The 1,153,433-nt window shown below is 47.5% G+C and overlaps 1 protein-coding gene across 2 annotated transcripts; it reads right to left on the bottom strand.

The window, feature by feature from the left end:
- Positions 1-279,822: 279,822 nt before the first annotated feature.
- LIN54 (lin-54 DREAM MuvB core complex component) lies at positions 279,823-1,105,066 on the bottom strand. Of its 2 annotated transcripts, XM_069626122.1 has the most exons (14): positions 1,104,918-1,105,064; positions 1,083,443-1,084,167; positions 1,049,280-1,049,400; positions 950,636-950,772; positions 819,599-819,754; positions 763,058-763,274; positions 707,408-707,475; positions 644,731-644,928; positions 540,010-540,101; positions 539,511-539,582; positions 424,898-425,000; positions 424,484-424,621; positions 352,497-352,699; positions 279,823-286,475 (listed from the first exon to the last, which is right to left on the bottom strand). In XM_069626122.1, the coding sequence occupies exons 2-14, from the start codon at positions 1,084,124-1,084,126 to the stop codon at positions 286,283-286,285; spliced, it is 2,382 nt and encodes a 793-aa protein (XP_069482223.1). In that variant the 5' UTR covers positions 1,084,127-1,084,167; positions 1,104,918-1,105,064; the 3' UTR covers positions 279,823-286,282. The 2 variants fall into 2 exon arrangements, with proteins under 2 accessions (XP_069482223.1, XP_069482224.1); XM_069626123.1 differs by lacking the exon at positions 352,497-352,699 and having other exon boundaries at positions 1,104,918-1,105,066.
- Between the last annotated feature and the right edge of the window lie 48,367 nt (positions 1,105,067-1,153,433).

Genomic DNA, 1,153,433 nt, shown 5'->3' with positions numbered 1-1,153,433 from the left:
GCTGGTGGGGCGAGTGCCTGCCCGGGGACAACCGCCAAGACTGAATAAAGGCGCGCAACAGGACTGAGGGGCCCCACTACCGAAGGGAAACCAACGGCCCAACGAGGCGAGCCCACTTGGATGTGAGGTAACATTTCTGACAGAGTACCCGGGGGGCCAAACTAATGAACTGGCAGCAGAACCTGCAAAAATATCGTTACCGAGACCCAGTCCCCCCTGCTGTAGAACCACCCCACAGAGAGGGAATGGCCCATCTGGAACCCCCCGCACCCTCCACGGCCGCAATGGAGCGGGGATTTGCCTCTATACTGCAAGAGATCCGAGATATGCGGGCGGACATTGCCCAAAAGTTTGAAAAAATGGACCGCCGGGTCGACAAAGTTGAGGACAGACTACTTCAGGTCGAATCCAACCAATCATCAGCGGCCACCCTAGAAGTGGAGGTAAACATGAGGCTAGCTGCCCTGGAAAAAAGGGAGGAGGAGAGGTCAAGACAGATGGACGACTTCGAAAACAGGGAGCGGAGAAACAACCTCAGGATTTTTGGGGTCCCGGAGTCGGAGGGGGAAACGGAGAGGGAGCTGACCCGCGTGGTCCGTAACATAATTGCTCTCCTCTTCGAAGAAGAGATGTCTACTGAACTCATATTCGATCGGGTACATAGAGCGGGTGGCCGAGCAGGGGGCCCCCGGTCGATCCTGGTGCGGTTCCATTACTACCTGGAGAAGACGCGGGTGCTGGAGGCCTCCAGAAAGGCCCAGGAGATCACATACAACAACTCCCAGATCTCCATCTTCCAGGACCTTTCAGCATACACCCTGGCCAAACGGAGGATGTGCCGCCCCCTCACGCAGTTGCTGAAGGAAAAAGGAGTGCGATACAGATGGGGCTTCCCCTTCTCCTTGACATTCGAGTACCTGGGCCAGAGAACGACATTGATTTCGGAGGAAGATATCAAGGGGGCTATCCAGGACTATGTCGCGGATCCAGCGCCCCGGCGGGAGCCGCGGGGACCGGCCAGGGTCGGAGCGGGAGACCCAGGCCCGCCGAGAGAAAGACGGAAAAAGTCAGGAGCGAGGAAATTCAGGAGAATGAATACGCCCTCCCCTGGGAACGAAGGGCAGCAGAACAACTCGGAGGGTCAGTGGCTGGGCAGCCCCAGTGTGAACGTGGCCTCTGGAGATCCCGGAGGGCATGGATGTACTTGAGGGTGAGAAACCCGGCAAAAGATAGGAGAAGAGGAGGAAACTAGAATCCCCATGCAAAGCAAGTTGGGTGAGCAAAATCGGGGAGGGGATCGAGGGGGGGGGCTCACAATAATGTGCCTGTTAATGATGGCCTGGCCGAGAGGGGCAGGCTGGTGGTCCGGCCAAAGCGCCAGTGATGGCCGAACTATCTGGCTGGACGCCGGGGCAGGGGGTGGGGGGAGGGAAACAAGTTGGGGGTTGTTTGTGTGGGAAGGGGTTCGGGGGTCAGTTGGGGAAACATATCAAAAGTGTCCATAAGTCAATTCATGGGGAGTTAGAGATCAGAGTTGTTGCGAGGCAGCCATCCGTTAGAATAGAACTCATAGACAATGGCTGATGGTCTGCCGGCCCTGGGGGTGGGCACCCTGAATGTTCGGGGCTTGAATACCCCATCGAAGAGATCCCTAATCTGCAGGGAGTTTAGGAGGGCTAAACTGGACCTTCTGTTAGTACAGGAAACGCACTGGGCAAGGGGAAAGGAGCCCCGGTTGCGGGGGGGGGGGAATCGAGGAGGTCTTCCACGCTTCCCACAGGACCAAAAAGAGAGGGGTGGCCATCTTGGTAGCTAGAGATGCAGGGTTCGAGAAGGCGGATATCCTAAAAGACCCGGAGGGAAGATACCTGCTGGTCCGGGGCACCCTACGGGGCTCCCCCCTCACTCTGGCAGTAGTATATGGCCCTAATGAAGGACAGGCCTTGTTTTGGGAAACGGTGAGAGACAGGATCAGACTATTCGTGCAAGGCCCGCTAGTGGTAGGGGGGGACTTCAACATGGTCCTCGACCCGACTATGGACAGGAAAAGGGTAGACCCCCTTACTCCCAGAGCTGCAGAAGAAGCTATGGCACAATCTTTTCAGAGGGTAAACGCGGAGCTGGGCCTTACCGACACAATTCCTCTTCCCAGAGGGGGAATCCCTTCCTTCACCTACTACTCAGCTATACACAACTCTTTCTCCCGCATAGACTACGTCCTGGTAGAGGAGACACTCAGCCCATATGTGTCAGGCTACAAAATAGACCCGGTGCCCTGGTCAGACCATGATTTGGTTAAAGTCACAATAGCGATGGGGTGGTGCAGGGAACGCAGAGGGCGCTGGAAGTGCAACAACGCTCTGCTAAAGGATGAGGTCCTCTCTCAGGAAGTCTTGGACTCCATAACAGAGTTCTTTGACCTAAACGACAACGGGGAGGTCGCCACTCACACGCTTTGGGATGCCTTCAAGGCTACTCTGAGGGGGGTCCTTATAAAACTTGGGGCCCAAAAGAAAAGGGAGAGGGGGATACAGGAGAAGGCTCTAAGAGATAGGATATCCCGCCTCCAACCGGCGAGCTCTCCGGGGCGCCCATTAGCGGGAGAACAGGTGGCCGCCCTTGAAGACTGCAGGCTACAGCTTAAAGACCTGCTCCTATATAAGACAGAAAGGTCCCTCCAACTAACTAAACAAAAGTACTATGAGAAAGGGGACAGGGCGGACCAGATCCTAGCCTGGAAGTTGAGGGAGGTCCAGAGGAATAGAAGGGTGAGGGAGGTGAGGGACGCCCAGGGGCTCCTTGGCAACGACTCCCCCCATATCGGGGAGGCTTTTCGCCAATATTACACAGCTCTCTACTCCTCAGAATATGATGGAGATGATGCCCAGATAGAAACCTTCCTTGACTCAATACAGATTCCATCCCTCTCAAGAGATTTGGCGGAAGGGATAGAGGGCCCGGTCACAGAGGATGAGGTGGACAAGGTGATCTCTGGGATGAGGGTGGGAACCTCCCCCGGGGAAGATGGCTTCACAGTTTTCTTTTACAAAAAGTTCCGGTCCTCTTTGATCCCATACTTAGTGAGGGTCTTTAATGAAGTCCTGGACGGGGGCATACTCCCCGAGTCTATGATGGGAGCCGTGATAGCAGTCTTGCCCAAGGAGGGGAAGGACCCCTCGGAATGCTCCTCCTACCGGCCCATATCATTGTTAAATGTAGATGTGAAGATCCTGGCCAAGGTGGTGGGGAAAAGGCTGGAAGGCATAATGCCGAAGCTAATTCACGGGGACCAGGTGGGCTTTATAAGCGGGAGGCAGGGCTCGGATAACATCCGGAAGACCCTAGACTTGCTCCACTTTGCCCAAGCATCGGAACTTGACGCTTGCGTCCTCTCCCTGGATTCGGAGAAGGCCTTCGACCGGGTTGAGTGGCGCTACATGGAGCTTCTCCTTCAAAGAATGGGCTTTGGGACCCACATCATGAGCTGGGTAACTGCACTCTATAGAGCCCCCACAGCGAGAGTGCAGGTAAACGGGACACTGTCTGGGTCATTCCCCCTCTCCCGAGGAACAAGGCAGGGATGCCCACTCTCCCCCCTGATCTATGTCCTCACCATGGAGGCCCTGGCAATTGCGGTCAGAGCGCACCCGAACATTAAGGGAATAAGAAGGGGAGAGATAGAATTCAAGCTCTCCCTGTTTGCGGACGACATTTTGGCCTACCTAGTGGATCCGGGTTCTTCTCTCCCCCCCCTCCTGGCCCTGGTGTCAGCATTTGGTCGATTCTCGGGCCTAAAAATAAATACTGCAAAATCAGTCCTGCTCCCAATGCGAAAAATAGACCCGGTGCTCGACCCCCAGAATAGGTTCCAGGGGATCAAGGTGGAGAAGGTCGCTATACGGTACTTGGGGGTTCTCCCCCCCAGAGATATGTCGAATCTGGGCCCCGCCAACTACGGTCCCATGATTGCAGAGATCACCGCGGACTTGAGGAGATGGGGTAAAATGATTCTCTCGTGGTATGGCCGAATGACGGCGGTCAAAATGAATGTCCTGCCACGACTCCTGTACCTATTCACAGCACTCCCGACCAGGGTCCCGGCACAGAACCTTAAAGACCTACAATCGGGGGTCCGTGACTTTGTGTGGAAAGGCAAAACCCCGAGAATTGGGAGGGCTGTCCTGACCCTACCAAGGGAGGAGGGGGGATTTGGGCTGCCAGACTTTCATCTCTACTTCTGTGCTGCCCAACTGCGTGTCCTCCTGGAGCACATGAAGGAGGGGCTGAGAACGTACTGGTCCTACCTGGAGGACATGGACGCCCATCCCCACAAAGTCCGTGACCTCCTGTGGACGCCTATCAGGGAAATACCAGGGCGTCTAAGGGCTCATCCAACCCTGGGGGTCCTATGGGACATTTGGAAGGAACGCCCTCAGACCGCTCACCTCACCACATGGCCGTCTCCAATGTCATCCCTCTGGGGACACCCCATTAACCTCGGAGGAAGAGGGTTCAGACACTCCCAGATCTGGTCAGATAGGGGGATGGAATGGGTGGGGCAAATGTTCAGGGATGGTGAATTTTTACCCTATGAGGAGCTCAGGGAGGCCCTGGGTCGTGACTCAATATCTATCTTTGAATACCTTTGCCTGAAGGGCATCCTCTGTGACCCAGCTTGGGGCACCAATCTGCGAAGACAGTTGACCCCCTTTGAGAAGCTCCTCGATTCGGCGGCCTCCAGGAAGGGGGCGGTTTCAAGTTTATACAGGGTCCTAAACACGTACAACCTTCAGGGCAGGAGGAGTTTTCGCTTGTTCTGGGAAGGTTTGGCAGGTGCCGAAATCTCTGAGGATGATTGGGCCAGGATATTTAAAATTGCATTTCACGGAAATCTTTTCACCGCTGATATGGAACATAATTTTAAAATACTGCAGGGATGGCACAGAGACCCCGCAAAATTATCCAAGATGTTCCCGGGAGTGTCACCAAGGTGCCCGAGGGGGTGCGGGGAGACAGGGACCAGAGGCCACATGTGGTGGCACTGCGCGAAGGTCCAAACATATTGGGAGCAAGTGAGGGATTGGATGGAGGAAGTGACTGAGGTCCGTATACCACTTAATCCCCTGACGATGCTGTTGGGCCTCCCGCCAGAGGACACAGAGGTGCACCGATACCCGAGGATGTGGGAAACCCTGTTAAGGGCTGGAAGAGTGGCTTTAGCCCAAAAATGGAAAAGTCCGGAGGCTCCTTCGAAGGAGGACTGGCTGAAAAAGGTCAAAAATATGTTTTTGATGGACAAATTGACGGCCATGGTAAACAACAAGACTAGCTCATTCCTCACGGACTGGTCGGGGGTCCAGCAATCCTGGGGATGGGATGTGCACTGAACCCTTCGAGAGACCCCTCATCCTGGAGAGGAGGGGATGGACTCCCTTTTGGAAGGTCCACCAAACTCGGGGCCACAGGACCCGGGGAAGGGCAGAAGCCAGCCAACGGATGTAGTGGTTATGCATCGCAGCAACTCTGCGACAAGGGAGACGGCGGCCTCTCCGTGAGTCTCCCAGGACGAACACATTGACCTGGACACGGGGAGGGGGGGGGGATCCAGGGGTGGGGCGGGAGGGGGGGGGGAGGGGGATCCACTGTTCTTTTTCTTCGTTTGCTTGTTTGTAAAATTTAAAATGCCAATAAAAACGGAAGTTTAAAAAAAAAAATGTCACACAGATCAATAACGAGGACACCAGCAATAGATATAGGAAGGAACGTAAGATGGTTGAAACAATAGTCAGAATGCGGGCCTATACCGATAGACACAGTTCTGTGTGGAGACCCCCCCACCTGGGCAACCTGTAAAATAAAGATATATAGCACAAGCCCAGTCCATATATTGTTCAATAGCCTTATTTCCTCCTATTAAGGTTTTACCCCCCCAATGTACCTGGTGGAGTAGAGTTCTTCGAAGACGCGTCGAAGGATCCTTCTTGAGTGACTCCCTTTAAAGCAGGAGCCACGGATCGTCGAGAGGCGTCGAAGATGGTGAACTTGTCGACGGCGGCGATGAGAAGTTCAAGGGTGCCGAGACCATGATGTCGATCCAGGCGGTGCCCGTCAGCGACGTCCTGCGAGGATGAGGTGTGCGGTGCACCTCGGCGATGGATTGTTCAGGACCGCAAAGAGTTTCAGAAGAACTGTGGGCCAACTAGTGCGTCGAGTCGACAAAGTCTTTGTGGCCTTCAGGTGGCGGGAAACCCACCGGCGGATTCTCCTCGGCGCGTTGGTCGTCCTCGACTTTCTCCGGCGGGACAAAGCAGTTGACATTGCGGACAAGGGAGTCCTTGGATTCAAATGTACTTAGGCAAAGGAGCGGGCGGCTCCGGTCGTCGGCGGCACGGCGTGAAGTGGTCCCCACGGCTGGGCAGTGCAACTTTGACGGGCCTCCAGCGGTTACACAAACCTGCGAACCCTGGTCGACGGCAATAGACTTCGACAGCGGCGAAGTCCGGGTGCATTGCTTCGTTCTCCTCAGCGGTCCCGTCTCTGGTCGGCAGCCTTTCGAGGGTCTGACTTCCAGGGAACTTCGGCGAAGGTTAGCGGTGCTTGATGGTCCCTCGGAGCACAGGAAGAGGGCGCCTTACCAGGTCCTCTATCGGACCAGTCCTTGACGAATTCGGCAGCTTTCAGATCAGGTCGAAGCAAATGCAACAGCAAGTCTTCGTCTTCCAGCTGGGCATCGAGGATCAGCAGTTCCAGTTACTCTTAAAGTGTAGACACAGCTTCTGAACAATTCTGAACAATTTCCAGTGGCGAGAGGTCCCCAGATATACTATCTTGTCTCTCATCCACACTGCTGGGTCACTCTCAGCAGCCAATCATACAGAAGGGCATTCATGCAGCCATGCAGCCAATCATGCACACAGTGCATTCAGGCCATCCTCCTCCCTCTCAGACACTCACAACAAGGAATGTGGATTGGGACAAGTATTCAGCCATTCAACACTACACACTGCATTCAGGCCAGTTTCGGGCAGGGCTGTCTCAGTCTTTGACTCTCATACCAGAAACCAGACAGCCACATCAAAAAATGCATATTGGTCACACCCTCCATTCACCCAGGTCCCACCCACAGGGGCGTACCCACAACATACAGTCACTGGGAAGGCTCCAGTCAGTCTGGACTGGACTTCACAACAACACCATATATGGAACTTCCACCCAACAGCCAGTCAGGGGGAAGGGACAAAGTCAGGGTTTCCCAGGACTTTGGGAAAACAAGGTAATAGGTAATAGAAAGCAAGAGGCCACAGGGGCCATCTTGTTTTCCATCAGGAATCATCTGATTCCAATGGCAGGGCCTGGGGATCCCCAAAATGGAAGATACTCAGCGCACCTGTCAAAGTCAGCATGGAGCTGCCACCAGCCCATACCCTGCTCTGCGGGCCACCCACAGGTGCCCAAAGAACAACACTAGGAGCACAGGGTTGTACCCCCACCCATGGGTGCCGTAAGGGTATCCCACAGGTCTGTTCACCAAACCAAAAGAGAGAGATCTGCACCGCCAGGCGTCCCACATGAACTCCTGCGCGGAAAACACGACAGAACACACGATAAAAAGGCAGTAAAGGACAAGGATACGGAGGCCCTGTCCCACCAATGCATTTCCAGCATCACAGTCGCCCCCCCAGACTGAGGTGGAGGGTGCCTAATCTCCCACGGGATAGACACCCTCATCCAGACAGTCAACATACCTTCTGGAAAGGCCATCTGCATTATCGTGACTCTTCCCTGGTCTGTGCTCTATGGTGAAGTCTAGCCCTTGCAGGCTAATGGACCACCTGAGCAGTTTCGGATTTTCACCCTTCATTTGCATAAGCCACTTCAGGGGCTTATGATCTGTTTGGACCTTGAAGGTAGACCCCTTAAGGTAGGGCCTAAAACGCCTAAGGCTCTAAACTATACTGAAACACTCCTTCTCAACAGTAGCCCACCTAAGTTCTCTACCCTTAAGTTGTCTACTGATGAAGATGATAGGATGTTCCCTCCCTTTGTCATCTAACTGGGACAAGACAGCTCCAATTTCGGTGTTGCAGGCATCCGCCTGGACGATAAAGGGTCGGCTGTAGTCAGGCGCACACAACAAAGCTGCCCCACACAGACTTTATTTCAAGCCATCAAAGGCCCTCTGACAGTCTTCCATCCAATTAACCTTCCTAGGTTGTTTGGGGGAAGTCAGAGCTGTCAGTGGTGCAGCTATGGTTCCATAGTCTGCCATGAAATTTCGATAATACCCAGTGAGGCCCAAAAAGGCTCTCACCTGGGTTTGAGTAGTGGAAGTCTCCCAGTCCTGTACATCCTGTACCTTACTGGGGAGAGGTTGGATTTGACCCCCTCCTACCTCATGACCAAGATATGTGACTTTCCCCTGAGCTATCTGGCACTTGGTGGCCTTGATAGTGATGTTAGCCCTTTTCAAGGCCTGCAACACCTTACCCAGATGTGTCAAATGCTCTTCCCAAGTGGAACTGTAGACGGCAATGTTGTCGAAATAAGCCACACAAAAGGTTTCCAGCCCACTGAGAGCATGATTGACCAATCTCTGGAAGGTGGCAGGGGCATTCTTCAACCCAAAAGGCAAGACCCTAAACTGGTAGAGTCCCTCTGGTGTTGAGAACGCTGTCTTTTCCTTGGCATGGTCCGTCAGAGCTATTTGCCAATAGCCTGAGGTGAGGTCAAAGGTGCTCACAAATTTGGCAGCACCTATGGTGTCCACGAGCTCATCAGCCCTGGGCAATGGGTGCGCGTCAGTTTTGGTGACGGCATTGACTCCTCCGTAGTCCACACAGAACCTCCAATCCTTGGTACCTGCCTGGGAACTTGCCTCGGGGACAAGGACCACATGACTGGACCAGGGACTGGTTGAGGGTTCAATAACACCCAGATCCAACATCTTGGCGACCTCAGCCTGGATGTGGTTCTTAACAGTATCTTACATTCGGTAGCTCCTGCTCTTGACAGGCACGCTGTCACCAGTGTCAATCTCGTGCTTACACCACGGTGTAAGGCCTGGCGTCAGCGAAAACAGAGAGGCATACTGCTGGAGCAAAGTCCTGCAGGCCCTCTGCTGCTCTGTTGTCAAATTTGGAGAGAGATGCACTCCCTCCACTGAGCCATCCTGAGGGTTGCTATACAGCAAATCAGGAAGGGGCTCACTCTCATCTTCTTCTTGCTCTGAGGCTAGCAAAAGACATGAGACTTCTGCTCGCCTGTGGAAAGGCTTGAGCCGATTAACATGGAATATCTGGGGGGCTACCCCTGGGATTCCCATGTCAACCAGATAATTGACCTCGCCCATCTTAGAGATTATCCTGAAGGGTCCAGTCCACTTATCTGCCAATGCCCGAGGCTTGGTAGGCTCCATCACGAGGATCTACTGTCCCGGAGTCCAATCCACTTGCGATGCTTTAAGGTCATGCCAGTATTTGTTCAAGTCCTGGCTGGCCTTGAGATTCGCTGTTGCCTGACCCATCATCTGTGTCATCCTCCGTCTGAGGCCTAACACATAGTCCCCCACGTGCTTGGCGGGACCTGGAGGGGTGGCTTCCAAACCTTCTCGGATCAAGGCAAGGGGCCCCCTCACGGGATGTCCAAAGAGTAACTCAAAGGGGCTGAAACCAACAGCCTCTTGAGGTACCTCTCTGTAAGCAAACAGCAGGCATGGCAGGAGGAGATCCCATTTCCTCCTTAGGGGCTCTTCCAAAGCACCTATCATGCCCTTGAGAGTTTTATTAAATCTCTCAACCAGACCATTGGTCTGGGGGTGGTAAGAGGTGGAGAATTTATAGGTTACTCCGCACTCTTTCCACATGGTCTTCATGTAACTAGACATGAAGGTGGATCCTCTGTCAGAGACAACCTCCTTGGGGAATCCAACATGGGTGAAAATGCCCAGGAGAGCCCTGGCAACCACCTTGGCAGTTACAGTCCGAAGCGGTATAGCCTCAGGGTACCTTGTAGCATGATCTACCAAAACCAGGATGAACCAATGTCCACCTGAAGTGGGAGGGTCCAGGGGACCGACAGTGTCGATGCCCACCCTCTCAAATGGTGTGCCAACCACTGGCAATGGCTGCAGTGGGGCAATGACACTGCCTCCAGTCTTGCCAGACAACTGACAAGTTGGGCAGGTCCTGCAGTGGGACTCCACTTCTACTCCCATGCGAGGCCAGTAGAAATGGGCAGAGAGCCTCTGCTTAGTTTTTTTGGTACCAAGATGACCAGCCAAGGGCACCTCATGCGCCAACTGCAGTAGGAAGGGCCTGTAAACCTGGGGTGCCACCAACCTCTTGAGGGCACAAGGTTCAGGCTTAGTGGGCTCACTAACAAGGAGCTCACCCTCCCAATAAATCCGGAATGTCCTAGGCACTTCTCCTTGTGCCTGGGACAGGGCCTGTTTCCTCAGACCCTCGAGAGAGTGGCACTCTCTCTGTCCTTTACAGAAGTCTGCCCGGGAGGGTCCCCCTTCAGCAAACAAGCATTGAAGATCGGGATGATCCTCCGGGTTGAGAACTTCTCCCACAGGAGAGTCTCTGGCTCTTCTCCCACTGGAGTTGAGACGGGGTTTACCACTGGACCCAGCCCGTCCGGAGCATGGATCCCAATGGGTGCTGTAGGAACAGCAGGAAGAGAAGGAGCTCCCTCCACAGAGGTGGCCTTCTTGTTCTTCCTTCTTCTTGCCTTAGGCCGCGCCTTTGGCTCGGGTACCTGACTCACAGCCAGACCCGGGGTCACCTGTGACCTAATGACCGCAGCAGCAGACATGGGAAGACCATCCGAGATCAATCCCAACTCGACTAGATCATTACCTAACAGAATGTTAGCAGGGACATTGTCCTGTACCAGGACAGGAGGCTTTGCTGTCTTGTCTCCAAATACGAGTGTGACTAAGGCTACAGGCGATAATTTGGGAGGCCCACCAGCTAACCTGGTGGTTCTCAGAGGAGCACCTACATAGTCCTCTGGCTTGAGCAGGGTCCTGTCCACCACTGTCATGCTTGCCCCAGTGTCTCTCAAACCAGTAGAAGGCTGGCCATTCAGGAGGACACTTCTCAAAAATCTACGGGTGTTCTGTGGGATAGTCGCCAGTACTTCCGCGTACTGGTCCCAGGCCCCAAGGGACACTAAGGAAATCTCTCCAGGAGCACCAAATGTGATTCCTGTAGAGGGGGGGAGGACAGTGGCCTCCACCTCAGACGTGGGGTAAGGGTAGGTCAGGCTGACAGCCTGTACTCCAAGTGCCTTACCTTTACACTTGGAGTCACCCCTCTTGTGATCCAGAGCCCCACAGTCCCAACAAGTGACGGGAGTGCGGGGTACGGTACTGGAACCATTGGGAGCCTGCTTTGCAGCAGGTGGACCACTACTCTTATTCCCACCCACCGATGACTTATCCCCACTAGATTTTTGAGTCTTCGGAGAGGAGGGTTTAGGTTTACCCGACTGTGACTGCTTTTGGGACTCCTCAGCTTTCTGAGAGGCCCCCTTTTCTTTGTCCTTGTCCTTCCCACTGGAGTCCTTAGGGGACACCCGGTAGGGGACCCACTTGTCAGCCAGCCTAGCCAGCTTAAATGGATCCAAAATATTCTGGTCAGCAACATACTGACGCAGCTCCGGTGAACAGGCTTCAGAAAAATGATCAAAAAACAACAGGTGGGACAATTCAACAAAAGTTTTCACCTTTTAACCATCAATCCACCCCATCATGTTCATGTGTGCAGAACTCACCCAGTCAACCCAAGACACATTCTCTCTTTTCTTAAAATCCCTGAACCTTTTAAGGTATTGGGTAGGTGTCTTGACAAACTTGGCAATTAAAGCAGACTTCATACACTCATACTGACCCTGTCTTCCACACTCAGTTTCAGAATACAGTCAGACCCAGTCTGAGGGCCTCTGCTTAACAAACGCTTAGCCCAATCTCTTTTGTCAACATCATGAATTGCACAAGCCATTTCAAACGCTTCAATCCATTGGAGGATATCAGAACCCTCCACAAACACACCAACCAAATCTTTCATAAACTTGGTGGCTGGGGGCCTGCCACTCTCAACTGGTTTAGCTGAAGTCTCCACTCTAGCTTTCTCTAGCTGGATTCTTTGGTGCTCAGTGTCCCTATCTTTGAGTATCACTTGCTATGCCAACTCCTCTTTCTTTAACTCAGCTTCGGTTGCCAACTTTTTGTATTGAAAGACTAACTGTTCCCATTGTAGCTCCAATTTTAAAAGTTCAATCTTCAGGGCTTCCCCCTGAAGAGCAGTGCTGGGGTTCGGAAAAGACGCAACAGGAATGGTGGCATTCCCAGAAACAGATTCAGTAGAACCCCCAGGGGCAGAGTCCTCATTGGTTGCATTCCCCCCCTCAACAAGAGTTTCACCATCAGTCTGGTAGTCCACCAGGGCAGCTATTAGCTCAGCCCTAGACTTATCCGCAAAGTCTAACTCCATGGCTTTACAAGCACTCTGGAGAGCCTCTAAGCTCACCCTAGTCAATTTACCATTTGCAATAGACTCCATTGCTTGTAATGTAGTTATTTTGTACACAACCAAACCTTAATTTAATAAAGTGCAGATATTTTGTAAGTGGCACGGTTATACACTGATTCTTAAAACCATAAGCATCCCACTGCTGCAACCAGTGTGAAGATACTGGTGTGGGGTGCCTATACCTCCGCTCTCTATATGGTAGAGGAGAGGCACAGAGGACCCCAGCCAAGATTCACAAGCGGTAGCAATGGACGAGCAATCAAGGCCTAGCTTCTCAGGAGGTGATGCAGGCTGGTTCTTAAGTACAGTGTATTCCCCGAACCCCCACAAAGGAATGTCCACACACTGTATTACTGAAAACACAGTCTTTATATAATTAATATTCAAAGGTATGTACACGATCACAATAACGCACTTTGTACTCGGAAATCAACAATGATAAATATATACAATTCTAAAGTGGTACCACCAATGTTATCAAATCTCATTAAAGTGCATCAACTGTACGGTTAAAATGTCACACAGATCAATAACGAGGACACCAGCAATAGATATAGGAAGGAACGTAAGATGGTTGAAACAATAGGCAGAATGCGGGCCTATACCGATAGACACAGTTCTGTGTGGAGACCCCCCCCACCTGGGCAACCTGTAAAATAAAGATATATAGCACAAGCCCAGTCCATATATTGTTCAATAGCCTTATTTCCTCCTATTAAGGTTTTACCCCCCCAATGTACCTGGTGGAGTAGAGTTCTTCAAAGATGCGTTGAAGGATCCTTCTTGAGTGACTCCCTTTAAAGCAGGAGCCACGGATCGTCGAGAGGCGTCGAAGATGGTGAACTTGTCGTCGACGGTGGCGATGAGAAGTTCAAGGGTGCCGAGACCCCGATGTCGATCCAGGCGGTGCTGGTCAGCGACGTCCTGCGAGGATGAGGTGTGCGGTGCATCTCGGCGATGGATTGTTCAGGACCGCAAAGAGTTTCAGAAGAACTGTGGGCCAACTAGTGCGTCGAGTCGACAAAGTCTTTGTGGCCTTCAGGTGGCGGGAAACCCACCGGCGGATTCTCCTTGGCGCATTGGTCATCCTCGACTTTCTCCGGTGGGACAAAGTGGTAGACGATGCGGACAAGGGAGTCCTTGGATTCAAATGTACTTAGGCAAAGGAGCGGGCGGCTCTGGTCGTTGGTGGCACGGCGTCAAGTGGTCCCCACGGCTGGGCAACACAACCTCGACGGGCCTCCAGCGGTTACACAAACCTGCGAACCCTGGTCGACGGCAATAGACTTAGACAGCGGCGAAGTCCGGGTTCTTTGCTTCGTTCTCCTCAGCGGTCCCGTCTCGGGTCGGCAGCCTTTCGAGGGTCTGACTTCCAGGGAGCTTTGGCAAAGGTTAGTGGTGCTCGATGGTCCCTCGGAGCACGGGAAGAGGGCGCCTTACCAGGTCCTCTCTACGATAATTCTTTTACGAATTCGGCAGCTTTCAGATCAAGTGGAAGCAAATGCAACAGCAAGTCTTCGTCTTCCAGCTGGGCGTCGAGGATCAGCAGTTCCAGTTACTCTTAAAGTGTAGACACAGCTTCTGAACGCTTCTGAACAATTTCCAGTGGTGAGAGGTCCCCAGATATACTATCTTGTCTCTCATCCACACTGCTGGGTCACTCTCAGCAGCCAATCATACAGAAGGGCATTCATGCAGTCAGTCAGCCAATCAGGCACACAGTGCATTCAGGCCATCCTCCTCCCTCTCAGACACTCACAACAAGGAATGTGGATTGGGACAAGTACTCAGCCATTCAACACTACACACTGCATTCAGGCCAGTTTCGGGCAGGGCTGTCTCAGTCTTTGTCTCTCATACCAGAAACCAGACAGCCACAACAAGAAGTGCATATTGGTCACACACTCCATTCACCCAGGTCCCACCCACAGGGCGTACCCACAACATACACTCACTGGGAAGGCTCCAGTCAGTCTGGACTGGACTTCACAACAACACCATATAAGGCACTTCCACCCAACAGCAAGCCAGGGGGAAGGGACAGAGTCGGGGCTTCCCAGGACTTTGGGAAAACAAGGTAATAGGTAATAGAAAGCAAGAGGCCACAGGGGCCATCTTGTTTTCCATCAGGAATCAACTGATTCCAATGGCAGGGCCTGGGGATCCCCAAAATGGAGGATACTCAGCGCACCTGTCAAAGTCAGCATGGAGCTGCCACCAGCCCATACCGTGCTCTGCGGGCCACCCACCGGTGCCCAAAAACATACACTAGGGGCACAGGGTTGTACCCCCACCCATGGGTGCCGTAAGGGTATCCCACGGGTCTGTTCACCAAACCAAAAGAGGGAGAGCTGCACCGCAAGGAGTCCCACATGAACTCCTGCGCGGAAAATACGACAGAACACACGATAAAAAGGCAGTAAAGGACAAGGATACGGAGGCCCTGTCCCTCCGATGCATTTCCAGCATCACAGCGATCTCACACACCATATCAACCCTGTCCAAGACATCCTTCAAAACCCCATGACCTTTTCACAATCCCATAACATGTGTAACAAAGTTCCCTTCTCTTTCAAACAACCCCAGCATCTATCCGTATCACCAAGCCCCAATTTAAACATCTTATCCGGCGTCCAATAAAGATGTCCTAAAGTCCTCTGATGAATAAAGCGCAAACTCAAATCAGCCTTTGCCCTAATTGGAACCTTCTACATATTCTCCCACTCTTTCAGCGAAATGACTTCCCCAAGTTCATCAGACCATGCACATCTCAATTTATCCCATGATACCAAAGACCGATCATCAGACGGAAAGAGTTTCAATAAATTAGACACCTTATGAGGCACAGAGGAGAGAAGATCACACCTCTCAGGTCTTTGCAACAAAGGCAGGTCAATCATCTGACTCCTCTCCAACATCAAAGCAGCCAACAAATTTTACCTTCGCAACTCCCTCCGATGTAAACCAAATGCATCCATCAAATCCTCAAAAGGCTTCATACCCCCATAATACCAGATGTCTCTCAATAATAATATGCCCCTATTAATCCAGCCCCTCCAATACAACATCCTATCATTAATTTGCAAACCTGGGTTCTGCCAGATTGAAGCTTCCTCATATAAATATAATCCTTGTCCACCACCAGAAACCAAAGAGACACTAAAGATGATGGTCATTTTCTAGATGGATGGCAGGTTGAGTTGTTAAAACCAGTTGCCACGGTCACCTTCCTGAAACAGTTTGGAGCGTGGCAAAGTGAGTGAGCTAGTGACCTCTGCTCTTAGGAACTGATGTGTCTCTGCCATTCAGTGGCATGTCCTTGAAAGAATCGTGTACATTTGCTAGGCATTGTATGCATCATCAGATAAATTACTTTTTTTTAAAAAGCGCTGGCAAATATGTTTACCTTTCTGTGTTTCTCTTTTGCTTAGGGTTCAGTGGGCGAACAACCTCATACGAAAACATCTATGAAATTGGAGAAATATCTTCTGCCCTAAACTCAAACTCTCTAAAACCACTAAGCAGAGTGCAGACGGGGATGTTCAAAATTTGCAGAACAATATTTAAAAGGAAACAATGCACTGAATTAAAATGTGAACATTTTGCTATGAAATGGAATGCAAATTAATACCTAAAATGGAATTTTGTGGGAAAAAACACTATTGATTTAATCTAAGACTACTTCAGAAATCAAAACAATAGAGGTTCTAGAAAACTGTGTTCAATCAACCTTTTTTGTTCACATTGTGCCCAATGCACCTGGTGTGAGAAGTTGCACTGATTCACATATAGATACTGGGATGGGTCAACAAAGGCATAGAAAGTAAAATAACATTTCACATTCTTTACTTTTCAGACAATAAGGACCATCAGCAGGCACCCAGCTCAGCAAGAACCCTGTCAGGAGGAGAGCACTGGCAGACAGGTGGTGCCGTACAGGAGTAGTGTCAGGTTGCTAGAAGAGGACGAGGGGCAGGCAGAGAGTGTAGGGCAGACTGCTGTCCAATCAGCCACTGTATTTCAGTGGACTGAGTCGGGGATGTGTGTGGCTCACTATGCTAGCGACAGCTACACAGCAGGATTCTTTTCCCCTGGAGTCGTATCACTGACATACCACTCTGCCTCTAACTACATCGCAGCGGTGTTGACAGAGGAAGGCGTGGCATGGACATGGTCGACTCACGCTGGTACATTTTCTGGCCAGGGGACATGGAGTACTGTGGTGCAGCAGGGTTGGGAGAGTGAGTTTGGGGAAAAGTACTGGGGGTGGGATAGTGACTACATCGGACAGCAGTGGGGCAGGCAGGATAGAGGGCACCAGGAAGGGCTGGGAAGAGAACAGGAGTGGGGGTGGGAGGATCAGTTCAGTGGGTTGGGTACAGGAGGTGAGAGGCTTGGGGAGCAGCAGGAGGGCATAGGTAGCCAGGAGCGAGTAGGGCGTCAGAGTAGGTCAGAGGAGGAGGGAGAGGATAGCATAGAGTGTGGGGAGGAAGTGGGTAGCCAGGAGGGGGGTGGGCATCAGAGTAGCTCAGAGGAGGAGGGAGATGATAGTATAGAGTGTGGGGAGGAAGTGGGTAGCCAGGAGGGGGGTAGGCGTCAGAGTAGATTAGAGGAGGAGGGAGAGGATAGTATAGAGTGTGGGGAGGAAGTGGGTAGCCAGGAGGGGGGTGGGCGTCAGAGTAGATCAGAGGAGGAGGGAGAGGATAGTGTAGAGTGTGGGGAGGAAGTGGGTAGCCAGGAGGGGGGTGGGCGTCAGAGTAGGTCAGAGGAGGAGGGAGAGGGTAGCATAGAGTGTGGGAAGGAAGTGGGTAGCCAGGAGGGGGGTGGGTGTGAGAGTAGGTCAGAGGAGGAGGGGGAGGCTAGCCAGTGGGGTGAGGAGGAGATGGGAGAGGGCTCTAAGTGCAGTGAGGAGGAGGATGACATTGTGAGCCAGTTCAGTGAGAACGAGACAGGGTTTTGTCATCGCTTCGATGAAGATTGGACAGAGGTAAACAGTTGTTTTTCACCTAATTAAGGGGTTAATCTTAAGTGTATGCATTCAGGACAATGGAATATTTATGGCACCTTTTAGGTTAGATTAGAATTGGCATAACTATCTGTGCTCTGCTGTAACCATGGATGCTGGGTTTGGAATATGATAGAAATGGATTTCTCCTCCACCTTTGACATTAGATCCCCATCCATACCTTTCCACCTGCAGAGGCTTCTCCTGCAGGATCAGAGGATGCCACATAAGGGTGACATTTAGTTAAGCGTGGAATCAATTCAAACTTGTCACCCAGTCAGAAAACTGCATCTCCAAATAAGTACCAATTAACATCCATCTGTGGTTACAAATAATTTCAATTTTAGCAGGTAATACAAAAACCATCCACTATAATCAGCCTCAACAGAGAAACCTTCATTACAGTATGATTATCTGCTCACTGCACACATACTCGGTAGGTTTTCAACAAAGGGTTTCACCCACAAATCAAAAGACAGGCAGAAAATATGGGTACACACAGTCTCAGTGAGGAACCACTACTTTTGAACTTGGGGTACACACCTGTCAATTTCCCCTCTTTGGTGTCCCAGTTGAGGTTCCAGATTGTCTTTGTTATGGTTCCTTCTGTGGGTGAATAGAATATGGACCAATACATGGTCGGATTGGCCCCTCTGCCTTTCGGCCCGTGGCCGGCCCAAAATCGTCCCTGGGAAGTGGGGGCCGGTTTCTGGCCATGCCTGGGCCGGTTTGGAAATAAAAAATTCAAAACAAAATCTACTTTTTTTTTTTCAAAAAGCTTTTCATCCTTCTTAGGTCAATAAATGAGTACCAACACAGGTTGGGTGATATTGTATGCATATTTGTTCTATAAAAAAGAGCTTAAGCGTAAGTGCTATACAATAACATATTATTATTTGTCCTTGGACGTCTGCTTGGATTCACAGTAATTTGACAATATGGATCTATACACACAGATATTAATGATACATATGGTGATTCATTCTTGTATGAAATGTATATCACATTAGTGAAATCATAACCATATTTTTCGTAGTGTACTTAGGAACAATGCTATTTGATGCCACTTCCTGTTTTGTCAAGGGGTGAAAGGTCGTGTTTCATCGCTTCCCGGGATGTCACTTTGGGGTGGGGTCAAACAACATCACTTCTGATTATGTCATCACAGGTCAAGGGTCGTGAGGCCAGGGGTGGGCCACTTTTTTGAGGCGAGGGGTGGGCAACTTTTTTTGGGTGACCGGGCCTATTTCTCGTCCCAGTCCGACCCTGGACCAATATATATCTAAAATAGGCTACACAATTCACACTCCACCTTACACGTAAATGGGAGAGTGTTTTTTTAAATGTGGATCATGTCTTTAAGAGAGCACTGACCAGTGGGGTGCCCAAAGTGCAAATATAGATAGAACCTGTGGGAACAAGAGACAGACCCAGGTCTATTAAAAGTGGCAAGGATACAAGGAAGACGTCTATTATGACTAAGATCTTGCAGAGCTGATTTTGCCACCTTTAACCTAATTCACCCCACACTGGGATGCCACTTAAAACTGCCTTGATGTAGCCTAGGTCCTAATTAGGAACGAAAGCCACCTCTCTCCTTATACTAAGACCCCAATGATTCTCATGGCCCCTCATGTGAGATACTTTCGGGCATAATATCAAATAACAATTATCCCTTGTTCTCATTTCCATCAGGCTCTTTAGGAAAGTGCACAAGACATACGCAATGATCGAGAAAAAATGGTTGCTAATAATGTCCTGTATCTGCTGCCACTAAGAGTATATCACTGACTATAGTGTCATTCATAGGAAACACCCCATATCAAGAGTGTTTGAGCTTCACAATGAAGTCCAGCAGAAGACCATAAATGTGTGTTTTACTGGACCAGAACATTTTAACAACATTATTATCATTTTGCTGATTGAGATAAAGTCTTATAAGGATCCCTTTGTTCCCAGCAAATGATCCCTCTGAGATTCACTGGCTGTGGATAGTCGTACCTTTAGACAGGATCGCAGACAGCTAACATTTATCTAGAAGAACAAACGGGGAATGCCTGGAAGGTCTTGAATGAATAATAACCACTGGCATTGCTCAACGCAACCCTCCAGAGCATTGTTTGTCAGCCTGCCATGCAATTACGGAAGAGAAAAGTTCATATGAATATTAGACTTGGCCCCACCTTCCAGTCATCAACCTTCAATTTTCCATTCATCACCTTGATTGAAACGGGTATGCCCAGACGTGGGTCCCGAGTCTGCTGTGCCCAGAGACCCAAGTTACACTTTACTGATGACGGTCAGTTACGCTGAAACATGTCTGGGGATGCTTGTGGTCACGTGCAGAAAGGATGTGACCTAGACGTTTGGGCTGGACCGCCCTTTTTGGGGTGGGATCAAGCTTGATTGGCATATGGTCTTTGCCCTTCTATAATGGTGTGGCAGGCAGAAAAACGATGGTCTGAAGGTTTGCCCAGAGAAACTGCCAATCAGTTTTTAAGATTAATTCATATAACCTTTCAGCCATCTACCTTAAATTACTTTTATCTAGAGCATAGTCCTGGGTTTGTGAAGCTCTTTTTATCCTCTGAATTCCACTATGCAATGTGGTTTGTCCATAGTCATGCATAGCCAGCCCTGCAGTGTATTATCCAGGGCCCCCGGACACTGCTATCTGCATTTAATTGTAATGCCTCCACCCCCTCCCTGGAGATTTGCTTAATTGCTGAACTTTTTAAATCTGACAGAGAAGTCACTACCCTATCGCAATCCTTGGGACATCCAGGTGCAGCAATGAGTGCCACACTCTATGATTGCAATGTGTGGCTGCCAGTGGCTGCTTTTGTTAGTGGTTGTGTTGCTCTGTTTTATACTAACACTGCTCTATGTTTTACTGCAGGAATTTCAGGAGAGTCTATTTTTAAAGTATACCACTGATTAATTTGTTGTATTTTACAGGATTCAACACTGGAGACTCTAAAATCTGGTAAGGATTGTGATTTCCAGATGTATTCTTAGTATTTCAGCTGGACCCAGAAAGTCTATTGGATGGCAAGATATTCCTACTGTGCATTGTAGAAAGGCACTCCACCCACTGCAGTGCTTTCTTGCAGTCATCTTTCACACTGCAGTGACACTTCAGGGAAAATAACTATAGATCCCATTTCAATATTGTAGTACGCTATTAGCCTGGCCCTTGCTCTCCATCTTGTACCCAGATAACATCCTCCTTTCTCTTTCAGTTACTGTTTTCCCTCTCTCTTGCACTCTTCCTCCATATCGCTCTTGCTCTCTTGCTCTCTTTCTCCCTCTCCGACCTATTTATTTACATGTTGCCTTGTTACTCACTTAGAGCCACGTCACTTCCCTTTCCGAATTCATTTTTATGTTATTACTGTTCTATAGGTGACGAGAAGCAACCAATCAGTCCTGAGCCCCTGTAAGTACTTCTAGGCATTGATATTATGGAACTCACCTGTTTGATATTTCTGATATTACCTTGAGTTGATGACAGATATTATGGGATAGGCACTGCGTTAGTCTCTGTAGCATAAGGCAATTTTTCTGTCATTTACCGTAATAAGATGACAACAGACAGACATGTGAACCCTTTCCAATTGAGCAAAGCTGTTAGGAGGTAAAGTGACTTTTCATTGTCCCATTGTCCCACCTACAAGCACCTTTCAACCCAGACCCTCTGCGCCCCTTCCAATCTAGTACCCTTTTACCATCCATTCTTCGTTTCCTGCCTACCCAGGATAGTTTTACCTAGCCACTCCTCATCCCTTCCTACCTAGTACATGTGGATCCACCCTCTCAGTTTCCCTTCCTACCTAGGATCATTTGACTCCGACTCCATTCTTCAATGCCTACCTAGTACCCTTTTACCCTCTCTCCTTGCTTCCCTTCCTAACCAGCTCCATTTAACCCGAGTCTCTGCATCCCTTCTTACCTGAATCCCTTTAAAACACTAGGAAACAATTAACCTTGTGACAGAGTTTGCTAGTGAGTCCAGTAATTCTGTAAGTTCCAGGAAACTTGGGCTGCTGGTAGTTAAATAAATGGATAACATCCTTTAACTAATCAGACATTTGAAGTCATTCTGAAATAACTGTTTTGTCAAATAATGATCCCAACTTATGTACATATTATTTTTAAAGCAAATTGAAAGAGCCTGTACAGTTTTTAGCCCAGAAGAAGAATGTAATTAACGCTGGAATGTCGGGATTCCACTGTATCCTTCCCTTGTGGGTGGGAGGGGGAACTTGTAGCACATGATAGGCAAGGTGAGAGATATGAAGTTACTGAGTGGACATCCAAGTCTCCTGGCCATCTCCTGGCCATCATGTATCAGGAATAGTGTGTACTCCACGGGAAAGGTGAATCTCTGTGTCCACCAGGAGAGCTCTGGGTAAGAAGAGCCCACATGGACCTGCAATCATTTACTGTTCTTTGTTTTGCAGCCCTCCCATCCCAGAAACATCTCGGAGAAGGAAGTGGTGGCAGAGGTAGGACATATGTTTGTGAATCAACTTTTTGTAAAAGTGGAGATGCGACCTGGAGAAAAAACATGCTATAAACACACACAAACACATGAAGAATGCCACACCCACGCAAGTGCTCACTCACGCACTTGTACCCTCATGGCCTGAGCCTTGGAGCTATTAGGCATTATGTAATGGTCCATAGTATCCCAAACAATATAGGTAATTCTTTCGGCAACAGTGCAATGGGATGGTCAATCATGGTGTGTCACGTTCTTAAATGCTTTTAAAATATTCCCTTAGAATAAATAATGTTCAGCAGGACAATTGAGGCCTTACTGAAAGTGATTTTTCTTTTCCTTCTTGTAGGGTACTCCGTTGCTGCTGCTTTCCCTGCCAGAAGCGGAAGTAATCACAGGTGGTTCCTGCAGGTAGGTACCTACTTAACTAAGGGATGTTTCGGCTTAATGTGTTCATTTCTCCAGAACCAAGAAATGAATACCTCCATGACCAAATGAAGAATGTCATGAAAATACTCAAAATTAGTTTAAGGCACAAATGGTAGAAATAGGGTCACAAATATGGTTCTAAATGGTTAATTAAAGGGTGCATTATAATAACATTTTATTGTAGGTTTCCATTATAGTTTTAAATAGAAAATGTTAAAGGAAATCTTGAACATTTCTCTACTGGTATTTGTAGCAGGATTAAAGCCTTGGGCTTGGCTGGCTATGAGTGGTCCTGTTTGACATTAAATGTGAGTTTGTCTAGGTCAAGCTGGAAAAAATGGCCTTCTGACTGCTAAGAATGTTTAGCTCTCAGTTCCCTCGAGCAGAAGCTTGCAACAGGTCATGTCTGATCAGCTTTTCCTGAGTCCTCAGTGATACATTCTTGCATTAAAGGAAAATCAGTTAAAAGATTTGCAAAGCATTTGAGAGTTTCAGACATAAGCAACATTCTGCAGAATCATAATTGTGTGCCTTCTGTGACTGAACAAACTGATATCAAACTCTGGCTTAATAAGAGGTCATTTATTTGCAGCATGAGCAAATGGGAAGTGTTTCCAATCAATTTCAGAATAAAAAAACATACTACTCTCAGACACCTTCCTTTGACAGTTTTGGATAGCACATAAATTGGCACAGCTGTCCCTCTAACCAATGCGAAATGACTCTACACTTCCTGATTCCTTCCTGAGAGGTGGATGTGTCTAAATATGTGTCTCACTTATTTAGGATGTCCTCAAATTAGAGCTTTTTAATGGTGCCAAAAGTCACCAGTTGATTTTCTTATTCCTAAGCAAATGATATACAAATTGTTAAAGTACCTTCGTAACTATTTATGTACATATTTGAAATGATTATTTTGTGTTCAGTATGTTTTCCAAAAGATAAATGAATTAATTGACTAAATAAAACATGATACTAATTATATGTATCTTTCTTTTTTAAACAGGAACTGCCACCAGGGGAGGTTTCCATCACCCTCCCAATTTTTCACAGGAATAATGTTTTTACTTTTTCTATTTGAAATGTGTCATAGTGTTCAATTATCCTTGTTTTATTGTGTTGTTGCTCTATCACAGTTCATATCATAAGGACATCTTATAGATTCATAGAAGTAGCACTAGAAGTAGAAATAGAAGTGGAAGTGCATAGTAGCTTTGCTATGATTATTTTATGCTGGTTTTATATAACAGTTTTACAGTAATGGGTTTATAATTATGCTTAAGTTTAGTTTTACATAAATCTCATATGTAAATATTGCAAACATATTTAAAATACTGTCCGTCATATACATGGGAAATCAACTTTGTTAACTTCTCTTTGTTCGTTTTTTTATGTTGCAGAGAAAATGAAAACGTCATTTAGAGAAAGAGGAAAAAGCCATGAATCAAATTAAAATTTTAATTTTTAAACTCAATTACAAATGTTACTAAGGTAACTAATAGCTAATTTCCAAGATGTCCTCCATACCTTTAAAACAAATGTATTACACCATCATTCTAAATGTTGCTGTTCAATAATTGGTTCAAATCCATTACTTTCAGTAATCTATTTAAATAATTACTCATTTTAACACTCAATACTAATAATAACATCTACAATAATTTCAAAATGTAATAATTCATATTTTAATAATTAACAAAATTATTTTAATAATCTACTTAAATCTATCACTTCAGAAAATAATAGTACAAGTAAAAAATAAATGCCCTCTTTAAAAACAGACCTACATATAAATAGAGAACATATTTGCTTTCACTTCATCACAGGAATTACACAGCCAGCTCTTCATTATAACGGCCATCTACACAGTTGATAATGTAAAGTCCACTGGACCCTCTCAAAACTTTACCAGCATAATCATAGCCAGAGGTTAACAACTAGGGCTGGACACATTTACTTTGTTTTGCTAGAACATTTCCAATCTTACCAGTTTTGGAAAAAGGTCAACCTCACAAAAAAGCATTTTTTAAAAAAAGGAATTGATTTAGAAAAAAATGGCTTATTTACTCTCATTTTATTTATTTATTTATTTGTCACACGCCAAGGCCCACAGGCATCAGGGCGCACATCAACACAAGGACATTGCTGAAAGACAGGACAGGGTACAAGGCTCAGGCTGCAAAAACACTTTCGTCAAATAATACAGTTTTTAGGTGTTTTTGGAAAACCGAATGTTAGTCTCCTGGCGCCAGTCTGTTGGCAAGATGTTACAGGCATGAGCTGCTTGAGCTCGGGAGGCACGACCATTCCCCTTACTCATTTAACTCTGGGGCAGACTATGGCGCTTAGTGTTACTTGAGCGTAAGGGTCTGCTTGGTTCGTACCGTTCCAGACTCTGTTTGAGAAAGGAAGGTGACTCCCTATAGAGGCACTAATGAGTCAAGGTAGTTACCTTAAAGCTCACTCTAGCGACTACCGGCAGCCAGTGCAGCTCTTTCCTAACAATGGAAATATGCTCTCATCTCGGGACATTACTGACTTTCCTGACTGCCTTCATATGTACAATCTGGAGCGTATGGCTACAATCCTTGCTGGCACCACTTAGGAGCGCATTACAATAATCTACTCTGGTCATAATTATGTCTCTAACAAAGGATTCACAATTCTTGTTGGAGAGGAATGGTTTAACCTGCCTCAACACTCTCAAATGATACTTGGATTGTTCAACAGTTATGTTATGTTATTTTATGTTGTGTTATGTTATGTTATGATATGGTATGCTATGTTATGTTAACAGAACTTGGATAGCGCACGTACACTCTAAGGCATCTTGGCGCTGCTAGCGTGAAAGGAAGTCTTAATGCATGAGCTAGATTCTTTTTAAATAGAGTCGTTTTTAATAGCCGTCGAAACGTGAGATGATCAGCAGTACCACGTAGCGCAAGGGGGAGGTCATTCCAAGCTTTGACGGCTGCCACTGAGAAGGCACATGCTCCTGTTCGAGCAAGTCGATAACGGGGAACCGCTACCAGGGGAGTTGAGTGGGAGCGCAAGGATCGAGTAGGCACATAGCGCGGAAATTTAGTTTGAAGGTATTCCGCTCTGAGGCCGTAAAAGGCTCTGTGGACTATGCACATGGATTTGAAAGAAATCTGATCTGCTACAGGAAGCCAGTGCAGCTTCTTGAGCAATGGAGATATATGCGCTCCAAATGGATGATGAAAAATCGCTCTGGCCGCCGCTTTCGCCAGTAGCTGTAACCGCTTAATCAAGTAGCAGGGCTGAGCCAGGTAGAGTGAGTTGCAGTAGTCCAACACACTGAGGACCAAGGCTGCAACCAATGGGGCCAGGCATGCTACTGAAAGAAAAGGCTGAACCTTTCGAGGGATACAGACCTTAAAATGGCCGGATTTACACACCGCTGCCACCTGCTCATCCATGTAGAGGGATGCAGAGAATTTAACTCCCAGATTTACGACTGACATTACAGGAGTGGGGAGTGGGAAGTGGGCCAAGAGAGGAGGGCCAGAACTCAGTGGTCCAGAATAGGTGGGGAGATGTAGTACCCACAACTAAGACCTCAGCCTTACTACCATTCAACCTTAACCAGTTTGTCCCCATCCAGGCCCCCAGGTCCTCGAGACATCTTTTGAGATGACTAGCTGTCTCAGATTGAGTGATTTCGAGGCGGACAAGGATTTGGGTGTCATTAGCGTATGAGTAATAGCGGAACCCGTACGATTGGATGAGACGCAAAAGGGGTCTGATATAAACGTTGAAAGGATAGGGGACAGTGGCAAACCCTGCGGAACCCCACACAATAGAGGAACTGCATCAGAGCGAAATGGGGGCAGGGAAACAGATTAAAATTATTGGCCAGAAAGGCCTTAAATCAGTCTAGAACTTGGCGAGAGAGGCCGGCCTCAGACTAACGGGAGATCAGGGTAACGTGGTCAAATGTATCAAAAGCAGCTGAAAGATCTAACAACAGGACTGCTCCAACTCCACCCTGATCCACCAGGCGCAGCTGGTCATCAAGTACTGAATTCAGTACAGATTCAGTCCCTCTCCCGGGTCGGAACCCAGACTGGAATAGATCAAAATAACTGGAAGATTCCTGGAAATTAGATAGGGGAGAAACAAGAACTTCCAAGAAAGGTAAGAGGGATATAGGGTGATAGTTGGTCAAAACCTCGGGATCTAAAGAAGGCTTTTACAACAAAGGGATGACCAATGCATGCTTCAATGAAGAGGGGATCACACCAGTGACAAAGGAATCATTAACTGCGGTAGTAATGTGACCGATCAGCTCAGTGGATGCTTTTTGTAGGATGACCAAAGGTATAGCATTACTGGAGATGCTGATTTGAGACGATGGATTGCTGCCAGTATATCAGAGTTAGAGAAGAGGGGAAACGTAAACCACACATTGTTAGCAGTGAGGGGCTCACAACAGTCCTTGACGACTGAAGGCGCTAATGCCTCAGCTTTTATGTTATCACGGATGGTAGATATTGGGCCTCATTACGAGTCCGGTGGTAACCGCAGTGGTAAAACTGCCTGGTTACCGCCGGACTCGTATTACCATTCCGCCTCCGTGATTCCCGGAATTACCGGGGCATTACAACCCCGGTTTCCCAGGAATCACGGAGGCGGAATGGTGTTCATCCCCATTCCCATTGAGTTTACCGCCACCGTTGTTTCCATACCGGGCGATTTGTAAATAAAATGGGCCTCATTACAAAGAACAGTGCCATCGACATGCACATAGGCGCCTAGGGAGGCCTTCAAAAGAACATCAAGTGTCTTCACATTATCCAGCACTAAAATATGACAACCCTCCACATAAAAGCTCAATAATTTAGAGCACATTTTTGCCCTGGCTTGCGCGGATCCATAGATCATAAGTTCAGTCATCAAACTATTCAGGCACTTCTAGTTTGCTGACAACCAATTCTTCATGGACCCATGGATATCCACTAACCTGTCAGGACCCCTGGTATAATTGCCACTTAACTCCCTCAGCAGTTGATTATCACACGCATAATTAGTGTACTGTACTGCCATTTTTGCCAGCCGGTCACAAAAAGATTTGATGTGTACATTAAAAATGGCCGGGGATAAACACGCACCCTGAGGAACTCCACAATGTATGTGTGCTGGTTCAGAAGCAGCATTTGCCCAGCACACTCTAGACCTTCTGTTGCTCAGAAATGAGCAGATCCAATCTGTTGCATCTGTTTAACAGTTTTCTGTGGTCAATAGAGTTTTCAGGTGGTGCTTATGATCTAGAAAATCGAATGCTGCTGGTAGGTCCAATAATACCAGCAGCCCTGTCTTACTTCTGTCCATGGTGTCTAGCATTTGAGTTTGGAGGTCCAACAGGGTGCTTTCTATCCTTTTTTAGTTTGCCTGAAAGCCTGATTGCCTTGGGTGGCGTGTACCAGAAATAGATGTTCCTCTAGCTGGATAGGAGCGATCCTATCCACAACCTTTAGGAGAAAGCAGGTGTTTGTAATGGGTCTCAAATTGGCTTGTTATTTAGGGTTAACGCCTGATTTCTTTAGCAGCGGGGTTACCAAAGCTTCTGTATTTGTGTCAGCAAACATACTATGAGCAAAACGTACAAGGAAAGGGACAAAGAGCTTTTTTCAATTTCCCAATATAAGTTTAGATGGAAATACATCGCCTGGGCAACTGGTGGGATGCATGCTCTCAAGAACTCTCCCCATCTCTGCCACAATGACAGGTTTAAACCAGAAATTAGGTTGCACTTTTTTTAGTTTGGCCTCCAACGTCTGAGGCTCTGCATACTTAAGCTATTGACACTTTTTGTACGGGCCAGGTTGACCTTCTCTTAAAATGCCAGCTGTACTGTAACACAATCTTTGTTAGTGGGAGTGAGGTGTTTTGGTTGCACAATGGACGTTTTAAGTTTTCTAAAGATTTCAAAAAAGTTTCCTAGCGTTGTTCTCAGTGCTTTCAATTTGTTTGTTAAAGAAACTCTTTTGTTTCATACATTTTCAGTTTATAGATTTTTATCATCGATTTGCAGGCTGCCTTGTTTATGCCAGACTTATTCTTTACCTAGATACGCTGTGCCTTTTTTTCTTTTTGAGGTTAGTTAAAGCTGGACTGAACCAGTTATGGTGACACAGTCTGTCTCTAATACTTTTTGGCTTCTAGGGAGCAAATTTGTTCATCAGTGTGACCAAGTGGCTTCCATAGGAAGCTGCTAACACATTCATGGATTCCAGCGCAGAAGCAGCGCAAGCGCCTCGCGCAGAGGGGGAGCGTGCGCCACGCGTGCGCTAGGCGCCGCTCAAAACAGCTGTTTCACGCACTGTGTATCACGCACTGTGTATTCATGGATTTCCCAAGCCATTACCAGCCGTTGCACAGTGAACATCCAGCAGCGCCAGTTACGCCCCTGACACTGCCCCTTGCGCAGGAAAAAGCCAGTGAAATGCCCAATATGGCGTAAAGGCTCGTGCTATCCTTGGCCCAGCACACAGCCCCCCTCTATCGTAATCGCGTGAAAAATCAGAGCGTACCCCGCTCGTGGCAGTGAAATCACGTGAAAATGGCCTTGCGCACATCATGAAATCGCGTACCCCGCTAGCGCCAGTCAAATCGCATGAAAAGGGCCCACCGTAACCCCGTGAATATGCATACCCCACCCGCGCAATCCATATCGCGTGAAAAGGGCCTTTGCGGACCACCGCGAAATTGCATACCCCGTCAAATAGTGCAAAAAGGGCCTACCGTAAACCTGTGAATACGCATACCCCACCTGCGCAATCCAAATCGCATGAAAATGGCCTTGCATCCCCCCGTGAATACATGCGCCCTGCTCGTGCCAGTCAAATCGCGTGGAAAGGGTCTCACATACCCTGCGCTGCACGTGTGGTAACAGGTGTTGGGGGTCCCATGTGGTGTGGGCTGCCTGCAGGGCATGGTCACGGGTGTTGGGGGGTCCCTTGTGGTGTGGGCTGCCTGTGGGGCATGTCCACGGGTGATGGGCTGTCTGTGAGGCATGGTCACGGGTGTTGGGGGTCCCCTGTGGTGTGGGCTGACTGCGGGACATGGTCACAGGTGTTGGGGGGTCCCCTGTGGTGTGGGCTGCCTGCGGGGCATGTCAATGGGTGATGGGCTGCCTGTGAAGCATGGTCACGGGTGTTGGGGGTCCCCTGTGGTGTGGGCTGCCTGCGGGACATGGTCACAGGTGTTGGGGGGTCCCCTGTGGTGTGGGCTGCATGTGGGGCATGGTCACCGGTGATGGGCTGCCTGCGGGGCATGGTCATGGGTGTTGGGGGGTCCCTTGTGGTGTGGGCTGCCTGCAGGTCATTGTCATGGGTGTTGGGGGTCCCCTGTGGTGTGGGCTGCCTGCAGGGCATGGTCACGGGTGATGGGCTGCCTGCGGGGCATGGTCATGGGTGTTGGGGGGGTCCCTTGTGGTGTGGGCTGCCTGTGGGGCATGGTCACAGGTGTTGCGCTGCCTGTGGGGCATAGTCACGGGTGATGGGCTGCCTGCAGGGCATGGTCACGGGTGTTGGGGGTCCCCTGTGGTGTGGCCTGCCTGCGGGGCATGGTCACGGGTGTTGGGGGATCCCCTGTGGTGTGAGCTGCCTGCGAGGCATGGTCATGGGTGATGGGGGGGTCTACCCCACAGCGAGATCGCGTGAAAAGTCCCTCGCTTGCTCGCGCCAGCTGAATCGCGTACAAGGGGCCTCGCGTACCCCACCAAATCACATACCACGCTCCCGCCAGCCAAATCGCATGAGAAGGCCCTACCGTAACCCCGTGTATATGCGTACCCCGCGCGTGCCAGTCAAATCGCGTGAAAAGACCACCGCGTACCCCCATGAATGCACGTACGCTGTGCGCGCCAGCCAAATTGCGTGAAAAGGCCCTTGCTTACCCCCGTGAATATGTGTACCCCACGCGTGTAGCCCATCACCCGTGACCATGCCCCGCAGGCAGCCCACAACACAGGGCACCCCCAACACCCATGACCATGCCCCACAGGCAGCTCACACCACAGGGGACCCCCAAACCCCTTGACCATGCCCCGCAGGCAGCCCACACCACAGGGGACCCCCAACACCCGTGACCATGCCCCGCAGGCAGCCCATCACCCGTGACCATGCCCCGCAGGCAGCCTACAGCACGGGGACCCCCCAACACCCGTGACCATGCCCCGCAGGCAGCCCATCACCCGTGACCATGCCCCGCAGGCAGCCCACACCACAGGGGACCCCCAACACCCATGACCATGCCCCGCAGGCAGCCTACAGCACGGGGACCCCCCCAACACCCGTGACCATGCCACGCAGGCAGCCCATCACCCGTGACCATGCCCCACAGGCAGCCCACACCACAGAGGACCCCCCAACACACGTGACCATGCCCCGCAGGCAGCCCACACCACAGGGGACCCACATCACCCGTGATCATACCCCGCAGGCAGCCCACACCACAGGGTACCCCCAACACCCATGACCATGCCCCGCAGGCATCCCATACCACAGGGGACCCCCCAACACCTGTGACCATGCCCCACAGGAAGCCCACACCACAGGGGGACACCCAACACCTATGACCATGTCCCGCAGGCAGCCCATCACCTGTGACCATGCCCCGCAGGCAGCCCACACCACAGGGGACCCACATCACCCTTGACCATGCCCCGCAGTCAGCCCACACCACAGGGGACCCCCAACACCCATGACCATTCCCCGCAGGCAGCCCACACCACAGGGGACCCCCCAACACCCATGACCATGCCCCACAGGAAGCCCACACCACAGGGGGACCCCCAACACCTATGATCATGCCCCACAGGCAGCCCATCACCTGTGACCATGCCCCGCAGGCAGTCCACACCACAGGGGACCCCCAACACCCGTGACCATGCCCCGCAGGCAGCCCATCACCCGTGACCATGCCCCGCAGGCGGCCCACACCACAGGGGACCCCCCAACACACGTGACCATGCCCCATAGGCAGCCCACACCACAGGAGACCCACAACACCTGTGACCATGCCCCGCAGGCAGCCAACACCACAGGGGACCCCCCAACACCTGTGACCATGCCCCACAGGAAGTCCTCACCACAGGGGGCCCCCCAACACCCGTGACCATGCCCCGCAGGCAGCCCATCACCCATGGCCATGCCCCGCAGGCAGTCCACACCACAGGGGACCCCCAACACCTGTGACCATGCCCCATAGGCAGCCCATACCACAGGGGACCCCCAACACCCGTGACCATGCCCCGCAGGCAGCCCATCACCTGTGACCATGCCCCACAGGCAGCCCACAACACAGGGGACCGACCCCCCAACACCCGTGACTATGCCCCGCAGGCAGCCCACACCACAAGGGATCCACAACACCCGTGGCCATGTCCCACAGGCAGCCCACACCACAGGGGACCCCCAACACCCGTAACCATGCCCCACAAGCAGCCCATCACCCGTGACCATGCCCCGCAGGCAGTCCACACCACAGTGGACCCCCAACACCCGTGATCATGCCCCGCAGGCAGCCCACACCACAGGGGACCCCCAAAACCCATGACCATGCCCCACAGGCAGCCCACACCACAGGGGGCCACCAACCCCCGTGACCATGCCACGCAGGCAGCCCTCACCACAGGGGACCCCCAACACCCGTAACCATGCCCCGCAGGCAGCCCATCACCCGTGACCATGCCCCGCAGGCAGTCCACACCACAGTGGACCCCCAACACCCGTGATCATGCCCCACAGGCAGCCCACACCACAGGGGACCCCCAAAACCCATGACCATGCCCCACAGGCAGCCCACACCACAGGGGACCACCAACCCCCGTGACCATGCCCCGCAGGCAGCCCATCACCCGTGACCATGCCCCGCTGGCAGCCCACACCACAGGTGACCCCCAACACCCATGACCATACCCCGGAGGCAGCCTACAGCACAGGGGACCCCCAACACCCGTGACCATGCCCCGCAGGCAGCCCATCACCTGTGACCATGCCCCACAGGCAGCCCACAACACAGGGGACCCCCCAACACCCGTGACTATGCCCCGCAGGCAGCCCACACCACAAGGGATCCACAACACCCGTGGCCATGTCCCACAGGCAGCCCACACCACAGGGGACCCCCAACACCCGTAACCATGCCCCGCAGGCAGCCCATCACCCGTGACCATGCCCCGCAGGCAGTCCACACCACAGTGGACCCCCAACACCCGTGATCATGCCCCGCAGGCAGCCCACACCACAGGGGACCTCCAAAACCCATGACCATGCCCCACAGGCAGCCCACACCACAGGGGGCCACCAACCCCCGTGACCATGCCACGCAGGCAGCCCTCACCACAGGGGACCCCCAACACCCGTAACCATGCCCCGCAGGCAGCCCATCACCCGTGACCATGCCCCGCAGGCAGTCCACACCACAGTGGACCCCCAACACCCGTGATCATGCCCCGCAGGCAGCCCACACCACAGGGGACCCCCAAAACCCATGACCATGCCCCACAGGCAGCCCACACCACAGGGGACCACCAACCCCCGTGACCATGCCCCGCAGGCAGCCCATCACCCGTGACCATGCCCCGCTGGCAGCCCACACCACAGGTGACCCCCAACACCCATGACCATACCCCGGAGGCAGCCTACAGCACAGGGGACCCCCAACACCCGTGACCATGCCCCGCAGGCAGCCCATCACCCATGACCATGCCCTGCAGGCAGCCCACACCACAGGCGACCCCCCAACACACGTGACAATGCCCCGCAGGCAGCCCACACCACAGGGGACCCACATCACCCTTGACCATGCCCCACAGTCAGCCCACACCACAGGGGACCCCCAACACCATGACCATTCCCCGCAGGCAGCCCACACCACAGGGGACCCCCCAACACCCATGACCATGCCCCACAGGAAGCCCACACCACAGGGGGACCCCCAACACCTATGATCATGCCCCACAGGCAGCCCATCACCCGTGACCATGCCCCGCAGGCAGCCCACAGCACAGGGGACCCTGCAACACCCGTGACCATACCCCGCAGGCAGCCCATCACCTGTGACCATGCCCCACAGTCAGCCCACACCACAGGAGACCCACAACACCCGTGACCATGCCCCGCCGGCAGCCCACACCACAGGGGACCCCCAACACCCGTGACGATGCTCCACAGGCAGCCCATCACCCGTAACCATGCCCCGCAGGCAGCCCACACCACAGGGGACCCCCAACACCCGTGACCATGCCCCGCAAGCAGCCCATCACCTGTGACCATGCCCCACAGGCAGCCCACAACACAGGGGACCCCCCAACACCTGTGACTATGCCCCGCAGGCAGCCCACACCACAAGGGATCCACAACACCCGTGGCCATGTCCAACAGGCAGCCCACACCACAGGGGACCTCCAACACCCATAACCATGCCCCGCAGGCAGCCCATCACCCGTGACCATGCCCCGCAGGCAGTCCACACCACAGTGGACCCCCAACACCCGTGACCATGCCCCGCAGGCAGCCCACACCACAGGGGACCCCCAAAACCCATGACCATGCCCCACAGGCAGTCCACACCACAGGGGACCACCAACCCCTGTGACCATGCCCCGCAGGGCTCTCACCACAGGGGACCCCCAACACCCGTGACCATGCCCCGCAGGCAGTCCATCACCCGTGACCATGCCCCGCTGGCAGCCCACACCACAGGTGACCCCCAACACCTATGACCATGCCCCGGAGGCAGCCTACAGCACCGGGGAACCCCAACACCTGTGACCATGCCCCGCAGGCAGCTCATCACCCATGACCATGCCCTGCAGGCAGCCCACACCAAAGGCGACCCCTCAACACACGTGACCATACCCCGCAGGCAGCCCACACAACAGGGGACCCACATCACCCGTGACCATGCCCCGCAGTCAGCCCACACCACAGGGGACCCCCAACACCCATGACCATGCCCCGCAGGCAGCCCACACCACAGGGAACCCCCCAACACCCATGACCATGCCCCACAGGAAGCCCACACCACAGGGGGACCCCCAACACCTATGATCATGCCCCACAGGCAGCCCATCACCTGTGACCATGCCCCGCAGGCAGTCCACACCACAGGGGACCCCCAACACCCATGACCATGCCCCACAGGCAGCCCTTCACCCGTGACCATGCCCCGCAGGCAGCCCACAGCACAGGGGACCCTGCAACACCCGTGACCATACCCCGCAGGCAGCCCATCACCCGTGACCATGCACCACAGGCAGCCCACACCACAGGAGACCCACAACACCCGTGACCTTGCTACGCAGGCAGCCCACACCACAGGGGACCCCCAACACCCGTGACCATGCCCCACAGGCAGCCCATCACCTGTAACCATGCCCCGCAGGCAGCCCACACCACAGGGGATGCCCCAACACCTGTGACCATGCCCCGCAGGTAGCCCATCACCCGTGACCATGCCCCGAAGGCAGCCCACACAACAGGGGACCCCCCAACACCCGTGACCATGCCCTGCATGCAGCCCACACCACAGGGGACCCCCAACACCTGTGACCATGCCCTGCAGGCAGCCCATCACCCGTGACCGTGCCCCGCAGGCAGTCCACACCACAGGGGACCCCCAACACTTGTGCCCGTGCCCCACAGGCAGCCCACAGGAAACCCCCAACACCTGTGACCATGCCCGCAGGCAGCCCACACCACAGGGGATCCACAACACCCGTGACCATGCCCCACAGGCATACCATCACCCGTGACCATGCCCCGCAGGCAGTAGACACCACAGGTGACCCCCCAACAACTGTGACCATGCCCTGCCGGCAGCCCATCACCTGTGACCATGCCTCGCAGGCAGCCCACACCACAGGGGAGCCCCCCAAGACCCATGACCATGCCCTGCAGGCAGCCCACACCACAGGGCATCCCACAACACCTGTGACCATGCCCCGCAGGCAGCCCACCCCCCGTGACCATGCCCCACAGGCAGCCCACACCACAGGGGACCCCCCCAACACCCGTGACCATGCCCCGCAGGCCGTACCCGACCCATGTCCCCCCCCACCAGTGACAGCAACCTGCAGGCAGGCCCCGACTCATGTCACCTCACCCCCACCAGTGACGGCAACCTGCATGCAGGCTCCAACTCATGCAATTGATTGCAACCTGCAGGCAGGCCCCGACTCATGTCCCCCCACCAGTGACAGCAACTTGCAGACAGGCCCTGAATCATGTCCCCCACCCGCACCAGTGACGGCAACCTGCAGGCAGGCCCCAACTTATATCACCCCACCAGTGACGGCAACCTGCAGGCAGGCCCCGACTCATGTCCCCCCACCAGTGACGGCAACCTGCAGACAGGCCCTGACTCATGTCCCCCACCCGCACCAGTGACGGCAACCTGCAGGCAGGCCCCAACTCATATCACCCCACCAGTGACGGCAACCTGCAGGCAGGCCCCGACTCATGTCCCCCCAACCCCACCAGTGACGGCAACCTGCAGGCAGGCCCTGACTCATGTCCCCCCACCATTGACGGTAACCTGCAGGCAGGCCCCAACTCATGTCCCCCCACCAGTAACGGCAACCTGCAGGCAGGCCCTGACTCATGTCCCCCCACCATAGACGGCAACCTGCAAGCAGGCCCCGACTCATGTACCCCCACCAGTGACGGCAACCTACAGACAGGTCCAGACTCATGTCCCCACACCCCCATCAGTGACGGCAACCTGCAGGCAGGCCCCGACTCATGTCCCCCCACCAAACACATTGTCCCAACATACAGTCATGAAGTAAATGTCCACTCAAATACCACCACAAGCTGCCCCCCCCCCCCACAGTGCAACTCAACACCCATCTATTGGCCCCACTTCCCAGTACATGCTCCATGGAATGTGAATCACAAATGCACACCTGCTTGCATCCAAAGACATGACCGACATTCTTCCACAGCAGTCACACATGACCGAGCCAATGACGAGTGACACTTGCACTAAACCATTGAGAGCAGACACTACTTAGATTTGACTGTAAGAAAATGTATTGAAATTTGAAAAACACACCAAATGTAAAATAAACATGAAAAAGGGAAATTAAATTAATGCAAATGAAAATGAAATGCAAATCAAAAAGGAATCCGAAATAAAAAAAGAAAATCCAGAAAGTGGCCCATTTCCAAAGTCTGTCCTCCAGTTCCAAATGTAAATTAAAAATAAACAATTACTGCATGGTGAAAACAAATGTAAAAAAATGCAACGATATACAAGGATAAAGGGTCCATGATCCCAAAAGTCAAAACCTTACCCCTAAAAACCGTATTACAAATCAACTATCTACAAAATGTGGAGCAATGTCCATGGACTCCAAATAAAAAAAAAAAAGGAAACCCAACACACAGAACTATATACAAGGGAAGCGGGCTAGTCCTACGACTCACCGATGTTACCAAGAGTCTGGGGCAGGGCATCATCAAACTCTGTGTCTATATCCCGGAGGCGGGACTCAGCTCTATCCTCGAGGGCTCGCAGGGACTCCATCATGCTCCTCTCAAACTCCCTGCGAGTCTCCTCGAGGAACTCCACCCGCCCCTCTGTCCGACTCATGGAGTTCTCCGCCCTGGCCATGGTGAGTCATGCCTCCGTGCCCGCCGCCGCTCTGCATCTATGCATTGGCCCATCCGCTGCCACACGGAAGACACACTTGTTCCTGGGTGCTCCTGCCCGTCGGCCGATGCCTGCCCCGTGATGTTGTTGGCCCTGAGTCCTGACGCCTCCTACGTTGAGCCTGCCGCTACCAACGGTGCCCTGTGCCTGAGCCAACAGGACTTCCTCCGGGATGATGCCAACTCCGGGGCAGTCCTACACGTGCCCTGCTGGAAGGTGCCTGCACAACTTCCATTGCCAGTGGTCTTGTTGCTGGGATGACCACCTCTGCTGAACCTCCGACTCCCGACTGTGGCAGGGATGTGATCTCCACCAGACTGGCCGTGGTGGCTGGGACAGGTCCACAGGGGGGCCCTGGTGGCACCTGGGCCAGAAGACGGCAGGGAGGACGACTGGCGCATAGTGGAGGAAGAGGAGGAGGGGGTCGCAGCAGGGCCCACCACATGAAGCTAACCCGCGACAATGAGCTGTGTTAGCCGGTTCAGGATGGCACACACCTCTTCGTGATGACGTGTATGGTCCCACCAGGAACCACGCACATCATCACTAATTACGGTAGTGCACATCATGACACCGACTAGCACAGGCTCAACCCTCTCACGGATTGCCTGGTCCGCAGGTAGAGGAAGGTCAGTTGACGTGGACTCCTCCTCTACCTGTGGACAAGCCTGGACTGAGGCATGGCTGCAGTTGCGCACTGATGCAGTCGCAGGATCAGGGACATGATTAGGCACAGGCCCCTCCGCGGTGACCTGCACTGCCTCCTGCCCCTGGCCCTGGACTGCAGCAACTGCACCTGTGGCATCACCCCCTCCAGGCCCCATGTGCTGTTCTGATGCGGCCTCCTCCTCCTCATCGTCCACCACCAACCTGGATGACTCTGATTCGTCTTCCGCATCGGATTTCCCCTGTGGGGCCTCACCCGTCTCACCCGCTGCCGAGGAGCCCACGTCCAACTTTGCCTTCTTGGGCCTCCCCTCAGCAGCTGCGGCCGTTCTTGCGGATGCAGCACCAGTCTCCGCGCTCCTGGAAGATGTAACCTGGGAGGAGGACTGGGCCTTACGTCGCCGCCTGGTGGAGGCATCCCGTTGCGTTGCTCCACAGCGCCGTCTCCGCCCTCTTCCTCTATTACCAATGTAGATAGGGAGACATTGAACACAAGTATCAGTGCACCGAACAAATGTCTGCTAGACACAAAGCAAATGCACATGAGTGGCACTGTCAAACGTCATTACCATCATCACCCTCCACAACACATGGGTCAGTGCAAGCAACACACATGCACCAACAAGCATGGCACGTGCAACAGACATTCGCATCCATGTCCAAGGCACTGCGGGAACATCAGAAGAGGGCTGAACCTCACTTGCATCATGGAACATGCACATCACATGCACACACACCACCGGACAGTCATGCATCTGGCCATGCCTACCTCCTGTCACAGTGCACTCATGGACAACTGGGCTGCATCAGTCAATTCACACATCGTGATGGTCATGTGTCATGCATCCGTGGCGTTTTAGTCATGCACTCACTACTCAGACACCCGCACATGTACACCATGCATGTCCATGAAGGTGACATAAGCATCCATGCCTGACACTCCAAACATGGCCAAGTCCAGACACAGGAATGCAAACATGAGTGCCGGTCCACATCATGCATTGCAACACAGGCACCATTGATGTGGAACACGCTTGACTGGACTCACATGCAGCACTGTCATGGCCCTGCACACAGACATCCATACATGGGGCATGCCAGACATAAGGCCAATGTGCACACTCCAGCCACACCTCAATATGCGCTACGCTGGACAAGAACACATGGACACTGACCACTCGACTCCAGACAGAGCTGCAACTGTAGGAACTGGTGGTAAAGCGCTGGTTGTATGCGCTCCAGAAGAGGCCTTGTTGAGGGTCCTGGACCTGAAATCCTCCCAGCGCTTCTGGACACGGTCGTAGTCACGGGGTGCCACCCCCTGCACATTGATGGCACCCACGATGTCTACCCAGATCCTACTCCGTCCTTCCTTGTCGAGGCGCGATGTTCAGAAGAGGGCATCATAATACCCCAGGACTTGCTCCACCAAGATGCCACTTCATTGGGACTAAAGCTGGCAGCCCTCTGCCTCTCTGCCGGGGGTTGCCACTAGCCCCAGATGTTGCTTGGTCTGACATGTCAACCCCCGAAGCAGGTGTGGGTGGGCAACTGGGTCCTGCGGCTGGGCTGTGGAGCGATGGTACAGCAGTCGGGAGTCTTCTGTGTCAGCAGAGATGGTCTCACCAACAGGATCCCTGGTAATGTCTTCTGTGCAGGCACCAAATTGCAGGGCACGTAGGCAGCAGGCACACTGAGTGGCCTGGCAGTAGCAGATGGCTAGTAGGAGACAGCTCGGGGCATTGGGGGGCAGGTAAATGGCCTTGTGGGCAGGAGCGTGGTCTTCCGTGTGTTGTCGCATGGCCAGCTTAATGCAGAGTGACTCTGCATGTGCAAAAACAGTGCGTTAGCGTAAAATTCGAGGAAAAACCCTTAGCGCTTAAGCGCGTAAGTGACGTGACACGCGTGGGTGTTGCCTTTGGTACGGGTTAAAGGTCCACATAGGACACCAGTTCGCTGTACGTGCTTTTCGTGTGGGTCGACGCATGTTATTCTTCTTCTTGTGGGTTCACACGTGATATCAATATCTTCACTGGGTTACAGTTTGTACTTCTTGTTTTGGCAGGGCAGTTTCCTACGCACACACGCGCATGTGTTTTTCTTTTTCATTCAAGGCAGACAGTGAGTCACGCACACTTTGTCCCCACTGTGGTTGCCCCTGTGTGTCCCGTATCACATTTTCGAGGTCATAGCCTGCGTGTTCCATGTATATGCATTTTTTGTGCTCCTGGGTGCCACAGCATACTGCAGGACATTTTTTCCACGCACGTGGGCTAGCGAGGAGTCACGTGCACTTTTATTTTAGTTTTTGGGGTGCCTGAGCATTGCGTGACCCATCATTTTTCCCCAGGGGTCACGGACAGCCTTACATGGAGCACAGGGGTACGTTTACCATCACGTACCCTGCTCCCTTCACCCCAATTGCCCAGGACAATTTTTGTGTGCAATTCCCATTTGCACTAGTCCATCAGTGCCATGGTTGGAGGCCACCAAGTGGTAAGAGCGGTAAAGCTGGGTGACCTCCCAGAGGTAGCTGTGGTGGGGCACGGGGTCAGGGTGGCCAGGGAGTCCAGGGAGGCCAAGGTGGCCGCAGTGGGGGATGTGGGCAGGGTGGTCCATGAGAGCAGGATGTCCAGGCACATGCTGGGACAGCTATGGCCCCCCCCAGTGGGTCAGTGTGATGCAGCTGCTGCGGACATCTCCAGCGCCCATCTGACCCGCCAGGCAGTGTCATCTGCTGTCACGAGCCCCCAGGCTGCTACCACCACCCAGGTTCGGGGTCAGCCACTACGGGCTGTATTGGCACAGGCACAGGAAGACTCCCAGGCAGATTTCCATGTCGGGAGGGCCAAGGCACATGTGGCTAAGGTTGCTGTGACCAAGCCACGTTTATCTGGAGCAGCCAGGTGGTGGAAGCTGCATCGGCAAATGCAGCCAACACCACCCTGGCTATGAGTCAGCCAGCCAGTACTGTGTTGGTCACAGCCCTTGGCACCGAGACAGTCGTGGCACTGGGTCCTGGCAACAGCACATAGCAGCCAATGCTTCCAGTCAGACCTTCCGTTACCTTGCCATTGCCTGCTCCCATTGGCCAGTCCATCTGCGCTCCTGCCCCTAGTGACCTGGACGGCAGAAGCCACTCAGGGTCCGCACCACCTACCAAGAGGAGGAAGCGTGTTCATAGCTCTCAACCATTTCAGTCACAAAAGCGGGTGAAAACACCCGATTTTGTTTTTGGCGGGTGAGAGCCCATTGAAGTGAATGGGCATGCAGGAGGCTTGGCAGGTGAGTCCGCACTTTACAAGGCAGGTGACACCCACCAAATGCGCGTGAGTTCAGAGCTATTCGTGTTCATGCGCTAGAGGCTGGAACCCCAGACACGGCTCAGGCCTCCGGCACGTCAAGGAAGAAGAGTTTCAATGAGGTGGAACTGGACGCACTTGTGGGCTACGTGTTGGGACACAACTGCGAAATGCTGGTGACGGCAGGGTGCAACACTACGCCTGCCTAGCGTAAGGTCTACTGACAGTGCATCGCGGAACGTGTCAGCGCAATGGGATTTGAGAAGCGCGCGGCTGATGATTGCTATAAGCGTTGGCATGACCTCTGACGCCGATCAAAACAAGCAGGAATCTAATTATGCATCTACTCTGGTCACTGGCAGTGGGCCGCCACCAGCGGACGATGAACTCATTACGCACAAGGAAATCGCTGCAGGGTTCATCGATGTGTGTCAGATCCAAGGAGTGGAAGACACGATGGATTATGATGCAATGTCCGGTGAGTGTTGATGCGTGTGTGTCCAGCCCATGTGTATTTTGATGGGTGATGTGTTGTGATTGACTGCCAGTTCAGGCTATGTAGTCGTGACTGCGATGTGTGATCCATGCGATGCTTGACTGATACGTGGTTGTTGTGATGCAGTCTGCATACAGGCTATGTGCTGCACACAGAGCCAATTATCATCACCACACCTGCACCCTCCTTACATGCCAAACACTTGACAGCCTCTCTTGTCCATATCCTTGCTCCCAGACATGTTTGCGGATAGCCTGTGATGATCTTCCACTCAACACTCGGCCGATGTCGTCACATGACTGATGTCTCTGTGAGGTCACCCTGCAAGCTGGTCACCCGCAGCGGCATGCTTCCTTGCCTCTCTGTCCCCCAGCAACTCACGGTCTCCATGGTACTGGTAATTCACATGTTTGACTACTGCAACAGCTTGTCCCCATAATCTGTGTATATGCACACTTCCCTCAGCTACTTTTCCATACCTGTACTGTGTGGTACATCCTTTGTCCTTGATGCAGGGTGTCTCACTTGGACTGTGCAGATGGCACAGGCTCACAGTGGACATGAGTGTTCATTCATGGACCATGTGCATTCCCAGCAGGCCCCTATGGGTCCGTGTCAAGCTTCTCATTGTACTCAATCTCTGGTATTTCATCCGTATCATGGTATTTAGTCATCCCTTTCATGCTCACTCAGAGTCAATTCCTCATCACAGCCATTTTTTGGGTGTCCTCGTCTGTATCGAGTATAAGCCTCCCTCTGGTACAGGCTCCCTGCCTCTATGCAACTGGTGTTGTAGCTTCTCCGTGTCTGGGTGAACCTCTGATGATTCCTCATGTGTTGTGCTTTCTGTCCTCATTTCATCTGCTGTAGTCTCAGATGACCGAGATGATGCAATTGATACCTGCCCACACTGTCTGCTACGACACAGTACTCTGATCCACCAGACTGAGCCATGAACTGCCTCCCAGCCATTCCCCAGAATGGGTAGGGGGGTGTTACTGTATCCCTACAACCCACTGCAAACACTTTGCACATGATGACTGCACTTGCCATTAAAGTGCCATCATGACACAACATTGACATTACTGCGTTTGTGTTTCTATTGATAGTTGAGGCCGTACACATGTACTGCACTGCACCCACACACTTCTGAGCCCTGTTTCAGCCTTCTACATTCCTATTCACTTGTGTGATGTTAAAGCCACCTAGCATTACTGTATCAATGTGCCTACCTTCACTGTATTGCAACATAATAGCGTTGTTGCATCCTGTGACACATGCCCTTTTTGTTGTAGTGATTTAGATGTACTGTATGGTGACATGCATTTTACATGGGTCACCAACAGTACTCTTTGACTTCCATCTGGGGCTGGTTGACAGATCTGCCATGCCTATGCTACATGCCATCTGTTTGTTGGCATCTGTCATTTTTGTGTAAGGTCTATGCCAGGCACCAGCTTGTGTGTGATGCAGGTGCTATCCAACATGCGGTACATATGTTGGCTTCACATTTGACACATGTCCATGTCTGCTTTCAGGGTCCCCTTCCATTTCATTGCCACTGCGTGCATGTCAGAGTTTGTGTCATGTGGGATATGGCTGCTTCATGTGTTGGCTGTCAACATTGTGATGCCTATGTGTTTGGTATATGCTGTTGACATGTGTGCTCATGTGTTCTTTTGGTTATTTGCAGGTGATGAGGCACTGGGAGCAGAGGAGGAAGAGGAGATGGCAGAGAGGGCGGTGGGTTCAGGGCACCAACCAGGCACCAGTGGAGGGTGTGGTGTGGTAGCCCATGAGCATCCATTGGTGCTCCAGACCATCCTGTCCAGGGCTGCCTCTGGGTACACCTCTAAGGATCTCTTTGCCTCTGATGCCGAATCGGATATTGATACGTCCATGCCTTCGCAGGTGAGTGATTCTGCAGTGGATGCTGTTCTGTCCAACGCACCTGCAGTGGGGGGATACCCCTCAAGGGGCCAGTCAGTGTTGGTATGTCCACCTCCACGCCAGTTGCTCCTGTTCCTGGGGCAGCAGATTGATGGAGGAATACAGTCCTGCAGCCACAGCAGCAAGGACCAAGTCTCCTTGGGCCCAACAAGTGTGCTGTCCGGCAACGCAGTGTTTCTGTGCACCACCGGGGAACACTGTGTGGGAGAATACCATGTATGCAATTGCACAGCAACAGGGGGCATCATGTGAGATGATGGCTCAGGGCGTGGAATTCCATTCTCCCCACTGAAAGGCAGGTGGAGCACCAGCAGCAGGCAACGCGGTCCACGTGCCGCTCACACAGACTGGACACGTTGGCCGCCAACAGGTACCGACGGGCTGAACTGGAGGCTCTGTGCACATCCATTGCTGCTGAGGCAGAGACCCACAGGGAAGCCCTGAGGGTAGAGAAAATCTCCCTCAGAACAACTTTGGCTGCACTTTGATGAGCCAGGGTACAAGGGCGGAACAGCAGATGGAGCAGCTGATAGATGTGCTCAGTGGCCATAGGTGGATGTAGGGCCACATGTGTGCAATCAATGGCACAAGCACTTTGGGGAAGTGAGCCACCCCATAAAAGTCCTGGACCACGGCCTGCCTTTCTGCGGGTGTTCTGGGCATGTATGTGCCTGCGGACTGAGGGGCGTGCAGTCATGTTTGCCAACACCTGGTGTAGGCAGCGTGACTGTGTGGGCTGTGAGACTCCCCAAACTATGGCAATTGTCCGCTGAAATTACCCAGTGGCCAAAAAATGCAGGACAATGAGCACCTTTTCCAAGGGGCTCAGTGTTTGGGAGTAAAGGGTGGGTGATGTGAGGTAATCCTCCCACTCAGTGACCACCTCTAGGATGATATGAGGTGGAAACCTATACATGCCATAGACCTGGTCATCAGGCAACCCAAAAAGGCTGGTCCTGGGTAGATAAATGCTGGGCCTGGCTATCCTCCTCCTCCTGCGGTGTCCCACGATCACTGCTGCGCAAAATGGTACGTTCATCGTAGCTGTATATGCTTGTTTGTTGTTTGCGTGCACTTTTATGCTGCACCGGGGTGCTTAGGACAGCTTTTGCCTGGCGTACGTGTTTCCGGCTTTGCGTGTCTTTTGGCGCGTGCGGGTTTGCCCTATTGGATTCCATGAATATGTGTTGTTAGCGCACGTTTGGGCGTTGCAAGGATTTTGCAGCTGTACTTCCCCTGTAACACCCACATGTTCGCGTGTTGTTCCCCATTCCGCGTGTTCCGCCCCTTTTTTAGGTGTGTGCGCTGGACGGTGTCTGCCTTCTCTGCGTGTCTCTCACGCAGGGCTTCCGTGATGTCGCAGTGAGGTGTGGAAGCTGCACAGATTCGGCGGAGGTCGAGGGTAAGCCACGCGCAATGTGTTCCATGAATAGGGAAACAGGTGCTTGCGTGCATTTAGCACGCATGCGCTGCAATTTTCACGCTTGCGCCCAGTTTTCTGCGCACATTTATTCCATGAATTACCCAGATGGGGTATTTCAGACTGTGGGAGAGTCGATGAGTAATTTTAAGCAGTTGCCTAGGTCTTCTGATTTTACCTGGTTCAGGATCCTACTGACAACTCTCTTAGGGCCATTTGTTTTTTTTGCACTATTGATATTCTGGAACGCTACCCAGTCTACAATGTTTCATTTAACATGGGTGGCTTCTTTATTTTGTACTGTAATATCAATATTACGGCACTGTCTGCCGAACATTGTAGTACATGAGTGTCTGCATGACCCTCCTCACGTCAGAACATTTCACCAAGATAGCCCAGTTGGGCTGGATTTACACATTGTAGGAAGCTACTTGAAAATTGCTGACTCGCTGCTAAGCACAAGTCCTTCTGATGTCTGGCCTCCTGTTTGCCCGCCTCCTAGATCTACCGATACGAGGGCAGCTACACAAATGGACCTTCCTCTGGGGAGCTGGCAGGCAATCCCGGCCTCCTTTTAGGCAGCCTTTTAAGGCTACTGAAGTTAATCCCTGTCGGACACTGTCCGCCGAACATAGTGGTACAGGAGTGCCCGCATGACCCTCCTCATGTCGGAACATTTCACCAAGATAGCCCCATTGGGATGAATTTAAACATTGCAGGAAGCCACTTGAACATGGCCGACTGGCTGCTAAGCACAAGTCCTTCTAATGTCTGGCCTCCTGTTTGCCTGCCTCCTGCAGCAGTGAATAGGAGGGCTGCTACACAAATGGAACTTCCTCCGGGAAGCCAGCAAGCAATGCCAACCCCCTTTAAGGCAACTTTTTAAGGCTACTGAAGTTAATCCCTGTCAGGCCATGTTGCCTGGAAATAATACTGCGACCCCAGCCCTCCCGAGAGTCGGTGGGCTAACGTATGCTGCTGTTTTATTGCTGATTCTTCTAGACCCTTCATGCAAAGGTAAGAAGAGCCCATGCTCTTCATGTGCTTATACTTGCCTGCTACAACGTCACACTACCCCCACCCAGTGGTCTTCTCCTACCTTCGATGAGTTAATTATCCACATTGCTAAGGTTTATGTATGCTGAACATGGCTGAGCAGGGTACACGTCCCCTCACAGTGCCAGATCTTTGCCTGCAGCCTATTTCCTCCGGCATATGCCTTGCGCTCATGCCAAGTGCAATGCCATCCTATAAGCATGGTGCTGTGACTGTACCATCTTGCCTCCCTTGTCTGTAGTAGCCCACGGTACATTGAGTGTGGCTCTCCCAGACCTGGACGTTGTTTCTTTGTTCCATGCACATGGTGCATTCACAGCATCGCACATCCATTCCTAATATATATACTTTGACTATGTTGAATATTCGCTAAATGAGCCCCGGAGTGCATCCAGTAGCGGTTGTATCGTGATTTCCTGAAGTACTGCATTCCCTACTGAAGCTGCCCTGGCCCTTTGTGATACATTTCCAAACATCCTCTAATATACATCTGCCACTACTATGTTCAATATGTGTGCCATTTCAACAGTTGTTTCTCTTTGACCACTCGCACACCTAATGTATCCCCATACCATGAGGCGGGCCTTTACCAGACTGCACACCCACTGATTGTGTCCTTTGCTCGTCTGCACACCTGATGTAGCCCCCATACCCTAAGGTGCGGCTTTACCAGACTCTGTGCACCCATTTATTGTCCTTTGCTTGTCTGGACACCTGATGTAGCCCTGGTACCATGAGGTGAGGCTTAACCAGTGTATGCACACCCATTGATTTTGTCCTCTGCTTGTCTGCACATCTGATGTAGCCTCCTGTACCATGAGTTGAGACTTTACCAGACTATGCACACCCACTGATTTTGTCCTTTGCTTGTCTGTACACCTGATGTAGCCACCTGTACCATGACGCAAGGCTTTACCAGACTGTGCACACCCACTGATGTTGTCCTTTGCTTGTCTGCACATCTGCTTTAGCCCCCTGTACCATGAGGCGAGGCTTCACCATTCTGTGTACTCTCTCTGTAACTCTTAAGCGTGTTTAATGTACTTTGAAACTGTACATTGCACTTTCTGTAACTAACGCCCAGATGCCTACGGGTTTTGTGTGTTGAAATTAATGCAAAAATAAATAAATACAAAAATATTATTGAGATGCTGATCAAGATTTAGCACCTTCTTATCGGAGGCGTCTCCAATCCATCGATTAAGGCCATCCAGTATTATAGTAGAGCAATTTGGTTTATTTAATTAGACCAAAAGGCATAAAATTTCCTCATTAAAACAGGGCATATCGTCTGGTGATCAATGTACCAAGATAACGTTCACACAGCTATTATCACTGGGAATGATCTTCAAGTGAATGATTCCACAACCTTCACAGAATGCAGTGGATAAAAAAAAACAAAGTTATTTCTTAGCCAGAATAGACCCTCCCACCCCGCAGTTACCTTAGTCGAGATTTTTACAGAAAGAATTGTAACCAGGTCTGTTTTAGGTCCGCTTGAGTCTTTTAGCCATGTTTTCTCCACACACATAAGATCAATATAATTGTCCATTATGTACTCATGAATATGAATGGCATGTTTAGCTAGCAACTGTGTGTTCAAATGAGACGCTTTAATTGCTTGAAACTTAAAAGGGGGAATTACTGCTCCAAGATCAATGGGCTCATCTTCAGGGATGGCAGTTTTTTTTAAAAATCTGTGGCTATGAAAAGTATACTATTGAAAACGTTCTTCTTTTCTATAATTAATAAAGGGAAAAAGGAGTGGCAAACTTTAAAAACACCCAGCAAATACAGAATATTTTAGCTATCACATCTTCACAGGGATTTCACAGCAGCTCTTCATTATATCTGCCTTCTGCATAGTTGGCAATTTCAAGTCCCCCTGGACCATCACAAAACTTTGCAGCAAACTCATAACCAGTGGTTTCAAACTATGGCTTGACAAATGTATTCTGTTTTGCCTGAACATTAAGAATCTTTGTTTTGCTAACAATTCAACTTCACAAAAAGATTCTTTGCAAAAAAAGTTATTAAAAAGATTTAAAAAATAGAATTTTTCCCCACATAAATCGGCCTAATAGAAACAGTTCTTTCTTTTCCATGATGAATAAATAATTGTAATATCTAAGAGTAATAATGAACTAAAAATAAATGTTATCTTGAAATAATTAATGGAAATGTTTCCATAATCTATTCAGATCTATCACTTCAGAAAGAAAATTCAAATGAAAAGAAAATGCACCCTTTAAAAACAGCCGTAGAAATAATGAGCATCTTAGCTTTCACTTCAATGCAGGGACTCCACATTCAGCCCATTATTTTTGCCTTCTGCACAGTTGCCAATTTGAAGTCACACTGGACCCTTTACCAAAACCTTTCCAGCATAACAATCGCTGGGGTTAAAAAGTAAGGCTGGACAAATTTACTTTACTCGAACATTTAAAATCGTACCTTTTCTACATAAAAGTCAACCTCACTAAAATGATTTATTCCAAAAATATTACAAAAAGAACCTATCTGGAAGAAGTAGGGATTTAATCTTCTAAAAAATAAGCCTATTAAAACATTCTTCTTTTAAATAATTACTACATAATGTAATATTATTATAATAATAATTTCATTATTTATTGTTAATGAATATTGGAATCATTAATACAATAGCTTCAATAATTGATTCAAATCTATTACCATAGAAAAGAAAACTTCAAGTAAAAAGAAAAATCAACCTGTAAAAATTGACCTATACAGAAATAGAGAACATATTTGTTTTTCTTCATCACAGCGATCACACAGCCAGCTCTTCATTATAACTACCTTCTGCACGGTTGCCAATTTAAAGTGCCTTCTGTACCCTCTCAAAACCATGCCAGCATAATCTTAGACTGAGGTTCAAAACCATTGCTGGACAAATTACAGAAATGTACCCTCAAAATAAAACGATTGCTTTGTAAAAATGTTACAAACAGGAACTTTTTTAAAGAAATAATAGCCAATTCTTCTTCTGAGACAAACATATTAGTGGTTGGGGAGGGAAGGGAAGGGACAATTTTGATTGTAAGATATGTTATAATTGTACATATAAGGAAAGGTTGAGTTTGTGCTATTGGACATCAATTAGCTGACAATTGAAAAACTAAGATTTTCTTTAAAAACTTTTAGAAAGGGTTTTCTCAGTGGTTGTATTATTTACTAATAATTAATAACATTGTTTTCATAATGTCAAATCTATTACTTCAAAAAATAAATGTGCAAGGAAAGGGAAAATGCATATTTTAAAAACATCCATCAAATACAGATCACATTAGCTGTCAATTCTTCACAGGGAGTTCACAGACTTTGCTATAATTGCCTTCTGCACATTTGCCAATTTAAATTCCCACTGAACCCTCACAAAACGTTTCAGAAAATGTATAACCAATGGTTAATAACTATGGCTAGACAAATGTACTCTGCTTTGCTGGAACATTTTGAATTTCACATTTTATGCTAAAAGGTCACCCTCAAAAGAATTTGTTTTTTTCCAAAATGTTATAAAACTGATTTGAAAAAAATAGACATTTTCTTTCACAGAAATCAGACTAGTAAAGAGGTTTTTCTTTCAATAAGTAGTAAATAATTTTCATATTTAAGATTAATAATTACACTAAAAATAAAACGCCTAAAATGTGATAAATAATATTCAAATAATGAATGAAAATGTTTCAACAACCTTTTCACCTCTATCACTTCAAGAATACAGTACAAATAGAAAGAAAATGCACCCTTTAAAATATCTATGCAAATACAGCACATCTTAGTTTTCACTTCAGTACAGGGATTTCACAGTCAGCTCATCATCATACCTGTCTTCTGCACAATTGCACATTTAAAGTACTAATAGACCCTCTCAAAACCTTTCCGGCATAATCATAGTAAGAGGTTAAAATCTAGGGCTGGACAAATGTACTTTTTTGGGGAAACAGTTAAAATCTTGCCCTTTTTACAAAAAAACCACCCTCACAAAAATATGTTTTGAATTTTGTTTACAAAGAGTAACTGATTTGGAAAAAGTAGCTTATTTACTGTTATAAAAATACACCTAGTAAAAAGGCTCTTCATTTCAAGAATTAATCTAATAATTATATTAATTACTAATAATTACTCTTTCAATTATTAATAAAAAAAATCAATAATATACTCAAATTTATTACTTCAAAAATGAAATGTGCAAGGAAAAGGAAGAGGCAAACTTATAAAACATTTGTCAAATACAGAGCATCTCAGCTGTTGCTTCCTCACAGGTATTTCACAACCAGCTCTTCATTATAACTACATTTTGCGCAGTTGGCAGCATAATCATAACCAGTGGTTAAAAACTAGGGCTCAACTAATTTACCCTACTTTGCTGGGACATTTTGACACTTACCCTTTTTGCTAAAACGTCACCATCACAAAGAAGATGGTTTGCAAAAATGTTATAAAATGAAACTCATTAAAAAATAGCATGTTTATTTCACAAAAATCAGTCTAACAAAAAAGTTGTTTTTATTTCAATGATTCAGAAAATAATACAAATAAAAAGAAAACGCAACCTTTAAAATCATCCGTACAAACACAGCATATTTTTAGCTTTCATTTTAGTGCATGGATTTCACAATCAGCCCTTCATTATATCTGCCTTCTGCACAGGTGAAATTTAAAGTCCGACTGGACCCTCTCAAAACCTTTCCAGCATAACAATGGCTGGGGTTCAAAAGTAGGTCTGGACATATTTACTTTGCTGGAACATTTGAAATCTTTGCCTTTCTATAAAAATGTTACCTTCACGAAAAAAGATGTGTTTGCAAAAATGTTACAAAAGGGAACCTATTTGAAAAATTAACAACATACTGTTATAAAAAAGCACATCAAACATTCTTCTTTTCAATAACTACTACATAATGTAATATAACAATGTAATAATTTACTAATAATGAATATTTCATTCATTAATAAAACAGTTTCAATAATCTATCTAAATCTATTACTTCAGGAAATAAAAGTACAAGTAAAAAGAAATACCCCCTCAAAAAGAAAAAAGATAACATCTTTGCTTTCACTTCATCACATGGATTTCACAGCCAGCTTTTCATTATAACTGCTTTCTACACAGTTGCAAATTTAAAGTCCACTAGACCATCTCAAAACTGTTCCAGCTTAATCATAACCAGTGGTTAAAAACAAGGGCTTGGCAAATTTACTCTGCTTTGCTGCAACATTTTGAATCTTAGCATTTTTCACTGAAAAGTCACCTTCACAAAAAGATTGTTTGCAAAAATGTTGTAAAAAGAAACCGATTTGAAAAAAAGCCTTTCTTTCACAAAAATCGGCCTACTAAAATCAGTTTTTCTCTTCAATGATTAATACATCAAGTAAAATGTAATACTAATAATGATGCTAAAAATAGAAATTGTAATATTTAATAAATAATATTTCAATAATTAATTAAAACTTTCAATTATCTATTCACCTCCATCAAATATACGGGGTAAATTCATAGAATTCAGCGCAGAAGAAGCGCACGCGCCTGGCACTTAGAGGGAGAGTGTGCCACCCGTGTGCAAGGCTCAGCGTCAAACAGCATTTTGGTGCACCGTGTATTCATGGATTTCCCGAGCCATTTGCAGCCATGGCGCAGTGAAAAGCCGTCAGCGCCAGTACCGCCCCCAAGAACGCCCCTTGCGCCAGAAAAATCCATAGAAATCCCCAATACGGCACAACGGGCCGTGCTAACCCTGGACCAGCATACAGCCACCCTTCACCATAATCGCCTAAAAAACTGCCTGTACCCCACTCGTGGCATCCAAAACGCGTGAAATCTACTTGCACACCCCCTTAAATATGCATACCCCGCTCGTGCCAGCCAAAACGCATGAAAATCTCCACGCGCACCACCTTGAATAATCGTACCCCGCTCGCGCCAGCCTAAACGTGTGAAAATCTCTCAGCGCACCACCTTGAATATGCGTACTCTGTCCGCACCATCCAAATCGCGTGAAAAAGGCCTACCGTAACCCCGCGAATACACGTACCCCGCTCAGCCATCCAAATCGCATGAAAATCAACTTGCGCACCCCCTTGAATACGCATACCCTGCTTGTGCCAGCAAATTGTGTGGAAAGGGCTGCACATGTGGTGACAGGTGTTGGTGGGGTCCCCCCTGTGGTGTGGGCTGCCTGCGGGGCATGGCCATGGGTGTAGGGGGAACCCCTGTGGTGTGGGCTGCCTGTGGGGCATGGACATGGGTGTTGGGTGATCCCCTGTGGTGTGGGCTATGTGCAGGGCATGGTCACAGGTGATGGGATGCTTGCGGGGCATGGCCACGGGTGATGGGTGGACCGCTGTGGCGTGGGCTGCCTGCGGGGCATGGTCAGGAGTGATGGGTGGACCACTGTGGCGTGGGCTGCCTGCGGCGCATGGTCAGGGGTGTTGGATGGTCACCTGTGGCGTGGGCTGCCTGGGGGGCATGGTCAAGGGTGATGGGCTGCCTGCAGGGCATGGATACGAGTGTTGGGTGGTCCCCTGGGGCGTGGGCTGCCTGCGGGGCATGGTCACAGGTGATGGGCTGCCTTCAGGGCATGGTCATGGGTGATGGGTGGACCCCTGTGGCATGGGCTGCCTGCGGGGCATGGTCAGGGGTGTTCGGTGGTCCCCTTTGGCGTGGGCTGCCTGCGGGGCATGGTCAGGGGTGTTGGGTGGTCCCCTGTGCCATGGGCTGCCTACGGGGGATGGACACGGGTGATGGGCTGCCTGTGGGGCATGGTCATGGTGATGGGTGGACCCCTGTGACGTGGGCTGCCTGTGGGACATGGTCAGGGGTGATGGGGGGACACCTGTGGTGTGGGCTGCTTGCGGGGCATGGTCACGGGTGATGGGCTGCTTGTGGAGCATGGTCAATGGTGTCAGGGGGTCCCCTGTGGCGTGGGCTGTCTGCAGGGCATGGTCATGGGTGATGGGATGCCTGCGGGCCATGGTCACAGGTGTTGGTGGGTCCCCTGTGGCATGGGCTGTCTGCAGGGCATGGTCATGGGTGATGGGATGCCTACGGGGCATGGTCACAGGTGATGGGTGGTCCCCTGTGGCATGGGCTGCCTGCGGGGCATGGTCAAGGGTGTTGGGTGGTCCCCTGTGGTGTGGGCTGCCTGTGGGGCATGGTCACAGGTATAGGCGGGTCCCCTGTGACAATCCGTGACACACTTGCCCTGACCCGGCAGCCCATCACCTGTGACAATGCCCCGCAGGCAGCCCATGCCACAGGGGACCACCCATCACCCGTGACCATGCCCCACAGGCAGCCCATCACCCGTGACCATACCCTGCAGGCAGCCCACACCACAGGGGACCACCCATCACCCGTGACCATGCCCCGCAGCCAGCCCATCACCAGTGACCATGCCCCTCAGGCAGCCCACGCCATAGGGGACCACCCAACACCCCTGACCATGCCCTACAGGTAGCCCACACCACAGGGGACAGCCCAATACCCCTGACCATGCCCCGCAGGCAGCCCATGCCACAGGAGACCACCCAATACCCCTGACCGTGCCCCGCAGACAGCCCATCACATGTGACCATGCCCCGCAGGCAGACCACGCCACAGAAGACCACCCATCACCCGTGACCATGCCCCGCAGGCAGCCCATCACCCACTATTTACAATGGCGGCGGGCTAGTCCTATGTCTTACTGTTCTTACCAAGAGTTTTGGCCAGGGCATCATCAAACTCGATGTCTATGGCCTGGAGGCGGGACTGTGCTCTATCCTCGAGGGCTCACAGGGATGCCGCCATGTTCTCCACCAACTCCCTGCGAGTCCCCTCGAGGAACTCCACCCCCCTCTCTGCCCGGCGCATGGAGTTCTCCGCCCCGACCATGGTGAGCCGTGCCCTCTCGGCCCGTCGCCGCTATGCATCTATCTTTTGGCCCATCCGCTGCCACACAGAAGACACACTTTGTCCAGAGTCCTCCTGCCCTTCGGCCGATGCCTGCCCCTTTAATGTACTTGGCCCTGAGTCCTGACACCACCGACGTCGAGCTTACTGCTGCCTATTAGCCATCTGCCTGTGCCACCACGACTGCCTCCGGGAAGATGGCAACCACCGGGGCTGTCGTCATGGGCCCTGCTCGGAGGTGCCTGCACAAGCTCCATTGCCAGGGGTTGCTGGTGTGACCACCTCTGCTGATCCTCCGACTCCTGACTGTGGCAAGGATGGGATCTCCACCAGCCTGGCCCCGGTGGATGTGGCAGGTCAACAGGGGGCCCTGGTGGCAGCTGGGCCAGAAGACGACATGGAGGATGACTGGCGCATAGTGGGTGAAGAGGAGGAGGGGGTCACATGGACATGGAGGAAACCCCCAACAATGAGCCGTCCTAGCCACTTCATGATGGCACACATCTCCTTGTGATGACGTGCATGCTCCTGCCAGGAATCACGCACATCATCACGAATGACGCGTGTGCGCATCGCAATACCGACTAGGACGGGCTCAACCCTGTCACGGATTGCCACGTCCGCAGGTAGAGGAATGTCAGGTGTTGTGGACTGCTCCCCTACCTGCGAACGTGCCTGGGCTGAGGCATGCATGCCGGTGCACAGTGATGCAGTCTCAGTTTCAGGGACAGGATTAGGCACAGGCCCCTCCGCGGCGACCTGCGCTGCCTCCTGCCCCTGGACTGCACCACTTGCACTGGTGGCAGCACCCCTTCCAGGTCCCATGTGCGGGCCTGATGCGGCCTCCTCCTCCTCAACCACCACTGACATGGATGCCTCTGCACTGTCTTCCGCACTGTCCTGATCCTGTGGGGGCTGACCTGCCACTTCTGCTGCCATTGCGCCTGCTTCCAACCAGCTGCAGCCAAAGTGGTGGACGCGGCACCAGTCCCCTTGCTCCCAGAAGATGACCTTTCCTGGGAGGGTGACTGGGCCTTGCGTCTCCGGCTGGTGGAGGCATCCCTGCCGCTCGGCTCCACAGCGCAGTTTCCACCCTATTCGTCAATTGCCGCTGTAGATGGGGAGACATTGAACACAAGCATCAGGGTACTGTACAATGGTCTGCTAGACACAAAGCAAATGCACATGAGTGGCACTGTCAAACATCACAACCAACATCAAAGTCCACAACACACGGGTTAGTGCAAGCAATACAAGTGCACAAACAAGCATGGCATGTACAACACACATTTGCATCCATGTCCAAGGCACTGTTGGAACATCAGAAGGGGGGCTGAACGTCACATGCATCATGGGACATGCCGATCACATGCACACACACCACCGGACAGTCATGCATCTGGCCATGTCTACCTCCTGTCACAGAGCACACATAGGCAACTTTGCTGCATCAGTCAATCACGCATCGAGATGGCCATGTGTCATGCATCCATGGCGATTTCCAGTCACACACCACTCAGACACACGCACATGTACACCGTGCATGTCCATGAAGGTGACATAAGCATCCATGTATCACACCACAAAGATGGCCAAGTACACACACAGGCATGCAGACGTGTGTGTCGTCACATGCTGGTGCACATCATGAATTGCAACACAGACACCATTGATGTGGAACACACTTGACTGGACTCACATGCAGCACCGTCACGTCCCTGCACACAGACATCCATACATGGGGCATGCCAGACATACGGCCGAGGTTCACACTCCTGCAACACCTTAACATGCATTACGCTGGACAAGAACACATGGACACTTACCACTCGACTCCAGACGGGTCAGCAAATCGAGGACCTGGTAGTGAAGTGCTGGGTTTGTGCACTCCAGGACCCGCATCTGGATGTTGCTCAACCGGTCCCGGCGCCCCACTTCTCCACGAGCCTCAACGAGGCACCGAGCCTTGCTGTGGGTCCCAGACCTGAAGTCCCCCCACCGCGTTGATGGCATCCACGATGTCTGACCAGATCCTCCTCCTTCCTTCCTTGTCAAGACATGATGTCGAGAAGAGGGCATCATAAAGCCCCAGGACTTGATCCACCAGGATGTCAACTTCATTGGCACTGAAGCTGGCAGCTCTCTGCCTCTCTGACTGGGGATAGCTAAACAAGACATCTGTTTATACAGCTAGGGATAACTGCAACAGACTAACAGCCTCCATTCATCTTGCAGTTGATCCACGTGGGCATTGACCAGACAACCTTCGATTAGGATCAAGATCCATAAGGCGCAGAGCAGGCACCTTTATAGAAGAACGGTGCATTTCTTCACCATACCTGTGACACCACAATAACGGGCTCAGGTAGGACGATGTCACAGCACAACACGTAGGCAATCATTAGCCCTACAAAGAGACACCAATATCTGATTTTAGTTTTTCTATTTAATTTTTAGATGTCCCACCAAAGGGGGTTACAAGAGATACCACCAAGCTCTCTTGCTTAGTCCTGAAGACGGCACTAGCACAGCCAACCATCAAGCTTGTGCCAGAAACGCCAGAAGTGTCGACTAGATAGATGTGTTGTGTAGATTAACCACATCATAAGTCACAACTTGTACTAACCCTCACCAGATATTAGTACTACAACTTGTTAGTCATATGAAGATATAATATGATTGCTTTTTGTTTGTAATTCTCCATGAAAAGGGAGTTGAAGAATGGTGACACACACATGGTAGCCTACTCAGGCTTTTAAAAATGATTAACTGTAAAATAAACTGTCACATATGAAAAGGAACATTGGTGCACTCTTGTTTATGTAAAGACCAAATGCTTTAAGTGTGATATCACACTACCGGCAAGTGTCATACAGGTGGGGTAGCCTATGTCCCTGTGTCAAAAAAATAGTCCATCTGTGCCATGGTTGGGAGGCCACCAAAAGGGAAGGGCGGCAAAGCTGGGCAGCCTCCCATGGCTGGGCATGGCGGGCTACATGGCTGGGGTGGCCAGGTAGTCCAGGCAGTCCATGGAGGCCAAAGGGGACGCGCAGGGGGACGCTGCCAGGCTGTTCCACAGGGCCAGGATGTCCAGCCACATGCTGGGACAGCCATGCCACCACCCCCAGCACCTCAGGGAGATGCTGCTGCTGCAGACATCCCCAGCGCACATCTGACCCCACAGCCAGTGTCATCTGCTGGCACGGGCGACCAGGTAGTAGAAGCTGCAGGTGCAGCTGCGGCAACCACCACCCATGCTCGGGGTCAGCCAGCACAGGCTGCCTTGGCACAGGAGGACTCCTAGGCAGATTTTCAGGTGAGAAAGGCCAAGCAATGTGTGCCTAAGGTAGCTGTGACCAAGGCACATGTATCTGGGGCAGTGGTGGCATCTGCTGCCCCGAGCAGTCAGGTGGTGGGAGCTGCAGGGGGAGATGCAGCCAACACCACCCCGGCAGTGAGTCTGCCAGCCAGGACTGTGTTGGTCACAGCCCTTGGCACTGAGGTAGTTGTGCCACTGGGTCCTGGCAACAGCACCCAGCAGCCAATTACACAATCCAGGCCTTCTGTCCTCATGCCAATTACTACTCAGATTGGCCAGTCCACCATCGCCACTCCCCCTACTGACCAAAGTGGCATTAGCAACTCAGGGTCCGCACAACCGGCCAAGAGGAGGAAGTGTGCTTCTGCGCAAGAGGCTGGGACCCCAGACATGGCTCTGGCCTCCGGCACTGCAAGGAAGAAGCCTTTCAATAAACAGGAACTGGACTTCCTTGTGGACTACGTGTCAGCACACGACTGCGATATGCTGGTGGGCTCAGGTTGCCATACTACGCCTGCCCAGTGTCAGGTCCACTGGCAGTTCATTGCGGAAAGTGTCAGTGCCATGGGATATGAGAGGTGCACAGCTCAAGATTGCTACAAGCATTGGACTGACCTCCGAAGTTGTACAAAACAAAAGTGGGCCTCTAATTACTCCCTGACTCTGGTGACTGGCAGTGGGCCACCACCAGAGGAGGATGAACTCACTCCGCACGAGGAAATCATTGCAGAGTTCATCGATCGAGGAGTTATCCAGGGAGTGGGAGAGATGCTGGATTATGATGCAACGTCCGGTGAGTGTTGATGCTTGTGTGGCCAGGCCATGTGTGTGTTGCTTGTGTGATGTGTTGTGATTGACTGCCAGTTCAGGCTATGTGTTCATGAGTGCCATGTGTGACACATGCAATGCTTGCTGATGCATGCTTGTAGTGATGCAGTCTGCATGCAGGCCATGTGTTGAACATGGGGTAGTCCTCATCAGCGCACATGCACCTTACTTACATGCAAGTCACTCGGTGGCCTCTCCTGTCCATGTTCAAGCTCACTGACATGTTCGCATATAGCCTGTGGTGTGGTTCCACTCAACACTTAGCCTATGTCGTCACATGACTGACAGCTATGTGAGGTCACCCTGCAAGCTGCTCCTCCTCACAGGCATGCTTCCTTGCCTCTCCACCACCCTGCTACTCACTGTCTCCATGTTACTGGTGATTTCCGTGTTGGACTACTGCTATGGCCTGTTCCCCATTCCTGTGTACATGCACACTTCCCTCTTCAAACCTGCCAAACCTGTACTGTGGGGTACATCCTTTGTCCTTGATGCAGGGTGTCTCACTTGGACCATGCAGATGGCACAGGCACAGAGTGGACATAAGTGTTCATTCATGGAACATGTGCATTCCCTGAAAGCCCCTATGGGTCCATGGCAGGCTACTCATTTTACTACATCTCTGGTATTTTATCTGTCTCTTGGTATTTGGTCATCCATATCATGCTCACTCAGGGTCACTTCCTCATCATGCACATGTTTATGGTTGCGTTGTCTGTGTCGAGCACAGGCCGCCCTGTGTTACAGCCACCCTGCCTCTAGGCTACTGGTGTTGTGGCCTCTGCATGTATAGATGTACTTGTGATGGTACCTCATGTGTCCTGCTTACTGTCCCCCTTTCATCTTCTGTAGTCTCAGTTGACTGAGATGAGGCAATTTACACCTGCCAACACTGTCTGCAATTTCACAGTACTCTGGTCAGCTATTCAGATCCATGCACTGCCTTCCTGCCATTCCTCAAGGGGGGGTTCACTACATCCCTACAACCCGATTCCAACACTTTGCACATGATGACTGCACTTGCCCTTACAGTGCCGTCATGTCACGAGATTGACATCACTACGTTTTTGGTACTGTTGATAGTTGAGGACGTACACATATGCTGCACTGCACCCACACACTTCTGAGCCATGTTTCACCCTTCAACATGCCTATTCACTTGTGTGATGTCAAAGTGACCTGGCATGTATGTATCCATGTGCCTCCAATCACTGTATTACAATGCACTTGAGTTGTTGAATCCTGTGACACGTGTACTTATTTTGGTATTTATTTTCTTGTAGTGCATGTTGACATGCATTTTACTTGTGTCATAGACAGTTCTATTGGACTTACTGCTGTGTGTATTTGGGAATTCTGCCATGGCTATGCTAAGTGCCATCTCTTTTTTGACATCTGTCATTTTCAGCTAAGATCTATGCCTGCCAGAAGGTTATGTGTGATGCAGGTAATGTGCAACATGCAGTACATGTGTGGGTTCGGCATTTGACACGCATCCATGTCTGCTTTCAGGGTTCCCTTCCATTTAATTGCTACTGCATGCATGCCAGAGTTTGTGTTGTGTGTGACATGGCTGCCTCATGTGTTGGCCCTCAATATTGTGTTGTCTATGTGTGTGGTATGTGCTGCTGACATGTGTGCTCATGTGTTTTTTTATTTTGTTACAGATGATGATGCACCGGAAGCAGAAGACAAGGAGATGGCAGAGAGGGTGGAGTGTTCAGGTCCGCAACCATGCACCAGTGGTGGTTCTGGGATGGTAGGCCGCGAACATTGGATGCTCATCAATCCGTGCCGTTGACGGTGGGTGATTCCGCAGTGGACACTGTTCTGTCCGCCACACCTGCAGTGGGGGTTGAGCCCTCAAGGGGCCAGTCAGTGTTGCAATGTCCACCTGTAGTGGTTACAGGTGCAGGGTCATGCTCCACACCAGTTGCTCCTGTTCCTGGGGCAGCAGATCGACGGAGGAATGCAGTCCTGCAGCCACAGACAGTGCCAGCACAGCAAGGGCCACGTTTCCTTGGGCCCAACAGGTGTGATGTCAAGCAACGCAGTGGCCGTGCACCCCCGAGGAACAATAGGTGGGAGAATGCCATGCATGCCATTGCTCCGCAACAGGGGTGAGCAATTGAGATGTTGGCTCATGGCATGGAACGTGTGGATGATTCCATTCTTCTCCCTGATAGGCAGGTGGAGCTGTACCAGCAGGCAACGCAGTCCACGTGCCGCTCACTCAGGCTGGGCACAGCGGCCTCCAACAGGGCCCGCCTTGCTGAACTGGTGGCTCTGCACACAGCTATTGCTGCTGAGGGACAGGCCCACAGGGAAGCCCTGAGGGAAGCTAACACCTCCCTCAGAAGTACTCTGGCTGCACTCATTATGAGCCAGGGGACACAGGCAGAACAGAGGATGGAGCAGCTGGATCACACCATCTCATCTGAACTCCATGCAAGCCGGGAGGAGGTCTGTCTGTCACGTGAGGCCTCACTGGCAGAGCTCTGTGTTACACATGAGTCCTTGCAGGAGGAACTCTGTGTTACACGTGTGGTGCTGCATGGCGACGTCTGTGCCATATTCATGCAGAACCAGGCTCACCAGGCCCGCATGCTTACTGCCGTGGAGGGGCTTGCTGGGGCTATGCCACGCGCACCTCCTGATTCACAACCAGGGGGTGACGATGACGGATCTCTCACTCAGGTTGGGCCGTGAAGACCATGAGCCCATGGAGGATTTACTTTTTAGTCTCAACATCATTGCATGTGGGTGTTGAGGTGCACCCTGAAACCTCCCCCCTTCTGGGTGACCTCCCGCCCCCTCGGCTCCCCGGGTCCACTATGGCCATTTTTAATTTTTGTCTATTGTACATTTATGTTACAGTGTGGTGCTATGTGGCATCCGATGGCATCCACTGTGTGTTACAGCTGGGCCAATACAGGCTTGTCTCATGTTTGTGTTTGTGGCTTGGGGTCTGGACACATATGCCACTCCTGCTTACCCTTTTCATGAGCTTGCAAGGATGGCACCGTATGACAGTAACTTACACAGAGGCATTGGACTTGGTGGCCAGTCTGAAGTCCAACTTGTGTGTACACCCCTAGTGGGGATTCATGATGCTTTCTCCAGTGCATGGTTGGACTGCATTTTGGTGAGTATATTGTTGAATGTGCATGATTTCATTTAGCTTATTCATGTTTTATTTTTATTTTTTTATTATAATTTTTTTTGTTTTGATCAAATTAGATATTTACAAAATAGTAAAGTAACCAATGTATTACAATTTAAAATCAACATTGACTTGAAAAATTCATTTATCCAATTTTTTCTCAACAGAAAACATGCCTCCTCCTCAGTTTTTACATTCTATCATTACATTTCACCACTTTTCTTTAGGAAACATTTGTCCCAGTCTGCCAAGAGCCTGTCTGAGTCAGTCCTAGTTTCAAAAGTACCTGACCCACTGCAATCGTCAAGGCGGTGTTTGGCCCCGAGATCAAGCGGTTCCAGAAGTTCTTTGTCTGCAGACATTCCAGACTATGAACAAATTTCCCAAAATACAGAGTTCTCATTTCCCAAGTTCCTTCACACTCTAAGAGCAAATGGTAGAGATTTTGCTTATTTTGATTTGCACAGATTTTACAAAACACTATTAAATTCTGGCTTTGTTTATTCATGTATTGCCTTGACTACATACATTGGTGATGCACTTAATGCTGTATGTGGTCTCATGCCCCTTTAGCTGTCAAAGCCACTCTCGTGATGGTAGGGGGACGTGTGGTGGCATGTCACATTGAGGCACTTGTGCTATGGTGTTTCCTCATTGTCTGACATTGTCACTGTTGAGTCCTGTGTTCATGTATGGTGTGCTGGTAAATTGATAGTAAATTGATAGTCCTGTGTTGGTTTTGCTTATGATGTGTCACAGGATTGGAAATATGTTTCCGTTGCAGATGTGCCCACAGCAGAGTGCTTCACATGGGAAATGGACGCAACACTGAAGGTTCATGCATTTCCAATGCTAACGTGCATTGAATACCCCTGCAAACAAACCCCCGCAACACATACAACACACCCACACTCCCACCTCAACATCCACCCACGCACACACTACTTGCCTTCTAAGACATGCTGTGACCCTGCTGCACAAGTTCACATTGACTTTCGTGATCGTGAACTGGCGCCGCAGGCTCATTTCTTTGCTTTGTTCTTTTATGCAGCTGCAGGGGTTTCCACGCCGCAAACACCACTCAATGTACTGTGCAGTTAGCAGGGTGTTGCATGGGACAACCCCGCAGCACCCGCATTTTCTTTTCTTTTTTGGGATTCCCTGAAATGCATGCCACTAAAGGTTAGAGGTTTTGGTGTTCACACCTTTGGTGGCATGCATTTACATACTTTTAGTATAGGATATTTTTGCTCACTCTTTTCTTCAGGGTCCATGTCTGAGGGGATTGTCTGTGGCCTGTTTCCATTTGTGATGGTGCACTTTGTGACAGTTTTGTCATGTATGTTGATATTTCTTTTGTAGTTTTTACATTGCATGCCATGACATGGTGTGTGGGGTGGGTGACATGGGGTTGAGGGAGGTTTACGTGACATACCGGCATTTGGATGTGATATTTTCCATGGGGCGGTGGAATCTGTAGCTTGCATGTGTGCCTTTTGGTCACACGGATTGTTTGTTTAAGTGGCTAGGGATGCACACAATGCTGCAATTCCAAGGACACATTCTCAGGGTGTTAAGGTTGTGACAGTTGACTGTCCCTTTGTCATCATCGATTGTCACCTGGAATGTGCCAGCCCTGTGTGCACTCCTCAGGGGGGTGAGTTTAGGTGAAAAATGTGCCACAAGCTGGGTACGGGTTGCCTTGCCACATGCCTTTTCCCCTCCCATGCACAGCGGCTGTGCGTTTGGTTGGGGATGTGGGGGCACCACCATGTCCACCGGTACGCCCCGCCGGCTTGCAACATTGTGCAGGACACATGCTGCCACAATGATCCTGCACACTAATGGGGGCGCATACAGTAGCTGCCCACCAGAGCGGTCAAGGGAGCGGAAATGTGACTTGAGCACTCTGAATGTGCGCTCCACTATGCCCTGGGTTGCAATATGGGCTGCGTTGTATCTTACCTGGGGTGGTGTGGTGGGGTCTGTATTGGGGTCATCATGTAGGTGCTCAGAGTGTAGGCACTGTCCCCTGAGGAGGTGATAATGGTTGTCATTAGTTGGGTTTGTGTATTTGTCTGTGTGTGACATGCATGCATGTGCACAGGCATTTGTACTCACCAATAAGCCATGAGTTCCCATGCCTCCCAGCTTCCAGGTCCCGGTGTAGGGCTGACATTCTGAATATGAAACTGTCATGGGTGGATCTGGGATTGTTTGAATAGACAGAGGTGATGATTCCCTTGGCATCACATACAACCTGCACATTGATGGAAAGCCAGTGCTTGCAGTTGCGATAGATGTGCTCAGTGGCCCTAGGTGGATGTAGGGCCACATGGGTGCAATCAATGGCACCAAACACTTTGGGGAAATGTGCTACCCCGTAAAAGTCCTGGACCACGGCCTGCCTTTCTGCGGGTGTTCTAGGCATGTATATGTGCCTGCAGACTGAGGGGCATGCAGTAACAATTGCCAACACCTGGTGTAGGCAGTGTGACTGCGTGGCCTGTGAGGCGCCCCTTACTATGGCAGTTGTCCGCTGAAGTGACCCAGTGGTCAAAAATGCAGGACATTGAGCACCTTTTCAAGGGGCTCAGTGCTTGGGAGCACAAGGTGGGTTATGTGAGGTCATCCCCCCACTCAGTGACCAGGTCTAGGATAATATGAGGTGGAAACCTATACCCGCCATAGACCAGGTCATCAGGCATACCAAAAAGGATGGTCCTGGATACAAAAATGCAGGGCCTGGCTATCCTCCTCTTCCTGCGGTGTCCCACGATCACTGCTGCGAGAAATGGGATATTCATCTTAGATGTATATGCTTGGTTGTTGTTTATGCTGCGCGGGGGCGCTTCCGCCTGCTTTCACGTGCGGACGTGTTTCCGGCTTTGCGCGTCTTTTGGCATGCGCGGGTTTGCCCTGTTCAATTCCATGAATACCTGTTGTTAGCGCGCGTGTGGGCGTAGTTGGGATTTCACTGCTGAACATCCCCCGTTACGCCCACATTTTCGCATGTTGTTCCCCATTCCACGTGTTCCTCCCCCTTTACAGGTGTGCATGCTGGATGTTGTGTCCCTTCACTGGCCGATTTGCGCACAGGTATCAGGATGTCGCAGTGACATGTGCGGCACGTGTGGATTCGGCGCAGGTCCCAGGTAAGTCAGGCGCAGTGCCTTCCATGAATCAAGAAACGGGGTGCACGCAAGCGTTTTGCATGCGTGCGCTGCATTTTTCATGCTTGCGCCACACATTTTGGTGAACAATCATTTCATGAATCACTCAGATAGGACATCTTTGCTTTCGCTTACTCACAGGGATTTCACAGCCAACTTTTGTTATAAATGCTCTCTGCAAAGTTGCCAATTTAAAGTCCCACTGAAGCCTCTCAAAACATTTCAGCATAATCATAACCGATGGTTAAAAACTATGGCTCGACAAATTGACTCTGCTTTGCTGGAACATTTTGAATTGCACCCTTTTTGCTAAAAGGTCACCATCACAAAAATGTGTTTTTTGCAAAAATGTTATCAAAAGAAACCGATTTGAAAAAATAGAGATTTTCTTTCACAAAAATCAGCCTAGTAAAAAAGGTTTTTCTTTTCAATAATTAGTACATCATTGTAATATTTAAGATGAATAATTACACTAAAAATAGAAAAAAATCCTAACATTTAATAAACAATGTTTAAATAATTTATGAAAATGCTTCAACAATCTTTTCACCACTATCACTTAAAAAAAACAGTACAAATACAAAGAACATTCACCCTTTAAAAATATCTATGCAAATACAGAACATCTTAGTTTTCACTTCATAACAGGGATTTCACAGTCAGCCCATCATCACATCTGTCTTCTGCACAATTGCCAATTTGAAGTCCCAATGGACCCTCTCAAAACCTTTCCACCATAGTCATAGACAGAGGTTAAAATCTAGGGCTGGACAAATGTACTTTGTTTTGGTGAAACAGTTCAAATCTTCCCCTTTTTACAAAAAAGCCACCCTCACAAAAAACATTTATTGCAAAACTGTTACAAAGATGGACTGATCTGGAAAAAGCAGCTTATTTACTCTTATAAAAACACGCCTGGTAAAAGGGTTCTCTCTTCTTTTCAAGAATTAATATAATAATTGTATTATTTACTATTAATTAATCTTTCAATAATTAATTTAAAAAAATCAATAATATACTCAAATCTATCACTTCAAAAACCAAATGTGCAAGGAAAAGACAAACTTATAAAACATTAATCAAATACTCAACATATTAGCTGTTGCTTCCTCGCTGGTATTTCACAGCCAGCTCTTCATTATAACTACATTTTGCACAGTTGGCAATTTGAAGTCCCACTGGATCCTCTCAAACATTTTCCGGCCTAGTCCTAGCCAGTGGTTAAAAACTAGAGCTCAACTAATTTACCCTACTTTGCTGGGACATTTTGACACAAACCCTTTTTGCTAAAATGTCACCATCACAAAGAAGATGGTTTGCAAAAATGTTATAAAAGAAACTCATTAATAAATAGCATGTTTGTTTCACAAAAATCAACCTAACCAGAAAGATGTTTTTATTTCAATAATTCAGAAAAAAAAGTACAAATGAAAAGAAAATGCAACCTTTACAAACATCTGTAAAAATACAGCACATCTTAGCTTTCATTTCAGTGCATGGATTTCACAGTCAGCCCTTCATTATATCTGCCTTCTGCACAGGTGCAATTTAAAGTCCGACTGGACCCTTTCGAAACCTTTCCAGCATAGCCATCGCTGGGGTTAAAAAGTAGGGCTGGACAAATTTACTTTGCTGGAACATTTCACATTTTAGCCTTTCTACAAAAAAGTTACCTTCACAAAACAAGATGTGTTTGCAAATATGTTACAAAAAGGAACCTATTTGAATAATTAGCTACATACTGTTATAAAAATAACCACATAAAACATTTGTTTTCCAATAGTTACTACATAATGTAATATAATAATGTAATCATTTACTAATAATGAATATTTCATTCATTAATAAAATAGTTTCAATAATCTATTTGAAACTATTACTTCCAGCTTAATCACAACCAGTGGTTAAAAACGAGGGCTCGACAAATGTACTCTGCTTTGCTGGAACATTTTGAATCTTACCATTTTCACTGAAAAGTGACCTTCACAAAAAGATTGTTTGGAAAAATGTTGTAAAAAGAAACCGATTTGAAAAAAAAGCCTTTCTTTCACAAAAATTGGCCTAATACAAACAGTTTTTCTCTTCAATGATTAATACATCATTATAAAATGTAATACTAATAATGATGCTAAAAATAGAAATTGTAATATTGAATAAATAATATTTCAATAATTAATTAAAACTTCCAATTATCTATTCACCTCCATCAAATCAGAAAAAAGTACTACTGAAAATGAAATGCACCTTTGAAAAACATCCATACAAATATACGGGTCAATTCATAGAATTTAGCGCAGAAATAGCGCACGCGCCTAGGGCATAGAGGGAGCATGCGCCACACGTGCTCCAGGCGCAGCGCCAAACAGCATTTTGGCACACTGTGTATTCATGGATTTCCCGAGCCATTTGCAGCCGGGGCGCAGCGAAAATTCAGCAGCGCCAGTAATGCCCCCAAGAGTGCCCCTTGCGCCAGAAAAAGCCATAGAAATCCCCAATATGGCGCAAAGGGCTGCGCTAACCCTGGACAAGCATACAGCCCCTCTACACTGTAATCGCCTGAAAAACTGCGCGTACCCCGCTCGCGGCATCCAAAATGCGTGAAAATCTACTTGCGCACACCCTTGAATACGCATACCCCGCTCACACCAGCCAAAACGCATGAAAATCTCCCTGCGCACCCACTTGAATACGCGTACCCCGCTCACGCCAGCCAAAACACATGAAAATCTCCCTGCGCACCCCCCTGAATACACATACCCTACTTGCGCCATCCAAATCGCGTGAAAAAGGCCTACTGTAACTCTGCGAATACGCGTACCCCGCTCGGCCAGCTAAATCGCGTGAAAATCAACTCATGCACCCCCTTGAATACGTGTACCCCGCTCGCGCCAACCAAATCAAGTGGAAAGGGCTGCGCGTGTGGTGACAGGTATTGGGGGGTTTCCCTGTGGTGTGGGCTACCTGCAGGGCAAGGCCATGGGTGTAGGGGGGTTCCCTGTGGTTTGGGCTGCCTGCGGGGCCTGGGCATGGGTGTTGGGTGGTCCCCTATGGTGTGGGCTACCTGCGGGGCATGGTCACGGGTGATGGACTGCCTGTGGGGCATGGTCACGGGTGATGGGTGGAACCCTGTGGCGTTGGCTGCCATTGGGGCATGGTCAGGGGTGATTGGTGGTCCCCTGTGGCATGGGATACCTGCGGGGCATGGTCATGGGTGATGGGCTGCCTGCAGGGAATGGTCACAGGTGATGGGTGGACCCCTGTGGCGTGGACTGCCTGCCGGGCATTGGCAGGGGTGTTGGGTGCTCCCCTGTGGTGTGGTGTGGGCTGCCTGCGGGGCATGGTCACAGGTAATGGGCTGCATGTGGGGCATGGTCATGGGTGATGGGTGGACCCGTGTGACATGGGCTGCTTGCAGGGCATGGTGAGGGGTGATGGGTGGACCCCTGTGGTGTGGGCTGCCTGCAGGGCATGGTCAGGGGTGTTGGGTGCTCCCCTGTGGTGTGGGCTGCCTGCGGGGCATGGTCATGGGTGATGGGTGGTCCCCTGTGGCGTGGGCTGCCTGCAGGGCATGGTCACGGGTGATGGGCCGCCTGCGGGGCTTGGTCAGGGGTGATGGGTGGACCCCTTTGGGGTGGTCCACCCATCCCACACCACAGGGGACCACCCAACACTCCTGACCATGCCCCGCAGGCAGCCCAAACCACAGGGGACCACCCAACACCCCTGATCATACCTCACAGGCAGCCCACGCCACAGGGGACCACCCATCACCCATGACCATGCCCTGCAGGCAGCCCACGCCACAGGGGACCACCCAACACCCCTGACCATGCCCCACAGGTAGCCCACGCCACAGGGGACCACCCAACACTCCTGATCATACCTTGCAGGCAGCCCACGCCACAGGAGACCACCCATCACCCATGACCATGCCCCGCAGGCAGCCCACACCACAGGGAACCACCCATCACCCGTGACCATGCCCCGCAAGCAACCCATCACCCGTGACCATGCCCCGCAAGCAGCCTACGCAACAGGGGACCACCCATCACCCATGACCATGCCCTGCAGGCAGCCCACGCCACAGGAGACCACCCAACACCCCTGACCATGCCCTGCAGGCAGCCCACGTCACATGGGACCAACCAACACCCCTGACCATGCCACTCAGCGGCCCACGCCACAGGGGACCGCCCAAAACCCCTGACCATTCCCCGCAGACAGCCCATCACCCGTGACCATGCCCCGCAGGCACCCCATGCCACAGGGGTCCACCCATCACCCCTGATCATGCCCCAGAGGCAGCCCATCACCCATGACCATGCCCCGCAAGCAACCCATCACCCGTGACCATGCCCCGCAAGCAGCCCACGCAACAGGGGACCACCCAAAACCCCTGACCATGCACAGCAGGCAGCCCACACCACAGGAGACCACCCAACACCCCTGACCATGCCCTGCAGGCAGCCCACGTCACAGGGGACCAACCAACACCCCTGGCCATGCCACTCAGCAGCCCACACCACAGGGGACCGCCCAAAACCCCTGACCATTCCCCGCAGACAGCCCATCACCCGTGACCATGCCCTGCAGGCACCCCATGCCACAGGGGTCCACCCATCACCCCTGATCATGCCCCAGAGGCAGCCCATCACCTGTGACCATGCCCCGCAGGTGCCCATCACCCGTGACCATGCCCCGCAGGCAGCCCACACCACAGGGGACCACCCAATACCCCTGACCATGCCCCGCAGGCAGCCCACACCACAGGGGACCACCCAACACCCCTGATCATACCTCACAGGCAGCCCACGCCACAGGGGACCACCCATCACCCATGACCATGCCCTGCAGGCAGCCCACGCCACAGGGGACCACCCAACACCCCTGACCATGCCCCACAGGTAGCCCACGCCACAGGGGACCACCCAACACCCCTGGACATACCTTGCAGGCAGCCCACGCCACAGGAGACCACCCATCACCCCTGACCATGCCCCGCAGGCAGCCCACACCACAGGGGACCATCCATCACCCGTGACCATGCCCCGCAAGCAACCCATCACCCGTGACCATGCCTCCCAAGCAGCCCACGCAACAGGGGACCACCCAAAACCCCTGACCATGCACAGCAGGCAGCCCACACCACAGGAGACCACCCAACACCCCTGACCATGCCCTGCAGGCAGCCCACGTCACAGGGGACCAACCAACACCCCTGACCATGCCACTCAGCAGCCCACGCCACAGGGGACCGGCCAAAACCCCTGACCATTCCCCACAGACAGCCCATCACCCGTGACCATGCCCCGCAGGCACCCCATGCCACAGGGGTCCACCCATCACCCCTGATCATGCCCCAGAGGCAGCCCATCACCTGTGACCATGCCCCGCAGGTGCCCATCACCCGTGACCATGCCCCGCAGGCAGCCCACACCACAGGGGACCACCCAATACCCCTGACCATGCCCCACAGGCAGCCCGCACCACAGGGGACTGCCCAACACCCCTGGTCATACCCCGCAGGCAGCCCAAGCCACAGGGGACAACCCAACACCCCTGACCATGCCCCGCAGCAGCCCATCAACTGTGACCATGCCCCGCAGGCAGACCACACCACAAGGGACCACCCATCACCCATGACCATACCCGGCAGACAGTCCATCAACCGTGACCATGCTTCGCAGGCAGCCCATGCCACAGGGGTCCACCCATCACCCCTGACCATGCCCCGCAGGCAGCCCATCACCTGTGACCATGCCCCACAGGCAGCCCACGCCACAGGGGACCACCCATCACCCGTGACCATGCCCCGCAGGCACCCCATCACCCGTGACCATGACCCGCAGGCAGCCCACGCCACAGGGCACCACCCATCACTCGTGACCATGCCCCGCAGGCATCCCACGCCACAGGGGACCACCCAACACCACTGACCATGCCCCGCAGGCAGCCCATCACCCGTGACCATACCCCGCAGGCAGCCCACGCCACATGAGACCACCCATCACCCGTGACCATGCCCTACAGGCAGACCATCACCCGTGACCATGCCCCGCAGGCAGCCCACGCCACATGAGACCACCCATCACCCGTGACCATGCCCCGCAGGCAGCCCATCACCCGTGACCATACCCCGCAGGCAGCCCATACCACAGGGGACCACCCAACACCCGTGACCATGCCCCGCAGGCAGCCCATCACCCGTGACCATGCCTTGCAGGCAGCCGACGCCACAGGGGACCACCCAACACCCCTCACCATGACCCACAGGCAGCCCACGCCACAGGGGACCACCCAACACCCCTGACCATGCCCCGCAGTCAGCCCATGCCACAGTGGACCACCCAACACCCCTGACCATGCCCCACAGGCAGCCCATGCCACAGGGGACCACCCAACACCCCTGACCATGCACCACAGGCAGTCCATCACCTGTGACCATGCCCCGCAGGCAGACCACGCCACAGGGGACAACCCATCACCCGTGACCATGCCCCGCAGGCAGCCCACATGGCACCATAAGCCGCATTGCAGGCCCTGACTCATGACCCCCACCAGTGACGGGCACCTGCAAGCAGGCCCGACTCATGACCCCCACCAATGACGGGCACCTGCAAGCAGGCCTGACTCATGTCCCCCCAACCAACACATTGTCACAACATACATTCATGTAGCAAATGGCCACCCAAATGCGACCCCACGCTGCCCCCCAACAGTGCAACTCCACACCCATCCATTGTCCCCACTTCCCAGTACAGGCCCCATGGCATGTCATTCACAGAAGCACACATGCATGCACCCAGAGATATGGCCTGAGGCAATGATGACTGACACATGCACCAAACAAATGAGAGCAGACAACAGAAATATATGACTGCATGGAAATGTTTTAATAAAAATGAAATCGACCAAAGGAAAAGAAAATATGACAATGAAAAAGAAATGAATGTGAATTGAAATGAAATGCTAAATCCAAAGGAACATGAAATACAAAAAAGTGCAAATCCTGAAACTGGTCCTTGTCCAAAGTCAAATAATCCACATCCAAACCGTAAACCAAAAAAAACCATTCCTCGATAGGTGAAAAAAATAACACAAAATCCACAATACTACAATATATATAAGGAAAGTTTGAAGGGTCCATGATCCCAACACAAAATGAAACTTCCAAAAAACCCTATAAAAATACAACTATATACAAAAAGTGGAGCAATGTCCATGGACTCCAAAAAAAAAAGAAAAAGAAAGGAAACCTAACCCTAAAGAACTATTTACAATGGTAGCGGGCTAGTCCTAAAGCTCACAGTTCTTACCAAGAGTTTTGGCCAGGGCATCATCGAACTCGGTGTCTATGGCCCGGAGACGGGACTGTGCTCTATCCTGGAGGGCTCGCAGGGACGCCGCCATTTTCTCCACCAACTCCCTGCGTGTCTCCTCGAGGAACTCCGCCCGCCTCTCTGTCGGGTGCATGGAGTTCTCCACCCTGACCATGGTGAGCCGTGCCCTCTCTGCCCGCCGCCGCTCTGCATCTATCTGCTGGTCCATCTGCTGCCACACGGAAGACACACTTTGTCCAGGGACCTCCTGCCCTTCGGCCGATGCCTGCCCCTGTGATGTACTTGGCCCGAGTCCTGAGGCCTCCGACGTCGAGCCTGCAACTGCCTATTAGCCATCTGCCTGTGCCACCACGACTGCCTCAGGGAAGATGGCAACGCCTGGGGCCATCGTGCACGTGCCCTGCTCGAAGGTGCCTGCACAACCTCCACTGCCAGGGGTCCTGTTGCTGGGGTGACCACCTCTGCTGATCCTCGGACTTCTGACTGTGGCAGGGATGTGATCTCCACCAGCCTGGCCGCGGTTGATATGGCAGGTCCACAGTGGTCCCTGGTGGCATCTGGGCCGGAAGACGGCATGGAGGACGACTGGTGCATAGTGGGTGAAGAGGAGGAGGGGGTCGCAAGAGCACTCAGCACATGGAGGAAACCCCAGACAATGAGCCGTCCTAGCCAGTTCATGATGGCACACACCTGTTCGTGATGACATGCGTGCTCCTGCCAGGAATCACACATCATCACGAAAGACGCATGTGTGCATCGCAATACCAACTAGGACCTGCTCATCCCTGTCACGGATTGCCAACGTCCGCAGGTAGAGGAATGTCAGGTCTTGTGGACTGCTCCCCTACCTGCGAACGGACCTGGGCTGAGGCATGCATGCCGGTGCATGGTGATGCAGTCTCAGTTTCAGGGACAGGATTAGGCACAGGCCCCTCCGCGGCGGCCTGTGCTGCCTCCTGCCCCTGGACTGTACCACTTGCACCGGTAGCATCACCCCCTCCAGGCCTCATGTGCGGGCCTGATGCGTCCTCCTCCTCCTCCTCAACCACCACCGACCTGGATGCCTCTGCACCATCTTCTGCACTGTCCTGCCCCTGTGGGGGCTCACCTGCCATTTCCGCTGCTGAGGAGCCTTCTTCCAACCAGCTGTGGCTGTAGTGGTGGATGCGGCACCAGTCCCCTTGCTCCCGGAAGATGACCTGTCCTGCGAGGGTGACTGGGCCTTGCGTCTCACGCTGGTGGAGGCATCCCCTGTAGATAGGAAGACATTGAACACAAGCATCAGGGTACTGTATAATGGTCTGCTAGACACAAAGCAAATGCACATGAGTGGCACTGTCAAACGTCACAACCAACATCAACGTCCACAACACACAGGTCAGTGCAAGTAACACACATGCACAAACAAGCATGGCACGTGCAAGAGACATTTGCATCCATGTCTAAGGCACTGTTGGAACATCAGAAGGGGGGCTGAACGTTACATGCATCATGGGACATACCGATCACATGCACACCCACCACTGGACAGTCATGCATTCGGCCATGTCTACCTCCTGTCACAGAGCACACATAGGCAACTGAGCCGCATTAGTCAATTGGGCATCGAGATGGCCATGTGTCATGCATCCATGGTGATTCCCAGTCATACACACACACCACTCAGATACACGCACATGTGCACGTCTATGAAGGTGGCATAGGCATCCATGTATCACACCACAAACATGGCCAAGTACACACACAGGCATGCAGACATGTGTGCGTCGTCACATGCTGGTGAACATCATGCATTGCAACACAGACAGCATTGATGTGGAACACGCTTGACTGGGCAGCACTGTCACATCCCTGCACACAGACATCCATACATGGGGCATGCCAGACATACGGCTGAAGGTCACACTCCTGCCATACCTCAACATGCAGTACGCTGGACAAGAACACATGGACACTTACCACTCGACTCCAGACGGGTCAGCAAATCGAGGACCTGGTGGTGAAGCACTGGGTTTGTGCGCTCCAGGACCCGCATCTGGATGTTGCTCAACTGGTCCCGGTGCCCCACTTCTCCACAAGCTTCAACGAGGCACCAGGCCTTGCTGTGGGTCCTGGACCCGAAGTCCTCCCACTGCTTCTAGATGCATTGATAGTCGCAGGATGCCACCCCCACCGCGTTGATGGCATTCACGATGTCCGACCAGATCCTCCTCCGTCCTTCCTTGTCAAGAAGAGGACATCACATTGCCCCAGGACTTGCTCCACCAGGATGACAACTACATTGGCACTGAAGCTGGCAGCCCTATGACTCTCTGACTAGGGGTTGCCACTAGCCCCAGATGTTGCTTGGTCCGACATGGCAACCCCCGAGGCAGGTGTGGGTGGGCAAGTGGGTCCTGGGGCTGGGCTGTGGAGCGATGGTACAGCAGTCGGGAGTCTTCTGTATCAGCAGAGGTGGTCGCAGCAAGAGGACCTCTGGCAATGTCTTCTGTGCAGGCATCAAATAGCAGGGCAGGTTGGCAGCAGACTGACTGGGAGCAGCAGATGGCTCGAAGGAGGTTGCTCGGGGCTTTGAGGGGCAGGTAAATGGCCTTCTTTGCAGGAGCGTGGTCTTCCGTGTCTAGTCGCGTGACCAGCTTGATGCAGAGTGACTCCACATGTGAAAAACAGCACGTTAGCGTGAAATTCAAGGAAAGGCCCTTAGCGCGTAAGCGCGTAAGTGACGTGACGTGCGAGGGTGTTGCCTTCGGCAAGGGTTAAAGGTCTCCGCGGGATAGCAGTTCGCTATACGTGCTTTTCTTGGAGATCGACACGTGTGTTTCTACTACTTGTGGGTTCACACACAACATCTTCACAGCGCTTAGAGTTCGTACTTCTTGTTTTGGCAGGGGAGTTGCCTACGCGCACACACATGTGTGTTTTTCTTTTCCACGCATGGCAGACGGTGAGTCGCAATCGCTTATTTTTCCCACTTTGGTTCCCCCTGTGTGTCGCGTACCCCGTTTTCGAGGTCTTAGTAGCCTGCGTGTCCCACGTGTATGCTTTTTTTGTGTCCCTGGGTGCCACGGCGTACTGCAGGAGGTTTATTCCACGCACTTGGGCTATCAGGGGTTGCATGCATGTTTGTTTTGTTTACTTTGGGGGCCTGAGCATTGCGTGACCTGTCTTTATTCACCAGGGGTCACATACAGCCTTGCAGGAGCACAGGGGTGCGTCTACCATCACGTACCCTGCCCCCATCACCCCAATCGCCCCGGACTATTGTTGTATACACCTCCCATTGGCAATAGTCCATCTGTGCCATGGTTGGGAGCCCACCAAAAGGGAAGGGTGGCAAAGATGGGCAACCTTCCAGAGCTGGGCTTGGCGGGGCACGTGGCCAGGGTGGCCAGGGAGTCCAGGGAGGCCAAGGGGGGTGCAGAGGGGGACGTTGCGCAGCTGTTCCACAGGGCCAGGATGTCCGGCCACATGCTGGGACAGCCATGTCATCACCCCCAGCACCTCAGGGAGATGCTGCTGCTGCAGACATCCCAGTCGTACATCAGACCCCACAGCCAGTGTCATCTGCTGGCGCGGGCCACTAGGTAGTGGAAGCTGCAGGTGCAGCTGCAGCAACCACCACCCATGCTTGGTGTCAGCCAGCGCAGGCTGCCTTGGCACAGGAGGACTCCCAGGAAGATTTTCAGGTGAAAGTCAAGCCACATGTACCTAAGGTAGCTGTGACCAAGGCACATGTATCTGGTGCAGTGGTAACATCTGCTGCCCCAAGCAGCCAGGTGGTGGGAGCTGCAGGGGCAGATGCAGCCAACACCACCCTGCCAGTGAGTCTGCCAGCCAGAACTGTGTTGGTCACAGCCCTTGGCACTGAGGTAGTTGTGCCGCTAGGTCCTGGCAACAGCACTCTGCAACCAATTACACAATCCAGGCCTTCCGTCCTCATGCCAGTTACAACTCACATTGGCCAGTCCACAATCGCCACTGCCCCTACTGACCAGAGCGGCATTAGCCACTCAGGGTCCGCACAACCGGCCAAGAGGAGGAAGTATGCATCTGCGCAAGAGGCTGGAACACCAGACACGGCTACGGCCTCCGGCACGGCAAGGGAGAAGCCTTTCAATAAACAGGAACTGGACTTCCTCGGCACACGACTGCGATATGCTGGTGGACTCAGGTTGCCATACTGCACCTGCCCCGCGTCAGGTCCACTGGCAGTTCATTGCGGAAAGTGTCAGTGCCATGGGATATGAGAGGCGCACAGCTCAGGTTTGCTACACGCGTTGGACTGACCTCTGAAGCTGTGCAAAACAAAAGCGGGCCTCTAATTTCTCCCTGACTCTGGTGACTGGCAGTGGGCCACCACCAAAGGAGGATGAACTCAATCCGCATGAGGAAATCGCTGCAGAGCTCATCAATCGGGGACTTATCATGGGAGTGGGAGAGATGGCGGATTATGATGCAACGTCCGGTGAGTGTTGATGCTTGTGTGTCCAGCCCATGTGTGTGTTGCTTGTGTGATGTGTTGTGATTGACTGCCAGTTCAGACTATGTATTCATGAGTGCCATGTGTGACACATGCAATGCTTGACTGATGCGTACTTGTAGTGATGCAGTCTGCATGCAGGCCATGTACTGCACACAGGGCAGTCCTCATCAGCACACATGCACCGTACTTACATGCAAGTCACTCTGCGGCCTCTCCTGTCCATGTTCAAGCTCACTGACATGTTAGCATATAGCCTGTGGTGTGGTTCCACTCAACACTCGGAGTATGTCGTCACATGACTGACGGCTATGTGAGGTCACCCTGCAAGCTGTTCCTCCGCACGGGCATGCTTCCTTGCCTCTCCACCACCCTGCAGCTCACTGTCTCCATGTTACTGGTGAGTTCCATGTTGGACTACTGCTATGGCCTGTTCCCCATTCCTGTGTACAGGCACACTTCCCTCTTCAACCCTGCCAAACCTGTACTGTGGGGTACATCCTTTGCCCTTGATACAGGGTGTCTCACTTGGACCGTGCAGATGGCACAGGCTCAGAGTGGACATGAGTGTTCATTCATGGACCATGTGCATTCCCTGCAAGCCCCTATGGGTCCGTGGGAGGCTACTCATTGCACTACATCTCTGGTATTTTATCCATTTGTTGGTATTTGGTCATCCATATCATGCTCACTCAGGGTCACTTCCTCATCACGCACGTTTAGGGTGTCCGTTTAGGGTGTCCTTGTCTTTGTCGAGCACAGGCCTCCCTTTGTTACAGCCACCCTGCCTCTAGGCTACTGGTGTTGTGGCTTCTGCATGTATAGATGTACTTGTGATGATTCCTCATATGTCCTGCTTACTGTCCCCCTCTCATCTGCTGTAATCTCAGTTGACTGAGATGATGCAATTGACACCTGCCAACACTGTCTGCAACTTCACAGTACTCTGGTCAGCCATTCTGATCCATGCACTGCCTTCCTGCCATTCCCAGGGGTTGTGGGGGGTGCGTTCACTGCATCCCTACAACCCAGTGCCAACACTTTGCACATGATGACTGCCCTTGCCCTTACAGTGCCGTCATGTCACGAGATTGACATCACTGCATTTTCGGTTCTGTTGATAGTTGAGGACATACATATGAACTGCATTGCACCCCAGCACTTCTGAGCCATGGTTCACCCTTCAACATGCCTATTCACTTGTGTGATGTCAAGGTGACCTGGCATGTATGTATCCATGCGCCTCCTATCACTGTATTTCAATGCACTTGCGTTGTTGCATCCTGTGACACGTGTACTTATTTTGATATTTGTTTTCTTGTAGTGCATCTTGACATGCATCTTGCATGTGTCATAGACAGTTCTATTTGACTTACTGCTGTGTGTATTTGGGAATTGTGCCATGGCTATGCTACGTGCCATCTCTTTGTTGACATCTGTCATTTTCGGCTAAGATCTATGCCTGCCAGAAGGTTATGTGTGATGCAGGTGATATGCAACATGCAGTACATGTGTGGGTTTTGCATTTGACACACATCCATGTCTGCTTTCAGGGTCCCCTTCCATTTCATGGACACTGCATGCATGCCACAGTTTGTGTTGTGTGTGAAATGGCTGCCTCATGTGTTGGCCCTCAACATTGTGTGGTCTATGTGTGTGGTATGTGCTGCTGACATGTGTGCTCATGTGTATTTTTATTTTGTCACAGGTGATGATGCACCGAAAGCAGAGGAGGAGGTGATGGCAGATAGGGTGGAGTGTTCAGGTCAACAACCATGCACCAGTGCTGGTTGTGGGGTGGTAGGCCGCGAACATCCATTGGTGCTCCAGGCCATCCTGTCAAGGCCTGCCTCTGGGTATAGCTCTGAGGATCTCTTTGACTCTGATGTTGAATCAGATGCTCATCAATCTGTGCCGTTGATGGTGGGTGATTCTGCAGTGGACGCTGTTCTGTCCGCCACACCAGCAGTGGGTTGAGCCGTCAAGGGGCCAGTCAGTGTTGGAATGTCCGCCTGTGGTGGCTACAGATGCAGGGTCATGCTCCACACCAGTTGCTCATGTTCCTGGGGCAGCAGATCTACAGAGGAATGCAGTCCTGCAGCCACAGGCAGTGCCAGAACAGCAAGTACGTCTCCTTGGGCCCAACAGGTGTGATGTCCAGCAACGCGGTGGCCGTGCGCCACTGGGAACACTGGGTGGGAGTATGCCATTGCTCAGCAACAGGGGGAGCGATTGAGATGTTGGCTCAAGGCATGGAACGTGTGGCCGATTGCATTCTTCCACCTGATAGGCAGGTGGAGCTCCATGTCATGATGCCCGCTCCCGGGGAGCCGGTTCAAGCCCGGCGTCCCCGAAAGCGGACATCCAGTCCCCAAGGAAGGACCCAGCAACCCCATATAGGGGCCCTTTGGACAGTGTCCTGGCGCCTATGGCGCCAGGCTCATAAAAGACATCAGTCCTGGCGCCATAGGCGCCAGGCTCATTATGGGAATTCTTGGATGCACTTACCTGATGCAGACCATGCTGCAGGATCCCGGCCTCCTTGAGGCCTGAAAGGAACTACTTTACCTGTGGGACTAATTTACCATCCGGGCGTGGTCGGGGAAGGAGACATACCTGATTGGAGGAAGGATACATACCTGGAACTTCTTCCAAGGCTATTTAAACCCCACCCAAACAGCCACACGTGCTTTGCGTTGTTCTGCATCTAGCAGCTGGACGCTCACCATGTCTGCTCCTGCATCCTGACTTCTGCCACGCCTGCCAGCATCCTGGATCACCTGCAAAGGAAGAGAAGAAGAGAACAGAAGAAGGAAAAGTCCTTACCTGCTAAATCCGCATCCCGGAGACATCTCGCCGACAATCCTGAAAAGGAAGACTTTAATTTAAAAGCTCATCGCGTCGATCGCTGCAGCGCCGCATTCCACACACCTTTACAGGGCGCCTCCATGTTCAGCAGCAATCATCCGGATTCGCAGTCACGCCCCAGCGCCTAGGGAGAAAAAGACCAGAACAAAAGGTGAGAGAGAGAAGGGAATAAGGAAAGCTAAATCTCCATGTTAAGACTTACCTGTTGATTCATTCCCTCTTCATTTTGGGTCCGCGCCGCATCCTGGCATTTCCGGACCCTGGCCCATAAGGGGAAAAAGAGACATCAGTGTTAATGAGCGAATGAAAAGACATTGGGGGTAATTACGAACCAGGCGGTATTTACGCCAACTTTACCACCATGGTGTAAACTATGTTTACACCATGGTGGATGGCGGATTTACCGCCCCATTCCAAGGTGAGTGGGGCGGTAAATCCCCATTTCCCATTTTCCTTTCCCCATTCCCATTTTTGCCCCATAGGGCATAATGTGAGTGGGGAAGGCGCTAATTACGCCACTGTAAATTACGGTGGCGTAATTAGCATCATGGCGGGTTAGCGCCATGGATTTTAACGGCTGCTAAAAGCAGCCGTTAAAATCGGAATCAGGCGTTAAGGGTTAATGACGGCGTTAACCCTTAACGCCTGAGTTGTAATGAGGCCCATTACCAAAAAACGCTCATTAAAGACTTACCTGATTTCTACAAGGATTTCACCTCTCATCTCGGGTCGGTGCCTGTTCCCCAGGAATTCCGTACCCCGGCCCCTATGGGGAAAAAGACACTAGCATTAGTACATTAATGCATGGACACAAGGGGAACCTCTTATCAAAAAAACTTACCTGGAAGCCAAGCAAGTTTGGTTCTCACCAATCCGAAAATCCAGTGAAGTAACTGGATACCAACGCGCCCCTGCATCAGAAGCAGGATGGAGAGCTCGTCCTTCCAGACCCTAAGGTGAGACGCTACGAGAAATCACAGAAGGGTTTCAAGGAGGGTGAGAGGGGAAAGTGGGAGGCCGATTGCATTACCCCGCAGACAGTTAATCCCCTATTTTCGCCTACAGAAGGATACTTCTGCGAGCCAGACAAGCCAGATTTGGGGGCCCGGTCCAGTCCGTCTTCCGAACCCTGCGCATCACCTTAGAAGAGGTCACAGCAGCGCGAACCAGGCCAGCGCCTCCGTGGGAGTCAGGTGAGCATAACAGAACGCGAAGCCTTCCTACAAATTCCCACCCAGGTGCTATGGAAAGTTCTGAGACTGATCATTTGGCCCAATTACTGGGGGAATTACGGCCCGAAGTACATGCCGCTCGTCAAGAGACTAATGCCCTCAGGAGGGAATTAATAATATCAAAGGAAAGAACTGATGACCTGGCCAGACAGCTTTTGCAAGGTCAAGCTGGGCAAACTCCTCTACCCGGTTCCGGACGGAACCCCGCTCCTGTGGTTTCCAGTAACCCTGTGCAGATTAATCTACCTGTAAACATGCCGCTGGCCCCACCCAAACACTTTGCTGGGGACCCCAAATGATTCGCCGTATTCATGAATCAGTGTTGTTTGCACTTCCTATGCAGACCTGGGGCCTTCCCTAATGATCAGACCAAGGTAGCCTTTGTATTGTCATATCTCAGCGGCTGTGCTGCCGATTGGTCAGTTCCACTGGTTACTCAAGATGACCCGATTCTCTGTGATTTTCAAAGGTTTCAAGCAAGCATGGAAAGGTTATTTGCTCGACACTCTCAGGGGCAGGCTCTGGATGACGAACTTCTATCCCTGCGACAGGGCAATCAGGACCTCCTATCCTATATTGCAACCTTTAATAGACTCATTGTGGAAACGGGATGGCCAGAGAATAAAAGAGTCACGTTGTTTTATCGAGGCCTTCGCGGAGAACTTAAAGATGTCTTGGCTCAAGTTGTAAATCCGCCCCAAGAATGCACAGAGTGTATAGACTTAGTGGTCCAATTGGATCACAGACTTCAAAACAGAAAAGCAGATCGGTCCAGGTTTGAGACCCGGGTGTTGGTCAAGACCCATGCTAATCCCAAGGGAGTTGATGTCTCTGAGCCTATGCAAATTGGAGGGGTTAAAGGACCCTTAACTCAAAAGGAACGTGAAAGGAGGCGGCAGTTAAAATTATGTCTTTATTGTGGGAATTCTGGACACTTTCTACGAGATTGCCCGGCAAAACCGCCCCAAAAGGCGGTAGGAGCCGCTGATAAAAACCATGAAGACTGTTTCGGGAAACGATTCCGCCCGACAAGTGTAGGGGTCCGCTTGCCGAGCTTGAAAACTAACTCTCAGACCTCGCATTTCATTGTGCCAATGGTTCTCATAGATCCAGAACAGCCTAAGCGGTTGCATGCAATGAAGGCATACATCGATAGTGGGGCTATTGGAAACTATGTGGATCGTGAATTGTTCTCTAGGATTAACCTCCCTCTCCGTCCTAAAACCAGCAAAGATGTCATCAGCACAGTCGATGGAACTGAAATTGCCTCTGGACCGGTAACACATTCCACTACTGAGGTGACTCTTATTGGTCCCGACGGCCATCGGGAGGGTGTTGTGTTTGATGTAATCAAGGCTCCACAGTTTCAGGTTATTCTTGGAATCCCTTGGTTAGAGACACATAATCCTCGAATTGATTGGCGAGCTAAGAGAATAACCTTCCCGGATTGTACACAAACCTGCTACCCAGAAAACCTGAAGATTAATCTAGCATCTGTAACCTCTGCCTCCATGCAACTACCTCCGGAATACCAAGACTTTCAGGACGTCTTCCAAAAGGAACAGGCCAACACATTACCTCCTCACAGATCGTACGATTGCCAAATCGATCTGGTGCCCGGTGCACAACCCCCTTGTAGCAGGATTTATGCCCTTACCGAACCTGAGAATCTGCATTTGAAACAATATTTGGATCAATACCTAGCTAATGGTTTTATTTGCCCGTCAAAGTCCCCAGCATCCTCGGCTTTGTTCTTCGTGCCCAAAAAAGAAGGCGATCTTAGAACTTGTATCGATTACCGCGCATTGAACCAGATAACGGTTAAAAACCGTTATCCTCTGCCTCTGATCCCTGAACTCCTTGACCAGGTGAAGGACGCTTGCATATACACTAAGTTAGATCTCCGGGGGGCTTATCATCTGGTACGAGTTAAAGAAGGCGACAAATGGAAAACTGCCTTCCGTACTAAATACGGATTATTCGAGTACCAGGTGATGCCTTTCGGATTGTGTAACGCGCTGGCTGCCTTCCAATACTTCATGAATGATGTCCTTCGGGAACTCATCGATGTTTGTGTTGTCGTATATATCGATGACATTCTGGTGTACTCCTCTTCGGAATCTGATCACAGAAAACACGGTTGGGCAGTACTTGAAAAACTGCGCCAACACAAACTATTTGCTAAATTGGAGAAATGTGTTTTCCATACCACAGAAGTCGAGTTTCTAGGTTTCATCCTGACACCCAAAGGAGTCTGAATGGACTCAAGAAAAGTGGATGCCATCCTCAAATGGCCATCACCTAGTTCTGTAAAAGGGGTTCAAAGCATGCTCGGCTTTGCCAATTTCTATCGCTGGTTTATCCCGGAATTTTCACGCGTAGTACAACCCATTACTGCACTCTTGAGGAAAAATAAACCTTTTGAATGGTCTGAAGAAGCCGAGCAGGCCTTTCTGGATTTAAAAGCTAAGTTTACCTTTGCACCTATATTGAAACACCCGCGTCCAGATCTCCCTTATGTCGTCGAGACTGATGCATCCAGCCTAGCCATGGGAGCTGTCCTGTCCCAAAGAGATCCCGAAACCAACCAACTGCATCCTGCAGCATTTTGGTCCAGAAAATTCTTGGCACCCGAGGTTAATTATGCAATCACGGACAAAGAACTGTTAGCCATTAAGTCTGCTTTTAAAGCCTGGCAGCATTATCTGCTTGGCGCTCGACATACCATCACTGTGATCACTGATCACCAGAATTTACAGTATTTGAAAACCGCCAAGGCTCAGTCATCACGGCAGCTCCGATGGGCTTTGTTTTTCGCTGAATTTGATTTCGTTATTACCTATCGACCTGGCTGCAAGAATGGCAAAGCAGACGCCTTATCCCGAATTGGAATGGGAGAATCTGATACAAACTCAGAACCAGTACCAATAATTCCCGAACAGAGGATTCTAGGCATGACTTCGTTACAGACGCTTGAAGACATTCAAGCCAGAGTGAAACAACTCCTGGACCCTACAACCTTACAGGAATGGATACAAAAGGGATCAGACTTTACCATAGATAATGGTTTACCTTATTTCCAAGGACGCTTATTCCTGCCACATAAGGAATTACACAAACTAGTTATTTCCGGTTATCATGATACATTAATAGAGGGACACCCCGGTATTGCCAAGACAGAGGAAAAGGTGAAACGACAATTTTGGTGGCCCTCTTGGCGAAAAGATGTTAAATCTTTTGTGATGTCCTGTGGTGTTTGCGCCCAAAATAAAAGTCAAAAGAAAAGACCAGCCAGTCTCCTTCAACCTCTAGACATACCACTAGCACCCTGGCACACCCTATCAATGGATTTTATTACGGACCTGCCTCCTTGTTTGGGGTACAATATTATTCTGGTAATTGTGGATTTGTTTTCCAAAATGGCCCACTTTATTCCTTTGAAAGGTTTACCTTCAGCTTCTGTCCTAGCCAAAGAATTCCTCGAAAATATTGTTCGGCTACATGGATTCCCATCTATACTAATCTCTGACCGGGGAAGCCAATTCATTTCCCACTTCTGGCGCAAATGTTGTCAAATGGCGCAGATCGACGTAAGATTATCGACCAGTCACCACCCTCAGACAGATGGTCAGACCGAGAGGACAAATCAGACCCTTGAACAGTACTTACGGTGTATGTTACAGCAATCTGAAAGCAACTGGAAAGACATTCTTTGGATAGCCGAATACGCATATAATAATTCGGTACACTCTGGAACTGGCCACAATCCTTTTTATACTTTGTTTGGGCATCACCCTCGAACCTCAAACCTTGACTCACCTCAGAACCTCGGAATGCCTGCAGTAGAACATCTGCATTCTACAATTACCCAAGCCTTCAAAGAGGCAACTACGCATTTACAACAAGCCAAGAGAAGATACAAGGAGAATGCTGATCTACATCGGAGTGAAGCACCTCCGTATCAGATTGGGGATCAAGTGTGGTTAGCTACCAGACATTTACCACTCAAAGGGCCTCAAACTTTTAACCCAAAATATCTGGGACCTTATTCTATTACGGCAAAAATTAACCCAGTGGCTGTTAAACTTGATTTACCAGCTAGTATGCGAATTCACCCTGTTTTTCATGTGTCACTTCTGAAACCAGTGGTACCCGGAACCCGACTACTCAAACCTCCAGAACCTATTCTAATAGATGGGGAGCCCGAATTCGAAGTGAAGAACATTTTAGACTCAAAGATGTTTAGGTCAAAACTGTTCTACCTAATTGATTGGAAGGGGTACGGACCTCAGGAGAGGTCGTGGGAACCCAGCGACCATGTGCATGCACCTCGATTAGTCAGGAAATTCCACCGACTCTTCCCAGACAAACCAAAACCCCCGGAGGGAACAACCTTGGGAGGGGCCTTGGGGGGGGGAGTGCTGTCATGATGCCCGCTCCCGGGGAGCCGGTTCAAGCCCGGCGTCCCCGAAAGCGGACATCCAGTCCCCAAGGAAGGACCCAGCAACCCCATATAGGGGCCCTGTGGACAGTGTCCTGGCGCCTATGGCGCCAGGCTCATAAAAGACATCAGTCTTGGCGCCATAGGCGCCAGGCTCATTATGGGAATGCTTGGGTGCACTTACCTGATGCAGACCATGCTGCAGGATCCCGGCCTCCTTGAGGCCTGAAAGGAACTACTTTACCTGTGGGACTAATTTACCATCCGGGTGTGGTCGGGGAAGGAGACATACCTGATTGGAGGAAGGATACATACCTGGAACTTCTTCCAAGGCTATTTAAACCCCACCCAAACAGCCACACTTGCTTAGCGTTGTTCTGCATCTAGCAGCTGGACGCTCACCGTGTCTGCTCCTGCATCCTGACTTCTGCCACGCCTGCCAGCATCCTGGATCACCTGCAAAGGAAGAGAAGAAGAGAACAGAAGAAGGAAAAGTCCTTACCTGCTAAATCCGCATCCCGGAGACATCTCGCCGACAATCCTGAAAAGGAAGACTTTAATTTAAAAGCTCATTGCGTCGATCGCTGCAGACCAGAACAAAATGTGTGAGAGAGAAGGGAATAAGGAAAGCTAAATCTCCATGTTAAGACTTACCTGTTGATTCATTCCCTCTTTATTTCGGGTCCGCGCCGCATCCTGGCATTTCCGGACCCCGGCACCTAAGGGGAAAAAGAGACATCAGCGTTAATGAGCAAATGAAAAGACATTACCAAAAAACACTCATTAAAGACTTACCTGATTTCTACAAGGATTTCACCTCTCATCTCGGGTCGGTGCCTGTTCCCCGGCATTCCGTACCCCGGCCCCTATGGGGAAAAAGACACTAGCATTAGTACATTAATGTATGAACACAAGGGGAACCTCTTATCAAAAAAACTTACCTGGAAGCCAAGCAAGTTTGGTTCTCACCAATCCGAAAATCCAGTGAAGTAACTGGATACCAACGCGCCCCTGCATCAGAAGCAGGATGGAGAGCTCGTCCTTCCAAACCCTAAGGTGAGACGCTACGAGAAATCACAGAAGGGTTTCAAGGAGGGTGAGAGGGGAAAGTGGGAGGCCGATTGCATTACCCCGCAGACAGTTAATCCCCTATTTTTGCCTACAGAAGGATACTTCTGCGAGCCAGACAATCCAGATTTGGGGGCCCGGTCCAGTCCGTCTTCCGAACCCTGCGCATCACCTTAGAAGAGGTCACAGCAGCGCGAACCAGGCCAGCGTCTCCGTGGGAGTCAGGTGAGCGTAACACTCCAGCAGCAGGCAACGCAAGCTGCTCACTCAGGCTGGGCACGGCGGCCTCCAACAGGGCCCGCTGAACTGAACTGGTGACTCTGCATTCAGCTATTGCTGCTGAGGGAAAGGCCCACAGGGAACCCCTGAGGGAAGATAACACCTCCCTCAGAAGTACTCTGGCTGCACTCATTATGAGCCAGGGGACAAGGGCAGAACAGAGGATGGAGCAGCTGGATCACACCATCTCGCCTGAACTCCATGCAAGCCGGGAGGAGGTCCGTGTGTTACGTGATGCCTCTCTGGCAGAGCTCAGTGTTACACGTGAGTCTTTGCAGGAGGAACTCCGTGTTACACGTGTGGTGCTGCATGGCGGCCTCTGTGCCATATTCATGCAGAACCAGCTCACCAGGCCCGCATGCTTGCTGCCATGGAGAGGCTTGCTGGGGCTATGCATGGTCAGGCCCCTGTGACACGCGCACCTCCTGATGTACAACCAGGGGGTGACGACGACGACGTATCTCTTCCTCAGGTTGGGCCGTGAAGACCATGAGCCCATGAAGGATTGTTTTTTTGTCTCAACATCATCGCATGTGGGTGTTGAGGTGCACCCTGCACATCCCACCTCCTGGGTGACCCCCCCAGGTCCCCGGGTCCACTATGGCCATTTTAATGTTTTGTCTATTGTACATTTATGTTACAGTGTGGTGCTATGTGGCATCCAATGGCATCCACTGTGTGTTCCGGCTGGGCCCATACAGGCTTGTCTCGTGTTTGTGGCTTGAGGTCCGGACACATATTCCACTCCTGCTTCCCCTTTCCATGGGCTCGCAAGGATGGCACCGTGTGACAGTAACTTATACAGAGGCATTGGACTTCCATCATATCTGTGGCCAGTCTGAATTCCAACTTTTGTATACACCCCTAGTGGGGATTCATGATGGTTTCTCCAGTGCATGGTTGTATTGCATTTTGGTGAGTATATTGTTGACTGTACATGATTTAATTTTGCTTATTCAAGTATTGCCTTGACTGTATACATTGTTGATGCACTTAATGCTGTATGCGGTCCCATGCCCCTTTAGCTGTTGAAGCCACTCTCATGATGCTACGGGGATGTGTGGTGGCATATCACATTGAGGCACTTGTGCTATGGTGTTTGACATTGTCAGTGTTGGGTCCTGTGTTCATGATATGTTATGCTGGTAAATTGATAGTCCTGTGTTGGTTTTGCTTATGATGTGTCACGGGATCGGCAATATGTTTCCGTTGCAGATGTGTCCACAACAGAGTGCTTCACATGGGAAATGTATGCAACACTGCAGGTTCATGCATTTCCCATGCTAACATGCATTGAATAGCCCTGCAAACACAAACACACCCCCACGCCCATCCCAACCCCAACATCCACCCACGCAGACTACTTGCCTTCTGAGACATGCTGTGTTCCTGCTGCACAAGTTCACATTGACTTTCGTGATCGTGAACTGGCACTGCAGGCTCATTTTTTTGCTTTGTTCTTTTATGCAGTGGCAGGGGTTTCCACACTGCAAACACCAGTCACTGTACTGTGTTGTGTAATGAGCGGGGTGTAGCGGGGGACAACCCTGCAGCACCCGCATTTTCTTTTCTTTTTTGGGATTCCCTGAAATGCCTGCCACCAAACGTTAGAGGTTTCAGTGTTCACACCTTTGGTGGCATGCATTTATTTACTTTTAGTATAGGTTGGATATTTTTGCTCACTCTTTTCTTCAGAGTCCATGTCTGAGTGGATTGTCTGTGGCTTGTTTCCATTTGTGACGGTGCACTTTGTGACAGTTGTGTCATGTGTGTTGATATTTTATTTGTAGTTTTCACATTGCATGCCATGGCATGGTGTGTGGGGTCGGTGACACGGGGTTGAGGGTGGTTTACGTGACATACCAGCTTTTGGATGTGATATTTTGCATGGGGGGGTGGAATCTGTAGCTTGCATGTGTGCCTTGTGGTCACACGGGATTGTGTTTAAGTGGCTAGGGATGCACACAATGCTGCAATTCCAAGGGCACATTCTCAGGGTGTTAAGGTTGTGACAGTTGACTGTCCCTTTGTCATCATCGATTGTCACCTGGAATGTGCCAGGCCTGTGTGCACTATGCGGGGGGGGAGTTTAGGTGAAAAATGTAGCCACAAGCAGGGTACGGGCTGCCTCGCCACATGCCCTTCCCCTCCCATGCGCAGCGGCCGTGCGTGTGGTTGGGGGAGTGTGGGGGCACCGCCATGTCCACCGGTACGTCCCACCGGGTTGCAACGTTATGCAGCACACATGCTGCCACAATGATCCTGCACACTACTGGGGGCGCATATAGTAGCTGCCCACCAGATCGGTCAAGGGAACAGAAACGTGACTGGAGCACTCCGAATGTGCGCTCCACTATGCCCTGGGTTGCAATATGGGCTGCGTTGTATCTTACTTGGGGTGGTGTGGTGGGGTTACGTATTGGCGTCATCATGTAGGTGCTCAGAGGGTAGGCACTGTCCCCTGGGGAGGTGATAATGGTTGTCATTAGTTGGGTTTGTGTATTTGTCTGTGTGTGACATGCATGCATGTGCACAGGCATTTCTACACACCAATGAGCCATGTATTGCCATGCATCTAAGCTTCCAGGTCCCGTTGTAGGGCTGACATTCTGAATATGAAGCTGTCATGGGTGGACTCAGGATGCTTTGCATAGACAGAGGTGGCATCACATACAACCTGCACGTTGATGGAATGCCAGTGCTTGCGGTTGCGATAGATGTGCTCAGTGGCCGTAGGTGTACGTAGGGCCACATGGGTGCAATCAATGGCACCAAGCACTTTCGGTAAGTGTGCCACCCCGTAAAAGTCCTGGACCAAGGCCTGCCTTTCTGCGGGTGTTCTGGGCATGTATATGTGCCTACGGACTGAGGTGCGTGCAGTCATGATTGCCAACACATGGGCCCTCATTACAAGTCAGGCGGTGGACCATGGTGCTATTAGCACCATGGTCCATGCCGGATTCCGCCATGGTGGATGGCGGAATTACCGCCCCATTCCAAGGTGAGTGGGGCGGTAATTCCCCATTCACCATTTGCCCTTCCCCATTCCCATTTTTGCCCCATAGGGCATAATGGGGATGGGGAAGGCGCTAATTACGGCACCATAAATTACGGTGCCGTAATTAGCACCAAGGTCGCTTAGCGCCTTGGACTTTAACGTCTGCAAAAAGCAGGCGTTAAGGAGTGAATCAGGCGTTAAGGGTTTAATGGCGCCGACGCTCTTTACGGCGCCGTTAACCCCGTAACGCCTGACTTGTAATGAGGGCCATGGTGTAGGCAGTGTGACTGCGTGGCCTGTGAGACGCTCCCAACTATGGCAGTTGTCCGCTGAAATGGCCCAGTGGCCAAAAAATGCAGGACATTGAGCACCTTTTCTAAATGGCCCAGTGCTTGGCAGCACAAGGTGGGTGATGTGAGGTCATCCTCCCACTCAGTGACCAGGTCTAGGATGATATGAGGTGGACCTACACCTGCCATAGACCTGGTCATCAGGCATCCCAAAAAGGCTGGTCCTGGGTAAGAAAATGCAGGGCCTGCTATCCTCCTCCTTCTGCGGTGTCCCACAATCACAGCTGCGAGAAATGGGACATTTATCATAACTGTATATATGCTTGTTTGTTGTTTGCGCGCACTTTTATGCTGCGTGGGGGCGCTTACGCCTGCTTTAGCGTAGTGGATGTGTTTCCGGCTTTCCACACCTTTTGGCGTACGCAGGTTTGCGTGTGGGCATTGCAGGGATTTCGCTGCTGAACTTCCCACATTACGCCCACATTTTTGCGTGTTGTTCCCCATTGCACCTGTTCTGCCCCCTTTTTAGCGGTGTGCGCTAAACGTTGTACGCCTTCACTGGCCGACTTGCGCACAGCTTTCGGAAAGTCGCAGTGATGTGTGCGCCACACGTGGATTCGCAGTGCCTACCATGAATCGGGAAATGGGCACTTTTTTCACGCTTGGGCCACACATTTTGGCGCACAATCATTCCATGAATCACCCAGATAGGATATCTTTGCTTTCACTTCCTCACAGGGATTTCGCAGCCAACTTTTTTTTATAAATGCTCTCTGCAAAGTTGCCAATTTAAAGTCCCACTGAAGCCTCTCAAAACATTTCTGCATAATCATAACCGATGGTTAAAAACTATGGCTCGACAAATTTACTCTGCTTTGCTGGAACATTTTGAATTGCACCCTTTTTGCTAAAAGGTCACCATCATAAAAATTAGTTTTTTGCAAAAATGTTATCAAAAGAAACCGATTTGAAAAAATAGAGATTTTCTTTCACAAAAATCAGCCTAGTAAAAAAGGTTTTTCTTTTCAATAATTAGTACATCATTGTAACATTTAGGATGAATAATTACACTAAAAATAGAAAAAATCCTAATATTTAATAAACAACGTTTAAATAATTTTAGAAAATGTTTCAACAATTTTTTCACCTCTATCACTTCAAGGAAACAGTACAAATACAAAGAACATTCACCCTTTAAAAATATTTATGCAAATACAGAACATCTTAGTTTTCACTTCATAACAGCGATTTCACAGTCAGCCCATCGGCATATCTGTCTTCTGCACAATTGCTAATTTGATGTCCCAATGGACCCTCTCAAAACCTTTCCAGCACTCCGACTATACAGGTCTCCAAAAGTTATTGTGGATTCTGTTCCCAAGTTGTATTGTGTGATACTCAGATTGCATAGATAGGCCTCTCCCCCAATAAACAGGTCTCCCAAAATTTAGGAGCGTTTTCGTTCCGAAATCGAATTGTATGATACTCTGATTGTATTTATAGGCCTCTCTCCCACTTTACAGGTCTCCCAAATCTATCAGAGGTCCTGTCCACATACTATATGGTGTGATATTCAGATTGCATTGATAGGCCTCTCTCCCAACACACAGGTCTCCCAAATTTAGCAGGGTCTCTGTTCCAAAATTGTATGGTATGATATTCAGATTGCACAGCTAGGTCTCTCCCCCTATACAGGTCCCCCAAAATTGATCAGGGGTTCTGTCCCCAAACTGCATAGTGTGATGTTCTGTTTGCATTGATAGGCCTCTCTCCCACTATACAGGTCTCCCAAACACATCAGGGGTTCTGTCCCCAAGTTGTATTTTATGATTTTCTGATTGCATTGATAGGCCTCTCTCTCACTATACAAGTCTCCAAAATGTATCAGGGGTTCTACCCCAAATTGTATTGTATGATATTTAGATTGCATTGGTGGGCCTCCCACCCACTGTACAGGCCTGCTCCCAAACTGTATTGTATCATATTCAGATTGCACTGATAGGCCTCACTCCCACTATACAGGTCTCCCAAACTTGGCGGGGCTCTGTCCCCAAAATTGCATTGTATGCTGCTCGGACTGCATTGATAGGCTTCTCTCTCACTGTACAGGTTTCCCGAATTTAGCAGAGGTTCTGTCCCCAAAATAGCATTGTGTGACATTCATATTGCATAATTAGGACTCTCTCCCAGTATACAGGTCCCCCAAGTCCAACAGGGGTTCTGTCCCCAAGTTGTATTAGATGATGTGCGGCTTGCATTGCGGGACCTCCCTCCCACTGTACAGGTCTCCCAAAACTATTAGGGGTTATATTCCAAAATTGCATTGTATGACAGTCAGATCGCTTTGATAAGTTGTATTGTATGATATTCAGATTGCATTGATAGGCCTCTCTCCCACTATACAGGTCTCCCAAAACTATCAGGGGTTCTATTCCAAAATTGTATTGTATGACATTCATATTGCATTGATAGGCCTCTCTCCCACTACACAGGCCTCCCAAATTTGACAGGGGTTCTGTTCCCAGGCGGTATTGTGATATTCGGATTGCATTTGGGGGCCTCTCTCCCACCGTGCAGGTCTCCTAATTTTTAACAGGGGCTCTGCTCCCAAACCGCATTGTGTGATATTTGGTTTGCATTGATAGGCCTCTCTCCCACTATACAGGTCTCCCAAATATAGCGGGGGTTCTATCGCCAAATTGCATCCTGTGCCATTCAGATTACAGCGATAGGCCTCTCTCCCACTATACAGGTCTCCCAAATTTAGCAGGGACTCCGCTCCTAAATTGTTTGAATCATAAGGATTACAATACTCCTTAGGGTCCCTCCTACCATACGAGACTCTAGAACATATTCAGAACTAGCCTCAAGCACAAACTTAGCTTAACCACCTTAACATACTCCCTGAGAGGACTAGACCGTGATAGAATAGTTCCAGCCGCCCTTATCTTTTCAGAGAGACCTACACAGACAGCACTGAACTTTGACCTACACCCCTGACAACAGTACGCCCAGAACCAAAACCCCACCAGACAGCACTCGGAGGACACACAAACCAACCCACCAGAAGAACAGACGGCACAAAAAGCTCCCAAGCCTACCAATGCAAGAAGAAACACCAGCACTCCCATCACAAGACACAGCAGCCAACCACTCAACCGGCACCTCCGCACTGAGCACCAAAATGCCCCGGACCAGAAAAGGATGCAGATAAAGGGCACAAGACAAGGCCGCACTGGAAACAGGCACACAAATCCAACCTACCACCGAAGCAACAACCTCATATAGAAGATACACAACGCCAAAAATCAAAACGACCAGAACAAAACTCCAAAGGGAAAACTCCCTATATCTCACACCATACCTTGCAACAACCCCAGAACCAGGATACCCCAACGACACAGAGACATCAAGACAGACAAAGAAAATCCTGAGACAACCAGAAAAAAGATGGGAACACCCAAGAAGAAGGTGGCCAGAGTCCGACCCCATCACCCCATACATCACAAGAACAGAAGGACACCCCCAACACCCGCGCCATAAAGGACATAACGACGATGAAGATCTTATAACCAACAACCCAAACATGAACCTAACTGACCAATTCAACGAAGAAGAAGCCTTCATGGACCTTCACCAAACCAGCACAAACGTAGAAGCAACACCACTGAACAGCCAAGCTTTCAATCTAGCAGACCGCCTCAATGAAAATGCAGCCTCCGCTGATCCTCATACACCCTGCTACAATGAAGATACAACCTTCGCTGATCCTCATCCACCCCCAATCAACGCCAACAATCATGCACCGCAACCAAACAACCACACTCCAAAACAAGATACAACCAACAAGCAAAACCACACCAATAAGATCCACTGCAACCTCATCAATGCAAGATCAATGTCAAAAACATGCCACTGAGATATACGATCTGCTCTGCGACAGAGGGATCGACATCCTATTTGTAACAGAAACCTGGCTAGATGACAATTACAAGATCACCCTCAACAACTGCTTACCTGAATACTTCAAATGCGTCCAATCAAACAGAAAAACCAAAAGAGGGGGAGGGCTGGCAATCATTCACAAAGAACACCTGGATATCAAACTGGAAGACCCACTAATCATCGATAAATGTGAATCCCTAATCATACGTCTAGCAGTAACATCCAAAACAAACTTGAAATCCGTACTAATATATAGGCCACCAACCTATGATGCAACCTTCGTAGACTCCTTCACAGAAGCCATCACCATCCTAGCCATCAAACATAATCACCTGATAGTCCTAGGAGATTTCAACATCTGGTTTGAAGGAGAAAGCACAACCATACAAAAACCGCTAACCAGCCAAGTAGCAGCAATGAACCTACAACAACTAGTCAAAGGAGCAACCCACTCGGCAGGGCATACACTTGATGCAATCTTCGCCAACAAACTACTCCTGACCACGGCACCCACAATTCAAATACCCTGCAGCGACCACCTTATCATCCCCTTCGTAATCAAAATTACAAGGCTAAAAAACAATCAACCGGACAAAACAACGAAAACCATGAGAAGAAATTGGAGAACCATCAAAAACTCCAACCTGCATGAACTCCTGGAGCTAAACAAACCACACCCAACATTCATGGAAGAAGATGACCTCTACAAAAAGGTAACCCTGCTGCATTCCTGGATTATAACTACTATAGACAAAATCGCCAAAGAAAAACCCTTCGCTTCTTCTAATAAGCGGTCTATGGCAAAATGGTTCACCCCACTACTTTGCACCATGAAAAGAAAAAAACGAAGACTAGAACTTGATTGGAGAAAACAAAATGACGCAGCGAACAAACTGAAATTCCAACAACACAACTGGGCTTACAAAAAGGAAATACAAAAAGCAAAGAGGAAACACTACGACAACCGAATCTTCGAAGCACCAAACACCCAAAAAGAGCTCTTCAAAATCACAAACGAAATCGAAAACCCTCCAGGATGTAACAACACACCAACTCCGTCCGCGAAACTCTGCAACGACCTTGCTGACCACTTCAAAAACAAAATCACTAACATCCAACAAACCATTCAAAGCAGACCGTCTGATCTGACCACAACCCCAACCTACGCCCAGGAGGAACACCCAAACAAACTACGAAGCTTTCCAGAAATATCAGTGGAGACATTCATCAAACTGGTGAATGAAAGCAACAACTCAGGGTCCCCCGATGACCCATGCCCACCAGATATATACAAATCAATTCTTAAACAAGGAACGCCCATGGAATATCACAGGAACGTCCTCAACCATTCCATCGCAACTGGGAAAGTGCCACAAGCCTTCAAAACGACATACATCAGGCCACTACTCAAAGATACAGCAGGAAACGTAGAGGACCTCTCCAACTACAGACCTATCTCCAACATCCTGTGTACAGCCAAGCTGCTCGAAACATACATATACAAACGACCCAAGAGTTTATAGAAGAGCACGGCTTACTAGACCAGGCACAAGTTGGCTTCAGACCACTGAGAGGAATGGAATCAGCTGTACTCTCAATATGGGACGATCTAAAAATCAATGCAGACTCGGACAACAGCACTGCCTTGATACTCCTAGACCTATCGGCAGCATTTGACACAGTCGACCACGACACCCTCATAACGAGATTAGAAGCACTTGGAATAACAGACACCGCCCTACTATGTATCAAATCTTTCCTAACAAACAGAACGGAAACTGTATGGATGAAACCCTTCAAATCCAGCCCGAGAGATTCTACCTGTGGAGTACCACAAGGATCATCCTTCTCCCCGCTACTATTCAACATCTACCTGTATCTACTTATCAGAATCATCAAAGGCCCCAACCTCACCTGCTATAACTACGCTGACGATACACAAATAATCTTCAAAATACAAGACAACCCGGAAAGAAACTCAACGCTAGAAAACTGCCTCTGCGATGTATTCTCCTAGATGAATTCCAATTCCCTCAAAATCAACCCAGGCAAAACTGAAATAATGATTGTCACAAAAAATGGAGGAGAAAACCAATTCATCCCTTGGCCAAGGGAACTCGGGACTACCCCAGCACCCACGGCGATTGTAAAAAACCTGGGGGTTCTGATGGACAATAATCTCACGCTAGAGTAACAAGTAAACGCTCGCCTCAAGAAATGTTTCTTCCTCCTGCGAGCGGCAAAGAGAATCTTACCGTTCTTATCGTTCACCAACAAAACCCCCTCGTCATGTCCAAAGTAGACTATGCCAATAGCCTATACCTAGGCATGCCTGAACGACTTCTAAAAAAACTACAACGCATTCAAAACGCGGCAGCCAGACTACTTCTGAAACTACCCCGAAGAGAACACACCACACCAGCGCTGAAAACACTACATTGGCTACCAATAAAACAAAAAATAAAATTCAAAACAATGTGCATTACGCACAGAACAGTACACAACGAAGGCGCTGAGTTCCTAAGAAACAAACTGTGCCTACATCAACCAACAAGAACGCTTAGATCAAGCATGGACATCCGCCTGGAACCGAAGCCCTACAACAAAAGAAAACTTGGAGGATCCTCCTTCTCTCGCCAAGCTCCAAAAACCTGGAACGACCTTCCAAAGTACATACGTAACACAACAAACCACCTATTATTCAGGAAATTACTCAAACCTGTCTCTTCAGGTCATAACTAGAAAGACTGGCCACAGGGGCACGGACATACCAAAAAACATCAACGAACGTAGAGCGACCGCGATATGCAACGATCAATCAATGGGAAAAGCTGAGGTAAATATCACATGGCATACTAAAGGACCTAACGGAAGACAGTCGCAATACGACCAAAGACAGTAAACATAGCAAACTAAGACAGAAAGACTAGAACAAATCATCAAGAGGACCAGGACCTTACTATGACCTTCCCCAACAGCCCTTAGAACAAAACATAGAGAGGGAAAGGAAGCACTGCAACACGGGCCCAATGCAATGGGTGAGAAACAGAATGTTTCATCACTACACACGGCCCACCAATACAAAGCAGGAAGCACAATGCCCCACCACACAAAATGACAACTAAACAACAGTCTCAAGGATGTTCACCCCACGGAAATCAAAGAATCCGTCACAACAGAAGGATACGAACGTCTGAATACACACGCTCACCAAGACGGATCCACTAGGACAACACTTCAACACGACCGCGACCCTGAACCACTCAAAGCCTTAACCGACCAGGGTCACAATAGTTCACCTAAGAATAGATATCACCTACCAAGTCCCACACCTGAAGATTAGGTTCAGACGCACCCACTAATCCAAACCATACTCAATAGGATACAGTTGGATCAGCACAACACCAGCAAATCGAGTCGGCCACCAGGAACCAGCAACATCCGAACCCACAGCAACATCCAAACCCACAGGTATACAACTCTAACAGAATCATAAGTACCTGAACCAGGATACAGACCCCACTAAGCCAACCCTCAAACTTCTGCATACTTAAACCCACACAAAACCACACAACCATCTCTCTCCCAGCAATCCACGCGCACTTTAGCACACCGCATCAACAACACATAAACGTCACCCACAGCACTCAAGGCCTTCATCCGATCCGATACTAGCACCAAAGCCCAGCACTCTGTGTATACAGAGCTGAAGCTGCCAACAGCACACCACATCTTCCACTCTCCTTCTCCCCTCCTCCCGACTAACCTTACCCCACCCTTCCTGTTTACAGATCCTCCAGAGCGCCTGGGGACCAATTCCATTGGTGACGGTGCGCTATACAAGTACCGATAACATAACATAACATAATCATAGACAGAGGTTAAAATCTAGGGCTGGACAAATGTACTTTTTTTTGTTGAAACATTTCTAATCTTCCCCTTTTTACAAAAAGCCACCATCACAAAAAACATTTTTTGCTAACATGTTACAAAGAGCAACTGATTTGGAAAAAGTAGCTTATTTACTCTTACAAAAACACGCCTAGTAAAAAGGCTCTGTTTGTCAAGAATTAATATGATAATTATATTAATTACTAATAATTAATCTTGCAATAATTAATAATAATAAAAAATCAATAATATACTCAAACCTATCACTTCAAAAACGAAATGTGCAAAGAAAAGCAAAAGACAAACTTATAAAACATTCATCAAATATTGATGATCGAACATCTTAGCTGTTGCTTCCTCACAGGTATTTCATAGCCAGCTCTTCATTATAACTACATTTTGCACAGTTGGCAATTTGAAGTCCCACTGGATCCTCTCAAACATTTTTCAGCCTAATCATAACCAGTGGTTAAAAACTAAGACTCAACTAATTTACCCTACTTTGCTGGGACATTTTGACACTCTGCCTTTTTGCTAAAACATCATCCACAAAAAGAAGATGTTTTGCAGAAATTTTATAAAAAGAAACTCATTAAAAGATAGCATGTTTGTTTCGCAAAAATCAGCCTAACAACAGAGATGCTTTCATTTCCATAATTAATAGATAATTTTAATTTGTAACACCAGTATTACACTAAAAATATGAAAAATCTTATAATTAAATACTTAAATATTAAATTGAAATGTTTCAATAATCTATTAAGCTTTATCACTTCAGAAACAAGAACAAATAAAAAGAAAATGCAACCTTTACAAACATCTGTATAAATACAGCGCATCTTAGCTTTCATTTCAGTGCATGGATTTCACAGTTAGCCCTTCATTATATCTGCCTTCTGCACAGGTGCAATTTAAAGTCTAACTGGACCCTCTCCAAAACCTTTTCAGTATAACTATGGCTGGGGTTAAAAAGTAGGGCTGGACAAATTTACTTTGCTGTAACATTTCAAATTTGAGCCTTTCTACAAAAATGTTACTTTCACAAAAAAAGATTTGTTTGCAAATATGTTACAAAAAGGAACCTATTTCAGTAATTAGCAAGATACTGTTATAAAAATAAGCACATAAAACATTATTTTTCCAGTAATTACTACATAATGTAATATACAAATGTAATAATTCACTAATAATTAATATTTCATTCATTAATAAAGTAGTTTCAATAATCTATTTGAATCTATTACTTCAGAAAATAAAAGAACAAGTAGAAAGAAATTCCTCCTTCAAAAAAATAGATAACATCTTTGCTTTCACTTCATCACATGGATTTCACAGCCAGCTTTTCATTATAAATGCTTTCTTTACAGTTCCAAATTCAGGGGGTAATTCATAGAATTTAGCACACAAGTGGCGCACGTGGCTGACGCACAGTGTGCGCGTGCGATTGTCTTCGCCAGCCGCGTGCGCTTAAATCCATTTCCACGCAAGGCGTATTCATGGATTTTAGCTACCAAAACCAGCCGTGGCGCACAGTGACGCAGCGACCCTGCAGCAGCGCCAGTTAAGCCCCCAAGAACACCCCTAGAGCAGGGAAAATCCATCAAAATCCCCAATCCAGCGCAAAGGGCTGCGCTAACCCTGTACCAGTATACATGGCCGCCACACAGCACACGGCAAGCGGGGAACACGTATTACTGGGGTGCGTGGGAAGTTTCACACGTGATTGGCCCTGTGCGAGTGGGGTACGTGTATTACTGGGGTTCGTGGGAAGTTTTACACGCAATTGGCCCTGTGCGAGTGGGGTACGTGTATTACTGGGGTTCGCGGGAAGTTTCAGGCGTGAAGGGCCCTGTGCGAGTGGGGTACGTGTATTACTGTGGTTCGCGGGAAGTTTCACACGCGAAGGGCCCTGTGCGAGTGGGGTACGTGCATTACTGGGGTTCGCGGGAAATTTTAAATGCAAAAGGCCCTGTGCGAGTGGGGTACGTGTATTACTGGGGTTCGCAAGAAGTTTCACACACGAAGGGCCCTGTGCGAGTGGGGTACGTGTATTACTGGGGTTCGCGGGAAGTTTCACACGCGAAGGGCCGTGTGCGAGTGGGGTACGTGTATTAATGGGGTTCACGGGAAGTTTCACACGCGAAGGCCCTGTGCGAGTGGGGTACGTGTATCACTGGGGTTCACTGGAAGTTTTACACGGGAAAGGCCCTGTGCGAGTGGGGTACATGTATTACTGGGGTTCGCTGGAAGTTTTACACGCGATTGGCCCTGTGCAAGTGGGGTACGTGTATTACTGGGGTTTGCGGGAAGTTTTACACGCGATTCCGCTGTCAGAGCGGGTATGTGTATCTAGTGGGGTGCACGGGGAGTCCCACACGTGAATTGGCAGTGTCGGTCCTCCCCGGTGTGCCCTCCACCCCATCCACGGCCCCTGCAGGCAACCCACAACACAGGGGACTACCCTGCACCCCTGGCCATGCCCACCAGCCAGCACACATGTCACCTTCCACTAGTGATCACCAACTCATGTCCCCCTGCACCCCCACCCCCCATCAGTCAGTGGCACCTGCCAGCAGGCCCCCACTCATATCCCATACATGTCCCCCAGCACCCCCACCCCCCAGCAGTGAGGGGCACCTGCCAGCAGGCCCCCACTCATGTCCCCCTGCGCCCCCACCCCCCAGCAGTGAGGGGCACCTGCCAGCAGGCCCCCACTCATGTCCCCCAGCACCCCCACCCCCAGCAGTGAGGGGCACCTGCCAGCAGGCCCCCACTCATGTCCCACTCATGTCCCCCTGCGCCCCCACCCCTCAGCAGTGAGGGGCACCTGCCAGCAGGCCCCCACTTATGTCCCACTCATGTCCCCTCACCCACTCACCCACCCAGCAGTGACATGCCCATCTCATGACACAAACCAAAAGTCAACTATGTACATCAACACATGTCCGACACACACACACACACACACACACACACATTGCCATTGATTGAGTAAACTCACATGTCAACATGCATGAACCCAATGAGTGAATCCCACACATTGAAGTAAAAGATCAAAATGTATTAACATGAAAACCAATTGAAAATACTTAAAGCATAAAATAATGGCAAACATGAAATGAAAAGCATGTCCTAAAAAAAAAAAAATAATTCCTCAAAAAAATCCAAGTCCAAAAGAAAAATGGCCAAACCTCTCTGTCCACCAAACCAAATCCAAATGAAACGCAAAAAGGTAAATCCATTGATCCATGGTGAAATGAAGTTAAAATGTCCAAATAAATTCAACGTCCAACTATGTACAATACAATTTTCAGGGGTCCCTGAGCCCAACGAAAAAAAATGAAACCTATCCAATAACCTACCTAACAAAAAAACTATTTACAAAAGTGTGGGGCATAGTCCAAAAGCCCCAAAATAAAAAAAATAAAAGGAAACCTAACACTATAAACTATTTACAATGGTGACGGGCAAGTCCTGCAGCTCACTCATTGATGTTTTCGGCCAGGGCATCATCGAACTCCATGTCTATTTGCTGGAGGCGGGCCTCTGTCCTGGCCCCGAGGTCTCGCAGGGAGGGGCACTCATGGCCTGTTCCAACTCCCTGCGAGTCGCCTCGAGGCACTCTGCCTGCCTCAACGCCCGACGCATGGAGAACTCCGCCCTGACCATGGTGAGCCGCGCCTCTTCCGCCCGCCGCCGCTCCGCACCTATACGCTGGCCCAACCGCAGCCACACAGAAGACACATCCATTCCAGGGTCCTCCTGCCCTCTGGCCGATGCCTGCCCCCCTGATGTTGATGGCCCCGAGCCATCATTGCTCCCACCTAGAGCCTGCTCCTGCTGCTGCTGTCCATGTGTCCTGTCCGATGATGCCTGCACATCCTCCATCAGCTGGTCTCCAGTTGTGGTGTCCACCCCTGCTGGACCGCCGACTCTCGACTGTGGCAGGGATGGGATCTCCACCAAGCTGGCTGTGTTGGTCAGGCCAAGTCCACAGGGGGCCCTGGTGGAATCTGTTCTGGAAGACGGCAGGGAGAACGACTGGCGCATAGTCTCCACAGAGGAGGAGAGGTCCGCCAGAGTGCGTGTCACATGTAGGAACCCACCAACCAGGGCCCCTCCCAACAGTGCCACGTTGCACCGCTGCTCTTTGTGATGGTGTGCGTTCTCTGCCCAGGAAGAACGCACGTCATCACGAATGTCACGCGTGCGCAACGCAACATCAATCAGGACGGAGCCTATACGTTCATGGGACCCCTCATCCGCAGGTAGTGGAGAGGCAGATGACATGGCACTCTCACCTACCTGCGGACGGGCCTGGGATGGGGCCTCCCTGCTGGTGCATGGTGGTGCAGTCACAGGGTCAAGGACAGGGACATGCACAGGCCCATCCGCGGAGACCTGTGCTGCCTCCTGACCCTGGCCTTGGACTGCACCACTTGCACCAGCTGTGCAGCTCAGTAGCGGGCTCCTCCTCCTCTGTGGAGACCACCAACCTGGATGTCTCCGTACCGTCTTCCGCCATTGGAAGCCCCTGTGGGGGCTCACCCGGCCCTTCCGCCACAGCCGTAGTGGCAGACGTGGCACCAGCCCCCTCGCTCCCGGATGATGGCAAGTCCTGGGAGGGTGGCTGGGCCTTGCGTCGCCGCCCAGTGGAGGCATCCCCGCTGCTTGGCTCCACAGCGCCGTCTCCGCCCTCTTCTTCACTTGGTGCTGCGTAGATGGAGACATAGAACACAAGCATCAGAGTACAGTACAATATTCCCCTAGACAGGAAGCAATAACACATGAGTGGCAGTGTCTAACGTCACTTCCATCCTGTCCCTCCACTACACATGGGTGAATGCACGCAACACACATGCATAAACAGGCATAGCGCCTGCAATCAACATCAGCATCCATGTACAAGGGCCTCTATTAATCAAAATGTTGCCTTCAAACTCACATGCATCCTGGCTCACACTAATCCCATGCACACACATCACCAGAGGGTCATGCATCATGCCTTGTACACCACAGACACAGTGGATAGACACATTGCATACAACGGTGACCGCACTGCATGAGTGAATCTACACATCATCACGGACATGTGTCATGAATCCATGACGTATCGAAGTCACAGACACACTTCTCAGACACACACACATGTGCACCATACATGTACATGACAGCAGCACCCATCCCTCACACCCCCACCATGTGCAAGAACAGACACTGGCATGCTTTCATGTGTGCATTTGCCATACAGCTCCCCATGTAGCATTGGAACTCATGCACCAAACATGTGGTTCGCACATTACTGGTCTCACATGCATGACCATGATGTCCCTGCACACACACATCCATACATGGCCCATGTCACACATACAGGCAAGTATCAGACTACCAGCACACTGCAACATGCCCTGTCTCGCACACCAATGCTTGGTCCCTTACCGCTCAACTCCAGATGGGTCTTGCTCTGAAGGATCTGGGCGTGGAGCGCTGGGCATATGTGTTCCAGGACCCTCATCTGGATGTCACTCATGCTGACCCAGCCCCCCTCTGCGAGGCGCCGGTCCTTGTGGAGGGTCCTGGACCTGAAGTCCTCCCAGCGCTTCTTGACGTGCGTGATGTCGCGGGTTGCCACCCCCTCCGCGTTGATGGCAACCACTACGTCGTTCCAGATCCTCTCCCGTCCTTCCTTGTTGGTGCGTGATGTTCCGAAGAGGGCATCATAATGCCCCAGGACATGCTCCACCAGGACACCAACTTCCTTCGCACTGAAGCTGTTGGCCCTCTGCCAGATGGTGTTTGCCCCAACATGGCGACCCCTGAGGCAGGCGTGGGTGGGCAACTGGATCCTGGGGCTGGGCTGTGGAGCGATGGTATCCCAGTCGGGAGTCTTCTGTTCCAGCAGGGGTGGACACAGCAACTGGAACCCTGGCTGACGTGCAGGCACCAAATAGCAGGGCACGTGGGCAGCAGGCAGTCAGGCAGCAGCAGATTGCAGGTGGGAGCATGCTCGGGGCACTGGGGGGCAGTAATTCGGCCTTCTGGACAGGAGCATGGTCTTCCGTGTGTTTTCGCGTGGCCAGCTTGATACGGAGTGATTTGGCACGTGAAAAAATTGAACGTCAGCATGTAATTGGAGGAAAGGCCCTTAGCGCGTAAGCGCGTCAGCACACGTACGCGATTTCATTGGACCAAAGGCCGTAGCGCGTAAGCGCGCCTGTGACGTATCGCGCACAGGCGTTGCCCTGGCACGGGTTGAAGATCCCACGTGGCTTTCCATTGCTCTGTACATGCTTTTCGTGGGGTGCGGTGCGTGTGTTTTCCAGCCGTTGGGGTTCACACGCTATTACTTCACAGCGGGTGGGTGTTGGCTACGGGTTCTTCTACACACAAGGCAGACGGTGAGTGGTATCCCGCTCGCCCAGGGCCGATCGCGTGTGAAACTACCCGCGAACCCCAGTAATACATGTACCCCACTCGCACAGGGCCCTTTCACGTGTAAAACTTCCCGCGCACCCCAGTAACACACGTACCCCACTCGCACAGGGCCCTTCGCATGTGAAACTTCCTGCGAACCCCAGTAATACACGTACCACACTTGCACAGGGCCCTTTCGCGTGTAAAACTTCCCGCGAACCGCAGTAACACACGTACCGCACTCGGAAAGGGACAATCGCGTGTAAAACTTCCCGCAAACCCCAGTGATACACATACCCCACTCGCACAGGGCCTATCGCGTGTGAAACTTCCCCCGAACCCCAGTAATACACGTACCCCACTCGCACAGGGCCCTTCGCGTGTGAAACTTCCCGCGAACCCCAGTAATACACGTACCCCACTCGCACAGGGCCCTTCGCATGTAAAACCTCCGGCGAAACCCAATACACGTACCCCACTCGCACAGGGCCAATTGCGTGTAAAACTTCCCGCGAACCCCATTAATACACGTACCCCACTCATACAGGGCCTATTGCATGTGAAACCTCCCGCGCACCCCCAAAATACACGCACACGCTATTTTTCACACAGCGGGTGTCCGTGTTTGTCGCGTACCAACCTTTTTTTACGGCCATACTGGCCTGCGTGTTGATCGCATACGTTTTTTTTGGGCTCCTGGCTGCCACACCGTACTACGTGTGTCATTTTTGCATGCACGTGGGCTACTGGGTGGCGCTTGTCTCTTTTTCTTCTTTTTATGGGGTGCCTGTGTGTTGCGTGCACGTCATTTATCCTAGGGGGCCACAGTATGGGACATTCATCATAGCTGTATATACGTGCTTTTTGTTTGCGCACACTTTTGTAATGCGCAGGGACGCTACCGCCTGCCTTCGTGTGGCAGACTTTTTTAGGCCTGTGCATGTCTTTGCCCATGCACGGGTTTGCCCTATTCGATTCCATGAATACGTGTGGTTCACGTGCGTGTGGGCGTTCCGTGTACTTCCCAGCAGTACTTCCCCAGTTACGCCTTCTTTTTCACGTGTTGTTCCCCATTCCGTGTGTTACGCCCCTTGTCCCGCCCTCTTTTTGGTATGTGCACGGACGTTGTGCGCGTTCCCTGTGCGCTGCGTGCACGGCGTTTGAGCTGTTGCAATGGCGGGTGCGCCCGTGTGCGCCACGCTCGGGTTTGGCGTACATCCCAAGGAAAACACGCGCAGGGACTTCCATGAATCGCCTGTTTTTTCATGCTTGCGCCTGCTTGCACCTGCTTGCGCCAAGATTTTCGGCGCACGTTTGTTCCATGAATCGGCCCCTTAAAGTCCACTAGACCACCTCAAAACTGTTCCAGCAAAATCATAACCAGTGGTTAAACACTAGGGCTCGACAAATGTACTCTGATTTGCTGGTACATTTGTTATCTTACCCTTTTCACTGAAAAGTCACCTTCACAAAAAGATTGTTTGCAAAAATGTTGTAAAAAGAAATCGATTTGAAAAAACTATTTCTTCACAAAAATCTGCCTAACAAAAACTGTTTTTCTCTTCAATGATTAATACATCATTGTAAAATGTAATGCTAATAATGATACTAAACATAGAAATTGTAATATTTAATAAATAATATTTCAATAATTAATTTAAACTTTTCAATTATCTATTCACCTCCATAAAATCAGAAAAAAATACTACTAAAAAGGAAATGCACAGTTGAAAAACATCCATACAAATATAGTATATCTTTGCTTTCACTTCATCACAGGGATTTCGCAGACAACTTTTGTTATAAATGCTCCATGCAAATTTGCTAATTTAATGTCCCATGGAACCCTCTCAAAACATTTTCAGCATAATCATAACGAATGGTTAAAAACTATGGCTTGACAAATTTACTCTGCTTTGCTGGAACGTTTTGTGTGAATTTCACCCTTTTTGCTAAAAGGTCACCATCACAAAAATGTGTTTTCTGCAAAAATCTTATAAAAAGAAACTGATTTTAAAAAATAGACATTTTCTTTCACATAAATCAGCCTAGTAAAAAAGGTTTTTCTTTTCAATAATTAGTAAAGAATTGTAATATTTAAGATTAATAATTACACTAAAAATAAAATTCCTAACATTTAATAAACAACATTTAAATAATTAATGAAAATGTTTCAACAATCTTTTCACCTCTATCACTTCAAGAAAAAAGTACAATTACAAAAAAGGCACCCTTTAAAAATATCTACGCAAATACAGAACATCTTAGTTTTCACTTCATTACAGGGATTTCACAGTCAGCCCATCATCAAATCTGTCTTCTGCATATTTGCCAATTTGAAGTCCCAATGGACCCTCTCAAAACCTTTCCAACATAATCATAGCCAGAGGTTAACATCTAGGGCTGGACAAATGTACTTTGTTTTGGTGAAACAGTTAAAATCTTATCCTCTTTACAAAAAAAAGCCACCCTCACAAAAAACTTATTGCAAAAATGTTACAAGGAGGAAAAAGTAGCTTATTTACTCATATATACACACCTAGTAAAAGGGCTCTCTCTTCTTTTCAAGAATTAATATAATAATTGTATTATTTACTAATAATCAATCTTTCAATAATTAATAAACATGTTTTCAATAATATACTCAAATCTATCACTTCAAAAACCAAATGAACAAGGAAAAGACAAACTTATAAAACAGACATCAAATACTGAACCTCTAGATGTTGCTTCCTCGCGGCTATTTCACAGCCAGCTCTTCATTATAACTACGTTCTGCACAGTTGGCAATTTGAAGACCTACTGGATCCTCTCAAACATTTGCCAGCATAGTCCTAACCAGTGGTTAAAAACTAGACCTCAACTAATTTACCCTACATTACTGGGACATTTTGACACTTAACCTTTTTGCTAAAATGTCACCATCACAAAGAAGATGGTTTGCAAAAATGTTATAAAAGAAACTCATTAAAAATAGCATGTTTGTTTCACAAAATTCAGTCTAACAACAAAGATGTTTTTATTTCAATAATTCAGAAAAAAATTACAAATAAAAAGAAAATGCAACCTTTACAAACATCTGTACAAATACAGCACATTTTAGCTTTCATTTCAGTGCATGGATTTCGCAGTTAGCCCTTCATTATATCTGCCGTCTGCACAGGTCAATTTAAAGTCTGACTGGACCCTCTCAAAACCTTTCCAGCATAGCCAGGGCTGGGGTTAAAAAGTAGGGCTCGACAAATTTACTTTGCTGGAACATTTCACATTTTAGCCTTTCTACAAAAAAGTTACCTTCACAAAAAAAGATGTGTTTGCAAATATATTACAAAAAGGAATCTATTTGAATAATTAGCTACATATTGTTATAAAAATAAGCAATAAAACATTAGTTTTCCAATAATTACTCCGTAATGTACTATAATAATGTAATCATTTACTAATAATGAATATTTCATTCATTAATAAAATAGTTTCAGCAATCTATTTGAATATATTACTTCAGAAAATAAAAGAACAAGTAAAAAGAAATTCCTTCTTCAAAAAAATAGATAACATCTTTGCTTTCACTTCATCACAAGGATTTCACAGCTAGCTTTTCGTTATAACTGCTTTTTGCACAGTTGAAAATGTACGTCCACTGGACCATCTCAAAACTGTTCCAGCGTAATCATAACCAGTGATTAAAAAGTAGTGCTCCCCAAATATACTCTGCTTTGCTGGAACTTTTTGAATCTTACCCTTTTCACTGAAAAGTCACCTTCACAAAAAGATTGTTTGCAAAAATGTTGTAAAAAAGAAACTGATTTGAAAAAAAACTTTCTTCCACAAACATCTGGCTAATACTGGCTAATAAAAACAGTTTTTCTCTTCAATACATCATTGTAAAATGTAAAACTAATGCTAAAAATAGAAATTGTAATATTTAATAAATCATATTTTCCTAATTAATTCAAACTTTTCAATTATCTATTCACCTCCATCAAATCAGAAAGAAAAGTACTAATAAAATGGAAATGCACCATCAAAAAACATTGGTAGAAATATTGGATATCTTTGCTTTCACTTACTCACATGGATTTCGCAGCCAACTTTCTTTATAAATGCTCTCTGCAACTTTGCCAATTTAAAGTCCCACTGAACCCTCTCAAAACATTTTCAGCATAATCATAACTGATAATTAAAAACTATAAGAAGGATCTCAGATGTAAGTCAATATTATCCACAGCGCTTGTACGTGGTTAATAAAGGAGCACAGAGGCTGCAGGTACCTGGGGGGGTGGGTATACTGCCAATATACTACCACAATACAGAAACAATTAACAAACAAGGTCCCAGTGACACTGTGCCAATAAGTGCAAGATATTGTAATACAGTTTGGTATTTATTTGAAGAATACGACAGCCTGACACGTGTTTCAAGCTTTCCTAGCTCTTCATCTGAGGCTTTGTGGTGATAATCCAAGATCCAATTCTGTAGCAACTTGGATTCACTCCTGACATTAGATTTCGCTGCACTTGCAAAGCGTTAGAGTTGTATGCATAATAGGCAATTTTGCATTCACAGAATTGGATCTTGGATTATCATCACAAAGCCTCCGATGAAGAGCTAGGAAAGCTCGAAACACGTGTCAGGCTGTTGCATTCTTCAAATAAATACCAAACTGTATTACAATATCTTGCACTTATTGCGCAGTGTCACTGGGACCTTGTTTGTTAATTAGTTAAAAACTATGGCTTGACAAATTTACTTTGCTTTGCTGGCACATTTTGAATTTCAACCTTTTTGCAAAACAAATCACTGTTTTTTGCAAAAATCTTATGAAAAGAAACCGATTTGTAAAAATAGGCATTTTCTTTCACAAAAATCTGCCCAGTAAAAAAGGATTTGCTTTTCAATAATTAGTAAATAATTGTAATATTTAAGATTAATAATTACACTAAAATAAAATGCCTAACATTTAATAAACATTTTTTAAAATAATTAATAAAAATGTTTTAACAATCTTTTCACCTCTATCACTTCAAGAAAACAGTACAAATACAAAGAAAATTCACCCTTTAAAAATAACTATGCAAATACAGACCATCTTAGTTTTCACTTCACAAGAGGGATTTCAGAGTCAGCCCATCATCATATCTGTCTTCTGCACAATTGCCAATTTAAGTCCCAATGGACCCACTTAAAAACTTTCCAGCATGATCATAGCTAGAGGTTAAAACCTAGGGCTGGACAAATGTACTTTGTTTTGGTGAAACAATTCAATCTTACCCTTTCTACAAAAAAGCCAGCCTCACAAAAAACATGTCTTGCAAGAATGTTAAAAAGAGCACTAGTGCTAGAAAAATGTGCTCTTTTTTGCTGGGAAATGTTGAATATTAACCATTTTGCAAAAATGTCACCATAGAAAAAAAAGGTTTTGAAAAAAGGTATAAAATGGAACCAATTTGAAAAAAATTGAAATTCTTTTTTACAAGAATAAGTCTAATAAAGAAGGTTTTTCTTTTTAATAATGAATGCATTCTTTTAATATTTAATAATATCGACACTAATAATACACATTTTAAAATTTAATAATAAGTCATTATTGCAATAATTAATAAGACATGTTTCAATAATCTATTCAGTTCTAGTACTTCAGGTAAAAAGTACAAGTGAAAAGAAAATGCAGCCTTTAAAAAAATCCACAGATATATAGAACATCCTAGCTTTCACTTCTTCGCAGGGATTTCACTTAATTTCTTCATTATAACTGCTTCCTGCACAGTTTCCAATTGTTCGTCCCACTTTAACCATAACCAAAGGTAAAAAAGTAGGGCTGAACCAAGAAATAACCCTTTCCCAATTCTGCCCTATCCAACCCCAGTGTATTTTCAGACTCTCTCCTCCTCCCTCAGAATGTGGCACCTTTGATGACTTACATCTTACATTTGCTTAGAGAACTGCTCCAGTAAGTGGAAAGTGGGTCCATTCAACCTGTGTGGGTGACGACTGAGAGTTCACATAACTCTTCAAAATGTGCTATTTCAATGGTCAAGAGAACATTATTTTTCTTATACTTAATCAGCATGTCTCCATTACCCTCGGATTTAATTAATAAAAACTTTGTATGTAATGATATCGATAACTCCTGTATGAGACTGCAAGGGTAGTTATTGTGGTAATATTTACAGATGACACTGGAATATGAATCTGGTAGACCATAAAGTGGGGTAAACCTAGTGGCAACCCCACCAACTGAATTACATTGAAGATGCTCAAACCATTGAAGTAGTAATTCAATCTTTCATTGTGCAGTATTTTACATTATAACAATCTCTTCAGCAGAATGGCCCCTACTTTAAAACATAATTTAATCATAGAGGCATAGATGCTAGTTCAATGTATTTCAGAAATATATCTTTCATCAGGGGAAATACCTGAAAGTAATCATACATTATTATTAGAATACAATCAAATGATGTGGTATGTTGCATATATTTAACAGAATGTCCTCAAATCATTTCTGCCTCAAATGCGGCCTTTAAAAAAAACCTGAAAGAAACAGAAAATATAGGATACTATTATAAAATACTTTAACATTACAAAAAATAGACAACCAATAAAAACATCTGTATAAAAAATAGAAAATATCATACTTGACACAATTATTATATGCTCGCTACAACAGCTTATTTGAATAAAAAGCTGAAGCTCTTTCTTATACTAAAAATACCAAAAAGGTAATATGTAATTGAAGTCTCTGTAAACTCAAAAACATAAAATATATCAACAAAAAAGCATTTCCTAAATGACACAAATAATTCTCCACTTACCAATATCTAAGTGTAGTGTGTAAATGGTCTCTCGGGACATGTTACTGCAAAGACTTAAGGCTTTATATAAAGTTAAGGATTTAAATGTATGTGACAATTACCCATTAATTTTGTATGACAATTGCATGCCATTTCCTTGATTTAAATATAACACACTAAAACTTACTACCGGACTCAGTGTCTTTTTTGGTATGCATCTGATGAATTAATGTGAGATGTTTTATTCACATACCGGTTTTTATGACTTATTTCTGGATCCAATTGGAAATGAATGAAGAAACTGGTATTTTAAGCAAACAGATAGGGGATGATGGTGTGATTGAAATGTAGAAAGACACTCAGGTGGCCATCGGGCCATGTCTTATCCTGTTTATATCCAAGTGCATCATTCCACATCAAAGAAAAGGTCTACAAATTGATGGCGGCAGCCCAATAAGGTTTCCTGAAAGATGTGTGCAAAGCATTCACAAAATGAAGGTTGACCTCATATGAAAAGTACCATGGGACAATGCATCAGGTTGTAACAATACAAATGGTAAGAGATAGGGGTGCTCTTTGCTTTCCCTTCTATTTTCACAAGGCACTGTGCATAAGTGGCACATATCATGAACATGGAAGAAGCTTGAGGTATCCAGGTACCTGTGGTATACAATACAATGTACTTGTTAGAGGGCAATATCCTTTTCTCTGTCAGTGAACCAGAGATATTGATCACACCATTGCAAGGCATGCAGGTGGTGAGGGGATGGGTGCGTGCAGTGTAAGAGGCAAGATGGCTGCAGGCTGAAACAATCTGTAACAGCAGGGATCCCTGGAGCTCTGGACTAAAGAGCAAGAATTGATTCATAATGACAAACAGTTAATGAAATGCAGAAGAGGATCATTCCTAAGAAAAAGATAACTTAATCTATACATTCTTCTGCCTCAGTGTCTTACTGACTCTCCTCCCAGGCATATTTATTTGTACTCCCACTACCATCTCTTTATTTAATGACAAGCACTGGATGCCTCCTTCAAGCAAAAGGAAAATGTATAGTGAAATGAAGGAAGACAATCAACATCAAAAGTGTAGAGTTCAGAACTATATCTCCTATAAAACCTGGAACGAGTTTCTGATTTTACAAGAGTGGGAGGGGACGAAAAGGCACAAGAGGATCTCACAACATCAGTGAATGCCCATTTGTGAAGTTGGAGGAGAGAGGTCAGAGAGGAGAAGGAAGGCATGAACAGAGAGGTCCCCAGGAGAGAACACACCTTGGCCCTGTGATGAAGAGTTTGAGAGTCTTGTCAACTGGGACAGCTAGTGATAGGGCCACCACCTAAAGACTCCAAGAAAAAGACAGAAAAAAAGCTAGCCAGGAGCCTTGGCACAGCATCTGGTGAGATTATCAAGTCAACAAAAGTAACAAAAGAACACTTTCCCACCAAGGGCCCAAGACAAAGGGCTCAGTAACAACCCTAGATAGTAGGTGTAAAGACCGGAGGGGGGTCTGCACTTCCACTCTCTATATGGTAGAGGGGAGGCACAGAGACCCGTGCCAAGATTCTCCATTACGGTAGCAATGGATGAGCAATCAAGGCCTAGCTTCTCAGGAGGTGATGCGAGCTGGTTCTTAAGTACAGTGTAGTCCCCAAGCCCCCACGAAGGAATGTCCACACACTGTATCGGTTAAAACACAGTCTTTATATAATTAATATTCAAAGTCATATACACGATCACAATAACTCACTTTGTACTCCGAAAATCAACAATGGTAAATATGTACAATTCTAAAGTGGTACCACTGACGTTATTAGATCTTATTAAAGTGCATATGGTCAGAATGACACACAGATCAAAATAAAGAGGCAACCAGCAGTAGAGAGAGGAAGGAAAGCAAGATGGTTGAGCAATAGGCAGAGTACTGGTACCTACCGTTAAACACAGTTCTGTGTGTAGATCCCCCCACCTGGGCAACCTGTAGAAGAAAGATACAAGCCCAGTCCATATATTGTTCCCCCTTAGACTTCCCAATAGTTCTGCAACCCCAAAGTAACTTGGTGTTGTAGCGTTCCGTGTTGGGGAAATCGACAACCCTTCTTGAGTGTCCTCCCTTTCAGGCATGAGTCACAGGTCGTCGAACGTCCAATGGAGAACAGGTCGAGCTACGACGGTGAAGTGGCCACATCGTTCCTAGCGGTGCTCGTTGACAGGGAAATGTAAATGTCCTGCCAGGAAGAGGCGAGCGGGGAACCTCAGTGTCGATAGTTTTGCCTGCAAAGAGTTGAAGAACTGTGGCCCAGCAAGGGCGTCGAGTCGTCAGCGTCTCTGTGGTCTTTGGGTAGCGGGAAACCCACCGGTGGATGTTCCTCGTCGCGTCGACGGTCAGGCCTTCTCCAGCAGGATACAGCGGCGACAATGCGGACAAGAGCGTCCTTGGATCAATGAAGTTTCTTAGGCAACGGGAGCACGGCGACAGCGGTCGAGGACAGTGACGGACAACAGTCTGGGCGCTTCTCCTGGGAGTTCCAGTTCCGCAGCAATCCCCGTATCGGGTCGGCAGCCTGTCGAAGGTCTGTCTACCAGGGAGCTTAGGCAAAGATTAGCTGTGCACGATGGTCCCTCGCAGCTCGGGAAGTGGGCGCCTTACCATGTCCTCTCTGGGTCAGTTCTTGAAGCACAGCAGCTTTCAGATTGCGAAGGAGAGCAACAGCAATTCTTCTCGTCCAGCAAGGCTCAAGTTTAAGCTTCACTCCAGTTACTCGTCATAGTGGACTTCAGCTTCTGAACACCCTTCTAGCAGTGAGAGTTCCCCAGATATACTGTTGATCTCCCATTCATTCCGCTGGGCCGCACTCAAGCATCCAATCATGACTACGGGCATTCATGCAGACAGGCAATCAATCATGCACACAAGGTATTCAGGCCATTCACTTCTCTTCAGACACTCACAAGAAGTTATGTGTATTGGGACAAGTACCGAGCCATTCAACACTCCAAGCTGCATTCATACCGGTTTCGGGCAGGGCTGTCTCAACTATTGTGTCAAACACCAGATACTAGACAGTCACAACATAGAATGTATATTCGTCATACACTCCATTCACCCAGGTCCCACCCACAGGCGTACCACAACATACGGTCGTTGAGAAGGCTCCAGCCAGTCTGGTCGGCACTTCCCCACACTACCATATACGGAACTTCCACCCAACAGCCAGTCAGGGGGAAGGGACAGAGGCAGGGCTTCCCGGGACTTCAGGAAGATCAGGGTAACAGGTGATGGAAGGCAAGAGGCCAGGGGGGCCATTTTGTTTCCATCAGGAATCTACCGATTCCAATGACAGGGCCTGGGCATCCCAAAATGGAGGACGCTCAGGGCACCAGTCATTTCAGCACGGAGCTCCCACCAGCCCATACCCTGCTCTTTGGGTCACACACAGGTGCCCAAAAACATACACTAGGGGAACAGGGTTGTAACCCTACCTATGGGTGCCATAAGGGTATCCCATGGGTCTGTTTACCACACCAAAAGAGAGAGAGCTGCACCGCCAGGAGTCCCACACAAACACTGTGGAAAACACAACAGAACACACGATAAAAAGCAGTCAAGGACAAGGATACGGAGGTCCTGTCCCTCCGATGCATTTCCAGCATCACAGTAGGGTTCCCCAGAAAGCCTATGTTTGTGGTATTATCATGCAAACAATCTTTGCCTGTACCTAGTGACCACTGCACAGATGCCGCACAATTGGCGAGGGTCTAGCGACTATGGCCTAAGAGGGCTACAGCCTCTGGCCAAGAAAGACTTCGACCACAGGCCTAGATGAGCTCCATTAAACCAGTTCCACAGCTCAGGAGATGTCAACGCTCATGACCTTGAGAACTGTGGCTGAATTTGTCTTGTTTATTGTCCCTTTGATAGCATTTGATAGACCTCTTTTGGGACTCAGGACCACAGTTGTAGCAATGGACTAGCCCCAGAGTTTATGAACAATTGTTATTCTTTTCTGATCACTCTCTCTCTTTCCAGGAAATTGGTTATCTTACTTCAACCCTTCCTATGTTTTGTACAAAATAGTGGTATTTTTGTTAACGCATATTGAGCATCACCCATCATTCTCTTGGCCTGTGGCAGGGATCACAGGGTGATTAGGCACATGAAGGCCTGTGAGCAGGTTGTGTCAGGGTTCTAGGTAGGCGGGGTACAAGATTTAGGTTGGGAGTGAGGACACGCAGGGTTAATTGTGCGCAGACAGTTTCAGGGGTGTTTGGGAGCAAAAGAAACTGCAAACCAAGTTCCTTAACCTTTTAATCCAGAGATCTGCAGCAGTCTGTTCTCAAGATGGAGGATTGGCCATTAACCCAGGGCAAGATGGAGTTTCCCTCAGTAACATTCCATAATGGAAATTAAGGACAGGTTGGAGGTGAACTCTTTTTTCCAACTGCCTTTCATCAAAATGACCACAAGAAGCAGTCCTGTTTTAAGTTTGTTCCTTTGAGGCCTACCTTTGGAAAGAGATCAGGACAGAAGTTGAAGACTTGCAACTATTTACAGGTGACAGCGCTGCGATTAGAGAGATTGCTAAATGTTTCTTTTTTTGTATTTCTAATTTGCTTCTGTGAGTGCACTACTGTCACAGGATTAATGTTCTGATCTTCCTTTACCTTTGAACATTTTATTGAACAGTTTAAAGGCAGCGAAGTCTGTGAGAGAGAGAAGAGTCCAGTATGAAAGGAGCAGGACAGTTTTTATGATTAAGAAAGCTAAATAATTTAAATCCGCACTTGCTCTTGCTTTGAAAGGAAAAGACACTTTCAGAAATGTGCAGGGAATTCCTAGACAACTTGCCGGTGAAATACTTGTATTTTTTTTTTATTTGTTTATGGTTCAAACAAACCTTTACAAAAATAGACATATATAATAATTTTACATATATCAAATACAAACACTATTCAAATAAAAAAAAAGTACATAATAAACAAATATACCAACAGCTATCAATCATATCTTCAATCATAAAAAAATACTAGAGTGCTAATATCTATCTTTCAATTATATTAAATAAAATGCCACTTGTATTTTTAAATGAAATTAAAGTGGACTGGAATTATGCACGTTTGCCACTAGATGGCGGAGGAAGCCACGGTTCGCACGAACAAGGCCTTAACTTAGAATAGTTTGTAAATACTAAAGTTATACACTTACCTTAGATAGAAAATATTGCGGGATCACGCGGAGTGGATAACTCCATGGAATTGAAGCGTTGTAGTCACTTTGCAGATTGTTGCTCTTCTGAAGACTCCAGCGGGCATTTTCTTTGCCATTAGGGAGTTGTAGTTTTATGCTTAGATATGTTTTCTCTAGTTCATGAAATGAAAAGAACAGTTTAGCATTTCTAGTTTCAAACATTTAAAGCCACTTTAAAAAGTGGAGGTTAAAGGAGTGAGTAAGAAAAACTAGGTTGCACAAAAGTTTGAAGAGATAAGAAAACGGTTTTCATGAAGAAAAGTAAGGTTGTGATGGTTGCAAATGCAAGATTAAGATAAATAAGACTTTCCATTAAAAAAATTGGACAGAAGTATGCAAGGAGGTTTTCAGTAACAGGAATAACAGGCGTACAGTGGTCACCCAGTGTAAACACAGTTGAATTACATTTTCTTGGCATAGGCAGAGGATACACAGGTAATTCAGAGCGGGATGAGAGAAAGGTGGGGAGTTAAAATTGCCTTGTAATAACTTTGCCTAATTCTTGTACAGGGAGCCCAGCAGCGAACCAGGAAGCGCCTCAGTGTCTTTTGTTATTTTATCCAATTCCCCTTTCCCCCCAGGCTGACCTGGGTCTTGCTGGAATTATAGAATCAGTAGGACACAGAGCAGTCAGTGAGGAACTTTGGGGTTCAGCAGCTTCCACGAAGAATGATGAAGAAGCATCAGATATGCTGTGGCAGGGATCACAGGGTGACTAGGCACATGAAGGCCTGTGAGCAGGCTGTTAGATAGAATGAAAGCTCTACAGTTCTACAGTTATGGTGATGGAGAGTGGAACGCTGTTAATAGATGTATGTGGAAGCAGCCAAAGATACACTGCTATCCTGTTGTTGTTGGTAAGAAACATATAAATAAAAGTATAAAGACTGTATGTGCAGTGTTGCAGCCAAGCAATGACAACATAAGGCTTAGAGATGTCACCTACAAGTGTTCCCAGGGATGCATTAAGGCATGTGAGGCTTGTTAAACATGAAGATAGGCCGAATATTCCCTCATATGGTTACACCATACTAAAAGGTTAGGATTCAGAACTCTCCTTCTCTCTGAAGTGCACAAAGAGCCGGATCACAAGCTACAATGTATGCTACCCCTCCCTCTTGAGGTTTTTTTTGTCCAGTAAATCAGGGCCGACAACAGGTTTGGTGGAAGCTAAAGAGGTAAGATATGGGAAGGTCAAAATGACTGTAAAACCTCAGAAGGAGGCAGGCTATTTAAGTGATCCAGTGAAAGAGTGATGTCTAAAATGAAGGACTACAAAATGTGACATTACCTGGTAGGTAGCAGCACTCCCTCTACCTGCCTTATCTAATGCCCTCTCCACCAGAGGATTAATCACAGGACCCATTGAAACACCAACAATCCAGTGAAAGAGTGATGTCTAAAATGAAGGACTACAAAATGTGACATTACCTGGTAGGTAGCAGCACTCCCTCTACCTGCCTTATCTAATGCCCTCTCCACCAGAGGATTAATCACATGACCCATTGCAACACCAACAATTGAAAGAAGAAAGGTTACATTCTCACAAGGATTACAGGGAAATTATCACAGTAGGGCCTTCTCATGAAGGCGAATAATGTACAAAGAAGGCAATGGTATAGAGTCTCAGACAATGATACCACACACTAAATTCACAATGAGAACATGAACAGAATACAGATGTGTATCCAAAGAGCTCCGATTGTAGGACAACGCTACCCAGACATATTTTTGTCAATGCTAAAGTTAAATGTTTGCATTTGATATTATAACCAGTCAACTATTAGAAAATAATGTAAGTAAATTGAAAAGATGTGGATTAATTGAACACAAATCAACTAGTATGAATAGAAAGAGCATTCATTATTTGATCTAACAGGTTCAAGTATCCGCATCACTGTAAATAGAAAACAGTGGCCACTGGAGCCCACAGGGTGACAGCTTCTGGGGTCACTAATCTTTGTAGTCTCATCCAAAGGGTATCAGGTAATATTATCCCCACCAAAAATATCGACGTACATATGGTCGTCGGGAACGGCCATAGGTGATATTTTTGGTGGGGATAATTTATGGGGTAAATGGATGGGGGTGTTGCGGGGGTGTCCCCCGCTCCCTTTTAAAATATATGGGAGTTGCAGGGGTGCCCCCCGCAGGTTCCATGGGGTAATATTGCTGCAAAAATATGGCCACATTTTTGTATGGCGATATTTTTACGGCGATATTATCACATGGAACCATCCAAAGAGACAGCCTCATTCCGAATTGGCCGTTACACAGTAAAAGTGACAATAATGACGTTTACCAGCACTTTTACCGGATTGGCCAACTACAATTTAGCCGATAGGGGTTAAGGATTTACCTCCAGCTAACAGCTGGATGTAAATCTGCCCCCTACCGGCAAGAAACAGCCTTTATTACTGGCACAGCCAGTAATTGCAGCAAACTCCTATGGAACTCCATGGAATGTGGATTTACCGCCCTTACCAGCACTTGTAATCTGCCAGTAATTCCTGCAGACCAAGTGCCAGTAATGGCAATTCCGTTTGCTGGTATTAGAGCAGATTTACTGTCGGAATACTACCAGACATGTAATGAGGCCCAGTGTACTAACTGTAACACATAGGGCCTCATTAGGACCCAGGCGGTAAGGGGTTTACGGCGGCGTAAACAGCGCCGACCCTTACCGCCTGATTCCGAGGTCCCTTAGCGCCATGGAGGATTTAACACCTGCTTTTAGCAGGTGTTAAAATCCATGGCGCTAAGGGACCTTGTTGTTAATTACGCCACCGTAATTTACGGTGGCGTAATTAACGCCTTCCCCACTCCCATTATGCCCTATGGGGCAAAAATGGGAATGGGGAAGGGTAAATGGGGATTGGGGACTTACCGCCCCGCCAACCTCGGAATGGGGCGGTAAGTCCGCCAACCACCATGGCGTAAACGTAGTTTACGCCATGGTGGTAAAGGTACGACCCAGGCGGTAACTTACCGCCTGGGTCGTAATGAGGCCCATAGACTGGGGGTCAGAGGTGCCTTTGAAATGTGTTGGTTTTGCTGAGTCACAGTGAGTCACTGTGACAGATAATATGCTCCAATAGGCCATTGTTTGGTTAAGATTCTGCTGAAATAGGGAGCAGGCCAAGTTTAAGATATACATGTTGGGAGACATATTACAGTGGTGTGGTAAATACAAATGCTGGCTGAGACATTAAGTGTGAGTAATCAGAAGCACCCAGAAGAAAGAAAAGGTTATGTGCTGTCCGTCTCCAGCCTATGAAGAAATTGCTGATGAATCTAAGATTGTGGGGGGGGCGTGGCTTGGCAGCCATGGAATAGGCTGCACGCATCCTGAGCTCCAGTATCCGGCAAATGATCTGATTGAAGCGCAATCCTTTAAACCTTGCGAACCAACGAGAAAAAATGCAATATGCTGCATGAGACTGAGCGCGTCTGGATGAAAGTGGTTTCATGCAGCTGGGACATGCATAGCTAAAGTTATGGATGATAGAAGCTCCGGTCTACAACTGAGGAACTAAAATCAAAATGGCCATCGTCCCCCATACAAAGGAGCCTCAGAGGGCGATTTGAAAAAAAAACAATGATTTTGAGACATAAAAACCTTCCCCAACGTGCTGTCTGCAGCAATTGGGGTGGAAAAAGCTCTGTGGGTGCGGACAACGCGAAGAGACTGTGGAAAGGAGCACCGGCACTACCAAGCAGCATCACCCCCCCCCCCTGGGGAAGCAGAGGTACGGAGAACGAACTGTTGCAGAGGCACATGACAAACAGGCAGCTGAGGCTGTGTCCCCCAGCGACGCAGACACTGCGGGTGATGATTTGTGCAGACCGGAGTACTGGCGAGTGCAGCCTGGGGCAGCATAACGAGGGCGGCATTGGCAACGTGGTGAGGCTAAATTAATGACTGGTTGAAACCTCTGTGAGACGCGCTGCAGCAAGGAGGCGAGTGGCCTCTGGCGGACCGCAGAACTCAGCCGAAACAATAAATAAGAAGCCATGGACTGGCATGCCCCGCGGGACAAAGCTCGCGCATTGGATACAGCTACAACAATTTTGCAAGTAAGGTATACAAACAGTAATCTGCATGCAATGTAATGAGCAGGTACTCTGATATAAATAAATAGCTCCCCAAAGAGGTCCGTGTGGTGGAAACTTGAATGAGGGACTGACATTTAGCGCACATACGGCGCTCAGACTTTACCCCCGTTTGCTCGTAACACTAAACGCATTTTCTGCTGGCAGAAAATTGCGTGGCGTAATAGCATGGCCAGCCACAGAGCTGCAGCAACGTGGGGATCCGCACGGAAGATACAGTGCTGTGTCATGCAAACAGCATGGATTGCAGTGGCGGAGCTTGGGGAACGAATGGTACGAGATGAGAAGCCGCATACGTAGCAATATACGAAGGGTTGGGGGAGCCGATACATTGTTACGCTGAACGAACAATGGTGAGCGAGCTGAGCTGGGCGAGCAGGAGGGCCGGCGCGGCTCACATGTAGCATTCCCACTCGCAAATGTATGCAGGTGCCAGGATGGGAAACTGAAAGTAACTCTTCCCTGCAACTCTGCTGAGAGGAAGGAATATCCCACACGAACGAAGCACCATATCGGTATCCCGCGGACACGGACGCCGGCACTTTGATTGAGCGGATTGGAGATGACCTGCCCACTCTGCTGGGACCCATGCCATGAGGTCTGATCCATAGAAACACGGCAGCAGGACCTGCATGCCCACTGACACGGGCTCATCGACCACAGAACATGCAGACGACAAGAGGTCCTGCCAATAATCAGAGAGTGCCTAACGGCAGAAATAGCAGCAGTCAAAGACGTGGGGGGACACAATCCACTCGGGGCACAGCACAGAGAGTGCATGCTAATGCTTACTGCAGCCCCCTGAGGAAAACACTCTCAAGCATCAACTATCCCTGTGGCGCTATAGAAGAACGGGAAAGCAGGACTCGTACGCCACAGAAGAGCTAGACTCTGGTATATAGACAGGGCCGGCGCAATGCTGATAAGAAGAGTCAAGGCCAAGAGCAAGCAGCCCACAATGGATGTTTTTGCTAAGACACAACAGACTCCTATTGGCCTGGCACAAGGAGCGGTGGCCGCGTCTGTAGAAGGTACCCTGGCAAAAGAGGACAATCTGATCCTAACAGCCATCAATGAGTTAAAAGCCTCATGGGGGACAGCAATGGCGGACCTGAGGACTGCTCTGGAAAACAAAATAGATGCAGTGGGAATAGAGGTCTCCTTGCTGCGGCAAGATGTGAGAGCGCTGGCGGAAAGAACAAGCGGCCTAGAGAGCGTGGTGAAAACCAACACAGAAACCAGCGCGAGCAAAGCAAAGGAGGTCCACATACTGAAGCAATAGGTGGCTTACCTCGAAAACCGTGTGGAGGAGGCTGAGGGAAGGGTGAGACGTAACATCATATGAGTGGTCGGCCTGCCGGAGGGAGAGGAAGGCCAGGACCCCACGGATTATGTGGAGAATATGATCCTGCAAGAGATAGGAGCCGACAAGCTTTCACAAGGATTTACTGTTGAACGAGCGCACAGGGCCCTGATGAGGAAAACACGACCTGGAGCCCCCCCTCGGGCAATAATAGCTAAGATCCTGAATTACAAAGACAGAGAGAAGATCTTGGAGTATTTTCAAAAAAGGTGGAACGATAGAGAGGGCATCTGCAAACATCACGGCATATCCTGATTACACCATGCTGGTGCAGAGGCAGCGTTATAGCTATGTGGCGGTCAAGATGAGACTGTGCACAGCTGGAATCAAGTAGATGCTTTTGTATCCTGCGAAACTCAAAGTCCTGCATAAAAGTAGGGCATATTTTTTTGATACCCCAGAGGAAGCAGCCACATGGCTGGATATGCAGGGCTGCCCAGAACGAGATGAGGAGCAAGATCGCAAGGATCACGATAAGTGATGGGGATACGTCATGTATGGTGGTCAGTCATAATTTCGAAAAAATAATGTTGAATGACAAAAATGTCGAAAAAAAAAATGTCGAATTTCGTTTTTTTAAATTATATATTTATTTTGGGGTCCGGGAGTAAAAAAAAGGGGTAAAACAAAAAAAATATCAAAAAAGGGGGGTTGGGGTTTTTCGACATTTTTGTTCTCGAAATAATGACTTTCGACATTATTGTTTTCGAAATTATCACTATAAACCGTCATGTATAATAACAGGATGGCTGGGGGAGGCCTGGAAAAGACAGTGGTATGGATAACAGAGAAGGGGCGAAGACAGATAATATTGAAAATTGTAACATGGGATTCTTGGACTTGTTGGACTGGAATATAGGACGTACAAGTAAATTGAGTAGCACTAAGCGTGCTGAATTAAAAGCAAATAGGAGCAGCAGGATGGATGCAACCTACCCCCGGAAGTAGTAGTAGTAGGACAGCCATTAGGGCGACTTCACCCTGCTGAGCTGCGAGTACAGGCTATTGCCAGAAAAGGGCTAGATGCGGGGGTGCCTGAGATCCCGGGATGGAGCTGGGCAACAGTTGGGGAGGGTGTTGAGGGGGGAGAGATGCCAGGGAGTGAGTTGGGGCAGGGAAGGGAGGCGGGAGGGAGGGAGGGAGGTTTGGGTGTTTGATGTGTTTTTAGTTAGGGGGAGTTTAAGTTAGGAAACGAGCCTACACGGAAGGGAAATATGCTTGGTCTTGGACTGCACTTGTGTTGGGAGGAGCGGGACCCTTACAAGCCATGGGGGATCTTAAGATAATTACTTGGAATGTCAGGGGTCTTAATAGCTATCTAAAGAGGAAAAAGGTTATGCTGTACCTACGCACACAGAAAATAGATTTAGCTCCGCTGCAGGAGAATCACCTGACTCAGGATAAGATGGAGATGATCCGGAAGAAATGGAGGGGGACTGTGGTGGGTGCATCATATTCAGCTTATGCTATGGGAGTGATCATCTGGGTGGTGCTGCATGTCCCGTTCCAGCTGTTACAGATGATAGTGGAGCCGGATGGAAGGATGGTCATAATGAAAGGACTGGTGGAAAACAGGGAGATAAGCATTATAAATAGGTATGCCCCGAACCAAAATACGGCAGCACATTTTAGAACCTTGTGTAGCAAGCTTAGCATGTGTGTGGGAGGGGTGGTGATTTGGGGAGGGGACTTTAATTGCGTGTTAAACCCTAAGGTAGACAGATCAGATGGTAAAATGGATAGACCTGTCCCAGCCGCTAAAACGCTGCAGACACTGCTGGAGGATTTCGGGTTTGAGGACGTATGGAGGGCACACCACCGACAAGAGAGACAATATTCGCACTATTCAGCTCCACAAAATGTACATATGATATGATATGATATGATATGGCATTTGTAACGCGCCTATACACAAGTACTAGGCTGGACTATATGTTTGCCACACGGGAGCTAATGACAAGGATTACCCAGACGGAATACAAAGCGAGGGTCCTCTCAGACCACTTGCCATTAATCCTGAGGTGGCAGTACTGACCCCCGAGAGCAAGGATTCTGACATGGCGCCTCAGAGTAGAGGCGCTAAAAGATACCATTTTTAGGGAGGATATGAGGGAGGAGATTATAAACTACTTTGAGATCAATGCTGGCAGTGTGGATTCAGCCGGCACGCTCTAGGAGGCCTTTAAAGTGGTGATGAGGGGCTTAGCTATAGCAAAATCCAAGGGGCTACAAGGAGGGGTTCTGGCTGAACTACAGGATACGGAGAAGGAGTTGGAAAGGACGTTAAGAGGAGGAGGTAATACAAAGGAAGACAATGGAAAAATACTTAGGCTGCAGCAAAAATGTGTGGGGTATTGGGAGAGACTGTGTAACCTTAACTATAAAAAAGTACCTAGAGCGACAGCATGCAGGGGGGGGACAAACCAGGGAGGGTCTTGGCATGGTTATACAAGAGTGAGACCCTCAGGCCCATAATCAGAACGATAATGGGTGAAGATGGGAACATAGTGGATACCCAAGAAGGAGTTAACCAGGAATTTGTAGAATATTACAGACTCCTATAGGGAGATAAGGAGGAGAGCAATTGCACAGAAATAACAGAAACACTGGAGGACATAGGACTGCCGCAGATCAGTGCTGAAGAACGAGAGGAGCTGGACGCTCTGATCACTTTCGAGGAATTAGAAAAAGTAAGATTCCGGGGTCTGATGGATTCCCTAGCGAATTCTATAAAACATATAAGGAAGAGGTTCTCCCCCCGCTCTTAGAGATGCTGAATGAAGCATATGAAGTAGGAAGGTTGTCAGATTCCTCAGAGAAGCGATAATTATACCGCTTCCCAACCCTAATAAGCCTGGTCACAACTGTGGCTCATATAGGCCCCTACCAATGCTAAATCAGGACAGTAAAATACTGACAGCTGTCTTGGCAAAAAGACTAAGGAGGGTTATTGGTTAACTAATACAACCAGACAAGACTGGCTATGTCCCAAACAGGAACATATCCAATAATCTTAGGCGACTACATTGAGTCATTCAGCATGTAAGTGAGGACGAAGGCGAACTGGCAATTGTATCGTTGGACTCAATAAAGGCCTTTAACTCAGTTAAATGGCCGTGGCTTATGGCGGCCTTGGCTGGTTATGGAATGGGGTCCGGGTATCTGCGGTGGGCAAAAATGTTATATAGTGAGCCGTTGGCAAGAGTTAAAACAGGAGCAGTGATATCAGAGAGGTGGCAACTGCGCAGGGGCACTAGAGAGGGATGTCCGTGGTCTCCTATGCTGTATATTTTGGCCCTTGAACCCCTGGCGATATACCTGAGACAACAGTATGACACGATAGGCATCGCTGTGGGAGGGGAACCACACTTAATCTCCTTGTATGCGGATGACATGTTGCTGTATTTACGACACCTGGAAGAAAACCTCCAGAACATTCTGGAGGTGATGGATAGATACGCAAGGCTGTCTGGTATAGCTGTAAACCCCCAAAAGACTAGCATATTCCTATTGGGTAGGTATAAAGGGATTCAGTTAAAACAGCTACCGGTGCTACAGATAACATGGAAGGTTAGCACAGTTAGATATCTTGGGATAGATATATACCATACAGAGGATGAGGAACATCAGAATAATACAGAGGTAGCAATCAAGAAAATTGAAAACAGCATGAAGTTCTGGGTGAAGCTACCTTTGGCAATGATGGGGCACGGGGCAATGTTGAAGATGGTGGTCCTACCTAAACTCTTGCATTACTTTGGGAACATAGCATACCTGATAGCAAGGAGGTTCTTTACTAGGTTAGACAGCATATGCAGGGACTTCCTTTGGCATGGAACGAGAAATTGAGCGGCCCTATGGAAGTTACAAAACTCACATGAGAAAGGGGGTATAAAACTGCCAAATTATGGAATTTATTACATAGCAAGCCAGCTGAAATATGTAGCTAAATGGCTCCCTGAAGAGACAACTTCTGAGTCCAGGCTGATTCAACAGGACTGTGCTCCATACTACTTAAAAGAAATGATGTGGCTGCCCAGGGCAGATATGGAAGGGCGCCCAAAGATGATGATACTTGGGTGGAAGATGTGGCGCAGGGCCTGCCAACTGATGGAGAACCTGTTCCCGTGTTCCCCGCAGGTACCGTTAGTGGCGCTGGCAGGTAGAGAAAAGCAACTAGGGATGATGATTAGGAAACAATGGGAACCGGTAGGGATAGCAACAATGAGTGACATATGGCAAGAGGGGACTATAATAGACTTTGAAGTGTTGGGGGAGGAAACCGGGTTACACACAGGCCAGTATATCACATATCATAGAGTGGTGGGGAGAATCAAGGAGACATGGTCTGAGGTAGTAATAGGAGAAGAACCAGACGCCACCATAGATACAATATATGTCATAGCAGAAGGGGGACATGAGATATCCAGAATATATGAGATGATGATGTCCAAAGTGGGAAAGGAAGTAGAACAACTTAGACGGGATTGGGAGGAGGAAGTGGGAGCCCCAATGAGTGATGAGATGTGGGAACGGGCCCAAGAATATCAAAAAAATGTGTCAAGGAACGCGAGGATACAATAGATGCAATTATATATTACACATAGGGCGTATATGACACCCCAGAGAATAGCTAAATTCAAAGATGCAAGACGACAACCATGTCCCAAATGTGATGAGGAGAATGCCGGAATGGTGCATATGTTTTGGTCATGCCCAGTCATTGAGCGTTTTTGGGGTGAAGTGGCACACAAGCTAGCGGAAAAAGGCATCAAGATTGTGGTGGACACATTGTGGGCCTGCTTGATAGGAGGGTTTCCTAGACCGTGTAAACCTAAGCATGTGAGCAAACTAAGAGATTTAGCGTATGTACTCACTAAGAGGAGAATTGCTATGGGGTGGAAGGCATGCCATAGACCACGACTAGAAGCATGGTGGAAAGATTTACAGAAATAGGCTGAAGCAGAAACCATGGTGTGGCAAGAAGCAAGCAATATTGGGGGGGAGGAGGAAACAGAGACCCGGATGGCCTGGAAACTACTAATAGCAGAGTTATTTGGGCCAACGCGAGACCCAATGGAAATCATGGGAGAGGAATCCCAAACACAAGGTGCAGAAACAGAACATGATAGGGAGTAGGCTCGAAAGGGGGGAGGGAAAGGGAGAAGCGGTGGACATGATGAAGCAATGTATATTTAAGATGTTATTATATGCACTGCAAGTTTGGTTTGTATTGTTTGTTGGAATAAAATTAATAAAATTAAAAAAAAAAGAATCTCATATTCCGATTGAAGTGTGAAAGACTTGTGTCCTCTTTTGTGGATCCTCTCTGCATCCCTTCCTGTGCAGTCATGGTGAAGGCCCCTAAATCCTACATTTGCCATGTAACTGAATGCATTTCTTTGTCTAGCCAAGAGCGACTTCATTCCTATTTTGAGCTCAGAGCCTCTAAAGGGATTCAGGCTCCTTGCATTCATAGAGGACTAATGATGGATGCTACGAGAGCCTAGTGAGTCACTAGAATATGGATCGTAAATCCCAAGAGAGGGAAAGACGCAACACTCTCTTAAAGCTATAATACCATAAACCCTTGACTCAGTATTGTTCTCCAGTAAATGACAGAAACATAATCCAAAGGGGTGTTCTCTTCATGTGTGTGCTAACTACAATCTCCCAAAGTAGGCCTAGTTACTGAACATTCAAGTGTTCACTCAGAGCTTTGAATGTGTTACCTCTGATTCCCTAAAAGAGATCTAGTTACATGATTCTCAAACGTGCTACTGAAAGTTACATGTATATTCACTGAGAGGTTAGGCAAGGCTGCAGATGATATATGATAGGTTATTTATAACGCGCTCAATACCGGGGATCAAACCCATGTTGCTCCCTGTCCTCTTGCTTCCAAGGCGAGGACGTTGCCCCTGAGCTATCCTCCACTTGAAAGTGCTCATGTTCACATGCTGTGAAATCCCATTTCTTCAAGCAGGCAGAATACATCACTCTGTGCCAGACCCAGGCACAGGTACATAGCTGAACAGACAATGCCCAAACTATAAAAGTGGACACATTCCTTTTTGTTGCCTGAATGTGATAATAGAGACACACCTAAATGAATCAATAGTTCCATCTAGAAGGTTCCAATAAATGAGAGGCAGCAACACTTACATTCAGAAGCTGCGTCATGTTTGGTATGCACTTACATGACCTGTCCTCGACTGTTGTAATATCGGCTAACACATGATGCTTTCTTTGTCCCAATGCAAGACTTGTTGTCTCATCGAGTGACCTCTGCTTGACTTATTCCTTTTATTCCCATTGCCGATATGCCGAACGGGAACGTAGCACCTCTCTACTCTCTCCATGGTGTTGCGCTCGACTGAGACCCTGCTGCCCATGTGCAAGGTTTTGCCAGAGCTGAGTGCATTCTGGGGATATGTTAAGCTACATCTGCACCTTTTAGGCTTTACTCACACAAAGTCTGATTGGCTATTGGCTTTGAGATTGTCTTCCGAATGAGGAGCAGTCATGAGAGCTGGGTTACTATGCCACCTCCATCAACGCTTTTTGGAATTCCCCTTTTATGTTTATTAATTTTATTTATTGCAGAACTACAGAATTAAAATAAGCAGACGGGTGTCCTAGGCAATGCAGTGGGCAACTAATCTTTTGACTTGGATGGCCAAGGAGAAAAGTCGACTAGCAATTCCTGCTCCACAATAATTGCCACATTTTGAACCCCACTTGTCATCCAACACTCATCTTAATATAGTTTTTTTTTTTTACAGTTCCAAATTCAGGCCACTATAAGCTTATTGACAGTTCTTTATTTTGTTGCTTTTGTAAAGTAAAACCTTAATCCACTGCACTGCCCTACGTTCGCTCACCACTCCTTCCTCAGCTGTTCACACATAACAGAAACAAGGTTCCATGTGAAAAGGTGCAAGGTGCAAACAGAGGTGGTATTAACCACCCTACAGCATTTCAACATCTACAGCAAAGCAGCCACCAAAACCCCAATTTTAAAAGTAATACAACAAAGCTAAGAAATTAAGAAAAGCGGCCCAGACCAAGTGCAATTTTCAATAAAGAGTTCACAATCAAGAGACAGCATTGTAATTATTTTTAGTTCACCCAAAGAGGTTGAGATTATTTCAAACCATTACTGGGAGCCTCAATACAGGAGGAGACTACCTCCTTCTAGCAAGCAGTGACCAGAACCCCTCCACCTGCTGAGCCCCAATGGTTAATGCTGCTCAAAGTGCATCTAAATGTAAATACAGTATTGCAAGTTGGACTAGCAATTACATTCTGTTTTGGTTTTTGTGGTAATTGTTTCGGATCCTCAAAAAAATGCACCAAAACATACTTTGAAATGGTTTATTCAAAAAGGAGCTGGATTGGGTGGGAGTCGAACTCTCTGCCTAGCGAACGCACTCACAAACTCACAACTAATTTTTTTGTGATAAAGCCTGGCGAAGCGTAGATGAGACATCAACCTATTGCATTTGTCACAATGCACTGTACCTCAGGTTGTAGGGCACTATGCCTCTCCAAGCGTGTCAGTTTCTGTTTCCATTCACACTGTTACAAAACCAAATGAAACAAGCATTGACAAAAAGAGTTTGACATTTGTGTGTGGGTCTGCAACCTAAAACACCCCTGATGTTTTGGACAACTCCACCTATGATCCCTTGCCATTGACAATGCTGGCTAGGGCTGATAGGAGTTGTGATCCTATAAATGTGGAGAGACAAAGGATGCAGATCTCTGAGTATAAGGTGTGTGTTATGCTGGATCAGCATAAGTGTAATAGTATGTGTAGAGAAGTGGACAGGGTGTGTGGCAGCTGGCTTAATGGACTGCCTCACGGGTTGTGGCACTGGGCAGATTCTTGGGTGCATGGCTGTATTATGCTGTGTTAATTGTCGTTAGGGTGTGTGGCAGGTGGCTTATTAGACTGCTCTGAGATTCTTGGGTGTATGATAGTGTGTGCAAGTAATGGTATGTGAACAGAAGTGGACAGGGCTTCAAGTGGATGCCTTATGTGTGTGGGTTGTGGCCACAGGGCAGATTCTAGGGCTGATATGAGTTGTGATCCTATAAATGTGGAGAGACAAAGGAGGCAGATCTCTGAGTATAAGGTGTGTGTTATGCTGGATCAGCATAAGTGTAATAGTATGTGTAGAGAAGTGGACAGGGTGTGTGGCAGCTGGCTTAATGGACTGCCTCATGGGTTGTGGCACTGGGCAGATTCTTGGGTGCATGGCTGTATTATGCTGTGGTAATTGTCGTTAGGGTGTGTGGCAGGTGGCTTATTAGACTGCTCTGAGATTCTTGGGTATATGATAGTGTGTGCAAGTAATAGTATGTGAACTGAAGTGGACAGGGCTTCAAGTGGATGCCTTATGTGTGTGGGTTGTGGCCACAGGGCAGATTCTTGGGTGCTTGGCTGTATTATGCTGTATTGGTTGTGGGTAGTCAGCAGAGTCTTGGGTGCATGGCTGGAGGATATGCACCCAAGAGTCTGTCCACTAGGGGGAAGGATTGTAATAGTATGTGGACAGGGTGTGTGGCAGCTGGCTTATTGGACTGCCCCGAGAGGGTGGCACTGGGCAGATTCTTGGGTGCATGGCTGTATTATGCTGTGGTAAGTGTGGCCAGCTACTATATTCTTGGGGGACTGCAGGGAGGTTTCATTAGGGCAGGGGAGTGGAATGTAGACGATATGAGGATGTTTGTATAGGCTGTATTATGCTGTGGTGAGGGTAGCAAGCCCCAAGAATCTTGGGTGCATGGCGGAGGCCATGCACCCAAGTGTCTGCCCACTGGCTACAAGTAGTGTAATAGTATGTGTACAGAAGTGGACAGGGTGTGTGGTAGCTGGCTTAATGGACTGCCTCACGGGTTTTGGCACTGGGCAGATTCTTGGGTGCATGGCTGTATTATGCTGTGGTAATTGTGGCCAGCTAGGCCATGCACCTAAGAGTCTGCCCACTGGCTGCAAATAGTGTAATAGTATGTGTACAGAAGTGGACAGGGCATCAGGTGGCTAGGTTAATGCACCCAAAAGTCTAGTAGCTGGCCACAATCACGACAGCATAATACAGCCATGCACCCAACAATCTGCACACTGGCCACAACCCACATAAGCCACCCGCCTGAGGCCCTGTCCACTTCTGTAAACATACTATTGCAATACTTGCAACTAGTCGGCAGACTCATGGCCGCAGGCCATGCAACCAAGGGTCTGCCCACTGGCTGAAAGTAGTGTAATAGTATGTGTACAGAAGTGGACAGGGTGTGTGGTAGCTGGCTTAATGGACTGCCTCACGGGTTTTGGCACTGGGCAGATTCTTGGGTGCATGGCTGTATTATGCTGTGGTAATTGTGGCCAGCTAGGCCATGCACCTAAGAGTCTGCCCACTGGCTGCAAATAGTGTAATAGTTTGTGTACAGAAGTGACAGGGCCTCAGGTGGCTGGGTTAATGCACCCAAAAGACTAGTAGCTGGCCACAATCACCACAGCATAATACAGCCATGCACCCAACAATCTGCACACTGGCCACAACCCACACACATAAGCCACCCGCCTGAGGCCCTGTCCACTTCTGTACACATACTATTGCAGTACTTGCAACCGGTCGGCAGACACATGGCCACAGGCCATGCAATCAAGAGTCTGCCCACTGGATGAAAGTAGTGTAATAGTATGTGTACAGAAGTGGACAGGGTGTGTGGTATCTGGCTTATTGGACTGCCCCGAGGCTTGGGGCCACTGGGCAGATTCTTGTGTGCATGGCTGTATTATGCTGTGGTAAGTTTAGCCAGCTACTAGAGTCATGAGTCTACCCACTGGCTGCAAGTAGTGTGATAGTATGTGTACAGAAGTGGATAGGGTGTGTGTCAGGTGGCTTTTGGACTGCTCCGAGATTCGTGGGTGTATGATAGTCTGTGCAGTGAGTGCAAGTAATGTAATAGTATGTGAACTGAAGTGGACAGGGCTTCAGATGGATGCCTTATGTGTGTGGGTTGTGGCCACTGGGCAGATTCTTGGGTGCTTGGCTGTATTATGCTGTATTGGTTGTGGGTAGTCAGTAGAGTCTTGGGTGCATGCACCCAAGACTTTGTCCGCTGGCTGGAAGGATTGTAATAGTATGTGTAAAGAAGTGGACAAAGGCCATGCACCCAAGAGCCTGCCCACTAGCTGCAAGTAGTGTAATAGTAGAAGTGGCTAGGGTGTGTGGCAGGTGGCTTATTGGTCTGCTCTGAGATTCTTGGAGGTATGATAGTCTGTGCAGTGGGTGCAAGTAATGTAAAAGTATGTGAACTGAAGTGGACAGGGCTTCAGGTGGATGTCTTATGTGTGTGGGTTGTGGCCACTGGGCAGATTTCTAGGTGCTTGAATGTATTATGCTGTATTGGTTGTGGGTAGCCAGTAGAGTTGTGGGTGCATGGCCAGAGACCATGCACCCAAGAGTCTGTCCAATGACTGGAAGGATTGTAATAGTATGTGTACAGAAGTAGACAAAGGCCATGCACCCAAATGTCTGCCCACTGGCTGCAAGTAGTGTAATAATATGTGTACAGAAGTGGACAGCGTGTGTGGCAACTGGCTTATTGGACTGCCCCGAGAGTGTGGCACTAGGCAGATTCTTGGGTGCATGGCTATATTATGCTGTGGTAATTGTGGCCAGCTACTAGAGTCTTGGGTGACTGCAGGGAGGTTTCATTAAGGCAGGGGAGTGGAATGTATACGATATGAGGATGGTTGTATAGGCTGTATTATGCTGTGGTGAGGGTGGCAAGCCCCTAGAATCTTGGGTGCATGGCCAGAGGCCATGCACCCAAGTGTCTGCCCACTGGCTGCAAGTAGTGTAATAATATGTGTACAGAAGTGGACAGGGTGTGTGGCAGCTGGCTTAATGGACTGCCTCACGGGTTGTGGCACTGGGCAGATTATTGGGTGCATGGCTGTATTACGCTGTGGTAATTGTGGCCAGCTAGGCCATGCACCTAAGAGTCTGCCCACTGGCTGCAAATAGTGTAATAGTATGTGTACAGAAGTGGACAGGGCCTCAGGTGGCTGGGTTAATGCACCCAAAAGTCTAGTAGTTGGCCACAATCACCACAGCATAATACATCCATGAACCCAACAATCTGCACACTGGCCACAACCCACACACATAAGCCACCCGCCTGAGGCCCTGTCCACTTCTGTACACATATTATTGCAGTACTTGCAACCAGTCGGCAGACACATGGCCACAGGCCATGCAATCAAGAGTCTGCCCACTGGATGAAAGTAGTGTAATAGTATGTGTACAGAAGTGGACAGGTTGTGTGGTAGCTGGCTTATTGGACTGCCCCGAGGCTTGGGGCCACTGGGCAGATTCTTGGGTGCATGGCTGTATTATACTGTGGTAAGTATGGCCAGCTACTAGAGTCATGTGTCTACCCACTGGCTGCAAGTAGTGTGATAGTATGTGTACAGAAGTGGATAGGGTGTGTGTCAGGTGGCTTTTGGACTGCTCCGAGATTCGTGGGTGTATGATAGTCTGTGCAGTGAGTGCAAGTAATGTAATAGTATGTGAACTGAAGTGGACAGGGCTTCAGATGGATGCCTTATGTGTGTGGGTTGTGGCCACTGGGCAGATTCTTGGGTGCTTGGCTGTATTATGCTGTATTGGTTGTGGGTAGTCAGTAGAGTCTTGTGTGCATGCACCCAAGACTCTATCCACTGGCTGGAAGGATTGTAATAGTATGTGTAAAGAAGTGGACAAAGGCCATGCACCCAAGAGCCTGCCCACTGGCTGCAAGTAGTGTAATAGTAGAATTGGATAGGGTGTTGGGCAGGTGGTTTATTGGTCTGCTCCAAGATTATAGGGTGTATGATAGTCTGCGCAGTGGGTGAAAGTAATATAATAGTATGTGAACTGAAGTGGACAGGGCTTCAGGTGGATGCCTTATGTGTGTGGGTTGTGGCCACAGGGCAGATTCTCTGGTACTTGGCTGTATTATGCTGTATTGGTTGTGGGTAGTCAGCAGAGTCTTGGGTGAATGGCTGGAGGATATGCACCCAAGAATGTGTCCTTTGGGGGGAAGGATTGTAATAATATGTGGACAGGGTGTGTGGCAGCTGGCTTATTGGTCTGCCCCGAGAGTGTGGCACTGGGCAGATTCTTGGGTGCATGGCTATATTATGCTGTGTAATTGTGGCCAGCTACTAGAGTCTTGGGTGACTGCAGGGAGGTTTCATTAGGGCAGGGGAATGGAATGTACACGATATAAGGATGTTTGTCTAGGCTGTATTATGCTGTGGTGGGGGTGGCAAGTCCCTAGAATCTTGGGTGCATGGCCACTGGCTGCAAGTAGTGTGATAGTATGTGTACAGAAGTGGATAGGGTGTGTGTCAGAAGTGACAGGGCCTGCTCCGAGATTCGTGGGTGTATGATAGTCTGTGCAGTGAGTGCAAGTAATGTAATAGTATGTGACCTGAAGTGGACAGGGCTTCAGGTGGATGCCTTATGTGTGCTGGTTGTGGCCACTGGGCAGATTCCTGGGTACTTGGCTGTATTATGCTGTATTGGTTGTGGGTAGTCAGTAGAGTCTTGTGTGCATGCACCCAAGACTCTGTCCACTGGCTGGAAGGATTGTAATAGTATGTGTAAAGAAGTGGACAAAGGTCATGCACCCAAGAGCCTGCCCACTGGCTGCAAGTAGTGTAATAGTAGAAGTGGTTAGGGTGTGTGGCAGATGGCTTATTGGTCTGCTCTGAGATTCTTGGGTGTATGATAGTCTGTGCAGTGGGTGCAAGTAATAGTATGTGCACTGAAGTGGACAGGGCATCAGGTGGATGCCTTATGTGTGTGGGTTGTGGCCACTGGGCAGATTCCTAGGTGCTTGGATGTATTATGCTGTATTGGTTGTGGGTAGTCAGTACAGTCCTGGGTGCATGGCCATAGGCCATGCACCCAAGAGTCTGTCCACTGACTGGAAGGATTGTAATAGTATGTGTACAGAAGTAGACAACGGCCATGCACCCAAGAGCCTGCCCACTGGCTGCAAGTAGTGTAATAGTAGAATTGGATAGGGTGTGTGGCAGGTGGATTATTGGTCTGCTCCAAGATTATAGGGTGTATGATAATCTGCACAGTGAGTGAAAGTAATGTAATAGTATGTGAACTGAAGTGGACAGGGCTTCAGGCGGATGCCTTATGTGTGTGGGTTGTGGCCACAGGGCAGATTCTTGGGTACTTGGCTCTATTATGCTGTATTGGTTGTGGGTAGTCAGCAGAGTCTTGGGTGCATGGCTGGAGGATATGCACCCAAGAATCTGTCCACTGGGGGGAAGGATTGTAATAGTATGTGGACAGGGTGTGTGGCAGCTGGCTTATTGGTCTGCCCTGAGAGTGTGGTACTGGACAGATTCTTGGGTGCATGGCTATATTATGCTGCGGTAATTGTGGCCAGCTACTAGAGTCTTGGGTGACTGCAGGGAAGTTGCATTAGGGCAGGGGAGTGGAATGTACACGATATGAGGATGTTTGTATAGTGTGTATTATGCTGCGGTGAGGGTGGCAAGCCCCTAGAATCGTGGGTGCATGGCCAGAGGCCATGCACCCAAGTGTCTGCCCACTGGCTGCAAGTAGTGTAATAGTATGTGTTCAGAAGTGGACAGGGTGTGTGGCAGCTGGCTTAATGGACTGCCTCTACGGTTGTGGCTCTGGGCATATTCTTGGGTGCATGGCTGTATTATGCTGTGGTAATTGTGGCCAGCTAGGCCATGCACCTAAGAGTCTGCCCACTGGCTGCAAATAGTGTAATAGTATGTGTACAGAAGTGGACAGGGCCTCAGGTGGCTGGGTTAATGCACCCAAAAGTCTAGTAGTTGGCCACAATCACCACAGCATAATACATCCATGAACCCAACAATCTGCACACTGGCCACAACCCACACACATAAGCCACCCGCCTGAGGCCCTGTCCACTTCTGTACACATATTATTGCAGTACTTGCAACCAGTCGGCAGACACATGGCCACAGGCCATGCAATCAAGAGTCTGCCCACTGGATGAAAGTAGTGTAATAGTATGTGTACAGAAGTGGACAGGTTGTGTGGTAGCTGGCTTATTGGACTGCCCCGAGGCTTGGGGCCACTGGGCAGATTCTTGGGTGCATGGCTGTATTATACTGTGGTAAGTATGGCCAGCTACTAGAGTCATGAGTCTACCCACTGGCTGCAAGTAGTGTGATAGTATGTGTACAGAAGTGGATAGGGTGTGTGTCAGGTGGCTTTTGGACTGCTCCGAGATTCGTGGGTGTATGATAGTCTGTGCAGTGAGTGCAAGTAATGTAATAGTATGTGAACTGAAGTGGACAGGGCTTCAGATGGATGCCTTATGTGTGTGGGTTGTGGCCACTGGGCAGATTCTTGGGTGCTTGGCTGTATTATGCTGTATTGGTTGTGGGTAGTCAGTAGAGTCTTGTGTGCATGCACCCAAGACTCTATCCACTGGCTGGAAGGATTGTAATAGTATGTGTAAAGAAGTGGACAAAGGCCATGCACCCAAGAGCCTGCCCACTGGCTGCAAGTAGTGTAATAGTAGAATTGGATAGGGTGTTGGGCAGGTGGTTTATTGGTCTGCTCCAAGATTATAGGGTGTATGATAGTCTGCGCAGTGGGTGAAAGTAATATAATAGTATGTGAACTGAAGTGGACAGGGATTCAGGTGGATGCCTTATGTGTGTGGGTTGTGGCCACAGGGCAGATTCTCTGGTACTTGGCTGTATTATGCTGTATTGGTTGTGGGTAGTCAGCAGAGTCTTGGGTGAATGGCTGGAGGATATGCACCCAAGAATGTGTCCTTTGGGGGGAAGGATTGTAATAATATGTGGACAGGGTGTGTGGCAGCTGGCTTATTGGTCTGCCCCGAGAGTGTGGCACTGGGCAGATTCTTGGGTGCATGGCTATATTATGCTGTGTAATTGTGGCCAGCTACTAGAGTCTTGGGTGACTGCAGGGAGGTTTCATTAGGGCAGGGGAATGGAATGTACACGATATAAGGATGTTTGTCTAGGCTGTATTATGCTGTGGTGGGGGTGGCAAGTCCCTAGAATCTTGGGTGCATGGCCACTGGCTGCAAGTAGTGTGATAGTATGTGTACAGAAGTGGATAGGGTGTGTGTCAGAAGTGACAGGGCCTGCTCCGAGATTCGTGGGTGTATGATAGTCTGTGCAGTGAGTGCAAGTAATGTAATAGTATGTGACCTGAAGTGGACAGGGCTTCAGGTGGATGCCTTATGTGTGCTGGTTGTGGCCACTGGGCAGATTCCTGGGTACTTGGCTGTATTATGCTGTATTGGTTGTGGGTAGTCAGTAGAGTCTTGTGTGCATGCACCCAAGACTCTGTCCACTGGCTGGAAGGATTGTAATAGTATGTGTAAAGAAGTGGACAAAGGTCATGCACCCAAGAGCCTGCCCACTGGCTGCAAGTAGTGTAATAGTAGAAGTGGTTAGGGTGTGTGGCAGATGGCTTATTGGTCTGCTCTGAGATTCTTGGGTGTATGATAGTCTGTGCAGTGGGTGCAAGTAATAGTATGTGCACTGAAGTGGACAGGGCATCAGGTGGATGCCTTATATGTGTGGGTTGTGGCCACTGGGCAGATTCCTAGGTGCTTGGATGTATTATGCTGTATTGGTTGTGGGTAGTCAGTACAGTCCTGGGTGCATGGCCATAGGCCATGCACCCAAGAGTCTGTCCACTGGCTGGAAGGATTGTAATAGTATGTGTAAAGAAGTGGACAAAGGTCATGCACCCAAGAGCCTGCCCACTGGCTGCAAGTAGTGTAATAGTAGAATTGGATAGGGTGTGTGGCAGGTGGATTATTGGTCTGCTCCAAGATTATAGGGTGTATGATAATCTGCACAGTGGGTGAAAGTAATGTAATAGTATGTGAACTGAAGTGGACAGGGCTTCAGGTGGATGCCTTATGTGTGTGGGTTGTGGCCACAGGGCAGATTCTTGGGTACTTGGCTCTATTATGCTGTATTGGTTGTGGGTAGTCAGCAGAGTCTTGGGTGCATGGCTGGAGGATATGCACCCAAGAATCTGTCCACTGGGGGGAAGGATTGTAATAGTATGTGGACAGGGTGTGTGGCAGCTGGCTTATTGGTCTGCCCTGAGAGTGTGGTACTGGACAGATTCTTGGGTGCATGGCTATATTATGCTGCGGTAATTGTGGCCAGCTACTAGAGTCTTGGGTGACTGCAGGGAAGTTGCATTAGGGCAGGGGAGTGGAAGGTACACGATATGAGGATGTTTGTATAGTGTGTATTATGCTGCGGTGAGGGTGGCAAGCCCCTAGAATCGTGGGTGCATGGCCAGAGGCCATGCACCCAAGTGTCTGCCCACTGGCTGCAAGTAGTGTAATAGTATGTGTTCAGAAGTGGACAGGGTGTGTGGCAGCTGGCTTAATGGACTGCCTCTACGGTTGTGGCTCTGGGCATATTCTTGGGTGCATGGCTGTATTATGCTGTGGTAATTGTGGCCAGCTAGGCCATGCACCTAAGAGTCTGCCCACTGGCTGCAAATAGTGTAATAGTATGTGTACAGAAGTGGACAGGGCCTCAGGTGGCTGGGTTAATGCATCCAAACATCTAGTAGCTGGCCACAATCAACACAGCATAATACAGCCATGCACCCAACAATCTGCACACTGGCCACAACCCACACACATAAGCCACCCGCCTGAGGCCCTGTCCACTTCTGTAAACATACTATTGCAATACTTGCAACCAGTCGGCAAACTCATGGCCGCAGGCCATGCAACCAAGAGTCTGCCCACTGGCTGAAAGTAGTGTAATAGTATGTGTACAGAAGTGGACAGGGTATGTGGTAACTGGCTTATTGGACTGCCCCAAGGCTTGGGGCCACTGGGCAGATTCTTGGGTGCATGGCTGTATTATGGTGTGGTAAGTGTGGCCAGCTACTCGAGTCATGAGTCTACCCACTGGCTGCAAGTAGTATGATAGTATGTGTACAGAAGTGGATAGGGTGTGTGGCAGGTGGCTTTTGGACTGCTCTGAGATTTATGGGTGTATGATCATCTGTGCAGTCAGTGCAAGTAATGTAATAGTATGTGAACTGAAGTGGGCAGGGCTTCAGGTGGATGCCTTATGTGTGTGGGTTGTGGCCACTGGGCAGATTTATGTAATAGTATGTGAACTGAAGTGGGCAGGGCTTCAGGTGGGTGCCTTATGTGTGTGGGTTGTGGCCACTGGGCAGATTTTTGGGTGCTTGGCTGTATTATGCTGTATTGGTTGTGGGTAGTCAGTAGAGTCTTGGGTGCATGCACCCAAGACTCTGTCCACTGGCTGGAAGGATTGTAATAGTATGTGTAAAGAAGTGGACAAAGGCCATGCACCCAAGAGCCTGCCCACTAGCTGCAAGTAGTGTAATAGTAAAAGTGGATAGGGTGTGTGGCAGGTGGTTTATTGGTCTGCTCTGAGATTCTTGGGTGTATGATAGTCTGTGCAGTGGGTGCAAGTAATGTAATAGTATGTGAACTGAAGTGGACAGGGCTTCAGGTGGATGCCTTATGTGTGTGGGTTGTGGCCACTGGGCAGATTTCTAGGTGCTTGGATGTATTATGCTGTATTGGTTGTGGGTAGTCAGTAGAGTTGTGGGTGCATTGCCAGGGGCCATGCACCCAAGAGTCTGTCCACTGACTGGAAGGATTGTAATAGTATGTGTACAGAAGTAGACAAAGGCCATGCACCCAAGAGCCTGCCCACTGGATGCAAGTAGTGTAATAGTAGGATTGGATAGGGTGTGTGGCAGGTGGCTTAGTGGTCTGCTCCAAGATTATAGGGTGTATGATAGTCTGCACAGTGGGTGAAAGTAATGTAATAGTATGTGAACTGAAGTGGACAGGGCTTCAGGTGGATGTTTTATGTGTGTGGGTTGTGGCCACAGGGAAGATTCTTGGGTACTTGGCTGTATTATGTTGTATTGGTCGTGGGCAGTCAGCAGAGTCTTGGGTGCATGGCTGGAGGATATGCGCCCAAGAGTCTGTCCACTGGGGGGAAGGATTGTAATAGTATGTGGACAGGGTGTGTGGCAGCTGGCTTATTGGACTGCCCCGAGAGTGTGGCACTGGGCAGATTCTTGGGTGCATGTCTATATTATGCTGTGGTAATTGTGGCCAGCTACTAGAGTCTTGGGTGACTGCGGGGAGGTTTCATTAGTGCAGGGGAGTGGAATGTATACTATATGAGGATGTTTGTATAGGCTGTATTATGCTGTGGTGAGGGTGGCAAGTCCCTAGAATCGTGGGTGCATGGCCAGAGGCCATGCACCCAAGTGTCTGCCCACTGGCTGCAAGTAGTGTAATAATATGTGTACAGAAGTGGACAGGGTGTGTGGCAGCTGGCTTAATGGACTGCCTCACGGGTTGTGGCACTGGGCAGATTCTTGGGTGCATGGCTGTATTATGCTGTGGTAATTGTGGCCAGCTAGGCCATGCACCTAAGAGTCTGCCCACTGGCTGCAAATAGTGTAATAGTATGTGTACAGAAGTGGACAGGGCCTCAGGTGGCTGGGTTAATGCACCCAAAAGTCTAGTAGCTGGCCACAATCACCACAGCATAATACAGCCATGCACTCAACAATCTGCACACTGGCCGCAACCCACACAAATAAGCCACCCGCCTGAGGCCCTGTCCACTTTTGTACACATACTATTGCAGTACTTGCAACCGGTCGGCAGATACATGGCCACAGGCCATGCAATCAAGAGTCTGCCCACTGGATGAAAGTCGTGTAATAGTATGTGTACAGAAGTGGACAGGTTGTGTGGTAGCTGGCTTATTGGACTGCCCCGAAGCTTGGGGCCACTGGGCAGATTCTTGGGTGCATGGCTGTATTATACTGTGATAAGTGTGGCCAGCTACTAGAGTCATGAGTCTACCCACTGGCTGCAAGTAGTGTGATAGTATGTGTGGCAGGTGGCTTTTGGACTGCTCCGAGATTCGTGGGTGTATGATAGTCTGTGCAGTGAGTGCAACTAATGTAATAGTATATGAACTGAAGTGTACAGGGCTTCAGATGGATGCCTTATGTGTGTGGGTTGTGGCCACTGGGCAGATTCTTGGGTGCTTGGCTGTATTATGCTGTATTGGTTGTGGATTGGTTGTGGGTAGTCAGTAGAGTCTTGTGTGCATGCACCCAAGACTCTGCCCACTGGCTGGAAGGATTGTAATAGTATGTGTAATGAAGTGGACAAAGGTCATGCACCCAACAGCCTGTCCACTGGCTGCAAGTAGTGTAATATTAGAAGTGGTTAGGGTGTGTGGCAGATGGCTTATTGGTCTGCTCTGAGATTCTTGGGTGTATGATAGTCTGTGCAGTGGGTGCAAGTAATAGTATGTGCACTGAAGTGGACAGGGCATCAGGTGGATGCCTTATGTGTGTGGGTTGTGGCCACTGGGCAGACTCCTAGGTGCTTGGATGCATTATGCTGTATTGATTGTGGGTAGTCAGTACAGTCGTGGGTGCATGGCCATAGGCCATGCACCCAAGAGTCTGTCCACTGACTGGAAGGATTGCAATAGTATGTGTACAGAAGTAGACAAAGGCCATGCATCCAAGAGCCTGCCCACTAACTGCAAGTAGTGTAATAGTAGAATTGGATAGGGTGTGTGGCAGGTGGTTTATTGGTCTGCTCCAAGATTAGAGGGTGTATGATAGTCCGCGCAGTGGGTGAAACTAATATAATAGTATGTGAACTGAAGTGGACAGGGCTTTAGGTGGATGCCTTATGTGTGTGGGTTGTGGCCACAGGGCAGATTCTTGGGTACTTGGCTGTATTATGCTGTATTAGTTGTGGGTAGTCAGCAGAGTCTTGGGTGCATGTCTGGAGGATATGCATCCACAAATCTGTCAACTGGGGGGAAGGATTGTAATAGTATGTGGACAGGGTGTGTGTCAGCTGGCTTATTGGTCTGCCTCGAGAGTGTGGCACTGGGCAGATTCTTGGGTGCACGGCTATATTATGCTGTGGTAATTGTGGCCAGCTACTAGAGTCTTGGGTGACTGCAGGGAGGTTTCATTAGGGCAGGGGAGTGGAATGTATACGATATGAGGATGTTTGTATAGGCTGTATTAGGCTGCGGTGAGGGTGGCAAGCCCCTAGAATCTTGGGTGCATGGCTAGAGGCCATGCACCCAAGTGTCTACCCACTGGCTGCAAGTAGTGTCATGATATGTGTACAGAAGTGGACAGGGTGTGTGGCAGCTGGCTTAATGGACTGCCTCACGGGTTGTGGCACTGGGCAGATTCTTGGGTGCATGGCTGTATTATGCTGTGGTAATTGTGGCCAGCTAGGCATGCACCTAAGAGTCTGCCCACTGGCTGCAAATAGTGTAATAGTATGTGTACAGAAGTGACAGGGCCTCAGGTGGCTGGGTTAATGCACCCAAAAGACTAGTAGCTGGCCACAATCACCACAGCATAATACAGCCATGCACCCAACAATCTGCACACTGGCCACAACCCACACACATAAGCCACCCGCCTGAGGCCCTGTCCACTTCTGTACACATACTATTGCAGTACTTGCAACCGGTCGGCAGACACATGGCCACAGGCCATGCAATCAAGAGTCTGCCCACTGGATGAAAGTAGTGTAATAGTATGTGTACAGAAGTGGACAGGGTGTGTGGTATCTGGCTTATTGGACTGCCCCGAGGCTTGGGGCCACTGGGCAGATTCTTGGGTGCATGGCTGTATTATGCTGTGGTAAGTTTAGCCAGCTACTAGAGTCATGAGTCTACCCACTGGCTGCAAGTAGTGTGATAGTATGTGTACAGAAGTGGATAGGGTGTGTGTCAGGTGGCTTATTGGTCTGCTCCGAGATTCGTGAGTGTATGATAGTCTGTGCAGTGAGTGCAAGTAATGTAATAGTATGTGACCTGAAGTGGACAGGGCTTCAGGTGGATGTCTTATGTGTGTGGGTTGTGGCCACTGGGCAGATTCTTGGGTGCTTGGCTGTATTATGCTGTATTGGTTGTGGGTAGTCAGTAGAGTCTTGGGTGCATGCACCCAAGACTTTGTCCGCTGGCTGGAAGGATTGTAATAGTATGTGTAAAGAAGTGGACAAAGGCTATGCACCCAAGAGCCTGCCCACTAGCTGCAAGTAGTGTAATAGTAGAAGTGGCTAGGGTGTGTGGCAGGTGGCTTATTGGTCTGCTCTGAGATTCTTGGAGGTATGATAGTCTGTGCAGTGGGTGCAAGTAATGTAAAAGTATGTGAACTGAAGTGGACAGGGCTTCAGGTGGATGTCTTATGTGTGTGGGTTGTGGCCACTGGGCAGATTTCTAGGTGCTTGAATGTATTATGCTGTATTGGTTGTGGGTAGCCAGTAGAGTTGTGGGTGCATGGCCAGAGACCATGCACCCAAGAGTCTGTCCAATGACTGGAAGGATTGTAATAGTATGTGTACAGAAGTAGACAAAGGCCATGCACCCAAATGTCTGCCCACTGGCTGCAAGTAGTGTAATAATATGTGTACAGAAGTGGACAGGGTGTGTGGCAGCTGGCTTAATGGACTGCCTCACGGGTTGTGGCACTGGGCAGATTATTGGGTGCATGGCTGTATTACGCTGTGGTAATTGTGGCCAGCTAGGCCATGCACCTAAGAGTCTGCCCACTGGCTGCAGATAGTGTAATAGTATGTGTACAGAAGTGGACAGGGCCTCAGGTGGCTGGGTTAATGCACCCAAAAGTCTAGTAGCTGGCCACAATCACCACAGCATAATACAGCCATGCACCCAACAATCTGCACACTGGCCACAACCCACACACATAAGCCACGCGCCTGAGGCCCTGTCCACTTCTGTACAAATACTATTGCAGTACTTGCAACCAGTCGGCAGACACATGGCCACAGGCCTTGCAACCAAGGGTCTGCCCACTGGCTGAAAGTAGTGTAATAGTATGTGTACAGAAGTGGACAGGGTATGTGGTAACTGGCTTATTGGACTGCCCCAAGGCTTGGGGCCACTGGGCAGATTCTTGGGTGCATGGCTGTATTATGCTGTGGTAAGTGTGGCCAGCTACTAGAGTCATGAGTCTACCCACTGGCTGCAAGTAGTATGATAGTATGTGTACAGAAGTGGATAGGGTGTGTGGCAGGTGGCTTTTGGGCTGCTCTGAGATTCATGGGTGTATGATCGTCTGTGCAGTGAGTGCAAGTAATGTAATAGTATGTGAACTGAAGTGGACAGGGCTTCAGGTGGATGCCTTATGTGTGTGGGTTGTGGCCACTGGCCAGATTCTTGGGTGCTTGGCTGTATTATGCTGTATTGGTTGTGGGTAGTCAGTAGAGTCTTGTGTGCATGCACCCAAGAGTCTGTCCACTGACTGGAAGGATTGTAATAGTATGTGCACAGAAGTGGACAAAGGCCATGCACCCAAGAGCCTGCCCACTAGCTGCAAGTAGTGTAATAGTAGAAGTGGATAGGGTGTGTGGCAGGTGGCTTATTGGTCTGCTCTGAGATTCTTGGGTGTATGATAGTCTGTGCAGTGGGTGCAAGTAATGTAATAGTATGTGAACTAAAGTGGACAGGGCTTCAGGTGGATGCCTTATGTGTGTGGGTTGTGGCCACTGGGCAGATTTCTAGGTGCTTGGATGTATTATGCTGTATTGGTTGTGGGTAGTCAGTAGAGTCTTGTGTGCATGCACCCAAGAGTCTGTCCACTGACTGGAAGGATTGTAATAGTATGTGCACAGAAGTAGACAAAGGCCATGCACCCAAGAGCCTGCCCACTGGCTGCAAGTAGTGTAATAGTAGGATTGGATAGGGTGTGTGGCAGGTGGCTTATTGGTCTGCTCCAAGATTATAGCGTGTATGATAGTCTGCGCAGTGGGTGAAAGTAATGCAATGGTATGTGAACTGAAGTGGACAGGGCTTCAGGTGGATGCCTTATGTGTGTGGGTTGTGGCCACTGGGTAGATTCTTGGGTACTTGGCTGTATTATGTTGTATTGGTTGTGGGCAGTCAGCAGAGCTTTGGGTGCATGGCTGGAGGATATGCACCCAAGAGTCTGTCCACTGGGGGGAAGGATTGTAATAGTATGTGGACAGGGTGTGTGGCAGCTGGCTTATTGGACTGCCCCGACAGTGTGGCACTGGGCAGATTCTTGGGTGCATGGCTATATTATGCTGTGGTAATTGTGGCCAGCTACTAGAGTCTTGGGTGACTGCAGGGAGGTTTCATTAGGGCAGGGGAGTGGAATGTATACAATATGAGGATGTTTGTATAGGCTGTATTAGGCTGTGGTGAGGGTGGCAAGCCCCTAGAATCGTGGGTGCATGGCCAGAGGCCATGCACCCAAGTGTCTGCCCACTGGCTGCAAGTAGTGTAATAATATGTGTACAGAAGTGGACAGGGTGTGTGGCAGCTGGCTTAATGGACTGCCTCACGGGTTGTGGCACTGGGCAGATTCTTGGGTGCATGGCTGTATTATGCTGTGGTAATTATGGCCAGCTAGGCCATGCACCTAAGAGTCTGCCCACTGGCTGCAAATAGTGTAATAGTATGTGTACAGAAGTGACAGGGCCTCAGGTGGCTGGGTTAATGCACCCAAAAGTCTAGTAGCTGGCCACAATCACCACAGCATAATACAGCCATGCACCCAACAATCTGCACACTGGCCACAACCCACACACATAAGCCACCCGCCTGAGGCCCTGTCCACTTCTGTACACATACTATTGCAGTACTTGCAACCGGTCGGCAGACACATGGCCACAGGCCATGCAATCAAGAGTCTGTCCACTGGATGAAAGTAGTGTAATAGTATGTGTACAGACGTGGACAGGTTGTGTGGTAGCTGGCTTATTGGACTGCCCCGAGGCTTGGGGCCACTGGGCAGATTCTTGGGTGCATGGCTGTATTATACTGTGGTAAGTATGGCCAGCTACTAGAGTCATGAGTCTACCCACTGGCTGCAAGTAGTGTGATAGTATGTGTACAGAAGTGGATAGGGTGTGTGGCAGGTGGCTTTTGGACTGCTCCGAGATTTGTGGGTGTATGATAGCCTGTGCAGTGAGTGCAAGTAATGTAATAGTATGTGAACTGAAGTGGACAGGGCTTCAGATTGATGCCTTATGTGTGTGGGTTGTGGCCACTGGGCAGATTCTTGGGTGCTTGGCTGTATTATGCTGTATTGGTTCTGGGTAGTCAGTAGAGTCTTGGGTGCATGCACCCAAGACTCTGTCCACAGGCTGGAAGGATTGTAATAGTATGTGTAAAGAAGTGGACAAAGGCCATGCACCCAAGAGCCTGCCCACTGGCTGCAAGTAGTGTATTAGTAGAAGTGGTTAGGGTGTGTGGCAGGTGGCCTATTGGTCTGCTCTGAGATTCTTGGGTGTATTATAGTCTGTGCAGTGGATGAAAGTAATGAAATAGTTTGTGAACTGAAGTGGACAGGGCTTCAGGTGGATGCCTTATGTGTGTGGGTTGTGGCCACTGGGCAGATTCCTAGGTGCTTGGATGTATTATGCTGTATTGGTTGTGGGTAGTCAGTAGAGTCGTGGGTGCATGGCCAGATGCCATGCACCCAAGAGTCTGTCCACTGACTGGAAGGATTGTAATAGTATGTGTACCAAAGTGGATAAATGCCATGCACCCAATAGTATGCCCACTGGCTGCAAGTAGTTTAATAGTAGAAGTGGATAGGGTGTGTGCCAGGTGGCTTATTGGACTGCTCCAAGATTCTTGGGTATATGATAGTATGCACAGTGGGTGCAAGTAATGTAATAGTATGTGAACTGAAGTAGACAGGGCTTCAGGTGGATGCCTTATGTATGTTTGCTGTGGCCACTGGGCAGATTCTTGGGTGCTTGGCTGTATTATGCCGTATTCGTTTTGGGTAGTCTTCAGTGACTGCAGGGAGGTTTCATTAGGGCAGGGGAGTGGAATTTGATGATATGAGGATGTTTGTATCGGCTGTATTATGCTGTGGTGTGTGTGGCAAGCCCCTAGAATTTGGGGTGCATGGGAAGAGTCTGCCCACTGGTTGCAAGTATTGCATAGTATGTGTACAGAAGTGGACAGGGCCTCAGGCGACTGGCTTATTGTACCCAAGAGTCTGCTGACTGGTTGCAAGTACTGCAAAAGTATGTGTTTAGAAGTGGACAGGGCCTCAGGCGTTTGGCTTATGTGTGTCGGTGGCTGCTAGTGTGCAGATTGTTGGGTTCATGGCTGCATTATGCTGTGACGATTGTGGCCAGCTACTAGAGTCTTGGGTGCATGGCCGGAGAGTCTGTCCACTGGCTGCAAGTAGTGTAATAGTATGTGTACAGAAGTGGACAGGGTGTGTGGTAGCTGGCTTATTGGACTGCCCCGAGATTCTTGGGTGTATGAGAGTCTGTGCATTGGGTCCATGTAGTGTAATAGTATGTGAACTGAAGAAGACAGGGCCTCAGGCACCTGCTTTATGTGTGTGGGTTGTGGTCACTGGGCAGATTTTTGGGTGCATGGCTGTATTATTCTGTGGTGGTTGGGGCCAGGCCCTATACTCTTGGGTGCATGGCCAGAGGCCGTAGGCCATACACCCAAGAGTCTAGGGCCTGGCCACAACCACTGCAGCATAATACTGCCATTCACTCAAGAATGTGACATTTGCATAAGGATTGCACAAATATGTGTATAGAAATGCAATTTTCTGGTTACAAAGAAGCATGACACCAATAATCGTATACTCACTGTATATATTGCTGAGGCACTATACATCTTTATGAACTCAGTGATAGAATACTGTTGAAGTGACAATAGCAGATTTGAATATTGTGGCACGTGGAAATGCTGGAGAAATCTTTGTTTCATTGTCTGTGATAAAAAAAACACATACTCTGTTAGGGAAGGTAGTTCATGATGTCGTATTGCATTCAATTTTAGAGATTTATGTACTTTGTGGACCCTCATAATTAGTACAGTACAAGTACTATGCTTTAAACAAGTGTACTGTGTAATGCGCTCAGTTCCTGTGTTTGTTTGCATAATCGTTGGGTCTGTGGGAAAAGAAATCCATGCAAGATTAAAAAAAAACCTTCTACATTAATTTGATGTTATGTGGCACACTTTGTTTCATTGATGTGTGTCTTACCTAAAGGTATGTTTACGGTGCACATCTATGTGGTCTTGCTGTTATAAGCACTTTTGATGTAGGAGGAATTGAAATGGTGTATGCTTTTCTTTTTGAAAGTGGTGGTACTATGGTTGCAGTTAGATACCAGTTGGCATATTCTAACTGTTTATCTGTTTCCTCTTTTTAGCAGTAGCCGTTTATGCTGTTTGTTTGCTGTTGGTGTTTTCTAAGTACTGTACTATTAACAACTATTATTGCAGGATTGTGGTGGCAGTTAGATACCTGTGGGTGTATTCTAACTGTTGGTAGTTTGAAAGTTGTTGAGGGTATGTTTGTAGCACTTTGATTGCTGAAGGTTGATTTTGGCAGCAGTTTGACAGTTGGAAGTAATATGATAGTACTGCAGGTGTAGTAAGATACCTGTTGGTGTATTCTGGTTGTTTATACTTAATAAGTATTGAATGGTTTCCTCAGAAGAACTTTCATTTTTTGGTGGTGGATTTAAATTGTGTAGTACTCGGAAGTAATATTGCAATATTATGGTTGCAGTCAGAAACCAGTTGGCATATTCTGTTTACAGTTTCACAGTTTTGCATGGTATGTCTTCAAGCACCTTCATTCTTGTTGGCAGGGTTCCATTTTCTACTATTGTGAAGTGCCTTTGCACTATTATGTGTGTCGTTACATGCAGTTGTGTATTTATTGCAGCGGTATGGGCATTGTTAGACAACTGTTGCCTTATTCTAACAGTTGGTAGTTTCATAGGTAATTGAGGACAGTTTTAGACCTTCATACTCAGTACATTTCTTTTTAAGTACTATCGGTGAAACAATATTAGTGTGTCCTTTCCACAGTTGTTGTTTCTGTGACTATAATCCTTAGGTCATTGTGGAAAGAACTGTATAGCACTGCAACTGATGTCCTCATGGGCAAGTTGGTGCATGCTAACTTGTTCCAGTTTCACAGGGCAGAAGGTTACTTTTCGTTTGCAGTTACATATCTGTTGATGGGTATTGGGCAGTAGTCTATGTTACTTTTGTAGATCAGCAAGTATATTTTGGTTTCAAGAATATTGAATAGGCATTTGCAAGATTTGCTGGTAATCTCTGCTTCAGAGTAATGGAAGTATCATTGTATTCAAACCATCCACATTTCTTTTTAATGTATGCAGTATAGTGACCTGCAGTGGTTGTGGTGCCCATCTGGTAGATTATGCCTACTGTTGTGAAGGTTTTCTTGCCAACAGATACTTGCCTGTGTGTAAAGCTAGTAAGCTTGCAGTTGTTTTTGGTACCATTCGCATTGTATAGTAAAAGCATTACTATTACGTATTGGCTATGTGACTGTATTTGTAAGGTGGAACAATTGTCTGAATTGCAAGTAGTACATAATATGCCATGATTTGCATTTTGTACCAGCTGCTGAAATGGAATGGATTCACAGTTAGGTATAGATACATACACAAAGCGCTTGTAAGGGACTTGTTCCTGCACCACATGGCTGCGGAGAGTGCATATATGTTTCCACATGTATGACATCTGGAAAATGTAATTTATATGTATGTTTTTGCTTTCCAGTACTTGCAGTAAGTACACCAGAAATTCTTGTGGATCTTCTTGTGTGTGTATAGTAAACCTCACCATTCCCACACAATAGTCCAATTCCTGCCTTATTCCTGAGACACTGCAAGTGTTGTCAGGATTGTTTGTGTCATTTCTGTGAACGTGTAGCATTTGCAAACACAACTGGTCTGCGCCGTTTCAGTAAATGTTTTCAACAATTAGTGGCAATTGGAATAGAACATTGATTGCTACATTTGCATAGCAATTTACACCAGTTGTGTTGTAAAATTTGAATGAACCAGACAGTTCTGTGTCTGAGTAATTTGATGAAGTCCATGTGCTTTATTTGATGGAGTACTTGTCTTTGTTTGTGCAGCTGGGTATGCATTTGCCTTTTCAGTAATCCTTCTGTGGTTGTGGTAATTGATGGAATAGTAGCTGCTTTCATTTTCATTGGTGGTACTGTTGGGAGATCACGTATAAATTGTGTTTGCAGTAGTTTTCTTTTACAAAGTTTGCCTTTTTGAGGAACAGGGTACATTTTGAGATGGGGTGTGTAGAGCGCACATAGTCTGTTCTACTCTACGATGCAAGGAATGTCAGCTTTGACTTTCCTTGCTTCAAAAGTGACTAGAAATAGTCCTTCAAGTGTACATAGGCGTGACAGTGCTACGTAACGTATGCCTTTTTTAAAGACTGTGCTGCAAATGTCAATCAATGATTGATCTGGGGTTAGACCTTGCGATTTATGAATAGTAACTGTGTATGCAAGAGACAGAGAAAACTGTTTTCTGCATACATACATGTCTTTGAAAAGAAGGAATTGGGCTGTTGAGCTTCCTATCCTTTTAACTTCTGAAAGTTTGTCAAAGTGGATGTTTACAAACTGAATGCTGTTGTCACATGGGTATGTTTGGAAGCCAACAACTGTACCAAGTGCTCCATTAACGAAACCTTGCTCTACGTCAAGGTTACGCTTTAGCATTACTCTACAGTTTAAACAGAATGTTAACATTTTCTCCAAACCAGCTGTGTTGGAGATAGAGTTATCTAAGCTATTTAGTCATGCTGTGGCTTGTTGACACATAGCTACTGTCATACCATGCACGTCCAGTTTGTCTGTAGAATAAATTTGCACTATTGGTTGCATTTCTTTTTTCAACATTGTTTCATTGAATTGTACACAGCTTGCTAGAGTTGGCATTAAGGACATACATTTAACATATTTGTGTGCTAATTCTTCCATGACACCAGTAGCAGATGTGTTATGCCCGTATAGCTCATGGATGAGTCTGCTATTTAAGATAGACTGCGCTTCCTTACAAAGCACACCAATCTGAATGCTTTTCAAAATGTTAGCATAGGTGAGGTTTTCAGACTGACACATGTTTTCCGTTCTATCTATCTATCTATCTATCTATCTATCTATCTATCTATCTATCTATCTATCTATCTATCTATCTATGTTAGTTTTTATATGTCGACGTTCGCCCAAGGGCATCAGAGCCCCCTCAAGACGGAACAGACATTGACAAAGAGAAGGCGTAGAAATGGCAGGAGGCTAGTCTACGTGAAGCCGACAGGATTGAAGGGCGATTTACTCTGTGCCTTCATCAAACAACCAAGTCTTAAATTGCTTCTTGAATGTGTTAACAGATTCACACTTTTTTATGGCTGTGGGAAGAGGGTTCCAATTCTTAGGGGCCCAGAAGTTAAAATTAGTGCTGCCAATTCTTTGCAGAACTTGGCATGGTTGAAATAGGTCAAGATTATCATTAGACTGCAGGTTTCATTTAATAGCAGCTTTTTTTATATTATCAGATAGGTAATTAGGCACGGTACCAGCTAGACATTTATAGACCATAACTGCGTCTTTGTATTTTATTCTTTGTCCAGCTGGGAGCCAGTGAAGGTTCCTCCTAGCGGATGAAATCCTGGATCATCGGCTGAGCCCATTAATGGCCCTCACCGCTCCATTCTGAATGGTTTGCATTTTAGTTATATTGGATTTTGTGGTACCCATTAGTAAGCTATTACAATAATCCAATTTGGAATTTATCATAGCCCCAGCAATCACTGCAAGGTTGGGTTTGGATAGATAGGGGTGAATTTGCCATACCAGGTTGGTATGAAAGGCACACAACGATTTTAGATATGAAGCATGCCTCTTGAAAGAGACGCGAGAATCCACAAACACACCTAAAGTGCCCGAGATGTTGGTATTGTTAATTTTAAAGCTACTGGTCCTCTTAGTTTTGTAGTCTTTGTGGAGTACCCATGATCAGTATTTTTTGTTTTGGCTTCATTAAGGGCAAGCGAGTTTGATGCCATTCATTTATGTATGGCAAGAAATACCCTGCTTATTCTTAGGGCGTCCTTGTCATGGACCCCTGACAGCATGAATACCAGCTGGGTGTCGTCAGCATAACTCGTGAATCTGACACCCAGGGTTCGTAGCATGTCACACAATAATTTGGAGAATACATTAAAAAGCAGGGGCGACAGACAAGACCCCTGCGGGACACCACAGAGCAACAGAGTTTTTAATGAGGTGTAGATCCACTTAACCACTGCCGCCATTCTAGGTCCCAGGAATGATTTTGAGCATCTGCCGACTGTTGTTAGTCTTTCAACGAGAAGATCATGGTCAATCAAATCAAAAGCCAACGAAAGGTCCAGCAGAAGAAGGAGTGCTGGATTACCCTTTTCGATGATAGAGGCAATATTAGACTGGAGATCCAAAAGAGCAGTCTCTGTGCATGGTTGGCCCGAAAGTCTGATTGTTCACTCGTGAGGATGTTGTTTTCTTCTACATACTTCTGGTACTGTAGGTACGCAATTTTATCAATTATCTTAAATAAAGACGGCATATTAGTTATAGGTCTAAAGTTGCCAGGGATGGGGGGGTCAAGATTAACTTTTTTTAAGAGCGGCGTGATCCAAGCCTCTTTGATGTTACTTGGAACATAAGATTCACCAAAGGACTGGTTCGCAAACTGAACAACCCACGGCGCAAGCATCTCAGTGAAATCCTTGAAAAGCTTGGCCGGAAAGGCATCCCCCTTACATGAGGAAGGTTTCAGGTTGTTAATAATGTCAAGAACTTCCAACTCCGATACCTTCGAAAAAGTGAAGGTCTCGGGATGGCTATGAACAGGATAGACTACAGGCTCTGGAGCCGGGATGTCATTATGGAAGTTATTATATTGTTCTTTGCTGGCCAGTTGGTGTTAGTTAGTTAGTTCTCTGTATTGGAAATGTTGCCAGAGATTTACATTTCCTATGCTGCCAAGTGTATTACGGCAAAGTTTGTGTCCGAAGGTGTTAAAAATAGGTTCACCTTTCCGAAAACAATAACGTGTTTTCCTCCAAAGAGTTCTTCATAGTCCGTTTTAAGGACCTCTTGCAATCTGAGGTGAATCAAAGCCAACATTAGGTTGGAGACCATGCTCACCTCATCTATTAGGAGCATTTTCATTTGTTTCAAAACTGCGTAGGTCCATAGCAACTTCTGCTGAAAGTTTGTAGTAGTCTAATTTGTTTTGGTGTTCTACTGGAAGGAGTAGCAATCAGTGTAAAGTAACACCGCCTATGTTCTAGGCAGCTAAACCTGTGGGGGAAGTTACAACAGCTAAAAGCTTGGTGTTTGTCAATTGTTGGAGGAACTTGCTGAAGATTTCTATTAAGAATGCTTTGCCTGAACCAGCTTCACCACTTACATATAGGAGTATAAGTTTATAGTTTTGACAGCTACAAGTTTTAGTTTTGTGCTGCACACCATGTTTAATTTCTTTAGTTACTTCTAGAAAAATGCTACACTGTTCATCATTCAGTTGTGATTTCAGTGGAGCAATGTTTTCTTCAGTTTCCTCATACTGACACATGGTGTTTTCTACTTCAGTCATGGCTAATTCTGCCTCATTTACTATGAGTGGCTCTCCAAGTGGTTCTTGGCTTCCTGTAAGAGAAGGTTGACTGCTCTCAGGAGTGTCTACATTTAGTTGTGCTTGAAGTTCTTCTTCTTGTTGGTGTTCATTATCCAACATGTTTTTGTACTGTTGAAGTTTATATCTGTTATAGTGCTCACTTGCATTAAAAGCATCTTCATAGGAGGCATGGGTGTCCAATAAATGTTCATCTTTCCGCCATGGTTTAAAAAGTTGCAGTAGGGACATGTGTCAGACAGGCTCTCCTCCTCCCCTGACTCCTCCTCACCTGTATGCTCAGGTACTTCCTCTACCCTGACTGAGCTCTTCTTCTTGGTCTTTATCTTCGTCCCTTGTCCAGGCTTCTTCTCCTTTTTTTGACGTAAGTAGGGTCGCGCTCCCTGGGCCGCCTCCGTGGTATGAATATAGTACAGATCCGGGGGTAACCCGAGGAGCACGCCCTAAAAAATGGGGAAAAAGCCGGTTGGCAGAAAAAACCCTGATGGATTCCAAGACTGTTGTAATGGGAAGGTCCGATGATAAAACAGAAGACTTGCAGAAGTGGGGAATCTGGTCTGCTGACACCACACACGCGAAGCTCCGATGTAAATAGAAGAGGCTGGTTGCTGGAGCCTTCGGGACCCGGTGTAGGGGGTCCGTAGGCTTAAACGGTATTGCGGACTTCCGTGAAAGATACTGCACAGAGGTAACGATGCAGGTATGAATTGATCAGAAAAGGTGACAATAGAGGGAACACGAAAAGTAGGATAGAACAGAGTAAAGATAGAAGTCTCCCGACACTTGAGAGGGATATGACGGCAGAGACTAAGTGGGTTGCAGAGAGAGACAAGTACCCAGAATACGCGTGGAGAAAGGGAACGCGTAGTGAAAGCGAAAGTCGCTAGAAAAGTCCCCGATCACCTTACCTGAAAACCATTAGACACCGCGAGTGGCAAGGAACAGTAAAGGCAAAAGCAAAGTAATACGGGAGATGGAGTAAAGCTAGTCGCTGTAAGAGACTGGCAGCGCAGGTAACACATACGATACAACGCGGCGTGCGCTAGTTTGATCAGCCAGTTATAGGTTCCGTCGGCCATCTTGGAATAAGCTAGACCGTTGGTTTTCCTAATGGATTCTATCTTAGTAGTACTTCCAACGGTAAGCTATCTTCCAGGGCTGGTGCATGACAGTATGCCCCCTCCTATACTTGCTTCCTCCTGGTTTCCCCGGATACAGTCTATGGAAACGCTGTACAAGTCTGGGGGCATTCACATGGGTTCTTGGTTCCCATGTTCTTTCGGCTATAGGATAGCCCTTCCAGTGGATCAAATATTGTAATGTTCCTTTCCTGTAACGGGAATCCACAATTCTGTCCACTTCATATTCTTCCGGTTCCTCCTGAGGTGTGACTATGGGTCTTCTCCTAGATCTCTTAAAGGGATCTTCCTTATGTGTCTTGAGTAGGGAGGAATGGAAGACAGGATGTATCCGCCACAAGGCGTGAGGTAGCTTTAATCGGAAGGCCACTGGATTGATTTGAGACTGAATCTGATAGGGACCTATATATCTGGCTGCGAACTTTCCCATATGCGCCCACCGGGGAAGATATCTTGTAGAGAGCCAGACCAGATCACACGGCTTCCATAGAGGAACAGCACTGCGTTTGGCATCAGCATAGGCCTTGTATGTCTTGCGTCTGTCCTCTAGTGTTTGTAAGGCTTCCTTGTGGGTACGGCGGAGATCAGTGAGTATCCTTTCCAAAGCAGGAGTGGTGGTCTAACCTCTGAGAACGGAAGTTCCTGGTAGATGGTGAGGATGATATCCATACGTGCACTTGAAAGGACTCATTCTGATTGCAGTGTGGTAGGTGTTATTATAGGCGAATTCCGCCATAGGCAGCAGGACTGCCCAATCGTCTTGTTCCTTGTTACAAAAACAGCGAAGATACTGTTCTAGGTTGGCATTTAACCTCTCTGTCTGCCCGTTGGTTTGCGGGTGAAACCCAGAAGACAGGGCTTTTTGGATACCCAGTTGGGTGCACAATGAATTCCAGAACTTTGAGGTAAATTGCGTCCCTCTGTCGGTGTCAAGCTGATTGGCCCGAGAGGACCGCGTACCTGTAGTCTTGGTGGTTGGTCTCGCAGAGGTCGCCAGTCTGGAGTCCAGGAACTGAAGAGATAGCGGCACGAGGAATCAGCCTCTCCACCACCCAAAAGAGGAACTGGGTGAAGGATGGACCAACCCCCAATGTCACGAAGGCACTCTCCCAGGTAAGCGTGACAAGAGGATGTAGACTCAGATGGATGGAACCATAGTCCAGGTAGAGCTTGTTGTCAAGACCATGAATCTTCCAAGAACCTCAGTGCAGCGACAGTTGATAGATAGACCAGTGTAGCAGAAAGGTATTCGCAGTAGACAAAAAGAACTTGGCTGGTGCAGATGGTTCCAATGGTACACAGGATGAGATTCGGAGTCTGGCAAGACAGGAAAGAGTGAGGACAGTTGGAACTAGCAATCTGGCCAATTAGAGAACTGTAGGAACGTGCCCTAGATGGAACAGGGGGAATGCAGGTTAGTGTGGGATAAGTCCCATCTACACAATGATGACTCAGGACAGAACTCCGGAATGGGCTGAGGGAAGACTGACCCAGGGCAGAACCCAGGTAGTAGCTGGAGGCTGGCTGGTTCAGGACCGGACCCAGGTGAGGATTGGAGGCAGGCAGGCCCAGGACAGGACCCGGGTAAGGACTGAAGTCAGGCTGGTCCAGGGCAGGCCACAGGTAGGACTGGAGGCAGGCAGGCCCAGGACAGGCCACAGGTAGGGACTGGAGGCAGGCAGGCCCAGGACAGGCCACAGGTAAGGCTGGAGACAGGCAGGCCCAGGACAGGCCACAGGTAAGGCTGGAGGCAGGCAGGCCCAGGACAGGCCACAGGTAAGGCTGGAGGCAGGCAGGCCCAGGACAGGCCACAGGTAAGGCTGGAGACAGGCAGGCCCAGGACAGGCCACAGGTAAGGCTGGAGACAGGCAGGCCCAGGACAGGCCACAGGTAAGGCTGGAGGCAGGCAGGCCCAGGACAGGCCACAGGTAAGGCTGGAGGCAGGCAGGCCCAGGACAGGCCACAGGTAAGGCTGGGCAGGAACAACGAGGTGAGCAAAGCGAACCGCGTTGAGACGCGGCCCGCTTTGACTCGTGGCCTCTTTTATGGGCCGCCGGCGCCCGAGAGACCTGGAACGCAAGCCGTTCCGTTTCCGGGCGCCGGCGAACCCAGAACGAGGCTTGGGAGGCAAGCCCCCACGGCGCATGCGCGGAACCGAGAGAGAGGGCCTCCGCGCATGCGCCGAAGGCCGCCGGCCCCGAAACCCGTCGCTCCCCTCCCGGCGAGTCCCCAGACGCGAACGTGCGGGTAGACTCGCCAGGAGGAAATGGGAGCGGCAGACCCCAGTCTCCCGCGTGACATGACACTATGCCCCCTCCCAGGAAGACCCGGGGCCCCAGGTTTCCAGGGAAACCGTACGTAGAACTCACGTATCAGCCGGGGAGCATGCACGTGCTGGCGCGGTTCCCAGGTACGATCACAGGCTGGGTACCCCATCCAGTCAACCAAATAGTGGAGCACCCCTCTACGGTACCGGGCATCACAGATCTCGTGTACCTCAAACTCAGGGACGCCCTGTACCAAAACAGAGGCCGGACGAGGAGAGGTGCGGCCGTAATCATCGACCACATAGGGCTTTAACAGGGACACGTGAAAAACGGGATGTACACGCCAGGAAGAGGGTAGGCGAAGACGGAAGGCTACAGAGGACAACCGTTTGGTGATAACAAAGGGTCCCAAATATCGAGGGGCCAGTTTGACGGGCAGATTGCGGAGAGGCAGGTTCTTTGAGGACAACCACACCTTGTCGCCCTCCTGGAAATTAGGTTCTGCACTCCTCTTCCTGTCTGCCTGTCTCTTCATCCGATCCTTGGCTTCACTTAAGATCTTGCGTGCAAGTTCTTGCTGTTCCCGGATGTGTAAGACCAGACCATCAGCAGAGGGAACAGTACTAGATGGAACTGGTTGAAAAGGCATTAACCGAGGATGTAGACCAGTGGAACAGAAGAATGGGCTGACTCCAATGGAAGCATGAACAGTGTTGTTGTAGGATACTTCGGCCAGATCTAACCCACCTTTCCAATTAGACTGAGTGGCATTGGCAAAACAGCAGAGGTACCCCTCCAAAGTCTGATTGGTCCTTTCGGTTAGCCCATTTGTCTGTGGGTGGTAGCCTGAGCTTAGAGCTCGATGTATTCCCAGATGACCACACACCTGTCTCCAAAATGATGAAAGGAACTGGGTACCTCTATCCGATATGATTTTCTCCGGTAGGCCGTGCAACCGGTAGATGTCGTGCAGAAACGCTGAAGCCATTTGAGTAGCTGTAGGGATTTTCTGGAATGGGATGAAATGGGCCAGTTTGGTGAAGCTGTCCACAACCACCATTATACAGGTGTACCCTTCAGATGGAGGCAAATCCACAATGAAATCGGTGGCGATGGTATGCCATGGATAGGGAGCCACTTCGGTGGGCATTAACAAACCCAATGGTCGTCTTCTGGGAACCTTGCACTGGGCACAAATTGGACAGCTGTCGATGTACTTCTGGACCTCGGTTGCCCAACCAGGCCACCAGAACTGTCGGGATATCAACTCTCGAGTGGCTCTGACCCCGCGATGTCCTCCTATGGGTGAATCATGGGATCCATGTAGAATGCCCCTTCTAATGGCTCCTCTAGGTATGTAGAGTCTTCTCTGAAAAAACAACAGTCCATCTCGTTCTGAAACCAATTGCCGACTAAGAAGGGACGTTCTTTCTGGATCCGACCGAGTGGCTTCCGCGATGGACTTAAGGTGAGAGGACAAGGCCAGCAGAAAATGGTGAGGAGAAATCAGTGGCAGTTCTGGACAAGGCGTTCCATCTACGTTTTCCAGGGACCTGGAAAGTGCATCCGCCTTTGTATTGGAGGTTCCCGGGATATAAGTAACATGGAACTCAAACGGAGAGAAGAAGAAGGCCCACCCGGCTTGACGAGGAGTCCGACATTGCAGAGAGCGAAGATATTGCAGATTGCGATGGTCTGTCCGCACCTCCACAGAAAAGCGTGCTCCGAGGAGAAAATGTCTCCATTCCTCGAATGCGGTCTTGATGGCCAACAGTTCCCTTTCAATCACCGCGTAGTTTCGTTCGCTGGGACTCAACTTGCGAGAATAATAGGCCACTGGATGTTCTACTAACGTGGTTGGATCTTTCTGAAGAAGGACTGCTCCTACAGCAAAGCTGGAAGCATCGGCCTCCACTATGTAGGGCAACTCTTCCTGGGGATGGCGCAGGATCGGGGCAGCCATAAAGGCCGACTTCAATACGTCGAAAGCCCGGGAAGCCACGAGATCCCATTTGAACGTGATCTTGCTGCTGGTTAGCCTGGTGAGGGGCGCCGAGATCTGTGAGAACTGTGGGATAAAGCGCCTGTAAAAGTTTGCGAATCCCAGAAAGCGTTGGAGAGCCTTGATATCGTGTGGATGTCTCCATTCTTGTATGGCTCACACCTTCTTGGGATCCATCCCAATGCCTTCTTGATTGATAACAAATCCCAAGAACTCAATGCTGGGTTGGTGAAAGCTACATTTCTCCGCTTTGGCGAACAGGTTATTGACGGACAGCCGATGAAGGACCTCACGAACGTGTTCCACATGCTCGTCTAAGGATTTAGAGAATATCAATATGTCGTCCAGATAAACCCAAACGGATAATCCTAACAGATCACCAAAGATGTAGTCCATGAATCGTTGAAAAACAGCGGGGGCATTACATAGGCCGAAAGGCATAACCCTGTATTCAAAATGCCCAAAAGATGTCTTGAAAGCTGTCTTCCACTCGTCCCCACTCCTGATGCGCACCAAATGATAAGCTCCGCGGAGGTCCAATTTGGAGAAGATTCGCGCAGTATGCAGGGTTTCAAGGATACTGCGAATTAAGGGTAAAGGATACCGGTCCTTGGCTGTTATGTCATTCAACTGCCGGTAGTCGACACAGGGTCTCAATGTACCTTCTTTTTTCTTTACAAAAAACAGGGGGAATCCTGCAGGTGATTTTGACGGCACAATGTACCCCTTTTCTAGACTCTCCGACAAATACTCCTGAAGAACTAGCTTCTCGTCACGTGTCAAAGCATATAATTTCCCATGGGGAATAACGTGGTCCGGTAGCAGGTCAATGGAGCAATCAAAAGAACGGTGTGGAGGAAGGGGTATGTTGCCGGGTTCAGAAAACACCTGTTTGAATTCGGAATATTCCTGTGGGACCAGAGACGTGGAACATAGATGAACCCCATTGCTGTCCGTTACTAGAGAAGTCGAGACGGTCCTGGTGGGAACCGGTAGCTTGCATTCTTGGGCACACCTTTCGGATGAAAAGGTCAAGGTCTGGGTTCTCCAGTCTATCAACGGATTGTGGTGTTGCAACCAAGGTAATCCCAAGACCATCTTGTAGTTTGGTGACTTAATAACATCAAAGGCTAGTTCCTCGTAATGATCAGCAATCAGAAGGGCCAGTCCAACTGTGAACTGACTAACGGGCCCAGAAGACAAGGGAGTACCATCAATAAGCTCCACCGACAGGGGCGTGTGTCTGGAAACGAGTGGTATCTTATGTCTGGTGACGAACGTTTCGTCGATGTAATTGCCGGAAGCCCCACAGTCCAGTAGACCGGATACTTCCAGGTTCTTGTCTGGTAGTTTAATTCGGACCTTCAGGGTCTGTAGCACCGCTGGTTGCATGGGCAGACGAATAGAACAAATAACAGAAGGGTCTGAGGAAGGAATGGGACCTGTCGTTGCCCTTCCTGTATACGACAGGTCTCCTAGTTTCCCGACTTCTTCTTCTGCGGACGCAAAGGACACGTACCCAAATAATGTCCAGCTGCTCCACAGTAAAGACACAAACGCAAAGACCTCCTTCGTTTTTTCTCTTCTTCCGTCAAAGGTCCCCTCATGGCTCCTACTTGCATGGGCTCAGGTCCGGACTCGGTCGACCCAAACGAACCAGCGGGTGTGTTGGTTGTCCGGGGACCGCTTCTGTCAAGCCGACGTCTCTCAGCCTTTCGTTCGGCTAGCCTTTGATCAATACGGAGTACTTGATCAATCAAGAGTTGAAGGTTCTCTGGTTCAGGGATGTGAAGTAACTCATCCTTGTACTCCTCTCTCAGGCCTCGACGAAACAGTGTCTTCTGTGTAATTTCGAGCCACTGGGAGTCGGTAGCCAAAAGTCGGAAACGGCTGATGTAGGTGATGACGTCATTGCTTCCCTGTTTGTAGTCCATCAATTGATTCTGTGCAACGGAGGCCAGGTTCGGCGTCTGAAATACCTCAAGAAAGGCCTTTTCAAAGGCAGCAAAGTCATTCAATATAGGACTGTTCGTAACCACAAACGGAGTTGCCCAAGCTAATGCGTTCCCAGTTAGGTTCCCCAAGATGTAACCAATCTTGGCCCTATCGTTGTTGAAGTAGGTAGACCGGAAGAGAAAGTGTATCCTGCAGTGGTTACAAAACTCTGCCACCCGTCTAGGGTCTCCGTCGAATTTGATGGGTGTTGTATGAGCCAATGATCCCTCTACTTGAGAGGTACTAGGTGCTCCTTGCGTTATCATTTGTCGTAATGTTTGATTCTCCTGACGCAGGGCGGTCATCTCGGCCCTGAGCGCTAGCAACTCGTTCCTCATGTCCTGCGATTCATCCGTCTCTGAATCAGGAGGAAGGCGTCTCAATCTGTCAAGCTGATTGGCCCGAGAGGACCGCGTACCTGTAGTCTTGGTGGTTGGTCTCGCAGAGGTCGCCAGTCTGGAGTCCAGGAACTGAAGAGATAGCGGCACGAGGAATCAGCCTCTCCACCACCCAAAAGAGGAACTGGGTGAAGGATGGACCAACCCCCAATGTCACGAAGGCACTCTCCCAGGTAAGCGTGACAAGAGGATGTAGACTCAGATGGATGGAACCATAGTCCAGGTAGAGCTTGTTGTCAAGACCATGAATCTTCCAAGAACCTCAGTGCAGCGACAGTTGATAGATAGACCAGTGTAGCAGAAAGGTATTCGCAGTAGGCAAAAAGAACTTGGCTGGTGCAGATGGTTTCAATGGTACACAGGATGAGATTCGGAGTCTGGCAAGACAGGAAAGAGTGAGGACAGTTGGAACTAGCAATCTGGCCAATTAGAGAACTGTAGGAACGTGCCCTAGATGGAACAGGGGGAATGCAGGTTAGTGTGGGATAAGTCCCATCTACACAATGATGACTCAGGACAGAACTCCGGAATGGGCTGAGGGAAGACTGACCCAGGGCAGAACCCAGGTAGTAGCTGGAGGCTGGCTGGTTCAGGACCGGACCCAGGTGAGGATTGGAGGCAGGCAGGCCCAGGACAGGACCCGGGTAAGGACTGAAGTCAGGCTGGCCCAGGGCAGGCCACAGGTAGGACTGGAGGCAGGCAGGCCCAGGACAGGCCACAGGTAGGGACTGGAGGCAGGCAGGCCCAGGACAGGCCACAGGTAAGGCTGGAGACAGGCAGGCCCAGGACAGGCCACAGGTAAGGCTGGAGGCAGGCAGGCCCAGGACAGGCCACAGGTAAGGCTGGAGGCAGGCAGGCCCAGGACAGGCCACAGGTAAGGCTGGAGACAGGCAGGCCCAGGACAGGCCACAGGTAAGGCTGGAGACAGGCAGGCCCAGGACAGGCCACAGGTAAGGCTGGAGGCAGGCAGGCCCAGGACAGGCCACAGGTAAGGCTGGAGGCAGGCAGGCCCAGGACAGGCCACAGGTAAGGCTGGGCAGGAACAACGAGGTGAGCAAAGCGAACCGCGTTGAGACGCGGCCCGCTTTGACTCGCGGCCTCTTTTATGGGCCGCCGGCGCCCGAGAGACCTGGAACGCAAGCCGTTCCGTTTCCGGGCGCCGGCGAACCCAGAACAAGGCTTGGGAGGCAAGCCCCCACGGCGCATGCGCGGAACCGAGAGAGAGGGCCTCCGCGCATGCGCCGAAGGCCGCCGGCCCCGAAACCCGTCGCTCCCCTCCCGGCGAGTCCCCAGACGCGAACGCGCGGGTAGACTCGCCAGGAGGAAATGGGAGCGGCAGACCCCAGTCTCCCGCGTGACATGACAGTCGGATATGATGGAACATGGTAACCCATGTAATCTAGCCACCTCACAAAGGAAGACGGTAGCTGTCTCTAAGGCAGAAGGAACCCCTGAAAGGGATATGAAATGTGCCAGCTTAGTGAACAAATCTACTATCACTAGAATAGCGGTCTTCTCCTTTGAGATGTGAAGTTCCACTATAAAGTCCAGTGAGAGATCTTCCCAGGGACGTGTAGGTGCCTTAGCTTGGTGCAAGAGACCATGTGGTCTATGATGGGAGGTCTTGTTGATTGCGCAGGTGGGACACGAAGAAACATAAGATGTAATGTCTTTTCGCATAGCCGGCCACCAAAAGCTCCTGGAGACCAGCTCAAACGTTGCCTTTTCTCCCTTATGTCCGGCTAGGGGTAGGTCATGACAAAAACCAATGGCTTGTGTTCTCAGAGTGGGTGTGGGAAGAAACAAAGCCGATTGATGGAACCACAATCCCCCACGTTCCTGCAACTGGCAGGAGTTCTTCTCTTCCTGGGAGCTATGAAGTTGTTTCTCTCTGACCTCTTGAAGGAAAAGATTGGCAATCATAAGGAAGTGGTGTCTAGGCAGGATCTTCTCCGTCTTCACCTCAGATAGTTCCTCATTAGCCTAACTTCGGGATAAGGCGTCAGCGACACTGTTTTGAGATCCCAGTATGTGGGTGATCTGGAAGTCGAAGTTAGAGAAGTAGTATGCCCAACGAGCATGTCTTGAGTTTCTGCACTCCATCTGTTGAAGAACCTTCAGATTTCGATGATCCGTCCGGATTATGAACTGATGTAAAGCTCCCTGTAGAAGATGTCTCCATTCTTGGCAGACACTTCGTATAGCAAACAGTTCTCTCTCGAGTACTGAGTAGTTCCTTTCGCTTCCTGTCAAGGTACGAGAGTAATAAGCAATCGGGTGTTCCAACTCATCAGTTCCCTTCTGTAACAAGACGGCTCCCAAGGCACCCCCAGAGGCATCTGTCTCCAGAACAAAGGGTTTACTCTGATCAGGCTGGACCAGAACAGGAGCAGAGGTAAAAGATCCTTTTAGGTTCCTGAAGGCTTCCTGTGCGGAGGGTCCCCAATGGAAAGCTACTCCCTTCTTGAGGAGATTGGTGATGGGCAATACGAGGTCAGGAAACCTTGGTATGAACCTGCGATAGAAATTCGCCAGACCTAAGAAACGTTGAATCTCCTTGACTGAGGAGGGTTCTGGCCATCGATCTATAGCTTGAACCTTGTCTGAGTCCATGCGGATTCCCTTGGCGGATAATATGAATCCCAAATAAGGTACCTCTGAGGCCTCGAATTGACACTTCTCCGGCTTTGCAAACAGGCTGTTCTCTAACAGTCTGCGGAGAACCTCACTTACATGGGCACAATGTTCAGCCAAGGAAGGAGAGAAAATCAGTATATTGTCGAGGTATACAACAACTGATATGTATAACATATCCGCGGAAATCCTGTCAACAAAACGCTGGAACACAGCACGGGCATTTACCAGGCCGAATGGCATAACACAATATTTGAACAACCCCAACGGTGTTCTGAATGCCGTCTTCCACTCGTCCCCATTCTTGATCCTTAACAAGTGATATGCTCCTCGGAGGTCGAGTTTGGTAAACACCTTGTAGTCTCTGACCGCCTCGAGAATGTCTCTGATAAGTGGCATCAGGTATCTGTCTCGAATGGTTATACTGTTCAGACCCCTGTAATCAATACAGGGGCGTAATTCCTTTGAGTCCTTCTTGGAAATGAAAAACAATGATGCTCCTCCTGATGATCTCGATGGTCTGATAAGGCCGTTTTCCAAGTTGGCAGCTAGGTATTCTTTCAAGGCTTCCTTTTCGGCCAAGGATTGCGGATACATGCATCCGAATGGAAGTGAAGCTTCGTCCTTGAGGTCTATGCTGCAGTCCTCGTTGCGATGAGGCGGGAGGACTCTAGGGTTTAGATCTTCGAATACTCTAGCAAAAGACTGGTAGTGCCTAGGTAAGGAGGATACCAAGAGGCTTCCTTGCACATTGGCCTGACTGGATCGGACATCTGTTGAGGAGACCCTCGGATTCAAGCAGTGTTCTTGAAAAAATTCTGATTCGAAATTGATCTTGTTCCTTGTCCAGTCGATTATGGGATTATGTCTTCTCAGCCATGGGATTCCCAGAATCAATGGGAAATGGGCTGCTCTGATTACATCAAAGCGAACAGTCTCGACATGATACTCCATTTCGATCGTAATGGGAATGGTCTCCATAGTAATGGGTCCAGAAGTTAGAGGACGCCCGTCCACCCCCTCTACGGGTCTGTCCTTTTCTCTTAGTGGGATCTTGTTCTCCTGTGCCCATGTCATATCGATGAAGTTTCCTGCCGCTCCGCAGTCCAGCATGGCCAAAACTGAGAGTTCTTGCCCTGGTCTGCAAGTAAACGTAACTTGGAATACCATCAATCGGTTATCTTCTACTCCTTCTGAGGTAGTTTGGGTAAGATTGCAAGGGTTTGGGCTGTCTTCCCCATGGTTTCCTTTGCAATCACCTGGGGTCTGGCGTTTCCCTGTCGCTTAGAGGGTATGTCAGGACAGTCCTTGAGAGTATGTTTCGCTGACCCACAGTACATACAGAGATTCAGGTCCTGTCTTCGCCTCCTTTCGGCCTTGGTAAGAGGTCCTCGGGTAGAACCTATCTGCATGGGTTCCTCCATGGTAGGTCGTTCTCTTCTTCCCTGTGGGGGGCTATACTGAGAGGTCGTTCCCCTTCCTCTTCTCCTTTCTTTCCGCCTTTCCTGAAGACGGAAATCAATCTGGAGTACTAGGGTAACTAGTTCTTGGAAGCTATTAGGCCGAATCACTCGAGCCAGCTCATCCTTAAGTTCTTCATTTAAGCCTCGTCTGAATAAGGCCTGTCTTGCGGTGTCTGGCCATTCAGTTGACACGGCTAAGGCCTGGAATTGTGCAATATAACCTTGTAAATCTTGATTCCCCTGTATGACTTCGAGGAAGGCGTCGTACTTAAAGTACTGTACGTCAGAGCGCGCAAATCTGTTCTTGAATCCTTGTACGAACAGGGCATAGTCATTCACCATTGGGTCTTGGCCGGTAACTAAAGGGGTCGCCCATGCCAGGGCACTTCCAGCCAGATTGGCTATGAGGAATCCAACTCAAGCCCTTCCGGACTCAAATGCTCGAGGTCTAAAGGAGAAATAAACCGAGCAGGCATCTAGAAATTCCTTAATGTATTTACGATTTCCGTCGTATTTTCCATAGGTAAAAGGCATTGGAGGTATGTCATCTCTGCTGGCTTCTCGAGCCGCAGCTTGCTGTCGAAGAAGGAGGTTTTCAGCATGGAGTGATTGCATATCAGCTCTAAGGCCTTGTATGGTGTTACACATCTCTTGGATTTGTTCCAGAGATGCCATTTCCTTCTTTTGACGTTGTATACTGTCAGACGGGCTCTCCTCCTCCCCTGACTCCTCCTCACCTGTATGCTCAGGTACTTCCTCTACCCTGAATGAGCTCTTCTTCGTGGTCTTTATCTACGTCCCTTGTCCAGGCTTCTTCTCCTTTTTTTGACGTAAGTAGGGTCGCGCTCCCTCGGCCGCCTCCGTGGTCTGAATATAGTACAGATCCAGAGGTAACCCGAGGAGCACGCCCTAAAAAATGGGGAAAAAGCCGGTTGGCAGAAAAAACCCCGATGGATTCCAAGACTGTTGTAATGGGAAGGTCCGATGATAAACCAGAAGACTTGCAGAAGTGGGGAATCTGGTCTGCTGACACCACACACGCGAAGCTCCGATGTAAATAGAAGAGGCTGGTTGCTGGAGCCTTCGGGACCCGGTGTAGGGGGTCCGTAGGCTTAAACGGTATTGCGGACTTCCGTGAAAGTTACTGTACAGAGGTAACAATGCAGGTATGAATTGATCAGAAAAGGTGACAATAGAGGGAACACGAATAGTAGGACAGAACAGAGTAAAGATAGAAGTCTCCCAACACTTGAGAGGGATATGACGGCGGAGACTAAGTGGGTTGCAGAGGGAGACAAGTACACGGAATACGCGTGGAGAAAGGGAACGCGTAGTGAAAGCGAAAGTCGCTAGAAAAGTCCCCGATCACCTTACCTGAAAACCATTAGACACCGCGAGTGGCAAGGAACAGTAAAGGCAAAAGCAAAGTAATACGGGAGACGGAGTAAAGCTAGTCGCTGTAAGAGACTGGCAGCGCAGGTAACACATACGATACAACGCGCCGTGCGCTAGTTTGATCAGCCAGTTATAGGTTCCGTCGGCCATCTTGGAATAAGCTAGACCGTTGGTTTTGCTAATGGATTCCATCTTAGTAGTACTTCCAACGGTAAGCTATCTTCCAGGGCTGGTGCATGACAACATGTGGTAAAGTTCTCTATGTTGAGGTGTTTTGTTTTTAATGATAGCTTTGTATGATTAAACAGGCTGCATTTGGTACATTTACCCAGGCTGCCCTCACAACCTTTAACTATGTATTTACCTTTTTTCTCATCTGGTTTAATATTATTTTTGTATGAGAAGTTTTGGGCTATGTGGTATAGACACATGGTTTTCAAAGCAGTACTCCTATTTGGGTAGTATGTGTCCAATAAATTGTTTTTCAAAATGCCATGGCTGTTGGGATCGGTTTTGGCTATTGTTTCTATGACTCAGTATGATTTGAGAACTTTTTTACTGGCTGCAGCAGGACCAAGCCTTAGTCAGATTATGTTTTCAGATTTCCTATACAAGGCTGTGCCGGCTAAACAATCTGCAGCTTCGTAGCAGCTACATTCTCTATGGGAGAGCATTTTTATGCCAAAGCTGTATATTTTTTGTGACAATGTTTTGTCAAATGATATGTCATCCCAGAAGTCTTTCAGCTCTGTTTTCTCAGCTTTTGGTTAAGTAGGCTTTGACATATCGTGCAACTGCAGTGGGATTGTCTGCAATGTACTGCACATCTATGTTTGCATTCCACAGGAGGGCAATGATTGCATTATAATCATTGATGTACTTTGATGCTTCGGTTCTTTTTATGCAGTATGTGTTCTTAGGTGATTTGCCTTTCACACTGTGTCTAACAAAAGACAATGAAGCTGTTTACTTGTCCTTTTGCTGAAACTGGTCTAGGGAAACCAAAGCGGCATTTGGTGTAGTATTTGCCTTTGTTTTTATATCTGCGTCGAAAATACTTGCCACATTTGTGTCTTTGAAACTGTAGAATTTGTGCATGTAGGTCACTATGTGCCTTTTCTGAAGGGATTTCGCAAGTGACATATTTGTGAATGAACTGAAAAACAGTTGCATCACTGTCCTGACCAAATTAGGAACATCTTTAATCCACAAAAGGACGTGGATGTGTGGTGCTCCTCTGGATTGATATTCTTTTCTCCAAAAGAAGTGTTGCACTTCTCCAAGGGGAAGAATTGTTTTATTACAGATGTCTCGGGGTGATAGCTCAGCGGCAACATGCTCGCCTTGGAAGCTAGATGACACCGAGCAACACAGGCTCGATGCCCAGGTCCACACTTAGAGACCTCTGGGTGTTAAGTGCGTTATACATAATCTATCATATCATGAAGTGCAGCATTGGCAATAAATCGATGATGGAAGTACCTTGAAACATTTAAGGGGTCAAGAGAACATAGTTGTGCTAGTGTTTTCATGTCTATCACTGCTTTTTTTTCTTTTGCTATGCGTATTGAAATTGTGCGACTCTTCTCATGCATACTCTGCACAATTTAAAGTGACAAACCATGTTGGTGGGCCAAGGTTGCGTAGCATACACTGTACATCTGCGTGACGTCGGAATCAGCATTCTTTCATACCACGCATGTTTACCAAGTGATTTGTAATACTCGACTGTAAAACTTCATCTTTCTCTTCCACCTTTTGAAGCAGCTGCGTAGCAGACATGTTTAAACAATGATAACTTGGTTTCAATGTGTGTACAACTCCGTAACATAGAGTTGCTAGTTCACTTTCAAAGAGGAGGTGGAATATGTATTCAACGTTTTGTCTGAATCTGGGGTCTTCAGAATACATTCGTATAGAGCGGTACTCTGATGCTGTTATTTGTGTGCATCTTTCATCATACCTTCCACCTTTACCAGTAGGAAAGTGTAGAGGAAAGGCTTGTGCTTTTGCACTTTTTTCCCATATACTGATTGGAGATCCTTTGGCTTGCCACAATTGATATGTTTCCAGTGCACCATCTATGGTGTCCTTTGAGTGCAGTGGGTGGATTGTATACCTGTCTAAAATATTAGAGGCTGGAGTAGGATCTACAAGTTCAAATTGGCCAGTTGATGAGTAATCCTGAATTATTTTGGTGGTTTCTCTCAGGTTTTCTTCAATGTGTATTTCTTTGTAGTATTCATTGTTCTCTTTAAGATATTGCAGGGCTTCTCTAACTTTGTTTAAGTCTACTAGCTGCTGACAATTTCTTTTGTCTTTTGTAGGTACACCATTCACTAGGATAATCAAAGATTGATCTATTGGACATTGCACTCCCAGAGTCTCTAAATTTTCTTTAAGATCTAATGGCAAATAAGCTACTTTGCCACAAATGCCTTTCAGTAATTCAGAAGGAGGCAACTTGGCTGTTTTTGGTTGAAGGCGTATTATCACTTGAAATGGGTGCACTGTTTGGATTACAATGCTTCGTGCAAATTAAGCTGTTGGAGAGGCTTTGGGAGTGGGAATATTTCCAAATTATTAGTGATAACCCGTGAAGATATTTGGTTAGTGTCAAGTTTTCCAGTGCAGTATGTGCAAAGTATTGAGGGGTTAGTAATTTCATATTTGTTTTCTGCTATAAGACAGAAAGCTAATTGGAACCATTGGGATTCCTCACTGTCTTCTATTTTGTACGTTATATATACAGTTTTGGTGCTCTTTGTATAAAAGGTTCTGTGACAACACACATATACTTGGTTTGCTACTACAGCAGATGTGCTTTTAAACTTAGCTATTTCTTTTTGTACGTGTGTAATAGAAGGTTGGCATCTGCAAGGTTGTCGCTACTCTGTTCTAAAGTTACTGGATTTTGTAAGTGTTCTTCACTTCCAAAATATTTGCTTTTGGATGTGGTCTATTTCTTCCAGCAGTTCTTTGGCTGTACCATGTAGGAGCATGTGATTTAAATGCTCCAGTGCTAAAGCAGGACTTTGTGCATAGTACAGTCCCTGAACAAGATTTTGACCATTAGAATGGTGTGTTGTTAACATTTTGATGTGGTGGAAAGTGCTTTTGCAAGCAGGCCCGGAAATGCAGGCTAATTAATGTCCTCATAGTCCTGTGTATTTGCACACTGGACAGGAGTCCATGGTTTGTAATATTTTAATTTTTTATTTGTCTTTGGCTTTCTCATACTGATTGAAGAACTGCTGCAAAGATTTGAAGGATTGTTTTCGTACGTTACACATTGAGGTGCACGGCCATTTGTAGATGGGACGGATTGGTTCGATGGAATGGAGAGTTGATTGTAAGTTTGTTGGGGATATTCTTGCAATCAGCGTTTCTTCTGCCATAATGGTACTGTATACCTTTTCATACCCTCGGCCACTGGTATGTATGGCAATTGGGTTTGTTTGCTCTTGTTTGTATTCCTCTTCAATGAAATATGGCTCTGTGCTGCTTGTGTGAATCCACTCACCTGCACAGAGGTTTGCAAAGGTATCTATGTTGAAATTGGGCATGTTGCAAAGTACTTTTTGTAGTTTACTAATTAATTTTGTTAGTGGTTTCATTCTGTTTAAAATGAATATAAAAATATCCCTTTGAGGAGGATTGCACTGTCTGCGAGAGCTTCCAGGATACGTTTCCTGCTGTAAGTTTTAAGGGTTGAGCATGATTTCTCCCCTGTTTTTGTAAGGTTCTGAAGGGCTCTTTGCTGGAACATTTTTTATAAAATAACATTTTTGGAATTCTCACATGTGGCTACATTAACATTGGTAGATGCAGTGTTAGCACTAGTGGTAGTTGTAATCCTCTTAATACATTTCTTTTTAGTTTTACATTTTGAAAGAGGAGTCACTCTTGCTTTCCTGCTAGCTGCTTCAGTTTTGCTCAGTGACTTTATTAGCTGTTCTGTTTGAAATTTTTGTACAAATTCTGCTATAGGTAGATGGCTATTTTGTATGCTTTTAGTTTTATCTGCTCTATTTCATACCAAATTTAGCATGCTTGATCATATTGTTGGGGACCAAGTTGCCTGTCACCTTTGGCTAGGATCCACCAAAGGGTTCAAAGGTTATAGTGGGAATCACCATTTTAATGGTACGCATTTTATGAGATACACATGCTCTATTTTTAGATCAGTTATGTACGGATGCATTGTACAGAAATGTGTGTCACAATAAGCTAAGACTGTGGCATATGGTAGTAGTGGTGTAGTGGTAGCCAATCAGTGCCCTCATTATGATCTTGACTTTACTTACAGTCCGGCCGTTATTCAGTGAGCTGAATCTGAGATGTCCTTGTTTTTTTGTGTATAGGGGCTCGTTGGGAGAGGACTATGAAAATTGTGTGAGGAGGGGTTCCACAGTGAGCTATCTATTGATGTCGCACACCAGGTTAAAGACTTAGCCAAACAGAGGATGGATTTAGACAGTCATCTTTTTCAACAAATGTAAAGAGATGAAGGGGTTGGAATTACAAAACATATATATATATATAAATATATGTAGAAATTTGACTAGACAGCAATATCACAGGGGTAAACAATTTGGTCCCAAATCTCTCTCTCTTCTTCTAACAAATTACATATGATGTGCTACATATGATGTGCATCAAGACTTATGTTTAGATTGATAGACTTGCCTCACTCATTGTGTGATGAAATAATAATGTTAAAGAGTATGACTTGGTCGGTAATACATATATATTTTGATTTTATTCCTAGATACGCTGGGAAAGAATGGAATAGGATTTCCTATAATGACATCCACCACCCTTACTAGTCTGGGCTAATGTGGGCTAATGTGTCCTGAAGAAAGCCTTACACGAATGACTAAATGTCCTTGTAAGAACTGACACAGTCAAAACGTGTGTTCAAGAATAAGGCTGGAAACAGACTCATTTCTGTCGACACAACAATGATGGGGACCTTTTCAAAATTAAATATGAACTGTATTGATTTGAAGTCACCCTTAGGCTACTAACATCACTCTAGTTTTGGTGTACATCTGTGATACATCAGGATAGTAAACAGGATACTATTGTCATATAACCAGTTTTCTTTTCTATGTTTTATGATGATGTTTTTTTAGAAACGTGACCAATGGGTCAAAAAACTTTTTATGATATGCTATGGAATACAATTTGATATGTTTTGTAATTCCGACCCCTTCATCTCTTTACTTTTGTTGAAAAAGGTAACTGTCTAAATCCATCCTCTGTTTGGCTAAGTCTTTAACCTGGTGTGCGACATCAATAGGTAGCTCGCTGTGGAAGCCCTCCTCACACATATTTACTTACAGTCCTACACATTTCTGTCCCAGAAGTTGTCTAAGCCTGGAGAAAGCACCATCAAGAGCATGAAACAAGTGTCGGCACAATAGGCACTTTTCCTAAAAGTAAAAGCGGTTTTGTGAGAATGTGTTCTCTTTATAGCTTAAATATAGGGTTTAAAATGTTATTGAATTCTTGTCCAAAGGACGGTTATCAAATTTTCTTTGGAAGAGTTGTCTTGCTGTGCTGAGGGGATAGATCTTGAGAAGCTTGTTGCGCTGAAAGTGGTTAAGTGAAGGGATCAATAGGCGAGAGGTCACTGGAATGCCAGTCTTTACAGGGTGGAATAAGGGAACAGGTGGAGAGGTGTTTGGACAGTTCTAAGCTAAAGAAAATCTCCTATTAAGTTTTGTACAGGTTGGTGATTCTTGCAGTTTCTTTTGGCATATCTGGCTCTGGAACAGTGACTTTTAGTATGGACGAGGGAACGGGATTCGTCAGCTTCAGCCATAGATGTGTGGTTCCGAGGTTCTTTGGATGAGCTTCAGGGCATGCAAGTCTGCAGTAAACCATTTGGTGTAGCCTAATTTTGGATGAGATTTTGCAGGTTTCCATGTCACTCTGCTCCTAAGGGCTACATTTAAACAGTCATAGATGAGAGTTGGGGCTCTGTGGGAGCTGCAGAGGGGAGGAGGATCAGTGAGGAGTGGGATAGAGCTGCTGTGAGTTCTGTGAGGCCTGACCTGTTCCTTTTCTTGGAGAGAGTTGGAGGAAGAAACTTGGAGATTGCAGGAAATGTGGAAGTAAGAAGAGTGAATCAGGATGTGGGAGGAAATTCAGAAACAATGAAGGTGTTGGATGTGAAGATAGGGCTGCCCGAATGACCAGTAGAATGTGTGGGTTCACAGACTATTTAATTCAGGCCAAGGCATTCAGATCTGCTAGTAATTTTCTAGCTGGATGGCAGGTTGAGTTGTTCTAACCAGTTTCCAGGGTCACCTACCTCAAACAGTTTTGAGCGTGGCAAAGTGAGGTGAGCTAGGGACCTCTGCTCTTAGGAACTGATGTGTGTCTGCCATTAAGTGCCATGTCCTTGTAAGATTTGTATACATTTGATAGGCATTCTATGCATCATCAGAAAAATGGCTTTTTTTGAAAAAGCGCTGGCAAGTATGTTTAACTTTCTGTGTTTCTCTTTTGTTTAGGGTTCAGTGGGTGACCAACCTCATACGAAAACATCTGTGAAATTGGAGAAATATCTTCTGCTCTGAACTCAAACTCTCTAAAACCACTAAGTGCAGACGGGGATGTTCAAATAAGGCAGAATAATGTTTAAAAGGAGAAAATGCTCTGCATTTAAATGTGAAAATTTTGCAATGAAATAAAATGCTAATTAATACCTTAAATGGAATTCTGTGGAAAAAAACACTATTCCTTTCATCTAAGACTACTTCAGAAACCAAAACAACAGAGGTTCTAGAAAACTGTGCTCAATAAACCTTTTTTGTTCACATTATGCCCAATGCACCAGGTGTGAGAAGGTGCACTGATTCACCTGTAGATATTGGGATGGGTCAACAAAATATGGAAAGTAAAATAACATTTAACATTCTTTACTTTTCAGACAATAAGGACCATCAGCAAGAAGCCTGTCAGTAGGAGAGCGATGGCGGACATGTGGTACCGTACAGGAGGAGGCCCAAGTTGTTAGATGAGGAAGAGGGGCATGCTGAGCGCTTAGGACAGATTGCTGTCCAATCAGCCACCGTATTTCAGTGGACTGAGTCAGGGCGGTGTGTGGGTCACTATACCGGGGACAGCTACACAGCAGGATTCGTTGCTCCACGAGCTGTATCACTGGCATGCCACACTGCCTACATTGCAGCAGTGTTGACAGAGGAAGGAGTGGCCTGGGCATGGTCGACTCAGGCTAGTACGTTTTCTGGCCAGGGGACATGGAGTACTGTGGTGCAGCCGGGTTGGGAGAGTGAGTATTGGGAGAAGTACTGTAGACGGGATAGTAACTACATTTGGCAGCAGAGGGCCGGCAGGATAGAGGGCACCAGGAAGGGCTAGGAAGAAAACAGGAGTGGGGTGAGAGGGACAGTTCAGTGGTTTGGGTACAGGAGGTGAGAGGATTGGGGAGCAGAAGGTGGGCATAGGTAGCGAGGAGGGGGGGTGGATATCAGAGTAGAGCAGAGGAGGAGGGAGAGGATAGTATATAGTGTGGGGAGGAAGTGGTAGCCAGGCTGGGGGTGGGCATCAGAGTAGGTCAGATGAGGAGGGAGAGGGTAGCATAGAGTGTGGGGAGGAAGTGGATAGCCAGGAGGGAGTAGGTAATCAGTTTAGTCTGGAGGGAAGGTGCAGTCAGAGTACAGGGCCGGAGGAGGCAGTGTGGGGGTATCTTAGAGAGTTGGATGAGGGGGAGGCTAGACAGTGTGGTGAGGAGGAGAAGGGTGAGGACTCTGAGTGTAATGCAGAGGAGGATGAAATTGTGAGCCAGTTTAGTAATAACTAGACAGGGTTTTGCTATCACTTCACTGAAGACTGGGCAGACGTAAACAGTCATTTTTCGTCTAATTAAGGGCTTCATTTTAAACTGGTGTAAACATGGATGCTGGCTTTGATATGATAGGAATTGACTTCTTCACCTTTGACATTAGATCCCCATCCAAACCTTTCCACCTGCAGAGGCTTCTACTAGATTATCAGAGGATGCCACACAGGGGTGACATTTAGTTAAGCATGGAACCAATTCAAACTTGTCACCAAGTAAGAAAGCTGCATCTCCAAATAAGGACCAATTAACATCTATCTGTGGATACAAATATTTTCAATTTTAGCTGGCAATACAAATATTAAAAACCATCCAGTATAATCGACTGTAATGGAGAAACCTTCATTACAGCATGATTATATGTACACCGCACACATACTTGGTAGGTTTTTAATGAAGGCTTTCACTCCAAAATCAAAGGACAGGCAGAAAGTATGGGTACACACAGGGCCTCATTATGACTTTGGAGGCAGCCATGCCCTTAATAAGGGCATGGTTGCCTCCAAAATCGTGTCCGGGTCCGGGTTCCCTGAATGGGGAAATACCGAGCCATTCCGGGTATGGAGGGCCCGGTATTTCCTCCTTCAGGGAACCCAGGCCCGGTCCTTCCCCATTCCCATTCGAGCCCCCATAGAGCTCAATGGGAATGGGGAGGGAGCTAACAACGGGCCCATTACGAACGTGCCTGTTTTTAGCTCACCTGGTCTCCTCGCGGGACCCGCTATGGACATCTGGATAAACCAGACGTCCAGAGCGGATACCGCGAGGGGACCTCGTAATAGTGTGGTGTGGGTTTACCGGCACCATTACCGGCGCCGTTAAACCCATTCCGCACAAGTTGTAATGAGGTCCACAGTCTCAATGAGGAATCACTATTTTTGAATTTAGGGTACATACCTGTCGATTTACCCTCTTTGGGGTCCCAGTTGAGGTTCCAGATTGTCTTAGTTATGGTTTCTTCTGTGGGTGAATAGAATATGGATCAATATATCTAAAATCGGCTATACAATTCACATTCCACCTTACATGTAACAGGGAGAGTGTTTTTTTAAATGTGGATCATGTCTTTAAGGGAGCACTGACCAGAGGGCTGCCCAAAGTGAAAATAGAGATAGAACTTGTGGGAACAAGAAACAGACCCGGGTCTATTAAAAGTGGTGAAGATGGAGACCAGCAGGGGACGCAGAGGAAATGGCCACCTAAGCCGTCTTCTCCCTCACACACACAAAAGAATAATGGCGATGTAACGTGTGTTTAGTAAACTCTGTTAAGCTCCAACATCAGGAGAGTGCGGCGGAAGGTATCAGGCATCTGAATCCTGAAGAGTGAGTCCCAAGAAGACTGATTGGCAGAGAACTACGCTTCGGAAGATCACTGTGGGACAGTGCTGTGAACTCGCCGCCTCGATTTCTCTTAGCACCGGCAGCAGCGTGACGTGTCCCAGGCATCTGGGCCAAAGAGGCATAGGACAAGAGGAGTGGGCCCATGGCGAGACAACAACCCCACCCCAGCCACACCCATGGAGCCGATCACCAGGTGAGGAGCCAGCTGGGCCCCAGACCCAGCGTAATAACAATAACAGAGCGGAGAGGAGGAGGGACAGAGCAGACCTACAAACAGCAACAGTGCACAGTGCGTGCACCCAGCAGCTCCCCCATAGTGAGGGCGCCTAAGGACAATGCTTACCGCATAATCCAAGTGGGGAAACCCCAACAAGGGGGCTGTGGGTGAAGAGCCGGATCCACACACCCCCCACGTCCCCTGTAGTGTGAGACCGAAGATCGTAGGGACTGGCCTGAGGAGGAGCAGGGAGCATTAGAGGAGCAGACCTCTCATGCCTTCAGCGCTTGCACGCTACAAACTTGGATAGGCCATTAAGACTTAAGGTTAAACAGGCGGCAATGCACGCACCTTACCTCTCACATGGCAATTAAATCAATGACGATAAGGGGCACTGCAGCAGAACCTTGCATGCCGCTGGGCCGGAGGGGCCAATCAACTGAAATGCGAGGGGACAAACTGAAAAGGGAATAAGCAGACAGCGAAACTCTGTCATGATGCCTACCCCGGAGCACCAGGCCAGGTCCAGCACCCCCGGGAGCAGGCATCATGCCCCCGGGTAAAAGCCCAGCGGCCCCTTATAGGGGCTCTTTGGACTCTGTCCTGGCGCCGTTGGCGCCAGGCTCATGTTGGACATCAGTCCTGGCGCCATAGGCGCCAGGCTCATAAAGGAAGGTGTTTTGTGCACTTACCTGATGCAGACCATGCTGCAAGATTCAGGCCTCCCTGAGACCTGAAAGGGACTATTTTTGTCATTGGGACTATTTTGCCACTCGGGCGTGGCCAGGGAAGGATACTTACCTGGAACTACTTTGGGGGCTATTTAAACCACGCCCAGACAGTAGCTCACGCTTCGCTTTGTTCTGCATCCAAGCAGCTGAACGCTCACCGTGTCTGCTCCTGCATCTGGTCTCCAGCCACGCCCGCCTCGATCCTGGAACACCTGTAAGGAAAGAAGAGAAGAGAAAAGTAAAAACCAGGAATTTTATCAAACTTCTTACCTGCATCCGGAACCTTCACGCCAGCGTTCCTGAGAAAAGACTTTCATTTAAAAGCACCGCGTTGCTCACTGCAGCGTCGCGCTTCACTCACCTGTCCTCGGGAGTTCTTCTGGCTCCACCGCGACTGTCTGCATCGGTCGCCACATCTCTGCGCCTAGGGGAGAGAAGAAGAGACAAAAGGTGAGCAGAAGGAACATATGAGGAAAGCCTAATTTTCCGCCATAACACTTACTGGTCTTCTGTTGGTGGACCATTCCTCATTTCGGGTCGGCGCCGCTTCGTTGGCAGATACCGCACCGCGGCCCCTATGGGGAAAGGACAAAAGACATTACTGGAAGAATATAAAGACATTAAGAGGGATCGCCCCCATCGCTAACTCACCTGAGTTTACCATCGGCAATTCAATCCCTCAACGCATCGCCTTCATTCTGCACCTGAAATAAAGGACAGATCACAGGTTAGGAAGGCAACAGAAAAGGAGGCTCTACACTTGAACTTTTGTAATCTTCATACTTACGGCGTTCCGCTCGGAAAAGTCAAGTGGATTTTGCCAGCGCCATTTTGAAAACCAGTGAAGTAACTGGACAAACACGCGCCCCTGCACCAGAAGCAGGATGGAGAGTTCTTCCTTTCAAACCATAAGAAGAATATTCCTACGGGCCAGGCAAGCAAGATTTGAGGGTCCTGTTCAGTCGGTGTTCCGAGTTCTGCGCATCACACTCGAAGAGGCCACAGCAACCCAGACTAGACCAGCGCCTCCGTGGGAGTCAGGTGAGCGTTACAAACTCTTGAAGAAAAGATGTCGAAAGGAGGAGCAAAGCCGAAAACAGGAGCAGGAGAGCACTACTGGGCATGCAAGATAAAGAGAAAGAGAAGGAAAGGAAGAGGAATGCCAGAGAAACGCAAGCGGAAGTCGACCCACCACCCCTCAGGACCAACACGCCATCCTCATTTACCAGTTACCGCATTTACCAAAGAAGACCTCATGGAAATGCTCTCCATGCTGAAGCAGGACCTCACCAAAGAGAGTAAAAACACTAAAGAAGCAATGGTCAAAACCGTGGCAGAGCTGAACTCCCACATGATGGGATTAGAAAGAAGAGTGAACAAAGTTGAAAACACACTGTGCAAACAGGCACATGATCAGGCAAAGCTCAGAAACAGAGTACTGGGCATAGAGGAACAACTGGAGATGATATGGACGAAACAGGAAGACCTTGAAAACAGTGCCCACAATAACAATATCAGGATACGAGGAATACCACAAAAGAGTCCCAGATCAAGAGGTAGCTGACTACGTGTAGGAGATGTTTCGAATGCTCCTGGACCTCCCTGACTCCGCAACGGTAGAACTGGATAGGACACACAGAAACTATACAGCGATGCAGCAGCGCCAAAACCTTTTTCTGGATGTATTGTCCAGAGTTCACTTTTTCCATCACAAGGAACAGATCATGGCAGCTATCCAAAAGAAAGAACAGGTGCAATTCCGAGGCACACATATCTCACTGTATCAAGACTTAGCGCCTTGCACTTTAGCGAACAGACAAAAGCTACATGTAGTGACGGCCTGGTTACAATCGCAGAAGATCAGATATCGTTGGGGGTTCCCCTGCAAACTACTATTCACGGTCCAAAATCAAAGATACGCAATTGGCTCTGAGGAAGAAGCGGCAGAGCTGATGAATGAGACCACAGAGGTCGCAAGCACAGAGGCACCACGACGCTCCCTGGACTGGACTGATAGGAGTAACACAAGGAAACCAAGGAGGAAGCGAATCCCAGTGACATCATCGGCGAGAGAAGGGGAATGACCAGAGCAAGCCCAACAAAAGATGAGTTACAACCAAACTTGCCTGGCCCACTATCTCATCGCGAGGAACTGAGACTATCTGGAAAAGTGAGAAGTCACACACATGTTACCATAGAGGACACACATTGAGAAGTGATGACTGATAGAAGATTGTTACAGTTTTTTGGGGTTTTATTTTAATTCACATGTTTTGTTCCTGGTTCTGTGTGTTCCACATGTATATGGCTCTCCAGTCACTATGTCCTTCAATTTTGTCTCCAAAAAGTTTTCCCTGTCTTCCAATTCGGCTGGATAAAGGAACTGCGCCTTAATATATCTCATGCGGGTAGCCCCTAAAATAAAATGTCTGACTCTAAACGTGCAGGATTTAAACTCGCCAATAAAACAAAAAGCCATATTACAGAGGCTCTCATCCAAAGAAGTGGACATTGCGCTCTTACAAGAGACCCACTTATTAAGGGAAGATGAGAAACGTCTCGCAAGCAAATGGTACCCCCGACCATATTTCGTGACTAGTGGCCTAAAAAAATGGGGAGTAGCCATCATGGTTCGCAAAGGTATTCCATTACGAATAAGTGAGGTTTTGCGAGATGCTGAAGGGAGATATCTCCTAATGAAAGGGGAAATGAGGGACTGTAAAATCACACTTGTGGTTATATATGGCCCTAATGAGAAACAGGCATACTTCCTGGGGAGATGCATAAAAATACTAGCAAACTTCATGGAAGGTGGCACAATATTAGGGGGGGGAATTCAATTGCATGGTATACCCAACTATGGATAAAACACTGACATCCACCATAAATGACAAACACAATTACTATCCATGACAACACAGCTGAGGGAATTATCACTGAAAGACATGGCGCTTTACTCACCCTGGGGAGAGGGGATACACCTTCTTCTCGGTGGTACATGGAGGTTTTTCATGCCTAGACATGTTTTTGATCTCCTCTACAGTTATCCCACTGGTCAAGGAAGTAGAGATTCTGTCAAAAACACTCACAAATCACTCCCCGGTAAAACTAGACATAGATCTATGGCAGGGCACTCCACGGCAAAAACCCCCTTGGAGATTTAACGAGGTGATCTTAACAGACACAGCAACTAGGGCCTCAAAAGAAGAGGCTATAACCTTGTACTTTCAAGAAAATATGACAGAGAGCATGGATATACGCAATATGTGGGATTCAGGGAAGGCAGTCTTCAGAGGAGTTATTATAGGGCACACAATAGCCTGGGGTAGGAACCGACATTTACACCAAATAGAGCTACAGACGGTAGTGCATGAGAAAGAGAAGGCACACTCAAGGAAGGGAGGCAGGCGTACACTGCAATACCTCAGGATAGTTAGGCAAGTCTTGGAAACTCACATGATGGGGTAAGAGGCTCAATCATTACTAAGGTTGAAACAATATTATTACTTCAGGGGCAACAAGGGGAACAAATTACTGGCGGTGAAACTTAGGAAAGTAGCAACCCATAATTACATTAGGGCACTGAGGTCTGCAGACGGTAAGAGAGAGGTCACGGAGGCAGGGAAATTGAAGATTGTGGAAGATTTATTTAGTAAATCCTCCACCCCACATCAAGGGAAATCCACCCGAATGCGGAATTTCATAGACCAGGCACGTCTTCCCCAAATCTCGGAGGTAATGAAGGAAAAATAGGAGAATCCTATAACGACCCAAGAAGTTGCCCAAGCCATACATTCCCTCCCAGAGGTAAAGGCTTCCGGCCCAGTTGGGGTCACCAACAGATTCTACAAAGCTTTTTGCAGGGCCCCTACTCCCACAACTTACCACTCTATTCAACTCCTTCTCCAAATCAGGGGAAATAACTAAATCAATGGCGGAATTCACAACCACACTGCTTTTGAAACCCGAGAAAGATCCCAAAAACTGCACCTCCTATCGCCCTATTGCCCTATTGAACACCGGAGCTAAACTCTATAGTAAGATCCTAGCTACTAGCTTGAGTGAGGTCCTCCCGCATACTATCAATGGCGATCAAACAGGGTTCATTAAGAGAGGCCCATGACAACATCCGAAGAGTAATTGACCTGATAGCACTGGCTCCGAAACTCCCCAGGGAACTATTGCTTCTTTCTTTAGATGCCATTAAGGCGTTTGACAGCAGGTCGTGGGACTTCCTCCGAGCTATCTTACCTGCATATGGGTTTGGGCCAGTCATTAGCAAATGAATAATGCACAAATTCCAAATACCATCCACAATAATCAAGATGAATGACACCAAGACAGCCTCAATCTTACTAGGCAGAGGAACAAGGAAGGGGTGCCCGTTTTTCCCCCAAATGTTTGCACTGGCCATGGAACCTCCTGCACAAATGATCCGGAATAGCCCTCTCGTACTAGGCCCAACATATGAAGGCACCACACATAAAGTGGCGCTCTATGCTGACAATGTCATTTGCATCCTTCAAAAACCCATGCAGTCAATCCCACCCCTGCTGGAGCTCCTTGATAGATTGTATGCAGTCTCAGGATTTCTTATTAACCACAAGAAATCAGTGGGAATGGCAATTGGAATCCCACCTGAAACCCAGTTAGTGTTGCAATCAACTTTCCCGTTTGGATGGGTGGACGACGAGTTCGCATATCTGGGAGTGCATGTCACCAAATCGTACAAAACCCACATAGGGGCCAAAATTCCACAATTATGGAAAGAGACTAAAGCCACCCTGAACAGATGGGAAACACAAGACATCTCATGGCTGGGAAGAATGACTGCTGTAATAATGACAGTCCTGCCTAGACTATTATTTATCTTTCAGGCATTACCGATTATTATCCCCGAAAAAGTGTTGCTAACCTTACAGAAAACAGTGAACCAATACATCTGGAAAAAGAAACCACCCAGATTTTCGTGTCATACGCTCCTCTGATCGAAAGGGATGGGAGGACTAGAGGTTCCATCGATACAGAGATATTACCGCACAGCCTAGATTGCGCCAATGTTGGAGTGAGCGTTGGTGGACGGGGGGCAAAATGGAAAACGATAGAGCAAGATTGTAGCCATGTTCCCTTAGCCCACCTGCCATTCACATCAAGAACCACCAGAGCTGGCTTGTTAGAATCCACTCGAACTACCCTCTGCATCTGGGATAAGGATCGTGCACAGCTGGGGATTAATGGGGGACTGGGACCAATGCCACCGTTATTGCAGAACCCAGAATTCTCCCCAGGCATGATGAAGGAGATATTTACACAATGGGAATCACTAGGGATGTTAAGACCTAAGGATCTTTAAAAGGATGGCCTTCACCTCACATTTATAGAATGCAAAGAAAAATTCAATCTACCTGAAACAGAACATTTTCGATACTTCCAAATCAGAGACTGGGTCTCCAACCACCAAGGAACACAGCTCCCCATAGGAATTGAACTCTCACAGGGACAAGGAACTCAGAAAATATCCCATTGCTACCTCCTGTTGGAGAAGGCCCATATTGACGACAAACTCCCATACATGGCGCAATGGGAGAAAGATATAGGGGCAGAGATACCAACAGACTCATGGCAGAAAATATGGACCTGAACCTCCAAAAGCTCTAGATGCACAGTGTTTAAGGAAAGGGTGATCAAACTGTGCTAGAGACGGAACATGACCCCGCAGAGACTACATGCGATATCAGCAGATTATTCAGACTGCTGTTGGCATGGATGTGGTCAGCTGGGAGACTATACATATGTGGTGGCAATGTCCTACAATACAGACTTATTGGCAAGAAATCACATCAAAGATAAAAGATATCACTGGAGCCTCACTCCCTATGTGCCCTCTTATCTTACTGCTAGGAGAGGTACCTGATGATGGCGCATTCCCAGCATCAGGTCCCAGGGCGGAACTAATAACACAGCTGATGTTGGCAGCCAAACTGAATCAAGCACACTTCTGGAAAACAAAAGAGGGGCCGATCTTATCATATTGATGGGTTAAGATTTGGGAAAAAGTGGCTATGGAAAAACTGGCTGCACATATAACTGAAAACATGCCACGATTTTCCTGAACCTGGGCCTCATTTTTCGAGTTTATGCAAGACAAAGACCACATGTGCTTATATTATTTGTTAACCTTATTATTTTTCACTTTTGTTGGGGGGAGGGGTATTGTTTCGACGCCTCTATAAACTGAAGTTTCGATGCCTCTATAAAGAAGTCATGCGGATGCTGATATAATGCAATGTTCATCGAGAGTTCAATAAAAAGATATATTTATTAAAAAAAGTGGTAAGGATACAAGGAAGGTATCTATTATTACTAAGATTTTTCAGAGCTGATTTTGATTCCTTTACCCTAATTCACACCACCCTAGACTGCCATTTAAAACTGCCCTGATGTAACCCAGGTCCTAATTAGGAACGGAAGCCATCTCTCTCCTTATACTAAGGCCGCAAGGATTCTCATGCCCCCTCATGTGAGATAATTCTGGGCATAATGGCACATAACAATTATCCCTTGTTGTCATTCCCATCAGGCCCTTGAGGAAAGTGCACAAGACATAAACAATGATCAAGAGAAAAATAGTTGCTAATAATGTCTTGTATCTGCTGCCACTAAGAGTATATCACAACTATAGTGCCATTCATAGGAAACACCCTATATTAAGAGTGTTTGAGCTTCACAATGAAGTCCAGCAGAAGACCATACATGTGTGTTTTACTGGACCAGAATATTTTATCAACATTATTATCATTTTGCTGATTGAGCTAAAGTCTTATAAGGATCCCTTTGTTCCCCAGCAAATGATCCCTCTGAGATTCACTGGCTGTGGAAGGTCCTACCATCGGGCAGGATCGCAGACAGCTAACATGTATCTAGTAAAACAAACAGGGGATGCCTGGAAGGTTTGGAATGAATGATAACCTCTGGCAATCCCCTACGCAACCCTTCAGAGCATTGTTGGTCAGCCTGCCATGCCATTACAGAATAGGAAAGTCCTTATGAAAATTAGGCTTGGTCTACCTTCCAGCCATCAACCTTCAATTTTCCATTCATCACCTTGAGTGAGACGGGTATGCCCAAGCGTGGGTCCCGAGCCTGCTATACCCAGAGACCCATGTTACACTTTACTAATGACGGTCAGTTATACTGAAACATGTCTGGGGATGCTTGTGGTCACGTGCAGAAGGGATGTGACCTAGACGTTTGGGCTGGACTGCCCTTTTCAGGTAGCACCAAGCTTGATTAGCCTATGGTCTTTGCCCTTCCATGATGGCATGGCAGGCAGAAAAATGATGGTCTTAAGGTTTGCCCAGAGAAATTGCCAGTCAGTATTTAGGATCAATTCATATAACCTTCCAGTGATCAACCTTGCATTACTTTTATCTACAGCCCAGTCCTGGGCTTGCTAAGCTCTTTTTATCCTCCGAATTTCACTATTCAATGTGGTTTGTCCACAGTCAAGCATAGCCAGCCCTGCAATGTATTCAGGGCCCCCTGACACTGTTATCTGCATTTAACTGTAATACCTCCAACCCCTTCTTGGAGATTTGCTTCACTGTTTAACTTTATAAATCTGACAGAGAAGTCACTACCCTATCGTAATCCTTGGGATATCCAGGTGCAGCGGTGAGTGACACACTCTGTGATTGCAATGTGTGGCTGCCAGTGACTGCTCTTGTAGTGGTTGTGTAGCTCTGCTTTACACTAACACGGCTCTATGTTTTACTGCAGGAATTTCAGGAGAGTCTGTTTGTAAAGTATACCACTGATTATTGTGTTGTAATTTACAGGATTCAACACTAAAGACTCCAAAATCAGGTAAGGATTGTGATTTCCAGATGTATTCTTAGTAGTACAGCCTAAGCATGCACATATTGGCCACATTAGACCATGCTCCCACTGTTATAGAGTCAATGAATTTAAGCCAAATATGTCCCTGAAGACCCATGCATCCAGCACCTTCCAGAGGTGGACTATTCATCTTCCCTTTCTGTTGAGGTGTTCATCCCACAGTCTAACACAATTAAGACATGACCCCAAGTCAGGTCGTAATAGAGGGTGCAGGGCTGGAAGTTAATCATCGTGAACAGAGACAACGGTCACTGAGGATACAATGGAATCATGGGATCCAAGGAGCAGCGCGATGTCGGCCCAAAAAAGCAGAGAGCGTCAAAGAGAGAGGAAGAGGATGATCAGTGGCCAGGGTGCCAGCAATGCGTGTGTTTGGCATAAGGTGCCAGGGCTTACCATCGCGACTGAGCCAGGAAGAAGTCATGGAGTGTGCAGCTGGGTAGAGAGTAATTTCGCCAGCACGCTGGCCATGTCCGGGCAGGCCCAAACAGGCATAGGCCTTATGTGAGGGCCTTAGGTGAGGGATGCCGGCTATGTGCTGTGGATAGTTATCGGTATGGTTCATCCAATCGGAAGGTCAGGATTCAGCCAAAGATGTGAGCTGAGATGGTAGAGCGTTGCAGGCTAAGCGAGGAGGCAAGTGTCAGTGGCTGGAGACCTGCAGTGGCAGCCATCTTACAATGGAGCATCTGCTCCATGGATTCAAGGTAGAAAAATATCGGCATCAGCCTCCTCCTGCGAGCAGGGTGCCGCAGAAGGGGCTCGGATGTCTGTACTCCTGTCGTTACTGGGGATTAGTGTGCCCAGACAGGCACAGCCTTATATGAGGGCCTTAGATGAGGGACGCTGGCACAGCCTGCCTGCTATGTGCTGTAGATTGTTATCAGTAGGATTCAGACAAAGATGCAAGCTCAGATGGTAGAGCAACACGGGCTGAGCGAGGAGGCAAGTCTCAGTGGTTGGAGACCTGAAGTGGCGGCCATTATACAATAGAGCATCTGCTCCATGGATTCAAGGTAGAAAAATATTGGCATCAGTCTTCTCCTGCTAGTAGGAGTGGTGTATTGGCCAGGAACTGTTCTGCTGTTGAGTTTCTTGTAGTCACATGCATATGCCATTGTTGCTTTTGTGAGTAACAACTATAAGTGAAGTACAAGGACCTCTTGACTCCTTGATGATGCCAGCACAGTGCAGATTATGCAGATGGCGACTCATACCTTCAACATCTCCTTGCGCTAAGAGGCAGAACGTGTGAGGAATTGCTATCTGGCAAGGGTGAAAAGCCCTGGCTTTTTTTGATTTTTATTAACAAATAGAATGATAAGGGTAATTTCATCTTCAAAAGGGGTAATCTGCCAAACACATTCCCCCTTTCCTTCGACTCCATGACAAAAGCATTCTGCACTCATGCCCTTCAACATCAGCAGCCTGACCGGCGCCACCTGCTCTACTAATGGCACAGAGCCGGTTCGAAGTTCACAAGATGCCTATTGACAGCCACAGAGACAGCAAGTTCAAAAGTAACCCATGCTGGTGGCAAGCTAAATTCTAAATAAAGCTATGCCTGAGTTTAGGCATAGTGCATGGTATTACTAACAATCGCGACAGCCACATTTCAATTGATATCGCACATGTGTTAGCTTCTGTGAGTCAGCCTTGCTGTGGAAGGTGACGTGTATTTCAATCAGCCAGGTGAAGCCCACCAAATGGCAGGATAGCAACCTAGAAGCCCGGACCTCCACTTTGATCTCTTTGTGAGGACAGGTAACACCCTCCACCCAAGAGAGCCATCCAGCAGGCAGCTGTTCTGGGCCCAGGCATCAAAGGAGTACACCCATTCAAAAGGAGTAGCTTCACACCGGGTTGCTACATCTCTGAAGGCCTTTGTTCTCAATGAGAAGGGAAAGGGGCGGGATTATGATAGGCAGGAGGGCTCGGGTCAATGAAAGGAGGCTTCCACCATTTTGATTGTCACTGTCCCTCTCTCTCTTTCCTGTCACCTCCTCCACTTCCTCTGGAGCAAAGCACTTTCAGTGTGACATCTGAAGGTCGGAATCCACTCCATTCGAGAGCAGGGATTGGACCACTAAAGCACGCTAGCTTTAGACCAATCACCTGAGGACTGTCATCTTTAAAAGAGGGGTACCCCTCCCATTCTTCAGATTCTCTCAAGACACAGAAGATTTGTTCTGAAGTTACTGATAAACACTCGCTAGACTTCCTTTGGGGAAGTTGCACTTTCCAAATCCCTCAGCCTAAGGTATAGAAGAAATCATCCAAGGCAGAAGAAAGAGATCTGTTCCCTACCCATTCCCAGGGCACATCAGGATTGGCCTCAGCTGTGGATCAGGACCTACCACTCTGCACGGAATCTCCCGATCTGGGAGAGCAAACCCTGAATGGAACCATCCTACCCTCAAGGCCCCCTGAGTGGACCTCACAGCAAAAGGAGGACCAGACCAGATGAAGCTCCCTGTTCTACCGAACAGATTGCTTCGTGTTAACCGCATCTGGAAGTCGCTAGTGCTGGTTGCTGTGCTCCTCCGCCACATCGAACATTGCTTGCACTTTCAACCAGCTCAACACTGCATCATGTCCTGGCTAAAGCTCATCACGCGTTAGGTCCGAAGTGACTTCTCAACGCTGGGACCAAAACTGAATCGCTGGACGGTCACACGTCAATTTTAACCGGGGGTTACAATCACGGCTGGACCAAGCTAGCTCTTGAACTGTCGATTCATTGATCACCCATCCAAGATCAACACTTCGACATCTTTGCCTGCTGACTCGAACAACTGGAGCACCACTCATTGACCCCTCATGACCCCTACCGGCAGCTAAAGCCTGACTCGGCCTGGCCAACTGCAAAGCATTCCTAGGACCATCCTTAACTGCATCCTTGAGAGCCTCTATTCTACCGTGCAGAGCACCTGTCCTCACCTTTACATGATGCCCACTTGCGCTGGGGGCTCCATGATCCTATATGCCCAAACTGAGCCTGATCTGCTCACATCTACGTTCAACACTGGGTCTGTCTCCATCAGCCCACCAAGAACTGAATCCAGGTACTGTTGAACCTGAAATGCTCCGTCAGTTCACTTGGACCCTTGAGACTTGTGAGGTCACGATTGCTCCTGCTTTCAACCAAGATATCCTTCATGTGGCTAGTGATTTACCTACCACACCTTGAACTACTCTCAAAGTGTAACTTTTTCCAGTCTGTTGCATCTTCTATGTTCTTTCTTTGGGGTGAGTTTTTATACACTGTTTTCTATTTGTTCTACATGCAGATGGTATGTTTGATTAAAGTATATATATATTTATAGAACCTTGATTGGACATTGCCTTTATTTTGGATTATACTGAGTTGTTGGGGTCACTACTGGTTCACCTTTGCACGCTTCTTAAGACTATAGCCTTTCCTCCGCCCACGTTACCACAAAAGGTGAAGGAGGTATAACTCTTAACTGTCCCTGTTTCACCTTTATGATCTCGTTGTGTTTTGGTTTGTAGAAGTGTGAGGGCTGAGTGGGCCATTTTACCTTCACTCATCCTTCTACTCCTGCGGAGTAGAATCCAATTCATCACAGCACCTCTCGTGAAATGGAGTGTCATTGGTTGGTAATTGGGTGTGCTGCCCCATGGGCTTTTGCAATGCCCCATTTGCAGGTAGAGAAAACATCAGCCTATTGTGCTAACCTTTCTCTCAGTTTGTCCTGTTCGAGCTCTGACAAGGTGGGTTCCAACAGTACAGATTCTGAGATGTCAAAGGCTGGTTCTGCATTTGTCATACTGAATGCCTGAGCCACTGTAGCAGTGAGATGCAAGTAGGCTATTCTAATGCTTAGAGGTGATGGGAAGTTTAATATGTTGCAGTCTCTTCTACCAAGTACCTTTTAACAAACAATCCTCCTAGAAGTGAACTCTGATCAGGTGCTTCCATCACCAGACAGGTAGGTTGATGAATATAAGTATTGCGTACTCATCCAAAGACTAATTTGGTGGTTCAGGCAGGCATACAGACCTTTCCAAATTTGGTTTATATCGCCACAGCATTCCCAACAACTGTCATAGTTGCTGATTTTTCCTCAGTTAAGGGCATTGACACACTGCGTGCATGGTCAAAGTCATTGTCTAGTAGGTTGAAACGATCTCCTTACAACTAGGCTATGTTACAGATGGCCTAAAGAACACACCGATTGATTGAGATGGTTCATGGGGTTTTATTACACTTTTGAGCAGGGTGTTAAGAGCCATCCCTTGCTCTCGGATCTAAAGTAAGCAGCTTCCACCCTACCCAGACATCCCCACCTTTCAGGGTAGTATGTAGAGGTTATTTTGCTGGGCCGGAAAGATGGTGGTATAACCAAAGTAAGTATTGGAGGGGCTTTGGGTTTTCCAAAGAGCCGTTTTGCAGCACCGTTGTAAGAGTCTCTCTTGTGGGGCTCTGTGGTTGCAGTTGTAATCCAGTGTGCGCTGTGGACATCTGGCAGCAAACTGCGTTCTTCAGGACCACACTGATGCTTTGCTGCTTTGCTTGGTATCTCTTTCTGTGGATCAGAGCACTCCCATGACTGGAAGGGTCTGCCTGGAGGATCTGATGGGTTAGATTCTCATGGGCGATTCACCAAGGCTTCTGATGTCTGTGGTTGCCTGGGAGGACAAGAAAAGGCTGGCAAACCTTTAATTAAAGTGGTATGAGGTGATACAAAGTGGTACCACTGATGTGCATAGAGTAATAGGGGCAGGAGAAAAAAATGGGGGCCCTCTCAACTGCCACTATCCCCCTCTGGGGTAGGACTGGCTCTGGTTTCCACCACTGGTAGGTCTCCCACACCAGGCTGAAAAGGGATCCTCTCCCCTCTTGACAAGGTCAGATTACTGACTTTGTCACACACCTGCATTCTCCCCTCCCCCAAATCCTCTTTGCCTTCCTAGTCACTAGCTACCTGAGGATAGCATTATAGAAAGTCCCAATGTGCCTGTTTGTTACCAGCCCTAGGCTGAACTAGAAAGGAGTATGGTTGTAGAGCGAAGAACCACCTCAGGATTCGAGGGTCGGTGTCTTTATTTTTGGGCATCTAGACTGATGGGGCTTGCCTGACTGTGATGAGTTTAAACTGTCACCCTGTATGGCAGTTTTGAATGCAGCCTATTTTACAGCTAAACATTCGTGCTCGAGCACAGGGTAGTTCATCTTGTGACAGAAGAGCTACTGCTGATGAACATTATGGGCTTCTCTTCTCCCTCCTGCACCTGTGCTAACACAGCCCCCAGACCAATGGAGGAAGTTGTGGAGAATCCTGAGGACCCCCCACTAAAACCCTGCCTAAAGTCTTCTCCCAGGTGGCCAGGAGAAGGCAGACATTTCCTGATCCCAATCCTAGGGTGGTGTACTGAGGGAGGATCACCTGGGTGTAGACAGGGCCCAGGGTGGTGGGGTGATTTCGCAGGGTGAGACACTTTATTTCTTCTTGCAGGAGGATGTTTTTACCACAGGTCTAACAGAGGAATTGGCGTATTGTCAGATTAATATATTTCAACCTCCTACTAAAGATGGAAGTGTAAACTTGCAAGGTATAATTCAACACAATACAGAACCTAAAGAACAGGGCTTTTGTACCCCTAAAATCATACATCCTCCCCAGTGCCAAAGGTATACCAAGAGGAATGACAGAAATGTGGCCTTTCCTATTCCATCTCGAAAAGGGTTAAGTCCCTCTTCTAAGAATATCAAGGAAAGTTAAATTATTGTTAAAAGCATTAAGGGAGTAGAAAAACCGAATTTCCCTGAAAGACACTTCATGTCCCAGAATCCCTCATGACAGCGATGAAGAAGAGGGCCAACGAGGCATGGAGAGGTAAAGAACAGGCAGGCAAGCCCAACATCCTTTGGCAAGGTCAGGCAATGAATACTGATGACATGTATCTGAAGCCAATCAACCCACCTGAGGAGCATGAAAGGCTGCAGCAGGAGGGAGCAGTAGAAAAAGCTGGTACAGGAGCTGTAAAACCGACTGCGGTAGCAGTAGAAGAAGCAGAGCACGAGGCTGGCAGTTCACTGGGAAGTGTGACCAGAGGAGGGACACTGGAGCAGAGGAAGAACAGATTTCACCTGCAGGCTCTGAGTTGGTCATGTGCTCACAAACCCTGTTTAGCTGTGGCTGCATTGTAAGAGACTGGGAGAAGCTGGCAGTCTTTCCAGGTGCGCCTGATTGCCATGAAGACAGAGCTGAAGTCCTGTGTTTTACACAATTCCAGTGTGCAGCAGCAAGCAGAGGGAAACTGGAGAAAAGAAGACTCTCCATTAATGCGGCCACATCCGAAACACCCGTGCTGAAAAGGGGTGTAGGTCTGGAGAGTGCCTGAAGTAGCACTAGTAGACAAAGAAAAGTCGGGAAGTGGAAGCAGCCTGCAACCGCTGTAACTCTGGAGCCGGCAAATGATGTACTTTACTCCAAAGCATCAGAAACTCCTTGGCAGTAACTGAAACCACTTGAAACTCACTCGCGTAGAAGGTAAAGCGAGTGAAGTTGATCATAGTTGTGGGAAGTCTTGTTGAACAAAGGGAAATGTTTCACGCGCTTATTCTACATCAGCAAAAGTGCTCGCATGTGGAGAAAGTCTTTCTTTTTCCATTGTTACGTTGAAATCATTAACCGAAGAGGTTCTGTGTCACTTATTAAAAGGGAGAATGATAGTAGTAATGGTTTAAGACATTGTAGCTGACTTTCCCAAAGAGTTACATGAAAATGTCACCTCAAAGAAAAGACTGTGTACAAAGCATTGTGTTTCCCAATCATTGTCAAAGTAGAATGTTGTTTGTGTTCAAGGTAACGCAAGTTATACGTTGGCATTTACCATCAAAGAGAAATCGCGTATGCTTAAATCTGATTTTGAAGTGAAACCTGACTCTTGTAACATTTTAAACAAACACTTGTTGAATTTAAAAGGAGAACAATCATTACCCAAGCCAGTAGAGATAACCTTCCAAAGGAGAAACCAGCCCAATGAAGAACTGAACCTTGCTGTCTTGAAGTTTTTGAAGCTGATACAAACCCAGAGTCCTCTGATACAAGGGTGACAATGCTATTTAAGACTGTGAGAGTGGCATTGCAGCTTTGGGATGAACCCTGCAGACAAGAAGGTGTACATGAAGCTGGGCGAGGGTGCTGGGTGCTTGTAACAAGAACTAATCAAGAATCTGTGAAGCTGAGACTATGGCAGTTGGAAAAGAGAAGCAGTCTAGAAGCTAAGACAGGTTTTTGTGGTAGCTACAAGACTGAGAGGAGAGGAAAAGAGGCTGCCCTTTCTTGTAATAGTAGAACGAAGAATGCCTTGCTAACCTGTAAAGGTCGAAGATTCTTGTATAATTTGCTAACAAAATTCCACATCAGGTTGCAGCAGAAGCCGTATAACTTGTGGTTGTCTAGAATTTTGTCAGAACACTTTTATTTTGATGAAGTTGAAGTAGTAGCAGACTGTGGGGCAAAGAAGTCTGCCTTCACAGTATCATTGGCAGAAGGGAGTGCCAAGGGGAGAGCCACCCCCTAAGAGAAGCATCCTGACAAACTGTATTCAAGACGCTGCAGAAGTTACAAAAGTAAAGTTGTTGTCAAAGTGGAAGTGCTACTCTTATTTTGAACTTTATCCAGGATTACCATTGGTGCTGTTTTCTTTGTGGAACTTGGAAAGAGAAGCTTTTCAACCAACGAAGAAGAAACTGTTACCAGTGGATTTTTGTTTGAGGGAACTTTTGTTTCTTTGGAACACTTCAAAAACTGATTTAAGACTTTATTTTCCTTGGAGAATTGACTTTGGACATTTCTGGGGGAGCGAGCTCAGCCCAGGACAAGTAGAAGTCATCCAGGACATTGGTTCTTTGGTAATTTTTTATTAATTTTGTTTATGTTTTACTTTGAATGTTTTGTTGTTTAGAGTGAGGGTAGTTCTGTGTATGCTAGGAGGTTTTCCCTTAGATCATCGACTAAGTAGGGAATCCTCTTGTAGAGTAAGTTTAGTTAGTGCTTATTTGCTGTTTTTGTTTAAAATAAAATGTCAAACCTTGAGAAAACTAAACTCAGTTGTGAGCTTCACATTACTGACCCCTCACAAAGCATCCATCTGTAAGATGAACTCCTTGATAATGATCATCACCAGGCATTTTCAGCAGTTGGTCGAAGGCTTCTTGGGCCCTGTATATGATGTTACAATAGCTCTTTACATGTTTGTCAGTAAAGGATCTGTTTTCTTTTTGTGAAATTCAAGATAAACTTCCAGTGGTAACCTACTAGGCCAAGGGAGGCACAGACAACCTTGTCAGTGACGTTTTTTATACAGCCTCTACTTTAACTTGTTGTGGCAGTACTTGACCGTTTCTGACTTTTACACTAGATTGGCAGCGATATGTACTACTGTAACTGATCACATACAGCCGTTGTGTGATTGAGATGGTCTTCCAAGTTGTGCTGTACACAACAATGTCACCCAGTCATCCTCCAGCAAATGACCAGCGGGAGGCTAAGACTGTATCCATTCATCTCTGGAAGCTAGCCGGCACTCAGTAAAGGCCAAACAGCAATACAGTGAATTGAAAGGGACCTTCTGGAGTTAAGAAGTCGGTCTTTGGTTTTGCTTCTTCCGTCAGGGGCACTTGTCAGCAGGCCTTAGTTAAGTCTTGGGTGGAGATGAATTCGGCCTTCCCTAATGTCTTCACCAGTTCATCTATCCAGTTCATCGGCTAAGAATGGAACCATGAGATTTCTATAAACCGTCTGAAATCAATACAGAATCTCCATGTATTGTCTGGCATGGGAATAAAGACTGTCGGTGATGACCATTTCCTGTACAATCTCTTGATTCTACTGAGGTAGAACATCTGTTTAATTTCTTTAATTATTTGTTTTCTTGCCGTGGGTAGGGTTTTAGCCATATCTCCCTCCCTGGTGTTATCTGGATTTTGTGTTTGACTCCCTACACTAGTCAAGGATTCATGGAAAACACATCCAGATATCTCCTTAATCAGGCACATTCTTGATGGCTGGTTGTAGAGTGGCCAAGCAGTTTGGTGGCTCCATGATCTTCAATTGGTAGGGGAGTCTCCCGGGTGTTATTGTCATTCAACACTAGGAGTTGAGGATTGCTGTTTTCTCTTCATACCTTCAGTTTATCCTCATGATATAATTGTGAGGGTTTTCTAAGATCGGCTTGCTGTATCTTGTAGGTGAGGTGAGATGAGATACCACTTCAGTTACAACATATGGATCATGCTACCTAGTCAGTAGTTAGTTTTGGGTGGTGGGAGTAGGACTGGCTCTGATTTCAACCTTGGCAGGCCTTCTGCTCCACGCTGATAGGGGTTCCTATGCCCTCTTGGCAAGGTCAGATAACTGACCTTGTCAAAACTAATATACCAAACATGAATGAATTGATACTATGCACCACAGGTGGGCTAGGGCCTTGAGCTTTGGCAGGACAGACCATCACAAGGGTGGTGATGTTGCTTGTCACTCTGGCTATTGCAAGCAACAACTTTATTTAACTTGTATGTATCCCAGGTATGTGCAGGTGAATTATTCTACTGCAAGGAAGTTCAGCCCTTCCAGGGCTCCACAGTCAAATGGTTAAGGTAGCTGCGGATGTAAAGCTAAAAATTGTTGGCTACCTGGGAGTCAAAGTGTAGCAAGGTTTTGTCACTTCTGCCTTCCACTGTCACAGGAACTTCCACTTTTGGTCCCAGAAGGCCTTCAGGAATTTGGGTGGCTGGACATAAATTTCGGCTTCCAAATACAGCAATTCCCTTCTTTTCAACTATACTGAGGTTCGGCGTGCTTGCAGTTAACTTTAGATTTTGCTGGATCAATTTTGGTGAGGAACATGTTGTACATGAGGGCCCAGGTTTGACTGTACTAGCACCTAACTGGTGTTTCCCGGGGGTTTGCATTTATTTGTTAAGGCTGAAACGCACTCTGTGGCTTTCTTACAGTTTTTCTCATTTCGGTTCACTGGGACAGTATGCTCTTCTTCGCCACATAGTTGACAGAACCTCCATGGGGCTAAAGGTCCCAAGTGGCACACCAATAGTCACCTGGAGTCCACCTTCCATCTCTTCTTCCAAAATGCTGATCTTTATCATCAACTCCTTAATGAAAGATGTATTCATAATATAGTCCTTCAGTTTCAATTGTGTTATCATCATAGCAGTTTCTTGGCTCGAGGAATAATCAGTTGCAGGTGGTATGAGTCAATGGGCTGGTTTCAAGATCGTGTAAATTCAGCTCAAGAAAACTGATAACTTTTTTTAAATTAAAAAGATGCTGAATATGTTGAAAAAACGTTGAATATCTTGTACAATTACATTTGCGACTCATTTTGGGTGCATATAAACCTTTTTCAAGCGGACATGAAATTTACTTTAAAATAGATCTGATAAACAAGTAGATATTCAATTAATGTATTAATCAATTAAACTCATGTTTGTGTAAAAACAATATATATGTCAAGTGTCCAACTAAACTCATGAATTCTGAAAAACCTAGCCAGTATAGCCAAATAGTCAATAACTCAGATCATTCACTATTCACAAGCAGGTGTTGTGAATAATCTTCCCACACATTTTTATTAAATGCCTTCTTTAAAAACAATGATGAGTATATTGTCTGTTAATCTTCCACTTTAGTACACCAAATCACAACCAGTAACAAAACGTAAACAGCATTTACTTCACACTTAGTCATTTATGGTGAATCCGCTTTACAACATTATGTAATCACAAATCTCCCTTTGATTTCCATGAAGATCTTTAAAAAAATGGTATGTCTCTGGACATATAATACTCTACTATCAAACATTATATCCTTAAAGCTTGCCATATAAAGGATCCCCAACTCCTCAATCTAAAGTCACTAATACCTTGATCACAAATGGGATATTTGCTTCTCAAATCTGAATGCTCTGGAGCCAAACTAAGCTTCACCACCTTAAAATGTAGTTTCAGAAACTGATTGTTTAGTCTTATGACTTCCAATGCAACAGCTAGAGTGGTCATTTCTTTTTTGGCTGTTAGGTGGCGCTAAAAGCGTTACCTTTAAAGCTGAACTATTGTAATTAAAATAGGAGCTTTAACATAAGAGCTTGAAATAGGGACTTTGAATGTAGGTTTGTAATGCTTTTCAATGCAGATGACATACGAGGATGGATTTATGTAGTTTGGCTACATATTTGTGTAAAGATAAATGAAAAGGTGTATAGATATTTCAAAGTTCAACCAAACACTAGTCTAGTTCAGAAAAAACATACATTTTATTCAAACATTATAATAAAAAAATATTAAACTCTACAGTATGATATACAAATTATTTAATATTCTTAAAAACTATTCTAAAACAATAGTCTAGTGACAGTTTATCCTAATAGATGGATATCAGAATCGCCATTTGGATCAATAAATAGAAAATACAGCAAAGAAATCCTAATAATCTTTACAGTGATGGCAATCGATATTGGATACAATTCAAAATCTAATATAACAATTTCTAAAAGATCTGGCTCAACATGCTTCTGTTCTCTGATTGATTGTGGAACATTCTTCAGGGGTGAAGTAGGTCATGTTGACTTTGAGGGGAAGTGAGCATTGTCTTCCTGTTCTTAATAGTGACTTCTGCTTTAATTCATATGAACTGTTGATAAGAACACACAACATAGTATGAGCTATAAGTGCTTTGTTTACTGTTGACAGTTTTAGGCTGCATAACCGGAATCAGATAAAAAAATGTTTTACCTGATCCAGTAGGTGGATGCGGTCCTTAGAGGAATTCCAATTTAGTGGGAAAACCGTATGGATGATTTATAATTAATCCAATCCAAAGTGAGGATCTATGGGAATACAAATATATTTGTATAAAAAATGCTTGTTCAATTTAGTACTCTCTTTCCTTTCTTTCTCTAGTGATCAACCCTAATCTTTGGTATGTGCTTACCTGAGGCAAATCAGGTCACTGTGAGCTTGGTTATAGATCGCTCAAGGATTTCTTGAATACGGATATCCACGGGAAGATGTAGTCTTCTTCTGTATTTCATATTTAATTTAAACAAGTTAATGTAATAGTTACGTTTTGGTCTAAAATGTCTCTCAAAATGTTCATATAGTGATTTGTGGAGTGTTGGTCGAGTATTTTTGATGTAAGCAGCACCTATTTGGTTGTGCAGTGAGTGATTTTGATATGATGCGGGTGGTTCTCCAGTGTGTTTGTGTTTACCCATGGCAACCATTTGTTTTACTTTTGTGTGCTACTGCTGTGCTTCAGCAAAGGTGGCAGCAGCGATCGTGTTGACTGTGTGGAAGTGCCACAGATTTGGTTGCAATTTTGCCAAAGGACAACACTGTACATGCTGCTCTTCTCCATGTACTGGGCTCATCACCTACTCTACAGCTGCATCGCTGCATACCCTCTCCCCTCAGCAGCCAGCAGCGATGTGAGCAGTCTCTTTGCACTGCCACTGCTTGTGGGAGAGACTATACAGCAGGGTTGGCTCCTGCACTGGTTGAGCACACACTGGAAGAGGCAGTGTCTATGCTGCATTTTGACAGGTGCTCCCACTGGCCCACAGTGCATGCCACCCGTTTGCACAGAAGCCTGGTCTGGCAAGAGAGCCATTGTGGCAGCCCTTAGCAATAATCCAGGTAGCCTTATTTCTGCACCTCCAGGGAAACCAAAAGCATTCAAGATGGTCTGCGGAGGCTTCCACTGCTCCAAGAACTTCTTGTGTGCCCTCAACCTGCTGTACATAGCGAGTGTCCACCCTTCTAGCCCCCCATGACCGCTTTCTGGCATTCACACCATGCCACTCATTTTATTTTGCTCACCCATCCACTTTCTTACCAAACGTGTTTTTAATACTGCACAATTCTTTTTCCTTGCTAACCCTTCTGTAGTCACCTGCTTTCATCAGGGCTGTCACAAGGAGAGTTGAGGGGGGGGGGCAAACTGCCACAGGCCTCGCCCTAAGGGTGGGCCTCATGGCTGCCTGGGTGACTGGGTCAGATTTCATGCACAATTTATCTTCCCATTTTAACGGTAACGATTGTTCCTTAGCGGGTGCTGCCTGTCTCCTACATCCCTCTTTGAGAATGATTAGAGCAGCACTTTGCTTTTTATCATCAACTCCCTCAAATAATAAAAAAAAAATGCCCTGATTAGCTGGATGTCTCCTCGTATACCTTTTGCCACAGCTCTGTTGGCAGCTAGTTCAGAAAAGAACAAGATTTCTTTACCCATGCACAGTGGTTAAAGAGATCCCAAACCCACAGTGAATATGTATGCATCCGATTACTTTGGATGAGCATTTTGGGAACTTTTGGAATTGGGAGGACAGGTGGCATATTGTTTGTAAGAATGCCCTACCAAGGAAGGAAATGTATATACATTTTTTATTTTTTAAAATATTCTTAACCCCTGCATGTGGCCATTTCTCAGCACTTCTTTCCAATCAGTGCAAATAAAGGAGATGCAACACAAGTGTTCGCAGGAACACAGAGTGCAGCCAAGTGGTGAAGATGGTGTTAGAACTCAGTGGTTCTTATTGACAGAAGATATGTGCTTCACCATGAAATTGTAGTTACTAGGTGTAGGGTAGACAGCTGAAAAAATAACCACAACATCGATATGGGTGAATAGCGAGTGAGTGCAGGCTAGCAGGTTGGAGTGGAAAAGGGTATCACGTCCACCCACAGCTGTTCACCGGCACCAAATTGTATGCATTTTCCTGTAAAGCATTTAAACACACACAGACAATTCTTCAGGAGCATATATCTGTTGTTTGAACTCATTTAAACACATAGCTGTGGCCACACTGTGAAATTCCTGTCACAGTGTGGGCCCCCAAAAATAGCATGTGACACTAACACGTGGATGTTCTTGTCTTCCGTAGTCCATATGGATTACAGTGCTCGTGGACCCTCTCCACGTCCTCCATATTGAATTGGTTAACTAGGAGCACCTAACTGAAATTAACAAATTCCACTGGTTTTGCAAAGGATTAAGGGTGTACCTGAGAAAATGTCATGTGACATGTCATGTGACCTTGCGACCCTGACACTGAATAAAAAAAACCTAAGACTCGTGGCCAGACCCTGAGCGTTCATCATCAGATGTCCCATGACTTGTAAAGGCAATGTTGTTGCCATCCAGGGAGTTGATAACATGACTGGAAGGTGCAGCACTCTCTTGCCTCCCCCTGCCAGCTGTATGGCAGTATGCATTGTATTTGTATAGAGCGCAACTCTAGCAGTGTACACTGCAGAGATCCCGTATTGAGATATCATAATGTGGATACAGACAGAGCCATGCCCGGACTGAACAGGACACAGATGTCAAACAGTGCCTGGGCTTCACTGTTAGCACCTGCATTCATATGGATATATTTTTAGGCAACTGAAGGAGGCCTCATATTCTCACAGCAGTCCTTAAGTGGGTGCTTTCAGACTTAAAGGGGAGAGTTAACTGCGTGTAACATTAAGGCTGCACTAGAATAGTCCACTTAGAGTGTGTAAAGAAGTTCGATACCCCCACACAAATTAGTCAGCCCCCTTCCCCCACTGGCTCTGAAGTTAGCACCTCTCCCAACATTTGAAGGGTTTAGGTTTCATTGGAACCCCTGTCTTCTGTTGAAAGTGTCTTTGGCCCTTGCGGGCCATATGAATGGAATCCCCTCAAGACCCTTGGCTAAATTAAATGAGGTGGAAGGGCAGAACACATAACTTTACTGCGTTATGCCTTTTTCAAGTTGGAGACATTATTCCTACCCTTGCTATTTGGGGTATGATTTCAGACTTCGGTATTTAGTAGTCGATTCCATACATTTTATCAAAAAAAAAATCGCAATCATCATTCCTATTCTTCAAAATACTAAAAATAAATTGCCAAAACTATTAGCTTTGCCAATGCTTATTTATATGCGCCACCGTACTGGTAGTGACTTTATATCCATCAAGGATGCTCTTTGTGACATAAATGTCAGTCTGCTTCCATGCAACATACACTTTCAGAATATTTCTTAATGATTTGCAAAACGATGAATAAGATTTCCAAATCTCTAAATTTACCCAAAAATTACATTAATGACAGAATGTTACATGATTACAAAATCGATAGTTAAGATCTCTAGGCATAATCTCACTCATTTTAAAATACAAGTAAATCAATTTAGGGTTGAATTAAATCTCCTTGATATTCAGCATTTTTTGTACAGTTCTTTCAGCAACATATGTATCAGTGCTTTGAAAATGGTTTATAAAAGCCAGTACATCCAAACTTACATTGTGTCAACAATATCTAATCATGTCAAATAGTACAAATTACCTTGTAAGAAACAACTCAAATCCCAATCTTGGTTCATGCCTCTAGGTGCCAGTGAAGACAGTCAATCTATCCAAAATATTTCTCGTTGGCACAATAGCTTTTGTGCACTTCTGCCTCTTCTCGGTGCTTGTACAACCTCAATCATCACAAATTGCATTTGGCTCACATTATGACGGTTGTGGTAGGTCAGAAAAAGGAGGCGACATTCTTACAATGAATTTATTGAAATAATAAATAAAAGCCCTGTCTATCCCTAACAAAAGGGTGTTTGCCCTACCTAACATAAATCTAACTATGGTGCTCATCACTAATGTAGTTTTTATTTATTTATTTCTGCATATGTAGAGCATGCAAAACCCTCAGGCATCAAGGTGCTAGTTAAGCACAAGGGGGAAAGGGGTGAACGATGGGGGTGGGTAGAGGGAGGCAGGGGGGTGGAGAGGTAGTTAGCTACAACAGTACAAATCAGGCGCATGGTTGTCAGCAAGAATAAAGTTCACCTGTTCAATATAAGGCCGGTACAGGGTAGATGGAAGAGATCCAAGTCCAAGTCCAAATCAATAGTCTTTCCCTGCGCTGACCCTAGCACGAATTGAAAAAAGAGTTGCACTAACCAATCAAAAGGGTTTCTAGGAAAATGACTCCCTTCTCCTCAGCCTCAATAGTCTTCCTTGTAATGTGATTCATCCGTTCCTTTAATTCCTGAAGGGAACTCTGCCACCTTTTCTTAGGTATCCCCTGCCTTGCTTTATTTACAGTTCATTGTTTCTCTACTTGCTTGGCCTCTACTCCTCTGGGTTTCTTGTAGTGTATTTGTCTCCCTTTCAAAAGATGGCTTTACTTCAAACCACATCTCTCATTTGTTCACAGTCTCTAATTAGAATGGGGCCCATAATAGGTTTCCTGCCTTAAGTCGGGTTGGGCGGCCACATAATAATATGGACCCTTCTTGTCTATTATTTCATCTGGCCTGAAACATTTTCAGAGCATCTTTTGGTCCGAAGCGGGTAGCAACACCAATATTTTTTTTCCTGCAGAAAAGGAATGAGGAACACCTTTTTATCGTATTGGATCTTTTGATTCTCTTGGGCCTGCTCTGGGTGTTTAGTTACTACCTCTCTCACTATTGCCATGTTTTGTTTCAGGTGTTGAACAATTTGGGAAATGGGTAAAACTGCTTCTTCACTATCTTACCAGGTTTCTTGGAGCATGTCAAGGAAATCTCTCGGTTCCCTGCCGTAGAGTAACTCAAAGGGTGAGAATACCAAAGAGGCCTGAGGTGATTTCCGTACTGCAAGAAGTGTCCATGGAATTATCATATCCTAGTTTTTCCCATCAGCTTCAACCAGTTTTTAAAGGATTTTCTTTAAGGTCTGGTTAAAACGCTCAACCAGGCCATCTGTCTGGTGATGACATACAGACGTTCGGAGCGTCTTAATCTGCAGTATTTATTTCTCCCCAACCATTATTTTGGACATAAACGTGGTCCCTTTATCTGTAAAGATCTCCTTAGGAAACCCCACCTAAGACATGAAAGGAATAGGATGTTTCAAATTCTGTTGTGAAGTGTTCTTCTAAAAGTTAAATGCCTCCAGATATCTGGTGGCATAGTCAACTATGACTGATATGTATTTGGTTCCTAGTTTGGATGGCTCAAGTGAACAAACAATGTCCATTTCATTGCAGGATGCAGGAAAGGGAGTCCCCTATAATAGGTAGAGGTTGAAGAGGGGCTGGAGAAATCATTGGGCTGGCCGTTTTCTGACACATAGAGCAGGTCGGCAGAAAGTTGTTCACGTCAGCGTAAATTCCTGGCCAACAAAACTTTGGGATGACCTGACTTTGGGTTTTGGTTACTCCCTGGTGACGACTGGAGGTTGAATGAGAGTGTGCCACACCCTCAGGGGTAGTGTCACCCAATACAAAAGCCCTTTTTTTTTAAAAAAAAAAGAAGGGACCGCTCTGAAACCATGTATGGTAGGCCAGAAGAATGATGACAGACAAAGTGGTGGCATTATTACCAATTAATTTCTTGAAATAATAAATAAAAGGCATGTCTATTTGTAGCAACATGGAGTATGCCCTACCTAACATAATCCTAACTATTGTGCTTGTCAGCGATTAGTCCACATCAAATAGTCTGTCCTGACGCTACCACTAATCGAAAAAGAAAGTTGCACTAACCAACCAAAAAGACTTCTAGGAGAATTACTTCCTTCTCCGGGACATGCTTCCTCAGCCTTAATAGGCTATCTTGAGATAGTTCCTAGTTATGTGATTAATCAGTTCCTTTAATTCCTCAAGGCAACTCTTCCACCTTCTCTTAGGTATCCCCTGTCTTGCTTTATTTACAGTTCCTTGTTTCCCTACTTGAGTATCTTGGCCTCTACTACTCAGGGTTTCTTGTAGTGTATTTTCCTGACTTTCAAAAGCTGGCTTTACTTCAAACCATTCCTTAGCATGAGTGGCGTCACCAGGAATCAAATTTAGGAGGGGCACAGAGGGGGCCAAAGACAAAAGTAGGGGGAGAACATGGTCACTGCTCGTCTTAAGTAGGGGAGAGACAAGGAGGGGCACAGGGTTTCACAGGGGGGCCACCAGCCCCTCAGTCCCCTCTAGCGACACCACTGCTTAGCATCAATATATATCTCACTTTGTTCACAGTATTTCATTCTACTGGGACCAATATCCGGGTCCCTTTGACCACTTCTTTCTCTTCTAAGCACTTCCACTTATGGGGGCCAACAGGAAGATTCTTCTGTCCTCTTTACTTGCTTTCTGGTATTCCCAATCACTGAGATGGGTACAAGTCTTGTGATGTTCTTTACTATCTGTGTGGGTTTCGCACATGTCCCAGATACTGGGACAAGTATGATTAGTCCCTTAGTCTTTATTTGCTTTACTGATTTCACAATTACTGGGAAGAGTGCGAGAAGTCCCGTAGCATTCTTGATTTTCTTTAGTGGCTTAAGTACCAATGGGACAAATATGAAGTGTTCTGTAGCGTTCTTGATTAGTTGTACTATCTTCAGAATTACTGGGTGGATGTTACACTTCAGGCTTCCCCGCGGGCCTCCTTACAGAATACTACTTCGTTACAAGCTCCTCTATGGACCAGATACAGGCTGCCATGGCGCTTGTACAAACTACGACGGACTCCGGGTCAGCTGACACGTCTTGTACGGGGAAGACGTACGGCAAGACACGCCCCCTTACGGCTATAAAACCACCGTCTTCCAAGGGGCTCGTTGCTGCTTATTAGCGTTACAAGCTACTCGCGGTTACGTCTGTTACTTCTTCGTGTCTTCCCACACGATTCCTCATCTGAACTCCTGGTTTTGACCCTTGTCTGACTATTGGATTGGCTTGTCTCCTCCTTATTCTTGTCGTGCTCGTCTGGCTTTTGACTCGGAATGTTACTGTACCCGGCTCCCTTCTGTCTCTTGCGGTACTTCATTCCAGGTTGCCGCTTCTGCATACAGAGCCAAAGCCGAGAACTTGCTGTCAACTATCCGGAACTTATTCTACATCTACTCTGGATACATGTTTGCTCAGGTACATACTTAATTGGCAATTCCCATTTCTACTACTATTTCTCTCCACGACTTGTTTGGATATTTGTCTCCTGTTGGATTCTGGGACATTGAGTGCTATCCCGTGAACTTGTCTTCAAGTGCATATAAACGCTCTGCTGAAACTGCACCAACCCGGCACTAGTGCGACCCTCGTGCCGTTCGGGGCTACTTCCCTATACTAACATTCCTGTTTGTTATTTTCTCCTTTCGTTGTCTTCTGTGTCCTGGATTCCTTTCCTCAAAATATCCTTATTCAGGTTAGTTGTTTCCTTCCAATTCAATATATATATAAGTTGGAACTGATACTTTAAAGGCTCTTTAGACCATTCCCACTCATTTTGTGTTATATTCCTTGTAGATCCACCCCGGGGAAGCTCCACTGCAATACCTATCTAGGTAGTTTCCCATTTAATTCAACTGTTCTGATTACTTGCCTTAACTTCAACACTGTCTAATATCTTTGTATTCATTTGCAGCATTGGTATTGGCGGTGTGTGTTCTCCCCGCTCTTTTATTCAATTGACACCTCTGTCTGTGCCAACTGAAACAGCAGAGAGGTACATTGTAGAAAAGAGCCCCTCTTTGAGGAAGCCTGAATCTTGTACTCAGGGGAGCTGGGATGGAAGGCTGAATATCGATTCTTGTACCACCATCATCTCCAAGGTCACTCCTCCTCATCCTCGGCCTATTTCGGAGTGGTGAGTAACAGTGGAGGATGAGGAGTTGCATAGTATTCTTTATTTAGGTTACTGTTCAATGCCTGCCCGTTGCCCCTCTTGGGTCTCCTGTCATTCCCATTGCCTCTACTTTGCCGGGTCGGCGTCACTGGTTCTTCCTGTGGGGTCGGAGTCAGGCCATGCAAGTAAACTCTTTCAGCGTTTCTTTCTTCTCCGTCTCGCTCTCTGTGGCTCTGCAAAGCCCTTTGCTCAGCGGTTTCGGGTTCATTAGCAGACCGCACAATCCACCTCCTTGAGGTCACGCCAACCACCTGGAATGGCTTGCACACATGCACGTTGGCTCCCTGCCAGCTAGTGGGCTGCTTTTCCCCTTGGTTCTCAACATCCTATGGACTGGATACCTGCGGGATTCTCCTGAATTGTCTCTCCCAGGTTTGAACTTCCCGGGAATCACCTGCTCGGTAACGTCCATCAAATGCAAGACCTGCTTTTCTTTTAATGCGGTTGAGCTGGGTTCTCCCCAGCGGAGTATCATTGTCCTTCCTCACTTTGCATGAAGTATTTGTTATTACTCTGTGGTTCACACTCTTCACAGTATAGTCTGCTTTCCATGGAGGATTGATCAGCATTACTCCTCCACTCTCTTTCGGTTCCATGTAATAATGTCGCCACAAAAATCTCGCCATGCAATATTATCGCCGAAAAATGGCCGTTTTTTGTGGAGACATTATTGCATGGAACATGCGGGGGACACCCACGCAACCCCCAAACTTTTTTTTTATTTTTTATTTTTTTTTGCCCCTGTCCCCGTATATATGGTCACCCATATAATATCGTCACGACCTTTTCCCGGCGATATTATTTGCGGCGACCATATATATGGGGATAATATTACCTGATACCTCTCTTTCCTCACAGTGTAATTGGGCTCCAACCTGTTAGCACGCTACATGCTTTCTTCACTCTTCTTCTTCTCATTCGATTTGAGTTTTGTTTGAATATAGGAAGTTGTGTTACAGTAGCAAACAGTTGTCTGTTCAGGTTGGGTTTTCTGAGGAACTTACTGATGGTCTGAGGGGCTCATAGGAAAGTGGGTCAGGGAGTTCCTTCACGCAATTGGAGTCCTTGTCCCCAAGAGTGGAGTTTCTCCCTGTGAGGTCCTGCTTACCGCCACCCCTAAGGGGAACGTTGCGCTGTGGGCTCACCTTCTGAGCCTCACAAGGAAGGGCCCTCCTTTGCGGAGAAGGGACGAGATCCTGTGAATCATCACAAAGTGCAGATTAAAATGAATAGCTACTGATGACTTTTCATTGTTGGTTCGCACATTGGATTTGTGTTCAGGCCATCCCACTTTCCCCTTCCTTGTTGTAAATTCCATTTAGTAGAGCCCACAAAGGTATTCATTGAATACATAACATTGCTTGCATATCATATTGCAGACGTAAATAAATAAATATTTGTGCCTGTTTAAGGGTGTTGAATCGTATTTCTTTTAATGAAGTTGTTACAATGTTGACACTTTAATCAAGAAGCATGTGTTCTTTTTCACTTAGGTACATCGTCATACGCATTCCTGGCGGCTCTAACCAACAGGGACTAAAGCTTCTTATAGGCAAAAAATGGAAATTATGAAAAGAGCTTTTCAGTCTAAGAAGACTCCAATGTTTCTTTGTAATTCGATTAGGAATGAGGATTTAAATTCACCAAATAAATACCTCATTAACAAGTTTAGAGAAAGAGGTCACAAAGAGGCGATTTTGGAATAGGCTAAAAAACAAAGCTACAAAGACATTGGGAACAACCCTTTTACAACCTAATGCTGTGAAATCCTCCCTTAGCCTTTACATTTCGACTTTTTCGAAACAAACTACCCAAATGGCACTTCCCCCTCCCCCATCCACAGCTACTCTGCTGTGCAACACCCCTCACTGTAGCTGGAAGCTGTCGTTTTTCCTTTATCATGCTTGTTTTGAGAGATAGGGGACCCAAACAGGGCCCCAATAGGTGTTCATAGCTATAGCACCCTTGGGCAAAGCTGGGGATTGGGTGTACTCAGCCCTTTGTAATGGCTAGCGCTTTGCTCAAGTTATTAAATTGGGCTTTTCATGCACTTAATCCCCGGCATTGCCCTTGGCTTAGGGTGCCATTGCATAAATAGCCATAAGATGCAGAACATGTACAAAGAATGGATCCAACGTCAAAGTAACCAAGCTTACCCTTTAGCTTTAAAAGTGGTTGCACTAACTTTGGCAGCAACTAGTCCCTGTGACTTGCACAACCATCTTCCCATCATTCCAGAATAGCCAGAAAGTTCATATAAGCTTTTATTCACATTTCTAGGCGCTACTTGTGAGGTTGTAACAAAAGACAGGTCGCAGGATTAAAGCTCTTCTGAGTTCATGTACTGGGACACTGCCTTAAATACTTCTGATTTCCTTCCCAGTGTGGTTTGCCTTCCCTCAATACTTTACCTCATTTCAGTTCAGCATTGGGTTTCCTCATCCTGCCCCATTAATGCAGTAGAACAAATGCATTGATGATTTGAATGAGTTGTAAACACTTCCCTACATAACCACATAAATTCATCTTACTCTCAACTATATTACATAAAGGCTGTATTATTTTACCTTTGACTGAATATAAAATACCACTCCCATGTGGGCATGCTTTTACACAGCCTGAAGGATCTTCTGAATCTCTGGGGGGAGATGTATCCTCAAGTCAGGAAAGGAGACATGCTGTGGGGTGGGGCGGAGTGGTCAGGTGGCGGGGAAGTCCCAGACATATTTGTATCACTATGGGTGATAATTAAGAGTCTAGAGATCCCAGATAAGGATGATCACTTCGCTTTATGCTCTGCTCTGCTCTCCATTCCTTCTTGTCTGCTTTCCCTTCTGAAAATGAGTGTGTGTCACTATGATGTGGGCCTTGCTGGGAGAATTATTCTTTTTCTATTGACTTTAGTCAAGTTATCATCCATCTGCTCCTGTTGCGTGGCAAATTCCTTTCAAAGACCAATGTCAGATCTATGCTCCTGACCATCTTTATCTCAGTTGGTTTATAGTGATTGCATCGAATGCCTTAGCATCTAAAAAAAAGCAACGAAAAAAAAGCAATGAATGCATTTTTCTTCTTCGTTTTTTTTAATGGGGGGTCCCCCCAACACCTGATTTGCTACCCCTTAAAACCCATTATAATTCAAATAAAACCTTTACCTTTGAAATAAATCCATTTGATGCTTTTTAATGCATTTTTTCGATGCTTTTGGCATTCAATTCTTTGTATTCGATGCAATGACTGGATACCTCTCTGTTGGGTCTCCAAAATGGGCAGACCTACACTCTCCATCATCAGATGAGAATTCATGATGTGGGGTCCCATCTGCACATGGCAGAGATGGGGTGAGGGCAGTCCTGAAGTCAGAAACCCTTTCTGTCGAAGGTTGTGCATGGTTCCTTGTCTGGAGCACCTGGGGTACAAGTGGATGCTATCCTTTTAGCATTAACTCATTGGAGCCCTCTCCCTTCTCTCCCTGGTCTCACTTAAGTAATTATTCTCATTAACATGGACTTCCAATGGGCTGAGCCACCAAGCCAATCTTCTGAAACTTACAGGTCTAGAAGTCACCTTCCCACTTCAAGGAGCCATCACACTGCCCAAGCTGTTACTAGGAGAATTATATCATACCGCCTATACAGTAACCCAAAGATGTGATGGGTGGAATGTTTTGAATTAATCTTCACCACTTCGCTGTGGGAATCCTTATGCACCATCCATTTTTAGCCCATCCACACCATTTCAGAAGGGGACCATACCTCCCATGCAGGGCAGAAAACAGGAAGGTCACAGATTTCAAATGGCCCGCAAGCAGACCTCAACCCCCTTTTGTATATGTGAGTCGTCGACTGCTGCAGTAGAATACAGTCAGTAAACATATGCATATTATACCCAATGCACATGGTGACCTCCCTCCAACCAATTCCAATAGAAGCGGAAGAATAATTAAGAGAAATGAGGAGACGATTGGCCAACTCAGAAACAGAATGGAAGGAATAATGGTGGAGAGACATAATCAGACAAATCTTTATTGAAAATACTGCAACAAAATGCAGATATCCATGTAGGCTAATGAAAACACTTTTCAGGGCCTGAACTCTAAGCACTGGTTGACTGCAATAATAATGATTATGTATGATCAATTTACCAAAGTTGATGATGAACAAGATAGGTTAAAGTCATGGAGATCTACTGTAGAAACTAGAATGGCACCAGTAAGGAAGGAACATACATTCATGAATTGGTGCAGAAGCAGCTGAAACGTATGAAGAATTAAAGCCGGAGGAATAATACCAAAATAATATGCATCCTATAACATACAAAGAACAAAAAAAGGTTATTTGTTTCACCCGTACATAATGGATGACGGTCGACCAGCCTTACAGATAAGGGGTGTATCGGCCGCTCTTACTCCCGAAAATAGGCAAATACTCCCAAAAAAATAAAAATAGGGAGCAAGAATACCCCCAACAAAGAAAGGAAATGGACACACAAGCCGTACCCTGGTTTACATACACACAGCTCTATGGATATGGTTGGACCAGGAGTACAGAGAGTACCAGAGGAAGAAACCACTGTTACTACTGCCTGATCCGAAGTGGTACAAATTTGCATATTTAAGCAAAGAAGTGTTCTTTCACAAAAACATGACTGTTTTGCAGTTAAAACATATTTGTACTCATGTTTACATTGATAATTTTTCAGTCAAAAGGAACTTTCCCACGGCGGGTCCACGGTATTATCTTTTTTCAGTTGTCAAGCAAAGGTCTATACTGCTAATGTGACTGCCTCATAGCAAAAATACTTTTAAATCAAAAAGTATTGTCCATATGCGCCAACTGATTTGCTTGTTTCAAAGAATATTCAAATGTTTTTCACCTTTTACAGTTTATTTTTATTTTTTCATATAGAGTTGTCAATATGTTAAATCGCTCTCTCAATTCACTCTCTCAACACGTGTTTCACCACTTTTTACAGTGGCTCATCAGAAGAGATGTCTACAATCAAATGAATGTAAATCAGTATAAACATCCACAGCACGGTACTCTTAGTTAAATATGAATCACAATGTTTGTATTCTTAATGGATTGAGGGTTTGTTACTCACCCTGTAGTTATATTCCAGTGTAATAAAGAAGATTTTTCAAGTTTTAAATCCTTCATCCTTCAGTCAATTAATTTTCAGTCTTTATCACATTGGCAGTTTCCTTCTGATAGTCAGTACAGTGTACCAAAAAATGAAAAGGCAAATAATACCGTGCTTCAGTAAAAACGAATTGTAATCATCAGTTTTTACTATATTTTCAAAAAGAAGATCATCAAACAAATAGAAAAAAGGAGAAGAAAGAGGAAAAGGTGGGATGCAGCGCTATATTTTCTTACCATCTAAATGGGAAAGTGACCTCTGGGTAATGGAAGAGGGGTACTGACGCCTAAGATCTATTACAGGACATCACTACGCAGGGATTGTTGCTCACTTAGCAAAATCCCTTGGGCACCCCAGAATGGATGAAATCTACCAAAGTTTTGTCGAAAAACTTCTTGACCTGTGAGGAACGGTTAAGTAGAGAGTTTAGCAAAACGTCTGTTTAAATCTCTCTTAAAATAAAATTAGACTATGGTGTATTTGTGATGGTTTGCTAATGCACGACTTAAGATTTTGCTCTTTTATTTGAGGGCTAATTTTCTTCCCACTGCTTTCTTGGGTAAAAATCAGTGTAGTGCCTCCTTATGGGATATTTGCCTATGTAATGTTTTGATCAAGGAAGATCTGAGGCATTGGGGCTCATTACAAGTTTGCTGGTATCCCGTCAGTAACGATACCGGCAAACGCTAATACCGTTACCGGCACTGGTCTGGCACTATTACCAGCAGATTATAAGTCTTGTTTTTTAAATTAAATCCCCCATTTAGTCCCATAGGACTCCTGGGGGGGGAGGGGGGGGATTTTGCAGGTATTACTATGCCAGTAACGCAAGCAGTTTTTTGGCAGTAGGGGTCAAATTTACCTCTAGCTCGTAGCTAGAGGTAAATCCTCCATCCCTACTGGCAAAGTTGTAGTTGGGCGGTACGGTAGAAGTGCTGGCAAACGTTATTACCAGCACTTTTACCATATACGACCAATTTATGATGATGAGGCCCATTGTCTTTTGTTTTGCCCGCCCTACACATCACTTGGGAGGAAGTATCTAGTTGCTATATTGATATTGGCTTGAATTAGATCGACTCGGGTGGCTTTTTCTTTTACATCATCAGGCTAATTCTAAAAAATATCTCTAGACCTGCAGGTCTGTTTACATAGTTTACCTACTTGTTCAAAACAAATACACTTGCGCCTTTTTAGAAAGTAAAAAAAAAAATGACTAATGCTTTCTGTTAAATGCTGCATTTCACCTCAATACAACATGTTTTGGTACAAGCCTTTTGGCGCTGGCTGTTTTGACTCACCACTTTGGCCGCAGAGCACATTTTGGCGCAGCCAGAGTGGCACGAAAGCCAATTTGGCACCAGAATTTGGCGTGAGGGTCATTTAGACGCGGCTGACATTGCAGCCTTCTCTAAACGCCCTCGTGAAAAATGTTAACACAATTTGGTTTTAACAGATATATTTGGGGCAATGTGTGTTAATACCCAGAAAGACAAACATAAGAGCAATGTGCTCAGGCCTTGTCCTTCTGCTATTTTGTCGCTGAATACCGGTTACCCCGAAGAAGAACGATCCCTATAAGTATCACCCTGAGCATCAGAGACACCCAGAGAGCTCTGCTCATAACCAGTGGACCCATATGCCGGTGGAGTGGCAAGATGACCTGGGTGACAATGCGCCACATGCTCTCCCCCCCCCCAGGTAGTACAGTAGACATTGGGTAAGTGTTGGCAATAAAAGGCAGAGGGATTTTATTGCACAGTTATGGTTATAACAAACATCATCATAATTACAATAACCATGATATGCTGTACTTTTGGGCATCGGTTCCCGAAGTTACCCCCTCTGGCCCGTGCTGCCATTCTTGTCCCACAGCAGTGAGGTCACCGTAGAGTGGCCTGTCTTCTTTCTCTTTCTTCTCATCCTTTTTCTTAGGGTGGGAGGGTTCTGGGAAAAAGAAGAGACTCTGAGTGCACAGAGAACTCTTTGGTTTGGGTCCCTGTGCAGGGACCACAAACTGGTTTGTTTTCTGCTGCAGCAGCTCCATATATAGGACCCAGGGAATGTCCCCTTGGTCATTCTGTGTGGTGGGGGGGCTGTGGTGCCAGCTCCCTGGCCGGCTGATGCCGACAACAAATTGCACTTCATGGTGCCTAAGACTTGCTCCCCCACCTACTTCCTGTCTTTGGAGGCCCTGGTGCCTTGCATCCCTGTGGGAGGAGGGCAATGTATTGATTAACACCTTTCCTTTCACTCTGTGTTTCTCGGTTCAGCGACTGCATGTCGCCTTTGTATTTTGGTGGGGGAGAGGAGGAGCACTGGCCCATTTGTTGGGCTGCTGCTCCCCCTCTCCCTTGCCTGGCTGCCATGGGGCACAGGTTACCAGACCTCGCCTGGTGCCTGCGGCATTGCACATAACCAGTGGCCCCCAGCCCTCGGGCATTTTGGCCTGTTATATCTTGCTGTGCAGTGCTTTTCCCTACTGCTTATTAATTTTGTCGAACCTGTTTTCAGGTTCCGTGCTACTTATAGCAATTTGGCCGCAGGCCTCGGGCATTGGCCTGTTATGTTGTGTGGTGTTTATTCCCCGCTGCTTATTCATTTTGTGGAACCCGTTTTCAGGTTCAGTGCTCCTTGTAGCTCTTTGGCCCTGGCCCTTGGGCGTTGGCCTGTTATATTGTGCTGTGTGGTGCTTTTCCCCACTACTTATTAATTTGTCAAACCCGTTTTCCGATTTCGAGCTACTTGTAGCTTTCTGGCCCCGGCCCTCGGGCGTTGCCCTGTTGCATTATGGCGAGCAGGGTTTATTCCCCACTGCTTATTATCTTTGTAGAACCCGTTTTCAGGTTCAGTGCTACTTGCAGTTTTCTGGCCCCCGCCCTCGGTTGTTAGGCTTTGGTTTGCTTTATTTCTTGCTCGTATTTACTTCCGAGTATAATTGCTGACTTGTGGGCTGTGTCGCCCTATTCTCCAGTATTCTGATGTACTATCTGCCCGACCTGTGATTTTTGACAAGTGATGTGGCCTCTCATTGTGTTTAAAAACGTACACCTTATTCTTTTATATGTTCCGAGCACCAAAGAAAGTGTCTGGCGAAGATGTTTGGAAATGTAAACAAGAAATGGCCATGGGTAGAGAGAAAACTGGTAGGGAGGGTCGGGCTCAACTGGAAAGGTCCTCTGGACACGGACGATGGAGGATTGGGGGGCATACTTAAGAAGCCACAACCGGCGTAGAAGAACCTGCGGTGTGGTGGATAAACGGATCACCTGTAAGATAACTCCTTGACTTTATGTAAATAAAGCTTGCTGTGGCATTGTGATTTCCATTTCAAAACTTGTTTGGTCTTTTTATTCTGGGAAATTCGTCCCGGGGGACCTGGTAAGGGGTGGGGGGGGGTTTATGAATGTGACGAACGAAATGGGGTGTTTGGTGGGGGATGCGCAGCAATGGGATGCCCCGCTAAGGAATCCCCCGATCACAAGCTTAGAAACCACTTGCTGGTACTAAGCGCATTATAAAAGAACAATTATAAATTTGGCATTTTGGGCTGAGACAACGTTGTGGTTATCGGATTGCCACAACAAAAGTGAAAAAGTGAGCACACTTGCAACACGACAGTAGTGGCGTTTAACCCCCCCCCCCTACTGCTGGAACGGGCTAAAGAAACAGAATTGGCACACAGCATGGACGCAGTGAGGAAAAGGCTTTGGGGAGGAATATCGGAAGCAGCACGCAGGTCGGAAGATGACAGAGAAAGTTACCAGGGTGAACGAAGCGAACCGACAAGGAAGAGGAAGCGCCCAGACCACAACAAACAGGAGCTGAACCAAGGAAGAAAAGAAAGGAGAAACCAGGTACTGTGCTTAAGGAAATGGGGGCAATATTAAAACACAGGGGCTGCCAACAGTAAAAAGAGGAATAGGAGGGACAAGGGTCTGAATCGGACACCAGCAGTGAGGAAGAGCAGGAGCATCTAGCAGCATGGACAGGGCCTGCAGCGGGAAAGGAAAGCCAAGGTCCAACAAATACCAAGTTTGGCAGGAGTACAGCGGGGAAAAACATACACAAAAAGATAAAAAAGAATCGCTTGGCACATAGAAACAAAGGTTAAGAAAAGGATTTGCAAAAAGCAGTTCATTGAACTATATTCACTGTTAGAATATCAAGAGATGGTTATGATATCTGTTAAAAGGACAGGAAAGATGAAGAAAATGAGAAAGCAAAAAGGGCAAAAGTAGAAAAAACCTTGTAAAACTAGGAAGCAGTTTTCCAGATGTTATCCACAATCATATTGGAAAAATCTCTCAGGAGGGCAAAGCTCTGGTAGCATACCATCAAAGTATCCTCCAGATACACAAGACGTTTGGAGCAGAGGCAGCGCTTAATTATGACAAGGAGTTTAGGAAAGAGATGCAGAAATTCCCGGATTTAGGCTGGCAAGAAGACGATTCCAAGTTATATTTATTTCATGTTTTGAAAGTGAACACATCACAAACCACACAGAGGAACCAGGGCCACAAAGGGGGGAACCCAAGAAAGTACATCATTCCAGAACAGGTCCAAACAGCCCTTTCAGAAATATGCCCATGGGGAGCAGAAAAATAACCAGCGCAATTGCTGATAGCCATCCACCCAAGGCCAGGGAGCTGCACAGGATAACAACATGGCATACTGCTGGAACTACGAGAAAGGTTTTTGCAGCTATGATATGACATTATACGATATATGATATTTTATCAATATTGCGCTCATACACACGTGTTTCAGAGCGCGACCAAGCAAAGGGAGGGGAACAATGGAGAACAAAAACAACAATCTTACTGGGCACAGTGACATAAAGAACGCGCAAGTGCATGGAAAAGGGGAGAAGTGGAAAGTGTGGAACAGAGGAGAGAACAGAATAAATAATAAGTGAAATAAATAAAGGCAGTAAAAAGTGGTAGTGCAGCCAGCAAGTGGCAAGTGCAGCCAGCAAGTGGTAGTGCAGCCAGCAAGTGGCAAGTGCAGCCAGCAAGTGGCAAGTGCAGCTGGGACATGGATTGCAAGTTCAAACACCAATGCAGCACATGTCGGGGGGCTGGGCAGTTGCATGGCAGTAGCAAGTGCACAAAAACCCCACTCTACACACAAAAACACAGAGGGAAATAATACCCACTAAATTCTCATTAGGGTCATTCCCGGTTAGGGTAGATGAATTAGCTCAATGGCTGCAACACTTCCCGGATACCAAGACCAGAACGTTTATTGAGGAAGGTTTCAAACAAGGTTTTAGAACACCTTTCAAAGGGTAATGTTCACAACTCATCCCAAACAACCTAAAATCTACTGCGACCCGAAATAGTGAGGCTACAAATCAGGAAAGAAATCACCCTGGGCAGGGTGTAAGGTCCATTTAGCAAACTCAAGGCATTTGTATACTCTTAGTGGGGTTTGGAATCAAAGAAGGAAGAGAGGGAATTTAGGTTAATCCACCACCTGTCCTACCCCTATGGCAGCTCAGTTAATGATAGGATCTCTGGCACAGAAGCAGCAGTGTCATACAGTAGATTTCAGGAGGATGTGGATATACTGAAGTTGGCAGGAAAGAATGCACTGATGACAAAAGCGGGCATACAATCTGCACTCAGGCTATTACCAGTTCACAGGAGCACATTCCCTTGGCTTTGTTTTCAATTGGACAGTCAATTTTATTTTGACAAATGCATTCCCATGGCCTGTGCTATTGCATGTGCCTATTTTGAGCAAGCGAGTTCTTTCGGGCAGTGGACATTACACAAATCCGTGCCAGGGGTGTTAGTGGTACATTACTGAGATGACTTTCTGTTTGCAGGGCCAGAAGGCTCCAAGTCAGTTAGCCCGGCTCTTAAACAATTTGAGGAAATCACGGCAGAACTAGGGATCCCGTTAGCAAGGGAGAAAACAGTGAGGCCAGCGCAAATGTTGCCCTTTTAGGGAATAGAAATTGACTCCAACAAAGGGGAATGCTGCATGCCCCATGAGAAGGTGTCAGATTTATTAAACATGATTAAGACGCTAGTAAGCAGGGAAAAAGCGCCATTGACGGAAATCCAATCCGTAGCGGGTAAACTTTGCAACAAAAATCATACCACAACTCCTTAACGAGCCTGTGGAACCACAGGGAGAACTTGCCCGGAGCATAGGTGCACTGTGATATGGCGGGTAGGTGTACCTTGAGAGATGCATGGACAAGGCCAGACTTTGCCAACAAGAGCAAGTAAGGAAGAAGCTACAGCAACAGTATGCGCAGCAGCAAAGTCTTCTTTGACTGGCACCACAATGTAAAGTGCTTCCACTTGTGTTTGTAGCAGGCAAGTGTAGATGGAGCCCTGGTCCTGGCTAGAATGTCCTTGCCGAAGGCAGCGAGTAGTGTCTAAACTCGAGGGCTGCAGGAGCCGGCCCATGAGGCTCAGACGCTTGCTCGTGGTGCAGAATTGACCCTCCTTCTCTGGAGAGCAGGTCTTGAATGGAATGCAGCGATGGCTGGGACCACTGACAGGTGGAAGAGATCTGAGTACCAGATCTCCCTGGGCCATGCCAGTGCAATGAGGATCATTTGCAGTGGTAACGTCTAAGTGTGTTGATCACTCTTAGCAACAGAGGAATCGGCGGGAATGGGCACAGGAAGAGGCCCTCCCAAGAGAATGAAATGGCATCCCCCAGACTCATTGGCTGAGGATACCGGATGGCAAACCTCTGACACTTGGCATTGGTCACATTCGCAAAGAGGATAACTTAAGGGAGACCCCACTCACTGAAGAGACAAAACACTTGTGCTTGCTGGAGCTCCCCTCCACGACAGGACTGCAACCCCCTACTGAGAGAGTCCACAATGGTGCTCTGAATGCCTGCCTTCCCGAGAGAGAGCAAGGGAGAGCGTCCCACCATGCTTCCTGATGTAGAGCATGATGGTGGTGGTGTTGTTGTCCATGAAGACCCCCGCACCACCTTCCCCTGGGGCTGAGGCTGAAAAGACTGGATAGCCTAAAAACTGCCCATAATTCCAGGACGTTGATATAAAATTCCTTTTCCTCTTGGAGCCAGAGGCCTCTTGTGTATGAATGTCCTGTGTGGGCTCTCCAACCCTCTAGAGAGGCGTCAGTGATGACTGTCGCGGAATCTGAAAGGGAGCACCCTATGAGAGATGTGGATGAATTGACCACCATTGTAGGGTGATCTTGTCATTTCATGCACCAGTCACTTGCTGCCATCTGGCATCCAGAAACTCTTGAAGGGGTCTCATCGTTAGTCTGCAAAGGGGAACCAGATGGATGCAGGAGGACATCATCCCCAGCAGATACTTGATGGACCGGACTGTTGTAACAGAAGCTGTCGATAGCCGTTGTACCTTTCCCAGGATGGCATTCACTCTCTTCTGAAGAATCCGCTAGAAACAAGCGTTTTGAGGCAGGATCCCAGGAATAGCGCATTTTGAGATGGTTCTGTGCAGGAATTCTGACAATTTATCGAGAATCCCAGAGAAGTTAGGGTTTGGATGGCCTCTGCTGTGTGCTGGATTGCCTACTCATGAGAGCGGGATCAGATCAGCCAATCATCTGGATAAGGATAGATGTAGATTCCCTTGTGATGCAGGTGCGCTGCCACTGGAGCCAAATACTTGGTGGACACCCTCAGGGCAGACTTCAGGCCGAATGGCAGGGCTTTGAACTGGTCAACAAGCAGGAACTTCAGGCGTCTGCAATGAATTGGGATGTGGAAGAAAGCATCCTCCAAGTCGAGGGTCACCAGGAAATCTCCTTCCTCCAGTTGGTCAAGCACATGCTGCAAAGGGACCATCCTGCATTTTTGGGACCTGAGGAATATGTTGAGGCATCACAAATCTAGAACAGGTTGCCACCCTCCTGACTTCTTTCATACATTTAAGTATCGGGAGTACACTGCGGGACGGCCACTATTGCACCTTTGTTTAGCATGACTTGAACCTCCTTTAGTAGCTGCACTACGTGCTGTTCTTTCCTGGGAACGGGAGGAATCTGAGGGGTTGTGTCCTGGAATTCCAGTGAGTGACCTGTTGAAGGAGGTGTCCAGTCATTAATTCGAAAACAAAAGGATCGAATTCAATAGTTGAGAATACATTTATCCTAACAACCTTAGTTTCGAATGGTAATTTGTGAGAATTATTTTCGAACATTGTATCTAATAATGCATTACATCTAATAATACAGACACTTATTGTATTTCTAATAATGCTTTTATTCTTAATGTTGTGAATAAATTAGTATATATATAATATAAACAAAAAATATTGTATATGAATTTTTAAAGTAACATACATTTTAATGCAATTTTTATAAATAAATATATTTTACATTGTAACTTTTTTTTAACTTTTTCAAACTGTTATACTTTATGAACGGTAGATGGCGCTATAGGATTATTTTAGTTGTTCAAGTTTTATTTTTGTTTACGTTTGTAGTCCAGCATCCAACGTATGACGTGGCACGTTTACGTATTAATGCGTGGACGCCATTTTGCTAGTTCTTGTTCATCCGGTCGGGTTCCTTTGCTGATGGTCTCTCGATTTTCGATGGATTTGGGTTTTTTTCAAGTTGGAGTGTTTTTTTTTCCATCGGTTGTGGCTTCTTGGATTTTTTTTTCTACGCCTTGGATGGATTTTTTCATGTGGGTTATGGATTCTTGATCACTCGGATACTTTTTCATGGATTTCCCTTTTTTGGACTTTTTTTTTCCTGGAATGGTTTTTATCTCTATTCTTGGATGGATTTTGGATGTGGAGTATGGATTCTTGATTATTTGGATTGGTTCCATATGGATTTCTTGGATTTTGGTAAATTTTTCGGATTGCAGAATCGGTACTTTTGGTGAGTTTTTATTTATTCATTTTTAACATTTCAAGTTATATGAAAACGCTTCTAAATAGTTTATTGATTCCATTGCCTCGAAATGGTTTACTATACTCGTTATTCTTTCTTCATAGTCTCTGTATTTTTTTTCTGTGTATGGGTATTTTCTAGAGAAATAGTTTGTGCGATTTTAATTTCCTGTGTTGTTTGCTCCATTTTAAGTTGTTTTAGGAAATGCCACAAATTTGGGTGATTTACATTGAATTGCTTGTTTATTTTACTGTGCCATCCCTCTTGAATATTGTTTGTTCTTGGCCAGTTTTCCTTTAACGCTCGCTAACAGTTCCATATCGAAATGGGATATTTGGCTCGCCTCCTTGTACCTTTCCTTGTAAGTTGCCCTATCCATGTGTTTTCCAAATAATCTAACAAATCTGCTAGTTCATCTTCATTTATTGTGAAGTATGTAGTGGAAATCAGTGTTTCGTAGTACGTAATAAGTCTTAGTTACTTACCTGTAACTGTATTTCTCCAGCATTGGTATCTTTCATAGATTCAGATGCTTGAATATTCCCCGTCGTCAGACTGGGAATCCTCGGTGATAAATTAAATATTAATTTTTTTTTTAAATATATACATATATATATATATATATATATATATATATATACACTGCCACCTAGCAGTGCATGTACATAGCCCATTATAGCCTATGAGCCACTTCATTGTGTAGTCCCTTCACCTCACTTTGGTCCTTTATGGCCCCAGCCAATGAGGTGGCAGGGCTTAAGCTCCGCCCCCGGCAGCCATCTTCAGATTTTGAACCGTAGAGATTACAGTATGATGGATGCCGAGCATAGGAGCAGCCTCTCAGGGGAGGCGGGCGGGCGCATGTGAATCTATGAAAGATACCAATGCTGGAGAAATACAGTTACAGGTAAGTAACTAAGACTTCTCCAGCATTGGATCTTTCATAGATTCAGATGCTTGAATAGAATACCAAGCAGTTAAAACATGCCACCATTATAAACAGATATGCATAATTACAGAAAAAACATATTTCTGATCAAACCTTTACCATGCAGCAACACAACGGTTACATACTTCGGGAAAGGTGGGAAAGGAGGCTGGTCCTACCTTACACAAAGAGATGGCGGAGCACTGCCTGTCCAACTGCAGTTTCTTTGTTGGTATCTTCAGTCAGGCAGTAGTGTTTCGCGATAGTATGCAGAGTGCTCCACGTGGCAGCTCTGCATATGTCTTTCAAGGCCACCCCTGCGTGGAATGCTGTTGATGCCGCCCTTCCTCTGGTGGAGTGCGCAGACGGCGGTCTAGTTAAAGGGTCGCCTTTCAACTGATGACAGTAGGTGATGCAGGACGATACCCAGCGTGCCAGGCTTTGTTTGGATATATGTTGGCCCTTGGTACGGCCAGAGAAGGAAATGAATAGCCGGTTTGAGGAGCGGAACTCCTTGGTTCTTTGCAAGTAAAACTTCAACACCCTAGAAACGTCTAGAGAGTGTAATGTCCTTTCCGCTTCCGAAGCGTGATTCTGGAAGAAGGTTGGTAAAACAATGCGCTCAGTGAAGGACATCTCCGAAAGTACCTTGGGGAGGAACTTCGGGTGAGGCCTTAAGATGACGCGGTCCTTCTGGAACAAGGTAAATGGAGGTTCCGAAGACAAAGCTTGCAACTCACTGATCCTTCTGGCCGATGTGATGGCTACCAGGAAGGATGTCTTCCAGGACAAGAATTTCATATCACATCTATGTATGGGCTCGAAGGGAGATTGCATGAGGGCTGTTAAGACGGTGTTGAGGCTCCAGTCCGGAACTGGTGTAGGTGTAGGCGGATAAGTACGCATTAGCCCTTTCAGGAAGATCTTGATCGCTGGTAAGGAGAGTAAGGTTTGCGTCTCCGCGGTTACCGTGTAGGCCGCTATGGCTGACAGTGAGAGCCCTGATTTAGCCAGATGCAACAAGTAAGGCAGAATTTGATCAACCGAGGCCGTGAGGGGATCGATCGCAGAGGTCTCGCACCATTTGGAAAACCTGGTCCATTTTCTGGTGTAGGTGAGTTGCGTGGACGGGGCTCTAGCGGCCCTGATGATATCCCAGCATTCTGATGGTAACTTTAGGTGCATCAGTTTACGCTGCTCAGGAACCATGCTTTGAGGGACAGGCTCCTCGGGTCGTGGTGGAGGACCTTGCGGTTCTGTTGTGTCAGTAGATATTGATGTGATTTGAGACGAATCAGGGTTTTGCAGGATAGATGTCTCAGCGTCGGGTACCAGACTTGCCGTGCCCAATCGGGTGCAATAAGAATCAAGGAACAATCCTGTTCCTTCACCCTGCGAAGTACCCTCGACATGAGGGGAATGGGTGGGAAGGCGTAGAGGAGCTTCCCCGACCAATCCACTGAGAACGCGTCTCCCAGCGATTGGTGCTCGGGGAATCTTGACGCAAATCTCTTGCATTTTTTGTTGTTCCTGGTGGTGAAAAGGTCGATCTGCGGATGGCCCCATAAGGCAAATATCCGTCGGGTTTCTCTGTCGTCCAACTCCCACTCGTGTGACGCTGTGTATGCTCTGCTTAATCTGTCCGCTAGGACATTGTCTACTCCTGGAAGGTGCTCTGCCCTGATCTGTATCCCCTAGCGCAAGGCCCATGCCCATAGCTGTAGGGCTTCTTGCGACAGGATCTGAGACCTCGTGCCTCCCTGCTTGTTTGTATAGTGCATGGAGGTCGTGTTGTCTGTCTGGACCGTAAGAACTTGACCAGCTATAACCGGTAGGAAGGCTTTCAGCGCCAACCTTACGGCCCTGAGCTCCAACACGTTGATGTGGAGCTGGGACTCTTGTGCCGACCAAGATCCCTTGGTTTGGAGGTCCGCAAGATGAGCGCCCCAGCCTGATAAGGAAGCGTCCGTCCGCAGCAGGAGGGTCGATGTCGGTGCTTGAAACGGCATTCCCTTTAGAAGATTCCTCGGAGCGTTCCACCATTGAAGGGCCTTGTGCAACGTCGATGGAATCTGGGCAATGTCTTCCCAGCATCCGAAAGCTTGTTTCCATTGGTGGTCCAGAGCTTCCTGAATCGGCCTCATGCGAAGCCTGCATTTCGGTATGAGGAATATGCATGATGACTTCATGCCCAATAGGGATTTGTAAGAGCGTACAGATGTTGTCTCTTTCTGTAGGAAGTTCGAAGTTGAGCGTAGAATCGCTGCTATTCTCTCTGTGGATGGTCTCACTCTGGGAATGCTGGAGTCGAGCTCGGCTCCTAGGAAGAGAGCTACCTTGCTGGGAACGAGGCAGGACTTCGTCTGGTTGATGGAGAAACCTAACTCTTTTAGGAGGTTGACCGTCCTCGACACTGCTGAACGAGCCTTTGCAGCTGAACTTGCCTTTATCAGCCAATCGTCCAGGTATGGAAAAACGTCCGTTCCTGCTCTCCTGAGACTTGCCGCTACCGGTGCCAGGCATTTCGTGAAAACTCTTGGCGCTGATTTTAGACCGAACGGAAGTACTTGAAACTGAAAGTGGAGCCCTCCCACTGTGAACCTGAGGAACTGCCTGTGTGCTGGATGGATTGGAATGTGGAAGTATGCATCCTCCAAGCCTAAAGTGGCCAAGAAGTCGTGCTTGTTTAACCAAGGTAGCACCCCTTGTAGAGCTACCATCTTGAAAGTTATGCGCTTGATGAACTTGTTGAGAGCCCTCAGGTCCAAGATGGGCCTCCATTGACCGTTTTTCTTTCTGACGAGGAAAAATCGGGAGTAGAAACCTTTTCCCCTCTGAGAATAGGGTACTGGTTCTACTGCTGCCTTCTGGAGCAGTTTTTGCACTTCGGACATGACCTGTCTTAGCATATGCACTCTGCGGGGAATTGGAGGCAGGGAAGGAGGTTGGTCCAGAAATTCCAAGGTGTGACCCTTTCGGATCACCTGTAACACCCATTTGTCCGATGTAATTGACCGCCAGCGTTGGAAAAACTGGCTCAACCTTCCCCCCACCGGGGCGTGGCGAAGGGGGGGGAGATTGGTCGTCAGTTCTGCTTGCCTTGCGACTTCCCTTGGGCGGAGCCACGTCTGCCTCTATGGGTGTATCTGTTGGATGACTGATATTTATTGGCTTGGTACGTGCCGCCTTGTGCTTTTTGACTATAGGAGGAACAACTTTATCCCCTGAACTTGGAAGATGAACCTCTAAAGGGACGAAAAGACCGATGGTCCTTACTTTTGTCCTTTAAAGAACTGATGGCTCTGGCTGTGTCAGTGTCTGTCTTGATTGCCTTCAAATGGTCGTCTATCTTTTTCCCAAAGAGATCTTGGCCGTCAAATGGCATGTCTAGTATCTGCGCCTGAACTTCAGGTCTAAAGTTAGTAGCCTTAATCCAGGCCTGCCTTCTGAGCACTGTGCCGTGCGCCATCTGTCTGAAGCCTGATTCGGCCTCATCAACTGCTGCATCGATCATGTGATCCGATGTTGCTTCACCATCCGCGATTATGGATTTTGCCTCCTCCTGGAGCTCCGGTGGTAATTGTTTCGCCAAGTTAGACATGCGGAGCCAAAGCTCGCGATCGAATCTTGCGATCATGGCCAGTGCATTACCCGCTCTGATTGTAAGTGATGCAGAAGATGATACTTTCCTGCCCATGGCTTCCAATTTACGTCCGTCCTTATCCGGTGGGGCCGACAGCGGTGAGGAGGGGTTGGCGAGTTTCTTTCTGGCCGCCACTGTAATAACTGAGTCCGGTTTCGTATGACCCCTTAAACAAAGCGGTGCCGAATCCGGAGCTTTATATTTCTTTTCTGGCCTGGACACCAACGCCGGAGTCGATAAGGGCGTAGATAGGATCTTGGATCCGGAATCCCAGATGGTATCGAGGAGGGGAATTGTGGTCACTGTCCTCCTTCGTTTGTCCCTGTGCTCGTAGAGCACTGATTGCCTTTCCTCCGAAGAAACCTGAATTTTAAACAGTTCTGCGGCTTTACCTATTATGGTGTGGAAAAGAGACGAGATCATCCGGTGGTGAGGCCTTGCCCGGCGAGTCTCTCCTCCTGGGCTTCTCGACGACGTAGTCATCCCAATCGTCTGGCTCCTGAGTAATTTCTCCTTCTTCTGGTTCCGAAAATTCACCAAAAGGATCCTCCTGCCAGTCTGATACCGAGATGGTGGATGGTACCATGGTGGGATCTACGTCCGGAGATCGCGGTCTGTGTGATGACTGTGGTGACGGGACTCTTGTAGGTGAAGCACTGTGGGTGCTGCTCCTCAGTCTTCGAGCAGGTGATCTCATCCGTTTTTGCGGTCTACTCCTGTAGGGAGAGCAACCCGATGTGCCTGGAATCGGGGATGACTCTCTAGGAATGGGATTAATCGGAATTTGCTTCTCCCTTTGACGTTTGTAAAATTCTTCTACAATCCTCTGCACGGATAACATGAGCACCGGGTCATGAGGATATTCGGATTCTCCCGTGGACGGGTGCCAAGGAGGGCTGTATTGTTTCGGAAAGGAACCGATGGACTCTTCCACCACTTCCGCATCGGAGAATTCTTCCTGAAGAATTATATCCGGAAGTTCTGCCATGTGCCCCAAAGGTGAAAATTGCTGTACCAGAGGTTCAGTTACAGTATTCCTCTCAATGATGTTGCTTGTAATGACAGGAGCTTCAAGAGTGATAGGCAGTAATTCCTCTGTAACTGCCGAAATTTGCGGTGCCTCTGAAGGCGTTATGGATGATGTTATCCTCGTCGACGACTGAGATTTTCCCGTCGACGAGGGCTTCGCCGCCGACCGAGATTTTCCCGTCGACGACTGAGATTGTCCCGTCGACGAGTGCTTCGCTGTCGACTGAGATTTTCCCGTCGACGAGGGATTCGTCGTCGACGACTGACATTTTTCCGTCGGCGAGGGCTTCGTTGACGAATGTGGTTCCGTGGACGACTGCGTCATGGACGAATGTTTCGTGGACGATTGCTTCGCGGTCGACATGTCCGATGACGATGATCTAACTGTCGACGATGTCTTAAGCGTCGTCATCGTCGATGCTGGTTTCTTCGACGGTATGGCCGATGACGGGCCTTTACCTTTCCCTTCATTCGTGGGCGGTTTACCAGCCGACGACTGCCCCCCACCCCGTTTTTTGCAAACTCCTCCTTACCTCTGGAGGCAGATTTTGCTGACTTTTTCTGGCTTGACAGGTCAACTGGAGGCAGAAAGGGTATCAATTCCAGCTTCCTCTTTTTGGATTTGGGAGAGGAACTCCTTTCCACTGAGGAGGCCCTTCTCTTTGAAGTTTGCCTCTCAGATGGAATGCTGGATTGGACAGGAGCTGTTCTGACAGACTCTTCGTCCGAAGATTGATCCCTGGATTCCAGGTATGAAAGGAGTCTTCTATGCCTGTCATGAAGGGTCTTGGTGGAAAAGTTTTACAAATCTCACATTTTTTAATGTCATGTGGGTACAGACAATAAATGCAATGCTCGTGGGGGTCCTTGTAGTAAACCAATTTCTTCTTGCACCTCGTGCAGTCCCTGAACAGGGAAGGCTTCCTGACAGCCTGAGGTGCCTCCATTCCTGAAGAGAAGTTCAGTCGACGATTTTGAGAGGAAAACAACAAGTTTTACCATCAAGGTTAATTGGAAAGAAAGCCCCTAAGAAGGGGAACAAGATGGAATATATTTTACAAATATATACCACACAAAAGTAGAAAGAATTTGAAAAAGCTCAGAGAGCTTGAGGATTCCCTGTGTCTGATAGACTGCGGTGAAAAATCTGAAGATGGCTGCCGGGGGCGGAGCTTAAGCCCTGCCACCTCATTGGCTGGGGCCATAAAGGACCAAAGTGAGGTGAAGGGACTACACAATGAAGTGGCTCATAGGCTATAATGGGCTATGTACATGCACTGCTAGGTGGCAGTGTATATATATATATATATATATATATATATAAATTTAAAAAAAAAATATTATTATTATTATTTAATTTATCACCGAGGATTCCCAGTCTGACGACGGGGAATATTCAAGCACCTGAATCTATGAAAGATCCAATGCTGGAGAACTTTGTCTTCCTGTAAAAATGCTAATGCAAAAATGTGTTTATATGATGCTGAAAATCACTGTTTTCAATGTATTTTGAACGTAGGCCTAACTTTTGAATTTGGCTTGTCCAAAATGAAAAAAACATCCCTGTATATGAGTGTCTGGGTACACTGCTTTAAAACCTTTTAGTTGACCCTGTTGAAAGATCATTATGACTGTATTTAGCATGTTATCTGGTATTGCTTCTTTGATTTTCGCAAATACACTTCTGTATAGTTCCTCGGTTTTGCCCGGCATTAACACATACACTAACGGTATTACAGTTCCATTAATAGTACCATGTATGCTATAAAATTGGATAAATGGTTCCGGACATGACTTAAATGTTGCATCTCCATGCCATATCGTTGGATTTCCTAGATGTGTCAAATTTGTATAAGTAGTCAAAATTAATATTTTTTCCTTTTTCATTTCCAGTGTTGCAAACAGAAATTGTTCCCCATTTTCAGTTTTCTGTAATATTTCTGGCACATTTATGTCAGTATAGTTATGTGGTGCCATTGACAGGTTTTCTTTTTGTTGCTTCTGTCTATTAATGCTTCTCTTTAGCAGTTTTGTGTTTGGCATCTGAGCCGCTACATGCAGCGGTATTTTTCCACATGTCCTGTCGACTATTGAGCTACTTGCCTCATTATGATTTGTTTCCGCATTTTTTTTAATTTCATTTATTGTTTTTTTAATCAATATCGCTTTATTATCAGGCAAATGGTTGTGTTCTCCTGTACATCGTATATTGTCTCCTTCTGTAATTGCTCTTCCTGTACATTTGAACTTGCGGTACTCCGTACATTTCCAATACGTTGATTCCTTACGTGTAATTTCTCGATTATATGTGTACCCTTCGTACACCAATTGATTTCCTCCCATTTGGGATTGTATATATTCAATTTTCGTACTCATCATGTGTCTGAAATAGCGAAAGTTCTGATTAATTATGGTTTCCTGACTCTAATATATGTAGTTTAATCGTATTTCATTTGTTTAATTTGTTTTGCTTACCTGATGATTTCAGTCACGTAATACGAGCATCATGTCAGCTGGTGTTTCCTTATTCATTTTCTCTCACGCACTGACAGTTTGTTTTCAATGGTCACCTGTATATATGCTGTTTAAACAAGGTTCTTTACGCGTCGGTTTTACCTATTGCTTTAGCCCTTTATCGAACGGGTTTTCAAGTACTATGTGGGTTAACCTTCGATCCTTTTTTTCGATCGAATTACTTTTTACATGTTTTTTGCCAGATGTCAAAACTTTGACTTTCAATCCTTTTGAAATTAAACTTTTGTTTGTCGCGCTTTGTTTTTTCGGTCCTTTAACCTATAACCGTTGAAGGATATATAGCACCGATTTGTCTGTGAAGATGTTGTACCACGGGCCAACAAATTATGATAACCGGCCTCCCACTGGGGCGCAGGCCCTGGCCCCGGTCAGGCTTATTTTGGCATCTGTGTTCTGGATGCTGGAGCACGATGATGCCGGTTGCCATTTCTGGCGGACTGGGAATATCCACCAAACACCTCCTGGGTGGTTAGATGGGAGGGTTGGCGATAGGGTGAGGGGAGCACTTTGGAGGACTTAGAGGCCCTCATTACAACCTTAGCGGAGGACCATGGTGCTATTAGTCCATGCCGCTAAGGTTACGATTCCGCCATGGTGGATGGCGGAATTACCGCCCCATTCCAAGGTGAGTGGGGCAGTAATTCCCCATTCACCATTTGCCCTTCCCCCTTCCCATATTTGCTCCCATAGGGCATAATGGGAATGGGGAAGGCGCTAATTACGGTGCCGTAATTAGCTCCAAAGTCCCTTTGCGGGTTGGATTTTTAACGGCTGCTAAAAGCAGGCGTTAAACACCAAACCCGCAAAGGGACACTTGTAATCAGGCGTTAAGGGTTAACGGCGCCATTAAACCCTTAACGCCTGAGTTGTAATGAGGGCCAGAGACTCCCTTTAGAGGAACAAAAGGATGGCTGCGTCTGTTGGAGAGAGCCCAATGAACGTGCCGTTTCAGTGTCTGTTTTTATGGCCTGCATGGTGTCGACTGCCTTCCTGAAAAAGTGTTCACCATCGAATGGCATGTCTACCACCTTTGTCTGTACATCCGTGCAGAAGTTGGTGGCCTTGAGCCAACCGTGGCGGCGGAGGGCCACTCCATTGCCCATCTGCCGAAATCCTTAAACTGCAATGTCCAGGGCGACAGTAATTGCATAGTTGGAAGCCACCTCTCCCTTATGGGGGGCTCAGCCTTCTTGTCCTCCGGGAGGAAGTCGAGGATGGGTCCCAACTTATACCAAAGCTCTCTGTCATACCTCAGGAGAATGGCTAGGGCGTTGGCAGCCTTGATTGTCGATGCTGCTGTCATGATGATGATGCTCTTCCCAGTCACTTCCAGATTCTTGCTCTCCTAATCAGAAGGAACTAAAGAAGAGGAAGATGGGTTAGATGTCCTCTTCCTAGCTGCAGCACAGACCATGGAGTCTGGTGATGGTTGAAACCTGAGGCAGTTTTGGTGGGTGAGGGGTGTCCGGTGCCTGGCATATTTCATCCAAACAATCCCTTTCTGCTGGGGTATGCTAGGGGTCTTAATGACCAACAGGCCATCCTCCCAAATGTCATTCAAAAGGGAAACTGAAACAATAGTCCTCTTGGAGAACTCCTGCTGCTCAAAAAGTAAGCCTTCCTTTTTATTCTTCTCAGACATGAGGTTGAACAGTCCACCACCCTTGAGATCATTGAATGAAACAAACTGATCTTGCCTGGCCGAGAATCCCTGGATGGCAACTTGACGTCAAGAGGCTCCCAATCAGCGGTAACGTAGTCATCAAACTTATCAGTCCCCTGTGTATCCTGGGTCGTGACTGTATCAGTATCAGTGTCTGTTTGGGCTGCCTCTTCCACCACAGGAGGTGCAATGGGTAATGGTCGAGGGGTAGCCGGGGCTGGATAAGACAGTGTCAGCTGGGTTTGAGCAGGTATGGGAGCAGCTTGTAGACTCTGCTGGAGTTTTGACACCAGCATGTGGAGGGTGGTCAAAATGTCAATTGACATATCCATTTGGGCTCAACCATCTCGCCAGCCATTTAGGCCCCTTAGCCTCATCAACCAGCAGGGCCTCCACGAGGCTAAGAGGCCTAAACAGCTGGCAAAATGGTTGAGCCCCTTGCCACAGCATTGCCAAAATGGGATCAGGCTGCCCCTGACCACCCTCTTGATCAGAGTAAAAACCCTCTGGTATGTCCTTCTCAGAAGGACTGGAGGAGTGAATTACTGGAACTGGTGATGGCATCCTGGGAGGCCCAAAAGGAGACATGGTGAATAGTGGCGTGGCCTGTTAGGTCTAGGGAGAAATGAGAGAGCTGGAGGAATCTCTCTCCAAATTCAAACCCTTAGGAAAGGAGGCGATTACTGGGGCCTGCACTTGTTGACAGGCTGTTGTCAGTATCGCTGAAGGAGGTCTAGGCGGCAAGGGAGTGGGTAATTATCATGTCTATGGTGACTGTAGTGGACGAGCCCATTTAAGTCGTGGATGGGATTCAACTAGTCTACGGAAGACCTGTCTTCGTGGACTAAGCCGTTGCAGCTAGGATCCTCCTGGCCCTTGGACCCAGAGAGCACATCACACCTGCTCTCTGTGTACTCGACTGGCTCTCTGTCACCTCTCTCATGGCTGTGCGTGGGGAGACGCAGAGGAGATGATTCGCACAATGCTAATTCAGGCATGCTCCTCAGGCAAAATCAGGAGGCAGATCCTGAGAGAGCTGGTTATCACTCTGCCCCGCATCCTGGAACTGGGTCACTGCCATGAGGTGGCGGAAGCTCGAGCTGTCACGAATGGCACTCTAATAAGAGTGGCACAAGACACCCAGAAGAGTTTGGGTGCTGAAATAAAGTGGACAGATAGGAACACACACAGCGGAAAGGAAAGGGAGTGAAGAGTAGGGAAGAGTAGCAAGGGAAAAGGTACAGAGTGAATACCCTCTTGGGGTGTATGCAGAATAGGAAGAGAGTATACCACGAACCTTGGAAATACTCTAGCCTTCTGCACAGTTTGCTATAACAGAGTCCCACGCTGTTTGCTCATAACTTGGAACAGCAGCTATGGGTGTCTGTGATATAGAAACGAGACAAGGGAAGGGGCAGAGGTTGACTGATGGGAACCAGCAGACAAGCTCTGTACAAAGGGTCTACAAACAGTACAAGAGAAGATACAACAGACAAATCCAGGAAAGGAGATGATAGCAAACTAGCAGAAGGATAGGAAGGGAAAGTCGAGTAACAGGATATAATAACAGAGGACAGAAAGGTAGGTGGAGAGCTCAGAGGAGCAGTAAGGCAATGAGTAAGCCCACAAGAGTGGGACGGTAAGGTAGAAATATCAGAGGAAAAGGGCTTAGGGCAACAGAGTAAAGCAGACTGCACGGCAAGGATCCCAGAAGGGCCGGGCAGTAAGGAGTGAACCCTGAGGGGCAGGGCCGCCGAATGTAGAAGGTTGCAGAGGGCTGTAGAGGGCTGCTAGGCCGAGGACCCAGCGGGGAAAAAAGGTAGAGGGTAGGCAGCGGAGCGTGATAAGCTGCAAGTAGGAAGCCCAGAGGACAAGGGCTGTTGGCAGCCGGAGAAAGGTAGGCTGTAGAGCAGGGAGCCCAGAGGACAAGGGCAAAGGCAGCCGGAGTGAGGAAGGCTGCAGAGCAGGGAGCCCAGAGGACAAGGGCAAAGGCAGCCGGAGAGAGGCAGGCTGCAGAGCAGGGAGCCCAGAGGACAAGGGCAAAGGCAGCCGGAGAGAGGCAGGCTGCAGAGCAGGGAGCCCTGAGGACAAGGGCTAAGGCAGCCGGTGTGAGATAGGCTGCAAAGCAGGGAGCCCTGAGGACAAGGGCTAAGGCAGCCGGTGTGAGATAGGCTGCAAAGCAGGGAGCCCAGAGGACAAGGGCAAAGGCAGCCGGAGAGAGGCAGGCTGCAGAGCAGGGAGCCCTGAGGACAAGGGCTAAAGCTGGAAAGCAGCAGAGCGTGATATGCTGCAATGTGGAGAGCCCGGCAGGGCAAGGGCGGAGACTGGAAGGCAGCAGAGCGTGATCCGCTGCAATGTGGAGAGCCCGGCAGGGCAAGGGCGGAGACTGGAAGGCAGCAGAGCGTGATCCTCTGCAATGTGGAGAGCCCAGAGGAGCAGGGCTGAGAGGCAGGGAGCCTGGAAGGCTATGACTGGAGGCAGCAGGGTGGAGCAAGCAACAAGGCAGGGAGCCCAAAAGGCTAGGGCTGTAGGCAGCAGGGTGTAACAAGCTGCAAGGCAGGGTCCAAGCAGGAGTGAGGGTAAACCGCATACAAGGATCCGAAGACACTCGCGAAAGGTGGAGGAAGGACTCTCAATGCAAGAGGCTGAGCCACTGCAGACAGCAGCCTTATATACTGCCTAGCCCAGCACAGAGGCAGGCCAATTGGTTTCACCTGGCGAATCACACCTGCAGGCAATCGGCCACCTCCCTTTCTGTTCCTGGGCTGGTGGAAGCAGGACCAGACTCTAAGGCTTCTGGGGGGTGTAGTTCCATAGAAATCCAATAGGAACGGCCAGGAAACCATGCTTGCGGCCAGGTGCATTATGGTATGCGTAGTTAGTTGACAATAATCATTAAGTAGCAAAGTCCAAATGGAGCAAAAATGGATGTGCCCATGGCGCAGGCATGACAGTATGCCCCTCTTCAGGCCCCTCTCCAGGCTCCCTGAAGACCGACCTGTAGGAAGAGTGTCTGTTCCACAGTACAAGAGTCTTACTCCAAAAAGACACATCATGAGGCACCAGAAACGAGTTGTAAGGTGAGAGTCTTGAATGACGGAGCCGGTACCAATGTTCTGAACCTTGGATGTAGAATCCAGAAAAGATGAAGTTTTTGGAACACAGACCCCAACTGTGTGTGCATGAAGAGAGGAACTGCGAAAAACTGCTGCAGGCTCCAAGATAGATTTTTCCTTGATGGGCAACAGTATGATGCTGGAAAGTGGAGCCATAGGTGCAGCAGAGTTGGTATCTTTAGGAAGGTTTTCCAAGACATCCGAAGTAGTAATGACAACATTAGGGTTTGCCATAGAGAGTTCAGAGGATACAGCAGCGGTGAGATCTTGGATGGCTGTAGGGGGTATCGAGGCTGTAACAACTAGGTGTGAGGGAACCATGAGAGAGCCAGCGGGCTGGAAAACACCTGAGACTGGTAGAGTAAAGTCTGGCAGTCTTAGTGCTATAGATATACCAGCAGGAACAACTGGAGTAGTAGTTTCAGGATTCATAATAGCTATAGCGACCTCAAGATCTGTAGTAGGGACTTCAGGAGTCTCAAATGTGTCCGGGGGTTTAGGAACCACAGCAGTAGGCAGATCATGAATAGCAGTTGGAAGTTCGAGTGCTATAGCAGCTACAGACAAATCAGGTGTTGCAACTACTGGTAGATCGGGTACCACAACCACTGGCGATTCAGGGGGTATCGAAGAAACAGAAGATGTTAATTGCTCGAGAGTGATGTCTGATAGCACAGCCACACTTTGGCAAGCCCCGCTTGCCACTTCCGCATGCTCGGTGTGAACTGTGCCAGTCTCTTCAGCTGCCATTGTCATTGCAGAGGAGGTTGTAGGTGTGGGTACTGGATGATAGGCAAGTGTGAGGGCGGAATCATCCTTTGACTCAGAAGGATTTTCAATCAGTGGACCACCCTTGTCTTGCGGTGTAATGACTGTGTGCGTGATATGACCCACCGGAGGAGTTAATTCTTTTCTATCAGTACAACAACCTGAGCTTCTGCGGCTGGAAGGTGAAAGAGCTGTGTCAATCTCTAGAAGGGATACATATGATATATTCAGGTCTTCCATCTGCTTGGTAAATGTCTGTATACTTTTCTGTATGGCAACTCCAGGCCTTATCATGTCGATCTCTAAAGATAAGATGTCAGGTGTTGGACATAGTGTCAAAAGGTCTGGTGACTTGTGTCCCTTCATAAGATTCTTGTGATACAAATAAACAAAGTCATCATAAAGGTCTTCGGTCTTTCTTTTAAGTCGTAGGAGTTGTTTGTGTAGCAGGTAAGTATCATTAGTTTGATCTACAGCTTCAGAAGCGGGTGTGGCAGAAAATGTGGTTGTAGCAATGGGAAGACTGACCTTAGGGTTATTGTGGTTAATAGATACTGCAGAAGTATTAAGACAACCGATGGTTAGTATAGGTCTTTTGTACCCGGAACCAGATGCACAAACCTCAGGATAACAGCTGCCTTGTCCTGTCGAATAAGGTTTTCCAGCATTCTGGGGAGCTTGCCAAGCTGATCTTGCGCATATTACACTGGCAACAGCGTATTCTGGTTTAGATTCTCTCACAATGAGTGATATGTCCTTAGCTGTTACAGTGTTAGAAGGCTTGTCAGAAGACGCAGGAGAGTTTTCCACTGTTTGGTCTAATAAGATCTGTAAGAATTCATTATCTTGCTGTAGCTCTGCAACAGATAAGGACTGCGGATCATAGTCGCAAATGTCATAATAATTGTACATGGAAGAAGGGTCAGCTAGCCAGTGGGTATAGTACCGTGCTTGTAAATCTTTGTTTTCTAAGGCGAGACTGTCCTTTAGACTAAGTTTCTTGTTTGCTGTCCTTAGGGAAACCATAGGTTTATGCAAAGGTTTCTTAACTCGAAAGGGAAGCATCTTTGGTCTGTGTGTGCCCTTCCGGCCAATGGAATAAGACATTTTTGGCTCTTGCATTCTGTCACGAATGGCACTCTAATAAGAGTGGCACAAGACACCCAGAAGAGTTTGGGTGCTGAAATAAAGTGGACAGATAGGAACACACACAGCGGAAAGGAAAGGGAGTGAAGAGTAGGGAAGAGTAGCAAGGGAAAAGGTACAGAGTGAATACCCTCTTTGGGTGTATGCAGAATAGGAAAAGAGTATTCCACGAACCTTGGAAATACTCTAGCCTTCTGCACAGTTTGCTATAACAGAGTCCCATGCTGTTTGCTCATAACTTGGAACAGCAGCTATGGGTGTCTGTGATATAGAAACGAGACAAGGGAAGGGGCAGAGGTTGACTGATGGGAACCAGCAGACAAGCTCTGTACAAAGGGTCTACAAACAGTACAAGAGAAGATACAACAGACACATCCAGGAAAGGAGATGATAGCAAACTAGCAGAAGGATAGGAAGGGAAAGTCGAGTAACAGGATATAATAACAGAGGACAGAAAGGTAGGTGGAGAGCTCAGAGGAGCAGGAAGGCAATGAGTAAGCCCACAAGAGTGGGACGGTAAGGTAGAAATATCAGAGGAAAAGGGCTTAGGGCAACAGAGTAAAGCAGACTGCACGGCAAGGATCCCAGAAGGGCCGGGCAGTAAGGAGTGAACCCTGAGGGGCAGGGCCGCCGAATGTAGAAGGTTGCAGAGGGCTGTAGAGGGCTGCTAGGCCGAGGACCCAGCGGGGAAAAAAGGTAGAGGGTAGGCAGCGGAGCATGATAAGCTGCAACTAGGAAGCCCAGAGGACAAGGGCTGTTGGCAGCCGGAGAAAGGTAGGCTGTAGAGCAGGGAGCCCAGAGGACAAGGGCAAAGGCAGCCGGAGAGAGGCAGGCTGCAGAGCAGGGAGCCCAGAGGACAAGGGCAAAGGCAGCCGGAGAGAGGCAGGCTGCAGAGCAGGGAGCCCTGAGGACAAGGGCTAAGGCAGCCGGTGTGAGATAGGCTGCAAAGCAGGGAGCCCAGAGGACAAGGGCAAAGGCAGCCGGAGAGAGGCAGGTTGCAGAGCAGGGAGCCCTGAGGACAAGGGCTAAAGATGGAAAGCATCAGAGCGTGATACGCTGCAATGTGGAGAGCCCGGCAGGGCAAGGGCGGAGACTGGAAGGCAGCAGAGCGTGATCCGCTGCAATGTGGAGAGCCCGGCAGGGCAAGGGCGGAGACTGGAAGGCAGCAGAGCGTGATCCGCTGCAATGTGGAGAGCCCAGAGGAGCAGGGCTGAGAGGCAGGGAGCCTGGAAGGCTATGACTGGAGGCAGCAGGGTGGAGCAAGCAACAAGGCAGGGAGCCCAAAAGGCTAGGGCTGTAGGCAGCAGGGTGTAACAAGCTGCAAGGCAGGGTCCAAGCAGGAGTGAGGGTAAACCGCATACAAGGATCCGAAGACACTCGCGAAAGGTGGAGGAAGGACTCTCAATGCAAGAGGCTGAGACACTGCAGACAGCAGCCTTATATGCTGCCTAGTCCAGCACAGAGGCAGGCCAATTGGTTTCACCTGGCGAATCACACCTGCAGGCAATCGGCCACCTCCCTTTCTGTTCCTGGGCTGGTGGAAGCAGGACCAGACTCTAAGGCTTCTGGGGGGTGTAGTTCCATAGAAATCCAATAGGAACGGCCAGGGAACCATGCTTGCGGCCAGGTGCATTATGGTATGCGTAGTTAGTTGACAATAATCATGAAGTAGCAAAGTCCAAATGGAGCAAAAATGGATGTGCCCATGGCGCAGGCATGACACGAGCAACCAAGATGGAGGCGGGGTCCCGCTCAGTAAAGTCTGAGGAGGTGTGTGCTATGTGGCGTGGTGGTAGAGGAATGAGAAGACCTGGGGTGGGACCCCAGGACAGAGCAGGGAGAGCGGGTGAATCATGCCAGAAGTGTGGATACGACCTCCCTCACCCGACGGAGTGTCCGGCAGCTGGAAAGACATGTGGTAGGTGTGGCCTGCCTGACCATTTTTCAAGAGTATGCAGGGCTGCCCTGCCCGTGTTGGTACCGAGAGGACATGCTTGAGTTTGGGTCCCGCACCAGAACCGCCCACCGAATGTGGCCCAGGTGGACCAGGGTGAGGAGGATGACCAAGAGGAGGAGGCAGAGGAGGATGAAGAGAACATTTTCTTTGTGTCCAGTGTGGAGTTCCTAAAAGGAAAGAACAGAAGGCAGCCGAGGTGTGTGGTTGAGATCAATCATTCGCCGGTCCCGGTGCTGGTGGGCACGGAAGCCTCGGTCAATGTGATGGCCAGGGGGCACTATGATGCCCTTGAGACCCCCCCAAAGCTGCTCACACTGAGGGCCTGCATATTTGCGTTTGGAGGACTGGACGGTGCCTTCGTAGCGAAGGTGGAGCATGAGGGCTTGCAGATCAAAGCCCAGTTCTACGTGATGCCCGTGAGCAACAACACTCTGCTAAGCTGTGCTGCTGCTGAGGCCCTCGGAATTGTGAGCTTTGTGTACTCTGTGTATCTCAAAGACATCAATGACTTGCTCGATAAATATGCCGCCCTCTTCAATGGCATTGGAAGAATGACTGGTGACCCGATGCGGTTACACATCGATGAGTTTGTGCAGCCTGTTGCCCTGAAACACCGGAGGGTACCGTTCCATCTCAGGGAGCAGGTGGATAAGGAGCTGACAACCTGGTGAATTTGGACATTATTGAAAAGGTGGAGGGCCCCACTCCCTGGGTGTCCCCGATTGTTGTGGCTAGGAAGCCCAAGCAACCTGACTTTGTCTGCATCTGTGTAGATATGAGACTCCCCAACAAGGCCATTAAGAGGGAGCGGCATCTCACCACCACCATCGATGACATTATTGCGGAAGTGCAAGGGGCTCGGTTCTTTTCCAAATTAGATCTCCAAGCAGGATATTACCAGGCCGTTCTCCATCCGGAGTCTCGGTATATCACCACTTTCACCACTCACCGGGGGCTCTACCGATACAAGAGACTCAGCTTCAGAGTATCATCGGCTGCAGAGGTTTTTCAGAACATTATTCGGGGTGTCTTCGCAGATCTGGACGGTGTCTTAAACATCAGCGATGATATTCTGGTGTTCGCGAAGACCGAGGTGGACCATCTGAGAAAGCTGGGGAAGACCTTTGAGAGACTGCAATCGCCAGGTCTCACCCTCCACAGGGACAAGTGTGAGTTCCTGCGCGCTTCCATCGAATTCTTCGGATTTGTTTTTAAAGAAGGGGGTGTGTCACCAGACCCGAGGAAAGTCCAGGACATTAAGAAGGCACAGCCTCCAGAGTCGGCATCTGACATTAGGAGTTTCCTTGGCATGGTGACATACTGTGGCTGTTTCATCCAGAACCTTGCCTCAAGGTCGGAACCACTCAGGGCTCTGACAAAGAAGGAGTCAGTCTGGCACTGGGGCCCGCTTGAGCAGGCGGCCTTTGAAGACATCAAAAGCGCCCTGGCAGCGGCGGACACCATGGCGTTCTTCGATCCGGCGCGAACATCGGAGATCATTGTGGGCACCAGTCCGTTCGGGCTAGGGGCTGTCTTAACACAGGTGGACCGGGACGGGAGCATCCGGCCAGTGGCCTATGCCAGCAAAGCGCTCTCTGAAACTGAACAAAGATACTCGCAGAGTGTGAGGCTCTACGTCTTGGGGCGTCCAGTGACGGTGGTGACGGACCACAAGCCCCTGCTGCCCATTCTGGCAGGGTTATCCTCCAAGCCACCGGCCAGAATCGAGAGGTGGATGCTCGCCCTTCTCGAATACGGAGTGACACTGGTTTATCGGCCTGGGGCCAACAACACAGCGGACTATCTCTCCCGACATCTGGGAGTGCGTGGGGGAGAGGAGTATGACAACTGCGAGAAGGAGGCCGACGATCACGTCCGAATGGTGGTGGAGGCGGCCACGCCGAACGCCAAGCCTCTCTCAGAGCTGGAGGCGGCAGCTGCCGAGGACGAGTGCTTCAAGATCCTCCAGCACTCCATGCGGCAGGGCTCCTGGAAGTCTGTCCTAGAATCCCTGGCGGGGCGGACCCAGGAGGCCAAGACCGGACTCGAGCAGCTGTGGAAGGTTAAGGAAGAACTCTCATTCTCAGCGTCTGGCCTGCTGCTGTGAGGTGACCGGATCGTGGTCCCCCAGTCCAAGGTAAAGGACGTGATTGCTGTGGCTCACCATGGACACCCGGGCACCGCGAAGACTAAGGCCAGGCTACGTCTGAAGGTTTGGTTTCCTGAACTGGAGCGGAGGGTCGATGATTTTGTGGCGGCCTGCATATGGTGCCAGGCAGCGTCTCCATTACAGCGAGAGCCCGCCATTGAAGCAATGCCACGGGGAACGCGGCCGTGCGAGGTCGTCCATGCGGACTTTGGGTCGACATCTGTGGGCACCCATTTTCGGGCAATCGTCGACGAATATTCACGATATCCGGAGGTGGAGTTTGTCAAATCGGTGGCCTTCGAGCATGTGGTTGTGGCTGTGGAGAAGGTGTTCGCAGCTCAAAGTTTTCCCCACACCTTGTGCTCAGACAACGGATCGCCGTTCCAGAGTGAGCGGTTTGCGGAACTCATGGAGAGCTGCGGGGTCCAGCACCGAAAGAAATCCCCATTGTGGCCCAGGGCAAACGGAGATGCTGAGAGACTGATGCGGACACTTAACAAGACTTTCAGGATCGCACAGGGACAAGGACAGCCACTCCAGCGAGCCCTGTAACAGTTTCTAAGGGTGTACCGCAACACCCCTCATGCATCCACGGGGGTCGCTCCGGCAGAGGCCCTGTTGAAGCGATGCCCCCGGGTCTACTACCCGAGGTTGGGAGAAGGAACCCGGGGTGATTGACAGTCAACAGGTCGAGGTAGACCGGCGGGTAAGGATTGGGCAGGAAAACCTGCGAAGAGGGCTCCGGCCCCAGCGGCTGGAACCGGGGGACGAAGTCCTCATCCGTAATCGACACCCCCACGGAAAGCTGTCGCTCCCCTACAAGCCGGAGCCGTTGGATGTGGTGGCCGTAAAGAGATCCATGGTAACGGCATCCGACGGAAGGTCCGCTGTCACCCGGAATGTCAGCTTCTTCAAGAAACTGGGTGATTCAAGAACTGAACCGCCGCTGGAACCGGACTTGATGGAGACACCGGAGGACGGAGGAGGTCCCTCCAGCACACCTGCGTCCCCTTCCCAGGAAACGTCTGCTGAAAGACTTCACGTGCCGGAGGTGAGCGGGAGGTACCCCCAGAGGGCTGGGCGAGGGAAACCCGCTTACCTCAGCGATTATGTTTTGGGACAGTTTGTTAATCAACCTGCATAAGGGGATCTGGGTGGTTGACAATAAAGGGGTTTGGGCAAGTTGTGTTGTTAAGTAGAACAGTTCATGTGTTTGTGTGGCTTGCAGTGTGTGTTAAAAGTATTTCTGTGTTCTCCCGGAAAAGGAGGAGTGTGGCGCTGCCCCGTGATGTAACACGCACGCGGTGGCATGACGTTGCACGCCGCCGCGTGCTGCATAAATAAACGGGGCGTTCCCGGCCGCATCAGAGTGACCGGGAAGCCCGAACTGCTAAGACGTGTGTGTGTGTGTGTGTCTGTGCAGTGCGGGGGCTTACGGGACCGCATGGGGGCCCCGACAGACCCCCAACAGTGGGGGTCCGTTGGTCTGCAGCGATTGGGTGATGGGAGATAGCTGAAACTACACGATTCGCAGGCAACGAGGCACCATCACCTTTTTATTTCACAGAAAATGTTAGTTTTCCGCACAGAAGCCTCCAAACAAAGCTTAACAATAACTTAGAAAGGGCGAGCTAAACGATGAAATCTATAAACGGTTAAATAAAAAAATCCAGTCAGAAAGAAATTGGGGCTTTTGTTCACCTTACAGTTTTATTTTCATGTCGTGTGGTTCTCTTTCCAAACATGTACTGGATGTGGTGTCATTTCATGGGCCTGTGTTTAGCTCAGTCTAAACAATAGTGCAGAAACTAGGGCATGAATAGTGCAGTGAGGCGTTTAGTAAATTGCATGTAGCACATGGAGAAATGCTCTTCCATAATTAGCATACAAATCATTGAGCTGTTTTGTATGCTAATCAGGCAACTGCATCTTCTGCTGCAGTTACTAACAGCACACCCACAGGTGTGTATATTGAGTGTCATATCAATCTAGGGCACGTCGCAAGTGCACATTTATTAAATACCGGCATAATGTGCACTGCAGGGACGTAATTTCACCAAAAAGCCAGGGGTAGTGGAAGTGACATCACACGGCCCTTGACCCTGATGACATCACAGGAAGTGATGTCATTTGACTCTACCCCGAAGTGATATTGCATGAAGCGATGGAACACGGCCTTTCACCCATTGACAAAACAGAAAGTGGCATCACATAGCATTGTACACTACAAAAAATATGGTTACAATATCACTATAATGTGATGTACATTTCCTACAAGAATGGATCACCCTATGTATCGTTAAGATCAGTGTGTATAGGCCCATATTACCAAATTACTGTGAATGCATGCAGACGTCCATGACCAAATGATAATGATGTGTTATTATATTGCACTTACGCTTAAGCGCTTTATATAGAAAAAATATACACCCAATATCACCCAAACTGTGTTGGTACTCATTTATCGACCTCAGAAGGACGAAAGGCTGAGTTGAGGCGTTTACAACAGGCTAAATCAGTGACTCACCCCCTGAAGTGTGCCTGAAATAAACCTTTAATGAGTATAGCAATTGTATAGAATTCCAGAAAGACACATTTGGTATTCCTATTCTTTCTTATTTAAAGTCAGTGCTGAAAGTGTTAGACTTGTGGCACTCCGGTTCTCACTTTAAAAAAAAATGTTTTAATTAAGGGGCCTGAACAAGAAAGCCAGCCACTCCAGAGGTAAAGAGCCACATGGTGCTGGCCACAGCCCAGGAGCTTGCATTATTTAAAAAAAAAAAGTTTTTTTTTTGCTCTTTTATTTTAGAGGTCGCAAGGGAGACCTCAGAGGTCGCAATTGCGACCTCTGGCGACCCCTAAATGACGTCCCTGGTGCACCGGTGCACATGTAGCACACAGCTGTGTGTGTTAATGCACACATATTAAGTCTGCCGCCCCCCTCCCTCGGAGTCTAGCAGTCAAAATAGGCGTAGCTAAATGTATATTAGATTCGCCATCTCCACAACCTCTTGGTTCTGCGGGCAGACAGCTAGGAAGACAACGCAGCAAGAGCATTAATAGCTTCTTGGCGCCAGTTTTCCGCAAAGTTAACTTTGGATTGCAGAAGATAGCGAACTAAGGACCCTAACAACATGTTTGAGTCATATGCTAAAAGGCACTTTCGAAATAGACTTATTATTTGCCATAAGTAACGGGCGTATAACGATGTTAGCCCCAGTTCGTTACGAATAAGCGCAATAGGTGTACAACTTGGAAGACTTAGGATACGTCTCCAGAATTTGGCCTCAAATTTTTCCCATACAGATTCTATTAGAATTGGTAAAATTTCTGATCCATACAATTGAATTAGGGTGGCTTTTTGTCTAAAGTATGTCAAAACTGGGATGATTGAGAACTTTCCAAATTTAGCTTGAATTATAAGTGATTGGGAGATCATTGTACTCAACTTTGTTTTCCATTTTGTCAATTGCGCTATATTAGTAGTACCGGAGAAAGCAACACCCAGATATATATATTCATTGACACATTCTAGGTGCTTCCCCTGTATGGTCCATTTGAAGTTTCTGCAATTAGATTTCGTGGGCAAGTTGCATGTCATTACTTTCTAGGTTGATTGTTAATAGATTTCTATCAACATATGCAGAAAGTGCGTCAAGAAGTTTTTGTAGCCCAATCAGTGTTTTCGACATCAGGACCAGATCATCTGCATAAAGGAGTGCAGGTATTTTTTTATGATCTAGTTTTGGTGCATCTGATTGAATTTCATTTAAAGTTTGCATATATCTGCTATGAAAAAACTAAATAACGCTGCAGCTAAAATGCAACCTTGTCGTAACCCTCTATAGGTGTTAATTGATGACGACAAGAGACCTTTCAGATTCAATCTCACACGAATACTAGTTTGGTTATGTATAATATGACTCGGGCAGTTCTCTTGCTTTAGTTTCTTTAGCAACAATTTTTGCGACACCGAGTCAAAAGCGGCCCATAGGTCAACAAATACAATGTATAGTGATTGTCTGTTGGCCTGGTGGGGTTTTATAATAGCTGTCAAAGTTGATAAATTGACTGAGGTTCCCAATCCAGCAATGAAACCCGTTCGACAAGGGTCACATAAAGAACGGGTATTTATACAATCGTTGAGGTCTCGCAATATAAAACGGGCGAAAATCTTGCCTGGAACATCCAAAAGGGTAATCGGCATATAGTTGGATGGGTTAGTCCGATCGCCCTTTTTAAAGATCAGGACGATTACCGATCTTTGCCATGAATCAGAAATATTAGTTTCAAGTATTTTGGAGAAAATGTTATACAAGATCTTTTCCCATAACTGGGGATATTGTTTAAGAGTGTAATTACTATCGCCGACGGGCCCAGGAGCCCTAGAATTACTTGATTGGTTGATAAAGTATAATAAATCTTCTTCCAAAATCTGCATTTGGTGTAAGCTTTGAACTGAATTTTGAGTTTCAAACTCTTCCATATGAGTATTGGAATACAGAGTTGTAAAATACAATACCCAGTCAGCTTCAAGAACTCAGTTTATTTGGGCTGCATACTGGGTTAGATTGTTTGCAGTATTCAAAAGACCCCAAATTTCAGCTGAGTTTTTGGAGTTTATTGCTGTTAGCAGAGTGTCATCGTCATGTTGGTATAGCCAGGTCTTATGGTCTCATGTCCAATTTCTATACCTGTTTTTATGGCTCTAAGTGCTTCGAATCTTAGAGGGTCGGGAAGTTGAAAGGCAAGTCTCTTTTCTTTGCGTCATTCTATTTTCCGCTGTTGATTTTCTTTGCTAAAGCGTATTTTTCTTTTGAATGGTAGGGCAGGAATTTAATTTATAAAAATGTAAAGCTGAGATATATGTTTGATCTTCCCAATGAAACCCTGCTTTTATTTTCAAAAGATCGCCATGGAGATTTTCTAGCATTTTTCCATTCCAACAGAATCTAATTTGAGAATGATTTACAATGAGTTATGGTGTATATCTCATGATATACAAGTCGGGAAATGTTCTGGCAGAATGCGAGTTTGCAGTAAACATTTCATGGTCGCTGTTAGAGCAGTGGACCACTTCAAATTTAGACACCAAGTTAAATGAGGTACTATCAACATACATGTAGTCAATAATTGAGGTGTTTGTACCTCTCTGCCAGGTGTAATGTGCTGTAATGTTGCTTTTCATTGAACCATTGAGCATTAGTAGGCATTATCGGGGATTGGTCAATATTACAAAACAGAAGAGGTAGTTGGCTCATATCAACAGTTTACAGCCATTATTCATTAAATTGATGCTGTAAGTGGTACATTTAAAGTCATCTTTTAATATTCAATAATATTAGAAAAATACATTTCAGATTTAAAAAATGATGGGTCAGTCCCATTCATTTGGTACACTAAAACATTCATATGCTGTCTAAAAACAGACAATATAGTCGTGACACATCAATTTTTATCATTTGATAACAAATATCTAGTAGCTGTTGATGGATATACTGATCTATGCTGAGGGTGATTTACTATCTTGCACTGATCATCTGGCCCTATTATGGAGCGGTTATTTCATCAAGCTAGTAGATGTTAAACTAGATGGAGAAAACTCGACATGTTTTAGTTCTCGATCTTTCTTGGAACTTTCTTCAGGAGTCGTGTCACTGAATCTAGATCTTTAATCACAGTAAAAACATCAAGAGGAAGTGTTTTTAATACATATATCGTTAGATATTCAATCCTGTTGATGGTGTTGCATAGCAAATTTCAATGTTCTTTCTGCAACTGTTGCTCTCTAAAAAGCTAAGAGATAGACAATACCCTAAGTAACTCATTAAAAAGGCAGCCAAAAGAGCATATAATAATAACCGAGAAGCCTTACTTGAGGACAAAGCTAAAAAACAACCAGACACAAGAATAGTGAGTGTAAATACATTCACGAATTTAAGCTCATCTATAACCAACATAGTACGTAAACAATGGAAGATTTTTGAACAAGCTGCTAGTAAACTTCCATGTCCACTGTTCGCCTATCGAAAGTCAACAACCATAGGGAACAGGGTTAGCAGTAGTAAATTTAGAAGCAAACTCCCAGAACCTGAAAATGTAATTAAAACATGGGGACTGAGCCCGGTTATAGGCCATCACCCTTGCGGTCTCTGCTCACTGTGCAAATTTACTAAAAAATCTAAAGAAATCGAAATAGGTCTGTCCACACCCTGGAAACAATTACAATTTTCTAATTGCAATTCCGAATTCGTTATCTATATGATAACTTGTCCATGCGGCTTGAACTATATAGGAAAAACTATTTAAAAAATTAAAACACGAATTATAGAACATAGGAGCTGCATACGTAATAAAACCATCCAAGCACCCATGGTAAAGCATTTCATAGACAAAAACCATTCATGTGATGACTTAAAATGGACAGTACTGCAAACTATAAAAGGAAATGATATAACAAAAAAGAAACAATTGCTGCTAGAAAAAGAACAGAGATTAATTTTTCAAACAAAAAGTGACCAATAAGGGCTTAATGAAGCCATCGAGTGGCATAAGATTTAAGTCTGAAAATATACATGTTTTACAATAGTCTAATTAGTAAAAGCCAGTCTCCCCTAAGACTGAATATGAATTGATTGCCCCGAGATACTGCTTTTTCGCTTTTTTAGCTATACCATCTGTCGCTCTCTTTTAGCGAGACCGTCTCCTAACGTGAAATCATTTCTCTTTAGCATGAATGGTTCTTTCTACAATACAAACGAAAGATTATATTTACAGACATAATTCCTATTTACTCTGAATTCCATCCTAAATTCATTTAATAGCCATGCTAAACTAAAGAGACTTATTTTAATCAAAACTAAAAACGGACTGTAGAGGCTATATAAGATCCCCTACCCAAGATGGCGACCGCGATCCTAATCCAGACGGCGCCTGGCACGGGACGAAGGAAACGGGAGGACGCTACTGCAACAACCTAAATATGCAGGTAATCTGCTGCACTTCCTTTCCTATCACAAAAAGTAGATATAGATTAAGAATGTTTGATGCACATCATATTGCGCATACTCTAAAAGAAATAAGCTCCCTCGGCTAAAAGTAATAAACACGTATATCTCTCTATCCCCTGTAGTACCATCCGAGTTACTAATCTACGCGGATGAATACGAGAACTCTATCAAAAAAGAACAATTTTGGGCACCAGATACAACCGCCCCTAGTAACACATGAGTCAAAGACAACTTCTAACAAGAAAAGGTAAACTAATTAAGAAGCTAACAGAGAATCCACTGCAAACATTAGATAGAAGGATAATTGAAAATTCTATGTCTAACTCAACTCCACCTATGCTTCTCCTCCAGGCCTCTCTTCGAGATTGGCCATCTTAAACACTACTGTTGCCCTCCCTCTCTGCATAAGAAAGACGTGTTTTTGCGGAGTATCAATCCTAATTTACAAGGAACAACCACTAAAGAATTAAAGCCTCATGAGAAGAGGTAAGCCTCACTTGTTACTACCTTTGTGCACTGCATTTTTAGGAATAGTGCTCCCATGTCAGTGTGCCGAATCTAAAATGCAAATTACCTTTGCAGGTCGTAACGTAACTCATCATTGAGTTAAGAATAGACCTAGGAGACCACCGTCCTGCTTTACTCAGGAATCCAGTCTCCCCAAGAACCACTCGCCCCGACAAGACTAGGTAAAAAATTAGCCTAGCCTTGTCTGATAAAATGAAATTATCTGAGAATCTTAAGGATTAATTATACCTCCCTTTCTCTTGTTTTCTGCTTCATATCAACAGTTGCAGAAAGAACATTGAAATTTGCTATGCAACACCATCAACAGGATTGAATATCTAACGATATATGTATTAAAAACACTTCCTCTTGATGTTTTCACTGTAATTAAAGATCTAGATTCAGTGCCACCACTCCTGAATAAAGTTACAAGAAAGATCAGAGAACTGAAACATGTCGAGTTTTCTCCATCTAGTTAAACATCTACTAGCTTGATGAAATAACCACTCCATAATAGAGCCAGATGATCAGTGCAAGATAGTAATTCACCCTCTGCATAGATCAGTATATCCATCAACAACTACTAGATATTTGTTATCAAATGATAAAAATTGATGTGTCACGACTATATTGTCTGTTTTTAGACAGCATATGAATGTTTTAGTGTACCAAATGAATGGGACTGACCCATCATTTTTTAAATCTGAAATGTATTTTTCTAATATTATTGAATATTAAAAGATGACTTTAAATGTACCACTTACAGCATCGATTTAATGAATAATGACTGTAAACTGTTGATATGAGCTAACTACCTCTTCTGTTTTGTAATATTGACCAATCCCCGATAAAAGGTAGAGCTACTACCTAGGTAGTACTATTGGGATTTCCCCTATATATGTATATTGTCTCCTCCCATTTAACACAAGTTATTTTTCTTATCATAAGTTTTTGCCAAACAATGTAAGTTCAAATCTCCAACAATTAAAACATTTGTCACCTCAGATGTTTGTGATATTTTTAACAGTTTCTCTAGCTCTACAAAGAATATCTGATCAGTAAGCCCATGGGGTTTCGGTAAACATTTATTAAGGCCAATATGTTACCCTGAACAATTATTTTAACCAATTGTAGAAATGGATTTGGTTGGGCCCATGGAAAGATTCTGAAACCAGACTCAAGACTGACAGCTACGATAAGCCCAGATGCTGGTCTACCTTTATTTCCTTTGATTGCAGGAGAAAGTAAGATTTCATATCCATTCCAAACATGTGCAGTGGTAAACCAAGTTTCTTGAAGGGCTATGATATTGTATGCTAGTAGGTGCGAACAGTCTTTCAACAAATGACAATGGCCACACGTATTCCAGCTTACAATCGAAAATTCCAAGGAATTTTTTCTCTAAATATAGTTATGAGAAGTGACGAGTATTTGTTGAACTTTGATCATTTAACTGCAAGTTTCCTTAAACCGATTCATTGGGAATACGTTTAACATTAGCATTGTATAATTTCAGCTCCCGTGTTAGTATTAAAGAAGTGTTCTCATCACATTGGGCTTTTTCATTGGCATAAGATGTGGGGTTGATCGCTAGAATGAATTCCATTGCAAACAGGTCCATTTGCGCTTGCCATAGGACATTACGAACAACGTTTGAACTTAGCCATAGTCTGACTACAGATAAAGTCAAATCACTTAAAAATTCAACCTGGGTAATATCATTTGAGGTGATATCACTCAGCGCTGGTATTTCCTAGAAAACTGCCAAGACACTAACTCAACACAAATCATATGACTCAAATGGAGCATCGCGGCATTTCTATATAAATCGATGATTATCATTTTGGTCGAGCATGTGGCTTGACAGTTTATTGTTCGAAATTTGGTATTTCTGTTGCAACATCTTTTTTTTGTTCAGGGCAATATGAAGGCAAAGAGTTGTTTAGAGTTTTCTTTGGTTGTGTATTTGCAATCACAGCTTTTGTCACATTAGTTAGACTCTTTTTTTTTTTTTAAGTATTCGTCCATTCCATGGCAGATTTCAGCCCTAATGTTAATCGGTAGATTCTCTATAGCATTGCATTTCATGCCTTCCCTCTTGGTGGAATGAGAGGTCATCTCGACTGTTGACGATTTTGGGGTTGTATGGGATGCAGGTTGTAATGGGATATCCAAACGTCTTAAAGGTTCATTTTCCCTAGGCATCATTACCTCAGTTTGTGTATCCTGATGGAGGGATGAAGCAGATTTCGAATAGTTGGAAGTTGAGTTTGACTGTTTACATTGTTTATATTCTTGCAAAGTTCTTTGAATTTCTGCTTGAACATCTCAGGATTTCATCGGAAAAAAGAGATTTATTGTTACACAATTGTGTCTCATTCGAGATATTAGATTTCGTTATTAATCCACTGTTGGTAGATTTATTTTTATCCTCGGTACATTGGATAAAAGCAGATTCACTTGTTGCTGTTTTGGGCGAGTTATTTTCAGCATCAGAACAGCATATTGAAGTAGAATTACAGTCTTATATAGGATCAGTAGCAGGTTGATTTGCTTTTAGTTCGCTCTCCTGCGGTATGAGAAGAGTCTCCATCATTATAATAAGGTCATTTAAAGGTGCATAGTCTTTACCAGTATTCACATTCTTATTCAGATGTTCTTTTTTATTTAAATGTTTATATTTGTTCTGTAGCACTTTCCTTATATTGGAATTTGAATTTTTAACTGAAATCAGGCGTTGTACAAACTGTTCGACGTCGAGCTTCTATTACATCTCGAATTTCTTTGATTATTAGTTTTTTCACTGAATTACCTATTGTGGTATTTTTGGTAAAATCTTTTTTGAATTTTTTTTATTAATGTCAAACAGGTTGTAAACTGAGCCTGACTTAATGGCAGGTTCTATTGTTGGTTAAAAAGCAGGTTAAAGAGGCGAATCATTTGTCTCCTCTTCACAGCTACTAGGGCAAATGATTTTTTCAAAGGCTGGAAGCAGACAGTTTTGAGGCAGAGTGGTTGGTTCGGGTGATTGTTTATCAAGTCTAGAAGAACGTTGCATCATTCTCTCATTTTGTTCACCAACAGAAATATTTCTTTTAGAATTAGAAAAATATCTAGTTTGATTTTGTCATTTAATCTTTTGTCCCAATCATTTATCCACTTAACAATCCTGTCTATTTTCTTTGTTGCGTGATTTTTATGTCTAAAGATTCGAACAATTTTACCAATGACACGATTGTTGTGCTCATAGCGTTAAGGGTAATTTCCAACAACGGATTTTGTTTATCTGACATATCTTTCAGTTTAGGAGACAAATGAGGAGTGCAACTAACATATTTATTCCTTGGGGTCGGTTGGGCAAAAGATGTCGGGCTATCTGGTAGAGAATCGTTTGAGCGGTTAAATAGACTTGGGGACTGGTATAAACTTATCTCAGCAGCATGTGAAGGTGAGACAATTAAAAATGGTCATTTATTAATAGATTGCAACTCTTCATGTTTGCTAGGTGGTATTTCATCATCTTGTTCGTTATTTGAGTCTACACCAACTGCTGAGATATTAGTTCCAGATAAGGAGTTATCTATCTTTTTTGTTGTTACATGGACTAGAGCACATGGAAGGGCTTACTTGATCATCATGTACATTTCTTTGCGTTGTTAAATCAACAACAGGGGCATCAATAGGTGCATTTGAAATTACCACCATAATCTGAAATCGTTAAATCAGATGCTTGAACTTCTAATCTCTGCTCAGAAGTATTATTAATTACAATTTCATTTGTAGATACATTTTTACTACAATTAGCATCAGACAAGGAATCAATAGAAATACATGGGAAGTAGAACTCACGGATGTCGCCAGTAACAGTCTTTTTTTCGGTAGGATTAGAAGGTTGACCACAAATGTTTCTCTTGATTGCTATAGTTGGTGATGGTTTCATGGGTGAAGCTTTAAGTTGAACAGACGCACGCCTCACCATGAGGCTGGAAGGCATTCCGGTTTTCAAAGTGTATCCGGCACCTTCACGCAACATTAAATTAACTAGGGATCCACCACGAGAAAAACGTTCTAATCCGTGAGCAGAGAGAGTGTCAGCAGGGAAAGACAACTAATAACAACGAAATAGAAGGGCGGGGAAGTGAAGTCGTGTTACGCTGTCAGCTGAAACGGCTTAACAGCGTAACATCGACTTCAGAAGCGTCTTCCTCGAAGCGCGCGCTCGGCCCTTTTGTAGGGATTATGGGGAAAATGGCAGAGTTTGCCAAGGAAAGTAAAAAAGGTAGTATATTTTAGTGTTTAGAACATTTTTCAGCAGTTCCAAGTTATAAAGATGAAGAGAGTCTTTATACCGAGTAGCGTGTTTCAGTAAGTTCCAAATGTCCACTGTATCAATGTACAGTTATGCACAGGAGCAGGGTGGTCGCAACGTAAAAGCGACTTCAGAAGCAACTTCCTCGAAGCACGCGCGCAGAAGCACAGGCTCGGCCCTTTTGTAGGGATTATGGGGAAAATGGGCGGAGTTTGCCACGTAGCGTGTTCCAGGAAGTTCCAAATGTCCACCGTATCAATGTTCAGTTATTCACAGGAGCAGGGTGGTCGCAGCGTAACAGCGACTTCAGAAGCGACTTCCTCGAAGGTGAACACATTTGAACCATAACAAAAGTGTTAAGGCGCAAAGGGTCCATGGGTTGCAAGAGTTCATCATTGGTATCGGTCACGTATTCTCATGCTGTTAAATATTACAAGTAAGCTTGGAATCCTCAGTATATTAACAGGGCAATTTACAGGTGGGAAAAAAACGGCATTTACTTTAGTGCTCTATCCTTCTTATGACAGGTCTTTCACCCTTTGCCAAACAGTTGTGAGGTAGTCAGCCATTAGAGACCACCCCACCGCACCCACGAGGCAATCTTCAGATTCTTTTAACTCATGGAGCAGTTTAAGGACTACTCTGGTACAGGGTTGCGCAGGCATCTTACATATGACTTGATGAAAGACATCAATGCTGATGGACTGTAGATACAGGTAACTTTTCTCCAGCATTGGCTCTTTCATAGAGTCACATGTGTTTGAATAGATTAAAAACCATTTAACAATGAAAAACATTCAAAGAGGGAGGAGCAGCAAAATTAGGCTTGCCTCCCAACTATAAACTCCCGTCTGGCATTGTTCACACAGTAGTACTTGGTAAATGTGTAGGAAACCTTGCAGGCACTGCACCTGTGAGTGAGCAAGGTGGTCACGGAGGCCATGGCTTTTATTTATTTATGCATTTGTTGCAGTGCACCAAACCCATGGGTATCTAGGCACTAACTACATTGTGAGACAAAAATACATAATACAGAGAGAAGAAGAAACAAACATGAAACACACCGGGGCGGGAGGCGTGCCATAGTGTCTTAAAGTTTTGTTTCAAAGGGCAAGGGAGCAGAAGGGGGAGACAAGTATCCAATAGTCTTGGTCTGTTAGCTAAGGGAGCTTTTAGATGAAAAGCCAAGCATAAAAATGTTTCTGCTGGTCCAGTAGCAGGGTTCCTTTCTCAAGGTGATGTTGAGATTTTTCCAGTGCTTGGGGCCATGACGGGAAAGATGTGTCCTCCAGCTGTCTTTTTGAAGGTAGGAGGCCATTCGTGGTTCTTCGAGGGCAAAGGGGGTTGGGGAGGGGGGAGTATTTCTCCACCAGGCGTGATAGGTAGTCCAAGGCAGTTTTCGTGGTGATCCTGTGTGTGTAAGAGAGTCTTGAATTTAATCCGTTAACGAATCGGGAACCAGTGGGCGTCTTTCCTAGCCTTTGTGACATGGTCATGCTTGGAAACATGTTTGGTTTTTACAACAACCTGAAAATGGCTGCACCACCCTGCCACACACATTTTAGGTGGGGTGGAACAGACTACTCACTGCAGGAATGTGCCAGTGTGCACTGCAACATTTAACATGGAGTGAATGAGGCAGCATTACTTTGCTGAAAACCCAAAATACCTCTTTTAAATGACACCTTTTTCAACCTTTAAAAGGGCTGCTTGGCGCTAAACTCATCCAGTCCTTATGAACCACTGTGATTAAAAAGGCCCTGTAATGCCCAGGATCATTAATTATGCCTCAGAGGAACTGGGCCTCATTTGAACGACAGCTCCTGTCAAAAGTATCTTTGGAAAATCCACCAGGGGCTTTGTTTTCATTTTACACAGGAAACGCATCTATTTTGCAAAAGTATCTTTAAAAAAAAACAGCTGTTCAGAGAAAGACTCTAAATAGATGCCTGTTCAAATGTATCCATGCTGCAAAACAACTCCAGCACTCAAGAAAAGAACTATAGCTGCATAAACTGTGTGTTTGCTGGAGATGAAAACCGAATTTAAAGAAATAGTAAAATGTGCTTTTTCTAACTGAAGAGAGAAAATCGCCTATTTAAAAGTAAATTGTTGTGTGAAGGCCTGCTTACTTAGCAATGTAAAAGGATTTGTTGCTGGTAAAAGTACACCTATAAAATGTTTTGATTCCACAGGTTTAAGTCAAGAGGCAAAATGAGAAAAATGAGAAAATAAAAGCTAAAATTCATAGGCTAAGGTGGCAAGCTAGAAGAAAAAACTTGCTCTGCCAGTTGCTATCCTTGAGACAGGGAGACATCTCAAACCTCTGGCACAGGAAACCGCTTATTGCCAGCTTGAAAGACTTTGAATGCACCAGGACAAAGAAACTTCACAAGCTCATCAGACATTCGTCTTTGCTCAAGGCTGGGACAATAGCAGGCCGAGACTCTCACCCGTCAGTGTGAGGGGCAATAAAACCTTCAACCAAGAGAGAGGCCTCTCATCCTGCTTCAAAGAAACTGACAATTGACAGCAGTTGGGGGAACGAAAAAAAAAACGAATCAAGTGACAAGGGACTTCCTTTTGGCTTTAAAGGCTACTTTGTAACTGAACTTTAAAGGCGTTTAACTTTGCAGCAAGAATTAGGAAAAATATGAAATGTTCGTAGTTCTAAATCTAATTTTATGCTCTTTCTTTGAAAACTTGGTAGAACTCATTACTGCATAAGGAACAAAAGTTATAAAAAGAAATTACAGATTTCGGGGAAAGTATTGATGGTGCGAACATAACATTTTGTACATGCATCCCTGCGGTAAATGCACATCTGTGTACAAAATTGGGGAATTTTAGGCCAAATCTTTCATGTCTAAAATTAGAAAGGCGAAACCAGGTCCCACAGACTCGGGGTTTGGATTGAAATATGACGCACAAACTATGTACCCTGTGTATCTGATTTTCTCAGAGGTTGCAATGGCATAAATGTGTTTGTGGCAAAATTAGATTTTGGTTCTAGTAGCTAGGGCAGTGTTAGGGAGAATTCTCTTCTAAGGCCAATTTCCCTTACCTATAGAGTCCCCTAGCAGCTTTGCTGGATTTGAAGGGTTTCTTTTTTTTTCTCCTGCTAAGAGTGAGACTCTTCTTCCCACTCTTAGACATGTTGCTGATGTGTGTTTTAGGCTATTTTGTGTGCTTATGGTCTATGGGTTTTTTCTCACCCTCAGGTATCATCTTTTTACATGTATTTTACACAGCACCCTAAGTGCAGTAACACAGGGGTGTCAGAGACCCCCAAACATAGACTCCATACCCTGGGACTGACTACTGTCTCCCAGGGCATGTAAAGTTACCATTGACTTTACTAGTCAATAGTTATGAACCAAAACAGTACAACCCATTTTACTATAGAAGTACTGGAAAGGGTTAATAGCTTTTCCCTGGTGTTCATTTTCGAGAGGGTACAGTCCAGTCCCTCTCTCCAAAGTTTCTGACTGGTGGCAGTGGTTACTACTGTAAATATTCGACCACAAATATTTTCCTATGGGATTTTCCCATTGTTTGAGGTTACCACTTTTACTGAAGGCCTCTAACATACCACCAATAGGTTTTTATTGCCAGATCTTTGATAACATTTCTTACTCGGGTCTTTCTCTGAAATCCTAACCCAGGTCGGTGATCCTTTGTTTGTCCTTTTGGTGGGCTTCTGCCCAGAAATCCTCCTTTCGACGCCACTGAGTCTGGGGTAGACAGGATGTGTGGGAAGGGGATTAGGCACCCTGGACAGGGTTACCTAAGCAACCCAAGTCACACTCTGCCCTTATAGGCTGGGGGGGTGGTTATCCCGCCAGGATAGCCACCCCCCTGTGTGAGTGACAGCTGGCTGTATGAATGGGGGGTTTTCTGCATAAAAGCAGGGCTCTGAGGACTGAAGGACAAGACGTTGCCACTGGAACTAAGAAATCCAAAGAGGAGGGACGATAAAGATATCTTCAATGACTGAACCACCGGTGAAACCCTGCTGCTGATCCTCACCACTTTTCTCCAGCAACTCGAGAAGATCTTCACCTGCAAGAGTCTTCTTCCCTTGAGCTGGTGGGGCCAACCAGTTCGCAAATTTCCTTCCAGGACATGCCTTGGTGGAATTGCCAGTGCCCAGCACTAGGAGACCGGATAGCCAGGCACCCATCCACCACGACCGCGATTTGAAGGAGCGTACCTTTTATCTTGTCTTGGCACCACCGCGGCTGGCTTCATCCCCGGGCACTGAAGTAACTCGAACCTTCCTCCACAACGAGAGTCTCTCTTTCTCTGCTGGATCTCCTGAACTGCAGAAACTGCCAGGAACTACCGCTACCGCAGGAGCCTCTTCCACTTTCAAGGTACATTGTTCCGCCAGGCCTCCCGTTTCATTGGGTACTGCTAAAGGTGTTTTAAATCCTTTACTTACCTACTGGTTTGGCCGCCCCTTTCGTCTAACATTATCTTTTTACCTTCTGCAACCACCTTTTCAACTCGTTAAACAAAGACTTTACTGCAGCTACTAGAACCGTTTGATCCTGGGCACTTGCCTTGGACCATTGACTCTGGCACAGGCCTCTTGACTCTGGATAAATCTGTTATAACTGCCTTCTCTAGATTGTGATAGATTGGTTAGCCATGTTTGAGTACAATCATGGGCTCCAGGAAATCGCAGGGAATCAGTTGATCCCCTGGTTATTCTCTAGGCTCCCCCCGGTTTCAACTGATGTGGTAATGGAGTTGGGGGAGGTGGATAGGATGGACTATGAATGTGTGAAGCTAGCTTTGATAGCTAGATTTGGGAAGACCCCTTCCCAGTACCTTAAGAGGGTTAGGACCCTCAAAAAGCATGATGGTACCCCTTGGGCTACCTGGGTGAGTGAGTGTTCGAAAAACAGAGGGATGGATTAAGGGTTACAGAGTGAACACTTATGAAGGAATGAAAAATCTTGTCATGTTGGAGTCTATCTATGTTGCCTGCTCTTCTTGGTTGATTAAAAGGAAATACAGTCCAAGAAACTAGCTAAGGCTGCTGACTTGTGGGTTGCCAATAGGGCTACTCACAAGGATTCTGGGGTCACTCAGAAAAAGGATGAGGGGAAAACAGCCTAAGAAAGACAACAAAGAGAATTCAAATAATTCCAATTCCAAAACAGGGCCACAAACAAAACTCTAAGGGTAAGCCACAAGGGAAACCGAATCAGGCTACTGTACCTTCTGGTCCCAGACCAGAAGGCGGTCAGAGAAAGCTACCATTCATAAAGACATTTGGGAAATGTTATGTTTGTGGTTCAACTAACCATGTGAAAGGGGATCCCAGATGTAAGGGTAAACCTTACGGTGTCCACATTGTCTCCTTAGCCTTCGCTCCAGAGGAGGAAGTACAAATGGTTAGTGGAAACTTTCAACTGCTGGCTGAAGACCCCATCCAAGTCTCAGGGAGTGTATCTTTAGTATACTTGGGGTTGTGAGAACAACAGAATTTAGATGTGTATAATTCTATCCCATACTAAAGAGTATTATAAAGACAGTGTCCTAGTGAATGGTCAGGAGACCCCTGGCATTAGAGACACTGGAGCCAGCATAACCGTGGTGGATGAATCTTTTTTCAAGGTGGAGGATGTGGCTAAGGCACCCAAATGCCTCACCAAGTTAGCTGGATGGCCTGTGTAGATGCTTCCCCAGTTACCAGCTCTCATCCAGTGCAATGAAATGACTGTCAGGATACCCGTTAGTGTGCAATCTGAAGTACCTGGAAGGGTGCTGTTGGGCAATGATCTTCAAGATCTTGGAGTAGTGTCAAGTACTCCCAGACCTCCTAGTAAAAGATTACAGGACATCACCAGACCTGCAAGGGAGAGGACCTTGAGAGGCTCTCCCGAGCAGATGATAGAAAAAGAAATCACTCCTACTCCTCTGGAGTTACTAACTGCTATTTCTAAGCAACCAGGAGCAAAAGGGGAAACCCAAGAATTCTAAGAAGAAACCAGCAGGAAGCACTCCTGTGCTTCCAACAAGGATATCCCCTAGGTTGTCCAAAATCACAACTGTGATTTCTCCTCCAGCTGAGGCTGAGAGTGAGGTACAGCCCTGTGTGGTTGAACTAGAGCCTGAGGATTCAGATCTAGTAGAAGGCCAGGATCTTATTGGAGATCTGGACCCTTTGGACCACCCTGAGCGGCAGTCTTTACTGGCAGAAGGTGGACCCCACCGGGCAGACTTTAGTAAGGGACAAAGAGAATGTCCAACTCTGGAAGGTCTTCACCAGGCAGCTTCTCAGCTTGAAGGGCAAGAGCCTGGGAAGTATAGGTTGAGCTGGGAAGATGGCATCTTCTACAGTGAACCGAGTGAGTCAATCCCTGGAGACTACAAAAGACTTGTAGTGCCCCAAGAGAACAGACTCCAATTCTTGCAACTAGCCCATGGGATACCTTTGGCTGGTCACTTGAGTTTCAAGAAGACCAAGGAAAGGCGCTCTCTCTCTCTCTCTCTCTCTGCCGTTTATTGGCCTAAAATGGGGGCTGAGGTAGATAAGTATTGCAAGAGTTGCCACACCTGCCAAACTTCTCATAAGAGTGGTTCCAAGAACATGGCACCTTTAGTGCCTCTCCCTGTGGTGGGAGTATCATTTGAGAGGGTGGGAATCAACATTGTTGGTCCTCTTCACCCTCCAACCTCTTCAGGCAACAGATTTATCCTTGTTGTAGTAGACCATGCTACTACGTACCCTGAAGCAATTCCTATTAGGACTGTTACAGCTCAGGCTAAGGCTCTTCTTGGTATTTTTTTATCAGGGTTGGGTTTCCTAACGAGGCAATATCCGACAGGGGGTCACATTTTATGTCCCACTACATGAAGGCCATGTGGAAAAACTGTGGAGTTACCTACAAGTTCTCAACGGCATACGACCCTCAGATAAATGGGTTGGTAGAAAGGTTCAACAGAACCATGAAGAGCATGATAGGAGCTTTAGAAGACCCCCTTATATGCCTCTTTGCATATAGAGAAGGCCTCAGGAGGGAGTGGGTTACAGTCCCTTTGAACTTCTCTATGGCCATCCAGTTAGAGGTCCATTGGCCCTGATTAAGGAGGGGTCGGAGAGTGCTCCTTCCCCCCAAGCCAGTCAGAGTGACTGACTATGTGATAGGACACCGGAGGAGAATATCACATATGATGGCTGAGGCAAGTGATAACTTGAAAGCAGGTCAGGATCTGGTTAAGCATTGGCATGACCAGAAGGCCAACATGGTTGAGTTCGCTCAAGACCAGCTAGTTTTTGTTATGGTGCCAACAAGGCAGAGGGCCTTGCAGGACAAGTGGATAGGACCCTTCAAGATTGTGGGAAAACTTGGAGAGGTGAACTATCTGATGGACTTAGGCAACCCTAAGAAGGCTCCCAGAGTCTCAAACCAACCGTCTAAAAGCTTATATCTCGGGACCAGAACTGGGAGCTTTGCTTCTAGCTTCAGCTCAAGAGGAGGAGGAGAGTGAACCTCTGCCTGACCTTCTCAGAGGCAAACCTTTATTTTTATTTTTTTAATATTTTTATTGGCATTTCATTAAACATTAACATCAGGACTCTTGTCCCCAACCCCCCTTCTCACCCCCTCCCTCCCTACCGGTAATAGCTTCCTTGCAGTGCCTTAGTGTCCCAAGTATGCTTTGGACTTAGCTTGTGAACATGTCCAGGATACGAATGTTATGTGGGCACCATTGTAGCATGTAGTCACTTTGCAGGAATTCTACGGCGTCTCCCCAGTCTGTAGCGAATCGCTGTCTGTCCCCTTGGAGGTTATATGTGATTCTCTCCATCGCCACATATGTCCAAATCCTGTGGAGCCATTCTTGTGTAGTTGGGGGGGACTTTTGTTTCAATTTGTGTGCTATTGCTAGCCAGGCTGCTATGAGGAGCCCCATGAAGTTTCGCTTGTGTGTCTTGGTAAGTGTTCTATCTTTGGGGGCCCACATGCCACACATCCAAATTTCTTCTTCCAGGTTGGCCGTACCCTAACATTTCCTGCAGCTGAGTTTTCACTTCCGCCCAGAATTGCTGTAGTTTTTCGCAGTCCCACCAGATGTGTCTCCATGTACCCACAGTGTCATACTCCCTCCAGCAGTTCCCTTGTGTTGTTGGGAACATTTTGTGGAGTCTTTCCAGGGTATAGTGCCATTGGATCATCACTTTAATCCAGGCTTCCCTTTTTTGTATTGCCCGTGTCCACTTGGGAATTATCTGCCAGAGATATGTCCATCGCTTCCTCGCGATTTGTTTTCCTAGCGTGATTTCCCACTTTTTCATGTAGAGCCACGTGATGCTTTCGTCTTGGGCGTTAATGAATTTGTAAAGAGTGGAGACGAATTTGTTTTCTCCCGTTTGGGTCAGCATATAGGTCTCGAACGGGGTGGGATCCCTTATTATGGCCTTCGTAATTCTTGGCGTTGCGAGCCAGTGGTGGATCTGTTCATACTGGTATCTGTCCTTCTCCGTGAGGCCCAGAAGATCCCTGCAATCTGCAAAGGATCTAATCTGCTGCCCCTCGAACATGTCTCCCACTTTTGTGCAGTCAGCATCTCGCCATTTCTGGAATGACCCTTTTTCTGTCCCTGGGGGAAAGTCTGGGTTGTCAAACATTGGTATGAATGGGGCGGGGTCTATCGTGAGGGTTTCTTTCTTGGTATCAGTGTCCCAGATTTCCATAGTGGTGCTCATGACTTCACTTATCTTAATGTTTTGGTGTCTGTGCTCGGGTCTCATCCACAGGAGGTGGCGCAGGTTTGATCTTGCGACGGCTCTATCCTGTGCCACCCACCATTTTTCTGAAGTGTCCGTGATCCATTCGTTGAGTACCCACAGTTGGGCCGTCTCGTAATACTTCCTGAAGTGGGGGAGCGCCATTCCTCCATCTGTTTTTTGTGCTGTAAGCACCTGTTGTGAAAGTCTTGGTGTTTTGTTTTGCCATACATATTTGGTGATAGTTTTAGTGAGTGACTTAAAGAAAGATGTCGGGATCCTTATGGGGAGTGCCTGGAAGTAGTAAAGCAATCTGGGAAAAATCATCATCTTAATGACCGTTATTCTGCCCCACCAGGAGATTGTCTGCGGGTTCCATCTGTTCAGATCTCTTTTAATGTTTTCCATGAGCTTTGTGTAGTTCCCCAAGTATAGGTTTTGTATCTTGGGAGTCACGGTCACTCGGAGGTATCTCACTCCTTCTTCTGCCGTTTGCAGTTGTAGGTCTTTTGCTAATTTGTGGATCTCATCTTTATTTCCTGCCAGTGCCATTACCGACAATTTCTGCTCGTTTATTTTCAGCCCCGATATTTCCCCAAACTCGTCTATCAGCTGGATAAGAAGCAGGAGCGTCCTCTTCGGGTCGGTAATGGTCATCATATCGTCGGCGTATGCGGCTGTCTTATGTATTTGTCCTCCCATTTCTATACCTTTTATGTCTGGAGTCGCTCTGATTGTCGCCAAGAGGGGTTCTAGAAAGATTGCGTATAGCAGATGCGACGGGGAGCATCCCTGCTTTTTGCCTCTTCCTATTCTGATGGAATCTGAGAGCTCCCGGTTGACTGCTATCCTGGCAGTCGGTGCATTCTAGTTGGCACGGATCATGTTTATAAATTCGTTTCCCATGCCCATTTTCTTTAGAGTCGCAAATAACATTGTCCATTCGACCCGATCAAATGCTTTTTCCGCATCTAGCGAAATTATTGCTGATGGGAGTTTCATGATTCCAGCCTTTTCTATGAGATGAACTATACGTCTTATGTTATCATGGGTTTTCCTGTTTAGGATAAATCCTGCTTGTTCTTGGTGAATCAGTTTGGGGAGAAGTGTGGACAGCCTGTTCGCTAGTACTTTAGTGTAGAGTTTGGCATCAACATTAATTAGGGCGATTGGGCGGTATGCACTCGGGTTTTCCGGATCCTTCCCCTTTTTGTGGAAGACAAGTATCTTTGCCTCGTCCATTGAAGGTGTGATGTTGTTCGAGGTCTTGAAGGTATTGAACAAGGTGTTCAAATAGGCAGTCAAAATATCCGCGTATATTTTGTAGAAGGCGGCCGTGAAGCCGTCCGGCCCTGGGGCTTTATTCTTGGGAAGCTCCCTGATTGCTTTCCCTACCTCCTCTGGAGCTATTGGTTCATCTAAGGCCTCTTTTTCGGATGGGGATACTGTCGGGAGAGTGATTTTCTTTAGGAAGGCCGCTTGTTTCTTTTCGCTCGGATGCTGTGAGGAATATAGATTCTGGTAGAAGTGTCAGAATACTTCTTTAATGTCTTTCGTTAGCGTTTTCTTTGCTCCATATTCGTCATTCAGGGTTTGCACCATTTGCTCCTGCCGTCTGCCTTTTAATTATCTTGCTAATAATTTGTCTGCTTTATTTGATTTCATCGCATACCAGTGTTTTGTATGTAGTATTTGTGTTTCTGCTCTTTTGGTCCTTATCAAGTCTATCTAGCTTTGGATGTGTTGGTATGCTATCTTGATTCTCCTGGAGGCGTTCTTGGCCATTTCCTCTCTTATTTCTTCCAGTTTTATCCCCAATTTGTCTTCCCATTTGTATGAGAGCTTATCTTTTTGTGCTTTTAAGGCTATCAAGTGTCCTCTCATCACGGTTTGAAGGCTTCCCATGTTGTGCTTGGGGAGACTTCTGGGGTGTCATTGTCCTCGAAGTACTCCTCTATCTTTTCCCTGATGGATTCTCTTGCCACTGGATCTTGCATTATTTCTCTAGGGAGCGTCCATCGTCACAGATTCAATCTTTTCGTGAATTTGGTGAGTGAGATCCATAACGGGGCGTGATCTGAGAGTGAGATTTGGCCTTTTTCGATGTCCTGTATTTCTCTGACTAGGGCCCCTGTTTCCCATATATAGTCTATCCTGGAACTGGTATCATGTACGTGCGAGTGGTATGTGACTCCTTTCGTTGTTCCTTTGAGTCTTCGCCAAACGTCCTCTAGAGTCTGCATTGCCTGTTTCAGCGCTGTAGTGGGAGATCCTAGTTGGTTGCTTTTGGGGTTCGATTGGTCTTCTGTGTGATTCCATGTTAGGTTGAAGTTTCCGGTCAGGATCACCTCCCCTTCCGCGAAGGTTTCTAGTTTGTTGATCATATCTATGATAAATCCCTCCTGTCCTGTATTGGGAGCGTATAGGGTGGCTAGGGTCAGCTGGCGGTTATCTAGCAGGATCTTCGCGAGTACATATCGACCGTTCTTATCTGCTTTCGTCTCTTTGATTTGAACCTGTATATGGTTTGCTAAGGCAATGAGTACTCCTTTCTTTTTCTCTTCATTGTTTGATTGGAGGATTAGTTTGTAGCCTCTTATCCTGACCAGGTCTCTCCTTTTTTTCTGTATATGCGGTTCTTGGAGCGAGATTATGTCAAAGTTTTCTCTGTGCAGGAAATGTTCCATTTTTTTTGTTTCACTAGCGTATTCAGTCCTCTGATATTGTACGTTAAGATTTTCATCCCCATTCTTTTAGGTTGGTCTGTGGTTGCTTTTTGGTTCCACCTTGTGGGTCGCTGTGAGGTGCTTTAGTACAGGTATTGGAGTCTCTTCCCCTTTGAACTTCCCCCTTGATTTCTCCCACCTTCCCCCCTCCCCTCCCAACTTTGTCCCTGAGGAGGGCACTGGGCCCTATACTTGCTCCGGCATCGTGCTTTTGCTCCGTGCCCTCTAAAATCTCAGGATTAACGGTTCGCAGGAATTCCTAAACCCTGCTTGTGGTGTGGATTCCATGAACGTCCCTTGGCTCTGCCGCGCTTTCATTTCGGCACCTACCCTTGCTAGCTTGTCTATGCGGTCTTAGCCTCTCCCTCCGTGTATACTTGCGTGCAAGTTATGTGTCCGGGGTTGTTTAGCTTTTCTCCGGCTTGCGGGATTGGAGTCTAGTTTTCCGTTTCTCCATTTGCCATCCTCTCGGTTGCCTCCTTTGTCTTTGGGGTACGCTGGCATTCGTGGGCTCGGGTTCCTGTTCCTGGCATCCCAAGATCTCAAGGCCTTCCTCGCATGTGGTGATTCTGTGTTGTCTTTCTTCCCAAGTGAACAGTAGGCCAAATGGGAATGTCCATTTATATCAAATTTGTTTTTCGGTGAGGAGTTTTGTTAGCTGGCTCATTTCTCTTCTTTTTCTGAGCGTTGATTGGCTAGGCCCTGGAACAACAGTATTTCTTTTCTGTTCATTCTTATTTGCTCCATTGTTCTTGTCTTCCTTAAGATTTGATCTTTTTGTGCGTATTGAGTCATGGCCACTAGTACATCCCTTGGGCGTGATCCGGGCTCCCCTGTTCTTCGAGGGCCTACTCTGTGTTCCCTGTCGATGTGGATTTCTGCCTCGGATCCTGCCTGTAATTTTCTTGGAATATTTGTTGCACCGCTGTGTGGAGATCTTTGTCGTATACGGTTTCAGACATATTTTTAATTCTAATATTCGATCTCCTGGTCCTGTTTTCCAAATCTTCGCATTGTGATTCCAGTTCCAGCGCCAAGCGTGCAAGGCGGTCTTGTGCTTCTGGTGTTGGAGTATTTCCTCATCCATATTCTGGACTTCCCTTTCCAGATTGTCTGTCCTCTCCTCGAGGTTTCCTATGTCCTTTTTCAGTTCATGGACTGCTTGTTTCAATTCGCCCTTCAAGTTGTCAAATTGCGCCTGGGTTGATGCTATGAACTGGTCCTGGAATTCCTTGAACCAAGTTTTCATATCGTCTCTCGAGGCCATGTCTGAGTGCTCTTGCTGATCTGTTGGGTCTTCCCCCTTATTTTTCTGTTTGTTGGGTCTCTTGGATGTTGCGTTTCTTTTTCCCCAGATTTGGGTCAGGTCTTGATCTTGGCTGGATCCGCCTTTGTTGACCGCCGTTGCCTGTGACCCACTCTTCTTTCTAGCTTTTGACATGTGTAAGACCCCTTTCCCTTGTGTTTCTTGTCTTGGTCCTCTCTCAGGGACTTCCGGTCTAAATATATGTTGTTTAAGACGTCTGTATTCAACTAGGTTTGTGCTTGGCGCGTTCTGGCTTTTGGGGTGCTTACTGGGGTTAATGATCCGCTTCTTTGTTCACAATGACGAATTCTCCCTTGATTTAGGTCCCTGTGTTGGGGATCTGTGGTGAGTGTCGGTGGGCTCTCCATGATTTCTCTGGGGTCCCTTTGTTTCTTTGGGGGGCTTCGTGTCCCCGATCACTTGTTCCTTGCTGGGCCCCTTGTGACCCCCTGTGTTGAGGCCTCTCTTGTTGTGCCCTCCGGAGCTGTTGAGGCCCTCCCTGGCTCGCCCTGAGGCCACGGATCTTAGTTTTGTGCTTTGGGGGGGCTTGCCGGTGAGGAGGCCCAGTTTCTCCTGTGCTCGGTTTGGGGCACTGGGCTATGTGCCCTTGTTTTAGTTTGGGGGGGTGCTCTCCCCAGTCTCCCCTTTCCCCTGGACGTTTTCCCACCTATCCGCTCTCGGGGGGGGGGGCTCGCCACCTATGTCTGGGGGGGGGGTGGATCCCTTCCCCACCGGTCCCTGGAGCTCTCCCCCGCCGTGTGCCTGCGTTGAGGTTGCAGCTCCTCTGGACTCCTCTGGGCCCGGCAGCCTACCTCCTTCTGTCCGCGGCGTTCTCTTCCCGGGTCCGCTCGATGCTGGGAGGGGGGTCCTGTCCGCCCGGCCTCTCTTCCTCTCGGCCCAGTCCTCAGACGTCCTCCTCCTCACCCGCTGGTGCAGCGAGGTCTCCGGGCCCGGGTTGCTTCTCCTTGTACGCGGGCCAGCGGGGTGATGCTCCCCCCCCACTCACTCCAGTGTGTGGCACTTATCTGGCGATCCCGTTTCTCGCTGTCGGGGCTTCTTCTCGGTCTCACTGGACCTCTCTCGTTCAGCCAGTTATGTTGCTCTCGGCGGGTAGACATCTCTGGAGCGCGGCTCTGTTCTTGGCTTCCGCACAAGGGTGACGATGGCCCCGGCCAGGCGCCCGGTATCGTATCTCCTCCTCCGTTTGCCGGTGCGTGTCGGAGGGGTTGTCTCCCCTTTCTCACCTTCCGAGGGAAGAGGCGCTTCTCGGATGGCTCGGTGGACGCTTTATTTGTGGTGCTTTAATGTTGCGGCCCGAGCTAGGGGACGGAGCTGCGCTCACGCACGTCTGCCCTGCTCGGCCGCCATTTTGGAATCAGAGGCGAACCTTTAGATGAGAAAATAGGAGTTAATCTCTCTTCTAATCAACAGGAGTGCAAAGTTTTGTTGAATCAATTTGCCCCCTTGTTTTCACTTTCCCCAGGCTTGACCCCAGCATGACATCAACACTGGTGACTGTTTACCTGTCAAAAGCAGGGGTGACATAATGTCAGAGAATGTAAGAACCCACATCAAAGGAGAGGTCAACAAGATGCTTGATCTCAGGGTAATAGCAGGGTTGGACTGGGACAAGAAATAGGCCCGGTCACCAAAAGAAAAGTGGCACACCTCTCGCATCAAAAATGTGGCCCACACCTCGCCTCACGACCCTTGACCTCTGATATCACATTGTGTATAGGCGCTATATAAATAAACAATCATATCATAACACCCCATTTGCTTCATCAGTAGGAAACTGAAGGAACCCGAGACAAGGTGGGCAACTATCGAGAGAGAATGTTTTGCCATTGTGTGGTCTCTGAAGAAGTTTAGGCCATACTTGTATGGTTCTACTTTTATTATTCAGACTGACCACCAACCCTTGAGCTGGTTGATGCAAATGAAAGGGGAAAACCCAAAACTGTTAAGATGGTCAATCTGCCTCCAAGGGTTTGATTTTACCATTGAGCACAGGTCAGGATGTCACCACCAAAATGCTGATGGTCTCTCTAGGATGTTTTTAACCGACTAGAGGTAAGAGACTCATCCAGGAGTGGATTAGATCCTCCTGTCCCTTAGTCTGGGGGATGGGAGGGGGGGGGAGCGTTAGGGAGAATTCTCTTCTAAGGCTAATTTTTCTTTCTTACCTATAGAGTCCCCCAGCATCTTTGCTGGATTTGAAGTGTTTTTTTCTCTCCTGCTAAGAGTGAGACTCTTTTTCCCACTCTTAGACATGTTGCTGATGTGTGTTTTGGGCTATTTTTTGTGCTTATGGTCTATGGGGTTTTTCTCACCCTCATAAGTATCATCTTTTTACATGTGTGTTACACAGCACCCTCAGTGCAGTAACACAGGGGTGTCAGAGACCCCCAAACAGACTCCACACCCTCAGACTGACTACTGTCTCCCAGGGCATGTCAAGTTACCATTGACTTTACTAGTCCATAGTTATGAACCAAACCAGTACAACCCATCTTACTATGGAAGTACTGGAAAGGGTTAATCGTTTTTCCCTGGTGTTCATTTTCGAGAGGGTACCGTCCAGTCCCTCTCTCCAAAGTTTCTGGCTGGTGGCAGTGGTTACTACCGTAAATATTCGACCGCAAATAGTTTCCTATGGGATTTTCCCAATATTCGAGGCTACCACTTTTACTGACAGCCTCTAACATACAGCCGGTTTATTTTAATATTAACTTTACTCTGGTAGGTTTTTATTGCCAGATCTTTGATAACATTTCTTTCTCGTGTCTTTCTCTGGAATCCCAACCCAGGTCGGGGATCCTTTGTTCGTCCTTTTGGCGGGCGTCTGCCCAGAAGCCCTCCTTTCGGCGCACACGGAGTCTGGGGTAGACAGGATGTGTGGGAGGGGGAATAGGCACCCTGGACAGGGTTACCTAAGCAACCCAAGTCGCACACTGCCTGATAGGCTGGGGGGTTTATCCCGCCAGGATAGCCACCCCACTGTGCGAGTGACAGCTAGGCTGTTTGAATGGGGATTTTTCTGCATAAAGGCAGGGCTCTGCGGACTGGAGGACAACATGTCGACACTGGAACTAAGAAACCAGAAGAGGAGAGAAGCTGAAGACATCTACAACGACTGAACCACTGGTGAAGCCCTGCTGCAGATCCTCACCACTTTTCTCCAACGACTCGAGAAGATCTTCACCTGTAAGAGTCTTCTTCCCTTGAGCTGGTGGGGCCAACCTGTTCACCAATCGCCTTCCAGGACCTGCCTTGGTCGAATCACCAGTGCCCAGCACTAGGAGACCGGATAGCCAGGCACCCATCCACCACAACCGCGATATAAAGGAGCAAACCTTTTATTTCGTCTTGGCATCCCCGTGGCTGGCTTCATCTCTGGACAGTGCAGTAACTCAAAACTTCCTCCACGACGAGAGTCTCTCCTCCTCTGCTGGATCTCTCGAACTGCCAGGAACAACCTCCACCGCAGGAGACTCTTCCACTTTCAAGGTACATTGTTCCGCCAGGCCTCCCGTTTCGTTGGGTACTGCTAAAGGTGTTTTAAATCCTTTACTTACCTTCTGGGTTGGCCGCCCCTTTCATCTAACATTATCTATTTAACTTCTGCAACCGCCTTTTCAACTTGTTAAACAAAGACTTGACTGTAGCTACTAGAACCATTTGATCCTGGGCACTTGCCTTGTACCATTGACTCTGGTACAGGCCTCTTGACTGGATAAATCTGTTATACCTACCTTCTCCAGATTGCTTTTCACTAAGAAATGTGTTGGTGCACCTAAACTCTTATAATCACCTTTCCTTCCCCTTTCTACATTGCTGAAGTGCCATTTTGCTTGGTTTTCACCAAAGTATTGCTTATACTAAAGTATTGCCTTGCCTAACTTGTTCACAATCCAATTGGGAAGTGTTGCTGGCATGTTTAGGAGTCTAACCCCGTATGACTTGTCCTTTCCCTCCCTCTGAAGAAATTGTTAGAGTGCCATTTCTGCTAGGTTTACACTGTGCCGTTTTGCTCAGTTTTCACTCTTGCTCAAACTTGTCTACAACTTAAATAGGGAGTTGTGTATACTTTTCTTGACTGTTTTAACTTGCTTTAATGATAGTGATGTGTGTGTGAACTTAAGAGTGTGTAAAATAAACATATATTCTTTTTGATACAAAGCTTTGGTCAGTGTTTCCTTGTTCCATAATATTGTAGTCCTATAGTGTAAACCCTGAATACTGCTCATCTCCCTCTTGAGATAAGTCTGACTCCTTAGCCACAGCTAGCAACTAAATCTTTGTGGTACAGACCGATACCAAAGGGGATTTATTGCATATACATGTAGTCTTAATCTTCTATAGTGCTCCCTAAGGGAACTGCATAGGATTCTGCCTAACAGGGAGGTTTCTAGACATAGTAAAAATCACCCCATAAACAGGACATCCTTTTGCTGTGATCCAATCAGCGAAGAGCTAGGAGGAGACTTCTACCTTGACCAATCCTATTAGAGGCGGGAGTAGTAAGCCTGCCCCTGCCATATACTATAGTGATATCATCTGGCATGATAAATAAGGACCCCTGACAGCACTACACACAGACTGATTCCTGACTTTCTTCCTGAATTCCTGCGTGGCATCCGGTTCCTGATTTTTTCATCCTGGTTGATCCGGATTCCAGATTTTCATTGCAAAGCCAAGGCCTATGCATTGCTGACCCCATTTCCAGCTGGTGTTCCTGCCATCATGTCCCCAGCCCTCCAAGATGTCAGGCTGGAGCCAGGCCACAATCACCTACATGGCCCTCAAGGTCCTCTCCATCCCTCCAAAGACCCACTTGAAGTCAGACCTGGCGCTTTTGGCACCAGACTCACTCACTCCCATAGGATAACATTGGGGATTGGACTTGTAGTGCATTGATGGGGACAAGATGGATGCCCACCACATATTTTCGTTCCCAGAACTGCATGTGCAGTCTAGTCTTTTGGGTGTGGTTCAGCCCAGAGACACCTGGGATACCAAGAGACTATTTAAGCCACGCCCAGGCTGAGAAACATGCTTTGTGTTTTCTGCACCTGCAGCGTGACACAGTGTTCGGATCGGTCTCCAGTAGGCCTGCATCTTTCTTCTGCGCTCAGCTCCTGCAAGAACAAGAACACCGTTAGGAACATCCTTACCTTGCGGCGCTTCTGCCCATCATTCATCACTCCTTCTGTTCTGCGGGCATCTTCGGCGGTGTCATTCCCATCCTGGCACGCCGCTTCCTATGGAAAAGAACAGAAAAAAGGCATTAGTAAGCATTCAGCAAATCTTCGCTTATTTTTAAAGACTGTACGAGCTTCAAACGCTTACCTGAATCCCAACCGCTCGGGGTGAACTCTGTCTCTGGAACTTGTCATCCATCTGCAAGAGGGAAAATACACTCCAGGTTAGTGTGGAAACATCTAGAGGCGCCGCATACCGTGCTTACTCACCGCATTTCTTCTTCATAACCGGCATCCACGCTGAAAACGTTGGGGCACCTAAAAGACACCGAAAAATAACTCATTTCAATACCAATACAAAAGGGTTGCATCATGCTCTCACTCACCTTCAGCGATACTCATCTCAGCAGCATGTCGCCATCCCCGGACGCCGGCCATCATCTAAGAAAGGAAAGGAACGAAGTTAGAGAACTGTTCAAACGACTCATACTTACCTGTCGGACTCTTGCCAGTGAAGTAATTAGGCAGCAACGAGCCTGCATCAATCAACGCGCCCCTGTGCTGAAATCAGGACGGAGAGCACACTTTCCAAGAAAACAAGGCCAAGTCTCCAGTCGAGTAGATTCCAGGGAAGGGTTTGAGGTCGTAAGAGGTCAGAACAGGCTGAGTGACGTCCCCATGGATACCAGGTGAGCGTTACAGCTAGGCCCCAAATTCTAAAAAAATCCCAAAAACACAAGAGAAGCATCCTGATCCAGCCTGGCTTGCTGCTACTAGATGCATGCCTGCTGCAAACTTGCTACCCCGCTGATCTGTAGTATCCAGTAACCAGAAGTGCCAGTCCAGTGACCAGAACGGCCCAGCTGATCCTATCCCACCAGATTTGCCCAGCTGTCCTGCGTTAGACCAGATCTGTGTGGTGACCAGAACCCTTGACCTCCAAAATCCTAAATTAAAGTGGACTGTATTAATAGGAATAATAGAAAACCATAGCATACCTTGCCTTGTCCTATCCCAATCTCTAAACCATCCCATCCTTACCTTAATAACTTTTAACATTGTCCAAATCCTTATTGCAATCTGTCCTTGATTTATCTTGCTAAGCGCCATTTCTTTAGTCATTTTTATCTTGTGTAAATCCTAAACTGGCAATCCTATTTCGAGTGATTCGACTGGTTCCAACTGGTTCCACCATGGTGGGCGCTAGGGATCTGGGTTGAAGTCATGAATCAACTCTAGAGTTTACTGTGTCCCTCTTTGGTATTTTAGCCGGAATGCTCTAGTATAGAGTAAAACTTATTGTACAACTATTCTGGTCCAAACTGAGTTTTTCTGTTTTCACTACTCCAATTTTCTAAAAACGCCTCTTATTGTACATTGCATATCTCCCTCAGTTTAATAGCTAGAGACCTCATTTCAATTCTTGTCTATACCTAAGACCTATAGCTACATCCCAACCCAAAAACTGCACTCAAAATCATTATTATATTAAAAACCGTTTGGTTAATTTCAGGCGGGAATGAGATTTTTTGCAAAGTTTTATACGTGTTATTTTTACTATTGATTGTTTTAAACCTTCCATTCATTTTCCAATTGTATGCTTTTGCTCAATCTATTGCTTATGATTGCTAGTATCCTTCCAATGTTGCTCCCACAAAAATGTGTATTGATGTAGGGATTTTTCACACTTTCAGTGTTTTATTCAGCCATTTTCGAGTGTCAATTGAACCTTGCAAGGTTTCAAATCCGTTTTTCTCTCTTGTTTGAGGAGGGACGGTTGGATTCGAATTCTGTTGCTTATTCCCAATTCATGATTACCTGCTGCTTCCTTGTATCTATTTAGAATTGCTTATTTGTGGGTTGAGGAATATTGCAGGGGGAAATCCGAACTTAAGTGCTATCTTTCCAAACAAGCCAAAAGTGTTCTATTCTCTGGGGATTGCCATCTATGTTGCTAAAGGGTTAATTTAAGTGCATTGTTCACATTCCCATCTGTTATTGTCACTACATTGGTGATTACTGCTCCATATTAAAAAGTATATGTTTGATTTGAATTTTAAATAAATATTACCTTTACCAACCCAGCCTGATTCCTGGTCCATCGGGACCCAGGGTATTTGAAAAAGGGGTGTGATATGAGTGTGAATATTGAACCTACATATATAACAAAATAAGCATTTTGGTTGTGCGCTGCATACTAGGCTGAAACCAGGGTGTATCGCCTGATTGAAATACTTAACAATGCCCAGGGTTTTAGTTGCAGAAGATGTTTGGATCTCTTTGCCGTCAATATCTAATGCTTTGTAGGCTGGGTCCATGCTGCGGAGGGTGGCACGAAAGCAGACAATGAGGATCTTGGGTTTGTCGCAGTTGAGGCATAACTGGTGGGTTGCCATCCAGTTTTGGACAATGTCGTAAACTGAGCTGATGGTTGCAGCGTCAGGGTGGTAGGTGCCTGAGAGGGGAGGAGAATTTGGGTGTTTTCAGCATATGTCATGTAGGATATGCCGAGGGCATCCAGATGACCAAAAAGGGGTTTAGTATAATTGTCATACAGAGTTGGGGAGATGCAGGATCCTTGTGGGACTCCATAGAATACTGGTGTCGATGGGTCAGCATGGTCATCCATGAAGGCACGGGAGGATCAGTCTGCTAGAAATAATCTGATCCAGTCTGTTGCTGCTAGGGAGAGGTATTCTGTTGTAGTGAGGTGGGTGAAGAGTGTCTGCTGGTCGACGAGGTCAAATGCTGACGATAAGTCCAGTATGAGGGGCAGGGCCAGTCTTTGATGTCTAGTTGATTGTTTAGTTCCAGTAAGGTGGTTTCGGTTCTCTGCCTTGGTTGGAAGCCTGATTGGCAGAAGCTCAGGATGTGGTTGTCCTTGAGGTATTGTTGGATTGGGATATATGCTGCGCGGTGGAGGATTTTAAGGATGAAGGGTATGGTGGTGATGGGGCGGTAGTTAGTGGTGATGGTGGGGTCAAGGGAGTTTTTCTTTTAGTAGCTGGAGTATCCAGGCTTCCTTTTAGGGCAGTTGGCACAGTTTGTGTTGCAAAGGAGTGGATGATAGATGTGATAATAGGTGTGAGTGTTTCAGTGCAGTCTTTGATGATAGGGGCCGGTCAGGCATCTCCTTTGCATTGGGAGGGCTTGATGCCTTTGATGATGTTTGTCACTTCGGTTTTCGATACCGGGCGGAAGTCAAATTGGGAGATGGGTCTACTTGTCGTGTGGGTGAGGGGCATGGAGGTGGCTGTTGGTGGTTTGGCGAGGATGGCCAGTTGCTTGGTGCACATTTTTGTCTGGAGGGAGGCGCTATTCCCCGTGAGGGCTTCTTGTACCTTGGTACACCAAGTGTCAGCTATGATGAGGTCTGTGTGAGGGGAGACTGCCAACTCAAGTTCACATAAGATCGCAAAGAGTTTGCAGGTGTTGGATTTTGAGTGGTTTATTCTAGCATTGCAGCTGCTGGCTTTGGCAGTGTGAATAGCTCTTTTGTAGTCTTTGGCTAGGGAGGTCTACTGGGCTTTGGAGACTGTGGAGGGGTCTTTTCTCCATGCTGTTTCAGCAGCATGTTTTTTGGCGCTGGAGGAAAGGAGCTCATGGGTGAACCAGGTATTGTTTTTTAATGCTTACTTGGCTTTGTGCTTTTTTTGCGGGGCTAGTGTCGACAGCTAGAGCAATGGTGTCGTCCTACAGTTGGACCAGAGACTCTGGGTTCGTGTTGGATGGAATTGTGAGGGCTGAGAAGAGGGCTGTGAGGCGGTCCTTGTTCAGGTTTTTCGTGCAGTGGGCTAAGGCTTCAGGTTTCATTGAGTGACAGGAGCTGGGACTCTTGTTGGAGAGGTCGAATGTGATGGTGTGGTGGTGAGGCCGGGCAGGTTGCAGTTGAGGTCGGCAATCCAATCATGGGTGTGGCATTGGATGTGGGTGGGTTCAGGGGTTCACTGAGCAAAGCCAGTGTAGCGGAGGGCTGTGGCTAGGCTTTTTGCATGTGGATCTGTGGGGTCATTGAGGCCAAGATTGAGGTCCCCCAGGATTAGGTTTTTAGAGCTGGGCTCGACAGTGGAAAGATAAGCATGAGGTCTTCCTCCATGGAGGAGATGGGGCCTGGTGGGCGATAACTGCAGTGGAGATTGACGGTGTTGGTAGGTGAGAGTATATTTGGCAGACCTTATTTTGCAGTTTCGGATAGGGTTGGACTTGGTGGGCCTGATGGTGATGGTATTTTTGTACATCAGAGAGACTCCACTGCCTCTACTGGGGGCTGGGGGCTCCGTCAGTGCACATGATGGCGTATACTTGGGGGGGGGGGGGGGGGGGGGTGATGGCCAGAGCAGGGCCTGCTGCAGGGTGAAGCCATGTTTCAGATATGGCAAGCAGGTCGGAGTCGAGGTAGCCGTAAATGTCAGGTGCGTGAGCAGGGACCAATCTAGCATTGATTAGAGCGCATTACAGAGGTTTGTTTGGGGAGGCCGCTGGGAGCATTGTGGGGGGTGAGCAGGTGAAGATTTTTCAAGAGGGTGGGGGGCCAGGTGCTCAAGCGGAGGTTTCTAGAGTGGATGTACAGTGGAGCTGAGGGGTGGGGGGGGCGGTGTGGGCCGATTGTGGGTGAGGGGTCTTCAGGTACAGAGCTGGAGAGGCTGGTTCCAGATAGATATCGAGGGAGGAGGGAGCTCTGGCATCTGCAGATTTCGAAACAGGTGTTTTCCTGCGATTAGTGGGCCTGGGCAGGGCACAGATGCAGGGCCTAAGTGCAAATGGCACGATTGCACTTACCCGATGTAGTGGGCCTGAGCGGGTGTGATGCTGGAAATGCATCGGAGGGACAGGGCCTCCGTATCCTTGTCCTTTACTGCTTTTTATTGTGTGTTCTGTCGTGTTTTCCGCGCAGGAGTTCATGGGGGACTCCTGGCGGTGCAGCTCTCTTTCTTTGGTTTGGTGAACGGACCCATGGGATACCCTTATGGCACCCATGGGTGGAGGTACAACCCTGTGCCCCTAGTGTATGTTTTTGGCCACCTGTGGGTGGCCCACAGAGCAAGGTATGGGCTGGTGGCAACTCCATGCTGAATTTGACAGGTGCGGGGAGTATCCTCCATTTTGGGATACCCCAGCCCTGCCATTGGGATCAGTTGATTCCTGATGGAAAACAAGATGGCCCCGGTGGTCTCTTGCTTTCTATTACCCATTACCTTGTTTTCCCAAAGTCCTGGGAAGCCCTGACTCTGTCCCTTCCCCCTGACTGGCTGTTGGATGGAAGTGCCATATATGGTGTTGTGAAGGCCCAGTCAGACTAGCTGGAGCCTTCCCGGTGATTTATGTTGTGGGTACCTCCTGTGGGTGGGACTGGGTGAATAGAGTGTGTGACGAATATGCATTCTGTGTTGTGGGTGTCTAGTATCTGCTGGTTGACACAATGACTGAGACAACCCTGCCCGAAACCGGTATGAATGCAGCTTGGAGTGTTGAATGGCTCGGTACTTGTCCCAATACACATAACTTGTTGCGAGTGTCTGGAGAGAAGTGAATGGCCTGAATACCTCGTATGCCTGATTGGCGGCTGCCTGCCTGCATGAATGAATGCCCATAGTCGTGATTGGATGCTTGAGTGTGACCCAGCGGAATGAATGGGAGATCAACAGTATATCTGGGGACCTCTCAATGCTAGGAATCGTGTTCAGAAGCTGAAGTCCACTACGACGAGTAACTGGATTAACTGACGCTTGACCTTGAAGCCCTACTGGACGAGAAGAATTGCTGTTGCTCTCCTTCACAATCTGAAAGCTGTTGTGCCTCCAAGGACTGACCCAGAGCGGACCTGGTAAGGCGCCCTCTTCCCGAGCTACGAGGGACCATCGTGCACAGCTGATCTTTGCCAACGCTCCCTGGTAGACAGACCTATGACAGGCTGCCGACCCGATACGGGGACTGCTGTGGAACTCCAAGGAGAAGCACTTGGACTGTTGTCCGCCACTGTCGACGACCGCCATCGCCGACCGGAGCCGCCGTGCTCCCGTTTAACTAAGAACTTCCATTGATCATCGGACGTTCTCGTCTGCATCATCACCCGCTTCTCTCCCGCTGGAGAAGGCCCGACCATCGACGCGCCGAGGAGTATCCACCGGTGGGTTTCCTGCCACCTACAGACAGCAGAGACGCTGACGACTCGACGCCCTTGCTGGGCCACAGTTCTTCATCATCTCTTTGCGGTCCAGAACTATTGTCTTCGAGGTGCCCCGCACGCCTCTTCCTTGCAGGATGCCAACGCTGTCGTCGACGAGCACCGCTAGGAACGAAGCGGCCACTTCCCGGCCATAGTTCACCCGGTTCACCGTCAGAAGTTCAACGACCCGTGACTCCTGCCTTTAATGGAGGGCACTCAAGAAAGGCCGTCGATTCCCCCGACACCGAACGCCAAGTTCCCCGACACCTCTCGACGATCCGTGGCTCCCGCCTGAAAGGGAGGCACTCAAGAAGGATCGGTCGGTGCATCGTCGGAGAACTCTACTCCACCAGGTACATTGGGGGGGTAAAACCTTAATAGGAAGAAGACTATTGAACATTTGGACTGGGCTTGTGCTATATATCTTTATTTACAGGTTGCCCATGTGGGGGGGATCTCCACACAGAACTGTGCCTAGCGGTAGGGGTCAGCATTCTGCCTATTGTTTCAACCATCTTACGTTCCTTCCTAGCTCTATTGCTGGTTTACACGTTATTGATCTGTGTGACATTTTAACCGTACAGTTGATGCACTTTAATGAGACTCTAGACGTGTATATATTTATCATTATTGACTTCCAAGTACAAAGTGCGTTATTGTGATCGTATACATACCTTTGAATATTAATTATATAAAGACTGTTTTCAGTAATACAGTGTGTGGACATTCCTTTGTGGGGGTTCGGGGACTACACTGTACTTAAGAACCAGCCCGCATCACCTCCTGAGAAGCTAGGCCTTGATTGCTCGTCCATTGCTACCAAATAGAGAATCTTGGCTGGGGTCCGCTGTGCCTCTCCTCTACCATATAGAGAGCAGAAGTACAGACACCCCCTACCGGTCTTCACAGCAGGAGTCGGGTGCAGCTCATGGTGAGAGATGCGGGGCCTGGGTGCAAGCGGCATGATTGCACTTACCTGCTGTTGTGAGCCTGAGCAGGAGTCGGGCGCAGCTCGAGGCACGGGACCTGGGAGCAAGTGGCTCGATTGCGCTTACCTTTTGTAGCGGGCCTGAGCAGGAGTCGGGCGCAGCTCAGGGTGCAAAATGCAGGGCCTAGGTGCAAGTGGTGCAATTGCACTTACCTGATGTAGCAGGCCCGAGCAGAGCTAGGGGTGCAAGATGCAGGACCTAGGTGCATCAACACCTATTTTATTTCACAGAATAGGCCCTAACCCTTCCTGACAGGAACATTCTGCTTATTTTGTGAACTAGGCAATGCAGGCTTACCACCTCACTATACCAGCTTTGGATTGTCCCTTTCAAGTGCCATTAGGCCAACAGCCACAGGGATGAAAAGATGAAATTGCTTTTGTACACTCAATATAATGCTTCGAGGTTGTTGATTTTTTAAGTCCAGGAGGAATTGCCAAGAAATGTTGGAAGAATAATTAAGGTTAATATGAAGAGTGTCAATTTCGAAGTACATTTCAGGTTGGTCCATAGGACTACCTTATTCTTGAGGAATTGTTTTCTTTAACCACCACAACCTGGATCTCACCAATCCTTGCAGAAAAGACAGCAACCTGAAATGCTCTTTTCAGGACACACATCTGAGCCTAGCCTTAAACACTGGTTTTAAAGGATCACCCATTAGTTTTGAGATCACAGTGCTTAGCACTTTAATGCTGGTGTAGTTTTTATAAGACAGTAAATACCCCCTATGCCAAAGCCGTTGTCTTGATAGACAATGTCTGGACTAGGACTCAAAGTGTCCTTGAAGACCCTTAAAAGAATAATGACAACACGCCTGGCTGGTGAGTAAAATATGTGATTGCTGCCAAGTGTACTGTGAATGAACAGTAAACTAGGCCATCTTTTGCCAGAACTAGTAAATGCAGCAAACGTTAATAGGTAAACGGGTAGACCAATTGTACACAGAACCATTAACAAAACCTTTTCCATTTCTTGTCATAGTAGCGCTTAGAAGGGGCCCTTGCAACAGCTGAACATCCCAGCACTCTTTTGTGGAATGGTGAAAGGTCCAAACTCACAGAACTCAGTAGTTGTGCTCTGGTTTACGATAGAGAATTTTCACTGGTACCTAATCAGTAGGTCGCTATAGGGCAAAGAAAGATTGGATCCTCTGCACAGATGCAGAAGGTCCAAGAATGAGTACTGTCTGGCATAGGCAAGGACCAATGTATAATCCAGTAAAGAGAAAGATGCTGGGTTCTAGATAATTAACACTCCTGTGTTGAGCTCTGTGTATAGTTCACTTTGAATAAGAATGTTTCTGCAAGGTCACAGGTTTGAAGAGGTAAACCCCAATACCTCTTGGAGCAGAAGTTTCAGTATAGACGACCTGGTTACACCTTGCAAGTAGAGAAGTATTTGGACCCTTGTTCGTGAAAGGATCTCACACGTTTCCGTTTATACGAAAACGTGTGAGATCCTTTCACGAACAAGGGTTCAAATACTTCTCTCCTTGCAAGGTAATCAGGACGTCTATACTGAAACCATTGCATAATCCAACATAAGTGTAAAAGAATTTGAAGAGGAGGGATAACAAACAGATCTGTACATGGAAATGAGAAAGCTTCTCCCAAACTATCAAGGAAATGTCTATTTGGAAACCCTTTCACATTTGGTATTCTCAGATGTTGTAAAGAGATCCACTAAGGGCCTGACAAAAGTCTTGAAGACAGTCAACCTGATCCTGCTTCAATTCCCACTCATGGCACATTGAGAGGGGTCTGCTAACGTGTCAGCTGTGGTGTTTATGACGCACTGTAGGTGAAAGGGAAGGCAAAACCTCCTCTGAATGCCCAAGTCCACAACGCGTGCACTACAGCTTGCACTCTTGGCGCAAGTCCCCGTTTCCTTATATAAAACAGTGTTGGTCCATTAAAAAAAGTTCTTGGTTTCAAAATCACAACAAGAATGATTTCATTGCCCAATGGACGGCTCCTAATTGTAGGATGTTGATGTGTACGTGTTCTTCCGAGGCGGCCCAGATGCCTTTTCCGTATGTAAACCCTCTAGCTGACCCCCCCCAAACCTTTCATCAAAGTAGAAGTATTCAATGTTGTGGTGAAATCTAGTCCTGGGTCAGGGCTGCTGAAAGAAGGTGTCACCAAGCAATACACCAAAGCATTTGTGAAAATCCAAAATCAGGCAGGTCGGGTTATCCAGGTTGATCAAAATCTGATGACATTCAAGTATTCTTCAAAATTGCACAAAGTTAGTTGGGATGAGGGGGATGCAAGAAGAAAGTATTCATTTAGGGATTTGTAGACCAGAAACAAGGTCACCATCTTGTGACCAGGCTTTGTGGTATTAACAGTATATCAAGGACCTTGTGGAATCTGTGCCAAAAAGTGTGCCAACAAACATTATCCGATGTGGGGGAAATAGTGAGATTAGCGATTTGATAATCCAAAGAATGTTAGCATATCCATTATTTGCATGCAAAAACATGGCTCCTTCCGCAATAGCGACCACAACCATCTCAAGCAACTGAACCCTAGCAACCCGATGACTAGCTGCTCAATGAGATCCCAAGCAATGTCATCACGGATTACATGTATTAATTTGCTATTAAGCAGCCCATGCCTGAAATCCGGAACATCGATCTCCTTAGATCAGAACTACACCCAAACACCGAACTCTCTCAACTGACCTGGACTCCGGTCCCCGAGGTGGTTCAACCTACAAGCGCTTTGAATACCAAATAGAGCGCTATATCAATGCCAAATAACATAACAAATCTGAGTTTTCTGTTTTGAAGGCATACGGATCAGCCAATTGTGTAGGTGGGGTACTCGTGATGGGCCAACCTTCACAGATCAACAGGCACAAAGGCCAGACCCTTGGGAAATATTTTCAAGCCGACATGAACCAAATAGCAAGCACAGTAATCAAACTGCTAGTGGTGGCCCTGTCACAAAGTGTACGTTTTCTGTGATTGTGGTGGATGGGTATGTGCAACTGGTGTATGTGCAACTAGACATCTCAGTCAACATGACCAGGAAATCCCCATAGTGTAGTTGCACTAGAATCATCTGCACAGTCACTCTGAGAAACATATCATGTATCAACCTGAACATAGTCACCTGATTTCTTGCAGTCCAGGAAGTACCTTGAATGCAGGATTTGATTTACTTGGGATGAAAGTACTCTTTAAATTGCAAAAGAACCTCCCTTTCAGGGATATTTATTATGGTATATAAACCCAAGTTTTTGCAGATGAGGTTATCTGAAGGCTAAGGGATTACCAGTGGCATTCCTGCTTTAAAATATGTCACCAGCATAGAGTAAGCAAGATAGAGAGAAAATGTGCCTGAGGTGTACAAGGTGGAGCTGGCAGAGGTGGTCCTGGCATAGAGCACACAGGCATCTAGCTCACACAAGTCATTTTCATCCTCTGAGAAATTGCCCACAGAGCCTTAAAATTCTGAGTCAAAATGACCTTCCTCGTTGCAGAATCCCTAATGGCAAACAAGATGACAAAAGTATATTGGCTTTCAGAGGTCAGTTCAGAAGATTCATGAAGTCCCGGGCCAGAACACTATTCCTTTATCCATCGCCTTCTCTGAGATATTGGACTTTTTGAAAGCTGTGACCTCAATGCAGTTATTCGAGGTCTGGCAGATGCAGTGGTTTTCTTTTTTTATTGAGTCAGATACTATCCCTTCATCCAGCAAGGCCACAAGTCGCCTTTATGTCTGTCACAGTATTATTAGAAAAGGATTGACAGATGTCACAAGAATCGATAGTGTCAAACACTCTTATACAGGTTTTTGGAGGTAGAAGGTAGCATCCTCAGACATTGAAACAAATGAACTATTGACAAACTGGGACTGACTTTCTAAACAGTTGCTCAGGCCCAGAGGAGAGCCCACTGGCATTTCTCTCCCATATGGAGTATCCTATGTGAGAAAACCTTCCCAAACCCTTCAAATAAAGGGCTCATCTAAAGATGTCCAAAAACGCTCTGGCTGATTTTGCTGGAGATCTGAATATTTTATGTATGGTATTTAAATTATAAAGCACATACCTACCTGGGAAGAAACAGAACACTGTACATAGGGACCCAACCTAGTGGGGTACAAGTAGGGCATGGCGGTAGCAGGGGAGCTGAAATGGCAGGGCGAACCACCTTAGGGGAAGAGATCGGGTTGAGGGTAGTGATTGGCGAGATGCTCTTTGAAGAGAAGAGCCTTCAGGTCCTTCCGGAGTATTATTAGCTCTGACCTACCATTGGAATGCAAAGGCGCTCTTTACAAGTCAATGTGGGAATTATACAGCAAAGGAAGCGGATCGAAAAGGATCAATACAAGGGATTAGGAGAGCTAACAAAGGGAAATTTAGCAGCAGGGGAACCTACAAGCAACCGCAGGAGGAAACTGAGGAGCAGATCCCCCCCCCCCCCAGTCTTAGGATAGGTGACAAGAGTGTGTGGACCGATGTGTGTTAGGGAGGATCCAATTCCGGAACTGATATCTAGGAATCGGTGAGGACAGTCTCATCTGTCTTGGTAACTTGCTCCAGAGGTTGAGCTTAGCAGGAAAAGGCCAGTTTTCTGGTTTTCCTCTAATTACAGTTCTTGGTATCCAGTGGGACAATTTTGTGGCTTGTGGTAGTGGACTGGTCTCCAGAATAAGTGAGTTTCTCAGCCAGGTAGAATATATTTATGTTTGGTTGTGAGTGATCCAGGCTGTCTTGAACACAGTGCATGCTTGAAGGGGTAAACCAGTGCAGCTCTGTGTGGATAGGGATGATTTGGTTGAATGTTTGTAGTCTTGCGAGAGAGTGTTCTACAGTATGCTGGACATGCTTTCAGATGGGAACAGTGTGGCATCTGGGTGCCTAGGAGAGTAGAACATTACTAATGTCCAGGTGGGAGATGAACTGCGCTTGGACAACTCCTCACTCAAATTCTGGGCATGAAAGAAAGTATTGACTTCATTGAGAAGCAAAAAATTAAAATGTTGAATGAACGTGAGCTTCTCTGGATGACTTTCAACATAAGATCTACAGGAAAGAAAATGAAAATTACCTCCATGGTAGAGTTCAAAGGCTGACCAGCTCATTGGCCAATGGACAAAGGGCCAGAACTAAGGTGTAGAGCGAGCACTAAAGTGGATGCAGTTGCATGTTCATGTGCATGTAAACCTCTCTCTCAAGGTACCGAGGACTCTCAGTCTGAGGAGTGCGAATATTCAATAGCATGTGAATCTATGCAAATAATGAAGAAATACAATTATCTTTCAAAGCCAGCTGGGAATGCAGAGACTGGGGCTTTTAAAAAATGTAAAGAATTCCAAGTTTATCTGCTGGTTGACATTTTTGGACAAAGCTTGGAGAAATCTTTAGAAGGTAATGCCACAGAAACGGCTAACAAGGTATCTTGCTGAGGACACCCCACTGCTCCCACCAGGGTGGGTAGGACCTGTAGGAAATAACTGAATACTAAAGCAACCCTGAAGAGACATGGTACAATGTTGCGGACCTCAGAATCCGAGTTGTAATCTCTTCAGTGCCCAACCGCACCCAAATAGAAAAATAAAACATGCACACAACCCCGTGTGATTCTAGGTAAAGCAATAGATCCATGTGGCTGACATACTTCTACAATAAAACCTTTCTACTATTCCACCAATTACAATTCCCTACTACCCCCTCATCCTATCATTGTTTCTCTAGTAAGACTCAACTAGAAGCCTCTATTATATATTAATCATCTCATGTTAGATTTGCCACAAGGACAACATGCTCTACAGTGTATTGGAACGGAATTAAATTCCTAAAATATAGGCCGATAAATATCGGGGAAGGCGTGTGTTTATGCAGAATGAGAATTCACCTTTGTGGAGCACACCCGATTTCTGGATACCTAGAAAGATAGCCGACCGGACACTAAATATAGTGCCGAAAAGGAATTCTCAAATAGCCAGATTTTGTGAACCACAAGCATAATAAAAACTCAACACAAACATGTAAATTGGCAATCAATACTTTCAGATCTGTTTATTTTCTTCCTTTCATTTACTCGCAGCACAGAATGTGTTTCTGCAAAAATTAGGTAAAAGTGATAAGTCCTGCATACATTTTTCATTCACGATGAAAATACATCCATGCTGTACAGAATTGTATAAATGTTTATTTTTCTCTAATTTCCCTGCCTTTTTTGTACAACATATTCCTTGAACCAGTCTCCTAAATATAAATGGAATTTCTACTTTTCCGTATTAGCATAAGAAAGTGAATCCCTCTCCCTAATATATTTAAAATAAACAGTGAACGTGGCCAGCATTCTTGTTCTGCGCTTTGATGCAATTGGCTAAGGAAGCTCAAATAAAAGTCAGCACACAGTATGGGAAAATCAAGCTTAATACTTATGAGAGGTATCCAGCGATTATACCTAACGAAAAATAAAGAATTCACTTATAACAAATAAAAAAAAAACATTTTAAAAAACAATATATGTGGGGGTGGGATAAGGGGTTAAATCTGGTTGGGTTGGGGTGGGGTTTTAAACATGGGGAAACCAGGGGATTGGGGGCGACCCCCCTCCACCAAAAAAAGAAAAAGAAAATTGGTATTTTTTGATTATTTTGGGTTCGTTAAAATGTAATTCTTTATTTTTTGTTTTGTTAAAATCACTTAAAACCCTTATGAGATGGCTCCACAGAAACAGATAAAAAATGCCATCCAACTGCACCATCAAATCCTTACAAGCAAAATACTTTCAAACAATGGATTCATACATACATCTACAGGTGGAATCCAAATATTACATTCAGCACAACATATAAATAGACGGAGGGGTGTAAATAAAATAAATCACAGCCTATATACAAAATGCAACAAGAGCTTTTGGTTCTAGAAAAAGAAGCTGTTTGTCTGCTTGTAAAATAACCTGATCACATATTAAACTATTGTACATTTATACATTTCTAACTATACAGTGTGATAAAGGTATGCAAAGGATCTGCACCTTCGATACTTAGAGTTACTGTACTTAAACTCTGAAAATCAAATGAGAAAATAAATCTTTCATTCAAACAATCGTTCCCTTTTTGCAACAATGATTATAGAAACATTGGTGAACCTATTGTAGCACTGACGCAGGGGGACTCCAAATTCTAAAGTCCCGGATGAGAAATGTTGCAAGCGCATGAGTGTTCATTTAGTTTAGTTTGTTGGGGTCTTTCTGCATCCCATTTCAGAAAATGGTCGACAAAATATAGTTTGAATATATTTGACAACCTGGGAAATAGGACATTTTGAGGGTAAAGATATCCCAAAGGGTTATTTGACAGGTTTTCCAGGTGCCGTCTTTCAAATCTAATAGAATACTTAAAGATTTTCTCTGCCAGACCCCAGCATTCCACGTGCAAGATAACATATTTGCATTATACTGCACTTACAATGCTCTACAGAGTGATTCAGAAAACATTACACAGACTTGTAGAGAATAACGTGTTGGAACCTTTTCAGCAGTTCATTTAAGAGGATGTGGATACATTTTGAGGGGCCAATGTCATTTTTGAATAACAGATCCTTATTGATCGTTATACAGGAAGTGAAACATGCTTCAAATCATATTGGAAATAAACAAGTCTAAACCATCTAATCAAAAAATATATTCCAACTACATACATACTGATGCAGACTTGGCCGGGACTCCATCATGAAGCAACACCTTGCCCTTCTCAGGATACCCGCCAATAAGTACGCCCAGCAATTCAAACTTAGAGTGCTCGTCATAAATATACATCGCCATTGATGTCCAAAACTAGAAGCAAGCCCTGCCATTCTCGTATCGCAGACATAGCTTGTTAGCTCCAAACAAAATCCTCAATGAATGGGCAAGTGCAGCATTTAAATTAGTTTCATACAGTTGGAAACATTTTTCCTACACCTCTTGGATATATCTCATTGCTGGAGGGAATGGGGAAGCACCATCATTTCTACAAAATGCAGCTTAATAAGGACCATAAGTAAAGGTTTGACTAAATGGATTGGTGTTTATCAGTTGTGTTATAAAATTAAGTGATTAAAATGTGACCCAACATGATAGCCCAAGTAGTAACTCTTCACAAGTGAGTTTTGTTATTTGCTTGCAGGACATTTATGTGCCAAGGAACATATGTATATGCATCTCTTAGAGCATGCAGTTAGGAGGGGTGTCCACACATTTTTGTCATATTCATCATTTGTAATGGTTACTCGGCTTATGAAAAGACATAACAAAATGATCCTTTAAGGATTGCACTACGTGAAATAAAGAGAAGAAAAAGTAGAATATGTACGCTTAAATTATTGGCACTGGCCAGCTCAAGTTAAAAACATGTGGTGCGCAAACTGTAAGCAGGACACCTGCCATAACAATTTCAGAATACATGACTGCTACTAAATTGTGCCTCAGATATTCAAATACAAATCAACTGGCCCACAACAAAATGTCTGATTATATTATGTAAAAAGTTAAGGCACAGAAAACTCCAAAGACAAAGAATAAGCTTATTCCTGGTTTAGGAAGTAAATCAGCAGGAAAAAAAATATGTTTGGATACTTAGCTGAAGGCGGGGTAAAAGCCATAAGGGGACCAGAAAGAATACGGGTGAGTTCTGAAGCAAAAAAACAGAATCTACAGATACACCTCAGGCCTCTGCTGTCCTGTACAAATACACCACAAGCCACAAAAGATCAGTGTGCAATAAAAAGCACAAGGATGGGCTGGTCAGATCAGAACTTGGCAAGAGGGTAGGTTTATCAGCATTTAATCATTACTGCTTCCTAAATCATTTGGGACTTGCAGTTAAACTGGCAATCACAGAAGTTTTCCTCCTTCAAACTGTATTGCCGGTTACTAGAACAAATACATAAGAATTTACAAATTCATTCAACCATGTATTAAAATAAAAACAATGATCATGTTCAAGAATTTCTGAATTCTAACACGGTTAAAGCTCTACAAATTCCAAACGTAACCCCAGCAAATAGCGTGGCAATTACTGGCTGGACATTGGAAAAAGTCCACCTGCTGGCACAAGATTGCTCTTCGATGCATTTGAAAATTATTTTGTTAGGGATACAGATAGCGCAACACGCTGCTTGGATTAAAGGTCAATTTACTACTGTTGTGCATCTACAGAACTGTAAAAAGTGGTATGAAATTTTTACTCTGCTGTTCAATAGGTGCAGGCGGACGACAAAGTCTACAAAAGGAACTTGTATAATCATTCTGGCAAATCTTTTGATCCATTTGCATCAACTTTTGAAGAAATCAAATCAGGATTTCAATAAGGACATTTTCGGATACCCGGTCAACTTTTTTCTGTGTACTGATCCCGTTCATATCTGGCGAGGAACAGTCGCCTGTGTGAGAGCAACAGCCATATGCAAAGGAACAAACACAAGCCTAACATTAGGATAGTAAATACTGCTAATAAAGCAACATTAGTGTTTACAGTGTTGTGTATTATATTTTTTTAACTTGGGCTAAAAATAAAGGACACATTTGATCCTACAGCAGGACTTTGCTATAACACTGTCCTAGATGAGCTTAAACATTGAAAACTTATCCGCTTTTCACTGGATGCTAAATGTAAAAATACTATGGAATATCGTTTCACAGGAAAACATTGACAATTTTGTTGTGGATACTTGGAACAACTTTTGCTTCAAACAGTACACATTTATGGATGTGAAGGAAGATAACCCAGAAAATGCTACTGTGAAAAAGCTTTGCAATAAATAGGATCAGATTATTCATGGTTTTAGTGCTAAGATCAAAATTACATTCGCTGACTGAAGGAGCCGGATGACAAAATACATATTTGGGAAAATGGCTCCCTTCTAATAAAATTCCTCATGTACTGCAGCACCAAATTAAACGCAGACTGACTCCTCTCTTCAAAGAGCTTCATATGGATAACTGATGTCTATCAGCAATGGGATACCTCTTCGAACTAAGGTGAAAAATGTCAGGCAAATCCTTTCATAAACAAATGTAAATATTACAGCGTTCATGCATTTAAAAATGCAAACTTGAAAAATAAACATGTTAATCAAGTCAGAGCAATTTTGCATCACTATTTGGTACAAAAAAAAGATATTAGCCACTGACTCAATGCCCATTGAGAAGTCAACATTTTTTTCAACAATACAGCCCTCTGTCTGCGACAGCCGGCAACTTATTTCAGGGCAACATTAACCCATAGGTGCAGTCAATATACGTGCATGAGAGGACACACAACAGGTACATTATGTGCCATATGTTCCTTTAATGAGGCAAAGGAGTTGTACGCATGTCCCTAGTCTCTCCATCGAGCAGGCATAACAGCATAAGATCAGTTATCCACTGGTTATTTATAAAAGAAATTAAATGTAGGTTTCCTACAGGAGATGCATTTATGGCTATATTCATTAAACTGATATACTATTTGTAATTCAGGTAAATGATGACATTAAATGTTTATTTTTTTTCAACTTTCAACCACTGCTGTTTGTGCATTAACAGCAAAACATGGAATAGTAACATCAATCTGTGCAAGAGCAAGAATCTACCCAAAAGCATGAACCGTCCAAACATGCACCTGGAAAACTCTTGTCCTAACGCGCACCTGAAATAATATTGTGCCGGTGGCGTTTGCCGTGGAATGCTTAGCCCGTGAAAAGTCAAATATTTCCATCTAACACAATAAAAAGTAATGCACACTTAATGAAATATGCATATATTGTTCCTCTGTGGGAGGCACATCTGCACAAATCACTTGTTTGCGGAAGGCGGTGGATAGAATATATCCAAATACCCCCCTGTTGCACCACATACCGCCCATGCACTACCTTTTCTTACTAGGACATTAGTACAATCTACTAGCCCACTCCAGTGAAGTTCTAGGCTGCAGCCCAAATGTGCACGGTTATCATAAGCAACCCTATGCCAGAGAGTGAATGCATTTGCAAATAGTAATCTACACAGGGAAGAGGAGTATGGGGTTATACACATGCTTAACACTTGCCATGATGAGGGATTATAATACGAATCTGCAGCTCGAGTAAAATGCGATTTTATTGTTTGCACCAGTGGCATAGCAACGCCTCTAGAGACTCAGTGCTGCAAACATAAGTTTTGATTTTGCCCGTGACCATCGAAATTCAGGAACACAGAAGACAAGTTACTTCCTTTAGGGAAAATGAAACCCATGTGGGTACATTTTGGTTGCAAAGGGTGAAAGGTTGTGGTAATGTGTTTCGGGCTCATATTTATGAACATTTATTTCTATCCAATTTGTTACTGCTCACATGATTACATGCCAAAAAAAAGTCATAGCAAGAGAAATCATTTTTTCATTCACAAGTTAAAAAAAAATAAAAAAAAAAGAAAAAAATCACCAGCTGAAAAAAATGCTTTCTTTGAACAAGTCGTCCAGTTGTGTTTGTTTTCCAACAAAATGTATTCTGCAATTATTTTTGCCTACAATCTATTTACAGAAAAGGCACGCACACCGAGAGACCTGGTGAAGGTTACAGAACATGCATTCTCATAAAAAGCGCTGGCTGCACATGTTGAGCTTGTCAAATAGTTAAGCTTGTATGTAATACCTGTAGAGGTTTTATCTGCATCAGACAAATGATTGTCCTTTTAAGCGCTTGCAATCTAAATGGTCATCCTCATGTACATTGCTATACTCTGATAATAAAGAGGTTTGAGTACTCGCTTCTTATACCGAACACCATTGCATGCTGATTTGCATCTAAAAACAACTGATAGGGCTTTTACTGCTCTAATCCCCCCCCAAAAATGTTTTTAAGGGAAATTATAAACACTATTACCCAAGTTAAAAATATTTCCTCAATAATTGAACATTAAAAAATGCTGTGAATTACCAGCCATTTCATATATAGGCAAAATTATTTGTATATTCTATGAGCAACATTTACATGGTATCACTAAAACTTTTTAGATCTATAAATATTGTACTTTATGATAAAACATTTTACTTCAACAAACATGTAAATTAATAATGCTGTATAGTTAGTGTACAAGAAATTACATGGTTTGTCATTTTCTCTTCTAGTGCCATCTGTTTGAGTACAGTGCTGATAAATACATCTTTTACATTACAGTACTTTGACAACTCTAGGTTTTTTGGGTGGGACACAACTAACTAATCTGCCCATAGGATCCTTTTCGAATGTCTCTGCTGAGATCGCCAGAGGCAGGTTTGACAAACTTATAGGGCGGTATATTTTAAGGGATCTTGCCCAAAAAAAGCCTTCTTGCTTCAATTTGCTTCACAAGTCAATTCGAAAAGCACCACATCGACGGAGGAACAAAACCAATCCTCCTTCTGCTGTACAACGAAGATTAAGTTCTGTGTACTCTGGGAGGACCCCTTTGTTTTGGGCATCACATCCAGTCTTAGAGGAGACGTTATTGCGCAAGTCAGCAAAATGAGTCATGTTTGGCCTTTCCTGCAGAGTTAATAACCCTCATCAGACACCGACCAAATTCCTCAAGGATCATGCGCTCTGCTGCTGCCTTCGATTTCCCGGTCTTCTCTGCTTGTTCAGCCTGCGACAGAAGGCAGTCGCATGTTGCGTTTGTAACTTCCTTTGTTATAAATGTGAAAGGCAACCTATGGGGCAAGGAAAAAAAAAAAGTTAGCTGGATTAACAAAATAATTACACTGTATAGATACAACATCAGGAGCACTTGTAATAGGGGGACCTTTTATCTTTCCAAACGGTGAAAATGAAAAACTCCCTGTGATTAGCTACTCCACAGGAGCCAGTGTATCAAGGCACCATCAGAATGCCACGTGTCCAAGGAATACCATTTTCAAAGAGAATAGTCCGCTTATCATGGAATTGTACCATTACTGTGACAAGACTGTCGCCTGGTATGATTCCTGCGCCTTTGCGTGGTAAAAAAATGTCGACCCCCCATTACTGCAACTAAAGGAAGCTGGTTTAGCAGGGGTGCCCCGCGCTCCTCTTCGTCGTGGTAATGGGTGCGTGGATACAGGGGTGTCCCCCGCTTCTGTTAAATGGAGAATGGGGGACAAGAAAGTTTAATGGAAAAAAAAAATGAAAAAAGGGCCCCTGCAGCACTAGCGCTGACCCATTTAAGTGGGTGGGAACTGACGCCGCAGGGATCGAGGGAAGTCAGTGGCACACTTCCGTGTGTGCCACCATTAGGGTAAGGTGCCAGGGGGGAGTGGTGTAGGGGGATTTGGGCCACAGTGAACTATCTGATCACTGCGCCGCAAAATAATGGTAGTCGACATTTGTCGGCGGAATTAAGGGCGGAGCAGTGATCACACAGATTCCTTATAATATCTGCCCTACAAACACTAGCATCTCTTTCAACCAACAGTGTTTTGCCTTATTTGGGAGATCATTGCAGTGATGCAGTCAAAGTACTATGAACTTAAAGCTTAAAAGAAGGCAAATATCAAAACCCACCTTCAGTTTGGAAAAGCTGGACTGTCAATCCAGCCGGTATGGCATTCAAGCCCGTTTGATGCAGATAATTAACTGAACACCACCATTATCGCTCTAGTGCCCACCACAGAGCAGCTTTCTGCTGCTGAAAACGTGTGCGAGTTGCATGCCTTTCCGTGGCGGGAAGGTTTAAGTTACTTACCTGTAACTATTGTTCTCCAGCATGGGGTCTGGCATGGATTCACATGCTCATGAATATTCCCTGTCGCCAGGCTGGGAATCCTCAGTAAAAAGAAAAAACAGTTTCACTTTCACTTTGAAACTGTATTTCTCCTCTAAACCAATCGCTGTCCTCTGGGTCATACTGCCCCATCCAATGACAGTCCTCTGTTAGCCTCAGCCCTGGTGGCCATCTTCCAATTTGGTAAGCACGTAAAGTGGCAGTATGAGCCAAGAAGAGCCACAGAGGGGAAGGCGGGAGGGTTTGCATGTGAATCCATGCCAGACCCATGCTTGAGAGGAACAAGTGACCTACCCCTGGTAACGTTTTTTCGACTGGATGTTCCTCCAACATATTCCTCATCTTTGACATGTAATGCCCAGCTTCGGCAAACTTTTTCGGCAGAGGACGCCCTGCGTCGAGTCGATGTCCCTCGAAAGCCTCCGTCGACAGCTACGTCATCAGATGTTATAAGTAGCACACATGGAGCCCGTTGACCTCAGATCTGTCCCCCCCCTCTTCGTGTGTCAAAGTTGGCCAAAAGCACGGGCAGGACTGTACACAGCCTTGTGGGAACGAAAGCTGTAGTAGCATGGGAAATTCAAAAGAGGGCTAGGCTAGGAGGCCGATGAGGAATACGTTGGCGGAACATCCTGTCGAAAGAACCTTACCAGGGGTAAGTAACTTGTTCTTCAAATGGATTGTGTCCTCCAATTTATTCCTCATCTTTGACAGACTCCCAAAGCAGTATCCATTATAAGAGGGTGAGAATTTAGTCATGCAGAATTTTCTTTTTTTTACTAAAAAGGCAGAATAAAGGACTGCCTTGCCAAAAGCGACATCCTGAGTGTGGGAAGTATCCAAAGAGTAATGCTTGGTGAACGGGTGTATGGATGACCATGTTGCAGGATCACAGATGTTTTTATTAAGGACACCTCTCTGCAGGGCAGACCAAGTGGCCATGCCTCTGGTGGAATGAGCACGTAAACCCTTAGGAGGGTCCTTGCCTGCCAGCCTGTAGCATTCAGAAATAGCTAGGATGATCCACCTAGACAGTGTGTCCCGTATACCCCAAAAATAGATGGTCATCCACTCTCAATTTGGACATCCTGGACACATAAAAGCTTAACGCCCTCCTAGGTTCCAACCGATGTAGCCTTTCCTCATCCTTACTAGGATGCGGAGGAGGATATAGAATGCTGGTAGCACAATCTTTTGCCCTAGGGGAATCTCTGAAACAGCCTTAGGCAAAAAGGAGGGCTTCACCCTCAACACAACCCAGTCCTTGTGGAATATAGCAAAGGGTGGCTTGGAAGAAAATGCTTGCAACTTCGCTCACTCTTCTTGCAGATGTAAGAGCAACCAACAGGATGGTTTTAAAGGTCAACCATCTCAAAGGGCATGAGTGCAATGGTTCAAAAGGAGCACTCATCAGGAATTTTAGAATCAAGTTGAGGTCCCATACCGGAACCTGGAACGTAGAAGGTGGGAACACATTTGTGAGCCCTTTTAGAAACCGAGTGACCAAAGGGATCTTAAAATAGGAACATTCCTCTGATGAGCGTTTAAAAATTGACAGCGCTGCCAGGTAACCCTTAATGATACCAACTTGCAAACCTTGATGTGCCAAGGAAGGCAGAAAGGATAGAACCTCTGGTGTTGTACATTGAAAAGGATCAACATTCCGGTCTCTGCACCAGTCACAAAACGTATTCCAATGGCAACGATACAAAGACTTTGTTGCTGGCCTCTTAGCCGAAAGCAACACCTCCATCACGTCATCCGAAAGGGCCTAATCCTTGTACCTCATTGAGTATTGACCTCTGGACGGAGAACTCGACCCTCCTCTCGCAAGAGAAGATCCTCCCTTAGTGGAACACATATCGGAGGACAAATGGACACATCCAGAAGGTTCTGCTGGCCCAAACCGGGGCAATGAGGATCATGCAGTTTCCGAACCTCACGATTACTTGAGGAATGACGGGAACTGGAGGAAACTCATACAGGAGTGGAAACTCCCAGTCCACCACAAACGCGTCTCCTAGAGCTCCTCTCGGAGGAAATTCCCTTGAGCAGTATAGCGTGCGCTTCTGGTTGACACCGGGCGCGAACAGATCCACTTGAGGGGTCCCCCAATGGGCAAAGATCTCCTGAAGGACTTCCTGAGCTAGTTCCCACTCGTGGGAGACTGCTCTGCCTGCTCAGAGCATCCGCCTAAGTGTTCTCCTCCCCGGCCGGTGAACCGCAGATAGGGAAATTCCTTCTTGAATAGCCCAATACCATAACTGCACAGCAGTAGTCATCCTCAAGCGGGCCTCTGGCACCAGGAAAATGCAGGATTGCCATGAGGCCAAGCAACCCCAAGAACTCGAAGGCCGGAAGATTTTGGGCATGCTGGAATTTCAGAGCCCTCTGGAGAATGTCTTGAGCCCTCACCTTGGGCGCTGAGCACTTTCCCAAGCAAGTGTCCAAAACAGCCCCGATGTACTGGAGCTGTTGGGAAGGTGTCATATGGGACTTCTTGAAATTGAGGGAGAAGCCCAGTCTGTGAAGGGAGTGGGAGGTAATGTCGAGATGATCCAAGGCTTGTTCGGGAGAACGCCCTGATCAGCCAATCGTCCAGGCAGGGGTAGACGTAAATCCCCCGTCTCCTGAGATGCGCTGCCACTACCCACCATCAGTTTGGTGAATACCCTCAGGCCGTAGGTCAACAGCAAACCTCAGGTATTTCCTGTGCTTCGGATGGATCGGCACATGGAAATGAGCATCCTGAAGGTCCAATGACACCAACCAATCCTGAAGTTGGAGGGCCTGAAGGATCTGAGAAAGGAGTGACCATCTTGAACTTGTCCTTCCTGAGGAACTTGTTAAAGTATCTCAAGTCCAAGATGGGTCTCAGTCCCCTGTCCTTTTTGGGAATCAAAAAATATGGGGAATACCAACCCTTGTTCCTCTCCGCTACAGGCACTGGTTCTACAGCGCCTCTCTCTATCAGGGTTAAAATTTCCTGCACAAAGAGAGGACCCGGAATCCTCAAAGAGCGTTTCCCCGGTGGATTGGTCTGAGGCTTCTTGATAAAGGGAAGGCAGTAGTCGTGGGATATTGTTTCCAGAGCCCACGCATCTGAAGTAATGGCTTGCAATTCTTCGAGATGCTGAGACAACCTGCCCCCCACTTGTGAATTGTGACTGAAGCCTTCAGAGCAGTTTTTAAGCGGCTGTTGCAGAGGCCGATGGCACACAGGCCGCTGCTGGAGCTAACTTGGCACCTCTACCTCGTCCACCGTCCACCCCTTTGACTGGCCATTCCTATCGCCTTTCCAAATGAGGAGTAATAAAGAAAGGATCTACCCCTCCAAGGTTGTCCACTAGCACGAAAAGGCTGAGGTTGCCTAACCGCAGCACCTAAAGACTTGGCCGCCGCCTTAGAGGTCTGCAACTTCTCATGGCTCTTGTCAGCCTTGCTGCCAAAAAGATGAGACCCGTCAAATGGCATGTTGAGAAGACGAGCCTGCATATCAGGTGCAAAACCCGACTTCCGCAACCACGAAAACCTGCGTATCACAGTGCTCGTGGCCATGGATCTGCTGATACTATCCACAGAATCCAATCCAGACTGGAGGGACTCACACATGGCTTCCTTGCCATCTTTAACAAGAGCCAGGAAGCCATCAGCCGCCAATGAGATGCACTCCCATAGAGTGTACGAAAATATTGCAAGCCTACAGGTGGAGTTGGCTGATTTCAATGCGTATTTTGCGCCCATTGCAATACCCTTAATTTGAGGATAATATTCATTGTTGAATAGGAACCGATTATGATTAAGAGTAAATTGAAGAAAACTTGATTTCTACATGCATTGTGTTTGATGCCGAAAATGTCCTGAGGGTGTGATATATTGGGTCCAATACTAACTGATGTTGAATCGAGGTATATAGAGCTTCAACATCTAGAGTCACTAAATAGTAATGCTTTTGCCAGGTGAGTTGATTGAGAATTTGGAGTGTGTGTGCGTGTGGTGTATTTCAGGTACTCTGGTATCAAAGGTACTAAATGTTTGATAGCCGAGTCAATATACTCTGCCAGTCCCTCCGTTGCCCCTCCTTGTCCACTCATTATTGGACATACCGATGGTAAATGCGGATATGTTTTGTGCACTTCGGTAAAAAGTACACTGCTGGCATCTCTGGTTTCGGTCTTATTAGGAAAGCTTTTGGCGTACCAATGTTGAATTAGCATCTGTAATTTCATAACAGTGTGAGCTGATGGGTTAGAGTCAAGTTTTTGATAGCACCCTGGTGTCGAGAGGTGCTCTTTAGCCATTTCAATATAATCACGTCTGTAAGTACCACAATATTGCCACCTTTGTCTGCCTCTTTAATGGTTATTTACGGGTCCTCTGCTAGGTCTTTTAAGGCAATCCTTTCAAGTTTCGTGAGGTTACTTTTGTTGCTAGTAAAAAGTTTGGACTTGCCATCGATAAGATTATGAATTTCGGCAGTAATAGACCGGTAAAAGATTTCAATTGCATTGTCTCCAGATGGTGCGGGCATACATTTGGAAAGCTTGTGTTCTTGCATGTCACTGTTGCGCTGATGAATTGAATTTGCTTTAAAAAAAAATAAATCAAAAAATCAAAAAAAAAATCAGAAGTTTCCGTTTATGTTTTGCACGCACAATTGTTAAGAAACTGTCAGTTATTTGTGATACAACTTCCTATACATGCAAATCATGCTTTGCTTGGGACGGACGCTTTGCAAGGTCTCAACATATGTGATGTATGCACCAAATTTGGCAAACAGTGGATGTTAATTCAGCAGATGTTACAATACAGGAACTTTGTTAAATTGCAAACATTGCTCGATTGCCTTTTACTAATAAACACAGCCACACAGACCGATCTATATTTGCAACTGTCTTCCATCTTGAGTTTTCTGTTAGTAAATCAGTTTGAGAGCACAGCAAGCAGTGGGCATTCAGTTCTGTGCCTTTCTAGGAGGGTCAACAGGCTGAGCCGGTAAAATAGGACCCATTGGTGTCGATGGCTTTGGCATCGACAATGGCGCTGAAGTCCTGACAGGTGTCGAAGAAGCAACCGGCGCCAACGACTGAGTCGATTGCTTCGAAGGCCTCGACTAAGTCGGAAACCATTACCCCTCTCTCCGCTTTGAGTGTTCCTTCGACCCCTTGTCACAAGGCCTCGAGGGCTCTCTATGGGAATCACGCAGAGTACCCGGGCTTGAGGGCGCACGAATATTGGTTCGAGACCGCTCCTTGCCGGCTCCAACAGAAGGCGCAGACGGAGCCTTGCCCTGTCTCAAAAATATCAAGCAACTCCATCCGGAAAGCTTTCCAATCCGCCGGTGTCGATGTTTTGTAAGGGCATGTCACCCTCTTGGGGCAACCGCCTGACAAAGACGAGAAAGGCGACTGGCGGTGCCTTCCCTTCGATTAAGACAAATAGTGGCAGGAACAACTACGAGACCGAGAGCGCTTGGACTTCTTCCGACGAGGAGAGTCGCCCCTCAATTCGTCGGTCTAAGCCCCAGCCGGTTGAGATTTACCGGGCTTGGACACCTTGCCTACTTGTAATTTCCCCTTTTGTTCCCACACTGCCTTCCCTGTCATGGCCTGTGTTAAGGAGAATTCTCATTCTATGGCTAATTTCCCTTACCTATAGAGTCCCCCAGCAACTTTGCTGGATTTGAAGGGTTTGTTTCTTTTTACCTGCTAAGAGTGAGACTCTTTTTTTTCCCCACTCTTAGGCATTTGTGCTATGTGTGTTCTAGGCTATTTTTGTGTTTAATGCCTATGGGATTTTCTCAAACCCATAGGAACCATCTTTATTCATATGTGTTACACAGCGACCCCCAAACAGACTCCATACCCTGGGACTGACTCCTGTCTCCCAGGGCATGTAAAGTCCCAATTGACTTTACTAGTCAAATCCTATGAACTAAACCAGTACAACCCACCTTACTATGGAGGTACTGGAAGGGGTTAATAGTTTTCCCCCTATGTTAATTTTCGAGAGGGTACCGTACAGTCCCTCTCTGAAAAGTTTCTGGCTGGTGACAGTGGTTACTACCATAAATATTCAACCGTGAATATTTCCCTATGGGATTTTCCCATTGTTCCAGGCTACCACTTTTTATGACAGCCTCTAACATACCGCGGGTGCATTTTATTATTAACTTGACTCCGGTAGGTTTTATTTGCCAGAACTTTAATATAACATATTTCTCGTGTCTTTCTCGAAACTCCTAACCCAGGTCGGGGATCCTTTGTTTGTTCTTTTGGCGGGCTTCTGCCGAGAAGCCCTCCTTTCGGCGCCACTGAGTTTGGGGTGGGTCCATTGTGTGGGAGGGGGAGTAGGACCCCTGGATAAGGTTGTCTCAGCAACCCATGTCGCACTCTATCCTGATAGGCTGGAGGGTCTCCCGCCAAGATGACCACTCCACTGTGTGAGTGACAGCTAGGCAGTATGAATGGGGATCTTTTTGCATAAAAGCAGGGTCCTGAGGACTGGAAGAGCAAGACGTCGCCACTGGAACTAAGAAGCCGAAGAGGAGAGAAGCCAAAGACATCTGCAACGACAACCAACGGTGAAGCCCTGCTGCAGCGTCTCACCACTTTTCTCCACACGATGAGAGAAGATCTTCATCTGCAAGAGCCTTCTTCCCTTGAGCTTGTGGGGCCAACCAGTATGCCAATCGCCTTCCTGGACCTGCCGTGGTCGAATCTCCCGTACCCTGTACTCGGAGGCCGGATAGCCAGGCACCAGTCCACCCGGACTGCGATTTAAAGGAGCGTACCTTTTATTTGTCGGGCAGCACCGTGGCTGGTTTCATCTCTGGGTAGTGCAGTAACTCGAACCTTCCTCCACGACGAGAGCCTCTCTTCCTCTGCTGTATCATCCGAACTGCAGGAACTACCAGGAACAACAGCCACCGCAGGAGCCCCTTCTTCATTTAATGGTACATTGTTCCGCCAGGCCGCCCTTTCTTCGCGGTAGCACTAAAGGTGTTTTAAATCCTTTACCTACGTGTTGGGTTGGCCGCCCCACTCTGTTAACATTGTCTTTTCAACTTCTGCATCCACCTTTTCAAATTCGTTAACCAAAGACTTGACTGCAGCTACAAGAACATTTTGCCCCTGGGCCCTTGCCCTGTACCACTGACTCTGGCACAGGCCTACTGACTCGGGCTACATTTGTTAGATCTGCCTTCTTTAGATTGACTTCCACTGAGAACGGTGTTGGTGCACCTATTTCTTTCAACTACCCTTTCCTTCCCATTTTCAAACCTTGTGAAATGCCATTTTGCTCAGTTTTCATTTAAGTATTGCTTATACTGATGCACTGCCTTGCTTAAACTGGGTCACAAACTGATGGGAAGTGTTGCTAGGGTGTGTAAGAACCTATTTCTATATAACTTGTTCTTTCCCTCCCTTGTGAGTAATTGTTAGAGGATCCCTTGTGTGGAGTTGTCACTGTGCCGTTTTGCTCAGTTTTCACTCTGGTTCACTTGGTCTACAATTTAACTTGGGAGTGTGTATATTTTTCCTTTGACTTAATTTAACTTGCTTGATGACTGTGATACATGTGTTTTATTAGAAGTGTATAAAATAAATATATAAACTACTTTTTAATACAAAACTTTGGTCAGTGTTTCCTTGTGCCATAGTACTGTAGGCCTATTGTGTAAACCCTGAATACTGCTCATCTCCCTCTTGAGATAAGTCTGACTGCTCAGCCATAGCTACCAACTAAATCTTTGTGGTACAGACTGATACCAAAGGGGATTTATTGCTCTCACCTGTAGGCCTAATCTTGTGTAGTGCTCCCTAAGGGAGCTGCACAGGATTCTGCCTAACAGCCTGACATTTGGAACAAGTATCCATCTCGTGGCCCTCGCCCAGGCATCACAGACAGACTCGATGCAGATCTGTTAATGACATCTTGGAGCCATACTCACACTTTTTAAACCCGGAACGAGGAGTCGTTGGGGTTGAAGACAAAGACATTATCGAAAATTAAGCAATTCACAGTACTTCAGAAGTACGAGGCGCACCGAGTTTCACCGAGCAAACACGTTTGCGGAAAAACTAAACTGAGGCCAACGGGCGTCGTGCGTGCTACTTATAACATCTGATGTCACCCTCGACAGAGGCCTTCGAGGGACATCGACTCGACGCCATCGACGCAGGGCGTCCTCTGCCGAAAACGTTTTCCGAAGCAGGACATTACATGTCAAAGATGAGGAATACGTTGTAGGACGAAATCAATTCGAACAATAGTTACAGGTTAGTAACTTAAACCTTCTCCAGCATGGGGACTCGCATGGATTCACATGCTCATGAATAACGATTGCACAGCAGGACATATACACTACCACGGGAGGTGGCAAGGCTTAACAGAAGCAATAAAAACTCACATCTGGAACAGACTCAGCTCAAACAAACATGTTGCGTAGTACCGCTTAGCCGACTCAGGACTCCTCTTTGGAATTGCCATCGATTCAGTAGAACCTCATGAAGGTGTGCATGGACCTTCATGTAGCAGCCCTGCAGATGTCGAGCAGAGGCATACCAGACAGAAACGCTGTTGTTGCTGCGACGGCTCTGGTGAAGTGAGCTCTCGGCCGGCCTGGCAGCGGCCTGCTAGCCAGTCGATGAGAGTGCATGTTGCAGCCCGAGAGCCACCTGGAGATGGAAGCCTTCGACAAGGCCTTTCCTTGATTTACAAGTCCAAAGTTGAACAACTGAGAAGTCTTCCGAAAAATCTTTGTTCGTGGCACATAGAACTTCAAGGCATGAGCAACGTCCAGTGAATGCAAGGCCCTTTCCGGTGGTGACGACAGATTCGGAAAGACGACCTGTAACCCCAAAGATTTTCAACAGTACCTTTGGCATAAAGGTGAGGTATGTATGCAGTACCACCTTCAAAGCGTGGAAAGACAAGTAATGCTGCTTGCAAGTTAGGACCTGAATCTCCCCGACCCACCTGGCCGAGGTGATGGCCACGAGGAAAGCAGTCTGCCACGAGAGAAACTTGAGTAAGGCCTGATCCATAGGTTCGAAGGGTGCTCCCATGAGCTTAGTTAGCACAACATTGAGCTCCCAAGCCAGGACAGAGGCGTTCACTGGCGGGAAAGTCCTGAAAAGTCCTTAGAGGAACTCATTGACAAGCCTGTGAGACCAGAGGAAAGGTCTGCCCGGGGACCTGGTCTACATGGATATGGCGGCAAGATGCACCTTGATAGAGGAGTGAGCCAGTCCCGCTTTGGCCAAGGAAAGCAAGTAAGGTAGAAGTTGTGGAGCTGTAACACGTAGAGGGGTAATCTTCTGAGTCCGGCACCACACAGAGAAGCGTTTCCATTTATGTCCGTAGCACTTCAACGTTCAATGTCCATACATTCCGTGGGTAAAGCATAACCTCCAAACACTAGGGCTGCAGGAGCCAGGCCCTCATGTTCAGAGACTCTGCTTCGTGATGCAGAATCGCCCTATCACCCCCCCCCCCCCCTGTCTGGTGAGAAGGTCCAGGACAGCGGCAGTCGGATGGACAGGGCCACTGACAGACATAAGTCTGGATGCGTGATTTGCCTCTGCCATGCCACAGCAACAAGTATTATCCAGTACAGGCACTGTCTGAATGGTATTACCCAAATTGTTTGTTTACAATTGTTCAAATTAACAATTGACCGAATTTAAAGGGTCACAATTGACCTTTTCACAATTGACCATATATATATATATGGGTTTTGGGGGGTTTGGCGTTGGGTGGGCGGTTGTGGTATATGGTACAATTGACCTTCACAATTCGGTCAATTGTGAAAAGGTCAATTGTCATTCGAGCAGTTGTAAAACGAACAATTCGTATACAACCGTCTGAATATGTGATCACATGTAAGAGGAGTGGAAACTGAGGGAAGGCATACAGGAATGGTCCCTCCCACGGGAACGAGTCCCCTATGCTCCTCAGTTGAGGGAACCTGCTGGCGAAACTTTGGCACTTGGTGTTAGCCGCCGTCGCAAAGAGGTTGATCTGGGGATGGCCCCATTTGCCGAACAGAAAATCAACTTGATCCTGGAGAAGTTCGCACTCGTGGCAAGAACGCAGTTCACAGCTGAGCAAATGTAGATTGGTGTTCTTGACTCCCGCTAGGTGAAACGGGACAAGGAACATGCCTTGACGAACGGCCCAGTGCCACAGGTCCTGAGCTTCCTTGGAAAGCACCAGTGAGCGGGTCCCCCCTTTTTTCCGGATGTACAACATGGTGGTGTTGTCGCCACCTTGCCCTTCAACGATGGGAGAAAATACTTGAGGGCCCAGAATAGAGCCCGATGTTCAAGGATGTTGATGTGGAGGTCCTTCTCCTCCGGTTGCCGGAGGCCTCTGGCGTGCAACTGTCAGGTGTGGGCTCCGCATCCCTATATTATAAGTTACTGACCGAAGTGACCAACGTACTCCTAGTCCATAGTCTCCTTTCCTCCATAATGTATGGGCGTCCCTTGCTAGGGACAGGAAACAGAACCTTTCACTAGAAAAAAACGGTCTTCCACTTTAAAATTTAGATGACTGCAGGGTCGCAGCCCTGGGAACATGCGCTCCCCTGACTCCACCCACCGGTGCCACTTAGTCTCCTTTGATGCGTTGACAATGTTACAATTGCCTAATGACACAGGTTTATTACGGGGGAAGATGGTGGGATGTATCCAGGAAAGAAGACTATGGACTTGGAGTATGTTCGTCACTACGGTGAGTAACTTAGAATTACTCCTGTGTCCCATCCCCTTTCCTCCAACCTGTATGGGCGATTACAACCGAATGCAGCCCTGGGGAGGAAAGTTGCCCCTCTAAGAAAGCAAGTTCTTCAAAACTGCCTTCCCAAATTCTGCGTCCGACCTGGCACTGGTATCCAAGAAGTAGTGCTTGCAAAAGGCTTATGGGGAAGCCCAAGTATCTAATTTGCTGATCGTCTGCCATGGGACGTGTCTTTGGAAAGCCACAGCCGTGGCCTTGGCTCTGATGGCATGGGTGTGCATGTTTGCTGGCAAAGGCCTGTGCTGCCCCTCATACGCCTCGAGTGGCCATCACCATCCACCTTGCTATGGAAGCCTTGGCAACTTGACAGCCTGGCTTTGACCAGGCAGAAGTGATGAACAAGGCATCCGATTTACAGAAGCTCTTCGTCCTGTCCAGGTAAATTCCTAGAGCACACCTGACATCTAGACAGGGCAATACCTTTTGAGCCTCATCCTTTGGATCGGCAAAGAATCTTGGGAGTACCATCTCCTCGTTAATGTGGAAGGAGGAAACTGTTTTAGCGAGAAAGGCAGGGTGCGTCCTGGGCACCATCTTGACCCGGTGAAATGTATATGGCTCTGAAGCCACCATGGCCTGAATTTCGCTGATCCGGCATGCTGATGTAAGGCCAACCAGTAGGGCAGTCTGATGTCTGCCGACACCCTGGGCTCAAAGGTTTTGTGTGCCAGGGAGCCCAGAACCATGTTAAGGTCCCATCCTGGGTGTGGACGTTTGACCGGAGGATATAATCTGGTCAGACTGACAAATATTGTATGCCCCTATGGCCGCCAGATACGTACTGCAGGCGTCTACTCGCTCACCTGAGTGGACTACATGCGCCGAGAAGGATAGCACCTCATCCAGTGAGCACGTCAGGGGATTGATCTTGTTGGTTTTGGCCCAGTGACAGATCCTCAACCACTTGCTCCTGTATTGACTACTGGTGGAGTCGCTTCTTGCCCCTTGTCACAGGACAACCTGCGATCATACGAGTGCAAATGCTTGAGTTATCTGTTGAGGAACCAAGCTGCCAGGGCCAACTTCTGCAGAGCAGAGTGAACCACTGTGCCCCCCTGATGGGATAGTAAGTGGGCTGGTCCCAACAGAAGGTGTACCGGGGGCTGATCCGCCAGTCAGAGAAGTTACGACAACCAATGTCTTGCCGACCACCAGGGGGCTATGGGGATGAGCCAAAGGCCTCGTGACTCCCTGACCTTGCAACCTTGCAGAAGACCCTGTGAATCAGCGGAGTGGAGGCTGTGGGGAGGAGGTGTATGTTATGTTACTTGGCATTTATAGTGCCTTATGTATCATAGGTATGATCTCAAAGCGCTGGTAAGTTGAATGCCCTCAGGAACCGCAGTTCAAGTCATTAGAGAGAGTGTGTGTCGTAAAGTGCGTGGGTGCACCAGATGTGTGCAGCCTGTGTGGTAGTTGCATAATAGCTGCTTCTTAGCGGTAGGTGTGGTGGTGAAGAAATCAGTTGGATGTATTCAGTCTGGAGGGAGAACACCCAGACTGAGTTCTGGCTGTGTTAGGCCTGAGGATACGCATAAGCTAGCAGTATGTGCTGAGCTAGCTGTGTTTAATTAGGATTATGAGTAAGCGTAGTAGTGTGATATGGTGGTTATCCGTAATGCGCCGGTGACCAAGCACTACATCCGTACCATTTACTCCATCCATTTTATTACTCTATTTGTTCCATCTACTTCGTCCGTTCCATCCACATTATCCGTTTCATCTACTACAACCGTTACATCCATTATATCCACTCATCCACTCCATCCACACACTCCATCCTTCTCATCCTTTCGATCCACTTCATCCGTTCCGTCCACTTCATCCGTTCCGTCCGTTCCATCATATCGTTCCACGGAATCTGCAATGCTTTCCCCAGCGATCCTCTGCCTTGCCCCAGCCATGAAGCGAACTGATGGGATTTCCTGTTGCTCACGAATAGGTCTACTTGCAGGTGACCCCACCTTTTTGACCTCCTCCTCAACTGCCACTCGCAGTTGTCAATCCCCAGACTGCTAAGCATGTCCGCTTCCAGGTTAGATTCCCCCGGAAGATGGACTGCTGACAAATGAATGCTGTTCGACAGTGCCCACTCCAAAATGTAGATGGACAGCCTGCAGGAAGGCGGGGACCTGGTACCTCCCTGCTGGTTGATGTAATACATACAGGTGGAGCCGTCTGAATGTAGATCGGCCTGCTGCTGATAATGGGGAGGAACCCTTTGAGAACCAGCTAGATGTCCATCATCTCAAGCCAGTTGATGTGTTGCAACTGTTCCTGCCGTGACCATACGCTATGGACACTGTGCGCATCCAGCATATCCCCCATCCCTCTAGGGCCGAGTCCGTGGTAATGGTGATCTCTGGAGAGGGCTGCCTGAACAGACCGCCCACTGCCAGGTTGGTCTCTGCACTCCACCACTCCAGGTCCGGGTGTAGGTGCTGTGGTATGCCGACCAGGGCTGCCTGGGAGCCAGTCTCCTGATTCCAAGAGGCTGGGAAATGCAGCTGCAACCTCCTAATTTTGAGTCTTGTGTGGGGCACAGCCAGAAGACTTGCAGCCATTTTTCAGAGCAGGTGCTGGTACCACCATGCTGAGGTCACTGGTCTTCTGAGAAAATGCCTCATGGCCTTCTTGATCGCCGTGATCTTGGTGGCAGAAGGGAACATCCTCTCTGCCCTAGTGTCCCAAATAAGCCCCAGGAACGTACAGGACTGAGTGGGGAATAAGTGTGACTTCTTGAGGTTGATAGGGAACCCCAGATCGTATAGCATGTGCAGGAGTGCTGAAGCCATGAAACATACTGCCTCCCGAGAGACTGTTGAATAAGCCAGTCTTCGAGGTATGGATAAAGATGGTAGCCCTCTGCCCTGAGATGGGCTACTAACAAGTTCATTAAGTTCGTATAGACCCTTGGGGCCGAGCTGAGCCCAAAGGGGAGGACCTTGCACTGAAAATCAAAGCCCATGATAGTGAACCTCAGGAAGGAACATGAGGACATACAGGGTAAGCATTCTTCCGATACAGGGAGCAGATCCAGTGTCCGCCACACAGTCTCTGCAATAAGCGCTGGAGTAACCATCTTGAACTTTTGAAGGGGTAAGGAAAGGTTCAAGGAAGAAAGGTCTAGAACAACTCAGGCCAGCCTGGTTCTTCTTCGGAACGGTGAATATTCAGGAATAGAAGTCCATGCTTCGTTGCCTCACAAGTGATGAGCGAGCAGATTTCTGCCAATAGAGTTGCCATCCCAATCTGAGGGAGGGGAGGAAAGAGGAAATGTAAGAATTGGCATGCAGAAGCCTGTGGAGACCACAGAGGATCCATGGGTCCGCAAATCTTGTCTGCCATTCCCTGACGTGCAGGGCAAGCCTGCCTCCCACCAGACACTTGAGATCTGGATGAGGTTGTCACAACCCGTTACCCTCTGAGGCTGGTGCCTGGAAGGGGGATTGGAAAACCCTGTGAGAGGCTTTGTGCTGCTTGCGCCTGTGCTGGCTAGGAGACCGGTTTAGTTGTCTGGCGCGTCTCTGCTGTAAGCCCCTAAAGCCACCAAAGGTACATGCTCTATCCGAGTGCTGGTGACTCTAGCTATATGCCTTGGGCGCTGACTCAGGATTGACAAGGATTTAGCTGTCAGAGCTATTCTTTTAGTCAAGTACCTCGTCCGTGGTAGAGTAGAGTGGAACAGATCCTCCCCCACCACAAATGGCAGGTCTAGAATGTGATCCTGCACATCAGGTTTAAACTTGGTTGCCTTGAGCAAAGCTGTCCTCATATTGGTGGCGATACAGATCGCTCTACCTGCTGTGTCGATGTGAGCCACTTTGGACTCCATATCTTGGGCCACAATTTTGGCCTTTGCCAATCCAGCCCTGAAGCGTGCCTCACTCTGCGCGGTGTGCTCTTGGAGGAAGTCCGCAATCGCCTTCCACAGCTTCCGATTCACCGCTGTCAGAATTGGCCTGGCATAGATGGTGTGGCATTAGAGTAAATCTTTTTGACTGATGCTTCCAACAGCTTTTCCTAATTCCCAAGGAGCGCTGATGTCGGAGTAGCTGACTAAGACTAAGGCTTGGAGTAAAGGGAGGCCGCAGCTATAACTGATGAATGCGGTTGAGGGTGCACAGACAGAATGATGGAGTCCCGTTCCGCCAGCCTCTACTTGGCATCCAGGCGTTTATTGGTAGGCTGCGTGGAGTGCAGCTTCACCCATCCCTTCTTGGCAAGGTCTTCTACATCCTTTTGCAGAGGGATGCCAGTTCTTATGGCAGGGCGAATGGTCAGCATTTCAGCCAGAACCCCATCAGGTTGCTCGACTTGAGGCTGCGGAATCCCTAGGTATTCTGCTACACCCACCAGCCTCTCGTGGAAAGCATTAGCTGACTAGGGAGTATCCTGGTCCTCTTCCTCGTCTGTGTCACCCACTGTGCCCTGCAGGTCCAGAGCATACGAAGGCGTGCTGGGTGCAGGCAGCTGTGGCATACTGACTGGCAGTGCAAGGGGCTGCTGGGGAGGCTGTCTCGGAGGCGAAGCCTGCATGACTGGGTTGAGCGCGAGAACCAAGTGTTGAACCGTAACCGGGGCCTGCAATACCGTCTGAGCCAGAGGAGGTGCCACGGGCAGCATATCCTTGATAACCCCCCCCCCTCCCCAGAGGATGGTGCCCATCTGCGGTGACTTCATCAGGGTAAGGAACTTTTCAAAGAACCTATCCTCGCATGCAGGGGAAGTGCCTAGAGGCATGAGAGCCGTGCACTGTGGTTTCTGAGTTCTTGGCGGTCCTTGCCGCACCCTGCTGGGAGCTGCATACCTCACCTGTGCAGGTGTGGTTGGGTATGACGTGGGCCAGGTCACCGGGGTGGTCCAGTCCCACCTAGATGTGCGTTCCCACGCCTGCTCTCCAGAACGAGGTGGCATCGGGCGAGCAGTGTCTGGTGGCCATTTTGTCATGCCCCGCGGCACGTGCCTACTGCGAGGTGCTTGAAGAGCCAGGCCCAGTCTCCGCTTATAGGCTTAGAAGCCAAGGCTCACTTTCCCTGCACCTCAGGTAGAGACCTGGGAGGCAGAGTGCCCTCGGTCATGACGCCGTTAGTGCTGTGTGTAGGCGCCCCCTCGGGTTTGATCCCGATAGTAGACCAAAACCCCTCAGGGATGTCCCCGGTACAAGAGCCTTGGAGCCCCTCTACCTGTAGCTCGGGGAGCCTCAGTCTCCTTGCTGGTTTTAGGACCTAAAGGCCCCTCCCACTCGGGTGTTTCCCTGGGAAGGAGTCACACTTGCGGGGTACGGAGAAGAACAGGGCACCTACCTTTGTCCTGATCTTCCTCCTCCCGCAAGTCTTCAGGTTCTTTGGAGGCGATCTCTCGAACAGCTCCCTCCGCCTGGCCAAGCGATTCTTGAGAGCTTGCGGTGTCACCACTTCGCACACAAGGCACCGGAGGCAGAGCATGTGGGGATTTGGCGTTGGGAAGGAACCTTCGCAGGCCGGATACCTGCAAAAACCCGCCGTCGTCGACATGCACCGGGGAGGTGCGTGGCACCAGAGGACAGTCTTCTCTGACAATCTATGAGAAAACAGAGTGAAGGAAAATAGAATTTTTTTGGGGAAGATAGCATGGAATTACAAGGCCGTATGCCTAACCCAGGAGCACTGGTGAAGTGGTCTGTTCCCATCGACACAAAAAAGAGGACTGGGAGGGGCACCCCCATGCAAATCTAAATTTAAAAGGGGAACACAATTTTTTCTGGTAAAAAAAGGTTCAGTTTCCTGTCCCTAGCGTGGGACGCCCATACAGTATGGAGTAAAGGGGAAGGGAGGTAGGATTAAGAGGCGTCTGTGGTGACCGTCTCCTGGTAAGGAGGAACCTGAAACGGAGCTCCCTGTACGAGATGTGGCTGTAAGCCCCACCACTGAATCGCCCAACAGAACTACTCGTTCAGCTAGATCTTGTCTGCAAAGTTCTCCAACACCTGCATCCACCTCGCATCCAGGAACTCCTGGAGAGGTCTCATGTGAAGTCTGCACAGTGATGCAGGAGGACATCATGCCCAGCAGCGACTTGATGGGCCGAACCGGGCCCATCTGCACCGACAATAAGCGCCGTATTTTGCCTTTTATGGCTCTCACCAGCTTCTCTGAGGGCGACACCAAACACATCACGGTGTTGAGTCGGGCACCTAGAAACAGCGCGTCCTGAGATGGCATTGTGCAAGACTTATGATAGTTTATGGAGAACCCAAACTCTGTCAGCAGATGTATGGTCTTCGAAGTGTGTTCGCCCACCAGAGCGCGTGAGCAGGAACACACCAGCCAATCGTCCAGGTAGGGGTATACGTGGATGCCTTGTAGATGAAGATGTGCCGCCACCGGGGCCAGGCACTTCGTAAACACCCACCAATTTCAGGCCGAAAGACCGAGCCTTGAAGTGATAATGCTGACCTTAAACTATGATCCGTAGGAACTTGCAGTGTTTCTTGTGAATGGGGATGTGGAAGCAGGTGTCCTCAAAATCTAATAATGTAGAAAATCTGCCTGTTCCAGCCGGCCAAGCACGTGTTGCAACGTGACCATCCAAGACGAAGATCATCAGCCTCCACCCCCCTGTTTTCTTTCGAACTAGAAAGTATCTGGAGTATACTCAGACGCCCCTGACACACCGGGGGACGGGTTCTATTGTCCCCTTCTGCAACATGTCCCGCATCTCATGCAGAAGCTGTGGTCCATGTTGTTCTTGTTGCTGAATCGGCAGAATATGAGGGCTCCTGCGTTGGAACTCCAAGGTGTGCCCCTGTCCGAGAACGTCCAGCACCCATCTGTCCGTTGTGATCTTTTCCCACGTGCTGACTAACTTCGCCAGCCGGTCTACCACTGGGGTGCCTATGTGCGGGCCCAAGGCCACGGCCGGTTCAGGCCAGCTTGGGGGTCGGCAATCTGCCCTGCGGGCGGTGCCGCCACCGTCATCTGCCGCCTTCGGAGCGACCCCTGTACGCTTGATAGGAGGAGAGTCGAGGCTGTCGGTATAGCGCATTATATCCTTTGGAGGATCTTCCTGGTTTACCTCTGGAAGAACAAAAGGACGACGGCTGTCGCTGCTGCAAAGTTCCGAAGGACCGAGCCGTCTCCGTGTCAGTCTTTATCGCTTGTAAAGACTCGTCGACTGCATCTCCGAAGAGGTTCTCCCCATCGAACGACATATCCAGTTCCTTAGTCTGAACGGAAGTTAGTTGCCTTTAACCCATCTTGATGCAGGGACTCCCTGTTACCCATCTGGCGGAAACACAGGTCCACGATATATCCACCGACACTGATGCAGTGATCCGAGGCCACCTCCCCTTCCTGAAAGAGCTCCAGTGCCTCATCCTTGTCTTAGGGCAGGAAGACCAGAATAGGACCCAATCTGAACCATAGTTCCCGGTCGTAACGGGACAAGATGGCTAGCGTGTTCGCTTCCTTGATGGTAGAGGCTGCTGTGTAAATGATTCTCTTGCCCATTGCATCCAGCTTCTTCCCCTCCTGGTCCGGAGGTACCATGGCTGCCGACGACGGGTTTGCTTAGCGCTTCCTGCTGCTGCAGAGACCACAGAGTCGGGCAAGGGCTGAGACTATAAGCACCTGGGGGGCTAAATCAGTCACCCTGTATTTCTTGCCTGTCCCGTTTGGTCTGGGCCGTACTGTGGGTTTTCATTAGCTCCAGGTCCTCCTCTTAGATTTCGTCCAGGAAGGGAACAGACATGATTGTGTTTTTTCGTGCAGTTGGTAAAGGAAGCCTTTTTTCTTGGTCTCCTCTGGGGGGTAACTGAAACAGATCCAAGACCCATGATAGGACGGAATGAAAGAATCCAAATTAGTCGGTAGGGAGGCCCTATGGGGCTCATCAGCATGCAGCGTCTCCCCAACAGCAGCAATGAAGACATTGTCCTCATCGGTGATTGTATGCAGGTCCAGGGCTCTAGGTGGGGTCTTTTTGCTACGAGGTGGTGGTGTCGAAGTCGGATGATGGCTAGGACCAGCGACCCCTTTGGCCTTTTTCCTTCGCAGGGGTGACCTAAGCCTGGGGGGCTCCTGCGTGTCCCCTGACAATGTAGGTCCTGGAGGCATCCTCTGCTGGATTTCGGTGACCAGTGTGTGCAGGGTCGTTAGAATATCCAGCAACACGTCCCTATGTCTAGGGGTAAACAGAGCCAGCAGTCTGGTATGGGCTGACTCGCTTGCTCTTGCGAGCAGAAGACCCTGCGTGATCCGTGTAGCAATCGTCCTGCAGATCACTGGTACTAGAGTAGACAGCCCTATGATCCAGTTACTGGGAAAGCTCCACCAGAGGGACATTTTCAGGAGGCTGCTGGGTCGCAGGGTCCACCCCTGACCCTAAAGCGGCGCTCACCTTTGTCGCGGCTTCCGCAGCTGTATCTTGCCTCAGGGGCAAGGACACCTGTGGAGTGGACGCTACCTCCTTTGCTGACCCACTCTCCTTCAGTGCTATCGCAGCGGTCGACATCAACTTTGGCGATGAGCTAGTCGCCGCTTTTGTCGATGGTGCCATCATTGACTCAGTTGACCTGGTATGCTGCGAGGTCTTTGCCAGCTTCGACGAGTCCTCTTTGGACTTCGTCGGCATATCCGCGGACACAGTTTTGCCGGGTGTGGGGACTCTCTTTGAAGAGGACACTTTTCATGTTAGGGTCATCGTAGGTCGCTGGTGAAGGCGATCGCCTTTTGCCCGACTCAGGACCCGCATCAGCGGTGAACCCAGCGGCGCAGAGATTGGCCTTCTCTTTGACCCCTACGAGCGGGGCGTCCTCAAAAGATCCCGACCTCCTCTCGGAGGGAGTTTGCTCCTCGGACCGGCCAGTCCTAGATGAGGCTGGACTCTGACCGGTGGCTGAGTCAGTGGCCTTGCTCGAATTGAGCCACACCGAAAGTCTGCTGTAGCAATCTTCTTTGGTTTTCTTTGAGAAACCATGGCACACTTCGTATCCCTCCTCATCATGGTCCGGATGCAGGCAATCTAAGCATTTATGATGCTGATCTTCCACGAAGACCTTCCTTAATCCACACTTTACACAGAGTTTGAAGAGGCTTCGACTTTTCTTCTCATTCATGGTTGAAAAGGCACCAAGTAGGCCCAAGGCTGGGCGTTCTTGCAACTTTGATGACGATCAAATGGTGGATGAAGATCTTTGCCGGTAGCGGATCCCCCCCGTACAGCCTCTCCGTCATCAAAGATAGTTAAGCAAAAATCTGTCAAAATTTTAACATTTTGGCTAAAAATCCAAAAAACATAAAAATAGCTCGAAGAGCAACATGAGGACTCCCAACACTGAAGCGTGTGGTAAAAATATGAAGATGGCCACCAGGGGTGGAGCTAAGGAAGGGGATTATCATTGGATGGAAGCAGTATGACCCAGAAGACAATGATTGGTTTAGAGGAGAAATACAGTTTTAAAGTGAAACCTTTTTTTTTACTGAGGATTCCCAGCCTGACTGGGAATATTCATGAGCATGTGAATCCATGCCAGACCCCATGCTGGAGAACACAGCTGCTTTTGCCTTTTCAGGAAAAAAGCTTTGGTGGCGGTGTTAGACAGAATCCTATGCAGTGCCCTTAGGAACCACTACACACTACTAAGACTACAGGTGGCAATACAAGTTTTACCTTTGGAACAAGCCTGTACTACTATGTCACAGTGGTAGCAGTGGCGGCGCAGCCAGGCTCATCTCAAAAGTATATGAGCAGTAGCAGAGATTACACAAAGGGAACACAATTACTGTGACTCAAGCAAACACTGACTCAAGGTTTCAGGTAAAAAATATAAGTACATTTATTTTTTTAACCATTCGTTATAAACACAACACTTCTATTAAACTTAAATAAAAACCACACGTTAAATATACCACAACTGACCATTTCACTTTGTACAGTAAGTCTCAAGGTAAGTACCCCGTGTTTGAATGAACCGGTGTTACAAAAAAAACATGTTACCGCGTATACGATTGTGATCACTTTTTGACAGTTCGGTCTACTAAACAAACGCGTATCCGTGACATGAAATGCTACCCGGGCAAAAACACACTTGGCACTTGATACCCAGAGGGAGTTGGAGATAAAAATCACAGGCAATATTTTGGTTAGGCAGGCAGAATCAAGAAACGCTCAAAGACAGGAGTTCAAAAGTCAAGGGGCCGGAGCCAGAGTCAAAAGACACTGGGGCCAGTTGCCGAATATCACACAGTCAAACAGTTCACGATTCAACATAGCCGAAAGTGCTTTGATATTGTCAATGTTCGGAAGCAAAAGTTATAAGAAGGAGGGAAGACAAGGGCAAGCCTTGGAACGGAAGAAAAAGGGATTCACCCAGTTTCCTCAACAGAACACAGTACCTTGTTCCAATGGTGCAGCTGGTGCCCTGGCAGTTGTTCCTTTGGTTTCCCGCAGACCCACGATTCCTGGAGCTTTGTTGTGAAGGAGGACGTCTGAAGGGGGTCTGCACCACACAGGGATGAAGCCGGCAGCAGCGACAAGGAATGAAAGGTGTGCTCCTTAAAAACAGGAGAGGCTCTTCAGGTGGCTATCCGGACCACTACAACAGTGTGCAGTGATTTCAACCAAGGAAGAGGATCCTCTGGCTGTAGAAGATGAGCTGGTAATCCCCACCAAGCTCAAGGGAACAAGACTCCGGACTGGATCTTCTCTAAGTCGTTGAAGGGAAGATAGCTCAGGGCTTCACCGGGATGGGGTAGTTGCAGCAGCCGTCGTTCTCTCTGCTTCTCTTTGGTTCCTTGTAGTTCCAGTGGCGACTCTCTGACTTCTAGCCCAAGAGACCTGCCTTTTATGTGACAAACCCCCATTCACACAGCCTGGCTGTCAATCAGCCAGCAGGGGGGTTGTCCAACCCGGACAACTGGCCTGGCCAATCATGACAAAGTGTGACTTGGGTTTCCTAGGATACCCTGTGCAGGGGGTGACTACACCCCTCCCTCACATTCAGCCCACGTAGACACCCAGGCGCCTTGAGGGCTGCTTCTGAACAGAAGCCCGCCAAAAGACAGCGAACAAAGAAGGCAAACCTAGTTTGCCGCGCAACGTAAAACACAAGAAGGACTTTAACAAAAAGAAATGGCGAATAAACCCCAACCAGAGCCAAAAGAAAGACGATTTGGTCAAGCGGGTTAATGTTCGATGGGAAGATGGGGTGTACTGGATCGGTGGTAGATGGACTAAGTAAAGTTAATGGTAACTTTACCCTTTTCTGGGGGACAGTAGTCGCCTCAGAAATGGAGTTGAGGGAAGTCTTAAAGACAACCCTGTGCCACGGCACTGAAGGTGCTGTGTGACACACAAAAAAAAGGGGGCTGCTGAAGTGGTGTGCTTCAGAGCCCACCATAACAAAAACAGAGAAACACATAGCAAAACACAGGTAAGAGTGGGGGGAAAGCTCTCACTCTTACCAAGTGGAAATAAAAACTCCAGAAGTCCAGCAAAGCTGCTGGGAGACTCACTAGGTGAGGGAAATTAGCCATAAATGAGAATTCTCCCTAACAGGCGGTAACAGTGCAGGTGTAACCATGGCTGTGCACGATTATACATCTAGCCAGACAAATCTGTACAAGCATCTCTGGTCCCATTAAGAACAGGTTGAATTGACTGAAATGGTGAATAGTGAGGGAAAGGAGGGGACTAAAGTGTGGTTAACTGGAAAAGGTACAACACTTGAAGTTGCGGCAGAAGTCTTATTCTAAACTCATAACAGAACAGAGAGAGCAACAATACAAATAATCATTTGTTAATTTCTATGTATTACCATGCCAAACTGAGAAATGCGCCTGCAAGTTGCATACAAAAAATGAAGTGACCCTGCAAATGTCCTCAATTGACGGACCGAATCCGCTCTGGAGGAAGAATGCTGTGTAAATTGTATGTATGAATAATGCTGAAAAATATCTTGTAAGCTGACATTTTGATTTTTATTGGTAGTGATCACCTTGTTAACCTCGATGTCCATTTTTTGTTTTCCCTATTAGGTGTCACTTGTGACACCTTTGAGCCTAAATTATTGTATTAGAGTACAGATAGGGAGAAATGACATGAGGAGACACAAAGGTTGCAGATGTTGTTTGCTTATTTGCCCACCCATTGACTGGCCATGGCCATGCTAATCCCTATGGCCATTCCCACCCAATTCCTGCCTCTCATGCCCAAAACACCTTTTTCACTTTCACTTACAAACTGTATTTCTCTTCTAAACCAATCACTGTCCTCTGGGTCCTACCGCCCTCATCCAATGACAGTACTCTCCCTAAGCCCCTCATCTGGCAGCCTTCAGATTTGGTAAGGATGTTAAGTGGCAGCATGACCAAGAAGAGCCGCAGAGGGGTCAGAGGGAGGGGCCGCATGCGAATCCATGCCAAACCCATGCTGGAGAACAATAGTTACAGGTAAGTAACTTGTTCCTTCTCCAGCATGGGGTCTGGCATGGATTCAAATGGTCCTGAATACTGAATAGATAGCAGTACAACATTAAACAACCACGGGAGGTGGCAAGGCTCAACAAAAGCCATCAACTCTTACCTCTGGAACAGACTAGCCTCAAACGAACAGTTTGTGTAGCACTGCCTGGCTTACGCTGGACTCCTTTCTGGAATCCCATGAAGGTATGCGTGGGCCCCCATTTAACCTCACTGCAGATGTCCAACAGGAGCACACCAGACAGGAACGCTGTCGCAGCAATCGCTCTGGTTGAGTGGGCTCTCAGGCATCCGGGCAGCGGTCGGTTCGCCAAACTATGACCGTGCATGATGCAGCCGCAGAGCCACCATGAGATGGAAGCCTTGGACAAGGCCTTCCCATGGTTCACAGGACCGAAGTTCACAAACAGCTAAGAAGGCTTCTGAAAGCCCTTCTTGAGTGTCACGTAGAACTTCAGGGAACAAGCAACGTCCAGCCCGTGCAAGGCCCTTTCAGCTGGTGACGAAGGCTTCAGGAAAGAAACAGGTAACACCAAAGGTGACAGAACCTTTAGCATAAAAAAGGGGTGCATCCGCAGCACCAACCTAGATTTGTGAAAAGTCAGGTATGGCTGTTTGCAGGATAGGGCCTGGATCTCACCTACCCTCCTGACAGAGGTGATGGCCACAAGGAAAGCCATTTTCCATGAGAGGAATTTGAGGGGGGCCTGATGCATAGGCTCGAAAGAGACCCACATGAGCCTCATCAGCACCACGTTGAGTTCACACGCCGGGGCAGGCGCCTTCACCGGTGGGAAAGATCGGAAAAGTCCTTCGAGGAACTCCTTGCCGAGTCGATGAGACCAAAGTGGCGATTTTCCTGGAGACCTGGTGTAGCGGGAGATAGCTGCCAGATGAACCTTGATAGCAGCGTGTGCCAGACCGGCCTTGGCCAAGTAGAGCAGGTATGGGTGTGCCTGCAGGGCCGTGACCCTCAACAGGGTAATCTTCTGCAACCGGCACCATTTAGCTAAGCTCTTCCACTTGTGACCGTAGCACTTCAAAGTCGATGACGCCCTGGCCTTGGCGAAGATCTTTCTACAGTCCGCAGGCCGCCTGTATCCACCAAACTATAGGGCTTCAGGTGCCAAGCCTTCAGGTTCAGCGACCATGGGTCATGATACAGGATAGCACCTCCTTCTCTGGTGAGCAGAGCCGGAAATACCAGCAACTTGACCGGGGGTGATGTTGACAGACTGAGAAGGTCCGGATACCAAATCTGCTGTGGCCACACTGGGAGGATGAGTATCATCCTGCATCGGCGCTGTTTGATTGTATTGATAACTTGTAACAGGAGAGGCAACGGGGGAAACGCGTACAGAAACAGGCCTCCCCACAGGAAGGAGAACGCATCCCCCATGCTCCTTGGTTGGTGGAATTTGCTGGCAAACTTCTGGCATTTGGAGTTCACCAAGATCGCAAACAGGTCGATCTGGGGCCTGCTACACTTGAAGATGCGGTCCACCTGGTCCTGCCGAAGTTCCCACTTGTGGCAGGAGCGCAACTCAATGCTGAGGGAGTCCGCGATAATGTTCTTGATTACCGCTAGGTGAAGAGGAACGAGAAACATCTCTTGACCGACGGCCCAGGGCCACAAGTCCCGTGCTGGGGTACAAGTGCCCCCCTGTTTCCCGATGTAGAACATTGTGGTGGTGTTGTCAGTGACGATCCTCACCCTTTAGAGATAGAAGGAACAACTTGAGGGCCCAGAACACTGCTCATAGCACCAGGATGTTGATATGGAGGTTCTTCTCCGGTAGCCACAGGCCTCTGGCGTGTAGAGGTCCAGTGTGGGCTCCCCAGCCCTTCAGAGAAGAGTCTCTGGTGAAAGTCTCCTGGTATGGAGGGGTTTGAAACCCTGTGCCCGAGCGAAGTTGGAGCAGACGCCCCACCCCCTATCACCCAACGGAGCGCCTCATCGAGCGGGATCTTGTCCACAGACTTTCTGGACACCTGTATCCTGCGCGCATCAAGGAACCTCCTGAAGGTCTCATCTGTAACCTGCAGAGCCGGATCAGGTAGATGCAGGACATCAATGCGAGCAACGACTTGATGGTTTGCACCGTGGAGGTCTTAATCGACAACGGCCCCTGCACCTTCCTCTGAATGGCCGCTATCCTCTCCGAGAAGGGCGACGCCAGGCAGGACACCGTATTGAGCCTGGCTCCTGGGAGCAGCACATTCTGCGATGGTGTCAAGCAGGACTTTGAATAGTTGGAGAACCCTAGATCTGTCAGCAGTTGGATGGTCGCCTCAGTGTGTCCGATGGTCAACTCTCGCTAGTGGGCCCAGATGAGCCAGTCGTCAAAGTACGGCTATACATTTATTCCTCGTAGACGGAGATGGGCCACCACCGGTGCCAGGCATTTCGTGAACACTCTGGGGGCTGATTTCAAGCCGAAGGGTAGGGCCTTGAACTGATAGTGCTGTCCCTGCACTACGAAGCATAGTAACTGTCAGTGTTTCCTGTGAATGGGGACGTGGAAGTAGGCGTCCTCCTGGTCCAGAGATGTCAAGAAATTACCTTTTTCCAGTTGGCCGAGCACATGCTGGAATTTCCAGCCAGGCCCTCCTCCCACATGTCGTCCAGAAGGGGCACTGCCATGATTGTCTTCATCTTGGCCTCTAGCCTCTGGTACAAGAAACCCTCATTCTTGGTTTCTTCGGGCATAAGCTGGAACAACTCAGAGGCTCTGGCGTTCGTGGAATGAAACAACCCCACCTCACCAGGTGGAGACGCCCTAGGCTGCGGAGACAGGCTACCCACTGAGACAGTCTGTTGTCACTGTGGCCGTATCCGTCCCTGGGTCTGCTGGGGTAGAGAGGGCCCGATGTGGAGGCTGAAATGGGGGCGTCGGATGATGCCTCCTCCTCTTTGATGGCGTCTGATCGGGGGCCTGGAGGCCCTTTGGGACCGGGCTTTGTGGTATCCTCTTCTGAATCTCCGACACAAAGGTGTGGAGGGTTCACAATGTCCAGAGACGCATCCCTCGGCTGAGTGATTAGAACACTAGGCCCTGCGCCGTCGTCGTCCTCTTCCACGTCCTGATGTCCCGGGAGGATAGCTCAGCGGCAGCGTGCGCGTCTTGGAAGCAAGACGACACGAAGCAACAACAGGTTCGATCCCCGGGTCCGCGCTTAAAAACCTCTGGGTGTTTAAGCGCGTTATAAATACGCAACTAAGACAAAAAAAAAAAAAAACACAATTACGCAACTAAGAAAAAAAAAAAACAAACAATCCCTGTAACAGCGCCTCGATGCCTGCGGGCTGTGTGAGCGCTTTATAAATGTTAAATAAATAAATAAAAATAAATAAGTAGGGACTTCAGGTCCTCATCCGTGGATGAAACTTCCATGGACTGGGACACGGCCTGGGGGCTGATCCATGGCCTCCTTGCCTCCCCCCTTTTTCCACCATGAGGGGTTGGAACCAGGCTCAGAGACTGCATCACTCTGTGGCGTGCCAGCAGACTTCGCCAAAGTCACTGCAGCGGTTTCGTGCCTCGGGGGCAGGGACACCTTCTGAACCGCGGGGGCTACCTTCACAGGGTTAAAACCCTTCACCTTTGTAAGAGCACCAGCTCTATCTTCGACAAAGACTTATTCCGCGCCGATTGGGCCTTCTTGGGCAGTTCAGCCTTCTCTGTCTGTGCCTTCAGGCTTCTCCCGCAGCTTAGCCAGGTTGGACGATTTCCTTTTTGAGGAGGAGTTTGATATGTCAGCTGGCAATGGAGGCAGATGGCGATGTTGAGCGCACCCTGGTCACCGTGGGACCCGGTTCCGCAGTGACCCTGGTGGACCCAGACTTGCGATTCTTGTCCTTGTCTAGGGCCCCCATGGATGAGGCGCCCTCAAAAGACTTAGAAGACCGCTCCTCGGACCGGCCAGTCCTGGGCGAGGCATGACCCTGCCCCGAGCACGGAGCAGAGGCCTTGGCATTCAGCACACCGCCAGTCTACTGTGCCTGTCTTTCGTTGTATTATTGGAGAAACCAAGGCATATCTTGCATTCTCCTTCCTTGTGGTCTGGATGCAGTCAGTAGAGGCATTGCAGGCGTTTGTCTTCAACAAACACATTCTGTAGCCTGCACTTGGTGCAGGGCCTGAAGAGGGATCTTCCCTCCTCCTCCTCCTACATCATGGTCAGAGGGTGCAAAGTAGGTCAGATGGCCTTCTGGAAACTTTGCTGTTCTTCGCCCTTGAGGGGCTCTGAAATTCACTGACAATGGATCTCTGCTGTCAGCAGATGGAGAAAAGAGCACATGGGCTCTTTCGGAACAAAAATAGAAACCTTTACAGCGAAAAACGGAAAACGTAGAAGTAGTTTACAGCGCAAACTCGAGGACTCCCAACACTGAAGGGTGCAGTACAAATCTGAAGATGGCTGCCTGAGGAGTGGCTTAAGGAGAGGACTAGCAGTGGAAGGGGGCAGTATGACCCAGAGGGCAGGGATTGGTTAAGAGGAGAAATACATTTTATAAGTGAAAGTGAAACTGTTTTTCTTTTACCGAGGATTCCCAGCCTGACAACAGGGAATATTCATGAGCATGTGAATCCATGCCAGACCCCCAATGCTGGAGAATATAATAGGCAAGATTCATAAAAATCTATGTACTCACTAATGGGTAAAGTGCATGGTGAACACAGTACAAAGTGCCGGACGCGGCTCTAAAAATGGTGTCTAAAAAGACATTGATCTAAGAACTGCTAAAACCAGGTAACAGTGCCTTATAAAAGTGTTAATTCATTACCATTAGGCCAAATGCCCTGCAAGCATTATTACTGCATCTTTCCATGCATAAAACCCTGCTTCTCTAATAACCAATGAAGTAACTCCACACAAAGTGCTCCAAAATTGATCTTTCTGTAAATTCTCTGGGCAACTAACTTAAGTGTGGCAAGCCTTCAGATATTGTTCATTTAAACAGGGGCATCGATTTCGTATATGGCGGTTAGTCTCCAACACGCCATGGCACAACCTGCAGAGTCTAGTTTCATAGGGTATTTCAAACCAGCTACCAATGTATTCATGAGTGGGCAGGATGTTTAGGCGGAGGTAGGAGATTAACTTCCTCCTTTTCCCATCAAAGAGTTTAAGAAGCTAGGTGCAGGGACCATCAATATTGAAGTTTTGCTGAATATATTCACAATATCTCCTTTTTTGCTTAGCTTATGAATGTTATATGACCTTTCCCATGCCCAGGTTGTCTTTTAAAGATAATTTAAGAAATCCGGGGTGATAGGATAGTTTATTTAAATAGCGCCTATATACAATGTGTTTCAAAACGCTTCCAAGGCAAGGGAGGGAACAAGGGAAAACACAATGACATTCTTACAGGCCATGAACAGTAAGGATGTGAAATTAACCATCGTACTTGGCCTGATGACATTTTAGAAAGTGCAAGCGCTAAGACATAGATAAGGAAGGGAGGGGGAGAGTGGGAAGGAAATGGAAACAGACCAGCGACTATCGTACTAGTCATGATGACATTTCTGGTAGAGCCAGAGAAAAACAAAAGGTGAGGGAGAGGGGTGCAGAAAGGGAGGGGAGGGGAGGAACAAAACAAGCAACTACCGTACTAGGCCTGATGACATTTCTGGTAGAACTGGAGAAAAACAAAAGGTGAGGGAAAGGGTTGCAGAAGCGGAGGGGAGGAACAAAACAAACTACTACTGTACTAGGCCTGACAACATTTCAGATAGTGCTGGTGGGGGCGGAGGGGGGCAAGTAAGGGGAGGGGGAGGAGACAGACAAGGTTGCTATCATACTAGGTCCAGGGACAATTCTGATAGACTAAGTGCATAGAAGAAAGTAAGGGGAGGAGGGGTGGAGATGGGCAAAGGGAGAGGCGGAGAGAACAGAGAGTAAGCAGTTAAAAAGAGTGGAGAAGCAAGAGGGGAGAGCGAATACAATTGTAGAAGTGAGTAGTAATGTTGCAAGCCAGGATACAAGATGACGATGGGAACAGCATGATTCAGGGTCACCATGAGTACAAGATGCAAAGGAAGTCCAGCATGAGAGTTAGAAAGGATGATGCACTGTGAATCAATGAAGTCCATAAAAGTCAATCCAGCATTGGCCACAAGACAGTGATGGTGAAACCAGAATGTATCAGAACAGACAGACTCCTGCAGAAGTAAGCTGGAGGGGTGGGGGGGGAGCAGGGTCGAAGAATCAAGTAAAACAGGCAACACTTGTGTGCGGGGAGGGGAGGGCACAAGGGAACATCACAGGGGGACCAGAGGTGGTGGGGATGGCCTTTGGGGACGGAGGGAGTAAACACATCTTATCCACTGCAAAGTCGATATTACAAACATTTAGAATGACAGCCTCTGTCAGTGCAGATAAAAAATAGATTATGGTTTTCAGTACCTAATTTAGAGGCAATAAGTCCAAAAAAGATTTTACTATTTGGTGTAACCATTAATAATGATATATATCGGTTACACCTTTTAATGAGACAGTTGGATCGAAGCGAACAAAGGCGTAGTTCGCACCTAAGTGCCTCCACTGGGGTTGCACCCGGTATACCCAAAACAAATCTTACAATTTTCCCTTCAAGCTTGTCCAACCAGCACACCACGGTTCTGAAAGGAGTTTGAGCCCATAGGTCAGCCCTGGAATGATGCTAGCGCAGTAGATTTTTATAAGGTCTTGCAAATTGTTTCCGCCTGAGCTAGCAACACAACGCTTTTGTTAGCAACCACTTCCTGAGAATACGGGATGAGATGTATTCAACATAGTAGGAATAAGATGGTGAAGCCCGGATAGATCGATATATATATATATATATATCGGTCAACCAATTCAAGAGTGGAATCCTTTAATTTCCAAATAAACACAGCGAATTATACTTGGACTTACTACCAATCACCAGGACTTTGGTTTTATATATGTATTTATATCCAAATTGTTGGATGCTGCATAAAACAATCAAGCTGTGATTAGAACGCTGCATTCCCGACTTGCGTATAATCAATAAGGACAGTGTCGTCAGCATACATTGGCCATGGATGTGGCTCCTTACCAATCCGAGGAGGAAAATTACATACCGCAGACAAGGCCTCGTCCAGGTCCAATACATAAAGGTTGAACAGCAGGGGTTCAAGAACACACCCCTGCTTCAGGACTGTATTGGTGCTGACTGGGCGTGATGTTATCTTCTCTTGAGCCAGCCGAATACATACCATAGTATCACTGTGCAGAGCTTTAATCTAGTTTAAGAGTGAGGGATCGAAGCCCCATAGCGGCAATTTGTTCAATAGATTCCGGCATGAAACCATACGAAATGCTTTAGAAAAATCTACGAAACATAAATAAAGCTTTTGTTTACGGAAAGTTGTTTCAGCCGAGGGGTAATAAAGTGCACAGTTACTATGTATGGTACTGTGTGCCCTACAGAATCCAGTTTGGAACTTTTTCAAACGACCTGTTTCCTCAGCCCACTAGTTTAATTTCTTCAACAGCAAAGAGTCGAAGCATGGCAAGAAGCCTATAGTTGGAGGGATCAAGTGATCCACCTTTCTTGTAAACCAGTACCAATATAGACTCCCTCCAACTATCCGGGACCCTTCCAGTCTACAAAATCCTCCTGAAGCAGAATGCCAAAGTCCCTGCCCAGAACTGCTGGTTGGCTTTTTTTTTAAATTTAGTTTTATTGAAACATTTGGGTTATGACAATAATAAAACAATCGTAAAGCGTCAAAAATAGAATCAAAATACGTACACAACCTTTACCCCCTGCAATCCCTCCCCCCCTCCTCCCTCTCCCCCATCATGGTTCATAAATAACAGATACGGCAAGGGTCCAACACAGCATAATTAAATGTAATACGAATAATGGGCAGTTCTTGTGTAGGCGCTCAAAACAAAGGGCCCAAGGCCCCAGGGCTGAATCCTCCGCCTCGTTAAGCCCCCCAATCCTTGGAGGGCGGGTCCAGTGAGGCTGACCCTCAACTCAAGTAGTAGCTCTAAAATGTTCCTTTGAGTTCAGTTTGCCCACCCATATTTGTCGGAGAAAGGGAGCCATAGACCCTCAATATTGGTCTTAGATTCGTCAATTAAGTGAGTAAGTAACTCCATGTCGTATATAGCACGGAGCTTAACAACCCACTCCTTTTCCCCTGGGGGTTGGGCAGCCTTCCACCTCTGAGCCCAACAACACCTGGCAGCCACCAGCATGACCTGTAACATGTGGTCATGTGTCATTTTCAAGCCTCCCGCAACCTCGATGCCGAACAAGGCCAACCATGCGGATAGAGTGCTTTCAATACCATCCACCTCTTTTATCCAGGACAGGACCTCATTCCAATAAGTTTGTGCCACGCAACATTTCCACCGCATGTGTACATAGTCTCCCGCTCAGTGCGGAACTTCCAACAATGTGGGTCATAGCCCTTCCTTATTCTGGCTATCCTCTGCGGGGCGTAATGCCATCTGTGGATTCGTTTCAAGGCCTGGTGGAGATACTGGGGTGCAGCTGTGGTGCGGTTGGCCTGTCTACACATCTTGGTCAACCTCCTATCATTGATGGGTGTACCTAGGTCTTTTCCCCACTGCACCTGGGTTGGGGGGGGGGGGATCCCTCAGGGTGGACAGCAATAGCAGGCCGTAAAGCCTGGATATTAAACCTTTGGTACCTTTGTGTGTAATCAGGAGTTTCTCGGAGTCTGTTAGGTCCCTCCTAAGAGTGTCTCCCGATCTATTTTCGGTGAAGGCCCCTTTCAGTTGCAAGAATCGGAATGGAGAGAGGTCGCCCAAGCCCAGAAGGTCCTTGAGGTCTCCGAGGGAGATGAATGCACCGTCCACCCAAAGCTGTCCTGCGCTGCTCAGGGCCGCCTCATACCATGTATGAAAGGCTAGTGGTTCATCAATCCCATCCAACAGTGGAGGAGCCCAGATGCAGCTCAGAGGCGAGGGCCACTTCGTGAGCCATCTAAAGTAACCACCCTCTTTCCATATGGACCACAATACCCCCAGGACTGGATGATTCAGGATACGTCTCTTGGGGACCCACAGCCAATCATCGAGGTTAGCCGGAGAAAAAAGTTTGTTATCCAAGGCTACCCATTGTTTCTTTGTGCCCTGTGCAAAGTGGTCAACCAAGATTCTCAGTTGGGCTGCCTTGTAATATGCGTCCAGGTCTGGGAAGTTCACACCACCCCCCCTCATCTTTGGGTCTTGTGAGTACGTCGTAGGCAATTCTATGGGACCAAGATAGCGCAGGAGGGTGCGTCTGATCAAGGAGAAATGGCCTTGGTATCTAGGTTGGGAGTATTTGGAACAGGTAAAGTAATTTGGGGAGGATTACCGTTTTAATTGAGTTGAGTGGAGCCATCCAGGACAGACGAGATTTCGCCCATCTTTCCATATCTCGTTTGATTGCTGACCACATGGGTGGGTAGTTGGCTGTAAAACGGTCGGCTAAATCTGGCGGTATCTGGACCCCCAAATGACAAAAACCCTCCGCCCGGCTGCAAAACGGGAGGTCCGCCATATATGGTCTATCCACTTCATTGAGCTGCCCTGCCACGAATGCAACCGACTTCCCCAGGTTAACCTTGTAGCCCCCGAGGTCCCCATATTGTTCTAAGCTTTTCAGGAGTTCGGGAACCGACTGGGACGGGTTAGAAAGGTAGAGCAGTACATCTGCAAATAGACTCACTTTGCAATTCATGTCCCCCATCCCGATACATTTAATCTTCTCATTACCTCTAATCGCTATGGCCCAGGGTTCCATCACTAGTGCATAAATGAGGGGAGATGGAGGACACCACTGCCTGGTAGCCCTCTCCAGTGGGAACATTGCTGATTCACCACCACTGACCACCACCCTTGCTGAGGGATTGGAGTACAGGGAGAAGAGCCACCCCCACCATTGCGGCCCCATCCCCAGAGATGACATGACCCCCTTCAAAAAGGACCAGCTCACCCTGTCGAACGCCTTTTCCGCATCCAGATGTTAGGCAGAAACCTGTGCAGTTCCCTCTGGGACCACTGCAAAAGATTTAAGACTACAGGTGGTTGGCAGTAAACCCAATTGGTAGCAGTCTGTACCTCCCAGATTTACCTGGTAGCTGTGGCTGAGCAGTCAGACTTCTCTCAAGAAGAGTTAGGCAGTATACAGAGTATTCACAATAGGTCAAAAGAACACAGTAGAACAAGCAAACACTGACCAGAGCTTGGTGTAAAAGAGAGATACTTATTTATTTAAGAACACATCTAGTTAAACACACTGGCACCAATATTAAGCAGTTCAAAAACACGGTCACTAAAAGATATACACTGCCTCCAACGATTATTAGACAAATAGTGTGTCCCTACAATTGAACCTGTGATGTGACAAACCACCATAGAGTGATCACTGACTTCAGAGTAGTTAATCTCCAAAGCCGTTCCCATCCTGCAGGAATCACAGGACACAAAGACAATCTAATGTGGAACGTGAACAATAATTGCACCATGTAAAAGCTGGGGGCACATCACCCAAACAAACAATTGCCACTTAGGGCTATCAAGTCCCATGCCTCCAATTCTTGCACAATACATTGCCCTCTCACTTGCCTCAACTGAAGTTTTCATTCTATTCAGAGCCTGGTACCAGATGTCATCCAGGAACCCAGCATTAAAATCCCTTAAGAATGATTGTTGAGGCCTCTTCCTCTGGGCACTCCAATAGTGTGAACGACAAAAATTATAAAAACTCCAGTAGCCTGCAGGATCCAGGTTTACATACACATTGTAATTGTTTATTTGTAAAGCGCTTATACACAGGTGAAGTGTTTCAAAGCAATTTAAGGCGGGAAGGGAACAAGGGAATACACTGGTCCTTCTTAAGCCTTGAAGTTTCTGAATGATCCAACAAAAATAATTAGCATACTAGGCCCGAGGCATTTCTATTAAAGCAATGGTATTACAGAAGGGAAGGAGAGAGGGGCGGGGAGAAGGAAAGGGCATACAATCAAACTGCCATACTAGGCCAAACGGCTTAAACAACAAACAATTCACCAGTACATTAGAGCCCCTCAACGGCCACTCGAGACAGGCTCCAAGCATATCTGTTCTTTCAAGCTCTATTTGTCGCGACTTTAGTCCCAGATTACGCGTTACTGCTATCAGGAGACCCCTGTACGGACACCCCTTCATCCCTTTTTGTTCTTTTACATATAGCACCTCAATCATCAATCAGTGTGTCCATCAACAGGGTCTCCTGAATACATAGATTATTAAACTGAGCCAGCTTTGCTTGGCAATCTCCAATACTTGTAAACCCTCTGGAGTTCCATGACAGCACTCTACCCACCCTACTTCAGTCATCCCATCCATTCTCTTCCACTGGGCTCTAGTTCTCGCTTGCATCATAGAAAGCGGTATGTGCGGTAATCCCTTGCCTCCGTAATATTCAGAAAAACAGATTCATTAGCTGGGGGAGCACCAAGGAACCTTGCCCGTAGTCACCCCCACAGCAAGCACTAGTCCCTTGTTCCTGGAAAGACAGCCAGTCCACTTGCGTGTGAATAAGCAATTGCCCACTTTTAGATGAATTTAAAGGTCACTCTAGCTAGCTGGCAAAGTAATGCAAGATGTGGCAAAAAGCAATCAGTTGGATTACGTGCTCACTACCAATGAAGAGGTGTAAAATAGTCCAGCCTATAAGACAGGTTACTACCTATAACCAATTGTTTGTATAGGCATTAAATGTCAATTACAGTTACAATTCGAGAAGCATATAAATTGGCAAGCACACAATTAAACAGTCATATTTCCTTTCCAAGTGCTGCACTGTACAGCTGTATAACAAAGTAATTCTTCCACACAACGTGCACACAATAGAAGCAAAGCAGCTGTCTTTAACGTAAGTTCACAAGTAGAATTGCGGCACCAATTCAGCTGGGGGATCTTCGGGACATCAGCAAAATGCAAGCAGATCCAACCAGAGGGCCTGCTAACGGATGGCTGCCTTCAGGCGTACTACAGAACAGGGTGAAGTTTAGGGCAATCCAGAAGGAGCACGTGGCACCCTGGAAAAATTGAACCAGTGACAAGATTGGGGTCCGAATACCCAGTTATGGCAACTCAGGCAAAGGCATGCTGAGGAGGACATGCAAGCGTGTATGCATATTTCTCGTAGGATGTCAGATTGGGCATAGCTTAAAGGAAGTTCAGAGCTCCATTTTGGTTTCCAGAGGGTAACAGAGCATTGAACACATAGCCCAGCATGAAGGGGCGTATCTCCAAATCTTCCAACGGCAAGGAAAACGCACCATCAGCGAACAGAAGGATACCTGCAACAGAAGATCACAGGTGTCTTCATTGAGCACAAAAAAAGCAAGAACAGCTCAGGCAAGTGTGAGCCTTGGTGTCCCAAGATGGAGCAGAGGACCTTGCAGAGCAGCAGCTTGCCACTAAGGTCCAATTCAATAGCAAAAGGCCCAGATGAGCCCATCAATCAAGAAAGGGCAGAGGGGTTCAGGACGACACCAGAGGCTACAGACACTGAAGGTGCAGCATAGGAGGACAGCTAGTAGACTAGGGGGCCGGAATGTGGTGGAGATTCCCCAGCATAGCGATTCAGCAGGACAAGGGGTGAAGCAGCAGGGTGCTCAAATGAACTATGCTCAGATAACTTAGCTTCAGTCTTCCAGTAAGAGGCATAAATCTCCAGAATATTATATATAGCCGACATCTAGTGGAAGCTGCAGAATTTTACAGTTGTTTTTGAAACTCGAAAAGGGATGTCGACAGGGCGTGCCAGTAATACTATCCCTAGTGTGACGTCCACTGTACCCATGGTCCCTCATGCATTGAGGTCCCTCAGATTGTTCTTTTTCTGACATGATGTGTAGTTTGAGTACAGTTGTATCCAAGCAGATACGCATCAGACAAGCTCATAAGCATCCATGTGCCTTCTCTCCGAGGGGAGGAAGGGTGGGCGCATGTGAATCTAAGCAGATTCAAGCATCAGAAATACGATTACGGTGAGTAATGTATCCCTTCTGAGGCTTGTGGAATCTGCTTAGATCACCTGCTGTGCATAGATTAGAGAGCAGTGTTAGAAGAAGGTGGTGGGATGTGAGAAGGTTCATGGGCGAACATGTCTTAGAACCGCTTGTCCCACTTGTGTATCTGTCTTGGAATGTGTGTCAAAGCAGTAGTACCAAGTGAAAGTGTGTATTGAGCTCCAGGTAGCTGTTTTGCAAAGGCTATCTACAGGGACATTTGCAATGAAAGCCAGAGTGGCTCCTGTGCTCCTTGTGGAGTGAGCTCTGGGCGTAAAAGGCAGTGTCTTGTCTGATAGGGAATAGCATAATTGAATACATTTGACTATCCACCTAGATATGGCATTCTTTGAAATGTGGTCTCCTTCACTGCCTGGCGCGATGGAGAGAAACAGTTGCTGTTTTTCTTAGCGGTCTGGTCTTGTCTACTTAGAGGACCGCTCTCCTCACATGTGTGTGGAGTTTTACCTCAGCTGAGCTGGTGGGTTCCTGGAAAAAAAGCCAGTTGCTCTAGGGACTGGTTTACGTGAAATTTAGAGATGAATTTAGGGAAGAACCTAGGGAGAGTACGTACAACCAGCTTGTCTTTGTGTACAACAAAGAAAGGATCCTGCACTGACAATACTTTTATTTCACTAACTCTTCTTATGGAAGTAATGGCCAGTAAGAATGCACTTTTTTTAAGTCAAGTGTTTGAGACTAGATTTGTGCATCGGCTTGAAATGGGGTCCCATGAGCTTAGCGAGTACAACATTGAGATCCCATCCTGGCAGTGGGTTCGGAATTGGAGGGTGGAGTCTCTTTACTCCCTTCATAAATGCTTTGGCGACCGATACCTTCCACCATGAGACCTTATTGTGGGAAGTGGAACAGGCTGACAAAGCCGCCAGGTGAACCTTTAAGGAGTTGAATACTAACCCTGCATCTAGCAAGTGGAACATATAAATTAGAATGTGGGAAGGAGTACATTGTATGGGATTAATTTGTTTAGACTAGCACCAAATTACAAATCTCCAATTGTCAAAATAACAGTGCCTAGTGTTAGGCTTTCTTGATTCTTTTAAGATATCCATACATCTTTGTGGCAGATTAAGATGTCCAAACTATGACCTCAGGAGCCATGCTGCCAAGTTCATTGAGTGAGGTTGAGGGTGCATGGTTAGTCCCCCGTGCTGAGTGAGCAGATGATGGGATCGCACATCGCCAGTTTGCGCAGATGTGGATACCAGAGTTGTCTTGCCCACATAAAAGAAACTAGGACGAGCGTCACCTGTTCTTTGTGGATCTTGTTCACCACCTTCCTCATTAGAGGTGTTAGGGGAAAAGCGTAAGCACATTTCCCTGACTAGTTCATCCATAGGGCGCTCCCCTTGGAGCCTGGCTGTGGATCCTGGACGCGAAGTCGGAGCATTGTTTGTTTTCTCTTGTAGCAAACAAGTCTACTGTGGGGAAACCCCATTGACAGAAGAGGTGTTCCACTATCCCTGCGTGTAGTTGCCACTCGTGTTCCTCTGGTAGGGGATCTCTGCTCAATGAGTCTGTGAGAGAGTAGAGTTCCCCTGGAATGTGTTGTGACGATAGGAATATCTTCCGTTTGAGTGCCCATTTCCAAATTTGTTGCGCAAGACTGGGCAGATTTGGAGAACGTGTGCCCCCCCTGTTTGTTGATGTAAAACATCGCTGTAGGGCCGTCTGTCGGGATCTATGCATATTGGTTCGCTAGGTGAGGTTCGAACGCCTGAAGGGCTTGGAATACTGCCAGTAGTTCTAGAAGATTGATGTGATTCTGTGCTGCCGTGTGAGACCACAGACCCTGAGCTGTGTGGGGAAGGTAGTGAGCCCCCCACCCAGCGAGTGATGCGTCCGTCGTGACAATCGCTTGTACTTCCGGATCGTCGAAGGGTTTCCCCTTTAGCATATTTTCTTTTGTCCCCAGCGAAGAGCACTAGATCGTGCCACTGACCATTTGCTTGAGACCATTGCCAACCACTCCTGCATGGGTTGCATGAGCAGTCACATGTGAGCAACCAGGTAAATACAAGATGCCATCATGCTTAGCAAACGCATTGCTTTGCGCACCCTTATCTGGCGGCCGGCCTGATAATGTGGTATTTGCAGTAACATATTGTGGACTCTTTCTTGTGACGGAAAGACTAACCCCTCTTGTGTGTTTAAGACAGCTCCTAGGAACTGTTTGGTTGTGCTTGGCACAAGGCTTTATTTTTTTCTTGTTGATGGAAAAGCCCAATTGGAAGAGTAGTTTGATAGTTCTCTGAATGTTCTGCATGCAAATTAGGGGGGACTCCCCTGTAATCAGCCAGTCGGCCAGGTAAGGGTACACTGGGATTGCCTCCCTGCGCAGGTGTGCTGCCACCACCGCCAGTACCTTTGTGAATACCATTGGAGCAGATGCTATTCCGAAGGGTAGCACCTTGAATTGGTAGTGCTGGTTCGCCATCTTGAAATGCAAGAATCTTCTGTGCGCTGGGAACATTGAAATATGAAAATAGGCATCTTTCATATCCAATGTTGCCATATAATTCCCCTTTTTTAGTAGAGGGATTACCTCTTGTAGAGTAGTCATGCAGAACTTTTGTGGCTTGACATATTTGTTTGCAGGGCGCAAATCTAGTACTGGACGCATTGTTAGATCTTTCTTTGGCACAAGGAAGTTGAATAAATACCCTTGTTTACCCGATTGACCGGGACGACTTCGATGGCGTCTTGTGTGGCAACTTCCTCGAGGAGGATACGCTGGTGATCCTTGGAATGGGTCTTTTGTAGTGGGGAGTGGTTCCGGGGTTGCTCGAGGAGCTCTATGCAATATCCGCCTGTTACAGTGGACAGCACCCATCAATCTATGGTGATTTCCTCCCATGCGTGGATGATGGTGGATATGCGCCCTCCTACTGGAGACATGGGGGGGAACCTGGGGCGGATAGTCACTGCATTTGAGGTGGCATGCCACCTCGGGAGGAGTCGCCTCTACCGCGTCTGTGGGATCTGCATGCTCCTCTTGGGTAATTCTGGGAGGACTGACCCTGATCGTTTCCCCAGGTATTCCCTTGGCTCTGGGTATAAATGGAACCTCTGTGAATTTTAGCCGCGTGAGTGACGAAAATTCCTGTTGCCCCTCTGGCCGATAGGTCTATTGGTAAATTGGCCCAATGACGTGAGTGTATCGTATTCTTCTTTGGCTGATTTTAAGGCTTCCTCGACAGCCTTGCCAAAGAGCACATTGGGCTCAATGGGCATGTTGATAATGGTAGCTTGCGTCTCTGGTTTAAAACCAGACTGGCGCAACCAAGCGCAACGCTTGATAATAGTACCCTGTGCTGTTATTCTGCCTGCGTTGTCTGCGGCATCACAATTGGTTTTTAACAGGCAGCTTGACACTGCTCTGCCTTCTGCGGCTACCTGGGCAAGCGGAGACCCAAGTGGTTCTGAGGCCGACGATAGTAAGGCCGCAAACACATCCCATTTGTGGCAGTTGTAACTGGCCAACAGGGTAGAATTGTTAGAAATCTTAGTCTGAAATGCCGCGGAGGAGGCAACCTTTCTGCCCATTATGTAAAGTCTCTTGCTCTCTTTGTCAGGTGGGGCCTCAGAGGAAGCTAGGGGGTACCAGCCCTTTTCCTTGTTGTAGTTACAACAAATGAATCGGGCTTTAGTTGCCCTCTGATATACAGCAGGTCAGGAGGGGCAGGTCTAAACAGTTTCTCTATGCGGGGGTACACTGCCCGTGTAAGATTAGCAGTCTCCAGCAATGGCTGCATCTTTCGCTGAATGGACTTGAGGAGTGGGATAAACCGTCTAACAGCCTTCTCATCCCCACAGGATTTCTTCTACAAAATCCTTATGTTGTTCTACCTCCCGAGTCTCTATTTGAAAATGCTCTGCCGCTTTGACTAGCACTTCATTTAGAAGGGGTTGGTTGTCAATTGGCGAGTCCATGACCGGGGGATCCTGATCAACAGGTGAGTCTATGGGATACCTATTTGCGTCGGGGCCAACATCAGGGTCTTCATCATCCCCATAATAAGGGTCTGCTGCACCATCCCTGTAATAAGGGTCTGCTGCCTCTTGAATAGAGAGGTCTAGGTCTTCATGGTCAGAGTCTGGGTCATAAAGATCAATGACTGGTCCTTTTCACAGAAGTTGGCCATGAAGGACATCCTCCTCATGACCAAGTCTATATCCCCAGCTGACCACTGTGCCGAGCTGGGAATGACCAATGGTTGGGAAGGGAGCCCTAAATCTCAGTTGGAGGAAGTAATGCAGGTTCCTTAGGCCTAGCCTCTTGAGATTTTTCTTTATGGAGGGTTGGCCCTAGCCTCTTGAGATTTCTCACTGTAAGGGTCTTCTCCCTATGAGGGGTCTTTAAGGACCTTTTCTTGGACTATTTCTCCCCACTTTGGCCCTCTGAAACATGCTTGTTGGACTGCTTGGGGAAACGTAGAGTTTCAGGTGCGGGCTGAACCGGAGCCTCGTCTGCAGACGATCAGCCCTCGGTGGGAGTTTTTCGCGCGACGTCTGTACCGGCCTTCGACGGTCGGGACCGGTCATGTGGCGATCTCGAACGAGAGTGCCCAGAGGACAGTTTCCACAGACCTTTCGTGCAATGCCATCTGCTCGACACGTGTGTTGAGTCTCAGCCTTGGGTTGAGTGCTTAGTGGTGGATGAAGTGATGGCGCTTCCGCCGCCGGGTGTTGTCCCCATAACAAGGCCGCCGGCCTGTCTTCCGGGGTCAGAGGCCTGCTGTAACGCTCACCTGATTCCCGCAGAGGCGCCGGTCTTGACTGGGTGAATGGCGTATCTTCAAAGGTGATGTGTAACACACGGTTGGCTCTTTGGGCTGGACTTCCGTGCACTGTATGTCTGACTCGAAGAGTAAGATGTCTGCAGATAGAAAATATGGGATTAATGAACTGGGGTTATTGGGTGCCTCTCTCCTCTTCCCTTTCTCTTCTCCTGTAGAACCCCAAAGGTTAACGCCCTCACCTTAGGTAAGTGAACGCCGAGCTCTCCATCTGCCTCGGGGCAGGGTGCCGTAACCAGTTTCTTCATTGGATAAGGGTGCAGGCCTCTTGACCTCAGAGGACTGCTGTCCGTCGTTAACTGCACGAACGGTAAGTTCTGGGCACTTCAAATGTCTTAAAAGTCTTTTGTAATGATATCTCTTGTTTTGCAGGGTTCCGGCGATGGCGGATGGCGGGCTGATGAGAGTTGAGGATCGAACCCGCGTGAGGAATAGAAGCGCCTGGAAGCACGTAAGTAAGCGCTTGTAGCCTGCTTCACTATGCGCACTAACTGTCCCTTTTATCTTGCAGGTACAAGTTCGGAGCTTTAGAGAAGCTGAAGGGTGCTGGAATACCCACTGGATTCGGCGTGGGAAGGAGTAATGGCACGTGAGTAATAAAGTTGCCCAATGTCTTTAAACGCACCTTCTTTTGTCTTTCAGATGCAGGATGCAGCGCCGAAGGCCTCCGGAGCGTGCGAAGAGCTGGTAAGCTTTTGTCTTTCAGATGCCGGAATGCAGTGCGAAGACCTCCGGAGCATGCAAAGAGTAGGTAAGCCTTTGTCTTTCAGATGCCGGAATGCAGCGTGAGGCGTTGGTGACAGCCGATGGACCAGGTAAGAGATGCGCTGCCACTGAAGACCGTAGTGCTAACCTGTTCTTTCTTTGTCTTTACAGGTGCTGCTAAAGACTGGATTCCAGGATGGTAAGCCTTTGTTCCCTTAGGCCCAGGATCAGAAGCAGAAGACACGATGAGCGTTCTGCTGCAGAGAATGCAGAATAACACAAAGCAAGATGCATCCATCGGGTGTGGTTTCAATAGCCTCCTGTAGTGCTTAGGTGTCTCCTTCCACAGCCACGCCTGGGTAAGAAAAGAGTTCCTGCTTTCCAGAAGAGTTCCAGTGTTCTGAACCTAGGGAGTGGCTCCTGCCCCACCCAACAGGAAAAGTAGTCCCAAACAGAAGAGGATCAGGGGTTCAACTGGCAGGTAAGTAAGCAGCATGGTCTGCTGCAGGTAAGTCCACCCAAGCATTATGAGCCCGGCGCTTCCAGCGCTGGGACTGGGCATCTTTATGAGCCTGGTGCCACTGGCGCCAGGACAGGGTCCAAAAGGTTCCAATTGGGATTGGCTGGCACTAGGAACCTGGGTTATGGGTCTGCTTCCAAGGGAGTCGGGCAAGTCCTGATCTTTTGGAAGCAGAGATCATGACACCTGCGCTTGGGTAGCCGAAGCTACACAGTCGTCTTCGTTGTCAGAAACTGCGGCGTTGCTGCCATCACTAAAAGCCCCTTCTACTTCCATGGCCTTGAGCTGCCTGGCCTAGTGGGCCCAGCGTTTGGTAGATCGGTCCTTCAAAGTCTTGGGCTTGAAGAGCCTGCACGCTCGACAAGAGCCCTCAGCATGATCTCTCGGGAGACACAAGTTACAGACTAGGTGTTTATCAACTCAGGAACATTTCCTATAACATTTATTGTGAGGGCCGTAGCCCAGGGCAACCTTCCAAGGCCGAAACAGATCTGTTTGCGGTAGTCTTCCGACAGTCGTTTTTCTGGTCTTCACCGGCGTAATGTTTCAATAGTTGTGATATAAAGGATAGAAAGAGTAAACTATCAGCAATTGAAAATTAGTAAATGGCTATAAGGAACTCTGCGTCTGTTTAGAATGGCAGAAAAAAACAATCCGAGGGACCTCGACGCGTGAGGGATCATGGGTACAGGGGACATCACACTAGGGATAATATTACTAGGGCGCCCTGTCGACGCCCCTTTTTGAGTTTAGAAAACAACTGTAATACTCCGCAGCTTCCACTAGATGTCGGCCTATGGACAGCATGTGATCTAAGCAGATTCCACAAGCCTCAGAAATATATATATACATGTCTGTATGTTTAGGAGAACAAACTCTGATCAGCCAATCCTCCAGGTAAGGGTGGACGTGAATCCCGAGACTCGCTGCCACTACCACCAACAACCTCCTCGGGGCAGAGGTCAGCCTGAATGCAGAACTCAAAACTGATAGTGAGAGCCGCCAATGCAGAACCGCAATGTACCTTTGATGAATTGGCACATGAAAGTAAGCATCCTGAAGGGCCAGCCAATCATGAAGTGGCAGACCCTAAAGGATCCGAGAAAAGATAACCATTTTGAACTGAGTGACTCCTCCGAACTTCCTGGGGATCAAAAAGTAAGGCGAGTACCACCCCTTGTTCCTTTCCATTACAGGAACTGGCTCTATAGCAACTTTCTCTAGCAAACTCGGAATCTCCTGCAAGAGGAAAAGATCTGTAATTTTGTGGGAGTGGCTCCCTGGTGGATGATCCAGAGGACTTCTTAAAAAGGGTAAGAAGTAACGCTGGGCTACTGTTTGCTAAGCCAAGGCATCGGAAGTAATGCCCTGCCATTCTTCCAAATGCTGACTGAGCCTGCCCCCCACTGCAGTCCTGTGGACTAAACCCTCAGAGTGGTTTTGAGGCCGCTTAAGCAGCGGCTGAAGGTAAGGCAGCACCTCTTCCACCACTAGGTTATTTTCTGTGGCCTCTGACTGGCCTAGCCTCTTGCTCTTCAAATGAGGAATAGTAATGAAAGGACCGACCCTTCCATACCTGTGCAGTTGGGGGAGAAGGTTTAGGCTGTCGTATAGCACACAGTGATTTGGCAGCTGCTTTTGAGGTCTAATGTTTTAAGGGTCTCATCCTTGGTTCCAAACAGTTGTGTGCCATCAAAGGACATTTTAAGGAGTCTGGACTGAGCATCCGCTGTAAAACTAGACTTTCTCAACCACGGAAACCTGCACATTAACATGCTAGCCGGCATGGCTCTGTTATAGGCAGAGCCCAAACCTGATTTGAGGGATTTGCACATGTCATCCTTTCCATCTTTCACGATATTCAGGAAACCTTCCCTTTCAGGGATATACTCATCTGCCATTGCAATACAGTCCCACAAGGTGTGGGTACATTTGGGCAGAACACAAGTGGCATTGAAGGACTTAGCCATAGGACTGGCTGAAAATGTTTTGGCTAGTGCATCAAAACGCTGGTCGCCCCTATCTGGAGGGATGGTAGGGTAAGATGCTTGCCTAGATATGGAAGCCTGCACCTTAAGGCTTTCCAGGCTAGGTGCCTTGAAAGGTATTCGGGGGCCATGCTAGAAGGTTTGTATTTTTTGGTCAAAGTTTTACTGACCGCAGGGCTGGTGTCAGGGGACTCAACTAGTCATGACCCTTTTTGTAGTGCTGCATGGAATGGCAAAATAGGGTCTTTTTGAAGACCCTTATCTAGAATGTCAGTTAGGTCATCCTGTTCATAGGCAGTGTCTGGCTTACCCCAACTCAGGTATTTAGTCACTATTCATTAGTTGTCTGTATCACACCTTCGCATGCTCAGACAGGTCAGACGTTCTCAAAATCAATTTCAGGGGAAGTGTCCAGGCCACTTACACTCTGAAGGTTTTCATATATGTTTGTCATCCTGGACTCCACAGACACTAGTGCCTCTGGAACATTAGGTGTTCCATATTCCAGGCCAAAAGGTGGAGTATCCTGGTCTGAGGGTTCAGCCTCCTCAAAAATCGAGGACAGGGACTTAAAGTCCTTTTTAGGCAAAGACTTGAAAAGTTTTGCCATTTCCTTCGAGGGCGTTGAAGTTTTTGACACCGACGGCACTGGCCCTGATGGGCTCAAAGTACGACTCGAAGGAGTCTTCGAGGGTTGAGGAACGGCCTCTCCTCGAGAGGGTCAACTGCTTTTCAACCGGGCACACGGGTGGGCGAGTTTTAGTCTTCTTAGATTCTTTATTGGACTTGGTAGGCACAACATGGTTGTGACTCTTCATCTTTTCCGTCGAAAGAGCTAGGGTCGCCTTTTTGCAGAATCTTGACATTTGAAGCCTGAAAGCCTCCCATTCAGCTTTCAGACCTGGGCAGGCTACTCTGCCTTCAGGAGAGGAGTCAGAGCATGAAGCCCGAGACATAGGACACTGTTTCTTCAATCTTTCTCGATGACGGAGAGGAAGGGAGTAGTTTCTTACCTGTAACTCCCTTTTCTCCAGCGTTGGTATGTCATGGATTCACATGTGAATATTCCCAGTCAGGCTGGGAATCCAGGATTGCCAGTGTGACGATGGGGAATATTCACATGTGAATCCTTGAAAGATCCAATGCTGGAGAATAATGATTTGGAAGTCCCTGCACATGAGAATGGTATAAATAAGAAGGAAAAACAAAGAGTCAAATCCGATGTACAAAAGGAGAAGGGAACATTCAGTAAATCCTCAGATATTATCCTTTTTTTTATTTTTATTTTTTATTTTTTTACAAAAGGCAGTCAATTCAGGAAATCAGTCAGTAGCTGGGTAATTTTACCACCTCTAAAGGATGACTTGCCTGGCCCTTCCACCTCCCCTCTAAGAAAGCCATCCGGAAATCTTGACACTTCGGAATCATTAAATATAGAATTGGATCTGGCATCTATCTGGTCCAAACCTCTCATCATTCATAGAGTCTTTGAGACAAGTATACCTCAGCAGACTGCTTCTGAACTCTCTACACGAAGGACTGTAACCAACGCCATGAGTGTGCGCTAAGCACCCAAGTTCAATGCAGAGTTTGAGTATGAAGAAGTCTATGGTGTTCTGGGTCGTGAATTTCTTTTGAAAGATTGTTCTTAAACTGGGAAATGTCCGACACTGTTTCATCATATCCCAATGGTGTAATATAATTACTCTAAAGATCTGTTAAGATGAAGGATTTGGAATGTACTTTGTATGGCTGCACACACGTTCAAAATTTGTATATGAGCAATATCTCTCCAAAAGGGAGGCCCTACTTTCTATGGGCTATGATCTCTACAGTGCCCACAATTACACAATCTGTTGATAACAGAGAAAGAGATATCAAGGGGATAACCGGGGCAGAGCTATAAGCCTAGTATAAGTACTAATATAGCCTCCTGGAACACACAAGGCTATACACATCTTTTTAGGGTAGGACAGGAGGAAACCCATTTAATGGAATCTCATATCAGGCTACAGGAGGTCTGGCTGAAGGAAGCCATTCTATTATTTTTTTTAAGTGTTTTATTAGCATTTTTTTTTAGACAGTCATACAGTGTTAAATAATATAAACAATAACATTATGGTAGAGTCTCTTCCTTTTTTCTCTATAGTTGGCGGGATGTTGTGGGGTTTTGAGCTGTTGGTCTGGGGAGGTCCATGTGGGGGGGGGGGGGGAGGATTCCATGTTTTTATCCACGATGCGTCTTAGTTGTGCTAACTGGTGCTTGTGGGTTCAGGGGGGGTTTGTGGTCTGCCGTGAAGGTCATGTAAGGAAGCCACTCTATTTGATGGATACTCAGTTTTTTTACAACCTGTTTGACAAGGAAAGGGGGGGGGGGGCAATTTGAGGGGCTCATTACAGCCATTGGGAACGACATTGGAGCAGAACGTGATTTTATGGGAAACTTTACATCCGTGCATTTTTGCAGTGGCCCGATTAAAAAATTCAGACTTTTAATACATGTTGGAATCCTCTTGCTTCCTGTGACTACATAGTAGCCTTACTGGAAGATTGGTTTAGCAGGGATAACCCTGTGGAGGTGATCATTTAGAGACATAAATTGCGATTATCACAAACTCCTGAATTCTCACTCAGTTGGGGTTACTGTGGAAGCAAATCCTGCAAATGGCAATGGATATAGATGGGCGAACCGTATGAATGAATGAGATTTGCGTTGTCTGAACTTGGAATTTGCAAGTAAAAATATATACGATTATACTTGGACAAGAGGTAATATTGCCCCCATGATTGACTATATGTTTATATCTCAGTCACTATTACAAGTTTGTCAGAGTTTTAACATATTTACAGCTGACAACAGTGACTTACTCTTATAAGGGGATCATTTGAGGGCAAAGTATACTGTAAGGTTAGAATTTTGCCCCAAGATATGTCAGTAAATAATGCAGGTAATCGCATTAGTTGGCGATTCCAGACAGTGGAAAGATTTAACAACCAGCTGGCTGGACTCTATTGATCCCTTGAATAGGAGGAACAACTGGAACTATATTCTATTCATTTATTTTCCACCTTGTTTCGCGACAGTGTTCAAAAGTGCGAATATCCAGACCAATATGGTTTTTCTGGTGGAAATAAATATATAACTTTGATTTGGGGTACAGGAAAAGAAAAATAATGTTTAAGATGCTAGCTGCATGCTCTCAGAAATAATTATGAGTCAGAACTGGATCATCAGATCGAAGGCCTTGAAGCAGGTCTATAAAACATGACTTAAAGGCCAAAAAATAAGCATGATGCAACTACATGGAGAAATAATGATGAAATCTCCAATATAAAACACCAATGTTTTTTGGTCTCTTATGAATAAGAATAGATTCCATCTACAAAGTAAAAAAGCCCATTCCTGAGCACATTTGGCCAAAGTATCTCCATGATTTATATGCAGCCCCATTAGGAGAAGAACAGCATCAACACACCTCGATATGCCATAAGTGGGACTTAAAGATTGAATCTGACAATATAGCATATCAGATAAGAAAGATGAGTACCTCTGGAGCACCCGGGCCGGATGGGCCATCAGATTACGCCCTCAAAGGGGATATAGACTTTTTGGCCTCCATTATGTGCATTTTGTTCAAGAGCATTATTAATTTCGAGACCATTCCGGAATCTTGGAGGCTTTCAGATCTGATCCCACTTCAAGACGGGGGATAGGGCTGATCCTAAAAACGATCGCCCCAATGCCCTTTTGAATGTGGGAAGTAACATCTTTTCATCCATATTTCTAGGGGCACTCAATAAATGGGCTGATCAAGCCAACCGATGGGATGTGTGACAATCTAGCAACATCTTCACCGATTCTCTGGAGGGAAGCTTCTCCTACGTGGCTAGGGAAAGGCAGAAGCTACCCCGGCTGTCTGCGGGAGGATCAGATAGGGGAAGAAACTCCAGAGTGACAAGAAAATGCTAGACCGAAATAATCTTGCAGCCATCATTTCTAATGACATCCATGTGCCCAAACGCAATACCTATATGGCTTATTGTGATGTAGATGAAGATCCAAATATTCCCAGTCAATCACCTTATCCACCCGCCCTCTTTTTAGTTCTGAGATGAGGAAGAGGGATGAAGCGATTAAGAGGACTAGAAGCAGTAATCCAACACTGCGGTCTAGTCTATGGAAATTGCTAAACCATGCTGGGAAGTTTAAAACTGCCACAGCTGACAGACTTACGAGCGAGAGGCAAAGACTGTTTGATGGTAACTTGTTTGGACGCCGTTCCGAACGCTGGAGACGAACAAGCAGTTCGAAGCAGCACATACGCTGTCCCAAAAGACACGCTGAGAAATGAAGGAAGCTCACCACTAGAGAGCCTGAGGCAATGGGAGCGGTAGGCAGTAGAAGAAAGCAAAACAAGAGCCAGCCGACTAACGGGACACGCACACCGAGTTAGCAAACCGAAGCAGACGAAGGAGACACACGAAACACTGGATCCGCCTTATAAACCCAGAGAAAGCGAATGCGTTATCAGAGCGTCTGAAAGTGTATGCCATGTCACAGAAACCGTGCGAGAGGCAAAATCGGAACATTTGAAGGAATTTAAATATTTACAAACAATATTGAAAACAGGTCGGCGATCCGATACTTCAAAAGAGAAGTTAATGTAAATTCAAACAGTATTGGAAAAGAGACCAAAGCCAAATGTTTGAAATGAAGAGTGGAAACAGACTAACTTTGCTAAACAAGGGTCAGTGACCCAATATTGGACAAATAGAATATCATAAAGAGAATGTGATTGGAGAAAGGAGAATCCATGGCAGGTTACTGAACCAGGCACACAGAGTCTGGTATTCACACCCATGAGAGAAATACAGAGACTTACTAACTTGTAAGACATGAAAGTGTAACTGGCAGGAGAGTAAACCAGGATTAAGAATCTAAGTGAATGTGGAATTGTAAAACTGCGAGAAACAAGTATTAAAGGAGAAATCATACCCGTGTTGGAGGACTGAAAGTCACAAATACCCTGACAGGAGAGTACAACAGGGATATACAAAAATAAAGCAGCTAATGGAAAAGGGAAGAATAATGCCCCTTTTAAATTGATGGAAATGCAGAGTGTGAGAAGCTGAACATTTAAAGGATACTCAAGGGAAGAGTTATCCCTCTTGAATAAGTGAACTGTGACCAAGAGACTTGTTAATTACCAGACGAAAGCTAGGTGAAGGGAGACCCCTTTTCCTGGTGGAACTTTTTCTTTCTTTCTTTTATACACTTTGGAACTCTGAAAGAAAGCTACCAATATATTGCTTCTACAAATCCCCTTGTGCACATTATATTGAGTTTAGAGTATAAGGGTCAGTTTAGGGTTTGGACACAGGACGCTCTTTTGTTAACATACTGACACAGCTGTCCTTAGTTTTGTTGAGTCAGGGAAAACCCTCTTAGAGTTAGGGTTGGATAGGATTTCCGCCCCAACCTGCTTAATATTTTGAAAATAAAAGTCTATAACTAACACTGAACATGCCACTGTGTCCGAGACTTACTTTTGATTCCTTAAAGATGCCAACCAATCAGGGTTTTACAAGGGACTAGGAACCCAATTGAATGTTTTTTTTATTATCATTGCTACTTAAGATCAGGAGGGTCAGGAAGGGTAATCTTTATATGCCTTATATAGATCTCTCCTTGGCCTTCGACAGTGAGTTGAGCCTCCCTTTGGGAAACAAATTAAGAACTTGGGCGCACCTACTTCTATCTTGGATATATTAATCACCATGCATACAGACACAAAGGTCAGGGTAAGGCCAGATGGGGATGGTAATATGCCCAGGCCAGTGGTTACCAAGCGGGGTTGCGACAGGGCTGTGTCCTGGCTCTGGTGATCTTCAACCTTTACCCATCAGATTTAGGGGATTACTTGAAGGACTCCGGAGCTGCCCCCCAACACCCACCCACCCACATTGGTGTCACCTCTTTTCAATATCTAACCTATGCAGATGATCCGATCATTATGGACCAGACTCTGATTGGGTTACAGCTTAGATGCTTTGGCCTCAAGTGGACACCGGAAATACAAAAATCCTGATCTGCACAAAAAAAAAGAGGTCCAAGAATAAATATAAATGAATGGAGGATAAATGGGGAGACTATGGAATGTGTGGCTCAGTATCTCTATTACAATCTATAACTGCCCCCATAAAGGTGCACATTTTGAAAAACGCACCAAGAAATGCTGTATGTTCATAGCCCAAATGAAAAAGCTGAATCTTAAATATGGTCGCATCTCTCTCATGCCGAAAATCCAGTATTATAAGGCCAAAGTAATTCCCACCCTTTTGTATGATACAGAAATATTGGCTATTGAGGAGTTTGAGTGGCAGATATTGGAGCTGCGGATATGGCGGAGAGTGTTAGGGCTACCAGATTGTGTACCAGTGGGGATAATAAGATTGGGGCCTTCGGTCACTAGCCTATCTGATGAAATGGAAGATCATAAAATCCTTTTTTTGGCCAGACAAGTGTAAAGCAAAAAAAAACGAGAAAATTGTAAATTGAGCAGTTTGGAAATTGTGGAAGGATAGAGATAAGAGAATCAAGCGACAAGAACAACTCTTTTATGAGTGTGGCAGACCATTTCTGGCCCAAACCAACAAGGAGGATGAGTTTAGGTGATTTATCATGCTCAAAGTCAGTCAAGAGTTGAAGTCCTTGAGCATTATGTCAAAACAAGTTGGTACAATCCAGGCCAATGCATTAGTCAGAGTCTTAAGAAAAGTCTTATTTGAGACGTCTATGTAAGAAAGATTTTGCATGATGGGGCATGGGCAAAATAGCATTTGACATGCAGAGTTTGTTAAGTGGATGCTATTATGTGGTTATAATTACATTAGTATCTTTGCAGAATGAAGCAATTTCACAGCCAAATCTATCGCTCCTTATGAGAGATGTCGCCTGCAAACTAACAGAAGATGCAGGTTTGTCAGAAATAATGACTTTGGTATGACAGTGTGGTTTACATTTACATTGATTCATGATTTTAGAAAGCAGTGTTTTACAACTTAACATGCATCCCTGGGACCATAGCAGTATCCTCGGGAAAGATGTAAATTAGTTCATGTACACCTTCAAAGGTCAGGTTTAGAATAACATGAACTACATTGGCAGGCTTTGAAGGCGGTCGTTCACATGCAGTAGTATCCTGCACTTCCTAAGGCTGCTGTTTGCACTTTTTAAAAGCCAAAATGATGCATGTCAACCCTTCAGTTAATAGTGTGGTTGGCTAAGGATATGTCTTCCGAACTTTTCAGTGGGTGAATACAAACACATAGGTGAAGATTAAAATGTGTATTTTTTATGACAGCGCGAAGTGGTGGGGTGTTTGAGTTACACTTCCAAATAGTGCTGAAGGTACAACACTGCACTGCCGGCAGTTGACTCACGTCAGAGCAACCAAAGATGATCAAAACCCACATAACCAACTAGATAACAGCCGATGAAGTCCTTTATGTTCCAGAGTCGCACAGAATGAACTCCTTGTCAAGATCTTGCAGGACAGTTCGGGGTTATCCATTGACATAATTTTAATATCTTAACTACATTCTCACCACCCTAAATCTTATCAAAGAACATACTGTGACGAATCACAGGGTATTGTCACTGCTCCCATGGCGGAGCCACTTCCCATGAGGCCAGGGAGGAGAGGCAGCTACCCGATAGTCCCCCTGGGGAGTGACGATATTTGCCCCCTCCTTTACCATGCCCTTTGTCCTTGTACCCCACTCAGTCCCCTCTGGTCCACCACACCTTTATGTGCTTTGAAAGTGTAGAGGACTTCACTGGCCATAATGGGACAAGGAAGAGTGAGGCTTACCTAGGCAGAATTCAAAACCTCACTAACACGAAGATGATGAGCCAAGGAGACAAAAGCCAGCCGCAGAACCACCCTACGCAGTATAGTTTTCCAGAGAAAGCCTCAATGATAAAAAGCAAGAAAGGGCTGCATCTAGTGTCAAGCCAGCCGAGGAGGAGCGATGCACCAGATGCCGGTTCTGTGGCAAGGGTCCGATGAAAGAGGCAGAGACTCTGCCAAGGAGAGATGCCTCTCTCCAGGAGGTCCATACAGGAGTGACCCAGACAGTGGCGGAGAAACAGGAAACCCGACTGGTGAAGCCAGAGCGAGAAGGGGAATATGCGCAGCAGAGGGAGAGAGAGCCAAACACTAGAGTGCCACCGAAGCGAGAACGCTGAACAGGGCAAGTGCAGGTGGGCAGCTGGCAGTGGGAGAGAAAGACCAACGCTACAGAGCCACCGAGGAGGGAAAGCTGAACGTGGCAACTGCAAGGAAACCCCGCTCTGTTTCCAGGATAGACCAGAGCTACTGGAATACAGAGGGAGCTGAATAGACTGAAACCAGACACATTAACATCCCGAGACGAAAAGCGATCACAAAGTGCGAGATGAAATTTGGCACTTGCCCAGTGTGGGACAGTACCTGGCAGGGGAGTAAACTAGGTCTGTTCAATTGGACAGTGTGTGAAACAGGGACAGAGGTCCCAACGAAACAGAATATCAGGGTCTGGGACCCATTTGAAGACAGGAAAGCCCTGCCAGTGCACATTAGGGTCTGGGATCCAGGTAGAAGAGGACGGAGCCAAGTACATAATCAATGGGCTGGGGTAAAGTCAATCAGGGGGACCTCGAAAGAATATAGATGTGTTTAGAACCCAGAGAAAAGGGAAATAAAACAGAACCAATCAGAGAGATCCCTGATCTGGGCCCAAAGAAAAAAAGGAAAATAAGTACCGGAAGCCAGGAGAAGGTCTAAAGGACCCTTTGCCAAGAGAAAAACACTTTTTGGAACTATATACAATCAAGTTTGGCAGGGTAGTGAACCAGACTTGATAGCACATTGGTGACCTGGATATATTTTGCACATTGTATTTATTTTGTGATAGGAAACTCTACGGTCAGGTCTGGCAGGAAAGTGAACCAGACCAGATACCACTCTGGGAACTGCATGTATGTTAACTATGAATTCAGGTTATAATTAACACGCACAATGTCTATTCTTTGCGTCAAATTGAACATTCATCTGTGACATTGTTAATCGTGTAGCATACAGCAAACTTGCCATCCTCACTTGTCTAAAGATTCATTAAAACTTTGCTTACATTGTCTGCATTCTCTCTATGTGACAGATGACCAACCACTTCAAAAGACAGCTCTCAGTAATAGAAACATACCTTTCCTATGTCCGCTTTCAATATAGTGAATCTTATCAATTCTTTGTGGATATTAGACACATTGTGCCCTTCAAATTGTTAGTGTGGTGGATTGAAGGCCAAATAACAATGAGACCCCTTATCCAGCGTTCACAGCGAGTTTAGTTTCTGAGGGTGCACCTGCCACAAAAATGAATATTCATGGCGGGCCGTGTGGTGAAATACAATGAAATACTTCAAGTATTCTGCATAGCAGAATATTTACTCTGATTGCAGTTGAGGTGCAGACAGGCTCGGACTGCCCTGTACGTCAATAGAGTAATGCTGTACGTCAATAGAGTAAAGTGAGGAAACTTTGTATGGCCAAAAACGACATACTACACATCAGGAAAAAGGCTTCTGCACCTTGACCCCAAAATGCATCCTTGTGTTTATAAATGTGGAAACGTGTCATTTTTGGAAACACTGAGGTCTGCCTCCTTGAAAACCAAACAAAAGGGTTTATTTTTTGGCATATTGTAGGTTGGCACTAACCAGGGCTTTCAAGTACGGCAATGCTAAAAGCCAATGTTGGGATTCACAGGCCCCATGGCATTCCACAAGTCTGGTTCTGTGATGGCTTCCATTTTTATTATTGTGCTGGACCAGACAAGTGTGAAATCAAGAGGGCCAATGGCCCCTTTCCATGACAACCCACAGCTCAGTGAGAAATGGCCATTTGCACTCTGAAGGCCCTCAATGTCTGTAACCTCTAAAGTAAATGCCTGCATCACATAAGCCTGAAACAGTGTAATGTATGCACACATGCAGATTTAATCTACAAGATGCTTGTGTGAAACAATTCTGTGATGTCAACACCAGTAGTGCAATACAAAGATGTCTGGTTGTCTTATGCGTTTAAGAATTTTTCAAGCATCAGTGTGTTGTAATTGTTTACAGACTCTTTGATTTTAGGAACAAGTGGTGTTTAGAACAAATGTTGAAAACAAGAAAAGGGTGTCTTATCAAAATGGGGTTTAGCATGTGTACAACTTTAAAGTGAGAGTGCCACCACCGGGACACCAATGCATTCGGCCATTTTGTCCATTGCTTAAAAATGTTTACCTTGGTGACTATGAAACCTGTTTCAACATTAATAAATACACATAGTTCCCAACACCTAGTAAGTATGTATTGCTGCTTGCTAAGTAGCTAATTACTGCCCACCTTCACTGTGGTTTATAAACAAACTTATTTTGGTAATTTTACTTGACATATGGAGGTGGCTACAGCATGGAATACAGATGCATGTATATAGAAGGATGAAAATTGGTGGGTTAATATATAGAGGCAACACGGGTGGACCAGGAAGCGGGCACCAAGAGGGTGAAAGGTTACACAAAGGGTCCATTTCAAACCAGGATGTGTGCAATGAGCAACTTCAACAAAAAAAAAACACATCACTACAATTCCTGCATGTCTAAGTGCTTGGGCGGAGATGTCTCCAGGGGTGGATGCCCATGGTAGCCTGTAAGACTCCTGAAGGACCAGGCCGCCAGTCACAGCCGCTGTGGGTGACCACCGGGAGCCAGTGGATAGATTTTAAAGCTGGAGAGATGTAGTCTCTGAGCTTCAGGCCAAGGATAAGTCTCAGAGCCCTATTCTGTATTAGTTGGAGCAAAGTGGCAGATTGAGAAAGAGGCTCTTGCATTAGTCCAGCCTGGAAAGTACCAGAGTTCTGAAAACATTGAGCTTCTGGGGGAAGGTGAGAAAAGGGGGAATGCCTTGAAGGAGGTGAAGTTGAAAGTGTGCCTTTTTGCAAAGGTCCAAGATGTGAGTGGTGAATGGGAGAGAGGAGTCTTGCATCACCCCAAGATTTTGGCCTCACTAGATTGTGAGGCAGAAAGCCCATGTAGGGCGGCTAGAGGGCTGAAGGGAAACAGGGTGCAGGGGTCCAAATCAGAAGAATTTCTGTCTTATTGGCATTAAGACAGAAATCACTGCCTTCGCACCAAGCCTGAAAAGCAGTCAGACAATCAGGAATAAGAGAGGAAGAGGAGGTAGTAGAGGGAAGCTTGAAGGAAAGCTGTGTGTCATTAGCATAAAACTAGAAATGAGTAGAGAAGTACGATGTTCCGGTGTCGCATAAATCTTAGCTATGTTTCAATCGGCAGCTGATTAGTAATCTGACTTTCCAGCAGAGCTAGACTATTTTAAAAGACATTTTGCTCACCCATTAATATTTTTATTTTATTGGGCATTTGTAAGGCGCTTCAAACAGAATTGTTTCAAAGCGCCACAAAGCTAAATGGGATGGGAGCAGGGGAAATAAAGACAATGACAAAAACAGTAACTATACAGTCGTGGTCCTACTAAGCCTGGTTATATTTGGACATGCAAGTGCAATTGAGGAGAAGTTCAGGGGATAGGGATGGAAGGAGGAGCAGTGGACAAGTGCTGGAGGAGGGACCTGGATGGAAGTGCTAATGGGAGCCAAGGAGGAGAACCTCAGGCTAAGTGCAAGTAAAGGTGACTCATGAGGGTGGGATGTTGAGCCACAGGGCAGTGCAGTTGGGGTGGGGGGTTGGAATTGACTGCGTGGAACGACCTTGGATCATGTAAGATTCACGAGGGTCAGGCCAGCTGTCAAAGAGGCAGTGGGGGGATTAGCAGAGAAAGGAAAGAGGTAAAGTGTTATAGAACAGCTTAGTTTTGAGCAATTTCCAGAATTTAAGGAGGTCCTGCTCAAGTCTGAGGGGGCAGGGAGGCTGTTCCCCCACTCTCTGCAACTTTGTACAATAAAGAAAATGAGCAAACACTGTGTAAACGGATCAAACTGGCTTGATTAAAAAAAAAAGAAAACAAATGTGATGAGAGACACACAAAATGTGAATCTTGAAGTCAGCCTTTCAACAAATTCAACAAAACCTGGAGCTATTCCATGCATTTGTATGGCCACCACATTCAATTTCAATTTTTTTACAAAATCGAAATCCATCAGCTGGAACATTGGCTTTGCCACTCGCTGTTTGCTTCTTTTGGTAAATTCCTTGTAACAGAGGGTACCGAATGTTCCAGCAGTTTTTTATTGTTCTCAGACAACATTCTTGTTATGTGCAAGTACAGCCAGTCTTGTTCTGGCCTGCATTCCATCGATGTCAAAATGCAACCTTTTATGCCTGTACTTTAGGAACATATTATGGAACACCCCCAAATCTCCAGGCTGGCTGAATTCAGTGAGTCCCCTCATGTCTCGAAAGAGTTTGGTCATACACAATCTTTGCGAGAGCTGTGTGAGGAGGGGAGCCTGGCACCAACCATCTTTTCTTATGGACATGCTCCTCGATCAATGGCTCGTGTGCTCATTCGTGGAAATGTTCGTTTAATTTCCATGAGTATTTCTTTGAACAATAGTGCATCAATGAACGTCATTTTTTCGAGTAGCATATCTACAGATACATCACAAGTTGTTGAGCTCCAACAAAGATGGTTGCTGATAGAATGTGACCAACTTAAAATGTTTAATGTAGCCTTTTTTTTACCAGTAGCTATAACTTGTCATAAAAATTGATTTTGCAACGTGCCATACATCATACTGATGTTTTATGTGTAGGAACTGCTCTTGCATGAGCTTAGCTATTCCCACGTGCCTGTCAGTTGCTATTAGGCATTTTTGCATTCCTCTGGATTGCAAAGGTTCAACATATTTAATGAAACTATATTTTTCCATTGCAACCGACGATGTACATTCGGACACTTGCACGACGACTGGGCTCACTATTCTTTTGGTTTCCATGTCTTGGAAGTTGTAAATGCAGTATTTAGCAGAAAAACCTGGACTGTCACACTGCCCTTTACACGCAAGCCTGACCCTTTTTCCATCGAAAGCATTGTCCAAAGAGATTTGTTGGAGTGTCCATGTCCGGCTAACAGCCGGGTACAAGAATTTTTTGTGATAGCTCCATTATTGGATTTTTGCAAGGAACTCTAATCCCACAAATTTATAGAAACTTGAAATTTTACTGGACGTTGATCAGCTAAACAGCAAACCAGATGAAGTACATTTTCAGCAGGCACTTTTTCAAGCATAGGTTGAACAAACCATGAAAATGTGTCATGGTTGTGTACAAAGCTTTGTGCCTTTAACTATATGAGTAAAGTTCACCAATGGCTCCCCCTAATCCTCCTATGTAATTTATGATCACATCTCATCATTTTCATAATCTGAATGAGGCAGCAGTCGAATACAATGTATTTTGGCATCCGTAACAGCTAATCGTCCTGCAGTACAGCGGTTTGCAATTTCATGGTGGTGGATAAGTCCTCAATACTCGCAAGAGTGAAGTCCAGATCACGAGCACAATCGTCGATCACATGCAAAATTGCTTCACTTATTTCTGTTTGTGACATTTCTGGATTTTCCAAATGTATTGGGGAAAGAGACCATTTTTTCTTTCTTATATAGTAATTTTTTATCAGGTGTGGATTGTGTGAGCGGGTTCCATAAGCAATTGTGAAAAATCATCTGTTACTTCTGTCTCTTCGGGTTGAAGTTATATGCTGGGACAATGATCCATGCTTACTTTCCATGGGTCGCTGATGACATTCCATTTAAACTCCAGACACTGGACCATCTGCATCACGGCTCTGAATCTTGACTGGACCATGCAGAGCTTCAAAAAGTAGCGGCTCCCAATTGACACCGGTTTGGCAAGCCAAATCATTTGTTTGTGTTGTCTGCGTTTTCATGCTCCTCTTCTTCCTTGGTCTCTAAAGGAAGAAACAAAACATGCTTAATCTTTTCTACACATACATAATATGTGCATGACACCTCAACATGTCAAATCAAAACAATACTTTATAAACAACTTATTTAAAACCAAAAATGTTTATTTACCCTTTGTCTGAATTTTCCATGGAATATTCAATTCGGATTTAGCGACCACAAGACTATGCTGAAAAACAGCATTTTGAAATGTTATCAACCATGCAATTTGCTCTTCAACTCCATCATTTATAGATACAAATGTACAAATATAACCAATGTTACTCTGGTAAACATTAGAAAATTAAAAATATTACATGATTGTTATAAATGATAACTTTACATTTACAAATATCTTATGTATACCTCTGGTCCATGAGTCTCTTCAATTTTGACCAGTTAATTAGTACATTCCCTAGACAAATTCAACAGAAATTATTATATTGTTAAACAATTTAATGCTAAAATAATTGATCTCACAAACTACATCTTGAGACAGTTGATGTAATGATTTTCGAGCTTACAATATCAGTTAACATTTCTAAAAAGATAGTCAATCGTCTGTTTACAATGTCATTATTATGGAGATAAAGTCGAAGACTGTGCATATGTAACATTTCAAATAGACAGATTTGAAAGTGTACCTGATAACCTTCAGAGATGTCGCCAGGAGTTGGCGTGTGATCATCCTTCAAAACATATTCAATACATCAATCTTTAACATGCAGCTAAAGGTTATGAACAAAAACATACTGCATTCATATAGTTGGTGAAAGTGTCTGAAATTCAGTAACAAAGTAGGTTTATATTAAGTTTTTCTTTAATTGTGGCATTTGTTTCTATGAGAAATACATTGAGGTTATTGATCTGCAATTCAATGACAGTATTGTAAATAAAATAAAATATAAAAAACACTTAATACACTTAATATAATTCAACAAATTCTCAGTTGTCACACCTCATCCTCCAGACCAGTTCCAGTACAAGAACAGTATGTTGAAGTTCCAGCCACCCCTTATATCACAGAGTCATTTTAATAATAAAGATTTAAAAGCAAAATCGAAAACACAATTTACATGCAAAAGATAATCGATATTTACAAAGAAGGCTAAATGCAACTTCAACGTCTGGGTAGAGATGCACTTGGTTCGATTTCCAAAAATATCACCAACAATCCATACTAATCAACTCACTCATTTGCATACACCTCTCTAACTCAAAAGTCTGCTCTCTTGCTCTTTTCCCGCTCAACCCTACTAACTGCACAGCGTCACTCTTTGCTTTACAGATCCGCCTGATGGCCTGGAGACCACACAAGTGGCATCGTTGCGCGATAACTTTGTTTCAAAAGCTAAAATTGTACATACTCAATAAGTTTTAAGTTAAACAAATAGATATTTTGTATAGTCGCATCTGAAGGATTAGCATAAAAATAGGACTTGAAAGGAGAGATTGCTGTTCACTCTGGAATACTGGCAGATGTACAACCATGGTCCTTTAATTGTTGCATATATTCATACCAGTGTGAAATAGAAAATGTATATTAGTATTATAAATTAGTCCACATCAAAAGCGATAAAGTAAGTTTACCTGCAAGTCACTCAGCCTCACAAGGTGGATGTTGGACATGTCTGATTTCCTCCATGGTAACAGTCTGTACTTCCATCAGTGCAGTCTACGTAAACACAGGTAGTAATCAACACATTTAACAAATTGACATATTTGTAAAAGACGAAACGTACGTTTTTCGAGAAGGTTCAGATTGCACCAAACTATTAGTGTATCCCTAAACTAGGGATACACAAACTAAAGTTATAGTTGTATAAACCACAGTACATTTGCCACAAAGGCAACTTGTGCAGTAAAATATCAATGGAAGCATTCTACAAAAACTCCAAACCGTTCAATCATGTAACCTGTTCACAGACTTGTTTAATGTATTGAATGATAATTTGGAAAACATTGAAAAAATGTAGAAAAACGTCAAATAGATACAAATATTCTGCCTACACTACTCACCTGGGTCAGTGTATGCTGAAATTCGGTAGGAACTGCATTCGGAAGTAATTTGCGATTGAGTCTGAGGTGACACTTTAGTGAACTGAGAAGTGCATGCTGCAGAATCGATTGCCTCTCACATCACCCAAGACATAGTTGGCTCTGCTTCAACTCAAGACACTGGAAATCTGCAGTTCGACAGCCATTTTTTAAAAAAACTAAACGTATATCCTTTGGAAAGACATGCAGGACTGATTTTTCACTTTTGGCATGGGTGACATTGGGACAACTAAAAACGATACATTAAGCAGGTTTGGATTTTCCTTATGATCTGTTAAAAAAAAAATACAACAAATTACTATAAAAAATGTCACAGTGAGTACATCAAACATCACATTGATAATGAAGGTATGAAGGTACATTTATAAAAACTGCCACATAAGGCAAACCTGCATTGACAACATGAACTGTGAAATATTAAATTTGGAAGCAATAGTCTGCAATGTTGTGATATGTGATATATGTCAATTATAACGCACCTGTACACAACTGTTTCTAAGCGCCACGAGACAAGGAAGAGACAATGGGGAGAAGACAAGACAAACTATCCTACTAGGCCATGCGTCATTCAGATTGTGCAAGTGTGACTACGCCAAGTGCAAGGAAGAGGGTAGGGGGAATTGCAAGGAAGAGGGTAGGGGGGAAGTGGGATCAGGGCAGCATGGTTCTGAGTAAGTGCAGGCAGAGCAGAGCCGCTCTGGGTAAGTGCAAGGAGGCAGAGGGACTTGAAGGGTTACAGTTACAGCCCATAAGTGCGGGATAGGCCCAGAGGCAGTGCAAGGAAGACTGTCCATGGAGGAGCCTGGTACCCAGTGAGACTCTTGGGGTAGCCAAGCAGCCAGTCGGCGCAGCAGACAGGTAAGTTAGCAAGGAAGCGAAAGAGATAAGGCAGAGGAATAATTGAACGTCTTGAGCTGCTCCAGGAACTTCTGGTGGTCCGGCTCAAGTCACAGCTGCAGGAAGGCCATTCCAGAGGGAGGCATGGGCAGAGGAGAGAGAGATCTACCCCCATTCTTAGCCTGGCGAAGCGTCTGAGCCTCAGCAAGTTGGATTTAGCCGAGTGAAGGGCTCTAGACAGAAGTTATTTCAGAAGAAAGTTGGATGTAGTGCAGGCCCTGGCCCTAGGAATGCTTGAGGACGATGCAAAGGGCCTTGAACTTGATTCTTGCAGTCACCAGCAGCCAGTTTAGAGATTTAGGGCTGGAGAGATATGGTCCCTGGGCTTGAGGCCAAGGATAAGTCTTGCAGTCCTGTTCTGGATTAGTTGCTGAGGGCGAAGAATAGAGGTAGGCAGATTGACAAAGACTGTTGCAGTAGTCCAGCCTGGAGAGAACCAGGGCTCTCGAGACGTAAGATTCTGGTTGAGAAAAGGTAGACTATCTCTGAGGAGGTGCTGCTGGAAGTGGTCCTTCTTGGCACGCTCCATGAAGTGATGAGAGGAGAGAGTGGAGGTGAAAATGACACCAAGGTTTTGTGCCTCACAGGAAGGCGAAGATAGAGGCCAAAGGAGGGCGACTAGAGTGAGATTGAAAGCAGAAGCATGGGTGCCAATGATAAGTATTTCAGTCTTACTGGCACTTCGTCAGATATCATTTGGGGCGCACCAATCCTGAATCGCGGATAGTCACTCAGGAATGAGAGGGGGAGGAGAGGAGGCTGAGGGGAGCCTGAAAGAGAGGCGAGTGTCATCCGCATAATGCACAGCTAGAAGAGACGGTATAGATCAAGTGGGTCATGTGCTAGTTACAGAGATAAAGAACAAACAACGGTTGATAATGGTGTAGACCTTTGGAATATATTAAATTGAGAATAGAGTGTTCATTGAACATAAAGCATTAGAAAGTGGCAGAGCATATAACATTGGCACTAAAGAAAACAATAGTAAAAGTTGACTAACCGTTCGTTAGAAGAGCAGATGAGCCGATTCAGCAAGCAAGGAAAAAAGTGGATAGATGGCGATATCCCCAAGTCGATTTTATAGACGCATTCTTGGTAACTTCCACAATGTTTACAAAGGCTTCCAGAAGTGGGTGTGTATGAATGTCTGACGTTTTCGTTCACACCCACCAGACATCCAAGGCAAATTTTGACCTCTATCCTGCCAGTGAAGCCCACCTGCCAGCCCACGGCCCCAGGTGCAAATTGCCATCGGTGGGGGATGGATGTAGATATGGCGAGCACAATAGGCCTGGATGGGCCTTCAAAGGGGCTGGCCATGTGGTCCATGATCCTCATGCCAAAAAGCCCTTTGCGGTGTACATGGTATTCGGCACCGTGAGCCCTCCCATCCTCGCAGCCCCCTTGCGAGCACATGGCCACAGGTGCGAACTGCCATGGATACCACAGGAGGATGGATGCGGATGAGGCTAGCGCAATAGGCCTGGAACACAGTCAAGGGACACAAGATATGTTGATTGCAAGGATAGGGTCTTGAAAGGGGAGTCTGGAGACACCAGGAGGTCTGGGCTGGCTATGTGGTCAATGGTCACTGTGCCAAAGACCCCCATTTGGTTGTACATGTTTGGCACCTTGAGCCTTCCCACCCACACTGCCCTCCTTGCGAGCACGCGGCAACAGGTGCGAACTGCCATTGATGTGAGATGGGGATATGGATGTGGATGAGGCGCGCGCAATAGGCCAGTAACCTTGTTGAAGAACATCAATTTTTCAAGATCCTCTTAGATATTTGTACGTGTTGTGGGCTTACAAATAATTTTAAACAACTTTTCATATCGTCTCAGTTTTGTATTTCTTATTTAGTTTTGTAAGTGGATGGCAATAACAAACTACAAATTGTACTGCTGCAGTTGAGTTATTGTCTGCATAAATCTGCGGTATTGTCCGGAGTCACTGGGAAATTTCTCACGAATGGCGCGAACCACACAGGCAGGTATCACTCATCAACACAGAGTCCCAGTCTTCAATGAATCCATCATGTAAATGCACGATAGACCACAAGCCTGTACCACCTGTCTAAGAGATACAGAAATAGTTTATTTGAATGAACCCAATAATTGCATGCATTATGTTTGATATACCGTTTCTAATGTAAGTCATTGTGATGCTTTATAAAGTACCTTTTTCATGAAAAGTACTGACAGTGCTTGGGATATCAAGTGGGGATCAATTGAAAAGCTGAACGCCCATTCGATCAAAAACAGTTGGGGAGATGGGGGTAATATTGTTTTCAACTTCCAAGTGAACGAAAGTAATTGTACGTGCGTTGATTCTAAAGATGAATATTAGGATCTGAGATTAGAAAAAGAAATGTATTCAATTTACAGAAAAATGCTTTTGTCAGTGACTCATAAAAGTTACAATGATAAAGGTGAACAACATGCAATGTTAGCCTTCTCGGTTGTCAAGCACATAACATATTGAGTTAACTGACTCGTTACTTGGATTACGAGGGCAAACTGTAGATCTAAGTTGGTGCATAAGGCCCATCATCATTCGCAACAGTTCTTGTAAGGCAGGCTGCCCTGAAGTCACGCAGCTCGGTAACGTATAGCGGTGGTGTGTCTTCTTCGGCATTGTAGGCCAAGCAGCCAGAGTTCTCTCTGTAACAGCAGTTTTCCAACAAAGCTGGCATAACCCAACAACGATAGCAGTTACACCAGGTGGAAACGTCTTCCATGCGACTGGGTTCAGGCTGCGGTGATTGATCACCACAACTAGCAACAGATTCCCCCTGGTCTTGACTTTTTACTCTTTCACAGATTTCCTCTTCTCAAAACTCTGACTCTAACATGTAGGGCTGAATAGTGCTCATAGTTACTGAATACTGAAGTACAAAATCAACAGTGAGATAAATAGAAATGTTTTTATTTGTTTACAGTAATGAAATGAGGTTTCACATTAAAATTCAATGTTAATTAAAAAGAAGCGAAAAAACAGCCATGTTAGAAAAAACAGTTGTGCAAAGACAAGATTAATAGGGACACATTTTTTAACTTTACAGGGACACATGTAAAGAACATGCCATATTAAAGTAGAGTTGAAATATGATTTGGTAAAGAATAAAAAGCGACTACTGAGTTAATTATCGGCAGCAAACGTACCTGTTCTCAGTGTGTCGCACTTGGCAGATAGCTGAACAGAACAGAAACAAGTCAGGGAGACTTGAAAAGAAATACACTGACTCAAAGGAAAAAGAAACTCCTACGGTATGTGTTCAGAAAAGGTTTCTTTATATTTGTCGAGAAAAAAGGCGTCTTGGCATTTCCATGGAGAAATGTCAATAGATTGTGCACAGAAGACATTCACCTGAGACGTGCATTGGTGTTGTGAACAGGGGCGCAAGCGTCTAGTGAGGTCAACTTTAGGGGCGGGTGATCTGTATTACTGCCGCAAGGGTACTTGAAATTACAGCGAAAGATCAACGTAGAAGATTTCCACAAGATGGCGGTGGCCAGGTAGGCATTTTCGCATGTATAAAAGTGAGGAAAACAAAGGAATTTTTAAAATATGGATTGATGTATGACTGAAAATACATCACCGATCAATTGGGACAATAACATTTCTGAGCGAACTACCCTTTTAAGAGAAGATAAAAAAGTACATAGATTGAAATCCAACCTACTTAAGTATATAAATGAGGCAACTTACTTTCCACCACCACTATTAAGCACTGGTGCAGGTCTTGTTATTAAGTCTGAAATTTGTGACGAAAGCTTTGTCTTTGCAGCAGTCTGTTGCTGGACTCTTACTTCTGCAGCATCTGCTAAGTGCATTAATGTCTTTCGCTCAGGACTTTCTTCAAAGTTCTTGCAACCAATGCATTTGCAGATAGAGGAGCACATGATTTTAGCCTGAAAAGATGAAAACATGCCATGTTACGGATCCTTCATTTGATTTGTAGGGAAAAAACTGCTATGAAGTTTGAACGCAAAGAAAGGACATGTGCTCACAGAGATGCATCTGCTGGCAACCCATGTTGGTACTATGTGACTGAAATGAGCTTGTAGGCTAGGGTTCTGCAAACTGTGGCTCTTTAGCTTTTTGGACTAAGAACCCAACGGCCACCCAGACTATGCTGGCTAGGGCTAATGGAAGTTGTAGTACAAAATATCTGGAGAGCCAAAGGTTACAGACCCCTGCTGTACGCCAGAGGGTATAAGCTGCATATGTTAATTGACTGCCTTAGGTCCCGGACTGAACACAACGCAGTCTTAACACTCCTTTCTTGAGCTTGCTGTACCAGGTTTACAAATATTCTGCAAGGTCAATCTTTAAAGATTCTCTTTTCACTGACTGTACGGATGAATTTGTTCACATTTCATTCACACAAAAATTATGACTGCAATTCTCCACAAGCAAGTCATTTTATGGCTTGTTTCTATAATAAAGAGAAAACAATATATAGGAGCACAAAGGAACTAATCTCAAACGGCCAAGTCCACGTTTAGGGATCACTAACTCCTGACTACATGGATATAGTCCTACATGGATTCTAATCCTGAATTAGGTACATTTCAGAATTTTGTGGCTAAACAAAGTTTTTATTCATTTCTAGAGTCAAGAGAGGAAGCAGGTTGACATTTCTAAATGAATAAGAAAGTCACCTTTTACAACCATAGAGATTGTGATGTCCATGTGACCGCGGTCACGTGGACAAGTTAATAAAGATGAGCACTGAGCCCGCCGAAAGGCAGTTCCCACTCCACCTCCACACACACGGTGTCTGGTGTCTTTATTTCCTGTGATGCTACGTGCGTCACAAGAGTAGGCCGGCCTTTCCCCTCACACACAACACTGGCGAGGGAGGACGGGATCCCCTGCAGACCCGTCGGAAAGAATTCTTCGAGTGCTCATGCTCCCCCGGCAGCACAGGCTCGCTGAGCTACTCGCGCCGGGCAGTAAAGCCGGGGAGCGTGAGGGAAAAAAAATGATGACATAAGACCACCGTCGCGGACTTAAACAGTGAGTGCTGCGCTTCTCGCACAACAGTCAACGACTGTCACTACAAGCCCCAACTGTGCCCCAGCATGCCCACATAACGCCACAGGAGAGGGAGTGCCTGGAATATATATTTTTTTTTTACATATACATCGCCTGAAGTGAAGCTAAAAAAAATATAAAAATAATAAAACCTCTGTTTGAGAGAGTAAGCACTACAAAGACTAAAAGGACATTTTAATCACCCAAAGCAAACCTAAATACTGCCATAGCTACAAGTAACAGTACAGCATGTACTAGTAATGAGTGCCTACACAGACAGTGATACAATTAAAAGCATAAACCTATTATCCCAGTTGAAATCAACAATACAGCACATGTGAGCACGGAGCATCTAGTAGCCCCCATATGAATCCTGTGGTGTCGCAGATTTAAAGCTCAAACACAGCACCAGGAATACCTCAGTTTATGGGAAGAGCACATTAGAAAATATACACGTGTTGACCCTTCTGACTCATCCACAGCCAAGCTAAGCTTGTCAGGATGAGGTGGCAAGGACTGAGTGTGCATATGGCAGATGACATCACAACACCACAGAGTGCAAAGCCAAAGTCGAAACCCAGACACCAGTACGTGGTTGGATACCGCGCAGAGTACATTCATGCAACCATTTGGTGCCCGCACCGGCCTCTGGTGGGAACTGTGGCTGCAACAGTTTGAACTCTCTCTGCACACCCGCAAGATTGAAGACGAAGAGATGAAAAGAGCATTTCTTATGCTTAACCTAGGCACGATGGCCCTTCGCATTTTCAATGCCCTACCAAACCGAGGTACAGATTGTGACTATGCAGCTATTAGAGACGTCCTCACGAAGAAATTTAAACCAAAAGCCAGCCATGGCTTTGAAAGATTCAAGATGAGTCAAGCTAGACCACGCCCACAGGCGAACATAGATTTCCACAGTCGGCTGAGAGAGATGGCGCTGTCGTGCGATTTCCCAGATGAGGAGTTTGCAGTCCGGCAACAAGTCATACATGGGCTGTCTTCGGAGAAGGCCTGGAGTCCTAGCTGAAGACCTCCCGCTCGACACCATTCTGACAATGGGATGATTACGTGAAAGGACAGAGGAATACGCGGCAGAGATGGAGCAGATTATAAGCCGCTTACCGCTAGTCACTGATCTGTCAAAGAACAATGCCCCAACTGTCAATGCCCTGAGGCACCAGAGGCCACAAGGAAGGCCATCCAACAAGAAGTCAAAAGACTGCATATGGTGTGGAGGACAACACAGCAGAAACGAACCATGCCCCGCATACGGCACCACGTTCCATAAGGGCGGGAAAGAGAATCATCATGCATCAGTATGTTTGAGTTCCAAGCCACCCAAGATACTACCGGCCGGGAAAGGGCACCACGACACAGATGACAAAGGAACCCGAGGATCCGCCAAGCGTCGAGAGAAGCAGCTGCACCGTCAGAAAAGACCAATATAGCTAAGCCCCGGCAAAGTAGAAGTGGGCACGCACGTGCCATTGGGGGTGAAGAGTCCGACAGTGCAAGTAGCAGTGAAGAAAGTCAATCCAGCAGGGAGACATCCCCAAGCAACACCAGATGGAACTACAATCAGAGAAGGGAAAAGGCACACATGATATCAGATGTGAAACCAGGAAACAACAACGACCACAGTAGTGCCAAGTCACAACGATGTACATTGCTAGTAGGAGGTATTCCAGTTACCATGATGATAGATACCGGAGCCACTGTAAATGTTATGCCAGTCTCCAGATTCGACGAGCTTAAACCACAGCCGGCTCTCAGTCCTGTTGTATGCATATGGGTGCAAGAAGCCTCGCCCAGTAACAGGATACTTTAAAATGACACTTTCACCGTGGCGTTAGCTGCAAAACCCGGATCCATGTTGTGGATGCTGGCATTGAAACCCTGCTCAGCTGCACCACGGCTGAACGCCTTGAAGTGATACAGTTCAATCTTGCAATCCAGCCTGGGAACATTGAGACTCTTCTATAGAAACACAAAAAACTCTTCACTGGCATTGGGCGTCTCAAAGGTCGTTCAGTGAAGCTACACATCGACCCAACCATTGAACCCTGAGCAGTGAGGCACAGGAGAGTCCCTTTCCATATGAGAGGCTCCTGTAGAAGCTGAACTGAAGAAGTTGGAAGATCAGAAAATCATCGAAAAGACAACAGGAGCCACCTCGTGGGTCTCTCCCATGGTAGTCACGGCAAAACCAAAACAACCGAATGCTGTGCATATCTGTATTGATATGCGTCTCCCAAATGCAGCTATTGGTCGAGAAAGACACATTACGCCAACGATTGATGAACTGATCATAGACCTCAGTGGCGCAAATGTTTTTAGCAAGCTCGATCTTAGATCTGGCTATCATCAGATTCGACTGGCCAAGGAATCGCGCTACATTACCACTTTCTAATCGCATTTAGGACTCCAACGATACCGTTGCCTTAACTTGGGATATCCTCAGCAGCGCAGATCTTCCAGAATGCGATTCGACGAGTGCTCCAGGATCTACCAGGTGTCGCCAATGTCAGCGATGATCTCTTAGTCTATGGGAGAACAGAAGTGGAATTTACAGCTCAGCTAGCAGCGACTTTCCAACGGCTAGAAGAATCAGGACTCACAATACAAGCTGAAAAATGTGAGTTTGCAAAGAAGTCATTAAGTTTTTTTGGGTATGTAGTCAATGAAAAAGGTGTCTCCCCAGATCCCGGTAAAGTGAGTGACATCAAAAGTGCAAAAGCACCATTGACTGTCGGAAGTAAGTAGTTTTTTAGGCATGGCTACGTATTGTGGCCGTTTCATCCCAGATCTTGCCACAGTCGCTGCTCCACTGCGAGAACTCACAACAGCCAAAACTGCATGGCAATGGGGCATCAGGGAAGAACAGGCATTCCAGAAAATAGATTTGCTTTCCAGTGATACCATCATGGCATTTTTTGACATTAATCGCTCCACGGAACTACTCGTGGATGCTAGTCCAGTTGGATTAGGAGCAGTGCTGACACAAAAAGACAAAAATTGAATAGTCTACGCTATTGCATTCGCAAACAGAGCACTTACACAGGCAGAGAAAAACTATGCTCATATAGAAAAAGAGGTACTGGATATTATTTGGGGATGCAAGCATTTTCAAGTGTATATCCTGGGACACCCAGTAGCCGTACTCACCAACCATAAACTACTCATCCCTATTTTTGGAGGCACAGCACCACACCCACCTGCAAGAATTGAACGGTGGCTACTGCAAGTGCAACAGTTCGACCTGAATGTGCAGTACCGTGCAGGAGCCGACAATCCTGCAGATGACTTATCACGCCACCAACAAGCAGCCACGGCATCTGAACGGGAAGCTGCAAAAATTGCAGAAGAACATGTCTGCCAAATTATTGAGATTGCTAGACCAAAAGCTATGACGCTAGAGGAAATTCAGTCTGAAACAGAAGCTGATCCATGCCTACAGCTTGCGAAAACTGCTATTTTGACAGGGGAATGGAAGACATTCCTGTCGGCAGTCACTGGGAGAACACAGTCAGCGCAAGAACTCCTACAGGCACTGTTTGGGATACGTCATGAATTATCCATATCAGTAGAAGGACTAATCCTAAAAGGGCATAGAATTGTGTTGCCGCTGTCGCTACATGAGAGAGCAATCCAGCTGCCACATGAAGGACACCAGGGTGTTGTCAAAACTTTGGCATACCTAAAGTCACACATCTGGCTGCCTCACATGCAACAAAAAGTATTGGGCCTTGTAGAAAACTGCAGTGCCTGCCGGTCTTCTCGTTGCCCAGGACCGCCAGAACCCGTGGAATACCTACCAAGAAGCACTCGCAGGTGGGAGTCCATCAGCATTGACTTTTGCACTGTCGCCAATGAAGCCTACCTGTTAGTGGCAATTGATGAGCACACTAGGTATCCCGAAGTAGAACTGGTCTACTCCACAGAAGCAGAAGTGGTTACCAGAGCTCTCGAAAAAATGTTTGCAACGCATGGGATTCCATCAGCGATTCGAAGTGATAATGGCCTGCAGTTCACAAGCAAAGAATTCCACCACTTTATGAAAGAACTGGGAATACGCCATCATCACATCACTCCATACTGGCCGTAAGCGAATGGAGATGCTGAGCGATTCATGGCGTCTATCAACAAAACTATCCGGATTGCAAAGGACAAAGGTCGCAGGTGGCTCCCTGAGCTTTACAGATTCCTATGCACGTGCCGTCTCATGCCACACTCTTCAACACGCGTCAGCCCGGCAGACTTGATGTTCCAAGTCCCTATCCAAGGAGGTTTGCCCCTGCACCCCTCCTGGAAACCAACCCCAGTCGACTGGGACAACATTGAGACAAGAAGGCGGCTACATAATGCAAGAGAGGACTTAGCCAGGAGGGCAGTGACCAGTGACCTACAAGTTGGTGACACAGTACTGGTGAAAACTCAAAACCGAAAGGGGAAAATGTCACTGCTGTACGAATCAGAACCTTGGACAGTAACCCAGCGAGAGCACAGCCTTGTGTCAGCCACGCAAGGGCGTGAGTCAGTGTCAAGAAATGCCTCCCACTTCCAAAAAATCCCGCCAACACTGTGGGAGGAAGGAAAAAGAGAAAGCAGTTTCAGCGGATATCAACCAGCATAGACCAACAACTCTCAAGAAGGGCAGAGTGAAGAGACACACTTAAGGTCTCCAGCCTATCTAAGAGAAAAAGAAGAAGAGCATGGAGACACACCTCACACTACTCCACGAGAGAGGAGTGAGCAGTAGACACTAAGGAGACAGCCAATTCCGTCAACAAGGCTGAAAGGCTATGTTCTTAATAGTGTCTACATTCGGTCAAGATGAAAACGAGGAAGCAACCTGGAAGGAGACGTGAAAGGCTGTGCCAATGGCAGACATGTTTACAGAGTTGTGAATTTCCACAGGCATTAGAAGTAGTGATTGAAGGAGAATGCACAGAAGACTCCAGAGGTTGAAAGACTAGGTTCTCGTGTTATGAATGTCTGTCACTAATACAGACATTCTTTATGTTTGAACAGTTTATCTAAAGTTTTCTTGATTTTAAATATTTGCTTGAATACCAGCAATCTTTTATGTTTGATTAACCATCCAAAAGTTGATGAGGGATGTGATGTTCACGTGAGCGCGGTCACGTGGACAAGTTAATAAAGATGAGCGCGGAGCCCGCCGAAAGGCAGTTCCCGCTCCACCTCCACACACACAGTGTCTGGTGTCTTTATTTCCTGTGATGCTACGTGCGTCACAGGAGTAGGCCGGCTTTTCCCCTCACACACAACAGAGGTCATTTGGAGGCATTGGTATATATGCCCAATTTGCCTGTAGGGTATGTTAATTACAACACACCTCAACCCCTAGGGGATCGGGGTATTGTTAGATCTAGTTATAAGGTCTTTGGAATTACTTGTTTATTAAAAAAAGTGTCTTTACTTAACAGGATATCAAAAAAGAATGGAAGAGAATTTGAATATGTTTATGGGTTTTAACTCAACAAACACAAGACAACACCGCCCCTAATGAATGTCCCACATTTATATGTTTGAATTGGACAGAAATATGTACAAGCAGGGCCTGTATAAGGATAAGAAGCAAGCACAACAAATATACTAATAAGCAAAAAGCCCCAGTGTGAAGTGTCACCCGGAGGATTTGTTGAATTGTTAACAAGTTTCATTTATGTTATTTTTTACTTGTGTTTTTTAAATATGTGTTTTACATGATGTTTTATGTGGTATGATCATTTTACGATTATTTTTTTATTAATAAAATTTGGATTATTACAATTATATGGAAAGAATGTTTAAGATTATATAATCAGCCTGGTTCCCCTTTTTTTGGAGTATAGACACTTTAATTACAGCTTCTTTTTGTAGACTGTATGGAGCACCAAGGAAAGAATACCAACTAAAAGGATCAGGGATACCCCATAAAGGTGAAACTGAAACAGTGACATCTCCACCAGTCAGTTCAACAAACTGCCAGTTTAGTGGCACAACGCTTGCTTCAGACATAGCGAGCTAACCACGAAACATGTGATGGCATTTAAATTTAAAAAAAGAGAACATCAAGACATTTTTAGAAAATTATTGTAATAAGATGCCCTATGGCAAATTGGGCCACTGCTAATGGATGGCATTACTCTGGCATTTGAGGTGCCACTTGGCATACAAACTAAATAACATGCATGTGTGAGGCTGAACAGAGCCTGACCATTTGAGAAACCAGAAGGTGTCTCAACCCACTAGTCCCCGGGGATCTGTCATCCCAGTGGCCAGGACACGGCCATCGCTTTTGGATCCCGTTCCTGGGGGTGGACCAGTGCGGCAGGATCACTTGGGTAATGAGTCTTTGGAGAGTGGGAGACCGGATGGTGAGACACAGTGTCCCCTTCCCTATAACACCTTTACCCCATACAAACAGGTATGATATTTAGGAACTCTACTCCCCTCACCCCCCTCACAACACAGACACTTTCTCACGGACAGCTCGCTATGAGCAAAAACAGACTAACAACCGAACAGTATACCTGACGTGTCCCAATACAAAGGTCAGGAAATTACAGACCATCACACACACCTGACTTGCATTAAGCTTCCCCTCATGGATAAAAGGCGGAGCACGAGAGCACACTCTGAGCGAGGCAAAGCACACGAGGAAACCGCCGTTCTGAGATGGCAGTTTAACAAGAGAAGAAAGATGGCAAAACAGAAGGGGATTATCAAGGAGGGAAATTCCCTTGACCTTTTTGACAAGGACTGGTTACCTTCATGAACCCTCGCTATTCGAAAGCAAAAGACCAGGAAACCACGCAAAAAAACCTGCATTTTGTGTCAGAGATACCCAGGCCCTCCTGCGTCAATCAAGGCGGGTAGAATCACCAGCCAGTTGGGGAGACTGATACAAGACCGGTCTGTTGAAGCCAAGGTTGCAAGCAACAACATTGTATGGTGAGTGCTGGAACGAACATTGCTAAAACGCATGTGATAAAAGATGCAAGTAAAGTTGAACTGCTGATGATTGATTGAACTTTCAAAGCAAGATTCAATACCTTTGACAGAGTGGACCGGCACCACGTGGGTGTTCAATCAAAGGTCTCTGTATGGTATTCAGCTGAGAAGTGGCAAAAGTGAAAGTGAGAAAGAAGTTATATCAAGAAGAGAGCGAGTAACTGTGAATCAAAGTGGTCCTGCGATGGGTTGAGCAAAATCCAGTGCACAGTCCAAAGTCTTGAATTTTTGGAGTAAAGAAAGTTTGGCATAGTAGAGAAAGTTGATCCGAGCCCAGCAGAGGGAGATCAATTGAAAGCTTTGTGCTAAAGTGGGTATGAGCCTGGCGGAGGGCGACTAGGGGTGAACAGAAAATCACCTGAGAATTTGTACATGAGAAATACTAAGAAGAAGGGAACTTTGATGTGGGTCGTGCTGCATTAGGTCGACTGACTAAGACTGATTGACAAAGACTTTGGCACAGAAGGCCATGATGTTGAAGCTTTGAACTGAATCCTCATGCTAGAGAAGCTAGAGACTGTGCCAAGCTTGAGTGTGCCGCCTTGCCCCATGCTGAAAACATGGAGAAGGGAAGCCAACACCTTGAATATCCTGATATCAATTCTTAAACACTTTTCTTTTACATAACATTGTTTCCCACAGTATTTGTACTAAGAATTAAGGAATGGCAATAGGTACAGGGCCTTCTATTTTGACAGACTCGACTAGGACTGCTTTATTATTATTTGAGGGTCGTAGCTTGCTGCCATCTTTAGATTTAGGATTAGCTAGGCATTTTGCAAACCCAATTGAAGTTCAATAAATACACTTGAACTGTTCACTTGTGTCGGTCTCACTGTTTGATACCATGCCTTCCTTACAACCATTCGTAACTATCTGAGCTATCCAAGTGGAGCAAAATGAGCAAAAGGCAGGGGGAATGACGCCGAAGGCTACTTCCATTTAAAAAGTCAGAACAGGTTCAAAGCAAAGCAACAACATTGGGGGTCTAACATAGGGTAACATCTTTCCTAACATATGTTAATGTTAAAGGACATTTGTACCGCGCACTATCACCACCGGAGTGGTCCCTTGACGCTCTCGCGTCTCCGACAGAGGAGGGGAGGTTGAGTTAGTGGGAGGAAGCAGCAAAAGTGCAAGAGAGCACTTAGGGTAATATACATCCCAAGGCTGGACTTCATAAAACAGAGGAAATCTGTTTGCGCTTTTTTCAACTGTTTTGCTTGCATCGGATTACTAACCTGTTGAATACTAAGCACCTTTATCCAATTAGTATGGCTTCAATGCGCTTGTGGGGGTGGGGGAGGCACAAGTCCAATGTATGGGAAAAGTGTCAGAAAGAGTAGAATGCATGTGTGCATTTGGCCAAATAGAAAATGGGTGGGATAGCCGTGCCCCAATAAGCTAACCATGAGGGTCAGGCCTGTGGATGGGTGCTGAGGTGGTCAGGAGAGTGAGCAAGTGCAGGAGACTCGTACCCAGCTAGAGTGAATTTTTGTTGTGGGACTTTGCTGCATTCTGATGACAGAAATGTTGTGCTTTGTGTTTTAGTCTGGTGTATGGGGGGCAAATACGTGCAGGTTGGTGGCTTTGCCTGTGGCTTGTGTCCACTGAAGTTGTGCGTAACTACGCACCTTGAGCTTCAGTTGGCACTTTGCTTACATGTGCCTGTGGAATTGGTTCATCAGGTCTGCTCCAAGATTAAACTTTACCTTGTGTTTGAGGATATACTGAGCAGGCACACATCATTTCATGACCTAGGTTTCATGAAACTGAGTGGGAAGGGGTGGAAGGTCACATCTTAGATATTCTCCTCTGCTTTACAGTTCTATAGCCCTCAAAATGGAGTTATTCCCCTGTTTGTGGCTGGAACAAGGGATAACGAGGGCTTCTGGCCGTTATCCCCATTCCAGCCACTGGAACAGGGAAGGCAATTAGCACCCCGGGTTACCAAAGCAGTACACAGGGTGCTAAAAGAAAGTTTAAAACATTTTTTTAAAGGATTTTCCTTCATACAATGGGACACGCGCAGTGTCTCGTATGAAGAAAAATCCTTTTCCAAGATGGCAGTCATGATGGAAAGGGAAGCAGGGCTCCATTCAGAGCCCCTCTTCCCTTTCCATGGCAGCCTGCGGGAACAAGGGGAAGCAGTGGATGTGGCGGAAGCAACCGCCGACGAAATAAGGTAAGTAGGGGGCTGAAGAAAAAACAAAAGGGGACAGGCCGTGGGGGTTGATGGCAGGGGGAGCATGGAATGCGGGCTGGTACTGGCGGTTTAAGCCTGCATTCCTAGTTATCCGATTGGCTGGCTCCCCCTGCCAAGGCACTAAAGTTATTTACAACTCTCCTCACAAACGGTAGAGAAGTAAGAAACAATTGTTCTTGAGCTTAGCTGCCATTTGCATCTGCAGCTGCTTTCTCATGCTTGGGTTCTATTCCTTCCCGACTCCTGCTCGTCTGCTTTGTACTTCCTGACCTTGACATTAATGTGATTTAAGGGCCTAACTTAGGGAGGTAACAAACATCACATGCACGAATCATGAAAGGGGGGGCCTTGAATTCTGTGATGATCCTGTGGCGTTCCCTGCTAGGGTTATGGGAGTTGGCTATTCGGTTTCCATAGAAGGATCTTTTCCCTTTCCTCATTTCTGTTTTGTAGATCCTGATCTGTCTGGTATTTAATGCATGTGCAATCTTATTTCTAATGGTGAATAGATATATTTGTTTAATATAGTTGCTCACTTGCTTGAATAGTGGTGTTCTGTGTGGACCGATTGTAGCCATAGACCACTCTCACACTTATCCTGAGACTAAACTTGGACTGCTCTTCCAATCTATCTTAAGGTTTTGTCTAACCCGTCTTCTCAGTTTGACAAAAATAAGGTGGCCTCCTAAAACCCTCCCCCAGGAGCCGATTTGAGGAATCCATCTTAACAAATACATAACGGTATTTTGAAAAGACATTGTCCATTCTGAATAGAAACCATTTTCTTCATGTATAACATGAAGCTGTGCTCCATTTGAAGCCACATGCCATGTCCACTTATGAAATTGAAACGTAATTTGCTTGACTTGTGCAGTTTTAAATTTGATATTTCTTTGGTACAAGCTGGGTTTTCTCCTGCTTGCATTTCTGAAAACAAGATGTTGAAACATGCACTAGTCCTTGCATTTTCACACATTTTGCTCAAATGTATTTGTAGGTGATGGTATTATTGATCTAAAGTGTTGCTTTGTATTTGACGGGCTCGTTATTTATTTTCTGCAGTTTTCAGTAAAATACCTAATTGTATAAGTGCAGCGAAGTACTAAACTTTTGTTTCCTGGTTGCCGTAAAAGTACACCACGTATAAACCCAGCAAGGCACTACTTCAGCAATTAATGCTTTATTTGCATATTTGTGGATTCCTTTTTTCCCTGAAAACCAATGAACAACTCATGATCAGGGAGTCAAACTTCCAGCGTACTCCTCAGGAGGTATACACCAAAGACTTCTTTTTAGAAAGAAAAAGATGTTCTGACTTTGATCTACATTCAAAATGTAGATGTCGCTAAAGTTTAAATTAATATCCATCTCTATAAGAGAATTTTCACTGCAGTCTCACCTAATTAACTGAAAGGATGCAGCAACTACAGGCTCCATAAGCAATTAAAGTAGTGGAGCTTCAGTACATTATCTTGACATGAGAAAACAGATTTATGCAAACCTTTCGTTTTGCTCATTGTTGCAACTGGCCTCATTTATTCACGGGAGTCTGAAGGGTGTTTCAACAGATTTATTAAAATACAATATAAGTTATATGGACTGTTCTCTGCATCAATGTTAGACCAGTAATTGATTAGAGGCACGGTCTGGAAAAGGGGTTTGGAAAGTGGCACTAGGGCCTTCCTTCTCTCTCTCCTCTGGGAGTTTACATGGTTGCTTTCAGGAGGGTTCTGGAGATGTGGTTCTGGAACTGGGAAAAAAAACACTAACCAGGAACCATATCAGTAGGCATTGGGAGACAGAGTGGCCATTCAATTGTGTAGTCCCTCCACCTTACTTTGGTCCTTTATGGCTCTAACCAATGAGGTGGCAGGGTTTAAGCTCCGCCCCAGGCAGCCATCTTCAGATTTTGAGCCGTAAAAGACTACATGTATGATGACTACTGGACGTAGGAGCAGCCTCTCAGGGGAGGCAGGTGGGCGCAAGTGAATCTATGAAAGATACCAATGCTGGAGAAATACACAGTTACAGCTAAGTAACTTAAGACTTCTCCACCACTGGATATTTCATAGATTCAGATGCTTGAATAGAATACCAAGCAGTTAAAACATGCCTACAACATTATGCATAATCTGCAGATCCTTCCGTTAGCCTCACTGTACAGCAACTAAATAGGTTACATCATCAGGGAAGGCGGGAAGAGAAGCATGATGCGCTCCGTGAGGGTCATTTCTGACAGCACCTTGGGTAGGAATTTAGGATGCGTTCCAAGGTCCTTAAGGAACAAGGTGAATGGAGTTCTGACGAGGGGCTTGAAACTCACTAATCCTCCCGGGGGATGTGATGGCTACCAAGAAGGCTGCTTTCCAGTAGAACAGTTTTATGTCGCACCTATGGATCGGTTCATACGGTGGTTCCATGAGTGCTGCCAAGACCGTGTTCAGGCTCCAAGCAGGAACCGGCGTTGGCGGTTAGGTACGCATTAATCCTTTCAAGAATATCTTGAACGCCGACTTGGTGAGCAAAAATTGTTGACCTTGGTTTGTCGTGTATGCCGATATGGCAGATGTACCAGGATGGATGAGATGGAGAGCCCCGCTTTGGCCAGATATAACAGGTAAGGTAGTATGTGTTCGATCGAAGCATCAAGAGGATTCACCAATTAAGCTTCGCACCAGTTGGTGAAATAGGTTCATTTACAAATGTAAGTGATCCGTGTGGAGGGAGCCCCGAGAAGCCTTCATTATATCCCAACACTCTGCAGGAAGATTCAGGTTAATTAACTTTCGCTGCTCAGGAACCACGCCCTGAGTGACAGGCTTGCTGGGTCATGGTGGAGAACCTTGCCATTCTGTTGCATTAATAAACTCTGATGAACTCAGAAGCGGATCGGAGGCCATCGGGAAAGGTGTCCTAGGGTTGGGTACCAAACTTGGTAAGCCCAATCCGGTGCTATTAGGATTATTTAGCATGCCTGTTCTTTTGTTCTTTCAGTCGGCAAAGCGCCCTCACTATGAGAGGGATCGGAGGGAAGGCATAAAGGAATTTCTCTGTCCAGTCCACTGAGAAGGCGTCCCCTATCGAGAGGTGCTCTGGATATCTGGAGGTGAATCTCCAGCATTTCCTGTTGGCCTTGGTGGCAAAAAGGTCACTCTGCGTATTTCCCCATTTGCGAAATATCCGTTGGACTTCTACTCCGTCTAGCTCCCATTCGTGGGATGCTGTGTAGTCTCTGCTTAACTTGTCCGCCAAGACATTGTCCACTCCCGGCAGGTGATCCACCTTCATTGGAACCTTGTGAACTAAAGCCCAGGCACACAGCTTTTGGGCTTCTTACAACATCTCCGACCTTGTGCCTCCTCGTTTGTTCATGTAATGCATGGAGGTTGTGTTGTCTGTCTGGATGGTTACCACCTGTCCTGCTAGCACCAGTAGGAAGGTTTTCAGCACCCACCGTATTGCCCTGAGCTCCAGAACATAGATATATAGTTGAGACTCTTGGGCGGACCATGTGACCTTTGCAGCTCTCCTAGGTGTGCCCCCCAGCCCGATAGTGATGCATCCGTCCTGAGGAGGAGGGTTTTTGTCGGAGCTTGGAAAGGCATTCCCTGCTATAGGTTTCGAGGTGTGCCCCACCACCGAAGGGCCTTGTGAAAAGTTGCTGGTAGTTGTATGGTATCCTCCCATGACCCGAAAGCTTGCTTTCACTGGCGGTCCAGGGTCTCTTGAAGTGGTCTCATGTAAAGTCTGCAATTTGGTATGAGGAACATACACAAGGACATCATGCTCAGCAGGGATTTGAACGAGCGTACCGTGGCAGTCACGTTGCTTTGAAACCATGATGTCAGATGGATAAACGCTGATACTCTGTCTGCTGATGGTCTTACTTTGGGTATGCTGGTGTTGATTTCTGCTCCGAGAAAGAGCACCGTCTTGCTGGGTATCGGGCAAGATTTTCCTTAGTTTACTGAGAAGAATAACCCCTTCAGGGGGTTTTTATTGCTCTCGCCACTGCCATGCCCGCGAGTTTGAAAGAGCCAGTCATCCAAATACGGGAAAACCTCAGTTCCCATTCTTCTGGTCGCCACTGGTGCAAGGCACTTGGTAAACACTCTTGGTGCTGACTTTAGTCTGAATGGGAGGACACAGAATTGGAAATGTGACTCCCCTATTGCGAACCTGAGGAACTGTCTGTGGGCAGGATGAATGGGTATGTGGAAGTAGGCGTCTTTCAAGTCTAAAGTGGTCAGGTAGTTGTGTTGGTTTAGACATGGGAGGACGTTCTGAAGGGTTGTCAATGTCATCTTGAATTTGATTCGCTTGATAAATTTGTTGACAGCTCTCAAATCCAGTATCGGTCTCAATTGACAGTTTTTCTTTTTCACCAGGAAGAAACTGGAGTAAAAACCTCTTCTCATTTGATGGTCTGGGACCAGCTCTATAGTTGCTTTTAGGAGCAGTTTGCGAACCTCCAACATGACATGTTTTAAAAGATGCATTTTGCGTGAAATGGGAGCAAGGAAAGGTGGTTGGTCCAGAAATTCGATGGTGTGACCCTTGCGGATCACTTGCAACACCCACTTGTCTGATGAGATCTGTCTTGAAAGGAGTTGCCCTGTGTTTTATGACCATAGGAAGGGAGGCTGAACCCCCTGTATTTGGATGTTGCCCCTCGAAATGATCAAAAAGACCTACGATCTTTGTCCTCATCTTAAAAGGGATCTGATGGCTCGTGCCGTATCGGTGTCTGCCTTTGTTCCCTCGAGATGGTCTTCAACCTTTTTCCCCAAAGAGATCCTGCCCATCGAAGGGCATGTCTAATATTTGAGCCTGAACCTCTGGTCTAAAGTTTGTAGCCTTCATCCAGGCTTGTCCCCAAGACTGTACCATGGGCCATTTGCCTGAAGCCCGATTCCGCTATGTCCACTGCCGCAGCGATCATATGATTGGAAGTAGCCTCACCATCCGACATGATTGCTCTGGCTTCTTCTTGAACTTCTGCTGGTGAGTGCTTGGCCAATCTCGACATGCGCAGCCATAGCTCACGGTCCAGTCGTGTTGTTATAGCAAGAGAGGTCCCAGCCCTGATGGTCAGAGGCTGACGGAGACCTTCCTGCCATGCCCTCCAATTTACGCCCTTCTTTGTCAGGAGGGGCCGACAAAGGTGATGATGGATTAGCCAATCTTTTCCTGGAAGCAAACGTAATAACCGAATCCGGTTTAGTGTGCCCTCTTAGGCATAGTGGTGCAGTGTCGGGTGCCTTATACTTTTTTTCCGGTCTTGAGACAAGTGCAGGAGTGGACAAAGGTGTAGCCAAAATCTTAACTCGTGTCCCATATAGTGTCCAAGAGAGGGATCGTAGTGATTGTCCTACTACGTTTATCTCTATGTTCATAAAGAACCAATTTATTCTCCTCTGATGTGACTTGCAAATTGAACAGGTCTGCCGCTTTACCGATTATGGTATGAAAAGACACCAAATCGTCGGGTGGTGAAGTGTCTCCTGGGGAGTCCTTAGGCTTTTCAACAATGTAATTGTCCCACTCGCTTTGCGTGTCCGGCTCATGGGTGATTTCCCCTTCTTCAGGGTCAGAAAATTCTCTGAAAGCATCCTCTTGCCAGTCTGAGACCGATGCAGTGGATGGAACTACCGTAGGATCCCTTATAGGTGACCATGGCCTAGGAGGGGAGACCCTTGGCGGCGAAGCACTGAGCTTCCGGCTTCTGGACCTGTGGGGAAGCTTCGGTGAATGTGCCCTCTTACGAGGTCTGCTCCTAGGAGGAGAGCTTCTTGGCGAGTTATGTAGGAGGTGAAGTATCCCTCTGAGGGGATCTTTCCATCGGTGTAGATCTATGCCTTTGCCTCTGACATCTATTGAATTTGTCAATAATCCTTTGCGTTGACACCATGAGTGTTGGATCGTATGGATCCGCAGGCTCCTCCGTAGTGGGTTACCAGGGAGCACTACTCTCCTTGGGATTGAGAATTGGCCTTTCAGGGATGAATTCGATGTCTGAAAACTCTTCCTGCAGGATAATGTCGGGAAGCTCTGTCATTTCTCGGAAGGGAGACAGTGGAACTCGTATGGGTTAATTAAGGTCCTCTGGAGTATGGAGAGCCACACCCATCAGCTTGTTTAAACCGCTTTCATTGGATTTACTCTTCTCCGTCGACGAGGGAGTGATTGGTGCCGTCAACTGTGTTTTTGTGGACGGGGGGGATGTTCCTTCTCCGTCAACGAGAGCTTTGTGGACGAGTGAAGGGATTCCTTCGTCGACGATTGCTTAATGGTGGCTGATTTCCACGACGAGGACTTACTTGTTGATGAGGTTTGAAGTGCCGTTGTGTATATATATATATATATATATATATGTTTTTTTGGGGATAATTATTTAAATTATTAAAATTATTAAATCACCAAGGATTCCCGGTCTGATGACGGGAAATATTCAAGCACAAGCATCTGAATAGTTAAAAGATCCAATGCTGGAGTAGATAATGGTCCCTCTCCACATACCCCACTTCCCCCTTTGATAGTGTCACAAACCTGACCTTATAACAATATACTCATTCTAAAGATTAAGCATATGTTTATTCACTGGAAGTAGTGAAATGTGAAGGTGCATGCAGCGTATCTAGCCGAGCAGAACAATCTAACTCACTCCAATCCTGCAGCACTTCGTTGCCACTCAACCAGGGCACAGACCCACCCATTCACCACCACGGATTCAATTTAATTTATGTGCGCAATCTTGAAAACACATCTAAATTGCGTGTCTTTACATTGAACATAGGTACACATGATTATCCAAAGAAAGACTAGAGAGTGAGTTTTCCTTCCGATTGCCCCAAACCGGTAAAGACCGTCATGTTGGGAATTCATTGTTTTTTTCCAAAAGGGATAGTTAACGTTGCACATTGTAGATTAGTTTTGCCTCATCAGTGAGGTAAATCAACTACCGCCTATGGTAACACTTTAGATATTATCTATCTCGGCTAGCATACACGTAATGTCGTATATGATATGATAGGTTATTTATAACGCGCTCAATACCCTGATGTTTCTAAGCGCGGACCTGGAGATCAAACGTGTTGCTCCGTGTTGTCTTGCTTCCAAGGCGAGCACGTTGCCCCTGAGCTATCTTAAATAACGTTTTACTTTTCCTCAATTTGTATGCATTTTTACAGTACTTTGTGTGGTGGCATTTTGTCTGTGTCTGGTACTGTTAAGAATCATTTTTGGGAATTTGTGAATTCTGTGGGACATCCCCCACTTCTTTATTCTTTGGATCTCTGACCTATTTCCGTGACCATAAGGACTTTTAACACTTAACTGCTAAGTGATCTACTCATAATGGAAAATCCCATGCACCTAGGATGAGCAATATCTTCCTTAGCACTTAAGGGGTTACAGAAACCCCTCTGCCACTGCAACCCTTTTGATGAGTATATGGTCCCATGGTTGACCTATGGCATCTCCATTTGTAGACTTCTTGTGTGGACAATCTGCAGAAGTGGAAGACATGACTTTAAAAATACACTAAGAAATACAAAAATACATTACAAATCATAGTTGCAGGCAAAAATTACAGTTTTTGATCTAGAACTCCCAGGACCTTAAATTGACTGCAGAATAAAAATCCACTAGCCCTAAAGACAGTTTCAGTCGAGGAAAATGTGGCCCATGGAAATTGTTAAGCATCCCAGCGTACTGTCACGGCTTCCATGGGGGACGCCCCACCCCATGAGGGCAGGGAGGGGATGCCGCTAACAGATACTCCTCCGGGGAGTGGAACTCTGTGGATCTCATGGGGACGGCAGCCCTTCATGGGACCAGTGACCATGGCCCTGGGAGAATGCTGTATTCCCTTAAGCCTTGGGTGTCCCCACTCTCCTCATACCCCACTCAGGCCCCTCTGGTCTCCCATACCTCTAGATGCTATAGTCGACTAGAGGGTCTCATTAACAGTATTGGGACGAGGGAGACTTACCCAAGCTTAATACAACATACCACTGAGCCAGAAGATGGAATAAGGACGCAAAAGCCAACTGCAGTGCTTACACACGCAGTACAGCTTTCAAGAGGCAGCCTCAATCATAAAAAGGGAAGGAGGACAGAATGAAGCATTAAACCAGCCCTGGAGGAGAACGGAATGAGACGGCCATTCTGTGGCAGACCTGAAGGCTGGAAACCGGGACACAGATGTGACTTTCAAAGAAGTCCAAGCAAGGCAGATCTGACTGGTGGCAGAGAGAAAAGAATCCAGACCAACAAAAGCAGACAGAGAACAGGGACGCAAGCAGCAAGAGACGTGAGGGAGAGTCGCAAGAGAGTAGGTTAGCGTGTCATCAACACAGAAGCTCCACTCAACCTCCAGAAGAGACCCCACCACCCCCAAGACTTTCCACAGGTAGGGAAAGGGACGGACCGGTTATTGGGACACTGAAGGAATTAAGAAGCCCCGTAAATATAGCCCAAAGAGCAAAAGGGGATTTCAGAGGAATTATACAATGTGATATAAACTTTGTAAACCGGATAAAGGCATTCCAAAGAGCAAATGTGGATAACACAGGAATTCTACAACTTGATACAAACTTTGTAGATCATGTAGACACATCCCGAACAAAGTAACAGACGGCCTGGCCAACGCACGAAATTCTGGCCAAAAGACTCAGTTGGCAGAGGTTCAAGGGATGGGCCTAGGCTCAGGGGATAATGAGGCTGCGGTGTCCCGCGAGGACCAAGACAAGCCAATATCTCAAGCGATGTTATCCCAGTTCATGGGCAAATTGGTGGAGAAGATCACAGCAGTGGGGCAGAAGAAAATGGACAAGCTGCGAGACGATCTGGCGGAAGGCCTAAGGGAGATCAAGAGAGACATTAATAAAGTCGAAGAAAGAGTGGACATTAACGAGCGTGCCATTCAAGAACTGACCGAGGATGCAAGAAAAGTGGATAACTTGCTGGAAACCCTGGCTGCGGCCACAAAAAACCTAGAGTCACAAGCTGAAGACTTGGAGAACAGGTCAAGAAGGGCGAACATCAGAGTTAAATCGCTGCCAGAGGACATCCCGGATCAGGAGCTGGCCCCATCGTTGAAAGAAATATTTGTCGATCTGCTAAATTCGGACTCGGACTCAGACATGCAGTTTGACAGAGTTCATAGGGTGGGTCCGCGAAGATCAGAGCCAGGATCTAGACCGCACGATACGCTGGTGGCTTTCCATAATTACACAGTAAAGGAGAAGATTTTGGAGAAGGGCCACTCACATCACTTACAATGGCCATGAAATCTCTCTATACCAAGACCTGGCAAGGATCACGCTAATCAAAAGGAGACGGATGGGTCGGTCCTGTCCTTCCTAAGATCTCAACAAATTTGCTACAGATGGGCCCACCCCTTCGGTTTGTCTTTTGTCTGGCAAGGCTCCCATCATAGGATCACAACCTGTGACCAGGGGCTGGCCTTGCTGGGCCTGGAGGGGCAGGCCTCTGCCCCACTGGTGGGAGCAGAAGCGCAGTCGGGTGGGTGCAAATCATGGGAATGGTCTACAATCAAGCCCAAGAGAGGAAGGAAGAAAGCTCCGGGCCAAGTTCCCAGGAAAACCATCAACAACAGGGCTCTGGAACGTTCATCTGAGGAGGGTAGTCCTCCAACAGTCAAACAGGACATTCTTCGGTTGTGTGAGTCCTCTAAAATAGAGCCCGGGAGGGCGCTACCGAAAGCAGATCAGTTGTTGGTGATGGGCAGTTCACTAGAGCTGTAATGGGCTGCAGGAGTGGGGAGGGGGAGGGCTGGGGTCTTGGAATGGGATTGGGAAATCCTGCATGGGAAGTTTCTGGGTTTATTATTGAGTTCGGCTCTCGTGGAGAAATCACGAGGGGGGCTGAGCACCAGCCGGTCTCGCCTGGAAGAGGGTGGTTGGGGGGGGAGTTGGCAACGGGGGTCGTGGGGGTAGGGAGGGGGATAGATCCAAGGTTCAGAGCTGGATGGCCCAAACAGCGGCTCTTGGATGGAGTGCACACTGCAAGCAGCAAACAGGGGAGGGCACAGGGGGTCCAATATGGTTAACAAGGCTCCACATGAAAATATGATATGGCTAGCTCAGATGCACTGAAGTTCCTTTCTCTAAATGTGAACGGCCTCAATTCCCAGGTTAAGAGGAGGAAGGTGGAGAGGTACCTCAGGCAGGAACAACCCCAGGTAGTAGCACTGCAGGAGACCCATGTACTCTCCAAGGACACCCACAGGATTAGATTCCGGGGATACTCCTGAGTGGTTCAGGCCACGCAAGCATGCAAGAAGGGGGGGGGGGTGTCTTAATTGCTCTAAGAGATGGATCATATCTGACCATTAGGGATATGCAGAAGGATAACCAAGGAAGGTACCTAGCGGTGATACTCGAGGGAAAGGTGGAGTATTTCACGGTAGCAACCCTCTATGCTCCCAATCATGCTCAAGACGCCTTTACACAAAATATTCTCACACGATTAGGGAAATTTGCTAAGGCGAACATCCTGCTAATGGGGGACTTTAACTTAGCCTGGGACCCTTCCAAAGACAGGAGTTCCTCCTCTTGGGAGGTACAGGGGGGACCGTCAGAAGATCTGGTGAAGAAAATGCACGACTTGGCCCTGGTTGATACATGGCGAGAACTCTATGGGGAGGCGGAGGGATACACCTTCTACTCGCATGCACACAGGTCTCACTCGCGGATAGACTGTCTGGATTTCAAAACCACTGTTGGGAAGGGCGACAGCATTGGAGTTAGGGGCGATTACCCTCGGAGATCACGCTCCACTCACCCTGTTAATGGCTAAACCTAAGGGACCCCCTGTTATTTGGAAATGGGGTTACCCAGCCTCGTTCCGAGATCCAGTCTTGGTCAGGGAAATAGAGGAGGAAGTAATTGAATATACCAACCACAATAAGTGTGAGGACACAACCCCTCAAATCTGGTGGGACGCCCTCAAGGACACAATTAGGGGCAGGATCATAGCAATCAAGGTCAGAAGGGAGCAGGAGCGAAGACTGGAGGAACAACAGCTGGAAACAAGACTTAGGGATGTCATGGCTCGCATGGGCTCCAGGTTGTCGGTAGCCACCAAAAAGGAATACAGGGCAGTGAGAGGTCAGCTGAACCTAATACAAACACGAGCAGCCGAACGCAATCTCCTCCGGCTGCAACAAAGGTTCTATATCAAAGGCAACAAGGCTGACCGCTTGCTGGCCAGAAAGCTACGAAAGGAGGCAGGTGACAAAACATTCCTAAAAATAAAGGGGGACGGAGGGTTCCTGTTCACAACGAATCCCGACATTGAGGGTGAATTTACCAAATTTTACGCGGACCTCTATGGCTCATGTAAGCCCAAAAGCGCAGACCAGGAAGCTTATCTACGCGAGACAGGGTGTCGACGGATTTCGCAGGACGATAGGGATGCGCTGGAAGTTGAGATCACCACGGACAAAGTTAGAAGAGTCATTAATAACCTACCATCCAGTAAAGCCCCAGGCCCTGATGGGTATGTGTCTGAATTTTATAAGACCCATAAAGAAGTGTTAGTTCCCATTCTAACCAAATTATTTAACTGCATAGGGTCCACTGGAAATCTCCCCAACTCCATTAATGACGCCAAAGTAATCCTGATACACAGAAAGAGCAAAGATCCGACTGACTGCGCATCCTACCGTCCAATTGCTTTAATAAACGTGGACACCAAAATCCATGCTAAAGTCCTGGCTAATCGCCTTGAAACCATCCTCCCCAAACTAATCCATCGTGACCATCGGGCTTTATAAAAGGCAGGCAAACATCAGACAATGTCAGAAGACTGGCACATTTGGTTGAAAAGACACAAAGAATATCCCGGCCCTTCTTCTGGCGATCGACGCCAAGAAGGCTTTTATTGGGTAGAATGGGGGTTCCTGTTTGCGGCCATGGGCGGAATGGGATTTGGCCCGGGTTTCATTGCAGGTGGAAGGGCAAATTACCAAAACACAGTAATACGGCTGGCAATAAGCTCCGATTTGGGTGGGAAGGGGGTAGGAAGCAGGGCTGCACGATGTTGCCACTCCTCTACGCCCTTGACCTGGAAACGTTTTTGGAGATTGTGCGAGCGGCTTAAGATATTAAGGGAGTCCCGTTTGGGGGTGGGGGGTCCACAAGATCGCTGCCTTCGCAGACGACATGATTCTGTCACTGACCCACCGGATCACCTCCTTGCAGGCAGTGGCAAGAGAACTGGATAGATTTGGCCAAGTAGCAGGGCTAAAAATCAATGTCCACAAATCTGAAGCGTTACCTCTCACCAGGTCATCCAGATCAGCCCAAGGCCTCAGGAAGGCTTACAATTATAGGTGGGTTGACACTTCGCTATCCATCTGACCAAGACCGTGGGGGAATTATACACAGCAAATTATCCCCGCTCCTTCAGAAGTGAAATCGTAACTGGTGGACTGGGGCCCCCTTGAAATCTCGTGGTTGGGTAGAATCAACGCCTTAAAGATGGCAATCTTACCTCTTCTCCTATATCACTTCTCAGTCTTACCGGTCCGAGTCCCTGCGTCTTTCTTTAGGGCCCTGCAAAGAATAACCAGCAGTTTTGTCTGGAACCAAAAGCACCCGAGGGTGGCGGCATCCATTATGAAAGCTCTGCCAGACAGGGGGGGGGGGGGGGGAGAGCTGGACTTTCGAGTTTACCATCTAGCAGCACAGATTACAGCAGAGATTGGCAAAGAAATGACAGGGGGAAGGTGTGGAGGCCGAAGCACAATAGGCCGGCCAGAATGTATCGTAGTGAAATAACGTCGACTAACGGGGATGCTTGGGATCAAGCCATTGATAGAGCCCAAATGACCACCTTCCCATCCCCGTACACGCCCCTACATGGTAACCCGCAATTCACTCCAGCGGCTACTAAAGCGCCGAACTTTGACCTATGGTTTCACGGGGGCTGCCGGATGGTGCGGGATATGCTGGTGGGGGGCGGGGTGAAAAACTTCGAGCAGAGTAAGAAGACTTTGGCTTGGGGGACAAGCAGAGGTTTTCATATCTCCAGATCAGACACTGGATCTCCAAGCCGTTGGTAAGGCAGACGGGCTCTCGTTCCCTTACCCCGTTTGAAAAATATCTAGACACGGGAGACAAGGGGGTGGTGTCGTCCATTTATAAACTTATAAAACGGGAAGAAACTATACAGTCCAAGAAATACATGATCAAATAGGCGCAGGATGTTGGGTCGGGCATAGAGGAACAGGAATGGGTTAAGCTGTAGTCTCAGATCCCAAAACTTGCAAGATATATTCAAATCCGGGAGATCTGGCTGAAGCTGATATTGAGATGGCACCTAACCCCACTCAGGTTAAATAAAATATATCCTACTGTATCATGGTATTGTTGGAGGGAGTGCGGCGCAGTGGGCTCCTGAGCTCACATTTGGAGGGAGTGCCCAAAACTCGATCTCTTTTGGTCTCATGTCCAGCGGGCGATTGCCCAGGTGTTGGGTGTCCAGCAGAGCTGTGGCAGAGGGCAGGACTTTTTAGGCCTTAATGGAATGCTGACAACCCTGCCCACCAGAGCGGACCGCAAACTGTATGTGATAATGATGTTGTCGGCTGCATTGGTCTTGGCCAGGAAGTGGAAGTCAAGGACCCTCCACAGGAACACGAGTGGGTTGCGAGGCTGTGATCATGGAGTGGCTCACCTACTCGATCCAAGGGCTTCACATGCGGTTCATCTCGATTGGGCCAACCTGTTGTCATATCTAAAAGCGGGAGCTCGCCGTGCCTGGTGCCCCAAGGCCATGGAACTATTGGGCACAGTTCGCCCTCAGGACGAATCGGACCTGTGAAGACTTGTGTGTTAGTGCATCTATTCTTCTAGGGAGGCAGTTTAGAGACACTGGCTCAAAGTTCTACCCGGGCTACTAGGCATAATGTGTAATTCATTTGTCGAAGTCGGGCTGTCAGCAAACTTATAGGATCTGGGAGGGGAGGGGGGGGAGGTGTTGAACGAAGGGGGTTTTTGTTGGTTCTAATTTTTAATGTACCTGTTTCACTAAAAACTGTTAATAGAAACTTATTGAAGAAAAAAAAAGAACATACTGTCTTCCTGGCAGTGAGCCACTCAAGTCAAAAGCAGAGTTGAGGAAAATGCTGAAAAGGTGCAAGAACCCACCAAAGAAGATTCCAGTGGGTCGACAAACATGATGGTGGTAATGCATGAAGCATGCGATAAAACAGCCTGAAGATTTTCCCAGCATGGAAGGCCTGGCCCAGAACATGAGTGGAAGGGCATGACGACTGAGGAGGCCCAGAAGCCGAAAATGCCAACCAGAGATCAGCCCAAGACACAGGGTTCAGCCAGCGTGGCCAGATATGATGCTAAAAATGAAAATGGCTGGAAATCCTCTAGCAGGTAAGAAAATCTGCTTCTTCTGAAAATCTGAAAGTATTTGAGTGTAGGAACAGGGTTTCCCCTAATTATAACCCCAGAAACGAGAGCTGGACTAACCCAGCCCACCAATCGCACTAGGTGGCTAGAACAAAGGGTTAAGTAGCCAGCTATCAATACATACCACCCACACGGAATGTGATGCAGCCTGCCAGGGGTCAGTAACTGCAGTGCAAACCACTGACGATGGTACATGGCTGGACTCACCGGCAGCCCATTTGTGCACAGTCATTTAAGGCCTGCATAGCAATGGCTTCTGGACAACAGAAACTTCTAAAATAAGATGACAGAGAACGACTTAAGAGATACATTTGGTACACCAAAAGGGTATTTTGGGCTACCAATGTGGTAAACCTGCTTGAAGTCCTTGTGGGGCCAAAACTAAGCAGCTGCTACCATCCTACCCTCTAAAATATACATAGGATGATCCAACTCAGCATAGGGCACTTAAGGGCACCAAGATTGGGGAGCCTTGTGGGCAGCTCCGGACCACATACTCTCAAAGAGCCAAAATGTGTTGCTTTGGCATGGGGACTCAGTAGGCACAGCCAGTATGGACCTTTCTTCCTGCACAGGCATTACTGGCATTCTGGGAGAAGCGAACATGAGTGTTCTTAATTGGGAGAACAGGCCTACATGGGCAAGCCAGCAACACCCTTCATTACAATGGCATTACGGTGAAAGCCAACTCAACATGTTCCCATTTATCGATAGTGGCATATAAGGGTACAGGCAGCATGAACTGGTCTTCTTACAGTGGTACTACTGGCATTACAGTCTAAGCCAGCATGAAACTATCTTACACAGGAGAATACAGCCATATAAATTGGCCAAGGGATCATCCACATGGATTGCAAATGTCAATTATGTACAGGTTATGACGTGGCATCTACCAAATTTTTGATTTTTTTTACAATACAAAACTGGTTGTAAACTGTACAGCTTTTTACCCAATGTTTCAGAAAAAGTATGCGGTTTCAACCTTTATGCATTTCTCCTAGGACTGCCACCCCCAAAGCCTGTTTGGTTAGGGATAGCTTGCTATGCTCAGTCATGCACCGTTGTGGGAAACATTTAGGCCCCTCCAGTGAAATAATTCACCAGCTGATAAGACATTTGTACAGACATTGGCAGCGGACAATATTGGTGTGAAACATTCATATTGCATGTAAGTCAACTTCATTGCCTTAGCTCTGCTAATCATCAGAGTCCTTACACTCAGTTTGGTCTGCATCATGCTGATCAGAAATCAGTTAAATTCATCACACTAAAATTTAAATGTTGCAAGTCCATGCCATGTGTGGTTCAGCTTAGAGGTATGCAAACCAGAGGAGCGGCTGATTGTGACAATGAACAGCTTGGCTCCAGCTATGAAGATAGCTGAATGTGACTGGAATATAACTTACCTGCTCTTCATCACAGTCAACACCAGAATAGAACAAAGGACATTCAGTCCAAATAGTTAAAATGGTCTGGTCTTTGTTAAATACAAATGTAGTGTGGTCTTAAGTGGGAAAATATGATAAGTATTGTGTGGATGCGCTAAAGCATTGAGGGGTGTGGAGTGGGGCTCCTAATCTCAACCCTCCTTGGTAAGTGAGTGTAGGTAATCAGATTAATTTTCAGAACCAACCCTGTGGGAGGATTCGGAGAGGACAATCTAGTTGGTGAACACAGCATTTGACACTTAGTTTATCCAAACTATCAAAGTAACAACCGAGCAGTGTAAGGAAGGCATGGTACCACAAGTATGACAGACACAAATGATGTAGTTCAAGGGTGTTTATTGAACTATTATTGGGTTGAAAAACACCTACCCCAAACTAAGTTCTAATGATGGGAGCAAGCTACGACTATCAAAACAAACACTATCCGGGTCATGTCTTGTCAAATAAAAAGGGCCTATACTAAAAAAACTTGCCAAACCTTACTCCAAAGGACAAAAGCGTGTGGGGTGTTGCATTGTATAAAGAAAACAGTGTAAGATGAACAAAAGGTTCATGCGGTATGGGAGTTCAGGATTGCTGAACTATAGCTTTCCCTTCCCTACGTTTCAGCACGCGACAAGGCAGAACAATACGGCACTTGGAGCACACTGACTTCTCTGTCAGGAGGGGACCATCCTTAGGATACATAAGAGTCTTTCAGCATAGCGTATCTAGATATGTTAAGTCTCTTTCTTCGAAAGTGCCAGGATCAACACAAGGAAAAATACACGTCCACGCAGGATCTTGGAGTCTGCTGTGCTGTGTTGGGACAGTCTGTCCTTTATCTCTACTACCCCTTCATAACATCTGGGAGTCCGCAGAGCGGACGCTGAATCCACGCAGAGTCTTTGAGTCGCGGAGGAGCAGTGAGCATCTCTGCTGAGTCGTGTGCTCCATTCAACCATGAGAACTCTCTCAACTACTCTGACGGATGGCAACGGACTCCAGCAAAGGAGTATTGAGATGCCGGATGTGGGTCCCTTGACCCGCCAGAAACTTCTGCAACAGCAGCGGAAGACATCGGTGAATGAGCAGACACATAACCAAGGTGAGCCTGACAGAGTTGCGAAGCTAATAACGCTGCTGCATTACGCCCACTTATGCCTCACTCGCCTTTAAACAACCCCTTTACATGCAATATGAACGCGGTCGTTGGTATTCCAACTAATGGGGCAAGGGTGACCGCTAACAGAGAGGCACTCAACGCCGCCGGCATGGACTCTAATATGTGTGATCCCGAGACGCAACTCCAAGTTGCCCCAATTTGCTCTAACCATGATCCTCACTCACCTAACTCTCAGTCTGTACCCGAACTTCCAACTGCATGTTACGAGAAGATTGGTGCAACACAAACTGAGCTAATTGACTCTGAATTATTAGAATTAAGCAAATGTGTGAATGTGTCATTACACTCTCCGTCTGTTCAAGACGACAAAGAAGTGCAAGACCAACTAGTTGCACCTTCTACTGCCTTTCTCACGAAACAAAGCACAAACTCCTTCATTGAAGCCGACACTATTCCAACATACGAAAGTAATATCCATGTCGACGAATGTTCCGAACCTACCTCAAGTCAAGGAACTTATCCTACAATACCGGCTGGTTGTAACACTGCCTCTTCAAAAATGCCTGATTCCTCTTACAAACCCCTTGAAGCGGCCAGACCCGAGCGCGACACAACTAATAAAAGTCTTGACGATGGAATCGCCCCCAAATTGAAAGCAACCTTATAAGCAACATCAAGTGCCACAAATGCTCCTAATACGATTACAACCAGACCGCAGTTGTGTTTTTCATCAGGCAGTAAAGATCTTGAGTGCCCAAGCCACTGTAGCGTTCCAATCCTTGATAACATCAATAGAAACTCCCATAAAATGTCATGTGCTAGTGTTGGAACAGGAAATACAGTGGGGGGCTCGTTGAGATTTCACTTTGCAGACGCTGCTGATCGCGAGGCCAGGCTAGCAGCTTGTCTAAAAGCTGACTTTTTAAATATAAAATCGACGATAACTGGTGTCAGCAACTTTACCTTCAATCGACCAGACGAGTTTGAAACCACCATTGCAGAACATCGCTCTTTTCTGACCAATCCAACATCCTCACAAGCTGAATTGAGGCTGGTAGTTAGTACAATCCTGCCCCATAAATCAGCTGAGCTAACCAGTACCCCAAGGCTTTGCAAACCATCCACATTGTCAAACTCCAAATCAGGTACAACTATACGACCTAGAGATGATGAGCTATGGAAAGGCACCACTCATTTAAGTGGAGGGTCTGACTCCAAGATGGATAACCCTACATCTGCCCCCAACACGCCACGCCAAATTGATACTGATAATGTGCAAGTAAACAAACAGCACCCATCCGTAGCAGCTGGCCTTCAATTCTACAATAATGTGCTGGTTGCATCATTGACAGCTTTAATTCCCTTCACAAAACTATATGAATCGTTACATGATGAGATTAAGGACCAAACTGCTTTACTAGCTGCTGTAAACATCAAAGTCAGTGCACTAGATACATTGTCAGAACCTATCCATAAACGTCTCGACTTTGAAGCAGTCACTTCTGCCAAATGGCAACTTCGGCTGAGCAACATCTCAAGAAACAAGCTAGCTCAAAACAATGAACTTCTGGAAGCAGTGCTAGAATGCACGAAATGGATGCGTCATGTCCACAATCCCACTTCAAACGACACGTCTGGAAGTGCAAGTGTCATACCCTTCAGAATTGAAAGGGATTTTTAACAAAGGCCATTTTCTACTAGGCAACTGCCAATAACAACGTCTGGAAATGAAGGTCTTAAGCATCAGAGTATGCTGTTGGAAAATAAAGGGCGACATCCAGGGGTTCTTCCAGCCCCACCTGAAACTGTACAAATAATAGCATCATCTGATGCTTCAGACGTGATCTTGCCTTCCATAAACTCTATAAGCAGTATTGAAGACCTAAGGAAACAACCAGACGTGACGAGCTTAGCTGTAACAATCCCACCCAGTTTCATTTTCACAAATTCAGCTCCAAAAGACCCCTTTGCGACAGTGAAGCATCTATCAACTGTCACAAGTAAATGTAAAACTGGCACATTTGGTATCTTTTTGGCTTCTAAACCTGTATCACTGGCCCAGACCAACAAGAGAGCCAATACTATTGATGTCAATAAAAATGCACCCCCAAGAGTGGGTAAGGGCCGCAAATGCAAGTCTAATACAGAAAAGAAATTCAACAGAAATGTAACAACTCCTCCACTGATTGCCATTTTCAAACATCCAGAAAAGAGAATTGGATCGGCCAAAACGACTATACCTAACTAGCATACAAGGAACACCGTAGAAATGAATTGCCTTCCCCCAAACGTCCGAGACTTGAAGACGACGAACTTGATGAAAACATTTCCCTTACCTCTGAAGACATAGCAAACTTTTCTACATATTCAATCGATGACAAAGAGGAATCAATCTACTCTGCCGTGAGTGACAATGGCAGCGGTGACCGTAGCTCGGTCCCAGAGTCAATTCATGATAGTTCTCAAGTTCATGAAGACGGTGGCAATGCTAGTCGATTGATTAAAGCAGCAAATCGAAGGCTCGACGTCGGAAGTCCTGCAAGAGAAAGATCCCTGGTTCCACTAACTGATAACACTAAAAAGCCAACTCTAAAGCAGGCTAAATCCAAAATGGTAAATTTGAACCCGAAATGTACCACATCACAGGCAAAAAAAACTGGGCACTTAAATACGTTGGTGAACAGCCGCTGAGCTGAGTACTCTAGAAGCATTAAAAAACTTAGGAGTACATACTTCAAGACAACAAAGTTAATCTGAACTGACAAAACATCATGAAATTGCTAAATTGTGTACCAATCCTCAGAAATATCGAATCTGATGATACCAAGATAGTCAAATACTTATCTGAGCAACGCTCAGACTGGGTTGTGCTACATGTGCACTCCCAGCTAGTAGCAAAAACCTCAGAAGTGCCAAAAGCGAGCTATTAACATTTGGATACGAACTGTCTGACTTTAAAGGGTCCGAGTCTAAGACCCAAAAGACTTCACCAAAGCAAACGTCACTGCGGTTTAGTCCCCATATAGAGTGAATCAATCACGAAGACGAGTCCTGCAAGAACATTTTGGGATGGTCGACGAAGAAAAAGGAGTCAAGGAGATCCTCCCTGGACAATAATCTTCGACACTATAGGAAAAAAAAAAATCAGTTCAAGCACTATTAGCTCTCCCATAAAGGAAGAGGGCGGAAAGGATCCCTGATTTCATGGACCATGATAGGGTGCATCAGGCATTCCTATGGGACAAACTAATACAATGGAAATGTCCTGCTGACTTGCTGCATATGTTAATTCAACTTCATTCTAACACCTCGATAAAAGTTCGTTTGAATGCCAATGGCAAACGATCAGAGAAGATCACAACGGAAAGAGGGGTTAAGCAGGGGTGCCTATTGGATGTGCTAATCTTCAAGCTCTATATTGCCGACCTGCCTGAAGCACTTGGTGATTGTAATCGCTTTCCCCCGAAAATCAACAGACATCCAGTAAGTTGGGTGACTTGCAGGGATGACAGTGCTGATAGACTCCACGCAAATCAGCCTTCAACGTCTACTAACTAAGCTGGACATATACCTCAACAAAAACAACATGGAGATGAACGTTGAGAAATCAAAAGGTAATTGCCTTTTGGGACCAAACAAGGGAAGCGAGAGAAACTGTTGTCGCAGCAAAGCAAATCCAAAGAATTGAAACTATTTGATACTTGGGGATTGTATTCAACAAATCCATAAGAGAATGGGAATGGATGAATGATCTAAAAAGTAAAAATAAGTACTCTTGGTTTACAAGGTGCCAAGCTACATCGCGAATATGGCAAATCTACACTCATGCCAGTGATTCAATTGGATCGTCAAAAGGTTGTAGCAGCAATTACTTTTGGCAGTGAAGCAGGCCTACATTTTGAGTGTAACATATGGAACTTGCTGGAAGGGATGTTTTGGAGGAAGGTATTACACCTTCCCTCAAATGTATCAATTTTAGCAATAAGATACGAGCTGGGGCTAGAGCCACTCGGTGCCTCAGTATTATGGAAATCAGTTGCTCTGTGTCGAAAGATGTCATTACCGGAACCAAGTCGCTCCATATTCAATCTTGAAGGAAACCTCCAAAGCACCTTACAGTGGGCTACTGAAAGACGGGGCGTCAAAAATATTAAATAATTTGAGCCACGTGGGTGCTTCTGTCGAATTGCTACACACAAATCCGTGTGCAGTGAAAAAAAAGGTGAGTAAGAGCAATTGGATTACAACACTTAATCGTCCGAAACTGAAATCATCCATCAAATCAATTAGTGATGTTCATCCGGTAAATCAAGTTCCGAGATATCTTTGACAGTTTCCCTCGAGATACCACCTTGACCAGTTTATGCGACTGAACTTGCTGCCGACCAAAGAGATGCTTTGGCTAAAACAAGACGAGGACACGATTACCAACTGCTGTCGGTTCTGTGGCTTGCAGGTGGAATTGCTTGAACTCTAGTGACTGAATGTCTAGCGTTAAAATCAGAACAAATCGCGGCACTGGGAAAGTTTGTTTCTCTTAATGGTAATATGGATGATTGGTGGTCCACATTACTAGAATGACATAACATGCTGATCTGCGCCACCATTGATTATCTAGACAGGCTATTAACAACCTGATGGCTGCCCAGACTGTCCTTAGACTCTTTGAAGATTGACTCATTGACGATGTTAGACTTAATGAGGATTGATATGTCTCGGTGAGAGCCAATTTGTTCTGTCTTAAATAACAGTGATTGATGAAGAGAAGTTTTCATTTATTTATTTGTATTGCGCCGGTAGCTCTCGAGCTTCGGGGCACAGAGACAAGAACACGAAGTACAAATGACAAACAAAGTACGTGTAGCATGAGACATTAGATCTACATGAATAGGTGGGCAGGTTGTATTGTGTATATTACTTAAAGATGTGGGTTTTCAGTTGTTTGAGAAAGTATTGATAATTAGCTTCCATCCTTAGCTGGCCTGGGAGGTTATTCCATAGGCCTGCTACAGTTATAGGGAAGGATTTACCTGCCCCGTTTCTATGTCTGAAAGGAGCCACCACAATCAATCCTTGTTCGGCTGATCTTAGCTTTCTGGCGGGCTTGTATAGAATGATTTTAGTTTTCAGGTATGCAGGGGCTTTACCAAAAATACATCTATGTGTGAGCGTGAGGGACTTAAATTGGACTCTCTCCAATTTTTAGCCAGTGAAGTTCTTTCCTGGCTTCGCTGATGTGCTGATTCCTGGTTTTTTACTTAATGATTCTCACTGCATTGTTTTGCAGAACTTGGTAGCTGTGGTAGCAGTTTTTGTTAGATCCTAGTATTGGGGCATTGCCATAGTCTAGGCGACATAAGATGGTAGCTCTTGCGACCGTGGCGCGGTTTTCCCCAGATAGGCAGGGTCTTAGGGCTTTTAGTAAGCGGAGGTGGTATGAGCAAATTTTTTTAAATATAAAGGGTTTGGGCATCTGATCCCAGAGATGCTTCTAGCATCATCCCAAGGGTTTTGGCCTTGTTTAGGTCCTTAATTTGGGTATTTTTGATGGTGAAGGTGTTGTATGCGTGATGGAGCTTAGATATGACTAGACTGGAACCAAAGACCATAAACTCTGTTTTGTTGCCGTTTAGGCACTTCCAATTTTGGTCCATCCATTGCTCTACCGCATTGTAAATTAGGCTTAGTTTTTCGTTGTCCTTTTGATGGTCTCCACTTAGTTCAATTACCAGCTGAGTGTCGTCAGTGTAATTGGTAAAGAACGTGTTGATGTTATCGAGGACTATACAGAGAAACCTGAGGTATAGGTTAATCAGGAGTGGGGACATGCTGGCGCCCTGTGGAACTCCATAGGTGATTTCTTTTTCTATTGAGAATAGGTTTCCCCAATGAACTCGAGATCTTCTGTTTTGTAGGAAAGACATGATCCAGCTTATTGCTTCATCTGAGCAGTTTGCGGTTTATTTTTTAAAGCTGTCTTGAGTAAGTTGTGATTTTTTTTTTAAACCTTTATTGGCAAGAGGCAAGGTCAGGTATGTAAAAGAAAAACAGTACACATAACAAATAGCATTGTAAATAACTGAGAGGCACTAAATCCAGAGGATAACATAAGACAACGAGCGGAATTTTTGCACATTTCAGAAACACTTCAGGGAGTAGCGGAAGCTATGAGTCCGATGGGGGAGGGGAGAGTAGCTAAGAAAATCATCTTTACTGTTCAAATAGCTACAGAAGTCAGCCCAAATATTTTTAGGACAGGAGGTCATGGGGAGAGTGTTCATATAGTCCTCTTCACACATTTGGGTCCAGGTGAGGGCCTTCAGCCACATTTCAAACGGGGGGTGGATCGACACTTCCAACGCTGTAGTATGCATTTTTTAGCTACCATAGTCCCAATGTTCAAGAACTTGGACGCCTTCCTCAGCGCAGGCCCATCCCATAGGCCGAACAGAATAGCCAGTGGGTCAGGTGCAATGTGGCTGCCAGTTATTTCAGCGAGGGCCTCCATGACGGCTTTCCAATAGGGGCCCAGCGCTTCACAAGACCAGAACATGTGCATGTGATCTGCTTCCATGGAGTTACATCTCAGGCAAGTATGGGCCTGGCTATGTGCACATTTCCTCACCTTATGCAAAGTGTAGTATAGGCGGTTCACAAGCTTGTATTGAATGCACAAATACCTTGCGTTTAGTGAGACCTTACGTGTGTGCATACACATCCTCCCGCACCTCATCAGTGATAGCCAGACTCAGTTAATTATTCCATGGATCCCGCGTTGACGGAGGAGTGCCACCCACCTTTTCAAGTAGCATTTTGTATAGGGAGGAAGTTATGCCCTTAACCCCAACTGAGTTGGTTATAAAGTGAATTTCAGGAGGCTCTAGGGGTTCATTGGGGAAGGAGGACCACATGGAGCAGAACGCCGCCCTCAATCTGAAATATTGTAGTAGTTCCAGCGCCGAGCCAGAGTAACTAGGGCGCCATGTCTGCGGGGAGATACATTTCCCGTCTGGATATAGGTCGGACAGCGCACGATAGCCAAAGCCATGCCAGTGTGGCATAAGGCTTTTGTTGTGAGTGGGGCTGAGTCCCGGGAACTGCCATACAGGAAGCCACTTGTGTATGAGCAGGAATCAGACTGGGTTTGCAGTAACCGTCTCCACGCCATGGTTGTGGCAGCCACAGGGTCCGCCGGAGCGTCGGCGCGGTGTGCGTGGTGAAGGATAAGGGACAGAGTGTTGACATCTTTGCTTGCTAATTTCTCAAGTTTCACGTGTGGAGGGGGGTCTGAGAGTGCGTACCAGTGTGTAGCGTGTTGTGCTTGTGCATCTATCCAGTATCGAGCAAGGTCGGGGGCCGTGAAGCCCCCTTTCTCATATGGGAGAGCCATGTGTTGCCACTTTTTTACAAACTGCACCGGAATGCCACAAAAATTGGGCACATGTGACATGTAGATTCTTAAAATATTGCTTCCCCGGCCAGATCGGGACATTTGCAAAGGTGTATAGAAGCTTAGGGACAATTATTTTGATTAGGGATAGTCTACCCAATAGGGAGAGGGGGAGGTTGCGCCATCTGAGCATCCCGTCTCCCGCCTGCCGCGCCACGGCAATGTAGTTGTCAGCTAGTAGCGAAGGTCTGGAGAGGGATATGTGGACCCGGAGATATCTGATTCCACCTGGTGACCAGCGAAGGGGGAATTTGCATGTTGGCTGGGGGGGGTTGCCGCAGTGAGCGGGAATATTTCAGACTTAGTGTAGTTTATAGCATAGCCCGAGAATGTGCCTATTCTAGTAATGTCTCGAATGATCGGGTCAAGGTGGGTTGATGGGTCCCTAATGTAGAGGAGTACGTCGTCAGCGTACAATGAGATTATCTCCGGAGTGTCATGCAGACGTATGCCCTTGCGGGCGTGCTTGTTTCGAACGCTATCGGCCATGGGCTCGATAACGAGCGCGAACAGTATTAGGGAGAAGGGGCAGCCCTGGCGCGTGCCCCTGTGGAGTGTGAAAGGAGGCGAGGCTTGGGAATTGACCAGAACCCTAGCCAACGGGTTCATGTACAGTAGTTTGATGTATGAAATCATGCGGGGGCCAATACCCATTTTATGCAGCACAGCCCACATATATTGCCAAGACACCATATCAAATGCCTTCTGGGCATCGATGGTGACCACTACTGCCCTGGCATCCGGATCTATTCTGGACATGATATTGAACAGCCGGCGAATGTTGAGGGCTGTCGACCGGCCAGGGACAAAGCCACTCTGGTCAGGGTGGATCAGGTGAGTCATTATGGGAAGGAATCTGTTTGCAATAATCTGGGCGAAGATTTTTGTGTCCGTGTTAAAGATAGGGGTCTATAGGACCCACATTCGTCAAGTGGTTCACCCGGCTTGGGGAGGACGGTTATGAGGGTTTTGTGCATGTCCTGGGGCAAGGTGGCCAGCCTGAGCAACTCATTCCAAACCTCGAGGAGCCTGGGCGCCAGGACAGCAGCGTGTTCCAGATAGAACTCCGAGGTGAGCCCATCTGGACCGGGGGCTTTACCCTTCGGGAGACCTGAAATGGCGGCTGTGATTTCATCCAGGGTGTAATCGGGGAATCAAGCTGATCACTGGTGGCCCGGGAGAGGAGGGTCATGGGAATTTGACCCAGAAGGAGGTCAGTATCCTGTGTGCTGTGCTCCTGCTGGGAGGCATACAAAGTTGTGTAAAATTCAGTGAATACCTCGAGGATGCGTTGGTCGGACCAGTGCTGAGTGCCCTCAGTATCCCTGATGCAGTCTATGCGGGTTCTCCCCCTTTCCATGCGGACCAGTTTGGACAGGGTTTTCCCCGGCCTCTCACCCTCAACGTATTTCTGCACTGCCAATGGACGGGCGTAGTATTGTACCTCCCTGTGGGCATAGGCCTCGAAGGACTCCAGTTCCGACCTTATCTGTGCCAGTTTGGACAGGGAGGGGGCAATAATGTAATCCCTCTCGAGATCCTTGAGCTTTGCCTCAGTGCGGCAGGCTATTTTTAATGTTTTTGAGGACCCCGGCCTCCCTGGAGATGCACATCCCTCTGATGAAAACCTTGAACGCCTCCCATCGAACCCCATCAGATGTATCATGTCTTATGTTGCATTCGAAAAAGGTGTTGATGTCTGCCAGAATATCAGCTTTGAAAACAATATCCCTCAGAGCCTCAGACTTGAAGCGCCAGGCGGATCGGGAAGGCCAGCCCTGTCCCAGCGCGATCCGCAGCGTTACTGGGGAATGATCTGAAAGTGTGCACGGTAATAGCTGTGTGTCTGTTGTCCTGCCCACCATCTCGCTTGATATGAGAAATAGGTTGATTCTTGATAGGCTATTGTGCGCTGATGAGTAGAAGGAATACTCTGAGGACTGGGTGAAGGGCCCTCCACACATCGATGAGGCCCAGTGTGGCAGCATGTGTATGGCGAGTGTTGGCCGCGCGTGAAGTGGCTCTGCGGGAGTTGCCAGATCTGTCTAGTTCGTTCAGAATTAGGTTCATGTCCCCCCCCCCATAGGATTGGGCCTCAAATGTATCTCAGGAGTATGGTAATGATTTCATCAAAGAATTCTGGGGAGTCAAAGTTTGGAGCATTTGTGTTCACGAGAAGGCATTCCATATTTGTTACGCTCACCTAATTCCCACGGGGGCGTCGCTCTGGACTGGCCCGCTGTTGCTTCGACCAGAGTAACACGTAGAGCTGAGATGACAGACTGGACAGACCCACTTAGCTTCGTTTGTGGGACTTGTACGAATATCTTTCTGCAATGGAGAAAGGGAATTAACCTCCCGTAATCTGAGCGTTAACCCGCCTTCCCACTCCCCTTGTCTGCCCACAGAACACTCCTGAAGTTCCCTCTTAATCTCACCTGAAGATTTGGAAAGATGAGCTCTCCATCCTGCGTCGAGCGCAGGGACGCGTAGACGACCAGTTACTTCACTGGTGTGGAGGAATTGGTGAGTTCCAGTATTGACTCTAAGTCCAATTGTTCGTAAGAGTTCAAAAGTCTGATCTTCACTCTGCCAGATTCCTTGCAGGTTGCGGATTTAAACTACCAGAAGAGTTCCAAGTGGCAATTGGTAAGATCCTGGTAAGTCTATTGTGGTTCTCCCCTTTGGGGACGGGGTACAGCGATGATGCAGAATTAACTGCGCCGACCCGAAATGAGGTGAGTACCGCCCTGTGGCAAATCAGGTAAGTCTTTGGGCGTGATTGGTATTGTCCTTGTTTTCCCCTTAGGGGCCGGGGTGCGGCAATGATGCAGAATTGACTATGCTGACCCGAGATGAGGTGAGTACCCCCCTGTGGTAAATCAGGTAAGTCTTTGGGGGTAGTTTGTATTGCCCTTGCTCACCTATCTGTTCTGGTCTCCCCCAGGTGTTGAAGAATGGCCTGGAGATGCTGGATTTGCGATGGAGTAAAGGAATGCAGCCCCGGTTGGTGAGTTCAGCGCGGCTCTGCGAGGTGCGTGGCAATGCACCTGAGAAGGCTTCTCTCTTCCAGATCGACGATGTGCTGGATCAAGGATTCAGGTAAGAGTTTTGTTCAGACCTCTTCTCCTTCTCCTTTTCTTGTTCCAGGTGTTCCAGGGCTGAAGCGGGCGTGGCTGAAGACTGGAGCTGCTGAAGACACGGTGAGAGTTACGCTGCAGCAAGCAGAATAACGTGAAGCACGTGTGGCTGTCTGGGTGTGGCTTAAATAGCCTTGGAAGAAGTCCCAGGTAAGTATTCTTCCATAGCCCCACCCGAGAGGAAAGGAGTCCCTGAGGTAAAGTAGTCCCTTTAAGCCTCATTTGGCTTGTGGCTTCGTGCAGCATGGTCTGCAACAGGTAAGATTTCCGTAATGAGCCTGGCGCCCATGGCGCCAGGACTGACTTTATTCTTATCAGCCTGGCGCCAAAGGCGCCAGGACTGTAGCCAAAGAGCCCCTAACTGGGGTTTTTGGGCATGTTTCAAGTGGCATGATGCCTGCTTCCGGGGTTGCTGGGCCTGGTCTGGCTTTCCGGGGGCAGGCATTGTGACAGCACTCCCCTTCAAGGCCCCTCCTAAAGCTGTTCTCCCTCTCGGCCTTGGTTTGTCTGGAAATTCTTGGTGGAACCTTTTCACTAATTGAGGTGCATGCACATGGTCACTAGGCTCCCAAGATCTTTCTTGTGGACCATAACCTTTCCAATCAATGAGCTAGAAGAGTTTTGATCTCACCCTTTTAGAGTCCAGAATATTCTTGACTTCGAATTCGGGTTCCCCGTCTATGAGGATAGGTTCAGGTGGGGTGGTTAGTCTAGTTCCTGGTTGCACAGGCTTCAAAAGAGACACGTGAAAAACAGGATGAACACGCATATGACCAGGCAGGTCCAACTTGACGGCCACTGGGTTAATAATAGCCTTAATAGAATAAGGTCCCAAGTACCTGGGGTTAAAAGTTTGTGTTCCCTTGAGTGGCAAGTACTTGGTGGCTAACCATACTTGGTCCCCTACTTGGTATTGCGGTGCTTCACTCCTGTGTTGATCAGCATCCTTCTTGTATTTATCCTTAGCCTTTTGTAAATGTGCAGTCGCCTCTTTAAAGGCTTGTGTGATAACAGCGTGGAGATGGTCCACCGCAGGCATCTCTAAATGCTGGGGAGAATCTAAGTCTGAGGTTTGAGGATGGTGACCATATATGGTAAAAAAAAGGGCTTTGTTTAGTTCCTGAGTGTACAGAATTATTGTATGCATACTCGGCGATCCAAAGAATGTCTTTCCAATCCTCCTCAGATTGATGTAGCATACAACGTAGGTATTGCTCAAGAGTCTGGTTGGTTCTCTCAGTTTGACCGTCGGTCTGGGGATGGTGGCTGGTTGAAAGCCTAACATCAATTTGTGTCAGGTGGCAGCACTTCCTCCAAAAATGTGAAATAAATTGGCTTCCCCGGTCTGAAATTAACACGGAAGGAAAGCCATGTAGACGGACAACATTTTCAAGGAACTCCTTGGCCAGGATTGAAGGTATTCCTTTTAAAGGAATGAAATGGGCCATTTTAGAAAAAAGATCTACAATAACTAGAATGGCGTTATAACCTTTGCACAGGGGTAAATCCGTGATAAAGTCCAATGACAAGGTATGCCAAGGAGTAGGTGGTATGTCTAACGGTTGTAATAATCCAGCAGGTTTTTTCTTTTCCCCTTTATTTTGAGCGCAAATGCCACAAGACATGACAAACAACTTGACATCTTTTCGCCAGGTGGGCCACAAAAATTATTTCTTGATTTTGGCTTCAGTTTTAGCAATGCCAGGATGTCCTTCCATCAAGGTGTCGTGGTAATGAGAAATGACAAGTTTCTGTAGTTCAAGTGGCAAAAATAGCCGGCCTTGGTAATAAGGTAGATTGTTGGTGACAGAATACTCTGGGCCTTTCCTTGCCCAGCCCTGTAAGGCATCGGAATCAAAGAGTTGGACCTTTTCTTGAATGTCCTCCAGAGAGTGTATAGATGTCAGACCAAGGATTCTCTGTTCAGGAATTATGGGTACAGGTTCTAAAGCTCTTTCTGTTTCTCCCATTCCTATTCGGGACAGGGCGTCAGCTTTTCCATTTTTATAACCTGGTCGATAGGTTATTACAAAATCAAACTCGGCGAAGAACAATGCCCAACGCAGTTGGCGTGAAGATTGGGCCTTGGCTACCTTTAGGTATTGTAAGTTGCGGTGATCAGTGATGACCGTAATGGTATGCCTGGCGCCCAGCAGATAGTGCCGCCAAGCCTTGAAGGCGGACTTGATGGCCAACAGTTCCTTGTCGGTTATAGCATAATTTAATTCGGGTGGCGAAAACTTTCTTGACCAAAACGCCACTGGGTGCAGCAGGTTAGATTCGGGATCCTTTTGGGAGAGCACTGCTCAGATAGCTGAACTGGATGCATCTGTTTCCACTATGTAGGGAAGCTCTGGGCGCGGGTGTCGTAATACAGGAGCGGACGTGAATTTCTTTTTTTAACTCTTGGAAGGCGTTCTCGGCTTCTTCTGTCCATGTAAAGCGTTTATTCTTTCGCAATAGTGTTGTACTGGGATGTACAATGTGTGAGAAGTCCGGATAAACCTGCGATAGAAACTGGCAAAGCCGAGCATGCTTGAACTCCTTTGTCTGAGCTTGGCGAAGGCCAATTAAGAATTGCGTCCACCTTCCGTGTATCCATCCGGATTCCTTTCGGGGTCAGAATAAATCCAAGAAACTCTACTTCCGTAGTGTGAAAGATGCACTTTTCCAGTTTAGCGTATAACTTATACTGGCGTAACTTTTCTAGGACTGCTCGGACGTGCTTTACATGATCGGATTCTGATAGGGAGTATGACAATGCATTACTTACCGTAAAAGCATTTCTGATGGTTGTATCTGCTTAGATTCACATGCTGTGCATAGGTCCGACATCCAGTGGTCACTGCGGAGTATTGCATTTTGTTTTTCGTAGTCGAAAAAGGGGACGTCGACAAGGCGTGTCTGTAACACCATCCCTATAGTGACGTGCGTTGTACCCACAATCCCTCACGCGTCGAGGTCCCTCTGTCTGAATTTTTCTGCCCTGAGGGAGCCTTCTAGACGTGAGTGAGTACAGAAAAGAGAGAAATATAGAAAAGGATGTCTATGTTCCTTCCATCCGAGCGGGGAGGAAGGGTGGGCGCATGTGAATATAAGCAGATACAACCATCAGAAATGCTTTTACGGTAAGTAATGCATTGTCTTCTGATGTTTGTTAATCTGCTTAGAATCACATGCTGTGCATAGACTAGCGAGCAGTACCCGGAGTTGGCGGTGGGTTATGAGAAGGAACAGTAGAGAAAAGATGTCTTAATACTGCCTGTCCCACCTGGGAGTCAGATCTAGAGTGTGCATCTAGACAGTAGTGTTTTGTAAAGGTGTGCACAGAACTCCAGGTAGCCGCTTTGCAGATGGACTCAAGGGGAACATTTGCAATTAACGCTATGGAAGCCCCAGTGCCTCGAGTGGAATGTGCTCTTGGCTTGAAGGGTAGTTCTCTCTTAGCAAGGGTGTAACAGAGTGATGCATTGAACAATCCATCTAGATATAGTGGACTTTGAAACTGCATCTCCTTCTCTTCCTGCTGCCACAGAGACAAAGAACTGATTAGTCTTTCTCAGTGGTCTGGTTCTTTCCATGTAGAACATGACAGCTCTGCGTACATCTAGTGTATGCAGACTTTTTTCTCCCAAGCTGGAAGGGTTTTGAAAGAACGTTGGTAGTTCTATTGACTGGTTTACATGAAATTTCGAGATGAATTTTGGTGCAAACCTTGGGTGTGTGCGTAGAACCACCTTAGCCTTGTGAACTGTTACGAAGGGGTCTAGTACAGAAGGAGCCTGTAGTTCACTTACTCTCCTAATGGAGGTGATAGCTATTAGGAAAGCAGTCTTAAGAGTGAGGTCTTTAAGATTTGCCTTGTGCATGGGTTTGAAAGGAGGGCCCATGAGTCTAGAAAGTACCACATTTAAGTCCCATCCGGGAGCTGGGTTAGCTATCGGAGGGTGTATTCTCTTTACCCCCTCCATGAAGGCCTTGATAACTGGTATCTTCCACCACGACACTTTAAGTTGGGAAGTGGTGTATGCAGAAAGTGCCGCTAGGTGGACTTTAATGGAATTGAACACTAGACCTGAATCCAGTAAATGGGTCAAGTACAGAACAATGTTAGTCGGAGAGCAGTCAACCGGGTTGATGCTCTTACCTCTACACCAGATGACAAATTGTTTCCACTTGCTAGAATAGCAGTGGCGAGTATTAGGTTTTCTGGCTTCCCTGAGGATGTCCATACATCTCTGCGGGAGTTGTAAATGTCCAAATTCTATGATCTCAGGAGCCAGGCTGCTAAGTTCATGGTCTGAGGGCATGGATGCAGTGTCCTGCCCTTGTCCTGTGGCAGCATGTTGTACGGGCAGGGAAGTTTCACTGGGGGAGATAGGGACATCTCCATCAAGTGAGCGAACCATGGCTGCCGTGCCCACATTGGGGCCACTAGTATCATGGTAACCTGCTCCTGGTGCATCTTGTGCACCACTTTGTTGAGAAGGGGAGTCGGGGGAAAGGCATAAACAAATTTCCCTGACCATTGAATCGACAGACCGTTCCCCTTGGACTGGTTCTGGGGGTACCTGGAGGCGTAACTTTGGCATTGTGAATTTTCCAGAGTTGCGAACAGGTCTATTTCCGGGAATCCCCATTGCGTGAAGACGTCTAAGACGATGTCTTTGTGCAATTGCCATTCGTACTCTTCGGGCAGGGGGAAGTCTCTGCTGAGTTTGTCTGCTAGCAGATTGAGTGCCCCTGGTACATGTTGTGATAGTAGGAACATGTTGTGTTTGAGAGCCCACTTCCATATATTCTGGGACAGCTTGGACAGTCCTGGAGAGTGAGTGCCCCCTTGCTTGTTGAGGTAGTACATGGCTGTGGTGCTGTCTGTGAGGACCATCACTGTCTTTCCTTGTAGGTGTTCCTGAAAGGCTTTCAGTGCTTTGAACACAGCTAGTAGTTCCAGCAGGTTTATATGCTTGGATGCTAAGCTCGGAGTCCATGCTCCGTGAGCAGTCTGATGGGATAGGTGAGCCCCCCATCCTGTAAGGGATGCGTCTGTGGTTAGAGTGGCTTCCACTGCGGGTGTGGCAAAAGTTTTCCCTAATAACAGGTTTTCTTTTGTCCACCACTGTAGCGAGAGAACCAAGGCCTGCGAGACCACCACTAGATCGTCCCATTGTCCGCTGGCCTGACACCACTGGCTGTAGAGCCACTCTTGCATTGGGCGCATGCGCAGGCGCGCGTGAGGTACCAAATAAATACATGACGCCATCATCCCTAGCAAGCGCATTGCTTTGCGTACCGTCACCTCTCGACCTGCTACATAATGGGGGATCTGAAACAGCATGTTTTGGACGCTCTCGTTGGAGGGGAAGACGAGGCCGTCCTTTGTTCGAATTAGAGCCCCTAAAAATTGTTTGATTTGGCTGGGGTCTAAGCTGGACTTCTTTTCGTTGATGGAGAAGCCCAGTTGGGACAAAAGGTCTACGGTCTTTTGGGTATTGGAGAAGCATGTTTCGTAAGAATCCCCTGTTATGAGCCAGTCGTCGAGGTAAGGGTATACCGGGACGGATAACCTGCGCAGGTGGGCCGCTGCCACTGCCAGTACTTTCGTGAATACCCTTGGTGCAGATGCTATCCCGAAGGGTAGTACTCTGAACTGGTAGTGTTTGTTCTCTATCTTGAACCTGAGGTATTTTCTGTGCGCTGGCAACATTAAAATATGAAAGTATGCATCTTTCATGTCTAGTGTTGTCATGTAATCCCCTTGTGATAACAGTGGGATTACTTCCTGCAAGGTCACCATACGAAACTTTTGGGGTTTGACAAACTTGTTCGCTGGTCGCAGATCTAATACAGGGCGCATGGTTAAGTCCTTTTTGGGTACAAGAAAGTACACTGAATAAATACCTTCTGTTACCTGAGATAGGGGGACAGCCTCTATCGCTTCTTTTTTCAGTAGCTCTTCTACTTCTTACTCTTGAAGAAGAATGGTGAGGTGTTCCGGTGTCATGCGTCGGTTCCGTGGGGGTCTGTACTTCGGGGAACCGTTGAATTCGATGCAGTATCCGTGGGCTATGGTGGATAATACCCAGCGGTCTGACGATATTCCCTCCCATGCTGAAAGGAACGATGTTAGCCGTCCCCCGACCGGTGATGCATGGGAGGGGACCCGAATCTTCGGGTCATTTGTTGGTATTGGGCGCGGAACCTTTGGGACTGGAGCCGCGACCTCTTCCTTTGCCACGGCGTTGGCCTCTTTGACTGAACTGGGTGTTGTTACCCTGGTTAGAGGGCCAGTTGGTAGCAGAGTAAAATTGCTGTTGGTTTTGCTGCTGGCGTTGGCCACGAAAGGAGCGTCTATTGCCATAGCCGCGTCTGTTAGGGGGCCTAGAAATTTGGTCAAGAGTCTTGATGGTATCAAACTCTTTCTTCGCATGTTCTAGGGCCTCATCAACTGCTTTTCCAAACAGATGTGTTTGTTCTATGGGCTTATTTATCAGGGAAGCCTGGGTATCCGGCTTAAATCCCGAATTGCGCGCCTAAGGAGTTCTTTACGATGCCCTGGTTTACAAGAGTTCCCTCTGAGATTGTAGCTAACAGGAGTGAACGCAGGGGTTCTGGTGCGTCCTCTGCTTCGCTGCGCAGCTTGCTCCACTTTGCATCTGCATAGCTAGCTAGTAGGGAATTGTTATTTGCAATCCTAGTTGAGAAGGCGGCGGACGTCGTGATTCTCTTTCCAAGTGCATAGAGCTTCTTGCCCTCTTTGTCAGGTGGTGCCTCACTAGTGGATAGTGGTACCCCCGCTCTTTTTCTTGTATTAGTAACTACGAGGGAGTCCGGACTAGAATGTCCTCTGATGTACAAAGGGTCAGAGGACGAAGGGCTGAAGAGCTTTTCTATCCGATGGTTGACCCCTCTGACTAAGGCAGGATTGGAAAGGGAATGAGTTATTCTTCGCTTTATAGAGGCCAGGAGCGGAATAGACTGACTAACAGGGGCTTTTTCCTTAATAACTTTCTCTACAAAGTCTATGTCAGGAAGAGTCTCCCCTGTGTCTATTTCAAAATGCGCTGCTGCCTTGTGCAATAGTACATTAAGTGAAGGTTGGTCATCTATGGGAGAGGTGTTTCCAATAGGTGAATCCTTGGGAGGAGAAGGGTGAAAGACATCAGGGTCTGAGTGCACTGATGGGGATTGCCAAGGCTGCACTGATGGGGATTGCCAGGGCTGCGAGGTAGCTGTATCTTCTTCAAAAGCTCCTGCACTAGTGTAAGGATCTTCTTCAAACCCCTCTTCCTCATGTTCTTCCTCTCCACCCAAACACTCCTCATCTTCCTGGAGGTATTGCTCCTCTTCAGTGAGGTCATATACGTCTGTAGAAGGGGGAAACAGCCTAGGAATCTTGACCCTAGGGTCATCCTGGGGCCATTCTCTTGGTCTTTTGGGTGTGGGTGGGTTTTGGCTTCCCAAAAACCTTTCCATTTTCTCCATACAAGAATGGAGTCTTTCAAGGGTCTCATGGGGGACCCCTGAATAGTCTAGAGGGGGGAAGTCAGTGTTTACATCTTCAAAGCGCTTAGAACGCTCCCACAACGTCGAAGAAAGGTTTCCGTCGCCCTCTGAAAAGCCCTCCGGTAGTTCAGAAGTGCCCTTAGATGAAGGGGGCAGTTCCTGGCTACTCTTGTGCTTTTTCTGCGTTTCCATAGCCTTTTGTGTGGTATTCGACGTTTGTTTCGTCGTCCGCTTACGTTTGTCTTCGAAAACAATTCTCGCCAGGCTCTCGACAACGAGTTTGTCAGTAGAGGGCTCTGGTGTCGACGTTGCCTGCGTTACGCGTTGTTCCTCGACGGCCGCTCTATGGAGCGTTACGTCGGATGATTTTGAGGTAGCGCCCGTGTTAGATGAAAGCCCAATCGCTGGTCGCGGCTGCGTTTGCGGGTGGGGCTTGAGACCCTTACGGTCTGAGGTAGACGCCGGAGTGCCCTGCGTCCCCTTCGGCGCTGATGGATCCTTCGTCTTCGACGAAGAAGAGCCGTGGGTTGTGTGCTTAGGCCTATGTGGTCTATGTGCGTCCTTGTCGCCGGGGTGTTCATCCCCATAAGCAGGGCGTGAGCCGAGCCCGTCGGGGCCGGGGTCGGACGTCGAGGAGCGCGAGCGCTCCTTCTGGGGGTTAATGACTTCCGTAACGGACGTCGAGTTATCACCCTCCTCGTCACTTTCTGTAACAGCGGCGGCGAGTGAGGAAACTAACTTCGACATAGCGTAGTCCGCCCACCTCTTAATTTTTCGTTCTTTAAGAGTTCTTGGTTTCAAGAGCTTACAGGCCGCGCAGCTGTCCTCCTTGTGATCGAGGGGCAAGCAACGATTACAGAGCTTGTGTTTGTCCTTCCAAGTGTATTTGCCCCTACAGCATGGGCAAAACTTAAAGGGTGTCCTCTCCATAGCTGAGGCAATAATAACTGGTGATAACAACCCCAAGGGAAAGATAGGGGAGAAAGAAAGACATTCTCGAAGAGAAGATAAAAGTTTGAACCCCCACTCTCCCTACTGTATGTTGGCCGGCGAGGCCAGGCCACGTGTTCGGCAGCGCCGAGGATCTCCTCCGTCTCTTCCCCTCAGTCGAAAACTTGCTCGGCGGAGAAACAGGTTCACAGCTAACGTCGAGGGGAGGGATCTTTAACAATATAATAAGTATAATTAAGGACCGAGGTCCGTAGTAAGTATTTGCAATGTCTCTCTAGGAGCTCCGCGTAAGGCGACCAGAAGCTGGGCGGAAAAAAACAATCTGAGGGACCTCGACGCGTGTGGGATTGTGGGTACAACGCACGTCACTATAGGGATAGTGTTACAGACACGCCTTGTCGACGTCCCCTTTTTCGACTACGAAAAACAAAATGCAATACTCCGCAGTGACCACTGGATGTTGGACCTATGCACAGCATGTGATTCTAAGCAGATTAACAAACATCAGAAACTAAGATATCGTCGATGTAAACGACTACACAAACATCGATGAGTTCTCGGAAGACATCGTTCATGAAGAACTGGAAGGCTGCTGGTGCGTTACACAGTCCGAAAGGCATCACCTGGTACTCAAATAATCCGTACTTGGTGCGAAAAGCAGTCTTCCATTCGTCACCTCTTTGACGCGTACCAGATGATATGCCCCCCGAAGGTCTAGTTGTGTGTATATACAAGCGTTCTTTACCTGGTCTAGTAGTTCAGGGATCAAAGGCAATGGGTACCGATTCTTGATAGTTATCTGATTAAGCGCGTAGTCAATGCATGTTCTAAGGTCGCCTTCCTTTTTTGGCACGAAGAACAAAGCGGAAGATGCAGGGGACTTGGACGGGCAGATGAAACCATTAGCAAGATACTGGTCTAGGTACTGGCGCAAGTGGAGATTTTCAGGTTCCGTGAGGGCATAGATTCTGCTGCAAGGTGGTTGTGCTTCTGGTATGAGATCTATTTGACAATCATACGATCTGTGCGGTGGTAAGGTGTTTGCCTGCTCCTTTTGAAAGACATCCTGAAAGTCTTGGTATTCAGCAGGTTTGTATGGCAGCTGGGATTATTGGGGCCAGTACTGAATTTAGAGTTCTCTTTGGGTAACAGGTGTTAGCACATTCTGGGAAGGTTAGTCTCTTCTCTCGCCAACCAATACAGGGATTGTGTTTTTCCAACCAAGGGATTCCCAGTATCAGTTGAAACTGTGGAGCCTTGATTAAATCAAACGCCATAACCTCGGTGTCCATCCTGACCCAGCAAAGTCATCTCTGCAGTGGAATGAGTTACGGCCCAGAGGCAATTTCAGTTCCATCAACTGTGGTGACGACATGGGTAGTGGTTTTTCGGGTGAGAGGTAGATTCATCCTGGAAGCCAATCCGTAGTCCAAAAAGTTTCCTATGGCTCCACTATCTACGTACACCTTTACCGCGTGCATGCGTGATGGCTGCTCTGGATCTATAAGGACCATGGGTATGGTGAAATGCGAGGTCAGAGTGTCCTTCTTTAAGCTCAGCAAGCTGACCTCTACGCTTGCCGGGCTTGATCGTTTCCCAGAGTCAGGTTTCAAGTGGTTTTCGTCTGCTGCTCCTATAGTTTTCTTGGGTGGTTTTACAGGGCAATTCTGAAGGAAATGACCAGTAGCTCCGCTATAAACATAATTGCTGTTCCCGTCTTCTTTCCCTTTCCTTCTGGGTTAAGGGTCCTCTAACCCCCCCCCCCGATTTGCATGGGTTCTGAGGCATCTACCCCCTTCGAGGGTATGTAGGTTTTAACCAAGACTTTGTTTTCAAACTTGGTTCGATCAGCCTTTCTGGTTTGAAGTCTGATCTAACTGGACCACAAAATCTATATATTCAGCACAGTCTAAAGGCGGGTTCACGACTTGGGCTAAAACATCCTTGAGTTCTCCCCGAAGCCCTTGATGGAATAATGTAATTCGCTTGGCTTCAGGCCATTCGGTTTCCACAACTAATCTATTGAAAGTTGCAATGTAAGATAAAAGATCCTGATTACCTTGCCGTAAGGATAAAAGTTCGTTATCCAAAGCCTGTCCTTGGGAATGTCGGGCGAACAGTCTTTCCATGCTAGTTCGAAAACCTTGGAAATCTCGAAGAATCGGTCATCCTGATTTACTAGCGGAATGGACCAGTCTGCTGCACTGCCGCTGAGATATGACAGTACAAAAGCTACCTTGGCTTGATTGTTTGGGAAAGCTCCAGGTCTACATAAAAAGTGTAAGCGACATTGATTCATGAATATAGCAAACCTTTTAGGGTATCCGGCAAAGCGTTCAGGCGGAGCCAAGGGAACGGCTCCAGGAAGGTTTATCTGCACCGGGTTACTCGGTGGCACCGGAGCTGGGCTGGCCCCGAGTCCAGGTAGAGGTGTTTGTCCAGCCTGGCTTTGTAATAGCTGTCTGGCCAAATCATCAGTTTGTTCTTTTGACACTATCAATTCCCTCCTGAGGGCATTGGTTTCCTGGGGGGCGGAATGCACTTCGGCCCTTAGTTCCCCTAATAATTGGGCCAACTGATCGGTTTCCGAGGTCTCCATGACGCCCAGGTGGGTATTTGTGGGTTGACTTCGCGTTGTTACGCTCACCTGATTCCCACGGGGTCGTCGATCTGGACTGGTCCGCTGTTGCTTCCACCAGATTAACACGTAGAGCCGAGATGACAGACTGGACAGACCCACTTAGCTTCGTTTGTGGGACTCGTACGAATATCTTTCTGCAATGGAGAAAGGGAATTAACCTTCCGTAATCTGAGCGTTAACCCGCCTTCCCACTCCCCTTGTCTGCCCACAGAACACTCCTGAAGTTCCCTCTTAATCTCACCTGAAGATTTGGAAAGATGAGCTCTCCATTCTGCGTCGAGCGCAGGGGCGCGTAGACGACCAGTTACTTCACTGGGGTGGAGGAATTGGTGAGTTCAAGTATTGACTCTAAGTCCAATTGTTCGTAAGAGTTCAAAAGTCTGATCTTCACTCTGCCAGATTCCTTGCAGGTTGCAGATTTAAACTACCAGAAGAGTTCCAAGTGGCAATTGGTAAGATCCTGGTAAGTCTATTGTGGTTCTCCCCTTTGGGGCCGGGGTGCGGCAATGATGCAGAATTGACTACGCCGACCCGAGATGAGGTGAGTACCTCCCTGTGGTAAATCAGGTAAGTCTTTGGGGGTGGTTTGTATTGCGCTTGCTCAGCTATCTGTTCTTGTCTCCCCCAGGTGTTGAAGAATGGCCTGGAGATGCTGGATTCGCGATGGAGTAAAGGAATGCAGCCCCGGTTGGTGAGTTCAGCGCGGCTCTGCGAGGTGCGTGGCAATGCACCTGAGAAGGCTGCTCTCTTCCAGATCGACGATGTGCTGGATCAAGGATTCAGGTAAGAGTTTTGTTCTGACCTCTTCTCCTTTTCTTGTTCCAGGTGTTCCAGGGCTGGAGCGGGCGTGGCTGAAGACTGGAGCTGCTGAAGACACGGTGAGCGTTACACTGCAGCAAGCAGAATAACGCGAAGCACGTGTGGCTGTCCGGGTGTGGCTTAAATAGCCTTGGAAGAAGTCCCAGGTAAGTATTCTTCCACAGCCCCACCCGAGAGGAAAGGAGTCCCTGAGGTAAAGTAGTCCCTTTAAGCCTCATTTGGCTTGTGGCTTCGTGCAGCATGGTCTGCATCAGGTAGGTATGCAGCATGGTCTGCAACAGGTAAGATTTCTGTAATGAGCCTGGCGCCCATGGCGCCAGGACTGACTTTATTCTTATCAGCCTGGCGCCAAAGGCGCCAGGACTGTAGCCAAAGAGCCCCTAACTGGGGTTTTTGGGCATGTTTCAAGTGGCATGATGCCTGCTTCCGGGGTTGCTGGGCCTGGTCTGGCTTTCCGGGGGCAGGCATCGTGACAATATTTTCAAGAAAGCAATGAAGGATCACATATCTAACCTCTGGGTCCAAATGACTAGTGCGCAAAGAGAATGTAACTGATTTATGGACCAAGGTGAGAACCCCCCTAGCCTGAGTTGAATATTTTGTGTACAACCTATTTGAGCCCCAGGTTGGAGCTAAACATGTTGCGAGGCATCCCATATTGTGTGTTTCTTGAAGGAGGAGTATCTTGATTCCATGGTGCTGGGCATAAGCAGTTATCCTTCGGGTTTTAGTGAAATTGCACAGCCCATGGACGTGCCATATCATCAGACTACGGGACATACTGCCATATCAAGGAACATCCCTGCTACTATATCCATTGCCATTCAGTACCCTGCGTAAGGCCTCAGTGAAATCGCACCAACTCGCAACCATTACCCCCACCCTCTTGCCATTTTCAATTAAACAACCCACAACTTTACCACCCCCCTCCCTCACTGCCCACCCTCTAACAGCAGTGTAGAACTCCCCACCCTGAACAGAGGTGCGAGAGTGCCATGTCAAACCTGGCAGCTCCAGCCCTATTGCCGAACAGGGGCGAAACTGAGAACAAACCACAACAGACATTGCAATTGCAGCGGGGGTCGCCACTGCCGTGTACCCAATTTAGCAAGTAGTGCGGCGCGACAAGCGCCTCTAGGCGGCGTTAGCATTTCAACACACTATTTCCCCATGAAGGCAAAATGACGGATAGTAGCAGACTAGGAGAGATATGATTGCTGTTAGTATATCGGAAGTGTAGGACACCTCCATCATTGCCCAGCGGGTCGTGTGCGGGTGCTCTCATCGGGCTCTGTGATTCAATAAATTTCACTGCTTCATCCGGAACCATGAAGAAGTAGAGCTTATTGTTGTAGGTGAATTTCAGGTGCGCTGGGATTAACATTGCGTATTCAATTTTCCTTTCCCGAAGCATTTTCTTCACCCCGTTGAACTGCCTGCGCTCCGCCTGGACCTCCACGGAGAAGTCTGGGAAAATTCTAATAGTTTGCGAGTCCATCCTCAATTCGCCCTTCTCACGTGCTAGGCGCAATATATGGTTTCTGTCTCTATAGCTGAGGACTTTCGCTATTATTGGCCTGGGGAAGTCACCCGGCCTGGGGCGAGGAGCTAGTGAGCGATGCACGTGCTCAATTGTGAAGAATGGTGAAAGCGGAGGGTCACCGAGGAGATCTTTGAGGAGGGTCTCCACCGCCATCTCCATGCAACCCTTAAGTGCGGACTCAGGAACCCCCACAATGCAGATGTTATTTCTTCACGATCTCGATTCCAGGTCAACACACTTGGCCTTGACACTCTTCATGTCGCGCACCAGCTCTGTCACGGTGTTTTGGAGGGTGAGTACGCTATCCTCGTTTGCCCCGATTCTGGTTTCAGCCTCAGTGATCCTGGCACCATGTTGGTCTAGCTTCGACCAGAGTGAGGCCAAGTTCGCGTTAATATCATCAAGCTTCTCGTGGAAGGAGGTGAAGTTTTTGGCCATAGACTCCATTATTACCATGAGGTCAGGCTGGGGGGGGGGGTTCCGATGGAGTTTCCATGTCGGCGTTGGTCGTGGAGGTGACACCCTGCTCTGTCCTGGGCGTCAGTTTCGTGAACTTGTCTATAGCCCCAGCCCTGGCAGCACCCCGAGGCTTGTTGGGCATCCCGGGGGTGGTTGACGTTGCGTGCTGATGTAGGCAGGTGCTATTTGTGCAGTCCAAAGAGCAGGGCTGGTGGGACCCCGAGGCAGCACCGTGGGAGGGCGTGAGAAGCAGTCCCAGCCCAGGCAGATGAGAGCGCCGTCCCCTCCATTGGCGTAACTTCACTTAGAGCGGCCCAACGGGGGTTCCGGGTGGGAAGCCACAAGATCAGGGGCAGGCCCCTCTGCCAGGCACCCCAGAACAGCAGGAGACCGTGGGGTCCCTCCGCCTCCCAGTGAAGCAGCAGGAGGGCGGTGGAACAGGATGGACATAAAAGGAGGGCTCAGCGGCCCCAGGTACCAGGTTCGATCAGGCAGAGGCACACAGGGCAAGGCACTGGAGGTCCAATGAGTCAATCATGCAGAACAAGTATGATGATTAGCTGTGGTCGGGGCGCAAGGCCCGGGGCAGCGTCCCCACCCGAGCAGCAGTGATCGAGACAATTGACAGTTAATGCGCACCCGCAGCCCGACGTAGCACCGGGTGGAGGAGCTCCCCAAGTAGTATGGCTGTTGCCTGATTGAATTTGTGTTAGATGGCCCTACGTAGGGTCGGAGCAGGGGGCCCTGGCAATGAGGCCTGCAGTATATGCTGACAGTGCAGTGCCACTGTGGCGACGTTGGCAGGCAGGCGCAGGAGCTGGGGACTGTATGTATGTAAGAGAGAAGCATGCAGCTGTATTCCGGCGGCCACCCAGCTCCTCACCTGCAGCTCCGGTTTGTGGGAGAGCCCCTCAACAGGGCACAGGCACCAGCCCAGGGATGCCGGACCGGCCCCTCCAGCAGCGCAGGCCCAGCGCGGCCACAGCCAACAACAGCAGGATGCTCCCAATTGCATTTTGGGGAGCCGGCACCAGGCGGGGAAGTGCCCGCGATGACCAGGACCGGCGGAGCGCGAGCCCAGCTCCCCGCCGTCTGATGGTTGCGGCCCCAGCAGTCCACAGCGGCACTGTGGGCAGAGAGAGGAGAGTCTGCTGCAAGCAGCAGGGCGCAGCGTGGATGGGGCGGAGAGCAGCTCCCCCCGGGCAACCGACGACCAGATGGAGCGTGGTCCAGCACAGGCCCGCGCAGTGCACACGGCCCAGGAGTCCGGGTGACACAGCACAGCCCCCGCCATCCGTTTTCTGCCAAAACTGGGTAGGGATGTAGCCCAGGACCAGCGCCACCCTTCGCAGGTATATCCGATGCAGGATTCGATATGTAGCCGCCGATGTGTTCAGATGTTGGGTTGCTGGGCACGGAGCTCAACAGGTAAGCAGCCATCTTGTGGGCTGCACCACAGCGCCCGCCAGTAAGTTGTGATCTAATAGGTCGAAGGCAGCGCTCAGGTCCAAGAGTACGAGCAAGCCGGCTTTCCCCCGATCAATGATGTTGGGCATCTTAGTCTGTAGATCCAGCATAGCTGTTTCTGTGCTATGCGCTGGTCGAAAACTAGACTGTTTCTGGTGGAGGAGTTCTTGGCTTTCTACGTGTTCTTGGAGCTGTGTGGTGGCAATCCTGTCCATGATTTTAAGTATAAAGTTGCAGTTGGTTATGGGCCTTAGGTTGTTTGGGTCCCTTTGGTCTAGATTAGGTTGTTTAACAAGGGGCGGGACTGTTACCCTTTTTATGCTTTTAGGCATGATTTGATCGTGGAAAGATGTGTTAATCACTTTGGTTAGGGCTGTTGCAAAGATGTCAGGATGGTCTAGGATGATATTAGCCGGGAGAATGTTTTCAGCACAAGTGGTGGGTTTCATGGATGCAGGTTTTTATCAAGTCATTGGCAGTGATGGGCTTGAACCTAAATTGGGCCGTATGGTAGGTAAGTTCCTCTGGTAAGTCTTGGGTGGGTGACTTGGTAGTCGCTTGGGATTTAGCTATAATATCCCTGGCCTCATCTATTTTGTTAAGAAAAGCTATCTGGGTTGCGTCACATTCTTCTTGGGTGGGCGAGAAGATGGGAGCAATACCTTTTGGTTTATCAATAGATTTCAATATATTGAAGAGTTTGCTGGTGGAATTAGCTGCCGCTGAAATCTGTTCATCATAGTAGTTCTTCTTTGCCTCAATTATCATTTCTTTGTAGGTTTTCCAGAGTGTTTTATTGTCCGGCATGGGCTTTTTCCTCCACTCATTTTCCCTTCCCTGAACTTCTTATTGTTGCAATTACTTTTGTTTTACCCTGAGGCAAGTAAAAAATCTGGAATGTTAAAGATTTGTTAAAAGGTTTTGCCCTGGGGAGTGGGACACCCGATGCAGAGATGCGGTATCCCCTTTTCGATTATTCCTTTACCCCTTCTCATTCATGGGTCATGCTGGCTGAGGGAGACCGAAAGGAGTTTTTTTGTTTTGAAAACAAAAAACAAAACAAAAAAACTCCTTTCGGTCTCCCTCAGCCAGCATGACCCATGAATGAGAAGGGGTAAAGGAATAATCGAAAAGGGGATACCGCATCTCTGCATCTGGTGTCCCACTCCCCAGGGCCCCTTATCCAGGTGACGCCCGCACTGGTCCACCCCAAGAAACCGGATCCAAAAGCGATGGCTGTGACCTGGCCAGCTGGATAACAGATCCCAAGGGATTCGTTTGAGACACCCTTAGCAGTAAGGCAGACGTCAGGCGATATCGGCGGAGGGGTGTACACCTACAGTTAACCACACACAACTCAGCGTGTACGTTTTGGGAGGCCTTTAAAGTTGTGATGAGACGGGTAGCCATAGCAAAGTCCAAAGGGCTGCAAGGAGGGATCCTGGCTGAGCTACAGGAAACATAAGAATTAGAAAGGGCGTTGAGGGGAGAAGACAATACCAAGGAAGACACTGAACTAATACTCAGGCTGCAACAGAAATGTGCTGGGCATTGGGAGAGACTGTGTAACCTTAACTATAAAAAATACATAGAGACACAGCATGCAGGAGGGGATAAACCAGGAAGGATCTTGGCATGGCTATACAAGAGTGAGACCCCCAGGCCCACGATTAGAACAATAACAAGGGAGGATGGGAACATAGTTCATACCCAAGAAGGAGTTAACCAGGAGTTTGCAGAGTATTACTGGCTACTATATGGAGATGATGAGGAGAGTAATTACACGAAGATAGTAGAAACATTGGAGGAAAAAGGACTGCCGCAGATCAGCGCAGTGGAACGGGAGGAGTTGGACGCACCGATTACTTTAGAAGAGTTAGAAAAGGTGGTGAGGCAGTTGCCCACCAGCAAGACTCCGGGGGCTGATAGACACCTAAGCGAATTCTATAAGACATTTAAGGGAGAGGTGCTCCCCCCATTTTAGAGATGTTGAATGAGGCATATGAAATAGGTAGACTGCCAGAGTCCCTCAGAGAAGCGATTATAATACTGCTTCCCAAACCTAATAAGCCTGGACATAGCTGTGGTTCATATAGACCCCTATCAATGTTAAATCAGGACAGTAAAATACAGTCAGCCGTTTTGGCAAACAGACTGAGGAGGGTTATGTCATGATGCCTACTCCCGGAGAACCAGTCCAGGACCAGCGTCCCCGGAAGCAGACATGTTCCCGGGGAAAAGGCCAGCAACCCCTAGTAGGGGCCCTTTGGACACTATCCTGGCGCCTTTGGCGCCAGGCTCATTTTGGACCTCAGCCATGGCGCCATAGGCGCCAGGCTCATAAAGGGAGTGTTTATGTGAACTTACCTGATGCAGACCGTGCTGCCAGATCCAGACCTCTTTGAGACCTGAAGGGACTATTTTACCTGTGGGACTATTTTACCACTCGGGCGTGGCCGGGGAAGAATATGTACCTGGAACTACTTTGGGGGCTATTTAAGCCACGCCCAGACAGCAGCTCACGCTTCGCGTTGTTCTGCACCTAGCAGCTGGATGCTCACCGTGTCTGCTCCTGCATCCTGACTCCAGCCACGCCCGCCTCCATCCTGGAACACCTGAAAGGAAAGAAGAGAAGGGAAAAAGTGAACAGAAGAACATTACCTGCTTCTACCCGGAGTCTGGAGTCATCACGCCGACGATCCTAAGGGAAGACATTTATTTTAAAAACGCATTGCGTTGCTCGCTGCAGCGCCGCGTTCCACTCACCTGTTCACGAGGAATCTCCGTGCTCCTTAGCGACCATCTGCACGATCCGCCGCATACCTGCGCCTAAGGGGGAAGAGAAGAACAAAAGGTGAGCAAAAGGAACATATTGAGGAAAGCCAGATTTTCGCCATAAGACTTACCTGATTATTGTTGGGAGAATCTTTCCTCACCTCGGGTCGGCGCCGCTTCTTCGGCAGTACCGTACCCCGGCCCCAATGGGGAAAAAAGACACGCATTAGTGGGCGAAAATAAGGACATTAAAAGGAACCACCCATCATAAACTCACCTAGGTTTACCTTCGGCGAATTGTTTCCTCTATGCGAAATCTTCACTCCGCACCTGTGATACAAGGGATAAGAGACGGACTACTGAATATAAAGGCAAATAGAAAAGGAGGCCAACTCTTGAACTTTTACAACAGTATACATACGGCACCTTGCCAGGAAAGTCAAGTAAGCTTGGATCCTCACCAATCCGAACACCAGTGACGTAACTGGATATAACCACACCCCTGCACCAGAAGCAGGATGGAGCGCTCGTCCTTTCAAACCTTAAGGTGAGAGTTAACGGGGAATTTCGGAGGTGGTCTGAGGAGAGTGAAAGAGGGAAGTGGGAGGCCGACGCGCTACTCTGCAGGTAGTTAATCCCCTTTCTCCATCTGCAGAAGGATTCTCCTGCGAGTCAGACAAGCGAGATTTGGGGGTCCTGTCCAGTCGGTCTTCCGAGTTCTGCGCATCACCTTAGAAGAGGCCGCAGCAGTCCAGACCTGGTCAGCGTCTCCGTGGGAGTCAGGTGAGCGTTACAGGTTATTGGAAAATTAATAGATCCCGACCAGACGGGTTATGTCCCGAACAGGAACATATCCAATAATCTCAGACGAGTCATTGAGCATGGAAACGAGAACGAAGGCGAATTGGCAATTGTATCACTGGATGCAATGAAGGCCTTTGACTCTGTCAAATGGCCGTGGCTGATGGCGGCCTTGGCTGGCTGTGGAATGGGGCCTGGATATCTACAGTGGGCAAAAATGTTATATAGTGAACCACTGGCTAGAGTTAAAACGGGAGAAGTGATATCAGAAAGATGGCAACTCTGTAGGGGTACTAGACAGGGATGTCCATGGTCTCCTATGCTTTATGTACTGGCCTAGAGATATACCTGAGGCAACATGATACGATGGGCATTGCCGTGGGAGGGGAACAGCATTTAATCTCCCTGTATGCAGATGACATGTTCTATTTGCGACACCCGGAGGAAAACCTCCAATACATTCTGGAGGTGATGGAGAGATATGCAGGGCTGTCTGGCATAGCTGTGAAGCCCCAGAAATCTAGCATGCTCCCATTGGGTGGATATAAAGGAATCCCATTGAAACAGCTACCAGTGTTACTGATACCATGGGAGGTTAGCACATTTTGATATATTGGGATAGATATATACCATACGGTGGAAGAGGAGCATCAGTACAATACAGAGGTAGCGATTAAGAAAATTGAAAATTGCATGAGGTTCTGGGTGAAGCTGCCGTTAGCAATGATGGGGCATGGGGCAATGTTGAAGACGGTGGTCCTACCCAGGCTCTTGCACTACTTTGGGAACATACTGCACTTGATAGCGAAGAAGTTCTTCATCAGATTAGACGATAAGTGCAGGGATTTCCTTTGGCACAGAACACGAAATAGAGTGGCCCTCTGGAAGCTACAGAATTCATGTGAAAAGGGGGTATAAAACTGCCTAACTTTGAAGTTTATTTTATAGCAAGCCAGCTGCAGTATGTAGCTAAATAGCTCTCAAAGGAGGCAACCTCTGAGTCCAGGCTGTTCCAACAGGATTGTGCTCCATTCTACTTAAAATTATGTGGCTGCCTAAGACAAAAATGGAAGGGCGTCCAAAGAGGATGATACTTTAGTGGAAGATGTGGCGCAGGGCATGCCAGATGATGGAGAACCCATTCCTGTGTTCCCCACAGGTACCACTAGTGGCGTTGGCGGGCGAAGAAAAGCAACTAAGGATGATGATCATTAACCACTGGGAACCAGTGGGGATAGCAACAATGTGCGATATATGGCAAGAGGGGACTATAATAGACTTCGAAGTGTTGGGGGAGGAAACCGGGTTACACACAGGACAGTATATCACGTATCAGAGTGGTGCGGAGAATCAGGAGGACATGGTCCGAAGTGGTACTAGGGGAGGAACCAGACTCTACCACAGATACAATATATGACATAGCAGATGGGGGTCATGAGATATCCAGAATATACGAGTTGATGATGTCCAAAGTGGGAAAGGAGGTAGTACAACAGACAAGACTGGGAAGCAGAAGTGGGAGCCCCAATGGGTGGTGAGATGTGGGAACGAGCCCAAGGGTATCACAAAAAGGTGTCAAGGAATGCAAGACTACAACAGATGCAACTATATATTACACATAGGGCGTATATGACACCCCAGAGGATAGCTAGATTCAAAAATGCAAGACACAAGCATGCCTCAAATGTGATGAGGAGAATGCTGGAATGGTGCATATGTTTTGGTCATGCCCAGTCATCGAGCTTTTCTGGGGTGAAGTGGCACATAGACTAGCAGAAAGGGGTATTAAGATTGTGGTGGATACGGTGTGGGCCTGCTCAATAGGTGGGTTTCCTAGACCACGTAAACTTAAGCATGTGAGCAAACTAAAAGATCTGGCTATGCACTTGCAAAGAGGAGCATTGCTATGGGGTGGAAGACATGCCACAGACCACGACTAGAAGTATGGTGGAAAGATTTACAGAAATGGGCTGAGGCAGAAACCATGGCATGGCAAGACACGAGCAGTGCCGGGGGGAGGAGGAAACGGAGACCCTGAAGGCCCGCAAATTACTAATAGCAGAGTTATTTGGGTCGATACGAGACCCAACGGAACCCACGGAAGATGAAACCCTATCACAAGATGCAGAAACAGAACATGAGAGGAAGTGGGCTCGAAAGAGGGGGTGGGATAGGGGAAACGGTGGACGTAATGAAGTGATGCATAATTGAAATGTTACCATATGCACTGCAAGTTTGGTTTGTATTGTTTGTTTGAATAAACTAATAAAAAATGTCAACAAAAAAAACACACAAAGCAATCAAATATTCCACACAGAATTACAAAAATGCTAATTTATTAGGCCTTTTACACACTAAGCAGGCATACATGAAGAATAGCATACATCTTCAACGCCATTGCGCACAACTAGCTGGTATTCATAAAGTGAGCGGACCTACATGTTACACTTTAGCACCACTATGCATTCTAAATCAAAGAAACAAGTACAAATTAAAAGTGAAAGTTAAATGCATTTAAAACAACCATATACTCTGCCTTACAGTGATAAGGAACCTATAGCTTCAGCAGTCCTACACCACAAGGTTAAGAAGGCCTAATGTTAGGAAAGCACTCTTTTGCCAACCCTTCATAGTTCTATGGACCCCCAAACCTTTTGCTTTTATTTTTTAACCGGTCCTGACTTTTGATATGGAAGTGAAGCCTTCAGCTTCATTCCCCCGCCTTTTGCTCATTTTGTTATGGGGAAACTGATCAGTCCTTCATGCTATCAGTGCTAGGAAACTTTTCCCCTTTTTGGTAACTATATAACAGTACACACCTACCAGGTGGGGTGGGGGGGGGGTTTTGGTGGAGGGGGGGGCTTGGCTTGGAGCGCCAGCGATGTGGTCGCTCCGCCGAAGCTGCCCGTGGATTGCCCGCTGCCGCAGCAGAATTCATGCGGTTCCCTTGGCTGAAATTACTCGCCGAAATTAGCAATAAGGAGCGGAACCGCCAGAGCACAAGCGGTCCGAAGATTAAGAACTTGCAAGGAAGCTCTGCGCCCGAATTCGTCGTCTGAAACAGAACGCCCTGCTCCCTTCGGAAGAAGCAAGATGGCGGCCGCACCTACGAGCTCAGACGAAGCCAGGAAATGGAGGCAGATCTTACGCTGACCCAGGACTCGAAACAGAGGAGAGCCTGAGTACAGCCTGCAGCCCGAAGCCGGATGCACAATGCGACCCAGATCTAACATAACGGTGAGGGGGCCAGCGGAGCACTAGTCGGCGGGAGCAGCCCCGGCGCCCACGCGTGATGCGCGGCGGCGGAGCCCGCACTCCATAAGCATCTTGGAGCCGGCAGGGCGAGTGCTGCCTGCCCCAGCCCTGCAGGGCACCGAAAAACAAAGATTCTGGGCAAGACAACCCAGGCCTCCCCCACCAGCCTACTCCGCCGGAAGACATCAAGACCCCGCTCCAGCGGGCGGTAACCTCAGCTGCAGACCCACACCTGTGGACTGGGAGCACCCTAAAACCACGCGCCCCACATAAGATCCCCGTGGCTGTATAACGAAACTGCCGGTCTAAGCCAACGACCTCGCCGCGACCTGCCTCCTTTGGATTTCCTGGGGCGCCCCGGCCCACATCCCTGCCCAACCTCATTGCCTGCAGAACCCCTGCCGCAGCCGCCATGACAAAACAAACGAAGGCCGGCAAAAACTCGGACATAGCTACTATGTTCTCGACGACAGAAAAGGGTAAGAAACAGGACCGTCCCAATCTTACCCCGCAAACACCCCGTGGAGGAGAAGAAGCCCTCGCTACCAAGGGAGACCTGGTGGCTTTAATGGCGGACATCAAGTCCGAATTCCGCTCATGCCTAGCAGAACTCTCCACCAAAGTGGAACAGACCGATCAGAGGGTGACTGAGGCGGAGCAAAGGCTGGGCGAGGTCGAAGATCGCTCACTGGAACATACGACAGCACTAGAGGAGGTGCAGCGCTCAATCAGAGCCCTACAAGATAAATACGAGATCCTAGAGTATAAACAAGAGGACCTCGAAAACAGGGCCCGTCGGAACAACCTCCGGATCCGAGGAATTCCCTCCTCTGTACCCGACAAAAACCTGGCGGAATACTTCAGAGACTTCTTTCGGTCCTTGCTCCCAGATCTCGATGAAGCCCACCTCGTATTGGACCGCACCCATAGACTGCGCCCACGCCAGGGAATAGACTCGGATCTCCCCCCAGATGTCATCACCAGGGTCCATTTCTTCTCTACTAAGGAGACCATCTCGGCGATCAGCCGTACCGGGGACAAACTCTCTTTCCAGGGCTCTCCTCTCCAAATTTATCAAGATCTCTCAATGCTCACCCTCCAGAAAAGAAGGGCCCTCCGACCCCTGGCACTCTTTCTCCAAGACCAAAAGGTGCGTTATCGATGGCAATTTCCAACGGCCTTGCAGTTCTCATTCAAAGGCGTGATGCGACGTATCAGTCACCTGGAAGATGCGAATAAAATCATGCACCCAACCTCACCTAGACAATCCGCCTCATCAAACTCAGAGCCAACTTGAGACCCAGACCCGCCCCCCCCCCCCCAAAGCCAAGGCGGCCATCATGGTCAAAGGTGTAGCGGAAAAACCGGAAGAGATAACTGAAGATATAGGCGCTCACCACACCTTTCTCATCAACCGCTTGATCCTGCCCCACAAGGAACCGTCATCTTCGGGGTAAGGAACATGCGCCATTAACTGCGGCGGCGGGCAATATCCACGGCTCATGCCCGTTCCAACTCTGGAAATTCACAGTACTGTATTGCTTGTTGGCCCCATTGGCCAAGGGTGGGGCCTCTCACACAATGTCGGCCCACCCGCGTTAAAGTTACGGCCCCCCGTTGGAGGCTCGTGTTAAAATCCCAAGTGCAGGTTGACCCCTTGTTATCTCTCACAAGCGATGGCGGTTGACCCAGGCGCCATCGACCCCCCCAATCCAGTAAACGGGGAGGGAATCTGGCCCCAGACCACCAAAACCTAAGACTCCTCTCCCTCAATGTCAATGGGCTGAACTCTCCCGCCAAACGGAAGAATATCCTGCAAAAACTCCAAGATGAGGAGGCCGTGGTGGCCATGCTGCAGGAGACCCACCTGCTACGAGCAGACTTTGGGCGTCTCTGCTCCCGGATGTATCCACTCCAATTCTTCGCCTCAGGAGAGTCTAAAAAAGGAGGCAGTGCAATCCTCTTCAGGAGAGACCTACACCCTCAAATCCTGGACACTAAAACATGCCCAGTAGGCCGGTTCATAGCAGTCAAATGCCTCCTCCTTGGTGACTTATATACCTTTTTCTCCGTATATGCGCCTAACTCTGGCCAATCGAACTTTTACGACTCCTTGACACGTCTCTTTCACGCTTCATAGAAGGCCAGATAATAGGAGGGGACTTTAACGGAGTACCAGACCCGATATGAGATAAGCTGCACCCTCCGACCCCGAATGACTTCACCCAGACTCTGAGCCTCCTACACCTATTCAGATCCCTGGAAGTAGTGGACTCATGGCGGGTCCTACACCCCACTGAAATAGACTACTCTTTTAACTCCTACGTCCAGCGAACCTTTTCACGGATCGACGACCTCCTGGCGTCCCCACAAACTCTCGCCTTTGTCGAATAAGCGTCTATTGGTTCAAGAATTCTATCTGACCACGCTCCAGTGATCATAGAGATCCGGGCCCAGAACCCCAGCCCTAACGCTCCCCATAAATGGTCATTATATGACCCGATCCTCAATGACATGTCGGTGAGAGAATTTTCTTGAAGAAAACCCAGCTTCTGACACCTCCCCAGCGAATAACTGGGACGCCATGAAGGCAGTGATCAGAGGCATCTTGATTGCACAGGGAGTAGCCTATCATCGGAACAGGCGGCAGACCAGGATAATCTTGGAGGAAGAACTGAAAGCGGCAGAGGAGATCCACAAAGAAAAAGGCTGGTCCCCCAAAACGCAGCGAGTCCTACGCATGGCCAGAAAGAAGCTGGAGGCCCACTACGAGGAACAGACCGCACAATCAATGGCCAAGGCCAAACAATCCTACTACGCAAAGAATAATAAGGCAAACAAATTCTTGGTAGCCAAACTGGCCAAAATAAAACGAACTAACACCATCTCCGGCTTGCGCGACCCCCAGTGAGCTGTCCAATATTCGGAATCTAATAAAAAGCAACTGGTGGTAGCCCACTTAACGCAGGTCATGACGGCTACTCCACGAGACCGGCTCAAACAGAAGGAATACCTGCAGAGCGCAGCACTGCCCCAACTCTCCACCTCGGCAAGGGAATCTCTGGAGGCACTGATCACAGAAGAGGAGGTTGAGGAAGCCATCAAATCGCTCAAGACACGGGCCCCAAGTCCAGATGGATTCTCAACAAGGTACTACAAATTATTTAAGCACCAGCTAACCCCACCCTAAGTAACTCTCTTCAACTCCTTCAGAGATTCTGGCTCAGTAACCCCCTCGATGCAGGAATCAACCACTGTTGTTCTACCCAAGCCAGGGAAAGACCCGAGAGACCTAGCCTCCTACAGACCAATAGCACTATTGAACATAGATGCAAACCTATATTCCAAAGTCCTTGCGAATCGTCTGGGTCGCATCCTACCGGAGATAATCCAGCCAGACCAAGCAGGCTTCATCATAAATCGGTCGGCAGGGGACAATATCCGGAGAACTCTAAACTTGGTGGACATCGCCACCCGAAAATCCCAAAAACTAGTATTGATGGCACTAGATGCCACCAAGGCATTTGACGAGGTGGACTGGCCATTCATGAAACGCACCCTGCGGGCCTTTGGCTTTGGAACAGCCTTTCAGACAATGATGCTGGCCAACTACAAAGGACCCAAAACATTTCTGAGGACCAACGGATCCATCTCAGCCCCGATCTCGCTGTCCTGTGGTACGAGGCAGGGCTGCCCATTATCAATATATTCAATATATTATGAGTCACCTGTCTGCCCTCATTCACAACCGCCAGCAGACGTAATCGCATGGCCTCAGACCTCTTGGAGACCTTCCTGGAGCAGGCCCCATTGGACGTTGCTGTAACTAGCGAGAAGAGTCTTATTATTAGCTATCCTGGTTGAATAGGCCGCAGATGTGGTAATGCGTTTCCCGTGGGCATAATGTTTTTTGCAATCTTTATCCGGGGGAGCTTCTTCCGTGGAGAGTGGAACCCCCTGCCCTTTTTCTGGTGGTTGTAACAACCAGAGAGTCTGGTGTGGCATGACCTTGTACACACACAGGGCCTGATGGAGAGGGGCGAAACAATTTCTCAACCCGAGGGTTGACTGCCCTTGTAAGGGATGATGACAAAGAGGGAGCTAGGTGTTTCTTAGTAGAGTAGTGGAATAGCCTGACTAGAGTGGGAGTTTTTTCTTTGAGAATATCCTCAACAAAGTCAGATTCCGGGACTGCCTCATGTGTAGCGATCTGAAAATGATCTGCAGCTCTTTTTAAGATGGCATTAAATAACATTTCGTCATCGACTGGTGATGACTGCCTTTGTTGAGGTAAAGACGGCGGATCTAGACAAATAATGTCTGGGTCGCGGGTATGAGTGGGAGAAAGCCAAGGCCTCTGATCTGCTGGCTGATCTTGATCCCAGTCTGCATCCTTGTCAGCTATGTCCTGGTCAAAAAGATTGTCCTTGTATGTATCCTCCTTTTCCGAGTAATCAAAGACCTCCTCATGTGGGACACAGCGCTTTCAGCAAGCGACTAGCCACATGTTCAACCGCTCCTTAGGACTTTTAATTGCATTTTTTTCTGACAAGTACCCTCCTTTTCCAACAGATGCAATGAGGGATTACTTATCTCCCCGATACCCAGGCAGTGAAGTTTCATCAAATATCTTTCCAACTCCCAGGTTAGTTATCCGAGAGCAAAGGTCATAAATGACTAGACTTACATACTGTAGAAAAATGATCGAAGAGCTACACTTACCCTACATTGCTTTTCATTTTTAGGTGAAACACGTAAACCACAGATATTACTTGCCTGAAGGGCTGCCATTAGTCCGAAGCGAGTCGTATAAAAAACAGCAGGCAACCTGCAGAGATATATCATCTCACCCCAGTCAAGAACTCCTCCTCAAATTTAGATCTGTGTTAACAAATGTTTTTTAATCATGGTTTATTACAAGCTTTTGCATACCTATATGTAATGTACCTAACATGATTGACCACAAAGGGAAACTCTCATCCGTTAGCCCGCAGAAATTGTCCAATTTGCTCTGACATTGAAACACTTCTAGTCCCTAAAGTAAGTAGTGGAAAACGTAATTGTTTACTACAGGTATTTAGTTTGATTTATGCTTACTTATTTGATGAATCCAATGGAGTCATCACGGATTTCTCGGCGGGAATCTCCTCTCATGTGGCCAGGGGATGGCAGCCGCTCCCTGATCCTGAACCTATGTCGGCTTTATGAGGGAGGATCACATGGGAGGAGACAACTACCGGGGACATGTCATGACTTCATTGGATGAGGCACAAAATTCCCCCCCTTCCCCATGACGAAGACCCTCTGGCACCCAAAGCCTTAATGGCCTGTTGTCAACAAACCATTCCCCCCCGTACATGAAGTCAAGAAACCACCTCCTTACACTGTTCCTGTCATGCCCCCACCTTTGGCTCAAACACCCAAAACTCTCACACATCTTTTGTCCCTAATGTGCCTTTATGTGAAATACACAAGAAAAACCATTAAGAATTTAAAAGTCCCAGACAACAATGGACTCCCATAACCACCCAAGTACTGAGACGAGGACAACAAGGGAGTTTGTGTAAACTGACAGGTAGTCAAAGTTTAACAAGCACACTAGTTATTTTCCCAAATCTGCAATGAGCAGGACACTTAAAGCCAGCAACCGCACTGTCAAGTCGAGCAGTACAGTACAGACGTTACCACCCACTCTGAGGCACGCCAATTGAGCTGCTGTAATGGAGAGAACCGCTGGGAGAAGAGGATAAGTACCGCATGTGAGCAAGAAGGGGTGAGGAGATGCTGGGAGCCACACTGGGGCTCCTGGAAGTTGGGATGCTCAACGCAAAAACATTCTCCAGCCTGGGCAGCAGAGCTGGCGGGTGACCACAGAGACACACAGGGAGAATGTCAAAACACTCTGAACTGGAAAGCTGGTGAAGGAATCACACGGCAAAGGCGCGAACAGCATCGCAGATGCTTGAAAGAACCAGTGAGTCTGCCCAGTTCCGACAAATACTACAGAAAGAATGTTACAGAATTATTTGTTCAAACAAGAAGCTTGTGAGTCCAGGAAACATTTGCTAAAGAGTCATTTTTTGCCAGTTGATGGAAGAATCCAGGGGAAGGGGAACAACCTCTGGATCCAAGGGTCTTTATATCATCCTTTATGTTTTTGCTTTTGAACATGTTTGGCCAACATCCAGACAAACACATTGCCTTGTACCTTTTGTTGTTTTGTTTAGTGTGGGGGTCAGAATAGTGCGTTTTGGACACAAGGAGGGCTTTCTTTAATAACTGATATTCTGACACAGACAGAATTTTAGTTTTAGTTTCTAGGTAGGGATGTTGCTCTTTAGAATAGGGCTAAAGAGGTTTTATCCCAACCTCCTTTTTGCCGAATGAAAGGTCTGATTTTGAGAGGAAAATAAGATTGCGTTTGGTTCTTATTTCTGACTCCTTACAGCACGAAGAGCAGTAACAGCAGTAGAGATCATCTTAGGCCAAATGTTGACATGCTCCAGTTCTGCATGATGAAAACTCTGCAGAGATGCCCTTGCAGAGTCCATCAGCCTACTGGAACGCCCCAGGACAATTTCGACATCTTCCGGCAGTGGGCTTTTCTTGCAGAGGTCAAAAGCCGGATAGGTCCCACCAGTCCAAGGGCTGAAGCATTGGCAAGGGTCTTCAAGGACTGTTGCTAAAGCAGCAGGGATTCACCCGGAGACGGCTTCGACAATGAGGGTTGTCCAGAGTAGTAGTCCTCTAGGTCTTCAGGGTCTTTGTTTAAATGATTAGTCTGAGAAACTGCTGGAGGGTTCCTCTTATTCAATGTTTGGGGTGATGGCACCAGCCACCAACGGCAAGGACCTGAATGGGCCGTCTAATCATGGTCAGTGCAAGCCACAAATCAACTCGACATGCTCTGGCATAATATTGATTGGCAGTCCCCAAACTCCATTTTTGGCATGTCACACAAACACATAGCACTTTGCCAGGGAATACAAGCCAGATCATGCATGAGGGCATGTATGCCAGTTTCTGGACTTTGTGCGGGAAGAACAACAAAGAACAAGATGGCCAAAGGACAGGGCTGAACCCGTATGGCACAGCCATTTGAAGAATATGGTACTCAAATTGGCATTATGGGGTTGGGGGTATGGTGCACAGGAAAACAGTAGAAATACAGTTCACTGAAACCAACCTGTCCTGGGAACAACAAAAAGGTAATAAATATTTTACTGAAAATAAAATTAAAAGGGATACAAATTACCCCTGAAGGCCATCACTGTAAGGTGTAAGGTGATATGTACAAGGTTAAAAACAAAGGTAGCATGAAAGGTGGATAGGGGGGAATAGTCCACCTGCACTGGTAACCACAAGGGCAGGCCAGTGCCCGTAAAATTCATGAGTCGAGCAAGCTAAGTGAAGCAAAAAGGGTTTACTTTCGTCCAGGTCAGGTTTCAAGGCATAGAAAAACAGCTGGGGGTTACTTGAGGTGAAAGGAAGGACATTTTCAAAAAGAAAAATATTTCCAAACATTAGGCAAAATGACAAGCATGCCTAAAATCTGAAGAAAAAAAATGTAATGGCCATTTGGGAATTTATCACAATGACAATAATCCGTTACATCAACAAACTGATTATATCTCTCAGTAGATATCCTGCCATGTTTACTCTCCCCACACCCCCTTTAAACTTCTGAAGATCAGGTTCCCCAAACTTCACATCAAATACTGCGAACCCTTCAGCATCACAGGGCAAACACTACTGAAATAAAGCACCTGCTTGGCACAACAACCTCAGACATCTGAATAATTAAGAGTTTTCTTGAATGTTCCTTACAGCATTTGCGGTCTGGACAGGAGCTCCCTCTGCTGGCAAATGTAAGTAGGCAAAGGTTCTCCCTTTTCAGGGTTCAGAATTGCTGTTAGCTGAGAGCAATGTAACTTCTGGTTGTACCCTAAAAGAGTCCAACTAGCATGACATCAACAGCAACAATGAGCTACTCTTGACATCTTTTCCTGTACCAACACGTGATATTACATATGCATTTGGCAAGGTATATAAAGGAGTACTGGGCATCTTGAAGATAAAGCATAATGGGTAATGTAATATGTCCAGAAAGTGATAATTTACATCAAGTGGAAGTTCGGTTTGTAGGACACTATGTACTAGCTCCCCATTTCCCAGAGATACTGCCAGTTTACTGAACAATGCTCGATGAGCTTTTTAGCTCCTGCTCATCACATTTATATTTCAATCCCTGCTTTTCGCACATTGTTACCTGGGGTCATCACAACGGTTTCTTGTTAATCAAGAGGGTGGATTTGCTCAAGTTTGGACCTTACATATGGATAAAAGAATGCTTCCGATCATCTGGTCCCCGAGCTCCAGGTTTGTAGCTTTCATTCAGTTGGCAAATTTGGTCCTGGGCCCCTGAATCACATGTCAAGCTCCATTTCTAGGGCCGTAACTGGTCCTGGCCTAAAGGTTAGTTTTCCTTTTTCGAGAAAAGCAATAGCCATGGGCTTGGACCTAATAACCTAAAACACCTGCATGCCCCAACAGCATCAGCAGCATGTGGTCCAGGTGCTCAAGGCGTGCAGGGAGTGGCAAAGTAGGTCTGTCAATACAGAAATGGGACCCAGATCATGACCAACTCAATGTCGAGAGCTTTCCAAAACATTAATGACTATGTGGCCACAAGACGCTAGAAACATGTAACACAGGCCGGGGTCTAATAAAATGGCTTCTTATGCAAAGTTGCAAGTAGCCAGACTGAGGTTTCGGCCCTACCAGCACCAAAGAGCTTAACTGTAGCCATCCTAGTTTAGAGTGCCCCCTTCTACCCGTCCGACCGCTGTTGACTAGGAATGAAAATTACTTACCTGGTTTTCATGTTCTGCAATGATATTAAAATGTTTTTTCAAGAAGACAATTTCCCAGTTAGAGGGGAGGTAGTTATCAAAATGCATGCTTTGCGGGTGATGGAAATTTTGCCATTTAGAAACATTGTTTGATGTTAGGATAATTTTTCTACTGACTTCTGATGAGGGATATGAAACCACCTACCCCAAGGATGTGCAGGGTTCCAACCAAAATATGGACCAAACTCTTGATTGGTATCTATGGCAGCACAGACAAGCTTCATTCCAATGGTGAATAGGTACAGTTAGTCCAAGGGAGACCCCAAAAGAATACATTACACCAATACAATGAAAATGTATACTCTGTTATAGGGCTAAACATTTAACACAGGTCAAATAAGTATTTGGGTTGTTATATACTACAGAAAACCGTAAAAGGCCCTCATAGAAACTTCTAACTCCTATACCCAATTCTATGACCCATTCCTGCTGGGAGTACATTATAATGCTTTGTTGGCGGGGAGAAGAAAATCAATGTAGACCCAAATACAACATTGCAGTAATTTCCAGCGCTCACAATGCCAACACATTAAGATCACTGTAGTCTCCTACAACCTCTAGTAATTAGTAAGAACAAAACACACAAAACCATATTATCTATACAGTATCTACAGGGGTAATTGATATAATTCTAGTCTCTGGTAGAAAATTACAGGGACCAAAGGGGGCAAGAAGAAAATTCAGTATTTAGGCAAATTACCTTTACAAGCCACTTTGGTGGAGTCTAGAAATTGTAGAAAAGTACCCCATTAGAAATAACAGGACAAACGCTTCAGGCAGTGCCACGATTACAGAATAAAGTCAGGTAAGTACTGGTTCTAACCCCACAAGTGCAGACAATGGAGAAACCAACCCCAGGGACCACCAAAGGAGATGCCCATGAGTAGCTCCAATTCCAGGTATGAGACCCAGACGACCAATGTAGAAAGAAGTAGAGCAGGTGTTGTGCCTATAAAAGTCAATGGCATACTGTGGTAGAGGCGGGCCTGCAACATTTACTTCAGTACCCAGGGAAACCCTAATGGGAAATTCAACCAATAACACGACCCAGGGGAAGGTATTTACAGTGCCATAAGCAAAGGTCTTGTAGCAGAAACAGCAAAGCAACCCAGTGAGTACAACGGTTCTTTTACAGGGTAAGAAACAGGATCCGGTGCCTATGGGATTGCAAATTGGATCAGCGATGACCTATATGACACACAACAAGAATCTGCCTTTCCAGGAGGATGGCCAAAAATCCAGAAGTAGCACAAGGATGAGGCGGGCTCCCAGAAGACAGAGGAACCCTGACCAAGTGGATATCGATGGCTCAAGGGGCAAAACAGGCAAACCAGCGAGCAGAAAGAAGTCCCTCAACTGAGACCTGTGGCAGTGCCTGAGATGGACCAGCAGACGGCCGAGTAGTAGCAACCCACCAGTTATCTGAACCTTACATACTCCCTACCTTGATGGGCTAGTCCCAGAAGATTAACATGGAAGGCAACAAAGGAACAACACAGAAACAGTCTCAGCATGAGCCATCCAGTCCAGTCTGCAAGGAGGACTGGAAAGTCTTCCAGCAGCAAAAAATAAGAAACCGGTTCAAGAGACAAAGGGCTTATGATTCTGCCTGAATGGCCACACCTGGCCTGTAAAGTCAGATGCCCAACTGTATGGCAAATCCTTCAGCTATTCAGGTAGGAATCAACTGATCTGAGAAATGCAGTGTCACGCCAAATATGCACATTCGCTCAAAAGCTGGCATAAACCAGCGCTCAAATCACAACAGGTAGACAAATGTTTTAGCAGGCAGCTTTAGACTATCCCTAAAAACACTGCAAACTCTGACTCTGCAACATTGGGGCTGTATGGGGTTGGAAACCAGCTTAAGCCAGTCTAAACATTCATGAAGGGCCCAGGATGGGCTCAAGGTGAGCCCACATTCGCACATCATCAATTTTAGGCCGGTCTCATGGCCCCCACAGACAAAGATGGCCAGAAGCAAAATGGCCAGGAGGAGGACATACAACATGCACAAGTGCCCCAATAGCTATTACACTGGTACAGGGGGGCATCTAATTCAGTAATGCAGCAGCATTCCAGGTGAAGCCAAACCTAAATCACAACTGCCACCAGCCTACTCCACAATACTTGTAGAGTGATTAAACCACCGTAGTTGCAAAGTGGGATGCTTAAAAAGTATGCCAGCCCATGGGAGCCACATGGGCTTATATAGACAGACCACCAAAAAGGGATGCAGCGGCAGGGGTACATCAGTAGAAGTCCCTCAGACCACATAAATAAGGTCAAAGATCTGGAAAAACAAATACAAAAAAGCAAATGTTTAGTGGACCGATGGAGGGAGAGCAGACTCCCCCTCCCAAAAATGGTATTCTGAACGAACACAACCTTTTCCCCTCACTCCCTTTCTTGTCACAAACCCCTCTACACAAAGGATACAAAAGAGTAAGAGAAATCAGGCATGCCCCGCATATATCCAACTCACTTGATTAATGTATGCCTTGCCTACCAGGACTGCACATTCAAACCTGTACATGCCATCCTGGTAGAAGAGCTGAGTAGCCCAACTGCATACGCCAACGAAAAGGAGAAACTAACCAGATGCTCCGAGCCCACAGAATTGTATATGAAACAGATTTATTTCAGGACATCTAGCACAAACAGAATTAGTTTAACTAGAATGGACCAATCCACTGCTTACCTCATAGCATTCACAGTAATTTTTAAGGCATCCTGACCGCTTGCAGTTACAACCCTTGCTGTGCCGCCGGTCAGATTCGCCCTCTTTTCCTTTACCTATTTTTGGTTTGAAGGCCTCTGGATTCCTGTCGAGACATGCCTGTTAATAGAGACCCAACAAATGAACTAAATGTAGTTGCTAATGCATAACAGACAACATATTTTTTATTATTCATTCATGTACCTATTTCTCACAGCTTGCTCTCATTTTGGATCACCACAAATTGAGTCTAGTGCATTATCAATAGTGGTGGGCAAAAGATGCCTGGAAGCCTTGCCTTGACTACGTTACGTCAAAATTTTAGTTTCTTTTAAACTCTTCAAATTCTACTATCCAGTCGTAACAATATTATGACTTATTAAAAAACAGCCTCACCTTTATTGCTTTTTGCCTCTCGTTTTCATGTTCCAGATTGTTGTAGCAGTTTGTGCAGTTGCAGTTGTTGCAGAACTCCCCGTTAGCAAAGCAGTCACAGTACCTGAAACGGTAGGATAAAGCCAAGGATTTACAAATGGAAAATGGAGCTCAGGCCACAATAAATGTAACTGCGTTCACAATTATCAAGCTTATCCATTTTAGCACAACAACTTTTCCATTTGTAGTGAGACCACCACAAATATATGGCTGACCACAATCTATGCCACAGTGCTGGCACAGGAGGTGGAAAGTCAACTGAGCAAAAGAAAATGTTCTATATCAACACCCAGGCAGATAACGTACACCAAACACCATCAGTTAGGATTTCCCCCTGCTTGCCTACACATTCGTGCAATGACGCAAAACAAGAATACAAATTACAGAACAGACTTCCTAATTTAAGGGGGGCATTATTTGCTAAAACACTCATGGCGTGGTGGGAGGGTCAGATATTGTTTTCTTATACAGTGTTTCATGGCAGATTCCTCCTACTTCCAAGCACTTATCAACAGGTATTACTGCCGTCTTTGGAACAATACGTGATTTATCAACTCAAGATAGATAGAATGCCAAGTCTGCTCTGCTGGGGGTTTCAAACATGCATGTGCAGGTTTCCCTCAAGTAAGAGACCAACGAAAAACTTGTGTAGCTATCCCCCTTGCAGGTGAATTGTGTGGCAGCTATGCATAAAAGGGAAATCTGAACAGTTGAGGAAACCAAAATACTGAAAATTATGTCAGAGTTCGAAAACACGCAAGAAAGAGGCCAATGATGGCTTAGAAGGAAATTTTGCATTCCATTAAGTGCAAGGGACAGCAAGACGAGACAGAATAGATTTAATAGAATAGATTTAATTTAAATGTTTTGTGTGGCACTACATGTTGTCCTATGTTAATTCAAAGTACCTGTCCACCAGCTTGACCATCACTGTGGCAGTCAGGTCTTATTAGTTGGTTGTTGTGACGGTTGGTTTAGCAGATGACTAGTGGAGTGTTCTGTTGGATGGAGGCCCAGTTCCTTGGGGGTGGGATGGTCCTAGTCAGGTCTGATCTGGGGAGAAAGTGATGCATCAGTTCTACTGCCTGCAAAATCTAGGATAAGTTGGATATTGCTGTTCCAAACAGAAAATTTGCAAGATTTGATGTAGGATCTCGTTTAACCCTATGCATTGCCATGTAGCCAACAAAAGCTCCGCCAAAAGAAAAGGGACTGCCGAGATCTGCCATTGCCCAGGGGTGAGTAAATGCACTCCTATTCTCTCCCTACACCACAAACGGACCACCGTCTAGGTTCTAGAGGCAGGAATGATGGGAGTCCTAGGAGATGGGATTGGGGGGGGGCATGAACTACTGGCATGCTAAAAGAGGGTTGCTTTCCATCTGTGGCTCCTTCAGCAGCTATACCCAGGACTGGGCTGTCTGGAAGTTGCACAGCCGTGCTAGAAACGTTAGGAGTATGGCTGGATACCACTTGGGCAGAGAATAGGCTCTTCTGAGAACCATCTGCATAATGGTACGGAACTGGAGGAACCTCCATCAGTGCTGGTTGCACTTGGTAGGAACTGCTGTAGTTTAGAAAAAAAGCCAATGGGAATGTATGTTGATCTTTGTATCAGCAAAGACCACTTTTATTGATGTTGCTCCATCATGAATGCTTGGGAAACAGGAAAAATGTCCAATGCATTTCATACTACAAGTCCATCAGGGCAGCATCTGGCATCAACCAGGAGCTCATAAGATTGAGGTGTGACCTTATTTTCAAAACAATCACCAGTGCTAGCATATGGCATAATCAGGCACTGTATTGAACATTGAGTCCAAACTTAGTGATCACAGCGTTTGATAGAGTGATAAAGATGGTGTATGCGGATACAAATGTCAAAGGACATTCTGATCGACTTTTTTCTATGCTGCAGTATTAACTACCGATGTGCAACCAGCACTGGTGGAAGCTTTCCCAGTTTCGTACCTAGTCTTCCACTGTATAGTGCAATGCAGTTTCTGGTTAGCACCATACATCCAATACGAACGTAACAACAACTCTTACAAGGTGGTGCCCACTTCATACCATAGAGTCTAGCTATATAGCTACCTGAGCTGCAGTTACCATCTCCCCTTAAAGAGTGAGGGCCAGGGGGTTATATTGGGTACCAAAGGGGTGTAGCCCCCCTACCAAAGGGACTATTATGTGGGCAGGGCAGGGTGAAGGACACTGGGTTGGGGCTGCTTCTTACGGGTGAACTGATGGCAAGCAAGGGGACGGCACTTTGATATTATATATGATGTGGCATTTATAACACTCTTGTACACCAGTGTTTCTAGGTGCCAAAATGCCATGGTTGATAGAAATGCAATGGCTGGTAGAAGGCTGAGAATAATGGAAGAGGACCAGCAGTGCATCCTCACTATACAAGTTTACTTCTGTTTTGCATGATTCTTTGCCAGCTTCAATCGGATAAGGATGCAGACACTCAGTAGATAAAGAATTACAACAGGTTACTATCTGCACAACGCAACCTCAGCACCTAGATAGGTCAGTCACACTATACTCTGGATCTAATTAACACCTGGAACTGGCATCAAATGAAGCTTTCTGAACATTCGTATTAACTGTGTGCCCTGCTCTTCACTATGCGGGCATCACACCAGAACGCAGATCTGGTAGGCCCTGAACTGAGATCAGATGTTCCTCGGTCTCGATTAAGGGAAGGATAGCAGCCTGTAGCATTCTTCCATATAGTTACATTACAAGTCTCAAAACCACCCAACAGAATCTGGTGTACTCCTCTGCATCCAGTTACATCGGATGAATCTCATGCCCAACAGCTGGACCTGTGCATGACCTGTGCTCACATGAAGCAACCAGCCGGATAGGTAGCAGAATTGTTAATGGCTCCCGAGCCATTACCTAGTAGGATTGCAGGATCAGAAAGTACATTTGGGCTTCCCTTTTGCCAACTTTGCGAGTCCACTAAACATTTTAATGGCTTTTTAAAGTACTGAATGCTTCAACTGAATTTTGATTAGTAGTGTGAGAAACCAGAAGGTGTCTCACCCACTATTCTGCGGGGATCTGTCATCCAGGTGGCCAGGACACAGCCATCGCTTTTGTGTCCAGTTCCTGGGAGTGGACCAGTGCGGGAGGATCACCTGGGCGAGGTGTCTGCGGGGAGTGGGACACCGGATGGTGAGACGCGGTATCCACTTCCTTATAAACACCTTTACCCCATCCTACCAATATTTAGGAACTCCAATTCACCCCCAACTCCCCTTACAACACAAACATTCTCACGGATATCCCGCTATGAGAGAAAACGGACTAACACCCGAGCCGTATACCTCACATGTCCCAATACAATGGTCAGTAAAATCCTAAAGAGAGAATAATCTCCACAATGATGGGAGCTGGAGAAACTAGGTAACAAAAGGAGTGTTCCTATCAGAACTGGTTCTATATAATGATTAGTCATACACTTTTTTGCACGGAACATGGAAAGCCGGACTGAATCCTGGCAAGGTCAGGCAATTACTGACCATCACACACACACACACACACCTGACTTCCATTAAGCTTCTTCACACAGATAAAAGGCAAGGCACGTGAGCACTCGGAGCGAGGCAAAGCACACAAGGAAACAGCAGTTCCAAAATGGCAGTTTAACAAGAGGAGAAAGACAGTGAAACAGAAGGGGAATGCAAGGAGGGAAGTTCCCTTTACCTTTTCGACAAGGAACTGTTAGCGTAAGACCAGGAAAACAGACTGAAGAATTATGCAGTGTGTGTCAGAGATACCCGGGGCCCTCCCGCGTCAAGAATCAAGGCAGGGAGATTTACCCATTGTGGTACTGTCATTGGCTCCAAGACCAAAGCAGCGTCCGTGAAATCAACACATCCGGTGAGTTGGGGAGACCAATACAAGACCTGTCTGTGTTGAAGCCATACAAGACCGGTCTGTGTTGAAGCCAAAGTTGCAAGCAGCAACATTGTATGGCGAGCGCTACATTGTTTGAAATACGTGTGATAAAAGACACGTAAAGTTGAACTGCTGATGAGTGATTGAACTTTGAAACGGAGATACAATACCTTTGGCAGAGTGGTCTGGCACCACGTGGGTGTTCAATCAAAAGTCTCTGTAAGGTATCCAGCAACCAAAACCCTGTGCACAATCAAAGGTCTTGGATGTTGATACAGTAAAGAACATTTGTGGCAAAGTTGATAAATTTGGTCCGAGCCCGGCAGAGGGCGATCAATTGAAAGCTCTGTGTTAAGTGGGTCTGAGCCCCATAGAGGGGGATCCGGGGTGAAGTGAAAATCACCAGAGAAGGTTTTTTGTTTGATAAAGTTGGTCCGAGCCCGGGCAGAGGGAGATCAATGGGAAGTGTTGTGTTAAGTGGGTCTGTGCCCGATTGAGGGGGATCTGGGGTGAACAGAAAATCACCAAAGAATTTGTACGTGTGAAACCCTACGGCGAAAGGAAGTTTGTAGTTTGTCATATTGCATCAGGCCCTCTGTAAAAGAGACTTTGAATGGCAAAGAGACTTTGGCACAGAAGGCCATGATGTTGAGGTTTTGAACTGCACCCTTGTGCTAGAGAAGCCAAAGACTGTGGTAAGCTCGAGTGTGCTGCCTTGTCCCATGCTGAAAATGTGGGCAAGGGAAGCCAACTGCTTCAAGATCGTGACCTATCATTTCTTGAACACTCTTCTTTTGCAAAACTTAGTTTACCACACTATTTGTAACTAGAAGTAAGGATTGGCAATAGGTTTATTAGTATACAACCTTTTATTTTCACAGACACCACTAGGACGGTATTATTTGATGGTCACAGCTTGCTCCCATCTTTAGATTTAGGTTAAGATAAGTGTTTTTCAAACCCAATTGAAGTTCAATAAACACCCTTTAACTGTGATCACTTGTGTCTGTCTTACTGTTTGATACCATGCCTTGCTTAGTATGACTACCCGGACAGTGGTGCATGCAGAGCAATCCATTTTGTCCCCTCTCGGAAATGATGTTGGGGTCATGTGAAAGTCCTTTATTTACCGGGTGTGGCGCATACCTGCACTTTTTGCTTGTTATCTGGTTTAAACTAACTTATTCCTCAGAGCCAAGCTTGCTCTAAAGCCTCCTTGGAAGAGTGGATCTATTGTTCGTGCTCTGCCTTTAGAGTTCTTAACACTCCCAAGGCAGGGGTACCCCAAAGGTTCCATGGTTTATTTGGTCTCCCTGTTAGGAATGTGGCTTGGTGGGGGGCAAGCTTTCCTTTGTGCAAAATGGCCTCCACCACAAGGAACCATTTTGTCTAGCTGGGGTCCTTTTTGAGCTACTGCTCCAGGCAGCTAAAATGAAGGTCATCTGTTCAACTCACAGTCCTGAGGGGGTCACATGACCATCTTGTCCCTTCGTGTCCATGTATTGGGGAACGTTGTTACATGGGGTAAGGAGATTTCTGCATAACATTCTCTGAGTAAGAGCTTTGAACCATCTAACAAAGGTGAAACTGTATACAGCCTAAATGTTAAACAAAAGCCCCCCACAGTGGCAGCTGTGCCGGAGCAGTCAGTCTTCAAGGGAGGGAGGTTAACTACGGTTAGTCCAGATTTTACCAAAGAAAAGACCCACACTAATATACTGAAAAATATAAGCTTTATTACACATATAACCTCTATCAGGTATAATGAGCACTAAAGTTAAAACATACCAGTAACTGCAGAGTAAGAAAAAACAGTGCATTTATAAAAACAGCAAACTCGCTCCTAAAATACCCGTGTTGCCCAGAGCCTGGCGGTAGGCACATCACAGGCTAATGGGAAGGAAGAAGAGGGGAACACCAAACACAGGTACAGTAATTCTCAATCCTGTACGGTCTAGTATTATTATTACACACCATGCACTTGGAGGGTGGAAAGAGGTTAAATACTTCAGAAGATAAAGCCAGGGGCCACCAGAAGTCATATCACATTTAGACTTCTAGCAGCAGGTTCCCTACACACCTTGGCAAAACAATACAGTAATACCGTTATACACAGATATCAACGGGAAAGAAAATCAGTAGGAAAAAGAAGGTACATTCTATTTTCACACCACGAGTTTCAGAAAAAATAGCAACCGACCCAAAGGGATGCCAGACGAGATCCTCTTGAAGAGCTTCAGCGCCAAGTGAAGGATGCAGATGCCCCCGGAAGACTATACCAAACATGATTTGCACAAATACAATTGAATGTTAAAACGCGGTAGAATCAGCATAGACCCTAGATCACAGAGGCACCTGAAGAGAAGTAACTTGAATAACCCATCAATCCAGTGCACAAGGTAGGTACTCTCGGAGGCATATCCAGAGAAGAATGCTAGGGATGGCCAAACAATCCAGTGACTACAAGCTCTTCTTTTACATGATGGTTTAAAGGATCCAGGTGCATGGCTGGTCGCAGAAACATCTCACTTGTGCACAAAGGCCATTTTTAGGATGGTCTCATGGGTTCCCTGAATAAAGGGAGCCTCTAAAACAAAATGGCCAAGAGCTGGACTTAAAAATACATTGGTACCGTAATGGCTACTAAAGGTACATTGGGCTATGAACGTAGTAAAATTGGCTAGCACCCCTGGTCAAGCCAAAACTCAATTGTAGCTGCCACCAGCTTATTACCTAAAACCAATGTAGAGTGATAGAATCCACCTGGGGCAAAAATGGGGTGCCTGAGAAGAACCCTGGGGGACTGGGTGCCTTGGGACGACCCAATCTCATATACATTGAGGTGAAAAGGGTTGCAAATGGCAGGGGGATTTCAGTAGTGAACAAAAGGAGCTGCGGTGGATGGGGCCTTGATAACCCAAAATAGGAATTCTGTCGATTTGAATATTGGCCAACAGAAAAAGCCACATACCTAAGAATGTCTGTAGCCTACTCGCTAGCCTAGGCTACTAAATTTCCAAGGAATGGCCAATGCACAGTTCACAACTCTACTTTTCAAACCCTGTCCCTTCGCTACTGCAACAAAACAGACTTATCCCTTTGCTCTCTCAGGGTTTAGAAGAGGTCCCTCTTGGACCTTCGATTTTTTTTAATTCATGACCCGTCCTTTTCGGATGTTGAGTTTCAGGACTCCCCCTGGGACCTTGGCACCAAGATTCATGATATGCCTTTCTCCTATGTGTTGGGTTAAAGGACACACAGTAGGTCTCTCTTGTGAGCCTCAGGTTAAGCATTCACAGCAGGCCTTGCATATGCACCGAGACTCCTGCCAGTGCTTTGACTTTCCAGTTCTCCCAAGGAGTAGGGAAGCTGTGGTACCCTTCTGGTAACCCTCCCCTTCCCATAATTTATAGCTCTCCCAGCCTCTCCAGGTTTGCTCAGGTGGCAGGTCCTGCAGTCTTGCTCCCTCCAGCAGCATCAAGGGGATATCAGCAGGTATGTTTACTTCCTCAAGACGCAAGACACTAAACCAATGGGGGGTATATGTTAAGTCTGACTCAGATTGGTTCTTCCACCTATGCCCTTTTATTCCGTTCTGGGATTGACCATTCCTCTTTTGAGTCTTAATTCCTCCTCTTATTGATGGAAGACAGTGATTGGTTCATATTAGGGTTTGAGTGGACCCACGCGATTTCATATGTGTCTGCGGGGAACAGCGCAATATTGGAATGCACTATATATAACTTGGCAACTCTGCAGTCTTCTGCTGGGTGAAGTGTTCCCCTACATTGGGGTATTGGAATATCTGGTCAGCGAATGACCCCATTCTTGTCTCTATATTTGGGTCTGAGGGCCAGTTCGCTCCCTTCTGGTGTATTCTGGGAAATTGAGTTTCCGAGAGTGATTATGCACTGGATTGTTCTTGCAGCCAAGCTGCTGTGTCCGTCTGGGCCCCCAGGTACCAGTACACAATCCCGGGCCCTATGCACGAGGCAAGCAGACATCCTCTTCCCAGTCGTTGGGCTGCTAGGCAAGGTTGTCCACTGTGGCAGAGCAGGAAGAACGCCCAGCAATTAATTGAACACCCTCTCAGAGGAGGATCAGGCTCCCTTGAAGTCCTTCCCAATCAGCTCCTGGGCCCACATTTGGTGGCAGCTGAGTCAACTTTGTCCTCTGTCGCACTGCCCTCATACAGCAGTGTTGGGAGTTCCTCCAAGTCACCACATCAGCTAATCAATAGCACAGTCCCAGAAGCAAGGAAACATGCATAGCCTGGCTGGGAGACATCAGAAACGGGAAAGCTGTTGATAAAAGCAAAATGCAATTTAAAAATCAACAATTACTGGTAAAAATCAAAACACTAGCCTAAAAATGTTAGCTCTTCCTCTTCTCCCTGCTTATGGTAACTGCCCCCTTGACTCCCCATCTAAACATACATGCAGTATAGTAAATGTCAGGGAAGTAAAGTCTTAATGAGTTTAGAAATGTTGTAAAAAACAAAAGGTTCTCTCAGAGTTCAATGGACAAAATATGTTGGTCAGTTCATTGCTATAATGAAAAGTCAACCAATTGTCTACAGTTTTTGGTTTTACCAACAGAAGAATTCCAGGCTCTGGGACAGAAGCCCCCCCAGAGATGGGAGGTTGCAAAGAATGAGCAAAAAGCTGCATTAAGAAACAGTCAGTGGGGCCTAAAGGACAACTGAATAAGCATCCCAGAACCGTGCTGATTAGGGCCAGTGATGGATTGATGAGATGACCAAGGCTGAAATACCCATCGAGAACGCCCAGCAGACGTGGATGAAGCGGCAAATTTGGCCAGCGTTAAAGTGGATTGCTAGAATCTGGCAGACAGATTTTAGGAGGCCACCCTACTTATAGTGAACAGGGAACTCGGAGGTTAGCAAAACCCCAATACAGGTAGCAATGGAGATCAGTCCAGGCTTATTCTCAGATGAGAATGAGTGAGGTTAGGGGGCCATCAATTAGTCCACACAGTATGGCACACAATAACTCAATGTAGACAGTATGTATTAAACAGTTATTTATTATAGGCCTTTGGACATTGAAAAATGAATTAACAAGTAGTAGTATCACAATACTCTGAAAAATCTATGCATTACTCAGAGGTCCATAAATACATTAAAAGGTCACTTATTCAGCAAGTAGGTAAGTAGCTAAAATGCAGTAAATGATGGAACCAAGTCACAAGCAGTCCAAATCCCAAGAAGAATGGGCCTTGTTCCTGCATTTCACAGGAGCCACAATGTTTCTCCGCTGAAGGGTGTTTCTGCAGGTAAATTAGAGTTCACTTGTGTTGGTGATAGTTAAACAAAACAACAATTTTATTAAGTTAAGTAGTGTTTTCTTATATTTCAGGTTACTCTACCCAGGCTCCATAAATAAATGGTGAGTGGTGTGAGAAACCTGAAGGTGTTTCACCCGTTAGTCCCACGGGGATCTGTCATCCAGGGGGCCAGGACATGGCCATCGCTATTGGAACCAGTTCCTGGAGGTGGACCAGTGGGGGTGGGGAAATCACCTGGGTGAGGGGTCCTCGGGGAGTGGCAGTGGGACACCGGAGGGTGAGACACGCTATCCCCTTCCCAATAACACCTGTTCCCCATCCTACCAAGGAAGATGACTAGGAACTCAACCCCCACCCCCTCTTTTCCGACACAAACACTTTCGCGCTGACAGTTCACCGTGAGCGACAACGGACCAGAGACATATACCGGACATGTCCCAACACAAGGGTCAGGCAGAGTCAGAATTATTGATAATTACACACACACCTGAAGTCCATCACACTTCCGCCTTTTATCTGTGTGGGGAACATGAAAGCACGCTCTGAGCAAGGCAAAACGTACAAGGAAGCAGCAATTCTGAGATGGCAGTTTAAACCGAGCAGAAAGGCGGCAAGACCAGAGAGGGTTGCAAGGAGGGAACTACCTTCGACCTTTTTGGAGAAGAACTGCGACTTTAACGAGGCCTCGAGGAAAAGAAACACAAGACCGGAAATTACAGCTGAACGGTGCATTGTGTGTGTCAAAGGTATACAGGGCCCTCCCGAATTGACAGCCAAGGCGGGTAGCAGCGATTGCCGCTATAGTACTGTCCTTGGCTCAGATGAAAAAGCCGCTCCAGTGAACACAGCTGTGAGTCGCAGAGACTGATAGCAGACCGGACTGTGTTACAATCAAGGTTGACAGCAGCATATGTGACTGAACTTTGTGAAACCGAAATAGGTGTCGCGACCCTCGCCCAAAACCCCCTCTGGCAAACCCATTGGCCAGGTGGAGTCAGGACTCGGGCCTCTAGAGCCTGGAATCCTCTTCACCAGTAAAAACAATGGAGGCATCCACATAGCTTGGCTCCTAAGAACCAAGCTATGCGGTCTAGTGTTTTGGGTGGGTAGCCTAGGGACTACTTTACCTGGACTATTTTGTTGGGGCTACTTAAACCACATCCGAGCAAGACAACACGCTTTGCATTACTTTGCAGCTTGCAACGTGACGCTCACCGTGTCCAGCTATTCCCTCGAACCTCGGAGAAGCAGAACCTGCAAGGAGACAAAAGGAAAATCATTAGCAGCAGCATTTTACCTGCAGTCTTCATCTTTAAACATTCGCAGCTACTGAGAATAGCTTCCTCGAATCTGCACGCCTCCCGGACAGAACAACCTGAAATAGGAAGATAGAGGCAACATTAAAGAAAGCAGTAGAGACATTTACAAATTATGAACTGCTCAAAAGGCTTACCTGGCTGGTTGCCTCTTGGCTGGCACCACTCCAGACATTCCACTCACGCTGAAGAATACCGCGACCGACAAAGAAGGAAAACACAGTTTAGCAAAGGCAAGACTTTGCAGCGCTGCGCATAGCGCTTACTTACCACATCATATCGCTCTTAATGCGCCATCATTTACCAGCGGGGCTCAACAAAGTAAGTTCACCGCGCTGAAGCTCTGCATACCTAACAATAGGTACCAGACGCAGAGTGGTCTGGCTACACGTGGGTGCTCATTCGAAGGTCTCCGTTTGGTATCCAACTGAGCGTGTGAGATTTATTGAACTGTGAAATCGAAAAGGTCCTGCACCAGGTCAAGCTAAATCCAGTGCACATTTGAAAGTCTTTGATAGCTAAAAACGAACTGAAATTGGTCTGAGCCCGGCTGAGGGAGACTGATTGTATAAAAGGGAATCTGAGCCCAGAAAAGGGGGGTCCAAGGTGAACAGTGAGTCACCCGAGAATATATTGCTGTGGGAAATGTGAACCCGACTGAGGGATGCCTACGAACTAAAATTGGACTGAGCCCGGCTGAGGGAGGCTAATGGTATAAAAGGATCTGAGCCCGGAGAGGGGGATCCAGGGTAAATCACCCGACTTGAATATTTGGAAAGGAACTTTTTTGTTTTTGGTACATCAGGCCCTCTGACTCAAGAGACTTTGAATCTAAGAGACTTGGGCATAGAAGGCCATGATGTTGGTAAAGGGAACTGTGTCCTCGTGCCGAGGAACCCAACAGTGTGCTATGCTCGAGTGAACCGCCTTGTCCTGGGCTGAAAACGTGGGGAACGGAGGCCAACGCCTGAACATCCCGACTTATTTTGTGAACACGTCTTTCTTTTTCATGATAAGGTTCAATAAACACCCTTGAACTGTGATCACTTGTGTCCATCTTACTTTGATTCCATCCCTTCCTTACAGTGGGATGAAATGCAGGAGTCAATGGGACTTGTTCCCTATATTATCCTATGGAGGACGGAAGGGGGGACTGATGCAATGCATTTACCTACCCCCAGAGTTTCCCAGATCTCGTTGTGGATCACCGGGGGTGGGGGAGGGAAGGAGTCCGGGGCGGGAGGCGGGGGCCGGATTGCTGGTGGCTCAATCTCTACCATTGGTTCTGTTGAGTGTGCCCAGGAGTCAGGGATTTGAGGATTCTTATGGCCGGTGCAGCTCTAAGGTGCAACCTTTGTCGATGAAGAAATGCAAGAAACATTGATGCAGACCTCCTCAGGATAGTTAGTTCTGGAACTTTCCTTTCTCCAAATTATGGTCCCCACATACAGGCGGCAACAGGCATCCTTCCAGTCGCGGTCACAAAAGCTGCTCCAGGACAGGATCCCTTGATGCTCGGACGCTGAAATCTGTGGAGAAAATGACTTGTGGAACAAGCTGACAAATACCAAAGTTCCAGGCTTGAACGCTGAACAGCCACACTTCTGGCAAGGTAGCCCGCAGGAGAGCTTGTCAGTCCACTGAAGTCTCAGAAGGACAGGACCATCGAGAAGGCATCGAGACTAGTTGGTCCCACTAGTCCAAGGGCTGAAACACTGCTCAGGCTCTTCTGAGATCAGGTAGTCACACAGGCTTCTCTGGGACAGACAGAGGAAGGGATGCTGGATCTTCAGTAGGCTGTGCTTCTTCGAAGGATTCTTGTCTCCAACGATAACCTTAAGAAATGACGGCAGAGGTCCTCTTATACAAAATCGGAGCTGGAAGCAAGTCCAAGGCCACCAATGTTAGGTATCTACACCATTCAAACATCCAGTAGTTGTTCAGTCAAGGACAACTACTGGTTTCACATTTGCCCCACACCTAGATTTTCTGGTACCACGAATGTGGAGTGGTACTAGACCGTCCCAACTTCTTCCTGGGCCACACACACCTAGGCATCACCAGCCCACGCAAGTAGCAGCTTTCCTGGGCAAGTGCATGACCTTCCAAGGGATTTCCTGACCTGGCAAATCAGGGAGAATGTCACACAACAATATGGCCAAAGAAAAGCGGAAATCTGGTGGCAACGCAATTTTAGGAAACTAGCCACGCTTAGTAGCTATATATGGTAAACACGGATGTGCACACTATAAATAATGCAAACATTATAAAAATGTAACTGCAGGCACCAGCTAGTCTTTAGGCGCATATAAAAGTAACCAAAAATCCCAAGCGTAAAAAAGCCAGGGTGAAACAAAAGTATCCCCATTGCAATTCAAGGTGCTGTGTGCAATGTTAAAAAGCAAATAATTAAAAAGGGAAAGAGTTTCCCAGTACTGATAGTCTGAAGGACGGATCAGTTTCCCCATAACAATGAGTAAAAGGCAAGGTCTACTCTTTCGAATGCCTCTTGCGCAGGCTCTCCCTCCCTCTCTCCTAGCCATTCCCTTACTGTGGCTACCATCTACCGGCCACCTGGTCAGATCTCCTCCTTCCTATCCGAGTGGGCGGACCTCTCCTCTTCCTTCCTGATCTCAACCACTCAACTCTTCCTTCTTGGAGACTTGAACATCCACCTGGATGCTTCATGTCCTTCCTCTGGACTCTTTTGCGACCTCTGCAACTCACACACTCTCTATCCTCCCCTCTGGCCCGGCTCACTCTGCAGGGCACACTCTGGATGTTCTGATCTCTACAGACTTTCCCAATTGTATCCCTCGCATCATTCCTCTCTTCTGGAGTGATCTCGCTCTCCTTTCCTCCTAACTCACTCTCTCCACCCCTCAGGCCAAGCTAACTCCAGCACTGTCACCTACCTTCTCAGTTATCCGGCCCATGAAGAGTGTGTCAGTTGAGGCTTTCGCCGCCACTTTCTCATCCACCCACCGCCCCTTCGGCTGACTCACACCCTGACACAGCCCTTTCTATGCTCCACTCTGCTATATCTGATACTCTTGATGTTCTTGCCACTGTCATGAGGATCTGCTTGAAGCCCACGCCAAGTGCAATTCCTGGTACGACTCAGACCTCGTCACCCTTAAACGCAAATGCAGGGTGGCTGAGAGGAAATGTCTTGCTTCCTGTACATCCTCTGACAAACTGGCCTGCCGCCTGCTCCAACGGCAAAACCGGCTCTCTGCCCACACCAAGAAAAGAGCCCTCATCCAAGACTGCATCTCTGCGGCATCCAACAACTTGGCCGAATTCTTTCAAATCTGTAAGGAGCTGGCCAATCCTGCTGCAATCTCTACCTCTCCTGTCCCCTTCCAGGCCCTCTGCATGGCCCTGGGTTCTAATTTAATCTCTAAAACTCAGGGCATCCTGTCCTCTCTCATCCTCTCCTCCTCCCTCTACTCCCCTCTCTTCCTCTTGCCCTTCTGTGGCCACCTCTCCTCCCTCCTTCTCTGCCTTTCCCTTGATCTCCCCAGACGCGGTTTCTAGACAAGTCCGATCTATGAAAGTCGTCAAAACAGGTCTACCCGGTTCCTCTAAAACCATCAACGACCACATTGACACCCTGGCTCCTGCTTTGGCCAACTTCTACAACCACTCATTCACCGTTGGAATCTTCCCTTACCCCCTTTAGCACTCCCTTGTGCACCCTCTTAAGAAACCCTCAGCCGAACCCTCCTGCACTGATAACTACCGCCCAATCTCCATGGTTCCATGTCATTTCAAGCGGGATGTTTTTTTGCTGGGTTTTTTACTGCAATTTTTTTTATGAAAAAACGAATCACATTTTTTAAAATTGTTTTTGCCCCCCACCCTCCAATCCCACCATTTTCGAAAAAATTAGATTTTTTTTTCGAGAAAAGAAATTGTGGTAAAACCCCAGCGAAAAAACATCCCGCGATGAAAGGACGTCGTACCATCTCCATCACTTCTTTGCTGGGCAAACTCCTAGAAAAGCTGGCCATCTCCCAGCTTAATCTTCACACTGAATTGGTTGGTTGTCTCCATGACCATCAGCCTGGCTTCAGAGCTGCCAGAAGCACGGAAACTGTTCTCCTGAACATCCGTCAAGCCCAGCTCTCCAACCTGGACTCAATACCCCCCTTGTCCTTTAAATTGATCTCTTCTACCTTTGACACGGTCAACCATGCCATCCTGCTCAACCGTCTCCATGATAACCTACGCATCACCGATCATGCCCTGGCTTGGCTGACCTCTTTCTTCTCAGATCGACACTCCCAGGTCCAACTTGGGTCCTTCCTCTCCTCTAGCTCCATCTCTACCTGTGTTGTTCCCCACGGGTCTAACCTCTCTTCATGGCTGTTCAGCCAATACCCGGCACTTCTTGTCCACCGCATTGCCGCCTCAACTTTCAGTGCTATGCGGACGACACTCAGCCCCTATTCAGGCTCCCTCCCGCCACCTCTTCTCTCATCTCTGACTGTCTGCTATCCAGGAGTGGTGTGCCGCCAACGATCTCTGCCCTAATGTCAGTAAGACTGAGATTCTCCTCATTGGCACACCTACTCCCTCCTTTCCTGTCACTCAGGCCGGCTTCTCTTGGCCCTCTTCCTTCTTCCACTTGTGAGGCTCAACACCTTTGGGTCATCTTAGACTACACTCTCTCCTTCTCTCATCACATCTCTGATGTCTAAGTCATACTACCAACTGCACCTCCTTAGAGGTATTCTTCCTTTCCTCTCCTTTACTCAGAAGCTCACTGTCTCCAGAGCTCTGGTTCTCTCTAGGCTGGACTACTCAAACAGCCTCTTTCTAAATCAGCCTGCTTCTACACTCCACACTCTGCAACTCGTCTAGAACAGGACTGTGAGACGTGTCCTTGGCCTCAAACCCAGGGATTGTATCTCTCCAGGACTGAAATCTCTGCACTTGCTCCCAGTGGCTGCGAGTATTAATTGGAATCTAACCCCAGTATTAGGGCATTTTAAATGCAGAAAATGTTCAGTATGCTATACGACGAAAGGTATAAAAGAAACTGACCTCAATGGAGTACAGTGGAAATACAAAACATTCACCAATTGCCTCAGCAAGTGCAGTATATATGGGATCAAATGTCCCTGCGGACTACTATACATTGGCAAATTCAAGAGGGAGATCAGACAGCGCATATGCAAGCACAGATCCTGTCTCAAAAAACAGATAAATTACAAACCTATGGTAGCACATTTTGAAATCAAGAAGCACAAACACACAGAATTATTCTGGTTCATTATTCAGACTGTAAGCAACAGACCAAGAGGAGGAGATCGTGACCTAGCCCTGAGAAAGTTAGAATAAAAATTGATTTATCGCCTCGACACAGTTAAAAAGGGTTTGAATGTGGTAATCGAGTGGAATCTGTTCATTAATTAAACAAGGGACAGTGTTATCCTCAGACATAAAATCACACGAACAGCACGAGCAGCACTGACATGAACCATTGCATAAAAAGTCCTGGACATATAGGTCTTATTTTTTCTACACTATGTTGAAACCCAAATGATAATGGACATAAAAACCTTCCCCTAGATGGTTTACATCAGAAGAAGGAAAGACAGGTGCTAAACCTAGAATCTTTGAATGAGAAATGCAAAATCCAGACCCACAGTACCGATACCGGCGAGTTAGCCAAAAGCGAACGCACACAGACTATACCTGATGTAAATACTCCATTTTACAGATTACAGGCAAAGTCCATCTGTCTTTGGTACAGGTCTCAGAACTATGAGCATCATCTTTTTCTGCAAAATGGACCACAGAAAAAAATGTGTATGCCTGTAAATATGTTAGTCATATATATGACTATACCTGCTGTAAATAATCAATATCACCAATTATATTGTTTTTCTGACAAAAGCACAGGCAAAGTGCATCCGTCCCTTGTACATGTCCCAGAACTAAGTATGAGTAACGTCGGTTTCAAAATGAACTATGGAAAGAAAAGATGTGTGTGCTTGTAAACTTGTCTGTTATACACTTGACTAATTGTTACACGTTGATAGAAACATGCTTTAAGCAAACAGACCTGTGTTGTTTTGCAAATAGAGCCTGACAGGCAGTGATGGTTACTAGACGTACAGTATAGTCATCATGTAGGTGATCATTAAAATAATACATCCTGTAATCAGGTACCAAACAGCTTTGTATAAAGTGACACACCGAACAATAGATTACACATAGGATCTGTATTCCTCCGATATGTAATTGGTACGACGCACAAAACAGACAAGAGAAATAACAATAATATGCCAACAGCCCCAATCAGTATAATGATGTTTGTGATTGTGTGATATTAGTAACCTAACCCCAGCCATTTTTCGAATGTGCACCGCCCAGGTTACTATACAGCATGGAGGAGCGACAGCCTATAACATTATCCCATTGCGCGACGATCCCTCAACTCGATCGCGCATGCGTCCGCTCACTGCAGACGGAACAGGGAGAAATTGACAAGTGGTCCCCACGCAAAAAATCAGGTAAGTTCGATGGTGACCTCATACTTTTGGGAAATCGCTGCCCTCGCGTTTTCAGTATAATCAACTGAGACATTTTATCTATTTTTAACTTTTTGAAACTAAAGTTGTAATCTAGCTGAGGGGACTAGCCTTGCCGGGCAAGTTGCTTGGCAACGCTCGAATACAGACACATTAGTTCTATCGCCCAAGATACACGCTGTCCATTCGCAGTGTGCCCACGTATTATTAACATGGCACTTTGCCGATATCACCACCAGGTGCTGATAGATATAACAGCGGCACCAAGATAATTAACATATTAGAGCATTAAAGATCGATCTAAACCATGGCAATTAAAGCATGAAATCCTTTAGAGCAACACACAGCATGCTAGCGCCATGACACGCACCTGGTCTGCAAACACAGACAAGATAGCTTTTTCATATCATAACAGCACTTTTCATGGACCAAACGTACGGAAGATAGCAAGCCACTAGAAATGCTGCCCTCCTATGAGTATTTTGAAACATTTACTGTGTCACGCCGTCGTTCCCAAGTGACGCCATTTTCCGTTTCACAGGAGCACCCACGGCACAGCAGATCTTGGATACTTGCCAGTGAATGCACTTACTACAAATAAAAAGGTACGAAAAACTATGTGACAAACCGCACATCAGTGGTGATCTTCACTCCATAGAAAGAGGATACATTCTTCAACTTTTATTCCCCTTATGCAGCAATGAGAGACCTGTAAAACAACTCATCACTGTACTCAAGGCAGCCTTAACTAAGAAACAGCCCAAGACACCAGTAGCTACCGTCGGGTATGTGTAGCACACCTCAGGCACAAGGTACTAATACATGGACCGAGCCAGGTATATGAAATCTCAACATCACCCTTTTATTTTGTATTTTTCGAATTAGAACCAGTGTGGTCCGGATCTTTCTCCTATGCCGGAACCAGAACGTGTTAATTTTTGTTTACCAGTCCTGAGGAAAGCAGGAAAGATGTAATCCATAGGAAATCTCTAATCATTGCACAGACATCCCCCATGCTGGAAACACTAATAGTGTTGACTTATAAAAGTGTATTGAAATAAAAACACAATAAGTCACTTTATACTAACCTCACGAAACAGATATTTGGATGAACCTACAAGTGTTTTATATGAGTTGAATAAATCAAAATTTTAGGCATACCCGTTTTCCATTTGTTTTTAAGTTACATTTTATGATGAATAAACTGTTTTACCCGTGTGAGATAATGACCTGCTATATGAAGACTAATTAATACATCTGCCTTTCTGAGGTGCACCACATGTACCAAACAGTGTGAAAGGAAGGGGTAGCCTGTATCTCATCTGTATGCATGTTCTAAGGCGAGTATTAAGTTCAAAACCCTCTGCATTGTCCACAAGGCCTTCTGGGGCATAGGGCCTCATTACCGCCAACTCTCTCTTCCTAAATATCTTCCTTCCCAAGCTCTTCACTCATCCGCCTCCAACTCCATCAGGGTTAGTCGCTTCTCCAAGTAACGAGTTGGTGGTAGATCACTTTCTTCAGCTGGGGCCTCCCTCTGGAACAGCCTCCCTGAAACTTGAGGAGAACCATCTCCGGTTCCGGAAGCACCTCAAGACCTTCCTCTTTGCTTCTGCTTTCTCTCCTCCTCTCCCCTGCTGAACTGACTGAAACTGCACTGGTCACCTGGCTACCCTCTGATCTCGAGCCTAGGTCCCCTCGCCCGCCAGCTGCACTGCCTCGAAGGCAACCCCTGCACTTGGGGGCTGTTTATGTATCCATACAGTCCCCTCCAGCTCTTGACACTTGATGTCTGCACTTACCCCTGCACTTGCCACTAGCTGGGTGCACTTTTACCTACTGTTTATATTTAGTTTTCTGTTGATCCTATGTATTGCACTCCCCCCCCCCCCCCCCGTGTACTTGCGTGATCTCAATGTCACCTAGTAAGATCGTCTGCCTTCCCTCTGTTCCCCTCCCTTGCCTTGTCGCGCCTATACACAAGTGTTTCAAGGCGCGACAAGGCATTACAAATGCCATTTCATATCACATCATAAAAAGGGAAGTGAAGCTGAAAGCTTTACTTCCCTTCAAAAAGTCAGATCAGGTTCAGAAACAGTGCAACAAGAAAAGAGGTAAATATTTCTTAACAGTCGTCTACTTAGTTCAGTTGTGGCAATGGTTCCTGTTGCATGATGTAGAAGCAGTACCAGGGGAGATGTCTGAGCAAAGGAAACACCAGGACATTTGATAACCCCCCCACCCTCAAGAAAGAATTCAACTTTTATATGACCCCTATAGTTAATTTCAAACCACCTGTTTTTTTTGGATCCCATACCTTTTTGTCCTGCCACTGCAACCTTTTTGTTTAGTATATGGTTGCCCATATAGCTCATAGGACAAGGTGTTACTAAAGCACCAGATATTAATCATACAGTGATTATGCCACCATACATTTGTTTTAGGGAGCAGGCTGATGGCAGCTGTAATTTAGTTGTGGCTTAACCAAAGATACAAGCCGATTTACTGAATGACTAGCCCAATGTATGTGACAGGCGCAGGTATCAGTCCCCATCAGAGTGGTTTGGGGATCCCTCTCAATCTGGGATGTGAGGTCTATCGGGGTAGACACCAGAGGCAGTCCTACCCCAGAGGTGGGGTGTGGGAGGGGCCCTAGTCCCTATCCCGTCCCCACAGTGCATGCATACTTAAGAATAGTACCACTGTATCATCCCATACGTGCACAGAACCGTTCTGGCCGGTCGTTTTCTCATGGTCCCATAGGACTTCCATTGTCAGCAGCCTGAGCTGTGGGACAGCCAGCAAGTAGCCCAGCCCACAGATAAATGCCTGAATGCAGTTCCATGCAGACTGCAGCAGCAACCTAAGTTGCTGCATGACGTGCATCAGTACAACACAAGCCAGATGACAGAGCGTGGGGTACTCCAACTGGAGTCAGCCACTCTAAGACAGCAACCTGCAAGCACACTACCAGCTCAAGTGCTTCAGATGGATACCTGCGCTCAGAGACAGTACTTTGTTGGAAGGGGGCCACGGCACAGCACCATGACTGTCACGTTGACAAGTATGTTTTGGGGTCAGGATGGGGCAGGGAGGGAAGTGATGCAGTGCGGGAGGAACAAGGTAGTATATGTTTGGAGAAGGAAGAATAAAGACATGTATAGAGCACATTCGGCTCCGTCTCTTCTTTAATGCGCAGCGTGCTGCGCGACACTGGCAAGAGCTGTCCCTCGATAGGGACAATGTTACACTGGCGACGAGGCTCACGTGTAAGGAGCGCAAACGTACCCAGGCGGCACGGGTGCGCACAGGCACGACAGGAGCCGGTGGGATGAAAATTTGCCCGGGCCGCAGCGGTGAAGGTGGTGGCCCACCCACATCAGAAAGATCTACGGAGGTCGTGAAGGACCTGGGGCTGCGACTCTCCACAAGCAACAAGCTGCGGTGAGTGTGTGAAGGGGAAGAGTAAGACAGTGCGCGTGCCTCGTGGCGGCCATCACCTGCAGCATCCCTTCCCCTGTCAGCGTTGATTTTATTTCACAGTGCTCCTGCCTCGACAGGTGGCCTTGTGAGAAATTCAGCAGTCAAGCAGAATTTGAAGAGACAGTGCACTATAAGTGATCAGCAATGTCTGTTCAGGATATCCCTCAAGCAGTTAACCAGGACATCAAGGCAAGGGGTCAAGAAGTTCCAAATCCTACAGCTCCTTAGAATTCCAGATTCTATAGCTGGTCAGCTACCAGGACCTTTCGATGTGTCAAGGACAACAAACTACCAAAGGCACACCAGATGGTAATCCCGGCCTCCCTCAAAAGGAAAGTGGTGGAACTTGCCCATGAAGGACACTGAGGCATTGTCTCCACAAAGCACATGCTGAGACAAAAGGTGTAGTTCCCACACTGAACTCAATGGTGGAGGAAACTCAGAGACGGCCAAACATGGTGTCTCATCACACCGAATAGACACCCGGAACCACTACGTGTGTTGGAGCTACTGGAAGGACTGTGTGATGCAGTAGCTGCTGATTTCTTTGGACCCATCAAAGGGGGCAAATATGTGCTAACAGTAAGAGATCAATACTCCCACTACTTGGAAGCAAAGCTAATGTCTTCCACAGCAGCCCACCACATCATCCCAGTGTTGGACCGCATCTTCAACGCATAGGGTATTCCCAGAAGGGGGAAAACAGAACGGGCCCCCCCTTCACTGGCCAGGACGTTGCACAGTTCAGTGAATACATGGGTTTTCATCTTCAGAAAATCACACCGCTCTGGCCACAGGTGAATGACATGATCGAACGCTTCATGGCAAACCTCAAGCGAGCCTTACAAGTGGCCCAACTCGCGGGTTAACCATATGAACAGGTCATCCACCAACTATTAAAGAGATTATAGGAGCACACTACACAGCTCCACAGGAAAAAATTCAGCAAAGTAATGGGAGAGATGTGCACACCAGGCTACCCCAGCGTGGCCCTCAGTTGGGGGGAGAGGCCAGTTGATGCAGAACTGAGAGACCAAGACAGATCTGCCAAGCAAAGAACGAAGGAATAGGTCGACGTGAGAAGAACAGCTCAAGATTCTAAGCTTGAGGTAGGAGAAGTGGTGATCGTGAAGCAGCCACAGACACACACCTCAGTGTTCAAGGGTGAATCCTTTATCATTACCACCAAACAGGGCTCAATGTCAACGGGCCAGGGCGAACATGGACCCACTAGACGTAAGAGATTCCCAATAACCAGCCATAGGCGGACAAGTCAAAGAGAAGATGGGACAGATGAATATTTATCGGACAAGCCCTATCGAGGAGATCAACCTTAGTTCCCCTTTCCGCCAACTACTCCTCACCTGAGTGTTCGACGGAGTCTTCTTGGGGTTCCGTCTTCTTCCTTCTAGCTCTTCTGGACTCTTTACTCTTCCTTTGATGCAAATACAGACGTGACTCCCGGGAGGCCACCGTGATCAGATGAGAACCAAGCCCCAGGAGCCTCCCAGGAGTCAGCCCTCAATTCCAGGGAAAAAGCCGTAAGGCAGAAAAAACCCTGTGTAGATAGGATCCTTCCTTGTAGGTTGCAGAGTAGATACGAATCCGACCAGTTGCTCAGTGTAGCATGTACTCTGGTTCCGGTAGACTGGAAGCGGAATGTCCATTAAGTGAGTATTCCCACAGATGTAGCAGCAATGGACTGTACGTTCTGAAGAGGGCAGGTAGAGTAAATAGAATATACTGTCTCTGAAGGTCGAATACAACAAGTAGAGAGCGCCCCAGGAAGGGAAGGCGCTCAATCTGCAGGAAGCAGGAGTATGAAGGTAAGTCACACAAGGTGCACTGGAAAGCAAGACCGGGAGGGGAGGGAACGCCAAGGAACGGCGTGTAGGCTGAAACAAACCGAAAAGAGGGCTCGTCTGGAAAGAATGAGACGAAAGAAATCAGAATGGGAAATAAACTAAAGTAGATGAAGGAAAGAGTCGGAAGCAAGGATAATGTAAATAAACTAAAGTAACAGTAAACAAGAAAAAGAACAGCGACTGAGGAGTAGAAGGGCTTACTTGTAGGTACGCCTATCAGAGAAACAACCACAAAAATAACAATCCACGAAGCATGTAAGCCGCGGTGAAAGAAATTCGGAGAAAAGATATAGGACACTAGTATGGGGGAGGAATGGAACTTTGAGGAAGGAGTTTCGTACACAGCGCTGGAAGAAAACGGAAGTCTTTTGATACAACGCATCGGAGCACCGGTGCGTCACACGTAAATACGTGCTGGTGGCCATCTTGAATGAGGCATAGACCGCTAAGAGAGGTTCCTATTCTCCATGTTCAGTATGCTTCCATCGGTACCAGACCTTCCACGGCTGGTGCATTACATTGGGCCTGAGGAAAGGGGTTCGATGGGGACAGCGAACTCGAGACCTCAAAGAGTTAGGAACAAGCCCAGACAACTTAGTGAAGAAATGGGCTGATCGGCATCTTCAGTATTGCATGTTAAACCCCAGTTGGGGTAACTGTTTAATTTGGGGAGGGAGGTCAAGTTGACAAGTATGTTCCGTGGTCGGGGCAGAATTCAGGGAGGGAAGTGACGGAGGGCGGGAGGAACAAGGTAGTAGGTGTTTGGAGAAGGAAGAATAAAGACGTGTATAGAGCACCTTCGGCTCCATCTCTTCTTTAGTGCGCAGCGTGGTGCACAACACTGGAAACAGCCGTCCCTCGCTTGGGACAATGTTACACTCACCAAGCCAGCATCTCCAACAGGACCGAAAGCACTCACACAAAATGGGACATTGAATGCCGTGGGTCTCCATTACTGGAGCCCAGCAGACCAGTGTATGGAAAAGGGGCCACGCTTAAGACTACTTTTGTACATCTCTTTGCTTGGGAGAACAATCGGCTTTTGGCCCAGGGTGCCAGTAGTGGGAGAGAGCCAATGGAAGGGGAATTGGGAGGATGAAAAGCAGAGCAGGTAGCCGTGGGTTGTTTGGATGTGGACTAGGGAGGAGAAGGAGAACGGAAAGACCAGGTGGATCTTAGGGAAATCTATACTGAACAGACGTATGCAACGAAAGAAAAGCGCCAGTTTAAAAACAAACATACGAGCTGCAGCCTGCACACAGCATATGAAAAATGACACATCTGCAGAAATGTGCCATGTTAGCAGCCCATCTACAATCAAAATATATGTCCCAAGTAGCTGTCAAGGCCAGAAATAAATACCTCCAGTTACCAGGAAGAATCCTGCAATCTTTTGTTAATCACAGAGTTGTTCAATTTGGAATGAAGCACAACAGTTCATAGAAAAATGAAAAAAAGAAATTGGGCCTTGCATGGTGTCAGTTTCCTTTTACAGTACTGAAAATCAACTTTGTATAAAGAAACATACCAGGATATTGAAGATATAGGTCGCTGATACAAGTTGGATTGCAAAAATGTGATAATGTTGCTGTGTTTTGTAGCAATGCAAAAGAAATGTGGGGAAAATAAAATTACTTTTAAAGGCTACATTTCTGAATCAAGCAGCAGGTTTGGGCCTAAAAAGCAAAGGTGCAAACATCCTCCAACAAGCTACAGGATATGGGGGATGCTTTCCCAAGAGGGTGAACATTGGCTGTTGAAACTCACTAGAAAACATTATGCGTTTGCCTGCAGATGGTACTCACGATACAGATCTGGGTAATACAGACAAAAGCTCCCCATTTGCAACTTTCACCCGTCTCAGAGATTAGGCTAAAGCCCTTAAACATTTAATTTACTAGCTCTGGGAAGGGATCTGTAGTGGTCCTCTCTGAAGTAATCAAATACACCCCCCCCCCATTCTCCTTGGGACGGAAACGCTGCACCTTTGGAGACTGGGTGTCTGACACAAGGGATATGAAGATACTGGAACCATTCACTGTGGCGGGACTTTCACAAATGTCCCTGCCAGCTCTGTACTTCAAAAGACATTACATCATGAGAACCAGCATTCCCGCGAGTCAAGTGCTCCAGTCCTGAGCTTCAATAAGCTAACAGTAGGACACCAGATGTTCAGTTATCGTCCAGAGTCATTGGAAATGCAATTCCAGATTGTGATTCATCTTTACATTCACGAAAAAAAAATGCACTAAAATGTACACATGGAATCACATTGTCGCTTGAAACTTTCGAACGAAAGGTTGTAGAGACAATTAGAGCTTTCCTCCCTGAACAATTTAAAACCTATCAGGTGTTTGTCCACATTATGTTAATTATGTAAATAAGGGGCATGAATATTTTTGTGCAGAAACTGCCTGTGCCAGTGATTCATATATCTTAGCGTTCATGCCGGTTACTCCGAGGTGGAAATTGAATTTTTGCGTAAAAGTATCAGTGTAAAACAAGAAAATCTATAAGACACCCACCATATGTTGTGCAGAGATAAAAAATAAAAAAAATTAAAAAAATTAAAATCGCACAAGGGGATTCACCTGGGAGAACAATTTGATTAACCGATTAGGAACAGGATCGTATGTGAGGAATGAGGTTTTAGAAAGTTACAATTGTTTAATGTCAACATCTCTATGATGACATCACATCAAATTGAAGGAAACTGTTTAGCAGTACCTCACATTAGACTGCCCTCTTCATTAGTACGCCCAATGAGTACGAAGAAGATTGTTAAGCATGGTGTCACTTTTGGAACACTTTCGAATCACATACAGCGACGAATTAGATACGAGAAATTATACCCACCACTTTATAAAGGTCCAAACACATATTCTGGGGACATTCACTCACTGAAAGGCTGACAGAAGTAGAGAAAGGAGAACTGATCACATAAAGCAGAATGACACTGATTGCTTTACTTTTGGACACATTTTTGGAATACTAGCAGTACACTGCAAGAGAGGCCTAACTAGAGTTAAAGCACCAGTCCTCCTTCTGTGGGAAAGACAGCAGATAGACACAAATACAGAAAGAAGGGAAACAGGCTGTGGAGAGACGCCGACTCTGTCCTCTTTACTGATGCCTACCTGTTACTGAAGGGGAGAATTGAACCAGTCCTTGAGAGACAGACAAAAGAAATTCTTATGCAAGTATAATAAGAAAAAATATTCTATGGGAAGCGATACTATAAAGATGGCTAAAATCCCACCCCTTTTTATTACTTAAAGTACTGAGAGGTCGGGGCATCTCTTTTGGCAACTTTCCCTCCAAATTCTATTGAACCTCAAAACCTTTTGCTTTTGTAAAGGGAAGTGAAGCCTTCAAGCTTCACTCCCCTTGCCTTTTGATCATTCTGTTGTGGGGAAACAGATCAGTGCCTCAGACTATTAGTACTGGGAAACCATGTTCCCTTTTTGTCCTTTTACCTTTTTGATAACCTTTTAACAGTGCACAAAGCATCTTACAATGCAGTGGGATACGTTTGCATCAACCTATTCTTTAACACTTGCGACTGCTGGTTACTTTTATATATATGCCTAAAGTCCAGCTGGTGGCAGTAATTACATTTTAACATGCTTTCTAGTGTGCAAATTTGCGTTTACCGCATATGGATACTAAACGTGGCTAGTGCCCCAAAATGGCTGTGCGATGAGATTTTTCGCTTGTTCTTTGGCCATATTGTTGTTTGGGCATTCCTGCCTTCTCATGTCAGGAAATCCCAAACAAGGTCATGCACTTGCCTGGGAAAACTCCTGCTTTGGCGGGCTAGTGATGCCTGTGTGCGCGCTAGTGCCTGAAAGTCTATGTGCGTGGCATGACAAAAAAACCCGCAGTGGCCCATTATTGGACCATTGCTGGTTGTTTTAATGGTGCAGATCCTCATCATTGGCGGGCTTGGACTTGCTTCCAAGCCAGGATTTCCGGAGAGGACTCCTGCATCCATTTCTTCAGATCAGCGTTGGAGCCAAGTATTCTGTGTAGCCGAATAGCAGACTGAAGATCCGTGGACAACTCCCAAAGAGGCCCAGCATCCATGTCCAGTCCAAACACATATTCTGGGGACATTCACTCACTGAAAGGCTGACAGAAGTAGAGAAAGGAGAACAGATCACATAAAGCAGAATGACACTGATTGCTTTACTTTTGGACACATTTTTGGAATACTAGCAGTACACTGCAAGAGAGCCCTGCTGGACTACCTGGTCTGTGAAGGCCCTGAGCAGTGTTTCAACCCTTGGTCTGGTGGGATAATTTACTGTCTCTGTACAATTAGTCTATGTTATTATCATGTAAACTGAAATTATTATTATTTTGTATATATTTCTCTAGAGTTACTGTGATTGACACAACGAACAACAACAGCCCCTGATGAAGAGAACATTTTTTCTCGAAACGCGTTGGGCATTTGCTCTTTAAAAATAAATCCTGATTGGATAACCAACTCTCTTTTGAACTGATTAATAGACTTTGACGTTAAACGGATACTGTGAACTACTTTGTTGCTCAATTGTATCTTATTTTGAATTACTATGTTGTTACATTTAACTTTCAATTGATTTACTCTATGTACTCCTATTCCCCTCTTGGGAATATACCTTCATTCAGCTTGTTTAAGCGATTAATAGAGTGCAGGGGACGGGAGTTCCCTATTAGGGTTCTTTTTTGGTCTTTGGGACCAACAAGTATCCACGCATTCAAGGATCCAGCCATCCTAAGCCTTCGGAAGTGTCCCCGGACCACTCTGCGGACTAAACAGCTTCCAGTGGACTACCTCGGTAGAATTGTCACTGTTCCGCATTTATCGGCAGAACGTCTGTTGTCTTCAGCTTGTGATATAAGTCGCCTTCCTGCTGAATTTCAGCATCCCAGCTCCAAGTAATCCTGCTCTGGAATAGGTAATCTTTACATTCATTATATTTTAAATAAAAGATAAGACTTTTACTGTGAACAGTACTTCAAATGACAGGACATCTATATCTATACCCACACATGTCAAAATGTTCCGATGTATTATACAGTCCAACCAACTCTAGGGAGTTAAACATTTCAAATTATGTAAACTCAAGTTGGCAAGACCCATAGCCTAAACCATACCCACAAAAGTAATACCGTGCTCGAACGCCCAATCCATTGGTCAATTATACTCTTGGGAGTGTTGGGTATTTTGAAAAATTGCACAAACGGCAATGATGTAAACAGTATGTACCAGTTCATTTGTTATAAAAGGGGCCTGCGTTGTGCAGGTAAAATGAATGAGGTTGCTTCTGATACATGAATGTTCAGGGTCACCCTTATCCATTACTCCACCGTGAGAATGCACAACCAAAGGTTCCAAGAACCTTCTCTAAAGGTCTTCACTATACTGAGGTGTTTATGCCCAGGCAAAATTAACAAACTTCACTTGTGATTTTGCCATATTTTAATCGCTTTCCAGCCCAAGGCTTTGGAGTTAAATCAGCTGCAGCAGGTAACTTGCCTCCTTTCCATTTTGCCCCCTGCTAACACCACAGCTCTAACAATGAGAAGGGGTTTGAATTCTTTAACATTTTTATAATATGTGCCTTTACCAATTTAACATATTTCATATGTAAACTACCATTTAATAAGACCAGATGTAGACATTTAATTATGTTGCATTCATATTACAGACCAGTCTAGGTGCTTCTCAGAGTGACAGTCGCCAATTTATGAAAGAAATCAGATATTAGCATTAAAAACAAAATTCCTCGTTCCACCCGTCTCTCACTTGTGTCTAGTTGGCAGACAGCTTATGTTCTTATCGCTTTCTCTGAAAGATTGTTTTCCGACTTAACCGAAAGTAGAAAATTAGTTGCAACGTGTACCTCTAGTGAAGTCAACTTTAGAACACAATGCCTTCTCCAAATCTTGGGCAGCAGAGATCTGACAACACCCTTTCAACTAACATGACATAGAAGATGACCGGCTTGAATTAATAGAGACAAAACAATAACTTTTGAATCCGAATCCCTCCAACCTTAAAAACGTCTTTATAATGTCATGGAGCCAAATTGGGGGTGAAAGGCATTGTTTGGACAATGCAGACAGTTTTTGAAGGAGCGGAATCTGATGAAGGTGCAGAATCTAGTCTGGCAGAGGTGGAGTAAAGTTGCGGGCGGGGGGGGGGCGCATGCCTTATTTGGGACTAAGTCAGCAGAAAGCCTAAATACACGACTGGTCACAAGGGTTTTTATTTATTTATTGGGTATTTATAATGCGCCCACAATGGTGTTTCAAGGCTCAACAAGACAAGAAGAGGGGTGGGGTAGGTGGGGCAGGTGGGGCGAATAAATAAAATTAAAACGGTCCTTCTGGGCCTTGTGTCATTCTGATCATGAAAGTGCTGCAAGTAGAAGTGTGATGGGGTGTGGAGGGAGTGCCTGTGAGAGCCGAATGCCCTAATGCGAAGGATGAAAAGTAGGTACAGATAGGAGTGGCGAGCGCACAATAATGGGAGGTGGTGGAGGGAGGGGGGGCAGATGGGCTAGGCGAGTGCTGCAGGGAGGCCAGGTGGACAAGTGCCAGGGGAATGCAGAGAGTACAAGGGAAAGAAGGTCCACGAGCTAAGTGCAAGGAACAGGGCTAGTTGGGGTCAAGGGGAGCAAGCCAGCCAGGCAAGTGCAGGGGGAGGGAGCCTGGTAGGAAAAGTGCCGGTAAGGGATGTGGGGTGGGGCGTCAGGGGAGACCAAGCGCAGGTGTAGACTGGTTGAGATGGGCCTGGGGGTGCCCTGTATGAATCAGAAGGAACCAGGCATCTAGTCAAAATGAGGCAAAGGGGGATATTACCAGGGAGGGGGAGATGGAAGGAGGAAGAGGAAAGGAGGGTGTAGAGAAGCTTCTGGAATTTAAGGAGATCCCGCTCAAATCTGAGAGGTGAAGGGAGACCATTCCAGAGGGAGGCACATGAGGAAGAGCAATACCTACATCCCCAACCCCGCCTCCCCGACCGACTCTCTGCTAGGAAAGAGGTCTGATCTGCAGAGTGTTGGCACTAGAAGCCCGAAGGGCTCCAGCAGGGAGGTATTTAGGGAGAGAGTTGGATGTAGCAGGGTCCTAGCCTCCAGAAAGTCTGGTGGATGATGCATATGATCTTGAACTTGATCCTCACAGCAACCGGGAGCCAGTGGATAGATGTTAGGGCTGGAGAGATGCGGTTCCTGGGCTTGAGGCCAAGGATAAGTCTTGCAGTCCTATTCTGGATTAGTTGAAGGGGGCGAAGGAAAGATTTAGGCAGATTGAGGAAGAGGCTGCTGCACTAGTCCAGCTTAGAGATGACCAGAGCTCTGGAGACATTGAGTTTCTAGGGGAAGGTGAAAAAAAAGGGCAAATGCCTCTGAGGAGGTGCAGCTGGAAGTGGGCCTTCTTGGCAAGGTCTGTGATGTGTGGAGATAAGGAGAAAGAGGAGTCTAAGATGGCATCAACGTTTTATGCCTCACAGGCAAGTGGGGGAGGGGAGGCATGGGGGCATGGAGGGCGGCCAGAAAGTAGGAGGGAGCTGGGGTCCCAATGAGAAGGAATAGCAGTCAGACAGTCAGGAATGAGAGGAAGAAGAGGAGGCAGTGGAGGGAAGCTTGAAGGAGAGCTGCGTGTTGTCCGCATAACACTGATAGTGAGGAGAGAAGGCAAAGATCAAATGGGCTAGAGGTGCAAGGTAGATGTTGAAGAGACACAGCGAGGGGATATCACCCTGAGGGAAGCCACAGGTGGAGGGTTTGATGGAGGAGAGAAAAGGGCCCACATGAACATGGGATGGTCAGTCAGAGAGGAAGGAGGCCAACCAGTCCAGTGCCAGGTCCGTGATGCCAAGGGTATCAAAGAGCCAGTTTATAAGGGCAGCATGATTGACCGTATCAAAGGCAGAGCAAGGGGCGTGGCCTGTGCTCATGGGGTAAGGACGTGCTGAAGCGGAGCTCCCATCCTGATCCTGGTATTGAGCCTCTGAACATATGGCAACGGCTGAATAAAGGGTGGAAAAGTGAGTGTCCACGCAAAACAAGCAATCCTGCACCTCACCAGAGAAAATCCGACGAAGATCGGAGCCTGCAATCAGCTATGCAAAACTTCTGAACTTGAGCCTCGGGGCAAACAAGATGGCAGGTGGTGCTGTGGTCTGAAAGAGAGTGGAAGGGCTTCTACGTTATTTTGCTGCGGGATTTTTCGTCGCGGGACTTTTCATCGCTTTTTTTTTATCGAAAAAAACTCGTTTCTTTTTGGGGGGGGGATACCCACCCAAACCCCCCTTTTTTAAAAATGTATTCCCTTTCACCGACAAATATTTATTTAATTTTTAAACCCCCCCAAAAAAAAACGAGGAAGTCCTGCGACGAAAAATCCCGCGGCAAAAGAACTTTATACCATGGCAGGAGTGGCTGAGCACCACAAAGCAGTGCCTTGAACTGTGAGAGGACGCAGAGACAGCCACTGCCACCGACTCACGCCTTGACACAAGTGGCGTGGTTGGTGATATCCGGAGGTAGCAGGGTCGGCCTGGCAAGCCTAGCCCGAGACTAGCATCTCCTGGCTGGCGACGAGCGGGCATACCCAGCGAACTACTGCAAATGCAGCAGATGGGAACCAGTAACGCTGGGGAGCACGGACAGTAACCATTGAAGCGAACCCGTTAGGGCGGATCGGCAGCATCCCGGAGGATGAACGCGGGATCGCAAATCAAGTGAGCAGCTTGCTGTGCACCCAAGAACACTGGAGAGGGCCCCGAAAATCAGGCTGAAGAGAGAGGTACTGCAAGGATCACCACGGGGGAAGCGTTGAGGTGACTGAGGCCCCGAGGGATCGCCCGCTGGCACGAAGCACGGTTTACAGCTGGAGAGGCACACGTGGGACCGGCAACAGCACCGTGGGGTAACACTCAGCAAACTGGGTACGAACGCTAAAACAGCACCGGCGGATGTACGCAGCTGCCTGGCAGTGGTCCTTGCCACGGCGGGTGAGGCGCCCTGGGTACTTGTATGTTGAATGAGCACGGTTAACTGAGGGAGGCGCTGATCGGTGAACACAAAGATCCAGTTAATCTGGAAGCGGACCAGAAACACAGGCAGCTGCGGCAGACTAGTCGGCACATACACTCCCTATGCACTGCTCGTACAAAGGCACCAGACAGGAACGCTGCTGCAATACGGTGCAGGGGGAACTTGCTGAAAGGCTGGAAGGTAGGGCCTGAGCAGCGAGTGCCGACACTGCAGCGACACCTGGGTGTGTGAAGGGAAGCACCGAGCACAGCAAGAAAGGCACCCCGAGAAATACTGAATGCTGCAGGAGACGAGTCCACCCAGGGCGGCAATCTGAGCGCAAGTCTGGTCGGCAGAGGGAGATGTGAATGAAGGCTTGAGGACGCTATCCCTCGATCAGCAGGCGACAGTCCACCACTCGGTCAGCAGCACGAGAAGCGAATAGACAGGAACAATGACACTGGGAGGGGGAGCCGTCCCGGGGTGGGTGCATGCAACAACCCCAGACACTGGTGGTAGCGAGCTGTGTAGCTACACACCAGGGAAGTGTGCGCTGGCTGGGATAAGTGGTCAGACTGCATGGTAAACTGTGCTTGGCCATGACACCAGGCACCCACGCCAGGGCGGAAGCCAGGCGCCGACCGGAACAACTAGCACTAACAGTAACGCAGCGAAGTAATAAACGCACGTGCCAAAGAGTTGCATTTCCCCCAATAACACTGAACCTCCAACCCGTGGCAGGAGAAAGTAACAGGTACACCGTTGGCAGCATACACCGCTTGAGCAGGGTGTAATCACTGACTTGAGCCGCCTGTTCCACTTTGCACACAGAAATCACCTAATGTGATGGAGGGCCTCAGACGCCTGCTCACATCAAGGGACCAATCGTACAGCACGAACGGGGGGCGAAGTTGACACAGTTCAGATCCACCCACAGTGAAGGCTTCCACTAGATGACGCCCACTACAAATCTGTAAGCGGTGCACAACAAAATCAGGAAATTAAGAGCTAGTGAGGGAGTGGAGTTGCAGGCAGTTAAACAAAATAAATTCCCCGCCACGCAGGGCACGACACTAACTAGTGGGCCAGCGCTGCCCCAGCCCACCGTTGATGGCTATGTCCACGCCCAAGGTAAAGAACAAGACCACCATCATGAGTCCTTCGCCTCAGCCAGACCAAAGGAACAAAGACAGGAAGCCAAAAGGGGCCTGCTTAGACCAACTGCCAACAGATGAAAACAGCATGGACAAGCAAGTCCTAGAGGCCATCGCTGGGCTACGCTCTTTCATTGATACCAAAATAGAAGAAGTGAAATCAGACATGCCGCTGATGCGCCAGGATATGCGCAACCTCACAAAATGCGTAACCATCATCCAGTCTGGGCAACGGGAAACGTCCGAAACACTGAAGGACGTACAAAACAGAATGCAGGAACTCGAAAGACGAAACAAGGTCCTGTAAGAAACGGGGAGGACGCCAAAGGGCGGTCTAGGCACAACAACGTGCGCCTGCTCGGAATTCCGGAGGGAATGAAAGGACCCAATCCTACTAAATTCATAGAAACCCTGCTGCAACAGGAAATAGGTGCTGGCCGCCTCTCACAGGGGTTTGCGGTCAAAAGGGCCCACAGGACCTTGCAGAAAAAGCCGCCACCCGGGTCACATCCACGCCCAATAACAACAAGGATCCTGAACTTCCAGGACAGGGAAATCATATTGCGCTACTCAAGGGAAGAGGGCGAAATGGCGAGAGATAATGCTAAAATTGTCATATACCCAGACTACAATCCGGCAGTACAAAGAGCAAGAAACTCTTTGTCTCGATCAAAGCCAGACTGCAGCAGCTAAACCTCAAGTAGATGCTGATGTACCCATCCAGAATCAAAGTGATACATAAAGAGCGTTTTTTCTGGAGACACTGCCGGTGGCCAACATATGGCTGGAACATAACAATATGGCTGGGGGAGAAGTCGCTGCACAATAGCCTGCAAACCCGAGCTAAAGGGGGAGGCACCCTGATGATTACGGGTGGACACTTAAATTTGCAACGACTAAGCCAAAGTTTACACAAGGGACGGGGGAGCTGCTGAGCTATGGACCTGAGCTAGAAGGTACTCCCCCGCGATAAGACTGGTGCCAGCCTGTTGCTGACGCACTAACCCGCTCAAGATGCCCCGGAAGGGCCAAGACGGAGCGGGGGCACCCGAGCGTTGCCAGTATCGCACAACTGCTGGGTGCAGTTGGTTAAGTTTAATTTGTTTTTGTTTGAAATGTTATACATTCTTCACAGTAACAGATGCAAGGAGACAGTGGGCACCTGGCGTGCAGAACTGGGCAATACTGAACAGCGATGGAAGCTGACATAAGGGTACCGACATGCAATGTCAGAGGGATGGGCACCTATATGAGCAGGAACGGGATTAAATCTTTCCTGAAGAGGAAACGGGTCTCCATTTCACTACTGCAGGAAACGCACCTCACTGCTGACGGTAGCGCCGATGTGTTAAAACTGTAGGGAGAGCAAGGCTTCGGAGCAGGGTACTCTAATTATGCACGAGGATTATACACATGGATAAACAGTGATGTGCTTTTTCGGCTACTGTCAAAGGACGTGGATGCAGAGGGGAGGTATTTGATACATCAGGGAAGTATTGAACAGCTAGAAATCTGCATAATCAACACTTACCACCCCAACTGCGGGACCTCAGCGTACCTGACCAGGCTGGGTGCGAAGTTAACTCCTTACAGGGACTGCTTCTTCATAGGGGGGGGACATTTTAACTGTGTACGAGACTATATCCTGGACAGGTCTAACCCACCGGAACAGTCGGCAAAACTGGCCCACTCTTCATAAAGCAAGGTGATAGAGAATCTAGACCTGGCAGAGGTGTGGAGTGCAGGGAATTCTCCTACTTTTCATCCCATCACGAGCTTTACACAAGAATAGACTACTTATTAATAGACAGGATGCACTTGCCCCAAGTGGAGTCGGCGTCTTACCTGGGCAGGTCAATATCTGACCATTTGCCGCTCCTCATGGAGTGGAAGATACGGGGCCCTAGACCTCCCATACCATTTTGGCGCATGCCAACAGAAGCTCTGACAGACGGCGCCTTCAGAGAGGGACTCCGGAGTAAAATAACAGAGTACAAGGATAACAATGTGGGGGAGAGTGAGTAGCTGGAGCATGGTATGGGAGGCACTGAAAGTAGTGGTTGGAGGGGGGGGGTCATTGCCAGTGCTTGGGGAATCAAAGTCACTGAGGAACGAACTAGAGGTAGGTGAGACGAAGATCAGGCAGATGGAAGCCAGCTCACAGAAAACAATGGAGGCGGAAAAGGAATTATCGGTAGCCAGCGACTACCAAAGTGCCTGGGCTAGGCTAGCTAAGTTTGACTACATTGCAAAAACCACTAGGGCACACTCGGAGGGCGACAAACCAGGTAGGCTATTGTTGTGGCTGTGCAAGAGGGAAAACCCCTAACACCTGATCACAGAAATTAAAGATCCAACAGGTCTGGTGCACACATCGCACTCAGCAACTAACTGCGCATTTAAATGTTTTTAGTCCCAACTGTACCGCCACAAAACAATGGTACCCCAGAGTGATATTGAACACACTAGAAGAGATAGGACTCCCTGCACCGGACAACACCCAACAGGATATTCCCCGACATAAGCAATGCGATGAAATCCTTAACTACCAGCAAGACCCCCCGGGAGCGATGGGCTGCCCCCCGCCCCCTTAGTTCTACAAGGCATACGACACAGAACTAGCCCGGTTCTCCAGGAGGTATTCAGGGAGTCATATGAAACAGGGGTGCTGCCGAGGAGAATGAGGGAGACATTGGTGGTCCTGATACCCAAGCCCGGGAAACCAGCAGCTGAGTGTGGCTCGTAGAGGCCACTAGCAATACTCGACTATAATATAAAGATCTTAACGACCATATTGGCCAAGCGACTGTCAAAAGTTATAGGGGCCATAGTGCACGGGGACCAGAACGGGTTCATACCAGGTCGGAACACGGCAGCAAACCTACGTAGACGGCAACTTATTTTGCAAACAACGTACTCGCAGGAGCAGTATGCAGTAGTCTCCCTGCATGCCATAAAAGCGTTTGACTCAATATACTGGGAATGGCTTCACACTGTTCTAAGACCATTCGGGTTGGGCGACTACTTTATTCAGTGGATCAAGATTCTATGAGTCACCGGTGGCCAGGGTAAATGCTGGAAGAATGGTATCAGCACTGTGGGACATACAAATGGGCACCAGACAAGGCTGCCCGCTGTCACCAATGCTCTACGTTTTGGGCTAGAACCGAGAGCTAAATACATTAGGAAACATGAAGTTCCAGTCCAGTTTGCCGCCATCAGTGATGGGTAGGGTCGCAGTCGTTAAAATGATAGTCCTGCCAAGGTTCCTATATTTCTTCCACAACGGTCACTATTATATACCAGCCTCCTTTTTTTGACTATTGGAAAAATTACTGAGGGAGCTGCTATGGGGTCCTACCAGACACAGACTATCCTTGAGTACGCTAATGTTAACTTATAAGGCGGGCAGGGTCCAATTACCAGATTTCGAGAGATCATACCTGGCGGCTCAACTTAGCTTCGTAGCCAGGTGGCTTGCGGATGAGACCACCTCGGAAACAAGGCTGCTAAAACAGCATGTAGCACCGGCGCGTCTGAAGGAAGTGCTGTGGGTCCCGTTAAGGTGCTTAGGGGAGGCCCCAATGATTGTACAGCTGGATAGGATAGTTTGGGGCAGGGCCCTGAAGCTGACCGGACATTTGCACCCTTACTCCCCTGAGACTCCAATTGCTGTAGATGTTTGTGTAGGTAGGGCGGACCTGGCACCGATAAGGCAATGGGAAGGATACAGCATTTACACTTGGGGGGGGGGGGGGGGGACACATGAGGAGGGTGTCTTCAGGGAGTTTGACTCCATGGTAGAGAAGAAGGGGCTGCCTAATGGCCAATTTCTATGGTAATGGAAGATCAGGAAGGTGGCACAGGGGAAATGGAAAGAGTGGCCAGAGGAACCAGAGGCTGACCCGGTGCTAACATTATTGCACAACCTGGGGGACGGGTGGAAACCAGTGTCTAGGCTCTACACCCAACTTGCAGACAGACCAAACCCTAAAAGTGACATGTTAAAGCAGAGGTGGGAGGCGGACTTGGGAATAAATATAACAGAGCAGGAATGGGATAGCATCCTACTATACCCCAGGAAGTGTCACGAAATCCTCGATTCAGGCTGATCCAACGGAATGTCCTGTACAGGACATATATGACGCCGAGTAGAATAGCTAAATTCAGTAAAAGTACAAACCCACTATGTCCCCGGTGTGGGTCTGTGGAATAATTTAATCCATGCCAATGCACCCTACTACATCCCTTTGCCAATGGGGAAAGAAAACTGCCAAAAATGGAGGCAATAACCCCTGTGCGCGCCCAATCTGCAAAACTGTGTATGGTTCATAAACCACAAAAGAGCTGCACACCCTGCCACACACAGGCATCACTGAATGTCACCTGAAGCAAAGCCACAGAAGGGCTAAAATCCGAAAAAATGCCATTATATACAGCTTTCTAATCAATGGCAACCTAAACAAGTGCTGTTTTGGCACTAAATTCAGTCAATTTTCCCAGTGAATTATTGGAAGGAAAAGTGTTCTGAAATCAGATTCTCCAGGCAATCGGAGGAATTCAGGCCTCACTGCTAACAGCTGCTTAAGGAAATTAGCTGTCAAACCCAGTTAAAAGGGGTTTTTTTCTGGAAAGCATGTTTGTGAAGGGCTTAATTCTTTTAAATGTCCAAATCCCTTATAAACTATGCTTATTTTTATACGTGTTAAAGAAAAGACTATTGTGAATCTTACAGTAACCCAGTAGAAGCAACTGCTTAATTCTGATTGGGCAGTGCCTGACCTGAGAAAGTTGGCATTTCGGCTTGACACTCCCTTGAAAACAGGAAGCCTAATGGTTCCCGCATATTGACAACAAAGAGCATCAGACAATCGTCTCTGGCTGAGCCAAGAACAAAGGACAGGCTGAGCATTGACCTCTGCTGGGAGGGGCAGGATGCTTCCCTCTCCAGGAAGGTGACACCTCCCTGATCAAAGGACTGGACAGCTGTTGCCTTGAAGGGGAGGTACAAAGAAAAAAAACAGCTGGGACCTTTTAAATCCTTATTTGTGATTAAAGTTGAAACTCTTACTGAGCAACCAAAAGAGGGATAAATCTGAAAATTGGGAGACATTAACCTAATTTCAGGCCTTTGATTTGAAGACATTGATGAAACCTGCACCATTTAAGGAACCAAAGTTATGAAAAATTCTCATTGTAGCAGAACGATTAATGTTGCAAACCTAAGATTGTATGTACATGATCCATTGATAAGCACCCAGAGATGTACCGAATTAGAAATGATTAATCCAAACTGTTATGGTTAAAATTGATAAAAATCTGTAGAGTGACAGACAGCTCTCACAAAGATGGGAATTGAATGTGAATATAGACAATCAAATATGAAAAGTATGTGTGTCCGATTGTATTAGGGTACATCATTTTAGAAAGTTACATTTGTGCAAAAGTTATGTTTTGGTAAAAATCAATGTGGGAGTTCCTAAATCCCATCATAAAGATGACAGCTCTGTTCTGACTACCAACCAAAACAAAGCACGTGCCTTCAGCCACTCACAGCCGTGGGGGTGTGTTTTGAAATTCTGCCCACACAATAAAACTTGGTGATGACATTTACAAATATAGGAACTTCACTCCACATAGAAATTGCTTCCAGAACCCCTTCACATTTCCACGCAGCATCTTGTTCCAGAACTCTTCATCTTGTAGCTGACTCCAGACTTCTTTGAAGATCCAGATTCATTTGCAGAATCCAGACTTTAGCACTGCTGAACTCTTGCTAGCTAGACCCAATTTCAAACATCCAAAACTTAAAAGAAGAATTCTGATTCAGCTTGGCTTGCTACCATTAAGGCTTGCCCGCTGAAACTTGCATTCTGTAATATGCCGTATCCAGTGACCAGAAGGGCCCATCCAAATCCAATCTGAGGTGCAGTCCAAAATGGACCAGAACCCCGCCGCTGATCCAATCCCTCCGGAAGTGTCCTGCTGCCGGTAGACCTGATCCGATCCAATAACCAGAGCTGACTGTCCAATTTAATTACAAAGGACTGTAAGTATTAATAGGAAGAACAGTGACCCATAGTATATCTGCATTGTATCATCCCAATCTCAACCAATCCCATCTTTAAATTCAGAACCTTAGTATTATTAGAATCTTTCTTGCACTGATTTTTCTCATCTGTGTTACAAAACCATAACTCCTTAGCGATTTTGAGTAACTGAAGTAAATCCCAGAAAGAAATGGAGTATCTACCGCGTGAATGGTTGCGCTGGTCATGTAACTGAAGATTCATGTGTGGCCTCCTCTTTTTCATAGTCATTAATATAGTGTAATAAACCCTGTCACTTTCAAAACCAAACTTCTGCTTCATTTTCGCGCCTGTTTTGTAAAAAAAAGCCTCTCACTAAAACCTCTATAACTTCTTCAATTTTACAGATAGAAAAGCTCAACTCTCACTGATACCCAAGACTCTTAGCTACATCGCGGAACAGTGTATTTTACCCTTTTTTCTCAAATATTGTATAGTAAAAGTTTGCCACGAATTTGCGGTTTTCAAAAGTTTACACTTGTCTTTTTCCCTTTTCAAAGTGCTTCTTCCATCCCATCCTGATCTAAAGTGTGTCCTGTTTATATTATAGCTCAAGTGTGTTAGGACCTGTTTAGTGTTGCTTTCCTCAGAATTTCTATCCATTTAAGCATTTTTGTCCCCTTTTGCATTATTTATCAAAGCAATTTTCACCTGTCATTTTAAAAGTGTCATTTTCCAAAACGATCTTCTCTTGTTTGGGGAGGGAAGATTGCATTTAAACTCTAGACATTGTATTTCATTCCTGAATACCTGCTGATTACTCACATTTGTGCAGGATTGCTCATTTGTACTTCAGTACTTTGCAGGGGGAACTATTAACCTAAACGCTATCTGTTCACAAACCAAAACTTTTTCCTGCGTCTTCTATGCTGCATCATTATACGTGAATTCAATTGCTTGACTTATATTCTGAATTATACTTTCACCGTTAGGCGATTGCATATATATATATATATATATATATATATATATATATATATATATATATATATATATAAAACTTATGTATTATTTGAATATTAAATAAATAAATACATCTTTACCTTTACAAACTAGCCTGATTCCTGGTTCAGTGTAACCTGGGGGGTATTTTGAGACTGGTGTGAGATGAGTGGTATATCATTCAGAATATTGACCTTCTAGACATAAATAAATAAGGGTTTCATTGCGCACTACATGCTAGGCAAGACTTGGGTGTGTGCCTGATTGAAATCCTTAACAGGTCGGGGGGGCCGGAATGATGCACATGTTCTTGGGGTGCCCAAAGATAAGGCAATTCTGGGCCAGGGTTGAACAAGCTTGCAGAAAGGCAGGAGTGGTGCGGTATGAATGGTCACCAAAAGAATGCCTCCTGGGGGTCTACCCGAGAATAAGCAGAGCTAGGCATGTTATTACATTTATGGACATGGTATGTGTGCTGGTCAAAAGGACCATTAGGATGGCATGGAAGACAGCGGGGGCCCACGATACGGCAGATGGCACAGCAAACTGAAACACTGGACAGGGGCGGAAACTAGGGTGTGGGGCGATGGAGTAGCTAAAGCTGGAGGGGACGCAAGCCCTGCCTATGAGGCCTGGAAAACCCTAATCTGGGACATTTTCCACCCATCGGACGATAAACCCCAGTGAATTACCTGAGCCCACACAAATGGTAGCCAAAGATGGTTTAAAGCTGGACCCTCACAACGAGGTAACCCGGTCTGCCGCGCCGGGTCTCTAAAATCCCCAGCGACACCCCAGGTGCCAGAGTCTTCCAGGGGACCAGGATGGGAGTCTCCACAAGAGAACTTGGAAGCAAAGTCTGTCTGTTGTTAGTATACAAGTTATTGTTGATGTTAATCTGTTTTCAGTACATGTTAGACGATGATTGGAAATTGAGCAGTGAATCTTTATTGTACATTATAATTGCCAATAAAAACATTTAAAAATAAATCAAAGGCAGAGGAAAGGTCAAGAAGGATGATAATGGTGGGACAGTTGGAATCGAGATCTGAGATCAAGTCTTTACAGGTGTTCAGGAGTGCAGTTTCTGTGCCTCTAGCTGCTCTGAAACCAGACAGATTGTCGTGGAGACAACCAATAGATTCAGTGCAGTGGATCAGCTGGGAGATGACCAGCTTTTCCAAGAGTTTGTCCAGGAAGGGGGTAATGGAGATATGGTGGTTATTAGCCAGGCTGGACGTGTCGGTAGGAGGCTTTTTGAGGAGAGGGTGCACAGGGGAGTGTTTGTGGAGTGGCAGGAGGGAACCAGTGGCAAAGGAGTGATTGCAGAAATCAGCCAAAGCTGGAGCAAGCGAGGCAATGCTGTCCTTGATAGGTCTGGAGGAGCAAGAGACCACCTGTTTGGAAGAGACTTTTCACAGAGAGAGGACTTGTCTAGAGACCTCATCTGGTGAAATGGGCCAGAAAGAGGAGAGTAGGAGGGAATGTGATGGGGTGGGGTGGGAGGGGGGGCAAAGGAGGCCTGAGAGTGGGTGAGGGAGAAGGGAGCAGTGGAGAGTGAGGACAGGATGTCCTAAGTTTTTGTTAAGTGAGAGGTCAGTGCAGAGGGTCAGGGCATGGCAGAGGAGAAGTGGAGACTGCAGTAGGATTGGCGAGTTCCTTGCAGATTTTGAACAAGTCAGCTGTGTTGTTAGTGGCCCCAGAGATGCAGGCTTAGATATAGGCCTTCTTCTTAGATCGGATGGAGAGTCTGTATTGCCTTTGGAGCAGGCGACAGGCCAGTTTGTCAGAGGATGTGCTTGATGCCTGCCACTTCTTCTCAGCAGCTATGCACTTACATTTTAGAGAGGCTAGGGCAGAATCATAGCAAGTGTTGCACTTGGAGGCAGGCATCATGCGGATCCTCATGACAGGGACAAGGATGTCCACAGTTTTGGAGATGGAGCAGTGAAGTTTAGCAAGGGCTGTGTCAGTGAGAGAGTCAGTGGCCGGGGTATGAACGTGGCAGCAAAAGCAGCAAGTGAGACACGCTTCATTGGTCGAATGTTGGAGAAGACAACTGGCAGTACAGACAGAGACTGAGCCGTGGGAAGAGATCCAGGTGAGAGGACAGGTGAGAGGTGAAGTGAGCGGTTGGAGTTGGGGATGTCTGCTGAGATGAGAGCATCCAAGGTGTGTGCTTAGTGCGTCGGTCTGGAGGGAAGACTTGTGAGGGAAAGTCAGAGAGGCTGCGGAAGAGTCCAGAGGCCGCATCAGGGGAGTTTAAGCGAATATTGAAGTCTCTGAGGAGGAGAAGCTTGGAGGTGGAGGCCAGGATAAGAGGTGAAGCCATACCACTCAGAGGAAGAGGGAGACCAGACCAGGGGTCCTGTAGAGGGTGGCAATAGTCAGCAAGAGGATTGGAGAGACATCTCCAGTCTACTAGCTATTGTAACCTTCCCATTCTGCTAGATTTTGTAGACAACCACGTCTATATCGGAAGTCACAGATTAACTTGACAGAATATGCATGGTTTTCACTGGCTGAAACACAGGGGCAGGAACAGGGAGGTTGAGTTGATGGTGCACAGAAGGGTTTCAATCAGGAATAACGAAAGACTGGTGTGAAGGCATCATGGAGCAAGACACAGACAACAGACTAAGTTCAAACAAAAGATATTTATTATCTTAAATGTCAGGATGGGAGCAGGCCTAACAACCTATGCTAATGTGGGATTTCCCTACCGGAACAAAACTAAGGAAAGTGAGTCAAATAGTTCAACTTAAAGGTCTGTCTGCGTCCAAAACCTATACTGGCCCTCACAACTAAAGCTATATACTATACTGTGTAGGGATGTCAATCAAAGAAACGGTGATCAACCCAAAGGTGTGAGCTTCTACCAGCTCTTAGCTTATTCTTCAGCACCTCCTCCCTAAAATCAAGAAATTTCCACAAAAAGTCTTAGGATTTATCTTGTTCAAACAGTTCCAAAAACTCCTTAGGACTCCCTTCCCCAAGTTCAAAGCAACACAGTTCAAACAAAAGACGTTTTAACCTGGTCCTGAAGACGGTAGTGGTAGTTCATCAAGTCTCAGTTTTCCCTTCCGCAAGACTTCAACGTAGCACTCAATATGTGATGCAGTCTTTTAAAGTTCAACTTAACTCTAGGGCAACCTGTTCCTCCGTCTGGTTGTGTCAGAAGTTTATTTGCAGTGCTCCTTCTTGGTCAGTTTCACAGTGTATATTTCACAATGTAGGGCTCACTGGTCTAGGCACAGTTGTCAGACCACACAGTCCACCCATCACAACCTGTGTGAACTCTTCCGCTCACACAGGTTTCTCTGCATTCGCCCGTGTACCACGGTACACTCCCTTAGTTTTGCTTTACTGCATTTACTCACAAAGGTCACTTGGTGGTGGTCTTAGTCCTGTCCCACCTTTAGTTGTACTCTTTTACACTTGTTCCTTTCGCAATAGGTTGCTTTCATACAAGTTTTTTCCTTTTAGACTTTATTAGCTCTTTTCTTATAAAGTTCATATTTCAGTTAAATGTTAAATAGGGTTTTATATTTGAGGTTTTCAGTCAATTTGTTTTTCATATACGTGGTTTAGCACCCTTTTAAACTTCCATTCAGTTCAGCGTTTCATATGCGTGATTTAATACTCTTTAAAATTTCCATTAAGTTGGGTATTCAATATATATAGTTTGGTGCCATTTTAAATGTGCCTTCAATTCGGTATTCAATATGTATGGTTTAGCGCTACTAAAACTTGCATTCAGTTTGGTATTCAATATGTAACTTTTCTTGCTTTAAAGCTCCATTCATACAGCATTTCATGTGTTGTATGTAGCCTGCCCAGAGCACCCCAGCTTCTGAGTGTCTTTCACCCCCCCCCCCCCCCCAACTCTCTACGGTCTGCAGCCACTTGCTCATGCAGCTCTTGCTGCTCCTTTGTCTTCCAAGGCTGGCGCTCCGACCTCTGCGAGCGCCACTCACATGCCGGATTGACTTCTGCATGCGCTAGCAACTTTGTTGCCTCGGGAGGACGCAACCAGCTTCCCCCATCTCCTTGCTTGTGCGCAGCTCCCAGCTGCTCCAACTCCATCACAGAGGCTTCCCCACCCCAGGGATGGCGGCCGGCGTGCTGTTCACGCTTCAGGTCCCACCACGTCCGCCTACTCATGGGAAGGGTCCTCTGGTCTGTCCTACACAGGCTTCCCTGTTGCCCCTTCTCTCTTCACTGGCCTCACTTCATAGACCTGCAGCCCTTGACAGGCGGCAGGTTTGGGTGTCTAATTAGACATGCCTGACCATGATTAAGAGGCCATGCCTGACTCGCACCATACTTTGCAGGCATCTTTGTCGTCTCAGTACCACAGTGGTAAAATGAAGGTGTAGCATTCATTACTCTTAGTCTCTTCTTCCTTATCCCAGTACTTTCAAATGTTAAATGTGAGGAAATGAGGGGAGAGGTCTTGCAATAACCCATAATGGTCAGGGGAGGGTTAGGTTAGTCATAATTAGGGAAAGGGGGATACCATGCATCGCCCAAGGGTACCCCACTCCCAATCTCCAAGAACCCTCCACCCAGGTGATCCTCCCTCACTTCTCCACACCCAGGGTCGGGGTCCGAAAGGGATGGCCTTTCCCTGGCCACCTAAGAAGATAATCCAGGACGTTTAGGAGGGAGAACATTCACAGGTTTCTCACTAAGGATAAACATGCTTCCATGTGGTCGGTAAGTGTAGCTGGTGGGTTACAGGGTTGATGCATTCTTTGACAACAAAGGAGCTGAAATATCTGGGAGACAACTTGGAGGGCAACAAATGCCTAGGGAGTTGATTGAAGGCTAGCTACATCTTGCCTCGGGTTGGCACAAAGAAGCAACAGACCTTCTGTTATCAGCATGCAGCTTGTCAAGGTTCTTTGCATCTTCTAGGCTCCATACAGCATCCTATTGGGCATAATCTAGTCATGTAGATGAAATCCCTGGGATGGAAGTAGAGTGTCTTTGCAAACAGTTACAGGAAAGGCCAGAGAGTGATAACCATAAGTTAAAAAAAACGTCTAACGCAGGGTGGTTTGAATTGTTGTAGCAGAAATTGGTGGTAGCCAGTAGATTCCCCCAATTGTCTCAAGCAGCTGATCAAAAGCAACATAGATATTGCTCTAATGATTGGTTAAGCATCTATGTCTAGAGGTTAGACTGCGGGTGGTAACCTGAGGACATAGCCATCTCAATCTTCAATGTAATACATAGAGGTTTTAAAAAGATAAAGCATATCGAGATCCTCAATCCGATCAGACCTTCCTGGGTAATTCAGGTCAGCGGAAATCAGTGAGAAACAAATGAGCCATTTCACTAGCCGTTGGGACCTTTGGTAATGCAGAAAAGTGAACCAGTTTGGTTTAGATTATATAGTTCCCATCATAGCGGTACAGCCACTGGAATAGGCCAAGTCCACCATGAAGTCTGTGGATACTGTAAGGAGGGCATGCTATCAAACAGTAAGACATACACAAGTGATCACAGTTCAAGGGTGTTTATTGAACTTCAATCAGGTTTTAAAAAGGCCCATCTAACCCTAAATCTAAAGATGGGAGCAAGCTACGACCAAACAATAACGCAGTCTAATGTCGAGTGTCAAACTAAAAGGGCTTATACTAATAAACCTATTGCCAGTTGTTAGGTAAGATTGTATCCAGTACCTTGTGGGAGACTGCCCCAGCCTTGTCCTCCTGGACATAGTTAACCCAACCTTTGGTATAAGCATGTACTACGCAAGTTGGTAGAGTGACTGAGCAGCCAGGCTTATCTCAAGAGGGGTCAATGTGAGCTGCAGGGTTGTAACAGAGTTTCACAGTGACAATTATCCAAATAAACTCTTATACACTCAAGGTTTCTTGATTAAACAATGATTAATTAATGTAACAGTCATTTGAATAAGTCTTCTTTAGAAGGGAGCAATAAATGCAACACAAAAATATACTTTCGAAACACAGACTCAGTTTCAATAAATCAGTAGATACCCATTTGGGATGGCACACAGACACTTCCTACACCCTGAGGGGATTTAAATAACTGGGACACTGTGGACATTGATATATCACTGGCACCTTTAGAGCAATATTGAGGTTGGTGTCAAAAGGAAAAGGTTTAGGGAACAAAACAATGGTTAACAAATATTCTTAAGCAGGTAAGTAACCAAGGGGATGAAGCCCAGGGAGTTTCGGGCACCTCCTTCACTTCCTTCCCCTGACAGACATGCTGGAGCCAGAGGCGGAATTCAATGGTGAATCCCGCCAAAGACAAAGAACAAAGGGACCAAACCTGGTTTGGCACCCAGAGTAAATCTCAAGAAGGACCTTTCCAACAAGAAATGGCAAAAAAAGACCACTGGGGCCATTTTGACAAAATGGGCACCCATGGGTGCTTTACTGCAGCTGCAATTGCAGCTCGCAGTAGAAACACTCAATGGTAGTAAAAAGTAAACCACTGCCAACAGCCATTAATTGTAGAAAGGGTAACATAAAAATGTTACATGAGAAATTAGACAAAGGGGATACTAACTAACCCCTTGAGCACATTATGGATAGTGTGTGCTGGGTCTAAGTTACAAATGTAAGTAAAGTAAATTTCACTTCACTGCCCTTGGAAACAGTAGTTTAACCAAGAGACGGTATTTAAACCTTTGGGAAATCTGAAAGACTTCCCTGTGCCACTGCACTGAAGGTGTTGTGTGCCACAATGTTAAAAAGATGATATCTATGGCGTTTGTCAGACTCCAAAACCAAAAGAAACAGAGTCCAAATTAAACAAAAATACATGAGAGTGGGAAAAGGGTCTCACTCGCTGCAGGATAGAAATTAATCGTCCTAAAGTCCTGCAAAAAGAGCTGGGGGTCTCTAAGGTAGAAGGGAATTAGCACATTTCTGAGAATTCTCCCCAACACCAATCCTTACTTCTAAATACAAAATAGTGTGGGAAACAATGTTATGCAAAATAAATAAATAAATAAAGAGTTCAAGAAATAGGTCAGGATATTCAAGTCGTTTGCTTCCCTTCCCCACGTTTTCAGCACGGGGCAAGGCGGCACACTCGAGTTTAGCACAGTCCCTGGGTTCTCTAGCACGAGGATACAGTTCAAATATCAATATCAGGGCCTTCTATGTCAAAATCTCTGTGACATTCAAAGACTCTTACTTCAGAGGACCGGACGCGACAAACATTAAAAAGTTCTTTCACCTCATGATTCTCAACTTCTTGGGTGATTTTCTATTCACCCCGGGCCCCGCTCTGCCAGGCTCAAACCCACTTTAACACAAAGCTTTCAATTCATCTCCCTCTGTGTTTCAGACCAAATTCATGTGCTTTTCCAAACTTTCTCCACTTCATAAAAATGGAAGTGCACAGGAAATCGATTGTGCACAGGATTTTGACTTGACCAGTCGCAAGACCACTTCGATTCACGTTTATTCCTTCTCTTTTAATTGATATCCCTCCGCCGGGCTCGGACCAAATGTATCCACTGTTATTACATTTCAGCTGGATACCTTACCGAGACCTTCGATTGAGCACCCACGTGGTACCGGACCACTCTATCAAAGGTATTGTAGCTTGCTTTAAAGTTCAGTCACTCCTTAGCAGTTTAACTTAATTCACGTCTCCTATCACACGCGTTAACAATAATCATTCCAGCGCTAGTCATACAATGTTTCTGCTTGCAACCTTAGCTTCAACAAGGATCAGTCTTGCATCAGTCTACTCAACTCACTGGCTGGGTTGATTTCACTGAAGCTGCTTTGTTCTTGTAGCCAAGGACAGTACCACAGCAGCTAATGCTTCTTCCCACCTTGATTGACGCAGGAGGCCCCCGGGTACCTGCGACACACAATGTAGGATTCTTCAGCCTGGTTTCCTGGTCTTATACTTTCTTTTCGAGGTTTGGTGAAAGTACAGATTCCTTGTCAAAAAGGTCAAGGAAACTTCCCTTCTTGCGACCCCTTCTGTTTCGCTGTCTTTCTCCTCTTGTTATACTGCCATCTTGGAACTCGCTGTTGCCTCGCTCAGAGTGTGCTCTCGTGCTCTGCCTTTTATCCATGGCAGGAAGCTTAATGGAATTCAGGTATGTGTGATGGTCAGTAATTGCCTGACCATTGTATTGGGACATGTCACATACACAGCTCCGTTAGTCTGTTTTCCCTTAGAGCAGGCTGTCAGTGAGAAAGTGTTGGTGTAGTAAACAGGGGGTTTGGGGGGGGGGGTAAAGTTACTAAATATCCTGGGGTAAAGGTGTTACAGGGAAGGGGATACCACATCTCACCATCCGGTGTCCCACTCCCCAAAGACCCCCTCACCCAGGTGATCCTCCCGCACTGGTCCACCCCCAGGAACTGGATCGAAAACCGATGGCCGTGTCCTGGCCACCTGCCCCGGGGGCTAGTGGATGAGGCACCTTGCTTCTGACAATATGGTATGCCAAGGCCTGGCAGGTATTTTTTCTTGTTGGCGTTTGCCATAGGGTAGATGAACAAATTACTTATTGCTGGTAATGTTCTTTCGATTGGATGTTGCTCCCACGTATTCCTCATCTTTGATATTTCCTTCCAGCGGCAGCTGTATCAGAATTACATTTTGTCCCAGAAGAGGGTGCTGTGCATTATCGTCGACTCAACAGCCTCTATCCACTACAGTATGTCACCGTCTGTACATTTAGCACGCACTGCACCCGTTAATTCAGTTCCAGTTTTACCGCTCTTAAAGAGCAAAGATATTTGTGAGGTCATAAAGGCAAGAAGGTAAATGAGAGGAATGTGTAATACACAGAAATTATACTGGGGGTTATGATTGGAGGGGCAATATGTGGGATGAACATCCAATTACCAGGGGTAAGTAATTTGTTAACCGAATGGATTGTGTCCTCCCACGTATTCCTCATCTATGATACACTCCCAAAGCAGTATGATGCAGGCAGTGGGAACAATCTATGTGTCAGTAACACTGTGTAACACAGCCTTCACAAATGTTGCCTCCTGTCCGGTCGCAGAGTCCAGGCAATATTTTGTAAATGTATGCAGAGAGGACCAAGTAGCAACAGCACAGTTGTCCTGTACCGGTACTCCTCTCTGCAATATCTGATGAAATGACCAAACCCGTAGTGGAATGTGCTTGTAAGCAAGAAGGAACTTCTTTGCCGTTACATTGAACACTGTATAATCCGGCAGGACAAGGCTTGCTTAGTCACAAGCAAGTCCTGATCTATGACCCACGTAACCCACAAAAAGTTGGTTGTCTTGGCTTAGTTTAGCAAACCTGGAGATGTAAAAACTCAAGGCACACCTAGAATCAAGACAGTGTAGCCTCTTTCCTCGTGGGAGGGATGCAGTGGTGTGTAGAAAGTAAAAAGTTTTGAGTTAGGTGAAATTCAGAAACTACTTTTGGTAGAAAGGCAGGTCGGATCCTCAAAACAAATTTCTCCTTGTAAAAGGTGTTAAAAAGGAGGCTTACATGAAAGAGCCTGCAATTCAGATGTAATGGCAGTTAAGAAAGCAGTATTGAGGGTTAACATCCCTAGAGGACATGAATGTAATGGCTCAAAAGTAGCACCCATGAGGAATTTTAGTACAAGATTCCGGTCCCACACTGGTACAATGAAAAGGACCAATGGAACACAGTAGTAAGTCCCTTCACAAATTTTACTATGATAGGTATCTTAAAATAAGGTCCCTGCTTCAGTGAACGTGTACAAATAGAAAGCGCTGCCAGACAGCCTTTTACAGTAGCAACCTGAAATCCCTGACAGGTCAAATTAAGCAAAAAGGGCACCACCAGTGTGTCGCAATCAAAGGATTCACATTCGTAGCTCTGCACCAGCTGCAAAACGTATTCCAATGGTAGTGGTACAGAGACTTTCTTGCTGGTCTTCTAGCCGAAAGAAACACTTCCATGACATCTTCCAGAAGGTTCCCATCTTTGTATCTCAACCTTTCAGCAACCAGGCATGAAGAGTTAGAGTTCTGATGGAGAACGTGACCTCCCTCTTGTGAGAGTAGGTCCTTTCTTAGGGGAAGACAAATTAGAGGGCAGATGGACATACTCAGAAGGTCCAGGTACCACGTCCTCCTGGCCCAATCCGGAGCCAATTAGCATCATGGTTTTCCCAAACTTCCTCAAGCTCCTCATGACATGAGGAAGACGGGAACTGGAGTAAACGCGTACAGCAGTGGAAACTCCCAGATCACTACGAGCATGTCTCCCAGAGCTCCTCTTTGAGGAAGTTCCCTGAAGCAGAACAGGTCGCACTTCCTATTGACACTAGGCGAAAACAGGTCCACTTGAACGGTTCCCCAAAGGGTAAAGATCTCTTTAAAGACTTCCCGAGGTAGTTCCCACTCGTGGGAGACTGTGCTCTGACTGCTCAGAGCGTACCCCGCTGTGTTCTCTTATCTGGCAAGGTGAACGGACATGAGAGATTCCTTTCTGCAGTGCCCCAAACCTGAGCTGCATTGCCTCTTTACACAGTGGTAGTGACCTTACACCACCTCTTGTTGAGGTATTACGTGGCCACTGTGTTGTCAGACATTACCAGGACATTCTTCCCCTGCACAGAAGGCAGAAAGGCTATCAGCACTAGTCTGACTGCCCTCATCTCAAAAAGGTTGATGTGTAGTTTGGACTCTGATGGAGACCAACGACTGCAATAGTCACATTGTTGGCGTGGTCTCCCCAGTCAGTTAGGGAAACCTTTAACTACCGTGATCTCTGGCCATGGTTGCAAGAAAGGTTACCCTTTCAGTACAATCTTCTTGCAGGCCCACCACAGGAGATCCTGTGCGAACTTGCTGAGGAGCTGAAGTAGGTATGTCATTCTGCTGGAGAATTGAGACCACTGGGACATGAGGGCCCAATGGAGAGACCTCATTCTCAGACGAGCCTCTGGCAGCAGGAAAATGCAGGATGCGATGAGGCCGAGCAACCTAAAATAAAGAATACAAAAAAAAAATAATCAATCGAAGGCTGGAAGACATTGGGCATTCTGAAACTGATTGAACACCTGGCGAATGTGCTGAGCCCTCACCTCGGGTGGCGAGACTTTCCCTCAGGAAGCATCCAGGACTGCTCCAATGAACTGAAGATTTTGAGATATGTGGGACTTCTTGAAATTGAGGGAGAAGCCCAGTCTCTGTAGAGAGTGGAAGGTGATGCTGAGATTTTCCAGGAGCTGTTCGGGGAAACATGCCCTGATCAGCCAATCGTCCTGGTAGGGGTATATGTGAATTGCTGCCACCATCAACTTCGTGAAAACCCTAGGGGCGGAGGTGAGCCTGAATGGCGGAACACAAAACTGAAAGCGAGAACCATCAAAGACGAACCTTGGGTACTTCCTGTGCTTGTGATGAATGGGCACATGAAAGTAAGCATGCTGAAGGTCCAATGATTTGCTCCAGAATTCCCTCCAATCCTGGAGCTGGAGTGCCTGAAGGATCTGAGAAAGAACCACCATTTCGAACTTGTAATTCCTGAGTAACTTGTTCAGGTATCTTAAGTCCAAAATGGGTCTCAACGCTCAGTCTTTCTTGGGGATCAAAAAGTATGGGGAATAACACCCTCGGTTACGTTCCGCTGCATGTACTGGCTCTATAGAACCTTTCTCCAGCAGGATGGAAACCTCCTGCAGAAAGAACACTTTTGGAACCTGGAGGGAGCGTCTCCCTGGTGGATGATCTGGAGGCAGTAACCCTGGCCACCGTTTGCAAGGCCCAAGCATCGGACGTAACGCCCCGCCATTCTTCCAAAAGCTGAGTGAGCCTACCCCACACAACAGTCCTGTGGATTAAAGCCTCAGAGGTTTTGGGGGTCGCTGTGTTGGTAGCTGGTGGCAAGGGGGTAGCCGCTTGGGCAGTCTTTGCACTACGACCTCGTCCACCTCGAGGAAATCTTTGCTGGCCCCTTTAGCTGGCCTGACCCCTTGCCCTTCTGAAAGTTGTAGAATATCGAAAGAGTCGACTCTTCCAACCTTGAGAAGTCTGATGGGGCTGTTGTGGTTGCCTCATTGCTGCGCCAAGTGACTTTGCTGCCGCTTTGGATGACTGAAGTTTTTCCATCGAAAGGCATGTTCAATAACCTGGATTGAACATCAAGTGCAAAGCCAGACTCGTGCAGCTATACAAACCTGTGTGAAACAGTACTAGCAGCCATAGCCGTCATAACACTGTCGGCAGAATCAAGGCCAGACTGCAGAGACTCACGCATGGCCCCCTTTCCATCCTTAATGATATTTAGGAAGCCATCCCTCTCCTCCCCCTTCTGTGATATGTTCTGCCACCATAGCTATAACACCCCATAAAGTGAATGTAAATTTGGCCAGGGTACAAGTAGAATTGATGGACTTTAGTGCCATGCTACTGGCAGAGAAAAGCCACTTGGCCAGAGTATCAAAATGTTTGTTGTCCCTGTCAGGCGGTGTTAGGCAGATACCTGTGCAGTTCCCTTAGGGAACACTGCAAAAGATTTAAGACTACAGGTGTTGGCAGTAAACCCACTTGGTAGCAGTCTGCACCACCCAGATTTACCTGGTAGCTGTGGCTGAGCAGTCAGACTTCTCTCAAGAAGAGTTAGGCAGTATGCAAAGTATACACAATAGGCACTCAGACACAATCATCCAAGCAAACACTGACCAGAGCTTTGGTATCAAAGTATATAATTATTTATTTAAAAACACACTGTTTGAAACACTCCAGCACTCTTATTGTAAAATGTTCTAAACACAGTTGCTATTGTAATATATACACCCCTTTTTCCTTATCAGATAAGTCACAGTAAAACACCACTTATTTTCATACAAAGGTGAGCGCTTAACTAGATGGCACTCCAATAAGTTTGTGAGAAAGGGAGGGAAAAAGACAGGATATGGAAAGGTACACCAATCTAAGGTTCAGGAAAACTTAGCAAGGCAGAAGAGCAAAATTCACTGGTGAGCCAAAGTCCAAAGGCTGGGCCCACTCTTAAAGAGAGCAGAGCACAAATGTGCCCAAGATCACAGTTACACTAGGCTTAGAAAGTCTTGCAGAGAGTTCAAAAAGAGGTTAGAGAGGCTTTAGGAAAGTTTAGCCAGGGTGTCCCAGGCTAACCAAGGTTCGAAAGCCGGGGGCTAAATCTACCCCGTACAGTCGGTAGCAAGGGAAGCCGGGCGGGACACGGTACCTTAAGTGGGAAGGATCCTCTAGCAGTGGCAGTTGTTCCTGGCAGTGGGTGCAAGTTGCGTCGTCGTCCAGAGGGAGAGAAGATCTCGACTGAGGAAAGATGAAGGTCGTTGCACTACCAAGGAAGAAACCAGCCGCTGAGTTTTCCGGTTAAAGGTGGTACCTTTGTTATGTTAGCGGTCGTGGTAAAACGTGGTATTCCGGTTGCCGGGGTGCTTGGCACAGGCAAGGCGGCCACGAGGTACGTCGAGAAGGCGAAAAGACGGTGAAACTGGTTATCCCCACCAGTCAAAGGAAGAAGACTCTCCAGCGGGAGATCTCTGTCGTTGGGAAAAAAGGTGAGACGGTCCAGCAGGGCTCCACCGGTGGTGGTGGTGGTGTCGTGGCAGGTCGGCTCAGCTTCTTCCTCGTCGGATTCTTAGGTCCTGTGGCGACTTCTGAAGTTCCAGTCCCCAAAGCCCTGCTTTTATGCAGAAAACCCCCATTCACTCAGCCTAGCTGTCACTCAAACATGCTAAGTGGTGAGCCGGCCGGCTCACCACTTGGGCCAATCAGGACGGAGTGCGAATTGAGTTGCCTAGGCAACTCAGTCCAGGGTGCCTAAACTCCCCTCCACCCCTCCTAAGTACCCCAGACAGAGTGGCACCACTTTGGAGGGCTTCTGTGGAGAAGCCTGCCAAAAAGGGGAACAAAGGGCTCGATTTGGGTTGGAGTCACAGAAGAGAACACAAACGCCATTTTAGAATCAAGTTTTGGCAAAAACTACCAACCGGAGAATTAATATTAATTAAATAAACCGGCGGTATGTTCGAGGCGAACGTAAATAATTAAATAAAGGTAGTAGCCTAAAACAATGGGAAATCCCATAGGAAAATATTCGCGGTTGAATATGAAAAGTAGTATCCACTGCCACCAGCCAAAACTCGATCAGGGGGGACGGAGACGTGCCCCCTCGACTAACAGATCCTGGGGCAATTGAATTGCCCCAGCCAGTAACGTCCACAATATGATGGTTTGCACTGGTTCTGTTCAGAATTTAAGACTAGTAAAGTCAATGGTGACTTTACATGCCCTGGGAGACAGTAGTCAGTCCCAGGGTATGGAGTCTATACTGGGGGGTCACTAGGACACCCCTGTGTCACTGCACTGAGGGTGCTGTGTAACACATCACAAAAACACATGAAGCCCTATTGAGTAAAAGACCCCATAGCCCATTAAACACATCTAGATTCAAAGAAACACTCAAATCATGCCCAAGAGTGAGGGTAAAAGAGCCTCACTCTTGGCAGGAGAAAAAAATAAACCCCAAAAATCCAGCAAAGCTGCTGGGGGACTCACTAGGTTAGGAAATTCAGCCTAAACAGAGAATTCTCCCTAACAGGCGGCATAGTCGGGTGGGCGGCAGCCCTTGAGGTAGCAGCCTGCACCACTAGACTTTTCAGAAGTTGGATGCTTGGACAAAAAGTCTGGATCCACAGTAGATGCCTTATATTTCCTAGTGAGGTTCTTAATCACTACAGGGTTGGAATCGGAGGCTTCCCAATTAGCCATTACCTGCCCTTTAAAGCAGTGTGAAATGGTAAGATAGGATCCTTTTGCAGACCTTTGACCATAATATCAGTAAGGTCACCGTGCTCATAAACAGTGACAGGCCTTCCTCCCCATCATCCTAGACACTCAGTGACCCTATTCATAAGTGACCTGTAAGAGGCCTCTACATGATCAATAGGGTCTGAAGAAGCAAACTCCAACTCAGGATAGGCATCAAGACCACTTGCATCTTTTAGAGAGTCTTTAAGATGTTCCATCCTAGACTCCTTGGAAATTAGAGCCTCAGGGATATTTCGAGTACCGATGGGAGTACCAAATTAAAGCCCAAAAGGAGAGGTGTTTTGGTCAGAAGACTCCTCCTCAAAAATAGGAGACATTGACTTAAAGTCTTTGGGGAGACCAATAGGGGGCCCAAGCAAAATGGCTGCCTGAGCAGTCGGCTCCTTGCAGAGCCACGAGGTATGGCAGAGGAATAGAGCTTGCCTAGCCTGCAAGCAGTCCCAACTAAGCACCTTGGCGTGAGAAGGGGCCAGCTGCAAGTGGACAGAGACCTGATGAAAAGTGGAACATCCTTCCCCTGAAAACGCAGCGACGGAAGGCAGGGCCCTTCGGCCTGTGGGGCTTTAACAACATTAGTACCATTACTCTGTGCGGCCACATGGGTTTCGGAGTGAAGCCCCGAACAGAAGCGGAACAGCCGCAGCTCGAGCAGGCTCCCACGGAGAATACACCCGGGCCCACCCGGATGGGAGGCCCGGGGCCGTAAACTGGGAGGTGGGGGGTTTGTGCTAAGTCCGGTGGGGCAGTACCTTTTGGCGCTGCCCCACTTAGCATGCACATTGTGGGGTCGGGCTGCTGGGTCCCTTAACAATGGGAACCCAGACAGCGCGTCTCCAAGACAGGAGGGTGAGGTGAGAGGGGCAGGTGACAACCGGCAGTCGCTGCCCCCGTCACCTTGCCCTCCATACTTCAAAGGCCCCCCCTTCCCATCCTGCGGATGCTGAGCGGGGGCCTTCTGAAGTTCAAAGAAAGGGCCGCCTTGCCCCCAGGCCGAATTTTGCCTTTATCTGGTGGGGGCAAGGTGGCCCTTCTCATGCTTCCTCCCCGACAGCCACGAACAGCAGCAGGACGGCTGCAAGTCTCCGGGCTGAGTTTCACCAGCACACCGCCAGGCTCTTCGGGACTCGAGCCATTCCAGCATTCCAGAGCACGGCCGGCAGTGCAACTTCACGGCTGATACAAAGAAAGGAGCTGGAGAGGGAAAGCAGTAAATCAAGGCTGCAGGCAAGCTGCGAGTGTACACAAGATCGCAGATTGGCAGGGGGACTTTCCCAGGATTTCCATTCGCAAACTGCAAGACACAAATATCCGGCAGGAAGAATAATTTTGATTACTTTTAAAAGGTGCGGTGAGACGTGTCTTTCACCAGCCCCTCCAGCCTCCACGAGGACAGCTGACAGCTGCGGCAGCGGGCCAAAAAGAAAGATGCTGCGCAGCATTTTCCAGCTGCTTACAGGCTGCCACTGCCAGATCTAAGATTGGTAGGAGGTGGTTGGACGAGGGGCATCCATAATAAAGCCTCGGGCCTGGCTGCAGCATTCCATACCGAAGACTGGAACGGGGGCACTGAGCAGCAGCTTATGAAGTCTTGAGCCCACCTTGAAGTTATCCAGAAGGCAATCCCTGCTCAAGCATCATTAAGAAAGTAAACAATTCAAGCGTGTGCGGCTTTCAATGCTATTTAAAGCAAACACTGGCGTTAAAAACACGCCTGGCCTCAAAGTGTTTTCAGAGAATCGAGTTGGAAGCAAGACGACACAGAGCAACAGATGAAGGGCAAGTTAATGGCTGCCTGGCAATCATGCCATTTGCGAGCAAAACCAGTTGGTACAGTGACACGGCCCGCTTAAAATCAGGGGGCAACTCTGCCAGCAGACTCACAGGCATTTTCGTGTGACTGGAGCCCACAGCATATGCAGGACCTCGCAGCAGGTAGTTGGGGGCCACTAAAACATGGCTCCTATAAACAGCACTACCCCGGGAAGTTTACATACCGGCATGCCTGGCTTTAGGTTTTTTCTGAATACCTTGCTTCGAGGGGAAAACTGCGGTTCCAGACTACAAGAACAAGATCAGGACAAGAGCCACAACCGGAAAGAAGGGTCAGGACAGCAACAGCCAGCATCACAATTCTGTGCTAAGAAGCTCCAGCCAAGACTTCAAAGAAGGAAAAGATGGCCGATGCTTTATCCCTGAATGAAACACTACTCCTGGAATAGGATAAAGCGGCAGAAGCAGTCCATGGCGTGGACGTGGTGCAGGAAATAGTGGTAGAGTTGCATCCACCAGTTTCAATGATGACAACGCAGACGCACTGGAGTATGAGGACAACGGCTATGATGAGCCAGCAGAAAAGGAGCAGCCGGCAAGGAAGAAGCAGCGTTGTGATGTCCGCAGCATGCCCGCCTCTTCAGACACCCACCCCGGCACCAAAAGAAAAGCACAATCAGGTACTGTGAAAAGCAATGTTAGAACAATTTTTTAAAATGGCACAAGGATGTGGGTGCTGGGAAAATGAAGAGGCATAGGGATGACTCAAGCAGCTCCAGCAGCAAGAGTGACAGCATGGACACAGAGTCTGATTCTGGGGGGCGAGGATGTCCAGGGCCAACTTAAAGCATGGGTTGGGCCTAGCAATGATGTTGTGTCTCCAAGCCCACACATGAATAAATATGGGGGACGCACAGCCGGCAAAAGTGTGAATAGAAGCCTATTGCATGGCACATAGAGTGCAAAATTAAGATTTGGAAGAAGCAATTCATTGATATTTGTTGCCTATTGGAATATGAAGAATTAGGTTTTGTTATTTCCGAGAGGGATAAGAAAGAGGAAGAAAAAGCGAGAGAAAAGAGGCCCACCCTGGAAAAGAATATTCAGAATTGGGAGGCCTCTTTTCAAATCCTGTCAACCATCCTCTTAAAAAAATTCCAGAAGAGGGCACCACATTGATTGCCTACCACCATAGAATCCTAGAGATCCACAATACCTTTGGGCAGAAATCATGGCTGAACTACGACAGGGAGTTCAGGAAGGAGATGCAGAGATTCCCTGACCTAGGCTGGGAAGAGGAAGACCCCAAACTGTATATTTCCCATGTCTTAAAAGAAAACTCAGCTCAGTGTGCTCAGAATAATAAGGACCAAGAGCAGCAAAAGCAACAGAAGGGATAGAAACAGGCAGCATAACCAGCATAGGGCACAACAAGACAGTGCAAATGCCAACAAAAACAAACTCCCGTTTCGAAGACCGCCCCCAAGGGGGCAAAAAGCGGGGCAGAATTAGGGCAGTTTGGCAACCGCAGCACGGGGGGGGGCAAAGGGAGCACCCCGGGGACCTGCTGGTATTTCAACAGAGGGTCATGCAACAAGGGCACTGAGTGCAGATACAAGCACCAATGCAGCACATACAATGGTGACCACAGCAGCAACGACTGCAGAAAAGCCTCTCCCTCCAGGCCCAGCCCAAAAGTCTCAGAGGGTAAAAACATGTACTAGTTATAAAATGGGGGCCTCACCAAAAAAAAAAAAAAAAATTGACCAACTAATAAAAATGTTAGAGAACTACCCTGACCCTGCAGCTAGATAATTCTTGGGTCAGGGCTTCAAAGAGGGGTTTCAGATCCTATTCAAGGGCCAGGGATCTCCCACTATACCCAAAAACCTAAAATCTGCCTCTTCCCTAGCCAACATAATAAGAATAAATTGGTAAAGAGCCAAACCTAGGGAGGATTGAGGGTCCCTTCCAACACCCTCCTTTCATTGAGTTTTTATGCTTCCCCCTGGCCATTGTGCCCAAAAAACAGCAGGGGGAGTTTAGGACGATCCACCATTTATCTCACTCACCCGGAAGCTCTTTCAATGTTGGCATCCTTGCCACTGAGGCTACTGTCTCTTACAGCTGCGTGCAGGATGCGGTTGACCTAGTAAAACTGTCAGGTAGACACGCTCTCATGGCGAAAGCCGACACTAAGTCAGCATTCAGGCTGCCGCCTGTGCACAAGAACACCTACCAGTGGCTGTGTTTCCATTTTGACAACAAATTCTATTTTGATAAACACCCCCCCCCCATGGGCTGCGCCATCGCGTGTGCCTACTTTGAACAGTTCAGTTCTTTCCTACAAAGGGTACTCCAACAGGCCACGCCTAGAGCCAGAACGGTACACTATCTAGATGATTTCTTCTTCACTGGCCCAGCAGGGTCTCCCATATGCAGCTCATCCATTAAGTTATTCAGTGAAACCAGGCAGGCATTAGGGGTTCCACTGGCGCCTGAGAAGACGGTAGGACCCACCACCACCCTGTCATTCTTAGGCATAGAGTTTGACTCTTCCAAGAGGGAATGCTGCCTACCCATAGACAAAATAGAGGACCTTCTAAAGACAATAAGATTGATGACAGGCAGGGACTAGGCGACGCTGCGGGAAATACAGTCCCTTGCTGGGAAGCTCAATTTTGCTACCAGAATCATGTTCCAAGGCCGGATCTTTAACAGGAACGTGTAACAAAAATGAGGGGGGTTACTAAGCCACACCACCACATCAGATTGGGCAAAGAAAAAACACTAGACATGGCCATATGGGAATCATTTCTTAACAATTTTAATGGCCAGGTGATATGGCGCAAAACCATGAATGGAGCAGACAAAAGGTCCTTGTTCACAGATGCGGCTGGCAGCAAAGGATTTGGGGTATGTTTTGGTAACAAGTGTTGCGCTGAGCACTGGCCTCCCTGCTGGCAGAGGAGGGGCTGGTCCAGGAACATCACACTGCTAGAGATATTCCCCATAATGCATGGCACTCTATTTATGGGGGGACTTGTTGGCCAGCACAGAACTGGTCACACGGTCAGACAACATGGCGGTTGTACACATTTTAAACAAGGGTGCTGCCTCCTGCCCTCTGGTGCTAAAAGTGTTGAGAGAAATGACAAAAAGTCACCCTGGAAAATAACATGGTAATAATTGGGTGGCACATTGCAGGCAAAGATGATAAGGCCGCTGACGCTCTGTCCCGTTTTCAGTTCTCCACTTGCAAGGCACTAAACCCACAGGCAGAAGCAAGGAGGACAACAGTTCCAGAAGAGGTTTGGGCCACCATGGACACATCCAAGGCAGCCCCCGCCAGCCAGCCTGTCACAGCTCTCCCATCTGGCAGCAGTTTCATATTACACTAGATTAGCGGTGGCACCCGACCCCACCCACGGCGCACTAACCAGATATGCTCTCAACGGTTGGTCCAAAATGGAAGGGGTCAAGACAGACACCAGGCGCCCCCTCAATTTTGCTTAATTAAAATATTCGGCTAGACGCCCTCCCTGCAGTATGCAACAATGCCTACAAGACCTCACTATTTAGAGCTGCCTTCACACTCAACTACTCTGGGGCGTTCAGGATCAGCGAGATAGCCTCCAAAAACACAGGATCAGAGGTAGGGCTGTGAAACTGTGTAGGTCCAAAACTGACCAATTAGGAAAAGGGAGGATCATCAACCTGTACTGCATTGAGGAAACAGAATATTGCCCCATCTGCATCACCAGGGCCTTCACGAACAAGCGCCCCAGCCAGGGGGGGCAATTATTCACACAGAAAATTGGGTCTGCCCTCAGTAGATTCCAGGTGATGTCTGTCCTCAGGAAGACTATAATAGCTATAGGATGGAATCCTACTGATTTTGGATCCCACTCCTTCAGGATAGGAGCAGCCACTTCAGCCTGGATGGGGGGGGTTGCAAGAGAAAGCCATAAAAGGGATTGGGGGTTGTAAATCGGGGGCTTACAAAAGATACATCAGGAAAGACTTGATCTAATCTTCCTCCCCCTACCCCCCCCCCCCCGATTATCTCCTCATCATCCACCCATCTCGGGGGTAATGACTTGCCTCAGGTGGGCAGGACGTTTTTCTGGCTTAAATCGGCACCTCCCTCAGATCCCTGGCACGCATGCTAAGACTTCGAACAGAAGTCATGATGTCAGAAATCATCCCTCGCCAACAGTGGCATGGGGCAGAGTGCAGCAAAGCCATGGAGATTTCTAGGCGCAAACCGAACAAAGCCGTGGCCAATTTCTGCCTTTTATCAGGCCTCAAATTTATTAAACATGGGATCTCGGTACACAACCAGGCCATGTTCTGCAATGACAGGGTTCACCTGTCCATTGAAGGTATGGACATTTCACCAGGAATATTTTCTGGACCCTGGCAGCCAGAGGCTGTACTTAATTCATAATCTCTTATTTTGGGGGGACCTGGGAGACGCCGGTCAGCATCCCCTCAGGGTGGCGGCGGGGATCAGCCTCGAGCGGGCCCCTAATTGGGATTAGGGCCCCTCGCTCACCTGTTCCCTCTGTCCCCAAAATATAGTATTGTTATCCTTATGTGATGTTATGGCTGTTTTTTTCTTTTGCACCATGGCTGGTACTAAAATAAAGCTTGTGGCCAAAGTTTTTTCCACCTCACATCCTGGTCGTCAGTCTCCTCATTCCTGCAACTGTCATTCTGTATTGCCTGTCTTGTCACACTTGTCATCCATCCGTGTCACCCGCATGCCACTCCCCAGCACAAAAACACTTCCAGGCTTATACACCCGGGCCCACCCGGATGGGAGGCCCGGCGCCGTAAGCTGGGAGGTGGGGGGTTTGTGCTAAATCCGGTGGGGCAGTGCCTTTTGGCGCTGCCCCACTTAGCATGCACATGGTGGGGTCGGGCTGCTGGGTCCCTTAACAATGGGAACCCAGACAGCGCGTCTCCAAGACAGGAGGGTGAGGTGAGAGGGGCAGGTGACAACCGGCAGTCGCTGCCCTCTGTCACCTTGCCCTCCATACTTCAAAGGCCCCCCTTCCCATCCTGCGGATGCTGAGCGGGGGCCTTTTGAAGTTCAAAGAAAGGGCCGCCTTGCCCCCAGGCCGAATTTTGCCTTTATCTGGCGGGGGCAAGGTGGCCCTTCTCATGCTTCCTCCCAGTCAGCCACGAACAGCAGCAGGACGGCTGCATGTCTAAAAAACCATCCCTCCCACCCTGCAAATAACTAAGGAAAAGCTATAGCGAGGGCCAGGTAGAAGATGGAACACAATCATATCATTAGGGGAGGCTAAAACGCCTCACTTCAAAAAATAAACATAAAAATTCAACTCCAAGAAGGGCCTTTTTAAAATACCGGGGGGTCTTTTTGTCTATTAGTTAATATTCTAGGAAAATACAGTTATAGAAGACCCAGGCGCTCAGAATCCACCAGAGAACATCAATACAGGTGGGAGCTCTAGGGGTATAACAAAACTGAAAAGGAGAGAGGAACTTGAGCAGAAACATGTACTAGTATGCCTCAAGTATCCACCTCCATGCATGCAGAAGGGGGGGTCTCACCACAAGTGGATCAGGAGCAGGGTAAGTTCCTAGTAAGGCTCCGGAACCCACCCCCTCGCATTTTTTTTATGCAAGATAAGCGCACTAGGGTACGCAAGTGGATCGTGGGCAGGGGAAGTTCCCAGCTAAGCCCTTAGAACCCACCCCAGCAGCGAAATAGTACAACACAAGCACTGAAGGGGTTTCACAACACAAGTGGATCGGGAGCAGGGAACATTCTAGTAAGGCTCTCTTTTTGAACCCATTCCAGCTGTAAAAACAGGCAGCCTTAAGCGCTGAGGGGGTCTCACAACGCAAGTGGATCGGGAGCAGGGTAAAAACCTAGTAAGGCTCTTTGAACCCACCCCGGCTGCAAAAACAAGCAGCTCTAAGCGCTGAGAGGGTCTCACAATGCAAGTGGATCGGGAGCAGGGTAAAAACCCAGTAAGGCTCTTTGAACCCACCCCGGCTGTAAAAACAAGCAGCCTAATGCGCAGAAGGGGTCTCGTAGCACAAGTGGATCTGGAGCAGGGAAGACCCTATTAAGGCTCCTAGAACCCACCCCCGAGGAAACAACTAGCCCGCAAACGGAGCGTGGGGGCTTCAAAAACTCAAGTGGATCATGTGTGGAGAAAGTGCCAAATTCATCTCCAATGAGTGGACCAAGAGGCTAAAACGCCTCCATCCGTGGAAAAGTACAAAACACATGACCAAAAAATCAAAATGGCTCCAAGAACACATCCCGCGGAGGATCAAGTGAATGGCTTCACAACGCAGGGTTTTGTTTTATCAAGAAATACGGATCAAGAGCCATAACTTCAGCGAAAATCACCCTGTGAGCAAGAGAGGGCGCAAGTGCTAAACCTGGTCAGATTGGACAGCAATGAAAGGCACACAAGCGCACACCTCCCCATCTCACTTGAAAAGGACAAGAGAAAGCAGGATGAACCTGCTCCAAAGACAAGCAATTATGAACATGTCACAGCTCACACGCTGGGGCCAAACAATTGTCACAAGCTTTCATTTAAATGGCGGCGGGGATCAGCCTCGAGCGGGCCCCTAACACTTCTAGGCTTATGAGCAACGCAGAAGAATTACCGGCACGAGCAGAAGACCAGATCCGGGCACAAGGCTCCGCAGATGTAAGGAGAACGGGGGGAGTGAAGGCGCTGCAGCCACCAGCCGGATAGCAGCCCCAGGGAGATGGTAACTCCGGCAGCACCGAGGATCGCGCTGCCAGTCGGAGCGCAGAAGAAGCTGCCCGCAGTGCAACAGGTACAGCTCAGCGGAACGGCTGGCCCTGCAGGGCTGCAAAACACATCAGCGGCACCCCCACTGATGACTCGTGCTGGGGACGCCCCCTTTTTAGGGTCAACGGGTAAGGAGAGCAGGGGGAAGCTTATGGGGGAGCCCAGTTAAGACTGTGGACATGGGACTAGTTTGTGCTGCCCTGACGCGAGTTTGGCCACAGACAGAGGAACACTGTGGGCCCTCCCCAGGGGTGGCTAATGAGCCCGGAGCGTTATGAAACGTCACTGGGCCCGCAACACGCACTCCTTCAGTGATACAGAGAGTAGCAAGGGGGCATTGGGCGCCCATCTTTGAAAGGCGTTGATTCGAAAAAGCAATAGGAAGCAGAAGCGACAAAGGGGAAATGACTAGAGACAGTGGAATACTCAAACCCGCCCACGCCCCCAGTTTATAAAGCAGGCCATCGACAGTCGGCGAAATCTCCTTGTCCTGTCACGAAACAGAACACACATCCCTTGGCTCTCTTGTGTCAAGAGGATTGCATCCGCAAAAGCAAGGCAAGCACAATACCGGGACAAACCGCTGCAGCCTCCTCGTGAAATCGTGCAAGCAGCACGGAGGAGACCCGCAGCACACACTGCCGCAGCACCCCCCACGGAGTGGTCATACTCCAGCAGAGGCTGGAAGGGATATAGCCCCAAGGCAACCAAGCATAGGCACAGCCCATATTGGAAGCAGGAAGCCCATCCCCACAAGGTGGCCTCACTGGGAGTTGTTTCAGCGATCTTGTGTAACAGTAAGGGTCTTGGAGAAGAGGAACTAGAGACTAAGTACCCTCTCCCCAACAAAAAAAGCACAAAGCATTCTCGGATTGCGCTACCCCCCACCCCCCGAGAGAGGAACGAGGATCACATTACAAGAATCTGAGCAACCCTCTTGGCAGACCACAGGAAAAGACGAGGGATAGACACCCTGCAACCACACCAGAGTAGTAGCTATCTCGAGGGGAGACAAAAATCAAAAAAAAAAAAAAGCACATGCGCAAAGGGAGATTGGCCAGTTGACAGCCCAAAGATTATCTCAGTTTCGCCTGAGGGACCATGGCTGTCTCCCAGTCCCAGGAGTCCCCCCTCACCCCAGGGGGAAACCAAGAAACCTCCACGAAAGCGGATGTGCGCCTCCTGCTAGATGAGATCTGCTCACTCAGAAACAGTCGGACTACAACAGTCAACACCCTACAGGAGACCGTACTTAAGATCGAGGACAAAGTGGAAGCGCTGGAGAACTATCAGCAGTCCACAGAAAGCATGGAAATGAAAACGGAAAGCCGGTTCCAAGATCTGGAACAAAGAAAACTGGATCTGGCAGCAAACAGAGAGGGGTGCGAATATAAGAATCCAAGGCCTTAAGGAAACACCCAATGAAACGCTGGCAATCCTGGTGAGAAGGGTGAAAGCACTGGTGGGCAATCTCCTCCCCTCTCCACTAACCTCCGAACTGGAATTTGAGAGAGTGCACCGAGCAGGTGGTCCCCCAGGCGGCATGCAATCGATCTTGGCTAAGTGCCACCACTACCGGCACAAAGTGGAAATTGTCAAGCACGCCATATAGATTTTGAAGATTCAACAGTCAAAATCTATCAAGACCTGTTGGCTACCACGCTCGTACATAGAAGAGACTTTCGACCCTTAACCACCTGCCTGCGAGAACACAACATAAGGTACAGATGGGGCTTTCCCTTTGCTCTCATGTTGGACCACGCCAACAAAGAATATAGAGTGGTCTCAGGGGAGGAAGCAACTAGTGTGTTGTGTAGCTTGAAAGAAAAGGAAGGAAGGCTCAGCTGAAGGAGAGGATACGCCATCTTTGTCAGAGCCAGCAAAGCGGTCGGTCGGATCCTGGCTGCAAAGAGGCAGATCAAAAGGCAAAATAAAGTTCAAAAGACTGAACACCCCCTGAGCATGTCGAACATGTAACTAGAAAATCACGACTTTAGTGGGCCATTAAGAGGCGGAAGGAACTCACTGAAAGAAACAACGTTCAGATCAGTCTACGCTGGAGAAGAACCGGCAGCCGGACTGTTGCAGTAGAGGTTCCCCCCGCCCGAGCACCATTGCATATAGTCAGCTGGGCTGGGCATAGAAGGGAGTAGTTATTATGCACTCTCACTTACTTTTAGTCGTCAAGTTCAAAGGTCTTGTCCAATGGGTCCTTGGGGAGACACCCGTTGTGTGGCCCTAGGTTGAAACCAATATTTCCCTTTTTTCTTTTTCTATTACGGGGAGGGGGGGAGAGGTAGGGGGGGTTTCAAAATTCCATTCTGTGTAGCGAAGGGGGAGTGAGGGGTTAAACTATCAGACATGATTGCATTCATTAAATTGCGGGGAAGTCAGAAACCGACGTAATTGGGCATCAAGCACTCATTGTTTTAAAACAATATCAAGTCAAAAAAGCAGATGCCCACAAACACCGGGAAGGAAACGATGCACCTTGCTAAATAAAATGCATGTCCCACAGAACACCGGCTGACACCATACGTAAGGGGCTCAACTCGCCACACAAGTGGTCTATGCTAGTCAAAGCGTTCCAGCAAGCTAACCTGAACATCCTATTTCTCCAAGAAACCAAATTCAAAGACAGAGGAATTTAGACCAAGAGGGAGGCAACTGGGAGCTGCCGTATGAGCGTTAGGGCCAGAAAAGACAGGGTGAGTAGGAATTCTGTATAGCTCCTCCCTTGAGCTACATATCGCCCAACCGCACAAAGACCCGGGTGGAAGATTTCTAATAGTGCACTGGTCTATTAGATCAAAAGAAGTTACCCTGTGCGACATACAGCCCAAACACTCAGCAGATAGAATTTTGTAGAGATCTTTTTACACTACTAGATAGCAGAATTATAGGATCTTTGGTTTGTGGGAGCAATTTCAACCTGATCATGAACCCGGAGCTGGATTGGAAATCCTATAGAGAAGGAGCGCCCCCCCCCCCACCCCTAAGAGACAAGGGGTCCTTCCAGAACCTGATTATGGATCATTTGTTGGTTGATGCCTGGAGAGCCCTTCACCCACAACAAAAAAACATACACATTCTATTCTCACCCACACAAAACATTTTCCCCGAATAGATTACCTCTTTCTAGAAGGGGACCTCAAGTACCACATGAAGGGTGCAACAATTGAGGTAGTTGGGTGGTCGGACCACAACATAGTGACTGTTGAGCTGGACATGGGCCCTAGCAGAAACAGACGATAGGTATGTAATGACATGCTTTTTGAGGGATAGACTCTTCAGAGAAACACTAAATGAGGAGATATGGGAATTTTTTGGAAGGAATGACATGGGGGAACTCCCGCACACAACGGTATGGGAAGCAGCAAAAGCCACGATAAGGGGTTTACTAATAGCGCAAGGGGCATTGTTTAAAAGAATTAAACTGCTTAGAGAAATCGAATTGAAAAAAGTTATAAGGGAAAAGGGATCAGCCCTGGACGGTGAGGAGGGGGATACAGCTGAAGCTCTAGCTACAATCAGAGAACTCAGGCAGGAACTCAAAGATGTCTGGCAAGGGAAGGACTTGGCTCACCTTAGATACGTCAAACAGATACTACAAAAAAGGAGACGAAGCACACACCTTTCTCACGCTCAATCTATGGAAACAAAGAGCTGAAAGGGCAGTCAAGATAAAATCCCTGTCAGGTACCACCCTAGATAACAGCCCGCTTTGCGCAATCCAACAAACAGATATACACTTTAGATTATAACTAATCAGTTCTTTGTCTCGTTGGCAGCAGGAAGAGAAGGAGATGCAGTCTCAAAAGTCCACTATATCTAGATGGATTGTTCAATGCATCACTCTCTGTTAAGAGAACTACCCTTCAAGCCAAGAGCACACTCTACTCGAGGCACTGGGGCATCCATAGCATTCATTGCAAACGTTCCCCTTGAGTCCATTTGCAAAGTGGCAACCTGGAGTTCTGTACACACCTTTACAAAACACTACTGTCTAGATGCCCACTCTAGATCTGATTCCCAGGTGGGACAAGCAGTATTAAGACATCTTTCCTCTACTGTTCCTTCTCACAACCCACCTCCAACTCTGGGTACTGCTCGCTAGTCTATGCACAGCATGTGATTCTAAGCAGATTAACAATCAGAAGACAATGCATTACTTACCGTAAAAGCATTTCTGATGGTTGTATCTGCTTAGATTCACATGCGCCCACCCTTCCCTCCCCGCTCGGATGGAAGGAACATAGACATCTTTTTATATCTCTCTTTTCTGTACTGACTCACGTCTAGAAGGCTCCCTCAGGGCAGAAAAAAATAGAGGGACCTTGACGCGTGAGGGATTGTGGGTACACCGCATGTCACTATAGTCACTATAGGGATAGTGTTACAGACATGCCTTGTCGACATCCCCTTTTCGACTACGAAAAACAAAATGCAATACTCTGCAGTGACCACTGGATGTCGGACTATGCACAGCAAAAACCTTAACTGGTTCTGTCGACGCCACAGAAGGCTTTGACGGCGAACAACCCGACCTGTGACTCGCAATGAGAGGAATGAGGCCTACACCTTTCCTTACCTCGAGGCTTTGAGTCTACTCGATAGGACAAAGGTTTTGAACAAGGGCTCGAGGGCACACGAGCTGAACCCTTGACGGACACCTTGTCTGCCTTACGAGGCGTGACAGGGTCCTGGGCTTTCTTTGGGTCTTTCGGCAGCGGCGGGACAAGCCACCTCCTCAAAAATCTTTAGCATACAGAGGCAGAAATCCTGCCATTTGGCCTTGGAGGCCGAATTACCTGAGCAAGATACTTTGCGATCGGGAGAGGAGTTGGAAGACGTCGAACTGGATCTAAAATTCCTTTTCTTGGCCTTCTTACGAGAAGCCAAGGATGAGTGGCGTGAACTCGTTCAAGACCACAAGCGTTTCTTGGAGCACTTCCGAAGTGGTGAATCCCCCTCAAACTCCATTCATCAGAATATCTCCTATCCAAAGTAGTAGTCGATGGGGATTTATATAAGGGCCTACCCAAAGCGAGTTACCCATTACTCTCCTTTAGCACCTTCCCGGTCATGGACTGATAGGAACCACAAGTCTTCAGTCTTGTGCTTGAGTGCAAGACACCAGAGAAATACGATGCAGGTCAGTGATGGATATCTTGGTCCCACAGTGTCTGCATTTCTTCAAACCAGTTTTTAGAGTCGACATTTCGAATAATAACTGTCAAAATGACAACTCAATTAACCAATCCAACGTAAACGGTGAATGGAAAAACTGAAATTAACTAATGGGCGCAATGCGTGCTATAAATACACAGACCGTGATGTCATTCTCTAGAGTGGACAGAGGCCGTCAAGGGGCACACGTCGAAAACAGTGCACAGCACCCTTTTTTCCGAAATAGCTGGTGCTGGAAGCAGCTATTAAAGATGAGGAATATAAGGGAGGACACAACCCAATCGAATGGGCGATTTAGACTTGTTCTTTACTGCACAGGTAGCTGCATACTTCAGCAGGTTGTTAGACCAGGAAGGTCACCAGAAGCAACTTTCCATCAGTTCTCTTGTAGACAGGGCCCCATGATGTCCGGCAACGGGGTTGTCAGTTGCAGTACACAAATCCGAAGAAGTTCAGTAGGCATGTACAATCTGTCCTGGAACAAAAAATATTCCTGCTCGTTTTGCATATAAAACAGGTTTGAATCCTAAATTAATTTTGGTAGTCACAGCGGCCTGACTAACTTCAGACAGGAAGGACAATATAGTCCCAATAATTAGCGCCGTCAGGACTACATTTAGGTCCCAATAATTAGTTGTTTAGGTATGATGTGTTCAGGAGAGACTGGGAGACCAGGAATATGACCCAAGCATCGAGACAGACCGGCTAGAAGGTTTTCGAATCCAGAGATGAAAGTTATCCTAAAATCTGGGAAGTAGTAAGCCCAGCGTGCTTGTCGGCTGTTGCGACTTTTCAATTGCCACAACACGCTTACATTTCGACAATCAGTTCTTACTTGATAGTAAGAGCACCCAAAATTAGAGTTATCCATTACAGGAAGGCATGGTTCATAGCTAAAAGATCTCAATGACAGAGTAGTTAGCTTCTTAAGGCGCGAGTTTCTTTGACAGCTATGCCACTGAATGTTCCAGTCCATCATCGGCTGTTAGTAGCAAGAATACTCCAGCGGCTAACTTCAGGTGCATCGGTTTCATAAATGAAGGGTCTTGTGGTGTCAGGACGACAAATAGGAGCAAAAGGGAATGGAGACTGTAGTTCACAAAAGGCTGTACTGGCTTTTCTTCTCCAAGTGAATGCTTTTTTGCGCTTTAAAATATTCATGATAGGTGCAGTGATGTGTGAAAACCGTGGTGAACAACTTGGGCTAGAAGTTAAAGGGCCCCAAAAAAATCTGGACGTCCTTCACAGTACAAGGTCCGGGCCATCCAGTTATTGCAGAGATCATCTTAGGGTTCACTTTAACGCCTACCTGATGCCCTGCGTGAGCGCCTGGCCCGCCGATGGGTGGTTGGGTGTCCCACTCTTCCACACCTCTAGGATGGAAGTTGTGCGTGTTCCACACCTCCCTTTACCCCAAAAACGAACAGTGCAGTATGAATAAACCTTGTCGTATTTTGTGGGGTCTGGGGGGGAATGTTGATGGGTGTGTTGCCTAGGCCCCAATTACGACACCTAAAAACAAGGGGGACAATTACTATAGTGTTGGCTGCCTCTCCCCACTGCTCTCCGACTCCCACTGTCAACTGGGGAAGGACTGGACTCACCCTAATGTGCATCTTTGCTGAGACTTGCACCGGTACCAGTTGCTTCACTGGTCCCTGCAGTCCAGACCTGCTGTAACACGCGTGATGCTGGGGTGCGAGAACCCTCCATCTCGCGACTCAGTGTCTATGTTATTACCTTGCCTTGTCTTCTTCCTCCCCTGTCAATGTCTTTGCGGGTTTGCCTCCTTATGTTTTGCCCTCAACTGTGTGAGCGCTGGCGCACTTCAGTCACTACAGTTTTCCTCTATTTCCTTGTAGATCTCTAGTCGGTGGTATGTGTGAAGGAGTGTCCGGGAAGCTCGGTTTGCCCGTAAGAAAAATCAGGTAAGTGGCTTTAAGCCTGGCAGACTTGCACCGTGGCGAGCGCAAACCGGCTCTTACTGTCTTCTTCCTTTTCTGTTCCTTTTGCTGGCTTTCTATAGCGGGGCGCACGTGTGCTGCTTCTTGCCATCTTCTCCTTTTCAGTTTGCTTTTGCTGGATTTCTTTACAGGCATGGATCGAAACAAGGAGTAGGTGCTCAGCTAATTACTTGAGGAACAGATGTAACTCAAAGGAGTGAGCCACAGGGTGTGGTTTTTTATAGCCCTGGGCCACTCCCTGGCTGCATAGTATGTGAAGCCTGCACAGACAAATTACTAGGTTACTCACCGTAGTGACCACCTTACTCCTAGTCCATAGTCCCCTTTCCTCCATACTTATGGTACATCTCTCCGTCCTGTGGGTCTGGACTGGAGCACTTTTATAAAAAGCATCCACATTTTTTTCAAAAATGTGTCCCTCCTCTCTTTCCTGCGCGGGGTCCGGCACGCGGCCGTAACCCCGCCCACCTTGGCTCCGCCCCACGCATCAGTCCTTTTCTATCGCAGAGTCCAAGACCCATTAGCAATAACAGAGGAACCTTATTAGAGGGGACGGCGGGCGGGCGTATGGATGAAAGGGGACTATGGACTAGGAGTAAGGTGGTCACTACGGTGAGTAACCTGGTAATACTCCTACGTCCCGTCCCCTCCTTACAGGAACTATGGGTGGATGGAAATACCCCTTACTGAAACAGGTTCTTCAGCACAGCCTGGCCGAACTGAGCGTCGGCCCTAGTGCTCATATCGAGGCAGTAATGCTTACAGAAAGCAGAAGGGGAGGCCCAAGTAGCCCCTCAAGCGATGGACTCCCAGGGAATATACTTCTGAAAAGCAACTGCAGCTGCCCTGCCTCACACCTGATGTGCATGGATACCCTTAGGAGGTTTCAGCTTTTGGATGGTGAAAGATTTTGCGATACAGGCAGCAATCCATCTGGAAATGGATGCCTTAGACGCCGGCCTGCCCTGGGGTTTACCGAAGGTCACAAACAATTGGGAAGAGCTCCGAAGCTCTGCAGTCCTGTCCAGGTAGAACGTGAGCTCTTCGGACATCCAGGCAGTGTAGAACCCTTTCCGCCTCCGAGGCAGGGTTTGGAAAAAAGACTGGAAGGGAAATCGACTGGTTCAGATGGAATTCGGTCACTACCTGTGGTAGGAAAGCTGGGTTCGTCCGAAGAACTACCTTCACCTTGTGAAAGACCAAGAAAGGATGCTCCGACAACGCCTGGAGCTCACTCACTCTCCTCGTAACGGCTACCAGAAAGGACACTTTCCAGGACACGTACTTGAGGTCAACCGTAGCCATTGGCTCAAAAGGTTTTTGGCACAGCGCCGTCAGGACTACATTTAGGTCCCAGGACGGGTGCAGACTACGAACCGGAGGGTAGTGTCATGATGCCTACATCCAAGGAGCCAGGTCCAACCCAGCAACCCCAGAGGCAGGCATCATTCCCCCAGGGAAGTGCCAGCGGGCCCAAGCTGGGGCCCTTTGGACACAGTCCTGGCGCCAGGCTCATGTTGGACCCCTGTCCTGGCGCCTTAGGCGCCAGGCTCATAAAGCTAGACATGTGTTCAAGTGTTTTAATGTGCACTTACCTGAGGCAGACTATGCTGCTACATCCAGGCCCTCTTGAGGCCTCAAAGGAACTACTTTACCTGTGGGACTACTTTCCACCTCGGTGTGGTCGGGGAAGGATACATACCTGATCGGTGGAAGGATACATACCTGGAACTTCTTCCAAAGTTATTTAAACCACGCCCGATCAGCAACTCACGCTTCGCGTTGTTCTGCTCCTCGCAGCTGGACGCTCACCGTGTCAGCTCCTGCATCTGGACTTCAGCCACGCCTGTCAGCATCCTGGGTCATCTGCTAAGAGAGAATTGGAGAGAAAGAAGACCTTACCTGCTAAAGCTGCATCACGGAGACATCACACCGACGATCCTGAAAGGGAAGACATCATCTTAAAAGCATTTCGCTCCGATCGCTGCAGCGCTGCATTTCACTCACCTTTCCTGGGCGCCTCCATCTTCAGCAGCGATCATCCGGATCCGCACCCACTTCCCAGAGCCTAGAGAGAAAAGACAAGAAAAAAAGGTGAGAGAAGGAAGGGAAATAGGAAAAGATCAGTTGCCTTCTAAGACTTACCTGTTGGGTCATTCCCATTTCATTTCGGGTCCTGCCGCTTCCTGGCATTCCGTACCCCGGCCCCTATGGGGAAAAAAGACAAAGACATTGAATGAGCGAATGCAAAGACATTACCTGAACGCTCATCCAGAACTTACCTGTCATTTACTGGAACTGCACGTTTCACTTCGGGTCGGCACCATATCTCCGGCATTCCGAACCCCGGCCCCTAAGGGGAAAATGACATAAGCATTAGCGCTTGCAGCAATAAGACAATGAACATTATTATTAAGCTTGAACTTTTAAACTTGCAACAGAACTCTTACAGCGCCTCACCTGAATAGTCAAGCTTATTTTGAACTCCCATCAAACCTCAATCCAGTGAAGTAACTGGGTTTCAACGCGCCCCTGCATCAGAAGCAGGATGGAGAACTCATCCTTCCAGACCCTAAGGTGAGACTTCACGGGGAATCGTGGAAGGGTATCGTGGAGGGTTGGAAGGGAGTGGGAGGCTTGAGCATTATTCCATCAGTAGGTAATACTCCCTTTTCACGCACAGGGGAATATTCCTGCGAGCCAGAAAAGCCAGAGTAGAGGGGCCTTTCCTGTCCATCTTCCAGAGTCCTGAGCTTCACCATTGAAGAAGCATCAGCACTCGAAGCCAGACCTGCGCCTCCGTGGGAATCAGGTGAGCGTGACAGGTAGATGCATGTCAAACCAGCAAAATGTCTCTTCACCACCGGGTTAGTTAATGAATAAGAACACCGGTCTGTAGAGAGGTAGGCGGAGATCGCCGAGAGATAAGTCCTGCAGGACAAGACATGAACCCCCGACTCTGCTAGGGAGGGAGACGAAGGACAGCACTGTGTCAATCGTCGCCACCCTCGGGTCCAATTCTTTCTCCAAACACCAATGACAGAACCTGAGCCATTTACTCTTGTATTGAGATCTGGTTGAGGGCTTCCTGGCTGCCTTGATAATGCGCATGTTATCCGCAGACAAACCCAAATGCTCTAGAGCTGTGAACTCAGGCACCATGCCGCCAAGCTGAGCGATTGTGGGGAGGGGTGCCACATCTGCTGTTCCCCTTGGTGAAGATCGGAAGTTACTGGTAACCTGAGCGGCAGACACACCGACAGGTGTTGAAGTTCTGAGAACCAACACCTGGCCGGCCACCACAGAGCTATCAGTAGAAGAGAACAGTTGACAGAGCTCTTCAACTTCCAAATTGCTCGATGAACCAGAGGAAGAGGCGGGAAGGCGTAAGCTCTCATGTTGTGCCATGGGATCTTGAGTGCGTCCCCCAGAGAGGAGGCTCCCAGCCCCCCTCTGGAGGCTTACTGAGGAAGCTTCTTGTTTACCGCCATGGCGAAGAGGTCCACCTCCGGTGTGAACCAACGTGAGAAAATCCATGAGAGGATCTCCGCCTTCAACTCCCATTCGTAGCTGACCACTGTCCGCCGGCTGAGGGCATCCGCGGTGACATTCAGCCGGCCAGGGATGTGCACTGCAAGCAGCCAGACCCCATGAAGCACGGCCCACTCCCAAATCTGGATGGACAGATCCACGAGAGGGGGAGACTTTGTTCCCCCTTGCTTGTTTATGTAGTACATTGACACCACATTGTCTGTTCTTAAGACAATGAGAGGTCTGAACGCCTTGAGCGCCAGAAAAATCGCCAGAAGCTCCAATTGATTTATGTGCAGGAGCTTGTACTGAGGTGACCAGAGGTCCGAGACCTGAAGAAGATCTAACATCGCTCCCCATCCGAAAAGGGAGGAGTCTGTCGTGATCGTCACCATGGGGGCTGGGTCCTGGAACCCCACGCCCACTGACAGGTTGCTGAGAGATGACCACCAGTCCAGGTCCACTCTCATGGAATCCGGAATCATTATTCGTTTGGAATCCGGGTCCACAGCCTGACGCCATGAATTCTGAAGAGCCATCTGGGTCCGTCTCATTTTGAGACGAGCAAGAGGAAAAGCCAGTACACACAAGACCATGAAGGCCAGAAGCCTCTGGAACCAGCAGGCCGACATGCTCTCCGACTGCGTAAACATCTGACACGTGGCCAACAGATCCGCCATTCTGTCCCCGGTCAGATACACTCGGCAGTCGATCGTGTTCCAACAAAATCCCAGGAAAGTCAGGTCCTGTGAGACCGTCATGGAGGATTTCCACCAGTTCACTGACAGCCCAAGATGGAACAGGAGCCGAATGAGAGACTGGAGGTTGCCGGCTGCTGCCAACGGACAAGGGCTGCGTATGAGCCAGTCGTCCAAATAGGGATACACATGGATACTCTGGAGACGAAGATAGGCCGCAATCACCGACATCATCTTCGTGAAGACACGCAACGCCGAACTGAGGCCAAAAGGAAGCACTCGAAACTGGAAGTGCTCCTCTCCCAAAGAGAAACGGAGGCATCTCCTGTGTGGGTTCCAAATCAGGATATGCATGTACGCATCCTGAAGATCCACCACCCTGAGCCAATCGCCTGCCTGCAACGAGGAGCGAATCTGGACGGGCGTGATCATCTTGAATTTCTCTTGGGGTAGGGAAAGATTGAACTGGGAAAAGGTCTAGGATGGTGCGCAGGCCAGTCTGGTTGGGTTTGGGCACCGTAAACAGCCGGGAGAAGAAGCCCTCCCCTCGCTCCCCAAGGGGAATGGGTTCCACAGCTCCGAGGAGCAGAGGTTTCTAAACCTCAGCCTTGAGGGAGGGTGAGCCCGACAGCTGAAAAGGAGGGTTGCGGGGTGGGGTAGGGGGTAAAGGTAAGCGGAAGCCCGCTCGAGCGACTGACAAGACCCATCTGTCTTCTGTGATGGCTTGCCACGCCTCCCAATGAGACGCAATGTGTCCTCCCGCCGGGGTCTCGTGCGAGCGCGGAAAACCCTCATTTGGCAGGTTTATCGGTGGCGGTGCCACCTGAACCTGATGAGGAGGCTGAGGAGCGGGAGAAATACCGTGTACGCTGTTGTCTACGGCGGTTATTCCCTGCAGGAGTATCCACTCTGCGATTTTTGCGGTCGAGGAAGCCCCTAAAACCAGAGGAAGGTCGACCTTGCGACAACGGCCTTTGAGCCTTGAAGGAAGCTTTGACCAGAACAGACAATGATTTGGCCGTTTGAGTGGTGTCTTTGGTTTTGGTGAGTTCTACATCAGTAGAAGAGTGAAAAAGCTCCTTACCATCAAATGGAAGGTCCAGAACCTTGTCTTGCACCTCCTTCAAGAACTTAGTGGCATGTATCCATGCTTGCAGCGAGGTATCAACCCCAAGCATCAGACCCAGAGCCGAGGTGTCTACGTGATGAGCCACAGTCTCCAGGAGATCCTTGGCCAAGACCCTGGCATCGGAAAGGCCTCCTCTGAAATCCTCCAGCTTCTCGACCGGAATGTGCTCCTCAAACTCCGACAGACCTCTCCACATCCGCATGTTAGCTCCCGCCAAAATCAATTCTGCATTGGCCTGCCTAACCTGCAAGGCCGAATTGGCAAAGATTTTCCTCCCTAGGGAGTCCAGGAGCTTGTCCTCCTTTCCCAAGACCTGAGTAGCCGTCGCAGAGGAGGAGGATGCTGCAGGTCTGGATTGCAACATGGCCGCAGCCACCACTGTGGAGGAGGGAGGCGGACAAGACGACGATGCCACTTCTTCTGAGGAATGTAGCCTGTACCTCGCGTCAATCTTTTTATTGACAAAAAGTCCCGAGTGTGGCCTTTACCAAACTTTTCGGACCTCGGCCAGAACGTCCTTCTGCAAGAACAAACCGGTACGCTCCAAAGAAGACAAGGTGAACGCCCCAGAAAGCACGCCCTCCTGCGGAGCAGGTGCCTCGGGCACCGGAACATCTAAGAAGCTCATGTCCAGTACCCGGCCATGGAAAGCTCTGGTAAATGAAATATTCCTTCATGGGGTCGGTGCGCATAAGTGCTTGAAATTTACCGAAAAAAAGCGTCCTCAGGAAATTGCTTTGGAACCTGAGGAGGCCTCTCATGAGGTGGACAAATCCAGGGACGTAACAGGGAAGGGTGCCACACCGGTCCCTCCACCAACGTATCCACATAAATCAAGGGAGCCGCCCCCGCGGGCAACGAAACATTGTGCAGAAGAGGCATCCGGGCGTTCCAATCATAAACCGGCCGGTAAGGATGCGCACAAGGGACCTTGGGTTCACCCGAAGGACCGAACCCTACACCAGGGGCCGATGGCGTAGTTGTAGGGGGTAGTACCTAAAATGGCCGCCGTGGTCGTGGCGGGAACGGCCGCCACTTTGTCCTCATCTGAGGGGAACTGCGGCACATGAGGAAGTGAGGCACATGAGGAAGTGAGGCAGGGGTCCCCGTCGATGGATCAGGGGTCTTCATTTTAGCCTTAACGTAAGGAACCTCGGCAGAGCCGGTACTATGAGGCCTGGAATGTTTCTGCAACATACCAACCACCAACTGAGTCTTCGAAGGAAGAGCCTCAGCACTGCCGGTAAAAGAAGAAACTTTCTTCTTTGCCCCCTCAACAGATCTGGTGTCACCACAAGAGCGGGAACAGTGCGCTGTCATCGACAGGGCCTTGCTCGGCCCCTCAGAACTGTTGGTTTCCTTAGCCTCTGTACGAGGGACCTTGGACGTAGGCCCGGTAGAAGCCTTATCGGCACAGGCCTCGAACATCCGTTCCGTAACCTCAAGCCCAGCCAAGACCTCGGGGCGTACCCCGGTTTGGTTTTTGAGGGAAGCCGCAAGAGCGGCCTCAGAGCAAGCTCCGGCACCCCACGACTCAGTAGAACTGGGTCTACAAACAGCCCCCACAGAAGGGGCCTCAGAGCGTACTACAGTGTTCACAGGCCCCTTACGGAGACCCTCGGAGAAACCTCTGGTAGAATTATTAGGCCCGACAGGCACCTCAGGGAGAACACTGGTAACAGAGCGATCAACGCCCCGCCCGGCTCGAGAGGAACCCGGGAAGGTATCCCCCGGCCGGGGTGCTCTGAAAATTAAAGAACTTACCGGGCGTTATTTCTTCTCATCGATGAACGCCTGAAAATGCGAAGGAGGAGTCTGTCCGAACACCTCCTCCCACCACTCCAACCCGGATGCCTGGACCGAAAGGGAGTCACAGTAAAAACAGGAGTCCCAACGGTGTTCCGGACCCAAACACTCTGAACAAAGAGGATGGGGATCTGCCCTCGCGAAGCGACGGTGACACGATGAACAGTCTGGAAAATCTAGTTTAAAAGACAGACAGACTAGTAAACGAACGCTAGCGAGAGCCAGAGAGGGAAAAAAGGGAAGAAAATCTTCTGAGGATGCAAGTGCGTCCGTCCCCGATCGTGCGGAGAAAAAGACTGATGGGCGATGCGCGGGGCAGAGCCAAGGTGGGCGGGGTTACGGCCACGTGCCGGGCCCCACGCAGGAAAGAGAGGGACGGACACATTTTTGAAAAAAATGTGGATGCTTTTTACAAAAGTGCTTCGGTCCCGTCCTACAGGACGAAGAGATGTCACATAACTATGGAGGAAAGGGGACTGATGTAGGAGTATGTAGAGTTCCTTCTGAGGTAGCCATCTTGGAAAGGCAATCCAGTACCATATTGTGACCGAGGCTGCTGCTTGCGCCAGCCACACACCAATATAGTCCAGTCCTCTCCACTGTTCCTATTCTTGTTTTTATGATGTGTCCTAATGGGGTGGGTGACATGTGCCCTAGAAGGGTCTATCTGGGTATTGACTCTTCTCATCACGCCAGCACTCCCCCTCAATGGGCCCCTCACTGTGTTCTTGGTTGGGGGTTTCTGGGTAATTTCAGTGAAATTGTGCCACTAATCATGGGGTATGCATATTCGAAGCTGGTTCCCATGTCCTGTCTAACACTGCGGACCCTTTCAAGCAGATCAGGTAATATAGTGTGTTTCTCACTTGTTTGAAATCTAGTATCTCCTGTACCTCATTCGTGTTCTTCAGCCCTAGACACCATCAGGGGTGGTTGAAACAGAGTTAAGAGTGCCGGCCGGGTTTTAACAGTGAAACATGGAACACTGGATGTGCTTGTAAGGATGGTGGTAATTCTAGCCTGACTGCCACCAGATAGAGACAATAGGGTAGGGGCCGATGTATCTTGGATGCAATTTTCTGGGCCCCCTCAATTGGATGTGCTTGGTGGCTAGCCATACTTTGTTCCCTATGTGATATGCTGGAGCGTTTTCTCTCTTGACTGCTAATCTTTTGGAGGCCTTTTTGGCTTGTTACAGCATATTTGTGGGTATTTTAAAGATTTTCTGAATGTTGTCATGCAAGGAGTTAATTGCTGGTGGGTTGTAGGCTGAAATACTCGGGTGCCTTCCGTGCAAGACAAAAAACTGTGAGAAGCCTGTGGGACTGTGTATGGTGTTATAAATATACTCAGCGACCTAGAAGAGCTCAAACCAGTTCTTATCCGTGTGAGGGAACATGCAACTGAGGTATTGCTCCCGGGTCTGGCTGGTTCTTTACAGCTGTCTTGTCGGTTTGGGGATGGTGACTCGTTGACAACCGTATCACTATCTGGGCTATGGCACTGCACCTCTTCTAGAACTGAGAAACGAATCTACTTCCCTAGACTGAAATTACCACCGAAGGAAACCCATGCAGCTTGACCACATTTTTCAGAAATGCTTCGGCTACTGTTCCTGTGTTTGACAGTCCTTTGGAAGGTATAAAATAAGACATTTTGGATAAAATATCAACCACAACCATACGGAGGAGATCTGTGATTAAATCTAGGGACAGTGTGCCATGGAGCTGGAAGCACTGATAATGCTTGGAGAAGGTTTTCTTTTCAGTGTCTTGTTCTGTGCACATATCACAGGTCTTGAAGTACCGGATCACATCCTTCCGCCAGGTAGGACACCTGTAATACTGTTGGATCTTTGCAAAGGTTTGTGCGATTCCTGGATGGCCTTCCACTAACAATTCGTGCTAGTTCTGTTTGATTCTTTCCTGCATCGTCGTGTCTGGCAACAATAATCGGTTACTGCGATATGTGAGTCCGTCTTTGTTTTCTCGTTGCAGGTCTTGGGCGACCCAAGTTTGCACTTCTTCGGGCTTCATTGCCTTTTTGACTGCTTCCTGTGAGGACTGAGGTCCCACTAACTTTGGGGCCGGAAGGTTACTACAAAGTCGTCTTCTGTGAAGACCAAAGCCCAGCGTAGCTGGTGAAGGTATTGCGCCTTGGCGGTTCTGGGGTATTGCAGGTTCCGATCCGTGATAACTGGCCGGATTTCGGGCCGCCTGGAAGTAATAGCGCCATTCCTTAAAGGCGGCTTTGATGGCCAGCAACTCCTCGTCTGTCACAGCATAGTTCTGTTCTGCGGGTGTGCATTTATTGGACCACAACACACCCAGGTGCAGCTGGTTGGTGTCTGGATTGCATTGAGAAAGCACAGCCCCAATAGCTATGTTAGAGGCATCCGTTTCTACCAAATACGGGAGCTCTGGTTTTGGATGCTGTAGAAGCGGGGCTGTGGTGAACCGGTTATTTAGGAGATCGAAGGCCTGTTCAGCTTCTACTGTCCAAGTGAAAGTTCTGTTTTTTCTGAGGAGTGAAGTAATGGGGTATACTAGATCTGAGAACTCGGGTATGAACCGCAGGTAAACATTTTCAAATCCCAAGAAGCTTTGGACAGATTTTACAGAGGTGGGTGATGGCCACTGGAGAATGGCATAGATCTTGCGGTTGTCCATCCAGACTCCTTGCAGTGCCAAAATCTAGCCTAGAAACTCAACTTCCGTGACGTGTAATGCACATTTCTCTAGTTTGGCATTGAGCTTATGCTGGTGTAATTTCTCCAAGACAGCTCTTATATGTAACACGTGGTCTGCAGGTGAGGTGGAGTAAATCAAGATGTTGTCTATGTAAACGATTGCGCATACATCCTGAAGCTCCCATAGCACATCGTTCATGAAGTATTGGAAGGCCGCAGGGTTGTTGCATAGGCCAAACAGCATGACGGAATGCTCAGCCTGAATTTCTCGCGAAACCCAGTCTTCCATTCGTTGCCAGCTTTGACTCGCACCAAGTGATATGCCCCCCTGATGTCTATCTTTGTGTAGATGTTGCCGTTCTTACCTTGTCTAACCACACCGGTATCAACGGCAGAGGATATTGTTTGTTACCGTGATCTTGTTTAGGGCTCTGTAGTCAATATAGATAAGCAAGTCCCCCTCCTTCTTAGGAACAAAAAAGGAGTGGGGAGGCTGCTGGTGACTTCGAGGGTCATATGAACCCGTTCTGATACTGTACTGTTCAAGATAGGTTTGGAGAGGTTTGTTTTCTTGCTCAGTCAGCGCGTAGATGCGACTGCAGGGGACCTGGGCGCCAGGCACTAGGGTCAATCTGGGCAATCATAAGGTCTGTGTGGAGGTAGGGTGTGGGCTTGGTCTTTTTGAAAGATGTCCTGGTAGTCTTCTTAGTCAGGGATCATGGAATCATTGCCGTCTAACACAAGCTTGTGACCCTTTGTCAAAGCAGCTGGGGATGACCGAGAACCAGCTAATGGTTGCTAGTAGTAGGTGTGCACACAGTCTGGAGAAAGTTAATTTTCAGGTTCGCCAGTCGATGCCTGGTTTGTGGGACTCAAGCCAGGGTATGCCCAAAATGAGTTGGAACTGGGGTACATTGATGAAGTCGAATGTGATATGTTCCAGTGGTCTGTCCTGGCACAGCAGTACGACCTCTTCCGTACATTGCATCACCGGCCCGGAAGATAGCTGTGGGCTGTTAACCACGGTTCTAGGTCATTTGGTCGAATCTAAATGGGTCGACAGGACAAATGGTCGACCCCAAAAGGTCGACAGGTCAAATGGTCGATTTTTTTTTTTTTTGGGGGCTGGGGGGGGGGGGGGTCCCCCTCCTCCCCCCTACACCCTTTTTTGCTAAAACCCCCTTTTTTCCCTAAACGAAAACCTAAATATATATATATATATAAAAAAAATAATTTGACCATTTGACGACCAAATTGTGTCGACCATTTGTCTGTCGACCATTTGACTAGACACCGTTAACCACTACAACGCTGTCCACTGTAGTCTTTTGCCGCAACATCCCTATCCATCGAGCCAATGTGTAGTCCATGTAGTTGCCCACGGCTCCATAGTCCACATATGCCTCGAGGGCGTGCATCTGTGGTTGCTGGGGGCATACTAGCAAGACTGGTATAGACAGGTGCAAGACTAATGATACCTTGTCCTTGCTTGACAAGCCGGCCTCTACTCTTGTCGGGCTGCACAGTTTTACGAGGGCGTTCTCTTGGTGTATCCCATGTCAGCACAGCAGTTCAAGAGGAGGCGAAAGACAGCAGATACCGAGCGGTTGACAATGAGAGAAGTAACCTTGCCCTTTCCGATCAAGGCCTGTGAAACCTCTGCAGATGGAAAAAAAGACCACGAACAATAGCCAGCGTGTGTCACAACAGTATCTACGTTACGCGAGACCCGCCTCCACTGATAGAGCCATGGAAGGACGCTGGTACCAACCTTCACTCCTAGGATAAATAAAGGCAAGCAGGTCATCACAGCCGGTGAGTCCAGGGGAGAATCGATAAGAGGCCGAACTGTGTTGAACAGAAAATAGCCAATGGCTAATTTGAGCTTTGAAAGGCTTAAAGATACGATTGACGAAAGAGGGGGAAAACCAGTAACAGCAGTCTGGCACCACGTGGCTACTCTGGCAGGAAACTCTGGGCGATTACCCAATGATAGAAACTATCAGAACAGAAACCCTTGCGAAGGGGCGAAAAGAGGTCAAAGGGGTCACACAGTGGTCTTGTAAAATCCTCTGATTCATCGAAAGTCTTTGACCTACAGATGATTGAGAAGCAAAGGGAAATTAATCTCGCTTGGTGAAATGAGCACATGAACAGAGTGTTGTAAAAAGTTGGCAAGAGCGAACCGGGAAGAGGGAAGCAGACAATCAGGAACGAAGCCTGAAGAAAGGTTTATCAAGACATTAAGACTTGTGAATGTAACAGGTATTGGAAAAGCAGGGAAAGTGAATTGTCCCCCTTCTCAAGTGGGTCTGAGCCCGGTCTTGGGCGATCCAGGGATGAAAAGCTATCACCCAAAGTTAATTGAGAAAGGCAATGTTCAATTGATTGGGGATGCGATACCAACAGGGAGTAGCCAGAGCCACCGACAGCCTGGTCATGGAAACCGTAGGGAAGCACAAGGAGACCCAGAGGCCCACGCCTAACTGCAGCACCATCCCGGAACTGGGGATACAGCTCAAGCAGACCATTCACTGGGCCTCACATCCCAAGCTCGCGCAGGTCACACTGTGCAAGATGGGCGTGCCGCTGGGACAGCCGGCCAAGGGTGCCAGCCTGAAGGAGCAGCTCGAGTCCTGCACCCCTCCTTCGGCTTAATCTTCCACAGGGCCTGGCGCGGAGCGAAGGTGTAAATAGATGGGGGATAAACACTTGTGGCTACTGGGTGGAAACTATTTGGAGACCCTTGTTGAGGAGAATTCTCAAAAATGTGCCAATTCCCTCTTCCTTAGAGACCCTCAGCAACTTTGCTGGATTTTGAGGACTTGATCTTTTAACCTGGAGAAAGCGAGACCCTTTTTTTTCCACACTCTCCCATGCATTTTAATGTGTTTTTTTTGGTTGTGGAGTCTAACAAACTCCATTGGTATCATCTTTTACATTGTGTCACACAGAACCTTCAGTGGAGTGACACAGGGAAGTATTTCAGATTTCCCAAGGTTTAAATACCATCTCTGGGATAAACTGTTTCCCAGAGCAGTAAAATGAAATTGACTTTACTGACATATGTAACTTTCTAGACCCAGCACACACCATTTTACAATAGGGTGCTGGAAGGGTTACCTAGTATCCCCTTTGTCCGAGGGTTTTGGCCTGGAAGGCAGAGTCGACCACTGGACGAAGGAACCGAAGAACGACTTGAAGTGGACGCCTCCTGCAGCTCCTGGACCGTTGATTTGCCCGGTGAAGCCCTGCTGCTGTCCAGAAACTTCAAATTTGTATCGACAGAGAAGCCCCTGCAAAGACGACTTTTTCCCCTTGAGTTGGTGTGACCAATCAAATCCAAAAGTAAGCCACCTGGATATTCTCTCGGAGGTGGTTGAATTTCCACAGAGTTGCTGCTGGAAACTAAAATACCAGGGAGAGGAACACCATATTGTGTGTGTTGCTTTAAGGCTGGACAAGAGCTCCAGGAAGATCCTCCGGACTCCCAGGAAGCAGGACTGACCGAGCCTGAGCCCCAACAGAGTGCGGGACCCCAGAAGCGAGGAAAGCCCATCTCGATAGCCAGGAACCGCAGTGTTGCTATTTGCTGTAGACGCGAGGATTTGAAACACTTAACAGCCACTTGTTTGACGATTGCCGGTTGCGAGCAGTGACTGTCCCATTGCAGTTCAGGAGTCCCCAGAAGTCCTCCCTCTTGTCCCCATGTACTGAGGCCCAGGAACAGTGAGATCTGCAGAGCTACTCAAGAACAGAAGTCATCTGCTGCACTTTTTCTTCAATACAAAGGTACTGTAAAATGTCTGAGAGAACTTACCTATTGCTGTAGAGTTGCTTGCATCTTCTACTACTCACAGGTCTAACAGCTTGTGGCCCTACATTGATTCTCCTTTTTCTTCAAAGACTTCAAAAACATTGTGCAAAGACTTTTGTATTACCTACAAAGAAGTGTTTCAGCTCATATAGACTTTTGCCTAGCCCGTTTTCACTGAATGACTCTTATTGGGAGATCTGAAAGTATTTGCTGGCTTAAGAATATTTGTGGGCTCTTATGTGCACAACCTTTTCCTCCGACTTACTCTGAATTGATTCTAAATGCAACAGTGATATATTAATGTCCCAAGCACCCTAGCGACTGAAGTCATCTGAGAGTGTAGGTTGTGTCTGTGGGTCATCCCAAAAGGGTACTTACTGATTTAGAAACTAAGAATATATAGTTTTTGATGTGTATTTTTGTGTTGCTTTTATATTGCTCCCTTCTGAAGAAGGCTTATTCTAACTGACTGATAAATTAATAATTGTTTATTCAAGAAACCTGGTGTGTAAGAGTTTATTTGAATACTTGTTACTGTGATTCTCTGTGTAACTCTCCTACACCTCACATTGACCCCTCTTGAGATAAGCCTGGCTGCTCATCACGCTACACGTTACCAAACTGTGTAGTACACGCTTATACCAAAGGTTGGGTTTCCCATTACCTGTAGTCAGTGTTGTTGTAGTGCACCGAAAGGCTACTGCATACAATCTTGCCCAACAACCGTCCCTCCGTTGCCAGGTGAATGCTTGAAGATAGATTGGGCCCTCAAACTGGAGGCTTGCACTTACACCCACACCCAACGCAGCCCCAGGCCGTGTAGCACTCACCATACCATGCACTTCATCTGTGGCTCAACCACGAGCACCGACACTCCAGCGTCCACCCCCTCTGCCCCCTTCCTTACTGCACTTGCACCTTCTGAATAAGGCATAGTAGGTCGTTTTTTTCCTTCTTCCCGCCACTGTTTTTAAAATGTTGCATATTTTAATTTGTTTCAGTCCCTTGTTCCTTCACATTGCCCAATGAGCGCTACAAAACAGTATATACTTGCTGTATAAGCGCCTAACAAGCGAACAATAAGTAAAACAAATTGGTTGAATACGATTGGTGAGGGGTCGGCGCTCGTAAGAGGGGGACACATGGGTGAAGATACCACCCAATGTGAACTGAGGAAAAGACCTTTTTTTGTTTGTTCGTTTGTTGTGGCATACATCAGGCCCTCGAAGGCAAGATACTACGAATCAAAGAACCTAATAGCTGGAACAGAACTGTCGACTTGTGCTGAGAAAGCTTGAGCGTGTGCTGTGCTCCAAGGTCCCAGCTTGTCCTGTGTTGAAAACATGGGGAAGGAAGACCCCTGGCAATCGCATACTGACTTATGATTTGGAACACTTCTTTTCTTTATTGAAACCCTATCCCACACTCTTTCTATGATTTGTTGTAAGGACTTGGCAATAGGTTTTTCTTAGTATAGGCCCTTTTATTTGACAATGCCACTAGGACTGCCTTATTGATGGTCAACACTTGCTTCCATCTTAGATTTAGGTTGGGCGTTTTTCCACCCTGCATTCATTGTTCAATAAACACCATTGAACTGTGATCACTTGTGTCCGTCTTTACTGTTGCCACCATGAGTTCCTTACAGAGCCCACAGTAGTGAGCAAAATCAGGTAAGAGGCTTCAAGCCTTTCGGTCTTAAGAGTGTGGTGAGCACGTATCGGCTCTTACTTTTAGTTTCCTTTTTGTCTTTTTGGTCTGGCTTTCCTTAGTACAGTGAGCGCATACTGGTCCTTGCAGTCTTCTTCCTTTTCTGTTCCTTTTTTAAAAAAAATCTTTATTAACTTTTCGGTGCTGCATTAGCGCAATACAACATAACAAAGAGCAACAGCTCCTGAGTACAACAGTGGTATTATTGGGCTCTCCCCAGATCATCAAGATGTATATACATCACAACCATTCTCAATACAGCTCTCCAGTATCTTTAAAATGAGTAAGTCCAGCTATCTGACCATCATTGGTATCATCAGGTTTATCTCTCCCCCACTTTCAATCCCAGTTTGCCACACCAAATGCAGATCAAGTAAATGCATAGGGGAATGTCAGACATCCTCGGTTTGTGTCTGAGATGAGGCAATAAGGTAGTGTACATATGGACCGCAGATGTCCCTGGGTATGGTCTAAGAAAATGACAACCTACGAGCGCTCCGATTCCATTTCGTTACAGCACAGAATATCTGCACACCATTTTTCCACCCTCTGGTATTGGGTCCCTCCTCACACCCGCCTTTTTGCCAGAACCAGTAGACCGGCCAGTCTTCTCACCAGTTTCTGAATCTGAGCTGTGTGTCCCAGCAGCACAGTCAGCGGGTTCAGGGCCCTATTGTCTCCCACTATCACACTTAGAACTTCGAAGACCTTTTCCCAAAATACCAGGATCACTGGGCAGTTCCATGCCAAATGGAAAAAGTCAGGGGGGGGGGGGGGGGGGGTTAAGCCGCACCTTGCACAGCTCTCCGGGGTGTTTGGGTAGAACCTATGTAGTGAAGTCAGTGTGTGGTAAAACCGATGCAAATATTTAAAAAGTAACAATTGGATTTTGAGTTTATAGCCACTCTTCTCGTTTCCCCACAGCAGTAGTTCCAAGTCTGCAAAGCAAGTTATATTAGTCTGATGCATACATGCTACGTAGTGTCTTTCACTAGTCAATGGTATCCCTGGTATGCCAATGACTGGGAGATGCGTGGAGTAGATTAGCTCCCCTTTTACTTTTTTCTCTATACAGACCCATGCACCGCAAGTCCACTCAACCATGTTAGTCACCCTGGAGGGTCCATCCAGAGCCGTCAGTATAACTGACCAAAGTAGGAACGGGGACGCCAGTGCCATCTCCACTTCCACATGCCTTCTAGCCGTGTAGTTCCCATACCAGTATAGAAATATCCCAAGCTGGGACACTTCATAGTACGTCTCAAAATCTGTAACTGTCAACCCCCCTCCCTCTAGTGGCACAACAAGCCTCTCCCAAGAGATCCTAGCCTGTTTCCAGGCACATATGAACCGCAATATCATGGACCTCAAGTCCCAAAAATACCCTTTCGAAACTGCCAGGCGAACATTAAGAAGGACATACAGAAAGTGAGGCAATAACACTATTTTTACCAGGGAAATTCTCCCGTACAGATAGTGGCAGATTCATCCACCCATCTATCGTCAACTTGGCCCTGAAGTGCACAGTACTCTCAGTTAATGGAAAGAACCGACTGTGGCATTCATTCTCAATCCAGAGAAGTCTCCAAACCGGTCTATATGCCCCATAATCGGATCCAGATTACGCTGCGGATCCCTGACAAACTACCATATCGTCCGCGTATAAAGTTGAGACTATCAGCTTGTGCCTTCATAGATGCACTCTGTCCAGATGGCAGTCCCTGATCAACTCGGCCAGGGGTTCAATCGTTAGTGCAAACAGAGGGAGAGGGGGGGACAAGGGGGGGGGGAAGAGGGGGAGAGGGGGAAGAGGGGGAAGAGGGGGAAGAGGGGGAGAGGGGGGGAGGGAGAAGGGGAGAGAGGGGGGGAGGGAGAAGGGGAGAGAGGGGGAGAGGAGAGGAGGGGGAGAGCGAGAGGACCCCTGCCGCGGCCCCCCCTCCAATGGTATTAAGGGCGTCAGCAAGCCATTCACTCTAATCCTGGCCCTGGGCAATGTATATAACAATGAAACTAAAGAGAAATTCCTCCCCAGTCCCATTCTACATTGGGTTGCAAACAGAAAGGGCCACTCGAAAAAGTGTCAAACGCCTTTGTGGTATCCAGAAGTGCTGCCACCATGGAGTCACCCCGCTGTACCGCAGACATTAGCCCAGATATCCTGCGTATCCCATGTGAGGTGGGCCGCCCTGGGATGAACCACAACTGATCCGCCTGTGCATCAATGGTGCCAATCTAGATGCCAATATCTTGGTCAGGATCTTATGGTCTAGATTAATAAGCGATATGGGTCGATAGGACGAGCAGCCATTTGCTTCTTTGTCTGGTTTTAGCAGGATTACTATAATAGCTTACTTCATTGAGTGTCATCTCTCAACCCCTGACTGTACACCTTCAGCAAGTAGAGGGGCAGCTTCCCAGCAAACTGCTTATAGAACTCTGCAGTGTATCCATCAGAGCCAGGAGCTTTCCCGGATGGTAGGGTCTGATAGCCGTCAGGACCTCTTCCAGCGCTAGAGGGCAACCGAGGGACTCCTGCTCCTCGTCCTTACAACAATATAGCGCTACTTGGTCTAAATAGCCGTTCACCTCTTGTTGGGAGACCCGTACCCGAGTGCCATACAATCGACCATAGAATGTACAAAATTCCTGGACGATATCAACATCCCCCAATTCCTCAACTCCTTGTTCGTTTTTAAACAATGTCAACCATCTCCCCGGTCACTGCCCCTTCACATACTGTCTCACTGCCGCTCTCCCCTTCATGAATTTCACTTCCCGGATTGCCAACTACCCAAACTGCAGCTTCTCCTTAATATCAACTTCTTCCCTAAATGTAGGTGTTGGTGTCACAGACTGCAATTGTTTAATGTGTGTCTACAGTTCCGCCAATTGTCTACAAATTTGTTTTAACACCCCGGGTTCTTTCAAGATGCACTTGCCCCTAATGACACTTAAAACTATCCCATAGTGTCCCATGAGACTCCACTGATCCCTCATTCAGTTCAAAGAAAGTGTCTAGAGCTATAGATAGGTCCTCCCGGAACACTATCTGACAGCCCCTCGCATTTAAACACCCATGGCGGTATCCCACCCACTCGACCCGAGACCTCCAGAGTCAGCAATACCGGGCATGATCTGACAGTGTTCGTGCCAAGATGTTACCTCTGATAACCTTCCCACTGCTAAATACGAGACCAAGAAATAATCCAGCTGGGAGTTGTGAACCAATGATTGAAACATGTGCCCTGCACTCACAGGATGCCTGACCCTCCAAAGGTCTTCCACTTCCCATGCCCAACACATATCCTGTAGTTTGCTGTCGCTTTGGGCAATGAGTTACAGGCCCCCGCTGTCCTATCACTATCTGGATCCAAGAATGCATTAAAATCCCCTCCCCATACTATTTCCACAGGAGACATTCCCTCCAGTTGGTGATCAATCCACTCCAGGGACTCCACTGTGTCTTGATTAGGTCTGAAATAATATATTAGAGTGGGCTAGTCGGCCCTCTATTGTGCCATGCACCAAAAGACCTCTCCCATCCCGGTCTTTGATCAAAAAGTTCAGGCAAAACCCTACTGAGGCTCATATGAGAATGCATACCCTCTGGAATACGAGGAGTAGTAGGAGAAATACTGGTGACAGACTCAATTTTTCCCAAATTTCGATTCCCCTTCTGGGGTGAAGTGGCTCTCCTGAAGAAATGCCACGTCTACTTGGTGATGCTTCATGTACAGTAAAACTCTGCAGCATTTGTACAGGCAGTTCAGACCCCTGACGTTCCAAGTCATACCTACGTGACTGAGCCATATTGCAACCAAAATGTCATTTCGCCCGCCAATACTGTCCAACTCATAGGGTGCGATGTAGTCCCTATTCTGAACAATCCCCGAGAGTAACTCCCAGATCCACTGCAAGACCCCAACATAAACCCCCCCTCCCCCATTAATACCCCTCCACCACCACCCCAACCTGCAAGTTATCCCCCACCCCATTAACCGTAATAACCATCTTTTTGGTCCCACTTGGGGGCTCGCCAGGGCCCAACCATCCGGGCAACTTATGACTTTGCTCGATCCCCAGCTGGCTATGGCAGACAGATACCCTTAGCACCCCATCATACTTGACCGCTGGTGCTCCTTGTAAAATTCTTCTCTTCACAGTTTCTTATTGTTCAACAACGTGGCACTTCAGTAAAGTTTCCAGGAAGGCATTTGCCTCTTCCGGGGTTTGAAAAAAAGAGCACTCGACCGTCATGTTCCATTTGTAGCTTGGCCGGGAATAACATAGCATACTTCAAGCTCCTTTCTACAAGTCTCCTCTTGACATCGAAGAACATTTTCCGATATGAGGGCCCTTATCTGGCTCTTCGCAAGACCATGATCAAGCCGGGGCACCTGGCACCGGTTTTCTGCCACTTGATATGCAATGGACTCTACACTGAACCCCTCCCCCCGCGATCGCTTTCAGCAGGTTTTCCACTATATCTTCCATATCTCTCTGGTCCGCCAATTCCGGCACTCCACAACGCAGGGATTATTCCACCAAGATCTGGATTCGAGATCATCCTGTTGATCAGTCAACTCATTAATCGCCTTTTTGATTGAGGCCAGGTTTCTCGTGGCTTCATTGGTGTCATCCTCAACTGTGGACACTTGACCCTCCAGCTCATCGAGGTGCTGACCAGGTTTATCCAGGCGGACCTGCATGTGATCTACTTTACATGCAACAGTGTCCATTTTGCCATCCAGTGATTGGATGCTCTCATGTACTTTCACAAGCATTTTCTTTTATTTCACTCAGTGCTCCCCCTGTTTCTATCATCTGGTTTTCGAGGCCTTCTCCGCAGGGCCCTCCCCCACTGTTGTCGTCTTGGCTGGGGTTGAAGATTCGAAGTGGAGTTTTGATAGCCGCTTACCGGAATTTTGAGATTTGGACATGGTGCTTTCTTGTGTTCCTGGCTCTCCAGCAGTTTGTGTACTGAGGGTTTCCCGGGGCACAGGGCTGTGCATGACTTCCTCCAGAGTTTGTGCCCTTATCCAATATTTTGTGATGTCCTGGGATATTGTGTTCCTCCCCCGCTGCAAGCGTGATTAAAAAGCCTGTGAGTCTGCTCGCCCTCAGGCTTCCAGCATGCAGCCCAGCACGCACAATTCCAGAATTGTTACATTCCTCTGCGCATATCTGTTGGCCTTCCCCCAGGTAGTCTCTGCTCCCCTTCAACCGGGCCTGTCTGTGATACCCCACACCTCCACTTCCTTACGTATTCACCTTCTGCAGCTTACGATTCTCGTCCACTGCTCCCCAGTGCAAGGCTCACCACACCACTAGCTCCTTGATCCCTTATTTTCCGCACTGCCTTCAGGCCATATTCAACTCTTAGCTCCCCAGGGCTCCTCACCGCCTACCTCGGTGTGGCCAGCAAGCGCCCTCTGCCAGAGCCCAAACCCCCCACCGTTGCTCTGCGAGCTTGCGGCAGCCATTCAAGGATTGGACTGCACCCCCTCACCCCCGGTTCATTGCTCTCCAGGAAAGAAGTACAAATTACAACCACAGCCAAGAAGTACAAATTACTTACCCCTGGTGATGTTCTTTCCGACGGCTACCTAATCTTAGATGTTATTTGTATCCCGATTTGACAGAAGAGGGCATAGTCGATGTCCCTCGATGGTCATAATTCCTGTGTTGCGACATGGATGATGGTATAAATAGCAGGTACTGCCCCCGTTGCCTCAGTTCCTAGTTTTTCCCTCTTTCTGCTCAGCCGTCTTGAGGAATAGATAACCCACAAGTGTGTTGAAAGATCATACTTTAAGAATTCATCCTCAGTCAGGGGTAGGCTGGGAAGGTGATGAGAAATCTGTGGCAGGAACATCCATCAGAAAGAACATTGCCACGGGTAGTTTGTTCTTCGAATGAATTGTGTCCTCCCGAAGGTTCCTCATCTGAGATAGACTCCCATAGCAGTTTTATAGATGGAGGTGTGGAGGTGGGAGAAGTGGATTTTTTTTTTTATCAGCACGTGATATTGTGCAGAACCGCTCTTGCAAATCGAGCATCCCGGCCTGACAATGTGTCCAATCAGTAATTCTTTGAAAATGCAGAGTAACGATCAAGTTGCGGCAAATAAAAAGCTGGTAGTGTTACTTTCTGCATCAGATGAAATTCAGACACCACCTTGGGAAAGAAGGGGGGGCAAACCCTCAGAGCTAGCCTCTCCTTGGAGAATATAGCAAATTGCGGTTTGCATGACAAGGCTTGTAGCTCACTCTGTGAGCAGAAGTGGTGGCTAATTAAAGGATGGTTTTCAAGGTTAATAATCTAAGAGGACAGGAATGAAGAGGTTCAAAAAAGAGTGCCCATTTAAAAAGTTGGTACTGGGTTCAAATTCCAGGACGAAACCAGAAATGGGACCAGTGGTAATGTATTTATCAGTCCTTTCAAGAATCCCTTGTACAATCGAACATCTCTGACCCATTGCTAGAGGAAAGCTAGGGGAAGGGAACCCTGCTTTCCACTACGATTCTGAACTGTGATAATTGGCAAATGTGAACCCAACAGACGGATGCCGAAAGAAAGCTTAAGAGAAAGAAATCCTGCTTTGTGATAAAAATGAGCAATACATGAACTGTGTAGAAGAAAGGCCCGATAGAAGGAGGACCTTTGTTTTGCAAGAGAGAATCCGAGCCCGGGAGAGGGAGATGCCATGGGCGAAGAGCAATTGCCCAGAGAACATCTGTTTGTTACTTCTAAATCAAACCTTCTAAGGCAAGAGACTTTTGCAGAAAAGACTTAGCCTTTGAAGGGGTTTTGATGTCGTTGAACTTAACTGTGAACCTTGTACTGTCGAGGCCCGTGAGTGTGCCGTGCTCGAGAGTCCCATCTTATCCCGTGCTTCAAACGTGGGGAAGGGAGATCCTGCCACACCATCCTGAATTATCATTTTGTGAACACTTCTTTCTTTTCTGGTGAACATTATCCCACACTTCTTTTGTAACTCGTAGTAAGGCTGGCAATAGGGTTTTTTAGTATAGGCTCTTTTTATTTGACAAGATTCCACAAGGCTGCCTTTTTATTATTTGATGGTTGTAGCTTGCTCCCATCTTAGATTTAGATTAGGCGTTTATCTCACCCATTATAAAGTTCAATAAACACCCTTGAACTGTGATCACTTGTATCTGTCTTTACAGTTGCCACCATGAATTCCTTAAAGAGGGTGCAAAGTAGGCCCAAGACAGCCTTACAGAAACGTTGACGAATCTTCCCCTTTGAGGGGCTTAAAACTTCACTGACAACGGATCCCTGTTGCCGGCCGATGAGGAAAGAGCACACAGGCTCTGGTGGAAAAAAATCAATAAAATAAAAAAATAAAACTTTTACACGAAAAAACCTTGAAAAACTCGGAGAGCAACTCGAGGACTGCCAACACTGAAGCATGCAAAGAAATCAGAAGATGGCCGCCAGAGGCGGGGCTGAGGGAGAGGACTGTCATTGGATGGGGGCAGCATGGCCCAGAGGACAAACACAGTTTTAAGGTGAAAGTTAAACTTTTCTTTTACCGAGGATTCCTAGCCTGACGACCGAGAATATTCGTGAGCATGTGAATCCATGCCAAACCCCATGCTGGAGAACTAGGTGATTGCCTCTGACTAAAGTCACAGGAGCGGAGAGAAGGGGGATAACTAAGTATCCCTTTGGCACTCCATTGAAGGTGGTGCATGCCAATCTCTCAGTCTAAAAGGTTTTGGGAGAGAAACCAAGTACCTCTCAGAACTGTCGTTACTAGAGGATATATAAAAAGAAACTTAAAGGGGAACCCTAGGGGTCTCCAGCAACACTGCCCATAAGGAGCTGTGCATTGTAATAGTAAAACACAGATGCCTTTAAGATTCATGGGGCAGACAGACTCCATAGTATAGTTTTAATACTAAGAAATAGAGTTCTAAAACACAGAGCCCACAAGAAAGAATGAGTGGAAATAGACTTCACTCATTCAGGATTTAAAGAAAAAGTTCCAGAAGTCCAGCAAAAAGTGCTGGGCGTCTCACTAGGGGAACGGATGAAGCATAAAAATGATACATCTCCCCAAAAGTACATTCCTCTACCAACCTACGGCAGGAATGAATACTTCCTACCAATTTAATCTGCTGCCTTGTGGTGTTAGTCAGCTCAGGAGACCTCCAGTACTGTCCATATTCAATTTAGACAATTCCGTTTTTACAAATTTGAACCATGATAAGAGATTTTGCCATGGCAAAGACAGAACGTGCACCATTGCGTCTTTATACATAACCAAATCTGGTGAGGTCCATATCCTTGTACAGTACAAAAGGGGTTTTAATCTAGCCTGATCTTTTACTGGTTTGCGCTTGCATTCCAAAAACATACTGGTGCTAGGCGAAGCACTAGCTAACATAAGTAGCATTAAAAAATATGCAGCAACTACCAATATAGAATGCAGTTTTAGGGCTGGCTAATTGCGCCACTACAATGGAAACAATGTAAACGCCCTATTACACTGCAGTATGTTTCTAGGTGCTGCTGCAGCTTTAGATGAGTGGTGGGACCACAAGCCCTTCTCCGTAAACTTAACTTCAAGATCATTGTAGGACTTGCTCTAATGTGGTACCATCCACCTTAATGTCCACCTTTAAAGATTGGGCTAAGCGAAGTCTGGAAAACAATGTTTTTGTTTTTCCTTTATTTAGTTCGAGACCCAAATTATTACCTATCTCAATGAACTTTACCAAGGTAGTCTTGAGGCCCATGGAGGATGTAGCAGGCAGAACAGCGTAATCCGTGAATAATAGGGCAGGAAACCTTATGATCCCCAATCTTGGTGGGTCAAGACTGTGTGCATGAAACTCCTCAATAACCTCATTGATGTAAATACTAAAGGAGTGGGGCCAATACGCAGGGTTGCCTTATGCCTCTCTCAATGGGAATTGGGTCTGTCAGTTCACCCACCACACACCAGCATACATCCGCTGTATTATTGGTGTATAATTGTTTAATTGGGGTTAACAAATTCTGGGGGATACCTTTGTTACTCAATACTTGCCCACAGGGAGTTTCATTGGTCATTGTCAAAAGAGGTCGTTAGAGCTGCAAAGACTGCATATATGCTTGCTCTATTAAGGATTGTGTATTTATTCAAGATAAAGCAGAGGCGAAAACTCTGGCTGATAGTACTGCATCCTTTCCGGAAGCCGGCTTGTGAATGGCCAACAATGCCAGCTGAATCCACCCAGCAGCATAAGCGTTCGAGAAGGACTGTTGCAAATATTTTCCCTGACCAATCAAGGAGAGATAAGGAGCGATAAACTCTGCATTACACCATGACCTCGGTACAATTGAGTGCTCCAGCACCACTCTAAATATGCGGCTCAATATGGGGGCCCCATATTAAAAGTTAACATTTAAATAGATCCACTGGGATCTTATCTGGGCCCAGCGCTTTGCCCCTGATTGTGCTTGGATCGCCCCTTCTATCTCCTTCTCTGTTATATCCAGTGCATTCATATATGGGGTAGATGCAATATCCAATGGTACACATTCTTCCTAGTGGACTGCCCTGGATTGGTACAACTCTCCAAAATGTTTATACCATAGTGAGGGGGGATATACTGCACTGCTGGGTGTTGGGGGTATGAATATCTGTCCCTGCCACCATTTTCCAGAACAGACGTGAGTCACCACTTTAACTCGCCAAAAGCAAAACGTCCATTGTATCATGGTTAAAGGCTGCCTTTTTCTTCTGAATCAAACACATGAAATCACCCTTTGCTACTTTGCATTTGTCATCGAACCACTCTCCCTTCAACTCCTTTTGCTTGATCTGTCCAGTAGGTCTGTTAAAGATGATCTTCAGATTTTGATCATAGCTTCATAGCTGCCCATTATGAGTTCAACATCAAAAGTTGGGCTACAAATTGCTTCAACGTCACAATAAAATACGGTACATTACGGGTTTGCAATTATTTCGTATCACATCTCCCCATTTTACCCTTGCTTTTTCCAAGACCAGTTCCCTCTATATCTGCAGATCCATGGGTGGTCGATGAGTGCTGCCACCCCTGGGGCTAAATGGATAGAACACGCAAGTGGCCTGTGATCACTCATTAGGGTCAAGTACAGAAAAATTGAGGATCAGGTGCCATGTTTCAACGTTTATCCAAATGTAATCAATCCTAGAGGACTCTTTTGGTCCAAAAAAGTTGAGCCCTGCAAGCTGATCAGCCCTAGGTCTGACATTACAGTTAGTCAAAGAGATTCGCTGAGGTGAGTCAAACCTTTCCAAGAGCGTGTTGTGCATGCAGAAAGATGGAACCGAGGAAACGGCAGCAGTCTGTGCTATTTATATGATCAACGTCACCTCCAGACGCTGGAATGGTAACTGTCGAGGGACAAAAGTACATTTTACTGTCTTTTTTTTTTTAATTATTTTTTTACAAGACTCCAAAGTCTATATGGATATCTAAGATGAGGAATCTGTGGGATAACAATCCATTAGAAATGCTCAGTATGATTAGGAAAGGAGCTCTCAATGTCAAAAGACACCTTCCGTATGCCTTGCAATGATCATCAACTTCTTGGTTTGCTCGACCACTAACCCTGAAACTAGAGATAGTCACTTGACTCTTATGGCCAAGGCTGCTTGGGAAGTTTATCCAGATGGGCCCATAAATCATCCAAAAAATTTCCAGCAGCACCTGACTGATCAAGGCTGGAACTGAAAAAAAAAAAAAGGATTGCACTTCCCCATCATATTTGAACGCAGACAACTCAGACTTGTAGGTCTGGTTTAGTCGAATGGTGATCCCTGCGTTATGAACACAACAATCGCTCCCAAACCACGGTTCCCTTATTGGTTGGGTGGTGTAGTTTTCCTGCTTACTTCGTGGAACCAAAGGACATTCTCTTACTATATGACCCTTTGTTCCACAGTACATAAGAAGACCCAGATCCCCACAACAAGGTTTCTTCTTCCATAACCGGTCCCCTAGCTAACTGCAAATGAACTGGTTCTGGGGCATCTGCCGCCACCTAAATTATGGAATTATTACATGGAGTATGACCCAGCGAAGTGGCTCTGGATCGCCTCTTTTCAGTCTTCTTTTCGATGAGCCATAGTAAGGTGGTCTTGGAAACTGACAGGGCGAAGTACCATAACCAGTTTGTCTTCAAGATCACGCAGGCCTCTGATGAATAACATGAATCAGGCTTCTTCAGGCCATTCGGTTTCTACAGCAAGCTGTTTGAATCTTGTCACACAGTTCAAGAGCGAAGAATTGCCTTGGCGGCAGTCTAGTCGTTTCTCTTAAGCAGTATACATGAGCTCAGGACATTCAAATATGAGCTTCAGCTCCTGAATGAAGCCGTTATACTGTTATAATAAAGGACTTGGGGCAGTGACCTAGGAAGCAGTCAAGGCATAACCACTTAAGTGAGAAATGACAAACTCCACCTTTGTCTGATAGGTGGCAAACTTGAGAGGTTTGGAGGTGAACTGTATCGCTCAGGTAATTAAAAGCTCCGGCAGGTGTTTAAGGTCTCAGTCATATTTATCACAAGCAAGGCTCCCAAGCAGGAGATCCAAATGAACCATCTCGCGATCAACAACTAACTGGCGAAGGGAGGCATTCTCTTGTCTTGAGACCTGCAACTCAGAGTTCAACGACTGATCTGCCCCACTTTATATATAGGGGGCGTGGGAGGTACAATAGTTTAGGCATCCATCAAGTGCAGGCCTGAACTCAATGGCCAGTGTTTACTTTCTGTTGAGTTGTGGCCGCTCGTCCACCGAAGCCACATTCCTGTGGTCAATTTTCACCTAGCCAATGACACAGAGGATGGGGGCCAGTCTTCGAGGGGAAACAATAAACAGGAGAAAAGGAACAGGACAAAAGGATGATGCCTGACCAGTATCCAGAAAGACATCTGAGCAGGATGCTGGTGCCGGTAAGGTGACTAGAAGCGGCACCCAGGAAAAAGAAAGCAATAGGGCAAACTTACCCTGCCCAGAGCGGTGAAGAAATATCAGCGAATAGGAATTGAAGTACTGCCATCTTGTAAAGGGTGCAGTGTCCAATGCTCCTGCCGTTTTAGGAGGGGAGTCATGCTGTGGACAGCGACAGTGGTGAGGATGCCCCAGAGCAACCAGGTGCTCCAGCAACCAACAGTGCCTCAAGGCAACTTCAATTACGGCAGGGCGACCCACCTGCTTGAAGACATTTGAATAATGGCCTAGGCGGGAAACTGGGCTACAGTTTGCTGCAGCGTTTGGGTCAGCAGATGGTATTGTCAATAGGGATAGGACAGTCACAGACTTGGAAGGGAAGGAGGGGAAAAAAAGAAAAGAAAAATCATGAAAAACAAGAAGAAAGCAAGAGAAAGAATGGGACATTAAGTCTTTGAACATTTGGGGCGTATAAAGTTTGATGGGAGCGAAAGATGGGTTGGCAGTTCCAGGGACGGGTGCTAATTTCATAGGAGAGAAGTAGTTCAGTAGAAGAAGTGGGGGGATAGGTGGTGGACAGTAGGTGGGTTGGGGAGGGAGAGAGGAGGGCCAGAGTTACAAGAATTTATGAGATTTTAGAATGCAAAGAAAGACAGTTAAAAGCCGCGTTTGTCCTGTTTTAATCACAAGATGCAGGTTTTGATACCTTGTTTTGGACTAACTGAAAATACAGGGCAGAGATGGAACAAAACATTAGCTTTTTAAATCCCACAGATTGTCAGATGATGCAGTGTGAGATTCGTAAAGAAAAACCCACAGCACATTTTGTTCTCACAATGAAGGAAAAAACAGGCATTTTAAAATTCCTTTGTTGAGGGAACAGTATGCCTACAATGAGGGTCTGGAAACTGTTATATCATCTAAAAGTCCATAAGTAGTCCTCAGCGAACCATACTGAGGTAGCATTGGAGACAGCACATGTTAAACCTCAAGAGCATATTTTGTAGTGTCACATTCTATGCTAACCAGAGAACATTAGCAGCTGTATTGAAATCCCTACAATGTCATGCCACTACACAGGAGGCAGTAGAATGTTTTAGACTGAGGGAAATGCAAAACTGACAGTTAAGACAGATTTCCCAAATCTGCCCTGGTGGGATGATTTTGGGAGGCCACCCTATTCATGGTGAACAGGGAAGACACTAAATGGTTGGCCAAAAACCAATCAAGGTGAGGTAGCTGAGCAGTCAAGGCTTACTCTCAGGAAAAGTTTGAGTGGTCGTCTAAGGCTGTAACAAATCCACACAGAGCAATAACAGTAATTTAGGTTAGAAAGTGAGTATGGAATACATTACTCACCGCAATCAAATTTCTGATGTTTGTATCGGCTGAGATTCACATGCTATGCATAGGCTGACATCTAGTGGAAGCTGCAGAGTTTTACAGTTGTTTTTGAAACTCGAAAAGGGATGTCGGCAGGGCGTGCCAGTAAAACTATCCCTAGTGTGACATCTACTGTACCCATAGTGCTTCACGCGTCGAGGTCCCTCAGATTGTTTTGTTTCTGACATGAGGTTGCAAGTGTAGGCCGAGTACAGGTGTAGTAAAGCAGATTATGTGTCAGATAAAGCCTAGAAAACATCTATGCACCCTCTTCTCCAAGGGGAGGAAGGTTGGGTGCATGTGAATCTAAGCAGATACAAGCATCAGAAATACAATTATGGTCAGTAATGTATCACCACTGAGGCTTGTGGAATCTGCTTAGGTCACATGCTATGCATAGAATAGCGAGCAGTGTTTGGAGACGGTGGTGGGTTGTGAGACCATACAGCAGCAAATACATGTTTTAGCACTGCTTGTCCCACCTGGGAATCAGTGAGTGCCAATGCAGTAGTGCAGAGTAAAAGTGTGGTTAGAGCTCCATGTAGCTGCTTTGCAAATGGCATCCAGCGAGACGTTTGCAATAAAGGTAAAGGTAGCTCCTGTACCCCTGGTCGAGTGAGCGCTTTGTGTGAAAGGCCAGGTTTTATTTGATAGAGAGTAGCAGAGCTGTATGCAGCAGACTATCCATCTGGAGATTGCGTTTTTGGAAACGCAGTCTCCTTCCCGGCTTGGAGCTATGGAGACAAACAGTTGGTCTGTTTTCCTTAGCGGTCTGGACTGATTTACACAGTAAAGGACCGTCCTCTTTAATCTAGTGTATGAAGTTATTTTCTAAACCGAGCTTGATGGATTTTGGAAGAAAGCTGGTAGTTTGATGGGCTGATTGACATGAAACTGTGAAATGAACTTAGGTGAAAACCTCGGGTGCGTTCTTAAAATCAGTGTGTTTTTGTGGATAACAAAGAAAGGGTTGTGCACTGACAAAGCTTGCAGTTCACGACTCTCCTTATGGAGGGGATAGCCACCAGGAAAGTCATTTTATACATGAGGTATGTAAGGCTGGACTTATGCATACGTTCAAAGTGGGGGCCTATGAGCTTTGCAAGTACTACATTTAGATCCCACCATGGCAGCGGGTTTGAAATAGGAGGGTGGAGTCCTTTTACTCCCTCCATGGACACCTTAATGACTAGGATTTTCCACCAGGACACAAAGTGGTGTACGCGGATAGAGCCGCTAGATGGACTGATTGAGTTCAATGCTAGCTCTGAGTCTAGTAAATGAAGCATGTAATGAAGATTGTGTGATGGAGTACACGCTATTGGGTTTGTTTTGACTGTCGCCAAATTACGAATCTCTTCCACTTGTTAAAGTAACAAACAGTGTCTAGAGTTTGGTTTACGTGCCTCGCTGAGGATTTCCATAAACCTTTGAGGTAGATTTAAACGGCCACACTCTGACTTCAGGAGCCAAGCTGCCAAGTTCATAGACTGAGGTTGAGGGTGTGATGTTGTTCCCCCATGCTGTGTAAGCATGTTGAAGGGACACAGGAGTTTGGTTGGGTCGCACATCACCAGTTTGTGCAGATGTGGATAACAAGGTTGTCTCGCCCACATAGGAGCAACTAGAATTAATGTCACTTGTTCTTTATGCATCTTGTTCACCACTCGGGAGGAGTTGGAGGGGAGAGGGGGGGGAAGCGTAGGCAAATTTCCCTGACCAGTTCATCCACAGGGCGTTCCCCCTTGGAGTCATGTTGGGGAAACCCAGATGCAAAGTCTGGGCATTGTTTGTTTTGTCTTGTTGCGAACAAGTCTAGAGGGGGGGTAGCCTCATTGTGTGAAGATCCAGTCTACAATATCTTTGTCGAGTTGCCACTCGTGCTCTTCTGGTAGAGGATCTGTTAGTGAGTCTGCTCGAGAATTTAGTTACCCTGGAACTTGTTGCAATGTTAGTAACATGCCCCACTTTAGTGCCTACTTCCAGAATTTTGGTGCTAGCCTGGACACACTTGTAGAGTGTACCCCCCTGCTTGTTTATGTAAAACATAGCAGTGGTGCTGTCTCAGTATTTGTACTGTCTGATGTGACAGGTGTGCTTGGAAGGCTTGTAGTGCCTTGAGCACTGCTAGAAGTTCCAGAAGGTTGATGTGATTCTGGGCTGTGATCTAAGACCACAGACCATGCGGTGTGTGATGAAGGTAATGGGCTCCCCCACCCAGTGAGTGATGCGTCTGTTGCGACAACCGCTTGCACTGTAGGGTTGTGAAAGTGTTTCCCCTTCAACAGGTTCTCCTTTTTTCACCAGCGCAGTTTGTACGATCGTCCCAATGACCACTTGCCTGAGACCACTGTTTTGCCAACCACTCTTTCATTGGGCGCATGCGCAATCGTGCGTGTGGGACCAGGTAAATGCACGATGCCATCATCCCAAGCAAGCGCATTGCTTTGCATACTGTTATCTGGCGAGTGACTAGATACTGAGGGATTTGCAGCAGTAGGTTTTGTACCCTTTCATTTGACGGAAAGACTAGACCCTCTTCTGTTTTTACGACGGCTCCTAGGAACGGTTTGGTCTTGTTTAGTACAAGGCTTGATTTTTTTCTCGATCGAGAAACCCAATTGAAAAAGTAGACTGATTGTTGTTTGGGTATTTTGCTTGCAAATTGGGGGGGTTCTCCCCTGTGATCAGCCAGTCACCCAGGTAAGGGTACACTGGGATTGATTCCCTTTATAAATGCGCTGCCACTACCGCCACTACCTTGGTGAATAACCTTGGAGCGGAGGCTACACCGAAGGGTAGGACTTTGAATTGGTAGTGCTGGTTTGCTCTTTTGAAAACGCAAGAATCTTCTGTGCGCTAGGAACATTGAAATGTGAAAGTATGCATCTTTCATATCCAAGGTTGCCATGTAGTCCCCCCAATTTAGCAGTGGGATTACTTCCTGTAGCATTGTCATGCAGATTTTCTGTAGCTTGAAATAGGTGTTTGCAGGGAGCCGGTCTAAGACATGGTGCATTGTAAGGTGATTTTTGGCACAAGGACGTACATTGAATAAATACCCTTGTTTATCTGGTTCGCCGGGACGATTTCTACAGCATCCTTTAAGAGCAGTGCCTTCAACTCTTAAAATGGGATACGTTGTTCTTCCTGGGAGGTGTTACTTTGTCTTGGTGGGTGGTTAACTGGTTGTTGCATCAGTTCTATGCAATAACCGGCCGCCACGGTTGAAAGTACCCACTTGCCCAAGGTGATTCCCTCCCATACGTGGGTAAAGTATAAAATGCGGCCTCCTACTGGAGCGGCATAGGAGGGAACCTACAGCGGGTGGCCACTGCTTGGGGGGTGTTGAGCCACCTCTGGAGGAGGAGGATCTACCCCTACTGCAATTCCTTCTTTGGCCTCTTTGAAACCCCTGTTGAGGACTGTCCCTGTGACGAACCCCAGGACGAGCTTTGACCTTGATTGTATCCGGATGCTTGTTGAGAGTTTTGTCCTCTAAAAAGGCAAAAACTATAGCCTCCTCTTTATCCGGAGGGTTTGTTAGCGAGCTGCCCTAATGATTTAGGGTGTCATTCTTCTTTCGCGCTCTTTAGAGCATCTTGCACCGCTTTGCCAAACAAAACTTTGGGTTCGATGGGCATATTAAAAGGAGGGTTGCCAGAGTTTCAAGCTTGAAGCCTGACTGGTTGATCAATGTGCCCTTTGCTATGATGCTTCCTGCATTGTCCGCTTCATCTAAGTTGTTCTTGAGGATGCAGTTTGCTATTTGGTTACCCTCTGCAATGGAGAGCGACAGCTGTGTTTTAAGGGGCTCTGGAACCGATGCTATTTGTTCGGCAATGTCATCCCACTTGTGACAGTAGTAACTACCTAATAGTGTTGTGTTATTAGCAATTCTAGTCTGATAAGCTGCCGAAGAGGCTACCTTTCTTCCAAAAGTGTAAATCATTTTACTCTCCTAATCAAAAGAGGCTTGGAAGGGGCCAGAGGGGTTCCTGCTCTCTTTCTAGTAGTTACCACTAAAGAGTCAGATTTTTAACAGGGTAGGGGGTCTGAGGGAGCTGGCTGGAAAATTATTTTTCAATGCGCGGGTTGACTGCCTCTGTTAAATTAAGATTAAGCAGAGAGGGTTGGATGCATATTTGTACTGATTGTAGCAGGGGGATAAATTGGGTTGCTGACTTCTTTTACCCTAGTAGGTCTTCCACAAAGTCCTCATCAACTTGTGTCTCGTGTGCCGCCTTTAGGAGCAGGTCATTATACTGTATTTGGTTATCCACTGATGAGTCTGCAACAGGTGGGTCTGAATGATCTGATGACTGGATGACAGACATCCTCGTAGTCATAATATTGGTCGACATCACCCATGTCCCCTTGGTCGTCTGGGTCTGTAATTTCCAGGGTCCTGATAATCTTGCATGGTTTAACAATAAGCATGCTGCCCTAAGTCCTGCTGCGAGGAGGAAGCTTGTGTGAAGTCTGTGCAGGTTCTTTTGGTGGAAAATTGAGTAACTGCTGCCCCGCTTTGAGTAGTTACGGGCCCGCTGTGTGGAACACCCTGAAGGTTTTGCAAGACCTCAGGATGGTGCTCAAAGAAATTAGCTACAGAGGACATACGCCTCATGACTATCAATTTGTTCTGCTGTCCACTGTGATGAATTTTGGATAACCGGGGGAACAGAAGCAGGGGTGGGGGGGTAGCTGTTGGTTCTGGTGCAGGGGCTCTTATATGATGCATAGCCCCTAAAAAGTGCCCTCTCCCTGTGTCTTAGAAGACTTATGGTTTTTCGACATGTGAGGATTTTGTGGTTTTAGACACGGTGTCAGAAACAAACTTGCTTGTCTGTTTCAGGGTCTGTCGTGTGGCGAGCGCAATGGGCCAGAGGACAGGGAAATTCCAGACCTACCCATTGACGCCATGTGTGGCTTTCTGGTCAGATTTTGTGGTCGACTTTCGGCGATGGGAGGTGTGCTTTGTGTGGTGCGACTTGGTTGTGCTAGTGCCGCCGGGTGGCATCCCTGTAGCAGAACCACCGGCCTGCCTGTAGGGGTTGGGTGCTTGCAGGCAGGTATCCGACAGATCATGATCGCCCTCAACCTCACTGTAGACGTTGCCATGGCTGGAGGCTCGCTCGAAGTCCATGGCGGACTCAGCCTGCATGGCGTGGTGGGCTCAGCGTTTTGTTTTGCGGTCATGGAGTGTTTTGGGCCTGTTTTTTAACGATTTGCAGTGTCCTTCGGCGTGATCCCTGGGGAGACAGATTGTACACCCGGCGCAAGTCTTTCCAGGGGAACCTTCTATTAGAGGAGCGGCAAAACTTAAAAGGGTGCATTCTCCATTATTTATGGGGAAGGCAGCCTGGCGAAATAAATGGGTTTAGATGGGAGTATACATTCTCTTAATGAGACTAAAGAATGAACCACTCCCTACTGTGAGGGCCGAAGCCCGTTGAAGCCTTCCAAAGCTGTGGCAAAGACTGAGACGAGTTGTAGTAGTAGACAATGGAAATGCGTCCACAATGCCGTCGCCGAAGATCTCGCAGTAGACCGATATCAAAAGGTCAGAAAGAATATACTAAGTTTAACTTTTCTAAGCAATGGCGATAGCAAAGAAGGAACTCTGCGATATGCGACCAAGATGGTGGAAAGAAACAATCTGGGGGACCTCGACGCGTGAAGCACCATGGGTATGTAGACTTCACACTAGGGATAGTATTACTGGCACGCCCCGTCAACATCCCTTTTTGAGTTTCAAAAACAACTGTAATACTATGCAGCTTCCACTAGATGTCGGCCTATACATAGCAAGTGATCTAAGCAGATTCCACAAGCCTCAGAAATACAAATACAGTTATTTATCAAGTCTTTACGCACTAAGCATAGACAAATCACAGGTAAGTTTTGTCATACAAAACCTTCGAAAACATATATACACATTCACCATTAGGAGACAAGAACTGCATATGGATCAATGACCAGTACAGTACAGGTGATCAGTCAGATGGAAGGAAAAATAAGAACTCTTCAGAATCCACACAATAACAGCTACCCTCAATCTTAAGTCCAACCCCAAGATGGTTTGAGGACTTGTGCCCAAAAGTCACTAGTTCCAAAGTATAACTTCTTCTGGTAAGTTTATATAGAAAAGAATGCAGTAGGATAGGCCTTGGGAGGAATCCTTAACCCAGATTCCACATCAACTGTCAAGGTGAGTAAAGGTCTGGACTTCACGCCCAATGCTACCCTTTAGAGAATAAGAGGAGATCGAAACTATTTCAACTTACCCCCTGACTCCAGTTCTTCCAGAGACCACTGAAGGTGTTGCGGAACCCAATGGGGACGCTGGTCCAGTGAGGGACCGCCCAGGGGTTGCTGGTGTAGGGGTCACTTTAGGCACCAAAAGTTGGGTATGGTTGGTTGCGGTGCACAGGAATCTGTTGCAGACAGATTCCACCTGAAGACTCAAAACAAAGGAGGATAACCTCTGCATTGCAGATCCCCTGAGGACATCAAGGGATTTAAGGAGTCTACCAACGAGAGTCACCTTGGTCAGGTGGTGACAGGCGACCGTACAGCAGTGAACACAGAAGCAGCTACAGCACAGGTTCCCATGTAGTGAGAAAGCTGAAAATGCAGGAGACTGGAGGCATTAGTTGAACATCAACAAAGTTCAAAGGCTCTCTTCGGAATGACGAAGGCTGCAGCGAGGTAGCCCAGGAGAGAGCTTGTCAGTCCAACCCTTGGTCTAGGGACACTTCCGAAGGCTCAGAAAGCAGATCCTAGAGCAGGGGCAGAGTGGTTGAAGCACTAACAAGGTATTCTTGAGATCAGGCACAGGAGCAGGTCTTCACTGGGCCAATCACTGGAGTCAATGCTGGTCAGCTGCAGGGGTCATCAGGAGGCTGCTAATCTTTGTAGTAGTCTTGGCTCCAATTGTGATCTGATGAACAGATGCAGGAGCCCTCCTTTAATACAAGATTCAGGCTGGGAGCAAGTCCAAGAACACCAATGGTAAGGATCTGCACCACTCAAGCAGCTAGGGGCAGTCCAATCAGGGACAACCACTGGTCATCACATCTCCCCAGCAACACAGTTTCAGGCACTAGAGACTGACTGACAGACTGACTGACACTGACTGACTGTCAGTCAGTGTCAGTCAGTCAGTCAGTCAGTGTCAGTCAGTGTCAGTCAGACACACACACACACACACCCCACCCACCATCCCCCCCAACCCACGAAAGCCACAGCTTTAGCACGAAAATTGATCTCCATACAAGCAATTTCCTGACCTGTGAAGGCAGGAAGAGTGACAAAAGAAAAAGATCTTGTGGCAAAAAGTCCCCAAGTAAAACAAAAAAAAATAAAAATCACAGCTGCCATCAGCTTGTCTTAGACACATTGTCAAAGTAGCCAAAAAGCAATTATATAAAAAGTTGTAAGGATACCAACTGCACTTCAAATGTAAGGTGATTTGCGCAATTGTAAAATACAACAATGTATATAGCGACATGTCTCTCAGTACTGAAAGTATTGGCAGCCGGTCAGGTTCCCCATAAGAATAAGCCAAACAGGCAAGGGAAGGTTTTACTGACCTCCAAAAAGTTAGCACAGGTTTAAAAAAAAAAAAAAAAAGATTGGGGTATGTAAGGGTAATGGGCAGAAGTAAGGCTCAGACAAAATGGTGGAATATTTCTAAATTAAAATTAAATTAAAAAAGGGTTGGAAGAAGGCCTCCCTAAAGCTAAGAGGGGTTTCCCAACTTCAAAGGAAGCTAGTGATATTGTCAGGCAGTCCCATAAATAAAAGTCACAGTGGTGTCACAAAACCTAACTCGGGCCCCCAACACTAATAATCTAAAGAAACTGTGCAAGGATGATCTCTTCTCAAAGTAAAAAGTGTTTTATGTGTTTTCAAACAAGAGAACATTTCCCAGTCTCTCTGGTAATAAAAAGAGATGGAAAATAACAGTCTGCAACACAAGATTACAAAGCTAGGGATGTGCTCCTTTCCCTTAGACGACTTATCTTATGTTGCTAGGTAACTCAAAGAACTGTGAAACAGTTCCTTGTATCCTACCAGCTTGGCATGCTCTGCTACAAGCTTAGGATCCACATGCTAGGGTTGTGTTCCTTTCCCCTAGTCTCCTTATCTTATGCCCATTCCTTTAGGACTCGAGCCCCTTTATCCCTTTTGTCACTGGGAAATTCACAAGGTATTGCGTCTTGTGTTCATGCTTCTTTATCCTTCCAACTTGGCACAGTTCACTATCAAGTGTAGGATTCCTTCTGGTAGTTCCAAGGTTCTTGACGCTCTTCAACCCAACCTGTCATGTGGGTGCAGGTCCCAGTCTCGCAATGCTTTACACAGTTTGGTTCACCCTCCTGCCAAGCAAGTGTTCTCTCATGGACTGTCTCTCTCACAGGTTACCAGACCCTCTTAATCTTTGTCACAAACTTTGATTTCTCATATGGGTGCCGGTCCCAGACTTGCACTGTTGCGCTGTATGTGCTTAGTTCACTCTCCTGCCAAGTATACAACTCTTCTGGTTTGCTTTGTTTGCAATCAGGGTCCATGACCCTCTTATTCTCGTCCTCTCATTTGGGTGCGAGACCCAGACTCGCACAGTTGCGTTGTATCTGCTTGGTTCAATCTCCTGCCAAGTAAACAACTATTCCTGCTTTGCTTTAGAGTCCCAGGCCATCTTCGACCAGCTTCTGCGTTCACCTGGTTGCTTCCCTGGACCTCTAGCATCTCACAGGCAACCCACGTATCTGTTTGTTTCTTTCTCATAGGTACCGGCGGTTCCTGGAGGGCTCCGTCCCTTTTTCGAGGCTGTTGTAGTGTCCGGATATCCGGCGGGGTCTGCAGCGGCTTTGCAGTCTTCCGATTCTTTTGGGCTGCATGTCCTCTCTTGCCCTTCGCCAGAGCCTGGGGCGCTCAGGATTTTCTCAGCAGCAACCAGAGTAGTCCTTTCGTCCTGGACCACGTTCGGGTTCTTCCTTTCCTCCAGTGATGGCTTCCCCTACAGCTTGCATCAGCTGCTCCTGTGCATGGCTCCCACTGTTCCTCCTCAGAGGCGCTTCTTCCAACTCCTGCATGGGATTGTTATATTGCTTTGGGCCAATCATGTGTGTGGACTGTTAGGGAGAATTCTCAAAATGCACTCATTCCTCTCTACCTTAGAGATCACCCAGCTCTTTTGCTGAACTTTGGGACTTTTCACTTTTAATTCTAATTGTTTTCTGTGTTTGTCTCTTTGGTTATGGAGTCTAAACAACTCCATAGGCATCATCTTTTCATTTGTGTCACACATCACCCTCAGTGCAGTGGCACAGGGAAGCCTTTCAGGCTTTCCCAAGGTTTAACTACCTTCTCTGGGATAAACTACGGTTTCCCAGAGTAAGTAAACTGAAATTGACTTTACTAGTCTTTTAAAATACTAGACTCAGCACACCCTATCTTACAAAAGAGTGCTAGAGGGGTTACATAGTCTCCCCTGTGTCGAGATACTCATGTAGCAGTCAAATGCTACCCTTTCCTCTCAGAATGGCTGGTGACAGTGGTTTTACAACGAACTACCATGATTTTTCCCGACCGTGAACTATTCGTAGCTCCGGTAGCATTAAATCGCGGGAGCCATGTTTTTCAAGATGGCGTCTGAGCCCGCTCTGTAAAAACAGGTCCTGGCCTTTTTTCGCCATTTGGTTTGGAATGAAAGAACCGAAGACGAGCTTGAAGAGGACGGCTGCTGCAACTCCTGGACCGTTAGTTTGCCCGGTGAAGCCCTGATGTAGGTCCGAATCGCCAAGTTCACCTCGACAGAGATGCCCTGCAAGGACGACTTCTCCCTTTGAGTTGGTGGGACCAATCAACTCAACAGTAAGCCACCTGGAAACCTATCTCAGAGCTGGTTGCATCTTCCTACGAGTGCTGCAGGAAACCGTTTAACCAGGGAGAGGGACACCAGTTTGTGTGCGTTACTTACAGCCACACGGAATTGAAGTTTGCCAGTTGCAAGTTTTTAATTTTTAACCAGTCCCAGTGCAGGAGTCCGACGTCCTCCCTCTTGTCCTCCCGACTGAGATCCAGAAACAGCGAGATCTACAGGAACCGCCAGCAACAGAAGTCATCAGCTGCATCTTTTTCTACATTGAAAGGTACTGTGAAACGAGACAGAGTACTGACCTCTCGCGGTGAAAGTGCTTGAAAGTTTTGCAACTCGCAGGCCTAATCAGCTTGTGACCAAACATACGATTCTTGTTTTTACAAACTACTTCTGAGAACTTGTGCAGAGACTTTACTGTGTACTTACCAGAACCACTTTATCCTATCCAAGACTTTAGCCCATTGACTTTGGCCTAACCTATTGAATTGAATTAACTCATCTGGTGAACTCAAAATATCTGCACTGTCTAAGAATAATTGTAACCTTTCATGTTCTAATAATCTTTGCCTATTACTCCTCTTGAAAAGTGTTCTGAAATAGTATTGAAGTATATTTGTATGTTATTTAGTTGCCTCCTTCTTATGAATGTTTTATAACTGACAGATAAATTAATAAGTATGTATCAAAGAAACCTTGAGTGTAAGTTTATTTGAACACCTGTGATTGTAGACCTCTGTGTAACATCATTACTGCTCACATTCCCCTCTTGGGATAAGACTGGCTGCTCAGCTCCGCTACCAAAACTGTAGTACAGACTTATACCAAAGGTTGGTTTGCTTACACCTGTAGTCATAGTTGTGTGTAGTGGTCCCACAGGGTACTGCATACAAACTCTGCCGAACATTGACAAGCTAGACCACTCACTCTGCTCCTCTAGAATGATCCTTGGACATCCCGTTCATCAACTTCACAGTACCAGTTTAAAAATGATGTGCATGATACTTTGTACTTTCTGATTTTTCAGTCTTGTCAAGTATGCAAGGTTGACTGACTTGACAACTAAACACATTGGCTCTATCTAGAGAGGGGGTAGGAGGGTTTAGGGTTGGAGAAAGGGTTGAGTATATTGAAGCAGTGCCATACCGCGTTCTCAGATAGTCGCTGCCAATCCCATAGAGGGATTCCTTCCCCCCATGTGATCCTCCCTCAGTGGACCATCCGCAGGGGGACTATTGTACTGTGGATGTGTCGCCCGGCCCCATGGGAAAGGTCTCCCTCTAGGGGACAACGGATGACATCCACAGATTCCTCACAGGTCCCATAGAAATCTTTTGAAGGAAATGTGCAAAAAGAAAAACTTTTCTAACACTGCCCCCGTTTCTTAATTGTGTTTTTAAACTTTTAGTTTCAAAACTAGCGGGACCCACTTTAATGCTGCCTGGCCCCAACTTGAGTTACATGTGAAAATGACTATTTTTTTTAATGCAACCTTCAGATAGAAAAGTGTACCGTTTTCAAACAGGCGTGTTCCTTCTTCTAGGAGTTTTATAGTGTTTTAGATAACACAGCAGTTTCTAGACCCACATTTCAGGCATACTATTCCTTCAGCCAATGAAGTTTAAAATACATTTTTTTCTTTTTTTTTTATAAACTGTTGTGGCTTTCTCTTTACAAATCATTTCTCACTGCACCATCTGGCAAACAAGTCTGTGGGATTTTGAAAGCTAATGCTTTGTTCCCTCTCTGCATAGTATTTTCAGTTATTCCAACAACATGTGTCAAAACTTGTATCTTGAGAATTTTACAGGAAAAGTGACAAAGGCGTTAGTAGAAAGGGAGGGAGCACTGTATATTGGCTTGGAAGGTGTGAGCAAAGACTGGAGGGTAGATGACATTGTGGGAGTGATTGCAAATGGAGGGGATTAATCTGTGAAGTAGGAGAATTTGTCAATTGCAGAGGTGAGGAAGCAAGGGCATTTGTGTAGGCTAGGAGTAGGCTAGGGGTCTGTGATCGGAGTCAGAAAGAAAAAACGGTCAATGGAATAGGAATGAATCAGGAGGGAGACAGGAGAGATGTCCTCACATCAAGGTAAAGGGCAAATGTCCTTGCTATATTTCATCTTAATCATTCAAGGAGGGAAGGAGGAGGAGTACAGGGTAGAGAGACTGGTGTTATGAAGTGAGCAATAGGAGTGATCAAGGAGGAGTGGGGTCAAAAGAGGGGCAGAACTAATAAGAGAAAAACAAGATCAAGAGTTTCTACCAGAGGGTAGGCTGGTCCTAAATGGAGCAGGAGTAGCCAGGTAGGAGGGAGTTAAGTTCACGGGAGGTGGATGCAAAGAGCTTGGGAAGGTTAATAAAGTCTGCCAGAATGACAAGGGGGAGGTCAGTAGGACTGACTCAAGAAGGATCATGTCAGGGAAGGAGTAGTTGAGAAGACTGGGCAGGGGGTGAGAGGTGAGGGGCGGTAGGGGGTTGATTGAGAGCAAGAAATGTGAGAAGGAGGGTGGAGATGAACAGTGTCAAATTCAAAAGACAAGAGCAAGAGGTGATTTCAGATGGGGAATGGGTGCAGTGTTGAGGGCAAACGGGCAAGCGAAGAAAGGGCACAGCCCAAGAGAAAGAGGGGCTAGGTGGGTGAGTGGAAAGGAGTGGAATGGTTTGCTGGGTAGAAGCAGGTGTAAGTTCTGAGTTGGGCTAGCATGCAACTATAGGTAACCAAAATACAGTCAACCGGCAAAAAACAGTAATGGATGTCAGTCTTTTGAGGCAACAGAAGCTTGGCGGTGAATGGATTGTCAAGGGTTGGAAGGATCCCTATATGTGGAAGCAGGAGTCAGGGAAAGGATGAGCTCGGCAAAGGATGAGCTCAGCAAAGTCCTAGCTTGAGCAGGGTTCTGGCCTCAACCCCTTTCGGTCCCTAACAGGACAAAACGGGGAGTTACAGTTTGCTGCTTTTGGCCCATAGCCGAATACGCCAGTGTCGAACCCCCAGGGCAGACAATAATGGCAATCAGCAGCAAGTCACAAGGATGCTTAAGTGAAAATGTGTTTGAGGAAGAGAACACAGGATGTTCCCACAACAAGGAGCAACTATAGGAGAACAAGCCAAAATGTCCCACAAAAAAGAAGCAAGGTATGAGCTGAAGGATCAGGTCACTCTGGTTCCATAGGTCCAGACAAGCAGCAAAGACTTTCACCTCAGGTCTGGTGTGCACAGCCCAAGGGTCCAGGAAGCTTCAAGAGAGCACCAGAAAGCTCCAGGTGCATATATTTCAGGGACTCCTAGAGAGCCAGACTAGGAATAGCTAGAAGAAAGATTCCATTAAGAGGCAAGGTTTCCCTGTAAGTGGGATCAGGATTAGATCAGTTCAGCCAGCATCCAGGATCGTCGGGGACTTCCTACCTCACCAGTGGATTCCAGGTAAAGTTCAATTAGTAAAGATTTGCTTGCTGCTTTCCCTCCATAGATATCAAAGGACACGCCCAACCTTTTGCTTTTGTTTGTAACCTGTTCCAACTTGGAGGCAAGCAACTGAAGCCATTTTACTTCACTTGCCTTGCTAAGCTCATCTGTTTTTGGGGTTCTGACCAATCCCTATGGCTATCAGTCGAGGAGAATTCGGTTTATTGTTCACACATCACCTTAGTGTGAAGTGTAGTATGGACACTGTACCTGTAACTTTGTTACTCGTAATATTGTGTTTGCTTAAATTGTGTGTTCAGGACAGGCTGGTGGGCATTGGATACTTTTGTATGGTTTTATATTTTTTGTCTTGTGCACTTTGGCATTTTACTGCTTAATGCCTTTTAGAGCACCATATACTTTGTAAAAAAAGCTGTGCCAGAAGAGTTTTGCCTGTCCTTTGGCCATCTTGTAGTTTGGCCTTCTGTCTTCTCAGGGATGGATATGCCATATACAGTACGCACTTACCCCGGGCAAAGTGGCAGTCTGTGTGGCCAGATGTGGGGGCTGAGACCGTCTAATCCATGCCAAAGTGCATCTGTTGCTGGGCAAATGTGGTGGTCAGAGGCTTTCCAGGATTGGACAGTGCTCCGCCAGTTTGAATGGTGCAGATACTTACCACTGGTGGGCTTGGGGCCAGCTCCAGCTGAAACCCTGGATAACCTGGTAGAAGGTAGGATGGGGCAGACTCCGGCAGGCATTCGACAGATAATCATTGGGGCCAAGACTCCTACAAAGAGGAGCATCCTACTGAAACACCCATAACTCCTCACTGGAAGCCTGACAACATTGCTTTCTTCAAATGTACTGAAGAAGCCCTGCTCCTTTGCTGATTTCCTGAAGCCGTTCATTAGTGCTTCGGCCACTGGGCTGTGGGAACAACTTGTGTCGACCCCTGCTTGAGGATCCTGCCCTTGAAAGCCTTCAGAAGTGTCCTGGAACCCTCTTATGGTCTGACAAGCTTTTTGGTGGACTATTTGCTGCATTGGTCATCATCAAGCTTTCGGACTCCACAAATCCTCGACTAGTGAACTAAGAAGCCTGCCCCTGCTGTTGCACCTCGCCAGCACGAAGGGCATTTCCGAACCAGTTTCTTTGTTTCCACAACAAAGGTCGACTTCTGCCATTTCTTTGGAGTGGCCATCGTTGATCAGCACATGCATCATGTCCTGGGGTTCCTCAAAGATCATCGCCAGAGTGGTCTATTCTTCAGTCCAGTACAGGTGTCCAGTACCGCTCTATCGGAGCATGAACTGCAGACTATACGGACCCAAAAACCGACACTGAAGGTGACCTCTGTACCAGAGATCCCTAATCTTCCTTCAATGGAACAAAGGCAGACAAAAAGGGGCCCCATAAATTTCAGGAACTTCTACTGTGGTACCTGAGTGAAGGAGTGAGTAAATCTACCTGTTCCTACGCCCCTAACTCGATAGGGTTTAACAGGCGTAAAGTTCTTACCCTACTTCAACCTAACCTGACTTTGTGGCGGACTGAAGAGGGGTTAGCATTACTGGCTCTTAATTAGCACAACATAGGTTCACTGAGGGCCTGGATGGCCAGACCAATCCTTCAAACGGCTGGTCCACCAACTTGGGTTTCACTTGTTCCTGTGTTATCTTTCCCCAGGGCTGTAGAGCCTGAAGGGTGATGCTTTCTGCTCTGTGAAAGGCATGGGCACCCATTGTAGGCCGTTTTCTACTCCCTGCGTTCCTGCCGTCTGCTCATTTCAGAAAGGGAGTGCAGTGACCGTCATATAGAAGGCTGAGAGTGAACAGCCACACATAGAATCTTTACTGCTCTGAGGTTCCATTGTGTGCTTTGAGCAAAGTTGCATAGCAATTTTGGAAATGTTATCCTGGTCAGAGTGGACTGCGGCACATAAGAGCTTGTTTCTGCACACTATCAAGCCCTGATCTTTTAAAGGAACAATATCATGGTCTGCCTTCTGTTTTCCTATCAATTCCAAGTCGCTAGTTCTTAAATGTACAGTGTCTTGTACACCGGCCTAAGGTGTCCAGTGACTGTCCTTTGCTAAGCAACAGGGATCAAGTGGGGGTGACCAGATCCCCTGCACACCTCCCTCTGAGCCTACCCTACATCAGATAGAGGGCACACCGGGCCCCTTTTTCCCCCCTCTAGAAATCTTCATACAGAGTTTTTGGTCACAGTATTATAAAGCATACCGGTTTCACCATGGATTCCTGATCTGCAAAATCTATATTTTCTGCCAAGTTTTTCTGACCCTACTAACTTTATTAAGTAGAATGTGGTCTGTAAATGTCCTTAAAATAAAATGTTAAAATATTACTTACAGTTTCAAACACAGAGACTTTGTACAGTTGCAGGGCTTTCTGGGTCGATTTGCAGATTCCGAAGAAATTATGCTGAAAGTAAAGTAAAAACATTACATTCAGTTTTGACATTTAAAGCCTCTGAGTTTTAAAGCAAATTTTTAGTGTATACTGACTTACTATACAAAAGAGACCCTCTTCCTGCAACCTCAACTGGCAAATCAACATTGAAATCCAACATAACTCATGCTCTGCACAAGGAGGATCATGCCAATGTGCTTTCCACAAGGAAAACTTGTATTCCTTGGAGAGGAAACCAGAAAAGGTCCGACAAGATGAAAGCCTCCTGACGTTCAAAGTTCATATGGACCAGAAAGCCCCCGAGAGATTGTTGGTAAACTGCACTGCTAAGGTGGAGGAACAAAATATGGCATAACCCAATTCTTTCCGAAAAACCTTTGATATACTTCAGCGGATTATGATTTTCTCAATTCATTGTGCTCATCAGAAGAATACTCACCCATTATATGGCACTCTAGCTTGAGTCTGAATGCTGGGGCTGCCACTGAAACTCGTATTGCTTGCTATGGTCACGTAGGAAGACTGCTGCAACTACAAGAGATGGAATTTTTATTCCATAACCATTTGCAGGTATCAGTTAGCCATTTCAACCTTAATTATACGTGCTCCATGTAGTTACCACAGTTTATATTTTCAATACAATGAAATTTGACAAACAGTTAGACTCAAAAGTAATAGATGGTAAAAGATGGAACAGCCACTTCTGGTAAAATGAAGGTCAAAAGAAAGTAAAACAGAACAGAGTTACCGCTTTAATGAGAACCCCTGAGAATTTGGCTATTTTTAGCCTAGCCTCAGGACGTTAAAGAATTCTCCACTGATAATTATACGAAGGGGAAATGGGCACAGACCTGTTTTCTTCACAGGCAAAGATCCACATTCAGAAGAAACCACAGCCTGAATCACATCCCAGGCCACACTTTTTTAAAAAGAAATTGTAAATGAACAATCAGATCTCCAAAAATACTCCTGCATGCAAATCAGTCACACTAAATTTCCTCCTACAGTTTTTAAAGGCGTGCACGTGAAGGTTTTTCCAAACATGTTTTTTCAATTCTACAGGGAGCATAGAATCACCCCCAAATGCCTCATACTGGTGTAGGTCTGTGAAACTCAAGTGAAATTGCCTTAGCTCTGATAGAGCAGTAGCATACGCCCTCAGCAGGGAACAAACATGTCTTACCTCTCAGTTACATTCTTTCTGATGGATGTTACTCCCCCGGATTCCTCATCTATGATATTGTAGCTCAATTGCAGCTCATCTTTTGAAACTTTCCTGCCACCAGGAGCACAGCAAGGGTTAACCCCAGACACCTCAAAGCACCCTGCAGCAGACAGGATGTCTGGGTCAGTATATATCGATGTGCCATGCCATCTGACCTCTGTTCCGCCTTTTCCCCTAGAACACTGTTGCTGAGGGACGACAGAACTCACAAAGGTACTAGCTATCCACCAAGTTTGACAGATCGGGGGTGGGGGGCATATTTGAATTAAAGATGAGAAGCGGTCCTGCCCTTATCTCCTTGGAGCCAGAGCATTCCCCCACAGAACCCTTTGGGGTGTTCACTAACTTGCTAGTCCAGTTGGCAGATCTGTATGTAGGCTTCAGGTAAAAAGGGGTTAAGGGAGGGGCAACAGATGCTTCTGGGGTTATGAAGTGTGGGCTGAGGGTGAAGCAGGAGGGATGTTGAATGTGGGGGGTTGCGGATAGGGAAGGGAGTTATGAGGCATTCAGCAACAGGGAAGAGGGAGGGACATCGGCAGGCACATCTTTTGTCAAGAGAGGTTACCTGAGCGGAGAGGGGGCAGCCGTATATTTTAATGTGGGTAGAATGGGGCAGGCGTCCAAGAACATGTCCTGGAAGGTCAAAGGGCTGGTGACAAGATCAAAAACGGTGCAGTGCTTCAATTTCTGCAGCATCAATACCCAGAGGCGTTATGTTACAGGAGACACATCTACAGAGCAATAACAGTAGTAACCTGTACTCCAAAGTGTCCCATGCAGGTTACACAAAGAGCTCCGGGAGGGAGGGGGAGGGCGGTGGGGGGGTGGAGATCTCGCTAAAAAAAAAAAGTTTAAAAAATAAAAATAAAAAAACGGTCCATTGGGAGACTAGGCAAATTGTGGCAGATGACCGGCCCGCTACATGTGTGGCTGGCAAAATGGGCCAAGAACTGGTCACCTTAGTCAATGTGTATGCTTCTCCAGTTGGATGAGTAAATGAAGGAGGTGAGATGTGATTCTGGAGGTGGAACCTGAGGAGCTGCTAGTGGGGGGAGTTTTCTATGACCGTGAATGTGGAGGATCAACAAAGCCGGGCCACAGCAAGAAGTATTCGGCACACAAAGCTGCATGCCTGGGCTGAGGTGCTTGGCTTGATGGATGTGTGGAGAGGTAAACACCCGGCAGGAAGGAACCTTTAGTTTCATTCAGGGGCGCATGACTCACTGTCGGCTTTAAAGGACTTCTTTACCACTAGATATCATGTTCACAGGGTTAAGGGGGTAGAGTATCTTCCTAGGGGACACTTTCCCCACTGGTACTGGAATGGAGATTGGGTAGGGATAGACCAAAAGGGGTGTGGTGCTGAATGCCTCTCAGCTGTTGTCACTGAGCATGGGCAACAGTATGAGGGAGGCTACAGATAGCTATTTTTGCTGACAGTCAGTGAATAGTATGGTGACCTTATGGGAAGCCTAAGAGACTGTTTTAAGGGGCACGGCCATGATAGAAGGCTGGAAGAGGGCAAGGGAGAAAATAAGGGAACTGGTTGATGGAGTCAGAGATCAGGGAACTGGAGGAGAAATGCAAAGAGGATGACTCTGCAGGAGCACATAGAGAGTTGCGCAGAACAAGGTAAGCATGACGACCCTCTATGATGCAAGACACTCAGGCAGGGTATACGAGAAAGGAGATAAAAGTGGTAGGATGCTGACATGGATAGCCAGGCAAAAGGATGGATAGCCAGGCAAATGGAACAAGACAGGTGGATATCAGCTATTAGAGATGGACGGGAGAACTTAAGGACATGTTGCAAGAGAGTAGAGCCATTTGTAGGCTAGCACCCCCACCTCCGACCTAGGAAAATCCACGATCACAGTTATTCACAAAAAAGGGGATGGACAAAGAATCATGCACGTCCTATAGACAGAATTCTCTTCTCAAAGGTGAGGTTAAAATATTGGGCAAGGCGCTGGCAAATATACTGCTGACGGATCACCCCCATCTGATCCATACAGATAAGAATGGTTTTATGCCGGGCAGATCCATGCACCTTAACCTGAGGAGATTGTTTAGTACAATAACTTAAGCTGGCCGGCGTTGGGCACAAGGAGAAGTGATTCTATCCTTGTACTCCTACAAAGCCTTCGACTCTGGACTGGGTGGTTTTGGCAAGGATTGGCTTTGGTCAGACATTTATTGCCTGGTTAAAATTGCTGTACGACTCCCCCGACAGCGCGAGTTAGGTTGAATGGCCGGCTTTCGGCTCCTTTTTGTCTTGGAGTGGGGTATGAGGCAGGGATACTCCAGGTATATGGCACCATCAGTGGCCTGCAGATCAATTTGGGGGTGGGTGGTGAGTGTGTACTTCATTCTCAGCACACACGCCTTGTGAGGGTGTGGGAGGGCTCGTACCCACTAGGCATCAACTTAGGTATGTGGGAGTCATGATCCTGTGAGGGTTTTTTTTCACTTGAACGGGATCCGCTGGTGGCCGGTATCTTTCAGGAGGTGAGCAGATCTTCCACTGTCCCTCCTGTGCAGGGTGGTTTTGATGAATGATACCATTCCCAAAGTTTTACAGGCCTCGCGATATGTAATGAATCCAATGACTTTCTGATGGTGACCCTTCCCCCCCCCCCCATGTGGCCAGGGGAAGGCAACTGCTGCCTGAACCTGGGGGCGGCTATATGCGGGAGGATCACATGGGGGTGGGTGGGGTTTGGGAAGGTGGGGGTGGAGACAACCTCTGGGAGGGAATGGTGGGGTATTCCCCTTTCCCCTTGCAGAACGAATCCCCCCCATTTGCCACACTAATGGCCTACTGTGATTCTTCACCCTACCCCTCAAAAGAGTGCTGAATCGCATCTCACCCACATTGCAACTTTCAAATACCGATTTATCCATACAATCTATTAAAAAAATTCCTTCAATGTTGTTGCGTAAGTTAACTAAGAGACTACTGTTCCTAGAAACACATGGACACTGCGACCATGAGGAGTGGAAGAATGCTGAGCAGGAGAAGCCCCGAGCACAGGCAATGCTCTAGCTGTTGGGAGCATGCACCTGTGCCTAGAACAATTTAAACAGGATAGCCAAAAACAATGGTAGACCGCTGGTAGAAGCGGGTTGCTCCAGTCTGTGCAACAGACGGGTGGAGAAGGCTGGGCAAACCGGTTCAAATGCTGAGGGAAGGCTACTTGTGGCAAGAACGCCAGAAGCCAGTGCAGGGTCCCTGGGTGTTCGGCTGTAGAAGGAAGCAGCAAGACACAGACTGCTGCAAATCAGAGAAGCCCAGCTGAAACTGCGTGAAGCAGTGATGCAGGAAGCCGAGTTCCGCGAGGAAGAATCATCCGAAGAGTGTCATCGGGAGGTGGCGAGAAGGTCCAACAATGCCGCAAAGAACCGGTGAGTCCAAGGGAACACCGGGGCATATTGGCAAGCATGCCACATGCAAGTTATTTAACTAAAAAAGAATGGAGAAAGAAACACTGCCGCTTGGTAAGCCCGAAAGAGAGAAAGTGGAAGTGCATCATTTAAAGACAGGAACCTTTGAAGTTTGCCGATATGTACGAAAATATACATATCAGAAACAGTAACAAGTTGGCAAATAACGGACAAAGTGAACTAGCCAATAAGTCTAAAGTGGTAGTTCATCAAAAGTGGAAGTGTGACCACTAACACGAACGAGGTAATACACCATGGACAGAATGCATTGGGGTCAGGAGGGCTAATGTAGTGAATTGCCAAGACTGGAAGAACAGACAGGGCAAATACAAGTGTGTGAATACAAGAAGCCCTGGCAGTAGCTTTGAATATAGCAAGGCTACATACAGCCACAGAGGAGAGAAGCTGGTGGTGGGAAGCCGGTAACGTCCTATATCGTACATCTACCCCCACCCCCCCCACAGACCAATTGAGTCGTATGGACTTTTGCCAAAGTTTCTGTGCCTTGGCCAACACATCCTTCTGCACAGAGATGCTGGTCTACACCCGTCTCCTGTTAGTCAGCCCTGCAGACAGGTTGTGGGATCTCTGGAAAGGGCATGTTCAGGGACTGAAGGAGGCCTGTCACTCTTGTGAAAAGCTTGCTTGCAGATCAGAAAGGCGGCTATTCAGGGCTCTGGGTTGTCATCTGTATCCCCTTGATTAGCAGGGATTGGGCGGGGGGGGCATGTGGGTGGGGGAGATGCTGGAACCGATAGCGGGGACAGAGTATGTGTAGATGGCAAGGGTGGCACTAGGGCGGGTGGTGGAGGATGAGAAAGTAGAAGTTGTCACTGGAGGAGAGATTGGGGCAGAGGTCGGGATTTGCAAAGGCCCAGGCTCCTCCTGGGTCATTAGACCAATAAAAGAAGACTGAGGCAACATGTCTGATAAGGTCACAGCGTGGCTGCATTATGGCTTGGGCTTGGCTAAGACGGTATCTTCTGCCAGCGGATGAGAGGGGCCCAAGCCCATTAAACCATTGATTCTGTTGCAAATGATGGGCCACTTGTGAGCCCAGGGTCCAAATAGACCACCAGTGACTCAGCCCAACGGAGGCATAGAGTGGGAGAGAATGGATGAGTGCCGAGAGTAACGCCCATCTCCTCCCTCAGGTGGCCAACGGACAGTCCTGGGGGCCTCCAGAAACAGCAACACCAGCAGAGGGCGGCAGCAGTCTCATAACTTTCCCACTTCTTTTTCCACCTCTGGTATCTGGATTCCAGGGATAAACATTTCAAGCTGCAAGCTACTAGCCAGCCATGAGTAGTCACTTGCCACCTCAATACTACATGAACACAGGACACCCTTTTCTTACTTGCTCACATCAATGGCTAGTGGCAACACATTTTCAGCCCGGTTGATGCCCTGTGACCACAAAACTTAAAACATGTAGGGACATCAAAACATAACGGTGCGTGGCAGTGATCATTGACATGCTTTATAGTTTTTAGTACTTTAACCAGAAATAAAGTAATCAGCAGAAGGCAGTTATTGGTTTGGTGGTGCTCATGTTAAGTCATGCTGTGGATGTGTAATGAACTGGAGATGTGGTCAGAAGACCCTGAGAGTTGTGGGGGCTACTAACCCGATGATCATATTAGACTTCTTCATGCTGATTGCCAGAGAAGTTTCTGGTAAAGTGAAGCACACTGATGGAGGTGTTGGAGAGTCTGCTTTCGCAGGTGTACATTTTTCTGAACTGAGTGCCTTTAAGTGTAAGGAGAGCGTGAGAAGGGGGAGCACAAGAGGAGACTGAGAAACAGGAGGGGCGTTCAGCCTGGTATAAGACAACTTGGTACTGAAAATACAACTAAACGAAAAATTACAATGTAGCACGTCATAAAACGATGCATCATCAAATGCTTCCAAAAAAACACTTACGTCAAAAATAGAAAGGCAGTGGTGAGGGGTAAAAGAACTCTTCAAATCGAAATTTGGAAGAAAGACTGGAGGAGCAAATATAAAACAAGGATGAAAAGAAGTGGATACAGACAACCTCCCAGTTCAAACTGGTTTCAGGTAGGCACACTGCAGGACAAAGACCAAGTGCGTTCGGATACCTCCCCCACTTCCCATCCTTTCAGGCACTCAAGAGCCTTGGTGGGCTTTCCAAGGGAAGCCTGCCCAAGACAAAAGAGCCATCAAGATCTCCCCCAACTAGGCAGGTAGAAGGCGGCTCAGGTAAGGGCAAGTCATCATGAACAGGGCTTAAAAAAGTACAGCCACCACAAATGGTGACACCTGTGTCCTCTATTGCAGCTGTGAGGACAGCCTGTGGTAGAAGTCCACAAAAATATTGCAAAGAAGGTAGATTGCCACCAGCCGGTCAGTGAACTTGTAACAGTAACTAAAAGTAACAGTGAGAAAAGGGAGACAATGCTTCGCTTCAGCACTCCACATACAGTGTGGTGTGCTGATGTTGCAAGGTAAAATACAGGTGGGACAAAAGGGAAAGTGCCCTGGTAAGAGTAGTTAACCCAGGTAAAATAAAACGGAAAGCTGAAGGAGCTTCCAGCAACACTGCACAGAAAGTGCTGTGTGCTGCAATAGTAAAACGTAGATGCCAGAAAACATGGAGGAAAGCATAACTCCATCAAAAATTACCAAAGAGATAAAAAGGGTACCCAAGTACAGAGTAAGAGAATGAGTGGGTGTGGAAAAAGATTCCCACTCACAGGAGCATCAGATAAAAACCAAGAGTCCAGCAAAACGGGCTGGGAGACTCACAAGTGGAGTGAATTTCAATCAAAAAGGAAATGTACTCTAACAGATAGATGTACTCCAACAGTCGCGCCTTGAAACACTTGTGTATAGGCGTGTTATAATTGCTGTATCATATCTCTCATATCTCATAACATGCACCGTGACACGTTGTCTGCTCTTTCTGAATCGGACATTGTGCCCAGAGTGGAACAATGAAGTTTAACGGACATCTGAATGATTGGTGTGTTTATTGCAAGATCAAGTTCTTATTCTGCCCTTCCCACATCTTTAGTGATACGACCAAAATCGTTTTTTATCCTAAACAACCTAACGGGAACTGCCCTTGCTTGGGCAGACCCATTCAGTTCCCAGCTCACTACTGAATTCGTTCCAGCCTTGGAAAAGGCTTTTTTTGATGTGTTATAGTCCCCTTACTAGGCAGTGGCCGCTCAGAATCAACTAGTGGACATCCATCAAGGAATTCAAGGCATTGCCGGCTATATCACGCACTTCCGACAAACGACTGTGTATTCCCTCGGGCCAGAGCTCACCCAGAAGACTCTTCAGGCCAGGGCTGTGTGAAGAGTTCAAGGGCAAACTGGTACACATACCAGAAGCAGTGTCCTCACAGGAACTCATTGAACAGACTTTGCGTATTGAACATTGTTTGAACGAATGTCGAAGCACCAACTCAAGCCGTCCCTCAGGAAGGCTCTGTTCAGCTCCTCCAGCGACTGAAACACAAGACCTGCCTGAAGAGCCTATGCAAATGGGCGACCTACAAGGGCTCCCTCATTGAAACCAAGAAGAGATGAAGAAGGGAGAACCACATTTTGCGTACTGCAGAGGTACTGGGCCTTACATCAGCAATTGTCCTGTAGGCCCTCCCAAAGCAAGGGTAAGTGGAGGTGGCTACTGACAAGGAGCAAGGAATCAGTGGGCCAATCTACACAATCAACCAGTCTTCCTACTCAGCAGTTGTCATCCAGGACTCCGGTTCCCTTTCTTACTTTGGCTCTTACCTTGCAGTGGACAAATGGCACCCAGATAACCATTGCTGGACTGTGGGGCCTCCAGAAAGTATGTAGACTATGCTTTTGTCTTACATCAGATGGTACCGACGAATTGAAGAGATTCTATTGCAATGATTGAAGAAATTGACTGTTCCCCCACGTCTTCAGGACCAGTCACACACCAAACCACGGCACTGACGGATCATATCAATCAACATGATATGTATTGGCCTTGGATATCAAGACCACAACCTACCTGGTCGTACTTTGGCTGCAGAATTAACTCAACATAACCTGCATATTAACTACACGCACAGTGCTTTTTTGTTTGGACCACTGCACCACCCATTATTTTTCTTCCACTCAGCCTCCAGAATTCCACCGTTCAAGGCAGCATCAACACCAGTCACTTGGCTCCTCTAGTGCATCGCCACATCTTAAATGGCTCTGCAGAACCTGAAGCCATCCAGTTGCTACGGCACACGCCTTATGATTGTGAAATCAGAATCAAACAAGGCAAACCCATCCCGCATGTGAGGATATATTCCTTGACCAACAAGGAAAGGGACACTGCGAACATACCTTGATGATTGGCTGGAGAAAGGTCTCATCACCCGTCCAAGTCACCAGCAGGGGCTCCCAAATTTTGTTCCTAAAGGAGAGTAGCCTCACACCCTGTGTTGATCACCAGGACCTCAATGATATCACAACGAAGACTGTTACCCGCTGCCCCTTATAAAAGATTCTGGAGTCACTACCTTGAGCCACGATCTTCTCCAAACTGGAACTACGAGGGGCATACAATTTACTGCGTATAAAAAAAAAAAGGAGATGAGTGGCAAACGTCCTTTGAGACACCATAGTTCCAATTAAGAGTACTGCGTAATTTCGCAAGGGTAGACCAACGCTCCGGCGTTATCCCAACATTTTATGGATGCAACTTTCTTGGATATCCTTTGGCATTACTTATGGGTTTACCTGGATGACATCCGCAACATCTCTCCATCACTGGCCTCCCACACCAGCCATGTTTGATGTTCTGTTGAGATTACATCAGCACAATATATATGCCAAACCAGAGAAAAGCCTATTCCACTGTGACTCCATAGACTTGCTTGGGTGTGTCTTACGCGCACAAGGGATTCACATAGATCAATGGACGGTTCGAGCCATCCTAGATTGAAGAGTCCCCATGATGTGAAGGCAGTTCAACGGTTTCTTGGCTTCAGCAATTATTACCGACAGTTTGATCAACAACTAGGCCCGCCTTTTGGTGACATCATTCACCTATTGTAGAAAGGTATTGCATTCGGATGGGACTCCAAGAATGAAATGGCTTTCCGACTACTCAGAGGCATTCTCCTCTGTCCCTATCCTGCAACATCTGGATGATACAAAAGCGTTTGTGGTCGAAACAGATGATTCCGATCATGCCCTAGGGTCTGTTCTATTACAGTACAGGGAAGAAACAGGTCTTACACATCCCGTCACCTATCGTTCCAGAAAACTGGAGCCCAAAGAAACCAACTATTCAGTGATTAAGAAGGCGCGCTTGGCCATCAACGAATCCTTCGAATGGTGGAGGCATCTACAGTGTGGACGGTACCCTGAAATCAGGATGGACCACTGGAACCTTCAGTATCTGCGATACCCTGACCTGTTGCAATGTCAGGCAAACTTGGTGGGCGTTTTTCTTTTCTCATTTGATTTTCAAATAACCTACATTCCTGGGACACAGAACTATAAGGCAGACACCTTATCTGGATCATTAACCCTCGATGAAAGATGCCTGATCTACAGATCCTTCCTTCTAAACATTTTCTGGCCACACTTGCTCCCTGGATTGCCCACATACGAGATACTACCCTTGACAAAAACGTCCCTGCCTTGCTCCAGACACTAACAATCAAATGGAACAAAGTCTACTCTTTCATGGCAATCAGCTGTGTATACCCACTAAATCCATGTGTGTCCAAGTCCTTAGATGTTTTCACTATTCCAACGTAAACTGCAATCGCATAGGAAATTCTCCAGAGGGGCAGGCTGGGAGGGCGATGTGGAATATGTTGGAGGAACATCCAATCGAAAGAACGTAACCAGTTGGTTGTTCTTCGAATGGATTGTGTCCTCCAAGGTATTCCACATCTTTGACAGCCTCCCAAAGCAGTACCATAAAATGGAGGAGGGAAAAGGATTGGGAGCACCCAATCAGATGGCGGAATAAAGAACCACCTTCCCAAAGCCGATATCTTGACCATTGATGGAATCCAGGGAATAATATTTAACAAAGGAGTAGATAGAAGCTCATGTGGCTGCATCACAAATATTCCTAATAGGAACCCCGCCCGTTGTAGGGCTATGGAAGTAGCCACGCCCCTAGTGGAATGAGCTTGCAACCCTTCAGGAGGGTCCTTACCCGCCAATCGGTAGAATTCAGTAATGGTGAGGATAATCCACCTGGGCAAGGTCTGCTTGGTAACAGCCTGGCCCAATCGGTGTCCAGCATATCCCGCAAAGAGTTGATCATCCACTCTGACCCTGGCCATCCTAGAAATATAAAAGCTCAGAGCTCTCCTAGGATCCAACCTATGGAGTCACTCCTCTTCCTTAACAGGATGAGGAGGATAGAAAGAAGGAAGAACCACCTTCTGGCTCAAATGAAATTCAGACACTACCTTAGGTACAAAGGAAGGATGTACCCTCAGTACAACCTGGTCCTTGTAGAACACAGTAAACGGCGGCTTAGATGAAAGTGCCTGCAATTCACTCACCCTGCGAGCGGAAGTAACCACGATCAAGAGCACGGTCTTGAAGGGCAATAATCTCAAAGGACAAGAGTGCAAAGGTTCAAACGGAGCACCCATCAGAAATTTCAAAACCAAATTCAAATCCCAAACCAGCACCTGGAAAGGGGACGGCGGGAACACATTAGTCAGTCCTTTAAGAAATTGACAATTCAAAGCAATCTTAAAGTAAGAACATTCTTCAGACGAGCGCTTAAATATACACAGCGCCGCCAGGTAACCCTTAATGGTACCAACTTGAAGGCCCCTGTGGGCCAAAGAAAGTAAGAAAGACAAAACCATAGGAATGGAACACTGAAAAGGATCAACATTCTGTCCTCTGTGCCAGTCGCAAAACTTACGCCTACGTCAACGGTACAGGGATTTTGTTGCTGGCCTTCTGGCCGAAAGCAACACCTCCATCACATCATCCGGGAGGTCTCAATCCTTATATCTCCACCTTTCAGATACCAATTGTGAAAGTTGAGAGTCCTGACCTCTGGATGGAGAACCTGATCCTCCCCCCTCCCCCCACCGCCCTCTCTCGCAAGAGCAGATCATCTCGGTAGGGAAGACGGCGTGGAGTGTAGATGGACATTGCTAGAAGGTCCGGGTACCACGCTCTCCTGGCCCAATCCGGAGCAACGAGGATCATGTCGGATCGGAACCTCCGTAACACTTGAGAAATTACGGGGACTGGAGGAAACGCGTACAGCAGTGGGAATGACCAATCAACTACGAATGCTTCTCCTAAGGCTCCTCTCGGAGGAAATTCCCTTGAGTAGAATCTCTCGCACTTCTGGTTGGCACTGGTGGCGAAGAGATCCACTTGTGGGGTTCCCCAAAAGGCTAAGATCACCAGAAGGACTTCCTGAGCCAACTCCCACTCGTGAGAGACTTTTGCTCTGCCTGCTCAGAGCATCCGCTGCCGCATTTTCGTCTCCGGCCAGATGAACTGCTGAGAGCGAAATTCCCTGCTGGATGGGCCAGAACCAGAGCTGCATTGCCTCTCTGTACAACTGGAGTAACCGTACAAACCCTTTTTTGTTGAGGTAATGCATGGCTACTGTTTTGTCCGTGATGATCAGGACACTTCCCCCCGCATAGACGGCAGAAAAGCTTTCAGGACTAGCCTGATGGCTCTAACAGGTTGATGTGGAGTTTGGACTCCGACAGAGACCAACGACCACTGGCGTTCAAGTTGTCGCCCTGAGCACCCCATCCTGTGAGGGAAGCATACATCACTACAGTCACCTCCGGCCATGGTTGCCAAAACCTCTCCCCCTTCATCAAGTTCCCTTCGTTGGCCCACCACAGAAGATCCTTGGAGACCGAGAGTGGAATCCGAACGGGATCCGTCATCTTGCCTGAGAACTGCGACCACTCAATCTTGAGGACCCATTGCAGGGATCTCATCCTCAGCTTTGCTTCTGGCACCAGAAAAATGCAGGATGCCATGAGGCCAAGCAACCTTAAGAATTCAAAAGCCTGGAGACTCTGGGCATGTTGAAACTTGTCCACCATCTGCACAATGTGATGAGCCCTCACCATGGGAGGCGAGCACTTCCCCCAAGGACGTGTCCAACACAGCCCCGATGTACTGGAGCTGTTGGGAAGGTGTCAGATGCGACTTCTTGAAATTGAGGGAGAAGCCCAGCTTGTGGAGGGAGCGGCTGGTGAGACCGAGGTGAGCCAATGCTTGCTCGGGAGAGCGTGCACGGATCAGCCAGTCGTCCAGGTAGGGGTAGACATGAATTCCTCACCCCCATCCCCCTCGCCCGAGATACGCTGCCAAAACCACCATTGGCTTGGTGAAGAGGTGAAGACCCTCGGGCGGAGGTCAATCCGAATGGCAGGACCCGAAACTGAAAGTGCGAGTCGCCAGCCGCAAACCTCAGGTACTTTCTGTGCTTGGGGTGAATCGGCACATGAAAGTAAGCATCCTGTAGGTCCAGAAACACCAACCAATCCTCAAGTTGAAGGGCCTGCAGGACTTGAGAAAGAGTAACCATCTTGAACTTGTCCTTCCTGAGAAGTGTGTTTAACCAACGCAAGTCCAGGATGGTTCTCAATCCCCCACGTCTTTCTGTGGGATCAAAAAATAAGGGGAATACCATCCCTTGTTCCACTCTGCTACAGGCACCAGTTCTATAGCGCCTTTCTCTAGCAGACTCAAGATCTCCTGCACAAGGAGCGGATCCAGAAGCTTCAAAGAGATTCCCTGGTGGACTGTCGCGAGGCCGCTTTAGGAAGGGAAGGTAGTAGCCGTGGGCAATTGTATCGAGAACCCACGCATCCAAAGTAATGGCTCGCCACTCTTTGAGACGCTGAGACAGTCTGCCCCCAACCGGCGAACCAAGGGACATGGCCTCATGACTGTTCTGGAGCGGCTTCGGCAGCACCTAAAGGCAAAGAGGCAGCTGCCTGAGCGGCTTTGGCACCTCTATTTCCCCGACCACCACAGGTACTTTTACGCTGACCCCTTTGACTGGCAGCTCCTCTCGTTCTACCAAGGAAGGAGTAGTAACGAAAAGAACCCCGCCTCCACTGCTGTCCCCTAGGACGAAAAGGCGGAGGTTGACGCACAGTTGTGCTTAAAGATTTTGCTGCAGCTTTTGAGGTCTGAAACCTCTCAAGGCTCTCGTCAGCCTTGCTGCCAAACAAATGCACGCCATCAAAGGGCATGTTCAAAAGACGGCTTGCACATCTGAAGAAAAACTATTCTTCGGCAAACCGCGCAAATCTGCATATAATGGTGCTCGCAGCCATGGACCGGCTAACACTGTCAGCCGTGTCCAAACCCGACTGAAGGGATTCATACATGGCATCCTTGGCATCTTGCACGAGAGCAAGGAACCCATCCCTTTCTTCCCCCTCGGGAATATGCTCAGCCGCAAGAGAAACAGAGTTCCACATTGTGTGTGAAAATCTTGCCTAGGCACAAGTGTATTTGGATGTCTTCAACGCCATAATCCCCGCAGAAAACAACTTGCGTGCCCAACTGTCGAAGCGTCTGTCGTCCCTATCAGGAGGGATGGTAGGGTACACCGCCTGCCTCGAGGTGGCCATAGCCACCTGAGCCATCAAACTCTCAGGAGTAGGGTGAGACAAAAGGTAGCTGGGGTTGCTACCGGAAGGGCAGTATTTTTTGGTCAACGATTTGGTAACAGCCGGAAGAGATTCCGGTGACTGCCAAGCAGCCGCCACCCTTTTTTGTAAAGTCAGATAAAAAGGTAACACCGGGTCAGAGGACAGACCTTGATCTAAAATGTCTGTTAGATCATCTTGCACAAAAGCTTCAGGTGAAATGGACCAGACCAGACCAGATACTCCGTGACCCTAGCCATGAGCCACCTGTAGGATGACTCTGCATGAGCCCCAGGCTCAGGGCCGTCAAATTCTACTTCCGGAGAAGTGTCCAACCCACTGGCATTATGAAGAGTTTGCCTCAAATCTTCCAATTGACTGTCTCCAGAAAAGACAGGAGCCACATCAGGCTCAACAGGGTCCATATCAAAGTCTGACCTTTACTCCTCCTCATATATGTCATCCAGAGGCAGGTAAAAGCCTTGCCTCGGGACAGAAGAGGGTCTGGAGTCCACCACCAGCCTCACAGACATAGAAGTAGCATTCCTCGGAGGATCCACAGCATCAGGGATCTCTAACGGTACATTTTGGGCAAAAAGCCCCGAAGGTGTCGAGGGCGCCAAAGGCTGGAACGAAGGCAGAGCTTCGACGTCGGTATCCGACGGAGACGAGGACCGAGACCTGGGAGCACATCTCTTGCGACTATCCTGAGCCTTGTCGAAACGGGACCTCGAAGGTTCCCGATGAGCGTCGCATCAAGGACCCAAGCCCCGAAGGCATGCGAGCCACAGTACGAGAGCCTTCCTTGCCAGCTTCATCAGAAGGCGCGGACGGAACTGTGCTCTGCGATTGGAAAATCACTAACATCTGCTCCCTAAAGGCAGCCCATTCCTCCGGACTCTAGGACTTCGTCTGGCAAGCCACTTTACTCGCCGCTCCATCCTCCGAGGAGGACAGCGAAGGCGACCGGTGACGCCGCCTCCTAGAATTCTGAGATAAGGACGATGAACGGTGGGAACCACTCCGGGTCCTAGATACCTGGGACTCCTCCAGCCGCGGAGAGTCGGCCCTCAAATAGTCGGTGGACTTCCTCTTGGGCTTGGATTTACGGGACTTAATGGGTTTCGAACCCCTACCTACCTGAAGCTTTCCCTTATGCTCCAATAAGGCCTTAGCAGTTAGAGACTGGCATCTGGAACAGTCGTCGGTGTCGTGACTCTCACCCAAGCACCACAAACAAATGCGATGCAGGTCGGTAATCAACATTTGTTCGACTTGCAGTGCCGGCAAGTCTTGAAGCCAGACCGCAGAGTCGGAGGGGTTGAAGAAGAAGACATTCACAAGGAACACAAGAGGCGCGCTCAGTCTCCGAAGAAAACACGTTTGCAGGAAAAACGGAACTGAGGCTGCAGGCGCTGTGCGTCCTATTTATAACATCAGTGACGTCGCCCTCGACGGAGGCCTTCGAGGAACATCGACTCAACGCCATCGACGCAGGACGCCCTGAAGTTTCCGAAGTGCACAGCTGTGGACATTACATTTCAAAGATAGGGAATACGTTGGATGACACAAGCCATTCAAAATAATGTTTACTCTTTTAAAATTGTATTTACTCTAACATAAATAGGGAGTAAAATACTCCCAAATAAAATCGTATCTGGTGCACTGGGCAAATAGGACCTCATCTCGCAGTTCCATTGATATGTTTGAAGCAGTAGTAAACATCGTGCCAGAGGAACAAACTACTATTATTAGTGCCTAATCCAAGTGGTAAAATGTTCCCTTTTAATTTGCATAAATAACTAGGTGCAAAGAAGTGTTTATTTTGAAGATATTATTGCTTTACAGTTAAAACATTTTTAATCGCTTATTAAATACTCCCATGGGGAATGGCACTGACTTTACTCCCTAAAAAAATAATTGTACTCCCAACTTTAAAAATTAGGTAGTAAAACACTCCCACTATAAAATCTTATCTGGAGCACGGGAGAGCATAGCATCGTGCCCCATCTGTGCCCAGCACAAGACAACCCGTTCAAGACCTGTGGGAATATTACATCTGTTGGACACCACCCTAGACATGGGCACACAATTGCCACAAACTGTTGTTGAACTACCACCTTCGGAAGGCAAGAAATGCATTTCTCGGATTGGCCAAACAACCCACAGCAGAAGAAACTGCCCATACAGGCACCATGGCCTACCCAACAAGATCAACTTAGACCGCGGAAGTCAATACACATCACATTTTTGGCCATCCGTTGCAACCATCTACATATCCCAAAGGGCACGGCCTTCAGGATATCGCCCACAGACAACCACAAAGAACACACTAATCAAACAATAGAATATCTGCATTGCTTCTCCAATGCACTCCAGTCTAATTGTACTCGCCATCTGCAAGAAGTCTCTTACAATAACTCAACCCACTCTGCAAACCGGCAGAGCCCATTCTACAGTTCTACGGTTTCCATCGCAAGACAAAACCTGTAACCACCATAACACCTAGTAAAGTGCCCGCAGCAGATGCATTGATCCAGAAAATCAAAGTCATTCTGTGCATCGTCTTATCCACTCTTGAAAACATTAACACAAGCCAAAAGAAACATGCAGATTGGTACTGGGATGAATCAGATGGTGTCATTACTTTTTCCTTCCTTTGGTAGCCTCTCCACATGTGGCCAGGGTATGGCAGCTGCTACCTGGTCCTGATCCTGGGGGCGGCTATATGAGGGGTGAGATGACCTCTGGGGAAATATCATCGGGCCATCAGTCATGGTATCCCCCTTCTACTTTTGGGAATACCTCATCCCTGTCTAATGCCTTAATAACTTACTGTAACACACCACCTCATCCACTTAGGAAAGATGCTGAAGACCTAATGGGAACAGTATGCAAGTCATCATAATCTGACTTAACCTCTAAAATTAAGGACAATACCTTCTCAACCTCTACCTACGAGTCATCTACCACTCAACTTTTTTATTTTTTGTTTTTGTCATTTTCATTCAAATATAGAATAAACCAACATGTGTGTGTGTGTGTGTGTGTCCGCCACACCCCCCCTCTGTCACCAGAGGTAGTACGTCCTTCTGGTTGAGAAATGCCCTTTAGTGGATCATAGAATATCCAATAGTCTTATTTTGTGGGGGCACCATTGTAGCATAAAGTCACTCTGCATCTATGACAATACAGTACCCCACTCCTGAGTAAACTCATCCTGAGCTCTCCGAATCTTGTATGTCACCCATTCCAAAGAGACAAAAGACCATACTTTTCAGAGCCAATCTTGGATCACTGGGATTTGTCGTTGCTTCCACATTTGAGCTATGGACAACCTAGCTGCTATTATGAGAGTCAAAGCCCCTTCTCTGGTTTTTCAAAAATGTTTTAAAGGCGGGGTCCCAAAGGCTGCAAATCCAAACTTTTGTTCCATTTTTCTGTCCCCTGGAACATCCCCTCCCATCTGTACTTTCACTTCATCCGAGAACGGTTGCAAAACCGTGCAATCCAATCAAATGTGTGCCCAATCTCCTTTGGTTTGACAACCTCTCCAGCACTGATATGACACTAACTTAACTTTTAAGACACTTAGCCAGACTTTTCCTATAAGAATTCAAGAATGGACTTCCATTCTCATAACTAGCAAAGAACTGCAACGAGGAAGATAAAGAGAGGAATGCAGATCGAGGAAAGCCAGGAACACAGAGTGAGCTCTAGCCTTTGTGAGTGAATGCCTATGGTTGGGAGACTTAAACCAGTGGAGCAGCTGACAAGGAAGCTGCTGGAGAGAGAAAGCTGCATCTCTCGGAACGAGCCGAGAGACCATGAGGCTGGAGAGGGAGCTGTGGAGCAGATGGCTCAAGAACCGAAAACAGGGAAACTTCCCAAAAATAAAAACACGCTGCGGGAACGCCAGTCGCCAACGGAGGGCTCAGTGGCATTCGCAGCTATCTGGTGGCAGCCTTTGCCTTACCGGAGCCTAAAGACATGAAGCAGAAGAGCCCAGCAGGGCCACGGGACAGAGGAGCCCAGAAGAGAACATGGCAACCAACGAGAAGGCGCCAAACAAACGCTGCCAGCTTACCGCAAGAGAAAAAAAAACCACCAGCCAAAGCTGGTGAGTCCACCCAGGGGAATCGAGAGCGAGAGCGCGAGAGCGCGAGAGCGTTTAAAGTACAAGGAGCATATATAAGAAAGGCCTGGCAGGAGAGTACCAAGTAATTGCAAGTGAAAGCATTAAAGAAATCCCTGGCAGGAGAGTATTCCAGGTAATTACAAGTGTGTGTATAAAAGGAAGCCCTGTTAGGGAAGTAAACCAGGAAAGGACAAGTTGAACAATGTATATGTATTATATGCAGTAAAGGGATCCTGAGAAAAGCAATTCAGGATTAGCAAAAAGGCTTTGCTGATCACAAGGAGGAGGGGGAGAATTGGAAACCTGGCAGGCGAGCACACCAGGTATCCTAACAAGACAGATCCCAGTTGTTTTGTTCATTTGATGAAGAGAAACCCAAGGAACAGACATTGTTGAACAAACAACCATGGGAAAAGAAATCATGGGGAAGGGAACCACCCTCTGGACCAAGCAACTATCCTGTTGGAACCTTTATGTTGAGTTACGCATTTTCATTTGTGAACATTTTTTTAACCACTCAAGGCTAAAGACATTACCATTTTCACTTTAGAGTTTAGTTTATTAGAATCTGAGGGCCAGAATAGGACTTTGGACACGGAACAGTTTTGCTTTGGACACTTTCCGACTTTGACAGACCCTTAGTTTTGGTGTGAGGTAGGGAAACGCCTTTTAGAGCAACGAGAGAGGCATTTCCCCACCCCCTTCCTTTGACCAAACTATGAATCCGTTGTATCTGGTTCTCATTCCTGGCTCCTCTCAGATTCGACAAGTCAAGCGCTGTTACAGATGTGGCAGCACAGAGCACTTTGCAATGGACAGGGAGCGCACTGCTGCCTTATATGTAGAGTGTAGGATAGGCAGCAAGAAAGGTCACCTCGCGAAATGTTGCAGGTTGAGAAGCGGCCGCCCTGGAGTGGTCAATGAAATTGTTGGTGATGATGAAGCGTTTGATCGTTTGGATGTTGTGCAGGCAGTGAATGCAATTGTGAAGTAAAAACCCAAGGCAATAATTGAGGTTAATGGCGTAAGAATAGAAATGCTGGTTGAAGGTGGGGCTGATTATACCTTGGTCAGCAAGAAGTCGTAGGAAAAAATGCTTTCGAAATGTGTTTTAAAGGGAAGCAAATTTCAAGACACATGCTTATAGTGAAAACCCCGATCGTGATTATTGGTGACTCGAATCCTACGTTAAATATATATATTTTTTTTTTTTTCGGTCAATTGTGAAAAGGTCAATTGTGACCCTTTAAATTCGGTCAATTGTTCATTCGAACAATTGTAAACGACCAATTTGGGTAATACCACGTTAACATTTAAAGGAAGGAGCACAGTCCGTTGAATATATGTGACAAATGTGGTAGGTAATCTCATAACTTGCACTCGTTAGGCTGCGCTGGGGATAAAATTAGATCCCAATGCCAGAGAACAGGTACACAATGGTAGTAGTAATGTGTCAGAGATAGAGGATCTGAAGGTAGTTGATGTAGCCAAATGGGCTCCCAAAGTCTTCAGAGATGGAGTGGGTTGTCTCAACGGCTTTACACATAAAATGAAGCTCAAGAAGGGTGATGTACCCTCTGTTTCCAAACTCAGGTCTGTGCCTATGTCATACAGGAAGGATGTCGAGTTGGAACTTGACAGGATGTTGAGAGGGTATTGCAAGCTCACAAGCATCAATGATACCCAATTCTGGAAGCCACCGAACGTCGCTTTCATTTGCCCAGCAGCAGCAGTTCCCAAACAGCCATTCTGTATACGCAGTATCAATACTTGGTCCGCTCGGTGCATCACGCAGGCACCTACCTGTGAAAACACACACTGTGCACATTCCTGGAAACAGGATCTGGCAAAGCTGTTACACCTTTCCGTCATCGCTGCTTTTTACATTTGCATAAGTGGAGACTGTGCAGTTCCGCGCTTTGTTGTACGGCAGCGCTGTCTATTCCTGTCAATGCCATCAGTTTCAGCGGTACTGTTGTTCCGCGTTGCCAGCGCACGTCAAGAATAGGTCACATGATTCATCCACGCAACCAGCTGACTCTTACGACAAGTCATGTGGCACTATTTCAGAACCGAAGGCTTTCGCCTTCTCGCGTCGCTACTGACTTGCATGACGCTCCGTAAGTTCGAATTCTAGGTACTCCTTACTCTCGTGTATCCAAGCTATCCTGCCTGTGACTATTTATTCCTTTTTCTCTCCTACCGTTTAGTGTTCCCCTACAGCGCTCCCTTCCAGCTATTACTACCTTTCAGCCTGCATTTCCGGGAACCCGTTCGCTATCATATCCCAAGCCTTCATTACAAAGTGAAAACAGCGGAATCCCAAGTCTTCCTGACTCAGCGAGTTCCTTCCCCGGTCCTCCGTTTCTTCTCCGTTCCTGGTTAGTTATTTACCCGTTCTTTCCCGCTCCTGTTTAGTATTCTTTCCTCTCATTACTACAGAAGTTTCTGAAGGAACTAGCATTCCAGTCCTTACCTCCCTTTCTCTCCGAGAAACCTCCACCTCTCATCAACAGCTAGAATCTACCAACACCATCCGTAAGAACATACTCGCCTGTATTTATTCTGTTCTTCTATTCCGGTTTCCTCCTATAGTTACCTGTTATTTTCTCCCGATAGAACCTGTGATACTGCCATCGAGCCAGGAGTTCTGTGCCTTGGATAGACATCTTTCTGCAAGGATCTCCGACAACGCGTCCAGGGTTTTTTCCCCCCTTTGGGGGTTTCCCTGGGGGTCCTGCCTCTCCCTGTTGAGGTTTTCTTTCCTTCCGAAGGGGTAGGGGGCTCAGGACTCTCAGGGAGGCTCTTCATTTCCGCCGTTGCTGTCCCGGTTCCGGCGTTCTGACCAGGTTGGTGGATACTTGTTTATACATTCACCCACTTTTGGGTTTCGTATTTGATTTTCCGGATCAGATTGTAATAAAAGCAGTATGAATGCAGCCTCTTCCCAACGCCTCTAACCTTCCTGCCTTAGAGACTATGCTGCACTAGGGTCCACCTCTACCTCAAACTGCTCAGTCCCTTGTAAGCAGTCTTCTCTCTCCCACTTGCCATCGTTGGAACTCATAAATGCTCGCCTTGGCACATGCCTTAGCAGTATTTCTTCTTTGGAAGCACTTCTTACCCACAAACACTGCAAAGGCAACACCACCCTGTGCCCCCTCAGCGAGAACACACCTCAACTCCCTCCCCCAAACACTACTTAAAAGGAACTCTCGCCTCAGTGAGCAATCAGACTACTTCGAGCCTTAGACTCTATAGGCAATCCCTAACAATCTCTTCCACCATATCCAGCTCCCAAATGCATCTCGGAAAGTCTGAGTACCTCTCCCATCAAGGCAATAAACCTTGCCTCACTAATAGTACTAAGATCTACCCCACACGTAATTCCCTTAAGGTCAGCCCAGCATTGGCGATACCCAACACCATTAAAGCTATCATGACTTGGCCTCCCCTGAATTGTGTGCTAGTAAACGCCAGGTCTACACCTGCACATGCACTAGACATTAATGATCTGATCTCTGTGCTCAAACTTGACATTTTAACAGTCTGGGACATGGTTGCATGCCGCCTCTGGACCTGCCCTATCGATGGCTGTCCCTCCTGGCTACTCTTTCTTCTGTAATAACAGCCCCAACACCAGGGAAGCAGAGTTGCACTGATATCTAGGGACTCCCTACCTATCAGACAACTTAGCACTACTCTGGCTGGCCACTGTGATTTCCTATCTGTCAAACTGACAATATCATACACAGACACCAATCACTATCCTCATCTAATGCCCTCCAGGTACTGCACTAGAGGTTGAAGAGAACATTTTGCACGCCTTAGGTACCCTCACCAAGCCGACTTTCAAAATAATCCTGCTAGGAGATCTCAATCTGGGATACAATGACCCTACTGAACCAACTGCCACTTCTGTAGCCACCTCGTTCTGCTCACTTGGCTTTAGGCAATGCATTAACTCCCCCACCCATGTTAAGGGTTGGCTACTTGACTTGATTGCAGACTTAAATTGCCAGGTATCTATCCACTCAAGCAACCCTTACCTGTGGTCCGACAACCATATAGTATACTTTGCAGTGCCCCGCTCAGTAGGCAAACTACACCTGCCGGCCCGGCAATACACCAGACTCTAGTGCAAGAAACCTTACCAAGGCCCGCGTTGCGCCCTTGCTCAGCACACTCCACCTCGCCCCTCTCTAGGTATCCAAATGTACTTGCTGAACTCTACTCTAAGACCGTGACCTCAGCTGTCAACACAACCGCCCCATTAGCCCTACGTACAGCTAAACTGTCGGCACACAAAGTCCTGGTTCATCTCGGACCTCCTGGAGCTTCGCAAATGGATACAATCTCCCTCCGACTCACTGAAATCGCTGTTCACTACTGCGACAAAACAGGATAAACAAGCAATTCTCCTGGCTAAATCAACCTCATAGAATGCTAGAATCGCCAATGTGAAATCTAGCACCCGCAAGATCTTTTCCATCCTCAGGGAACTCAAAGCCCCGGCCAACCACCACACCATGGTTCTAAAAGATGAGTCCTGGTGCTGTAATATTCAAAATGACATGCTCCCCAAAATTGTAGCCTCCATAAAAAAAAATGGACCACAAGTAATCTATGCTGCTGCTGAAAGCTCAGCAGCAGCCGCACACCACAACCCTTACCACTGCCTCTCACAAAATACTCCCCAAGTTTCATTTCTCTGCTATCTCTGAGGCAGAAGTCATTGCCCTACTAAAGGGCCTGTAGCCTTCGAAACACCTTCGTTCATAGCCGCCTTTATCAACGGAAGCAGGAGTGCTCCCTCATTAAAAAACTCTCTAGACCCTATGAACCCCAACAACTACCGCCCAATTACAACAGTCCCCTTCCTATTGAAAATCCTGGATAGGCCATCTTCAAATTCAACGCTATCTGGAAGTTTACCATATTTTTGGCAAGCGTCAGTCGGGCTTCCGCCCAGCCCACGCCACAGCATCTGCTCTACTCGATCTAAAGAACCAGCTTGATATTAGGGATGAGGGCAAGCCTACCCTCCTGCATCTCCTTGATCCATCATCTGCGTACGACTTAGGTGATCACAGATGAGTTTATGATCAACCAACACATGCAGCTAACTTTTCTCCTGTAGCTACTGCATGGACTACTGCCTTCCTGGAGGGGGGAGGGGGGACCATTAGTGTTTTCGCAGAGAACGCCAGTGCCCCTGCCAGCACCAATTTCCTGTGGCGTTAAGCAAGGGTCCTGTGTTTACCCGACCCTTTAAAATATCTTTATGAAACCTTTGACGTACTTGACTCTGGATGTGGGGAGACCACAACTCTTTTTATAAATTGCTTTTCACTTTTCAAATAATTAGGACATTTGCAAGAGTTGTGCAACACTGAGATGTGACCAATTTCTTGTTCACATTGGTTTAAAGACAAAGCAGGTTATACCCTGCAATAAGAATTTGCAATCTAAATACAAATGAAATAAATTTAGTATATGGGATATATTACTCACCGTAATCTTATTTCCGATGCTTGTACCCGCTTAGATTCACATGCTGTACATAGGCCGACATCTAGTGGAAGCTGCAGAGTATTACAGTATTCCAAATTCGAAAATGGACGTCAACAGGGCGGGCCAGTAATACTAGTGTGTCGTCCACTGTACCCATGGTCCTTCACGCGTCGAGGTCCCTCAGATTGTTTTGTTTTTGTCATAAGGTAGCATGAAGTGTAGCGGGAGTACAGGTTTATCCAAGCAGATATGTATCAGACAAGCTCATAAAGCATCCATGCACCTTCTCTCCAAGGTGAAGGAAAGTTGGGTCGTATGTTAATACAAGCATCAGAAATATGATTACGGTGCATAATCTATCCCTTCTGAGGCTTGTGGAATCTGCTTAGATCACATGCTGTGCATAGATTAGCGAGCAGTGTTAGGAGAAGGCGGTGGGTTGTGAGAAGAACAAGTTACTTACCAACTGTAACATTCTTTCGACTTTCTTCCTCGCACGTATTCCTCATCTTATGATAAATCGTTATCTCCAGCTTCGCTGCTTCAGAAAAAAAAAATTCTCAGCAGAGGGCGATGTGCTTGAGGTTGTGGCGTCGATTGTCCCACAAAGTACTCCGTACTCTGTCGACGTCACCGATGGTATAAATAGCGCGAGCCGCGCCCGTTGCTTCAGTTCTGTTTTTTCGATGAATATATATATATATATATATATATATATATATATATATATATATATATATATATATATATATATATATATATATATATATATATATATGGAACACCCAGGCGTGTCCCATGACCGATACATTCTTCGTGAGAGGAAAGTGTAAGAAAACGTAAACTGTACTGTGGGGTAGGATGGGAGGGTCAATGAGGAATACGTGGGAGGAACATCCAGTCGAAAGAACGTTACAGTTGGTCAGTAACTTGTTCTTCGAATGGATTGTGTCCTCCCACGTATTCCTCATCTTATGATAGGCTCCCATAGCAGTATCAATTTTTGGAGGCGGGAGTACTAATTTCAGTTTTCGTGGACAGAATGCAGAACTGCCTTTGCAAATAAACCCTCGTTAGAGGAGGCAGTGTCCAAACAATAATGTTTAACAAAAGTAAGCATTGTTTTCCAGGTTGCAGCTGCACAAATATCTGCTGCTGGAACTCCCCTCGTTAGAGCCGCAGAAGTAGCTATTCCCCTTGTAGAATGGGCACGAAGCCCATCTGGTGGTTCTTTTCCCGCTAATCTGTAGCATTCAACTATGGCTAATATGATCCAACGGGAAATGGTCTGTTTTGTTCCAGATAAGCCTAATTTATGACCAGTATAACCCACAAACAGTTGGTCATCTTGTCTCAAATTAGCCATCCTTGAGATGTAAAAACTAAGAGCCCTTTTGGGATCTAATCTGTGTAATCTCTCCTCTTCTTTGCCCAGATGAGGAGGAGGATAAAAGGTTGGTAGTACTATTTTTTGTGTCAAATGGAAGTCCGAGACTACTTTTGGCAAGAACGAAGGTTTAACTTTAAGGACTACCTTATGTTTATAAAAAATAGTATATGGTGGTTTGCATGAGAGAGCCTGAAGTTTGCTAACCCTGATAGGGCCACAAGGAGGACAGTTTTTAGAGTCAAAAGCCTCAATGGACATGAGTGCAGAGGCTCAAAAGGTATGCAAGTCAAGAATTTTAATACTAAATTTAAGTCCCAAGTTGGTACATGAAAAGGTACAGGAGGGTATACATTAGTAAGCTCATTTAAGAATTGAATTAACAGTATTTTGAAATATGAAACCTCTTCAGAGGAGCGCTTGAAAATGGACAGCGCAGCAAGGTATCCTACGATTGTTCCTATCTGGAGCCCCAGATTAGCTAGATGTAGTAAAAAAGAAAGCACCATTGGGGTGCCACACTGAAAAGGGTCCACATCCTTGTCTTTGCACTAGTTACCAAACCTGTTCCAGTTTTGTTGCTGGTTTTCTGGCCGAAAGTAAGATTTCCATTACGTCATCCGGAAGATCCCAATCCTTGTATCTCAACCTCTCAGAAACCATGCGTGAAGGTTGAGTGTCTTGACCTCTGGATGGAGAACCCGACCTTCCTCTTGCGAGAGAAGATCCTCTCTTTGCGGAAGACGTATTGGAGGGCAGATGGACATGTCTAGAAGGTCCGGGTACCAGGTTCTCCTGCCCAATCCGGGGCAATTAGGATCATGGTTTTCCTGAACTTTCTCAACCTCCTGATTACTTGAGGAATCACGGTTACTGGGGGAAACGCGTACAGCAGTGGAAACTTCCACTCCACTACGAATGCGTCTCCCAGAGCACCTCTTTGAGGAAATTCCCTTGAGCAGTACTGATCGCACTTCCGGTTGATCGCGGTGGCAAACAGATCCACTTGAGGGGTTCCCCAAAGGGCGAAGATCTCCAGAAGAACTTCCTGAGCCAGCTCCCACTCGTGAGAGACTGCTCTGCCTGCTCAGAGCGTCTGCCGCCGTGTTCTTCTCTCCGGCTAGGTGAATTGCCGACAGAGAGATTCCTTCTCGTATTGCCCAGAACCAGAGCTGCATTGCTTCTCTGCACAGTGGCAGTGACCCTACACCTCCTCTCTTGTTGAGATAGTACATGGCCACTGTATTGTCCGTCATTATCAGGACATTCTTTCCCTGTACAGAGGGCAGAAAGGCCTTCAGAGCTAGTCTGATTGCCCTCAGCTCTAACAGGTTGATGTGTAGTTTGAACTCCGATGGACACCAACGTCCGCTGATTGTCAGATCGTTGGTGTGTGCTCCCCACCCCGTGAGTGAGGCGTCCGTCACTACCGTTATCTCCGGCCATGGTTGCCAAAAAGAATCTCCCTTGAGAATGTTGTTGTTGCAAGCCCACCATAGAATATCCTGAGCAACTGCGCTCGGGACTTGCAGAAGATCCGAAATATTCTCTGAGAACTGGGACTACTGAGTTCTGAGTGCCCATTGAAGGGATCTCATTCTCAACCTGGCCTCTGGTACTTGGAAAATGCAGGATGCCATGAGGCCGAGCAACCTGAGAAAATCGAAGGCCGGTAGATGTTGGGCATTCTGAAACTTCGTTACCATCTGCTGGATGTGGAGAGCTCTCACTTCGGGAGGCGAGGCTTTTCCTGATGAAGGGTCCAAGACTGCTCCGATAAACTGGAGTTTCTGGGATGGTATCATGTGGGACTTCTTGAAATTGAGGGAGAAGCCCAGTTTGTGGAGGAAGTGGCAGGTGAACGAAAGATGTTCCTGAGCTTGTTCTGGAGAACTTGCTCTGATCAACCAGTCGTCCAGGTAGGGATATATGTGAATACCTCCTCTCCAGGGACTTGCTGCCACAACCGCCAACAGTTTGGTGAAAACCCTCGGGGCGAGGTCAACCCGAATGGCAGAACTTGAAACTGATAATGAGAATTGCCAATCGCGAACCTCAGGTACTCTGTGCTTTGGATGGATTGGCACATGAAAGTAAGCATCCTGAAGGTCCAATGATACCAACTAATCTTGGAGTTGGAGAGCCTGAAAGATATGAGAAAGTCACCATCTTGAACTTGGCCTTCCTGAGGAACTTGTTCCAGAATCTCAAGTCCAAGATGGGTCTCGGTCCTCTGTCCTTTTTTGGGATGAGAAAATATGGGGAGTACCAACCCCTGTTCCTCTCCGCTACAGGTACCAGTTCTATGGCACCTTTCTCTAGCAGGGTTAAAATTTCCAGCAACAGGAGTGGATCCGGAATTTTGACAGAGTTGGCTCCCGGTGGATGATTCTGAGGCCTTTTTAGAAAGGGGAGACAGTAACCTTGGGCTACTGTTTCCAGTGCCCAAGCATCTGAGGTAATGCCCCGTCATTCCTTCAGATGTTGAGAGATCCTGCCTCCCACTGGTGTTTTGTCTAACAAGGTCTCAGAGGGATTTGGAGGCGGCTGCAGGAGTGGCTGAGGGTACAGATGCCGCTCCTGAGGCCGATTTTGCACCTCTTCCTCGTGCTCCACGAGGGAAGTTTCTTTTGCCACTATGAGAAGCCTGTCTTCTTCCTCTACCAAAAGAGGAGTAGTATCGAAAAGAACGACCCTTCCTGGAAGATGAGCCGGAATAGGGTTTTAGAGGCTGGCGCAAAGAGGCGCTAAATGATTTAGCTGCCGCTTTCGAGGTCTGAAGTTTTTCTAGGCTTTCATCAGCCTTTCTGCCAAAAGAGCCTCGGGCCATCAAAGGGCATGTTGAGGAGTCTAGCGTGCACGTCCGGTGCAAATCCCGACTTCCTCAACCACGCAAATCTGCGTAGCACAACACTTGCAGCCATGGATCTGCTGATACTATCAGCATTATCCAGTCCAGACTGGAGGCATTCCCCCATTGCCTCCTTCCCGTCTTTGACTATATTCAGGAAGCCTTCCCTTTCCTCGCCTTCCGGAATATGATCAGCCGCCGCCGAAATACAGTCCCACAGGGTATGGGTAAACCTGGCTAGGGTACAGGTGACATTTGCCGACTTAAGTGCCATACTGCCTGACGTGAAAACTTTACGTGCCCAGGCATCCATTTTTTTATCCTCTCTATCTGGAGGGATAGTTGGATAAGCAGTTTGTTTTGAAGTAGATGCTTCCTGAATGACTAAACTCTCTGGAGTCGGATGTTTATTCAAATATTCAGGATCCGTTCCAGCTGGTCTATATTTTCTTGGAAAGGTGCTATCTGCAGCAGCAATAGTTTCTGGTTTCTCCCAGTTTTTTTCCACAGTCCTTTGAAGGGCCCTGTGAAAAGGGAGAACAGGATCTTTCTTAGGTCCCTTGACGATTATATCCGTCATGTCATCTTGTTCAAAAATGGGTGAAGTTATTACCCCAACCCATATATTCAACTACCCTGGTCATAAGACCCCTGTACCCAGCATCTGCATGCTCTGCAGGATCAGGTTTGGCGAACTCTAATTCTGGGGATGTGTCAACTCCACTGGCAGAATGTATACTATCACTCAGATTATTCTAGATTCCTGGTCAATAAGTTCCTTAGGAACTTGTCTTGTACCATAAGTAACTCCCAAAGGAGTAACCTCGTCTTCTTCTGAAGCAGACTCTTCATAGATTGCTGACATAGATTTGAAAAAGTCTGACCTGGGCAAAGGAATGAATCTCCTTTCTTCCTCTTCCATCTGCTTCAAAGGAAATGGCAAATCCCTCGCAGTTTGAGGATGTCTTTGAAGTCTCACTTCGATAATGGCGTCGAAATTATCGACGTCGAGGGCGTTGACGAAGTTGTCGAAGTCTTCGACGACTTGTGCTTCTTGCACGGCACCGGAGAGGTGCTCGAATCTCGAAGAGTCTTCGACGGTTTTACGTCGACTCAAGGTTTGTATTCCTCAACGCTGCTGGTCTTGGCCATGGTAGCCTTGGACTTCCCTTTGTCGTCCAATAGAGTGACTTTAGGGGTATGGCTTTTTCGAGGGTCTTTCGAGGGGGGTCGGGGCCGCATTCTCGAAAACCTCCATCATCTTTTTGCGGGACTGGGAGAATCCGATTTAGTCGGACAACGAATTTCTTCAGTCGACTCTGAAGAAGAAGATGATGAGGGAGATCTATGTCTCCTTCATTTTTTTCGATGACGACGAAGAGTGTCTCGATTTACTCCTAGATCGAGATCTCTTCGAGTGCCTATGGCGATCCGATTCCTTAGAATCAGTCGCTTTCTTGTGTCTTTTTGACAAAAACTTTTTTGAGGCCTCCCTCCCCACCGACAGTTTACCTCTCCTCTCACAAAGAGCTTTTTCGGTCATCGACTGGCAGGACCCGCAGTCGTCGGTTCGGTGACTGGAACCGAGACACCAGAGACAAATCCGGTGGGGATCGGTGATCCACATCTTAGATCCACAATCTGCACACTTTAAACCCAGTTCTGGGTGTCGAAGATGATAACATTTTCTTCACAGAAAATAGAAGCGCACCGTTCTCGATAGCGAAGCGATCGGAAAAACGGAACTGAAGCAACGGGTGCGGCTCGAGCTATTTATACCATCGGTGACATCGACAGAGTACGGAGTACGTCGAGGGACAATCGACGCCACGACCTCGAGCACAGCGCCCTCTGCCGAGAACATTGTTTTCCGAAGCAGCGAAGCTGGAGATAACCATTTGTCATAAGATGAGGAATATGTGGGAGGACACAATCCATCCGAAAGTTAATTAGCAAGTAGATGTTTTATAACAGCTTGTCCCACCTGTGCATCTGTCTTGGAATGTGTGTCAACGCAGTAGTGCTGAGTGAAGGTGTGTGAAAATGCGGTCTAGGGGGACATTTGCAATGAAAGCCAGAGTGGCTCCTGTGCTTCTTGTGGGGTGAGCTCTTGGCGTGAAAGGCAGTGTCTTTTTTGATAGAGAATAGCACAGTTCGATACATCCGACTATCCATCTGGAGATGGCATTCTTGGAAATGCGGTCTACTTCTCTGCCTGGTGCTACAGAGACAAACAGTAGATCCGTTTTCCTCAGCAGTCTGGTCTTGTTTACATAGTAAAGGACTGCCCTCCTTACATCTAGTGTGTGGAGTTTTACCTCAGCTGAGCTGGTGGGGTTCTGGAAGAAGGCCGGTAGCTCAATGGACTGGTTTACATGAAATTTAGGGATGAAGTTAGGGGAAAACATAGGAGTGCGTAAAACCAGTTTGTCCTTGTGTATGATAAAGAAAGGATCCTGCACTGACGAAGCTTGTAATTCACTAACTCTTCTTACGGAAGTAGGCCGTCTTTTAGGTCAGGTGATATGATATGGCATTTATAACACCTGTACACAAGTGTTACGACTTGATTTATGCATCGGCTGGAACGGTTCCCCCATGAGCTTAGCGAGAACTACATTGAAATCCCATCCTGGTGGTGGGTTAGAAATGGGAGGCTGGAGTCGTTTAACTCCTGCCATGAAAGCTTTAATGACCGGTACTTTCCACCATGATACTTTATTGTGGGAGGAGGTGTAGGCCAATAACGCCGCCAGGTGGACCTTCATAGAATTGAAGACAAACCCCGAATCTAGCAAAAGGAGCATACAAATTAGAATGTGGGATGCAGTAAATTCTATGGGGTTTATTTGTTTAGACTGGCACCAAACCACAAATCGCCTCCACTTGTCGAAATAACAGTGCATAGTGTTAGGTTTTCTTGCTTCCTTTAGGATGTGCATAAACCTCTGTGGCAGGTTAAGATGCCCAAACTATGACTTTAGGAGCCACGTTGCCAAATTCATAGGTTGAGGGTGCACTGGAGTTCCGCAGTGCGGAGTGAGTAGGTATGTCTGGCACAGGAGTTTGGCAGGACCGCACATCGCTAGTTTGCACAGATGCGGATACCATGGCTGTCTCGACCACATGGGAGCAACTAGGATGAGTGTCACTTGTTCCCTGTGAATATTGTTCACCACCTTGTTCATGAGAGGAGTGAGCGGAAAAGTGTAAGCAAACCTCCCTGACCAGTTCATCCAACGGGCGTTCCCCTTGGAGCTTGGTTGTGGGAACCTGGACGCGAAGTCTGGGCATTGCTTGTTTCCGCATGTAGCAAACAAGTCTAGCGTGGGGGTAACCCCATTCAGAGAAGAGGTGATCAATGACTTCTGTGTCTAATTGTGTAACACTCACCTGGTATCCACTGGGACGTCACTCAGCCTGTTCTGACCTCTTACGACCTTGAACCTTTCCCTAGAGTCTACTCGACTGGAGCCAGGGCCTGAAACACAGGATTGGTAGTGTTTAACTCCCTATTGTCTCTGTGTGCTTGAACCCCTTCTTCCCCGGGGTCCAACCCTTCCCTTTGATCAACAGCTCACCTTGTTTTCTTGGAAAGTGTGCTCTCCGTCCTGCTTTCAGCACGGGGGCGCGTTCATTGATGCGGGTTTGTTGCTGCCTAGTTACTTCACTGGCAAGAGTCCAACAGGTAAGTATAATGAGTCTTTTGAACAGTTGTCTAACTTTGTTCCTTTCCTTCCTTAAATGATGGCCGGCATCCGGGGATGGCGACGTGCTGCTGAGAGGAGTAGCGCTGAAGGTGAGTGAGAGCGCGATGCGACCCTTTCGTAATTGTATTGAACTGAGTTCTTTTTCTGTGTCTTTTAGGTGCCGCGACGTTTTCAGCGTGGATGCCGGTTATGAAGAAATGCGTTGAGTAAGCGCGGTATGCGGCGCCTCTAGATGTTTCCATGCTAACCTGGAGTGTCTTTTCCCTCTTGCAGATGGATGACAAGTTCTGGAGACAGAGTTCCCCCAGAGCGGCTGGGATTCAGGTAAGCGTTTGAAGATCGTACAGTCTTTAAAAAATTAGCGAAGATTTGCTGAATGCTTACTAATGCCTTTTTTCTGTTCCTTTCCCTTTTCCTTAGGAAGTGGCGTGCCGGGATGTGATGGGAATGACACCGCCGAAGATGCCCGCAGAACAGAAGGAGTGATGAATGATGGGCAGAAGCGCCGCAAGGTAAGGCTGTTCCTAACGGTGGTCTTGTTCTTGCAGGAGCTGAGCGCAGAAGAAAGATGCAGGCCTACTGGAGATCGACCAAACACTGAGTGTCACGCAGCAGGTGCAGAAAACACAAAGCATGTTTCTCAGCCTGGGCATGGCTTAAATAGTCTCTGGGTATCCCAGGTGTCTCTGGGCTGAACCACACAAAAGACTAGACGGCACATGCAGTTCTGGGAACCAAAATATGTGGGGGCATCCATCTTGTCCCCATCAATGTATTTCAAGTCCAATCCCCAATGTTATCCTATGGGAGTGAGTGAGTCTGGTGCCACAAGTGCCAAGTCTGACTCCAAGTGAGTCTTTGGAGGGATGGAGAGGCCCCTGAGGGCCATTTAGGTGATTGTGGCATGGCTCCAGCCTGACATCTTGGAGGGCTGGGGACATGAGGGGCAGGAATCATGACAAATTGCCATTTGTGTTGCGCTGGTAGGGAATCTCTGATTAGAGAGTCTTTGAACGTATTGAGTTCGCAGGAACGCGTTGTGAGGATAGGAATATCTTCCGTTTGAGTGCCCGTTTCCAAATCTGTTGTGCTAGTTTGGACAGATTTGGAGAGTGTGTTCCCCCCTGTTTGTTGAAGTAGAACATCGCTGTTGTGCCATCCATGAGGATTTGTCCTGACAGATTTGTTAGCTTTATCTGGAATGCCTGAAGGGCTTTGAATGCTGCCACCATTCTAACAGGTTGATGTGGTTCGGTGCCGTGGCATGAGTCCACAGACCCTGAGCTGTGTGATGAAGGTGATGAGCCCCCCCACCCACACGGCAAGCTCGGCGTCTGTCTTCACTATAGCTTGCACTTCTGTGTCATGGAAGGGTTTGCCCCTTAAAAGATTCTCCCTTGTCCACCAGCAAAGGTTTTGTACTAGTGGTGGCGAAACGACCACTAGATCGTCCCACTCACCGCTTGCCTCAGATCACTGTTTCGCCAACCACTCCTGCATGAGGCACAGGCGTGCGTGCGGCACCAGGTAAATGCAAGATGCCATCATGCCTAGCAAACGCATAGCGCACACTTATCTGGCGACCGGCCTGATAATGTGGTATTTGCAGTAACATTTTGGACTTTCCTCTGAGGGGAAGACAAAGGCCTCTCTTTTGTATTACAGCTCCTAGGAACTGTTTGGTTGTGCTTGGCACTACGCTTGATTTTTCTCGTTTATTGAGAAGCCCAACTGAAAGAACATTTTTCGTTCTTTTAATGTTTGTCTGACAAATCGGGATGGGGGTTCCCCTGTATTCAGCCAGCCGTCCAGGTAAGGGTACACTGAGATTGACTCCAAGCGCAGGTGCGCTGCCACAACCACCAGTACCTTTGTGAATACCCCTGGAGCAGAGGCTATGACGAAGGGTAGCACCTTGAATTGGTAGTGCTGGTTTGCCATCTTGAACCGCAAGAACTCTATGCGCTGGGAACATTAAAATATGAAAATAAGCATCTTTATTTCCAGAGTTGCCATGTAGTCCCCCCACTTTAGCAGTGGGATTACTTCTTGTAGCGTAGTCATGCAGAATTTTTGTGGCTTCACGTATTTGTTTGCAGGGTGTAGGTCTAATACTGGGTGAATTGTTAGATCTTTCTTTAGCACAAGGAAGTAGGTTGAATAAATACCCTGGTTTACCTGGTCTATGGCGTCCTTTAGGAGCAGTGTTGCGATTTTCTCAAGAAGGATACGTTGTTCTTCCTCCGAGTTTTTCTTCTAGCGTGGGGGATGGTTCCAGGGTCGCTGGTGTAGTTGCACACAGTAGCCGCCCGCCACGGTGGATACCACCCATTTGTCTGAGGTGATCCCCTCCCATACTTGGGTGAAGTTTGAAATGCACCCTCCTCCTGGAGAGGCATGGGAGGGCACCTGAAGCAGAATGTCACTATTTTGGAGGTGTTGCTCCACCCCTAGAGGTGGAGGTCCTCCCATGGCCGCGAGATCGGGGCTGTCCGCTTGCGTTACCCTGTGAGGATTGTCCCTGACCATACCCTGAACCCCTTTGGGAATTTCGTCCTCTGAAGCGACGAAAATTACTATTCCCTCTTTGGCCTGAGGGCTTCTCTGTAAGCGGTCCAAAGGACTTTATTATATATTCGTCCTTTGCAGACTTTAGAGCGTCCTCGATTGCCTTTCCAAAGAGGATGTTGGCCTTGATAGGCATATTTAGCAGTGCTGCTTAAAGCCAGATTGGCGCCTAACAATAGTGCCTTCCGGAATTATTCTTCCTGCATTGTCAGTGGCGTATAAATGGTTCTTCAGGATTCAGCTTGAGACAGCTCTGCCCTCTGCTGCTGCCTGGGCCAATTGCGTCTTTAATGGGTCCGTGGCTGACGATAGTGCAGACACCTCGTCCCATTTATGAGAATTATAGCTAGCTAAGAGTCTCGTATTGTTAGCTATTCTAGTCTGAAAAGCTGCAGAAGAGGTTACTTTCCTGCACATGGTATATAGGCGTTTGCTTTCCTTGTCAGGTGGAGCCTCAGAGGAAGCTAGTGGAGTGCCCTCTCTTTCTTGTGGTTGTGACCACGAGTGAGTCAGGTTTAAGCTATCCCCTGATGTAGAGGGGGTCCGTGGGTACTGGACGGAAGAGCTTCTCTATGCGTGGGTTAACCGAACGCGTCTGATTTGGTTTCCAGAAAAGGTTGGATCTTTCTCTGGACGGATTGTAGGATTGGAATAAACTGTGTAACTGATTTCTTATGCCCCAGGATATCCTCAACAAAATCCTCGTCCTGCAGAGTCTCTTGTGTTCGGATCTGAAAGTGTTGAGCCGCCTTAATGAGCATGTCATTCAGAAGGGGCTGGTTGTCAAAAGGCAAATCGGCCACCGTAGGGTCTTGGTTGATGGGAGAGGCTCTAGTGTACATCTCTGTCTCTTCCTCACCAAAGTTTTCTTCTGTGCCCTCTTAAGCTGTATAATTATCTACAGCATCATCATAATAGTCTGTGTCAAAGATCTACGAAGGGAGGATCAACCTGTGGTGAAATACGCAGGGTGTCCAGACGAGACTTTTTAGATGGTGGTACACCAGTAGAGGCATTTGCAATGGCTTGCGAGCCAGAGGCCGATGTAGTACAGATGAAAGCTTCTGGGTTTTTCTTAAAAATATTTGCCAATAAAAAGTATTTTTCCTCATGACCCTATCTAGGTCTTCACTTGTCCACTGGGCTGAGCTTGGGATGGACATAGGCCTAGAGTGGAAGTCTGAGGGGTTACAATGCCTACTAAAGGAGTCCTTTTCTGGTAAGGAATCTTTCCCCTGAGGTTGAGAACCCTTGTGAATATGCAAAGCATTGTGAGGCTGGGAAACCTTGTGAGGCTGGGCTTTGGGTGGGGAGAGTGACATATCTTTATGAAGCGTCTTGGAAGAGCGCTTCTTAGACTTTCTCCTTTCCAAGCCCTTTCGGGACGTGTTTTTCCACTAAGTGGGCTAGTCCCGCCTGCACAGAAGCCGTTCCCGATTTCAACAAAGAACGTCGAACCTTGGTCGTGGAGTGGCCTGATGCCTCGTCAGCCGACGTGCAACGGTCAGGTGCAGATTTATGCACAACGTCGGTCTTGTCTTTTGACAGTCGGGCCTGTCATGTGGCGATCGGGATCGCGAATGCCCAGAGGACAGTGAATTGTGGACCTCTCCCTAGACGTCGTGCGTGGGCCCTTAGTTGACAATAGTGTCGAGTCTCGGCCCTGGATTGTGTGTTTAGTGGAGGTAGGGGTTGTGAGAGCGCCCGTGCCGCTGGGGGTCGTCCCCATGACAGGACCGCTGGCCTGTCTGTTGGGGTCAAGGGTTTGCACTTGGGAAACTCACGTCTCTCCTTCACAAATGGCAGCATTTCTACCATCGCTGAAGATCCCTTCCACGTCTATGGTGGCTTCGGCCTGCATGGCGTAGTGGGCCCAGCGTTTCGTTTTACGGTCCTTCAACGTCTTTGGTTTGAAGAGCCTACAGGCTCGACACTTATCCTCGACGTGATCTTGTGGGAGGCAGAGATTGCACACCAGGTGCTTATCGACCCACAGGAATGTTTTCCTGCAACTTGGGCAGAATTTAAAAGGGGCCTTATCCATGATAACATTTAATGGCAGCTAGGCAAATGTTATGTAGGAAAAGGGTAAGATACATTCTCAATGACCTCCCCCCCTCTCTCCCTACTGCGTGGCCCGAAGCCCGCTGCGGCCCTCCCGGGCCGAACAGATTCTTTGAAATAATCTTCTTCGACTATGGTCTTCCTTCACCATAGTCGAAGATGGTCTCGATAGTTGGTGAATAAAGGATAGGAAGAGATCTAGCGCTAATTATTATAATCGTTGGCGATATGCCGAAAGAGGAACTCCGCTATTGTGCATCCATCTACGTTGGCGGAAAAAAAACAATCTGAGGGACCTCGACGGACCATGGATACAGTAGACGTCACACTAGGGATAGTATTACTAGCACGCCCTGTCGACGTCCCTTTTCGGATTTCAAAAACAACAACTGTAAAACTCTGCAGCTTCCACTATGCTCAGCATGTGATCTAAGCAGATTCCACAAGCCTCAGAAATTTTGCTACATGTTCGTAATGTTAGCCTTTTATTGTTCTGACTGGGACATTTATTTTCCCTTTTTTTCTTGCTTATTCACAGTGGGAATGCAGAAAACACAGACAAGGCAGAGAAGCTTTTGGCCAAATTGTCCAACACACACAAGTGTGATCATAAATGGAGTTTATATATGTCCTGAGGATGGCTGTGGTATGAAAACTAAATTGTATACCCTGCCTGAAACTCAAGTCGACATTGTACTAGCTTAAGTTCCATTAGGATCTCAATCTTTATAGTTTGTATAAACGTGCGTGGTAATTTACTGTATCAACATGATAAAATGATATATGCCATAATTGTAAACCATTGGTGCATTTACGTTTAACAGTATTTTGCATATAAGGTCTAATTGAATGACCTTTCCTTTTGATAGATTGCTCTTATTGCGTTTTTTTGCACAAGTACAATAGGATTTGAATGGGAATGAATGAGGTTGGTGTGAATGAGTTAGAATGGTGGATCACAATATGTTGTGTGTGTTGATATGATTAAACTGTTACACTACAGGCCTGCCGCACCCAAAGTAGTCCAGGTAAAGTAGTCCCAGGCCTGGCACACCCAAAAGACTAGACCGCACTGCTCAGTTCCTTGTAACTGAGCTATGTGTGTGCCTCCATGTTGGCTGAACCCCGCCAAGTTAAATAGTCCCAAGTAAACAGTCCCATTCTAATGTTGGTCTTCATGATGGTTAGGAGCCTGGCGCTAAAGGCGCCAGGACTGACTCCAAGAGAGTCTTTGATGCGGTTTTAAGGCCTTTGACCTGGCCCTAACTGGAAGGCTGACTTGCCAGTGAGGGCCAGGGGCAAGGGTCATGACAGTAGCTGGTTCATGTAACAGCGCCTTGATGCCTTTGGGCACATTAGTGTGCTTAATAAATGAAAAAAATAAATTATCCAATGCACCGAGGCGTCAGAATGGGTCAGCCCCACTGTGATAGTAAAAAAATAACTGGGCCATCAGACTTTGCACAGATCTAAGGGAAAACAACAAGACGGTTGTCACAGAGGTTTCCTTTGATTAAGATTGACTAGTTCATCACAGCATTTTGGGAGGTATGAATGGAATCAAATTCTATCAGGATGACATTTTGGTGTGGGGTGGTGACAGGACAGAACATGATTCACGGCTGAAGGAGGTGTTGACAAGACTAGAAGGTGCCCGTCTAACTTGGACGCTAGAGAATTGGAAATTTAGCAAATCCGAGGTGGTCTACCTAGGTCACAGTCTGCCAGAGGATGGTGTACGTCCCAAATGCAGCACCGTTAAAGCTATCAGAGAGGACTGCTCCAAAGAATAAAGTTGAGGTTGCTTAATATTTGGGCATGATTAAATATTACTCCAAGTTTGTCAAGGGGTTGGCCAATAAGACTGTGGCCATGAGGAAACTCGCCAGGAAAAGGGGTCAGGTTTCAGGGGTCGAAGGTCTGTGAGGAGGAGTTTATACGTGTGAAGTATGACATCATACATGCACCCATTTTACAGGCTTTCACAGAGCGAGCCATTACCATATTGTATACAGATGCTTCGGAAATCAGTTTGGGGGTGGTACTCGTGTAAGAAGTGTGAAGAATCTGATGAGGTCATCACTCCTTTCCCAGAGGTAGCCTCTTCCCATGTGGCCAGGGGGCGGCAGCAGCTACATGATCCCGACCAGGGGCCAGCTATAGGAGCGTGGGCCACATGGGGGAAGACTATCCTGTGGGTCATGACTCAACATCATAGGATGAACAAACGTAGTTGTTGCATGCCTAGGACAGGTGCCGGAACATTTAAAAAACCTGACCAGCATGGAGGTGAGAGATGCTGTCTGTGGAAGCTTTGTCCTCTTGGTGCTGGCTGAGGGACTGCCATGCCACAGGGAAGACCGTGGACCCTGGTGGCTCAGAGATGGTGGAAGGACGACTGCTGGAACAGGTCGGCCATGTTGGGACTGTAGCAGGAAGAGAAAGGAAGTCTTCCTGGCAGCCATGGGAACCAAGAAGTAGCACCAGCGTTGTCCGAACATGGAGAAGTGCTCAGCTGGAGAGCGGGAGCCACAAAGGACGTGGAAGCCGCGAGACGAAACCGCTGAGTCTGTGAAGTGGAGACAGGACACCAGAGTGCTGCATCACGTTTACTGCAAGAGGACCCGAGAACGCCACAAATAGCTGGTGCGTCCTGAGAAGGGAAACGGACACCGGAGCGCTTCGGCCATATCATCTAGGACAGATAAAAGCCAGTGAAGTGAATGAGAGGGATTTGAAGCCAGATATGTTAAAAAGGAATAATATCTGAAGTAAAGTTTGCAAGTGGGTAAAGTGAACCACACGAGAAAGTCCTGGCAGGAGAGTATACCAGGGAAAGTCAAGCTTGTGTGTCAAATTGCAATGAAAGTGGAGACGGATCTGGCAGGAAAGTATCCCAGGTGACCTGCGAGACTGGGACCTGCATCCAAGTTGTTTTGTTGAACAAAGACTCCCAAGGAAGACTCATGCCGTTAGGATGTTCAATTGTTTGAACAGAGCTGGGGAAGGGAGACATTTCCCTAGGAGTGGAGTGCAACGCCAAGAGGATGGAATTATCCTCTTGGGCTATGAAGAACTTTGATTGCCTTGTTGATCTGTTGTATTGGTGAAGAGAAATCAGGGGAAAGGAACCATTCCCTGCAACTATGAACACTATCCATTGGGAACTTTTGTGTTGGAGTTACCCCTTTCATTTGAGCACTTTTAAATCCAGATTACACTTACCACCTTAGAGTTACTTTTAGAATGTGAGGGCTAGGAAAGGATTTCGGACACAGGACATTTTGTTTTGGACATCTTGACACAGGGCAGACCCTAAGTTTTGGATGTTGCAGGGAAAGACTTCCTGGAGTCAGGAGAGCAAGGCATTTTCCAACCCCTTTATTATTTGGAATAAAAGTTTGTAACCACAATCATGAGTCCTCTGTGTCAGCGTCTCATTTCTGATTCCTCACAGAAGACAGTTCAGACATGCACACTATAGCGTACGTCTCCAGGACACTCGAGGAAGTGGAGAATCGCTATTCTGTCATTGAGCAGGAGGTGTTGCCAGTCATATGGGCCATCATAATATTTAGAGTATTTTGTATGGTATATAATTTATGGTACGGACTGATCATAAGCCCCTGGTGGCGATTTTCAATAAGAAAGGGCCAGATGGGGGTTTGAGAAGGATCTCCAAGTGCATCACCAGACTCCAAGGTTTGGATTTTAGAGTGGACCATGTTCAGGGGAAGGACAATGTCACTGATGCCCTTTCAAGACATCCAGTTGTTGAGGAGGAATTGGACATGCTAGTGGAGGATGATGATCGGGGACATATTTGCAGAGAGGTGTTGATAGCCGCATGGCGGGAAGAGGTTTACCAGCAGGTCAAACAACTGGTTCAGTATAGATGGATAGTTTTGAACCAGGCATTAAATGAAAATTTAAAGGAATACAGGAGGGTCAAAGATTAGCTGAGTGTGGTAGGTAATTTTGTTTGCAGGGGTCATAGATTGTCGGTCCCATGTGGCATGAGGGAGACAGTTGTGGAACTTATAATGCTCATATGTACATTTGCAGGACGACTTCACCGATTAGTTTGGACTTTTGGTGGCCAAACATTGAAGAGTACATCCAGATGCACATGAAGGAATGTGAGAAATGTCAAGACAGCAAGAAGGTATTAGAGACCAGGGTTCCCCTTATGGCGATTTAACAATAATCCAAGGTGCAATGGGGGACCAGTGGGAGATTTAAAAAAAAAAAAGTCCCAAAGTCAAAAAAACTTCGGGTGGATGTGGTATGGACTTTGGGATGGGTGATTAGGTGGGTGGCTCATGGTTGGACGGTGGAGAGATTTAGAGCGAAATAATTGAGCATGTTAATTTTCTTTTGGTGCAAACTGAACTTAATCACTTTTAGCTGATCCCAAATGGAGCAGTTGAGGAAAATTAGGTTTTTTGATAGTAGGTGATTTGCCCAGGATAACACAATTTGGTCAATAGAGGAGCAAGGAGTTGGGCCAGTGTGTCCTGGCAATTGCCAGTCAGTCACATAACTTCCAATCCCATCTTTGGCTTTGCAACACCCAACAATGCAAGACGTGAATTATAGAATGGCAAATAACTATTTGAAAGTGGAAAATCGTGTTTGTCAGTCTGAAATTCTAGAGATGTCCGGTTCTTTGGTTTGGGTGAGGAGTGCATCCAGGAAGCGAGGCGATGCTTGGATGCATAAAGGTGCCTGTAGAGGCAACAGGGGTTTAGACATTGGGGAGGGGCTTGAGAGGTCTTTCAGAGCTAGAACCCTGCCACCGACTCCTATACTCTGGCCATGCTTCTGAGATGTGGCCTCTGCGCAGACAAATTATTCAAATATGGTTTTCATTGGTGGGCCTCATTAATTAATTGCTGCTCAATTCCCCAGGCACTACAAGCAACACCCCCATTGGCTCATACACCTCCCGAAACAAGTCAAGTGTTGCTTACTTGCTGGACCCGGTTGTATGTCCTCCTGTGAAGTGGTGACTTGTCCTGGCACTTTGGCGCGACTTCTGCTTTTGGGGCAAAGACCAAAACTGTTTCGTTTATGGTTGATTCCCCTTCCTTTAATGTAGCAAAAAACAATGCACCGGAAAGGTCATGATCAATTCAATGTTTTCATCCATCATTTTTGGATTAAACACAGACATCAACATACATACAAAAGCCACTTGAGGTCCTCCGATAATGACCTTGGAGGTCCTCTGATGAGGATATCCAACTGCAACAATTCGTCACCAACAATTTTGCTACTCAAATTATCATTCCCAACATTCATCATTTCTTGCTCACCTCTGGTTAGGAAAGATTTAATCTGTGTGTACATTTCCCCCCCCCCCCCATATGTGGACCCACCCCACCCCTCCAAACATTTTGCTTTTGTTTGGCTATCCAATCCTGACTTTTGCCAGTGTAGCACAGCCTTCAGCTGCGCTCCCCTGGGCTTTTGCTCACTTGTTATGGGGAAATTGTCACTTCCTTCAGAGTGTCAGTACTGGTAAACTGTTTCCCTTTCGACTATGTTGCCATTCATTGGTAACTTTTTAACAGTGCACAATGTACCTTTCAGTACTGCGCATTGAGGTCCATTTTGTTTTATGGCCCTAGACACACTTAAAAGATTTTTTTTGGGTGATTGTACAAGTGTGCCCAGGAGGAACAGGTGGCAGTTACTTCTTTTCACTGAATCACATCGCGTTTACAGCATTTGGTTCAAGACTGGCCAGGTCTGAAAATGGCCAAGCCGCAAAGTCTTTTGTTCGATCCCATGGCCATTTTATCCCTTGCCTTCACCCAGGTCAAGTAACCCGGATTTTCCTTACCTGGGCATGCAGCCTCCCACATGCATGAGACGTGTGTGCGCGCCCAGGAAGCGGGTTGGAACTGTCTAGTCCCAATCCACACTAATGGTGCCAGGATGTCTGGAGTGCCTGAACGACTAGGACTATTGTGGACCGTGATTGGTCCACGACTGGGATGCCTGCATGAGAGCAGATCTTTGAATGGAAGTCTTCGATGTTGGCGCAAAGCTAATCTTGGATAAGAGAATGGGTATTGCATCCATTCCAGGTCGAGCACTTGAGTTCTCCCCGAACTACAAAAGGAGACAAGTATCCTGTACAAAGAAACGCACCAGAAAGTTTTGGCACCCTTTGCCCTCTGTTGTCCCGTCGGACCCCTGTTTGCTTCAATCAAGAAGGCCTGCCAGAGCGCTTCGTCCCTTTGGGGTCTTGGGAACTACTCTTGGTGCCCCCTACTTACCTGCTGAAAGAGCCCCTTCGGAAGTGTTCCAGGGCCATACAGTGAACTGACCAGCTCTACGTCAGGGTATCCCACAGAATCGCTGCCGCCTAGAATATTAACCCAAGACTTCGGACATAGCTTGCTTGTGGTCCCTTGCCCTCTCCCAATGAATTTCGTAGGCCTAGCTCCCCTACGTCACGAATTAGGAGAGTGTGTAACGCGGCACACTCCTGTTATTCCCACATCACTACCTGTTGGTGACGGTCGCTGTAGGAGTCTTGCTGACCTGCTCTCCTGGACACTAAAGCCTGCTGCACCGGAATTTTCTTTGCATCTCCTCCGGAAGCTGACACAAGACAACTGTCCCCTCAAGGATGATCGTTCTATCCCACAGATGCTGAGAGAGCTGGAGCGACTCAAACCTACTAGCGACTGTGACTAAACTGGCTAAGTTTGGTCCGGACGGTGCATAGGGTCGGCGAGTACTTGGATCACTTACCGGTGGCCCCCTGACACAACCAATCTCTTTTACACATGAATATCCCATAAAAGGTATTCGCTTTTGGCTGGGTTAGACTGCGCTCCCTAGCTATTCTCACCTTTTGAAAACTGCGCTGCCCTCAAGGGCAGACCCTACTCGAATCGTGGGAACCAAGTCTTCCTCGCCTCAAGCCCCTTCCTGACTTGCACAGCTCTCACAAGACCAGCTTTTTGTTCTGCCTGCGCAATCGTGCTTTATTATTACCCACAACTGTACTGTTGAGCACAAGGATCCCCACTTCTTAGGGAGGGACTTGAAAGTTAGGGAATGACTCCAAAGAATTGTCTAATGCTCCTAGTGCGTTAACTCACCCTTCTCTTTACATGTTGTGGCTGTGTTTTACTAATTTGTCGCATTAGGAAACGTATTATATGTATGTTATATAGTAGAGCATATTGTGCAATAACTGTCAGATAACTAAAGTTTACTTGTGTCTATTGGTCCGGCCAACAATAAATGTATAGATATTTTTCATATACACTCGTCTAAGAGTAATTTGTGGTTTGTTACTATGCATGCTCATTGTGGGCTCCTGATCACGCTTGCCCATCCTGAGACTGTCTTGACTGCCTGCCAAGCTAGCTAGATTGATCTGGTTTGTTCAGAGGTTCCCCTGTTTCACTAAACCAAGAGTGGTCTCCTAAACATCTGCCCACCAGGTCAGAATTTAGAAATCCATCTCAACACCTCTCCAAAAACTCACCTACAGCATGTGCCTTTTCTTTATTGGCCTTCCTCTTTTCACCAACTCTAGACAAAGTCCTCAACTTGGTCATTCGCATGGATGACCAACAAAGAACCCTGACACGCCCTACTACAAACACCACGATGGTTGGCGCTCCATTCACAACCTTTTCCTTTTCAAGCATCTTCTCTTAGTCGACAAAGCTATGAATGGTCTTATCAGTACCTGGCTAACTGTATCTCCACTTGCTTTCTTGTTCCCGATCGGTACTCCTCTGCATTTAACCTCACTGTTTTATGCACCTACTCAATTCTGCTCCTTCCCTGACTGGCCCCACACCCTAGGTACCTCCTGCCCATCACGACCAAAGCTAGTCCTACCCAATCTCTTCAAAGCTGGGCTTAAACTTCACCAACTGGCCGAACAGGGAACTCGCCTGACCCCCTCACACATCATCCTACTCTGGCAATTCAGAATGGGGAGACTGACAACTCATTGTCGTTTGTCATGTGATAGTTTTATTTAAATGCCAAAACCCAATACCAACCCTACGCTTCTGGTCCCTACACTGAAAGAAGTTAACGGGTGCACATCAGGATGTCATACAAAATAAAGTGTCTGCCTCTAGCGACCTAAATTAGCCCGATTAGTCTCAACCACTAAAAAGGAAAGCACCCAAAGTAAACACAAAAATATACTAATGGACTTCTGCCCAAATTATAAACTCTTCGCTGGTTTCTGTTCCCCTACTCTACGGTCTCTGGATTAGACAGGTCTGCTCTGCCCCAGCAAGGTTCCAATATGATCACCAGCAAATGATTCTGGGCTTTTTACCCTATTTACAGTTCATGTAAGAATGTTGCATAACTCTCATTAGGTTTTCCCACTCCATGTACAAGGGAATAGTGAGTGTGTCTAGGCCTCCTGGCCCACTACACAGTTTAAGTCCTGTATGAAACAAAATTCCTAAAAACGTCTCCGGAAGCGTCTTCTGCCTCGGTTCGGAATCCTTTTGTCTCCTACCCTTCCCTGGGGTCTTGTGTTTCACATGCCCTCTTGGGGTATCTGGCTTCAGTCCTTCTTGGCTTTCTCAGCCCCCCTCGGGCTATTTGGCTTCTCACCCCTACTTGGGGTATAGCTGTGTCTGTCCACCCACAATGCATCACATACCTGGTTTGCTTCAGTGGCATTCCTTGGGAGAGACTGTCTCCTGTGAGGGGTCAGAAATGCGAGACTGACAGAGTTCTCACAAAAATAGTCATTTTATTAAATAAGGGTGAGACAAAAGCCCTTCTTCGCCTAACCCAACAAGGTTAAATGAAAATTATCGAATATCCAAAAGAATCAGTCACTCATACAACAAAATCAAGCAAGGAATTATTTGGCCGTTTAAACTTCATAAAATAACAGTTATATTCTAACAGACCATTTATAAACTTGAATCCTTGTAAACAGGGTCAAATCCCCTTCCCCGAGGATCAATTCAGGATATTTCAAACCAAAGTCCAAAATCAAGAAAGTTCTCTTCGATAGTCAAATTCCACTCCAAGTATAATGAACAAGTTACAACCTGTAACTGCTGTTCTCCAGCATGGGTCTGGCATGGATTCACATGCTCATGAATATTCCCTGTTGTCAGGCCGGGAATTCTTGGTAAAAACCAGTTTCACTTTCACTTACAAACTGTCTTTCTCCTATAAACCAATCACTGAGCTCTTGGTCATATTGGCCCCAGCCAATGACTGCCATCTCCCTAAGCCCCACCTCAGGCAGCCATCTACAGATTTGGTAACAAGTAAAGTGGCAGTATGACCAAGAAGTGCCGCAGAGGCGAAGGAGGGAGGGTTCACATGTGAATCCATGCCAGACCCATGCTGGAGAACAATAGTTACAGGTAAGTAACGTATTCCTTCTCCAGCATGGGGTCTAGCATGGATTCACACGTTCATGAATAACAAATACATAGCAGTACAACATTACACAAGCATGGGAGGTGGCAAGGCTCAACAGAAGCAATTAACTCTTACCTCTGGAACAGACTCACCTCAAGCAAACAGGTTGCGGAGCACTGCTTGGCCGACTCTGAACTCCTCCCTGGAATTCCCGTCGACACAGAAGAACTATAAGGTGTGTGTGTGGACCTTCATGTAGCAGCCCAGCAGATGTTTAGCAGAGGCACACCAGACGGGAACGCCATCGTCGCAGCGATCACTCTGGTGAAGTGGGCTCTCGGATGGCAGGGCAGCTGTCAGTTCGCCAACCAATGACTGTGTGAAGCAGCTGGAGAGCCACCTTGAAATGGAAGCCTTGGACAAACAGGACCAAAGTTCACAAACAGTTGTGAAGTCTTCCGAAACCTCTTCGTGGTTGTCACGTAGAACTTCAAGGCACAAGCAACATCCAGCGGAAGCAAGGGCCTCTCAGCCGGTAACAAAGGCTTCAGGAAATAAACAGGTAACACCGAGCTTGTTGAGGTGGCACTCCGACGGAACCTTCTGAAAAGGCTGCTGGAGGGGGGCATCTGTATTTCTGCCCTCTATATGGCAGAGAAGCACAGAGCACCCCAGCCAAGGTTATCTATATGGTAGCTATGGATGAGCAACACTGTGGAGTATTGCATTTTGTTTTTTGTAGTCGAAAAGGGGACGTCAACAAGGCGTGTCTGTAACACTATCCCTATAGTGACGTGCGGTGTACCCACAATCCCTCACGCGTTGAGGTCCCTCTGTTTGTATTTTTTCTGCCCTGAGGGAGCCTTCTAGACGTGAGTGAGTACAGAAAAAAGATATAAAAAGATGTCTATGTTCCTTCCATCTGAGCGGGGAGGAAGGGTGGGCGCATGTGAATCTAAGCAGATACAACCATCAGAAATGCTTTTACGGTAAGTAGTGCATTGTCTTCTGATGTTTGTTAATCTGCTTAGAATCACATGCTGTGCATATACTAGCGAGCAGTACCCGGAGTTGGAAGTGGGTTGTGAGAAGGAACAGTAGAGAAAAGATGTCTTAATACCGCCTGTCCCACCTGGGAATCAGATCTAGAGTGGGCATCTAGACAGTAGTGTTTTGTAAAGGTGTGTACAGAAATCAAGGTTGCCGCTTTGCAAATGGACTCAAGGGGAACATTTGCAATGAATGCTATGGATGCCCCAGTGCCTCGAGTAGAGTGTGCTCTTGGCTTGAAGGGTAGTTCTCCTTAGTAAGAGAAACAGCGAGTGATGCATTGAACAATCCATCTAGATATAGTGGACTTTGAGACTGCATCTCCTTCTCTTCCTGCTGCCAACGAGACAAAGAACTGATTAGTCTTTCTCAGTGGTCTAGTTCTTTCCATATAAAAGAAGACAGCTTTGCGCAAATCAAGTGTATGCAGGCTTTTTTCTCCCAAATTTGAAGGGTTTTGAAAGAACATTGGTAGCTCTATTGACTGGTTGACATGGAATTTCGGTGCAAACCTCGGGTGTGTGCGTAGAACCACCTTATCTTTGTGAACCGTTACAAAGGGGTCTAGAACAGAAAGAGCCTGTAGTTCACTTATTCTCCTAATGGAGGTGATAGCTATTAGGAAGGCAGTCTTAAGAGTGAGGTGTTTAAGAGTTGCCTTGTGCATGGGTTCAAAAGGTGAGCCCATGAGCCTGGTAAGTACCACATTTAGGTCCCAGCCGGGAGCTGGGTTTGCTATCGGAGGGTGTATTCTCTTTAGCCCCTCCATAAAGGCTTTAATAACTGGGACTTTCCACCATGACACTTTAAGCTGGGAAGTGGTGTATGCAGAAAGTGCCGCTAGGTGAACTTTAATAGAATTGAATATTAGACCCGAGTCCAGGAAATGGGTCAGGTACAGAACAATTTGTGTGGGAGAGCAGTCAACAGGGTTGATGTTTCTTCCTCTACACCAGATGACAAATCTCTTCCATTTGCTAGAATAACAGTGACGAGTGTTAGGCTTTCTAGCCTCCCTGAGGATGTCCATGCATCTCTGCGGGAGTTGTAAATGTCCAAATTCTATTATCTCAGGAGCCAGGCTGCTAAGTTCATACTCTGGGGGCATGGATGCAGTGTCCTGCCCTTGTCCTGTGACAGCATGTTGTACGGGCAGGGGAGTTTCACTGGAGGAGATGGAGACATCTCCATCAGGTGAGCGAACCATGGCTGCCGGGCCCACATAGGGGCCACTAGTATCATGGTAACTTGTTCCTGGTGCATCTTGTGCACAATCTTGTTGAGAAGGGAGTTGGGGGGGGGGGGGGAAAGCGTAAACAAATTTCCCTGACCATGGAATCGATAGACCGTTCCCCTTGGATTGGTTCTGGGGGCACCTGGAGGCGTAATTTTGGCATTGTGAGTTCTCCAGAGTTGCGAACAGGTCTATTTCTGGGAATCCCCATTGTGTGAAAACGAAGACGATGTCTTCGTGTAAACGCTATTCGTATTCTGAGGGCAGAGGGAAGTCTCTGCTGAGTTCGTCTGCTAGCAGATTGAGTTCCCATGGTACATGTTGTGACAGTAGGAACATGTGTCTGAGAGCCCACTTCCAGATGTTCTGGGACAGCTTGGACAGTCCTGGAGAGTGAGTGCCCCCTTGTTTGTTGAGGTAGTACATGGCTGTGGTGCTGTCCATGAGGACCATCACTGTCTTCCCTTGTAGGTGTGCCTGGAAGGCTTTTAGTGCCTTGAACACAGCCAGTAGCTCCAGTAAGTTTATGTGCTTGGATGCTATGCTCGGAGTCCAAACTCTGTGAGCAGTCTGATGGGATAGGTGAGCCCCCCCCATTCTGTGAGGGATGCGTCTGTGGTTAGAGTGGCTTCCACTGCGGGGGTGGCGAATGGTTTTCCTATTACCAGGTTTTCCTTCGACCACCACCGTAGCGAGAGAACCAAGGCCTGAGAGACCACCACTAGATCGTCCCTTTGTCCGCTGGCCTGACACCACTGGCTGTTGAGCAACTCTTGCATTGGGTGCAGGCGCGCGTGGGGTACCAAATAAATACATGACGCCATCATTCCTAGCAAGCGCATTGCTTTGCGTACCGTCACCTCTCGACCTGCCACATATTGAGGGATCTGAAACAGCATGTTTTGGACCCTCTCTTTGGAGGGGAAGACAAGGCCGTCCTTTGTTCGAATTAGAGCCGCTAGGAATTGTTTGACTTGGCTGGGGTCTAGGCTGGACTTCTTCTCGTTGATGGAGAAGCCCAGTTGGAACAAAAGGTCTACAGTCTTTTGGGTATTTGAGAAGCATGTTTCGTAAGAATCCCCTGTTATGAGCCAATCGTCGAGGTAAGGGTATACTGGGATGGACAACCTGCGCAGGTGGGCCGCTGCCACTGCCAGTACTTTCGTGAATACCCTCGGTGCTGATGCTATCCCGAAGGGTAGCACTCTGAACTGGTAGTGTTTGCCCTCTATCATGAACCTCAGGTATTTTCTGTGCGCTGGCAACATTAAAATATGAAAGTATGCATCTTTCATGTCCAGTGTTGTCATGTAATCTCCTTGTGATAGCAGGGGGATCACTTCCTGTAAGGTCACCATACGAAACTTTTGAGGTTTGACAAATTTGTTCGCTGGGCGCAGATCTAATACAGGGCGCATGGTTAAGTCCTTTTTGGGTACAAGGAAGTACACTGAATAAATACCTTCCGTTACCTGAGATAGAGGCACGACCTCTATAGCTCCTTTTTCCAGTAGCTGGTCCACTTCTTGCAGAAGGATGGCGAGGTGTTCTGGTGTCATGCGTCGTCCCCTTGGGGGTCTGTACGTTGGGGAACTGTTGAATTTTATACAGTAGCCGCGGGCTATGATTGATAGTACCCATGGGGGGTGACCCGAATCTTCGAGTCATTTGATGTTGGTGGCTTGGGAACCTCTAGGGGTGGAACCCCGACCTCTCCCTATGCCACGGCGTTGTCCTCTCTGGTTGTCTTGCCCACTGGTGCCTTGGTTAGAGGACCAGTTGTTTGCAGAGTATTGCTGCTGCTGATTTTGCTGCTGGCGTTGGCCTCGAAAAAAGTGCCTATTGCCATAGCCACGTTTGTTAGGAGGCCTAGAAATCTGGTCTAGGGTTTTGATGGTGTCAAACTCTTTCTTTGCCGTTTCTAGTGCCTCATCAAGCGCCTTTCCAAAGAGGTTGGCATCTTCTATAGGCTTGTTGATTAGAGATGCTTGTGTTTCAGGTTTAAACCCTGAATTACGCAGCCAGACATGGCATTTGAGGAGTCTTCCTTGGACTAGGGAACGGCCAGCCGTTTCTGCAGCATCCAGAGTGTTTTTCACGATGCTTTGGTTGACTAGGGTCCCTTCAGTAATCGTGGCCAGAAGCAGTGTACGTAGGGGTTCTGGTACCTCCTCGGCGTCCTTACGTAGCTTGCTCGATTGTGCATCTGCGTAACTTGCTAGCAAGGAGTTGTTGTTTGCAATCCTTGTGGAAAAAGCAGCGGAGGCTGTGATCCCCTTCCCTAGGGCATACCATTTTTTACCCCCTTTATCTGGTGGTGCTTCGCTGGTAGACAGCGGGACCCCTGTTCTTTTCCTTGTATTTGTCACCACTAGGGAGTCTGGTACAGAGTGGCCCCTGACGTACAACGGGTCTGAAGGAGAGAGACTGAATAGTTTTTCTATCCTCGGGTTGACCCCTCTGACCAATGCGGGTGTAAATAGTGAAGGGATAATTCGTCTCCTTACTGAGGCGAGGAGGGGAATGGTTTGGCTGACAGGGGGTTTCTCCTCTATTACCTTCTCCACAAAGTCAATGTCAGGAGAAATCTCCCCAGTGTCTATTTTGAAATGCACTGCTGCCTTGCGTAGTAGTGCATTAAATGTAGGTTGATCGTCTATAGGTGACGTGTTCCTATTAGGTGAGTCCTCGGGAGGGGACAGGTTTAGTGCATCAGGGTCTGAAACCCTGATGGGGACTGCCAGGGCTGTGAAGCACCTCCTTCTGGGTCTCCTCCGAAGCCCCCCCACCTATATCTGGATTATCTTCAAAACCCTCCTCCTCTAGGTTTTGTTCCTCTTCGTTGCCTAAAAATTCGCCCTCCTCCTGAAAGTGGGGGTCCTCTTCAGTGAGGTCATATAAATCTACATCCACTTGGGAGGGATGAAACAGCCTAGGGAATTTAGCCCTGGGGTCCACCTGAGGTCCCTCTCTTGCCCTTTTGGGGGGTGGTAGGTTTTGAGTCTCCATAAACCTCTCCATCTTCTCCATACAGAACTGGAGTCTCTCCAGGGTCTCAAGAGGTACCCCTGAGCGGTCTGGGGGGGGGGGGGGGGGGGGGGGGGGGGAATAGGGTTTTCTGCCTGAAAACACTTTGACCTCTCCCATAACGTCGAAGAAAGGTTTCCGTCGCCGTCTGAAAAGCCTTCTGGCAGGCTAGGAGTCCCTTTAGATGAAGGGGGCAGTTCCTGCCTTCCTTCCGGCCTTTTCGGCGTTTCTCTAGCCTTCTGAGCGGTATTCGACGTATCTTTCACTGTCCGCCTCTGGCTATCGGCGGAAACGATCCTCGCCAGGCTCTCAACGACTAATCTGTCTGTGGAGGGCTCTGGTATTCACGTTACGGGCGGTGCGTGTTCTACGGCGACGGGCGCTCTCTGACGGAGCGCTTTGTCTGGCGGTTTGGGGGTAGCGCCCTTATCTGGGGGAAGCCCAGTCGCTGGTTGCGTGGGGGGCTTAAGACTCTTACGGTCTGAGGAGGACGCCGGTGGAACCTGCGTCTCCGTTGGCGCTGATGGTTTCTTCGTCTTCGATGAAGAGCCGTGGGTTATGTGTTTATGGGAGTGCTTTTTGTGTGCGTCAGTATCGCCGGGGTGTTCATCCCCATAAGCAGGCCGTGAGCCGAGCTTGTCAGGGCCGGGGACAGACGAGGAGCACGAGCGCTCCTTCGAGAGGTCTACGACTTCCAAAACGGATGTCGGGTTATCACATTCCTCGTCACTTTCGGCAGCGGTGGCAGGTGAGGAATCGGACCTCGACATGGTGTAGGCCGCCCACCTTTTGACCCTGCGGTCCTTTAAAGTCTTAGGCTTAAGAAGCTGACAAGCCGCGAAGCCGTCTTCCTTGTGGTCGAGTGGCAAGCAACGGTTACACCGTTTATGCTCGTCTTTCCAGGTGAACTTGCCCTTGCAACACAGGCAAAACCTAAAGGGTGTCTTCTCCATAGCGGAGGAAATATTTCACTGTGATAACAACCCCAAGGGAGAACCCCGAGGGAAAGGGAGGGGAAAAGGAAAGGCATTCTCAGAGAGAAACAAAAAGTATCCCACGACCCCACTCTCCCTAGTGCCTTTTGGCCGGCGAGGCCAGGCCACATGTTCGGCAGCGCCGAAGGATCCCCTCCGTCTCGTCCCCGCCGTCGAAGTTCTTACTTGGCGGAGAAACAGCTTCGCAGCTACGTTGAGGGAGGGATCTATGTAATAGACATTAATAATAACGACCAAAGGTCGAGTAAATGAATTTGCAATGTCTCTTGAGGAGCTCCGCGTAAAGGCGACCAATATCTGGGTGGAAAAAAACAATCTGAGGGACCTCGACGCGTGAGGGATTGTGGGTACACCGCACGTCACTCTAGGGATAGTGTTACAGACACGCCTTGTCGACGTCCCCTTTTCGACTACGAAAAACAAAATGCAATACTCCGCAGTGACCACTGGATGTCGGACTATGCACAGCATGTGATTCTAAGCAGATTAACATCAGAAATATATATATATATATATATATATATATATATATATATACACACATACACACACAATTCAATAACACTTTGTACTCCTGTAATTTTAATAAGGCGAGTCTATACAATGCTACGTGGTACCACACTTAACTTTTAGGTTACTTTAAAATGCATCAACTGCTGACAGTTATAGAGCATACAGACAATAAGGAAAGAAGTCAGGTTCAAAGTAAACAATGGCCAAATGCTTTCTTTGGATGTAGAGGTACAATTCTGAATGAGGACCCTCCCCTCTCAACCTAGGCAACCTGTAATAAGAGAATTAACAAGCCAAGTCCATAACTGACTAATAAGCCTTGCTTCTTGGTTAAAGAGTTCAACCACCCCAATGTACCTCAAGTGGAAGAGTTTCTTCACTGGTTCATCGCCGGTATCCTTCAAGGATGGACTCCCTTTAAAGCGGGGGCCACTGGGCATTGAGAACCTCGAGGCAGAGTGAACACTTGCGGTGATGCTGCAGCTTCGACCTTTGCGGTGCTCTGCGACGATCGATCGTAGAAGTCCTGGATGAGGCGTGCGATTCACCTCGATGCAAAGTGTTCAGTGCCGCAAATAAGACTCAGTGATGGATGTAGGCCTGGCAGCATCCTTCACATTTGGGAGTCTTCTGGCCTGTCGGTGCTGCATGCCGCAGCACATACCTCAGGATAGCTTCGGAAATTGGTACATCGACCACGGCCTGGACCTGAGATCTTCACTCAGTCAATGTCCTCAGGACATCTTTGTAGGCTTCTGGTGGCAGGAAACCCACCGGCAGACTTTCCTCAGTAGAAGGCGACCTCGACCTTCTCCGGCGGGACAAAGTGGTCAATGGTGATGGCAAGAGAGCACTCTGTCAAATGTTCTTAGGCAAAGGTGGAGCTTTTCGTGGCTCTTCCGGGCGTCGAGCAGCACAGCATCAAGCTGTCGTCGCTTCTGGGCCACACGGTTCGACTCGGATTCCATCAGTCACAGAAATCTTCCGAACCTCGGTTGACGTCAATGGACTTCGATGGCTTTGATGTCCAGGCGCTCTGTTCAGGATTCTCGGTGGACCTCTTCTCTGGACGTCAGACTCACAAAACTGGCTTCCAGGGTGCCTTGAAGGAGAGCAGTTTTTGCACAATGGTGCCAGGTAGCTCAGGGTTGCTCTGGCAGAGGTCTCCTAGCCTGGTCCTTTCTTGGATCAGTCCTCGACAGACTTGACAGCTTTTAGATCACTTTGAAGGAATGCAGCAGCAGTCTACTTCCAGCTGGGCTTCAAGATTCGAATTCAGCTTCTAAACAAATTGCGAAGTGTGAGGTACCCAGATATACACATCTGTCCCTCATTCCCTCTGGCTGAGCCAGGCTCAGTCAGCCAATCACACAGAAAGGCATTCATGCAGGCAGGAAATAAGGCTCACAGGTGTTCAGGCCATTCACTTCCACCCAGCACCCATAACAAGTAATGTGGATTGGGGCAAGCGCTTAGCCTTTCAGCAGGCTACACTGTATTCATGTCAGTCTTGGGAAGGGCTGTCTCATTCATTGCGTCACACACACAGAAACCCGACACTCATAACATTGAATGCATATTGGTCACACACTCCATTCACCCAGGTCCCACCCAAAGGGCTCCATGTGATAATATCCCTGCAAAAATATTGCCATACAAAAATTCTGCCATATTTTTGCGGCGATATTACCCCATACTGCAGCTCACTTCTCAACAGAGGCCATCACATGGATCACATCCTTCCTTAACGGTAGGACCATGAGGGTCTTCTCTCCCACGGCCGCAGCAGACCCCATACCTATCACCTGCGGCGTTCCCCAGGGCTCCTGTGTCTCCCCCACACTCTACAACATATTTACCAAGCCCCTTTTCGATGATTTGGATCATCTCGGTATCACCACATTAATTATGCAGATGATACTCAGATCCTCCTTCTGCTTTCTGGAGATTATGGAAAGGATTTGGCCTTGTTAAATAGGGTGGATATCATCATCCAGGCATGGATGGCCACTCACGGACTATGCCTGAATGATGATAAAACAGAACTCATTATCCTGGGTACCACACTCAATATAAAGAAACTTGGCCCGGCCTACAATTCCTTCACGATTGACAGAAACATCAAAGTTGGACAGGAGGTCAAAACACTGGGATTCTACCTAGACTCCAATTTCTCCTTCAAAAGACAAGTGAGCTCCCTTGCATCCTCCACGGCCCACACATGCAAATTAATCCGCGCAGCCAAACCTTTCCTGTCGGACTCTAGTTGCCCGACACTCGCCAGAACTCTTATTTTGTCTCGCCTTGACTACTGCAATGCCCTTTATCTGGGATCTACCAAGGCTACCACTAGCAAATTGCAAACCCTTCAGAACAATGCCTTAAGAGCAGCTTTGGGCACTTCCAGAAGGGAACACATTACACATCTCAGCCAACAGAACAATTGGCTAGCCACCAATGATAAAATCCTTTTAAAAACGCCATCACTCATTCATAAGTCCTTGAACAATGCCGCCCCAACTTACCTGATCAACAGATTCCACCGACAGTCATCACTAAGACCCACCAGAACCGCATATAGAAACCGTCTATCTGTTCCCCATTACAAACGGGCCACCATAGGGGGCAACAGCTTCCCAGTAAAAGCTGCTTTGTTGTGGAACTCCCTGCCTCCAAACCTTAGAATTGACATGCCCTACCAGAATTTCCGCTCACTGGTAATCTCATGGCTGAAGCGTGAGACCCAATAGACGTTGAAGCGCCTAGCGCCCCTGCAAATACTGAAACCACTTGTGCCCTCTTGCTTACCTGCCTGTGTGCCTCCCATTTACCTGTATATAATTACCTGTATATAATGGCCTGCTGGCCTATTACTGATTTGTATATAACACTGGTGTACTTTATTCTTGTATTATGTATATTCTGTGTACTGTAACTAAGTTTCAAATATTTGTGTAAAGGCTGTGCCCTGATACCCCCGGGTACGCCCGCGCATTATAAATAATAAAAACAAAAACAATAAAAGCAGGGCTTTGGGGACTGGAACTTCAGAAGTCGCCACAGGACCCAAGAATCCGAGGAGGGAGAAGCTGAGCCGACCTGCAACAACGACACCACCGGTGGAGCCCTGCTGAACCATCTCACCACTTTTCCCGACGACATAGGAGATCTCCAGTCCGGAGAGTCTTCTTCCTTTGACTGGTGGGGATAACCAGTTTTGCCTTCTTTTCTCCTTGCTGGAGCATCTCGTGGCCGCCTTGCCCGTGCCAAGCACCCCGGCAACCAGAATACCACGGTTTACCACTACCGCGAATAGTAGGGTAGTATCTTTTAACCGAAGAACTCCGCGGCTGTTTTCTTCCCTGGCAGTGCAACGACCTTCATCTTTCCTCCACGTCGAGATCTCCTCTTCCTCTGGACGAAACACCGACTTGCCCACGCTGCCAGGAACAACTGCCCCCGCTGGAGCTTCCTTCCCACTTAAGGTACTGTGTCCCGCCTGGCTTCCCTTGCGACAGATCTTTCGGGGTGACAGTAAAGCCCTGACTTTCTAACCTGGGATGGCCTGGGACAACCTAGCTAACTTTTCCTGACTTTAATTTCATTCTTTGTGTGCAAACTATCTACAAGACTCTTTGGGCATAACCCCACTGTGTGAACCTGGACCCCTTCTGCTTGCTCTCTCCAAGAGTGGGCCTTGCAATAGACTTCCTTGCTGTCCAGTAGAACACTGCCTATCCTGCCTTAATGTGGTTCTTTAAAAAGTATTGAAATTTGTGTGCTTCCATAACTCTGCCTTTTTCCCTCCCTTTTTAATAACTTATTAGAGTGCCAGCTTATGTTAAGCGTTCACCTCCGTCTGAAAATTGGTGTTTCTCATTAAGACTTGTCTAATAAGTAATTAGGGATATATATATATATATATATATATATATATATATATATATATATATATATATATATATATATATATATATATATATATATGGGATACATTACTCACCGTAATCGTATTTCTGATGCTTGTATCTGCTTAGATTCACATGCTGTGCATAGGCCGACATCTAGTGGAAGCTGCGGAGTATTACAGTTTGTTTTTCGAAAGTCGAAAATGGGCGTCGACACAGGCGTGCCAGTAATACTATCCCTAGTGTGACGTCCACTGTACCCAAGATCCCTCACGCGTGTAGGATCCTCAGATTGTATTTTTTCTGACATGAGGAAGCATGAGGAGTAGCGTGAGTACAGATAATCCAAGCAGATAGACAGAAAAGGTAAGACTACAAGCAATCATGCGCCTTCTCTCGGAGGGGAGGAAGGGTGGGTCGCATGTGAATCTAAGCAGATACAAGCATCAGAAATACGATTACGGTGAGTAATGTATCCCTTCTGAGGCTTGTGGAATCTGCTTAGATCACATGCTGTGCATAGATTAGCGAGCAGTACCAGAAGAAGGAGGTGGGATGTGAGAAGGGTCATGAGCAAACAGGTGTCTTAGAACCGCTTGTCCCACTTGTGTATCTGTCTTGGAATGAGTGTCAATGCAGTAATGCTGAGTAAAAGTGTGAATAGAGCTCCAAGTAGCCGCCTTGCAAATGGTGTCGAGGGGAACATTTGCAATGAAAGCCAGAGTGGCACCAATGCCTCTAGTAGAGTGGGCCCTTGGCGTAAAAGGCAGAGTCTTGTCAGAAAGAGAGTAACACAGCTGTATACAGTTGATAATCCACTTCGAGATAGCGCCCTTAGAGACGCGATCCCCCTCTCTGCCTGTAGCTACGGAGACAAACAGTTGATCTGTTTTCCTTAGCGGTCTGGTTTTATTTACATAGTATAGGACCGCCCTACGCACATCTAGGGTGTGTAGTTTCACCTCAGCCGAGCTTTGCGGGTTCTGGAAGAAAGCCGGAAGCTCGATGGACTGGTTTACATGGAACTTGGATATGAATTTAGGTGAGAACCTAGGGTGTGTGCGTAAAACCAGTTTGTCCTTGTGGATAGTAAAGAAAGGATCCTGCACTGACAGAGCCTGAATTTCACTGACCCTTCTTATGGAGGTAATGGCTACTAAGAAGGCCGTTTTATAAGTCAGGTGTTTGAGACTACTTTTATGCATGGGTTCGAATGGGGGTCCCATGAGCTTAGCTAGCACCACGTTGAGGTCCCATCCTGGCGGTGGGTTCGAAATAGGAGGGTGAAGTCTCTTTACTCCTTCCATGAAGGCTTTAACCACTGGTACTTTCCACCACGAGACCTTGTTATGGGATGTGGTGTAAGCCGAGAGGGCTGCCAGGTGTACTTTCAGCGAGTTAAAAACCAACCCTGCATCCAGCAGGTGGAGCATGTATGTCACAACGTTGGAAGGAGTGCAATCAACCGGGTTGATTTGTTTATTCTGGCACCAGATAACGAATCTTTTCCACTTATCAAAGTAACAGTGCCTTGTATTTGGTTTCCTGGACTCCTTTAGAATGTCCATACACCTCTGTGGTAATTTGAGATGTCCAAACTCTATGACTTCAGGAGCCATGCTGCTAGGTTCATAGAGTTGGGTTCCTGATGCACTGTTTGACCCTGTTGCTGGGACAGTAGGTTGTACCAGGCTGGGAGTCTGATGGGTTCGCACACCGCCATCCTGCGTAGGTGTGGAAACCATGGTTGTCTCGCCCACATGGGAGCAACTAGGATGAGCGTCATAGATTCCTTGTTCATCTTGTACACCACCTTCCTGATGAGAGGAGTTGGTGGAAAAGCGTACGCAAACATCCCTGACCAGTTCATCCACAGGGCATTCCCTTGGGAGTCCGGCTGGGGGAACCTGGATGCAAATCCTGGGCATTGTTTGTTTTCGCTTGTGGCGAATAGGTCTATAGTGGGGAAACCCCACTGAGAGAAGAGATCTTCTACTACGTCTCTGTGAAGGACCCATTCGTGTTCTTCTGGGAGGGAGTTTCTGCTTAGAGTATCCGCTAGGGAATTGAGCTCCCCTGGAACATGTTGCGATGACAGGAAGATGTTCCGTCTGAGTGCCCATATCCATATTTTCTGGGCAAGCTTGGACAGATTTGGCGAACGAGTCCCCCCTTGCTTGTTCAGATAGAACATGGCTGTCGTGCTGTCCGTCCTGATCTGCACCGACAAGTTCAGTAGATGGGGCTCGAACGCCTTTAGCGCTCGGAATACTGCCAGAAGCTCTAGCAGATTGATGTGGTTCTTGGCTACTGAGTGAGACCAGAGACCCTGAGCTGTGTGGTGGAGATGGTGAGCTCCCCACCCAGTCAGGCATGCATCTGTAGTCACCACGGCTTGTACTTCGGGATCGTAAAAGGGTTTCCCCTTTGCGAGATTCTCTCTTGTCCACCAGTGTAGGCTCTGTACGAGTGTTGGCGAAACGACCACTAGATCGTCCCAATGACCACTTGCCTGAGACCACTGTTTCGCCAACCATTCCTGCATGGGACGCATGCGCAGACGCGCGTGGGGGACCAGGTAAATGCATGACGCCATCATGCCCAGTAACCGCATAGCTTTGCGTACTGTTATCTGTTGACCTGACTGATAATGCGGAATTTGCAGAAGTATATTCCGAATTCTCTCTTCCGAAGGGAAGGTCAATCCTTTCTGAGTATCTAGGATAGCTCCTAGAAACTGTTTTGAGGTGCTTGGCACCAGACTTGACTTTTTCTCGTTGATGGAGAAGCCTAATTCGTGGAGGAGGTCGATAGTCCTCTGAATGTTTGACCTGCAAATTCCTGGGGTTTCCCCCGTTATGAGCCAGTCGTCCAGATAAGGGTACACCGGGATTGCTTCCCTGCGTAGGTGTGCAGCCGCCACCGCCAGTACCTTGGTGAATACCCTTGGTGCTGAAGCTATCCCGAAGGGCAGTACCTTGAATTGGTAGTGGCGACTGTCCACCTTGAAGCGCAAGTACTTTTTGTGCGCTGGGAGCATGGAAATATGAAAATAAGCATCTTTCATATCCAAGGTTGCCATGTAATCCCCCTTTTTTAGGAGGGGGATTACCTCTTGTAGCGTGGTCATACGGAATTTTTGGGGCTTGACATATTTGTTGGCAGGCCGTAAGTCCAATACTGGGCGCATTGTCAAATCTTTCTTTGGCACAAGGAAGTAAGTTGAATAGATACCCTTGTTTACCTGGTGTCCTGGGACGAGTTCTATCGCGTCCTTTTCTAGCAGAATGGCGATCTCCTCGAGAAGGATCCTTTGATGCTCTAAGGAGTGCACTCTTTGTCGTGGAGGATGATTCCGGGGACGCTGCAGTAGTTCTATACAATATCCTGCGGATACTGTTGACAGCACCCATCTGTCTGAGGTGATCCCTTCCCAAGCCTGGGTGAAGGTGGAAATGCGTCCCCCTACTGGGGTTGCGTGGCAAGGGACCCTGAACTGAGCGTCACTGTTTTGGTGGAGGCGTGCCACCGCCCTTGTTGGGGCTGCCTCTGCCTCTTCCACGACCTCTCTTGTTACCCCTGCCGTAACTCTGGGTAGACTGCTGGTTGTTATTCCATTGTGTACCTTGTCCCTGGGCATAGTTGCCTCTTTGTGAATTTTGGCCGCGTGGGCGACGAAAATTATTGTTCCCCCTCTGGTTAGGGGGTTTGTTGGTAAGCTGGCCAAGGGATTTGAGAGTCTCATATTCATCTTTGGCATTTTTAAGTGCGTCTTCGACCGCTTTCCCAAACAATAGGTCGGGTTCCACTGGCTTGTCTATTAAAGAAGCCTGGGTTTCTGTCTTGAATCCCGACTGCCGTAACCACGCATGTCTCTTGATAACAGTACCTTCTGCTATCAATCTCCCTGCGTTGTCAGCGGCGTCGAAAGTTGCTTTTAAAATGCAACCAGACACGGCTCTCCCCTCTGCCGAGATCCGAGCCAGCTGGCCCTTTAACGGTTCTGGAGCAGAGGCAATGAGCGCCGCGACTTCTTCCCATTGATGGCAATTGTAACTAGCCAACAGGGTGGTGGAATTTGCAATCCTTGCTTGGTAGGCGGACGTTGAGGCTACCTTTCTGCCAAACCCGTAAAGTTTTTTGCTCTCCTTGTCGGGAGGAGCTTCTGATGAAGATAAGGGCGTGCCAGCCCTCTTTCTAGTGTTGGTCACCACTAGGGAATCTGGTTTAAGATGTCCCTTTATATACAGAGGGTCAGACTGGGCTGCCCGGAAAATCTTTTCAATTCTGGGGTTGACAGCTCTGGTGAGGTTAGGATTCACCAGGGAAGGATCTATTCTTCGTTGGATGGATTTGAGGATAGGGATGGTCTGAGCGACCGGTCTTCTCTCTCCTACAAACTCCTCCGCGAAGTCCCTTTCCTCCTGTACACCGTGGGTGTCGATGTGGAAGTGTTCCGCTGCTCGAGCGAGAACCTCGTTAAGGAGGGGCTGGTTATCAACTGGAGAGTCAGTAACTGGGGCTTCGCTTTGTACTGGGGAATCTACTCTGTAAATTTCCTGCTCATCTTCTCCCTCCTCCAGGTCCTCATCCTCTGCATAGTAATCTGTCCCGGTTTGTTCTTCCATAATTGCAAACTCCTGGTCCTCTTCAGGGAAAACTTGTCCCTGATAACTGGGGAGTGGAGTAGAATATGGAGTGGAGTAAGGCTGAACCTTGAAGGGTTCAGGTCTTTCGACCCGGGGCTTTTTACTTAGCGGGATAGGATCGGAGGAGCCTGAGGGTGTGGCCCCTTGAGGGTTATATGAAAGAAAGTGTTCTGGGTTCTTATCATAAAAATCAGCCAAGGAAGACATCCTAGACATAACCCTGTCTATGTCTTCACTGGACCATTCCCTGGAACAGGGTATTACTTTAGCAGGTGATTTATTTTCAAGGGTAGACTTGTGTTTGCTTGTCTGCTTAGGCTTTACAGGGGTGGAAGGCTGTGCTTTCCGCTGTTTCCCCCCTTCTCCGTGCGTGGAAAAATGTTTTCCCTGTCCCTTGGGGGCCCCAGAGACTTTCGACGCCTGGCGTCGAGGGTCTGGAAAGGTATCTGTGTGCTTCGGGCGTGGGGCCTCACTGATGTTAACCGCGGTCTCGGTATCTTGGAGCGCGGCCTGGGGGTGGAAGTCGTCTTCGTCTCCCGACGATCGAACTTCCGTTAGTGTGTGTAGCGAGGCACTCTTGGCAAGAGTGGATGATTGCCTTGCGTCGTGAGGCGATCTCGATCGAGAGCGCCCAGAGGACACCGAGTCGGACCGTTCTTTTTGTGCCTCTTTCCGGGAAGTCGACGTCGTCGAGGTCCGGTTGGTCTTAGTGTGTTTAGTGTGTGTTAGGTGTGTAGCGCTTGCGTCGCCGGGGGTCTTCCCCATAGCCGCCTTGCCGGACGACCTTCCGAGGTCGGGGACCTGCGCTCGTCGGCTGTCTTTCGACGCCGTAATGCCCTCGCCGTCCGAAAGTACGGCGTCGCTGCCATCGCTGAAGGCGCCCTCCGCTGCCATGGCCTCCTGCCTGGCGTGGTGGGCCCAACGCTTTGTCGAACGGTCCTTAAGTGTCTTAGGTTTAAACCTACTACACGCTCTGCAGTTCGCTTCGGGGTGATCCCTCGGCAAGCAGAGATTGCACGTGGCGTGCCTGTCGACCCAAGGGTATTTGCGATTGCACTTGGGGCAGAATTGAAAAGGGGTACCCTCCATACGCACCTTAAGGCAGCGGGCTGCTAAGTGTAGGAATATATATAAATGTAACTATATATCAAGAGTGAAGAGTATGTACCACCCCCCACTCTCCCTACTTGTAAGGGCCGAGGCCAGCGGCCTACTAGGCCCGGGCCGAGGCCAGCGGCCTACCGAGGCCCAGATCCGTCGTGCAGCAGTCGACGGTCGATGACTTCTCCAGCCGTCGTCGAGGTTGAGGGTCGACGTTGGGGTGGGGAAGGGAATGAATAAGAATTAAAATTATAATAACAGCAAAAGTATGGCTAAGGCCAGGGAACTCCGCAAGATGCTTCCGACCAGTATGGCGGAAAAAAACAATCTGAGGATCCTACACGCGTGAGGGATCTTGGGTACAGTGGACGTCACACTAGGGATAGTATTACTGGCACGCCTGTGTCGACGCCCATTTTCGACTTTCGAAAAACAAACTGTAATACTCCGCAGCTTCCACTAGATGTCGGCCTATGCACAGCATGTGATCTAAGCAGATTCCACAAGCCTCAGAAATATATATATATATATATATATATTAGTGACTGTGTGCTGAATTTACTTACGTCTTTGTGCTAGTGTAATTTACAAGTGTGTCTTTAAATAAATAACTATATACTTTTACACCAAAGCTCTGGTCAGTGTTTGCTTGTGCTACTGTATCTCTGTACCTATTGTGCATAACTCTTCTTGAGGGAAGTCTGACTGCCCAGCCACAGCTACCAAGTGAATCTGTGTGGTACAGAATGCTACCAAGTGGGTTTACTGCCAAACACCTGTAGTCTTAAATCTTTTGCAGTGGGAACTGCACAGGTTTCTGCCTAACAGTCGCCTCTGTGTGTCCGATGGCCAACTCCCACAAGCAGGCCCGGATAAGCCAGTTGTTGAGGTACGGGTACACGTGTATGCCCCGTAGACCTAGATGGGCTGCCACTGATGCCAGGCATTTTGTGAACACTCTGGGAGCAGACTTCAATCCGAAAGGCAGAGCCTTGAACTGGTAGTGCTGACCCTGCACCACAAAAAGCAAAAAATTCCGATATTTCTTATGAATGTGGAAATAGATGTCCTCCAGGTCCAGCAACGTTAAGAGGTCTACTTCCTCCAGTTGATCAAGCACCTGCTGAAACGTGCCCATTCTGAACTTTTGGGACTTTCAAGTATTTGTTGCGACGTTGCAGGTCTAAAATGGACCTCCAGCCCCCACCGTCATCTCTCTGAGCAGAAAGTATCTGGAATGACTCTGGAGCCCCAGAGCTGTTGGGGAACTAGCTCTATCACCCCTTTTCACAGCATGTCCATACCTCTTCCAGGAGCTGAGGGGTGGGCTGCTCCTGACGTGTAATTGGAGGGATCCACAGACACCCACGTTGAAACTCCAGGGTTTTCCCCCTTGGCGAGATCGTCCAGCATCCATCTGTCGGTGATCTTCCACACACTGACAAACTTAATCAGCCGGCTGCCCAACGGGTTGAAGGCGTGGGGGGCAGACGTCCCGGCTGGTTCAGGCCTATTTGGGAGCTGGCATCCTGCCCTCCAGGCGACAACTTCGGTCCTCTGCAACCATAGGCTTGGGAACGGCCTCTGTAGGCTTCCTGGGTCATGGATCTGGAGGGCTGACGGTACGAAGGAGGAGAAACCCTTGGAAGACCGGCTTGACTTTTCCCTGGAGGAGCGAAAAGGAGAGTTGCTGCTGGAGAGTGCCCAGCAAAAGGGCCGTCTCCGCCTCGATGGCCTGGAGGGACTAGTCAACGACCTTTCCAAACAAGTTCTCTCCATCAAAGGGCATGTCCAACACCTTCACCTGGACCTTCTGCCGGACATTCGTGGCCTTCATCCAGCCTCGTCGACGAAGGAAGACACCTTTCCCCATCTGCCGGGAACCCCGTCTCCGCAACGTCCAACGCCACTGTAATGGCATGATCAGACGCCATTTCCCTCCTCCTGGAAAAGAGCGATTTCCTCCATCCTCTTATCGCCCTCCAGAATAGGCCCCAGCTTGTACCACAGCTCCCTGTCGTACCTGGCTAGGATTTCAGTGCCTTGGCCGCCTGATAGTTGACGCCGCTGTGTAGATCACCTTCCTTCCCATGGAGTCCACCTTCTTCCCCTCGCTGTTCGGAGGGACCGAAGATGACTAGGACAGGTTAGCCGGCCGTTTCCTTGCAGCCACCGATACCACCGAATCCAGCTATGGGTGCGACCTCAGACACTGGGGGTGCAGAGTCCGGCACCCAATACTTCTTCTCCAGCCTATACCATTTGGCCGGAGCCGTGCAAGGGTTCTTCGTGAGGGCCAGGCCCTCTTCCCACACTTCGTCTAGAAGGGGCAACGCCATTATTATCGTCCTCTTGGCCTTGCGTCTCTGGTACAAGAAACCCTCCTTCCTGGTTTCCTCTGGCACAAGCTGGAATAGCTCGGAGACTCTGGTAATCATGGAGTGGATCGACCCCACCTCATCCAGTGGGGACGCACTAGGTGGCACATCCAAATGCGGAGACTCACCGTCCGCTGCAACAATATCCTAGTCGTTGTCCATAGTGGTGGCCGTCCTCGTACCTGGGTCTGCTGGGCCCGACGCAGGTGTGGAGGCTGAAATGGGGGCATCAGTGGGCATTTCCTCCTCTTCGTCTAAGGCTGAACGGGAGTATGGGGGACCACTGTAACGGGGCCTGGTGGCATCCTCTTCTGGATCTCTGACACAAAAGGTGTGAAGAGTTGACAGAATGTCCAGAGACACATCCCTCGGCTGAGCTGGCGGGATCGGAAAAATATACCCCACGCCGTTGCCCTCGTGGACCGTGTGCAAGGAATCCTGGTCCGCATCCGTGGACAAGACCTCACTGACTTGGGCAACAGCCTGGGAGGGCTGTTTCGGGGCCTCCTTCGCCCCCTCTTTTTTCCCTCTTTCAGGGCTTGAACCGGGGCCTGAGCCACCACCCCCCTTCTGGCGTGCCAGCAGACTTTGCCAAAGTCACTGCAGCAGTGTTGCGCCTTGGGGGCAGGGATACCTTCTGTGCTGCAGGGACTACCTTCACAGGGTCAGCTCACTTAGCAGTCGCGCTAGCAGCCGTCACCAACTCTTTCGTTGACATTCTTATTCTGTGCTGATTGGGCCTGCTTGGGCTGTTCAGCCTACTTCTCCTCAGTCTGTGGCTTCTCGGATTTCTCTCACAGTTTAGCTGGGTTAGAAGATTTCCCTTTCGAGGAAGAGTTAGATTGCCGGGTGGCAATGGAGGCAGAGGGTGATGTCGATCGCACCCTGTCTACCTTGGGGCCCACCTCCGCAGCGCACCCGGTGTACTCTGACTTGCGGTTCTTGGCCTCGCCTTGGGCCCCCACGGATGAGGTGCCCTCAAAGGACTTCGATCGCTCCTCGGACCGGCCGGTGCTGGGTGAGGCATGACCCTTGTCTTCTTGGAGAACCCGAGGCATATCGCACACTCCACCTCCTTATGGTCTGGGTGCAGGCAGTAGAGGCATTGCAGGTGCTTGTCTTTGACAAACATATTCCGTAGGCCCCACCTGGTGAGGGCTTGAAGAGGGACCTTCCCTCCTCCTCTGTCAAGGCGCAAAGAAGGCCCGATGGCCTTCTGGAATCTTCAACGATCTTCGCCTTTCTGGGGCACTGAAATTCACAGACAACGCATCCCGCTGTCAGAAGATGGGGGGGGGGGAAAGCACACAGGCTCTTTTAGAACACAAATGGAACATTTTTTCTTTGAAAACACGAAAAAAAACAGAAGTAGCTCACAGAGCAAACTGGAGGACTCCCAACACTGAAGCGTGCAGTAGAACTCTGAAGATGGCTGCCAGAGGAGAGGCTTAGGCAGAGGGCTGTCATTAGATGGGGTAGAAGGACCCAGAGGACAGTGATTGGTTTAAAGGAGAAATACAGTTTTTAAGTGAAACTGTTTCTTTTACAGAGGATTCCGAGCCTGACAGGGAAAATTAATGAGCACGTAAATCCATACCAGACCCATGGTGGAGAAGGGTGTGAAACTGGAAGAAAGACTGGAGACCATGCCAGGCAGATGGATGTGGACGGAAGGAGTTCAGTGGATGGATGAGGCTTCTTTGATGGATGGCGTTTAGGGGATGGATGGAAGGTGGTTGGTGGATTGCGGTTTGGTTGCTGAATTAAAGAACACACACACACACACACACACGTATTCCGTTGATACACGCAGTCAACAAACATTGGAGTGAACATGTATTGCCACATTGGTGGTCTAAAGCACAAAAGAGATTAGGAGATTTGCCTGGGATCGCAAGATCCTACCCATTTGAAGAAGCAGGGATCGGACCACTTGTCTTGATAAACTCTGCATCTCCTCCCACATCAGGTTTGTACGAATACACATTGCTAGAGTCAGGACATGATGCAACAACATATCTTATGTTTCATTGGTGCGTTGTTTTACTGATGAATTGTGATTAAAAATAGGTATTCGACTCTCCTGGTTAGTATAAGGTGGCCTATGATTTTTCATGTGCACCTTGTGTCATGTGGGGCAAGTAGCTGTCAACTTCAAATTGTACACCATGCCCAACAGTATGTCCTAAAATGGAATGGGCCCTTAGGAACAGGCCTATATGGGCAATCAGTGAGATTGACATTATATTGAGCGTACACAAGGTTTTGCCACATTTCAGGGAGTTTGTAGGGTGTCTGCTGCACAGTAAAACACACATGCAGCAAAGTATTTCTTTTCATTCCTTTTACTAAGCCTATAGTTTTTAGTCTAGGACAAGACGTTAGAAGGCCCACCTTTAGTGAACAAGGTTACAACCCTTAGGTTTAGCTTGAACTACCCAAAAGTTTGGTAGCAATGGCTGAGCAGTCAGGCTTAGTCTAGGAGGGATGAGGGCTGCAGGGAGGCACACAGAGCTCAGAGCATACACTTAGTTCAAGGAAGCACTTACACACTACCCGTTTTATAAAAATAAGTATTTTATATACACTGAGGTTTATCACATTTAGGTAAGGTAAGCATTATCACAGTAGTAAACCCAAAATACTTGCAACATCCAAAGATACAAATACTTGAGAACATTTGTAAGGCAACATATAAAGTAGCAGAAACTTTGGACCAACTTGTGTAACTTTAGTTAACCCCTGCTTAGCCAATCTTAGGAAGTCTAACCCTATCCTAGGTTCTCACAACGTCAAGGGGGGGCACTGGGGACTGGGGGTCCAGTGACCAAGGGCTGAGTGAGAAAAGGCAGGCAAGATGTGGGCAAGGCAGAGTCTATGAAGATTTCTTCATGTTTACAGGCGAGTATCATTTAGGTTTATTTGGGTAAGGAGCACAAAGGGTTGTGCACCCAAATGTAGCTCAATGTAGGCCTGGGAAGGGATGCAAGTAACAGACTAACTAATCCAAAAATCCCTCTAAAGCACAGAAATAACAAAGCAGGCCCCAGGTAAGTATTAGGGGTTGTTCGCAAAAGACAACCTAATGCTTGACAATGCATCTCAGTTCCATAGTTTAAACAAAACCAGGGTTATGTTAATTTAAATAATCTGGACTTGAGTCCTATATGACCCTTAACAAATACATACACATCATTTTAAACACAAAATTATTGTTTAATACAGCCCAAAGTATTTATAAAATCAGTTTAACACGATTTTCCGTGGTAATAGAGGGCTTCACTGCACCATCGGGCAGTTAATTAGATAAAACAGTCCATTGTTCCTAGTAACACCTAGAAGTTGTACCCCAAACGCCACATAATAAATTGCAAGTAGTTTGGTGTTTCCAAATAAGCACTGAGCACAAGGCACAAGTTGTGTATTTTATTTTTAAAAAACTTGTATTTATTAGTTTTACATAAATACAATCAGAGAAATAACATTGAACATTATTAACATTCCCTTCTTCCTCCCCCCTCCCTCCCCTTTGGTCGGATGATCTCAAATTGTCCCTAATTCCAATTATGCGTTGAAGATGTCCGAAACTTTGATATTATGGGGGCACCACTGTTCCATAAAGTCTGACTGGATGTCATGATCTCTGCTTCCAAAAGATCAGGACTTGCCAGACTCCCTTGGAAGCAGACCCATAACCCCGGTTCCGAGTGCCAGCCAGTCCCAATTGGGACCTTTTGGACCCTGTCCTGGCGCCAGTGGCACCAGGCTCATAAAGATGCCCAGTCCCAGCGCTGGAAGCGCCGGGCTCATAATGCTTGGGTGGACTTACCTGCAGCAGACCATGCTGCTTACTTACCTGCCAGTTGAACCCCTGATCCTCTTCTGTTTGGGACTACTTTTCCTGTTGGGTGGGGCAGGAGCCACTCCCTAGGTTCAGAACACTGGAACTCTTCTGGAAAGCAGGAACTCTTTTCTTAGGCGTGGCTGTGGAAGGAGACAACTAAGCACTACAGGAGGCTATTTAAACCACACCCGATGGATGAATCTTGCTTTGCGTTATTCTGCATTCTCTGCAGCAGAACGCTCATCGTGTCTTCTGCTTCTGATCCTGGGCCTAAGGGAACAAAGGCTTACCATCCTGGAATCCAGTCTTCAGCAGCACCTGTAAAGACAAAGAAAGAACAGGTTAGCACTACGGTCTTCAGTGGCAGCGCATCTCTTACCTGGTCCATCGGCTGTCACCAACGCCTTGCGCTGCATTCCGGCATCTGAAAGACAAAGGCTTACCTACTCTTCGCATGCTCCGGAGGTCTTCGCACTGCATTCCGGCGTCTGAAAGACAAAAGAAGGTGCGTTTAAAGACATTGGGCAACTTTATTACTCACGTGCCATTACTCCTTCCCACGCCGAATCCAGTGGGTATTCCAGCACCCTTCAGCTTCTCTAAAGCTCCCAACTTGTACCTGCAAGATAAAAGGGACAGTTAGTGCGCATCGTGAAGCAGGCTACAAGCGCTTACTTACGTGCTTCCAGGCGCTTCTATTCCTCACGCGGGTTCGATCCTCAACTCTCATCAGCCCGCCATCCACCATCGCCGGAACCCTGCAAAACAAGAGATATCATTACAAAAGACTTTTAAGACATTTGAAGTGCCCAGAACTTACCGTTCGTGCAGTTAACGACGGACAGCAGTCCTCTGAGGTCAAGAGGCCTGCACCCTTATCCAGTGAAGAAACTGGTTACGGCACCCTGCCCCGAGGCATATGGAGAGCTTGGCGTTCACTTACCTAAGGTGAGGGTGCTAACCTTTGGGGTTCTACAGGAGAAGAGAAAGAGAAGAGGAGAGAGGCACCCAATAACCCCAGTTCATTAATCCCATATTTTCTATCTGCAGACATCTTACTCCTCGAGTCAGACATACAGTGCACAGAGGTCCAGCCCAAAGAGCCAACCGTGTGTTACACATCACCTTTGAAGATACGGCATTCACCCAGTCAAGACCAGCGCCTCTGCGGGAATCAGGTGAGCGTTACACTGGAGGTATTGCAAAGTCCCTTCCCATTCCTTTCCGAATTTGTCTCCAGTTCCTTGGATTGTGTGGGTGATTTTCTCCATAGTTATGTGGGCCCATACTTTTTGCAGCCATGTGTAGTTCAGTGGGGTATCCTTATTCTTCCACTTCTGTGCTATAGTGGTCCATGCCGCAATGAGAAGTCCCATGAAGGCTCTCCATTGTGATTTACTGTATAGCCTTGCTGTATCATCTCTGATTCCACAGAGCCAGACTTCCTCCCCGAGCAACCCCACATCCGGGAAAACTTTGCCCATATCGTTTCTGTTTCTTCCCAAAAGGGTTTAATTCCCTCACAGTCCCACCAAATAGGTCTCCATGATCCCACTTCGTCACATCCTCTCCAGCATTGATTTGACGTGTTTGGGTACATGGAGTGGAGCCTCTCTGGAGTATAGTGCCACTGTGTCATAATTTTGACCTACATCTCCCTGGTTTGTGCCGAGCGGGTCATCTTGGGGCTCTTCTTCCATAGGTCCTCCCACTGTCTATCAGTTTGTTCTCTCCCCAGCGTTCTGCCCCACTTTATTCTATATGACCATTTAATGTCCTCCCCTTGTGTGTTTATGTATTTATACAGAGTTGACGCCCACTTTTTCTCCCCCGTGTTGGAGATGATGTATGTCTCGAAAGCAGTGAGATCCCTGGTTGCTGCCTCAGTGATTTTCGGGGAGTTTAGCCAGTGTTTCAGCTGCTCATATCTATAACTATCACCTTTGGGGAGATTTGAGCCTGTAAAGCAGGATTCTAGTGAAATAATTTCCTTGCCTGCAAACATCTCGCCAATTTTAGTTATGCCCTCCTCTTCCCAGCGGTCATACGCCCCTTGTTCCATCCCCGGGGGGAAATTGTGGATTTCCACAGATGGGCGTAAAGGGTCCCAGCTCCGTGGTCATAATACCTATTCATGTTTGACAGTCCCCATGCTTTCAGCGTGGTCCTCATTATTTCGCTAATTCTTAAGTTTTCATGTCTGTGCTGCCTCCGTTTCCAAAGAAGTTCTACCAGAGGGGTCCTTGCTACCGCTCTATCTTGTTTGGCCCAAATCTGCTGCGGGTTCTCCCCTACCTATTCCCTCAAGACTTTAAACTGTGCCGCCTGATAGAATTTTTTAAAATGTGGGAGCGCCATCCCTTCTCCTCTGGTTGGGGCCGTGAGGACCATCTTTGCTATCCTGGGCGTTTTCCCTTTCCATACAAAGGATGATACCAATTTTGTTAGGGTTTTGAAAAATGTGTCGGGGACCCCCACCGGGATAGCCTGAAAATAGTAGAGGACCCTTGGGAGGACAGTCATCTTGATTGATTGTATTCTGCCCCACCACGAAATCTGTAGTGGGTTCCATCTGCCTAGTTCCCTTCGAATGTTTGTGATTAGCGGCGGGTAGTTTTCCCCGTAGAATTGCTCAATTTTATGTGGTACTATTATTCCCAGATATTTTATACCTTTTTCTACGATCTTAAGGTCCTGTATCTTTGCTTCCCTTTCTATGTTTGCTCTGTCCCCTGCCAGGATTAGGATCTCTGATTTTTTTCTATTAATTTTTAGACCTGAGATGGCCCCATAGTTTTCTAATTCCCTCACCGCTGCTGATAAAGTGGATTTGGGGTTCTCTAGGGTTATTAGCATGTCATCCGCGTACACAATCACTTTATGTTGCTGTCCAGCCATATCTATCCCTTTAATGTGTATTGACTCCCGTATTTTTATTAGGAGGGGTTCTAAGAACAGAGCGTACAGTAAAGGTGAAAGGGGGCATCCCTGTTTTTATCCTCTTGATATTATTAGCTTATCCGTAACCTCGCCGTTAGGGTCAGGGGAGACACATTTAGTATAGAAAGGTTTTGGGAAGTTATTACGGGTTATATTTTTAAACAGCCAATTTTGCCCTTAACCTTCATTGCAGTCTATGGAAAATGCCCCAAGCCAAGATGGAGGTTCTCAGTCTAAATTCTAATTGGCTGGAGATTGTTTATAGGGAGGACAGTGAACATTCTAAACTGCCTTTCATCGTCTTTGCCCAGCTGAGAGGTCGTGTGCTTTGCTGCTCCTGCTTAACTTGTTCAAGGGTGTCAAGTTTCAAGCAGTCGAGCGGCATCTTTGAAAATATAACAGGAGTCGTGTATGGAGTTTGGTGGAGACACAGGACAGGAGTGAGAAATTTCCAATTTTCTGAGAAAAGAAGTTTTCAAGTCAGATAAGTGACTTTCCATGTTTTGATGAACTTTGTAAAAAGGTTACATTAATTTAAAAGGATTGAAATCGCAAATCTGTATCTAAAAAACTGAAGCGCGTACGTTTGTTTTCTTTCCTATGTATCATTTCAAACTAGCGCGTGATTTTTTTCCCCGTTACTTTGAGCCTGCGCGTGTGACTCTGCGCGTGAGAGTGAAGCGCGAGCGTGAACTTTGGACTTGCGTTTACTGTTCATATACGCATGGGTTTTTCTACATGAGTTCGCGTGTGTGTTATATTACGCGTTTCGTATCTGCGCGTGCGCAAGAACTAATCTATGTGGAGCTTTCGCGCGAGCTTTCAGAAGTGTCACGTGTTAAAATAAAAGCGCGTGTGCTTTTTCCCGCGATTTGGTTTTTTGCGCGTATGCGTATTTTTTCGTGGGTTGGACTTTAGCGCGAGTGAGTTTTAATCGCGTCTTGGACTTTAGCGCATTTGCGTCTTACCCGCGATTTGGATTTTCAGCGCGTGTGCGTATTTCCTGTGACTTGGAAAAAAGCGCGTGTGTTTTATCCCGCGGTTTGGATTTTCAGCGCGTATGCGTTTTACCCGCGGTTTGGATTTTAGCGCGTGTGCTGGCTTTTCCACGTGAAGATTTCATCGCAAGTTTAAAATTTGTTCCTGAGTAAAAGACAATCAAAAAAGAAAATATAAAAACAAATACAAGAACTTAAAAGAACTTCCTTAAACTTATTTGAAGAACTTTAGACCTTGTTCAAGAATCTTGAGGTTGAGAAGACGAACTACAAAGTTAAATATTACATTCATGGACCTGCTGAGAAGGCTGAATGATCTTTAAGATTCTGGTCAACAAGTAAGGAAGTCTTGTCTGCTCATCACTTCTCTGGGCATACTGAAGAGAAGTACCAGGTATGGTTTTTTTGACTATTTTGGTAAAGGATATAGAATTTAAGGTTAGTATAGTAACCCATTGAGTAATGAGGTGTATTACATGTTTATGTTTTAACTACAGGTGAAGAACCAGCGAGTTGATAGCTTACAGCCTGGTGTTTGTTTATTTGTCCCTTCACCCTGAAAGTGAGGTAAACTGAGCTGTTATATATATTATCAGCTCAGAGTGCCACATTTTGGGTGGATTGTCGGGGGTTCAGCAGCTTCCGCAGACACCAGGATCTCAGCCTGAGAGCCTGCCGGGAATGAAACCTGATTGATCTTCGCCGATTAGATTAGGGAGTAGCGGGGACAACCTTGTTGCCAGAATCTTAGAATACATTTTTGCATCTAAATTAATCAGGGAGATTGGTCTATATGATGCCGGGTTTATTGGATCTTTACCTGGCTTGTGGAATACCAATTCACTTCATTCATTGTGGGTGTCACATTGCCGCTCTCTTTAAACGAGTTCAAGAGCCTGGTTAGGATCGGGGTCAGTATGTCTGAATATTTTTTATAGAATGAAGCCGTGAACCCATCTGGGCCTGGGGCTTTGTTACCTGGGAGTCCCTTTATTGCTTTACTGACTTCCTCTTCCCTAATAGGGGACTCTAATGACAGTTTATCCTCTTATGAAATTTTCGTTATCTGTAGGGCCTCTAAGTATGAGTCTTGGGCGCTTGTATCAGGGCGTTCAGTGGAGTAGAGAGTTTGATAGTATTGCCTCAGTGCTTCCCCCATGTCATGTGTGCGTGTTTGGATATCCCCCTTCGCATCGCATATGGTCTTAATCGTTGTTTCTTTCTGTTTTGCCCTGAGCTTTCTCGCCAGGTGTCTATCTGCTTTGTTTGCTTTAATGTAATATCTCTGTTTCAGATAGAGTAGGTTCTTTTCTGCACCCTTCGTACATAGCATCTCTAATTGGCCTTGTGTGTGTTTCAGTGATTTTTTTAGTATCCTCGTGGGGTGTGTTAGCATTTTCTCTTGGATGTCCTCAATCGCTTTTTCCAATTCCTTTTCCCACTGGAACTTTTGTTTGTCTCTCGTGATTTTTAGCGCTATCATCTTTCCCCGCAATACTGCTTTGAACGCGTTCCAGACTGCACTCATTGCGACCTCCCCTGTGTCATTTTGTATAAAGTATTCCTCTATCATTTCCCTTATTGACTCCCCAGTTAAAGGGTCCTGGATCAGCTCCTGCGGTATCTTCCACCTCCACAGCCCATTCTTCCTCCCTGGAAAAGTCACATCTAACCATAGTGGGGCATGGTCTGAGAGGGCTATTGCTCCCTTATCTAACCCTTGTATTTTTCCCAGTAGTCCCACCGACACCCAGAAATAGTTATCCTAGACATAGTGTTATGGACATGTGAGAAATATGTGTAACCCCTCTGTTCGCCCTTCCGCTCCCTCCAAACATCATTCAGGGCCATGTGGTCCATTTGTTGTCTCAGACGCTTTGTTGGCGCCCCCTGGCCATGGGTGTTACCCATACTCCTATCTAAGTGTGGGTTCCACGCCATATTAAGATCCCCCCCAGGATCACTTCCCCTTTTGCAAAGACTTCCAATTTTGACAGGGTGTCTCTGAGAAAACCATCCTGTCCCTGAATGGGTGCGTATATTGAGGCAAGTGTAATGTGACATCCCTCGATTGCCACATTGGCGAAGGCGTATCTGCCTTCTTTATCTACGGTTATGTCTAGCAGTTTAGAGTCCTTCCCTTCTTTCACCGCAATCAGCACCACAGTCTTTTTTCCGTTGCCGTCGCCTGTGCCCATATTTTGTATCCTTTTATCCTTGTTTTCTGCTTATCCCTTGTTCTGATATGGGTTTCTTGGAGATGCAGAATGTCTGCCTTCCCCCTTTTGAACTATTTCTCCAGTTTCGCTCTTTTTGTTGGGTGATTCATGCCCCTAATATTGTAGGTCAAAAAGCGTAGCATCCCCATACTGTTATGCTCGTGTGCCCTTGCGTCGGTTCACCTGCTGTGTTTGATTCATTTCTTTGAATTCTCCGACCTTCTCCCCTCGCTTGAACTTCCCACCCCCCCATCATTTAACTTTAAACCAAACGAACTGTCCCCCCGAGTAGGGCGAGGGTTCCTATTGACGCTAGGACGTTGCACCCTTCGCTCCCTGCCCTCCCAACCCTCGGGGGGTATGTTATGGGGATTCCTAAACCCCATTGATCCATTAGTCTTTACCAAGTTCCAAACCGTCGGGTCTCGACCAGACCGCCTTCTGTGTATTGTTGGTTCGGCGCCGCTCCCGCGCCCCCCCCACAGGGTTCCAGTATCAACATTCCCGTGTCAGCCCCCCTAGTTTATACTTTTCTTGAGTTCCTCATGGGATTTTTCTCCTGGTCTCCCTGCCTGCGTTTGCCTTCTTCTGCTTGCTTGTTTCCCAGCCCATAGGTCTTCTCGTTCGCTCTCTCCTGTTTGTGGCTTCCCCCCGCTCCATCTCTTCATCTTGTAGACCCATAGTGCTGAGGCCTTCTTCTAGTGTGGTCACTCTCCTTTGTTTTCCTTCCCAAGTAAATAAGAGTCCAAATGGGAACGTCCATTTGTAGCGGATTTGTTTTTCTATTAGCACTTTCACCAATGGGGCCATTGCTCTTCTTTTTTGGAGGGTAACCAGAGCCAAGTCCTGATACAGTTGGATGTCTTGCCCCTTCATTTTGATATGCTCCATTTCCCTGGCCCTTCTGAGAATCTGTTCTTTCTGCGGGTAAGAAGAGAGGGCCACTAAGACATTGCATGGTCTTTCCCCTGGGGCCCCAGATCTTTTTGGTCCTACCCTGTGGACTCTGTCGACTCCGATATCTTCGGTTTCTTGCACCCCCAATAAGTCTCTAAACACTTCCTTTACCGCCTCTTTCAGATCTTTGTCTAGCACTGATTCCGCCATGTTCTTGATTCGAATGTTAGAGCGTCTGGAGCGGTTCTCCAAATCCTCGCATTGTATTTCCATGTTATGAGTAAGTGTCACCAATTGTTCCTGTGTCTCGCTTATCTGTCTCGTATCTTCTTCAAGACTTTGCACTGTTTTCTCCACCATGTCCGTTCTCTCTTCAAGGTTATTTATGTTGATTCTCATGTCTTGCACCGCTTGTTTCATTTCATTCTTCATGGTCGCAAATTGCTCTTGGACTGTAGACATGAATTTTTCTTGCAGGTCCATGAACCATGTTTGCATGTCTCCCCTAGTCAATGGTTGTTGATTCTGGGAGATAGTCTCTGCATCTCCTATCGGTTCTCCCTGTGTTCTCCCTCTTGATTGCGATGGCCCTTCTGTTGACCACAGTTGTAATATATCTGCGCCTTGTTTCGTCGATTGGGGTGTCTGTTGGGTGGGGTTACCCTTCCCTTTTGCTCTTGACATGGTGTTGTGCTTCGTTGGAGTGTCTATGGGGCTATTGCGCCTTTGTGCACCCCTCCGGTTCAGTTCCCCTGTTGTGCTTTTGTGAGTGGGGGTTTGCCTTAGCTTTGTGTGGTGTCTGCCAATTCCGCTCCTTCCCCCGTCGTCCCGCCGTACAATATGCTTGTGGCTGCTTGTATCTTCTTTTCTGGTTACCCCTTCCGCGTTTTCCCCCTCTGGCTTGCTGGGGAAGGAGGGGCGGGGGGTGTCCTGTGTTGTACCTTCCTCGATCCTGGGTCGGGCTGTGTGGGTGGTCAGGTGTAAAGTTAACTTCTAGGGTGAGCCCCTCTGCCAGCCTGCTGCCTGAGTATGGGCCTTGCTGGGACTTTGTTATGGATGTCCCCCCTTTTTTTTTTTGTTTATGGACTCCCCCCCCCCCCCCCGGGGGTAAAGCTCTGTCCTTGTATGGGTGGATGGGAGGTTTATTTGCTTCCCCCCCCCCCCGGATTGGCTCACCTCAATTCCTCCACGCGCGCTGTTCCAAGGCGGCCCCCGCATCCCCTCTCCAGCGGTCCGCCCTGGTCACCCCCGTGCCGTTCCTCTCCTTGCTGCAGCTGCAGTCGCAGTGCCTCCGCTCTTCTCACAGAGCCCTGCCGACAAGGCTTTGCAGGGGAGGGAGGTCCCTCCCCACCGGGACTCGCGTAGCCTCCGAGCCTGCTTTCTCGCTGGCCGCCGCCTCGCCGCTGCGGCTTTCCGCCCTGTGTTTGTTTCTTCACGGCCCCGGTGGGGGAGGGGCCGGTCCTCCCTTCTCTTTGTTCCTCTTCCTGCGCTCGCTTTGCAGCGGCGCCGCGTTCCTCCAGGTGGGTGGAGGAGGGGGGGTCCTTCAGCTGTCGGGGGGGGGGGGGGCAAGAAACAGGCCGTTACTGCTATGTATTGTGCCTAATTTTGGCGGCCCGGGCAGAGCGCTGTTTAGGTGCGACTCCTCTCCCCGGCGGCCATCTTGGATGACCAGGTTGTGTATTTTTAAGGGTATTAAGTAAATTAAGTATGTCCCCTGGTTGACACGTGTTTCGGCACTAAGCCTTTCTCAAAATCGGACGTTAGTTATACAATCCAAATGGCTTCTTAGCTCAAATCATTAATCACAATCTTGACCCATCATACGCAGTCAAGGGGTAATCCCTGGTGGTTCCATTCTTGGAGATAATCTCCCTTTGGTCTGTAAACCTGGCGTTCCAAAGGTGCCGAAATACATGTCAACCGGGGGAACATACTTAACTTACTTAATCTTACTTAATACATACCCATAAAAATACACAACTTGTGCTTTGCGCTCAGCGCTTCGTTGGAAACACCAAACTACTTGCAATTTACTGCATGCAGTATATATAAAATAGGCTCAAGTTAACTGAAAGCAGAAGTTATACACTTGGTTAAATGCACTAAAGTTAATTGAAAACACAAACTGTACATTTGACCCAAAAAAACAGCTTCAGAAGGATAAATGAGAGCAAAAGATACACACACACACATACACCATAAATGCCTTGTATGGATAAAGCATAGAAAAAAAACACATGTATATGAAACGAGTAATGAGCTTTGAGAAAAGCAAACCTGTTTACATGACTAAGACAAAACAAATCCAAAAAGAACATAATACACATGTGGAATGTGACCATTTACACAAGCAAAATGTTTGTATTTGTAAGACGCACACTGAAAAATAAAGTCTAACTGAATCAAAACCTGAAGTCAATCCTATATAGTTCAAGAAAAGAACCCAATATGGTTAAACCACAGATACATGCCAACACAAAAATAAGTAAACACCCAAAGCAGTTGGCTGTTGTTGACTCAAGAGTTTCATGCCTGTGTGGGGGTCCACATTCTCGCCAACGGAATGAGACCGGCCCTCTTCAGGACATGTGAGGAGTGACTTTGGACAAGATGCAATGGTGTGTGCGTGGCCAGTTATCGTTCGTGATTCCCAGCAACCTTAAAGGCTGAAAGACATACCAACTGAAGATATGCATGAGGGAAAAAGGACTGATTGTAAGGTATGGGGGGCTAAAATGCCATTTAAATGTGCAATCAAGTACCTGCAAAGAGGTGGTCTTGGGACCTTCGGTTCATTTATATGTACAGGTAGTTTTGAAATAAATGTGAATCCAGTTCCACCGTATTGCGTATTGGGCAGGAAGTAAGGAACACTCAGAAGAACATTTGAGGATATGTCAGGTACCACTCCTGTGGGGCAATGTAGAAACATTGTTATGTCGGAGTGTGAACTCAACCACCTGGGACTGAAAAACATGTCTCTGGTCAATGAAAAGGTGCTTACATTAGGTAATAATAGGTGCTGTGTCACAGATTGTTTCATGCATAAGAATTAAAGTTGTGGACAATATGTGCTGTCCTGACTAACCCACTCAGCAGGACAATCCCAGAACAGCAACATGTGCGAGATGGCAGGCAAAGAGAGCCCATGGTGTTCCATATATGTGACCAGGAACGTGTGTAGATACTGGACCTGCAGGTGGCCAGAGAATCACAAACTGACATGTTACGCAAGATGATAGGAAATGAGTGTGTCCAAGAAAATAGAATAAAATAAATAAGGGCTGACGACGCATGCTTTCATCACTGTGTCAAACTATTTGTGAGCAACACATGTACCCATGCAATAACGTGCAGCCGTCCTGCAACTGTCTTACCTTCCCGAGTAGCGGGGCCCTGCGATTCACACATATAACAGCCGGGTGAATTGACATTCGCAGAGGTGTAAAGACTGGAGAAAACAACCTACAAGACCTCTTCCTGGTAAAGTATCCAGTGAGAATAGAGCAGAGATTGAAGGAGCACTGGACCGTCCTGACTGTGGGGAACGCTGTTGGAAGCCCGTTTAATGCGACTGCCATCTTGAAACAAAGTGTGCACTACGGGTCTGCTGCTGGAATATTGGGGGGTGATAGGGGGGGGCTGTGTACGCTCCCCCCCCCACTCAGGACCCAGGGGGACTAGAAGGGTTGAACAGTATTAGGGGCTAAACCGTACCTTGTAGGCGAAGAAGCTTTTGCAGCAGGACGGTCCCCAAGAAGAAGCGGCAGCAGACCATGGTTCAGTATTCTTGGCCTTAGTGTGTAAAGAAAGGAACTGGCGATGGATCTGGTGGTTGCACTCTTGCAGTTGGACGCCCAGCAGAAGGTCTTTGAAGCACAGACTTGTTGATGCCTCGTTCAGAGCTTGTTTGAAGGATGGTTGTCATGCGGTAGAGTTCTCATCCTTTCTCAGTCCTCGTCCAATAGGGACAGCCAGCCTCACTGCACAAACTGGTTCCAGGCAGGCACACAGCAAGGCAAAGAACAGGGGAGTTTCGGTCCCCTCACACAATTCCTGTGCTTTCAGGCACTAAGAAAGCCTTGGTGGGCTTTCCAAAGGAAGCACGCCAAAGACAAAAGACTCATCAAGACCTCTCTCACACAGGGAGGTAGAAGAAAGCTCAAGAAAGACCAAGTCATCAAGAACAGGAATTAGAAAAATACATCGTCCATTTTAAGCAAATGGTGACCCTTGTGTCCCTTACCACAGCTGCGAAGGCAGCTTGTGAAAAAGCAACAAAACGTGTGAAAAGGTACAGTGCCACCAGCCTGTCAGATGAAATTGTAACAGTAACTAAAAGTTACTGGAAAAGCAAGAAAAGGGAGACAATGTTTCCCCTCAGCACTCCACTTGAGGTGGGGTGTGCCGATCTCGCAAAATAAAATACAGGTGGGACAAAAAGTGTCCCCCTGCCCTGGTAACATGTGTTAACACAGGAAGGAGCTCCTCAGCAACACAGCACAGAAAGTGCTGTGTGCTGCAATAATAAAAGGTAGATGCCAGAAAAGATAGGTAAAGCATAACTCCATTAAAAAGTAATAAAAATATGTAAAAAATAGTTCCCATGGTCAGAGTAAAACAAGTGTGGAAAAAAGGTTCCCACTCAGAAGAATCAGTCCGAAAGTGGTCGAATTTTACTCGACAAGGAAAATGTACCCACCATCTATATTTTAGATAAGGTTATGTATTATGGATTTATTTTGAATATGTAGATTGAGCTTTAGTAAGTGTAGTTGTTAGTTGTAATTCACAAGAGGTCTACCATGTTAGAAAAGGCCATTGTTAAAGGCTGCACGTTTCGCCATTTTAGTGTGCAAGGTTGCATTTCTGAATCTATGGTTATTTAATGGAATTGTATTTCTGCTCTTGGGCAGAGACATCTAAATAGGTAAGCTCAGGCTGGAAAGGGATTCTGACCAGTTTCCAATTAATTGTTGTGAGGGAGTATGTGCTCGGGGGCCTGGAACTAAACTCCAGAAGGCAGGTGCCTTGCCACGTGATAGACAAATGAATACACAATGGTTGGGAAGGATATAGTGGGATACAGTGAGATAGACGAGAAAACACTAACAGCAGTATTGCCCGAATGAAGAACTAGGTTGTGAGCACAGCACCCCCACTGAAAGCAGGGCACTCAGTGCAGTAGTAAAAGTGCCTTGGTAAAACTAATAAATCGAACAAATTAATTTCCAGAAGCAAGGCCTCAACAGGTTTCATGCAGCTATTCATTGTGAAAAATAGAATAGAAGGTTGGGTCCAGAGTTGGCAGCATGTAGCGAGATGGGAGTCGCAGAGGGAGCAGGTGCAAGGGGCGGGAGGCGGACAGACCCGATTATGGGGAAGGCTTTGTGGTGTTCCATGGGTTGCAACAAAGGTTTGACTTTGCGGATTTCCACTCACTGTATGATTGGTCCGTCTCGGTGGGCTGCTACAGCCAGGGCTGTCTCAGGTGTCACTGTCCAAGAAGGGTAGAGCTTTTATAACAACTGCACCATGAAGAGTACCAACTCATTAAAATGACGCATTTTGTGCGGACTATGAAATTATGTCATGTTCGAGGGGTGGTATTTTGATGGTCACGAGAAAGAAAACCTCCAATTATATTGTTTAAAGTATAGTGTCCTTTAGGGGCTCAAAGACGAATAGCCAGTGGCAATGTCAGAAATCGAATGAATGTTGCATTTGTAGAACATTAATTTTGCAGTTTCGTGCTTTTAAATATTGTAGCCCCGGGTGGGCGTGTTCAGATTCTTCAGTTCCGTTCCACAGAGCGGTCTGAATCTCCCGGCCGTATTTTTCAAATAAAAGCTGTTTTTTTCTTGCAAGTTGTGTGCTCTGTTTTGGATTACTTTTGGATTACTTCAGGGTACTTTACCTTTTAATATGGCACTTGTAATAAGTGTAATAAATGTAAGGTAAGGTAAGCCCCGAGACAGAAGGGCTGGAGTGAAGCTGTTGGGCTGTGGCTGCGCTGGGATTTATTTAATTGCGGTGGATATACTGAAAGCATTAAATTGCTGGCGTGCGGCTGTGTGAGAGGATCGAAGGAACTCATCTCAGTAATCCTTCCCTGATGCCTGCACTGCACGAACTTTATTCAAGGCAGATAGGTGAAAAGGACGCCTTCGCCCGATTACGAGAATTCACGCACGGCCGACGAGCAGGCCACCTGACAGCCAACTGGGCTCATAACCACGCCCAGAGCGCCCTTGCGGCGTAAGCCCTGAGACCGAAGGGCTGGAGTGAAGCTGTTGGGCTGTTTGGCGGCTTTGGCGCGTAGAGCGCCTCGTCTGGCCCGTCAGGGGCCCGATGGCAGCGACTGCAAAGCGACATTCCTCGGATGGAGAAGGTGAGGGCACAAACACTAGAAGAAAACGTGGCCGTCTCCTAGGGTGTGCAGGAGGAAGCACTCCGGAGAGGAGACATGGCATATTCCAACTAGTAAATGACTCAAAAATGACTCCCCTTCCCAACTTGACTAATAAGTCACAGAGCCAACTTCAATCTCGCCTGCGAACTCATCAGGTAACTAAGAAGGGGAGGGAGGGAAAAAGTAATCCTCCTAAAAGCCCCCCCTCTACTACCGAATAAAGAACTCTAGGGGAGGTGAGAACAAATACCTTCTGCAGTATGGCGGCAGATCCCCCAGAACAGGTGGAGAAACTTACAGCCTATGCACCCATTACCCCCAGTTGCAATACTGATGAAAGTGTGCAGTTTTCAACACCCGCCGGTGATGGTGGTGCAGAGGCGGGAACGGCGGCGGTTGGGTCTCTAGTGCAGACCGCGCCTGCCGGAGTCGAGCACCCATCCAGGACTATTTTGGCTGCTGTACAAATACACCCGCAAGTGGAGGATCTCGTCTTCCCTCCGCCAGGGGCACACCCGACACCGTGGCCCTTGAATGCGGAATGGGAGCCGGCGAGCCAAGGTGAGGACTGCCTGCCGGAGGGTGCCCCTTCCCCCCCCCCCCCGCGGCGTAAGCCCGCGGGGACGGGAAAGGAATCCCCTCTGAGAGACAGGACTCCACTGGATCTCGTGTAGGAAGGGAGGCTGAGCGAGGAGGTGGGAGGGCCCTCCCTTTGGATTGATATCCCGGGCTCCCCAGCGAGTGCGAGTGGAGCAGCACTCCAATCTGCCTTATCAACAGTGAAGCTGCCGGGAAAGAAGGATCAGAGACCCCTCAAGCATTACCTTACAAGTAAAATAGTGGCTAGTACACTAAAAATGTTGGTCAGAAAAGCATCACGTTCTAAAGCTCCATACAAGAGAACGTGTAAAAATCAAAATAAACTAAGTATCTCCAAACCCGCCAACTCCATGAACCCTCTAAAGGAGTACTTTGGCAGGAAAGGACGGCAAGATGGTTCAATACACCACGACATCTCGGACGCGGAACTGCTGGCCATTGTAGAAGACAGAGATTCACATCTGTTAGAGATAATTATCCCCCCCACTCCGGTGACCAGAAAGGAAGAGAATTACCAACAAAATAATCTTAACGAGGCTGGCAATAAAAAGATTGCAGAAATTACCCCAGATATGGGCCGACTAGAGCCACTTATTATAGGGGAAGAAAAAGCCAAGGCTACCCAGTCCAGTGCATTTGAGCCAAGTGCGCAACCGGACCCTTTACTAAAGCCCCCTGTGCCCGTTTCAAACACAGTGAGAGCGAGGGCTCACCAATCGGAGGAAGTGTCATTAGAACTTAGAACACCACCTCATGATCAAATTGACCCTCTCGAGGGAAATGAAACACATGAGGAAAGGGTACTACAACCTAAATCCACAAATGACCTTGGGGAACTCAAAAAAGGAAAAGAGACACCGAAGTGAGACAAAGAGACAAGTGGCAGCAAGACTCCTACAGAACACACTTTGGCGACCCAACCAACCTCTAGCCCTTTACACTCTAATACTACTGATAAAAAGAAACATTCCGTCAAAACAACAAACACCAAAGATCTAAGGGCGAAGTCGCCAATACCAAACAGACGGATGAGTGAGGTCGCCAGCAAACAAACGCAGGATTCTCCTCAAAGGAAATGGGATGCGACAACCATCCTCTCTACGGTTAAAATAGCACTGTCAGCCATTGGAAAGTTATATGAAGCCCTAAATGATGCAATGAAAGACCAAAATGCACTGATCGCTATGATGTACTCAAAAATACTCTTTTTAGAGGGCTTTGTGACTGCCAAGGAGAATCTTCTTAATGCAGATGCACACGAAAGGTCAAGGCAGGGGAATAAAAGTAAAGAAGACACTGGGAGAGAAGAGGAGGTAAACGTTACAAGATCTTTACATACTCAAACCGAGACGTTTGGGGGAGCTACCCCCACTAGCGCACCAAAAGTAGCAAATGACGACTCGTCCCGTACTTCTATAGTACCGGCAAGATCTCAAAAAGTCGATCTGCATTCTCTTATCACCCCTGCACCTCTATCGCCACAGGAGGGCGATGGTGGCGAAAACAATACAGGCTGTGGGCAAAAAAGAAGACAATCAGAGCCAAAATTGAATGTTAACGAAAACTCAAAGAAGAAATCTGCCCCGGCAATCTTCACGTTCACGTCCGATCATATCTTCCCAACATTCGATATCTTCTCGCAGAAAGCACTGTCCCAAAACAAGCCTACGGAAAAGCCTGTACCGACGCCAAGTTGCTTAACAAAGGAGGCGAAGGACAAATCAGGGCTTGCGAAAGAACCTCCCCCTGCAGCCAAAGTAACATAAAAACCAAAAAAACAACGGTCTCAAGCTTCAGCAGACCTATTCGGAAAAACTCCATCAGTCCCGAGCGAGCTAGTAGAAGAGGATCAACAAGACGACGAACAATCATACGACTCAATAGACTTGATGAATTTAAGCTTATACATGGTCGAGGATTCTGATTCTGAAATTCCAGTAGCTCCGCCACAAAAAAGATCAAAAGAGATGGCACAAACCCTCACCAGACGCAAATGGCAAACAAGAGAGTGCTCTTTGCAGATTCTAGTCCATTATCACTAGAATCCAAGTCACGAACCAAAAACATCAATAAAAAAGCTGCTGAAAGAGATTCGGAGTCTTCGCAATTACAAGGACTGAAACGAAGACACTCACTGACAGGCCAGGACAGCCCTACATTTAAATTTCATAATCAAGGAAACAGGAAAGCTGAGGTATGAAAGGAAAATGCAGGAAAAGTTCAAGCTATCAAACATCGCCTACTGGGGGAGACGAGTTTGCGCTGCCCTCAACTTCAACCAAAAACACATTACAGGTCAAGGGTCCACGACCCAAGTGAGATCCCTGAGTCACCTAACTGGCGAGAAAACGCTCGGGAAAGTAAGCTCCTGATGCGAACATTCAAGCTACAAAGATGCAGCGAAGAAAGATAATTGGACCCTGAATTACAAAGCGCTTTCAAGCATCTTCGAGCAAATAAAGCCCCTCAAAGCGGCCTCGCTAAACATTGATATCCTGGAACCTAACCCCAATGTTAGGAAGGACAGTTCCTACCTACACATCAATTCAAGCAAGGCCCAAAAAATACTTTGGAGCTACAAGGATGAACTAAAACATCTGGGCTTAGAGCTTACCCTCGCAATGAACGCGACAATGAATCAAGCAGATAAAACTATGGAGGAGAAAGCGACAAAGAATTCTAGAGGACCGATTAAAAGAAAGACTCACAAGAGCACCACTAAACCATAACGTACCTAGTAGAAGACTCTCCTACACTAGATCAGCTCAGGCTGCCTCAGAGAGAGTATCTAACTCTAGAGATCTGGGGCGCGGGGGGAACAGCTAGACACCTGCGGAGGAGCTATGACCTAACACAGCTGCGAAAACAGATGAGACACGTCACCTAATCCAGCAGAAAGATATCACGAGAAAAAGGAGCAACGGGACATTTTATCCCCAAAGAATGTTTACCCAAGGAAAAAAACTGCGCCACTTACCGATGCCAAACAAGAGTGGAGCCTTGGAGAGAAAGCGCCCCTCAATTCTGATGTAAACAGCGATTGGTTCAAGCAGCAAGTAAATCGGCCAAGAACAAAGTAGCCATCATACAAGGATATCTCAGACCCAAATTGGCTTCATCAAGGATTAAACAATACACCTGCACTGTCATTGGCATCTTGGAACACGAGGGGGATTTGCCCATTTGACCGTGAGATCTGATGTGCAATTGTCAGAGTTTGATGTACTTTGTCTGCAGGAGACATGGCTCATCAACAAGCCCTGTTCAGATGGCTTCGAGCTAGCACACTCACCGGCCCAAAAAGGCCAAAAAGACCACGATCGGGATTAATAACAGCGGTCAAGTCAGGAAGTTCCCTGTCCTTGACCAAGGTCCTGAAGAGATCGGAAATTATTCTGGCATCAATAATCTCGTGGTCCGCCTTGACCAAAAGCATAAAAAAAAAAAAAAACAGACGCAAGAAAAGATATTGGTCCTTAACATCTATTGGAACCCTCTGAGAATTCCGAATGAACAACTTCTGAGGGAAGTCGAACGGACAATCGACTTAGCCCTAATAGAAGAAGACGTTAAACATATGATTGCAGGTGATCTGAACATCGATCTACTTATTGATGAGAGAAATCCATGTGGAAGAGCCGCTTTGTGGTCCAGTCTCATGCAATCTAGAGACATGCATAATCTGCACCTGATAAACAGCTTAGAAGAAATCTTTACTCCAACATGGGGGAGAGGATAAAGAGGCGGTCATCGATTATATTCATGTATCCAGAAGCCTACTAAAATACTTTGCTTCCTTCAAGGTGCGAAGAACAGAAAATAGCGCCCACAACCTGCTAATCCATCAGTGGCAGACCAATCTAAAAGAAGAACGAAGAACGATACATCTGGATTTGGACACGCAGGGTATCCGTTTATCAGACACTGCAATCAGCGCTCTAACGATACAATACTCTGAGTGCTCCAGCCATAGCAGTCACTTCATTGAGAACATAACAGATTATTCTCCAGTCCTGACAGCCTACAAAAAGGCAGCAATAAAAGATGTCCAACGGCCAGCAGCGATAATCCACGCTTTCAACAAACAACTGGTGGAGAAAAGGAAGCTGGTCAGAAAATTTAAAAGAAGGATTTACAAGATGGCTGCCGGCAGGAGAGGTCGCGTTTGAGTCACGCTCCCGCCGGGCCGCCCCACAAAAAAGCACGTCTAATGAAGATAACCGAGCGGTTTTGCACCGGATTCACTCCCGCACCTCCCAAATAGTGGCGGGCGTAGAGGCGACCTAATACCAGCGAGACCCTCATCGGGGGAGAGAATCACCCGAGAGAAGCGACTGCCCCTCCCCCTCCGAGAGAAACCCCGCCACGCAAACGGAAGAGATCGGGCGGTGACGGACTTGGAGGAGAAGAACACAGAGGCCTGGGGGTGACCATAAACATCCAACACACACCCTCGGGTGTAAATACAAAATCGCTCCAACGACCGGGAGCCCTCGCACACCACCTGGAAGGCACCTCCCTGGGAGCAGGCACGGTGGGGGAGAATGGCGCCTCTCCCTCCGACAGGGAGAACAGAAGCCTTCGCGCGGAACGACGGAGAAGAGCAGGGGACCACGAGGCCCCAACAGGAGGGGACTCTACCATATGCAGGAAGCCCCCCCGGTTTTCACAGCAGCACCAACAGCCACGCATGAGGGGGAGGCGCCAGCCACAGGACGGATATGAGGGAGCATCGGCAGCGGAGACCCGGAGTTAGAGGTAAGGGCGCCGGCATAAACAACACTCCTCTCCCCAACCCATGAGGGCCCAGAAGGGCGCGAACAAGCGGCCATCCAACACTTCCTGGGAAGGCACAGGAGATGCCGAAATACTGCCTCACACCTAAGCAGCCATAAACATAACGCCCTAGGGGCCCCGCTCACAGGCGCGCTGTAAGCAGGGGGAAATCTTACCCGATAACGCGGGGAGCCTTCATAGCTGCCCCACCTCAAGCACCGGGGAGACACCCAGAGACTTTGCAGAACCCCCCCACAAATAAGGGAGGTCAAGGGTGAAAGGGAAAGGGGGTGCATCCCAATCCACATTGCAACCTCCCCGACAGGATTCAAATCTGCTACAAATGTGGTCCTCAGATGCACCAGCGATCTCAAAGGACCGGAAAGGTGAAGAACCTACGTTGGACACCACCCCCCCTAGCCAGAGCACCCTTCCACCGACAAAGGACGAAATGTGGGCCTGGTTTGTGTAGCTTCAGGACAAGTTCATGTCCACAGTGCAGGATCAATTTACCTCAATGAGGAATGACATGAAGCAGGCAGTCGAAGAGCTAAAAATAGATGTGGCGTGGCAAAGCTGGAGGAAAGGACAGATACCCTAGAGAGGATCGTGCAAAACGTGGAAGAGGAAGCGAAACAGAGCCGCGAAACACAGGAACACCTGGTCCGGTTAATCCATAACCTGGAAATTCAATACGAAGATCTCGAAAACCGCTCCCGCAGATCCAATATATGCATTAAATATATGCCTGAATCAGTGACAGACAAAGATCTAAAGAGTGCGGTGCAAGAAATTTTTAGGGACATTATAGAGGTGGGTCCGAAAAGAACAGGCGCCCCAGGGGAAATACGTGCTAGCTGCCCTCTCATCATATCCACAAAAGGAGCAGATTCTAAGGAAGGCGAGGCAACTTGACCACATAAGGATGAATGGGGTGGAAATCCAATTATACCAAGATCTGGCCTCAGCAACACTCTTAAAAAGAAGGGAGATGGCCCCACTGGTGAAAGAGTTGGTGGCGAAAGAAATTAGATACATGTGGACGTTTCCATTTGGTCTACTATTCGAGTGGGATGGCAAACAGAGAAGAGTGACCACCTGCGAGGAAGGACTTCACATAATGGACCTGCAAGCGGAGGAGGTCGACACAAGAGGCGACAGGACAAGGGCGGACCCACACAAGAGGCTGAGAGGATGGGAAGTAGTGCGGCACAAAAACAGACAAAATGGCTGGGGGAAAGTGGGACAACCAGCAGGAGAGAAGTAGAAAAACTCTGATTTAAAACAGACAGGTCAGTCCCCTGGATGGAGAAAGCGGGAGAAGAATAGATCAGAGGAACCTTGGAATACCAGATATTCAGCGGCCCGGCCGGAGACCCGGAAGAGACACTATCCAGGTCTGAGGGAGATGCAGGGTTTAGGATCCCCCGCAAAGTTAATCCTGAGTCATGAGAGGGCAAGGAGCGATAGGCGCAACGCCCTAGCAACCTTAGGTGCCTGGGCCGCCCTCGGGATCAAAGTTGAGTTACAGTTAATAGTTGGGGGTAAGTTGGACAGTTCGGGGAGGAGGACGGGGTGGGAGAGACTCCGGAAGAGGGAAGGGAGTACAGATAGCGGGAAAGAAGACAACGGCAACAGATTAGACGAGATGGGGACATTCAGAATCTTCCCACTAAATGTAAGGGGGCTGAATTCGCCGGTGAAGAGGAAAAAATTGGAGGCACTGGTAAGAAGGGAGGAAGCGGACATTCTGCTCCTCCAGGAGACTCAAAGGCCCAGGATAGAAAGAAGGCCCGCCTGAGAGGGTACACGATCTGGGCGCAAGCGAATGCAGAGGAAAAAAGAGCAGGAGTGCTGATCGTAGTAATGGAGCTTGGGGGTAACCCTCATAGATACACAGGCGGACAGGGAAGGGAGGTTCGCATTTGCAAACTTCACAATAGAGGGATCCGGCTCACCTTAGTGGCAATATATTTGCCGAACTCAGGGCAGGATGGATTTCTGCGAGACAGCCTAGGGAAACTAGAGGGATTTGTGAAGGGCGAGATAATACTGGGAGGAGATGTAAACATGGCCTGGCAACCCAAGGCGGATAGGAGCGCAGGGGAAATCATGGTCAGGGGGCCCCGTCCAAACAACTCAAGCAAAAGATGGAAGAAATGGCGTTACACGATGCCTGGAGGGAAAAGAAGGGACAAGCCAGTGGATTCACATATTACTCGCACGTGCATAACACAATGTCGAAGATTGACTACTTCTGGGTGTCGGTGGGACTGCTGGGGAAGATCCAGGGAATAGAAATGGGTGCTATTGCTATCAGATCACGCTCCGCTATGGCTGGACATACAGATTCCAGGTAGAGGAAGGGGCCTCTGGAAATAGAGATTACCATCAGACATTCTTGCGGACCAGGTGCTGGGAGAGACTGTTGGGGACAAAATTAAAAATATTTCGACTTAAACGACAATAGGGAAGTACCACTGGGGTCAGTGTGGGAAGCCTTCAAGGCAGTAATCCATGGTCACATAATAGCACTAAAAGCCACCAAGGACAAGCAGAGCTATGAAGAGGAGAGAACACTGGAAAAGAAAATAGCGGACATCCAAGGGGAGATGGTAGTTCGTCCCACAAGAAGCCTCAAGAAGGCATTGAAACACGTCCAGGGACAACTTGATATGCTCCGCAACAAAAAAGCAGAGAAATCCCTACTCTACCTAAAGCAACAATACTATATCAAGGCCAACAAGGCAGACAAATACCTAGCAAGACAGCTCAGAGGAAAACAAAACTCGCAGGCAATCTTGAAGGTTAAGTATGCACAAGGAGAGAACCAAAAAAGCAATAGGAACATAGGGGAGGCCTTCTACCAAGACCTCTACGCGACAGAGCACCCGGACGAAGAACAACAAGACAGGTTCCTACAATCTCTCCCCATTCAAACGATAACAGAGGAGAACAAAATGATACTGAACTCCAGGATTACAGAAGAAGTCATTCACAGGGCAATAGCAGACCTCCCGAATGCTAAGGCACCAGGTCCTGATGGCTTTACCGCCCCCTTCTACAAAACATATGCGGACACTCTCGTCCCGGTGCTGACAAGGCTACTCGGCTCATTCAAGGACAGTGGAAACGTAACCCCATCCATGAACGAGGCGAAAGTCCTAGTGTTCCATAAAACAGGCAAAGATCCCACTCTCCCAGGCTCATATCGCCCCATAGCCCTGATTAATTTGGACGCAAAAATATATACCAAAGTACTCGCTGACAGGCTATCACCCCTCCTCCCGACCCTAATCAACACAGATCAATCAGGCTTCATCCCCAGCAGGTAAACACATGATAACTTAAGCAGAATAATCCACCTGGTAGAAAAAAATAGGCATCACCCACACACCAGCAATATTGCTCTCAGACACCGAAAAAGCCTTTGACCGGTTAAAATGGTCCATCCCATTCAAAACGTTGAAACACATGGAATTTGGAGACCAATTTATTAACATGGTCAAAGCCAACTATAAAACTCCATCGATAAGAATAGCGATAAACGGGGAGGTAACGAACAGGGTCGAGATATCAAGAGGTACGAAACAGGGATGCCCCCTTTCCCCTCTTCTACATGCCATTTTCCTAGAGCCTCTCCTAATTAAAATCATGGAATCGGTAGGGGTAAGGGGGATCGAGGTGGCGGGCAGACAACAAAGTTAATGCATACACAGATGATATGCTGTTGGCCTTGGAGGACCCAGGGAATTCCCTTGCACAAACCCTAAAAGAATTGGAGGAATTCGGGGGGATATCAGGCCTAAAAATAAACAGGAAAAAGTCAGAAATCATGCTCCTAGCGGGAGACAAAGGGGCTCTGGACAGAGTGGCGGTCAAGCTAGACCTAAAAATAGCAGAAGAGGGTATTAAGTACCTAGGGGTGACACTCACACTTAAGGTAGACCTGATCTATAAGAGCAATTACCCACACCTGCTGGATAGAGTAAAGAAGGATCTAGACAGGTGGTCCCCGCTTAGGGTCTCATGGTGGGGCAGAATCCAATCAGTAAAAATTAATATTCTTCCCCGGGTGCTCTATTATTTCCATGCTCACCCAGTAACAGTTCCAAACTCCTTTTTTAAAGCAATGACCAAGGTCATCTCGCTATATGTTTGGAACAGGAAACCCCCCTACGGTTGCCAGTGCCATCCTCACAGCACCAACCAGGGCAGGGGGCCCATCACTCCTCATTTCAAGAATTATCATCAAGCAGCACAACTCTGGGTCCTGAGGGAATGGCTGGGGGAAGACCAACGTACCACTTGGGTAACAAGACAGGGCGGTCGCTAGGACATCCCTGGAGGACCTACTGTGGAAACACAAACATCACAGACACCCGCATCAGCGAGGTCATGAAAACCACCATTAACGCATGGGACGATCAAAACAGGAAGGGAATCATGACCACCCCATTGGCCCCCTTTACACCCATATGCCAGGCGACAAAAAATTGGTGTCAACACTATATCACTTCATAAATATGCCAGATGAAGAAATCAAATGGACATACATTAAGAGATGGGAACGCACGCTGGGGGAAGGAATAACCAGATAGCAATGGGAGGAATTATGGGTTGGTATCCCAAAACTCACCCGAGCAGTCCAAACCAGATAAATGTGGCTTAAAATGACCACTCAATGACACTACACTCTAGAGAGACTCAAATCGATGTACCCGGAAATGTCGGATCAATGCAGGAGGGGGTGCCCAGAAACTGGCACATGGAGTCATATCTGGTGGGACTGTCGGGGTGTAAAGGGCTTCTGGAGGGAAGTGCAAACGGAAATGACAAAAATATTCCCAGATGCAGCCCAAATGGGGGAGCGGGTGTGGATGTGCGGATTCACAGACCCACAGGCCAAAAGACTCCACAAGGTACAATGGAGAAGTTTCATGGGCTTAGTTATTGCAGCATGGGCTACGATTGCCCAAAACTAGAAAAAACAAGACCCGCCATTAGTATTCACCTGGCTACAAAAAGTTTGGTCACAAACGACCATGGAAAAGATAACGCACCACCTTCAGGGTCAGAAGAACCCCTTCATGAAGGAGTGGGGCAGTGCTGGAATATTTGAAGTCAGACTACATGGAACAATGGTGCCCGCACAATATTAAAATATCTGACATATACGGCACGTAAACTATTCCGGAAAGTAAAACCGAATGGGACCCTACTCTTCTGGGGCGGGTGGTGAAGGCGGGGGGAGGGGAGGGTTTGTGGAATTAATGAATTGATGTTATGTACAAGAAAACAAGAAAAATATGTTTAAAAACAAAAGAAAATTAAAAAGAAGAGCAAACAAATCAGGCTCGGAATTCGACACAGTAGAACTAGACATAGCTACAAAAAACTATCAACAGTGGCTTAGAGCAAATAGATACCAGAGAAACCAAGAGGATGCAGAAATTATGCTGCGTACGATCTGCAGCAAAAAAACAAAGGACTTTTGGTCTCTGATTAATGGAAGAACAAAGGGAGAAAACCAGCCACTAACCAACGCAGTGGGTGAATTGAGTTGGGTGAAACATTTTGAACAACTTTACAAAGCGCCCTGGAAACTCCCAACATTCTCCTCTACTGATGCAAGAGTAAAATGGAAAGTTCTAACGGATCAAGAGACAATTTTCAATAAAATTAAAAAACTCAATGGTTCACGTGTGGCAGGACGAGACAGTATCACCAACTTTGACCTTAAACAAAAGGCCAAAAGTTGGTCCAAGTTTGTGGGAGAAGTCTTCAAGAACTGTAATACAGCCCAACCATTCCTCCATCTTGGAAGAAGGCGATCGTAGTGCCCATCTTTAAGAAAGGTGAAAGAGACAACCGGAGCAACTAACGGCCTATATCATTATTAGATACTTTTTGCTGCATTGATCCTGGAAAGCTTTAAAAGTTGGGTAGCCCTCGGCAACATGACAGACCCGTTACAAACAGGCTTTGTGAAAAATTCAGGAACGACTGATAACATCCGTGCCCTAAGTACCCTGAAAGCCAAAGTAGTTGAAGGCCACCCTAAAATCTACATGGCTTTTATTGACCTAACAAAGGCATTCGACTGCATCGACAGAACCCTGCTTTGGGAAAAACTCGAAAATCACAACTGTCCACCTGAAATTCTAAATCCCATCAAGGATCTGTACACCGACACGTCGATGTGCGTTCGTCTAAATCAACAAGGCCTATTGTCATCTTGGATAAAAATTGAACGAGGAGTAAAGCAGGGTTGCCCATTAGCCCCAGCTCTTTAGAACGCATACACCTCGGATTATAAAGATAAAGAGGCAAATGTACGATCCTTCCCTCCAAGAATAGGTGAAGAGAAAATACCTAGAATGCTGTATGCAGATGACATTATCTTGATGGACCAAACGCCTGTAGGCCTCCAAAAACAACTGACAAATCTGGACTCTTACCTGCTGGCAAACCAGCTTCAAATGAATCAAGAAAAAACTAAAACCATGATCCTGGGAAAAGGTGTGAGCAAAAAGGTGAAATTCACATGGAAGGTACGGGAAGAAACACTGGAAACGGAGGATTTTAAATATCTTGGAGTAACATTGAGAAAAGGCGTCAAAGAAAACCCGATGTGTGAAATCATTCTGAAAAAGCTACGCCTGCTAATAACACAGACCAAAATACTCTACAGGAAGTACGGCCGTTTCGCAATTGCCCCATTGCTGACGTTCTACAGGATGAAAGTCATCCCTACTTTAACGTATGGGGTGGAAGCAATGCCCTACATTACACCAATTTTTTGGCAGAAAGTAGAAGGCTGATACTGGCGCAAAGTCCTCAATTTACCACAATCAAATCCTGTGGGAGTCATTGGGAAAAAACTTACTTTACAGTCATTAAATTCCATCGCAGCACGGAACGAATTGATGCTTTACCGAAAAGTGCTCTTGCCCAACTCCTCATTGGTACTTAAGGCAACAGAACAAGAAATTAGATCAGGGACGTGCAAGATGCTCCAACAATGGGAAGAGAGAATCACCCTTCGTCTTGACTGGGCAGGCTGCTCTCGCGAGGATCTCATTCACACGGCAGGAAAAGTAAAAAAACGAGTGATGGAGAAGAACAAGTTACTTTCTTACCTGGTAACGTTCTTTCGATGGGATGGTCCGACGACGTATTCCATATCTATGACATGTAATCACCACAGCTGTGCTGCTTCGGAAACTTTTCGGCGTCTGCGTCCTGCGTCGATGACGTCGATGCGCCGTCGTCGAGGACCTCCTCCGACGTCCGACGTCATCCGATGTGATAAGTAGGACGCACAACGCCCATAGCCTCAGTTGTAGTTTTTTCCCCCAGAACGTGTGACATAAGTCAACTGCCAGTCAGACACAAAGCCTTGCGGAACGTAAGCGGCAATCGCAAAAGAAATTCTGCAGCGGGGAAGGCAGGGCGGGAGCGATATGGAATACGTCGTCGGACCATCCCATCGAAAGAACGCTACCAGGTAAGGAAGTAACTTGTTCTTCGAGGGGATTGGGTCCTCCGACGTATTCCATATCTATGACAGACTCCCAAAGCAGTACCAAAGCAAGGAGGAGGGAAAGAATTTAGAACAGCCAATCAAATAGCAGAGCAAAGGACCGCCTTGCCAAAGGCCAGATCCTGTGCTCGGATGGAATCGAGGGAATAGTGACGTACAAATGTATGTACTGAAGCCCAGGTGGCTGCATCACAGATGTTGCGAATAGGAACACCCCTCTGCAGGGCAGTAGACGCAGCCATACCCCTGGTAGAATGGGCCCGCAAGCCAGCCGGTGGATCCTAACCCGCCAAGCGGTAGCACTCCGAGATGGCCAAAATAATCCAGCGAGACAAAGTCTGTTTCGTCACAGCTTGCCCCAAACGCTTTCTAGCGTAACCAATAGAGAGTTGATCATCCACTCTGACCCGGGACATGCGTGAAACATAAAAGCTTAAAGCTCTCCTAGGATCAAGCCTATGGAGCCTCTCCTCTTCCTTACCAGGATGCGGAGGAGGATAGAATGCCGGAAGAACAACCTTCTGGGCCAAATGAAATTCCGTCACTACCTTCGGAAGAAAAGAAGGACGAACTCTAAGGACAACCCTGTCCTTGTGAAACACAGTGAAGGGAGGCTTAACTGAAAGTGCCTGTAACTCACTCACTCTGCGAGCAGAAGTAACCGCAACTAAAAACACAGTTTTCAGAGTTAACAGCCTCAAAGGGCAAGAATGTAAAGGCTCAAACGGAGCACCCATAAGAAACTTAAGAACAAGGTTTAAATCCCAACCGGGCACCAGGAAAGGTGACGGAGGGAACACATTAGTGAGCCCTTTCAGGAACTGTGAAATCAAAGGTATTTTAAAGTAAGAACACTCTTCAGACGAGCGCTTAAAGATGGACAGCGCCGCCAGGTAACCCTTAACGGTACCCACTTGCAAGCCCCTGTGGGCCAAAGAAAGCAAAAAGGACAGAACCATGGGGATGTCACATGCAAAAGGATCCACATTCCGAACTCTGCACCAGTCGCAGAACTTACGCCAACGGCACCGGTACAGAGACTTTGTTGCTGGCCTTCGTGCCAAAAGCAACACCTCCATCACGTCCTCAGGGAGGTCCCAATCCTTATACCTCAACCTTTCAGAAGCCAAGCGTGAAGGTTGAGGGATCTGACCTCTGGATGGAGAACCTGACCCCCCTCCCGTGAGAGCAGATCGTCTCGGTAGGGAAGACGACGTGGAGGGCAGATGGACAAGTCGAGAAGGTCCGGGTACCACGTCCTCCGAGCCCACGCCGGAGCAATGAGGATCATCCGGGAACCGAACTTCCGTAACTTCCGCAGCACTTGCGGGATGACGGGGACTGGAGGAAACGCGTACAGCAGCGGGAAGGACCACTCCACCACGAACGCGTCTCCTAAGGCTCCTTTTGGAGGAAATTCCCGCGAGCAAAACCTCTCGCACTTCCGGTTGACACTGGAGGCGAAGAGATCCACTTGAGGGGTCCCCCAAAGGGCGAAGATCTCCAGGAGAATCTCCTGCGCCAACTCCCACTCGTGAGAGATCGCGCTCTGCCTGCTCAGAGCGTCCACCGTCACGTTTTCGGCTCCGGCCAGATGAACTGCCGAGATCGAAACTTCCTGCTGGATGGCCCAGAACTCGAGCTGCATCGCCTCCCTGCACAGAGGAAGTGACCCTGCCCCCCCACTTTTTGTTGAGGTAGTGCATGGCCACTGTGTTGTCCGTCAGGATCAGGACATTCTTCCCTCGCACAGACGGCAGAAAAGCCTTCAGGGCTAGCCTGACGGCCCTCAGCTCCAACAGATTGATATGGAGTCTGGACTCCGACGGAGACCAACGACCGCTGACTGTCAGCCCGTTGGCATGAGCTCCCCATCCCGTGAGGGATGCATCCGACACGATCGTCACCTCCGGCCAGGGAAGCCAAAATGGAGCCCCCCTCATCAAGTTGCCTTCGACGGCCCACCACAGAAGGTCCCGGGCGACCGAGGACGGCACCTTAATCGAGTCCGACATCCTGCCGGAGGACTGCGACCATTGCGTCTTGAGTGCCCACTGCAAAGATCTCATCCGCAGGCGAGCCTCTGGCACCAGAAGAATGCAGGATGCCATGAGGCCGAGCAACCTCAAGAACTCGAACGCTGGGAGCGTCTGGGCATGCTGAAACTTGTGCACCATCTGCTGAATGTGAAGAGCCCTCACCTGGGGAGGAAAACACTGCCCCAGGGAAGTGTCGAGCACTGCTCCGATGTACTGGAGCCACTGTGTTGGCGTCAAATGGGACTTCTTTAAATTGAGGGAGAAGCCCAGCCTGTGAAGGGAGCGACAGGTGACCGACAGATGATCCAGGACTTGCTCGGGAGAGCCCCCCCTCATCAACCAATCGTCCAGGTAGGGGTAGACGTGAATCCCCCCTTGCCTGAGATGCGCTGCCACCACCACCATGAGCTTGGTGAAAACCCTCGGGGCGGAGGTCAATCCGAACGGCAGGACCCGAAACTGAAAGTGCGAGTCGCCAACCGCGAACCTCAGGTACTTCCTGTGCTTGGGATGGATCGGCACATGGAAGTAAGCATCCTTGAGGTCGAGTGACACCAACAAGTCCTGAAGCTGAAGGGCCTGGAGGACTTGAGAGAGAGTAACCATCTTGAACTTGTCCTTCCTGAGGAGTTTGTTCAAACCGCGCAAGTCCATGATGGGTCTCAATCCCCCGTCTTTCTTCGAAACCAAAAAATAAGGGGAATACCATCCCTTGTTCCTCTCCGCTACAGGCACCAGTTCTATGGCGCCTTTCTCCAGCAGGGCTTGAATTTCCTGCGCAAGGAGCGGATCCGGACTCTGCAAAGAGAGGTTCCCCGGTGGATTGTCGCGAGGCCTGTGCCGAAAGGGAAGACAGTAGCCGTGGGTTATGATCTCCAGAACCCACACATCTGAAGTAATGGCTTGCCACTCTACAAGATGCTGCGCCAGCCTTCCCCCAACCGGCGAACCATGGGACATGGCCTCACGACTGAGAGGTAGCGGCTGCGGCGTTACCTGAGGGCAAAGAGGCAACTGCCCGAGCGGCCTTGGCACCACGGGTACCCTGTCGTCCACCTCTGGTACCCCTGCGTTGGCCTCTTTGACTGCCAGCTCCTCTCGCTTTACTGAAGGATGAGTAATAGCGAAAGGAACCACCCCTCCACTGCTGTCCCCTAGGACGAAAAGGCGGAGGTTGGCGAACTGCAGCGCCCAACGACTTCGCTGCAGCTTTTGAGGTCTGCAACCTCTCAAGGCTCTCGTCAGCCTTGCTGCCAAAAAGGTGTTCACCGTCAAAGGGCATGTTGAGGAGCCGGGACTGCACATCAGGAGCAAACCCCGACTTCCGCAACCACGCAAACCTGCGCATCACGGTGCTCGCCGCCATGGACCTACTGACGCATTCAGCTAAGTCCAAACCCGACTGAACGGACTCACACATGGCATCCTTACCATCCTGGACCATAGCAAGGAAACCATCCCGTTCGTCCCCTTCGGGAATATGTTCAGCCGCCAACGCAACACAGTTCCACAGAGTGTGCGTGAAACGCGACAAGGCACAAATGGAGTTGGCCGCCTGAAGCGCCATACCACCAGAAGAAAACACTTTCTTCGCCCAGCCATCAAAACGTTTGTCGTCCCTATCAGGAGCGATGGTAGGGTACGACGCCTTCTTCGCCGGGGCCGTGGCCGCCTGCACCACCAAACTCTCCGGAGTGGGGTGCCTGGTCAAGTAGCAGGGGTAGCCACTGGCTGGACGGTATTTCCGCGACAAGGATCTGCCCACCGCCGGGAGACTCTCCGGAGCAGTCCAAGCCGCAGCCACCCTTCTCTGTAAAGCCATATGGAACGGCAGAACCGGGTCAGTTGGGGGACCAACATCAAGGATGTCTGTCAGATCATCCTGCACAAATTCCCCTGGGGGAGCAGACCATCCCAAGTACTCAGAAACCCGAGCCATAAGGCGCCGGTACGAGGAATCAGCATGAGAGCCAGGCTCAGGCCTACAAAACTCCACCTCCGGAGAGGTGTCCAGTCCACTGGCATCATGCAGTGACTGTCTCAACTCGTCAGACTATGGCCCGAGACAATTTCATCCGGAACCTGACTAGGAACCAGGCCATCAGAATCCTCATCCGCCTCTGAAATATAGTCCAGGTGGCGAAAAGAAGGCACTCGAGAGTGCTTGCTCTTAACCAGAGCCTTAACCAGAGCCTTCCTAGGGGGTCCACCCGTGCCCCGGGGTACCTCCGACACGAAAGGCGTCGATGGCGTCGAGCGAATCGGCGCCAGCGTCGAGAGAACCGGCATCAGCGCCGAGAGGATCGGCGTCGACGTCAGATGCAGCGCCTCCAGAATCGGCGGCGTCTACACAGCCCTCGAGGCCGGAGCCCCGAGCGTGTCCCTCGACGACCTGAGCGTCGACGGCATCGACGACTTCCTCTGAGCCAGAGCCTCGAGAAAGCCTGTTGACGCCCCCGACGCCACAGACGTCGATGCCTTCTTCGAAGACCTCACAGGCGCACACGGTCTCGAACGCGTCGAGGACCGGGCCCTGGAACGGGTACGTCGAGAACGAGTCCCCTTGTCCGAACGGGACCTCTCCCGTGACTCGTGCCGACCACTCTTGCGAGCGGTGTCTCTCGACCCCACACGACCGACCCCACTCGGGGGCGCGGACGGCTGAGTACCCTGCGACTCAAGAATCGCCAGCATCTTCTTCCCGAAGGAAGCCCATTCCTCCGGCGTCGCACGGCTGGAGGGGTAAGCGACGCGCCGGGCAGAGCCCTCCGAAGAGGACCTGGAAGACGACCGGTGTCGGCGCTTCCGAGAATGCCTCGAAGAGGCTGAGGAGTGGCGAGACCGACTCCTAGAAGGAGACCCACGAGACTTCCGACGATGACACGGAGAGTCACCCCTCGAATCATCCGTCGAAAGCCCCGCAGACTTCGACTTCCGGGGCTTGGACACCCGACCTAACGACAACTTCCTCTTACGTTCGCGTAAGGCTTTAGACGTGAGCGACTGGCAGTCGATACAGTCATCCGTGTCGTGGGCCTCCCCGAGGCACCAGAGGCAGGCCTCGTGCGAGTCCGTCACCGACATCTTGGACCCACACTCCCCGCACTTCTTGAAACCCGGACGCGGGGTCGAAGACGAAGTAGACATCTTCAGAAGGATTTTCACAAACGAACAGGTTCGAAGAACCGAGAAGAACAGAACTCCAAAGAGTCGAGGCGTTTAAACCGAGAAACACGAAGCAACACGTTCGCGGAAAAAACGGAACTGAGGCTATGGGCGTCGTGCGTCCTACTTATCACATCGGATGACGTCGGACGTCGGAGGAGGTCCTCGACGACGGCGCATCGACGTCATCGACGCAGGACGCAGACGCCGAAAAGTTTCCGAAGCAGCACAGCTGTGGTGATTACATGTCATAGATATGGAATAAGTCGGAGGACCCAATCCCCTCGAAATATTGGATATAAACTATAGATGAAGCCCAGCTAGTAAAATCAATGAAGAATGGCGCAAACAATCCAGTAAAAATTAACAAAACGAGAGCCTATCTATTGAAGTGTCCCTCCAAGAAGTAGCGTGAAAATTTTATGCGGATCCGCCCAAATATCTTCTACACAAACGAGATATTGGAGAGGCATAAACAAGCAAACACCAGCCTCTGCCGATTTTGCTGCCAACCAGATGCAATCGAAACCTTGAAGCACCTGCTCCTAACCTGTAGAGGTGTGGATGCAACTCGCACTCGTTATCTGGGGCATCTATTTGGCAAATTTGACTGTGTGGACGAAGAGGGGAAATGGAACAACTTGGTGAGTGGAGAGAACATTAAATGGAGCATCGCTGTTGCAGGTTTTTACGAAAGTCTCTGCCTTTTGAGCCGCCAGGACCAGGGCAAAGCATATAGTACAACTGGAGTTGATGGTACTTTAAAGAACAAAAATCTTCTCTCCACCTTGTCCATCCCGGAAACCTCCCCCACCCCCTCTTCTAACAGCAGAGGCTGGCAGGATACAGACTTTCTTTTAAAACTTAGGAACAACCTTGTAAAAATTGTTTTTGGTTAAACAATTAAATCAAGTAATAAAAAAATAAGTGTACTGTTAGGAAAGATTTTCTTTTTGCAACTTTCCATCCATAGTTTCCTAAGGAACTCCATTTATTTTGCTTTTTTTTTTATCCTGTTCTGACTTTTTGAAGGGAAGTAAAGCCTTCAACTTCACTTGCCTTTTGTTAATTTGTTTTGGGGAAAGATCAGTCCTTGAGACTATCAGTACTGAGATACTTTGTTTCACTTTTGAATTGTTGTATTTTTACATTGCACACAGCACCTCATTAGCACAGTGCATTGGGGATAATTTTGTATCACCCTAGCTTTTTACATATGGGATTTTTGGTTACTTTTATTTGTGCCTAAAGACAAGCTGGGGCAGTAGTTACATTTTTAGAGTTTTTTTCCATTATCTTTAGTGTGCACATTCACGTTTACCATGTATGGCTGCTAAACCTGGCTAGTGCTTAAAATGGCCGTGTCACAAGATTTTTGCTTGTTCTTTGGCCATATTGTAGTTTGGCCTTCATCCTGCCTCTTCAGGTCAGGAAGGTCTATACAAGTTCAAGCACTTGAGAAACAGACAGACAGATAGATACACACCCAGGAAGGGGGCTGGGACTGTCAAGTCTCAGTCCACATCACTAGTGTCAAAGTTTGTTACTGGGGCCAATCGGGAACCAGTTTGTCACTGGTTTCACAATTGAAGACTGTTTGAATGGTGCAGATCCTTACCATTGGTGGGCTTGGACTTGCTTTCAGATCTAGTTTTGGATAAGAGGACTTCTCCTGCAGCCATTCTTCAGCTCTACTTTGGAGCCAAAAATCCTACGAAGAAGATGATCCTATTGATTATCGAAGGAGGACTTCTGCAGTGGACTGCAACCTCTCCAGTGCCCAGCCCGCTGAAGCCCTGCTCCTCTGCCTAATCCCTGAAGACCATGGTCAGTGCTTCAGATTATGGACTAGTGGGACTAACTAGTCTTGATGCCTTCGAAGAACCAGCCCCTCAGAGCGTTTGGAAGTGTCCCTGGACTGCCTGGTGTACTGACCAACTCCCTGGTGCTCTACCTTGCCAGAACAGTCACTGTTTCAGCGTTCAAGGCTGGAACTTTGGTAGCCAGCATCTTGTGCCACATGTCACCTTCTCCCCAAATTTCAGCTTTCAATCTTCAAGGGAACCGGTCTTAGAGCATCTCCTGTGACCGCAACTGGAAGGACAACTGTCATTGTCTGTAAAGGTTGATAGTCGCTAAAATGTGCCTTCCTCCATCACGTGACGTGTACTGAAGAGGTCGGCATCATTGGAATCAGCATTGCTTCATCAACAGGGATGCATCTTGCAATTGCACCGGACCAGAAGAATCCTCGAACCTGCAACTCCTGGGAACCTCTCACTGACACCAACAATGGAAGATCATGCTCCCAGCGACCCCCAGTTGACCCATTGTGATGCCTGGGAAAATCTGATTCAGGGGTAAGCAAGCATAACTGTGCCTGGACCCACTCCACTCTGTTGGATAACATTGGGAACAAGACCCTTTGTCTCCCATCTCCCTCTTACCTTTGGTCATCCAACATGGGTCAAGTATCCTGCCCCTGGGTAAGCTTTGGGTCTTCGAGAGGGACGAGAACTTACCAGTCTTCTGGTAAAATGTTGAACTTCAACTTCTGTTGGAACCTGTGACTTTTGAGCACTAGGCTCCATACATCTTAGGGTTAGGACCTCTAAAGTTTGGGAATTGAACCGGTGTCTGGTTCTCATCTTTTGAGCTGCATCTGCATTACTGACCTGTTTTACATGGAAAGTTATTTGATGTACAGTGAATGACCATACTGGTGATTGGCAGGTATAATCACGCAACATTCTGTAGTACAAACATATACAATTTAAATTTTCATTGTGTTCTAAAGGCCTAACTAAATCACAATTTGCATAACTGACTCTCTAAGCCAAGTTGTGTGTCTTTCTGTGTAGACTCATTGAGAGCCCCCGACTACACTCACGCTGAGACTAAGCCTTGACTGTTTGCCATTGCTCCCTTGATTGTGATTTAGCTGAACTCTCAGAGCCTCCTGTTCACCATAACAAGGGTGGCCTCCTAAAATCTGTCCACCACTGCCGATTTTAGAAATCGGTCTCAAAGTACTACCTATTTTTGTTTTGTTTTACAGAATGGTACACAAACATATCTTCATGTTCAGCAGACACTTAAAATATCTAGAAGCCAGGACCTTTAACCATGCCACTTTCCTATTGGTAGTGTCCTTTTACGAATTGCAATTAGAAGGTCTTGTAGCGGTCAAGTATGCTTATTTTCAGAGTCTGAAAGAATATTGCAGTTTCCTTCCAGTGTCATGTATGCTGTATAAACAGCTGCTGAAAATAGCATATCAAGTATAAACACCATTAGATTGATCATAACATGAAGGAGCAATGATTAGGTTATCGATGAGAAGAGTTAAAGCAGTAGCAGGGTCTTTAAATATAAGTGTTTCATGCTTTAGTGATGCATTATATTTTCTGGAAAATGAGGCCACTTTAAACTAAGACACTTGGCAGTTTATTTTTGGCCAAATAACAAAAACTTGCCACCAATTTTGTCCCAAATGCAATGCAATGGTACTTTATGTTGCATTTTGAAATTGCTTAATGTGATTTTTTCCATTGTTGTCTTTCACAAGCATAACAAGTGTTAGTGTTTAATAATTGACACAATCAAATCACTTTGTAGGTCAACTTTAAAAAAGATATCTAGTGAAAAAAGATGAGCAAAGCAAGCATATTATAGTGACTTCCTACTTTATAGTGCTTTTGGTTACATTTTTGTTGCAATTTATATAACAGAACGTACTCCTCTCTAACTTTAAACTACTTTACTCATCAATGTCAGAAGACCGACAGGTTGAGCCACCCTGGTTGGGAATCACCCCTTTAGCCGATTACTCTAGCCAAGCATTTCGCAGAGCTACGTGGATTGCTTTCAAAGCATTATAAAAAGATGGTAAAGTTGCTAAATGTACAAAGGTAAACCGAGATAAGTGTTTTGCATAGTTTGCAAAAAGTCACATGACAAAAGGCCTCACTCGAACCACACATGCGCCCGCATACACTCAAAGTGGATACGAACACAGCTCTCAACTCAATAAGTCAATCTACAACAGTCGGTGCAATTGAAGAAAAATGCCTATTTTTCTTAAGCCATGCTATGCAGCTCATGTGTTACTTCTGGTGGTGGTTCCTGTGCTGTACAAGAGATTGTAATTTTAAAAAGTGTAATGGGACTGCACAGTGAAAGAAAAATCAAAGTGATTCACTTCAGCCTAACGGTCATTTTCACAAAGCACTTTTTGACCACTAGGTGCAGGGTCAGTGGGCAAGAGGTCACAGACAGTGACAGGGCCCCAAATGGGTTGCTTGGAATAGCAGCCATCCTTAAATGAGACCCATGGAAATGAGTCTAGGAGTAGCAAAAGGGGATCTCTGTCCCAATACACAATATCAATTTTCTTCTTCCCAGCTTACAGAAAGGAACTCCTCTAGAGGCCATTCTCACACATTAAACAAAGAAAAACAAAAAAAAAAATCAAGCCTTTTAACCTCCCACTCCCAGTAGTACATCATTCGTTTTGGCCATTTCCTTAGAGTAGCATGAATTGCTTTCATACATTTCTCTGAGTTTGAGCACCTACTTTAAGCGGTCAAAATAAAATATCTGTAATAGAACATGTTTATATTTATTGCGATAGTCGTCAGTTCGCGGAGCACAAGGAAACAAATAATCCCGACACTTTACTGCTATAAGAGCATGCTGCAGAACGTCTGTGTGCACTCGAGTCTAACACCCAGTGAACGGATAACAATGTGACAATGCTACCCATACATTCTTATTGTCCATAGGACATGGCAAAGAAATGTATCCATGCTCTTAAAAAGCCATCAACCGAGATCTTCCATTGGGTGCATCCAGTTTAGTAGAAAGCAGAAGGATGCTCGATGTAAACATGCCTTTGACTTTAGAAATGCACTTGCTAAAGGAAATATTGAACTTATGCTTTTTTAAACCTACCTGAGTGACATATTGAGCAGGAACAACCGCATAACCCACATTTCCAGTACCAGGTGCCGGTGCCAATACTGTGCCTGGAGGTAAATTGGTAAGGTTGGGCTGAATCGGTGGCAATTGTGTGGCTGGCATAATGAGTCGTTGCTGTGGTTGGCTTGTAGTAACAACCTGTGAAGTTGTACAGATTGGTTTGGGGGCCACCTAAACAGAAAAAGATAGTTACTCTTAATCTTTGCCATGCCCCATCTATTAGCACAAGCAAATGCATACTACTCTTAACAAAAACAAGCAAGTTACTAAACTGTTCAGAGTTTGGTTCACCTAACCTTCCAGCTATATCAGCTCAACTAGATGTACAAGCCTCAATTTTCGGCACCCGCATGGCAAATCATCAGCGGTCTATAAAAGGTGAGAAAATACCAAGAGAGGATTCATGTGCAGTGCTCCCCAACACCACTCATTCACTAGTAACTCTGATTTTGCTTTGAATAACGAGAGGGAATAGAAATTATACATAAAAAAAGCTCACTCCCTCAAGAAGTCCCAAAATGTACGCATATATAAATATTTTCATATAAAGGGACAGCTGGGACAAAGCACTAATAATCACACTATTCCATTGTATCATAGTGGAACATTGTGCAGCAACACTAAATGTAAACAGTCATCTAAGAAAGGTTTTAATGTTTTGTTATAGTTCTAAAAACACAAGTACATACAGAACATTCATATTACATAAACAAAAATATAATTGTGTAAAGAATATTCCACATATGCGTAAACACAAAATAATCATTGCATTGTAAAGGATCAAATTCAAATCGGCCAGAGAAAAGCAAAAAAAGAAAAAAATATGTAGAGTGCCAAATACAATTTGAGACTGCAATAATCAAAGAGGCCTGTTGTACATTAACGATAGGATTCCAGATACGTTTAGTATATATGGATTGAATATCAAACTCAAAGTGCTAAAAAAGGTGGTCCTTCAATCATGTAGTGTAATACTCAATAAAAACAATGTTCCAGGTTTTCCACACGATTGGGAGAGAGAACCTACAAGTCTTCATATCATAACTTATATGTAGCCTACTTCTTACAAAAAATATATGTATGAACCAGATTCCCATGAAGCTATCCCTTATCAGCCTAGCGAGGCCTATGGTTAAATGTGTTGAAGAGCAGCACAGTTCAGCACAATGGCTATCTATGTTAATGTTGTTAATGGGTCTTGTACCGCGCACGGTTCCACTTGCAGGGACTCTTGACGCTCTGGCAGATCTGCAATGCAAGGAGGGTTGGGGGGTTTGTTATTGGGATTGAGCGGGAGAATAGCAAGGAAGCTCTGAAACACCTGTGTATGAGCGCAATATAAATAAAATATCAAATTTCTTCTCTTCCAGATTCAAGCTATCAAACAATTCAGCATCTCTGGTAATACATCAATCACAATCCCAGAGGGCCTTCCACAAAGCCAATGGATTATTGATCAAAACTTCTATGGTCTATTAATATCGCAGAAAGTTTGATCACAAATGTGAACCCAAGGAATTAGAACTGGAACATTACTATTAAGCACTATGGATTGGACTAGAGCAAATAAAGAGTTATCAGGACAATTCCAAATCGTACAAAGATTGATTTTTGCTAGCTAACCTTGGCAAAGAAAGAAGTGAGACCCAGTTTGTATTGCAGAACCACACAAGGAAGCCCATTAGAAAGGGCTAACACCTCCCTCGACAGGAGGCATTCATTCCAGTCCATTATGTCCCAAATTAAAATCCCCAAAAATTGAGGCATATTTCCGGGAACTATAGATGCCAAGGATTGTTTTTCCGCCAAATTAATCCCCAAGCCGTTAGACTTCATCAAGTCCTCAGGTGCATAAATGGATCTCTGAAGACCAAAGAATGTTCTATTGTAAAGGACCCAGCCGTCGGCATAGGCAAGACATAAAAACAGAATGGTACCAAATTACAGTGGAAACTTGTTCACTTTAATGCAAGTAATATTTTGTTGACTTGACTACCACGCACGGTTACCACCAGCTGGGGTGGTCTCCAGGCACTCATGTTGCCTGGCAAGAAAGAGGATGAGGTGGGTTAGCGAGGGTAGAATGATAGGATAGGTCCAGAACCAATGAGAAATTGCTGTCTGTGTGTGTTGGCTTGCAGATGGTTGATTGCCTGTACTGGCTTGTTCTATTCATAGGGGTGAGGCTCAATGCCTGGGATGTTTGTTGTATGTGAAGGTTTGTTATGTTAGTTGTGTTGGTGTGTTTTATGCGTAGATTGGCTGGTAGGGCAGGTTGTGCACACTGGCTTATTGTATCTGTAGGGTATAAGGCCCAGTACCTGGGAGAGGGAGAGAGTGTGGGAGTGTAGTTTGGCTAGCCCACAGGGCATGTATCATAAATGGGTGGTGTGTTGGAGGGGAGCAGGGTGGTTAGTAAATTGGGTTCTCTCGTAAGTTCTTTCAGGTGGCTAATCTTCACAATTCTATCTATATATGACACATGGCTTATCTAAAAGTTACACATAGCTAATCTTTACAATTTGTCTTTTGTAACACGTTTACTGGCCCCAAAGTACATCTAGGTGCAACATAATTCATTTCCGAAAAATGCATCCAAATCCAACACAACATCTGACCTCTAACATACGTCTAGATGTAACATTTCCTTCTGCAATTCATTACAATGGCTAACCATAGAGAGCAGCACAGTTCAACACAATGGCTAACTATGTTAATGGGTCTTGTACCGCGCACTGTTTCCACTTGCAGTTTCTCTTGGCGCTCTGGCAGATCTGCAATGGAAGGAGGGTTTTTTTGTGGGATTGAGCGGGAGAATAGCAAGGGAGCTTTAATGTGCTGTTGGCAGCTTCAGTTCGGTGAAGCCGGTCACTGAGAAAAGGTGCATTTTTTCGGTTGGCACCTTCCATGTGGTGTTGAGGTATGGTTGTGCATGATTTGGTTTCATGTTGGGTATTGAAGTGTCTGCAGTTTGTGGTGCGGCAGAATTATGGTCGTGCTTAGTTGAGAGTTTGAGGCCGGGCCTGCAAAATGGTGGGTTTTTAGTACAGTTAGGAGCAATCCATCTCAGGGAGCAGAACCCAACACAATGCAGATGCCACACAATGCCCACCCCGGGACAAGCCAGGGAGCACAGGGTAGCCTACACAAGGAGACTGGACATGCGATATGGCTAACCTACACAATTAGGCTAAATGCAAAATACGGCTAGCCCACACTGGTAGGCTAGATATAAAATATGGCTATCCCAACGATTAGGCTAGATGCATGTAGGTATAGGATGTAAGGTAATAAGAGTGGTCGGATTTTACCGGAATAAAGTAATGGCTGTACTCCCCATCCACATCACACTTACCTTATTAGTCGCTGTAGGTTGTCTGCTTCGGGCGTCCCTGGCGAAAAAGGGTAAACACGGAGTGGAGCTGCCCTTTGCCTCTGGCCCTTCAACGGTGGCTGCCCGGGCAAAGCTGCCCTGAGAGGGCCGGTCAAGAACGGTGTGTCCTGGTCATGTGACCAAGGACAGACCAGACTGGGGGAGTGAAAAGCAGGCAGGGGCCTATGGATTACTAACAGCAAACCAGGGAAACCACTTACAAAGGACAGAGACCCCTGACTCCATCAGCCAATTGCTATCCAGACGGGAGGAGAGAGGAAAAAGGAACAGAAACAAAGGACTACACCCCCAAATGGTTAAGAGTCCAAGAAAACAGCACCCTTGGGCATCTGTTGCTACCTCATCTAGGCACGGTGCCATTTTCTTTGGCTCTTAGACCATCTTTTTCTCTTTTTGTGACAGTTTGTCTGTATATTTATGCCTGGTTGTTTTAACACATTTGTTAGTTGTACTTAATATGTCAAAGCAATCATCTGTTGATGTGTTTTTCATTCAGTAAATTTGTATTAACATCTTTTCTAAATGGACTACATTTTTGCATTAACCAGGGTTTCATAGTACTTTGTCCACACAGACTCAAACAGGATTTAGACATTTTTGAGGCAAAAAATGACTATCAGATTCCAAAATGAGTAAGCCAGATACTTCAAAAATAACTAAGAATATGCTCGCCATCCCTCTGCCATCCTAGATATTTATGTGCTTTTTCTGCAAGTCTGCTTCAACTTCTTAGCCATGGAGCTATACTGTATAGGTATTAAAAAACGAAAATTCCTGCAAACACTCTCTTAAGGACTATTTCGCAATCTGGAAGATGTTTGCAAATTATATTAGCTTTCTTTTTTTTAAACTCTTTTTATTAAGTTTTGCAACATATTTCAACCATTCTTCCAACAATGCCCCCCCAAAAGGCAACTTCCGTTCCATCCAGATTTGTTTTCTTTCTTGTCCATTCCCCGTTTCTGATTGCAGTTCAAGCAGTCTCAAGCGCTGCGGACACCACATTATTCTGAAATCATCCCGAAGAAAGGTTAGTATGTCCCCCCCAGTCCGCAGCAACATTTTGAACCTTATTGTCCATGGCATATGTCGCCCATTAAAGAGATACTATTTCCCAAACCTTGCGCAGCCAATCTTGCATCATGGGGGGTTCCGGGCTCTTCCATCTTTGCGCTATTACCATCATAGCCGCTAAAGTTAATATCAGTCTTGCCTTTTCCCTCCTTTTAGGCTCCCCCTCAAACCGGGCTCTTCCAATTCCCAGGAGAGTGAGCAGGCCTTCTATCATCCCCCAGACTATAGACTTGCTCCTGCGCCCTCTGAATCTCCCTCCAAAACGGTACTATTTTGGGCATGTCCACCAAATATGATCTGCTGTACCGTCCAGCCCACAAATTCCCAGATAAATTCTATGAAGACGAGATGGCGTATAATGCCATCCGACAAGAATTTTGTACAAAGCCTCCTGCAGTTGGGAAGCTTTCACCAGCTTGGGAGACCTTCTCCATAACCTTTCCCATTCCTCCCTTTCTAATTCTCTTCCCAGGACACGGTCCCATTTCTGCATATACACCCACCGTTGACCCATACTCACTCCCCAAGATCTTATAAAGGTTTGAGATCAGGCCCTTCACCCCAGCATTGGATAAGAGAAAGACTTCAAGTTTTGTTAGCTCCCTGGTTGCCGCCCTCCTGTTCACCGGATGCAACACCCAGTGCCTTATCTGCGCATATCTTAACCTTTCCCCTTCTCGTATCGCAAACTCCCTTTTACAGTCCTCAAAAGTCAACACTTTCCCCATCTCGAAACATATCACATAACTTCCTACAGCCTTCATCACGCCACTGCTGAAACGCCCCTTTCTCCACTCCTGGCGGAAAGTCCTTATTACCAAAAATCGGCATAAATGGGGATGGGAATGTAGTTATCCCTATGGACCCCGAGAGTTTATCCCAAGTGTCCACAGTTTATCCCAAGTGTCCACCATAAGTTTAGTTATTGAACTCTCGTATAGATGTGTAGACCTATGAGACTTAGGCAACCAAAGAACTTCTGCCAAGTCATGGTGTGCAACCGCCCTATCTATCCTTACCCATAGCTTGTCTTGCGACCCTTCCTCACCTTTCAACCATTCCCTGATCACTCAACTGGGCCGCTTCAAAATACCTCCTGAAATTCGGTAGTCCGAGTCCTCCTTCCCTTCTGGACGCCATTAACAGACGCCTGCTGAGTCCCGACTCTGGCCTTTTCCCCCCTCCCATAGAATCGCTTGGAATAAGTAGAGTCGTGTTGGGAGCGTGACCAATCTGCCCCAGCCATGAAACCCTAAGGTTTCTCCACCTCTGAAAATCCTTCTTAACTTCTTTCAGGAGAGGGGGGGGGAGGTAGCCGAGTACCAGTCTGCAAGGGATGCCGTAATCCTGACTCCCAAATACCTAATGCCCCCCGGTCTAAACAGAAAGGGAGTACTCACCCATAACATGTCCCGCTCTCCTCCCCTAAGCGTAAGGTTCAAAATTTCAGACTTACCACTATTAATTTTTAACCCCGAAACCTCCCCGAACTCCTCTAACAGGCTCACACTGGCCCGTATTGAATTAATTGGATCTGTCAGGGTAAGCAGCGTATTATCAGCGAACGCTTCTACCTTCTGTTGCCTCCCCCCAAAAGGTATACCCTGTATCTCCCCCGCTGCCCTTATCGCCTGAAGGAGAGGCTCCAAATAAATTGCATAAAGCATTGGGGAGAGGGGGCAACCTTGTTTCGTACCTCTATGCAAACCAACGATTCTGGACATCACTCCGTTTACCGCTATCCTTATGGACGGGGCCCGATAATTGGCTTGCACCATCGTTAAAAATTCCTCTCCAAATCCCATCTGCTGCAGCACCCGAAACAGAAAGGAACACTCCACGCAGTCAAATGCCTTTTCTGCATCCAAAGCAAGAAGGACCGCAGGAGTGGCAGTTTTCTGCGCCTTTTCTATCAAATGGGTGACCCGCCTTATATTGCCTGCTGTTTGCCTGCCCCTATCGAAGCCTGCCTGATCCGGGTGTATCAAATCCGGCAAACAATTAATTCTCAAGCCTATTCGCCAAAACCTTAGTAAAAATGCTAGCGTCAGTGTTTATTAACGCGATAGGCCTATATGACATCCTTTCCTCTTGGTTCTTATTAGGCTTAAGAATGAGGGTCAACTTAGCCTCTTCCATGGAGGGAGTTATTCTGCCAGTCCTCCTAAATGTATTGAAGAGTGAGGTCAGATACGGGATCAGTAGAGTGCTGAATGTTTTATAAAAAGCTCCCGTATAGCCATCTGGGCCTGGGACTTTATTAGCCTGAATTCCCCCAATCACTTTCCCCACTTCTTCCTCCGTAATCTCCTGATTTAGGGACTCCAGTATTTCCCTCCCTATTCTCTCCAACTGCACCTTCCCCAAGAACCTCTCCTGAAGGTCAGCCCGAGGGGTCTGCGAAGTGATTCATAATACTCTACAAGTGTTTCTTGTAGATCCTCTAGACGTGTCACCCTTTCCCCTGCTCCCGTTTTTAACGCCGTAATAACATTCCTCGATCTCACTCCTCTAAGGAGGCGTGCTAACAGAGCATTGGCTTTACCCACCTTTGCGCAAGCAGAGCCCCCTCCGCTTTTTTGGTACAGAGAACCTCCAATTGCCCCACCGCCCTCCAGTAGTCCCTCATGGCAGACCTGGAGGAATCATTACCATTTGTTGTCTAGCTGCCTCTACCTCCATCTCCAACTGTGATTCAAGTGCCTTAAGTTGCCTTGTCCAAAGGGTGGCCGCCGCTATTAATTCCCCCCTGAGAGTAGCCTTAAATGCGTCCCATCTGACCTCTTCACTCGTATCCCCTCCCTATTAAGAGCAAAGAAACCTTTGATCTTTTCCTCCATTTCTTCCCTAATCGCTACATCCCTTAATAAGGCTCTAGGGTACTTCCATCCCCACACCCTCCTTTCTTTTTGCCCTAAATCCAAAACAATGGAGACTGTCTTATGGTCTGCTATTCCTATAGGGCCTGTATTCACCTCCTGAATCCTACTCACCAGGCCCGCTGAGACCCAGATGTAGTCAATTCTGGACTGCGACCCATGGACCCCGGACAGAAACGTGAATCCCTCCTCCTCCCCCCTCAGCTCCCGCCATGTGTCACGCAATCCCATTCTCTCAATCCGATCCTTCAAAGCTGCTGACATCACCGCCCCTCCTCCTCTTACCTGGCCCCCAAGCCTATCCCGTTCCCTGTGCCATGCAATGTTAAGATCACCTGGCCACAAGCCCTCTCCTCCAAAACCCCCAACACTCGCTGTAGGAACTGCTCCTGACCCGAATTTGGTGCGTACACTACTGCTATGGTATAGGGTAGGAAACTTCCCCCTAACTATTATATACCTCCCCTCCTTGTCTCTTACGACATGCCCAATCCTAAAGTCCACAGTATTTTTTAAAAGCCAGAGCCATTCCCTTCGTTTTGCTGGTACTAGTAGCATGAAGGATCCGATCAAACCCCCACAATCTCAACCGCCCCTGATCTTTGGACAATAGATGAGTTTCCTGAAGCCCCAGGATATCCGGCCCCTCTTTCCTTGTGAATTGTTCCAACTTTTTCCTTTTAAGAGGGGTGTTCAGCCCTCATACATTATGTGTTAGCCACTTAATGGCTCACCAACCCACTTCCGTGTCCTGGCTGCTCGTCCCTCCTTTTCACCTTCTTTCCTGGAAGAGTTGCCCTGTCGCCCCCCCTCCCGCCCTTCGCCTATACCCTCCCCCCTGGAAGAACTTTTCCTTCCCGCTCCTCCCCCTCTCCTAACTCGGGCAAACCCGCCCATTCTGATTCAAAATGGTTGCTCCCCACCAAGCCCAAGAATCTCATTACTCATTTAAGAGGCCCACCACCCCTCATACCACCATATAACTTCAGGGGCTCTCTTGCATTCCCTTTGCCATCCAGTCTGTGTTTTCCTTTCGTTTTGGCCCTCTCTCCTGCAGAGCCCTTTGCCTTTTTTCCCTGGCCGTTGATCATTCCCATGGTCTCAGTCTAGGCTGGTTGCTCACACTCTGCAAGCAGGGTCCTGAGGCGTCACCTTCTAGTTCTATGCGCAAGATGTCTGCTCCTTCCTGCACCGAGGTAATGCACTTTTGGCTCCCCTCCCATTCAAAAGCCACTCTGAACGGGAAAGTCCATTTACACCGAATGCCTTTCTCCATCAACACTCCCAGCACTGGGCTCATTTGCCTCCTCTTTGTGAGGGTAATACTTGCCAGATCCTGATACAATGCAATCTGCTGCCTCTTATACTGAAGGGGACTGCTTCCTTCTGGGCACATTGGTGAATGCCGCAAGGACATCTCTTGCTCTCGCCGCTCGACCCTTAACCACTCTCCACACTCTGTGTACTCTATCCAGGTCAATCCTGCTCGGATTCTCTTCCTTCAATATTTCTGCGAACACCTCCTGGACCATCATCTTTAGATCTTTATCCAACACCGATTCCGGCAGCAGTTTTATCCTTACATTTGCCCTTCAAGATCCGTTTTCCAGATCTTCCACTTGTATTTCCAGGTTTCGTGTCACCACATCGAGCCTTTCAATAGCTTCACTGTTCTCAGTGGTTTCCTTATCCACTTCTTGAAGGCCCTTTTCCAGGAGATCAGTTCTTTCGCCTAATTGTCTCATCTCTTGTCTGATCCCTCCAAGGGCCTCGTTAAAATCAGCTCGCATGAGTTGAAATTGGTCTTGGAATGTTTGTCAAATTAGCCTGCAACGCCTGGAATTCACCCAAGAGATCCTGTTGGGACATCAAGGGCACACCTTCCATAACTCCAGGCCTCCTCCTGACTGCTGCTAGCTCCATCCCTGGTGTTCTGCGCCAACCACATTGCTTGAAGGGTGCCCGATCTATTCCTTCCTTCCCACTCCGAAGCACTCTGGTCCCGCGGCCACCTCCTGTATCGCGCGGCTCCGACAGCAGCTAACATGGTGCTTTGGACACTTTGGTGGAGTGGTGGGACACCCAAACCAGTTTTGAGCCTCAGGAAAGCTGTCGGCACGTCTACTCAGTGCTGGCGACCATCTTGAATCTATTTTAGATTTCTACTATTACTAGAGAGCTTATACTAAATCTTGTTGAAAAAGAAAAAAAAAAGTATTGAAAAATACAGGCTGAGAAGATGAATGGTGTTTATAACTATCAAAAGAGAATGTCACATCAGACTTACTTTAATTAAAATATGTATATTTCTAAGAGTCCATGTGAGGTGGTTCCATGCATTATTAACCATCAAAGGAGAAGGGCACAGTTCTGGTTGATCACTATTAAGCTCACATCATAAGCAGCAGTTTAAGATGTTATGGTCACTTATTGATGCATCTATATCCTCAAAACATTTATATTTGTGTCTCTAAATTAATATGTCATAATTGTATAAGTCTGGAAGTAGAGAAACTTCTTTCATGTGGGTTTCACAGGAATATCACCCAAAAAAGTTCCATTAAGTTTAGTAAATGACCATTTATCTAGGACCCAAAATATAATCGAGTCCTGGATAAGGGAGGGACCATGTAAAACATCAAACTTATCTGATAATACAGGGCCCACAGAATAAGGGGTATTAAAATCGCACACGACAATCACATTTCCATCATGATTATTCCCAATCCAAATCAAACAGAATGAAATCAAGGTTACTAGGAATGTTTCCGTTTACAGAGGAACTCTGACATATGTTGATAATGAGAACATTATTCGGCCAACCCATAACAGAGCTCTTTGTGGTATACGGCTGGTCAGAACGGACGGTGCAACTATGGAATGTATTGCATGGGTGGAATCTTAAGGGTTCCTAGTGCTCAGTGTTTCACTATTGACAGTTGGAAAGGAGCTGGCTGGTGTGCTGGGTGTCCAATGATATTCTGTGCTATACTATACATAAGGATATATCTTGTGTACTGGAATAAAGGCACTCAACTTACTCCGGACTGTCGTGGTACTTACCGGAAGAACCCACATACAACACCCTTTATAGCTAAAACTAAGAGCGCCTGAATTTCATCATGTAAGCGTTGATAAGAAGCTCTTAAATATTTAAGCAATGCAATCAACAGACCTCTAAAGGACTATCTTTAGGGCTGTTCAGTGCCATCTGGTGAATAGTGGCAGAACTATCAATGAAACAAAAGATCCTGCAACAGTACCTCTTTGTTATTATGGGAAAATGTGTGCATAACCGTCCTGTGTAAATGAGAAAAGACACTAGTATTCCAAGAGCACATTTTTAATACCAATATTTATTAAGATGGATTTCTAAAATCAAGCTTGGTGGGCAGATTTCAAGAGGCCATCCTACTTTAAGTGAACAGGGGAGCTCAGAGGTTAGTCAAACCCAATCAAGATACGCGTTGAGAGTGGTCAAGGCTTAGTCGCAACAGAGGAGTGGCATCAGGGGTCCACAACCAGTCCACACAGGGAAGCCACAGTAATTCCACTTAGGCAGGTAATTACAAAAATACTCTATTTGAGATCCCAAAACACCAGAAAAATGAAAGCAATTAGTATCACCAGGCCTCAAAAAATCTTTAAAAAACAACCAGACCTGCATGTCGGGTAGCTTAATTTATCTACTCGACCTTAGAGAAGTGCACTCGACCCACAAACTGGATGGCCATTTTCTTTGTACTGAAAAAAATATGTTGCCCTCCTCCAAGGGCTGTCTATGTACACTTTAATAATCGCTGACTAATGCAGCTTAAACTTTTTAATATCAAAACTGGTCAGAATATGTCAGCAAGCACATTTTATTTTCTTACTGAAAGAACATGGCGACGCATAAAACAGAGTGATATTGATATCCAGATATATTGACCAACAACAAAGGGTGCCAATAGGTATTCGTAAAGTACATGTGTCGGCTGCTAAAAAACACAGTGCATTGTTTTTAAATCTGACATTTTCTCTTAATAGAAATCTATGTTCTAACGCACTGCTTCATGCCGGATTCTTACTGCTTCCAAGCATTGTAATCACAGGTGTCCTTATTGCCTCACGCGATAGTGCTCAATTTATGAATGTTAGAAGGATAAAAGGCTGAGTTTGCCCTGCTACAGACTCGACCATGAAGTGCATGCTGGCACTTAATTTGGGTGCCGTCATGAGAACTTGGGTGTGACACAATCTGACATGCAAACTTCCCTTACCTTTAGAGTACAGATATCGGGCATACATGTAGCATAAAGACATAAGCACAAACATGTGGTACACCGTGTTTTGTAGCTTACGTAGGATGTACAGTAATCAATCTGTGCTTCTTTTTACATTTTAGCTTGCATGGCAAGTCGTTTCAATGGCTTTTGGATTGTTTATGTACAAAGCCAATTGTTGGGGTAGGCGCCTGTACACCATGCCTCCTATAATGAGAGAGCTGGTGTCACACCTAGACTAGTGGCCTGTCAGAAGTTTGTGTTTAGATGACTGACGGGAAGAAGGACAATACCGGGCAGCAAACTCTTTGGTTGGGATTTTACAGTGATATGATTACAATTAGACGCACATTAGAGTCAAGTGCCCAGAAAAAATGGTCAAGTGCCAAAGCCACAATTGTAATCTGCAATTTGTAGACCACATTGTCACTTTTTGCCAGCTGGTCTTTTGATAGGTAAGAATAGGTTACTTGACATTGTTTCTGTACGATCAGTTTTAGTCACTGGCAAGCCTTTGCTGGGTGAGCACAAGACACCAGCAGCACACTGCTTTGTGATTGTATTTGAAATGCCATTGTTTGCCATCAATGTGAGGCAGCTGGGGCTTGGCAAAGGAAGCAGATGCAAGGTATCACTGCTGCTTTATGGGTGCCATACATTGGGTTCCACTACGACTCCTGCCATGCAAGACATGTGCCATTTGCTGCCATCTTTCCATTATACACTCATCAATCCCATACCCTCAGAACAGAATACAGAGGGGCATTAGTGGGAGGTTATTAGTAGAGGTCTCGAAAACAGTCTTCGGTTTTCTCCACCACTGCCTGCCAGCCCCTCCATGGTTCGCCTATTTCCCCATGCACTACTCCTGGGTGCCCACCTCTGGAAAATACAAGAGCTTTTGACTTGCATTTCAGTAGGGCTAGATGCGAGAAATAGTGCTTTGTGGGGCCCTGCTCTGGGTGGCACTGCTAGGTTTTTGAAGAGATTCTTGATTTGTAACCCCCATTGAGAGAGTTGATTGATGGTGGGTGGTCTTTAGGGTGTAGAAAAGAGCTCAATATATCCGATAAATGCGGGACGCAGCCGAGCGTGGGGGGGGTACAATTGGGCTGCCAGCTTGGCTCCCTTCTAACCAGAGTCCCATGGAGGCTGGAACAGCCCGTCAGATTTGACACCACACCTTCTCTATTCAATCTCAGGAAGTCCTGACGTATTCGGCAGGCCGCGGGGTAAATGCTTAAGCCACGTTGTTTCCTAGTACTTGTGTTGAAGCAGGAACGTGTGCAGCAGGCCACGGCCTACTCCCGGCTCAGTCATACTGAATATTAATTGAAAATGAATAATAGAACACAAAATCACTAATTTGCAGGTGGCTAAAGGGGTCAGACTGGATCTGAAAGGATGTGTGGGGGGCAGGGGGTGCCTTCAGCACACTTCTAGCTCCACCACTATCCTTCCTGTTAGGGAGAATTCTCTGTTAAGGCTAATTTTCCAAACCTAGTGAGTCCCCCAGCAGCTTTGCTGGATTTTTGGGGTTTATTTTTTTTCTCCTGCTAAGAGTGAGACTCTTTTTCTCCCACTCAGACATGATTTGAGATATCCTTTGACTTTGTAATGTGTTTTATGGGCTATGGGGTCTTTTACTCAATAGGGTTTCCTGTGGTTTTTGGTAAGTGTGTTACACAGCACCCTCAGTGCAGTAACACAAGGGTGACATAGTGACCCCCAAACAGACTCCATACCCTGGGACTGACTACTGTCTCCCAGGGCATGTAAAGTCACCATTGACTTTACTAGTCTTAAACTGGGAACAGAACCAGTACAAACCATCATATTGTGGAAGTACTGGTAGGGGTAATTAGATTGCCCCTGGGTCTGTTTTTCGAGGGGGCACTGTGCAGTCCCCCTCGTCGAGTTGCTGGCTGGTGGCAGTGGTTGCCACGCGAAATATTCCTTAAGAATATGTACTATGGGATTTTCCCAATCATTTTAAACGCACCACTTTTTGGTGCAATGTTAAAGATACCGCCGGGTTATTTATTTAATATTTATTCCCCGGTTGGGTCTTTTCGCCAGGACCCGGTTTTAAAATGGCGTTTGTGTTCGCCTCTGTAACTCCAACCCAAGTCGAGTCCTTTGTTCCACTTTTTGGCAGGCTTCTGAACAGAAGCCTCCAAAAGTGGTGCCACTCGGTCTGGGTCGACAGGATGTGTGCAACTCAACTCGGCAACTCAAGTCGCACTCTTGTGTGATTGGCCCAGTGCTGAGCCGCCCGGCTCACCACTTAGCATGTTTGAGTGACAGCTAGGACTGATGAATGGGGGTTTTCTGCATAAAAGCAGGGCTTTGGGGACTGGGACTTCAGACGTCGCCACAGGGCCAAAGAATCCGAAGAGGGAGAAGCTGAGCCGACCTGCAACGACGACACCACTGGTGGAGCCCTGCTGAACCGACTCACCACTTCTTCCAATGACAGAGGAGATCTTCATCCTGAAGAGTCTTCTTCCTTTGACTGGTGGGGATAACCAGTTTGCCCGCCTTTTCGCCTTCCTGGATCATCTTGTGGACTCCTTGCCTGTGCCAAGCACCCCGGCAACCGGGATACCACGTTTTACCACTACCGCAAATAAAAGGGTAGTACCTTTTAACCGGAGAACTCCGCGGCTGGTTTCTTCCCTGGCAGTGCAACGACCTTCAGCTTTCCTCCACGTCGAGATCTTCTCTTCCTCTGGACGACGCCGCGACTTGCCCCCACTGCCAGGAACAACTGCCCTCGCTGGAGGATTCTCTCCACTTTCAAAGTACTGTGCCCGCCTGGCCTCCCTCGCAACTGTGTGGGGTGTCTCGTAAATCCTCACCTTACCACTTGGGTTGGCCCTAGGCTGGCTAACTGAACTTTTCTGAGCTGAACTAATTCCTTTTTAAACTCTCTGCAAAACTTTTCAAGCCTTTAAAACTGTGATCTTGGGCGCATTGGTGTCCTCTCTCTAAGAGGGAGCCGGGCCTCTGAACCTTTTGCTCACATGTAGACTTTGACTTTCCTGCCTTGCTGAGTGCTTCTAAAGTATTGGGTTGTGTGATTTTCTAATTTCTGGCTTTTCCCCTCCCTTTTTTGATAACTTATTGAAGTGCCATCTTTAGTTAAGCGCTCACCTCTGTCTGAAAATAAGTGGTGTTAACTAAGACTTGTCTAATAAGGAATAAGGGATGTATATATTAATAGTGACTGTGTTTTGAACTTACTTACAATAATAGTGCTGGAGTGTTTCTAAGTGTGTCTTTAAAATAAATAATTATATACTTGATACCAAAGCTCTGGTCAGTGTTTGCTTGTGCTACTGTATTTTGGTAACTATCTTGTATACGCTATATACGATCTAACTCTTGAGAGAAGTCTGGCTGCTCAGCCACAGCTACCAGGAAAATATGAGTGGTACAGACGGCTACCAATTGGGTTTACTGCCAACACCTGTAGTCTTAAGCCTTTTCAGTGGTCCCTAAGGTAACTGCACAGGTTTCTGCCTAACACTTTCTATGAAACCAGTGGATCACAAAAAAGGAATGGGAGCCCCAAAGGGTTACTTGGCACAGCACCACACATTACTAAACTGCCCTTTACTCCATAGGCACGCTCAGAAATTCAGAACAAATAAAACAGAACTTTCCACAATATAAAAAATACAGCAGTGTGAATTTGGGGCAGTGCAACTAAAGTGTGGGGTTTGCAGTCTTAAATTTACATATAACCCGGTTGTACAGTGGCATGTCGTGTGATGTTAGGGGAATCACTTGCCCTAGGAACTATTCGGTAACCTTGTTGTGCATTGAAAATGCAGAGAATTCAACATTGTAAAATAAAAACTCGATATAACCCCATTCAGAGAATGGAAAGGCATGAAAGCAGCGCCTGATCTGCTGATATGTAATGAGTGGGAACCAGAAGGAGTGAAACCTATATCAGCAACCTCAATTAAATAAGTTTCTGAAATTGCTCTCAGGCGGCAATGCCGCCATGTATAAAATGAATAGCATAATAGTGCTTTATATAGTTCTCTCACATAAAACTGAGGATTGAAGTGCTATAAATAATGCATACCACTATTAACCATATTAACGTCAATATGGACATCAGAAAGTTAAAATGACGAGTTATTCTGGGATTGAAATACGTGTTGTGCAGCTTACTCTGCATTCGATACATGAACTCATTAAGCTAGCCAAGCTATATGCGTGAATAACATCCAAACACTGGGGGGCTGATGAAACATCCACTGCTTTGCGCGGCAGGCAGGCGAAGTATGGGTGCATAGTACACTGCAAGGGAAGCCGACCTCTGAAACCTGCAGTTAATTCCCCCCCCCACCCCCTGTCAAATACACAAAATGTTGACGTCAACCTCAAATTCAGAAACATCCTCTGTTACATGTAAGTATTTCTTCAAAGTCCTAATTCCATCCACTATCGACCCCAGGAGGATAAAAGGCACGAGTTAGGTTCCAACCAGTACGTTCTGGTAGCACACAGATCTCAGCAGCAGGCGCATATGTCCACAGGGCTATCGGACTGCTCCCTGAGCAGCCGCCCCTGCGAGGGTCTTCTTCCTTGTCTATTGGGTTTCTGGATTCCGTTGAATAGTTGATTTACCCGGAAGTTTGCTAGCATCTGAAGTTTTGAATCTTGCTAGCCCTTCTGACTAATATTTGGACACCCCACCGCGTCGAGGTTGTTGCATTATTTCTGAATCCTCACATGACCGTTCACACTGCAGAGCATTTAACTATCAAGCTTTATTTGACTGTGAAGCTTTTCCTTTACTTTATGAAGAAGGGTCTTTCATTCTTGCGTTGAAAAACGGAACATCATTTTTTACCAAACCCCACAGGATTCGTCAAGCAGTCTCGTACAGGTACAAATCTTTTAAAGTTTTCATGCAGAGGTCAATTTGTTTGGAACTGTCTTTGCTGACACCTGACCAATTCCTGCCACAATACGCCCACATGCTGCCTGGACCGCCAAGGTCCGTTTCCTCTTGACAAAGGAGCAGTGGTGGAAATGGAAAAAATGTGGTGGGGGAGGAGTTGGGGGCAGATGGGTCGTGGTCTAGAGGGGGCGGGGCTGGTAGTGGCCATCCGATCAGATGAATACTTTAAAAAAAAAAAAGAAAAATAAGCGCCCACAACAGTAACATTGCCTTTTACCGCCGGCTAGGGCTTTAAGTGGGACGGGGCCTGGTGGGGCCCACTAATCTCCCCTGCCAGCCCCGGCCACTACACGAAAGGATTTTTTTCTGAAGCCTGAAGCTCTCGCTCGTGTGCAAAAGCTTCAGGCTCCAGAAAAAAATGCCTTTCAGCCATAATGGTGGCGCCGCACCTGCGAGGCATCCCTTTAAGCAGGAGAAGCCTGTGGGCCGGCGCCGCCATTATGGAGAAAACGTGAGGCCGCTGGAAGCTGAGGCCGTTTTCCTGGAGACAAACTCGTGGAGTTTCAGTTTTCACGAAAACGGCCTCAGCTTCCAGAGGCCTCACCCTTTCAGCCTTAATGGTGACGCTGCCCCTACCAGCTGGCAAGGGGCAGCGCCACCATTAAGGCTGAATAGGCGAGGCCCTCTCCCCTGCCAGGCAAGCCTATAGAATATAAATGCAGAGATCAGCACCCTCTCCCCAAGGGGGAGAGGGTGTTGATCACTACAAAAGGTTGCCTAGCAGGGGTGCCAGTAGCCCATTGAGCTGGGGCCTCGTCAGGGGGGCGTGGCATGACGGGCCCGCAGGACCCCTGCAGTTAGGCCAGACCCCCTTGATGAGCCCTGGCTCATTTTGTTGTGCGAAAAAAATAAAGAAAAAAAAACGCCCGCGAGAACAGCATTGCCTTTTACGCGGCTCTGGCACTGTTATGTAAAGGACAATGCTCGCTACATGTACAACTGATTCCTTTCAGTGGTACATGTAGTGAACATTTGCATTACACATAAGTGCCAGAGCCGCGTAAACGGCAAATGCTGCCGTCGCGGACGCTTTTTTTTTTCTTTTTTACAGCGCGGTTCATGGGCTTGGGCGGCTGACTCTGGCCGGATCCCGAGATCCAGCTACACATCTGGTGCCGGATCTCGGATCCGCCGAGAGCCGGCCCAATTACCAGCACTGCAAAGGAGGGACACCAGGCAAACGGCTCTAACATCAATGTGTCCGTACTGCCAGCCTGCACACTTGCTCCAAAGCTGCTTGTAATGGGTTCATACATCTGCCCCTGTTGTGCAAGTGATCTATAACCTACCTGTTGTTGTATGCCCTTCTGTTAACTGATGCTCTATTTCCTTTGCTGTTTGCAGTAGCACGATGCGGGTCGCCCTTCTTTCCATGGGGTTGCTTTTTGTTATGGACTAGGTTTGCTTTTTGCTGTCCTCTTTTTCTGTGCCCTTTTGGGACAGTGGGCATTGTGGTGTTGTGGGGGTCACACGGGCCTCCGGTGGCCCACACACGCGCTCAACATGCACTCACGCACACATGCAGGAACAAAGACACGGGACGCGCTGTTGCTGCTAGCGCGTCCCGGCGGCAACTGCCGTCGTACGTAGTTTATTAAACCTGCGCATGCGCGGGCCCGAAACGAGGCTCACGCATGCGCGAACAAACTACCTGGGACGTCACATCCCTTTTTTTCTTTAACGAGAAACAGTATAACACTAGGGGTGGATGGGCTCCCCTGAACAGCTAAACATGAACACTTTTTCTCACCAATCGGGAGCGGCCTCTCTTGCTGCCGGCTCAGTCCCCTGAGTCCAGGACGTAGTCCTTGCGATCCCGTCGGACCGGATACCGGGGCGGGACCGTCGCCAGGGGTCGGTCACCCTCTCCAGCGGGAGTGCTCTCGCTCGCTGGCACGTCCTCGTGCACTCGGGGATTCCTTTCGGGGCCTCCAGTCTCACCCGGGGTCTGGGCTCCCTCCGGCATGTCCACTTTCTTAAAGAAAGACTGGTTGCGGGTGACGGTGCCCCGCTCACACGCTGCCGTCACCATGGTCCCTTTTACATGCGTTACTTTCCAGGGGCGAGGTTCAAAAGGTAGAGACAACTTGCCTTCCGGGTGCAGATTACGAACCAGCACCGAATCTCCAACTTGCATTTCCATTTCTCGCAGACCCCTCCTCTCGCTTTCCTTCTGGTTGCGCAACTCTCGTTCCTCCTGCACTTTCACGTCGATGACCCCGAGTCCTCTGCCCTCCATTTCTGGCAACATTCCCCTCGGGCACTGCCCAAACAGTGCTTCTGCGGAAGCAACCCCCGTGGACTGGTGGGGCGTTGCTCGATACTCCCTCAGAAATTCCACAAGCTTCGTCCGCAGATTTTCACCCCCACAGCACCTTGTTGAGTGTCCGCATCATTCTTTCGGCCTCTCCATTGGCTCGTGGCCATAGTGGAGACACGCGGCGGTGATGTATCCCCCTTTCTCGGAGAAAATGAGCAAACTGGCTCCCAGTAAATGGGGGTCCATTATCAGAACACAGTATGTCCGGGAAGCCATGCGTCGCAAACATTTTGTCCAACGCTCTGGTGGTGAACTCCGTGGCCGTCGACTCCACCACCTCGACCTCCGGGTACCTCGACCACTGGTCTACGGCCACCAGAAAGTACATGCCTCGACCCGTCGAGCCAAAGTCCACATGCACCGTCCCCCAAGGCTTTGTGCTGCGCTCCATGGAGCATATTGGCGGGGCCTTGTCTCCCGGGGTTGCCGCTTGGCAGGACAGGCATCTTCTCACAAACTGTTCCACCTCACCGTCCAACTCTGGAAACCAGACCTTGGGCCTCAACCTCGCCTTGGTTTTGACGACCCCTTGATGACCAATGTGCGCCAGTTCCAACACCCTTTTCCTTAGCGCCCGTGGTATGACAATTTGTTGCCCTCTGAGGAGGAGCCCATCATCAGAGATAGATAGCTCGTCTCTCACTCGCCAGAGCGCTTGTAGGTCCCTCCGGGCCTCCTCGTGGCGCCGTGAGTTGTTGCGCAGCACTTCCCTCCAATCTCCGCTCCTTACTGCGGCTTTGATGATGGCGAAGACCTCATGCTTGGAGGATTCCGTCGCTATGGCCAGTCTCGAGAGAGCCGTTGGCAGTGCCCCCTCCACCACCTGACAGAGCAAACCTTGGCAATCCTCTTCACCGCTCTCTGCTTCCGTATTCTCCTTGTTGGGATGCCGCGACAGATAGTCCGCCGGGTTGTTGGTTCCCGGTCTGTATATTATCCGCACCCCGTACTCCATGAGGGCCAACATCCACCTCTCTATTCTCGGCGGTGGTTTTGATGAAACTCCCGCCAATATAGGCAATAGCGGTTTGTGGTCTGTCACTACCACGACAGGCTTGCCCAAAATGTAGAGGCGGAAATGCCGACAGATCCACAGGATGGCCAGGGCCTCCCTCTCAATCTGCGAGTACCTCATCTCGGTACTGGAAAGGGCCTTAACTTGCGTATGCAATCGGTCGCATGTCCCCTCTCTCATCTGGCTGTAGCAACACCGCCCCCACACCTACAGGGCTGGCATCCACCATGATCTCGGATTCCACCGATGGATTGAAGTACGCCATCGTGTCTTCATCGGACAGGTCATTTTTGAGGGCTTGAAATGCCTCCTGTTCACAAGCTTCCCACTTCCATGCTGCATCATTCCGCGTCAGAGCCCTGAGCGGTTCCGCCAGCGAGGCCAAACTCTTAATAAAACGCCTGCAGTACGTCACCATACCCAGGAAGCTCCTCACCTCCGTAGGAGACTGTGGCGCGGCCGCTTCTCGAATGTCTCTGATCTTCGCCGGGTCAGGCGACATGCCGGCGACGTGAAAGATGAATCCGAAAAACCCAATTCGGTCTTTAAAGAATTCGCACTTCTGACGGTGTAGAGTGAGACCCAGATCGTGCAGTCTTTTAAGTGTGTCCTCTAGCCTTTTCATGTGTTCAGCTTCAGAGCTGGCGAACACCAAAATATCGTCACTCATATTCAACACACCTTTTAGGCCCACCAGAGCTCCCCGGATGGTGTTTTGGAATACCTCGGCGGCCGATGAAATGCCAAAACTCAGGCGTTTGAACTGGTAGAGACCCTCATGCGACGTAAATGTGTGATGAACCTCGAGTCTGGATGGAGCTCAAGCTGGTGGTAGCCAGCCCGCAGATCCAACTTAGAGAACACTTTCGCCCCCTGCAACTCCCCTACAATGTCATCCAGGGTGGGCGTCAAGTGCCTCTCCCTTTTGATTGCGGCGTTAGGGAGGCGCATATCTACACATATCCTCACCGCGCCAGGCTGTTTCGGCTTGGGTGCAACCACTATAGGTGACACCCAGGGCGTAGGCCCCTCCACCCTCTCGATGTCCATATTGACGAGCGACCGCAGCTCTTCCTCCACCTTCTCCCTTAGATGGAAAGGGATCCGCCTATGCTTCAGGGCTGTTGGCCGAATTGACTCGTCAATGTGCAGACGCACAGGGGGTGCCTTCAACTTTCCGACCCCTTCGAAAATGCCCCCAAACTTGACAAGCAGTGAGTCAATGTCCATCAAATACACCTCGTATGCAAAATGCACCAGGTTCAGTGCTTTGGATGCTGCACAGCTGAGTAGGGAATGGGGACTCACGTCCGTGACAAAAAATCTTGCCCCGATTGTTTTTTCCCCCTTGGATACCCGAGTTACGAACACGCCCTTGATTGGCAGCAGAGTTTCCCCGCCGAACGTGAATATTTTCGCCGTCGACCTGTCCAGTGCGGGAGGGCCTGGAATTTTCTGATAGTGCTCTTCTGTAAGTACACAGACCGATGCTCCGGTATCAATCAGCACTTGTGTCGGCACTCCTTGAATGTCCACTACACACTTGGGCTGTCTCTTTCTCTTGGTTCCAGAGGCAATGTTTGAAATGAAGAACATTTCGTCGTCCTCCTCCTCTTCGGCCCACTGTAGTCTCTGCATCTCCTGCTCCAGGGCCGCGATGCTCCGTTGTCGTCTTGACCCACTCCCCCGAGCTCTAGCCGGGCCTCTCTGCACCAGGACGGGAGCAGGGGCCCGACACATTCTCGCATAGTGCCCCGGTCCATTGCACCTGCCACACGATCTTGATTTTGCTGGCCACTCCTCCGAATGAGGCAAATCATACCCACAGTCTTGGCAACTCACGTTAGACCCATATGGTGTTTGGGTCCCTTCTCTTCTCGGACCCCATTTGTCTTTTGATCCAGCCTGCTTGCTGATGGCAAAGGCATCCTCCGATGCGCCCGGTCGCACTGCAGCATCCATCCTGGCACCTCTCGCTTCCGCGAGCTCATACGTTCTGCCGCTGTCAAGTATTTGTTGTAAGGTCCATCTTGGCTCTCTCAGAATTTGTCTCCGTAATTTCCCGGATCGACACCCTTGGATGACCTGATTGCGTATCATCAAATCCTCATTGTCCCATCGGCACGTGGTGGCCATCAGCCGCAATCTGGCACAAAATCGATCTAGGGATTCCTCTTCCTTCTGTTTTTCCCCGCAGAACAGGAATCTTTCGAAATCAACATTGGAAAGTGGTATGAAGTGATTCTCCAATGCCGCTTTGACGGCATCATATGTGGTAACTTGCAGGTTGAGAGATTCATATATGCGAATTACGTCCAGACCTGCGGAATACAACAGAGTCGCCCTTTTTGCGTCATCATCAGTTATCCCTGTTGCCGTGAAATACACGTCAAGTTTCTTGATCCATAGCAACCACTTTGGACCTAACTTTGACGGGGGACCTGATACATCAAATTCTTGCATTGGTAGCAATGATCCTTGTTGTGCTCTCGTCGCTAACTGCCGCAGTTCCTCCTTCATCCTCGCTTTCTGCCATGGTCACAGGTCGCACAGGCACCTCTTAATGTCTCAGAGGCCGCAAACCTGACTGGAGTTGATTTCGCACGTGCCTCAGATTGCTGCTGGCCAATCCACCACCTTGTCGTGTCTTGCAGCACTCCTTGACGGGGTGTCTGTGTTGAGAAGATCGTCCTCAGGGCTCTGGGGCAACCAAAAGTTCCAAAAATTGTTTGGTGGCACTTAAACAGCAGTGCACGAGCACCCTTTCAGGCCGCTACTGCTGTGCTTGCCCTTTGCAATTGCCGGAATGTCCGCGCCGGGTCCGTGCTTCCATCCGACGTAGCGTCGCCAATTTTCACAGCCGTGAATGTGAGGCCAGCACTACGGCGTTCTCCCGCCTCGTCGCCAGTTGTGGGGGTCACACGGGCCTCCGGATGCCCACACACGCGCTCAACATGCACTCACGCACACATGCAGGAACGAAGACACGGGACGCGCTGTTGCTGCTTGCGCGTCCCGGCGGCAACTGCCGTCGTACGCAGTTTATTAAACCTGCTCATGCGCGGGCCCGAAACGATGCTCGCGCATGCGCGAACAAACTACCTGGGACGTCACAGGCATCAGAGCACAAAGGACCCAGCAAGTTTCATAAATCCCAGTTTGATGGAAGTGGACGGCTGTCTGGACGGTCAAGTCACATGTTTATTTTTTACCCAGTAGCATGCTTAGAAATACAGAGAAAACACTGTCGCCCTAAGTCAATTGCACTTTCCATACCGACGGGTTTCTGTAAACGTGCACGCTTGATTATATGACTGATAACCCCTTAAAGGGTCCTGATCCGTCAGTCCTTGGTAGCAATAGAAACGCTGGGCGCACCGCTGCCACCTGGAGGCTGCATTGGGCAGCGCAAAGCATTTTCTGTAAAAACATCCCCTGAAAACATCCTCGCCAGCCCCATCGAGTACAATAAAAATAGCACTCAACACTTCAAATAAGTACTTGCCTATGCGAGTGGGAGAGCAGATTTTGCGAGTCCTGATCACACAACACTCAGTTATCAAACATATATACAGTCACCATGGGTTTGTAGAAATGCACACAATATCTTATCAAACACATTGAAGATAAGTAGTGGTGCATTAAGGAAAACCAGTTCACAAGAATGCCCTAGCTTTGCAAGTTCAATCCCTATCTTGAATGGGGCCTTGTGCCCAAAAGTCACTCAAAAGCTTCTTCTAGTAGAGGGGACACATGTAGGACCAGTTATTGTGGTGGTGAAAAATGTTACAGAAGGCTGCTCAACAATATTCAAGCAAGCAAGATGACTTTCCTATCCTTTAGAACAGCTTTTAGAACAAACCTACAAAAAGCGACAGAATGGAATAAAGCAAAGTTTATCCTAAGGGAGAAAGGGGCACCTGATTGTATTCAGAGTACTCACCCCCCAAATGACTAGGCAGGTCGAGTACTGGAGTTTTCCCGCCACTTGATCCAGTAGAAGATGCCCAGGAGCTGCAGCTGCAGAGATTCCAGTCAGGTCCAGCAGCAGTACAACCCTTTTCAACAAAGAAATGCAGCAGGCCTCTTCAGGACACATTACCAGACGTGGGAAGGCTGGTTCCAGTGACAGCCACTGCACTCTGGCAACAGCAGGCATCACTCCAGTCACATTTGAAGACCTTCCAGGACAGGATCCCTTGATGCAGAGAAGCTGAAACCTGGCAGGAAGGCTGTTGGGGAGTTTAGTTTACTGAAGTCCACCTATGGTAGCACTGTAGAAGACTCACTCTTAGATGTAGAGGGCTCCAACTCTAAGGTTTGGCCATAACTACCCAAAAGGTTAGGAAAAAATGGTTGAGCAGCCAGGTTTAGTATGGGAGGGAGAAGGGCTATAGGTAAGTACAAGGATCTCAGGGCACACCTATCGTGACAAACACTTACACACTGTAGTTTTATAAAAATATGGTTATTATAAACGACACACTGTAATCATATTTCTGATGCTTGTATCTGCTTAGATTCACATGCTATGCATAGGCCGACATCAAGCGGTAGCCGCAGAGTATTCAATTATTTGTTTTCAAAACTCTAAAAGGGAAGGGGGCACTCGAGAGCCCGAGAAAGATAGGCACCGGGTGAATAAGCTCTGGCTAACACGAGCGGAAAACAATATACTGCGTGACCCGCACTGCTCGGACATTAACGCACTCCAGAGGAAGACCATGAAGCGCCTATGAATATTGGAGAAAAAAAGATCAACCCAGCAGGACCAGAGGGAGAACCGGTGCTCTGCATCGAGCGACCAGCCATTGCTGCGACTGCAATATGGCACATGGCATAACCGTCACATCTATGAGGTGGATTGCATGAGGAAATGGACCCCCCACACCACATAAACGGCACGCGCCTGATGTACCCCTGCCACTGCCACTGCCAAACCCCAACGGCTCACTGCAGACTGGGCAACCACTACACCGAGACCCGCAAGTACTGTGCTACAATCCCTGACCCGGACAGCTATCAAATGCGACCCGGAGGCGGGCGCTTAGGGAGGAATCCACAGGAGGGACAGTCTGATATATTCATCCTCAGTCGGCTCCCGCTGTGCCAACCACTATGGACCAGCGTGGTGGGCATAAGGACCCGAAAAGAGGGACAGCACACAGCAAGGAGCCGAAGCGAACGGCGTGCTTGAATAAAAGGTAGTGGGAACTGGGGGGGGGGAGGAGGGGAGGAGGGGGGGTGCAACCATGGCATTAACTCCCTTTAAATGACGCCCATCCCAAACCCCTAACCTGGGTCTGAACAGTCACTGGAAGGAACAAGGGACCTCCATTCTGAAGGAGGCAAAGCATCTACAAGCGGCAAAATAAGCCCACTCCCTACTGCTGTGCCCACTAGCAACCGCTTACAAAATCTAGGGACAGAAATAAAGGGGCAATACGAGACCCACACCCTTAAATGGGCCCCCCACGTCAGTGGAAAAGGAAAATCGAAGCCCACTCCAGTACCACCAGAAGGGCACACCCACGCCACGAACTGGAAAACCGCTTAGCCAGCAATTTGCCTCTCCTGTCAATTAGGCACACCACCAAGGCTGACAAACTGACACGAACACACAAGCAGGGCACTCCTTTCGACTCCTCATTCTGGGGATACACTGGGCCGCAGGAAGGGCAAACCCAACTAGCGATCGACAAACACTCAACCATCAGGGCATGGCAAATACTACACTGACAGACAGCTCTACTACCAATAAAGACGCAGAGGCAAACCTGACGGAAGCCTCACTGCACCGCTCAGTACGCCAACAACCTAAAACGGATGTCCAAAACCAGCTGCTGGCAATCTTAACAGAGATGAGAAAAACAGGCCAAAGGACACAGGAGACAAACAACATGGTCAGAAATCAGGAGGGACCTACAAGATGTTCAGACGTGGTTAAACGTTCAAGCAGACCGCACCACAGACAATGAACAGCGCATTAGTGCACTCAAAGACAACACTGAAGCAACCACGACAGAACTAGACGGGATAATCAGAAGTAAATCGCCTATGTCCAGGATCAAGAAAATCACTCCCGTCGCAACAACCTACACACTGTCGATCTACCAGAACAGGTGGAGGGAACAGACCTAGAGGCTACACATCACTTTCTCAAGGAGAAACTGATCATCCAAGACCTGAGAATCTATGTGATTTAAAGGGACTACAGGGCCATTATCCCCAAACCAGCAGCGCCCACGTCCCATTACAATGCGCGTTCTCAACTTCCAGCATAAAATGGCCATTCTACTGATGTACCGTGCAGCTGGCCCAACCCAAGCAAAGGGGGCCAACATCTGCATCTTTAACGACTATTCAGTAGAGGTCTCCAGAAGGAGAAGATTTAACCCTCTCTTTGAAGCACTAAAATCATTTCAGCATAAATCCCATCTAAAATTCTGGCTACGTGGTGCCCCAATTAGACAAACAATGGCACTCCGACGAGCCTAAAGGGGATTGGCGCTTCCGCCAACATCACAACATTGTCTCCGCCGACTTCCAGCAGAGACAGAAAATGCGGTGCAATTTAACCACCCATAAGTATCACACTGGCGCCAACAGCAACGATCGAAAGGAAGAAGCTACGATCTGGCAGACAACTAGAAGGACCTGTCAGGAAGGATGCAAGGCGATCGGACTGCTCGTCGCCATCCGAGACCCCACCATACTACTACTACACTTGTCTATATCCTTTTGTATTTTCACATTTTCCTATTATTGTATCTTTACCCCTTCTGCTTTTTCGAACTACCAGCAACCCTCAACAGGTCCACAGACGTGCAAGGGTTGTGGGGAATCGGCTGGACCACCCCCCTCGCGTTGCATAGGCTAGATCAACCTTGTATTGGGAAAAGGTTTACTACCCCAATGTTTAAGGAACAAGTTACTTACCTGGAACTGTTGTTCTCCAGCATGTGTCTGGCATGGATTCACATGCTCATGAATATTCCCCGTCGTCAGGCCGGGAATCCTGAGTATAGAAAAAAATCAGTATCTGTTTAGTTTCTGATCTGTCTTTCTTACGAGTAACCAATCACTGGTCACTGGGTCATACTGCCCCCAGCCAATGACTGCCCTCTCCCTAAGCCCCGCCCCTGGCAGCCATCCTCAGATTTGGTAGCACGTAAAGTGGCAGTATGACCAAGTGAAGAGCCGCAGAGGGGTAGGCGGGAGGGTTCGCATGTGAATCCATGCCAAATCCATGCTGGAGAACAACAGTTACAGGTAAGTAACTTGTTCCTTCTCCAGCATGGGGTCTGGCATGGATTCACATGCTCATGAATATAAGAATACATAGCAGTATACACATGCACAACCACGGGAGGTGGCAAAAGGCTCAATATCAAGCAATACAACAACTCAACATTAAGCAACTCTTACCTCCACACCAGGCTCACCTTGGGCAAACAGGTTGCGCAGCACTGCCTGGCCGACTCTGGATTCCTCCCTGGAATCCCGGTCGACGCAGTAGAATCTCGTGAAGGTGCGCGTCGACCTCCACGTAGTAGCCCTGCAGATGTCGAGCAGGGGCACACCAGACAGGAACGCCATAGTAGCAGCGATCGCTCTGGTCGAATGGGCTCTCGGACGGCCTGGCAATGGTCGGTTTGCCAACCGGTGACAGTGCATGATGCAGCCGGAGAGCCATCTGTAAATGGAAGTCTTCGAGAGAGCATTCCCTTGATTCACAGGTCCAAAGTTCAAACACCTGTGATGTCTTCCGAAAACTCTTCGTGCGGTCCACGTAGAACTTCAGCGCTCTAGCTACATCCAGCGAGTGCAAATTCCTCTCAGCCGGCGACAAAGGCGACGGGAAGAAAACTGGCAACACCAAGGGCTCGTTGAGGTGGAAGTCCGACGGCACCTTGGGCATGAATGAGGGGTGCGTCCTCAGGCCCATCCTCGTGTCGTGAAAAGTCAAGTATGGAGGCTTGCAAGATGGGGCCTGGATCTCTCCCACTCGTCGTGCAGAGGTGATGGCCACGAGGAATGCGGTCTTCCACGACAGAAACTTCAACGGCACTGAATGCATAGGCTCGAATGGGGCCCCCCCATGAGCCTAGTCAGCACCACGTTGAGCTCCCACGCCGGGGCAGGGGCCTTCACCGGCGGGAACGATCGGAACAGTCCTTTCATAACTTCCTTCACCAGCCGATGAGACCACAAGGACGCCCGTCCTGTAGTTCTGGTGTAACGTGAGACGGCAGCCAGATGCACCTTGATGGAAGCGTGAGATAGGCCAGCCTTGGCCAAGGACAGTAGGTACGACGATACTTGAGGGGCCGTAATCCGCAGAGGGTTAATCTTCTGTGCACGGCACCAGACAGAGAACCTCTTCCATTTATGTCCGTAGCACTTGAGAGTTGAGGATGCCCTGGCCTTTGCAAGAACCTCTCTGCAGTCGGCCGTGATGTCATATCCTCCAAACTCTAGTGCTGCAGGAGCCAGGCCTGCAAGTTCAGCGACCCTGGTTCGTGATGAAGAATGGCGCCTCCTTCTCTGGAGAGAAGATCCGCGTCCGTCGGCAGCTTGACTGGTGTGGACGCTGACAAGTCCAGAAGGTCCGGGAACCAGATCTGTCTCGGCCACGCCGGTGCGACGAGGATCATCCTACACCGGGACCTCTTGAGCTGGTTGACGAGCCGGAGTAGCAACGGCAACTGCGGGAACGCATAAAGGAATAGGCCGTCACAGGGGAACGAGAAAGCATCGCCCATGCTCCTCGGCTGGGGAAACCTGCTGGCGAACCTCCGGCACTTTCGCCGCCCTCGTGAAGAGATTGATCTGAGGTTCGCCCCATCGTTGGAAGTCGATCCACTTGATCCTGGCGCAGTTCCCACTCGTGGCACGAGCGCAGCTCTCTGCTGAGTGAGTCGGCGATTGTGTTTTTTATCCCTGCCAGATGAACAAGTTACTTTCTTACCTGCTAACGTTCTTTCGATGGGATGGTCCGACGACGTATTCCATATCTATGACAGGTAATCACCACATCTGTGCTGCTTAGGAAACTTTTTTCGGCGTCTGCGTCGATGACGTCATCCGATGGGATAAGTAGGACGCACGAAGCCTCAGTTGTATTTTTTTCCCCCAAGAACGTGTGACATTAGTCAACTGCCAGTCAGACACAAAGCCTTGCGGAACGTAAGCTGCAATCGCAAAAGAAATTCTGCAGCGGGGAAGGCAGGGAGAGAGCGATATGGAATACGTCGTCAGACCATCCCATCGAAAGAACATTACCAGGTAAGAAAGTAACTTGTTCTTCGAGGGGATTGAGTACTCCGACGTATTCCATATCTATGACAGACTCCCAAAGCAGTACCAGAGCAAGGAGGAGGGAAAGAATTTAGAATCAAAATTTAGAATTGCCAATCAAATAGAGCAAAGGACCGCCTTGCCAAAGGCCAGATCCTGTCCTCGGACGGAATCGAGGGAATAGTGACGTACAAATGTATGTACAGAAGCCCAGGTGGCAGCATCACAGATGTTGCGAATAGGAACACCCCTCTGCAGGGCAGTAGATGCAGCCATACCCATGGTAGAATGGGCCCGCAAGCCAGCCGGCGGATCCTTACCCGCCAAGCGGTAACACTCCGAGATGGCCAAAATAATCCAGCGAGATAAAGTCTGTTTCGTCACAGCCTGTCCCAAAGGCTTTCCAGCATAACCAATAAAGAGTTGATCGTCCACTCTGACCCGGGACATGCGTGAAACATAAAAGCTTAAAGCTCTCCTAGGATCAAGCCTATGGAGCCTCTCCTCTTCCTTACCAGGATGCGGAGGAGGATAGAATGCCGGAAGAACAACCTTCTGGGCCAAATGAAATTCCGAAACCACCTTCGGAAGAAAAGAAGGACGAACTCTAAGGACAGCCCTGTCCTTGTGAAATACAGTGAAGGATGGCTTAACTGAAAGTGCCTGTAACTCACTCACTCTGTGCGAGCGGAATTAACTGCAACCAAAAACACAGTTTTCAGAGTTAACAGCCTCAAAGGACAAGAATGCAAAGGCTCAAACGGAGCACCCATAAGAAACTTAAGAACAAGGTTTAAATCCCAATCGGGCACCAGGAAAGGTGACGGAGGGAACACATTAGTGAGTCCTTTCAGAAACTGTGAAACAGCACTTGCGGGATGACGGGGACTGGAGGAAACGCGTACAGCAGCAGGAATGACCACTCCACCACGAACGCGTCTCCTAAGGCTCCTTTTGGAGGAAATTCCTGCGAGCAGAACCTCTCGCACTTCCGGTTGACACTGGAGGCGAAGAGATCCACTTGAGGGGTCCCCCAAAGGGCGAAGATCTCCAGGAGAATCTCCTGAGCCAACTCCCACTCGTGAGAGATCGTGCTCTGCCTGCTCAGAGCGTCAGCCGTCACGTTTTCGTCTCCGGCCAGATGAACTGCTGAGATCGAAACTTCCTGCTGGATGGCCCAGAACTTGAGCTGCATCGCCTCCCTGCACAGAGGAAGTGACCCTGCCCCCCCCTTTTTGTTGAGGTAGTGCATGGCCACTGTGTTGTCCGTCAGGATCAGGACATTCTTTCCTCGCACAGTCGGCAGAAAAGCCTTCAGGGCTAGCCTGACGGCCCTCAGCTCCAACAGATTGATATGGAGTCTGGACTCCGACAGAGACCAACGACCGCTGACTGTCAGCTCGTTGGCATGAGCTCCCCATCCCGTGAGGGATGCATCCGTCACGATCGTCACCTCCGGCCAGGGAAGCCAAAATGGCGCCCCTTCATCAAGTTGCCTTTTACGGCCCACCACAGAAGGTCCCGGGTGACCGAGAGCGGCACCTGAACCGGGTCCGACATCCTGCCGGAGGACTGCGACCATTGCATCTTGAGCGCCCACTGCAAAGATCTCATCCGCAGGCGAGCCTCTGGCACCAGAAGAATGCAGGATGCCATGAGGCCGAGCAACCTCAAGAACTTGAACGCAGGGAGCGTCTGGGCATGCTGAAACTCGTGCACCATCTGCCGAATGTGAAGAGCCTTCACCTGGGGACGAAAACACTGCACCAGGGAAGTGTACTGGAGCCGCTGTGTTGGCATCAAATGGGTCTTCTTTAAATTGAGGGAGAAGCCCAGCCTGTGAAGGGAGTGGCAGGTAACGGACAGATGATCCAGGACTTGCTCAGGAGAGCTCCCCCTGATCAACCAATCGTCCAGGTAGGGGTAGACGTGAATCCCCCCTTGCCCGAGATGCGCTGCCACCACCACCATGAGCTTGGTGAAAACCCTCGGGGCGGAGGTAAATCCGAACGTCAGGACCAGAAACTGAAAGTGCGAGTCGCCAACCGCGAACCTTAGGTACTTCTTGTGCTTGGGATGGATCGGCACATGGAAGTAAGCATCCTTGTGGTCGAGAGACACCAACCAGTCCTGAAGCTGAAGGGCCTGGAGGACTTGAGAGAGAGTAACTATCTTGAACTTGTCCTTCCTGAGGAGTTTGTTCAAACCGCGCAAGTCCATGATGGGTCTCAATCCCCCGTCTTTCTTCGAAATCAAAAAATAAGGGGAATACCATCCCTTGTTCCTCTCCGCTACAGGCACCAGTTCTATGGCGCCTTTCTCCAGCAGGGCTTGAATTTCCTGTGCAAGGAGCGGATCCGGACTCTGCAAAGAGAGGTTCCCCGGTGGATTGTTGTGAGGCCTCTGCCGAAAGGGAAGACAGTAGCCGTCGGTTATGATCTCCAGAACCCACACATTTGAAGTAATGGCACGCCACTCTACAAGATGCTGCGCCAGCCTACCCCCAACCGGCGAACCATGGGACACGGCCTCATGACTGAGAGGTAGCGGCTGCAGCGTTACCTGAGGGCAAAGAGGCAACTGCCCGAGCGGCCTTGGCACCACGGGTACCCTGTCGTCCACCTCTGGTACCCCTGCGTTGGCGTCTTTGACTGCCAGCTCCTCTCGCTTTACTGAAGGACGAGTAATAGCGAAAGGAACCACCCCTCCATTGCTGTCCCCTACGACGAAAAGGCAGAGGTTGGCGAACTGCAGCGCCCAACGACTTCGCTGCAGCTTTGGAAGTCTGAAACCTCTCAAGGCTCTCGTCAGCCTTGCTGCCAAAAAGGTGTTCACCGTCAAAGGGCATGTTGAGGAGCCGGGACTGTACATCAGGAGCAAACCCTGACTTCCGCAACCACGCAAACCTGCGTATCACGGTGCTCGCCGCCATGGACCTGCAGACGCATTGAGCCATGTCCAAACCCGACTGAACGGACTCACACATGGTATCCTTACCATCCTGGACCATAGCAAGGAAACCATCCTGTTCGTCCCCTTCGGGAATATGTTCAGCCGCTAACGCAACACAGTTCCACAGAGTGTGTGTGAAACGAGACAAGGCACAAATGGAGTTGACCGCCTGAAGCGCCATACCCCCAGAAGAAAACACTTTCTTCGCCTAGCCATCAAAACGTTTGTCGTCCCTATCAGGAGGGATGGTAGGCCTGCTTTGCCGGGGCCGTGGCCGCCTGCACCACCAAACTCTCCGGAGTGGGGTGCCTGGTCAAGTAGCAGGGGTTGCTACTGGCTGGACGGTATTTTCGCAACAAGGACCTGCCCACCGCCGGGAGACTCTCCGGAGCAGTTCAAGCTTCCACCACCCTTCTCTGTAGAGCCATATGAAACGGGTCAGTTGGGAGACCAACATCAAGGATATCCGTGAGATCATCCTGCACAAATTCCCCTGGGGGAGCAGACCATCCCAAGTATTCGGAAACCCTAGCCATAAGGCGCCGGTACGAGGAATCGCATGAGAGCCAGGCTCAGGCCTACAAAACTCCACCTCCGGAGAGGTGTCCAGTCCACTGGCATCATGCAGTGACTGCCTCAAATCGTCAAACTGACTATGGCCCGAGACCATTTCATCTGGAACCTGACTAGGAACCAGGCCATCAGAATCCTCATCCACCTCCGAAATATATTCCAGGTGGCGAAAAGAAGGCATCCGAGAGTGCTTGCTCTTAACCAGAGCCTTCCTAGCGGGTTCCCCCGTGCCACGGGGTACCTCCGACACCCCGGCCTCGAAAGGCGTCGAGGGCGTCGAGTGAGTCGGCGCCGGCGTCGAGAGAGCAGGCATCGGCGCCGAGAGGATCGGCGTCTAGTAAATCGGCGTCGACGTCAGATGCAGCGCCGCCAGCATCGACGGCGTCGACAGTCCTCGAAGCCGGAGCTCCGAGCGTGTCCTTCGACGACCTGAGTGTCGACGGCTTCCTTGGAGCCGGAGCCTCGAGAAAGCCTGTCTAAGCCCTCGACGCCTCAGACGTCGATGTCTTCCTCGAAGACATCACAGGTGCATACGGTCTCGAACGCGTCGAGGACTGGAACCTGGAACGGTTATGTCGAGAACGAGTCCCCTTCTCCGAACGGGACCTCTCCCGTGACTCGTGCCGACCACTCTTGCGAGCGGTGTCTCTCTACCTCTCACGGCCGACCCCACTTGGGGGCGCGGATGGCTTAGTACCCTGCGACTCGAGAATCGCCAGCATTTTCTTCCCAGAGGAAGCCCATTCCTCCGGCGTCGCACGGCTGGTGGGGTAAGCGACGTGCCGGGCAGAGTCCTCAGAAGAGGACCTGAAAGACGACCGCTGTCGGCGCTTCCGAGAATGCCTCGAAGAGGCTGAGGAGTGGCGAGACCGACTCCTAGAAGGAGACCCACGAGACTTCCGACGATGACGCGGAGAGTCACCTCTCGAATCATCTGTCGAAAGCCCCGCAGACTTCGACTTCCGGGGCTTGGACACTCGACCTACTGACAACAACTTCTTACGTTCACGTAAGGCTTTGGACGTGACCGACTGGCAGTCGATACAGTCATCAGTGTCGTGGGCCTTCCCGAGGCACCAGAGGCAGGCGTCGTGCGAGTCCGTCACCGTCATCTTGGACCCACACTCCCCGCACTTCTTGAAGCCCGGACGCAGGGTCGAAGACGAAGTAGAAGACATCTTCACACGAAGGATTTTCTCACAAAAACGAACAGGTTCGAAGAACCGAGAAGAACAGAACTCCAAAGAGTCGAGGCGTAACCGAGATTCACGAAGCAACACGTTCGCGGAAAAAACGGAACTGAGGCTACGGGCGTCGTACGTCCTACTTATCACATCGGATGACGTCGGAGGAGGTCCTCGACGACGGCGCATCGACGTCATCGACGCAGGAAAAAGTTTCCGAAGCAGCACAGCTGTGGCGATTACCTGTCATAGATATGGAATACGTCGGAGGACCCAATCCCCTTGAAGAAAGGGTACCAGAAACATCCCTTGGGCGACGGCCCAATACCACAGATCCTGGGCTTCCTTGGATAGGGCAGGGGATCTGGTTCAGCCCTGCTTCCGAATGTAAAACATCGTGGTGGTGTTGTCGGTGAAGATCCTCACCACCTTGCCCTTGAGGGACGGGAGCAAAGACCTGAGGGCCCGGAACACTGCACAGAGCTCCAAGATGTTGATGTGGAGTGTCTTCTCCTCCGGGAGCCAAAGGCCTCTCACGTGGAGATCCCTGGTGTGCGCTCCCCAACCTTCCAGGGAGGCATCCGTCGTCACCGTCACCTGGTGGGCCGGGGCTAGGAAACCTGTTCCCGCCGTCAGATGAGAGCGGGTACCTCACCATCGTATCGCCTGACGGAACGCTTCGTCGAGCGGGATCCTGTCCTCGAAGCTGCCCGTTGACCGGATCCAGTGGGCGTCGAGGAATTCTTACAAGATCTGCATCCGAAGTCTGCAGTGGCGCACCAGATAAATGCAGGAGGACATCATTCCGAGGAGGGACTTGATAGACCTCACTCTGGCCACGTCTGTGGCCAGCAGACGTTGCACCTTCCCCAGGATGGTTCTGATCCTTTCCTCTGACGGTGAGGCCAGTCGCGCCACTGTGTGGAGCTGTGCTCCCAGAAACGGGGCGATACCAGGTGGGATTTTGGAAAGTTGATGGAGAATCCCAGGTCCGTGAGCAGCTGGACGGTCTTCGCAGTATGTTCTACGGCAAGCTCCCTTGTCCTTGCCCTTGCCCGTATGAGCCAGTCATCCAGGTAGGGGTAGACGTGGATCCCCTATAGGCGCAGCCACGCCGCCACCGGTGCTAGGCACTTGGTAACACTCTGGGCACCGATTTTAATCCGAACGGGAGGGCCTTGAACTGGTAGTGCCGCCCTTGGACCACGAACCTGAGGAACCTTCGGTGTCTCTTTAGAATAGGGATGTGGAAGTACGCATCCTCCAAGTCCAACGACGACTGGAAATCACCCTCCTCCAGCTGTCCCAGCATGTGCTGGAGGGTGACCATCCGGAACTTCTGTGCCTTGATGTACTTGTTCAGTCGTCGCAGGTCCAGGATGGGACGTCATCCTCCTGTCTTCTTCTTTACGAGGAAGTACCTTGAGTAAACTCCGGAGCCCCGAAGCCTCTTTGGAACGAGCTCGATGGCACCTTTTCTGAGCATCGCCCTTACTTCCAACAGCAGTTGAAGGACATGATTTTCCTTCCTGGCCACGGGAGGAATGCGGGGGAACTACTTCTGGAACTCGAGGGTGTGCCCCAGGGCCAGGGCATCCAGCACCCAACGGTCGGTGGAGATGGATTCCCACACGCAGACGAACCTCGTCAGCCGGCCTGGCCTCCCACCGGGATGCTTCGGCGGGGGCCCGATCCGATGGACGGTTCAATCTTGCTTGGAGGCCACCTTGCCTCCTTGACCACCTTGGTGACGACGGCGGGATCCACCTGACTTGCCGCGACCCCTGTAGGCCTCCTGCGACGAAGATCTTGCCGTTTGACGGTACGTAGAGGAGCTACTGCTGGCTCCCTTGGAGGCACCCTGTCTGCCTCCGGAGCGCCGAAAGGACGGCCGTCGCTGTTGGAGCACACCCAGTGCACGGGCCGTCTCCGTCTTGATCGCCTGAAGGGACTCATCAACTGCCTTGCCAAACAGGTTTTTCCCATCGAATGGCATGTCCAAAACCTTGGTCTGTACGGCCCAGCGGAAATCCGTCGCCTTGAGCCATCCTCGTCGTCTCAGGCAAACGCTGTTGCCCAACTGACGGAAACCGCTGTCGGCGATGTCCGTAGCCACCGTAATTGCGTGGTCCGAAGCAATCTCACCTTCCTGTAAGATTTCCAGGGCCGCAGCCCTCTTGGCGTCCGGAAGGAAGTCCAACAGAGGGGCGATCTTGAACCACAACTCCCTGTCGTAGCGGGCTACGATGGCCAGGGCGTTGGCCACCTTGATGGTCATCGCTGCCGATGAGATGACCCGTCGTCCCATCGCATCCAGCTTCCTACCCTCGCCGCCGGCGGGGAGGTTGAAGTCGAGGCCGATGCCCCCCCCGCTTTCTTCTTGGCCGCCGCCGAAACGACCGAATCCGGGGTAGGTTGCGCCCTAAGACACAAGGGGGGCAGCGTCAGGGACCCGGTACTTCTCGTACCGGTCCCTCTTTGCAGGCGCCGTAGAAGGGTTCTTGAGGAGGGCGAGCCCCTCATCCCAGATGTCATCAAGAAGCGGTACGGCGAGGACAGTCTTCCTTTTAGCCACGCGCCGTTGGTAAAGGAACCCTTCCTTCTTTTCTTCGGGGCAGAGCTGGAAGAGCTCGGATGCCCTGGAAATCATGGCATGGAAGGATCCAATCTCGTCGGGCGGGGACGCCCGAGCAGGGGGCGACGGGGGACACGTCCCATCGTCGCCTCCGTCGTCATCTCTACCTGTCGTAGCCGTGTCCATGCCTGCATCATCCCCGTGGGCAGTAGACCGGGGGGAAGGCAGAGAAGGCCGCAGAGGCAGGAGAGGTGGCGTAGGATGCGTCGTCCTCCTCTTATGCGGTGGACTCTCCGAAGGTCCTGGCTCCGGTTCCCCCGTCGGGTCTGGCTCAGGTACCTCCGTCGGGGGGAGGGGCAACCTTGTCCTTATCTCGGAACATAAGGACTGAATCGCTGACAAAAGGGCCGCCGAAGTGTCCTGCGGCGCCGGAAACGACGGGCGCGAGGGCTCTTGAGGAGCCTTGTCGGCGACCCCGTTGCTCTCGTCGTCACCCTCGTCGGGATCCCTCCCGATGGGCTGGGCCTCTTCCACGACTTCGATGAGCTCTTCTTCAGAGGTCTTGTCCGTATCCACGATGGCCACCAGTCCCTCCCCCACCTTTTCCAACGAGGACTTCGTGGGGGTCTTCTCAATGGGCCTGAAAGACGACTCCCTCGGCGGTGGCAGGGAGACTCTGGATCCTGAGGGTGCCTCCACTGGTGTAGCCTTCACAGGCTGAGCCAGGGCCGCGGCGACATCCTCAATCGAGGTTTTAGCAGGGTGAATTAAGGCCATCGCCACCTTCTGGACGCCTGGGGCCTTCACCTTGGGGGGGAGGGTCCGAGCCTCGCTCCCCCTCTGCCGGAATCTTCAAGATCGACCGGGGCCTCTCCAGAAGCTTCGCCGGGTTCTCGGACTTCCTCTTACCCGAGCCAGAGCGTTGGCTCGTGGTTGATGGCGCCGGGGAGGATGCGCCCTGCCTGGCAGCCAAGGAGCCCAACCGTTCAGCACTCCCGGTGCCCGTGGACTAGCAGTGCTTAGCCTTTTGTTGGGCCCCCGTCGCCGGGGCACTCTCACAGGACTTAGAAGACCGCTCAGACTTCTTTTTCTTCTTCTCGCCTGGCGGGCTCTTACCTTCCAGCCAGTTGGCGAGACGGAGGTGGCGATCCTTCATGGTCCGCTCCGACATGTTCCCACAAAACGCGCAGTCCTTCTCCTTGTGCGTCTTGTCCTCATGGAGACAGAGGCATAACGAATGCTCGTCCTCCTTGAAAACGTTCTGAAGCTGGCATCCAGGGCAGGTCCTGAACAGCTTCCCTGGCGTCGAGCTTCCTTTCTCCTGGGCCATGTCCGGGGTAGGCCTCGGAACTTCTGGAATCCTCCAGAAGCGTAGCTCGACGAAATCTTCACCCTTAAGGGGCGTAGAAACTCCGAAACGGATCCCCGTTGATCAGAGGTAGAAACGGTGGAGCTTGAGGCTCTATTCAACCGAAAAATGAGAAAAATCTCCTGAAAAAGCGTGAAAACGCAGCAAAAGCTCGAGAGCTACAGCACGAGGACTCCCAACACTTGAAAGTGCGGTAAAAATCTGAGGATGGCTGCCAGGGGCAGGGCTTAGGGAGAGGGCAGTCATTGGCTGGGGCCAGTATGACCCAGAGACCAGTGATTGGATACTACTAAGAACGACAGATCAGAAACAAAACTGATACTGATTCTTTTCTGTACCAAGGATTCCCGGCCTGACGACGGGGAATATTCATGAGCATGTGAATCCATGCCAGACCCCATGCTGGAGAAATTAAGGTTTCAAAGTTATTTGTTTTGGTTGCTATATGGGAAGTTACTCAATACACGCATATGTATGTCACGCAGGATCAATAAAATGGGATACCATATTACACAGATATCCAATGTCAGTCCAACTTAATCGCCATCCGCCTACAGGTAGGAATACAGCGATCAACCTACGCCTAGTGACTCTTAACGCCCAAGGCATTGCCCATCCTATCAAGAGAAGGAGGACTCTTAAAACACCTACGAGACCTGCAATGTGACATCGCTTATGTGCAGGAAACGCATCTTGACGCAGGAGAATCTGGGAAACTAAGCCGGAGATGGGTCGGTACAACTGCACACTTACCACACGGGGGTTGGGGGAAAGAGGGGTGTCTATCCTGATACACAAACGCATTCCACACCATACTCTACAAAGAATCTCAGATGTAGAGGGGAGATGTGTCCTACATGGGCTCGTACAACACCACCCAATAACCTGAGCCACTCTTGCATGGGGCGATTGCGCAAACGTGCGTGTGGGACTAGATAAATACAGGAGGCCATCATCCCCAACAGTCGTATGGCTTTATGTACGGTTACCTTGCGATTAGCTACATAGTGAGCGATCTGGAACAGCATGTTTTGAACCCTCTCGTTGGAGGGAAAGACAAGACCGTCTTTGGTCCGAATTCCCATAAACTGCTTAACTTGTCTGGGGTCTAGGCTTGACTTTTTCTCATTGATCGGGAATCCCAGACTGAAGAGGTGATCTAATTTCTTTTGGGTATTTGATAGGCATAGTCCGTACAAATCCCCTGTTATTAGCCAGGCGTCGAGGTAAGGATAGACTGGATTGGACTGCCTATGCAGGTGAGCAGCTACTACCGCCAGTAACTTTGTCAACATCTATGAAGCTGAGGCAATGCCAAAGGGGAGGACTTTGAACTGATAATGCTTGTCCTCTATCATGAACCTTAGGTACTTTCTGTGCGCTAGCAACATTGAAATATGAAAGTATCATCTTTCATATCCAATGTTGCCATGTAATCCGCCTGTGTTAACAAAGAGATTACTTCCTGCAATGTCATTCGAAACTTTTGTGGCTTGACAAACTTGTTAGCTGGACACAAGTCTAACACAGGGCGCATGGTGAGATCCTTTTTGGGTACAAGGAAGTACACTGAATAAATACCCTTTTTTACCTGATAAATGGAGACAACATCTATGGCACCCTTTCTTAGAGGATCTGCACATCTTCCAGCAGAATCTGCAGGTGAGCTGGCAATAGGCGTCTGGATGTTGGTGGATGGTTGAGGTGGCCGGTGAACTCTATACAATAACCGGGGGCTATGGTATTGAGCACCCACTGGTCTGAAGTGATCCCCCGCCCATGCCTGAAGAAAAGATGTTAAACGTCCCCCGACCAGGGAGGCATGGGAGGGGCCCGGACTGGCGAGCCATTTCTGAGCAGAGGCCGTGGAGCCTCTTGGGGTGGAGTTTCTACCACTGCCTTTGCCTCTACGCTGACCCCTCTGTGGTATGGACTGGTGCCAGCTGCACCCTGTCCGGAGGACCATGGTGTTATGGTGTACCCCCTGTTCCATACTTGTGTGGGGAACAGGAAAAAAGATTGCCCCCAAAAGGAGCGTCAAGAGCCCCCCCATACCCCCTGCTGTTAAGGGCAAGCAGTGATCTCATTAAGAGACTTGAGAGTCTTGTGCTCTTATTTCGCTGTCTCTAAGGCATCAGCCACAGCTTTCCCAAACAAATGTGCGTCTTCCACCAGTTTGTTTATTAGGGAGGTCTGGGTTTCCGAGCCAGGTGTGCCTTTTAAGAAGAATACCCTGAGCCATGGTCCGCCCCGCCATCTCAGCTGCATCCTACCTGTTTTTTTTTTTTAGGATGTTATGGGTCACGCGTTTCCCTTCCGAGACAACTGCCAGTAGGCGCGATCGTACAGGTTCTGGAACTTCTTGGAGACCCTCCTGAAGTAAATTCCACTGCACATCACTATAACTTGCAAGAAGTGTAGTGTTATTAGCAATTCTTCTGAAATATGCTGATGTAGTGGTATTGGGTTTGCAGAGGGGGTACAACATTTTACAGTCTTTGTCGGGACACTGTTCTGAAGTAGACAATGGCACACCGGTCCTCTGCCTGGTAGTTGTAACTACTAGGGAGTCTGGAGAGGCATGCCCCCGGATGTACAACGGGTCAGAAGGGGAGGGGAAGGGAGGAGTGGAACAGTTTTTTGCCCCAGAGGGTTGACGGCCCATGTAAGTAAAGGGGACAGCAAAGAAGGTGCAATGCGCTTCTTGATGAATTTAGCAGTGGGATTGCCCGACATGCGGGTGGTTCTTCCTTTAGGATGTCCTCCACAAAGTCAGTATCTTGTACAGCTTTCTGCATGGCAATTTGGAAATGTTCTGCAGCCTTTTTCAGGATTGCATTAAAAGGCCATTTGATCGTCAATAGGTGAAGCATGCCTCTGTAGAGGCGAGGAGGGAGGAATAAGAAAAATGGCATCTGGGTCGGGTGTTGTAGTGGGGGAAAGCCAAGGTACTTCCTCTACAGGCTGATCTTGGCCCCAATCTGGGCATGGGTCAGGGGTGTTCTGCCCAAAAGGAGAGTCTTGTTGGTCATAGGGTTCCTCATAGACCTCTTCAGGTTCAGATAATTCAAAAACCTCTTACTGTAGAGTTTGGCTGGTTAGTTTTTGTACCTTTGGAAAACTAGGGCAGGAATCCTCCTCCCTAGGTCTCTTAGGGGTGACAAATTTGTCAGAGAAGTCTACAAACTGAAGGTTTGTCCATACAGCTCTCAAACCTCACTCCGGTCCATGGGGATGAACCAGAGGGGTCAGGAGGGGGGAGAAAGGCTCTCCAGGAGAAAAAAAGGGTGCTTAGAAGGAGGAGCCTTGTCAGACAAAGTCTTATAGAGGGTCTAGGACCCTTCTGAATACTCCTCTCGATGAGAGGATGTGGTTTTTGGCTTATTCGCCACCGAAATAATATTTGCGAGACTCTCGCGTAGATCCTGTGGATTAGGGAAAGATTTTGATGCACCTGTAGACATAGTGGAGGTTTTCGGCTCTGCCAAAACCTTTGGGGCCGACGCGCTCTTAGACATTGCGTTAACGCTCGTGTCTTTTAGCAGAGACACCCTTATGGGTGGAATGCCCAGACGCATGCCGAGACGACGGATGCGGGGAGGGCAGCCGATCATGAGGATCGGTACGTGCTGTCAAAACCTTTGGCAGGCCCTCTGGCGTCTGTTGCTTCCTCGACGTATCCGTCAAGGGAGCTTGTGGGGTTGTGTGTTTATCCTTCTGTGGTGCGGGTGTGCCCCCGTCACCGAGATGTAGTCACCCCATAGCAGTACCAGCGGCCTGGCTGACAGGGCCCGGAACAGGCATCTGGGAACCGGACAGTTCCGCAGAAAGGTCTATGGCATCCACATCGGAGCCATGGCTGCCGATTGAATCCTTGTCACTCGAGGCGACTGCGCCGACGGGGGAACCACTCTTGGCCTGCATGGCATAGGCTGCGCACCATTTTGTCCGCCGATCCTTTAGCGTCTTCGTACGGAAAAGTTGGCAAGACTTGCAGGATCACTCGTCGTGATCACGAGGCAGACACTGGTTACACTTTCGGTGAGTATCTTTCCACAGGTACTTTCTGTTACAAGACGGACAGAACTTAAAAGGAGTCCTCTCCATAGTAGAGGAAAAGAGCGGCAGCCAGACAAAAAGGGAAAAGAGGGGGGAAAAGGAAATGCATCCCCAGAGAATCAAACCCCGGGGCCCCACTCTCCCTACTGTATAGGCCTGGCTGGAGGGCCAAGGCCACATGGTCGACCGATGTACCACGCGCTTACAGCCGTAGACGTCTTCGGCGTAGGGCTCCACAAGTAGCCGTTGAGTGATGAAAGTCGAAGAATAAACAACCATTGGTTGTGGGACAAAGAAATTATAACTTTCACAATAAAGCTCTTTCGAGCTCAGCATAGGGCGACCAGCTAGCTGGGCGGAAAGAAACAATCCGAGGGACCTCGATGAGTGAGGAATTTTGGGTACACTACACGTCATGTTAGGCATAGTGTTACAGGCATGCACATGTCGACGTCCCCTTTCGAGCCTCAAAAGAAAGATGCAAAACTCTGCAATTACCACTAGATGTTGGACTATATGCACAGCATGCAATTCTAAGCAGATTCACAAGCATCAGAAATGTAATGATCGATTAACTGCACTTGCAGATACAACATATGATGTTTATACTCCTTATCGTATCTTGGTTAAAAAACTAAATAAAATGCTTATTAAAAAAAGAAAACTCGAAAAGATAAGTCGACAGGGTGCGTCAGTAATACTATTCCCTAGTGTGACGTCCCCTGTACCCATGGTCCTTCACAAATCGAGGGCCCTCAGATTGCTTTTGTTCCGACATGAGGTAGCATGAAGTGTAGCACGAGTACAGATGTAATAAAGCAGATAGGAATCGATAAAGCCAGAAAAGATGTATGCACCTTCTACTCCAAGAGGGGAGGAAGGGTGGGCTCATGTGAATCTAAGCAGATCCAAGCATCAGAAATACGATTACAGAGAGCAATGTATCCCTTCTGAGGCTTGTTGATCTGCTTATATCACATGCTATGCACAGACTAGCAAGCAGTATCCGGAGAAGGTGAGTTGTGAGAAGGTACAGTAGCAAAAAGATTTTTTAGCACAGTTTGTAGCACCTATGAATTTGCTTTAGAATGTGCGTCCATGCAGAATGCGGAGTAAAAGTATGTATGGAACTCCACATAGCTGCTTTGCAAATGGCGTCTAGAGGGACGTTTGCAATAAAAGCCAAAGTAGCTGCTGTACCTCTGAGTGAGCTCTTGGTGTGAAAGGCAGAGTTTTCTTTGATAGGGAGTAGCAGAGCTGTATGCATTTCACTATCCATCTAGAGATGACGTTCTTTAAAACGTGATCACCTTTCCTGCCAGGTCCTATGGAGACAAAGAGTTGATCTGTTTTTCTTAGCGATTTTGTTTTATTTACATGTTACCAAACTGCCCTCCTTACATCAAGTGTATGGAGGTTTTTCTCACCTGAGTTTGAAGGATTTTGAAAGAAAGTGGGTAGTTCAATGGATCGGTGAACATGGAACTTGGATATGAACTTAAGTGAAAACCTAGGGTGTGTGCTTAGTAACAATTTGTCTTTGTGGATAACAAAGAAAGGGTCTTCCGCTGATCAACCTTGTAGCTCACTAACCCTTGTTATGGAGGTGATGGTTACCAGAAAAGCTGTCTTTTATGTTAGGTGTTTGAGGCTGGATTTGTGCATAGGCTCGAAGGGAGGACCTATGAGCTTTGAGAATACCACATTGAGATCCCAACCTGGAGGCGAGTTGGAAATGGGGGGTTAACGTCCCTCCATAAAAGCTTTAACAGGGACTTTCCACCAGGACATCTTGTTTTGTGAATTGGAGTACGCGGACAGAGCTGCCAAGTGAACCTTGATGGAGATCAATACTAGGCCAGAGTAAGAGGAGTATGTAGTGAGGAATGGGCAATGGGGTACATTCAATAGGGTTTACATCCTTTGATCGGAACCACATTACAAATCTTTTCAATTTGTTGAAGTAACAGTGCCTGGTGTTGGGTTTGCGTCCCTCCTTGGGGATATCCATACACCTTTTAATTTTAGGTGTCCAAACTCTTACAAGAGCCAGGCTGCCAAGTTCATAGACCGCGGATGTGGGTGGATTGTTGTATCCCCCCCCCGTGCTGGAGTAGCATGCTGTATGGGCACGGGAGTTTGATCGGTTTGCAGATCGCCAGTTTGAGCAGATGTGGAAGCCAAGGTTGTCTCGCCCACATGGGTGCAACCAGGATTAGAGCAGCTTTTTCTTGTATCCTGCTCAGGATTGATGAGGGGGTTGGGGGGCAAAGGGGGGGGATAAGCACTTTTTCCTGACCAGTTCATCCACAGGGCATTCCCCCTTAGACCCTGGTTGGGGAAACCTGGACGAGAAGTCTGGGCATTGCACGTTTAGGCCTGTGGCGAATACATCTAATGGGGGGTGACCCCATTGAGAGGAGATTCCATCTAAAATATCTGTTGTGTTGCCACTTGTGTTCCTCTCGTAGAGGGTATCTGCCAGAGCGTGTAGTTCCCATGGAACGTGTTGAGAGGTTAGGAACAGTTCTGCTTGAGTGCCCACTTCCATGTTTTTTTGGGATAGTTTGGACAGACTTGGAGAGTGTGTGCCTCCCTGCTCGTTCATGTAGAACCTGGCAGTGGTGCAGTCGGAGTACTTGCACTGTTTGACCTGTAAAATGTTGTTGAAGCTTGTAGAGCTTTGAGAACTACCAGAAGTTCCAGGAAATGTATGTGATTTTTGGCTGTGGTGCATTTCCACTGGCCACGGGCTGTGTAGTGTAGGACGTGAGTTCCCATCCGGCAGGTGAGTCGTCTGTAGTTAGGATCGCTTGAGTTAGAATCCGAAAGGGTTTTCCTTTTAACAAGTTGTCCTTGCAGCACCAGCTAAGAGCTTGTACCAGGGGAAGCGAAAAAACCACTAGTTAGTCCCACTGACCGCTTGTCTGAGACCATTGTTTTGCTAACCACTCGTGCATTGGGCACATGCAGAACCAAGTGTATGCATGAGGCCATCATCCCGAGCCATCGCATTGCTTTGCGTACAGTTCTGAGACAACCGGCTTTGTAATGAGGTACTTCCAACATCATGATTTGTAGCCTCTCGGACGGGAAAGCTAGCTCCTCCTCGGTCTTTAAGATGGCTCCAAGAAATAGTTTTATTTTGCTGGGAACGAGACTTGATTTAAATGGAAAAGAAGGTTGATCGTTCTTTTGGGTGTTTTGTCTGCAGATTTGACAAGACTCCCGGTTATTAGCCAGTCGTCCAGATCGGGGTACGCAGGGATCGACTCTCTGCAGAGGCGTGCTGCTACTACTGCAAGCACCTTCATGAACACTCTTGCGTCCAAGGTGATTCCGAAGGGGAGCACCTTGAACTGTCAGTCCACTCTTGCTATCTAGAAACACAATTATTTTCTGTGCGCTGGGAACACTGAAATATGAAAGTGTGCATCTTTCATATCCAATGTTGCCATGTAATCTCCCCTCCCCCCATTTTAGGAAGCGGGTGGAGGGATTACCTGTTGGTGCATGGTCATGCAAAACCTTTGAGGTTTAACAGGTTTCCTCACTGGGCGCAGATCTAGTACTGGGCGCATAGATCGATTTTTCTTTGGCACAAGGAAGTACGTTGAATAAATACCCTTCTTAACCCGATATGCGGGGATAATCTCTATGGCGTCTTTTTCGGCTCTTCTGGCGTCATCGTTCTGTGTCTTGGCAGGTGATTCGGTGGTTTTTGTAAGAGTTCTATGCAATAACCGCTTGCTACGGTGGACACTACCCACTTGTCTGAAGTAATCCCCCCCACCTCCCTACCCGGGTGACATGGGAAGGGACTTGGAGCGTTGTGTCATTGCTTGGGAGGGGTGGAAACTCTGGTCGGGGAGCCTCTACCTCTTCCGCTGGATTTTGTATGACTTCTTTGAAAATTAGAAGGGGAGGCCTGTCCCCGTGTGTAGCCGCATGACTAAGACTGTCGCTTTGGTTGAACCCGGAGGAGCATTGTGTGCCCAGTCTACAAAATCTCCTGGAGTTAGAGGAACCCCGTTGGACAAAGGGTTTAATGGTTAATTGCCAGAGAGACTTAAGAGTATCGTACTCTTCATTTGCACTTTTGAGGGCATTTTAGACTGCCTTGCCAAAGAGGGCATTAGGTTCCACTGGCACGTTAAGCAGGGTGGCCTCCATTTCTAATTGAAATACAGATTGGCTAAACCAGGCAACTGTTTGATAAGGGTGCCCTCTGCAATAATGCAACCTGCATTATCTGCAGCGTCAAGGTTGATTTTAAAAAGGCAGCTAGATATCTGCTTGGCTTTGGAAATGCGGCTTAGGATACAGGACTTAAGGGTTCTGGTACCGCCTCAACCTGGTGGTCCAACTCGTTTCACTTATGACAGCCACAGCCATAACTAGCTAAGAGGATGTTTTTATTAGCAATTCCCACAAACAGAAGGGGGTGGGGAAAATCTGCAAAACAAGCTGACATCTCCATGCTATTGACATCATCCTCTGCAGAAAAGTCAAAGAAGGGAGATCGAAGCGAAACTATGCCTCTGGTGGCTGAACACATTTAGTGGAGCCATAGGGGACCTCTTGCCCCCCTCCTCTGGAGTTTCTTAGAGGAGTCCCTAAGGGGCTTAAGTTCTTCAGGGTGCTTGTCAATGAAATCTACAAAGCAAATCTACTTCATTATTCTGTTGAATTATTCAGGGGTCCACAAAGTGGAAATGTGTAACCCTGAGGTGGTAGATGTGTGTTGAGAGGATGTCTGATCTTTGCGTTGCATTGCCCCTGTGAGTATCTACAGGAGAGGAGGAACCAGCATCCTGCAATACAGCGGGCTGGAGTGGCAAAGGCATCGAGGATTAAGTCAGTTTTGGCGTCTGTCTTTAGAAGGGTAGCAGGGACAGGTTTAATAGGTTCTTACATTTTCGGTGTAGACTTGGGGGACGTCGATGTGCCTTTCGCTGCATGTTGTTCGGCACGCGAAAGGAGGGACTTTTTATTCGTGGTGCCCAAAACTGCTTTCCGTGCCAGCTCAGGAGGCCTGTCGTGGGGCGAAAGCATGAGCAATGGCACAGAGGACAGGGAAGGTTTAGAGGCTTTCTCCACGGACAACCTGTGGGCTTCAGCGGCCAACGACTTTGCAGACGGTCGTTCATGGGTTGTGTGTTCAGCGTATTTGGAACGGTTTGTGCTTGGGCTGCTGGATGTAGTCTCCGTCACAGAACAGTGGGCCTGCTTGGTTGAGTTGGAGGCCCGCACGTAGCGTTCCAATGAACCTCAGTCGCCTTCGGCATCACTCTGGACACCGATACTGCCCTCACTGGATTCCCCAGTCACGTTGGAGGCTTCGGCCTGCATGGCATGGACGGGCCAATGCTTGGTTTGGCGGCCTCTTAGTGTTTTAGGGTGGAAAAATGTGCAGGACTTGCAGACCTTTTCTGGATGGACCCTAGGAAGGCACTCTGCATATCCTTCCAGGGAAATTTCCCATTGCAAGGAGGACAAAATGTACAGGGGGTATTCTCCATAATAAATGGAAAGGGCAGTTCGGCGACAACAGTGAAAATATGGTGGCAGAATAAGCATTCTCTAAAGGGATACAACTAGATGAAACCTCCCCCCACTCTCCCTACTGTAAGGGACGAGGCCCGAAGAGGCCCGTGAAGGCTGCAGTGTCTGGTCATGGAGTCAGTCAGGTGTCGTCAACGATGAGGGTCGAACAGTAATGATGCAGTGACAACGGACGGACGGTGAAGGATAGAAGATAAAGTCTACGAATAAACTTTTAGTTAGTCAAAGATATCAGCCTGAAAGGAACACTGCAACTTGCCACCAACCACGATTTATTTTATTATTAAAAGTTCTTATATACATGCACGACATGCCCATGGGCCACAGGGCGTGCACACAAAATGAACACATGACAAACAGCCGCAAACTAACAGTATTTAATAGTGGTGCGAGAGGGAAAATACCAGGGGCAGAGTCAGGGCCGCGACAGTACCAGAAGAAAGCAACTCATACAGACAGTCTAATCTGGAGGCAGATTAAAGAGCTACATCTAACTCTTTTTTAAAATTTTACCGTTAACTCAACAGCTCTCAAGTTTGGAGGAAGCAAGTTCCACAGGTGCGGGCCTTGCACACTTAAGCTACAGCCACCGGCCTTTACCAGCCTAAATCTGGGTTTAAACAGTCTCATGCGGTATTGCGGCCTGAGAGGGCAAAAAGAGACCTGGAGTTTGAGGTGTGCTGAAAGATACTAGGGCGCCAAGTTTGTCACACAACACATTTGTGTGCGAGTGTCAAAACATTATGCCCGATTCAAGTTTCACAGGCAACCAATGTAAGTTCTGCCAGGCCGCCGTGACATGAACTTGCCTAGAAAGACATGAGCTTGCCAGCACTGCATCATTCTGTGAGACCTGTAGGGCTGCTATAAGAGAGCTTGTGCAGCCACTAAGAAGATTACAGTGGTCCAAACGTGGGTTAATAAGGACTGATTTCAGTGTGGCCAGATTCGCTGAAGAAAAGGGCGAATGTTTCTAAGAAGCTTTGTAATCAGCCCACAGGCGGAATTAATAAATGCCACATAACGTGACATGGATAGTGCAGCGTCCAAGACCACTCCTAGGGTCTTCACCCTCTCTGCCACCGGGATCAGCTTACCCAAGAGTAAGAACTGTTTATATTCTCCTGGCAGAGACCTCAATCTGGCGGTGGGAGCTACGATTAAGAGCTCGGTTTTGCTGGTGTTTAAAGGCCAAGGAATTGACGGCCATTCAGAGATGAATGGCTTTATAGATGATATTCAACTTGGCTGCATCCTCAGAATATGAGCCTGATAGTTTAACAACCACCTGCGTATCGTCTGCATAGTTGGCCACATGTACACCCAGGCCAATCAGCAGAAGCAAAAACGGAATCAGGTAAACATTAAACAGAATTGGAGCGATACAAGATCCCTGAGGTACCCTGCAGGAAATGTGAGAGGGATCCGAGCAGACTTCACCAACATTCACCCTGCAATTAGGAAGAAATCCAGCATGCTGCTTTTTAAGAGCACACGGCCCAAGACTAATCTAGGTCATGATGAACAAGTTCAAATGCTGAGGACAAGTCTAGCTGCATTAAGACCGATAGTTGTCCTTGATCCATGTTCCACAATAGGTTGGTTTGCAAATCGAGCATGGCGGTTTCTGTACCAAATCCTTGCCGGAAACCGGATTGGCACGACAGTAGAATCTCATTGCCCTCCAAAAAAGTTTGGAATTGTATGTGTGCCACCTTATCGAGCAAAAAAGGTACATTTGTGATTGGACGATAATTGTCCAAAACAAAAGGATCCAGCAACTCGTTTTTCAGAAGCGGAGTAACCCACGAGTCGTTAAAAAAAAAAAAAGGGGGGGGACACTACCCTCACCGAAAGAGCAGTTAAACTTAGTTACCCACGGACCAAGAATATCCTTGCATTTTATGAATAAACTGGAGGAACAAACATCACTCTGACATGAAGTGGGTTTCATCTCAGCGATTGTTTGAACAATGAATGCTTCAGTGCAAGGAGTAAAGTCGAAGACGTGGGGCATTACCTCAGGGAACTCTGCCTCTTTAAGATCCCCTGCCATTACTTCCACAGAGTTTCTTATCCATTGAATGTTGTACTGGTGACTGGTAACCTTGTTCAAAAAAGCATTATGTATGGACTGACACCAGTCAGTATTTTATACTGGTATTGACATATGTGGGGGTTTGTTCTTAAACTCCCGGAGAATGGAGGACAGTTCCTTTGAACTTGATTTTGTTTTCATGATCCTATAATTAGACCTCTGACTTCGCTTTAATCAGCGCCTCCTTGTATTTTTTAACTAGGAATGTATAATTGGCTAATGTTACAGCGGAGGGATCTTTGCGCCAACAGCATGCAGCTGTGAGCTTTTCTCTCCTAACAAGGATGTCTTCACTAAACCACAATTTTTGTGTGGTCCCTATTTTTATAAGACGGGTCTTCAACAGCGCCAATTGATTAGCAGCCTCTGTAAGAGACTTAGTGATGTGCTGGGCAAGATCCTCAGCACAGTCAAAGTCATCAACACCACCCAGTCTCTGATATAATAAGGGGGCAACATTTTCAAACGTGAATGTCTTCACATTGCGCATGCAAAACTTCAATCTGGGGTTAGTCTGCTCTGGCGGGAGAAGCCGCCAGAATAATATCGACGGTAAGCAATGCATGGTCAGACCAAATACAGGGTGTAACTGATAGGTTGGTCAACGAAAGACAATGGACCAGTAGCCCGTCCAATATGTGGCCAGCACTATGAGTGGGAGAATCAACCAAATGTAAAAAACGATCGAATCAATGGCATTAATAAACTATCTTTTAGCTGCTTCTGATGAAGCATCAAACCAGTAGTTGAAGCCCCCCCATAACAAGGACAGGCAAATTCGACTTGGTAATTGTGTTCAATAAGAGTAAGACTGTACCTTCTTCCGTGAAGAACAGCAATGTCACCGTCGGGTCCCCAAGGTGAGGCAACAGCAGCTCCAGTTTGGGTCTCTGGCCTTGGCGGCTAGGGTAGGAACCGTTGGCGGGAGAAGGCGGTCAGACTGTCACAGGGATGCCCAGCAGACTATCTTCGTGCCACTTGGTTGTGGAGGCTCGTCACAGGCTTTATAGACTTTATTCCTTCTCTTGTTCCAGGACTCAGCGGAGGGGACTTCTATGATCAGGATGGAGTCTCCGTAGGCTCAAACAGATGCCTACAAGTTTGCAGCCTGAACTGTGCTCGACAGGACGACGCACTGCAGCAGTTCGAGGTCCCACAGTATTTGGAGATTGCAGGCCCGTAGCGCCCCAGCTTGTGATGGGATGGCTCAAACTGTAGCTGGTCTCGAGAATGGTTAGGCCCACCAGTCCAAGGGAGGAAGTTGGCCGGTCTGGATCGTCCCTGTCACACAAAAGAAAAGCCTGGAGCTGCAGCATACACTAAATCAGCTTTACCGGTTGCTCGAGGTAGTTGCAGGCGTCCTTTCTTCCTCGGAATGGATCTTCCAGTGGTCAACTCTGGCTTCAGCATCAAGACCCTCGCCTTCTATGCAGCAGCCAAGCAAATCAGCATGCATACTACATTCAAACTTTGGTTGGTGGCTGTCCCAAGGGGACAGACAAGCACCCAGTTAGAACTGGATCCAAGCAGAAACATCCAGAAGACAAAGATCGGAGGAATTTGGAGTTTCAGTGACCTCCCAATTTCCTGTCCTCCAAGAAACACTGGTGCCTCTGGGCGGGCTTCCCCAAGGAGCCTGGCAAAGACAAAGGAGTGAATAGGCTTACCCCACCCAGGTCAGCAGAAGAAGGCTCAAGAAATGACAAGCCTTTGTGAGTTGGAGAAAAAAGAAGACTGGCACCATTTTGGAACAGGGGTGCCCCATGTGCCCCATACCGCAGCTGCAAATACAGCTTGCAATGTTAAGATTCACAAACTTGGTAGAAAAAAAACATCCACTGCCGCCAGCCACTAGAAATTTACAGGAGAAGTGATAAAAGGGATACGTGTCCCCTCAAAACTCCACATAAGGTGCGGTGTGCTGATCTCACAGATGAAAAGTATAGGTAGGATAAAAAGTATCCCCCTATTCTGGCAACAAAGTTAGCATAGGGAAATAAAGGAACACTAAAGAGGGAAGCTCAAGGAGCTTCCAGCAACACTGGACAGAAGGTGCTATGTGCTGCAATATGAAAATACAGATGCCACAAAAAGATGGATGCAAGCATACTCCAAGAGAAACCAAAAAGGGTTCTCAGTCACAGAAGTGAGTGAGTGAGTGAGTGAGTGAGTGAGTGAGTGAGTGAGTGAGTGAGTGAGTGAGTGAGTGAGTGAGTGAGTGGAGTAAAAATGTTCCCACTCAGGAGAGTCAGACAAAAATCCAATAGTCCAGCAAAATGTGCTGGGGGACTCACCAAGTCCGGAGAATTACACACAAGATGAAAATTCTACCCAACTAGCACCATAGAGCAAGCTTCTCGCTCTGCATAAGTTTGATGGTTCGGCTTCTCTCTGCAGGTCCGGGCCAGCGCTGTGAACAGCGGGCTCCATCTCTCCACGTCGGGAGTAGTCTAGGCTTCTGCTCTCCTGACGTGTGTCTCCAGTTCAGGACCGCGATGGAGTGAGCTGGAGAGAGCTTTGTTCCGCAGGCTCCTTGGCTCATCTGCTGCAGATGCAGTCTTCATCAGGCTTCTGCTGGCCCAGACTTTCTGCTAGACCACCATCACCCGAGGCTGGCTCTGCAGGAGTTGCTCTTAGCCACTTGGATGGCCTCTCTCTGGCTCAGCCTCAACCGGGATTGATCTGTTGATTCGGTCGTTCACTTTACGCTGGCATTATTACAGGGTCAGAAACCATACCAGCCATTTCAAAAGGGACTTGGACACGATTGTCTTATTCAATTCACATATAACCAACAAATGAATGGGACACTACCAGAGGGAGGATGAATAAAAACCCTTCCTGGGGACTGCTTGTCCTGTAAGGCGGTGGAGATTCAGAAGGTGGGCGGGGGCGGAATCACCCCCAGTGGGATCCCTCTTGCCCTGCCCCCGAGGGGGAGTTAAGCATAGCAGGTGTACTTCCTTAGTCCCCAAGAGTGTAGCTCTCCCTTGGGGAGAAGGGTCACATTTCCTGGATTCACTACATGATGGAAGGCGTGGCAGGAATGTGTTTGTCTGTGGGTTGCCAATAATAATCAAAATGGCACGATGCAATAAAAAAAATATGCATGCAAGTACAATGAAAAAAGTTAGAACTTTCCCCGGTGCCACCAGCCAGTACTAGACACAGCAAACAGGCCATGAAAATGTCACTACAGAAAAAGGAATACATAGTACCCCTGCAGCAAAGTTGCAAAGGAAAATCTTTCTCAACAGTTGGAAATTCCCCAGTCCTCTAGGACATAGAAGTAGCGGGCCTCTGTGAGTAATAAGTGTTTTTTCATTCAATGCCTTTTGCATCCACGCTCTGAGCGTGTTGTTCTGCCTGCTCTCCCCTCCCCTCCCCTCCCACTTCCTGGTCCTCCTCTCCCTCCCGCCTCCCTGCCTGCCCACCCCCCCTCTGATTGGCTGTCCGGCTGCCTCCCTTCTGGGCTACTCGACGCCCGCTCCCCCTGCTCGCTTCTTTGTTGAGCTGAGCGTGGGAGAGCAGTCTCCGGTAGCCCTGCTGGAGGTTTAGGCCTTGGAAGCCCTGCCTGGCCCTAGCGGGCCTCCGTGAGTAATAAGTTTTTTCATTCGATGCCTTTTGCATCCGCGCTCTGAGCGCGTTGTTGTGCCTGCTCTCCCCTCCCCTCCCACTTCCTGGTCCTCCTCTCCCTCCCGCCTCCCTGACCGCCCACACCCCCTCTCCCCTTCCTCTTCCTTTAACCATTCCCTCCTGGGCAGCCCTCTGCCCGGCAGCCCCCTGTGGCTAAGGGCCCATAGGCCAAGGGCGACTCCTACAGTTGCGGCTCCCTGTGTGTCTGCAGGTGTCCGCAGGGGACGCCAGGCGCCAGCATCACTTGCTATCTCCACCTTCTCCCGGCCTACCCCACCTACACCGGGTCACTACATTCGCATTAGTGTCTTCACCTCACTGTGTCCAACAGTTGTGGTTAACTAGGGTTTTTCTCCCCTCGCAGGATTCTCAAACTTAGGTGGGCTCTCCACTGTGTACCTAATACGCATTACTGTTGTTGTTTCTGAAATGTGGTAAACTAGGGTTTTTCTCCCCTCGCAGGATTCTCAAACTTAGGTGGGCTCTCCACTGTGTACCTAATACGCATTACTGTTGTTGTTCTGAAATGTGGTAAACTAGGGTTTTTCTCCCCTCGCAGGATTCTCAAACTTAGGTGGGCTCTCCACTGTGTACCTAATACGCATTACTGTTGTTGTTCTGAACTGTGGTAAACCTGTGCCTGCCGCTCTATTCCTGTCTGCGGGCTCTCGCATCGTCTGTCTTCCCCCCCACCCCCTCCTACTCCATGGTGCTCTCTATCTCGCCTATCTTCTCTAACTGCTTCTCCATCGACTATCCTGCTCTCCTCACTAAATCTGGTAGGAAAAAGCTTAAAAAGGACATCCTGGTCTCCAACCCAGGCCTCCCTATCGCTGACACCTATACCAGTGCCTGCTCCAAGGAAACTCTTACTGACATCCTCTTTTTTGTGCCTTCGCCTGACCTATGGACCCTTCATATGGTCTGTGCTCTCTCCTTTCTCCTCTTCTCCCATTAATGGTGGCACCCGTTGGGATGTCCTCCTGGCCCCCTTTCGGTCCTCTAAGGCCATCATTAATGTCTATGCTAATGGGACCGTCTTGGTCCAAGGTCCTCAGGCCAACCTTCACCTCTTTGATAGACGCTTCCCTCGCCTCATCAACTTCCTTTCCTCTCCCGCTGTCCCCCCTCCTCTGTCCTTGGCTACTTTGCCTCTACCCTCCCTCCCTGCCCCCTCTCGTGCTCCTTCTTCACCTCCTTCTACACCTCCGCAGGGCGTACCTCTGATCTGTACCCCCTCCGGAAGTCCTTCAAGGCTGGCAACCTTCTCCACTTTGCCACTCTTAACTCTCGCTCTGCCATCAAGCATTCCTCTGATATCTGTCGCCTTCTTGAGGAACTGGACCTTGACGTCCTCGGTCTCACTGAGACATGGTTCACAGCCAGCTCTGTCACCAGCTTTGACACACTCCCACCTGACGGTTACAAGAACTTCTCCGTGCCCAGGCCCAACCGTGCAGGTGGGGGTGTTGCCCTTATCTTCCTTGAGTGGATTCCTGCCACTGTCACTCCTACGCAGGCCTACTCCTCTTTTGAATGTCTTGTCTGCCGACTCTCTCTCTCTCCTAGCCATTCCCTTACTGTGGCTACTATCTATCGGCCACCTGGTCAAATTTCCTCCTTCCTCTCTGAGTGGGCTGACCTCTCCTCCTCACTCCTGTCCTCAACAACTCAACTCCTCTTTCTTGGTGACTTCAACATCCACCTTGATGCCTCCTGTCCCCTCACTGGACTCTTTCGTGACCTCTGCGACTCTCTCTCACTCTCTATTCTCCCATCTGAGCCTACTGCTTCTGCAGGGCACACTCTTGATGCTCTGATCTCTTCTGACCTTCCCCTCTCTGTCCATCTCCCCACTCCTCTCTCCTGGAGTGATCACTTTCTCCTAACCTCCCACCTCACCCTCCCTACCCCACAGGCAAAGCCACCCTCATCATTGCCACCCACCTTCTCGGTCATCCGACCCATGAAGCGTGTGTCAGTTGAGGCTTTCGCTGCCACCTTCTCGCCCCCCCTCCCCATTCGGCTGACTCCCACCCTGACACAGCCCTCTCCATGCTCCACTCTGCTATATCTGATACTCTTGATATCCTTGCCCCTGTCATGAGAATCCGCCTGAAGCCCAAAGCCAAATGTAACTCCTGGTATGACTCGGATCTCGTCACCCTAAAACCCAAGTGCAGGGTGGCTGAGAGGAAATGGCGTGCTTCATGTTCATCCTCTGATAAACTGGCCTTCCGCCTGCTCCAAAGGCAATACCGTCTCTCCGTTCTCACCAAAAAGAGAGCCCTTATCCAAGCCTGCATCTCTGCGGCATCCAACAACTCGGCTGAACTCTTTAAAATCTGCAAGGAGCTTGCCAACCCTGCTGCAGTCTCTACCTCTCCTGTCCCCTCCCAGGCCCTCTGCACTGGCCTCTCACTTCATCTCAAAAACTCAGGACATCCTGTCCTCACTCTCCTCCTATCACCTCCCTCCCTCTCTTCCCGACTCTACCTCTGGCCCTTCTGCAGCCACCCCTCCTCCCTCCTTCTCTGCCTTTCCACTTTTTTCTGCTGACGAGGTTTCCAGACAAGTCCGATCTATGAAAGTCTCGTCTAAACAGGTTCACCCCTGTTCCTCCAAAACTATCAAGGACCACATCGACTCCCTGGCTCATGCCCTGGCTGACTTTTGCAACCACTCCTTCGCCTCTGGAGTCTTCCCATCCCCACTCAAGCACTCCCTTGTGCACCCTCTTCTTAAGAAACCCTCCTCCGACCCCTCCTGCCCGGCTAACTATCGCCCAATCTCCATCACTCCCTTCCTAGGCAAGCTCCTGGAGAAACTGGCCATCTCCCAGCTTAACCTCCATGCTGAAACTGTTGGTAGTTTCCATGACCATCAATCTGGCTTCAGAGCGGCCAGAAGCACGGAAACTGCTCTCCTGAACATCCGTGAGGACCTGCTCTTGAACCTCGACTCCAACACTCTGTGTTCTCATTCTGCTCGATCTCTCTTCTGCCTTTGACACTGTCAACCATGCCATCCTGCTCAACCGTCTCCGTGATGACCTGGGTATCACTGGTCAGGCTCTGGCGTGGCGGACCTCTTTCCTTTCCAATCGACCCTCCCAGGTCCAACTTGGGTCCTTCCTCTCTGACATCTTTTTCTCCACCTGTGGTGTTCCCCAGGGATCTAATCTCTCTCCCTGGCTGTTCAACCAGTATCTGGCACTCCTTGCCCACCGCATTGCCGCTCTCTGCCCCTACTTTTAGTGCTATGCGGACGACACCCAGCTCATTTTCAGGCTACCCTCGGCCTCCTCCTTTCCTTCCCTCATCTCTGACTGTCTGTCTGCCATCCAGGAATGGTGTGCCGCCAATGACCTCTGCCTTAATGCTAGTAAGACTGAGATTCTACTCATCGGCACACCCACTCCCTCCTTCCATGTAGCTCTCTGGCCATCCTCGCTTGGCCCTCCTCCTGCTCCTACCTGCAAGGCAAAAAACCTTGGGGTCATCTTCGACTCCACACTCTCCTTCTCTCCTCATATATCTGATGTCTCTAAGAAGTCACACTACCAGCTGCACCTCCTCAGAGGTATTCTTCCCTTCCTCTCCTTCCCCCAGAAGCTCACTGTCTCCCGAGCCCTGGTTCTCTCGAAGCTGGACTACTGTAACAGCCTCTATCTTAATCTGCCTGCCTCCACTCTCCGCCCCCTGCAACTCATCCAGAACAGAACTGCGAGACTTGTCCTTGGCCTCAAGCCCAGGGACCGTATCTCTCCAGGACTGAAATCTCTACACTGGCTCCCAGTGGCTGCGAGGATTACGTTCAAAACCCTCTGCATTGTCCACAAGGCCTTCTGGGGCCTGGGGCCTAAATACCTTCAACTTCCTCTTCCTAAATATCTTCCTTCCCGAGCCCTTCGCTCATCCATCTCCAACTCCCTCAGGGTCAGCCGCTTCTCGAAGCAACGAGCCGGGGGTCGATCTCTCGCCGTGGCAGGGGCCTCCCTCTGGGACAGCCTTCCTGCCTCCCTGAAACTTGAGGAGAACCATCTCCGGTTCCGGAAGCACCTCAAAACCTTCCTCTTTGCTTCTGCTTTCTCTCTCCCTCTCCCCTGCTAAAGTCTCGACTGAATCTGCACCGAATCTGCAACTGGGCCACTCTCACCGACCTCGGTCCTGGTCCCAGCCACTCTCCTCTTGCACTGCCTCCCTGGCAACCCCTGCACTGAGGGACTGTCTCTGTATCCCTACAGCCCCCCTTTCCCAGCACTTGTCTGCACTTACCTTGCACTTGCCACCAGCTGGCCCTATTTATTTACTTATTCTACTTACTTGTACTGCACTTCCCCCCCCCCCTCCCCTTCCCCTTGCACTTTTCCCTTCCCCCCTACCTCTGCACTTGTGCGGTCTGAATGACACCTGGCCTAGTAGGATCTTTGTCTGTCTTCCCCTTGTTCCCCCCTCCCTGCCTCGTCGCGCCTTGAAACACTTGTGTATAGGCACTTTACAAATGTCATATCATATCATATCAATGTATACCATACACTTCATAAGGTGCCAAGAGCGAGGAAGCCGTCTTAGCCAACAAAGCCCAGAGAACTATCAAGTTAGGATAAAATGAGTTCCACAATACTAGATCCACATTATCAAACTACACTACTAAAAATTAAATACAAAAGTAACCAGTAGTGATGAACAGTAAGTACATTTCACTATGCAGGAGTACAATGCAGTGATTTAAAACTACACAGCTAAAATTCAAATCTCCTGTGGAAAACTCCAGATACCCCGGACAAACATTGTTCATGTAAGTACAATCAGAGGTCCCTTTAAATAGGTTTGTAGAGTTGTTATACGTTTGTCATAGGAATCAATAGGAGTAATCCAATAGGAACAAACACTGTTACAGGATACATTCAGGTTAGCGTGCTCTATCCCACAAGTGTGGAGAAAGGTGCAACCAACCCTACAGGGCATCAGAGGATAAAGAGTTCCTGTTCCAGGTTTGAGACGCAGAAGCCCCGGCAAAAAAAAAGAAAGCAAAGCCGGATTTGGGGCAATGTATGTCAATGATGAACTACCTCCCACAACACCAAACCCTCCTACCAAGCACCCTAGAGGTCCCAGAGGAAAAGTCCTAAGAGTAAAAACACCATTGCAGGACCCAGGGCAAAGTACTCATGACCATTTTGGGAGGAATTGGCTCAGGAATAATGAACAAATGCAACTAATAAACTGCTTCACCTGCAGGTTGACAGCATCCGCTAATTAGGGACTTGCACCTTGGATTAGCAATGACCCCTACAAACAAGAATCGTCATCAGCCTTCCTGTATGCTGTGAAGGAAAAAAGGGAACAGCCGTGTCATGGGAATAGTCCCACAATGGGGAAAAAGAGTGTGGAGGTGACCCAGGATGGAACAGAGGAAGAGCAGAGGTGGGGTAGTATCCCATCACTCTCCTGGACAACAGAGGTTTCCTACTTTGAGGTGTTACAACCAGGAGAATCCGGCATAAAAATGGGCCAGAATCAGTCAAAGCACAGGGGATCCAGCATATACAGTGAGGAGAACCTGGGGAGGGTGAGAAAGAACCCAGAAAGAAAGTCTAGCAGCCAAAGAATTAAACCAGAGCTAAGGCACAGGACAATTTAGGTCCAAGCCTGTCTAGCCAAACCTGGTCCTAAAAACCTAAACAGCAGGATCTTGTGTTAAAGTCTTCAAGCTATGCAAGTGAGTACACCGACAAAATTCCCACAGAATTCAAGAATGGTCAGGGTTCCCCTAGATATGCCCACTCATGGGCTAGCCTAGGCCAGCCCCCCAGTCAAGGACCACAGTTAAGGAAAAAGGCAGATCAAGGTTTTGGCAGCTAGCCAATTCGACAGGTCCTAAAATCCAAACACTCAGGTCACCCACAAGAGTTTGTGCATTGGCCTTTCTAGGGCAATGGTCCAGTCTAAACCAGTCTAATACAGTACAGAAGGTGCTGGGCTCGGCTCAGAGACCATGTTTGCATAAAGGTCATTTTAGGCTAGCCTCGTGGTTTCCCCCAAACAAAGGAAGGACGCAAAACTAAATGGCAGAGAGTGGGACTTAATAAAACATTTTTTTTTTAAAAAGCACAAAAAAAGCACAGTGGCAATCAAGATGCTACATTGGGGCAACAAAAGCAGTTGCATTGGGTGCACCCTGTGGAGACTTCAGTAGAAGTCCCTCTGGCTGCAAAATTAAAGTCCAAGATCCTAAGAAACCAAAAGAGAAGAAGCAAAAGGTTTACGTTTACCATAAAATGGGACAACAGAAACCACACAAAAATTGAATTCTGCCCTAAAATACAAAGTTGGAAGAGCTTGGTAAACGAGAAGAAAATGTTCTAGCTGGACAGTAAATTGAATGCGTCACTATAAAGGTACATTTTCTTTATCCACATCTGGATAGAGTAGCGGTTGTTGTTTACCGATGCCGCGTCTCAACTCCATTGGGAATGCTATCAATGCCAGGTTTAGATGGAATCGCCAACTCTTGCTTGACTCAAATATAGACAGATTTCAAAGGCGGGCAGTGGCTGAATTTGGACAGTTGAGAATATTGGTTGGCGTCATATGGAGGGGATTGTGGATATCGACGGGTGCCGGACCTAGAAGGAAATGCAGAGATGTTCACGTGCCACAAAAGAGTGTCGTCCAGTCATTCAATTCTAGCACTCCAAAATATTTTTGATCTTTAATATCTTTGGTGCACAATGTTTTCAAAATAAAGTTTTCATAATTGCTTTGCAATGTCGTTCACTCGACACGTGCTTCCGCACAAGTTATGCAGTTCCTCAGGAGGGTTAAATACTTCAATAGCACTCCTTGTAGGTATATAGTACTTTGGTGAGTCCGGTTTCGTTACAGGGATCCACCAGAGAACTATATACCTACAAGGAGTGCTATTGAAGTATTTAACCCTCCTGAGGAAGCGCATAAATTGTGGAGAAACACGTATCGAGGGAACGACATTGCAAAGCCATTATGAAAACTTTATTTTTAAAACATTGTTCACCAAAGATTTAAAGTTCAAAACTATTTTGGAGCGCTATAATTGAGTGACTGGACCTTTTTTTTGTTACAACTATTTGACGCATTCAGCAGTGTAAATGTAACTGGCCACCCCACCGCAGCCCCAATACATCATTAACCAAAATGTATAAAAAAAAAATACTCAACAGCCATTTCACAATCAGTTGTTTAAGACTGCATACATCATTTACCATGTTCACGCGCCACACCTGAAAGATTGTGGAAATTTAGCACATCGCAACTAGACAGCGCTGCCAATAACCAATTCACTAACAATTTCATCCCTCTGCATACACCTCTCAAACTCTAACCAAACACAACCACAACCCTATAGCAAAACAAACTGCACAAATTTCACTACACCGCAACAAAACAAGCCACACAGACTCACACAACAGCACACGATGGCTACCTACCGGAAAACACCCCAAGCCCAACGAATGGTGTTAACTGGGTTGAGGCTGCCAACGGCACATCACTACTCTTGCACTTTTCCTGCTTATTCCAACTAATTCACCTCCTTCCCTTTTCAGAGCATCCAGAGCACCAGGGGACCACTCTGGTGGTGATAGAGTGCGGTACAAATATCCTTTAACATTAACATCATCAAAGGCAAGCATGACATTTTAAATAGTGTGATGATCGCTTTACTAGCGTGGGTGCTGCACTACATACCATCCTAAAACACAAGTTTCTCCCGAATCAAGAGATCTGCACCATTATCGGAGAGGCAACCAGGAGTAGAAGAAATGAAGGTGCAGCTCCATACACAGCATCTGTCCACTTGGTATACAGTTTGGAATAGATAGCCTATAAGCAGATCACAGTGTTCCATCAATATGTGGGTGGAATCCCACCCCAAGTGATCGGAACAAGTTGAAGAGGAGTGAAGAGTCTCGATGCCATTCACCTGTATCTTAGACATGGAATGTCCTCAAACAATAAAACTTGTTTGCCAAGAGCACTGTGTTAAGGTATTTTTCATTAAAACCTGTTGTCAAGGTCCTCGTTTAAATCTTCCAGACTAGGGCACTACTAGAGATTCCCTCAAGCTCACCAGGCTCTCTATGCGTTAGCCGTGGCAGAGCAGCCCAGGCCCAAATCTCCAGATATGAAGTGGGGTGGGCTCACTGGTACAGTACACACTTTTCATTCATGTCAAGTAAGAGATGGTCCACACACTCTTTTTAGAAAAATAGAATCTTTACATTTGCAAAAAGTAAACATAAAAATACACTCACAGTTAAATACATCTTTCTAACAAGATGCCACAATGTATCAAGTTTTAGGTAAGTCTTCTTTTGAAGTCAATAAAGAGTCCTTTCAACATAAACAGCAGATGCAGGCAAGTAAAAGGTTTTTCTTTTAAAAACTGGCAAGTTCAGAGTCCAAGTTTAGAGGTCCAATGGGGATGAGCCCTCATAAATCACTTGAAAATGAAGAATTCAAGGGATAAAGAAATGACCCACCACCAGAGGGTCAGGAGAGCAAATAACCCAGGATTATAAAAGCAGTTATGTAGGATGAGAGTGGCGGTTTCCAAAGAGGACTGCTTCCCAGGTAGTTCAGCAACCACTATAGAATCTAGCAACGGCACACTGATGCGGTAGGGATTCCCAAACCCTTGGGAATAATGACTGGAGCCAAAAGGAGCTAACAGGGGCTAGTTTGCTGCGGTCAGTAGCTGCTGTCTATGCAGGGTTTCCAAGTCCTACTCAGTCAAATGATCCAGATGAGGATTGTGTTGGCTTGGTAAGACCCCAATGAAGAACTGGGACAAGGACTGGGAAGATTAATTCACTGGTGCAATTGCAGGCTCTGAGGCAGCATTGCACCAAAGAACCAGAGATGTCTGGGGTTGTTTCAGCTTGTAGAGTCTTCAGAGTCCTGGCAATGCAGGCACGGTTAGGAGCTTCAGACAGAGGCATTCTGTTCAGGAGCTGTGATCCAGTTGTCCCCACTGGAACAGGGGAAAAGAGCGCCACTGTGGGTTCCTTCCGGTTTTCATGAGGAGGCAAAGCTTCGCTGGAATCTTCGGTGTGTGAAAAAATGCTGCAGCTTCAGTCTTCCCTTGAGCAGCAGAACTTTCAGAGTGCAGTTCAGAGATCCAGCTGTACAATGCAGTTTAATTTCCATTACAGATCAGATGCAACAAAACAACTAGATGAATAACCACCACATCCACGTTTTTTGCATCAATGCACACTGATCACTTTCCAAACCTGGATGATCTGCCACCCACCCCCTACTCCTCCTGCCTCAACCCACAAAAGTAGTTGTATCTGGTGAGTGCTATATAACAAATTGAACATACAAAGGCAAAAGAAAAAATAAGCACATGGTCATGTTTTACCTGTTTCTGTGCTGGTACAATTGGAACAGACATACGCACCGGAGTTGTGTTCACCACCACAGTCTTGGCTGTTAATAGAAAACACAAAGTACTGTTCAGTGTTTTAGCTGATTAGCACAAATCTAGAGAGCAAATTTCAAACATCATTGTTTGCTACTTTAATGTATGGTGTACCTCATTTTTAAAACTGCAATTGCAAAGGTCAGCTCTTCATATAAAAGCATATCCTACCAAAGCCCTACACAGGTCCATTGCAACTTTTCTTGCCGCACTTATCAATGAATGATTTTAGTTTGAACAATATCTGCGGCATCACAGACCTGGCCAAATAGTCGAGGGTGTAAGCTTAAGGGAATTAACATTGCCCAGTGAAAAAAGCTATGCAAGCCTGAGTCTGAAGGTAGAGGATAGAGCAAGATTAAAAGAAACACATGCTACTCTTCACTGAGATAAATAATAATTTAGCATTTATATAGCGCTACGAACACTCATGTATCTGAGCAGTGCTTATTATTACCCACGGTGTGTGGTGCTCATTTATCGACCTCGGAAGGATAAAAGGCTGAGTTTGGCCCTGCCGGGATTCGAACCTGCGTCAGCAGGCTCTGCACAGATGTCATAGCGAGCACTCTACTCGCTGTGCTATCAGACCGGCTTATACTGCATGACACCTTGCAGTGTCAAAATAAGTTACGATCGGCCACCAAGGGGGCGCAGAAATGAACTTGCTCCTCTGTGTTGCTCTTCTTCTACTAGGCACATATGGAATAAGAGCCCCCCCACGCCTCCCAAGTAGCCCCCAACGTGCTGCCAGTGCATTCCCCCCAGTCGATCCTAGAGCATTGTCTGGGAGAAAGAACAGATCTATAGGTCCACGGATTCATACAGTAACTTCGTCGGAAGTCTGCAGAGGTGTTGCTGGCACCTCCGATCTGCTCTGCAGCTACACACATCCTCCAACGAGATTGCTGACTGTGAGCAGGTGTTAGGGAGAATTCTCATTTCTGTGCCAATTCCCTTCCACCTTAGAAACCGCTAGCTCTTTTGCTTGACTTTATGACTTTGAATTTTTATCCTGGAGTGAGCAAGACCTTTTTCTCACTCATGTATTTCTGGTCTGATTTGGACTCCATTTGTTTTTTGGGGTCTGACAAACTCCATAGGCATCTACCTTTTTTATTGTGAGACTGCACCTTCAGTGCAGCGTCACAGAGAAGTCCTTTGGAGCTCTCATATGGTTTAAATACTTTCTCTTGGGTGAACAACTGTTCCCAAGAGTAGTAAAGTGAAATGGACTTTAGTCACCTTTTTTTTCCCCATGTAGGTGCTGTAAACCCCATCTTATGTGGAAGTACTGTTGGGTTACCTAGTAGGCACTTTTCCTACTTACTCATGTAACATCTTTTATGTTAGCCTCACTACTTTAATGGCTGGTGACAGTGGTTTAAATTTCCTACCATTGTGCGTTTTTACCGCAGACTGAATCCTCAGCTGCAGTAATGCACCCATGGGGGCCCATGTTTGTCAAAATGGTCCAGTCTCTTTTCCGGCATTTCTTGCTTGCAAGGTCTTTCTTGGGTTTTACTCTACACGCCAAACCAGGCTTAACCCTTTTGTTTGTTTTGCCTTTGGCGGGCTTCAGTGCTGAAACCCCCCCTCTGGCTCCAGTGTGTCTGGCAGGCAGGAAGCAAGGGAGATGCCCGAAACTCACTTTCCTTAGTCTCCTTAGTTAACTGAATGCACCAAGTGCTGATTGGCTGGATAGCTGTCCTTGTAGGAGTGACAGCTAGGCTGTGACAGAATGGGAGAACCCTGCATAAAAGGCAAGGTCTCTTGAACAGAAAGCAGAGTCGACCACTGGATGAAACATCCAACAAAGGAAACTGGTAAAGGAGCTTGCTGCACCCTCCTGGACCGTCGAACTGCCCGACGGAGCCCTGCTGCAGGGCTGAAGCTCCAATTTCGAAATCAACTAGAGAAGCCTGGAAAAAACTCCTTCTTCCCTTGGGTTGGTGGGACCAACTGACCCAAAGACGAACTTGGCTAGAAAACCTCTCCCTGCTGGCTGTACTTCTTGGCTACTGCTGGATCCGTGTGCCAGGGATTAGGAAAACCAGAATCTAGTGCATCGACATGAGCTCCAGGAAGATCCTGAGGACTCTCCCGAAGCAGGATGACTCAAGCTTGAGCCACCTCAGAGTGCTGGACCCCAGAAGCAGGGATAGCCCATCAAGTGTCCATGAATTGTGGTGGTGCTAAGGTAGCTGAAAACGCGATGTGCTGCTGATCTGAATAGAGCCCGTAGCCACAGCTGACCTTCGAACTGCAGTGCAGGAGTCCTCTAGACGCTCTCGGTCTTGTCCCCACAGCTGAGGCCCAGGAACCCAGGATCTGCAGGACTGCAACCAGAACAGAAGACAGCAGGATCCTCTTCTTCAAACCCAAGGTACTCTCTGTCTTGACTGGAGGGGTACTTGCCTCCTGTGTGTAGCTTGCTTGTTCTAACCGGAGACTTGCAGTAGCAGCTTTATGCAGAGTCGATTACAGCTCTACCCTTCACAAGCCTTACAACTTGTGGCCCAACAGTGATTCCTTTTACTACATACTCTTTGAACACCTTGTGCAAGCCTTTTGTGCTATTTTTAAGAAGTGTCTCAGCTCCCTGCAGACTCTTCTGACCCATTGACTTTGGTTTTAACTGTCCCTCATAGGTGGTGCACAAGTTTAACTTGTGTCGCAGGGAAAGGTCTAACCTAGACTTCACTGGGAAATTGCAAGTATTCACATGCTCTGAGATACTGTTAACCTTTTTCCTTCCCTAACCTTTCCCTTTTCCACAACCTCAGAACTGTTTTAAGTGCCAAAGATGATCTATTAATGCCAAACACTGTCCTAGTAATTGAAGTCACCTTAGGGTGTAGGAAGTGTGTGTCAGACATCCCCAAAGGGTATCTACTTGCTTATCCTAAATCTGAGGAAGTGGTATGAAGTGTATTTTTATTGTTGCATATTGCCCTTTTTAAAGAAGGCTTATTTAAAACTGACCGTTAAATAAATCATCATTTTACTAGAAAACCTTGAGAGAAAGTGTTATTTGAATACTTGTAATTGTTAATCTCCGTGTTAGCTCTACAGCTCACATTTACCCCTGTTGAGATAGTTCTGGCTGCTCAGTCACTCTACCAACTTGTGTAGTACAGACTTATACCAATAGGTGGGTTACCTATTACCAAGAGGACAAGGCTGGTGTAGTCTCCCACAAGGGTTACTGCATCCAATCTTGCCTAACAGTGGGGCTACGTTGGCGCCCGCACCAAGGGACAACCTTGAAGCTCGACCCCAGAGAAGCACCCACAGTCCACACACCCACGCCCCCACATCCAAGGGGAGTGAACCACCAGAGTAGCACAATGAGGGCTCCTGGGGTATCTCACCGGAGACACTGCGAGGGGGGTGTCCCAGTCCCCCAGGCCCACACACCATAGTGGCGAAATTCCACTATTAGTCAGAGAAAGCCAAAATCCTACGCAAAGCCAGGAAGGTGGGTCCAATAGAGTGGGGAACGACCCGAATCGCCATCAACCAAGATCTATCTGCATTCCTCCTATCTAGACGAAGACTCTGCCCTGCTGAGGAAATGGCTAACCACTAAGGGTGCTCGATATAGATGGGGTTTTCCCTTCTCCCTGAACTTTGAATAAGAGGGGTATAAGTATAACTTAACAGAAGATATCAGCAGAGTATACAGAGAACTGATGGGGGGGAATCCTCAATGAATTTTGCAGCTACAATCGAGGAGGAGACATGCAGGAAAATCCCTAAGAATGAGAGACTCAAGGACAGACTAAGTACTAGAGGATTCTGCAAATTCAAGAAATCAAAGTTAGTTATTCGGTTGTTCATAAGGGAGGGTTTACAAACAAAATAAAAAACATTGTATTGCTACACGCTATACAAGGACTTCATCAAAACATAATACGCAATGGAAGGGAACACCCGGGTCCGATAGCAGAACCCTAAAGAGCAGAAGAGTTTGGTTGATAAAACAGCAGTCCAAATGCCTGATCGGAACACTGCCTTAATTCTAGGCTCACTAAACGTTAGGGGCCTGAGCTCCTCACTTAAGCGATCCTTAATGATTCACTTATTTAATCGTCTGAAAACACCTTTTGTTTATGCAAGCGACACACTGGCGGAGGGGCCAGGAACTGTCCATGAAAGCAATGTGGATTGCAATAATCATCATGCCTTTAGTAAATTTAAAAAGAACAGAGTGGCTATGGTAATAGCAAGTAAACTGGGTTTCTTGACAGTCTACCTTTAGAGAAGCAGGGAATGCTTTATACTAATCAAAGGGTGGATAAAAGGGAAAAAAGTGACCCTGGGCTTGGTTCACTACCCAAAACGAGGGACAAGAGTAATATTGGGATATGGTAAAAAGGAAGATTCAGACATTCACAGAGGGGCATCTGCTCATTGGAGGCGATTTCAATATGGTTTTGGATCCAACAACAGACAGGAAAGGAGCCAACCCACCTGCAGTGTCCCACGCCCAGCTAAAAAAGTCACAGCACTTAAACCAAATCAGTGAGTTGGGGGCGTCATACTCGCTTATATGAACAGAGAAGTCAGACCCCCATTTACATTCTACTCAAAGGTCCACGACACATACGAGGATAGATTATGTCCTTCAAGACGCTTGACAAACAGAGTATCGAAAAACCACCACTGAGATTTAGGATATTGGCCTAGAAAGGAAAGGAAGGGTAGATGGATATGCAACAATCTACTGCTAAAAGACAAGGAAGCGGCTCAGGGTCTGTTGAAATGGAGAAGTGTTCTTTCTATTTAATGACAACAGAGAAGTAGGGTTAACAGTATGGCAAGCGTTCAAGGTCTTAATATGAGGGGAATTATTGTGATTGGGGGGCAACAAAAAAAAGGGAAAGAAAAGGTAGAGCGAGACCTGAGAAGGGAAACGGCCTTAAAATTCAAGGGAACCCTGAAAACCCAAGTGTACATAGGTAACCTTCCAAAAGTGCAAAAATTCAAAACGCAGTTGAGGGCCCTACTGATACACCAGACAGAGAAAAGGCTAGCATTTCTCAAACAAATGTATATGGAGAAAGGGTAACTCGCAGACAAGGAGATAGTGTAAATAAAGAAAAACTAGGAGGGTGGGGTCACGACAACAACCAGAGGCCAAGAGGCTGAAAACATGGCTAACAAATTCCGTAAATACTACAAACTCCTCTACACAAGCAAATATGAGGGAGATGGATACTTTCTTAGAGGCCCTCCCCATCCCTGGCATACCCCTGGACAGAGCAGCCACAAATAACTAAATTTCAGTAGAGGAAATAATTTCATACATTGGGAAAATGAAAGGGGGGGGGCGCAGCACCAGGAGACTATGGCTTCACGGTGCATTTCTATAAAGTATTCTGCTCTACCCTAGCTACATTCATGGCCAGAATGTTGAACCATGCTTTAGAAACATGAGTCCTCCCCGACTCCCTACTTGGGGCTGTAAGAAAGGCATGGTATCAACGATAAGACACAAGTGACCACAGTTCAGGGGTGTTTATTGAACTTCAAGGGTATGATGAACACCCATCTAATCCTAAATCTACATATGGGCGCAAGCTACGACCATCAAACAATAAATAACGCAGTCCTAGTAGTGTCTGATTAAAAGGGCCTACCCTAAAAAAAAATGTTTTAAAACTATTGCCAATCCTTACCTCTAAATACAAATAGTGTGGGACAAAAGAAAGAAGTGCTCACAAAATGATAAGTCAAGATATTCAGGCCGTTAGCCTCCCTTCCCCACGTTTTCAGCATGGGACAAGGCGTTTCACTCTAGCGTAGCACAGTCTCTGGCTTCCCCAGCACGAGGTCACAGTTCCATCATCAATATCAGGGCCTTCGGAGCGCAAGTCTCCTTACCTCAAAATCTCTACACTCAAAGGGCCTGATGCAACCAAATAAACAATTTTTTTTCTTCTGCCGATTTCACATCGGGTGATTCACTATTCACCGCGGCTCCTCCTCAGCTGGGCTCAGATCCTTTCACCACAATTAGTCTCCCTCAGCTGGGCTCAGAACGATGTCAATTTTATTATCAAGTGTCGAAGACTTTCAAATGTGCACAGGGTTTGGCATGACCCGTTTCAGGAACACTTCGATTTCACAACTTTCTTTTAATGTTCACACCCTTTCGGCTGGATATCTAACAAGACTTTCGAGTGAGCACCCACGTGATGCTGGACCACTGTTTATGGTATTGTGTTTTAGCTTCAAAGTACATTCACTCATCTGCCGTTTTAATTATCTTCATACAATGTTGCCTCTTGCAACCTTGAGGTTTCCAGATAGCGCAGTTTAGTAGCATACTCCCCAACACACCAGCTGTGCAGACTTCATTGTTCTGCTTTTTTGTAGGAGCCAAGGACAGTACCACAGCGGCAAACGCTATAGATGCGAACCCTGGGTACCTCAGACACAATGCAGGATTCTTCAGCTTTAATTCAAGGTCTTACGTTTCCTATTCTCGAAGGCTCATGAAAGATGCAGCCTTTCAGTGAAAAGGTTAAGGGCACTTCCTTCCTTGCAATCCTCTTCGGTCTTGCGTTCTTCCGCCTTGTATTAAACTGCCATCTTGGAACTGCTGCTTCCACAAGTGGTTTGTCTCACTCAGTGTGCTTTCGTGCTCAGTCTTATCGTGTGGGGGAGAAGTAGTCAGGTGTGAGTATTGATCAGTAATTGTCTGGCCATTGTGTTGGGACATGTCAGGTATACAGCTCGGGTGTTGGTCTGTTTTCGCTCACAGGGAGTTGTAAGTGGAAAAGTGTTTGTGTCGGAAAAGGGGCAAGGGTGAATTCCCAAGTACCCTACCTGGTAGGATGGGGTAAAGGTGTTAGAGGGAAGGGAATACCGCGTCTAACCATCCAGTGTGCAACTTCCACTCTACAAAGACCACTCATACAGGTGATCCTCCCGCACTAGTCCACCCCCAGGAACTAGATCCAAAAGCGACGGCCATGTCCTAGCCACCAGAATGACAGATCCCCAGGGACCAGCAGGTGAGACACCTTCAGGTTTCTCACAGGACCTTGATAGTAGTTATCCTGAAAGAGGGAAGTGACCCGACAATGCCAGTCATATCAGCCAATCTCCCTGTTAAACACAGATGTAAGGATCCTTGCAAAGGTGCTGGGTAAAAGGCTGGAAAATAAATTCATGCCAACATTAATTCATGGTGACCAAGTAGGATTTATCCCCAGGCAGCAGGGCGCTGATAACGTTAAGAAAACAATCGACTTAATGCGCATGGCACAAGAGCAGAAACTGGACAGGTACCTAGTTTCCATCGATTCGGAAAAGTACTTACACCGGGTAGAATGGGTTTTCATGGGGAATGTACTTGAGAAAATGGACTTTGGCACCAACTTTCCACTGTGAATCTCAGCACTTTACAGAGCTCAGACGGCCAAAGTACTAGTCAATGGCATTGTTTCAACCCCCTTCCCTCTAACCAGGAGGTACTAGACAGGGCTGCCCCATTGCTGCGCTCTTATACGCGCTTACGAAGGAACCATTGGCAATAGCAATTCGAATCAACTCTGACATTACAGGAATAAGATCCGGTGATGTAGATTTCAAATAGTCCCTTTTTGCAGATGACATCAAATGCTATCAAAACTGATTTCCCCTGCTCCCTTCCGAGACGCTTTGGCCCAATAGCTTCCTTTGGGGCCTTCACAGGCCTAAAAAAAAAATCAATGCACTGATGTCCAGTGTTATGCCATTACAGTCGGATCAAGTCCCCATGATGGACCCAGACCCACTAATGGGGGGGGGGGGTCGGGGGGGGTTTGAGAATTGAACCTAGAGAAAATACATATCTGGGTATACGGATACCTAAAGATTTGAGTTGGTTGATTGATGTCAATTATACTCCAGCAATGAACAATCTGGGTTCTGATCTCACCCGCTGGGCCCCCCTGAATCATGGTACGGCAGGATGACATTGATAAAAATGACTGTCATTATGCGCGTTCTATACCTTTTTGCCACCATCCCATCCCCACTCCCAGATACCTTTGTTGGGAAACTTAATTCTATGATATCCCGATTTATCGGGACAGAGAAAAGACCCAGAGTTAAAAGAACTACCCTGACCCACCCCAAAGACTTGAGGGTTCGGGCTACCCGATTTCTACCTCTATTATAAGGCTGCCCAACAGCAAATCCTGTTAGAGCACATGAGGGATGACATGGGTACGTAATGGACATACTTCGAAGATTCCCATCCTAAGAAAGTTAGAGATCTGATGTGGCCCCCCACCAAATCAATCCTGGTAAAGGTCGGGAATCACTGGGGGTACTATGGTCCTTATGGAAAAAAAATGGTCCCAACGAACGACTCCTCTTGGCCATCCCCCTGGAGCTTGCTGCGGGGAACACCTTTGGATATGGGTAAAAGGTGATTCAAACACAAACATGGTCATATAGAGATCTGGAGAGAGTGGGGCATACTCTTTCAGGAGGGCCAATTTAAAGACTGTGCCAGTGAAAGAAACGCTTGGGGGAGATGTTTTTAGTGAATTTGATTATCTGTGGTTGAAGGGCATATGTGCAGACCCCAGAGTGCTCCCCATTGACAGATTTTGAACATACCATTAACAATGCCACCGCCAGAAAAGGGATTGTATCCAAGAGGTACAGAGAGTTATGGTGACGCAGAACTGTCGGGGAGACAAAACTTTAAACAATACTGGGCCTCACAAACGGGTCTACACATACCGAAGGATACATGGGGAAGAGTCTACGAGATCATGTTTCATGGAAACCTCTTTACTGCTACAATGGAACATAATTTGAAAGTTTTGCATGGTTGGCATTTGCCCCCTCCTGACCCAGAAGCTATCGGAAATATTCTCTGAAGTGTCCTCCCTCTGCCCAAGGGAATGGAGCCAGCACACTACATCATACCATCTTTGGTGGTCATGCCCCAAGATCCAGGAGTTCTGGGCAGAGGTCCTTAGCTGGATGAAGGATATTGTGAGAATATCCCTGGATCTCGATCCTATGCAGATGCTGCTGCGTGTACCAGGGGAGGGCAGGGAGCAAGCCTATGCTGAACTGGCAGGGTGGCAATAGCTCAAAGATGGAAGAGTAATTCCACCCCCTCAAAAGCAGACTGGATGAATAAACTGAGGGATACTTTCATCCTAGAGAAGCACACTGCAATAGTAAATGACGGCATGGAGGCTTTACAAACGGATTGGGGATTGTTGATTTTGAAATGGGGTAGTAGTAAACCAAGCTTTTAATCTTGTAAGTGGACCTGGCCAACACGTTCAATAGCATAGGTCTCCAGTGCAGCTTTTGTCATTTGGGATAGATCTAAGAAGAGAGCCTCAGGCTTTTAACATCGGGTGTCCCCGGACTTTTCTACATTCACGTGTAGATTAACTGTGCGCCTTAAGATCTTTGTGCTGTACCCCTGTGTAGTGCAAGTTTGTATAAGAGGGAGTGGGTGGGGAGGGTCAAAACCAGAACATATATCAAGATAAAAATTTAACTATTAGTGTCAATGGGCCTCATTCCGAGGCTGGCGCTATCCATGTAGTAAATAGCACCATGGTAAGCAACCATGGAGCTATTTACTCCATGGAAATCCGGCATGGTGAATGGAGTAATTACCGGTCCATTCCAAGGTTGGAGGGACCGGTAATTCCCCATTCACCATACCGGTTCCCCATCCCCATTCCTGCCCCCATAGGGCTCAATGGGAATGGGGAAGGAGTAAATTACGGCACCGTAAATTACGGTGCCGTAATTTACTCCAAGGTCCCTTTGCGGGTTGGATTTTTAACGCCTGCTAAAAGCAGGCGTTAAATGCCAACCCGCAAAAGGGAACTCGGAATATGGTGGTAAGTGTTAACGGTCACCGTTGCCATTAACGGTGACCGTTAACCCTTACCTCCAACCTCGGAATGACCCCCAATGTTCCTTTTGTCAAAAAATGAATAAAACCCAAGTTTAAAAAAAATAATTTACTCAATTGTACTTCTAGCTGCTTATTCTGCCTCACATTACCAATGATTGAAAAAATCAAGTACTGAAAAAGAGGACTCAAACCATGTATCCATCAAGGGGTGTGCGCTTTGAGCAAACATGTGCAGTCACACCACAGCCCATGGATCTGCAATGTTCGCCTCTCCCAATGTTGCCATAGCCCTTCCTCTGGCACAAACCTGTTACATAAAGAAAGAAGTGCTTAAGAGCTGGAGTTGGCATGTGAAGGAGAATCAGACATTTTACTAATAAATGTTAAACTTGCTCAATTTATTTATTTTTGCATTTATATCAGCGCACAAAACCCTCAGGTATCTATGCGCTCGTCAAAATGACTCTAGCATACTCTAGCAAAGCCCCGCCTCATGGTACGGGGGGCTTATGCTGGTGTACAGGTAGGCATGAAGACAAAGTTGGTGTGGGTGTAAACCTACAGGTTGGTTATCCAAATACATATATTAAAGGTAGCAAAGGCAGTAACAGGTTATCAGTCATTGATTAAAAGTAACAAAGGTAGAAGGTACCAGCGTATTATGGAGAACAAGTGACTTGAGTCTGTGGGTAAACAAACTAAAGTGCCCTTACTTGCTGGGTTCGAATGCATCAGCCAGTAGGGGGAAATCGGGAAGACAGTGATTTGCACAGAACAAACTGGAGAAGTCTCACCAGTGAAGCAGGGGGCTACGTCGGCTACACAAGGCGATAGCCTCATGATTCAGAGTTGTCCCAGGTAGCAGGAATGATGTAATGAGCAGCGATGGTGATCAGAATGCGAGGAGAGTCATCAATAGTGGGAAAGTTATGGCCGTGGATGGGTAATTTGTCGTCCATGGAGGAGGAATACTGAAGAGCATGAGTATCAGAATGCGAGACTGCCACAGGAGGCATAGGATCGGGTGGCCGTCTGTGGTAGTGGGGGGCCAATTTGCTGCCTGAAGGGCTTAACAGCCGGTAGCAAATCCGGTTAGCAGCGGCGTGTACGGTAGAGAATTAACAGGAGCGAGGTGAAAGGCATGAGACTTAACTGGAGAGATGATGGGCTGATGAAATGACAGTGGAAGGGGAAGTGTGCATATCTAGCAGGATTGTGGAAACAATGTCCTTACTTCCGATGCAGAGGTAGGGTTGGCGATAGGGCACATCAGATCAGGAAGACTGATTGAAGAGATCAGGGTGTGGAACGAAGTGGACAGACTAGCACTAGCAGGATACTTTTCATTGAGACGCCATACATGCCCATGCAGGGGTCTTTGGCCTTTTATGTTGGGGTAAGGTGGCCCTTCCACCATCCGGCTCGTTCCTGCTTCCATTGTTGAAGTTCTGTAGCCAATAGAATGGGGCAGGCCGGGGAGGCAGATAGCCCAACAGAATGGGTGGAGGGGCGGTGGCCGTGTTGGTGTGTAGCTCCTGTTCTCACACACCCATGGACCTCCTCCTTGTCCTCCCTTAGCACTTGCCCAGCACCTTGGCGCCGCCTCCCTTGCACTTCTCCCAATTCTCCTCTCCCTGCACACCTGCTATTGCACTTGCACGATCCGGATGTCACAAGGCCTAGTAGGACCATTAGTTATTTTTTCCCCTGTACGCCCCCCATTGCCCTTGTATTGTCGCACCTGTAAACACCTTTTGATGAATAGGGACCATACAAATGATCAATACATAAATAAAATTGCCGGCAGTGCGACCAAGGTGATGAAGACAGCCCTGCACTGCTTGCTCTGGAGATAATGTTGCAGAAGAAACAAAATTGCCTGTTTCATTTACACTTCCAATTATTGGGAGCCGATGAACATAAGAGGAACACAGAGATTGGTCAAAAGATTCCTAAAAAAGAAGTGAAAAACATCACAAAATTCAACTGAAACAATAAAAATGACAAAAGTAGTAAACTTCTCACAAGAGGAAAGTCAAATTATTTCTTCAGGTGTAATAGTCAACCCCGTTGGGTAAGGCACGTGCTGACAATGGGAGACTGACAATCTGAATGCTAACGGAAATCAAAAGGTCTGGTGCTGAAGTCTTAGACCGATCCGTGGTCTGCGGGCCGAGATCTGAGGCCTGCGGCAGGTACCCCATGCTCCATACTGCTGGCGGGTACAGCCGAAACCAATCAGAGTCGGCGAAGTGGGTCGCATCTTGAGGCGGTATTCTGCTGATCCAGGAACAGCGCTCCACTGTCCTAAGACAGGGAGAGCAGCCTGGCCGAGAAGAGGTTTGGCAGGGGCCGTCCAACCGCTGACTCTGGCTCCCGCAACTGCAGGGGAAGAAGCTACTGACAGGCAATTGGCCTGCCGCTCCCAGCTCCAGGTGGAAAAACGTGCGAGTCGTTCTCCGCAAGAGTATCTGGGGGATCCCGCCTTCAGGATTCCACCGACTCCAGGCACCATCGGCCTTCCGCCGGCCATAGCAAAGATGCAGGTGAGGTGACTGGGGGACGGAGGGTCACAAGGCCAGCACACATCTCTGCTGGCCTGTTGCAGAGCACCCGGCGGATACAAAGCGCTGCAGATGAGGATCCCACTGCTGTTCCAGCGCTACCAACAGCAGGAAGTCTGGCTGGACCCCGCCTCCTGGCGCACCAGGAAAAAGTGAATAAAAAAAACAAAAATAAAATAAGCGAGAGGTATTAGGGCAGCTGCGGCGCAGCACCCACAACCCCACTGCTGCTCTCCACCACTGCCTAGGGGCATTAACAGCAGCAGGGAGCCGACACCTACAGCTCACAGTACAGAACAAACTGGGCGAATGCGTCCCTAGAATCTACCCCACACATGGGAACCGCGGCGGAAGCAGGACAACATCGACTTCTAAGGTGACCTGGAGAGAGCTGTGAGGAGCCTACCAAGGAGGCGACAGGGGTCGGATTTGCTGCAGCAGGGTTCCACTGGTGGTAGTTTCCCTGGGCTGGGGGGCCCAACACCCAGTTACCTGTGACCCCCTGGAGGGAGCACGGATTGCAATGGAGGGTTGGGGGAAAGGGTAGAGCACACCTAGCCGGACATGGTGGGGAAGCTGGACTGGTGAGCTGGCCCAGGACGGGGGCTTCTTCGTGCTCACGCTTTGTTACTGCAGCATGGGCCACTATTTCTGGGTGGGGTCCTACTTTTGGCACCATTTACCTGGTGAGCTGTGTGTGCAGGCCTGGAGATGGAGGAGGCCTCCTACATGGCTATGGTCAACACAAAACAAGCTAATATACAGTTTGGCCACAAGGAGAGACTGTATTTGGGTGCAGAGGGGTTGGCCTCCCCCAGGATGCCAGTGGACAGGGAGAAGACAGTGCCCTGCTGGTCCGTGCGCCAGCGACCCTACCCCCAGCTTTGGAAATTGTATTGGCGGAGAAGAAAAGGGGCTTTGCAGCCATTAACACAAGGTTGAACAGCATGACTTATAAGGTGGACAGAATGCATGAGCGCATTGACAAAGAAAGCAGTAACGTGTTGGAATCGGAGCAGAGCATTGGGGCACTGGAGGATTCTAGCAGCGATATGGGCCGGTGTTATGCACGCTGCAACAGGAGGTGAAGGACATTATGGACAAGAATGAGGATTTGGAGGCGCGCTCTCGGAGGAACAACATACGTGTTGTTGGAATCCCAGAGTCTATACCACTGCAGAAAATTGAGGTTTTCCTATAGGAATTCATCATAGAAGTTTTGCAGGACCCCCCTGCCCCATTTTCCTCTCAGTGCCCGGTTGAGCGGGCCAATAAAGTGTCACTGCAGGTGCGAGACTGGGTCAAAACCCACACATGGTTATTGCTTGTTTATTGAATTACAGAGATTGTGATGCAGTGTTGCAGCGAGCCCGTGAGCTTGGTGACCTCCAGTATAAAAAGGCTAGAGTCTTGTTCTATCCAGACTTTACTCCTTCTGTCCAAAGGGCTCGCCTGTTTCTGGTGGCTAAGCGAGCGCTCAGGGAGTGCAGACTCCAATACGCTATGCTTTACCCTTCCAGGCTGCGGGTGGTCCATAACAATGAGACCCATTTCTTCATTGCTTATGCAGAGGTGCAGAACTTCCTGGAAGCTCTACCCAAAGCCTGAGATGATGCTTGTCTGGCTGGGGTGATGGTTTACATGGCCGGATGTGGGTGGAAGTGTGCAGTGATCCTGCAACCTACTGTGCTTAGCTGATGTTAATATGTGATCTGGTATCTGAGGTTTTACTTGGTTTCTCGGGAGGGCTGGGCATGCCGAGTGCATAATGTGTGCTACCGCTATTATTGTCATCAATGCAGATCAGTGGCTATAATTTTGGAAGTAGGTGGCCCCCCTCTTTATGAGGTTCTTCGGAGGGTTGGGCCATCTGTGTGTGTACGAGTAGTTCAGGGTGGTTTGGCGGGGTATTTCATTGCAAGCTGGGGTTGGGCAGTATGGGTGCGGGAGGGGATTGCAGGGGGCTGGGAGTGATAACTGAAAATGGTTAACATGTCTATGAAGGGTGGTGCATTGTTGTATGGCTGATTGCACACGCAAGATGCATGGGCAAGTGTAGGGCGTGCAATGTGATGGGGTATAGAGCCCAGGCTAGCATCCATGGCATTATGCACGCTTGTTAGTTGGAATGTTTGTGGGCTGCTTAACCCGCGCAAGTTTCGAAAAGTGGTGAGCTATTGTCAACTGCATGCAGCTAATATTATCCTGCTGTGGGAAACCCATTTGGTGGGGGGTGCAAATGAGAGAGTGGCTCGGTCCTGTGGCAGCAGTCGATATTATGCGTCTTTCTCTACATATTCCAGGGGGATTATGACTCTGGCCCACAGATCACTACGATTTTGCCTTGTTGAGCAGGTGGCTGACCCAGCTGGGAGGTTTCTCATTGTATCCGGGATCTTGGCACAAAACCCTGATTATCCTAGTTAATGTGTATGGGCCGAATGTTGATGACCCAGAGTTCTTTGGAGCACTATTGCTTCAGTGTTATAAGTATTTGGATACCAAAATCGTCTGGGCAGGGGATTTTAAAACCATTTTAAATGAGGTCTTGGATAGGTCTACGGGTGGCACTAAGCATCTTTCGCAGGCGACTCGCAAGATCCTGGGTTGTATGAAGGCACTACAACTGTTGGATGTGTGAAGGACGCTTCAGCCAGAGAGTAGGAAGTACTCCTATTATTCATCAGTTCAAGACATGAGCTCTCGGATTGAGTGTCCTGGCAATTAGGCGCCGCCTCAGTCTGCTCGAGATTCCGAAGACCTGGAGGGTCAATTGTGTGGTGGCGACAATGCTGGGACGTTGCTTCGAGTAAGGAATGCATTAGAAGGTTTCCGCTCTGAGGCAGACCGGGAGATTAAATATCGAACCCGTCCAGCGATGGCTAGGAAATATGGTGAGGAGGGGAGGCCAGGTCAGCACCTTGCATCTGTGCTTCAAAGGCAAGGGGGGGGGGGGGGGGCTGAGATTGATGCGGTCAGTACCAAGAGTGGACAGGTGGCGCCGGACCCAGGACGGATCCTTGATATATTAAGCAGATTTTATGAGCGGTTATATAGTTTGCATCTCTGTGGCGTGTCTATGGCGGTGCTGGGCACAGGGCCACAGCTCCTACTGAACATTGGATACCCTGTTCACAGTTGAGGACATCTTGGCAGCTATCCGATCGTTGCCCTTATCTAAGGCGTGAGCACTGATGGTATTATGGCTGAATTTTATAAAGAGTTTGGTCCTACGGTGGCAGCACACATGTTGAATATGTGGCAGGAGGCTATGCGGTTGAGGGTACTTCATCCAACTCTTTGCAAGGCAGTGATCACCTTAATCCTGAAGCCGGGTAAGGATCCCCAAGAGTCCGCGTCATATAGACCCATCTCATTGCTTAATTTGGGTACAAAGAAATTTACAAAAGTCTTGGTGGACAAACTACTCCCTCAGACATATATTGTTCATCGTGATCAGTCGGCTTTGCCCCCAGACACTCAGAGCTTAATTTGCATCAACCTTTCGCTATTCTGGCGCAGATCGATCAGAAGGCCCAGGCGGTAACCGCCTTTTTAGATGCCGAAAAGGCTTTCAAATCGATGGGGTGGGAGTACTAGTTTTTAGCACCACGGTCGGGAGGCATCCCAGCCTATTTTCTGGCAGGAGTGCGGCTCTTGTTTGAGGGTGCTAATGCCAGTATAGGTCTTTAAGCGATCAGCTGCATTTCTTTTGGAGCAAGGACCAGGCAGTGGTGCCCACGGTCACCTCTGCTTTTTGCAATTGCTATTGAGCCACTGGAGGCACGCATTCGGAAGTGTCTCTATGACCGGGAACTTGCAATGGGATGCAGGCGTGAACTTTTGTACCTTTAAGCGGATATTTGTCCTCGACATAAAGAATCCGGAAGTTAATTTGGGACTGTTGACAGAGGGCGTTTCGGGAATTCACATCAACTAGGCCAAGTAGGTACTGTTCCCTTTGAATGAGAGCACAACAGCTCCCCACACATGTGTTCCTAGAGGTGGGAGCAGAGGTCTGTCCGGTACCTGGGGATACAAATCAGCAGGCCTTGTGACACTATTGGGGACAATCAATTGGCCGGTTTGCATGATCTACGAGGGAAAACAGATAAGTGATGTGCTTTGCCCATTTCATTGCTGGAGCGTATTGCGATAGCTAGGATACTGGTGGTTCCTAAAATGCTGTTTATCTTTTAGAATATACCTATGTGGCCGGGGGACGGGTTCTTCGAAGAGTTGCATAGCTTGATGGTTCGGCTGGCATGGCACCCTAAACAGCCTCGGATTAAATGGGACACGTTGACATAACGGTACTTGGATGGGGCTGGGCCCGGATGTGGAGTTCTACTTTCTGGCTGCACAGCTTCACTCTTTATTGGATGCCGGCGGCTGCTTCGTACCCCAATGTGCTGTGACGAAGCACAGAACTACAACAAGACAGAGGCATCCGAACTGGGTAGCGCGACCGATAATCCTGTTGAAGACAGGCCTGAAAGCATGAAAGAACAGGGTAAGAACCCCCTCTTACCACCTACACCTTTCCCCACGGTTAAAGAGAGGTATGTGTGCACTATCCAAGCTGCTTCTCCCCTTCTGTACACTGCAGTAAAGGAATCCAAGATGGCGGATGGAGAGAGCCACTGGCAAGAGACCGACCGTTCCAGTTGTCAAGAACTGCTGAGTAACCAGAAGTGAAAAGGGCAAGTGAGGCAGTGAGCGGAGAGAGGAAGACGGCTGTGGTAGTACAGAACGAGGGAGAATCGAGAACACTATTCGACGCGAGGACGGGTGTCGACAGGACACTGGGGCAGTCCCATTCCCAAGAACAGACAAATGAAGGAGGTCCTCAGTAGAGTGCTTTAAGCAGTGGTGTGAGCATAGGCAGCAAAGTTCCAGAGACACGGAGGCAATGCACCTACGTCCCTCACCAAAGGAAGTCTCGGACCGCCGAGAAGAAGCACCAGATAGGAGGGGAGACCCAGGGCGCGGATGTTCCCCAGGGGTAGGCTATAGCTGGCTCAGGAATATCGGAGGCAGGAACCAGGGAATAAAAAGCAAGCATATCAAAAGTAATACCCAGCTTGGGTAAGGAGAAACCACTTTTTTCCCCACACACTTTCCTTTTTCACGTTGGCTCCTGAACTCTGTAGCAGAGCACAAGAGTAAGACAAGGGAAGTTTAACTGACAGAAAGAGGGCACCTGAAGAAAGAAAAAAACAGCTAGACAAAGGAGGAGACCGCCAGACACAAAACAAATCCCCTCACAAGTATGACATTGACAATGGATACAATTTGTAAAACCTTTATTGAAATTGTTGGGGTTGGAGAAACTCCTGCCATATAACTAAAATGGGAGTAGTCTCGACCACCAAATAATAAATATCGCAGTCCTAGTGGAGTCTGTCAAATCAAAATGGCCTCTGCTAACAAAAAACTAATGCCTGCACTATTCTCTTGTACAAAAGAAATGTAAAGAGGAGAAATGTATGCAAAAGGAAAACCAGTGTTCAAATGAATGTGGTTGAACCAGCTCTCCTACCCACTTTAGACGGTTGTATACGAATTGTTCGAATGACAATTGACCTTTTCACAATTGACCGAATTGTGAAGGTCAATTGTACCATGTGTGTGTGTGTGTGTGTGTATATGATACATTACTCACCGTAATCGTATTTCTGATGCTTGTATCTGCTTAGATTCACATGCTGTGCATAGGCCGACATCTAGTGGAAGCTGCGGAGTATTACAGTTTGTTTTTCGAAACTCGAAAATGGGCGTCGACACAGGGCGTGCCAGTAATACTATCCCTAGTGTGACGTCCACTGTACCCAAGATCCCTCACGCGTCTAGGATCCTCATATTGTATTTTTTCTGACATGAGGAGTAGCGCGAGTACAGATAATCCAAGCAGATAGACAGAAAGGTAAGACTACAAGCAATCATGCGCCTTCTCTCAGAGGGGAGGAAGGGTGGGTCGCATGTGAATCTAAGCATATACAAGCATCAGAAATACGATAACGGTGAGTAATGTATCCCTTCTGAGGCTTGTGGAATCTGCTTAGATCACAAGCTGTGCATAGATTAGCGAGCAGTACCTGAAGAAGGAGGTGGGATGTGAGAAGGGTCATGAGCAAATAAGTGTCTTAGAACCGCTTGTCCCACTTGTGTATGTGCCTTGGAATGGGTGTCAATGCAGTAATGCTGAGTAAAAGTGTGAATAGAGCTCCAAGTAGCTGCTTTGCAAATGGTGTCAAGGGGTACATTTGCAATGAAAGCCAGAGTGGCCCCAATGCCTCTAGTAGAGTGGGCTCTTGGCGTGAAAGGCAGAGTTCTTTCAGAGAGTGAGTAACACAGCTGGATACAGTTAATAATCCACTTCGAGATGACACCTTTAGAGACGCGATCCCCCTCTCTGCCTGTAGCTACGGAGACAAACAGTTGATCTGTCTTTCTTAGCGGTCTGGTTTTATTTACATAGTAGAGGACCGCCCTACGCACATCTAGGGTGTGTAGTTTCACCTCAGCCGAGCTTCGCGGGTTCTGGAAGAAAGCCGGAAGCTCGATGGACTGGTTTACATGTAATTTTGATATAAATTTAGGTGAGACCCTAGGGTGTGTGCGTAAAACCAGTTTGTCTTTATGGACCGTAAAGAAAGGATCCTGCACTGACAGAGCCTGAATTTCACTGACCCTTCTTATAGAAGTAATAGCTACTAAGAAGGCCGTTTTATAAGTCAGGTGTTTGAGACTGCTTTTATGCATGGGTTCGAAAGGGGGGCCCATGAGCTTGGCTAGCACCACATTAAGGTCCCACCCTGGTGGTGGGTTAGAAATAGGAGGGTGAAGTCTCTTTACTCCTTCCATGAAGGCTTTAACTACTGGTACTTTCCACCACAAAACCTTGCTATGGGAAGTGGTGTAAGCCGACAGGGCTGCCAGGTGTACTTTCAGTGAGTTAAAAACCAATCCTGCATCTAGCAGGTGGAGCATGTATGTAACAATAGTGGACGGAGTGCAATCAACTGGGTTGATTTGTCTACTCTGGCACCAGATAACGAACCTCTTCCACTTGTCAAAGTAACAGTGCCTTGTGTTTGGTTTCCTAGATTCCTTTAGGATGTCCAAACTCTATGACCTCAGGAGCCATGCTGCCAGGTTCATAGAGTTGGGTTGCTGGTGCACTGTTTGACCTTGGTGCTGGGACAGTAGGTTGTACCAGGCTGGAAGTTTGATGGGTTCGCACACCGCCATCCTGCGTAGGTGTGGGAACCACGGTTGTCTTGCCCACATGGGAGCAACTAGGAGGAGCATCATCGACTCTCTGTTCATCTTGTTCACCACTTTCCTGATGAGAGGAGTTGGTGGAAAAGCGTACGCTAACATCCCTGACCAGTTCATCCACAGGTCGTTCCCCTGGGAGTCTGGTTGGGGGAACCTGGATGCAAATCCTGGGCATTGTCTGTTTTCGCTTGTGGCGAATAAGTCTGTAGTGGGGAAACCCCACTGAGAGAAGATATCTTCTACGACCTCTCTGTGTAGAACCCTTTCGTGTTCCTCTGGGAGGGAGTTTCTGCTCAGAGCATCCGCTAGGGAATTGAGCTCCCCTGGAACATGTTGTGATGACAGGAAGATGTTCCGTCCGAGTGCCCATATCCAGTTTTTTGGGCAAGCTTGGACAGATTTGGCGAGCGAGTCCCTCCTTGCTTGTTTAGGTAGAACATGGCTATTGTGCTGTCCGTCCGGATGTGCACTGACAGGTTTAGTAGGTGGGGCTCGAACGCCTGAAGCGCTCTGAATACTGCCAGAAGCTCTAGCAAGTTGATGTGGTTCTTGGCCACTGAGTGAGACCAGAGACCCTGAGCTGTGTGGTGAAGATGGTGAGCTCCCCACCCCGTCAGGCATGCATCTGTAGTGACTATTGCCTGTACTTCGGGATCGTAAAAGGGTTTCCCCTGTGCGAGATTTGTCTCTTGTCCACCAGTGAAGGCTTTGTACCAGTGTTGGCGAAACGACCACTAGATCGTCCCACTGACCACTTGCCTGAGACCACTGTTTCGCCAACCATTCCTGCATGGGACGCATGCGCAGGCGCGCGTGGGGGACCAGGTAAATACATGACGCCATCATGCCCAGTAAACGCATAGCTTTGCGTACCGTTATTTGTTGACCGGACTGATAATGCGGAATTTGCAGAAGTATATTCCGAATTCTTTCTTCTGAAGGAAAGGTCAACCCCTCTTGAGTATCTAGGATTGCTCCTAGGAATTGTTTGGAGGTGCTTGGCACCAGGCTTGACTTCTTCTCGTTGATTGAGAAGCCTAACTCGTGGAGGAGGTCGATCGTTGTTTGAATGTTTGTCCTGCAAATTCCTGGGGTTTCCCCCGTTATGAGCCAGTCGTCCAGATAAGGGTACACTGGTATTGCCTCCCTGCGTAGGTGTGCAGCTGCCACCGCCAGTACCTTGGTGAATACCCTTGGTGCTGAAGCTATCCCGAAGGGCAGTACCTTGAATTGGAAGTGTCGACTGTCCACCTTGAAGCGCAAATACTCTGTGCGCTGGGAACATGGAAATATGAATATAAGCATCTTTCATATCCAAGGTTGCCATGTAATCCCCCTTTTTTAGGAGGGGGATTACCTCTTGTAGCGTAGCCATGCGAAACTTTTGGGGCTTGACATACTTGTTGGCAGGCCGTAAGTCCAATACTGGGCGCACTGTCAAATCTTTCTTTGGCACAAGGAAGTAAGTTGAATAAATACCCTTGTTTACCTGGTGTCCCGGGACGAGTTCTATTGCGTCCTTTTCTAGCATGATGGCGATCTCCTCGAGGAGAATCTTCTGATGTTCTAAAGAGTGTACTCTTTGTCGTGGAGGATGGTTCCAGGGACGCTGCAGTAGTTCTATACAATATCCTGTGGATACTGTTGACAGCACCCATCTGTCTGATGTGATCCCTTCCCAAGCCTGGGTGAAGGTGGAAATGCGTCCCCCTACTGGGGTTGCGTGAGAAGGGACCCTGAACTGAGCGTCACTGCTTTGGTGGAGGCTAGCCGCCTCCCTTGTTGGGGCTGCCTCTGCCTCTACCACGACCTCTCTTATTACCCCTGCCGTAACCCTGGGTAGACTGTTGGTTGTTGTTCCACTGTGTACCCTGCCCCTGGGAATAGTTAAATCCTCTCTGGGAATTTTGGCCGCGTGGGCGACGAAAATTACTATTCCCTCTCTGGTTAGGAGGTTTATTGGTTAACTGGCCAAGGGAGTTGAGTGTTTCGTATTCGTCCTTGGCATTCTTTAGTGCGTCTTCGACCGCCTTACCAAACAGATCGGTTTCCACTGGTTTGTCCAACAATGATGCTTGGCTTTCTGCCTTAAAACCAGACTGCCGTAACCACGCATGTCTTTTGATAACAGTGGCTTCCGCTATCAATCTGCCTGCGTTGTCTGCGGCGTCGAAGGTTGCTTTCAAAATGCAACCAGACACGGCTCTAACCTATGCGGAAATCCGAGCTAATTGGCCCTTTAAAGGTTCAGGAGCAGAGGCTATGAGTGCCGCGACTTCTTCCCACTGATGGCAGTTGTAGCTGGCCAACAGGGTGGTTGAGTTTGCAATCCGTGCTTGATAAGCAGACGTTGAGGCTACTTTCCTGCCGAAACCGTATAGTTTTTTGCTCTCCTTGTCGGGAGGAGCTTCGGACGATGATAAGGGTGTTCCAGCCCTCTTACGAGTGTTGGTGACAACTAGGGAGTCTGGCTTCAGATGTCCTCTTATATAGAGAGGGTCAGACTGGGCCGCCCTGAAAAAAGTTTTTCAACCCTGGGATTGACTGCTCTGGTGAGGTTCGGGTTCACCAGGGACGGATCTATTCTTCGCTGAATGGGTGTCAATGTGGAAGTGTTCTGCTGCGCGTGCGAGAACCTCGTTTAGGAGGGGTTGGTTATCGACCGGGGAGTCGGTAACCGGGGCTTCGTTCTCTACCGGGGAGTCTACCCTGTATGTTTCCGGGTCCTCCTCTTCCTCTTCCTGGTCCTCATCATCCCCATTGTAGCCCGTCCCGGTTTGCTCTTCTACCATGCCAAATTCTTGGTCCTCACCAAAGGAAGCCTCTCCTTGATACAGTGAGTATGGTCTTGAGTATGGTTGTACCTCGAACAGGTCTGACCTCATTGGTGTTTCAAACCGGGGCTTTTTATTTCGGGGGGATAGGATCCTTAGAGCTTGAGGGTGTCGCCCCTTGTGGGTCATACGAGAGGAAATGTTCTGGATTTTTATCATAAAAGTCAGCTAAAGAAGACATTCTTGACATGACCCTATCTATGTCTTCACTGGACCATTTTTTGGAACTGGGAATGACTCTCTCAGCAAGTCTATGGGATTTATCTTGCGTAGCTTTGCTGGTTTTAGACATCTCAGCAGACCTGGTCTTGTCTGTCTGTCTAGGGGGAGTGGTGTGTTTCACAGGTGTGGAAGAGTGCAAAGGTTGTTTCTTCTGCTGTTTTCCCCCCTCCCCGTGAGTGGAAAAGTGTTTTCCCTGTCCTTTCGTGGCTCCGGAGGTTTTCGACGCCTGGCGTCGAGGATCGGGGGTGGTGTCCCTGTCCTTCGAGCATGGGGCCTCGCTGATCTTAACTGCGGGCTCCGACTCCTGGAGCGCGGCCTGGGGGTGGAAGTCGTCATTCGTCTCCCGACGATCAAACTTCTGTTAGCCTAGGGAGCGAGGCACTCTTGGCAGGAGTGGATGATTGCCTGGAGTCATGCGGCGATCTTGATCGAGAGCGCCCAGAGGACACCGAATCGGACCGTTCTGTTTGTGCCTCTTTCCGAGAAATCGATGTCGTCGAGTCTCGGTTGGACTCTGTGTGTTTAGTGTGTGTAGTATGTGAAGCGCTTGTGTCGCCGGGGGTCTTCCCCATAGCCGCCCTGCCCGACGACCTTCCGAGGTCGGGGACCTGCGCTCGGCCGTCTTTCGACGCCGTAAAGCCCTCGCCGTCCGAAAGTACGGCATCGCTGCCGTCGCTGAAGGCGCCCTCCGCTGCCATGGCCGCCTGCCTGGCGTGATGGACCCAACGCTTCGTCGAACGGTCCTCAAGTGTCTTAGGTTTAAACCTACTACACGCTCTGTAGTTCGCTTCGGGGTGGTCCCTCGGCAAGCAGAGATTGCCCGCGGCGTGCCTGTCGACCCAAGGGTATTTGCGATTGCACTTGGGGCAGAATTGAAAAGGGGTACCCTCCATACGCACCGTGAGGCAGCGGGCTGTTAAGTGTAGGAAATGTATAAGGTGTACCTATATACCAAGAGTGTAGAGTATGTACCACCCTCCACCCTCCCTACTTGCAGGGCCGAGGCCAGAGGCCTTCCGAGGCCCAAATCCGACGTGCAGCAGCCGACGGTCGATTTCTTCTCCAGCCGGCATCGAGTTGTCGATGTTTGACGTTGGGGTGGGGAAGGATGTCAATAGATTATTCTTTAAATTTATAGCAAAAGTATGTGATCTAAGCAGATTCCACAAGCCTCAGATATATATATATATATATATATATATATATATATATATATATATATATATATATATATATATATATATATATATATTCGGTCAATTGTGATCCTTTAAATTCGGTCAATTGTTCATTCGAACAATTGTAAACGAACAATTTGGGTAATACCCTTTACACCTCAAGGAGTAAGGCTGCCCCTGTAAGCAGGATGGCACACTGGCTCAGCTTCGAACACAATAAACAGTTTGCAATTTGGATCGCGGCCTGTCTGGCCTTCCACGGTCAAGTCTTCTCTTGACTACCAAAATCATTTTTCAACCATAATGTTCACAAAAGTCCCCCTATGTCGGGCTCAGACCTTACACCACACAGTTCTCGTAGGTCCCCCTCTGCCTGACTCAGACCTCTCACGATAAAGTTCAACCCAAATTTACAAGGGTCCTCCCTTCCCCAAGCTCATTTTCCTTCGGTTCTCCCTATGTCGGGCTCGGACCACTTTCGTATGTCGAATACTTCTGAATGTGCGTGGCTTTCTTCACAGACCACGGCATGCCCACTTCGACTCAAACTTTACAGGTGAACTTTCACTCCCATTTCCAGGAGTTCAACTTCATTTCCTTTTTTCTGTTAATCTGCTTTATCTCTTCAAACAATTTACTTTCACAAACTCTTGAGCGGGCTACTTCATTTTGCCGGGTTAGTACAGCGGTTTACGCAGCTGTCTTTCACATCAAAGTTCATTCGCCAGTCTGCTTTTCCCTTGCATTTCATTCACAGGCGCGCAGCCTCCACTTGATATGACATTTATAACGCGCCTATAAACAGGTGTTTCAAGGCGCGACGAGGCAAGGGAGGGGTAACAGAGGGAAGACAGACAACAATCTAACTAGGCCAGGTGTCATTCAGATCGCGCAAGTGCAAGGGAAGGGGAAGGGGGGGTGAGTGCAGTACATAGGATAATGACATAAAACAAATAAAGAACAGCCAGCTGGTGGCAAGTGCTGGGTGAGTGCAGACATAATTACTGGTTTGGGGACTGTAGGGATACAGAAAAACAGTCCCCAGGTGCAGGGGTTGTCAGAAAGGCAGCACAAGCGTGCAACTGGCTGGGCTTAGGCCCGAAATCAGATGGGTGGCCAGGTAACCCGTGCAGTCTCAGTAACAGCAGGACTTCAGCAGGGGAGAGGGGGAGAGAAAGCAGAAGCAAAGAGGAAGGTTTTTAGGTGTTCCGGAACCAAAGATGGTTCTGCTCAAGTCTCAGGGAAGCGGGGAGGCGGTTCCAGAGGGAGGCCCCAGCCGAAGAGAGAGATCTACCGCCAACTCGTTGCTTGGAGAACCGACTGACCCTGAGGGAGTTGGAGGCGGATGAGCAAAGAGCTCGAGAGGGTAAATATTTATGAAGAGAGAGTTGAAGGTATTGCGGCCCCAGACAGCCTTGTGGACGATGCAGAGGGTTTTGAACTTACTCCTCGCAGCCACTGGGAGCCAGTGCAGAGATTTCAGTCCTGGAGAGATACGATCCCTAGGCTCGAGGCCAATGACAAGTCTCACAGTCTTGTTCTGGATGAGTTGCAGAGGGGGTAGAGTAGAAGCAGGCAGATTTAGAAAGAGGCTGTTGCAGTAGTCCAGCCTGGAGAGAACCAGCGCTCTGGAGACAGTGAGCTTCTGGGGGAAGGAGAGGAAAGGAAGAATACCTCTGAGGCGGCGCAGTTGGTAGTGGGACTTCTTAGAAACGTCAGAGATGTGAGGGGAGAAAGAGTGGAGTCGAAGATGACCCCCAGGTTCTTAGCCTAGCAGGTGGGAGCAGGATATAATTGTATTGTATTTATTTTTATAAAGCGCTTTATACCAAAGTGCTGTACAGTTACACCAACAGGGTACATAAAAATTGTAACAGAAGCACATTACCAACATGAATCAGTCACCAAAAACAGAATGTAGAGCAATTATTCGGAAGGGGAGAGGAGGGGAGGGCTGGGAAGAATAGGGAGGGAAGGTGGGAGGAGGTTCGAAGGAGGGGTGGGAGAGGATAAGAGGGGGGGAAGGGGGTAGGAGAGGGTTGTGAGAGTCGGGGGGTGTCATGACGGGGAATGGAGAAGCAGAGATTTGAGGGAGGTGCTGTAAGAGGAAAGGGTAGGAGAAGAGCGGATAGAGAGGCAAGGAGTTCCAGTGGAGGGGGGCTAGGAGTTGGAAGGAGCAGAAACGGGAGGAGGCACAGGGGGAGGGAGGAACAGTGAGGAGGAAGTGAACGAAGGGAACGAGAGGGCATGTAAAATGAGAGAAGGGAAGAGAGATAAGGGGGGGCAAGATCATTGAGAGATTTGAACACTAGACAGAGGAAGTGAAATGTAAGTTGAGAATGAAAGGGGAGTCAGCCAATGGAGGAAAGGGAAGCAGAGATGGAGTCACGGGGGGAGGGGAGACCGAGTACGGATGGCAGAATGATAAATAGATTTGAGGGGGGCAAGATGTGAAGTAGGAAGGCCAAAAAGTAAGGAGGAGCAGTAGAAGAGGCGATAAGATAAGGGAGGAGATTAGGAGTTTAGTAGCATGAAAAGTAAGAGAGGGGCAAACTTTGCGAATATTGTAGAGGTGGTAGCGACAAGCACGAGAGGTGAGAGATATGGTGGGAAAAAATTAGAGAAGAGTCAAAGTGAAAGCCGAGGTTACGAGCGTGGGGTGAGATTAGAGGGAGGAAAATGAATGAAAGGGGGAGGGGAAGAAGCTGGAAGGGAGTTGGAAGGGAAGAAAACTACTTTGGTTTTGTCAGAGTTAAGGGAAAGAAGGCGGGAAGCCATCCAGTTTTTAATAGCAGTGAGACAGGAGGAAAGTTTAAGGTGGAGGTCAGGAGAGGAGAGAAGGAAGAGAAGGAAAGAAAGAGCTGTGTGTCATCGGCATAGAAATGGTGAAAGATGCCAAAAGAGGAGATCACAGAGGGAGAAGAGGGAGGTGTAGAGTGAGAAAAGGAAGGGACCAAGCACAGAGCCTTGGGGAACTCCGTATTCAAGGGGGTGGGAAGGAGAGGAGCGGCCGCCCCAGGAAACAGTAAAACAGCGGGAGGAGAGGTAAGAGGAAAGCCAATTGAGAACAAAGCCTTTGAAACCAAAGGAGGAGAGAGTGTTGAGGAGAAGGGGGTGATCAACAGTGTCGAAGGTGGCCGAGAGATCAAGAAGAATAAGGACGGAGGATGCTTAGAGTGTCGGGCAGTGAGGAGGGAGTTAAGGATGTAAGTGAGGGCAGTTTCAGGAGTGTGTTCCGGGCAAAATCCAGATTGAGAGGGGGGAAGGAGAGAGATTAGTGACAAAGGATGAGAGCTGAGAATAGGCAAGGCGTTCAAGAAGTTTAGAGACGAAAGGGAGAAGTGAGATAGTGCAGAAGTTTGAAGTGAGCAGGGGATCAGCGGTAGGTTTCTTCAGAATCGGAATGATAGTGGCATGTTTGAAAGCAGAGGGGAAGAAGGCAGAAGAAAGGCAAATATTGAAGAATGAGGTAAGGTAGGGAATAAGTAGTGGGAAAATCTTAGGTATAAGAAGGAAGGGGACAGGGTCAGATGGGGCAGACGAGGGATGGGCTTTGGAGAAGAGGATAGAGATGTCAGAGGGGGAGAATGGGGAGAATTCAGTCATGCAAGAAGAGGATGAAGAGGGACAAGGGGAGGGGGATTGAGTGTCGAAGGGCAAGAATCTTTGAGGAGAAGAAGTTTGTGAAATCAGAGGGTGAGAGGGTGGAGGAGGTTGAGGGATCAGGGGTAGGGGGAGAGAGAAGATGAGTTTGGAAGATACGACGGGTGTGGGAACCTTTGGAATGAAGAAGGTTAGAGTAGTAGGATCGTTTAGCAGAGGTGAGACAGGCGACAGAGTGATAAGAGAATAGGAGGATTGGTTGGAGGGAGATGGAGATTTGTGCCAGAGTCTCTCGAGACGACTGAGAAGACGGCGCATGGAGAGGAGTTGAGGGGAGAGCCAAGCTTGAGAGGGTTTCCAGGTAGGAAATGTTGATAATGTTGCTACTACAAACTTTAACACACTGGTCTTTCAGGTCGGTTTCCAACTCACCAGCTGTGTGCGTCTCCTTATTTGAACGATTCACAATTCACTAGTCAAGTTTGTGTATCGAATAGTATATTTAGCATTCGGCCGAATACCGAATAGTTCGTGAAGTACTTGGCCGAAGCCGAACATGAAAAGCCAAATAGTTTTTTTATTTAATTAATCATGTTCCAAACTTAGAAAAAAACACTTTAAAACAAACATGAAAGGACCATTTTAGATATATTCCCATGTTACATTCATTTCTCTTCATTTTAATCAAGATATTCTTATTTAAAGCAAACAAGTTTGGCTAGAAAAGAACTGATTAACAAGAAAACAGGGATCAAATGTATGGAACGATGTGAATGCAAATCCTGTGATGCACAAAGTGTGAGGCTTCACATATGCAGATTTCCCAAGAGGCTAACATGGTTTGGGAAATGTCATTCACATCTTGCACTGGCTGACATGTATCTGACTTCCTCCCAGCCCTTCTGACCTAGAAGAGGCAGCCCACCTGTTGGGGTGTTTTCCATTTTGCAAATACCCATGTCCCCCAGATCAATTTTACTAGTAAAACATAGCTCTCAGAGTATGTGCTATAGTGTATCCTCAAAACCTATCTCTCCATGCCCTCTCTCGCAGACTGGCCCCCAGGGAAATTGGATAGATTTGCCAACATGAAGTTCCTCCAAGACACCTCTTAGGCAGGTGCACATCACTCTGCCTGGCATAACTGACTACCTGAGACTTACTGTTGTCCACCAACTGTTGCAAATTCTTAGTTTCTCCATAGATATTCCTATTAGAAAAAAAGTTACTAATTGCCTCTCATTCACTTCAATACACACACAATGCACTTTACTCTGTCTGACACCATCCCGATAAAATGTCAAAGTGTAAATTGGGTGCAGGGAGCCGCCAACAGTAGCACTTGCACACCTGGGGGTTGCTTCCTTGCAGTTTTACATGCTAACAAAATGGAATGTTAAATGAAAGTAATAACGGGCACAATCGCCTTTTCTCTGTCATTTTTCTCTCCTTGTGAAACTTGTAAATGCCGCCTTTGCGTCTTTGGGTTCAGCCTTCTATTCGTGTGAGGAGGGCCAATTGGAATCAGGTGTATGCACCTAGAATCAAGTGCCTAATGCGATTAGCAGGACATGTCCAGTACGATGCGTGAAAGTAAATGTTACTCTCAATCACCCTCTTCCTCGGCCCAGTGTTTTGTGTAAAAAGGGGAGGGGGGGTGGGGACCTCGGAGCATCCTAAAACATAGGATGGGTTGGATAAACAAAATGGGGGGGGATACTGCGCCCCACCATCGGCGGTCTCACACCAACCCCATACCGAAGACCTCTCACCTAGGTGATCCTCCCGCACTGGTCTACCCCCAGCGTCGGTATCCAAAGGCGATGGCCGTGCCCTGGCCACCTAAGAGATCTTGGAGACCAGCGGGTGAGACCCTCTGGTTTCTCACAGTCCCCTCTAGCACAAGAAGACCAGGGGAATGGCATTGTCCCCCCTGGTAAAGAGGGATAAGACCAGGGGAAGGGGAATGCCCCCTCTGGCACTTCAGAAGGGAAGATAGGTGAAAGGGAATATTTCACCCGTACCGTAGTGTTGAACACCCAGAGATCAATAACTCCTGCCCCAGGGAAGGGAGAACACTATAGGAGGTTATAACCACAGACCCTTGAAGGAACACCAAGGGGATGTACTTGCTTGGGCGTCTTAACGTTAATTAATCTGAGGGACAGCAACCCCAGTGGACACATCAGGTGGCGATAGCGGAAAAATCTTCATGACCGTGAGATTGGTTGGAAGTGTTTAAATAAAGACCCCAGTGATTGAGAATGTCACCCTTGTGTCCAGACTATTCTTTCATCCCCTCACAATGAGTATCGAGACACATTTGGTTCGTCCCCATTCGCTGCATGGTGTGTTGGTGCCGTTGACAGCGCAAGATTGGTGTAAATTCGACCCAATGATCGTATAGTTCATACATGGAGGAGGGTTCTTGTGCACATGGGGGTGGAGGTTCTGTATGCCCCGATACTCCAGCTCTGGCCAGCGGAAGCGTAGACCCCGACTTGCGATGCAGCGTTGACCAGGGAATGGGATTGTGTGGGTATCATATTTATGATGGACATGTATCTGAGGCGTTTTCATCAGTTATGATCGATTTGTGGAGAAGGTAGGCCGGAGATTCCGTATTATTGTATGCGGTCCCCATCCTTACCTTTGGAGTTATACAACGAGGCCTCTGTTACAGATCCTGGTGGCTGCGGCCCAGGCAAAGCATATAGTCTCTTGCATCTATTACGCTGTTATGGCGGGTACTACGAAGCGGGACCTGGGAGGTAGAGTAAAGTCTGAGGCAGACGCAGGGACCCAGTTTACTGATAAGAAGTTGTGTGAGTATATGCATGCTGGTTCTGATAATTACAGTTTAAAACCCTACACAGCGTGTATGTGACCCCCGGCTTGCCTTCGGATGTATGATCGCACTAAGGAAGATAGTTATCGTGCCAAGTCAGCGGACTATATTCATATGCTCAGACATTTCCAGGTATTGGAAGATTGCGACTTCAATATGCATGACTATGCTTGGCCACAAGGTCCCCTGTGAACTATTGTGCTGTATGTTTGGCTGGCTCCCGCGGCTACCACAGAGCTATCGCAAGTTGCTAACTACTGGGATGATACTGGCACAGCGCTGACTCCTGGTGAGGTAGACCATCTCTGCTCCCCCTACATCGGCTGCATGGCTGGCGGACAGGACTTGTTTCTCTGATATGGACCATGAATAGTGTGCATTGACTGCAGTGGTTAACAGGTCAAATGACATCTGGGTTCCCTTGGCACAGTATCTTACTACCCAGCAACAGCGGGCAGGGCAACCGTACTGCTCGGTTGGCGATGCTTTAGCTATTTGTATGCCGGGGAGTGTGCACTGCATTTTGTTGCATTGGCTTGTGGAGTTCCTATGTAAGTCACTTAATTCCGTTGCACTATGTTGTGTCTGTTTGTACCTGTGTGGGACGTGAACTTTAATAATTTTTTTTTAATTTTTTTATTTTGGGTTTTTTTTTTTTAAATAAAGCAACTGCTTTTCTGGCCTTAAACAAAAAAACTACTGGATAAAGCGCTTTTCAGCTACTACAAAATTTAGGTGGGAAACCCCTCCTCCACTCTAAAAGAACCAGAACGCTGCTAAGGTCAGTAGTAGATGGTGAAACTTTTCAGTTTTTCAAGACTGAGTTAGGATATAATTAAATTTTGTAGGCTATCTGCAGTCCCTTTAATGGGACCGCTAAATGTTTCACTCCCCTCTTCCACCCTCCTCCCCTCCTTTAGTTTTTAGGAACTCTGTCCTCCTAGCGAACTCCGTATAAGGGGCACTGCCACTCCAACGATTTGAGTGTATAGTCCTATGCTAGGTCATATGGTCTCTAGGACAGGGGTGCTTCTTAAGCACACTATTATGACCAGAGGGTGATAATATAATGCTACGCTGCTTTTAGGGAGTAGGCTGGTGGCAGCTGTAATTTAGGTTTCACGTCATCAGGGGGGAAAGCAATTTGCAACCCAATGCACGTTAATTTTAGCCATTGGGCTACTAATGTATTTTCTTTAAGTCCTGCTCATGGCAATTTGGTTATTTGGCCATGCATTTCTCTTGGGATACAAAGAGGAAGGCCTAACATGGCTGCTGTGCACACATTGGCTAACTGAACACAGCCTGACACACTCTTGTGGTTTGCACTGATTTAGGCATATACACACTCTTAAAATTGGCTGCTATACTCGTCTGCCAGGGCCTCTTATATTCACACACGTGTAATGGCCTGCTGCACTCTCCTGCCAGGGCTTCTTATATTCACACAATGTTTCTCTCGACTTCCACAGTTCACTTTCCCTTTGTGGTTTAATATATCCTCTTGATATACTATCGGATTTGGGTTCCTCCATGTATTTGAATTAAATACATGTAGGAATCTTGTTTGCAATCTATCTTCTCGTTTCACAGTTAGTCTCTGCTTTCTCCCTTTCTTCTATTCTGTTTACTATAATTCATGTTTGGCTATACGACCCGGGGTCCCTACAATTCTTGGGTTGATTCACCGGCTCTTGCTGGCGTTTCGGGGCTCATTTGGGGGCAACCGGCAAAGGTGCACGGCCTGCTTTCCTCTCGTGACTGCTATCACTTTGTTCTGAAGTCTTTTGAGGTTTCAGCCTGGCCGCTTCGCTTCAGGCTCTGGTAGGTAAGGTACTGCTTTTTGTGGTTCACAAACGCCCAGGAGTCTTTCCACAGCTCCTGGTATTTCTGCAGCACATTGCAACCTTTCAGCGTCTCCCTTCTTCCTGGATGGTGAGCCACGCGGATCCACCACACCAATCTGTGCTTCTCACAATCTCACAAAACGACTTCAACAACAGAAGCCTCTACCACTTTGCCTCTGTGCTTTACATTTCCCAGGCGGCACAGGTGTTTTTGGAGAACTAGAGCACTCTGGCTCCAGTATGTCTGGTAGGGGCAGGAAGCGAGGGAGGTGCCCGAAACTCCCTCTGCTTAATCCCCTTTGTTACAGGAATGCACCCAAAGGTGATTGGCCAGCTGGCTGTCAGGCTGTGTGATTAACAGCTAGGCTGGAATGAATGGGAGAAACCTGCATAAAAAGGCAAAGCTTTTTGTACGAAGATCATCGGAGAGAGACTCCTCAACGACTGCCGTCATGGCTTCGGACTACCTCAGGCCTTATGATATGATATGATATATGATATGATATGATATGGTATTTGTAACGCGCCTATACACGAGTGTTTCAAGGCGCGACGAGGCAGGGAGGGGGGGAAACAAGGGGAAGACAGACAAACGATCCTACTAGGCCAGGTGTCATTCAGATCGCGCAAGTGCAGAGGTAATGGGAAAAGGAGAAGTGCAGGGGGAGGAGGTGGGGGGGAAAGTGCAATACAGGGTAAGTAGCGTAATAAAATAATAAATAATAAATAAAAGGGCCAGCTGGTGGCAAGTGCGAGGTAAGTGCAGAGCAAGTGCTGGGAAGGCGGCTGTAGGGATGCAGTGACAGTCCCGAAGTGCAGGGGGAGCCAGGGAGGCAGTGCAAGTGGAGAGTGGCTGGGCCCTGGGCCGAGGTCACAGAGTGGCCCAGATGCAGGTTAAGTGCAGACTTCGAAGGGGAGTTAAGGAGGTTTAGCAGGGGAGAGGGAGAGAGAAGGCAGAAGCGAAGAGGAAGGTTTTGAGGTGCTTCCGGAACCGGAGATGGTTCTCCTCAAGTTTCAGGGAGGCAGGAAGGCTGTTCCAGAGGGAGGCCCCTGCTGCTGAGAGAGATCTGCCCCCAGCTCGTTGCTTCGAGAAGCGGCTGACCATGAGAGAGTTGGAGACGGATGAGCGAAGGGCTCGTGAAGGCAGATATTTAGGAAGAGAGAGTTGAAGGTATTGTGGCCCCAGGCCCCAGAAGGCCTTGTGGACAATGCAGAGGGTTTTGAACTTAATCCTCGCAGCCACTGGGAGCCAGTGAAGAGATTTCAGTCCTGGAGAGATACGGTCCCTGGGCTTGAGGCCAGGGACAAGTCTCGCAGTTCTGTTCTGGATAAGTTGCAGAGGGCGGAGAGTGGAGGCAGGCAGATTAAGATAGAGGCTATTACAGTAGTCCAGCCTTGAGAGAACCAGGGCTCGGGAGACAGTGAGCTTCTGGGGGAAGGAGAGGAAGGGAAGAATACCTCTGAGGAGGTGCAGCTGGTAATGTGACTTCTTAGAGACGTCGGAAATATGAGGAGAGAAGGAGAGTGTAGAGTCGAAGATGACCCTGAGGTTTTTAGCTTTGCAGGTAGTGGCAGGAAGGGGGCCAAGGGAGGCCGGCCAGAGAGCTGCAGGAAAGGAGGGAGTGGGTGTGCCGATGAGTAGAATCTCAGTCTTACTGGCGTTAAGGCAGAGGTCATTGGCGGCACACCATTCCTGGATAGAAGACAGACAGTCGGAGATGAGGGAAGGAGAGGAGGAGGCCGAGGGTAGCCTGAAAATGAGCTGGGTATCGTCCGCATAGCACTGAAAGTGGGGGCAGAGAGCGGCGATGCGGTGGGCAAGGAGTGCCAGATACTGATTGAAGAGCCAGGGAGAGAGGTTGGATCCCTGGGGGACACCACAGGTGGAGAAAAAGATGTCAGAGAGGAAGGAGCCCATTTGGACCTGGGAGGGTCGACCAGAAAGGAAAGAGGTCAGCCATGCCAGAGCCTGACCAGTGATACCCAGGTTATCACGGAGACGGTTGAGCAGGCCTTGGCCTATACATTAGAGGGGGTGGTGGGGGGTGTCACATTCCACGTGTCCTTTAAAGAAGCCTACTCTTTAACTTCCCCTAATTTCTACTTGCACCTTTACAGGTTCCCATTATCATGGAGAACGCTCCTTTTAAATTCTGCCCCTCCTGCCATAAAAAGTATCCATGGAAGGTTAACATAGGGTGTGCAATCGGTGCCTTCCTCGGGATCCCCCCGAAAAAAGCTGCGCCGCCTGCCAGCATTTAAAACCCAAGACTCTCAAAGACCAGCGTACCAAACGGTGGGAGGCACACACCATGCAGGGCGAATCCGCTATAAATATGCCAGCAGGCCCCAAAGAGTCTGAGGGATTTAGCGCACAAAGTGAGACCGAAAATAAAACTGGAGCAGCAGCTTCCCGAGTGCCAGTCTCCCCCCAGCCCCCGAGCCATTAGGTTAAACATTAGAAGGATACAAAGTATCCTAGCTACACTTCACTGTAGGGTGATGTGTGCAATTTTTTCTTGCAATTTCATATTTTAACATAGTCTCTCAGTACTGACAGTCTTGGGGACTAGTCAGCTGCACAGGTAAAGGTGAGCAAAATAAGCAAGCAACGTAAAACAGAAGGCTTGACTGGCCTCCAAAAGGCTGTACAGGTTTAGAAAATGAGCAAAAAGACTGGGGGGTCTGGGGGGTCTCGGGAATCTACGAATGCAAAGGAGAAAAACAAAATCTTTCCCAACAATAACCCAACCTGGTGGTTCATTCACTGGACCCAAGAGTGTCTAAGGTAGTTTTAAGTTAGTTAAAAGGAGAATTCAGTTCAATTTAGGACAGTGATAAAAAGTTCCCAAACAGACCAGTGGAGACCCCATGTTATGCAAAATAACTACTAATTATACATGAGAAATTAGGTACGAACGCTTTACATTCAATGGCAGCTTTGACTCGACAGACATGGCAAGTGCCCCACTGTTTATACCTCAGCTCTTCATCTTGGCCATAATTTGAAAGGTAACAAAACAATCTATATGTATACCATCACTTGCCAATGTTTCCTGCACTAAATGTATATCAAAGGATGCTAAACAATTTTACTATTGTCCAACATATGTGTACTGCAATATTCCTGGAACTCATTTTCACAGGTAAAAAGGAGTCAAGCGGTTGGAACATTTCTGTTTTTAGAACGAGCATTACTAACTTTTGGGAGTCAATCAATTTCATCCAATGAAGTCAGAGGTTGAAATTGGTTATCGGTTAAGCAGAAACCTCAGCTAGTCGTAGAGCAATTTGAATGCCCCACCTTGTCAGAGAGCCAAATGAGGGTCTTTAGAGGCAAATTCCATTGGGGGCATAGATTTCTTTATAGGGTTTATTCTGTTTCCCATTCTCCTCAAAGAAATTGGGTCGCTTAGATATTTATTTTTATATTTGTATAGCGCTAAAAGCCTGCAGGCATCATTTAAGGAGCCCCTCTCGCTCCCGAGACCCATGGCTTGACAACAACTCCTCGGGTCTGACACGTTCCCAGCATGGCAACCACAGCTATCAGGCTCACATGGGGAAAGACAACATTGCTGCCTCTACAGAGTTTGTCCCTCCGGTTCTCCCACTTCTGCTTGGTTTGCCAGCTCCGTGTGGTCTTCTTTCTGCTTCTGCTACTACAGCATGCACTCCAGTCACAGTTGCAGCTCCTTTTAATTACCTGCACCTGAGGGGGGCCTTTTATGCCTTCCAGGTTCCTTCACGTGTGGGCTTTTTGATTGATATTTTATTTCTATTGCGCTCATACACAGGTGTTTCGGAGCGCGACAAGGCAAGGGAGGGGAACAGGGGATAACAAAACAACGATCTTACTAGGCCTAGTGATATTGAGAAGGCTGTCCTGCTCAGTTGCCAGACTATGAACTACAGCATGCCTCTTCAATGCTCTTCCTCGTTCCAGTACTCATGGGACTTGTAGTTCCCAACAAAGTTAGTTATTTTAAATAACTTCATTTTAAGGGTAGATTTAGTTTCCTTGGAGTCATTTAGGGATAAATCATTAGAATGTGTCTTATAGATTCCTTTCCATTATACCTTTGGGAGTAAGGAGTGCCTTTATCCTGAAATACTTTGAAGGGTTATTCTGTGGGGTCATTCTGTGGATAAGGATTGTTCAGGTTTTATAGTACTTGTGTCCACAGCCACAGATTTTAGGTGTGGTTCAGATATATTATAATGCCAATAAGTCATAACCTGCTTTGGCAATTTAGAAAGATGTTCCCTTTCAAAGGACACATACTGTGTCTCCTCCCACTAGATGATCTCACCAGCCTGGGCTGGTCTCCTCCCAGGTGGTCCTTCCACAGCACACCACCCTCAAGGTTAGAATGTGTCTGCCTTTCCCTGGCAACCTGGGCAGAGACTTTAGCCTGGGTTTCAGTGAGGGATCCGTAGGATTCATTACACCATCCTCGATTGTGAAATTCTCTACTTCACACTGCACACATCCCCTTACAGTGAGATGCGATAGGGATACTTTGTGTCCCTATAACATTTTTTTTCAACTTCATGGCTATTTTCATAATGCGTTCAAGACTGACTGGTGACTACAGATATTTTCCTAACATGTATCTAAAACAAATTTAGGCCACTTAAGCATTTTACTGCACAATGCGTTTATTTATTGAACAATTTACTATAAAATGGCAGTGCCACAAGATTGTCAACTATCCTTTAGCCATTTTGTATTTCGGCCTTCTTGGGCCATTTGTACCCCATAGTAAACCTCAGCTTGCCCAGGCAAAGCAGAGGCATGTGTTAGTGGCCAGGTGTGGGGGCTGGGAATGTCCGGTTCCCAGTCCATTTCCTGGCAAAAGTATGTGTTTGTGATGAAGGATTTATATGTGGGTGCATCCCTGTTTTTGTTATCGGGGGATTGCCTTCCAGAGGGAAGATACTACACAAAAGAAAGGTTGTGGAGGCAATTACCCCTCCCTCACTTAAACTGTTAAGGAACGTGCACCAATTAATCGCTGAATACTTGTACCATTTTTGTAGACAAACTCTTTGAAATTGCTCCACACCATTTCAGTATAAAACAAATTATATGCAAATTTCACTATGAAAAAGTTATTAAAAAAAGGTTTTGCAGTCAAAATACTGCTGGAATATACAATTGTTACAGACTCATAAAAGTTATTTTACATTTCTCACAGGCATTTGTCATTTCATATATTTCAAGAAAATGTGTGGTTAGTACGTGATCTACTGTCCTCTCACATACTTAATGGTCTTTCTACAGAACAGAATCGGGACACAAACTATACAGATCATACTAATTTGTTATTTACTCGTTTGTGATAGTCCTATTTTTTTATCACATTATTTAGGGAGAATCTGAGTTATAATCTCCATCAGTTAGGCATGGTACTCTAGCCTTTGGAATTGTCGACGTATGTTTCGGCTATTAAGAGCTATACAAGGCACTATCCCTGGTGCCTTTTTCTATTGCTGTAGCCGTCTTCAGGACAGAGCAAATTCTTTCAAATTGTATGGTTGTTTCACAGGAACCCCTTATTTTCAATAGATGTTTCACACCCTCTATAATGCAAAAAACATGTATGAAATTCAATTAAAACTACACATAAAAAATAAAAATGAAAGGGAGCCAACCAGGGGGCGCAGAAGGCAATGGCTGCCCGACGCTCGGCTCCAAGCCCCGTGGGATAATAACAGATGATTAAGAGCTGACCCCGAACGAAAAAGTAATAAGAAAGACTATGTGTGTGTCGGAATCGTGTGGGAAGGAGAACCTGTCCAGCTGGGGGGTGAAAATCCAGTGTTTAGTAGCTTACACTAGGCTGGGCTATCCCCCTGCAGTGTATCGAAAAATGGCGGGCGGCCGGAACGGGAGAAGAGCCCAGCCGCGTTATGCACTGGTGAGCGGATACAGAGGCTGAGGGTCACAGAAGAGAGCCGAAGCAACCCGCCGGATCCTGGAGGCAAGCCACAGTAAGCACTCGCCCGCGAAAGAAAGGAGCGGATCCCAGAAGCTGTTAAAGCCGTGGTAACAGCTAGGAGAAGCCCAGAACGCGTGAAACGAACAGAGTGAGGGAGAGGAGCAGGCGGAGATCCCAGGACCTGGCAGGCGCCGCGAGTGAGAGGAGACCCTTGGTGCTGCCGTAAGGAGCACCGGAGCATTGAGATGCCATGTGGCTATATGAACAGTAGCAAGGAGAGGGCGATATATGGGCGGCACATGGCAGTGATCTGTAGGAGGTACAAGTCCGGGGAATCAGCAGCATCTGCGGCGGGGAGACACAAACAAGTACGGGAAGAAGCTATGTTAGAGGAGGTGCCAAGCCAAGAGAGACTGAGGAACTTCGTGTCACTGTGCGATGCAGTGATCGGAAGGTGCCACGGAGAGGCCCACCATATCGAGAGACCCTGCGCAGCAGGGCTGCACAACGGGAACCCCCAACCAGGCTGGAAGGACCCAACAGTAAAAGGCCCTGGAGAGCCCCCAGAGAGGAACCACGCAGGTCCGCAGGCAATCGCTGCACACGGGGGAGCAGAGGAAGCTAACCCCCGGCAGGGAGCCTGAACGTTGGGGCCCAAGGAAAAGAGTGGATACCACGTGAGGGTGACACAGACATCGCACCCGGAATGAGCTCCAGGTGAAACGTGGCGCGGAGGCGAGAGATCCTAACCCTCCAGTAAGGTAAATCCCATACAAAAAGAGGTGAGGCATTGAACACGGGCGGAAGCCCCGGGAGGGGAGACTAAGAATGCTCACGAGAGCCAGAGAAGCCTGGGGCCCTTAGAAGGATGAGGGCAAAGGGCTGGGCTGTGATGACTTGAACCGCCAGACCCACGCGGGCATACGCGGTAAGAGGTGGGGGATTGGAGCCAACAAAAGATAATACGGCCGCCCCCGCGAAGACGAACGGATGAGGAGCAGCAGAGAATAAACCAGAAAGCACTGCGCAAGAAGAGACAAAGCCCCCTGTTGGAAAGGAGTCGGTTAGCAGATGTAAGTGCTCCCCAGGACAAGCACAGGGGAAATATCGAGGTGAGCTGCCCACCACGCTGAAGGCTCTTCGCCCTACTACAAGTGAGGCCAGAGCTCCCACGAAAAGTTAAACCGAAAGCAGCGGCACCCAGAAACAAGGCTGGGCCCGTCCAATAAAGAAGGAAGCATGGAAACTACTGCACAGCCATCGAGAACCCAGCGCAGTACTTCAAACAATTGCCCTGGAGGAGGAGAAATATAGGTGGGGCACCCAGACAAAGGGGGCCCATCACCAGACTACAGCAATACAGAAGACCGAATCTAGGTGAGCAAAAGTCAGCCTCTAGCGACAAGTTGGCAATGGTTGCGGCCGCCACCAAGGACGACATGGCGGAAATGAAGGTGCTCCGGTCATAACTCTAGACAACAATCACCGAAATAAGGGGGAAGGTGGACCGAATAGAAGAAAAAGTGGAGAACCTAGAGAACTACAAGCTCAATGTGGACTTGCTAGAAATGAAGTTGAATGGCAGAATTAGGACATTGAATTACGAGGGGAGGAAATGGCGCACAAGATGGACATGGAAAACAGGGAAAGGTCTAATCTGTGGATCCTGAGGCTGGGGGGTGAGACTCCGCAGCAGGTGGAAAGAAAGGTTCAGGACATAGACCTCCTGTTCGAAAACGAGGGAGGAACATCGGTGACAATTGTGGTTAAATTCCAGAAATAAAAAGAGAAGTCAGAAATCCTTATCAAGGTGAAGCAGAAGCAGGACATTGAATTCCAGGGTTCCAAAATTAAAATATTTCAGGACCTCTCAAGTTTCACTCTGGCAAGAAGGGCATGCAGGCCGCTCACGATGGGGCTCACGGAGCAGGCAATTCGATACAGATGGGGCTACCCATTTGACCTAGCATTTGAATACAAATGGGAGGACTACAGAGTCACCACGCCGGAAGAAAAAGCCAAACAAGCCCTGAGCAGTCTAACGGATCAATTGGGCGCCAGAGGTCCCGGGGGCCACATGTGGCCCCGCTCTCACAGACTGAGGAGCAAGGAGGTACACCTACAGGGAAAGAAGGGCTAAAATGGGAAGAAAGTACTTCAAACCAAACCCTGTCTCACCACTGAAGCACCCTTGAGAAGGTAGGAGAGAAGGGATCACATAGGACATTTAAACACAAACACTAAAAACAACACACAAACACAAAGAGAAACATGAGAACAGAAGGAGATATGACCATGGGTTAGCCAATTGATGCATGCCCCGGGGGGGGGGGGGGGGCGAGGGGGCAGCGTTTCAAACCCTGGTGGCCCACAGTCCTAGGACGACGTCTCAAACTATGGGACCTGAGCTTTTCACTAGGGCTATGGTTCTGTTTATGGGGTAAATTATGGTTATGGTTACAGGAGGGGGGGCAAACGGATCAGCAAACAACTGGGAAACGGGGAGAGCGGGACAGGAGTGAGCACTACAGCCTATCAGAATGGGATCCAGCTTAGTGGGAACAGAGAGTACCATCACATGGTCTGGGAGATCCACATTAAGGGTGGGAACTTTAAATGTGAAGGGGCTCAACTCGCCAACCAAGAGATCCCTTCTGCTAAGAGAATTCGAAAGAGCAGAACTAGATGTCCTTTTTATACAGGAGACCAGGCTTAAGGCGGGAGAAGAAAGACCTTTGAGGGGAAGAGCGGTGGGACAACCATTCTGGGCATCAGGGGGAACAAAAGAAGGGTGGAGCGGGGGTCCTCTTGAGCAAGCAGCTCAGGCTAGAAAACCAAATAGTTGAGCAGTCAGCGGAAGGCAGGCGCCCAATAGTCTGGGGTGAATGGGAAGCCTCTCGCATCGCACTAGTGGGAGTGTATACACGCAATCAAGGGCAGGGTCCATTCAACGAAGTCGCCCTAGCGTCCCGCAGGAGGAAGGGAGAAGATTTGGTCATGGTGGGGGGGACTTAACACCTGGGCAGACCCCCAAATGGACAGGCAGCAAACAAGGGCAAGGAAAGAGTGCCCCGAGGGATGATGCCAGTAGATTTGAAGTCACACTAGAGGAGGAGGGGTTGGTAGATGTTTGGAGGTCCTGCAACCCGGGGAAAAGGGGATACACATTCAAATCAGAGGTGCAGGACACCTTCACAAGGATCGATTACTTGCTTATCGACAAAGAGAACAGACCAGGGTACATGACAGTATAATACGTCCAGTAGCATGGTCGGACCATGACATGGTCATCACAGTGTTGGAACTAGAGGGGATTGGCCATAGCAATACCAGGAGGAGATGTAACGACACCTTGTTGAGGAACAAAAACTGTGCACGACAATGGATGAGTACTTTCAAATCAACAACGGGGAGGTGGACGTGAACACAGTGTGGGATGCGGGTAAATCGGTGTGGAGGGGCCACCTCATAAGAGAAGGGGCGAGGTACAAGAGGGAATGTAAAATTCTGGAAGATGGACTAAGGGGTGAAATTGTAGCGCTTGAGGGGAGGCTGCACTGTCAAGGCTCGTACTGTGAGGATCACCTTATAACCCTCAAAAGGAAACGAGAAGAACTGAAAGCCATGCGGATGGGAGAGGTCATAAGAAAGCTAAGGTTCTTGAAGCAGACCTTTTATGAAAAGGGCGATACGGCAGACAAAATGTTAGCTTCCAGGCTTGAGGCCCCAAAGAGCAGACAGATGGGTTGAAGTCATTCAAACAGAGGAGGGGGAGCAGGTGTGATATTCAGCAGAAATAGCTGAACAATTCGCTAAATTCTACAGCAACCTTTACACCACTGAGGGGGTCAGGGCAGATAGAGAGATGGATGAGTACATAGAAGCGGCAGGCTTGACTCGTCTCTAAGACACTGAAGACACTGAGCGAGCCCTCCTGGAAGCAGACATCACGCCGAAAGAAGTTGAGGAAGCTATAAAGAGGCTGCCACCAGGAGGGGTTCCGGGGGGGGGAGGGGGGGGGGCCAGAAAGGATTCACCATGGGTTTCTACAAACAGTTTGCAGACAGCCTCTCCTCCCCCCCCCCCCATTTGTCTACCCTGTTCAATCACATAAGAAACCGGGCCAGGCCCTACCGTCATTCTCAACAGGACACATAGTAGTGATCCCCAAGGCAGGAAGGTACCCCCCCGCATGCTGCAAGTCGTATTGACCGATATCGCTCCTTAATGCTTATGCGAAAGTATACACCAGCGTTCTTTTCACCCGCATGGAGGACATTACGCCCCGCCTGGTGTACCCGGACCAGGTGGGCTTCATAAAAGACAGGGGGAGCAGACGCTATGAGGAAGACCCTGGAAATAATGGAGCACACAAGAGGAGTCCTTCCCAGAAAATGTCATCAATCACTTTGCAATGGATCTCTTGTGGGTTTGTTGGAATAAGGGTGAAATGAAGTGACTCACAACCTGGCCATTCCCCAGGAGTTGCATCTGGGCCCCGCCGGTCCAAGATGGCATCACTGACCCACAACGGTCCCAGGGATGGTATGAGGCAGGGCTCGAAAAAGTTGGCCAGTTAATAAAGCCAAAGGGCTACAAATTAATCCAGGACTTGGAGGGGGACTCCAAATAGGACCCTTAGAGGCATTTAAATTCCTGCAACTAAAGGGAAAACTAACAGCAGCGAATTGGAAGGATAAACTCATGAGAGATCTCACGCCCTTGGAAAGAATCCTGAGCGAATCAGCAAACACTAAAGGTCTAATCTCAAGACTATTTACGGCACTCCTCGGCGTGAGAGGGACCAAAACATAAGATCCCCGAAAAAGGTGGGAGAAAGACATGGGCCCTATGGTCCATAATGTGCAGATCAGCACACAAAACGTCGATCTCCGCCCAGTACAAACTCCATGGAATAAAACTGTTACATAGGTGGCAGTTCGACCCCTTAAGACTCTAAAATGTTTGCTCAGACGAGTTCCATGTGCTGGAGAGGCTGTGGTGTCCAGGCAGACTACTGGCACATGTGGTGGGCCTGCCCCAAGCACATTGGAAGGAGGCCCTGGCTTGGGTCAGAAAGATTGAGGTTCCCCCGGGACTTGGACCCTAGGCTGGTCCTTTTTAGCCTGGAGCAACAAGACGACCAGTGGAAGAGGGTGCCTCACATGATTCACTTCTTGCTTCTGACAGAGGCCTCCTGGGCGAGAAAAGCCAAAGACCTTTATAGCATGGAAAGCATAACTGGCCTTCTACAGGACCTCTCACCAAACAGAGAAATGGAGTGGGTTCCTTTCCTTGAGGCCTACAGATAACTGGTTTAAAGCCTCCTTGGTACTTCTCCCAATTGAAATCAGTTGGTTTACTCAGAGGATTGTCTAATGCTTCCCGTTTGAACACAGGGGAATTCAAGGGGTTTGGTTTTTGACTTTTGTTCTTCATTAATGAACATGTGTTTGAACGGTATCCATCCTCGATTGAAAAATGCTCAATAAAAAAAAAAGAAAAAAAAAAAGGAAAAACGGAATGGTGCGAAGTCATATTCTTTGGATGGTGGAGTTAGGCACTAACCTTCACATTCATGTACAGGTTGTATTTGGGCGTCTTGACCTCATTGACAGATTCTTGATGAGGACTTGGCTTCTAAAGAGAATATAATTGATGTCTGTTAATATTTGGGAGCTTCAATAAGTGCAATTGGTGTTCTTTTAATTTTAATCAATGGTTATGACCTACCAATCATATAGTTCTATGATACTTTTGCTTTAATGGTCATATATGCGTCTCAGTCGTTAGATGTTGTCAAAAGCAATGTTCATCTATGAAAGCAATGGAAATTGCCCATGTATTATCGAACTGCATCTATGAGTTTCAAGCAGAAATTTGTTTTAAATTGCAGTATTTCGTACATTCATTTCTAACAGGAGAAATGCCTCGAATTTCATTTAACTTTGATAGTTTATATCGTTAATTACCAATGTCAATTAGGGTTCCAGGCTGCAGTTGCGTGTATGTACGTACTTGTTTCTTTCGAGTCGTAGCAGCACGAAGGTTTCCATCAAGCTGCTCTGTGATTTCAGTGCTGTTGCTGCGTCTCTCGCATAGCGAAGGCACTGCCTCTTGCACTGGCAGTTTTAAATCAACGATAAACGGGAATAAAAACACTCAGTATTGGTTTCTGCGTGCCTAGTACTGAGTATTTTTCCTTTTGTATAGAGACACGTGATATGATTGGGTGCTGTGACGTGGTCCCCAGTGTTGATTACTGAATGACCTAGTCAGTGATACCAATTATCACTTACTTGTTTTGTTCCGTGGTGTTCGTGCAGGTACTCCGATTCCTCGAGTTTGCCTTTTTTTAACTGCTGCTTTCGGATTATAGGAACAAAACGCACAGGCACTTCCTTAGTCCTGGGTTAAACCGTGCTTGGAGCAGGTCACCTGATCGTGAAAGTCTCATCACGTGACAGTTCGGAGTGTTCCGGCTGCTGATGCCATTAGATTGTGTATAGTGGCGCTATCCTGTCGCCATCTTTAGAATCTAGCTCATTCATGTGTATCAACACGAAACAATGTTCTCCTTGTAGTTTCCTTTGTGTTATTTCTATGGATATGTGTTCTTAATGCTAATTGTCAGGAATGCTTTTACTTACAGATCTGTTTTTTCCATATGAGTTTTGCAATGTCAGAACTACTTAGATGGAGTAGAAAACTCAAATGAAATAAAATAAAACATTCTTTTGCCACGTGGAGGTGCTTCATATGATGTTGAGAGCATGTGTTTTGTGTCTTTTGCTTGCACCATAAACTTGCATTTGGCAGTAGATTTGTTCAAATGACTGTTTCTTGTATATTTTTACAGCAGTATTTGTGACATGATCCAAAACCCCATGTTCAAGTCTCCAATGTTAAAGCAGAGCCAAAACGCAATTCACACAAAGATCCCCCACTCCACTGAGGAGTTTAATTAGTTTCTTACTGCATCTAATTTGTAAATCCATTTTTGTTCGCACTTTCATTGCTGTATCTGTCTCCACCTCTATTTGAAGGCTTCATTACCTGAATTATGAACCAAAAAATATCAGTGGGTTTATGTTGTTACGTATGTAATGAGCTAATTGGCCTTCTCTACAGGTAAGGGGCTCGCCCTCGGTGGTTACTAATATTACAACTGTCAAGGGTACACAAAAGGAGGTGAACTCTATCCCTATCCTTGCTCACTACTTTCCTGCTAAAATGTTGCACACATCATGAAGGTCGATATTTTTACTTTGTCGTCATCTCCTTTCAATCTGTGTGGTTACTCAAAGCCTTCATTTTACTAATCAAGGAATTTCTAAAACCAAAAAACAGCTATCAATCTTGTTGGGGCTGCTTATCTTAAAAAGATGCTACTATGTCTGTGCCGTGTCTACCACTTCCATTTGTATCGAACACGGGATCTAGGTCATCAATCCTGGATCTGTTGTCCACCGGTTTCAGCAGTATCTCATTACTTCCCGCTTTCTTCAGGACATATTTACCAGAGACAGCAGAGCAGTGCCTGTGGAACTTTAATGCTAGTCAGTCGGAAGCACGGCGAGAAAGCAGTAGCTCCATTGAGGCTCCATTCTTTGCCTTTGAAGTCAATGCTTTTAAAAGTTTTGGTCAGTGAACATACCAAGCATTTGCCACATTTAAAGTGGCCGACTATTGGTGGAAGGTCCCATACAGTACTTTGCTTTAATGTTACCTTGTAGCGGTCAGGGTATGTATGAACTAGGTTATCTCTGAGGTTTTTCTGTCGCTTAAAAGCGAAACTTGGAGGCTTGGGGTCAAAATCGAAATGTGCCCTTTTTTTGTAATGGTTTTTCTCAGCACATTACTGATTGGGGTAAAGGAGGTAACGCATATGATCTTATCTATCCTTGTTTTCATCTGTGGATTGAGGCAGGAGTCTCTGTTGGTATGCTTGGCTCTTTTATAGGCTCTTTGTATTTTTTTTTTCTCGGGTATCTCATTCTTGAAGTCTACTTTTAAGAATTTTGCTATGGTACTCAATCTGTTTGGGTACAGTTTCTACATATTCTTAAGAACTGTCCAATCGGTAGACTTTCTTTTAGGCCTTGTGGATGGAAACCATGGTATTCCAACAGCATGTTCTTGATGGTTGGTTTTCTGAAAAGGACCATTTCTAGAGTTCCTTTGTGGGTCTTTATTATTTCTAAATCTAAGAACAACATTTTATACATATGATTGATGGTACATTTGATATATTCGGCCAAGTTCTGAATTGATCCTCTCCAAATCATAAAGATGTCGTCTATAAACTGGTGCCAGCTAAGGATACTTGTTTTGTGTGGATTGTCTTGATAGATGGAGTGGATTTCTAAGTTATCCATAAACAGATTGGCCAGATCTGGTGCAAATGTGGCACCCATGCTGGTCCTGTTTTTGGTTGAAGGAGTCTTCATATAGAAAAAAAAGAAATTCCGTGAGAGCTATTCTGGTGCACTCTAAAATGAATGCTGTGGGGTTGTGCGTTAATTTAAATAGTGTTCAATCACGCGTATACAGTCTTGCGGAGGAATACTCGTGTATAACGAGGTGACATCTAGGGTGACCAAAATATCCCTGTGGTCAACTTGTAGACCTTTGAGGACATAGATCATGCTAGTCATGCCCTTTGTGAAATAAATGCGTTCCTACATAAACGGGCGTGAGAACCAATCAACAGATATAAAACAGTGGCTCTAGGATAGAGTGGTATAGTGGAGTTCTTGTGTATTTTAGGCAATACATAGAAGGCTGGTGTCGTAGGTTTGGAGTTAATCAGAAAACGTTCATTTGCATCGATCCAGCCTTCTAATAGAGCATGACGCAGAAGACTTGTGATCTCTTCTTTTAATCTCTCAGTTGGATCTCTGTCCAGGATCTGATAGAACATGGCATTGCCCAGCTTATTTTTTACTTCTATGTCATAGTCTTTTCTGTCCCATAGGACAATTCCGCCCCCTTTGTACGCTGTTTGATAACCAGCGATTTGTTGTTTTGCAGATATTACAGGGCCTCTCTTTCGTCTCTTGATAGATTGTATTTTATGTGATTTCTGGTTTTAAGTAGTTGTTGTATTTCATACGTGATCTTGTTCTCAAAGGCCAAGAAGCCGGGCTGACCATTGTACTGATCGGGAAAAAGGTTGATGGTAGTTTTAGACCAGTAAGGTTTGCATCCTTCTTAGATGTAGTAGGGTTGCGGAACCGAGGAACCGGGGTTGGGTTGAGCGTAATGAGGCATCTGGGCGTTTTGTTTACATGTTACATAATTACATACATTTATCATTACAATTTTATACATATAGAGAAGAACAATGGTACAGTGGTGTAGCTGGGCTAGGCATTATAGTATAAAATTACATATTTACAAATAGTTAAGAAGCTGTACAACTCATGGTTTACTGCTTGAGAAGCAGTTTCAATATGGACGGTTTCACAGAGAGCTGCTGCATTCTTGTTTGTGCCGCCATAGCTTTGCATTGTTTCTGAACCTGTGATAAGTAACGCTTACCTGGACTCCTCGGGAGTGTAATGTGTCTCTCAGCCAGTGGATCTGATACTTGGGCACTTTAAGGATTCTTCTCCTGTGTAAACGACAATAAATACAATAGAACTACTGTAATACCTCTTTCTTGGGAAAATACTGTGGAGTAGTGTGCCTTTGATAATCCCTCCCTTCTCATCTGTGTGTATGTTTTGTGGAGCTCATCATACTGTAGTCTACAGGGGCAAGTTGGTATGAGAGCTTTTAACTTGCAAGGCTGCGGTGTTCAAAAAACTCTTGTCTTTAATAATGTCTTTGTGTTTCCAAATTGTTTTGGGTAAGTATTCGAGACAATAATTATAGTTCGTTAATTTTCAAAGTTGACGCTACCTTGGAGAGATCGCTCTAATATTTTTCCTTATATTAAGAGGTTCTTGGATGACAGGAACATTTTGTGGCTGCAGAATGACTGCAACTAATCTCTGTATGAAGAAACCTTTACACACTATGCACAAAACTGTAGCCTTCAGAGAAGAACGCAGAAAAAACTAAGCGGTGAACACTTGAAGACACTTCAGGTACGTAACTTATTTAAACTTTCTCTATCTTATTTCTATTCATTTCATTCATGAAATACCTTTTGTTTTGCAGGTTTTCGGAAAGCTGTAGAAGAAATACCTTCGGAAGCTGCAGAGTCTGCAGAGGAAAACCTCTGTATGAAGGTACTGTATGAAGGTACTGCGACTGCGAACGAAGACTGCTGCGAAGAAGATGCTGTGGCTCTGAGGGAACTTCCGACAGACGGTGCTGCGGCTAAGAAACAACAGCCGACTGAAGAAACACTTCGGAAAATACTTCGGTTCGGTAAGTCTTTGAAATAACAATGGAATTGTTTTTCTGAGGAAACTAATATCTTCGTCTTTTCCCTTTGACAGGATCTATGAGGAGAGACACTGTTAGCGTTACCCGCTGTCAACAGAGCAGACACGGAGCGAGCACTCCATCAGAGGCGGGGCTTAAGTAGCTCCCTCTGCAAAAGGCATACAATGTGCTGTAAGTTATCCGTGGACCTGGCGGCGGCCAGGTTCAATGTATGAAAACCAATGTAAGCACTATGATAGCCTAAGGGTGCAATACAATGAATGATACAAATGCCATTTGTGCCAGGCTTGTAGCCCCTGTAAACCTGCTGACTGATGTGTTGTCCTTTTTTCTCTCCAGTATGCCTGAATGGGAACTGTGCTCATTTACTGGGATCATGACAGTAAGAGGGTTCAGATCGTAGTGTTAGCGGAAGAGTATTCCAGCTTTTGGCTGCTAATACTGGAAAGCTAATCCCTCCTGCTCTTTGTAGGTTGTACCTAGGCATCTTAAGGCATCTTCAGGCAGTGCGTCTGAGCAGATCTCGTGGGTCTGGCAGATGTGTTACGTGATATACTGTTTGTCAGATATTTGGGTGCTCTGTTGGCGAGGCACTTATGAGTAAGTGATAGGGTTTTGAGGATAAGTCTTTGCTTGATGTGCAGCCAATTCAGATTGCTTCTGATTTCCGAGATGTGTTGCGATCTTGGTAGGTCCAAAGCTGATCTTCTGGCATTATTTTGAATGACCTGCAGTTTGTTTAGATTCTGTTGGATGGTTCCTAAATATAGTGCATTGCAAAGTTTTGACATGACTAAGGCTCTGTCTATTGTGATAGTTAGCAGTGGTGAATGAATGGCCGGCAGGCAGTGATTCATTTGCATCTATAAGCTGAGGAGGCGGCAATTGCATTGGTTTGTCGTGTTAGCCTAAGAGCAGAGCTGATGTAAACTCCGAGGGTTTTTACATCCTTGGATATTTTGATTGTACTGCCATCAATGATGAATGAGGTAAATTGATTGTCTGGTTTGTTGAGGTTGGATGGAGAGCCTAAGTTTTATCGTTGTTAAGACATAGTCTGTGGTTGGCCATACAGGCTTGTATGATGATAGATATTATTGAGAGTGTTGCTGTCAGTTGCATAGTCTCCAGTGATAGGGAAGAGTACCTGGGTGCTGTCTGCGTAGTTGGTATAGGTGACACCCAGATAATCAAGAACAGGGGCTTTGTGAGCACATTATATAATGTAGGGGACACGCAGGAGCCCTGAGGGACCCCCGCAAGTGACAGGTGAAGGCTCTGCCGACGCGGACGGTGCAAAGACCCTCATAGATCTATTATTTAGGAACGACTGGATCCAAGCATTGGCTTTGTCGGAAAAGAGTGCTGCAGTCTTAAAATGGTTACAAAGGACTATGTGATTTACTAGGTCGAACGCTGCAGACAGAACTAGTAGTAGGAGAAGGGCTTGTTTGACTTTGTCCTTTAATGCTTGAATTTGGGTCTTGGTCAATTAGTGCAGTTTCGGTCCCATGTCTAGGTCTGAACTCTGATTGTCTGAGACCCAGAAGATTGTTCTGCAGATCTGCTGCTTGATCCAGAATTCAGTAGGAATGGTACTGTGGTGATGGGTCTGTAGTTTCATGGATTGTTTGGGTCTAGAGTGTTTTTTTTTTTTTTTCCAGTAGTGGGAGTACCCATGCATCCTTTAGATTATTCGGTACATTGCCGGAACTGGATGATGCATTGATAAGGTATGTCTTAAAAAGGGGCAAATACTTTAGCTGCTTCCTTAATGATAGGAGCCGGGCAGATCTCCCCTTGGAATTTGGAGGGTTTTAATTTCATGATGATATCCTCAACCTCTGATAGAGAGGAGGGAGAACTTAAATAGATTGTGAGTTTGCGCCTGGCATGTTGGGTGACGGGGTGGTAGGTGAATGAGTGGCTGTAGTGGGAGTTTTTTGGCTTCTATTTTACTTGGGGATTTGGTCTTGTAGAGCTTTCTAAATATTAGTACACTAAGAGATATATTTGGTGCATGTGTCAGGTGGCAGGGCAGGTGATTCTAGATCTGAGAAAGTTAAAACGTTACTTTGTACTGGAATTGGCTTTGGTGATGCGGTCGTTAAAGTTATTTATTATGGCTAGGATAATAGCTTCTTTATAATTGAGGGATGCTAGTGAGAAGTTATCCTCGTTAACAATTGACGGTAAGCTTTTCCAAAGGGGTTCTGCAGGTCTTGATTTTGCTTGGGGATCTAAGGTGCGGAGAGAACAATAAGTTTAGGTGTGCTCGCGGTTTAGACTTGCAGTTTTAATGGTGCTAGGGTGTTAATAGCATTAAGTAATGTGTCATTATAAAGGTCAACTAAGGCAGTAGGTTCACAAAGTGTTGTAGAGCGGTTGATTGGCTGAAGTAGAGGTAGTAGTTTATCTAGCGTTATGTTACGTTTGAAAATTATCCTTTATGATGAAAGAAATCATGTGATGGTCTGAACAGGCACACCGTGAATTGGACATGATCGTGGTGTTCCAATTGAGGTCAGGGAGCCAATCTATTGTTCTACCTTTGTTGTGAGTTGGTTCCGTTATGCAGTGTAGGAAACCTAATTCATTGATTGTGTTGGCAAGGGTTAGTGCCTTGGAATCTTTGGGATCCTGAAAGCCTAGGATTCATATCGCCCATAAGAATTACTTGTGAGTTAGTCTTAGTATTGGATGATAGGAGGCCAGAGATGTCATCTTCAAACGAGGATGTGGTACCAGGGGGTCTGTAGATGAGGAGGATGGTGATAGTGCGTGAGGGATCTGTCAGTAACTTGAAGGATAATAGTTCAGCTAAGGGCAAGGTTTGATTGTTAACAATTCTAAGGCCTAGTGATATTTTATAGATTAAGGCGATACTGCCTCCTTTGGTTAGATTGGAATCTCTGCCATGGCGGATGATGGAGTATTTATCTGGGACAGCAAGAGCGAGAGGGTCCTGAGGCAGTATGTAGCTAAGTCTCTGACAGGCAAGAAGTCAAGGTCATGTATCGTTCTGTAGTCAGCAATGTCAAAGGGGCATGGGCTGGCAATGATCTGGCATGGATGAGAGCCCCTTTGATGGAGATGTGGGTGATGACCAGTTTGGGTTGTGTGGTGGAATGTTTAGGTGAGGGTGCGTTGTTCACTGTTTTTTTTAAGGGTTGACTAACTTGGTGAGGAGTCTGTAATTATGGGGAGAGTGTCGACGTGAATCTTGAGCCTAGTGTTGTATTTCTATAAATTGTTTGGCAAGCAATGTTAGCTCTAGGTATAGTGGTTGAATGATTATGCATTGTGCAGCGTACGGCTGTCGGTGGGTGCTTAAATGTTATTTGCAGACCGTGTTGAGGAGGTCCTGTCATGGGTGTGCACACTGTAGTGTGTAGACTCGGATATGAGTGGTGTGGCTGCAGGTGCTGCATGGAGACAGGGTGGTATGAATCCTGATGGAAATATGTGGTCCGATGGAGGTAAGCTCAAGTACATGGATAAGCGGATGCATGACGATGCAAGATTAGATTTGTGGTGCATGTCTGGTGGCAGGGGGTTGCTGCTATTATTGATGTACATGAATGAGGATATGACAATTTGGATGTATGCTGTAAAAGGGAGGCACATGGCTGAGCACAACATACTTTAAAACCCTAGTTTAAATCACGATCAGATTTCTGATACCTATGGCCATACTAGTAATGACTGCGAAAGACTACATATGGCTTCTAGTGCAGGAATGGCTGGGCGTTGAGCGCACAAGGGTCTAAGGATTAGGTTGGCCTTGCACGAATTTGACGGCATGAAAGGCAGGTACAAGATACGCACTTCTGGGCATACAAGTGACACTACACACAATACTCAATACTGGGCATACGTATGACGCAATGCAGAGCGCTCAGAGCGGGAACATCAGTGTTATAACAAATATTACAAAATGCAGGGCATACACAGGACATAGTGTGAAGCACTCAGAGCGGGGACTCAAATGCAGTGTTGCATGTGTGCTTAACTGAGCCCTTCACACTCTCTTCCAAGTATAAACTGAACTGCTCTGTCGCACCACCTTGATAAGAGTTTGGGTTAGACAGTGTATTTTGATCTTCATCAGAACATCAGAATCTGTTACCAGGGCCGATTCTGAAAATCCATCTTAAAAAAAGACTGATTTTTAAAACACAGAGCACTGTCTGAAATTGAGACTGTTTAGCCGAACTGACTTTCATGGCCGATAAGATTTCATTTACTAGAGCTCATACAATTTCAAGTAATTTGGGATCCTCCCCTTTGCAAATGGAAGTCAGTCACACGAAGTTAGCACACCTCATGACATGGCAACCACAGGAAGAAACAGATCACAATTAAATTATTCAGATATCCGCAACAGATAAGGGATTTTAAACCTAAGCCACTACGCAAAAAGAAATGGACTTTTTGAAGTTCAAACCACAATATCATGGGTCGATCACATCTAGAAAATGCAAACAGTATCTGGGGCTCCGTAAGAACCTTCGAAATCGCCTGCACTGGGTGCAGAATGTAATGCGAATGTTACTTCACCTGAACTGCCGGGGTCCCACTCACTACAATGGCTGCTCACCCAGTGTGTCAGATGACCTCAAGAACACACCAACTCTTAAAGACAGTTCAATGGCTTTTATTTGAAGATTTAAAAGGGGGCTCACTACGGGTCATGGCTTTTTTAGTATATTGCTGGCCATGACATACCTAAATCCTGCGATCTCTAGTGATCGGTAAACCCAGCTATCTAAAAGATCTGACTGGTAGTGATGGTTTAAAGGCAAATCTCTAAATCTCACTCGGGGAAAGTTCTTGGTGGTCTGCAACCCAAGTTCACCAATAGAACACAATGTATAGATGGGTGCCTTCCAGACAGACATGCCTCTCCAAGTCCTTTCATTCGACACCCTTATACCCTCAGTCTCCTTCCGCCAGGTCTCCTTATAATCTTCTATTATCTACATCCAACCTTTGATCTTACTACAACTTCTCCCCTCTCCACTACTACTTTTCCACTCTCCACTACGCCCCACCCACATCTCTCAGACACCCCTCCTTCACCATCCCCAAGTCGCCTCATTCACCCAGTTTCTCTATTAATCCTCCCAACACAGCTTGCACGCTCACTGAAATTCAAGTACCACTTTTGCCCACCAACCAATACCTCACCGTCTACACTCTCAACAATACTCTTCCATGCCCCTCAGCATCTTCCTTCCTAGGCTTAGTCTCTTGGTTCTCATTTCCCCCCCTTGACCTAACCCAAATTACACACACCTTGCAGTTTATTGTGCCACTGTTTATCCTCCCCCTGCTCCCTCGTTTGTCTCACTCCCTCAGCAGAACCCTGAGCCAACCGCTGTCTTTATTTTCCCCACAAATGTGTAACAGGTGAGCAAACATACAAAATGGGTTTTAAGCCTCACCACTTGCTCGTACACAGGACCACCGGTTTCAGACAATGGCGGCCGCTGCATTTAACATTTTGGTTAGTGTCCAAGTTCGTGCAAAGGCTTTCCTGCAGGCTTGGGACACTGGATTGAAGAGGGGACACATCTGTGGTCCCGCCATAGGCATGTACATTGTCTTTGTGAGGGACCACGTTGGAATTGCTGAAGCACGCCACACACCTGCAAATGTCAGCTGTCTTTCTGTTTTGGTTTTTCCGTTTCCCATAGAGGCTATTTTCTATTCTGCTGCCGAGCGGGGTGCTCATTCATCCCAGCGGTTTCTTTCTCAGACCGGTTGCTTGCTGGCTTTACAAGCGTTAAGGATGTTGGTACTTAAAAATCATATGGGACAAGAGAAAACTTAGCTATCATGGTGCATTTCAGGCATGGGGTTAATAGACAACGGTAAGCACACAAGCACAAAGGAGGGGCAGGGACTGGGGCACTCACAACTCCCACACCGCGCCTCTGTAGTAAGACTGGCTTTGGCAGAAAAACCTGGGAGGCCTCCCACCCCAGGCTAACATAGGTCCCCATTCCCTCTTGATGCGGGCAGCTCCCTGACCCCAGTCACACCAGCAACGATTGAAGTACAAAACACTTTGTACGGGACATCAGGCTTTGTATGGGACATCAGGCCTTGGGTGCCATTCAACACCTTATAAAATAATTGACATTGCACGATGCAAAACTAGTAGTGCTGCACCGATTCAGAGGGCGGTGGAGTGTAGGGAGCATCATTTTCATCTTGGCCACCAGGCTCTGGAGACCAAAACGGTGGACTATGTTGCCTACCCAACTCAGAAAAAGAGACTACCTTTCCCGCTTTTTAAGAAGATGGTCAAAGCCAGGTGGTCTCTAAACTAATTATTTGGGGAACAATGTGCTGTAGCTGTGCCATGCCAAGAAATAGTTTGCCGTGTATGCTGCCAGATACAAAAATAGTCCTGCAGCATGTGATATCAGAAGGTGCATTGGTAGAGTTTAACAAATTACTTTTTAGTCCATTTTTAAAAGAAGATATAAACTAATAAACCAAGTACTGTCATTTGATAATGACACATGTAGGCCCATATTGACAAATAAGTTGCCAGGAGTAATTGACTTGCTCTTGACCAACTCCTGAAGAGACTTTTTAACTCACATAGAATTTACGAGTAAGTAACAAAGAATTCCTCAAGAAAAGATAAAAGTAAGGCTTAAAGTACAATTGCTGAAGTAGCATTATTTTTTAGAATCCAACAGTCTCTCCAGGAAAACTCAATGACTCCTGTTAAGTTTACCCCATAGTGTATGGGGCCATGAACGATCAATCTCATTCTACTGCGCAGCATCTTCGCACTCACCAGATCATGGAAAAAGAAACTGAGTATGAAGTCAGTCTGCTGAATATACAGAATCCAGGGCCTTCTAGAGAGGTTCATAATGCCAGAGCAACCCACATAAGCACCATCCATTTGGATTTGATTGGGACTAATTTAAAGCAATAAATGCTTACCTTGCTGTAAAGTCAGCGTGTTGGTAGTGGGGTTGTGAATGGCTGACTGATTAGAAGTGTTTGCTGTTGTAGCAGTGACAAGTCTGACATAATGGAATTTACTGCCAGGAACCTGAATCTGCTGAACATTGGACGTGGTTTGCAGAGGTATGATGGTCTTAAACTGAGAAGTATTCATTCCGCCTACAGTGATGGTCTGCACTGTAGATTTCACTCCCTAAATTAAAAAAAAAAAAAAAAAATCACTGTTACAAATCATATCAGCATACTTTTATCCACACAAAAAGAAAAACATATAACCTACTTTCATCCTCAACATAATTTACACCCTTTTTATATCAAGTTTTAATCATATTTCTTTATGGGAAAAAAGTGCACATAGGGTTAGAGAGGATAAACGCTACTGCAATGCTCAATCAAAAAACGATAATCTCACTTGGATTGGATTTTTATACTTTCTGTAACACGTGCAAAAATTACTGTCCGGTCATACTGAATGTTAAGGCAGTTTTGTACCACCATCTGCTGAGGATGCTGTTAAGACGGATTTCTGAACTCTGTCCTGGAGGCGCAGAGTTTCAGAAGGCCAGCCTAGTTTCTTGGAACAGGGTAACCTCTGGACAAGCCAGACCAATCAAGGTAGCGATCGCGGCGGTCAAGACTAGGTCTCAAGAGGGGTGAGGGTGACTGAAAGCCCGCAATGAGCACACAAAGGACACTTAAAAATTACTCCAAGCAGGTGTTCTATTAAAAATATATACACATTTATTTCAAGGCCTTTGTAACATTGACCGTAGCGAGAAATCACAATAAAACTCAAGTAAACCAACATATCACCATCAAATACAATATATATACAATTACCAACGAGTCTAACAAGTTAGACGCACAAAATGTGTAGACCACCTAAATGGGGAGGAAAACAGGCAGTGCGAATAATAATTAGACCCAGTCCACCTTCAGAGGCACCTAACTAAAAGGAAGTCCAAGCCCTACGAAGAGTGGAGCCTTGTGCTCAAAAGTACCTGCACACGCTGGTGCCAACGGGCAAAAAGGGGAGTCTCTTCGATGGAATCAGGCAGTTTAGTTTGGTGAACAAATGAAGATGAACAGAGCTCTGCGACTCAAGCGCAGCCTCCACTGTGGGCAGAAGCAGAGCGCGAGTACAGAAAGTCGTGCTGTTAGACACAGCGGGGAAAAGCTATGGGCTCCTGCAGGAGGGCGACCAGTTCCTAGCGATGCTACTCACCGGTCCCCGATGCAAGCAGACCCAGGCTTCTCCGCTTCAGTTTCAGTGCTGGCAGGTTCAGATAGGAGCAGGGGACGCCTCGTCGTCGTGTAGATTCCGCAGCAGCAGAAGTTGAGTTGAGGGCGTCCCAAACGCAGTAAACCCGCACAGTTTGTTACCACACCAGGGCAACGGAGCGGCCGTGTGTATTTCAGCCCAATGTACACTACTCACTTCAGACCTGGGAATGCCAAGTGTACGAATCGTGTGAGTGACAAGGACTCGTAATACAACACAACCTGACGGCGGTTACAGAGCAAGGCTCCTGGGTAGGCTGGTCAGTCTGCTGGATGGCCCAGAGACACTTCCGAAGGCTTACGTGCAGGAGATGGTGAAGATGCCGAGAATAGTTGTTCCCACTATTCCAAGGGTCGAAGTACCAGTATAGGCCTTCTCGTTCGATCAGAGGTAGAAGGGTTTCACAAAGCGACAGCAGTGCAGAGGAGCAGTCCTTCAGCGGGTCACCAGCGATTCCTCGGTTCAGCCTCGTGGTTGCAGGATACTTGGCTCCTGTATTCCTTTGTTCGTGAGAACTCAGGGGATCGACATGGTAGTGGCGTTTCCAGCCCCCTCTTATCCACGGTTCCCTTCGCGCCAAAACGGAGGGGACCCAATGGGAGATCCGCTCATAAAACACTCACACCATCTGTGGACCTCATCACGGACCACGGGGGTCCCAGGCATTCACACCACCCTAGACTCTCTGACGCCCAGGATGTGTATTGGGACCAGACACCCAGCCCCCATCCTGGAGGCACACACAGGCCTGTAGAAGCCTGCGAAAGCATCTGTTTCGCAGGAAAGTACATGCCCAAATAAGGAAGGCCCCGGGTCGGCTCGACCTGGGGGAGGTGAACGGGGCAAGACGGTCAGCGGACAGGACAAAGAGCCTCGATTTTGGGAGCCAGGCCACCATTTCGGGCTAAGCGTGAGAAACGCGCTTAAAACGCCAAAAGGAGCTCAAAAACACAAGAAACGATCGCTGCCACCAATCCCGTCCGTGATTCACTTGCACCGTTCATTTACAATCCAAAGAGAGAATCTAGGGCCTGAAGAAGACTAGAGACCAAAGAGAGAAGTAACTTAGCTTACAGTGCCCTCTTGTGCCATGCTGCGCGAAAGCTGCAACAAGATAAAGAAACTACGGAAAACAGCGTTTCCCGGTACTGACTGTCCTAAGGGCATGTCAGTTTCCCCGTAAGAATGGAGCGAAAGCCCAGAGGAGTGCGGCAGAAGGCTGCACTTCTCTGGCAAAGTCTAGATCCTGGTGAAAACAACAGCAAAAAGTTTAGGGGTTGCCACATGGAAGGAAAATTACCCAGTATTAAGAAATCTTTCCTAACAGATGCTACTACCACCAACCTGAAAGGGAGGCCAACACACCAGACAAGAAAGGGAAGCCAAACCTCAGTGTAGGTAACGTGGTCAGAGCGACAAGACTTTACTCTCAGCTTAGGGGTAGTATGTGGATACAGGTTCAGTTAGTCCACACACATCTCTAGAAAATACACTAAACCGATATACTGAAAAGATTACTTCATTAAGGTAACATAACGATCAGGTCAAAATGGTACTGGAAAAAGTAGAATTCATACTTTTACAAGGCCATTTAGTTGAGTTGGCCTTCCGGATACGACCAAAGCTTTCCACTTCTCTCCATGGGTGAAAGAGGGAAGACGCTGCAATGGGCCATTAGACTGTTGCAAATGGAGGATTCGGCTTTGAGGGCAAAGGGGGAATACCGCATCCCACCCAATGAAGTCAGGATATCTCCCCGAAGGTTGTCTCACCCAGGTGATCCTCCCTCAAAGCCACCCCCAGGATCAGGTTCAGGTAATGGCTGCCCTCCCCTGGCCACATGGGAGGAAGTCGCTGCCGGGAAACCAGTGATCCATTTAATTTGTCACAGTATGTGCTCCACCTTTGCTTCCTCTGCCATTTTCTTGACAAGAGCTGTGGCCAGGTCTCCATTTATTAGGCTCTTTTGGGCTCTCCTTCTGTATTTATGGTGTCCAGCTTTCAGTCTCCTCTAGTCACTGGGTCTTACAATCAACCACACTTCTCTAGGAGTTAATATTCACCACTCTATTCCAGGACACACAATCTGCCCAGGAATCATCGCTCCTCTCTGGGTCTGGCAATCTGTTTTTCGACTCCAGGTCTTGCAGCCAGCCCAGAAAAATCAGAAACCTTCCTTTCTGCTGCAGCAACGTTCTTCCTCTTCAACCCCACAACTCACCTTCCAGGTAACAAAAAAAAACCCTCACACTCTTGTCATGGGAGCCTCCCTGATTATAGTGCTTGGACTGACTAGCTTCCCACTGACTGGCCAGAGCAGTCACAATCCCGCTCTGGGCAAGCTTCATGGCTGGGATGCTTTGTAGTCCTCAAGTATTTAGCCACTAACTTTCCCACAGTCTGTTGCCGACGGGGAAGGAGTTGCTGGTTTGTGCCTGTTATAGGTTGGGGACTTTCCTTTCTCTGAAATGTGTTTTGGTGTCCTGTGTCAACAGCTCAGTGTATGTATTAAGCATTACTCCTGTTCAGTGGGAGTTGTTTAGTGCAGTGCAGGTATCCTTTCACTTGCTTATAATGGAGGCTGCAAGTAATCCGGTCTCCCTTGTGCTGGCAATTGTAAGGGAGACAGGAGCTGTCTCTTCTCCAGTGTTGCTTGTACACACTACAAGCAACACTGGAGAAGAGACAACTCACTCATACGGTTGAAGGAAGTGGCCCCCTGTCTGTGTGTCCTTTAACCGTATGAGTGAGGACTAGGCTTTATGCAGCCCATTCGGAGAAAAAATGTGCAAGGGGCATGCATTCCCTAATTTGCCCCTTCTGGGGGTGGACATTCTCCCGTGGGTTATCCCTGCCTTTCCCATCATCTTCCTGATTCCAAATCTGTAAGTGGGGTTTGCTAGCCTGATGTGCGTTTTGCACTGTTGGGAAAGCGGGATTAAGGGAAATGTAGTCCCTTTCTTGTTGGTCTGTTAACATGGTGTGGGCCATCTGGCCCAGTGACGTATCTTCCAGCCTTCATGGCCTAATTGACCGGATTAGGTCCTCTGTATGGTGCATACCCTCCCGGGTCAAAAATTCTCTCCCTGGATTCAGTCTGGGTTGTTTTGTTTAATAGGGGAATTATGGGATACGTTGGTTTTTGCTAGGTTGGTTTATTTTTTATTTATAGAATTTTTAATTACCAAGTCTCATAAAATAAAGGGCTAGAGATGCAATACATAAACATAATTAAGAACAGTGCATCTATAGCAAAAACAGGAGTTCTGAACAATCAGGATAAAAATAGAGCAGAGGTAACTCACGGAGGGATAAAGGTAAATAGGGAGCCAAACTTGAACAAAAGATTAATGTTGAAAAAAAAATGAAAAAATAAAAACCAACACTCCCCTTTTACACATAAATCATGAAATGGACCCCATATTGCATTATCATCTAGAGATTTTTTCTGCATGGAAGACACCTTTTCCATACCATGCGTCAATTCTTCATGCACCGGCCTACCAAACTCCATTTTCTTAAGATGATTTTCTTGGACAATATTAAAGCTCTGTACAACCAGTATTTAGTCGCATAAGGCACATTCCGAATCAATGACAATTGACCCAAAACAAGGAGCATTTGCGACCTAGAAATATTACAATTTGTCACGATCACCATTATATTAATAGCATCGTCCCAATAATCTCCAACTTTGCTACATTCCCAAAACATACGCAAGTTTGCGCCCCTCGCAGCTTTACATGACAAGCATAAATCCGTTGGTAACAATTTTAGAGTCTTGCATCTTCGATGGCACCCAATACGAACAATGAACAATTCTCTGCTGGGTGTATCTCAGATCTACCTTAATTGGGAAGATGTTGCTACATATGGCTGACCAAACATTTAGAAGCTAGAAGTTCGTTCTCCCAAAATAAAAGCTTGAGTCAGCAATACCGTAGTTCGAAACAGACGATTTAACATTGAGGCAGACATGGTGTGCACCCTTAGATGACAGCTCAACTCAGGTTCATTATGCAACGTTCCAATAAGCGGGGAAAGAATTGGCACAAAAATGCTGGATAAGAGCTACCTCGGATGCATGTAGCTTATATATTTGAAGCACAAAAAAACAGTTCCTCCAATCAGGAGATCTTTAAGCTACCAAATGCCAGCTTTCTGCCAGGAGAGGCAATGAATTGAAGAATTTGCCCAGGTTGTACCAGAGAGTTGATTCATGTGACAGCAAAGCTTTACTGTTATTTTCTTTATGGACCCTTTTCCAGGTTTGTACAGTATGAAGAACTGTTGGTGGCACTAATATATTCATCCAATCTGTTCCCATCGTCAACAGGCAGTCCCTAGGAGTAGGAGATAAAATCTTTCTAAATAGAGACCAAAGTTGGATTAGAATCGGATCTTGCATTTAGCCATCCATGAAGACCGTGTAATGTTTACGCCGCGTGGTAATTCTTTAGTATTGGATAACTGAAACCACCATCCTTGACCAAAAGCCTTAAGACATTCATGGGGATACAGGTCTCTTCGTTGAACCCCACAAGAAAATCATTCAATATCTTCTGCACCTCCTTCGGAGCGGGAGCACATGAATGAGGTAGAGCCATTTAGGAAGCAGAGATATTTTGATGGCACCCATTTTACCCCATATTGTGAGATTCAATTTAGGCCACCGGTTGCATTCAGAGAGGTCTTTCAACTTGACCTTAATGTTGTAGATCAATAGTTGTAGAATACTGCTTGTTACTTGAATCCCCAGATATTTTAAACCATCTTTAGTCCATCGTACCCGTTGAACCACAAAAAGGTTTCTGAAACACATCCTTGTGATAGGAAATTTCAGTCTGAAACATTTACCTTGAAGTATTTGCCATATCATAAAGGTTTTTCCAACATATTGTTATAATAAATTCCTGGATTAGACATTAAAACAAGTAAATCATCAGCATACAATAAAACCGTAGAGGTACGAGAACTGAAATTAATACCTTTAATACCCTCATGAAAGCAAAGCAGTGCTGCGTGAGGTTCCATTTATAGATCAAAGAGAAGGGGTGAGAGCGGACAACCATGACGGGTAACGCTATGAATCTGAAATGTATCAGAACATAACAATAACAAGAACTTGAGCTTTAGATTCGGTATACAAGATCCAAAAAGGTTAAAAAATGTAGGTCTGAAACTAGAAATTACCAGATCACTCTCACAATGCCCTTTCAGCATCAATGGTTTTCTCTGCAAGTAGCTCAGCTTGGTCTTTACAAAGATGGATCATGTCTATTAATTCCGTCCTATTATCACAACTTTGCCTGCCCCTGACAAATCCAGTTTGGTTGTTATGCACTAGTCATGGTATCAGTGGCCCTAAACGGGAAGCAAATATTTGTGTCAATATCTTAATTTCAACGTTTAACAAGGAAATTGCCCTGCAATTAGCACAGTCATCATGATCTCCAACAGGTTTAGGAATCAACATAATTAACGCCAAACTCATACACTCTGGCATCATACCCCTTTCAACAATATTCACATAAACCTGCCTCAGCACCGGTACTAACAATTCTTGAAATGTACTATAAAATTCAATTGTAAAACCATCCAGTCCTGGGAATTTACCTTCTCTCGGGGAACCTATAGTTCCCAATATTTCCTCATTTGTGATGACAGTGTCAAGCTCCCTAGACACAGTGACATTCAACTTGTTTAGGTTGATGACCCCTCCAAAACATCTAGGCATGGGCTTCCATGCAGGTGTTATAACCCTTACACAAACCAAAATAAAACCATTCAAAAGCCTTAAAAAGTCCTTGTTTTTTCACCAATATTGTCCATCAGCCTGAGCAATAGATACATAAATTGAGTAAAAAAGCAGATATTAAGTCGATTAGCAAGCAAAGTACCCAATTTCTCACCATGTTCCCAATATGAGTGTCTGCTATAAAAAGCCAACCTGGCCCTCGAACTATGTGCATTATGTACCGTTAACAGACAGCGAATATTAGTGCATCCCGCTTCCTTAAGTTTTCTTTCCTCAACTCTTCCCCTTGCAACATTTTTATTTTCCATTTATACGAAGCAAAACTCATAATTTTGCCTCGAATAACCGCTTTTAAGGCATCCCAAAGAACAAATATCTTGTACAGAGTCTCTATTCTCATCCATATAGTGTTTGATCTCTTCCATAGTATGTTGCACAAAAGCCACATCATGAAGTGAGAAATTGTTCAGTGGTCATACTGGTTCCCTAAGCCTCTCTTTCAAATAACGAACAATCCATGACAAAACTAATATCAAAATGGTCAGAAAGCACAGTTTCCCCGACTTCAACACATCACTTTCGAGAGTGATGATCGTGAAAGAAAATCTATATGATACATGTCATTTATAACGCGCCTGTCAAGTGTTTCTAGGCACGACAAGGGAGGGAAGATCGAGGGAGGCCAAGACAAATGATCTTACAATGCCTTGTGTCATTCAGATCGTCCAAGTGTGAGAAGAAGTGCAAGGCTAATGCTCTGAGCCAGGGCAGAGCGGCTCTGGGTAGTGCAAGGAGACAAGGGACTGTAGGATTACAGTAACAGACCCTAAGTGCGTGGTAGGCCCTGAGCCAGTGCAAGGGTGACTGATCAGGAGAGAGCCTGGTACCCAGTGAGACGGAGATTAGCCAAGCAGCCAGTCAGTAGACAGACAGGTAAGTCAGCAGGGGAGAGATCGAGAAAGCAGGGGAGAAGAGAACCGTTTTGAGCTGCTTCCGGAACTTCAGGTGGTCAGATTCAAATTTGAGAGGTGCAGGGAGGCCATTCCAGAGAGGCATCTGCAAAGGAGAGCGATCTACCCCCTCCACCCCCACCCCCAAATCGCTGCCTGGGAAAGCGTCTGACCCTTAGGGAGTTGGAGGAAACTAAGCGAAGGGCCTGAGAATGAAAGTATTTTTGGGAGAGATCACTGGATGTAGTGCGGGCCCTGGCCCCTGAAAGCCTTGTGACAATGCAAAGGGTTTTGAACTATGCGTGAAGATGTACCATGAGGGGCTGAATAAAACGTGTGCCATCTAGCACTAGGATTTAAGCACCTCCAAGGAACTACCAAACACCATGTATTAATGAGTTTAGCACTGACCTGGCAGTATTCAAACTCTGAGGCATATTAAAGTCTCCACCTATTAAAAGTCTTCAAAGTTAAGATATTCTAACAACCTATCCAATGCCACAAAAAAGAAATGATGGTTCAGAGTGCAAATATTCACAAGAATTAATGGCTTATCCTCCAACATCACCTCTGCAACAATATATCTCCCCTCTTTATTATCAATTGTCCGCATGAGCCTAAAACGTAAATTTTTATGAAATAGGATAGTTGCACCACAAGTCAGTGTGAAAACAACTAGCGATTTCTCCATCATATGTTTTATTCAGTAAGTATTCTCGGTGCTTATCAATAAGATTAGTCTCCTGCAAGAGAAGATATCTGCTTTTTTTTTTCCTTTAAGCGTGTAATATTTTTCTCCTCTTACTTGGGCTATTCACCGCTTGACATTCCAGGACAAGAACTTTGGGTCGACATGTATTATTTATAGCATTTTTGTAACGCCCAACCCCAACTGTAACACAGCGTTTGTACAGAGAAAACAGTAAAGCCATCCAGTAACAACTCAGTAGAAGGTGAAGTTAATCATATTTGTTGGACAGCCAAGTTTTCGAAGGCTCTTGAAGATCGGGTAGGAGCGCTCATTTCGAATGTTTGGTGGTAAGGCGTTCCAGAGGCAAAGAGCAGGGACACAAACTTACACCTCCTGCTCTGGAACTTTTAAAACGTGGGGTGACCAGAGAGATGTCGTTAGATGATCCTAGTGAGAGACAGCTTCTTCTTATGCTCCCGCAAGGCCTTCGATGTGAGCGATTGGCTGTCGACAGTCGTCCGTATCATGGTCCTCCCCGAGGCAACAGAGGCAAGCGGCGTGCGTATCAGTCAGCGACATCTTGGACCCGCACACCCGATACCACTTCTTAAAGCCGGACCGCGGGGTGGAAGAAGCCGAAGACATCATACAATTAGCAATGAAAAAACAGGTTTGAAGAACCCAAAGAACAGGATTCAGTAGAATCGAAGCGCGCCGAGATCTCCGAAGCGAACACATTCGCGGAAAAAACGGAACTGAGGCTACGGGCGTCGTGCGTCCTACTTATAACATCTGGTGATGTCGGCTCAACGGAGGCCCTCGAGGACAGCGTATCGACGTCATCGACGCAGGATGCAGACGCCAAAAGATTTTCCGAAGCAGTACAGCTGTGGTGATTACTGTAATAGATATGGGATACGTCGGAGGACCCAATCCCCTCGAAAGGTGTTTCTGGTCAATGCCGTTATTCAAGTAGAGAGGGGCTCTTTATAGATGAATCAGTGAACATAGTCCGTGTTTTAAACTCAATACAGACTTTGATGGGTAGCCAATGGGCTTCTCGCCTAGTTGCTGACATGTGATTAGAACGACGTAGGTCCAGTGATGTCTGCAAGGCTTTATTTTGGAGACGCTGAAGTTTGACCAGGTTAGATACCGATGTGCCCATGAGGAGAGCATTACAGTAGAGTTTGCTGAGGATAAGGGCTCCTGCGAGCGTGATGCACTTACTTGGTCAAAGGAATGGTCTAATCCAGGAGAAAGGTTTTGGAGGTATAGGCAGTGGAGTACACTAGGACATTAATATGCTTAGTCATAGAAAGCTCTTAATCCAGAAAGCCCCCAGAGTTTTTACCTGCTTGAGGACCAGTATTGCAGTGCCAACGATAAGAAATGAGAAGAAAGCCGTGTTGAGATTTTTGAGGCGGTAGGGGGAGCCAACGATGAGTAACTCGGTTTTGTTGTCATTAAAAGAGATTGTGGGTCGCCATCCAGTTTTGAATGGTACTATGAACCCTATTAATGGCGACAGTGTCATCGAAGTGGTTGCCCATAATAGGGATGAGGATTGGGGTAGCATCAGTGAAGTTCATGCAGATGATGCCAAGTGAGTAGAGCATGTCAAATAGAGGCTTATTGTATGTTGTAGCGGGTGGGTGACGTGCAGGAGCCTTGTGGGACACCTTGGTGTACTAGGATAGGGACAGCTTCTGCGTTACCAATGAACACACTTGAGGTGTGTTCGCTGAGAAAAGATTTGACCGAGGTGACCGCTTCAGTGGAGAAATTGAAGTGCAAGTCCAGGTGCTGGCAAAGCATGTCATGGTCCACCAGGTCAAACACTGCTGAGAGGTCGAGGAGAGGAATGGCTAGATGTCCCGAATCACGGTTGCTGTCGAGTTGCATTTTAAGATCGAGCAGGGCTGTTTCGGTACTGTGTTTGGGGCGGAAGCCTGACTGTCTTGCTCCTCTGAGGTAGTGGGATTCTGGAATTGTTGGACTTGGGAATAGGCGATGCAGTCCAGAATTTTGAGCAAGAAGGGGACGGTGAATGTAGGATAGCATAGGGGCAATGTGCTGGTCTTGGAAGCAAGACCACACAGAGCAACAGAGGCTCGAATTCCGGATGCAGGCTTACAAAACCGAACTTAAGCGAGCCATAAAAAAAAAAACAATTAAAATAAAAATAAAGTGGTAAGTGGTCGGTAGTTAGTCGGCAGGGCCAAGTGATTGTTTTTTGGGGACCAGAGTGACCCAGGCGGATTTAGTGCCGGTAGGCACAACGTTGGCCTAAAAGGAGGCATAGACGAAATTCGTGATAACAGGAGTCAAGGTTGTAGGACAGAGCTTGACAATCTGCGCCGGGCACGTATCTCCCTTACAGTTGGAGGGTTTCAATACCTTGATGGTATTTAGGACATGTGCTTGGGTCACTTGTGAGGAGAACAGAGGAGGCGCAACAGAATTAGGGGATGTTGGGTAATCGTGGTAACTAGTGGTGGGGATTTAGTGGCCAATTTGTTTTTTTCACACTGATTTGATTGCAAAGTAGGTACATTTTATTAGCAAGGGCATCTTGGATGGTGGTGCACCAAGCTTGGGCCCGCCTAGTTAAAGTGTTTGTGGGGGCAGGTTTTTCTAGTTTTCTAAGAACAGTGAAGAGTTCTTTGGCATTTGAACTTGCATTGGAAATTCTGGCATCATAAGAATTAGCTTTGCGAAGGATTACCACTTTCTTGTATGACTTGACGGTGTTGGAGAGGTTTATGCAATTTACAGGGGTAGGATGCTTCCTGTAAAGATGTTCTAGTGCCTTCTTGCCTATGCAAAGTGCGACAAGCTCATCTGTGAACCAAATGTGGCAGGGCATAAGCGGTTTAGGTGTTTTAGATTTTAGGGGCGTTGCTGGTCCATGGTAAGGAGGCGGCTCTGCTGATAATGGTTTGCTAGGTCTTCAGAGCTATATTTAACTGGTAGTGTGGACAGGGGCGTGGGGGAGTAGGGCCTGGAGTGTGGGCTGGAGGATCTCATGCGCAAGTTTACAGGGGTTACGTCATAGAATGGAGTTGGGCTGCAGAAAGGAGAGGTCAAATTCTATGAAGAAATTATCCAACCAGGGTACCAGCTAATGGAAGAGAATCCAATCTAGTATACAACCTTTAGCATGTGCTTGGGGATGAGTAACTGAGTGAATTTCATATCATGTAGCTAATGGATAAGTGAGGTGGCTTTGGTGTCAGCGGGATCACTGAAGCCCAAGTTAAAGTCACCTAGAACAACTACTGTAGCTGGCTTGAAGAGAGGAGTGATAAGGAGGGTCAGACTCAGGAGGGCTGATGGAGTTGGTTTGCCGGTAGAGGAGGTGGTTGAACGTGGACTATGGGTTAATCGTGAGTTTTATGAGCAGAGTTTCAAAATCTGGCAAGGGAGGAGTGGGTGTAGTTTTAATAAGGGAGACTCCCTCTCCTGGGGTATCAGTACGGTCCACCCTAAAGATGGAGTAGGTAGACGGGATGGCCAACGATAGCGCTGGGCAGAGGTGCTATGGAGCCAGGATTCAGTGGTGGAAAGTAAACCCCAAGTGGTTGTCAGTGAAGAGGTTGTGAATATCAAGGGCATGTGCTAAGACAGCGTACATTAATCGGTGCGCATTTAAGAAAAATAACCTGATTAACTGGTGGAAGTGGGGCGGGGCTGGGAGGAGGCCAGACTAGCATGGATGGGGATCTCAGGCATGGCTGGGCTGTACGTGTAGAGAGCCTAATGACTCTGGTCCAACCCACAATGGGGCATGCAAAACCGGAATTGGAAGGTATTATTGTGATGGTTCTGGCACATAATTTGAGTAGTCTAATACCAAGGCAGGGGCGGGTGTAACGCTCACCTGGTTCCCACGGAGGCGCGGCGTCGAAGGCGCAGAACTCTGAAGATGGACAGGAAGGGCCCCTCTATTCTGGCTTCCCTGGCTCGTTGGATACCCTCCTGTGCGTGAAAAGGGAGTATTACCAACTGTGGAACAATGCTCAAGCCTCCCACTCCCTTCCAACCCTCCATGATACCTCCTCCACGATTCCCCGTGAAGCCTCACCTTAGGGTTTGGAAGGATGAGCTCTCCATCCTGCTTCTGATGCAGGGGCGCGTTGAAACCCAGTTACTTCACTGGATTGAGGATTGATGGGAGTTCAGGTAAGCTTGACTGTTCAGGTAAGGCGCTGTAAAAGTTCTGTTCAAAAGTTCAAGCTTAATAATAATGTTTGTTGTCTAATTGCAGCAAGCGCTAATGCTTATGTCTTTTTCCCCTTAGGGGCCGGGGTTCGGAGTGCCGGAGATATGGCGCCGACCCGAAGTGAAACAGTTCTGGATGAGCGCTCAGGTAATGTCTTTGCATTCGCTCATTCAATGTCTTTGTCTTTTTTCCCCATAGGGGCCGGGGTCCGGAGATGCCAGGAAGCGGCAGGACCCGAAATGCAGTGGGAATAATCCAACAGGTAAGAGGAAACTAAGCTTTCCTTATTCCTTTTCTCCCTCTCACCTTTGTTCTTGTCTTTTTTCCTCTAGGCGCCGGGGCGTAGCTGAATCCGGAAGATCGCTGCTGAAGATGGAAGAGCCTTGCAAAGGTGAGTAAAATGCAGCGATCGAAACGAAATGCCTTTAAAATGATGTCTTCCTTTTCAGGGCCGTTGGAGAAATGACTCCGGGATGCAGATTTAGCAGGTAAGGGCTTTTCTTCACCTATTCTCTTCCTTTCTCCCCTTGCAGGTGTTCCAGGGTGCTGGCAGGCGTGGCTGAAGTCAGGATGCAGGAGCTGACACGGTGAGCGTCCAGCTGCTAGGTGCAGAACAACGCGAAGCATGTGTGGCTGTTCGGGTGGGGTTTAAATAGCCTTGGAAGAAGTTCCTGGAATGTATCCTTCCACCAATCAGGTATGTATCCTTCCCCGACCACACCCGGGTGGTGAAGAAGTCCTACAGGTTAAGTAGTCCCATTCAGGCCTCAAGAGGGCCTGGATGAAGCAGCAAGGTCTGCATCAGGTAAGTGTGCACCCAAGCACTTAAACACATATCCTCTTCTATGAGCCTGGCGCCTAAGGCGCCAGGACTGGGGTCCGCTATGAGCCTGGCGCCTCGCCAGGACTGAGTCCAAAGGGCCCCGACTTGGGCCCGCTGAGACTTCCCTGGGGAAAATGATGTCTGCCTCTGGGGTTGCTGGGCCCGGCCTGGCTCCTTAGAGGTAGGCATCATGACAGTGGGAGAGGCTTGTAGCAGTATCATGAAGTAGGTGGAGCATTTTAAGCATAGTGGCAACCTGCCGAAGGGCTGGGGATGTGCGAAGATCTGGGTGGTGTGGTAGTAACACTAGTTATAAAACAACACAATAGCCATATTGTCATGCTATTTCTGCTCAGGAGAAGGATATGGGGGTGGAAGAAAAACAAACAATCCAAATTCTTTTCTACCAGAATTCCGTAAATGCACCCCATTATCTGAAAACATGTTCCTTTATCCCAAAGTCAATGGTATATGACCTGGGTTATGCTTTTACAACCGACCACTACTGTTGTGGACCTAGGTATACCATACCAGGTTGATGTGGAGTAGTCAAAATGGTCTCTTCACTAAGCCTACCCAAGCTGGCAATAGGATTCTCTAACCACAATGTAACCAGCACAGTCACTGAAGCCATGCAGCCGAGTCACCAATTACACACTTGGTAGCCAAGATGCTGCCAGGTATAAAATAGTTCAAAGAGTATTGCAAAGGTAGCGGGCGCCCCTCTCTCGAAAGAACAGACTTGATAACCTGTTCAGTGGTTATTAACCACTTGAGAGTTCGCAGCCACTGCTTTTACTCACTGTGCCTTTCACAGATGGGAAATATCCATTTGCATATCAGTCTTTGTCCTGCCCAGGGGCAGTCCAGCACCGAAATGTAATGGCAATTCCAACCTGAACGAGAGTACCACCAGCAACCCCATACACGTGTTTCACCCTTGTTGGGGATCATCAGTGAGGTGAAGCTGATGCCTCACTAAGCACAGTGAGAGGGAGACCACGTCTGGTTGCCCCCAGGAGACCTAGGGTTACCAATCCCAGGTTCCTTGAAAAATAGTTTTGCAAAGGTAGCGGGCGCCCCTCTCTCGAAAGAACAGACTTGATAACCTGTTCAGTGGTTATTAACCACTTGAGAGTTTGCCGCCACTGCTTTTACTCACTGTGCCTTTCACAGATGGGAAATATCCATTTGCATATCAGTCTTTGTCCTGCCCAGGGGCAGTCCAGCACCGAAATGCAATGGGTGAAACACGTGCATGGGGTTGCTGGTGGTACTCTCGTTCAGGTTGGAATTGCCACTGCATTTCGGTGCTGGACTGCCCCTGGGCAGGACAAAGACTGATATGCAAATAGATATTTCCCATCTGTGAAAGGCACAGTGAGTAAAAGCAGTGGCTACGAACTCTCAAGTGGTTAATAACCACTGAACAGGTTATCAAGTCTGATCTTTCGAGAGAGGGGCGCCCGCTACCTTTGCAAAACTAGTTCAAAGAGTATTTTGAAGTAGAAAAACCCTATACAGACTTTACCTACTGCCAACTTGCCCGAGGGACAATAGGTTAATGAAATCTCTGTGTCCCAGACAGCAAAATACTTGTCTTTAAAGTGAGGCTATAGGAATTACACACCTGTGGGTACGCTGAAATGTTGATCCCTAATGGACACAGGAGGAGTTGTGAGGATGCTGGAAAAGACCTCGAACACTGAAGTGACTCAAGGCCATCTGGAAGACTTGCTCAAGGGAGAGTCAGAGGTCTGCAAATAACAACTGGAGCTAGTCTTAGACATGAAGCCTATGCCATGATGAGACGGGAGGGCACGACCTGAGACGTGGAGAAAATGGTGCTGTAGCTAGGAGTGCACATAAGACTGGACACCAGAGTAGCCTAGCTGTTGAGAAGACAGAAGAGCGTGAGCCTGCGACTGTTGTGAGGCAGGTGGAGAATCACCAATTCCACTTTGGAGAGAGGACAATGAGACAGACAATGTAGAGAAGAAGCAATAATCTGAGTAAATCCAGGTGGAGAAATTCATTGGATGATCGCTTGATAAAGGAATCATAATACTTTGGCAACTTTAGTCAGAGCTCCTACATTCCCATGGGCAAGAGATTGAGGGGATAAATGTACCTGCCTGGGAATTGAAGCCACATTCCAACCCCATCTAATATAGCGAGCGATAAAGAAGACCATTGCTTGCTTGTTAATGAATATCAGGCTGCCAAGCATCACAGACTAGTGCAAGGAGTCTGAAAGGAGAAGTATTGCCTGCTGGGAATCTAAGAAAAAGTGCTTAAAAGTGCATAAACTTGAAATAAAGGAACAGTGAACAAACCCCAAAAAGTAATATCCAAGCGAACAGAATTTTCCAATAAAATACGTAATACTTGTCTGGCCTCACTGTCATCTTAATAACTGTCACAAGGTAATAAAAGTTTTGGGAAAAATCAAATTTCTTGAACACAGAGCAAAATCAGTCCCATTATCAATGTGAAGCAATTACAGAATGTGACTTCAGTTTCCTCATCTAGAACAGCCATGATTCTTTCTTTCAGGACACAATCACTGAAAGATTTGCAACTGAGAGACTGATGAGCTTTTTTCCACTCAAATGAGTGCCTCAACGACACACTTATTCAGACAGAGACGAGGTTGCAGACTAGGGGTGGGCGAACCGACAGATATATGCACAGCTGAAAAAATGGTGAATTCTGGCAATATTCAAGCGCAGATCAAAATTGACAGTCTTGGATGTTTTCCCGCAAAATGTTTGAGTCAAATGAATTACATTGGCAGGTGGTGCAGGGACAGCGAAACGGGTAAAAATCTACCCCCAGCGAAAGAAGTGCGGGCGAATTTTGACAGTTTAATAATTTTGCCCACCCCCAAGTCCTGACTCCACAGTTAATTAGCATGGAAGTAATCAATATTTTAAACTTATTTACTTCATTTTTAAAATTGAAATACAAACCCTCTTACTCGGCTAAAAACCAAATTCCATACAGAGCCACGATTGACTATGTATACATCAGAGAGCATTGAACACAACAAATGTGATTTTGAGCAGTCTGAGGGTAGGCATCCATAACTGGAGAGACAATTTCTCTGAATCTTATGCTGACAACTCTTAAACATCTTAGCATACGATGTCCAGAAGCAAAATACGATCAATCAATCTACTTGCCTGAATGACCGCTGCATTGTTTGCCATGGGCAGCTTTTTTGGAGCATCGAAAAGCAAGAAGCATGAAACACGTGTATGAGCGCGATAGAAATAAAATATCAATATCAATATCAAAAGAGGAGGCAAAAAGGACCATTTACCATTGCTACCAATTACCAGAGAAAAAAGGTATCCCCAGAGTCACTATAAACATAGGAATGATCTGGATTACACTCCTTCACCCGCCAAACTATTTTATTATTAATTAAAGTCACAGAAGACCTCCAATTACAGCAGTTAAACCCAAGTTTGACAAAGGACACCAACCCCACTGGGCTCTGTACGTAGGCACTTCACAGAAGAAAAGATTGGCAAATCGGACTATATTACTGTCACTAGTATTGCAGTTCAATAGCTAGAAGTCTCAAAGTAGGGCTATAAATTCCAAGTTGTATAGACTAGCCATAAAAAGTAGACACCCCAAATCTATACATGTCCAGTAGACACTATTACTTCCTCGCCAAGAGAAAAGGGACTACTCACCAACTGAAAGTGTAAATTTGGAGCACTGCTAAAAGGAAGTTTTTTTTTGTTTAAATGATATGCATGGTACATTGAAATCATCTGGAAGCCCTCTCCACTGCTCCCACTGCTGTCGGAGCATGACACAAGAATCAATCCTAGTCTTAGGTTCACTGCCCTTCTCAGAAAAGCCACCCCACTCTGTGCATCCATGCAAAGACACCAAAAGATTGGTGTAATTTGAGACACAGACCGCATGAAACGAAGCTGGAAAATCCTTCCATTCAAATGTCCAGAAACCTACACCATTGTAGAAGCTGCACTGGTAAACTCCAGGCAGGATTATTGTAATGCGCGTTATCCAGGCCTATTTGCTGAACTAATTAAAAGTTTGCAAAGAGTCTAAAAACACCACTGGCAGTCATCTTTGGACATCGAAAAAATAGTATCTGTGTTAGACTACCTCTGGCCCATCCACTGGCCTTTAGTCCAAGCCAGAATCATCCTCAGGTTCAGTGCACATTGCACAAATTCCTACATTAACTTGGCTCGCCCATCCCCTAGTGGCCTGCTGCAAAAAGGCAAACCTCACCTTGGCTCCAGAACCCTAATCCACAGGGAATCAGGACCATGTGCAAAACAAATTACAAGTGCTTCTCAGTAATGGCATCATGCCTCTGGAACAATTTCCTTTTAGAAACGGAGATTGCAGAAAGCCTCATGTACAAACTCAGAACCCACCTCTTTTGACAGAGTCTTCTAGTCTTTGCCTGATGTGCTGTAATCCGTTGCCAACTGCTGGAGCGCAACAAGATAATTCAGTTTTGCTGTGTGCATGGTACAAATACACACAAGCATTACTCATAAGCCCATAATGGTTCTATGCTAAGAAATTGTTTTCAATGTATGCATGAAAAGGATGGCATAGAAAATTCTTTTCTGAAACCTAAATGGTGACAATCATTCAGTCCTTTTATTAAAAACTGTGCTTCCAATAACACTAAATAAAAAAACATTTTAAAAACCACAATGCATTTAAAATAAACAAGATACAAATCGCATCATCAAAATGTGCCATAGGGTAACTTAAACAGTGCTCTTGCGAAAACTGATCTTAAAATACCACAGACATTCCCATATGATCAGTAATTGATAAAAGCACACTTGGTTGGTTAGCCTTTTATAAATATCATTTTTTAAATATCATTGCACAATTAAAAATCTCATTGCACAATCCAGAACACGGTTGATGTCATTTGAAACAATATATGGGGACATTTGTTTCTTCCTTGCCCTACCATATGCATAGCAAAGCTAAATGGGTTTCAGACAAAATAACCTCAGTGCTACAGTGGCATTCAACAGACCTAGACTGATGCCACAACTATTTGAGACGATAAAGCTAAAATATGCAATCTAAATTTTGTAAAGAGATATCTTAATAACAAACGTAATAACCCAATCAAAGAGCGATCTTAAGAGGATTATTTAACCAAGTGAAATAAATTATAAGTTACTCACCGTAGTGACTAACATACTCCTAGTCCATAGTCCTCTTTCCTCCATACAGCATGAGCGTCCCTCGCTAGGGACGGGAGACAGAACCTTTTTCACTAGAAACAATATTCTTCCCCTTTAAATTTAGAGGCGCGACCCTGGGAGCATGCGCTCCCTGACTCTGACCCCTGGCGCCACTACTCAGTCCCCTTCGACGCGTCGACAATGTTAACATTGCCAAATGACACCAGTTTCATTAGGGGGTGGGGGACGGTGGGACGTATGGAGGAAAAGGGAATATGTACTAGGAGTACGTTAGTCACTACAGTGAGTAATTTACAATTACTCGTACGTCCCGTCCCCTTTCTGCCATACTGCATGGGTGATTACAACTGAATGTAGCCCCAGGGTGGAGAGGTGACCCTCCTAAGCAAACAAGTTGCTTAGCACTGCCTGCCAAAAGGCCGCAACAGACCTGGAGCTGGCATCCAAACAGAAGGGTTTGCAAAAGGCAGAAGGGGTAGCCCAGGTAGCTGCCCTGCTGACCACCTGCCACGGTTCGTGTCTTTGGCTCCGATAGCGTGGGTATGCATATGTGCCGTAAGCAGTTTGTGCTGCCCCTCATATGACTCCTTGATGGCCGCCACCATCCATCTTGCTATGGATGCTTTGGAGGACTGATAGCCTGGACTTGACCCACCGAAGGTGACAGAAAGAGCCTCCGAATTGCAAAAGCTTTTAGTCCTGTCCTGGTAGAATTTTAGAGAGCGCCCGACTTCTAGACGGTGCACAACCCTCCGATCATGAGTCTGCAAAGAAAGTCGGTAACACTATCTCCTCATTCAGGTGGAAGGAGACGATGACCTTTGGTAAGAAGGCGGGGTGCGTTCTACGCACCACCTTGTCCTTATGAAAAGTGGTGTAAGGCTCCAAAGCCACTAGTGCCTGGATTTCACTGACCCTGCGCGCAGATGTAAGGCCCACCAGTAGGGCTGTCTTAAGAGTGATTAGCAGACACCATGGGCTCGAAAGGTGTACGAGCCTCTCAGGCACGGCAGGACTGTCAGAAATAGCAACACGGGTATCGTTTGCCCCCCCCCCCCACCTGAGGATTTAGATGGTTCTTCAGTAGATTCTTCTGTTGAAGATTCTTTCTTCTTCCTGCTTCTTTGACTGCCCGTTTCCTTTTTTCCCTTTTCTTCCTTTCTGGTCGAGATACGGACGGGCTCCCCCAAATGCCACTTTGACTCAGTGGGCTGCTTGCAAGGCAGCAGGGACTCCAGGGAGCCCGCCCCCAACCCAGGGAAAAGCCGAGGCAAAAACCCTGGGGGGAGTCCGTAGCGGTCAGATGGAGCATCAGTTGACTCTGCAGTTTTCTAATCTCAAAGATTCTTGCATCTTCCTTGCAAACTACTTTTCCCAGCATGCACCAGTGAGCAGTCCGAAATGGTAATGAGCAGAGGCCAGAGGTGCTGAAAGGGAAGACTAGCGCCACAAGGAAGGATGTACAGAAGGTAAGGCAGAAGGACCGGAACAGGGGATGGAGAACGGAGCGAGATCCGTCACTACACAGCGAGCAGGAAGAAGGGCAGCAGGACCGCAAGATGCGCGTCGGAGGACTGGGACAGAGACCGGAGCGAGATCCGTCTCCAAACAGAAAGCAAGGGAGAGGGACAGCAGAGCCGTGAGGAGCGCGGAAGGTGGCAAGGCTGAAAGCAAAGATTGCTAGAAGAGAGCACTGAAGGACAGGAGTGTACAGGAGTATCACACACACACACACACACACACACACACACACACACAAGCGTCAACCCTCCCGTAACAAAGGGTTGCAACGCGAAGTTCCGAACTCCCAGCTGTGTCAAATAGCATTTGGCAGGGGCCATGTTGGAAACAACTAGACTGCTCACCAACACTTATGGAAGTACGTAGGGGCGTGTTCCGAGTACCTTCCATCGATCCCAGACCCTCCATGGTCAGATCGAGACAGCCAGGGTGCCCAAGACCAGGTTCACGTCCCAAACCCGGGTATGGCTTTTTAATAGGCGGATAGAGCTTGGTGAGGACGGTCAGATGTCTTTTTAACCACTGGATTACAGGAGAAAAAACCTCCCCTCCTCCGAATTCCGGTAGGCTCCGATTGCCACCAAATAGGTGCGACATGTGCCGAGGATAGGACGTTGTCCAGAGTGCAGGTCAACGGATCAACCTCCTTTGACGAAGCCCAGTGGCAGAACCTAGTCAACTTGCTTTTGTACTGGCTCCTGGTAGTATCAATCCTGGCGCCCTGTATAATGTTTAGATTGACAGATGTAGGTGCCTTAGTGTGACCTTCTCAGGAACCATGCTGCAAGGGCTAGCTTCTGGAGAGCAGGGTGGAGGACCGAAACTCCCTGCTGGGAGAGTAGGTGAGGTGGGCCCAGCGGAAGATAATCCCTAGGCTAAGCATTTCAGAGAACCATAGCCTCGCAGGCCACCACAGGGCTACCAGGATGACCCAGAGATGTCAGGCCTCCCATGTCTTGCAGATTACCCTGTGGACCAGGGGAGTGAAGGAAAGGCAGAAGCGTTCATGTTGTTCCATTTTTTTCTATATGGCGTCGCACAGAGCCCCCGCCCTGTCCCTGCCAGGACTGAAATTGGGGCACCTCCTGTTGGACCAGGTAGCAAAGAAATCCACCTAAGGATGACCCCATTTGTTGAACATCGCCTGAAGGACCTGTTCATTCAATTGCCACTCGTAGTTGTCCGCACCAAGCCTATGAGCCTGTCCGCATCCAGGTTGGACTCCCACGGGAGGTGGATTGGCTTCAAGTGCATACTGTTCTCCAGAGCCCATTCCCATATGTTGACTGCCAAGGAGGATAGGGTCGGAGACCTGGTGCCACCCTGCTTGTTGATGTAGTACATGCTGGTGGAATGTTCCGTCTGGATGAATACCATATTGCCCCTGATAATGGGAAAGATGGCCTTGAGAGCAGGCCAGATAGCCTTCAGCTCTAGCCAATTGATATAGGCCTCCTGTTCCCTGGAGATACCAAACTCTGGAAGCTGTGACTGTCCAGTGTGGCTCCCCAGCCCTCCAAGGAAGAGCCTGTGGTGAAGGTAACCTGCGGGGTCGGATGCCTGAAAGGCCTCCCTACCTCAGGTTGCAGTCCGTGCTCCACCAGACGAGGTTCTTGTGGAGAAATGGCAGAATGCTGACTAGTTCCACTTGGGAACCCCACTCCTGATACCATGAGCCTCGAAGTGCAGCTGCAATCGTCTCATTTTGAGCCTTGTGTACGACACTACCAACAGACATGCCACTATGATACCGAAGAGGTGTTGGTACCACCATGCGGAGGTCACTGCCCTTGATGGCTGCGATCTTGATGGCTGCGAGGGGGAATACTCTCGGTGCTCGTGTCCCAGAGGAGGCCCAGGAACGTTAGATTCTGCCTAGGTTCTGCGTAGGTTCCAGCTGCGACCTATTAAGTTTGATGGAAAATCACAATTCATGCAGCTTATTCATGAGTGTTAGGACAGTTTTTCTGAAGTGCTACCAACTTCATCAAAACCATTCAACTGAGGCAGTACAATACTCGACTCTTAGTATAAGGGTGCTGTCATGATGCCTACCCCCTGGCATCTGGACCAAGCCCATCAGCCGCAGGAGCAAGCATCCAGACATTTATTAAAACCTCAGCAGCCCCGGCTAGGGGCTATCTGGGTTCAGTCCTGGTGCCTAAGGCGCCAGGCTCAGTCATTACTTATTTCAGGCAGACCATGCTGCAAATGACTCCAACCCAACGTGAAGCCTGGAGGGGACTATTTTACTACAGGGACTATTTTTTACTTGGGTGTGGTTCTAGGGACTTCTTACCTGGGACTACTTTTGAGGCTATTTAAACCACGCCCGACCAGCAACACACGCTTTGCGTTATTCTGCATCCAGCAATGTAACGCTCACCGTGCCTGCAAGTCAACATCCAGACCTCTGCCACGCCCGTCCTGAATCCGGAGCTCCTAGAGAAAAAGGAAAGAGGCAAGGTTAGAAAACAAACTTTATTCCAGTTTCTCACCTGATTCCGGAACCATCACGTCTCAGCACCTGGAAAGGACATTTCTACATGCGTCGCATCGCCATGCCATACTCACCAGTCCTCACAGCACCTTTCGATTCGGCACTGCCTCCATCATTTATTCGCCGGGCTCCAGCATCTGGGGACAAAAGAAATAAGATGAGCCGAGAGAGCCAACAAATACAATCTCCCTTACCACCATAGACTTACCTGATTTACCACCGAGGCATTATTCTTTAACTCTCCATTTCTTCAAACGCTGCATCTGAAAACGGAGAGAAAACAACAAGTTAAATACATGCATCGTTTACCGGACAGCATCGGGTAATACAGACTCTTACCTGAACGCCATCTACGGCCACAAGACCATCTTTTCTCGAACTCCACTGCAAGATAAGAAAGGAATGGGACAAGAGCGAACATCGGACATATTGAACTCTATGAACTCTATACTTACTGGTCCTTCGCCAGGAACCTCAGAGTCAACTCTCGTCCGGAACTCCCCAACGCCTTCTAACCAGTGAAGCAACTGGTATCTACGCACCCCTGCAATCCACGCAGGATCGAGAGCTCATCTTTCAAGAATATAAGGTGAGAGTACTGGAAGGGGTTTTCAGAGGTGACTACTGGGGAGAGCAGGGAGGTGCCATCACTAGAATCCACAGGTGGCTACATTTTCCTCTCCACTTGCAGGAGAATCCTTCTACGGGTCAAGCAGACGAGATTAGGACGGCCAGTCCAGTCTGTCATCTCTGCACTACGCATCAAGTTGGTGGAGGACGCAGCAGTCCGGGTCCGACCGACGCCCCTGTGGGAGACAGGTGAGCGTAACAGCTGTACCACCCGAGTACATGGTAGTGTAGACGGAGCAGCCAGGCTTATTTAGGAGGGGGATAAGGCTGTAGAATCAGTACAAAGAAATTGCAATACAAATGGGCCAAAGAAACACTGAAACACTATGTATGTACAAATAAATGATTTATTTAAATACAGGTAGGCCCAGATAAATATAGGGGTAATTAAGTACTACCATACATTGTATGTAAGACATGCATTACTTACCGTAAAAGCATTTCTGATGATTGTATCTGCTTAGATTAACATGCTGTGCATATGGTCTGACATCCAGTGGTAACCGCGGAGTATTGCATCTTTTCTTTCGGGGACCGAAAGGGGACGTCGGCATAGGCGTGTCTGAAACACTATCCCTATCGTGACGTGTGTAGTACCCAAAATCCCTCACGCGCCGAGGTCCCTCCGATTGGATTTTTTCTGCCATGAGGGAGCCCAAGGCTATAGTGAGAGAGTACATGAAGAGAGAAAGTAGTAAGAAGTCTATGTTCCTTCCACCCCGAGCGGGGAGGCAGGGAGGGCGCATGTGAATCTAAGCAGATACAATCATCAGAAATGCTTTTACGGTAAGTAATGCATGTCTTCTGATGCTCGTTAATCTGCTTAGAATCACATGCTGTGCATAGACTAGCGAGCAGTACCCGGAGTTGGAGGTGGGTTGTGAGAAGGAACAGTAGAAAAAAGATGTCTTAGTACTGCTTGTCCCACCTGAGAATCAGACCTAGAATGAGTGTCTAGGCAATAGTGTTTTATAAAAGTGTGTACAGAACTCCAGGTTGCCGCTTTGCAAATGGACTCTAGGGGAACATTTGCAATGAATGCTATGGATGCCCCAGTGCCTCAAGTAGAATGTGCTCTAGGCTTGAAGGGCAGTTCTCTCTCTGCAAGAGAGAAACAGTGTGATGCATTTGACAATCCACCTTGATATTGCCGATTTAGCGACAGGGTCCCCTTCTCTACCAGCTGCCACTGAAACAAATAATTGTTTAGTTTTCCTCAGTGGTTTAGTTGTATCCATGTAGAACAGGACTGCCCTGCGCACATCTAGTGTGTGAAGGCTTCTTTCGGCCATGTTAGTAGGTCTCTGGAAAAACGTGGGTAGTTCGATTGACTGGTTCACATGGAACTTCGAAATACATTTCGGCGCAGATCTGGGATGTGTACGCAGAACTACCTTATCTTTGTGGACTGTAACAAAGGGGTCCAAAACCGAGAGGGCCTGTAGTTCGCCAACTCTTCTGGTAGAAGTGATAGCTACTAGAAAGGCTGTCTTGTAAGTCAGGTATTTCAGACTAGCTTCATGCATAGGCTCAAAAGGGGGTCCCATGAGCCTAGTTAAAACCACATTTAGATCCCACCCAGGGGCTGGGTGAGTGATGGGGGGGATGCATTCTTTTAACCCCTTCCATAAAGGCTTTAATCACAGGTATTTTCCACCATGACACCTTCTGCTGTGACGTGGTGTAGGCTGACAACGCCGCTAGGTGAACCTTTAAGGAATTGAAGACTAACCCAGAGTCCAACAGATGGGTTAGATATAACACAATGTATGAAGGCGAGCAATCGGTGGGATTGACGCCTTTGGAACTGCACCAGATGACAAAACATTTCCATTTGCTGGCATAACAATAACGTGTATTAGGCTTTCTTGCCTCCCTCAGTATGCCCATGCATCTTTGAGGGAGTTGCAGATGTCCAAACTCTATGACCTCAGGAGCCAGGCTGCTAAATTCAGCGTTTGTGGGCATGGGTGCAGAGTCTCCCCCCTGTCCTGAGACAACATGTTGTACAGGTAGGGCAGCTTGACTGGTGGGGAGAGGGACATTTCCATCAGGTGTGCGAACCAAGGTTGGCAGGCCCACATGGGAGCCACCAGAATCATGGTGACTGGTTCCTGGTGCATCTTGTGTACTATCTTGTTCAGAAGGGGAGTGGGGGGGGGGGGAGGGGGAGCGTAGACAAATTTCCCCGACCAAGTTATCCAGAGACCATTCCCCTTGGATCGATTCTGGGGGTACCTGGAGGCGTAATCTTGGCATTGGGCGTTCTCCCGAGTAGCGAACAGGTCGATCTCTGGAAACCCCCATTCTGCGAAGACGTTGGATACAATGTCTTCGTGCAGTCGCCATTCGTACTCTTCTGGCAGAGGAAAATCTCTGCTGAGTACGTCTGCCAGAAGATTGAGTTCCCCTGGAACATGTTGGGATATCGGGAACATCTTGTTTTTGAGAGCCCATATCCAGATGTTTTGGGACATCTTGGATAGGCCTGGAGAGTGAGTGCCCCCCTGTTTGTTGTGCTGTCGGTTAGGACCAGCACGGTCTTCCCTTGCAGATGCTCCTGAAAGGCTTTCAATGCTTTGAACACTGCTAGTAGCTCCAGTAGGTTTATATGTTTGGACGCTACCTGAGAAGACCACACACTGTGCGCTGTCTGTTGAAGCAGGTGAGGGCACCCCCCACCCCGTGAGAGGAGTCTGTCGTGAGAGTGGCTTCCAATGCAGGGGTGGTGAAGGTTTACCCCTTCAAGAGGTTCTCCCTCCACAACCACTGCAGAGAGAGAACGAGGGCTGGCAAGACAACTAACAGATCTTCCCATTGTCCGCTGGCCTGACATCACTGGCTGTTGAGCCACTCTTGCATGGGACGCATGCGCAACCGCGCGTGGGGAACCAGGTATATGCAGGACGCCATCATCCCATGCAAACGCATAGCTTTGCGTACCGTCACCTCTCGACTGGCTACATATGGAGGAACCTGAGAGAGCATGCTCTGAACCCTCTCGCTGGAACTGAAAGTCTGCGCAGGTGTGCCGCTGCCACTGCCAGGACCTTGGTAAACACCCTTGGCACCGAGGCTATGCCGAAGGGGCGTACCTTGAACTGGTAGTGTTTGTCCTGAATCACGAACCTTAGGAATTTTCTGTGCGCTGGCAGCATTGAAATATGAAAGTATGCATTATTCATATCCAATGTTGTCATGAAGTCCCCTCGTTTTAGCAAGGGGATCACCTCTTGCAGTGTTACCATGCAAAACTTCTGGGGCTTTATGAACTTGTTCGCTGGGCGCAGGTCTAGAACAGGACGCATGGTGAGATCCTTTTTGGGTACAAGGAAGTACACTGAATAGATACCCTCGTTTACCTGAAGAATCGGGACGGCTTCTATGGCGTCCTTTCCCAGCAGCGCTTCCATCTCTTCGATCAGGATCTGCAGATGTTCCGGTGAAAGCCGTCGATGTTTCGGCGGTCTGAACTGTGGAGGTCGGGCGAATTACACGAAGTAACCGTGGGTGACCGTCTTTAAGACCCACTGGTCTGAAGTTATCCCCTCCCATGCCTTGAGGAAAGATGTTAATAGCCCTCCGACCGGGGAGACATGGGAGGGGACCTGGACTTGGTGGTCATTTCTGACCCGAAGTTGACGCTCCTCTGGAATTGGAGCCTCTGCCTCTATTCTTTCCGCGCTTCTGACCCCCCGGGGGGAGTAAGTGGGGCTTGCAGCAGGTTGACTTGAGTTGAAGTTGCCCATGCCGAAATTGTTTTGAGCGGCGCGGGCTTGTCCTCGAAAGGACCGGCAAGAATCACTGCCCCTCTGTGAAGAGGGTTTCTGGGAAATTTGGTGCAGCGACTTAATAGTCTTGTGCTCCTTCTTGGCTGTCTCCAACGCATAGTCTACCGCCTTCCCGAAGAGGTTGGCCTCTTCAATGGGTTTGTTGATAATGGATGCTTGGGTCGCAGGCCTGAAGCCCGATGTGCGCAGCCACGCGTGCCTCTTTAGGAGAGTACCCTGTGCGAGAGACCTGCCTGCTGTCTCCGCGGTATCCAGGGTATTCTTTACCACATTCTGATTGGCAAGTTTGCCCTCCGAGACAATGGCGAGAAGCTTGGCTCTGGTTGGTTCTGGTACCTCTTGAAGGCCTTCCTGGAGTAGGTCCCATTGGGCGTCGAGGTAGCTTGCTAGTAATGTTATGTTATTGGCAATCCGGACGGTATAGGCCGCTGCTGACGTAACCAGTTTGCCTAAGGCATACAACCTTTTAGACTCCTTGTCAGGGGGGTGACTCTCCCGTGGCAAGGGGAACCCCTGCTCTTTTGCGAGTGTTGGTTACCACCAGCGAGTCTGGGATTGCGTGTCTTTTGATATATAGCGTGTTGGTGGGGGAGGGTCGGAAAAGTTTTTCGCCCCTTGGGTTCACAGCCCTAGTCTGAGCGGGTGTAAGGAAGGAGCCAGCCGTCTTTTAACAGAGCTCAAAAGAGGGATAGAATGGCTTGCCAGAGGTTTTTCATTAATAATGTTCTCAGCGAAATCTTGTTCGGGCAAGGCTTCAAGCGTGGCAATTTAAAAAAATTCCGCTGCTTTCTTCAACATGTTGTTGAAAGCCATTTGATCGTCCACCGGGGAAGCTTGTCGAATCGGGGTGGATGGGGGAGAGTCAAGGCAAACTATATCGGAGTTATGATCGTCCTGCTGGGTGTCCTGTCAGTTGCTCCTTGATCTTCCCCATAGTTGTACACAAAAGAGGACTCCTCTTCTTCTGTATAGATGTCCCTATATGTGTCCATCCGGACATCTTCTTGATAGTCAACTTGGTGTTGGATATCTTCATGTATTAGAGGGTTAGGGTCTACCCGAGCCTTTTTTGGCGGAGGTTGATCAAAAGCTCAGAAAGATTGCTCCAGCCGATCCATGCACCCCTCGAATTGTTCCGTGGTCCACTTGGATGATCCAAATGGGCCCGAGTAGGGACCGTGGTCTTCGCCCTAAGGCGTTGAGAGGATCTCCTCAGGGTGCTTGAGGGGGGGTACCTGGCTTTCTTCGTAAGATTCTTCAGGATTGTCTTCCAAATCCATGGAAAACTTTTCGGTGGATTGGCCCATAACTTTGGGCGGAACCGGTACTAGGTCCACCGCCCTAGCAATCCTATTGATACTCTTATGGATAGACACTGAAAATTCGGGAGACAAAACTTCTGAAGATGTGTCGGCAGTGGAAACTTCTTCCGTGGCTACAGAAGGGCCTGCAGATAGCTTCTCGGATAGAGGCCTACTCGTAGTCTTCGGGCCTGTACGGGCCTTGGAAAACGTTGAAGTTTCTTGTACGGAAACTTCGGCGCATGTAATTTGGGGAGTAGCACCCTTGTTATGTTTGCTATGCCCAGTCGTCATGCGCTGCTGCGGATGCGGGGAAGGCTTCGGATCAGACCGATCCGTGGGCACCGCCGAAATTTCCGGCGGACCCATTGGCGCTTTCGCCTTCTTCGACGAAGTCGTCGAGGAGGGCGCTTGGGTTGTGTACTTTGTGCAGTGCGATTTTACGCCCGTCACCGGGTGTGCTCCCTGTAGCAGACCGGAGTCGAGCCTGGAAGGGTTGGGGATGGGCGTGGCGGCCCTAGAATAGTCCGCCTCAAGGTCTACATCGTCCGCATTGGACGTTTGGTCATCCGATGTACCCCCGTCACTTTCCGCTGGTGTCACGGCAGGGGAGGGAGGTAGGCTCCACGCGTGTCATTCCGTACGCGGCCCACCGCTTCAACCGGCGCTCCCTAAGGGTTTTAGGTTTAAGGAGTTTACACGCCAAACACCGCTTTTTGATGTGCTCTAGGGGGAGGCAAGCGTTACACGACGTGTGCTCGTCTTTCCACGGATATCTGTCCCTACACAAAGGACAGAATCTAAATGGAGTCCTTTCCATAGCAGAAGGGAAAGGTGACCAGACCAAAAAGGAAAGCAGTGGAAAAGAGGAAAGACATAACAGTATGGCAAACCCCGAGCCCACTCTCCCTACTGTGTAGGCCGGCCCGAAGGCTCGACCACGTGGAAGTCCGAACGCCGGATCTTAGGCGCCGGAAGCCACAGCCATAGACGATTCCCCCATAGTCTTCGTCGAAGATGTTCTTGATGGCCGAAGTGACTTAACAGGGAATAAAACCGACAATTCGGTAAGACAAACAATGTCTCATGAAGAGCTCCGCTATAGGGCGACCAGTTATCTGGGCGGAAAAAAACAATCTGATGGACCTCGTGTGTGAAGGATTTTGGGTACTACACATGTCACGATAGCGATAGTGTTTCAGACACGCCTATGCCGACGTCCCTTTTCGGTCCCCGAAAGACAAGATGCAATACTCTGCAGTTACCACTGGATGTCGGACCATATGCACAGCATGTGATTCTAAGCAGATTAACAAGCATCAGAATCACAATTATAAAAACACAGCACTATACTTGGAGGTACACAGACCAAAGTATAGACCTTATTTGGAATACCCAACAGGAGTTCTAGGGAAGTCAAAACCTTTTCATACACATTCAGCAGAGGTCACACCTATTCTTGGGGATTAAAAACAAATGGTCACTTTCACAATTACATTCAGTAATAAAATGGCAGTACACCCTACCAGTTGTACAGTGACTCTCAGTACAAATCACATAATCAGCCAACTGGACAATATATTTTTTGTGAATAGTGGAACACTTATTCCAGGTACAGTAAACACCTATAACTATTTTTGTGTTAACAGTTATACTAGGTGAGTAAAACCTAAGGATGTAATATCCAAATTACAGGTTCTTTTGAGATCAGTGAAACACAGATTGAGATAAGCAGTAACTCTGGTAACTTATTTTTGGATGGCACAAAGCTAACTAAGTAAAACCCAGATACTTTAATCTCACAAGGAGTCCAGGTCAGATTTTTACAATTATACATGCGACAGATGTAGGACTTATAAGGGACAGTTAGAACCACAGACTCTGGGTTAGATAGCACAAGGAAAATAAACCTCAATGTTACACTAAACTGAATGACTAAGTTATTCTAGGTAGGCAACAACCCAATAGAGACTTACTCTGGACAGGCTAGCAGCAAGTCAGGGGAAGCAAGACCCAGTTGGGGGATGTTCGGCAAGATTGTATGCAGTACCCTTTGGGTGCAATACAATAACCTTGACCTCCAGGCAATAGTGACCCAACCTTTGGTATAAGTCTGAACTACAAAGGTTGCTAGTGTGGCTGAGCAGGCATGCCTATCTCAAGAGGGGTCAATGTGAGCAGTAATGTTGTGACAGTTTCACAGTAAGATTTATTCAAATAAAAACGTACACTCAAGGTTTCTTTATAAAACAATTTCATTTATTTCAGTCGGTTATATAAGCATTCTTCAAAAGGGAGCAATATATGTAAAACTTATAATACATTTCAAAACACTCTCTAAATCAGATGATACCCATTGGGAATGGCACACAGACACTTCCTACGACCGCAAGTAACTTAAATATCTAGGACACTGGACATTGATTGATCACTGGTACATTCAGAGCAACATTGAGTTTGGTGTAAAAGATAGAGGAATACAACAAAGGTTAAAAACATTCACGACCGCCAGCATTGTGCTACTTACTGTTCTTGTTTGACACATTAATTGTATTCCACAGCTTCTAATGTATTCGTGTTTTTCAATGTAAAGCACGTTGGCGTAAAGCGCTAAATAAATTCAAATACAAAACCTTCCAATGCAGAGTAAATTAACCCTTTCCTGTGGGAAAGGCTAAAGCACAAAGTCAGAGGTAAAGAGGAGTCTCTCAGGGAGCTAGGACAGCCAATGTTAATTGCACAACGTCAAGGGGAGCTGAAGATCTTTTGTGGGTAGGTAAAAAGTCTTGCAAGCAAAGTTTTTAGAAAGGTTTGTAGAAAGGAGAACACTTGAAGGGCCACAAGCTGGGAGGCTTGTGAGGGGCAAAGCTTTAGCAACTCTGCGAGGTAATCAACACAGGTCTCAACTGAGAGCAAGTAAGGCTACACAATAAGAGGAAAATTCTCTTGGACTTTTCAGTACCTCTTGTTAGAAGAAATGGTTCCAGCTGGCTTCTGTTCCTGTACAGCCCTGCAGATCCTGTTCCTGAGCCTCAGTCGTGGGGACAAGAGGGAGGACGTCTGGTGACTCCTGCTCTGCAATGGGAAGGTCTGTGGCAGCAAAGGACAAACTTAAATTCAGCGGTCCTTCAGTGTTTCAGCTCCTCACGTCTGACAGCAAATAGCAACACCAAGGTTCTCGGATACCACTATGGACTTTCCTCACATCTGGGCTGCAGCACTCTTTTTAGGTGGTTCAGGCTTGGTCAGTCCTGCTTCAGGGCAGTCCGGAGGATCTGCCTGGCGCTCGGGTCCAACTTATAAGCAATGCACACAATATGGTGTTCCTCTCCCTGGCATTTCGGTTCCAGCAGCAGCAGCGGAAGTACAGCCAGTTCCGAGAGGATGTCCATAGAGGCTTGCTTTGGAATTGATTGGTCCCACCAACTTAAGGGGAGAAGTCGTCCTTGCAGGGCTTCTCTAGTCGAGGCGAATTCGGAGCTTCAGCACAGCAGCAGGGCTTCACCGAGCAAACCAGCGGTCCAGGAGTTGCAGCAGGCGTCTCTTCGAAGTTCTTCTTCAGATACCTCTTTATGCAGGTTTCTCCCATTCATTGCAGCCTAGCTGTCAATCACACAGCAGAGTGGCTGTCCTTGCCGGACAGCCAGCTGGCCAATCACCTTTGGGTGCATTCCTGTAACAAAGGGAATTAAGCAGAGGGAGTTTCGGGCACCTCCCTCACTTCCTGCCCCTACCAGACAGACTGGAGCCAGATGCGGGCTTCACTGGTGAATCCTGCCAAAGACAAAACCAACAAAGGGACCAAATCTGGTTTGGCGCGCAGAGTACATCTCAAGAAGGACCTTTCCAACAAACAGGAAATGGCGAAAAAAGAAGACTGGGGCCATTTTGACGAAATGGGCACCCATGGGTGCCTTACTGTGGCTGAGAATGCAGCCTGCAGTTAAAGTTAAACCACTGCCACCAGCCATTAATTATAGAAAGGGTAACATAAAAATGTTACATGAGAAACTAGACAAAAAGGATACTAAGTAACCCCTCCAGCTATGGTAAGATAGTGTGTGCTGGGTCTAGAAAGTTACAAAATGTAAGTAAAGTCAATTTCACTTCACTACTCTTGTGAACAGTAGTTTCACCAAGAGAATGTATTTAAACCTTTGGGAAATCTAAGACTTCCCTGTTCCACTGCACTGAAGGTGCTGTGTTCACAATGTAAAGATGAAGCCTATTGTGTTTGTCAGACTCCATAGTTAAAAGAAACAGTCTAAATCACAGTAAGAACACATAAGTGGCCAAAAAAAAAAAAAAGACGGGCACCCTCTCTCCAGGTAAGAAATTAAAAGTCCTGAAGTCCAGCAAAAGAGCTGGGGGTCTCCAAGGTAGAAGGGGATTAGCACATTTCTGATAATTCTCCTTAACAGGGGACACTCCTACAATTACCCTGCAGGAATATTCTGGTGAAACCAACACATTACTTTTGGGAAGAGGCACAACCTAATCACAGGAGAGTAATATACCTTCACATCTACTTTCTATTAGAATGGCAAAACAGGAAGAAAAGATGTTAACCATACTTTTAAGAATAGTGCATCACACATCCAAGGTAAGTAAGAACTTTCGTAACTGTTCACTCTTAGAGTTACAGTTCCCAACCAACTCTTTAAAAGCAAGTAACTTTTAAACACTTATTTTCTTTTCTAGTCAAAAGACCCAATCCCAAGTCTTTCCCTTATTCTTGGAGCATGAGTGTTCTCAGGAGCAGAGGGGAGGGGAGGGGAGGTCACTAGGATCTAGTGTCCAACAGGCAGTGTCAGGATAGGTTCTTAAGTAGCAAAAGAGAGTTCCTTAGGAAGACTGGGCAAACAGGTGAGTACTTTACAGTTAGAAGAAAACACCCCACAGCTACACAGAAATCCGAAGAGACTCCATACCCAAGCCAACACAGTACCTCAGCATTGAAGATTTTGCAGCAGAAGGAATTCAGGATCTGCTGCTAAATACCCGTTCAGTGGATTCCTTGTTGTGGTGACTGAAAATAAGACCTCAGAAGGAACTTTGCAGCAGGGATCAATGAAGAAAGCTCTAGGCAAGGTTTTCCTTGCGGCTGAATGTGATTCTGCTGATTTGGCGCCTTTTCAAGTAGCACATAAGAAGACAGAAAATTGTGGTTGAATTCTCGTCGTTACAAAGGTCCAGCACTCTGTTAGGGGGACTTTTCGGACTCAATTCGTGTCTTTGGGGATCCACCAGGATGCCCACAAAGTTTCAGTGAGATTCGGAAGACCGTGCTCCGCACAGTGGCTTGAGGTCCCAGGGTATTGGGGTATTGCAACAATGCAAGGTCGCAGCAATGCGTGGGATGGCTCAAAATGCAGGTCTTCTTGAGCCTAGTGGGTCGCACTAGGTTCTGGGTCAGGGTCGTAGTTTTCGGAGTTGCCAGGTCGATTGGAAAGAAGAGCTACAGCAGGCTCTCCGGTCGCTGGAAATAGTTTCTGCCCTTTATCCTTCATCATCCTCTTCGGTTTCAGTGGTCGAATACTCTTCAGCTTCCAGGTTCGCAGCATTTAACAGGAACTACAGCACAGCCTGCATTCTCTCCCCGCATTTTACAACAACAAGGGGTGGTCTGGTTGTCCAATTAGGACAGCCAGCCCCCAACTGGGATCTGTCCCAATTCAGGAAAGGAGGAAGATAAAGGGCTGTGGAGTTTTGGACTCCTCCTTCACAGCCTGCCTCACAGACAGACTGGAGCCTGGGCAGGGAGTTCAGTGATTCCCGCCAAAGGTAAAAATCACACAAAGGAACTACCCACCCTAGAGGTCAGGGGAAGGAAGAAAGAACAAGAAACACTAAACACTAAAAAAAATTGCAAAAAAAGACGACTAGGGCCATTTTGGTAAAATGAGCACCCTTAGGTACCTTTACTGCAGCTGTGAACGCAGCCCCCGGTAAAGGTGCACCAAATTAGTACAAGGTATCACTGCCACCAGCCAGTGAAGGTAAGCTTGTCCCTGTAACAGAATTGTTACAGTTTTAATGTGAAAGGGGATACATTGCATCTCCCCAGCACTCCACATAAGGTGGGGTGTGCTGGCTTCACAGATTAAAATGTAAGGGGATCCAAAGATCCTTTCTACCCTTGGGAACTGTAGTTCTCTGAAGGTTAGCAAAAGAAAGTTAAAAGGGGAGCCCCTAGGGCAGCCCAGCAACAGGCACGTATTAGTTGTTAAAGAGGATAACTTTAAAAATACACTATGGAGAGTCAAAATAAATGACACCCATAAAGAGTTAAAGATTCTGCGAGTGTGGAAAACTGTTCCCACTCACAGAGGTATTCAGGAAAAATCTCTCACTAGTAAAGCAAGAAGTTCTGGGGTTGACCCAGGTCAAGAAGATTTACAATAGATAACAATGAGGGCAGAACAGGTGTGACCCTAACGAGCCAGTCGTCTAGGTACGGAAAGACATGGTGACCCTGGGCCCTGAGCAAGGCTGCCACCACATTCATAAGCCAGGTAAAGACCCTGGGGGCTGAATTGTGGCCAAATGGTAGAACCTTGTATTGGAAATGAAAGTTCATGATCTGAACCTCAGAAAGGACCGATGAGGCTGCCAAATGGGGACGTGCGGGTATGTGTCCTTCAGAAGCACATCCAGTCTCCCTTGCACAGTGTCTCTGCAATAAGCCCTGGGGTAACCATCTTGAACTTTTGAAGAGGGAGGGAAAGGTTCAAGGTGGAAAGGTCCAACAACTATTAAACTAGCCTGGTTCTTCTTGTGTATGCCAAAAATCCTGGAGTAGAAGCCCAAGCCCCACTGGGAGGTTGGGACTTCTTCCGCTGCCTGGCTCTCTATGAGCAACCGAATTTCCGCCAGCAGAGTTGTCCCAATCTGCGGCAGTGGAGGGGAGGAGGGAGCAGAGTGAGGAACCGGTAGGCGGTAGCCCATGGAAACCACTGAAAGTATCCAGGGGTCCACGAACCTCGTGCACTAAAACTGTGCGTGAAGGGCAAGCCTGCCCTTTTCCCCACCACCAGAGATGCGTGGACCAGGAGAGGCAAGTCATGCCTTCTTTCCCTCTGAGGCTGGGGCTGAGGAGGGGGACTGAAAGAAGCCCTTGCTCCCTCCCCATGTGTTTACGCCAGTGCTGACTAGGAGACCAATCAGGCTGTCTCGATCTCCATTCCTGGTAGCCCCGTAACCCACCGAAGGCCCGCCCCTTGTCGGAACGCTGATGCGTCTGGCTGAAAGTCTTGGGCGTGGACTTAATGAGGATAGAGGAGGATTTCGCAGTCTGGGAACTGTTCTTCTCATCAAGCTCATCAGTGGTGGATTGAAAAAGGAGAACGCCCTTGAATGGCAGGTCCAATATGCATTCCTTGATGTCTGGGTTGAACTTGGTAGCCCGTAGCAAGAACGTCCTTCTCATGTCCATGGCAATGCAGATGGCACGGCTAGAGGGGTCTATGTGCACAACGGTGGATTCCATGATGTCCTGCACCACCATTTTAGCTTGTGCCAGCCTCGCCTTGAAAAGTGCCTGACTGTGCGCCGGAAGTTCAAAAAGCCTCCGATTAACAGCTGCAAGCATGGCATATGTGTTAGACTGACAAAGGAGCAGTGAGGCGTTGGAATAAACCTTTCTGTAAGCCTCCAAGATCATCTTCTCCTTGCCTAGAAGCGCAGAAGACTAGGTAGGCAAGGACGACTGGGGCTTGGAGTAGAGCGAGGCTGCGGCAATCACTGTCTAGTGTGGTTGAGTGTGCGCCGACAGCAAGAGTGGATCCCCCTCCAGTTGCCTGTACTTGGCATCGAGGTGCCTATGGTAGGCTAAGCCGAATGGGCTTTAAGCCATCCCTTTTTGGCCAACGCGACAACGTCCTTCTGCAGAGGGATACCCTTTCTAGCTGCAGGGCGTAGAGTGAGGACCTCGGCCAAGACCCCCGCCTCCGGTTGTTCAACCTCAGGTTGTGGAAGCCCCAAGTACTCCGCCAAACATGTGAGTCGCTCATGGAATGCCTTGGCTGAAGACGGCGTGTCAGGGTCTTCCTCATCAGTGTCGACCAGGTGTCTGAATGGTCCGGAGCCAGTGGAGGAGTGCAGGGTGCCGAAGGCTGAGGTGTGGAGACCGGAGGCAGCTGTGGAGGCTTGTGTGAAACCGCCTGAACTGTAGGAGGCAGGAAAGCTGGAATTGAATTACCCGGCTTGGGCAGCTAGGGCTGCCTGGGGGCCTGAGGTGCTGGAGCCATAGGAGATTACTATAGGCGCTTGCAGCAGGACTGGAGCTAGCATGTCCCTGATCACATCCCGAAGGATGGCACTCATCTGAGGGGACCTCATAAGCGTGAGGAACTTCTCAAGAAACCTGTTCTCGCAGGCTGGAGGGGTGGTGGGTGGTACAGACTGAGTAGTGGGAGGCTGCGGGGCCTGTGCATACTCTGCCTAGCTGGCTGTGGGGTTTATCTACCCTGCGAAGCTGAAGGATAAGCTAAGGCTACGTACCTGGTGAAGACCAGTCCCACCTGGACACTTGTTCTCCTACCGGATCTCCAAACAGGGGCAGTGTCAGACGAGCAGCCATTTTGTCTGGCGCCGTGGTCATTTTGTCAGGCAGCATGCCACGTGCCTGTGTCGTGGTGCTAGCCGTGCTGGGCCTGGCCTCCTCCTGAACTCTTAGCGGTGGAGCTTGAGGCCTACCCTGCAACTCAGGACGAGGCCTGGTAGGCGTAGTGCCCTCAGCTATGTCACCGGTAGTGCTGTGTACAGGCGCCCCCTCAGACATTTGTCCGGCAGTAAGGCGTAGCCTCTCGGGTGGACACCCAGTAAAAGAACCTTGCAGTCCCTCAGCACTGTCTACGGAAGGATCTGGCGACCCCCTCAGCCTGGCGGCTGGTAGCTGAATCAGCCTTGGTACCTGTGCTGGTGTTAGAACCTGAACAATCCCTTCCGCTCAGGCGTTTCCTGGGAAAGGATTCACCCTTGCGAGGTGCGGTAGAAAACAAAGTGGCCCTACCTTGGGCCTAGACTTGTGTCTGACTAAGTTCTTCAAGTCCCCTGGAGGCAGCCTCTCGAAGAGCTCCCTCACTGAGCTAACCTGTTCTTCAGAGCACACTGTGTAAGCGCATCACACGTGGTACAACCTTCCCAGCCGTGTTCGGGGCCAAGGCAGCAGAGGCAAAGGGCATGGGGGTCGGACATAGGGAAGAGCCCTTCGCAGGCTGGACACCTGCTGAAGCCCGATGTCCACATGCGCTGTGGAGGAGTGTGGCGCCAGAAGACCGAGTAACTGATAAAGACCAAAATACAGAAGACAAAAGATAAGACAATAAATGGGGAAGAGAGTGTGGAATTACAAGGCCAAAGCCACACCCAGGAGCGCTGGTGAAAGCAGTCCATTCCGGGTGACGTGGAAAAGAGGACTGGGGAGTGGCGGCAGAGTCAGTAGCCCATGCTCCCAGGACTGCGCCCCCGCACGCCTCTAAATTTAAAGGGAAGAAGATTTTTTCTGGTGAAAAAGGTTCTGTCTCCCGTCCCTAGCGAGGGACGCCCATGAGTATGGAGGAAAGGGGACGAGACATGGGATTAAGTTCAGGACCCCAGGCTGCCTTTTACACCAAACATTGCGCAGACAAAACACCAGTCACACAATCCTTTACAAGTGACCTCATTGTCCAACCCTTCTACTTAGCTTCAAGTTCCTTTTACAGTCCTATAGTCAATGATTGGATGCAACTGCTTAGAACAGCGTAGTTTGAAGAGGAATTGTTTCTCTCTTCCAGAAGCCACTCTGTTCCCAGAGTGTGACTGGGGAACCATGTGGCCTCCAGAACAATAGCGAGGAAAATCCCTCTTGGGCAAGAAAACAATAGCAAACTATGTAAAAGAAAATGCCGAGCTGAGATGATCTACTGGAGGTGATGGCAGCAGCAGTGAAAACCCCTGGGAATGGAGGCAGAGCAGCTGCAGAGGGAGCAAGCAACTGGAAGGCTCCAGGGAAGCATTCAGCAAGGGCGAGGAAGCACAGGACTCGGAAGGGCAGGATGAAAAGGAATAATGAGGACAAGGAAGAGCCAAATGCAACAAGGAGAAAAGCCCAGAACTAGGACAGCTGTAACATGGGGGAAGTGTTGAGTAGCAAGGATAACAAGATTCCTAACCGTTATATATCGGCGGCAAACTGCAAGCCACTCGGAAACGGATAGCATCATCTTGGATGACCTCACTGCGCAATGCGTGTGTCACCCATAAGGGCGCCATATTGGAGTGGGCATGAGATCCACAGAAGCCCAGGAAAAGCAGACGAAGCCGCCACCAATCCAAGCAGGACCAGTGCCACCGCGGCACATGACACCTAAAGGGAATGCCAGGTTAGAATTCCAAAGAGGATTCAAATCAAACTGTAATAAACTAAACTTAATCTTCGAAACCAATGCCACTTTAGACTATGTAGGAACTGGCTACATCCACCAGAACCAGTGCAAAGGGGATACATTTGCATCACCTTCTCTTTTTACTCATCGATTTTTGGTTACTTTTATACGTGCCTAAATACAAGCTGGTGGCACCAGTCACATTTTAACAGTTTTTGCTGCAGATTTGCTTTAACCAAGTATGAATACTAAACCTGGCTAGTGCCCTAAAATGGCTGTTGCACGGGATTTCTGTTTGTTTTGGCCATCCTGAGGTTTGGCCTTCTCCCTGCCCTCCCAGTTCAGAAAATCCCTTAAACGGTCATACACTTGCCCCAGAAAGCTGCAGCTTTCCCAGGCTAGTGAGCTTTTGTGTGTGGCCTAGCAAGAGGGTTGGGACTGTCTAGTCCAAGTGCACATCACTGATGCCAGAAAGTCTGCTACTGGGGCAGATGTGAAACCAGATGTCCTTGATAGGACAACTACTGGCTGTTTGAATACTTCAGATCCATACCACTAGTGGGCTTTGACGATCTTCCAGCTCAGATTTTGGATGAGGGGAGTACTCCTGTAGCCATTCTTCAGCTCTACATTGGACAAAAATCCTTTAAGTGTCCTGAAAAGGTCTGCATCATTGGAATCTACATCTCTTCACCAACAGGGATTGCATCTTGTAATTGCACCCGACCGGATGAATCTGCGAACCCGCATTGTAACATCTGAAAAAAAGGAGTTGCGGGAGTAAGTAAGCATACCTGCGCCTGTCCCTCACCTGTCCTCAATAGGATAACATTGGAAACAAGTCCCTTTGTGTGCCATCTCCCTTTAACTCAACTTTGATCATCAAGCCTAGGTTGGGTATCCTACAGTTGGGTTACTCTGGAAGAAGGAGAGATCTTACTTGTCTTTTAGTAAATTGTTGTAAAAAAAACTTTTACATAGTTCTAAACTAATCTCCACCCATTGTGCCCATTGCATCCTTTAATAGAATCCTGCCCTGTTAGAAACGTTCTGATGGCACCTGTGACTTTTGGGCACTAGGCCAATTGTAGGGCTGAACTTCTAAAGAAAGGGCTAGAGTACTTGTGAACCGTTCCCATCATTTGAACTTCATCTGCATTACTCATCTGTTCTGCATGCAAAGTTATTAAATGATGTCTTTTGAATGAACAAACCATTTATTGTACATATTTTTATTAAAGAGTGTCGTTATAATACTATGCTCATTTCATTTTTCAGTGAGTTATAAAGGTCTAAATAAATGACTACTTTCATAACGGACTGTCTAAGCTGAATTATTGTGTGCCATTCTGTGTGGACTCTTTGAGGGCCCCTGACCACACCCAAACTCTCCCGACGCCAAGCCTTGACTGCTCTCCACACTACCTTGATTGGATTTTTGCTAGACTCTCAGAGCGCACTGTTCATCAAAACTAAGGGTGGACTACTACAATCTGTCAACCAGGCCAGATTCTAGAAATCCATCTCAACAGGCCCCCTAAACCTTTTGCTGTTTACCTAGATGTCTGACTATTTTTGTGGTCTGAGGTACTTCTACTCATGTCGCACTGCAACCCTTTTTCCTATCGTCTTCCCTGGAGGTCCAAACGGCTCCCAGGACAGGGGTGTTTTTAAGCACCACAGTTTGGACCCAAGGTGATTTTACTTTAACTAATGATGTGGTCAGTTGGCAGCTGTACTTTAGGCTTCACTAGGGGTGCAGCCAATTTAGCTGCATTGGTAGCGCAAAGTACCAGCATCGTATCCACTGGAGTACAAGTGCATATTTAAGTCCTACTCTTCATTTTGTTTTGGACCATCCATTTGTTCGGGAGAACCAGAGGCAGGCCTGAAATGGCTGTTGAGCACACATGAATTCACCCAGCCCTGTAGCGGTTAGGAATGGATTCAAATTGGTCCCTTGCCCCAGACAGCCCAATAAACTGCATGGGTGCACTTCCGTATTTGGGGGGTTTTAGGGCAAACCTGATTGACTGGTGTGACAAATCGTGGGATTCAGTCACTTCTCGGCAGACGTGAGCCTTTCCTTGTGAAGTTAGTGCAGTGAGCCTGCTATGCAATAAACCCCCTAAGAGTAGAGGCATGTGGGACCTCACAGAGAGAGACTCCGCTCTGGGGGACAAGAACTCCTGTTCCACAGAGGAACGCCCTAGAACATTCTTATACAACAGTGACATCAGAACTCCAGCGACCTCCATCAAGCCAAACCATTATTTGGTATTGTAACTTCAGTCATAAGATCCAAATTGAAGATTAATGTATATAACTACAGTGTAGAAGAATCTACATGAACAGCGAGTAATATCGATTGCTCAATGGTTGGAAACCAAACACTACTGGGACGAAGAAGCATGAACAAACAGTGATCAACTAAATGAGAGAATGAACTATAATACTCTGTTGGGGCGAACCCAGCAGACAATCATGAAAAAGAAAATCGACTACTTTCCATGAGAAGTGGAACCTGGGAGTTTCAAACAAACCAAGTGAGGAGTGCTGAGAGAGACTGGGAGATCCACAGTTGAAGAAACCATAAGATGCTTTCGGCAAGAAGCACTGAGGAAGTTGAAAGCCAGAAAGAGGGGAACGAAAACAGCAGGAGAAGGAGCGAGTCGAGAGTGGTGTTGTGACCCTGGAGAGGTTGACTTTTCTCTCTGGTAACGCCGCCAAGACTGCTGGAGCACAGGTGTCGTGGAGAAGAAACAGTAGGAGTGAGAACTGAAGCTATCCGGACCATGAAGGAAGTTCCTACCCTCAAAACAGGCTCAGTGGCGCCAACCAATAAAGAACAAGGTAACAGCAATGGCAGGAGACCCAGGAGGGAAGACAGGAATAAGGAGTACACTCCGTCTACTTGTCCCAGTGAGTGGCCTGAAACCAAGACGAGTAAGAAACACTCTGGGACTCAGCCTACTTATCTCAGTGAATGGCACAAACTCAAGGAGAGTGAGAAACAGTATGAAACATCTCTCAATTGTCTCAGTAATATACAAATTTAACAGGAGAATAAGACTGTTGGGTCTACAATATACCTCTCAAGGAGAAAGGCCTAGGAACAGAGGAGGAGTTTAAATAACTATAGAAACGCAGAGGATAACCACAGAACGGGGAATCAGTATCCCTAGCAAGCTCAGAAAAAGAGAAATTTTCAGAGATACTTAAGAAATACTGAACCCCGTAACATTGAGGAGAAGCCTACAAAGAGAACGAATATGGGAGCCAAAGACTTGGAAAAGACCCCTAGAAGAACTCAAGTTAATCAAAGAGATAGCTAAAAAGTATCTCAACATTGTCTAGTAAGGCTGAGGAAGTCTATGCAGGATAAGGCAGTCATTCTCCTGGTCTTTAGTTATTTTGTATTGGTAGAAGGGAAAAAGCAGCTTAGCTTTGGACAAAGAACAGATTGTTTACTTTGGACTTCACCGGACGAGCAACTTAGCTTGGTTAGGCAGGGAAACCCATAGATTAGGGATAGTAAGGCCTTTTTTACTTATTAATATAAGAAAGGTAAGAATGGCAAAACTTGTTCCGTCTAGTTATGACCTAAGAGACTAGCCACCAAACCCCTTTTGTGTCTGCTTGGTGAGTGATTCTTACCTGAATCACTGGTGAATTTATCACAAAGTTGGACTGCTGAATTTCAAGATCAGGTTTGTCCATAGCGGCCGAATACTGAGTACTTGGTCTCTCGTTTCAGTTTCATCTTTTGGCTGCCGAGCATCCTTCCTGGTCCTCCACACTGGATAGGTTGGATGCACCATGCTGAAGGCAGGTTCTGGGCAGTTAAAGCAGTCTCCTTTCTTACCCTCCTGGTCATAGCATCTCGAAGCAGGAAGTCTGTCTGCAACAAGAGGTGTAGAGCACAAATACCCAGACTCTGCTCTTCACCTGGGCTGTCTTAGGTAATTTGTGCTATGGCCACTGTCATTTGACAATTTAGTGCCGACTGCCTGCTCCAGTTTTCCCTTCAAGCAGTCAGTCTCTGCTTGTCCGGTTCCTACATCTTACTGGTACCTTTTCAGTCGTTACTTCTACTCCTCACTAGTGGACCACTCTCCTGACAACAGTTATTTTTATTGGGCGCTACTGGTCCGAGATGAAATAAACTGGGTACTGGATCCTGTAACTTAGTCAAAGACGCTGTTCACCTCAAGGTTATTTTGCAGTGTCTGAGCCAAGTACTCAGTTTAGCACTGGGACTCCAATTACCCCCAGATCCTGAGCTGCTGGGGTATCACTCTGATTACCCCTCCTGGGCCCTGTATGTACTGCAGTAGTGTGCTCTGCAGGTCACCCTCTACTGAATTTCGACATTTCACTGCTATTAGCCCGAATCCTGCCTTAGCCCCTTTCAATACCTTATGGGGCTTCCAACCAGGAAAACTAGCTTTATTACAGGGTATACTCAAGTGTGCACCCTGGGATTGGTTATAACTTTGCGCACACTTGTATGGTATGGTCATATTTATTTGTAAAGGGCCTATACACAAGGCAAGTGTTTCAAGGCTCTCAAGGAGGGAGGGAACAGGCGAGAAAAAACAGTCATTCAAAGCTCTTGAGTTTCTCAACGATAACCAGTCTGCCAAGGCAGTAAGTGCATAAATACAATTAACAGCGTAGATAAATTGGCCGGATGACGATTCTGCAGTTTTTCCAAGAGCGTAGAGGTGCCACCATGCAGGAGGGGAGACAAGGAGGGAAAGAGACCATCTTCCAAGCCATGGTACGTTCAAATCATGAAAGTGCACAGACTGTGCAGGAGGGGAAGGGGGAGGAGGACAAGTGCAGGGGGGAGGGGGGGGGGGGAAATTCAGATGAATCCAATTGGTCAGAAACTGGGTAAGTGCTGAGAGATGCCATTCTCAATGAGTAATTGACAGAGTGCAGTAGCAATGAGGCAAGTGCAGGCCCGGCGGTAAGTGCCGGAGGACTGGCGAGGGTGCTGGGTACCTGTGAGACTGAGGTGCTCCCGGTGGCCAGTCGGCATACTGTGTGGAAAAGGAGGGAGAGAGGCATAGACAGAGAGGTTAGCAGGGTAAAGAGAAGGAAGAGGAGAAGAGGAATGTTTTAAGGGTTTTCCAGAAAAGGAGATCAGGCTCAAGACGCAGGGCGGCAGGGAGGCTATTCCAGATGGAGGCCCCTGCTGAGGATAATCTCTGCTTAGAGAACCGGCTCACTCGCAGAAGGTTGGAGGTAGATGAGCGGAGGGCTCGGGAGGGACAGTATTTAGGAAGGCATCAGTGAAGATAGGTGGGTCCTAAGCCCCAGAATGCCTTGTGGACAATGTAGAGGGTCTTGAATTTGATCCTTGTAGTTACAGGGAGCTAGTGGAGGGATTTAAAGGCCAAAGAGATGCAGTCCCTGGGCTTGAGGCCAAGGATAAGTCTTGCAGTTCTGATGAGTTGCAGAGGGTGCAGAGCAGAGTCAGGGAGGTTGAGAAAGAGGCTGTTGGAGTAGTCAAGCCTTGAGAGAACCTGGGCTCTGGAGATAGTGAGCCTCTGGGGGAAGGTGAGAAAAGGAAGAGTACCTCTGAGGAGGTGCAGCTGGTAGTTGGACTTTTTAAGAGATATCCGAAATGTGAGTGGAGAAGGAGAGTGGAGTCGAAGATTATCCCAAGGTTTTTTGCCTCACATGTTGGTGCGGGAGCAGGGCCAAGAGAGGTCGGCCAGAGTGGGAAGGAGGGAGCAGGAGTCCCAATGCAAACTATCTCAGTCTTACTGGCGTTGAAGCAGAGGTCGTTTGCAGCATACCAAGACTAAATTGCAGACAGACAGTGAGATATGAGCAAGGTAGAGGAGGTGGCTGGGGGTAGCCTAAAGGAGAGTTGCGTGTCATCCGCATAACTTAACTGGACGCGGAACTGGCAATCCCACGTGCCAGTGCAGCCATGTAGACATTGAAGAACCAGGGGGAAAGGTTAGAGCCCTGGGGAGGCAGCAGGTTGAAAGAGTGATAGTGGAGAGAAATGCCCCAAGTTCCACCTAGGATGGGCAGTCGGATAGGAAGGAGGTTAACCATGCCAGAGACTGACCAGTGATTCCGAGGGTGCCACAGACGTGCAAGCAGGATGTTGCGGTTTACTGTGTCAAAGTCAGAGGAGAGGTCAAGAAGAATGGGGACAGAGGTAGTGTTAGTGTCAAGATTTGAGAGCAGGTCTTCACGGGTGTTCAGAAGAGCAGTTTCCGTGCATCTGGATGCTCTAAAGCCAGGCAGACGGTCGCATAGGCCACCAGCAGATTCAGTGTGGAGGGTGAGCTGAGAGATAGCCAGCTTCTCCAGTAGTTTGCCCAGGAAATGGGTAAAAGATGGGGCGGTAGTCTACATGTGCTTTCATTTTACAATGTACTAGAGATTGTGGGAAATTGAGACTATTCCTGTGTTGGTATTTTGTGTCTGAAATAGAACTGTAAAAAAATGCATTTTTATCAGTGTGCATGGTTACCTTTTCTACCCAAGTCTTATCCTTATATGTACTGTATCCATCACCCCTACTCTTTAGCTTAGGAGCAGGAAGGGTCTCTGTGGCCGCTTCACCCCTTCACTGTCATACATGCACTGTTTGTACACTTAAGTTGTACTGGAAATACTAATTTGGCCTATACAGGGATCCAAACACTTTTTTCTTAGGAGCCACTGGCTACCAAGGAAAACATTCTAGGGAGCAACATTATTTAAATGATTGCAAACTATGAATACAACGATTTCTGCAAGCATTTAACCAGGAAGGAACCACAGCACCTCGGTTCTTACTCACTTTTGTATAATGTGTACAGCCTGTTGATTTGAACTTTGAAGACACTTGTCTTTGTTTTGATCTATCTAGTGCTCATATGAAGGTGATGTGTAGAATGTGGCCTACTGGCGATTATTCAGACGCATTTCTCTAATCTCACCTAGTGGACAGATTTCAGGAGGCCATTGAAGAGTCAGAAGGACACAGACTTTCATTTTGAGGTAGATTCTTTATTCAAAAATAAAAGACCCAACTTTCCCTCAGCTATGGATTTTCCCAGCCTTAATGAAATTGCCCATAAGTCCAAAAGTAAGCTCTGTCCAGTGTCCAAATTAATCTAACCTCACCCCCATCACTACCAAAACTAACTAGGTACAAGAGATTGACTCCCGTTGGCGGTTTTCTCAGCAAGTTCAGTCTAATAATCTATTAGTAGTTCGTTCTTAGCAACTCATCTTAAGTCCTATAGTTCAGATATTGGATTCTTCATATTCTCATTGGTGTCTTTTACACTCCGTTTATTCCTTACTCTTGTGACTTTAGGAATAAGCTGTATCCACTTTCCTTTTGAAGACACTCCTCTTGGTAAGTCAAACTTGAGACTTTCTCTTGGATAAATGTCAGTAATGATTCCCACTCTTTAATAATACTTGTTCTTTACTAGGACGAGGGTGGGCGTTCCAGAAATGAGTCTCCCTCTTTAGCAATACTCATTCCTTTAGGAATGCTCCATTAGTTATCAACAATTCCCCACCCGGGTCTACCGCTCTTCCTGTTACCTTTGGGTCCGCGATGCAGTCATGGCAGCCTTCAGTGATTTGTCAGGTTGGCTTTTCTGTTTCTGGCTTCCTCCATGTTCAACATGCTTGGCGTTGCCTTCTGATAAATGGCATCAGGTCATTTACAGAGCTCAGGCCACCGCCTCTCAGTCACAACACCAATCTCTGCTCTGTTCTTTGGATTCTGTACTCTTCCTTCAGTTTTTCTCGCTTTAGCCTCCCTCGTGTACAGCATACTGGTTTTCACGACACGCAAGCCTCTTTCCCACATCACAGGCAGCATGTCTGTTCCTCCCGCTCCGCATCCACAGCTGGTTTGAAGCTCCTGGGCTTGGCTCTCATCCATTTCTCCGCCCCAGGGATTTATTATGCTGCCATGGGCCTTCTCCTGCGCAACGTCAACGTCCTTCTTGGTTACCCATTTACTCGGTATAACTCCATGGGTTTCCTTTGTCTCAGTATTTTCTTTCAGTATAGTACAAAGGTTCTATTTGACAGTAACAAATCTCAGCTTGTTGTGGTCTTCTGGCAGATATTGTTCGCCATAGGTAGTTTGACCAGAGCGTTCATCCTCGGAACAGGGGGTCCTTGTCCTCAGTGAGGTCTCTCTTGCCTCTATCCCTAGGTAGGGTATTCCATAGCGGGCTTAACTCCCTAGACTCACAAGGAAAGGCTCCCCCTGGGGACAGAGGAGGGTGACTGAATCCCACGATCCTTCACACCACCCTAGCTCTAGTGAACAGAGGAACTTCGAGGTTAGCCAAATCCAATCAAGGTAAGCGTGCAGAGTGGTCAATACTTAGTCTCAGTGGGGTCAGGGATCCACAATGAGTGCACACAGTGAAGCACACTAATTCAATTTAGACGGGCAAGACACAACATACTTTAATATAGGCACAAAAACAAACACTAGAAAAATGAATCAAGCAGGTAGTAATATCACACAATACTTAATTATGAAACCTACAATCACCTTTAGGTTAATACAAATTCATACAATAATTTACACAACTAAAAGAAGATGAGTAAAGATGCAGTAGAATGAAACCAGTTCACAAGAATCCCTCCAAAAGTCACAAAGCTTCTTCTTAAAAAAGGGGACAGATGTAGGAAGAGATCTTGTGGTGGTTAAAATGTTCAGAAGATATTTCAACCATGTTACAGGTAAGTAAAATTATATTCCGATCTTTTATATCAGACGATCCAAAAGCGATGGAATGGAATAACCAAAGTTTACTCTAAAGTGTATTCTAAGGAGAACAGAGGGCAGTGAATGTGTTGCAATTACATACCCCACTGACTCAGATTTTTGCAGGTGACTAGGTATGATGATGGTGGGGGGGGGGGGTATGGAGTTTGCGAAAGGTCGCTGGAGGTAGATTTCCCCCCGTTGGATCCAGTAGACAATACCACCAATGGAAGGATCTATACCATTCAAAACAGCCAGCAGTGGTCCAATCATGGACCACTGTGGATTTCACTCATGCCATGCACGCAGACTCTCTGGCACCACTGATGTGGAGTGGGGCCAGACAGTCCCACCTACTTTCTGGATCACACACACAAGGCATCACTAGCCTGTGAAAGCAGTAGCTTTCCCGGGAAAGGGCAGGACATTACATGCGATTTCCTGATCTAAGAAGGCAGGAAGAAGGCCAAACGACAATATGGCCCAAGGACAAAAACCTGTGGCACTGCCATTTTAGGGCACTAGCTACGTTTAGAAGCCATGGGTAAAAAGACAACACAGCAACTTAGTTACCCCAGCACCAATAGTTTGAAGGACTGATCAGTTTGCCCATGACAAAATGAGCATAAAGCCAGGGCAGTGAAGCTGAACGCTTCACTTCCCTGTAAAATGTCAGGGCAGCTCCAAAAATAAAAGCTCATAGAATAGGGAGGGAAAATTGCCTAAATAGAAATCTTTCCTAAAAGTGATCAGTCGTTGGCTTTCATGGGTGACTGTAGGAGGGAGGTGCCTTAGAGGGTAAGTGGTTGTCTTTAGTCATAAAGCAAAATTGTATGGTTGTAGTTGATGACTAAGCAACTGGCTTTAGGGGGCACAAAGAAGCAGTAGTGATCACAGGTAGTGGCGCAGCCCCAAATGCGGTCCTGGAGGTGTTAATGTCACAGGTGTCATGTATGGCAATACAAACTGCCTTGGTTTAGTTTTGGTCAGTCGTGGTACTTAGAAATCGGTTCTAGCCAGTTTCCAGTAGAAGACCCAAATAAGGAAAGATGAAGACTTCTGCGGGGCAGACCACTTCGGGGTCCCTCACGGGATTGAAGAGGTTTTGCAGCATTAGTCACACGGTCAGGTGGTCTTCAGGCAGCCAACATACGCACAGTTTGCCTTGGAGTGAGATGGCAGAAAATGCAGGTGCAGCTGGCTTGTGGCATAAACTGAAGATCTACAAAGATCCAAGGCTCTGCTCGGAACAGTGACTGCTGCAGCGAGGTAGCACCGGAGAGAGCGGGTCAGTCTACCCGTTGGTCATTGGGCATCTCTGAAGGCTCAATAAAGCACAGATCCTGGATCAGGGGGGCGGGGGTGGTTGAGACGGATTGTTAACACCAGTCCGGGAATTGAAGGCCTTGAGATCAGTGTTGGGAAAGATTTCTCTTTTTGCAACTGTCACTCCATAATTTCCTATGGAACTCCTTTATTTTTTGCTATTTTTATTCTAACCTGATTTTTTGGAAGTGAAGTAAAACATTCAGCTTCATTTACAATGTGTATTGCTCATTGATAGGTGGAAAATGATCAGTCTATCAAACTAACAGTACTGGGAAACTAATTTTCCTTTTTAATTCTAGTACTTTTTAACACTGCACACAGCAACCGACAGTGCAGGGCAAAGGGAATACTTTATCAAGCTAGGTCTTTGCACGTGGCATTTTATGGTTACCTTTATATATGCTTAAATATATACTAGTGGCAGCAGATCCACGAGGAGCTTGCTGAATTGGAAGAATTTCTGGTGGGAATCAAATGTATATTGGCATGGTTCTCTACCCAGACTTGGAGACATGTAATCTTGGCGGGGGACTTAAAATCTAACTGCTTCAACAATGATGAATGTGATCCAGTAGTTAAAAAGGATCCAGGCGGTAAGAATAAAAAAATAGAAACTGAAAGTTCTGGTCAACGTGTCTGGAGGGTCTTGGTTTATCTCAGCTGAATGACTGGGACTCAACCATCTCTCCTACATGGACTATAAATGGGCACTCAACTTCAGTGTTGGACTACGTCTTTACAGACAAATGGTTTACTCAGAGATGTATTGACTTTAGGGTTCAGTTTACATCCCACAGTGACCACGCCTTACTGGAAACAGTCTTCTTGATGGAACTTACTCAGGGGCAAGCTCAGCCTGTATTAGCAGATTCCAAAGAGTTGATATCCAACAATAGTGGGAATAGGATTAACTGGAATGGGGGCTTGGTGAGTAGGTTTAACCAGTAATTGGCCATGTATGCGACAAACTCAGAGGCATGGAAATATCAAGTTTTTACCCCTGCCAATTTTGGGAAATGTGTAGCTACAATGTTATTGCAGGATGGATGCAGGAAAAGGAGACCCCTAAAGTGTAGATCCATCCCCCATTGTCATGCATATAATCAAGATGTCGTTGCCCACAAAAAAAACAATGAGGCAATCAATCTCTCGTCTTAAAAAAAGCATCTGTGCTCTCTGGGGTGGAAAGGGTGGAGGGGGATCAGAAAGGCGTGACAAACAACTGGCTTCTCCACCTATCCCAACCATACGCTCAGGTGAACGGAGTTGCAGAGTCCTTGTGGGTCTCCCATTTCTCTAGGTTTTTGAAGGGAGCCACTCAGGAAACAGCGAAACTCTCCAACTATGTGGAAATGCTACAGACTTAACCCCTGAAGACTTTAGTGTGGAAATTGTTTTGGAAAGCCTCCCTAAGATTGGTACATCTCGTGCCCCAGAGCGTATGGCCTATCAAAGTTTCTTTTCAGGGGTGATCCCCATTTGTGGGCGGAAGTTTTCGCATCTCTTTTTCAGAATATTATAAAGATGGGGGCAGAGAGGGTCCTAGCTGGTCACCCACTTCTGTTGTTCCCATCTTTAAAAAGGGTGACCGGTCTAATCCCCCGAATTACCGACCAATTACGATTCTGGATGCGGACAGTAAGGTTTTTTTTCAACTATCTTGCTGTCCCATCTAAAATCATGCCCAGCGGCATCAGGGAGACTCGAGAGATGGCACACCAGATTTAGGCGCAACATAGGCACTTCCCTAAAGGGGACCGTAGTGAATTGTCTGCAGTAGCTTGCTTGGAATGTAACCTATGAGAGCATATGTGTGGCCTCTCGATCTAACCGCTGCCTTTGATGCAGTCAATAGGGGTAGGCTATGGCGCAAGTTGGCATTATGGAGGATACCGAGTGGATTGCTGACACTCATTATCGCTCTGTATTCCAATACATCTTTAAGGGTACGCCTGAATCATTCAGGCGCCCTCTCTCAAAGTATCTCCGTTGGTAGGGGAGTTAGGCAGGGTTGCAGATTAGCTCCCTTCCTTTTTAATATGTACCTAGCTGATCTGGTTGAGCATATGTCTTCGTGAGATCCCGCTAAACAGGTCACCAGGTACGAACGGGACGCAGCTAGATTTTACAAGACATATTGCACTATTTTGGCCCCTATTTTAACCAAGATGTATAACTCCTTCACTCACAAAGGTCAAATGTTTCTGTCTATGGAAGAGGCGAAAATAAATTGCATTCCTCACACCGGGCAAGGATCCAACGAATTGCAAATCCTACCAGCCAATTGCGTTAATATTGACTCTAAAATATTTACCAGGGTGTTGGCTAACTGAATAGTAGTCCTTTTACCTCTCTTAATACATACGGACCAGACCGGTTTTATTAAGTCTAGGCAAACACACAATAACATACGTAGAGTGTCACATCCTAGAGAATGTGGAGAAGAAACAAACTCCCGCAGTTCTTGTTTCAATTGATACTGAAAAAGCATTATATCGTGTGAAATTGTAGTTTCTCTTTTTAGCATTAGAAAAAAATGGGATTTGGACCAAAATACATTGGGTGGGTTAAGGCAAACTATAAAGAACCTACAGAGCAGCTATTAATAAATGGCGACCTATCTTCTATTATTCCCCTTCTGCGTGGTACAAAGCAAGGGCGCCCCCCTCTCACCTATGCTTTATGCATTTACATTTGGAACCATTATTAGCCTTGATTAGGCAAACTGAGGACATCAATGGCATTATGTTTGGTGGTACCCATCACAAGATCATGGCCTAGGCAGACTACATGCTGCTCATGGCAACAGAACAGGCAGGTACGCTACAGGTGGCTACCAGGGTATTTGAAGAAGGTGGCAGGTTTAAAAGTAAACGCGCATAAATCCGAGATCTTAAATCTATCACTTCGCCTGAGGAAATTCAAAACATGCAAGCTCAGACTCCACTAAGGTAGTCGACAGAGGCGATGAAATTACAGGGGGGGGGGGGATAAACATTACTCCGACACTCAAAGGATTATATGCAGCCAACTATCCTCCCCTACTGAGAGAAGCTGAAACCCAACTACTAAAGTGGGATCCACTCTCAATCTCATGGTTGAGTAGAATTAACTCTGAAAATGGTTACCCTCCCCAGGGCCCTTCATTTATCCCAAGCATTACCTATTAGGGTTCAAATACAGTTGTTTTTTTCGCAAGATACAAAGGGTAACTTCGGCTTTTGTGTGGCGTAATTAAACACTGGATAGCCCCATCCACGTTAATGCTGCCAATAGCAAAGGGAGTGTTAGGCCATCGCACAGCTCAGTTAAGGTTGATTTGGGAATGGTCCCTGGGAGAACCTGGGACAATATGGATACATATGGAACAAGCGGTGGGTGGACCCAAACTTAGGGAAGTATTGTGGTTACGAAAACAGGACCACCCGGCTAATGTACATGTGCGCAAAATTATGCATACAGTTGAAGTCCCCTGGGATGCAGCAGTTAAAAAGTATGGGTTGACGAAATTTCCCTCAACCCTTAAGCCTCTGTTTTTTAATCCCCAGTTTACTCCTGGCCTCAAACCAAATGCATTTAAGGAATGGAAAGAGGCAGGGTGCGAAAAGCTGAGAGATAGGTTTCAGGGGACAGAGCATAAATCATTCATACAATGCAAAAAGGAATTTGGTCTACACGAAAAATGCAGGTTTCAATATTTTCAGGTGAGACATTGTATCAAGCCGCCCCCCCGCGGTCAAGACAGCGGCGATAAGGACATTAACTCAGTTTGAGAATTTCGGGTCATCCAACTCATGGAACAAAGCCCTTATTTCTAACTTACATAAAATAATGGGGGATGGGACTCCAAAAGAGGGGATTAATTATAAAAAAAGCGTTGGCAGCCAACTCTAGGGTAGACAGTTTCAGACCAGGATTGGGAAACCCTGTGGAAATCAATACCCAAAATCCCTACGGTGCTCCAAATCAGAGAATGCAGATACGAACCCATGGTGCAATGGCACTACACTCCAGCCCGTCGTAGTCAAATGAACCGTACTATTTTTGATAAATGTTGGAGGGAATGTGGATAAGTGGGGAATTGGGAACATGTATGGTTAAACTGTCCGGGTTTGGCACGCTATTGGGGAGAGGTGAATAAGCACATGTGTGAAATATTCTCTTTTCAAACACCTCCCTCTCCCTCCATTCATGTGTGCTAATCATGATAAAGGAACATGTTATACGACTCCCGAAATCAATACAGAAAGCAAATGTAACTCTGCAATTAGCCACATTGCTCATGATCACTCAGAACTGGAAGGAAGGGGACCCACCTCACATTGCAGAGTGGTTTTCCAAAGTATGGAACTTTGAAGCCTTCGAATGGATGACGTACTCTCTGCAGGGAGGCAGCTCTGCATTTACCAAAGACTGGCAAGTGGTACTGAATGGTCTACATGAAGACTTTAATGTTGTACATGGTCCGCAGAAACCGTGCATAATGGGTATAGCATGTGATATTTAGACATAATAGATTGTTTGCAGCACACTGAACATAAAAGGGAAGGCTCACTTACACAGCACGTGGGGGTTGGCGAGGGGTCTTTGGGGGATACACAGGGATGGGGGGGTGTTTGTTATGATATTCTTGAAATGCCAATACAAATTTAAAAAAATAAAACAAAAAGTATAGTTGTGTTTCCCAGTACTGATAGTCTGATGGACTGATCAGTTTCCCCTTAGCATGTGAGTTAAAGGCAAGGGTAGTGAATCTGAAGGCTTTACTTCCTTTCAAAAAAATCAGGACAGAATCAAAAACGGAGCAAAACAAAAAGGGTTCCACAGAAAACTATCGAGGGAAAGTTGCAAAACAACCAAGTCTTTTCTGTAGACCACCAGGGGGTGCCTGATGTCGGTCTAGCTCTCCGTCGCTCCACCTGGGCCGCCCGAATCCTGCTAAATCCTGGCAGAACCCTGATGCGGACATAAATAAAAAAGGGAAAATTGGGTAGGAGATTGCACCCGTGCCCACCCTCACCCCCACGAAAGTCCGAGCGATTTGAGGGCCCCCTGCACCCTTGACAAAATCAATTGAGGCCGACTGCGAAGCACGCCTGAGGAAAATGGCCGCCGGGCCCCAGTAGCCGAGGACCTGCGGAGCAGGTGGATTGCTGCTCCGTGGCACGGACGGCTGCAACACACCAGCACACGGCCAGCATAAGAGGGCCCCCCCCCCCGGCGCCCGCCGTGTGCGAGCGGCTGGGCGCTCGGGTCGAGAGGGGCCCCGCAGATATGCCCACGCCCGGCGGCGACAAGGAGAGGACCGGGGGACCGGGGCACCGGGGGACACCTCTCTTCACCACCACCCCACACCGGCTACAACTGCAGGGGGCTTTCTCTTTCCCCCCTACACCCCTCACCCCCCCCCGCAGGACGTAGCGGGGGACTCCAACCCACCGAAGCTCACGGCCCATCCCCCACAGGCGGTTGGGGACCCCCACATAGCGGCAGAGGTCCCACCCAGCAACCAACACCGCAGGGGTGCCATAAGCCCGCATATTTGAACACCACCCAAACAACTGGGCCGCCATAAGACTGCCTGAACTCCCGCACGTGACTGTCGCGCGGGGCTCCCCCGCAGACGACTTCCTCAAACTGAACCTACGCCCAATAGTGGATAGATTTGAAAACGACGTCTCATTGGCAAACTCTTCCTCTCTCACTACTGGGCAGGACCGCACTATTTAAGATGTTGGCACTCCCGAGATTTCTATACGTCCTCCAAAACGCCCCACTCCCAATCCCGGCTGCCACATTCACAGACATTGACAAGTCCCTATGCATGTTTTTATGGGGCGGGAAACAAGCCCGCATTGCCCTCAAAACACTCTGTCGGTCGGTGTGGGAGGGAGGCATAGGATTGCCAGATATTTGCATATACTACTGGGCTGCACAAGTAGGGGTGGCAAACGACTGGCTACACGGGTACCCAACGCTCCCACACATCCGGATCGAAACAATGGACACCGGCCTCCCGCCTCCTCTACAAATACTCTACGACAAAGAAAGCCTGATGGGGGTCCCCAGGAGGTCCCTGTACACCCGTCGAATCTGGAAGGAGATACATAGACATATCGGCTGGGAGGGCAAACCAACCCTGATTCAGCTCCTATGGCACAATGCACTCCTTCCCGAAATCCTGCGAATGGGCCACTTTGACACCTGTGAGAGGAGAGGGATATCTACACTGGCAGACATTCACGAGGGTCGGCTGAGAGACTGACGCGCTGAATACAACACACGGACTAAGGCCTATGGACCACTTTAGATATCTCCAACTCGCACACGCCATCAACACCCAATTCCAGAACCTCACCGACATACCTGCATGCTCCCCCCTAGAGACAAACAACCTTCCACACCGAATCCCCTCCAAGGTTACTTCCACCCTCTACCAGGTGATCAACTCCTTAGGCTCTGGGGAACTTACACACCTCCGAGGAAAATGGGAGCAGGACATGGGGCATTGGAAACAGAAGAATGGGTGGAGGCACTGATGTCCCCACGCGAGATTGGAATAGATGCAAAAATCCGATTGATACAACTCAGGATCCTGCACAGATCATACTACCCTAGAACATAAACATCCAGATGGGGAGGAGACGACGATGCAACCTGACTCCGCTGCAAGAGGGCAGAGGGCAAATTTTACCACATGATCTGGGAATGTGGGGTATTGCAGGACTTTTGGACAGCGTGCCTGTCGCGACTCTCCAGAGTGCTGGGAGTCCCAATCCCACAAGACCCCAAACTTATTCTATTGGGAATAGGGGTAGAAACGGATCGGACATTTCTAAGTGTGGCACTAGGGCTGGGGAAGAGACTAACGGCAAGCACCTGGGGCTCTGCGGACAAGATAGGTATTGACCGATGGACCAATGAAATGGACAGGTGCGCCTCCCTGGTAAAACGAATCTACACGGCAAGGGGGTGCCCCTGGAAGTTCCTCAAGATATGGGGGAAGTGGGAGGAATAGGAACAATATCAGGGACCAAGGAGAGCCTCGACGCGCTCCGCACCGCCATAAGGCGCATCGTGCCAACCCTCCACCCCCTTTGAGGGACTTACTATCAACTGTAATGTCACTTGCTATGCTCTCGCTGTTAAGTCATTCTACTGTGATTATAAATGTGTATCTGTGCTGTTTTTCTTGTTGAAAATGTAATAAAAAGAAGTTTAAAAAAAAATATGAAAGTCTTTTCTAACAGTATGCAAGCTGCCAACTGTAAGCAATCATAGATGAGCCAATAATGCAGTTTCACAAAAAAGGCATTGGTGAAGAGATGCAATTCAGAGGAGAAAGTGGAGTATATACCTGAGCAGTTGTGTAGTTCGTCATTGTTTTTGCTGGGGAAGAACTTGTTGACTGCTGCACTGCAAGTATCTGCTGCCCTAATGCCATGCTGAGTGGAACACCTATGGCCTTCTGAGGAGAGTTTGAAGACTGCGAAGCCACAGACACCACTGTAAGCTGTTTTAGGAAAACAAGATCTTAATTTTGAATTCGTGCACATTAGAACAGTGAATACAAGTTTCACAAGATGTAAATGAAAAGCATCACACAACACCATATTTGGAATAGTTTAGGTGTCATGTCAAAACGGGTACCAAGGTCTTTCAATGTCAAAGGTTTGAGGGTAAATCCTGGGCTAGTCTTTGGACAGATTTCTCTTTTTTGTAATTTCCCTCCATTGACTTGGACTCAAAACAAGCAAAATTAAAGGGTGTCCCAAAAAAACAAATCTTCCCTAACACTTCATAACACCTCAGCAGAGTAGGTTTAAAAAAAAACATTAAAAAGGACCTGTAGTCTTTTGCCACCACCCGAAAGTCTGTGTGGGACAATGTGAGCACCCAAGTCAAAGAATCTTTGCAGACAGACTGATACTTACTGGCATACATAGCCCATAGTTTCCAAAGCAAATGCTCAAATGTTTGGGACCTGAAGGCATGAGACATGGAATCACAGTGAAGGAAACCACAAGGCAGGAAGAGGGAGGAAGGGGCAGGTGAACGTTGGGTTAAAAAACAAACTCTGATAGGGACTTATGAAAATCACTCAAATGCTAGAAAATACCAGACCAAGTCAGAAAGATGGAGGGTGAGGGATGAATGTGGGACATTCAGATGAAGCTGAAGTACATTTAGATCCATTATTATGAGTTAGTGAAAGCAGTCGCAGCAAATTCAAAAGAAAAAAAAAAAAAGGGACATTTGTTCTAAACTCAAGAGTCACTTATGTTTTGCAAAGTATCATCCACAAAGAAATCAAACATTGTCTAAGACTAACAAACAGGAAAAGGAATGGTAAGCAGATGAGAAAACCAACCTTTTTCCAAGTTAATCTAAGTAGACGTGAGATTACAAACAAAACCCTTCTAAGGAGCATATACGGGCAACACAACAAGCCAACGAATTCCCACTTTGAGCGTTTACGGAGAGTTGAAACAGGAAATATGGCCTAGCCACTCGAACGCAGAGACTAAATAAGCAATTGAAGGGGTGCAAACCAGTTATACTCCAGACCAGGGGAAGAAAAGGGTCCTTACATATCCCATGAGACAAGACTACAAAGTTTCAAGGACTCCCCAACCACATAACAGTAATTAGATTTGCATTCAATCTTTTTACCTGGTTAGAAATAGTAGGTCATAGTACCTTTCAATTCTCAGAAAGGTGGTAATGTTTGCCTGACCTAATCTTATCTGGTTCATGAATGAGGCAGTCATCCCAATCTGGGTTCGCAGAGAAAGACCCTGCTAAAGAAGCAGAGGATAAGGCTGGTTTTGTGTAATTATATATATATATATATATATATATATATATATATATATATATATATATATATATATATATATATATATATATATATATATATATATATATATGATACATTACTCACCGTAATCGTATTTCTGATGCTTGTATCTGCTTAGATTCACATGCTGTGCATAGGCCGACATCTAGTGGAAGCTGCGGAGTATTACAGTTTGTTTTTCGAAAATCGAAAAAGGGCGTCGACACAGGGCGTGCCAGTAATACTATCCCTAGTGTGACGTCCACTGTACCCATGATCCCTCACGCGTCTAGGATCCCCAGATTGTGTTTTTCCTGACATGAGGTAGCATGAGGAGTAGCGTGAGTACAGATAGTCCAAGCAGATAGACAGAAAGGTAAGACTACAAGCAACCATGCGCCTTCTCTCGGAGGGGAGGAAGGGTGGGTCGCATGTGAATCTAAGCAGATACAAGCATCAGAAATACGATTACGGTGAGTAATGTATCCCTTCTGAGGCTTGTGGAATCTGCTTAGATCACATGCTGTGCATAGATTAGCGAGCAGTACCAGAAGAAGGAGGTGGGATGTGAGAAGGGTCATGAGCAAACAGGTGTCTTAGAACCGCTTGTCCCACTTGTGTATCTGTCTTGGAATGAGTGTCAATGCAGTAATGCTGAGTAAAAGTGTGAATAGAGCTCCAAGTAGCTGCTTTGCAAATGGTGTCGAGGGGAACATTTGCAATGAAAGCCAGAGTGGCCCCAATGCCTCTAGTAGAGTGGGCCCTTGGTGTAAACGGCAGAGTCTTTTTAGAAAGAGAGTAACACAGCTGTATACAGTTGATAATCCACTTAGAGATAGCGCCCTTAGAGACGCGATCCCCCTCTCTGCCTGTAGCTACGGAGACAAACAGTTGATCTGTTTTCCTTAGCGGTCTGGTTTTATTTACATAGTATAAGACCGCCCTACGCACATCTAGGGTGTGTAGTTTCACCTCAGCCGAGCTTTGTGGGTTTTGGAAGAAAGCCGGAAGCTCGATGGACTGGTTTACATGGAACTTGGATATGAATTTTGGTGAGAACCTAGGGTGTGTGCGTAAAACCAGTTTGTCCTTGTGGATAGTAAAGAACGGATCTTGCACTGACAGAGCCTGAATTTCACTGACCCTTCTTATGGAGGTAATGGCTACTAAGAAGGCCGTTTTATAAGTCAGGTGTTTGAGATTACTTTTATGCATGGGTTCGAAGGGGGGCCCCATGAGCTTAGCTAGCACCACGTTGAGGTCCCATCCTGGCGGTGGGTTCGAAATAGGAGGGTGAAGTCTCTTTACTCCTTCCATGAAGGCTTTAACCACTGGTACTTTCCACCACAAGACCCTGTTATGGGATGTGGTGTAAGCCGAGAGGGCTGCCAGGTGTACTTTCAGGGAGTTAAAAACCAACCCTGCATCCAGCAGGTGGAGCATGTATGTTACAATGTTGGAAGGAGTGCAATCAACCGGGTTGATTTGTTTATTCTGGCACCAGATAACGAATCTTTTCCACTTGTCAAAGTAACAGTGTCTTGTATTTGGTTTCCTGGACTCTTTTAGAATGTCCATACACCTCTGTGGTAATTTGAGATGTCCAAACTCTATGACTTCAGGAGCCATGCTGCTAGGTTCATAGAGTTGGGTTCCTGATGCAGTGTTTGACCTTGTTGCTGGGACAGAAGGTTGTACCAGGCTGGGAGTCTGATGGGCTCGCACACCGCCATCCTGCGTAGGTGTGGAAACCATGGTTGTCTCGCCCACATGGGAGCAACTAGGATGAGCGTCATTGATTCCTTGTTCATCTTGTACACCACCTTCCTGATGAGGAGTTGGTGGAAAAGCGTACGCAAACATCCCTGACCAGTTCATCCACAGGGCATTCCCCTGGGAGTCCGTCTGGGGGAACCTGGATGCAAATCCTGGGTATTGTTTGTTTTCGCTTGTGGCGAATAGGTCTATAGTGGGGAAACCCCACTGAGAGAAGAGATCTTCTACTACGTCTCTGTGAAGGACCCATTCGTGTTCCTCTGGGAGGGAGTCTCTGCTTAGAGCATCCGCTAGGGAATTGAGCTCCCCTGGAACATGTTGCGATGACAGGAAGATGTTCCGTCTGAGTGCCCATATCCATATTTTCTGGGCCAGCTTGGACAGATTTGGCGAACGAGTCCCTCCTTGCTTGTTCAGATAGAACATGGCTGTCGTGCTGTCCGTCCTGATCTGCACCGACAAGTTCAGTAGATGGGGCTCGAACGCCTGCAGCGCTCGGAATACTGCCAGAAGCTCTAGCAGATTGATGTGGTTCTTGGCTACTGAGTGAGACCAGAGACCCTGGGCTGTGTGGTGGAGATGGTGAGCTCCCCACCCAGTCAGGCATGCATCTGTAGTAACCACTGCCTGTACTTCGGGATCGTAAAAGGGTTTCCCCTTTGCGAGATTCTCTCTTGTCCACCAGTGTAGGCTCTGTACGAGTGTTGGCGAAACGACCACTAGATCGTCCCACTGACCACTTGCCTGAGACCACTGTTTCGCCAACCATTCCTGCATGGGACGCATGCGCAGACGCGCGTGGGGGACCAGGTAAATGCATGACGCCATCATGCCCAGTAACCGCATAGCTTTGCGTACTGTTATCTGTTGACCTGACTGATAATGCGGAATTTGCAGAAGTATATTCCGAATTCTTTCTTCCGAAGGGAAGGTCAATTCTCTCAGAGTATCTAGGATAGCTCCTAGAAACTGTTTTGAGGTGCTTGGCACCAGACTTGACTTCTTCTCGTTAATAGAGAAGCCTAATTCGTGGAGGAGGTCGATAGTCCTCTGAATGTTTGATCTGCAGATTCCTGGGGTTTCCCCCGTTATGAGCCAGTCGTCCAGATAAGGGTACACTGGGATTGCCTCCCTGCGTAGGTGTGCAGCTGCCACCGCCAGTACCTTGGTGAATACCCTTGGTGCTGAAGCTATCCCGAAGGGCAGTACCTTGAATTGGTAGTGGCGACTGTCCACCTTGAAGCGCAAGTATTTTCTGTGCGCCGGGAGCATGGAAATATGAAAATAGGCATCTTTCATATCCAAGGTTGCCATGTAATCCCCCTTTTTTAGGAGTGGGATTACCTCTTGTAGCGTGATCATACGGAATTTTTGGGGCTTGACATACTTGTTGGCAGGCTGTAAGTCCAATACTGGGCGCATTGTTAAATCTTTCTTTGGCACAAGGAAGTAAGTTGAATAGATACCCTTGTTTACCTGGTGTCCTGGGACGAGTTCTATCGCGTCCTTTAGGAGCAGATTGTAGATTTCCTCGAGGAGGATCTTTTGATGTTCTAAAGAGTGGACTTTTTGTCTTGGAGGGTGGTTTCGGGGACGTTGCAGTAGTTCTATACAGTACCCCTTGGATACCGTCGACAGCACCCATCTGTCGGATGTTATCCCTTCCCATGCCTGGGTGAAGCTGGATATTCGTCCCCCTACTGGGGTTGCATGGGAAGGGACCCTGAAATGAGCGTCACTGCTTTGGTGGAGGCGTGCCGCCTCCTTTACTGGGGCTGCCTCTGTCTCTACCACGTCCTCTTCTACTAGCCCTACCATACCCCTGGGTAGACTGTTGTGAGTTGGTGTTCCACTGTGTACCCTGGGTGTGGGAATAGCTATTTCCTCTATTGGAATTTTGGCCGCGGGGGCGACGAAAATTGCCGTTCCCTCTTTGGTTAGGTGGTTTTGTAGTTAACTGGCCAAGGGATTTGAGGGTGTCGAATTCCTCCTTAGCGTTTTTTAGTGCGTCCTCGACTGCCTTTCCAAACAGGAGATCACTTTCCACTGGTTTGTCTAAGAGTGCAGCTTGTGTTTCTGCTCTGAATCCCGACTGCCTCAACCAAGCATGTCTTTTGATGACAGTCCCCTCTGCTATAATTCTACCCGCATTGTCTGCGGCGTCTAAAGTTGCTTTTAAAATGCAGCCTGAGACGTTTCTTCCCTCTGCACAATGCGAGATAGCTGGCTCTTAAGGGGTTCGGGAGCGGAATCTATTAGTGCTGCCACTTTTTCCCACTGATGGCAGTTGTAGCTGGCCAACAGTGTGGTGGAATTCGCGATTCTGGTTTGGTAGGCTGCCGTGGAAGCTACTTTTCTACCAAAACCATAGAGTTTCTTACTTTCCTTGTCGGGGGGAGCCTCCGAGGAAGATAATGGGGTTCCAGCTCTCTTGCGGGTGTTAGTTACGACTAGAGAGTCTGGCTTAAGTTGGCCTCTAATATATATAGGGTCCGACTGGGCTGCTTTAAACAGCTTCTCTACTCTCGGGTTTACAGGTCTTGTCAGGTTTGGGTTGACAAGGGATGGTGCTATTCTGCGTTGAATAGATTTCAGGATGGGAATGGTCTGGGCTACTGTCTTCCTTTCCCCTATTAGTTCCTCCGCGAAGTCCCTCTCTTCTTGGACACCTTGTGTGTCTATGTGGAAGTGGTTAGCTGCCCGAGAGAGCAGTTCATTCAGGAGGGGCTGATTATCTATTGGGGAATCAGACACTGGGGCTTCCCTTTCGACTGGTGAGTCCATTCTGAAAATATCTGGGCTATTTTCTGGCTCATCCTCGTCTTCGTCCTCCCCGTAATAATCTGACACTGCGAGATCTTCTGGTGTCTCAAAATCCTGGCCCTCTATAAGGGAAGAGTCTCCTTGGCCTGTAGGGAAAAGGCAAGAATAGGGTTGGACCTCGAAGGGGTCTGAAGCCTTTAATGGTGTCTCGACCCGGGGCCTTTTATTTGAAGGGATAGGGTCCCTTGAGCCTGAGGGAGAAGATTCCTGAGGGTTTAAAGCTAGTAGTTGGTCAGGGTGTCTTTCGAAGAAATTTGCTAAGGAGGACATCCTTGACATTACTCTGTCAATGTCCTCGCATGACCAGAGTTTTGAGCTTGGGGTGACCTTGCTGGAACTCTCTATGGACTGTCCCTGAGAAGACTTGGACGGGGAAGTCAGTTCTATTGTTGTGGGGGATTGCAAGGGTTGTTTCCTTTGTTGCTTACCCCCTTCCCCGTGGGTGGAAGTGTGTTTACCCTTTCCCTTATCTTTCGACGCCTGGCGTCGAGGATCGGAGGTGGAATCCCTGTGTTTCGAACTAGGCTTCGAAACTGGGCCCTCCTTACTCCCAAGTGATGTACCCTTTCCCTGGGGTGCAGGCTGGGGATGTTAGTCTCCGGACGAGTGATCTTCCGTGATGTTAATGGGCGAGGCACTATGTGCAAGTGTGGAGGCTTGCCTGACGTCGTGCGGCGACCTCGACCGGGACCGCCCAGAGGACGTCCTTTCGGACCGCTCCTTCTGTGCCTCTTTCCGAGGTTTCGACGACGTCGAATCTCGGGTGGCTTTTTTGTGTTTAGCGTGTGTATGTGTAACGCTCTTGTCGCCGGGGGACTTCCCCATAGTCGCCGGGACGGACGACCTTCCGAGGCCGGGGACGTGCGTTAGGCTGTCTTTCGACGCCTTGGTGCCCTCGCCGTCCGAAAGTCCGGCGTCGCTGCCGTCGCTGAAGGTACCCTCCGCCTCCATAGCTGCTAGCTTGGCGTGGTGGGCCCAACGCTTGGTGGAGCGGTCCTTAAGAGTTTTGGTCTTAAACCTGCTACAGGCCCTGCAACCCGCCTCGGGGTGGTCTCTGGGCAGGCAAAGGTTGCACGTAGCGTGCTTATCTACCCAAGGGTATTTCTTATTACACTTGGGGCAAAACTGAAAGGGCGTACCCTCCATACACGCCTGTGGGCAGCGGGCAAGTGTGTGTAGGTAAGAAGGTGTCTATAACCGAGTGTGGAAGTGTACCACCCCCCACTCTCCCTACTTGTAGGGCCGAGGCCAGCGGCCCAGGCCCGAGCCGAGGCGGAAGCCTCAAGGCCCAATCCGTCGGGTTTCGACGTTGATCTCCTCCCCGGTTCGGCGTCGAGATGCTGATCGACGTAAGGGTGACAAAACGGGGCAAATTAGAATTAGTTTTAAGTGTAAATATGGCAAAGCCAGGGAACTCCGATGAAGTGCTTCCGACCAGAATGGCGGAAAAAAAACAATCTGGGGATCCTAGACGCGTGAGGGATCATGGGTACAGTGGACGTCACACTAGGGATAGTATTACTGGCACGCCCTGTGTCGACGCCCTTTTTCGATTTTCGAAAAACAAACTGTAATACTCCGCAGCTTCCACTAGATGTCGGCCTATGCACAGCATGTGATCTAAGCAGATTCCACAAGCCTCAGAAATATATATATACACATATACATACACACATATTCATACACATACATATATTCTTAATTTGGAGTATCTGATTTAAATTTGCACAACGTTAATACTGGACACTCATGCTTCTTGTAAACAGAGTGTAGTTGCGTTCACAAATACAGCTCAAGTAAAAAAAAAAAGCTACAAAAACATGGAAAAACGAAGTGAGAAATATTTATAGGAGGTGTGCAGCATCTTTGAACAGGGAGGCGGGGCATTCAGTATCTCTAAAGCCTTAAGGAAAGCTCGGCCTCTTTATTAAGAGTGCAGCATGCTTGACATTTGAAGGCACAGCTCCTCCAAGGACTTGTATTTGTGATTAACAACCTAAGACTGTAAATAGTGGCCAAGTGTCATGTAAATATATAAAGGACTATATGGACCCTGAACAATGATAAAGGATGGACTGGGAAAGGGTCAGGGTTTGGGAAGGATGGAGCGGGGGCGCGGAGGGATCCATTTGCCGATAATTAAATGATGCACTGTTTGTTGATCGAACCCACCAGCGTTTGAAAAAACATAATACGAAGTTGTTAAAAAAATAATAATAAAGGACTGGTTTACCTACTTTCATAGCATCATACTCCTAATATTTTTTTTGATATCACATTTTATTGGTTTTATAACATACAACCACTGGTCCTTTCCGGGTCAGATCTTAAAAACAACAATAACGTTGGATGGAAAACACACTCAAATGGATCACATACAGTATACCATATACAATCTATCCCTTATCCTATGGTGTTATGGTATCAGAAGTTCAGGCTTTCACATCGTGTCTTCCCGGCGTTGCCAGATGTTATCTGCTTTTTCGGGGCATCCTCTGGCCCTGTAAACTCTCCTTTCTATTGCAATGCAAATTTGTACGTCCGTAATCCATTGGCCTACCTGCAGCGTTTCTGCTGCTCCCCATAGCCGTGCTATGTTTCTTTTGATTATAGCTGTTGCAGTCATGAAGCAGAGCTTTTTCGTATCTTGACATATCTATCTCACTGTCTACCCCCAGTAACAGCAGTTTGGGATCTCTGGGGATCATTTGGTTCAGGACCCTTGATAAGACATCGCAACATTGCTGCCAATAATGGCTGATTACTGGGCATTCCCATAGTATGTGAAAGAAGGTTCCCCCTTGCCCCCGGCAGCGTAAACAGCTAGGTTCAGCTATTTTACATCAGCGGTACACGGCCACCCTTGGGTAGTAGATTCTATGTAATATCTTCAGTTGTACTAGACATAGCCTGGCCGATATGGTGACTTCACAGGGGTACATTAGGATCTGGACCCAGTCCTCCAACATGATCTCCCCCACTTCAGTTTCCCATTTTGTCTTTAATCATACCAGTTCTGGTGTGGCAAAGGAGGTGATAACACTGTACATGACTGTGGTGACTTTAGCCTGAATATGCTCTATAACTATGTTCCGTTCCAATGGTGTACAATCTGACATGTCAGAGAGGGTAGGGAGGTGCTGTTGTAAAGCATGTCGGAGCTGTGTGTAGTGGTATCTCTCTGCTTCCGGGAGGTTGAAGGTGGAAGTTAGATCAAAAGGTCATATAGTTCCTTCTACTATATCTCTTACTTTTTCTATGCCATGTCTCTTCCACACTGGCCATTTCGGTATATTAGTCACTTCGGGGAGATTCCTATGTTTCTATTACGGTTGTAGTGGAGTGACTTTGTCCCCCCAGCCTATAAAAGCGTGTGACTCTGCCCAGATATGGGGCGTCTGCGATATGTCTCGAGGGGTTGATCTGGGTGTCGCAGCATATAACTCTATGGGGGGGGGGTGATGCTCTCACATGTGGTAATGTGGATTTGTCGTGTAGAGTCATTTATCACCGACATCTGGTAGTAGGTCTGTAGCCTTGGCAGACCGATGCCTCCTCCCCATATTGACCTTTGCAGTGTTTGAAGAGCTATTCTCGGATGCCCACCGCACCACAGGAATTTCCTGAGTACAGTCTATTTCCTGGAACGTCTTCATTGGTATGTGCAGTGGGGCATTCTGTAATATGTACAGGTAGCATACTCCTAATATTAATGCTCCTTTATTATATGAAGCTCAGCTCTTGGCTTCCTGTCGGGTGATCTTGAGAAACTTCCCATAATACTTTGATCTGGGACCACAGATAATTTAAATACCCTGACGGCAGACTCCAAGTACTGGCATAAATCTTCAGGGTGGTCCGATAAGCACTCCTCTGCAGCAGCTGCTAAAGATATAGACTGCAGGTCTTCCGCTGAGATCACCGATCAGGGCATTGAATTCCCTAAGTAAGAAAGGCATGAGAATTTTGCTTATGGCAATGTTTAATGCCAAATATTCTCTGGCGAGTCCATGGATTAGCAGAATAGATTCTCAGGTAAAGGCAATACATATTGCTATAAATCTTCTGAAAAAAAGACCAACTTGTGCTAAAGGTGCCAATTAGTAGAATAAATACCTATCCCCAAGTTAGTTTTACAGACATAAAATGGGCACAGAATCCAGTCGATAATCTAATATTGAGCAGATTTGCAGATACTGGTGTTTTTCAGGGTGAACTGAGAAGGTATATTCCTCATCGTGCCAAATAAATCCAATAAAGGTTTAGAGCACAATTCAACTACTACTCCAGTTTGTAGTGACCCAGCAGGCTTGTGTGTTGGATATAACCATATGCTGCAGAAACTGTTCTGATGGATTTCTAAACTCTGGCCTGGTCGACAGAGTTTAGTAGGACACCCTAGTTCTAGTGAACAGGGGAAACAGGGATCTTAGCCAAACCAAACAAGGTAGCATGGAGAGTGGTCAATGCTTACTCACGGGAGAGGTGAGTGGGATCAAGGGTCCACAATGATTCAACACAAATGAAATTATTGGCAAAAGAACTCTATATAAATGACTTAGAATAGGTAATAATATCACTATACTAAGAATTTAAAACATACAGTCACAGTTAGTCAGTGCAAAATAATCAATGTACTCCCACAGTAGCTGAAAGAGAAGCAAAGTAATTGAGTCATAACATCAACAGTACGCAGGAAAAACAACTCTAACTTGTAAAGTGTAAGACTAAATTGACTGAGGCCGTGTGTGCAAATGATCAAAGTTTCCAATAGTTCTAGGAGTTGGGGGGAAAAAGTTAGGGAAATGGTCCTGTAGATTTTTGAAAATTGTTCCAAAAAGGTAGTCCAAGGAGTTTATAGATGAGTAAAATGCTTTTCTTTTTTTTATTGTGCATTTTGGTTACTATTAAAACCTTAAACACAAATGAAACATCAGAAATAGAGTTACAGTGGCCACATTGCAGAAGATAAAACCAGCAAAATACTCTAAAATGACCTAATTAATTTATAAAACACCTCAGTCAATGTAATCATAATACCCTAATCAAGTAGATTTTCTGAAATCCCCTATTCACAATCTCCTGCCAAACATAAAAGGATGCACCAGAGATGACTAATTAGCTCCATAAAGGGAGCTCCAAAACTGATCTTCCTGTATGTTTTCAAGCTTTACAACAAATGTGAAGTAAGACTTGTGATACACTGCCTTTGAAACCTCGCTTAAGGACTGGTTTCCACAAATTTATTGCAAAGGCGACTCTTCACATGGGACACCACCAATATGTTGGAAGGATATTTGATCTGAGTAGATGATTAAAAACCCTCATTTTGTTCCTGCAAGGCTTTAACAAATAAGAGCACATACCACCTTTTTTAAAAGCCCTGCAAGATATATTCTTGATAGCACCTTTTGCCATTTAGTTTAGCAATGGTATCAGATCCATCCCAGGTCCAGGAATACTTCTTAAGCTGTTTTAGATATTCAGCTTGTTGGATAACAGGTCAAAGGGGAAATCAATATTTACACAGTGAGAATATATAGTTTTTTTTTCCAGAGAGGACAGAAGACATGCATTACTTACCGTAAAAGCTTTTCTGATGATTGTATCTGCTTAGATTAACATGCTGTGCATATGGTCTGACATCCAGTGGTAACCGCGGAGTATTGCATCATGTCTTTCGGGGGACCGAAAGGGGACGTCGGCATAGGCGTGTCTGAAACACTATCCCTATCGTGATGTGTGTAGTACCCAAAATCCCTCACGCGCCCAGGTCCCTCAGATTGTATTTTTTCTGCCATGAAGGAGCCCAAGGCTATAGTGAGTACATGAAGAGAGAAAGTAGTAAGAAGTCTATGTTCATTCCACCCCGAGCGGGGAGGCAGGGAGGGCGCATGTGAATCTAAGCAAATCCAATCATCAAAAATGCTTTTACGGTAAGTAATGCATGTCTTCTGATGCTTGTTAATCTGCTTAGAATCACATGCTGTTCATAGACTAGCGAGCAGTACCCGGAGTTGGAGGTGGGTTGAGAGAAGGAACAGTAGAAAAAAGATGTCTTAGTACTGCTTGTCCCACCTGAGAATCAGACCTAGAATGAGTGTCTAGGCAATAGTGTTTTGTAAAGGTGTGTACAGAACTCCAGGTTGCCGCTTTGCAAATGTACTCTAGGGGAACATTTGCAATGAATGCTATGGATGCCCCAGTGCCTCGAGTAGAATGTGCTCTAGGCTTGAAGGGCAGTTCTCTCTTTGCAAGAGTGTAACATAGTGTGATGCATTTGACAATCCACCTTGATATTGCCGATTTAGAAACAGGGCCCCCTCTCTACCAGCTGCCACTGAAACAAAAAATTGTTTCGTTTTCCTCAGTGGTTTAGTTCTATCCATGTAGAACATGACTGCCCTGCGCACATCTAGTGTGTGAAGGCTTCTTTCGGCCATGTTAGTAGGTCTCTGGAAGAACGTGGGTAGTTCGATTGACTGGTTCACATGGAACTTCAAAATACATTTTGGCGCAAATCTGGGATGAGTGCGTAGAACGACTTTATCTTTGTGGACTGTAACAAAAGGGTCCAAGACCGAGAGGGCCTGTAGTTCGCCAACTCTTCTGATAGAAGTGATAGCTACTAGAAAGGCTGTCTTGTAAGTCAGGGCTTTCAGACTAGCTTTATGCATAGGCTCAAAAGGGGGTCCCATGAGCCTAGTTAAAACCACATTTAGATCCCACCCAGGGGCTGGGTGAGTGATGGGGGGATAAATTCTTTTAACCCCTTCCATAAAGGCTTTAATCACAGGTATTTTCCACCACAACACCTTCTGCTGTGACATGGTGTAGGCTGACAACGCCGCTAGGTGAACCTTTAAGGAATTGAAGACTAACCCAGAGTCCAACAGATAGGTTAGATATAACAATGTGTGAAGGCGAACAATCAGTGGGATTGACGCCTTTGGAACTGCACCAAATGACAAAACGTTTCCATAAGCTGGCATAGCAATAACGTGTGTTGGGCTTTCTTGCCTCCCTCAGTATGTCCAATCATCTTTGAGGGAGTTGCAGATGTCCAAACTCTATGACTTCAGGAGCCAGGCTGCTAAGTTCAGAGTTTGTGGGCATGGGTGCAGAGTCTCCCCCCTGACTTGAGACAACATGTTGTACGGGCAGGGCAGCTTGACTGGTGGGGAGAGGGACATTTCCATCAGGTGTGCAAACCAAGGTTGGCAGGCCCACATGGGAGCCACCAGAATCATGGTGACTGGTTCCTGGTGCATCTTGTGCACCATCTTGTTCAGAAGGGGAGTCGGGAGGGGCGGGGGGGGAGCGTAAACAAATTTCCCCGACCAAGTTATCCAGAGACCGTTCTCCTTGGATCGGTTCTGGGGGTACCTGGAGGCGTAATCTGGGCATTGGGCGTTCTGAGTAGCGAACAAGTCGATCTCTGGAAACCCCCATTCTGCGAAGACGGATACAATGGGCCTCATTACGACCGTGGCGGTCCGGAAATAACGGTGGCGGTAAACCCGCCGCCACCGTTGTTTCCGGACCGCCTGATCCCGACCCCTGCAGGCGGGAGGTGATGTTCCCGCCAGGTCTGACCTGGCGGGTTTAACACCGCCCGCCTGCAGGTGGACGAGGAAACACCGGCAGCATTACAAGATGCTGCCGGTGTTTCCATGATCCCGATTCCCATTGAGTCCCATAGGACTCAATGGGAATGGGGATTTACACCATTCCGCCTCCGTGATTCCCGGAAAACAGGGGTTGTGATGCCCCGGTAATTCCGGGAATCACGGAGGCGGAATGGTAATACGAGTCCGGCGTTAACCAGGCGGTTTTACCGCCTCGGTTAACGCCGGACTCGTAATGAGGCCCAATGTCTTCGTGCAGACGCCATTCGTATTCTTCTGGCAGAGGAAAATCTCTGCTGAGTAAGTCTGCCAGAAGATTGAGTTCCCCTGGAACATGTTGGGATATCAGGGACATCTTGTGTTTGACAGCCCATATCCAGAGGTTTTGGGACAGCTTGGATAGCCCTGGAGAGTGAGTGCCCCCCTGCTTGTTCAGTTAATACATTGCTGTTGTGCTGTCGATTAGGACCAGCACTGTCTTCACTTGCAGTTGCTTCTGAAAGGCCTTTAATGCTTTGAACACTGCTGGTAGCTCCAGTTGGTTTATATGGTTGGACGCTACCTGAGGGGACCACACTCCGTGCGCTGTCTGTTGAAGCAGGTGAGCCCCCCACCCTGTGAGAGATGCGTCTGTCGTGAGAGTGGCTTCCACTGCAGGGGTGGTGAAGGTTTTCCCCTTCAAGAGGTTCTCCCTCGACCACCACTGCAGAGAGAGAACGAGGGCTGGCGAGACAACTAACAGAACTTCCCATTGTCCACTGGCCTGACACCACTGGCTGTTGAGCCACTCCTGCATGGGATGCATGCGCAGCCACGCGTGGGGGACCAAGTATATGCATGACGCCATCATCCCTAGCAAACGCATAGCTTTGCGTACCGTCATCTTCCGACTGGCTACACACTGAGGAACTTGAGAGAGCATGTTCTGAACCCTCTCGCTGGAAGGGAAGACTAGACCGTCTTCGGTGCGAATTAGAGCCCCCAGGAACTGTTTTACTTGACTGGGGACTAAGCTGGATTTCTTTTCGTTGATAGAAAATCCCAGGCTGAACAGTAGGTCTACTGTCTTTTGGGTGTTCGAAAAACAAACAAACGAGTCCCCCGTGATGAGCCAATCGTCGAGGTAAGGGTAAACTGGAACTGAAAGTCTGCGCAGGTGTGCTGCTGCCACTGCCAGGACCTTGGTAAACACCTGTGGCGTCGAGGCTATGCCGAAGGGGAGTACCTTGAACTGGTAGTGTTTGTCCTGAATCACGAACATTAGGAATTTTCTGTGCGCTGGCAGCATTGAAATATGAAAGTATGCATCTTTCATATCCAATGTTGTCATGAAGTCCCCTTGTTTTAGCAATGGGATCACCTCTTGAAGTGTTACCATGCGAAACTTCTAGGGCTTTATGAACTTGTTCGCTGGGCGCAGGTCTAGAACAGGACGCATGGTGAGATCCTTTTTGGGTACAAGGAAGTATATTGAATAAATACCCTTGTTTACCTGAAGAATCGGGACGGCTTCTATGGCGTCCTTTCCCAGCAGCGCCTCCACCTCTTGGACCAGGATCTGCAGATGTTCCGGTGAAAGGCGTCGATGTTTCGGCGGTCTGAACTGTGGGGGTCGGGCGAATTCCACGCAATAACCGTGGGCGACCGTCTTTAATACCCACTTGTCTGAAGTTATCCCCTCCGATGCCTTGAGGAAAGATGTTAATAGCCCCCCGACCGGGGAGACATGGGAGGGGACCTGAACTTGGTGGTCATTTCTGACCCAAGGTTGACGCACCTCTGGAATTGGAGCCTCTGCCTCTATTCTTTCCGCGCTTCTGACCCCTCTGGGGGTAGTAAGCGGGGCTTGCAGCCGATTGACTTGCGTTGAAGTTGCCCTTGCCAAAATTATTTTGAGCGGCGCGGGCTTGTCCTCAAAAGGACCGCCGAGAATTGCTGCCCCTCTGTGAAGAGGGTTTTTGGGAAATTTGGTGCAGCGACTTAATAGTCTCATGCTCCTTCTTGGCTGTCTCCAACGCATCGTCTACCGCCTTCCCGAAGAGGTTGGCCTCTTCTATGGGTTTATTGATGATGGATGCCTGGGTCTCAGGCCTGAAATCCGACGTGCGCAGCCACGCGTGTCTCTTTAGGAGAGTACCCTGTGCGAGAGACCTGCCTGCTGTCTCTGCGGAGTCCAGGGTATTTTTTACAACATTTTGATTGGCAAGTTTACCCTCCGAGATAATGGCGAGAAGCTTGGCTCTGGTTGGTTCCGGAACCTCCTGGAGGCCTTCCTGGAGTAGGTTCAATTGGGTGTCGACGTAGCTTGCCAGTAACGTTGAGTTATTGGCAATCCAGACGTTATAAGCAGCCGCCGCCCTGACCCATTTGCCTAAGGCATACAACCTTTTGGACTCCTTGTCCGGGGTGACTCTCCCGTGGCAAGGGGAACCCCCTGCTCTCTTGCAAATGTTGGTCACCACCAGCGAGTCTGGGATTGCGTGCCCTTTGATGTAAAGCAGGTCAGTGGGGGAGGGCCGGAAGAGTTTTTCAAGCCTTGGGTTCACAGCCCTCGTCTGAGTGGGTGAGAGTAAAGAAGGGGCCAGCCGTCTCTTTACAGAGCTTAAGAGAGGGATAGACTGGCTAGCCGGAGGCTTGTCATTAATAATGTTTTCCGCAAAATCCTGTTCAGGCAATGCCTCAATCGTGGCAATTTTAAAGAATTCCGCTGCTTTTTTCAACGTGTTGTTGAAAGCCATTTGATCATCCACCGGGGGAGCCTGCCTAACCAGTGTGGATGGGGGAGAGTCGAGGCAAATGATATCAGAATTGTGATCGTCCTACTGAGTATCCTCCCAGTTGTCCGTTGCGCCTTGATCTTCCCCATAATTGTCCAGAAAATAAGTCTCCTCTTCTTTTGTATAGATGTCTCTATACATGTCCTTCTGGACATATTCTTGATAATCAACATAGTGTTGAACATCTAGGTTTTGTGCAACTTGTGTATGAGGGTTAGGGTCTACCCAAGCTTTTTTCGGCGGAGGTTGATCCGAAGCATCGAAAACCTGCTGCAGCCGATCCATATACCCCTCAAAATCTCCGTGGTCAACTTGGATGACCCAAATGGACCCAGCTGAGTAGGAACCGGGTCCTCCGCCCTAAGGCGTTCAGAGGATCTCCTCAAGGTGCTTGAGAGGGGTACCTGGCTCTCTTCATAAGAGTCCTCAGGATCATCTTCCAAAACCGTGGAAAACCTTCTGGCGGATTGGCCCATAACTGTGGGTGAAACTTGTACTAGGCCCACCGCCGTTGCAATCCTGTTGATGCTCTTACTGATAGTTACCGAATCTTCGGGGGACAACGCCTCCGATGATGGCTTCCCGGGTAGAGGCCTAGTTAGAGGCCTACTCGTAGTTGTCGGGCCTGCACAGGCCTTGGAAACCTTGAAAGTCGAAGGTTCTTGTTCAGAAACTTCGGCGTGTGTAGTTTGGGGAGTAGCGCCTTTGCTAAATTTATTAAGCCCAGTCATGCGCAGATCGATCCGATGGCGCTTGCGGCTTCTTCGACGTCGTTGAGGAGGGTGCTTGGGTTGTGTGTTTTGTGTGGTGTGATTGTACGCCCCTGTCACCGGGTGTGGTCCCTGTAGCAAGACCGCAGTCGAGCCTGGAAGGGTCGGGGACGGGCGTGGCGGCTCTAGAATCGTCCGCCTCAAGGTCTACAACGTCCACGTTGGACGTTTGGTCATCCGATGTACCCCCATCACTCTCGGCTGGTGTCGCGGCAGGGGAGGGAGGCTCCACCGCTTCAACCGGCGCTCCTTAAGGGATTAGGTTTAGGAGTTTATACGCCGAACACTGCGTTAGTGCTCTAGGGGGAGGCAAGCGTACACGAAGTGTGCTCGTCTTTCCACGGATACCTGACCCTTCACAGAGGGCAGAATCTAAATGGAGTCCTTTCCATAGCAGAAGGGAAGGGTTACCAGACCAAAAAGGAAAGAAGTGGAAAAGAGGAAAGACATAGCAGTATGGCAAACCCCGAGCCCACTCTCCCTACTGTGTAGGCCGGCCAGAAGGCCCGACCACGTGGAGGTCTGAATGCCGGATCATAGGTGCCGGAATCCACAGCCGTAGACGGTTCGCCCGTAGTCTTCGTCTAAGATGTTCTTGATAGACAAAGTGACTTAACGGGGATTAAATCGACAATTCGGTAAGAAACAATGTCTCATGAAGAGCTCCGCTATAGGGCGACCAGTTATCTGGGCGGAAAAAAACAATCTGAGGGACCTCGGCGCGTGAGGGATTTTGGGTACTACACACGTCACGATAGGGATAGTGTTTCAGACACGCCTATGCCGACGTCCCCTTTCGGTCCCCCGAAAGACAAGATGCAATACTCAGCGGTTACCACTGGATGTCGGACCATATGCACAGCATGTGATTCTAAGCAGATTAACAAGCATCAGAAATTAATTTACAGATTCCATGTGTAGTCTTGCTGCAACAAGACCCATGAGCTTGTTATCTTCCGGCGATCTAAGCAATAGAGTGCAATACTGTTTGCCCCTCTTTATGGGCACGTAGAGAATGGACTGCCAGTTCACAGAGCAGAACTTCCACCAGCTTTTCTGGTTCATTTAGTATTGATCTTAGTAACTTCCCCTCAATTCTGTCCAGCCAGCCCACGTGCGTCGTTAAGCAAAGTTTGTATGCAATACCGTCTGGGAACACTACAAACCATTCTGACTACAGGTATAGGAAACCCAAACTTTGGTATAAGCTTGTACTACACAGTTTTGGTAGAGCGTTGAGCAGCCAGGCTCATCTCAAGAGGGGTCAATGTGAGCTGTAGGGGAGTTACACAGAGATTCACAGTGACAAGTATTCAAATAAACTCTTACACTCAAGGTTTCTTGAATAAACAATTATTAATTTATCAGTCAGTTAGAATAAGCCTTCCTCAGAGGGGAGCAATATAGTAACACACAAATACACTTCAATAATGTACACTCTTAGTTTCTAAATCAGTAAAGACCCTTTTGGGATGGCCCACAGACAACCTACACCGTCAGGTGGCTTCAATAGCTAGGGTGCTGGGGACATTAATATCTTGCATTCAGAATAATGTTAGAAGTTGGTAAAAGGAAAACAATTATTAGAACAACAAGAGACCACAACAATTCTTAAGCAGGCAAATACTTTCAGATCCCCAGAGCAGAGTCATTCAGTATAACAGTCTAGGCCAAAGTCAATGGGCAAAAGTCTTATATAGGATGAAACACTTCTGGTAGGAAAGTAGAAAAGTCTTTGCACAATGTTTTAGAAGTATTTGAAGAAGAATAAAATGTAGGGCCACAAGCCGTTCGACTTGTGAGTGGTAGAAGATGCAAACAACTCTTAAACAAGAGGTAAGTTCTCTCAGACTTTGTACAGTACCTTTGAACTGAAGAAAGTGCACCTGATGACTTCTGTTCCTGTGCAGCTCTGCAGATCTCACTGTTCAAGGGCCTCAGTCGTGGGGACAAGAGGGAGGACTTCAGGGGGCTCCTGCACTGCAATGGGACGGTCACCGCTCACAACCAGCAACCTTCAAATCAGTGGCTGTTCAGCGTTTCAGCTCCTTGCCTCTACCACAAATAGCAACACTGCAGTTCCTGGCTGTTGATATGGGCTTTCCTTGTTTGTGGAGTCCCACACTCTGTTGAGGGGGCTCAGGCTCGGTCAGTCCTGCTTCCTGGGAGTCCAGAGGATCTTCCTGGAGCTCTAGGCCAGCTTTAAAGCAACGCACACAATCTGGTGTTCCTCTCCCTGGCTATACGGTTTCCAGCAGCAACTCTGAAAATTCAACCAGCTCCGAGAAGGATGTCCAGGTGGCTTACTTTGGAGTTGATTGGTTCCACCAACTCAAGGGAAGTAGTCGTCCTTGCAGGGGCTTCTCTGTCAATACGAATTTGGAGTTTCAGCAAAACAGCAGGGCTTCACCGGGCAAACCAACGGTCCAGGAGTTGCAGCAGGCGTCCTCTTCAAGTTCTTCTGCGGTTCCTTCGTCCAGTGGTCGACTCTGCCTTCCAAGCCAAAAGCCTCGCCTTTTATTCAGTTCTCTCCCATTCTTTCCAGCGTAGTCAGTCACCCAGCAGGGTGGATGTCCTTGCCAGACAGTCAGCTGGCCAATCACTACAGAGTGCATTTGGGTCTCCTAGGAGACTACGCACAGGGAGATTCAGGTACCTCCCTCACTTCCTGCCTACCCCAGACAACCTGGAGACAGAGGCAGGATTCCCCTGTGAATCCCGCCAAAGGCAAAGTGAATAATGGGACCAAACCTGGTTGGCGCGCAGACTAAATCTCAAGAAGGACCGTTCCACAAAGAAATGGCAGAAAAAGAAGACCAGAGCCTTTTTGACAAAAATGGCACCCTTGGGTGCTTTACTGCAGCTGTGAACGCAGCCCGCGGTAAAGGCACACCATAGTAGTTAAAACAAAACCACTGCCACCAGCCATTCAGTGAGGAAAGGGTAACATAAAAATGTTACATGAGAAGCTAGACAAAGGGGATACTATACTAGGTAACCCCTCCAGCACCCTATTGTAAGATAGTGTGTGCTGGGTCTAGAAAGTTACAATTTTAAGTAAAGTCAATTTCATTTCACTGCTATGGGAAACAATAGTTTATACCAGAGAAGGTAATTTAAACATTTGGGAAATCTGAAAGACTGCACTGAAGGTGCTGTGTGACACAATGTAAAAGATGATGCCTATGGAGTTTGTCAGGCTTCATAACCAAAAGAAAAACAAAGTTCAGAAATCACATTAAAATACATGAGAGAGTGGGAAAAAGGGGTCTGCCTCACCAGGTTAAAACAAATCAAGTCCTCAAAATACAGCAAAGTTGCTGGGGGTCTCCAAGGTGGAGGGAATTAGCACATTTCTGAGAATTCTTCCCAACATGCATCTGTGATGATAATGCGAGACCAAAGGACAAAACAGGGATAATACTCGTTAGGTATATGTTAGGTATATTTTTATAAATCCCTCCATATTGCCTCCCGAACCAGCCACAAAAAGTTTTAGCAGTTGCCATTTCTTGAATGTATTTACAGAGATGAAATTACCATGGTACAAGCAAGTTGGGAAAGAGCAGATGGAAAATCCCAAATAAGTATAACAGTCAACCATTTCCAACCTAACCTTGTTGAGTTGTCATCTATGGGATACATTACTCACTGTAATCATATTTCTGGTGCTTGTATCTGCTTAGATTCACATGATCTGCAGAGTCCAACATCCAGCGGAAGAAACGGAGCGTTACAGGATTTGTTTTAGATTTGTAGCCTATATGATATGATATGGCATTTATAACGCGCCTATACACAAGTGTTTCAAGGCGCGACGAGGAAAGGGGCGGGGGGACAAGGGAAGACAGACAACGATCCTACTAGGCCCAGTGTCATTCAGATCGTGCAAGTGCAAGGGAAGGGGGAAAGGGAGAAGTGCGGGGGGAAGGGAGAGGGGAAAGTGCAGTACATGGAATAGTAGAATAAATAAGAAAGATAGATAAACATGGCCAGCTGGTGGCAACTGCAAGGTAAGTGCTGGTAGGGGGACTGTAGGGATACAGAAAACAGTCCCCACGTGTAGGGGTTGCCAGGGAGGCAGTGCAGGTGGGCAACTGGCGGGGCCTGGGCCCGAGTTCAGAGGTTGGCCAAGTAACCAGTGCAGTTTCTGTCAGGAATTCAGCAGGGGAGAGGCGGAGAGGAGACAGATGCATGGTTTTGGAGGTGCTTCCGGAACCGGAGATGGTTCTCAAGTTTCAGGGAGGCAGGAAGGCTGTTCCAGAGGGAGGAACCTGCCGAAGAGAGAAATCTACCACCAACTCGTTGCTTGGAGAAGCTCGAGAAGGAAGATATTTAGGAAGAGAGAGTTGAATGTATTGCGGCCCCAGGCCCCAGAAGGCCTTGTGGACAATATAGAGGGTTGTTCATACTTCCGATTTAGATAACCTGGCTGAAGACATTTCCCCCAGCATATTGGAAGTGACCCGATATCCTGGCTGATGTACGCTGATCACACGATTCTAATGGACCAGAAAGCACTGTCTTCAGCGTGCTATTAATGCCCTGGGTGTTTATGCTAGCACAAATAAGCTTATAATTAATTCACTCAAAACCAAAGTCATGTTCTTAGGCAGTAAGCCAAATTGTAAAGAATCTTCTGGATCTGCTTAGATCACAAGCTCTGCATAGACCGACATCTAGTGGAAGTTGCAGAGTATTACAAGATTTGTTTTCGAAACACAAAAACAGACGTCGACAGGGTGGGTTTAGTAATACAATACCCAGTGTGATGCGTACTATACCCATGGTCCTTCACGCGTGAGGGCCCTCAGATTGTTTCCGACATGACATTGCATGAAGTGTAGTGGGAGTACAGCTGTGATAAAGCAGAAACGGTGATAACCCAGAAAACATCTATGCACCTTCTACTCCAGTAGGGGAGAAAGGGTGGGCGCGTGTGAATCCAAGCAGATACGAGCACCAGAAATACGATTACGGTAAGTAATGTATCCCTACTAAAGCTTGTGGATCTGCTTAGATCACATGCTGTACATAGATTAGCGAGCAGTATCTGGAGAAAGAGGTGGGAAGTTCGAAGGTACAGCAGCAAAGATGTTTTAGGACTGCTTGTTGGACCTGTGAATCTGCTTTTGAGTGTGTATGTCAATGCAATAATGCTGCGTGAACGAAGAGCTGGAACTCCATGTAGCAGCCTTGCAGATGGCGTCTAGAGGGACGTTTGCAATGAAAGCTAAAGTAGCTCCTTTACCTCTGGTAGAGAGTGCCCCTTGGGGTGAAAGGTAAGACTTTCTTGGAAAGGGATCATCAGTGCTGTATGCACTTGACTATCCATCTGGAGATGGCGTTTCTTTATATGGGATAGCCCACTTTATCAGGCGCTATGGAAACAAAAAGTTGATCTGTTTTCATTTGGGGTTTTGTTCATAGTACAAGACCGCCCTTCATAAATCAAGTGTATGGAGGCTTCTTTCTGCTGAGTTTGATGGATTGGTTTACATGGAACTTTGAAATGAATTTAGGTGAGAACCTAGGATGTGTTCAGAGGACAACCTTGCCTTTGAGTATAATGAAAAAAAGACTTGTCTTATGGAGGTGATAGCTACCAGGAATGCAGTCTTGTAAGTACGAGGTTTTGTTTTGGGATGGCCTTGTGCATAGGCTCGAAGGGTGGACCCATACGCTTGGAGAGCCCAATATTGAGATCCCAACCCGTAGGAGGGTTGGAAATTTGGGGGTACAGCCTCTCTACCCCTTCCATGAATGCCTTAATGACAGACTTTCTACCAGGACACCTTGTTCTGTGAAGTGGTGTAAGCCGACAGGGCCGCCAGATGTATCTTTATGGAATTAAATACTAGTCTTGTAAAGGTAGAGGATGTAGTGTAGAATGTTAGCGGGAACACCTTCTATTGGGTTTAGCTATTGTGATGTACACCATATCACAAATCCATTCCACTTTTTAACATAGCAGGGCCTGGTGTTGGGTTTGCATGCCTCCTTAAGGATATCCATACACCTCTGTGGAAGATTCAAGTGGCCAAACTCTGACTTCAGGATCCAAGCTGCCAGGTTCATTGATGGTTGGTGTGGGTGGAGGGATGCCCCTTTGTGTTGTGTCAACATGTTGTATGGGCACGGGAGCTAGATTGGGTCACACATCGCCAGTTTGAGCAGATGTGGGAACCAAGGCTGTCTCACCCACATAGGAGCAACCACGATCAGAGTTACTTGTTCCTGGTGCATCTTGTGCACCATTTTGCTCTGGAGTGGTGTTTGGAGTGGAAAAGCTTAAGCAAATTTCCCTGACCAGTTAATCCTCAGGACGTTGCCCTTGGACCCTGGTTGGGGAAACCTGGACGCGAAGGCTGGGAATTGTGCGTTTCGATTTGTGGCAAACAAGTCTAGTAGTGGGGTGACCCCATAGTAAGAATTTTCCATCTGGGATATCTGTCAAGTTGTTACTCGTGTTCTTCTGGGAGAGGGTGTCTGCTTAGAGTGTCTGCCAGAAAATTGAGTTCTCCTGGTACATGTTGAAATGTTAGAACATGTTCCGCTTGAGTGCCTGCTTACATATTTCTTTGGGATCGCTTGGACAGAGTGCGTGCCTCCTTACTGGTTCAGATAGAATAGGACTGTGCTGTCTGAGGACCAGTACAGTTTGGCCCTTGGGATGTTGTTGAAACGCCTGAAGAGCTTTGAGGACTGCCAAGAGTTCAGGAAGTTGATGTCTTTGGGCAGTAGCGTGTGGTGGAGGAAGTGCCCCCCTCCCATATCCGGCGAGTGAGGGGTCTGTAGTTAGGATCGCTTGTGTTATTGGAGCGTGAAAAGGTTTTCCTTTTAACAGGTAGTCCTTGGACCACCAGGAAAGAGCCTGAACCAGGGTTAGCGAAACAACCACTAGTCTGCTTGCCTGAGACCACTGTTTCACTAACCATATCTGCATTGGACGCAGGCGCAGGTGCGCGTGTGGAACCAAGTGGATGCAAGAGACCATCATCTGGAGCAAGCGCATTGCTTTGCATACAGTTAGCTGATGACCGACCTTGTAGTGAGGTACCTGCAACAGCATTTTTTGTATTCTCTCGCTAGAGGGGAAGCCAGCTCCTCCTTTGTGTTTAGTATAGCCCATAGAAATGTTTTTATTTGGTTGGGTACTAGACTCGATTTCTTGTCAATGGAGAAACCCAGATTGAAGAGGAGGTTTGTTGTTTTTTGCGTATTAAATCTGCTAATTTGAGGAGATTCCTCAGTGATTACGCAGTCTAGATAAGGGTATACTGGGATGGACTTTCTGCACAGGTGTGCTGCCACTACTGCGAGCACCTTTGTAAATACTCAGTGCTGAGACAATGCCGAATAGGAGTACTTTGAATTGTTAGTGTACTCCCGCCATCCTGAAACAGGTATTTTCAGTGCGCAGGGTGCACTGAAATAAGAAAGTATGCATCTTTCATATACAACATGTTTAGGTGGATTTTACCGCGAACAAATGGTCGTAATGACCAAAAGTTCTAAAAATGCTACCACCAAAGGTTCGAACACCAAAAGTTCGTATCTTTGGTGGTAGCATTGCAGGTAAGTATAATTTAAAATAAAAAAAGGTGGGGGCGTCCCCTGCAACACCCCGCTTACTATACTTCCTAGTATAGTGAGCGGGGGACACCCCTCTGCAGCCCCCGAAGGACGTGTGTTTGCATGAGAAAGGTGCAAACTTTTGGTAGTTCGCACCTTTCTCATGCGAACGTTCCTACCGCGGCCAAATCAGCCGCGATCGGATCACTCGGATTCTACAACATCGCTGTGTAGTCTCCCCGTTTCAGGAGTGGAATCACCTCTTAGAGCGTGGTCATACAAAACTTTTGGGGTTTGACATTATTTCGCAGGTCGCAGATCTAGTACTTGGCGCATGGTAAGGTATTTCTTTGGCACAAGGAAGTACGTTGAATAAATACCCTGGTTTACCTCGTTTGCTGGGACAATCTCTATGGCATGCTTCTCGAACAGCACCTTTATTTCCTCCAGCAGTATGCTTTGTTCTTCTGCTGTCATTTTCTTCTGTCTCGGCGGGCAGTAAGGTGGTCTTTGTAGCAACTCAATACAATACCCGCCTGTCACGGTGGAGAACACCCACTTGTCAGACGTTATCCCCTCGTGGGTGATGTGAGAAATGTGGCCTCCTACTTGAGTGGCATGGGAGGGGACATGAAACAGCGTGTCATTGGTTGGGAGGGGTGGAGCCTCCGATGTTGAGGTTCTGCCCCTTTTATTAACTCTTTGAAAATTGGACGAGGAACCTTAGCCTTGTGACTGGCCCCAATAAGAGGACTGTCTGCCTTGAGAGTAGCCTGAGGAACGTTGCGCACCCTGGCCCAGAAATCTCCTAGAGTTTGGGGAGCTCCGTTGGGAATAGGGTTTATTTGCCAACTGTCCAAAATAGTTAATAGTGTAGCACTCCTCCTTGGCACTCTTGAGGGCATCTTCTACGGCCTACACGAATATCACATTTGGCTCCACTAGCATGTTTAAGAGGGTTGCTCGAGTCTCTAGCTTGAACCCGTATAAGCCAGGCATGGCACTTGATGAGCGTTCCCTCCGCTATGATGCGTCCTGCATTATCTGCTGCATCAAGATTATTCTTTAGGATGCAGTTTGAGATCTGCTTGCCTTCCGAGATAGTCTTCAGTAATTGAGCCTTTAGTGGTTCTGGGACGGTTTCTATTTGGCATTCCAAATTATCCCATTTGTGACAGCGATAACTAGCTAACAGCGTAGTGTTGCTAGCGACTCTGGTCTGGTATGCTGCAGGAGGCGAGGCGACCTATCTCACGAAAGTATATATTTTTTTGCTCTCCTTGTCTAGCGGGGCTTCTGTCGATGCCAAGGGAGTGCCTGCCCTCTTCCGGTTGATGGTGACCACTAGGGAATCTGGTTTCAGTTGACCCCTAATATACAGGTGGCCTGGCGGTGTGGGTCTGAATAGCTTCTCTATTTTAAGGTTGACCGCCCTCATGAGATTAGGCGCCAGTAGGGATGGTTGAATACGGTATAAATTGTGTGGCGGACCTTTTGTCTCCCAGAATATCTCCCACAAAATCCTTGTCGACCTGTGCCTCCTGAGTGTCTGTATTATAAATGCTGTGCCGCCTTTAGTAGCAGTTCATTGTACTGAAGTTAATTGTCAATAGACAAATCTGATATCGGCTGGTCCTGGTGGTCTGGCGACTGGATCACGTAAATGTCATTGTTGTCATAAAACTGTCTTAGCCATAGAGGTCCCTCTGAGACCCTGGGTCTGCTTTGTCATCATAATACGATTCCTGAGATGGGTCTTAGTATGTTTAAGCGGTGTCTTGGAACGTCAAGGCCAGAGTGCCTAGAGCGAGGTGCTAAGCTGTGGCTCAAGACAAGGGTGTGGCTGTGCTGAAGCCCCTGGCTGTGAGGCATCTGTAAGAATTGTCAATTGGTACGCAGCTTCAGGGAACAGAGCGGCTCTCATCACCCACCTACTGTCTGCAGCAAGGATGACAGTGGCCCAACGATGGAAGACAGTGGCAGGTCCAACAACCCCATGGTGGTGGATGAAAGTGTGGGGAGTGATGGCGATGGAGAACATTTGCGCCACAAAATCAGGGACCTACCTGAAATTCTTAGCCATATGGGATCCACTTCAAGACTATGTGGGGGAAAGGGAGGCTCAATTCTATAAACCCAGGACTCTAAGGAACATTCATTTAAGATCGAGACTGCAGTAGACAAAGGAGCGATGAGCTCAGGAAACGGCTTTGCTTTGGTTATTTCCTTGACATAGTTTGGTTCAGATAATTAAGGGAAAGGGGTGGGATGGGTGGGTGAGGGCGGGGATACTCAGGGGGAAAGTTGGAAGACTAATAGTCTCGATGCCAAAGTTCAAGTAGGTTAAATACTTTGTTTTCACAGATGATAAAGGTTGTAATACTGCTGTAACCAAAGGCTAACTGTTGTCTCCCGTTTAAAAATGAACAAAATGAAAAATAAAGTTGGTAAAAAAAAAAAAAAGAATTGTCAATTGGTCAGGATCTCTGCCCATGAAGTCTACGAAACAAGACATTCTCCTTTTAATTGTATTGAATTGTTCAGGTGTATATTCAATGTGGGTGGGAAACCTGACATGACAAGGGTGGCCTGGGAGGGAGCGACATCCTTGTGGTGCATGGCCCCTGAGAAAGTGTCCAGAGGGATGGAAAACACTATTTTGGGGGCAGGGACGACGAAAAATGTGACTTTTACAGCGACCTCACCTTAAGCAGAGAAACACTAAAGTGTTTAATTAGTTCTTGCATTTTCGTCGTTCTCTTGGGGGGGCGCCGAAACACCTTTCGCCACCTTTTTTTCGGCGCGCAAAAGGAGGGCCTTTTTATGTGTGGTGTCCCAACCGGCTTTCACTGTTGTGAGCTGAAAGTGTGCGCGATGGCCCATAGGACAGCGAAGAACCAGAGGCTTTTTCCATGGACACCGCATGGGCCTCGACCCTCAAGTGTACCATCAAAAGTCAGCCTTGGGGTATGTTTTTAGTGTGTTTGTGTGCGCCTTGGAGAGGACACCCAGCGACCATCACAGAACCGCCGGCCTGCTTCTTGGAGTCAGGGGCCTGCACCTGGGCTTCTGATGGACCACACTCGCCCTCACTCCGTCATGTCGATGGAGGACTCTGCCTGCATGGCATGATCGGCCCGCCGATCCTTTAGGGTCTTAGGCCGAAAAAAGTTTACAGGATGTACAGTCCTTCGAGTCAAGATCCCTTGGAAGACCGTGATTGCACACTCCGTGCGTGTCCTTCCACAGGAATTTTCGGTGGCAGGCGGGGCAAAATTTAAATGGGGTTTTGTCCATTATATTTTAAAGGGGCACATAGGCAAGAAAAGAAGAAAGGGGATGATGGAATATGCATTCTCTACAGAGGTCAGCATGAATATTCCCCCCCCCTCTCCCTACTGTAATGTGCCGAAGCCCGAAGAGGCCCGTGAAGGCTGCGTCTGGTCGATCAGTCAGTCGTCGACGACGACGACGAGGGTGTTCGTCGGGAGTCGTTGAGCTGTCAAGCAGTCGTGCGGCAATGTGAATGACAAAGGAAAGAAAGTTAGCTAACCAAAAGGCATCAGCCTGGAAGAGAACTCCGCATTTGCGACCGAATTCGATGGCAGAAAAAAAATTATCTGAGGGACCTCGACACGTGAGGGACCATGGGTACAATACATGTCACACTAGGGATAGTATTACTAAACACGCCCTGTCGACATCCGAGTTCTTCAAAAACAAATCTTGTAATACTCTGACTTCTACTAGATTGACTATGCAGAGCATGTGATCTAAGCAGATCCACAAGCGCCAGAAGACATGCATTACTTACCGCAACAGCATTTCTGATGATTGCATCTGCGCTTAGTTTCACATGCTGTGTATATAGTCTGACGTCCAGTGGTAACCGCAGAGTATTGCATCTTGTCTTAACGATTTGGCTTACTGCCTAAAACCATGGCTTTGGTTGTCAGTGAATTACAAGCTTATTTGTGGTAGCATAAACGCCCCGGGCAATAATAGCATGCTGAAGACCGGTGCTGTCTGGTCCATTAGAATCGTGTCATCAGCGTACATCAGCCAAGTTATTGGGTCACTTCCAAAATGCTGGGGGAAAGGTCTTACTTCAGCCAGGTTATCTAAATCCAAAGTATATAGTTTATACAACCAGGAAGCAAGAATGCACACCTGTTTTAAGCCAATATTAGTTTTAATCTGACAAGATAATATTCCAACCTGTTATAATCGTATGAAGACCACTGTCTCACTGTGAAAAGCCTTAATGAAATGTAATACAACTGGATTAAGGCCCCACAGAGATAGTTTATGCCAGAGCCTTGGTCGAGAAACTGTCAAAGACTTTTGAGAAATCTACGAAACACAAGTAGATGTTGGACTTGCGTGCCGTAGTTTCAGCGAGCAGGTACTCTATAAACACAGTTATGTGTTGTGCTGTGGGCTTTACGAAAAACGGTTTGGCATCTAGGCAAATGACCAGTGGTCTCTGCCCAGGCATTACTTTTTTTTCAATAGAAGTGTTGCAAAGATCTTGGCACTGGTGTAGAGTGTGGCAAGGAGCCTATAGTTGGCGGACCCACGAGGCCCCCTTTTTTTTTTATAAACTGCGATTAGTATGGATTCCCTCACAACTACCCATTATCTCGCCCGCTCGCCCGACATTAGAATCTTCCTAAATCAGAAACCCAATATCAGTGCCCAGGCAGATGGGTTTGCCTTAAATATCACATTGGGAATAGAATCAGGACTGTCTGCCCTAGATGTTTTTAAGATATTTATTACTGCTTCAATGTCCTTAGTTTCAAAGCCCTTTAATATTTCCCAGTCCAGGTCTGAGACCTAGACAGCAGATGCTTCATAGAAGGATCAGATAAAAACAGACCCCATGTATGATAACCAAGTTGCCTCAGACATGGATTAAATTCTTGCGCAGATGAGCTGGGTAGATATGACCAAAAGAAAGACCAGAACTTTCAATTATCATTTGTATGGAGAAGATCAAACAGTTATCCAACTAGCACTGTGTAATGAACTGCAATGTTGACGGACCCAGTTTTTATACTTAGTAGTTAATCAAACTAATTGAGTGGTATGTTCCAGGCTGGTTAAATCATTGTTTCATAACTAGTGCACAGTCTTTACCGAGTTATTTTTTTCTTTGATGGATGGCTATATCAAAGGCACTACAAATGCCACCCTCCCATACCCACACAACCCCAGCTATCCTCTTACTCTGTACAGCTTTAGATGGTCAAATAAATGAAATAGTGTGGTGTTCAAGTTCCAGCCACAACAGGGCAACCCATTCAGGATAGATGTGAAATATTTGTACAGAAAGAAATGAATTTTTCCTAGACTCGCATCAGACCAATTTATTCGGTTGCCCTGACCATTAACCATTACCTTCAAGCAGTATTTCTTAGGTATTAACTTCTGGGCTTGTTCCATCGAGCAGGACCAGGCCAATAATAACTGATGGCTAAAGTTGGACTGCACCAAGGTGATAGGACCACAATTCTTGGCTGATAAATACGTAATCAATGCATGAAGAATTTAAATTTGTCCAGGTGTTTCGTGGAGATAGATTTGTGGACGGCTTTTGATTAAGGCATCCTAAGTTATACATTTCAAGTGTTGTATCCATCCCTTTGATTTAGAGAGGCTTGCATTGTCACTTAATGATGTAGTAGATGTTTGGTATCCAATGGGGCCGGTGACCCTTAATTTGAGAACAGATGTTCATTAAAATCCCCTGCTATTATCAAACCCCAGTGGGGGTGTCGACTGTACCAACTCTGTTACTCTCCCACTTATTGAGCTGGGATATTTGGCAGTCGGGAGTTTATATATGTTAATAATCAACATTGGGGCCTGTAGGTCGGTCTCATCCTGTAATACCGCAGGTAAGACATATAGGCAACTTGTGCCAACAGACAGTGGCTTTAGGTGTAGTGAGACCTTGGCCCCTATGACCAAACCGCCCATCGGTCGCCCACGTGGATTCTGCTTAGCTGGTGAGCAAATGACAACCACCTATATAGAAACTTTCCATTCTCCAAGTCTTTTGCAATAAAAATACATCATTTAGAGTTAACATCTTTAGACAGATGGGGTTTGAGAAAAACGAGTTAAAACCTCACGAGTTTCAGGAAGCCCACACCTCTGCCGTTGCCTAAACTCTTGGCGTCTACCTGGATGCCAATCTCAACCTCTCACATCAAGTGAACTCGATCACCTCAGCGGCGGCTTACACAGCCAAACTGCTTCATGCCAGTAGGCCCTTCTTCTCCACTCCCAACTGCCTAACAATTGCAAGAGCTGTCACAGGAGCCAAGCTCGACTACTATAACGCCCCTTTTACTGGTACTTTTGAACGCAACCTGAACAAACTCCAGATGATTCAGAACAATGCTCTGCGAACAACCATTGCTCTCCAAATCTGACCATACTTCCAAAGCCAGGAGAGATCCACACTGGTTGTCCATCCCGGAAAGGATTAAGTTTGAAACATTGTCCCTGGCCCACCGATGTCTCTCAAACACTGGCCCGACCTACCTCAAGCTGCGTGGAGAAATACATCTCTGCCCGACGTCATAGATCGGCAAACTCACTTCCTGAAGATCCCCAACTTCAATCGCCTCTCACTACGGGGGCGATAACTTCCCAGTCGTGGCCGCTAAACGATGGAATAGTCTACCACCAGCATTCAGAAAGGAACAGGCCTAATGGACCTTCTGCAGGAACTTAAAGACGTGGCTGTTCAACTAACTTTGCTCCTCAGAAGACTCTTCCATCCCGTTACTGCATCTCCCCACCCCCATTCTCTTTACCTTAATGTAATGAGCGCCTGGATACCCAAGGTTTTCAGCGCTGTAACAAATGCAAAAAACTAACAAAATAAGATGAACCAGGTTATTTGGAGTTTATGCTCAACCAGGGACAAGCTGTTTAAAAGAGTCCAATCTCCACAAAGTAGTAGTAGCTTCTGCAAGTATTAACCTGGCTTTATCTGCAGGGATGCTTGGCATCCTGCAGCGCGGGGTGTATAAGCTGTACTCAAACCACAGAAGGTTGCTTTCTGTGCGCCGGAAGAGAAGTCAGTCACTTAAAGTGACAAGCAGTAATTTGACAGGCCATCTTTAGATCGTGTTATAGGCTTAATAAGGCTGTGATGGCCAGGGAGATTAACTCCAATAGAGCCCAGTTAGTAGTGCTGTGAACAGACGGTAAAACAATCCGTAATATCTCTTTGCTGTTAATGTTCCTAAGCAATGTTCTACGATGTAAAAGATCTATCACGAAGGAGCAATTAATAAATGTGCTGGTTGACAAGGGGAAGAGTTCTTCCAGTTTTATCCCCTTCCCATAACATTTCCCCATGTTTACAGAGCTCAAACATTTTTCATCCTCTAATGCACTCTGGTTGGAGTGCTCAGGATACATTTGCAAAGGGGTAACAGAATTGTGCCACGTATATGCGCTGATATAGGTAGTGTTATTTGAAGAACAAGTATTGTGACAATGCAGATCAACAAAGCTATGTTGAAGTATTGAAATGTATTCCACAGTCTCTTGAAGAAATTGACTGTGCCGACAAGTGTTTGAACCTTATCAGTCTTTCTCAAGGCAAATGAACACATACACTTCTCGAAAAAGACCTTGCAAAGTAGCTGAAAAAGTGTCATCTCTTTCTGTTTTGGTACAAGCGTCTTGTGGTGCAATTTAGCTATTTATTCTATCTCCAGGGTCGGGCTATGCAGGACACCATGTAATCAGAGGTTTCCCTCACATTGAAAGGAAAAAACCAATGCCGTCTTTCAGTCCTTTTGGGTAATGCCTGCTCCTGTCCCTGCCATCGTCCGGCGTCCGCATTGGTATACACACAACACTGGGAGAAAATGTAAAGGGAGCAGGGGGTCCACCAAGCCCAACCAGGCCCCCCACTGTCCCCCGGCTAAAACTAATGCCGAGAGCGGGCCCGGTAGCCAGGAAAAGAGTCCTTAACCCACATACTGCCTTCGTCCACCAGCGGGGTACTGTATGCACTCACCGCTGCAGCCCTGAGTTAGGATTGGCCAGGAACAACGGTGCACAACAGGTCAGCAGGTCACGGGTCAGCGGATCACGGGTCACTCCAGTAAAACCACAGAGTGATGTTGCAGCTCTATCAGTTTATGTAACCTAGATATAAATTGAGATAGCCGATAACTGGTAGCTGATGGTAGGTTTGTAGTAAGCTCCCTTCGATGAGAGCCACCACCGAGTACCTTTCTTTAACCCAGATTTAGGCACTCTGCTGACACTTTAAGGACACAGGACAGAGCACAGAGCACAGCCGCTCACTGCTTTCCCGCCACCTTCAATCGATCAGAGCTCTCAAAAGTTCAAGGAAAGTGACCAGTAATGTGTCAAGCCGCACTGTTGCAGTCACTCACCTCTACTCACACACTCACGTTGGCAGTCGCTTCCGACAATGGACACTTTCACTCCTGCTTTTCTAGCTTCTGAAGGGATTTTGCAACAAATGTTGGCAAAGCCAAAGTATGGTAAAACAAATCAAAGTTCTTCACAAACTTTTAAAGAGTGGATATAGGGGCACCTAACATGAAAACAAGCCTAAATTAAGACAGCTTTTCACATATCATGCGGCCTGTAGCCAGTGAAACAATGACAAATGTAGAGGACAGCTGTTATCACATTATGCAGGCCTGCAGCCATTGACAGCCGAAGAATGGTCGTCAAACATATAACACGTTTTAGACAAAAGGCTAGTCGGCACGCTTGCTGGACCAATATGTCTTGGCCTGACCAAAGTCCAGGAAGTGGTGCTTTCCTGTTCTGGCAAATGAGCAAACCAGAAAAGGCACAGAGCTACCCGTTTCAGTAGGTGCGAGGATTGACTTTACACGATTGAGTGTTATATCTGATAAGGATTCAAGGACAGGCAATAGGCAGACACGAATAGAAGCGTGGCGCACGTCCGCAAGGATAAGTAGTAACAAGTGACAGAACCGTCTCTTCGCTAAGCAAAGGGCCATGGACTACAGAGGAAGCAGTCACTGAACGAGTATGAGTACTGAGATGTGCTAAAACCCACTTAATGGAGTTGTACATAGGAGACCATACTCAATGAGCACAGTGACATGCTGAGCTCTATACCTTACTCTTTCAGATCGCGATATGATGCACGCGCACGGGCAGGGGAACTATGTTCATTCATACATATAAGGCCCAAACAAAAAGAGGAACAGGAGATCAGCAGACTGGTCTGTCCACTGAGGCCGGCGGGCTGGGGACAAGTGCAAAGCAGGGGATTCCTGAGCAGAGCAGCAGTAGGAAAGACAGCCGGGCCCAGCTAAGCAGAACTCTTAAACCCCAGACAGCGCTGTTTCATTTGAAGCACATTCTGCTCTAAACCGGAGTGATGGGTGGGGACTAGCTGAATGCATTTAGACTGATGGCGTGTAGTATAGTATAGCGTATCTCCATGAGATACAAAGGTTACACATGCTGTTAAACTAAAACTACCACTTGTTCCATTGTTTATCTATTCAAACATGCTCTTTGCCCACATGGCTTCTTGTTAATTGGTGTAATGTTATAGGTTATCTGCTTTTGATTTAGCTTGTGTAATGAGAATAAGAACCCTCAGAAGGTAGGGTGTTATTAAATACATTACCATAACTCCTGTGCCAAGTATATAATTCAGAGTAATGCGTCAGAGTGGTATCTTTACAATTCCTGGCTGTATATGTTTAATCATGCAGGTAAGCTCACAAACCTAGACAGGCCTGTCTTTTAGCGCTGAGACACAGCCGATGGTGAATGTCGGCATGAAATGACTGATGATCATGCGTCTATTTTCACAGCCTCAAACGAGGTGGCAATAAGAGGCTCATGGTCACACCTAAATTGTAGGCAATTAAGTCACAAAGGTAAGTATTGTTACTACTCACTACCTGTTCTCAATTTTTTCCTCAGACTTGGGAGGTCGAAGGAGTATCGCTTGAGGTAAGTTTTCCCACCAAAGATGCCCAGGAGCTGCGGGTGCAAGCGATGTTCCGGTCGGGTCCAGGAGCTGTGTGCCACCTCTTTCTGTGGAACAATGCAAAAGACACTGATGCAGGACTCAAGGCACTCTACAAGATGGGGGAAAGCTGGTTTCGGCGACATCAGGCGTCACAGATGTCCCAGTCAAAGAAAGCCTTCATACTTGGGTAGGCGGATGACGGGACACCAAAATATTGCAGAAAGGCTACGTGCCGGACAAGCTAAATGCCCCTGAATATCAGTCAGAACAGTGACAGTTATTCTATGGTAGCCCAAAACGGAGTTGGTCCATCCACTGGATGGCCCAGGAACGCTTCCAAAGACTCAAAACTGCAGGGCACCAAGACTGCCGATACTGGTTGTTCCCAACAGTCCAATGGCTTGAAGCACCAACAAGGGTCTTCCAAGATCAGTAGCCAGGCAGGGCTCCACCGTCCACCGGGACAGCAGCAAGAGTTGGTCACAAGGCCTCTTCAGGATGGGTCCACAGGCCTTCCTTTGTCTGCACAGCTACAAAGGATACTTACCTCCTCATCAGATGTATGTGGAATGGCTGCAGGACTACTTATCCTAAATTTCACTTGAGCACAGAAACTCAGCACAACCAATGGAAAAACAGACACACACAATACACACACTGCCACCTCCCCGACCCTCCCCACCCCCGGTCCAATCAGGGACACCACTGTGGGAAAACCCATTTATGCACTCTAGACACACTGAAAGAAATAAAGAAATTTGTGAATTGGGACCAGACAGTCCCAACCCACTTCCTGGCTTCTAACACGCATGGCCTGCACTAGCCCACAAAAAAGTGATGCTTTGCCAGGCAAGTGCATGACCATAAAAGGAATTTTCAGACCTGGGAAGGCCAGAAGGCAGCCAAAAAATTAAATGACCAAAGAACAAGCGAAAAACCTTGTGGCACTGCCATGTTATGGCACTAGCCACAATTAGTAGCCAAACGCGGTAAACGCCAGAAAGCTAAATAAAAATACTGTAAAGATTTTAGAAATGCAAATGCTGACACCAGCTTGTCTTTAGGCACAATCAAAGCAACCAAAGATCCTTTGCGTGTAGGCCTAGGGTGATAAGAGTATTCCCATTGCACCGCATTGGAAAATGCAGTGTGCAGTGTAAAAAAGTTACCCAAAAAAAGAAAAGGTAAACTGTTTCCCAGTACTGCCAGTCTGAAGGACTAGCCAGTTTCCCAATAACAAACGAGCAAAAGGCCAGTAGAGCGAAGCTGAAAGCTTAATTCACTCAATTGTAAAAAGTTGGGACATGGTGTAAAAACAAAAACCAAAACATGTGGGTGTCCACAGAATATGGAGGAAAGGTTTCATAACACACTAAAGCGCAAAAAAAAAAAATCAGGGGGCAAATGTTGGAGGATGAAAAACATTCAAACTTGCATTATTTTGTATTTATTTGTATTCATTTCCAGAAGAACTTTTACAAATTACCAAGCTACAATTTACCAATCAGGTTATGTATCAATAATGTAGAAATCGCAGAAACATAAAATCCTAAATTCTAGAAACATTCAATCAAATCATACGCATGCTGTAACACAGGTTAACGTAATTTCTTACATCTTGTTTTGCATTAGCCACGCCTTATCAATTCGTAGTATAACAAAATGTTGCAGGTATATCTGCAAATCATTTCAAATCAACTAAAATCCATCATCATATGGTTTACATTACATGTCAGGATGCCTAGAGTACACAGATTATATACATAAAAACAATAGCTCCAATAGACATAAAATTAACCATAAAATAGACCAGAGATAGCTTGTGGGAGTCAACGCCGTAAAATCGAATCAATTGCAATTAGGCAGGTGTTTTATTAATGATACACCATAACCGGTACAGGGCAATGTGTACACTTACAGTCTCGCTATTGAGGCAGTAGTTCCAAAATGCTTCCTCCCTTATCGACTCAGTTATGTACCTGTCATGATCCATGCCCCTGACCCCCTCAGGTATAAGAGCCCCCTGGCAGCAGTGGGGCTAAAGCCCTACACACTGGCCCCAAGGGCCTTAAAACTCCATCAGAAACATAAAATTGGAGTGAGTCCTGGCGCCTTTGGCGCCAGGCTCATTATCAGGAATAAAGCAATTCCAATTTTGGACCTCCAACATGGAGGCCTATTACACAGCTCAGTTCTTAAAAACCAAGCCATGTGGTCTAGTGTTTTGGGTGTGGCTGGGCCTGGAACTACTTTACCTGGGCTATTTAAACCACACCCAAACAGGAGAACACGCTTTGCGTTATTCTGCACCCCTGCAGCGTAATGCTCACCGTGTCCAGCTCCTTCTCATCTGCTTCTCCGGCGGCCCGATCATGAAGCCCTAGATCCGGATTCCATTAATAACCTGGAAGAATAACAACAGCATTAGCGAGCAAGAACACTTACCTGTGAAGTAATCGGTCTTGAATCCATCCTGCGCTTAGCTTACCTCGCCCATCTCCGTAGTTCGCCGCAACCTGCAAAGGTAAAGAAACAAGGACAGCATTAATATCAATTCTTACCTGGGCAAGAAGCGAGTCCTGGCAGCACCCTGCGCTTCCCTAACCTCGCCTCTCTCTGGGTTTCACCGCAACCTTCAAGGGAGAAGGAACTAGGTCAGCATTAACAAAGCACTTACCTGGGCAAGCAGCGCTTCAATCGCTCATCACTCCGGAACATCACTGCAACCTATACAAAGAGAAGAGAACACAGGTTAGCAATTAACACCAACAAACAGCGCAGCGCTCCGCGCATCAATAACTCACCGTGGTCTTCGCCTTCGGCGCAGCAACTCCGAGATCACAACCATCCCTGTGAAAACAAAAAGATACATTGTTAGGGAACAGCTTAGTGGAGCAAGACGCCGAGAAGACAGAGTAAACGGAGGGAGAGAAAGACAGGATAAAGACGGAAAAGATGGAAAAGACATAACTCACCTGGAAGACAGCAAGCAAAGTAGGAGTCACAGCCGGTCTGGACCCGACATAAGGGCACACGGACCAGTGAAGCAACTAGGTCCACGGAACGCCCACACCAACCACGTGCCCCTGCACAGAGACGCAGGACGGAAAGTTCAACGCACAAAAACCTAAGGTGAGCAATAACCTCAAGGGAGGGGATTTGGACCAGAGGGAGGTGGGAGTCCAGCCATCACAGAACCACTATCTTAACCCTCCATTCTCCGGTTATAGGCACCACCCAACATCTGGCACATAACCAAGCAGAGAGGGGTCCAGGATAGCGCTTAGACCTCCATCCAGTATCATGTGGCGCCCCCGTGGATACCAGGTGAGCATAACAGTACCACACTGCCCAAAATGAACATGTACTCATTGCCCAGAGCTGCACATTCAGTAAAAACGTGCTTTGCGGTTTCCAATTTTCCAGTTTGCATATACGACAGTCCCCCGTCCTTGACTGGGATCCCATCATGGGCACCATAAAAAATATACAATGGCAACTGGTTTATACGTAACCTCAGTCGAAAACTCTGCACTGCTGGATTCGGGCACTGTCTCAGATATCTGAGGTTGAAACAAATCTGTGCACCACCCCTTAAGTGCAAGTACGAAGTGTAGCCAAATGGGCATAGTTGTTGGTCCAATCCCACTGCCTCAATTTACGTTTAAAGATATGTTTTTTAAGACAACGTACCAGGTCCTCTAAAAACAAAGGATACCATCCAATACTCTTATATAAATTATCAATGAATTTGTCAAACCTCTCTTCCCTATGGCTGTAACACAAATTCTGCCCAGGCCCCAGCTGCGAGAGTAGCCGACATTTGTCTGATCAACAGCTGGCACTTATGAGAAACCAGCCCCAACTCCAGTCGGAGATATTCAGCCTCAAAATACACTTACAGAAGGAACCCACAATCAAATCCAGCCAGTGCAAGTCCCCCATGGCCAGTGACTCCAAGCCATACAATACCATGGGGCAAAAGCATTGGCTGTATAGGGTAATTATCCCCTCCAAAGAGAACGCAGCATTATTTCTTTCAAAATTGCCTCTCAGTTGGGCCATGCGTTGAGCCTTGACCTTCTTGACAGCCACTATGCAGGAATACATTCTACTGGCACTCACTTCTAATCCTAAAAACAGATATGAAGCGACATAGTCAACCTTCCCAAGACTGGTAATGAAGCTGGGGTACTTCACCCTTTTGGGTGAGACCTCCATGACCTTAGTCTTCCCCATGTTAATACGCAAGTCATTTTCCGCTGAGTATTTGACCAAAATGTCAAATATGGCTTTGGCTCCGCTATAGGTGTAAATTAACATAACCAAGTCATCTGCATAGAGCATACAAGGGATGGTCCTCTCGCCTCCTTTAGGGCAACAGCCAATGCCTGGAGTGAAACAAGCAGGGAGATCAGACATGAATATGTTAGAGAGTCGTGGCGCAATTGTGCAACCCTGCTTCACCCCTTTGGAAATCGTAACTGGGGCAGTCACTCCCCCCTGTTCATTTAATCGAACAAATGCTTGTGTATTCGAGTGAAGACCTTTTAGCCCATTGACAAGCCATTTCGGGCTCCCCCAGGATGTCATTTTACACCACAGCTTCTCCCAGTTGACCCCCGAAGGCTGCACGAAAATCCACAAACTGACACAGTGAGGGCCCACCGGGATCCATCGTCGCCCTAATCGGGGAATCCAGGACCCTTAGGTTGTGTGACATACAGCACCGTGGGCAGATCCCCGTCTGCATGAATTGCAGCACTGAGGATTCATCCACCCATGCCTGTAGCGCCCTCAGGACAAAAAAGTGGAGAAAATGTTCCCCGTCACATCTAGTAATGACAGCAGTCCGTAGTTCTCCGGCAGCAAACAATCACCTTTTTTTATATACTGGGACAAGAACAGACTGCTGCCAAGATGCCAGAATTTTTTGTGTTGCACATACTTTTTCAAACAATTTAAAGTATGCTGGCCCACTGGTCAGGATTCTGTTTTAATACCACGTTGGCTAAGCCATTTGGCCCTGGAATTTTTAAGATTCAGGATTACAGCTCAAATGTCGACTTTGAAGGTCATGGGCCAACCCCCAATCATAGTCCAGGAGCAAAGCCTCAGTGCTGGTTCCACTATTCCCTCCAACGTGCCACATCCATTCCAATTCCTGTATAGAGTTTAGAATACATTTCTTACGATCCCCCTTGGCGTCGGCCAACTTATCCCAGATCTTCGTAAGATTACCACTTCTTGGCGTCATAATCATGTTCTGCCAACGCGAGTTAAGTATACATAGTCTCCACCGCTTGAGCCATCCTTGATAGTTTTTCTTAATACACCTCACACATGAGGCCAATTCAGGAGCCGCCAGCCCTTGAGCCCAGGCCACATGTAGCTATCCGCGCATCACTCTTGGCGTCATGGATTGCACCATCAAAGGCGTGGCAGGGTTTACTATAAGCCAACACTGGCGTGTTAAGGCCGGCCTCTGTTTTAAAGGCCAATATCCTAAACCATTCCTCTATCTCGTTGCAACTCAAGTGCCTAATGCATCAATATCATCGTCTCGAAGCTCACAGATCATCATACCCAACTTGTGCAAATGCTTCGACGTCCAACTAACACAATTACCAGCGTGGTTAGCTTGGATTGCAATAGAATCTTTCTCACTAGGCCTAGTGTGTTGCAAATTAATAATGAGTGCAAAAATGTTATGGTCACTGTACTCGATGGGAACAACTTTTAGATCTTCAGCCATCAAGAGGCAGGCGTTGGTCCCGAAGAAATGGTCCAGGGTAGCTTCACTGTCATTCCCGGCCCAAGTGTAATTGCCGGGATTGTCGCCCTTTGTTCTACCATTTAGCATATGTAATTCCCATCTCCTCAAGAGGGGGACCGACCCATAGTCTCCCTTTGGGATTACTTTACCCTTGTACCATCACACTCTTTTTTGTGACATTGCTATATGCGGCACACAACTTGTCATCCACACACCTGGCATTTCAATCACCCCCTAAGATGGTCAAGTACTCGGCAGAGTTCCCATCCCATGATACCAGGGTTTCTTCAATTCTCAATTGTAACTCATCCAGTGTTTTGGTACTAGGGGGAACATATACATTTAGGATCAACATTTTCCAGTCATTCACACTTTCCTCCTGCCACAGCTCCACATCCAATACATTATTTTCGGCAGTGAATGCAACCACATGGAGGGAGCTAAAGTGGTGTCTAACACCAATTATAAGTCCCTTGAAGGGTCTATACTTGGGGCCCCTCTTAGCCAGAATCTGGTAGATGTGGTAACCCTCAACCTGAAGGAGGCAATCTAACCAAGTCTCCTGAAGCAGAAAGACATCAAAACGTGTCAATGTAGGCATAGACCAGTTAGCATGCATGAAGTGGCTGTGCCCACATGTATTCCAATTGACTAACCTAACCAGTCAGTGACCTCCAGCCCGTGAGAAGACCCTCTGCAGCAGTCAAGTGAAGCAATGATAATCGCTTCATAGCCAGCATACTCATCACCCATAACCAGATGTGGTGTCTGATAATCGAGGGGAAAACCACCCCGCTGCCCATCTGTGCACATATAGTCAGTCATAGGCCATTGGTTTGGCTGGTCCCTGTGGCCGGCTTGTAGCTGGCAATTCATGGCAGACTGAGTTTCAGTCCCAAGTTAGATAAAGCATTAACATTGGCACACAGTAACACCACTGTAGGGGAGGCAAAACGGATCAAAGCCCAATTAGTGGAACGGTCCCACTTGGGAGCTCGATTTGCAACATGTCATCAGAGGTGATCGAAGATAGCCAGGGAACCGAGGCCCATAGCCGCAGAAGTGATGTTCTATTTAGGAACAGACTAATATCAAAAAGGTATGGATCTCCTCTAGCCTTACAGAAGAGCCAAGCCTCAACTGGCCCTCTATCCTGGTGCCTGTGCCCACACTAAGGGCCAAGCTCGGGTGTAACATTTAGTAAGCAAGGTGGGGAGGCTCTGTGGGATAGTCTCGCACAAGGCGGGGTGGGGGAGCGGGGCAGAGGGGAGGGGACAGTAACAGATTTGGAGGATTTGACTGCTGTCACCCAGTTAGAATACACTCCCCCTCCAATTCACCTTCTAATGGATCCTGTAATTAGTCTTTCTGGATTTCACAGAGTGACTTTGAAGCCCCATAACCAATCCCACCAGACACTTTACCCTGTGATAGCCTGGAACTCACAGGGGCGGGGGTATAGGGTTAACAGGCCTGGGACAAGCCCATTTGTCCATGGGACTAAGGAGGGACACAGTACGCCTTGATCCATCCCCTAATAGCCTAGAAATCACTTTCGGGTCTTTTGCACTCAGTTTTTCAGGGAGTTGGGGGGACAACACCTGCACTGAAGCGAGGGCAGATAGGGAGATTGGGCCTTTAAAAAGGTCTTTCCCCCAGCGCTCCCTTCCTTGTGTGCTTGCCTTACGAGCTGGTGGACTAACTTCAATCATCAATATCTCAGCACATAAGGCCTCTAAAGTATCCTCCTCAGTTCCACCCGCAATGTTAAGTGTCTTGGGACCTCCAAGTCACATCAGAGACCACAACCCTGTCCCCCGTTTCAGCCAGGACTTCCCTGCCAGCCCCTCTGCCGAGAAATACGGTACCCCTAACGGAGCCCCAGCCAAGTAATTGACGATAATTGCAGGTTCATGGGTAACGGTTGGTATCTCCCGAGGAGGAGTTGAATTTGCATAAATCACCCTGCTAGGATCCAACAGTTTAGCTATCAAGGTATGCAGGGTCCGCTGGTCTGAGGCTACTGCGGAACAAAGGGCAAACAGGGCTTCAACCTTAGCCATCAACTCAGAAAACAGATTGGAGGGAGTATTGACCCCACGCACGTCCCACTGTGCAAGCAATTGCATAATCTCCCGAGGGGAGCTGCCAGCACCCACTACCCCCTCTTGGAGAGACACCAAAGCCTCCAAATTGAGACTGGCAGACAGAGTACAGAACTCAAAGCATCCCACAGAGGCAGTTGCAGGCCCAAGGAATTCCGACGTATGGTCTTGCCGAGTATCAACAAGGATCCATTATTACCCAAAAATTGAGTTGAGCAGGACAGTTGAGCCTGGGTCAGCCTCCAGAGCCGACCCCAAAGTCAGTAGGCCCTGTGTCCGTACAGGAGTCAAATAGTACAATATTGGTAGGGGCACTGTGCTTCATAAAGGTTAGTAGTACGACTCACACTTCCAGCAAAACAACCCAAGATCCTTGTCTGGGCATTAGTCGGTGTCCAGTCATTTGGTCGACTGAAAACTGGTCGAATGACATTTGGTCGACGCAATTTGGTCGAAAACCAAATGGTCGAATTTTTTTTTTATTTATATATTTATTTTTCGGGTTTTCGTTTTTTAAAAAAAGGGGTTTTTAGAGAAAAAAAGGGGGTTGGGGGTACCCCCCAAAACAAATAAAAAAAAGGGGTGAAAATAAAAAAAAATAAAAAATTCGACCATTTGGTTTTCGACCAAATTGGTTCGACCATTTGTCTGGTCGACCAATTTTTTTCGACCAAATGTCTGGTAACCCATCAGACACGTTAAACGCTGAAAACCCCACATCTTTCTTCCCTTTTTTGTTTTTGGGGCGTCCCTTTCAGATTTCCTCATATGCAATGGACTCTGGACTCGCTTCCCCTTATAGGTAGTGTTGCTACGCAGTCGCAGCCTCTGTGTTGCCCTGTGTTTCATTTCCAGCGGGTTTAGCAGGCTATGGCCACCTGGTGCACAGAAGAATATACCAACTACCAAACAGTATGATATAACACAATGCATGCAGGGTGCTTCGAGTATGCACTAATTAAAAAAGTAACACCAAAACTGCATGTTGGTCGTGATTGTAGGAGGGACGGGTTCAGGGGAGTTTCTCAATTACTCATATAGCTTAGAGACTTGTCTTATCCACGTCCAAAACGGGCACATATACCAGCAACAGCCTTAAAACTAAGACGTAATGTAAAATAAAAAGGTGCTTACTGCTTCAGTAGGTTGAACACCCTCACGCCAACTGCCAGCACACGAGTTCCTTGGTTAGCGGGCACTCAGCGTACTTCGGTCAATTGCATGTGGTGCTGTTAGAAAAGGGCTTCCATTGAATGAGTTTATCCGTGCACCCAACAGCCAAATTCAAGGAAATAAGATGGTGCAGGGGGCGGGCTCCACTGCGGCTCCTCTACTTCACGGTAACACGAAAACACACAGTTCTGTGATTTTGGGGCCGTGTGTGTGAATAACCTCCTCCTGGAAGAAATGGCACTCAACGCAGACTCGGTGCACTGTCACACAGCCGCATAATGCCAAACTTTCATTATGAACACTGCCTCCTCTTGCTCAGTAACTAATATATATACACAAGTCATTGTACAGCAACATCTACCATTAACCAGACATTTTAGTTTCTTACAAGACTTTACCAATAATTCATGGAGGCTACACAGTTATCAAGAAACAAATACTGGCTTTGTTTGTTTTTTTTACGAGCAACTTTTGCTGATGCACCCTTGCATTTGCAATTGACCTTATTGTGTGCTGCCTTCAGTAGCACACATGCCTATAAGGTTAAGGATGCTGCCTGAGCACACCATTATTTTTCAGTGAATTTGCACAGCCTTGGTGGCAGGACTGGTAGACAAACAAATGCTGGCCATTGAGCAACCACTGCAATATAAAAAGCATGCACTTCATGCCATTTTCTTTGGTGGTGCTGCTTTGTGTGGGCCACAAAAAATGGCTTTTCTGCCTATACAGGTTGTTTGCAGAGTCTACCTATATCACCCTGTGTGTGAAAGGGGTCTGGTTTTCGCTGGGTGTTAGGCAAGATTTTCGTTTGGCTACTTTCCCTCCATAGTTTCCTAGGGAACCCCATTCTTTGGTTTTGGTGCTTGGTGGTGTAACTTAAGCCACCATATCGCTTAAACTTAGTTATGGTACTCTATGAAAGAAGAACGGGACTTGGGGTGCAGTGTATGGCGTTTGCATGGCAAGTTGCAGATGAAATCGTTGAAGCACCAGCTGGGCCTTGTTTTTTTTCTCCATTTGCTTGGCCTGGTTTTGTTTTCCATGTGCTTCGACCATTCTGTAACAATGTCGTATTGTCATCAACACACCTGAGCCAGCAGGTAAATTATATGGGTTTATTAGTTAAGTACACAGCAGGAAACACCGGCACATCCTTGCCAGCCAGCTCTCCATCTCCAACTGTCCCCCCAAGGAACACACATTCAATTGACAACACTCTAAGCACAATGACCTCACTAAGCACACTGACCTCACCACATTCCACCGACATCACCACTGCAGAGAAGACACAGGAGGGAAGACACTCATAATACTTCTCCCTCCCTTAATTTAATAATAGGACACCCCACCATTGATAGAACACTAGAGGTTTCTATACACAAGTACCATCCTACACAATACAAATACAGATACGCGTGGCCACCACGTACCTGCCCAGCAACACCCAGGGTCATATGAACACGAGACTCAACCCCAGGAAACGGTCCACATGAAGCCCAATCGCACACTAAGGCCAACAAGAGAGCACAAACACGCTACACTACCATAAAGGTACAGAAGTGTACTGACACAATTGAAACTATCGCCCCACTAATAAAACCCAAAGCAGAAAACAGGTGGAAATATATCTGCACAATGACTCCTACTCAAAAGGAACACAGATCCAACCTATAACACATTAACTACCCCTTGTCCACCAATAAACTCACAAAAGAGGAACCCACCGACATGGAATAAGGGCTGCACTTCTCTTCAACTGAACTGGAATACAACTCTAGGAACAAAACAATAAAACACGCACTCCACCTGCTTCAAGCTGCCCCTTGAAGCCTAGGGCCTGCCACACACCAGCATCCCCTAAACGGATATACACCCCAACACCACAAACCTTCAGTGCACCTACATCCTTCCACCCTGGTCTGCACCCCCGGGCACCAGGGCTGCCACACCCGGGCACTAACCCAACTCAAATGAAAACAACAAGCACAATTTACAACATCAGTTCCCAAAACTCCCCAAACCAGGGAATACATTAACTCTGACCACAACCAAACCAGAAAACACAATGCAAATCTAGTCCGTGTGAACAACGCACAAGCTCACAAAAGGGATCTAAGAAGACCCCTATCACGATGAAACCTAGACACCACACCTAACACCCAGGACCCCTAGTCCCTGCCAATCACAGAACACCTCTACACTCATGGGACCCCTAGTCCCTGCCGAATACAGAAATACAGAATACCACTACACACCCTGGGTCCCCTAGTCCCTGCCAAAACACACACCTCTACAAACCCCTGGACCCCTAGTCCCTGCCAAAAACAGTACAGCTCTACACACCCCGGGACACCTAGTCCCCTACAAATATAGCCACGACCTGCTAAAGTGGGACTCCCCGCATAACAAGGCTACCACGGTGGCCACTCACCAAAAACGTCCAAGGTGGCACACCAAAGTGGCACACACCACCTTAAAATGGGACCCCTAGAACCTACTAGGCTACCACCAACGTTACGCCACACACGCACCATAAACATGCGCACAAGCAACATGCGCACTAACACACGTGCGCACAAACATGCTGTTATGTATGCACTACGAATTTGTTCCAAAATAACACTGGGAAGAAACAAAAGACCACCTACCTGGGCTGTGTATCAGAAACAGGTATCGGAAGAAGACCTGGTGTTTCTAGGAGCTTCGTGTGAACCCTTGAAGAATAGTAGGAATTCCCCTGAGGATTCCTCGAAGGGCCTGCAAGACGCTTGCCCTTCGAGAAACCCTGAGGGAAACCTTTGTGGGGAATAAAACCCTAGAAGAGCTGCTAGTGAGCATTGTCTTCCAGCGTAGACCAGGCGAAGAAGTGAGTTGACCTGGTGAAGAAGGCTGGTCTGGTTATTCTTCTGGCAGGTTTAACGCTTTGCTTTCGGAATTGAACTACAGCAAGTGGGTAGAAAATGAACACTGTTAAACCTAATATTTTGCTGGGAAAGAGGGAGTCCTAATTTAAAGGTTCTTAGATCTTACCATGCATTTAACATGAAGAGAACGAAGAGGTAGGGAGTCTCCGTAAGATTTGCAAAAGGTGGAATGGCACTAAGGTTATGGAAAGGGAAACCGGAAGATAAGGGTGGAGATTTCTAATCCTGTAAGAGTAGAATAGACAAGGGAATAAGCCTACCCTTTGACTTCCAAGTCTTTGTGAGCCAGCCTGGAAGGATAAGGTTCGTCTGAAAGATTCCAGCAGGGTATCGCTGATGAGAAGGAATTGACAGTGAGATGCGGAACTCTGATCGCCGAGAGACGACCGAAAGGAAAGATGGGAAACCGATGAGTACCTAGTAGTTCCCTGGAGGGAGGCGTAGAGAAAGGCGTGGGCTGTGCCTCCAAGGCACAGGGTCTATGCGTGCTTAGACGTAGAACGATCAGATCCGATCCCGGAAATGACAATGAAAGGTATAGTTCTGCCTTCTAAGAAAAGAGAGGAATAGGAAATAAGGACGTAAGTAAACAAGGATAAAAGGATTGAATTGGAGAGAGAGAGTCCTTCGTAATCCTAACAAGACGAACTTACGAAGCGTATGCCGGCTTCTATGAGAGTAGCAACGCGTCTTCTTTCTGGTGTCGCTGGATTATAAGTGGGGAAACAGGAAGTGATGATGGAAGGTTGAGAGGCTTCCTGGGAATGAACAGCTAGCCCGAACAGCACGCTTAAGATGGGTACCGCTGCGGCGGCCATCTTGGAATCAGCATGAACTAGACAGCGGCGCAGGCTTTTTCTTGGTCTAGAAGCGGCGGCCATGTTGGAAGTAGGTCGTAAGGCGAAGTATGTATCTGAAATCATCACACATGCGTACTAACACCCACACCCACACATGGTCAACAGGGACACACAACACATGAAATGTCACTGATGTTCTTAAAAACGGGAATGATCAAAAGACAAAAACATCATCATTATGGCTGGAAACTCCGCACACTGGCGTGCACTCTATTACAAGACATTTTCTTGAATACTAATTGTCATTGAAATTGCCAACTTAGTTGGTGGCAAAAACGCCAGGCAAGTTCAAACGCAAAGGCAGTATCCCATGTCTTCAGTCAGGAACAAAAACGGCCCGTTCAATAGAGATAAAAATACAACTGAATGTCATCACTTCACAAGTCAGATTCTCCCGCAAGTCCCGGAGCAGAAGCTGCTCCCACCCCCACCCCCACCCACAGGTTGATGGTGACCAGGTGGGAAACTCCAATCCTGTGCCAGCTCCAGAAGGATAAGTGACATGGAGGAGAGCACCAGTACCAAGCCCCGGTCCAAACACTTGCTAGGGAAAAAAAAACCAACACAATGCATCGCTAAATCACGGCACATAACTATGCCAACACCATTACAACGCATTCATGAAGACTTTACAATAAAGCGCAACACGGGCCACAACATTAACATCCACACCTCGTGCACTGGCCCAACACTGAAACTGCATGAATACTAAAGGCCACAACACATTCACAAGACATCACTCACACTGGCCTTACTGATGGTTGAAAGCTCAAACAGAATTAGCACGTCCTGCTCCCGTCAGTTCCATACTGGCGAAGAATTTCCTCTCCTCCGCCCCGGCGAACACAACTCCTGTAGCTCGCCGCACTTGTAAAAGACGTCCTCCTTCGCTCGGGAACTCGACCCCTACATCTCGCTACACTTGTGGAACCAAGCCATGTTGCAACAATATGAAACGAAGCACTCCGCAAGGCCAAACCTTCACTCACGGTTCGGCTTCCGTCTGCCGTAAAGCAACTCCCAATTGTCCTGGAAACCGAAAGTCTTAACGAACTTCTGTAAACAGGAACAGCACGGACGGTGCGTTCCATGCGCTTTTCGCACGCAGAGCACTCCAGATAACTGTTGAGATCCCGAAGCTTGCACCTGAAGAGTTCCATGATGGCGTGCCACATCATAATTCCACCCTTGGCATCGCAGCATTCACATCTCCCGCAGACACCACGCCGTCCATCGGATCGCAACCCGTAGCAACGGCAACAACACTGAACAATCTGGCGCCCGGCAAGCAACAAGGCGTAACTCTTCTGGATGGAGATTGCCGCCGCCGTGCTCGATCCCCTACTGCACTGGGGAGCGCAGGCACCCCGCTCACCTGAGCGCACAGCCCCCTCCTGCACTGGGAACTCTCCTTACATCTTCCCTGATATACAACACTCCGGCCCTGGGCCCAGGGGTCACTCCCCCGCTGCAGATCACCAGAGCTCTCAGGGCAGCCTCACTGAAACTCGACACTCCGGCTCTGGACCCAGGGGTACACTCCCCTGCTGCAGAGCACCAGAGCTCTTCCAGACCCTGCTCCACCAGGGCCCCCGGCTCCTACCGTAAGGGAGCCGCCTTCTTCCACCACCACCCGGCCTGCTGGGCTACAGCTTGGTCCGGACACCAAGGGCTGCGTAGCTGGCTGCTACCCAAGATGTGGACACTTGGAGGGCGGTGTCCTGATCAGCTGCTGTCCCCTCCTCGACAGGATCCCATCCTCGTCGCCAGTGTAACAATGTCGTATTATCATCAACACACCTGAGCCAGCAGGCAAGTTATATGGGTTTATTAGTTAAGTACACAGCAGGAAAAGCCGGCACATCCTTGCCAGCCAGCTCTCCATCTCCAACTGTCCCCCAAGGAACACACATTCAGATGACAACACTCTAAGCACAGTGACCTCACTAAGCACACAGACCCCACCACATTCCACTGACATCACCACTGCAGAGAAGACACAGGAGGGAAGACACTCATAAAACTTTCCTGCTTTAATGAGTGCAGCTAGTGCGAGCAGTGGAGTGATCTTTCAACAGTCATCTTGTTCATCTGTTGCTGTTGGAGCTGTTTCCAGTTAGTCGGCGCAATTATAGAATGTGCCTTACAAAATGGGAGCTGTGCGCAGCCCCTGAATTGAACATGGTTTTATTTTGTGGCATAGGTCCTTCATAGGGCTGTGCCGGAGGGCTAATGGTTGGAGCATGATAGTAATAGGGCTGGGTGGTGCAACATAAATGGGAGGACGAGAGGGGCTGGGGGGGGGCTGCTGTACCGAGGGACAAGGAGTTTAGATTGTTCTGGCATCACTGCACCGCATTTCCTCAGCTCAACTTCGGTAGGAGGTCCAGTAGGAGGGCTTCCGACGTGTACGGTTTGTGTATACGCAACAGGCATTGTTAGGGCGGTCTCGGCACCACATGGCGTGAACTTTGGAAAAGGGCGCATTACTGAGCGTGGGGCCATTGTAGGTTTACAATTGTGTGTTTAAAAAGGTGTGCATTCTTTTTTATTTACAGCTCGAGATGGGTCTGCGGGTTGAGCATAAACAGCCAACATGTGTGTGAGCTGTGGGATGAAGGTTCAATCCTGGCAAGTCCGAATTTGGGGTGCCGCCTGCCAAGTGCTTAAATGCTGGAATAAAGGGCGGCTGACAGGCTGTGCATGCATTAATGCACCAGTTCAGTACATATAGGCGGCCTCAAACATGGCGTGAAATGGGCAACCGTTTCAGATTTAACATTTCGTGATGGCATTTGTCCTACGGGAGCGGCAATGTTCATTTACTGGAGAGGAAGGTGGTGCAGCACAGGCTTACTATCGCGTCTTTACCCAACGCTGTTTTGTGCCGTTTGTAAAGCATGGCTGATGATTTGCAGAACAAGCGTGTTTCAGGGATTCTGGGCCAGTTAGGATTGTATTATTGCAGGTTTCGGGAGCCCAGTGATGAACACGCAGAGTTATTCAATGTATATCACTGGGTGTTAATACTTTTGATTTAGTGCACTGCCACCTGTACCATATTTGCGAGCGTTCATGTTTTGTCTGGACGGGCTTCCTCCGGTGCCGCCTGCACCATGTTAAAGAGCATTGTGCGTTCACAGGGCGACCACGTTTATTTATGATGAAAGTGTTTGTGCTGCACGTTTGTCTTAATTGTACGTTAGTTGCATTTGCGTTAATGCGTTTGATTTGGCGCACTTCGGCCTGCACCAGGTTTACGGTGGCCTAAAAGCAAAGAGTTATCAGTTTAAAGCACGAGGTAGTAATGCTTTGAATTAGTGCACTGCCACCTGCACTATGTGTACGAGGGGTGCATGTCCAGGCACCGTACACCTTTATCTATTTGTTGAAGTGTTGTACGGCACGCTAGGTTTAATTTGGATGCTGGTTGCATTTGCGCAGTGCCTTAAGCGGCACAAATGAGCCGGGGCTCATAAAAGGGGTCGTGGCCTAACGGCAGTGGAGGGTGGGAGGTGGGTGGGGGCCCACTTAAAGCCCTATATTTGCATTTGTACTGAAAATAATGCTTGCAATTAATAGTTCTCCTGTCACGTGTGCAGCATTTTAGCTCATCACAAGGGGTCCTCAAAGACAACTTTGTCCAAGATGATTACATTTCACGTATCCACAGGTGCAAGTCCTGCGACCCAAGTTGAAAACCCACATATGGAAGTAGAACAAGTTACTTACCCATGGTAACGTTATTTTTCCGACTGGCTGTTCCTCCCATGTATTCCTCATCTTTCAACACATGTCCAGCTTCAGCTGCTTCGGAGAAAAAGAAGTTCGGCAGTGGGCACTGTGCGTCGCCTTGATGTACCTTGAAGGCCTCCGTTGAGGAGGATGGCAAAGGCATATATAGCACATGCAGTGCCAGTTGGTTTCAGTTCTGTTTTTCCCCTTTACAGCAGAAATACCCGCAAAAGCACAGGAATGACCGTACTCAACCTTGAAGGAACGTAAGGGAAATTCTACTGTGGGGTGGGCTGGGAGGGCGAGGAGGATTACGTAGGAGGAACATCCAGTCGAAAGAACAGTTGGTAAGTAACTTGCTCTTCGAATGGTTTGTGTCCTCCAACGTATTCCTCTTTTGACAGACTCCCAAAGCAGTATTTGATTTCGAGGAGGGAGTAGAATTTGACTTTACATGTTTCAAGAACGGAGTGCAGGATTGCTTTACCAAAGCTACCAACCTGACCGAGGGAAGATTGCAGACAATACTACTTTGTGAACGCGTGGATAGTAGACCACGTTGCCATTTCACAAATGTTTTTAACTGTTACACTCCTTTGCATAGCTGTGGAGGGAGCTATGCCCCTGGTGGAATGGGCACTTAAACCTTGGGAGGCTCCTTTCCTGCCAACCTATAACATTCTTAAATGGCCAGAATTAACCACCTGAATAAGGTTTGCTTAGAGACAGCCCAACACAGTTTATGACCCGTATATCCAATGAAAAGTCAGTTATCAATACTCAATTTTGACACTCTGGATATATAAAAGCTTAAAGCTCTACGCGCGTCCAGCCTATCTAGTCTTTCCTCCTCCTTGCCAGGATGAGGTGGGGGATAGAAAGAAGGTAGAACATTTTTCTGTCCTATATGGAAATCAAAAATAATTTTGGGCAAAAATGAAGGGTTGACCCTTAGAACAACCCTATCCTTGTGGAAGATAGTAAAGGGTGGCTTGGACGAAAGTGCCTGCAACTGGTTCACTCTATGGGCTGATGTTGGTAGCCAATAGATTGGTTTTAAAGGTTAACAACCTTAAAGGACATGAATGTAAAGGTTCAAAAGATGCACACCGACATTTTAGAGCCAGATTAAGGTCCCAAACTGGAACCTGGAAAGGTGATGCAGGGAACACATTGGTGAGTCCCTTTAGAAATTGTGTAACCAATGGAATTTTCTAAGTAGGTACATTTGTCTGACGAGCGCTTAAAGATGGAGAGCGCCGCCAAACAGCCTTTGATAGTGCCAATGTGGAGCCCCAGATTGGCCAAAGATAGCAGAAAGGATAAAACATCCAGTGTTTTACACATCAAAGGATCTATATTCTTTTCTCTGCACCAGTTTCAGAATTTATTCCAACGGCAATGGAACAAAGATGTTTGACACTTGGGAACTTTGTCAAGTAAGCCAGAGTATTATTTTAAGAACCCAGCAAGATCTTCGTAAGCGTGTGGGTCTTCGAAAGCCCAGTCTTTGTTTTGGTCACTTGCCAGTCTTAAATCCATACAATTTGCTTTACGTAGCATGGGTTAATTGCCAAGGTGACTCTTTTGATGTACCGATCTCAGTTAGAATTTCAAAACACTTTTTCGACCGTGTCTAGTAACCAATCTGTGTAGCTTACAGATTCAGATAACAAAATAGAGGAAATTCTTTCCCTGTACAGAGGGCAGAAAGGCTTTCAGCACTAGTCTGATTGCCCTCAGCTCCAAAAGATTGATATGTAGTTTGGACTCCGATGGAGACCAACGACCGCTGACAGTCAGATCGTTGGTATGTGCTCCCCACCCAGTGAGAGGAGTCGGTTACTACCGTTATCTCCGGCCATGGTTGCTAAAAGTGTACTCCCTTCAGAATATTGTCCTTGCAGGCCCACCACAGAGGATACTGTGTAGACCTGCTAGGAACCTGAAGTAGGTCCGACATCTTTCCCGAGAACTGGGACCATTGAGTTCTAGCCCATTGAAGGGATCTCATTCTAAGGCGGGCTTCTGGCACCAGAAAATGCAGGATTCCATGAGGCCGAGCAACCTCAGAAAATAAAATTTAAAAAAATTAAATCTAAGGCCGGGAGACACTGGGCATTCTGGAATTTGGTAACCATCTGAAGAATGTCTTGAGCCCTCACAAGGAAGTATCCAGTACAGCTTTGATGAACTGGAGTTTTTGAGAAGGTGTTGTTAGGGAGAATTCTCTGTTTAGGCTGAATTTCCCTACCTAGTGAGTCCCCCAGCAGCTTTGCTGGATTTCTGGGGTTTCTTTTTTTCTCCTGCCAAGAGTGGGACTCTTTTACCCTCACTCTTGGACATGTTGAAGTGTGTTTTCTTGGTTAAACCTTGTGTTGAATGGGCTATGGGGTCTTTTACTCCATAGGGCCTCATGTATTTTTGTGATATGGGTTACACAGCACCCTCTGTGCCGTGACCCAGGGGTGTCCTAGGAACTCCCCAACATAGACTCCATACCCTGGGACTGACTACTGTCTCCCAGGGCATGTAAAGTCACCAAAGACTTTGCTAGTCTTGAATCCTGAACAGAACCAGTACAAACCATCATATTGTGGACGTACTGGCTGGGGCAATTCGATTGCCCCAGGGTCTGTTAGTCGAGGGGGCACGTCTCCGTCCCCCCTGATCGAGTTTTGGCTGGTGGCAGTGGAAACTACGTTTTATATTCAACCGCGAATATTTTCCTATGGGATTTCCCATTGTTTTAGGCTAACACATTTAATTATTTATTTACGGTAGCCTTAAACATACCGCCGGTTTATATATTTATTATTATGACTCCGGTTGGGACTTTTTGCCAAAACTTGATTCTAAAATGGCGTTGGCGTTCGCCTCTGTAACTCTGACCCAAAGTGGAGCCCTTTGTTCCACTTTTGGCGGGCTTCTCCACAGAAGCCCTCCAAAGTGGTGCCACTCTGTCTGGGGTACTTAGGAGGGGTGGAGGGGGATTTAGGCACCCTGGACTGAGTTACCTTGGTAACTCAAGTCGCACTCCGTCCTGATTGGCCCAAGTGGTGAGCCGGCCGGCTCACCACTTAGCATGTTTGAGTGACAGCTAGGCTGGGTGAATGGGGGTTTGCTGCATAAAAGCAGGGCTTTGGGGACTGGAACTTTAGAAGTCGCCACAGGACCAAGAATCCGACGAGGGAAGAGCTGAGCCGACCTGCTTCGACGACACCACCCGGTGGAGCCCTGCTGAACCGTCTCACCACTTTTCCCGACGACCGAGGAGAACTCTTAACGGAGTGGCTCCTTCCCTTGACTGGTGGGGACAACCAGTTTTCGCCTTCTTTTCGCTTCTCGAGGTATCTCGTGGCCGCCTTGCCAGTGCCAAGCACCCCGGCAACCGGAACCCCACCACTTTTACCCCAACCACGAAAGTCGGTACAACCCTTTAACCGGAGGACTCCGCGGCTGGTTTCTTCCCGGGCAGTGCAACGACCTTCGTCTTCTGCTCTTCTGCGAGAACTTCTTCTCCCCTGACCGACGTCGAGCCTTGCTGCCACTGCCTGGAACAACTGCCACCGCTGGAGGATCCTTTCCGCTTAAGGTACCGTGTTCCGCCTGGCTTCCCTTGCCACCGACTGTACGGGGTAGATTTAGCCCCCGGCTTTCGAACCTGGGAGTGCCTGGAATACCCTGGCTAAACTTCTAAGCCACTCTAAACTCTTTCTAACTCTTTGCAAGACTTTGAATCCCTAATAACAGTGTGATCTTGGGCACATTTTCGCTCCGGCTACTCTAAGAGTGGGCCCTGCCTAGTGACTTTTGCTCACCTGTGACTTTGTGCTTCTTTGAGCCTATTGCAAGTGTTCTGGACCTTAGAGTGGTGTGTTTAACCCATTTCTGTTTCTTTTTATCCCTTCCTTAAACCTACTAGAGTGTCATCTAACGTTAAGCGCTCACCTCTGTTTTAATTATGTGGAGTTAACTTAGAGTTGTCTAGATAGGAGTAAGGGTTGAAACTGCTTTCATTATAACTGTGTTTTAAGTGTTTTTACTATACTTTGCTAGAGTGTTTTCAACTTATGTGTTCTTAGAAAAATAAATAACTATATACTTTTGAAACCAAGCTCTGGTCAGAGTTTGCTTGTGCTATTGTGTCTGAGTACATATTGTGTATACTTTGCATACTGCCTAACTCTTCTTGAGGGAAGTCTGACTGCTCAGCCACAGCTACCAGGTAAATCTGGGTGGTGCGGACTGCTACCAAGTGGGTTTACTGCTGTACCTGTAGTCTTAAATCTTTTGCAGTGTTCCCCAAGGGAACTGCACAGGTTTCTGCCTAACAGGTGTCAAAAGGGACTTCTTGTAATTGAGGGAGAAGCCCAGTCTGTGTAGAGAATGACAGGTGACGTTGAGATGATCCAGGGCTTGTTTGAAAGAACGCACCCTGATCAGCCAACGTCCAGGTAGGGGTAGACGTGAATCCTCCCTCTCCCGAGACTCACTGCCACCACCGCCATCAGTTTGGTGAAAACCCTTGGACGGAGTTCCGTCGGAATGGCAGAACTCGAAATTGATCATGAGAACCGCTAACTGCAAACCTCAGGTATTTTCTGTGCTCGAGATGTATCGGCACATCAAAATAAGCATCCTGAAGATTCAATGACACCAACCAATCCTGGAGTTGGAGGGCCTGAAGGATCTGAGAAAGCGTGACCATCTTGAAATAGTCCTTCTTGAGAAACTTGTATCTCAAGTCCAAGACGGGTCTCAGTCCTCTGTCCTTCTTGGGTATTAGGAAATGAGGGGAATACCATCCCTTGTTCCTCTGAGTTACAGGCACTGGTTCTATAGCGGCTTTCTCTAGCAGGGTTAAAATCTTCAGAGTGGTTCTCCAACACATTTTTCTGAGGTCTCCTTATAAAAGGAATGCATTAACCATGGGCTATGGTTTCTAGAGCCCAAGCATCCGAAATAATGTCTTGACACTTTTCTAGATGCCGAAATAGCCTGCCCCCACTGGCGAACTGTGTCTCAAGACCTGCGAGGTTTTGAGGCGGCTGATGTAGCAGCAGATGGTAAAGAAGCCGCTGCTTGAGCTGGCTTTGAACCCCTTCCTCGTCCACCACGAGGAAATCTTTTCGCCCCTTTGACTAGCCATTCCTCTCGCCCTTCCGACTGAGGAGTAGTAGCGAAAAGATCTACCCGTCCAAGGTTGTCCACTAGGTCAAAAAGGCTGAGGTTGCCTAATAGCGACGCATACAGAGTTGGCTGCCGCCTTAGAGATCTGCAACTTCAAGACTCTCGTCAGCCTTGTCACCAAAAAGGTGAGACAAATCAAAAGGCATGTTGAGAAGTCTGGATTGCACATCCGGGGCAAACCCTGACTTCCGCAACCACGCAAACCTGCGCATAACGGTACTGGTAGCCATGGCTCTGCTGATGCTATCAGCAGAATCCAAACCTGACTGAAGAGACTCGCACATGGCCTCTTTGCCGTCTCCAACTATGGCTAAGAAGCCATCTACTTCATCCCCTTTGGGAATGTGCTCTGCCGCCATGGAAATGCAGTCACATAGAGTGAACGTAAACTTTGCGAGGGCACAAGTGGAGTTGGCAGATTCGAGTGCCCTACTCCCTGCGGAAAATACCTTCCTTGCCCATCCATCTACTCGTTTGTCGTCCACATCAGGAGGGATGGTTTAGTTAGTTTAGTTTATTTGTATAGCGCAGCCAAACCCTGTGGTATCTGGGTGCATTAAACTTGGAGCAAAACATAGGTTACACATACAAAGTGCAATGTGAGAGAATGGTTACAAATCATGAGAATACATACATTAGGAGGACCGGGTTACAGAGTGGTCAAAGTCGAAGGACAACACACATGTTACTAATACAGTAAATTGGAGCAAGCAGGCCATTTAGATCTGGCTGCCGATATGGCAAGTCTGAAAACGAAGGATTAGCATTGCTGAGAGAAAAGCAAGTCCTTCACCATGGCTCTACAAGACCAAAAGGAGGCTTCAGCTCTAATGTCTGTGAGGAGAGAGTTCCGGCATTTTGCTGCTAGCACAGGGAAGCTTGCTCCACCTGCTGTTTTCAAGTTAAACTTGGGAATGTTCAGTTGGTATAAATATGGGGCTCTGGTAGGTCTGGTGGAACACTGTCTTGTGAATTTGTCAGATAGATATTGGGGTGCTGTCAGGGAAAAGCATTTGTGAGTGATGACAAGGGTCCGTAGTTTTTCTGTCCGTTATTGGCAGCCAACAAGCATAATTTCTGAAGGTGGAGATGTGGGTGGTACGAGGTAAATTAAGGGCGCATCTAAGGGCGTTGTTCTGGAGAACTTGTTATCTGTTCAGATTGTGATTAGTGGAGCCGAGAAATAATGTATTACAGTAATCCAGTTTGGACAGAATCAGTGCCATCGCTAAGGTGTGTAAATACTGGAGAGAGGGGTCTGTACTTCTGCTCTCTATATCGTAGAAGAGAGGCACAGAGGACCGCAGCCAAGATTCTCTATTACGGTAGCAATGGATGAGCAATCAAAGCCTAGCTTCTCAGGAGGTGATGCAGGCTGGTTCTTAAGTATAGTGTAGTCCCCAAGCCTCCACAAAGGAATATCCACACACTGTATTAGTTAAAACACAGTCTTTATATAATTAATATTCAAGATTATGTACACTATCACAATAACTCACTTTGTGCTCAGTGAATCTACAATGGCAAATATATACAGTTCTAACGTGGTACCACAATTATCAGATCTCATTAAACTGCATCAACCGTACTCTGGTTAAATGTCACACAGATCAAATTTATAAAGGAAACCAGCAATAGACATAGGAGGAAAGCAGTTGGTCAGAACAATTGGCAGAATACTGGCCCCGTTACCTAGACAGTTCTGTATGGAGATTCCCCCCCCCAACCTGGGCATCCTGTAAAGTAAAGATATCTCACATACCCAGTCCATATATTGTTCACAAGAGTCTCATTTCCTTCTAGAATAGTTCTACAACCCCAATGTAGCTGGAATTGTAGCGTTCGTCATCGGGGAATCAACAGCCCTTCTTGAGTGGCCTCCCTTTAAAGGCAGGAGTCACGGGTCGTTGAAAGTCCAAAGGAGAACAGGGTGATCTACTGCGGTGAAGTGGCAGCTTCTTTCCTAGCGGTGCTAGTTGACGACGGAGCGTGGGTGTCCGGCAAGTAAGAGGCATGCGGGGCACCTCGATGACAATAGTTCTGGACCGCAAAGAGGTGATGCAGAACTGTGGCCCAGCAAGGGTGTTGAGTCTTTGGCGGCTCTGTGGTCTTTAGGTGGTGGGAAAACCACCGGTGGATGCTCCTCGGCATGTCGGTGGCCTCGACATTCTCCGGTGGGACAAAGCGGTCGACGGTGCAGGCGAGAGCGTCCTTGGATCAAATGTTACTTAGGCAAAGGGAGCACAGCGGGCACCGGTCGGCGACGGCGGTCGTCGACTGTGATGGACAACATTGTCCGGGCGCTTCTAGTGATTCTGCGGCGATCCCCGTCTCCGGTCGGTAGCCTTTCCCATGTCTGTCTACCAGGAGCTTTGGCAAAGATCAGCTGGTGCACAATGGTCCCTCGTAGCTCAGGAAGAGGGTGCCTAGCCAGGTCCTACCTGGGTCAGTCCTTGGAGGCACGGCAGCTTTCAGATCGACGAAGTAGAGCAGCAGCAAGACTTCTCTTCCAGCAGGGCTTCAAGGTTAAGCTTCAGTTTTACTCCAGTTACTCTTCGTAGTGAACTTCAGCTTCTGAACACGAATTCTAGCAGTGAGAGGCCCCCATATATACTAGTTGATCTCCCATTCATTCTGCTGGGTCACACTCAGGCAACCAATCGGTCAGAAGGGCATTCATGCAGGTAGGCAGCCAATGAGGTGCATAGTGCATTCAGGCCATTCACTTCTCTCCAGACACTCACAACAAGTTATGTGTATTGGGACAAGTACCCAGCCATTCAACACTCCACACTACATTCATACCAGTTTCGGGCAGGGCTGTCTCAGTCATTGTGTCAAACACCAGAAACTAGACATCCACAACAAGAAGTGCATAATCGTCACACACTCCATTCACCCAGGTCCCACCCACAGGATGTACCCACAACATACAGTCACTGGGAAGGCTCCAGCCAGTCTGGCCTGGACTGCACAACACCATATATGGAACTTCCACCCAACAGCCAGTCAGGGGGAAGGGACAGAGTCGGGGCTTCCCATGACTTTGGGAAAACAAGGTAACAGGCAATAGAAAGCAAGAGGCCACAGGGGCCATCTTGCTTCTTATCAGGAATCAACTGATTCCAATGCCAGGGCCTGGGTATCCCAAAATGGAGGATACTCAGAGCACCTGTCAAATTCAGCATGTAGCTGCCACCAGCTCATACCCTGCTCTGTGGGCCACACACAGGTGCCCAAAAACATACACTAGGGGCACAGGGTTATACCCCCACCCATGGGTGCCATAGGGGTATCCCATGGGTCTGTACACCAAACCAAAAGAGAGCTCCACCGCCAGGAGTCCCACATGAACTCCTGCACGGAAAACAGGACAGACCACACGATAAAAAGCAGTAAAGGACAAGGATACGGAGGCCCTGTCCCTCCGATGCATTTCCAGCATCACAAGGTGACGCAACTGTTGGTGGACAAGAAGGGTCTGCATGCATTGATAAGTTTATCAGTGTAGGTGGTGGAGGAAACTGGCGTTTATTTGTTTTTTAGACGAGAGAATGGAATCGAGCTAGACACCCAGGGTTTTGACTTCTTTGGCGACTTTTAGGATGTTGCCGTCAATCGTGAATGACTGGTAACAGGGGGTGAGAGGGGGGGGGGGCGAGCTTGTTAAGGCGGGCCTGGGATCCGACGATCAACAATTCTGGCTCATCGTTATTTAAGCAGAGGCTATGTGTAGCCATCCAAGCCTGGATTTAGTTTTACAACATCTTTCTCAAAGCAACCGCAGAGGGTGATGAGGACCTGGGTGTCATCTGTGTAGTTCGTGTATGTGACACCCAAGTCGTCAAGACGAACAAAAAGGAGCTTGGTAAAGATATTGTAAAGCGAGGGAGAAACACAGGACCCTTGGGGCACTCCGCATTGGATTGGGCCTCGGTCAGCCGCAGCCGGCGGCGCTAAGACCCTAGTCGTTCTATTGGAAAGGAAGGATTGAATCCAGTTAGTGGCATTCTGGGAGAATGCTGCAGCCGTGGAGAGGCGTTTGGTCAGGATTTGATGATCAACCAGGTCAAAGGCTATAGACAAATCCAACAGGAGCAAGATGGCCAGCTTGCCCTTGTCTTTAGCTTCATCCATTTGGATTTTTAGGTACAGGAGGGCCGTTTCAGTCCCATGCCTGGGTCAAAAGCCAGATTGTCGCAGACCTAGGAGGTTGTTGTCTTCCAAATGTTGTATTTGGAGGTATGCCACTCGAAATGGGAGAGTCGTAATAGGTCTGTAGTTGGTCGGTATGTTGGGGTCTAGATTGGGTTTTTTGAGTTGCGGCATGACCCACGCTTTGAGGTTGTTACGGACTGAGGAGTTCTTGAAGGATTAATTAATGAAGGTGGTAATAAAGGGTGCGAGATCTTTAGCACCATCCTTGATAACTGAGGCTGGGCACGAGTCACCTTGATAATAGAAGTTTTGAGGCTTGCAATTATGTTTACTACTTCGTCCACAGTGACTGGGGAGAAGTGGAAAGGGGGGACAGTCTGGCCGAAGAGAGCTAGGCACATTACATGAGTGGGCTTTAGGAGCGAGGCTGGCCTTTTTAGACTCTATTTTGGCTTGCAGGAGAGCTATTTTGTTTGAAAAGGCTTGCTGGATGGTGTCACACCAGGCTTTGTCCTTCGTGCAGTCATCGGTGGGTGGCGCCGGAGATTCCACTTCTCTTAATATAGAGAAAAGTTCTTTTGTACCAGATTTAGCTTTCTTTTTATTATTTTTTTTATTTGTTTTGGCTCAATGAGCCTTCACAAAAAAGAAACCAAAAAGACAGACAAAGATACACATTTTTTCAGTTTTACAAAATGAAAATAATCCTTTTCTTTACCAAAAACCCTGCCAAATTTCAAGTACCATCGATGCCCATATTATTGTGATGATCTATTTCCTGAGTTTTACAAATTAAATGACTATTTCGCAATTAACACCTGTAGAGCAGCCAATGACAGAGCAGCGTTTGTGCCGGAGACCAGTCTGTCCCAAAAAAAGTCTGATATAATGTCTTCCTCTCTGAGCACAAAGTTCTCAAAGAGTCTTAGACGATGTGTCCATGAACCTTCACAGTCCATTAATATATGTTTTAATGCTTGCTTGGCAGGGTGTATGCAGATGATACACAATTTTTTTGCTTTAGTCCCTTGTTTTCGTTTTTCTAATATTGCCCCGCAATGAATCAGATTTAATCTCATTCTGAGAAGATTTGAGCAGAGCTTTCTATTGGGGAATTTCATTAGATAACTCAAAAGACAACCAAGCTTCCCCCCCCCCCATCAAAAAAGTACTTTGGAATGGGTCCAATCTGACATTTTCTATCGTTCCAATCCAAAAGTTCCAACTTTCTTTTAATTTTAAGTGGGTTTGAAATCAGAGAATCCACATCAAGCTCCATTTCTGACAGTGCCTTTGAAACTTTTTCCCCCAATATGGTCAAGAGAGAAAACTAAACCTGTAGTTTTAGAGACCTTAAATCTCCATATAGGGTGGTCTCTTTGCCCATAATTATTTCTCGAAACAGGGAAATCAGTTTCCAATCTGCCATGCACTTTAGTGACTTCAATCCCAGCTCAAATCCAAGCTGTTCATAGCTGTGCAACTTGAAAGACCCAGAGCTCTTTTCCAAAGTCGACCCTCATAAGTTTCCCAGTTTGCTGCCCAGAGGCCCGGTTTGGCTTCCAGGCCATAAAGTATCACTGGTACCACTTTGCTAGGTAATACTTAATAAAGGGTAGAATGGAAAATTTACAAAATTTGTAATTCAATTTAATCATTTGGGATCCAGCTTGTGTTACTTTATCCATCACCTCAGCGCCTGGCTTGTATTGGGCTGGGTGGGCATGTATATTGTAACCCAGATATTTTATGGATTCTACAACTCTGATGTATCCCCCCCCCCCCCAGTTTCCAATTACTGTATTTGGCTTTTGTCAGTGGATGTTTAAAGATAAGAATATTTGATTTCGCAGGGTTTACTGTAAATTTGTTTGTTACAGTGTACTCATTCAGTCTCGTTAACAAATGTTGCAGACAGATTGGTGTCCTGTCGAGAAGCACAATATCATCTGTATAGGCCAGCCAACAGATCTTCCTCTCATTTAAAGTGGGACTGACCAATGCAGTATATTCCAGAAAAGCTCCCATGTCTGCCAGAAACAGATTAAAGAAGAGTGGGGCTCCTAGGCACCCTTGTCTGACCCCTCTGTTTACCTCTATTAGTTTTGATAGGTGCCCTATTACATCAAGGCGGACTCTTAGATTTGTAGACTTGTGTAGTTCCACTAAAATTGATAGTAATGTTTCTGGCATTCCCCACCTCAGTTTTTGCCAGAGTAATACTCTTTCAATTTGGTCGAAAGCCTTTGATAGGTCGATCCAAGCTCCATATAATGGGGGCGAGTTTTTACTCTGTTTGTTCATTCAATAAATTTAGGATCAGACCATTGAGTGACGTCGAATGCCCCTTCCGAAATCCTGTTTGGAAGCGTGATAAAACTTTAAAATCTTCTACCCATTTTGAAACTTGCTTTAGGAGAAGTGTCAAATATTTTGCTTCAATATTGTCACGGCTCGCTCCCTTCGCTCCCGTTCCCACCACTTGGGGGCATAGTTTGGGGTTTATTCCCTACTGGACATTTCCTCCGAACCTTACTCTACAGTACTGTGATGAATTAGGAGCACTAAAACCCTATTTTCCTAGTTACTTCCCTTCCGGATCCATTCCAGGTTTTTGGCAGCCAGCATGCTACTTTAATCTAATGACTATGCTTTCTAGAATGACTATGCTTCCCAGAATGCCTGGCTCACTGCTTCACCTCCTCCCTTGCAGGACAAGGTTGGGTGGAGGATAGGCAACACCTGTGGCTGCAGGTGCAGCAGGCGGCACACCTGAGAGGTGTGCTTGTTAAGCAGCTTTAAAAAGCCTCAGTTTGCTTCAGTCCAGTGCTGGTCATTGTTGCAGCGTTCCTGTCGTGACTGGTCCCTTGTTCCTGGTTCCTAGTTTTTGTGCCCAGTTTCTAGTTAGTGTTTCTTGTTCCTTGTCCTGGAATTCGTATTTGTATGCTTAATTGATTTCTGCCTTCTGGAAATCCCTTTCTCCCTTTCTCTGTCTGCAGGCAGCCTTTCTCTGAGCTTTCCTTTTGCTGCAGCCCAATTGCCTGTGTTCACTGTTTCCTAGAAACTGTCCTTTGCTACTGAAAGACTTGATGCATTAATCTTTCCTTTACAGGTTTAGTTTCCTGCCTTTTCACATTGGATGGGTGGGAAGGTTTCCCTTTTGATATCGTTTTCACTGCTCCTGATCCTTACCTTCTATTGGGATCCATGCCATGTTTTCCTTTACACTTTTGCATTTATTTCCTATTTTATTATTAGGTGTGGGAAGTTGTTGTAACTAGCTCCTGTGTGATTATCTTTTGTTTTCCACACTGTACTATTCCTTCTTGCCTCTTGACTTGGGTTTAGGTATTTAGTTATCCTCACTCTTTGCCTTTACTGCCTTCTGGGTTCTTGTTTGATTTACAGGGTTGTGGGTTTAGTACTGACTTTTGAGTGGTCTTTCCGGTCCTCGTGAATACGGACATCCAAGTGGTCTTTCCGGTCTTCGTGAGTACTGGCATTCATGTGGTCATTCCGGTCCTCGTGAGTACTGTTTCCAAATTCTTTATTCAGTACCGTCTAGAGTGTCAGCTCACAGATTCTGTCCCTGCTTGCCCTCTACGTGGGCTTAGCGCTGTCAGTATCTGTAATAGCATAGTGGGTAAGGAGTTTGCCGACTTTCGTTTCAGTCAAAAGGAGGTTCTAAGTGCTTACCCTACATTCCTTTTTCATATAGTGGTATACACGAGTCTTGGGTATTGAATGCACGTTGTTAGATTCAAGGTTGTTTACTGTGTATTTTGTGCACATTTCCCCTGCCATATCCATCGCCTTCTTCCTTTCCTGACAGATATCGAGCAGCGCTATTGGTCTATAATTTGCTGCTGCTCGCCGATCGGCTTTTTTAAAGAATGGTATTATCAATGTCGTTTTCCAAGCAGTAGGAAATTCCCGTTTCAGGATTTCACCAAACAGACGAGATAGTAACTTCGACCAAAGTTCTGGTTCTTTTTTAAGTGTCTGATAAGTCAGTCCATTTAGTCCAGAGGCTTTACAGGTTGAGGAGTTCATTATGATCTCATAAATTTCTTCTTCATAGATGTTAAGTTGCCACGGTGTATCTGGAATGGTCGAGAAGAGGCAAGTACTCTCACTCTTATAAGTTTCAGTCAGATATTCAACCCAGTCTTCTTCAGAGACCAGATTGCAGAGAGAGCTGCCTGTTCCACCCTCAAATAATTTAATGCTTCCCAGAGGTTTTTGCTGTTGTTTTCTCTTAGCATATTGAGTATATATTCCCCGTCTGTTTGCATCCGGATTTCCCTTTGCGAGATTGACCATGATTTATAATTGTTTTTTTTCTCTTTTTATTTCTATTTTTAATTGTTCCACCGGATATCCTATTTTCTTAATTTCTCGCAGTGCTTTCCTGTGATCTTTCTTTTTTGAATTGTTTCTTCGAAGGCGTGAAGATGTTTTTGTTTAGCTCTCCCCGCTAGATCTTCGGGAGCCTGTGTTGACCATAGGAATTTGTTAAACTTTTGCGGGTCACGTTCCACTTTCCAGATAGACTCGGGAATCTCTTTTAGCCGCTTGTTTAGCTTCAGTCCCTCATTCTTATACTTTCTGATTTTTCCCTTTTTTCCTTCCAAGTTCTGCAGTTCTCTTTCTGTTTTTATTCCTAGTATATTTTGGAATGTTAATTCGAGTCTGGTATGGTCACTGCCCCCGTACCGTTTAAGGACAAGAAGGGATGGTGAGGCATGTAGATTTTTAGAGACAAAGATAAAATCTAGAGCAGAGGATGTTTGCCCTCTTTGCCATGTTGTGTATGTTCCTTGATCCCTCTCTTGTAAGCTGTTATCCATTTCAAGGTCCCAACGTTCCATAAAGTCTTGCCACAATTTGCCCCTGCTTGCCTTCCCCGCATTTGATTGTTTTGCCTCACCTTTTTGTGGGTATAGACAGTTTGAGTTGAAATCTCCTGCCAAAATGATGTTGCTAGAGGCTGAGTTCAATTTCACTGCTTCGAGTAATAGACCCAAATTTTCCAGAAAGATGTCCAGTGTTGAGCTGGCGGGATTCCAATAAATATTTATCATGACCCAAATTGTAGCTTTCCCTTGTGAATATGTATTTTCTCTGCATGCATGAAAACCTATTTTATTTTTCCAAATTTCTACTATGTTCTTAAAGATCTGATTCTTAAGTGCTATAAGTAATCCCCCTGATGGACGCCCCAATGGTTTTTGTGATGCTGATAAGCAGAGAACTGTATATCCTTCTATACTCAATGGATTCACCAACCAGGTTTCTTGTATTAAGATGACATCACCCAGGTTGAAAAGATGTGCCCTCATTTCTTTTTCTCTTATTAAGCTGGAGCCCCGCGTGTTCCAGCTGAACACATTTAAGTTGTCTTTCCCAAAGTTGCTGCATGCCCAGTCCTAGCTTCTGCAGCACTTGCGTAAGGATCTCTGGAAGAAGTGTAAGGGTATTTTCTTTTAAGCTTGATTACTTCTCTCTGCTTTCCCCTCTTATCAGATTCCGTTCATTCACAGATTCCTTTCCCTTGTTTATTGGTGTTGGTACATTGTGCTGTTTGATGAGGATGTTTCTTTCTGACTCATTACATGAGACTTCCAACCCATAGGATTCTAACTCTACTGATTCTTGTAGCAAGATATCTTTTGCATCTTCTGACGTTAGGACCAGCTCCACCAGGAAGGGATCTTGTGACATTGGAAATTTGACACTTTCTATGTCTTCTGACGATAAACAGTGAAGATTTTTCACTTTCTTTGTCATGCCCAAGATTACTGCCCGGCTTAGTGATTTATGATGCCCTGTGTTTGAACGCAGTCTTAACCAGACTCTTTGGATGGCACATTTTTTCAGATTGTCTTGATTAATATGTTCACTGGTTTTTGAGGCTGACTGTTTTCGAGCTGGTGTCATCCAGCTTGCCTGGGCTGTTTAGTTTAACCAATTTTCCTTCCCCATTTCGAATATTATCGTCGTTGGTAACATTTGTTTTTATTTTGTTCGAGGATAAGGAAATGATCGAATTTTTCGAAACAGCACTCGGTTCCTTGCTGATCTTCTGACTCTTTTTTTCAAAGATAGGAGCAATTTTTATATTAGGTGTACCCGGCTGCGTTGCAATGCTAACCGAACAATTGCTCTTTTTGCCCGATTGAAGATCTTTTTTTTTCTGAAAAATTGGGGTCCACTTTATTGTACCAGCATTTCTTTGAAGGTCTCCTAATAGTTCTTTCTTTGTTTGTGGTTTACCTTCAGTAGGTAGATCTTTCCTGCTGCTCTCCTCGATTTTTGTCCTTGGATCATTGCCCTCCTCTGCCTTGTTCGCAGTTTGTAAACCTATGCTTGCCTTCGTAATTGCTACAGCTTCTTCGGGCTTGTTACAATTTCCTTTCTTGATCATTTGGGAGGTCTTTTTGGTTTGTTTTTGGATTCTCTTCTCTTGGAATGTTTTGTTTTTCCCCAAATGAGTTGTTAAGCTTCCAGTATCGCTTATTTGGCTGTCCTGCTCAACACTTTTCGCAGAATGTTTAGGGTTTACCTGCGAATTTGCTCTTTCTTATGCTTTCCCAGTAGGCTTGGTTTCTTTCAGTTTTTTTTTTGTTGACTTTTCTTAGTTTTGGGTAGTACTGTCATTGACCTCTCTTCTTGCTAGACGTTTCCTTGTCTGTCTCCTGCCTCTTGATGTCTGGTCATTTGGACAGTGCCAGTCTTGGTGTGTCTCTATTTGCTTCACATTTGCCTTTTCTGGCTGTATTTCTTGCTCCCCTTCTCCAATGTCCAGTTCTCCTTCTACAGCGTTTGCCATTCTTCGAAGTTCTTCCAACACCGTATCTGAGAGCGGTGTGTCATCTAATGAGTATTCGAGTTTCTTTTCCTGGTTTTCCTCTGTTGGATTTATTTTCCAATTTCCTTTCATTAAAGAAAGCACCTCTCCCAGCAGTTAATTGTTTTGTTTCTCCATTTGACTTTTCTCTTTCACATTTTGCTGTATGGAGGAGATGTCTAGGCCTCGTTTTACCATTTCCAGGTTTAAGTCCCGGAGCGGCTTAGTCATATTAGTGTTTGTTGCAGTTACAAGGCTAACTAAGGACAAATCACACAATGCTATTTCTTTGGTCATCTCCAAAAGTGTCCCGTTTTGTGCTTGCACCTCCTTTTCTACAATCTCGAAAACAGACCAATGAGCTGAGAAGAAAGTTTAATGCTTTCAATGTGTCTGGGTTTCAGTCTGTTTTTATTTTGTGGTCTTCCTGATGATCTATAGCTTTTTTACCTTCTGGGGTTCGTCCTATGTTTTCCAGTAGCTGTCTGCCCTGAAGAACCGATGTTAACACAACGTCTTCCCCTTCATTTGGTAAGTCAGTTTCATTCCCCAATTTTGCTGGTGAGAAGGGGATTTCTGTGCTAGAGGATGGGGTATGGGGTTGCCTCGGGTTTTCCTACAGGATGATTGATTCTCCTTCAACATCATTATGGCTTTTGTGTCATTTTTTTCCAAAACGGTTTTCGATTTTTTTGTTGGATTCTCTTTGTTGTTGTGTATTCCAGTTTCCATTTGTTTATAATTGCAGTACTAAGGTTCTTTTCTTTATGACTGCCAACTAGATGGACCAGTAATTCTTCCGTGTGTACTTGAACATGGATTTGCTGAGGGGTATTAAGGTTCAAGTTGTCATGGTTTAGAGTGTTGGCCATAATATCCGGTTCCTGGCTTCCACTCAGATATGACCCATCCCCTTCTGTCTCCGTGTCTTTTGTACTGCAAAGTTTCATTTGAAGGCTCTGAGTCAACACTCAGATTACAATTTTGGAAGTAATTTGCTTTGAGTTAAGGAAGTCTTTTTGTCAGTTTTGAGGTCTGAGTTGGATGTATTTTACTCAGCTGTTTTACAATGCGAATGGGATCAAAGGAGTCCCCCCCCCCCCGCAGTCTCCCGCTCGCTAAACACTTGATGGTTTTGTCGATAACAGCAGTGTTAGTTGTGCTGCTTTCTTCCCCTTTTCTTACTTAAAAATTGTAGTATTGTTCAAAAATATTTATTGATATTGTCCCGTTTTAAAAAGCCTCCCCGACACAGTAGAGATGGCAGTTTCTGGCTGCTCAATCACCCTTTTAGTGCACCTCCAGAGTTTTAATAATATAGGCTTACCGTCTCTTTATTGTAGTCACTGATTTCCCATTAGGTATTCAAGTGCAGCGTCCAGAGTCCAACGGCCAGCACCCCAGCAAAGCAGCACAGTGAAACAGTCCTTATTGACTGCTGCTCGTCCTTGACTCGATCTGGGCTTCACACCGCGAGGGCGATGACTTTCCCCTTTTGTGATTCGCTTCCTGTGGGCGGGGCCTCGGCGGACAGAGTGGTTAAAGGAACAAAGCCCTCCAGCCCTCGCACACGCTGCTCTGCACACACAGCCTCAGTGCGAGCACGCAGTTCCTTTCACGGCTTCAGGGCTCCAGTGCTTGAAGAGTCCGACAAATTACAGCACCTGCCGTCTTCCAGGCAAAGTAACTAATATAACGCAGCACAGTGAAACAGTCCTTATTGACTGCTGCTCGCCCTTGACTCGCTCGGGCTTCACCTGAATTCTGGTGTTGAATATCTCCTTTTTAGTGTTAGCAATGGCAGCTTTGTATGTGGTAGCTGCGATGAAGAACCTTTCCTTGGTGGGAGAGGAGGGGGCTTTTCTCCAGCTAGATTCTGAAGTTCCTTTGCTACTCTGTAGCGCTTTTAGTTCTGCGGAAAACCATTTGTTTAGATGGGCGGTCAGTTTAGGCTTCCTCAATTTTAGTGGTGCAATTTGGTTTAGGGCTTGTTCCAAGGTGACATTGTAGAAGTCAACTAGGGAGGCTGGGTCTGTGTTGGGCTGAAGGTTGGTGATAGGCTGTAGGATTGGTCTCAGGTTCCCTAGGGTCATATTACGTTTGTTCCTGGACAAAACTTGGTGCAGTGGTAGTGGGTGTGCTCTTGTGAGTATCTTTAGGTATGGTGAAGGTAATACAATGGTGGTCTGTCGAGGTACATTGTGTAACATTAAGTGAGAAGTGTCCCAGTTGGAGTCGGCCAGCCAGTCCAGTGTTCTGCCTTTGGCGTGGGTAAGCTCGTTGATACGTTGTGTGAAGCCTAGTTGTGTGATGGTGTCATCAAGCAGAGAGGCATTAGCGTCATTAGGGTCATGCAGACCTAAATTAAGATCGCCCAATATAATGATTTGTGAGCCTGGTTTGGTATTTAATGTAGGTGGGAAATGTCTTCCTCAAAAGGAGGAGATGGCTCCTGGGGGTCTATATATAAGGTGGAGTAGTATGGTGCGGGTGTTGGGCAGGTGTTGGATAGTGAGAGTTTGACTGATAATAGTTCTGCTGAGGTTAGACCTGGATTGAGGGCTTCTCTGGGGTTAGGTGGGATTTCGCTATGAAGGCCAAATCGCCGCCTTTCCCTGTGTTTCTGTCTGCACAGATAATAGTGTAATTCACAGGAATGGCAAGTGATGGTGATGGTGATGGACCTGCAGCCGGGTGTAACCAAGTTTCTGTGACAGCGAGGAAGTCCAGATGGTTGGATGTGATCAGGTCAACAATATCAGGGGCGTGCGCCACTAAGAAGCGTGCATTGATAAGAGCTCCCTTGATTGTGGGGCTGGCAGTAACAGGATCTCCTAGAGGGTGATCGAGGGACGTGGTGAGACTGGTGTCGCTATGCGAGTCAGTTGGTGCAGAGGGAAGGGGAGGGGGAAGCAACAAATTGGAATCGCTGGGAATGTGAAAGGTAGGTGTCCTAGGGGACGTGGACCTGTAGCAGGAGCGTGAGCCTAGTCTTGAGTTTCTCATATGGGTGGGGCATGGAATCAGCGGTGTTGGTGGGGTGGCGAATCGGGTGATCCATTCTGTGGGAGATGGCGGCGATCCAATAGTGGAGGTGACTGGTACTAGTATAACTGGAGGAACTTGGGGCAGAAGGGCCGGTAGGAAGTTGGAAGGTGTTATGGCGTGGCATAGAGGGAGAATAGTTGACAATGTGAGTGTCACTCTCCTTAAAGCAGCCATAGCTAGCAGGTAAGATGCTAGATAAAGGTGAAGCTGGAGACGCTTGGAAGCAGGGATGAGCAGTGTTGCGAGTAGTGTGACGCAGTGGGTGCAGTGGCGCAAAGTATTGCAATAACACCCAACAGTGTGGAGAACTGCCGTGTTGCAGTAGTGAGCACACAAGCACCTCAAAACCTTTCTCTTTGCTTCGGCTTTTTCTCCTCCTGCTCTTCCTCTTCCCTGCCGACTTCCTGGCTGAATCCTAACCTGCACTGGTTACCTGGCCACCCTCTGATCTCGGCCTAGGTCCCCGCCCCAGCCAGTCGCACACCTGCACTGCCTTCCTGGCAACTTGGCGACTGTTTCTGTATCCCTTCAGTCCCTTTTCCAGCGCTTGGCACATGTCTGCACTTATCCTTGCCACCTGCTGGCCGCACTTCTACTATTGTTATTTATTCTTTTATCCCATATACTGCACTGTCCCCTCCGCCTCCCCCCCCCGCACTCTCCCCTTCCCCTTTTCCATGCACTTTCGCGATCTGAATGACACCTGGCCTAGAAGGATTGTTGTCGGTCTTCCCCCTGTCCCCCCCTCCCTTGTCTCGTCGCGCCTTGAAACACTTGTGTATAGGCGCGTTATAAATGCCATATCATATCACAAGCAATGCGTTAGTGCTGTGGCAATACGGTGGGGATGAGGAGCTTAAACACTAAGGAACTTAAATACTAAGGATAGTTGGTATGACGAGCAAGAAGAATACAGTAGGGCGAAGGAGCCGACACAGGCTAGGCAGTGTTAGGACCCAAACGGTAGGCACAGTGCAGGAGTACAGTAAGGCACAGGTGCAAACATAGGCTGGGCAGTATTAGGACACCTACAGTTGGCACAGTGTAGGTGAGGGTTGTGCAAGTTTGAAAAGTGTCGTTGGAAAGATGGAGAATAAATGTAACACCCTAATACAATGCAGAGTGATAACTGAACATGCAAGATTTGTACCAAATTAGGTTAAAGATTGGATATAGCAATGCTAGCAAAATGTGGCCGGCAGTGGTAACATGTTTAGGGAATACAGTATTGTAATGCAATATGACATGCATTACTTACCGTAATAGCATTTCTGATGATTGTATCTGCTTAGATTCACATGCTGTGCATATGGTCCGACATCCAGTGGTAACCGCGGAGTATTGCATCTTGTCTTTCGGGAACCGAAAGGGGACGTCGGCATAGGCGTGTCTGAAACACTATCCCTATCGTGACGTGTGTAGTACCCAAAATCCTTCACGCGCCGAGGTCCCTCAGACTCGGAACGCACAGAGTTTTTGCGACTTTTTCGCTGGTTAGGTTGGCTTCCACTCTATTGGTGTGTTTTGTGGCAGTAAGTATGCACAGTACAGTTCGGTACACAGCAAGTTAAAATCAATACATTAGCTCAGATTAAGACCCATTATGTGCATCAAAAAGGCAATGTACAATAGGCAAAAGGTATGGTGAATGCCAAGGTGGTCATACAGTGGTGTTGTCCAATAGTGAATGCAGTGTGTAGAGATCAATCGGGGCACAGTGAACATATGAGGTGAAGTAAGTTTAGATGAGGGAAGGCATGGTGTGAACTCACACTGAGTCACTGCCGTGGTCAGGCATCCAGACGTGGGTGGCAGATTGTGGCTAGTGGCGGTTGAGATGGAACAAAGACTGCTAAAGTTACCGTATGGAGGGGGGTGGGCAACTGTGGCTGTAAAAACAAGCAAGGTAGCATGCGACTAGATGCTGGATGATATTGTAAGGGTACTATGCAGTGGCAGCGAGGGGGCAGGTATGTTTAAGCGACAGGGGTCCGAGTGCTAAAAATAATGAGAGGGTGCGCTCAACTATACAGCTGGGAGGCGCTAATTACCGTGTGAAAGCAAGAAGGTCAACTTTTAGTGGGGGATGTAAATGTACCCAGTCGAGCAAGGCATTCTCAGTTGTAGCGGGGTGGCGCTCATTATGAGTTAGTGGAGGTATAGGTCAGAATATCTCAAAGTCAGTAGCACAGTCACAGTTAGCTGTACGTTACGATTGCCAGAGAGGCGCAATATCTTATGTGGAGACTATCAAGTGTGAGGTGGCATGGGCGCTCAGCTCTTAGGGTACGCCGCTTGTTTAGATATCGCAGTAGCTGCCTGAACCACCAGACTCTCTGGAGTGGGGTATTTCGACAGGTAGTCGGGTTCACTACTGGAAGGGCGGTACTTCTTGGTCAAGTTTTCATTAGTAGTCGGATTGGTCTCCGGTGTCTCCCAATTAATTGCTACCCTTTTCTGCAAGGCAATGTGGAATGGTAAAATGGGATCAGACTGCGAACCTTTCTCTAGAATGTCAGTAAGGTAATTTTGTTCGTACGGTAATGGAGGTCTACTCCAACCCATGTAGTCCGCTACCTTTGACATGAGTTGCCTGTATGATGCATCTGCATGCTCTCCAGCCTCTGGTTTCCCAAACGCCAATTCAGGTGAGGTATCCACCCCACTTGCAGGCTGCAGGCTGTCACAGAGGTCCCTCATCCTGGACGACTCTGCAATAAAACTCTCAGCTTACCATATTCTAGGCCAAATGGGGCGTCTTCTACAGACTGCTCATCCTCTTCATAGATGGAAGAAAGACTTAAAATAGTCTTTCCTGTGTAGTGGGACATAGATGTTTTCTCAGGAATCATGGGTTTGGTCAGTAATGGGTTTGACGCTGGAGTTGTCGTTATAACCTTCTTTATCAGCGTAATTGGTTTAACTGGCATGCTCGGCATCAATGGCGCATCTGGAGTCGATGTCTTCGGCGTCTGTCAACGTCGAGGGTTTGGCTGGCGAAATGCGCCACTGGCGAAGGTGTTGATGGCGTTGACGACCTCGACTTATGATTGCAGCTCAACTGATCCTTCGATGAAACTTCATCGATCGAGGTCTCGAGGGCTCACGATGCGGATCGGGCTTTCGTCTCGGGCTCACAATGCGGATCGGGCCTTTGTCCCGGGTTCGAGGGTGCGCAGGATTTAGGTCAAGTCCTTTTCTTCCCGGCTTCTTTCAACGCGGTAGGAGCAGGACTTGGAGGCTTTAGTTTTTTTAAATATTTTAAGAATCTCTGCTTGGAAGGCCTCCCACTCGGCATGAGTGGGCTTTTGGGCTGGACAAGCAACTCTCTCGGGGAAAGTGTCCGATGACGAAGGTGACCTACGGTTCCTGCTCTTCGATTTCTTGGAGGACGAAGAAGAGTGGTATGAGCCACTCCTCAATCTCGACCAATTGGCCTTCTTCCTCCGAGGAGTCGCCTCGTCAGTCGAAGGTTTCACGGTCCGGGTAGGAGATTTAGGGATTCAGCCCACCTTCAACTTCACCTTCCGTTCTGTTCCTTCACGGCCTTTGCAGTTAGAGTTTGGCAGTTGGAGCAGTCTCACGTGTCCTTGTGCGCCCGAGGGCGCACAAACAGATTTAGTGGGGATCTGTCAGACATTTGCGACAACACTTTTTGAAAGCGGTCTTCAGAGTCTTTGGTGTCGATGATGAAGATATCTCGATATAGCAAAGTTGTCACAACAGTGTTGCCAGTTTTGCTCGATTCTTCTACCCTGCTTCCGCTCCTCCCGAGCCCCCTCCAGCATACTACTGCAGGAGTCTGTCCTGATACATTCTGGTTTCACCATCACAGTCTTGTGTCCAATGCTGGATGTGACTTTTAGGGACTACATTAATTCACGGTGCGTCACCCTTTCTTAACGCTCATGCTGGACTTCCTTTGCATCTTGTACTCATGGTGGCCCTAAATCATGCTGTTTCCATCTTCATCTTGTATCCTGGCTTGCAACATTATGTGTTACTAGTGACATCTGCAATTGTATGATAATGCATTACTTACCGTAAAACCATTTCTGATGGTTGTATCTGCTTAGATTCACATGCTGTGCATAGGTCCGACATCCAGTGGTCACTGCGGAGTATTGCATTTTGTTTTTCGTAGTCGAAAAGGGGACGTCGACAAGGCGTGTCTGTAACACTATCCCTATAGTGATGTGCGTTGTACCCACAATCCCTCACGCGTCGAGGTCCCTGTGTTTGTATTTTTCTGCCCTGAGGGAGCCTTCTAGATGTGAGTGAGTACAGAAAAGAGAGAAATATATGAAAGGATGTCTATGTTCCTTCCATCCGAGCGGGGAGGAAGGGCGGGTTCATGTGAATCTAAGCAGATACAACCATCAGAAATGCTTTTACGGTAAGTAATGCATTGTCTTCTGATGTTTGTTAATCTGCTTAGAATCACATGCTGTGCATAGACTAGCGAGCAGTACCCGGAGTTGGCGGTGGGTTATGAGAAGGAACAGTAGAGAAAAGATGTCTTAATACTGCCTGTCCCACCTGGGAGTCAGATCTAGAGTGTGCATCTAGACAGTAGTGTTTTGTAAAGGTGTGCACAGAACTCCAGGTAGCCGCTTTGCAGATGGACTCAAGGGGAGCATTTGCAATGAATGCTATGGAAGCCCCAGTGCCTCGAGTGGAATGTGCTCTTGGCTTGAAGGGTAGTTCTCTCTTAGCAAGAGTGTAACAGAGAGTGATGCATTGTACAATCCATCTAGATATAGTGGACTTTGAAACTGCATCTCCTTCTCTTCCTGCTGCCACCGAGACAAAGAACTGATTAGTCTTTCTCAGTGTTCTGGTTCTTTCCATGTAGAACATGACAGCTCTGCGTACATCTAGTGTATGCAGACTTTTTTCTCCCAAGCTGGAAGGGTTTTGAAAGAACGTTGGTAGTTCTATTGACTGGTTTACATGAAATTTCGAGATTAATTTTGGTGCAAACCTTGGGTGTGTGCGTAGAACCACCTTATCCTTGTGAACTGTTACGAAGGGGTCTAGTATAGAAAGAGCCTGTAGTTCACTTACTCTCCTAATGGAGGTGATAGCTATTAGGAAAGCAGTCTTAAGAGTGAGGTATTTAAGAGTTGCCTTGTGCATGGGTTCGAAAGGAGCGCCCATGAGTCTAGAAAGTACCACGTTTAAGTCCCATCCGGGAGCTGGGTTAGCTATCGGAGGGTGTATTCTCTTTACCCCCTCCATGAAGGCCTTGATAACTGGTATCTTCCACCACGACACTTTAAGTTGGGAAGTGGTGTATGCAGAAAGTGCCGCTAGGTGGACTTTAATGGAATTAAACACTAGACCTGAATCTAGTAAATGGGTCAAGTACAGAACAATGTTAGTGGGAGAGCAGTCAACCGGGTTGATGTTCTTACCTCTACACCAGATGACAAATCTTTTCCACTTGCTAGAATAGCAGTGGCGAGTATTAGGTTTTCTGGCTTCCCTGAGGATGTCCATACATCTCTGCGGGAGTTGTAAATGTCCAAATTCTATGATCTCAGGAGCCAGGCTGCTAAATTCATGGTCTGAGGGCATGGATGCAGTGTCCTGCCCTTGTCCTGTGACAGCATGTTGTACGGGCAGGGAAGTTTCATTGGGGGAGATAGGGACATCTCCATCAAGTGAGCGAACCATGGCTGCCGGGCCCACTAGTATCATGGTAACCTGCTCCTGGTGCATCTTGTGCACCACTTTGTTGAGGAGGGGAGTCGGGGGAAAGGCGTAAACAAATTTCCCTGACCATTGAATCGACAGACCGTTCCCCTTGGACTGGTTCTGGGGGTACCTGGAGGCGTAACTTTGGCATTGTGAGTTCTCCAGGGTTGCGAACAGGTCTATTTCCGGGAATCCCCATTGCGTGAAGACGTCTAAGACGATGTCTTCGTGCAATTGCCATTCGTACTCTTCGGGCAGGGGGAAGTCTCTGCTGAGTTTGTCTGCTAGCAGATTGAGTTCCCCTGGTACATGTTGTGATAGTAGGAACATGTTGTGTTTGAGAGCCCACTTCCATATATTCTGGGACAGCTTGGACAGTCCTGGAGAGTGAGTGCCCCCTTGCTTGTTGAGGTAATACATGGCTGTGGTGCTGTCTGTGAGGACCATCACTGTCTTTCCTTGTAAGTGTTCCTGAAAGGCTTTCAGTGCTTTGAACACCGCTAGTAGTTCCAGCAGGTTTATATGCTTGGATGCTAAGCTCGGAGTCCACACTCCGTGAGCAGTCTGATGGGATAGGTGAGCCCCCCATCCTGTAAGGGATGCGTCTGTGGTTAGAGTGGCTTCCACTGCGGGTGTGGCAAAAGTTTTCCCTAATAACAGGTTTTCTTTTGTCCACCACCGTAGCGAGAGAACCAAGGCCTGCGAGACCACCACTAGATCGTCCCACTGTCCGCTGGCCTGACACCACTGGCTGTAGAGCCACTCTTGCATTGGGCGCATGCACAGGCGCGCGTGAGGTACCAAATAAATACATGACGCCATCATCCCTAGCAAGCGCATTGCTTTGCGTACCGTCACCTCTCGACCTGCCACATACTGGGGGATCTGAAACAGTGTCAGGAAAGGAAGAAGGCGATGGATATGGCAGGGGAAATGTGCACAAAATACACAGTAAACAACCTTGAATATAACAACGTGCATTCAATACCCAAGACTCGTGTATACCACTATATGAAAAGGAATGTAGGGTAAACACTTAGAACCTCCTTATGACTGAAAGGAAAGTCGGCAAACTCCTTACCCACTATGCTATTACAGATACTGACAGCGCTAAGCCCACGTAGAGGGCAAGCAGGGACAGAATCTGTAAGCTGACACTCTAGACGGTACTGAATAAAGAATTTGGAAACAGTACTCACAAGGACCGGAATGACCACATGAATGCCAGTACTCACGAAGACCGGAAAGACCACTTGGATGTCCGTATTCACGAGGACCGGAAAGACCACTCAAAAGTCAGTACTAACCCACAACCCTGTAAATCAAACAAGAACCCAGAAGGCAGTAAAGGCAAAGAGTGAGGATGACTAAATACCTAAGCCCAAGTCAAGAGGCAAGAAGGAATAGTACAGTGTGGAAAACAAAAGATAATCACACAGGAGCTAGTTACAACAGCTTCCCACACCTAATAATAAAATAGGAAATAAATGTAAAAGTGTAAAGGAAAACATGGCATGGATCCCAATAGAAGGCAAGGATCAGGAGCAGTGAAAACGATATCAAAAGGGAAACTTTCCCACCCATCCAAGGTAAAAAGGCAGGAAGCTAAACCTGTAAAGGAAAGATTAATGCAACAAGTCTTTCAGTAGCAAAGGACAATTTCTAGGAAACAGTGAACACAGGCAATTGGGCTACAGCAAAAGGAAAGCTCAGAGAAAGGCTGCCTGCAGACAGAGAAAGGGAGAAAGGGATTTCCAAAAGGCAGAAATCAATTAGGCATACAAATACGAATCCCAGGACAAGGAACAAGAAACACTAACTAGAAACTGGGCACAAAAACTAGGAACCAGGAACAAGGGACCAGTCAAGACAGGAACGCTGCAACAATGACCAGCGCTGGACTGAAGCAGACTGAGGCTTTTAAAGCTGCTTAACGAGCACACCCCTCAGGCGTGTCGCCTGCTGCACCTGCAGCCACAGGTGTTGCCTATCCTCCACCCAGCCTTGTCCTGCAAGGGAGGAGGTGAGGCAGTGAGCCAGGCATTCTGGGAAGCATAGTCATTTGATTAAAGTAGCAGTAGCATGCTGGCTGCCAAAAACCTGGAATGGATCCGGAAGGGAAGTAATTTGGGAAATAAGGTTTTAGCGCTCCCAATTCATCAGGACACTGTAGCATAAGGTTCGGAGGAAATGTCCAGTAGGGAAGAAACCCCAAAACATGCCCCCAAGTGGCGGGAATGGGAGCGAAGGGAGCGAGCCGTGACAAACAGCATGTTTTGGACCCTCTCGTTGGAGGGGAAGACGAGGCCGTCCTTTGTTCGAATTAGAGCCCCTAGGAACTGTTTGATTTGGCTGGGCTCTAAGCTGGACTTCTTTTCGTTGATGGAGAAGCCCAGTTGGGACAAAAGGTCTACGGTCTTTTGGGTATTGGAGAAGCATGTTTCGTAAGAATCCCCTGTTATGAGCCAGTCGTCGAGGTAAGGGAATACCGGGATGGATAACCTGCGCAGGTGGGCCGCTGCCACTGCCAGTACTTTCGTGAATACCCTTGGTGCAGATGCTATCCCGAAGGGTAGTAATCTGAACTGGTAGTGTTTGTTCTCTATCTTGAACCTGAGGTATTTTCTGTGCGCTGGCAACATTAAAATATGAAAGTATGCATCTTTCATGTCCAGTGTTGTCATGTAATCCCCCTGTGATAACAGTGGGATTACTTCCTGCAAGGTCACCATACGAAACTTTTGGGGTTTGACAAACTTGTTCGCTGGGCGCAGATCTAATACAGGGCGCATGGTTAAGTCCTTTTTGGGTACAAGGAAGTACACTGAATAAATACCTTCTGTTACCTGAGATAGGGGGACAGCCTCTATCGCTTCTTTTTTTCAGTAGCTTTTCTACTTCTTGAAGAAGAAGAATAGTGAGGTGTTCCGGTGACATGCGTCGGTTCCGTGGGGGTCTGTACTTCGGGGAACCGTTGAATTCGATGCAGTATCCGTGGGCTATGGTGGATAATACCCAGCGGTCTGACGATATTCCCTCCCATGCTGAAAGGAACGATGTTAGCCGGCCCCCGACCAGTGATGCATGGGAGGGAACCCGAATCTTCGGGTCATTTGTTGGTATTGGGCGTGGAACCTTTGGGGCTGGAGCCGCGACCTCTTCCTTTGCCACGCCGTTGGCCTCTTTGACTGAACTGGGTGTTGCTACCCTGGTTAGAGGGCCAGTTGGTAGCAGAGTAAAATTGCTGTTGGTTTTGCTGCTGGCGTTGGCCACGAAAGGAGCGTCTATTGCCATAGCTGCGTCTGTTAGGGGGCCTAGAAATTTGGTCAAGAGTCTTGATGGTATCAAACTCTTTCTTCGCATGTTCTAGGGCTTCATCAACTGCTTTCCCAAACAGATGTGTTTGTTCTATGGGCTTATTTATCAGGGAAGCCTGGGTTTCCGGCTTAAATCCCGAATTGCGCAGCCAGACATGGCGTTTGAGAAGTATTCCCTGAACCAGGGAACGGCCAGCCGTCTCTGCAGCATCTAAGGAGTTTTTTACGATGCCCGGGTTTACAAGAGTTCCCTCTGAGACTATAGCTAACAGGCGTGAACGCAGGGGTTCTGGTGCGTCCTCTGCTTCGCTGCGCAGCTTGCTCCACTGTGCATCTGCGTAGCTAGCTAGTAGGGAATTGTTATTCGCAATCCTAGTTGAGAAGGCGGCGGAGGTCGTGATTCTCTTCCCAAGTGCGTAGAGCTTCTTGCCCCCCTTGTCAGGTGGTTCCTCACTAGTGGATAGTGGTACCCCCGCCCTATTTCTTGTATTAGTAACTACGAGGGAGTCCGGAATAGAATGTCCTCTGATGTACAAAGGGTCAGAGGACGAAGGGCTGAAGAGCTTTTCTATCCGAGGGTTGACTCCTCTGACTAAGGCCGGATTGGAAAGGGAAGGAGTTATTCTTCTCTTTATAGAAGCCAGGAGCGGAATAGACTGACTAACGGGCTTTTTCTTTAATAACTCTCTCTACAAAGTCTATGTCAGGAAGAGTCTCCCCTGTGTCTATTTCAAAATGCGCTGCTGCCTTGCGCAATAGTGCATTAAGTGAAGGTTGGTCATCTATGGGAGAGGTGTTTCCAATAGGTGAATCCTTGGGAGGAGAAGGGTGAAAGACATCAGGGTCTGAATGCACTGATGGGGATTGCCAGGGCTGCGAGGTAGCTATATCTTCTTCAAAAGCTCCTGCACTAGTGTAAGGATCTTCTTCAAACCCCTCTTCCTCATGTTCTTCCTCTCCACACAAACACTCCTCATCTTCCTGGAGGTATTGCTCCTCTTCAGTGAGGTCATATGCGTCTGTAGAAGGGGGAAACAGCCTAGGAATCTTGACCCTAGGATCATCCTGGGGCCATTCTCTTGGTCTTTTGGGTGTGGGTGGGTTTTGGCTTCCCAAAAACCTTTCCATTTTCTCCATACAAGAGTGGAGTCTTTCAAGGGTCTCATGGGGGACTCCTGAATAGTCTAGAGGGGGGAAATCAGTGTCTTCACCTTCAAAACGCTTGGAACGCTCCCACAACGTCGAAGAAATGTTTCCGTCGCCCTCTGAAAAGCCCTCCGGTAGTTCAGAAGTGCCCTTAGATGAAGGGGGCAGTTCCTGGCTACTTTTGCGCTTTTTCGGCGTTTCCATAGCTTTTTGTGCGGTATTCGACGTTTGTTTCGCCGTCCGCTTACGCTTGTCTTCAGAAACAATTCTCGCCAGGCTCTCGACAACGAGTTCGTCAGTAGAGGGCTCCGGTGTCGACGTTGCCTGCGTTACGCGTTGTTCCTCGACGGCCGCTCTATGGAGCGTTACGTCGGATGATTTTGAGGTAGTGCCTGTGTTCGTTGAAAGCCCAATCGCTGGTCGCGGCTGCATTTGCGGGTGGGGCTTGAGACCCTTACGGTCCAAGGTAGACGCCGGAGTGCCCTGCGTCCCCTTCGGCGCGGATGGATCCTTCGTCTTCGACGAAGAAGAGCCGTGGGTTGTGTGCTTAGGCCTATGGGGTCTATGTGCGTCCTTGTCGCCGGGGTGTTCATCCCCATAAGCAGGGCGTGAGCCGAGCCCGTCGGGGCCGGGGACGGACGTCGAGGAGCGCGAGCGCTCCTTCTGGGGGTTAATGACTTCCGTAACGGACGTCGAGTTATCACCCTCCTCGTCACTTTCTGTAACAGCGGCGGCGGATGAGGAAACCGACTTCGACATAGCGTAGTCCGCCCACCTCTTAACTTTCCGTTCTTTAAGAGTTCTTGGTTTCAAGAGCTTACAGGCCGCGCAGCTGTCCTCTTTATGATCGAGGGGCAAGCAACGATTACAGAGCTTGTGTTTGTCCTTCCAAGTGTATTTGCCCCTACAGCGTGGGCAAAACTTAAAAGGTGTCCTCTCCATAGCTGAGGCAATAAAAGCTGGTGATAACAACCCCAAGGGAAAGATAGGGGAGAAAGAAAGACATTCTCGACGAGAAGATAAAAGTTCGAACCCCCACTCTCCCTACTGTATGTTGGCCGGCGAGGCCTGGCCACGTGTTCGGCAGCGCCGAAGGATCTCCTCCGTCTCTTCCCCTCCGTCGAAAACTTGCTCGGCGGAGAAACAGCTTCACAGCTAACGTCGAGGGGAGGGATCTTTAACAATAAGTATAAATTAAGGACCGAGGTCCGTAGTAAGTGTTTTGCAATGTCTCTCTAGGAGCTCTGCGTAAGGCGACCATAAGCTGGGCGGAAAAAAACAATCTGAGGGACCTCGACGCGTGAGGGATTGTGGGTACAACGCACGTCACTATAGGGATAGTGTTACAGACACGCCTTGTCGACGTCCCCTTTTCGACTACGAAAAACAAAATGCAATACTCCGCAGTGACCACTGGATGTCGGACCTATGCACAGCATGTGATTCTAAGCTGATTAACAAACATCAGAAAAAAAGGTTATTAGAACAAACAAGAGACCACAAATATTCTCAAGCAGGCAAATACTTTCAGATCCTCCAATAAGAGTCATTCAGTGGAACAGGCTAAGCCAAAGTCAATCGGCAAAAGTCTATATCAGCTGAAGCACTTCTTTGAAGGTTTATAGGTAAGTAGAAAAGTCTGATTCTTCTTTTTCTTCAATGAATTTGCAAACGGGCCACAAGCTGTTAGACTTGTGAAAAGTAGAAGATGCAAGCGACTCTACAGCAAGAGGTAAGTTCTCTCAGACTTTACAGTACCTTTGTATTGAAGAAAAAGTGCAGCAGATGACTACTGTTCCTGTGCAGCTTTGCAGATCTCTCTGTTCCTGGGACTCAGTCGTGGGGACAAGAGGGAGGACTTCTGGGGACCCCTCCACCGCAACAGGACGGTCACCGCTCGCAACGGGCAATCTTCAAATCAGTTGCTGTTCGGTGTTTCAGCCCCTCGCGTCTACCGCAAATAACACTGTGGTTCCTGGCTATCTAGATGGGCTTTCCTTGCTTCTGCGGTCCCGCACTCTGTTGAGGGGGCTCAGGCTTGGTCAGTCCTGCTTCCTGGGAGTCCAGAGGATCTTCCTGGAGCTCTTGGCCAACTTAAAAGTAATGCACACAATCTGGTGTTCCTCTCCCTGGCGTTTCTGTTTCCAGCAGCAACTCTGGAAATTCAACCAGCTCTGAGAGAATGTCCAGGTGGCTTACTTTGGAGTTGATTGGTCCCATCAACTCCAGGAGAAGTCGTCCTTGCAGGGGCTTCTCTGCCGATACGAATTTGGAGTTTCAGCACAGCAGCAGGGCTTCACTGGGAAAACCAATGGTCGAGTTACAGCAGGCGTCCTCTTCAAGTTCTTCTTCGGTTCCTTCGCCCGGGCCTTCCAAGCAAAAAGCCTCGCCTTTTATTCAGTTCTCTCCCATTCATTCTAGCCCAGCTGTCAGTCACCCAGCAGAGTGGATGTCCTTGCCGTACACTCAATCGGCCAACCACCACAGAGTGCATTTGGGTCTACTAGGAGACTAAGCACAGGGAGTTTCGGGCACCTCCCTCACTTCCTGCCCACCCCAGACACCCTGGAGCCAGAGGCGGGCTTCACTTGTGAATCCCGCCAAAGGCAAAGCGAACCAGGGGACCAAACCTGGTTTGGCGTGCAGAGTAAATCTCAAGAAGGACCTTTCCACAAAGAAATGGTGAAAAAAGACCACTGGGCCATTTTGACAAAAATGGCACCCTTGGGTGCTTTACTGCAGCTGCGAACGCAGCCCACATTAAATGCACACCACGGTAGTTAAACGTAAACCACTGCCACCAGCCATTCAGTAAGGAAATGGTAACAACATTTTTTACATGAGAAGCTAGACAAAGGGGATACTAAGTAACCCCTCCAGCACCCTATTGTAAGATAGTAGGTGCTGGGTCTAGAAAGTTACATATGCAAGTAAAGTCAATTTCACTTTACTGTTCTGGGAAACAGTAGTTTATCCCAGAGAAGGTATTTAAACATTGGGAAATCTAAAAGACTTTCCTGTGTCACTGCACTGAAGGTACTATGTGACACAATGTAAAAGATGATGCCTATGGAGTTTGTCAGACACCACAACCAAAAGAAACAGTGTACCACATCACATTAAAATAAATTAGAGGGTTGGCCACCAGGGGGCACACAGATGAGTCTACCTTCCATGTGAGCTCCACACCCAACTATCCCAAAAGTGATCTGAGCCCCCGCTTTTTGGACTCTATGTGCAGATCTCACAGTGATTTGCGCAGTATCAGAACATTAATAGACCTGAGCCCGTTGCAGGACTTGCAACCAGACCACAGGAGACAGTGGCACTCAGTAACATTACTCTTATATCCCAAAAGACAAAGTTACGACTCCGTACCAGGCAGACGCGGATCCGGCACCAACGCAAAGCACAATTGAATCACAGTACCTCGAAACGGACGACAAATTGACTCACACACTTGATAGTGCAGCAATAAAATTTAGCCCCCAAGGGAATTTGAACACACGTGCGAGTGAGGGGCGTGGACCGCAAAGCATTAAGGCTCCAAAGACTGCCATCCAGGATGTCCAGGCTCTTACCATAATTGCCAGGTATGCCTAGCCAAAACATATTGCAATTCCTGCCCCTGTGATCCGCAGAAGTCCGGCGCACAACCTAGAATCAACAGGAGACCCACCAGAAGCTTAAAGGACAGCCTCACTGACAAAACCCAGAGGGTTGGGCCCCCAAACCTGGGGCGTATGCCCTCCTCCAGCATACCCGGTATCTCAGCATGGCAAGAAACAACCCCCCACTGACCTACATTGGCTCTCCACAGGACCTACGTTCAGAAAAGCAAGAACTCGCCAATAGGGAAGACTTCACGCCAGGAAAATTGCCACACGGCCTCAGACCTATACTAAGCCTCCTACCCTCAGGGGGAGAAGGAACTATGGCACGTTGGTGGCCGAGGGGTAGGAACTGTTGGCCCGTGAGATCCTCGCTCCCAAGGAAACACCTTTCGGGAGACAGTGAGCACAGCGCACCCACTGTCCAGCAGGACGACACGGAATTCAGCTCGGTGAGAGGGTTGGGTGCCCAGTCTTGGGGCGTGTGCCCTCCTCTGAAACTCTGACCAAGAGGAGAAAAGGGAAGGAGTAACCGTGCACCCCAGGAAGAAAGGAGGGAGTGTCTCACTCGGAACAGTCCCCCCTGGAAGTGAAAAGGAGCAACGAACTACTGTACGCGGAGCAACGAGGAAAGAGAAGTGCCTCAAAAGGGAAGTTATTAGAGTACTCCTCCCTACCCCCAAAATTGCACCCAAGTACTCACATGCCTCATCATCGGGATCACATTGAGGCCCCGCCAAGAACATACCCCGTTTCCTCCTATGATGAAACAAAGTCCTCTTCCTCCCTGAAGGTTTGGGCCCCCGAAAACGGGGCGTGTGCCCTCCTATGGCTGACAAACTATCACTCATTCTCCTTGGGCTTGGGTAGCCCTTCATTGATTTCGAACACAGCAAATACAGAGGTCCTACCGACGACTCCTCTGGGAGTCAGTAATAGACTCTTCCTACCAATTCCTTGGGACCGAGAACCTACGGTCCCCCATTTATTCATCGTTTGAGCTTGGAGCTACCCACCCCTTACTGCAGAGCAGTGCAACTAGCAGAACGAAGGGAACGTTGTCTTGGCGTATATGGACATAAAAGAGAGACTCGCCACGTTCGCCTACTCCCCGCTTACCCCTGCTGCCAGGAGCATTAGTACCAAGAACATGGAACCCTCTGGAACAGACTCTGCGGCTACCAAATGGGGCATTGCTGCTCTTAATGAAATAAAGAACATGGGGGGCCAACATAGGTGGAAATATTGAGAAGATCATACAGCGAATGAACAAGTTTGAAGAGACTCGAGGGAGCAGAGAACAACCAAGCCTCCATAGACACCCTTGAAACCCAAATGGAACTCCGAATAGCCGAGATTGAGCAATGGGAGGAAGAGTTCTGTCTCAAAATGGACGATTTAGAAAATCTTGAGAAGAAATAACCTTCATTTTTTCGGTATCCCTGAATGTGATGGGGAAACTGAAGGGGACCTTAGAAAGACGATCCATGATATAATTAAACTTCTGGTAGCAGACGAAGAAATCGACGAGCCCAAGACTGAGAGGGCACACAGAGCTGGTGGTCCAACAGGCAGACCAAGATCAGTACTTGTCCGCTTCAATAGGTACCAGGACAATGCCAGGATCCTGGAAAAGGCTAAGACCAGTGGGTCAATCACCCTAGGAGGAGCACGAATCACTATTCACTAGGACCCATCCTCTCTAACCTTAAACTTGAGGCGACTGTGCAGACCCCTCACTTGATGGCTCAAAGAACGCGGAACCAGATACAGATGGGGATATCCCTTCTCTCTCTCTCCTTTGAACATGAGGGCAGGAAAATATGAAAACACGCAAAGATGACGAAAACCGGGAGGTGGTAGGACAGAGTGGACAGAAATGGCATCTCCAAGGACCGAGGAGAAGACGAGTCAAGGGATCAAGGACATTCCGGAGAGGCAACACTTCACCTGAAGGGGACAACTGAAGCCGGCGGATACATCAATATCCTTTTAAAGAGTTTATATTTGGTTCAGGAGGAGGGGGGTGGGGGGTTCGAAATGGGGCTCAAATGTTATTGAGAATGTTTTCTGTAAAGGGACCGTGAGGTAACGGTTTCCACTGGTGGTCCGACGCCAAATCAATGTTTACAACTGATCTCGATCAGACGCCACCAACCGGGAAGGGGAGAGGGATGGGGGAGGGGGTAAAGGCGGGCAGGTTGGGAACAGAATCCTTATCGAGAATTGGAAGGGTGCACGCATGGTTGAACGATACCTCACTAAGTTGTCACCTACTGCGAAAGGGTCCTCCAAAACGTATGATGACTAATGGGTTCCTATGTACGGCGATATTTTTAGTGGGGATAATATGTAGGGATACCAATAAATGGCAGTTGATACAGGACAATGGATAGGAGACCTCAGGGTGGGAACATTAAATGTCAAGGGTCTCAATTCTCCAACAAAGATCTCCGGTATATCGGGAATTCTGCAGTGGGAAACTGGACATCCTTTTCTTACAAGAAACTAAATATGCTAGGGGGAAGAAAGGAAGCTCCTGGGGATGCGAATGGGGTCAGAATTTTGGGGTTTGCATTAAGAAGGGACTAGGCTTCATGACATCCAAGACATGGGCGGATGTAGAAGGGCGTGCTTTACTTGTGGCAGGCACTATAGGAAAAGTGAACATCACGGTGTCCAGTCATTTGGTCGACTACAAACTGGTCGACTGCAATTTGGTCGAAAACCAAATGGTCGAATTTTTTTTTTTTTATTTATATATGTGTTTTGTGGGTTTTCGTGTTAAAAAAAAAAAAAAGAAAGAAAAAAAGGGGGTTGGGGGGGGACCCCCCCCCAAAAAAAAAAAAGGGGTAAAAAAAAAAAAAAAAAAATTCGACCATTTGGTTTTCGACCAAATTGATTCGACCAGTTGTCCAGTCGACCAATTGATTTCGACCAAATGACTGGCAACCGAACATCACACTTGCAACCATATATGCCCCCAAAACGGGACACTCTAGGTCCCTAAGCAAGACAATCCCCAAAATCATGCTAGAAGCCACCGGCCACGTCCTCCTTTGGGGTGATCTTAATTTATGGGCGGACTCTAACTTGACAGGAAAGTGGGAAAAACTGACACGAGGGACCCTATGGAAGGAGGGCGCAGTGAAGTTGCAAATATGCTGAATGAACAAGTTACTTTCTTACCTGGTAACGTTCTTTCGATGGGATGGTCCGACGACGTATTCCATATCTATGACATGTAAGCAGCACAGCTGTGGTGATTACATGTTATAGATATGGAATACGTCGGAGGACCCAATCCCCTCGAAACATATGGCTTGAGCGATACATGGCGGCAACTCCATCTAGAAGAACAGGGATACACTTTCTACTCAGCCCCCCATAATGCCTTTACTAGGATTGATTATATATATTTAACGGAGGAAATGCATAATGCTACTATAAGATCGGACATCGTCCCAATCACTTGGTCTGATCACGATATGGTCACAGCTGACATTGACTGAGACACCTTACCTAGGAAAGGGGGGGTCGATGGCGGTGCAATGAGACACTCTGGAAAGACTCAACAGAGATGGAAACAGAGATTACTGAATATATCAAGGCCAACACCACCGGGGAGGTTTCCAAACTAATAGTGTGGGATGCGGGGAAGGCCACCTGGTGTGGAGTCCTGATCAGAGAGGGAGCGAGTAAGAAAAGAAAAAGAAACTTGGTCGAAAACAAACTCAGAAATTAGATTGGTCACTTAGATGAGGAGGCGAGGAAAGACGAAACTGGGAAAGAGGATAAGATCTTGGAAGCGAAAAGGAAGAGGGAAGAACCTCACCTTTTTTGGACACGGACTGATAGTCCGTAAATTGCAGCTCCTGAGGCAAATGTTCTATGGGAAGGGGGACAAGGGGGACGCCTTGCTGGCAGCCAGGTTACATGCCCAATGAATAGAGCTGAAGGTCCTGGAAATAGAAAACCAGGAAACCTCCCGAACCGCAACCAATGCAGACATCCGTGAGGCCTTCGCCACATTTAATGAGGCCCTCGCCACTTTTTATGAGGCCCTATATAGATCGGAGGTCCAACCCGGGGAATTAGATACTGATGAATACTTTTCCACTGTAAAAATTCAGCAGATATACAATGAAAACCGTGCATTAGAGGGTCCGATAACGGAAGAAGAGGTCAAGAACGCAGTTAAGAGATTGTCATTGGGCAAATCCCCCGGGGAAGATGGCTATACCACCGGATTCTATAAATCCTTTCTCTCCTCCCTCCTCAATCATGGTGGAACTCTTTAATGAGATCCTAGACACTGGGAAAGGTCCGGACTCTCTTGTCCGAGCCCTTGTCTCGGTTATCCCCAAAGAAGGCCGAAATCCTAAGCAACGCGGCTCATATTGCCCCATTTCCTTGCTAAATGTCGATGCAAAAATATATACTAGGATCCTTGCAGCCCAACTGGAGACTTATATGGCACGGCTAATACATGCGGACCAGGTCGGTTTTATACTGGGTAGACAAGGAACTGACACCATGAGGAAGACCCTACACTTAATTAATGCATCTCGAACCATGAGGAATGACCCAGCTCTTCTGTCGGTTGATGCTGAGAAGGCCTTCGACAGGGTTGAATGTGGCTTTCTGATGGCAGTCCTCCGCAAAGTGGGAATAGGTCCGAAGTTCAGGGGAGGGATTCAGGCAGTATACACCACCCAAAGCTTGTCTTCGTCAACGGGGAATACTCCCGCTGGTTCGAATTAGGTAGAGGAATGTGACAGGAATGCCCTCTCTCTGCAATACTCTTTGCACTCTTTGGAACCCCTAGGCCAGAAACTGAGAGAAGATCCTCAGATCGAAGGACTCAGACTAGGGGCTACAGAATACAAAGTAGCCTTATACGCAGACGACCTACTTTTGCATATCTCGGATCCCACAGCCTCCATCCCTAGAGCAATTAAACTAATTAAGGAACATGGTGGCCTCTCGGGTTTCAAAATTAATGAGGGCAAATCAATCCTATTCCCCCTACATGAGACCACACAAGCAGACGTGGACAGACTCTCTCCGTTAGGCCTTATCCAGGAAAATGTGAAGTTCAAATATTTAGGCATACCGATCATGAGGGAAATTACCAAACTATGAAGCCAATTTCCCCCCTCTCCTCCTAAAGTTCCATGCAGAACTTGCCAAATGGAAGACACTAACGATATCGTGGTTGGGTAGACTTAATGCGATCAAAATGGTATGTCCCCCCTGTTTTCTTTATCCCTTCCAGATGCTCGCCATACAAAAACCAAAGCTCTTTTTTTGATGAGGTCAAAAGGGCAATAGTTCCTTTGGGAGGGAAAGAGCGAGAGTAGCCCAAGACACCCTGGCATTGCCCAAAAGATAGGGGAGGGATAGGACTGCCCGACATGAAGAAATATTATGAGGCTACCCAGCTACAAATTCTGATTTCTCACCTGCGCAATCGCAAAGAACCTCAATGGATAGCGATGGACAATCACTATCTGTTCCCGGCAACGGTTTTTGAGGGGCTATGGGTCCAGAGAAAAACTATTAGGGAGAATAAGACCACCCGATACTGGGAACCATTTTGGAAATATGGAGAGAGAGAGAGAGAGAGAAGGGCTATGCAGAAAGTTACTTCATGCCCCCCCCCCCCCCCCAGCAGAGTCATCTATGGGCCCCTGGCATCATGGAAAATATTCCCAATTTAGATAGATTCCAACCATGGTTTGAAGCAGGTCTGGAAAGGGCGGGTCAGCTCTGGAAGAATAGGTCCTTCATTACAATTTCAGAACTGGGGGAGGTCCTCGAGCTGGGCCCTCTCCCGGTTATTCACTTCCTGCAGATTAAGGGAGTTCTTACGAGGTAGAATGGAAGGATACAATAGGTAGAGAACTCCACCCATTTGAGAAGCTCCAGAACAGAAATGAAAGGCTTGATATCCGCCATGTACTGGGAACAGATCGAAGCAGGTAGGGGCTCCACGTTGCCCCTGAAAGATAGATGGGAGAAGGATCTCGGTGAAGAGATTGACCCGATCATGCGGGGTAGGATGTGCAGAGCTGCCCCTCAGTTATCTTTATCGGGCCAATACAAACTTCATGCGAACAAATACACAGGTGGCAATATGACCGCCCCCCCCCCCCAGGCTCTCCAGAATGTTTCAGTCACTAAGCCTACTCTGTTGGCATAAGTGTGGGGGAATAGTCTACTATTGACACGTGTGGTGGGACTGCCAAAGAATCAAGTTATACTGGAATGAAGTCCTGGGGTGGATCAAAGACCTCGACGGAATCCCAAGGTCTGCAGATCCCTTATTGATGCTTTTTGGATTTGAGCAATGTGAAGGCGAAAGACAGAAAATCAAGGGCCTGGCAGCCCCCCTCTTATTAGCAGCCCGTGCCACTCTTCCCATCAAATGGAAGTCCGAACACACACCAAGCAAGGGAAAATGGATTAATGTAGCATCGAATATATGTGTCATGGAGAACATTACCTCAACCCTGCAGGCTATATCTGCCCAATGTGACACACTTTGGGCAGACTTTGTAAGTATATACTAGGAACTAACCAGTAAAGCACAGAGTGAAACTGAAGAGGTGTACCCTTCCCCCTGAGAACATTCTGATCTGCCCTACTAGTAAAGACATACACCATGGGCCAGAGGATCTCACATCCAGTCAACCTATGTTAGTGGGATTATCATACATGCTATACCATGCACCAAATGAGTCTCTACCTTTTTTTTTATCTTTGGATATATATGCAAATAAATCAATGAGGAAACATTTTTTCATTCCGGGGAGGGCGGGGGTGGAACCTTTTTTTGAATAACCAGTATGTTTTTTCTATTTGGGGGGCAAAAATGTTTCACTTGTATGTGGCCCATTATATTGGTTTTTAGACACTGTACTGTAATGCCTTGTTCCTTGACTTTGAACATCTTAATAAATTCAAATAAAAAAAAAAACACATGAGAGAGTGGGGAAAAAGGGTCTCATTCCATCCAGGTTAAAAAAATAAAATCAAGTCCTCAAAATCTAGCAAGGTTGCTGGGGGACTCTACGGTGGAGGGAATTAGCACATTTCTGAGAATTCTCCCTAACACTCCTCCTCTCCCCTTCTCCCTTTTCCTATCTCCTCCCCTTACTTTCTTCTATGCACATACTCCATCAGAATTGTCCCTGGACCTAGTATGATAGCAGCCTCATCTGTCTCCTCCCCTTCCCCTTACTTGTTATCGCCCCCCCCCCCCGAAAGCCCCCTCCAGCACCATCTGAAATGTCGTCAGGCTTAGTACGATAGTTAAAGGCCATGAACTGTAAGGATGTGAAATTAAGAATGTCATTGTATTTTCCCTTGTTACCTCCCTTGCCTTGAAGCACTTTTGAAACAGATTGTTTATAGGCGCTATATAAATAAACTATCATATCACTTGGTGGTCAGCAGATATGACAGTTTGTTACAGAGCAAATGGTAACTCTACTTTGCTTTTAGCTAGCACAGAAGAGGACCCAAAAGCCTTTCTCACAGCATGTGCAAACCCTCACACCTCATCAGTGCTTTTTTCAATTTGAATGACAGGACAGGCCCCAGTATGCTGCTATTAATGTGCAATGCTGCTTTGATAGGAAGAACAGTTTCCATTTTGCCATGGTTTTAAATTTTGTTCCTGCGACGGTGCCTGCATACTACCACTTGTATTTTTGTGCATATCAGAAGTTACCGACTTGCTCTGCTGTGTGTAGGGTCATTAATGGCATCACGGGCATAAGGTAGAAATAAATGTTCATTTTCAGGCATGCGTTGGTAAGTAAGGAGCATCCCTTTCCTCAGTTAGCTTTGCCTCAGTACGCTTTTCTAATGTGGTCGGATAGATTGAGTTCCCTAGCAGCATTTCAGCGTAAATCTATTTGGTGCCCATTTCCTGATTTTATTAACAGTACGAGGATTTACACTCGTACTCCAACCGTACACAACTCTCTCTACCACCCCCACCAACACACCTTACCCCCTCTCTTTCTCTACTCAACACTACCATCTCTTTACCCCACCAACCACCCTTTATCATCCTACCTAGTCTGTTCCCCACCCACCCATCTTACACCCCCCATTCCCTTTCCCATTTCAGCTTTCCTCTCACACACTCAATTTCTTACCCTCTCACTCTATCGCTCAGATTTCCTCTTGCTCATCATCAGTGGCACACTCTGTCAATGGCGTTCTTTGCTCTATACCCCTTCTCATTCGATGGCACACCTGCACCCCTAATTTCATCCCCCTTTCAAACTTGCAAAATGCAAACAGCAGTAAACGCCAAAACTAGTGGCATTGCTAATGCTTGATTTGCTCAGTCTTTGATCCTGTCCCGACTCTCTGAAGGGAATTCAAGCCTTCAGCTTCACTTGCCTTGCGCTCACATTTTACGGGAAAATGATTTGTCTTTCAGACTATCAGTAATGGGAAATATTGTTTCCCTTTTTAATTCTTGTATTTTTACAATTGCATACAGCATCTTACAATATACTGTAATGGGTATACTTTGGAATCACCCTAGCTTTTTAAACAAGGGATTTATGGTTACTTTTATATGTGCCTAAAGAGCTGATGGCAGTAGTTATATTTTTACTGTTCTAGCATTATTTTTGGTGTGGACATTTGTGTTAATCACGTATGGCTACTTAATGTGGCAAGTGCCCCAAAGTGTCGGTGCCACAGGAGTTTTTCTTGTTTTTTGGCTATGTTGTAGTTTGGCCTTCTGGGGTCAGAAAATTCCTTTAAAAAAAGAAGGTCATACACTTGCCTGGGGAAGCTGTCGCTTTCGTGGGCTAGTGAGACTTTGTGGAGTTTGTGGCCCAGGAAGGGAGCTGGGACTGTAGTCGTCCACATCACTAGTGCCAGAAAGTCTACTACAAAGAAGGATGTGAAACCAGTAGTTGCCCCTTATTGGACAACTACTGGCTGTTTGAATGGTGCCAATACTTACCAATGGTGATTTGGACTGGTTTCCAACTGAGATTTTGAATAAGAGGCGGACTTCTGCAGCCATTTCTTCAGATCTACGTTGGGGCCAAGAATTCCTCAAAGAGAAAACCGTCGATGACCCAGAGATGACTCTTGGAGTGGCCAAGCATCTGTTCCAGTGTCCTGCCTGGTGACGCTCTGCTCATCTCCCTGATCTCCGAGGACCCTGACCGGTGCATCAGCCCTTCAAACTAGTGGGAACAACTAGTCTCGATGTCTTTGAGGATCCAGCCCTTCAGAGCCATTGAAGTGTCCCTGGACTGCCCAGTAGACTGATCAGCTCTCTCGTGGTCTACCTGGCCAGAACTGCTGCCATTCTGCATTCAAGCCTGGAACATTGGTGGTCGCATTCGTGTGACACAAGTCGACTTCTCCATGAATTCTAGCTTCCCATCTTCAATGGAACTGGTCCTCGAGCAGCTTTTGTAACTGACTGAAAGGACCCCTGCCGTCGCCTGTATACGGGTGGCATGCGGATCCCTTGAAGCAAGCAAGTAAGCAAGCCTTACGTTGCAGCCCGAACGCGCAAGACAGAATCGCAGTGGTCGCGTGTATGATTACACGTTGTCGATTACTCTGCATAAAGAAAGGCAGTGTCTGCAAAGAGGGGAGCTGTGCGCGGATACGAAAACTGAGCAAAAGAGATTCTAAAAGGAGGGAGCTATACAGGAAATGAGGTTGGAGCAAAATCTGAAAAACGGACAGAAAAGTGTTGACGACTAACTAAGTGTGTTGGTAAAGCATCGGGGTGGCCACCTTGCGGGAGATTAATCCAGGTTGGCCTCAGAGACCAGAGTATAAGGAAAAGAGAACTCTGTTAAGGATAAGGCACCTGGTTGAGTGACCTGTAATGGTTGGACCGTGCAGACTGACATCTGCGCCACGACCAGGTGAGCCCAATTGAAAGCAAGGAGCTGCATAATCTAAAGGGCTTCTGGCTTCATGGAAAGAAGACCCCGGAGAAGCCTAAAGACCTTACCAGGAGGAGGGTACAGTGAACTTCTTTTGCCAAGTGAAACCTGAGAGAACTTTATAATCCAGAGTGCCTTATACTTGGGGAAGAAAGCTGCAGAAGAACAAGTTACTTACCAACTGTAACGTTCTTTCAACTGGATGTTCCTCCCACGTATTACTCATCTTATGATTTTCGTATCTCGCCAGCTTCGCTGCTTCGGAAAAAAATTCTCGCCAGAGGGCACTGTGCACGAGGTCGTGGCGTTGATGTCCCTCGACGGGCTGCGTACCGTGTCAACGTCACCATCAGTAGAAGTAGCTTGTGCCGTGCCAGTTAGCTTCAGTTCTTGTTTTTTTGAGGAAATATTCGATGAACAGTCAGGGGCGCCTCATGACTGAAAAACTCTTCGTGAGAAGTGTAACTAACGTAAACTGTACTGCGGGGTAGGATTGGAGGGGCAATGAGTAATACGTGGGAGGAACATCCAGTCGAAAGAACGTTACAGTTGATGAGTAACTTGTTCTTCGAATGGATTGTGTCCTCCCACGTATTCCTCATCTTATGATAGACTCCCATAGCAGTGGTAATTTTGGAGGTGGGAGTACTAATTATTTTTCTCATGGGCGGAATGGAGTACCACCTTGGCAAATAAACCTTCACTGGAAGAAGAAGCATCTAAGCAGTAATGCTTGATGAAGGTATGCATTGATGCCAATGTTGCAGCTGAACAAATATCCGCTGCAGGGACTCCCCTCTTCAGAGCCGCAGAAGTAGCCATACCCCTAGTGGAATGGGCTCAAAGCCCATCCGGCGGGTCCTTTACCGCCAATCTGTAGCACTCAACTATAGCCAAAATGATTCAGCGGGATATGGTTTGTTTTGTCTACGCTAATCCCAATTTATGGCCATTATAACCCACAAAGAATTGGTCCTCCTGACGCAATTTTGACAGACTTGATATATAAAAAGTGAGAGTCCTTTTTGGGTCCAGTCTATGAAACCTCTCCTCTTTGCCCAAACAAGAAGGGTAGAACGTTGGTAGTATGATTTTTCTGTGACAAGTGAAAGTCAGAAACTACTTTTGGTAAGAAAGGAGGTTTAACCTTAAGTACCACTTTGTCTTTGTGAAAAGTAGTATACGGAAGTTTGCATGAGAGAGCCTGCAACTCACTAACCCTGCGGGCTGATGTTAAGGCCACAAGAAGGACAATTTTTTATGTTAAAAGCCTCAAAGGACAGGAATGCAGAGGCTCAAAAGGTATAAAAGTTAGGAACTTAAGTACAAGATTTAAATCCCAAGGCGGGACATGAAAAGGGACTGGAGGGTACACATTAGTGAGCCCTTTCAGGAATTGAATGATTAATGGAATTTTGAAATAGAAAACCTCTTTCGAGGAGCGCTTGAAAATGACAGCGCAGCCAGATCTCCTTTAATTGTTCCGATCTGGAGTCCCAGATTGGCTAGATGCAATAGGAAAGAAAGCTTTTTCCCCCGTTACCCCATTGGGGTGCCACATTGAAAAGGGGCCACATCCATATCCATGCACCAGATACTGAATGTATTCCAACAACACCGGTACAGGGATTTAGTTACTGGCCTTCTGACCGAAAGCAAAAAATTCCATTACGTCATCCGGAAGATCCCAATCCTTGTATCTCAACCTCTCAGAAACCATGCGTGTTACGCTCACCTGGTATCCATAGGTACGCCACCCAGCCGTGTTACTCGCTGGTATGCTTCTCAGCTTTGCCCTGATGTGGTCTGCGGGGAAGGGTCTGCCTGAAATACAGGAGGACTGTGTTCAAGACTCACCGACTGGGGTAAGTATCCTCCCTCCACCCCCGTATGATTTCAGTTCCTCTGGCACCCTCTCCTCGCCTTGTGGTAGAATTAGGCGTGCTCTCCGTCCTGCCTTCTTTGCAGGGGTGCGTTGTCTTTCATGGGCGAGTGCGGTCCAGTTACTTCACTGACGCCGGCCCGTTTGATATTGTTCAGGTAGGTCTTATTGCTGTTCTTTAGTTTTGTTGCTATCCTGCATGCCTTTCTTTGTTTAAAAATGCCTCTTTTTTCTCCCTTAGGTATGCAGAGCTTCAGCGCGGCGAACTGGCTTGGTTGAGCCCCGCTGGCAAATGATGGCGCATTAAGAGCGCTATGATGCGGTAAGTAATCGCTATGCGCAGCGCTGCAAAGTCTTGCCTTTGCTAACCTGTGTTTTCCTTCCTTGTAGGTCGTGGTGTTCTTTAGCGCAAGTGGAATGTCCGGAGTGGTGCCAGCCGAGAGGCGACCAGCCAGGAAAGCCTTTTGAGCAGTTCGTAATTTGTAAATGTCTCTACTGCTTTCTTTAATATTGCCTCCATCTTCCTCTTTCAGGTCGTTCTGTCTGGGAGGCGTGCAGATTCGAGGAAGCTGTTCTCAGTAGCTGCAAGTGTTTAAAGATGAAGATTGCAGGTAAGATGCTGCTGCTAATGATGTTCCTTTTGTCTCCTTGCAGGTTCTGCTTCTCCGAGGTTCGAGGGAATAGCTGGACACGGTGAGCGTCACTTTGCAAGCTGCAAAGTAACGCGAAGCGTGTTGTCTTGCTCGGGTGTGGTTTAAATAGCCCCAACAAAATAGTCCAGGTAAAGTAGTCCCTAGGCTACCACACCCAAAATACTATACCGCACAGCTTGGTTCTTAGGAACCAAACTATGTGGATGCCTTTTGTTACGGTGTATGAGCCTGACGCCATAGGCACCAGGACTGGCCCCATGAGGGCTTTTGAAGAGGATGCCAGGCTCTAGAGGCCCGAGTCCTGACTCCATTGGCCAATGGGTTTGCCAGAGGGGGTTTTGGGCGAGGGTCGTGACATGCGTGAAGGTTGAGTGTCTTGACCTCTGGATGGAGAACCCGCCCTTCCTCTTGCGAGAGAAGATCCTCTCTTTGCGGAAGACGTATTGGAGAGCAATCCGGGGCAATTAGGATCATGGTTCTCCTGAACTTTCTCAACCTCCCGATTACGTGAGGAATCACGGGGGACTGGCACAAACGTGTACAGAAGTGGAAAATCCCAGTCCACCACAAACTCGTCTCCTAGAGCTCCTCCCGGAGGAAATTCCCTTGAGCAGTACTGTTCGCACTTCCGATTGACCGTGGTCGCGAACAGATCCACTTGAGGGGTTCCCCAAAGGGTGAAGATCTCTCGAAGGACTTCCTGAGCTAGTTCCCACTTTTCAGACACTGTTCTGCCTGCTCAGTGTCTGCTGCCGTGTTCTGCTCTCCGGCTAGGTGAACTGCCGATAGAGGAATTCCTTCTCTTATTGCCCAGAACCAGAGCTGCATTGCCTCTCTGCACAGTGGTGGTGACCCTACTCCTCTCTGGTTGAGGTAGTACATGGCCACCGTTTTGTCTGTTATTATCAAGACATTCTTTCCCTGTACAGAGGGCAGGAAGGCCTTCAGCGCTAGTCTCATTGCCCTCCGCGCCAACAGGTTGATGTGTAGTTTGGACTCCGATGGAGACCAACAACCGCTTATAGTCAGATTGTTGGTGTGGACTACCCACCCCGTGAGTGAGGCGTCCGTCACTACAATTATCTCCGGCCATGGTTGCCAAAAAGATTCTCCCTTGAGAACGTTGTTGTTGCAAGCCCACCAAAGAAGGTCTTGAGCAACTGTGCTTGGAACTTGCAGACGATCCGACATATTCCCAAAGAATTGGGATCACTGAGTCCTGAGAGCCGATTGAAGTGATCTCATACTCAATCGGGCCTCTGGCACGAGTAAGATGCAGGATGCCATGAGACCGAGCAACCTCAGAAAATCATAGGCCGGAAGATGTTGGGCATTTTGGAACTTTGTTACCATCTGCAGAATGTGGAGAGCTCTCAACTCGGGAGGCAAGGCTTTGCCAGAGGAAGTATCCAAGACTGCTACGATGAACTGGAGCTTTTGGGATGGCATCATGTGGGACTTCTTGAACTTGAGGGAGAAGCCCAGTTTGTGAAGGAAGTGACAGGTGATCAACAGATGTTCCTGTGCTTGTTCGGGAGAACGCGCTTCGATCAACCAATCGTCCAGGTAGGGGTAGATGTGAATCCCCCCTCAGACTTCTTTGCCACAATCGCCATCAGTTTGGTGAAAACCCTCGGGCGGAGTTCAGCCCGAATGGCAGAACTCGAAATTGATAGTGAGAACCGCCAACCATGAACCTCGGGTACTTTCTGTGTTTGAGATCGATTGGCACATGAAAGTAAGCATCCTGAAGGTCCATTGATACCAACCAGTCTTGGAGTTGGAGAGCCTGAAGGATCTGAGAAAGGGTTACCATCTTGAATTTGTCTTTCCTGAGGAACTTGTTCAAGTTTCTTAAATCCAAGATGGGTCTCAATCCTCCGTCCTTCTTTGGGATGAGAAAGTATGGGGAATACCAACCCTTGTTCCTCTCCACTAAAGGTACATATTCTATTGCACCTTTCTCTAGCAGGGTTAAAATTTCCTGCACAAGGAGCGGATCTGGAATTTTGACTGAGTTGGCTCCCGGTGGATGGCCTGGAGGCCTTTTTAGGAAGGCAAGGCAGTAACCTTGAGCTACTGTCTCCAGTGCCCAAGCATCAAGTGATTAGCCGGTCAAGTGGCTTTGACATCGGTGCAGAGTCTGCTAACGCAGGTTCGAATCCCGGCGGGGCCAAACTCAGCCTTTCATCCTTACGAGGTCGATCAATGAGCACCACACACCGTGGGTAATAATAAGCAGCGCTCAGATACCTGAGGGTTCGTAGCGCTATATAAATGACAAATTATTATTATTATTATTATTATTATTATTATTATTATCTGAAGTAATGCCCCGCCATTCTTTCAGATGCTGTGAGATTCTGCCTCCCAACGGGGTCTTGTGTGATAAGGCCTCAGAGTGACTTGGGAGGCGGCTGCAGGAGCAGCTGAGGGCAAAGATGCCGTTCCTGAGGCTGGTTTCGCACTTTTTCCTAGTCCACCACGAGGGACATTTCTTTTACCTCTTCGTATGGCCTGTCCTCTTCCTCTACCAAAAGAGGAGTAGTATCGAAAAGAACAACCTCTCCAGGAAGATGAGCCCGAATAAGGTTTCCGAGGCTGTCGCATAGAGGCGCTAAGAGATTTAGCCGCCACTTTGGAGGTCTGCAGTTTTTCTAAGATTTCATCAGCTTTACTGCCAAACAGCCTCAAGCCATCTAAAGGCATGTTGAGTAGTCTGGCCTGCACATCAGGTGCAAATCCCGACTTCCTCAACCATGCAAATCTGCGTAGCACTGTGCTTGCAGCCATGGATCTGCTGATGCCATCAGCAGTATCCAGTCCAGATTGGAGACATTCCCCCATTGACTCCTTGCCATCTTTTAAAATATTCAGGAAGCCTTCCCTTTCCTCGCCTTCCAGAATATGATCAGCCGCCCCTGTGATGCAGTCTCACAGGGTATGGGTGAACCTGGCCAGGGTACAGGTGACATTTGCTGACTTTAGAGCCATGCTACCCGAGGTAAAGACCTTACGGGCCCAAGCATCCACCTTCTTATCCTCTCTATCCAGGGGGATAGATGGATAGGCTGTTTGTCTTGAAGTTGCTGCCTGAATAACCAGACTTTCAGGCGTGGGGTGCCTCTAAGTAATCAGGGTCACTACTAGAAGCTCTGTATTTCTTTACAAAATTACGGTTAACTGCAGAAGCAGTCTCAGGAGCCTCCCAGTTCTTTTCCACTGTCCTCTGAAGTGCCCAATGGAAGGGGAGAACTGGGTCCTTCTGTGGGCCCTGGTCCAGGATATCAGTCATATCATCCTGATCAAATGTGGGTGAGGATCTACCCCAGCCCATGTATTCAACAACCCTATTCATCAAACTCCTGTTTGCTGAATCTGCATGTTCTGCAGGGTCAGGTTTTGTAAATTCTAGCTCTGGTGACATATCAATGCCACTAGCAGAGTGAAGGGTGTCTCACAGGTCTCTCATTTTCGATTCTGGATCTATTAACTCATCTGGTACCAAACTGTACCCCAAAAGGAGAAACTTCTGAGGCATTCTCCTCTTCAAAGATAGAAGACAGACTTTAAAAAGTCTGGTTTAGCTAAAGGAGTAATCCCCACCTTTCCTGTGTCTGAATTTGCCTCAAAGGAATCTTTGAAGGCATCGATGACGTCTTCGAAGGTGGTGTCAAAAACTCCTTTGGCTTCAATGTCGAAGCAGTCAGCGCCGATGGCGTCGACAATGTCGCGAGGTCTTCGGTTTCTTCAACGGTGTCAGGGAATCACTCGATCCACGAAGAAACTTTGACGATGGGTCAAGATTTGAGGTTCACCCTTACTACTGGATCTTTCCACAGTAGTTTGACTCTCCTGCGTCATCCAACGGAGCGACCGGGGTCTGGCTCTTTCGAGGTTTCTTTGAGGGGGTGGGGGGAGGTCTGGGGGAGGGGGGGGGGGGGGGGGGTTGAGGCCACATTCTCAAAGACCTTCATCATCTGCCTTGTAAATTCATCCCATTTCCTTGGGGAATCTGACTTAGACATTTTACCAATTCGGAATACGTATCAGAGGACGAGGAGGGAGATCTATGTGAAGAAGAAGAAGGTCTCATCTACTACGTGATCGAGACCTCTTCGAATGTTTACACCAACCCGAATCTTTCGATTCGCCCGACTTTCTATGTTCTTTTGACAAGGCCTTCAAAGAGGCTTTGGAAGCTTCCCGCCCCACCACCAGTTTACCTTTCCTCTCACGAAGAACCTTCTCCGTCAACGACTGACAGGAGCCACAGTCGCCGGTTCGATAGTCCGAACCCAGGCACCAAAGAGAAACGCGGTGAGGGTCTGTAATCGACATTTTAGATCCACAGTCGATACATTTTTTGAACCCCGTCTTGGGAGTAGAAGAAAATTTTGAAATGCGCCATTAACTCGAGAGCGAAGCAATCGGAAAAACGGAACTGAAGCCAACTGGCGCAGCACAAGCTACTTATACTGATGGTGACGTCGACACAGTACGGAGCACGTCGAGGGACATCGCCGCCAAGACCTCATGCACAGCGCCCTCTGCCGAGAAATCTTTTCCGAAGCAGGCGAGATATGAATATCATAAGATGAAGAATACGTGGGAGGACAAAATCCATTGTCACATTAACTTTGCTTTGAACACCATTGAGTTGGTCAAATCCCATTCACCCTATTATTCTGTAGAAGTGAGGACAAGCATAGGTTTTGACACCGAAATAATTTTTGTTTTGGAATTACTGACTTAGACTTCCCTTGGTTTTCTTTCCTTTAGGAAACATTCCCATTTTAGAGTTCAGGCAAGTTAGGTGTTAACCACCCGGACCATTGAGAATAAAGGTTTTCAAACTGTTTCACTTGTCTTCGTCTCTGAATACCATACCTGTCTCGCACCTTTGTCAAAATGTCCAAAGCAAACATGTCCTGTGTCGCCACAGCAAGATCGAAAGCTGGAGAGCTGCTTGACCGCACCCCAAAGGGGTGGGGAGGGGCTAGAGAAACATACCAGTCACTTAAGCACACATGTAACTTTACAGTAGAAGTGAGGGTGAGGTGGGGGAAGTCGGATGGAGATTGAAGTTCAGGACTGACTCATTAGTGGCTCTGGAACACAGATAACTGGGGAGGGGGGGGCGATGGGTCAACCATGACCTGGCTGTATTCATGGTGGTTTGCTATTCTTCGTGTGTCATTGAGGAGTGGGTGGGGGGTGGGAGAGGCATTGTATTGGCCTCATGGGATTCGGGATAAAGTCCAACCCTAGGGAAGGGGTGCTGGTTTCGAGGGCGACGGGATGAATTTCCATTAGGGTCGGGAGGGGGTAAGTTGGGTTGCGACTTGTTCTTTTATGTTTTCAGAAGCATGATGAAAGGATGTATAGTGTGGGAGCTGCATAGTCTTTTTCCGTGGCATGAAAGGGAGGTGCAGATGAGAAACCCAATAGGGGATGGCATAGCCCATTATCGTTACCCTGAATGTTCAGGGGTTGAACTCCCCCATTAAAATGCAGATTCATACTCCGGCGTTTGGGGGCGGGGGGGAGATAAAAGCCTCCATAGTTATTTTTTTTTTTTTAACCAGAGGCTCACTTGCTAGAAGTTGACGAGACATGAGGCACAATCTAACCCCCCTTCCCCCACCACCCCAAGGAAAAAGGGATGGAATATTGTTTGGAGGCTCGGTTACACTCACCAAGCGTTTTTTGTACAGGGACCCGGAAGGGAGGTTCTTGATACTGAAAGGTCCGATTGGGGATCAAATGTACACTCCCGGTGGTGCTGTATGGCCCTAACGACCGGCAGGACCAATTCATCAAAGTGTTGGTGGTGCAGCTGGGAGGATTGGCCGAGGGTCAGGTGGTGGTAGGCAGGGATTTCAACTGTGGTGGATCCGAAGATAGCTAAAACATTGGCCCGACCCCTAGTGACGCTCAGCACAGACAAACAGGCGAGGCTTCTCAGGGAGTTGGGAACTCATTGAAACCTGGAGGTTCTTCTGTCTGTCCAGAATCGACATGGTAATGGTATCTGCCTCCCTCGGTCATCTCAGTAGATCTAGGCCTGCAGTACCTTTACGGTCATTCCCCAGTTTTGGTGCAGGTAGAGGTGGGTGGGGTGGAGCTAAGGGAAAGAAAACCATGGCGGTTAAACAAATTGTTATTGGAAGACACAGCACTCAAGGCACACATGGAGGTCACCATCCGCAATTAGTTTAGGGAGAAGGTTACTGGGGAGGGGGGAGAGATTGGAGGTTGGTGTGGGACGCTGCTGAAGCTGTCTTCCGTGGGCAGCCTATATCCGAAACTGCAGCATTTCTGCAGGAGGCGGTACGGGTGGCATTCAAACAGGAAGTGGATGTGGTGGCAAAGGCTCATGTATGCAGAAATACCTAGCACGTTCTGAGGGAGCTTCAGCAAGGCAGAGCTCCACTGGAAGCATACGTTGCAGATTGATCTGCCCAGATGTTACTTCAGACCAGCCAATCCTATTGCACTGGAAACAGAGCTAAGCACTTTCTGGTGGCCAAACTGCACAAGCGACATAATAGGAACTATATTACGCAGTTGCGGGCAGAATCCGGGGAACTATATAGGGAGGAAGGACAGAAGCGGGGTATAATGGAAGCCTACTATAGACCACTGGAAAGAGCAGAGGAATTGGACTCGTGTGCAGGAGGCCTTTCTTCAAAGAGCTAGTGGCTAGTGAGAAAAACCCAAGCCCCCCCCTGCCCCCGGTGCTTCTCCATCAACCTCCTTGGTATCATCGTTGGGGGTGGCTAGAAAGGCGTTACTGCCGTTGGGTCCAGACCCGGGAAGTGGACCAGAGAGGCAGGAGTTGTCCCAAGGAGAGATATGGTGTCCCCCATTCCTGAACACCTCCCTGCCCAACATTCCCTCTTCTACCAAACACCATTTTGAATCCTATACCATTGCCCCCGTCCCAATTCCAACAGGTACCAACTCAAAAGAGAGGCATAGGAGAAACAGGAAAGGAGAATACATATTCATCCCATGTTTAACAGAACCAAGATGGTTCCCCTTCTCCCAACAGCATTTTTGATAATTTTTCTACCACCACTTGGAAACACTACAATTCCCATAATTCCTCCCCACTGTTTTTTTCCAAAACCAGTAGGACGAAGCAGTGGAAAACTGGAGCTATGAAGATTTCCCACAGGAACCAGTGTACCATGTATTCCTATGGGCAGTCTCCATCGTGTTCCATTAACCAGGTCAGGCAGAGTCAGGTAGGGCTGGACAGCCACTCACACCCCACTCCTATTAATTCTCCCAGCCAGTATAAAAAGGTGGAGCACAAAGGCACACATTTTGCGAGCTGGGGATGCACGAGGAAGCACAGAGGCCAGGAGGAAGGAACTGCCGCTGGGGGAACCCTGGAAGGCCTGGAAGGAGGACCGCCAACATACTTTGAGTACAGGGAATGCTGCAGTATGGCGAGGGAGGTCGGTCTGCAAGGAGCCAAACCAGGGCCAGCTGGGGTTACCTGGTAGTGCCCATGCCAGAGCTCCTACCCTGGGTCAGATACTAAAGCCCAGGTCTTTGAGGGGCATGTGGTGTGACAATGGCCTCAGGAAACATTCCATTTTAAAACAAGCAACTCCCAAAACCGCCAAAATGCTGTTTTAGGGAGCTGGAGAAGTGGGAGCAAAATAAGAACATGGCATTATGGGACTTGAGACATTTCTTATGGTTGAACGTTTTGTGCAAAGCAAGAGGGTCCGAGCCCGGCTGAGGGAGACGGAGGGGTACAAGCCCGACCGAGGGAGACCCATGAGAAGTTAAGTGAACGAACTGTGATGTTAAAGAAGGGAAGTTAGAAAGGGCGAGGGCTAGCGAGAAGAAATAAACCTCTTGTGTTTTTAAGATACCAGCCACCCTCCCAGGTGAATGGCAGAGTTGGGTACGTCAAGCGGCAGTTGTGGCATCAGCCTTGACTTCAGGAACAAAGCCGCAAAAGACAAAAGTGAAGTAACACTGCCGGTGAGTTGATGAAAGCAATGAAAGTCTGGTCCGTGTTAAATGAAAGTTGATGGCAACAGTATCCAACGAATGAAGGATGCGCGTGTGCCGATAAGACGCGAGAGAAAGCAAAGCATTGTAAAGAACTGTAAATTAAAGATACAAAGTAACAAAGTGGTTTGGAGAAAGAAGATTGCCTAATCGAAAGTCTCTGAAATGTCTAACACTGCAAAAGTGGCATCAAGAGAAAGAAACTGAGTTGCAAGATTTGAACTGTTAGGTTTGATCCCGGCAGAGGGAAACCTGGATGCGAGAGACAGCTTTGAACTTTAAAATAAGTACTGTGCTCAAAATTACATTTACCAAGAGGCCCTGGTGTAGGAGAGAAAATTTACCGTTTGAGGAAAGAAGGTTGAAGTCGTCAAGCTGAGGTAAGAGCAAAAGCCTTGCAGTTTCGCAAGTCTTTGACAGCGGATGGAAAGCGAAAGGAGGTTTGAGCTCGACGGAGGGAAGTCTATGAAGGTGTGATTGAATCTTGGGGAAGGGAACTCCCATAAAATGTGATTGTAAGGTTTGATCCCGGCAGAGTGAAACTTGTGGTGAATTGTGGTAACCAGAAGGATACAAACTTTAGTTGAACTGTACTTTAAGCTAAAAGGTGACCTGGGCTGGAGTGAGAGCAAGCCGAGAGGTCCAGTGCATAAACTAGTGACTTTTCGTGGAAGACCAAGTGGGCCCTGTTCCACAAAACAAACTGCATGCTTGTGTCCGAAGCCAGAGTGTCGCAAGGTCCAGGTGTGCCACCTTACCCCGTGCTACAAAACGTGGGGAAGGGAGTTTACTCAGCCATACTGACATTTCTTTAGAACACAGATTTTCCTTTTTGCATTACATATTCACTTTACGCATTTATTTAATCAGAAAGAGGGCATGAATTAGATTTATTAGTATAGGCCATTTTATTATGACTAAGGACTGACTAGGACTGTATTTTCCTTTTGTTTGATGGTCGAGAATACTCCCATCTTAGTTATAGGGCAAGATAGGAGTTTTCCAACCCCTTTTCAACCATCAATAAAAGGTTTTGAAACTTGCAACTCGGGTCAGTGTCTACTTGCGATACCATGCCTCCCTCACACTAGCGTGATCAGACTGAATGCAGAGATCAAGGAAGTGCATGGGTATAGTTGTGAGCACAAAATTGCCCTATATGCAGATGACTTGTTTCTTAAGGATACCTCTGGCTCTTCGCCAAAGGTGATGGCCGTACAGGAGGATTTTGCAGGAGTGTTGGGAATCCATAAGCTATAGTAAGTCTAAAGCACTAAATATGAACAGAGAATCTGGAAGCAGTGGAGGGGTGACGCAGCTAGTTTCCACTTCAATGGGCTACGACATATCAAATACCTGGGGGTCAGGCTGGCCAGAGACTATGGGGCACTATATAAGGCTAATGTGCCTCCATTGTGGGCGGAGCTGAAGGATGACCTTCAGAGGTGACAAACAGGATCTTGTGTGGTTCGCATGTATAGCAGCACTTCTCTATGTGGTAAGCTCTCTCCCACCAACAATAGCATTATCACAGATTAGGCATTACAACAAGAGCTGTTCTCCTTAATATGGAGGAAGAAGAAACATTGAGTTCCTATAAAGGTCCTGATGCGGTCTGCGTTTCTGGGTGGGTTGGGGTCCCGGATATTGCTAGATACCAGTTAGCAGCTCAGATGGCCCCCATGCTGGAGTGGGCGGTATAGCCTATCCCCAAAGGGTGGTGTGACCTGGAGCAAGGTGCTATGTCCATATCGCTGGGAGCCTTGCCATTCCTTAGCAGGCCAGACCAGCAGGCATAGGAAGTCCTAGCGGCTTATTGTGCGTTCGGGTACTGGGGTCAAGCGTGGAGGGGGGTGGCATTGATACACGCCAGTACTGCTGACTTTAGTCCCGACTGGGCAGATGGGTTCTGGGCAGGTTGGAGCGGAGGCACTATGTTGACATTTGCTGAACTATATAGGGAGGAATCTCCCCTCTCATTCAAGGAGATGAGGACAAAGTTCTAGTTCGATGAGCGGGAAAGGTTTTGTTACATACAAGCTAGGCACTGGATCACTTAAAGGGGAGTCTGGGAGGCAGAGATCAGGCCTCCAATAGTATTGGAGACCACACTGATGAAAGGCATGGGTAGAAAGAGGTTCTTGCATATTGACAAGCTGTTGGAAGCTGCATCTCCAGAGGATAGGCTCTCGTACATCGAGTGGCATTAGCATACTATTGCAGGCCAAATTGACCTTTTCAATTTGAACACATTTCTTTTATTGTTTTTTGGGGGAATTTCAGTCAAATTAAATACAATATATATGTAGGGTGGGGTAAGGGAATAGGTGATGGTGGGCAATGTAAAGGAGCGGAGGAGGGGGTCTCCCCCCTCATTTTTTCGAACAAAAAGAAAATACCCAAAGAAATTATATAAACTGGAAAAGGGCTATTCTTTTCAGTCAAACAGACCTAAACCCATGGAGTAGTGAGATCGCGATCTGGGGACTACCATCTCACCGGATGTCTGGGGTCAGATTTGGCACAGGGCGCACAAGGCCTTCAGATGTGTCTCAATGAAGGAAGTGGCATATAAACTCTGCCTTCGATGGTACTTTATCCTACATAGGCGTCACAAAATAAACCAGCGGTTCTCACCACTGTATTGAAGGAATTGTGGGGAGGAAGGGGACTTGCTACACTTGTGATGGACCTGCCCGAAGGCACAGGGCACATTAAGGATATCACAGGTATCTGGCTGCCATGAACCCCAATGGTGGTTCTACTTGGGAGCTGTGGAGGAGTGTATTTATGCGGCAAGCGGTCCTCGGACGTGCTTGCTCACACACATGCTCACGGCAGCTAGAATGGTCTTGGCTCACCAGTGGAAAACCCCAAAGAGTCCAGGGGTGGTTTCATGGTGGGTACGAGTATGGGTGGTATTATCCATGGAAAAGGTGTGTGCACTAGTCTCAGGGGGCTATCAAACATTTTTTAAAGTCTGCCTCCCGTTTCATGAATGGGTAAAGGACAGATCACCCCATTAGAGGAAGTTGTTGTTACAGAGCTTTTCCATATAGTAAGGGGTTCAAAATACCAGGCCGGTGTTGTGGGCCTGATCTTCAAGGGCTCAGATTTTGGGGGTGTCAATGCCACGACAGTCCATTACTTATGTTAATCATGCCACGGTTATTATAAGTTTAACCTGGTTGTAATTTACAGTTCCGAAATGTATGAGCTTCAGAAACTGGCTAAGACCCTTATGCAATTATGTTTGCGATGCATATTAGCAACATATGTCATAATGTACAATTTCTGTTTTTTGCTTGCGTTCCAAAAAAAAAGAAAAATGAAAAAACAGAACTGCAGAGTACACACAGCAGAAGACGGCGTTCTAAGTAGCCCAGCTGTGAAGGAGACGTGCTACCGAACCAGCAGAAGATCAACAGAGCCATCATTGCTCCCAGAGACCACCAAGCAACTTACTTGAGGCTTGCCGAAGCGGGAGAGAGGACAGCGACTTCCGAAGCACCGCCGCAAGATCAGACAGAGGGAGCCGGCCACGAAGAACCGGTGAGTTGGCAGAGACTGAATGCTGACACCGGGACGCTCCATGCAAGAAAGCTGTCACAACCTAATATTTTTGAATACCATAAAATTAATATATCTAAGCAGAATGTATTTAAAGAATATCATTTAATAAAAACAAACAAAACCAAGCGGCAAAGAAGAAATATTTTGGGCAAACTCCAAGAGGAGAAAGATTGTAACCAGTACTACCTACAGCCAATACGCTGTCAAAAGACTTTGGGCAAATTACCAGTTTGGGGGGGGGAGGGCACTGCCTACAACCAAAAAGCTACAGGCATAACAGATCAAGACAACCCCATGTAAACATTATTCATATCCAGCATTACCATGAGATCTAACTATCCCTATAAGTGAGTTCACTAACCCTAGTTGGTGCTGATGTTCCGCCTATCTAAAAACAGGGATAGAAAAGAGTCTGTCCCTAGCCTCTTCTTTGTAGAGGATTTTTTCTAATTCTGCATATTTGAGGCTCCCGTATTGGAACACAACATAAAATAGGGGGCTGTCAATGTCCAAAAATGAATACTAGGATAAGTTGTTTTTCACCTTACTCGTGATGTCACCAGGCTGTGGTCTCTGCAGCTGACCAGAATTTCAAGAATTGACTCTGCAGAAGAAAATATATATATATATATATATATATATATATATATATATATATATATATATATATATATATATATATATATATATATATATATATATATATATATATATATATATATATATTTCTAAAACAACACTTATGTCATGATGTTTGATCATGTGTAACTTCAGTAGTATGACTTATTGTCCCTTACCAGGGACTTCGTATCTGTATCAATGTTCTCTTGTTCTATTTTTCTGTGGACCTGTGGGTTACAAGGTCCAGTCATATGTTCAAATGTATACATTCTTTTCATATAATACCCGTGGCATAATTTCTTTGTTTAGGTTTTGGTGTATAAAATTATAGGATGCAAAAAAACAAGGGTCTGGGGATGCTGTTGGTACTCTTGTTCAGATAAGAATTGCCTAGCTTTTTGGTGCTGGACTGCCCCTAGGCTGAAGACTGATATTTTTGGGATATTTCACCTTTGTGAAAGATAATGAGCTAAAGAATCTGGGTAAGGCTATTCTGGCATAGAGACTCCCAGGACGCCCCTTTGTTTTTCTAATTATAGGATGGAGGAAGAAAATGGTTGGACTTCATCTGATCCCTCTGAATTCGGCCGACCACATTTCAGAGGTTCAGGCTGGAATCCTGAAGCCCCGAGATCCTGAAAGTTATTGAGAGCTTGGATGATAATTATTGTTGTTTGAAACAGCAGATGAATACTGCCTTACTAGTTGTCGATATATACGTAGACAGTGTTTGATTTCAAAGTCCTACTCTAGAAGCAAGCAATAAATTATTACAAACTTCTGAAAGAGTATTTTAGAAGTAGGAAAGCAGTGTTAGAGGCTAGGGACAGGACCCTTTCTATCCCCGTTTTAGATAGGCGGAACATTAGCGCCAACTAGGGTTAGTGAACCCACTTATAGGGATAGTTAGATTTTCTGTGAGGGACATGAAGTGAGATGTACCACTAAAAAGAAACAAGCAATTATTAAAATCTCAAATAACAGCCCCCAGCATTGGGTTAAAATATGTGAGCATCAGGAGAAAGTTGCTGCTCAGAGGCCCTTGTCCTAGAGAGTGTGTTTTGATATGTCAGTATTACCATGAGCCAAAAAGGTTGATAGAGTACCATAATAAAACAAAGCATAAGTGCACTTTTAAGAGATAGTTTTGGAAACGCTTATATTTCACATTGCCAACAGGCAAGAAATTGTAAAACCTGACCGAAAGATTTGTGTGGCGAATACTGGAATCAAACCAACAAGTTTGAGGTTAGTGGTAGTAGTTTTCTTTCTAGCAGGTGAGTATACAAGGAAAAGGGCCATCTATTAGTTAGTCCCGACAGGCGAGTGGAGCAGGAAAGAAGTTGATGGTTTGATATTGTTGTGGCAGAAAGAATGGTGGAAAAAACATATTGAATGAAAAGAACTTACATGCTTTATCATTTGTTGACACGCCATAGCATTAATGAAGCACGTTTTTTTCGATCCCGACAAAAGTGTTATTTTCACGAAGTATTGAAAAGAGTAATGTGCTATCTTGACAAGAAGTCGTTTTCTTTTGAAGAGAGTGTTTCTATGATAACAGAACAATTGCATTTAGGTTTTGGAATCTGCGCGTTAGGAAAGATTTTCCTTGGGTGTACTTTTCCCTCCATTTGTCAACCCCCCAAATATTTTGCTTTTGTTTGGCTCACCTAACCTGACTTTTCCAGTGGAGTGCAGCCTTCAGCTGCACTCCTCTGTGCTTTCGCTCATTTGTCATGGGGAAATGTACACGTTCTTCCGGCTGTCAGTACTGGGAAACTAGGTTTCCCTTACTCTTTGACTTTGTTGCCATTTCTTGGTAACCGTTTATCTATGTGCCAAGTACCTTACAGAACCACACATGGGGATCCTTTTATTTTATGGCCCTAGCCACGTCCAAGGATTTTTTGGTGTTTGTACAAGAGTGCCTAGGACAAACTGGTGGCAGCAGTTATTTTTACCTCGTTTTATGGACCATACTGTGTTTACTGCGTTTGGCCCAAGACTGTGGCCAGTGCCAAAAATGGCTGGGCCACAAAGTCTTTTGTTCTGCCCGTTGGCCATTTTGTCCCTTTGCCTTCCACACTCCAGGTCGAGAGACCCGGGTATTGCTTATTTGGGCATGCAGCCCCCCGCAAAAACTGCATCTTTCATGGCTCCTGCAGGTCACGTGTGCTAGTGCCCAGGAAGAGGGTTTGGACTGTCTGGCCCCAATTCACACTACTGGTGCCAGTATGCGTGGTAGTCCTGAATGACTGGAACCACTGTGGGCCACGTCTGGCATCCATGCAAGAGAGGAGATCTTCCATTGGCTGAGATTTGAGCGCAAACTCAATCTTGGATAAGAGAAGGGCCTGTGCATCCATTCCAGGTCAGTTCACACCGAACTTCATAAGGAGCCAAGTATATGATATGGCATTTATAACACGCCTATACACAAGTGTTTCAAGGCGCAACGAGGCAAGGGAGCAGGAAAAGAGGGAAGACAAAGACAATGATCTTACAAGGCCAGGTGACACAGATTGCGCAAGTGCGTGGGGGGCTGTGCATTACATAGGATCAAAGGGGAAAATATATAAATTAAATAAAACCGGTAAAAAGTGCGGCCAGCTTGTGGCAAGTGCAGGGGTAAGTGCAGACATCATGTGTCAAAAGCTGTAGGGGACTTTAGGGATACAGAAACAGCGCCCAAGTGCAGAGGGTGACCGGAAGGCAGTGCAGGTGTGCAACTGGCGGGGAGGGAACCTGGGCCCAAGATCGGAGGGTAGCCAGGTGACCAGTGCAGTTTCAGTCAGTATACTTCACAAGAGAGTAGACTCAAGGAACTGCCGGTGATGTGCTAGGAAGGTTTGGCACCCTGACCCTGGTGTTGTCCCGTTAGACCCCTGCTTTTGAATCAAACCAAAAAGGCCTGCAAGGGCACTTCGCCACTTTGTCGGTAGTGGAAACATCTACTCTCAGCACCTCCTACTTACCCTTGCAAAGAGAACTTCCGAGCTTGAACCCAGGGTATCGCACAGGATCGCTGCCGTCCCAAGTTGAGACTAAAGACTTTGGGAATTGCTAGCTTGAGGTCTTGGGCCCTCTCCCACCAAAACTCGTTCTAGCCCATCTGGGTCATGATTTAAGAGAGTGTGCCACGCTGCAAGCATTTGTGGTCACTGTGTCGCCCTGCTGTGGTGCTCGTCGCTGTAAGAGACTGCAGCTTTGCCCTACCGTGTCCGGAGACATGCTGTACCAGAACTATCCTCAGTTCTTTGAGAGCCAAGTAAAGGCTATTGTCCCGCCATGGACGATTGTCCCGTCCCGCAGCCGCTGAGAGCTGGAGTGTCCTGAAACTGCAGGGTTAATACCTACGAGCAAGTGGCTAGACTGCCAGAGTTTGGTCCGGGCTGTGTCGAGGGTCGTGAATACTTTAATCACTTACTGGTGGCCCCCTGGCACATCCATCCCTTTTTACGCACAAGAATCCCTTAAAAGATACTCACCTTGGCTGGGCTAGCCTGCGCTCCCCAGCTATTGCTCAACTCAGAAGGTCACTCTATCCGCAAGGGTAGGCCCTTCTCTAGGTATAGGAACTTAATTTTTAATCGCCTCAAGCCCCTTCCTGAGCAGCTACACCCCCTCCACCCCCGGAAGAGAACCCGCTTTTCGTTTTAGCACGACTACGCATTGTTAACGCACAACTGTACTGTGAGCGCTAGGCTCCTCATAAACTGGACTACATAAATTAGGGATTGTTGAAGGACTGTCTAATCTGATATATGTGCTGAAATAACCCCTTTCTGTTGCAGGTTGTGGTTATTCCCCCTCACCCCCCCACTTAGGCTAATCGCATCATTGTATATATGTTATATAGTGAATAAGCGTGTGTGGTCATTGTTTTCTTGATCACTGTGGTTTAATCGTGTTTTTGTTATAAAGGCCTATGATAAAAGTATTTTTGATATACATCTGTCTAAATGTAATCTGTGGAGTTTAACTGTGTGTGTTCATTGTGGGCTTCCGATCACGCTCACCCCTCCTGAAACGTAGTCTTGGCTGCCTGCCAAGCTACCGTAGATTGGTCTAGTTTGTCCAGAAGGTTCCCCTGTTTCACTAAACTTAGGTGGCCCCCTAAACTTCTGCCCACCAGGTCAGAGTTTAGAAATCCATCTTAACACTGTTTGGCAAAAAGTCAATCAACCTTGCAAGAGGAATATTGTCGAATGTATTGTGTTGTTTGAACTATCAACCAGCTGTGGTAAAAATGACTTTTTTTCTTTCTTTAAGACAGACTATGTGGTTGAAAAAGACTTTGCTCTTTATTTGAACAGAACTTGGTTGGAAAAGCTATAATCTGAGTAGTCCAGAATTGATCTAGGAGAAGGCAATACAACCCTGGTTGCAAGGAGTACTTTAAAGAATATTTGAATTACAATACTTTTGCTGAATCAAAAGTCAGCCATATTTTCTTTGTATACTTTGATTGCATGTATTAGTGTGAGGGCCAGAGGCATTTTGGACAATAGGTCATTTTTCTTTAGTTTGCTAGACAGGGACCTCTGTTAGGTTAGGGAAAGTTAGGAGTTTATCAGAACCCTTCTTGCTTTGAATAAATGGCAAACTTTGAGAAAATGTTACCTTTGTGTCCGTCTCGCATTTCTGACCACTCACAAAAGGAACTTATTTACTTAAATAAACCTAAGCCAATTGAAAACATGTCTTTGTGTCCATTTTCTACGTCTGACTTACTACAACTATTACTTACCTGTAAACGGACCAAGTCCATTTGTTCCCATTTGAATCCTTGGGTTTTCAGAACATTTACATAATTGTACTAATCTGCAATTGTACATGCTTTAGTCCGTGCTAAATCCCATCAACTCACATATTCAAAGCTTGAAAAATAGATCTTGTACTAGTTTGTAACCATTTTAAAAAAAATGTTTTAGTAGTCAGTAACAACTGTTCTGGACCATTAAAGTGTACTGTAACCTAAATTACGTCCCTTAATGTTAGTTTCTTATTTACAAGAAGGTAATAAATAAGGTTTTGTGAGTGTATAGTGTACGCATTATTCTGTTGTGCGTTTGTGTGGAACCAACTACCTTGATACCAGCACCCTCGCCTCCTGAGGAGTGAAGCTAGACTAACTGCAGTTAAGTTACTAAGGAGAGGATTTGGACAAACTAAGAACACCCTGTGCACCTTTTCATTATATGAGTCTTCTTTTTGCAATCGTCTCCTCACTTGGAAGATCTTCTGCGCTGTCGACTAAATGTCGAATTATTTCTTCTGACTCTCTGCACACTACTATTTCTGTATGCCTCCTCGCAACAGTCTTCAATGAATCTCCACTTACTACACCAAAGCACCTCAAAAGGCAGAGATTCCTCTTCTCCTTGCCTCCACTATCTCCAATATTCCTCCACATCTCATTTCCAACTTTTGATCTCGGTTTCCATCTTCACGTGATCTAGGTGTGATCTTTGTTACTTTTTCCTTCTCCACTCGTCTCTAGCATTGCTCGCACCTGTAGATTCCAACTTTACAATAAACATAAAGCCTTTTCCTTTCATGTAACAAAGCTTATTTCGACTCCGATGTTCTCTCGACTGGACTATAGTTCTTTAATCCTTAGCAGCGGACCTGCCCATCAGCTGGCCCCTCCTCCAGTCTATTTTCAACTCTTCTCTCTACACTCTTCTGCCTTTCCTCTCGAATTACCATTTCCCCTTCGCTCCCTTTCCTGGCTAGCATGTGAATTGTGTCTACTTGTCCATAAATGCCTTTATGGTATAGCCCATCCATACTTATCTGCTCTAGTCTATTTTCTTGCTCGCTCCATACATTCAAACCTAGTTTTTATTTGTAGTTTCAAAACCCCCATGAGCCCAACCTATTTTTCGATTCTTTTCACTTTTAGCCCCGAAACACTGGAATTCCCTAAGCTTTCCTCCCTTCGTATACGATTGTCGCCTACCCTTGCTCTTTTTCGCTTAAACCTCAAAAACTTTCTTCTGCCTTCCATGCCTAGGTGTTACGCTCACCTGGTCTGTGCGGAGGCGCTGGGGCACGGTTGCAGCTCTCCCATGGGTGAGGTCGCTCGGGTCCGACTTCGCCCTCTGCGCTTATGTGGTGACTGGTGGTAATAGGTGATGCAGCTCGGGACTGCTCCTGCGTAGAGAATAGAGGGCGCGAGTATGCCAGCCTGTGCACCTGATCCCCTTCCAGAAACATTCTCCCAAACCGTGGTACCCGAGGGATGCGCTGTCCCAGGAAAGCTCACCTGTTGATTAGTTTTGGCGAGCACTCCGTACTGCTGCTTCTGGCAGGGGCGCTTGTATGATCCGGACCGAGGTCCTTCACTGGTCCCTTGCACGTGGTAGTCCAGTCCTGCTGCGACTAAGCCACTATACTTCAGGTAAGTGTTCCTGTTTGCCTTTGTCTTTCCTCGTCTGTTTTTTGTTGTATTGTAAAGTTTGTTGTCTTGTATTGCTGTCCATTCCACTTTTGATGTTTGCGCTTTTGCTTTCCTGATGTGGCCAGCCCGGCAGAAGCTGCGGAGCTCGAGGCGGCAGCCGGAGGGAATGAGGAACGAAGCTGCAGCGGTACAGTAGCTGGTAAGTTGTTGACTAGGGGGGCGCGTGGGGTTCAATAGCAGCGCAGCCCTAGGACAGATGTTCTAACCTTGTCTTTCTTTTTCAAAGGGTCAGAGTTCGTGGATGCGGAGTGCGGTGCTGCTGTGTCGGGATCAAGATCACTGGATGCCAGGAGATGAGTCTGCAGATGAAGCGATGAAGCAACGGTTTCCTGGAGGCGAGTATGCAGGAGAACGCCTGGTTTCAAAATAAGTAAACTGGTCCAAGTGGCGGTGAGCGTCACGTTGCACGCGAGTGCTGCACAGTAACGCAAAGCGCCGGCCTGAAGGATGGAGCAGCTTATATAGCTGAGCTTCTGATGCCACGCCCACCAGGGTCAGCCACCCTGCCACAACCGATGAGTCAGCACATGAGGATGTTCTCTGGAATAAAGGCTTTTATCTCCTGGAAAGTTCTTGTAAAATAAAGGCACTCCTGCACTGAAATAAAGTAAAAGCACTCCTGCACTGAAATAAAGTGTTCCTGCTCACATCTCTATAGGAGCCTGGCGCCAAAGGCGCCAGGACTGAGTCCAGCCAGGGCCCCTGTGTTTATGGGTCCCAAAGGGACTTAAGTGAGTCAAGTGACCCATTGCCCCCATCACTAGATGGTGTGGCTTTTGTGTTCTGGGACCTGTGGCCATGACACTAGGTTTTGATTCATGTAATCGGTTGGCCATACTTCTTTGTGCCACATTTTAGATGCCACACTTGGTAAAAGAACCAAATAAAATACAAAATGCATGCTACTGATTTTTCTTCTTGAACCCCTCACCAGAACGCATCAGAAGAACCTCCCCAACAGTGGGTGCAAGAGGAAGAAGAATCTTTAACTATCCTTGGATATGTACTATGGTTATTTCAGAAGGCAAAGAAAGACTGAAGTGATTGTTAATTGGAATGGCTGTAGTGGTTTCGAAAAAGTGCATGGACTGAGTAGCATAAACAGTGAATTCAAAGCACTGTCAACTGGCTGAGACTAGCTAAAGCAAGACTAGTTAAAAGGACTGGAGACAAAAAGTTATCCAATCCTGGGGTGCCAGAAACACCCTGTCATTCAGAGTCTGGCGATTTGCACATGCAGTCCTCCATGGAAATAGGCTTTAACCATATTCTAACACCGATGTAACACCAGGCCTTGTGACAAGATGTAATGCTTGTACGAAACTGTGAGCCAGAATAATATGGCGTCTATGCGCAGCCATTTTTGAACACTGATCTCCGATCACAGTAATAAAACCTGCGTTTCTGCAGGCCTCACAGAATAAACGAGCAGCGAAAACAGAGCAAGGTTACAAATATTATGGTCGAGTGGGCTTATTGTGGTGAATAGTTATGGTATTGTCTACTGAAGGACAAATGCAGAAAGGGAGTCGGAGTGTCTTGCAGGTGCATAACGGGCTCTGGGAATGAATGCGAGGAGAGGGGCGCTGGATTTTTCCACTTCCAACTGTTTTTTTCCACCCTCTGTCCCTTCGACTTGTGATCTGCTCTTCGGCCGAGGGCAGACACAACCGAGAAGGGCAGGGAAATGCCCCCATAAGGAAGAGCGCATTGTATGGCAAAAGTTAGTTGGAATTTGGACCCCCCGGGTCATGCAGTCTCGCTGGGAGGACGGATGCTCCACCTCAGATCCCGTTAGAACCCGTGATCTCTTTGCCTACCTGCTGAGGGACTAAGCAGTGTTGTGGTGGCCAAGATGAGGATTTCTTCTGCTTCCTGTTTAATGGTGACGTTTATGATGACAATGCATTACTTACCGTAAAAGCATTTCTGATGGTTGTATCTGCTTAGATGCACATGCTGTGCATAGTCCGACATCCAGTGGTCACTGCGGAGTATTGCATTTTGTTTTTCGTAGTCGAAAAGGGGACGTCGACAAGGCGTGTCTCTAACACTATCCCTATAGTGACGTGCAGTGTACCCACAACCCCTCACGTGTCTAGGTCCCTCTGTTTGTATTTTTTCTGCCCTGAGGGAGCCTTCTATACGCGAGTGAGTACAGAAAAGAGAGCGAGCTGTAGAAAGATGTCCATGTTCCTTCAATCCGAGCGGGGAGGAAGGGTGGGCGCATGTGAATCTAAGCAGATACAACCATCAGAAATGCTTTTACGGTAAGTAATGCATTGTCTTCTGATGTTTGTTAATCTGCTTAGAATCACATGCTGTGCATAGACTAGCGAGCAGTACCCGGAGTTGGAGGTGGGATGTGAGAAGGAACAGTAGAGAAAATATGTCTTAATACTGCTCGTCTTAATACTGCTTGTCCCATCTGGGAATCAGATCTAGAGTGAGCATCTAGACAGTAGTGTTTTGTAAAGGTGTGTACAGAACTCCAGGTTGCAGCTTTGCAAATGGACTCAAGGGGAACGTTTGCAATGAATGCTATGGATGCCCCAGTGCCTCGAGTAGTGTGCTCTTGGCTTGAAGGGTAGTTCTCTCTTAGCAAGAGTGTAAGAGAGTGATGCATTGAACAATCCATCTAGATATAGTGGACTTTGAGACTGCATCTCCTTCTCTTCCTGCTGCCACCGAGACAAAGAACTAATTAGTCTTTCTCAGTGGCCTAGTCCTTTCCATATAAAACATGACAGCTCTGCGCACATCGAGTGTATGCAGGATCTTTTCTCCCAAATTGGAAGGGTTTTGAAAGAACGTTGGTAGTTCTATTGACTGGTTGACATGGAATTTCGATATGAATTTCGGTGCAAACCTTGGGTGTGTGCGTAGAACCACCTTATCTTTGTGAACTGTTACGAAGGGGTCTAGAATAGAAGGAGCCTGTAGTTCACTTACTCTCCTAATGGAGGTGATAGCTATTAGGAAAGCAGTCTTAAGAGTGAGGTTCTTAGGAGTTGCCTTGTGCATGGGTTCAAAGGGTGAGCCCATGAGCCTGGTAAGTACAACATTAAGGTCCCAGCCAGGAGCTGGGTTTGCTATCTGAGGGTGTATTCTCTTTACCCCCTCCATGAAGGCTTTGATAACTAGTGCCGCTAGATGGACTTTAATAGAATTGAACACTAGACCTGAGTCTAGTAAATGGGTCAGGTAAAGGACAATTTGTGTGGGAGAGCAGTGGACTGGGTTGATGCCCTTACCTCTACACCAGATGACAAATCTCTTCCACCTGCTAGAATAGCAGTGGAGAGTGTTGGGTTTTCTAGCTTCTCTGAGAATGTCCATGCATCTCTGAGGGAGTTGTAAATGGCCAAATTCTATGACCTCAGGAGCCAGGCTGCTAAATTCATGTTCTGTGGGCATGGGTGTAGTGTCTTGCCCTTGTCCTGTGACAGCAAGTTGTACGGGTAGGGCAGTCTCACTGGTGGGGACAGGGACATCTCCATCGGGTGCGCAAACCATGGTTGGCGGGGCTATCAGTATCATGGTGACTGGTTCCTGGTGCATCTTGTGCACTACTTGTTCAGCAGAGGAGTCGGAGGAAAAGCATAAACAAATTTCCCTGACCATGGTATCCAGAGACCGTTCCTTGGAGCGGTTCTGTGGGTATCTGGAGGCGTAATCTAGGCATTGTGAGTTCCCCAGAGTTACGAACAGGTCTATTTCTGGGAAGCCCCATTGTGTGAAGACGATGTCTTCGTGTAACCGCCATTCGTACTCTGAGGGCAGAGGGAAGTCTCTGCTGAGTTCGTCTGCTAGCAGATTGAGTTCCCCTGGTACATGTTGTGACAATAGGAACATGTGTCTGAGAGCCCACATCCAGATGTTCTGGGACAGCTTGGACAGTCCTGGAGAGAGAGAGTGCCCCCTTGCTTGTTGAGGTAGTACATGGCTGTGATGCTGTCCGTGAGGACCATCACTGTCTTCCCTTGTAGGTGTGTCTGGAAGGCTATTAGTGCCTTGAACACCGCAAGTAGCTCTAATAAGTTTATGTGCTTGGAAGCTCAAACTCTGAGCAGTCTGATGGGATAGGTGAGCCCCCCCATCCTGTGAGGGATGCGTCTGTGGTTAGAGTGGCTTCCACTGCGGGGGTGGCGAATGGTTTCCCCATTACCAGGTTTTCCTTCGACCACCACCGTAGCGAGAGAACCAAGGCCTGCGAGACCACCACTAGATCGTCCCATTGTCCGCTGGCCTGACACCACTGGCTGTTGAGCCACTCTTGCATTGGGCGCAGGCGCGCGTGAGGTACCAAATGAATACAGGACGCCATCATTCCTAGCAAGCGCATTGCTTTGCGTACCGTCACCTCTCGACCGGCCACATATTGAGGGATCTGAAACAGCATATTTTGGACCCTCTCGTTGGAGGGGAAGACGAGGCCGTCCTTTGTTCGAATTAGAGCCCCTAGGAATTGTTTGATTTGGCTGGGGTCTAAGCTGGACTTCTCGTTGATGGAGAAGCCCAGTTGGAACAAAAGGTCTATTGTCTTCTGGGTGTTTGAGAAGCATGTCTCGTAGGACTCCCCTGTTATGAGCCAATCGTCGAGGTAAGGGTATACCGGTATGGACAACCTGCGCAGGTGGGCTGCTACCACTGCCAGTACTTTCGTGAATACCCTCGGCGCTGACGCTATGCCGAAGTGTTGCACTTTGAACTGGTAGTGTTTGCCCTCTATCATGAACCTGAGGTATTTCCTGTGCGCTGGCAACATTAAAATATGAAAGTATGCATCTTTCATGTTTAGTGTTGTCCTGTAGTCCCCTTGAGATAGCAGGGGAATTACCTCCTGTAAAGTTACCATAAGAAATGTTTGTGGTTTTACAAATTTGTTCGCTGGGCGCAGATCTAGTACAGGGCGCATGGTTACATTCTTTTTGGGTACAAGGAAGTACACTGAATAAATGCCCTCTGTTACCGGTGATAGAGTCACGATCTCTATTCCTCCTTTTTCTAGTATCAGTTTGACTTCTTGAAGAAGGATGGCGAGGTGCTCTGGTGATGGGCATCTTCCCCTTGGGGGTATGAACGTAGGGGACCAACTGAATTCTATACAGTAACCGCGGGCAGTGGTTGACAATACCCAGCTGTCTGTTATTCCCTCCCATGCTGGTAGAAAAGATGTTAACCGTCCCCCGACCGGCGATGCATGGGAGGGGACCCGAACCTTCGGGCTAATTTGGTGTTGGTAGTCGGGGAGCCTCTAGGAGTGGGGCCCCGACCTCTTCCCTTGCCACGACGTTGTCCGCTCTGAGCGTATGGTCTGCTGGTTCCTTGAGTGGAGGACCAGTTGCCTGCTGAGGAGTACTGTTGCTGGTTTTGTCGTTGGCCACGAAAAAAAGCATCTGTTGCCGTAACCTCACTTATTGGGAGGCCTTGAGATCTGGTCTAGAGTTTTTAGGGTATCGAAATCCTTCTTAGCTGTCTCCAGTGCGTCATCCACTGCTTTACCAAACAGGTTAGAGTCCTCAATTGGTTTGTTGATGAGCGACGCCTGGGTCTCTGGTTTAAAACCTGAGTTCCGGAGCCAGACATGACGCTTGAGAAGTACCCCCTGAACTAAAGACCGGCCAGCCGTCTCCGCAGCATCTAGCGTGTTCTTAATGATGCTCTGGTTAACCAGAGTACCTTTTGTTACAGTGGCTAACAAACAAGTTCGTAAGGGCTCAGGGACTTCTTTGAGGGTTTGGCGTAACTTTCCCCATTGGGCATCAGCATAGCTTGCCAGTAAGGTATTGTTATTGGCAATTCTGGTGGAGAAAGCTGCCGAGGTTGTAATCCTCTTTCCCAGGGCGTAAAGCTTCTTTCCCTCCTTGTCTGGGGGTGCTTCGCTAGTAGATAGCGGAACCCCTGCCCTTTTCCTTGTGGTGGTTACTACGAAGGAATCAGGTATTGAGTGACCCTTAATGTATAATGGGTCCGAGGTCGAGGGACTAAAAATATTCTCAATTCTTGGGTGGACCCCTCTAACCAACGTAGGTGTTGATAAAGATGGAATAAGTCATCTCTTGACTGAGGCGAGAAGGGGAATGGCCTGACTTGTAGGTGGTTTCTCCTTAATGATTCTCTCCACAAAGTCCATTTCTGGAGTAATTTCCCCCGTCTCAATTTCAAAATGTGCTGCTGCTTTACGTAGTAGCGCATTGAAAGTCGGTTGGTCATCTATAGGTGACGGGTTTCTGACTGGTGTGGTTTGAGGAGAGGACAGATCCAGAACGTCGGGGTCTGTTGACGCTCCTGGAGACTGCCAAGGCTGTGAGCCACCTCCATCTGGGTCTTCTTCAAAGCCCCCTCCACCCATGTCTGGGTACTCCTCAAAACCTTCTTCAGGGTTTTGTTGATCCTCAATATTTAGGAAGACTTCATCCTCCTGAAAGTGAGTCTTCTTCAGTGAGGTCATATGTATTAACCTCTTCTTGGAGTGGGTTAAATAGTCTTCGGTATTTGTCCTTGGGGTCTTCATGAAGTATCTCTTGATCTCTTAGGTTTATGTCCACCCCTGAACGTGTAACACCCATCTAGTTTGTCCATACATGATTGGAATCTTTCTAAAGTCCACTGGGGTAACCCAGAACGGTCTGGAGGCGTAAAGGGAAGCTCTTCCGCCTGTAGCCGTCGAGATCTCTCCCATAGCGTCGAGGATATACTCCCTTCGCCCTCTGAGAAACCTTCTCGTGGGCTAGGTCTTTCATTCGACGGAGGGGGAGGTTCCTGCCTGCCTTCCGTCTGTTTCGGTGTCTCCCTGGCCTTGTGAGCGGGGCTCAGCGACTCCTTCACGGTCCCCCTCGTCACATTCAGCGGCGGCGGGTGAGGAATCAGCTCTAGAGATAACGTAGGCTGCCCACCTCGACCCTGCGGTCCTTTAAAGTCTTTGTGCGAAGAAGTATACAGGCCGCACAGCCGTCCTCTTTGTGGTCGAGGGGTAAGCAGCAGTTACACCGCTTATGCTTGTCCTTCCACGTGAATTTGCCGTTACAGCGCGGGCAAGATCTAAAAGGAGTCCTCTCCATAGCGGAGGATACAGTTATAAGAGATAACGACCCAGAAGGAAAGTGGGGTGAAAGAGAAAGGCATTCTTAGAAAGAAACAGAAGTGTCACACTACCCCCACTCTCCCTACTGTATAGGCTGGTGAGGCCGGCCACGTGTTCGGCAGCGCCGAAGTATCGCCTCTGTCAAAATCACTGCCGTCGAAGATCTTGATCGGCGGTGAAACAGCTTAACCGTCGAATGAGGGTTAGGATTTAACGATAACTTTCAAGAAACGACCAAGGGTCGAATAAATGGTATTGGCAATTTGTCTCTAACGAGCTCCGCATTAAGGCGACCAGTATTCTGGGCGGAAAAAAACAATCTGAGGGACCTCGATGCGTGAGGGATTTGGGTACACTGCACGTTAATATAGGGATAGTATTACAGACACGCCTATGTCGACGTCCTCTTTTCAACTATGAAAAACAAAATGCAATACTCCGCAGTGACCACTGGATGTCGGACTATGCACAGCATGTGATTCTAAGCAGATTAACAAGCATCAGAAATATATATATATTATGTGTGAATAAAGGGCCTATAACGAGCCATTTGGTTTACATTATCGCATGGTTCATGTGTGGTCTTTTGCTTATCGGAGTCCAATAACTCGCTTTTGCTAGGAAGTTGGAGAGGCGAAAGTGTAAGTGCTCTCCCCACTAAGCCAAACAGACGCAAAACATGTTGGCGCTGTAAGCAGGGTCTTTGTGCTGATATGGATGCCAAAGGATATTGCTAATAAATTGAAGTTAAAGTTTTTGGAATAAAAATAAATGAAAAAGAAAACTATATATTTTTTTTCTCCCTTTTCCTTTCTTGGTTTCCGTCTTTGAAAGGAAAGGATAGAAAAACTTGGTTTTACAAGTGTATTTTATTATTTTTTTTATTGACATTCTAGCACAATGACTTCCCTATTTAGGAAATAAAGTGGCTCTGCTGACGGAGACTGTCCTGAAGCAACTATCCTGGGGTGATCTAAGTGCCCATATGATAAAATTGCACAAACATGGGATTATGGGGCAGGATTGAGTGAGACCTGGGATACCAGTATAGGAGAGCTAGTCCAGATGAAGTGATTAAATGTTTACAACAGGTCCAATGGAAAAGGGGTAGGAATGTTTGGCTCTCGGGAGAAGAGGCTGGATTTTGTTGCATGCTTTTCGAAAGATACATCAAATGCATATAGAATTGCTAAATAATGTTAAAAAAAAATGAAAAAGAACTGGCTGCTGAAAAACAAATTGCGCTGATGCAGCAACTTCAAATGAAATTATATCATGATAAAGCAGATAAATATCAAGCTGTAGCTGAACGGGCTGCGTTAAGAGTAGCTCGCTATAAATATCAGAAGAGAAGAGGACGGTTTAATTCCTGTAAGGTTGCAACTGTCATTGCTTCCGCATGTGTGGATTCAGACCCCGATCAATGGGATGGTGATATTTTTGATAGACAGTAGTGATTCTGAACCAAATCCTATAACAAAGCCTAAGGAGGTAATGGTTAATCCTGTAATACGCAGAAGATTAGGTCATCACCCGTTGAATCCTGGAGGTGGTGTAGTAGACATGACTGCTCTGGAAGATTATTCGCAACAGGAAATTGGTGAAATAGGCAACAGGCTAAAACAGAGGGTGGGTGAATCTTTGTTGGTTCGGATGGTCAGACTGTTTGATGGAGGTGCTGCAGGTCTTTTTATAGATGCAACAAATTCTGCTAGATTTTTACCCTTATCGAATGATGTCCAAATACAGGAGACCTTACGTGCGGGTCCTCAACGGGATTTTAACGGTGATGGGCAATTGTCCCTTTTGCAACTTGCAGCGCAAGGATGTAATCATAAATATCCTATCACGTCGGATTGGCCGACTTACGACAAAAAAATGGTACACATTGAGGGAAGCTAGTCAGAGAATTAGAGAACATGCTATGAAGGGGGCTATTCACCTAGAAACTCTGGAGCAGATGGGGTTAGTGAACTTGCCTGTTTCTGCTAGGAACACTTTGGTTCGAAGAGACCCCCGCGCGCCAGCACACAAAAATGTCATAATGACATTAGTGGGTGTGACGGGGAAAGTCGCAGATGCAATGGTCAATGCGATTAGACAGCTTGCGGATTTAGGTGAATGGGAAAAACCAGAAGCACGATCTCGGGAGAGAGAGGGGCGAAATGAGAAATGCACTCCTGGCAGGAGGTTTGACATCCGAGATTCCGGTGTCTAGGAAAGATATGTTCCTAGCTTTGTTGAAAGATTGTGTACCATGCGAGGAGATTGAGGTCATCGAAACTCGTGATACGTATTTATTGTATCAAAAACGAGGTTTGGACGTGAAAGAGCGTTACAAACAAGTGAAACAACAAGATGTCCAAAAAACAAAAAAGGAGACGGATCCATTTGGATCGTCACCGGAGGATGAGTCATCCAATAACTCCATACCCTCCCAACCAACTTACACTGATTTGAGAAAAATGGTGAGTGACATAATAGAGAGAGAATCAAAGGGTTCACATTCTAAAGATGAATAAGCTGATGTTCAAACTCCAGTAATAACAGCTCATGTTAAGGTAAACAGACGACCTCATGTAAAAGTGAAATTGTTTTGGCATTCGGGAAATACACAGGCGGTTCGAACCTTCATCGATACCGATGCGGAGGCCTCTTTGATACATGGAAACCCTTCCAGATTTAAAAAGTAAACATTTTAGGATTACAGGATTAGGGGGCAAGGAAACCTCAGCAGTACAAACAGATGTTGACATGAAAATTGGACAATTAAAAAGAGACACTTATCAAGTATTAATTGTTCCCCTGGCTGAATATATTACTGGAAAGATTGACTTTAGGATTAGGTGGCAAGATATACCAATTTGGAGTTAGTGCATTTACTTAGTGCATGTAGTGGTTGGTCAATTGAAAATGCCCCCTGTACAAGTTCCGTTAGCAACTAAAAGAGTATCCATGAAACAATATCAGATTCCCGGAGGGCAAAAAAATCTCAAACAATTAAAGGATATGTTGAGGCAGACGTATTGTGTGCCGTTACCACGGCTTGGAACAATCCCATCTGGCCTATTAAAAAAAACAGACGGTAGCTTCAGAATGGCAATTTATAATCGTGAGTTGAATAAATATACTCCTCCTCCACCGGTGCCGGCGGTACCTGATGCCATAAAGTTGGTTGAAAATATACACAAGTTTGAAGGTACTTGGTACGCAGTGTTGGATTTGGCTAACACATTCTTCACCGTACCGATTGCGGTTGAATGTCAAGAACAATTTGCATTTTCGTGGAATGGGAGGCAGTATACTTTTAATCGTTTGCCTATGGGCTATATGCATAGTCCAACGATTTGTCACAAGCTGGTGGCTGAACACTTAGATAAAATTCCATGCAAACCAGATGTGAAAATTGTGCATTATATCGATGACATATTGATTCAAGGTAAGGATGAACAGAGTGTGCGATTACATTTAGATTTAATTAGAGAAGTGTTGCCCACAGAAGGATGGGAAATAAATTATGCTAAAACTCAAGGTCCGGCAGAAACAGTTATTTTTCTAGGTATATAATGGCACAATGGACATAGTGAGATGGTGCCAAAAGTAAAGCAAAAGATTCTTGAATTCTCAACTCCAAAGACCAAAAATCAGGCACAACAATTCATTGGAACGTTCGGATTTTGGAGACAGCACATTCCACATTTGGGGCAGATTTTGGCACCCCTTTACAAGATTACACGTAAGAAATCTGAGTTTGTATGGGGTGAACAACAGGAAATGTCTTTTCAATTAGCAAAAAACACCATTCAAAGGGTGTTGGATTTGTGGCCATTAAGGGATGGTGAGGTGGAGTTGAAGGTGTCCACACAGGATTCTTATGCAAATTGGAGCTTATGGCAAAAATAGGACAGGAACGTAGTGCTTTTAGGTTTCTGGAGTAGAAAATTACCAGATGCAGGTGATAGATACACCCCTTTTGAGAAACAAATACTGGCTTGCTATTGGGCACTCATAGTACACTGAACAGATGACTGTTGGTCATGATATAATCATCCGACCGGAAATAACAATTATGCAGTGGGTACTTAGTTCCGCAAAGACACACAATTGGTCATGCACAAGTGGAAATGGTACATTCAAGATCATAACAAGCCTGGTAAAAGTGGCATAGGTAAGCTTCATGAACAAGTGGCAGGTGTTCCGCTATTAGATCTCGAACCAGAAGGTGAGAATATTACTGAAAAATCTCCAGTCACGTGGGGGGATCCCAAATGGAGAATTGTCTATTGAACAAGTTGAACATGCATGGTTTACTGATGGCGCAGCCAAAATACGTGGGAATTGAACGATATTGGAAAGCAGTAGCGTACAATCCCAAAATGAAGTAGGTACTCACAACCTCAGGAAAAGGGAAGAGTAGCCAATTTGCAGAATTGTATGCCGTATATCAAGCACTGAAACAAGAAACGCCTGGCAGTTGTCATTTATACTGATTCATGGTCTGTTGCTAATGGGTTGGTTGTTTGGCTGCCAACTTGGAAGAAGAATGGATGGAAAATTCATGCAAAAGAAGTGTGGGGAAAGGAAATATGGCGAAATATTGCTGATATGCTAATGCATACTACCGTGACAGTGTATCACGTGGATGCACACTGTGCAACACTCATTAGAAGGCTGGTTCAATTCTGTTGCAGTTGAACATGTAAAATGGACTTGTGGGCTAAGGAGGGTGATTTGGAGGGGATTGCGAAATGGGCACATCAGAAAAGTCAACATATCGGAGAGAAGGCTACCATCAGGTGGGCACAATATAGAGGAATTAGCATCCCGTTAGAAATAGTGAAAACTGTAATTTTGCACAGCCCTATATGCCAACATCAGAAACATCGGCAAATTACACACATAATTCATGGTACATTGAAACAAGGTAAATTACCCGGCCAGATTTGGCAAATTGATTATATTGGTCCTATGCCCACGAGTAAGGGATGTCAATATGCCTGCACTATTGTAGACACATATTCCGGCTACCTGATGGCTTTGCCGTGTAAGAGAACTACCCAATTGAAAACGATTATATTGTTAGACCAGGTAAGCTGTATACTATGGTATCCCTTTGCAAATTCAGTGATAATGGATCCCATTTTAAAGGTAAACTGGTTATGGATTATTGCCAAGAGAAGGGAATAGAATGGATTTTTCAGGTCCCTAATCACCCGGAAGCATCTGGATTAAATTGAACAAATGGTTTATTGAAAGAACAACTACGCAAGATTGGAGATGGTCCTTTGCGAGGTTGGCGAGAACACATTTCCAGATGTTCAAATTCTGAATAACCGTCCCATTGCGAACAATGAGACCCCATTAATGCACATGTTAACACCAGCATTGCTAATTAAACCAAATGTAGCCAGTGAAACTTTATTGTATTGGGAAATAACCCCTGGTGCGTTGGCTCCTTATTGTACCACTCCTGAATCTGTTGGGGTGGATTTGCATTCGAGGGGGGTGAGCCTCCCATGGTATTGACAGTCCGTGGAGACAAAGTGTTTGGCTCATCAAATGCAATGGTCCCTGGTGCAAATGTATGGGACGAGAAACCTACTGGTCAGCCCGTGCCAGCAGATTTAATTGCAGCTGGAGAAGATCAATTGGTGCTTGTGATGGAACCTGGGAAAAAGAAATGGATGCATATCCCTGCTGACAAATGTTATTTACGTGAGTGATGTACCCCACCAATCTCTTCTTTTTCTGAAACTTTGCTTTAGATCCTGAGTGTGCCGAGTGCCTCTGTGTGGCACATTGGAGTCCATTCGGGAGGGTCAGAGTTCATGTCCAAGGACGTGGCAGATATGTATATTCGCCAAGTGGAGCGGGCTATCTGGATGAGGACTGATACTCTCCCCCTCCCCCCCCCCCCCATCAGTTTTGCGCCTGAGGGTGCGTCTGTGGCAGCCTATCGTATCGCATTCAGGAAACGGCGTGAACAAAGAAATACAATATTGCCTTTGCCTCCTTCTGGAATTTCTACATCTTTTTCAGACCACGTATGTTCAGCACTGGTCCGACAACCTGAACATTTTTAGGTCTTTTTGGCCCAGCGAGTTTTGAACATTTTGCATTTCTGTTTAACTGATGACCACAGCTCAGCTGATTTGATCTCTACATGTCTTGTGGCAATCCCAACGCCCACTTCGGTTTTGAAAAATTTATTTTGAATTCTGCACAATGATTCCACAGTAGAGCATTCTGATGTCCAGAATTAATTCTCTGTTTATGAGTATTCTAAATTCTGTGCTGATACGATTTACAAATGGAGAAACATGACCCATATCATGAAGCAGGATATTGCTCCTGCAGATGTTTGCTATCACATGACTTGTGATCCAACCTATATCAGAAAATGTCAAAAGCTAAAACTGGACAAAGTTCTTGAAGAAACGATTATGTACTAGATCTATAAATGTGTGTTCTGATGTTTCCAATGATAGGATAGGTATTTTTACCTTTGTCACGGCTAGCCACCTGAATTATATAAAACTTCCACCTGATTGGTTAGTTTCTTGTGGTAACTTTACTTCTTCATACATTCCTGCCAATATTTCAGGTGGTCCATGCGCTTTAACACGCCTTGGTTTAATGATGTATCCTTTAAAACATGCTACTATGCATACTGGATGTGCCGCTTCGTATACTGCTTTGACTTCAGATTGCAATTCTGAAGTACATTTACTTTCTGAAGCTGAATTGTTAGCATTAGCCGTTTCTATTATTGGAGTTTGGCGTTTAGCTGCTGGGGGCTATAAGAACATTATTAAACATGCTTGTTTGTTAGTTAAAGGGCTGAATGAAATGTCTCAATCTTTGACAGAATTGCTGCTGGACAATAGAAATTTTAGAAAAGCTATTTTGCAAAATATGGCAGCTATTGATTGTTTTTGAAGCATAATTTGGGTTGTGAAACTGTGGAAGGCATGTGTTGTTTTGACCTGGGTGACCCATTCCCATTCTATTGAGAAACACATTAAAGGGATAAAAGATCTAGTTGCCCAGGTGACAAGATCAGGAAGGAGATTGGTGGGAAAATGTATTGTCGTGGATTCCTGAAGCACTGCGTTCTGCATTGGTTTGGCTTTTTGGCATTGCTGTAATAGTAATTTGCTTTTGTTGTTGTGCATCATATATTCCTAACGTATGGAGATTTATTCCAATGTTTTGGGTGTCCTCTGAACACCCATCGAGTTAAGGGAGTTCATTGTTCAAGGGGTGGAGTGTAATGCTTGTGCGAAAATGCAAGCCATAATATGGCGTTGATGCGCAGCCATTTTTGAACACTCCCATCACAGTAATAAAACCTGCGTTTCTGCAGGCCTCACCGAATAAACTAGCAGCAGCGAAAACAGAGCAAGGTCACAAATATTATGGTTGAGTGGGCTTACTGTGGAGAATAGTTATGGTATTGTCCACTGAAGGACGAATGCAGATAGGGAGTTGGAGAGTCTTGCAGGTGCATAAGGGGCTCTGGGAATTAATGTAAGGAGAGGGGCGCTGGGTTTTTCCACCCTCTGTCTCTTCGACTTGTGATCTACTCTTCGACAGAGGGCAGACACAACCGAGAAGGGCGGGGAAATGCTCCCATAAAGGAGAGCGCATTGTATGGCAAAAGTTAATTGGAATTTGGACCCCCGGGTGATGCAGTCCCACTGAGAGGGAGGACACTCCGCCTCAGATCCCGTTATAACCTGTGATCTCTTTGCCTACCTGCTGAGGGATTAAGCAGTTTTGTGGTGGTCAAGATGAGGATTTCATCCGCTTCCTGTTTAACTGATGTTTATGATACCTATATTGTTATATATCTGAGTGTATGTTTGTGTACATATATTATGTGTGAATAAAGGGCCTATAACGAGCCATTTGTTTTACAATATTGCATGTTTCATGTGTGGTCTTTTGCTTCTCTGAGTCTAATAACTCGCTTTTGCTAGGAGGCTGGGGAGGTGAAAGTGTAAGTGCTCTCCCCACTAAGGCAAACAGACACAAAACACAGGAAGCACAGAGACAACCTTCACAAAATGTTAAGATATAATAATCAGTTTATGTAATGAGTATCAAAGAAAGCCATTAGATAGCGTTGAAGTAAGAAAAATGGAGAAAGCAACAAGCTAAAACTACAATAAGACTTTCAGAAGGGAAACCTTGATAGATCTAGGGCTTGGAGGAGTTACAGTATGGGATAAAGGTCCTAGGAGAATACTGCAGCACGAGAGGGTCATAATTAAAGATGTACACTTATTTTAACACACATTTTCACCTTGTTGGGAGACTTCAGTGGTGATATGGCGATTTTATTTGGTGACTGTGTCGTTATAGTCGAACCAATAGCTCCGCCTTCAGAGATGGATATGGTTTTGGGTTGAGCTGAAGAAGTATTAGGAGACAGCACCATTCCTGCAATCAAAACATTTAGGTTAGTTCCGTTTCAGATCACAAAGTAGATTTTCAACAGCATATTCACTCCAGGACAGCACATCACCAAAATCAAATGAATAGTAGAAGCAGCAGGACTCTCTGGCAGGTTTTTAAGTATATACAAAAACTCACACATATACAAAATAGTACACCCTTTATTTAGGTTTCTTTTTATAGCTTGTCTTTATTGGCATTTGTGTAAAGCAAAACAATTCATATAATCAAACTACCCTGCTATCCCTCAGCCTGCACCTCACCGCCAGTCAGATTCTAGCCATCACAGTACCTCTGGATAAAATTAGCCCTGTGTCCAAGCTATTTAAAAGCACTCTCCATCCAACCACCCTTAGGTTCAACTGGTTAGGGCTTGCCCTCCATTTACCAAACACCATCAAATTTCTGGGGAGGTCTACAAAAATAAAATAAAAAAACGTTGTCGGAACAATCACCCTTGTCCATGCCTTCCCTTCAGCCAGACTCCCTTGGCATCTTCTCATGTCCCCAACGGACTGGAATTTCTCTTCTGGACACTATCTTGTACTCATGAAGTGTTAGTTTCCAACTTTGCCCCCCGGTATCTCCAAAACATCAGTTTTGTGTTCCCTATGGCCCAACAACCCTCAACTGAATACTGCCAGAAGCCAATTCCACTTCAATCTCAGTACATTACAGACAGACAAAGGAGTCCATACTCTCCCATTTTTTGGATCCCATTTCATAAGTGTTCAATACAGTGCAGATACTTCAATGCTATAAAAAAAAGTGAGCACCTCACAAGGGTGTTTCAGCACTCAACCTCATCCCCGTCCCTTTCATTAACCCCCACAGCCCATTGCCACCTTTTTTTAAATGTAATGAGCTGTTTGGCTGAAGAGGTTATAACTGTACAAAAGGGCAATCTTTTTCTCTAATGACTTTCCCTTCTAGGGCCTTCCTTTTTATTTAAAAAAACCTTAGTTTTGAGCCCGGTTATGTGATTGGAGAGCTGGTTTAGGTCAGCCCATGCATGTATGGTATCTTGGGGAGACCAGGTGGCTACAATCAATTCAGACTGCAGCAGTTTTGCTCATCTGCTGGAGGAGTTCTGCTGGACTGTTGCTGCATTTTTAGGACTAGCTCTGACCACACTGGCTGGACCCTGTGCCTGGACAAAGCTCTTGATTTCCTGGATTGCCATTGTCCTTTCACATCCGCTTTGTTGGCTGAGCCAAGCTTCAAGTTCTGTGACCGCTTTCTGGGCTGTTTTACCACTCCTTCCTGATTTTACCGTTTGGCCCTCCCACTTTGGTTTTGGAAGCTGCCATTGCATGGAAGTATACTGTGTCCCGAACACCACCTTATCTGCTAGTCTGGTCAGTCCTGGGTCCCTCAACTTAGTTTTCCTCAGGGAACAGTCCTCTGTTGGTGGCCTGCTTTTCACTGTCCTTTGAACTGCTCTATGAATAAAATCCAGATTTGGTACATAAGAACATGGAGGGATATTCTTATAGAGTGCCTGCAAGACATTATCAAGAGAAATGTTTCCAGGGTTAGACTTTAGTGGGAAGAAAGATGAGAACGAAAAGCAGAAGCTCAACATATTGAAAAATACAGAAGGGTGATCCAACAAAGGCAACTGAATGGAGCGAATATTGAAAATAGGACCTCATGTCTGCATGAACTAATCTTGTGCATGGCAGCTTGCTGGCTAGGGCCTGAGACCGACTGCTGGAGGTGGAAAATTGCCATGTTATCAATAACCGTTTGCAGACAGAGAGGGGCACAGGGACGCCATTCAGGAGGAGTGAGAAGTTGCAAGAGCGACCTCTGCTGATTGGCTGACGACCTCTCAATCTCGTAGGCTAAGCGAGCTAGTAAGCACCAAGCATGTGCCGTATGCCTGGGTCCTTCTATTTTGTCCTGTCTCTCATAGCAGCATGTGTGTGGTGTGTCCTCCTGTCCTCTACGTACCGTTGAGCGCAGAGCACCTGAGCCAGGTGCTCTGAAACGCATTATTAGTAGGTAAGTGTAGGTCTGGTCGGGGTGAGTGTGCTGGGGTGGGTGGGGACGGGTGCTGGTGGGTCCTCGTGACCTCATTTTGTTTGCAGCCTCTTTGCAGTAGTAGGGCGTCCGAGTTATCCTTGACACCTCACCTGATCAGCGGTACTGTGACTGCACCCAATGTGCGGGCTTTGTGTCGGGCGATATCTAAGGGAGCGGAGCGGGTCGGTAGTGTATATGAAGGTAGGCCACGCGCACGGCGATAACCAAGCTAACTTCATACACGCCCGACCCGCTCCCATGGATTCCCGCCGCCGGCCGGGACCATCCAACCTTCCGTTATTTAGATATTGTGGGTCCGGTTTTGTGGTGTGCACTGCTAGCTGAGAGCGGGCTAGCTAGCGGCAGGCAGCGGCCAGGCCGTGGGTTCATTGTTCAGCGACAGTCCCAGCCAACACTTACCGCACGCAGTTTGATAAAAATTGCAACAGTTAAGTGTCTAGGTAACGGAGACTGGCCTGGAGGGCCCACTGAAGGAGACTCTGCAGACTGCGTGTTGTGATGCAAAGTAGTTTTTGAAATCATTAATTACTCTGTGAGATGTCGGGATACAATTCCAGAGAGAATACATTTGCTGCCCCCGCTTGGTATTTTCTGTCTTCTTTACACAAGTCTGTCACACTGTCAGCGGCAACCGTTTTCTCCACCTCATGGATGTCATGCTGTCTGCAGTGCTGCACCAGTCCATCCCCTTTATTTTCTTGGTCGGATTGGCCCACTATTTGTGAGGGAGGCTGCTATATTTAAATGTCCTGCTAGTGCTACTCTGTCTCGTTGATATTGATAGGTTATTTGTATAGCGCCTATACACACACGTGTTTCATAGCGCTTCAAGGCAAGGGAGGGAGCAAGGGAAAATGCAATGGCATTCTTACAAGGACTTGAGACATTAAGAATGTGAAATTAACTATTGTGCTAGTCCTGACATTTCAAATAGTGCAAGGGCTTTGACAATAAGTAGGGGAGGGCTGGTGGGGTGGTAGGAGATGAGACAGACAACGACTATCATACTAGGCCTGACCACATTTCTGGTAGTGCAGGGGAATGACAAAAAGGTGAGGAGGGCGGGGAGAGGAACAAACAAGCGATTATCATACTAGGTCTGACAACAATTTTGATAGGGTAAGTGCATAGAATATAGTGAGGGGAGGGGGGACAGGAGAGAGGGAAAGAAAGAAGACCGAGAAGCAGTGAGTGTGGTGAAAGAGGACGAAGCAAAGCTGGCGAAATACAGTGTGATAGAGCACATAAGCAAGTGGAGAGAGCACATCAAGTTGCAGAGGTCAGTACTGAACACATAATGTTGCAAGAGATCAGCAAGGGAAAGCCAGGATTCAAGTCGTAGATGGCCACATAGGCAATAAGCCTCGGGTACACCAATAATATCCAATTTTATTTGTCTACATTCATCTGCCTCTTCTTTTTTGCATGGATTACTCCCACCTGCATTTATCTATGGATGTAGATTAAGCTTTGCAACACTGAACATCAGTGATAAAAAATAATGTAATGATTGTAGCATAGCGCTGAATTCCATCAGCTTCGTTCTAAACTGTGTACAAAATCTTAACTGATGGGTCACAAAAAGAATGAGAATGTCTTCGCATGAACCCTCTCTGAAAATCATCGGAACAGTGAAGGTTCTTAATGTTATGATATGGCATTTATAATACGCCTGTACACAAGTGGTTCTAGGCGCGAGTTAGAATATTAGACCTTAAGTTACTGACAGTGACAGCTAGCATGTCGGCATCTAATATTTCTGCAGCTAGCAGCGCGTGCACTTCACCACACCCAAGCTCATTAAAAGGAGCAGATTTAGAGAAGCTAAAGCCTGTCATAATTTTTGTTTTCCTCTCCTAATGCGGTCGAGGAGCATGCCTGCAAATCTAGCATAATAATTACTGGTGTTATTTTACACACCGCATGGACGTTGCAGGCATATTAATTAATATGCCTGCAACATTTATATAGCGCTACAAACCCTCAGGTATCAGAGCGCTGCTTATTACCCCCCACGGTGTGTGGGGCTCATTTATCGACCTCGTAAGGATGAGTTTGGCCCTGCCGGGATTCGAACCTGCATCAGCAGGCTCTGCAAGGATGTCAAAGAGAGCGCTCTACTCGCTGGGCTATCAGACCGGCCAAGCAGAACAGCAAGCAGCTTGACGCAGAAGCCTGTGTCAAGCTGCTTCTCGGTCTCTAAAGGTATGTTTGTTGTTAATTCCTGAGATGTCGCCCTCTGACTGTTAGCATGGTTTTACTTCTTAGTGCATACATTATTTGCTTTCTCACGATCAATCAAGAGCGGGGGGGGGTAACTCACCAACACTCTCCAGTGCCAATAAAAGCTCTGACCTACTTGCTGCTTTGAAGCAATACTATCGCCAATATAAGGCCAACATTGTCAAAACAAAACGCATTTCTTGACGCTTTAGATTTTTTCTGTACACGTGGTGTGTACCTCGCTGGAGAGAATGGGACACTTATGTACAAAGGACATGGTCACTGGTGGTAGTGAGAGTCTGGCCTTTCCAAGTCTATGTCAAAAGCAGTGGTTGCAGCGAAGATATCGAATACCTCTGTCCCTTAGTACCAGCCAGAGAGAGAGATCAAATCACTCACTGGCCAGTCATTGAGGCCACAGGTTAACTGGAACGGCAGGCAGCGAGACCCCAGGTAGCTAAAAAAAGAGGAAAGGGCAAGGTTAAGCAATGTGCAGTGGAACCAACTACCTAAGAGGGGTTCTGCAAGAACTGCATGGGTGAGGAGTGGTGCCAGTCTCCAGGAGGCCCAGAGGTACTTCCTCACCCAAAAATGCTGCGTAGGGAACAGCATTCCATAGAAACCTGTGGTAGTCTGAAAGGGTGCTGAGCATAGTCAAGGATGCCAAAAGCAAAAAACTGCTGTCAAGAGCAATACAAATAGATTCCCAGAGTAGTGCAATCCGAGGGGCAGACGATTGCAAGGGTCCAGGAGAAAAATGCCAGTAAATAGTTGAGAAGGGTCCGCCAAAGAACAGTGGGAGCAATCCTAAGAGCAGTCCAAATGAACAGAGCCAAACGTCGAAATAACCAGAGTAGGCAATCAGAGTCCAGGGTACCAAATCAGTAAGGCAATCCAAACGGGAATCCGAGGAAAAACAGGCCTGAGGTCAGAAAAAACGAAGAAATCTGTGGAGCGGCGAAGACAAGGTTGAGTGCTGCACAGGCTGAGTGAAACAAACAGCTGAGAAGCGGCGCGCTCCGTTTGCGGACGGGTTTTACGGCCTTGCCATAGTGACACATCACCTGACCTCCCACGTCGATCGTGAGCGACTACAGGCGCCATCCTAGCGTCATGTAGTCGCCATGGCAACCGTTAGTGATGCAGTAACCGGTGTCACAGGAACCGCAGTCTCTGCGGCCGACAACCGGTTTCTCCAACATGGACCGCGGGGTGGAGAATCATTGAGGAGCGACCATAAAGGCGGCAGACCCGAGCTGGTTTGCAGCGGGTAAGTGCCACTCGCGGTCAAACTTGCTGTGACATAACAGTCTAGGAATGCGCAGGAGGCACAGTAGCCAATCGGAATGGTCAGACAATCTAGCCAGAGAGATGGTTTAGAAGGGCAGCATGGGGTGTTCAATAGAACACATTAGCTGTATCCGGTTTTATAATACCTCAGAAGTTAACATCGCAAAAGTGACCTGTAGGAAAGCATGCTCTTCATGTGCGTCTTTGATTTTCTATAACTTTATATTGGGAGCCCATAAAATAAATCAAACATATCAAAATAAAAAAATAAAAAAATGCTTGATTTAAGCGTTGTATTGAACTATTTAGCTAGTTCTATTTTACACATCCATTCCATCTGAGCTCCCAATCATAATTTGCAGGATGAGTGGTAAAAATGCCGGACAATACAGATAGTAAGAGAAAGGGGAGTAACGCATAGTAATGGGGGTTAACCTCGGCTGAATCCTGCAACAGATCTGGTATGAAGTAACACAGGAACATGAATTATTTGGTGTGTGTCATGCAACAGAATACAACCTCCAGGTGCACTGTACAAAAGAAAGGAACAAACAAAATGTAAGTGATAATTGGACAGGAAGCTGTGATCATAAAGCATGTACCCATGCTCCTTTAGCAAAAGGGTAGAAGGCATTACGCCAGGAGCATGGGCCTATTAATTATGCAATGAACGAGTCGCTGCCGTCAGTGGCCCACGGAGGCCAGATAACGGCCCCAAATACCCCAGTAAGGGGAATGGGTGATAGGGCCCCTCCCTCAATGATCCAACCCAACATGGAGGAGCAGCAAACAGGCTTTGAACGATAGGACGACCTTGCCACCGAGACAGACCCCATGGCCACTAACTCCCCAATTAAAAATATACCCAACAATTCACCAACACTCATCCCCCACCGCTAATAGTGCACGTTTCCCAGCCCCCACACAATCACAGCTTCCCCATCTGTTACAGATCTCACGAGTCACTGATGACCCCAACCTGTTGCTTGGTTATTGGAGTGGCCAGTGTGATTATGAAGGGAATGATGAGGCGGTCGCTCCAGAGAATCTGGATTGTGGCACCGTCGTAATTCGTTTTTTGTTGGCACACATTGAGTCTAGTGTATGTCCTGCCGTGTGGGTTGCTCTTGACTAGTTGATGTAGATTAATTGTTGCTAGTTGGCTGGCTATTTGTGTGGCTGTGGTTTCTTCATCAAACCAGATGTTGAAGTCTCTGAGAATGATCAGGTGATTGTGCTTGATGGCTAGGCTGATGAAGGCTTCCGTGAAGGAGTCTATGACGTTTGAGTGGTAAGTTGGCGGTCTGTATATCAGTATAAATTTCAGGTTTGTTCTGGGGTTTGCTGATAAGCGGAGGATTAGAGATTAGCATTTATCGATGTTTAATGGGTCTTCCAGGTTAATTTCCAGGTGTTCCTTGTGGATGATTGTCAATCCACCGCCTCTTTTGGTTTTTCTGTTTGCTTGGACGCACTTTAGTTATCAGGCAGATAGTTCATTGTCATCTAGCCAAGTTTCAGTTACAAATAGGATATCGATAACTCTGTCACATAGGAGGTTGTAGATTTCGGTGGCATGTTTGGACATTGACCTTGCGTTGATTAGATTGCAGTGGATCTTTTTGGTGTGGTTCTGTTTGTTCCTGGTTTTGATTTGTGGATGTTCAATCCGGGTGCTTCAGTAATGACGATGGTTAGTTGAGGTTCTGCAGAGGCTTCTTCTTTGAATCGATCTGTTAGATTGATAGTTGGATTGTTGACTTCTAGTGCTTTGTTGTCACGTGTGGTTTTGTGTGGATATCAATAGTGCCCTTCTGTTCTTGTGATTATATGGAGTAAGGGGGTTGGTATCATCCCAATCTCTTCTTGGGTACGCTTGTATTTCTTCCGGTTGTTTGGGGAGATTCTTTACTGGTCTCGGGATATCGTTGAAGAATCGAGGCTCTGCAGTTGTTGTGAGGTACGGTGTAAGGTATAAGGATTTTTCTCATACGATGTTTGTTCTGTTGATTGTAGTGTTTGGCGGGTGTGTTCTTTATTCAAGGCGGCTTCTACTGGAGGCAATTGAGTTCTTGTATCTGTACTAGTCGTTCCATGTTCCTGCCCTCTTTGTCTGCGTCGGGGAATATTAGGTCCTCAGTGGTAGGAGTTGGTCTGGGAATAGAGTTTACAGGGCGATTGACCGCCTGTCGTGTCTTGTGCTAGGACAATATTGAGGTTTTCCTCTTATGTTGCAATGCCAGGGCACTCTCCGAGGGTGTCCGTCCGTTCTGTTGGTTGAGGTAGGGTGTTCCTTTTCTATAAGAGGACTGTCCAAGGGAGTACTGGGCATTGGATGTGTGGCTTGGCTGTGATGGGTAACTGGGGTAGTGATTGGAGGCAATTACTAGCTTTAGAGGCTGCTGGGTGTTCTTGGGTGTTGGGCAGCCTAGGACTCAAATTATGTTAAGTACTGATAGAGTGCCCAGAGGTTTGAGATGACAAGATAATGGGAGGCTAGATTTCACTGAAGTTTATGATCCTAAATCTAAGAATAGTCTCATTTAAGAGGGTCGGGGATCGATCTAGGTTTCGGCGAGGCCAAGCAATAAGTTAAACACGTTGATTCCTGAGGTGTAAACGACAGGAAAGAGGCCTAGGCTTCCCAGAATGGCAGGCAGTGATCAAGTACCAAGATTTGGGACACCTAGATAACAGAAGGGAAGCTTATGTTTCACCAATGGGCAGGCAGTAATTAAACACCTACATTTGCTATACCTAAACAGCAGGAGAGGGGCCTGAGATTCACAAAGAGCAAGTGGTAATTAAAACATCTTGAATCGACACACCTGGATTTTCAGCCTAGGTTTTAAAGAATTGCAGGCAGTAAAAAGAACACCTAGATTGAGACACCTAGACAATGGGACAGTTTCCAATTTTCAAGGTGTGCGAATCAGGTTGATACATTCACAGTACTGTCCCCATGCGGCAAAAGCATGTATTCACAGTACTATCTCAAAATGGCACTCTCTCTGTGTGACTAAATGCAATATTAACAAATTTCAAGGCATGCGACATGGGTTAACATTCACAGCACTGTCTTAACGTGGCACTATCTAGATGTGACTCATGGCAACATTAACATTTCTCCAAGAGGCAGGCCAATATTCACAATGCTATCCTAAGGTGGCTTGGGTAATAGGCACAAATCTCACCAGTTGGGAAGCCAGTCAGTATTAGTAGCCTGCTCTGATATTTTCTGAGGGTAGGTAGAGTGGCGGGGCTTCCGGAGTACAGTGATTGCTCAACTCCCAACCCAGGCCACACCTACCTTGATAGTAGCTGCTGGTTGACAGCTGGCCACTGACTTCCCCTGCTGACACCTTCAGACACTATCTGGAGCCGCCTCTGTTGGAGCCGCCCTTTGCCTCGGGGGCTGCGCGGGCAGACGGCTACCCTGGGAAGGTGAGCTAAGAGCGTCGCTAGAGCCTATCAGGGTAGGGGCGGGAGGAGGGAGTTGGAAACTGGAAATGGAACCGGGTAGAGGGTCAGGGAGATCAGGGGCTAGGGGCCAAGGTAAGAAAATAAGGCCCTGGAGGGTCCTGGATGTCCTTAACTCTCCTGCAACGCACCAAAGACAAGTGGCATGCAGAGAGCAGTGCCGGGGCTAAAGCCAGGCAGCAAGGTCCTAGGTTTCCTAAGAATGTGAGCCCAGAGAAGACAATCAATTTAATCATGCCTTGAATATGATCTCGCTACCTTGAATATGATCTCGCTACAGTTACAGATGATCCAACATAGTCACCTAATTGGTTTACGTGATACAAACTAAACCTTGGGCCTGAGTCGTAGGAATATATACAATGATGGATCTAATGCCTTGGACGAATGCGTTATCTTCAACAAATAAGATTCAAAATTGTACATGTACTGTGGTTGGTAGGTTATGTATCCTTAAAAGAATGCAAAAGTGAAAGTTGCACGAACTAGCATTTCAACCAATAACCTTCCAACTCGTACCGAGTTGTTTTGTCTACAAAAATGACGTCATGAACGTCATACGTGGCTAGGTCATCACGACACAATCACGTCACTATTTATAGCGCCCATGTTTGCAGCAAAGCTAGTGCTGGATACCCGCTAAAGGACAACACTAACCTATTGCCTTAAGGAATAAACTTCAAGTAAGTAGATCTAATCAGAATAGATATCTCCGATTGTCCATTAGGTATAATATTGGGAGCATTACTTTATCTCGGATCCAGATAAAATGCGGAACGTTTGTGGATTTCTCCTTAAAACAAGAAATCGTGCACATCAGCACAAACACTTCCTGGGTGATCAAAGTGTTATCAACCCGCTTTTACCATCATTTTGAAAAGTGAGCTACACATTTATACACCATTCCTTTCACCATAGAAAAGGAGATCTTGTTTCTTTGGATATTGAAGAGGAAAACTTACACCATGACCATCGACTTGAGCTCAAACACTATACCTTAAGGTCAGCAATTACTTATTCCTATGACGGCTACAATGTAGTAATACAGCGAATAGCAATACGTTCATGATACATATTTTCTTGTGTGCAGAACCAAGCATAATGAATATTAACACATTGTCTCTCTAACATCTTAAAGCCTATAGACTTATGCCATAACAAAGTAGAATTGTTGTTTAAAATAAATCACTGAAAGGAACTGGAAGACTTCGAGACAATATGAGGTTTTAACTGCAGACTGTACTAAAGAATTCCAAGTATGAATTGGAGGTTGAAAGACAATGCACAATTAGATCATTGTGAAAATAAGAAATTATTGGTATTAATAAAATTACTATTATATGACTAAAACTATATTAGCTGATGTTTTTTGTAGAAATGATTTGAATTATGCCCCCTATGAAGAGAAAATATATCTTGAAAAGCGTTAGGCCTAAAAAATAAATATCATTTGTATTTAATGAAAATCTGTATTCAAAAAAGGAATTTGTGATAAGTAACTGCTGACAAGCACCATTTGAAGTGTAGGTAGTGTCAGCTTTTCCCCTTCATCAATGCCAAAGAAGTTTTTGCACTCCGGTAGAAACATCACAAACAACCATAGGAGGTTACATCATATCATTGATCAAGCCGAGGAAGAGTTGGCCATCGCGTCACTGGGCGCGGTTAAAGCCTTTGATTCAGTGCGATGGCCATGGTTGATGGCGACCCTGAAAGGATATGGCATGGGACCAGGATACATCAGATGGGTCCAGATGTTATATAGCTCCCCAGTTGCGAGAGTCAAAACAGGAACTATAATTTCAGACAAATGGCAATCAGTAGAGGGACCAGACAGGGATGCCCCTGGTCGCCCATGCTATATATTCTGGCATTAGGGCCAATGGCAATCTGCCTAAGGCAACAATACGGGGAGGTGGGGATTCGTACGACAGGAGGCACACACCTGATATCACTGTATGCAGATGATATGCTCCTCTACTTGCGCTACCCGGAGGAGAATCTGAAATATGTGCTGGAGGTGATGGACCCCTATGCCACCCTCTCGGGCATATCGGTGAACCCCGGGAAGTCTAGTGTGTTTCCCTTGGGAAGGTATAAGAGTATCCCATTAGAAAGGCTACGCATCCTGCAGATACCCTGGCAGACCGAGACGTTTATCTGGGCGTAAACATTTACCATAAGATTGAGACAGAGCACAAACACAATATGGAGAAAGCAATTGAAGGAATTAAAAATAGTATGGCGTTCTGGTCTAGATTCCCCCTTGCCATGATGGGAAGAGCAGCGCTGCTCAAAATGGTGGTTTTGACCATACTCTTGCATTTTTTTATGAATGTCCCGTATTTGATCCCCAGATGCTTTTTTCAGAGACTTCATAGCCTGTGCAGGGGCTTCATATGGCACAACTCCAAGAATAGGGTGGCCCTATGGAAACTACAGAACACATGTGATAAGGGGGGCATAAACCTGCCAAATTCCGAATTGTATTACTTGGCGGGACAGTTGTTGTATATGGCTAGATGGTTGTCTGCGGAGGACTCGGCAGAAGCTAGGCTTTTGCAAGGTGATTCAACCCCATACTTCCTAAGAGACTGTGTGGCTGCATAAAACTAAAATGGCGGGGAAGGGGAGACTACTGGTGTTGGGCTGGAAAGTTTGGCGCAGAGCATGGAGAACGGTAGGTGACCCAGACCCGCTCTCACAGCAGGCTCCGCTGGGGGTGCTATGCGGGGAAGACTCCCAACTGTTCAAAGGGGTCTGCAGATACTGGGAACCGGTGGGTCTAGCTACCCTCGGAGATATATGGCAGGAGGGGGAGGCATTGGAATTTCAGAGGCTGCAGGATGAGACAGGGGTGCATAAAGGCCAATATATTACTTACACCAGTCTCATGAAACTGGTGAGGGAGAGGTGGCTCGAGACGGTACTAGCGAAAGTGCCTGATGCCACCCTGGAAATGATGTACGATGTCTCGGAGGGTGGGCACTAAATATCTCGGATATATGAGCTCCTGAGTGCAAAGGCAGGGAAGGAGCTGCTTCAGCTGAGGCTCGACTGGGAGGAGGAGGTGGGAGAACCCAAGACAGAGGGACAGTGGGATAGAGCCCAAAGGTACCATAAGATGGTGTCCCGGAATGCGAGACTCCACAAATCCAGCTTTATGTCACCCACAGAGCTTATCTGACCCCCAGAAGAATAGCTAGGTTTGGAGGCTCGGATATACAGAAATGCCCCAGGTGTGGGGAGGAAGAGGCAGGGCTGCTGCACATGTTCTGGGCCTGTCGAGAGGTGCAGACATTCTGGGAAGAAATAAAGACGAGAATGGCCAGTGGGGGAGTGGTGCTTGATGTGAGGTCTGCTTGGGCGTTTCCCCAGGCCACATAATTCAAAACATATCAGCAAGATGAAGGACCTGGCCTATATCTTGGCCAAGCGAAGAATTGCAATGTGCTGGAAAGCGGCCCAATAGGCCCAGAGTGGAGATGTGGTGGGCAGACCTCCTGAAATGGGCAGAAGCAGAAACTGCGGTATGGTATGAAGCTGTCACTAGGGGGGAGAGGAGGAAGTGGGCTCCTTGATAGCCTGGAGGCAACTGGTGACCTCAATGGCAAACCCCCACCAGGTCAATCATGAAACGGAAGACTCAGACGAGTTGACAAACACTGAGATACCTGAAAATGCTCATGCAGATGGCACGGATAAGACGGCTCAAGTTTGTAGGGGGGAGGACGGAAGATAACACTATATAATGTGATGCCTTGATATTGAATATGATCGTCCTAACTGGTTGTAATGTTTGGTGCGTTTGTTTAAAATAATAAAAATTGTTTTTAAAACAAAAAAAAGAAGTTTTTGCACTGCCCTAAAATTGAGACTTGCACCCTCCCAGAACATTTTATATGCAAATTCACATCCACCCTTAAGCATTTGGAGAAAGAAGAGTGGTATGCTGAACTGAATTGGGGGTTATCATGTATATGTGTGTAGAGGCCGGGGAAGGAGTTCAACCGGTTTATCCGACTATCACAAATCTTTATTGCGGTATCCGTTGTCAAGAGTTCGGTTACTGCTAGAAGTCGACTTTTGGGTTCAGTCATATAGTAAGTTTCTCAATTATTTTCCATAGCTTTGTGGATCTGGAGTCAAGACAATGCTCCAGATAAAATTCAGGTGGGAGCATTTCACTCCCCATTTTTAAACTTTGAGAGCAAATGATGTTTCAAGTGAGTAAAAATTAGTTCTCCTTTGCAAAAAAGTAAAATGTATGCAAATCCAGCCAACATGGGAAAAAAAAGTTGGAAGTCATTATCTTGTGGTAGCACATTGTGACAGAAAAACAGGTTTCACACACTTCACAGATACAGCACAGGGTGCTGTAGCACAGACACCATCTCACAAATGGAAAATATGAGCACGAACACCATGAGCTTTTTGATGATTCCCTCACACAGTGCGTGTATGTAATAGTGGAGGTGCACACCTGTCTTGTTAAAATGGTTAAGATACAAGTAATAATGGATTTTAAAGCAATTTGGGTGCAGAGGAGGTAACGCAACCTTGACACGAGGTTGGAAAACCTGACAGTAAACATTTTCTCCCTGCACCTGATGAAGGGAGTGTTTTCCCGAAATGCGTTCTGCTGCATTTAAAAAGAAAGTTAATACATACTTGTCTTTGGCAGACTGGATACAGTTAGCTTAATAAAGGTGTAAGCCTGATTACTTCTGGTTTGCAATTATTCGAGAAACACTGATCTTGCTTGCATAATCACACAGGCTTTTGGCACATAAGGGTGGAGGAGACTGCTGCACTCTCTCTCCATTAGTCCTTTGGAACTTGCAGTGAACAGAGAAAAGTTGATGGACGGAGCCCTGACGGCAAGAGTGGAATGCAGGCCAAGCTGTGCTTTCACTGAGCAAGGTAACTTAAATAGCTAGGTTTGCAACCCACTTACCATCTAATTAGCAAACAGAGTTCCATAGCAAATTATGTTGTGCCTTGGAGGAGGAGCAAATCCAGTCTGTACATCGATGGATCTACTGCCCTACCATCACTGTAGTTAGCCTCCAGAGTGTGCTTTGCTCTAGGATTATGAATACATTATATATTGGCACCTACAGTAGAGAGAGCTGGCCAAATTGTTTTCAGAGCCGTCTCAACATATCTATTTGTGTCGATTCATGCACTTGACCTTTTACGGACACTCATGCAGGGCTTGCAAAGTATTTTCGCCCACTCACATAGTCGAGTAGATTTTAAGAAGGGCCATTACCAATTGCAGGGGATGTTTGAAACTTCTATTTAAACTTTACTTTGTTTGCAGTAAATGTCAAATTAAAGTTTCTGTGCAGGGTTGGCCTCTGGGTGGCAGCAGTGTGCCAATAATTTAAAGTGGGATTGTGGTGAGAAGCACCATTTTACAGAAAAAAACATTTAAATTGGTTGTCATCCGTTGCCATGGGTGTAATGCATTTCTCTTTGGTGGAGCGGGTTAACTGAGTTACTCAACCTGCAGGTCTAGTGGAATTTTAAAGAACTTGCAAGGTCTGACATCTCACCAATACCTTACTTCAGTGGTACACACAGCTGGTGCATTGATGTTCTTTTTACTTGTATGGTACAAGTAACTCCTGGTGGCGTTAAAAACAGAACATTAACAAACAAATCCATTTGATTAGCAAACAAAAACTTTTTCATGAGCAAACACTAATAATTAATTTTGGAAAATTAATGTATGCCTTGCTCCTCACAGATGGAACGAATATAACAGAGTAAATAGTCCAAATACGTAGGCTAAGTCAAATCAGTAAATCCGTTCATACAAGGAATTCAACTTTGGAACAACAACTGTACTTATAAGAAATGCACTCAGATACCTCAGGGTTCGGTGCGCTATTTAAATAAACAAATACAAATGATTTATGTACCAAATCCCAGGCACTGTACAGTTGGTTCACTTACTAAAGCATGTCGCAGAAGTGGATGTTAATATAATACAGGGGGATAAGTCTCACAATACGCCCGTCATCATTCCTCTACAATGGTCTGGACACTTGATGTATTCTGTATGTATTTCACTTTGGGATACAAACAAACCTGGCCAATTATACAGTGAAGCAAAAAGGACTGTTTTGAGTTTTGATAGCAAAACTGTCTTTTGGTGATTAATGAAGTTCTAGAACTAGTACTAATTAATGGTATGCCAATGTCTGATAGAATAGTTCATAGCTGGGGGCGTGGCTTGGAGCGCCATCGATGTGGCTGCTCCGTTGAAGCCTCCCGTGTGAAGCCCGCCGTGCGAGCCCAATAATGCAGCTTTCCGAGATCCTACCGAGGCTCCAGTAACACCGGGGGCCGTCTGAGGATATGGAGCAGTGATTCCCCAAAAATCAGAGCATACCGCTCCCCGGGGACCCAGCGGGACCAACGTCTCCTCGCGGCGTGGGACTCCGCATATCCAAGATGGCGGGCGCTCTCGGCCCACGGACCCAAAGACGGCGCTGTGACCTTCGGAGGTGGCCCTGTGCTTGAGGGCCTACCCCCCCCACTCGCCCATCCAGCACTGAGGCTCCCGACACCGGGACGGCGGGAGAGAAGTCCGCTCTTCGCTCCGGTGCGAAGCCAGCTCTTCACCACTGGCGCAATAGCGGAGGACTGCCCGCGGCGTGGCGCCCGACACCTGCTCGGAGGATTGGTGCTGGAGGTGGGGACCGCAGCACTTCTTACCTGGGAGCCCGCCGCGGTCGCCGGCTCTTTGGTCTCCTCCTGCGGTCTTCCCCCGCCTGCCGGGCTCCGCACTGGAAGGCGCCGCCGACACCAGCAGCTGCAGGCCTGCGGCCTGACTCCAGGGGGGGTGCCCCGGCCCATTTTGACTTTGGTCCCACTTCCGTGGACCCCAGCTATCCCTTGGGTGTTGCCCCGCCCGGGGGCCCAAGCCTGCATTACCCTCCCGCCGAGGGCTTCTTCTGCGTGGGGCGGCCCGGGTGAGGGGTCACCCAGCGGCCTGAGGGCCCCCCACCGGCGCCGATTTGCCCCGTCCGGAGCCAGCCTCATCCCATCTCACCCGCAGCGGACTCCCCCCCCCTCCCCCCCCCCAACCCTCCCCCGCTCCTGAGGGAATCCACGGCCGGCTGAGCCGTCACACATCCTGCCCTGTTGGGGGAAAGCCCTGGGCCCTCCTTGAGGCCCGCATTCAGGACTCCGGGCGGAGGAGACTCTGTGGTGGGCCCCTGAGGACTCTTCTTCCTGGGGCGCCCCGGCCCATCTTGCTCCCCTCGTCGCTGCTGGCTGCCTCCTGAGCTACCCTGGTGGGCGGTCTCCGGACCCACTGCTCCTCGCCTTGGGACAACACCCACAAGACAAGACCTTGGGCTGATCAAGCTGAACATAAGTAAGAACATATCCTTCCACTTAATCCCATCTCCCACCTCTCTCCTGGCACTATGTCCAAACAAGCGAAAGTCACAAAAAATGCGGACATTGCCGCCATGCTGACGGCGTCAGACAAGGGGAGGAAGCCCGATACCGCCGGACCCGCCATACAAGACCAGCAAAAGGAGGGCGATCCCCCGGCCACCAGGGGCGACCTACTAGCATTTATGGCGGACATCAAAGCCGAATTCAGAGCTTGCATGACAGAGCTATCCACCAACCTGGAACAAACCAACAATAGAGTCGCCGAGGTGGAGCAGAGACTGGGAGAGGTCGAGGACCACACAACAGCACTGGACGAAGTCCAGCAAGCAGTTAGAGCCCTTCAGGACAGATGTGAAATTTTGGAGTTCAAGCAGGAGGACTTGGAGAACAGGGCCTGACGCAATAACCTCCGAATCCGGGGAGTTCCCTCCTCGGTCTCGGATAAGCAACTGGCGGAATACGTGGGGGGATTTCTTCCAGGCCCTCCTCCCGGATCTGGACAAGCACCTACTATTGCTGGACCGCACCCACAGGTTCTGCCCTCGCTGCGGGGTGGAACCAGACCCACCCCCAGATGTCATCACCAGGGTCCACTTCTATTCGACTAAAGAGGCCATATCCGCCATCAGCCGCTCAAAGGATGAGCTCACCTTCTTGGGCTCACGCCTCCAGATCTACCAGGATCTCTCTCTCCTAACCCTTCAGAATAGGAAAGCTCTTCGACCCCTAACCCTCTTCCTTCAAGAACGCCAGGTCCGATACAGATGGCTCTTTCCAACAGCCCTGCAATTCTCATTCAAAGGCTCCCTGCGGAGAATTGCCCATCTAGAAGACGCCAACAAAATCATGAACCCCTCCTCCCTCGTGGGGGCCACCCCGTCATCCTCGGAGGCAACAGATAACCAGGAGCACTCCCCCGCCCCGCAGCCCAAGCGACCCGCATGGTCTAGGACCGCCTGGAGCAACAGAAGGTGGTGAAAGGCACACAGGCAGATAACAGGAATCAATCCCACACGATCAAGTCAGGGGCCTTGGTACCCTACACAATTACTTGCCCAATCCGAAGCAATCGTAGGTTCTCACAGCTTGATCCGGCGGGCTTCACTTACGGCTCATGCCCATTCCAAGGTTCGTTCCACCTTTATGTCCTTGGAAATTCAAGTCACTTTAATGTTGCAACTGGCCCCGTTGGCCAAGGGGAAGGCCGCACTCACAATGTCGACCTCCCCGCCTGTTAAAATGTTAGCCCCCCCGTTGGGGCCTCTCGTTAAAACCCCAAGAGCAGGACATCTCAAGCGTATCCAACACCAAAGATGGCATCTGACGACCTACCCCCCAACCGCCTCGCACCAAAACTCAATACAGCGGGGTTCCCGACCCAAGAAGCTCAGACATTACAATGCCTCTCGCTAAACGTCAACGGGCTGAACTCCCCCACTAAGCAGAAATCGATCCTCCAAAAACTACAGGATGAGGACGCCGGAGTGGCAATGTTGCAAGAGACTCCCCTCCTCCCAGCGGACTTTGGGCGTCTTCGATCACGGCTATACCCACTGCAGTTCCTCGCCTCCGGGGATCCAAGAAGGGGGGCACAGCGATCCTCTTCACGAAATGCCTCAACCCCCAGATCTTGGACTCAATATCGTGCCCAGAGGGTTGCTTCATGGCAGTAAAATGCCTCCTGCTGGGGGATCTATATACTGGTCTCCATCTATGGGCCCAATTGGGGACAGGCAAGCTTCTTTGATTCCTTGGGTTCCGCCCTCTCGAGCTTCACGGAAGGCCAGACGATTCTGGGGGGGATTTTAACGGAGTGCCGGACCCCACAAAGGACAAATCTCACCCTCCGGCCCCTGGCGATTTTGCCATAGCCCTCAGCCTCCTACACTTATTTAGAACTCTGGATGTGGTGGATGCGTGGCGGGTGCTTCACCCCGCCGAGAGGGACTTCTCCTTTTTCTCCCATGTCCACCGAACCTTCGAGGATAGATCTCCTCCCGACTTCGCCTCAAACCCTCTCCGCAGCTAAGGATATCTCCATCGGCCCTATCATTCTGTCAGACCACGCACCGATAATCATGGAGCTTCAAACCCAGGACCCCAGACCCAACCCCACGCGCAGATGGTCACTCTATGACTCCCATCCTTAACGACATGCTGGCCAAGGATAGGATTGCAAATAACTGGGATGCGATGAAAGCAGTGATCAGGGGAGCCCTGATAGCCCAAGGGGTGGCGTTCCACCACCAGCGCCGACAGACCAGGCAAACCCTCGAAAAAGACCTGCAATCAGCGGAGGAGGCCCGGAAAAAGAAGGGGTGGTCGCCCAAATCTCACCGAGCTGTCCGTATAGCCAGAAAGAATTTGGAGGCCCACTACGCTGATCACACTGCACAGTTGATGGCCAAGACTAGGCAATTCTACTACGCCAAAAGCAATAAAGCTAATAAGCTCCTAGTAGCCAAACTGGCCAAAACAAGACGTGCTAATACCATCGTGGGGCTTCGAGACCCGCTGGGTAAGACACACTATGGCGAACTAGAGAATCAGCGGTTGGCAGTGGACCACCTGACTCAAGTAATGACTGCGCCCTTGCGGGACCACTCTCGACAAGAGGAATACCTTCGAGGGACAGTCCTACCACACTTGCCTACTGCAACGAGGGACATCCTTGAAGCCCCAATAACGGACGAGGAGGTCGATGAAGCCATTAAAGCTCTCAAAACCAGACGGCTTCACATCCAGATTCTACAAGATATTCAAACCCCAGCTAATCCCCCCTATGGTAACACTCTTCAACTCATTCAAGGAAACTGGGTCAGTGACACCATCGATGCAAGAGTCCACAACTATCCTCCTCCCCAAGCCCGGGAGGGACCCCAAGGATCCAGCCTCGTATAGGCCAATTGCCTTGCTGAACATAGACGCGAGCCTCTATTCCAAGATCCTGGCCAACCGGCTTTCACACATCCTTCCGACCCTAATCCATCCCGACCAAACTGGCTTCATTCGGAACAGAGCGGCCGGGGACAATATCAGAAGAACCCTGAACCTGGTTGAAATCACCCACCGGTCCGCCCAGGGTATCGCATTGATGGCCTTGGATGCCACCAAGGCGTTCGATAGAGTTGACTGGACATTCATGAAACTCACCCTGGGTGCCTTTGGCTTTGGCCCAACCTTCCAATCTATGGTGATGGCCAACTACGCATCCCCCAAAACCCTCTTGAGAATCAACGGCTTGCTGTCATCCCCGATCCCCATGTCCTGCGGAACGAGACAGGGCTGCCCTTTATCCCCCCTCCTCTTCGCACTAACGATGGAGCCGTTTGCCCAAAGAATCAGACGGAATGAGTTTATTAAGGGACCCCAGGTCGGGCTCTCCCAACATAAAATCGCTCTGTACGCCGACGACATTCTTCTGATTCTCTCAAATCCCAATGCCTCAGCCAAACACGCCCTGGAGGAAATAGCCAACTTCGGAAAGGTCACTGGCTTTGCTGTCAATTTCTCTAGGTCAGTGGGTCTGGGCGTAGGCCTTCGTCAGGAGGAACAGGAGGCCGTGTCCAGGCTGTGCCCGATCAGGTGGGAGAAACCAGCTATCCCTACCTGGGAGTCCATATACCAGCGAACCCAAAGGACACATACCAGGCTAACTTCCCCAGATTATTCAGCGAGTTGGAGGGAGACCTGAGGCGCTGGTCCAGCCAGGAAATCTCTTTAATGGGGCGGATCACGGCCGCAAAAATGAACCTGCTTCCGCAGTTTCTCTATGCCTGCTACGCCCTGGCGGTGGCCATCCCTAGGCAGGCGCTCCAGGACCTACAAAGGAAAATGCTCAGGTTCATCTGGAGAGGCAGGAGAGCCAGGATCCCCCTCAAAACCCTGCTGGGGAGTTCTGAGGTTGGGGGTTCCCGATCTTCAGGCTTATAGGATGGCAGCACAGCTAGCACACATTCATGCCTGGCAAATCCTCTCGGACCGCCCTAGATGGGTAGACCTGGAGCAAGCCCAACTGCCGCTCCCCCTGCAATTCCTCCCACACATCCAGGCCCCCCTGAGAGATCACTGGAAGACACTCCTACTAACTACTAAACATACGCTGAGCTCATGGGACTGGGCCCTGAAACAAAAAGGCATCCCAAGAGGACAAGGCCCTCTCTCCCCCATTTTCCACAATCCAAACTTCTCCCCGTGGTCAAACCCCCGGAACTTTCAGAACTGGATCGATGGAGGCCTAGAGACCCTGGAGCAACTATATGCCGGGAACGTCCCACGCACCTTTGAACAATGCAAGACGATGTTTAAACTTCAGGAAAGGGACAGATTCACATACTGCCAACTCCATCACTGGTGCTCTCACCCCCAGACTCTCCAAGCGGCGGTCCGCCCTCTCACCACTCTGGAACTAATGCTGAAGGATCTGCCATCCCGGGGTAGGATTTCATCCCTGTACAGACGCTTCCTGACCGACTTCTTGAACGTACGGACACGAGCCATGGCCCAATGGGAGGCCGACCTGGGCCACCCGCTCGAGGACCAAGCCTGGGTAGACATTTGGACCCGCACCCACTCCTCATCCACCTGTGTGACCAATAAGGAATGTGCATATAAGCTATTGCTTCGATGGTACTACCCCCCCTCAGATTATACCACATGAACCCCCAGGTCGACCTTTCCTGCTGGAGCGGATGCTCCCAACCGGGCACCTTTTTTCACATGTGGTGGACTTGCCCCAAGATCCAGCGATTTTGGAAACAGTGCCTGACGACAATCACATCACGGGGGCTTCCCTCCCCTTGGAGCCCGAGACAGTTCTACTGGGGGTCCCGACCCCTGGGGTCTATCCACGCTCTGGGAATAGAGCGAAACTAGTGACACAATGCCTCCTGGTGGGCAAAACCGTGCTAGCCCGCTTCCGGAATTCCCTGGATGGCCCGTGCGAGGCCCATTGGTGGGGTAAACTTTGGGACATCCTGATTGCGGAAAAGGTGACCGCGGCTAGGGTGGGGGTCCTGCACCGCTTCCAGAACCTATGGGCCCCAGTGCTGGAGTTCGATCAGCGTTTTCCCGCCTTAACATTTAAACCCCTCAGCGCGCAATGTACTTTGAGAGACAAAGGGCCTACTTGAGGGGTGGGGCCTACAGAGGGCCAGCCATCTGGGGTCTGAGAACGAGGGGGGAGCGAGGGGTTCCAAAAGGGGAGGAGGGGAGCTGAACATGAGCGAAGAAGAAATAATTTTGGTGTAATATCCTTATGCAATGTGTTATGTAAATTGTCCTGCCTTGGTTTAAAATAAACATTTAAAAAAAAAAAAAAAAAAAAAAAAAGAAGAATAGTTCATAGCAGTAAGGGCTCCATGCTGTTAAGGATTCCAATCGGGCGTCGCACACTGGACCAGGACACTTGGTCTTAGCATGGGATGTGGTGCTCAATAGGAATGAGTTTTCTTTAATTTCAACTAATTCAAATTGAGCCGCTACCTGACCCGTTTCACACCCCCTTTTACAAATACTACAAATACCCCTGGTCACAATGGACCATGAACCAGGCCGGTTGGTGAAAATGCAATATTTATTTATTTTTAAAATTCAAAGAAAATATCACATACATTTTAATATTGGGCAGCAATCACTGATGGGGTGATAATTACAATGAAAACCACTGATATATACTTGGGTAACCTTCTAGTAGAACCGATCCAAAGCAGAATTGAATAGGAGCACTTTTTGAATTAGGAGAGATAGCACCCAAGTTAAGATTTCCCCCTGCAATGTTCCCTCAACCCACACATTCTGAGTGGATTGAAAGAAGCAACAGGTAGTCAGGAATATTGTGCAGCAAACCGAATCAAAATCCGACCTTTCCTCACAAAATAAGACATTGGCTATCTTCAGTTGTGGGGGCAAGCATATAGTTTAGTTCAGGTAGGGAAATCCCACCTTAGTATAGGGCAAGTTGGGCCTTCTATCATCCCAACACTTGATTTAATAAAGTATTTTACTTTGAACTTTAGTGTGTTGTCTGCGTCTTAATTCCTGACGCCTCTACAACGCTCACTTAGCACTACGGCAATAATGCCTTTTGAGAATCACATGCTGGCTGCGCCTCACGATACACGTCCTGTTTTAATGCCATCTTGTTTTTGGCAGTCTAACTGCCATTCCAGGATACAAACTTCAAAATAGGATCATGCACGTTTGCAGAGTCTGGCCATTGACTCCCAGTTAGTGCTGTGGTGTTCCTAAAACTGGATTTGGGGCTGTCTGGGTCCAATACACATTCCCAGAAAATGCTTGCTGCTGGGCAAATGTTGGACAAGTTGGCTGTCCATGAGTGCACAGCCTCTGCATGTTTTAATGGTACAGATCCCTACCCCCACAGGTGGGGTGGGGTCAGGTAACCCACTCACCTGAGCCCCAGCCCATATGTAGGGTAAGAGTAGGGAATACAAGTCACTCTGGATGTTATGAGAAACCTAAAAGGTGCCTCACCGGCTAGTCCCCAGAGATCTGTCATCCAGGTAACCAGGACACAGCCATCACTATTGGATCCAGTTCCTGAGGGTGGACCAGTAGGGGAGGATCACCTGGATGGGGCGGGGGGGGGGGGACTTTGGTGAGTGGGATACTTAGAAGCTCTACCCTCCGCGACACAAACATTTTCTTACACCGTGAAAAACAATGGTCTAACACCAAGGCCATTTACCCGACGTTTCCCAACACCAGGGTTAGGCAGAGTCAGGCAATTGAAAATAACTACACACACCCGACAGCCCTTTGCCTTCCCCAAAAGGGATAAAAGGCGGACCACGAGAGCACACTCATCAAGGACAAACGCACAATGAAGCAGCTATTCCAGGACAGCAGTTCAAACGAAGAGGAAAGCCGGCGAGACCGGAAAGGAAAACAAGGAGGGAAGTGCCCTTGCTCTGTTCAACCCCAACCCACGAAGTCTCTGTGAAAGGAATCATAAGACCTGGAACTACAGCCGACGTGTGGTGTAACAGATGCCAACGGTACACAACACCATGCCACACTGATGACTGAGGCAGGAAGGTGCGCCTGCAACCGTGGTACTGTCCTCGACTCACAACATGACACGACAAGGAGGTTAGCACAGCTGGTTAGACGGTGGTAGAACCGATAGTAAACCGGACGGTGTTGAGCGAAGGTTGCAAACAGCAACTTATGAACAAAGAACTTGCGTACTAGTGAACTTTTAAAGCCCCGGGAAAGATCAGCTGCAGAGTGGTCTGCCGCCAGATGGGAATACATTGGAAAGACTCTGGCTGGTCCCCTTTCCTTGTGAACATTATAGTAACAAGAGGCTGTAGGAAAGGCCAACAAAGTTAAGGTGGTCATACAAGGGTCAAACCAAAATCCCTTGTACAATTGAAGGTCCTTAACCCATTACCAAAGTTTAGACATTGTTAAACCGGTGTGTGCGCCCTGCTGAGGGAAACACTGCCAACAGTGAATGTGTGAACCCTGACTGGGGCGTTGGGTAAAGCTAAGTGAAGTGAACCCTGCAAGGTGTTACAAGTGAACTGTGTTCCATTGGCAAATGTTAACCCGGCTGAGGGATGCCCGTGAATGAGAGCAAACCCTAACACCCCATAAACATTGTGTCGACAAGTGTGAACCCGGCTGAGGGATGTCCACAGTGCACGGTTGTTTAAAAGACATTGAGATTCTTGAATGTGACAAGTTGCTGATATTTTGAATGAAAGGCCGTAGTGAACCAGACTAAGAGAAGCCAACGCTGCAAAAAGGCTCGGACACGGTTGAGGGGGATCCACGGGTGAAGTGAAATCACCCAACGGGAACTTTTGTTTTGTTGTTTATAGCACATCATGCCCTCTGAGGCAAGAGACTTTGTGCAAAAGAGACTTGGCCACGGGAGGCCCTGATATTTTGGAAATTAACTATAAGCTTGTGCTGGAGAAGCCCAGGAGTGTGCTGTGCTCGAGAACCACGCCTTGTCCGGTGCTAAAAAAACATGGGTAATGGAGATCCCAGTTAGAACATCCTGACTTATTTTGTGAACATTTCTTTCTTTTCTTATGAACATTATCACACACTATTTTGTAACTTAACGGTAAGCATTGGCAATATTTTTTTTTTAGTATAGGCCTTTTTTTATTTGACAATAGGCCACTAGGATTGCCTAATTTGATGGTTGTAGCTTGCGCCAGTCTTAGATTTAGGTTTAGATTAGGAGTTTTTCTCACCCATTTATACAGTTTAATAATCACACTTTAACTGTGATCACTTGCGTCTGTCTTCACTGTTGCCACCATGAGTTCCTTACAATGACACCCACTGAAACCAAAACTTCAAAGACTGAAGACAATGCTCAGTAGAGCCAAAGGACTGCTCCTAAAGGACCGGCAATACCCAAGCAAGCCACCTCGGAACATCTGGACCACCTTCTGCAGCAAGTTGTGGGCTTCGTCAGGGTGCCTTTCCTCCCTACTGATGAGCCCAGTCTCACGTCTCCGCATCCCAGGGGCTGGACAGCAACATCAACAAGCAGGACAGTGCTGCCATGCTCGGACACCATCTCATCTGGAGGCCTGGTACTTTGCACATTGGCATTGTGGAAAAAGGAACTTGGTCTGCTTCTGATGCTCCTTAGCAAGAAAGGCCTCCATCATGCCTGGAGCCAGAGTTCTACCTCCTACAAGATCTCAGCCTGCCCCGAAGCCGACCAGGTACACCCGCCAACTCTCAGCCCATGCATTATCTTGGGAGTGTTCTAGGTTCATGGGCATTGGGAGGGGTCACAGTAGCCATTTTTTGTGATCCTTAAGCTGGTATATGCCCGAAATCATGACATCTGCGGGAGATTGGAACCAAATATAGTCCCTGCACCCGCAACCCCAGACTTTGTGAAACCAGACCAAAAAGTTTGAGTAATTGGTCCCGGCAATTCCCACTTATCTGGGTGCAGTTTTGCCGGTAATCTGAGCAGGGGGATGGAAGAAGGGGAAGGGTAATATAGACTGCTTAGCACTTGTGGTGCCTTACTGTGGGTGGTAGAGTTCTGGTCGAAGATTACTTCCTGGGCACTCCTCAGCGACTAGAAATAGAAGTGAATACTTCCCTTTTGGTAAATCCATCTTTCCCAATCAGTGTTTTACACTTTAAAAACCTACCAGTTTGCTTTTGCCCAGTTTTGCATTAGAGGAACTTTTGGACTTAGTTAAACCATAATCAGGTACTTACCTGCTAACTAGTTCCTCTGGAACACTGGTACTTTGAGCTGTCTGGCTAGGGAATGTTGGGATGCATGCCCAGCTCCCCCAACCCGTGCGCCAACAGTTCAGACTGAGAGCCATGCGTTAAACATTTCTGTAATTAGTAAAATGAAGTAGCAGGGGTGAGACGGAGGTGTATGCAAGGGATAATGGATGCAGTGTAACAGATGTAGGGGTCGTAGACAGCAGGTATCTCAAGTTGGTAAGCATGCTGACCCACCGCCATTTTGGAAGTTAAGCCCAGCCTGGCAAGGACTCCGTACTAGAGAAAAATAGTTAAAGACCTTCAGCAGTAGCGTCATTTTCATTCCCATTCCCCATTTTAGCCGGTAGATAAGAAGATAATTTCACCAATGAAAACACAACCCTCCATTGTTCACACTGCAGGCCCAGGTCAGTTGAAAGGAATGTAAACAGCAAAGCCCGGGTAAGGTTGCCCCTATCCCTGAAGGACGATCTCATGGGAGGAAGAGCAGAGGTCTGGAGGTGCCAAAACATTGATCTCAGATTTAGAGCACCCATGTCCCCAACCCCCCAGTCATCATCCTATTTGAACTACCAGATGCCCACTATACGAACTCCTACATCCCTCAGTGACCGATTGATTAGTGTGTCCACAGTGGACAGCCTGTGGGGTGTGGGGGGCGCAGATGCCAAGGGGGGGGGGGGGGCACAATCAGAATGCCTTGCGATTTGTACTGCGCGGTGGTAACACATTTAGGTCAACGGGTAGGCACCCTGGGGGTGCCTGGGATCGAACTAAGCTCCTTGCATTCCTCAGAGCCATCTTGACCTCAAGAGGATCCACTGAGCTAATGTTCAATTACCAGGTGCACATCACGTGATTGAAATATCGAGAGGAGTTTTTTTTTTCTCCATCTAGATAAACAATTGTGTTGCTAGGGTGTAAAAGTAACAAGGCCAAGGACCACATGGAAGAAGATCGACACAAACTGCAGCCAATCATATGGAGGTCGATGAGGGGCTGACATTTAGATCAAGAAAGCGATGGACCATGGATGATGTTGACTAACAAAGGGATTTACTGATGGAAGGCAGACAGAGAGAAGACCGACATCTCAGTTACCCTCACATGATCGTCTCTATTTTTTTTTAACATTCTTTTACAGCCTTAAGAAAGCGAGGGTAACATAATGGGACAAGAATATTGATCACTTTGGACTACTGCGTGGGACTCCGAGTCCCCCTCCATGATTGACACCTTTCAAGAGTCACAGAAATCCAGATGCTATGGATCGAGACTTCCTCTCAGGCTCTGGGAAATCCAAAATGGATTGAACCCATCTATTTGAGAACCCGATTTGACACAAATATTCGAGATTATACAGTAATAAGGCCCTCCACCATGACAGCGACCCTGTCGGGCAACGCTGCCCCTCATGGCTGTCTGCAATGTCAGTAGAGCACCTGCTGGGCAACTCTACCTTGGGAAGTCGGTGCCCCTGATGGGCAACGCCAGCGTCCTCTGGCATTGCAGGCCTGGGTGCCCCCAGGCCATAAAGGAGCCCGAGTGCCCACAGGCTGACCAGGTGCCCCCTGGTCCGCATAGGTCTGCTGGGTGCCCCCAGGCTTGACGTCATGTCAGGTGATCCCGACATAAGAAGGATGATGCCTGCCTGTAATCCTGCTGCGTGAATGCAGCCCATGTGTCTGCTGGGTGCCCCCAGCATGTCGGCTGGGTGCCCCCAGCCTTGGTCAGCCTGGCCTGCGTGACATAACACTTGTTAAAAAGCTTAGCATGACAATACCAAGACTACATTATGCATAAAGATCACACATATCAGGTTAAATATAGCGCAAGTACTCCTCGTACTCTAGGTCTTTTTATGCATCCAGGAGATATTTGCCATTACGTTACACTGACATACCTTGGCTGTTCTTTAGAAGAAAACTCGTTTTAACTGTTAATATGTTCAATATTCAACCCAGGGTACTTACTATATATTTGTACATACTTTCACTGGGGAAGGTACCTTCCACCATCCTGGACTAGAACGTCTATAAGTGCCTCTACACTCCGGAAGGGTCCCACTTCCCCAAAATGAATACCCAGTAAAGATGCCAATTTAACTTCCTGATCAAGACTTCTTTTGTTTTCAAACGCAGTGGTTCAGTCCGAGTTCTACTGGGTGAAAAACCTTCAAAACATATTCTCATGGGGGCGCATAGTGCTCTGTTATAAACGAGGAGATACTGCCTGTAAATGTACGAAAGCCGCCCATGACTTACCCATCAACACACGGCGGGCTTGTGTCAGGGAGGGGGGAAGAGTGGGGTCCCCCTGAGCCTGGGGCCAGAATCACAGCAGGTGATGTGCTGTAGACGGGCTCGACCTTGACTGCACCGCGGGGCCTCCGGCCCGAGCTGTGCTTGGTCTGAAACTAGGGCCCTGGATGAATACTACTGCCGACGCACTGTGGGTCTTCGATGGCCGGCAGCAGCAGGAGCAGCACTTGGTCCTCCCTTTACTGTTGCCGAGAGATCCAGGAGGAGGGCACCCAGGAGTCCTGCGGTCAGCCTGAGGCTTCTGCCTGTAGAAACGTGTATATATAAGCCGATGTGGCTCCACCAGCAACCTGGCGGAGTACTGCCATTGCCGCACTGGAGTGTTCTCTGGCCGGGAGGCCTTGTGGGGGATGTCCTGGAGCGGGGCACCCAGGAGTCCCGCAGTCGGCCTGAGGCTCCTGCCTGTGGAAGCATATAGGAGGCGACTTGGCTCCACCAACAACCCACTGCCTGGTGAACACAGCAAGTGCCACCTTTGAGTTCCTCCCCGCCCCCCGGACTGCCACTGCGAGACGGGCCGGTCCAGGCCCAGAGGCCAGCATTGATTATGTGCTGTCGGAGGGACAGCCTGAGGCAGAGTCCTGCCATTGCTGCACTTAAGTGTTCTTGGGCTGTAAGACCTTGTGGGGAGGTCCCTCGGAAATTGCTATCTGGGCCCCACGGCTGGGGGCGAAGGGTGGGGAACCCCATCCCTGGTGCAGACCCCAGATAACCATGGCAGCGGGGGGTGCACCCTCCTGGGCGCGCTCGATCCATGCGGGGGACCGACCAGGAATGCTCAGTCACTGCAACTCCCGGCTACATTTTGAGGCCTGCATCAGCCACTGTGGTGGCAGAAAGTGAGTCCGCCTACCATGCACATGAGCCAGAGAGCTGCCCCAGCACACCAGAGGGGACCCCTATGAGCCCGAGTCCACAGTACCCCCATCCCCACATCTGTGGCCTATCTGGATGGGTCCTTCCCTGCCTTATGAGGAAAAGTGAGGACCGGCCTTGGGAGCCAGTCGGCCTAAGATGGTCCAGGGGGCACACTCTGTTCCCATTGTACGCCCATCTGCTTGCTACCTCTGCTCTGCTGAGTTGGTCCTCACCCGGCCGGAGTCCAGAGCTGCCGCCTAGTGCCCTCAGGCTTCCTTACTGGCACCATACACTGACCACACAGCCTTCTGTGACTCGCAGCCTGAGAGACTCCTTGTTTATGTTTATGTTTGTGAATTTGTAATGCGCTCCCGGTACCCTGAGGCTTAAGTGTGCAAACAAAAAGAGCAGACAGGACCGGAACAAGACATTTCAGAGGACTACAGGAACTGATGTGACGGCCATGAGTAATTATGCGATAGGCAGAAGAGATTAAAAGAATAGTAACGTCTTCAGTTTTTTCTTTAAAACTTCGGTAGATTCAATAATTCGAGTATCGGGAGGGAAGGACCTGCGATATTAAACGCTCCATTACCAGTTTTAGCTAACTTGCATCAGGGAATATTTAGGATGTTAGTGTTATCTGATCGTAATGATCTGATGTTTTGGTTTTTTTCAATGGCTTCCATTAAATATAATGGCATTTGGCATTTATGGGTAATAAGTATCATCCTGAACACACTCTTGCCTGCACAGGCAACCAATGCAGACTCTGTCTTGCATCCGATATTTGGTCCCTGCGACCAAGTCTTTTCACCCCTCCCCCCATTCGCAATGACCTGAAGTCGGTGGAGTTCGGCTTGCGCAATGCCGACAAGGAGGCTGCAACCATAGCCCAATTTAGAGCCAATAATGGCTCTGGCTAGGGTCTCTGCATTCTTCTCAGATATAAGTGGACGAAGATGCCGTAACAGCTTAATAAAGTATGATGAGAATAAGACAAGGCTGTTAACCTGAGCCTTCATGGTCATGTTCTTGTCAAGAAAGATGCCCAAGGTCTTTACTTTTGTTTTGACCTCAATTAAACAATCTATACTAAAATTATTGTATAATGGGCCAAGCTTAGCCAACCTGTTATCAGCGCCAACCACCAGAAGCTCCGTTTTTGAGCAGTTCAATGCCATGCCATTAAAAACCATCCATCTTTGAATGGCTAGACATACCCCATTAATGTTTATTTAATTTTCCTTATGTGATCCTGTGATAGAGATGACACATTGTGTGTCATCTGCAGAGTTAACAAAGAAGATCCCTTCTTGTTCCAACATGTGAAAAAACAGAATCATAAAGAGATTATAAAAACAAGGGGATACACACGCTCCTTGTGGGACTCTGAATAGCAAAGGAGTAGGTTTGGCTTCTCCAGTCTCGCTTGCTACTTTACTCTGCCTTTTGTTTAAGAATGAGTAAAACAATTGGGTGGCTTGGGCTGAGAAATGGGCGTAATGCTTTAACCTGTTAGACAGGATGGCATGATCCACCAGGTCAAAAACTGCCCAAAGATCTAAAATCATCAATAGGGCTATTTGGCCTCCATCCATATTTGAAGAAGCTTAGATTTTAAAGATAGCAGGGCAGTCTCGGTCCCAAGGCCCTGCCGAAAACCTGACTGAAATTTGTGAAGAATCTGGGAGTTATGGAGGTGCTGTGAGATCTGATTGTACGCAACTCTGTCCAGTATCTTAAAAAAAGGTGTGCTGGTAATTGCTCTGTAATTTGTAGAGGTCGTGGGGCAGAGATCTGGCTGCTCGAAAGAGACATTCACAAATTTTCTGATGGCTGTTATAAGTAAAGGGGGACATTCCTTAATAGTTTTAAGCTGTGCAATTACTTTTGCTAATTCTACCTCGGAGATAGGTGAGAAATTAAAGGTCTGAGGCTTATTGCCATTGATAGGTGGCAAAGCAAGAGAAACTTCAGAGTCCTTAATGTTCAGGAGCAGTTCTTTTTCTTCAATGGCAGTTTTTATCTTTTCTAGTTTACTACACAGGGCATCCTGAATGTTTGTACACCATATTTCGTCCTTTTGGATTGAATCTTGGTTGGGGCCCTTAGGATGTTCTTGTTCTTTTAACATTTTAAAGACCTCTTGACTATTAGATGTTGCGCTAACTATTCTAAAATTCAGGGAGTCTTTTTTAGCTTGAATATAGATTTTGGCTGCTTCGTTATAAGCGTGCAAGCTGGGGCCGCGTCTACTCTGCCGCCAGGCATATAAAAGTTTGACTTTTTCGATATAAGTTCTCCAAGGGTATCATTAAACCTTGGGTTACTTAAATGTGTCCTCTGATAGGCCATCTTAAGAGGGGCAAACCTTTCAGTCGCTAGCCTTCGAGATTTCATAATCTTATCCGAAATCTCAACTAACCCTTCTGTATTGGAGAGATCTATGTTCAAGCTCGTGGCCCAGGTGCTAAGATTCTGTAAAGTCTGTTCTTAAAGCTTCTGGCAAGTAAGAGAACTTTAGGCTCAACCAATCTTTCAGTAAAATAGTTTATGCACATATGAAAGTAGACATGGCAAAATCCTCCAACACTGCATCCCTGCTGCAGATTCAGAACCGGGGCAGGAAAGCATAATGGTGGCTCTGGTTCACAGAGGAGCGGCAGGTATGACCCCCCAACCCGTAACTGGCTACAAAGTACGACCTCCTGCAATGGCTAACCGATATTCGGAAGGACATTCAGGAAAGCCTGGTGGAGATGGCAGGGAAGGTGTCGGCTATTGATAAGTGCTTGGCTGAAACCGAACGGAGAATGGAAGAAGTTGAAACCACTATGCAGGCAACCCTACAAAACCAGTGAATGGGCTCAACGCATGGAAGCATTGGAAGATAAAGTGGCCTTTCTTAGGGACAAGTATGAGGACTCAGCGAATCGCTCTCGGTGCAACAAAATTCAGATCAGTTGGGTCCCCCTCCGATACCAGACAGCAACCTCGAGGCCTAGACCACAGATCTCTTTTGCCAGATCTTGGTTGCCCCCGGCAGATGAGCCGATTGAGCTGACAAGAATATATTGTGTCTAGCCGATGGACCCAGAGCAACACGACTTTACCCCTGATGTCCTCACGAGAGTTCACTTTTATAAAGGGAAGGAGGAGACTTTAACCCAAGCTAGGTAAGCTGGGGATATTTGCTTTTGCGGATCCACCATGGCCCCTCTTCCAAGATCTAGCAGGCATTACCTTGTTCAAGTGCAAAGCACTCCAAACAGTAACGGAATGGCTCTGCGCTAAAGATGTGCGCTACAGATGGGAATTCCCCATGGCTCTCTACATATCAAAACAGCTTTGAGTCGGTCTCATCGATGGAGGCTGAACAACTGCTCTCTCTGGATACAACTGGTCCGCAAGCAGATGTGGATCAGTCGTCCAGGGCTGGGGCTAGGGGGGGGGGCCCCTGGACCAAGGTGGAAAAATGCTGGAGTACGAAAAAGTACTCTCGGGTCCCCGGATGCCGATGTATGGAATGGAGATGGGCAGCTGGAATGCCTCTGGCTTCTCTGGCCAACCTAAGTCTATGTTCGGGGGTGACTCTGCCGCCCCCCCCCCCTTCGTAAATGGGGTTGACTGCTCTTCGAGCAGGCAGTCTTGGTTCATGTTAAACACTTAGAAGACAGGCTACTCCCTGTTACAGGTTCCCCCATATCGATTCATCGGTCGCTTAACAGCCGTAATTGACGTTAGTAATGTATGGTGGGAAGATTTGTTTTTTGGTTGGGGGGAGTGGGGGCGTGGTGTACCTTGGTTGGGAGACAAATTGGGACAGAGGGCAGACAGCACGGGGTGGAACTTTTAGGGAAACTGGCGTAGCGGATGGAAGAATGCAGAGCTCTCCCAAAGAGCCTGATGGCCAACAATGCTTTGGATTCACAGGATAGAACACAGTCCATGCCTACTTGGAACGTAGAGGGCCTAAACTCACCTGTCAAATGTAGATCGGTAATGGCAAAGTTGGGTGACCTATCCCCTTTGGCGGTCTTGCTACAGGAGACTCACCTTATGAAAGCTGACAAAGGGAGACTCTCCCATGCCCGCTTTGCACCAGGGTACTTTGCAACTGCAGAGCCAAGTGAAGAAGGATAGCTATACTATTCAACAAAGCCACTCCCTTCATCCGAACTGGTAACCTGCACAACCATAATGGGAGATTTATGGGGGTCAAGGGCACCTTATTGGGCAACACCTTCATTGCAGTATACTCCACCAATGATAAACAGGACCTGTTCTTGGAGAGCCTTTTGAATAAACTACTTGTCTTTGCTGAAGGCGCCTTGGTCATGTGGGAGTATGGGGGGTGGAGGTGGGAGAGATTTTAACGTGGCCCGGACCCTGCCACCAATAAAACTCTGTGCCTCATTCACTGGCTCTCATGCACCTCCTGCGTGAGCTGCGGCTGGTGGCCATCTGGAGGCTAAGGAATGTAATTGCTAGTGACTACACATTACTCACATTTTCACCTGGGTTACTCTCATATTGACAGGTTACTGGTATCAACTTCCTTGGCCCCCTTCATTCCTGAAAGTATAATTCATGTGGTCTGCGTATCGGATCATGCTTCGAACTCATGTTCCCTCTCAGCCACTGGACTACCTCCCCAGCCCGTAGACCTTGGAAGTTCTGTAACCCGATATAGTCCGTCGGGAGTTCGGGACAGCTATCACCGCCTATTCCAAATCTAGCCTCAGAGGCAATGTTTTCCTCAGCCATGGTATGGGATGCCATGAAGGCGAAAGTTAGGGGGGAAATCTTAAGCCTCACTATGAGGCTATAATCCACTTACGGTGAGTTTTGGAGGACGAGGTTCAGCGAGAGGAGACCGCACATTAGCGCTTGGGCTCCCTCAGGGATAGGCACCTCCTAAATGTAGCCAGGCCTAAACTTCATGCCCACTTAGCAGAATGTACATCCCCATGCCCTTCTTAAGGTCAAACAATATTACACCAGGGGGGAATAAAGCCAGCAAGTTAGTGGTACGGAAGCTGGCTAAGCATAGGGCCCGCAATGATGTTCAAGCCTTATTAGATGACATAGGGGGGGCTTCTCATGGAGGAGGATAAATTAAACTGGGTACACAAACATACGAGGGCAGCATCAGCCTCCCGACCGAGCACTGACATCTTGCAGACCTATTTAGGGCCTGTGACCTTCCCCCACCCCGGCTCCCACTCTGGTCACGCAACTAGAACAGCATATATCAGGCGTGGAAGTCACATCGGTCATTAAAATCACTGAAAAATGTGGCCCCTGTGCCGGACGGCTTTACCTCTGATGTTTACAAGGCCTACTGTGAGTGTCTCTCTCCTCTCCTCTCCTGACCAGACTTTACGCTCAAGCCCACAATTCTTTAAACATCCACCAGCCTGATTATCAAACCGCACAAAGACCCCCGTCTGCTTGATTCATACCGCCCAATATCCCTCATCAACTTAGATGCTAAATTGTACTCCAAAGTCCTTGCCATGAGGTTGATAATGGCTTTGCCAACTCTGATCCATTCGGATCAGAGCGGTTTATCACCCACCAATCCACTCAAGATAATACCCGAAAGGCTCTCAACTTGGTAGAAATAGCATTCAGGGCGAAAACAAAGGCAGCCTCTTGGCTCGACGCCGATAAGGCTTCCGATCGGCTGGACTGGTCCTACCTCGAGGCTGTTCTCCAAAGGTCAGGCCTGGCCCCGAAATGTCATTCGGTCCTGGCAATTTATTTGAACCCGATGACTAAGGATCCCAGTTTATGGCAGGGCCACCCAGTCTGCAAAGGCACGAGACAGGGATGCCCCCAATCCCATCTCCTGTTCGCCCTCTCGATGGAGCCTCTGGCAGCCCAGGTGTGCAATCACCTGCTTATTCAGGCCATCCCTTACCAGGATTGGAAGCATAACATAGCCGAGTATGGCATATTGCTCTCCTTTACTAAAGTGCAGCACTCGATCCCAGCCCTGATGGTCGAACTGGAGGTCTTTGGCCGGGTCTCGGGGATCGCAGTTAATTTCGCATTAGCACCGGGAACACGGACACGCTGGTGGGCACCTGCCCGATTTAATAGAAGCGAGACCACATCGAATATTTGGGGGTGAATATCCGCAGCGCCATCAAATCATTGTATTCTGCCAACTTTCCTTCTTTATTCACATGAGTGGAATCAGACTTGAAACGGTGGCACAAGCAAACGATGGCGTGGTTTGGGCAAGTCACAGCTGTTAAAATGACCATTGTTCTAAGGCTTCTCTACCACTTTTTGGCCCTTCCTACCGCTGTTCTAATCCCAAATCTACATGGGCTACAGGGCAGAATTGCAGACCGAGAGTAGCTAAAAGAGTCCCAATGCCTAAGGAGCATATTGGAGGTTTGGGGGTCCCAGGCACGTACAGATATTACCTCGCCTCCCACTTTTTGCACATCTTCTCGTGGGGTCAGTCGGTTAAGATTCCACAATGGGCACAAATGGAACAGGCAGCAACTCTGATCCCTCTGAAACAGCTGCTGTTTGTCAAGCCGAGTGGCAGCCCGACCAGACCCACACTTCTATCCTCGACACTACACACACACACACACACGTGCTGGAATCTGGCAACCAAAAGATCGAACACTCCCACAGGTTTAGGCCCACTACCACCCGTGGTCCACAATCCAGAATTTAACCCGGGCAAACATGCAGCAACATTCGTAGCTTGGACCGCTGGGGGCCTGAAGGAACATAGGCAGTTTTTTAACAATGGGTCTCCGCTGACTGTTGAGTGCAAACAGGTGTTTGCATTAAAGGAGGGGGAAATGTTCCGGTACCTCCAGCTACGACACTTGGGGTCCGACCCGATGGTCCGACAGAGGCACTGCAACCCTGAATGCTTTAGAACTCACATGCCTGGCAGGCAGATCCAAAGGCGTCTCAAGGCTTTACAACCTGATAGATTGCTTTGACCCACAAGAACGCGTGGCCTTTATATAGTGGGATGGGAGATATCAAAGGGGGCGGGGAGGGGGTGTGACTGGAGAGGACTCTTGGGGTTGCATCTGGGATTGCATCTGGGAATTGAATCGCAAAGCCTCTAGATTTACCACGGACAAGGAGTTCCAGCTTAAACTTTGTTACCAATGGTATTAAGCCCCAGACAGACTCCCTCGCACCCCGAGAACTGCTGGAGGGGCTGTCAAGAAAGCAGAACCTATGTCCACATGTGGCGGCAATGCTCCAAGGCCCAATCCTACTGGCAAGAGGTCCTTTTGCACATCAGAACAACTATGTTGGCTATTGACCTGCCTCTAGACCCTCTGATCGTTTTTTTGGGGGACTGCAGGGGTGGGCTTTATCCTCTGATGGGGTCGTAAGGCCAGATTGCTCAAACCACCTCCTTGCTGCTAAAATTGCCCTTGCCCGGAAATGGATAAATGCAAATGGGCCGATGCATGATGGGAGATACTGGCTTTGGAGAAAATTACAGCCCTGGCAGAAGGTAGATACTACTCTTACGTGGCAACCTGGCTTCCCTTTATAGTCTATATGCAAGAGGCCTATCATGGTGCGCATAAGCCCAAGCTTTATAAATACTTAGCTCTGCTTTAGACCTGGGCATGGACGAATACGCCGTCAGTTGACATGTTCAGGCAGTGTACAATCGTACCAGACAGTATTCCCAAAGCTCGAAGCTGTACATATTCTTGCATCGCCTCGCGTGAATTTTATATACGTTTAGAATGGGATTGAATTGCTCTTTTGCCATATGCTTGCGCAAACCTTGAAATGAAAGCCCCATACCAGAACAAGATTATTTTGTAATTATTCATTTGTAAGGTGTGTGGCGGGTCGGAAGAAGGAGTCCGACACATTGAAGACATTCTGAATGAACTTTAATGAAATTAGAGAAATAAGCTCAGCTCCGCTCAGTCTCCACCAGGGATGATGTCAGGGGGCTGTCGCTACATACAATACTCTCCTCTTTTCCTTCTCTGAATCGTCCCAGTTAAATGTCTCGTCTTAAAGAAACAGTACATGTTCCATATTGGATTCCTGTAGCATTGCCTTCAGCCAAATGTAAAGACACCAGATTGTTCCTTTTAGCAGACAGTAGCATATATGCGGCTGGGGTAGTTGGTCTAGAGAGTTCCACAAAGGAACAGAGTCCTTGTCCCCATACAGGGAGTTTCTCCGAGTCAGATCCCACTCGCCTCGACCCCTACGGAGGGTCTTGCAGAGCAGGCTCAGCTCCCTAGCCTAAAACGTGGCAGCTCCCGATTGGGGAGAAGGGACGAATACCTGAGATTTGTCACAGGCTCTTTCGTCAAAGTGCCAGACACATAGGATCAGTACAAATTCATTAATTTGTAACAAAAACCAAAAGAGAAAAATTCAAACCTGTAAGAAAGTAGACAGGTTTTGAGTTGTGTGAGACTGAGACCAAAGGGCATGGAGAGGAATACAAAAAGAAACAAAGAGGGGAGATAGCCAAGATGGCAGGCTGAGTGGACGTGGAACCATGGAGCTCCGGCACGTGGAAAACTAAGTAAATATCTCAACAGGCACGCCAACGCATGGACTGGAATGTAGCAGGAAGCAAGGCAAAACAAACGTGAGCGGGGGAGAAACACAACGGCCCCAGCTGCGCCGGAGCAGCGGTTTCCATCTGAAGAAAATGGCGGGCCGATCCATCCGGCATCAGAGGATGGAGGTGAGGTGAGCCAACTGGTGAGCAGAGGTGGCAAGGCTCCAAGACCTGACCGGGGAGGCTGGCCAGCTATATACAGGAGGAATCCCGAGAGGTGCCTGCGAGGGAGCGGACAATCCAGCGAAAAGGAGAACCGGAAAGTGGAGGTCGCCGCCCGTGCCGAGCATGGCCTGGCCCAGCAGCACGATAGGCATGGACAGCGGAGGACGAGGGAGCCACCAGGTGAGACGAGGCGGAGGGCCTGGTCCAGTGCGGGTGCCAATCAGGAAGTGAGATCTGGTGTAAAAAGAGGATCCCAACCCAGACAGGACACCCGAACACCATGGGAGGAAAAAGCGGGGCAGGGGAGTGAAGGCGAAGCACCCGGGAAGACGGCAAACCGGCCATCCAGGCGGAGGTGGACCAGAGGAATAGGAGACAGCGAGACGGGGACTGAAGGCATCTACAAGGAAATGACCGGAAAGCAAGCAGAGCAGAGGAGCTCTCAGAAAGCAGGTGAGGAGGAACCCGGGCCGAAAAGGGTGAACGCAGGCAGAAGGGACTGAGAGTCTACAACCCCCTGGGCCACAGACATGGAGCAAGGAGGGAGGAGGCTGCTAATTTGAAAGTGGGCCAACGGTGGAAGTGGGGGCGGGGGGGCCCAAGAGACCTTAGAAAACAAGGGACCAGAATACAACCCCCAAGATCCAGCATATGCACAGAGGAGCACAAGAGGCCCCATTCAACTAACCAGCAGCCTGGCAATATCAGACCCTGTGGGGCTGTAGAATAGAAGGAGTGACTCGACCTCGTGGCAGTTAACAGGGCCCAGCTCATAGAGGCCTGTGGGCGAGCTGGATCACAGGGGGCGAGAGCATCGCAGAGGAGCGAGGGGGCGGGGGGAGCCCCTCCAAGACACAGGAGAAGACCCAAAGGGACAGTACAGCACAGATGGAGGCATATAGTCCGCCAGAAAGAGGACCCCAAAGAAGGCACAAGGAGGGCCTGGCAGCAGGGGAGGGACAATTGAGCCCAGCGGGGAGCAACCCCCTACGAAAGGGCAAGGGCCCGGACTGGAGAGAACGTAAAGAGGAGTGCAAGGAAGCTGAAGGAAGGTAAAATAAAGGAATCAAACAGAGGAGCAGCAGAGAGAGAGCATACAGGAATGGAATAAAGGAAAGCCGATGGGACCGAAGAAGAGGAATATAAACCCAGGAGAGCGGGAAAAGAAAAGGCACCACAAGGGACACATCCAAACAAAGTTCCCCTTCGGAAACCCGACAGATGGTACGGATGGGGGAATGGCACTAACCAAGGAGGAAATAATGCATTGGACCTTGGGAAATGAGATTGGAGAAACAACTTACATAACAAGTTGTAAGTCGCTAATATAAAAAAAAAACTTTTATTTGAACCAATTAAACAATTCTTAACAGTGTTTGTTCATAGAGCATATAAATTCATTCACATATATTCCACCATCCATACAAACTTTCAAACGTACACATTGAATGCACAATTATATACACAACATGGGTTATTCAAGAACCCTAAAAAGTAAATCACTAAATAGTTGCCTCACACCTATATCCACTCCAAGTATTATTTGAATCAAATCGCATTCAGCTCATTTAACAACATCTACATATGTTTCGGTCGTCTAATGATGGCTTTTTATTTGGCCTAGTATTTGTCGACCTTCTTCAGGATGAGGGTAGGTCTTAGATGGTACCTAACCCTAGTGTGGCATCTGGTGGGAGAGGTCTTCTAGCACAAATCTAAAAACAAACATTGTATCATGTAATGCTTCAATCTCAATCTGCTTCAATATAAGTGTGCATTGAATGTGTTTGTTTGAAAGTGTGTATGGATGGTGGAATGAACAAGTTCATCTGTAATATATGTGAATGAATGTAATGCTCTATGAACAAACACTGTTAAGGATGGTTTATTTGGTTCAAATAAAACATTTTTTTAATATTAGAGACGTACAACTTGTTATGCAAGTTATTTCTCCAATCTCATTTACCAAGGTCCATTGCATGATTTCCTATATTACTTACCTGGAGGACCGTTGGTATTACAGGTACCCTTATACTAGAACCAGACTAACCAAGGAGGACCTGCTGGCAGCTCTGGCTCAATTTAAAGGGGAGATCACCGAGACAGTCAAGGCGGAAGGAGCAAGTATAAAGGGAAGAACTGTCACAGGTCTTTGCAAGCAACAGGAAGGACATACACTCTCTGGGGCAGAAGGTGATGGAAATGGAAGAACCCTTGACTGAACTGGATACAAGAAGTCAGGAATGGGCTCAACAGGCGCAGGGTGCGGAGGAGAGAATAAAGGCCCTAGAGGAGAAGTATGAGGACTTAGAAAACTGGTCCCAAAGGGACAATATTCGAATCAAAGGACTGGGGGAGGGAGTCGAAGGCCCACACGTGGAAGCCTGCATTTGAGAACTGCTTGAAAGCCTTGTGGGAGTAGATCAAGCTCGAAATATAGGGATTGAAAGAGCGCATAGAGCGGGTACTCGCAGAATGGACCCTGGGGCGAGACCTTGAGACATACTGGTGAAAATGCACAACTTCAATGACAAAGCGCAGCTAGTTGGGGCGGCAAGAAAGAAGGGGAGGATTTACGTTCAGGGCTACGAAGTTCAATTGTTTGATGACCTGTCCCAAACCACATTGGCGAGGAGGCGATTGTTTAAGACACTCAGAGGAGTTGAACAAGAGGAAAATGAGGTATAGGTGGCTATACCAGACGAGGCAGCAATTCTGCATGGGAAACGAGGAAAAAACTGTGTCCCGGGTAGAGGACGGTCTAAGAGCCCTAGGGATGGTTCAAGGAGAGACAAGTGGGACAACGCAAATAGCCACCCAGGGGAGAAACATGGAGAAGCAAGACCAAGGCCACAAGGAAGGGTCACAAAAAAAACCAAGACGACGTGAATAGGAGTATTGAATCTGCGGCTAAATAAACAGACTAGAATATAGCCTGATGAGAGTAATATTGGGGGCGGGTGGGGGTGCTGACAGACCAGAAGTACACCATGACTTTGGTATATGTACAACTAGGGGCAGGAAGGATTTCCTTGTTAATTTTCTTGAGGAATTAAGTAAGTTTGGAGAGGGTGAAAAAATTATCTCGGGGGACTTTAACTTAGCAGCAGACCCTGTGTGGGATAGTTCGGGAGGTATGAGGGGTTACGCAATGGGAACAATGACCAAATATCTGCTGAAAAGATTCCAAAAAGAAGGAATGAATGATGTGTGGAGGATATACCACCCACAAGAAAAGGATTACTCCTCCTACTCTCACACCCACAAGACATACTCCTGAATAGACTACATCATGGCAACTAGAAGGGTAGTCCAAACAACAATCAGAACACAAATTGTCAATTTGACAATCTCAGACCACGCAATCTCACTAGAATGGGAAGGAGGAAACATGAGTCGGGGATGGAGATTGGAAGAATACATCCTTAGTGACCAAGGTAAGACAAACAAATGGAAAACAATATACGCCAATTCATGGGGAAAAAGGGAGTAGAAAGTGAAGACCTGGGAGAAAGATGGGACAGATTCAAGCTACACATTAAGGATCACTTCATAAGGGCTGCAAAGGGGAAGCAAGAGGAAAAGAGGGAAGTGGAGAGGAAACTAGAGGGGGAGATAAGGGAGCTGGAGATTGTGCATAAGGAAAAGTGAACGAACAAAGTGGCCAGAAGATTTGCCCATGTGAGAGGCCAGCTCAGACAGCTAACAAATAGGGTGGTGGAAAACACCCTGCTGAGGAGCAGGCAGAGGTTCTACGAACATGGCAATATGGTGGGGACAGCGCCAGCACAGCAAATAAGAGCCAGGGAACAGAAGGCGTTTATAGACATCTTGGAGGATAAGTGGGGTAGACAAGTTGGAGCAGAGGGTGCCAAGAGGGAGATGGTGAAAGTTCTATACAGATCTATATGGGGAGGAGCCAGCGGAGGAGGAGCAGCAGCAGGGGAAGTACCTGGAGGGCTGCGAAGGGTCGTGCCTCATCCAGGAGCAAATAGACTGATTAGAGAAACCCATAGTTTATGACGAAGTTCTAAAAGCGATAGCTCAACTGAGGCAAACAAGAGCCCTGGGGAGGATGGACCAACAACAGGGTTTTACACAAGGTTCAAGGAATTACTAACCAAAGCCCTAGCTGAGGTATTCAACTGGTTCAGAGAAACAGGGGTAATATCTAAATTAATGAACATGACGCAGATCACTCATTACGAAACCAGGGCAGGACCCGCATCAATGCGCCTCGTATCGCCCTATAGCATGGATTAATGTTGATGCAAAATTGTATATGCGGGTACAAGCGGCTAGATTAGAGGGAAATCTTCCAGGACTGGTGAATCAGGACCAATCAGGGTTCATTAAAGGAGGAGCACATTTGACAACATAAGAAGAATACTGCATATCCTAGACAAGGCGGGGACGAGGGGAGGTGCCACACCCACATGTCTAATGATGCTAGACGCCGAGAAGGCGTTAGATCGTGTCAACTGGGCCTTGATGGAGTGAACACTGCAAAATGGTCGGATTGGGACTGAAGTTTAGGGAAATGATAAGCTAATTACCGAGACCCACAGGCCAAGGTAAGGGTAAATGGGGGACTGACTGATCCCCTTTCCCATATGGAGAGGAACAAAGCAAGGCTGCCTGCTCTCCCCTCTCCGATTTGCCTTGGCCATGGAACCCTTTGCACAATGTATCAGGGAGAACGGGGAGAGCCATGGGGTAGGCTGGTCAGGGACACAGCATAAAATAGGTTTATTTGGCGATTACATGATCCTGATGATCACCAAACCGGAAAGATCACCACCAGCAATCATGGAGGAAATACAGACCTTCTCTGGGGTGTCGGGCTTGAAGACAAACCTCGGGAAGTCTGAGATACTGAACATATCTATAGGCGAAAGGCCGAGACGACAACTGGAAGAGAGCAACCCATTGAGATGGGCGCAGGGCCCCATCTTATGTTGTCAGATACCTGGGGGTAAACCTAACAGCATCCATACGGCAGATAGTGGAGGCAAACTACCCGCATTTAATAAAAAACAAATCAAGGCGGATTTAAGGAGGTGTAAGGGACTCATTATTTTGTTAGTCAAAATTGATATACTCCCCCGGCTCCTATATCTCTTCCAGGCGATTTCCCTGGCAATTCTGGGTAGAACAATGAAGGCCATCCAAGACTGTATCATGGGATATATCTTGGGAGGGAAGAAACAGAGGATAGGGAGAAAGATTATTTAGGAGTACGGCCTGCGGCATGCCCCAACATATTGAAATACTACCAGGCGGCGCACCTGAGAGCGATGGTAGAAAGGGGGAGGGCAGAAAATGGTAAACATTGGGTGTGTATGGAGCAGGCGGTGGCAGGGGGGTTGGGGGGGTGAACAACTGTGGGAAATTTCAGGGGTGAGAGTGGCTGACAGGCCAGAGGGACTTTGGGGGAACCAGATTACGAGAAACACCATCAAAGTCTGTGACCAATTAAACAAGAGGTATGGGCTATCTGTTACGCTCACCTGACTCCCACAGAGGCGCCGATCTGATCTGGGCTGCTGCGGCCTCCTCCAGCGAAATGCGTAGGGGCGAGGTGTGTCGTTTGTCTGGCCTGTAGGGTTACTCTTCTGTGGATGGAGAAAGGGGAATTAACCACCCGTAATTTCCCCCACCCCCGTTTTCCCCACTGACCACCTCCGATGTCCCCTCCAAAGTCTCACCTTATGTTTTGAGAGGGCGAGCTCTCCATCCTGCTTCGAGCGCAGGGGCGCATGATGGACCAGTTGCTCCACTGGTCAAAGGAATTGGTGAGTTCCAGGGTTATATTGACTCTCCCGGCAAGACGCCGTGTATGCAGTTCGTAAGAGTTCAAATGCCTGACCATCACTCCTTTCCAATCCCGTAATCTGTGGTCCTTCCTTTATTCAGGTGCTGAGAGAAAACCAGAGTCGAGGAGTTACACCTCCGGCGGTAAAATCAGGAAAGTCTTTGGCGGGAGGTGGCTCCCCTTGATTGTCCTTTTGATTCACCCTGTTGTGCTTTCGTTTCCCCTTAGGGGCCGGGGTACGGCGATGATGCAGTGGGAGCTGCGCCGACCCGAGGTGAGGAATGGTTCCCCCGGTGGTAAATCAGGTAAGTCTTAGGGTGGTAACCAGTATTCCTCTATATGTTCCCTTGGCTCTCCTTATTGTCTTTATCTTTCCCCAGGTGCCGGAATGAAGCGAGAACATGCAGGAGGCTGCGGTGAAACGTGAAGATGCGGTGAGGAACGGCGAGTGCAGCGCGGCGCTGCTGCTGGAGTTAAAAATGAAGTCTTTCCTTTGGTTCGACGATGCGATGGCTCTGGAATCGGGTAAGAAGCTGGTAAATGCCCTAGTTCTAACCTTTCTCCTTCTTTCCTTTGTTTCTAGGTGCTCCGGGTTCGTGGCGGGCGTGGCTGAAGTCTGGATGCTGCTGCAGGCGCGGTGAGCGTTACGCTGCTGGATGCAGAATAACGCGAAGCGTGTGCCGCTCTTCGGGCGTGGTTTAAATAGCCTCCAAAGTAGTTCCAGGTAAGTATTCCTCTGCCGCCACACCCGAGTGGCAAAGAGTTCCTAGGTAAAGTAGTCCCTTCTAGGCCTCTTGAGGGCTTGGATCCCTTGCAGCATGGTCTGCATCAGGTAAGTCCAGGTAAGTTTTCTCCTTATGAGCCTGGCGCCAAAGGCCCCAGGACTGTGTCCAGATGGCCCATAACAGGGGTCGCTGGGCCCTGCTCCGGGAACGTGATGCCTGCTCCCGGGGCTGCCGGACCTGGTCTGGTTCCCCGGGGGTAGGCATCATGGCCATCTCTTTGCCCATCCCGAAAGACACCCATTTTTGACAACTCGGCTTTTCCACCGGGTAGAGAGTATAACAGATTCTAATGGTGGATGTAAGGAGGGATAAGGGTGCTAGGAGATTTATAGGAGGGATCTCACTTCAAGCAGTATATAGAATGCAAAAGGGATCTGGGCCTAACACACAAGGACTTATTCGCGAACCACCAACTAAGGCACTGGGCAGGTACACCCATGATGATGGAAGGGGCTACAAGGGAACACAGAATGGGAAAAGCCAACTTCATCCTCAGAGGAAAACAAGGGACTAATATCAGCAATTTACAAAATTCTACAGGAATGGGAGGAGGAAGATGGGACAGCGCTGAGGGACAAATGGGGAAAGGTGAGAGGGAAGGCATTCAAGGACAAGGAATGGGACGGAGCACTGAAAAGCTGGTTCATCTCTCACACTTCAGTGAAACACTGAGAATTACAATAGAAGGCGTTACACCAGTGGCACTACAATCCAGAGAGGCTCCATATGATGTTCCCCACGACCCCAGCAGAATGCTGGAGGTGACGCAGCTAAGTAGGAACGATGGAACACATTTGGTGGGGATGTCAGCGACTCAGAAGTGAAGACAAAAGTTCTAGAATTGTTGGGAATTGACAGAATTCACGCCAACAAAAATTTTCCTGGGGGTAATACAACAGGGGAGGCAGGGGCTGGGGGAGGAAGGGGGGGGGAAGCTAAGGGCCAACTTAATGCTGGTGGCAAAAAGGTGCATAGCTAAACAATGGAAAAAGAGAGAAGCCCCATCTATCATACAATGGTACTATGCCATATGGGATAGAAACACTAAGAGGCTCCCTAAGACAGTTCAGCAAGGTTTGGTCACCCTTCATACACTATGCAATTAAAGATACGGCACACTTGTACATTCCGAGGAGATTGCAGGCACTGGGAATTCTGGGAGAGAGAGGACGACGGGATGGCAGCTGAAGGATCTACTAGCAAGAACTGGAGGGGGGCAACTAGGGGGCAGGGGGAGTTTCGGTTGAGTTACTACATATGAAGGTCAAGTATTGCTTTACCATGTTATGAACCATTTTAAAGGAGAAGTGTGATAAATGTCTTTTGTAAATCTTTATGAATAAATAAAAACTTGGTTGAACAACAACAACAACAAAAAAGAAATAGGTCAAAACATAGGGAGGAGCAAGGCCATGAAAACATTTAAAAGTGATGCAAAGAAAGAAACGGAACACAAGATTCAAAAGATAGCAAACGGAAGGAATGTAAGGAGGGCAAAATGGATGCATAAGGAGAAATTTGGCATAGAGTGGAACTAGAGGAATTAAAGACAGTATGAGGAAGAGAGATGAGAAGCAGGAAGACCAACAAGAAGACCGGAGCAATAATGAAGACGAGAGAAAACTAAAAGCAGTAATAAGGAATCCGGTGGCATGTAACGGAAAAAAAAGGGAGGGCTTTATGAATGTTAAAAGGAGTTGGAATAGGCAGGAACGGCAATGTGAAGTGTAAATGAGAGGGAGGAATCAATACCTAGGTTTTGACCATGAGTAGAGGAAGGAGGAAAGAAAATGGATGGAGGAGGGAGAGAAGGTGGCATCATAGATGCCAGAAAGAATAGGGTTTCTCTTTGAAGCATTGAGATGTAAGAAATTGGAGTTCATCCAGGATTGGATGGCCAGAAGACCGAGATGGTAGAGTGAAGGGTGTCTGAGAAAGAGACAAAGAGCTGAGAATCATCTGCATAAAAATATGCAGAGAGCAAACGCCGAAACAATAGCAGACAAGGGGGAGGTGTACAGGGAAAGAGAACAGGAATCAGGACCGAACCTTGGAGAACAGTTGGCCAGGTAAGATGTAAACCAGCAAGGAGCAGTACCAGAAAAGCCCAGGGAATGTAGGGTAGAAAGAATAGTAGGATGGTTGACCAGAACAAAAGCAGCAGAGAGGTCAAGTAAGATTAGAATAGAGGAGAGCTTAGAGTGACATGTGGACAGAATAGAATAAGAAATAGTGGAATGAAATGTGCGAAAGCCACATTGAGTTATGGGTAGAAGAGAGTGAAAATCAAGGTAAAATGAGACTGGAGTGGAACCTTCTCGTTCTAGAATTTTTGAAATAAAAAGGGAAGGAAATAGGTGGGGGCAATAGCTTGAATGTAAGGAAGTGTCTAGGGATGTTTTCTATAAAAAAAAAACATTCTTAGAGGGGGTTTGGGGGAACCAGATATGGTGAACTATTACGGGGCAGCGCAGTTGAGGATACTACGCGACTGGTTGAAGGATGACAGGGGAAAGGTGTGGAGGGTGATGGACAGAGCGGTGGTGGGTCACGGGATAGAGGGAGTTCTTTGGCTCCCTCTGGAGGACAGGCCCAGGAGGATGTACTGCAGCGCAATTTAGGAGTTGGTGGGTAGACTATGGGATGAAGCGGTGCGTAGATCAAAACTCAATACCTTTCCCTCACCTCTCACACCCATTTTTGCTAATCCTCAGTTCACCCCTGGGATGGGGACTGACTGTGTTTGATGCGTGGCAAGAGGGGGGGTTGTAGATGCCAAAAAGACCTCTACGAAGGAGGGCAGATGAGGGACTTCTTTAGCTGCAAATGCACCTTCGGGGTGGGGGAAAAGGAGTGATTCCGATATATGCAATTGAGACACTGGGCCCTACACCCCGCGATAAAAGGGGCGGCCACTAGGGAGTTTACCCAATTCGAGAAATAGGTCTGTACTAAAGCAGGGGATAGACACCTTGTGGGGGGATCTATATAGGTTGCTCAAGGAGGGAGAAGAGGCGGGCAAGAGGGGCTTTATGACCAATTGGGAAAAAGAAACTGGGCAACCAATCCCTATGTGCGCAGATTCCCAAGCTGACAAATTCTCTACAACTCCAAGAAATTTGGGTGAAGTTGATGTACCAATGGCACCTCACCCCCCACAGGTTAGCTAAAATATATCGGCCCGAAACTGGAATCGCCAGTGTTGAAGGGGGTGTGCGGAGGAGGGTACCTGGAGGCACGTCTGGTGGCTTTGTCCGAAGGTGGCCCCGTTCTGGGTCAAGATTCATGAAGCGGTGCAAGACATGATGGGCACTGGTACTATTGGGGGCGCGGACATGGGGTTGTTTATGTTGGGGCTGGATGGTACCCTAGACAAGATACGGACGAAGGCTCAAAGGAAAGTATATGTGATCTTGGGGATGGTGGGGGCTTTGGAGATAGCACAGAAATGGAAGGCAAAGGAGGGGCCCACGGAGCATGAATGGGTAGGAAGGATTTGGAGGCTAGCAGCACTGGAGAGCATCAGTTGTTTCTTTTGGATTGGGACTTGGTTTTACAATTTCTCAAAAGAGACTCCAGGGCTGCCTGGTACTCGCATAGCATGAAGCTCTTTTGATTGGCATGATACGGGGTCAGGAACAGGGTTGGGGGGGGGGGTTGGAATGGGAGGGCTCTGGAGCATGAGTGGCTCGATTAGATGGAACTTGGACTGTGTGCAGTATGGGTGGGTGGGAGTGAGGGATGGGTAAAGTAAGGACATCACAATGGACAGAACCCAAGAGAACAACAAGTTAATCTCTTACCTGGTAACTTTCTTTCGATGGGATGGTCCGACGACGTATTCCATATCTATGACAGTAATCACCACAGCTGTGCTGCTTCTGAAAATCTTCGGCGTCTGCGTCAATGACGTCGATACGCCGCCCTCGAGGACCTCCTCCGACGGCCGACGTCACTGGATGTTATAAGTAGGACGCACGTAGCCTCAGTTGTAGTTTTTTCCCCAGAACGTGTGCCACCAGTCTTCTGCCAGTCTGACACACAAAGCCTTGCGGAAATGTAAGCTGCAATCGCATAGGAAATTCTGTAGCGGGGAAGGTAGGGAGGGAGCAATATGGACTAAGTCGTCGGACCATCCCGTCGAAAGAAAGTTACCAGGTAAGAGAGTAACTTGTTCTTCGAGGGGATTGGGTCCTCCAATGTATTCCATATCTATGACAGACTCCCAAAGCAGTACCAATGCAAGGAGGTGGGAAAAGAATTTAGAAAACAAATTTAGCATGCCCAATCAAATGGCAGAGTAAAGGACCACCTTGCGAAAGGCCAGATCCTGCCCCCGGATGGAATCAAGGGAATAGTGACGTACAAAAGTATGCACCGAAGCCCAGGTGGCTGCATCACAGATGTTTTGAATAGGAACACCCCTCTGCAGGGCAGTAGAGGCAGCCATAACCCTTGTAGAAGGGGCCCGTAAGCCGACCGGTGGGTCCTTACCCGCCAAGCGGTAACACTCAGATAGCCAAAATAATCCAGCGAGACTAAGTCTGTTTCGACACAGCCTGTCCCAAACGCTTTCCAGCCTAACCAATGAAGAGCTGATCGTCCACTCTGACCCAGGACATGCGTGAAATATAAAAGCTTAACGCTCTCCTAGGATTAAGCATATGGAGCCTCTCCTCTTCCTTACCATGATGTGGAGAAAATGCCGGAAGAACAACCTTCTTGCCTAAATGAAATTCCGATACCACCTTTGGAAGAAATGAAGGACGAACCCCAAGGACAACCCTGTCCTTATGAAACACAGTGAAGGGTGGCTTAACTGAAAGTGCCTGTAACTCACTCACTCTGCGAGCGGAAGTGACCACAACTAAAAACACAGTTTTCAGAGTTAAGTCTCAAATGGCATGAATGCAAAGGCTCAAACGGAGCACCCATCAGAAACTTGAGAACAAGGTTCAAATCCCAACCGGGCACCTGGAAAGGTGACGGAGGGAATACATTAGTGAGCCCTTTCAGAAACTGAGAAATAAAGGGATTTTAAAATAGGAACACTCAGACGAGCGCTTAAATATGGACAGCGCCGCCAGGTAACCTTTAACAGTACCCACTTGAAGGCCCCTGTGGGCCAAAGAAAGCAAAAAAAGACAGAAAGGATCCACATTCTTAACCCTGCACCAGTCGCAGAACTTTCTCCAATGGCAACGGTACAAGGACTTTGTTGCGGGCCTTCTGGCCGAAAGCAACACCTCCATCACGTCTTCAGGGAGATCCCAATACTTATACCTCAACCTTTCAGAAACCAAGCGTGAAGGTTGAGGGACCTGACCTCTGGATGGAGAACCTGACCCCCCTCCCGTGAGAGCAGATTGTCTCGGTAGGGAAGACAACGTGGAGGGCAGATGGACAAGTCGAGAAGGTCCGGGTACCACGTCCTCCGGGCCCATGCCGGAGCAATGAGGATCATCCGGGAACCGAACCTCCGTAACCTCCGCAGTACTTGCAGGATGATGGGGACTAGATGAAACGCATACAGCAGTGGGAATGACCACTCCACCACGAACGCATCTCCCAAGACTCCGTTTGGAGGAAATTCCCGCGAGCAGAATCTCTCGCACTTCCGGTTGACACTGGAGGCAAAGAGATCCACTTGAGGGGTCCCGCAACAGGCAAAGATCTCCAGGAGAATCTCCTGAGCCAACTTCCACTCGTGAGAGATTGCGCTCTGCCTGCTCAGAGCGTCCGCCGTCTCGTTTTCGTCTCCTGCCAGATGAACTGCCGAGATCGAAACTTCCTGCTGGATTGCTCAGAACCAGAGCTGCATCGCCTCCCTGCACAGAGGAAGTGACCCTGCCCCCCCCCTTTTTGTTGAGGTAGTGCATGGCCACTGTGTTGTCCGTCAGGATCAGGACATTCTTTCCTCGGACAGTCGGCAGAAAAGCCTTCAGGGCTAGCCTGACGGCCCTCAGCTCCAACAGATTGATATAGAGTCTGGACTCCGACGGAGAACGACTGCTGACTGTCAACTCGTTTGCATGAGCTCCCCATCCCGTAAGGGATGCGTCCGTCATGATCGTCACCTCCGGCCAGGGCAGCCAAAATGGAGCACCCCCCATCAGATTGCCTTTGTCGGCCCACCACAGAAGGTCCTGGGCGACCGAAGCCGGCACCTGAACAGGGTCCGACATCCTGCCGGAAGACTGAGACCACTGGAGCTTGAGTGCCCATTGCAAAGATCTCATCCGCAACCTGGCCTCTGGCACCAGAAGAATGCAGGATGCCATGAGGCCGAGCAGTCTCAAGAACTTGAACGCTGGGAGAGTCTGGGCAAGTCGAAACTTGTGCACCATCTGCTGAATGTGATGAGCCCTCACCTGGGGAGTAAAACACAGCCCCAGGGACATGTCGAGCACTGCTCCGATGTACTGGAGCCTCTGAGTTGGCGTCAAATGGGACTTCTTTAAGTCGAGGGAGAAGCCCAGCTTTTGGAGGGAGTGGCAGGTGACTGACAGATGATCCAGGACTTGCTCGGAAGAGCGCGCCCCGATCAACCAATCGTCCAGGTACGGGTAGACGTGAATCCCCCCTTTCCTGAGGTGCGCTGCCACCACTACCATGAGCTTCGTGAAGACCTTCGGGGCGGAGGTCAATCTGAACGGCAGGACCCGAAACTGAAAGTGCGAGTCACCAACCGCGAACCTCAGGAACTTCTCGTGCTTGGGATGGATCGGCACATGAAAATAAGCGTCCTTGAGGTCGAGAGACACCAACCAGTCCTGAAGTTGAAGGGCCTGGAGGACTTGAGAGAGAGTAACCATCTTGAACTTGTCGTTCCTGAGGAGTTTGTTCAAACCGCGCAAGTCCATGATGGGTCTCAATCCCCCGTCTTTCTTCGAAATCAAAAAATAAGGGGAATACCATCCCTTGTTCCTCTCCGCTACAGGCACCAGTTCTATGGCACCTTTCTCCAGCAGGGATTGAATTTCCTGCGCAAGGAGCGGATCCGGACTCTTCAAAGAGAGATTCCCCGGTGGATTGTCTTGAGGCCTCTGCCGGAAAGGAAGACAGTAGCCGTGGGTTAGGATCTCCAGAACCCACACATCTGAAGTAATGGCGCGCCACTGCAAGATGCTACGCCAACCTTCCCCCAAACGGTGAACCATGGGACATGGCCTCATGACTGAGCTGAAGCGGCTGCGGCGTTGCCTGAGGGCAACGAGGCAACAGCCCGAGCGGCCTTGGCACCTCGAGTACCTTGTTTTCCACCTCTGGCACTCCTATGGTGGCCCCTTTGACTGGCAGCTCCTCTCGCTTTACCAAAGGATGAGTAATAACAAAAGGAACCTCCCCTCCATTGCTGTCCCCTAGGACGAAAAGGCGGAGGTTGTCGAACTGCAGCGCCCAATGACTTTGCTGCAGCTTTTGAGGTCTGCAACCTCTCAAGGCTCTCAACAGCCTTGCTGCCAAAAGATGTTCCCCGTCAAAGGGCATGTTGAGGAGCCGAGCCTGCACATCAGGAGCAAACCCTGACTTCCGCAACCACGCAAACCTGCGTATCACGGTGCTCGCCGCCATGGACCGGCTGACGCAATCTGCAATGTCCAAACCCGACTAAACGCCCTCACACCTGGCATCCTTGCCATCCTGAACCACGGCAAAAAAAACATCCAGTTCATCCCCTTCGGGAATATGTTCAGCTGCCAAGGAAACAGTTCCACAGAGTGTGCGTGAAACGAGACAAGGCACAAATGGAGTTGGCCGCCTGAAGCGCCATACCCCCTGCAGAAAACACTTTCTTCGCCCAGCCGTCAAAACGCTTGTCGTCCCTATCAGGAGGGATGGTAGGGTACGACGCCTGCTTTGCCAGGGCTGTAGCCGCCTGCACCTCTGGAGTAGGGTGCTTGGACAAGTAACAGGGGTCACTACTGGCTGGGCGGTATTTTCCCGGCAAAGCAGTCCAAGCCGCCGCCACCCTCCCCTGCAGAGCCATATGAAACGGCAGTACCGGGTCAGTTGGTGGACCAACGTCGAGGATATCCGTAAGGTCATCCTGAACAAACTCCCCTGGGGGAGCAGACCATCCTAAGTACTCTGTGACCCGTGAAATGAGGCGCCGGTAGGAAGAATCGGCATGAGAGCCAGGCTCAGGACAACAAAACTCCACCTCCGCAGAGGTGTCCAGCCCACTAGCATCATGCAGGGACTGCCTCAGGTCCTCAAACTGGCTATGGCCCGGGAGAATCGCGTCAGGCACCGTGTCAGGCACCATGCCATCATCAGAGCCCTCATCCACCTCTGAAATGAACTCCAGATGGCGGTAAGAAGGCACAGAACTGGAACCAAAGCCATGCTTGACCTTGGCTAGAGCCTTTCTAGGTGGTTCCCAATTAATTCCGCTGGGTCACACTCAAGCATCCAATCACGACTAAGGGCATTCAGGCAGGCAGGCAGGCAGCCAATCAGGCACACAGTGCATTCAGGCCATTCACTCCTCTTCAGACACTCGCAACAAGTTATGTGTATTGGGACAAGTACCCGGCCATTCAACACTCCAAACTGCATTCATACTGGTTTCGGGCAGGGCTCTCTCAGTCATTGTGTCAAACACCAGATACTAGACACCCACAACATAGAATGCGTATTCGTCACACACTCCATTCACCCAGATCCCACCCACAGGCGTACCAACAACATACGGTCGTTGAGAAGGCTCCAGCCAGTCTGGTCAGCACTTCCCCATACTACCACAAATGGAACTTCCACCCAACAGCCAGTCAGGGGGAAGGGACAGAGGCAGGGTTTCCCGGGACTTTGGGAAGATGTTACGCTCACCTGGCTCCCACAGAGGCGTCGATCTGAACTGGACAGCTGCGGTCTCCACCAATGTGACGCGTAGGGCCGAGATGACGGACTGGACTGGCCCACCTAGCTTTGTTTGCTTGGCCCGTAGGAATAGTCTTCTGCAAATGGAAAAGGGGAATTAACCACCCCCGCTGTTCTCCCCACAGATCACCTTTGAAGTCCCCTCTTATAGTCTCACCTGATGGTTTGAAAAGATGAGCTCTCCATCCTGCATTGAGCACAGGGGCGCATAGATAACCAGTTGCTTCACTGGCTCGAAGGAATTGGTGAGTTCCAGAACAATATTGACTCCGAAAAGTATGTAGTTCTAAGAGTTCACATGTCTGACTTTCACTCTTGTCTGATTCCTTGCAGTTTGCAGCTTGACCCCAGCGAAGGGTTCCTCGTGGTAGCTGACGAAGTTCAGGTAAGGATTTGGCTTATCCTACACAGTTCAATAAAATAAGGCCAGAATGTAATTTGTTGCTTGTTCCCTTATTCAGGTTTGGAGAGAAAATATGAAGTTCGGGCAATTATGCCTCCGGCTGCAAAATTAGGTAAGTCTATTGCAGTGAGAAGAGTTCCCCTTATTTGTCCCTTTGTCTCACCTTGTTGTCCTTTTGTTCCCCATAGGGGCCGGAGTACGGCGAGGATGCAATGGAGACTGCGCCGACCCATGAAGAGGAATAGTACCCCCGGCGGTAATCAGGTAAGTCTATGGGGGTAGTTACTATTGCCTCTGTTTATTTCCTTGGCTCACCTTTGCTGTTCTTGTGTCCCCTTAGGTGCCAGAATGCGGCGTGAACGTGCAGAAGGATGCGGTGGATCGTGAGGATGCTGCGAAGGCCAGTGAGTTCAGCGCGGCGCTGCAGCAGGCGAGGCGGCGCGCGTAAAATGCTTCTTTCTTCTAGCTCGAAGGCGCGGTGGATCCGGAATTCAGTAAGGGTCGAAGATTTGCTCTTATTCTAATCTTTTCTCCTTCTGTTCCTCCCTTTTTGTAGGAGCTGCAGACTCAAGGCGGGCGTGGCAGAAAACTGGATGCAGCGTTACGGTGAGCGTTACGGTGAGCGTTACGCTGCTGGATGCAGAATAACGCAAAGCCTGTGCTGCTTTTCGGGCGTGTTTTAAATAGCCTCCAAAGTAGTCCCAGGTAAGTATTCCTCCCCAGCCCCACCCGAGTAAAAAATAGTCCCTAGGTAAAATAGTCCCTGCAACATGGTCTGCACCAGGTAAGTTTGCAGCATGGTCTGCATCAGGTAAGTTCTACTCTATGAGCCTGGCGCCTATGGCGCCAGGACTGACTCTCCATATGAGCCTGACGCCATAGGCGCCAGGACTGACTCTCCATATGAGCCTGACGCCATAGGCGCCAGGACTGACTCTCCATATGAGCCTGACGCCATAGGCGCCAGGACTGACTCTCCATATGAGCCTGGCGCCATAGGCGGCAGGACCGCACCCAAACAGCCCCAGGCAGGGGTTTTTGGGCTTGCTCAAAATAACGTGATGCCTGCTTCCGGGGTTGCTGGACCTGGTCTGGTTCCCCGGGGGTAGGCATCATGACAGAAGATCAAGGTAACAGGCGATGGAAGGCAAGAGGCCACATGGGCCATCTTGTCTCCATCAGGAATCTACCGATTCCAATGACAGGGCCTGGGCATCCCAAAATGGATGACGCTCAGGGCATCAGTCATTTCTGCACGGAGCTGCCACCAGCCCGTACCCTGCTCTGTGGGTCAAACACAGGTCCCGAAAAACATACACTAGGGGCACAGGGTTGTACCCCTACCAATGGGTGACATAAGGGTATCCCATGGGTCTATTCACCAAACCAAAAGAGCTGCACCGCCAGGAGTCCCACATGAACTCCTGCGTGGAAAACACGACAGACCACATGATAAAAAGCAGTAAAGGACAAGGATACGGAGGCCCGGTCCCTCCGATGCATTTCCAGCATCACACCTGCATCATCGCCCACCGCACCAGCCTGGATTGGTTTGGGTAAAGGGTTTCATTCGGGCCGGTGTATAATGGTACCCGTGTAAAACTTTAAGCTGTATCAGGCGAAATCGGGAGTTTCAGGAGACTTCCTGGGTCTGCAAACACGTCGCCCCAAACCTCTCTGTGATCTAAACATTCATATCCAACGCCCATTTGAAACGGAGATTGCGACAACATCTGGTCTTGGATTAAATTATACAGAGAAGACAATGACCCGGGAGCCACCTGCATCCAAAACATATCCCAACAAAGGGTCTTTCTCTGGAGGGAAATTCGCCCAGCGCCTCTTTAACACTTTGCAGATGCTGAAATGAAATGATTTTTATTTATAACACACTCATACACAAGTGTTTCAGAGCGCAAAGCCATTACGAAGATTTGTACTGCATAAGTGCGGGAATGCCACCTGCGGAGATCAAGTTCCCATTGAGAAACATGTCCCCAATGTGCTAAAACCATTCTGAGTCCAGCGGCGCTCAGGACCCACATCCACTCTGGGAAGAGTCGGATACAATCCCATAGCGTGAAGGTTCCATGATAGGGATATGTGACCTCCCCCCGCCCCCCCCCCCCGCGTGTTTCCACACCTTACACCAGGCCAAGGCCGTAAAACACTCAGGGTCACATGAGCAGGGGTCTGCAAACATAGGGGGCACTACCAGAGGCCTAACATCACACTCTCCACCCGAGTATGTTTTGAGCTTGACATGTGGGATAGCCATATCCCCAGCGGACCAGAAGGCCGCGTACTGCGCTTGCGCTGCCAGCCAATATATCAAATTCAGGGGCAGCGAATCCTCCTCGAGCATAAGGCATGGTCGGCGGCAACCATGCCCATTCCGCAAGTTGCGTTTTGAGACTCGCTAGGTATCTAGTATAAATGCAGCTAAATAAGGTATTTTGTCACCTCGTTACAGTGATCCCCCCCCCCCCCCAGGTACCGCATTTTAGTGGGGGCCCACAAAAAACCCACTAAGTCGCATGGTTCGGGTACAGCGTCTGTAGTGGAAACATTTAGGATTTATTACAGTTTACCCATAAAGCCAGAAAGTTCTGAGTGCCATGACATCTTGCAGGATTATGTACGGGATCCACAAATTCACTTGAGCATCTAGTATTCCATTATCTGCATAAATGGATAGAATTGCAGGGTCCCCAGTCACCACATGCCTCTATGCCTAATAAGATCTGCCAGCGGCTCGATAGCTATAGCAAACAAAAGGTCACCAGTGGCAGGGGCCTCTGGCTATACAGAGGGGGGCAGACAACATTCGGTTATTGCAAACTTTGGCAACTGGAGAGGTGTAGAACAATCAAAAACTGGGAACCAAAAAAAAAAAAAAAAATACACATTTCTCCAGCACTGCGCACATGAAGCGCCACAAGATCGGGCCCGGTGCCTTCCCAGTACTGAGTGAGTCGATCACAGAGATTTCCTCTTGAGTGATGGGGAGATCCAGCTGAGCGCAGGCTTCCGGAAATAACTTGTTAGTGGAAGACTCCTCAGGAATCGGTTGATGTCAGCATCCAAGCACATGTGCCTGTTCATGTAGAGTTCTCAGTAGAAGGCTTTACCCAATTAACCTCGGACAGCGTGTGATCAAGGTGCCATCTTTCTCCCTAATAAGCAGAATGCAGCAACCGCCACTTATCTGGTGGACCGCACAAGAAAGCTGCCTGCCCGGGTGCTCACGATGCCTCCACGCCGCCACTGGAGACTGCAAAAACATCTGCTCTCTAAATTTATCTAAGGACTCCTTAATTTGCGAGAGCATGGCAGAGAGGGGAGGAGGGGGGCGCAGACTGCTGCCGCTACAAATGGCGGAGAGTCTCTTTGCTGTCCCTTATATCCTGCCTGATGGTTTTGAGGACCCCAAATTCCATGGACAGAGATACCAAGAATGTAGGCCTTAAAGGCCTCCCACAAGCTGCCCACCAGGCCACAGACCCCACATTTGTCTCCAAGTAGAGCTTTTCATGCTTGCAAAAGTTGGTTTCAAATGCAACATCAAAGCCTGGGATATAAATCGCCAGTGAGCCAGGGTTCCAGGTAGCCCAGCCAGGCAAAGGGTGAGCAGCACCGGGGAATGATCCAAGTATGTTCTGGGTAGCATCCTCGCCTTAGTGACCCCACCCAGAAGCACATCAGAGATAAGCCAAAGGTCTGTACGGGAAAAGGAATCATGTATGGAGGAATATAACGAATAGGCAATGCCACTTGATCAGCCATTCTGTCCCACCTCATTTGTGCAGCCTTAATAAGTGCCCTATATGACCGGCCCGATCTATCCAAGGTGACGTCCAAGATGGTGTTGAAGTCTACCCCCCACAATATAGATACCAAAGGCTAGAGGGCCAACATGTCTGCAAGTTCAGCATAAAATGCAGGCTCATCCATGTTAGGACCATATACATTTAACAATACCACACCCTCCCTGCCAAAAGCCCATAAATCAACACATAGGATCCAAGCAGACTATTGAAAAGGCAGGTAATTGTGAAGTAAAATCATCACCACCCCTGGATTGCATGGAGTATGTGGTCTAGTACCCATTTGTCGTCTCAATTCTTAGCAAACTCCTTGCACCGAGCAGACAATGAGTGGGTCTCCTGCAAGAATAAAAGCTTAACTTTATGGCGCGTCACAGAGCATGATTTTCCAATGCCTAAATCAGGTTCCCAAGCCCCCACACATTCCAGCTCATAGACTTAAGTTCACCCATTGCCTCTTGCCTCTGCCGTCTATCATTCTCACAAATATGCATTTCGCCCCCAGGGAGAACCTCGCCACTTGCTGACCCAACACTGACTGCTTAGCAAGAATCTCTGCATCTTTACCAAGTGCTATTTGAATCCCAATAAAACACCCTCTGCCCCCACCCTCATCCCCCCCCACAATCAGGAGGATAGTTTACCCCAGATTAACTCCCCAACCGAACGCTGCAACATTGCATGGGGAGGCCAGTGCACGGTCAGCGACACATGACCCACAGCGGGAAATTACCGAATATAATTTACCGACCTTACAAAAAGACCTAAAACACATACCACCAAAAGATCGAACTACCAAAAGTTTGAACTTTTGGTAGTATACTATGTGTTTTGGAGGGTCGGTAAATAAAAAAAACATTTTAAAAAGCTGTGGGCTGCGGGGGTGTCCCCTGCAACACCCAGCTCACTATACCCCGCATCTCACCCGAGCAAAAGGAAAAAATAAATAAAAAAGTACTGCAGGGAAATGGGAGAAAGGAACCCAGGTTTGAGACTAGAGATTCCCCCCTTGCACCTCTTCAAGCCAGAACCCTCTCCTCTTTAGTCAAGGGTCACTTACCTTCATACCTCATATCCCACCTCCCCAATCACTGGGATGAAGAAGAGCAAGCAAAGAGGAAAGAATATTTCCCATAGAGATCAACAGGGAACAGCTGCCTATGGAGAACAGCAATGTTGTCACCTTAATGAAGTCAATTAATTATATTTAATCATCCACACCAAACTTCACTTAACCAATATGTAAAGCATAAAAAGTGTGGTTCTAAACAGCATACTGAGTGAGCTGGGAACCCGTTTCAGACTGAGGAGACAGCAAAGCAAAGCGAGGAGGAGCACAGCGTGCCAGATTGCTGACCCACTGAGCGAGAAAGGCTGCAGCATCCATGGTGAAGAGTAAATTGCCCAACGTGAATATTGAGAAAGGAACTTCGAATGGATTGGGTCCTCCTACGTATTCCTCATCTTTGATTCTTTGATATTCGTTATCTCGCCAGCTCTGCTGCTTTGGAAAAAAAAAAAAAAAAAAAAAAAGCATTCACCAGAGGGGGCTGTGCACGATGTCGTGGCATCGATGTCCCTCGAAGGCCGCCGTAGCGTGTCGACTTCACCAGTAGTCTAAGTAGCTCTTGCTGCCCCGTTGGCTTCAGTTCAGTTTTTCCGATAGCTCCGCTTCGAGTAATAACGGCGGCCTTTGCTTTTCTTGTGAAAAATGTCTTCTTCAAACTACTGAAAAACGACTTCTATCCTCACTGTCTGCCTTTGGCACTTGGGTTCCCGCCATTGAACCGATGATTGCGGGTTCTGTCAGTGTACAACTGGAAAAGCGCTGCGGGAACGCAGAGGTAAATTGGCGGTGGGGAGGGAAGCTTCGAAGGCTACTTCGAAGAAGTATAAAAAGTCTGGTGAGTTTAAGGACTCCACTCGGCATAAACATTTGAAGAGGTCCCGGTCGAAGAGTCGGTCGAGACAATCTTCGTCTTCTTCGAAGGCGGCGAAGAACAAACACCATAGGTCTCCCTCTTCGTCATCAGATACCTCTACAGAGGTTTTAAGATGCCCGACTAGGTCGGATTCCCCTAACGAATGGAATGCTTTTAGGTAAGAGATGATGCAGATCTTTGAGAATGTGGCCACGACACCCTCAAAAGAGTCACGCAAGAGCCAAACCACGGTCGCTCCTTTGGAAGATGCAGGAAGGTCAAAAACGACTTTGGCGAAGACAAGTAGTAAATCAGAGACTCGAGATACTCGACCGGACAAAAAAGGTGTCGAGAGTATCGACTCGCGAGTCCAATCCGTCTCAGATAATGGCGAAGAAGCAAAAAACATCAAAACATTCTACAATTTTGTCGACGCCAAAAATCAAGGGAAAAAATCTACCACTTTATCAAAGACGTCTTCGACGCCGTTGAAGGAATCTTCGATTCCATCGAAGCACATAACGGTTCAGGAGAAAATATTCAAACCTGTACTGAAGAAAGGCTTTAAGTCAATGTCTTAAATTTATGAAGAGGAAAGTGCTTCAGATGAGGACATGTTTCAATTGGGAGTAAGGTTTGGCACTAGAGAGGTGCCTAAAGAGCTAATTGTCCCAGAGTCAAAAATGAAAGATCTGTGACTCCCTCCACTGTGCAGTGGTCTTGATACATCACCAGAGTTGGATTTTGGTAAACCTGACCCATCAGACCATGCTGATTCAGGTTATAGAAACCTTATGAACAGTGTCACCGAGTCTTGGGAGGATAACTCGGTGGCAACGTGCTCGCCTTGGAAGCAAAACGATACAGAGCAACACATGTTCAATCCCCGGGTCCGCGCTTAGAAACCTCTGGGTACTAAGCATGTTATAAATAACCCATCATATCATATCATGGGTTGGAGTAGGGCTTCACCAAATTTCAAACAGGATGACACGACGGACATCCTGGACCAGGAAAAATCCCCAACAAGACATCGGACATCATGGACCAGCAAAAATCCCCAAAAAGACCCAATTCTACCTTTTCAAAAAGGCACTTCAGAAGAAGGTGGTAGCTAACTGGGAAGCCCCGGAATCTGGTTCTGCTGTCAACAGGAACTTCACTAGGAAGTATAGACCCTCAAACAGTGACCCTGACCATCTCAGTAAACATCCTACGCCTGAGAGTTTGGTAGTCCAGGCTGCAACCTCGACCAGACAGTCTGCTTGTCTCTCTATTCCCCCGGATAGAGCCGATAAAGTGTAAGCATGCGCTCGGAAGGTTTTTACCTCAGGCAGTATGGCCCTGAAATCCACTAAAGTCATCTGAACCCTGGCTAGATTTACTTATACCCTGTGGGACTGTGTTAGCTTGGCGGCTGATCATATTCAAGAAGGAGAGGAAAGGGATGGCTTTCTTAACTTATTTAAAGATGGCAAGGAGGCGATGGGAGAGTGTCTCCAATCAGGACTGGATACTGCTGACAGTATTAGCAGATCCATGGCTGCAAGCACTGTACTACGCAGATTTGCGTGGTTGAGAAAGTCAGGGTTTGCACCGGACGTGCAGGCCAGGCTGCTCAACATGCCCTTAGACGGCTCGAGGTTGTTCGGCAGCAAGGCAGACGAGTCTGGAGAAGCTGCAGACCTCCAAGGCAGCGTTAAGTCCCTTAGCACCTCCATTCAGCAACCTCAACAACCTTATTCAGGCTCATTTTCCTGGAGAGGTCGTTCTTTTCGCTTCAATTTCTCAGTTGGAAGAGGACAGGCCGCACTAAGGGCAAAGAAGATTCCCTTATGATGGGCGAGGAAAGGGGGCAAAATCAGCCCCAGCATCAGCATCATTACCCTCAGCGGCTGCTGCAGCCGCCTCTAAGCCACTCTGAGGCCTTGACCCATAGCGGAGCATTACTTCAGATGCTTGGGCACTGGAAACAGTAGCTCAAGGTTACTGCCTTCCTTTTCTAAAAAGGACTCGGGATCACCCACCGGGAACCAAATGTCAAAATTCCAGATCCACTCCTTGTGCAAGAAATCTTAACCCTGCTAGAGACAGGTGCAATAGAACAAGTACCTGTAGCGGAGAGGAACAAGGGTTGGTATTCCCCTTATTTTCTGATTTCCAAGAAGGATGGAGGATTGAAACCCATCTTGGACTTAAACTCAAACACGTTCCTCAGGAAGGACCAGTTCAAGATGGTTACCCTTTCTTAGATCCTTCAGGCTAGGCTCTCCAACTCCAAGATTGGTTGCTATCATTGGCCCTTCTGGATGCTTTCTTTCATGTGCCAATCCATCTCAAACACAGAAAGTACCCGACGTTCGCGGTAAGCGGTTCTCATTATCAGTTTCGAGTGCTGCCATTCGGACTGACCTCCGCCTCAAGGGTTTTCAAACTGATGGCGGTAGTGGCAGCATGTCTCAGGAGAGGGGGGGGGGAATTCACGTCTACCCCTATCTGGACGACTGGTTGATGAGGGCTCGTTCAGGAGCATCTCAGCATCACCTGCCACTCCCTCTACAGACTGGGCTTCTTCCTCAATTACAAGAAGTCCCTTATGATACCATTCCAGAAACTCCAGTTCATCAGAGCAGTCTTGGATACTTCCTCGGGGAAAGCCCAACCTCCGGAGGCAATTTTCAGCAGATGGTAGTAAAATTCCAAAATGCCTAACATCTTCCGCCCTTTGATTTTTTGAGGTTGCTCAGTCTCATGGCATCCTGCATTTTCCTGGTGCCAGAGGCCCGATTGAGAATGAGATCCCTTCAATGAGCTCTCAGAACTCAGTGGTCCCAATTTTCAGGGAACATGTTGGATCTTCTGCAAGTTCAGAGCAGAGTTGCTCAAGACCTAATTTGGTGGGCTTGCAAGGACAAAATTCTCAAGGGACAATCTTTTTGGCAACCATGGCTGGAGAGAACTGTAGTGACAGACGCCTCACTCACAATGGTTAGGGGAGCCCACACCAACGAATTGACAATCGGCGGTCGTTTGTCTCCATCGGAGTCCAAACTACACATCAACCATTTAGAGCGAAGGGCAATCAGACTAGCGCTGAAAGCCTTTCTGCCCTCTGTACCGGGAAGAATGTTCTGATAATGACGGAACACAAAGTGGCCATGTACTACCTCGATAAGAGACGAGGCGTAGGGTCACTACCACTGTGCAGAGAGGCAATGCAGCTTTGGTTCTGGGCAATACAAGAAAGAATCTGTCGGCAGTTCACCTAGCCGGAGAGCAGAACACAGCGGCGGACAGCAGGCAGAGCACAGTCTCCCACGAGTGGGAATTATGCTCAGGAAGTCCTTCAAGACTTCACCCTTTGGGGAACCCCTCAAGGGGAACCCCTCAAGTGGATCTGTTCGCGACCAGAGTCAAGCAGAAGTGCGATCAGTACTGCTCAAGGGAATTTCCTCCAAGAGGAGCTCTAGGGGACGCGTTCGTAGTGGACTGGGAATTTCCACTCCTGTACGCGTTTCCTCCAGTTCCCGTGATTCTTCATGTAATCAGGAGGTTGAGAAAGTTCAGAAAAACCATAATCCTAATTGCTTAGGATTGGGCCAGGAGGACATGGTGTAAAGCACCAGAGGGTGGGCATCTGTACTCCGGCTCTCTATATGGCAGAAGAGCAGCACAGAGCACCCCAGCCAAGGTTCTCTATATTGGTGAACCATGGTCGAGCAGCCAAGGCTTAGCTCTCAGGAGGCGACGCGGGCTGGTTCTTAAGTACAGTGTAATCCCCAAACACCCACAAAGGAATGTCCACACACTAAGTTAGTGAAAACACAGTCTTTATATAAATAAGGTTCAAGTTTATATACACACAATCACAATAAAACACTTTGTACTCTGGCAATACTATAATGGCAAATATAAACAGGTCTATGTGGTTCCACTCTTACTATCGATTCCTTTGAAATGCGTTCACGGCTAACAGCCCCAAAATAGCATACGAATCAGATTATAAAATGAATAGACGATAGACACAGAAAGAATGCAAGTTAAATCAAGCAATGGCAGAACAGTCTATCCCACTACCATGAGACGTTTCTGTGCGAGGATCCCCCCACCACCTGTACAACCTGTAAATAAAGCGTATTTTACAAGCCCAGTCCAAGTATGCTCGATGTAGTCTCGAGTCCTTCTAAAAGGTTCTACGACCCCCAAAGTACCTGGTTTCATAGAGTTCTTCCATGAGTCGCCGACGGGCATTTCTTGAGTGCACTCCCTTTAAGGCAGGAGCCACGGGTCGGAGTCGGTGAAGAAAAAGGGTGAACACTCATTGCGGCAGCAGCTTCAGTTCTTGAAGCTGCTGTCGTTGTTGATTGTCGTTGACGATCAGTCGAAAACGTCCTGCAAGCTGAGGCGTGTGGTGAACCTCGACGACGAGTGTTCGTTGTCGCAAAAGAGTTAATGAAGAACTTTGGCCCAGCAAGGGCGTCTAGTCGTCAGCATCTCTGCGGTCTTTGGGTGGGTGGAAACCAACCGGCGGATTCTCATCAGTCGTTGGCGGCCTTAACTTCCTCCGGCAGGACGAAAGCAGTCGACGATTATGAGCAAGGGAGTCCTTGTTTCAATGTTCTTAGGCAAAGGAGTGCTGTGGCTCCGGTTGTCGACGGTGATGGACTTCAATGTCCGGGCGCTTTACTTCGTGATTCCGCGGCGGTCCCAGTCTCCGGTCGGCAGCCTTTCGAGGGTCTGACGTCCAGGGAGCTCTGGCAAACATCAGCTAGTGCACGATGGTCCCTCGTAGCTCGGGAAGAGGTCTCCTAGCTGGGTCCTCACTTGGATCAGTTCCTTGACAGTCAAGCAGCTTTCATATTAGTGAAGGACAGCAGCAGCAATTCTTCCAGCGGGCTTCAAGGTTAAGCATCAAGTATCAACTTCAGCTTCTGAATAATTTCCATCAGTGAGAGGCCCCCAGATATACTGTGGATTTCCCATTCACTCTGCTGGGTCACACTCGGGCAACCTATCATTCAGAAGGGCCTTCAGGCAGTCAATCAGGCTCACAGTGCATTCAGGCCATTCTTCTCCATCCAATCATAACATGGAATGTGGATTCAGACAAGCACTCTGCCATTCAGCACTCCACACTGCATTCATACCAGTTTCGGGCAGGGCTGTCTCAGTCATTGTGTCAACTTCCAGATACTAGACACCCATAACAAGAAATGCGTATTCACACACTCCATTCACCCAGGTCCCACCCCAAGGGCATACCCACAACATACAGTCATTGGGAAGGCTCCAGCCAGTCTGGCCAGGACTTCCCCCACACCACCATATATGGAACTTCCACCCAGCAACTTGACCCTAGCGAAGAGTTCCTCGTGGCAACCAGTAATATTCAGGTAAGGATTTGTATTATCCAACACAGTTGGATAAAATAATGTCAATATGTAACCTGTTGCTTTCTCCCTTTTTCAGGCGCTGAGAGAAAGTATGAAGTCTCGGGGAATAATGCCTCCGGTGGTAAAATCAGGTAAGTCTATTGTGGGGAGGAGGGTTCCCTTCGTTTGTCCCTTTGTTTCACCTTGCTGTCCTTTTGTTTCCCCTTAGGGGCCAGGGTTCGGCGAGGATGCAGTGGAAGCTGCGCTGACCCGTGCAGAGGAATAATACCCCCGGTGGTAAAATCAGGTAAGTCTATGGGGGGTAACTAATATTGCCTCCGTGTATTCCCTTGGCTCACCTTGCTGTTCTGGTCTTCCCCCTTAGGTGCCGGAGTGCGGCGGGAACATGCAGAAGGATGCGGTGGAATGTGAAGATGCTGCGAAGGCCGGTGAGTTCAGCGCGGCGCTGCAGCAGGTCAGGCGACGCGCATTAAATAACTTCTTTCTTCCAGCTCGAAGGCGCGATGGATCGGGAATTCAGGTAAGGATCAAAGGTATTGCTCTTGTTCTAACCTTTTCTCCTTCTTTCTCCCTTTTTCTAGGAGCTCCAGACTCGAGGCGGGCGTGGCAGAAGACTGGATGCAGACTTGCAGGCACGGTGAGCGTTACGCTGCTGGATGTAGAATAACGCGAAGCGTGTGCTGCTCTTCGGGCGTGGTTTAAATAGCCTCCAAAGTAGTCCCAGGTAAGTATTCCTCCGCAGCCCCACCAGAGTAAAAAATAGTCCCTAGGTAAAGTAGTCCCTTCCAAGCCTCCTTTGGCTTGGAGCTCTTGCAGCATGGTCTGCATCAGGTAAGTTTTAATCTAGGAGCCTGGCACCTAGGGCGCCAGGACTGACTCTCCATAAGAGCCTGGCGCCATAGGCGCCAGGACTGCACCCAAATAGCCCCTAGCAGGGGTTGTTGGGCTTGCTTGGAATAACTTGATGCCTGCTTCCGGGGTTGCTGGACTTGGTCTGGGTCCCCGGGGGTAGGCATCATGACAGCCACACAGCCTTCACGCATGGTTTCTGAGAGGCTGAGATATAAGGATTGGGACCTCCCGGCTGACAATGGAGATTTTGCTTTCGGCCAGAAGGCCAGCAACCAAATCCTTGTACCGATGTCGTTGGAATAAATTCAGTAACTGGTGCAGTGACAAGAATGTGGACCCTTTTCAATGTGGCACTCCTACGGTGCTTTCTTTTCTGTTGCATCTGGCCCATCTGGGGCTCCAGATTGGAACTATAAAAGGATACCTAGCGGCACTTTCCATCTTTAAGCGCTCCTCTGAAGAGGTTTCCCATTTCAAGATACCATTAATTGTCCAATTTCTGAAGCGACTCACTAACGTTTACCCTCCAGTCCCTTTTCATCTCCCTGCTTGGGATTTAAATCTCATCTTAAAATTCCTTACATGTATACCCTTTGAGCTTTTACATTCATGCCCGTTAAGGCTCTTAACACTGAAAACTGCTCTTCTTGTAGCACTATCATCAGCCCGCAGGGTAAGTGAGTTGCAGGCTCTTTCATGCAAACCTCCTTATACTACTTTTCATAAATCCTTAGAGTTAAACCATCATTCTTGCCGAAAGTAGTTTGACTTTCATTTGTCACAAAAAAAAAAAAAATAACACTCCCAACCTTCTACCCTCCTCCTCATTTGGGCAAAGAAGAGAAGTTGCATGGATTAGACACAAAAAGGGCTCAGAGTTTTTACACTGCCAGAATGGCAAAATGTCACCAGGATGACCAACTTATTGTGGGTTACACCGGTCCTAAATTTGGACTAGCGGTAACAAAAACTATATCCCGGTGGATTACACTGGCTATTGGAGAGTTTTAGACTTGCTGGAAAGGACCCGCCGGAAGGGCTTCAAGCTCATTCCAAAAGGGGCATGGCAACTTTTGCAGCTCTTCAAAGGGGTGTCCCCGTAATTGACAATACTCAGCTGCAACTTGGGCGTCAATTCATACCTTTGTTAAGCAATACTGCTTAGACTCCTCCATCTCAGGAAGGCCTTTTTGCCAAGGCAGTCCTTCATTCCAATCATGATCAATCTAAATAGTACTCCCTGCTTCAAATTGTCACTGCTTTGGGAGTCTATCAAAGATGAGGAATACGCGAGAGGACACAATTCATTCGCAGAACAAGTTACTTACCAACTGGTAACGTTCTTTCAACTGGATATTCCTCCTATGTATTCCTCATCGCCGCTCCCACCCTTCCCCGCTGTACAATTTACGTGATTTACACTCTGTTTCCTGAGAGCTTGCAGTCTGGGGTACGCCTGGTTAGTTCCTCGAGTTATGGAATGAACAAAAAAAGAACTGAAGCCAACGGCCGTGGCACAAGCTACTTATACTACTGGTGACGTTGACACGCTACAGAGGCCTGCGAGGACATCGATGCCACGACATCGTGCACAGTGCTCTCTGCCGAGAAACATTTTTCCGAAGCAGCAAAGCTGGCGAGATACGAATATCAAAGATGAGCAATATGTGGGAGGAACATCCAGTCAAAAGAACGTTACCAGTTGGTAAGTAACTTGTTCTTTTCTTTGTTGTTTTTGGTACATCAGGTCCACCGAGGCAAGATACTTGGGCACAGAAGGCCCTGATGTTGGTGAAAGAAACTGACCTCGTACCAAAGCAGCCCAGGAGTGTGCTGTGATTGAGTGACCCGCCTTGTCCAGTGCTAAAAACGTGGGGAAGGGAGGCCCACAGCCTAAACATGCCGACTTATCATTCTGTGAACACTTTTCCTTTTGTGAACATTGTCCCAGACTATTTTGTAGCATAGCCGTAGGGATTGACAATAGTTTGTTTTAGTATAGGCCCTTTTTATTTGACTAGACTCCACTAGGACTGTATTATTATCGGATGGTCGTAGCTTGCCCTCATCTTAGATTTAGGTTTTAGATGGGTGTTTTTCACACCCCTGATAAAGTTCAATAAACACCCTTGAACTGTGATCACTTGTGTCCGACTTACTTGGATACCAGGCCTTCTTTAGAACTACCTCGCCAGAACAGTCACCGTTCTGCTTTCAAGCTGGTGGTCGCCAGATTGTGCCACAAATAGTCTTCTCCAGAAATTCCAGCTTCCCATATTTCTTCAAGGGAAACTGCCCTGGAGCAGCCTCTGTAACAGCAACTGGAAGGACACCTGTAAAACACGATAGTCACTGGAACTAGCCTTCCTCCTGTCCGTGGCGTGTCCTGCAGAGGTCTGAATCATTGGAATCAGCATTTCTTCATCAGGGATTGCTTCTTACGGTTACACCAGACCAAAAGAAGCCTCCAAACATGCAACCCACTAAGCAGCTTTCACTTGAATAAAGAATGGATGACCGTGCTCCCAGTGATTCCCCAGTCAGCCCATCGTGATCCCTGAGAAAAATCTGAAACAGGGGTAAAGTAAACATACCTTTGCCTGTCCCCCACTCTCCCCTGTCCTCCATAGGATAACATTGCAACAAAACCCTTTGTCTCCCATCTACCTCTCACTTATCTTTGGCAGTTGAACCTGGGTTAAGTATCTTGCCTCTGTTAGCCTTGGGCCTGGAAGAGAGAAGGACTTCTCTGTCTTCTGGTACATTTTTGTTTAACTAGTATAGAGTTTGAAACTATTCTGAATCACCACCACAAGTCCATTGCATCCCCTTAGAAAGTATATGCATGTGGGAAACCTTGTGTTGGAACCTGTGCCTTTTTTGGCACAAGGCCCTATACATCTTAGGGTATGGACTTGTAAAGCTTAGAGAATTGAACTTCACTGGTTCTCATCATTGAACTACATCTGCGTTACTTACCAGAGTTATACAGTTAGTTATTTGATGTATTGTGAATGAGCATACTGGTGATTATATACATTTGTATTATAAAGTATTGTGTGATAATACTAGCTACTTGTTTTTCCAGTGTGTTCTAAAGACTGAGCTGAATTATTGTGCATTGTTCTATAAGGACTCATTGATGACTCCCGACCATGCTCACACTCGCCCGAGACTAAACATTAATTGCTCTCCAGTCTACCTCAATTGAGTTTCGTCTAAACTCTCAGCTCTGTTCACCATAACTAGGGTGGCCTCCTAAAATCGGTCTACAAGGGCTGTGAACAGTGTGTCTCCTGGGGCAGGCTTAAACATTCTCAATGCAGGAGTTTACAGCCTTTTTAAGAGCTGGATTGACCCACAATGGTGTTACTCTCCTCTTTACAGACAGGGGAATATACTGGTCTATTGGTTTCTTCTCATTTAAGAGGTCCTCAATAATATTGGTGTCCTCTTCAGACTCCTGTTGTGTCCACTCCAAAAAGCTCTGCAGATTTTTTTAAAGTTCATAGTATAGGGCTTGATCATATGTTGCGGACAAAGATATCAGGATGAGATCAATAACATATGGGAAAAAGAAGGGTTCTGCACACATCTGTTACTGCACCACAATAATGATTAAGTTCCAAGCTAAATGATTTATCACATTTATTGGTGGCCCTTAAAGATGACACGTGTTTCGGCACCCCGAGTGTACCTTTTTCAAATCTGGGCAATAGTAGTTATTTGAAATACTATATACAGAAAAATAAAGTAATGTGTGCACATTCCATAGTTTAAAACAGAGGTAAGAGGGCAAAACAAATTAAATGAAATATAAAGAGTAAAATCCCAAGAGATCCCAAAATCAAATATGCATTCCAATCATATTTTCCATCATATGATCAGAGTAGTTAAGAAATTTAAAGTGACCATGGTCAACAAAATTAATTTTCACACAATATTATTAAATGGTTGAGAGACATGCATTATATAGCAACATTACATTTTAGTGAAACGTCATGTATACAGGTGCATGCGGTAATAGAACGTTGTAAACATACCATCAGGACGCCCAGTCATAATGGTGAGACATGAGAAAGTACCAGGGAGATGGGAAGGGAGGAGGAGGGAGGCTGGGAGGGGGGGGGGGAATTTATGAGTTTGAAGAGGACAAACGAAGAGACAAAGATAAAGGTAAAATTAGTGCATGTTTGGGTTGCACTGTTACTGTCTTTAAGACCCAAACATGCACTAGTTTTACCTTCATCTTTGCAATAAATATGTGATAAATCATGAAAATCATTTAGTTTGGGACTTAATCATTGTGACGCAGTAACAGATGTGTGCAGAACCCTTCTTTTTCACTTTTGACAAACGGAGTAGGGGAACTCGGTCTTCGTTTCCTGCACGCACCATTGCGACAATTCAAAACTTTTACTTTGCATGAAGTCACAGAGGTCTAAGAGTGAGCTTGCAAAAAAGTCCCCCCATGTCCTATTTTGTCCAATAATATATGGGAATGCATGGGATAATCCAGATGTTCAATATCCTGATCCTCCTCCAAGGTGCATTCTTCCTCCTCATCAGCATAATCCTCTAAATCAAAGAGCTCCTCCTCCACAGGTAAGGTAAGAGGCTTAGCTTTTTTTTTTTTTAAAGAGGAACCCCGAGTAGCCACATATTTACTCTTAATAGGGTGTTGGGAAAGATTTTTTACACCGCTCACTCCATAGATTCTAGAGCCCGTTTTGAGCCCTGTGCTGACTTTTTGGAGGTCAATAAAGCCTTCTGCTTTACTTACCTTGCACACTTTGCTCATTCTTGGGGGGAAACAGACTAGTCTCCAGCATCTCTCCCTTACCCTTCCTATCAAAAATCCTTGAATGCCTGGTCTACTCACAACTCTCACCCTTCATCTCCAACCTCTCTCTCCTCCCCCCTACTCAATCTGGGTTTCGCCCCAACTACTCTCACCTCCGTTCTCAACTCTCCTTTATGCCCGCTACTCCAAACATTCTTCAGTTCTCATTCTTCTTGACCCTTCAGCAGCCTTCGACACTGTAGATCACCCTCTACTTCTCGACTCTCTCTCCTGCTTCGGCCTCAAAGGCTCTGTCCTTAACTGGTTCACCTCCTATCTATCCAATCGCACATTTGCAGTCTCCTGGGGCGGCTGCACCTCCCCCACCTACTCCCTTATACTACGGTATCCCCCAAGGTTCTGTGCTCGGCCCTTTTCTCTTCTCACTCTATACCTCCCTTCTAGCTCCAATCATCTCTTCCTCTGGGGTTTCTCACCACTTCTACGCCAATGACACCCAGCTCTTCCTTTCCTTCTCTTCCTTTGCCCCCCCCTCTCCCCCGACAACCATCTTAAACTCTCTTCCTGCCTCACTGCTATTAAATCCTGGATGTCCTCCCACTTTCTTACCCTGAACACTGACAAAACCAAAGTCTTATTCTTTCCCACCAATACCCTCCCTCCACCCTCCCCACATCCCTCCATGCTCTTTCCTCCCTCCCAGCTCACCCTCTCACTGAGCTGGCTCTCCTTTTATTCCCAACTCAAATTCAACTTCCTCTGTCTCGTCTTTAAATCGCTATATAGTCTTGCTCCACCCTACCTTTCCTTCCTTCGAGCATTCTACCCTCCTTCTCGCCCACTTCGTTCTGCTGATCATTTTCTACTCACTGTTCCACCTGTACCCTGCTTCTGTTCCTTCCAGCTTCTTGCTCCTCTTAACTGGAACCGTCTCCCTCTCCCTATTCACGCCATCACCCCATACTCCTGCTTGCACACTTTAAAATCCCACCTGCTTCAATCTCCAACCTGACAGCTATCTACTGCTTTCTCTCACAACTGTCCTAGCCTACACATGTTTACTCTGACGATGTCATGGTAAATTGTTCTCAACTTGATTCATGACTCGTATTAACTTGCTTGTAATGTATTCACTGTTTCATGTAAGGCACTGGCTTAAAGAGCTATACACAATTCAATAAATACACATACTGAGAGACCCCCCTCTTTGAATTCTTGTATTTTTACAATTATACACATCTTAGAGTGAAGTGCAGTTAGGATAATTTGCATCCTTAGAGCTTTTTTATAGAATAGATTTTTGATTACTTTGGCAATGTGCCCAAGACAAGCTGGTGGCAGCTGTGCGATTTTACTGCTTGCCATATTTTACTCTTGCACTTTTGCATTTACTGCAAATGGCTACTAAAAAAAAAAATAAATAAAAAATAAAAAAATAAAATGCACACACAATGCCACTTAGCTCCCGAAAGCCACAGCTGTCCCTGGGATAGGGATTGCTATACAAGGGATTTCCTGACATGCGAAGGCAGGCCAAAGAATAATATGGTTAAAGAACAAGCGAAAAACGCTGTGGCAAGGCCATTTTAGCGTGCTAGCCACCTTTGGTATCCATTTGTGGTAAATGCAAAAGAATGAGAAAATGATCACCAATACAGTACAAACCACAGCTGCAACCAGTTGTCTTGGGCATCTTGTCAAAGTAAGCAAAAAGCCATTCTATAAAAAGTTCTAGAGATACAAAGTATTGACACAATTCACAGGATCTCGTCACTTCACCCCAGTGGGGAGCCCTTCCCGGTGAGGCTAGGGAGGTGAGCCCGCAAGACAACAATTCCCCTAGGGGTGGCAATCAGCCGAACCTCACAGAGAGAGACTTCCCTCTTGTAGACAGTGACTTCTGTTCGGTGCAAGAACTCCCCATAACCGCTCCTGGGGAGGTAACTATCAAATAATCAAAACCATCCCTCCAAACCAGTCACTATTTGCTAGTGTAATGTTATCAGTAATCAAGCTTCACCAACCACTCATACTCTGAAGGATGGGGGGGGCTCATACTCTGAAGAATGGGGGGGGGGAACCATGACAAATAATCAGTGGTTGGCAGCCAACCACACCAAGACGAAGAAAAATAGGGCAAAGCATGACAAATACACCATGTAAAGAGACAAAGAACTGTCAGCCTACGCTGGGGCGGGCCCAACATTTCCTCAAAAACCAAGGACCGACCAATGGAAAGCTCTTGTTCCCGGAGCCTAGGAGATTGGAATCCAAGCTGAAGAAGCAGTCTGCAAATGCAAAGCTGCCTGTTGTTGAGCAGTTGGCTCAAACCGATGGAATAGAGAAGCACAAGTCAGAGCTGAGCATCTGAGGAATGCCTGGAGATGGTGGCATGACCCAGATAGGGTGGACAGAGTGGTCAATGAACAAAACAGAGGAAATTCCAGGAACGACACTCAGAGCCGCATAAATAGGAAGGAATAAGAGGAAGTCCACGGAAGTTATATCAGATGTGCATACCTGACCCCGCAGGTAGGACCAGTGACACCTATCCTGTATGACAGTGGGAACGGCAGGAAACCCAAGTGGTGTAAATGGCACAAATTGAATGAAGATTACCAAGGGACCAATCCTAGTTGTCCCACTATTAGTGAATGTTGGAAGATTAACGAAGATTACCAAGGGACTAATTGTACTCGTCCCTGCACCAGTGAATGCTGTAAAGATAACCAAGTGAGTACCCAAACTCATCCCAGTGCTTTTCAAGGTCAACAAGAGAAACGTAACTAACAAGAGGACAGTGCTGCAAGGTATAAAATACATGAAACGCTGAGCGAGTGAGAGAAGCGTACAGGTATCAATCGTCCACAAATACTGGAAGAATTGTATGTGGAACTAAACCCACAGTACAGGGGAAGATGCAAAGTATTTCAGAGGTTAACAAGGAACACAGACATGTATTGGTTTGGAGGATAGCCAAGACAAGGATCAGTGGCTACGAAACCTTGGACTATAATCAGGAACTGTACCAGAAGTAAAAAAAAATGGGAAGCACCGGAGGGACAAGAGCAAGTTTGAAGAATTAAACTAACTTGTTCACAGAATCACCAAAAGTGATTGCAAGAAAGATTTTTCCAGGAGATGGAGTCATTTTCCTAGACCCCTTTTTTGTGTTGAGCATTTTTGAATAGTAGGAAGGACAGACTAGGATAGTTTGGGACAGAGGACAGGTCATTACTTTGGACACTCTCACAGACAAGTACCCTAGTTAGATTTTCATGCAGTAGGACAAACACTATTCCGTTAGGGATAGATGGGCCTTTTCCTTTATTTTTCTTTAGATAAAGCAGACTGCTAAAAGGCCACCAGTGACTTGGTCTCCTTCTGACCTACCACAGCATCCTAACTGTATGATTATGAGTTTTACCAATACAAGAGTTCAGAAAGTGGTATAGTGTTCCTCTTAGGGACTATTCAGTTTCCACATAAGAATGAGCAAAACAGGCAAGGGACTTAACACAGAAGGCGTTACTTGCCTCCAAAAAGATCAAAATAGGGTTCAAAACAAGCAAAAAGAAAGGATGTGCCATAGAAACCTCTGTAGGCAAATCTGCAAAACAAATCTTTCCTAACACGTACTTAGTCGTTTGAGGGATCTTTGTGAGAAGATAAGCATCAATGATGAATGGCGCATATAATGCAATGTTGCGTTTGGGTTGGTGTGAGCGATTGCTGCATAAAATCGAGTTAGTTAACATGACTGGTGCAGGTTTTGCAATAGACCTTAAAATTGGACATCTTTGTTTTTAATACCGCACGCTTGTGAAAGTGATTTGGTTGTGCGATTTATTTTTGTGGAGTGTGTGTTTTGGGTAGTTATCAGGATTACTTGTCATTAACAATGCAGTTTATTCATGACATTAGTATGAGGCAATGCAAGGGGTCAGGCGTACATGTTTTTTAGTCAGTGTTGTTTGTGATAAGAAGGGAGTGTTAATTTTGCAATGGTTTCCAGGCTTTTCTATTTGTAAAGGTGTGCATGCTTGTTGGGGACTGGCGGGAGGATGGGAGGCTCCCTAATTTTGCTTTGCTTGACATACTCATTTAAGTTTCCAAGTCTTATGAGTCATGTCAATTCGAGCCGCCCCTCTGTGGTTTAGATCCCGTGACAGAAAAGATGGAAACAGCAATTGTAATGTGTTTTGTTACTGTGCTGGAAGGAAGAATGCGGAAATATATACATCAGTGTGTAGAGAAAAGTTAAGTTCAAGCATTGTTGCAGGGGCTCCAAAGTTCTGCCTAGTGATCAGCATTTGATGGTGATGGTGCAATAGGTCAGAGAGCGGGACATTTGTCTAAGGAGAGTGTTCCTGATACATGCCAGGACTATAGCCATTTTTATGGCCCTCGAATATATGCAACTAGGCTCAGGTATGACCAGTTGGTTACACACGCAGTCATCTATGTATAGTTTTTTAATGTGCGATTATGGTGGTGTGCGTTGTACATTCCATTCCAATATGGAGAGCTTTCAATGTGTAGTCAGGATGTGTATGTATGATTCACGGTTCCCATTATACTTGCATTCTGAGATCATGTTCTTTCCTTGTGGTTTGATAAGTGGAGTCTTTGTTGTTGTCTAGGTTGATGTGCTGCAACTTGTGACTCGTTAGATACTCTTGTCTGCAGAGCTTTCTCCTTAAAATCGACAAGTAGTATTGGGTGAAAAGCTCAGCGCCAACATCCACTGGCATGGACATTCTGTCAAGACTGGAGGCTCACATTATGTGCTCTCTTTATTAACACATTTAAAGAAAGGCTCAGCAGCAAGGTATTCTTGTGCACCAAATGTCATATGAATAAACATAGAAAAAGGGGTGCACTAAACATACAGTATAACAAGTAAAACATAATATAACAATAGTATTTCCATGAGTTCTGAGTACAAAATAGACTCCATTTCCCAGAGTTCCCCAGAGTCACTGAAACATCAACATGTAACTCAGTCCTCCAATGGTTGTCCTGATTCCTTCATAAACAGTCCTAAACATGATGCAACTTCCTCTTTCTTTGCTGCTCACAGCAAGAGATAAGTACATTCATGTTTAGAACTGTTTGTGAAGTGTTTTTCTTCCAATGCTATAACATAGATATCTTACTGAACTGTTTTAATATGATTGGAACGTCATATTTTATGGATAGCGTGCTTTCGTAAATACGTTTATTATATTTTATTTCATTTTATCGTGCGCGCCGTTTGCTTCTGACTCCAGCTGCCCTTGGCTGGCGTCGGAGTTAGACAGTAGAGGTGTGGCACGCGTTGCGAGTATTCAGCTTGGAAACAGCAGATTTTTGACTCGCAGCGGCAGGCCCCTCCTCGGCTCAAGTCCGCTTACCTGAGTCATCCGGCTCAGTCACAGCAGGCCCGTGTGAGATTACTGCGGCCTGCGGAGCCCTTCCGGGCCGCCGCACACCTCTAGGGGAGCTCCTGTCTCCCGCGGTCCTTTTAAATACCGGCCCTCGAGCGCGCATGACCGTTAGTATCATAACGGTTTATGCAAACTCGAGCGCCGGAATCTATACAAGCGGTCGAGCAAATTACTATCAGACAAAAGTTTTAAAGATTGAATTCTCTTCGTGAATATTTATATAGAATTAGCATTAAAAAAAAAATTAAAAATAAAAGGGGAAAAATAAAAAAAAGGAGGAGAAAGAAGTCCTCTAGAGTCAGCCGACTTCTAGGAATATTATCAACAGCTGAACCATTACAACTGGGCTAGAGAGAAGGTGTCCAGAAGCCCAGAGGCAGTACTCGCCTCAATCAGATCAGGCCTGCTCTGAGACGGAGGAAGATCACTGCTATATAGATGAGGTGGCAATGGCTAACAGCTTACAAAAAGGTACTGGAATCTTCTGTGGAGACCAATATTAAAAAAGCAGTAACAGACGTGCTCATTCCCATTCAACATCGCTTAGACACTATGGAAGAGCATTTAAGAGGGGCCTCCCCTCCTGGGAGGAAGAGAACACAAAAGAGGAAGCACCTTACGAAATGGGGATGTATACCGGCTTGCAAGAGCAGAAGCTCTACGATCCGAACCCCTTCCCCCCCCCCCGAGCCAGCCAATCAATGACAAAGCTGCCGTTTCGGACGCCTTCTCCAGGCTAAAACAAGCCTTTATGAACAGGAAGGTAACCCCTTCCCATGATCCCTCTTACCCAGAGGAAGAAATCAGGGGAGATGAACCCTCAAGCGCGGAGGGATATGGACAAGGCACGGAAGACGACCAAAACAAGGGCGTCTACGACGCTGATCATTCTCAATCCTCATCTAAAGAGGAAATTCAAATAGAGGGTTCAAAGCCCTCAAGTTCAGGACCCCATCCCCAAGGACACAACCGGAAACAAGTCTCCTGCAGAGCAGACGTTCACTCCGGAAGACCTTATGCACCCGAGATCTACCGACTGGGAACCGTCTTCAAAGACATAAAAATATATTCATTTCAGACTGCGTAAACCACTGGATAAGGAAGTCAGGGCTAGACTTCGAGATGAACGTCCACGTCCAGATATTGCGGACAAGGTAGCTCTAACACCAGAGCTAGATTCAAAGACGATTACCTTCCTAGGTAAAAATGTAAAAGACCCGAGAAAATGCATTGACCGTGCCTGGAAGTCCTGTCAGGACAAAGTACTAGACGTGGCAGGGCCACTAGCCAAGATTTCAGATCTAGCGGAAGAAGCAATCAGCTCTTCTGACCCCATTCACCCGGTGATCCTCTCTGGTTGGGTTCAGAGGGCGATTTGCCAGTTAGGAAACGCCAGTTGTGCTATTTCAACAGAACGCCGGAAAGGCATCCTATATAAAATAGACACCAAACTGAACAAATTGGCAAACACAGAATCGGGTCCAACGGCACAAGGTCTGCTTTTCGGAGATCCTTTTATGAAGGAAATGGCTAAATTCGTAGGAACATTTACAGCATTGGACAAAGCGCAGGCCTCCATAAAAAGAGTCTTCGCATCCAAGGTTTTCTCCAGGGCCAGACGAGGCAGAGGTCGCTCCTCCGGCCGTTACTTCTTCGACAAGAGACCTCAATACTCCAGAGGCCAGCATAACTCCTGGCAAGAGCGCTCGACACTTTCTTCCCCTCAAGAGGACGTGGAAGAGGGCGCCCCTGGAGAAGAGCGGCTAGATACCCAGCCCAACAACAATCTACAGGTCAGTGTACTTATAGCAACGCCAGAGCCACTAACACCTATAGGAGGGAGGTTAATGATGTTTGCAAATGCTTGGGATACCTTATCAGGAGACGACGCCTGGGTCAGGGACACAGCTCGGGGTCTGCGCCTAGAGTTTTTCGGGCAGCCCATCCAGACATGTCGCCCTACTCCTATGGTAATGTCTCAGACAGATCAAATCGCCTTAGACAGCTAAATACACAATCTATATCAGAAGAGAGCAATTCGCCCCTGCCTAAGTCAGGGAGGTTTTTTCAGTCCCATATTCCTGGTTCGCAGGAAACAAAAAAGTACGACCAGTCATAAACCTCAAAGCTCTCAACGAATTCATCATTTACCGCCATTTCAAAATGAAGGTATACACATGCTCAGATCTTCTGAGACCGAACGATTGGCTCATGCGTCTAGACTTGAAAGATGCCTAGCTCGCAGTGCCAATTCATCAGGCACATTAAATTACCTGAGATTTTCCTGGAAAAAAAATCGAGATTATGAGTTCACAAGCCAGCCTTTCGGCCTGTAGTAGATCATCTAAGAGAGCAAGGTGTTCGTCTTATTATTTACCTAGACAACATCATTTTCATGGCCCAGTCACAAGAACTAGTTCAGAAACAGACCAAATTAGCTATAAAATTGCTACACAGTCTCGGTTTTCTTATAAACTGGCAAAAGTCAGTAGTTCTTCCATCCAAGAACATGGAATTTCTGGGTTTTGTAGTGGACACCCAGAATTCTCAGCTTCGACTCCCATCAGCCAAGATCCATTCTACCAAAAGGGAGATACGCAGGATCTTGCAGAAGGGCCTGTTCTCTCTTCGAGAACTGGCAAGAGTGATAGGGTTACTATCCTCCTCCATTCAGGCAATATTTCCCGGCCCCCTACACTATCGAGAATTACAAAGATTGAAGGGCCAACACTTAAGACACAATCTCATGTACTCTCAACTCCTGACATTATCTCCTCAAGCGAGGACAAAACTCAACTGGTGGCTCACTCACATGGAGGCCTGGAACGGCAGAGCCATTTTCGGATCTGCTCAAGATGTCATCGAGTCAGACGCCAGTCGCTCCGGATGGGGAGCGAGATGCGGCTCCATAGCCACAGGAGGAACTTGGTCTTATCAAGAGCTGGACCTGCATATAAAAACTGCCTAAAACTTCTGGCAGGCTCCTTTCCAGTACGCTCCTTTGCCAGAGGCAGAGCGAGTTGTTGTCCATTTTTAGCAAGAGACAGCATTTTGGCAGTAAGATACATCAACCATCTGGGTGGCACCAAATCAAGGCCTCTGGCAGAATTAGCCAAGATTTCTGGCACTTCTGTCTAGAACATCAGATCTCAGTTACAGCAGAATATCTTCCCGGCCTCACAAACGTGGTAGCTGACCGGTACTCCCATCACTCCACAGATTACAGCGACTGGAAGCTTGACAGAGGAGTCTTCCTCCGCCTGTAGGAGATTTGGGGTCCGAAGTCCATATACCTCTTCGCCTCCAGACTCAATACTCAGCTACCAATGTTTTACAGTTGGAGATCGGATCCGGCAACAGACGCTTTTCTGCAAAAATGGTCCCAAGGGGTACTCTATGCCTTCCCCCATTCACCATGATAGCGAGGACCCTGGCGAAGGCCCGTCTGGAACATTCTGATTTAGTCCTCATAACACCGGTCCGGACATCTCAGACCTGGTATCCAGTTCTTCTGGAACTTTCCTCGGATTCTCCAATCCTACTACCCCGATTTCCGGATCTTCTTCTAGATCCCTCGGGGCAGAGGCATACCCTTCTTCTCAGCGGTTCTCTGACCCTGGCAGCATGGAGGATTTCAGGTCAAGATGGAGAACTCCAGGCATGTCCCGGAGGGCGATCAGTCTCATCAAGGAAAGCTGGGCTCCTACCACCCTTAAGAGATATTCCAACGCTTGGGGCGCCTGGAGCAGCTGGTGCCGAAGAAAAGGCTTACATCCAGTTTCAGCACCTGTAGAGGAAATCTTGAATTTCTTAGCATCTCTAGTAGAAAGAGGGCTTGCCTACAGGACAGTGAACACAAATCGTTCAGCGATCTCAGCTGGCCATGACCTTATTGAAGGAGTACGGGCTGGAGAGCACCACCTTGTCTGCAGATTACTAAAAAGGAGTCAGACTTACAGTCCCCACCCCCATCCCGCTATGACAAACTTTCGGACGTTAACAAGTATTGAATCTTTTCCTGTCATGGCCACATAATGAGGAGCCATCACGTACAGCCCTAGCGGGCAAGCTTACTACTCTACTCAGCTTAGTCCCCTGCAGGAGAGTCTGACGTCAGAGCCCTTGACCCAACGGGTAAAACATGTTCTCCCGACGGTATCGTATTCCACATACGCAGAAGGACGAAATGTAACTCTAGTGGGGGGGATTTCTTACCCTGCCTTCAAGGACCAACCCAAACTTTGTCTGGTTAAATGCCTGAAAGTTTATGAAGAAAAGACGACCCCTCTTAGGGCCTCCCCCAACGGGCAACTACTGATAGCTCTGCGTAAACCGCACAAACCGGTTTCCGCACCAACTTTAGCACACTGGGTGCGCTGGACACCAACTCAAGCTGGGATAGATACCCAGCACTTCGGAGCTCACTCTGTGAGAGGAGCCATGGCCTCCAAAGCCTTTCAGGCCGGAGTTCGACTAGAAGACATGAGGATGGCAGACTGGGCAAGAAAATCAGTATTTAAACAATTCTACTTGAAACCTGTAGATCAGCCGGCATCTATTGTGGTGAGTAAGCTTTAAACAAGCATAATTTGAGCCTCCGGTCTTGACATAGAATAACGATTTTCCATTAGAACTTACTAGAAAGTCTTAATTCTATTAAAGACACAGAGGTGAGCATTATCCCACCCAAAGAGAAAATACTACTGTATCTCTTAATTGTGACTAAATGTATTAACATAAGTTGTTGAAACTTAAAAAGGAAATAATTGTATTTTGTAAAGAATAACTCAATAACATTTTCTCCCACCCCGATAAGGGAACTAGGGTTGTTATATACATGAAGTAATTTAGTAATTTTACTCTCAATCTCCTTTTTTTCGACAGCACCCGCTGACAAATCCGCCAGATCAGCTGTTCGACAGATCTACCAGCCACGTATGGGACGCATTCAAAGTCACGACCAGTGGTGTACTTATTGCATTGAGCACAAAGGGATAGACAACTGAAGGTCTTGGAAGCCCAATTAGAGGCAGACGTTAAAGCAAGCAGGGCACAGGCCACAGGCGCTCTATCTAGGAAAACAGCGAGGGAACTTCATCAGGCAGTGGGTCAACTGAGCTTATAGAGAACAGAAAAAGCAGAAAGGACACTACTATCGGTACGACAACGATTCTATGCTAAGGCTAACAAGGCAGACAGAGTTATAGCACGGCTTCTTAGAGGGGCATCCGGCAAAAATAACATTGCTGCCATAGTAGATTAGCAAGGTTTCCGTCACACCCACACAGAAAAGAAACAGGAGTGCTTTGCAGACTTCTATAAAGGACCTCTATGCATCCCAGAACCCGCCGGGAGGCACCCAGGTGGACTTCTTGTAGAGGATCCTCCTTCCCAAGATAGGAGAGGAAGTAAGCGAATAACTTGAGCAGGAGATCACGGAGAACAAGGTCAAGAGGATTATAAGGTACCTGCCCCCCAAACATAGCGCCGGAACCAGATGTCTACATGGCTAACTTTCATAGAATAGACTGGTCCAGCAAGCCAGCAAAAGTTTTATCGCTTCAGGGAGACAGGCAGGATCTTGGAGTCAATGGAGGAGGCGAACATCAACCTCCTCCCCAAGCCCTGAAGAAGTGCACATCATACAGGCCAATACCGTTAATAAACGTGGACGCAAAAATATATACAAATATATGTTGGCCAACAGACTATTGCCGACCTTGATCCACCCTAAACAGTCCGGTTTTGTGCAGGGCCGGCAAACTGTTGACAACAGAAGGAGGGTGACACACCTGCTGGAAAAAGCGATTAAGTCCTCGACCCCCGCAGTCCTACTGTCTCTGGATGCCAAAAAGGCCTTTGATTGGGTAGAATGGCCCTTTCTATTCCGGGTCATGGAAAAGATGGGCCTGGGAGGAAATGTTTTGAGACTATTAATTCCTGTAACAGTGCCTCGATGCCTGTGGGCTGTGAGAGCGCTTTAAAAATGCAAAATTAAAAAATAATAAAAGCAGGGGCAGAAGAGAATTAGTGGGAGAGGGGTGTAGAGAGCAGGGGTAGATGTGAGGCGGAACATAGGGAGGGACAGAACATGCAATGGGGGGGAAATAGTGTTAGGAAGAGAAAGGAGCAGAGTATAGTAGAGGAAAGTAAGGATAGAACATAGGGGGAGGAACGCATGTGAGATATCAATGAGACCAAAGGAGCTGAAGGAACCAGATTCTGTTATTTGTGAGACAAGTTTGGATACACTTCGAAGACTCCAGAGGAAGATGGAGTAAGCAGTTACCTTGAAACCCTCCCCTCTAGCCAGGAAGATTCTAGATAGTACGGGTTGAAAATGTCATGACTATCTTGGGGATTAGGGAAGGTGGCGCAAGATCTGGGGGTGGCGAGAGAGGGGCAAACCTTACTAGACCCCTCCTGTTTTAATTAAAAAAAACATTTGAACCATCTTGGAGAGTTGTGTGTTTTTTAGAGCATCTGTTACATATTGCAACAAAACACCTTTTCACTCAAAATAACGCAGTGAGCACATTTGTAAGGGGCTGAAGGACAAAGCCTTGTCAACATTGCTTACAAAGGTCTTAAATGAGGCCCAGGACAGTTAAGCCTTCTGCATGCTCCCGATCATGAGGTGGTAAAGGAGCACTGAGCCCACCCCCCCACCATTTACCCCCCATAAAGTTGTCACACTGGTTGCCCCCAGGTGCAGTGAGCCTGGAGCACCCCCACTCCAAATGTGGGGCAAATTCGTGGAGGAACAGAGCTGGCCGCGTGGACAACGTCGCTTTGGGAAACTCCAGGCCTGCGTCACAGACCGGCACGAGCATACGCAAAGCCCAGGTAAAAAAATGAGTTCACCTGCCAAGGCCCAAGATGCTGTTGCAGCGTTTGGGTTTGGGGGTGGGGGGCGGGGGCCCCACACGGTTGGCAGCTGTAGCTTGGCCCACAGTACTTGCAGCTGTGCCTCCAGCGGGTGCATCGCAGCGAGGGGTTGTTTGCTGCTCCGGAGCAGGAGCCTGGCGGCCTCAGGCGAGAGGGTGCCAGCGGTGTGGGAGTCTACCCCGTAGCTCAGAGCACAAGAGTGGTGGCGGCTGTTGCCTGAACATGGCCAGAGGAGTCTAGCAGGGAGAGATATTACCCCCATCAGCGCGGGATGAGAAGCTCCCACCCAGGCTATCGGTGGGGCCAAGATCTGTAGCTCCAGGCACATCAGCATCAAAGAGCCTACAGACTGAGCACAGTGGTGGCACCGCCAACAGGGAGTGGTTGATAATCCCCATGTACAGTGTGCCCCCGGAGACACTGTTCTGGATTCACGCAGAGAACAACCTACACCCAGATCGCAGGGCAATCAGGGCACATAGGCTGCGGTTCTGAGGCGGGCCCACAGCAACGTGAGGTGAAGTAGAGCACACATCAGCCTGGTCCGATCCTTGCAGTGGCAGTAAGTGGCTTGCACCTTAGCGGATTCCCTACCCTCAGGGATTGTTGAAGCCATGGCGAGGGTGCAGAGTTCACCTGGAGCAGCTGCTGGCTTCCCCCCCTAAGCCGAGCTGAATAAGGATATTGATATCAACGCAGCCGCCACGCTGTCGCACTAGCAACAGTGCTTTTTTGCAATATCCACAACCATCATTTCTGAATTCTCACAGCCCCCTCGTCGGGGGCTACGGAACACTGTGACCTAAGCACTCTGGGGGATGAACCATCCTTCTCACTGGCTACGTACTGTTGGAGGAGGTGAAGACTGTTGGCCCAGGTAGCTCCACTGGGTTGTCCCCACAACAAGCTTTTATTCAGGGATATTTGGTTCTGGTCGTGGGGGGGTGCCGCCCGTGACCCTATTTTGGACTACGTGGAAATGGGCGAGGCCGTATATTGATGGCCTGGAGAGCCACCCTGCAGACATTTTAATTACAAGACCCTGCGCCGACTGACGCTGTTAAGTCTTCCCAGGTGTCGAGGATGGTGGAGGATCCAGTTTCCAGCAAAAAGGAAATGGGCACACTCATGGGGGAAATTAGAGGCATCTGCATGGTGCTGGAGCTGGACAAAAAGGAACAAAAGATGGACTCCATGGATTAAAGAGTCCAAGGCCTAGAGTGTAACAAGACATCTCTGGACACGATGGAGACATAAATCGACATGTGACATTCGGAGTTGGAGAGAGATGGAGGTTCAGTTGCAAATGGATGACTTCGAAAACCGAGAACAAAGAAACAACCTCTGGTTTTATGGTTTTCCAGAGAAGGAGGGGGAATCCGAAAGGGACATCAAACGCTCTATAATGTAGGTCTTGAGGCTTTTGTTCGACTCTGAGGATCTCGATGAACCCACGATTGACAGGGCACACTGCGCTGTGGGTGGCACCAGAGGAACAAGGACAGTCCTGGTGAGATTTCACTATTACTCTGAGAAAATGAGGATACGGGAGAGGGCCAGGAAGGCAGGCCTGCTAAAATAACTATTTACCAAGACCTGTCAGCTTTCACTTAGGCCAGAAGGAGGCAATGTGGTCCTCTCACAAAATGGGAGAATGAAAAAGGTTTGCAATACCGTTGGGGCTTCCTTTTCTCAAGCTCTTTTGAACATGAGAGCTATTCTTACAAGCTGGTTACAGAAAGTTATACCCGGAGAGCCTCAGCTCCGACTTCTTAACTCAGATGACCCAGGAGAGGGGTTGGCGGGCCAGGTCCAACGTGCGGTCAGACAAAAGAATCTGGGGTCTTGCAAATTCAAGAAGCTCAACACTCCTCTGGGTGGAAAAAGGGGTGGATGACAGATCCTGCAACTCCTACATTGCAAGTTCTGCCGCAGAGGCTCTCTTTGGTTTTAGTCATTGATGTGTGCTTGGTTATTTTCTTTGCTCTGACCAGGTGGTCTACAGGGATTGATTCATGGCTGAACGGGGGGCTGGGGGTTGCAGGGGAGGGGGGACTATGAAGATCATGTTTGAGGGAGGGGGCTCAGGGAAATGTGCTTTCTGCGAGGGTCCTACGATTGGGAGGACCACTGGTGATTTGATCCCGTCTCAGGTGCTTTATCTGGGCGGGGTTGGAGACGTTGTTTAGGGTTTTTTGTAAGTTGCACAATAAGCCTTTTTTGGCACTGCAGCGCACACAGCAGGCCCTAGCAAGACGTGTATTACTAAAGAGTGGTCTCAGGAGCGGGAGGAGAAGTGGAATACTCTGGCAACGGGTGAATGGACACTATGGGTAAAATGATCGGCACCATCAATGTACGTGGCCTTAACTCACTGTGTAAAAGATCGAAATTCGATTGGCTTTGTTTGCAGGAGACACACAGGGAAAGGGGTAGGGAACCACACCCAAGAGCCAGGGAAGTGTTTGGTGCCTCGGACATAAAGTGAAGGAGATTGGGGGCGGGGGGGGGGTGATATTGGTGTCAGCCCGCCTTGGGTTTCATGCGGAAAAGGTCTTAGCTGACCCGTACGGCCGCTATATATTCGTTAAGGGATGTCTGAATTGCTAACAGATTACTTTGGGCTCTGTTTACACCCTGAATGGGGGACAGTGAGAATTTTGGGGGAGGGTGAGGGATGATTATCTTTGTGCAAGGCCGACTGGTGGTAGGAGGAGATTTTAACATTGTTCTAGACCTGAGAAAAGACCGCAAGAGGTGGGGTTCTATGGTGGATGCATGACTGAGTGAGGGTGATTCAGCACGGTTTAGGGGTGTGAATGAGACGTTGTGCTTGGTTGTTTCACTTTCCCCCCAGTGGATGGAACAGGCCTTTTACCTATTTTTCAACAGTGCACAACTGCTATTCACAAATAGACTGAATACATGTCTTGGACTGGCCCCCGGGGCGCACGGATGGCAAGCGCCTCCATGTGAGCTCTGTGCCGAGGTCCGACAAAGTGGAATGAGCCCCCATTATTGGAACCCCCCCTGAGCCGGCGAGCGACTGATTTAAATGACTGAAGGTGCCTAGAACGCAGCAGGAAAAAAATCCAACGAAAAACTGATGTCATTTCACAGAGTTGGGAGCTTTTGAAACCCAGAGGAGAACCTGCGCAAAAAACCCAGGGTGCAACAGCGCTTAGTCGCACCAGGTCCCAGCTGCAGCGTGTACCAGCTGTCATGATGCCTACCCCTGGGCATCCGGACCCAGCCAAGCAGCCTCGGGAGCAGGCATCCAGACATTTATTGAGACCCCAGCAGTCCCGGCTGGGGGCTATCTGGGTTCAGTCCTGGCGCTTTATGCACCAGGCTCATAATAGACATCAGTCCTGGCGCCATAGACATTACTTGCCTCCTGCAGACCATGCTGCAAATGAATCAAAGCCCACGTGAGGCCTGGATGGGACTATTTTATTACAGGGACTATTTTTTTATTCGGGTGTGGTTCTGGGGAACTTCTTACCTGGGACTACTTTGCAGGCTATTTAAACGGCGCCCGAACAGCAGCCCATGCTTCGCGTTATTCTGCACTTCAGCAGCGTGACGCTCGCCGTGCCTGCATCATCCAGTCCTCTGCCACGCCCGCCTCAAACCTGGACATCATCCTAGAAGAAAGAGAAATAAGAACAAGAACTTACCTTTTAATCTTAATCTGTTCCTAAATTCGCCGCACTTCAGAATTGGAAAAGACACGTCGGAAATGAAAGCATTGCATCGCTAGCAGGCACGACGCGCCATACTTACAAGTCTGCTTCTCCACGGTTCAGCGCTGCAGCCATCATTTCATCACTGCATCCGTGGAACCTGGAAGAGACAAGGAGAACAAGGTGAGCCGGGTGCTAACAAAGACAATCAAAGCAACCATATTATACTCACCAGAGTTACCGCTACCCTGGGCATCTCATCGGCGTTCCATCTCTTTAACGCTGCACCTGTGCGAGGAAAGAATACTTGTTAAAAACATTTATTTCGCTTTTACCGGACAACGCTGGGTAATATAGACTCTTACCCATGCGCAACCTGCAGCACTTCAGGTGAACTCTTCTCGGATTAAACTGCAATACAAAAGGGATAAAAACGAGTGAATAACAGACAATTGAACTCTATAGACATTATACTTAGGGCTCCTTGCCATTTACCACGGAGTCCAACACGTCTGGAACTCGCCCAAAATCTTCAAACCAGTGAAGCAACTGGGATTCTACGCGCCCCTGCGCAGGATGGAGAGCTCATCATTACAAACAATAAGGTGAGACAACAAAAGGGGAATATCGGGGTGCTTAGAGGGAACGAATTAAACAAGTGTTTCCTTGCATCCACTGGGTGGCTAATTCCCCTCCTCCTGCTTTTAGAAACTACTTTTACGAATCAAGCAGACAAAGCTAGGAAGGCCGGTCCAGTCAGCCGTCTTTGCACTACGAATAACGCTGGTGGAGACCTTAGCAGTCCAGTTCCGATCGACGCCCCCGTGGGAATCAGGTGAGTGTTACACCAGCTCACAGCCTCCTGATCGTGTGATATGAGCCTAACCCGTGCCTGCATACCCACGGCTTCAGTGTGTTCCAAGTCCTCAGTGGAAGACCTGACTTTCCATTGGCCTGCACAAAGGGCATTTCGGATCTCGAACGAAGAGCGGAGAAAGAGCGCGTTAACAGGTAGCAAGCTACTAACACATGCTGCAGTGAGGAATCATTGCAGCCACCCGCACTTACAGCGACATCCCGTTCCCATCTGAGAGGAAGGGGGATACCTGCTGGGAACCCACGAACACAAGGTACTGATGACATCGACCCCTCACTACAAGTTGGGGCCAAACATGTGCAGGGCGCCCCGTCTACACAGCGAAACCTACCCTTTCCTGCGGCCTTTCCACCCCAGAGACTTCCTCCGCACTGAACCCTGAGCCCGCCGGCACACCCAGACACCGTCGGAGCGCAGCCTCCGAAGAACACCATGCTCCGCGCTACCCCTCCAAGAAGCTGGCCCCCGGCACTGAGGTACCTGCACTGGCCCTCCCTGAAAGGCATCCACGCGCCGGCCGAACACACAGTAGGACCGAGCCTCCCTCGACGCAGAGAATCCAGGGCTCAGCCTACCGGCCTTCCACAGCACCCGCACTGCCAATATGGAGCAACGCCGATAAAAACGAGAACTCTCATGTGGGGCCCCCACGGACCACAGCACGTGCAAAACACTTCAATAAGCGCTCAGGTGCAACTTGATGTGGAGACAGATATTCACTGTCACAAGCAGCCCCTACCACCTCACCCAGGCCCACAACAGACCGATGGAAGAGCGAAGTACCCTGGACAGACACGGAAGCCTACCCTTCCATCATATCGTATGGAACACGGCAGCATCAACACAATTTTTCTAACATACGGGCCCACAACGTACACGGCTTAGGTGATATAGCCGACTCACCCCCCTGGAAGCAATCTGGATGCTTCCGACCACCCGGTGACACCCAGTCACGGAGACCGGGTGATCAAGGCACAATCCAATTGTCAGACTGCTATCAAGGCCCTCAAGGGAGGCAACGCGTGTGAACTGGCATTCCCTAAAACTGGGACCTGATGACCAACATAGCAAGCACCCATTAAGCCGAATCCTCGGGCTAAGCAAACAATGCACCCTTGAGAATCTGGACCGAAAGGTACGCAAGAAGTCCTCAAAGCGCACCACTCCGGTCCACGAGGCCGAGGGTTGGGCCCCTGCACCCCAGGGTGTGTGCCCTCCTCGGTACCAGCAAACAATACTGTCCATGCTTTTTCCTGGCGCCCGACAGCCTGATAGGAGTTGCGAACGCCTACGACACCCAACATCCGAAGTGCACATAGACCTAAAGAAAACAAACAGGAGGGCCCTCATTTTTGCACACCACGCACTAGCCGTGTTGCCCACTCCGACGCTGGATTCCTGGAAGCATACTGGACACATTTGATCCTGAAAGACACTCAACAATGGGAATAAGCACAAGGCAGTAACTCCAAAGTGGAACACCACCAGGAGCGGCATGGCATGAGGCTACAGAGGTGGACTGGTAAACCCCATAAACCGCGACCGGTGATCCAAAACAGCAGACAACGCCAAGCACCGCTGGTGAGCTACGGAGCCCACTCCTAAAGAACCAGATGAATTGTCACCCAGGAAGACCCCACCCAGCCTCCCTCTGGGCTACCACACCAAGGGTTGGGCCCCTGCAGTGCAGGGAGTGTGCCCTCCTCGGAACCAGCGTGCAGCTCAAACCACGTTCCTCCTACACCACAAGCGTTCTTTGCAATCCATCGAGATCCACTACCCACCACCACAGAGTTATACCCATCTCGCTGGTTAAAGCTCCAAGAAAGGACACTATTACCCATCTTTATATTACACGCCAAAGGGGACCAACAATCCTATCGCTTCAGATTCGCTGCTCATGGACATTAAAGGAGAAATTGGCAATATATAAGTTCTGCCACTATCGCTCACCTAGCGTCATAACAATGGCGTCACCGAAATCCAAAGCAGCCGCAACCAAAGCGGACGTCGCCGACCTACTCACTGAGATGAGCAGCATGAGAGCCGACATTGGTGGTAAAATTGACAAAATCACCCAAAGGATCGACAAAATAGAGGACAGACTGGAAGAAGCAGAGCATAACCAGACATCCAGAGTACCCTACAAACCCAGATGGCCGTATGGCTTGCTGAGATCAAGGGCAGGGAAGAGGAATTTTGCTTAAAGGTCGACGACCAGGAAAATGGGGAGCAACGCAACATACGCCTTTTCGGCATCCCAGAAAAAGAGGGCGAAACTGAGCTTCATCTAAAAAGAACCCTGCATACCCTATTGAAATTGATATTCAATGACGACTCGGTGGATGAACCAAAAAAAAAAAAAAATCGACCACATCCACAGGGCCGGCGGCAAGCCAGGTGGTCCAAGAACAGTGCTAGCCAGATTCCATAATTATGCGGACAAAGCCCGAGTCCTGGAGAAGACCAGACGCACACCGCAAATCACACTGGACACAGCAAATATCTCCATCTACCAAGACTTGTCCTCCCTCACGCTGTCAATGAGGAGAAAATGTCTTCGACTCACCAAAATGCTCAAAGAAAAAAAAGACATACGGTACCGTTGGGGATACTCCTTTTCACTCGCCTACGGAAGGGACTGAGATAAAACTGACTTCTGAGAAGGACATCCGTGGCTGTATAGCAGATTTACTGAGTGTCCACGAGGATGAAGCGCCCCAGAATGGGAGAAGGAGAAGCACGCCAGAATGGGAAAGGACTGAGGACAAGAAATGGCGGATTAAGGGACCACGACGAAAGAAGATACAGGGTTCCAGGAAGTATAGACGGATGAACTCCTCCCCGGACATGGAGCATCGAGTCCCCCATCTTGATGCTCCGGTGGTTTTGCGCAAGTGCACCCGATGACGAGGGCTGGGTTGAATGGAGAATCATGTCAACGGCAAATGAATATCGACCAAACAGCGAATGAGGGAATGACTGGCATACTGGAGGTACCGCACAGGGGAGGGAGGTGGGGGGGTGCATGCTCCAACTATTTTGCATAAAGTACCCGATGACTGGACTAGGGTAAGGTCGCGATTGCATGCTGGAAGCATATGTACTTTAATCAGCCAGCAGAAAATGAGGGGGAGATTGGAATGTTAGAGGCCGCATGAAGGGAGGGGGGGTGGAAACACGAATGGTGCAAAGTTAACTCAGATACAATGGTTGTCTTCATGATACTGAGATGGGAGCCCAGGCCAGGGCTGTTTCCGTAAACAAGATATCTGGGTTTAAAACACAGTTCGGATCAATAGGATTCTGTTACAATGCAGGGGGGGTGCGGGGGGGGGGGGGAGTTGGGTCCCATTGTTAGTCAAATTATAATATGGTTGGGACTGTTCGATGTACGGTTCCCGCTGGTGGTCCGAGAACGACTGGGTGACAATAACCGGGCCGGATCGGACGCAGTGTGATGGGGGGGGGGGGGGAAGGAAGGGGAGTTAACAATGTCTGATACACTTACAAAATGCACACTATGCAATTGCATACTCAATGTGAAAGGCCTGAAACCCCACCAAGCGATCTATGGTAGCAAGAGAATTCAGAAGATCTGATATTGATATTTTGTTTCTACAGGAAACGCGATATCAGACAGGGAACAAGAGAGGGTTCCCTAGTGGTAATATAGAACATACCTACTGGAGCTTGGGCATCTCTAAAAAGGCAGGTGTGGGGATCCCGATTCGAAAGTGCCTTCATATGATGATCCTGAAGTCCTGGCACGACACAGAGGGAAGAGCCATGCTCGTGGTGGGGACAATCCGGGACACAGTCATCACCCTTGCCACAGTCTACGCGCATAACCAGGGACAAAAGGTTTCTCCACACAATGACTGAGAAGGTGTTAACATATCACAAGGTCACATAGTCCTCGGAGGTGATTGCAACACATGGATGAATAGTACCATGGATAGGCAAACTATAAATGAAGCACAGCACCCACCTCAGACGCAGGAGGAGTCTGAAATTGAAACGACCCTTGCCCTATACGGCCTCACTGATAGCTGGTGTCACCTACACCCATTAGACAGAGGTTTCACTTTTCAGTCCATCCCCCATGATACCCTCACAAGAATGGACTATATATTCCTCTCTGAGGGCCTGCGGAGAGTACTCCGAACCGCGAATATACACCCCAGTGCATGGTTGGATCATGGCATGGTCATGTTGGACATGGACTGGGATGGTCTCGCCCCTCGTAACACAAAGTGGAGATGCAATGAATCGCTATGGTCTGACACGGTCTTCAGGGAGGATTTAGAGAACGAAATCAAACAGTTCTTCATTAGCAACGACACAGTGAAGTCGCAAAGGTGTCTGTATGGGAAGCTGCTAAGGCCACTTGGAGGGAAATCAGAGAAGGGGACCAGAAGAGAGAATGCACCCTATTAGAGAGAAACATCAGATGGGAAATTAGACACAGCGGAGAAGCGAGCACAGTCATCCCCACAAAATAGATCTAAACACCTCGTTGAGGCCAAAGAGCTAAGGGAGAAACTGAAAGCTCTAGAGATAGGTGAAATGGCTCAGACTCGGCAATATTTGAAACATAAATATTATGAAAAAGGGAGACAAGGCAGACAGCCGCTTGGCGGCTCACCTCCAGGCAGAGAGTGAGGAGAGATGGGTAGACACAATAAAAAGAATGGATGGCACTCTCATAGACGCAAATGCATCCTCCCCAGAAGGAATACAAGAAGCGTTTGCCTCCTTCTACAAAGACTTATACACCAGAGACCACGCCCCCCCCCCCCCCCCCCAGCCCCCAGGGAGTGTAGACCCCCATCTTAAAGAGGCGGGTCTCCCTGCACTGTCTCACACTGAAGGGGAAGCCCTTGATACACCTGTCACAGGTGAGGAAGTTTTAGACGCCATCAAACATCTCAAGGGAGGGAAGGCACCAGGGGAAGACTGCTTCACACACGGTTTCTTTAAAACGTTCTCCACACTCCTTACCCCCTTTCTGGTAACCCTCTTCAATGATGTTTTGGAGACGGGCTGGGCACCCCCGTCCTTTGCACAGGCCCTTCCAACAGTCATCCCAAAGGAAGGGAGGGACCCGAAACACTGCAGATTATACCACCCCATCTTGCTCCTCAACATAGACGCCAAACTATATGCGAGAATCATCGCGGCTAGATTGGAAACACACTTACCAAGGTTAATACACTCTGATGTGGAGACAAGGAGCAGGCACGATGAGGAAAACATTACACCCGATAAACGGAGCACAGGGGAGGAGGGAGGATCCGACTCTGTCATTAGACGCTGAGAAGGCATGAGACAGGATGGCCTGGTATTTCCTGGAAAAGGTTTTAGTCTGGATAGGCTTGGGACCGAGGCTACATCGTGCCATTAAGGCAATATACTCCTCTCCAAAGACCGCCGTGGCAGTGAATGGTGGCTACTCGAGATGTTTTGCATTGGAGAGAGGGACTAGGCAGGGCTGCCCTCTGTCTGCAATACCATTTGTCCTGTCCCTTGAACCACTGGCACAGAAATTGAGGCTCGATAAAAGGGTGGAGGGAATTAGAGTAGGGGAGCAAGAATACAAACTGGGCCTATATGCCGATGATATTCTCCTGCACATAACCAACCCTCCGTGTTCCATCCCGGCCACAAAAGAAATAATTGAGGAATATGGTCAACTGGCGGGTCTCAAAATCAATACAGGGGAATCGGTCCTCCTCCCAGTCGATAAGAGCAGGGATTCTGAGGTGAAGCGATTTGCACCCCTGGGGATGAAGGTCAGCCTTACCACACTGCGATACCTTGGCAACAATGTTACCTGAGAACTGGGTGATCTATATGGTCTAGACTCACCATCTCTTGGATGGGCTGCCTGAACACCATCAAGATGGTAATCCTGCCAAAGTTCCTCTATTTATTCCAGATGCTCCCCATTCTATTGCCCAAACAATACTTCATTGCCTCCAAGAAAACCCTCCTTACTTTCCTATGGCAAACCAAGAAGCCCAGCGTTCCCAGAACGTTGCTCCACCTTCGAAAAGACAATGGAGGGGTGGGCCTCCCAGAATTAGAGCTGTATTAAAGGGCGGCCCAACTGCGAGTGCTAGTTCCACACCTCAAACAGCAGGTAGACCTGCAGTGGGTAGGCTTAGATAATTATCGCTTTCGCTCATTCACCGTAGGGGAATGGCTCTGGGTGCCTGGTCCCCAATTACTAAACAGAATTAAGAATCACCCTATCCTCGGAACCATATGGGCAGTGTGGAAACCAAGTAAAGGAATGAAAGGGATCACGACATGGCCCTCCCCTCTAGGACATCTATGGGTACCAGGGATTCGGGATGCCATCCCGGATCCGAGGAGTTTCCAATCATGGTACAAGGCAGGGCTCGAAGGGCAGGGCAACTATGGAGAAATAAGACATTCGTCATCATCCAAGAGCTCGAGGAAGCTCTGTGTATAGGCCCGCTCTCGGTGTTCCAATACTTGGAAGCTAAAAGGTGTCATGACTCGAGAGGCCTGGAAAGTAGTATTACAGAGGGACCTCACCCAGTTTGAAAAAATCCTCGACACCTGCACAGGCTCCAGGGGTCTTATAAGTGCGATGTACACAACACTAGTGGAGGTCGACACAACCCCCTCAGTCGTACTAAATAACAAATGGGAAGTAGATCTGGGAAGGCATCTCTCCCAGAAGATGTGGCTCCAGAGGAGGACTTCGAAAACATCTATCTCTTGTCAGTATAAATTGCATGGTGTTAAACTATTGTATAGATGGCAGTATGACCCGCTCAGATTGGCCAGATGTATCAAGATGTAAGCCCACGCTGCTGGCGGGGTTGTGGCCAGACGGCAGACTACTGGCCTATGTGGTGGGATTGTAGGATGATCCAAGCATACTGGGATGAAGTGCTCAGTTGGATTAAAGAGCTAGATGGGGAGGAGAGGGGGGAACAACCCCTTACGATTTTATTTGGCTTGGTTGAGATAGAAGAGGCGGTAGTTAAGGTACCTAAAATGATGATACACAGACTACTGCTTGCCGCAAGGGCCTGTCTCGCGACAGTTTGGAAAAGGGCAAGCCTACCTACAAAAGCTGAATGGATCGGTGTATCCCGAAACATATTCAGAATGGACAAATTGACCGCTGCCCTCCATGGTGACCACACCTCCATCGGCAACGAATGGTCTGAATTCCAGGCCAAATATATCATATTAAGAAATGTGTGCACAATATGGTAAAGTGTAATAGACAATCTGATGATCTGCCGACAATGCCCGGAAAGAGTCATGATTTACTATGATGTGCCACTGTTTAATCCAATGTTTAAGCACGAGAACTTTATCACCAGATATTGTGACACTTTGACAACGCCTGCAGTACTATGGGAAGGGGGGGTGGTGTGGGGGGAATCTGGGGATATTAGTTATTAGAAGTGTTAATTGTAACATGTCTTTTCATTTGGTTGACACCGGGTGTTATGGTCTCAACCTTTTTCATATTTTATGTCAAGTTTCACTATTATATTTGTATTGAATACTGAAACATCCCTTTGGAAAAATCAATAAAATTACATTTGAAAAAAGTAAAAAAAAATTTTTTTAAAAAGCAGATGTTTTGGATTCACAGGTGAGCTAGATTCCCTTGTTGGCCCATGATAAGGTGGAAGTGGTGCTGGTGTGAGCACGGGGCTAGGCCCGCATACGAGGTTGGAAGTGTATGGACTTCCTGCTTCAGGACAGGGAAGTAACAGGAATTGCTCACTGCGATTAAGGAATATTTTAGTTTTAATGACACAGGTGAAGTGAGTGTTCAGACCCTGTGGGAGGTCTTTCAGACAACGATGCGGGTGGGGTCTTGATGAACCTAGGATCCCAAAAGAAGAGAGCGATGGAGGAGCAGGAAACCATGCTCTGCCGAAAGATAGGGATGTTAACAGCCGGGGATGGGGGGTGCCCAGGGAAACTATAGGTCACCCGTGGTGTTGAGTAACCTCAGAAGATAAAGCGCAATTAATTGCGGTTTTGGTCGAGCATACCAAGAAAAGAGGGAATAAGGCGGATAAGATTCTGGTGTGGAGATTGAGGGAGGAAAAGAAGAGTATCATAGCAAAATATACACATCCGAGTGGAAGGGGGGAAGGGGAACAAATAGACACTTTCCTAGAAGAACTTCCTCCCCGGGGTCTGTCTCGAGACATGGTAGAGGACTTCCATCGCCCTATTACAGCGGAGATGTTCTGCAGGCAATTAAGGTTATGAAGACCGGAACGGCCCCAGCGGAAGAAGGGTTTTCAATTAAACTTTATAAGCTGTTTATGTCGCTACTTGTACCCTACCGAGTGAGAATCTTCAATGCATGTCTCCACGGGAAAGCCCTGCCAGACATGATGCTAATGACAAAATAATGCTTCACAAGGAGGGAAAAGATCCCAGGCAGTGCTCATCCTACAGACCCATCTCCCTCCTAAACAATGATATGAAAGTACTTGCAAAGGTCTTGGGGCGCAAGGCTAGAGACAGGTCTGCCAACATTGGTACATGGCGATCAAGTAGGCTTCGTCCAAAGGAGACAACTTACGGAAGACGATGGACTCGATCCATTGTGCAACCAGGACGCCTGCCATGTATCTCTCAACTCAGAGAAAGCCTTTGACAGGGTAGAATGGCCCTTTATGATGAAGGTCTTGAAGAGGATGGGCTTTGGCTTAAACTTCCGTAGATGGGTCCTGGCGCTCTATCAGGCACCAGGACAAGAGTGCAGGTAAACGGGGGCCTGTCCGAGGCATTTGAACTCACAAGAGGCAGGGCTGCCCTCTCTCCCCGTTTCTGTATGCCCGGACCATGGAACCCTTGGCGGTTGCAATTTGCAGAAATCGACATATTAAGGGAATATCGAGTGGGGAGATGGAGTGTAAATTATCGCTCTTTGCGGATGATATATTGGGATACCTCACTGAGAGTCACTCCTGGCATTAATGGAGCAGATTTTGGCTTATGGCCACCTGTCGGGTCTAAAATATAATGTGCAGAAATCATGCATTATGCTCATTCGGATGCAGGGCTCCCTATTAGACCCACAAAGAGATACTTGGACATGAGAATAGAACATACAAGTATTCCATATCTGGGGGTCTGCATCACAAGAGATTTGGGGGAGATAATTTTCACAATGAGCCCTTTATCGAACAGCTTAAAGAGGAAGTGAAAAGATGGGCCTCTAATATTAACCTGAACGGTCCTATGACCACCATCAAAATCAATGTGCTTCCCAGTCTTCTGCCTTTACCTCCATCTCGAGACAGCTCCCGAAAGATTCTTTCTTGACCCGAAAGGGGTAAACCACATATTTGTTTTGCAGATTAAGACCGAGAGGGGGAAAAAAGGGCCGACCCTTATGCTCCCAAGAGACAGAGGTGGGTTTGGGTTTCCCGACATGCAGTCGTTTTTATAAGGCTGCTAAACTGCGTGTCTTGTTGGATCATATGAAAGACGATGTAAAGTCCTACTGGACCCATCTTGAAGATCCAGTGGCCCACCCATTGAAGGTGAGAGACTATCTTTGGGCTCCGCTTAGGACCCTCCCAGAGCGGCTGCGATCTCAACCCACTCTGGGGGTTCTACGTTTGATCTGGCAGGATCGTGCGATCAAGCATACGTTTTCATCATGGCCCTCGCCCCTGCCCTTTCAATTTGGCGAATCTGGGACTGCGACATTCACAGAGATGGGCAGACCTGGGTCTGAAGAGGGTGGGTCAGTTCTCCGCCTGGGAATTTCTGGATCTGGAATCAGTTCAAGAGATGCTTGGAAAAGACACAAGCCGTGTGTTTGAATATATTCTTGTTAAGCTGTAATTGACTGAACCGAAGTTGAAAGGTTTGACAGCAAGGGAGCTTACTGCATTTGAAAAAGCCCTCGATTCAGCGGGCACTAGAAAGGACATTCCATCAAATCTATGTAACGCGATGAACCAGTCGTCCCCGATAGGGAGGCAAACGTTCCAGAGATATTTGGTCAACCCAGTGGGGAGACGATATCAGCAGAGGATTGGGCGAAAATGTATAGTCACCTTTCACAGCAACCGGTTTACCTCCACAATGGAGCACAATTATAAAATGTTGGTGGGTTGGCATAGAGACCTGTTGAGGCCATCCAGCATGTTTGTGGGGGCCCCTCTTCTCTGTCCAAGGTGGTGTGGACAGGTCAGATCTCTCACGTATGTGGTGGTGATGCCCCAAGGTTTATGCTTTTCTGGGAGGAAGTGCTCAGCTGGATGAAAGATTCCAGGAATCCAGTTGGGTTTAGACCAGTTACAATTGCTCCTGAGGGTCCCGGCGAGGGCGGAGCATAGGCTCACTAGAATATTGGAAGCGATGCTTACAGCGGGTCGTCCAGCCATCGCCCAGGGGTGGAAAGATGAAAACCTCCCATCAAAGGAGGTCCGGGATCAAAAGGTGCACACTAGGATGGTGATGGAAAAACTGAAAGCAATTGTTGACAATAGATTGGGGATATATCGAGAGGAATGGAGTGCAAGCTTCTGCAGACGGGAATCGGATGTGGTGGAGCCTCCAATCTGTCGATGTGCGAGTATGTATGTAAGAGGTGGTGAAGCGAAGGGGGAGCCGAGATTCTGATGCTCGAACAAACTGTATAAAAAGCTCCAGAGACACCCAATAACACGGGCCCGTAGCGCACAGAGGGTTTACAGGGAGGAAACGTTTTTAGGGTGGGGGGGGGGGGGGTTGGGAGACTAGGATGGGAAGGGATGGACCTAAACTGGAGTTTGGTTGCCTTTCTAGATTTTAGTGGTCCAGCAGGTCTGAGAGGATAGGTCTTAAAGGAAATGTGGTGGTGTGTTAAGTTCCCAGAATATCTGCCGGATCCCCCCGGTTTAGGTGGTGGGGGTTGTTTATTTAAACGAATGGTATTTCAAATTGGTAACCGATTTACATGTTTCGTTCTTTGTTAAATGCTAATAAAAATAAGTCTAAAAACAAATGCCTTACATTATAGCTTTTGTCCCCCTCATACAAATATAAAACCCAAAGTGAGTTTTAAAAAAATGAATTCTTGAAATGTTTATGATGCAAGAAAAAGTGCACATTTTTACCAACCAGTGATTTGGAGTGCATATTTGTGGGTTGCAGATTGCAACCAGAAGGTGTATATGATTGAGTATTTCAAATACATGGGAATAAGAACAGATCACACAACAGGAGATGGTTATTAAAAATACTCATTGAAAAATATTACCTGAAAAGACAGAGGACACTGGCGTTGCTTGCCCAGATGTGACTGCTTTGCTATTTAAGGGTTTTGCAATGATCAGTTTGGTAATAACTGCACCAGAAGATACAGGAGTTTTCTTGGCAATCTGAAAAAAAACTAAAATTCTAATACAAGTTGCTATTTTCATGTTACTTGTGCTACAGTTCAGAAAGATTATATAGACAAAAACACCAACTACTTCAATGTAGACTCCCACAACAGTTAACAAACAGGAGTAAAATCACTTCTTCCCCAACAATCAAAAGTTCCAAAGGTATCCTAATTTTAGGGAATTTCACATTTAAAATCGGGATATTCACATTTAGCTTGTAGACTTAACAGGACAGAATCATAATTATTTTGTGTCTATACATCTATATACAAATTTTTCTTTGAGGAAACCTCTCCATGCTAAAATAATGGCATTTTCCTAGCTACTTTTTCCAAGGAGCAAAATTTGGCTAAGAAATGTAATTTAAGTAGTTTGTTTTCAGGACAAAGGACCATCTATCTAAATTGAATGTTGTAGATAATAAAATGTCAATTAAGGGTACGTTCTAGAATGAGAAAGAATACAATCATATTATGATTTAGATGGAGTACGGAGTACATCAGACTACACAATTCCTATTCACAGGAATATTTCTATTCATATACAATCCCTTTGGTGACATGACACTAAAAATATTCTCAGCCATCAAATCTAAAAAGCATTTTTGTCCCCCCCCCCCCCCCCCCCCCCCGACTCTGCCATATTGATCAAACATTTCAGACTTTTGGATACAAACAGACACTGGAAGAGGAATTGTCACATTAGGCTTTGCTGGAGTAAATCTTGTGGGTTTAATTTCCATTGGGATTGGTTATCGTTTGCCCTTTATGGTTGTTCACTGTATGCAAATGTATGAAAAACCAACAACTTAATAAGGTTGACCAAGATGGCATATAATGTAGCTTTTACAGCATGCCACAAAGTTTGCACTCACCATTGATGAATGAGAATTCACACATGTCGAGTAAGAAATGGCGTGCTGTGCAACTGACATTAACTACATGGGTTACGTTACTTGTGCCTGCCTAAAAGCCTGCAACTTGAATTGTTGCATTCCGTTACAGACTGTTGCTCAAGAAGCAAACACTTGCCTATTCACCTTCATTTGAATGCAAGCTAGCAAGCATACTTATGAGCAAGTGCGGATCAATGTTAATAAAGTAGGTTTATTAATCCAGCACTGATTTGCAGCACTCAACTGCTTCTAGAAATCTCAAAAGACGAAGCTATTTCTAGCCAATTAACAAGTCACACACAGTAGAATTGGAATGGGGCGGTGGGTATAAGGGAATGGCTGAATAGGCACTAAGATGGAGTGCATCGCCTGGCACTCCTTTAGGGGGTTAAAATGAAAGCTGACAAATGATCTGACACCTCACCTTGATGCCCAGGCATTAGAGCCGAGAAGGAGGATTACCAGAGCCTTTTGTACTGGGATTCTTATGTCACCATGAAGTCTGGCATTTGCACTGCCAGGCTGAACAGAGCAGGACACTCACTGCACTATGACATTATGGCTGCTTGGCCCTCCTAAATGCTCGAAGGAGTGTGGCTTCAGGCAAGGGTTGGGTGTCACCACCGCTCCAGATCTCAGAGGAGCAGAAGTTGTCTATTGCCCTGTACCCACAAGGGTAGTCACAGCCTGGAGAAGTATAGAGCCACGTTGACACATCAGCCTGCGGGGGTGATCGATTTGGCCCCTGCAGGTCAATATGATAGCTGCTCCATGAGTCATACAGCACCCAGGGCACTGAATTGGGATTGGATACACACTGAGTAAGCCTGTGCGGCTGGCACCACTTCTGATGCTGGTGCCGGAGTCCGCTGGGATCCTGCTAATGGGTTTTGGAGGACAAGAGCCGGTTCTAAGTGTGAGGAACCTGGAATAAGAAAGACAAAGACAATTGATTTCATCAAAGACTTTGATCAAAGTTAAAGAGTTAGGGAAAATGCCTCTGTCCCTGGACTAGAGGCGTTTCCCTACTAAAACAAAACACTAAGAGATCAGTCTATGTCAGTATGTCCAAAGCAAAAACCATCCTGTGTCCAAAGTACTATTCTGGCCCTCACACTTCCAACAAAATGAACTCCAAGGTGAAAAGGGTAATGTCTTTGGCTTTTAGTGACTGAAAAGAAACGGTCAAAAAGGAAAATGCACACTCCGATGAAAAAGTTCCAAAAAGTTCTTTATACTACCAAGAGAAGAGAAATCCAGGGAAAGGGAATCGCCCTCTAGAACATTCAAAAGATAATCAGTTCCTTGAGTTTCTTTTCCTTCACAGTACAACTGATATTCAAAATAACTTGATTGATAAATGCTCCTAAGTAAGATGCAAAACTCCAATGCAAAAGTTCTAGAAGGACAGAGTTCTTTGTTACAGAGGGTGGTTCCCTTACCCTGGATTTCACTTCCCTCTGTAGGATTTTCAAAAGATATCAGTTCCTCGAGTTTCTCTTACAACATAACTGATGTTTAAATAACTTGGTTCTTATCTTGCCAAGATACCTGGTGTACTCCCCAGGAACGTTTTTCCTTCTTTTCTATGGTTTTACAGCCTTCGGCTCGTCCCATTATATCCTTCTCACAAACTTTGTTGTGGCATTGGATTTGTTATGTATTGTTCACTTTGTCCTTGCCTGGTGCGTTTCCCTACAAGGGCCTTCTCATTCACACTTATAACAGCCTTGTATATTCACTTAACAGGGCTATCCTGCAACTGCCTTGTACACCGTCCTTCCAGGACTTCTCACAAACATTTGCAGATTTACTTGGTTTGATTTACCCTTCTGTCAGAGCGTTTCTCATGCAGGCCTTGCACACTTCCAAAGGCAATTACTTTGCGTTATCTAATGCTGAAACTGCCTGGTTACTATCCTGCCAGGGCTTTTCTCATGTATCTATCGCATACACTCGTAGGCTGGTAAATCTTTAACTTCTCTTGGTTGTTTTCGTTTAACAAAATGCCTACTGGCTTTAACGCTTTTCAATACTTTGCTTTAATGTTTATTTGCATGCAGCACAGCTGCCCATACCCCGCAGTGTCCCAGTTTACCTTTTGGGGACTGACCAGCTCAGTTTTGCATGTTTTCTCCCTTCTGCAGCAACCTTTAACAGGTGATGGTTGTCTCCTTCTCTCAACGCTCCCGCTCTTCGATTCCTCTGCCTGCTGCAGTCTGTGTTGGGTTTTTCTACTCGACGTCAGGCTTCCCTCAGGTAAGTAGTGTTGCTTAACAGCTGCAAACGCCCAAGAGCCCTGGGTTGGCTTCAGGCATTCGCGAAGCCCCTCTTCTTTCGTAGACAACCTTGTTCAAACTCTGAGCCGGATGGCTACATGGCAGCTCCACAGTCTCCCGGATCCAATGAAGAGAAACAGCCTTCTCCTTCCAGCAAAAGCACCACACTCCGCTGTGGACGCGCTTTAAATTTCCCGGCTTAAGTATGCACGTTAACTAGAGTGCAGTCTGCACTCTTGGTCTTTTCCACTCTGCATTACTCGGCTGCTTTTCCTCGTCCCAGTATCCTTGAAGTTAAGGGAATGGTAGTCAATTTATGACGCTTTACAAACCGTCTGGGTAAGTGTTCGTTAAGGGCAAGTCGGCCTCGGAGTAACTTGCAGGTGGAGTTTGGAAAAGTATTTACATGAGACTTCCATACAGTTTAAGCGAAGATTTTCCATGTTCTTCCACAGTGGATGAGGGGAGGTGTAACATGCCATTAAGGCAATGGGTGTGGATGGGGTATCCTCAAGAGAGGAAGGGGAATACTATGCCTTCTCCGATGGTGCCTTGTTACTCCCCAGAGGTTGTCTCGTTCACATGTGATCTTCACTCGTATAGCCACCCCCAGGGTCAGGATTAGGTAGCAGCTGCCATCCCCTGGCCACATGTGGGGTGGGGCAGGGTTTGGGAAGGGGAGCTATAGCGCTGAGAAAGAGGCGATAACACCATCGGATTCATCACATAAGCTACAAAGCAAGCAAGTCCTAGCTAGTCCGCCTAATAAACTGAACTCCGGCCGGATGACCTATGTGGAGTCAATTAATACACAGTTAAAACCAGCATGATAGAAAACAAATTCAGGTCAACACTGCGAAGTATGAAATGAGTCAAGCACATGATAGTGCGCATTTTCCGTCCTTTATTTGATGCAGTCTGAATTTTACCAGACAAGCTGGAAAGACTGGATTGCCTATGGGTTGCCCCAGGGTTCGTGTAGAGTTTGTATAATATTTTGAGGCCCCATTAGGAAGGGCTGTGGAGGTAGACTGCTGTATACTGGTTCCAGTTTCTGTTCTGCAAGTCACTACACCTTTGTGGTATGAAGGCCATATGAAGTAACAGGAAAGATTCTAATTGGTTAAAGGTATTTTATTTTCACATGCCCTTGCGGATCTACTCAATCCACCCAGAAGTTGACTGGATTACTATCTCGCTCTTCACTGAAGGTTACAAATCAATGTTTCCTTTAGGCACTACAGGAATGCAACCCAGTGACCAATCAAGCCTTCCTGGCACCAACTATCCACTTACATCCCTTAACATAAAAAGATCATAAACGTCTTCCCATCTAGCTGAAGCCTATATCAATAAGCAGTAGTGTTAGCCAGAGTTATACAGGTACCCCAAATCCAAAAGCGGCAAATCGACTTCAATTAAAGATATGTTGCAACCATCGAAGAACCGGACTAAAGATAAACAGTCTACACCCCAAACATGTCGCAGGGGCCCCATGCACATATTTGTATTCTCCTTTTGTAGGAATCAAAGCTAACAACTGCAAGATATAAGGAATGATATCATGCAAGGACAAAGCGACCTCAATGACGCAATCGCTACTTTAAGTTAAATATGTTGCAGGTTGGAGAGAAGCTGGAGGACGCCTGGTTACACTGAACAGGCATATAAGCTGGCTATGTTAAAGAGGGTGTTGGTCCTGTGAGGAACCGGAGGTCATCCTCACTTTTCCTCCTGGATCCTCCTCTCAGGTGGCCAGGGAAAGGCCATCGCTTTTGGATCCCAACCCTGGGGTGGATCACCTGGCTGGAGGGAACTTGGGGAAGAGGACGTCCTTGGGAGACATTGTATTCCTCATTTCCCTTCACCATAATCCTTCCATCCCTCAGGCCATTTATGGGTTTGTCAGCCTTTCTGCAAATCTCCTAAAGTAGTCCCCAAATTGCACCATTATGCTACTGGGACGAAGAAGAAGAAACCTAAAACACATCCTCATTTTGTGAAAACAAACTTTAAATCAAATCCAGCCCGGTACTGGGACGATGAGGAGGACAACAAGAGAAAAGCAGGATTCCTGCTTTGATGGTGAGCAGTCTAGTCCTTTTTGGAATGAAAATGGTGGCAGGAGCTTTAAAAGCTGGAAGCCCAAACTGAATGAGGTCAGCTGGAGGAGAGCAGTCAGCTGTGGGACAACGCCCACAAACTGCTGGGTGCATGCGAACCTCTCTGGTTTGGCGGGAGAAGCGCTCAAGATCAGTGAGAAAGTGCAGAACGTATGCAGCAGGAAACGAAAGTACAGGACGCTGGAGGCCGGTGACAAGCCATGAGGAGGTAGACAGGACCGAGGGAAACAGTAGTGCAAGTCGTGCTTCACTGAGGAAGCACTGGGTGTGCACAAGCCACAAGACCACAGCTGGAAGTAGACGCAAGGGTCCGCACAGAGAGACAGAAGTCTGTGGAAGCAAAAGACCTTGCAGAGAGACGCAAGACCAACCAGTGAGTACAACCCAGAAGGGGGAACACTGGGCTGGCAGGTGGTGAGCTGAATAATGCTATGACCATTAATGGAAGACATGCATTGCTATCAAAGCAAGGTAAAAGGCTTTTTGAATACCAAACAAACCGAAAGTGAGTTGGGAACACTCGTGCATCTTGACAGAAGTGAAAGATTGTGAATCTAATTGAAAGGATGTTTTTGAACTTTATTAAAACAATAATATAAGTGCTATCGAAGCCAAGAGAGCACAGAGTTATATGCATGATATATCCAGCATTGGTCCAAGACAAGAAAGTTATTAGAAGGAAACAAGCATTGGCAAAAGCCAAGGGAACACAAGAAAGTTTAACCAGTGCAAAGTGGTCTACCAAGCCACAATACAGTGTCAGGAGAGTGGGACACTTGAATACGGCAAGCCTCACTCTGAAGGAGAAGGAGTGGACTGGTGTTAAATGGAAAAGCAGTCAAGGAAAGGTACCGGTTGCACGACCTGTAATGAGTGGACTGTGTGGTCCAACAACTGCACCTAGACCGGGTGCCCCTGAATGGAAAAGCTACTGAAAGACACAAAAAAGTAAGATGGTGTTGTACAAAGATTTTAGTAACTTTGAAGTCAAGTGTTGTTTGAAAACAGGAAGACTAACTCTTGGGGAAAGAAGCCCCCTGTGTTGTTGGTTTGAAAGCTGGGAGATATGATCCCTTGGGGAAGGGAACCCCTGTCTTTGATTAACTACTTTGAACTTGGGGAAGGGAAGCTGGTTACAAACCAGAGAGCGAGAAGAAGCTCTGAACTTTACTTTGAACACTATTCATTGTTGATGCCGACATCCCTACACATAGTATGCAGTTAGTTGTGAGGGCAAGTATAGATTTTTGAACACAGATGTTTTTGCTTTGGACTTCCTGATGCAGACTATCCTTAGTTGTCTTTAGGTAGTGAAATCCCACTTTAGCATAGCATAGAGCAAATCAGGCATTAATCCACCCTGCCTTTTGAGTTTAATAAATCTTTGTTAAAGAACCTGACCCCGTTGTTTGTGTCCAACTCATGATGCCTTTCAGAGTCCCGGAGTAGCAGCAAAGAAGCTTGGCTGATAAGGCAGTCGATGGAGAATCATTCTTGGCTCAGGATCATAAGCATTCTAGGTATGCCATGAAACTGCAGACTCCAATCTGCCCATTTATCTTCAGGCACTGTCCCAAAAACCTTTTGGGAAGGGATGGATTCTCTGCAACACAAACAGACAAGTGGCAGTTGAGGGGTCAGAAATGAGGTGGACACAAAGTGGTAATGTTTTCAACATCAGATATCTTTGTTAATATAAGGGTTGGATAAAGGCCCATCTGTCCCTATCCTAAAGAGAGTTTCCCTACCTAGGAAACAAAAACTGAAGATCAGTCGGTCTCGTCTTTAAAATTATATACACTGTTGTGTCCAAAACATTAATATGAACCCCAAACTAAAGGAAAACAACTACGGTTATAAAAGGAAAGTGTTTCTGATGAAGGTTTGGTAGAAAAAAAAAAAAGAAAAACAGATAAATCCAACAAAATAACCTTTGGATCCAGAGGGTGGTTCCGTTCCCCTGGATTTCTCAGGTAGGACGTCAAAAGTGTCCTTCAAACAATGGCTTCTTTAAAATGGAAAAGTGTCTTTCAAACAACCACTTTTCAAGGATGGTGAAAGTGTCTTTCAAAACTATTTCTTACGGAAGAACCTCCTGGTATACAGCCTTAGGTGGCTTTATCAGATCCCCAGGTATACTCTCCTGCCAGGTATCTTCCTGCAATGTGTATGTCATCTGTATATTTCAAATGGACTAACTGGTATACTCCCCTTCCAGGAATCCCCTTCTGGTGTCTGAAGATCCCCTCGTATACTCCCCTGCCAGGAATCTTCTCCCTGAATGCTCATTGCCTTAATCTCCATATACGAGATACAAGTTGGAACAACAGGGAAAGTTGTAACAAGCGTTACCAAAAGCAGATGAATACTACTGAAGTTAAAAAGGTCAAACAAGTTTCCATATATGAAATGTTAGTGTGGGGAATGTTGCGACAGGTAGTACCGTAAGCCAAACAAGTATATACAGTGAAGAAATACAACTGTGCTATACAGAATGTGATGTGCTTATTTCACCAGGTCTTCTTAATGCTCCGTCTCAGTATAGCACAGTTGTATTTCTTCACTGTATATACTGGTTTGACTTACGGTATTACCTGTCCCTACTTTCCTCACACCAACATCTCATATACGGAGACTTGTTCAAGTTTGACCTTTTAACTTCAGCAGTATTCATCTGCTTTTGGTAACGCTTGTTCCAACTTTCCCCATATTGATATCTCATACATGGAGAAAGGTCCATGTTTTGACATTTGACTCAGTCATTAACATGCATTAGCGTGTGGCAATACTTGCTCCAATGTTCCCCATATTGACATCTCGTATAGGAGGAGTTGTGGAAATTCTCTCTTTGTTTTCTATTTGGTCAGTATTCAAAATTAGTTCGTAATGGCTCCCATTCCTGTCGGGAATCCCTGGGGTTCTCAACATCTCTGGAAACACTCACTGGTATTTGACAATGAGTCAAACCCGTGGCACGTAGCTGCAGTGAGCTTTCACCTCAGGATGGCGTTCTCCGCTCTGCAGAAATCTCTCAGCTCTTCTTGCGCCGGCCGGTTAGCCTTCTGCTTCTGGACTCAACCGCACTGCTGGTAGCTTGGTTGTTGCCGCCGGTTCCCCAGTGGCCCTCTCACTGAGCCTGCAGTGCTTTCAGTGGTCTTGCACCACTGCGGTAAGCACTACCTGCTAGCAGCAGTCTGCAAACCACTGCTCTCACCAGCACAGCCCATTCCTGTGCTTCTGCCTTCCCCCATAGTTCTGCTTCCTTTTGCCATTCGGCGTCTCTCTGATTTGCAAATGCGGACACCATTTTCAAGTGTCCCGCACAGTAGGATTTCATTACAACAACTAACCTGCATGTTCCCCTCTTAGTGTTTTTCTTGATCCTCATTAACTACTTTGTCTCAGTACTTGAGGCTTCATGGGAGTTGGAGTCCACAGGATTTATAGGACTTCTAAGGTAGTTTTGTTTGAGGTTTAGAGACAGGTGTTATGGGTGTGTTATGTATACGTATAATGACAACAGGCCATCAGGAATGATAGGGTCTTCTTCATTTGGAAGAAAAGAAAACTGTCTCTTCTGATGGGGTCACCACCATCTCCCGACAGCCATCTCCTCCCATGTGATTCTCCCTCATAAAACCACCCTGCGAGAAACCTAAAGGTGTCTCACCCGCTAGTCCCTGGAGATCTGTCATCCAGGTGGCCAGGACACGGCCATCGCTATTGGATCCAGTTCCTGGGGTGGGCCAGTGGGGAAGGATCACGTGAATGGGGACCCTGGAGAATATTTAGATGCTCTACCCCCCACAACCCCCCCCCCCTTTTCCGACACAAAAACTTTTACACTGTGACAGACAATGGACTAACACCAGAGCCGTTTACTCGACATGTCCCAACACAAGGGTCAGGCAGAGTCAGGAAATTGATAATAATCACACACCCCACGGCCCTTTACCTTCCCCACAGGAATAAAAGGAGGAGCACATGATGACCCAGGCCAACCACACCAGGAAGCAGCTATTCCAGGGTGGCAGTTCAGAGACGAAAGGTGGTAAAAGCTGAAAGAACGACAAGGAGGTAAGTGCCATTGCCCATTTCAATGCAGACCCATGAAGCCTCAGAAAAAGGGAACATAAGACCAGGATTTACAGTTGACGTGTGGGGTAACAGATGTCAACAGTGCACAGGGAGCCTCCCGCATTGATAGACAGGCAGGGAGACATGCTGGCTACTGTGGTACTGTCCCGGACTCCAGAAGCAAGACAAGCCAACGGGTTCAATGCAGACGTTGAGTCAGAGAAAGCCGATCGCAAGCCGAACTGTGTTGAGCCCAAGGTTGCACCGCCAACATTGTGCGAAAGCAAGAAACTTGTGAACAAAGAACTTGTGTGTATCTGAATTTGGGAAACCTAAAGAAGGGCCAGCTGCAGAGTGGTCAGACACCACAGGAGTGCTTATTCGAAGGTAGCTGGCCCCTTTTGTTTCGGTGTTGAAACTGCAAGTCCCAGAAGGCCCTAGGAAAGGGCAGCGTAAGTGGTCCTACAAGCGTCACGTCAAATCCCTTGTACAATCGAAAGTCTCCGACCCATTGCCAAAAGAAAGCTATGGGAAAGGAATTCCGCTTTCGGAATAGATAGTGATCATTGTGAGCTAAGGCAAGTGTGAATCCGACAGAGGGATGCCAAGAGAAAGCTAGGAGAAGGTAATCCACGCTTTCGGATGAGATGAAGCAAATCATGAACTATGGTAAAAGATGACTATGTGAACCCGATGGAGGGATGCCATGGGGAAAGCTAAGAAGTAAATCCTGCCCCGTGATAGTATTGATATTCAGAGTGAAAGGCTGTAGTGAACCCAACAGAGGGAGGGCCACGTTGAAAGGAGGACCCGGGCCCGGCAGAGGGAGATTGTTAGGCAAGGTTTGTATGCAGTACCCTCTGGGAACATTACAAACAACTATGACTACAGGTATAGACAACCCAACCTTTGATATAAGCTTGTACTACACAGTTTTGGTAGTGTGTTGAGCAGCCAGGCTTATCTCAAGAGGGGAAATGTGAGCTGTAGTGGAGTTACACAAAGATTCAGTTACAGGTATTGAAATAAACTCTTACACTCAAGTTTCTTGCATAAACAATTAATAATTTATCATCAGTTATATAGACTTCTCCAGACAGAAGGGAGCAATAGAACAGTAACACACAAATATACTTCGACACTGTACACTTTTGAGTTTCTGGATCAGACAAGGCCCTTTTGGGATGGCCCACAGGCACAACCTACACCCACAGGGGACTTCAGTAACAAGGGTGCTGGGGACATTAATACCTTACTGTTGGCATACAGAATACTCTCAAAGTTTGTAAAAGGCAAAGGTTTTTAGAACACAAGAATTTACAAATATTCATAAGCAGGGCAATTACTTTCAGATAGCACTTGGAAGAGTCATTCAATTCAATAGGCTAAGCCAAAGTCAATAGGCAAAAGTCTTTGCACAGGATGCAGCACTTCAGGTAAGTAAATGGAAAAGTATTTGCACTAGTTCTTATGAGTCTTTGATAAAAAGAAGAACCAAATGTAGGGCCACAAGCTAATTAGACTTGTGAGTTGCAGAAGTCACAAGCACTTGCCACAGTAAGAGGTCAATTCTCTTAGGCTAGTTTAACAGTACCTTAGTAAAGAAGAAAAAGATGCAGCTGAAGACTTCTGTTCCTGTACAGCTCTGTAGATCTCACTGTTCCTGGGCCTCAGTCGTGGGGACAAGAGGGAGGACGTCGGTGGGGGACTCCAGCACTGTATTGGCACAACGTAAAATCTAGCAACCGGCAAACTTTACTTTCAGTGGCCGTTTCACGTTTCAGCTCCGTTTCAGCTCCTTGCGTTACAGCAAATCGCAATAAGCGTGGTTCCTGGCTGTCAGGGTGGACTTTCCTCACATTCGAGGTCCCGCACTCAACGGAGGGGAGGGGGGGGGGGTCAGTCAGGCTTGGTCAGTCCAACCAGCTCCAAGATGGGTGTCCAGGTGCCTTACTTGAGAGTTGATTGGTCCTACCAACTCAAAGGGAGAAGTCGTCCACTGCAGGGCTTCTCCGTCGTTGCGAACTTGGCAATTCGGACCTGCAGCAGGGCTTCACCGGGCAGACCAACGGTCCAGGAGTTGCAGCAGTCGTCTTCTTCGGTTCCTTCGTCCAGTGGTCGACTGCCTTCCAAGCCAAAAGACTAGCCTTTTATTCAGTTCTCCCCCATTCATTCCAGCCTAGCTGTCAGTCAGCCAGCCAATCACCACAGAGTGCATTTGGGTCTCCTAGGAGACTAAGCACAGGGAGTTTCAGGCCCCTCCTTCACTTCCTGCCTACCCCAGACACTCCTGAGCCAGAGGCGGGTTTCACTCGTGAATCCCGCCAAAGGCGAATGAACAAAGAGACCAAACCTGGTTAGGCGCGGAGAGAAAAACTCGAGAAGGACCTTTCCACAAAGAAATGGCGAAAAAAAGAAGATCAGGAACCATTTTAACAAAGGAGGCTCAGTGACATTTTGAAAAACATGGCTCCCATGATTTAACGTTACTGGAGCTGCAAACAGTTTGCGGTCAGGGTAAATCATGGTAGTTCATTGCAAAACCAGTCATTCTGAGAGGAAAGGGTAACATAAATGCTACATGAGTAACTAGACACAGGTGATACTAAGTAACCTCTCCAGCACTCTATTGTAAGATAGGGTGTGCTGGGACTAGAAACGTACAGAACTAATTGAAGTCAATTTCACTCCACTGTTCTGTGAAACAGTAGTTGATCCCAGAGAAGGTATTTAAACCTTGGGAAATCTGAAGGACTTCCCTGTGTCACTGCACTGAAGGTGCTTGGTGACACAATTGTAAAAGATGCCTATGGAGTTGGTTAGACTACATAACCAAAAGAAACAAAAACACAGAAAACAATTAGAATTAAAAGTACAAAGTCCCAAAGTTCAGCAAAAGAGCTGGGGGTCTCTAAGTTAGAAAGGAATTAGCACATTTTTTGAGAATTCTCCCCAGTAGAGATCCTAAGGGGTGAAGAGTAATCGCCCAATGTGCAAGATCAGAGACTTTACAGAAAAGAGACCTGGCCTCTGAAGGTCCTGGTATCGAATGGAAGTGTGCACCTCGTGGTGGAGAGGCTCAGCAGTGTGCTGTGCTCAGAAGTCCCCCCTTATTCCGTGCTTAAAAAGTGGGGAAGGGAGACCCACCTATACCATCCAAACGTATCACTTCTTTTTCTGATAAACATTATCCCACACTATTTTTTTGACATTTAGCAGTAAGGATTGGAAATAGGACGCCACTAGGACTGCCTATTTGATGGTCGTAGCTTGCTCCCATCTTAGATTTAGATTGGGCATTTGTCTCACCCATTATACAGTTTAATAAACACCCTTTAACTGTGATCACTTGTGTCTGTCTTTACTGTTGCCACCACAAGTTCCTTACAACCCCCAGGGTCAGGGTCAGGATCAGGTAGCGGCTGCTGTCCTCTGGCCACATGGAAGGAAATCCTTGGCAGGGTTCAGTAATCACGCCATAGGATTCAACACAGAGTTAAGACTACCAGAAGAAAAGATTCACGCCTGATGTGCCAGCCAGCATTAATTTCTTCCATGAGAAGGGAGCCTGTGACCAAGATAAGACAACTGATAAGGCTACTCATTCAAAGTAAGTGGGAGATCGAAAAGATTAGCTCGCTCTGAGAATAATCCCTATTCCATGGTCTTCAAAAGGATTCATTTTCCTGTTGAGGCCACTAGGGTATTTAATAAATAGTTTCTATGTTTTTCATATTTAAGTAATTGTCATATTACTGCTTTCTATGTTGCCTTGGGTCACCCAACACCATACTCCGACCTATGTACCTATTCAGTTCTCATGGCGGCATCTTGCAGAGGATAGGAAATTTCAAACGGAGAAATTGAGGGAGCTTATAAAAAAAATAAAAAAATAAAATAAAAAATGTATTGTTAATGATAAAGGATATTTGTACCGCGCAGTATCACCACCAGAGTGGTCCCCTGGCGCTCTGGCAGCTCTGAAAAGGGAGATGGGGGCGACTTAGTGGGAATAAATGGGAAAAGTGCAAGAGCAGTGATGTGCCGTTGGCAGCCTCAACCCGGTTAGCAACGTTCGCTGGGCTTGGGGTGTTTTCCGGTCAGTAGCCTTTGTGTGCTGTCGTGCAAGTCTAGGTATGGTTTGTTTTGTTGTTGCAGTGTAGTGAAGTTAGTGCGGATTGTTGTGCTGTAGGGTTGTGATTGTGTTTGGTTAGAGTTTGAGAGTTGTATGCAGAAGCTGTCAAAACCTGTCTGTATGCGGGGAAGCAGGCGTTCGTGAGTCCATCCAAATCTTGCCCTGATAGCATTCTCAATCCAGTCCATACGTGGCATCATTAACGCTACTCCATCCAGATTTAGCGGTGGTCAGCATTCAGTCTTATCCAGCTGCTCATGTAGGCCATCGCTCACAGCCACTCTGAAGCGTAGCACATGCCACCATTCGCAGCTAAATCCAGGCGCTGCACTGGTCATCATTCACAACTCTGTCCGGGCCAGGTGCATGCCCATGTCCATTACTCAGTTCAATTTGGGGAAGCTGCTAACATTCACACAACTCTATCTTAGCGTTCATGAAGTGGGTGAGGTTGTTGGAAGGAGTTGGGAAGGGAATGCTCATTTCTGTCCTTATGGGATGTGGTAGTGTCCTATTCGACTTAGCGTTGTCTCTTGTTAATGTAGGAGTTTCCCTTAGTCGGTTCTGTGTGTTGTCAGTGTCATCCTGAATTCGGTCATCTTGTTCTTTGCGTTTCCTGTTTGATTGTTTCAATGGCAGTCTGCGGTGTTAAAGAGCCAAGTTTTTATAAGTTTTCTGAATTGTAGGAGGTCTTTGGTATTTCTTTTCAGGATATTGTTCCAGGTTTTTGCAGCTAGGTGGGAGAAGGAGGATCCACCTTGTTTTTCTGTAATTTCATTCTCAGGTGTATTGTCCATCTATGCTAAGTGTCAGACAGGGATGGTATAAAGAGAGACACAGACTCAAAGTATGCGTTTCAAAACGTTTATCTACTAAGGTTCCTGGGTTGGTGGAATGCCCGACTGGCCCCAACTCTTTATTTTATTTGAATTTATAAAGGGCCCGGAGGCATCGTGGCACTGTTACAGCAAGTTACTTAGTACAGTGGACAGGGTACTGAACAGGTGGTACATGTTCAGTGACAGTGTTGAGAAAGAGTTCCAAGAGTTACAGTGGAACAGGGTGGAGAAAGTACATTTGTAAAAAGGTGTTAGTTAAATAACTTTGTTTTTAGCAGCTTTCTGAACACTGTGAGATTCTTCGCTTCTTAAGTTGAGAGGTAGTGCATTCCAGGCTGTTAGGGCTAATACTTCAAAGCTGGTGCCGCCAGATTTAGCTCTATTGAACGCTGGGAGCGATAGTAGGTGGGAGTATTGGTCACGTTTAGGTCTGTGGGCTGGAGTCTGGTGTATTCTGTCTACTAGGTCGGCTGGGGCGGTCTTGGCGAGGCACTTATGTGCGAGGGCTTTGAATGTTATGCGTTCTCCGATTGGGAGCCAATGGGCGTCCTTTCTTGCCTGGGAGATGTGCTCTCTTGGGGATGCTCAGGGCAGCTCTGAGGGCGTTTTGTGCAATCTGTAGTCTGTTAATGTTATTGGCAGAAGTGCCTATGAGAAGGATGTTACAGTAGTCAAGTTTTGCTCCAATTGTGGCTCTCGCAATGTTAAGGCGATTGCTTGTAGAAAGGTGAGGTTTTACTGCATTTATAATTTTTGTGGTGAGGGCAACGGTGGATGAGATGGCGCTGACTTGCCTGTCCATAGTTAGGGTAGAGTCGAGGTAAACCCCAAGGGTTTTCACTGATGTGGAGGCCTTAATGGTAGTATTCTCAATAATGAATGAATTATACTTCTCATTTTATTAGGCCTTCTTTGGGGCCTACTAGCAGGATTTACGTTTTTTTCCCAGTTTAAGCAGAGCCCATTGGCTGACATCCAAGCCTGGATGTGTGCATATGTTAGCTGCAGGGTGTGGAGGTCTTGTTCGTAGTTTTCTGTTAGGGGGAGAAGAATTTGTATGTCATCAGCATAGTTTGTGAAAGCTATACCGAAGTCTTCTAGGTCTCTGAAAAGTGGGAGGGTAAAGAGTTTGTAAAGGGTGGGGGCTGTACAGGATCCTTGTGGTGTTCCGCATTCAATCTGAGTTGGAGAATCTGAGGCTTGGTCCGAAAAGACCCACATAGCTCGGCCCTCCAAGAAGGAGTGATCCAGGCGGTGGCCTCTTGGGAGAATTGGGCTTTGTCAGCTAGATGTTTACATAAGATCTTTTGGTGAACCAAGTCAAAGGCAGCAACTCTAAAGGGATGATTCCCTTAACTGATGTTAATGGCCGTCATCTAATAGCCCAAAATAAAAGTCTGTGTCTAAACCGATGCTTGTCCTCACGCTTTACAAAAACGCGATAGGAAGTGTTTTGAAAAGGAAAAATAGTGGGTCCACAAAAATGCCAAAACCAAAGTTAGTTTTGTTTGGTCTTCTCACCAGGTGAAATTTGGTCAATGTCACAAAGATGGGTTCACTCAGCAGGGCTGTTCGTAAGACCTTCTTCACAGGGGCCTTACAGGGAGTTCAAATACCTTCAATGTCAGTTTCTTGGGGTTCCCTTACCCAAGCTCCGGTCTCTTCGAGCTTTCAACACAACACAAATTCAGCAGGTCAGGATTTGCCTTTTCGTTATACACAGAGAAAACACCAGGATCTTTGCTTTTCCTCAGCGTGACCACTATGACCCTTTGCCCATCTCGTTTCTTACTCTTGGTTTCCTTTGCACTTTATCTTCAGGTGCTTCCTGCATCATTTTCATATTCCTTCTCTTTGTTGTGCCTCTTGCACTCTTCTGTGCACCCCTGCACTTGTTTGTCTTTCCTGGTCGCTCCCTCCCTTTTTTCAGTCTTTCGTTCGTGCCTCTTGCACCTCTTCCACAGGCTTCTGGCCCTCTTTTCATTCGTTGTCCAACTTCATTCCATTTATCATTTCACACACACGCATCTCCTAGTTCGCGCTTAGACCGTTACTTGCATCTTTCGCTTGATGAAGTCTTCCCTTTGGCTTCAATTGAACACTCGAACGCGGTCCTCTTTCTTACAGGTTTCTAGTGTTGCTTTGTATCGTGCTCTTCACAACCCAGATCTGCAATGCTTTCAGACTCATCGGGCTGACTTCTGCACTTCAGCGCTATGGCGGCTCTTCGCTCCAAGGTCAGGCTCTCATCGCCTGCCCTCGGACACTCCTGGGCTGTCTCACTGGCCCAGGGGAACAAGCATTCACAGGTTCTCTCGGCTCCCATCCGTTGACTCTCCTTGGCTCCCTGGACACACGGCTCCCTCACCACACTTATGTGCTCAAACTGCAGCGTCTCAGTCTCTGGCCTCCGGTCCTGGGCAGCTCTGGCATCTTGATTCACTTCCCAACTCGCTCTCCTGCTTGCTCCCCTCCTAGCTCATCCATTTGTGTAAGACCACACCTTTTATAGTGAAAAGACACGTGGAGTCAGGTGTGAATAGTTACCATAAAATGCCCGACTGCCTATTAGCGAAAACTAGTGTTCGTTCTAGGGTAGGTTGCCCTGGTCTCCCCCCCCCATGCTAGTCCCATGGATAATCTTTACTGATCTTAGTTGCCTCTTCCTCATCTCATTATTTATTGAAAATGTGGAGGGGAAGATGGGCCTATATTGGAAATACCGCATAAAGGCTGAGGGAGAGTAGGTTGGGGAGTTTTTGGGTCTAGGAGAATACAATGCCTCGCCTTTGGGTATCCTCCACTCAATCTCTCGTGACCCTCCACTCAGGCGATCCTTACTTACTTGTCCACCCCCAGGGTCAGGATCCAATAGCGATGGCCCTTCCCAGGCCATCTGAATGGAAGATCTTGAGGAAGTGGGTGGAAGAATACAGCCAGTTTTCTCATAGGGTACAGGCTTTATTATATTCCAAGACAAAATGTACACCAAGGCAATAGCATCATTTTACACCATCCTGTTAGGAATGGTCAGTACCTTACTCATTATGCCAAGCGGCATATGCCTTTAACCTTAGAAACGGTGAACCTTGTTTATATTAAAGTGTGCATTGAACCAGTGCATAGGTCAACCTTAGTAATAATTTTACTTACAGCGCATTGGGCATGCTCACCCCATAAATTAGCCTAATTCACAACCCATTGGAGCCTTCACATTCGGCGACAGTACACGCTAGTTCACGTTTACCAAACTGACAACGTCCGATGATATTTCATCATTTCCAGAACTGATGCACAGTAACTACCTGCAGTAGGCACATCATAGCACCACGCCTCTCTGTTGGCTTGACATCTCCAATCACTTTTCCAAACCGAACAGTTAAGCTCAACATAAATTACGTCCTCTACGCGCGTTTGCACAATGTCCTGACTAACACACACTCTACTAAGATACTTCGTTTCTATGACAATCGCTAACATTCCCTTAACTACTCGGCCGTATGCAGGACGTCCAGCCAGTTCACCAGGCACATTTCCGCTTTGGACTTTCTTCTGTTCAATTACAGTCCGAACAGTTTGACATCAGCCGAGTCCTGGTATGCTCTCTCCACGACATCCGACACGCTTGGGAAACCTATGAAAATCAGGCACACAGCAACATCATTGGATTTCACTCATATCTGCGAGAGAAGTCTCGCAGGTTCAGACTTGATACAGGCGGATGTTCACCCCACATCTCTGCATTTAAGCAGCATTCAATGCAACATGCACCTGTTAAACCATACCAGCATTTTTATTAGCTCTTCTATTGTTTACAGAGCAGAGCAACTTTCAACAAGATAGATCACCGTGACCAACTGGAGCGCATCATACAAAGTCACACCGCTATTGGAACATGGAGGTTAAGCCCTCTGGCCTCTATCCTCCCTTATTTTGTTTATCATGTTAGTTGAGGCTGTTTAATCAACCTCACACTTCAGAAACACGCTCACTTGTCTAAAGACAATTAACACACTAAGCACTTACACACACATGCTTGTATTGCAGGTTTCTAGTGAACCTGCATCACCACACCAGGTACTTCTACAGTACAGCCCTTTTATTATTTTATTTTGTTTCTATTGCTTTCAACAGTATACTTTGTGGAAACTTTAACATTACAAACCTCTTTGTAGTATAGACAAGCACTTCAATTTATTTTGTAGAAATCGCCCCGATGAAGGACATGAGTCCGAATTGCATCCGCAAAGTTAGCCTCTGTACCTCTAACAAAATATAAGAATAAAAAAGGGGATTTGTTTTTTTTATCTGTTTTCTGTATATTTGTTGTTTTATAAATAACCTCCGTTACTGTTAACATTTCTGATGGTAGTATTTTCTACCCCCAATTGGCGTTACCAGGTCTGGTACAGTTTTATACCAGACAGTTACCAAGGTTATTGCCTCGATGGTGTGTACATTGATTAACGGATAAGACACCTGTAAGATGTTTTACACTAATTGCTAAACAAATTGAATATATATTACACAGAACTTTATGTAATGCCTGCCCACCCATTCCATAACTGTCTATACATTTGGGAGGGGCCTCTTCGAGGGTTGTTTTGCTATAGGATACGCAGCCTTATGGCCGCTATGTTGCCATCTTATTATAGTGTCCCGCAGTGTTCGGGGACTTCATTCACACCCCCTTCCCACCCCCCCCCAAAAAAAAAAAAAAACATTTCACTGGGAAGCACCGGGAAATAGGTGATAAATTCTCACTACTACCAGAAATATTTAAAATGCAAAGTCAGCAGGGGTTGCAATTAGGTGGTTCCCTAAAGAGAAGACTAAAATAATGTATCGGTACTACGCAGCCTTTCAAGGCCAAACTGTACTGACTAATGTGGGTAGGCAGAAGAGATTGAGGGAATTTTTGAGACCTCAAAGGGCCTATTGCAGTCTGAGAAAGAACCTTGGCTATTCAAGCTCAAGCACTAAATAAGGGTCTAGGGCAGGTGGTTTCTCAGCTTGGTCATGCCCTCAGTAAGTCAAGCTGTGCATCCAATGAATTCGGAAGATAACCTCCCCATCCCCTCCATTGTAGTCATACCATACCTACCAATCGCAGTTTTTAATTAGGATGCCAGAACATACAGTAAGGTGGGGGCAGACAGTTTGGCCCCATTCTGCCAAGAATTACTAATCTGGATCAGAATGGCTTTGCCTAGGATCAAAAGATGCATGAAACTATCCTGAAAGTGGTGATGTGGTTGATAAGCAAAAGATCAAACTCCCTTTGCTTTGCGATCATCTGAAGAGAGTAGACTGACCCTTCTTCACCTGGTGCAAAATAAATGCAACTTTGGGCCCAATCTTATGAGATCGGTCTCTGCCAAATATTCAACTCTACGAACCGGAGTGAATCTGCTTTCAAAATACACAGGGGCACCAGCAAAGACTTAATTTCACCATTGATTTTTCGTCCCGTCTTTAGAACCATTTTCCCAGATGATCAGGAGTAATGCAGAGATTGAAGAAGCTATCATGGGTGGCTACCAACATAGATTGGCCTTATATTCTCAATAAAGACATATTGCTGAGGAAACCTGGTTACTTCTCTACCATCTATTGTTGGAGAACTCTGGTTCTACAAATATGCAGATTGCGGATTCCAAGCAAATGTCCCGCTGAAATGGGTGGGACCTAAAATGCAACCCTTGGTTGTCAATATCACAACCTTGCATCACACTTAACAGGAAATGCTGCTGTATGATAGTCTTACTGAAAGAACCAAGAAACCTCCCAACAAGATCACTTTATGTTCTTGCTAAATGTTTAGGTTTCCAAAAACTAAATGGGTACTCCCTGATCAATTTGCAGCCGACCAACCATTGCAAGTAAATGGAAATTGCCTTAACCTCCCCCCCCGTCCTATTTTGGAATGATGAAATAGGTTTTCAAATTAGTAGCAATGGACAAGGTTGCTGCCCTGGTCTCCAACAAGATGCATGTACATCTTAAACAAAAGTCCCCATTCATTACCTATAAAAGCTCAAATGATTTGTCACGTTTACCTACTAGATTAAGCCATTTCTCCTTGTACAGATCTTGGTTTGGTCGTAATCCGATACATGCAATGAAAGCATAGTCTCTGCATATTAATTGCACATTCACACTTCACACCTTACCCTAACATATTAGCCTGTACTGGTAAAATTACTGCCTCCTGTACACATTGATATGCAGGAAGGCTTGCCGATCTCATTACCAACACCATTAATTAAAAATGTTCACAAAATACATTCACACAAAATGCAGGTTTCAATGACTTTCATTCGACTAAATGTTATGGAAACAATCTTTCCAATAGACTTCGTCAGATGATTCAGAAAATAATTGCTTGCAAAAAAGATGCTGGACTGCTCATTCTCAGAAGAAATAATTGTCAACAACGGTTGGGCACTACTGTTCAGTGCCTTTGTGAAGACAGAACAGACAACAGAAATCTTGGGTATTTAAGCTCAAATGAGTGGCACCCATTATTGAGCATGTGACAAAACAGAAATCTGACATTGCACCCATTCAAATATGGGAAATGCATTTTTGTGTTTGCCACATGGTATTCCAGCCAAGAAGCCATTATGTATCTTAAGACCAGAGTTAAACATTGGACACTGCACCATTTAAAACTTACAATATTTTTGTAGTGGTCACATTGTGTACCAGCCAGCAAATCTTTTATGTAGTAATTTGAGTAAAGCTGCTAATGATGCTACATCAACATAGTAAACAAAACTTTTGATTAAAATAGGTTTTTTATAATGCGCTTAATACCAAAGAGGTTTCTAACCGCAGACCCGGGATTTGAACCTGCGTTGCTCTGTCGCCTTGCTTCCAAGACGAGCACGTTGCCACTGAGCTATACTACTACCTGTGCCCTTGCAAGGCAGAAGCAAAAAACACCCTGCTTTCCAATTTTGAGTTTAGAAGACTTCCACTCCAGTATGGTGTTAAAATAATATATTTCAGGAACTTACTAGGGCCCACATCATAATATAGTGCATTCAAGTGTTAGGTTTGATTAAGGTTTACTTTCTTACAAAGGATCTCAGCACAGCGAGAAATGTCATTTTTTAGGTTAGTGAATGCCATTGAGAGTTCCCTCCTGACAGTTTTATGGACCTTCATATTAGGAAGCCAACCCAGTCTGCACTGCAACTGTTCCATTCCCCAAACCTACCCACCCCCCGCCCATGAGAATGAACTACAAGTTTTTCTTTGCTACTCATTTCACTCTGCACCACCTAATAAATAAAGCTCTATGGAACAGCGAAAGTTGCACTGCTTTATCTCTACATAATATTTTGTAAACCCAATAAAATAAAAACCTGCGTTATTGTGGTTCCAACTATTCTTTGCACTAAAGAATAAATTCCCATTTCTAGAGGCCCATGGCAGAGATCATCGTTCTCCCCGATCTTCCCCAGGTGTACAGAGCATTGGGCCACTAATCTGCATAACACCACAGTAAAGACCGTATCCCATTTTGCAGACAGATTTTTTAAAAAGTTTTTTTAAAACGCCAAAATTACTATAAAAACTCATCTAAATATATAGCGGGGGTAACGAGTTAAAAGGGGGCGGGGGGGTTGGGGTAAGAAGTTAGAATACAGGGAAAAGGGGGTGTTGGGGACCCCTCCCACAAATAAATACAAATTATAAGAGATTTGTCGAAGTAATGTTGGCGTACGAAAAATAAAACATTGCTAACTACTGTAGCCACTACAGGCACCTGATGAGGGGAAGCCTGGTGGGCCCATGACAGAGGGAGTGAGCTTCGGCTGGCCCGGACTGTCACCCGCTGCTGTCAAGCTGCCGTGGATGGAGCCTGGCATTTGACCACTCTCCACGGGACTTAGTGTTCCGGGGGATGCCAAATGAGGGAGTCCAGGTCGGGAGGAATTTGGAGGAGAGCTTGGACTGATCTCCATCTCTGGGCTCCCTAGCACAGGGGGCCTTTGCCCGGTGCCCTTTGCCTGGCTGGAGGACCTTAGAACATCAAAGCATGCCGTCAAGTGCGCATAGGAGGACGGAGGAGGCTGCACTGCGGGCTCCCTGTGGAGGGGCTCTGCTTTGAGGCCTGTCGGGTCTCTGTCATCACGGTTCTCCCCCCCCACACCCTAATCTGGAGAGTGTGACTGGGAGCCTGGAGGAGGGCCCCTGGGATGGCTTCTGGGTGGCATATGTGCCTTTGGTGAGAAGTTGGCAACATTGAGGAGCAAACTGTGGTGGTGATCTGACCAGCTCCCTACCTGGTGTCTACCCAAAGGTCGGTGGTGCAGCCAGGGGATACCTGATTAGATGTAAGCTGGTGGTCTGAGAAGCCTTCCCTCCTGTTGGGACTGTCTGTGGAGGATCACCTAGGGGACAGCTGCCGGGGGTTTCAGTGCCCGTCATCCCGGGAGTGTTAACACTATGAAGGTAGCTAAGCAGCGTCGAGGAGGATGCAGAAGTAAAGCACCCACCTGCATTTCGTCCCGTAAGGCACAAAAGAAACTGAGGTCGGTGACACCACTGTGGACCGCGGCGGTGTAGCGTGAAGGGCGAGCAGCGCCGGTAGGCTGACTGCAGAGTCGATGGCAGCAGCCAAGGGGTCCGGAGTTGGGGTCTCCCCTTTTACAAAACAAGACCTACTAGAATGCATGGCCACCCTGGAGAAGCTCTCTACCTCGGTCAGGAAGGAGATCAAGACTGCAATGGAGGGGCTCCAAAAGTCCCTGGGTGTATTCTCTAGGGACCTGAAGCAGGTCAATACCGGAGCTGGGGATGCGGAGCAGTCAATACATTCCTTACAAGAGGGCATCATCCATTTGCAGGGGGGAGCTTGCTGGAGCAAAACAGGGAATGGAGGACCCAATCTCAACCATTAAAGTTTTGGAGAAGAGACACAGGCGAGCGAGAACCTCATAATTCGGGGCCTCAATGAAACATGTGAAGGTACAGACTTGAGGGCTTGGGTTCTTTGCTTCAAGGACACCTTCCCTGATGTTTCCGCGGATCCAATTGTTCTTGACAGGGTGCATAGGGTTGGGCCCCTCCAGAAAAGTCAGCGGAGCCAGCCCAGAGACATGCTCATGAAATCCTTTATCGTTCAAGGATGTGATCCTGGGGGGCCACCTCAAGTCAATGGTGGGGATTCCCGTACGCACGCAGAAGCTCCTCATCTTTCAGGATTCTGCTGCTCTTATGCTTCAAATGCATCTGGTCTTCAGGCCAATTACAGGGAAACTACGGCAGGAGTATGTGCCATTGAGATTGTTCATTCCCATTTGGCCTGCGCTTCACTTGGGAGGGGAAGCAGTGGCACTGCACTGTGCCAGACGAGGCAGCCAAGGTCCTGGGGATCTCCCTGGACCAAAATAATGAGGATGACACAGAGAAGATAGAGATGTGTGTGTGGTAAAAGCTTGGGGTGTGTGGGGGGTGGAGGGGCAAGAGGGTCTGGAACTGGGTCCCTTGATGGATGAGTGCTGGGTGAATAGTTCTCTTGCCCTGTTGGCTGGTTGTTACTATGAGCTTGTTTTGATTCTCTGGGGGCGCTTCAAGTCCACTCTTGATAGAGCAGAAAGGGAATTCTACCCTCAAACCACCCTGGCTGACCCTCTTGCTCCTCAGCTAGTCAACCCTACTCTTCCTTTAGTGGCCCCTCACCTAGCTGAAGCAAACTGTCCTTCAAATCTGCTTGCTTTCCCTCAGTTTTCAAACCACGGTGCTCGTTTTAGCTCCTGCACATCTACTCCTAAATTTCAAACCCTGAAATGGTCTTCTCCGTCTCCCTCCTCAGCCCTGTCACTTGGGATTATCCAGAGCATTCTTGGTGGAAGCAGAGGTGCAACAAGAGGCCTTGTCGCAAAAGGAGCTCCCAGTGGGGCAGGTGGCTTCGATGCAGTAGCAACCACCAGTGGGGTGAGGGCAAAGGGGCCAGGAGGCAACCCTCAGCAGCTGGAGGATGAGGAAGCATTTTCTTAATATCCTTGAAATGGTCTCTCATCGCAGGGTCCTGTATAAGACTGGAACTACACTAAAAACCAAGCCTGCGCTGGCAGGGCCAGAGTGGAAAGCATGGCTTAGGATGTAGATGAAGTAGGAAGCCACGACAGCCAGTCATCCCTTTAAGCCAAATGTCTGAGCCTGCAAGGGTTGACTAAGAGGGTTTCAGAAACATGCCCTTCCAATTGCAATGCAAAGACAAAAGGCCCCCCTCAGCCCAATGCAGAGGGAGTTCCCACAGAAATAGGAACTCCTGGGACCTTCAGGGGCAGAGTCACAAAAGCCAATAAGAAACGGATCCCATTTCAGTATTTTGGCACGTTCCAAACACTTTCTTCACCACTGTGAAATGCTTTACAGTTCACATTTGGGGACATGCCAGAGAGGAGGCGGTCACATTATGGAGCAGCAAGGAAACGTCATTGTCCCCACCAAGAGCAAGCAAGGGCCGAACAATCTTGAGGCGCAAGCTGCTTTTTAGACACCTTTGGGGTTACTCATGCCTCCCCTGATCCCAGAGCAGGGACCCTCTGATCAGTATCTGGATTTAGCCCCTGGGAACATCAGGCTTCCCCACTGCATTGGCCGCAAGTCAGGGAACCTTCACTTTAGTTCCAGAAGAGCCAATTGGGCCCTGCCAAGCAAGCAATATGCTGGCTGGAGTGCTCCAAGGAGGGTGGGGGATCGTTTAAAAAAAAAAAAATCTGCATACCCACTGCTGCTCTTTTCGTTTAAGAAACTCCTTAAGATAACTCTGACGAAAGTAAAAGTCCTCCCAACAATGGATTCACCACAAGGACAGAAAGGAGAGCTCAGGCCCCAAACAATCCAAAGACTAGGAATATTGGTCTGTGGCGGTGACCTGCCTGTCACAGCTCACCAATGGTAAACAAAGAGAACACTGATTTACCGGTCATAAACAGGAGGGAGGACAAACTGCTGTTGAATCACGGCACTAGAGGGCAGAAATTACATCAAAAACACAAAGGGGTGAGAAAAACACAAAGGAGCCTGAAACTAGAGGATACGATTGCGTCCAACGCAGAAAGAAAAATGCTGGCGTCTGGAGGAGCAGGGCCACTCATGCCCACCGTTCGGCAATCCAATTAAAGTGTAGGAATTGCTTTTGCAGTAAAACTCCTCCAAACCGATCACACCGCCAGAGAAGCGATCACTGAAAAACAAGGATGAGGGAGCCTTCCTTCACTGAACCACCTAAATGTGTATCCACCAGACTGCCTACAAATGGGTGGTGGGAGAGCAAAGCCCAGTCTCCTGGTCTCACAAAAAACTAAATCGTCAATGCGGGTTAAAGCTTGTATTGCTCTCGTCTCAAAGGGCTGCACGCTGCAAGCTGCATTATCCACGGGGAGCCGCCTTGTTAAAGAGAAAGGGGGAGTGACTGAAAGCAGCAATGAGCATCAGCAAGAATGGCAAGATCAGGGAATATTTATGCAAGTGCTGTTTTAGAGACAAATAGGTGCCACTAAGGAGTATGCAGCTGTGCAATGACGCTAAAAACTGACCCCTTACGGTTAATTGGGACTACCAAGGCTAATGGACTGTTCAAGAATTGACTAATGTGGATCAACATACTTTATTTGGTTTACACCGATAATAAAATATCGCATCCCAGCCCAATTAAACAGGTTATAAAAGAGCATGCTTTCAGAGTATCTCAAAACTGCATACAAATCGATTTTTACAAATAATTGAAATCACGAACATAAAACATCAATTCTTAAAATACATAGTATAAAATGTCGCCCTAGCCAATACGGTAAATACATTATAGAGGCCACAAGCACAGAATACTCTAGAGCTTCTTTCAAAGGCCTCTTTAACAAATGATGAAACGGGGGGGGGGGGGGTCAACCTGGCAGACATTTGGTGATTGGAACACCCATGTGATCGGGACTATACTTTTCATTCTCAATGTCATGATACTTACTCCCACGTTGACTTTCTCTTAACATCTGGTCCAGTGACCTCAAGTTGTTTTGACTCCAAAATCGGGCTCATTGCTCCATCTGATCATGCGCCGGTCTCTTAAAGCCTCTCATTGCAACATACTCTAATCAAATCAACAAGAGGGAGGTTGAACTCACATTCTTACTGATGTACAAATCAGGGAGGAGGTCGTAAGAGAAATTGGAAGCTTTATTCAAATAAACAGGACTGATGTTAAAATTTCCAGTGTATGGGAAGCACTGAAATGCTTTGTGTGTGGTGTACTAATTTCTAAGACCAGCATACAAAGGAAATGAAGGGCAAAGGAAATCCAGAGAAATGTCCACTGAAGCTAAGCAACTTGACAAATTTTGCAGTCAGCAGAGATGAAGTGACTAAGACTGAGCTGAGAAGAGCAAGCTAATATCGAGTCAGGTGGACTATGCCCTTTTCAGACAGAAAATAAACCATTTCTAAAATGGAGAAAGCTTGAAAATTGTTGGCACAGATTAAAAGGTGGCAGAGTGAACGCTTCATTACTTCTATTGAGAATCAAGATAGAACCAAGATAGAACCATGGAGACTCAATAAAAAGAAATAAACAAATTGTTTCGTGATTTCTATGAAAAACGTTTTGCTTCGGAATGGACTTGTGATGTGTCAGAGATCAAAAGCTATCTGAATTCATATAACGTACAGCAACTCTCAGATCAATCAGCAAGCCTTCTTCCAGATTCGGCCATACAGCTCTTAAGTGATGTTTATAAAAATTTTAAAAAGACTATTCGGGTTCATTGACAAAAACTATAAACTATGCAAAATGCATTGATAACTGTTCTAAAGAAAAAGGACAAATCTCCCTCAAAATGCGAGAGCTATAGGCCGATTAGCCTAATAAATTGTGATTCTTGCAAAAATGTTGGCTATACGTTTGGAATCAGTAATTACAAATCTGATACATGAAAACCAGGTAGGATTTGATACTGGTAGGGCAGTTGCTGATGACATGAGACGCCTGCTGTTAATTGAAAAAGTTCATAGACAGCAAGTTGCCAATGCCGTTATCTCACTGGACGGTGATGAAGGCATTTGATCGTGTGGAGTGGACCTTTTTGTTTCCTTGCCTGAAGAGAATGAAATTTGGTCAGAACTTTCAACAATGGGTGCAGCTACTGTATAGAGATCCATATGCTTGTGTGCTCACTAATGGCCTAATTGCTGATGCTTTTGTACTCTGCAGAGGCACGAGACACCATTATTATTCATCGTATCTATGGAACAGTTAGCATTGTGTTCGAGAACAGATGTCAATCTCAGGCCGATAATTGGAAACGATCGTGAAATTTTGCTTTGGTTGTATGCAGACGATCTATTGGTCGCCCTCCAGGATCCAGCTAATGGTATACCCCATATAATGCAAGATATTCAGCAATTCCCAATGGTCTCAAGCTATAAAATGAATTGGAGCAAATCCGAAATGTTATCCCTCAATAATGTGTGTCAGCAGTGTACATGTGCTTGTTTCCAGTTCAGATGGTGAAGTGATAAAATTAAATACTTGGCCATCTGGATTGGCGCTGAGGAGGTGAAACTGGCAGATGAATTTCGGAATGCTTCTCCCAAAATTAAGATCTGACCTGGCGAGATGGGGGGGGTTCCTCTTAAATCTGTCCACATAGGCGAATATTAATTGCATAAAGATGAATCTGGCCCCTCATGTAAATTACCTTCAATCAATGTTACCAATCAGGATATCAGGCCAAATTTTCAGTGAAATAGATAAACTTATGCAAAACTTTGTTGGGGCGGTAAGCCCCTAAGGCTTGCAAACTGGAAGCTACAACTCCCATTGAAAAAAGGTGGGATGAATTTACCAAACTTCATCGATTACCATCTATCATTTTCCACCCGGCATCTTTGTAAAATCACTAAATGTTCGTAATGCATGACATAGGAGTGAGGGGCTGTGCCTCAATTAGACCCTGGAGCTTTGTTAACTACTAAGAAAAATAAATGAAGATAGGCGAACCCTTTGACCAGTTTTTTACAAGATTGCTGGTGTAATATTTCCAAACGCTTGAATGCTTACTTGCACTTGGATGCCACCATTTGGCTAAATCCGGCCTTGAAACGTCAAGGTAACGTTTTTTTCTTGTCAGAATGGTTCCTGGCAGGTATAAAATACCTCTGATCTGATGGATGGAGAAATCTGGATCTCTTGCACACAACTAAGTCAGACTCATGACATGGCTGATTGTACATTTGCTGAGTACAGGAAATTGAAGGAGATTGTTGCTAATTGGCCTTGGTGTACCTCAACTGCTGAGTCAGAATGTCACCTGGTCTGCGCTTCAGACATGTGGGAGTGCCTGCCACCCGGCTGCTACGATGTACGGATTCTTAAAAGCTTGTAGAAAAGCTGATCCAAGGCTGCCAGTCATCTGAGCGGAAGAACTGGGAGAAGATATTGATCAAAGATGTTGGCAGCGTTGTGAGAATACTCGACTGGCGAGTCTTGACTGGGGCCTTAAGGCATCACAAACAAAAATGCTCTTCAGAGCCTAATGGACACCTGTTAGACTATTTCAGAGACAACTTGTGGATAATGATCTCTGTTGGAAATGCAAAGGTGCACGAGGATCCCTCAGTCACCTAATTTGGTTTTGGCCAAAGACAAAGGTTCTGGGAGAGTGTATGTGAGAGACTGGGGCTGGTCTTGAACTGTACAATCCCTCTCTCAGCCACCTTACTAATTCTTGGAGACGTATCCGTAATGGATGACATCACCTTTGGGCAGATGACTTGGCTAATCCGTGCCAGTATGACTGCAAAGAGGATGATATTGAGATCTTAGAAGTCAAGCAGCTCCTTCAATGTGGATGAATGTATGGGGGAGCTTCTCACCATTTCAACCTATGAGAAAGCCATCTGCAAGAATGCAGGAGATATTGGGAAATTCTGGGACGTTTGGAGCAGTTTTCATAAGGTCTACGGATGATTTAGATCTGTAATTCAGATAGTAGTGTCTCTGGAGGTGATAGATATTATTGCTAAGACGCTTTTATTCTACTTTTCAGGGTTATTGTTTGATAACATAATTGTTGGATAAGTTAATTGACAGAATTGTTCAATGGTTCTCTGTCTATTTTCTATTTCTATTTTCTTGCTTCTATTCTGTTTTCTCTCTTCTTGAATGAATTTAATTATAAATTTGGTAGTTTATTATTAATGTTGATTATACGCTGGATACATTTAGGTTTGTATTATTGTAATAATTTGTAAGATTGTTGATGTTTACCACTTCTGTATGCTTTATATTGAAAATAAAAGTTTTAAAATCATAAACAAACGATAAAATATCATACATAAAATCCTCATCTGTTGAGCATAATAGCATTGTATCGAACATTATTCTTAATAAAATATGACTCAAGCCATCTTCTCAAATCAATATAAAAATGTGCAAATAAGAAATGTAGAAGGTTCTCGTCTTTACCCATCCCACAGTTGCAATGCCAGTCTGTGCCCTTCGAAGTGGTTCTAGTTCTCACAAGGAGAATGTATAATTTAATCATAATCACAACCCTCCTGCACTCACGAGATTTTATTTGGAGAAGCTACGTCAATGCAAGTATCGCTATAGAGTTTTAGGGAAGGCAGGCTCATAATGCCCCTCTGGGTATTTTCAAAATTTTTCTGCGCATTTCTTGATCAACCTTCCCTGTTCATTTTCCCCATTAAAGCAAACTCTTTGAGAACCATTGGTACCTCCCTTGTATACAGAGCATCTGGCTCTCTCCTTATAGGCATTCGATGCACTTTAAGGAAGAACAGCAAGAAGCGAGTCTGTGCCCAAAGCCCTAGACTCGAGACCCCCACTCCCATCATAGATCCTTAAAAACATGTTCTGGATAGTTTCCAGCCTTGTGCAGGAGGTCACCCCCACAGCTCACTTCCATACAGTATTGTCATTTGAGTTTTAAAAAGGAGAGGCATTGATCCCATCTCTTTCCCCCGTACTGATAGTAAAATCTTATGAGGCCCTTGAAACTTCCTTCCGCCTGCTTTGCGGTCATCTTCATATGGTTATTCCAACTCCCACCCAGTTGGCCACCTCTATTTTCTCCTTGTTAATGCCCCATTTACCCAGAGTCCTTCCTGTGCCCAATACCACGATCTTAGTTTTTATAGATTTAGTGTCCGACGGATCCCTAAAAAATGTGTCCGCTTATAGAAGACTCTGCTGAAGCCGGTCCTCTGTGAGATCAATTGACGCAGTATCATCGGCATGTAGCATAACACTGCACTTAGTCCCATTTGGGGGGGGGGGGTGAAGTGGGAGGTTGAAATACCATATGGGTTAAAATCTGATCAAAAGGAGGGGCTAACAGGGACCCCAGTTTGACTCCTCTATTGGTGCCGATGTTCCTCAGAATATTAATTTGCCCTCAAGCAGCGACTGGCTATCGAGGTGTCCGTATGGACTCGCTGGATCAGCTGCAATAGCCCTGCAGGGCCGCCCATTTGATCCAGCTTCTTGAGGCTTTAGATTAATATAGAAAGGCTACATATACTTCACGGTTTCTAATCTTAGTATATTTCTCCACTATGGTACGCAACAAGAGGCATTGATCCAGCATGGAGCATCCTTTTCTGAAACCGGCTTAGTTATCATTTAACACCTTATCGAAAGCCCAGTTCTGCAGCCTGGTTGCCAGGCAGCCTGCAAATATCTTGCTTGAGACATCCAATGGTGATATTGGGAGGTAGCAGTGGGGGAAATGGGCTGCCATACCCTTTTTAAGCACAAGGATTTAAAGGCTCCTTTTCAATGATAATGGGCAGATCTGTCCTTTAGAAAATGCATTAAATACTCTCATCAGCATCGGGCCCACCACTCACACAAATATTTCTGGCCTTACCCTGCGGTTTTGTCTGTTTTTCATCATGCGGATAGCAACTTCTTACAGCGAGAATTTTAGGGGACGCGGGGTCCTGCTTGAATAGAACCCCTTGGAAATGTATAATCCACACTGGGGGTGGGCTGAGACTAACAGGGTAGGTAGGGGTTTGTGTCCGATTTCAGTCCTCCTATATACAGTGAATGCCTGGTATCCTTTCCTGTAAAATATTCTAGTGACAGGTGCTTTTATTTGGCTCTAGGTGGTCAGGCTTTGCGACCTTCCTCAATGCCCGTCTGTCATTCTTAGCATGGGTGTGCTGAAAACGCACAAGGCAACAGAAGAAAGATGCGATTTATTTACAAGGGCCTGAATGGCAGGGTTCTATAAAGAGCTTACAATTGCTTCAACGTTCTTGTCATCCTTGTACAAAGACAATGTGAAACTATAATAATTCACCCACATACCGAATAGAAACCCTGGCTTTACGAAAAAAAAAATAATAAAAAATAAAAAAGGAGGGGTGGCAGGGCAATTGAGTGGAAGGATTAAAAAATGCGACAATCGGCATGGGAAGAGTACAAAAAGAAAAAACAAAAATACACACAAAAGCCACCAAAGAGTGGAACAGGGTTAAGAATAGATGCTGTGAGTGAGAAGTGAAAGTCCACGAGATGCGGGTGTAGTATGAAATTCTTCAATCTGCACAAGGGTACCAAAGATGGGGCTTAAATTACTGTGCCGATGCAGGTGAAAAAGCAGTCTCAACAGGTAGACGGGTGGATTCAGCTTTCCCTCGAGATTGGGCCCCAGCACAGCACCATTCAGAACAGATTATTGCTCAGAGTTTAGTTTGGAACGGGACTCCTTAAACAAGGGGTCTGCAACCTTTGGCTCTGCAGATGTTTTGGATTACAACTACTATCAACCCTACCTAGCGTAATCAATGGTGAGGGTTCATCGAGGTCAGTTCAAAATATTTGGAAAGCCGCAGGTTGCATACCCAAGTGTTACACTATAGAGGCTTCATTCTTCAGTCCAAACTCAGAGCTGAGCTTCCTGTTTATTTCGAAAGGACAGTTTTGCAGACAGTACTGTGGCCCTGCACCCGTTCCCATTAATAGGAGTCAGCTGGTGTTTTAGTCCAAGAAATGACTAGCCTCCCTTGTGCGAGCAGATCCGAGGGGTCTCGAACAAGGGACCCTCACGACAGGATTTGATCTACGGCACAGCATGCAGCCTTCTATGGATGGATCTGTCAAGAACAGATTGACGAAATGTAGGCGTGTGTGTAATATATATATATTAAAAAAACACGGCTAAAACAAGCCAAAGAAAAATCTGCTAAATTTGGGGTGGGGGGCTGCCATAACAAACCATTCAGCTTTGAATCCAGGAGTCTGTGGCACATGGGAAACACAAACAACTGTTTATAGGGGTTAAGAGCAGTGAACCACACGTCACTTCCATTTTGGTCAACCGTGCATCCCAGATGTACTCCCTCCAAACACTTCTAGAATCAATGTTGGGCCTCTGGAAATTTCAAAATATGAGACGCATGCATTCGATGCGCTTCGTGTAATCACAGCCAGAACTTTAGAGGACGTGTCCATTTGGTTTTGTGGAGAAGTGGGTATGAGTCAAGGCTGGCAATTGAGACCTTGCACTAGGGATAAGCAAATTAAAAAGAACGCTTTGCCGCACTTTATATGCACTTCCTGCTTATAACAGTTTTATGAGGCTAGGGAGCTTCTGCAGAGTGTAGCAATGCTTTTAAAAGCAGGCTACTCTGTGGAACAGCGGTTACAAGTGTGAATATTCTACCCTAGAGTTAGGCATTAGCTGGGTGTTTTTTAGTATGTAAAAATAAAAAAATAAATGTGAATCAGGTCGTTTTCAGGACCTCGTAGGCGGTCTGGAGAACGTTTTTTTTGTTGGTTCTAAATTCTAAAGGATTCGAGCGTGGGTGGACTTTGAGTGGCAGATCAATATCTATTTTTTGTTCGGAGATCCAGCACGACTCAAATATTAAATGTGATTAGACCACTTTAAAAAAAGTGTCTATCTTCGGAAGGCCAGAATAACCGACTGCTAAGGACTCCGCGTTATGACTAAGAAATTGGCCAGTACTGTCCTAACAGGCTAAACTGTTTAATCAGCACCCATTTCAAATTCCTATATCACATCCAACAACCCCTTCTGTGGTGGGAGAGTAGTAAGACCTAGATCCTGTAAACTGCATGCAGAAACGGAAATAATGGTCCTTCTTAAATAAGATGCATCAGGAAGAGTTTTGTATTTAAGACTATAAAAGTGGCATTTAAGATTTAAAATATGAAAAACGGTGCACCCCTCAATCCCAGCTCCTCAACCACCAAGCCCACAGCTAACCACTGCCACAGCTATCCTGGAGAGCAGATTTCCAGACAGGTATATCTGAAATGCTTAGCATTAGAACAAATTAATGTGTAGCCTCACTGGGCTTTTGCTTAGGTTTACTAAATATGGGTAAAAACGTGCCCAATTGTCCGAAGGGTGACTTAACTAATGAAGCTCAGAGACATAGTGAACAGTGGTATGAAGCAGTAACCAAGTTATAGCAGACCCGAAATCACAACAGCGTCACAAGGTCATGTAAATGGCAGAAGTATGCTATACAAATCGCACGTTTTACAAGTAGTCCAAGTATTGGAAAGATGTAAAGTTACAACTTTGCTGAACATTTCACACTTACAGAAGAAAAGCGCACCTTGAAATATGTCAACCCCAGACTTAAACCCTTGCTTGGCCCATGGTCTTTACCTGCACCGTTTTGAAAGGTCCGGTCTGCAGTGCGGGGGACTTGGCTCCAGCGTTTATCAGCTGAACTCCTTGCGTCACTGATGAAACTCCAAGGGATGGCTTCAACTCAGACCGGCCTCCAATGGTTAGCAACTTGATCTGTGGCGTGTGGCCCTCAGAGTTTCCTGCCTGCATCAGGGAAGCAAGTTTCGGAACATGGGGCAACTGGCCTGGGGGCAACGTAAAGACAAAAGGCTGCCCAGACTTTGTTGTAACAATCAGTTTCTGGCCCTCCTGTTTCACTGTGGCATTGCTGGCTTTCAATTCGGATGCCTGGGACACCTTGTTCAGAATTAACTGACTGGCCGATAATGTCATAGGTGTCTGAGTGCTAAGTTTTTGTCGGTCACTTTGAAAGACATTTTTTACAATTAAGTTTGCATCAGGTTTGAGAGCCGGGGTGACCAGTGTAAGCTGGCTGGTGTGGTTGCTCGTCACAGTCACTGGCTCAGTGGTGGTGGAAGTGGTAGTTAAGTCGTTGCTAGAGTTAATTTCCACTTCCAGTTCAGTTTCCATGGGCATCGACTCCCCCATAGGGGAGCTCACAGTGACCGCCACAATGCTGTCATCGTCTTCCAGGGTTATTTCTGTGTCCATGATCTCTTCTGGGAGCAAGCTGTTCATGTCCGCAGAAACCACCTCCATGCTGGATCTTGTGGCAGCAAGCCAAGGAGCGGAACCTGAAACTAGAAAAGGGGCAATAACATCAACTCTGCATGAACTGAATAAAGTACATACTCTCAGCCGGCCCCACGCTGACTAGATTATAGGTCAAATTAATTCTGTTGCATGCATCATTTGAGATACATTCACACACAAAAAAAAAAAAAAAAAAAAAAAAAAAAATTTAAAAAAAAAAGTTGAATGGCAAGTAACTAATAAGAAAATGTTTTATTTGCGTTAAAGATGTTTTTTGCCGAAAATAACAGTAGACTATGAAGATTGCCCAACAAAACAAAAAAATTAAAAAGGGGGTGCGGCCTCACCCACTCCCAGATTAACTGATGTTCAATACAGTCTGCTGGCTTCTAGTTGGTTGCAATCATAATGCCCTTTAGGGCAATCTTGAACTTTACAAAAACAGCCCGAATTCCGCAAAGAAATGGTATCCGACAATACCAGGCACACCCACGTTAATGGTCCAAGCATCGAAAAGTGTACATATCCCCCCCAAAACACGTGTGCCATGCAATTAACTTCCTGGAAAACGCTTGCATTAAAAAAAAATAAAATTAAAAAAAAAAATTAAAAAAAAGCTCACAGAGCTATACCAATCACAGACCATACATAGTTTGCACACCCAGAAACGCATCCCTCAAAGCCAGCAGCAAACACATCTAAAACCACCTTTGGCATGCCAGCCAGACAACTTTGTGAACTATTACTGCCTGTTCAGATGGTCTAATCGTTGCAGCATATAACATACAAGAGTACTATAAACATGAAGAAAGCCACAAGACTCAGGGCAGAATTCAGTTTTTGTGGTTCCCTTTTCTAACCTTTTAAATGCCCTGAACATATTGGTGGCTTGTTTTTCGGACCTTTTTTGGTAGTGGGACTTCTACTACTCAATCCCCCACGCACCCGCACCACCCAGGAATTCAGTGTGGCTGTGCTGCTATTGGTAGCCCCAAGGTGCTGCGAGGGCAGGGGTGCCATTTAAAAAAGGACCACATTTTCACCCTGGATGATTTACATCACCACAAAATGAGTTAGTGGGTAGGCTGGTGGCAGCTACGTAATTTACTTTGGGCTGCTCCAGATCTGTACCTCTTTACCACAGTATATGGTGGGCAGTTGGGTACTACTACATTTTAAAAAGGCCTACATACTGGTCATTTTGTTTTGGTGCCTCTCTCTTTGGTGCCACAAAGGGGCGGGCTAAATTTCTTCCCTGCCCTAGCAAGATCTGAACAGAACCCACTGCGGCCAATGCGAGAGTTGGTTTTCTGTATTTGATAACAGACGTCACAATCCATATGTCAGTGTGCCCAACCAGAAGTTTGTTTGTTTTATTATTTGTAATGAGCACCAGACCCAAGGGTATCAGGGTGCAACAGTTACAAGAATATGCAAAGCTTAGTAACAGCGAGTCAGTGAAATACATTACTTACAAAAACAGGATATACAGATATTACAAAGCATTATACACGAATTATGGTTACACCCATAGGGATAAGTAGGCATTACTAGTTACATTTCAGTTACACAGGCATAGATCATCCCAGGGTGGAGGTTACATCGCCCAGGTTACTGGTCGGAAGATTTGAGCCATATGATAGTATTAGATCTGAAATTCTGGTAGGACTGGTCTTCTCTCGGTGCAGGAGGCAAGGAATTCCAGAGTTTAGCCGCTTTGACAGGGATACTATTACCTCCAACTGTGGATAGTGAATTTGGAAATGGACACGCAATTCCGGTTTGGTAATCTGGTTGGTTTTAGGGATGTCCGTCTGTGAAATCTCTCAGAGCGGTAGATACGTGCGCCATTGTTAAGAGATTTGTGAGTGAGCGACACCGTTTTTTAATAGAATTTTGTCATTGGTCAGGAGCCGTCACCTACTCTCAGAGATGTGCTCTCTTCTGGAAATACCCAATGCCGCTCTAAGGGCATTGTTTTGAAGGGTTTGGATTCTCCCAATGATGGATTTGTTTGAGCCTATGTACAAGGCATTAATATAATCTACACGGGACAAAATGGAGGGCTCTGGCCAGGATAATGCAGCTGTTAGAAAGGGCTTATCAGTCCTAATAAGTTTAAACGTGTATGCCATGGAGGATGCTAGTGTGTTGACTGGTTTAGAAAAGGACAGGGTGAACTCTAGATAAAATCCTAATGTTTTTACCTCCCGAGCTACCTTGATGAGGTTGCCGTCAATTATAAAGGAGGGGTAATCGGGACCTAATTTCTTTTAGGTTAGTAGGGGTACCCAAAATGATAAGTTCCGTTTTATCATCATTCAGGCATAGACCATGCGTAGCCATCCATGCCTGGATGAGGTAAACGCTATTCACCAAAGCCAAATCCTTGTCTTAATCCCATGAACGTGGGAGGAGGATCTGAGTATTGCATAGTTAGTGTAGGCGATACCGAGATGGTCTAGATCATCGAAAAGGGACTTGGTAAAAATGTTCTACAGTGTGGGCGAGATGCAGGACCCCTGTGGCACATCGCAGGTGATAGGTATTTGGCAGCACGAATTTGGCGCTCTGGGGTCGGCTGCTTCAACTCACTCCAGCTGCCCATGCCGCTCTCAGATGGATTCCAACCATACTAAGCGACCCGCCGCCGACACGACTCTTTCCGCTGCATCTACCACCCAGGAGGCCACCCCCACATATTTATTATTGGAGGGGACCACCAAGAGCAGCGTTGCTTCAACTGCAGTTACAGCTCCATTTGCAGTCAGATTCCAGCATATGACCCTCTTCTTTCATTCTGTATGCGAATGGCTTCTTATATGAGCCTTTCGCCTTGTACTCGTGATGAAGACGTTGTCCATTACACACTCTACGTTGAAACCGGTTGAGCTTACTCTTTAGGGATGTGATCTACACAATGTTCTCCTTCTCAGATCCACCCTTGCGATAGATGGTTTTTAAATGGGTTCTGTTGTTGTATGTTAATCAAATTTTAAACATTAAAATAATCAGACGGGATGTGATGAATGTTTATCTCACTCCCGATTGTTAATCAATTTTGTCATTTTTAGCTATTGTTGTTTGGTTGAATGTCACTATGTATGATGTATGGTCTGGATGCTGCACAATGAATGATTGTTTAGATGGACTAATTTTAGCCATGTGTTATGTTTACCCATGTTGTCGTGTTATGTGATTTAATGATGCTCTTTAAAGTAATATGTCATTAATTGACTTTTTTGACCAGTTTTTGTATCATGGTAAATAAAAAAAATGTTGATACAAAAGTGTAAGCAACACAGTTTTGCTCTCTGGACATTTCTTCAGATTCTCGCTTTATAATAGGACTCTGGTCCAGGGTGTAGAGGTTTCCTGCTCCTTTCCGTTCTTGTGATAGGTAAAGAGTCTGCAGCTGCTGATGGCGAGAAGACCCTCATTGTTCTGTCGCTTAAGAAAGATCTAATCCAGGTTATGGCATCTTTGGAAAAGTGTGCTGCTGAGTCGAGATGGCTACATAACACTGTGTGATCCACCAAATCAAAAGCGTCTCAGAAGTCAAGGAGGAGAAGCAGAGCTGATTTCCCACTATCTCTAAGCTCATCGACTTGGGTCTCATCGATGAGGGTGGTCTCTGTTCCATGTTGTGGACGGAAGCCTCACTGTCTAGCTCCTAACAGGTGATGTGATTCCAAGTATTTATGAATTTGCGTGTATGCCACTTTGTCTAGTATTTTTAGAAGAAAGGGGACTGTTGTGATTGGCCTGTAGCTCTTTGGTGTCAAGGGATCTAGAGTAGGTTTTTTTAAATAGTGGGAGTACCAATAATTCTGTGAGGTTTGTGGGAATGGTGCCGGTAGCAAAGGAAGCGTTGATAAGCTTGGAAATGAAGGGTGATCGGTCCAGATTTGCATCGTTGATGAGCTGTGCCAAGCAGAGATCACCATGGCAGTTGGATGGTTTAAGAGACAGAATAATTATTTCCACCTCGATGATAGATACTTGGAGAAGTTAAATCGGGTAGGTTGGATTTCAGAGGTGTTAGAGGAAGCTTTAGGAGGGGATGGGGCATTTAAAGATGTTTTTTTTGGAGATATTTTATTTTGTAAGGTAGATACTTTATTGGCAAGTTCATGTTGGATATCTGAACACCATTGGTGCATGTGTCTGGTATTGCGATGGGAGTCTCCAATTCTTAAGTATAGTAAATAATTCTTTCATATTGGAGTTAGCTTGGGAAATACGGGTGTCATAGTATTCCCGTTTATCAAGGCAAATTTCTTTTTTATAGAGGGATGAAAGTTTGGTGAGCTTTAGTTATTGACTTCTGATGGTAGTAATTTCCATGCAGCCTCGCAGTTTCTTTTTTTGTTGCCTTAAGATTTTTAGTAATGGTGTGAACCATTTTTTTTAAAAATGGTTTTTAGGCTTACTTGGTCTCAGTTTAAGGGGAGAGGGGCGATCTGATCTAGCGAGGAAGCATTAATTATATTATACTCATCAAAAAAGCTTTCTGGGTCGTTACTGTCTGGGAGCGAGTTAAGTGTGGGGAGAATAGCAGTGATGAGCCTATCCACTGTGATACTCTTTTTATTCCTAATTAGTGTAGATGGAGCAATGGGGGCAGGTATGGATGGGGGTCTATTAGTAGAGGGCGTAAATGAGAGTAGGTAGTGGTCAGTCTAGGCTAGCAGTGAGATGGAGAGGATATTGGCATAGCAGTTGTAATCCGCCACCCAATCTAGTATTCTCCCTTTATTGTGGGTAGGGTTTTACTTCTTTGGGTAAGGCCAAGTTCTGGTAAAATGTTAACCGTTGCCAGGTCAGGTTGATCTGACTGGTCATTGAAACCCAAGTTAAGGTCGCCTAGAAGTAATACTTGCGATGAGCTTTTGAGGTTACTAGAAAGTATTGTACATATATCTTCCTCAAATGTCCCTGTTGGACCTGGTGGGCAGTATACCAAGTGGATTTTAAGGGTCTGGGAATTAATCAACAGCAATTTAACTGAAAGAAATTCACAAGATTATATGTCATAAGGGGAGGCCAGTCTCATAGAAAGGCTACATCTACAGATAATGGCGATACCTCTGCCTCTTGTCCCAGGATTGTAAAGCCATCTGGAACTGCTAACATAAGCACAGGGCCTGCAGCCATGTCTTGGTGATGGCGAGAAAGTCTAAATTGTCACTCAGAATCAAGTCAGCAGTCTCTGTGGCATGTGCTACCAGAGACCTAGCATTTATTAGAGCTCCTTTGATAAGCGGGCTCATGAGGGTTGTAGGTGGGACGTTAAATGGTCTTTACGTTTAGGGTGCTGGACCGGGCGATTTTTTAGTATCGGGTAGGCAGTTGTTTGCTAATTTGGTACTCGTAGGAGTTGGGCAAGGCAAAGTCTTCGGGATCCTCTTCCATATAGAAGAGGGCAACGAGCTAAAAGGTGCCTAAGAAGGAGACTGTACTTGCTGAGAGAGTTAACTGTTTTCAAGCTATGATATTCACGCCCCACAGGCATGGCTCCAAGCCCCACAAGGAAGGCCTGTACAAAAATTGAAAAACACTGATTTTAAAGTGACAAAATTACTGCAGGTTACTAACAAGGTCTCTCATTGCAGGTACATTCTGCCTGAATGTGCGTTCATTATTTTGGCTGGTTTGTGGGGGAGCTGGGTCCTTAATAGATCAAGCACTAGACTTATTGCAATTCATTTGGGTCTACCTAATACAATGCACCTTTTTTCCTCCCTCCCGATACGCTTAATCAGTATAGAATAGCGACTGCTTTTTTTTTTTTTTAATTTTAATAGCAGGTTTTGGTTCATTTAAACCCTTTGCTGCTATTCTGTGCATGCTACATCAGGGTTCGAAATGGACTGACGGTCCCTTGAGACGTGAATCTTTTTTAACCAACATTCACCCACCACCACCCACACTGCCCACCCCCAACTTGCAGTGACTCGTGACCCCCACCAGCTACTCTCCACAACCAAATTACCATGGGCCACAGCCCGGGGGCGCCGGACTCTGCCGCCCGAATGACCACTTGCTGCCCCAGACCTCAAGGGGAGGACCTCATGTCATCTTGGTATGCAGCAAGACCGATTTGTTACATTTTCAAGCAAACCTATTGGGTACCGATCAGGAAGAACATTAATGGCACACATTTAACCAGGGCCTGTTCTGGACCAACTCTTGAATAATGTGAGATCACCACCTCAGCCCCGCTCCAACGTCTGCCCCTCAACCAAAGAAAGTAGGCTTGGAGAAACTATAAACACTACACCTCATACTCGTCATACTCAGCAGGGGTGATGACACTGGTGCATAAATCTCTGGGCATGAGATTTTCAGGGTGTTGAGGGGTGGGGGGGGGTAACACAATGGTTACGTTTGTCAATATATACAGCCGCTGTGTTCTTAGAGTCCTTGGTGAGCAGGTGTCAAATTCCTCCATAGTAGTTTTGTGTGGGCTGGTGACCTCAATGTCGCACTTGACCCGAGGAAAGGTAGATCGGATGGGGAGGTTGGGGGGGGGGTGCGTACGCGTTCCAAAGCAGTGGAGGCAGTGTTGAGTGGCATGCAGGGGCAGGAGTTGGTTGATGTGTGGCGGCTTCTTCAGCCAGGAGGGAATATTAGTTCCATTCAACGGCACACGGTACCTCCTCGCGGTTGGACTTCATCCTGGCTAGCCCCCCCTCCTAGTGCACCGAACAGTCAACTGCTCTCTTCTCCCTAGAATGCTTTCGGACCACTCGCCTGTCCTTTGGTCGCTGTGTCCAGAACAGGAGGTACTGTCTCGCCCTTTTTGGAGGTTTAAGCCTGCGGCACTATCGGACATAGTCTTCAAGAGCGAAGTGCGTGCCTTAATTAGGACTAATTTCTGTGAGACTCTGGGTTCTGTCTCCGAGATGAGACCTGTCTGGGAGGCGTTTAAGGTGGTGCTTCAGGGAGGCTGCCTGTCCCTGGACTGGGAGTGCTAAAACTGGTCCATAGGCAGCTAAATGAGACTGAACTGGACATCAAGGCATGTGAAGGGGAAGTAGACGAGGGAGGCAGTACTGGGTCTATGGCTAAATTGAGGGAAGCGCTGGATCGTTTTAATGACATAGCCTGTGCGCGAGGTTAAATACCTGGCGCGCCCCACAATGGCCCGCAGGTATGGTGAAACTTTCTAGCGGCAATGGTCAGGCAAGAAAGAGGGCGCAGGGGGACATGGAGATGGCAGCGGAGAAGACGCCGGAGGTGGAGGTGGTGGTGGTGAAGCTGGAGGCTATAGTGGACACTTTGACACTTATGAGAACCTGTATGCATCACGAGGGACGATGCCTGTGGTGGAACTGGAGGAATAAATTAGGGAGGCATCCCTCTGGGTGATGAGCGAGGCGGCGGTAGAAGCACTGACTGCGCCCATTACAGTTACCTCAGCATATGTTGTCGGTGTGGCAGGTGGTATGAGGGTGGGGCTGCTCCCCCCCAACGATGCGTGAGGTGGTAATAATGCTGATCTTGAATCCAGACAAAGACCCTCTTTAATGCTCTTCGTACTGCCCAATATCCTTGCTGAACCTTGATACAAACATTTTTGCCAAGGTGTTGGCAGACCACCTGCTCCCGCATGTCTCTCACATTATACGATTAGACCAGTCGAGTTTTATACCGGGGGAGGTTGACTTCGTCAGATTTGCATAGGCCGTTAGCTGACCCCAAGGTGCAAGCTGTGGCGGCTTTGCTCGATATGGAAAAGGCATTAGACTTGTGAATGGAGTTATCTTTTCGCGATGCTGTGTCAACTGGGGGCCCCAAAGTACTGTCTCTCAGTGGTGCAGTTGAAGTACGCCAGCTTGTGTGCCCGAATTGAGATTGGAGGCACGAGGTCCCGAGCCTTCGAGTTGGGTCGGGGTACCAGGCAGAGTTGCCCTCTCCCGCCCCTGCGGCAATAGAGGTAATGGTGGCCCGGTTGCGCAAATTCCATGGGGCTAGGCATCTGGCATTTTAGGTGGCGCTAGGGAGTTGGTATTGCTGTATGCGGACGACGCAATCCTTTATTTTAAAGACCTGCAACCAATTTGGGCCCGCCATCACGAGAGGTTGACCAGTTCAGCGAGGCCTCAGGTCTTAGGGTAAACAAGGCTAAATCCACTCCATTTCCACTGAACGAGGCCACGACTAGACCTCCAAACACTGAATGATATAGGTGGGAGCAGACGGCCATCACATATGAGGGTGCGGGTGAGTAGAGATGTCAAACGCTATTAGCGGATAATCATGTAAGGTACTTGCATGCCCTAAAGTGGAGAGGTGGTGCAGGCTTCCCCTTGCTCTACTGGGTAGGATCGCGATAGCCACGATCCCCAAACTTCTCTATATCTTTCAGAATATTCCAGTGTGGCCAGGGGGCGGAAGAAGGCTACTTTGCGCACGTAAAGACCCAGCTGGTTAAACTAGCTTGCCACCCGCAGAGTCCTCGCATCAGTTGGGACACACTGTCTCTCCCCTGGGACAGCGGGGGCATTGGTGCACTGGATTTGGAGTTATACTTCCTAGCATCTCGGTTATATTTTGCATCTCTGTGGAGGCCATGGGATCCAGCGTCTCCTCATATGTGCATAGAACAATGCTCGGTGGGCCCGTCCGCTGGGGGTCTTCATCTCCAGAAGGGTGTCGGACAAATGTAAACTCGATCCCGTGGCATGCACGTTACACGCTTGGAAAAGAGTCCTAAAGAGGCTGAGAGTAGACTTCCCCTTTGACCCGGGCATTTCACTCTGGAACAAAGAGAGTCTGGCACCAACATGTGACAAAGCTATTCAGGAATGGCGGGGCAGGGATTAGCCGTATGGAGGACTTGTACCTGAAGAGAACATGTGTTACTCAAGAGTTATTTGCTGAAAAGATGGGAGAGGGCTTTCAATGTGGGTTGCAGCATTTCAGAATGAGGGCAGCCTTCAGGGAATGGCCCCTTTCATTCTCGGAGATCCTGCCGACCAACCCGTTGTTAAAGTTTATTATTAGGTGCTCACCTGTTGTAGGGGGGTGGGCTCTGCACTCTAAATTAGTTCAGGAAGACTCTCCTCAGGATGCCCAAAAGTGTAACCGGAAATGGGAGGCGGTTGCAGGGACCCCTTTTACGGATAAACAGTGGGCAGCGCTCTGCAACAGTACACACAGTGGGGCGTTCAGTACCCGGATGCAACTGACCTGGCAGATTTCTTCATATGATGTGGACCTGTATTAAATTAAGGCCTTTCTGGAGGGGGTGGTGGGGTAGCGGGAGGTCTTTCTGAAATGTTGTGACAGATTGTCCCTTGTGAATTGCTGTGCTGCATGTTTGGATGGCTCCCGAGGTTACCAAATCAGTACAGGAAATTGCTTACGACATTTATGATTACAGCTAGGCGATGCATATTATTGAAATGGACGAGCTTGTGCCCCCCAGGGATAAGTACATGGCTAAAAGACTTGACCTGGCTTAGCAATACGGACAAAGAGTATGGTAATCATTGAGTCACAGAACAGGCCCAAGAATATTTGGAGCCGCTTCACAGCCCATTTGTTATCCCAGAGCACTGAATCTGACAAGGCAGTGCTGGGAGGTTGACAGTAGCCCGGTGTTGAGCTTGGTGTGCAAACAGGTCCGGATCATTTAAATGGTGTAAATGTCATGTATGGCTCCTTCGCTTCTCTTTTGCTACGCTCCCCAACCACCCAGTCATGTGCCATATACACCCTCAATCTCTACTGGGCACGTGTACTAGAGCAAGAGCGCCCCCCCCTCTCCCTTCCAACAGTTTGTGAAGACTTGCAGGAGTTGCTGCTCCTGGAGTTCGTTGTGTACATAAAGTTAAAAATGAACATTCCAGTTATGCTGTCACAGGAGTGGGAGGGATAAGGGTAAGCCGGGGTAAGCAGGACATGGAGAAACCAGTCAATCGACAGCTGTAGTCTGCCAAAATGTGCTTGGGGCTCCATAGTAAAAGTGCCTCTCTGGTTTTCTTGAAACTGGTGTGTTCCCCAGTATTGCTCCCTTCGAGCAGACTTTCGCATTCCCAATCTTGCAGTCAGGGTGCTTTCAGCCTCTTCCTTCCCCACTTTGGGTCTAGCTCTTGCTCATTTCCCTCTGTGGGGTTCTCTGTCTTTTCCAAACTGTGGGTCTTTGCTGCTCCTTCCGTGCCCCGAGGCCTCTTTCAGTGTCTTTGCCGACTCTGCGGCCTTCTTTTTCTGGGCTTTTCACCCACCTTCCGTTCCTCTGAAGCCACTGCGTACCTGTATTTGATGAGCGGTGCTCCCTGGGAAGGCCATGTAGGTAATCTGCTCTTCAACTCACTGCGGAGCCACTTATGCGACTCCTCTACTGGATTCTGCTGCAGTGGGCATCGTATCCTGGGTCCCACTTGCTTAGTGCAGGAGCTTGTGGGCTGTTTCTCCTCCAGGCTCTGCCTCAACCCAATGAGGCACTCAGTTCTTGCTTCTGCCGTCACACCCCACGGCTCTGGTCTCTCGCATGCATTGCTGTGTTTTCAATCTGCTAGTGCAGGCTTTTGGGCGCAACACCACGTCTGGCGTTAAATCTTTCCACACAGCTCTCTTCGTAATGTGCGTTGCATCATAATTAAACTCTGCGGCTACGCGCATACTTCTTCCCAATTGCTTCTATGCTGGATTTGCTTCCAGGAGGGGATTTTTCCACAGTTCTGCCGTTTAACCTAAAAAGGATTAAATGAAGTTGGATCAGAAGCTGAGCCAGCCATTGTTAAAGGGTTCTCATATACCTTATCTCCTGCATACCCATAACAGCGTTTATCTCTGGGAGCTGGTGGACTTTGTCTTAAGATCCTCTAAGTCTTTCACCCCCTAACACTTTACCCATATGTCCAGTGTCCAAAGTACCATAATTGTTGTATTATTAACTATTTAAGTGGCCTTTTTCCCCCTTTAGAATAAAAGGAAGTTGAAGGAAATTTACATTTTTTTACTATACATCTACTTTGGGTCTTCAATTGCCTTTTATAATCAAGATAAATCTATAGACACTCTGTGTATGTCACTGTTTTTGGTGGAATGGTCTGTGTGTTTCAATAAATATGAGATTCGAAAACTCATCCAGCAGGTTGAAGGGGCAGCTAAATAGTGAAGGGGCATCAAAACAGCATGGACGATAAATCAGCAAGGATTAGCACAGAGTGCAGTCTTTCCCACCTCAAAGTTGCTCTCATTCTGCAGTGTCCATTGGGAATTGTAGATGCCTTAAGCTACTGGTAACGTTTATGATAAAAATTATTTTGCTGCACACAGCTGCAAAAGGCACCAATAGCCTTGGTGCTGTTGAAAAATGGAGAGAAGGGCATGAACTTATTGGACATTTGTAATGTTGCCTAGACTGGGTCCTCTGCATTTGGAAAGGTGCAAGCCATATTTTACGTTGATCTTTATGCTATTGCCTTGTATGCTGAAAACAGTAATGCGTCTCATCTGTGCCAATTTTTATGCCAATATCCGAAGAGTAACAGGAGTAATAACTTTTATAGCAAAACACTTTGTAGCTCATAGTGGGGATAAGCTGGATACTGAATAGAAAGCCTTGCGTAGGCATCCATCTAATCGTGCATATGAGCACTCCAGGTACATAGAAGCATCCAAGGCATTCATCCTGCAGCAGGGACACATGCAGGTAACTCCACCTCCTACAGCCGCTCAAGAGGAAGCATTAAACATTTGTTTTCCAAACCACAGCACAGTATAGGCATTTCCCCCACTGTCAGGCTCAGAACTACATAATGGAAAAACCAATTACACCTTGGAGGCTAGAACACGTGTCCCATAATTAACCAACAGTGACATGTTTTTTGCTACATAATCTGAATCTGCAATAAAATATATGAGAGTATACCACGCCGTTCCAAGTGCAAGATTACAGAAAGCCCTGGTAGGAGAAAACTCCAGGCAATCACAAGTGGGTATTTTCAAGAAGCCCTAGCAGAAAAATGTATCAGGCAATTTTAAGAGTGAATCCAGAAAGCCTGGCAGGAGAATATACCAAGCAGTTGCAAGGGTGTAAAGAAAGTCCTGGTAGGCGAACACACCAGGCATGCTGAAAGTCAAACTATAAGAATTAGTCAGTAGGCTGTGTTGGTCTAAGAGAATGGAGAATCAGAAATCCTGGCAGGAGAGTACACCAGGGATTTCCGGCCACCCACAAAATAAAGACAATCAGCTTAAAGATAACTTTTGACCCAAGGGTAGGTACAGTCAGTCGGTTCTGTTGATTTAAAAGACTTAACACAAAACCTAACAGAAGAACAGGAAAGATTTTAAATGTAATTTTCCCTCCAGTTGTACACCCCCAAACTTTTAGCTGCTGTTTAAACACCTTAGTCTGACTTTGCCAGAGAAGCACAGCCTTCAGCTGCACTCCACTGGGCTTTCGCTCACTTTTTATAGGGAAACTGACATGCCCTTAAGACAGTCAGTGCTGGGAGACTTTGTTTCCCTTAGTCCCTTTTCCAATGTTGCACCTTTTCTGCAACATGTAACAAGTGCACAATGTACCTTACAGTAGAGTGCACTTGGGTCTCAGTCAATTACAAAGACCCTAGATACTCTCGTAGGACTTTTTGGGAGATGTGTCATGGACAGGGGTACTGGCAGCTTATCTTTCCATATCATTTTAACCATTTCCTGCCCTTTAAACCGTGTTAACCGCATTTGGCATGAATAGGTGGCATGGCTCCAAAATGGCCATGCCCCAAGGATCTTTGTCCTGTCCTTTGGCCATCTTGCCCCTTTGCCTTCCCCAGGTTGAGTCTACCCCGGTCAGTCCTTATTTGGACATGCAGTTTCCCACGAAACGCCAAGCTTTCACAGGCTTCTGCATGCCTTGTTTGTGTGTGTGCGTCTCCAGGATGTGGGCTGAGGTGTCTGTCCCCAATACACATCCTGCGTGCCAGAGCGTCTGGAGTGCTGTGAATGACTGGGACCACCGTGGTCCATGATTGGTCCACGTATGGAGTGTGTTTGTGAGCAGATCTCCCTTTGGGTCCTCTCGTTTTGGCGCAAAGGGAACTTTGCATAAGAGGAGGCTGAAAACAACCATACCATGTCGATCTCTGGAGTTCTCACTGAACGTAGGATAAGATCCAAGTATCCTGAAACTAAGAAGCCGAGTCGAGGAACCGCTGGAAGGTTTGGCACCCTGAGCCCGCTGGAAGGTTTGGCACCCTGAGCCCACTGTCCTAGAAGGTCTGCAAAGACGTTTCGACCCATTAGAATAGTGGGACCAACTATTCTCAATACCTTCAACAAAACCTGCAAGTAAGCCTTCTCGAAGCGTCCCTGGACCAACCAGTGGGCTGACCAGCTTACACAGAACCTTTGCTCTGTCCCCGCCGTCGTTCGAGGAGGCCCACGAAACTTGGTATACTGCTAGCTCTGTGTCTCCGGCACCCTCACACTGAATTTCGAACACTTGGCATTCCCAGGTCTGAAGTGAGACGAGTGCGCCAGGACCGGAGTGAACGCGGTTACCGTGTTGCCCAGCCATAGCGACAATCTTTGCAGGTGCGCTGCATTTGGGAGCCTCTTGCCCCTGAAGCCTGCTGCTGTGAAACTGGTCTTTTCCATCCATCAGGAGCGGAGAAATAGCCACTGTCCCGTTTGGGAATCCTCACTGTATCTTCGGAACTGAAAGCCGCAGAGCCGTCATATTGCAGCAGTAGAACCCGCAACCGAAGTGGACTGACTTGCGAAGTTTGGTCCGGAGTGCGCCTGGGGTCAGTGAGTAAACCTAACCAGTGGCCCTTAGTGCCTCCATCCATTATTACGCACGAGTGGCCCCTGGGGGTCGTCCCTCTCCTTTTCACTGCTAGTGGAAACTACTCCTGAACCTTGGAATCACCTTGGTCTTAAAGTGGAGGCCCTCCTCGATTAGTGAGAATCTATTCTTCAACGCCTCACCCACCTTCCTGAGCTGCTGGAGACCCCTGAAGAGACCCTGTTTTGCCTATTGGAACAACTGCGTGCACCTGCACTGCATGTACTATTGAGCATAGGGCTCCTCTCTTCTTAGTCTTTGGACAGCCTCTTACTTAGGTGTGTGTTTGATGTTGAAGGGAACTAAAGACTATCTGCACTGCCCATTTTCCTTCCCCTCCAAGTGGTGAATATATTTCGTGCCATTAACCCTTTAGACCCCAATGGTCTTGTATATATATCTTGTATTGGTTTGATAGTATTGGTGTGATTCTTTAACTGTGTGTTGAGTTACAAAGGCTTTGTAATAAATGTGTTTATATTTTTGATATATCCACCTGTCTGGGAGTAATTTGTAAGTATCATTGCTCTGTTTGCTCATTGAGGTATTTCAGTCACCCTCACCCCGCCTGAGACTTATCTTGACCGCAAACCATAGCTACCTTGATTGGAACAGGGTAACCTCTTGACAAGCCAGACCAATCAACTCGGCTGGCCTTCTCAACCTCTGCCCACCAGGTCAGAGTTCAGAAATCCATATTAACAGTAACTGCATGAATGTTAAAAAGCCAGTGCTGTAAACGACCTATGGTTGTATGTGGAGTACAGTAAAGGGAAGTCTTGGGATGGATATATCAGGACTACTTAAAGGATGCAGCACATAAGGAACAACAGAAGTCTGGAAAGGAAAGGGAACCAATTATCCTCCGAGATTACACCTTTTAAAAGACCTTTTGCTGTTGAAAATATAAACTCCTTTCGTAACTAGTAAAGTTGTTGTTCCCAAGGGTGAGGAAAATAAAGAAGAAAAGCATCCTGTAAAGTAAGACATTTGAGAAACTGCATGAGGAGAATTGTTGCTGGCCCCAAAAGGAAACATCAAGAACTATAATTTGGAACCCAAGAGATCAACAAATAATCCAGGGGAAGGGACGAACACTCTGAAGCAAGGAAATCTATCCCTGAGAAAACTACACATCTTTTGTTCCTTTTGAACATTTACCAATCCCTCAAGGCCAAAAACATTATCCTTTTCACTTTAGAATTCTTTTGTTTACAATAGGAAGGTCAGAATAGTAATTTGGACACAGGACGTTTTTGTTTTGGACAATCTGACACCTACAGATCCTTAAGGTTTTGAGTTTAGGTAGGGAACGCTGGCGCAGGGATAGCGAGGCCTTTTCACAACCCCTTTGTGTCCTAACAAAAGTCTTTTGCCAAAACTGTATCAAAATGTGTCTGAGTTTCATTCCTGACTCCTCACATAGCCAATTAAAAAAATGTGAGCAATGAAGGGAGCATCCATGTTACGAGAGGGACTAGCAGTGTTGAAGTTAGTTAAGCCCTCTAAGGGTCGATCGACAAGAAAGAGGCGAGGAAGGATTTTGAACCGGTGATAAGCCAAGATGAAAAAGAAAATGTTAAAAAAAAAATGTTTAAAAGGAGACTGTTTAGAGATGTTATCAGGGGAAGGTAAATAAGGATGCAGAGGATACTTTAAAATAAGGATGATTAGAACACGCTAGTGGTGTTTCCAGAAATCTGCAGGCTATACAAACTGGTCTAGCCCGCAGATTGAATATAGCCCAGAAAATAATTGAATCGTATACCTCCACTGCCCATGACAGCCCAGAAAAGAAGTTGCTGTTGAGAAAAAAAAAAGAAAAAAAAAAAAAAGTTGCTGCCCTGCCTGCGTCCCTAAGCACCTGAAGTAGTCAAACTACTATGCTGCCGTGCAAGCATGCCTGACATGGCCCTGCCCTCTCACGGAAGTTAAACAAATGAAAGCTGAAAGTTCAAGCTCCAGCAACAATTTATGTTCCGCATTGCTGTATGAGCATACAAAATGTAGCTCAGCCCCCTCAGGAAAGCTAACAAAATAAAAGCTTTCTTTTGAACTCAGCAACACTTCATCTGCCGCATTGCCATGCAAGCATAATTAACGTGTTCCCACCCCCTCAATGAAACTAAGCAACGAAACTTTTTTCTGCTCCAGAAGAGTGCAGTAAAAACGCTGCAAAAAAGGAAACAAACATCTACAGACAAAAAATTTGTAATCATGATGTAGTCCCCACCTACTGAATGTTAACAATAAATTTTTGTTGCTGAAATAATTCAATATATATTTACTTTTAAAAACAACTAACTTTGCCCCTGGGTTACTTTGCGTGATAAAAATACACCTGCAGTGGCTTCCTATAATTAAACACTCGACCCCGCCACTGCCAATTACCTCCCACAAACCTACAAAAAGTAATGTGTCTTATTTCTAAATGTAATAAGATAGTGAGGGTGTTCTAATAGCTATATAAACCTGCAGCTCAGGCCGTACCGGGCGTTAAGGTCCCTCATACCTCGTTAAAGGCCAGAGCGTCTTCAGGGCACTTAACGCCCAGTACGGCCCTCGCTACAGGTCTATAAAGCTATATTCCGTTTTGAGCTATTTATTAGGGTTTTATTGAGTGAGAACCTAGCTTCAGGAAGCAACAGAGCACTTTTCAAGTCATGGGGGAAGGACACGGAAGCAGAGATACAAGGGAGAGAGCAGCTAATAGGGAAGGGCAGGACATTTTTTGGCAGCAAGTGAAGGGTGTGTGGACCTGGTAGTTAGGGAGGAGCCATTCCTTGAAGATGAGGGCCTTGAGCTCAATCTTGAAATGAGGGGGGTGTGTCAGGTGTTGATGGGGGAAAGTTTCCAGAGTCTGGAGGCGTAGAGAGAGAAGCCAGTCTTCCGATTCTGTCCTTCCTGCACTGGCAGATTGCAAGTCTACGCATGTTCTTACTCTTGGTGCATCAAAATCCAAGGCCTCCAGAGATGCTGAGTTTCTAGGCAAGGTAGCTTCAAGACTGCAGGGTGACAGCCTTGTAGATGATGCAACAAGATTTGAAGAGAATACGTGATTGCAGCAGGACGCAGTGCAGTACGAAGAGTGGCAGGATGATGATATCTAATTTGCAGAGCCCTTTTAGGAGTCGAGTTGCAGCATGTGGGGCACATCAAGGGGTACCAGGATAGTCGGCATTAGGCCTTCCAAAAGGCCATGGCACCATTCAGGTGGGAGAGGACCAGCTTTTGGACAGCAGATCTGAAGTTCTTTTCTGGGATGAAGACCTTTATTTTCCACATGAAAAAGTAGGTGCCAAGTAGTTTGTGTCTACCTTACTACATGCTGCTTGAAGGAGAGGTCAATCCATGTCGAATCCAGGGAACTTAGCACATGTGGCCAGCTGTGGTGTGAAGGTTAATATCAGAGAACGAGGTCCGGATGTCAGGTATTTAGTCAGCAGTAGGAATTCAGTCTGGAGGGGTGAGCTTTAGGTGTGGACAGCCAGAACTAGATCAAGACTGCCTCTTGTAACTAAGGGGCAAGCCATGGTTTCAAAGTGGAGGAGGGGACGGTCAAAGAGCAGAGGGGGAGAAGGTACGAATAGGGCAGGGAGGGAGGAATCTTGACTGAAGTCAGTGGAGGTGGGAAAAGTAGAAGTAAAGGGATAGAAGGGACTATGTCAACAGTAGGTGTCCAATAGGTCTGGAGACAAATGTCACTTAGTGAAGGGTTCGGCAGGGGGTTGGGGAGGGGGCAATGTTTTTGCAAGGAATATGCCAAATATTAACATGGAGCTGTTTGATGGTGAAAGTGAAAGGTTACAGGGGGGGGGGCATCAGGCCTCCAACCACTCTATCCCAGGAGGAGCTCAGTTAGTTTAATGACCCTCAGCTAAGTCTGCCCTTTACCTACCATTAATAATAATGTATTATTTATATAGCGCTACAAACCCTCAGGCATCTGAGCGCTGCTCATTACCCATGGTGCGTGGTGCTCATTTATCGTCCTCGGAAGCATGAAAGGCTGAGGGGCCCTGCCGGGATTCAAACCTGTGTCAGCAGGCTCTGCACAGATGTCAAAGCGAGCGCTCTACTTGCTGTGCTATCGGACCGGCTTAAGCCACCGTGACCCGCCGTCATTTCTAAGACCACCAAATGGTAACCTCCGAACTGCCCAAGTATTGCCTCAACAAGCCACCATTTGAAGAGTGCTTTGTTTCAAACCCCTGCCAGGATTATTGATGCAAGCACCCTCAGATACACAATGACTCACCACAATAGCTCATTAATTCAGTTATCACGCAAGCTCCTCAGTGCCCCACGGTTGCATACATGTGTTTTACAAAACCCACTAATCAATAAACTTAAGCACCAACGCCCCACATAGTGCTGTCTGTTCTAATCAGTGATGGAACATGATTAAGCTTCGTGAATCTTGGACTAGATCCACAATGAAGACAACCCATGCAACAGTATTACGATCCTAATAGGATTAAGCTTTTCTGGCTTCATGATGTATCAAACGGCTCGGTGGGGGGGGGGGCAATACGTTAAGAAAATCGTGAGGTGGAATTGCCTCAAAACAATTATCCATTGGGAGGTTTTTATTTTATATAAACAGATGTTTAGGATCCATAGTGTACAGAAATCATAAATGCATGGGAATTAAATCATATCTGATTCGTAACTCAAGGAGAGCACAGCGTGAAAACCATGTTTTGAAAACACTGGTTTGTGAAACAACCAATGAAATGATTCTGATAAAAACACAAATAGGACAATATGAAATCCCCCCCCCCCATGTCAAAAAGATGGACCAACAAAAGATTAAGGGGATTACAGCTAATACGTATGCAACTAGGAGGCACAGTCAAACAAGTATATTTGGTAGGATGGCCATTACACAAATTAGGCATATGTTCACCATTTACATGCAAAGGCTGGGGAGGACCAAATTCATTTATAGAAAATTCTCTTTACAAGATTTCAGCCAACTTGACTTTTAAACATACAGTTATACTCGGTGGGTATTTTAATCATCAATAGGCTTAAATTATTTGTTAAATCCTTTTGGAGAATGTTGGTTAACTATGGTAAAATGTTATCCCCTCCTCCAAACTCATTTTACGAAGATCGTGCAAATGGTTTTCAACGCCTATCCGGCTTCGATCAACAGGTATGTTAAAAAGATGCAAATAATTTTGAATTGCAACCGATCAGGAAGATTTGTATGAGCGACCATGTATTGTAAAAAAGAGATAGTTCCAATTAGACTGGGCTAAAACTATTGACCAGAACGCTACTTATAAATCATATGCAGATCATAGGCTTAACAGCAACGCCCACACGTTTTGAGTAAAATACTTATTTATTGCGATTCGTTTTGTTTTCTTAATTAAAAACGTTAACTATAAAAACATTAATGCACACAAACAAAAATATATACATTTTAAAAATGCATCAGTAAATATTTAGAAGTGGCAATTCATCTTTCCCAAACATCATACTTAAACGTGGTCATAACTCCAGAAATTAGGAGATGCCAAAGTTATCAACATCATGGAGTATGTTTTGTACATCTAAAGCATGTAAAGTGTACCATGCACCACAGTACAAACTTGAGTATTATACTATTTTTTTATTTTAATTTTTTATTTTTTTTTACAGATAATGCCCCCTGAACCGTTTCCTATACATAGGAATTCGGAGGGAAAGTTGCTTTGTAACAACGGTCTCGCTGGGAGATCACCTGGTTGGGAAAGGAAAGTGCAAGAGAAGCAAGGGTGGTCTGCCCACTGTACACTTCCTGGTCCAGAGAAATCTACAAGTGGGCGTTACTAAGTATGACAAAATAGTGCAACCGCAGTTAACATCTATTTTAACCCTTGGGGCCAAAGACAACGTTTTACCGAGGGTCTCTGAGACGTGATATACCACCAATCCCCACCCAAATTTTATATTATATACACATATACATACTCACACACACACACACACACACACACACACACACACGTACGCCAAGTGCCAAAACGAGACCACTTTTTATGATATGCATACACGTATCCTCAAGGCAGGCAAAGGGTAAAAACACAGCGATGACATATTGGACAACTGTGGAACGAAGTGCCCGCAGAAGAATTAACAAAAGAGGGTGAGATGAAGCGTTCTCCGTTGCAAGGCTCACATCAACCGTTCATTGGACTGGCACCTGTCCCGGTCCCCGGGAACGACAAATAAGCGCAGCTGCCCACAAAACATTTGCGAAAGGAATAAAGGGTTTTGATAGACGCCCATATTCGTGACTACGCCTATTGTAGCCGGGTCCCCCACTTCACACTACAGATTAACCAGTCACTGACAATGTGTTTGAATGATGTTATTACTGGGATTTACATCGCATAAGCTGCAAGCGAAAATAGTGTTCGATGGGTTAGATATAGGGGTGCATAGACTATGCTGTGAAATGGGCGCTGGACCCGAGTGCCCTGCATTGGCACATTTTTTAAAAAGATCATCTAAAGGACGGCTGTTGTCTAAGCCGACTGAGATAACAACAAAAGGGGTCGGAGTAAACATTCCCAGCGCATCACCGGGGGAGGTTCCTCTACAGGGGGTGAGCTGGCTGGGTGCAATACCACACCAATAACATAGGGCATCACTGGGCAGCTGAGGGTAGCACGAGAAGCAGGTCTCTTCTGGTACTGGGGATACCAGAAGGCGAGCAGAATCGAGTACCCCTGACAGAGCTTCCCACACGGTCTCAGATGACCATCTGCCATTCGTCCACAAGTCGTAGGGGGCGCAGTTCCACTGATAGGCATCGCTGTATAGTTGTGTCCCCCGCCTCAGTCAGATGAGAGTCCTCCTCCGTCGGCGCCTGAAACTGTCAACACAGCCTCTCACTGCCCCCGCCCTCCCACTCCGTATGCAGGGTCCGCTGTCAGCACGTAGCCCTCCCATGGCCTCCGCGCGCCGCTCTGACCGCCGCGCGCCACGACTTACCAGCTGTCTTCCTCGAGCACAGCGACTTGGGTGCAGCAGACACAGGTCGCTGTTTGTTCAAAATCACGCGCCGAGCACCATTCCTCCCCCGCCGCGCATCCCATAATACTGCGCAGCTTTGCCCCCCTCCTCTCGGAGATGTTTACGTCATCTCGTAGACTTACGTTTGGACCTCTTGCTCCCCCACTCTCTGCTCCTCAGCACCGCTCCTAGGTGACAGCGCCAACATAAACATAGAAGAGTTGGATGTTAGGGCTTTCGGCCATCTCTTATTAATATCCCTTTCGCATACATTTCACTCTAAACACAAACAATTATCAGCCAATAGAGGTCATCCGCATATCAATGTTGTAATGTTCGGTTTTATTGCACAACAACATTTTCTTCATAAACACTTATTACAAGTTGTAATAAACCACATATGCCGGATTTTCTTGAAAACAATAAAGAACATTTTTCATTATGAACTAGACGTGTTTTGTTGCGGAATTGTTGTTGATTGCAAAAGCACGCCGACATTCCAATATGGACGTTTAGCTGGTAATCTCTGTACAGCAGCCTTAATGCTCGTTTTCTTTCGTCAGTGTTCAGAAACCAACCAACTCGTCCACCCCCCTCTTTTCCACACCCTCACACCTATGAAGGACTACACTTGCCCAAAAGGGCCAGCGAAACTACACACCAAAAACACGCAAACCACATACCCACCACAAATCACAAAACCAAATAGTTGCTAACAAAAAATAACTCAACATTGGATACATAGCTCTCAACTCACCCGCTTTTGGCGGGTGTCACCCGCCTTCAAAGCAGACGAATCACCCGCCAAGTCCCTCATACGCCCATTCACTTCAATGGGCCTCTCACCCGCCAAAAATAAAATCGGGTGTTTTCACCCGCCTAGGTGACAAAAAAGGTTGGGAGCTATGTATACTGTGGCGCTGGCCCTTTAAGGGCGCGCACGCGACGGAGTGACGTCCACTTTGTCGCATGCGGGTATAAATAAACGGGGCGTTCCCGGCGGCCTCTGTTTCTGTGTGATCGGGGAGTGGGGGGCTCACGGGAGGTGGTGGCGGAACACCGCTAACAGTGGCGACGAGCGTCGGATGCTTGCCCGGGACAGGCGGTGACATTTGGAAAGGTGCACAATGATCGATGGTGAGGCGCACCTTCTGAAAAATGCAGCGGGGAAGGGAGTAACACATGCGGTCGGCGGCCATTTTATACAATAGGCCTTGGAAGGCCACAGCTGCATAACAAGGCAACGGTGAGCCATCCAGACCAACATTTTGGACATTACAGTAGCGGATAGCTACTATAGGCAGCACATGCCATTTTCAGTGTGAGTTATTTGCTTTTTCACTGTTTTTCACCGAGTGATTGGGTGTGGAACCAAGGAAGGCCTACTGGGTGCATGCTTGGGGCCCACCCTGCTCAATTTTTGGATCCTCTACTTTGCCTGATCTGCATCATTGTGGGGCTGCTCCTGCCTTACTGCACCTGAGGAATTTCTGCCATCTGTGGGTTGCTAGTGGCCACATCCAAGAACTGCCTTTCAAGAAAGACACTGAGAGGTGTGGTGGTGAGTTGCGGCCCGTGTCATTTACATCCCAGGGGTGCCTGTGTGCTTGCCACCATGAGCCAAGCTACGGCTGCTGCAACAACCTGCCGCTCCGGCAGCACCACAACAACCTGTCGCTCCGGCAGCACCACAACAACCGCCGCCCATCCTGCCACCGAGACCACTGCCTAAGCCACCTGGCGCCCTACAGCCAATGCCTGAGTTTGATGTCTCGGGCACTCCATCGAGTCTGGGGCCGAGGTGGAAGATGTGGATGGACAGATTGGAGATGCACTTTTGGGGCCACAATGGAGACTAGGCATGACAGTAGGTTGGCCACCCTCCTATACTGTGCAGGCCCTGCAGTCCACAAAATCTTTCTGTCCCTCCAACCAGTGGATGGGTCGTTTGCGGCAGCTAAAGATGCGCTCCACAATCACTTCCTGTGTCATGACCCGGCGAAATTGCCCCTTCTGGACCTCATGGTCATTGTCACGAAGGGCTTGTACTCCTTGTTCCTCCCAACATGGCCGTACCAAGCTCTGTGCTACGCACTAGCTTTTCACGTTGTGGCACGTACTATAAATTGGTCACACCCCTGCGGGTCCGCGCGTCTCAACGCTATCTTCGGTAGTGACCCGACGTGTGCTTACCTTCTACATTGGTTCCTTTGATCCTCTTATTTCCTTCCTTGCCTTTTATCCTGTTCCTGGATTTCCCCCCCTACTTACTCGTTCATCGCTAAATCCTGGATACCCTGGAGCCACGAACTTCCCGGAACTCTGAACGCATCCTGCAACCTGACGAGGCTCGGGCGAGCCTATTCAAGAACCGAACCATCCACAGGAAGAGTCCTGCGGCCGAACAAGGGAGATCCCGATCACAGGTGAGACGGGGGGAGATTTACGACAGTTTGAGACGCCAAACGATCAATACGAATTCTACCATGGAGAATGCTATTCAGGACCTGATGCGCGGAATGCAAGAACTTTCCACAGAGATGCAGAATTTAAAAGCCGAGAATGTGGCGCTAAAACAGCTTGTCTTGTCACGTGACTCCGCGAACAAGGACAGCGTATTATTGGGAGGAGTGGTCGATAAATGCGACGGTTCAACAAAGACCTTACGTGGATTCCTGGATTCTTGTTTGGTACATTTTACCTTCAAGTCCTACTATTTCTCAACTCCTAGGGCTAAGGTGGGCTTCATAATATCGCATCTTTCCGGTAATGCCCTTACATGGGTCACTCCTTTACTCAATTCAGGGGATGCTCTCCTGGATGATTATGAAGGGTTCATCGCGGAACTCAAGACCATGTTCGAACGTCCAGAGCTGGTCCACGGTGCTCAAGAGAAGTTACTTGACTTCCAACAAGGATCCCAAGACATGTTGACCTATGTTACAAGATTCAAACAGCTAGCCAAAGAGGCGGACTGGCCCCTGGACGCCAGTTTTACCTTGTTTCGCAGAGGTCTAAATGAAGAGATTAAGGACGAATTAGCCAGAGTGGCACGTCCTAGTTCATTCCAGGCCCTCCTGGACTTGTCTATGCAAATAGACTTCAGAATCCAAGAAAGAAAGGCCGAAAAGAAAAAGAATAAAGTCTCAATTCAAAGAAACTTCCCAGAGAATACTACAAGGACCGAATCTGCCAAGAATCCGAGCACTGATTCTGAACCCATGCAACTTGGAGCCTTTCGTGGACCAATTTCCCCGCAGGAAAGGTTAAGAAGGATACACACAGGCTTATGTATGTATTGTGCCTCAGATAAACATTTAGTTAAGGAGTGTCCTCTGGCTCCTCCCCGACGCTCGGGAAACGCCATGTCCCGATCCTAAATGGAGCAAGGTTTCGGGAGAGCGATGTTTGCTCCTCATCAATTCCATCCTTGAACTCTCCTGGACAAAACAAACTGGTGATGTTACAGGCCTTTTTATCGCCATTCAAGGACAAGGTCTACCCCATACTGGCCTTGGTGGATTGCGGAGCAATGGGAGTCTTCATTGATCAAGATTGGGTCAGAAGTCATAACATTCCTTATGAAGCAAGAAGTTTTTCACAGCCAGTGGAAGCAATTGACGGAAGACCTCTTTCCTCAGGACCCATAAGTCTGCAAAAAAGGGAGATCCATCTTTCCATAAATCATCATCAAGAAAGGATTGTGTTTGACATTATAAAATCAGCCCATTACCCCTTGGTTCTGGGCATGCCCTGGTTACAAAAGCACAATCCATATATCAACTGGACGGCCGGATCCTTATTCTTGGGCTCGGAGTTCTGTATGAACCATTGTTTAAACCTGGATACCTCAGTCACAGCTCCCATAAGTCTACCAAGGTGTCCAGAGACACCACTCATGGTTTCCAATATTGTACAAGTTCCAGAGATCTATCAAGGGTATGCTGATGTATTCTCTACTGCCATTGTTCAAGCCTTACCTCCACATAGACCCGAAGACTGTGCCATAGATACTGAACCCTCAGCAGTGATTCCCTTTGGCAGGATGTTTATCCTTTCAGAACCCTAAAGGAGAGCCCTCCGGGAATACCTAGACACTAATCTTGAGAACGGCACCATAAGACCTTTAAAATCACCAGCTCGTGCTTCATTGTTCTTCGTTCCAAAAAAGGATACCAAAGAGCTCAGACCTTGTCTGGACTATCGGGGCCTAAATCAATACACCCTGAAAGACAGATACCCACTACCCTTGATCTCGGATATCCTTGAAGCTGTGAGAGGTGCAGTGATATTCACGAAACTCGATCTCCGAGGTGCTTACCATTTGATCCGTATCCGGGAAGGAGATGAATGGAAAACAGCCTTTAGAACACCCTTTGGTCACTTTGAATACCTAGTCATGCCCTTTGGTCTGACTAATGCTCCCGCAGTCTTCCAGCGTTTTATGGATAGGGTGTTCTCTGACATGTTATTTCTCAATGTTATCGTCTACTTGGATGACATATTGATCTTCTCCAAGAACTCCTTGAAACATGAAGAACATGTAAAAGCAGTACTTCAAAGTCTCCGTGAAAATCAACTCTTAGCCAACCCAGAAAAATGTTTGTTTCATGTTACATCAGTTCACTATCTGGGATTTGTCCTCAGTTCAGAAGGAATTAGTATGGACCCTTCAAAGGTGAAGGCCATACTGGCTTGGCCCACCCCAACATCTGTTAAGCAAATACAATCCTTCCTGGGGCTTGCCAACTTCTACCGGAAATTTATTCCCATCTTTTCCGAGATTGTTCAACCCATTATTAATCTCCTGAAGAAAGACATTCCATTTAACTGGTCTATACCACAAGACAAGGCATTCCAACGCTTGAAAGAAGAATTCATTCAGGCCCCCATCCTGGCCCAACCTGACATAAACCGTCCTTTTCTAGTGGAAACTGATGCCTCCAATTACGCCATAAGAGCAGTTTTAAAACAAGAATCCGATGATAAGTTGGAACATCCCATTGCTTATCTTTCACGGACCCTGACCACCAGCGAGACCCACTACTCAGTTCTGGAGAAGGAGTTATTGGCTATTCGTCATGCCTTCACTGAATGGAGACATTTACTCCTGGGTGCTAAATATCCAGTTCAAGTCTGTACTGATCACCGAAATCTTCAGGTCCTACAATCCATGGAGTGCAGGAACAGTAGACAAGCTCGATGGGCCTACTTCTTTGCTCAATATCAATTTCAAATTTCACATGTTCCTGGATCGCAAAACTTGATTGCTGATGCCCTTTCTCGGCGTCCCGACTATGTTCCCTTGGAGGATAAGATCTATCCTAAAATGTTTCCACCCACAATCTTTGTAGCTCAAGAGATCAATCTCCTGGAAGAAATCAGGGCACAGACTCAATTATATGAACTCTGGAAGGACATATCGAAGAAAAATCCCTGGCGTCTGACAATCAAGGAAGGATATTTATTCAAGAACAATTCAGCGGTCATTCCGACAAAAGAACTTCAACAGAAGGTAATGAATCTATGCCATGATACTCTTCACTCCGGCCATCGAGGAGTAACCAACACCTTCCGTTTTATACAAAGACAGTTCTGGTGGCCAGTGATAAAGTTCAGTGTAGTTCAATACATCAAGACCTGTGCTATTTGTAGTCAGAACAAATACGATAGTCAGAGGCCGGCGGGTCTGCTTCTACAACCTACGTTGCCAACCAGACCCTGGGAAGTTACTGCCACTGACTTCATTGTTGAATTACCACCTTCCCGAGGATATACAACCATCATGGTAACCATTGACTTGTTCACTCATCTAGCTCATTTGATACCATTGTATAAACTACCATCTTCCTCAGAACTTGCTGGAATTTTCCTGGAACATATTTTTCGTCTTCATGGCCTTCCTTCCAAGATTATTTCGGATCGGGGACCTCAGTATATTTCACAATTCTGGAAACATCTCTGTCGTGTTCTAGGAATCCAACGTGCCCTTTCTTCAGGCTATCCTCCACAAACCAATGGGGCAACAGAACGAGTAAATCAAACCCTGGAACAATATCTTCGTTGTTTTGTCACCAAGGTTCAAGTCGATTGGTCTCTCCTTATACCTTTAGCCGAATTCTCCTACAATAACTCAGATCATTCAGCTCTCAAGATCAGCCCTTTCTATTGCAGTCAAGGTTATCACCCGTCTGTTTTACCATCAGTTCTTCCAGAATCTACTCCGGTACCTACCCTTGACTCTTGGATTCAGACGCTGATAGACTTGCAAAGAGAAGCAAAGGATCAGTTAGAACAGGCCCAGACTCGAACCAAAAGATATGCGGACTCTAAGAGAAGACCATCACCTTCCTATTCAGTTGGCGATGAAGTCTGGTTAGCCTCGAAAATGTTACCTCGACATCTACGACCAAACAAATTAGCTCCTCGCTATTATGGTCCATTTTCTATAAAGGAGATCATCAAACCTGTCTCCTTCTGACTTAAGCTCCCGGATTCCTGGAAGAAGATACATCCAGTCTTCCATACTTCCCTGTTGAAACCCTACGTTAGTTCTACTCGAAAACCCTTCAAACCCACACCTGTTGTTGTGGACGACCAGTTGGAATATGAGGTGTCCAGGATATGTGATTCCAGGTATAGGAGGGGTCGACTACAATATCTGGTCGAGTGGAAAGGCTACCCCCCTAGCGAGAGAACATGGGAACCAGTTTCTAATTTAAAGACCCCTTGTTTGCTCAGAAGATTCCATCTTATTGACCCAGGCAAGCCTGGAGGAACCAGTCTTCGGAGGGGGCATGCTGTCATGACCCGGCGAAATTGCCCCTTCTGGACCTCATGGTCATTGTCACGAAGGGCTTGTACTCCTTGTTCCTCCCAACATGGCCGTACCAAGCTCCGTGCTATGCACTAGCTTTTCACGTCGTGGCACGTACTATAAATTGGTCACGCCCCTGCGGGTCCGCGCGTCTCAACGCTATCTTCGGTAGTGACCCGACGTGTGCTTACCTTCTACATTGGTTCCTTTGATCCTCTTACTTCCTTCCTTGCCTTTTATCCTGTTCCTGGATTTCCCCCCCTACTTACTCGTTCATCGCTAAATCCTGGATACCCTGGAGCCACGAACTTCCCGGAACTCTGAACGCATCCTGCAACCTGACGAGGCTCGGGCGAGCCTATTCAAGACCCGAACCATCCACAGGAAGAGTCCTGCGGCCGAACAAGGGAGATCCCGATCACAAGTGAGACGGGGGGAGATTTACGACATCCTGCCAATGGCGAATGCAGATTACGAACGTTTTCTGATGGGGGCTGCACGCCAAAAGGATGATGAGACCCTTGATGTGTTCTATGGGAGGCTGCGCAGACTGGCAGTACCATGTGCATGGGTTGATCCGGACACCATGATCCGCAACCAACTCATTCAGGGGTGCGTGTCGGGCAAATTGCCCCGTCAGATCCTGCAAGAGCCTGGCATCACCCTTCCACGCATTTTGGAACTGGGGAGGTGCCATGAGGTCTCTGAACTGCAGAGGCCATGGTCCCAGGCGCCAGGCAGGTGCACAGGGACCAAGAGGACCATCAGTGAACAGTTCATGCCCAAAATGTGGGTACGATCTCCCACACCCAGCAGAGTGCCCGGCTATTGGAAAGACGTGTGGCCGGTGCGGAGGTACGGATCATTATGCTCGAATGTGCAGGGCTGTAAATCCCACAGTGGTTCCCAGGGGGCCCGTTTGGACTGGGTTCTTCTGCCCCCAGAGATCATCAAACGTCGCACAGGTGGACCAAGGGGATGAAGGCGCCCTGCCTGAGGGCGATGATGATGAGGAAGACGAAGAGAACGTATTCTTCGTGTCCAGTGTGGGTGTCCTGAGAGCCAATGCCAAACGACAGCCCAGGTGCAACGTGCTGGTGAATGGGGACTCAATACCGATGCTGGTGGACACTGGTGCATCAGTCAACGTAATGGCCAGGGCACACTATGACAACATGCAATTCCCACCGGCTCTGTCTGCGCCAAAAGCGAGCATCTTCACGTTTGGGGGCGACCAGCCCATTCCCCTTGACTGTGCGTTTGTGGCAAGCGTGAAGCATGGGGACACATCTGTCCGGGCCGGTTCTACGTCACACCGGTAAGCAACAATACTCTGCTATGCTGTGCTGCGGCAGAGGCCCTTGGGATTGTAACTTTTGCATACTCGGTATACCTGGACGACATACAGGTATTGCTGGGCAAGCATGCGCCGTTGTTTGAAGGCATTGGACAGATGAAGGACGAACCGTGCAACTCCACATAGATGAATCCATTCAGCCCGTGGAGCTCAATGTCATGATGCCTACCTCTAAGGAGCCAGGCCGGGCCCAGCAACCCCAGAGGCAGATATCATTTTCCCCAGGGAAGTCTCAGCGGGCCCAAGTCGGGGCCCTTTGGACTCAGTCCTGGCGCCTTAGGCGCCAGGCTCATAGCGGACCCCAGTCCTGGCGCCTTAGGCGCCAGGCTCATAGAAGAGGATATGTGTTTAAGTGCTTGGGTGCACACTTACCTGATGCAGACCTTGCTGCTTCATCCAGGCCCTCTTGAGGCCTGAATGGGACTACTTAACCTGTAGGACTACTTCACCACCCGGGTGTGATCGGTGAAGGATACATACCTGATTGGTGGAAGGATACATACCAGGAACTTCTTCCAAGGCTATTTAAACCCCACCCGAACAGCCACACATGCTTCACGTTGTTCTGCACCTAGCAGCTGGACGCTCACCGTGTCAGCTCCTGCATCCTGACTTCAGCCACGCCTGCCAGCACCCTGGAACACCTGCAAGGGGAGAAAGGAAGAGAATAGGAGAAGAAAAGCCCTTACCTGCTAAATCTGCATCCCGGAGTCATTTCTCCAACGGACATTGAATGAGCGAATGCAAAGACATTACCTGAGCGCTCATCCAGAACTGTTTCACTTCGGGTCGGCGCCATATCTCCGGCACTCCAAACCCCGGCCCCTAAGGGGAAAAAGACATAAGCATTAGCGCTTGCTGCAATTAGACAACGAACATTATTATTAAGCTTGAACCTTTGAACAGAACTTTTACAGCGCCTTACCTGAACAGTCAAGCTTACCTGAACTCCCATCAATCCTCAATCCAGTGAAGTAACTGGGTTTCAACGCGCCCCTGCATCAGAAGCAGGATGGAGAGCTCATCCTTCCAAACCCTAAGGTGAGGCTTCACGGGGAATCGTGGAGGAGGTATCGTGGAGGGTTGGAAGGGAGTGGGAGGCTTGAGCATTGTTCCACAGTTGGTAATACTCCCTTTTCACGCACAGGAGGGTATCCAACGAGCCAGGGAAGCCAGAATAGAGGGGCCCTTCCTGTCCATCTTCAGAGTTCTGCGCCTTCGACGCCGCGCCTCCGTGGGAACCAGGTGAGCGTTACAGAACGTGAAGCCTTACCACAATTTCCCACCTGGGCGCTATGGAGACTTCCGAGACAGATCAGCTGGCCCATCTTTTAGGGGAATTACGGGCAGAAGTGCACTCAGCCCGCCAGGAGACTAATGCTCTCAGAAGGGAACTAATCCTATCCAAGGAAAGAACTGATGATCTGGCCAAAAGGTTATTGCAGGGCCAGGCAGAGCACACTCCTTTACCTGTTTCCGGAGATATTTCTACAACAATGGGTTCGAATAACCCGGTACAAATCAATCTACCTGGACACATGCCTTTGGCCCCGCCGGAACGTTTTGCGGGGGATCCCAAGAAATATGCCGTTTTTATGAACCAATGCCGTTTACACTTTTTATGCAGGCCCGGGGCCTTCCCCAACGACCAGACCAAAGTAGCCTTTGTACTATCTTGCCTCAGTGGCTGTGCTGCCGATTGGTCTATTCCATTGGTAAATCAGGATGATCCCATTCTCCGGGTTTTCCAGGGCTTCCAGGCCAGCATGGAAAGATTGTTCGCTCGACACTAGCAGGGACAGGCCCTTGACAACGAACTGCTATCCTTACGACAAGGTAATCAGGATCTTTTGTCCTATATCACCACCTTTAATAGACTAGTTGTGGAAACCGGATGGCCTGAAAATAAAAGGATCACATTGTTTCATTGAGGCCTGCGCGGAGAGCTTAAAGATGTTATAGCTCAGATAGTAGATCCACCCCAGGCCTGCGCAGACTACATAGACTTAGTGGTTCAACTTGATCACAGACTTCAAAATAGAAAAGCAGATCGGCTCAAGTATGAAACCAGAGTACCTATCAAGACCCACGTTAACTCCAAGAGTACTGACGTTTCCGAACCTATGCAAATTGGCAGTGTTAAAGGACCATTAACGCAGAAGGAACGAGAGAGAAGGCGACAAATGCAACTTTGTCTCTATTGCGGAACTTCCGGTCACTTTCTTCAAAGTTGTCCAGTTAAACCACCCAAGAAGGTGGTTGGAGCCACTGATAACGAGTTATTGACACCTGGTTCGGGAAACGACCTAGCCCGACAAGCGTAGGGGTCCGCTTGCCGAGCTTGAAAACAAACTCTTTGACCTCGCATTTTGTCATGCCAATGGTGCTTGTGAACCCAAAACAGCCTCAGCAGTTGCATGCTATAAAAGCATACATAGACAGTGGAGCTATTGGAAATTACATAGACCGTGAATTGGCTTCCAGGATTAAGCTTCCTCTCCGCCCGAAAGTAACCCAAGATGTAATTACTACAGTTGATGGAACCGAAATAGCCTCAGGGCCTGTAACGCATTCCACAGTTGAAATCACTCTGGTGGGTCAGGACGGACATCGGGAAGCAATCGTGTTTGATGTGATCAAGGCCCCACAATTTCAAGTACTTCTTGGAATCCCTTGGTTAGAAACAGATAATCCGAGAATAGACTGGCGAGCAAAGAAGATAACTTTTCCTGATTGTGAACCAACCTGTTACCCAAGGAATCCAGCTATGGGTCTAGCCTCTGTAACTTCCACCCCTGTACAGCTACCATCTGAATACCAAGAATTCCAAGACGTTTTTCAGAAAGAGCAGGCTAACACCTTACCTCCCCATCGATCTTACGATTGCCAAATCGACTTGGTACCCAATGCACAACTACCTTGTAGTAGGATTTATGCTCTTACTGAACCTGAGAACCTGCATTTGCGCCAGTAGTTGGATCAATACCTGGCCAATGGTTTCATTCGCCCATCAAAGTCACCAGTCTCTTCCGCTTTGTTCTTCGTACCTAAAAAGGAAGGAGACCTTAGGGCCTGTATTGACTACCGCGCCCTAAATCAGATAACGATTAAGAATCGTTACCCTTTGCCCCTGATACCTGAGCTTATCGACCAAGTAAAAGATGCTCCTGTGTACACCAAGCTAGATCTCCGAGGAGCTTACCACCTGGTACGTATAAAAGAGGGCGACGAGTGGAAGACTGCATTCCGCACCAAATTTGGGCTCTTCGAATATCAAGTAATGCCCTTCGGGTTTGTGCAACGCACCTGCCGCCTTTCAGTACTTCATGAATGATGTTCTTCGGGAACTTATCGATGTTTGTGTCATCGTTTATATTGACGACATCCTGGTGTATTCCTCCTCAGAATCTGATCACAGAAACCATGTTAGGGCAGTTCTTGAGAAATTGCGCCAGCACAAATTATTTGCCAAGCTCGAAAAATGCGTTTTTCATACCACAGAAGTGGAGTTTCTCGGATTCATCCTGACACCTCAAGGAATCCGAATGGACTCGCGGAAAGTGGACGCCATTCTCAAATGGCCATCTCCTAGCTCTGTGAAGGGAGTGCAAAGCATGCTTGGCTTTGCCAATTTCTATCGAAGGTTCATCCCGGAATTTTCTCGAACTGTTCAACCCATCACAGCTCTCCTAAAGAAAAACAAACGCTTTGAATGGACTCTTGAGGCTGAACAAGCCTTTCAGGACCTGAAAACCAAATTCACCTCTGCACCTGTATTGAAGCACCCGCGCCCAGATCTCCCTTACATCGTGGAAACCGATGCATCCAGTTCGGCCATGGGAGCTGTCCTGTCGCAAAGAGACCCAGAAACTAACCAACTACACCCTGTAGCCTTTTGGTCAGGAAAATTCTCTCCAACTGAACTCAATTACGCAATTACCTACAAAGAACTACTGGCTATTAAATCAGCTTTCAAGGCTTGGCGTCACTATCTTCTCGGTGCAAGACACACCAGCACCGTAATTACGGACCACAGAAATTTGCAGTATTTAAAGACGGCCAAAGCTCAATCTTCGCGACAACTCCGATGGGCTTTATTCTTTGCGGAATTTGATTTTCTAATTACCTATCGCCCTGGCTGCAAGAATGGTAAGGCAGATGCCTTATCCCGGATAGGCATGCAAGAACCCAATTCGAGTTTAGAACCTGTGCCAATCATACCGGAACAAAGAATTCTGGGCTTGACTTCATTGCAAACCATTGAGGACATCCAAGCTCAAGTAAAACAGCTTTTTGACTCTTCTGCCTTACTGGAATGGAGTCAAAAGGGTCCTCACTACACCGTTAAGGATGATTTACCCTACTTCCAAGAGCGGTTATTTCTGCCAAGTAAAGAATTGCAGGAACTTGTCCTTACCCGTCATCATGAATCATTAATGGAAGGACACCCCGGTATCGCGAAAACAGAAGAAAAGATCAAACGCCACTTCTGGTGGCCTTCTTGGAGAAAAGACATAAAGTCATTTGTGTTGTCTTGCGGAATCTGTGCCCAAAATAAGAGTCAAAAGAAAAGGCCAGCCGGCCTACTTCAACCTTTGGACATTCCACCAGCACCTTGGCACACCTTGTCAATGGACTTTATAACTGACCTGCCTCCTTGTGGTGGTTACAACACGATTATCGTAATAGTGGATCTATTCTCCAAAATGGCCCATTTTATCCCTTTAAAAGGATTGCCGTCAGCTTCCACCTTGGCCAAGGAATTTATGGAAAATATAGTGCGGTTACATGGTTTCCCTTCCATATTAGTCTCAGACCGTGGAAGTCAATTTATCTCCCACTTTTGGAAGAAATGTTGCCAACTAGCACAAATAGACGTGCGGTTATCCACCAGCCACCACCCCCAGACCGACGGACAAACCGAGAGAACCAATCAGACTCTTGCATGTTACACCAATCCGAGTTGAATTGGAAGGACATCCTTTGGATTGCAGAATATGCATACAACAATTCAGTGCATTCTGGAACCGGACAGACTCCTTTTTATACCCTGTATGGTCACCATCCTCGGACCTCTGACCTAGATCCACCTCTGACCCTGGAGATGCCTGCAGTAAATCACCTACATTCCACAATAACCCAAGCCTTCAAAGAAGCTACAACCCACTTACAGCAAGCCAAGAAAAAGTATAAAGAAAACGCTGATTTGCACCGAAGTAAAACTCCTCCTTACCAAGTAGGAGATCAGGTATGGCTAGCAACTAAACATCTACCCCTCAAGGGTCAGCGAACATTTAATCCCAGATTCATTGGGCCTTACCCCATCAAAGCTATTATCAACCCAGTGGCCTTTAAACTCGATTTACCATCCAACATGCAGATTCATCCCGTTTTTCACGCATCTCTTCTAAAACCAGTACAACCTGGAACCAGACTGTCTGAGCCCCCAGGCCCTGTCCAAATTGATGGAGAATTAGAATTCGAAGTGAAAGACATTTTAGATTCCAAGATAGTTAAGTCGAAACTCTTCTATCTTGTTGATTGGAAAGGATATGGACCTCAGGAAAGATCTTGGGAACCCAGTAACTATGTTCACGCACCACGATTAATTCAAAGATTCCATCGAAGATTCCCGCACAAACCAAAACCCCCGGAGGAAAAGACCTTGGGAGGGGCCTTGAGGGGGGGTACTGTCATGATGCCTACCTCTAAGGAGCCAGGCCGGGCCCAGCAACCCCAGAGGCAGACATCATTTTCCCCAGGGAAGTCTCAGCGGGCCCAAGTCAGGGCCCTTTTGTAACGCTCACCTGATTCTCGCATAGGCGCCGGTCTTGACTGGGCGACTACCGTATCTTCAAAGGTGATGTGCAGCACCCGGTTGGCTCTTTGGGCTGGACCTCTGTGCCCTGTATGCCTGACGTGCGGAGAGGATGTCTTAGGTAAGTGAATGCCGAGCTCTCCATCTGCCTCGGGGTAGGGTGCTGTAACCAGTTCCTTCACTGGATAGGTAGCGCAGGCCTCTTGACTTCAGAGGACTGCTGTCCGTCGTTTACTGCACGAACGGTAAGTTTCGAGTAACTCAAATGTCTTTAAAGTCTTTAATAATGATGTCTCTTGTTTTGCAGGGTTCCGGCGATGGCGGATGACGGGCTGAAGTGAGTTGAAGATGGAGCCAGTGTGATGAATAGAAGCGCCTGGAAGCACGTAAGTAAGCGCTTGTTGCCAGCTTCACGATGCGCTCTAACTGTCTTTTATTTTGCAGGTACAAGTTCGGAGCGGCTGCAGGGTGCCGGGATACCCACTGGGTTAGATGTGGAAAGGAGTAATGGCACGTGAGTATTAAAGTTCCCCAATGTCTTTAAACGCACCTTGTTTTGTCTTTCAGATGCGGGATGCAGCGCCGACGGCCTCCGGAGCGTGCGAAGAGTTGGTAAGCTTTTGTCTTTCAGATGCCGGAATGCAGTGTGAAGACCTCCGGAGCGCACGAAGAGTAGGTAAGCCTTTGCCTTTCAGATGCCGGAATGCTAACCTGTTCTTTCTTGTCTTTATAGGAGTTGCTGAAGACTGGATTCAGGATGGTAAGCCTTTTTCCTTAGGCCCAGGACCGGATGCAGAAGACACGATGAGCGTTCTGCTGCAGAGGGTGCAGAATAACGCAAAGCAAGATTCATCCACCGGGTGTGGTTTAAATAGCCTCCTGTAGTGCTTAGGTGTCTCCTTCCACAGCCACGCCTAAGTAAGAAAAGAGTTCCTGGTAAGAAAAGAGTTCCTGCCTTCCAGAAGAGTTCCAGTGTTCTGAATCTAGGGAGTGGCTCCAGCCCCACCCAACAGGAAAAGTAGTTCCAAACAGAAGAGGATCAGAGACTCAACTGGCAGGCAAGTAAGCAGCATGGTCTGCTGCAGGTAAGTCCACCCAAGCATTATGAGCCCGGCGCTTCCAGCGCTGGGACTGGGCATATTTATGAGCCTGGTGCCACTGGCGCCAGGACTGGGTCCAAAAGGTCCCAATTGGGACTGGTTGGCACTCGGAACCTGGGTTATGGATCTGCTTCCAAGGGAGTTGGGAAAACCCTGACCTTTTGGAAGCAGAGACCATGACAGTACCCCCCCTCAAGGCCCCTCCCAAACCGGGCTTCTCCGGGGGTTTTGGCTTGTCAGGAAATGTTCGGTGAAATCTTTTGATTAGGCGAGGAGCGTGGACATATTCAGCAGGTTCCCAGGATCTCTCTTGGGGGCCGTAGCCTTTCCAGTCAATTAGGTAGAATAGTTTAGATTTGGAGATCTTGGAGTCCAGAATGCTTTTGACTTCAAACTCGAGTTCTCCATCAACTAGGATAGGTTTTGGAGATTTGGTTAGTCGGGTTTGAGGTTGCACGGGTTTTAATAGAGAGACGTGGAAGACCGGATGTATCTTCATGTGCAGTGGCAAGTCCAACTTGACCGCTACTGGGTTTACTATGGTAGTGATGGAATAGGGACCAAGGTATCTTGGGTTGAATGTGCGTGGCCCTTTTAGAGATAGATATTTGGTGGATAACCAGACTTGATCCCCTACTTGGTAGTGAGGGGCTTCCTTCCGATGTTGATCTGCTCCTTTCTTGTATTGTTCTTTAGCCCTTTGAAGGTGAGAAACAGCTTCCTTAAAGGCTTGGGTGATTGTAGAATGCAGGTAGTCTACTGCTGGTGTTTCAAGATCTTGGAGGGGATCCAACTCCGAGGTTCGAGGGTGACTGCCGTACAAAAGAAAAAACAGGGTTTTCCCAGTTCCCGAATGGACAGAGTTATTGTAGGCATACTCGGCTATCCAAAGGATATCTTTCCAAGTTTTTTCAGTTTGTTGCAGCATGCAGCGTAAATACTGTTCCAGAGTTTGATTGGTCCTCTCGGTTTGTCCGTCGGTCTGAGGGTGGTGACTGGTCGATAGTCTCACATCAATTTGAGCCGACCGACAGCAACTTCGCCAAAAATGAGAAATAAATTGACTACCTCGATCCGAAATTAGAACCGAAGGAAAACCGTGCAGTCGGACGATGTTTTCGAGAAATTCTCGGGCCAGAGTTGCTGCTGTTGGCAAGCCTTTGAGCGGAATGAAATGCGCCATCTTGGAGAATAAGTCCACGATTACTAGAATCGTATTGTATCCGGAGCATGGAGGTAGATCGGTGATGAAGTCCATAGAAAGCGTATGCCAAGGGCGAGGTGGGATGTCAATAGGGCGTAAGAGGCCTGCTGGTCTTTCCTTTTGACTCTTGCTTTGGGCGCATACTCCACAGGACATTATAAAGTCTCTGATATCTTTTTTCCAAGATGGCCACCAGAAGTAGCGCTTGATCTTTTCTGAGGTCTTGGCTATACCGGGATGACCTTCCATTAAAGAGTCGTGATAACAAGAGATTACTTTTTTCTGTAAATCTGTGCTGGGTAGGTATAATCGTTCTTGGAAATACAATAAGTTGTCCTTTACTGCAAAGTCCTTTCCCTGCAGATGCCAATTCTGTATGTCTGCTGGAGTTACCAGTTGCCTGGCTTTTTCCTTAACTTCCTCTATGGATTCTGTGGCGATTACACCCAGAATTCTTTGTTCGGGAATGATTGGTACAGGTTTAGGGTTGATCAAGTGTTCTTCCACTCCCATCCGAGAAAGGGCATCGGCTTTACCGTTCTTTGTACCAGGTCGATAGGTAATTATGAAGTCAAACTCGGCAAAGAATAATGCCCAACGGAGTTGTCCAGAGGATTGGGCTTTTGCGGTTTTCAAATATTGCAAGTTTCGGTGATCCGCAATCACAGTAACGGTGTGTTGGGCCCCCAGCAGATAATGCCGCCAAGCCTTAAAGGCAGACTTGATAGCCAGAAGTTCCTTGTCAGTAATCGTGTAATTGACTTCAGGAGGCGAGAATTTGCGGGACCAAAATGCCACGGGATGCAACTGATTGGTTACCGGGTCCTTTTGTGATAGAACTGCCCCCATGGCAAGGCTTGAAGCATCAGTTTCCACGATGTAGGGGAGTTCGGGGCGAGGGTGTTTTAAGATTGGTGCAGAGATAAATTTAGTCTTCAAATTCTGGAAAGCTTGTTCCGCCTCGGTAGACCATTCAAAACGTTTGTTTTTCTTTAACAAGGCAGTGATGGGCTGGACTATTCGAGAGAACTCGGGGATAAACCTGCGGTAAAAGTTAGCGAAGCCTAACATGCTTTGCACACCTTTTACGGAGGATGGTGATGGCCATTTGAGAACTGCATCGACCTTCTTTGAATCCATACGCACTCCGCCAGGTGATAATATGAATCCCAAGAATTCAACTTCAGTCACGTTGAAAACACATTTTTCCAACTTAGCGAAAAGTTTGTGTTGACGCAATCTTTCGAGGACCATTTTCACGTGTTTCCGATGTTCAGATTCCGATGAAGAATAAACGAGAATGTCGTCGATGTAAACAACAACACACACATCTATGAGCTCTCTGAGGACATCGTTCATAAAATATTGAAAGGCGGCTGGGGCATTGCAAAGTCCGAAGGGCATGACCTGATATTCAAATAGCCCATACTTGGTGCGGAAGGCCGTCTTCCATTCATCGCCCTCATTTACTCGTACCAAGTGGTAAGCTCCTCTAAGATCCAGCTTTGTATATATGCATGCTTTTCTGACTTGGTCCAGGAGTTCAGGGATCAAAGGTAACGGATATCTATTCTTAACGGTGATCTGGTTCAGGGAGCGATAATCGATACAAGTTCTAAGGTCTCCTTCCTTTTTTGGAACGAAGAACAAAGCTGAAGAGGCAGGGGACTTGGAAGGACGAATAAACCCATTTGCCAGGTATTGATCCAGGTATTGTCGAAGGTGAAGGTTCTCAGGCTCGGTGAGGGCATAAATTCTACTACAAGGAGGAGTAGATCCAGGTATCAGGTCTATCTGGCAGTCATAAGACCTATGAGGAGGTAGAGAGTTAGCCTGCTCCTTCCGGAAAACATCTTGGTATTCTAGGTATTCGGGAGGTAACTGGGGAGTCTCTGAAGAAATTGCTGCCAGTGCAACACCAGGTGGAGGGTGACAAGTAGAGACACATTCTGGAAACTGGACCGTTCTTGCTCGCCAATCGATCAGAGGATTGTGTTTCTCTAACCAAGGTATTCCTAGAATAATCTGGAACTGAGGGGCCTTGATCACATCGAACACGATCTTCTCATGGTGTCCATCTTGACTTACTAGCGTCACCTCTTGAGTGGTATGCGTTACTGGCCCGGAGGCTATCTCCGTACCATCCACCGTAGTAATGACGTCCTTTACAGCCTTGGGACAAAGAGTTAGATTCATCCTCAAAACCATTTCATGATCCACATAATTGCCGATGGCACCGCTGTCGACGTAAGCTTCAATTGCATGTAATCGATCCGGATTATCAGGGCTAATGAGGACCATAGGTATCACGAAATGCGAGGTCACGGAACTGGTTTTCACGCTCGGCAAGAGGACCTCTATTCTTGTCGGGCGCGGTCGTTTCCCTGCTCAGAGTTTGTAACTGTGGTAACTGCAGCTCCTACTGCCTTCTTGGCAGGTTTCACCGGACAGTCTCGAAGAAAGTGCCCTGAGTTTCCGCAATATAGGCATAATTGCAACTGTTTTCTCCTTTCCCGCTCCCTTTGTGTTAGAGGACCTTTCAGACCCCCTATTTGCATGGGTTCCCCGGAGTCTACTCCTTTGGATGGAGTTGGCGGTTTGGAAAATACTCGAGCATCAAACTTGGAACGATCGGCCTTCCTGTTCTGCAGTCTGTGATCTATTTGAACGACCAAGTCTATATAATCCGAACAGTCTTGTGGGGGATTCACTACTTGGGCTAAAACGTCTTTGAGCTCTCCACGTAGACCTCTATAAAACAGCGTGATCCTTTTGTCCTCAGGCCATTGAGTTTCCACTATTAGTCTATTGAAAGATGCAATATAAGCCAAAAGGTCTTGATTACCCTGTCGCAACGAAAGAAGCTCATTGTCCAAGGCCTGCCCCTGTGCATGTCTTGCGAACAGTTTTTCCATACTAAGCTGAAAGGCTTGAAAATCATGGAGAACCGGATCATCTTGATTAACTAGAGGGATCGACCAGTCTGCCGCATTGCCACTAAGGTACGAAAGTACAAAAGCTACTTTAGCTTGATCAGTTGGAAAGGCTGCTGGCCGGCATAAGAAGTGCAACCGGCACTGATTGATAAATACCGCAAACCTCTTTGGGTCACCAGAAAATCGTTCGGGCGGAGCCAAAGGTACATTCCCAGGTAGGTTGATCTGCACTGGATTCATACAGGATGTTGAAGGAAGATTTGCCCCTGATGCGGGTAGCGGGGTCTGTCCGGCTTGTGACTGTAGCAATTGTCTAGCAAGATCATCTGTTCTCTCCTTGGAAATAATTAGTTCCCTTCTTAGAGCGTTCGTTTCCTGACGAGCTGCATGCACTTCTGCCCTTAGTTCCCCAAGTAACCGGGCTAGGTGGTCAGTATCCGAGGTTTCCATAGCGCCTGGGCGAGAGTTTTGCGGTTGGCTTTGCGTTCTGTAACGCTCACCTGATTCTCGCAGAGGCGCCGGTCTTGACTGGGCGACTACCGTATCTTCAAAGGTGATGTGCAGCACCCGGTTGGCTCTTTGGGCTGGACCTCTGTGCCCTGTATGCCTGACGTGCAGAGAGGATGTCTTAGGTAAGTGAATGCCGAGCTCTCCATCTGCCTCGGGGCAGGGTGCTGTAACCAGTTCCTTCACTGGATAGGTAGCGCAGGCCTCTTGACTTCAGAGGACTGCTGTCCGTCGTTTACTGCACAAACGGTAAGTTTCGAGTAACTCAAATGTCTTTAAAGTCTTTAATAATGATGTCTCTTGTTTTGCAGAGTTCCGGCGATGGCGGATGACGGGCTGAAGTGAGTTGAAGATGGAGCCCATGTGATGAATAGAAGCGCCTGGAAGCACGTAAGTAAGCGCTTGTTGCCAGCTTCACGATGCGCTCTAACTGTCTTTTATTTTGCAGGTACAAGTTCGGAGCGGCTGCAGGGTGCCGGGATACCCACTGGGTTAGATGTGGAAAGGCGTAATGGCACGTGAGTATTAAAGTTCCCCAATGTCTTTAAACGCACCTTGTTTTGTCTTTCAGATGCGGGATGCAGCGCCGACGGCCTCCGGAGCGTGCGAAGAGTTGGTAAGCTTTTGTCTTTCAGATGCCGGAATGCAGTGTGAAGACCTCCGGAGCGCACGAAGAGTAGGTAAGCCTTTGCCTTTCAGATGCCGGAATGCTAACCTGTTCTTTCTTGTCTTTATAGGAGTTGCTGAAGACTGGATTCAGGATGGTAAGCCTTTTTCCTTAGGCCCAGGACCGGATGCAGAAGACACGATGAGCGTTCTGCTGCAGAGGGTGCAGACGCAAAGCAAGATTCATCCACCGGGTGTGGTTTAAATAGCCTCCTGTAGTGCTTAGGTGTCTCCTTCCACAGCCACGCCTAAGTAAGAAAAGAGTTCCTGGTAAGAAAAGAGTTCCTGCCTTCCAGAAGAGTTCCAGTGTTCTGAATCTAGGGAGTGGCTCCAGCCCCACCCAACAGGAAAAGTAGTTCCAAACAGAAGAGGATCAGAGACTCAACTGGCAGGCAATAAGCAGCATGGTCTGCTGCAGGTAAGTCCACCCAAGCATTATGAGCCCGGCGCTTCCAGCGCTGGGACTGGGCATATTTATGAGCCTGGTGCCACTGGCGCCAGGACTGGGTCCAAAAGGTCCCAATTGGGACTGGTTGGCACTCGGAACCTGGGTTATGGATCTGCTTCCAAGGGAGTTGGGAAAACCCTGACCTTTTGGAAGCAAAGACCATGACACCTTTGGACTCAGTCCTGGCGCCTTAGGCGCCAGGCACATAGCGGACCCCAGTCCTGGCGCCTTAGGCGCCAGGCTCATAGAAGAGGATATGTGTTTAAGTGCTTGGGTGCACACTTACCTGATGCAGACCTTGCTGCTTCATCCAGGCCCTCTTGAGGCCTGAATGGGACTACTTAACCTGTAGGACTACTTCACCACCCGGGTGTGGTTGGGGAAGGATACATACCTGATTGGTGGAAGGATACATACCAGGAACTTCTTCCAAGGCTATTTAAACCCCACCCGAACAGCCACACATGCTTCACGTTGTTCTGCACCTAGCAGCTGGACGCTCACCGTGTCAGCTCCTGCATCCTGACTTCAGCCACGGCTGCCAGCACCCTGGAACACCTGCAAGGGGAGAAAGGAAGAGAATAGGAGAAGAAAAGCCCTTACCTGCTAAATCTGCATCCCGGAGTCATTTCTCCAACGGCCCTGAAAAGGAAGACATCATTTTAAAGGCATTTTGTTTCGATCGCTGCAGCGCTGCATTTTACTCACCTTTGCAAGGCGCTTCCATCTTCAGCAGCGATCTTCCGGATTCAGCTACGCCCTGGCGCCTAGAGGAAAAAAGACAAGAACAAAGGTGAGAGGGAGAAAAGGAATAAGGAAAGCTCAGTTTCCTTTTAAGTCTTACCTGTTGGATTATTCCCACTGCATTTCGGGTCCTGCCGCTTCCTGGCATCTCCGGACCCCGGCCCCTATGGGGAAAAAAGACAAAGACATTGAATGAGCGAATGCACAGACATTACCTGAGCGCTCATCCAGAACTGTTTCACTTCGGGTCGGCGCCATATCTCCGGCACTCCGAACCCCAGCCCCTAAGGGGAAAAAGACATAAGCATTAGCGCTTGCTGCAATTAGACAACGAACATTATTATTAAGCTTGAACTTTTGAACAGAACTTTTACAGCGCCTTACCTGAACAGTCAAGCTTACCTGAACTCCCATCAATCCTCAATCCAGTGAAGTAACTGGGTTTCAACGCGCCCCTGCATCAGAAGCAGGATGGAGAGCTCATCCTTCCAAACCCTAAGGTGAGGCTTCACAGGGAATCGTGGAGGAGGTATCGTGGAGGGTTGGAAGGGAGTGGGAGGCTTGAGCATTGTTTCACAGTTGGTAATACTCCCTTTTCACGCACAGGTGGGTATCCAACGAGCCAGGGAAGCCAGAATAGAGGGGCCCTTCCTGTCCATCTTCAGAGTTCTGCGCCTTCGACGCCGCGCCTCCGTGGGAACCAGGTGAGCGTTACACTCAAACATCGACGAGTGCCCTTCCACCTAAGAGACATTGTGGATGAAGATTTGGACAATCTAGTGGGGCTGGACATCATCGAAAAGGTGGAGGGCCCAACCCCGTGGGTGTCTCCTATTGTAATCGCCCGCAAGCCCAAGCAACCCGATGCAGTGAGAATCTGTGTGGATATGCACCTCCCTAACAAGGCAATAAAGCTCGAGCAGCACCTAACCCCCACCATTGACGATATTATAACAGAGCTACAGGGGGCAAGGTTTTTCTCCAAGCTGGACCTGAGAGCGGGGTACCATCAGGTGGTCTTGAACCCTGAGTCCCGCTATATAACAACGTTCACCACGTACAAGGGGCTGTACAGGTATAAAAGACTGAGCTTTGGAGTTTCCTCAGCGGCCGAGGTGTTCCAGAACATTATCAGAAGGGCGCTGGCGGACCTGGATGGAGTCCTCAACATCAGCGATGATATCCTGGTGTTCGCCAAGTCGGAGGCCGAACATCTGGCAAGCCTGGCCAAGACATTTGAGCGCCTGCGCTCTCTGGGACTCACTTTGCATAGGGACAAGTGCGAGCTTCTCAAATTTGTCTTTAAGGCGGATGGAGTGTCGCCTGATCCACGCAAGGTGAGAGACATTAAGGAGGCGAGGCCGCCAGAGAATGTAGCTGAGGTGAGAAGCTTTCTGGGCATGGTCACTTATTGTGGCCGATTCATCCGGAACCTGGCATCCCGATCCGAGCCATTAAGGACCCTGACAAAGAAAGACACTGTATGGCAATCGGGGCCGCTGGAGCAGGCGTCCTTCGACGACATCAAAGGCGCCTTAGCTGCCGATGACACCATGACGTTCTTTGACCCAGGTCTCCAGACTGAGATTGTTGTGGACGCTAGCCCATACGGCCTGGGGGCAGTGCTCATGCAAGTCGGTAGAGACCAGGAAGTCCGCCCAATTGACTATGCCATCAAGGCACTCTGTGAAACTGAACAGCGATACTCGCAAATAGAGCGCGAGGCACTGGCCGTGTTGTGGGGCTGTAGACATTTCTGCCTGTACATCCTGGGGAGACCAGTCACGGTAATTACGGACCATAAGCCCCTGCTTCCTATCATGGCAGGGTCCTCCTCTAAGCAGCCGGTGAGGATTGAGCGCTGGATGCTGGCGCTCCTTGAATATGGAGTGTCATTGGTCTACTGCCCAGGAAGCAATAACACAGCGGACTACCTCTCTAGGCATCCGAGAGGAGGTCCCCAACTGTCCAGTGGGGCGGAGGAGGCGGCGGAGTATGGTAGGCTTGTGATTGAAACGGCCACCCCAAACTCAATGTAGGTGGAGGAGCTGGAACTCGCATCGAAGAGCGACAAGTGTTTTGGCATCCTGAGAACGGCCATCGAACAAGGGGCTTGGAAGACTGTGCTGGAAACATTGGGACGAAGGACCAATAAGGCGAAGGTGGCGCTGGAGCAGCTCTGGAGAGTGCGGGAGGAACTTGCGTTCTCGTCCTCAGGCCTGCTACTGAGGGGAGACAGGATTGTAATTCCCAACGCAAAAGTCCAGCAAGTTATTGCCCTGGCACACCTAGGTCACCAAGGGGCTCCCAAAACAAAGGCTCGCCTCAGACAAAAGGTGTGGGTCCCGGAGCTAGAGAGGAAAGTGGAAGAATTCATGGCGTCCTGCGTGTGGTGCCAGGCAGCCTCCCCGGCACAAAGTGAACCAACCATCGAGACCATGCCCCGCGGAACAAGGCCGTGGGAAGTGGTCCATGCAGACTTTGGTCAACAATGAGAGGCAGCCATTTCATTCATAGTCGTGAACGAGTGGTCCCGATATCCCGAGGTGGAGTTTGTGTAGTCGTTGGCTTTTGACAAAGTCGTGGTGGCGCTGGAGAAGGTTTTCGCCACCCATGGACTGCCAACAGTGCTGTGCTCCGACAACGGTGCTCCATTCCAGGGTGACAGCTTCGCAGACCTCATGAAAGACTATGGCATCCATCATAGGAAGGTCACCCGCTGTGGCCCCGGGTGAATGGGGAGGCAGAACGCATGATGCGCACTCTGAATAAGGTGTTCAGGAACGTGCAGGGAATGGGAGAGTGCCTACAAAGGGCACTTTACGTATTCCTGCGCGGCTATAGGACCACACCGCATTAATTGACGGGTGTGGCACCAGCAGAGGCACTGTTTCAGAGATGCCCGAGGGACATCATACCGGAGGTGGGCGAGCGACAGCCGGCTGTCATCAATGTCGACCAGGTGGCGGAAGAACGCAGAGTGAGGAAAGAAATGGAAAAAAACAGGAGAGGCCTGAGACCGCCAAGGATTGCCCCGGGCGATGAAGTGCTGGTGAGGAATCGTCACCCACAGGGCAAGCTGTGCCTTACGTACGAGCCCTCTCCGTTGGACGTGGTGGCGGTCAAAGGATCAATGGTGACCACGTCCGACGGAACTGTGTCCGTCACGAGAAATGCCAATTTCTTTAAGAGGCTGGGGAACCCGAGGGTGGACACTCCAGAGGGTGTGACTCCAGAGGAAGCACCGGATGAGGGGGGGTCGTGCCTCCCCCATGGACTCTCCGGCCCGCGGTGGGCCAGGTGATGGGACACCGACCAGAGAGGCAGGCAGGAGGTACCCCCTGAGAACAGGGCGTGGGAAACCTCCCCGTCTCACGGACTATGTGATGAACTGAGATGGTGACGTTGCATCATACAAACCAGACGACTGGTCATGTGGGGTGCCCACTGGGGACCCAAGGTGGGTACCAATAAATGGGGGTCACTTGGGTTTTGTTAATGTGTGCTGTTAATGTGTGATAGTTAGATCCTTGCTTTTCAAGTTGTTTGTTATGGAAAAGGAGGAGTGTGGCGCTGGCCCTTTAAGGGTGTGCACGCGACGGAGTGACGTCCACTCCGTCGCGTGCGGGTATAAATAAACGGGGCGTTCCTGGCAGCCTCAGAGCCACCGGGGAGCCCACATGACTAACACCGTGTCTCCGTGTCTGTGTGTTCAGGGAGTGGGGGGGCTCACGGGAGGCGGTGGCAGAACACCGCTAACAGATACTACCCCTCAGGACACAACAAGCCCAGTGCACACAATAACGCACAAAGAGCTCACACCACAGACTCCAGTTTCTCCTGTTTCTTCCACCATTACAGAAGAGCACAAAATCTATCATTTCCCTCTTCCATTTCTAACCAATCCCACCCGCTTTTCTTACAGAGCAATGTGAGCCATAAGACATTGGTGCAGTATATAAATTATCATATGTAACAAACCAGGTAGATGTGCCCGAATTTACAACCTCAAATGCCAGTGCTAGTTATATATTTTTTACACAAAAAGAGTGTCCAAGGTTGACTTAAATTGAGGCGTGGCTAACTAGCCATAGAGTAGGACGTGCTCCGGTACAGCAGCTCTGGACGATACGACGGCGATCCGAGATAACGCACTTCAATTGATTTCAAAGTCCCTGGAAATATTAGCAAATGCGTCGGAACGTGTGCCCCACGACATCAACAAACTACAAGCTTGCCTGCGTAAGCATGCCGAAGATATAGGCCCTCATTACGACCCTGGCGGAAAGTGACTGACCGGACCGCCACAGCGTAAATAGCGTTTCCACCATTGCACGAAGGAGCAAAGTGCGGCCCATTCCGACCCATCGGGCACGAGCACCACGGCATGGCGGAAGTGCAAAGTCCGCGATGGCGGAAATGACCCCAAAACGGCCCACACCGCCGCCGTACGGCGCCCTAGGTGCAATACCGCCACCCATCACAGCGGACACCGCAGTGTGCGCCTACCGGAAAGTACGGTGACCGGAAATATACGGAAACGGAAGTTAAAACATGGGCCCGGAACGGGAAACATCCCGCCGTACACCTATAAAACCACTAAAACCACACAACCACTAAAAACACTACCCTGAGACACACCCCAACCCGTCATCCACCCTAGCGAAACCAAGAAAAATGGGAAAAGTAGCGAAGAAAGCGTGCGACCGCAAGCGGCAGGTCCACTTCTCCCGTGAGGAACTCACCGTGCTAACAGAGACCCTCCAGGAGAATGCTGCCGTCGTCTTCTCCACGCAAATGACCAGGACGGCACTTGCAAACAAGAAGGCCATATGGGCTCTGGTGGCACAGCGGGTAAGTGCGGTGGGGACCGCACCCCGCACCCCACAGCAATGCCGAAAGCGATGGGACGACCTGCGGATACGCGTCCGCAGCATACTCTCTGCCAACCGCAACATTGCCACAGCCACCGGGGGAGGTCCTGAATCACCCATCAAGTTGACCCCCTGGGAAGAAATCTGTGCCTCCACCATCGGAATGGAGAGCATAGAGGGAGTCGGAGGGATGGAGAAAGGAGTGCAGACATCCGAAGATTCAGGTAGGTGGGCCAGATAAAACAATGCCAAATCCACAAAGTCCAACCATGTGAAGTACCATGTGTCCACATAGTGCAACAGAAACACATGTCCAGGAGAACGTCCACACACATCGGCCTGATAGCGCACGTTAAAACCCACAATAAATACATAAATAATTAAAAACCCCTAAAACACGCACTACACGTGCAGCAGGCACACCCTAACTGCAGGCTGCCATACAACTGCACCCTCACTCCACACACAAATGAAAGCACCTCCAAGGCCCCGACCCAAATCACCCTCAGGTACCACCCCAATGCATGTGATACAATGCCATTCCAATTCCCACAGACCCATCAATAACCCTCGCCCTCCTTTACTCCACCACAGGGTCCGATCCAAACGACGAGCTTCAGGACACCCCTACCAGCACACCTGCAAAGAGGGCCAAGACCAACGGCCAAAGACCCTCCACCTCAGCTGCACGCATCAAGACACGGCAGCAGCACAAATCAGGTGGCAGCACAGAGGAGGGAACATCAACAGGCACCCCAGCAGCCAGCATGCCCACACCACCACCACCACAGGTCCCCCCAACGGATGCCACAGAAGGCACTGCCTCTGGTGGCAGCAGCACCATAGGTGACACCCCATTGATGGCAGCATGCTCCGACACAGAAGACGGGGATGTCGAAGACAGATCCATCCATGACCTGTCCCAATCCCCCTGTCTGTCCCATCCCGTACAACATGAGGATACCACGCAGGGGCACCCACAAGACGACGACTGGCCATCCCCCACAAGCCCTGTGGCAAGGCAACATGAGGTCAACAGCCCCTCTGTGACACCCCCGCAAATGGCCATGGCCCAGCAGAGGCAACAGTCCCTCGACCAGTTAATCGTGCAACAGCAGCAACTGGCCACGCTCCTCAAGGACCATGCCGATGAATGTGGGGGCACTAAGGCAGACATAGAAACATCAACTGAGACACTTAGGACAGAAATGGAGAGAGGTACAGAGACACTAAGGGCACAAATGGAGAGTAGCACCGAGAGCCTGAGAGTCCAAATGGAGAGAAGCACCGAGAGCCTGAGGGGGGAACTGCATGCGACGTCCAAGGACGTATGTGCCGAACTTGCCGCAGTGCGCCGTGTGCTCACTGAGCTCTCGCAAACCCTTAGGGACATGCATGGACGTGAGCAGGCAGAGACATCATCCGTTGCAAGTTCCGTCCAGGGCAGCCCCCAACGTAGATCTGGGAGGAACCTGCGCTCCACAGGCAGGGGTGCCCCTGATACCCGCAGAGGGGGCTTGCAATAGCGACTGCCCACTGACAACGAGCATCTGTGGACACTGGTGTTCGGGGGGGAGGTAGGAGGGTGGAGGGGGTGTGTTGGGCTCACTTGGGTGGCGGGTCGATAGGGTGTACAACATGATATCACATATGCCATAAACAGTGCACGATCAACCAATGAGATGTGTGGACATTGATCTTTGTGTACTAGGCCATCATAGTCGTACAGTCCATATTGTGCATGTCCCAGACACACACAGTGCCACGAGTCCCGTGTCCATGTATCAGCCACCAGGCGTGAGTGCTAGAAGCATACATCAATGAGATGCTGACGAATGTCACGGCCCTCCGGTGCCTCGCAGACTCCTTGAGGTGCTGCCACATCCCCGCCCTCATCATGACCATCATCAGGTGCTTGCAGTTCTGCGTCAGGGGGCATGGGCACATTTCTACGTACGCACATGTTGTGGAGCATGACACATGCCATCACCATCTTTGCAACCTTCTCATGGCGGTACAGGAGTGCCCCGCCAGACCTGCTGAGGCAGCGGAAACGACCCTTCAGTAGGCCGAATGCCTGTTCAATGACTACACGGGTACGTGAGTGGGCATGGTTGTAGTCCTCCTCATGCTGGTCCCGTGGGTTCCGGACTGGTGTGAGGAGCCATCTCTTCAGTGGATATCCAGCATCACCTGTATGTGGACGAGAAACGTATGATGTGGAATGCCATTGCTACGTACGCACACCCCCCCCCCTTCCTGCCAGGTCATTGCCGAATCACATACCCCACATTATCATGCATGTAATGAGACTCACCGAGTAGCCAGGATCTGTTCCCTGCGTGTCGCTCCATGTAGCGTGGTATTGTAGAGTTCCTCAAGACCATAGAATCATGGGTTGATCCAGGGAATCTGGCACAACAATGTGTAATGATCCTGTTGGAGTCACACACCATTTGTACATTCAGAGAATGAAATTGTTTTCGGTTGCGGTACTGGGCCTCCATGGCATGTGGGACGACCAATTCCACATGGGTGCAGTCGATGGCACCAATGCAACCCGGTATGCCGGCAAGTGCATGGAATCCCACTTTTGTGTTGGTAATTTCCTGCTCCGAGCGTGGTAGGGAGATGTAGTCGTCTGCGTGCTGCAGGAGGGCATCGAGCACTTGCAATAGTGTCCGTGAGAACAGTGGCTGAGAAATGCCATGCAACTGTCCGACTGTGTGCTGGTAGGTGCCTGTGGCCAGGAAGTGGAGTACAGACACCACCTTCAGTAGGGGTGGGATGGCGGTTGGGCTATCTATCATGCTGACAAGGTCAGCCTGTGTCATGTCCACAATGGCGGCTATGGTGTCCCGGTCCAGACGGTAGAGGGTGTGGATCTGCTCATCAGTGAGGTTGAACGGATGTGCTCGGAGGCGTGGGATTGCGGGCTGCCTGCGTGGTGGTAGTGGCTGTGCTGGCGGCCCTTGCTGGCCCTGCCTTGCCCTCCTCCTCCTGCGTCTCCTCCGTGCGGCCGGTTGTAGTTGGTGTTCGTCTTCTTCCTGGAGTTGGAGTACTTGCAGTGCTATCAGGTCCCCCAGGGCCAACATCGCGAGTCCTGCCGGTAGCATTTCGGTGTGGTTGTGGGAGGAGACTGGCTGTGCAAATTATGTGTTTTCAGGCTGTATGGCCTCCACCTGTGGTGATTCATTCCACCTGTGCAAACTGCTCTCCCCTTTGGCCGAGCACGTCCCGCACACAACGCTGCAATTCGGGGAATGGCATCTTGCTATTGCAATCATGTATTTGTACCCGATGGCCGTGTAACATTGGTTGATATGTTCATTCTGCTATGGTCCCATTGTTTCACATACTATCTGTGCAGTCGCGAACAGACTTGTGAAGGGTCAGTGGTACGTAGTACTCGAGTAACGGTGGGCCCTCATGCATCACTGTACCGAGTTGCAACGACGGGCGGGGCGTCCCATTTGTGGGTGAAGGCAGTTGCCATTTTCACACACAGCCGCACTAGATGGATTAATTAGTGATTTCAAACGGCCACAGATGCTTCTTCGACGTGATGTTGCAAATGAGGAATTCGAAGGGCGGCGCTTTCGGTTATCAGCTAGCGGCGAGGAAATGCCCACAGGTCTGACTGCAAATATAACGTACTATTGTTCAATGTCCTTGGGACAGGGGCCATGGCGAGGATGCAATGATTGATATGAATGGTTTGGGATGCGCAATAGCGACGTGGGCGATGAGGCCGGACGTTCCCAAATACATGTTACTTCACAACACTGGCATTACGGGCTGGGGCACTGTGGATTTTGCAGGCTGCATAACGCACAGACTCAATGGATATTTCTAATGTTATGTGAGTAAATATTCTGGCGTTTTAATCCCGGGATGAGGGAATGATGAATGGATGCATGGGCAGGTGATTTGATACAGAGTTTGCCATGTACAGGGCTTCTTGGAATCTATCCGCCTCCCCTGCGCTATGTGATGCAGGGCTGCCATAGTGGGACCATCGTCTATCTGGCCTTGTTGAGCCCTCCCTGTCTCGACGCGCCCTCAGACACTTGTGTCCATGCACGTTACCAATCCCATCTGATGGATTCTGTTTTGACAGACGCATGCACAGGTACACTCGTTTGTGATGGTGTTTACACCTCGATATAGATAGTTATGAGTCGCAAGTGGTTTTTGGGTGGTGATGAACCTTTGGAGTGGGCTAGCATGCATATGGCTGTGGATTTAGTGTGATCATTGAAGTGAGTTGTTCGAATGTAGTTCTGATGGCCATTCTGTTCTTTTTCTTTTCTTTTGGTTGACAGGTATCTCCTCCCCTTTTGCCACTGCCATCTGTATGCCACTCCTGCAGATGGGTTTTACTCCCGACACCTGCTGCTTCGTGTTAATCAGTGGAGCAGCATTACGATCTTATGGGACGATCGCCAATGGGCCACATGCCCTTACGCAGTACTGGTGGCTCGGAGCAACATTTCGGCCTTTCAGCTGGACTAGTGCCTCCCCATTGGGACGGCCCTGCGGTTCTGTGCGCTTCAATGTTGCCTTTTCGTACGTGAATGTGGCTCTGTGTACCATGATGGAACAGGGCGTCACACAAGTAGTGGCTGGTCATTTCTTGCGGATGCAGCCCACAATGGTGAAATGTGTTTTGGAGTTCATGGCCTGATGGCTGTATGGGCTTGGTGATTTTGTTGTGCATTAAATTTCTATTCTGATTTGGCCCGTGTAGCGTTCTTCTTTGCAAGTGATGTGGCATATTCCTATTTGGGGAGCGATGTATTGTGAGGAGATCTGCATTGGGTTCCAGCTTCGGAGTTTAGTTGCGTGGCACTGTACTGGACGCGTTTGCCTACGAAGCCCGTGAGGTCAGGGATGGGGGCTGCCAATATGACTGTTTGAATGTTGTCATGCTCAGGGGCGGGGGATTGGGTTTTGTGTAACAGATGCCGGTCAGCCAGGTGGACTGGTGGAATGATGTGATTTTCGGAATATTGCTGGTCACAGGTGCCTGTGTTTGCGTGCGTTTCTTGGTGGGGGACTGTGGTCATGTCCATTGGGATGGCTTCTGTATTCGTGCCATCTGTGCCCTGCAGCTCCCATTGGCCCCTCTTGTGTTTCATTTGTTCGTTGGCATGCATGGGTGACTTGTGCATTTCAATGGTTGCATTGTGACTTCATTGCACCTACGGGGAGTTGTACTTTGTGGGCAGGGAGCGGTGTACAGGCACTCAGTGGGGCCGTTTACGGTTGATTCGCGATGCCGTACTTCTCACCATGGCGGAATGGTTCATTCCGCCATGCTTGATGGCGTTAGGTACATGTCCGCTAGGGTCGGAATTAGCGTACCCTTGCGCCATGGTGGTGTTTACGGTTTGGCATGGCGCGCGCGCGCGTGCTTGGTGCAGTTAGCGTTGGCGTTCACTACGGTGTCGCTAATGGCTTCGTACTTTGCGGTGACGGGTCATAGTCGCACCGAGCGCTATTCGATGGCGGTATTGCATTTCCGCCATCGTTTTCCGAATTCCGCCAGGGTCGTAATGAGGGCCATAGACTTTTATGTGCTGGAGTGCCATATTGGGAGCTGTGGGCACTCTGTGGGGCGGAGGACAAGCAGACGACCCCGAGGAGCGGGGGAGTCAGAAAAGTGGACACTGCCATAGTAAGGCACAGTATACAGGGTGGGCCCAAACTGATGAGGACATAAGAGTGACAGTTGCGGATACAGGCAGTGATGAGAGGAGTGTGCAGAGCCCAAAAGCTGGGGATCACGATAAAGGAAAAGAGCAGACCCCAAGATGCAGCAAGGCAATCTGAAACGTGGGAGGACACAACCCACGCGATGAAAGAGCCCAACAAACACAAGCCTATACAGGGACTCCTCTAAGATAATTGCCCCAGACTTGGAGCGATACGCTGGTGCCACATCAAAACAGAAGAGCAGGATTGATACATTGGAGACTAAGCAGCCCCAGATATATAACTGAGGCTGCAAGATGACAGGGAGAGGGGCCGTCAGCAAGAACAAGAACAAACAATCCACAATGGAAGCTTTCCCAAAAACGCAGCAATCTCCTACGACCATAGCTCCCAAAGGCACGACAGCACCAGCAGAGTGCACCGTAGTGACTGAAAATCACCAGATACTAGCAGCCATTACGGAGCTGAGAGACTCATGGGGGACAGCGATGGCAGACCTGAGCACTTCCCTGGAGGCCAAAATAGATGCAGTAGGCATAGAAGTCACCCTGCTGCGACAAGATGTTAGGGCGTTGGCAGAAAGAACGAGCATCCTGGAGAGTGCGGTGAAAACCAACATGGACTCTGGCACCAACAATGCAAAGGAGGTTCACGTACTGAACCAACAGGTAGCTAACCCGGAGAATCGTGCGGAGGAGGCGGAAGGGAGAGCAAGAAGGAATAATATCCGCGTGGTCGGCTTGCCAGAGGGGGAGGAAGGTCAGGACCCTACAGACTACGTCGAGAACCTAATCTTACAAGGAATAGGAGCTGAAAAACTCTCGCAGGGATTTGCAGTGGAGCGTGCACACAGAGCCCTTATGAGGAAGCCGAAGCCTGGGGCCTCTCCCGGGGCCATAATCGCCAAGATACTGAACTATAAAGATTGTGAGAAGATTCTGGAGTACTTTCGTAAAGGGGGAACGATTGAAAGGGCTTTAAGCACCATCACAGCGTATCCTGACTATACAATGTTGGTCCAGAGACAAGGGTATAGCTATGTGGCAATCAAAAGGAGGTTACGTATGGCCGGAATCAAATATATGCTCCTATACCCAGCGAAGTTGAAAGTGTGCACAAAAGTAGGATGTACTTTTTTGACACCCCGGAAGAAGCAACAACATGGCTGGACCTTCAGGGTTGCCCGGAACGAGATACTGAGCAGGCTCAAGAAGAACACGATAAGTGATTGGGATATTGCATGTATATTGATATGACGCAGTGCAGGTACCCCAGCAGAGACTATGATAGAGATTGAGAAAAAAAGGGGTGCGACCGAGTAAAGCTGATATTTGGCGGTGATGCCTTTGACTGTGTTGAATTTAAGGGACTGGAATATAGCAGTTCGTATAAATATGTAAACTGAGTAGCAATGTGCGGGTGAACTAAAACAAACAGGAGCGGTGGGACGTAAGCACCCTACCCCCCAAGTAATAGTGGTAGTAGTAGTAGGTTAGCCAATAGGGCGACCTCACCCTGCGGAACTTTGAGTACAGGCGATTGCCAGAAAGAGCTAGATGCGGGGGAGCTTGAGATCCAGGGATGGAGCTGGGCAACAGTTGAGGGGGGTTATGTTGGGGATGGGATGGGAGGTGGGAGCGGAGGGGAACGGGGAGTTTGGTGTGTTTTTGGTTAAGGGGAGTTTAAACCGGGGAACGAGCCTATGCAGAAGGGAATGGAACTTAGATTTAGACTGCACCTGTGGGAGGTGGAATGGAACTTGGAGAAGCCATGGGGGACCTCAAAATAGTAACATGGAATGTAAGGGGGCTAAATAGTTACCTAAAGAGAAATAAGGTCATGTTGTACCTGCGCAGGCAAAAAATAGACATTGCACTGCTACAAGAGACTCACCTGACACAGGAGAAAATGGATACGATTGCTAGGAAGTGGAAGTGGGTGATGGTGGGCTCAACATATTCTGCATATGCCAGAGGAGTACTTTATTTGGGTGGCACCACATGTCCCACTCCAACGGTTGCAAGAGGTGGCTGAGACAAATGGGAGGATGGTTTTATTGAGGGGACTGGTGGAAAATAGGGAGATTAGCATAGTAAATACGTATGCCCCGAACCAGAACACAGCGGCATACATTAGAACATTGTGACCTAATCTGAGCAAGTGTGTGGGGAGCGCGGTGATTTGGGGAGGGGACTTTAACTGCGTGCTTAACCCAAGGGTAGATAGATCAGATGGGAAGATGGACAGACCCGCCCCTGCTGCTAAAGCGCTGCAGACATTGCTGAGTGACTTTGACCTAGAAGACGCATGGAGAATGAGACACCCCCAGGAGAGGCAGTATTTGCATTATTCTGTCCCACAGCAGTTACACACGAGGTTGGGCTATGTCTTTACCACACCTGAAGTGTTAGCAGAGATAACACAAATAGAATATAAAGCAAGGGTTCTTTCAGACCACTCGCCCCTGATTCTCGGATGGCAATATTGCTGCCCGAGAGCGAGGATTCCGACATGGCGCCTGCGAGCGGAGGCACTGAGAGACCCCTTTTTCAGGGATGACATGAGGGAGGAGATTGTTAACTTTTTCGAGACGAATACTGGGAGTGTGGATTCGGCAGGAACACTGTGGGAGGCCTTTAAAGTCGTGATGGGAGGGGTAGCCATAGCAAAATCTAAAGGGCTACAAGGTGGGATTCTAGCTGACCTACGAGAGACGGAGGATACACTGGAAGAGGCTTTAAGGGGCGAAGATGGCACTAAAGAGAAATTAGAACTGATACTTATGCTACAGCAGAAATGCGCGGAGCACTGGGATTGACTGTGTAACCTCAATTATAAAAATCAGGACGACTCTTGGCGTGGTTATATAAGAGCGAAAGCCCTAGAGTCACGATCAGGACCATAACGAGTGAAGATGGTAGCGTAGCGGACACCCAAAAGGGAGTCAACCAAGAGTTTGCAGACTATTAGAAAATATTATATGGAGACGATGGTAAGAGCAGTCGTGCTACGATAATAGAAACATTGGAGGATATGGGGTTGCCAAAGATAAGTGCGGAGGAAAAAGAGGAGTTAGATGCACTAACTACCCTAGAAGAACTGGGGGAGGTGGTGAGATACTAGCAATAGTATCTAGTACTTGCTTGCTTACTTATCTAGTACTAGCAAGACTCCGGGGGCGGATGGACTCCCAAGCAAATTTTATAAAGTATACATGGAAGAGGTTCTCCCCCCACTGTTAGAAATGTTGAATGAAGCGTTTGAGACGGGAAGCTTGCCAGAGGCACTGAGAGAAGCGATTATAATACCGCTTCCCAAACCTAATAAGCCTGGGCACAGCTGCAGCTCATATCGTCCCTTGTCGATGCTGAATCAGGACAGCAATATACTGAGGGCTGTCTTGGCAAATAGATTAAAGAGGGTTACTGGTGGATTAATAAACCCTGAGCAGACGGGTTATGTCCCAAACAGGAACATCTCTAATAATCACAGACGACTCCAACGAATTATTGAGAGCGGTAGCGAAAATGCAGGTGAAATGGCAATTGTGTCCTTGGACGCAATAAAAGCCTTCGATTCGGTCAAGTGGCCATGTCTGATGGCGGCCCTGGAAGGTTATGGGTTGGGGCCTGGATATGTACGGTGGGTGAAAATACTGTACAGGGAACCGCTGGCTAGAGTTAAGACAGGATCGGTGATATCGGAAAGGTGGCAGCTTAGCAGGGGCACCAGACAGGGTTGTCCGTGGTCTCCAATGCTCTACATACTGGCCCTGGAACCTCTAGCAATATATCTGAGACAACAATATGATACCATAGGCATTGAGGTGAAAGGGGAACGACATCTGATCTCCCTATACGCAGATGATATGTTGCTGTACTTGAGGCACCCGGAGGAAAATCTCCAATATATTCTAGAGGTAATGGAGAGATATGCAGGGTTTTCTGGTATAGCGGTGAACCCCCATAAGTCGAGCATGTTCCCACTATGTGGGTACAAGTGGATCCCAGTGGAGCGGTTACCCGTATTGCAGGTGCCATGGGCGGTCAGAACATTTTGGTACTTAGGGATAGACATATACCACACAGTAGAAGAGGAGCGTAGATGCAACACTGAGGTGGCCATTAAAAAATTGAAAATTGCATGCGATTTTGGGTGAGGTGCCCTTAGCAATGATGGGGCGGGGAGCAATGCTCAAGATGGTGGTCTTGCCTAGGCTCCTGCACTACTTTGGGAACATACCATATCTGATACCTAAGAAGTTCTTCACCAAACTGAACAGTATGTGCAGGGATTTCCTGTGACATGGCAAGCGGAACAGAGTGGCATTATGGAAGCTACAGAATTTCTATGAAAAAGGGGGGATAAAATTGACCAACTATGAGGTGTATTATGTGGTGAGCCAACTGCAGTATGTTGCCAAATGGCTCTCGGATGAAGAGACCTCTGTATCCAGGCTGTTCGGGCAAGATTGCACACCGTTTTACTTGAAAGAGATAATGTGGGTACCCAAGGCAGAAATGATAGGGCGCCCCAAGATGATGTTACTGGGGTGGAAGATGTGGCGTAGAGCATGTCAGATGATGGAGAACCCATCTCCATGCTCTCCGCAGGTACCATTGGTTGTATTAACAGGGGCGGATGAACAGCTAAGAAAGATAATTAGAAACCACTGGGAACCGGTTGGGCTAGCAACAATGGGTGATATTTGGCGGGAGGGTTCTATTAATACCTTTGAGGGGCTGCGGGATGAAACAGGGTTGCATGCGGGCCAGTATATTACATATCAATGAATGGTGCAAAGAGTTAAGAGAATATGGCCTGAAACTGTGTTGGAGGAAGAACCAGATGCCACCATAGATATGATCTACGACATAGCGGAAGGGGGACATGAGATATACAGATTATATGAGATGTTGATGCTTAAAGTGGGGAAGGAGATCACACAGTTGAGACTAGATTGGGAAATGGAAGTAGGAGCCCCGATGGAGGATGGGATGTGGGAACGGGCTCAGGGGTATCACAAGAAGGTATCTCGAAATACGAGATTGAAACAGATACAACTGTATATCACGCACAGGGCATACATGACACCCCAAAGGATATCGAGTTTGAGAATGTAGGGCGGCAAGCATGCCCCAAGTGTGTGAGGAGAATGCGGGCATGGTACATATGTTCTGGTCATGCTCGGTCATTGAACGCTTCTGGAGCGACGTGGAGCGGAAATTGGCAGAGAAGGGGGTAAAGATTGTAGTGCACACTGTGTGGGCTTGTTTGTTGGGGGGGTTCCCAAGACCACAGAAGCTAAAGCATGTGAGCAAACTGAGAGATCTGGCATATGTGCTTGCAAAGAGAAGAATCGCCATGGGGTGGAAGACATGCCATAGACCGAGAGTGGAGGTGTGGTGGAAAGATTTGCAGAAATGGGCGGAGGCAGAAACCATAGTATGGCAAGAACCAAGCAATGCTGGGGGGGAGGAAGAGACAGAGTCCCTGATGGCCTGGAAATTATTGATAGCAGAGCTGTTTGGGTCCGAGACCCAGCTGAGCCCATGGAAGGAGAGACCCTGCCACAGGACGCAGATACGGAATGTGTAAAGTGATGGGCTCGAAATGGGGGGTGGGATAGGGGAAGCAGTTACTTGAAGTAAACAATGTATAATGGATCTGTTGATATATGCACTGACTGTTTGGTTTGTATTGTTTGGTTGGAATTTAATAAAATGTTTTTTTTAAAAAAAGGTTGACTTAAATGAATCACACAACTCTTTATAAACAAAAACATATTCATGTGGTGTGGGCTGCTTGCGGGGTATGGTCACGGGTGGTGGGGGGTTCCATGTGGTGTGGGCTGCCTACGGGGTATGGTCACGGGTGATGGGAGGTCCCATGTGGTGTGGGCTGCCTGCGGGGTATGGTCACGGGTGTTGGGGGGACCCTTGTGGTGTGGGCTGCCTGCGGGGTATGGTCACAGGAATTGGGTAGTCCCCTGTGGTGTGGGCTACCTGCGGGGTATGGTCACGGGTGTTGGGGGGGTCCCATGTGGTGTGGGCTGTCTGCAGGGTATGGTCACGGGTGTGGGGGGGTCCCATGTGGTGTGGGCTGCCTGAGGGGTATGGTCACGGGTGATGGGGGATCCCATGTGGTGTGGGCTGCCTGCGGAGTACAGTCACAGGTGTTGGGGGGCCCTTGTGGTGTGGGCTGCCTGCGGGGTATGGTAACGGGTGTTGGGGGACCCTTGTGGTGTGGGCTGCCTGCGGGGTATGGTCATGGGTGTTGGGGAGACCCTTGTGGTGTGGGCTGCCTGTGGGGTATGGTAATGGGTGTTGGGGGGGCCCTTGTGGTGTGGGCTGCCTGCGAGGTGTGTTCGTGGCTGATGGCAGCACGTGCTGCCCTTTCCACGTGATTTGGCTGGTGCGAGCAGGGTACACGATTTCGCTGGGGTACGCGCAGCCCTTTCCACACGATTTGGCTGGTGCGAGAGGGGTACGCGATTCCGCTGGGGTGCAGACGGGGTTCGCGTGGCCCTTTCCACACGATTTCGCTGGTGCGAGCGGGGTGAGCAATTTCACGGGAGTACGCGCTGCCCTTTCCATGTGATTTGGCTGATGCGAGTGGGGTGATCGATTTCACGGGGGTATGCGCAGCCCTTTCCATGCGATTGGGTTGTTGCGAGCGGGGTACGTGATTTCGCTGGCGTGCGGACAGGGTACGTGCGTCCCTTTCCACGCGATTTGGCTGGTACGAGCGGGGTGAGCGATTTCACAGGGGTACGCGCAGCCCTTTCCACACGATTTGGCTGGTGCAAGTGGGGAGAGCGATTTCGCGGGGGTACGCGCGTCCCTTTCCACCCGATTTGGCTGTTGCGAGCGGGGTACGCAATTAGCTGGGGTGTGGACAGGGTATGCGCAGCCCTTTCCACGCAATTTGGCTGGTGCGAGAAGGGTACGATCCGATTTTTCACGTGATTACGATGGGGGGGCTGTGTGCTGGGCCTTGCGCCGTATTGGCCATTTCACTGGCTTTTTCATGCACACAGGGCGGTGTTGGGGGCATTACTGGCGCTGCTTGATGTTCATTGCGCCACGCATACTGGTGCCTCTGAAAATCCATGAATACGCTTGGCGCGCAATTGCTGGTTTGCGCCACGGCTGGCGCACGCGTGGCATACGCTCCTTTTTGGCACGCAGTGCTTGCTCTGCTTCTGCACTGGATTCTATAAATCGGGCCCTTTATAATCTGTACAGCTGTAAGGCCAACGCATCAATACAACAAGAACAAAAGCAGAACATTTGCAATTCTTGTATTCCAAAAGCTGTAGTCTACTAGAAGAGACTATAAACAATATGGTCTTCAATACTTAGCTCAGGCATGGCCCTAAAACCTAAGTACCCTGTGCTAATTTCAACCTTGTCCCAATTGGGTAGAAAGGTTTTTCTCCTCACAACAGTGTGATCGTTGTCCAGTTAATCTTAATAAATACTTGATACCTTAATTTGTGCCTTTCCTTTTTTGTGTATTTTATTAATTCAGTTGTATGTTCAAAATATTGATTCATATCACAAAGAAACATACATTTGATTGTGTGACTTCTGTGACATTCTGTGACATTCTTTGACATTGTCAATGTATTACATGCATTGGTGTGCTTAGCCAACAATTACCTTTGGCACACGTGCATCGATGTTTCGCCAATTAATTGGCTTTGTCAAGGCTGGAGTTACAGTTTACTGATTCTTACAACATTATCTATTTTTGCGATATTGTTATCTTTGACCCATTGGGTTTGCAATTTTTTTAATGTAAAACCAATTTAGTTAAATACAATCTTATACATGCTAATCAGTACATTCATAACATTCTATGGTGTTTCTATCTGTTGATGAACGTTCTAATGTTTCACTGGTAATAAAGGTAGGTTCCCTCTTGACCTTCGGTGGTTGCTTGATATATTCGATTGCGTTCTTAAAGGAATGGATCCTCCTAGCGTATAGTTAATTTATGTTAGTTAAGTGGGCCTCTGGTGGCTGTCCTGCGAGACGTCCCTATTAGGGTTCCTCTGGACTGTGTAGTGGGTCCTTGTTTCAGGCTGCTCGTGGTAGTGGGTTGGTTCTGGGTGTCTTGTAATGTTAAATCAGGGTTAAACATCACAGGACACCCAAAACCAACCAAAGGTGATTATTGGCTAAGCACACCAATGCATGTAAAACATTGACAAAGTCACAGAAGTCACAAAATCAAATGTATGTTTCTTTGCGATATGAATCAATATTTCGAGCATACAATTGAATTAATAAAATACACAAAAAAGGAAAGACTCAAATTAAGGTATCAAGTATTTATATAGATTATCTGGACAACAATCACACTATTGTTTGGAGAAAACCTTTGTACCCTTTCATAAACCAACTAGTAAGGTGTTCCAGTCTTCAGCCCACCTGCAGCAGACAAAGGGCCTCATTATAAGTCAGGCGGTAAGAGGTTAACGGCGCTGGTAAAGGTGCCGGCGCCATCAACCCCGTACCGCCTGATTATGAGGTCCACTTGCGGGACCCGGTTTGCACGTCTGGTTTCACCAGAGGTGCAGACTGGGTCCAGCGAGGGGAGGCGGGAGCAAACAACGGGCCGCTCGTAATCGGCCCATTGTTTGCTCCCTCTCCCATTCCCATTCATCCCTATGGGGACTGAAATGGGAATGGGGAAGGTCCGGGCCCGGGTTCCTGGAGGGAGGAATTACTGGGCCCTCCGAAGTCAGAATGGGCCGGTAATTCCCCATTCCGGGAACCCGGACCCGGAACCGATTTTGGCAGCAGCCATGCCGCCAATAGCGGCATGGCTACTGCCAATACCTTAATGATGCCCAAAAAGTCCAGACAACAAAACACTGTAAGAAAAAGTACCACCAGTGGGTTGGCACAATTACACCTGGCAATACCAACACACAAACCCCAATAACCTTCCAATTGGGGACTGGTTTTGCTAGGGACTGGAGAAGCGATTTTCAATAGGGCCCACATTTGTTGTTCTCATAGATGAAAGGAATTTCTGTTGGCCCTAAGACAAAATACACGAAAAAATTCAATGTGTTGAGGGAAACAATTTTAATCAGTGTTAGCATCAACCTCAACTATTATGGAGATACTCACAATTGATTCCCTCAACACACTGAAACCCCCGCATCCCCTTCACCCAACCTACCTTAACTAATACCCTTACCCCACCCACCAACTTTTATTTACTTAAAATATCCAAAAGTTCCAACAAAATGTGACCAAAATAATAACAATTAGGTCATTTCTCCTTCGTTTTTTTTAAAATTTGTTTTTTTCTACAGATACCTGCCAAAGGTCCAGTCCAGTATGCCCCCATGGAGTAAAACACAGACAGGCTGAACCAAACCCCCAACACCAAGGACTTACCTCCCAGTATTAACATGGCGATGAGACAGTGTAAGCACTGAACTGGGAGGTGTGAGAGCAAGCAGAGAAATCCAACAGGAGAACAGAATCAGAGTCCAGGGAGTCACACTGGACCCAAGAAGAAGTAAGACGCGTATTGTGGGAGTGCTTGCGGGTGCTGTTCTGATGGACCATTAGCCTCACTGTATTTTCGCTGCATCTCGCTGAACAGCGGAACACTGACACACACTACTAACGGCTGAGCTGTCTCATCTGTGACTGCCTACTGCTTTCCATCAGTACACTATCCATTGACTGTTAATCCCCTTTTCAATTCTTTTCATTGAACACTGTCAACTGAACAAATATATTGTTTACCTTGTAGTGACCACCCAAACTCTGCCCACTCCTCCCAGAAGCCCTATATTATCTCGAGCATGCGTGCATTGCCCGTGCGCATTGTGGGAGTGCTTGCGAGTGCTGTTCAACTGAACAGATGACAGCCGCCAGTCCATCTAGAGACAAGGCTCCTCACTCCCACCCTTTAATCCTGGATTACTGTTCACTTGCTCAGTCATTTAGGAATCATCCATGGCTCTCTACACCCTTAAATATGCCATGCCTCCATATGCAGATAAACTCCTGGAAGCTCCATGATCCGCTTCATCTATAACCTGGGACCTAGCTGAAGTAAGAACTAGACACAAACTTAAAAATGCAAAAGGTCAACGTTCTAAATCCTCAACTGCAGACATTAGGCACTTCTGGCAGACCATCCCTAAAGCTCAACCTTCGAAGAGTGCCAAAGAAATGCCCACAAAAAACATCCTAAAATTCTGCAATTAAGCATTCCATCAACGACCAGTGACATCTTGGAAGCACCTGCACCTATGCATCAGACACACGACGCAACCTCTGTCGCACTATTGAATCACCAAATATCTGACACTGAACTGGTTGCATGCCCTTCTCAAGGTGGCCCTTTGGATAATCCAGTTTCTGAAATCATAAGCAAAAACCTACTACCCAACAAGCCCTCGCTACCTACAGTAACGATTGCAGCAGACATCCACATTATGGACAGTGCAGACAAACCTGCTCTGTATTCTCAAATCCTCAAAATCGCTGTGAATGACAAGCATTGTTCTGATAATCCTCAAGAAACAGCAGCCACAAGCGAGAGTCACAAAACAAACATTTCTCCCACCGAAGCATCGAGCAAAGATGACCGCCACGATCACTCTGTGGTATATACCATTTTAGAAACCCAACTAGATCCTCTGAACATGCATACTATGAATCTCTCACACTTTCGTATCTTATACCGGATTCACCCAACTCGTCTATCAACTCTTCTGAGTCCTCTGTAATGTAATTCGCAAAACCCACCCTGCGCCCCTCTTTTGGGCTAAAGCAAGCTCCTACTCCTGCGTATGAAATCACCTTGTCCGCCATGAATAATGGCCTACACGCCCTAACAAAAATGTACGAAATATTAGAAAAAAAAAAGAATACCATACTACTCTGTTGAACAACATATCTGCAAAAATGGACTTGTTAGCTGCCGAACTATACCAGCAAAATCAGTGCCTTCTGATGATTTCTACTATCTCTGCACCCATCAAAATCTCAGACGACAACACACACATGCTCTTGCAACCCATGGCGAAACTCAGAGCAGGAACTGCGATTATTGGGAAACCTACTGAATCAGTAGAAATGAATCATTGCACCCTATCTGAACTCATAATAGAAACCAAGGTACTAGAAATTGAAGAGACGCAAGAACCAGTGTTCGAAGTATTCCAACACCAAAAACGCAGAAAGAAAACTAAAAGAACAAACAATATGAAACAAAAACCAAGAAGCAACTACCAACTACTAGCTAAAAAGCCAACTGGTTCGAAATCAAAAAAGTTAATCAATGCTTTGACATAACCCATCAATTACTGGAGCCAAGGCCAATTTAATAATTCCCACCGTAGACCTTGAATATGAAAACCAAGAACAAGACGAGCCAATCACAAGCAAGATCCCAACTCCCACCCCAGGGAGCTGAATAAGGAATATGTCGAAATGGGTGATGACATAATGAGTTATTCAACATACAACATCACATCCCTACCACAATATGAAGACAGACAAGATCTCTCACCTCCTTCAAATCCGGTAATCATGAGAAACACCCGAAACCAGGACTGGAGCGCAGAGGATGACAACTTCCTAACCTTGGAACAAAAAAGAACACGTAATTATAAAAGCACGAAAAGACCATGCACAGCATCTACAACAACACGCAACCATATCCCCGCAAATTTACTCTTCCGCAGCGTGAAGGGGGATCTGATCACACTTATAAGGAAGAGCAAATAGCACCAATTTCTCCTTCCAAGCAAGTGCTATCAAAAGACACAGAAACAAGCCTAAAATGGTCAGATAAATTAATGATAACAACGAAGGACAGACAAAAAAGAGACCCTTTCCCAAACAGAACGACTCTATTGACTGCCTTCCAAACAATTCCCAAACTTAGTCTCATTGAGACACAAGACATTGAAGCCCTCCGCATCAGTAACACTCGAAAGATGGACACAGTAATCCTAACTGTGCAGGCACAGATTGTAAAAGAAACCATATGAAGGGCTAAAGACAAACTACATCAACAGGGATTCATATTAGCTGTTGACAGATCGCAAAGCTCCTCAAGAGAAAGATTTTATTTCCTGCCACCTATTGACAGGACATCCACTTCTAAATCTGAAAAAGCACAACAACTACTTATATACTATGAGGGCAGTCAAGGACATCTTAAACACAAAGTTTATTTTGAAAACCCCCTCCGTTCTACGCGAAAAACCAAATGGTCATGGCTTAAGAAAGCGATCAAGGATACCAAACACAGAGAAACCCACTAAAGCCAAATGAACCTTGCTACTCATTCAGTGAAAATGGTGGTGTGAAACAATAGAGGTTTCAAACATCTCATGAAAACCAGCAAAAAACATCCATTGGACGCTTATGATCTAATAATTTTACAGGAAACCTGGATCACAATCCAGCCCTCATGGCCCAATTACGAAATATGCTGGACACCTGCCATCAAACAACCTAAAGGCAGCGCCATGGCTGGTCTCTTGACAGCCCTCAAATTAGATACGAATGGCAAACTAGCACATTGGATGTCCTCCCATCCCTGCATTGAACTATCAAAACTTACATTTTCAAACTCTGAGCACCATTTTAGAAACCCAACTAGATCCTCTGAACATGCATACTATGAATCTCTCACACTTTCGTATCTTATACCGGATTCACCCAACTCGTCTATCAACTCTTCTGAGTCCTCTGTAATGTCATTCGCAAAACCCACCCTGCGCCCCTCTTTTGGGCTAAAGCAAGCTCCTACTCCTGCGTATGAAATCACCTTGTCCGCCATGAATAATGGCCTACACGCCCTAACAAAAATGTACGAAATATTAGAAAAAAAAAAGAATACCATACTACTCTGTTGAACAACATATCTGCAAAAATGGACTTGTTAGCTGCCGAACTATACCAGCAAAATCAGTGCCTTCTGATGATTTCTACTATCTCTGCACCCATCAAAATCTCAGACGACAACACACACATGCTCTTGCAACCCATGGCGAAACTCAGAGCAGGAACTGCGATTATTGGGAAACCTACTGAATCAGTAGAAATGAATCATTGCACCCTATCTGAACTCATAATAGAAACCAAGGTACTAGAAATTGAAGAGACGCAAGAACCAGTGTTCGAAGTATTCCAACACCAAAAACGCAGAAAGAAAACTAAAAGAGCAAACAATATGAAACAAAAACCAAGAAGCAACTACCAACTACTAGCTAAAAAGCCAACTGGTTCGAAATCAAAAAAGTTAATCAATGCTTTGACATAACCCATCAATTACTGGAGCCAAGGCCAATTTAATAATTCCCACCGTAGACCTTGAATATGAAAACCAAGAACAAGACAAGCCAATCACAAGCAAGATCCCAACTCCCACCCCAGGGAGCTGAATAAGGAATATGTTGAAATGGGTGATGACATAATGAGTTATTCAACATACAACATCACATCCCTACCACAATATGAAGACAGACAAGATCTCTCACCTCCTTCAAATCCGGTAATCATGAGAAACACCCGAAACCAGGACTGGAGCGCAGAGGATGACAACTTCCTAACCTTGGAACAAAAAAGAACACGTAATTATAAAAGCACGAAAAGACCATGCACAGCATCTACAACAACACGCAACCATATCCCCGCAAATTTACTCTTCCGCAGCGTGAAGGGGGATCTGATCACACTTATAAGGAAGAGCAAATAGCACCAATTTCTCCTTCCAAGCAAGTGCTATCAAAAGACACAGAAACAAGCCTAAAATGGTCAGATAAATTAATGATAAGAACGAAGGACAGACGAAAAAGAGACCCTTTCCCAAACAGAACGACTCTATTGACTGCCTTCCAAACAATTCCCAAACTTAGTCTCATTGAGACACAAGACATTGAAGCCCTCCGCATCAGTAACACTCGAAAGATGGACACAGTAATCCTAACTGTGCAGGCACAGATTGTAAAAGAAACCATATGAAGGGCTAAAGACAAACTACATCAACAGGGATTCATATTAGCTGTTGACAGATCGCAAAGCTCCTCAAGAGAAAGATTTTATTTCCTGCCACCTATTGACAGGACATCCACTTCTAAATCTGAAAAAGCACAACAACTACTTATATACTATGAGGGCAGTCAAGGACATCTTAAACACAAAGTTTATTTTGAAAACCCCCTCCGTTCTACGCGAAAAACCAAATGGTCATGGCTTAAGAAAGCGATCAAGGATACCAAACACAGAGAAACCCACTAAAGCCAAATGAACCTTGCTACTCATTCAGTGAAAATGGTGGTGTGAAACAATAGAGGTTTCAAACATCTCATGAAAACCAGCAAAAAACATCCATTGGACGCTTATGATCTAATAATTTTACAGGAAACCTGGATCACAATCCAGCCCTCATGGCCCAATTACGAAATATGCTGGACACCTGCCATCAAACAACCTAAAGGCAGCGCCATGGCTGGTCTCTTGACAGCCCTCAAATTAGATACGAATGGCAAACTAGCACATTGGATGTCCTCCCATCCCTGCATTGAACTATCAAAACTTACATTTTCAAACTCTGAGCACAATTTGGCCCCCCGCACTGATATGATATGATATGGCATTTATAACGCACCTATACACAAATGTTTCAACACTGCCATCCTCAATCTCTACTGGAACGAGCGATTCTGCCTGACGATGAATTCATTGCCCATGTTAATTGCATGCTAGATCTCATCGCAAATGAAACAGTTGATTTCACCACACTAATTGTAAAAGATCTCATCATAAAATGTATTGCCTCAAATGATCTCTTGCTCACCCCTAGAGCAACCAGGTGGATGAACATAATGGCTGAAAGAAGCCTTACGCTAGTTAATAGACCCATTGAAGGCGACATCCCACCTTGTCCTACATGGAAGCGAAACAAATCTGTTGCAATTTTGGACTACAGGCCTCATTACGACCCTGGCGGTACGGGGTTAACGGCGCCATACAAGGTGCCGGCGCTGTTTACCCCCTACCGCCTCATTACGAGGCCCTCTTGCGGGACCAACGAAGTAACGCCTGGTCAAACCAGGCGTGCTTACCGGGTCCCACGAGGGGAAGAGGGAGCAACTCATAATGGCCCGTTGTTTGCTCCCTCTCCCATTCCCATTCAGCCCTATAGGGGCTGAATGGGAATGGGGAAGGACCAAGTCCGGGTCCTTGGAGGGAGGAATTACCAGGCCTTCCGAACTCCTCATTCTGTGGAACCGGACCCAGACGCGATTTCGGCGGCAGCCATGCCACCAATAGCGGCATGGCTACCGCCGAGGTCGTAATGAGGGCCTATGTCTTCATCTCAACCCAAGCAATCAATCGTGTTTAAAAGCTCTCCATCATTTCCACCACAGACAGTGATCATAACATATTAGAAACAGTATGGTCACAAATGTCTTGCCATAAACAACAATATTACAAACCTGCCTTACAACTTTCTGAAGGAAGGAACAGAATAAAATGGACCATACCAAAATTTACTTGATTATTGCATAAACTGCAAACTGACTCCAGAGATACAGATAGGAAGTGTGTTTCATCCATGCTTTCGTCATACACACAAACATTAACATTATTTGCTGAGAAACCTCGTTTTGGACTCGGCTCTGACCACCGACGAAATCATGCATGTGATGAACTCATCAGGAATTTAAAAAACTATAATGAGGAGGGAATTAAGAAACATCAAATCAAGTGACATTTCTGATTATAAAAAAAGCAGCTAACAAACATTTATTAAAGATGCACATCTTATCCAAAATCCAAGAAGCCAACGAACACATGCTCAAAGCTCTAGCATCCAAATCCAGTGCTCTAATATGGAGCCTTCTCAAAAACGCGACAACACTGGAACATCTTCGCTTCTCTTGAATGCAGTAAGTGAGCAAACATGAATCGATTACTTTACCACTCTCTTTGCTGATTCCTCCTCTCCTATTAACATCGAGAGCCCATAGAAAATTGGAAAAACATACTTATGATTGACCACACAGATATACTCATGCAAATAAAAAATGGAGCTCTTCTTGGGCCCCTGGCCCAGATGACATCTCAAATGCTGTATTAAAGGATCACCATGAGCAGTGGACTTCGATCCTGCATGCTATATTTCAAACTGTAACAAGGACAGGCACTATTCCTGGCTCATGGAAACAATCGATTCTTATTCCAATATTTAAAAAGGGATGCCGGACCATACCATCTAATTACAGACCACTTGCCCTGTTGGATAC

Source organism: Ambystoma mexicanum, chromosome 6p, assembly GCF_040938575.1.
Source record: "Ambystoma mexicanum isolate Mex_15411 chromosome 6p, UKY_AmexF1_1, whole genome shotgun sequence".
NCBI classification, from domain to species: domain Eukaryota; kingdom Metazoa; phylum Chordata; class Amphibia; order Caudata; family Ambystomatidae; genus Ambystoma; species Ambystoma mexicanum.
The sequence above is the reverse complement of the archived record's forward strand: the minus strand, read 5'-3'. Positions and strand labels throughout refer to the sequence as shown.

Bases quoted from the DNA above. Each gene is read 5' to 3' on its own strand.
- LIN54 (XM_069626122.1), bottom strand. From the start codon at position 1,084,126: ATGGAGGTGGTTTCTGCGGACATGAACAGCTTGCTCCCAGAAGAGATC. The intron at 763,275-819,598 runs GTATATACTCCA...TTTTTAATTTAG, and splicing joins CGAACTACACAACTGCTCAG to GGAGTGAAATCTACAGTGCA. The intron at 707,476-763,057 runs GTAAGCATTTAT...TTCTATTAACAG, and splicing joins CACGCTGACTTTACAGCAAG to CCAAGACTGTGGTGGTGAAC.